Source organism: Moschus berezovskii, chromosome 8 (genome assembly GCF_049115385.1).
Source record: "Moschus berezovskii isolate FMDL1 chromosome 8, NW_MosBer_1.0, whole genome shotgun sequence".
In the NCBI taxonomy this organism is placed as follows: Eukaryota; Metazoa; Chordata; class Mammalia; order Artiodactyla; family Moschidae; genus Moschus; species Moschus berezovskii.
This window is the reverse complement of record NC_142467.1, coordinates 90,195,908-91,341,368: the sequence shown is the minus strand read 5'-3', so window position 1 is coordinate 91,341,368 and position 1,145,461 is coordinate 90,195,908. Positions and strand designations below refer to the sequence as shown.

Below are 1,145,461 nucleotides of genomic sequence, written 5' to 3'. Positions count from 1 at the left end.
ACTGCTGGAGATGGAAGGCTGAGTCATTAATTACTTTCTTTTATTAAAAATGTACACAAGTAAAAAAGAACATAGTTTAATTGTACAGAGTTAAGAAATACAGATGAGTAAACAGAAACATTAATTAAAGCCACCTGCAATCCACCACCCCAAAGTAATCGGACTGTTAAATGTTTAGAGACCGGGTGCAAGCGCAGTTTTTCACTCCCCTGTCCATATATTTAGGAGCTCTGTCCCATGTAGATTCGTGGCATGGGTCCAGGAGTGCTGCCTCTGCTGGGAACACTGCAAGCCAGGATCTGTGCTTCCCTAGCACTAGACTGGAGCCTTTCATCAGCCCCCAGATCTCTGCTCCCAGACACCAAGCAGAGGTTGGCATCAAAGAGTCCAAAGGGCCAGCCATCCAGGCTGCTGAGGTAATCTAGAGTAGATTAGTAGGGGCAAAGGCCTTGGAGGCAGAACGACTAAGTGTTCTAGAGTGTTCAGGACAGATGAGTTTCACGGGATGTGGGAATTTTCAGTGCTAAAACTGAGAAAGTCCTGGGTCAACTGGGGTAAGCTGGTCACCATCCTTGGAGGGCAGCCCTCCTCCTGGGTGTTAGATCCCTGGGGACCTCAGCAGGCAGCCCAGGGACAGAGGCTCCACAGGGCCCATAGCTCCCTCAGGCCCCCACAAAGTTCCAGCCTAAGGACCAGAGAAGGGGTGGTAAAAGGGAATGAGTAAAAGCAGACAAGCAGTGAGGAAAGAGGCTAGGTAAGCTCTGGCTGTCAAGGGCAGTCAGAGATGCTGAGGTAGAGGGATTTCAATACGTGGCTGCCCGCCCCTCCAGGCCTGGACCTATTAGACCTCAGCGCCTGAGTGCTCTGAGACAAGGCTCAGACCCCAGTCCTTAGAAGCCCAAGGGTCTCTGCATGGGAGGTGCTCAGCTCCCAGGTCTTCTTACAGCCCTGCTGCATCCAGCCTTGCAGCCCCCTCCTCCATGTCCACACTCCCTGGTGCTTCCTACCTAACTCCTCGCTACCTAAGACTGGGAGCAGACGATGGGAAAAGAGGAATCAAGGGCAGGTTGAGCTGAAGGAGAGGACCTGAGCATAAAGGACCTCTCCTAATGAGCGTGGGCACGTCCTGACTGTGGTCTGGTCTGGCCTGCTTTCTCTGCCTCAGAACGGGGCCTTTTGAGAACCCAGAGGGGTAGGCAGAATAACGGTCCATGGTGGAATCAAGACGTCCACATCTTAATGCATGCAATCTGTGAATATGTTCTCTTACACGGCAATGGGGAATTATAGTTGCTAATTAGCTCACTTTGAAATAAAGAGATTATCCTGGATTATCTGGATGGGTCTAATGTAATTGCAAGTGTCCTTAAATGAAGAAGGAGGCAGAAGAGTCAGAATCAGGGAGACAGCATTACGTGAAAGACTTGACCAACCATTGCTGGCTTTGAAGATGGAAGAAGGGGCTACAAGGCAAGGAATGCAAGTGGTCTCTAAAAGCCAGAATGGGCAAGGAAGCCGACTGTCTACTAGAGCTCCCCAGAAAGGAACGCAGCCCTGCTGACACCTCGAGTTTAATTCAGTGAGACCCGTTTTGGACTTTTGACCTACAGAAATAAAATAAATTTGTGTTGTTTTAAGCCACTTAGTTTATGGTAATTTGTTAGAGAAGCAGCACTGGGACACCACCTGAGGGATGTAACTGCTCGGAACCCCTCGGTTAGAGTCAGCCTCACAGAGCTCCACAGCCCCTCTGGGAAGGAGCTGACTCTGTCCTGGGAGACACTGTGATTCTGGAGTCCGGGGCAGGGCATGCGCCCCATGACTGGGTGGGTCAAGAAGGATGTCTGAAGACTAGCCCACAGGAAGTAGCTGCCTCCCTGAACCCACTCCCCAAACCTCCGATGGTGCTGGCTCTGAGTTGTCCTGAAGAGCTGCCCTGAGGTCAGGCCACCCAGCGGATCCAGCCAGAGCCGACAGCACTTGGCTTGACACTCCGAGGGTGGTGTTCTGTGTCCTTTCCACACACCCGTAGTGCGCACAGCTCTGTCAGTCTGTGGCCTCACTAAAGGGATTTTCCTTCGGTTTAGCTTAGGACAAGCTAGGACTAGAGAGAAGAAAAGCTGAGAGGGAAAAAAAAATCACCAAAGTGATTTAAAGTCAGCCAGATCTTCATAAAATCCCTGCTTTGCTACTGAGTGGCTGTGTGGCCTCAAATAAGGCACTAAACCTCTGAGGAGACTGCCTCTTCATCTGTACAATGGGTGAGACAGCCTCTGTCTCATCTGCCTGACTGTGTGTTTGAGTCTCGGGAAAGACAATGCATGAGGAAATGCTGTGCTGCGCAGACTGAGATGCTGTTGTCGTTCACGAGCAGTAACTGTCCGTAATAACAATCGCAGCCCCACAGGCTTCTGGATGGAGTGGGTGACACATCCTGTGTCAGGGAAGGAAGGCTGAGTGCAGACTCATCATCTCTGCCTGCCTGTAGGCAGGAGGCTGCAGCCTGGGCAGGAGAGGAGAGAAGGACTTGTCTTTCTTGGTGCCGAGGCCTCAGAGCTTAGACCGGACGTGAGACAGAGCCAGCCTGCAGCCCGCCGGATGCAGACTGGGGCTTTGCACATTGTTGTTTTTTTTTTTTTCTCCTAAGCAAAGTAGTTTTCTAGAATTTCTTTTGCAAAAAAAATGGTCCTTCTTTCTCATGAAACACAATTTTACAGGGAAAAGGTGGAACATGAAACTCTACACAATACAGTTTCAATCTAATGAATGTATACTTTTATACATGGGATACCTACTAGAAGAAATGCATCAGAATACTAATGGTGATGTCTTTGGTTGGTAGGACTGTAGGTGGTTATATTTTCTTCTTTATATTGATGTAACTTAAAAATGCTCAACAATGACCTATAAGTACTTTTACAGTTAAAAAATATATATATATATATGTACGTATGAAAAATGCCAGGTACTTCCTTTTGTGTAACCACAGGCTGGACTGGAAGTCATCTGAGCTGGGTGCTGCAAAGGCAGGAGTCCTGACTCTGGTCCTCGTTGCAAAACCTCAGAGATTCAACTGCTTTCTTTCCCTGGTCTCTGCTGGCCCAGTGAGAGTCGATGCTGCACAAGATGCTCTAGGATTCTCTGCAGCTCAATAATCAGAGCGTTCATCTTAGTCACACCCATCTCTGCTCCATGCCCAGCTTCCAGTGGGCTTCTTCTAGAGAATTCCTTACCACCTCCCTTCCAGCTTCCTTTCCACCAGATCTGCCCTGGGAGTAGCTGCCTCCTGGCAATTGCCTGCATCACAGTCTCTGCTGCTCAGAGCCCTGCCCTTCCTTGAAGAACAAAGCCTGGTCGAATCCTAAGCAGCCTGCCAGCCTGCAGTGAACCCTGCTCCCCTCCTAACTTGTACATAACAATAACTACCATTTATTGACTGTTAACTTCAGATCACACAGCAAAAGTGGTCTCTTTTAATCCTAGGCCACCAGCAGCTGCAGAGACTAAAATGGGAATGGCACCCCCTGGAGTTGTGCAGTGCAGGGACCCTATTTGATCATCTTTGAGGGATGGATTGTTATTTCCATTTCACTGAGGAGATAACTGACACTCAGAGAGGTCAAGTCAACTCATCCATGGTCCCACAGTGGGTCTGTGGCAGAGCTAGGACTTGATCCCTAGACAGTTCAGCTTCAGAGTTTTTTCACTCCCACAGTGGTATCTGCCTCAATAACTCTCCCAGTGCAGCACTGGAGGCAAGGAGGATGCATTCTGAATTGAACCCGCAGAGAGCACCCAAGGAATGTCTGAACATCACTGGTGGCGGTGTGGATCACAGTGCATTCAATCAACAAGTCTTCCCAGAGTGCCTGGGAGCTCTCAGGGGGCCACGGACAGGCCTATTCTGTTCACTGTTATATTCCAGCAGCTAGCAGTGCCTGATGTTATCAGTAAATGACACTGAAGTTATGTCTGTCCATTCAAATAAAGAAAATAGTAAAGTAAATAATAGACGCTAATATCTATGGAGTGCCTACCTTTAGCCAACAATCAGTGAGTCTCCAGGAGAGTTGAGGAGAAATATGACACTGTGACAAGGGTTACAGCTTGGGGTTTTACATCAAAAAGTTGCATGCAAAGGCCATGAGAATACCAAAGAAAGAAAGACACTCAGCAGTAATCATGAACCTTCTGACCATGTCCAAGGCCACGCCAGCTGCTGTCACCATCACAGATTCAATACATTGACTGTCAAAGCACACAAACTTAAATCTGCCATCTGAAGGCATGTTTCTGCCTGTTCGGACCATATCTGGATATTTTTATTGCCTCTCCAGACTGGATAACCAGAATGCTGAGGGCTATAAGACAAATGACTGTGGAAACTGGTGATATTTAGGTTGGAAAGAAAAAAAAAAAAAAACAGAGGGCGATCTTTGATACCTGATGGGCTGCCGCTGGGCCAGAGCCCTGGGGGTTCCTGAGGAAGTTTGTTGTAGCTGGCTGGGATGGCTGGAGATGGGCCAGAGAAGCAGGCTGCCCAGCAGGCTGCGCCTCTGGAGCCCGATGAGACTGTACTCTCTACAGCATATATTCTATATATAGGTTTATTAATAGTCATTCATTGCCTACTTCACGGTAGGGAAATGAGGATAAATAAAACAAGCTTGCCACCTTGGAAATGCCAGTACCCCCAGAGGTCGAGTCGGGAAAGCTGCATCCTATAGTCTTCAACTCTTTGCTGTGTATCCTACAAGGCCCTGTCTCAGCCACCGAGGAGGGCTGTTTTCTTCCTGGATCCTGAAGGGGTTAGGCATACAGCAGATAATCAGCAAATACACACATCCTTAAAGAGGGGATCCTGGGATGGAAGCTCCGGCTGAATCAACCCTTACCGGGGGCCAAGCAGGCTGGGTCCTGACTATGGTCTTTGCATGCGTCCTTCTGCCCACTCAGATCCCCTCCAGTTCAGGCAGGTCTTGACCATGGTGTGATCCAGCCCCTGTTTCCACAACCACTGGCTGCAATGATACGTCAAAGGACATATCGCTGTCCAATCCATTGAACATCATTGTCAATCCTAAACTCCACAATGGCCTTTATCTTCCATTCCCGCCAAGGCTCCTCATCTGCAGTTAACAGCTGTGCTTCAGCAGTGTGGAACTCCTGCATGCTGTCTCACACAAAAAAGGGCTCACGTTGGGCAGAGCTCATTCTGCTGTCCTGTCCATTCACTGCATGGTTCAGTGCTAGAACTGACATACACACGCCTTTTTTTTAATTGCAAAACAATAATTATGCAGAAAAAAATGCACAAAGCGCATGTTCAGTTTAATAAGTACAAAATATAAAGCAAATATCTGTATAACCACTGCCAGGTCAAGAAATAAAACAATGCCAGCACCCTCAAAGACCCCTCTGACCCTCCTAATCACAACCTCAACCCTCCCCTGTGGTCATGACTACATTGACTTTTGTGGTAATTTCTGTGCTTTTTATAGTTTTACCTTCCCTGCACATATCCTTAAACAAACAATACAATTCAGTTTTGCCAGCTGTTAAACTTTCCATGAAAGGAATTACACTGTGTGTATTCTTTTGCGGTTTCACGTGAACATGATGCTGATGAGAGCCACAGTATTACTGTGGTATTATTATCCAATATTGCAGTATCATGGGTCACTGTGGTTCACTCATTTTCACTGCAGGAATGCTGCACAGTTTATCTGCGTTCTCTAGTGCTGATGGGCATTTGGATTCTCGCTGGTGCTATGCGAATATTGTGCTGCATGTGGGTGAGACTCTGGTTAGAGCAGATTCTGAGAAGTGGGGTTGCTGGGTTATAGGGCACATGTATTTTCACTGTTACCAGATCATTTACATATTTTTCAATTCTGAAAATGTTTCTATCTGGCACAAAGGAAATGAAGGATGCCTGCCCTTGCACCTGACTGGCCCAGCTCCTATCCTCCAAACTTGTCTTGTTCAGCCCAGCCATCCTATCCCCTCTGGCACCCAAAGGTCAGGGCCTCTCGCAGCAGACTCCTCTCCAGCCTCCCTGCTTCAGTGATACAGTTGGGTGAGGGTGGGAGGAGGCTAAGAATGAGGAAGTGGAAACCAAATATGAGGGCCACAGAGAAGTCCAGCCCACAAACCTCAGTGTTTCAGCAGCACACTCCATGGGAGAGGAACGTGCAGGCTGCATACCTCTCAGGCTCCAAGCTCACAGGTGCCAAGGTGTGCCACTGGACAAGCCACCACTTTGCACTAGGTTTCTGCACATAAGTTATGCCACGTAATACTCACCCCAAACTTGTGAGGTAGGTGTTAGCATCCCATGCCACAGAAGGAGAGACTGAGTCAGAGACATTGAGCTAATGGCAATACAGTATGACAGTTAATAGCGTGGGATCTGGATTTGTTTAAATGGGGTTTAAATTGTGGCTTTCCTACTTATCGGTGCAACACCAGGCCAGTTACCTCTATTAGCCTCAGTTTCCTCATCTGTAAAATGGGGCTAATTCACTCTCAGGGTTATTGAGAGGGCTGAAAGAGATAATGAATAGAAGGAGCTTAGCAGAGTGCCTGGTACAAATAAGGAATGGACAGAGCTATGAAATAGGAACTACGGAGTTCCAAGCTCGGAGACGGTGGGAGTGGGAGGGAACATCTCATCCTGGCAAGTTGGGAGCAAGCCATTAAGCTGAGGATGCAGACCAATGCTGTGCAGAGACTCAGTGGCTCGCTGGCCCAGTCCTACTGTCCTGGCACCTTTGCCCCGAGCTTTCTACCTATCTGTGCTGTTCCAAAGGGCAGTGATTTGACAGGTAGCAGCTGGGAAGCATCAGTGCTGGCCTGTAGGAAGTCTCATTGGCTAGCAGCAGCAGTGGCAGCCAATGGGCAGTGAAGCCTGTTGCTAGGGTCACTGATGAACCTTATTTGACAACATCGGGCTGACCCTGCATTCACCTTTGAGAACCCTGGGAAACGCCAACCACAGATGTGAAGTGAACATCTTAAAACCACAACTGCATTTCCTTTGAGAAAAGATTCAGCTCTCTTCTCTGGCCTGCCTCTCTTGGGCTGGACGTCTTGTGTACAGTGACTTGCAACCTCAAGAGAGAAGAGCCTGGGTGGAGAGTCTGCTACAAACCCGTCCTGGACAGGCCCGGGCAGGGAAAGGGCAGCGTCTGCTGCACAGGTGGCCCTGGGACCCACCAAGGACCCGGAAGACTTCTGTTCTCACCCCGGCAGCTGCCGACCTCCGGCCCAAGCCTCCCCGCACACACCCTGAAGTGTTCCTGGCCCTACTTCCTGTAGCCTTGGGAAGCGGCTGGTATGAGGAAGACCCGTGGCACGCAGGGAGGAAGTGGGCCTGCCCAGGCCCTCACCATCTGCACCGGCCACACGTTTCAGTGCAGCCTACAGCTCAAACGGTTGGCGGTTTCAGTTTGTCACCTTCCTTTGGTGCATCTTCTAACTTAACATTAAATAAGCTAACTGTTGCCCCACCCCAAACAAATGTGGGAGGGAAGCTGTGCCTTCAGTATTTCCACATATTCCCCTCTTTCCTCATATTTGTTCAGCACCTTTGGGTCTGGGAACTATGCTCACATTTGTCATCTTGTTGTATCCTCACAAGCCTTGGTAAGGTAATAATAGCTAACAATGACTGAGACCTCAACCAGTGTCAGGAACGTGAATTAGTGCACAGAATCCACTATGATTGTTCCCATTTGACAGAAAAACGAGGCAAAGGTAGATTCAGTGACTGGCTCGAGGTCCCGTAGTCCGTAAATGCACAGCTGACATTTTATCTCAAATAGCCCAATTCCAAAGTAAGCCCTATTATCTTCTGTTATATTGGCTTTGAGGCACATTCAAAAGAACAAATCCTATTTCTGGATGAGAAAGTGAGGCTGAGAAGACTAAAAGACGAGGGGCCTGAAATCAGAGTTGCTCCCATGTCCATGTCTCCTCCCAGAGGACCATTCACTGGCATCTTCTTTTTTACTTTTTTTAATCACTGTCACACTTCCCCCCTCCCCACACCCAACGCCAGCTTGTCTCCTCCTGACCTATATGCTAACACGGCCTTTCTTGGGACTTCACTGGAGGTAGAGTGGTTAAGATTCCACTCTTCTACTGCTGGGAATTGTGGGTTCAATTCCTGGTTGAGGAAAGAAGATCTCACATGCCTCGCAGCCAAAAATAAAAATGATCATAAAGTGGCCTTTGTTTTTTGGGGTAGCCCAGAAAGCCAAGGTCCTGGCTTGCTGGGAAGAGGGTATATGAGCCCATCTGTCAGGTGAAGAAGGCAAAGTCAGGACTATGGAGGGCGAGCCACAGAAGAACCCCACACTAAGCCCTCTCCTGCACACACCGGGACAGTAAAAGCATCCATGGGCCTGGAGACTGTGGACAGCCGAGCTGGGGCATCTGTCTGTCCACTGCCTCCTCCGCTGAAGGTGCTCTGAGAGGCCAGGGTGGGTGTGGACGCTGAGATATGCCAGTGCGCTAGAGCACCGTCCTTCTGCTGGGCATTTCAGGCTGCCCTCACTCATGGAACATATATTTTTGTGTGTCCCTACCAAGTGTCAAACACTATGCAAAAGATCAAGGATTCAGCGGTAAACAACACAGACCATGTTCCAGGCCTTGAGGAGTCTTTAGTTCCAATGAGGGACACAGACGTGAGGCCAATAATAACACAAATATCTGGAAAACACAGTGTCCTGTGAGAGGATTCACCCTCAAGGTCCTAATCAAAGAAGGAGTGGGTGGGATGGGGGCTGGGCAGCCAGGATGGTGTGGAGTTAGTGGGTAGGGACAGTTCTTGGCCCCTATCCCACTGGGCTCCTCTCCCCCGCATTCCAGTCCCTTCAGGAAATCTGTTTCCAGGAAGGCGGCTCTGCTAAGTATCTTCAAGGCTGCCTCAAGGGGTGTCTTTGTGAAAGCTCTTTTAGCGTTTGTGCCTTGGGTGAGCACAAACTCAGGTGTGTGTGGTGTGGGAGACCAGAGGGGCGGGCAGATGAGGCTGTTTGATCTTTGATCCTTAGCTAAACTCAAGCCTCTCCAATCCTCATCAAAGGCCTGTGTGTGCGTGTGGGAGAGCCCTGTGGGGCAAGAAGTTGCTGGGATGAAATGCTGGTATGAAACTTTCAATTCTGAGAAATATTTTCAGATTAACTGAGAGCCAGGACTCTTCCTAAAGTACCTCTGAAAAGAGCTGTTCAACATAAAGGCTGAAATTAGCTTCTGCAGGGCAGGAAGCCCTCTAGGGCTGATAGCAGCCGGCCAGGCAGCCTCCAGAGCCATCCTTGCCGGCACCACCTGGCCTGCAGGCCGCCATTGCAACCCTGCTTCAGTGCGCTCACCAGCAGGCTCCTTAAGAAACACCTTGCGGCCTTCACTAAACAGGTTTCTCCCCTTTGTCTGCTTCTTTTACCCTCAGGGTCTCTCCCTGTGGAAAAGAAACCCCATTTCCTTAGGCTGTGAGGCTGTGATTTCCAGTTTCATTTTTCAGTTTCCATGTAGAAGCTGTTCTGCCAGCTCTCCACTCCTCATGCCCCAGGGCACCGGAGGGGCTGAGAGACAGAAGAAAAACAATGCGTTCCTGTCAGTATCCTGCTCCGTGGAGCTCACAGAGCTGGGGACTGGGCGAACCCTGGGTAGGGGAGATTGTTAAAATGCAGGTCCCTGGCTCCCCTGTCTCTGAGGTGGTAGATTTGGGTCCTTCTGATTCTGACGTGGCCCCTGGACCCTACAAGGACTCACGGCCTCAGAGACCATCAAAACAGCCAGATCTTAGCTGAGCAGAGCACAGTCACTCCCCAAGGCTCTTCCCACAACTGCTTGTGCAGCTTTGTTCCACATGCCCTGCCTCTTCCCTGCCTGGAATTGGACATGTTTCAGATGTCAGTTCTTTGGGGGTGGAGATCTGAGGAAGCCCAGGTTTCGGTCCTCACACAACCTCCTTTCTTCCTCACACTCCAGATCTCCCTTTAAGATGCTAATTTGTAACAGACATTAAAATAGGCATTAATAGAAACAAAAGAAAGAAAACTTCTATTAAGAGCCCTCACTTCCTTTTGTTCTGTCCCTGCTAATTCTGAAAAGGATTTAAGAACATTTACACATCAGTATTTTCCCCTATGTGTGTGTGAGAGAGAGACAAACAGAAAGACAGCAAACCTGGGTGTCTGACCCACCCACCCCTGGGTGGGTCTTCCAAAGTACCTTGCCCTGGTTTGACTTTGGAGGCAGCAGGTGGTTAGGTCCCCAAGCCTGGCAGATGTAGACCTTTGCTAATCTCCAGGGCAAATTTGTTCTTCAGTGTCTCTAGTATCACTTTTTGATCAATCATTAATCAAAATTGCAATAAAAAGATAATCTTCTCAGGACTGGGCTATAAAGGTTTTGGTTGAAACCTTAAATAAACCCTTTTGTGGAGCCTCAAAGCCAAGAGAGAAGGGTCTCACGTCTGTGACTGGATTTAGAAACAAATGAAGGCTGGGCACAGACATGAACTTTAGTCACCTGAGTGATGGTGGCCTCTTGATTCACCTCTCACTGCCAGTGAAGCTGGCTGTGTCCTGGCTCCTGGACCAGGTGGCAAAGCTGGGGAGGGAGGCTGCAGCTGGGCCCGGATGTGAGGGTCTGGGAGCAGTTCCACACGGTGCGACAGCTGTGGCACAGCTCTGGAGGCCAGGCCTGAGGGCAGCCCCCAAGGCCCACAGAGCCCATGTGGGGGAAGGCACCCTTATTTCTGACAGCTGGGCTCATTCCTGCCGACTCAGGGCTGTGAAGGGCAGAGTGGTGCCTGGTGTGAAGAAGAAGGCCCACTTCTCAAGGGAGGAAGAGAGGAAGTGGCTACTTCTCCCAGGACCCAGCAGGCGTAGAGTCTATGGGACCCTACTCCTTTCTGCACTCCCTCACAGTGGAGAGGGGTGATCTGCTCACTGGGGCCTGGCACTACAGGCTCTTGGCTGCAGAACCTGGATCTAGGAGCTAGAATCAACAGCAGTAATGTGAGGCTCAGCACCAGGTCCAAGAAGCAAGGACCCCCCCACCGCACCCGCCCAAAGCAGTGCACGTGGACCTGTGCACATGTGCAGCCTGGACCAACAGGCTTAGCGCTTAGTTGTCAGCGACTTTTGCAGGAGCCACAGCAACTGCACCATCCAAGAAAGCTGACATGCTCAGAAGTACGTATCTAAGACCTGCGATATCTGAGAAAGTGGGAGAGGCACTTGCTGTTCTCTCCAACCCCTTCAGACATATTATCAGGCCTGCTCTGTACCACATTTCACACCCATGGAAGAAATGGGCATTTTCAGTGAAGAGTAACCCTAGAAGCAGTGAAATTATAACAGGCGTGAGAAATTGTTCAAAGGATTGCTGTACAAAACAAGGATAGCCTCATTTTGAATGTCTGGAAAGGAGGAAGCAGCATCAACAGGAACAATTAAGACAATCGAGGGACATGTGATGAGGCTTTCTAAAGGTCCAGTGTGGTCTCCAAAGATACACACACACACACACTCACTTTTTTTTTTAAAGAGAGAGAACGAGAAAGGAATGGGAAGATACACACTGAAATTTTAACAGCAGGCTTTCTCTAGCTGGTAAGATTATGAATGATTTGATTTTTTTCCTTTTGAGCTTATCAATAGTTTCTAAAATGTCTACAGTGTACTCAAATTACTTTATAATGGCAAATATATATATAACATAACATTTACCATTTTAACCATTCTTCAGTGTGCCATTCAATAACATTAAGTACATTTACATTGTGGTGCAGCCATCACTACCATCCGACTCCAGAGTTTTTTCATCATCCTCAACATAGACTCCAAACCCAGTAAGCTAATTCCTCACTCCCTCCTACTGCCGGTGGTTGGTAACCCCCATTCTCCTTTCTCTCTCTATGAATTTGACTACTTAGGTACCTCATATAAGTTGAATCATACAATATTTGCCCTTATGTGTCTGGCTTATTTCACTTCCTACTTTAGAAAGTGAAATAGCTTTAGTTTTCAAGGTTTATCCATGGAGCATGAATTTCAGGAATTTCACTCATGCATGTGACAGAATTTCACTCCTTTTTAAGGCTGAATAATACTCCATGTATGTATATACTGAATTTTGTTTATCCATTCATTTGTCAACGGACACCTGTCAACTGTTTGCACCTTTAGGCTAATATGAACATGAGTATACAAATGTCTCTTTGAGACTCTGGTTTTAGCTCTTTTTGATTCTACCAGAGGTAGAATTGCTGGATTATATGCTAAGTTTATTTTTCATTTTTTGAGGAACTGCCATCCTATTTTCCACAATGGCTGTACCGTTTCCACAGTGGCAGGGCATCAGTTCAGTTCAGTCATTCAGTTGTGTCTGACTTTGCAACCTCATGGACTGCAGCATGCCAAGCTTCCATGTCCATCACCAACTCCAGCTCCCACAGCTTGCTCAAACTCATGTCCATCGAGTCAGTGATGCCATCCAACCATCTCATCCTCTGTCGTCCCCGTCTCCTCCTACCTTTAGTCTTTCCCAGCGTCAGGGTCTTTTCCAATGAGTCAGTTCTTTGCATCAGGTGGCCAAAGTACTGCAGCTTCATTCAGCTTCAGCATCAGTCCTTCCATAGGGGTTCTAATTTCTCCACACCTTCCCCAATACTTGTTAATTTTCTTTCTTTCTTTTTTTAATAATTGTCATTCTAAAGGGTGTGAAGTGGCATCTCATTGTGGTTTTGATTTGCATTTCCCTAATCCAAACTAATTATTATTTTTTAAAATATTTATTTGGCTGTGCTTAGTTTCAGCATGGAGATCAAGATTTTTAGTTGTGAATGAGGGATCTAGTTCCTTGGCCAGTGATCAAACCTGGGCCCCCTGCATTGGGAGCACAGAGTCTTAGCTACTAGACCACCAGGGGAGTCCCAAACTACTTATTTTTAATCCAATTTTGCTGAATCAAATCATTTGTCCTTTATTTCTTAATAATATGGACCTTTTCCTCATTTTTTGCAATACTTAATCTTTGCACTATGGTTTTTTAAAATTGTGGTAAAATACACATAACACAAAATTTACATTCGTAACCATTTGTAAATGTACAGTTCAATATTGCTAAGTAAATTCATTGTTGTGACCAAAATTTACAATGATTCGAAGAACCAAAAGGCTATTAAAAAAAAGGAAAAAGGAATATGTGGATCCTCAGGCCCTGAAGATGTTCACACACTTTGGCTCAGCCTTGGCCAAGACGTGCATTCATCTAGAGCACTGCTGATGTGCTGGGCTCTGTGCCAGGTAGGAGGAGGCACTAAAGTGAGCGTAGTCTGGTCTCCCCTGAGATTTCAACCTCTGTGGAAAGTAGTTATACCCAAGGCTTCTGTGGGCGCAGCGGGCCACACTGTCTTCAGGTACAGTGTGGAGAAGGCAGCACAGATGAGGTGCACGTGAGCTGTGCCCCAAAAGAAGAGCAGACATTTGCAGGTGCGCGAGGGCAGAAAGGAACTGGTCTGTGCTGTTGGGCTGTGGTAGCCCCTCCATTAGCACTTGGTAATGATTTATGCCTCTCTTCCCTACTTGATTACAAGCTTCATGAGAGCAGGGCCACGTAGTCTCGTTCACTGTTGAACCTGCTCTGCCCAGCGCAGACAGGGATAAAATGAATACTTGCTGAATAAATGAGCAGGTGAGGAGAAGGAAGAGAGGAGAGGAGATGTCTCCTTCCAGAATCTTGGCCACGAGAGGCAGACAGCATGGTTGTACTCCATGGGGAAGGGGACGGAGGGAAACATCCCCATGGGGAAAGGGATGGAGGGGATGGAGGGATGATGGAGACGGGGGCATGCCAAGTACTGCACCCCAGGAGCCGGGGGAGAAGGAGAGTTTGAAGACCCAGGTTTGAGAGAGCTGAATGGCTTGACTGATGGATAGGGGGCTGGGTGAAAGGGGAGAGAAAGGGGTGCAGGGTCAATGGGAAGAGAGCGGTCTCTCACTTTATGATACGTGGATGGTCAATATGAAGAAAACAGGAAATGCAAGTTGCCGACAAGGATATGAAGCAACTGGAGCTCTCACACACTGCCGGGAGAGTGCTCTTTCAAGCTTCAGATAGCACTCTGGTTCCTGGTTGGTTCAGGCTACCATTTGGGCCAATCAAGGGAACCATAGCATCTGCACTTGGACTATCGGACATGAAATGCTTTATATCCAGAGCAATTTCCAAGATGGGCCTGAATCCAGGGGACATGGAACAACCAAGAGCCCAGAGTTGGCTCTGTGCTCACCAGGCTCCAAACTGTCAACTTTGCCCACATGCCTCCACGGACCTCATCTCACGTCAGAGAGCTGGCAGGACTTCAGTCAGCAGAAGGTGGACTCTGCTCTTTTCAAGGACACATGGTGCCAGCTCTGGGCACTGTGGTAAACTCCATCAGGGTATGCACACCCAGTCAGGCACCAGCATCTGAGCCCTCTACCAGATGAGCGGCACGTGTGCCTACACGGAGCCCTCACGGGATAGCACTGCTTGATACCTGCGGAGCTCCAGGCTGAGGGAAGGACTCTGTATGTAATCTGTATTTTTTTGCATCTTCCTTTCCAGTTTGGAGGACACTATCACTGAGCTACCAAGTGCCACTTGATCCACTGTGGGGGAGCACAGAGAAGTGTCCAGCAGTCCTGGATGAGGCTGCAGCAGGGGAGGAGATGAGCACAGATGACACAATGAAGACTTAATAAAAGGCAGGGTGTAACTGGGAGCCACACTGGGTGTTCTCACTCTAAGTGCTGCAGAAGTTCAGAGGAGTAAGGCAAGCACAGGGAAGAAGGCCAAGGAAGGTCCTGGAGCAGGGCCCCCAAGGTAGGGCACAGAGGACAGAGAAGACCAGTACAGGTGAGGGAAACAACTGGGACTGATATGCAAACCTGTAGAACTCAGGAGCTAGCCAAGCCTGGCCTCATGTGGAAGCGCCCCACAGGCTGCCTTTTGACCCAGGACAGAGGCCACAGACAGCAGGCCTCCCCCAGCTTCACATGGAGCACATGCTCCATTGCCCTCAGCCTGACCACAATGCCACACGAGCTGTGTCCCATTCATGCTGGCCTGGAAACTGGGAAGTACCTGGCATGGGGCCCCTCCACTTCCTCCACATGACTGCCTAGAGCTCCACGGGGACCAGAAAGGGGTAATTTTTGTGGTCAGGAAATGCCTGTGGCAGCTGTGGACACCACGGGCCCTCCCTGAACCCGTCTGAAGTGGAGACCACATTCCCAAAGATTTTCAACTGCCTGAACTCTAGCTCCAATCTCTTGCTTCTTTCTGGGAGGTTCATCGTGGCATGGCAGGTATCAGGCATCTTTCTCCATGTCCATTAGGTCCCTCAGATCCAAAATACTCTAAGCTCAAAGGCAGAACACTGAGAAGCAGAATAACAGATATGAAGTTGTGGTTTAGCTCAATGGTTTGTAACCTTGGCTGCACACTAGAGCCACCTAAGGAACTTCTTAAAAGTACTCATGTCAAAACACTTCAACAGGCACTTTGCAAAGAGAGGACCTAATGGCTAACATGTGAAAAGGTGCTCAACTGCATTAGTCATTGCTGCTGCTGCTGCTGCTAAGTCACTTTAGTTGTGTCCGACTCTGTGTGACCCCATAGACGGCAGCCCACCAGGCTCTGACATCCCTGGGATTCTCCAGGCAAGAACACCGGAGTGGGTTGCCATTTCCTTCTCCATTAGTCATTAGGGAAATGCAAATTAAATACCACACTCTGATATCATCACACACCCACCAGAATGGCTAACATGAAAAAGTTAGAAAACACCAATCACTGGCAAAGACGTAGAGCAACCAGAACTCTCACACATCACTGAGAAAGTATAAATTGGTGTAGTCACTTTGGGAATTATTTGGCATAAGGTACTAAAGCTGTACAGACTGGTTTTCATACTTGCCCAGCAACTCCATGTCCAAGTATGGACCCAACAGAAACGCAAGCAAACGTGCTCTAAGACACCAATGAAGGCTCATAGCAGCAATAGTCATAATAACCCCAAATGGCCAACTACCACCCAGAAAGTCAAATACAGAGAAGCAGAGGAACATCCACATGGTGGAACAACCTACAGCAATGAGAATGAACAAGCTACAACAACTACAAGCAATTGTAAAACAGCTTTGATGAACCTCACAAATACAATGTTGAGCAGAAGAAGCCAGATATAAAAGAATATATTCTATTTGATTCTACTTACATAATATAAAAAATAGAATATATTCAACCTAGATAGTATATTATAAAGCAGAGACATTACTTTGCCAACAAAGGTCCGTCTAGTCAAGGCTATGGTTTTCCAGTGGTCATATATGGATGTGAGAGTCGGACTGTGAAGAAAGCTGATCGCCGAAGAATTGATGCTTTTGAACTGTGGTGCTGGAGAAGACTCTTGAGAGTCCCTTGGACTGCAAAGAGATCCAACCAGTCCATTCTAAAGGAGATCAATCCTGGGTGTTCACTGGAAGGACTGATGCTAAAGCTGAAACTCCAATACTTTGGCCACCTCATGCGACGAGTTGACTCACTGGAAAAGACTCTGATGCTGGGAAGGATTGGGGGCGGGAAGAGAAGGGAACAGCAGAGGATGAGATGCCTGGATGGCATCACTGACTCGATGGACATGAGTTTGAGTGAACTCTGGGAGTTGGTGATGGACAGGGAGGTCTGGCGTGCTGTGATTCATGGGGTCGTAAAGAGTCGGACACGACTGAGCGACTGAACTGACTGAACTGAACATAATATAAAGCATAAAACAGGTAAAACTAAATTTCTGCCATTAGAAATGAGAATGGTGGTTATGCTTTGGGGCACCAGGGGATGCAAGTGATGTTTCTTGACCTGGAAGCAGCTTAGGATAAATTCACTTTGTCAAAATTCACCAAGCTTTACACTCATTTTTTTTTCTTATTATTTTTTTGCATATATATTACCAGTCAATAAACACTTAAATTTCTTTTTTTTATAAAAGCCCAGATCAATTCAGTCAGTATCTCTGGAGTGAGGATGAGGTCCAGGCATCAGTACTTTCAATATTCTAGATAACTGTAATGTGCAGCCAGGATTGAAAGCCATTGGTTTAATTTCTTGGGAGAAGCAGATCTACTAAGAGGCTGTAAATGGTCTTGATAAAAGGCACTTCCAGCTTGATAGAGTGAGATGCTGGGGTGAGAAGTCCAACTCTGTTGATGTGATGAAGCCTCCTGCCTGGGCTGAGGAGTATGCTGTTGTGATGTGTTTCTTCTCTGGCAGGGTCTGCTGAAAGCTGGTTGCGTCAGTTTGCAGTGGTGCATGATGGGAATCAAGTGGGCCATGGCCCCTCCTCAGGCAAGGCAGGGTGTGTAGGTTCCATTCAAGGTGTCTATGTTTGTGTGTAACAGCTCACTCTGGGCTCTAGATGATGCACAAACTCTCTGGCCTCTGTGTCCAGATTAGGAATTTGCAACATCTTGCTGAGGACCACGTCAGGCTTGGTGCACGTGCCTGGGTTCAGAATTTTCCTTCTATTCCATGTGGTTAGTGGCAGCCACCCAAGCAATGGCTGAATTCTGGCACACCCTAAGCTGGGCTGGATGAAGCACAAGCTGGAATCAAGATTGCCAGGAGAAATATCAATAACCTCAGATATGCAGATGACACCATCCTTATGGCAGAAAGCGAAGAAGAACTAAAGAGCCTCTTGATCAAAGTGAAAGAGGAGAGTGAAAAGGTTGTCTTAAAGCTCAACATCAGAAAACTAAGATCATGGCATCCGGTCCCATCACATCATGGCAAATAGATGGGGAAACAATGGAAACAGAGACTTTATTTTTTTTTGGGCTCCAAAATCACTGCAGATGGTGACTGCAGCCTTGAAATTAAAAGATGCTTGCTCCTTGGAAGAAATGCTATGACAAACCTAGATAGCATATTAAAAAGCAGAGACATTATTGCCAACAAAGGGCCGTCTAGTCAAAGCTATGGTTTTTCCAGTAGTCATGTATGGATGTGAGAGTTGGACTATAAAGGCTGAATGCTGAAGAACAGATGCTTTTGAATTGTGGTATCGGAGAACACTCTTGAGAGATCCTTGGACTGCAAGGAGATCCAACCAGTCTATCATAAAGGAAATCAATCCTGAATATTCATTGGAAGGACTGATGCTGAAGCTGAAACTCCAATACTTTTCCACCTGATGCAAAGAACTGACTCACTGCAAAAACCCTGATGCTGGGAAAGATTGAAGGTGGGAGGAGAAGGGGACAACAGAGGATAAGAAGGTTGGATGGCATCACTGACTCAATGGACATGAGTTTGAGTAAGCTCCAGGAGTTGGTGATGGACAGGGAAGTCTGGTGTGCTGCAGTCCAAAGGGTCGCAAAGAGTTGGACATGACTGAACAACTGAACTGAACTGAAGCAAACTATGGGCAGTTTGGAAAGGACAAGACAGGACATGGACTTACAGACTATACAAGTGTTCTGCCCGCTGGGGGCCCATCCACCCTCCCAGAAGTGCACGGACCTTGAACCTTTGGCTATGGGAGGAGTGCAGAGAGGCCCCAGAAACCTCCCCCAGTCCTCCAGGGTCCTCCACTTTACAGCCAGGGGCTGGCTATTCTGGCCACGTTCCTACATATCTGTCTCCCAGCGGTACATTTACAGAGCAAGAATGAACAGGATAGGGCCTGGGGCCTCTTGCACCTCTGTTGGGTGGGACGCTGGGGGCCTTGGTTGGGCTCACTTGGCTGAAGGACACAGAGTGGTGTAGGTTGAAAGAGAATAAGGTGAACTGAAAAAGGCTACATCACTTGAGGGTAGCCACACTGAAAATAACAAACCCTTCTCCAACTGCCCAGTCCCCACTCCTCAAATTATTAATAAAATAATTTTATTTATTAATAAAAAAAGTCCTTAGAGGTAAGAGAATCATGAATAAGGAAGCCAGGGTATAAGCATGTCTCTCGACTGAAGTTGCAACTCTCGATTTTCCTGGCTTTGGGCTCCTTCCTGTGAAACAGGGTAATGCCTCCAGGCCTTTTCCTCCTGCCCAGGAGTGCTGAGGGTCCAGGAGTCTGCTGGTGTAGGCTGGGGAGGTTGGGCCTTGAGGGCTGTGCCTGTGCTGGCCCTGGCTGGGACATCAGCCTCCACATGCCACCTCACCGCCTGTCTGTGAACTGCCACAGTGGCAACCGTGGCCAGCCAGAGTGACACTACCCCTTCCCGTCATCATCTTTGAGAAGTATTTATGATACATTTCCTTTTTCTGCTTTAGGAAATGGGTGGCCAGGAAGAGTTCTTGCTTGAAAGGAGTGCATAAATTCACCAAGGGTTGACTGGACAGCAGGTGAGGAGGTAAGAGAATCCAGAGAGCATTCCAGAAGGTGAGTTGTGAGGGCTGAGCTCAGAGGTGCCACAGGAGAGGCTCGGCTGCTGTAGGATGTGAGCCCTGATGCTGCTGCAGGGCCGTGAGCCTCACTGGGCTCTAGTGGACAGACAAGCACATGGCACTTCCCAGAGCAAAAGCATCAGAGAAGCTACTGACCGGGAAGCACAGAGGCCTGGCAGGTCTGAACTGAGGGACTTCTAATGTCACACTGGGGGAATCCCACTCAGAATTGCTCTGGATGTCCCCCAAATACCCACTTTACCTTAAGACCCAGCAAGGATCTGTTATGCAGGAAGGGATTTAATCCTTTTCTAAAACCCCTGATATTTTCCAGCTCGTCATATAATTTCTGAAAGTCATCAAAAATTCTCTCTCCTGGTTTCCTTCTATTTACATGCTTATTTTCCTTTTCAAAACACTCCAGTAACATTTCCCCATATGAAGACGTCACTAATCCCGTACCGTCTACTATCTATTCTGCTTAACAACTAGGAAGTGAATTTTCAAAAGCCCCTGAGTAACCCAGAGATGTCAGTGAGCTCACACAGAACATTTCAAAGCAGATGCTTCAGGGCTCACGCAGGGACCATTCTTGTTTTAGAAGCAAATCAGAAGAAGTTTCAGTCTGGGCAGGGTCCCAGTAGAAAACAGACACATACTGCACAGGTAAAGAGCAGAGCTTAAGGAAGGACTGTTTCCAAGGGGGTGGGCAGCGTCGAGGGAAGGAGAAACACTTTGGAGCCAGTGACAGTGGGGAGCTGTTACCATGGCCTGGAGGGAGGAGGAGGTGGGACTGTTACTAGGACCCTGAGAGAGCTACAGGGAAGGGCTGCGGGGAGTTGCAGTGGCTTTAAGGAGAAGAACAGACCTGACCTGAGGCCTGGCAAGGGAGGGAGCTGGTGGGGGGAGGGGTGGATAAAGTACCCTAATACATCCCAACATTACTCTCTTATCTCCTGCAGGGGCCTTCATCTGGCCAAACCCAACTGGAAGCACAAGGGCACGGAGCCTGGTTGGTGCAATCCACAAAGGTCAAATACTGGGAGGCGTGGGAAAGGGTAGAAAATGTGTAGGGGCAGGCTGGTGGGGGATACCCTGCATGTGTGCGTCCTAAGTTACTTCAGTTGTGTCCGATTCTTTGTAACCCCATGCATGGACTGTAGCCCCCCGGGCTCCTCTGTCCATGGGATTTTTCAGGCAAGAATACTGGAGTGGGTCACCACGCCTTCCTCCAGGGAAAATTTCCGACCCAAGGATCGAATTTGCATCTCCTGCCTTTGCAGGCAGATTCGTTTCTGTCGATCCACCAGGGAAGTCCATATCCTTCATGGTCATCTAGTTTAGTAGCCATTTAAAAGGAGTAAATTAGAAGTTAATGTGCTGTAATATGGCCCCCTCACCACATATAAATGGGAAAAGAGGCAGTCAGAGACAGAGATGTCCATGAAATAAGGTTTAAGGAATTTTGGTACAGTGATCTGCATCCTCAACATGAAGGGGGACAGATAGCTTTACTTAATTTAATAATTCCAAAGTAAACATGTATGTTCATAAAGAAGATTCTAAATTATCAATAACACATTAAATGTGGTCACTGTACTACTTAACAGAGCTTCAACAGGGAAGGGAAGATTATAACACAATTTAGAGATACCATATATCCACTCAAGGGGATTCCCAGGTGGCATTGTGGTAAAGAACCCACTTGCCAATGCAGGAGATATAACAGACCAAGGTTCAATGCCTGGGTCGGGAAGATCCCCTGTAGAAGGAAATGGCAACCCACTCCAGTATTCTTGCCTGGAAAATCCCATGGACAGAAGGGCCTCGCAGAGGGTTGCAAAGAGCTGGATAAAACTGAGCGTGCGCGCATACACACTCACACACACACACATCCATTCAAAAGAAGTGTAACAAGATACCATTAGACATACCAGGTTATTCACATGTCTCTACCTCCTTTCTCTCCTGAAGTGTCACTAAAAATGCCAAGACAAGAAGTAAAATGGTATATATGCTCAAGAGCAAACAGAAAGGTAAAGAGACATTAGCAGATGAGAAATCTCAGCAAACTCTGGGAAACTGGAAAGCAGATGGAAGAATGAGGGAGGGCTGATATGGAAAAAGTTAGTCTCTTAAGGGCTCCCAGAGGGGGAGACTGACATGCGGCAAGCCACTTCTGTCTCAGAACCATGGGGGAGCTCAGACTTTGGGGAGCCCAGGTATTATGATGGTGGGGGTCAAGTACAAAGAGGGTAGGGAAAGGAACCAGGGCGATTGGAATCCTCCCACGTCATACTCTGTCCAACACAGCAGGAGACACTAAATGGTAGCGACCCTGGCAGAAGAGAGGGCAGATGAACACAAGGATGTAAATGCAGGAGTGACAGCAAGTCTGTATACCCCACCTTGCCCAGGCGTGTATCATCCTGTAACAAAGTACAGTGAACTTAAAACATGGCTACAAAGATGTTTGACACTTTTTGAGAGGGAGAACTCTTCTCCTTTCCTTAATTTGGGTGGGCTTGTATTACAGGGGAAGTGATGTTATGTGACTTCCAAAGCCAGGCCATAAAAGGCCCTGCAGCTTCCATATTGCTGAAAGGAACATTCACACTAGAATCCTGAGCTACACCACAAGAGGTCCAACTACCAGGCTGTTGCCCTGGGAGGCCATGTGTCGTCTACCTGGTCTCCAGTCCTGTTGCACCCAGTGTTCCAGCTCTCCCTGCCAAGTGAAGAGCCATCTTGGAAGTGGATCCTTCAGCTGCAGCTGGTTCCAACTTTCAGCCATCTCAGACACCGTCGAGCAGAGAAGAGCCATGCCTTTCCCCAATTCCTGACTTGCAGCACAACAAACTGGTTGCTGTTTATGCTACTAAGTATTGGTGTGGTTTGTTAGGCAGTAACAGTAATTGGAATAGGAGTTAGAATACTTCTCTTGAGAGGCTGTGTAGCTCTAGAGCAATGGTTCTCAAGGAGGTAATTTTGCTCCCCAGAGAACATTTGGTGAGGTTTATTGATATTTTTGGTTATCACAATTCTGGGAGGGGGGTTACTAATGGCACCCGGTGAGCACAGTTCAGTGATACTGCTAACCATCCTACAACATGCTGAGGTGGAGAAAGCCAGCTCTAGAGAAAAGAGTCTGACATTTAGAGGCTTGTTTATGAAAAGACTGGCTTGCTTCCTAGAGTGATGTCCCAGTCAAGTTTTCCCCAAATACAGTTTAATTCAGCTTTTTATTGCTTCACTCATAAATATCAATAGATATTTCTGATATTTGAGGAAAACTTCCAATGTGGAAGAGAGAGAGAGAAAACAAAAAGAAGCCAGGTGGAAACAAAGACAATTTAGAGAATAGAAAAATATTAAAACAAAACCAACAGACAAATGAAAAGTAATACCTTCAGAGAAATAAATGGGAGATAGTGTATCCATAAAACAAAACTGTAATATTGTAAAAAGAAGCAATCAGAAACAAGAATGAGTACTTGTATATTAAAAATATAAAAGCCAAAAATTTTAAAAATCAAGAAAGTATTTCCAAATGACAAACGGAGCGGAAATAGAAAAGAAAACATAAGAAAATTAGATGATTAATCCAGTAGGTTCAATAGGTAAAACAGAGAGGAGAAAATTATCAAAGAATTAATTTTTTTTCCTCCAGAACTCAAGGACAGATACATCACACATGACTTAGCACAGCAGTAAAGAATGTCTACATTCACTATGTATTGAGTTAACCAAAAATCTTGTTAGTCTTACTGGAAGGATGGAAGAAGAACTGGAGGTGGTTTTGTAGGTGAGCTCAATTCTCAGCTGCCACAAGAAGTCCACAGAGGTCTAAAACTGGTAAATCAAGAAATAACATCATAAATAGAAACAGAAAATAATAAAAGGTGAACTCTATTCTCTGAATAGAGTAGAGCAGAAAAACATCGAGAGAGGATTTTTATTAATATTATAGGCCTCTATTTTGTTTAAACCATATGTGTGCATTATTTTGATAAATTTGATAAAATAAAAATTTATTAAAAACAAATCCAATAACAATGGCTGTATGATGGGATTAAATTTAATTATTTTGAAAATTCACCCAGGTGGGCAAGCCATGCCCTAAGAATGCTCAATAAACCGGCATGGGCAACACATAGCTCATTCATGTGGAAGAAGTCTCCTGATATCACTGGCCAGCAGCTGGTGGGTGGGAGTAGGCGTGGGGACGGGGCATGGCAGAGCAGCCCTTGGGCTGTCATCACCAGATCCCTTTCCCAGCAGGTTGTATTTGCTTGAGAGACCCTGCCCTTGAGCATGGATTCTGAGGGTGGGCCAAGAGCTGAGCCCATGGCTGGAGCCACAGGTCCCTCCCCGCAGGTGCAGGGGTCAGGTTGTCTCAGCAGCCAACGGCGACTGTATACACCCATTCTCATCTGATGGGTCACCATATCTCCTACCAGAGGCTCCCTGGGTGGTGGTGGGGGCGTGGCAAAGTGGGGAACGTGCTTGTGAGGTCTGGAGCCTTACCTCTGAGGTACATCTAAGTGGGCACCAGCCCTCAAGCCTAACCATCCTTTTCCTTCACCCACTGCCTGTTACCCCTCTCCACTACCTTCTACCTCAATCCTTGGGAGCTTTGCCCTGGAGACCGCTCAGTTGGCCTGCCTGAAGTTTGTTTTTTCTTTTAAACCTTTTCAACTGTTACTTCCTTTTTAAAAATTACATCATCATTATATAAGTGTGGATGAAAAATATTGCCTGCCATGTCAGCAAACAAGGGATGCGACGACCATCAAGCAGTCAATCATTACCACCACTCGCAACAGTGAGCCGAGATACTGGCCAGAATACTGGCCTTAGACAGCTAAGGTGCATGTCAAAGGAAGGATTTCAATGAGCCCAAACTCTTGCATCTTCCCATACACAGAAAAGTGCTAAATTCATTAACTTGAGATATCTGGTTTTCTTTAATTAACAGTAATTTTTTGATGTTCTTATTATTACTTGCTCTTTTTGGCAAAACTCCTTTGTATCCTGGCTCCTCCCTTACCTTACCCCTTTGAGAACAGTCCCTCAGAGCTATGTGAGAGGCTGACTCCCAGGCTTGAAGTCCTCATAAAATTCATGGAATAAAACACAATTCTCATTTAGGCTGCATATTTTTTTTTTCAGTCACCATAAGTAACATGTATTCCTTGCAGAAAAATTTTAAAATGTTGAAAATCATCTATAATCCTAACCAGCCAAATAAAATCAATAATTGTCGATGAATTTGCAGAATGTTTTCAGGCTTCCTCACAGGTACCCAGGAAAAGTACTACTGGTTCATGTCTCATCTGAATACCACCAGCACTCACTACATTTTGGACTCTGAGCTGGGCCTTTAGAGGTGTTAATCCCACTAAATCCTCACAACTCTGCGAGGCAGGCCTTACTATGCCCATTTTACAGGTAGGAGACAGAGGCTTGGGGAGATCACATCACTTGCCTGAGTTCTCATGTGGATTCAGAGACAGATCTCGATTTAAACCCACTAGTCTGAGTACAAAGCTACTTTCCTTGCGTGTTTTGTTAAGATTTTTCCATTTTTCTTTTTCTCTCTGTTGGGCTGCATCTCACAGGCCTATAAGGCCTGTACTTGCCTAATTTCAAGACTGAAAAAAGAGCCTGGAGTCTGTGACAGAGACACCAATGATATAACAGATAGGAGGATCCATCTTACAAGTGTAAAGCAAAGTCCTGGAGCAACACCCCACCATATGATGGTGAGCAGGACAAGGAGGCAGCCTTCGGGGGGAGGGGAGACTGCCTGTTACAGGGGGAATAGATGGCAGGTTGGCTCATCGGTTACCAGGGAAACTAGCAGAGGGGCACGCCCTTCACTGCCTCTTGGACAAGATCAATCTCTAGCTGGGGCCTGTGGCAAGCAAGTATATAGGAAGGTCAGTCATGTGAAGAGGGTGTAGGAGAAGCAGGCACTGATCCAGCAGGGCATGTACCAAGAGCAAGAGAACAGCCATTCTGGGCTTCCCTGGTGGCTCCGTGGTAAAGAATCTAGCTGCCAATGCAGGAGACATGGGTTCAATGTCTGATCTGGGAAGATCCCACATGCCGATGAGCTACTAAGCCTGTGTGCCACAACTACTGAGCCTGTGCTCTAGAGCCGGGGAGCCGCAACTACTGAGCCCACGTGCTGCAGCTACTGAAGCCCGTGCGCCCTAGAACTCATATTCCACAAGAGAAGTCAGCGCAATGAGAGGCCCTCGCATCACAGATGGAGAATAGACCCCACTCTCTGCAGCTAGAGAAAAGCCTGAGCAGCAATGAAGACCCAGCAAAGCCAAAAATAAATAAAAAAAATTATATTTAAAAAACAAAACAAAAAAGAGAAGAGCTCTTCTGAGTGGCCTGACCACACTTTTTTTTTAAAACCTAGCAGTATATGCAAACATTGTTCTTATTAATATATATACACCCCCAGGTCATGCTGCTGCCTGCATGACATGTCTTTGTGTAGATATGCCAGATTTTAAACAACCAACTCCTTTCTGTTGGGCTTTCCAATGTTTCCTTTTTTTCTATTATAAACAATGCAGTTATAAATATCTTTATTCATCCACCTTTGCAAAAATGTGTTTATTTCCAGAGGATAAATTCCAGATGGTAGAACTGCTTGGACAAAAGCTGGATACATTTTTAAAAGTGGCCCCTTTTCCAATCACATCAGCAGTACACATTGTCCCACATTCCCCCCACATTCATTATTTACTGAATATTTTCACTTTTTAAAATTTGGACTGTGATTTAACACAGAAACAGAGACCCCTATATGCTGGACGCATCCTATATATTCCTCTAGATTTAGAACCAAACCATTCTTGCTTTAAAAAAAAAGAAAAAGCCCAAACACTCTGCCAAGGTCTGCTCTGACTTCAGCAGGCAGGGTAGAACCTCCAGAGAGACCAAAGAAGAGGAAAGGCTTGGAGGGAGGAAAGCAGGGGAGGACCAGGCTGTGGGCCCTGGACTGACTGTCGTGGGGGAGGTGGCCAGGTTTTCCCAAGGGAAGCACTGTCTTCCTGGGTCTGAAGACTAGACAGCCACCTCTGCTGACCCATTCCTCAATACTTAGCTGTTCTTCACTGTCCCGAGCTCTCACTCTAACCAAGAAGTCAACACGATTTCCCGCACCTTCATTTTATTTGCCTGCCAACACTTGCAGCCCTCTGGGTCTTCACTGAATACATTTCAAGGCCTTTTAAGTTGAGAAGTTTTAAACTAGACACAGTCTTATTGTTCTTTTCCTTCAACAGCCTGCAAACTGGCTCCTGTAGGTAGAAAGGAAAGTAAGTGATTAAAGGAGAACACTAAGTGGGAGCCCTGGGGCAACGTAAACCTGACTGGAAGTTGAGTGATGAGTGCTCATCTGTGGCAACTCAGCTGGGAGTTGGTTGCATGGGGCTCAAGGCAGAAACAGGCCTCTGACATCCACACAGGGGTATTCTCCTGCCCAGGGCAGTTCTTTCTCATTCGGCTCATTGACACTCTTTCGCTGGCAGAAACCTCTTTCCCCTCGTCTCAAGGCCTTACATAAACAGTAAATGGTTCTGTCATACTTTTTTTTTTTTGCGGGGGGTGGGTGGGGGTGGGCATCTCATGTGGTATATGGGATCTCAGTTCCCTGACCCGGGATTAAACCCATGTCCCCTGCAGTGGAAGTGTGGAGTCTTAACCACTGGACCACTGGAGAAGCCCCCATCATACATTTTTATTCATATATCCATTCACCAAATATTTACTGAGCACCTACCATATGCCAGGCACTGTCCTCGGACTCTAGAAATATAGCACGGGACAAAACAGATGAAAACCCTGCCCCTGTGGAACTTGAAGACCAACCAACCAAATAAATTAATTAAATAGGAATCAGGAAAGTTAACTGCTCTGGAAGAAAAACAAAGCAAAAGATGGTAGAAGGAAATGTTGGAGCAGAAGGTGGGAAGGAGTGCTAAAACTGTAAATATTGTAGCCAGGGAAGCCCAGACATCTGAGAAGGTGACTTGTGAACAAAGACCTGGAAAAATGAGGACATGCACCCTGAGAATAAGAGGGGAATAAGCCTCCCAGTGGGGTCAACAGCACGTGAAACGGCCTGAAGGGAAGAGCCTGTCTGAGATGGTAAAGGTCAGAGAGGAGGGGAGTGTGTCCAGGGAAGAGTGAGTGAAGTGGAAGTAAGGGAGGGCAGCAGAGAGGCAGTGAGAGGCTCCAGAGTGTGCAGAGCACTGAAGCTCATCAAGCACTGACCTTGAGCTTTGACTCAAAATGGGGGCCACTGGAAAGTTTTACACAGAGAAGGGACATGATGTGTCTCACACTTTAACAAGGTCACTCTCCTGGATGCTGTGTTGAGAGTAACCTGGGGAGCACAGGTCAAACCAATTGGGAGGATACTGCAGAAATCCTGGAAAAGACAACGGTGGCTTGGACTGGAGAGGTAGAATGGGGCATGGGGACAGGTATTGAGATCTAGTCAGATACTAGAAAGTAGAGCCAACAGGATACGTTGATGGATTTAGAAGAGAAATATGAAATAAAGGAGTCAAAGAGGACCCTGAGATTTTGGTTTGAGCAAATAAGAAGGAATAGTCATTATTTGCATGCAGAAGCCTGATGATGGAGCATGTCTGGCAAGGAGATAAGGAACTCAGTTTTGTTAAGCACGAGATGACTTTTAGACACTCAAGTGGAGAGGTGAGTGAGCAGGTGGATATATGTGTCTGGAGTTCAGGGGAGAGAGATACGGACTGGAAGTGAAGATTTGCAAGTGCTCAGCATGTAGTTCTTATGAAACCATGGTATAGGAGGAGGTCACCAAGTGGGGTAACTGTCAATATACAAGCCGCCTTCAGTTCATGAAGACTGTGTGTATGCGTAGTTGCTCAGCTGTGTCCGGTTCTTTGTGACCCCATAGACTGTATGTAGCCCGCCAGGCTCCTCTGTCCATGAGGATTCTCCAGACAAGAATACTGGTGTGGGTTGCCATGCCCTCCTCCAGGGGTATCTTCTCAACCCAGGGATCGAACCCAGGTCCCCCACATTGCAGGCGGATTCTTTACCATCTGAGTCACCAGGGAAGCCCTCATGAAGGCTAAGCTCCATTCAATTGCTCAGCAAAGGAGATTGAGAAGGAATAGCAAGTACAATAGGAAGGAAACCAGGAGAAAGGATTTCGAGGGGATGGAGCAAGTCACTGTGATAGGTCAAGTCATATGAGGACAGAGAATTAATAACTGGATTTAGTGTCTTGGAAGCACAGGCGCTCTTGGTCAAGGGTAGAGTCAGTGGAATGGTTGGGATGAGAACCTGACTGGAACAGATTCAGAAGAGAGGAGCCCAAGTCGTGAGCTAGAGGACAGATGGGGCTGGCAGCTTCAGGAGCTCTGGAAGTGAAGGGGTAAGGGAAGATCAGATAAACTGTTTCTAGCTTCACTTCACTCATTTATAAGCTGTAAAGCACAGGAGATCAGTCCTGGGTGTTCATTAGAAGGAGTGATCAGTTCAGTTCAGTTCAGTTGCTCAGTTGTGTCCGACTCTTTGCGACCCCATGAATCACAGCACGCCAGGCCTCCCTGTCCATCACCAAATCCTGGATGCTAAAGCTGAAACTCCAATACTTTGGTCACCTCATGCGAAGAGTTGACTCACTGGAAAAGAGTCTGATGCTGGGAGGGATTGGGGGTAGGAGGAGACGGGGACGACAGAGGATGAGATGGCTGGATGGCATCACCGACTCGATGGACATGAGTTTGAGTGAACTCCGGGAGTTGGTGATGGACAGGGAGGCCTGGCGTGCTGTGATTCATGGGGTCGCAAAGAGTCGGACACGACTGAACTGAAAGCACAAAGCTGGCACTTCCACAGCACATGTAACAATTTGGCAGCTGCTGTTACCAAGCTGGACCAGGTTCTCTGTGTTGCTGAGCTTCAATCAGTTCTGGTCCCCAGAGAGAGTAATCAGCTTGTCTCTAGACTCCCAAGATGTTAATCCCATTTTCTCCAGGTCACCTGCAGCCTTAGGATCAATGCCCACAACCATTTTAGAGGGCTGCTGAACAGCCTGGTCTGCTTCTTGTAAACCAAGATTTTTCTCAGGTTTCTTCTCCTGATGGGAAGTCAGAGGAGCAAGATGGCAGGGGTCCTGCTCTCCCAAGGCCTGCCTTCTGGTGGAGAGGACGAATAACCACCCAGAATAGATGAGCAGCAGGTCACTGGAGACAGAGTTAAGTGCAATGAAGACAATAAAATGGGGTGAGGGAGGGAGAGAGAATGTGCGAGGGGCCTCCTTCGGCCCAGGTATGCAGTCAGGAGGTCTTTATGACAGATGACATTTCAGATGAGACCCGGGGAAGCCTGGCGTGCTACAGTCCATGGGGTTGCAAAGAGTCAGACACGACTGAGCGACTGAACTGAACAGAGGGCAGCTCATTCTCCTCGAGCTGTCCCCAATCCCACACTACTCTTGCGCTTTCAAACCTCCCAAGGCTAGGTAGGGACTGGAACCAGCTAAGTGCAGGTCCAAAAAGAGATAGTCTCTTCTCTCTCTAATATATATTGTGGGGATTCTTCTCTCTGTGATTAGAAAATACACACATTTCTTTCGCTGAAAGATTTGGAAATACTGAAAACAGAAGTTTCAGTTCCACTACCCAGAGATCGTTATTGCTCACACTTTTTATTTTTACTGTTCACATTTGGTGTGCATCTTTCTAGACATTTTTCTATGCACATATACACAAAAATGGGATCATGTTGTATATTTGTGTACATTGTTTTAGTCATGAGTTGTGACTAAATTATAAGCACTCATATAATTTTCTTCTCCATATGATTCTTAATGGCTGCATATTATTTCACTGAATGTATACTTTTATCATATTTTATTTAATTCCAAAACACTGGCCATTTAGATTGTTTCCAGGTGACTGCTACTATAAGCAAATATTATAATGAGTAATCCTATATGTATCTTTTTTTCTTCAGTGGAAGAGGCTTGTAAATTTCTCATTGTTTCCTTGGATTAAGAGAAAATGTCACCGCCCAGTGGGAGTGCCACAGATCTCATGGCATCAAGAGGCAGCTTGAGGCTGAGGGCAGAGGGAGGGCAGGGCTGAGGCCTGCACCCAAGAGCCCCGGAGCCTGATTTAATCCTCTGACATAGCCCAGGCCTAACTTCCTCCCTAGAGGACTAGGAAAATAACAGGCCCCTCCCACAGGACAAGTGAAATCCAAAGGGATTCCCCACCTAAGCCAGGAAGAGGGTGTCTCTCTCTGACCTGAACACAGACAGCACTATCTCTCCCTTGAAATCCCCTTGGGGAAGCTCCTCCGTCCACCCCTCCCTGGGGAAAATATCTGAGGGGTCAGGCAGGCCGCCTTTCTTTGGGGCAGGGCTGTTGGAGAGTGCTTGTGAAAGACGGGGTTCTACAGAAATAGGAGCTCCTCTCTTACTCCTAATCCAGCCTCGCTCCCGAATCCCTGAATTCCTCAGAGGAGCTGGCAGGGACAGTTTGTGCCTCCCACGAGAGGAAGGTCCTCAGAGACAGTGAGTTCTGGAGTGAGTGGGAAAAGCACAAGCCCAGGAGGTCCTCAGACCTGAGTTTGAATCTGAGCTCTGGCACATTTCAGCCTCATTTTGAGCAAGTGTGAACTGCAGAGCTTCATGGGAGGGGAATGTAAGCTCTAGGAGGGAGGGACTTGGATCTCTCTTGTTTACTGTTATATCTGTAAAATTTAGCATGTAGTAGGTGCTCAGCAAATCCTATGCCAGGTCAATGTATGCTCCTTTTGGAGCCCCAGTTTGTTCATCTGTAAAATGGGATGATAACACCTCACTGGTTTGTTGTGAATTAAAAAATAAAACATGGGTAAATACTAAACACAGTGTCAGGTATTCAAGAAACACTAGCGGCCAAAGCCCTGGAGAGGTGCTTCCACCATGCTCTGCACATAGCACTGACATGAAGCTCTGCAGTTCATCCTTGTTAGAATTAGTTTACCTTTACTCTGCTCACTACTGCATCCCAAACTTGCCTCTGGTGTGGTACACATTACACTGTGTGTGCTTGTCCAACTACCCTGTTAGGCTTAGGGCAGTTTAGGGATAATAATTCTGTCTGTATCCTCTGTGTCTCTGAACAACAATATGAAGTAATAAGCAAGGTTGTTATTCCCATTCTACAGATGAGGAAACTGAGGCTGAGAAAGGTTAGGTGCCTTGCCCTAGTTGCACAGACAGGGAGTAGCAGAGCAAGATCTAAACCCAGTTCTGATTTCTGGGCCCCTACTCACTTTTAGTTAATTCTCTTACAAATAGCTTGGGGGTAAGGAGGAAGCAATCTAGTTCCCAGGGCCCCCAAGGGAAAAGGCCATCAAAAATCCAAGAGGAATGGGGTCTTCAGGGAGCTAGAGAGTTGTCAGGGCACCAGCAGTCACCGGAGCCCCCTCTTATCCTCCTGTGGATCACCATGCAAGAAACGGCTGCAACCCCCAGAGGCCTGTGGTTTAGCTGGTCTGGGACAGGCTGATGCAAAGGTGGGGACCTCAGGCACCATCTATCAGTATAGAACCCAGCTAGCAAGGTGACTTAGGTTTCTCCAGCCCAGAGCTGATGGTCTTGGCCCCAGCAACAGGGGTGGCAGCTTCAGGGTATCTGCTCAGGGATGGCCTGTCTTCAACTGTGGGGCGGGACGAGCTCCCTATCAGACCACAAGCATCTTGATTTACTCATCTCTGTGACCTCAGGATCCTACTGAATGAATGAGAGCCCCCAGCCTCCAACAGTGGTGACTAAGGGAGAGGGAGCAGTTAGACCTAAACCAGGGATGTGGAGGGAGGAAACAAGGGACCAGGCAGGAGGGTTTTTAATGACTGAGAACAACCTCCATCTCCTCTCCCCTTTATTAAACTGTACGTTTCTGGAGGGCAGGTCTGTGGCTGATTCATCTGTGTCTCTACCACACCCAGTAGAATATTTTGGTATTCAGTAATAGCAACTGAATTGTAGCTTAAGTGAAAGTTTTGAGGTATAACTGGAAGCCAGTATAAAGGACGACAGATGGCATTGGCTCTTTGTGCCGGGGTCATCCTGGAAAGGGCCGTCCTGCTAGTCCAGTGTCCTGACCAGGATGGCCCCAGAGAGGGGCAGGGACTGTTCAGCTGGGCTGTTCAGGGTGTGTGCCTCCCTCCCCAGATCCCACCCAGGTGACTAACTCTCCTTTCCCGAGCCAAAGAAAGACCATCTGGGGGGAATCTCCTGACTCTGTGTGTCTCTACAGAAACGGACTGGGTGTATGGTGTAACATCCTTGTCCGGAGGAATGTGGGAGGGCTGTGGGCCATGAGAAAGAAACATTCAGAACAATTATCTCTCCTTTAAAGTAAAACTGCTGATTTTGGCTGAATGGTCAGATCAGCAAGTTCTTTTTCCACCTGCCATTCCCACGGTATGTGTTGTTTTTGTGTGCTCAGTCGTGTCCAACTCTTTGCAACTCCATGGACTACAGCCCACCAAGCTTCTCTGTCTATGGGAGTCTCCAGGCAAGAATACTGGTGCAGGGTGCCATTTTCTCCTTCAGGGGATCTTCCTGACCCAGGGATTGAACCCATGTCTCTTGCAGCTCCTGCATTGGCAGGTGGATTTTTTTTACCTGCTGAGCCACCTGGGAAGCCCCTGCATGCATGTGTTCAGTTCAGTTCAGTTCAGTTGCTCAGTCGTGTCCGACTCTTTGCGACCCCATGAATCACAGCACGCCAGGCCTCCCTGTCCATCGCCAACTCCCAGAGTTTGCTCATGGCTACAAATAATCCTGATGTTGCATGCTTAAAACAATGCCTTTCTTCAATCCTTGTTGGCCCATCAGTGTAAACCGTGTTGCCCTCTGAAGGTGTGCTTTGTGCAGGGCTTGTCTCTACAAGGTCAAACTCAGTATGCATTTTATCACTTGCACAACTGTACAGCCTTAAGCTTAAGACTTAAGCCTTAAGGCTGACGGTATCTAGATCCTGTAGGGGGACACTCTGGAAATCAGATATGACATACATCTATCCATGTGGCTCTAGATTAAGTCTACAGGATTAGGTCTAAGCTCAGACAGCAGCCAAAGGCCTCCAGGCTATGGCCCACTTTACCTGCGTAAAAACACCCTCCCATCTTGCACTTCACTTACCTAAGTAAGTGAATGTGACTCACGTAGAGATGCAATTACCTGGACCAGCCAGTGGGTCCCAAAGTGTGGTTCCCAGACCAGCAGCATCAGCATCAGCTGGAAATTGCTGGAAATGCAAATTCTCAGGTCCTACTCCAGAGCTACTGAACTAAGATCTCTGGGTGGGACCCAGCTGCCTGTGTTTTCAAAAGTCCTCCAGACGATTCTGACATGTGCTAAAGCCTGAGAACCACCTGGATGTGCCATTCCCTAAGCCTGGGGTGTCCTTCTCAGGCCTTCTCTGCGTGTTGTCATCTCAACCCCTGTCAAAGTTCTGCTCAATACGATTCCTTTCAGGAAGCCCTCCTAGTCCCCTGAGCACTGGTGAATGCCTCTTCCTGAATCCCACAGCCCCTTTGTCACTCCCTTCCCCATGAAGGTAAATGGGTTCATTTCTGCTTTTTCTTCTTTTTTTTTTTTAGCATATATTTTCTGCTTCATTTTACAGCAAACTGAGCATTTGTTAACTGCATCCTGAACTGATGTCACCTTAACACACACACACAGACGTTACTCCGAAAACCTCTTCGAGAGCAAAGGCCATGTCTTCCTTTACTCGCTGTGTCAACAAATATTTACTTTCAGAGATAAAAGGTGTGGTCCTGTCCTCCAGGAGCACAGGGTCATACAATATGTACTTTTTTGGTGTCTGGCTTTTTTACTCAACATGCCTGAGATTCATTTGTATTGCTATGTGCCAACACAGTTTGTTCTTTTTCAAATTGCTGTGCTGTATTCCATATGATGCAATTTACTTATCCATTCTGTTGCTGATGGCCACTTGGGCTGTTTCCAGTTGATGAATAAGAACACTATAAACACTGGAGGATATACACACTCATTTCTACTGAGTTATGGAATGAGTGCAATTTCAGCTTTAGTTCAGTTCAGTTCAGTTCAGTTCAGTCGCTCAGTCGTATCCGACTCTCCGCGACCCCATGAATCACAGCACGCCAGGCCTCCCTGTCCATCACCAACTCCCGGAGTTCACTCAAACTCATGTCCATCAAGTCGGTGATGCCATCCAGCCATCTCATTCTCTGTCGTCCCCTTCTCCTCCCGCCCCCAACCTTTCCCAGCATCAGACTCTTTTCCAGTGAGTCAACTTGTCGCATGAGGTGGCCAAAGTATTGGAGTTTCAGCCTCAGCATCAGTCCTTCCAAAGAACACCCAGGATTGATCTCCTTTAGAATGGATTGGTTGGATCTCCTTGCAGTACAAGGGACTCCCAAGCTTTAGTAGATACTGCTAAATAGTTTTCCAAATTTCCAAACGCTCAAATCACCAACACATGAAAGTGAAAGTCACTCAGTTGTGTCCGACTCTTTGGGACCCCATGGACTGTATAGTCCATGAATCCTCCAGGTCAGAACTGGAGTGGGTAGCCTTTCTTTTCTCCAGGGGATCTTCCCAACTCAGGGATCAAACCCAGGTCTCCCACATTGCAGGAGGATTCTTTACTGGCTGAGCCACCAGGGAAGTCCACCAACACATGAGGATTTGCCAATATTTGGTATTATCAATCTTTAAGGTTTTGGTCCTTTAGGGTGGATATACAGTGTTATAAGTTCTAACTTGCACAGTGACTATTTAGATATCCACTTTAAACATGTTCTTGCTCAAGGCCTTTGCTGATTGTGCCTGTCTTTTTCTTATTGACCTACAGGCGTTATTCACATATTCAGACAAGTCCTCTGTCAGGTATGTTACTGAAAGTATTAGCCTGTGGTTTGCCTTTTCATTCTTTTAATGGTATCTTTTGCTGAACAAAAGACCATGAAAGTTCAATTTATCTATCTTTTCATCTATGACTATTGCTTTCTGTACACTGTTTAAGAAATCTTTATTTTAGGGGCTTCCCTAGTGGCTCAGTAGTAAAGAATACACCTGTCAATGCAGGAGACATGGATTCGATCCCTGATCTGGGAGGATCCCACATGCCAGGAGTAAGTAAGGCCAAGTGCCATGACCACCAAGCCTGTGCTCTAGAGCCTGGGAGCCATAACAAGAGAAGCCAGTGCAATGAGAAGTCCAGGCACTGCACCTAGAGAGTAGCCCCTACTCACCATAACTAGAGTAAAAGCCCATGGAGCAACAAAGATCCAGCACAGTTGAAAATAAATAAACATAAAAATAACTAAATTCTTTAAAGAAAGAAATATTTATTTTAATGTCAATAAATCCAGTAAACACAGAAATAATCACAAAAAGCTAATGTTTAAAAATACAAAGAATTGAAGGGACAAAGTCTGACTGAGTGGGAGAAAGACTGCATTTGTCCATGAGGGTGTGCCCACGTGAGGGTGACATGCAAAGCCTGTGCTTCACTCTAGGATGTGATGTCGGCGAGAGGTGAGTCTCTTATCATATCAACAAGCCGGTGTCGGTGTCCAGTTTGGACAGGGTGCTGTGCCAGGTCTGAGAATGGCTCTGTGGGGGCAGGGGGACCCTGGCTGACTGGCTCAAGAGAAGGACCACCCCCCTTTCATGTGTGTTAAACTGGGTCCAGCCCCGCAAACCCTGGCGGCTTCCCCTAGTCCATGCCCTGCTCTTCCTCTTCCATGCTGGAACCTGCAGAGAGAGCAGTGTTGACACTTGTCCAGCTGGCTCGCAATGGGGGAATTCTCCCCTCCTCGAGTCACCACAAACAGAAGGAGCTTCACATCACAAGCATGGGACTACAAATGATCGCATGCTTGTTTCACTATGCTGCATCACTTCCAAAATCCCCTGCGAGGCTTTCAGATGAAGTCTAGATCCAAAAACTTCCCCCATATTTCCCCCAGTTTGAACAGAACAATACCCAGGGAATCATAAGCTGCCTCATAAAGCTGACTTCCCCAAAGAAAATAAAAGAGATCTCAGCCTCAAGGTTATGAGTATGTAGTCCAGAATGACCAAGCCACTACCTCTTCTGCTGGGGGGTGGTGGTAGCAGGCTGGTGGCCCCTATAACCTTGCCAACAGGACCTTGGCCCACCAGAGGGACATAAGGCTCCTCCAGCAGAAAGGCAGTTCCAGCATCCCCAGGGTAGTTTTCTCCTTATACAGCTTCATGGAGATACAGCACACGTGGTCTTGGGAGCTCAGAGATGTGGTGCACAGGTCCCCAGCATCACTACCCACAGAAGCACTAGCCAGGTGACAGACTTCATTTCTGACGTGTTCACACGACGGGTCTTGGGGAAAACCACAAAGTGATCACAGCCGCAGCACCCAATTTCCTTGTTTGTCCCAGTTCCTACCCCTTACCACTACCTTCTCCCATTTACCATCCTCTCATAAGAACTCAGAACTCCAGGGTAAGGTCAAAGGGTTCCTTGAAATCCACAAGTGGTATACAAAATCCTGGATGTTCATGAGTTTTCCTGAGGGAATGGTCCATCTATTTCCTTAGGTTCTGAAAGAGGTGTGTGACTTAAAACATGCTGAGAACCACTGGACCAAGCCCTCTATTTAAATATGAAGCTAGTTTACAGTATAAAGTTAAGTTACACTAATGACTTCTTTGCATCTTTAGTGAACTGGATTTTCAAAACAACACCTCAGGAAGGAGAATGCCTAACTGAAAGCGTATTTCTAAGGGCAAAAGTGAAGTACAGTTGAAAACTGAGGTGGAGAGGATAACACTGGCAAGAGGCCATCCTGCCTTTCAGCCACTCCCACCGGTGCAGAAGATCGGTGTTTCTGTCCAGATGGCTTCTTGAAGGCTACTACAGGAGAGACAGGCGTTGTCAAAAGAGACACAGGAATCTCTCAGATGAAGCTCAGTTCCTCAGGTTCAAGACACCTCCAAGGCCACACAGGCTGCTAAGCGCTTTGAAAGAAGGGAAGATTCTCACTGTGACTTAGGCGCCCAGGAACCCTGTTTCTATGATCACATCAGTCCTCAAGTAGGAGGAACGTATCTGAAGCATATGCTCCTTTGCAAAAGCGCCAACCAAGCCTTCAGAAAAGTTATGGCTGTGGCATCCTGGGTCTCTACTCTCTGCTGGTGATAAGACACTGCAGCTGTCCTGAGGAGGAGCAATCTGAGGCCTCCTCACCCCTCCCATTGTGCCCTGCTCTTCCTTCTCTGCGTGGTCAGCGAGCTTCATGACCACGCCAGGGCCCTGCCCCTGCTGCAGCCAGGAGGAAGTGATTCTGCAGCAAGGCCTCCCAGGGACTCCCAGGGCTGGCTCAGGCATCACGCTGTTAAATAAGTGGGATTTTTTCCCAGTGTTTTCAGAAACTGTCGTGTAAAAATATAACCATCCAAAAACTGTTTATGTAATTCCTGGGAAGTCTCAACAGATATGTTTCCCTATTTATAATTGTGGCCAGGACTTAAAAAATAAAAGTAGGGGGGTTGTCAAAATTGCAGAGGTTGTCTTATTAAAGTTCTGTGCTTTTGCAGCATCAGAACTGTTTCCCTAATATGGAGACCAGAATCTGCCCAGAACTCAGGTTTTTAGGGGATTTTAGCATGGTTATGTTGGAATTCATTTAAAAGCCTGGGAACACTCTATTATCATAAACATTCCATGCCCACCAGAGTCAACATGGCTCCCTCGTCCCCCTCCACACACCTGCAGGGTCTGCTCTGTTTCTGGGTTGGTCTCCTTGGAGGTGGACATCAGACTACTTGGCACAACTCTCAGGGGTTCAGCTCTCTGGATCTCTACCAACAGAACCCATAAGGTCCTGATCCCTAAACCACAAACTTTGATAACAGGGGAAATGCAAAGTTCCTGAGGGACATTCACAGTGTGAAGGTGATGGTCTGGGCTTCTTTCTAGAATCACCCTGGGATTGCCTAGTTGGCAATCCAACTAGAATCCAGCCTTTACAGGAAAACATCTTTTTTTTTTTTTTTAAATTAGAAAGACTATTCTTCTTTGGGCTACAGTATTGTTTGGATCACAGACTTTTCCAGTAAAAAAGAATCTGATGAGAGCTATGTCTCCACCAAATACACAATAAAATACCACTTGAGGGGGAGAGAATGGGTTCATAACCCACGAAGATGAGCCTGTGAACCTAGAGATAAGACTCTCAGGCCTTAGAGGGGCTTTCTGATAACACAAAGCCTTTAAGCATTCCTAACCACCACCAAGCAAGCACCAGCAGCTGAGGCCTCAGTCCAGGACCGCCCTATTTCCACTTGCACTGAACACCCTGGACAGAACACAGAGGCACAGGACCATCCCACCTTGACAGAAACCCTCGTGTTTCTCCTTTGGGCCCCCCAGCTTGGAGAGGTTGAGGAGAGGAGGAAGAGTGTGGCCAGGCCAGCCCTAACCTTCTTCAGCTGAGGGACCGTGGCCAAGGGACATGTAAAGGAGGCCGAAGAGTCGGGTCAGCAGCTCTTCCTCTCTGTTCTCTCCACGCACCCTTACCCCCACACCAAGCCCTGATGTCAGCCCTACTATGTCCACCACTTCCCACAGGTCCCCTCCCAGGGAAGTTCTTTAACTGGTGGGTGTGGGAAAGAGGAAGGGGAAAAATATTTCTATGCCTCCCAATTCCCTCCACTCTCTAAATATACTCAGAAAATAACTGGAGATCTCATGCCAGGTACCCTAATGGCTCTTCTTACATTCATAAAAAGAATGACTGATGAAGAAATGCAAAATCCCAATACATAAAAATGCTTTGAAAAAGGGAAGCCCCCCAAAAGTTCCCATCTGTTGACCCGAGGCAATAAAATAATGACTTAAACACACACACACACACACACAAAACCTTTGGGGTCTTTCCAAATCACAGAGGATTAAACAGACAATATATAAACAGACAAAGACATGCTCCAGTCTTAAAACTCTGACTTGGTACCAAAGCAGGTGATCCCTAACAACAGTAAACAACCTCTCCCCAGCACCCTTCGGCCCACTTTGCCTCACCCACATGAGGTCCTGGATAATTCTGCAAACATTTATTGACCACTGACTTTGCGTCTTGCCATTCTAGGAGCTGGAGTTACGCAATCTCTGGGCATTTTGAGAGGAGCAGGAAAACAGTTCAGTCAACATTTATTGTATACCTACATTGTGCTAGGTTTTAAAGTTTGAGGGGACAAGAATCTGAGAAAAGAGTAGCTAGGAATAATCCAACTTGGGAAGCACTAATCTACAAATGGTACCTCAGGCGCAAGGAGCAACTAGTTCTGCATGGTAGGATCAGGGAAGGTGACCTAGAGAGGTGACATTTAAGTTAGGCTTGGAAAACATACTAGGATTTTGATGGGTATAGCTGGGAGGGAGTGACATTCCAAGCAGAAAAAACTGAGAGAACAAAGCTTAGGGTTTGGGGCGGGAGTGCTATGGACAGTTGGTTGCATGGGTACATCATGTAGTTAGGCCAGCAGCACCAGAGCCTGAGGTCTGGGGGCAGGGAATGAGAAAATAAAAGGCAGGCTGCAGTTTATGACAGCCGTGGATAAGTGCTGTTCAGAGGACCTGCTGTGTGGAGTGACCACCTGCAGTTTCAGCATCTGTTACACCAACCATTCAAGTCACGGCCCCGCTGCCTCCTGGGAAGCTCCCAGCCAGGAGCAGACTGTGGCAGGGGTGTTAGGGCCTGTCCACTTCTCCTCCTAGTAGTACTCCTCTAAAGGGCAGTCTTTGTGCTGGAGCTTCCCAGTGAGCTGACTGAGGTTCTCAAAGCTGCGTCACAGTCAGAGGGTCTTCCTACCCAATCCTGCTTCCTTCCCCCTCTCCCTTCCCAGGAGGTCGACCTCGACTACTGGGCTTCCCTCTGGAGGCTGCCTTCTCCTGCTGCCTTCCCCTTTATTTATTTGAAAGAATTCAATTAATTTATTTATTTTGGCCACACTGGGTCTTCAGTGCTGCTGTGTGTTTTCTCTAGTTGTGGTGAGCAGGGGCTATTTGCTAGTTGCGGTGGGCAGCCTTCTCACTGCAGTGGCTTCTCTTGTTGCAGAGCACCAGCTCAGTAGCTGTGGCACATGGGCCTAGTTGTATGTGGAATCTTCCAAGACCAGAGATGGAACCATGTACCCTGCACTGACAGGCAGATTCTTAACCACTGGACCACCAGGGAAGTCCTCCTTTTATCTTTCATAGGCATTACCCCCAGCCCCAATGTAATCTCCTGCACTTTGAATTCCATCTTGGTGTCTGCTATCCAGAGGATCCAAACTGACTGAGAAGGATCCTGGATGAATCCTCACTGTCTGGACTCTGACTTGTTGGCACGGAGGAGCCACTGAGGTCTTTTAAATGTGGGAAGCATGATTAAATATGAATTTTACAAATGTTATCTAGCAACAGAGTGAGGAGGGAGGGAATGTGGTGGTGAAAGGAGCATTTAAAAGGACAGCGCATTTATTTACTGGTACCAGATTTTGACATGAAGAAACTGGCAGCATGTATATTTACTATGTATACACTCTTTAACTCAACAATCCCAATTTTAGAAACCTTACAGAAACGCTAGGACAAATGCATGAAAATATAATAATGAGGATGTTTATAGTAGCCTTATATATATTAACATGACATTAGAAAACTCCATGTTCATCTGTAGGAAGGAAGATTAAAAAATGGTACATCCACACAATAATATACTATGCAGTCTTTAAAAAGAATGTAGCAGGCCTCCTTGTACTGTCTTAGAAAGAGGTTTACATTATACTGCCATTTGTAAAAAGCCTGTTGTTCAACAAATATACAGCATGATCCAGTTTTCAAGGACAAAAGTGTGCATGTGCATATCTTCTATATGTGCTTATATACTAAGTCTGGAAGGAGATACATCAACTGTTGATAAAGGTTATTTCTCAGGGTGGATGGCTTTCACTTTTTTACTTTATGTTTTTACATAGTACTATTAAGAGAGGGAATCAGGCTTTTATTTTTACTTATTTTGGTGCTTTTCTGTATTTTCCAAATTTTAAGGTGATAAACACAGATAATCTCTCTTAAAACAAAACTGCAACTTAAAAAGCTCCATGTCCTTCTGGAAAAAATATATAAAAATTCTTCATATTTCTTATCCAGAGGAAAATATAACAAAAAGCTTCTGGGGAGGTCTGTCAATGTCAACGGCCTGGTCTAGGTAAACAGGAATTAGAGATGATCGGGAATAGAGTTGAATGCAAGGTGGCAAAGACAGAAGTTCCAGAAGAAGCCCAGAGTGCTCTCCTGGGTAGTGAGTACATGACCCGCAGAGGAGGAGCGGGTGGAGGAAGGAGAGGGAGAGGGGATGTGTGCTGAGTGCGCTGGCCTGAACGCAGAGGCTTGGGCCAAGCCAGGTGGTGTAAATGAGAAGTGATGCTGGCTCCTGGCCCACAGTTAGGAGGGTAGCTGGGGATAGAAACTTATGACCTATGGAAGAGTCACAACTCACCAGCAGCACTTAACTATGGACTAAAATGCTAAATATAAACAGTGAAACTGTTAAAAAAAAAACTAGAAAAAATATTGGTGAATGTTATCTGATCTGAATAGAGAAGGACTTTAAACACAAATGCAAACAGCATTTTAAAAGTCTGTTAAGTTTTTACATTAATAATAAACACCTATTCTTTAAAAACAAAACACAAAATCAAAAGGCAAGTAAAAACAGGGCAAATATTCACAACATTTGCAGAGAAGAAATATCATTCATATGCTAAAAAAACCCACTAATAAAAAAATGGCTGACACAAAAACAAGCATTTTTTATTGATTAGAATTTTGTCCAATTACATATAACAGAAAACAATAGGGGCTTAAACAAGATGTAAGTTTATTTCACTCTTACATTAAAAAAAAGAAGTTCACAGTCAGTTCAGGGTTAGGATGGTAACTCCAGGAGTCATTAGAGACAGGCATCTTGCTCATTCTGCTCCATCCTTAGGGTGCAGCCCTCAGCCCATGCTGGTTGCTAGAGCTCTAGTCAACATGTCCTCATTTAAGGAGGCAGGATGGAGAAAGGGAGGGTGCATAGAACAGTACACTCTTCTCCTTTTAAGGGGACTTATTAGAAATCCCACATAATGATTACATCTCATTGGCCAGAGCTCGGTCACATGGCCATACCAAGCTTCAAGGAAACACAGACTTTCAGTCATGTGGCAAAGAGGTCAGCTAAAAAATTGGATTTGTTACTAAGAAAGGGGGTGGGGATGGAAATCAGAAAACAACTAGCAATTTCTAACATACATGTGAAGAGAACTAAAATTCCGCATGCTGCACGATATGGCTGAAAAGAAGAAAAAGAATTCTCAAAAGAAATACAAATATAAAGTGTTTTTAATAGGTCAACTTTACTAATAAATAAATGTAAAGAAGCCTTCTTATAGTCTCCTCATGCTAAGATCTTGAAGGGTTGGCCAGACAAGCCATCAAGAGGACACTCAGGAGCTGGCAGTCTTTAAACAACTTCCATACAGCTGCCCATCAATAAGAATCCCAAGGTAAAGGCCCTTCCACCTGTTGAGTGTCTCCTGGCCTTTCTCCCCAGAGTCTCCCTCCAAACCCAAATGATGTCGGATTCTATAAACACCAGGAGGTGGAGAAAATTTTACACCCAGGGGTTCTCTAACTCAACTATGGTTACAATTAAATTTTAGGTGTTTTTGAAAGTTCCTTAAAAAGTAATATCCTCATGCAAACTGAATCAGCAGTTTCAGAACTAAAAAGAACCTCGGCCCCTTTGCTTGGAGTGTCACAAACCAAGCATGAAAACTGGCCACTATAATAAGGAATAGCGTGAGGGAGAATTGGGCAACCCCAACTTAACTCTTCTGGCCAACTGAGAAATTTTACTCTGGGCTCCAGTGGACTACAGTGTCAGCACTACCATCCCTCAAAACGTGAAGAAGACACAGCCAACTGTGGACTCTGAAAGCTTCTTATGCTTTTAGGCCTATTTTTAATAGCAATTATGCCTTTTCTCCATCTCAAACTGTCACCATCACTTCTCACTATTTAACTGAAAGCCTGCTTTTAGCACTGACTTACAATTTCTACTCTTTTTAAATGGCTGTGGATTAGGAAACAAAATACAAGAGCAAACTGATATTTAGTGGAGTCTGGGGGAGGTGGTGGTTAGTCCTGGGAAGCAATGTGATATATGACTGAACATATGTGTGTTTAGTCACATGTATCAGGAACACCTGGATTTGAGTGTGAGTTCTACCATTTGCCTGCTGTGTGTTCTTTTTTTTTTTTTGCTGCTGTGTGTTCTTGAACAAGTTATTAAATTTCTTTGAACCTCAGGTTCCTTATCTTACAACGGGATAATACTGTGCTTCCCTCTTGGCTGGATGACATCACTGACTCGATGGTTGGATGGCATCACCAACTCAATGGACATGAGTTTGAGTAAGCTGTGGGAGTTGATGATGAACTGGGAAGCCTGGCTGCTACAGTGCATGGGGTTGCAAAGAGTTGGACACGACTGAGTAACTGAACTGAACTGTGCTTCCCTCAAAAAGTTTATTGTACTGTCAGAGTCCTGGAGGAAACAGATGGCATACTCACATTGGAAGGGTTTAAGGAAATCAACAATGGTTAGTGAAGCACTTTTGGGTTGGCGACAATGGGGAGCTGTTACTACTTCTAGCCTGAAGATGTGAAGGAAGGGAAGAGGTAAACGAGCCCAGGGGAGGCTGCTATCTGAACAGGTGTCTAACTGGAGTTGTGGGATTCAGTGGAGGATGCAACTGGCCTGCAGTGAATTGATGGCAAACCAGGGGAATAAATTTTTGATCTAGTTTTCCTGTGTCCACCGATCTCTGGCCAGTACTCCCTATTAGCCAAACCTAGTTAGAGGCAAGGCAGATGGTGATGCAGTGCATACAGGTCAGTCTTCCACGACACAGAGCAGGTGGAGATGGTGGAGAACAGATCTGGAGGCACAAATGGAAGAGCTTTGGGGAAGATTAAATAAAACAGAATGTGATGAGCTTAGCAGAACGCCTTGAACATAGTAAGTCCACAAGTCCTCAATAAATGTTAATTTATTCTGAACTTTGGCTCTCTCTCTCTCTCACTTGCTCTCTTTCTGGCTGCCTTTTTAATTTACTGCTTGCTTTCTGGATTTTAATAGGTCACGAATGACTGAAGTGTCTTACAAGTAATGAACTGCTGTTATCACTATTACAGGGTTTTGAGGGGGCAATGAGTACATAAAAAAGATAACCAGGGGCTCTGGTGGCTGGGGAAAAGAGAGAGAAACAAAGTAAGGGGAGAAGGTAGGAGGAAAGGATGGGAGAAAGCTGTATGTTCCCTATCAGGCTGATGTGAACACGGGATTATCTTAGTTTATGATCAAATTAAGCACATACTGGGATGTAACAACAGTGCCTTTGCAATTTTACAGGCTAGTGAGACTTGTCAGAAAGCTTAGTGAGACTTCTAAGGATGCAAAGAGGTATTCCTACCCTAAATGCAAAATCTCGTTCTTACCCATAGATTAATAGGTTTTATCTCAGTACCCTCTTTCCTCCAAAAATGAAGTAGTCAAATTTGTTTACATGGATGTTCATGCATGCTCGCATCTATGTGCCTGGTTCAAGTGAATTTTATATTCTGATTTGGGAAGTGTCTGCTTGGAGTGAGTTGGTCCTCTCATGAGAAGCCTCCCAGTAGGCAGGGAGGTCCAGAGAGTGGTCTGAGCTCTTGAACCCCAGCATCCTTTCCTTAAGCCTTTGCCTGCTGCTGACGTGGCCCCTGAGGAATCTGTCTTAAGTCTGCAAGCTACTCTTGAGTGTCTATATAGGCTACAGAGCAGAACATTCTTGTCTAGCTGCTCCTTCTCACACGGGCTGACTCTCTCCCTCCAGGCCTTCGCACAGGCCATCCTCTCTGCCTGGAACACACACTCTGTCTTTTCACCTGATTAATCTCACCTCACCCTCCAAGCCCTCTGTATGCTCTCACCAATCCTCTTTCATCGTCTCACGGTACATACTACACTGTCCTGTTTCTGGCCTAACTCTCCCAACAGACTGGAAACCTCTTGAGGGACCTTGACATACTCATGTTGGTTTTATCACCACTCAGCAGAATGCCTGGCACACAAAGGATACTGAATCAAAGAATGTTTAAGAAATAATCCAGAAAGTAGAAGTGTCACATATCCCAAGGCATCAAATTAACCACATGATATGTTCCAGAGCATTCTTCCTCTCCTCCTGTCACCCTGCCTCTCCTGCACCACCAGCAGCCAGGACAGGTAACCGTAGGACTGTTCACCTGCTCTTTCCTCAGCCTTCTTCTTTTTCAGGAATCTCTTAAATGCCACTTCCTCAGAGGCTGCCTCTGACCCCTGATCCAAAGCAGTCACTCAGTCACTTGATTACACATCAGTTATTTTAATTTGCTATATAGCATTTACTGTGTTGACACTTTATGTGTTTATTTTAATTATTTTCTATCTCCACCACTAGACTCTAAGCTCCATATGAGCAGGAACCTTGTTCATAACTGTATACCTGGCACCTGGCAAAATATGTGCCACTTAGCGGGGTGTTCATGAAATGTCAAATGAATGCATGCCACTCTTACTGTATTTTGATTTAATTTGATGTATGTCTTCTCTCTTAGCTGTTGGAGTAGGTGCTCCAGAGAAACCGAGACGAGTCTCCCTCATGGCACTGGAGGCCGGGAGGGGGACCTCGGTTCCTTCCTAGGCCAAGGTGGGATATGCTGCCTGCTTACAGCGTCCTTGTGACCAGAGGCTGAGGAATCTTAGCCCATGTATCTGTAGGTTCCAGAGGCTCAGAGTGCTCCTCCAGCTTTCTGTGAGAGTGGCTCCAGATGCCCACTGCTCAGACTGACAGAGGAACGTGCTCAGGGCTCCCAGATGGGCTGGCACCCAGCAGGAAGGAAGCACAGTGTCCAGCACGCTGAGAACAGACATCTTCCTTTCCCATATCACCTCCCTGAGAGTGCACGGAACTGCCTGGCTGGGTGTAGCAGCTGGCCCTGCCTCACGTGGCTTGGCAGCATGTCTCTCTGGCTCTGCCACACAAACAGCCTTGAGAAGCTGCGGCCTCCCTCCTGCCCCTCTGCTCCTGCAGCAACTGCTCTGCCAGCTCAGCGGCAGGCCAGGCCTTGAGTCTCTCCCTTGCCCCTAGCCCTTCCTTAAAGTCCTTTGGTTTACTGGAAACCATAAACTGTGAGAGACAGCCTTTATCACACCCTGAACAGTGCACTCTTAATGTTTAACGCCAGAGGCCAAAACGACCAGGGACACTGGCCTCCTGGCTACTCCCAGTGACTGATATTTGCACCTGGTAATTGAGGTCAGATTTGCTTCTCTTAAGTCACGTGGTTTGCTTCAAGGCAGGAAGACGTCGGGGCCACTTGTTGCAAAGGAACCAGGAGGTGAGCACAGAAACGCTGCAAACCAATTTTGTCAGCAAAGGCTGTGCTTTCCAGGGAGCCAGCCCCAGGAGCATGGAGCTGAGCTGGTAAATGACCCCTGTGAGATCTAAACCCTAACATTTAGCTCAGAGCAAGCTTAGGATACCTTCTTTCCTCTAAGAAACCTGCTGAATGGAAAGTCACTCTGAATCCTTTCCGGAATACTGCTGCTGCTGCTGCTAAGTCACTTCAGTCGTGTCCGACTCTGTGCGATCCCATAGATTAATTAACAAACCAGTTAAACATATTGAATGGACCATCCAAAAGATTCTGGTCACTTAAGGGTCTCCAAATCACAGTGCAGGCCCCACCCTATCCAGACACCCTAATCTTGTTCCAGGATTTGCTTGACCTCAGGTAATTATCTTCCGGTTGCCAAGGAAGCTGCTCAGATAAACAGCAACACAGTCTACCTGGCTCCTCTGCCAGCCTTGGGTCCTTCTGAGAGCGGTGGTGCTCCCTGGTGGCCACCGGTGGCCCTGCCCACTGGGCTGGACACAGCCCTATACCCACTGACACCCGACATCTCTTTCACGTGGGCTCTGGAGGCACAAAATAGGTGCTCAATAAGTGCTTGCTGAACGAAGAATCCCCCAGGGGGGATGCTGGCTCTCAGGCCTCAAGGCGCCTTGGGTAGCCCTGGAGGGGCTGCTGTGGCTGGAGCAGACCCACCACTACCTGGACCAACCCAGGGGCTGCAGCCATGCTGAACAAGGCCTCTCATCTCTGCAAGAGATCCAGCGGGCCCATAGGCCACTTTCTGTGCTCTCAGAGCCAGGAGTCCCACAGACCTCTGAGGAAGGAGTCAGCTGTGGTCAAGCAACTTGGCTGGAGGGCAGACAGGGATGAAGAGTGGCCACATTTGCACTGGATGCCAAGCACCACGGTCAGAGAGGCAGAAGGTCCCACCCTCAGCACGCCAAGGGAACATCACCCTCACCGTCAGCATGTCCACCTGATGACAGAGAACACCCTCGACAGAACGACCCTCCAGGATGGACAACTAGCCTCAAGAAGACACTACAAGGGGACTGAGAGAAGTTGCTGCCCCTGCTGACCCTGAGATGGCTACAAAGGGAGAGCCACAGTGTTCTCAGGGAAGCTTCCACAATAAGACAGAGCCTCATTCTCCCCGCTGTGACACACGGGGAGGGCCCTGGGGGGCAGACCAGACTACCTGACTCCTCAAGGCCACCAAGGTCAACCACTGCCCTGTTTAGGGAGACGGTACAGGGCTGAGCATGGACTCTCAAACTGGACCTGCGGGGCCTGGCTCTGCTGCATGACAGCAGAGTAGCCTTAGGCATCATTTAACCTCTGGTTCTTCATTTGGCTGTGATGGGAATTAAAGAAAATAATATGCATAAAACTTTTAGTTATAAAACCCTCAATACATTTTAGCTATGTAACTATTTTTTCTTTCAAGAACAATGACCTAAACAGAAGAGAAACAGGGGATTAAATGGCATGGCATCACACACCAGCAGAAACTTAATTACCCGCCTTGGATAACAGAAATGACTACAAATAACAGTACAGCAAAGACAGGTTTGAGCTCTTTGGCTCAGTCATTCTAGGCTCCTGATGTACAGCCTACAACAGCCTGAACCACACACGAAAGCTGTTTCCACCCACAGACTAGTGAAGCCTACCGATATGCTTGACAAAGACGATAAAAATAGCTACCATGGGCCATGCACATGCTAAACAGTTCATGCACGTTATTTCATTGAATTCAAGCTGCAAATCTGTGAGATAGGCATTCTTTGTTCCCATTTTACAGATGTAGAAAGTGAGAGGTGAAGAAGCTGAACAATTTCCCAAGTACACCTCCACTCACTGTGTATACACACAAAGAAGCCCACCTGGGACCCAAGCCCAGGCCTGACTGACTGTGGACTTCTCCACTGTGCTATACTAGCTGGAGCAAAATTTTAAGAGCTGTGCATATCCTGGGAAAACCCACTTGGGTAGACCTTACAATTACTTTGCTAGGAGCAAGGGCCACAGCTGTGTATCTAAGACCAGTGGGAGCAGTCCTCAGGCCGCAGGGTGACCAGGGCAGCTGGAAAGGGCATCTGCCATCCCTGCCCCTTAGGGCAAGTCAGGCTTCTTTTCCCAGAGGGTCTTAGGAGACTCCTCCCACACGCACTTTGCAGGCCTGAGGTACAGAGTCCTGCTGTAGGAGTAAGGGCCCAGCTTTGCTCAGGACAGAGAGTCTAGAGTACCCACCTGCCCCCTTCATGTTTGCTCAGGCCCCTCCACACTCCAGGTCTAGTCTGTGTGGCCCCAGGGAGAGGGCAAGGGTGGTGCAGGTCTGGTCTGGTCTGGTGGGGAATGGGGAAGAGAACACTGGAAGCACACTGCCCCCAGTCCTGTTCTGCCTCTCAGAAAACAAAGGAGGTTCCCAGCATCTGTTACCATGGATGCCCTTCTATGAGGAGCTCCTAACGCCCAAGACTGAGGGTCCCGTGTGTTGAGAAGGCCTTGTGCCTCAATCCCCTACAAAAGCTAGTACCAGCTGCCAGAGGATTAGACTCAGAACTGTTCCTGTATATTACCATTTTCTCTTGGACACCAAAGTGAATCCTGGGGAGAAAGCACTGGCCTGGGACTCCATGAGTCATGGCTCCTATTTCCAGCTTTGCTCCTAACTCTCCTCATGACCTTAAGCAAGTCACTCGACCTCCCTGGTCTAAACCGTCATCATAGCTGACATTCACCGAGGTTTTACTCTGAGCCAGGCCCCATGCTGGATGCATCATCACATTCATCTTCAGAGACTCCTTTGAAGTAGCTATTATTTTCCCTGCCATTTGCAGGAATCTGTGGAGGAACAGGAAAGTTAGGAGACATGCCCAGAGCCACACAGTTAGAAAGGGTGGTTCTGGCTCTCAGGATCATGTGTTTTCTAAGCTGTTCCCCACTGTGACATACAGAGTTACTTTATAAAGGACACCTGTAAAATAGTTTCAAAGCAAAAAAAAAAAAGGGAAGAGGGGCTTCAAAATATAAATAAAAATCACAACCCCCTGGACATCACTTAAGGTATAACCCTAGTTCCCCGAAGCACATTTTGCAGAATGTGTCCACAGAATCAGAGACCTCCAAGATGGGAAAGACCCTCAATAAGTCATTTTTTCCCTTTCTTCCTTCCTTGTGGGCAAGAATGCCATGACGAGCCAAACTCTATGGATGACACCAGAAAGGTTAAGGAAAGTTGGCCAACTTAGGCCCTTAGTCGGGAGATTAAGAGGAAGACAGAACTAGGATTCCCATTTGTGTTAAGGTGGAGCCCCTCCAACCAACACTTAAACATTTTAATATAATATTAAAATACACCCTTTCTAACTGTAAAAGCCAATTTTATTTCATGACAAAGCTGGTCAATATTGGGCTCTGACCGTAGTTGGTCTTCCCTCTCCTGGCAAAGCTCTGTATCAGGGCTCATAGTTGCAGACAACAGAACTAATAATAGTGGCTAACACTGCCAGGGAAGGGTCTAAAAAGAATTCTGAGGTCGGAGGCCAACCAACCAGAACAATGCTTCAACCACATCTTAGAGCTGGGAGGAGAATAAAATCCTACCTTTCCTCAGTGCCCTGCAAGGCTAGCCCCTCCTCCCTCTTCTGCCTCTTCTCCTCCCTGGTAGGAGGAGAGGGCTCTCTGGTGTACTGACCTCCTTTCTGTTAGGCAAACACTCCCAACTCAGGGCTATGAATTTACTGTCCCCTCTGCCTGGAACACAGACATTCACTTCGCTTGCTCCCTGACTTCACCTAGACTTCTGCTCAAAGACCCAGTTAAAGAAGTGTTCCTGGACTACCTTGTTACTCTAAGCCCTTTCCCTGCTTGACTCTTCCTCACAGCATCTACTGCTCCCAAACATTGCATACAGCTTTGCCTGTCGGAGCTTCCCTGGTGACTCAGTGGTAAAGGATTCACCAGTCAGTGCAGGAGACACGGGTTTGATCCCTAGTCTGGGAAGACTCTACACGCCATGGAGCAACTAAGCCTGAGGGCCACAACTACTGAGCTTGTGCTCCAGAGTCCATGAACCGCAACTACTGAGCCCCCACAACCTAGAGTGGCGCTCCACAACAAGAGCAGCCACTGCAATGAGAAACCCTTGCAACGCAACTAGAGTGTAGCCTCCACTCTCAGCAACTAGAGAAAAGCCCGCACAGCAATGAACACCCAGCACAGCCAACACCAAAAAAAGAAAAAAAAGGCATTGCCTGTCTCCAGAATCAGACTGCAAGCTCCATGAAGGCAGGTTGTTTTGTTTACTGCTGTAAGCTCACAGACTGACACCTTTAAGGTGCTTAGCTATTTGCTGAATACTTTATGAAGGAATCAACAAAGGAGTGAATGGAAAGCTTCAACACAAGTCCTCACATTCTCTGGCCTGCACTGGAGGATTCAGGTAGCAGCAAGAGTCAACTTGTGTTGTGGTTGCAGCTGTGCTGTCACCCTGCCCAGATCTTGATCAGCCTTGTGGCTCCCACTGTGGAGGGAAGACAAGCCTGGGGACCTGTACCTCCAAAATTCCCCTGTCAGTCTCTGCAGCTCTTGGAACTTGTCTGGGCTGTTGCTGTGCAGACCATGAAGGCCTGGCTAGGTTCCTGACCCTGCTTTCCCAGGGCCTCAGACAGGCTGGCAAGTGAGTTGCCCAAAGTCTCCTTTCTCCCCTAGACCAGGTCAGCCCAGGGAGTGACACAAACAAATGCAACCATGTATAGATTCAGAGGGTCACATGAGGTCAGAGTTGGGGAAGCCTTCGTGAACTGGAGACCAGCCTGTGCTCTGCAGATAACGCATGCCAGTGTGGACGCAAGTGTGTGTGTGAACTCTGGGGTCTGGCAGATCCAATTCATCAGCCGTGTGATTTTGGAGAGTCATTTGAAAAACACTGCTTTTCTCAGGTGCAAAATGGAAAGAAATATCCCCCCGTTTATATAGTAAGCTTGTCTTCCTGTTAAAAAGTCTTTACTTCCTCCTCTTTGTGATACTGAGTCAAAGTCCGTGGCTTGATCATCAAATCCTACCATCACCAAAATCTGGTCAACCCAGTGTACCAGGTATGGTCCCTCCAACTCCCTCCGACACTCCTGCTCCTTCTCATACCTGTGCACTGGGGGCTACCACCCACCTTCTTCTCTCCTACCACAGTCAACCTAAGCCCAGGGCAGGCATCACGAAGTCTCCCCATCATGGGCTTCTGGGCACTCACTGGTGTAAGTATAGCATGTTAACAAATAGGAACAAAATTTTGACTTTCCAACCAGAATGTGGGGTCCTTGAGGGCAACTGTCTGTTCTCTTATGATGTCTCTTCCCTGCTGCTGCTGCTAAGTCACTTCAGTCACGTCCGACTCTGTGTGACCCCATGACAGAAGCCCACCGTCCCTGGGATTCTCCAGGCAAGAACACTGGAGTGGGTTGCCATTTCCTTCTCCAGTCTCCTCCCTACCAGGCATTAAATAATAAATAAAAATTCTTGCTGACTCATCTGAAGTTAGAATTTAGTTAAAAGGCTCTCCAGTACTACCTCTATTACCCAAGGGAAGGGGAAAAAAAAAAGCCCACCTCTACCTCCAACCCAGACATGTAAAAGAACTCCCTAAAAACAATGCATTGAATAAATCACAAGGACTAGTCTCACTTCAAGATTTCAGGAAGGAAAACACAGTTAAACTGAAAACTGTTAACTGGTGTTCAAAAAAAAAGAAAAACACTCAACAAACAGACAGGAAGTGTTTTTTAGGACCACGTCTATCAAAGACCCTTAGGGGCTGATTCACCCTTCAGCATATTCTTTCTAACACCTGCTTTTACTAAAAACCAACAGCTCAACACCAGAGCTCTGTGAGTCAGAAGCAGAGTGAAACTGGACACAGAAGCACTCAGCTGTGAAGCTCAACACCCAGAGAGCAAGCAATAGACACACTGAGTGTGGCTGGCCAGCGCCCTGTGGCCACAGGCGTGGGCCCTGGGGAAGCTGAGCAACACCACCTGAGATTTTCCTCTTGCCTTGTTCCTCTCTCTGGCCCATGCCTCCGCTTCCCCCACTCAACTACTAAATACATCTGGAAAAAAGTACTTCATGATTCCCCAGGTAAACTAATTCTACATTGTTTCAAGTAAGACCTAAGGACCAATGCATATTTCTTTCTTGTGTTTTTTTAAAGAATATTAAAAGATACCACTTTGAAAATGCAAGAGATATATTAGAGTATCAAGAGAAGAATTAGATATAATATCTTTTTATTTTAACCTGGTATTAGATAATCTTTTTGAATGCAATTCTACACAGACATGAAGAAACTGTCCCTTTAAATTTCAAACAACATCAACTTAGTTATTTTCCTTTATCATATCTGTAAAAACAGGAATTGGTCACTACACCTTACAGAGTCACAAAACATAGTCCACACAAAATCTGTACACAAAAATGCTCACTGCAGCATTATTTGTAATAGCCCCAAAATAGAAATAACCCTAACATCCATCAAATGATAAATGAATAAATAAAATGTGGTATCCCCATACAATGGAATATTATTTGGCAACGAACAGGAATGGAATACTGACATATGCTACAATGTGGATAAACCTTGAAAACATCAAGCTAAAGTGCAAGAAGCCAGACGCAAAAGACCCCATATTGTATGGTTTTATTCATATGATCCAGGATAGGCAAATCTACAGGGACAAAAAGTAGATTAGTGGTTTTCAGGGGCTGGGGTAAATGGGAGATTGGGGAGGCAATAATTAGGGGTACAGAGTTTTTTTTAGGGGTAATGAAAAACGTTTTAAGTTGATTTTGGTGATGAATACACAATTCCATGAACATTCTAAAAACCACTGAACTGTACATTTTAAATGGTTGAATTGCACAGTATGAGAAATATACTTCAATAAAGCTGTTTCTTAAAAAGAAGACATGACACCATAAAGAAGATATCACACCATAAAACTCCTCGAAAAGAACACAGGCAAAACACTGTCTGACATAAATCATATCCATGTTTTCTTGGGTTGGTCTCCCAAGGCAATGGAAATAAGCAAAAATAAACAAATGGATCCTAATCAAACATAAGCTTTTGCACAGCAAAGGAAGTAACAGACAAAACAAAAAGATGACCTACAGACTGGAAGAAAATATTTGCAAATGACATGACCAACAACAGCCTAATTTCCAAAATATACAAACAACTCATACAACTCAATAACAAAAAAACCCCAAACAACCCAACTGAAAAGTGGGCAAAAGACCTAAATAGATATTTCTCCAAAGAAAGCATGCTCATCGTCGCTAATTATTAAACAAATGTAAATCTAAACTACAATGAGGTACCGTCTCACACTGGTCAGAATGGCCATCATTTAAAAAATCTACAAATAACAAATGCTGGAGAGGGTGTAGAGAAAAGGGAACCCTCCAACACTGTTGGTGGGAATGTAAATGGGTGCAAACACTATGGAAAATAGTATGCAGGTTCCTCTAAAAACTAAAAATAGAGTTGTCATATGATCCAGTGATTCCTTTCCTTGGCAAATATCCAGACAAAAGTGTAATTCAAAAAAATACATGCATCCCTATGTTCATAGCAGCACTGTTTACAACAGCCAAGACATGAAAACGACCTAACTGTCCACTGACATTTGGATGGATAAAGAAGATGTACCATGTATATACAATGGAGTATTAGTCATAAAGAGTAAAATAATGCTGTTTGCAACAACATGGATAAACCTAGAGATTATCACACTAAGTGAAATAAGTCAGAAAGAGAAGGACAAATAATATACAGTATCACTTACATGTGGAATCTAAAATACAACACAAATGAACACATCTATGGAGCAGAAAGACTCACAGAAACAGGTAACAGACTTGTGGCTGCCAAGGAGGGAGGGCACGGGTGAGGGAAGGACTGGGAGTTGGGATTAGCAGATGCAAACAATTATTAATATATACAGAATATATAAATAACAAGGTCCTACTACAGAGCACAGGAAACTACATTCAATATCCCATGATAAACCATAATGGAAAAGAATATGAAAAATAATATAGATACGCATAACTGGATATATATGTGTATAACGCATTTTGCTGTACAGAAGAAACTAACACAACATTTTAAATCAACTATACTTCAATAAAATTTTTTAAAAAGAGGACACAGAAAAAGTACTCCACAATCTCAAGTCAGTGACTGTGATTTCTGAGACTACTGTATAAGTCTAGCAGTTTGAAACATCCAGAGTTAATGTGCCCTCAAGGCTGTCTTGCGGAGAAGGCAATGGCACCCCACTCCAGTACTCTTGCCTGAAAGATCCCATGGATGGAGGAGCCAGGTAGGCTGCAGTCCATGGGGTCGCTAAGAGTCGGACACGACTAAGCGACTTTCACTTTTCGCTTTCATGCACTGGAGAAGGAAATGGCAACCCACTCCAGTGTTCTTGCCTGGAGAATCCCAGGGACGGCGGAGCCTGGTGGCTGCCGTCTATGGGGTCGCACAGAGTCGGACACGACTGGAGCGACTTAGCAGCAGCAGCAAGGCTGTCCTGAGTAGCCGGAGAATAAGTGCCCTAAAGCAGTCCCACAGGACAGCTTTTCTTTCATTGACCACAGTTTTATCTGTAATGTTTTAAAACATTCAGATATTAGCAGGTACTTATTAGTGACCTGGTTGATAAAACGGCTGACCTTGACAACAATTTAGACTTAAGTTGTGTCAGTTTTACTAGAACTAGGCTGAGACAGATTGATGCTTGGAGTTTGTTAGTTTGTTCCTCCTCAAACAGGTCACCAAACCTCCCAGGTGCAGAGGAAGACTTCAGATTTTTGAAATCAAACCTTTCCAATTTATGGAGGTTATGGGTTCTTCAGATGAACTACTGAACTACCCTGCATCCACTGGTATACATAACGATGCACATAAGGCAAACAGTAATAAAGGCAAATTTTACCAGTGTGTGCCAACAGTTCAGGTTAAATAAAATATGAAAAAAGAAGTGCATTCCAGATACATGTATGCAAATATAATTCACCTTCTACCTGTAGGTGGCCAGTCTAACTCTAAAAAAAAATAATTTTATTTATTTTTTGGGGGGTCTGTACTGGGTCTTCGGTGCTGTGTGGGCTTTTCTCTTGTCGCAGCGAGCAGGGGCTACTCTCTAGGGCATGCGGGCTTCAGTAGCTGTGGCACACAGGCTCAGTAGTGGTGCATGGGCCTACTTGCTCTGCTGCATTTGGGATCTTCCCAGATCAGGGATGGAACCCACATCTCCTTCACTGGCAGGCAAATTCTTTATCACTGAGCTATCAGGGAAGGCGCAGCTTAAGTTTCTGATAACAGGCAGGAGCTTCAGAGACCTTGGGCTGCCACTCTGGCTTGCTACATTTTAGCTCTGAAAGTGATCTAATCTCTGAGTCTTGGCTTCCATATTTGAAACAAATGAATTATATCACTTATTTGACCAAGTTTGCACGGAGACTGAATAAAATATAAACTGTGGGGCACAGTGCCTAACACATAGAGGCTTGAGGCAAAGCTGGTGCAGATTGGGGTGAAGGTCGAGGGAACATCAAGTTCCTCGCAAAGACTTGTGACACTGAGAGGGAAGAAGTCCCAGAATTCCTGTCAGGCAGACCCCCTAAAGGGGTTGTAGCTAAGGGAAGGACACCACCATACCTAGCAGATGCTGAAAATCAAGGAAGGCCTTTGCTAGACCCCATCAGAATGCCAAGAAGTGTTGTAGTTGTCCTTAGCATTAAGGACAAAGCATTCTTATTACCAAATATAAAACTTAGAGTTACTGCCTGATGAGGACAAATCTCACAAATGGGGTTAAAATAGAACAGAAACAATCTCTACTCAAACTGCTCAGATTACAACACTAACGGTGGTTTTAGGACAGATAAACTAGAGCTGTGAAATTACCCAATGTGGGATCGGGGGGAGATCAGGGGCAGAAGCCCTCTGTGGGGGCAACAAGGTCAGGGTGAGTAGAAAGAAACCCTGGGCCTTGCCGGCCAGGGGTGTCTCTCCAGCAATACAGAACAGTCTGTCCGGTGAGCAACTGTGAGAAGGACCACAAAGTCCATGCAAAGAATACCTCGTATTTCCAACTTACCACATACTTGTTGAATTAAAGGGACTGCCTGGGTGGGTACCATCTCCTAGGAAGACAACAGGGACAGGCCCAAGGAGCCTAAGTGAAGGGATACCACACTCCCAGTGCACACCTGGCCCTCCATTCCCTCAGTAACATTCCAGTAATATTTCTGGTTTCACTGCTATTGCTCTTCTGTTTTCATAAATAAACTGTGAAAATCAACAAACTACCTCAAAATCAAACAAGTGTGGTCTACACCAATCCTGTATAACAACAACAACAAATAATGTGGAACAAATAAGAGAAAAACTCTGGTCAAGCAGGAAGCTCACCCATGGCTGGTAGCTGGCATTCTTGTCTTCAGGAGGAGGGAGTCCATTTTCTTGTTTCTCTGCTGCCTAGCCTCATCACTGCCTGCAGTGCAGGGAAGTCCAGGGCCTACCGCCATCTGCAGGCAAAACAGAAAAAAACACAAGTTATGGCTCAAATCACCCACCTGAAGCCCTCCTGCCTGGGCTGAAACACCTGGGTCCTGTCCAGGTGCAAGAAACAGAAGCACTCAGTTCTGCGTCTGGGATCCCACCACAGAGTTGAGACACGGTAAAAATTCTAAACAATCAAGGGCTCAAGTACATCTTAACATCAGCAAACCCTTATACGAGGCTCACCATGTGCCAGACACTGCTCTGAATGCCTTATATTTATTAGCTCATTTAATCCTCAAAAAAATTGGGTGAATGTTTTAGGAGGCCTCTGCCAATTTGCCTGATTATTGAGTTAGGCTGAATAACTAAAATGAAAAACTTGGTAATACCTGATTTCAAAGAAGGGTCAGGTAAGAAAACTCTGGGACAGATTCTGAACATCCCCCAGATCATCCATCCCCTGAATATTTATCAAATGCCTGTTATGGAGCAGATGCTGCTCTAGGACCTGGGGGAACGGCATGAATGCAAAAGACAAAGTCCCTGCTCTCACAGAGCTTCCATTCTGGTGGAGGGAAGCCACAATAGAGGTGGCGATAAACGTACAGAAAAAAAAGCAGGGTAAAGGGGATAGAGGGTGATGACCACGCTGCTAATGTTCAGTCGTTTCTTCATTCCTTTCCAAGTGCTTGTTAACCATTCGCCACAAGCAGACTCCGTACTGAGATGCACTGATGGAACGAAAATAGACATGGCCCCTGACTGTAAGGGTTACTTACTCACGTGGGAGAAGCGTATGATCACCTAAGCAAAAGCGAAGAGGTGTGATAGCAGAACGGCACGGGTCCCAGTGAGAGCATCTTAGGGAGCTCAGGAACCAGGGATGGAGTGGGAGAAGGAGAAGCATCCTTGGTAAAAAAGCAGACCGCGTGCAAAGGCTGGATCTCAGACAGCAGGCCAGAGGCAGAGTGGGGAGATGGGAAACAGAAGGAGGGGAGGAAGGGTGTGGCCCCTGCACGGCACTTCCAGCCACAGGAGGTCTTTTTCCTCTGAGGAGAGCACCACACCAGGGCCAAAGAAGTCAATATCTAAATCCCCGGAAGCTGTGACTATACTGCCTTACAATGACAAAAAGAGCACTGGAGATGTGGTTAAGGATCTCGAGATGGGGAGATTATCCAGGTGGACCCAATGGAATCACAAGTGTCCCTGTAAGAGGGAGGCAAAGTGAGATTCAGAAGATGAGTGTCAGAGTGTTGCAGCGTGAGAAACACTTGTTAGTTTTAGAGGTGGAGGAAGGGTCTATGAGCCAAGGAATGCAGGAAGCCTCCAGAAGCTGGAAAAGTCAACAGAATGATTCTCCTCCAGGAGCTCCAGAAGGAAAAGAGCACTTCTGAAAACTTTGCAATGGTAACATAATAAATTTGGATTGTTAAAAGCTACTAGTTTTGTGTTCACTTGTTACAGCAACAATACACTACCACACATTGGCTTCTGTAAAACACAGATTATAAGTAAGGGGAAGTGGAGGAAGGGGCCAGCTGGAGGTCACTGTGTCCCCGAGACAAGAGATGTGAGAGCCTGAACCACAGCAATGCAGAGAGGTGAAGAGGAGCAGAAGAATCCCAGGAAGGGAGGCACTGGCCAGTCAAGTTCCAGACATTACTGGAACGCTGAAGCAGGCTCTCTTTAGGCTCAGGACCTGCCTGGTTCATCCTACACAGAGCCCCCCACCCTCTGTAGAAGGAGGAAGTTTGCACAGGGCTGTAAGACCAGCTCTAGACACAGACACCATTTGCTCATTTGACAGGGACCTGCCAACCCCTTTCCCACAAAGAAGTCCAGGGACTTCCAGGAACATGCTCTAAGAAGTAACAACCTAGGAATTTCTACCATGAAAAAAGTAGCAAGTGTTCCGGCCAAGTATGAGGCCTTGCTGTGAACCTTTTAATCTTCTGAAGAGAGATTTTGTAATCCTGGAAAGGAGGCATCTAAAATTTAAATATACATATCTTAAACCTGGGTGAAACAGAAACATGGCTTTACCCAACATGTAGAAATTTCACGGTCAGCAGAATAAAGTACAAGTTGCAGAAAGAGAATAAAAGAGAAACTAGGAGACCCTCTCTCACCATCTCCTCCATTCCTATCTAATGATTCAGACCTGCTAAGAAAGTGGGATTCTAATTTGGCCCAACCTAACGGCTATTGAGAAGAAGAGGCAATAAAAATTAGTTCAGGGAATTTTAGCTATATTCTATTTTACTCCAAAAGTATAAATATAGACACACTAAGAAGAAGTACCTTGGAGGACACTGAGTGGTGACAGGGAAGTCTTGTCAACCTCCTGTGGCTCCGCAGGCCACAGAGACCTGGCTGGATTCTTTGAGCATACATACAAGGATGCAGGAGTGCCTGCAGAAGGCACAATGTCAGGCAGTCCTGTGAACGTTCAAATGGGCTAATTTTAAAAGTTATTTGTATAAACTGTTTTTCTGTTGACAAAAGTGACAAGTTTATTAGTGGAAAAAACAAAAATTCCCTGTAGTCCCATTTTCTGTAGTTCAGAGGTAACTTATCTGTAAATATTTCTTCCAATAATTTTTGAGATTCTCACACACAGACATACATACAAACATACACTTTCTAACAATATTAGGATACTGTGCATATTTTCCTTTTGCAACCAGCTTTGTTTTATCCAATAGTATATAATTTTTCCATGTCATTAAATATACTTTTAATAGTTGGCACTATTCTATCACTATTTTTCCATGGTATCAAAATCTCTTAATTAATCCCTAATGGCTGGACAACTAACTGGTTCTAACTTCATGATAACAGAAGTCAGACTGGGAGGAATAGCCCCATCTATAAGAAAACCTCCTCACTTAAAATCTGTGTCTGAAGCTCAAATTATTTCTTAGGCTTGTGTTTCACACCTTTTAGCCATCCATACATCACTATTATTGTTTCCCCATAATTAAATGTCATATATACTGTACTTAACATTTCTCTTTAAATCAACTCATTTCTACCCTTAAATAAATGTTTTAAAAGCAAACCTTATTTACTACTGTAAATGGAAAGCCAGCATTACATGTCATAAATGAAGGCAGTCATAAGAATAAATACAATGGAAAACACAATGGTGTCATGAAAATATAGTTGATATTGTTATCCCTGAGCTCATCCTTTCATATCAAGTGGGAGATTAGGAAGGCTTAACACGGTGTTAAAGACATACTAGTACCAAGCTTGAGAATTTTCTCCTTCCCTTGATCAGAAGATTGGAAAGGAATCGACCAGAGGAATAACCTTCTCACCATGGGAGTCAGTGTTATGTGAGGCTGCAAATATACCCCACCGAGAATTACCCTGTACCACCTGAAAAAAGCCCAAAGGCAAACAAGTTTTAGGATACATGCTGAAAGTAGAATTACTAGGATAAAAACATATGGACACTTTAAGAAGGTTTTGATAAACTCCATCCAAGTTAGTTTTACCATAGTTTTACTATTAGAGTGCCTGATTTACTTCACCCTCAAATACTGTCATAAACAAAAATGTTAAGCTTTGTAGTGCAAGATATTCAGCAGCTGAATTTTCAAAGCTATTTTCATATTCCTTTGGCCAGTTTCTGACGCTGGGGGGAAGGCAATTATATAAACCTTCAGCTAGTGATATTGCAAAACTGATATTGCACTTGGTTTAACCAAGCTAAAGTAAACTCAGTAAAATATGAGGAAGTGACTTTAGCATTTGCAAATATTTTAGAACGCTTTTGTTCTGGCAAAGGTCAAATGAGGATCAGAATAGCATGGATTCCACATAATACTTTTGAGAAATAAAGAGACCCAGAGAGGCACTACTCTTGAGACACAAATCACTAAAAATTTTCAGTATGTCAATCAAAACTCTAAAATAAATATATGTTCAAGCCTTCCTATCTTGGTGTGATAGGTAATTGCAAATATGTTACAAATTAATGCAATTGTTAAGACTTCTAAAATAGAAAAATAAAAATATATTTTGAAGCATGAAGAGTTAATAACAATAAGAAGCTTCCAGATTATTTCAATAATTCTCAGGCAGACACACACATGTGCATGTGCCTGTGGGAGAAGAAGGCAATGGCCAGCCACTCCAGTACTCTTGCCTAGAAAATCCCATGGATGGAGGAGCCTGGTAGGCTGCAGTCCGTGAGGTCGCTAGGGGTCGGACACGACTGAGTGACTTTACTTTCACTTTTCACTTTCACACACTGGAGAAGGAAATGGCAACCCACTCCAGTGTTCTTGCCTGGAGAATCCTAGGGACGGGGGAGCCTGGTGGGCTTCCGTCTATGGGGTCACACAGAGTCGGACACGACTGAAGTGACTTAGCAGCAGCAGCAGCAAAATGTTTCTTATGTTTGGGAAAAAATTGGAGATTTTAATTAATTTTTAGCACTTGTAGGAAAATGTTTACCTACGCTTAGGGCTCCTAATAGGATACAGAATTCCAAGTCACTGAATGAAATGAAGGAAAGAATGGAGCCAAAGACACCTTGATGATTTCAGATGTCATAAGAGAAAAGAAACAATATATAAATTACACAACTCAGTAACAAAATACAATCAAATTTTCCAAACAGATATGAACAGACATTACTCCAAAGAAGATATACAAATGGTTAACAAGCACATTGAAAGATGCTCAATATCATTAGTCATCCAGGAAGTGCAAATTAAAACCACAGTGAGCTAGAAATTTACACCTGCTAGGATGGCTATGATAAAAAATATACACAAGTGCTGGTGAGAATGCAGACAAACTGAAACACTCATGCACTGCTAGTAAGAATGTAAAATGTTGCAGCTACTTTGGAAAAGTATGGCAGCATGGCAGCCCATTCCAGTATTCTCTCCTGGAGAATCCCATGGACAGAAGAGCCTGGCAGGCTACAGTCCATAGGGTCACAGAGAGTCAGACACAACTGAAGTGACTTTGCATGCATGAACTGGAAGTTTAAACACAGACACACCACATGATCCAGGAATTCCACTTTTATTAATAGGTATATACCCAAGAGAAACTAAAATATATGCTTACACAAAAATTTGTATGGGGGTGTTCACAGAAACATCATTCGTAATAGCCAGAAAACAAAAACAATCTAAATGTCCATCAACTGATGAATGGATAAACAAAATGCAGTATAGCCATGGGATGGAATATACTGGGCAGTAAAAAGGAACAAACTACTGATACATGCTGTAATGTGGATAAACCTCCAAAAGATCACTCTAAGTGTACAAAGCCAGTCACAACAAACCACACACCGTACAATCTCATTTATACAAAATGCCTGGAAAAGGCAAGTATATATAGGCAGAAAGTAGATTAGTGCTTGCCTAGGGCTGGAGAGGGGAATATTAAGGGCTTCTGGAGAGTGACTGCTAATGGAGTAATACAAATGTTCCAAAATTAGATTATGGAGATAGTTACACCCTCTGCAAATACTGAACTGTATCCTTTTAATGGGTGGATTTTATGGTATGTAAATTATATCTTAATAAAGGTGCTAATAATAATAATAAATGAAAACCATAAATGAAGTTAACAGATAGGTGACCAGACTAGGGGATGATTTATAACACTGTCATTCCACGAAGGATTAACATTTTTGTGAGCATACCAATATATAAGGATCAAAATGAAAACCAGACAGAAAAATATCAGAAACCTAAAGGAAGAGTAAATGAGACAAATAGGCAACTCACAAATGGCAGAACAATATGATGTTATGCTCACTAAAACAGAAATGGAGTTCTGCTTTAACCTACTAGTTTGACAAAAAAAATAGTAAATCAGATAATAGTAAGTGCTGGCAGATGATAGAAAAGGGACTCTTCACGCACTCCTGATGGGAGAAAACTGATGAAGCCATTCTGCAGCACAAAGCAGCATTTACTAAAAGTAAATGACATCATACAAGTATTCCAAAATTAGCAATCTATCTACCCATCTATCTATCTCAGAGAAGCTCTTGCTGGAGAAACACATGGCTTTCTGGTGCAGCACTGTTTGTGGAAGCAAGGAGATGAAGATCGCCTAATGTCTATTCCCAGGAGACTAGTTAAGAACTTGTGATGTACACTCTTGATAGAAAAGTACACAACAGCCAGGACTAATGAATTAGACTCACATATATCAAGATATATGGTTTGACATAAAAACATGATGCTGAGGGTAAAAAAGAAACAGTACAAGGGAATTATAGCAGTCCAGTGGTTAGGACTCCTCGTTCTCACTGCCAAGGGTCCAGGTTCGATTCCTGGGAAGTAAAATCCCACAAGCCACACGATGTGGCCAAAGAAAAGAAAGAAACAGTATGAGATTTATAGCACGATGGCTTTTACTCAGATAAGTACAACAAAAGCAAAACATGACATACCTTTCAAAGACACACATTTACTGAGAAGATATAAGGAAAGATGTAAGAACAAATATGTCACCATGCCTGCCCAAGTATGCAAGCATGGGAGGGAGGGTGTTGAGAAATGGAAGATAAAAGGAGGAAATAAAATAAAACAAAATGACTCTAAACAGACCAAGGATTATAGTGTGCCATTAACTGAAGAGTATGAGCAATTTAGTTCTGAAGTCCTGACATCCTACGGAAAATAAAATCCCACGCATTATTTTCTTCTGAAAAATGTAATGAAGTTCATCACATGCTAAACCAATGAGTAATAAAGCCAGGAGGAAAGAAGGCAATGGGGAAGACAAAGGCTTGCCTGATCTTTACTGGAGTCATTCAGTTTTCACCAATCATGGAAGCAAGAACCTGGCCTGGTGAAAATGCTGTGGATGGTGTCTACTACAACCCCCTCCCTCTCCACCCACAGACAGAAGAGGAAAGGGAGAGAACCATGCATTACAGCTTAAATTTAGTTAACAGGAGAGACAGAGAAGAGAGAGACATTATGGAATTCCGAAGAAAAGGAACAGCTTGTTGAAAGTACATCGCAAAAATCAAAGAATCTGATTTTGTCTCATGATAAAGGTGGTATTTTCTAAAAGCAGTAAATTCTCACCACCATCCTGAAGCAGAGTACAAAAGAGGAACTCCATGTTTTAAAAATTAGGAAGGACCTATATCTTTGGTTAAGGCTGTTTCCAAAGTTAAGGTTATTCAAGTTTTCTTTCAGTAACGGGCGTTATGATGATCAGATACATGTGATTAGACTAGCCAAAAGCTGAGTAAAATGGGGGGTGGTGTTCTTGGTGTTGCCTACAGACACCATCTTCACTCAAATGTTAAATCACGTGCCTGCAGATTTAGTCACTTTACTCCTAACATTTAGTGTCTTCCCTCATCTACACAACTGATTTTGCATATATATTTTCTCTTGCCAGGGAATGGGGGGCACCCAAAAGCAGAGACTGTCCCAACAGCCTTGAGGAGGAGCCCAATTCTGAGCGGGCATACAAAGCCTGCGCGTTCATCTTTCACCCTTCCGCTGGCGGACTCTGCACAGAAAGCGTCCTGTCTGGGATGCGCGGAGTTCCTCAGTGCACCCATCCCTGACCGTTTCTGCCAGCCATGGATAGGGGCTCCTGCAAAGTCAGCCCCTGTTTTCACCTGGCCAGAGCCTTGGGAAGCGGGTGGCATCCTGGCCTAACTCCTCTCCATACCTACGACCAAAAGAGACTAGTCGCAAGCTTGCCGGTTCAGGGCACGCTTGGAGGGCATCCCAAGGGCGTGCAAGTGCATCAGATCTGAAAAACTTAGCCAAACGAGGGAGGTTTGGGGCCGCGAGCCGTACCAGAGGAGTTTGATAGGTAAGAAGGGGTAAAGTATGAAGTCCTCCCTGCTGGGCTCAGGTGAGACACTCTGCTCAGCATTTTATATACATCCTCCCACTTTGATTTTTACCGAAACTCGGTGGGGGTGGGGGTGGGGCGGGACGGGGGAGGGTCGGGGCGGCATTCTACAAAAAAGAAAATGTGTGCTGGGAGGGGTGGCCTGGCTTGCACCCGCCCCACCTCGACCTCAGGCTGCCAGATCCTTGGCACGTTAGTCCGAGATTCGCCCAGGTCTTCCAGCCCGGCCTGGAGGGCCAGAGCCCCGAAAGCCCCAGAGGTGCCGCATCTCAAGCCCTCCCAACCCCGCGGCAGGAACCCCCAGCCGGGCCCGCCAGCGTCCGGCGGCCGCCTGGCGTCCCGCCCGCGCGGTCCGCAAGGAGGAGCCCGCGAGGCGACCGCGAAAGGGGCTGCGCTTACCTCGCCGGGTGCGGGCTGAGGCTCCGGCTCGCCCGCTCCAGGCTGGCCGCCCCGCACGGTGCGCCCCTCGCCCCGACGGCTGCCGCGCAGGCTCTGGACACTGCCACTTTCATTTTCCTCAACGCTCTCGGCAAGAAAGCGAAAGCGAAAACGGCCGAGAGGCGGGCCCGAGTGCGCGGAGAACGCGGAGAGCGGGCCGGCAGCCAGAAGCGGGGGGCCCGGGCCCCGGGTCTGCGCACGGCGGGCCGGGCGGCGTTGCGGCTGGAGCCGCGTCCACCTGGGACGCCGATGAGCCAGCCCAGGGCGCTCGTCTCGGGGCGCAGCGCGCCCTCGCCCGGCTTCGCGGCCCGCGGCGCCTCGGCCCCCTGGCGCTGCTTCCCTCACCTGCCTTTCGTTTCAGCGCCCGCCGGGGCCTCGCGGCTGCAGGCGGGCCCGAAACCTGACTGCCCGCGGCGCTTCGTGGGTTTCTGGCTCGAGCAGGCGGATGCCGGCCTGGGTGGCCGGGAGCGCGTCACCGAGGGGTCCCCGTGGGAGGCGCTGAGGGAACTGGGGCGGGTTTCGCTCGCAGACCCCAGGGGTCTGGCGCTCCCCAGCCCAGACATGCGCACTGGTCCCTCGGCCGAGCTGGGGGCCACCTGCAAGGCTGACAGCCGGGTCCTGACCGTGAGGTACCAGGCTCTTCATCCTGGGTCAGCGGAGAACTAAAAGTCAGTGATGTCTGAAATGAGGGACGCTTCGTTTGATAAGGAAAACTGAAACTGCAAGTTTAAGGTTTGGACCCCCTGGCCTAAGTGGTGCCCATCAATACCCGAGGGTTTAGAGATTCCAGGTTCGAACAAGCACAGATTCTGGCACTTTTGGGCTGTGTGATTTGGAGCAAAATATTTACTCCTTTTAGCCTTAGTTTATTCTCCTGTAGGATGGGGGATAAAAACCATACTTGCCTCAGGGTTGTGGGAATTAAATGATATAAGGGAGAAAATACTTGGTATTTTCTATTAGGCTCTAGGGGGGTTCTGTGAGGGCAGCGATCAAGTTGTTTTTCTGGATGCTTGATAGACATTCTGTAATGGTCAGCTGAAAAGCGATAGTTTTCAAAGTTTGAGCCGTGTTATCTTGACTTAGAAGAACTGAGGGGGAGGGGGAACACTGCAGTCTTTTTGGAGGGCACCTCACACTGAGCCTGACAATTAGCCCCTGTAATTATGCCACTGCTACAAAGTTTGACAGAAGTCTCTGCAGCTCTGTCCAGCATCAGCCACTGACATCTGAAAAATACTTGTGTAGGCACTTCCATAGAAACCAAGAAACACTGTCAAGACTCTGTACTCTAAACACAATTTACCATGGATTTCTTTGGTGTTTTTGTCACAGAGTGGTCTGATAACTGGAACAGAAAAACAAAACAAACTGCTTAATCGGCCAGAGTCACTTTGGTTTGCCTGTGTGGAATTTAGGCAGTTCCCTCAAGATGGAGGCCTTCATCTGTGACTGATGTTGTGGCTTTTTATGTGTCCTGGCAGTGTTTCCCTCAAGAGCAGGTGGGGAAGTGGGGCAGGCCAAATGATGACCTTAGAAAAACATACGTCCGCCTCCGGAAGATGATGCTTTTGGTGTGTAGTATGAAGCAAAAAGAAAAAAAAAAAAAAAATCAAACAGCCTCGGAGCCTCTCCCTTGTTAAAGGGTGATGATTCTTGACTCTGTAACAGCAAAGTAGACCTAAATCTGCTTCTGCATAAGGAATATGTCTGTGAGATAGGGGGCAGGGAAAAGAGAAGAAAAGACACTAGGAGATAAAGTCAAATCCTGGTTACCTTTTATAGATGTTACCCATGGGAACAGGGAGGTACCAGGAGGTGAGGGCTAGCCTGGAGTCTTGGTGATTTCCCAAGGTCTAGATTCGGTCCTTGACCTTGTGGGATCAAAACTTTCATCTTTTCAGTGTTCCAGCTTTGATTAAAAATCAGTGAAGTATAAAATCAGAATGCAAACTTACTGATTTCATTAACTATTTGCTCGACGCTTATGTTAAGTACATTACACGTATTGCCTCATTTAATTCTCGATACAGTCATGTGGTGCCTTGTGATCTTTTTCATTTGGGGTAAAAAGATGAAGGAAATCCCCAAGACCCCACAGTTAGGGTGTATATAAGTGGTAGAGTCAGGGTTCAAATAAAGGTCATCTGATTCCAAAATCTGGAGCCTAACTGTTCCTATGAGAAGCAAAACGGTCCAGAGAACGGGACTCTAGAGTTTGCCTAATAAATGCGTTATCTTCTCGTAAGTGTGCAATTTGGAGCCTAATCATTAGAAAGTGGGTTCGCGAGCTTGACAGAGAATCGGAAGAGTGAATTATCTGCCTTAAATGTTTAATGATAACAGCCTTGGGTAGCCTGCTATGTCTTCTTCCACACCAAAGGTCAAGTGACCTGCTGGGAGGACTGAGCACTTATTCCTGCTGGCCTGGCTGGCCCTTCTCCTGGGGATGGTGCCTGATCAACCCTCAAATTTTTTTAATGCTTCATGGACTGCTCCTTCTCAGATGCACACATTCCTTTTTTAGATAAAATAAGGCCTTACTGAATAACAGTGTTGTTAGGCCTTTTAGGTCCTGGAGTCCTCCTGTCTTTTTATGGAAGCGTATCTTTGCTCTGATTGACTTGACTTATAATCTAATTGTGTGTTCCAACTCTTTGGGGGTAACTCACTTTATTTTCTTACCCTCCCTGACCTTCTAAATCTAGAATAAAATATTGTACAATAGCAAGTTCTGTAATAAGCACTTTATCCAAGCCTGTAGTGCTCATCAATGAAGACCCAAAACTCTAAGTCCAAGGTGAGAGCTCAGAAATTTTATCATGGTCAGAGAGTAGGAATGGAGGTGGGGATGGAGATAATACAATGTAGCTAGAGAACAATATAAATGGGAATAGATGGTTAGAAAAGAAAACACCTGGTGTGTGATTCAAATAAAAAGTGAAAAAAAATTTTAAATCTTTTAGATGCTTTAGTCATTCAAAAAGTGTTTTGTAGCAACTACAAAATGCAGCCACTCTGCTAATCCTGGGGATTCAATAATGAGTGAAAATAGATAGTCTCTGCCCTCAGGAAACACAGTTTAGTGATGTAGTCAGATAATCAAATAGTCAGTCAATTATAGAACACTGTCCTAAATGTTACAAAGGGAATTTGATTCTATAAGTAGGATTTGAACTTCCCTGGGGGGAGGGAGAGAGTCAGAGAAGCTTGCTTAGATGAAGGGTTGTTTGAACTGGGAGGAAGAATGAGGATTAGTTAACTGTAAAGGGGGATGGGGTTGGAGAAGAGATAATCAGTGAAAGAAAGCATGTGCAAAGGTCCCAAGGCAGGAAAGCACCAACCTGGAGCATTTGAAGAACTGGAAGCGGATGGAATTTGAACCATTATCTATCTGATACCCCAAAGGGTCGGTTGAGCAGTTAGGAGAACCCAAGTCCCAGGAGGCTGGAGAGCAAAGCAGAAGCCATATCAGGTAGAGTCTTGAAGGTCGTGCTAAGGACTTAGGTCTTTATCCCATGAGCACTGATGTTGTTTAAGCAAGGAGTTATATCATCAGACTTGTGTTTTGGAAAGATTGTCTGCTGTGTGGTGAATGGATTGAAAGATGGTCACCAGTTGGGAGCAAGATGATGGTGTTAGTGGTAGAGGAGATGGAGAGCAATGGACAGATGTGAGAGCTGTTTAGGAGATAAAATGGTCTAGGAACATGCCAATGGATTGGGTCACAGAGATAAGAGAGAAGGAGACACCATGCATGATTCTCAGGTTGCATAACTGAATGAATGATTCTGGCAGCCATGTAGGTGTTCAGCTCGCTCTTCAAGAGCCCCTTCTAGGGCTTCCCTGGTGGCTCAGTGGTAAGGAATCTGCTTGCCAGTGCAGGAGACATGGGTTTGATCCCTGATCCAGGAAGATCCCACATTCTGCAGAGCAACTAAGCCTGTGCTCTAGAACCCAGGACCCACAAATATACTGAGCCCGTGTGCCTCAACTACTGAAGCTGGGTGCCCTAGAGCCTGTGCTTCACATGAAGAGAAGCCACTGCAATGAGAGTAGCCCCCACCCTCTGTAACTAGAGAAAAGCCCTCTCAACAACAAAGACCCAGCACGATTAAAAAATAAAAGGCCCCCTTCTATGATAAACATAGCTGTGAGCCTGCAACCACCGCACCTTCAGATGTACTGCTGTAAGGCCTCACACTCTGGTTGCTACCAGTCAATGAACCATCACAGGGCGGGTACCAGAGCCAGGCCATTGCTGCCCAAGGTGGCACTCCAACAATAAATCTGTATTCTGGGACTTCCTGTAAGTGTGGCCACCACTGTCTCAGAGCTGCTTTGCAGTGTGAGGCTCTTTCTACCTAGTCCTCCTTCCTTCCCTCTCTTTCATAAGGTGACATACCTGCATCATCATCTGAGTCTCTCTGCCTTTTCTTGCTCCCTCTCCTCTTGCCCCTTCATGAGCACTTTCCCCATTAAGCTCACACATTTAATTCCATCTTGCCATCTGCTCTAGAAGGACTCAAACTGACACAACAATGCCCTTCACCGAGCTGGAGTGTCTGGAAAAGGACCCTATTTTGGAGGACTTCGGTTCTGCCCACGTCAGGTGAGGTGTCAGGTGGGCAGGGGACCTCTCTATCCACTTTCCCATTCATAAGATATATTCTGTTCTACTATTAAACTATCAGCTATGTCCTCTGTGTGAGCTGGTATCTTCTTTATAAAATGTTTGTTCCATGGATAATCTCCAAACCTCAGTTTAGAACTCAGTACTGTAACTATTGGTCTCTACAGAAATACAACCAACCAACAGCAAAAATATCTTTCAACCTTCTTGAGGAGAAGGCAAGAATCAAAAAATAAAAAGGAGTGAGCAATTATTCTTTAACAATCTAAGGTAAATTATTTTTCTGTAGGTGACCCTGGTTTTCTGGGAAAACGAAGTCTTTTTTATAAGTGGTCCCAAAGGGAAGGACATATATTTGGGAGTACAGACGGAAATCTCTGTCATTCTGTGCGAAAATTAAGTTAGCACACCAAAAGGCACTCTTGCTCTGATATCTTTCTCCCTGAGCAAGTTTCCCTTGGAGAGCTTGGTGGCATAGGATGACCTGGCCATTGAGAATGCCTGTTGGAGTGAATCACCTGTGAGAAGGCAGAGCTCTTTAGATCCAACACTGGCTTATCCTACTGAAGCAGGCTTGAACACAAATCATGACTACTACTGCGCTTTCTCAAAGGACAAACAATTCCTTCACTAATCCCAGACCCCAGAAAACCCATATCCATCTCACTGTGAAGTGTGGAGGCTGACAGTAGGTGAGTTTACATGTTTTGTTACCTAGATTTTGAGAAGTCCAGATACCATTAGTCTGCTTGGACTAAAAAGAAACAGAAGTCTGTGTGAAGTATGCATATTTCTTGAAATATATTTTCCTGAGAGGTCTGTCCCTCATTAAGGAATGAATGAGTAAAAGTATTTGTTGAAAAACGACCAAATGTAAAGTGAATGTACTACTTAAGTACTTTAGGGTTAGAAGATCTGTCTTTTTCTCCCAAAGGTAGTTATAATTCCCTTCATGAAACCAAACAGAAAATAAAGATTAATAATTTGTAGACTCAAAAATAACATTGGAGGGAGGTGAAATAGCAATATTATTATCAACACAAATTTAGTTCTGCTGCATACTTTACGTGCATGATCCAATTGAATCCTTATAAAAACCTAATGAGATAGGTTAGAATAGACCTCCTATTCAATAACTGAGGAAACTGAGTCTTAGAATGGTTAAGTGAGTTGCTCAAACTTATAGAACTAGTAAGTGGAGAAGCCTACTTTTGGATCTCAGGGACCACATATCTGCTCTGGTGTGGACACTTAGCTGTAGCTCTAGTGCCTCCCAGGAGAGGATGTGCTTTGAAGTAAACCTTGAACATGGATGGAATTAGGATAATCAGAGATGAAGGAGAACAATGTATGTATGAAGGCGGGAGTGACAAAAAGAAATATAAAACTGCGTCATATCAGGAGTTGAAATACATTAAAATTTGTGAACTCTTGGGAGTGGGTGGGGGGAGTTTAAAAAATACTGAAAAGTACACAGAAGAAAATAATCCATCCTGATTTTCATCTTGCACATTTACCTCCAGTTTTGTTTTTTAACTAAAACTACTTAAAAATTTATACATGCTCATTATAAGAAATATGAACACTATAGCAAATACAACAATAAGTATGTTAAAAGCTCCACAAATCCTTCTCGTTAAAAAGTATTACTACTAATATTAGGAAAATATTATTAGATAGATTTTTCTTTGCACTTATTCAGAGAGAAGGACGAATGGACAGTGTAGTTTTCATTTGTACTTCTCTTATTAGGAGAGAGGTACAGAATCTTCTCATTGGTGTAAAAGTTGTCTCTAGGGGCTTCCCAAGTGGCCCTAGTGGTAAAGAACCTGCCTGCCAATGCAGAAGGCATGAGAGACTTAAGTTTGATCCCTGGGTTGGGAAGATCCCCTATAGAGAGAAATGGCAACCCACTCCAGTATTCTTGCCTGGAGAATCTCATGGACAGAAAAGTCTGGCAGGCTACAGTCCACAGTGCTGCAGAGTCAGACACAGCTGAAGCAACTTAGCACACGCTGGTGCCACAGTGATCAAGAATCTGCTTGCCAATGCAGCTTTGATCCCTGATCCAGGAAGATCCCACATGCCATGGAGTAACTAAGCCCATGAACCACAACTACTCAGCCTGTGCTCTAGAGTCTAGGAGCTGCAGTTACTGAAGCCTCAGTGCCCTCAAGCCAGTGCTCTGCTACAAGAGAGGCCACCACAGTGAGAAGCCTGGGCACTGCAACTAGAGAAAAGCCTGACAGCATTGAAGACCCAGTACAGCCAAACAATAATAATAAATGTCATCTATGTGTCAATACAGATTGTTTTTATTTCTTGAGCAATTTTCTATTGGGGTTGTTGATTTCTTATTTTTTATTCTATTATTGTAGTATATCTTTCTATACTAGGTAAATTAGCTCTTTGTTATATGAGGTGCAGACATCCTGGAGTGTGAAGTCAAGTGGGTCTTAGGAAGCATTTCTAAGAACAAAGCTAGTGCAGGGGATGGAATTCCAGCCGAGCTATTTCAAATCCTAAAAGATGATGCTGTGAAAGTGCTGCACTCAATATGCCAGCAAATTTAGAAAACTCAGCAGTGACCACAGGACTGGAAAAGGTCAGTTTTCATTCCAATCCCAAAGAAAGGCAATGCTAAAGAAGGTTCAAACTACTGTCTACTTGTGCTCATTTCACATACTAGCAAGGTAGTGTTCAAAATCCTTCAAGCTAGGCTTCAGCAGTACGTGAACCAAGAAATTCCAGATTTACAAGCTGGATTAGAAAAGGCAAAGGAATCAGAGATCAAACTGCCAACATCTGTTGGATTGTAGAGATAGCGAGGGAATTCCAGAAAAGCATCTGCTTCATTGATATGCTGAAGCCTTGACTGTAAACTGGGGAAAATTCTTAAAGAGATGAGAATGCCAAACCACTTTACCTGTCTTCTGAGAAACCTGTATGCAGGACAAGAAGCAACAAGAAGTTTGAACTGGACATGAAACAACAGACTGGTTCAAAATTGGGGAGGGAGTATGTCAAGGCTGTGTATCGTCACCCTGCTTATTTAAGTTATATGCAGAGTACATCATGCGAAATGCCAGGTTGGATGAATCACAAGCTAGAATCAGAATTGCTGGGAGAAATATCAACAACCTCAGGTATGCAGATGATGCCACTCTAATGACAAAAAGTGAAGAGGAACTAAAGAGTGTCTTGGTGAAGGTGAAAGAGGAGAGTGAAAAAGCTGGCTTAAAACTCAGCATTCAAAAAACTATGATCAGAGCATCCCTTCCCATCACTTCATGGCAAAGAGATGGGGAAAAAGTGGAAACAGTAACAGATTTTATTTTCTTGGGCTCCAAAATCACTGTGGGTGGTGACTGCAGCCATGAAATTAAAAGACGCTTGCTGCTTGGAAGAAAAGCTATGACAAACCTAAACAGTGTATTAAAAAGCTGAGACATCATTTTGCTGACAAAGGTCCATATAATCAAAGCTATGGTTTTTCCAGCAGTCATGTACAGATGTGAGAGTTGGACCATAAAGAAAGCTGAGTGCTGAAGAATTGATGTTTTCAAATTTTGGTGCTGCAGGAGACTCTTGAGAATCTCCTGGATTGTAAGGAGACCGCACCAGTCAATCCTAAAGGAAACCAACCCTGAATATTCACTGGAAGGACTGATGCTGAAGCTGAAGCTGAAGCTCCAATAGCTCCAACAGCTTTGGATACCTGTTGCAAAGAACTGACTCATTAGAAAAGACCCTGATGCTGGGAAAGATTGAAGGCGGGAGGAGAAGGGGACAACAGAGGACGAGATGGTTGGATGGCATCCCCGACTCTGGACATGAGTGAGCAAGCTCCAGGAGTTCGTGATGGACAGGGAAGCCTGGTGTGCTGCAGTCCATGTCACAAACACAACTGAGCAACTGCACTGAACTGATTCACTGGAAGGGCTGATGCTGAAGCTCCGATACTTTGGCCACCTGATATGGAGAGCCGACTCATTGGAAAAGTCCCTCATGCTGGGAAAAATTGAGGGCAGGAGGAGAAGGAGATGACAGAGAATGAGATGGTTGGATGGTATCACCATCTCAGTGGACATTAGTTTGAGCAAACTCCAGGAGATAGGGAAGGACAGGGAAGGAGACGGGCGTGCTGCAGTCTATGGGGTTGCAAAGAGTCAGATATGACTTAGTGACTGAACACAACAAAATATGAGTTGCAAATGGATTCCTTTAGCAATGGGCTGGATTTAATTTTTAAATAATTTCCTTCAAAAAGGACTTATGGGTACCTTATTATTTGAATTTCATATTTGAGAATGTTTATTTCCATTATACTTGAACAATTCTTTTAAAATTAATTATTGTGGTAAAATATATGTAACATAAATTTTACCATTTTAACCATTTTTGGGTGTACAATTCGGTGGCATTAAGTACATTCAAACTGTTGTGCAGTCAACACTACCATTCATCTCTAGAATGGTGATGGTGTTTTTATCATCTCAAGCTGAACTATTTACCCATTAAACAGTATTTTCCAGTACCTCTTCCTGCTCAGCCCATGCTCACCATTATTCTGTTTTTTTTTCTCTATTAATTTGACTATTCTAGGTACCTAATATAAATGAATTCATATAGTATTTGTCCTTTTGTATCTGGTTTATTTCACTTGCTGCTGCAGTGTTTTTATGGCTCATCCATGCTATAGCATGTCTCATAATTCCAGTCCTTAAGGCTGAATAGTATTTCATTGTGTATACATACCACAGTTTGCTTATCCACCCATCTGTTAATGGAAACTTGGCTTGTTTCTACCTTTTGTCTATTGTAAATAATGCTGCCATAAATATAGTTGTACTAATATATTTAACTGTGTGCTTTCAATTTGTTTGGGCTTATATTTTGGGCTCCAAAATCACTGCAGATGGTGATTGCAGCCATGATATTAAAAGACACTTACTCCTTGGAAGGAAAGTTATGACCAACCTAGATAGCATATTAAAAAGCAGAGACATTTCTTTGCCAACGAAGGTCTGTCTAGAGTGACTTCACTTTCACTTTTCACTTTCATGCATTGGAGAAGGAAATGGCAACCCACTCCAGTGTTCTTGCCTGGAGAATCCCAGGGACGGGGGAGCCTGGTGGGCTGCCGTCTATGGGGTCACACAGAGTTGGACACAACTGAAGTGACTTAGCAGCAGCAGCAGCAGTCAAGGCTATGGTTTTTCCAGTGGTCATGTATGGATGTGAGAGTTGGACTGTGAAGAAAGCTGAGCACCGGAGAATTGATGCTTTTGAACTGTGGTGTTGGAGAAGACTCCTGAGAGTCCCTTGGACTGAAAGGAGATAAAACCAGTCCATTCTAAAGGAGATCAGTCCTGGGTGTTCACTGGAAGGACTGATGCTGAAGCTGAAACCCCAATACTCTGGCCACCTCATGGGAAGAGTTGACTCATTGGAAAAGACCCTGATGCTGGGAGGGATTGGGAGCAGGAGGAGAAGGGGACGACAGAGAATGAGATGGCTGGATGGCATCACCGACTCAATGGACATGAGTTTGGGTGAACTTCGGGAGTTGGTAATGGACAGGGAGGCCTGGCATGCTGCGATTCATGGGGTCACAAAGAGTCGGACACGACTGAGCGACTGAACTGAACTGAACTGATACCTAGAAGTGGGCTTCCCTTGTGACTCAGCTGGTAAAGAATCCACCTGCAATGTGGGAGACCTGGGTTTGATCCCTGGGTTGGGAGGATCCGCTGGAGAAGGGAACACCTACCTGCTCCAGTATTTTGGCCTGGAAAATTCCGTAGACTATATAGTCCATGGGGTTGCAAAGAGTCAGACATGACTGAGCGACTTTCACTGTCACTTTCATACCTAGAAACAGAGTTTCTGGATCATATGGTAATTCTGTTTGGTTTTTTTTTCTGAGGAATGGCCATGCTGTTTTCCATAGTAGCTGTACTATTTTATATTCCCACTATCAATGCACAGGGGTTCCAGTTTTCCCACATCCTCACCAATGCTTAATATTTTCTGTTTTGTTTTTAACAACAGCCATCCTATTGGGTGTGAAGTGGTGTCTTATTGTGGTTTTGATTTGCATGTCTCTAGGAGGGATTGGGGGTGGGAGGAGACGGGGACGACAGAGGATGAGATGGTTGGATGGCATCACCGATTCGATGGACATGGGTTTGGGTGGACTCCGGGAGTTGGTGATGGACAGGGGGGCCTGGCGTGCTGTGATTCATGCGGTCGCAAAGAGTCGGACACGACTGAGCGACTTCACTTCACTAAGTAACCCTACCGGCCAATGCAGGAGATGCAAGAGACACATGCTTAATCACTGGGTTGGGAAGATCCCCTAGAGTAGGAAATGACAACCCACTCCAGTATCCCTGCCTGGAAAATTCCATGGACAGAGGAGCCTGGTGGACTACACAGTCCATGGGGCCGCAGAGAGTTGGACATGACTGAGCACACACCACATACACACACACATCCAGTTTTGGAAGCACCATTGTTGAAAAGACTGTCCTTCCCCCTTTCAATGGTCTTGCCATCTTTTAAAACAGTCTTTTGATCATGTATGTGAACCTTTGTTTCGGGGCTCTCTATTCTGTTTCATTGGTCTGTATATCTTTCTTTCTGCCGGTACCACAGTGGTTTCATTACTGTAGCTTCATTTAATTCTTCTCACTTTGGCTGCGTTTTATTTCTTCTTCTTGCCTAATTATTATTATGGTCAGAACTCCCTGCACAGTGTTGAACAGAAATGGCCAGATGAACATCCTTGTCATGTTACTGATCTTAGAGGATGAACTTTCAGTTTCACCAGTGAGTATAGCATTAGCTATAGGGTTTTTATAGGGGTCATTTATCATATTGAGGGAGTTCTATTTCTAGTTTGTTGAGTGTTTTGTCCTTTGTGTGTGTGTGTGTCAAGAAAAGGTGTTGCATATTATCAAATGATTTGGGGTTTTTTTCAGCTGTGTATTTTGTGGGATCTTAGTTCCCTGAACAGGGATTGAACCTATGCCCCCTGCAGTGGAAGCATGGAGCCCTAACCACTGGATAATCTGGGAATTCCCTGTTAAATGATTTTCTGCATCAATTTATATCATCATTTTTGAAAACCTTCATTCTATTAATGTGCTGTATAACACTGATTAATGTTTGTGCATTAAACTACCCTTGTATTCCTGGGATAAATCCCACTTGGTCAAATATGTAATCCTCTTATTATACTGCAGAATTTGGTTTGCTGGTATTGTGTAGAATATTTTACATCTATTTTCATAAGGGATATTGATTTATAGATTTCTTCTGCTGTCTTTGTCAGGATTTGGTCTCAGAATAATGCCAGCCTCATAGAATGAATTAGGAAGTGTATTCTACTTTTTGGGAAGAAATTGAGAAAGATTGGTGTTAATTCTTTAAATGCTTGGTAGATTCACCAGTGAAACCATCTGATCCTGGGCTTTTCTTTGTTGGGAGGTTGTTTATTAATTCAAAGTCTGCTCCAATTTTATTTCTTCTTGAGACAATTTTGATAATTTGTGTGTTTGCAGGAAATTGTCGAGTTCATCTAGCTTATGTAATTTGTTTGCATATGATTGTTTATAGTGTTCTCTTATTGGTAGTGATTTCCTCACTCTCATTAACACGGTCTTTTATAGTTATTAGCTAGTTCCAGTTTATCTGTATTCTTTATTCTTTCACATGTTTTTGTGTTAGTGCTGTTCTTTCATTTCAGCCCAAAGGACTCCCTTTAGCATTTCTCATAGAACAGGTCTGTTGTTTTGTTTTTTTGGCCATGCCTGGCAACATGCAGGATCTTAGTTCCCCAAGCAGCGGTCAAACCCACGTCCCCTGCACTGGAACCACAAGGGAAGTCCCAAGCAGGTCTCACTTCTTTCAGAGTGATTAGCTTTGTTGTCCATCTTCTCCATTTCATCCATTTGTTTTCTTTGGTAGTTGCCAAAAATCTTTGAATAGGGAAATAGAGACCTTCACCCAGTTTGCTATTTGTCAGATGTGGGAGTAAGTAGAGACTGTTTCAGATGTTGATGACTTTTTGTTCATAGTATGGCTGAAGAGTTGAGGGGCAATGTTAAAATCTTCTATTTCTTTCCTTCCACCAGTTTCTAATGTGTATTATGTTGTTTTCTTGTTTGGTTCATTTTGGTGGAAAAAAAAAAACTCTTGGGTTTTTACATTTTAATGCTCTTTTTGTTTCATCTAGGGGAAGGCAATTCTAAGATGACATTTCTTTCTTTTTTTTCAGAACTATTTTGCTCATAATCAAAGGTTACATGATTATGAATAAAATAGTTCTGAAGGCTCAGTAGGCCAGCCTGGGAAATACTGATACTGCTGCAGGCATTCAGCAAACTCTCCTTGATGTATAAGGTGTATTTCCACACCTTCCCTACGCATCCATGAAGAGTTTCTCATGTGAGACTCCTGGGTGAAGAATCAGTCCGGTTCTTGGTTCTTGGCTGTTGCCTTCTGGCTGGTCCAGCAGAGAGATGATGTCCCAGTGTCTCTGGCAGCCTCTTGCACACCTGTGCTTAAAATGAGGCCTCTTCTTCCCAAGGTGAGACCTTCTGGGGTGGGTCTGCCTGAGACTCCAGGTAGCTATGATTTCTGCTGAGAAACCTCTGATGTGTCATCCTGGGCATCCTTTCTCAATCTCATAAGACTTTTATGAGAAAGATGTATTTTTCCAAAGTGCTTTTATAGCAGTGGCACACCACATAAGGAAGGTATTGTTAGTGCTGAATTGCATCATGCCTCTCTCTGTCCCCTTAAAAAGTCCTTTAGGTGGGGAACACATGTACAACCACGGCTGATTCATGTCCATGTATGGCAAAACCCACTACATTATTGTAAAATAATTAGCCTCCAATTAAAATAAATAAATTTTTAAAAAGTCCTTTAGGAAAATAAGTGACAAACACCCAGGGGAAAGATTTCTTGTGCTACTTACCACCTGACAGAGAAGACCCTCTGCCCAACATGTTCACCATCATTATTCTAGATGTTAAGCAGACAAATACTAGGCTTCTGGAATTTAGGAGCATGTTTAGGGAAGTCTGGAGGCAGGAACTATTTGCCAAGAATAGGAAAATATTACAGGGTACACTCCTGTTTTCACTTTGATGTGTGGTAGAAAACTTTTTATTATTTTAATATCTGAATTATTCCTCCACGTCCTTTGCTCTGTCTTTCGTATTTCTATAGGCTTCCCTGTGGCTCAGATGATAAAGAATGTGCCTACAATGTGGGAGACCTGGGTACTATCCCTGAGTCCAGAAGATCCCCAGGAGAAGGGAATGGCAACCCACTCCAGTAGTCTTGCCTGGAGAATTTCGAAGAGTTGGACGTGACTGAGCAACTGAGCACACGCACACACAACTGCACAGAAGCACTGGTCCTATGCTCCACTGGCAGGGGAGCCCAAGCTAAGACATTTGTGCAAGAATTCTGGCTCAGTCCATAGTCAGTAGAGCGAGGGTCCCTAGTACATGGGAATTAAATCTTAGTTTTAGAGACTAATTATAAGCTTCTGTTAGAATTAGTCCAAGCTGACACAGAGAAAAGTCATGTGAAGGTGTGGTATGACTTACCAGACTGTGAAAATAAAATTTGTGGGCAGTTATTATTTTAAAAAATCATTTATTAAAACATCTTCATTTCCCAAGGCACTTCAGTAGCTTTCACAAAAATACCTTTTTTTTTTTTTTTTTTAAACCAGGTGAAGCATATGCTCTAGGAGTACCATGGTAACATATTCAGAAAAGAGAAGACAATTTTACACTGAAGACAGAGTATCTCCCAGTGTTAAACCACTGAAGTGAGCAACTCTGAAAGACTGTGAGCACAACTTAACTTTCTTCTTTGTAATTTTTCCCGCATGATTAAGTATCACAAAAGGAACACACACAATGACATCATTTTTGGCACTCAGAGAAGTGCTAGTATAGCTAAGGCTGGTGAGGCCTTGCAGAGGTGGCAACTGCAAACCATTGCCGGAGTGATTCTGGGTTGAAACGAACAAACAACAAAAGACAAAACCAGGAGGCTAAGGAACCAGCCTTTCCTAAGTCTATTCTGAAGGGCAAATAACTTAAGGAGAAAAAAGACATAACGACAAATAACAAACAATCAAAATCCACATTATAGTTTTGGGAGAAGAGACAAGTTTGCTCGTCTCTGTCACTGATTTACTTCCTTCAATCCATACGTCAGAAACCATAGTATCTAGGAGACCTGATTCACATAGCAGTGGAAAACAAGTATAGTAGATTCAGTGATGCATCTCTTATGGGCCCAGACAAGCCCAATGCTTTGATCAGATGTAAACAAGTCTACCCAGTAGTCACTCTGAGAGGTCTAAGTGCTCGTAAGTCAACGCACTTGTCTATGTTCTGTATCTGCTCAGTTCCCTCCATATTAAATTCTTCTAGCTTTCCCCAGACCTGTGTTCTCCTGCCTTGGGGAAGCAACAATATCCTTTGTAACTGAGAAAGTATGAGAAATCAAACTTCCTGTGAAATTACTTCTCTTCCTCTAAAGGACACCATTAGAGGGAAACGGGGAAAAGATGTTCAGCGGGGTGGGGGTTGGGGAGGGGAGGACTAGACCCTCAGGTCTATCAGAGGCCTTTTTAGGCAGTCTGAAATTAAAATGTAAATTTAGCAAATGCCTCTCCTATTTTTCCAAATCCTACTGGTTCCAGTTAGTGGTTAAGTTCTTAGGAAGTGCCAAGTCCATCACTGTAATGGTTAGGATTTATCCAAAGTTGTCTGTCAGTAGCCAGAGTCCCTGGAGAAAGGTAGTGTCTAGGACCATAAGCAGCTGAGTTTGGGTGTCCGTTCACAAGCAAGGCAGACACGGCATCCATAGAATCAACAGCAAAGACCTTTGCCACTGAAGGACCAGTGTCTGCACAAGCCACTTCTGACAAGACAGTCTTTCCTCTTCACTTTTTCACTGAAGGTTGTGTTAGAAGGATGTGCTTTTAAGGACTGTGGGGCTTTCTTCACCATCCTTTAACATCCTTGTGTGGCTTGGAGTTTGCCTGTATTTTATTCTACAAAGACAAGTCAAACAAAAGTTAGTAACAAATCTTAGAAAGATTATCTACCAGTCTCAAAACAAACCCCACCCCCGCCACTGCCATTGCTGAGGTTATCTCACTAAAGGGGAAAAAAAAATCATACAGATTCTGAAAGGTTTCTCCTTGTCTCTGTACTATCCCAGAGTTGCTGTTGCTGTGGACAGGTATGTGATGACCTGGTGGTCTGGGTCCAGCCAGAAAGAAAAGGCTGTAAGCACCTGGCCACGTCTGATCCTCTTACGGCTAAAATCGTCTGTGGCATTTCTGAGTTTGTGGGGAACCCTCTGCCAGGCCCAGATCTAGCACATTAATTTTGTGAAGAAGGGGGCCTCCTTACCCTTTAACCCTTAGCATCTGGTCAATGGTGTCTGGGAGTGGAGTGCCAAAGGTCTCTGGGAGGAACAAGGTAAGGATGGCTGTCAGGATGGTCAGACTTCCCATGAGAATGTAGGGCAGGAAGCGGTCGTAGGCACCTGTGGTGAAGCAGACAGAGTCCCAAACTGGGGTGCAATTAGACGTGGTCTCTCCCCCTCCTTTCATGTCCCTGGGACTCTAATGGGTATTAGACTCTCCCTGGCTTCTCGGGCCTTGGCATCTCCCAGTCTGAGCTGACATATTGGAATGTGGCACCTAGGCAGGTCACAGAACCCAGAGTTGGCACAAACCAGCAGTACCTTGGTACAGGGGAGGGGTGTAGTCTGGAAAGATGGGGCTGGGCCATTTCTATTTGTATTCCTTTTTTTTTTTTGGCTACACCCTGTGGCATGCGGGATCTCAGTTCCCCAACCAGGGATTGAACCCACGCCCTCTGCAGTGGAATCGCAGAGTCTTAACCACTGGGCTGCCAGGGAAGTCCCTCCATTCCTATTTCCTAATGCTGGGCTTCCAAGGAACTCAAGGTACTTATCCAGGGACAGGAATAACTCCTCCACCTCTCCAGACGTGTCACAACCCACTCGGTTTGTCTTCAGGCCAGGTCAGGAGGTGTTTCTGCTTGTCAGATCTCTGCAGCACGTTCACAATGTGCTCCCAAGGTGGGGCCACCCCTCCCCAGAGATGTGCCAGCTAGGAATGTGCAGGGGGACTGCAGCTGCTGTGAGGAAATCATTCTGAGAAAGATACAGCTGGGGCCCTGTCACATAAAATGCCACAACGCAGATCTTTGCACAGTGTAAAACTGCTGCCTTGAGTGCTTCCAGTTACAGAGGTTCTCTGTTCATCAGATCTCTTCAGTGGACATCTTTCCCTTCCTATTCCTTTTCAACTCCCTATTCCTATTCCTTTTAAATTCCAACAAGGAATTTCCCCAATTCAGTACACTGGCTCCCTCAACACGCTGCAATTTCTTAGGACTGGGGAATCATGTTCTCTGACGGAAGGCCTAGGAAGGCTAAAACAGGCACAAAACCCGCCACTCTTGCCAATTTCTAGCTTGTCTATAGGTTGTTTTCCACATGACTGCTTCCACCACAGTGCACCTCAACAGGAACCTTCTCCAGGCACAGATCCAGTCTTGGCTGTGTGTGTACTTGTTTTCCTGCTGAGCAGTCCCCAGCCCACATTACAGCCAATCAGTGCTGCCACCGCAACCCTCCTGTGTTTGCTCGGCCCCGGGGGACTTACCAAGGTAAACGAAGTAGGGCGACAGGATGCTGCCCAGGCGGGACGCTGTGGAGCTGACTCCCACGCCCATGTTCCTGACCACTGTGGGGTACAGCTCAGCCGTGTACACGTAGACCATGGAAAAGGCAGCTGTGACTCCAAACTTGCCCACCATCACCAGGACTGTGGCCAAGTAATACAGCTCTGGAGAGGCAAAGGATGGCAAGTGGGAGGAGGCAACAGCCCAGGGTACACTGCTGCTGACACTGGTTTTTTTTTTTTTTGCCTGAAACATACATATTTTGTCCCTTTCTTTCTGGGAAGGGTTGGGGAGGGAAGTTTCTATAACTTCCTATTGTGGGATAAGGGGCTTATGTCCTTCCGAGTTGCTTACTGAGAGGAGGCTGGGACCGGCAGCTATGTGAGGACATCCTCTTCTCCTCAGCCCAGAGACCACCAGAGTGAGCCCCTCGATAATCCAAAGGAAACTCGCTCCCCAGTCACAAAGTCTGCTCACTAAAGACATGGAACCTCATGCTGCCAGCACTGGGGAATTATCTGAGGATCTGTGTATAAATGGGAAGTTCAATCATAACTCACTTCAAGCTTTCACTCTACTCAACACTTCACAGAGCAGCAGACCTTCAGGAACGACCCTCTGATCTCCACTGGTTGCCGTGCCAATGAGGAGATGCTGCGAGTGCCCTATGGGTCTCCCTGAGATCTGGTGTGAGCTTCCACATACAGCCCTGGGCTCCCAGCCACACTATGCAGAATGTTGCCAGCCTCAGGGACCCAGAGGTCCCCCGATCCATAACAACTCAGGGTACCACCACGGACATGAGGGCCCTTAAACCGTTTTGTGAGTTTTCAAAGACCTCACACCCTTCTGTAGGATACAAAGATGGTTTTACAAATAAACTGCAGCTGGCCTGTAAGAACCGTGCTGTGGACTGACCATCCCATTTCCCTCCCCTCACCTCTTATGAAACAGTCCAGGCTCATCACCTCCTCAGGGTCTTGGCCTTTGCTTTCTTTTTTTGGCCTTAAATGTTCTGCTTCTAGATTTTTTCTTGGGTTTCTCCATCATTTCATCTGTTGCTACTCAACTGTCCCCTCTTCAGGGACACTGTCTATGACCACTTTACATAAACCAGCTCTCCATTGTCCTTCATTGTCATTGTAAAAGGTAACACTGTCTGTACTATACTAAGCATTTTATTTACTTCTTTGTTGTCTGTCTTCCCGACTGGAAGTGAGCTCCAGGAAGACCAGGGGCCCTGCCCAACTAGTTTACTTCTGCTCGTTAGCCCCAGGCACAGTGCCTCCCCCACAGTGAACACTGCGCAGCTGCTTACTGAATGAATAAATGACTAAGATGGGGCCAGGTTGAAAAGACACAGGGATGGCTCTCTTCCCTGCCCCCTCCCACTCAGCAAAAATAAACACGCACACATTAACTTGGGTAGAAGAGTACCATCAACTGCCAGCCCCACATGTCTGCTGCCCCTCCTGCCCCCAAAGCCAGGCCATGATGACTGTCTGGTCCCGGGAGATACTTTCTCCTGATTTGTTGGACGAGAAAACAGATACGCAGGCAAGCTGTAATGGCATCACTTCATGCTGTTTACTAACTGGGTGAGACAGTCTGGTAGAAACTGAGTGACTCAGTAGATATCTCAGACCGCAGACACGTATGGGACCTACCTGGGGGCACGAGCTGCACAAAGAGAAGAACGCTGCCACCGAGGAAGAGGGCGGTGGCCATGGAGTATCGTCGGGGCAGGTGCCGCAGCAGCAGCCAGGCCAACACGTACGCTGGGACTTCAACCACGGCCGAAAGGAAGCAGTTCAAATAGACGTCCCCATGCAAGTTAGGGGTGTCAAGGGAGAGCCCGAAGTAGCCCACTGATATGGTCAGCCTGAAACAGAGTGCCGAGGAAAGCTGGAGAAGCAGCATCCAGGTGCCTCCCTACCTGGCGACTTTTAAAATATCATTACTGCAGGAAATTCAATACTATCCTCACCAGGAGGGCAGCAGATTTAACCTTGAGTTCTGCTTCTTAGAAACAAAGATAACTTCCCCCAGACCCGGGTACCTTTTGGGTCAGAGCACTTTCAAAGCATTCCAAAGTGTCCCAGCAAAGACATATAATTCAGATACATTTCCTGTGTTGGAAAAAAAAAAAACCAAGACACAACGACCTGTCAACAGACTTTTTGACTTTACAAATCCTAAGCTGTGGGTGCTCAGCAGTGTCTGACTCTTTGCGACCCCATGGACTGTAGCCCGCCAGGCTCCTCTGTCCATGGGATTCTCCAGGCAAGAATACTTGAATGGGTTGCCATGCCCTCCTCCAGGGGATCTTCCTGATCCAGGGATTGAACCAGTCTTCCGTGTCTTCTTCTTCTCCTGCGTTTTCTGCACTGGCAGGCAGATTCTTTACTACTGAGCCACCAGGAATCCTAAGCTGAAGCACTCACAAAAGCCTACCTCCCTACTCTCCACACCTCCCAGATCCAGCAACTGCAGAAGGAGCTTGGGAATGAGTAAACAGGCAGCTATTAAGTGGGGTGCGGTAAGATTGGTGACATAACATAAAATAAGGAACAGTCACTGGTCAAACATTTAGAGAAAGATCCCTGGCAGACCCTCTGGGGCTCGATGAGCCAAGAGACTGGTCAGAAGCAGTTGATCCCAACCCCACCTGACTTGTGAGGAGGAAAGGGAGCTCCCAGTGGGCCATCTGAGTGCCTGTCTCCAGCAGACGTTCCTTCTGTTGACGGTCAGCACTTTTTGGCATACCAGACCAACATGATTCAGATTCTTTCTAACTCATCTGCAGGTTGAAGCCACAGCCGCTATAATCAGGGAAGAGGGCTCATACAGGAGTCCCTGGGAAATCCAGAGCAGGTGGAGAGCCCGGGTGAACCTCAGGATGGGTGACTCACTGCAGGCTGGCAAGTCTGTGGTGCAGGCTGAATGCTGGTTTTGTCTGAGGCCAACTCAGGGGCGGCGTGCTGCCCTGAGGGATCCCGGGCCGTTCCTTGGAAATGGGTGACTCAAAGTACCCTCCAGGGAGCAACCCAGCTGGTTGCCAAGGCTTGTTGACTCTAGCAATAAGGACTCTGAGACGTAGCCTGCCTTCCTCCCCGACTGCAGGCTCAGGTAGTCACCTGTAATCCCAAGGGTCTGGCCACTGAGCAAACACTCTCTAGGCACTCAGATGTGTTCCTTCTTTTGATAAGTCACAAATCCCTGCCTGACACACTTGGGGAGATGCCATGTTAGAAGGAACTTGAAGAGGACATGCAGGCCATGGCTCTGCCTCCAGGACAGTCTCCAAATATTCCAGAGGGAAGACATCCTGCTTCCACATTTCCAGAATGTACATAGCAGCCTCGGTAACCGAAAGGATATGGAGTCTTCACTTAGAACTTCTTAAAGCCCTCACCAGTCTTCCTTCGTCAGCATCTGATGCACTGTCAACAGGAACAACTAAACTAGGGACCCAACATGAGCAACTCTTCACCTTATGACCCGGAGGGATCCCCAAAGATCTTGTATCTTCCTCAAGAGCCCCCACAACAGTTTTCGTACTCCTTTTCTGAGATTCGATTAAGAACCAGGACATGCCCACTTCTTTAATTGCAAGGCACATCTGTGCCACTTTCTGATGACACAGGCTTTCAATTCTGGTCTGAGACATGTCTGCAAATGTGAAGCCTGAGAGCTACTACCAGAAGCTGCGTCTGGAGGCCCCAGGTAGGTCTCACTTACGCACCACAGAATTATGGACATGACAGTGATCATCCGGATGTTCCGGGTTCGGACCAGATCCAGGATGCTGTGGGACTGCTGCTTCTTGGAGCTTAGGTCTTGTAGCTGCAGACAACAGGACAAGGGTATGGGAGGGAGAGAGGGTTGGAGACTTAGAGACCCCAGAACATACTCGAAACCCTGGCATCTTAGCTTTCTGTGTCTCTGACTTGAGGAGTGGTTCATGTTTCTTGCTTGAAAAGAAGAGTAGGTATAGAAGTTGTGTCTTGGGCTGCAGAAGGCTTCACCAGGCCTTGTCGATAACAAATTAGTGAATAAGAAAGAGGAATAAAAGTAAGTGACCAGCCTGTAACGAAATGCAGCCAAGGAGGAGGCCTAAGCTGATTGCTCTCTCTGAGCACCACCTCGAACCCCGTCAATGGCCACATTCCAGGGAGGCCTCTGAGCATTCCTTCCCAAGCCTGGCTCCCAGCCCTCTGGGTCAGAGAGAGAAACTGGCTGTGTAGTTTATTGATATGATATTTTTTAAAGAATTAATGTTTTTTGGTCCTCCTACCATGTAGTTACTGGTCTACTTCCAAGGAAAAAAAATTTCAGATAGAAAAACAGGAAAATTGACCTTGGCTTCACCCAGTGTAACTTCCTATGAAATTTGGCACGGCTAAGGACATTAATAAACCACACGTCTAAACATACTGATGTTGCTTTCTTAAGCAAACCCAGCTTTGGAGTCTGTTTTTCCTGAGTTAGCAGTTCAACAAAAGGTCAATTTTTGACCTAATGGATCCCCTGAAATAGCCTCATTTCTATAAAGATGCCAGTGGATTCATGGGTTCACCAGACTGACCTCTGCAAAGCTACCAAGGCTACCTCACTCAGAAGCTTTCCCTGCCATCTACCCCTTACTGAATTCTGACCGAGTCCTTTCTAGGACATCCTGAGTGGGAGCTGGTGCTGGGCCACTTCTTAACTGCAAGTCTGGCAGGGCTGTCAGTGGCCAGCGGCTTCTTTGCCACCTCTAGTAACTGGTCTCTCTTTCCCAAGCCTGAACTCTGCATTGGAAGTCAGACTGGCTTGAACGCGCCTTTGCACACAGCAATATGCTCCTGCTGACTCTTTTCACAGCCAGGCCCTTGTCTTTGTCAGAGCAGAGACATACTCCAGAACCCCATCAGCCAACAATGACAACGTCTAACCTCTTCTGGGAGCCATGGGACTAAGGAAAACTGCTTGCTACAGACAGGGTGGAAACAGGGAACAGGAAAGAGAAGCAAGACCCAGGAATCAGGTGGAGCCAGGAAATTATTCACTGCATGGGAGAACAGGGTTTGCAGGAAGGCGTGAGGTTGGGAGAGAGTGGAAATCAAAAAGGACCTGGCTCTAAAACGATACTCAACAACTCCCCCCTGGTAGGCGGAAGGAGACAGGACAGTTTTAACTCCAAATCTGTTTTTGTTTCATATTTTAGGCAGTGCAGTTTTCTTTTTAAATTAGAAACTGCCCAAGGTATAAGAAACAATGATTTCCCAGAATGCCAACTTCATGGAAGACCTGTTACACATAAAGAGTTTTTATTATGAAAAGTAATGGTTCAACTGTATGATCACCTAAAAGAGATTTATACAAAGTATGAAAATCTAAAATCCACAGGAAAGGTAAAGGAATTGAGGCAGCTGGCACCTTCTCAACTTCTGAATTTTAACAGGACCTGCCTTGGGGGCAGCTGGGGCTTAGGCATGGAGAGGGCTGGGCTGCTGTGTAAAGGAAGGGCTTTGGGGCTGTGTGATGCTGCCCTAAAATTGTGGTCACCGGGACCCTCCCACCGGCCCCTGCACGGTGCTCACCTCACTGGAGTCAAAGATGGTTGAAGGTGCAATGATCCCATTGGTTTTGGCAGCCCTGCGGATGATCACCTCTGCCTCCTGAAATCGTCCCTGAGAGATGAGCCATCGGGGCGACTCAGGGATGAACCTGGAAGTACAAGAAGTAATCTCACTGAGCCTTCTGTCCCTCAGACCAGGTGGAGCACAAGTGGAGGTGGGAAACGGGGTTTCAGAACCAGAGAGAGGAGGAATGTTCGATACTTCCAGGCCAGAAGCTAAGAGATGCACTGTGCTACAGCCAGTAAGTGTGAGCCTCTGATTACACTGGAGTGCACAGAACTTACAGGGGCCGACACACCCTGATGGGATTCCTCCCTGGCTGGCCACCTCCCATTCCTGAGGAGTGGTGGTGCCACCTGCTGGACACTAAGTAGAAAGGCGTAACATGGGTTCCTGAAGCCTGGCTTCGGTCATGGGCTGAGCGGGGCGGGGCACACCTCACCTCGCTGCACCCCCGGCTTATTCCTGGCATCCACAGAGGCTTTTGCACCAGCCTCTGACAGCATCTAGTTTATCCTCATCCCTCCCTCCTGGATTTTTCCAGTTGACTCTCTAAGGCACTTGGGCATTCTGAGACTGTGGATCTTATTTTCTACCTTACCAGGTGGCCTCTGCCTCTGGGTCATAACTAGGACTCATCTATGTCTTCTGTGCCCTGTATCTTATCCCACTATGCTGTGCAATGCTCTCACATCCACGTGGTTAGGGCCAGGGACCTCACCATCCCCACCTGCAAAGGGGGATTCCCGCCTCTGCCCCTCAGCTGCATTCTCTTAGTATGGAATAGCCTCCTCTCTGCTTGTCCAGCTCTATCTTGGAGGCTAAGGTGGAGCCTGGCTTCCTCCATCCTGCTACCTGGAGGACTCTCACTTACAATGTGCTCCCTCTCCTCTCAGTCCTGGGGCACGAGGCTGTAGCAACACACAACCAGAGCCAAGGCCTGCGGTCTGACAGCTAGACTATCATCTCGCAGCTACTGCTTTTTCCTCTCTCTGCACTCCGATCAACCCAGCACAGGGCTGAGAACAAGTCTGTTGATTTCCTGAAGTTGTTTTGTTTTTGGCTTTTCTGTGGCTGGAAAAACATTCTGAAAGAACTTAGGATGTGTGGGTTGCTGCTGCCCCCTAGTGAAAGCCAGACAGAAAACACCCTGCTGGTGGGTACCACCAGGCACAGGGCACACTCACTACCAGGCACAGGGCACACTCACCACCACAGCACTGCACACAGCACCCCTGGTACCGTCAGCGCCAGTAGCAGCATCCGCCAGTCTCTGATGAAGTAAGCAAACAGTGGCAGCAGCATGTAGCCAAACGCATAAAATATGCACACGCCTAACGTAGAGAATATAATACGAACTGACTTGCCAAGAATTTCTGTTCCTGTTCAAAACAAGGGAGGAGTCAGGTTAGTATTTTAATTGTGGTCATTTCCTTATTCATCTTCTCTCGTGTAACTTTCAACATACAGATACGGGATCAGGCAGAATTATCTCAAAGTTTCCAAGCCTTTGGGAGGGACAGGATTCTGACCACCGGCTGCCGGCACCTCGGGGTTCTCTCCTGACACTGTCCTCACTTCCTGAAACCCTATGCTAAAGATGCCATGTGGGGCCTCAAATTTAAATCTTCACTGAGGAAGGGTTCATTAAAGAGAAGTTGCTATTATAGCCAGACTTGCTGACTATTGCACATTTAAGAAAAAATTTTCTATTAAATGTGAAGAGAAACAAATAATCCTTTCAACGATCAAGCCAAGGAGCCTAATGACCCAAAAGCTAGAGTTAGATTCCTCCAAACAGTGAAACTGTCAGCTTCTTAGTGAGAGCAAGCCAAAGCCTTGCACTGTCGATTATGAATTAAAACACTGAAGGTCTCGTGACTAAAGCCCACCCCTACCAATTCATTCTTTTTTTTTAAGATTTTTAAACAAATGTGGACCATTTTTAAAGTCTTTATTGAATTTTTTACAACACTGCTTCTGTTTTATGTTTTGGGTTTTTTCTTTTTTTTGCCCATAGGCATGTGGGATCTTAGCTTCACAACCAGGAATTGAACTCTCACCCCTTGCACTGGTAGGCAAAGTCTTAACCACTGGACCACCAAGGAAATCCCTCAATTCATTCTTGCCAGTCAATTTCACTAGCCACTCTGTGTTTCGGAAGAGGCAGTTTTCTTCCTTGGTGAGCTTGCCAACCATGGCCCTTGCTCCTCATGTCATGCCTCCCTCTTTCCTTAGCTACCCCAGCCCTGGGAAATGGCAGGCCCTATTTTTAACAGAAGATGTTGAGGTGAATTCTAGCAAAATGGCCATCAAGTACTAATGAGACCAAGGTGCCACACGTCGGGGGCCAGAGAAAAACTGGGAATCAGCAGTTAGGCTATCATGCTGCTGGGAACGCAAGGCTGGGTGGGCACTTGGAGGACTCAGTTTCCATGCCTACTAACTGGGTCCGCCAAGGATCCCTGGTTGGCATTGCCAGAGACCACCTCCCCGAAGGGACATCACAGCTGTCCCCAGAAAGTGGGTGGTGGGATGATGGTGAAACACAGGATCAAGTACTCAACTCCAAACTGATGGCCATACCCAGGACAAATGCTGCCACATAGTTGGAGATCTGGCCCATGCCTACAAGGAAAAACAGCACGGTAAACATCTCAAAGTTCTTCGAGAAGATCTGCAGGAAGCTGAAGCCTGTCTGCATGCCCATCGTCACAAACAGCACATTCTTCCGACCAAACCTGGGAAGGAAAGGAGAGTGACAGAGAACCAGCTGGGAGAAGGCAGCAGGAACGGGCCCCCCCCCAAGGGGGGCTTTTCCCAGGGTCATTCAGGGAGGGGTTGCGGATAGTGCTGTCAGGGCACTTGGGACAGGGGCAATCCTGGTCTCTCGGTCCCTAGGCTGTTACCAATGCACAGCCTGGGCACCAGCGTTGCCCAAAAGGCAGTGCCAGAGTTAATACAATGATCACAAGGAACTGAAACACATTCATTATACTTAAGTTCATACATTCATAATTAATATTTTTAAAGAGTTGGTTTACTTTGGAGGATAATGGAGAAACAATTCATTATCGATGAAAACTGTTTAAATAAAGGGGAAGACATTTGTCCTGACTTTTCTATGTAAACTTGATGAACAGTAACCAGTAACAGATAAGGGAAAGTATCATTTCATAAAAGTATTCCAACTATTAAATGAAACCAAAGTGATAAAATTAGAACATCATCCTTTTAGGACTCCCAGTGAATGAACAGATATGGGCATCATGTTTCAATGACTGATAACATCATAAACAGAGACACTTGAACATTGTATAACTCCCACAGTCTTGCCAAAGGGGCTAGATCTGAATCTGATGAAGTCTCTGGATCTAGCTGCAATTTGCAAGAAATGCAGAGAAAAAAGGAATATGTTCAATTGCACTGTAAGTACACCCTCAGCAAAATTCAGACTGGGAAATTCTACAGGTAGAATAGCCTAGGCAAAGAAAAGGATGGAGAATCCCTAGGTTAAAGCAGACTAACAGACACATAAACATTTTTAAGTGAGCAAGACTAAATTTCTGTTTAAGGATGCACACTTGGATGATAAAACTACCAAAAACCCACAGGGAAGTGATTATCATAAGTCAGGCTAGTGTTTACTGTTTACTGTTACTGTTTACTGTTACTGTTTACTGTTCTATTTCTTGACTTGATGATATTTATATAGTTATTTCCCTGGAATAATTCCTTAAACCTCATTTGTTCTATGTGGTTTTTTATATCTATGTTCAATTTAAAAATTTTTTAAATGTTGGGTTTTTTTGTTTGGTTTTAAAGACAGTGCTACAAAAAGTAGGAACAAATCAACCTAGTTCATTCAAGCAGATTCAGCTTGAGTCTGGCCAGGGCTATCAGATACCCATTTTCATTCAATGAATATTTATTTGAACATCTATTATATACTAGTCACTATAAATGTATTTGAATAAGAAAAAAAGACACTGACTCTGCCCTTGAGGAGCTTATAGTGTGTAGCTGGTGAGACAGACAGTAGTCATATTTTAATCACACTGCTCAATGTACGATCACACACTGATACAAAAGTGCTGAAGGATCAGCATCCTGACCCACAAGGGACCCAAAGAAAGAAACTATCCTGGACTGCAGGTAGGGGCTGGGGACTTGGGCATTCAGGGGAGGTCTCCTTGAATATGGGGCACCAAGATCAAACCCAAAGGTAAAGTAGTTGTTGACAAGAGGGGGTAGGGGAGAGTGACCAAGCCTTTGATGATATTCACAGTACAGTGGGGGAGGTCAACATTAATCACATGATAACATCTTTTATTTATTTATGATAGGCAATGTGAAGGCAAGGCACAAGGAACCAGTGTAATAATGTAAACCAGACACCCTGAGGAGGTCACCTGTGTGGTCAAGGAAGGCCATGGCATGGGGATGGGGTCCGGGAATGTTTTGCTGTGACTATGAGAAAAGCACGCACAGCTGTGGTTGGAGGGGCAAGATGAATGCATGCAAGGGGCAGCCGGTCAGGAGGAGGCTGCAGAGGGTGCCAGCGGGCCAGACTGAATAAGGCTTTCAGCCACGGCAAGAGTTTGGTGCTTTTCCCCATTACAACAGTGTATTATTGTTTTTGATGATACTGGCATCTAGTAAACAGAGGCCAGAGATGTTCTGAACATCTGGAAATGCCCACGATAGTCTCCCACAACAAAGCAGTCTCTGGGGCAAAATGTCAACAGTGCCAAGCTTGAGCAACCCTGGCCTAAAAGGAGACTCCCCTGCATTCTTCTGTAACAATAGCGCCCTGCACGCCAACCAAGGGGTGGAGCCTCCCTACCCAGTTCTCCCCTCCCAAGGGCTCCCTGGAGAGTAGTGAAGAGGACAACTCAGGAAGCCCTTCCGTTGCAGCAATCCTTGGCAATCTGGGTTTGGGACTCAAAACAGTCACTTTTTAAAAGAAACATTTGTCTATTTTTATTCTTTGATATTATATTTATGTATATACAACACATTTGTAAAATACAGAAAAGCACAGAGAAGAAAATAAAAATCAGCTATATTCTCTGACAGCCACTAACATTTCATTTTTTCCCTTTATTTTTCTAAATTGAAAAAGCAGAGGAACAAGAGATCAAATTGCCAACATCCGCTGGATCATCAAAAAAGCAAGAGAGTTCCAGAAAAACATCTATTTCTGCTTTATTGACTATGCCAAAGCCTTGGACTATGTGGATCACAATAAACTGTGGAGAATTCTGAAAGAGATGGGAATACCAGACCACCTGACCTGCCTCTTGAGAAACCTGTATGCAGGTCAGGAAGCAACAGTTAGAACTGGACATGGAACAACAGACTGGTTCCAAATAGGAAAAGGAGTACGTCAAGGCTGTATATTGTCACCCTGCTTATTTAACTTATATGCAGAGTACATCATGAGAAATGCCAGGCTGGAGGAAGCACAAGCTGGAATCAAGACTGCTGGGAGAAATATCAATAACCTCAGATATGCAGATGATACCACGCTTATGGCAGAAAGTGAAAAGAACTAAAGAGTCTCTTGATGAAAGTGAAAGAGGAGAGGGGAAAAGTTGGCTTAAAGCTCAACATTCAGAAAACTAAGATCATGGCATCTGGTCCCATCACTTCACGGGAAATAGATGGGGAAACAGTGGAAAGAGTGGCTGAGTTTATTTTTCTGGGCTCTAAAATCACTGCAGATGGTGATTGCAGCCATGAAATTAAAAGATGCTTACTCCTTGGAAAGAAAGTTATGACCAACCTAGACAACATATTAAAAACCAGAGACATTACTTTGTCAACAAAGGTCTGTCTAGTCAAGGCTATGGTTTTTCCAGTGGTCATGTATGGATGTGAGAGTTGGACTATAAAGAAAGCTGACCACCGAAGAATTGATGCTTTTGAACTGTGATGTTGGAGAAGACTCTTGAGAGTCCCTTGGACTGCAAGGAGATCCAACCTGTCCATCCTAATGGAGATCAGTCCTGGGAGTTCATTGGTAGGACTGATTTTGAAGCTGAAACTCCAATACTTTGGCCACCTGATGCGAAGAACTGACTCATTTGAAAAGACCCTGATGCTGGGAAAGATTGAGGGCAGGAGGAGAAAGGGACGACAGGGGATGAGATGGTAGGATGGCATCACCGACTCGATGGACATGGGTTTGAGTGAACTCCGGGAGTTGGTGATGGACAGGGAGGCCTGGCGTGCTGCAGTTCATGGAGGCGCAAAGAGTCGGACACAACTAAGCAACTAAAATGAACTGAACAGCACATTTGTAAAACACAGAAAAACACAGAGAAGGAAATAAAAATCAGCTATATTCTCTGACAGCCACTAACATTTTTTTCTTTATTTTTCTCAATTGAAGTATAGGCAATTTACAATGTTGGGCTAATTTCTGCTATACAGCAAAGTGACTCAATTATACACATATAGACATTCTTTTTCCCTCTTCTTTTCCATTACGGTTTATCCCAGGAGATTGGATATAGTTTCTTGTGCTATACAGTATTGAATAGGATATTGTTGTTTATCCGTTCTAAACGTAATAGTTTGCATCTACCAACCCCAAACTCCCAGTCCATCTCTCCCCACCTCCCTCTCCCTTGCAACCACCACTTTGTTCTGTATGTCTGTGAGTGTGTTACTGTTTTGTAGATAGGTTCATTTGTGTCATATTTTAGATTCCACATATAAGTGACATTGTATGGTATTTGTCTTTCCTTTTCTGACTTACTTCATTTAATATGATAATATCGAGTTTCATCCGTGATGCTGCAAATGGCATTATTTTGTTCTTTCTTTATGGCTGAGTAGAATTCCATTGTACATATGTACCACATCTTCTTTATTCATTCATCTATTGATGAACATTTAGGTTGTTTCCATGTCTTTGCTATCGTGAACAGTGCTACTATGAACATAGGGGTGTACGTACCTTTTTGAATTATGGTTTTGTCCAGGAGAGGGATTGTTGGTCATGTGATAGTTCTACTTTTAGCTTTCTGAGAAACCTCCACACTGTTCTCCATAGTGGCTGCATCAACTTACATTCCTACCAACAACGTAGGAGGGTTCCCTTTTCTCCACACCCCCTCCAGCAATTTTTTTTTCCTTTCCCAGCATTTGTTATTTGCAGACTTTTTAATGATGGCCTTCTGAATGGTATGAGGTGATACTTTTCACTGTAGTTTTGATTTGCAAGAAAAGCTCACTTTAAAGATCTGTCAACAAAAGGTTAAACACACACATGTCCACAAAAATAAAAAATGTCAGCTACTTCTTCCCCAGGGTTGTGCCTCCCTTATAATTCTGCACCTAAAAGTAACTCAGTGACATCAGATAAAATGCTTTGGCACCCCAAGATTATTTTATTGCTCTTGACTTTCAGGCTTATTCATATTCCTGAAAGGAGTCCTATATAAAAAGTTACTGTTGATATCACAGGCAGCACTGGAGGGCATGAACGCACTGCTCTAAGGCAACCTGCTAGGCTTAGGTTTTTGACCTGGCTCACTTAGGAGAAAACTGTCCACCCCGCAGAGCCCTGGGGCCCCCCAAGGGGATGCAGACAAGCTTGAGGGGTGGTACAAGGAGCTAAAGGGAGGTGCTTCAGCCAGAACTGCCACATTTTTGGCTATTTCATTTACTGGACTTAAAGGATCCTACTTAAAAGAAGAAGTCTGCTAGCAAAAAAATTTTTTAAAGGTTTGAGAAGCACTGTACTAGTCCTTCTGAAGAATAAGGTAGTCTTCAACACAGTCACTAACTTTGTTTCCATTGTTTCCTTGGGAGCAGATCTTTTGAAACTTAAAACACTTTCCTCAGATCATCATGGTGTTACATGGTCATCAGGCTCCGAAACTGACCCACAAAGATCTACCTATTCTATGACACAGCTGACCAGAGAAATGCACTGGGTTTCAACTCTGAAACTGGGGTACTTCCTCCTAGTTTTTCACATCAAGGTCACTACCCTGAGTCTCAGCTGCCACCCCACCCTGTGAGGAGGAACTCCCACTTCCGCTCCAGGAGGGCCTCTAAGCTCAGTCCACGGCATGCCCTCCTCTCACTCCACACTGTTCCCATCCACTTTCCGGGCTTTGATGAGGGTTCTGTGAACTGACAATTCCCAAATGTGTTTCTCTAGCCCAAACCTCTCACGGAGTACCCTATCCATACATCCAACTCCATACTCAATTACTCCTATGAGACCCTCAGTCTCATAGTTGCCTGGATTGAGTATGTTCAAATGGAACTCAATATCTTCTCCTCCAAACCCGGTCCTCTTCCGCAGGGCTCTGTCTCTGGGAAGGGTGTCATCATCCACACAGCTGTGCAGGCCAGGAGTCTCCCTCTCCTCCCTTCCTGTGCGTACAGAGCTAAGTCCTGTTGGTTTTACCTCCTTCCACTCCTCTCCCTGTCTACCACCTTCAGCCTAGTCCAAGTCATCTTCATTTCCTGTATAAATTATTGTGATAACCTCTCACTTGGTCTTTCTGCCATCCCTCTTGCTTCCTTTCAATCCTTTGTCCACCAAGTTATCAAACAACTTTTTAAAAATGCAAATCTGATGATGTCACACTCTCAAAAGCCCCACCCTGCTATGTGATGAAAGCCCAGACTCCTGTCACCTGCTAAGCCCGGCCTGCTCTTCTGTGTCTCTATTCCACTTTCCACGCCACCGCAGAGCACTGTCTCCAAGCTCCTACGGTGTACCATGCCTTTTCTTGAGTCTAGGCTTAAGCACTCCTGGCTTCTCTGCACAGAACACTCTTTCCTCTCTCCATCCCTTTAGCTGGCTAATGCTTACTCACTTTCAACCCCTAGCACATGGTTCACCATCTCAGGCCTCTTCTGTCATACCCTCTCTGAGTACCTTATACTTCTCTGTATCATCTACCATCACAAAGGGTAATAAGTACTTCCCTCAATTCGTGTTTAATACATTCTGCCTTGCTAGAAGGCAAGTTCTAAGAGTGGGCACCTAGAATAGTAGTTCACAGGAAACAGAGGATCAGGACTCTCTGGGCCCGAATCCTAGCTCTGCCATTTGCCAGTTGTGTGACTCTGGGCAAATCATTTAATTCCTCTGAACTTCATTTTCCCATCTGTAAAATGAGAAGAATAATACTTCCTGTATCATAGGGTTACAAAGATTAAATTATTTGCTGTTTATTTGTACAGTAAATTATTTGCTGTTTATTTGTCTTACAAATTTGCTGTTATTTGTAAGAGTGAATGGCACATATGAGAAGCTCCGCATGTATGTATTTATTTATCTATTTATTCATTTACTTTGACTATGCTGTGCAGCTTATGGGATCTTAGTTCCCTGCCTTGACTAGGAACTGAACCTGTGACCTTGGCAATGAAAGTGCGGAGTCCTAACCACTGGACCACTGGGGAATTCTCAGATGCTCTGTGTTTATTAAGTAAACGTTAAGTAACTAACTGATGCTTGCTGTAGGTTGAGTTCTCTTGGGTGGGGTAGCTGAGTCACAGAGTAGGTGTATATTCACCTTCAGTAAATACTGCTACGCTCTAAGTGTATTTATAAAGGAAAAACAGGAAAAAAATGTTTCATTAAAATATATATTTAAGTATGTAAATGTTGAGATATCTTAGTTCCCCGCCCCCAGTAGGAACTGAACCTGTGAGCTTGGGAATGAAAGCACAGAGCCCTAACCACTAGACTACCAAGGAATTCTCAGATCCTCTATGTTTATTAAATAAATGTAAGTAACTAACTGATACTTGCTGCTAGGTTAAGAGTCTAGGGAAGCAAAGGCCTTTCCCCTAAAGGAGCAAGTTTCTCAGACTCATCTAGAATCTACAATCAGTGGTCACAGCCTACTTAACTCTTTAATGCTTACAGGTGACTGTGGGAATTTGTCCCTTTCAAAAATCACTAGATGACACACTGGAAAAGACAAATCTAGTGAAAAATGCACATATTTCTTATGAGGAAAGACTTATCAGGTAAAGATATTAATCCATAGATGCAACATGCCCAAACATCCCTCTGCATAAAAGCTACAGGGTTAAATGGCTATGTTCTCAAAGCAGGATGACATCCTCAGCTTGAACCTCTCTATGAGAGACTCCCCCTGCTGGGAGGATGCTGGGACTCTGCTCCACTGGGTGATCCAGTGTGGCCAAGGACCTTGCTGAAGGCTATTCTCCTTGCTACAGGCTTCTCTCACAGACCCTGAAGTCTTGAGATACAAAGACACAATATCATAAATCCCTCTGTGAATATTGTGGCAACTCTTGAACTCTCTCCAACAAAATGCTAGCATACAATCTCTAAAATTTTGTAGGTAATCTCCGGAGGAGATGAACTCCCTAAGCCCCAGGCCTTGAGTCAAGAGCCCTGGAATTATACAAATCACCTGCTTATGGGTCGAAACAGCACACTTCCTGATTGCTGTGAAGTACCATAACCACAAGCCTGTTAGCTAAAGGGAATTAGCCCTGTGGACATGAGTTCTGCCCATCACACTGCCATTGGCTAGTGAGACCGCCTCTTACCTTGAGGAAAGAGTGATGGTTTTTGGGAACACAGAGGCAACTGTCTATGGAATGCCCTAAGTCTAGTCAAGGCTATGGTTTTTCCAGTGGTCATATATGATGTGAGAGTTGGACTATAAAGAAAGCTGAGCGCCGAAGAATTGATGCTTTTGAACTGTGGTGTTGGAGAAGACTCTTGCGAGTCTCCTGGACTGCCGGAGATCTAACCAGTCCATCCTAAAGGAGATCAGTCCTGGGTGTTCATTGGAAGGACTGATATTGAAGCTGAAACTCCAATACTTTGGCCACCTCATGTGAAGAGCTGACTCATTTGAAGAGACTGTGATGCTGGGAAAGACTGAGGGCAGGAGGAGAAGGGGACAACAGAGGATGAGATGGTTGGATGGCATCACCAACTCGATGGACATGGGTTTGGGTGGACTCCGGGAGTTGGTGATGGACAGGAAGGCCTGGTGTGCTGCAGTTCATGGGGTTGCAAAGAGTCGGACATGACTGAGCGACTGAACTGAACTGAAGATCTACAATACAGCTCATGTGCTTGTGTGTGGTGTCTCCCTCTCCTAATGCGTGAAGACACCAAAGAGTTATGCTTACCTAGGCAAGGCCTGCCAGGAGCCACAAAAGTGAATCAAGGCATATTTCCTGGTCAACTGGATCATGGATACACTCAGCTGAGGTTGTTTTGCTCAGCAAACATCAGTGAGAGGAGGCTGCTGACTCTCCTTACTTGTAATGGAGTCTATAGTATCGATGTGCCTTCCCCCTTTTCAAACACACAGCCCAGGCTGAGAGAACACTACCTGGCTCTGTGCTGGGGTCCCCAGCAGCTGCAGGAGACAGATACCCACCTTACCTGTCTGAAAGCTGCCCAGAAATGAAGGAGCCCATCAGCACACCCACGAAAAACAAGGAGGTTGTGAGTGGGGCCTTCCAGTCATCCTCACACACCAGGTTCCACTGAAAGAGGAGAGAAGGATGTATTACTTCTTTTTAAAAACACTGTAAATGTTCAGCTTCTTGGAAAATGAAATCAGAACATCTCATATCCCTGCACGCTTTGTTTACATGACCACAAGGATGTGTGAGCTCACTAAGGCAGGTGACAGCGCATCGGGAAGCAAGGCATGGCACAGGTTTCCCCTCAGTGGGGAGACTGGCCATCTTGTTTTTCACAGCTTTTAGCCTCATTGTTTTGTTATCAGTTTCAGGAGGGGAGACAGGCAGGAAGCAGGTACTCTGCCCATGTGCCAACCCAGGAGGAAGGGCAAGGCTTCTCATGGTCACTTCTAAGGATCTGGGCTGAGGCTGGGACTGTGGGTGGAGTAGGCAACCTCTCAGTGGGGTTCAGGCCATTGGCAGGGATGGTATATGAGTGGTTCCGGAGCAGGGCTCTGCAGCTCCAAGCGTCATGGCATCCAGCAAGGAAATGCAGCCAGAAGACCTAGTATGCACCTCCTGGATCTGTTCCTTCAGCTCTGCTCAGGTCCTGACTCTGGGCCAATGAGCCCCGGCTCCTTCTGCTGACATTTAGAGCTGGTATCCTTGATGCTGTGCCAATGTAAGGCCCGATTACAGCCAAGAGCTCTGAGCTGGGAGCCAAGAAGCTGGGTTGTAGCTTCTACTCTGCTAACTAGCTACCCAACCCCATCGTGCTTTAATCTCCCCATTTATGAAACAGTGATTGGGGGAGGAAACAGGTTACAGTGCTTGGTTCCCAGAACCTGGTGTAGAGTTGCACCCATTGTTGGCATAGGCAGAGATCTGCGGGCATGGGGAAGCACTGAACACTCACACATGAGATTGCTCCAGCCTAACGAGGGCCAAGAGAAGGATGAGAAGCCAAAATAGGAAGCTTGCTGGTTCCCAGAAAAATGTTTCCCAAACAGAGAGATGGTGCTCTGCAATAACCAAGAAGGCCACCTTCCAGGGAATTCAGCCCCTTGCTTGCCCGGTGACAGGCTGCAGGCCTGCCCTCAATGGATCCTGTTGGCTCCTGGGGAGTGCATGGCTTCCAAGAAGAAAGCATCTCTTCCAGGTCAAGGTCAGAGGGAAAAACAAGTCTGCTGCTCAGCCCTGCTGGTAAGTGCATGCAGAAAGCCTCCAGGCACCTCAGAATGGGTAGGAGGGCAGCCCTCAGGATAGATCAAAAACCCCTGCAGAAGATGATAAGGATCACTCAGCCGCAAGCTGGCTCTCCACTCTGGAGCAAGCCTGCGCCTTGGATGGACTGAGAATGGATGGTGATCCCCACTCCAGGGAAGAGTTGGGCGTCACCAACTCTTAAGTCTAGAGGAAGCCCAAACTAGCAGGGGACAAGCAAGGAGCACTAAGGCCCAAACGTTCAGGCAATGGCAGCCTTCTCATCTCTGCAGTCTCAGTGGTGCCAGCATCCAGATACCATCTTCCTTCTAGGAGGGTGTGTGCTCTTAGGGCAGCTGCCATCCAGACACGGCTGCTGAAGTCAGGATAGGAATGGCAGGGAGTTAGAGCTGAGGGACTCGGTGAGGGGGTGCCAGCCGCTGTTAGACAGAGCTTCAGGGCCTGACTATGGTTATGGCCACAACTGAATATGATGGGATCTATTCCCAGCTAGCAGGCATTACTTTTGTAGTGACAGAGATTTAAACAAAAACTGAATAGAGTCATTAGCTGCTTCTCAATAGGTCTCTCATGAGAGCTGGAGTCTGATACAGCTGAGCCAGACTAGAAGTCCAGAGGGGCTTTTTCAATGAGTTCTGGAGTGGAGCCTCTAACCCCCCACCTCATGTCGGGTCTCCCAGTATAGGCTTCTAGGGCCTTCTCGACTGGCAAGTCCAGATGTTACCTGAAACCAGGTCAAACAATGCTCTGCAGGAGATAAGGTGACTGTAGTGCTCATCATGTGGATCCCCACAGCATCTCTCCGGCTCCAGCAGCCTCACCCCCACCACTTGGTTCAGTGTCCTTACTCTGGGGAAGCATGTAACTACCTGAAGTAACCGGGCTCTCCATCTACTACCGACATTTCTTAGCAATTCTCATGGCCTGGCTCTGGGCCGTCCAAAAGCAAGCATGGGTTAACAGTTCTTTCCTACTGGCCACAAGGGGACTGTATATAGGGTCAGGAAAGGTACTAGGTTTCAAAAAATGAACAGAAGGGCAAGCTCAGACTAGGTTCCACCCAGCCAACCCAACCCACCCACCTGGCAACCACCACCTGGACTGCAGTGGGCTCTAGGACTTGGCCTGACCCCGCTAAGGAGGGGTGGGATGGGAAGCCCATAGAGTCCAGGTTATGACCCAAGGTTTACTGTCTCTATAGCAAAAAGAATCTAGTATTTCTATACTGAGTTCCTGGCTTGGCAGCCGTGACTAAGGCAGCTACAGATTAGCTCACTGAAGACGCCATCTGGTATGAAGGATGAACTGTATTGGCTGATGATAATAGTTATTAACCTTAAAACTAAATGTGTAGGTTTAAGATTTATGTCATGAGCCTAGCATCATTACCCCTCAGCTGGGTGAGCTGTAAAAGCAGGAGCAAACGGAGGAAGAAAAAAAAAAAATCTGAGAGTAACCCTGGCAAGGGGCCTAGGCTTGCTACCCTTCCTGGTTAGAAATGTGCCTTTCTAGCGGTGATGGCTTCTTAGAGATAGCTTATATATATAAAGCTTTTTAAATTACATACTTTAGTTAGGCACAGTTTGTTTTATGTAATTTAAGGCTGTTTAAATTTTTAAAAAGAAAGAGAACTGTCTCTCTTGAATGCAGTATGTAACTGGTGCTACTTCTCAGTTATGGGGAGTACAGAGATGACGTAGTTCCCTAGGACTAAATGTTCTCACCTGTGAGCTGACTGGAAGAAAAAAGTGACCAAGCCTGTGCCCACAGGGCAGAAGCTCTTTCCTGAGATGTACCTAGCCTGACCGCATCAGTGGTCAAACACACTGGTAAGCATTGCCTGTTACTGAAGGCCACGCAGTCCTACACACATTGCATCCTGCCTCCTGTTGCAGTTAATGATGAATCCTTAACCCAAGGCTGTCAGGGCAAGGAGAAGAATTTGCGACCACATCCTCTAAAAGCCTGGCAGAGCCCTACAGCGGAGAGACTCAGTACCTGTTTGATACCTAGGCAAGTGAGTGACTCGATGGATAAGGGACTGTTAACCTTCCAAACCATACAATCCCTTGGGTTTCATCCTTGGGCTTGGCTGCTCAAAGCCCAGATGAACCCTGAACTTCCTTCTCAAGAACAGATTATTTTCCTTTCTCCCTCATCCCTTCTCTGTGTCAACTGTCAGAACTTTGACCCAGGGTGTTGGTTCTTAGCTAGCTAGAGTCTCAATCTGACAGCTCATGGTCAGATGGGTCTGCTGTGACTGTGTGTACACAGGGGCCCTCGGGGATTTGCCATGAGCTGCAGGGGCAGGGGAAAGGGTCTGCACTTCCCCAGCGTGAGGGGAGTCAGAAAGGCAGAGCAGTGAGGCACTGGCTCCAGGCCGCTTTGGTCTCCCCACCCTATAGTCAGCCCGGGGCATGCCTCCCCAGTTGACGTAGCGTTTTCTTTAGGTGGATGTGGAGATAACAGCAGGTGCTCTCCTATTTTCTAAGACTATACACTTACGAGATAAGCCTGATGGAAAAGCTGGTCAAGAAAAAGAGGCTTTCCAGGACAACAGGGAGTGAGTAAGAGTGTTGCCAAGGGCCGGGGCAAGGAGCTTCTGGGAAGCAGAGACTGACAAGGGGCAAGGGGACACAGAGAACTGCTGGATTTTTGGCTGAAGAGATCCTAACTCATAAGTGCTGGAGTAGCTAGACATTTCCAAAGGAAAACTCTATAGCCACAGGCTGTGCTATGGCAACACCAAAAAGCAGGTGACCCAGGCAGCCTGAAAAATCACCCATGTTCCCAGAGAAGGAGGCAGTGCTGGGCCAAGGAACACTCAGGGATTGGAGCACTACTGCACAGTATGGTGGCTGATGCCCCAGCACCCCTGGGGTGACTGAAGGCCTAAAGAAGGGTTCAGCCTAGAAGCTCACGAACCACTAACTTATTCCAGAAACATGGAAGACCAACCTCTTTCACCTCATCAACAGTGTCCCCTTCTTTCTGCCAATCCCAATGCCTTGTTGCAGATCCACACAGGCACAAGCCCCAGTCTCTGGAGTGGGGGATTACATTTACTTTGAAATATTCCACTTAATGCTTTTTGACCATCCCTGAGTTTCTCTTCTATGAGTTAAACCCACCCTTTTCTTCTTCAGTTCTCCCACGGTGGAGAAGATTTCAAAATTATTCATTAATCCATTCAACAAAAATGCTCCTGAGCACTCACTCTGCATCCAGCATCAGTGTCAGGACTTGCAAGATATAAGTGCACCACAAAGCTTAATACCATGTGAGAGCTCCAAAAAAGAAAAAAAAAACTCAAACAGGAAACCGGGGGTTTTCATCTTCTGCTGAAAAATATGAATAGGAATTCCATACCAGTGTACTTACAAATACCTCTAGGCATGATTTGGGGCAGAGGGCAGGCGTGAAGACATTTAACAGGCACAGGACTAGTTGCAGTGGTCAGCCGGGCAGGTCTGATTGAAAGAAAATGGGGCTTAGAAAAATGGAGCCATCAGAATGTTAATGTAACAGCTTCCAACAGTGACTGTTCACCAGAAGAGAACGAGCAGCCTTGAACCTAAAAGTCTGGCATACCAGCATCCTCAAACAAAGAGCTAAGTAATGTATTAATCTTCCCTCCCTGCAAAGACTGACAACCTGGAAGTAGGTGAAAGGGCACAGAGCTCTTACGAAACTGTTTAGACAGCTAAAGAAACAGCCTAAATATACAAAAGGAAAGGCTGATGTTGGTAGCAACATAGCTCAAGGACCTTCTGGAACAGTCTGCCTTTGGGAACTCATCAATGCCACTACTGCTCTCAGCCAAAGGTAGGATGGGGACAGCAAAGAAACAGCACATGATTAGAGTAAGTCAGAAACATTAGGGGTTAGGGCAAAGTCTTAAGAAATGCCACGAGCTGCTTCTGACTTCACTGCCTTCTCCTTCCGCAGGCAGCCAGATGCAGAATTTGCAGGAACTTCTAAGTCATGGAGTATGCCTTCCCCTCCGTGGCCTTTGCATGCAATCTGAGGGACAGCCTCTACTTTCACAATACTCACTGGTTTCCAGGAGGGTGACAGACTCGCTCGGGAGGCTAGGATCGAGGATTTGTGATGACTGGAAGTTTTAATACTCTGTGCACTCTTTGGCCACAGATCACAGTCAACTACCTCCAATCAGTGCCTCTTCTCTCAAGCAGCGATGCCTGAGGACCCTGGAATGGTGTCACTTGCTGAGATCCCAGTGGGGCTCTTCTCACACTCTTACTACACACACGTGGAGTAAGGAGACACAGATGCTGGGGACATCAAATGTCCAACTATACAAAAAACAACACATACATGTTTGTTACGGCAGCACTCAGACTACCTTGAAGGGTGACAACCCCCAGAAACAACATACACACAGTCTCCAGAACCCATGTAAGCCTCCTTGAGGCTCCAGTAGGGTTTGATGCCATACCAGGAACTATGGACCATTCCCTTCAGCCTCTTCCTTGCGAATTCTGACCTTATGCCAGGTTGTTTCTTGCTGTTTCAGACTTCGTCTCTGTTAAGCTATACACCCTAGACTCATCGACAAGCCTCCTTCTCCAAGAAGCCTTCCCTACTCCTCAAACCCCTGTTCCTGACACTCAGTGAACCTGGGCACCAGAGAGTCTTTCAAGAAGTGCTCTTTTTAATGTCCTGCTTGCTCAGTTCTGCTGAGACTACACAGAGTCAGAGTGCCAGAGCTGGAGTAAGATGCAAAGCAGAACCACATGAATCCATAAATATCACATCATACATCCAGCTTTAATGACTACGAGGTCACCGGGGATAGCAAAGGCCACCCAAAAGGAAAATGCAAGGGGCTGGGGAATGAGAAAGGTTTTCCTCCTGCTTCCAATGAACTAAGGTTAAAGACATTTCCTTAGAAAACCCAAAATCATTCCAGGTCAAGAAGTCACTCCAAATGGATCTTCAGATGCACAGAATCCTAAAAGACTAATGATAACTGACCATGAGTAAACAGTAAACAATTTTTTATGGGGAATGACTTTGACTACTCAGTACCTTAGAGGATTTACAAGGAATTGCCAGGGCCTTCTTGGCTTCCTCTCCAAGGTAGCTAACAAGGATGGGTGGCCAGACTGACAGCCGTGCTGCGATGGCCACGATCTCTCTGGAAGTCACCACGAAAAGTGCTCCCGAGCCACCTGGCTGGAGGATGTCCATCACCAGTATGTAGTGAGTCCGCGGAGAGGGAGTGACGGCATCCAGCACGCACCTTGGCGGGTGGAGCGCGCGACTCTAAAGACCGTGAAGGTCCTGCCTACGCCTAGGTCTCAGGCCCTGGGCGCGGAGCTGGTACCCACCTCGGTGACGATGGTGGACTGGTAGATGTCCCGGCTGAACTCCCAGCCATCCAGGCAGCCCTCCTGCTCCAGCTGCTCCAGGTCCACATCGCGCCCCGGCTCCAGCCCGAGCGCCGAGAAGTTGACGATTGTTGCGAGTCGGTAGCGCCGGCAGCTCTGAGGCACCTCGCGGCCGTCCTGCAGCCGCACGGGGACACTGTGGTTGCGCCACGCGCTGCTCAGGTTCGCGGTGTCCGGCACCCGGCAGTGGTGTTCCGGGGTCGCCGTAAAGAACACGGACGACAGGCCATTGAAGCCGTTGGGGATGATGCTGGCGCTGAGCAGGAAGAAGATGAGGCGCTGGAAGGGCCCCCACTCGCCCAGGAAGGCGGTCACTTCGTCGTAGTCCTGCATGCTGCGCACGGCTGCCGGCGCGCGGCGCGCGGCCCGCGGCCCGGGCCGGGGGTCGGAGGCCGCGGCGGCGCGCGGGGGCGGAGCGTGGCGAGTCTGCGCGCGTGCGCGGCGGGTCGCCACAGCGCGACCGAGCAGGGGTCGGAGCTCGGGGACGGCCCGCTGACTGAACAGGTTCGCAAGCTCCTGCCGCCGCCGCGGCCGCAGCGACCGGCCTTACATAGCGCGCGAGGCCGGGGCGGGCTCTGGGCCTGAGCTGCCAAGCCCGCCCAGCCCGCCGGTGGTGCGGCGCGGACGGGGGTGGAGCTGGGCCGCGCGTGACGGCGGTGGGCGGGCCCGGGCCGCCGGGCGCACCTGGGGCTCCGGCTGGTCGCTGAGCCCGGGCGCTCTCGGTCTCCGCTGGCCTCCGTGGGCCCAGCCCTGAGGTTACCGCCGAAGGAGCCCTGGCTGGGCTGAGGAAGGCCGCGAGACTTGTGACCTCGCCTGCGTCTGAGGCCGAGCTCGCTGGCCCAGCGCGGAGCCCGGGGAGCGCCCGAGTGGGCGAGCCGGCATCTAGGCTCAGGTGTTAAAAGTACGGCAGCGTCCCTTCCCGCCACGCCTTCCTTTCCAGAGGCCCAGAGGGCTAGGTGACTAGCCCAGGGTTTCGTAGTTAGTATACTGCCCTTGACACCGCCCATTTTTGTAAAAGAGACCGTGATTATTTTGAAACCGGAACCGTTAACTACCCCAATGGAGAGACTGGGAACAAGGACTTAATTCTAATCCACATGCCCTTTTCACATTGTGGTCTTTAACAAGCCCTTTTTGTTGTCCTTTAACTTGTTCAAGCGAATGTAAAATTTTAACTTCAGGGTTATTGACGATCTCAGTCTAGGATTAAATGTTTCTCAGATCAGTTATTCTGCACAGAGTTAAGAGTTGAAGGGTAATTTTAAAAAGCAACTACGTGATTCTAAAGCTTCACTGTCCAATAGAATAAATAGCTACATTTGTAATTTAAAGTTTTCTAGTAGTGATGTTAATTAAGTTACCAGATCTAGCAGGTAAAAGTGTAGGACATCCAGTTAAAATTTGAATTTCGTATATACAAGAAAAATTTTTTGACCAAACCATGAAGCCTGTGGAATCTCAGTTCCAGATCAGGGGATTGAACCTCTGGCTATGGCAGTGAAAGCTGGAAATCCTAAGCTTTGGACCACTAGAGAACTCGCAAACAATGAATAATTTTATACTAATAAAATGTGCACAGGGATATGTGAAATTCAAATGTATTGTGTAGCGCAAACCTACATAATAAAGTCAAAAGAAATGGGTGAAATTAACGTTAATGTATTTATTTAACCCAATATACCCATAACATATTTCATAATGTAATCAATATAGGAATTATTGTAATAGTTTGTATTTTTACATAAGATCTTATAATTTTCATACTAAATCATAATCTAGTGTGTAATTTTATAGCACATTTCAGTTTGGATTAGCCACACTTTAAGAGCTCAGTAGCCACATGTAGCTTGTGGGCTATTTTATTGGACAGCGCTGTTTTAAGGCCTTTAAGAATTAGGGTTGTTAAATTTAACATTGGGGCATTTTCCTTTTTGTAATAATAGTGGCTTAGTGATAGAGAACTAAACGTTCACTTTTAAATATAACCTGTTGGATAAACCAATTGTAATGGATTCTACATTGAAAATAAAAATAGAGAAGCTATCCTTGCCAGAATGATTTACACAAATAAATAAACATTTCCATCAAATGCAAAGATTTTTAAAAATTAGGCTCAGGGTTTAGTCTTACTAAACAGGTCTTGCTTGTTTACACCGACTGTACCTACTACTGTTACTGCCTCCTGAAGATAGCTGGCTAGGATTAAATGTACTTAATCCTTTCTAGCATCTTATCTCAAGTAACAGCCCTTTGCTGGAACTAACAGAAAGGAAAACAATGCTTCATGAACATAAACTTTTTAAAATCAACTTTCAGAATTGTTTCATATTGCAAGATAAATGAAAGCTTCAATGAGAAAAGTGCTGAACTGTGTCCAGACCAAAGGAGGTGAAAAAGTCTAATTTTAAGAAATAATCAGTTGGGCATCAGAAAACAGACCTGAAAGGGTTTAGAAACAATTCAATAGGCTACCAAAGAGGTTGCAGATCTTGAAAAACCATTTCTCATGTATCGCTTATCCAAATGCACAAAGCCAAGAGCAACTCAGGGCCTTCCAGTTCTTGGTGGGGCAGGGATTATTCTCTGAATGTTATTATTATTTGAATTGCATCTTTTCAAAAGAGATTGAACTCAGAATCTGAATCAGTTACCTGAGTCCCTTTAACCCTCAGTTCAGTTCAGTTCAGTTCAGTTGCTCAGTCGTGTCCAACTCTCCGCGACCCCATGAATCACAGCACGCCAGGCCTCCCTGTCCATCACCAACTCCCAGAGTTCACTCAAACTCATGTCCACAGAGTCGGTGATGCCATCCAGCCATCTCATTCTCTGTCATCCCCTTCTCCTCCCGCCCCCAACCTTTCCCAGCATCAGAGTCTTTTCCAGTGAGTCAACTCGTCGCATGAGGTGGCCAAAGTATTGCAGTTTCAGCTTTAGCATCAGTCCTTCCAATGAACACCCAGGATTGATCTCCTTTAGAATGGACTGGTTGGATCTCCTTGCAGTACAAGCAAGATTCTGAATTAGGATGTTCTTACTTTATAAATAAAATGAAACTGGTTTTTATGGTAAATAGCAGACTGAGGATTCAGTTCAGTTCAGTCGCTCAGTCATGTCTGACTCTTTGCAACCCCATGAATTGCAGCACGCCAGGCCTCCCTGTCCATCACCAACTCCCAGAGTTCACACAAACTCATGTGCATCGAGTCAGTGATGCCATCCAGCCATCTCATCCTCTGTCATCCCCTTCTCCTCCTGCCCCCAATCCCTCCCAACATCAGGGTCTTTACCAGTGAGTCAACTCTTTGCATGAGGTGGCCAAAGTATTGGAGTTTCAGCTTTAGTATCAGTCCTTCCAATCAACATGCAGGACTGGACTCCTTGAGGATGGACTGGTTGGATCTCCTTGCAGTCCAAGGGATTCTCAAGGGTCTTCTCTAGCACCACAGTTCAAAAGCATCAATTCTTCGGCACTCAGCTTTCTTCACAGTCCAACTCTCACATCCATACATGACCACTGGAAAAACCATAGCCTTGACTAGATGGACCTTTGTTAGCAAAGTAATATCTCTGCTTTTTCATATGCTGTCTAGGTTGGTCAGAAGTTTCCTTCCAAGGAGTAAGTGTCTTTTAATTTCATGGCTGCAATCAGCATCCACAGTGATTTTGGAGCCCCCCAAAATAAAGTCTGACACTATTTCCACTGTTTTCCCATCTATTTTCCATGAAGTGATGGGACCAGATGCCATGATCTTAGTTTTCTGAATGTTGAGCTTTAAGCCAACTTTTTCACTCTCCTCTTTCACTTTACTCAAGAGGCTTTTTAGTTCCTCTTCACTTTCTGTCATAAGGGTAATGTCATCTGCATATCTGAGGTTATTGATATTTCTCCTGGTAATCTTGATTCTAGCTTGTGCTTCTTCCAGCCCAGCATTTCTCATGATGTACTCGGCATGTAAGTTAAATAAGCAGGGTGACAATATACAGCCTTGACATACTCCTTTTCCTATTTGGAACCAGTCTGTTGTTCCGTGTCCAGTTCTAACTGTTGCTTCCTGATCTGCCATACAGGTTTCTCAAGAGGCAGGTCAGGTGGTCTGGTATTCCCATCTCTCTCAGAATTCTCCACAGTTTGTTGTGATCCACACAGTCAAAGAATTTGGCATAGTAAATAAAGCAGAAATAGATGTTTTTCTGGAACTCTCTTGCTTTTTTGATGATCCAGCGGATGTTGGCAATTTGATCTCTGTTTCCTCTGCCTTTTCTAAAACCAGCTTGAACATCTGTAAGTTCACAGTTCACATATTGCTGAAGCCTGGCTTGGAGAATTTTGAGCATTACTTTACTAGCATGTGAGATGAGTGCAATTGTCCAACCCTATATTAAATGGATTAAAATGTTAGCAGATGTGGTATTTGGTCTCCAGGATAATACACAATGATTGTTGTGTCCTGTGTTATTACAAAAAAATAAAAACAGAGTCAGTATTGTTAAGAGAGCATTATAAATTGAATCAGAGGCCATTAAAGAAATGTGATTTATGAATGTCTTAATCTGAGTGGAATCTGACCTTTTGACCTGATGAAGTCATCCAAAACACCTACCAGAAACTCAAGCTAATTTTGGGGACCCTTCAATTCAGTTCAGTTCAGTCACTCAGTTGTGTTCCGACTCTTTGCGCCTCATGGACTGCAGTATGCCAAGCTTCCCTGTCCATCACCACTCCTGCAGCTTGCTCAAACTCATGTCCATTGGGTCAGTGATGCCATCCAACTATCTCATCCTCTGTCATCCCCTTCTCCTCCTACCTTCAGTCTTTCCCACATCAGGGTCCTTTCCAATGTGTCAGTTCTTCACGTCAGGTGGCCAAAGTATTGGAGCTTCAGCTTCAGCATCAGTTGTCCTTCCAATGAATATTTAGGACTGATCTCCTTTAGGATGGACTGGTTGGATCTCCTTGCAGTCCAGGGGACTCGCAAGAGTCTTCTCCAACACCACAGTTCAAAAGCATCAATGCTTCGGCTCTCAGTTTTCTTTATGCTCCAACTCTCACATCCACACGTGACTACTGGAAAAAACACAGCTTTGACTATTCAGACCTTTGTTGGCAAAGTAATGTATCTGCTTTTGAATATGCTGTCTAGGTTGGTCATAACTTTTCTTCCAAGGAGTAAGCGTCTTTTAATTTCACAGCTGCAGTCACCATCTGCAGTGATTTTGGAGCTCCCAAAATAAAGTCTCTCACTGTTTCCATTGGTTCCCCATCTATTTGCCAAGAAGTGATGAGACTGGATGCCATGATCTTAGTTTCCTGAGTGTTGAATTTTAAGCCAACTTTTTCACTCTCTTCTTTCACTTTCAGCAAGAGGCTCTTTAGTTCTTCTTCACTTTCTGCCATAGCGGTGTATCATCTGCATATCTGAGGTTACTGATAGTTCTCCCTGCAATCTTGATTCCAGCTTGTGCTTCATTCAGCCTGGTGTTTCCCATGATGTACTGTGCATATAAGTTAAATAAGCAGGGTGACAATTTACAGCCTTGATGTACTCCTTTCCCAATGTGAAACCAGGCTGTTGTTCCATGTCCCATTTTAACTGTTGCTTTGTAACCTGCATACAGATTTCTCAGGAGGCAGGTAATGTGGTCTGGTATTCCCATCTCTTTCAGAATTTTCCATAGTTTGTTGTGATCCACACAGTCAAAGGCTTTGGTGTAATCAATAAAGCAGAAGTAGATGTTTTTCTGGAATTCTCTTGCTTTTTCGATGATCCAACAGATGTTGGCAATTTGATATCTGGTGCCTCTGCCTTTTTGAAATCCAGCTTGAACATCTGGAATTTCACTGTTCATGTACTGTTGAAGCCTGACTTGGAGGATTTTGAGCATTACTTTGCTAGCATGTGAAGTGAGTGCAATTGTGCAGTAGTTTGAACATTTTTGGCATTACGTTTCTTTGGGATTGAAGTGAAAACGGACCTTTGCCAGTCCTGTGACCACTGTGGAGTTTCCCAAATTTGCAGGCATATTGAGTGCAGCACTTTCACAGCATCATCTTTCAGGATCTGAAATAGCTCAACTGGAATTCCATCACCTCCACTAGCTTTGTTTGTAGTGATGCTTCCTAAGACCCACCTGACTTTGCATTCCAAATGTCTGGCTCTAGGTGAGTGATCACACCATCATGGTTATCTGGGTCGTGAAGATCTTTTTTGTATAGTTCTTCTGTGTATTCTTGCCACCTCTTCTTAATATCTCTTAGATCCATACCATTTCTTTCCTTTATTGTGCCCATCTTTGCATAAAATGTTCCCTTGGTATTTCTATGTTGAAGAAATCTAGTCTTTCCCATTCTATTGTTTCCCTCTATTTCTTTGCATTGATCACCGAGGAGGGCTTTCTTATCTCTCCATGCTATTCTTTGGAACTCTGCATTCAGATGCTTATATCTTTCCTTTTCTCCTTTGCCTTTAACTTCTCTTCTTTTCTCAACTATTTGTAAGGCCTCCTCAGACAACCATTTTGCTATTTTTCTTTTTCTTGGGGATTGTCTTGTTCACTGCCTCCTGTACAATGTCACAAACCTCTGTCCACAGTTCTTCAGGCACTCTATCAGATCTAATCCCTTGAATCTATTTGTCACTTCCAGTGTATAATCATAAGGGATTTGATTTAGGTCATACCTGAATGGTCTAGTGGTTTCCCCTACTTTCTTCAATTTAAGTCTGAATTTGGCAATAAGGAGTTCATGATCTGAGAGCCACAGTCAGCTCTTAGTCTCTTTTTTGCTGACTGTATAGAGCTTTTCCACCTTCGGCTATAAAGAATATACTCAATCTGATTTCGGTATTGACCATCTGGTGATGTCCATATGTAGAGTCTTTTCTTCTGTTGTTGGATGAGAGTGTTTGCTATGACCAGTGCGTTCTCTTGGCAAAACTCCGTTAGTCTTTGCCCTGTTTCATTTTGCAAGGCCAAATTTGCCTTTTACTCCAGATATCTCTTGGCTTCCTACTTTTGCATTCCAGTCCCCTTAAATGAAAAGGACATCTTTTTTGGGTGTTAGTTCTAGAAGCTCTTATAGGTCTTCATAGAACTGTTCAACCTCAGCTTCTTCAGCATTACTGGTTGGAGCATAGATTTGGATAACTGTGCTATTAAATGGTTTGCCTTGGAAACAGAGATCATTCTGTTGTTTTTGAGATTGCACCCAAGTACTGCATTTCAGCCTCTTATTGACTGTGAGGGCTACTCCATTTCTTCTAAGGGATTCTCGCCCACAGTGGTAGATATAATGGTCATCTGAGTTAAATTCACCCATTCCAGTCCATTTTAGTTCACTGATTCATAAAATGCCTAAGTTCACTTTTGCCATCTTCTGTTGACCATTGCAATTTGCCTTGATTCATGGATACATACCTTGATACATGCAATTTACCTAACATTCCGGGTTCCGACGGGGGAGCCTGGTGGACTGCCGTCTATGGGGTCACACAGAGTCGGACACGACTGAAGTGACTTAGCAGCAGCAGCAGCATGCAATATTATTATTTACAGCATCGGACTTTACTTCCATCACCAGACACATCCACAGCTAGATGTTGGTTTTGCTTTGGCTTCGTCTCTTCATTCTTTCTGGAGTTATTTCTTCACTCTTCTCCAGTAGCATATTGGGCACCTACCGACCTGGGGAGTTCATCTTTCAGTGTCATATCTTTTTGCCTTTTCATACTGTTCATGGGGTTCTGGAGGCAAGAATACTGAAGTAGTTTGTCATTCCCTTCTCCAGTGGACCACACTTTGTCAGAACTCTCCACCATGACCTGTCCATCTTCGGTGTCCCTACATGGTATGGCTCATAGTTTCATTGAATTAGACAAGGCTATGGTTCATGTGATCAGTTTTGGACCCTTACTCTGATTTAACTTGTAATAGTCTATCTACTTTTAAGACTCCTACCCTAAAACAGCTCATGGTTCCTTAAGGGCAATTGCTTTCTGACTTGTATCAGAGTCAGTTACACCCCTTGCCAGGAAACTTTTAACAACTTCCATGCCTTTTTATCTTTATAAGTCCCTGGCTCTTTCTCTTCCATGGAACACTCCTTTAGGGTTACCCTAATCTGTGTCTCACTGCAGATGCTGATTGCAGCCATGAAATTAAAAGACGCTTACTCCTTGGAAGGAAAGTTATGACCAACCTTGATAGTATATTAAAAAGCAGAGACATCACTTTGCCAACAAAGGTCCGTCTAGTCAAGGCTATGGTTTTTCCCGTGGTCATGTATGGATGTGAGAGTTGGACTGTGAAGAAAGCTGATCGCCGAAGAATTGATGCTTTTGAACTGTGGTGTTGGAGAAGACTCTTGAGAGTCCCTTGTACTGCAAGGAGATCCAACCAGTCCATTCTAAAGGAGATCAATCCTGGGTGTTCATTGGAAGGACTGATGTTAAAGCTGAAACTGCAATACTTTGGCCACCTCATGCGACAAGTTGACTCACTGGAAAAGACTCTGATGCTAGGAAAGGTTGGGGGCGGGAGGAGAAGGGGACGACCGAGAATGAGATGGCTGGATGGCATCACCAACTCTGTGGACATGAGTTTGAGTGAACTCTGGGAGTTGGTGATGGACAGGGAGGCCTGGCGTGCTGTGATTCATGGGGTCGTGGAGAGTCAGACACGACTGAGTGACTGAACTGAACTGAATCTGTGTCTCCTGAATTGTAATTCTTAAGACCCAGGTAAACCATATTCTTATTTACAGCCTCCTGTAATTTTGTTGTTGTTGTTGTTGACAGGATTCATATTCCTGTGTAGGCTTCTCCCACTTAGTACCAGGATTAGTCTTTGTGACCAACAGCATATAGCACAGGTAATATTTCATCACTTCAGTGATTACATTTTAAAGTGACCTCCCTCCTAGATACCCCTCCCACCCTTTTCTCTGTCTGTCTTTTTCTTCGGGAGAAGCAAGCTGTCTGCAATGTTGTAAACAGCCCTTTGACTATCCCAGGTGATGGCAAAGAATGAAGACTCCTGCCAACAGCTAATGAGGAACCAAGGCGCTCTGACGTGATATGAGTGAGCTTGTGAGGGGCAACTTCAGCATCAGTTGAATCTTTAGATGACTGCAGCCCTAACCAATAGCTTGACTGCAACCTCATGAGAAACTGTGAGCTAGCACCACCCAGCTAAGGGAACTCCTTGATTCCCGAGCCTCATCAATTGTAAGAGATAAAAGTTCATTGTCTTAAGCTGCTAAATTTTGAGGTACTTGTTATGCAGCAAAATATAACTAATACATAGATTATTGAACAATATGTTGACTTAAAATACAGAAGAATAAACATCTGTAACTCCTTGATTTGTTTTACCTTCTAAACAACAGAATAGAATTTTACAGATAAGCTTTATAACTTATTTCCCTGATAAGAGATAGAATAGTGTATTGGTTAAAAGCATAACCTCTGAATAAAGATCAGTATTCAACTGCTGACTCCTTTAAGTCTTAGCTTAGCAAGTTTTTAAAGCTTTCCAAGCCTCAGTTTCCCAGATGATAGTGCTTAACTCAGGACAGTGCTTAACTCAGCGCCTAGGACCCATTAAGTGTGAAATAACTATTAGCCATAACTAATGGTTTTTATTTTGATCACTGACTTTAAAGAAACACCTTTGGATGTGTCTGTGGGTTGTGTGGGAGGTAGAAGTCAGTACTTACTTGCCCAAGGAAGAGGAAAGCGCTAAAGAACTCCTTTGAGGAAGAAAAGAGTAGAGGGTCCAGGCTTAGATGAATATTAGAGCTTCTGCATCAGAATAGAGGAGAATGCAGAAGGTCTGTCCAGCCTCTTCAGGTGATCCCCTAGACTGTGTATGGATTTTATAGAAAGGGGACCATGAGTAAAATTTAAAATAGCTATTTTTTGCCCAAGATCTCTGAGACATTGTTTGCCTTGGCCTCAAAACACCAGTGTATGACTCGAGTAAAGGAACAGGACTCTATCCACATCATCAGACAACATCCCAAGTGGCATGTCATCACCTATGTATATCAGCATTTTGGGCACAGTAGAGCAGCTGCAGCTGAGCTTGGCATGCAGGACTTCACTTGTCAGTGGGTATGCAACACTTTTGTGCTGTTATCCAGGTGTCTACTACAGATACATCTCAGGAAAAAAAAAAAGAGAAGTCTTTGTTCATGAGCCCAGCTGTGGTTGGAGATTAGAGTTGCACAAATAGAAGGGCCAGAGAAATCACATTTGTGCTAGACTATTTTGTCCTGGACTGATAGGTTGCTAATCATAAAGAGAATGGGCCTTGAAACATTCTGCAGACTAAAAAATTATATAATCAAATACTTTGAACAGTTTTCAAAGGACTTATCAGATATCCAGAGTTTTCCTTTGAATGAGTGTAATTTCCAATACAAAAACCCACAATCTAGCTTCAAGAGACACCTGAGAGTTTAAAAATTTCATATAAATACTCACTGCCACAAAAGTGGGTGTAGAAATATAAACTTGTTCCCTTCAGGTACACCTACAGAGAATGAGATGTGAAACAGGTTGCTTACATTTTAAAGGCTGGTTAGCACATTCTAGAATAGATGGAAGAGACCTTGGTGACAGCTAACATTAGAAATACAAATTTACCCCAAAAGATTTTATGAGCATCTGGGACATTGAAGGAAAATTGGATTGTTAATGTTATTTACTTCTTCATTCATTCAGCAAATTAGGTTATATGCCCGACCTTGTTCTGGAATTGAGAAAGACACTGTTCTCAGGGAGCTCAGATGGTGAGATAATTGGAGGATGGTGAAACCAACCGTAAACTTGTGAAAATAAATATGAATGTCAAATAGTGGTTAAGTGCCAAGTAGAGATAAAAGAGCGTAGGGTGTAAAGAGTGACAGTGGGTGGGTGGCTACTTTAGACTGAATGGTGAGTAAATATTTTTCTGAGAAGGTGATATCTGAGCTGAGACGCAGGGGTGAGCAGGAGTCTTATCATGCGAGGGACTGGAAGACAGTGTTCCAAGCAGAGGAACAGTGCAAAGGCTGTGAGGTGAGAACATGCACTTAGGGTGTTTGAGCAACAGAGGGAAGGTCAGCGTTACTGGAACATAGTGATCAAAGTGAGTAGTGATGGGACATAAGGTCAGAGACATTGGCCAGAGGCCAGACCATCTAGTGCTTTGTAGACAGTGTCGAGGAGTTTGAATTTTATACTTGGTGCAGTGAGAAACCATCAGAGTATTTTTAAGCAGAGAAAGGATAGGCATGGTTTCTATCCTAAAAAGAGTACTCTGGCTGCCGTGTGGAGAACTGACCATGCAGGACAAGAATGAAAACAAGTCGACTGGTTAGGAAACTTTTGGAGCTTCACAGGCGAGAGTAGAGGATGGGCTGAAGTAGAGTGGTACCTGTGGAAGAGATAAGTGGATGAATTCAGAATACAATGTGGAAGCAAAAGGTAACGTGACTTACTACTATTGGATATGGGCACAAGACAACGAGTTAAGAATGACTCCTGGTTTTGGGCTTAAGTAACCTGGTGCCAGTTTTTGGAATGAGGAAATTGGGTGGGGTGGGGGATTTGGGAAATTAAGAATTTTACTTTAATTGAAAATTTTATTGTGATAAAATACACATAACGTAAAATTTATCATCGTAACTCTAAGTGTACAGTTTAGTGGCATTAAGTATGTTCATGATGTTTTACAACCACCAACTCTTTCAGTCTTGCAGAATTGACACTCTGTGTCCATTAAGCAGTAACTGCGCATTCTCCACCCTCCTCAGCCCCTGCTGCTGCTGCTGCTGCTGCTAAGTCACTTCAGTCATGTCCGACTCTGTGTGACCCCATAGATGGAAGCCCACTAGGCTCCCCCGTCCCTGGGATTCTCCAGGCAAGAACACTGGAGTGGGTTGCCATTTCCTTCTCCAATGTGTGAAAGTGAAAAGAGAAAGTGAAGTCGCTCAGTCGTGTCCGACCCCTAGTGACCCCATGGACTGCAGCCTACCAGGCTCCTCCATCCATGGGATTTTCTAGGCAAGAGTACTGGAGTGGCTTACCATTGCCTTCTCCATCCTCAGCCCCTAGCAACCGCCTTTCTACTTTCTGTCTCTGTGAATTTGACCATTCTATGTGCCTCATTTACATGGAATCATATGATATTTGTCCTTTGTGACTGCTCATTTCAGTAAGCATAATGTCCTCAAGGTTCATCTGTGCTAAAACGTGTCAGAATTTTCTTCCTTTTTATGACTGAATAATATTCCATTGTTTGTATCATATACTACAGTTTGTTTCTCCATTCATCTATCAGTGTACACTTGGGTTGCTTTATCTTTTGGCTCTTGTGTATAGTGTGAATATAGGTGTATAAATATCTCTTCAAGTCCATGCTTTCAGTTCTTTGAGTATATATCCCGAATGGAGTTTCTGGATTATATGGTAACTCTATTTTTAATTTTTGGAGGAACTGCCTTACTGTTTTCCATAGGGACTGCACCATTTTACATTTCCATCAACAATGCAACAAGATCCTCTTTGACACTTGTTACTTTCCCCTTTTTTAAAAATAGTAGCTATTCTATTAATAATCAGGTACAAAGTGATATCTCATTGTGATTTGTGATGATTAGTGATGTTGAGCATCATTTCATGTGCTTATTGATCATTTGTATGTTTTCTTTGAAGAAATGTCTATCCACATTCTTTGCCAGTTTTAATTGGGTGATTTTTTTGTTGTTGTTGTGATGTAGGAGTTCTTTTTATGTTCTATGTATTAACCCCTTATAAGATGTATAGTTTCCAAATATTTTCTCCCATTCCATGGACTGCCTTTTTACTCTGTTGATTAGATCCGCTTATGTTAAGAAGTTTTAAGTTTTGATGGAGTTCAATTTTTTCTATATTTTCTTTTGTTGTCTGTGCAAAAGAGTTTTTTTTTTAAATATTAAAGTAAACTAATATTTAAATATAAAGTTTGGAGATAGTTGGACATACGAGTCTGAAGATCATAAGAAAGGTCTGAATGAGATATAGAGTTATCCATGTATGGATGGTATTTATAACTATGGGTCTATATGAGACCAACCAAAAGAGAAGACACATAGGAACACATAGGCCTCCTAATAGGATGCAGTCATACTGAAGTGAGATTTCATAGGAAAATATCAGAAGGTTTTGACTGAGTTAAATTCGAGTAACATGAATTATTGAAGATCTTAATCTTCTGAGCTAGATGCCGGGTTAGAAATTAGAAACTCCTGGAAAAGTATCAACCCTCTTTGCTATTGTATTATTACAATAATAATACTAACAATAGCCCAAGACATCATTTAGTCCTCACAGTGGCTGCTTAAGATATTCTTATTGTCCCTACATTACGATAAAGAAACCAGAGTGAGTAATTCACCTAGTTATTATAGTTAGTAAGTGGCAGGGCCAAATTAAAACTCTGATTGGTCTACCTCAAGTCTACACTATTAATTATTAATCTCATTATTATGAAAAATGAAATCTATCCCCCGGCCTTTACCAACTGACTGCATTCAGTCTCCTTAGGTTTCATATCACCATAGTCACGTCTTTGTTGGCGGTGAATGGTCCAGGAAAGGTAGAACCAATCCTGACACCTTAGTTAGGCTGATCTGCAGGCTTTTCTTTTGAACACTCTGGATCTTAAAACTGTGCCAGGTTCTCATATACCAAAAAGAAAAGAAAAAAAACTGACGGACACAGCACACTAGAAACAACAGAAGTTGTCACATTTTTACTCCCTTTCATCTTCTATCTAGATATTATGGTCCTTTGCTTCAAAAGTGCTTCCCTGATAGCTCAGTTGGTAAAGAATCTGCCTGCAATGCAGGAGACCTGGGTTTGATCCCTGGGTTGGGAGGATCCCCCGGAGAAGGGAAAGGCTACCCACTCTGGTATTCTAGCCTAGAGAATTCCGTGGACTGTATAGTCCATGGGGTCACAGAGTCAGACACGACTGAGCGACCTTCACTCACTCACTTTGCTTCAGTCTCAGTTCCTCCATTATCTTGTCATTCTCCTCACCTGTACTGCAAAGCCCCAGTCCAGCCCTTGGTGCATTTCGTTCCTGCCCTGGGACAGTAGAGAAGATCACACAACTATGTGAATTAGTGTCTCTACAAACGGACCTTTTCAGTCACAGGTGGGCTTTTGCCCCACATGTTATTCTCCCAACCCACATATTCCTCTAGTCCATCAGTGATCCCCCTTCCCTTCTGTGTCTTGATTCAGGAGCAGGTTGAGAGTGAAGAGTAAAATGTTTTTGATTTATCTTGGGCTTAGATTTTGCAAGATGGGTAAACAGAATGAGTCGGGTAGCAGTGTGAGTGTAATGAAGGGATCATGAGGCATAAACTGGAAGGGAAAGGAACGGATGTCAAGGTCAGAGCTAAACAGTTGTGAAGAAAATAAAAGGTCCTGGAATGAGGTGGAGTTGTTGTGACTGATGACGGGGCCCAGGGTGTGTCCTTGTCAGGGAGGGATTAAAGAACTGTAAAGGCCAGGTTAGTATGAGGATGTAGTGTAGGGATTACTCAATACCTGAGCACAAAAGTCATCAATACCTCAGGTTGGATTCCAGACAACTCACAGAATGTGGATAAGCAACTGGCACATTGTTGGTAACAGCAAACAGAAGGGCAGAGCATAAACCTTGAAGGAAACATTTTATATAAGTGAAGGTGAGGGAGTTATGGTGGAGAACACGGAAAGTCCTGAGATCTTACCTGGCTCTGAAGTTCACAGGAGGTAGAAAAGAGCCTCCGTTTGGAAGACAGGAGCACGAGGAAGTGGAGTGCTCAGGGGAAGCTGGAGGTCTGTCAAGGCGAGGATGTGGAGAGAGCAACCAGGGATTTCCTTGATGGAGGAAAGCTGCCTGTCCACAGTGGAGCAGGGTTTCAGAGAACACAGTGGCAGGGAAGGAAACAGTGAGAGTGGGAGACGGTAGTCTATGCAGGGACAGGGAGCACAGAGGGGAGCCAGAATGAGAGTATCCAACTAAAGGGATTAAATTTGCAGTGCTGGAGAGAGATGGTTTCAAGGTTCTAAAAATCAGGTTTCAGACATGTTTGTTCTAACTCAGAGACACCGAGTGATAGTTCAGATCTTCATAATGTTTTATGACCCATTCATCAGTCTGTTAAATATGACCTCATGATAAGGTAATTTACCTCAGCAGAGCAAGTTTGACTTGACCTAAATCAGGGTAGAGGTGATTGCTGCTCAAGCAGAGTGAGAGAGAGATAAAAATGCCAGGTTGGGATGGGAGAAAATGACTTTGACCTGGGTTTCAACTCCACAGAGCTCAGGTCCAGGTTGGGGCACCGGCCTAGTTACTGAGGCCAAAAGGAAGGAGCTTATGATCTGGCTAGACTGAGTCCTTGAAGAGCTCCAGTTTTATATTCTTCCTGTTTTTCATCTTTGCTCCCCAGGACTTTGTACTTTATAATCATATAGAAATTAAAAAAGAAAAACTTTTATTAAGTTAATAATAAAATGAAAGTAAAAAATAAAAAATTTAATTTTTAACTTCTGTATGATTATAAAAATATGTTATTTGTTATAATATGGAAGACTGCAGGAAATAAACTAAAATAGAAGTCATCTATAATCCCCCATCCAAACATACCTACTGTTAATATCTTGAGATATTTCCTTCAAGTTATTTTTTTCATGCTTTTTAAACATAGTTTATTCATCCATGAATTCATTAACTGGTCAGTTCTATTGTACACATTTAAAAATACTTGTACTATATCACAAGTATTGTATCATGTTATTAAAAATAATTCTTAAACACTATTTTTAAAGGCCAAATAACGTTCTTTCATAAAAACACACCATTATCGATTTAACTATTTCCATACTGAATTTTTAAAATTGTAATTAAAAATATTTAAATTTACCATCTTACCTATTTTTATGAGTACAGCTCTGTAGTATTAAATATATTTACATTGTTGTGCACAGATCTCTAGAACTTTTTCATCTTGCAAAACTGAAATGTACCAAGCACTAATTCCTCCTCATCTCTTTTTCTCTCTTTCCCCCTGACTTGGTAACTGTCTTTCTAATTTCTATGATTTTGACTATTTTAGATACTTCCTATGATTGGAATCATACAGAATTTGTCCTTTTGTGACTGGCTTATTTCGCTTAGCATAGTATCCTTGACGTTCATCTGTTTTTAAGGCTTTATAACATTCCATTGTATGTATAAGCCACATTATCTTTATCCACTCATTTGTAGATGGACATTTGGGCTGCTTCCAGCTCTTTGCTATTGTGAATAATGCTGTGATGAACATGGGTGTGCAAAACAACTCTTTGAGATCCTGCTTTGAATCATTTTAGATATATACCCAGAATTCGGATTGATAGATGATACAATAATTCTATTTTTTAATTTTTTGAGGAACCACTAGACTCTGTGTGTTATGGAAAATTTCTGTTTTCCATAATGGCTGTACCATCTTACATTCTCACCAGTGGTACACAAGGATTCCAATTTCTCCACATCCTTAGCCATACGTGTCTTCTGTTCTGTTGATAATGGCTATACGAATGAGTATGAGGTAGTATCTCATTATGGTTTTGATTCCCATTTGCATTTCTTTAATGATGCAAACAATAGAATGGGAAAGACTAGAGATCTTTTCAAGAAAATTAGAGATACCAACATTTCATGCAAAGATGGGCTCAATAAAGGACAGAAATGGTATGGACCTAACAGAAGCAGAAGATATTAAGAAGAGGTGGCAAGAATATACAGAGGAACTATACAAAAGGGATTTTCACAACCCAGATAATCACGATGGTGTGATCACTCACCTAGAAGAAGTTGCTCTGGAATATGAAGTGAAGTGGGCCTTAGGAAGCATCACTACAAACAAAGCTAGTGGAGGTGATGGAATTCCAGTTGAGCTATTTCAAATCCTAAAAGATGATGCTGTGAAAGTGCTGCACTCAATATGCCAGCAACTTTGGAAAACTCAGCAGTGGCCACAGGACTGGAAAAGGTCGGTTTCCATTCCAATCCAAAAGAAAGGCAATGCCAAAGAATGCTCAAACTACAATTGCACTCATCTCACACACTAGCAAATTAATGCTCAAAATTCTCCAAGCCAGGCTTTAACAATACGTGAACCATGAACTTCCAGATGTTCAAGCTGATTTTAGAAAAGGCAGAGGAAACAGAGATCAAATTGCCAACATCTGTCAGATCATGGAAAAAGCAAGAGAGTTCCAGAAAAACATCTACTTCTGCTTTATTGACTCTGCCAAAGCCTTTGACTGTATGCTGCTGCTGCTGCTAAGTCACTTCAGTCATGTCTGACTCTGTGCGACCCCATAGACGGAAGCCCACCAGGCTCCACCGTCCCTGGGATTCTCCAGGCAAGAACACTGGAGTGGGTTGCCATTTCCTTCTCCAATGTGTGAAAGTGAAAAGTGAAAGTAAAGTCGCTCAGTCGTGTCCGACCCTTAGCAACCCCACGGACTGCAGCCTACCAGGCTCCTCCATCCATGGGATTTTCTAGGCAAGAGTACTGGAGTGGCTTGCCATTGCCTTCTCCGTTTGACTGTATAGATCACAATAAACTGTGGAAAATTCTGAAAGAGATGGGAATACCAGACCACCTGACCTGCCTCTTGAGAAATCTGTATGCAGGTCAGGAAGCAACAGTTAGAACTGGACATGGAACAACAGACTGTTTCCAAATAGGAAAAGGAGTATGTCAAGTTTGTATATTGTCACCCTGCTTATTTAACTTATATGCAGAGTACATCATGAGAAACGCTGGGCTGGATGAAGTACAAGCTGGAATCAAGATTGCTGGGAGAAATATCAATAACCTCAGATATGCAGATAACACCACCCTTATGGAAGAAAGTGAAGAGCTAAAGAGCCTCTTGATGAAAGTGAAAGAAGAGAGTGAAAAATTTGGCTTAAAACTCGACATTCAGAAAACTAAGATCATGTCATCCGGTCCCATCACTTCATGGGAAATAGATGGGGAAACAGTGGAAACAGTGTCAGACTTTATTTTTGGGCTTCAAAATCACTGCAGATGGTGATTGCAGCTATGAAATTAAAAGATGCTTACTCCTTGGAAGCAAAGTTTTGGCCAACCTAGACAGCATATTAAAAAACAGAGACATTACTTTGCCAACAAAGGTCCGTCTCAAGGCTGTGGTTTTTCCAGTAGTCATGTATGGATGTGAGAGTTGGACTGTGAAGAAAGCTGAGCACTTAAGAATTGATGCTTTTGAACTGTGGTGTTAGAGAAGACTCTTGAGAGTCCCTTGGCTGCCAGGAGATCCAACCAGTCCATCCTAAAGGAGATCAGTCCTGAGTGTTCATTTGAAGGACTGATGTTGAAGCTGAAACTCCAATACTTTGGCCGCCTGATGTGAAGAGCTGACTCATTTGAAAAGACCCTGAATCGCTTCTCGGCCTTTTGGCTAAGATCAAGTGAAAAGACCCTGATGCTGGTAAAGATTGAAGGCAGGAGAAGAAGGGGCCGACAGTGGATGAGATGGTTGGATGGTGTCACCAACTTGATGGACATGAGTTTGAGTAAACTCCGGAAGTTGGTGATGGACAGGGAGGCATGGTGTGCTGCAGTCCATGGGTTTGCAAAGAGTTGGACACAACTGAGTGACTGAACTGAACTGAATTATGAGTGATGTTGAGCATCATTTCTTATAAATGCCTGCCATTTTCATGTCTTGTTTGGAGAACTGTCAGTTCAATTCCTTTGCTCATTTTAAATTCAGGTTATTTGGTTTTTTGTTGTTGAGTTATATGAGTTCTTTTTGTATTCTAAGTATTAAACCTTTAGCAGATATACAATTTGCAAACATTTGCCCTCATTTCCTAGGTTGCCTTTTTGTTCTGGTGTTTACTTTGACACTCAGAAGTTTCTAAATTATGATTAATCCTGTTTGTCTAGTTTTGCTTTTGTTGCCAGTACTTCAATGTCATAGCCAAGAAATCATTGTCAAATTCAAAGTCCTGAAGCTTTCCTTCTCAGAGTTTATAGTTTTAGGTCTTACAGTTAAGTCTGTTTTGAGCTAATTTTTATATATGGTGTAAGGTATGGGTCCAATTTCATTGTTTTGCACATGAATGTACAGTTTTTTAAAAAAAATACCTTGACGGGACTGTCCTTTTACCATTACGTAGTCTTGGCATGCTTGTGAAAATCGTTTGGCTATATGTGCAAGAGTTTGTTTCTGCTATCTCTACTCTGTTCCATTGGTTCATATATCTTGCTTTATGCCAGAATCAAACTATCTTGATTGCTGCTGCTCTTTTGTATTATTTTTGAAACTGGGAAGTGAGAGGCCTCTAATTCTTTTCTTCTTTTTCAAAATTGTTTTGGCTCTTCAGAGTTCCTTAAGATTCCATATGAATTTTAGGATGATTCTTTTTCCTAGTTCTGCAAAAATGCCATTGGGATTATGATAAAGGTGACGTTGAATCTGTAGATCAGTTTGGTTAGTATAGACATTTCACTGATATCTGAGACTTCCAATCCATAAGCACAGCATGTCTTTCCATCTAACTTCTTTAAGCAGTGTTTCATATTTTCAGTGTACAAGTCTTTTACCTCCTTTGCTAGGCCATGTTGTTGCTATTTAGTCACTAAATCGTGTCTGACACTTTTGCAGCCCCATGAACTGTAGCTTGCCAGGCTCCTCTGTCCATGGGATTTCCCAGGCAAGAATACTGGTGTGGGTTGCCATTTCCTTCTTCAGGGGATCTTCCCAACCCAGGGATTGAACCTGTATCTTCCACATGGGCAGGCTGATTCTTTACCACTGAGCCACCAGGGAAGTCCCTTGTTAGGCCATACTTAATTTTTTAAGATTGTAAATAAATAATGCTTTGATAAACATCTATGTTCATAAATATTTCATGTATCTGATTATTTCCTAGCTGTTGAGTTACTATATATATTTAAAAAAAGGCATTTTAAGACTCTCGATACACTTTGCCATTTTCTTTCTAGAAAAAATAAACCAGTTTACATTTCCACCAGAAGAGTATGAATGTGTATCTCATCATACTCAATATTGACACAGTCATTTTGTAATCTTTGTTAAACCGTTACAAGGAAAATCGAATCACATTTTCACTTTTGGGCTCCAAAATCACTGCAGATGCTGATTGCAGCCATGAAATTAAAAGACGCTTACTCCTTGGAAGGAAAGTTATGACCAACCTTTATAGCATATTAAAAAGCAGAGACATTACTTTGCCAACAAAGGTCCGTCTAATCAAGGCTATGGTTTTTCCCATGGTCATGTATGGATGTGAGAGTTGGACTGTGAAGAAAGCTGATCGCCGAAGAATTGATGCTTTTGAACTGTGGTGTTGGAGAAGACTTGAGAGTCCTTTGGACTGCAAGGAGATCCAACCAGTCCATTCTAAAGGAGATCAGGCCTGGGTGTTCATTGGAAGGACTGATGCTAAAGCTGAAACTGCAATACTTTGGCCACCTCATGCGACGAGTTGACTCACTGGAAAAGACTCTGATGCTGGGAAAGGTTGGGGGCGGGAGGAGAAGGGGACGACCGAGCATGAGATGGCTGGATGGCATCACCGACTCTGTGGACATGAGTTTGAGTGAACTCCGGGAGTTGGTGATGGACAGGGAGGCCTGGTGTGCTGTGATTCATGGGGTCGCGGAGAGTCAGACACGACTGAGCGACTGAACTGAATTGAACTGAACTGTGAAGCAGGAACACCTTTTTTTTTTTTTTTTTGGTTGTAAGGCATATGAAATCTTAGTTCCCTGATCAGGGATTGAACCTGGCCCCTGGGCAGTGAAAGCTCAGCGTCCTAACCACAAGACTACTGGACCAGTGGGGAATTCCCAAGGACACTTTTTTTTTTGGGCATATTTATTGGCCAGCCAATGTTTTCTTGTTTGAAAATTAATAATTTCTTTTACCCATTTACCTATAATAATGATAACAGTAACCCATGCATTCACTTTTTTCAACAAACCTTTATTGAGCACTACTATGTGCTAAGCATTATTTTAACTGCTGAGACAAACGTATTCCTCATGGGATGCAAGTTCCATGAGAAAAGAGAAGAATGCAAAGTGAAGAAGAAGTAAATAGTTAGGATGTCAGGGAGTGATATGGAGAAACATGAAACAGGAACAGGTAAGGTTAGGATGAAGAGAGAACAAGCTACAATTTTAAATAGAACAGGCTTCAAGGAAGGATTGATTAGGCAGGTGACATTTGAGCAAAGACATAAAGGAAACAGGGACCCAGCCACGTAGATACCTGGGAAGAGCATTCCCAAGAAGAGGGAACTTGCGGAAGCACATGTTATAAACAACAAGGTCCTACTGTACAGCACAGGGAACTATAATCAATATCCTGTGATAAACCATAATGGGAAAGAACATGAAAAAAAGTGTGTGTGTATATATATATATATATATACACACACAACTGAGTCACTTTGCTGTGTAGCAGAAATTAAACATAACATTGTAAATTAACTGTATTTCAGTACAATGAAGAAGCATGTTCAAAGGAGAACAGTTCAGTTCAGTCGCTCAGTCGTGTCCGACTCTCCGCGACCCCATGAATCACAGCACGCCAGGCCTCCCTGTCCATCACCAACTCCCAGAGTTCACTCAAACTCATGTCCACAGAGTCGGTGATGCCATCCAGCCATCTCATTCTCTGTCGTCCCCTTCTCCTCCCACCCCCAACCTTTCCCAGCATCAGAGTCTTTTGCAGTGAGTCAACTCGTCGCATGAGGTGGCCAAAGTATTGCAGTTTCAGCTTTAGCATCATTCCTTCCAATGAACACCCAGGCCTGATCTCCTTTAGAATGGACTGGTTGGATCTCCTTGCAAAGGAGAACAAGGCCTGAGTAATCTGAATAAAGACAGCAAAGGAGAGAGTAATAGGAGATGAAGTCAGGGAACTAAAGTATGGGGACACGTGGAGGAGGGTCCTAAAATTTGGGTGACCATATATAGTTTATTATCCAAGTTGGGACATTTTTAGAGTGAAAGGTGGGAGGTATTAGTTGGTATTGTGAAGTGTGTGAAAGTGTTAGTTGCTCAGTCATGTCTGACCCTTTGTAACTCCATGGACTCCATAGCTCACCAGGCTCCTCTGTCCATAGGATCTTCTAGGTAAGAATACTGTAGTGGGTTGCAATTTCCTTCTCCAGGGGATCTTCTTGACCCATGGATCAAACCTGGTCTCCTGCATTGCAGGCACATTCTTTACTGTCTGAGCCGCCAGGGAGGTCCATTAATAGGTATTACACTGGGTCTATAGATAGAAGCTGCAAGTGTTCTGGGAAAACTGGGACATGGGATCATCCTACTTATAGACTACTGTAAAGACTTTAGCTTTTAAGAACTCTGACTGAGATGGAAGTCTATAGAAAGATTTTGAGCAGTAACAAGATATGATCTCATTTAGATAACTCATATTGGTATGCTGAGAATAGACTGAAGGAAAGCAGGAGCAGGATTAAGGAGGGGGGACCACTTAGGAAGCTAACAGAATCTAGATTCTAGGTCTTAAAACTCAACATTCAAAAAACTAAGATCATGGCATCCGGTCCCATCACTTCATGGCAAATAGATGGGGAAACAAAACAGTGAGAGTCTTTATTTTCTTGGGGCTCCAGAATCATGGCAGATGGTGACTGCAGCCATGAAATTAAAAGATGCTTGCTTTTTGGAAGAAAAGCTATGACAAACCTAGACAGCATATTAATAAGTAGAGACATTACTTTGCCAACAAAGGTCTGAATTGTTAAAGCTATGGTTTTTCCAGTAGTCATGTACAGATGTGAGAGTTGGACCATAAAGAAAGCTGAATGCTGAAGAATTGATGCTTTTGAACTGTGATGTTGGAGAAGACGACTGAGAATCCCTTGGACTGCAAGGAGATCAAACCAATCAATCCTGAAGGAAATCAGTCCTGAATATTCATTGAAATGACTTGATGCTGAAGCTGAGGCTCCAATACTTTGGCCACCAGATGCGAAGAACTGACTCATTGGAAAGGACCCGATGCTGGAAAAGATTGAAGGCAGGAGAAGAAGCAGACGACGACAGAGGATGAAATGTTCGAATGGCATCGCTGACCGGATGGACATGAGACTCCCGATCCAGCTCCGGGAGTTGGTAAAAGACAGGGAAGTCTGGTGTGCTGCAGTCCATGGGGTTGCAGAGAGTCAGACGTGACTGAGCGACTAAACTGAACTGAACTGTGTAGGGAGTTCTGACCATAATAATAATTAGGCAAGAAGAAGAAATAAAAAGTAACCAAATTGAGAAGAATAAAATGAAGCTACAGTAATGAAAACACTGTGGCAGAAAGACAGATATATGGACCAATGACACAGAATAGGAAAAGCAGATTTGGGATGGAAGTGGGGGAGAGTAAGAGTACAAAGTAAACTGGGCTGTGTTAAGTTTAAGATTCTCACTAGACATCTGTGAGGATAGTGAATTGGGGTGTGAGCCTAACGTTAAGCTCTCTCCGTGTTTGGTGGTTGTTAATATAGAAGTGGTATTTAAAACTGTAAGGCTGGTTTTTTGGAAAGGGAAGAAGACTAAAGACTAAGTTCTGGGCACGCTAATGGTTAGCAGTAGAGGAGATGAGAAAGGACCAGTGAAGGAAATTGTGAAGGAACAGTCAACAAAGCAAGAGGAAAACCAAGCAAATGTGATATCCAGAAAACATTTCAAGGAAAGAGAAGTCAGTTTGTCTGATCCCTTGAGAGGGGCGGTAAGATGAGGACGTGACTATTCAGTTCAGGAACATGTAGGCCACTGGGGACCTTGAAGGTTGCTCTGGTGAAGAGGTCAGGGCTTAAACTTAATGGTAGTGGGCTCAAGAGAAAACTGGAAGGAAAACCTAGAAGTAGCAAACATCTAGCTGCTGCTGCTGCTGCTGCTAAGTCAATTCAGTCGTGTCCGACTCTGTGTGACCCCACAGTCGGAAGCCCACCAGGCTCCCCTGTCCCTGGGATTCTCCAGGATATCTATTGAGAAGTTACACTGTAAAGGGATAGGGAGAGACGGGGCAGTAGTTGAAGGCAGAAGTGGGGTCAAGGGAGAGCTTTCTCAGTCTTGTAGACACAATAACATGTTTGCATGCTGAATGATAAAGATCCAGTAGAGAGAGAAAAGATTGATAGATCAATCATAGATCAGGCAGGAGAATTAATTGCTGGAGCAATGTCCTTGAGTAGGTAACGAGGGGATGGGGGCACCAAGTACAGAAACACACACATACAGAGGGAGGGAGAGAGAGAGAATTCTCTGCTAGGAGCAGAGACCATTTATCTCAAATAATAGGAGAAAAGACAGAGTGTATGGATACAAATGCAGTTAGATTGGTAGATTAAGACGATAAGAGCTTAAGTGAAATAGGAAGAAAAGGCACAGCTGAGGGTGAGCATGGGGGAGGAGATATTAGAGTTCTGAAGACAAAGGTCATTGAGGATAGAGAATGGACCAGGGCAGTGGAGCATGACTGTCAGTCAGCATTAAAGTTCCTCTTGATGACTGATGATTAATTTTAAATGAAACCAGTCAGCATGTTTTCATATTTTTTCCCCAGCGATGTCTAGCTGTGCAGGTGCTGGTGGAAGTAGGAGGGGGGCTGGATTTAACCAGCATTGCAGTTTGCCCAGGAGAGTAAGGTGGATTAAGCAAGGGGCAAGGAAGTTGATTATAATGATTAACTGTTGAGTACACTGAGATGTGAGATAGAGGAAAACATCTAAGTCTGCTAGGTAGGGGGCTAAATACGTGCATTATCTCGTGTACTCCTCAGAGTCACCCAATGGAACTGCTTGGCCTCCTTCAGAGATGAAAAGGCTGAGATTTAGGAAGACTCAAGAATATCAGAGATATCAAGCATATCTCAGAGATACTGCGGGTCCAGTTCCAGACCACCATCATATCATAATAAAGTGAGCCACTTGAATCTTTTGGTTTCCCAGTGCACATAAAAATTATGTTGACACCATACCACAGTCTGTTAAGTGTCTAATAGCATGGTGTCTTAACAAAATGTTCAAACCTTAATTTAAAAATACTTTATTGCTAAAAAATGCTAAACATCATCTGAAAATATAAGGTTGCACAAAACTTTGTAAAAAAAAAATGCAGTATCAGTGAAGCACAATAAAGCAAAGCACAATAAAACGAGGTGTGCCTGTATAACTTGCTCAAGGCTACCCAACCAATAAATGAGAGACCCTGCACTAGGCCCAAGAACACTGGTCTCCAAAGATGCACTTAACCTTCCTACTATTTGCTTCAACTGGAGTATTAGCTTGTGCTTTAAATTGATGAATAAACAGAAAGGAAACTAACTTTGTCCAGTATATTTTTGTTAACATTTTTCAAATTTGTGTTAATTTTAAGATTTTTGGTGTACAGAAAATTTTTAAAGTTTATAGAAACATCTGTTTATTTTACCTTATCTTTAATTCCCTATCCATCCTGAGATTAAACAATCACCTGTATTTTCTTTCAGCTTATTTATTACTTTTGAATCTTTAATCCATTAGGAATTAATTTGGTATGTGTTTTATGGTAAGATGCTGTTTTTTCCCCAGCTTGTCTGTTGTCCCAGAACTAGTTTTGAATAGTTTTATCTTTTTCTTGATAATTTGTAATGCACTTTATCATATGTTATAATTTTGTAAACATTTGGGTCTGTTTCTGGCCTTCCTATCTATCTTTGTATTTTTAAATCTGAAGAATGCTTTACCTTACAACTCTTCTTTGCCCAACATTTCTTAGTCTTACCTATTGTTCTTTCAGATGCCCTTTAAAATTATTTTTTGAGTTCCTAAAATATGTCACTGAAATATTAATGTTAGTGAGTTAATTTGGTAAGAATGGTAGATCCACAGCATTCATTTTACACACAGCATGTCTCTACTCAGTTCAGTCGCTGAGTCGTGTCGGACTCTTTGCGACCCCATGAATCACAGCACACCAGGCCTCCCTGTCCATCACCAACTCCCGGAGTTCACCCAAACTCATGTCCATCGAGTCGGTGATGCCATCCAGCCATCTCATTCTCTGTCGTCCCCTTCTCCCCCTGCCCCCAATCCTTCCCAGCATCAGAGTCTTTTCCAGTGAGTCAACTCTTTGCATGAGGTGGCCAAAGTATTGGAGTTTCAGCTTTAGCATCAGTCCTTCCAATGAGCACCCAGGACTTGGAACAACAGACTGGTTCCAAATAGGAAAAGGAGTACGTCAAGGTTGTATATTGTCACCCTGCTTATTTAACTTATATGCAGAGTATATCATGAGGAACGCTGGGCTATCATCTCAGCATGCCTCAAATGTGGTGAGACACAGAGCTGACATTTATCTTCTCAGCTTATGTTAATACATTATCCCATTTGTGGCTTTTACCTTGCTCATTCCTGGAACTAAGATTCAGCTATTGTTGACCAGGTGCACCCGTGGTTAAAGAGGTTATAACTGCATATTGTATTTAGTGAGGTATGTATTAAGGGAAAGAACTGGTTTAAAAGGATCTCCAGATTGTTAGCTTGGATAGTCTTCTTCCGTGGTGCGGACTTCTCTTGGCTATGGGACCCACAAACCACCTCTACCAAACTAACTAGTTTGTGGTTTTACTGATTTTCTTTTTACCAAAAAAAAAAAAAAAAACCTTAAGCCAGTCTTAGGGAACAGCTTAGTCAAGTGCTCACAAAGAGCACAACAAATGTGAATCATTCGATAGCCTGTGAGCCATAGCCTCTGAAATTGTAGCCAGGAGCGGCCTTGTTTCCTTCTTAAATGCTGAAAGGCCAGAGAGCCAGGCTGTCTGACCTCTTGATGCATTTCATTTGTAAATCCTATTAGTATCTGCCATCAATTCTTAAAGGAGTGTATAAAATTTGCTGGGTAGGAATACTGCATGTAACTGTTCATTTTGAATGAGCTGGTTTACTTATACACACACACACACACACACAAGCCTGATAGTTGTGTTAATTCAATGAATTTTTTAAAAATTTGGATAGTCTTTGTATTTGGAAATGAGTTTAATCTTTATATATGGGTTTTCCAGTCCTTAATCAACACGTTTTTCTAAAAATCCGACAAACCCAATTCATCAAATTAATTAGGAAAAGTCTCTAGAAATGGTTTGTTTTTAAAAATGAGTTATCTGTAAGTTTGGTCCAGAGTTTGCCATATGGAAAGCATTTAATAGCAAGGTCCATTTTAGTGTTTTTCCTCCTAGTCAGTCCTTTTCATCAGGAACAGCTTTAGTTTCTTCACAGGCTTATGGATGTTTTCCAATTCACCAAATAGGATGGGAATTTTATTAGAATGAAGTTATTATAACTTTGGGATTTTCTTCTTTCTCCATTGAACCTTTTGTTTTTTTCCCATATCTGAACCTGAAAATAAGATAAATGCCAAAGAAAATTAAATGAAAAAAAAAGCCAAGTTGACACAGAAAAACATTTCTCTAGTCAATGAACAAGTAATTACTTTAAAAAGAACGTCATGAGGATAGCTAGCACTAGTATTCATGATTTTATAGTTTCACTGAGGAAAGAATAGAGTGGTAAGCATGAAGTTCTTGGTAAGTTAAAGCTGATATTGAAGTAGTTTTATCGTTAGGAAAAACAACCTATCAAAACTGGGCATCTTTTGCTATATACATCCAGTCTGGATCACAATCCATTCACATATGGACTTATTTTTATATCATTGCTCTGCACTGAAAACACATTATCTTATATAACGTCACAAAAGCCATATGAACTATTCCCATATAACAGATGGGAATACTGAGGCCTAGTGAAAACTAAGCAAATTGCCCAAGTTTGCAGTAGATTTGGGTTCTGAAGCCAGGCAGTTTCACTCTAGAATTTAAACTTCTCTTGGACTTCCCTGGTGGCCCAGTGGTTGAGAATCCACCTGCCAATTTAGGGGGCATGGATTCAATCCCTGACTGGGGAAACTCCTACGTGCTGCGGGGCAAATAAGTTCTAGAGCCACAACTGCTGAGCCAGCACTCTAGAGCCTGCGAGCCCCAACTACTGAAGCCCGTGTGCCTAGGGCTGTGCTCTGCAACAAGAGAAGCCACTATAATGAGAAACCTGCACACCACAGCAAAGAGGAACCATCGCTCGCCACATCTAGAGGAACCCTGCGGCAACGAAGACCCAGTGCAGACAAAAACAAATAAATAAAAATAAACGAACCTTAAACTTCTACTACCATACCACTGATCTTTTAAATGTTTGCCAGTCTGTGTTGTCATAGAAAGATATTTGATTTTTGTCCCTGGTTTCTGAATAGAGCTCCTAAATCCCTTGTAATTCTCTTGAGTGACAAGGGTAACAGGAGTGTCTTGCCTCAATCTAATGAGGTGCTCTTGGTGAGTCCCTAGATAGCTTCATGATGGACGCTGGTTTCCAGAAAGATCAAGCCTTGACTAGAAGCCTGGAACTTTCAGCCCACCCTCCAGCCCCTACAGAAGGCAGAAGGTCTGAGGTTAAATCAATATTGATCATGCCTATGTGGTGAAAAAACTCCATAAAATCTCCTAAACGTTTACTGGGGTCTGGAGAGCTTCTGAATTGGCAAACACATCCATGTGCCGCAATGGTGATGCTCCCCAACTCCACAGGACAGAGACTCCTGTGCTCTGGACCCTTCCGGATCTCATGTTTTCTCCTGGCTGTTCATTTGTGTTGTTTATAACAAACAGGTAGTAGTAAGTAAAACGGTTTCCTGAGTTCTGTGCATCATTCTAGCAAATTCCTGAACATGAGGAGGGGGGTTGTGGAAACACCAGACTTTGTGGTCAAGTCGGACATGTTGGAGCTCAGGGCAGGCTGCCCCCAAATATGCCACAATGGCATATTGATTATTTTTCATTTTGATTTTGTTTTTGCTTTTGGTCACGCAGCATGTGGGATCTTAGTTCCCCAACCAGGGACTGAACCTGCGCCCTCAGCAGTTAAGGCACTGAGTCCTAACCACTGAACTGCTAGGGAAGTCCCCATTATGATTATTTTGAATTCAAGTTGCTTGTGAAGGAGCTGATGCAGAAGGAAGCTCTGGCCTCCTCTGTGCCCCCGAAAGCAGAAAATAAATCCCTCTTGGAAAAGCCCACTCCCCACATATGGAGGTAGAAGGACACCCTTATTACCAGAGATGGAGAATTGAGGGCAGGGCCAAAAAATCTGTATAAATAAACCTTGCTGCTTCTTTACTAATTTACTACCCAGGCCCACACTTCATTTAAATTCTGTACTAATTAAGTACCCAAGTTCATGTCTTCAGCAAACTCTGGAAGATGGTGAGGGACAGGGAAGCCTGGAGTGCTGCAGTCCATGGGGTCGCAAAGAGTCTGACACTACTTGGTGACTGAACAACAATAACAATTAAGCACTCAAACCTAAACTCCTTTGTCTTATCAATTCCTCTCAGTTTTATTGTTTCTTTGTCTAAAAACTGTAAAAGCTGCCTGCTTTGGCCATGTCTGCAGTCCTCTTTCTGAGAGATCTCTGTATGCATGAATTAAAATGTGTTTTTCTCCTCTTGACTTGTGTCAGTTTTATTATTAGTTCAGCCACAAGAACTTAAAGGGGTAAGGGAGTAAACTTCCCCCTCCCCAACAGCCAGAAATGTGGATAACCTTGGGGACCCATTACTTGTGACTGGTAGCTGAAGAGTAAGCTGTCTTATGGGACTGAGCCTTTAACTTGTAGAGTCTGATGCTAGTCCTGGGTAATTAGTGTCATAACTGGATGATATTATAGGACATTAATTTGGTGTCAGAATTGGTTGATATCAGGAAGAAAACTCTCACACAATCTCATAGGCCAAAAAATGATATTGCATTAAAATTTTTTTATTAATGTGGACAGGTATTTCCTTTTCATAAATATATTTGCCCCTGAAATATTCTTTTCTATAAACTGCTTGTTCATGACTTTTACCGGTTTTCTTACTGAGTTGTTGGTCTTTTTCCCACTGATCACTAAGAGCTTCTTGTATCTTAAGTTTATTAACTCTGTCTATCTCATATCTTAAGTTTATTAAGTCTGTCTAGTGTGTTGCAAATATTTTCCCCCTGGTTTGTCGACCTTTGTTCTAATTTATGGTTTCACTTTTACTCTACTGACAATATCTAAAATTGTTTAATCAAATATGTTGATCTTTTCCTTTATAACTTTTTGTTTTTCATATCATGCTCAGAAAGGCCTTCTTTAAGGTTATAAAATATTTATGTTTTCTTCTGGTACATTTATGACTTTATATTTTTAGGTCTCAATTTTTAATCTTTCTGGAATTTATCATGATATATTTTGAAGTAGGATTTCAGCTTTTTATGTAGCCAAAATGGCTAGTTGAATATTCTAACACTTTTTACTGAATAATCTAACTTTCCCCCACTGATTCTGAAGTGCTACTTGTTTTCTCACACTGAATTCTCTTATTTTATTCAGTTTAATTTTGAACCCTATCCCATTCCAGTGATTTATTTTTCTATATTGTTATCATACTGTTTTAATTTCCATTGCTTAATAGTATGCTTTATTATCTGATACTGCTACTCTCCACTTGCTACTCTTCCTTTTCAGAACCTTCCTATTTATTCTATCATGTTTATTCTTTTTTTATACACATAATTTTTAAAGTTCCACTTACCCTTTCACTTTCTGCATCTGCTTTAGGGTCTCTGGTAGAGTCCTTCCAAAACTTTCAGGGAAAAAAAGAGTGATGATTCCGATCAGGACAGTCAGACTACCCATGAGGATGTAGGGCAGAACTCTGTTGTAAGCACCTGTAAGACATAGGACGTAAGGACATCAGTTAGAGATAGGGACTCTCCAGGTGCTCTTAAGAATCACTTTGTAATGGTGGCACACAGTTTTAAATCTGAATACTTACAGAAGAAAAAAAGTGTGCAAAATACACAGCTTCTGTTTGGCAGATGTCATTGCCTCTGAATTTCCATAATCATTCACCCTTGATCTTGCATTATCAAAGGGTCTTTCATGTCAACTGGTATTCTCTGAACTGCTACTTAATCAGGTGTGATAGATGTTCTTTTGATAGAAATCTTTGCCTACCAAAGTTCTCTTAAGATAAAAGTCACTGGAGATGGGGGCTGGGAGGACATCACAGGGAAAGAGGTGGACCAGGATGTTGCAGGGACAGGTACTGGCTGTTATGCCTGATACAACCTTTGTATTTGCCCAGACCAGTAGGCTGCTGTAGAAAGCTAGGTCCACAGAGCTGTGAGACTCTCAAAGAAAATCTAAGTAATATATTCAATCCAATTTAAATCAATAAATGTCAGGCACTGTGGTTTCTTCCTGCAGCATTTATATGTCTTGGTTTTATATGTAATTGGAAGAACCACTCCACCTCTTCTTTATCTGGTGTTACTTGGACAGGAGAATGATAGATCTTCATATTGCTTCCCTTCTACATACAGAGATTACAGAGGAATAACACAACCAAGAATTTTATTTGACAAAAAAATATATACATCTTGAAGCTTCTCCAAGGCCTCTGTTGTCACCAACAAGAGCTGCTACTGTGGAATAGAAAGCTCTTTCTCAGACTCCTGCATTTCTTATGTAAGTGGTCCACCATTAGACCACATGAGCATGGTTTGAAGGTATAGGGAAGATGAAAAGACACCATCCTACATAATAATGTACTTTCTCAGGTATTCAGGGCAGCTGTGTGGAAAATGTCTCTCTTTCCCTGTAAGGTTTTAGAGTGTACCTTGTCTGAGAATTCACATATGTCTTTGGGGATGTATGTCTATGTGTTTGAACCAGTAGGTAACCAATGAATAATTAGGAAGAATAAGGAACTGTGTCTCCATCTCTCACCAGTAAAGTTCTTATGAGGTTTAGGCTTTGAGTGCTAGATCCTACATACATGGAACATCTCATGAAAGCCCTCCCGATGGATAAATATGATCACATAAAAGCTAAAGTTCCTGAACTGCAAAAAAAGTCATGAAGTAAAAATTGAAATGATAAAGTAGGAAAAGATATTTACAATATATATACAGAGGGCTAATTTTTTCAATTACGAAAAGCCCCCCCCCCAAAATATAAAGTTGAATAAACCATTAGAAAGATGGGAAAAGACATGGACAGCCAGATATCTTAAAAACAAATAGAATGTCAATAAATTTATGAAAAAATGTTCAACCTCATTCATAGTTGAAAAAGAAATGAAAGCAACAATTATATCCATTTTTCACACAACAAATTATCAATGATTAAAAAATTGGATGACTCCCACTGTTGATGAGGATGTGGAGAAACAGACACTCTCATATATTGATAGTTGGATTGTAAATTGGTATAATATTCAGAAGTCAATTTGGCAATATCTATGAAATTTTTAAATTGCTCTAGCAATCCATTGATCCATATATACAAAGGCTGTGGAGGTGTAGGGGAATATTCACTGTAGTGTTACTTGCAATAACAAAAACTTGGAAATGGTCTAAATATTCATTCATGAATCTAGTTAAATAAATTATGTGTACACATATATTAGAAGTCTATGTACTAACTAAAAAGAAGATAAAAGAACTATACACATACCAATTAGACCACATGAACATGGTACGAAAGTATAGGGAAGATGAAAGGCGAAGATGAAAACTATATATATACCAATCAGGAAGGATATTCTGATACAATGTTAAGTTTCAAAAAAGTCATGAAACAATATTTATGATATAATTTTGTGTATTTAAAAATGTGTGCGTGTGTTTTGTACAAAATGAAATGTCTGGAGGGCTACTCACCAAATGTTAGTATTAGTTCCTCTGAGGGCTGTGATTTGAGGAACTGAGAGAGTACAGGTGACCTTGTACTTTTTCCAGTACTTTCTGTGCTGTTTGCATTTTTCACAACAAAAAGTCTATTACTTATATTAAAAAAAAAAAAAGACTGATAAGATGCATCTCACCTAGGTAAACAAAGTAGGGAGCAATGATGCTGCCCACTCTGGAGGCCATGGAGGCGACCCCCACTGCCATGTTCCTGACCAGGGTTGGGTAGAGCTCTGCAGTGAAGACATACAGCATGGCAAAGGCAGACGTGATCCCAAATTTTCCCAACATGGCCAGACCAATGGACAAGAAGTTGTAACCTGGAAAAGAGACCCAGTGTAAACAGAGGTACTTTTAGTAACAATACTGTCTTAACAGTTGCTTGTTTTGTCCTTATTGCTTGTATAGGAATGTTTTATAATATGTTTCATATATAAATATTTTATAATATAAAGATATTCCCCAAGTTACACTTCTTCTTCAGAGCCTTACTAATTGGACATAGAAAAAGATGGAGAGTGAAGGGTGCTTTGAGCTTCACTCTTCTGTCATTCTAGATGGTTTATGCATTGTGACCTTGTCCTCACTTTAATTACAACAGTTTCATAGTCAATTGTTAGCGTGTTAATGCAGTTAAGTTTAATCTTTGAGGAGAAGAACAAATCCTTTTATCCTACTTATTATTATTGAGATATATACTTCTATGTATAATACTATATCAATAATCTGTTGACTTAATGTTGTAACAATATGAGAAACTTGGACATAGGAGGAAAAGAGAAGCATGTATCTTTTTATGTGCTTTCCGACTTCTTAAAGATTCAGTTCAGTTCAGTTCAGTTCAGTCGCTCAGTCGTGTCCGACTCTCCGTGACCCCATGAATCACAGCACGCCAGGCCTCCCTGTCCATCACCAACTCCCAGAGTTCACTCAAACTCATGTCCACAGAGTCGGTGATGCCATCCAGCCATCTCATTCTCTGTCATCCCCTTCTCCTCCCGCCCCCAACCTTTCCCAGCATCAGAGTCTTTTCCAGTGAGTCAACTCGTCGCATGAGGTGGCCAAAGTATTGCAGTTTCAGCTTTAGCATCAGTCCTTCCAATGAACACCCAGGCCTGATCTCCTTTAGAATGGACTGGTTGGATCTCCTTGCAGTCCAAGGGACTCTCAAGAGTCTTCTCCAACACCACAGTTCAAAAGCATCAATTCTTTGGCGATCAGCTTTCTTCACAGTCCAACTCTCACATCCATACATGACCACAGGAAAAACCATAGCCTTGACTAGACGGACCTTGCTTGGCAAAGTAATGTCTCTGCTTTTTAATATGCTATCTAGGTTGGTCATAACTTTCCTTCCAAGGAGTAAGCGTCTTTTAATTTCATGGCTGCAATCAGCATCTGCAGTGACTTTGGAGCCCCAAAAAATAAAGTCTGACACTGTTTCCACTGTTTTTCCATCTATTTCCCATGAAGTGATGGGACCAGATGCCATGATCTTTGTTTTCTGAATGTTGAGCTTCAAGCCAACCTTTTCACTCTCCTCTTTCACTTTCCTCAAGAGGCTTTTGAGTTCCTCTTCACTTTCTGCCATAAGGGTAGTGTCATCTGCATATCTGAGGTTACTGATATTTCTCCCAGCAATCTTGATTCCAGCTTGTGCTTCTTCCAGCCCAGCGTTCCTCATGATGTACTCTGCATACAAGTTAAATAAGCAAGGTGACAATATACAGCCTTGATGTACTCATTTTCCTATCTGGAACCAGTCTGTTGTTCCATGTACAGTTCTGACTGTTGCTTCCTGACCTGCATACAGGTTTCTCAAGAGGCAGGTCAGGTAGTCTGGTATTCCCATCTCTTTCAGAATGTTCCACAGTTTATTATGATCCACACAGTCAAAGGCTTTGGCATAGTCAATGAAGCAGAAATAGATGTTTTTCTGGAACTCTCTTGCTTTCTCCATGATCCAGCGGATGTTGACAATTTGATCTCTGGTGCCTCTGCCTTTTCTAAAACCTGCTTGAACATCTGGGAGTTCACGGTTCACATATTGCTGAAGCCTGGCTTGGAGAATTTTGAGCATGACTTTACTAGCGTGTGAGATGAGTGAAATTGTGCGGTAGTTTGAGCATTTTTTGGCATTGCCTTTCTTTGGGATTGGAATGAAGACTGACCTTTTCTAGTCCTGTGGCCACTGCTGAGTTTTCCAAATTTGCTGGCATATTGAGTGCAGCACTTTCACAGCATCATCTTTCAAGATTTGAAATAGCTCAACTGGAATTCCATCACCTCCACTAGCTTTGTTCGCAGTGATGCTTTCTAAGGCCCACTTGACTTCACATTCCAAGATGTCTGGCTCTAGGTCAGTGATCACGTTATCGTGACTATATTGGTCGTGAAGATCTTTTTTGTACAGTTCTTCTGTGTATTCTTGCCACCTCTTCTTAATATCTTCTGCTTCTGTTAGGTCCATACCATTCCTGTCCTTTATCGAGCCCATCTTTGCATGAAATGTTCCCTTGGAATCTCTAATTTTCTTAGATTACAGACCATAAAAATCACTGAATTTATACTGGAACTGGCATGTACTACCAACTCTCAACACTTGTATATATACATCAATCAGAGAGGTTTGAAAGTACCAAGAAATTAGCCCTCAGGTTTATGACTCAAAGAAAGGTTTGAGGGATTAGGTGAAATTTTCTATGAAGGGGATGCTCTGGGAGCATTACTCTTCTTCTGGTAGTGATTTCTGACTCTCTGAGGCTAACCCTTCTGTTTGAAGGCACTAATTCTGAACAAAAGAAATCACAGAGTTAGCTATCTCTTGTGTAACTGACTTATGAATGGTTTATTATGTAAAAGCTACATAAACAGGGAACAGTGACTAATAATTAGGGCTTCCCTAGTAACTCTGATGGTAAAGCATATGCCTGCAATGCAGAAGACCCAGGTTTGATCCCTGGGTCAGGAAGACCCCCTGGAGAAGGCAATGGCTACCCACTCCAGTATTCTTGTCCATTCTTGCCATGGACAGAGGAGTCTGGTGGGCTACAGTCTATGGGGTCGCAAAGAATCGGACATGACTGAACTAAGCACACACGCACACACGACTAGTAACTAGCCTAGTCGAGGTGTGGCTCTTTTCTGGTAAGTTGTTAATATTGTATAGCTTCTTACCTGCAGGTACCAATTGAATTAAGAGAAGCACACTTCCTCCAAAGAACAGTACTCCAGCTATGACATAACGTCTGGGTAGGGTTCGAAGTAGCAGCCAGGCTGCAATGTAAGCTGGAACTTCAATCAAGGCAGAGAAGAAACAGTTCAGGTAGGGATCTCCATGTAAATTAGGAGTGTTGAGAGACAGAGCAAAGTAACCCACTGAGGTTAACATCCTGGAAATCAAAAGACAAAAATGACAAAAGGATGGCTTGGGTCACTTTACAATTTCATGATGGTTAGGAAGTTGTCCATATCTTGGTATCTTACAAGTAGCAACTAGCCACATAGGGCTATTTAAAAGTAAAAAATTAAAATTAAATAAAATTTAAAATTTCATCCCTTAATTTGGCACTAGCCATACTTCAATTCCTTAGTAGCCATATGGAGCCAGTGGCTCCTATAATGTACAACAGAGATATAAAATGTTTTTATCATTGCAGAAACTTATGTTGGACAGCACTAAATCTAAATATACAAATATTCAAAAATTACCTATCCTAATCTAGCTAATTTCAGGTGTCAGTAGAATAGCTTGCACATTACAGTCTCATCCCCTTAGAGATATTAATTGAAGAAAGACTGTCACATCAGTGAACATAAAATCCATATTTCATTCTCCACCCCCCCCAAAAAAGAAAAAGATACAAAGGTAATACTGTGGGATCCACTTACAGTAAATTCCAATTGACTTAGTAAAACTCACTTTAGGGAAAAAAATGAGTCTCATAACGCTTCAAGGTATCACAGAATGCACATTGCATATCCCGCCATTATAGTTAACTTCCACATAAAAGCTCTTCTGTGGAAAAAACACTAAGTTATATATAACACTACGCAGACTCCTCTGTGGAGAAATTTGCTTATTATCAACGTGACTGGAAAGCAGAGAACATCTGAAAAATATTTTCAGGAACACTGTTGGATCTTTTTACACATACTCTACTAGGTTGGATAGCACAAGGGCTAATCCAAAACAAAAGCAAAAAACGGAGCTTTATTCCTCTAGGATCTTAGTGATTTTCACATTTGATAGTAAGAGCAGCATGAATAACACTAACGGCTACTCGATTGTCGGCCCAGAAGTGCCCCTTCTCAAGATACATCTGCACCAGTGACGCCTGCTGACATGTAAGAGCTAAGCAGGTTCATTGTGAGGAAAGACACATGTCTAGGACACACTTGCTTAATTCAGGGGCATAAACTCTGTTATTGATGACTTCTAATTGTAATACAAGGTGGCTCTAGAATTAGACTAGCTGCAGCGTGAGCCTGGTAGTTCTGATTACCATTGTTTTTTTGTGCTGCCATCATGGAGTAGGCATGTTCTTTTCTTTCTGTCTTCTTCCTAATTTCTTGGCAGATACATTATTAACTCTTGCCTACAAAGTCAGTTCATTATTTATGTGCCTTAAAAATCACTCAGTAAATTGCTATCAGCAAGTATAAAAAGCTTGTCAAAACTCCAAGTCAGGCAGTGGGGACTCAGGGTATTCTAACCTCACTAATTAATTGCCTGTACAGCTTCTGGAAGCAGGAGCTGAGTTGCCATCTCAGCTTCAGGCATCCAGGATATCATTAGTTTTAATGCCAGTAACTTTAGGAGGGGCAGGGCATCCTTTCCATGTGGGTCAAAGTTCCCTTTAAATATTGTTCCCTTTGACATTTTTTTAAGTATCCAGTCCTGTAAATTAAGTTGAAAGTGCAAGTTGCTTAGTTGTGTCCAACTCTTTGCCACCCCATGGACTATACAGTCCATGGAATTCTCCAGACCAGAATACTTGAGTGGGTAGCCTTTCCTTTCCCTTCTCCAGGGTATCTTCCCAAACCAGGGATCAAACCCAGGTCTCCTGCATTGCAGGTGGATTCTTTACCAGCTGAGCCACAAGGGAAGCCCAAGAATACTGGAGTAGGTAGCTTATCCCTTCTCCAGGGGATCTTCCCGATCCAGGAATTGAACCGGCGTTTCCTGCATTGCAGGCCGAGAGCAATGCAGTTTTACCAACTGAGCTATAAGGGAAGCCCTTAAGTTAAGGGCTTTCCAAATCAGTTCAGTTCAGTTCAGTCGCTCAGTCGTGTCCGACTCTCCGCGACCCCATGAATCACAGCACGCCAGGCCTCCCTGTCCATCACCAACTCCCGGAGTACACTCAAACTCATGTCCACAGAGCTGGTGATGCCATCCAGCCATCTCATTCTCTGTCGTCCCCTTCTCCTCCCGCCCCCAACCTTTCCCAGCATCAGTCTTTTCCAGTGAGTCAACTCGTCGCATGAGGTGGCCAAAGTATTGCAGTTTCAGCTTTAGCATCAGTCCCTCCAATGAACATCCAGGATTGATCTCCAAATAACTTAGATTCTAAAATTTTAATTTTGTCTCAGGAGGACCCAGGCCTTGACCCTGTCCCTTGAATTAAAGAAAATCAGCTCTATATTTACATGCTGTATGTCACATTTCCAGATCTCTTATTACTTACCATAGCAGCAAAGACATAATGGTTATTGTAGCAATGCTCCGAGTCCTAAACAGGTCCAAAATGAAAACTTTCTGCTGCTTCAGGGGGAGTTGCTCCTGTTGCTAAAGTAATGTACACAACCATGAGATTAAGAAATGATGAGGAAGTATCTTTGGCTATGACAGTATATTCTTATGCATGTAACTCTCTTCACTTTGAACATGCTTAGAAGTCTGCAATTTGCATGGAATAAGGGCATCTAAATAAAGGATGCTTATTCTAACATTTAAAAATGTTTGTGGCCCATTTTGGACTTCCTTGGTGGCTCAGATGGTAAAGCATCTGTCCACAATGCGGGAGACCTGGGTTCGAGCCCTGGGGTGGCCCATTTTAGACAGAAACCTTTAAAATATAAAAACTGGCTTCATTATCTCTTTATGTAAAGCCTGACTGCTAACATAGATTTGCCTTGACTCATGGGCATCACTATGGGTGACCTTAATCACACTGAGCCTTAGGGCCTTTTGAGTGGGTAGGGCCATATAGCCCCAAACTACGTTGAGGTTCATATCTGCTTCTTATACTTTTCCTGTTTTTGTCTCAGTGTCAGAACACACTTGAGTTAACTAGGGGACCTTGAAAAAGTTACTATTTATCCTCTGTGAGCCTCAGTTTACCTTTCTGTAAAATGGGTCTAATAAGAGTTGAAAAGTTTAAGTGAGGTCATATATATAAATCTTAACAGTACTTGAACCATGGTAAACACCCCATACATTTTAACTATTATTTTCATTACTGCACCATTGAGGAAAACACATAAGCTGTCAATGGTTGGTGGTATTCTTACTGCTGTTAATGGGCTTCCTTCCTTTACTTTTAATTTACTGAAGTTAACTTTTCATGTAATCAAGCTTATTAGAATTGAAACTATACTACTTACATTAGCCAAGACATGGAAACAACCCAAGTGCCCATCAACAAATGACTGTCTCAAGATAATATGGTATATATACAATGGAATATTTGTCGTAAGAAAGAATGAAATATTGCCATTTGCAACAGGAGAATATTTCACTTAGTGAAGTAAGTCAGAGGGAGAAAGACAAATATTATAAGATATCATTTATATATGTAATAAAAATGCAAATGAATCTATATAAAAAACAGAAATGGATTCACAGACATAGAAAACAAACTTATGGTTATCAAAGCAAAAAGGAAGGAGGGTTGGAGGGATAAACTAGGTGTATGGGATTAACAGATACAAACCACTATACATAAAATAGATAAGCAACAAGGATTATTTACTATGCAGCATAGGGAAGTATATTCAATATCTTTTCATAACCTATAATAGAAAATAACCTGAAAGAATAACTGAATCACTTTCTTGTACACCTGAAACTAATACAATATTATAAATCAACTATACTTCAATTTTTAAAAAAAGGAATTGAAACTAAAAAAGTTACAAGGCTCTAAGGCAGAGAATCTCTTCAGGATAAAGTTAAACTTGGTGACTCTGTGCGTGTATTCAGTAAGAGGATGAGGAAAGAATTTCCACAATGAAGGAAGTAAGAGTGCCAGACCTGCCCTTGTAGTAGCTGCTTCCCAAATATTAGCATCCTTCTTTTCTAGAACAATCAGGCACCTCCTCATGTAGCTCACAGTCATGTTACCTTTCTGCTTCTGCACTATCTGGAGTGAAAACCTCCAGAACATGCCTGTGGCAGTATTACCCAGTTATCACAAAGAAGAAAGTCCCTGTGTAAACTGCTGGGGACTAGCAGTCCTTCTGAAAGTTTTATGGGACTGGTACCAAGCACAGACAGGTTCTGGGGATCAGGCCTACGCTGACAATTGGCACTTCCACAGGGTCCTTGTGAAAATGCAGATTTCCAGGTCCCACCTTGGGTTTGCTTAGTCTGAATCTTTCCTAGGGCTCAAGGGCCTGGGAATCTGTAATTTTTAAAAGCTGTTTGGGTGATGGTGATAAGCAGCCAGATTTGGAAACCTCAGGACAAGAACATTTCCGTATCCAGTGCTTGTCCCTGGCCTGTATTCAGAAAGGAAGCCAAAGAAGCCCAAGATTGTGTTTGAAGATGATATGACATGGTTTTTCTTCCTGTCCAAGTTAATGTCACTGCCCTTAATATGAGATGAGAAAGAACTGTTAAAAGCATGCATTTTGGCACCAGAGTGAGACTTCCAGCTGTGTAATCCTGGGCAAATAATTTAACTTTTCAACTAAGAAGAACTGTGTCTCAGTTACCTCTCCTGTGAAATGGGCCTATAATAATATGTACTAGCAATGACTGGCATGAGCATCAAATGAGCTGAACAATGTGCCTGGCATCTGGTGGGCTCTTTATTACCATTCCGAGCAGTTTGCATTTGTTGGCACAGGGCCCTATATATCCTCCTTCAGAGGACCCTAAATAGGGAGAGATGACTGGGCCTCAGGAAAGCACAAGCTCCCTTTTCCTCCTCGGGTTTGTTCAGTTGAGGTTCAATATGCCTCATGGCAGGAAGAAAGCATGTGTTTTTGACACTGGACTTTGTTCTCATTTGTCTGTATAACTATGTATCTCTGAAATGTTTTATGATTGCTTTCATCCACATAGGCTTTATCTCTACTAGACTCTAAGGTCCTCAAAACAGAAGTCAGACCACGTATCCATTAAGCGTCAAAAAAACATTCAGCACGTCCCTGAGATCCAGAAGTGTTAGACACTCCCAATGTTATTTTTGCATCTGGTTAAATTGACCAAGGCTGGGAATGGAATTCTTGATCCGAAGAGCAAAGGATTAAGACATATTTTTCCTGGCAGCTCTCTGAAAGCTTGGGCTCATGGCCACTGTAATTAATCCTCCAGCCATCACCAAGGTGTCTGCTTCTGTAAAAGGTTCCAAAGGCCAAGAAGGAGGATAGAGTACTGGCACACTCGTCACCATCCAAAGTCCTGGGGTGGCCAGGGGCACAGATGTGAGTGTGGAGGCAAACATACAGACTAAGAAGTATATAGTCTTCTTGGGGTGTCCTGAGCAGTCCCTGACCCTTCTAGCCATGAGTGCCCTTGTCCTATCATTTAAATGTCCTCCCTGGTTTGGACTGGCCTCTTCAGCCCTGAATCACTTTACTCTCTTTGCTGGCTCACCCTGTTTGCTCCTTGGGGAATTCCTTCCTCACCTCATCACTTATCTTCCATCTAATTCTCTTAACACTCTGGGTTATATTCTATGCTCCTTATGTGTCTAATTTTTCTTGTTTTCTCTGGGAGTTGGCATGAGGTATGGCCAAGGACACGGTGAATCCTTACTGACTGTCAGGAAGTGAGTATGCTTCCATTGAATATCTGCTTTTTCTCATGGCCTCCTTCCTGCAGGTGTGAATCCACCAGCCTATGATCTCAGGCCTTAGGGTTCTTGACACAATATAGCAAGACTAAAGACAGGTACAGCTTCCCCAGCAGACTTTGGTAAGATTCATAAGACAGTGGGGAACCCATGGGTGGAATATCTCTCAAACACCTTTTTTTCCCCACTTAATATAGACATTAAAAAATCACCAGTATGTAGCTGCATCAGTGGTACGGAGCAAGAACTAATATTTAATCAACACTTGCTGTATGCTCCCTGGAGAAGGGAATGGCTACCCACTCCAGTATTCTTGCCTAGAGAATTCCATGGACAGATGAGCCTGGTGGGCTGTAGTCCATGGGGTTGCAAAGAGTCGGACATGCTGCTACTGCTAACTGCTGCTAAGTCACTTCAGTCGTGTCCGACTCTGTGTGACCCCATAGACGGAAGCCCACCAGGCTCCCCCGTCCCTGGGATTCTCCAGGCAAGAACACTGGAGTGGGTTGCCATTTCCTTCTCCAATGTGTGAAAGTGAAAAGTGAAAGTGAAGTCGCTCAGTCGTGTCTGACCCATAGCGACCCCACGGATTGCAGCCTACCAGGCTCCTCCATCCATGGGATTTTCTAGGCAAGAGTACTGGAGTGGCTTGCCATTGCCTTCTTCGAGTCAGACATGACTGAGCAACTAACACTTTCACTGCTATTTGCTAAGCAATTTATATAAATTATTATATTTAATTGGTCCACAGCCCTTTGAGATGGGTTTTATCTCAGAACTTCATCATCATTTTGTCTCTAAGGTCTTGAACAGTGCCTGGTACATAGTAGGCACTCAAAATCTATTGAATCAAATTAAATTCCATAATCAAGAATGCACAGCTGATCTCAAGAGAAAACATTTGCAAATCCTTACCTCCACAGGATCAAAAACTACCACTGGGGCAGTTATGTTGTTTATTTTTGCAGCTTTCTGGATAATATCTTCAGCTTCTTTAAATCTTCTCTGGGATATCAGCCATCGGGGAGATTCAGGAATAAACCTAAAATTCATTATGGATGTTTTATAATTTTTCACAGCAACAAGATTTGATGCTATCAACTGTAAGTTGCCCCCAAATAATTTTTATTTTGTAAAATTCTAGTTTGTCTTTTTAAAGAACATGAGGAGGGAGGCTTCATAAGATCTCCATTATTTGTAGGAATAAATAAAAGTACCTTCACGTTTGAAAGTTCTGACCAACTTTAGTACAATTGTTAATTGTACTTGAAGCCAGGGCCAGCCTGCAAGGGGTGACATTAACTATGCGCGTGTTTAAACCAGGGCAGCTGGAGAGTACCACCCAAACTTCACAGCCAGCATGGCTCAGTAAAGAAACAGAGTCTAGCATCTTTTCAGTGTGTCCATCCCTGGGGGAATTCCTGGTGCCCCAGCTGGTGATGCTCACAAGTTTACTGGGTAAAAGAAGGCATCTGTGTTCCTCGGGCTTTTCCTTAGGCAGTCAGAGGAGGAGGCGAGTACACTGACACACTTCCGTCGGATGTCCCATGGCTTTCAACAGATTCTCAGCTCAGTGAGTACCCAAACCAGTTGTGGGGAGAGAGCCAATGTGGTCTTTTTTTAAAATTATTATTATTGTCCAGAAACATTAAAAATTTTTTATTTTATATTGGAGTATAGTTGATTAACAATGTTGTGTTAGTTAGAAACTGACTTTTTATTACACAATCTACCCACATTTTTAACTGATGCTTAGACATGGCTGACTTCTATTCTTTCCTAATTTTTCTATTTTTATTTATTTTTTTATCATTCTTTCCTAATCTTTATTTCTCAGAATTGCTTAGCCATTCTTTTGCTGGCTCTTGTTTTCCTTATCTATTTGTCAGTATTAAGTTGTCCTAGAAAATAAATTTTATGTAGCAGATATAGTCTTCCTATAATTAACAGGCCCCTGTAAAGCCTCAATAGGAATTATCTCAGAGCGAAACACAACATATCAAGTAGCTAACCCCCAAGCTTCCATCCCCAGCCTACTACAAGCACATGAGTTGAAAAATGAACCCACTTTGCATTTTTTGGAATATACACTTGGTTGGTCCCTGTAGCAACTGTGATGATGTTAGGCCACTGACCCTTGGTAATTAGAGCTGTCCTGTCCCAGGGAACTTCCTCTGGTGCCGTGTATTTGTGCTGTTCAATGCAGCAGCCACTAACCAAATGTGGTTGTTAAGTTGGTGTGACTAGAGTGACTGAAGAATCCAATTTTATATTTATTTGAGGCCCCCGGTGGTTCATATGGTAAAGGATCCTCCTGCAATGTGGGAGACCCAGGTTCGATACCCTGGAGAAGGGACTGGCAACCCATTCCAGTATTCTTGCCTGGAGAATTCCATGGACAGAGAAGCCTGGCAGGCTATAGTCCTTGGAGTGGTAAAGAGTTGGACATGACTGAGAGACTAACACTTGCACTTTCTTAATTTTAATATGTCATTGCATGTGGCTAGTGGCAACTGTATTAATGAAGAACTATACAGCATGGGCACTTATACTTCTGAGAGGTATCTTTCCCCAACCAAGTTGTTCTTAGACATATCCTACCTTTCTTAACTATCAGCTCTGAGGGCCATCACTGGCCTCAAGTTCCAAATGCTTAGTCAGATAGATACTGCAAAACTTTCCCCATGTTGCACCTACAGGCTCCTTCCCCACCTACAACACTCCATTCATACTTGTGGTCACTTACTGCCAAGCCTTTTAAAGGAAACTGGGGACATTAAAAAGTCCCCAAACCACCTGCTCCAATTTTCAGCCCACTGTATTTAGGGTTGCTGCCATCTTAACTTTCGAATTGCGATGGTTTTTTGGTGCATAAATAATCAAGTCTAGCTTATCATTTCAAGTTAGTGGAGGGCCAAATAAGGTTTACATTACAGCCTCTTTGTAGATTCAATTCAAATTGAACAGGGGAAGAGTGTTGCTGGAGAGTCTGTATCACATTCTGAGTAGGCAGCAGAGGTCACAGTAGCCCGAAGCCGTCCCCACATCATCCCAGCTCACCCTGATGGACGGGCATTGCTTCAGGAAATCCCACCCTCAAGGACAAGATGTTCAAAAGAGAGCTATTTTGTTTTTATTTTTATAGAAAAATGATAAGACTGTTTAACTTTCAGCACAAGCACTCAGCTTATTTGTCCTGGCCCCGGGCTGCGCTCTGTCTGGGGCAGTCCTGTCCCAGGTACAATGTGCCCACAGCCATGGAGCACTCATGGAGCAGCCCGTGGGCAACATAGGAACAACTCTCCTCGGGGCAAGAGTAAGGCAGCTTCTTGTGGGATGGACCTTCTGTGCTAGAAACCCAAGAGGCTGACCTGTCAGAGTTGTTCCTTGCTGTGGCATTTGGTTCCGAGGCAAAGATCCAAGCCCCACAAATTAAAATCCATACTAATCTCTTACAGTCAGTCAGGGCCCTTCTATTTTTGTTCTCTCTCTGATAGAATCATATAGTAATACAGTTGACTATAACATATTTTGAAAGTACTAGTCTCTTATGCTGAAATGACAACTGGAACCAAAGAACACAGATTACCAAAATCATTCAACTGAAGAGGCAGAAAGTAACCTCTGAATATCTTGTCTTGTGACTTGAGAGACTGTCTGGTCACCAGCACCTTTTACAATAAATTCAGTTAGCAGGGGGTGTTGTGAAGAGAGGGTGTGATGCTGATGTGATGTGATCCTGATGATGTGACGATGATGGTGATGATGGTGATTCTCATTCAAGAAAATAACCCTACTCTCAGACTGGGTCAGGAAATCAGAATAGTATCTAACACACTCTTTCTCAAATTCTAGGGAAATAAGAAAAAAAAAAAGTGATTTCTTTTTCCCATGCACACTCATGCCAAGGATTTGCACTGGCAAATCATAGCAGCCTTAGAGATCATAAAAGGACAGTAGTTTGGAGTGGTCCAACCAGCGCTATCTGGTCTAACAAAGCCAAGAAGTACTACCTGTCAGCCTCTATGGCTGCCTAACAGTTGCAGCAAGATGAAGGTCCTTCTAGGAAACTTCCTAAGGCACACTTCCTAAGTATGTCCATAGGACAGGGCAACCATGAGGGCTAGTCTAACCTGTGAGCCCCAAAACATGATCAAAAATACTCTCATTGTTTGTAAGCAGAGAGAGGTCAAGCAATTCAGTAAAACCAGTCACTGCTGGGAGATTTGATTTTGATATCATGAAACCAAATCAAGACTAATCAATGAGAGAGAGAGAGAAAAAGAGAGAGAGTACCGGACTCAATAATGGGGAAAATCCCCTTTCCTCTTGTTTAAATATGGAAAAACCAAAAAACTGAGGAATCTCCCCCAAATAAAACATACGGCTAGGACCTTACTCCATTATTATCATCTGTTCTCTCACGTAAAGTTTTCCCCACAGCCATACTTCGTGAAATTGGGGTCAGCATCTCAACACTTTGTTATTCCCACATTGATGTGTCAAAATTTGGTTGAAGGGTTGTGGGAGGAGTGAAGAGAATATCTATCTTCTCTAACAATTAATTAAACAGAAGTGATTCTCTAGCTCTTCAAGACAAAGCAGATAAAAAGTCCCATCTTAGATGCTAATCATTACATGATAGGGAAGCTTGAGGAAGTTATATTAGTTGAAGCCATAAGGAGAAAGAGATTTCCTAGAGAAAAGTGTCAGAAAAGCAGGGCTGCTGCTGCTGCTGCTAAGTCGCTTCAGTCGTGTCCGACTCTGTGCGACCCCATAGATGGCAGCCCACCAGGCTCCCCCGTCCCTGGGATTCTCCAGGCAAGAACACTGGAGTGGGTTGCCATTTCCTTCTCCAATGAAGAGCAGGGGGACAGAGCTAAAAATAACAAAACATCTCCACAAACAGCAGTACCATCTCCACAAACAGTAGCAACCACCCAGCAACAGAGAAGAGTTGGGAGAGCCCAAGGGGGAACTGGGTTTCCTGAGAATGGTGCTTTGTGGGATGGTGGAGAATCAAACCCCGGCACACATACCCACCCCCAACAAGGGAAACAGTCTCTGGGCTTTGAGGCCTCAGCCTGCTCCAGTGAGATCAGCAGGCCCATGCCAAGGTCAGCACCAGGCTCTGAGCTCCAGGTTGCTGGCCCGCAGTAGGGGGCTGTCTGAGACAGAGCCACACTCACCACCACAGCGGGACACACAGCACCCCCGGCAGCGTCAGCGCCAGCAGCAGCATCCGCCAGTCTCTGATGAAGTAAGCAAACAGTGGCAGCAGCATGTAGCCAAACGCAAAAAATGTGCACACGCCTAATGTAGAGAATATAATACGAACTGACTTGCCAAGAATTTCTGTTCCTGTGCAAAACAAGGGAGGAGTATTAGCATTTTAACTCACTTTAATATTTGCTTTTTTACATCATTACCTGGCAGTTAGAGTTAAAAATACAACCACTTAGAAGAGGAAAGAGTTATTTGCCTCCTGGCCCAGAGCAGGACTGGTCAGTATGGAGGAAGGTGGGACATGACCCAAGACTTACCACTTCGTAGAAGGATGAGTTTTCATGAGATTTTAAAGGAACTATAGATTTTTTTTTTTTTTAATGTCTCCTCATGTCATATGATGGAGAAGGAAATGGCAACCCACTCCAGTGTTCTTGCCTGGAGAATCCCAGGGACGGGGGAGCCTGGTGGGCTGCCGTCTATGGGGTCACACAGAGTCGGACAGGACTGAAGTGACTTAGCAGCAGCAGCAGCATGTCATATGAATATCATGCTCAGCCCTAAGAGGTAACCTCTTCTGATAATGCCGCATTTCCAAAATAAAAGCCCCAGGGTGAGGGGCAGTGAGGGTGTCCCAGGAGTTGTGGGAGCTCTCCTGAGGGTGTGTGGATCATGCGGCATTCAGCCTCTCCCACCACTGTAAATAAGCAGATATGGGTCTCTCGGAAACAGTGGAGAGTTCAGGTACTGAGCTGTGTTAGGACACCCTTAGCTACCCTTGAGCCCTGAGAAATGATAAAGAGGATCCAGCTGGCTCTGGAGGTCCACAGAGCAGGGTCTCAGTGCCCAGGGCTGAATTCTACTGAGGCCACATTGTGCCCAGGGATCAGCCCCAGGCAGACACAGTCCTTATAGCCCAATGAAAGACAAGAAGAAGTTGCTCTTCTGGCCTGGCAGGCGGCAGCCCTGGAGCTGGCCGCACATGGAGGGAACTCACAGAGCTTCCCCAGAACACCACAAAACCACCAGATGCTTGGCATCTGGCCCTGTTTTGGGAAAGGGTCCTGCTCTGCTCAGCGCCACAGTGGATGGCTCAGCCCCAGTTCTTCAAGAGATGTTGCTTGCTTCTTGAAGTGCTTGATTTGAGACAAGGAGTCTGAGAACAGGCTCCTTTTGTGGTCATAAAACTCAGGCCCTTTCCACAAAGTCCACTCTTGGTCCTCTGCCCCTGGGTGGAGATGTGGCCAATGGCAACAGCCCCATCTTTTGTTTGAGATCTGCCCACCACTACTGAGAAGTAGCCCAGAAAATACTAAACAGATGATTTGAAGGTTATTCAGTCTTGGGTTTTAAGAAGGAGTTTCTTAGTTGTGTTTATATGCCCTGAGCACAGGCTAAGGAGTTAAGGACTAATTCCAGAGAAGCAGTAAAATGACTGCTTCTGCTGGTTCCCCTTTCTCCCCTCCTACATGTTCCTCTCCTCACCTCTCTTCTTCCTCACTCAGCATAACTGAAGATGTGTCTCAGTGGTTCTGTCTTGAACAGCCATTTCTAAAAGTCAGACTGATAGAAATGGCCAGTATTGTGTATCTCTCACATCTTGGACTGCAGACAATAGCTCTAACCACCCAGGGCATTTCTTAGCCTTTAAACTCATTTTCAGGAATAGGGCCAGACTTCTTTCAGGATCATGAGCGTTGTTCCCAGATCTTTTCTTACCTCATTAATGACCTTCCTGTCACTCCATAAGAAGACTCACCATGCCATGGTTTCTAACACTTTGGCTGTGATTATCATGATATGAGAATGAATAGTGCTTTATTCCTAAGCAGAGATTCAGAAGTGAAGCAGCAGAGGATGTGATTGTGGAAAAGAGAAAGTGCACAGGACCAAGTGAGAATCTTGTAGACTCATGAAGCCAAGGGAGCTCCCTCACACTTCCATCATCCTGATAAGAGAAGAGAAAGAAGTTACCCCACTGAATTTCTGGATAATGTCCCTCTTTAAGCTTGGGTCTCAGGCCAGGACAGAGTTGCTCTAGCTTTGCAGAGTACCCATGGGGAACAGAAGCTTCATTAATCTACCCTTCTGCCCTTATGTGGAGCAACAAGGAGGGCAAAAATCTGAATAGTTCCTTGGGAGCACGACTTCCTGCTCTCTTTTAGAAAATCACCCTGCCTTGAGCACCATCATCATCATCTTCATAGTTAGCATTGTTTTGAGTAGGCACTTTGAGCCAGGTTCCAGACTGAGTGTTTACATATGTTATCTCTTTGAATCTTCACAACAATCATATAACAACTAATATTACTTCTGTTTCACATATCATCAGCTGAGACTTAAAGAGTTGAAGCAAATTGCCTAAATTCACACATATGCAATAAATGGGACAGAGAGGATTTAAGCCTGATCAGTTTAATCTATGGATACAGTCCAAAAAGAAAAATTACATGGGAGCAAAGCCTTTGCTCTGTCAAGCTGTCCTTCGACTGAGTTCTAGTGGAGACGTGTGGGAGATGTGTGGGGCCATACCTGCATTTTAGAAGTTAGGATTTGCATTTCACCCACTTGGACTGGTCTTCAAACTAACTAGAGGCCAACCAGTCCTCTCAGAGACTCTGGAAGAGGAGTCTTATTTCCTGCAGACCTTTCACTGCCAGCAGGTGTCACAAACTCTGTGTGTTCAGCTGGCAGTGAGAGAGGTGACTGGTGACTTCTGGCTCTGCTCACTAGGGGCTCCTTATCCTGACCTCTTTACCCCTTTGGTGTTTGCTCCTAGAACAAAGCCTGCTTGGTCTTGATCTGGTTGGGCCTCTGAGTATCACTTGTGAGTGAGACTCTGACTTCTAAGCCAAAGAAGCATGTCTTGGCCAGGAGTGTTTGCCCACTGCCAGTCACCACCTTTAGAATCTGAGCACTCTACCTGAGAGTGAGTGACTCAGAGAGGGCCAGGCTTACTGTCATGTTGCTCAGGGCCCTTCTATGGTGGTCAGCTCAGGAACCACTGGATCCCTTCCACTTGGAGTCAGGGTCTGCCCCTCCATGAATGACCAGCAGAGGTCTGCAGACCCCAACTCAAGAATCATGACTGTGGTACAGTTGCCAGGGTATAGGGTAGGACCCAGGGTGCTCTATCAACCATGTGCAGAGGCTGGGCCCCTTGATGCTCATTTGCTACTAGGGTGACTTTGATAAGTCCTACTTCATGGAGTTATTATTATGAGGACTGAGATTAATGCAGGTAAGGAGCCTAGTCAGGTGTCTGGCATGTGGCAGGTACTCAGGAATAGTTAATTCTTTTATCCTGGTCAAACAATTGAAATGTACCAGATGTCAGGGGAATGTTGGAAAACACAGTGCCTTTGACCAAGAGATCCAGCAGAAGACAGCAAAAACCTCTTTTTGCTCCTGGCAAATACTCAGAATTCTCATCAAAATAGCAGATATTCCCTTGTCCTCTTTCTTCTCTATAAACTTTCATAATCATTCTAGTTAAAAGGGACCTTTCTTGTCTATGCATATACGCAGACAATTTATCTGTGCTCCTCCAACACTCCTAGACCCATGACCCACGTTCTCTGTAACAGCTGCCTTGGCTGCCTCTGCCAACCAGATTTGAGCCCTTTGAGGACAGACAGCAATGAGTTCTACCTCCTCCCTATGTCCCCCAATTCTTCCCTCTCAGGGCAGTGCAAACAAGGGTTGCCAGCAAATCTCTGCATCTTACGTATTTATACCCATTTCTCCCTTGAAGTAGCTTATAATTTGAATAAAATAAAATAATGATAACATTAAAGTAAAATACAAAGAAAGATGAAAAGCTGTGTCCTGGTGAAGAGCTATGTCCTGGAGAAAAGAGTAAAAAATATGCAACAGATTGCTTTGGAAAATAGTCTGACAGTTCCTTAAATGGTAAAACCTGTTATGACCAACCTATATAGTATATTAAAAAGCAGAGACATTACTTTGGCAACAAAGGTCAGTCTAGTCAAGGCTATGGTTTTTCCCGTGGTTGTGAGAGTTGGACTGTGAAGAAAGCTAATCGCCGAAGAATTGATGCTTTTGAACTATGGTGTTGGAGAAGACTCTTGAGAGTCCCTTGTACTGCAAGGAGATCTAACCAGTCCATTCTAAAGGAGATCAATCCTGGGTGTTCATTGGAAGAACTGATGCTAAAGCTGAAACTGCAATACTTTGGCCACCTCATGCGAAGAGTTGACTCACTGGAAAAGACTCTGATGCTGGGAAAGGTTGGGGGCGGGACGAGAAGGGGACGACAGAGAATGAGATGGCTGGATGGCATCACTGACTCTGTGGACATGAGTTTGAGTAAACTCTGGGAGTTGGTGATAGACAGGGAGGCCTGGCGTGCTGTGATTCATGGGGTCACAGAGAGTCGGATACGACTGAGTGACTGAACTGAACTGAACTGAAAATTCCCATATGATCCAGCAAGTCCGCTCCTAGGTGCACACCCAAGAGAACTGAAAACATAGATCCACAAAAGACTTGTACTCAAATGCGGATAGCAACGTTCTTCAAATTGGTCGAAGAACGGTAACAACCCAGATGTGTGTCACCTGATGAAGAGATGACCAAAACGTGGTATCTGCCTACAGTGGAGTACTGAGTCATTCTGCAGCACAGACCAACCTTGACAACATTAAGTGAAGAAGTCAGTCAGAAAGGCCACATACTGTAAAATTTTATCAGAAATGTCCAGAATACAGACAAATCCATACAGACCGAAAGTAGATTAGTGGTTGCCAGGAGCTGGGGAAAGAAGAGAATGGGGAAGTAACTGCTAATAAGTTTCTTTTGTGAATGATGAAATGTTCAGGAGTTAGGTACAGTCAATGATTGTATGACTTTGTGAATATACTAATAACCACTGAATTTATACACCTTTAAAAGAGTTAACATTATGCTATGTAAACTCAATTTAAAAACTTTTAAAAACTATGTGGCTAATAAAGGCTGCATAACAGCTTGAGAAGGAAATGGCAACCCACTCCAGTGTTCTTGCCTGGAGAATCCCAGGGACGGGGGAGCCTGGTGGGCTGCCGTCTATGGGATCACACAGGGTCGGACACGACTGAAGCGACTTAGCAGCAGCAACACCCTGAGCTTCCTGGTAATCAAAGTTACAAAGGAAGATGCCATCAGTTACATACTCATCAAAAGGAAGAAAACATGAAGACATCAGAGGAAGCAGCATTTTAAGTAGTTCAGCACGCTGGAACAAATATTGTCAAGAGTGCTGGGAAAATACTGAATGAATGAATCAGTCAAGACAGGAGACAGTTAACTTTGCAAAATAAATTCAAGCAGCTAGTTGTGAGAAATAAAGGAGGATGCCACTAGTCAAGGGTGGCTTGACAGGTCAAGGGTGTTATTCTGGGAAACAGTAGGAGATTGTGAGGGGAGAGCTGGAATGTGGGTAGGGTCGGTGTCTTTGGTCCTGAGTGGTCACTTGCTGCTGAGCCAGCATCGTTCTGGCAGCCTCTTCACTTTCAGGTGTATCCATGCTCTGTTTCTTTAAGAAGCACTGTTCCTTTCTTCCCCTTTCTTGTCTCCTGTGACTCTGGCAGGCTTTATAATTGTTAAAAAGCAGAGCAAGGAGAGAATCCATTTTTGTACTGTGTTGAGAGTGGGAGTAATTCAGCTTCCTGAGTTAATGTGAGAACTCCTAAAATGGCAGATTATCACCACAGAGTCTTGCCACCCCTTCCCTGTAGCCAGAGGGGAAAAGTGAAGGTGAAGGGCCAGACAGAACTCAGATCAGATCCAAAGCTTAGGTTGCTTTGTTAAATGAAACCCATAATTTGGCTATTTCAGTTCTAGAACACCAGAGAGCACTGCTGTGCTGCCAGAAGCCAGAGATGGTGCTGTGTCTCCCATCCCCACCCTACTCCAGGCGCTCACGAGGGAGTCTAGCTGCTCCAAGGGGCAGACTGATTTTCAGTGACACTGAAATGTTCAGACCTGAGAATCCAGGACAAGGAGTTTCAAACCAGGACAAAAACACCAGCAGTTTCCTGTAGAACACAGTGGAGTAACACTAGCCAGGGAGGCTCCCAGAGCACCCTACACAGTTGATGTCCCGCCCACTGATTGCTAGCTTGTACACCTAGGCTCTGGCTGATCTTACAGCTCTTACTTTTCCCTTGGCCTTCCCACTCGTGTTAGCAAAAGGAGCAGGGAGAGAAGTTGGTTGTAGTGACAGGGTCAGCTGGGCAGAGATTTCCCTGCAGGAAGCCTGGAGTGGGCTCTCCTGGCCTCATCCACTCACACGGGGGAGGAGACCCTATGGCTTCGGAAGCACCCTGTGCCCCTGGAAAGGCAAGTCTAAGTGCTGCCGTTGAGCAGGCTCTGGGGAATGCCGTGCATGGCACAGACACCACCTGACTCCTGATCCCAAGGACAGGGCTTCTCTGCCTTCACTAGGACCTCGTGCCCTTCCACTTCAGGTGATTCTTTAGGTTCTCCTAAAGGTGCTCTGCTCACTTCAGGTAGATTCCTCTGTTTAGTCTCTAGTATGTTCTGGCCCAAGCAAAGCTACCCATTGGGCTTTCCAGGTATGGGGTGGTCACCAAAAGGAAGACGGAGTCTGTGGGGTTTAAACCATGAGAACAACAAACTCTGCTGTGTCCAAGAGCCCTGTGTCCTTGGGGTCATCAGGCATTAGGAGGTTGCAACTTCTGTCCTGAATTCTTCTAGTCTACAGTTTCTAGCACCACTGGTTGGCAGCTGTCTGTGTCCTCTCAACAAAACCTTCCCCCCTACTCTCTTCTCCCTGTAGAAAGGAGAGGAGAGGACCTGCTGAAGAGGGTGCTTCTGCTGGGGCCGTGTGACTGCAGCATGCCCTCCCCACCTCCTTCTTCAGATGCCAAGGCTAGGCCTTTGGCAAGGAGCACTTCACAAATGATTAAAGGAGTAAAATTTGAACAGTTCCAAGTTGGCAATCTGACAGGGTATACACATCCTCAACGAAGAGAACACAGGATCTCGAAAGCCAACGAGTCATCCAGAATCTTAAAACCTATCAGAATCATCTTACTAGATTCAGACTTTTGAGATAAGAATCATTATACTTACATTAAAGTGGCGCTATTGGTAATTACACTGTGGCAATAGGGACAAACTGGGACAGCCAACAAGGAAATATGATTACACTAGAGGTTATGGGAATGAGTGTCTATTGTTTCAGAGGTGGCCCCATTGCCCCTTCTCTCACCTGAGGAGGTGGCCTCAGAGAGCGTGCTGGGGACTCTCACTCCTGCAGATGACCCTTATCAACATGTCTGGAGCTCACTCTGCTGCCTCCTGGGAAAAGCTGCTGAAGGCCCTGGGGGCCTCCTCCTGACCTTTAGCTTGTGAGTCCCCCTCATGCAGCCTGATATTCCAGAAGCAAGGCTGCTGCTAGGAGATAGGACGGCTCCCAGCAATGAGGCTTGTCCTGTAGGCAGCTGATATGCTCTGGGGGTGTGCTTTGACTTAGGGGTGAAGCAAGATCTGCCCAAAGATGGACAGCTGGCACCAGACTCCTGTCTGGCACGTGCCTCCTCCACCTGTGTACCAGGCACACCGACCACCCTTAATCCCACTATGGGCCAGGCCCAACTGCCAGGAGACCATTTAGCTGTGGCCCAGGCAGAAGTCTTGAGCCTTCATAGCTCAGATCAGACACATCCCCGGACTGTTTCCCCCTCAAGAATCCCTCCTCTGTGTCCCTCCCAAGCCCTGTGCTCCTGAAATGTGTCTCAGTTATCATTTGGTTGGCTTTTACTCACAGTCACATTTCAGGGCCAGCAAAGAGCTGACTCCCTACGAGTGCCTGCCTTGCCTGTGATCTGCCAGCCTCCTCCCTAGCACATACATCCCCAAAGCTGATCATGTTTTGGAAGCACAGACCATGAATTACAGGGCTTCCTTCTGTGCTGAGTAAGAGCGCTCCCTGTGCCCGCTTCAGTGACCCCCTCTTCCCAGGCCTCTCAGAGGATTGAAAGGAGGAGCCCTGCAGGTGAGAAGCCATTCCTACCTAGTATGAAGGCCACCACGTAGTTGGAGATCTGGCCCATGCCGACGATGACAAATAACACGGTGAACATCTCCCAGTTGATGGAAAAAATCTGCAGAAAGCTGAAGCCAGTCTGCACAGCCATGGTTGCGAAGAGGATGGTCTTTCTGCCAAATCTGCAGAGTACAGCACAACACAAGAAGTGGCCTGTGCAGGTCACAGCAGCACTGCGCTCAGGGTTTGTGGAAGGCCCGAGTCAGGCATCCCTGCAGACTGCTTTTCTCGGGGCTGCCAAGCTGCCAAGTCACTTCAGTCGTGTCCGACTCTGTGTGACCCCATAGACGGAAGCCCACCAGGCTCCCCCGTCCCTGGGATTCTCCAGGCAAGAACACCGGAGTGGGTTGCCATTTCCTTCTCCAATGTGTGAAAGTGAAAAGTGAAAGTGAAGTCGCTCAGTCATGTCCGACCCTTAGCGACCCCACGGACTGCAGCCTACCAGGCTCCTCCATCCATGGGATTTTCTAGGCAAGAGTACTGGAGTGGACAGGCTTTTCTCCTATCACATCCTCCCAGGTTCTTCCTGGGTGAGGTCTCAGAGGTAACTTTCTGAGATTCTGAGCCTCCTATGGAGGCAGCATATCTCGAAATCACAGAGCAGCTTATGTAAGGACCACGTGGAAATTTGCTCTTTAGAATAAGTCATAGGTACAAGCTGCCATCACATTTCTGGAACATGAGCACAATACAAACTGAAGATACATCTAATGTCAGCAACATGAGAATTCTGTCAACCCAGAGCCAAGAGTCCCTCTGTGTCAGTGGTCTCCAACTTAGGCTGTGCTTGGAATAAAGAGAGCTTAAAAAAATACTGTGACAGCCTTCTGAGATTCTTATTGTCTGGATGTAGACTGTTGGATGCAGTATGGGTATCAGGGCTTAAAGATATTTCCCAGGTGACTATATTGTGCATCCCAAATTGGGAACCACTGCTCTATGGAAAGTAGCTTCCAGCAACATCCATAAATGACACTACAGTTGGCTTAAGTCTTAATTTCATTTTCTGATAGTGTCCAGTAGCTCAAAGGGAACACAGGACAACATCTCCCATCTCATCTTCCACACTCAGGTCATCTCAGGCTTTTGGGTCAGGGGTCCCACTGGGCTTCACGACTAAGGGAGGGACAGCCATTCCTCTGGAAAGCCTTCCCCAACAGTACCATTGAGCACTCCCACCTTCCTGCTCTGGTCCCTACAGAACATTCAGGGGTCAGCGTGGTCACGTCTCCCCAAGCTGTGATGCTGTCTCCTCCTGACTGCACTCCAGGGGGCCCTGAACCAACCTTGATCAGCTCCGTGGCCCCAGTGTCCAGCCAGGGGCCTGGCCCACATTAGAGGCAGGTGAACAGTTAAGGAGGGGTACTTACCATCTGGCTTTGCCTCTCTGGCTAATGGCAGGTTGTGGATAGATCGTATGGCAACAAAAAAATGAGGGTAGGGTGAGGAGGCCGTGGGGAGGCAGCAGCATATATTTTTGAGGAACTCAGATGGTAAAGAATCTGCCCACAATGTTGGAGAACCTGGTTCGCTCCCTGGGTCAGGAAGATCCCCTGGAGTAGGAAATGGCAACCTACTCTAGTATGCTTGCCTGGAAAATTCTCTGGACAGAAGAGCCTGGTAGGCTACAGTCATGAGGTTGCAAAGAGTAAGGAGATCCAACCAGTCCATTCTAAAGGAGATCGATCCTGGGTGTTCATTGGAAGGACTGATGCTAAAGCTGAAACTCCAATACTTTGGCCACCTCATGCGAAGAGTTGACTCACTGGAAAAGACTATGATGCTGGGAAGGATTGGGGGTGGGAGGAGAAGGGGACGACAGAGAATGAGATGGCTGGATGGCATCACTGACTCGATGGACATGAGTTTGAGTGAACTCCGGAAGTTGGTGATGGGGGAGGCCTGGCATGCTGTGATTCATGGGGTCGCAAAGAGTCAGACACGACTGAGCGACTGAACTGAACTGAACTGAAGGGACTAACAGTTGTTAGTGCTATAAGGGCCCCATTTTCCAGTGGTTCCCCATAAGGGGCCGAGCACAGAGGGTACAGGATACATCATAGTTCCTCCTGTCACTCACTTGGTGGCCTATGGGGCCTCCCTTTCTCTGGTGAAAATACCCTAAATTCAGTCCAACCCCAGGACAGGCAGTGTATTGACAATCACCTTTCCTCCCTCCCATCATCCTTACCTGTCTGACAGCTGCCCAGACACAAAGGAGCCGAGAAGCACGCCTACAAAGAACAGGGAAGTAGTAAGGGGCGTCTTCCAATCCTCCTCACACACCAGACTCCACTGCCAGGGAAAAACACAAAGTGTGAGCCCAGCCCTCCCACAGGTCCGGCCCCTGCCCAGCTCTGAGGGCATATTAGCGTGGCAGCCAGGCAGGCTCTCCTCCCCTGTGCCAGGCTCACTATTGTGCAAAGGGCATAGGCTTCACAGCCCTGGGGTTGACTGCTGACTCTGTCAGTCACTGGGGCGAGTCATTGTCCTGTCTGAGGCTCACGCTCCTCTCCCAAAAGGAGGGGTGATACCTCTGGCCCTGCTTACATTGTGTACTGAGAAGTGAGCTGTGGCATGGCTTTGACTGGTGACCCCTCAACTGTGAAGTAGTATGAAGCAGAGGTGCTATTTCTGCTTCAGAAGTTACTGAAGCATGTCCCTCCTGCATGGAGGGACAGTGTTTGAAATGCCTGCAGGGCAGGGTGGTGGGCATGGTCACTTGATCCAGGTATAAAAGCTTCTTCTACCTGTTGAAAAATGCAAGTGGTCCCCAAAAACCTGTGATTATATTTTCTGAGCAGAATCTTCCAGAGAACCCTGTGCTCCCTGGGCCACATAACACCATAGGCCATGCATAGGGCTTGATCCGGAGCCCCACTGTGCTGGGGTGGTGTTCCCGCCCCTCTTCAGTGCTTATCTCCCCTCTACACTCCTCCACCCTCCTTTCCATGCAGCCCTCCCAGAAGTGTGGTCCCTCCCACTCCCCAGGGGCCATGGGCTGTTGTAGCTCTAACAAGTCCCTGCTTGTGGACCTGTTAAAATGAGAGTTTCAGCTAGAGTTTGTTACCAGATCTTGACTCAAGTCAATTCAGCATAATCTCAAGGGGAGGTTGCAAAAATTTCAAAATGTGTTCAGTGAGCTTTTGTGAATTAAAAAAGAAGCAGGTGCCAATAAGTATTTTGGGGTAGTGGGTCAGGGGATTGCTGTGTGTGGTAGTTCAGTTCAGTCCCTCAGTCGTGTCCGACTCCTTGCGACCCCATAAATCACAGCACGCCAGGCCTCCCTGTCCATCACCAACTCCCGGAGTTCACTCAAACTCGTGTGTGGTAAGATGATAAAATCTATAGGAAAACCCCCCTGCCTCCCACCCAGTCCCAGCCCTCACTCAGCAGTGGTACTGCACCCATGGCATTCCTAAGGCAGTTTGGTTCTTAATCCTTTCAACTTCCCTGATATAGCTTTAAAAGTGAATTCACTTATTTGTATCATGCCCCATTTGCAGCAGAGAGACGTGGATAAAAGGATACATATAAGAAAAATGTGTACAACAAAACGCTAAGGGAATTGTGGCAAATGAAAATGTCAGAGGAGCAGGGGTTACAAAAATAACCAAGCCAGGGGTAAGACTGACCTCTGGCTGTCCTGCCCAAAGGCCTGTCAGCTTGCCAGGGAAGCCCTGAAATCTGGCTTTGAATATCCCAGCAGCTCAGCTCTCAGGATCACAGTGTGCAGAGTAATAAACTCATTCTGCAAAAGCTCAGTTTGTCTGAGTACCGAGACCTGAGAGAAGCCTCTCCTCAATACTTCCTTCCACAAAGGGGCCACTTTGTTATGCTGAGAATAATCTCCTTGAGAACACCCCCATCCTGGAGACAACAGCAAGATTCATGGGACTGCCTTGCATTGTGCTCACAGTGCTGCTCACAGGCGGGCTGCCCAAGCACAGCTCTGCAGAAGAGAAAACATTGTGAGCCAGAAACTCTCTACCCCTCAGGCATAACTGAGGGTAAGTCTGAAACCACACCCAGAGGAAGGCTGCTTCAGCTGGGGTACCTTGAATGGGCTACAGGGGAAAAGGCACAAACCCTCCAACACTGTATGGCCAGATTCACGTGCTCTGCCAGGCCACAGGTCAGAAGGGAGACATGTACCTGAATTAATGGCTACCAGCTTCTAAAAGTTACTCTCCCAGAGCTTGGGATCTGCCCCAACACACAGATTGAAGCCCCAAAGCCTCATGGTATGGTACATAACCCATTTTGCAGAATAGTAAACTTAGTCTCTGAGACTAGTGTTTGCCTGAAGTCAAAGCAAGTAAATGGGCAAGCGAGATAACAACTTTGGGCCTCAGAACTTTACCTTGTACCCATGTCCTGCTTTGGACAAGAACACCAAAGGCCAGATAAAATGAGTTTATTACATACCACCCTTATACTTCTTCAGGGAATGTGACATCAGGACTAGAGGCAGAAGACCTCCACCACAGCCAGAACTAAGAAAATCCCAGGTTTGGTGGGGTTATTAAGGATCCATTATCAACCATCACCATTCCATCTGCAGTCAAGCAGAAAAGCTCTTCCCAAGATAACGTGCTTTCCTTTGCAGTTTTAAAAACATTTTTCTATCAGGACGTTGCCTTTGGGCAGCAGAGATAGGACTTAAGAGACAGAAAGGAAAGAGGCCAGCTGTCAGATGTTAGGCCTTGCATGAGCAAAATAGTAAACAGAACTGGCTCCCTAATTTTCAGGCCCAGTGTAACCTGAAAATGTAGGATCCCTTGTTCAAAATGATTAAGAATTTCAAGATGTCAATAGCAGAGCATTAAAAATAAATGTGGGACCTTAGGTGACTACAGGAATTGATGCCCATCAAGCTGACCCTGATGGTGGGTCAAGCCTGGTCTGTTTGGGGAATGCAGCAAGGAAAGGAATTATGAATTGGGTTTTGAGAAAGGTGAAGTATGGGCCAGCTCCCCATTGCTCTCCTACTGGAAGCCATGAGACCATGGTTCTAGGTCCCCCTTCCCTCCCTGAAGAGGCACGCCCAAAGCCCTGTCAGCATCGTGCAGCACAGAAGGTGGCCATGTGGACAGCGGCCGTCTACCCCAGTGAGGGGTGCTGTCTGTCTTTGGCAGAGAGTGCTGTCTGTCTCTGCTCACGTCTGGAAGAGGAAGGCAGCTGGACCTCATGCTATTATGGTTGTTTCCAAGGCTGGGTTCCCTCTTGGGGAGTCATTGCACCCAAAGAGTCTCTTTGAAAGTTGCAAGAGGCCTGGTAATAGGATACAAAATTGGCAGATAAAATATTGGCTTCAGCTCACGGGACTGGTGTTCCAGTAAATCAGCTGCCAGCAAGGCAATGGCACCCCACTCCAGTACTCTTGCCTGGAAAATCCCATGGGCGGAGGAGGCTGGTGGGCTGCAGTCCATGGGGTCTCGAAGAGTCAGATACGACTGAGCGTCTTCACTTTCACTTTTCACTTTCATGCACTGGAGAAGGAAATGGCAACCCACTCTAGTGTTCTTGCCTGGAGAATCCCAGGGACGGGGGAGCCTGGTGGACTGCCATCTCTGGGGTCGCACAGAGTCGGACACAACTGAAGCGACTTAGCACCAGCACCAGCAGCTGCCTGTAGGGGGACCTTTTTCTCCATGGGGCCATTCTTGAGAAGGCCAGGCCCTGCCTGCCCCAGCTCCTTGGTTTTAGGGGTGTATCTTAGGGCCTCAATTGTCAGATCCCAGGGAACTCCCTGTGGTTAACAACGACATGGCAGGACCAGTGGGAGACAGTCTTTTCCTTGATGAGACAGAAGTGTCCTATGGGTCTCTGCACACGCGTGCACACACATGCACACACAAACATACATACACAGGGTCAGCTTAAGAGACTAATGGCTGATGGCCTGGTGAGAGGCTGCCTGGCACTGGCCTGGAGCTATGCCCTCAGGTCAAACACTACCACTCCTGAAACATAACCCACACTCCCACATGCACTCTGGACAAAGAGTGGAATGTCCCAAACTGTGCAAGGTTGAGGCACTGGATATACTCTCATAGGATTACTGTGTCTGTCTCATCCTCCAGGTCTTAGACCAATATTCCCCATTTGACTGGGTCATTTAGCCTTAAAGAACAAAAAACCAGGTCACAAGGTAATAAGTGACATGAGGACCCTTGACCTAGAAGAATATGCATCTCATGCCCTCAACAGTAATAATAGAAAGGACAAGTACAGTGTATTGATTGCTCACTGCGTGACTTGCATCATTCATAGGATCTCAAAGTTGCTATCTGAAAATAGGTGTTCCCTTTATCCCCATTTTACAAATGAGGAAATGAAGGCACAGAGCAATGAAGTGACTAGCCCAAGTTCTAGTGGATTGGTAAAAGGAATTGCTTAATCATCTATTCAACAGGCATTGAGCACCTGCTCTGGGCCAGATTCTGAAGGGGCACAAAGCAGACATGGTCACTGCCTCCACAAAGCTGAAGGTCAAGCATGCTTCACAGGACAGATCAGGTGTGCACATGTGAATGCATGAGCCCAGCCATCCTGGGTGGGATGTTCTCGGCTCCTGTGTCCTTGCTATCCGGCAGGACAGGAAAAGAGGCACCCCCTGTTCAACCTCCTCCAGATGGACAGAGTTCTAAAACTTGAACACATTCATATAATCATTTTAGTTAACTAAAGTGTACAAGGCTAGGCACATGGTAGATGCTAAACAAATTGTTGATGAACAAATGTTGAACAGTTAGGAATAATGGAAAACTAGTTTGGAAATGTGTGGTATCACACAGTCCTTTGAAAATCACCCTCAACCTTGAACTCTGCAAGTAGCCAAAGTCTAGTAATTTTAGCCTTTACCAAAGCCATAAAGGATCATAAAGATAAGAGTATCCCTGTGACTGCACAGAACTGAGAACTCTGGAAGGCAGCTTGATGTTGAGCAAAGAGCACAGGCTGTCTTGGGTTCTGCCATTTCTGACTGTGTGACTTTGGGCCACTCATTAACCCCTGTTAGCCTGCTTTCTCGTCTTCAAAGAGGTGACAATAATACTCCCTCCCAAAGCTGTTGTGAGCATTGGATAGGAAATGTAAGTAGAGTGTCTGACCGCGTCTGACACATTACAGACCTCCTTAAAGGGTAGTTCCCTTTCTACTAATCTCACGCCTTTTACAAACAGCATTAATGAATAAGCAAAGCAGGTTGTACTTAAACCTGACTAGGCAGAAGAGATTGTTAGAAATGAGAACTTTCTATTCAATGACTAAAAACCAGAAAAGTTTTCACCACAAGGTGAAAAATCCCTTTATAAATGGACTTCAATCTCAGAGACAACTGTGAATGAAAAACTAGCAATAGTTCATTTAAGAAAGGATTTCTGTGTTTTCTTATTTTTCATTCTGTGGGGGAAAAGAGGAAGTAGTAGTTAGTTAATAATAGTATATACCTCCATCCATAATTTCTTCTTTATAACTTCCGTTCCGTTCCATCGCTCAGTCGTGTCCGACTCTGCGACCCCGTGGACTGTAGCCTACCAGGCTTCTCCGTCCATGGGATTCTCCAGGCAGGAATACTGGAGTGGGTTACCGTTTCCTTCTCCAGGGGATCTGCCCGACCCAGGGATCAAACCCGGGTCTCCCGCACTGGAGGCAGATGCTTTAACCTCTGAGCCACCAGGGAAGCCCTCTTTATAACTTAGTTGTAAGCTTAAAGCTAGAAATTTACTGACCATGGAGTGGTGGGGGGAAGCTTGCTATTTAATTCTTTTCATTTATAAGAGCTTTATTGAGATATAATTTACATACCATAAAATTCATTCTTCTTATGTGTATAATTCAGTGTATATGTGTATAATTCATTTACAATTTACTATATTCACAGAGCTGTGCAATCATCAGTGTTATCTAATTTTAGAACAGTTTCACCACCCCTGAAAGAAACCCCATGTCCATTAGCAGTCACTTCCAATTCTCTTTTCCCAGCCTGTGGCAATTACTAACATACACTCAGTCTGTCTGGATTTGCCGATTCTGGGTGTTGGGTGAGCTGACACGGATTGTGAAAGAATTCACAGAAATATTAACAAGAGAAGAAAAGAGAGTTTTTATTCCCTTTCCAAGGGAGGAAAGGGCCAGATGCATAGAGTGGTTGCTGGTCCCCAGTGGTGGGAGTTTGAGTCTTTTATTGAGTTCAGAGGGCAAGGTGCAGGAAAGAGGTGGTGGGTTCATATCTTTTCTGGTCCACAGTTGTATCTGGGCTAGCTGTGCTTCAATAGGATGTATTTTTTGTTTTTTTTCCTGAGAATCTGTAACTTCTTGTCTTCAGTAATTTTCCAGTCCTTGGGTGTCTGAAAGAGACTTGATAGTAGACAGGTGCTACACTATTTTGAACAATGTTAGATGGGTTTACACTGGACATTTAATATAAGTGGAATCATACAATATACAATCTTTTGTGACTGGCTTCTTTCAGTTAGCATAATGTTTTCAAGGTTCATCCATATTGTTCTAAGTATCAGTACTTCATTCAAGTACTAAGTATCAGTACTTTATTACTTTTTATGGTTGAATAATATTCCACTGTTTGGATATACCACCTTTTATTTAGCCATTTACCGGTTGGTAGACATTTGAGTTGTTTCTACTTTTTGGCTATGATGAATAAAGCTGTTATAAACTTTTGTACACAAGATATTGCAAGGATATATGTTCTCATTTCTCTTGGGTATTTCTAAAGTGGCTGCATCATTGTATAATCCCAACAGCAATGAACAAATGTTTCAATTATTCCATATTCCTATCAACACTTGGTACTGTATATCTTTTTAATTTTAACCATCCCAGGAGGTATTAAGAAGTATTTCATTATGGGTTTGACTTGATTGTGGTTGTGATTTTCCTAAGGGCTAACAGTATTGAATATGTTTTGTGTTGACTCTGTAGATCAGTTTGGGGAGTTTCCATCTTGATAATATTATCTTCCGCTTCATGAACAGAATATGAGATATCTTTTCGTTTACTTAGATTTTCATATCTTTCAAAGATGCTTTGTAATTTTCAGAGAATAAGTTGTGCTTGAGAAAAATAACTATTCCTGAAGAATTTTCTTTAGTATTTCTTGTAAGGTAGCACTGCTAGTCAAAAATTCTCTTACGTGCATATGTGTGTGTGAGAGAGAGAATATCTATTTCAGTTTTAAAAGACAGTTTTGCTAGTTAGTTAGTAAGATTTTCGGTTGATGTGCTTTTTCTTTTAGCAGTTTAAATGTGTTATCCCCCTGCCTTTGGCCTCCTTTGTTTCTTTTTTAAAATTTATTTACTTACGGCAGCACTGGGTCTTTTTTGCTATGCACAGGCTTTCTCTAGCTGCAGCGAGTGGGGGTTACTCTCTAGTTGTGGGGCTCAGGCTTCTCGTAGTGGCTTCTCTAGTTGTGGAGCGCAGGCTCCAGGGTGTGTGGGCTTCAGTAGTTGTGGTGCTGGGGCTTAGTTGCCCCTCAGCATGTGGAATCTTCCCGGACCAAGGATCAAACCCATGGACCCTGCATTGGCAGGCAGATTCTTAACCACTGGACTACCTGGGAAGTCCCCTCCTTTCTTTCTTCTGACAAATCAAATGTAAATCTTATTAGGGTTCCCTTGTATGTGTCCTATTTTTCTTATTGTTTTCAAAAATTTCCCTTGGTGTTTGATTTTAAGTAATCTTACCATGATTTGTCTGTGTGCAAAAATCTTTTTGTTTCTTCTTGGAATTGAGCTGCTGACCTGTGTAGATTAATGTTTTAAATCATATTTGGTAAGTTTTCGGTCATTATTTCTTTCACTATCTTTTTTTCTGCTCCTTTCTCTCCTCTCCTTCTAGTGTTCCCTTTATGCACGCTAGTCTGGTGAACAATGTTCCACGTTGCTCTAAGAACTTGCCCATTTTTCTTCACTCCTTTTTTTCTGTTTTTTGGATTACATAATTTCTATTTCTGTCTTCAAATTTGCTGATTCTTTCTTCTGTCTGCTCAAAGTTACTAGTAAGGCTCTCTAGTGAATTTTTAAATTTCAGCTACTGTTTATTTCAATTACAGAAACTATAATTCTTTTTTATATAACTTTCATGTTAATGTCTTAATTGGTATTCTGGATTTGATGAGACATTGTACCTTTTTTTACTTTTTAAGCATGAATTCCTTTAGTTCTTTGAAAATACTTATAACACTGCTTTGAAGTTTTTGTTAAATTTGACATCTAGGTCCTTTCAGGTAATTTCTGTTTCCTACGTTTTTCCTGAGTGTGGGTCATGTTTTCCTGTTTCTTTGTATGTCTTGTAATTTTTGGTTAAAAACTAGACATTTCAGAAAATACATTGTAGAAACTCTGAGCATTGAATTTTCTCTTCAGCACTCCTCACCGCAACACACACCAGGGGTACCTGTCTTTATTTTCGTTTGCTATTTTGTTTCTTTAATGACTTGGCTGGACTCTTAGTAAAGATTTTTTCCCCCTGCAGTGTGAAGCCTCTGGTGTTGCTCCTCAGAGGACACAGCCTTAGGCATGCATGCAGTCACCCTGGGAGAACAATGGATTTAGCAGGGCTCTTTTTACTGTCTCTTTCCCCATTTTTTCTATTAAGCTGTCTCCCTCTGCTGATATCACACCTAGCTGTTCAGTCACTAAGTTGTGTCCGACTCTTTGCAACCCCATGAACTGCTGCATGCCAGGCCTCCCTGTCTTTCACTATCTCCCTGAGTTTGCTTAAACTCATGTCCATTGAGTCAGTGATGCCATCCAACCTAGCTGTTAGGCGCCACCAATTGTTATATCATTCCTTTATTGTGCGCTGGGGCACAAAACATGCCACAGACTAGTTCAACTGAATTCAAGCCTCTTTGAAAGAGCAGTTTTGAGGCAAGTCTGGGAGGTTTGTTCTGACTCCAGGAGTGTTGCTCTGAGCTGTCTGTTTTTCTGGTTCTCTCTGGTAATCTAGCTGCCCTATGGGTTAGCTTGTTGCTCTAATGGAGTTACCAGTCTCCTCATAATTGTTTATCACCACAATTTCTATTGTTTTAAAGAGCACTCTCAGGCTTCAACTTCTGTACACCCTGTGTGAAATGAAGTTATTTCCTGTGGGGACAGCTTCAGAGCTCTCTGTTGTTATGAACTACTTCTTCCCCTGGGGGAAAATATTTGAGCCCCAGCTCCAGGATGGGGTAAGAGAAAGTGCCCTCTGAATGACACTCCCTGCCTTATGAGTTAGACACTGGTTGGAGGTGGTAGCCTCCTTTTTGGCTTGCCTCTCTTGGCATGGAATCTCCACTCTACAACAAACTGGGATAAGGGCATCCAGGGCCCCTGTATTGTCAGCCTGTGGAAACTAGAGTAGAGGAGCCACTACATGAGTATGGACTGAGTGGAGGATGGCTCCCCCAGTCTCCTGGCTGCACTCACCAGGAATTAAGCCTCTGAAGTTGGAGCTCAGAAGATGGGAGGCTAAATCTTAAAAATCTCAGTATCTTTCTTTTCTTATATTAGAGGTAAAGAAAAAGCACCCACAGGTGGAGAGGCATTGGTGAAGAGTTCTGTGGTCATCAGAGGTGGAGCCAAAGCAAAAGACCCAGGGACTTTAAGTGGGATGGTAGGGATGGGAATGGAGGGACCTGAGGGAAGAAGAAAGGGCACTCAGTCCTGTTTCCAGTCCTGTAAACACAGAGCAGGAGCCACCAGCCTTGGACTGTCTGTGTCAATTGTTGGGATATGTGAGTCAACTGAGCCTTTCCCCATATGTTCTATTCTTTCTACTTCAAATGGAGATCCCTGCCTTTTTATTTATTTATTTGTTGGACTCTAGAGACATGCTTAAAACTATACCAAGGCTTCAGATAACCAGGCAGACCTGCATTAGCCTGGAAGAACCCACCTGCCAATGCAGGAGACTTAAGAGACATGGGTTCGATCCCTGGGTCAGGAAGATCCCCTGGAGGAGGGCATGGCAACCCATTTCAGTACTCTTGCCTGGAGAATCCCATGGACAGAGGAGCCTGGCAGGCTACAGTCCATATGGTCACAAAGAGTCAGACACGACTGAAGTAACTTAGCACACACTCACAGCCTATCACAAAGAGGAAATTACAGTCCCTTCATAGGAGTCAGACACGACTGAAGTAACTTAGCACACACTCACAGCCTATCACAAAGAGGAAATTACAGTCCCTTCATAGGCCCAAGGCATATACAGCTCCTCTGACCAGCTCTGCCAAGCCTTGTGTTTGTCAATACACCACCCTATCTCTTGCCCACCAGGAGAGATGGACAAAATCTTTATCCAGAAACTTGGCAGGAGGCTTGGGTGAACCAGCCTTGGACGAAGGCACATTCTGAGATCCTGGTGGCCTTTGTCAGAGGAACAGAACTTAGAGGCAACAGACAAACTGTTTGGCATGAGGCAGCTGATAAACAGGGAAGCAAATTCAGGCCACAGCTAAGAAAATGCCCCCAGTCTCCTGTATTTGTTCTCTTTCTGCAGCACTGCCTGGAAATAAAAGTCTGTTGGTATTGGCTGGAGGCTGAGGTTCCCACTTTATCCCCTTTGGAATCTGCCAGAGGGCAGGTCTGATATTCAGGCTGTCCTGACAGCCAAGCTGCCAGTCTCACACTAGCCAGCAGTATTCCAGGGCAGCCTGTAAGTCTGATAGAAAGGAAACAGCCTAAACCTGCTTCTTGCTCAAACTCTTCAGCTTTGGCAGATGCCCCAAAGGAGGTACATCCCTTTGAGCTGCCATATGGAGTCCCAAGTAGTTGTCAGATGCTAGGCTCATTCTGGTCTCATTGTTCCCTCTTTCACTGCTCCTAGTGCCTCCCATAAGCACCCTGTTAGCAAAGGATAAGGCTCCTTTGTTCCTATTTTATGCCTTTGAGCTGTAGGTGAGGAATCAGTGTGTCCTGTTCTGTTCAAGTCCTAATCCCAAGTCCCAAGAAAGATAGCACAAGGCTAGTGCCTCCAGAGGCCCAGGCCCTTTGTTGGACATTCTATCATGGTTAAGGGCATAGCTGCCTGCAGCTCCACCCACGGGTTCCTAGAGGATGCCTCCAGCTGAAGGAGAGGATAGCAATTGATATGGTGGAGCAGCAGCCCTGCCTCAGGTCATCGGTGGTCTGCCACAGAAAGCTGCTCTTTACCAAACAGGCCCCCCTCTCCCTCCCCCACCAGGGCCTCTGGAGTATGGGCCCTGGCTCAGAGATGACTGCTTCGTTTTCTCAGACTGAAGAGGGTCAAGTCTACCTAATGATGTTCCATGGAAGAAGACATGTTTGAGGCAAAGGTCAGCCCAGGCCTAGACCCTGGTCAGGAGCCAGACTCACCCTTAAGGTTTGTCCAGTGGCCCTGCTCCTGAATCTAGGCCCCCTGGAGATCAGCACATTCTCTGTACTATTTTCACAACTTTGCTCTAAATGAAAATTATGTCAAAATAAAGTTTTGTTTTTTAAAATGATTCTTAGCTCTAAACAGGACAAATAAATTGCATTTCACAAATAATCCTTGGGGAAGGAAATTAGCTTATACACCTATACTATATACCCAGACAGATGCACTCACACAGGTCTCAAACCAGATACCAGGTTCCTGCCTCCTGGCATCCCCTGGAAAGTATCTGCATGGCAAAACATGCCCTCCTTTGGTCCCTGACTGACCTGTCTTCCCTGTGAAGGGGTCAGGGGGTCAGTTCAGGTGGGCTTCTCTGTCCCAGAGGGTATGCCCATCAGGAGATCCCATACAGAGCTATAAAGCAGAGACCATCTGAGGATGATCCGTCTGCCAGTGTGGGGCCAGAGGGGTGCAAAGAACTTGCTCAGGGTCCCCAACTTGCTTTTGTCAGGGAGATGAGGGTGTTTTTCCCCTGGCAGTAGATTCAGACCTGTGTCCTATTCTCTGCCCTAGAATTCCACCTGGGGAAAGGGGCTCTGCCTTCAGCAAGTCTCATCACTCATTATACTGGCTGCAACCTGGCCCTTAGAACAGCTCCCCAAATGCCCATGATGCCCAGCCAGAGATGACGAGGTCCTGCCCTTACCGCTCCTCATCTGCCCACCCGTGATGCCCATTTGCTGGTGCTATGGGGTGTTGCATAGCACACGATCTCACTGAATCCTCTCAACAACTCAGAGAAGCTGGGCATTCTTATGATTCTCATTTTTGACAACTGTAATAAAATTCACACAACATAAAATGTACCACCTTAACAATTTTTAAGTGTACAGTTCAGTAGTGTTAAATATATTCACATTATTGTGCAATCAATCTCCAGAACTCTTTTCATCTTGCAAAATGAAACTCTATATCTATTAAATAACTCCATTTCCCTCCCCTCCCAGCCCCTGGCAACTACCATTCTACTTTCTGTTCCCATGAGTTCGACTACTCTTCATACGGTATATAAGTGAAATCAAACAGTTTCTGTCCTTTTTTGTGACTAGTTTATTTCATCTGGCATAATATCTTCAAGGTTCATTCATGTTGTAGCATGCCTCAGAACTTCCTTCCTCTTTTAAGGCTGAATACTATTCCATTGTGTGTATACTCCACATTTTATTTATCCATTCATCTGTTGCTGGATATTTGAGCTGCTTTTACCTTTTGTGACTAATACTGCCATGAACATGATTATGCAAATATTTGAAGGCTAGTGCTTACGGGTGGGGCCAGAACCAGTCCACCCATCTGACTCCAGAACTCTTTGCCCCACCACCTCTCTAGGGAGAACCACCCACCCTACTCACTTTCATGCTTCTCCCTTCCTTCCTCCAAATGACTAGTTCCTTTGCTTTTAATTTTACTCAAATACTACTTTTTATAGTACCCAAAAAGAAAGCAAGTACGGGAAAAGCTGCTGAAAAAGGCAAATCCGGTTGTGTGTTTGTGAGTGTGTAATGTGCATATTCCGGAGAAGGCAATGGTAAGCCACTCCAGTACTCTTGCCTAGAAAATCCCATGGACGGAGGAGCCTGGTGGGCTGCCGTCTATGGGGTCGCACAGAGTCGGACACGACTGAAGTGACTTAGCAGCAGCAGCAGCAGCAATGTGCATCCTCAGACGGGGAACAATGTATTTTCCCACAGGCTCACTTGGGCCGGGTGTAACAGGGATAGCCATGGACTTGTAAACCAGCAGCTACCTACCCACCCCTCACATCCTGAGGTGAACAGAACTATTAAGGAAGGGGAAAGAGATAGGTGAACTCCACTGTCAAGGAGGACTGCAGTTAGTAGGGCCAGCTCTAGCCCAGATGCTGACCACACTTCCAGGAACTGGGATGAGCTGACCCCTACCTTTAGATGCCTTAGGATCAGACTGTGGGCAGAAGGCAGGTAAGCACTTTGAGCCCCAGTTAGGGGATCAAAGCCAGAGAAGCCCCTGAGCTCTATGCTTATACCGTCTCTGTGAGTGTGTCCCTTCATGACTGCCTTGGGACCAGAGTTATACCTCCTCTAGTTCCTTGTTCTGCACCAGTATCAGAAGGCCTCCTGCTCCTTTGTGGAGAAATTAGAGCCTCAGGACAGGACCCAAACCTTACCATAGTTGCACAGCAGAGCAGGAGAGCCCCTGATGCTTCCAGAAGTCTGTGGCCAGGATACAGACCAGACCTGCCCATGCCCTGCCCAGCAATAAGACTCTTCTTTGTGTCTGCACATGGTCTCAGCAGCATCCCCACACCCCTCCTCATCCCTGAGGCAGGAATTTGACTCAGTCTGTACATCTGGGGAGCCTGGTGTTGACAGTACCTAGGCTCTTGGGAAACAACTTCCTCTTGTGAAACTGCCAGAGAAAAAGGCAGTTGACAGCTGCCTCCCTTCTCAGTTCTTAATGCCCTCCCTACTAGACAAACTGACCAGGAATGATCCTAAGCGAGTCCTGCCCTCTTGGGCTGCACACCTGTGTTACAAGTATAACCCAGATGACTGCTAGCCAGGTTTGATGAGGAACTGGGGACGCGGAGCTAGGCACGGCTATGGTGTCTCCAGGGGGACTGACGCAGATTAAGGGTCGCTCACACACCCACCTCGGTGACGATGGTGGACTGGTAGATGTCCTGGCTAAATTCCCAGCCATCCAGGCAGCCCTCCTGCTCCAGCTGCTCCAGGTCCACATCGCGCCCCGGCTCCAGCCCGAGCGCCGAGAAGTTGACGATTGTTGCGAGTCGGTAGCGGCGGCAGCTCTGAGGCACCTCGCGGCCGTCCTGCAGCCGCACGGGGACACTGTGGTTGCGCCACGCGCTGCTCAGGTTCGCGGTGTCCGGCACCCGGCAGCGATGTTCCGGGGTCCCTGCCAGAAACACGACTGACATACCGTTGAAGCCGTTGGGGATGATGCTGGCGCTGAGCAGGAAGAAGATGAGGCGCTGGAAGGGCCCCCACTCGCCCAGGAAGGCGGTCACTTCGTCGTAGTCCCGCATGCTCGGCGCGGCTCTGCAGTTGGCAACGCGGTGTGATGAGAGCGCGTTCCCAGGACAGCGCCGCGCGGTCCAGGGAGTGGGCGTCAAAACGTTCTCGCGGACCCGGCAAGCCGAGGGAAGGCGGGGCACGCGGTCGGGACCTTTCCTGGGAAACGGGCTGCGGGTGTTAGTAGGTTGCTGGGAGGGGGACGCAAAACTGGAGGCCACTTTCTGGAAGCAGAAACTCGGGACCACACCCCCAACCCGGCAGGGGCGGGGCGGAGCTCCGAGGCGGCTCCGCCCGTGCTCCGCCCCCCCGCCCGCGGCCACCCGGCGGGGCCGAGCAGGTCAGCTGGCCGCGGGCTTAGGAAAAAGAGGGCTAGTTCCAGCGCCGCCCCTACCTTGCCCTTGCTCGCCCCGGCGCCCCCTAAGTGCTGCGCGCCCGGCCCCGGGCTGCCGGGTTGGGCAGCGTGTAAGGACAGAGGCGAGCGTAAGGGCAGAGTCGAGGCCGCAGAGCAAGGGCTCTGAGAGATCGGACCTCCCTGTCGCCGTCGCCTCAGGCCTCGTCCGGGGCTGGGATCTCTCCGCGGCCGCTTCCAACTCGGGGTCTGAGCTCAGGGTGCCTCGGGCCGGGCGCGGACGGGCGAGTCCGTGGAACCGGTGTTCCCGGGAAACCTTTGCGGGCGCAGGGGTGACAGGAGCGCGCCCGCGCCCGCCTACCCGGAGCTCCCAACCCCCAATCCTAGGCTGCCGGATTCAGTCACCTGCTGGCGGCTTCCGGACACCCCGGAGCCTCACCTTGAATAGGGGGAAACAGGTCCAGCGCCCCGAAGAGATGATCGAGGTCACACTTCGTCAGAGACAGGCTCGGACTGAGGGAGGTGGGGAGCAGGGACTGCCGGGTGGTCTCAGGAGCCTGTTGGGGCCTATGGAGAAGATTCTACGTGGAGCTTGACCCTTTGTGAGAGCACGGTAATGGAGACCCAGCTGTCACCACTCCTGGGCTCTGATTTTGATTCCGCGGGGCTCTTCCTCGAGGTTGGCTGCCAGAGGCTTCTTGGACTAGAGGCCTCTGGTTTGCAGAAGGGACCGCCCCCAGTCGGGGAACAGAGGGAGGCAGGAAGGGAGGAGGAAAAGGTTCAGTTTGTCGCCCAGATTTGGCAGGGTAGCCAGAGCAGGGACCAGTCTGCTAGTGTCCAGGCCTAAGGCCCCTCTGCTGTTGTGTGAGTGAGTCTGGGACTGCAATGGGAGTCCTGGGGTTCTTGAGGTGGAAGGGATTGACAGGCTGAAGGGCCCACCTCTTGGAGATTTTGTACAAATGCATTTGTGTCCAGGCCCTGATTAAGAGGTGGGAGGCATTTCTGCTCCATTTTTTTTTATAACCTCCAGTCTTGGCTGGCTTTCTATCCACTTGGAACCTGTTTCCTTATGTGTAATAAGACCTTATGTCTGGATGTGCCAGGACAGCACTGTTTTATTAAGTGTTTTCCTTTCCTTTCAAAAGTATCCTTTGAACAGTATTTCTTGCAGTCATTGTCTTACTTAGCTTAGATTTCATCCTCCCTTCACCCCCAATAAAATTCAAAGCCTGAGATAAGAATTTATGTGGAGATCATTTATTTATAGTAGTGATCCTAGGGAAAGGAATGAAGGACCAGGGAGAGTGAACAGGAAAGGAGGTAAGGCCAAGACAAGACTGTGTAATTGAACTGGCCATCGGTAGTGACCAGGAACAGTGACAGTGCCGTGCAAAGACTCTAGAGCCTGAGGGCAAAGAAAAAACTAATCATAACTGATCATATCTTTACTTAAAATTTTGGAGCTTTGTTCATCATAGAGTTTTATATTGGTTTTGATATTTTTAAATACTGTGTTGAAATGTTATTTATCTTGATTATTTAATTTCCTGACACCCTCTTAAACTTTGCACTGGAAGCAAGTGCCTCACTCATTTCATTTGCCCCAGCTTTTTCTCAACCCTAATTTCTATAGATAATTGGAGTTCAGTCCTGCTGGGATCTTCTAAAGAGCCATAGAGAATGAAGAGACTTTTTTTTTTTTTAAACTAGTTCTGGCACCATTGGTCAACTCCCCTGTACTTCCAGGCTGTACACGTATGTGAGAGTCAACAGGTACCACTTGACAAAACAGTTTGCCCCAATCCATGAGTATATCTAAATCCATACCTTGAACCACTTTGCCTGCCATACATAATGAATGCCCAAGTACCCTACTTATACCTGAACCATTGAAAAATTTCCCTTCACCATTGTCCTTTAGGGCTACTCCTAAGTGGGGCTATGTTGCAGTAAACAATCCGTTTTTTTTGTTTATAGCATCTCTGAGACGGGGCTGAGTATTTTCTTCCCTCTGTCAGTTGGTTATAGAGAACTCCCATAAAACCATAGGTTTGAGTTGAGGAGAAGTGTTGGTAGAGCTGAGCTGTAGGTGACATGGAGTTAGAGCCACTGTTCATTAAATTACATGAGCTGTATGGACCAGCTCAGTCCTGATCCTGACCCTATCATTTCTATTATATGATGGATTGCTGATGTGCCTGCTTAATCTTATGACTTGATAGAATTTGACAATGCCCAGCTCTTACTAGATATTTCTAGTTGCACAGACCCTTGATGTCACATTGCCAGGTACTCAGTTTTTACTATAGCCAAATAGCCTCTTTTCTAAAGCAAATAGCTCTCTGCTGCAGAAGGCATGACCTTGCTCTGGCATCCTAGAGATCTTACTGAAATTATTTTATTAGGGTTTATCATAGACTCTGTCCAGCATCGTTATCACCATGAACATCTCTAGCACCACTGATTCTGATGGGTCACATAGTCCAAGTGGCAGGGAACCTTGGATACTCTGTAGCACTCTCTCTTGCTCTGGGCTTCACTCAAAAGTGGGAGCCTCCCAAAATACCGATTAAGTGGGTAACAGTAGTATTCCCACCAAGCACTATGTCTTTTTATTAGTGGTAGAGGGTACAAGGTACAACAACTTGCCTTTACCTTACAGAGGATGGTCTGGCATGCTCCAGACAACTGGATCCCTAATAACTTCACCAGTTAGCTTCAAAATAATATGGAATGAAAGAAGTGGGCAAGGATATAGATGAAATAAGTTTGGCCATAATTGTAGCTCTGCTGCTGCTGCTGCTGCTAAGTCACTTCAGTCGTGTCCGACTCTGTGTGACCCCATAGACGGAAGCCCACAAGGCTCTCCCATCCCTGAGATTCTCCAGGCAAGAACACTGGAGTAGGTTGCCATTTCCTTCTCCAATGTGTGAAAGTGAAAAGTGAAAGTGAAGTCGCTCAGTCGCATCCAACCCTTAGCGACCCCATGGACTTCAGCCCACCAGGCTCCTCCATCCATGGGATTTTCTAGGCAAGAGTACTGGAGTGGCTTGCCATTGCCTTCTCCAAATTGTAGCTCTAGGGATTCATTTTTACTAATTTGTCTACTTTTTATATATTTAACTCATTCTGGAACAAAAAAGGTAAAAAAACAACTTTATCAGCATTGAAAGCCCTCAATCATACTTTTTATCTCCCATCTTCTAGGACATCTGCTCACTAGGTTATGACATACTAGCATTATGTCATTTATGCATCAATACATCAATTCCATAGACCATCATGATGTTCCATGGAACATCAAGACAATCAAAGTCATTAAATACTATATTGTGACAGAGCAGAATTAACATAACCCCAGGGCAAGACAGTGTTATGTCCTGCTATTTATTCCACATAAAAGTGAAGAGATTTTTATCCTCACTGAAGGATATGAAGAAGAAAACCTTCTATTGGTGCGGATCTCTACATTTCTTCCCAGGAGGTGGTTTTACTTCTGATGAAATAAATTGGTCAAAAATGTGGGTGTGTTAGAGGCTTCTATTTGGTCCTTCTCACCATAATTGCTCTTATTTATTAGGGAGTAAATGTTAAGGTCTTGCCAGCTGCTAAGTTTATCTATCCTAGTTACACACTTAGGGACCAGGGAACTACTAAAGATCCAGTGTGGATCTTTGGATCCATGATGCTTGCAGAAGAACCCCATTTATCACCTGGCTTTCATAAGCCCCAAGTATAACTAGGGGATCCTAATGTTGCTTGCTGTCGCTTGGTATCAGTGCTAGCTCATACTCTGTATCCAAAAAGGCTGGGTCTTTCCCTCTCCTCAGGCCAGAGTTATTCAGGTAAAAGGCCACAGCTATCGACTGATTGTGCCCTCTCAAAATTCATATGTTAAAGCCCTAACCTCCAGTGTAGAGGTGTGGTTAGAGATGGGGCCTTTGGGAAATAATTAGGTTTTGATCTTGAGGGTGGGATTTTCATGATGGGATTAGTGCCCTTATAAAAAAGGAGAAGGAAATGGCAACCCACTCCAGTATTCTTGCCTGGAGAATCCCATGGACAGAGGAACCTGCAGGCTACAGTCCATGGGGTCGCAAGAGTCGGACACGACTGAGTGACTTTCACTTCACTATAAAAAAGGATGTCAGAGAGGTATCTACAAGCCAGGAAGAAGACTCACCAGGAACTGAATTGATTAGCACTTGATCTTGGACTTTCCGGTCTCCAGAATTGTGAGGAAATAAATTTCTGTTGTTTAAGTCCCTCAATCTGTGGTATTTTGTTATAGCAGCCTGAGTAGCCTGAGACAGTCACAGGGAAAAATTGGGGAAATAATTATCATATATAGTTTTGGCAGTATAGGAGAGTTATTCCTTAAAGAGACTTGGCCTCCTTTTCAATCAATATGTTCTGAGCTTCTGACCTGGTCTGAATCTGGGAAATTTATAAGGAAATACTGTTTTCTGTTGTAGCAGTTGTCATCAGCCTTCTGATCACTAGCTCTTGATTTTAGGGGTGAGGTTGTCATACAAGTTAAGTAATAGTATTATTTGAATGGTTCTATGAAGACCTACAAGATCTTCTAACACTCAAAAAAAGATGCCCTTTTCATCATAGGGGACTGGAATGCAAAAGTAGGAAGTCAAGAGATACCTGGAGTAACAGGCAAATTTGGCCTTGAACTTCAAAATGAAGCAGGGCAGAGGCTAACAGTTTTGCAAGAGAACGCATTGATCATAGCAAACACCCTCTTTCAACAACACAAGAGAAGACTCTACACATGGACATCATCAGATGGTCAATACTGAATCCAGATTGATTATATTCTTTGCAGCCAAATGGAGAAGCTCTATACAGTCAGCAAAAACAAGACCAGGAACAGACTGTGGCTCATTTGGCAATGAACTCCTTATTGCCAAATTCAGACTTGAAGAAAGTAAGGAAAACCACTAGACCATTCAGATATGACCTAAGTCAAATCACTTATGATTATACAGTGGAAATGATAAATAGATTCAAGGGCTTAGATCTGACACAGACAGAATGCCTGAAGAACTACGGATGGAGGTTCATGACATTGAACAGGAGGCAGGGATCAAGACCATCCCCAAGAAAATGAAATACAAAAAGGCAAAATGGTTGTCTGAGGAGGCCTTACAAATAGCTGAGAAAAGAAGAGAAAAGGCAAAGGAGAATAGGAAAGATAAACCCATTTGAATGCAGAGTTCCAAAGAATAACACAGAGAGATAAGAAAGCCTTCCTCAGTGATCAATGCAAAGAAATAGAGGAAAACAATAGAATGGGAAAGGCTAGAGATCTCTTCAAGATAATTAGAGATACAAAACGAATATTTCACGCAAAGGTGGGCATAATAAAGGACAGAAATGGTATGAATCTAACAGAAGCAGAAGATATTAAGAAGAGGTGGCAAGAATACACAGAAGAACTATATAAAAAAGATCTTCATGACCCAGATGACCATGATGGTGTGATCACTCACCTAGAGCCAGACATCCTGGCATGTGAAGTCAAATGAGCCTTAGGAAGCATCACTACAACCAAAGCTAGTGGAGGTGATGGAATTCCAGCTGAGCTATTTCAAATCCTAAAAGATGATGCTGTTAAAGGGCTGCACTCAATATGCCAGCAAATTTGGAAAACTCAGCAGAGGTCACAGGACTGGAAAAGGTCAGTTTTCATTCCAATCCCAAAGAAAGGCAATGCCAAAGAATGTTCAAACTACCGCCCAATTGCAGTCATTGCACATGCTAGCAAAGTAGTACTCAAAATTCTCTAAGCCAGGCTTCAACAGTACATGAACGGTGAACTTCCAGATGTTCAAGCTGGATTTAGAAAAGGCAGAGGAACCAGAGATCAAATTGCCAACATCTGTTGGATCATTGAAAAAGCAAGAGAATTCCAGAAAAATATCTACTTCTGCTTTATTGACTACACCAAAGCCTTTGACTGTGTTGATCCCAACAAAATGTGAAAAATTCTGAAAGAGACGGGAATACCAGACCACCTTACCTGCCTCCTGAGAAATCTGTTTGCAGGTCAAGAAGCAACAGTTAGAACCAGACATGGAACAATGGACTGGATCCACATGGGGAAAGGAGTACATCAAGGCTGTATATTGTCACCCTGCTTATTTAACTTATATGCAGAGTACATCATGTGAAATGCTGGGCTGGATGAAGCACATGCTGGAATCAAGATTGCTGGGAGAAATATCAATAACCTCAGATATGCAGATGACACCACCCTTATGGCAGAAAGCAAAGGAGAACTAAAGAGCCTGTTGATAAAAGTGAAAGAGGAGAGTGAAAAAGTTGGCTTAAAACTCAACATTCAGAAAACTAAGATCATTGCATCCAATCTCATCACTTCTTGGCAAATAGATGGGGAACCAAGGGAAACAGTGAGAGACTTTATTTTGGGGGGGGGGGCTCCAAAATCACTGCAGATGGTGACTGCAGCCATGAAGTTAAAAGACGCTTGCTCCTTGGAAGAAAAGCTGGGACCATCCTAGACAGCATATTAAAAAGCAGAGGCATTACTTTGTCAACAAAGTTCCGTCAAGGCTATGGTTTTTCCAGTAGTCATGTTTGGATGTCAGAGTTGAACTATAAAGAGAAGCTGAGCACCGAAGAATTGATGCTTTTGAACTGTGGTGTTGGAGAGGACTCTTGTGAGTCCCTTGGACTGCAAGGAGATCCAACCAGTCAATCCTAAAGGAAATCAGTCCTGAATATTCATTGGAAGGACTGATGCTGAAGCTCCAATACTTTGGCCACCTGATATGAAGAACTAACTCATTTGAAAAGACCCTGATGCTGGGAAAGATTGAAGGAAGGAGGAGAAGAGGACAACAGAGGATAAGATGGTTGGATGCCATCACCAACTCAATGGGCAAGTGTTTGAGGCAAGCTTGGATGGGGTCGCAGAGTTGGACACGACTGAGTGACTGAACTGAACTGAATACTTAGTCATCTGCCCATTTATTTAACTCCTAGGAAAAGCATGGTCTGTTAGCCATCACCACAGATCCCATGGGTTGAAGCACTCTGGTTGCCCCTTAATTACATTCACCTTGCCTCTATTGTTTGTGTCACCATCCAGCATCTCATTCTAATCCACCACCATAGGACTGCTGGCAAATGATGCCAGTGCAAGCTGGGATTATTACCATCCTACTTAATAACAGTGATGGAGTCCTTATCTCTTTTGAAAGGGAAAAAGAAAGGAAAGGATTCCTTTTCCAGAATCCCTTCCTTGCAAGTCTGTCTTCTAGGCTGCCTTCTATTTGGGAATGCCTCTAAGGGAACAGGGGTAAGGGATGGTGGACAGTGAAAGAGAAGAAAAGCAAGTACAGAGGTACAGTTTAGGTTTGTTTACATCTGTGGGGACCTGGGAGAATGTGTCCCAGAAATGTCTAAAATTCAGAAGTAGCTGACAGTTATCCATAGTTCTCTCCCCTCTTTGGTTCAGGTGTGTCCTATTGGGTGTTACCCCTCCAGGACTTACAGATCGCACATGCGTGCCTGTTGAGCAGTTTCCACATATGTTCTGTGCCTCCGCATCTGAGGAGTTCGGGAGCAGAAGGTGAGAAGTAAGCAGCACAGCTAAGATTGGGAAACTCCTGAGCAGCTAGTGGCTATTATCAGTGGCTGGAGTAAATAGTATGCCTGGAATAGCTGAAGCTCTGAGCTTGAGATGTCCTATGTGGTCACCCTACTCTTATATGACTGTGGAGGACACAGCCTGTGTGGCCTCTCACTGGGTGCTTCCCAGGGACATGAGGAAGACTTGACCCTGGCAGCTCCATTTACAGGGCTCTGCCTCTGCTCCTTGGACCTGGAGTCAACAATGTGGGCAGGTGCGTCCACTGACCACCCCCTGGCACCCAGGCAATCTGCTCCAACCCAGACACCTCCCAGGCGAACACTAAACCAGTGGTTGGGAAAGACAGATGAATGAGATTAGAAACATTGGCAGGGGATAGACCATGCTTGGCCTCAGAAATTCTTAATTTAAAAAATTAGTCAATGAATTTTTATTGAAGTATAATTGATTTACAATATTGTGTTAGTTTCAGGTATATAGCACAGTTTATATGTATTTTCAGATTTATATTCTGAAGTATATATGTATTTTAGTAATATATATATTTTCAGATTCTTTTCCCTGTAGGTTATTATAGCCCACCAGGCTCCTCTGTCCATGGGATTCTCTAGGCAAGAATACCGGAGAAATTGAGATAGTTCCCTCTGCTATACAGTAGGTCCTTGTTGGTTATCTATTTTATATATTGTAGTGTGTATATGTTAATCCCAACCTCCTAATTTATCCCTCCCCCACCCCCCTTTCCCCTTTGAGAACCATAAATTTGCTGTAATCTCTAAGTTTATTTTGGTTGTGTAAATAAGTAATATAATTTTTAAGGTTATATATATACGCAATATGGTATTTATCTTTCTCTGGCTTACTTCAGTTAGAATACTCTCTAGGTCTATCCATGTTGCTGCAAATGGCATTATTTCATTCTTTTTCATGGCTGAGTAATATTCCACTGTGTGTGTGTGTGTGTGTGTGTGTGTGAGAGAGAGAGAGAGAGAGAGAGAGAGTGTCTGTGTGTGTATCTCACATCTTCTTATCCACTCATCTGTTGATGGACATTAAGGTTGCCTACATGTCTTGGCTATTGTAAATAGTTCTGCAATGAACATTAGGGAGCATGTGTCTTCTTAAATTACGGTTTTCTCCAGATATATGCCCAGAAGCGGGATTTCAGGACCATATGGTAGCTCTATTTTTAGTTTTTTAAAGGAATCTCCATACTGTTCTCCATAGTGGCTCTACCAATTAACATTCCCACCGACAGTGTGGGAAGGCTCCTTTCTCTCCACACATTCTCTAGCATTTATTATTTGTAGGCTTTTTGATGATGGCCATTCTGACTGGTGTGAGGTGATGCCTCATTGTAGTTTTGATTTGAATTTTTCTAATAATTATAGTGATGTTGAGCATCTTTTAAAAATTCTTAATTATTAAATGACCTTAGATTTAATTCTGAGGCAGTGGAAGTCAGAGGAAAACCTTATGTTTTAGGGTGATTCCCTCTGGTGGCCAAGTTGAGAATGCAAAGGAGGGAGCTAGAATGGAAGCAGAGACACCAAAGAAGAGACTATGGTAGCTGTCCAAGAGGGTGATGGTGGTTGTGGCTGAGAAATTAGATTCTAGAGCTGTTAAGGGGGCTTCCCAGGTGGCTCAGTGGTAAAAAAAAATCCACCCGCCAATGCAGGAGACCCAGATTCTATCCCTGGGTCAGGAAGACCCCCTGGAGGAGGAAATGGCAATTTCTCCAGTATTCTTGCCTGGAGAATCCCATGGACAGAGGAGCCTGGTGGGCTCCTCACCCAGCCCCACTGGGATTGGTCTGGGAGGATAGAGCTCAGAGCTCTAAAGAGCTCTATAGAGCTCAGTTCATGGGGTTGCAAAGAGTCAGACACAATTGAATGACTGAGCATGCCTTCAGAGATGTTAAGGAGGTGGCAAGGACAGGTCTTGATGACCAACTAGATATGGAGATTAAGGAGGGGGAAAGACAAGGAGGATGACAAATTTGGAGAATTGGAAGGATGCGTGGATGGTGGTGTCTTTGTCTGAGAAGCACAGGAATAAGAGGGGTTGGAAAGAAGCTGATGAAGTGCACTCGGATATTTTGAGCTTGAGGTGTCTTTAGGACATCCAGGTAGAGATGGCCAGTTGGTTAGAGGTCTGGGCTGGAAGTATAATGTTTGGAAGTGGTCTTGAGTGCAGAGTGTCTGAGGCCCTGTGCATGGACAAAGACTTCAAGGAGCAGAACTCCAAGAATTGATGGGAGAGTTGGATATCTGGTAGGGAAAAGCAGAAATCTACTGTGGAAGTGGTTCTGAGTGCTGGGAAGTAGACAAACCTAACTGGAATCATAGCCTGCTTAACATCAAGCCTGTAGAGGAAGAACCGTCTCTTGGCTGGGCCTCTGAGCTCTATTCCCCCTGACCAATTCCGGTGGGACTGGGTGAGACTATAGAAGGAGGCAAGGAGAAGTTTGGAAGGGATCACTTTTGAGGATGAGCATTTGGAGAAGGGAGAAACTGGGTCAGGGACAGGCAGGGTAGTGGACAGGAACACAGACTGAGAAGGCATTGCATGAAGTAGGAGGGGAAGGGGTGAGGAGTAACAGTAGTCCTTTAGCGCAGGGATCAGGACCTGACCTCAAGCACAAGTCAGGCAGGTGTAGGGGTGGTTTTGTGCTGACCAGAGCTTATAAACAAGTGTTGCGGGCGCCAGCCTTGTCTATACCCAGTGCCAAAGCTTGTGTGTGTGTGTGTGCATGTGTGTGTGTGTGTTAGTCACTGAGTCATGTCCAACTCTTTGGGATCACACGGAGTATAGCCCGCCAGGCTCCTCTGTCCATGGAGTGGGTTGCCATTCCCTTCTCCACGGTATCTTCCCAACCCAGGAATTGAACCTAGGTCTCCTGCATTGCAGGTAAATTCTTTACCATTTGAGCCACCAGGGGAGCCCTTGATTCAACTCATCTTCTACCATTTCATGGTCCATGGAGGAGCTTGGCTCTGTGTGAGGACTTGGTGAATCTGAACCTGCACTCTGGGCTGCTCTGGGGACCGTGACAAGCAGAAATAGGTCAGCACCCTTCAGAGGTGGCCTGGCAAGGCTTTCCAGACCATTGGTAGGACAGGCAATGTTCTCCAGGGAAGACGCGTACTTGCAGTTGCTCTAGATGTCCTTGCCATGGAGATCAACTAACCAGCATGTGACCTTAGCAAGTTTCTCAGCTTTTCATGAAATGAGGATAATAACTGTACTTCCTTTCAGGTTTGTGTGAGGATGAAAGAAGAGTAATATCAGTTCACTAAGGACTTGAAGATGAAGGCCTGGGACATATTAGCTCCTATTATATTTCTTATCCAATTTGTATCCCCTGAGACTTCCTCTCGGTCTGTAACTGTGCTCTGGTTTCCCATGAAATGTGCCTTTAGGCCAAAAATACCCTGGGGAGCAGCCAAGTGTCCTTCCGCTGCCACCTATGTTGGTAAAGAAGCTGGTGTGTGCTGTGGTGCTTCAGCAGAGACAAACCCGCTCAGAGGGCTGGTCAGTCAGGTCTCTGAGCCACATGGCTGAGGCCAACACACCAGACCCTGCAGGAAGAAGTGAGGCCTCTGGCAGCCTTTCCTGGGATTTCTAGACTCTGTCTTCAGCCACAAATGGTCCACATCAGACAGGAGCAAAGATAAAACTGGTTTCCAAGTATAGTTTCCTACTTGTGGTAGAAAGGGAACAGAAGGACAGTCCATGCTTATTAGACAGACCCCTCTACTATCTGTTTCTTTTTAGACTTCCACCTCTTTTTAGAGATACCAAGGACTATTTTGTGGGAAGATTTTGAATATTGTGTGAGAAAAGGATAAGTCAGGAAATTACCCAGAGCTGTGGAAAGCAAGTCAGGGGCCCCAAATCAAGAAGGTGTTACCTTGGGTAAGAATGAGCTCCAGGATGGAGCTGGAGTGCAGATAAGCTACACAAGGAGACCCACAGGTGGAGGAGGGGCAGGGCACTGCCCGAGTGGTCAGAGAGACTCTCTAGGCTCATAGCCCAGGCTTCTGGGCACTACAGTGCGGGTCACAACACCCCTGACTCAGCTCTTCACGGGCTATGCCCCCAGGGCCAGGCTGCAGTGCCCCCAGAGGGTCTGAGTCCTTGGACAGGAAAGGAGAGCTAGCATCTGAGTTTCTCTTGCTCACACCCCTTTCCTTGGTTCTCAAGGTGGAAGCTGAGGGCAATAAAGCTTGTCACACAGAACCAAAAGGGAGAAGTCAGTTTTCATTGCTAACTCTTTGGAGGGTCAAGGAAGTCTGTTAGAATCTGGCAAAAGATCTTGAGGAGGCTGAATTTACAGATTTCAAAACAGCGATAACAGTGACCTGCAGCAGGGCTGTCAGTGAAGTTCAGCAGGGACTACACCTCATGGGGCCTTGAGTGCAGGGTACAGGAATTTAGACTTTGTCCTAAGAGCAAAGGGGAGCCCTGGAAGCTTTAAAAAACAAGAGTGACATAATTAGATATGCATTTAAAAAAACTCCTTGACTTGTGTGGAGAAAGGATTGAGGAGCCAGACAGGAGACTGGAAGGCCAGGCAGGAGGCTGATACAGCCCCAGGCAGGAGAAGGTGGGGACCTGAACTGGAGCTGGAGCTACAGAGGCAGAAGGAAGTGGGCTAGTTAGGGATTAGTTAGGGATGAATGCAGTCACGTCTACGAACTGGCCTCCCTGCTTCTACCTTTGCCCCTGACAGTCTATTCTCCATACAGCAGATACAGTCATCCTGGTTAAAACATAAAAGCCCAGGTCATGCTACTCCTCTGGCTTCTCTTCTCAGAGTGAAAACCAAAGTCCTTCCTGAGGCTCACAAGGTCAACATGGGCAGTATTCCCAGCCCCACCTCTCTCTGAGCTCGTCTGCTTCTGCTAGCACCTCACTTACACCACTCCAGACATTGCTTCTCTGTTCTTAGAACACACTAGCCTGTGTCTCCTCCCCTCTGCCCCATTCAGGGCTTCTGTGTCCACTATTCCTTCTGCCTGAAGTGTAGTTTTCCCAGATGTAATCACAGAAGCTCCCCCACTCCTGATGTGAAGGGATCATTTATTCTCTACCGTGAATCCTATTTATTTCCTTTATGGCACTGCTTATAATCTGTGCTTTTTAAATATGTTTATTCAGGGGATTTCCCTAGTGATTCATTGGTTAATACTAGGCACTTCCACTGCAAGAGACTTGGATTTTGATTCCCAGTTGGGAGAACTGAGATTTCATGTGCCATGCAGTGCAGCCAAAAAAATAATGAAAAAAATGTAAATATGTTTGTTCAAAATGTTTCCTATTACATAGCAAATGACTGGAACATAGTAGATCCTTAGTAAATAGTTGAATGAATGAGTTGAGGTGGCCTTACCTCCTTTTCAGGGTTTAGGCAGTATGCCAGCAGAAACCAGGACAGCAAGGTGAGAAGGAAAGAGGTAAGAGGCAGGGAGGCTCAGGGTGTGTGTGTGCGAGAGAGAGGGTAGGTGCTGGCTCCAGGGCCCCTGCACCTGTCCGTGCCTGGGTGGGATCTGGGCAGTATGCAGATAGGTCTGGGCCAGGCTCTGACTGAGGAGACAACAGGTTGTGCCAGAAGCACCAGAAAGGAATGGAAGGGGTAGGATGGAGGAAGGGCATGCGGTTGGGAGCTACTACTGACTTTGCCTGGGGACAGGCTGGCCAACGCTCTACTCTAGGGGAGGAAACAGTGGAGCTGGGCCGTAAAAAGTGATTAGGAGTTTCCTGAATGAAGAAGAAAGAGTAAAGGCATTTTGAGCTTGAGAAAAGGTCTGAGGGTATGAAAAGGCAGGATTGCTCAGAGAATGGTGAACTGTCCTGTGTAGCTGCTGCTGCTGCTAAGTCACTTCAGTCGTGTCCAGGCTCCGCCGTCCCTGAGATTCTCCAGGCAAGAACACTGGAGTGGGTTGCCATTTCCTTCTCCGATGCATGAAAGTGAAAAGTGAAAGTGAAGTCGCTCAGTCGTGTCTGACCCTTAAGGACCCCATGGACTGCAGCCCACCAGGCTCCTCTGTCCATGGGATTTTCCAGGCAAGAGTACTGGAGTGGGGTGCCATCGCCTTCTCCCGTCCTATGTAGCAGAGGAAGTAAAAACAGGCAGTTGGTCAGCAACCTGAAGTCTGAGAGGCCTTAATTGGTAGGGTAGTAATTGATTGGTCATGGGCTCCATCCTGAGGGCCCTAGGGCCATGCCCTTGGCCAGGGAAGGAGGTCCATGAAGCAAGGGAGTGAAAGAATCCTCCAGGAGTCCTGAAACAGACCCCAGAAATACTTAGGAGGCAGAACCCCAGACACAGTGATGAGTGGGATGGGATGGCTGAGGAGATGTCAAGGATGATGTCCAAGTCTCTGATTTGAAGGCCCTTGAGGTGAAGACCTGAAGAGGGGCAGTTTTGGGGATAATAATGAGAGGTCGGTCTGGCAGGGTTGGTGGGCTGGGTGCTCTGAATTGCAGATCCTGGCTCTGTGTCTCCTCCTGGAGACTCAGCTGCTTTGTTTAAGGACTGGAACCCTGGGTCACAGAGATCCTGTTCCACAGGGACCCTGCCTGGTAGTTGGGGGAGTGAACAGAGCCTGGGCCTTGAAACAGGGAAGACTGGCAGCTCTGGGTGCCACTCCCCTTGGCTCTTGTTCCCCTAGCCCTCACCAGAATGCCTACCTCAGCAAGGGTTGATCTGGTTGTGAAAAACAATGTACAGGTCCCTCTGTCCTTGTCTTTTGGAGTAAAAGGCTGACTCATAAGTTAATGATTGGGAAATGTGAGGTTGTAGAAGCAAAGAATGGCTGTTGGGCTGGGGAATTGGTAATGATTAGACTATAAATCTTCCACATGGCAGAATCTCCAAACTCCTAGCTCCCTGAAAGGTACAGATACAGGCCTGACACACATTTCTAGGATGTTTTGCCAGGAAGCAGATCCCCACCAGATGAAAACCACTGACCCCAAGAACAGATACCCTACATTGGTTGAAACCAGAAAGTTGCTGATACTTGAAACTTATGTCAATCCATTGGAGAACTATCCACGAGCTGATCACACCCTGCCCCTTGAACACTACTAAACTCCTCACTACCTCCTCCAGGGTGGGTCACACAGTCTTGAGAGCATTAGCCTTTGTCTGGCAAAGCAATAAAAGTTACTCTTCCCTACTTTACCCAGAACTCTGTTTCCAAATTTCTATTTGGCACTGGTGAACAGAGTTCTAGCAATAGTTGCTGCAGCCCTGTTTGATTGTGAGGGGCTGTTGGTACATAGGCAACTCAAGAACCCCTCAATTTGTTTAGGTAGGCCATGTGTGGGGTGGTAGTGACTGTGGGATTAAGGTGAGCAAGGGCAGCTGCTGGGAGTGAGGAGCCAGGTCTCTACAGGTTTGAGTCTGGGAGAGGTGTAGGGGGCCTGTGACAGGGGCTCCTGAAACTGATGACTTACCTGGCTGGGGATGCATGTCAGCCTCTGCTCAGCCTGGTGCTGTTAGGACCTGGTCTGCAGATGAGACAGGTGGGGAGGGAACGGCAGACTCCTCATTGCCCCCACCCTACTGGGTGTGGCCCAAGGGGTGGTGGGGAATTCACTTCTCAGGGAACTTGCCTACTGCCCTGGACTGTGCTCCTTGAGGGAGGGGCGAGGTAGGTGGGAGGAGCCTTGGAAGGAATTCTTGAAAAAAATTAAAGCAGGAACACAAAATCTATGAGAAGAAAATGGAAATGAAAATATACAAAAGTACTATACAACACTCTGGGGATGAAAGCAAAAAAGTCAACCTAAGAAAGAAATGAAAGATTTTATTTGAGCTAAACTGAGGTTAATCACCCAACAGACAGTCTGAGAACACTATGAGGACCGTTCGACAAGGAAAGGTGGGGAGGTCAGTATATATGTGATTTTTGTTAAGGGGATACTATCCAGCTCACATCTCAGGAGAAGGTTGCTGCTAGTCATGAGCAGCAGACATCTTAGTTAATGGTTTTAGTGCTTTTTCTCAGTATGGGAAGATGCAAGAATCCAGGTTCATAAAAATTTTCTCCTGAAATCTGTCTGAAGGCCTTTTCTGCCACTTTTTCCAAAACACAGAGCGCCTTGCCTCATCCTGATCATCCCCTTCTTTTCAGGGTCTGTTAAGTCAGTGACTGCCGTGGCTACTGACTTCATTTTTGTGGAATGGCAACATTTTTTATTTTACAATCCCTTTTGGTCTTAATTTCAACCAAGGTTTGTGGGGTGGGAGGATTCATTTCATGACCAATTTGTCTCATGGACTAGGGATGTTCATTCCCAGGTCAGTCGGAGATTTCACTGATGGGCCATTCAGTGTGCTCTTACTTGACTAGGCCCTATTAACAGTAACCAAAAGCCTTTGGACTGCGTATCTCACTAGTCTGTTTTGGTCCAGGAAGTTGTTTCCTCTTGTTGCTTCTTCACATATCTAGTTACACTAGCATTATCACGAATCTTATGGAACTATATATTTGGTCAGTCATTTCAAGATGCCTAATCATCACTGATTTTATCTGAGGCTCAGTCACACATCTGATAATGCAAGAAACAATAGTCAGGTAAAATAAGCAGAATATAAGATATATATCTAGTAACTTAATACGGTCATAAGTTAAGTATTTAAGCTAAGAATGTCTATTAGGTGTGGCACAGTATTTACCCAGGTGGTCTGACCAGTGTATTCTGCACTGCGCACTATCTTTAAGGGAAATTATATATTGACATTGCATATAAAGTTCCCCCAATGTTTGCACATACAAGGCAAGTGGTGGTGGGTCAGTATGAACCCTTACAAGGTTGAGAAAGGAATGTGACTTTCTGAGGAATTACATGACTGGTACCCGGAGAAAAATTGATCTTTATGGTTGAGCAGGCATTTCTGCCAGTGTGGAGGTCTGTTTAACCACCTGGCAGCTGCCCAATACACACTTGAGAGACAGGAGGAGGACAAAGGGCAGAGAAAGTTTTATGTTTACATTTTTTTGGTCTTTCCTTAAGATCTGAATTTTTATTTCATCAACCTGAAAAAAGGCAGAATAAGCACAGATCAGAGATTTCTCTGGGAGGAAAGGACTGTAGCCAGTTCTTCTTACCTGAGTCTGTAGATTCAGGGCAACCCCAGTCACAGTTCAAAGAGGTTTGTTGTCTGTTTTTCCAGAGCCTGATATTGAGTCTAAATTGCTGGACAAATGGAAATGTATGAGAATAATCTTGGCATGTTTGTAAATGAAGAACGAGGAGATTGGCACGTTAACCTCTTTAAAAAGTAATAATTAAATCAATATGATACTGTCTCAATAGCAAGAAAATAGTTCAGTGGAATAGAGTCCAGTAACAAACATTCTTGCAAAAATATGAAAAATTCTTATCTATCATTAGGCAGTTAAACCTTGGAAAAATGAGTGAAAGGTTTAGAGGAATTCTTGGAAGGAGAACACCATTCTGTTTCCTGATCACTCAGCACCTGCTAGCAAACACAACAAATATCTGTTGAATGAATGCTCATCCCTGGTAATTAGAGAAATGCAAATTAAAGCCACTACATATCTCATTTTACTTATCAGATTGGCAAAAATAAAACCAAAAACCTGATAATACCCCGAGTTGGCAGGAGCATGAGGAAACACGAGTACTGTCGTTTGCTGATGGTGAGAGTGTGAACTGGTAGCAGTCTTTTGTGGTTTGTGATAGTACAAAACTGAAAATAGCACAAACGTACATTACTCGGGGCTCACTAAATAAACAAGGCTGCTTCCTGTCCTGAGCGACTTAACAAGAGGGTTAATCCACGTGACCCGGAGTCCAGGACGCGTCATCATCGTGTGTGAATAGCCAGGATTCATCAACTCTGCTACCACTTTTATTTTTTAAAAGTGCGAGTCTGTACCGGCCTGTGCAACGGAGCAGGGAGAGGCTCAGGGCCGCCCCACCACACTGTCACCGCCGGGCCTCCGAGGAAGAGGGGCGTTTACTCTCGACTTTGGAGGCGAGTGTTCTTTTCTTTCTAAAAACTTTCTCTCTCTCTCACACACTCGCACACACTTATTCACTCATTCACTCACTCCGCGCGCCCTCTGGTGGGCAGAGTCGGGGAAGGAGAAGGAAAGGAACTGATACAGCGACGGGGCCGGGGGCCGGGGGCGCGGGGCAGACCCGGGAGAGAGAATGCCGAGATGGCCGGGAGGCAGACACCGCCCCCAGCCAAACCGGTGATCTCCCGTCAAATCCCCGCGGTGTAGTCCCTCATGCGGCTGCTAGGGGCCGCCCGCGCTCCTGGAGGTGCCCACGCGGGCCTTTCCCCGCCTGTGCTCGCTTTTAACATTCCTTTGCACACAGTTTCACCCTCAGGAGCTCTTCCCTCCGTCATCCCTTAGTTCCCAGCTGATACCTTCCTTGACTCCATCCAGATCAAACCCTTTGGAGTGATGTCCCCTTATAAGCACCTCAGACCTCCCTATTAATAGACTTGCGCCTGTGATTCATGTCTGCCATCCACCCAGGCTGTGGCTTCCTTAAGGACAGGTGTACTAAGGTGCTTAGTGATGTCTGACTCTTTGCTACCCCATGGATTGCAGCCTGCCAGCCTCCTCTGTCCATGGGATTCTCCAGGCAAGAGTACTGGAGTGGGTAGCCATTTCCTTCTCCAGGGGATCTTCCCAACCCAGGGATCGAACCCAGGTCACCTGCATTGCAGGCAGATTCTCTACCATCTGAGCCAGGCAGCACAGTATTTATCTTGCTCACCGTTATACCCAGTGCCTGAGAAAATGCTTGGCATCTGAACCATGCAGCACTTGGGAGCCAGAGCCTGTGATGGAGGGAGGCAGGCCAGGGCACCGACACAGTGCAGGCGGAACGGAGGAAGTTTATTAGAGAGCCAGGGCGCAAACACATATTTACACGGACTGCGCGGGGACGTTAAAAGAAGCAGAGGCGGGGACGCGACGTTCCAGGAGCGGCTCAGACGAGTTCCACCTTGGCATTAGGGTACACCGCCACCACGTCGTAGCCCTCGGGCGGCTTGACGCGCGCCTTGGCGTGGCTCTCGCAGTAGAGCCGCTCGTCCAGAAAGAAGTAGCCGCGCTGTTTGAGGTTCAGGCCGCAGTCGCTGCACATGAAGCACTCGGGGTGGTAGAGTTTGTCCCGCGCCTTGACGATGGTGCCCCTGGTCGGGTGATCGGAGAGGACGGCGTCAAGGGCTGACAGCTCCGCAAAGCACGGCCTTACTCAGCCTCGGACGGGGGGGGACGCTGGGGGCAGGTGGGGAAGAAAGGGGAGGTACTCACACGATGCCGTGGCCGCAGCGCGTGCATTCGGGCAGCCCCTGCAGGCCACTCAGTGGAGCGCCTAGCTTGCTGGCCGTTGGCTTGAGGTTCCGGGGACCGCCAGGCCCGGGCCGTTCCCCTGAAAGCCAGAGAGCGATTTGCAAGAGCCCATTGCAGAAAAAGCGGTAAAATTCACTTCTGCGGAGTGCGGGGCTGCGCCCTACTTCCGGAGCCACCCGCACAGAGATTGGGGAAGGGGTTGGCAGGGCGTGAAAGGAGGAGCTGCGATAAAGCGGAGTGGTAATCAGAAAGCCCCGGGGCGGCGAGGGGTGTGAGGAGACCCAGAGAACGCGCGTTGTTGTTCAGTCGCTAAGTCACGCGGGGCTAATGGCTGGGAAGCAAGACGTGGGGTCGCGAAAGCGCGGATGGGGCAGGTTCGGAGAGCGGAGTTTGCTACTTCAAGGAGTGGGAAGGCAGGTGGGGTAAAGAAAAGAGTCCTACCGCCCTCGCCGGCCTCCAGCATGCCCTGCAAATAGCGGAAAGAGCCTGACTGCTTGGGCTCCGCAGCTGCAGGCTCGGCTGGCTCCCGAAGCATCCTGTACACCTCTGAGCCGAGGTCGACTCCGCAGTCACGACTCCTCGGAAGGCCTCTGGCTGGGTCAGTGCTGGACGAGAAAGAGGCACGAAGGGACAGGGTTGCAGTACCAGCCTTCCCCCTGCCAGTTCAGGGTTCTGGTGAGGTTTCATGAGTCAGAATGCAACCAGCTGAGACCCCTTAAAGGTCAAGATGGGACCTGGTGTGAGATTTGAAGGATCAGGAATTAAGATGGGATCTGGGTAGGGCATCAAAGGTCCTGCCTCTGTACTACCTGTGGGGTGGAGACACGTGCAGGGCACCCATCTGGGCCAGTAAAGTAGCCTCACTGTTGCTGCCATTGTGAGGGGCTGGGAGGCGAGGTGACTGCCCATAAGGAGATCCCAATCCTGGCCTGCTGTCTTCTGGCCCAAGCCCGGTGGCTGAGGGCCGCCTGCTTGTCAGTGGACTGCCATCCTAGGAGAGAGAGAAACCGGAGGCACTGGGAGACCCTCTGTGGTACACCCACCTATGCCCTGCTACGCCAGGCCTTCTTGAGTGTTGGCTGGCTACTCTTGCTCAGGCATCTCTGGGCTACGGTGCCTAGTCAGGGAACGGGTCTGTGGAGGAAAGGCTGAGCCTTGGGCCTGGTTCAACCCCTGAGGAAATGAGAAATGCTTATGGAAAGTCAGACACAAAAGCCCTGGATCCTTGAGACTCAACCTTGGCTCATGAGTCCTGTGGTGGTTCTGACTCCCAGTGCCCATATAGGTGGTGTTTGGGCAGGACAATCCCAAGAAGACTTTTAAGGCCAGCATGTCTGTTGCAGAGTGTGTGGCTTCCTTGTGAAGGTGGTCCTGGTGCCAGGTTTTTTCTTTACCTGTCAGAACCGTGCTGGGTACTAGATGGCCCATGGCTGGCAATGCAAAACAGGAACTCCTGTTCTACAGCCAAGAAGGGTCATCAATCATTGTGTCCCTTTGGCAGGAGCAGGAGGTTTAAAGGTACCATTGTGTTACTTCCCTGATGGTCCAGTGCTAAGACTCTGCGGTCCCAATGCAGGGGGCCCAGATTTGATCCCTGGTCAGGGAATGTTATCCCACATACCACAACTAAGGGTTTGATTGCTGCAACTAAAAATCCAGCAAGCAATGATAAAAAAGCTCAAAGATCCCTCATGCTGCAGCCAAGACCCAGCGCAGCCAAATAAATTTTTTTCTTTAAGAAAAGGTACCACTGTGAGGTCAGCGCCCTCTAGGCCTATATTTTCACCCCCACTTCCTGATTCCCAAGCAAAAATGGGTGGCCTTCCATAGACAGAGCAGATGAGGAGCAGAGAGCAGGCCAGGGCTCAAAGCTCCCCATCCCATGACCCCACAGCCAGCCTGATGCCCATGACGGAGTCATCTAGGGGAGGGATGCCCTGAATATGCCTCCTCAACCCATAAGAAGAGGGGTTTCTTTGCAGCTGCAGGTCTGAATGGGGACTGGGGACCTTTGTCCCTGCAGTGCTCAGGGCCGTGTAGCCTCTAGTTTGTAGGCACACAGGCCTGTCTTCAGCAGTATAACAGGCATGCACACTCTCACAATACCTTTACAGACATACCCATGCAGGAAGGCAACACACATGGATCAGCCAGTCCAGCTACATACACCTAATCACACAGAGTTATGTGTACTTGGAGCCAGAGCCGGTCATGCTGGGGATGACCATGTCCCTATCCATTGACAGGGACACAGTTGGTGGCCAGAGCACCCTGACTTTAGGGTAGGGCCCAAGAGCCCAGGTCGTGAAGGTGTCCTCAGCCCCAGTCTGGGAGGAGACATATATACTGTCCCTCCACTCTACCGTGTGAACAGGGCTGTCAGGTGGGAGGAGAGGAGGCCTACCATAGGGGGAAAGAGCAAGCCTAGGACTTGGGCAGCCTCCAGCTGGGGCACAGTTGAGCCTACAGGGCTTTGCCCAGGCTGCTGCTTTCTACAGGCTCGGAGCTGGGCAGGAGTATGAGGAATGGGTGAACGAGCAGCGGAGTGACTGAGTAGGGTTGGAGTCCCAGCTTCTCCCACCCTAAAAGACAAAGGAGAGGGTCTCTCGCTGCCCAGGTGGGCCCCCATCAATGAGGCAACAGCAGCAGAAAAACCTTTACCCCACTAGGTCCAAGAAGAGCCCCTGAGAAACCCGAGCACTCTCCCACGTGTGTCTGCAGGGCAGGCAGGCCGGGGCTGGCCTGGCCTCTAATGGGGACCAGATGGGCCATGGACTATGGGGGCAGGGCTGGGCCCCATACAAAGGAGACTTCAACAGGATGCGGGGCTGGAAGGACCTAGAGGAAGGCCCTCAACTTACCCCTGCCCAGCAGGGTGTGGGGGTTCATTGCAGGGTCATCAGTGCCCCTGTCCCTCCCATGGCCACCCATGCAGCAGCCTCTCAGCGGTTAAGACACACGTGCTGACCTCAGTGTTGGTTTGAGTCCCAACTTTCTCACTCACTCACTGAGCCAGTTACGTCACCTCTGTGAACCTGAGTTTCCTCATCTGCGAAAGGAGAAGATGCTGGTTTCTATATCATAAGTTCCTGGTGGGTACAAAATGAGACCTTTGCATGTAAAGCGCTGAGCGTAGTGCCTGGCACGCATCCATCCCTGGATGAATGGCTGTCTTGAGCATTCCTGAGCCCCCACTCCTGAACTTCCCCTCTCCACGATGTGCCCGTGTGCTGTTGGGGCCCGAGTCCCTGCCAGCTGCTGATTTAGTTGTTGAAGCTTTGATGTGTCACTCCACAGCATGGGGGTAACCATGGGCTTGCTCATCAGCTTCCACGAGCCTGTGGTCAGAATCTGGGACACTCAACTGGGACAGAGGTGGGCACTAAATCCAGGTGAGCAGGTGGTACCTCCCCGAGGCTGAGCTTCAGCTCTCTGCTTGTCTGGAGAGGACAGGCAGAGTCCTGCACCTGGCTTGCCTTAAACCATCACCTGGTTCTCAGCTCAAATGCCACCCTCTCTGGGAAACCTTTCCTGATCACCATCCTTCCTTCACTCTGGGCTGTGTTCCCATGTGAGGCCTGAGAGAAGTCTTCTATGACCCTATATGGAAGGAGGGCCTGAAACCCCAGTTGCTGAGTGCCAGGGTACCTTGTGCTGGTCTGAGGGCCAGCTGTGGTTTTCCCCTCCTGTGATGGTTCCAGCTGGGCCCACCCCCATCCCCCTGCAGGCAGAGGGTGGGAGCAGGATGGGGACAATGGGCCCTGTGTCTGTGTTACTGAGGACACGACCGGGCAGGGGCTGGGTGGGGGTGTTTCTGTCACCACCCATGGAGCTCATGACCTTTTAAGTACAAAATAGGGGCAGCAGCTAAGGGGTTGCCCTGCTGTTCATGGAAAATCCCTCTGCTTCCAGGCTGAGCCACCAGCAGCCTGGCCCTTGAGGAGGTCAGTGAGGGGAAGTGTGGGGGCAGGGGTAACTGACCTCCAGCCCCCAGCGCCCCTGGCCCAGAGCCTCTCCCGGACGACTCAGCAGACCTGAGCTGCACATTGCAAAGCCTGACACTTACACATGAGTGCTGGGCTCACACAAGAGCTGGGGGCCTGCACCACGCTGTCCCCATTTGTCAACCCCATATCAGGCCTGGCTGACTTGTCGGTCTCCCACCCCCTGTCCCCATGGGTCCATGGGACTACCAGGAGCAAGCTCCTGAGACGCAGGTGTGGCCACAGATCTCTGCAAGCACAGCTGAGGTCCGGGGCAGAGGAAACTGAGAGCCCTCAGCCCTCCCCTCTGCCCCCAGCCACCCCTGGGACTTTTCTCTGAACCTCTGGTGCACAGTCTCACCTCTGGGCCTCTGTATGTGCTTTACTTTGTATGTGGCACAATTCTCTCCAAGCCCCTTTGCTTGCCATATTCTTCCTAGACCCTCAGGTCATGGCTTGGCTATGCCCTCCTCCAGTCCTCTCTGACCCCTTGATTGAGTTTTATACCTCTCTGGACTCCTTCAACCCCTGGCTTCTGCATCCCGGAACTGCTAGGTGCCTCTACCCTTCCAGAATGGGCATTTCCTGCATATGGTATATATCTGGTCTCAGGGATGCCAGTAAAAGCAAGGTTGGAAACAAACATCAGAGAAAGATGGGGACTGGGATAGGTGGTGAGGGCAAGGCCACAGCAAATCCTTCCATCTGGTACATACAGCAAAGCCGCCATGGAGAGACAGTGGAGATGAGAGATAGTCCTACATGTTAGGTCCCAAGTTCTGGATCCATCACAGACCAGTCGAGTCTCCACCTTGTTTAAACTCTGTGGCCCCAGAGATGTCAAGTTCACTCTGGATACCTCAGCCTTGCCACCTGGGCTACCCCTCAGGCCCATGGCAAAATGAGGCCCTAAGGCAGCCTGGCCCCACCTTACATTCCTTGAGGACAGCACTATAGCTGTGACTCTTATCATACACAGAAAGGTAACTGAGCAGACAGGACTGCAGCCTGAGGCCTGCTAGCTGCAATTACAGAATGGCCAGAAGAAAACTTCGGTCTTGGATAGGCAGGGCAGTGCCTTATATTCTAAGGTTGGCTCTGGCCAGGTAGGTGCCCAAGGTTAGGATGAGACAGAAGAGTACTCCATAGCCTGTGGTCACTCCACAGCCTGTGGTTGTCCCCCACCCTATCCCCAAGCCTGGTGACTTCCTCCTGATCTGGCATCGCTGGGCAACAGAGTGAAACCCAACTGGGTAGGTGATAGCCCTGAGCCAAAGCCTGGCCCAGTCCCTGCCCATCACAGGCACTATTGTCCCAGAATCCAGGACTGCCTGGGGTACCGGCAGAGCCCACTGCAGGTGCCCATCACCTGGGGAGCACCTGAAGGGGCACGGACAGGGCTCAGAGAAGCCTTCTGCTTCGGTCTCTGGCGTGGGCATCTGAGGACTGCAGTGAGGACATCCGCAGTTAAACATGTGGGTGAGGCCCAGCCTCTCTGCCCTGGGCTTGCTCTGAGCCAGGCCAGGCCAGGCGGTATATGTACAAACCTGGGCCTCGCAGTCGATGTGGATCCTGTGTGCCTGAGCCTTGTTGTCCTCTGGGGTACTGGGCCAGCTCCTGCCTTCAGGCCTGTGGCAGAAATTAGGATGGTCACAAATCTCTGCTTAGTAGCCCACTATGCCTGGGATGAGGACCAAGTAGGGGTGGGGTCTGGGCCCAGGGTCCCCCTGAACCAGGCTTGGTACTCTGCATGGATAAGGATACCACTCCAGCACTTTCCCCTGCACCAGAATGGCAGCCGCTATGGCAAGGAGCCACAGTTCAGGATTCTGGGGTAGGCTGTGTGTCCCTTCTCCACCAGCTGCTCCTTCCCACTCTGGTCTGGTTCCTAGGAAGGAAGCCCTACAGCTTCCCCACTTTTCCACCCTCTCTGTCACTTAGGGAATCTCTGCACAAAGAGGGCCAAGCTCATGGCGGGGCGGGGCAAGCCAGGCCTCACACATGGATCAGCTGGGAGCCCACCGCTCATCCCTCTTCCATCCACAGCTCTGCCCAAGCCTGTGGGTCAGGCACTCGGGGACTGTGGGGGGAAGTGAGATGGAGGCTCTGTGGGGTGCACCTCCCCTCCTGTAGCCGCCGGCAGAGTCATCACCAATGTCTGCCCAGCCCAGATGGGAAACAGGCCATTAGGAAATTCCTGCTTCGCCATAGAAACCAAAAGCCAAACACCACTCAGGAGGGAGAAAAACATCATAAACCTGCCATCAGTGGGGCAGGCGGGGCCGAGAGGCTACAAGCCTGGGGCCCAGTCCTGCCACCAACTAGTCCTGTGAGAAGGCAGGCCAGGAGGGCGTGTGGAGCCTGGACTGGCAGGTGAGTGTGAGAGAGGCTGGCTACATCGAAGGGGAATAATGTCCCAACTCCACCCCACAGGGCCTCCTGGGACTTCTCTGGGGTCTCACCACTGGGCTAGCAGCTCAACCCTGCCCCTCTCCCTCCTCTCAGAAGAGGATTTTAATGATCTGACCACACCTGTAGTCCACAGTCCCTCTGCTCTTGCTCACCACTGCCCATTCCTTGGTCCCCTGCAGGCTACCTCTCTCCGCCACAGCTTTTCAGAGGCCTGTGGCACCAAGACTCTGCTGTCCCACCCCCACTGGCATCCGGCTCCAGCACCCTCAGCCATGCTCCCAAGTTACTGCCCTAGCTCACAGCTCTAACTATGACCTGGACATACTCAGAACTCTGCCAGGATAAACCTAGGACATCTCGTGTGGCTCTTTGGCCTTATACTTCCTTGAAGTCCTGCCCAGAAGAGAGGTACAAGCCTGAGGTCTGAGGATCAGAGGGTGCAAAGTACCCAGAGACATGAGAATAGCCCAGGGCATCAGATTGGAATGAAAGCCTTATTTGTGGGTCAAGTTCCACCCCCAGATCTCCACACTTTAGGCTGGGCAGGTAGCTCTATCTGCCATCTTTAAGTCCCCCAGAGGGTGGGCTGTGCAAATCCATCTTGTGTCTCATGTAACAGGTGACAGGGATCTGACCAGAGGCCCTGGGGTTGGAGCTGATGCCGGGAAGGTCCTACAGAACGTGACCAGACATTGTGAGTTAGCTTGGACCGCTGGATATATGACTGAGCTCCCGACAAAGTAAGCACAGCGGGGAAGCCGGGCCTTTACTTCACTTTTCACCCTGTGATGAATTGGCATTAATCTGTGGAGGATTAGAGCTCTCTGTACAGAAGAGAGCAGGTAGGGAGGCTGGCCTGGGCAGAGCTCCACACAGAAGCTCCCTCCAGCCAGTTTGCCAGGCGCACGTCAGGGCCTCAGGCATAAGTCATGGAACAACAGGCAGGACAGAGCAGGATCAGGGGCCTTGTAAGTGAGAAAGTCCCCAGGACAAGAGATGCTGGCCCAGAAAGTCAAGGGGGTCCTTGTCTTGATCCCCCAGAATCTGCGTGCGTGAGAATTAGGGATACGGGGCTGGGGGAAAGGACCCCAGCTTTTCACCCTGACTGAGCAGACCCTGTATGTCACCATCACACAATCCCAGATCCTCCAGTCTGAAGTTGAGGAAGCTAAGGGCTCTGATACTAAGTCACCAGCTAGAGGACAGCAGTTCTCAAGTGCAGAGCTGGGGCTGGAACCCAGAATCTGTGATAGGAGAGAATGTGCTCCCCCCGGCTCCATGTCCAGCAACATCTGGGAGCTGAAACACCCAGAGTGGAACAAGTCAGGGGACCCCTGGCTCCATCCATGCCTGGCTCGGAACAAATGACCGGGAAGGAAGGAAGGAAGGGGGACCTCCACCCTGCCCCTGTCCTGCCACCCTCCCCTGACATTATTCCCTCTGTGGACCTCCCGAATCAGGCCCCCTGTGAGCCTCCCCTGCCCCTCACCCCACTACTACCAGGGCTTCCTTTATACAGCCAAGCAGAGTCAAGGCCAGAGGTGAGTCAGGACCCAGGAACCCAGCCAAGTTGGGCGGCCTCGTGGGCAGAGCAGTGCCGATGTTTCTCCCAGCCAGTCTGTACCCCCGTCTCAGAAAGGGTGATGAATGTGATCGTGCTTTATGGAGAAGGAAACCCAGGCTCATGGAGGTCATCTCGTGTACCTAAGAGCCCTCAGAGTCTGGAAGAGGGCCAGCTCTGCTGAACTCCTGGGCCAGGGCCTCCTCACTGCGGGCCAGGTGGAGTGTACCAGGCCCTGGACTTGCAGCTGGGCCCACTCAGCCCGGAGAAGAGTCAGGGGTCCTGACTTCAGCCCAGAGCAGGGCCAGACTCAAATGGGGCTACTTCAGAAGCCTTCCCACCATGTTTAACGGCTCTGAGCCAATGGATTACCCTCTGCCCCACCGGCTCTAAGGCCTGGTTGGCCACGTTGTGGTTTGGGGAGGATTCGCCTACACATATCCACAGGGGGTCGTGGAAAGTCCCTGTTAACAGGGAACGTGGCAGAGCTGAGCAATTATGTCTGACTTCTCTGGATCCAGGGAAGACAGGGGGAGGGAGATCCCGCTGAGGCAAGGCCCAGCCAACTGCCATCAGCCTCAGCAAGGCTTGACGGGCCAGCAGTCAAGCAGCGGGAGCGGCGTCTTTGGTGAAAGTGAGAGAGACCTGAGCTCAGTCAAATCGTGCTTCCCCATTGCTCCACTGTGTGACCTGAAGCGCCCTCCAAACTTTCTGAATCTCAGTTGTCTCACATGTAAAGTGGAGCCTATATTAGATTTTACCTTATCAAATTGGTTTGACGGTTAAACAAGGTGTTGGTCAATAAAATTTTTTGAACTGCTCGTCAAGCTGGTCACTCATGGGTGGGGAAAGGACAGATATCACACACCGCCGACACCCCCAGCGTGAGGCTACCCCAGGTCTTATTTCAGCCCTGATTTTGGGTTGTCTACTCCCTGCCATAAGACCCCAACATAGTTCCAGCAATAGATTAAATGGGGGCTTCTTCCTTTCTTAAGCCACCCACATCTCCAAACAGTGCCTGCCAAACCCCTGTGAGAGTCCTGCTCCTTAGGCCTGGGGTGCCAGGGAACAGAAGCAGAAAGGCTGTGTGAGGCCCTGCTCACCCAGCATGCTGGTGACCCAGAATTCATCCTCCCCTAATTCACCCCCATCTTTCTGGCTTAGTCTGCCCTATGCATACCTGCTCACAGACAGCGTGAGGTGGTCATGGCAGCCCTTGATGCGGTTCTGTGCTTCCAGGTGTGTCATGAGCTCTGTACTCTCACCATTGATGGCCTGGATCAGGTCTCCAGGGCACAGGGCAGCCAGGGCAGCCTTGCTACCAGCATGGACCTGTGGATGGACAAGCCAGATGGCTGGGCATTGGTCATTACATGGCCTTGCTGCAGGCTCTGCTGCAGACCTCTGCCAACCCCAGAACCGTGCCAGTGCGGCCCTGCTGCCAATGTGACCTGTGGGTGGGCATACCATAAGACTGACTGAGTTCCCACATGGCCTGGCTGGGCCTCTGCTCTAAAGGCCCCAACTCCAGCTCACGGAGGTCTGTAGGATGTGATGGCATATGACAGGAGATTCCTCTGGGCTGGAATAAGTACGATGGCACTCTTGCAGCCTGCATATATGCCCATAGACATGCAGGGGACACACAGGGATATGTGCTCTCAAATAGATAGTTAATACAAAACATGGACACATGGCCTACATTGCCCCAGCCAGCCAGATCACACAGTAAGTCCCTTGACCTGACACTCAAACCCTTAGTGACCTTGTTTCTTCTCATCCCCATCCCTCCATATTTACCTCCACCTACCCACACTCTATCCAGACCACGTGAATTACTCACAGGCACCAGAGAGCTCTCTCTTACCTCCACAGTTCTGCAGGTGCTGTTCCCTCTACCCGGAACACACTCCTTTGACCCCTTAAACCCTAGTTACCAGCTTACTCCTCGTCATCCTTCAGCTCCTAGGCTCTCCACAGAGGCATTTCCCCTTGGAGCCTCCCGTCTGGGGCCCCACTGAACCCTGTGTGCCCCCTTTACCACTTAGCTCCCCTAACAGTGTTAGCCCTTATTCTGTGTTGTCACCTCCCCAGGCAAGTTGAGGGCCATCTACTTCCAGCTGCCAGCCTGCATTTCTGGATCACAGCTCCCTTTCCTCTGGAGGACAGGCACTGAGGCCATCCCAGTGCCACTGTGGACCCCAGAGGGTCAGCAGCGTCCACACTGGAGCCTCCTTCAATCCTGATCCCTTGACATGAGTAACATGAGGCTGGGGATAGACTCATGGGATGCCTGAGTAAGCAGCCTGGGGGGAATTCAGGTAATAGGACATCCTTTACCCTGTCTCTGGTCCCTGCACAGCCTTTGGAGAGAGATTTTAGGGACACTCATTCCTCCCAGACTCTTTGCTAGTGTCAAGCTATGGCTCAAGAGCTGTCAGTGACACTGTTTCTATGGGGCGGGAGCTCCTGGAAGCCTGGACAGGCTCCACTTAGCCAGTTCTCTGTAGTGAGCAGACAAAGCTGAGGTGCTGGCAGCTCCTTGGCTGGAGTTCTGGTGTGGGCACTGCCAAGCTGACCTGCCCTGAAATAGGCTGCCCCAAGGAATATTCTTCTAGAGCATGATAGCCTCAGCCACCATTAATATTCCCTTGTTGGACACTGGGACCAACATAGGTCTGTCTTCCCAGGGGAGGCACCCACTTGGCACCATCCCACCCTCCCCGCTCAAGGCCCTGCCAGGCCCCTCTCCTTCAGGGATACCTGCTCTGTGGCATGGCCTGGGCTCAGTGCTTTAGCCATAACTAGCTCATGGCAACCTCTCAACCAGGTAATGAGACGGAGGCTGTTCTCATCCTTATTTACAGATGAAGAAGAGAGGTTTTGGGTATGGGGTACTTTGCCCCATTCCCCATTTTGGAGGGCAGCCTTCTTCCTCCGGGGGTGGCTAGTGGCAGGATGACTCAGCCAGTACAAGGGGTGCATTCAGGCCCCTGTGGGTGGAGGAAGTTCTCGAAAGCAGGGGTGGCTGGGGCTCTGCCAGCGCTGCTAGCTCGGGAGTTCTGGTCAGAGAGGGCGTGAGGCCAGGAAACCGTGACTCTCCCAATTGCCTTTACATGCATTGTTTCATTAGTCCTCAAGGCAAGCCTATTTCCTAGATGAGGAAACCATGGCCCAGAGATGCACAGGACACTCAGCTGACAACCGGCAGAGTTAGGATTTCAACCCAGGCCAACAGATTCCAAATCCTTTGCGCTTAGCCACAGTGTGCATTTCTACAAAACGGAGAGGTGTTCTGAGTAGAAGGATCAGCATGTATAATGGCTCATCTTGGAGTGAGAGTAAACGCAGGCTTCTGTGACCAAAATATCATTGGTGAGGAGAGAATGGACGAGATGAAATCAGAAAAAAAGCAGGGACTAGACCTGAGGGCCTTGTAGGCCCAGAAGAGAAGCTGGCATCTCTCCTGGGCAGTTGGAGAAAAGGGAGGATTCTAAACAGGGAAATCACAGGACAGAGTTGAATGCAGGCTGATTTTTCTGGATGCTGAATGCAGGATAAACAGATAGAAGGAAGAGACAGAGGAGCAGTGAGGTCAGCTGGGAGACTGGGGCATGAGCCAGCGGCCTCACCTACAGCAGCTACTTTTAAAGCCCCTGTGTCACTCCACCTGGTCTAGATGCAAAAAGCCCCTCCAGGGAGTTGGGCATACAGTTGGTGGCAATTGTTCGGGGCACTAGTTTCTAGGGACCTGGTAGTAGCAACACCCATTAGGATGCCAAGGCCAGCAGTCACTATAGTTTGCAAGGAAGGAGCCCTGGACAGTGGTTTTTTTTGGGGGGAGCTCCCCAAGGCTTTGTGGGCTGAGGTTGCATAGTCCCGGCTCTGCCAGGCAGCCAGCCTCCTCTCTGAGTGTGGCTGCCTCCATTGAGGGGGGGAAGCCCCATGAGCGTGGGAGGGGTTGGGTCTTGAACCCCCCTGGTGAGGACACTCCCACATATCATCAGTGTCTGTAGAATTACCCTTGAGGTACCTGCTGGGCAAGCTGTGGCCTGTGCCTCCTCAGCCCCGTAAATCTCCCCAGATCCCACCCAAACCCGGGCTCAGCCATCCTGGCTCCTCAGGCCTGAGCTGCTGCTGTGTGACTTTGCGGGACAAAGGAGGGGTTCTTCCTGGCAAACTCTTTTCAGCCTGTCTGCCTGCCAGCGGCCTGCATCCTGATCGGCTCCAAACAAGGCCGCCGCTGCTGCTGCTGTGACGTGTGGAGGCCTTTCCTCGGCGGGCAGGCAGCCGCGTGGGCAACAGATGTCTCTGCTCCCTGCCGCCTGCGGCCGTCAGCCACCGCCACTGAGCCTGTCAGCGGCCTCACGCCCAGGGTGCCTGGCCGGCAGGGCTGCCTAGCACCCCCACGAGCCTGCCTCGGTGGGTGAACACACAGCATGACATTCAGGCACAGATGTGTTCCCGCCCCCTCACACACACACACACCCCCACACCCCGCAGGGCTCTCTCAGGAAAGTGGGAGATGATAGGGTCCCGGATGTGCTGAAGGCCCACCTCACTCAGCTCCAGAGACCTAGTGGCCATGGGGTGAGGGCAGATGTGGGAATCCTCCCAGGACAGCTGGGCCTGCCTGTCACCCTCTCCCCCAGAAACAGTATTCCATGATGCCAGGCTCCACTAGGTGCCCAACCCCTCCCAAGAACTAGAAAGACGTCTCGGAAAGCCCAGCCAGCTTGGACCAGCCCCCATAGCAAGATGTGGCTGAAGGGTGGGGGAAGGTGTTCTCAGTTCCCGTGACACACGGTCTCGAAGGCCAAAGTAGCCTGTGTGGGGTCAAGGGATGGCCCCAGGTCCCTGCCTTTCTTCCCTTCGTACTGGGAGCCTCCAAGGGCAGGGTTCTCTCTTCTTTGGCCCCCTACACTGGGACTCGTAGGGGCAGAGTCTGGGTCTCCTCTTCTGGCCCTTCAAATATGGGACTCCAAGGTTGGGCCAGGATCCTATCTTTCCCAGTTTGGGCACCCCCTGACAGGGCCCGAGTCCTCTCCTCTGCCCCTCTGTTCTTCTTGGATTAGCCAGCACCCAGGGCTGTGCTCCCTCCTCTTCCTCCACTGTCCTAAGCCTGGGGCAGTGCATGGCCATGGAAACTTGAGGAACTGGGCTGAGGTGATCCTGGCCCCCGGCCTTGTGAGTCTTGTAGGGAAGTGGTCTCACAACTGCACAGACAGGCCTCCCCTTCCCCTGGAAGCCAAAAATTCCTGGTCACTTTCCCTTAGGACAACTGAGGTCATGAATGAGAGACTGACCAAAACCAGAGAGGGGAACTGGCTGGATCTTTCTTTCTTCAGTTTCAGAGAGGACCCCAGACCTTTCTGGGGTCACACAGCTCCGCTGGCAAAGACCCTTGATAGGGAAGGGGTCTCGCAGTCATTTTGCCCCAAATCTTCAGGAGGGGTTCAAATGTAAGCAGCATTTCTGGGCCTCTGTTGACCAGTCCCGATCCTTGGCTATGACTTTGGTCCTTCCATGGCCTGCGCTTGAGTTCTCCCAAATGAGGCCAGCAGGGAGGCTGCTCTGTGAACTCTTTGTAGGGGGGTCCTCCGAGAGACAGGGCAGGCAGGCCCAGGGAGAGGGGGAGGGGGCTGCGGAGGCGCTGCCCAGCCTGGAAGCCGCCTCTACAGCCTGCGGGTCACCGAGGCCAACGCTTGGCCTCCGAGCCTCCAGGACGTCGGGGATCCGGGTCCCGAGTGGACCTCAAGGGCTGGGTCTCAAGATTCAGGACCACCCCGCCGCCCTGTGGTCGCTGGACTCACCCGCGAGATGGTGAGGGGTACGCTGAAGTCCCGGCCGCCCACCAGGCGGAAGCCCCAGGGTGAAGGGCCGCGCAGGGTCACCGTGTGGGGCATCGCGAGCCGGAGCCGCAGCCGGAGCCGGAGCCGGACACGGAGGAGCCGCCGCCGTCCGCGCCGCCGCCTGGACGCCGCGCCCCGCCCCCGGCCCGCCCGCCCCCTCACCCGCTCCCGGCCCCCGCCCCGCTCCCTGCGCGCCGGGATTGGCCCGCGGCTGACCCGGCCCTCCCACTTCGGGGGGCTCTGCGGACCCGCCCCTCAGCCCCGACCGCCTGCAGCCCGGCACCCCCACCAGGTTCTCAGAGACCCCGGACCCTGACGGCTCCAACGTCCGAGGTCCTGCCCGAGCCTCAGCTCTGCGGGCCGCGGAAGCTCAAGCCGGGTCCTTTGAAGTTGCTTCTGACGGGCGGCGCCCCCGCCCGGGGAAAGATGGGGGGCAGGGGCTGCCCAGATGGGGGATGGGGCCTCGCCCTGCTTCGAACCTCCTCAGGGTCCTGGCAGGCAGTTCTGGGCCCCACCTCTGCGAGGAGTCCTCTGAACCGCGAGCACTGATGGGGAGCCCTGCCCCTGAGCAGACCTGGGCCACAGACTCAGGTTGACAGCGGGCAGTGCCGAGGATGGGAGGGGGGACAAAAAAAGTACCCGACCTCGTTTGGGGAGGTCAGGAAGGCTCTCTTGGGTGCCCTGTCATGTCCTTACAAGTGTCACTGCTTCCCCAGGACACTCAGGCTTTCTCCAGCTGCCCTATCCTCCCAGGCTTTCTTCCTGCCTTCACGGCCCTTTTTCATCCTCCCTTGTAAGTTTTGGAAAGCTACCCACCCAGGAAAGGAGCAACTAGTGTGGCTCCGGTTTTGGCTGTGCCACATTGCAGGGGTGTGAAGTACCTGAGCGGAGTGGAATCTAGGGCAGCCCTTCACTTGGGACCTTCCTGGTCTTCTCTCTCAACCATTGTCCTTCAGGATGCCATGAAGAGTGCCATTGTCCTTCAGGGTGCCATGGCCTGGTAAGGGCCCCACTGACCACTCTCAGGCCATCATGGACACTTCGGCCTGGCTACATCAGGGAAGCACTGTGTGCTGTTCCAGACCCGGAGGAGACCCCTTATTTAGCCATTGTTGATAACTCTGTGTGCCTTCTTGTCCAACTTCTGTTAAGAACGCTGCCCTTGGGAGGCTAACACGTTATGGGGTAAGATGGAACTGTTGGATCTATAACACCTCAAGAAAGGACACTTGAGAGGCACGCAGTTAGGGTAGTCCAAGGAAGTGGGTGCGCTCTTCAGGGTGGAACATGGATGCCTCTCTGGGAGAAGGGGTGCTGTTTGCTGTCTGTTCAGGTGGCAGAGAAACATGAGTGGTGTGTGTGGCAGTGGTGTGTGTGTGTGTGTGTTGGAGGATATATATGGGAATGCACAGGTTGGGGGGACATAACCAGAGCGTGCCAGCCATTGGACTTTCAATTCTGTGAGCAAGGAGGTTTCTGCTCAACTCTGTACAGACTTGTGTTCAACAGGGACCAACCAAGCAGAAGGGCTAGTAAAGAGTCAGTGGCTGGATGGTCTCTCAGGGGCCCTTAGGCCAGAGGATCCCTAGGACTTGGGCCCCACTGAATGATGTGGAGGTTGGGAGCAGCTAACAGTGTCACTGGCTGTCTGAGAACTAAGTGCACCGCACGACTGGGTGATCAGACACCTCATCGGCACTCCAGGATCCACGGTGAATGGAAATGTGCAGATCTTTGCAGTGGGGAGGTGGGTCCTCAGGAGGCTGAGGAAGTTCCTGCCCAAGGCATCCCATAGTGGACTCCTGAAACTCTTCCTTAGACTTCTCCCAGCTTACACACCCCCAGGACTCCCAACTACCACCCCCACCCTGAAATTCCTTCACTGCCTTCCTCTTTACTTCCTTTGGGGGAAGTATATCACCCCTGTCCAGGAGTGGTCCTCTTGAGTATGTCTTTCCTAGCCCTTCAGGCTCTGGGCTGGGTAATCCATCTCTGAAGGCTTCTACCCTAGGGTTGAAGACAGGGGTGTGGTGGGGAGTGGCTCTTCCAAAATCAGGGGTATAAACTTTCCTGTTTCATTGAGCAGTTTCTGGGGTAGTTCCAGGGTCCATGGCAGTCATCCTCCACAGTGGGTCCTTGATGGCACCCCTGACTTGAGGGGATGTCAGAGGCCCGCATCAGACAGCATCTTCCCACGGGACACAGGCCTGGGCAAGGCTGTGTTCCTGGAGATTGGAGGCAGACCTTCTTAGGAGTCACACTGTAGTCTCACTGCTGAGATGCCCTGCTGCTGAACAGTGAATTAGGCAAGGTGCTTCAGTTCATCCCCAATACTCCCTCCAGGAAATTCTCAGAATTTCCTTTTCATGCTTGTTGCTCTTATTTCCTGGGGGATTGCTGTATTGCTGAATCCCTATCATGCTGAAGCACCAGGTCACAGGGCAGTTTAAAGTGTCTGGGAGCCCTCTCCAAGGTGGGGATGATGGCAGCTGGGTCATGCCTTACCTCTGCCCTGGTGGCCTTCACTTATTATTGCACACCCCACCAGGCATCACTGCTGCTGGGTACAACCAGACTGCTCACTTCATGTATTCTTTATTCATTCAACAAAAACATATTGAGTGCTTTTCCATATGCCAGGGCCCATCCCTGCCCAGGGCTGTGGTAGAGAGATCTGTAGGGACAAGGACTGTGTCTATCTTATTTATTTATGTTTCCCCAGCAGCCACAGAGAGCCTGGCACAGAGAGGGTGTTCAAAAACATTTGTTAGTAACAATATTATTGTTGTTACAGGAATTATTATTACAGCTCATCCCTCAGCCATGGCCCAGAGAGAGGCAGGGCATGAGGGGATCCAGGAGGCAGAGACTTGTGCTCATCTGTTCCTGCTGTCCTGGAGGCATGCTCAGGGGCCCTGTCCTTCAGGGGAGCCTCAAGTAGCTCAGGGCACTGTGCCCAGGCCTGCTGTGTGTGGCCAGATCTGTCCAAGGTCAGGAGAAACTACAATGCTTTTTCCTCAATGGACTGGCAGGCTCCAGCAGGAACAGATGCCCTTGGGAGATGCCCTTGGGACTCAGCCTAGGGTGGGGGTTGAGGGAAGGGCCGAAACAGGAACAATCTCCGGCTGAAGTTGAGGCCAACCCAGGGGACTGCCCAGAGTTGGAAGCAGCCCCGAGTAGGGTGTGTAGTGAAACTGATGGAGCAGCCCTTGAGGATACCTTCCTGTGAAGTGCCGGGGGCTGACCAGAGAGCCAAGACCCTAACCTGCCCTGTCCTGGCCCTGGGGCCACAGATCGCTAGATACAGTCTGCTCTATTCAGGCCAATACAGCCTTCCTTCAAGGCCCAGCCCTCTCCTGTCAGTCAATAGCCTGGATTCCAAGGAGATCCGAGTCTTGATAGGGGCACTTCCTCTTCATGGGATGCCCACTCCACAGTCCTAGCCACTCCAGGACCCAGAGGGTACCCAAAGAAGAACCCGAGAAACTCCCGTTTCATTGTAGCCTATGTGGCCCGACTCCAGGTCCTGTGGCTTCTGGCCTTTGGGTCTGTTCACTAAGTAGTCTGCGAGTCAAGGCTAGGAACCTGTGAGTCTGCAGGGTGGAGAGAATAGCAGTCTGGGGCAGGGCTGGATGGGGAGGGGTTGTGGGGGCCTTCTGCAGGGCCAGAGCTTGGCCCTATAGTGAGAGGGAGCAAGGCGGCCCTTAGCAAGATTTGAGGGGCTCTCAAAGGGGAGGAGACAGCCAGGGGCCTGGGCACCAGGTAACATCTGGAAAGAAGGTCTGAGGTGGTGTAGCTTTTGAAGTGGAGTAACGGCAATGCCCCACATATCCTGGGATGAAAGGGCTAGTCAAGGGGGCAACAAAGCTAGCCTGTGAGCTGTGTTTGGTGCAACAGAACTCAGGGGAGGGCGTGCCTGTGACAAAGGGAGTTTCCCAGCTTTAGTTTTGTGCCATTTGATCCCTCAACCAACTTTTTGAGTGCATGCTGTGTGTTTAGCCTAGACCTGATTAAGTAGTCTTGGAGATGCGGGGACTCCCCACCCTGCCACAAACCCCCTGGGGGCTGAGAGGCTAGAGAGGCTCCAGAGGAAACCAGCTTCTGAAGATTCAAACAGAGACAAAGCCAATTCTGACAATCGGAGCCTAGTTTCTGGCCCTGAGCCAGATTCTAAGGCAGGCACGAGAGCAGAACCAATTCTCATCAGGAAACTGAGCCTTGGGAAGGGTGAGCGTCCACCCCAAGCTCACATGTTTTGTATGCAGTCAATCAGGGGTTTAGACCCTGCATTGGTGACTTATGCCATGCCCCTTGCATCAGGGACTAGACATGTCCTGATCATGCCTGCAGTCCCCAATAGCACTCCCGTCGGACCTGCTTTGTCTCTGTTTTTACAGAGAAAACCCATCTGCTCTGGGACCCAACAAAGGGACTGCCGGGCAGCAGGGTGGGGGCAGGTTTACCCAGCTGGGCCCGAGGAGGCTCTGGCCCTGAGGCCTGGGAGTGGAGGGTGTTGGGAGGAATGGAGGGAGGCAGCAGACAGGTGGGAGAGCCAGGAGCAGCCCAGCCCAAGTAGGGAAGTGACAGAACAGGTTGTCAGAGGTGGGAGTGAGGCCCATGTGACTGACTGCTTTCTTCAATAAAGTAGCTTACAAAAGCACTGTGGTCTCAGCCCCTGCCTCAGAGACACCCCCAAGCTTACCCTCGCTCCTGCTTCTTGCTCAGCCCAGAGCGTACAGTCAGCTTGCCCTAGAATCACCCAGCCTATCCTAGCACCAGGTGCCTCAGTGCTGCTACCTGTAGCCCCCAAACAGAGGCCCAATCCTGGGGTTCCCTCCAGCTTCCCCTGATAGTTGAAGGCTTCTATCAGCCAGCCACACTGGGTCCCTGAGCAGAGAAGGTGCCTCCTTTTACAAATCGGCTTCTCCAGGCAGAACAGCAGAGGGATCAGGAAACAGCTGGATGGTCCGTTTTGTTCCCTGGACGCTCTCAGCCTTGGCCTGACCATCACCATACTCTAGCATAAGCAGGGGCTCAGGATCGGTCCCTCTGAAGCTCTGGGGGAGAGACGTGGCTATCAGGTGCAGCTCAGACTACCGCAAGTGCAAGGATGACAGAGAGGAACAAGCGTGGGAGGCGGCCCAGGAATCTAATTACTGAGGCTCCTGAGACACATGCCACTGCTCCTCTGTCAGCTTGGGACTCGCTCCCTGGGCCTGGAGTCCTGGCACAGCTTAGCTCTGCCCCAGTCCACACATCCACAGACACTCACGTTTGGCAGTGACCTGGCCAGGACACTCTGTTCTCCTGGCTGAAGACTTTCCTCCTCTTCTGACCATTAGAGCTGACACTCAGGCCACTCAGAGAGAAGGCCAGGCCACTTCCATATTTCTAGGCTTTCAGTGAAATAAATATGGAAAAAACGTGAGAATAGTGTTTTTTGTTTATTGTTAGGATTTTTGTTTGTTTGTTTATCTAGTGGTTGCACTGGGTCTTCATTGTGGTGCATGGGCTCTTCATGGCTGTGGGCACGCTTTCTGTAATTGAGGCAAGTGGGAGCTACTCTTTTTTGTGGTGCACGGGCTTCGCATTGCGATGGTTTCGCGTGTTGTGAAGCACAGGCTGTAGGTGCATGGGCTCAATAATTGTGGTGCACAGGTTTGGTTGCCCCTTGGCATGTGGGGTCTTAGTTCCTGGACCAGGGATTGAACCCGTGTCCTCTGCATTGGCGGGCTGACTACTGGATCACCAGGGAAGTCCCTGAAAATCGTGTTTCAAGAATCATGGTTTATTATATTTATGCTTTGGTCATTTATTCAACAAATAGTTTTGAGAGCCTCCTATGGGTCAGGCACTGTTTTAGGCCTGAGTATTGAACAACTGAATGCTTATAACACACATGTAAAATGTATAGCCTCATTTGGAGATAACTTAAAAGATTTAAATTCCAGACTTCCTAGTCCTTCTCCTCAAGATGAACCTGAGCAGCCCCTACCCCTCGTAACTTTCTTACTGGTATAGATTTAGCCTCTGTCTCCTACTACCCGAGGGTCTTGGAGACCACGATGAGATTGATGGAGGCCTCGAAGACTTCCCCAAGGGTCCAGCAAGCATGGCGCTGTTTCCTGCCTGTCGTCCCAGCTGCATCCTCTGACTCTAAGGGCTGCCCACCCCTCTATAGCCCCAGCAACTTTAGTCTCCGATTTGTCTTGGTGAAATGCCTTCCCTGGTGGTGCCCAGCACTGCCAAGTGGTGCCTCTAGCGACTGAGTCACAGGCTGGCATGGACTATTCAAGCTGACTTCACCTCCGGGCCTGGCTTTGGGACACCCCAGCTGTGACCACCTGGTGTGAGCCTGGCCATCTGTGTTGCTAGGAGAGTGGAGCAGAGCTATGCCCCTAGAGTGCAGCAGCTGCCAGCTGGCCCCAGAGTATGGGAATCCAGGTGCAGGGGGCCATGGGGATTAGAGCAGAAAAAGGCAGATACAGGCCTGGAAGGGTGAAGCTGGGTTCAGGCTACTCCAGGCCCATGGAGTGAATGGGCTGGAGTAGGATTCATGAGTCAGCCTCATGTCCTGGGTGGCTGTATTTTTGGCACCCAGGCATCTTCAAAAATCCTTTCCCCCTTACTTTTCCTCCCAAGGCTAGGCCCATAGCTGTGTACACCCAGGCTCAGCAGTGGGACGTGGGCAGAGCCCTCAGTGTCGGAGGCTGAGTTCCTCACACCCCACATCTCTTGTTCCCACCCCCTACACAGAGTGTACATGTGACGTGGCCCCCGCTGAGAGGACCTGATCAGATTGTTTGCTGCCTGTGAGGTCATCTTATTTGCAGGAAGGTAGGATTGCCTAAGGAATAGGAGAGGCAGGGTTGAGGAGGTGTAGAGGGGTGCCTCTCCCACACAGGAAGCCAGGATTGCTCAAAGAGAATGTCTAATGAGTTTTCTACGTGCTGAGAGTTAAGCAAGAACTGTCTCATCTCAGGGAAGAGGAAGGGAAAATGGCAGATCTGGACTAGACATGCGCCGAGTGTTGGAACGGGCCCTGCCCACAACTCTGGAACCAGCAGGCCCTGAGAGGTAGCTGTGTCTAGGACTGAAACAAGCTGACCGCAAAGAGCTGTGACATTGGGCATTCAAGCATGCAGTATTGTTGGCCCAGCCAAGGAACACAAGCATTCTCTCTCTGAGAACTGTGGTGCTCCTGAGCCAGAGTTCCCACAGTTATTGTTAAGATCTATTTATTATGCTAACACCAAGGCAGCCCCCTGCAAAGAAAATGGCAGATCCATTATGAATACAGCAAAGTGATTTCCATAGCATGTTAACATAGTTATCGACTTGGTGATTTTCTAGGATTGCAAGCTTGATTTAACATTATAAAATCCATTGATTAATAGAGTAAAGAGAAAAAAGGAACACTGTCATCAGCCCAAAAAACATTTGATAAAACTCGCCAGGTATTCACAGTTAAAAAGTCGGAAAATTGTGATGAGGAGGAAGCTTTTTAAATAACACATGTGTGCATGTGTGCTCAGTCGTGTCTGACTCTGCCACTCCATGGACTGTAGCCCACCAGGTTCCTCTGTCCATCGGATTTTCCAGGCAAGAATACTGGTGTGTGTTCCCACTTCCTCCTTCAGGGCATCTTCCCAACCCAGAGAGTGAACCTGCTTCTAACACATTGCTGACGATTCTTTACCACTGAGCCACCGGGGAAGCCCTAAATAACATATCCTGGAAACCAAAAGCCAATATTGGGCTTCCAGCTCTACAGTTCCTATTCACGTCCAAACAATGGACATTATCCAAACAATGTCCCTTTCACTACTGCCATGCAGTGCTGCTTTGGAGGTCCTTACTAGGACAATAAGGTGGAAAAAAATAATGGATTAGTAAAAGAAGTAAGTAATGGAAAGAGTCAGAGGGTCATTGCTGGCAGATGTTATCATAGTTGTGTCTTCATAAAATCCAGGAGAGTCAATTGAAAAACTTCCATGACTGGTAGAGGGATCTAGTCAGATGGAGCAGAATAAGGTATATTTGTATATGTGTTCAGATTTTTAATACCTTTTAAAACTATTAAGTCACAACTATTGATATTTACCACTGGTGATAGTGTTTTGAAACATTTACATTTTCTAGGTTATGTGTTTTGTCAGGGTTTTAATTTTATGTAAATAAGTTTGTATTGTATTTATAACTAGAAAGATGAAGGTAATAAAATGAAAAATAAAGGAGAAAAGGATAAACTTCCCTTTTTATATAAAAACCTTACAATAATATACTCCCACTTACCCCTCCCTTCCTTTCTATTGTATTGTTGTACATTTACTTCTACAAACATGATAAACTCCATAATGAAGAGTTGTTATTTTTGCTTTAAATACTTAGTTGTCTCTTCAATTGTTTAGGAAACAATAAAACATATTTTATATTTACTTGTTACAGATCTTTGTTTGTTCTTTTGTTTAGAGCCAAGTTTCCATCGGGTATCATTTCTCCTCAGCATGAAGAACTTCCTTGAACATTTCTGGTAATGCAGGTTCACTGGTGATAAATTCTCTCAGCTTTTTTAAAAATTAAAAATATTTTTATTTCTCATTTCTTTTATATAGATAGTTTTTCTGGATATAGAATTCTTGGTTGACTTTTAATAGCATATTTAATATGCTATATATTTTTTATGTTTTCTGACTTACATTACTTCTGATGATTGATAAGTGTTCTTTCTTATCATTGCTCCTCTTAATGTAATGTGTTTGTGACTTTCATTGTTTTTAAGATGTTTTCTTTGGTTTTAAGATATTTGATTATGATGTGCCTGGATGTGGTTTCCTTTGTATTTATCCTGGTTGAGGTTTTATAATCCTAAGCTTTTGGGGATGATGAGTTAATAATTTTTAAAATAAAATTTAGAATTTTAGTCACCATCTTATTTAAAGTTTCACCTTAATCTCTTTCCTTTCCTTCTGGGGCTCTAATTTTATGTATACTAGTCTGCCTGATATTGTTTCCAAGTCATTTCCCTGAAGCTCTATTCACTTTTTTTCAGTCCATTTTCTGTCTGTGTTTCCATTTAAATGGCTTCTATTGACTTGATTTCAAGTTTATTGAACTTTTCTTCTGCAGAGCCAAGTCTACTCTTACGACTACCTGGTAAAACTTTCATTTTATATATTATGTTTTTCAGTTCTAGAATTTCCATTAGTTCTTTTTTACAGTTTCCATTTCTCTGCTGAGATGGCATATCTGTTCATTTGTTATGTCCATCTTATCACTGAAAAATTCTTGAACATGTTTATAATAGGTGTTTTAAAGTCTTCATCTGCTATTTCCAATATCTGTGTTATCTCTGAATCTGTTTCTATTCTCCTGGCTATATATCATATTTTCCTGCTTCTTCATATGTCTGGTAATATTTGATTGTATGTTGGGAATGGTGGACAGTACATTGTTGAGTCTGGATTATGCTCTTCTTTATGGAGTGTTGAGTTTGTTTCATTGGGTAAATCTACTAGAGGCTTAATTTGATCTTATTGAGGCTTTGTTAGGGCAGGTGTAAAGTAATGCATTCTATATGGCTCAGTTCAGTTCAGTTGCTCAGTCGTGTCCAACTATTTGTGACCTCGTGGACTGCAGCATGCCAGGCTTCTCTGTCCATCACCAAGTCCTGGAACCTACTCAAGCTCATATCCATCGAGTCAGTGATAGCATCCAACCAGCTCATCCTCTGTCGTCCCCTTCTTCTCCCACCTTCAATCTTTCCCAGCCTCAGTGTCTTTTCAAATGAGTCAGTTCTTCGCATCAGGTGGCCACAGTATTGGAGTTTCAGCTTCAGCATCAGTCTTTCCAATGAGTATTCAGGACTGATTTACTTCAGGATAGACTGGTTGGATCTCCTTGCAGTCCAAGGAACTCTCAAGAGTCTTCTCCAACACCACAGTTATATATGGCTAGAGTGGCCCTATTCCTAAGGTATGGACTTTCTAAGATTTTAATTAAATGTTCAGGGTTTTCAGCAAGGTCTTTCCACTCTGGCCAGATCAGGTCTCAGCCCTGTGTGAACTCTGGAATCTCTGTTTAGTTCACAGAATTTTTTATCCATCAGGCTTCAAAGAGTCTTTCTCTGCACCTGTGCAACTTAAACAAAGCCTCAAGAGTGTCTCTGTGCAGATTTCTAGAGCTCCTTCTCCATGCAGCTCCCTCCTTGCTCTTTAATGCCCTGCCCCACAAGTTCAGCCACCTGTCTCCTCTATCTCTGATCTCCATTTCCTTTACTCACCTGCTTTGCTCTGTTTGGGCTCCACTTCCTTCGGCCTCAGTTTGGAAAATGCCCTAGGCAAAGAACTTTAGTGAATGTGGAATTCACCTCCTGTGTTTCCTTTCTCTCAAGAATGAAGGTTGTTTGATGTTCAATGCCTGTAATCAGTTACTGTAAATGTTTTATCTAGCTTTGTATTCCTTTACAGTGGAGAAGTTAGTTTATTACCAGTTACTCACCCATGGTTGGAATGTAATAAAATTTTAAAAGAAGAAAGGAAAATAGGGAGGCTTACTTCAGAATGTGGATGTGATGCCACAGGTGTCTGAGACTCTAAGCTGGAGCTAAAAACAGCTGGGCCAGTGGGGCCTATCCCTTTCCAGTATTTTCTAATCTGGTGTCAGAATTGAACTGAATAAAACTTTCAGTTCTAGCCATGGTGGCAGGTAGTATCAGAATAATAATCCTGCCAAAAACAATTAAGAAACTTGGAGGAAACATAAAGGACAACTATTTGAGGACATTGGAGAACAACTAATGCAGGTAAGAATGGAAGGATTATGATCCTTGAGAAAAGGGAATAATGTGTAGTGAGTTTCACATTTACCCTGGCTTTTCCCCTGAGGATTTCCCACATTGTTGTGTGGAACAACTGGAACTTTCATACACTGCTGCTGGGAGAGTAATTTTGTACAACCATCTAGAAAAATGGTTGGAAGTAACTGCTGTTGCTGCTGTTAAGTCGCTTCAGTCGTGTCCGACTCTGTGCGACCCCACAGACGGTGGCCCACCAGGCTCCCCCGTCCCTGGGATTCTCCAGGCAAGAACGCTGGAGTGGGTTGCCATTTCCTTTTCCAATGTATGAAAGTAAAAAGTGAAAGTGAAGTCGCTCAGTCGTGTCTGACTCTTAGTGACCCCATGGACTGCAGCCTACCAGGTTCCTCTGCCTATGGGGATTTTCCATGCACGAGTACTGGAGTGGGTTGCCATTGCCTTCTCCATGGAAGTAACTACTATAGCTAAATATGTGTATATCCTATGACCTAGTGATTCCACTTCTGGGTTTATATTCTACATAAATGAATTTTTATTTCCACTAAGAAATAAGAATGTACATGTGCAAATATATACAAAGCAGTTTTATTTAAAATACCTAAAAACTGGAAACAGTCCAAATGTTTGCCAACAATAGAATGGATAAATTATGACATATTCAAATAATGGAATACCATACAACAATGAAATAGAATGATGTATTACCAAAAACAGCAAGATGGGGCACTTCCACAACCATAATGTTGAATTTAAGAAGCAGACATAAAAGTATATAGTGTATAAATTCACATTTATAAAATTCAAAATCTGAAAAAAATAATCAAAGAAGAAAGAATGGTAGTCAACTTTGGGAAGGTTTATTGACTATCATCGGGATGCAAGGGAGCCTTCTGACATTATGGAAATAGTCTATATCTTGATCTAAGTGATGGTAATATGAATTTACATATATTTGAAACACATTGGGCTATATATTAAGATAAGCAGTTTTCTTTTGGTTAATTGTGTGTGTGTGTTTGTGTGTGTGTGTGTGCATTCAGTCGTGTCTGATTCCAGGCAAGAATCCTGGAGTGGGTTGCCATTTCCTACTCCAGGGGATCTTCCCAGTCCAGGGATTGAACCCACATCTCTTACGTAGTGCTACCTGATTATATTTTAATAAGTTTTAAAATAAAAGTTTAAAGTGGCCCTGGATATACATGCCATTCCATGCCTGCTGGCAGGAGTCTATGAAGTTCAAGCAGCTTTCCAGTGGGCAGAAGGAGGCCCTGCCTGGCCAGCACAGGCTTCCATGTGAATTAGTCATCCCCCTCCCCCAGGCTTTTAATTTTTTTATTTTGGGCCACACAGCATGGCTTGTGGGATCTTAGTTCCCCAACCAGGGACTGAACCTGGCCCCTCAGCAGTGAGAGTACAGAGTCCTAACCACTGGTTCAGTTCAGTTCAGTTCAGTTCAGCCGTTCAGTCGTGTTCGACTCTTTGCGACCCCATGAAGCACAGCATGCCAGGCCTCCCTGTCCATCACCAACTGCTGGAGTCTACCCAAACCGCCAGGGAATTCCCCCACCCTAGCCTTTGCACCTTCTGTCTCCCAGACCTCCATTACTCCCCCTGGCTGACTTTTCAGAGGCCCAAACCCCACTCCCTCAACTGACCACTAGGAGGTGAGATGCCCTTCGGCAGGTTCCCTCAGCCCCTGTGACTCATCATCAATTTCGTTGTCTGTGTCCTTGCCCCCTCCCCAACCAAAAAAAAAAAAACAACACCCCATTAGCTCTGTCAAAGCTTTTGTCAGACTCACTTCAGCTCTGTGTCTGTGTCCCTGGGCACCTAGGACTGGGCACAGAGAATGTGTCATCAATTATTTATTGACTGACTGAAAGTAAGTGAGGGTGTAGAAGGCTTCTGAGGCCTTGGGCTGAGTGATCCGATTGCAAAAGAAAGCAGATGGGCCTGGCTGCCCCTCAGTGTAGCCAGGACAGTCCTGAGACTAGGTAGGTCACTGAGCTGGACCCTCAAGTGTAGGCTTCAGGCAACTTTCCCAAAGTCCATGTCTTCCTCCTGGCTTGGTGCTCCCCATAGATTGAATCCAACCAAAAGTCATAGGGCAGGAGCATCTGCTATGTCAATATGTAGGTTGGCAGCCAGAAGCACAAAGCAGGAGGGGATAGAGAGACAAGGGTCCGAAGGAGCAAGCAGAAGTGTCCTCCGCAGATGATGCCTGTGAAGTGTTAGGTTCCACTCCCTGGAACAGGGAGCGCGCTCCATCCCTTAGCTGCCCTATCAGAGAAGCACTTGGAGCGTCAGGGGAGCCCAAAAGAGGACTGCCCATCCCTTCTCCTGTGGCCCCTCTCTTCAAGGAATCTCCTCAACAGGAGCCATGATATTCTAGGCACGCTCAGAGTCCTATCAGAGGTCTCCCCATCTCCTTACCTAACTTCACTGAGCTACTGGCCCTTGGGTTTTCTTTAGGCCTACTGGATCCTATGGCCTGAGGCTCCCCGCAGACTGCAAGTCAACTTAACTGGCTGTGAAGGTCCTTGGTCACCCATGGTACCCTCTTTGCCTTTCCCACCACAGGTCCCAGCATTGGAGGTATTCCATAAGGCCTGGAAAACATCTCTATCTGCCCATGCTTATGGTTGCTCTTGTTTATGCAGTTCTAGGCAAGGGTTCCCGTCAAACCTTGGCAGGTTGTCAGAATAGAGCCCGAGATCAAGAACTGAGGGAGCTTTTTGAGCAAAACTGGGACTGCTCCTTTAACTGGGTGGCCCATGGTGGGTTCCATGCACCCTCTGCTGGCCATCCTCATTTTTGCAGTTGGAGCTGTTGGGGCAAGACCAGGGCAGTAGAATTCTTCCAAAGAGATTTGAGGCCCCATTGCATGTCAGCCCAGGGACACAGATAACAGCTTTTGTTCTGGGATGAAGTAAAGAAAAAAAATTCCCGATCTTGATGAAGGCAATGGGTCAGCCTCGCCTAGACATATTTGGTGACTGTTGGGATGAGAGAATAACGCTTGCTCCCGAGACTATTGACACGTGACAGTGTCTGATGGCCAGACACTGCACGATAGCCATGTCTCTACCTTCACTCTTCAGCCAGAGAGATACCCTGTCCAAACTATCCCTGCTCCCCTTGGAGGTGTGATTCCTGCAGGTGACAGAAGCAGACATCTTTCTGATTCCAAGCATCAGCTGACTGGTTCAGGGTTAGGGATAAAGTCAGATTCTGGTTCAAAGTTAACATTAAGTTGTGAGACAGAGTCAGGGTTAAGGGCAGAGCCGAGGTCCAGAGCACAGAATCTGCTCCTTCTCGTGTGAGAGGCCAGGTCCCACAAGCTTGTGCATGCATGCACACCTCAGTGTGCATGTGTGCATGTGCCTGCGTGTCCAGTGGGCAGGGATCCTCCCACCAAAGGCTGTGGCCAGGTCAATCAAGCTTCTCACAGGTTCATGCAAATGATAGACACAGGGAAAAATGCAGAAAACTACAAAAAATAAAATTGTATGAAATGCTAGTAACTATAGCATTATGTCATGGAAACTAGTTAACTGCGACTCAGCCATGTTTTTACTGGGTAAGTACAAAATGTACTTGTATGAGATGTGAGTGTACTGGAGTAAGTTTGATGTGGTGTGGAGTAGTGAGGGCCTCCAGAGGAATGAGTGCCTTGGCCTCCCTGTGGTGGATCAGAGTCTGGAGCAGCGTTCTTTGGACAGAGGACGGGGCTCACCAGCAAGATCAGATGACTGCGTCTCCTCAAGGGGCTGGGGCAGAGTCAGAGCCACAACCACAGCTGATACAGGCCAGGTGGCTGAGGACTGGAGAGAGCCCACAGGAGGGGTTGGCCTCCTGAAGGCCTTATCCACAAGGGTGACTCAGGATCCTGTGATTGTGTGGAACCAGACATACCAAATCATACAACTGTTTTGTACAAATCAGCAAAGACTACTCCATTTGCAATTCATTTTATTTCTATCTACTGGTACATTGTCATAAATAATCAAATCTACAATGTCTGTGACGGGAATGGAGCCCCAGGCTTGTGTAGTACAGAATTTGCACAACTTGACTGGGCTAGGGTCACTCGTGGATGGATATCCATCTCATTCCAGAAAGGATATGAGGTGCCTTAGAAACATGCATCACTGGAGCAGAAGTGCTTTCACTTAAAAATAGGAGGGGGGTGGAGAGAAGCACAGGGTGAGGAAGGGTAATGTTAGTTAGTGCCAAGACCATGATTAACTGGGTGGTTTGTGGAAGGAGCCTTGTGACTGAGGAAACCAGACGCTGTGATTAAGGATTCCATGACAGTCTGAAACTCTCAAGGGTGCCAGTGTGATCTCTAGGGGTAACCAACTCTCTCCCCGTTCTCGTATTTTCTGAGGGCTGCCACTGATTTTCTTTAGCAAGACCTGCTTTGGGGTGGCAGGGTCAAGGGAGCCAAGGATGAAAAGACCTCGTTCTGGGTGTGAATTCGGGCCTCAACCTAAGAGGGAGGACAGAATGGGGAGCAGAGCTTTCAATAAATATTTGCTGAATAAATGAATGAACATAGCCTTCCTGGTCTACCTCCTTATTAATTCTTAAATCTACCCGCTTCTTTCTCTATGCGTTGCCATTCCCTACTTGAGATCAGCATCAGCTGTCATGTACACCCTACACCACCCCCATCCCCAGTCACTCCTAAGCTCTGCTCCTCCTTCTCTTCCTCCTGACAGCAGGCAGACAGGATGCTCTCCCTAGATCCCAAATGGGATCCCGCTCCTCCCTAGCTTTCACCCTGGGGTGGCTGCTCCCTGCCCTCAGCATCATATCCAAACCCATTTTGGGGGCCCACGAAGTCAAGGGTGCTCTGTCCCGAGAACACTGCAATCTCACCTCTTCTTTCCCCTCTGCCTTCTGCTCTACTGCCTTCCTGACATTTTGACAAGGCCTGGAAAAAAAAAAAAGTAAAACCACTGAATGTTCAGCCTTTTAAACAGTAGCTAAGTTAGATGTTCGATAGCTATCCCCACTCTCACCTCATCCTCACCCATCCCTAATCCCTCCCCAGCCAGGGTGACAGTGGGGGTAGGATGGGCCTCTGTGTTGTAATAACAATAATTAAAAAAAAACATATTTATAATATCAGGATTTCTAAGCACTGCACCTAGCTAATTCCTGGCCCTGTGGGTACTGGCACCAACCTAGAAGCTTCTTGCTCCAGATGGAAGTGGGACAAGTGTGGTGAGGAGGGAAGACGAAGTCTAAGCCTGTTGTCTCTACCCTGAGGGCCTACCCTGGACCTGCTGGGTAATTATAGCTCCCAAGGCCCTGGATGCCTTTCTCCACCCTGTAATGACAGCCCAGCTTGTGCTTGCACTGCTGTCTTGAGTTGCAAGGGTCCATGGAGTAGGCAGCTAGGAGGGGACTTGTAGCCATTCCACTGGGTCTGTCTAATCTTTTGCATGCACCAAGTGGACGCTCTGGGGGGACCCATTAGGCCCTGTCCAGGGTTGGCATCACAGGCTCCTGGAGATTCTGCCAGATTATCTGTATCTACCCCAGGGTCCTACACCAGGCTGTAAGACCAGACTACCTGTGAGGCCCTATTTCTGAAGCGAGAGTCCCTTGGACTGCAAGGAAATCCAACCAGTCCATTCTAAAGGAGATCAATCCTGGGTGTTCATTGGAAGGACTGATGCTAAAGCTGAAACTCCAATACTTTGGCCACCTCATGTGATGAGTTGACTCACTGGAGAAGAGTCTGATGCTGGGAGGGATTGGGGGCAGGAGGAGACAGGGATGACAGAGGATGAGATGGCTGGATGGCATCACCGACTCGATGGACATGAGTTTGAGTGAACTCCGGGAGTTGGTGATGGACAGGGAGGCCTGGCGTGCTATGATTCATAGGGTCGCAAAGAGTCGGACATGACTGAGCGACTGAACTGAACTGAACTGAACTGAGGGCCACCACTGGGCTTCCCAGGTGGTGCTAAAGGTAAATAACCTGCCTGCCCATGCGGGAGACATATGAGATATGGGTCTGATCCCTGGGTCAGGAGGATCCCCTGGAGGAGGGCATGGCAACCCACTCCAGTATTGTTGCCTGGAGAATCCCATGGACAGAGGAGCCTGGTGGGCTGTACAATCTATAGGGTCACAGAGTCAGACACGACTGAAGCCACTTGGCATGCACACAAGGCTACCACTAGGTGGCCCCACTCAAGCTGCACCTCTTGCCCTCTCTCGCTGGCCTTGAGTCAAGATATATCCAGTCTTTTGGTCCCTAAAGGGAGGAACCTGGAGAGGGGGGTTGGACCCAAAGTCCAGCTGCGTGCTAACTGTGTTGAAGGGTACAGATGTTTGTCAACAATCACAATACCCTCTGCGGCACTGGCTGATCTCAGGAACCCTGCTCTGGGGAATTCCATGAAGGGACCAGGTGCTCATAAACCCTGGCCAGGTTTCCGGCTGTTGTGGTTTCCAGGCCCTGAAAGAGTCATCAGCAGTCTGGGAGACCTCCAGCTTCCCCGGTCAGGGATCACAGGTGAGTGGAGAAAGGCAGGAGCAGGGCAGGCTCAGGATGCCTCTTTAGACCCCTGCCTTTTAGAGCAGGGGTCCTCAGCATTTTTGGCATCAGGGACCAGTATTGTGGAAGACAACTTTTCCATGGATGAGGGAGGGGAATGTTTTCGGGATGATTCAAGCACATTATATTTATTGTGCACTTTATTTCTATTATTATATAATATGTAATTATGCTATATAATGAAATAATTATACAACTAACCACAATGCAGAATCATAAGGCATCAGATTCTTATAAGGAGCGCACAACCTAGAGCCCTCACATGCACAGTTCTTGGTAGGGTTCGTGCTTCTGTGAGAATCTAACAGGACGCAGAGGTCAGGCGGTGGCGGGGGGAGGTGGCTGTAAATACAGATGAAGATGAAGCTTCACTACTTGCCCTCCTGCTCTGTGGACCGGTACTGGTCCTTGGCTCAGGGGATGGGGATCCCCTGGGTTTAGAGCAAAAGGCTGCATCACACCTGCCCGCCTATTCATCCAGTTACCTGTCTGTCTAGCACAGATTTTTTGTCATCTCTTTCTGGAGAGATGCCAGGTCCTTCTCTGGGGCAGGGGTGGTGGGTAGACATGTCGAGCCTGCTTTGAGGAGCCATTGGCCAGGGTTACCACTTAGGGACAGCGTGGGGGTAGGGTTTCATTTGGTGATGCCCCAAATGAAACCAGGCTGGGGTCAAAGGTGGCAGTCACCTGATCTTGAGCCCAAGAAGGCTCTCTAGACTGGGACTAGGTGGGCGTCTGTTCATCTGCCAGTTTTCCCCAATAGACAGAGCCCCTTTGATCTTCATGGTTCCTGAACCCCTAGCCAGGGCCTCAGCTGGCGCCCATCAAATGTTTGTGGAGTGAATGCATGAATGAATAGGATAGAGCCATTACCAGAAGGGAGGTGTGGCTGTATTTACGCAGTAGATTTGGGAGGAAGGGGGTGTGACATGGCTGCTCAAAGTGACTCTTGATTTATTAAGTGACCCAAAATGGGTGTACTTGGTGAAGCCTGTGGAGGCCACGTTAGTGGGGCACGTCCATTCATCCATTCATGTATTCATTCCTGTGTTTTTCTTTCCCACTCTCTGTCTAGGTTCTAGGTTCTAGGCTTGGTGCTAGACCTGGGGACACAGTGATAAACAGGACAGAAGCAGCCCCCATCCCTAGGAAGGCAAAGTGGTGAAGGAAGTAGACATGACAGTCAGATCATCCTGATTACCCAGGTAAGTCCTAAGTCCAACAGTAAGTATCCTTATACGAGACAGAAGAAGAGTAGAAGCAGACACTTAGGAATGAGTGGGGCCCAGGACTCTGAAACTCTGTGGAGGCCTCAGCCAGCCTTTTGGCTACAGTTTTATGGAACAAGCCTTTAAGGAGACACCCATCCCTTCATGTAGTCACGAAATATTTATTGAGTCCCAGTTTTGTTTTAGCTGCTGAGGATGTGATGATTGACAAAAACACACATTGTTTATGTACTCCTGGAGACCCCAGGCCAGCGGGTGTGTGTGTAGGGGTGGGCAGGGCAGGGAGAACAGACATTAAACTAAACAATCATTCCACTATAGCAACTGCTGCAACTGTTACAAAGCATGTAGGGCATGAAAGGCTGTTATAGGAGGTTTTGACCTGGTCAGGGAAGCGAGGAAATTCCTTCTGGGAGGATCTGAAGGATTTAATTGGGGAGGAGGGACATTTTTCTAGAGACAAAGAAAAGAATGTGCAAAGGCCTGGGAGTGGAATGGGGAGGGAAAATGGCCAGTTACAGGGACTGGAGGGGAAGGTCAGTGTGGCTCGAGAAGTGAGCAGGGGCCAAACCATTTGCGGCCTTGTAGGTCACTTTGAGGATTTTTTTTCCTGAAAACAATGCAGTTTACTAAGCTGAAAATGATGGGTTCAGAGCTGCATTCTGAGGAGGTCACTGTATGAAAGAGAGATGGGAGGAATCATGGAGGGGGGCAGTCAGCTGGGAAACTGCTGCAGTCATTCAAGGGCAAGAGGATGGAGACCCGGGCTGCAGTCCTCATTTTGCCCCAAATAAAACTTCATTCGCAACTCTCATGGTGTGCATTTTTAAAATAAAGTACACATCTCTTTGATATTTAGGTGCCTGTGCCAAGTTATTAAAGGATGGCATCCCATGGTCATATATTAAAAAAAGGAAAGAGGATGGAGAAAAATGAGTGGATTAGAGAGAGATTTAGGTGGTAGAATTGAACAGACGTGGGATATGGAAGGACACAGCCTGGGCCAGTGAAGAGGGAAGTGCTGAGGGTGATTCCCAGGCTTCCAGTGAGGTAACTGGGGGTGGGAGTGGGGGTGGGTTCCCCAGTGAGGCAGGGAGTACCAGAGGCCTGGAGCAGGAGAAGGGGAGAGAGCATGAACTCTGCGTTGGGCATGCTTTGACTGAGGAACCTGTGGACACTCGGCAGAGATGTAGACTGTGCAGCCAGTCTGGAGTTCAGGAGTTAGGGGCAAGAGACAAATGTGCTTCATCTGTGTATAGGAAGAAGTTCTAGAAAGAGAATAGGAAAGTAGAGTGCCTAGGCCTGAACTCTAGGGAACCCCCAACCTTTACTGACTAATGGGGAGAGGTGGGGGCGAAAATGGGCAGATATGGCCAGAGAGGATAGTGTGGGACAAGAGTGTTTCCGGGAGGCAGTGACCAAAGGCTGCTGGGGTGTCAGGTGGTGCTGGGGCCTTTGTCAAATGAGGACTGGAGAGTGGGATATTGAATTTAGACTTGGAGGTTACGGGGAGTTTGTTTGGTCTTGCGAGGGGGACAGAAAGCCCACTGCAGGGTTCTGAGGTTTGGGAGAAAAGTGAGGACAGATTGCTCTTTCAGAGAATTTTGCTGTGGTTGAGGACATAGATACTGCAGTAGCTGGTGAGATCTAATGAGGTTTTGTTTCCATAGTGAAAGTCGCTCAGTAGTGTCCGACTCTTTGCAACCCCATGGACTATACAGTTCATGGAATTCTCTAGGCAAGAAGACTGGAGTGGGTAGCCTTTCCTTCTCCAGGGGATCTTCCCAACCCAAGTATCAAACCCCACTCTCCCACATTGCAGGCAGATTCTTTACCAGCTGAGCCACAAGGGAAGCCCTTTATTGTTTCCACAGTAGAGGCCTGAAAACATTTTTTAAAATATTTATTTGGCTACACTGGGTCTTAGTTGCAGCACACAGGACATAGTTCCCTGACCAGGGATTAAACCTGGGCCCCCTGCATTGGGAGCATGTAGTCTTAGCCACTGGACCACCAAGGAGGTCACAAGGCCTGTCAATATGTATAGGTCAAGGGGTGGAGCCATTTGAGAGGAGGAGGTTGAACATTCAAGATAGAGAAGGGATGATCCATCCAGCAAGCTCTTGAGAAGGGGGAGAGGATGGGAGGAGCTGTGCAAACGGAGGGAGGCTCCCTGTGGTATAACAGGGTATAGGGGAGGCAGGGAAGTCTCTCTGTTTGGTTTTAGTTGAGCTCTGGGGAGATCAGCTGGTGGCTGAGAAAGGCCGGAACAGTGGTTCACTCCGTGTTTTATGTGTGTTGTGTGTATCTCTGTGTGTGCTCATGCCTTCCCCAGGTCTGGGCTGCCAGCCTGGACGGTGTGCCACAGGGAATATCCCCACACTGGTCTGGGCGGAGGCTGGGCACCTCCCACTCCGGGCTAGCTCCCTGATGAGATTCTCAGACAGTGCTTCCCCTCATTCATGAGCAGAAAGTTTCACAGAGCAGGCGTGGGAAACTGCTCTGTGGCCAGGGCCTCCGCTAGCGAGATTTGCAGCATCCCTGCCTTCACTTCCTCCCAGGCTGGATTGACTGAAGGTGGCGTCCACTATTTTTGGCCCCTTTGTATATAAGGGCTTGGGAAAAACAAAGGTTGACTCCAGTGTGTCCCCCCCGCCCACCCCTGGCTTTGACCGGTCTTTGATGGTCTCCCTTCTCATCAACCTATTCAGCCATACATTTCATCACCAGGAGTACGGGATCCAGGAACTGGGGACAGCCTGAATCCCTCTGGGAACCTAGTCCTGGGGGTGGATCCCAGATCCTTTTCAGATCCTTCTCCACTGTCCCCTTCCCTGATAACCCCTGATAATCCAGCTCCATGGCCGGGTGACCCCACCCCCTGTCACCTCATGGTGATGATGGGGAGGCGAGGGTAGGAGCGGTATATCCAGCAGCACCACTGAGGAAAAGGGCTTGAGCTGGGGCCAGGGGAGTCGGCCAGCATCCAGGGATGCTCCCCCCACCGCACTAAGATCGGGTCGTGCGCGCCTCTCTAGCAGCCCGGGGGCGGGGGAGGAGGGCGGGCAGAGTCCCGCGAGGGAGCGCCGAGGGGAGGCGGGCGCCGCGTACGTGCTGCGAGCGGCCGGCCGCATGAAGGGCGCGGGCGGGCGGCCCCCGCCGGGACCCGGCCGGCTCCCCGCTGCCCGCTGCCCGCGGCCGGGCGGCCCGGGTCTTCCCGGGGGTCTCCGGCGGTGGCGCCCCCTGGCTGAGGCCGTCGGGGCGCGGACCCGGGGCGGGGGCGCGCGGGGGCGCGGGTGGGCGCGGGGTTGGGGTGGGCGGGGGTGGGGAGCCCGGAGGGAGCGGGAGGTGGGGACGTGGCGGCGGCTCAAGCGGGCGGAGCCGGGCCGCGGCGGGAGGCGGAGCCGCCCGGGAGGAGGTGCGAGCGGGCCCGGCGCCGCCGCGGGAGGTTCTGGAAACGCCGGGAGCGGCGCGTGTCCGGGTGAGCGTCCCGCCTGCCTGGCAGCCCGGTCCGCCGCGGGGCTCGGGTACCGGCCGCGTCCCCAGGCCGAATCTTCTGCCCGCGCGGGGCCGGCAGCTGGGGGCCGGGGGTCGCGCCGTCCGGGCCGCAGCCCCGCGCCCTCCGCCCTGTTTCTGCACCCGCGTGGGTTCCTGTCCCGCCGCCGAGTCCCCTCCCCGAGTTAAGGGCGGTGAGGTCAGCGGCGCCTTTCCTGCCGGTCCCCACGGGGCGGCCGGACCGGGTGGGGAGCGTGGCCGCCCCGAGGGTCAGGCTCCCGGGAAGGGGCGGCCCGGCCCCAGGGCACCCGGAGCTTGGAGGAGGCAGGGGCGCCGGGCAGGCCTCTAGGGGCTGCTTGGTGTTAGGTCCACCTTCCTCCAAACAGAGGCTTGGGAGTCTGTAGCCTTGGCCCTGTTTGGTTCCCTTTAAGACAGGCTATTGGATGATAAAGTTTTTTTTTTTTTTCTTCTCTCCAGTTTTGCCTCAGCAGCCGCCGAGACTTGTAACTAGTTAACTAATTCAAGAAACGAACCCTTCAGTGTTATCAGAAACTGCAAGGAGTTGCTGGCCTAGTGGGGCACGCGGACTGAAGACCAGGAAAGGCCAGGCCCGGGTCAGTGTGGTGAGTGCTGTGTTCAGAGGGAGCACTGGACTGTGGGTACTTGGTAGAGGACAGGATGCTTCAGGCCAGGGGACTTCCTGGAGGAGGGGACCCATGAGCTGGAGTGGTCAGATTAAGGTTGAATAAAGGGTAACCCAGACAGAGGAATAGCCTGTGTGAACGGAAGCTGACCTGGGCACTCTAGAGGAAGCGAGGAAATGGGGGAAGGGACGCTTTAGTGGATTGCTGCCTAGAGACCCTGTCCAGAGAGTGTCAAGTGAGAGGACAGTGCCTGGTATTGTGTCCTGTATGTGGAGGGTGCTCAGTGAACCCTTGCAGCATGAATGTGGATGCAGGAGTTTCCTTTTCCAGGGCAGAGGCCCCTGGTCTCTGTTTTCTAATTGACACCTTTCAGATGGAGAAGAATATCAAAGACCCTCTCAAGGCTGAGGCTGGTGTCTTCTGCTGTAGAGTGATACCTGAGGCTTTATGTAAACCATCTGAAGCTCAACAACCTCAGCCCTTTTGGAGGAGATCCTGGCCCTGAGATCAAGAGTTGGGGAACATTGCTTTGCAGCTTAGGGCATTCTCAGATGTTCCTGATTTTGCAGAGATCCACTGACCCTGTAAGAGTTTAGAGAATGTTTTGCAAGCTGTTGCCCCATGTCATATCTGGGATAGCAGATTCCATGATTTAATTATCTGTTAAATGAACCGTGGTTTCCTTTGGCTTGTGCTCAGAGAGTCCCTGAAGCTTCCAGGGTGCAGTTTCTCACTTTGTTCTGGGCTTCCAGGTCCAGCCTCTCTGTTCATTTTTCCCTACTCGTAGGATATTTGGGCTTTAAATCCTTTTATTCTTGAGTCTCATTTGTAGACGGCCAACTCTGTCCACTGTGTGGCCCAGCCAAGGAAGCCACGTAGCAAAGATGGGGTGAGTTGGCTAGGGGCCTCATCCCAGAGATGCTGACCTACTGGGCCTCCCTAGTTCTCTGAGAGATCTGCAGGCAGACATGGTGGCAACTGAGCATTGTCTATGGCTTGTGATAGGCCCTTCTGTCCTGTCTAGTGCTCTGAAATTGTGTACCCCGGAGAGTGCCTTCTTGGTCACTGTTTTAGCCTGGCTGATCTCTGTTCATTCCTGGAGTATCTCCTGTGTACTGGGCTTTTGCTTAAAGTGTGCCTGGGGCTGGAATGAGGGAGGAGGGAGAGGAGGCAATGATATAATGGTATAATCCTTGCCCATGGGTAACTCATAATCACTCTGAGATTGCTGCTTCATGCTGGCAGCTGGTCACATGCCAGGGAGGAGCTCATAGTGTGAGTGCTCATGAGGAGTGGCTGCATGGGTACAGCCCTGAAGAATAAGTAGGGTAGCAAATCTAGGGTCTGCTCATTTCCTGAGAGAACTTCCCTTTTTGACTCTGCCCTCCCACATCCTTGGGAGGGCCTGAGACTGGATGTTAAGACCTTGGCCACTGTGTGGCCACGCTGGCCATGGTGTGCGTTGGGCTGTTGGGTGTGTCCCTGGCTCCTGGGATCTGTCGAAAGTTTAATTTTATGCAGATGGAAGTTGGCAGGAAATGCTGTGATGCAGGCACGTGCAAGCCCAGAGAGGGTGTTGGAGTGAGAGTTAAACTTCGAAAAATCTAGCAATTTTTTTGGACTTTTGAAGTGCACCAGGGTGGGACATGTGTCTGTTCTTGAGCCGAGAGGGCTGGTGGCCCCTGTGGTCGCTGGGGTTTGAGCTGCGGATGTGGAATGAGGGATATAGTTTTTATTCTCAGAAGGAGCAGAGGGGGCTGAAAGGCTGGATTAGACTTCTTGGAGAACTAGCAGAAAGTATGTGTTTAAGTGGTGTCATTGTAGGGCAGAGGGTTATAAATGTTTGGGTAGTGAATTCTCCAGCTCACTGGATGTGACTCTGATCACAGACCAGCATCTGCTCTAGACGTTTCAGGAAGTGTTTGCTAGAATATACCCTGCTCTGTACCTGGCACTCTTGAGGGCCCAGGGTGTGGCCATGATCCTGAGACCTGGTGTTTGTAGGAACTCCGAGTGTGCAGGTCAGAGACACAGAAATAGGTGAGATTCCAGAGTGTAAGTCTGGTCACCTGTTTTTTGCCAGCGAACGTTCCTTCCTTGGTGAAAGAGCCAGTGAGTGGCTAGTTTTCAGAGTTAACTTCCCAATGGCCAGTGTGCTGCTGTAGGCCTGACTCTACCCTCTCCTGAGTCTCTTTTGAAACTCTTGGGACATGGAGGTTCTCCGATTTCTGTTTCATTTCCATCTTCACTGTCTCATAGACTGGACCTTCTTTCTCTCCAGGGGTCAGCTGCTTCAGGTCTGTTGCCATTCCTCTAGTACCCTTGGTGCTCATGACTGCTGGAAGTTGTGCCTGGTGCTAGGCTGCCTGCTGACATTTGTCATCGCATTCAGTCTTCAGAACAGCCCTATGAGATGTTATCACTGTTAAGTGGATGGGAAAACTGAGGCTCCAAAACTGTAACTTGGAACTGTAACTCCTTAGACTATAACTTGTCTAAGGTTCTGAAATCTGGAAATGATTGTGGAGCTGTAGTCCCAGCTTTAACTCTGGGACTATCTGACTCCAGGGTGCCTGCCTGCTTGATTGTATTGTCTTGTCCTGAGTTGGGCCACTTGGCCAGCTGTGAGTGCTGTGATGTCTGGGCAGGAGTGACTGCCCACTTGAACTGGAGGCACCATGTTTTTTGTCTTTCTGAGCCCATGTTGCTGTTTGCCTTCTGGTGGGATCCAGCCATGGATATCATAAGGCTGCTTTGTGAACCACAATAAAGTCTTTGACTTGGGCAAGCCTGTTCTGCTAGGCCAAAGTGTGGCTCTTCCTTTTGGGAAGTCCTTAGGATGCTATATGGCAGTAGATGTTACTGAGTAGGATTGAAGGCAGCAATAAATAGTGGAATATATGTTTTGGCTTTGAGTCTGAGCTCTGCCATTGATTTGCTGTAGCATGTGAGTTGAGCAGCTTCAGTTATGTATTTTACATATCTTTACCTGAAATGGGGATGAAAGTCTATCTAGGTTACAAGGTGTTGGTGAGGATTAGATGGTAGAAGTGAAAGATTTTTGGAAACATGAATAGTGGTTAGCTTAGCCTAGTTCCCAGAAAACAGAGCTTAAGTACTTGATGCTTTGTTAGAAGGTACAGTTGCAGAGTAGCAAGTGTAAGAGAAAAGAAAAGTGCGGCTGAGAAGGAAGGGAAGCAAATCCAAGGTGGTGCTGTAGCAAGCTGGCCAGTCTGCACAGAGGTGCTCTAGTTGTTCAGCTGTGTAGGGCGTCTCTGGGTGAGCTCTGCTGCTTCTCAGTGGAGGCCTGGAGAGGGGATTTATCTGCTGATGTCCTCTTGTTTCTGTTCTTCATTGATCACAGTTGCCCAAGGAGGAGTTATTTCCGCCCACCCCCTACAACTCTGCTCAGTCCTCAGTTGCACTCCCAGGCCCTCTAGCAGTCCCCAGAGAGGCCAGCAAGGCACTTGACTGGAGTTTAGAAGTTGCAGGAAGAGTGTGAGATTTGGAGCCTGTGCAGTATCCTTCACTGGGTCTGAGGTAGAGCACGTGGCCCAGGAGGCAGGTGAGGCCAAGAGAGTACAAGGTGGTCCTGTAGATGCATCCAGTATAGCAGTGTGTGGGTCTTCTTCTTTCCCATAGTTCCTTATAAGTTAGTCTTGCCTAGACTGCCTAGTCTTTGCCAAGACTCTGATTGAAAACCCAGCTGGCTTTTGCATGTTGATTTGTACAGCCTTTTCTGCAACTTCGTTGTCTAGTTACTGAAGCAGGAGCCTTGTGGTTTTGAGGGTACCCACGTGGGTAGTATAAGTCAGCATGTCAAGGTGCTGGATAGAGAAACTACGGCCAGCCCTCCCTATCTACAGACTTGATACCCATCGATGCAGAAGGCTGACTGTACGATGCCTAGTATGTAAGGGACTTGAGCATTCGTGGATGTTGGTGTCTGTAGGGTCTCCTGGAACCAATCCCTTGTGGATCCCAAGGGACAGCTGCATAAGGAGAGGTATGCAGGAACATCTAGGCTTCTTTAGGTTCTCAGTGAAGGAGGCTGTTTTTCATGTGATGTGATTGTTGAAGGTATGAAAACTGGAGTCATGAGATGGGGCTGGAGAGGGCAATAGGGCCAGGTCATGCAGAGTCAATAAGTGCTAAGGAATTTGGACTTTATTCTGAGAATAGTGGAGAGCCTTTGGAGGGTTCTTAGGGAGAGAAAGACCAAATGAGGGGATGCAGTAAGCTGTGCTGGCTACTTTGTCGAGCAGAGGTGGGAGGGAGGCCATAAAGATGGGAGACCAGTGCAGGTCGGGGCCAGTATGGCTGTAAGAAGGACTTAGGCTCAGATCAGGGTGATAGTTGAGGCATGATATCAGAAGAGAGTTGGGCACCTCTCATCCCTCCCCTGGGGTGCCAGGGAGAGTAGCTTATGGGCCTCAATGGACATCCATGTGCATAGGTGGTAGGGCCTCTGAAGCCTCTGTCGACTCTTACTCGGTTGAACACTCAGGTCCTCTTGGCTGTGCTGTGCAGGGTTGGCCACACTACCAGGCGGCAAGGCCACTGGAGGGAGCCCTGTTCAGGCAGATCTTGCCCCTTCGCAGAAGGCAGGCATCCTCTTGTTCGGAGCCAAACGAGACCTGTTTGTTCTTGGCAAACCCATGTTCTGTCTCTAGGCTGTTAAATACATTGTTAAAACTCAAGCTGTTGCATTTGGGTTGCAGCTGGGAGCTTGGCATAGGTTCTTGCCTGATGAGGTAAGGGGAGAAGCTAAGGACGCTGCTGGTTTGCAGTTGGAAACATCTTTTCATGGCTATTTGGCCCCGTTGTGAACATCCTGTCCAAAGAGCCGGCTTGCTGGGGCCTGTGATTGTATGTCTTGGAACCGCCTTGTGCTTAGAAATAGTGCCGGTTGCCTGGTGGGCAAATTATTGTCGCTGGGGTGTTGGCAAGCTTTGAGGGACCTCCCTGTGGGGGTCCCAACTCAGGCTGCTGGGTCTCTTTGGAGTTCACTGGAGAGGGCTTGCTTTATTTTCTTCTCATGTTAGATATTATATAAAGTATATTTCAAGTTTCCCATAGAACTTCTTGTGGAAAGATTAGGAAATACAAATAAACATAAAGAGAAAAATAGAATTATTTCACCAAGATACCAACTAGATTTATGACTCTCTGCTTACATATATTTGCAGGTATGTTAATTTCCATATATAAAAAGTATTTCTTATAAAAATGAAAGCATACAGTATATATTGTTTGGGAGCCTATTTTTCTCACTTAACAAGATGCTTTGGTCTTCTCTTGGTGTTAAAAAGCATACAGTATCCATTCCTACACAATCCACAACCATCCATTGTATGGAAGAAATGTAACATCTTCTGATGTTATAGTTTCCTGGCACAAACAAATCTGTGATGAGGTTTTCCTTTTCGTTGGGTGCCAGATATGGGCCAGAATTTGTTCAAAACTCGGGATGCAGCTTACATAAAACTCAGTATGGGTTTTCTGCTCAGGCTTGGTGCTACTTTATTTTCATAAAAGGGGGCTCAGTGTTGCCCATTTCTAGGCCTCTTGAGCGTGGATTTCTGAGGGTCCCTGGAGGGCTTCTGGCAGCACTCTGTTGTCAGCAAGCTCTAGTATAGGATGTGATGGGAGGGGGGCATGCAGGAGGTTGGTTTTTCCCGCCCTGGGACACGCAGTCCTTCTTGGAGGCTGCTGCCTCCTAACCTGACCCTGACTAGATGACCTTTTGTACACCTAATACAAATTAGTGTTCAGGAGAAATGGGTGAGTGGTCTGGGGGCTGCATGGGAGTGCCTAGCTGTCTGGGCCAGCAGGGTTGTCAGCCCCCTCCTCCATCAGAAGAGGACTTTGTAAGCCTTGGTCACCCAGAAACCCATTTGTGATTCTTTGGGCTCTGCCTCCAGACTGGGATTCGTGGATAGTCTCAGTCTAAGCCAGATAGCACATTCCAGAGAAATGACAGCTGGTATTCATGTAATGAAGGAACCTGGCTGTTTTTTCCTGAGTGCTATAAAGCATGAACCATGGCCAATATCACCAATTTGAAAGAAAAAGTGAGGTTTCTCCCTTCCTTAAATTTGCTATCTGATCTCTGAGGAGGCATGCCACTGCAACTGGTGATGGAACAGGGGACAAACGGTGACCCTTGCCCCCCAACTTCCAGCCGTGTGTAGTCTGGCCTCCTGCCTGGGCACTATTCTCCCATCACCCCAGCCTGACAGGCAGTTGGCTGATTCCTTATTGTCTGCAGACACAGCCTCCTGGCTCTGGGTTTTTACTGTTCCCGCCCTACGTGTGTACAGAAGGTGCTCTCTTAAGCTGATGAAACCTCTTGAAGTACAAGGAGCAGACCCCATTCCCTGAGAAAGGGTCTTATGTAAGCAAGAAGACAGGCCTTCTAGAATCCTGGGGGTGGATGCAGGGTGCTGAGGTCTGGGAGCAGATCTGTGACTAGAAAAAGGAGGATCTAGGCTCTCCCTTGGGGCTGGACTGGGCCCTGTCCCCTCTTCTCAGGGACTTGCTTTCCTCGACTGCCCTAACTTTATAGTGGGCCCCTTAGTCCATCCTCCCTACCCTGCAGCAGGTTCTGGGCTGAATAGTCCTGTCCTGTGTATCTCTGGGCCCCTAACACCTAGGGCACTGATGGGCATGATGTCAGCTCTGCATACATTTGGCAGGGGAAAGGGGGGTACTCGCTTATTCTCTCCCCTTCCTCATGTGAAAGTTGCTCAGTTGTGTCCGACTCTCTGTGACCCCATGGAATATAAAGTCCATGGAATTCTCCAGGCCAGAATACTAGAAGGGGTAGCTTTTCCCTTCTCAAGGGGACCTTCCAAACCCAGGGATCGAACCCAGGTCTCCTGCATTGCAGGCGGATTCTTTACAAGCTGAGCCACCAGGGAAGCCCCTCTTCTTCGTCATACAGGAACCAGTTTGGGGTTGAGGGTCGTGGTTGGGCTTCACTGAGCCTAACCGGGAGCCACAGTGGACTGGAATTTTTCCTGGAAGGGTGAAGTGAGGAATGATGGGTGTGACTCTGCGTCCAATCAACCATCGCAGGCAAAAAACTGATGAGCTGGCATTAGTCAGCTCAGCCTTAGAATTCTGTCAGATAAGGCTTGCAGTTTGGAGGGAAAGCCTTTGTATTTCCTTTGTTTTCCTTGTTTTCTCTCAGTAAATTTCCAGTGGGGCTTGGCTGAAGTGGAGCAGGAAGAGGAGGGACTGGCAGAACTGGCGTTCAGGTAGATGTTCCTCTTGCGTGCTTTGGGCCGCGTGGCCAAGCTGGGAGATGATGTGTGAAGCTTACTTGGGTCCACTGCCAGTGGACTTGCCCCATGGTGTGCCTTCTGCCTTCAGAGCTGCGTCTGGCTATTTCTAGGCTGATGGGAAGACAGCCTCTTACTTATGTCAGCAGTCCAGCCCAGTCTAAGGTTTTGGCCCTGTTTGGCTGATTCATTTTTGTATCCCAAGTGTCTAGCTCAGTGCCTGGCATAGTAAATATTTGCAAATGGTGATTCTCCATGAGGTCAGTGTCTGCCGAGCAGCCTCGCTACAGGAAGAGCAGTGTCTGCCCAGCCTGCTCTCACCATGGCCAGGTGCAGACCAGCAGGGAGCAGTTTGATTTCTCTTCTGACTGACCATCTGCTGTATACCTTGTTTTGGGTGTGGCCCCCCCGGGGCATGTTGTGTCCAGTTCTCTTTCTGCCCATGGGTGGTGTGTTACATTTGGGTCTTCAGCACCTGGCACAGTCCTGGCACTTGTGTTGGAAGGAAAGACAAACAGAGCCGAGGTCTGGGTCAGAATCTTGAACTGACAGACCCTTAGAACCAGGGGTGACTGTCCCTCCTCGCCATTTAGCCTTTGCGTGTTGTTAGTGGTCATCGGAAGTTGAGAGGGCAGAGTCTCTCCCATGGGCACTCAGCCTCCCGGAGCAGGGGACAGAATTAAGTGCACATCCCTGGTTCTACACCCTGGTGTCTTTCCACTGGTGATCCTGAATATCTTCCTTAACTTCTGTGTGCTGGGTCAGAGTTCAGCATGTTTGAATGTCTGGTATATGTGCACGTGTGTGTGTCCTCTCCTAAGCTGCTTTTTACCGTTGTTGATCTAATGACCATCTCTGAATGCCCTGCAGACACTGCCCTCCGTGACCATGAAACCCTGGGAGTCCACATTGCTGGTGGCCTGGTTTGGTGTCCTGGGCTGCGTGCAGGCTGAATTCTTCACTTCTATTGGTATGTGCCAGCAGGACTGTCGTCTGCCTGGGCAGTCCTTGGCTCAAGTGCCAGGGGATGGCACTGCCCGAGGCCTGTTCTCCTTCAGGGTGGGGTGGCCTCGTCCACTGGTTTTGACCAGATCTGGGGAGAGTCAGGCTTGCAGAGCTGCTGTTTCCGCCTCTGACCCCTGATGACCTGGATGTCCTTCCTAGTAGGTGGCCGTCTCAGCTGGGTCTCCACCCTGGAAAGTGCAGGCTGCTCCTGGGCTGCCTGGCATTTCTGTCCAACTTTCTCCTGGACTAGAGGATGGTTCTGAGCAGAGAAGCCCCCGGGACATCCTTGTCCCAGGAACATGACCCAGCTGGGTGACAGTGGGAGAGTGAGATTCAGGGATTCTTCCTTAAGATGTTCTCAGTGCACTTACCATCCACTTGGAGCCTCTGCCTCTCTCTTCCTAAAGCTGGGGGCCAGGACCATATGAGTGCCTAGGCCTCCTTTAACCCTAGGTCCCCGTGACCCCAAGAGAGCTGACATGCGCCTGGCTCAGCTTGCGTCTGTGCTGATGTTTTTTGCCTCAGGGTTGGGAACTGGATGTCCCTCATCTACTTCTTACTGGCCCTTTTATCTCTCCCTTGCAGGACACATGACAGACCTGATTTATGCAGAGAAGGACCTGGTGCAGTCCCTGAAGGAGTACATCCTGGTGGAGGAAGCCAAGCTCTCCAAGATTAAGAGGTGTCTGATGTCCTAAGTCCCCACAGCCACCCTGAGCCAGGGTGGCAGGAGCCCCCACCAGGAACCCACCCAGGGTGCCCATAAGAGGAAGCTCTTGAGGGGGCAGTATGGGCCTGGCCTGGAGTTTACTTCATGCCAGTCTCCCAGGGTAGCTAAATATGTGGGCTGAGGATCACTGCTTTTTCCTTTCTGGATAGAGATCCCCTGAATCTCACCAGGAAAACTACCATCGGTCAAGATCCATGTGAATGGGTGTGTTAGTCTACCTTTTTCTGTGGCTCCACAGCTGGGCTGACAAAATGGAAGCCCTGACCAGCAAGTCGGCTGCTGACCCTGAGGGCTACCTGGCCCACCCTGTGAATGCCTATAAACTGGTGAAGCGGCTAAACACGGACTGGCCTGCGCTGGAGGACCTTGTCCTGCAGAACTCGGCCGCAGGTGAGGGTCTGTGAGCAGGTGGCTGTGTGAGCTGGTGTGTCCCTGGGCTTGCGCCTGCAGCGCGTGGGTCTGAGCCTGTCCTGGCTCAGGATGTTGGTGTGCGCGTGCAGTGTGTGAACAGCCGCTGCCAGTCCTGTGGCTCTTATCTCTGTGGGGACCTGGCAGTTGGCTGTCCTTGCTTTCAATTGTGATATTAATAATAATCAGTTCTTGGAAATTCCCTGGTGGTCCAGTGGTTAGGATTCTGTGTGTCTGCTGCAGGGGGCATGGATTTGATCCCTGGTCAGGGAGCTAAGATCCTGCATGTCACACAGCATGGCCAAAAAAAATCAGTTCTTGCCTTTTTCTAGTGTTTTGGTGTCCCTTTTGGGGTTGGGGGGTAGTGACTTTTTTCTAATTATGCTTTAGTAATGCATTTTTCTAGATAAGTTGGAAAACAAAACCAATCATATAAGAAAATTACAGTTTTTAATCCAACTGCTTGATGATAATCACTATTAAAATTCTAGTCTTTTTTACACGTGTATAAAATGGAATTGTACCAGGGAATGTTTGAGAGACCAAACGAATTAACAAAGGTTAAGTGGGCTAAGTGATGGGGGTGTGGGCCTCCTCTAAATTCATTCCCATTCGTATCTTTTAGAAAGAAGACATATCCATTGGCAGATTTGTGACATAAGCTTACACTGTTTTCCTGAATTTTTCAGCTGCTGTGTATGTTTTTTAAATGTTCTTCTGCCACATGATTTTAATGTCTGGCTCAGTAATATGTCAACCCACTCCAGTACTCTTGCCTGGAAAATCCCATGGACGGAGGAGCCTGGTGGGCTGCAGTCCATGGGGTCGCTAAGAGTCGGACACGACTGAGCGACTTCACTTTCACTTTTCACCTTCATGCACTGGAGAAGGAAATGGCAACCCACTCCATTGTTCTTGCCTGGAGAATCCTAGGGATGGGGGAGCCTGGTGGGCTGCCATCTGTGGGGTCGCACAGAGTCGGACACAACTGAAGTGACTTAGCAGCAGCAGCAGCAGTGATATGTCACACTGATATAGTGTAAAAATGGTCGTCAGTGGACATGGAATTGTTCCCAAGTTATCAGCAATCTTACCCCTATCTTTCTGCCCACCTCTGATTATTTTCTTAGGATCAATTCCCATAAGTGGGATTTGCAGGTCAGAGTATGAACTGTTTTTTTAAAACTTCAACTCTGCTTAGTGCTTTTACTATGATAGTACTTTCAGTGCTCTAATATTTTCCTCTCAGCAGCAGATGATGGTGCAGGCCTGGAGGTAGACCTTCCAGCCTTGGGCCCAGCCCCCGTGGACTCACTGCCTCTCCTCCCTGAGTTGGAAGTGCTGATTAACTTCAGATTCGTTGTCTCTCAAGCTGAGGCATTTTAGCCCATGTGGCCAGACTGGGCTGGGCTGGGCTTGGCTGGGAGCAGAGTGGCCTCTAGGGAGGGATTGGTGAACTCAGCCGGGCTGGAGCTGTGCCCGGTGAGCTCACTGCCTCTAGAAGCTGCGGCTGTCTTTCCCAGACCCTGCCTCCCAGCCTGGGCCTGTAGCTCAGAACTAGCCGTTCTGCCTGCAGCGCAGGAGGATAAGCCTGCCAAGATGATCTCCTGCTCTCAAGTCTTGTTCTCTATACCCAGCCCCCACCATCAACATCTGGTTCCTTTGGAAAACTTTATAGTTACCCAGAGGGAGATAGGACAGCCCCAGAGAGCAATAGGTTGTTTTTTCCTCTTTCTTTAGAGTTCTTGCCCCTGAAGTGTGGAGTGGGGAGGCAGGGAGATAACACTAACAATGTGGCTTTTTCTGGAAAGCATTTTTTCTCTCTGGATTGTAAACTCTTAGTGTCCCTGACCTTGCAGCCATGAAGGAGACAGGGTTGCAGCATCTTGGCTCCTGGGTCCTCAGGCATGGCTAGAAGTGGATGTTTGTGCCTGAGGTTGTGGGTGCTGTGGGAAGAGGCTGGAAAAGAAATGGCCTTGGAGTTCCCCTTCCAATTCTCAGCTCCTGAGCACAGTTGAAGCCCCTAAATCAGCATAGGAGAGCCTGGCCCCCACTTGGAGTCCTGAGATTGCAGGAGATGTATATCTTGCTTTATAGCTGGGTCTTGGAGTCACAGAATAGCTTCCTTGGTTGCTTCTGTGGTTAGGGCTCTCCCAGACTCCGGGCTGTGGTCTTGAGCACCACAGTCAGGGAGCTCATGCCCTGAGCTCAATGTGAGTTGGAGTGGCAGGAATTATTCTAGTAAGCAGAGCTGGCCGGTGTGGCCTGGCAGGGGAATCATGCACAACAGGGCATCTGCGGCCCCTCAGTGCTTGGCCTGCTCAGATGATCCTCCAGTCCCTAATCTTGGTGAGGGGATAGCACCATACACCTCCAGGACTGTCATCATTACCTTTCTGGATGATTAGGACCGGTGGTCAGTAATGAGTGGCCAGCTGGGCTCCCTTCTGTCCCTTGGGCTCCTCCATCTGAGATGTGGGCCAGGAATCTGATTACCTGGCCAGCCTAATAATCCTCGTTCAAGGTTTACCGTGAGATTTGTTTTCTGCTGAGTGGTCAGCAAGTCCTCCCGTAGTCTTTTCCTGTGTCCCCGTCAGTTACCCTCTCTGCTCCTTCTGTCTCCACCAGGTCTGTCTGAGTGCTTTGGATCCAAGACTCTCAGACTCCCACGTGTTAATTAGTATGAGGGGGGCGTTCTGTTCAGTTCAGATGAGCAGCACAGGCAGTTGGTACAGTGAGGAGTAAGAAAGGAGAGGTCTTCCTGAACTGTAGCCACTAGGAAGGGCTTCCTGGAGAAGGGGAAATGGCCCTCATGAGAAGGGGCAAGGAATTGCCCTAGCCAGAGACCCTCCTTTGGGTGCCTGTCTGGTTCCCGGTGAAATTCTGTCCCTGGGTGGAGGTAACCTTTTGTTCTCACTCTCTCCTTTGGAAGATTTTATTGCAAACCTGTCAGTGCAGCGGCAGTTCTTCCCCACCGATGAAGATGAAACAGGAGCCGCCAAGGCCTTGATGAGACTTCAGGACACATACAAACTGGACCCAGATACAATCTCCAAAGGGGAACTTCCAGGTAACTCCAGATAAAGCCTGTCCAGTGTGTGTGTCTACTATGGTGTCTGGACAGGGCTGGAGCCACTGCTGACTCATGGTCTCTACCCTCAGGGGCACCGTCACCTCTGGCAGTGGTTCTCTCTTTTGCTTCCAGTTGGTGCCAGTCCCCTAGTCCGTGACAGCTGCCTCCCCTCAGCCCCTCCCCTCCCCTCCCTCCAGCCCAGGCCTCCCCTCTCTCAGCTCAGGGCCTCCTTGGCCTGTGTCTCCAGAGTACCACTCAGGTCTGTATCCAGACCCACTTCCGTTCCCACCCCCCAGGGTCCGCTTGCCCAGGACTGATCTGGGAACTCGTTGTCCCATGGCCTGTGTACCCTCAGTTACAGTCTCTGCCTCTGTTTCTTCTGTGTCCACCTCTCTGGACGCTTCCCCCTGAGCTCATTTTAGAAACCCCTGTTCTTGCTCATCTTACCTACCCCTGCCTCAGGATCCCAGGCCCCTTTGAGTCTCTGCTGCTGATCGATCTCTCCTCCCTCCTGGTTAGGCAGCTGGATAGTCATCTACACACTTTTCCTGTTTCCTTGGTTCCTGAGTCCTCCTGAACACACAAAGTCTGGCCTCCTCCTGCCCCTGCAAGATCACCAGGGGCCACTTGGATGGTAAAGCCAGTAGACAGGTTTCAGGCTAAATGTTCTTTAGCTTTTCACTAGCGTTCAGCGTATTAATTGCCTGATTCTTCCTGATATTCTCCCCTGCTTTGAATTCTGGGACACGGATCTCAGCTGTTTCTCTTTTGGCACTTCTCTCTCTCATTTCTTTTACAGGCCCTGTTTCAGTTCAACTGGCTGCCTCAGTATGTTTATAAGAAGACATGCAGGGGTTTGGTGGCTATTAAAGGGCAATAAACCCAGGGATTCAGTTAGACTTTGGTGGATCTTGGAGGCTACCTCACCCGTGGGGACCCTGTAGGAGGCACAGCAGAGGGAATCATGGTGTGTGGGAGAGGGAGGAACTGTGTTGTTGACTAGTGAGAGCCTGGAACCTTGATACCGGGAAGCCCAGGGAGCCAACAGGAAGATTGGGGATGTCTCCTTAATCCTCAGTCAGATTTTGGATCAAGGCCGGGAGGCCAGAGAGAGAAGGTGGCTTGGGGCACCTGCAGGATCCATTCACCCTATGGCTATGAGAGTGGTTGGTGGGAAGAGGGAGCCACAGCCAGGCATTGACCCTTTACATTCAGTAACAGCCCCATGTGTATCCTGGAGGGGCAGTGAGGGGTGGATGGGAGTTGTTCCCCAGGGTGCTGTTCCTACCTGGTGTCTCTCTAAGCACCTTCTCCAGGGGAGCCTGTTCACAGTGCTTTACTTTTAGGGTTAAATCCAAATTCCTCTTAACATGTGGTCTTTGCGGTCCTGCGTGGTACCGTCTCCCTGGCCTCCTTGCCCGTTGTACTCAGCTTCACCACTGCTTGGCTTCTTTGTTCACCCCACAAACTCTGCAGGTTTACCCTTATGGCCCTTCAGCATTCAGCTCAGCTGGTACTCTCCCGAGAGCACTCTCCAGAGAGCAGACTTTCACACTGGTTTCTGGGAAAGATATTGAGTGTTTGGGAGCCATTCTTGGTATCTGTGAGACATATGGTAATAGCTACTGTTTATTACACTCAAAGGACTCACAGGAGACATTTTCATGGGACATCGTCTTCTTGAATTCTTGGCCCAAGTCCTCTAAGATTGTTGGTGTTATCTCTCTTTTAGAGGTAACAGACTAAGAATCAGAGAGGCTAAGTAACTTGCCCATAGTCACACAGCTGTTGGGTGCCACAGGTAGGCCCACACAGGCCCTGCTTTGTCCAGCGCACTCACCTGTGTTATGCCGCCTCCATCAGTGTTGAGTTCCTGCACCACAGAGCCAGAGATCTATGGAGGTTCATGGAGAGTGAACAAGGACTCAAGGGTGCCTGGCTTCTCCCATCTACGGTCTTCCTGCTAACTCTGGTGTTTATTTCCCCTATTTTCCTATCCTTTCCTACATTGTTCCTGAGCCATCCTGGTGAACAGCCCCTGAAGCCAGCCCATGGCAGCACGGGTTTCATTCTGGACATCTTGGATATCAGGCAGAAGGCGTCCACTCTGAGGCAATTCTTCACTGTTAATGGTTTTGTAGGGAGTTCCTTTGCTTTCCAGGAGGGTCACAGCTTAAACCCTGCATCTCCCCATAGCTTACACACCACATCTCCTTCTTGACTTGAAACTCTCTTCATGATCACTTCCAGTGTGAACCAACAGCAGATGACCTTTGGTCAGAGGACCTGCTGAATTGACCTTTACCAAGGGCCCACCCTGGTGGCTCAGACAGTAAAGAATCTGCCTGCAGTGTGAGAGACCTGGGTTCAATCCCTGGGTTGGGAAAACCCCCTGGAGAAGGAAATGGCTACCCACTCCAATATTCTTGCTTGGAGAATTCTGTGGACAGGGGAGCCTGGTGGCTACAGTCCATGGAGTTACAAACAGTGGGACAGGACTGAGTGACTTTCACTTTGAAGGGCCACACTGCTTAGTGGTCAAAGCTGGCATTGCAGTCTTATTTCTTGACCTCCCTTGGCATCTGTCGCACCATTCCTGTTCCGTTGTCTTTTAGGTACTTCTCAGTTATTCACTCCATCGTTTCTGTACAGGTGGCCTCTGGGGCCCTGGCCTCAACTACTGTGTCTCTCTTTCCTGACACTTACTTCTGGAAGCATTTATCTTCATCTATGGCTTTACCTGCCACCTCAGTTCTGTTTTTTATATCCAAGTTATTTTTTCTAAACTTCCAGTCTCAAGTGGCCAACTATCTCTCAGACATCTCCTGTGTGGCTCGCCGGACCTTTATACTCTCCTGAACACTACTTCTTGGGTGTCCTGGGCTCCTCCATAACAAAGGCCCCTTCCCCCTTGGAAAGAGGGGAGTCTGAGGCTAGGAGATAGGCTGTGCACCCCAGCCAGAGGCAGGGCCAGCATGGCTGTACTTTCTGTACTCATGACCCTTGGAGGTGTGTGGTCTGAAATCCTGGTGGGCCTCTGCAGGGGTGACGCCTCCACCTCCCAGGGGCCCAGGCTCCCGCAATGGGGGGAAATCTCTCTCCCTAACCCAGAGACCCTTTGGAGCCTGACTACATGCCTCTCCGGCTGCAGGAACCAAGTACCAGGCCATGCTGAGTGTGGACGACTGCTTTGGGATGGGCCGCTCGGCCTACAATGAAGGCGACTATTACCACACGGTGTTGTGGATGGAACAGGTACTAAAGCAGCTCGATGCTGGGGAGGAGGCCACCACATCCAAGGCCCAGGTGCTGGACTATCTGAGCTACGCCGTCTTCCAGTTGGGTGACCTGCACCGTGCTGTGGAGCTCACCCGCCGCCTGCTCTCCCTTGGTAAGGAGCCTGTGGAGGAAGGTCAGGTGCAGATGGGGAGATGGCAGGGGTGGCTGCTATCAGAGACCAAGCCAGTCTGACCAGTTGCCTAGCTGGTGACCAATCCTTTGCTGCCTTCAGGCCCAGGCTAGGTGCCTTTACCTACCTTAGTTATGCCTTAACCCTTGCCCAGTCACTGATGGATACACTCAGGCCTGCACATAGATTTCTATTCCATTTATAAATGGGAATCCAGGGTTGCAGTGTATCTTCTGCTTTGTAGGGTGGAGCCTTTATTACCCCCACAATAGCTCTCTTAGAGGCAAGCTGTATTTCAGGGTTGCTGCAATGACAGTGGCCTGACCTGTTATTAGAGGTCTGAGGTCTAACTGATGGACTTGCCATGGCTTTGGTCATTTAAGTGTCTTGTGATGTTAGACTGAAGGAGATCAGAAGCACTGTATCTCAAGAACCTATTTGTTCCTCTTCTTATTAATATTTGGGATAGCATAGTTTGGGATTTCACTGGCCAGCAAAGACTTCCTTTTGCTACTGCTTTTCATGGGTCCTGCGTCTGAGGCCAGCTAGAGATGTCTGTTAGACGGATGTGGGAAGAGAGCTTTGTAGACTCTGTCATGTTAGTAAGAGCCTTGGACAGGCAGTTGGGTCACCTGGATTCCTCCTCCGAATAACCTCATGTTGATTTCCTCACATCTTGGGGCTTCAGTTTCCTCATTTGAGGGGTGGCTCAGTAATCCTGCCAGGCTCGCTCTTTCATGTTGTGAGGCCCATAGGAAAAGCCGTGGGAGTGGCATGTGGCTGTTGTTGTTGATGTTTCAGCCTGCCTTCTCGCTGTGGCCAGGGCGCGATGCGCTCACCAGTAGTGGAACAGATGGACTCTAGGGCACGGACGAAGCTAGCGCACAGCCAAGTTGGGAGAAGGAGGCAGAACTCTGGACTGCTTCTCTGGACCCATGTCCTCAGCATTTCCAGGGAAGTCTGAGAGGAGATCTGCATCAGAGGCGCAGCGTCCCCTCCACCCCCCTGCTTTGTTGCTTCTTTCTCATCTCTGACCAGAGTGGAGAGAACCTCTGTTGGCTTTTCCTCTATGACCAGCAAACCCCGCTTAGGAGCCGTGGAAGCCAGAATGCTGCGTGCAAGTGAGCTGCTGGGAGAGAAAATCGCTTACAGAATAATTTCTCTAAATGACCTAACAGATGTTTGTGGTTTCCTTTTCCTTCATGTTCTTTCCTTTTTGTAGACCCGAGCCATGAACGAGCTGGAGGGAATCTGCACTACTTTGAACGGTTGTTGGAAGAAGAAAGAGAAAAAATGTTATCGAATCACACAGAAGCTGAGCTCGCAGCCCAGCAAGGCATATACGAGAGGCCTGTGGACTACCTGCCCGAGAGGGATGTCTACGAGAGCCTCTGCCGTGGGGAGGGTGTCAAACTGGTGAGACACGTGGATGGGTCAGGGCACAGGCAGTGGGCCTAGATTTCAGCTCTGGACAGACGGATGCGAGGAAGATGTTTCTCTGTTGGTGGTTTTCTCAATTCTTGGTAGTATCTGCTGAGGTTGACATGTGGATGTTCTCCGAGGTACAGGATAGGAGACTTGTCTTCCCTGAGGTTCCAGGCAGAGTTTCAGTCCTCTGAGTTGTTGCTGAGCACCCCTCCCCATCCCAGGAGGCCAGCTTCTGCTTGACTCACTGTTCTAAGAAAACCCGTGGGACTTGATGTGCCTTGGGCCCCAACGGAAGTCGTGATCTCTAGCAAAGACAAGACAGTTGCTAGAGCTTTGTATGAGGTATCACTGGCCTAGGACAGCCCTGGGACCCTGGTGCTTCCTCACAGAGGCTCAGATGTGAGTTAGTCTGTTGACCTTCTCCATGCCAGTGTCTGCTTGCTCCCGCTGGCTCTTCTGTCTAGAAAGACGTCTCCCCTGCCCCAGCCCTCCTCACCTACTCATGTCTCTGTGAGAAGGGTCAGGAATTACACCCTGCCACAGGACTTGTCAAATGAGGTATTCTTGGGAGAGGAGAACCTCTGCATGATTTGTGGCGATCATTTCATGCCAGCCAAGCTGGGGGGCTTTTGTTTTCTTGTCTGGTGAGGTGGGAGGGAGCGACTGCTAGACATGGGGTTTGAGACCAGTGGCTGCAGCTAGCTAGTCTGGGACTGAGGGTTAGGACTCCCTCGGTTCAGGGCCTGTTTTTCTGTGTTCCCCAGACCCCCCGAAGGCAGAAGAGGCTCTTCTGTAGGTATCACCATGGCAACAGGGCGCCACAGCTGCTCATCGCCCCCTTCAAAGAGGAGGATGAGTGGGACAGCCCGCACATCGTCAGGTACTATGACGTCATGTCTGACGAGGAAATCGAGAGGATCAAGGAGATTGCGAAACCCAAAGTAGGTGTCTCCACCGTTCCTTCTCAGGCCACTTAGTCCAGGTGCCATGGGGCAGTTTGGTTGCTCACCCAGCTGGCCTCTGCTGATGTCTTGCATGAGTCCACTGTCGGGTACTAAGGTACTGCAGACTCGATTTGACCTTGAGGAGCCATGGTCCACAGAGGGAACCAATGTGGACAGATAAGGGTGGGAAATAAGGGCACCCTGGGCAGGTTGGTGGCTGGTGTGTGGGTGAGTGTTTAGGAAGTATGCCGTGGGGTACTGCCAGGCTGGGTCCTGTGGAGCTCCTGATTAGGACTGTGAAGAAGTGATTGACTTGGAGGAGCGTGAGTACCTCTGCAGGAGTGTCTTATCTAGCAGCACACTGGGTCTCTCTGTTTATTCACACCTTTAAATATTTTCTTCACATAAGCCCGGCACTTCTCTTGTTTAATTTATTCCTAGGCAGTTGTTGTTATTATTATTATTGTAACTTCACTTTGTTTCTTTCATCATCATGATTTTACTGGTTACATTATTAAATTAGCTTACAATCACAAGCTAAACTGTTGATTGTAAAAATATATTTTATCATAATAGCTAGTGTGTACTGAGTTCTGAAGTATGGCAGGCCCTATTCTAAGTCCTTAACATGTGTTAACTGCTGTGTCTGTTCAGCAGGCCCTGACATCATCTTCATTTTACCCACAAGGAATTAGACCCAGTGCGGATCACAGCTAGTGGTTGAACTCATTTCTTATTCTTTTGGTTTTTAGCTAATTATCTTAGGTTGTCCATATAGTGCCAGAACCTGCAAATTAGAAACATTTTGCTTTCTCCTTCCTAGTCATTTTAGTTGTGTTTCTGTTATCTTGTTGAATTGTCCAGAGCTTCTGGAGCGTTTTTATAATAGGAATCTTTGTCTTGTTCCTGAATTTCCTAGAAATGCCTTTGGTATTTCACTGGTAAGTGTGCAAATTGCCTGTTGGTTTTATATATACGTCATCACGTTACAAAATTATTCTTCTATTTCTAGTTCATAAGAGATTTTTCTCCCATTTGACATCTTTCAAAGAGAACTGCTTGCTGCCATGTCCCCACCCTTCTCCTGTCTCTGGTGATCAGGAGTGAGGAGCTAGCTGGAGATCTGCTATTGCTCTGCTTCTAAGAGAACTGTCGAGGCCAGGAGGCCAGCGCTCCTGGAGAGACCTAAGATAGGTTCCCATCTTGGGCCCTGGACTGCATCTTGGAACAACCTTGCTTTGAGGTACTAGGACCTCCAGGGCTCAGAGCCAGTTGTTAGTGTCCCTGATATTGCTGAGGGAGGGTCTAGCCAGTGTGTGTGGAGAATGGGGACCACAGACCCCCACTCTCTTCCATTCCCTGGACCAGCTCCAAATTCCTGCGGGAAAGAAAAGAAAACTGCATTCTTGGCTGTCAGGTGAGGGAGGCACTGTGGTGCCAGACCCTCCTGAGAGAGTCCTCTCTTGTCTCTCTGACCAAGGCAGAAACATTGCTCTGCGTGTGTGTGTGTTTGTGTGTTCACGTTGGGTGCCTGTGTGCATGTGGGCGTGGCTGAGAGGAGAGCAGCTGGGAAAGCTAGTCTTTGAATAGAAGCCCCGCGAAGGGCCAAACATGTTGGCTATTACAGGCGGACCTCTCCTTTCCGGAGCCTGTGAGGGACAGATGCTAGCCTGGCTTTGAAGTAGGGCCCATGAGCTTAACTTAGCCTGTGGGGAATGCCTGGCAGCTGCCTGCTGGTCTCTGGCCTGCTTTCAAAATAGCTCTGTTTGTCCCTGGGAGCCGAGCACAGCTGCCCAGAGCCTCCCTGTGGGCATCAGGCCAGTGCCGTAGTTCACTTGTTTGGATGGGATCTAGCCACAGCTACAGTTGTCATCAGGAAAGAACCATAGGTGGGATCTCAGGGAAGCCCTCTGTTCTGGGTGCAGTGGGTCTTACCCGAATGTGCTGGAGTGGCACCTGTCCGGGCTGGCCAGCCTTCTGGTCCATCCACCCCCTCCCTCCTGTCTGCTGCCTCTTGCCCTGACCTCTCTCTGACCTCCTCACTGGCCTCCTTGCTCCTGCTCTGGCCCTTCCTCAGTCAGCCCTCTCTGATGTGTCCGCAGTGATCCTGCTTGCACTCAGGTTGTGGTGTGTGTCCCTCCCCTGCTTCTCACGGGTCACAGGCTACATCCAGCTCAACCCCCTCTTACCTCCTCAGCCTGTTCTCATCTCTTCCCTCTCACTTCTAATCCACAGTCATATGCCACATCCATTTTGACCTCTGGGTCCCTGCGTTGCTGTTCCTGCCCTGTTCCTGTAATGTTCTCCTGCCTGGCTAACTCCTGCTTACCATTCACATTTCAGCTAGGTGGTTCCCCCATCACCCCCTTAAGAAACCAGTCTCGACCCTGTAGACTGCGCTCCCCCAGACCCTGAGCTTCCCCCTTCCCAGCTTCTACATGCTGTGCTGTGACTACCCAGCTAGTTTTCTGCCTTCCCTCCTGACTGAGTTGTATGAGGATAGCGGCCATGTCTCGGTCACCCGACATCGTGCTAGGCACATGAGTAAGCACTAGTTAAGACAGCCCACAGCTGGAGCGTCGGGGGCTGGCTCCAGGCAGCAGCCCCTTCCAGGGAGTATCACTGCACCAGTCTGTGGAAACCGCGGGATATGAGATAGGTGAGGTGTGTACGTGTTATTATGAGTGAGCATGTGGAGGTGGGTGGCTTCCAGCAGCTGTTCACTTACTGCTGCTTGTAGATTGCTTTCCTGACTCTATCTTCTGACCTTGCAAAGCTCCCAAGGGAGTGAAAACTGTGCTTTCTGTTTTTGTTCCTTGTGCAGTAGGCGGCCAGCAGGGGCTGTGCAATAGGAATGTGTTTGGGTAGGTTTCTGGGCAGAGGAGGTTGCTGAGGTTCAGAAGGACCATGGACTTGACCGTGTTGAGAGGAGCATGCAAGACGGAGACTCAGGCGTGGGCAGGTGTGGTGTGTGGGCCTGGCGAGAAAGGGGCTATCCAGGCAGAAGGGTGAATAGACTAAACAGACTCCATAGGCATAATTCTGCAGACAGCATGGACCTGGGAGGGAGCAGGGGTGGACAGTGGCCAGGCTGTGACAGCAGAACAGGACTTTGGAGACCACTGCCCTGGCCTGGCTTGCAGGATCAAGGGGCCTTGGCTAGAGCCACTACCTGCAGAGCTCCTTCCTTTCCTGGTCTGATTGGCAGATCAGGTCCCAGTCTCTCCAGGAAAACACGCAAGGCGAAGAATGATAAGTGTGCCCTTTCTTCCTCCCTTCCAGCTTGCACGAGCCACTGTTCGTGATCCCAAGACAGGTGTGCTCACTGTCGCCAGCTACAGGGTTTCCAAAAGGTTAGCAAAGGTGATGATGGTGGAGGGATGGCTACTCAACTCAAGCCCCAACTCCGGGGCCTCCCAGTTCCTACTGAGGATGGGTGGCTTGGGTGGTTGTCCTCCCTGCTGGTGCCCGCACCTGCCTCTGGGGAGCTTTCACTCTGTGCTGCCTTCAGTGCTGGCCCTGAGGCTGGGGAGAGTGTAGGACCTCGTCTAAGCCTGCTTTGCCCTTCTTCTTTTCTCTCCCTCTTTGGTGTAGCTCCTGGTTGGAGGAGGACGATGACCCTGTTGTGGCTCGGGTGAATCTGCGGATGCAACACATCACAGGGCTAACAGTGAAGACTGCAGAATTGTTGCAGGTACGGCTTGTTCCTGGGACCCTTTAGTTGGGAAGGGAGTGTTTCTAGCTAGATCATTTCCCAGGGTGCTCAGGGCTAGGCCTAGGGCAGCTTGCCCAAAAAAATGTATGACTACAGGATGCCACGAGTATGGAGTGGCTTCCTATTGGGAAGCCAGAATTAAGTATGCCCACTGGCATTCAGCAGTTAGTGTTCACAAATGTCAACTGAATATCTTCTCTGAGCCCAAGTATCACACTAGGTGCTAGGGATCATTGGTGGGTGTGGCAGGCCCATTTACATCATCTTGACTGCAGAAGCTAAAATCCTGAATTGTTCCAGGGACACCTCTAAAAGCTGTGAATATATTCAGAGGTATGGTTCCGAGTCTTACTCAAGTGCACTTGGAGGTAAAATGTTCTATAATACTTTAGCAGTGAGAGGCCTAGATTGGTTGGATGGTGAAGAGGAAATACTCCTTTTTAAGTAATTCTGTGGGACCCTGGCTTCCTGCTTTTTATTTCAAAGGTGAAGACACATAGCAGCACCATACTGAACATTATGGGCAGAGCTCCTACTAATGTGTCCTCTGTTCTATTGAGTTCAAATCAGCACTGGGCATGCTCCCTTCTGAACATCCCAGATTCTGAATTCTGTTGTAAAGTGATGCCCTGAGACACTGCCAGAAAAGTTTCACTGGCATTTTTCTTGATTCTCCTCGATCTGTTTGGCCAGAGGTTCTGTGTATTTAAGGATCTCACATTTTAACTTATCAACCATTGCTCTCAGTAGAATATTGAACTGAGAACACTTGGAAAATATTCTTTGAACTTTTGCCTGGACACATCCAAGCAAATCAGCACTCATTCCCTACTCCATAGCTGGGTCAGCAACCAAAACCAATTTTGAAGGTTGTCTTTATGGATTTGTGTGAAGTCTACCAGAGTTTTTTATTTTTTTAAGCATGCCGATTATCTTACTGTCTTGTGAACATTTTATGTAATTTTTTCAGTTCCACTGAGCTTAGTGTTGAGTTTGTAAGTCTAATTTTTAGGTAAGATCTGCAGACAAGCGCATCGAGTGAGGACTTCTGCCACATCTCCCACTCCCCTGTTACGTGGGAGAGCACACCCCTTTCAAGAGCGAAAGGGTCTCCATGCCCCAAGTGCATTCCTGTTGATGTAGTTGTGATTCATACCTTCCTGGAACAGGTTTTGTGTTGTTGTTAAGACATCTACCATTGCTTCTTGCAAATCAGAGCCAGTGTTAGGACCATCATGGCCCTTATTAAGGATGATGTTCCATTTGATTGCTGACTCCATACCCTGGACCAAGAGGCTGAAAAGAGTGTACAAGGCCTGCACCCCTGTTGCTCTCCTGGATGATTTCCAGGCTGTACCCTATCTCACATGCAACCCCAGAAGACAGCAGCTTTGTCCTTGGTCTGGTTTCATCTTAACTGACCTCTTGTAATGTTGTAACTCAGTTGATATATGGGCTTTGAATGCCGCAGCTCCCAGTGTATGGTCTTATTTTATGGTCACGGTCTTCTGGAAAACCCATTTTTGTTTGCTTTCATTCTCTAGGAAATGTCCTGGCATTTTCTTTGCCAGCCAGTGTTGTTCAAGGCTTTGATCCTACACAGACAGGGGATAGGAAACTAGGTTTCAGAACCTGTCTCCTAGCATTCATTCCACATAGTGTGATACATGCCTGGGCACCAGCGAGAGCCTTCCCACCTGGGTCCCCATGGGAGCATTATAGGCTTCTGGAAAGGAGCTGGTTCTTCTACTGTCTGTTGACACTCTCATCTGTAGTTGATGTGTTTGCTTTAGATCATTTGGAAGAGAGGGCAATTGAGGCTTTCTTTTGAATTGGATGAGGGCCTGTCTGAGAGTGGAAGAGATTCTGTATTGCCAGAATTCCTGAAGATTGAAAAGATTCTGCTGATGCCTCAGTCTCACCAAAAAAGTGACTTCTAACCATTTTTCCTTCACTCTGACCTCAGTATCGTAAATACCCACATCTTTAAAGGACTGACTCTTAATACTTTCGTGACAAATGAATACCTCCTCTCAGGAATCAGTTTTGATGTACAGCTTCTTGTTATGTAAGGTATGAGTCTGGGGCCTGGAGTTTCCCAGATGGTGATTCTGATGGCTGCACATCCAGAAGTTCCAGTGGCACTTATACCATTTGGGTATGGTATTAAATATTACAGGTATAGTAGCCTGAACAGCATGATCAAATGTGAGAATCACTATGATTCTCAAAACTGCTAAAAGATGAGCCACCTGTAACAATGCCGCTTCTTTCATTATCCCCAGGTAGTGAAAGTTTAAGCACTCCATCCAACAAATGGGAGTGCTGGAAAATGCAGTCGTACCTTGCACCTCCAGCAACAAGCAGCGAGTGAACTTTCCTGAATGCACTGGCAAACTGATTACAGTCATGTTTAAAGTTTTCTTCAAGTTCTTGGCTATTGTGGATCCAAAGAGAAAGCATTTGTGATGTCACCTCATCAGCTTCCCTAGCATGTCTCTCCTTGCTTGCATGCGTCTTCAGTCTCAGGGTCACCTGCTGAGCTAGGCCTCCTTGCACCGTCGATAGTGTTCTTGGTGTGGGACACTCGAAGGCCGAAGTAGTCTGTGACAGGATGTTTTCTTCCACTGATTCTGATTCTCATGTGTTTTTATTTTTATGGACATTGAAAAAATCATTCTGCCCCAAATCTGCAGTTCATCACATTCAATAAATACTGTTTTATACTCCAAAGGGAGGGTTTTCTCTCTCGTGAAGCCCATCCTCCCTCTCTCTCCATCCTGTTCATAGATGGCCATTATTGCCAGTTTTGCAGCATCTCTCTTGACTCAGAATCAGCAAAAAGTTTATATGAAACCAATTTTCTGAGGACTAATAGTTGAATCCTCAAAGTGTTTATGGTTTCATTAAGACACAGTAGCCAAGTGTTCCCAGATGGACATTGGTGGTACCATTTGGTACATCAGCTTTCATGTCAGATTCTGCACTTCATCTTGAACTTTGTCTCTCATCTAGCTGAACTGAAGCTAAAATAACCATTGTGACTTAGAACTTACACTGTGCTGGTAAACTGTTCACAAAGGTGTTTGTGACTTCTGATCCAATTAGTGATACCTGAGGTGGCTCAGGCCCTGGTCTGGGTTCAGGCTTCACTTGGGGGCACTGAGATAGAGCAGCAGTTTTGGACTCCCTGCAGCCAGCCGCCCAGGCCCTGCTGCTGCACTTGGGTGCAGAAGTATTCCATGCAGTGGACCATTATGAGATGGGGTGGGATTTGTTTGTCCTGTTCAGCCTGACCAAGATGAGTTTCTGGGGCCTGGTGACAGAGGTGGCAGGAGCATGGCCAGGCACTGAGTAGCTTCCAAACTAGTATTAAAAAAAGAACAACCCTCCCCGACACAAACCAGTTCTGAATTTATTGTTGGCATTCTTATGGATTATCACTTCATTATCTTGCAAATAATCATGGCGTGCCTGAAGGAGGGCTCCCTCTGCTGCCATTCATGTGTCCCTCAAGGGCTGGAGCTTGTCCACAGTGGCCCTCTGCGGCTTGCCCATCGTGTCCTTTCTGGGAAACCACATTTGTGCTGCACCGTTCCTCTTGGACACAACTATAGACCTGTTTGCAGCATTTGTTCTGCCCAAACCGGCAGGGCATAGCCACCCTCCTCAGAGAGGCTGCTCCTTAGGGTTCTGGTTGTTACCTGGGGAGACGGGCTGCTTCAAGGTGGTTCATGCTGCTGACAAAGTCCAATGCTGTTATTTCCTACCAGGTTGCTAATTATGGAATGGGAGGACAGTACGAGCCACATTTTGACTTCTCCAGGGTAAGACCCCATTCAGGTTTTTTCAAAGGCCCTGCTCTAGCTGATTTGAGAAGGCTGTAGCCTTCACCTTAGCCCCCCCACCTCACCAGGGCCCACTTGTTGTTACCGAAGAAGCCCAAGTCCAGAGCCAAGGGCAGCCCGGCTGTTTCCCCTGTGATATTCGGAGTGGTCCCCCTGACCCAACCCTGCCATCCTTTGCCGACTCTGAAGCAGAGAATATCACTAGGTCTCTGTGAACTCTTCCCTGCCCCTTCTCCTCCATGCCCAGCCAGGATTTCCTTTGCAACTTTGTCCCCTGGTCCAGGCCCATGTATGGAATCTCCCCTTAGTACCTTCCATTGACCTTTTTGACCCCAGTCGTGTGGGTGGCGGGGGAAGTCAGTTGCAAACTTGGGTGAAAGTTGTTGTCTATTGCAGCGACCTTTTGACAGCGGCCTCAAAACGGAGGGGAATAGGTTAGCGACGTTTCTTAACTATGTAAGTATTGGGTACAGGCCCACCTGTGTGCTCTCACTTAATTTTATAGAAAGATGAGCAAGATGCTTTCAAGCGTTTAGGGACGGGGAATCGTGTGGCCACGTTCTTAAACTACGTAAGTATGATGCCTGCAATGAGTGGGCTTAAGGGGAGCCTGGGTCCAGAGTGCTCTCTTAAATATGCTCCCATCAGAGCCGATACCACTAGCTGTTGCTCAATGGCTGGGTCCTCCTGGCCCTCAGCACCCTTCTTCCCTGGCATAGAGTTGCCCTGTGTTTCCATCTGTGTTTCTCCCAACTCCTGTGATTTACATCCCTGGCTCCTTTTTGATGGGCCCAGTGCTAGTCAGGACTTTGGGGATGGGTGTCCTGGAGAGGTCTCTGCTTGCGTCTGAATGAGGAGGTGGCCTGGAAGTGCTCTTAGATGAAGCTGCCTTCATCTCCCCAGAGCTCAGTGGCCTGCCTGCCTCCCCGCTGCTGCCTGTCCTCCAGCCAGGGTTAGGTTTACCTCTCACATCAGGAAGTTTCCTCTCCCCTTGGCTGAAAGAGGTTGCCCTACAGAGGCACAGAAGTAACTTAGAGACTGTGTCCATTTTCCCCTTTGGTGTCTCGTTTTGTGTGGTTATGATGTGCTGGGGACTGCTATGAACATGCTGGTGAGCAGGACATGTGTGGTTTCTCATGGGCTTATGGTTTCTAATATGAAAGACTTTAGACATTGGAGAGGTAATTGTTTGGTTAACATAGTGATAAGTGCTTTGAAGAAGTAATGCAGAGTGGAGGTTCTGAGAAAGCCTCCCTTGAGAAGTAACATGTCAGTTGAGACTTAAAGGTTGAGTGGAAATTTGTTGGTATAACATGATTTCTGGTAGAGAGGAGAATGTGTGGAGGCCTGGAAAAGGGAAGGAACTTGGGATGTTGGAAAAAGAGAAAAAAGGGTGGTGTGTCTCAGAGATAGTGTGGGGTGGCTAAAGGGAGAGGGTAGTGAGACTGCCAGGGCCTTCAGGTTTTAGAAAAGAGCCTGGATTTGATCCTCGCTCCGGTAGGAAGCCATTAGGGGTTTTCATTTTCCTCATTTACTATTTGTCTGTTGGGTGCCCTTCAGTCTGTCTGGTATGTGTCCTGTGGAAATATTTTAGCTCCACGTTTTATTACCTTACAGTCAAAAAACTTGAATTAAGAGAGCCAGATGAGAAAGAAGTAGTGCTTTGGGCATGAGCTGAGCTCTGTGGGCATGAGTGCAGCCTTGCTGCTATGGAAATTGTGTTCCATTTAGTTTGAGGTTTTAGTGCAGGAGAAGCAGGCCCTCTGGAGACAGAGTACCCTAGCTGGCCCTGGGAGGGTGGCTGTTGTGGGAAGGTGAGGGTCTGACTAGAAGCTGCAAGTTACTCAAGCCAGAGAAACAGTGCAGAGTTGGGACCGCCAATGGTGATAGAAGCCACAGGGAGCTCCTGGTCAGGGCAGCTCACAGGGCACACTGGCTTAGGTAAGGGCCAGCTTGATAAAGGGGGTGGGGGTCAGTCAGGCATTTTCCCAGTGCAGACTCAGATTTTTCCCATTTGAGGACAGCCAGGGTATGGGTCTCCTTAGGCCTACATCTCTCCATGGCATGAGACTGTCCTGATGAACCACTCAGATTAAGCAGGGTTTAGGGAGGGGCAGGGTGTGGGAAGAGCCTTTCTGGCCAGAGGGCTGGTGGTGGAGCTACTGATGCTCAGAGGAGGACAATCCACAGACTATCATGTCCTTTGTGGCTCTGTTTCTCTGAGTATTGAGTAGAAGGGCCAAGCTCTGTGTCTTGTATTCCCAGATGAGTGATGTAGAAGCTGGTGGTGCCACCGTCTTTCCTGATCTGGGGGCTGCAATTTGGCCTAAGAAGGTAAGTCCTGGTTCTTGGGGGTCAAAAGTTGAAGTGCAGGGCCCAGACCTCATTCCTGTCTCCTAGTCCAGTTCCCTGGCTTGCTTGACTATCACTTTGAGGGACTTTAGCCCTTTCCTGCCTGAACCCTGACCTGTGGTCTAGGCCTTCACCTTGGGAGATGGAATGGAGAGGGATTCCTTGAGGGCCAGGTGAGATTCTCAATATCTACTCCACCATGAAGGGTAGGAGCTTTTTGGGGAACTTCTCTAGGCTGGAGTCCCAGAGTCCTGTGCCCCTGAACACAGGACAGTGAGAATGTTTCTGCTCAGAGGGGGCTCTGTGGTACTCACCATCAGATCCTTGAGCCCAGTATCTAAGGGCATTGTATGATAGGCTTTCTCTTTCCAGGGCACAGCTGTATTTTGGTACAACCTCCTGCGGAGTGGGGAAGGTGACTACCGAACAAGACATGCTGCCTGCCCCGTGCTTGTGGGCTGCAAGTGGGGTGAGTGGCTTAAGTTGTGGTGGTGGCCTCCGGGCTCTGGTGGTCAGCCTGAGACTCTGAACTGAGAGATACTTGCTGCTGAATTTTCATAGAGTCAAAACCGTCTCCCTTTTGGAGATTTTGGGGTTTCGTGTTTATTTTTCCTTGATAACCAGTAGTCCCATCCAGCCATGTTAGCTGTCCACTCAGCTGGTTATGTGCTAAGACTTTGGTTGGGAACACTTTCAGAGATGCCTAGAGAGCTAAGGAAGCCCCAAGGAAGAATAGCTGTACAGGCATCCTAGGTCCAGGATGGCTCCCAGAAGAGTGGACTCTGGCAAGGGTTTGGAGCTCACAGTGGGGAGAAGTGGAAAAGGTGTCTCAGGCAAGCAAAGCCCACGTGGAACAAGGCTCAGGCTAAAACATCATACATAGGTGTGGGGACCAGCTGCCTTTGTCTCTTGCACAAAGGGAGGCTTGTGGCATGGAGACTGAGAGTTGAGGCTTGAGGCTGAAAACAAACTGTGGAGGCTGAAAGTTGAACTTTGTTTTGGAAGCAGCTGTGGTGAGTCATGGAGAGGCTTGAAACAGGATGTGACAGGAAGTGATCACAAAGAGATGAATTTGTAGCCCCCTTGGAGAGTTATGGGGATAAACAGTGATAGGTTCACAGAAAATTAAGTAAATGAGAAAGAAAATAAGAAAAAGTTGTACCAGAAAGGAAGTACAGTTGACCCTTGAATAAAGCAGGGGTTAGGTAGGGGTGCTGACCCTCTACACAGTTGAAAATCCACGTGTAATTTGTAGTTGGCCCTCCATATTTGCGGTTCCTCCACATCCAAGGTTCTACCTTTACAGATTCATACAATTGTGGATCATGTAGTACTGTAGTATTTACTATTGAAGAAAATAGGACTTCCCTGCTGGTCCAGTGGTTACGAGTCTGGCTGCCAGTGCGGGAGACCCAGGTTTGATCCCTGGTCCAGGAAGATTCCACATGCTACAGCTGCTAAAGCCCATGTACCTAGAGTCTGTGCTCCTCAACAAGAGAAGCCACCGCAGTGAGAAACCCACACACCACAACTGGAGAGCAGCACCCCCCTTGCCACAACTAGAGAAAGCCCACGCACAGCAGTGAAGACCCAGTGCAGCAAAAAATAAATTTAAAAATAAAGTGATAAATCTTTTAAAAAACCCATGTATATAAGTGGACTTGCCCAGTTCAAATGTGTTGTTCAAGGGTCAGCTGTATAGTCTATTAGGTAGCTCAAGTGTGAGTAATATTTACATGACATAATAATGTAAATACTGAATATTAATTTAACTAGAACTTGTGATATAACTGTATTGGGGGATAGGAAGGGGAAATATGTATTTTAAGAGTGGTATAAAAAATTCCAAAGCTCCCATCTTCCATGGTAAACTATCAACATATAAGATCTAAAGTTGAAAGTCAAGAAATTACATTTTGAGTATGTTACTTAGAAAAATGAGGATAAATCACTGCAGATGCTGATTGCAGCCAGGAAATTAAAAGACGCTTACTCCTTGGAAGGAAAGTTATGACCAACCTAGATAGCATATTAAAAAGCAGAGACGTTACTTTGCCAATAAAGGTCCGTCTAGTCAAGGCTATGGTTTTTCCCGTGGTCATGTTTGGATGTGAGAGTTGGACTGTGAAGAAAGCTGACCGCCGAAGAATTGATGCTTTTGAACTGTGGTGCTGGAGAAGACTCTTGAGAGTCCCTTGGACTGCAAGGAGATCCAGCCAGTCCATTCTAAAGGAGATCAATCCTGGGTGTTCATTGGAAGGACTGATGCTAAAGCTGAAACTCCAATACTTTGGCCACCTCATGTGAAGAGTTGACTCACTGGAAAAGTCTGATGCTAGGAAGGATTGGGGGTGGGAGGAGTGGGGGACGACAGAGAATGAGATGGCTGGATGGCATCACCGACTCGATGGACATGAGTTTGAGTGAACTCTGGGAGTTGGTGATGGACAGGGAGGCCTGGCGTGCTGTGATTCATGGGGTCGCAAAGAGTCGGACACGACTGAGCGACTGAACTGAACTGATCAGAAGAGACAAAGGAGTTAAATGTTCAGTGGAAGTGGGGATTGGTGGTGGGACAGGATAGGTAGGAGATTGCTATTTATCATTATAAACCTTGTAGAACAATTTGATTTGTTCAGCTAAGTACATGCATTATTTAATTATCACAAAGTGTATTTTAAAAGTACGATGACTTCATTCATACATTAAAAGCAATTCTGTATTCATTATGAGTCTGAAATGAAAACCGTGGTTTGTGAGCATTTAAGACACAACTTCAGGTGATAGTGCTAGCAGCAGCTCTGCTTCCCTGCTACCCACAACACACAGGGTTGATCTGCTGGCCCAGAGCCCCTGAGGTCGACTCCAGGCCTGCCACGGTCCTGACAGGCTTCCTCGTCTCTTCCATCTCACTTCCCACCCACCACATTCCAGTAGTGCCAAGCTTGTTGGGGTCCTTGACACACATACCAGCGTGGATCGTGCCTTGCTCTCTTTCTCATCCTGTTCTCACTTCCCAGACCCCTTTGGTATAAGAACCAACTGCTGTCCATTTTCTTCCCTGGATAACTCCTGTTCAGCTTTCTGTTCCAGCTCTAGGGTTTCCTCTTCCCCAACATGGTTAGACGCTCTTTAGCTCTGTTTCTGTGGCAACCTACACACATATATCTTGTGTCACTGACAGACTTTTGTACAATTGTCTGTTTTCCTTACCAGCTCATAAGCAACTTGATGACTGAAACCAAGTCTTACTCATGTCTGATTCCCAGGCCCAGTGTAGGAGTCATCACGAAGGAATCATTAATTTTGGCTGCTGAACTAACCAACAGGATTGTAACATACTTTCTGTCTGTTCACAGTCTCCAATAAGTGGTTCCATGAACGAGGACAGGAATTCTTGAGGCCGTGTGGATCGACAGAAGTTGACTGACATCATTTTCTACCCTTCGCCTTCCTGGCCCCACAGTCCGTGTTGTCTTCAAGTTCAATGTGACAGACTCCTGTCTATGTTCCAGTCCCATCAGGCGGATCTCTGGAGGCGTGAATGTTTTTTATGGAGTGGACTAGGGAAGGTCCTGGATGACCTGGGTCCCAGCCTCTCTGACCAGCCTATGCTATCTCTGGACGCTCGGGTAGGGTTGGAGTAGAGTCAGGCGGTCTGCACCTAGCAAGGTGCTTTTGTACCTCAGATGCTTTAGGTGTGAGATATTTCAGTGAACCAAAGTTCTGATACCTTGTTTACATGCTTGTTTTTATGGAATTTCTATTAATGTGGCTTTAACCAAAAATAAAATGTCCCTGCCAGAAGCCTTAAAGAGCCTTATTTGGAGTATTTTTTTTTTTTAAGGTGGGGAGCTTTTACCAAGTTCACCATTTGGATAATGAATCTGGATAATGAATACTTGAGAGGCAAACCCGGATGTTCCAGATCAGGTTTCAACAATTATTTTTCTTCTAAGCTTCAGTGTTCTTTCTGGAAAGTGACAGAGACAGTCTCCTTGCATCTCAGAGAACATAGAGACCATGTATATCCATGGTTGTGATGCTGTTATAATTTGAAATTTCTTACTTTAAAATCTTCAGACATACACACAGAGTTGGTTGTGATACATAAAACTGAACTGAACTGAAAGACTATGAGGGAGAGCATGAAGACCCATGTCACCGTCACCTGGGTTACAGAAGAGATGATTTTCAGACTTATACCTCAGGGGCCCCTGTGAGGCCCTCTGATCACATCCCTGACCTGCCCCCAGTACCTCAGTGGTAATCACTGTCAAGTGATCTGTGGTAGTCATGCCTTTGCTTTTCTTCGTAGTTTTACTATCCAGGTCTATATCCCTAAATAAATAGTAGTTATTTTGTTTTCCTTGATTTTGAACTTTTTGTAGTTGAATCAAGAGTATATTTTAGGGGGTGTTTGGCTTTTTTTATTTGATAGTTTTTTGTAGGATTCATTCATGTTGTTGTGAAGCTGTAGTTTATGTTAATTTGTGTAGTTTTATTAGCATCTATCATAGGACAGTACCATAATATACTAATATATTGTTGATAGACATTTGAATTGATTTCAGTCTTTTATTAATAAGGCTGCTGTTGCATTTTTATATGTGATTTCTGGTGCAAATAAACACATTTTTTAGAATATATACCTAGAAGTGGAAATGCTGACTCTCAGTAGGTGGGTCTTCAACCTTAAATATAATGTATTCCAGAGTGGTTATGCACATTGCCACCAGAAAGTTCTTGTTTCCCAGTCTTCTCCAATATCTGATACTGTCACATTTTTTCATTTTAGCTGGCTTATTAGATAGTTTTATCTGTCTTAACATGATTATTAATGACATTGAACACCTTTTTGTATGTTTATTAGTCTTTAGGTTTTATTTTTGTCTATTCAAATCTTTTTCTTACTAATTCATCGCAATTTTTAACATACTATGGACACAAGCTTTTTGTCGGTTAGATGTTTTGCAAATCTTTTTTCTACTTTGTCTTTTCATTCCTAGTTCTTTTGTTGAACAAAAGTTCTTAATTTCTGTGTCAAATTTATCAGGATTTTCCTTTTAGATTTATGCTTTTATGCCTTGTTTAAAAAATTCTATATCCCAAGATCATGAAGCTATTTCTTATATTCTTTTCTAAAAGCATTATAGTCATGTCTTTTACATTTATATCTTTAATACAATACACCTAGGTTTTATTTTTGTATATGGTATGAGGTGCAAGGATATACTTAAAGAGATTCTTTTTACGTATTTTATTAGGATAGACTAAGCTTGTGGTAGTGTAATAAAATAACCCCTAAATCTTAGTGGCTTAATGACACTGTCTCTCATGCAAAAAAATCACTGGTTCTAGGGCAACTGTTACCTATAGACTGCCATACAATCTCCCTTTAGTGCCTTCCACCATCAGAACCTAACAAGAAGCCAGCGAGTAAGGGAATCTGAGAAATAATAGAGAGTTTCAACTTCTCTGCCTAGAGTGTTTCCTGAATTTGTCTCACTGGCAGTTCTGTAATTCTAATCCTTGTATCCTCAGTATTTAGACACTGCTCCTCAAATACAATCCCCGCCTCCCAGAGGTTTTCTGCTTAGCTTAATTTTCCATTGTGTACAGCTTCAGAATTTACAAAATGTCCTAACGGGTAAACAGGGTGAGTGGTTGACTGAGTTCTATACTCCTCCCTTCTGTTAAGTATTCTAAAAAATTACAATCTAACTTTTTGTCTTTCAGTGCCCTTTGAGACCACCATCTCTGCTGGTTTCTCTCTTAGCAGTTACCTGTTACTTGGGTTCTTTATCTGGTTTCCCAGTCTCTTATCTCATGCGTAGAATCAGTAAGTAATCAAAGGATAAAAGAAACCAGACTTTTGGCTCACCTACCTGAGATTCATCCTTCTCCAGGATCATAAATAGATGTGTGAAGTTTGAGAGGCTTGATAACAGAGAACCTAGTGCTTGAGTAGCACAGGAGAATGAGGTCTCATTTAACCAGGAGTTGGCACCACATTGTTAGATCTGGCTCTTGAAGAATAAGTAGGAATTGTTTTTTTGTCTGCTAATCTGTTTAAAATACATGCACATGGCTTTAAAAATAAGAAACAGAAGAGTTTACCATGAATAATGCTTTCCTACTCTATTCTCTCCTCCTCTATTCCCCATTCTTAAGGGAACCTTTTTCAGTTGTCTAATTTTTCTGACTATAATCATATATTTACAAAGCTATCTCTTGATTTTTCCACTTTAGAAATTTAAGAGATGATCATCTAGCTTTGTTCACTGTCCTCTATTACATCTTCCCTCTCCATTTTGTCACTTTTTTTTAATAGTCCTTTCTTTGCCTGGTAACACAAACGTCCTTTTTGTTTTGTAAGCCTAAGGTAACATCTCTGATATTTTACTATGTGAGCTGAAGATCTAGTGTTTTACCAAGCAGCTGGTCACCACAGTCTAGCCTAGTTAACATATAAAATTAACTTTCACGTGTCCTTTTAACTGCCCAACTTCTGTCAGTTATTCTTTGGATGCTTGTTTTAATATCCAGGATAAGTTGAATTTAAAAGTTGAAAAACCAAAAACTATGAATGTAGCTTAATTTAATTGAACTTATAATTATTGTAATATTGATATAGCTATAATAAAAAGGAATCTGTGCCTTATTTGTCTAATAAAATTCAAAACAAATTTACAACATGTATTAGTTTGCTAGGGCTGTCAAAATATCACAGACTGGGTGGTTTAAAATAAACTTATTTTCTCACAGTTCCTGGAGGCTAGAAGTACAAGATTGAGGTTTCAGGAAGTTTGGTTTCTTCTGAGGCCTTTCTCCTTGGCTTCCAGATGGCCACTTTCTCACATGGTCACCCCTGGATGTGTCCAAATCTCCTCTTATAAGGACACCAGTTATATTGGATGAGGGCCCACCCATATGACCTAATTTTATATTAAATATCTCTTTAAGACCCTAATTCCAAATACAGTTGCATTTCAAGGTACTAGGGGTCAAGATTTCAATTTATGAATTTTGGGAGATACATAATGCTGCTGTTGCTGCTGCTGAGTCGCTTCAGTTGTGTCTGACTGTGTGTGACCCCATAGACGGCAGCCCACCAGGCTCCCCCATCCCTGGGATTCTCCAGGCAAGAACTGAAGTGGGTTGCCATTTCCTTCTTCAATGCATGAAAGTGAAAAGTGAAAGTGAAGTTGCTGCTCAGTCATGTCCGACTCAGCGACCTCATGGACTGCAGCCTACCAGGCTCTTCCGTCCATGGGATTTTCCAGGCAAGAGTGCTGGAGTGGGTTGCCATTGCCTTCTCCCATAATGCTGCTAGGAAATCATATTAGATTTGGAACACTATTTGGAATAAAATAAGCAAAATTCTTTCCCTTATTCTCTATACCAGATGTAGCCCATTATAAGCAAGTGTGTCAGATTATTAAGTATGTTTTCATTAAGAATGTCATAACAATAGGAGAAATTTTGATTTTATTGAAGAGATTAGGGAATATGAGCTATCTTATGAAATGAAATTCTTAATAAAAAATCTTTGAGGCAAGGGTTATGTTAATGGAACCAATACTGCAGGGTACACAAGCTATTCTTTTCCCTCAAAATGATTATGCCAAATTTTTGCCTTTCTCAGCTCATACTTTAATGTGCAAAAAGACTACTTTCAATGACTTCAAATATAATCTTTTTAGTACTGTAGAGAAGATAGATATATTGATAGATACAGATAAAATTCATTGAAAATTATGATCATTCCTGACTCTTTGTGACTCCATGGACTGTAGCCCGCCAGGCTCCTCTGTCCATGGGATTTTCCAGGTAAGGATACTGGGTCAGGTTGCCATTTCCTCCTCCAGGGGATCTTCCTGACCCAGGGATCTAACCTGTGTCTCCTGCATTGGCAGGCAAATTGTTTACCTCTGAGCTACCTGGGAAGCCTGTCTAAAAACTACATTAAAACACAAATAGTAATCCTGAGGGGCATTAAGATCAAATTTAACCACAGCACTTCACACAAATTAAAGATGTTTGTTAAATGTTAAAAGATATAACATCAGTTGACAAAATACAACATCCTGAAACCTAAATAAAACATGCTCAGACAACATGCTAAAACATTGCATTGTGGTGCAAATACAATTTTTTTTTGCAACTTACCTGTTTGGGATGATGTTTTGAACTGAAAAAGTTTTTAAAAGGTTGCATTTTGTTTATAACAAATGAGAGCAAGTAACTGAAAGTATGTCCAACTAATGTTAAACTTTAGCGAGAGATATGAATATACTTCCTGAATTTGAAAATGAAGAGATTGGAAATATACAAATTATTGGATGAGTCTATTAATTATTATAGGAAAAATGTTTATCAAATAGAAATTCAAAGAGATTATAGATATCCTAGATATGGACTTATCAAGTGAAGTGTCTTCAGATATTTTGAATTTTTACATGGAGAAAAGTTATTTTCTGTGACTACATCTGTTATAAAAAGCATCCTTTTAAGTCTGATAACTTAAATCCCATGGCAGTTTCACCTAAAGTAATTTTAAGCAGCATACAATAGCAATGACTTGTAATATAAAATCGGCATTGTATTTGAATCATCTGAAACTGATTCACGTATTTTCTTAGTATGAGGACTGATGCTAAAGCTGAAACTCCAATACTTTGGCCACCTCATGCGACGAGTTGACTCACTGGAAAAGACTGATGCTGGGAGGGATTGGGGGCAGGAGGAGAAGGGGACAACAGAGAATGAGATGGCCGGATGGCATCACCGACTCGATGGACATGAGTTTGAGTGAACTCCAGGAGTTGGTGATGGACAAGGAGGCCTGGCCTGCTGTGATTCATGGGGTCGCAAAGAGTCGGACACGACTGAGCGACTGAACTGAACTGACTGAAAAATAATGTGAATTTTAATATACCAATCTTTTCAATTTTGCAATATTTTCAACTAATTTTACTACCTTGGGAACACTAACAAAAAATACACAAAGACATATTAGCAGCACAGGATTCCTTCTGCCTCAGTCTCTAATATGGCTTGGCATACCACAGGTCTTGTTTTCAAACCTAGCATCTGAACTCTAAATTAGAGTTGCCAGATTTAACAAACAAAAATACATGGCACCCAGTTAAACTTTAATTTCAGATGAACAACCAATAATTTTGCACGAGAGATACTACAAAATTATTCGTTGCCCATGTGAACTTCAAATTTAACTGGGCATCCTGTATATTATCTTCCAAACCTAAACATCATTATTTCACACGGGGGAGAAAGCTGCCTGCCTGCTCCTGGGTCCACTAAGCCTGTCTCGACACCCTGGCCGCTGGTTATGCAGAGGTGACGGCGGCTCCTAGGCGCAGTCGCGTGGCTTCGAGTCTGGCTGAGCAGCCTGTGAGCATGTCCAATCCTTCCCGGTATGGCGAACGGCTGGGGACGACTGAGAGCACCTTTCGGTTCCCACACCCCTCCCCGCAGCCTTCGCTCCAGCACACTGGCCTACTCAGGCGTTTGTGCTTGCTGGTCCCTCTGCCTGAAAAGTTCTTCCCCAACGGGATCAGAGAGTTTTTATCCTCATTCCGTTCAGTCTGACCAAGCCCCATCTTAAGACACCCCATTATACTGGCCTTTCAAAACTTCCTTGAACATCTGCATCCTCATTCCCGGCCTCTGCTCTTCTTTCTTCCTAGCACACACAGCCACTGTAACATGACATTCTTATTTGCGTATTAGGTTTTGACTCGCCTTGAACGGAAGCCCCCTGAGGGAAGGAAATTTATTTTCCCACGTCTCTACCCGCTTTCCTACCAGCGGGTCTTCCGTCGACCTAAGTACCCGGATGGGGCGGGTCCTGTGGGCAGTCTCAGGAAAGGGGCGGGGCTTTTGCGGAAAGGGTGGGGCCAGAGGTTTCTGGAAACGCCTTGATGCTGAGGCGCGTGTTCCACAGTTGAGGAGGTGAGGCTTGGTGCTGTTGGCCTTGGGGGATATGCGGTCTCCGTTGCCGCTGTTCTTTAGGGCTTCTAGCCCGCCTCTCCGTTTAGGCCAGTCTTGACCGTGCAAGGGCCGGCTTGGTGCGTGTGCCCCAGGCACTGGGTCCCCGTGAGAAGCGCTCAGAGCACCGGTGGCATGGAGGTGGCGCCCTGAGGGAGGGTCGGGGAGTGTGTCCAGCACTGTCTGGGACGTCATTTCCAAGGCTGAGGGCATTTAGAAGAGGTTTTTAAACTTTTGTGAATATTTTTTATTTCTCTAAACTCGGGGAAAACTTTTTTTCTGTGTGAAATGTTTGGGGGTTAAGAGATTAAGTGAGGAGGTCACGGGTATTTGGCAAACCCGAAGTTTAGTATTTTAAAGGACTTTTCCGGTGTGTTTCTGAAAGTGGTTTTATAATATTAGCAACCCATGAGGTGGTCTCTTGTTACTGATAATACTCTCTTTGAAAAGACAGCCTGTTTCTTTCCCTTGCTTCATGAATTTGCAGCCTTTAGCGACTGAGCACAGCACAGGCTTCGCTGAAATCATAACAACCCCCCTGATGGGCCCACAGCTGTCCTCTTGTCTGTTTTGATTTCACTGGCAAGCTACTTGAAACTTTCTACTATATTTATTGTCCTCTCACTTCGCATTCTTTATTTTTTGACATGGTAAATCTACCATAACTGATTCCCTGAAATTGTCTGGTGAGGTGTTAGGGTCCTCCTAGTGGTCATACTCGGTAGTAGACACTTTTGACTTTTTCTCATCCAATGAAGGAAAAATAACTTCATGATTTGATTTTTCTTTCTTTCCCTGCTTCTCTTGCTAACTTTTCTTCGTTGGCCCACATTTCTCCTGTTTATGTCCATGTTTCCTTTTCACAGTACTATGCTTTAAAAGGAAGGCTCTTGCTTACTCTCAGTGCTGTAACGATCATTTATGTGCTTGTGATTTCTTAAACTTCACTCACAACTCTGTCTTGAGTTTTGTTCTAGACTCTTAGGTCCAGCTTCCTAGTGAACATATCTACTTGGAACTTGCACATAACTCTGGAATGGGTGTCACAAAGTATTCAATGAATGATCATAAATAGGGCCTGAGGTGAAAAAAAAATTTATTGTGGCTGTTAACCTTTGGGGTGACAGACCCTCTTGTGAATCTTACAAAATTAAGGACTTTCTCCCTTAAAAGGTGCACACTAATTTTTACCTGTGGTTTCTAAGTTTCCCAGACCTGCTGCAGTTCAACAATTCAGATTTTGAGTTAGGATTTTCTCAAATGATAAAATGAAAAAGTGTGTTTTCATAGATATGCATCAGATTTACAGCTTTTCTGTGGGATTGCATTGTATTCCAGTTTCCGTTGACAAGTAAATCAGTCCACCACCAGACTTACTTATAGAGACTTGGTCTTTAGAAGTAGAATCAAAAATGATAAACCTGGAATCCAAAGAAGATGATTTCTGATTAACCGTGTAGATTTTTGTGTGTCACAGTCCACATGAGATCTACCTTAGCCTGGTCAGAGATCAGGGTCTGATGTAGACCTTTCAGAAAGTGCTTATGAGTGAGAGTGTAGCCTGCTCTTCTCCTCTTCAGAACAGGTCTGAGGCCAGGTGCTTGGTAAAAGCCCTGAGTAAGGAGACAAGAATGATAGACGTGAGTGAGGGTTCATGTTTGTTGTTTTAGCAGAACCTTCCTTCTTTGATGGTTTGCAGGTCCAGTGATCAGTGATTTCTCATTTCCAGAGTTACTCCCTTGATGGTCAGTGAGGGCTACTTTGAGATTGATCACACTCCTGATTTAGATCTAGTTATTTCTTCTGTTCTTGTCTTTGGCCATGCTGCTCAACACATGCAGAATCTTAGTTCCCTGACCAGGCATTAAACCTGGGCCCCTGCCTTGACAGGGTGACACCTCAACCACTGGACCTCCAGGGAAGTCCCAATGTACATTGTGTTTTGTTTTGCTTTGTTTTTTAGTAGAAATGAAACCTAAGGAAACATTAGTGACTTAAAAACAAAACTTTCTCTTCCATGAGAGGCCAAACCAATTGTCTACTGGTTTTTCTTCTTTTTGACTCCCCTTTTCCTTCTTTGTCAATTCTCAGTTATGGCTCAGAATTGCTCTGTAACCATTTTGCCTTTCCTGAAGACTTATGATTTCCAAATACTGCCTATGTATTGACAACTCTTAAATCTTTCATTCCAGCTTTTATTACTCTCTGGCTAGCAGCTATAGCTTTGCTTACAATGCCCACAGGTTCTTCCATGTTAATATATCCCAAATTGGATTCATTATACTTTCCTTAAGTGGTTCCTGTTTTTGTTTTGGCAGTCTTTGTGAATGGCAAATGTAATTGATCATTTCTTCCAGCTACAAACTCCTGTGTGATCCCATATTCCAGCTTCTCTCCACTATTATTTGTAACTAATGTGAACTTTTTTTCCCATTGTTTTTTTCCTTAATGCACTAGGAAATTGATGATTTGTTTCCTTTTTATTCTTAGTAGTAAGGAGAAGTAAAATGTACTTCTCACTTTACCCATGAGAAAAAGAGCCTTAGTTTTTACATTATTAATTATATAAAGATCATGTACATTCAGTTCAGTTCAGTCGCTCAGTCGTGTCCGACTCTTTGCGACCCCATGAATCAGTCACAGCACATCAGGCCTTCTTGTCCATCACCAACTCCTGGAGTTCACCCAACCTTATGTCCATCGAGTCGGTGATGCCATCCAGCCATCTCTTTCTCTGTCGTCCCCTTCTCCCCCTGCCCCCAATCCCTCCCAGCATCAGAGTCTTTTCCAGTGAGTCAACTCGTCACATGAGGTGGCCAAAGTATTGGAGTTTCAGCTTTAGCATCAGTCCTTCCAATGAACACCCAGGATTGATCTCCTTTAGAATGGACTGGTTAGATCTCCTTGCAGTCCAAGGGACTCTCAAGAGTCTTCTCCAGCACCACAGTTCAGAAGCATCAATTCTTCGGCGCTCAGCTTTCTTCACAGTCCAACTCTCATATCCGTACATGACCACGGGAAAAACCATAGCCTTGACTAGACGGACCTGGCAAAATAATGTCTCTGCTTTTCAATATGCTATCTAGGTTGGTCATAACTTTCCTTCCAAGGAGTAAGCGTCTTTTAATTTCATGGCTGCAGTCAACATCCACAGTGATTTTGGAGCCCCCCCCCAAATAAAGTCTGACACTGTTTCCACTGTTTCCCCATCTATTTCCCATGAAGTGATGGGACCAGATGCCATGATCTTTATTTTCTGAATGTTGAGCTTCAAGCCAACCTTTTCACTCTCCTCTTTCACTTTCATCAAGAGGCTTTTGAGTTCCTCTTCAGTTTCTGCCATAAGGGTGGTGTCATCTGCATATCTGAGGTTATTGGTATTTCTCCCGGCAATCTTGATTCCAGCTTGTGCTTCTTCCATCCCAGTGTTCCTCATGATGTACTCTGCATATAAGTTAAATAAGCAGGGTGACAATATACAACCTTGACGTACTCCTTTCCAGAGTTCAGTCACTCAGTCGTGTCCGACTCTTTGCAACCCTGTGAACCGCAGCACCCAAGGCCTCCCTGTCCATCACCAGCTCCTTGAGTTTACCCAAACTCATGTCCATCGAGTCGGTGATGCAATCCAACCATCTCATCCTCTGTCATTCCCTTCTCCTCCTTTCCTCAATCTTTCCCAGCATCAGATCCTTTTCCAATGAGTCAGCTCCTCGCATCAGGGAGTTTTGGAGTTTCAGCTTTAGCATCAGTCCTTCCAATGAACACCCAGGACTGATCTCCTTTAGAATGGACTGGTTGGATCTCCTTGCAGTCCAAGGGACTCTCAAGAGTCTTCTCCAATGATATAGTTCAAAAGCATCAATTCTTTGGTGCTCAGCTTTCCTTATAGTCCGACTCTCACGTCATACATGACTACTGGAAAAACCATAGCCTTGACTAGGCAGACCTTTGTTGACAAAGTAATGTCTCTGCTTTATAATACTAATTTAAATTAATTTTTAAAATTTAAAACAGTGGGGTTTCCCTAATGACTCCACAGGTAAGGAACCACCTGCAATGCAGGAGCCTTAGGAAATGTGGGTATGATCCCTGGGTTGGGATGAAGACCCTGAAGAAGGAAATGGCAACCCACTCCAGTATTCTTGTCTGAAAACTCCCATGAACAGAAGAGCCTAGCGAAAAGCCCCAGGAACAGAGGAACCTGGCTGGCTACAGTCCAAGGGGCTGCAAAGAGTCGGGCACAACTGAGTGAGCATAGGCACTGTCCAAACTGTAGACACTAGCCACAATTATTAAATTGAAAATAATTCAAATTAAACTAAAAATTCAGGTCCTCAGTTGTATTAACTACATTTTAAGTGTTCAACAGCCACTTACCTACTGAATTAAACAGTAGATTTTAGAAATTTTCATTATTGCAATAAGTTTTACTGAACAGTGTCTCAGATATATATCATGCAAATAAGTTATCTTAAAATTTTTTTTTTATTTGGCTGCACTGGGTCTTAGTTGCAGTACTTGGGGTCTTTGTCACAGCATATGGGATCTTTTAGTTGCAGCATGTGAAATCTTGAGCTGTAGCATACAAACTGTTAGTTGCGGCATATAGAATCTAGTTCTCTGACCAGAGATCAAACTTGGGCCCCTTGCGTGGGGAGCCCAAATGCTTAGCTTCTAGACTACCAGGAAAGTCCCTAAGTTATCTGTTTTACATGAATAAGATCATATTAAACATATAGTTCTACAGGTTACTTTTGTTAATAGTATATCTTGAAGATTTTTCTGTTCTTAGTATATAGAACTATATTTTTAAATGTGGTTTTGTGAGATAGTTCAATTTTATAATTTAGCAATATACTTTAATTTTAAAAGTTTATATTCATGAACTTATATACTATGTGTTCTATTTGGTCTAGTTTATTTTATTCAGTGCTTTGTTTTTAAGATATATCAATGTAATTTTTGTGTATCTTCTGTAGTTTGTATAGTTCATTCCAAAGTACTCCATGGTACTTAATTGGGTAGAAACTGGTATAACATGGTTTCTTTATGTGTTCCACTGTTGATAGACATTTGAGTTTCTTCTACTTTGGGAATACAGTAAACTCTGGTGTGAATATTTTTTTAAAAAGGAAGTTCTTTTTGAAATTTTAATTTTTATTTTATGTTGGAATATAGTTGATGTATAGTGTTGTGTTAGTTTCAGGTGTGCAGCAGAGTGATTCAGTTATACATGTACGTATATGCATTCTTTTTCAAATTCTTCTTCCACATAGGTTATTACAGAATATTGAGTAGAGCTTCCTGTGCTATACAGTAGATTCCTGTTGGTTATCTATTTTATATATAGTAGTGTGTATATATGAATCCCAAACTCCTAATTTATTCCCCCACAGCCTATCCCCTTTGGTAACCGTAGGTTTGTTTTCTGTATCTCTGAGTCTGTTTCTGTTTTGTAAATAAGTTCATTTGTATCATTGTTTAGATTACACATATAAGTGATATTATATGATATTTATTTTTGACTTGCTTCACTTAATATGTTAATCTCTAGGTCTGTCCATGTTGCTTTAAATAGCATTACTTCATTCTTTTTTATGGCTAAGTAATGAAACTCCAGTACTTTGGCCACCTCATGCGATGAGTTGACTCACTGGAAAAGACTCTGATGCTGGGAGGGATTGGGGGCGGGAGGAGACAGGGACGACAGAGGATGAGATGGATGGATGGCATCACCAACTCGATGGACATGAGTTTGAGTGAACTCCGGGAGTTGGTGATGGACAGGGAGGCCTGGCATGCTGTGATTCATGGGGTCGCAAAGAGTCGGACATGACTGAGCGACTGAACTGAACTGAACTGATAATTCCATGTTTGTGTGTGTGTGTGTGTGCACGCATGCATATGTATCTCACATTTTCTTTATCCATTCCTCTGTCGATGGATTGCTTCTATTTTTGGTTATTGTAAATAATGCTGTTATGAATATTGGGGTGCATGTATCTTTTTGAATTAATGGTTTTCTCTGGATATATGCCTAAGAGTGGGATTGCTGGATCATATGGTAGCTCTGTTTCTAAGTTTTGGCTTTTTTATTTGTTTCTTTTTTTGTTTTGACTGCCCTCTATGGCAAGTGGGATCCTCATTCTCTGATCAGGGATCAAACCTGCATGCAGTGGGCATGCAGAGTCTTAACCACTGTACTACCAGGGAAGTCCTTCTGTTTTTAGAGGGACTTGTTTATTGTACTTGCTTATGGTACACACATTTCTATTCATTTCATGCGAGTGAAATTACTATTTATTTCATGAGAGTGGAATTACTGGATTATTGAAATTAGATTATGCTACTTTATCAGAACAGTTGTATTTTCACTTCACCAGCTATATATAAGAGTACCCATTGCGCTGCAGTTCTTAATGATATTTTGTATCTTAAATTTCAGACTCTTAAATTTCAGACTTTCTGATGGTAGTTGTGTTTTGTGTTTCTCTGATTATGCGTGATACTGAATACCTTTCATATTTCTGTTGGCCACATGCATATCTTCTGTTATGAGTTCTTTTTGAGTCTCTAGCACACTTACTATTGAGTTTTTTACTCATTTGTAGGGATTCTTTATGTATTCTGGATACAGGCTTTTTATTGGTAGTTATGCTATAAAAATATTCTCCTGTTTTAGTGGCTCTTCTTTTCTCTCTCTCTTAATGGTGACTTTTTTGCTTTTTGGAAAAGAAATACCAAGCAATCTTAAAATAACAATCAGAAACTACTTTTAGTTTAAGTGAGTTTAGTTGTTCAGTTTCACTGTGAAATATAATCTGTTAAAAGAAAAATATTTCTGTAAATGATGGTCTGTGTAAAAATTAGTTAAGCCTTCTCTGTTCCCTTACATTGTATTCCAAGTTTGAAGATCATTTCAGTTCAGTTCAGTCACTCAGTCGTGTCTGACTCTCCGCGACCCCATGAATCACAGCACGCCAGGCCTCCCTGTCCATCACCAACTCCCGGAGTTCATAGCCACCAGTAAATTGTCAACAAGTGTCTATACATGGACATATCACTTAAGTGTTTAGAGCACTGGGTTCTTCCAGACAGTAGGAAAGATCTGTCTTATCTGCCTTATAGAGTTTACTGGATGCTCTATCAGTGCTAGTTAATACTTAGAACATGATTAGTCACTTTTAAAGTGCTACATATCCTGGTTAGACAGTAAGATAACCTGAGTCCGTTACTTATCTGTGTGACTTAGGCAAGTTAACTTAATGATGCTGTGCATTTATTTCCTTCACTATAAAAGTTGGATCATATATCAATTCCATAACTGTGCTGTTACAAGTAGTATATTGTTTAGATAAAACAATTGAGAGAAATTATTTTTTTAAAAAAGAACTAAACATGATTTAGTTTTTCTAATTGGTCAGCTCAAGGGGGAGAGTTCTAAGAACTGTAGAGTTCTAGATGAAATTACAGCATCACCTCATAAAGACAGTCTCTTACCCCTGGTTAGATGTTCTTCTTGAAGTTTTTCTTGGGGATCGATGTGGATGAGGATGGATTCATGAGTCTGACCTCAGGTTGCTGAAAGGGAAATGAGTGGTCTATCCATTATTTCCGGGAGCTAAGCATAGGTGTCCTTTAGGGAGGACATCCCTGGTTTTTGAGGAAATATAAGTCCTTCAACTTCATTCTTTTCAAGATTTCTCCAAAACTTTCAAAATTTTGGTTATTCTGGAGTGAAACGTGAAACAAACTGGAGTAACTTATGTTAAATAATTGTTTAATGGAGGAAGGAGGTCATTAAGGAAGTGAACCTTACCTATGTCTTCACCAGGTGGAACTGAACTTTTGTAGTGGGCCAAACCACACCTATTTCAAGGACTCTGCAAGACTACCTGAACTTTTACTTCCTTAGCAGCAGCAGCAGTGTTAGCCTTAGCACTCAATCATATTTAGCCAAGACTAACTTCTGCCTCCAACTCCAGTTACAATACTTTGTAGTGAGAACTCCTTTCTCAAACTTTAAAATCTCCAGTTACTGCCTAATGGGACACTCAGTTGCTACCCAGTCTGTGTGCCCCCTATTGCAATTCTTTGATATAAAATAAATGCTTTTTGCTTTATTATTGCCTCCTATGGTTTGTCTGGGTTGACTCTGGGTCCCTTGTGTTTCCATATGAATTTTAGAATCAGCTTGTCAATTTCTGCAAAAATGCCAGCTGAGATTTCAATAGAGATTGTATTGAATCTTTGAATCAATTTGGGAAGTATTACCAGCTTAATATAAGCCTTCCAGTCCACAAACAAGGAATGTCTTTTTCATATTTAGAGTTTTAAAAATTTCTCTCAGCAGTTGTAGTTTTCAGTGTATAAGTCTTATACTTTTGTTAAATTTGATTCTATATAGTATATTCTTTTTGATGCTATTGTTAATGGAATCATTTTCTTAATTCCATTTTGTTATGCCATTTTTTAAAATTAATTTATTTTAACTGGAGGCTAATTACTTTACAATATTGTAGTGTATGCCATTGTTAATATATAAAAATACAATAGATTTTGATATATTGATTTTATACCCTGTCATCTGGGCTTCACTGATAACTCAGGTAAAGAATCCGCCTGCAATACAGGAGATGCTGGTTTGATTCCTAGGTCAGGAAGATCCCCTGGAGAAGGAATAGACTACCCACTTCAATATTCTTGGGCTTTCCTTGTGGCTCAGCTGGTAAAGAATCTGCCTGCAGTATGGGAGACCTGGGTTCGATCCCTGGGTTGGGAAGATCCCCTGGAGAAGGGAAAGGCTACCCACTCTAGTATTCTGGCCTGGAGAATTCCATGGACTACAGTTCATGGGGTTGCAGAGTTGGACACGACTGAGCAACTTTCACCCTGCTAAACTTTTCCATTAATTCTAGTAGTTTTCTTGTAAATTCCTTGAATTTCTACCTGTATTCTGTATATGACAGTTTTATGACTTTTTCTGATTTTTAAAAATTATCTTATTGCTCTCGCTAGAACAGAAGTGGCAGTAGTAGCCTTCCTTACTTTGTCCCTGTTCTTAGCAGGAAAACATTTGTTCTTTCACCATTAAATAGTGCGTTAGCTATGAGTCTCACACATGTCTTTATCAGGTTAAAGAAATTATTTTCCATTTGTTTTGTTGAGGTTTTGTATTTTTTTGTAAGTCACGAATGAGTATTGAATTTTGTCAAATGATTTTTCTGTATCTATTGAGTATTTGTGTTTTTTGTCCTTTATTCTACATAGTATTGTACATTAATTGAATGTTAAACCAACCTTATATTCTTGGGATAAATCTCACTTAATCATGATGTTTAGATCCTTTTTACATATTGCTGGATATTAAATTGAATACCATTAAATCCTTTTTACACATTTTACATATTTAATCCTTTTTGCATACTATATTTGGTTTGCTGATAATTTAGAATTTACTTGAGGCTTCTGTAGTTTCTTTTCTTTTCATATGATGTCTTTGTGTGGCTTTGGTATCTGGGTAGTATTGACATTATATATTTAGCTGGATGCGTTCTCTGTTTTTTGAGAGGGTTTGTGAAGGATTATTATTATTTTTCAATTAAATGATAGAATTCACCAGATTTCACCATCTGGGCCTGGATATTTCTCTTTGGTAATATATTAAATTATTAATATCTTTAATTGTTATAGATCTATTTAGATTTTTTATACCTTCTTGAGTTTGTTTTGGCAATTGTACCTTTCTAGGAGTTTTTCTTTCATCTAAGTTGTTTGGTTTGTTGGCATAAAGATGTTTATAATATTCCCTTATAATCCTTAAAGTTTCTGTAGGGTTTATACTGCTCTTCTTTGTTTCATTACTTTATTCCTTTATTTGTCTATTTAAAAATTTTCTTTTTCCTTGTCATTTGAACTAAAAGTTTGTTAATTTTGTTCATCTTTTCAACTAAACAGTATTTGGAACTTCCTGTATCTTATCTATTGTTTTTCTGGTTTCTATTTCATGCCTTTCTGTTCTTATCCTTATTATTTCATTCCTTCTACTTGCTTTGATTAATTTGCCCCCTCCTTTTTTTTCAGTTTCTTAAGGTGAATGCTTAGGTTACTGATTTGAGACCTTGTTTTCTGGTATAGGCATTTAAAGATGTATGTTTCCTTCTGTATATTGCTTTAAGCTATACCCTATAGATTTTGAGGGGTTCCTTGATGCCTCAGCAGGTCAAGAATCCACTTGCAGTGCAGGAGACACCAGAGACACAGGTTTTATTCCTGCGTTGGAAAGATCCCCTGGAGGAGGGCATGGCAATGCACCCCAGTATTCTTGCCTGGAGAATTCCCATGGACTGAGGAGCCTGGCAGACTATAGTCCAAAGGATCACAGAGAGTCAGACACGACTGAGCAAATAAACGCCATATATTTTGATATATTGTGATTTTGTTTTTATTCAGATCAAAATATGTTCTAATTTCACTTCAAATTCTTCTTTGACCTATAGGTTATGTTGTTCAGTTTCCAAATATTTGAAGAAGTCTAGGATTTTGTACAATTTTTAATTTATTCCATTTTATTGGAGAATATATGATTTAAACCTTTAAAAATTTAGTGAAACTTATTACCTAGCATATGATCTATCCTGAAGAATGTTTTGTGTGAACTTGAAAGGTATATGTGTTCTGCTGTTGTTTGGTAGAGTATTCTCTAGATACCAGGTTGAGTTGGTTAATAGTGTAAGAGAAGCAAAACTTTATATCTGCTCTCTTGGGGCCTCTGTGTGGGCCTGAAAATCAAATTAATATAAACAGAAGAAAAACATACAGAATTTTAAATGTACTTGGGGGTGCCCATAGGAAAATGAAGATCCCAAAATGGATAGGTCCAAGTGTTTATGTACCAGGTTGAACAAAGAGTAGAAAATATGAAAAAGTGAATGAAGTATATGGGGAGACTAAAGGAAGTTAAGAGTTATTTTAACAAGATTTATTTGTACAGATTTCTCTTGGCCTCTATTCCCAGTCTCTTGGAATTAGAAAGTTGCTTTCTTCCTGGTATATAGAGGACATCTCTCATGGAGGAGTTTTATCTCCTGCTTTCCTGGAGAAAAGAGGAGGTCATTAATTTAAATTCGATATGATAGAGTTTCTTTCCTGCCGTGCTGGTGAGAAACTTACTGTCAATCACTATGGGGAACTCTTTCCTTTGCAAAGTTTCCATAAAAGTGTAGCAGCCCAATAAGATCCACAGAAAATAGAAGGAAGCCTTCTAACTTTGACTTTGTCCTCATCATTGCTAATAGTATATGGATGTTTGTTGACCTTCACAGTGTTTCCTTAAACAATGACAATTTTCTGTTTTTGTGCCACACTAGGATTCAGGAATCTGTGACTGAGAATCCTAGTACTCTTTGGTGTACCATAGAACCATCATTTCTGAGGCCTCATTCTTTCTTAGAGGTGCTTCATGTAAGTATAGTATTCAGTTCTCTTAACTAGACTTTTGTCTTTTTCCTTTCGCTCAGTTCAGTCACTCAGTCGTGTCCAACCCTTTGCGACCCCATGAATCACAGCACGCCACGCCTCCCTGTCCATCACCAACTCCCGGAGTTCACTCAAACTCATCTCCATTGAGACGGTGATGCCATCCAGCCATCTCATCCTCTGTCGTCCCCTTCTCCTCCCGCCCCCAATCCCTCCCAGCATCAGAATCTTTTCCAGTGAGTCAGCTCTTCGCATGAGGTAGCCAAAGTATTGGAGTTTCAGCTTTAGCATCAGTCCTTCCAATGAACACCCAGGATTGATCTCCTTTAGAATGGACTGGTTGGATCTCCTTGCAGTCCAAGGGACTCTCAAGAGTCTTCTCCAGCACCACAGTTCAAAAGCATCAATTCTTCGGCGCTCAGCTTTCTTCACAGTCCAACTCTCACATCCATACGTGACCAGTGGAAAAACCATACCCTTGACTAGACAGACCTTTGTTGGCAAAGTAATGTCTTTGCTTTTTAATATACTATCTAGGTTGGTCATAACTTTCCTTCCAAGGAGTAAGCGTCTTTTAATTTCATGGCTGCAATCAGCATCTGCAGTGATTTTGGAGCCCCCAAAAATAAAGTCTGACACTGTTTCCACTGTTCCCCATCTATTTCCAATGAAGTGATGGGACCAGATGCCATGATCTTTGTTTTCTGAATGTTGAGCTTCAAGCCAACCTTTTCACTCTCCTCTTTCACTTTCATCAAGAGGCTTTTTAGTTCTTCTTCACTTTCTGCCGTAAGGGTGGTGTCATCTGCATATCTGAGGTTATTGATATTTCTCCCGGCAATCTTGATTCCAGCTTGTGCTTCTTCCAGCCCAGCATTCCTCATGATGTACTCTGCATATAAGTTATATAAGCAGGGTGACAATATACAACCTTGACATATTCCTTTTCCTATTTGGAACCAGTCTGTTGTTCCATGTCCAGTTCTAACTGTTGCTTCCTGACCTGCATACAGGTTTCTCAAGAGGCAGATCAGGTGGTCTGGTATTCCCATCTCTTTCAAATATTCCACAGTTTATTGTGATCCACACAGTCAAAGGCTTTGGCATAGTCAATGAAGCAGAAATAGATGTTTTTCTGGAACTCTCTTGCTTTCTTCATGATTCAGTGGATGTTGGCAATTTGATCTCTGGTGCCTCTGCCTTTTCTAAAACCTGTTGAACATCTGGAAGTTCACGGTTCACATATTGCTAAAGCCTGGCTTGGAGAATTTTGAGCATGACTTTACTAGTGTGGGAGATGAGTGCAATTGTGCAGTAGTTTGAGCATTCTTTGGCATTGCCTTTCTTTGGAATTGGAATGAAGACTGACCTTTTCCAGTCCTGTGGCCACTGCTGAGTTTTCCAAATTTGCTGGCATATTGAGTGCAGCACTTTCACAGCATCATCTTTCAGGATTTGAAATAGCTCAGTTGGAATTCCATCACCTCCACTAGCTTTGTTTGTAGTGATGCTCTCTAAGGCCCACTTGACTTACATTCCAAGATGTCTGGCTCAGGTGAGTGATCACGCCATCATGATTATCTTCTTCGTGAAGATTTTTTTGGTACAGTTCTTCTGTGTGTTCTTGCCACCTCTTAATATCTTCTGCTTCTGTTATGTCCATACCATTTCTGTCCTTTATCGAGCCCATCTTTGCATGAAATGTCCCCTTGGAATCTCTAATTTTCTTAAAAAGATACCTTATTTTTCCTATTCTGTTGTTTTCCTCTATTTCTTTACATTGATCGCTGAGGAAGGCTTTCTTATCTCTCCTTGCTATTCTTTGGAACTCTGCATTCAGATGCTTGCATCTTTCCTTTTCTCCTTTGCTTTTCGCTTCTCTTCTTTTCACAGCTATTTGTAAGGCCTCCTCAGACAGCTATTTTGCTTTTTTGCATTTCTCTATCATGGGGATGGTCTTGGTCCCTGTCTCCTGTACAATGTCACGAACCTCCGTCCAGAGTTCATCAGGCACTCTAACTGACCGCACATTGCCCAAAGATTTTTTTTCTGGGAAACACATATTTGTGGTGTGTACCCTTTCTGTGAGATCTAGATATTCTCAGAACCTTTTAGGAATGCTCAGGTACTTTTTGTGGAGTGTCACAAAAGTGATTCCACACTAGTGATTGTTTCCCAGGTGGTGCGGTGGTGAGGAATCTGCCTGCCAATGCAGGAGACACAGGTTTGATCCCTGGGTCAGAAAGATCCCCTGGAGTAGGAAATGGCAAGCCACTCCAGTATTCTTGCCTGGAAAATTCCATGGACAGAAGAGCCTGGCAGGCAGCAGTCCATGGGGTCTCACAGAGTCATCCATGTTTGAGCACACATGCATAATGATTATAGCTGGTATACATTATATGACTTGAGAATCTAGTCTCCTCTTTTCTTCCTCACCTGAAACTTCAGAGTTTATTGCTATGTATTGAAGTGGTTTTATCCTCCAGGATTTCCATGCCCCATATGATAAGATTAGCTGTATGGTGAAAGGATGAGATAAAGGCCCTTCCCTGATGACAGAGTTCACTGTATGGGCCAAGTGTTGAACCATCCCTCTGGGAGTATCTTTCTGTCTTGGAGCCAAAGGCTAGAACAGTGTGATCATCAGATCTCCTTAAGCTCCTCAACTGAGTGATCCAGAAAGAGCTTCTCTCTTCTGGTTCAAGGGACCCACCTTTCATTGGAGCTTTTGTCCCATTGAAGCAAGCTGGGAGACCGCTTGTCCAGTTCTGACGGGCCCTTTCTTCTATCCCCTTGTAGGGCGCATGGCTAAGTTGACTTCTGTGGAAGAAGAACTGGTCCAGGCTCTGAAAGAATACATTGTTTTGGTTGAAGCCAAACTGTCTGTGATGAAAAGGTAAAGATAATTCATTATTCCCACAGTCTAGGATCTTGCCCTTATTCTCCAAATGTAGAAATTCACATGAATATGGTCCTCTAACATGCCTAGCAGAAATAAATGCAAATCTTTGAAGGGACACACTTTAAATCCAGGCCACATAAGCCCTAGTACTTTCCCAAAGAATCTGCCTACAGTGTGGGAGAAAGTGAAAATGAAAGTCGCTCAGTTGTATCTGACTCTTCCCAACCTCATGGACTATACAGCCCATGGAATTCTCCAGGCAAGAATATTGGAGTGGGTAGCTGTTCCCTTCTCCAGGGAATCTTCCCAACCCAGGGATCAAACCCAGGTCTCCCTCATTGCAGGTGTATTCTTTACCAGCTGAGCCACCATGGAAGCCCAAGAATACTGGAGTGGGTAGCCTATCCCTTCTGTAGAGGATCTTTTCAACCCAGGAATTGAACTGGGGTCTCCTCACTGCAGACAGATTCTTTATCATCTGAGCTACCAGGGAATCCCAGCAATGTGGCAGACCTAGGTTCAATCCCTGGGTCGGGAAGACTCCCCTGGAGAAGGAAATGGCTACCCACTCCAGTATTCTTGCCTGGAGAATTCCATTGTCAGAGGAGCCTGGCAGGCTACAATCCATGGAGTCATAAAAAGTTAGACATGACTGAGTGACTAACACTTTCACTTTCACATAGGCCCTGCTGCTGAGTTCACAATTCTAAATTTCAAAACCTATTCACTGCATCAGCAGAAGTAATAGAAAACGAAATTAGACACCCAAGAACTTGAGATAATAGAGGCATATAAGATATTTAAAATAAAATAGCATAAGAAATAACAGAATTCATCAGAAGACCATGCAGATTTGAAAAGAACCGAATATATGTTCTAAAAGTTAAAAACAGTTCTTGAAATTGAAGGCTCACTGGATGGGTTAAATAACATGTACTGTTTACTAAGCTACCCAAGAGACATCTTGGATTCAGACTTAACCCTTCTATTAATGTATTCTGCTTTGGTCTTGGAGATGAGAGTTGGCAAACTTCATTTCTGTTTTATTAGTTGGCTTCCTGTCAGTTTCTCCCAACTGGAGGTCACTAAAAGTAGAATGAAATGCAACAGGAAAAAGAAGTGACCTGTAGTTTTCCTGTGTTTCTTGCCATTCCATGAATGTCAATCCATCAGTAGTTGTAAACTTCAGCATTAATAGGTGTTCCCCGTCTTTTTCTCAGTCTTCTAGAAGCAGTCATAGTTTGTGTTCATTGATGGCAGTTTCATCAAGTCAGTGCTCTTACTTCAAAGGCTTGAGTCCCAGACCTTTGGTGCCTCCCTCTTCAGCTCCAGGAATAGTCAGACAGCATCGTCTTCTTCAGAAGTCAGTGTTATAGTTTTGCATGGTCCCTGGGTTTAAAGCAGAGTCCTACTTATACCTTTTTCCTTGTTCCCCTAGTTGTAGGGGTGGGAGCTGCTTCTGCAGTTACTATCACTATATTATTTCAGTGTTCCTTTTCTGCCTTTTCATTTCCTATAGTGAGTTCTCTTTGATTCAGTGGTGTGTTCCACAACAGATACACAGCAGACTAGGCCAGCTAAAGGAAGAATAGATATCCCAGAGGTTTGCCTGGAGAAGTCAACCAGACATAAAAGGCCACATACTGTATGATTGCATTTATATGAAATGCTTAGACTAGGCAAATACATTGAGACAGATATCAAATTAGTGGTTGCCTAGGGCTGGGCAGAAGGAAGGGGAGTGGGGAGTGACTTCTAATGGGTATAGCATTTCTTTATTTGGAGATGAAGTCAATGGCAAGCCATTCCAGTACTGTTGCCTAGAAAATCCCATGGATGGAGGAGCCTGATAGGCTGCAGTCCATGGGGTCGCTAAGGGTTGGACACGACTGAGCGACTTCACTTTCACTTTTCACCATGGGGAAATGAACATGTTCTGCAGTTCATGGTAATGTACAATTCTTTGAGTATACTAAAAACTACTCAGTCATACACATTAAAGGATTAATTTTCTGGTATGTAAATTATATGTCAATAAATCTGTTATTTTAAAAAGTGAGTTCACTCAGGTTTACATATAAGATAAAAGATTCCCAATTAGGGTGAATGAGAGAGACTGTTTACTTCATCAAGGCAAATATGTTGAGAAAATAACATTTCAATGAAAGATTCCATTGAGTCTTGAATTTCCTGGTCAGGATAGAACTGCTTGGCAAGCAAGAAAAAGCCTTTTTTTTTTCCAGAAATTTACCTTAGATGCTGTACTGTACTGTTTTAAATATACATTAAAAATAATATTATAGAAATGAATCTGAATATACTAGTAATCACAAGAAATGAAAATGCATTAAACTTAGCAGTTAAAAGAGAAATAGTCACTTACTTATCAGATATTCACAGAGTGCATAAAACTTTATGCCAGGCTGTATTGTAAACACTTAGGACATCAATGAGTAAAATAGACAAAAATTCCCATTCTCAGAAACTAACATTCTAGCTGAGGAAAAGAAGCAATACAATATACTGATTAAGTATGTTATATAGTATGTTAAAATATTAACAAGTGCTATAAAAAAAGAAAACTAGAATAAGGTAAACAAGCCTGAAGGTTGCTGCAGTTTAACTGATACATTCTCATATTCAGAAAAAAAATTTAGCTATATCATGTTTACAAAAGAGACAGAAAACTAAAGAATACAGAAAGGTTGAATAGTAAAAGAATTTTAAAATATACTCCAGGCAATTGTTTTTAAATTTGTATTTATTTATTTATTTTTGGCTGTACTGGGTATTTGTTGCTGTGCGTGAGCTTTCTCTAGTTGTGGTACACAGGTTTCTTATTGCAGTTCCTTCTCTTATTGCAGAGCACAGACTCTAGGGCATGCAGACTTCAGTAATTGTGGCATGTGAACTCACTAGTTGCATGTAGAAGCTTGCTCATTTCAAGTGCATATAGAACATTAAAAAAAACTCCATACACACTAGGTCATACTTCACCTTTAAGAATATGTATTGACAGACTATTTTCCAATCACCACTCCATGAAGTTAGAAAGCAACAAAAATAACTTTTAAAAGTTCATGTTTAAAAAGATATATATGTGTGTGTGTATATATATATATATATATGTGTAATGAATCAGTAATGATATCATTATAGAAATTAGAAAGCATTTGGAGTGGAATAACTAATAAAAATGTATCAAATCTTGAGGGATGCATCTATATTGTCTTGGAGGGATATTTATAGCCTAAATTCCAAAGGGAGAACGGCTGAAATTAATAAGGTAAGTTTTATTAAAGTAAATGAAAATTCTGCATTGTATTTTAAGGTTCAGAAACTGCAGTCATTTTATTTTTTAATTGTAAAACTGGTTTTACAAGAATGAAAGTCTCATCTATGTTCTGAATGTTACGAGAATCTTTATATTCTTTTAAATAGTTTTGTTGATTATCACATGTTGATTAGCATATGAAGACATAATGCCTTGATTATCAGGAAGATAGCCAATGTCTAACAATTATAGTTTACATCTTTAATGAGCATATACCCTATCTACAGCAATTATTTTAAAAATCTTCATTTCCTATAGCAAACCCTTATAGTCCCAAAGTTATAAATTAAACATACTTTGGAATTATTGAAACAAACCTTTCAATATGTAATGACAAGATAAATAATAAGTATACATGTAAGTTAAATTTCATAAGAATAGACATTAAAGATTTGGTAAACCTTTTCATTGTTGATTAAACTAGTTATGATTGTAACATGACTCATATTTTCAGAATACCTTTAAGAGTCTCCTGTGCTTTCAAAGTTTGTTCAGAACTGTAGGTTGCCAACCCCTGACTCCATTTAAACTTTCCTACACAAATTTGGAAAACTCAGCAGTGGCCACAGGACTGGAAAAGGTCAGTTTTCATTCCAATCCCAAAGAAAGGCAATGCCAAAGAATGCTCAAACTACCACACAGTTGCACTCATTTCACACGCTAGTAAAGTCATGCTCAAAATTCTCCAAGCCAGGCTTCAGCAATATGTAAACTATGAACTTCCAGATATTCAAGCTGGTTTTAGAAAAGGCAGAGGAAACAGAGATCAAATTGCCAACATCCGCTGGATCATTGACAAAGCAAGAGAATTCCAGAAAAACATCTATTTCTGCTTTATTGACTATGCCAAAGCCTTTGACTGTATGGATCACAATTAACTGTGGAGAATTCTGAGAGAGATGGGAATACCAGACCACCTGACCTGCCTCTTGAGAAATCTGTATGCAGGTCAGAAAGCAACAGTTAGAACTGGACATGGAACAACAGACTGGTTCCAAATCAGGAAAGGAGTACGTCAAGGCTGTATATTGTCACCCTGCTTATTTAACTTATATGCAGAGTACATCATGAGAAACGGTGGGCTGGATGAAGCACAAGCTGGAATCAAGCTTGCCGGGAGAAATATCAATAACCTCAGATATGCAGATGACACCACCATTATGGCAGAAAGTGAAGAAGAACTAAAGAGCCTGTTGATGAAAGTGAAAGAGGAGAGTGAAAAAGTTTGCTTAAAGCTCAACATTCAGAAAAATAAGATGGCATCCGGTCCCATCACTTCATGGCTAATAGATGCGGAAATAGTGGAAATGGTGAGAGAACTTCATTTTTGGGGCTCCAAAATCACTGCGGATGGTGACTGCAACCATGAAATTAAAAGATGCTTACTCCTTGGCAGGAAGTTATGACCAACCTAGACAGCATATTAAAAAGCAGAGACATTACTTTGTCAACAAAGTTCTGTCTAGTCAAGGCTGTGGTTTTTCCAGTAATCATGAATGGATGTGAGAGTTGGACTGTAAAGAAAGCTGAGCATTGAAGAATTAATGTTTTTGAACTGTGTTGTTGGAGAAGACTCTTGAGAGTCCCTTGGACTGCAAGGAGATCCAACCAGTCCATCCTAAAGGAGATCAATCCTGGGTGTTCATTGGAAGGACTGATGCTGAAGCTGAAACTCCAATACTTTGGCCACCTGATGCAAAGAGCTGACTCATTGGAAAAGGCCCTGATGCTGGGAAATATTGAAGGCAGGAGAAGAAGGGAACAACAGAGGATGAGATGGTTGGATGGCATCACTGACTCAATGGACATGAGTTTGGGTAAACTCCAGGAGTTGGTGATGGACAGGGAGGCCTGGCATGCTGCAGTCCATGGGATCACAGAGTCGGACAGGACTGAGTGACTGAAGTGACACAAATTGAGTTAGCCACTATAGGGTTTACAGTTTTCTGTTTCCACAGTGAGCCAGTCAAAGAGTTAGAAAAATGACAGGGAAAACCCCAAGAAAGTTGAAGAATGGAAACCATTCAGATAAAGTAGAAATTAGTGAAGTCAGAAAAATAAAAGATGCAGTTTAGAGAATCATCAAAACTGGAAGTTGGTAACATTTGGAAATGTTAGCAAGATAATCAGTCCTCTGACTGGAATAGTCAAGTAAAAAAGAAAAGAAAACAAGCAATATTAGAAGTAAAAACTGGGACATAGCTATACATACAGTGAGGTTAAAAATAAATGCACAGTGTGAGTCATGTGATTAAAAAATGGGTAAAGGAGTTGAATAGACATTTCTCTGAAAAAGATACTCAAATGGCCAACTCACATCTGAAGATGTGCCCAGCATTACAAGTCATTAAGGAAATGCTAATCAAAACCACAATGAGATACCATGTCATATCTGTTAGGATGGGTACTATAAAAAAACAGAGCCAGAAAATAACAAATATTGGCAAGAATGTGAAGAAATTGGAATCCTTGTGCACTGTTGTTGGGAATGCAAAATGATGCTGTCCCTGTGAAAAACAGTATGATAATGCATCAAAAAATTTAAAATAGAGTTACCATATGGTCTAGTAATTCCACTTCTGGTATACCCAAAAGAATTGGAGGCAGAGTCTCCAGGACTTATATGTATATCTATGTTTATAACAATATTATTCACAGTAGTCAAAAAGTGGAAGGAAGCCAAATGTTTATATACAGGTGAATGGATAAACAGAATTTTATTCAGCCTTGAAGAAGAAGGAAATTCTGGTACATAGCATGGATGAACCTTAAGAATATTGTGCTAAGTGAAGTGAGCCAATCATAAAAAGACTAATACTGTATGATTCCATTTATATTAGGTAGTTTTACAGTAGTCAAATTCACAGAAGCAGAAAGCAGAATGATGGTTGATGGGGACTGCAGGGAAAGGGTAAAATGAGTTGTTGGTTAGTGGGTAAAGAGTTTAAGTTTTGCAAGATGTAGAAGTTCTGGACATTGGTTGTGTAGCAGTGTGAATATATTTAACATTGCTGAACTGTACACTTGAAAATGGTTAAGATGGTGAACTTCCCTGGTTGTGCAGTGGATATGAATCTACCTGCCAATGCAGGGGACTTGATCCCTGGTCTGGGAAGATCCCACATGCCATGGAGGAACTAAGCTCGTGCACAACCACTGAGCCTGCGTGCTGCAGCTTCCAAAGCCCTTGTGCTTAGAACCTGTGCTCTGCAACGAGAGAAGCCACTATAGTGAGAAGACTGTGCACCCAACGAAGAATAACCCTCCACTTGCTGCAACTAGAGAAAGCCCGAGCAAAAGCAACAAAGACCCAGTGCAGCCAAAAATAAATAAGTAGATTAAAAAATTTTTTAATGGTTAAGAAGGTAAATTTTATAAGTATTTTAACACAATTTAAACTTTTAATTAATATTAATCTTAAGATTATGAACAACTGTATGCTAATAATTTTGAAAAGTTAAAATGAAGTAGACGGTATCTTAGAAAAATATAAATTGCTAAAACTGAAAACCTGAGTAGACCTATGATTATTAAAGACATTAATTCTGAAGTTTAATACTGGCCCCAAAAGATAAAACCATTGTTGCTTTGGTTCCCACATTCTTCTTTCAGCCCTTCTTATCTCTGCTAGTAAGAGCAGTGAAGGAAGAGTTCGTGGGTCAGTGCGTTGGAGCCAGTGTTCCTTCTCTGTGTGTCCCCTAGCTACTTGGAGCTTTAAATCCCATTGCTTATACCAACCCTCTGCTTTAGTTAGTCTAATGTCTTTAGTCTTTCCTCAGTCTCTATTTTGAAATGATATAGTTTCCTTTTGGAAAGTTTCCGTTTTATTTTTCCTGTTATCCATTATTCAGTTCAGTTCAGTCGCTCAGTCGTGTCCGACTCTCCGCGACCCCATGAATCACAGCACGCCAGGCCTCCCTGTCCATCACCAACTCCCGGAGTTCACTCAAACTCATGTCCACAGAGTCGGTGATGCCATCCAGCCATCTCATTCTCCGTCGTCCCCTTCTCCTCCCGCCCCCAACCTTTCCCAGCATCAGAGTCTTTTCCAGTGAGTCATTAGGGTTCATTTAAAATCTTAGCTGAGCAACAGACTTGATAAGACTCCAGGAGGCTGTCCTTACTAGCCGGCCCTTGAGGGTTCATGCTCAAAAAGTATGGATTTGATATTTCACGTGCTTACTTTGAAATTGCTCATTTTGCCCTGTCCTGTTTTGGACTTTACGTATTGTCACCTGTTTGATATATTACTCCTGGATGACACCTGGATAGTTGGGGTGTGAATCCAGGGTTCTTGAGATTGGAGGAGAAGGAGATGGTTGCTCTGTTAAGAATGCTCACCTCTTCAGCTAAGCTGCAGATGACCACACTCCCTTCTGGGCTCTGTCTGCTTGTTGCTTCTGTAGGATTCTAATTATACCCTGGAAGGCCAGTTCACAGCACTCTTCCTGAACTGTATACTCAGCTGTCTGATTTAATAAGATACATGAATAGTTTCCTGGATATCTTAAGTTTCTTGTTTCTCAGATAAGATTGATTGAGAGGTATTTTTGGAATGATGATAGTGGTTTCATCACCTCTCCTCCATTTACTCATGTATTAAACATGTAACAGATATTTAGTGAGTAATTATCACGTGCCAAACATTATTTTTGGAGCTAGACTACAGCAGTAAAAAACCAGCAAACAGGACTTCTCTGGTGGTTTAGTGGTTGGGAATCTGCCTGACAATGCAGGGGACACAGGTTTGATCCCTGGTCCAGAAAGATTCCACATGCAGTGGGGCAACTAAGCCTGCAACCCACAAATACTGAAGCCCACGTGCTTAGAGCCTGTGCTGTTCAGTAAGAGAAGCCACCACAATGGGAAGCCACCACAACGAGAAGCCTATACAACGCGACTGGAGAGTAGCCCCCACTTATGGCAACTACAGAAAGCCCATGCACAGCAATGGAGACCCAGCACAGCCATAAAGAAAAAAAAAAACACCACCAAACAAAAAGTAATTCTAGCCCCAGAAGCGTGGGGAGACCAAAAACTTAACATATAAGTAAATTATATTGTAGAAAGTGTCAAAAATCATGGGAAAAAAGAAAAGTAGAGCTGGGTAAAGGGGATCTGGACTTCTAGGAGTAGGGGCTATTTGTGCTACTAAATCAGATATGCAGATGACACCACCCTTATGGATGAAAGTGAAGAAGAACTAAAGAGCCTGTTGATGAAAGTGAAAGAGGAGAGTGAAAAAGTTGGCTTAAAGCTCAACATTCAGAAAACTGAGATCATGGCATCCTGTTCCATCACTTCATGGCAACTAGATGGGGAAACAGTGGGAACAGTGGCTGACTTTATTTTTTTGGGCTCCAAAATCACTGCAGATGGTGATTGCAGCCATGAAATTAAAAGACGCTTACTCCTTGGCAGGAAAGTTATGACCAACCTAGACAGCATATTAAAAAGCAGAGACTACTGTCAACAAAGGTCCGTCTAGTCAAGGCTATGGTTTTTCCAGTGGTCGTGTATGGATGTGAGAGTTGGACTAAAAGAAAGCTGAGTGCCAAAGAATTGATGCTTTTGAACTGTGGTGTTGGAGAAGACTCTTGAGAGTCCCTTGGACTGCAAGGAGATCCAACCTGTCCATCCTAAAGGAGATCAATCCTGGGTGATCATTGGAAGGACTGACGCTGAAGCTGAAACTCCAACACTTTGGCCATCTGATGCCAAAGAGCTGACTCATTTGAAAAGACCCTGATGCTGGGAAAGATTGAGGGCAAGGGAGAAGGGGATGACAGAGGATGAGATGGTTGGATGGCATCACCAACTCAATGGACATGGGTTTGGGTGGACTCCGGGAGTTGATGGACAGGGAGGCCTGGCGTGCTGCAGTTCATGGGTTTGGGAAGAGTCAGACAGACACAGCTGAGTGACTGAACTGAACTGAAGTAGGATGGTCAATATAATCCTCATCAGGGAAGTGATATTTAAGCCATACAGTGATGTGAGGAAGATAGCCAAATGGCAACATCTACAGTGAAGGTCCTAAAGGAGGAGTTTGGTGGGTTTAAGGAGTAGTGGAAAGCCAGAATGAGGAAGGCAGAGTGAGCAAGAGGGAGAGTAGTAGAAGATGAGGTCAGCAAGACAGTGAAGGGCCAGATTATGTAGGACCTTGTGAACCATGGAGGCTAATTTTTACTGAGTGATACTGGCAGTTTGGGAAAGATTTTGATCAGAGGAGTAGCATGTGCATGCGTGCTAAGTTGTTTCAGTCATGTCCGACTCTGAGACCTATGGACTGTAGCCTGCCAGGCTCCTCTGCCCACGGGATTCTCCAGGCAAGACTACCAGAGTGGGTTGCCGTGCCCTCCTCCAGGGGATCTTCGCAACCCAGGAATTGAACCCATGTCTCTGGTGTCTCTTGCATTGCAGGCAGCTTCTTTACCCACTGAGCCACCTGGGAAGCCTAAGGAGTAGCATGGTTTGCTCTTATTTAATTTTTTTTTTACTGGATGATAATTGCTTTACAGTGTTGTGGTGGAGTCTACCATATATCAATACAAATCAGTCATAATTACATATATATCATCTTCCTCTGTAGCCTCCCCCCCCACCAACTGCCCCATATTCCACCCTCTAAGTTGTCCGACTGCCCCATATTCCACCCTCTAAATTGTCCCAGAGCACCAGGCTGGGCTCCCTGTGTTACAAGCAGTTTCCTGCTCTTTCCTGCTCTTTATCTGTTTTACACTTGATGGGGGTGGGGTGGGGTGGTGTGTGTGTGTGTGTGTGTGCGCGTTACAAGCGGCTTCTTGCTCTTTATCTGTTTTATACTTGATAGGGGGTGTTTGTGTGTATAATATATGTAAGTGCTACTATCCTCAATTTGTCCTACTCTCTCCTTACCTTGCTGTGTCCATGAGACTGTTCTCTACTTTTGTGTCTCCATCGCTGCCCTGCAAATAAGTTAATCAGTACCATCTTTCTAGATTCCATATATATGTGTTAATATGAGATACTTGTTTTTTTCTATTTCTGACTTAATTCATTCTGTATAATAGACTCCAGGTTCAGCCACCTCACTATTATTACTCATATGGTTCCTTTTAATGGCTCAGTAATAGTCCATTGTGTATGTGTACAACTTATTTATCCATTCATAGGTTAATGAACATCTAGGTTGCTTCCACGTCCTGGCTGTTGTAAATAGTGCTGCAGTGAACATTGGGGTGCATGTGTCTTTTTGAATTGTGGTTTTCTCAGGTATTTGCCTAGTATGCTACATGCCTAGTATACTAGGTCATATGGTAGTTTTATTCCTAGGTTGTTAAGGAATCTCCATACTGTTCTCCGTAGTGGCTGTACCAGTTTACATTCCTACCAACAATGCAGTTGGGTTCCCTTTTCTCCACATCCTTCTGCTCTTATTTGGAAAGGATCTCTATAGCTTTATATTTGGAATAGATTTCTCTGTTAGGAATGTTATTGGAAAAATCTTAACAGAAAATGTGGTAGCTTGGACCAGAGTGGTCATGACAGAGTTGGTGAAACGATGTCACACTCTAGTGTAATTTTGAAGGTAGAACCATTGTTATTTCATGGTGGAGTAGAGAAGGAAAGAAAGACAGAAAATGAGAGTAAATCTGGAATTTAGCCTTAAGAAAAATAGAGTTGTTAACTGACGTGGGGAAGTGAGTGGGTGGAGCATGTTTGAGGGCTAAGATCAGCAGTTACATTTGAGTTATCTATTATGGTTCTGGGGCTTCCCTTGTAGCTCAGTAGGTAAAGAATCTGCCTGCAGTGCAGGAGACCTGGGTTCAATCCCTGGGTTGGGAAGATCCCCTGGAGAAGGAAATGGCAACCCACTCCAATATCCTTGCCTGGAAAATCTCACGGAGAGAGGAGTCTGGTGGGTTGCAGTCCATGCGGTCGCAAAGAGTTGGGCATGAGTGAGCGACTAACACTTACTTAACACTTATTATGCTTCTAAGTAGGGATGTCAAAATCATACATTAACGTTATAAACAAAATTAAGATTATACAAAAAATTTAATTAGAGATACTTTTGGCAGATAATAATAGCTTAAACAATGAGGAAAATGTAATGTTATATATAAAAAGAAATCCTCCCAAGATCAGGCAGTTTTAGGACTGCTTGATTGAGAGGCTCAACCATGTTATGAACTCAGATTCTTTTCGTCTCTTCTGCTAATGTATCTGCTTCTCCTCAGTTTAGCTTTCTCTTATTAAAATGGCTAATAGTTTTAGGTATCATATTTAGAGACAGCACAATAACTGGCTAAAGAGCTGTTTCTTACTTTTATTTATTAATATAACACTGAATAAATTTTTTCTGATGTCTCCCACTAAACTTATGTCTTAGCTTAAATTGCATTAGTTGCCCTTGTTGAGGCAGATCACTAACAAGGGGAACAGGACTTATGTGATTAACTTAGACTAGTCAGTGCATGATCAGTAGATGCCCCTAGCTTTCCTTGAAGCATTTTTCTATGTGGCGGGGGTTGGATACCTGAAAATAACAGAGTTATTTTCATGGGAATCTAGAAGATTATCAACATGACAGCAGAGTTGGCAATCACCATGACACTTGTAGTAATAAAGAAGTAAAATCCACCTCTAATCTACCTGATAAAATATCCATGATGTCTGTACGTTTACAGGCTTTTTTTCCCTCCTTAAATACTCTTACTCCTTGAAAGGAAAGTTATGACCAACCTAGACAGCATATTGAAAAGCAGAGACATTACTTTGTCAACAAAGGTCCATTTAGTCAAGTCTGTGGTTTTTCCACTGGTCATGTATGGATGTGAGAGTTGGATTATAAAGAAATCTGAGTGCCAAGGAATTGATGCTTTTGAACTGTGTTGTTGAAGAAGACTCTTGAGAGTCCCTTGGACTGCAAGGAGATCCAACCAGTCCATCCTAAAGGAGATCAGTCCTGATTGTTCATTGGAAGGACTGATATTGAAACTGAAACTCCAATACTTTGGCCACCTGGTGTGAAGAGCTGACTCATTTGAAAAGACCCTGATGCTGGGAAAGATTGAAGGCAGGAGGAGAAGGGGATGACAGAGGATGAGATGGTTGGATGGCATCACCAACTCAATGGACATGGGTTTGGGTGGACTCCGGGAGTTGGTGATGGACAAGGAGGCCTGTTGTGCTGTGGTTCATGGGGTTGCAAAGAGTTGGACATGACTGAGCGACTGAACTGAAGTACACTGGCATAAAAATTTTTATAGGTGTAGTTCAGAGATGGGCTTCCCTTGTGGTTCAGATGGTAAAGAATCCACCTGCGATGTGGGAGACCTGGGTTCGAGATAGTGGGTTTAGTTCCAGACCACTGCAGTGAAGCAAATATTGCAATAAAGTGAGTCACATGAATTTTTTGGTATTCTAGTACATATACAAGTTATGTTTACACTATACTGTAGACTATTAAGTATGCAGTATATGCGTGCGTGCATGCTCAGTCACTTCAGCCATGTCCAACTCTTTGCAACCTCTGTAGACCTCCAGGCTTCTCTGTCTGTGGGATTCTCCAGGCAAGAATACTGGAGTGAATTGCCATGCCCTCCTTCAGGGGATCTTCCTGACCCAGGGATCGAACCTGGTGTCTCCTACCTTCTAGGCAGATTCTTTACCGCTGAGCCACAGGGGGAAGCGCCAAGTACACAATGGCATTATATCTAAAAAAGTACATACCTTAATGAAAAAATACTTTATTGCCGAAAAGTGTTAACCATCATGACAACAGAGTTGCCACAAACTTTAAATTTGCAAAAACAGTTGAATGAAGGAAAGCAAAACACAATAAAATAAGGTATGCCTGTAATTCTTCTAACCAAATTTAGTTAACTTTTAACCAATATGGATCATGATATTTATGTTATAACATGGTTTGCTAGCTAATGTGTTTCTATTAGTAAATATGGATTTTATTATCATTTTAATGGTGCTCTATTCTATAATATTTTGCAGCTGCATCATAATTAATTTAACAGTGTTCTTCCTTTTGAACATTTTGAAATGTTCAATACCTGGAAAAGCACTTCAGTGCTTGTTATTCTATCTTTGCACACTTCCTCATTGTATTGTCATACAAATGGAATTGCTGAATCCTAGACTTGTAGGATTGTCCTTCAGAAAGATTATATCGAATTGACTGTGGATGTATTTAGCATCATTCCTAACCTGTTCAGCCAGATACTACTGGTATGTTTGTTGATCTGTGAGGCAGTTATAGCTTAGTGATTAAAAGCATTGGTTTGGGAGTTACACCTATCTGGGCTTATATCTTGACTCTGTTAATAATTTATCAATTGTATGACTTTAGGAAATCATATAACTTAACTTTTCTGAGCTGGTTTTATCTATCTTTGGGTAGGGGAGGTGTTAATACTTGATATATGGGACAGTTGGAAAGATTCAGTTCAGTTCAGTTCAGTTCAGTCGCTCAGTCGTGTCCAACTCTCCGCGACCCCATGAATCACAGCACGCCAGGCCTCCCTGTCCATCACCAACTCCCGGAGTACACTCAAACTCATGTCCACAGAGTCGGTGATGCCATCCAGCCATCTCATTCTCTGTCGTCCCCTTCTCCTCCCACCTCCAACCTTTCCCAGCATCAGAGTCCTTTCCAGTGAGTCAACTCGTCGCATGAGGTGGCCAAAGTATTGCAGTTTCAGCTTTAGCATTAGTCCCTCCAATGAACATCCAGGATTGATCTCCTTTAGAATGGACTGGTTGGATCTCCTTGCAGTATAAGGGACTCTCAAGAGTCTTCTCCAACACCACAGTTCAAAAGCATCGATTCTTCGGCGATCAGCTTTCTTCACAGTCCAACTCTCACATCCATACATGACCACGGGAAAAACCATAGCCTTGACTAGACGGACCTTGGTTGGCAAAGTAATGTCTCTGCTTTTTAATATACTATCAAGGTTGGTCATAACTTTCCTGCCAAGGAGTAAGCGTCTTTTAATTTCATGGCTGCAGTCAGCATCTGCAGTGATTTTGGAGCCCAAAAAAATAAAGTCTGACACTGTTTCCACTGTTTCCCCATCTATTTCCCATGAAGTGATGGGACCAGATGCCATGATCTTTGTTTTCTGAATGTTGAGCTTCAAGCCAACCTTTTCATTCTCCTATTTCACTTTCATCAAGAGGCTTTTGAGTTCCTCTTCACTTTCTGCCATAAGGGTGGTGTCATCTGCATATCTGAGGTTATTGATATTTCTCCCAGCAATCTTGATTCCAGCTTGTGCTTCTTCCAGCCCAGCGTTCCTCATGATGTACTCTGCATATAAGTTAAATAAGCAAGGTGACAATATACAACCTTGACGTACACCTTTTTAGTGGAGTTAATTTTTTAATTCTTTATTCTGGGACCCGGTACATAGTAAAGTCATAGTGTTTGAGAGATGCATTTTAAACTTGTTAAGATAAATCTCCTAATTTTGATTCAGTATTCTTATCTTCTCATTTTTCCACCCAATAAATCCTATAGCTGGGCTAAGAAAAGAGATGCACTGAACCTTGTAATCCCTGACGATAAGGAAGATTTGGAAAAATTAGTGGATGTGTACAAGGTACTGAAGCATCTAAATAAAGATTGGTCATTAGTGGAGAACTTCATCCTTCAGGACCCGTCCACTGGTAAGCTACTTTTGTGTGTGTTACACGTGCATGTGCACATGTGGGTATATATCTATATGTCCGTGAGCTTTTTCTCATATTTCTGAATCTCTTTCTGAGCTTGTGAGAGTACTTGAGAGTGTGTGCCTTGAAAGTTTAATCGGTCTTACAAATAAAACTATTAAAACCTGAGGAATATTTTACAGACAAGTATTTGATGTATTTTTATTTCTTAAATGTTTATTGGTCTATTTAGCCTTTGTAATCCTTCTTGTACCCACTTTTATCATTTTGTCTTTTCTAGGTTTTAGAATTTATTGGTCTATATTTATTCATATTTATTCTTTAAAAAAATTTATTTTATTTTATTATTATTATTATTTTTATTGGAGGCTAATTACTTTACAATAATATATTGGTTGGTTTTGCCATACATTGACATGAATCCTCCCCGGGTGTACATGCGTTCCCCTTCTTGAATCCCCCTCCCACCTCCCTCCTCCCCGTATCCTCCCTCCAGGTCATCCTCATGCACCAGCCCCAAGCATCCTGTATCATGCGTCGAACCTGAACTGGTGATTTGTTTCACATATGATAATATACATGCTTCAATGCCATTCTCCCAAATCATCCCACCTTCACCCTGTCCCACAGAGTCCCAAAGACTGTTCTATACACCTGTGTCTCTTTTGCTGTCTCATATACAGGGTTATCATTACCATCTTTCTAAATTCCATATATATGCGTTAGTATACTGTATTGATGTTTTTCTTTCTGGCTTACTTCACTCTGTATAATAGGCTCTAATTTCATCGACCTCATTAGAACTGAGTCAAATGCATTCTTTTTGATGGCTGAAAAATACTCCATTGTGTATATGTACCAAAGCTTTCTTATCCATTCGTCTGCAGATGGACATCTAGGTTGCTTCCATGTCCTCGCTATTATAATCAGTGCTGCAATGAACATTGGAGTACGTGTCTCTTTCAATTCTGGTTTCCTCGGTGTGTACACCCAGGAGTGCTATTGCTGGATCATATGGCAGTTCTATTTCCAGTTTTTTGAGGAATCTCCACACTGTCCTCTAAGACCCACCTCCCAGAATATTGGAAATAAAAGCAAAAATAAACAAATGGGACCTAATTAAAATCAAAAGCTTCTGCACAGCAAAGGAAACTATAAGCAAGGTGAAAAGACAGCCTTCAGAATGGGAGAAAATAATAGCAAATGAAACAACTGACAAAGAATTAATCTCCAAAATATACAAGCAGCTCCTGCAGCTCAATTCCAGAAAAATAAATGGCCCAATCAAAAAATGGGCCAAAGAACTAAACAGACATTTCTCCAAAGAAGACATAAAGATGGCTAACAAACACATGAAAAAATGCTCAACATCCCTCATAATCAGAGAAATGCAAATCAAAACCACAATGAGATACCATTTCACACCAGTCAGAATGGCTGCTATCCAAAAGTCTACATGCAATAAATGCTGGAGAGGGTGTGGAGAGAAGGGAAGCCTCTTACACTGTTGGTGGGAATGCAAACTAGTACAGCCACTATGGAGAACAGTGTGGAGATTCCTCAAAAAACTGGAAATAGAACTGCCATATTCTTTTATAATATTAGATATCTTTTGCATTGTGAATTATTTTTATTCTTATCTCACTGTTTAACTTATATCTTTTGTTCTTGACCATTTTGACTATATAAAATATTTTTAAAGAATCAGGTTTGGTTTTATTTTTTCTGTTCTTTAATGTAGTAAAATATGCATAACATGATATTTATCATTTTAACCACTTGTGAGTGTACAATTCAGTTTATTTTTGGGCTTTCTATACTATTCTCTTGGTTTATATATGTCTTGAGGCCACTTACATACTTAAAATTTTTTAAATAGTGTTTAAATACATATAATATAAAATATTTTACCATCTAACCATTTTTTTTAACATACAGTTCAATAGTGTTACATACATTTCACATCTGTGCCACCAATCTCTAGTAATATGTTTGTTTTGTAAAAATGAAACTCTAACTTCTATTTCCCACTTTCCCCTAGCAATCATTCTTTTACTTTAGGTCTCTGTGAATTTATTAGCCTTTTTTGTTAACTGGCTTATTTTGCTTAGCAGTTGTCCTCAAAGTTCATTCACATTGTAGCATATGTCAAAATTTCCATCTTTTCTAAAGCTGAATAATATTATATCGTATTTATATAACATATCATATGGATATTGTGTTTATTCATTCACCTGTCTTTGACTACTTGGATTGCTTCTAACTTTTGACTTCTGTGATTAATGCTGCTATGAATTTAAGTGTACAAATAAATCTTCAAGACCCTGCCTTCAGTTCGTTAGGGTATATATATCCAGAATTGGACTTGCTGGGTCATATGGCAATTCTATTTTTTAATTTTTTAGAACTTCTGTCCTCTTTTCCATATTTATTACACTATTTTACATTCTCCCAACAGTACACGAGTACTCATCATCACTAGATTTTTGGTTTTGCTTTTTTGATAGCAGCCATCCTAATGGGTATAAGGTGGTATCTCATTGTGGTTTTGGTTTGCATTTCCTTAGTAATTAGTGATATTGAGCATCTTTTCATCTGCTTATTAGCTATTTGCATATCTTCTTTGGGCAAATGTCTGTTCAAATCCTTTGCTCATTTTTAAGGCTTAGGTTTTTTGGCTGTTGTTCATTCATACTCTTTAATTGCTGTAGTGGCTTTGTAGTAAGTTTTGAAGTCAGAGAATGTGAGTCCTCCCAACTTTATTCTTCTTTTCAAGATTGTTTAGCTGTTTGGGATCCTCTACACTTCTAGATGAATCTGAGCATCAACTTTTCCATTTCAGTCAAAAAGGCTCTAGGAATTTTGATGGAATTGCATTTAATCTATAAATTGTTTTGGGTAGTATTAACAGATGACCAGTGACTTAAGTCTTTCTATCGTTTCCATTTCTTTAGATCTTTTAAAATTTCTTTTAGCAATTCTTTGTAGTTTTTGTTGTACAAGTCTTTCATCTCCTTGGCTAGATTTATACCTAAGTATTTAATTCTTTTATATGCTATTATAAAAGGAATTGCTTTATTAATATTCTTTGCTGATTGTTCATTGCTGGTATACAGAAACACAGCTTTTTGTGTGTTTATACTGTACCCAGCAACTTTGGGGTTGGTTTGTGAGCACAAGTAGCTTTCTTGTGGATTTTTTGAGATTTTCTTTGTATAGACTCATGTTATCTGTGAGTGGAGACCATTTTACTTCTTCCTTTCCTATATGAATGCCTTTTTATTTCTTTTGTTGTCTAGTGGTTCTGGCTAGCACTTTCAGTAACAGCGTTGAATAGTAGTGGTCACAGTGGAAATCCTTGTCTTTTTCTGATCTTCAGGGGAAAGCTTTCAGTCTTTTGCCAGTGAGTATTATGTTAACTGTGAGTTTTTCATGAATACTCTTTATTGTGTTGAGGAATTTCCCCTCTATTCCTAGCTTTATGAGATTTTTTTTTTATCATAAAAGGGTATTGGATTATGTCTAATAAGAATCCTGTATCAAGATGATCAAGTATTTTTTCCCCCTTTGCTCTATTAATGTAATATATTGCATTGATCCACTTTCTTAGGTTGAACTACATTTGCGTTCAGGGGCTAAATCCCACTTGGTCATGGTGCGTAATTCTTTTAATATGCTGTTGGATTTTATTTGCTAATATTTTGTTGAGTTTTTTACATTTATAAGGGATATTGGTCTTTAATTTTCCTCTTGTAATGTTTTTATCTGACTTTGGTTTTAGGCAGTACTTGCCAGGGCAATGGCTTTGTAGAATGAGATAGGAACTGTTCCCTTCCTTTCAACTTTTTGGACAAAGTTGAAAAGAATTAGTATTAATGCTTTTTAAAATATTTGGTAAAATTCACCAGTGAAGCTATTTGGTCCAGGACTTCAGTTCTTTGGAAGGTTTTTGATTACTCTTTCAGTCTTTTTCTTGTTATTGATCTGCTGAGATTTTCTATTTCTTCTTGAGTCAGTTTAGTTAATTTATATATTTGTCCCTTTCTTCTAAGCTATCTAATTTGTTGGTATACAGTTGGTCATAGAATCCTCTTATGTTCTTATTGCTGAAAGTTTGTAGTGATGTCCCCACATTCATTTCTGAATTTGGTACTTTGTCTGCTATCTCTTATTTTCATTGTCAACCTATCTGAAGATTTGTCAGTTCTGTTAATCATTTCAAAGAGCCAATTTTGGTTTTATTAATTTTCTCTTTTGTTTTTCTGTTATCTGTTTTGTCTATCCCTGGTCTATCTTTATTAGTTCCTTCTTTCTACCATCTTTGGATTTAGTTTGTTCTTTTTTTTCTAGTTCCTTAAGTTGTAAAGTTAATTTGAAATCTTTCTTCTTTTTCTTATGTAAGCATTTACAGCTATAAAATTTCCTTCTTACCACTGCTTTCACTGAATCCCACAAGTTTTGGTATGTTGTATTTTTATTTTCATTTGTCACTAAGTATTTTCTAATTTCTCTTTTGATTTGTTCTTAACCAGTTGGTTAATACTTTGTTGTTAATTTCTCCATAATTGTGAGCCTCAACTTCTAGTCAGACAAGATGCTTTGTATGATATATATCTTTTAAAATATGTTGTGACTTATTTTGTGGCCTAGCATATGAGGTAGCTTAGAGAATGTCCAATGTACACTTGAGAAGATATGCACTTGAAAAAAATATTTTGTTGTTGGATGGATTGTTCTTCATATATCTCTTAGGTCTAGTTGATTTATTGTGTTTCTCAAATGCTCTGTTTCCTTATTCATCTTTTGTCTGGTTGATCTATTCATTATTGAAAGTAGAGTATTGAAATCTCCAACTGTTTCTGTAGAAGTATGTATTTTGCCCTTCTGTTTTGTGAGTTTTTACTTCCTGTATTTTGAGAATCTGTTATAAGGTGTGTGTTTTTGTTTAGTTGCTCAGTCATGTCTGACTCTTGCAGTCCATGGACTGCTGCAGCATGCTAGGCTTCCCTGTCCTTTACTATCTTCCAGAGTTTGCTCAAACTCATGTCGATTGAATTGATGATGCCATCCAATAATCTCATCCCCTGTCACCACCTTTTCCTCCTACCCTCAATCTTTCCCAGCATCAGGGTCTTTTCCAGTGAGTCAGTTCTTTGCATCAGGTGGCCAAAGTATTGGAGCTTTGGTTTCAGCATCAGTGCTTCCAATGAATATTCAAACTTGATTTCCTTTAGGATTGATTGCTTTGATCACCTTGCAATCCAAGCGACTTTCAAAAGTCCCCAGCACCACAGTTCAGAAGCGCCAATACTTCGGTGCTCAGCCTTCTTTATGGTGTGTGTAAAAGTTTATAATTGTTATATCTTCTTGCTGTATTGATCATTTTATTATATATAATATCCTTGTTAGTCTGTTCTAACCTTTTTGGATTTAAAGTCTATTTTTTTTCTGCTTGCTTAAGTCTGTTTTTAACCCTTATAGTATACTTTTTAAATTTCAGCTATTGTACTTTTCAACTCCATAATTTCTTTTTGGCTCCTTTGTATAACATCTATCTCTATTGTTTCTCTCTTTTTGTTCATACATCATTTCTTATTTTGTTCATGTCTTACTTTTAGCTCTTTAAGCGTATTAAAGCATTTTAGTCTAGTGAGTCTGATATCTGGATTTACTCAGGTATAATATCTGTTGATTTATTTTGTTCTTTTGTATGGGCTATACTTTCTTGTTTCTTTGTATGCTTTGTAATTTTTTTCCCTTGCTCAAAACTGGATATTTGAATTTTATAATTTGGTAATTCTGGATATAGTATTCTCCCTTTTCCCTAGGGTTAGCAGATTTTGTTGTTGTTATTATTATAGGGTATCTCTTTGCTGGGGAGTAGCCTAAGATGAAAGCTTAAGTTCTCATTGTCTTTTCTCAGCCTACATCTTTACCTGGGCATTCACAGTGGCTTTCTAAATTCCACCATATATGTGATTGTTTTTGGATGTCCATAAAAATAGATGTGGTTCCTTTAAATCTCCTGGAAGCTGCTTTAGCTGGTGGAGATTAGAACAATGACAGCTAGCCTCTGTACCTGGAAGGCAAGGTTTTAATTATCCACTGTGGCTTCAGCCATGCCAGAAATGTGGGTTGCTATCCCTGTTGCCACCTGACATAGGGATGAATAGTTGGAATTCTGTTGAGTTCTGAAATCAAATGATATCACCTTCAGTTTACCAGCCAAGCATTCCCTTAGAAGCTGCAAACTTTCAAGTGTGCTCTGGAGTTCCATAACAGTCAGTTTAGACATTTTTTGATGCTACAAGTATTGTCTAGCTACAGAGAGAGAGATTCCTGGCTCTTCTTCAGTTTAGTTCAGTCGATCAGTCGTGACCTACTTTGCGACCCCATGAATCACAGCACGCCAGGCCTCCCTGTCCATCACCAACTCCCGGAGTTCACTCAAACTCACGTCCATTGAGTTGGTGATGCCATCCAGCCATCTCATTCTCTGTCGTCCCCGTCTCCTCCCACCCCCAATCCCTTCTAGCATCAGACTCTTTTCCAGTGAGTCAACTCGTCGCATGAGGTGGCCGAAGTATTGGAGTTTCACTTACCCTGCTGTATTCCCTGATACCACTCCAGGCTCTGTTTGTTTTGTTTCATTCTTTTTTCCTCTCTGTTCCTCACACTAAGTAACCTCATTTGACCTACCTTCAAGTTCAATGATTCTTTTTTTCTGCCAGTTCACATCTGTTGGTGAGCCCTTCTAGTAAATTTTGTGTTACATTTCTTGTGTTTTTCAAGCCCAGAATTTCCATTTGGTTCTTTTTTATACTTTACTCTCTTTATAGTATTCTCTCTTTGATGAGACATCATGATTATTCTTTAATATTTTTTAGACATAATTGTCCTTAATTCTTGGAAAATATTTATAATAGTTGATTTAAAGTCTTACTTAATAAGTCCAATGTATGGGTTTCCAGATTACTTTTCTTCTGTATAAAAACTGTACTTTCCTGTTTCTTTGCATGTCTTGTATTTTTGAGATATGAAAACTGGACATTTTAGTAATATAACATGGGAACTCTGGAAATCAGATTCCCCTTCATCTTACTCCCAGGTTTTGTTGTTGTTGATCCTGTTTGTTTAATGACTTATACACTATGATTTTGTTCTGTAGTGTATATGTTCTTTGTGTTGCCTCTTATGTCTCTGTTTTGTTAATTGGTCAGCTAATTTTTGAACAAAGATTTTCTTAGTTATCTTGCCACAAAAGTTTCTCAGCGTTTGTTGAGGGACTCTGTGTGGATGTCAGGGCATACTTTCAATACTCAGGCAGAACGTTTACAGCTCTGCCTTATCTTTCATATCCTGCTGGTACAGAGACTCAAGGACAGAGGGAAATGAGAGATTAGGGCCTTCTTAGGTCTTTCTTAGGAATGTACAGTGCACTGTACACGTGAGCGGCATTCTAGAGTCCTAAAATTGTGTCAGATCTTTTCAGAGCTCTCTGTGGACATCTTATTCTCCAGTTTTTCCTTTATGCTAAGGGCTCTGATGGGAAAGTGGACAACATGAAGGAACAGATGGGTAATGTAAGCAGAGGGATGAAAACCCTAAGATTTAAAAGGAAATGCTTGAGGGGAGGAGATAAATTTGGAGATTGGGATTGATATATACACACTACTATATAAAAAGTAGATAACTAACCTACTGAATAGCACAGGAACTCTGCTCAATACTCTATATGGTTGATAACATCTAAAAAATAGTGGATATATGTATATGTATAGTTGATTCACTTTGCTGTACAGCAGAAACTAGCACAACACTGTAAATCAGCTATACTCCAATAAAAATTAATTCAAATAAAGGAAATGTTAAAAATTTTAAAACTTCTGTAACAGAAATGAAGACTACCTTTGATGGGCTTATCAGCTGGACAGGAATGAGAAAAGAAACAGTGAACCTGAAGATATGTTAACAGAAACTTCTTAGGCTGAAAAGAAGAGAAAAATAATGTTAGAACAGGATAGCCAAGAATTATGAGAAAATTACAAAAGAGGTATCATATGTATAATGGAAATACCAAAAGGAAAAGAGAGAAAGGAATAGAAGAAATATTTAAGGTAAGCATGGCTTAGAATTTTCCAAAATTAGTGACAAATACCAAACCACAGATCCAACAAACTCAGAGTACATGATGCAGGAAAAATACCCTAAAGTCTACACCAAACTGCACAAAATCAAAGAAACAGATAAAAATTTTGAAGGAAAACACTATTTTACTTGTTGAAGAACAAGGATAAGAGTTATATCAGGCCTTTGTTCAGAGTCATGCAAGTAAGAAGATAATTGTGAAATATTCAAAGTGTTGAAAAGAAAAAAAACCCATTGACCTATAATTCTGTATCGAGTGAAGTTAACCTTCCAAAGGGAAGTAAAATAAAGACTTGTTTTAGATATAAATTGAGGGAATTTGTTGCTGGTAGACCTACCTTGGAAGAAATATTAAAAGGAATTGTTCAGAGAGAAGTAAAATGGTATGTGTCAGAAACTTGGGTCTGTATATAAAGGAAGAGTTCAATAAATAATAAGGAAGATATTAGTTTGTTCAATAATAATGGAAAAAATATATTAAATGATTATAGTCACATACAAATCAAATGAGTGAGAACAGTGTTATAAGGAATAGGAGGAAAAATTGAGAATACTCTGTTATAAGGTATATGCAATACCCAAGAAGCAGTACAGTGTTAATATGCAAGTAAACATATTGAAAACTCTAGGGCAACTACTGTAAGTTTTTAAGAAGTTGATATTCTAATTATGGAATAGAAAATTATATAAAATTCTTAATTAAAACCAGAGAAGGAAGAAAGAGTAGTGGACAAAGAAACAAGGGCAATGAGTAGAATAACAAATATGATACATCTTAATCTAGCTATCAAATCCCTTACGATTATACAGTGGAAGTGGGAAATAGATTTAAGGGACTAGGTCTGATAGACAGAGTGCCTGATGAACTATGGACAGCGGTTTGTGACATTGTACAGTAGACAAGGAGCAAGACCATCCCCAAGAAAAAGAAATGCAAAAAAGCAAAATGGCTGTCTGAGGAGGCCTTACAAATAGCTGTGAAGAGAAGTGAAAAGCAAAGGAGAAAAGGCAAGATATACCCATTTGAATGCAGAGTTCCAAAGAATAGCAAGGAGAGATAAGAAAGCCTTCCTTAGTGATCAGTGGCAAGAAATAGAGGAAAACAATAGAATGGGAAAGACTAGAGATCTCTTCAAGAAAATTAGAGATACCAAGGGAACATTTCATGCAAAGATGGGCTCAATAAAGGACAGAAATGGTTGGACCTAACAGAAGCAGAGGATATTAAGAAGAGGTGGCAAGAATACACAGAAGAACTGTACAAAAAAGATCTTCACGATGAAGATAATCACGATGGTGATGGTGAATCAGATAATCACTCACCTAGAGCCAGACATCCTGGAATGTGAAGTCAAGTAGGCTTTAGGAAGCATCACTACGAACAAAGCTAGTGGAGGTGATGGAATTCCAGTTGAGCAATTTCAGTTCCTAAAAGATGATGCTGTGAAAGTGCTGCACTCAATATGCCAGCAAATTTGGAAAACTCAGCAGTGGCCACAGGACTGGAAAAGGTCGATTTTCATTTCAATCCCAAAGAAAGGCAATGCCAAAGAATGCTCAAACTACCACACAGTTACACTCATCTCACATGCTAGTAAAGTCATGCTCAAAATTCTCCAAGTCAGACTTCAACAATATATGAACTGTGAACTTCCAGATGTTCAAGCTGGTTTTAGAAAAAGCAAAGGAACCAGAGATCAAATTGCCAACATCCGTTGGATCATGGAAAAAGCAAGAGAGTGCCAGAAAAGCATCTATTTCTGCTTTATTGACTTTGCCAAAGCCTTTGATTGTGTGGATCACAATAAACTGGAAAATTCTGAAAGAGATGGGAATACCAGACCACCTGACCTGCCTCTTGAGAAGTCTGTATGCAGGTCAAGAAGCAACAGTCAGAACTGGACATGGAACAACAGACTGGTTCCAAATAGGAAAAGGAGTATGTGAAGGCTATATGTTATTACCTTGCTTATTTAACTTATATGCAGAGTACATCATGAGAAACGCTGGGCTGATGAAGCACAAGCTGGAATCAAGCTTGCCAGGAGAAATATCAATATCCTCAGATATGCAGATGGCACCACTCTTATGGCAGAAAGTGAAGAACTAAAAGCCTCTTGATGAAAGTGAAAGAGGAGAGTGAAAAAGTTGGCTTAAAGCCCAACATTCAGAAAACTAAGATCATGGTATCTGGTCCCATCATTTCATGGCAAATAGATGGGGAAACAGTGGAAACAGTGTCAGACTTTATTTTTGGGGGCTCCAAAATCGCTGCAGATAGTGACTGCAGCCATGAAATTAAAAGATGCTTGCTCCTTTGAAGAAAAGCTATGACCAACCTAGACAGCATACTAAAAAGCAGAGACATTACTTTGCCAACAAAGGTCCATCTCATCAAGGTAACAGTTTTTCCAGTAGTCCTGTATGGATGTGAGAGTTGGACTATAAAGAAAGCTGAGCACTGAAGAATTGATCCTTTTGAACTGTGGTGTTGAAGAAGACTTTTGAGAGTCCCTTGGACAGCAAGGAGAACCAACCAGTCCATCCTAAAGGAGATCAGTCCTGAGTGTTCATTGGAAAAACTGATGCTGAAGCTGAAACTTTGATACTTTGGTCACCTGATGTGAAGAGCTGACTCATTTGAAAAAACCGTGATGCTGGGAAAGATTGAAGGCAGGAGGAGAAGGGGATGACAGAGAATGAGATGGTTGGATGGCATCACCGACTCAATGTAGATGAGTTTGAGTAAATTCCAGGAGTTGGTGATGGACAGGGAGGCCTAGCATGCAGTGTGGTCCATGGGGTTGTGAAGAATTGGACACGACTGAACGATTGAATTGAACTGAACTGAAACCAGTTATATTAATAATTACTTTAAATGTGAATGGTCAAAATTCTCCAATTAGGGACTTCCCTGGTGGTCTAGTGTTTAAGAATTTGTCTTGCAGTGCAGAGGACTGGGTTCAGTCCCTGGTCATGGGATTAAAATCCCACATGCTGCAGAGCTACTGAGTCTAAGCACCACAACTAGAGAGTGTGTGCACTGCAATGAAAAATCTGTGCAGTGCAACAAAAGATCCCCGCATGATGCCGCTAAGACGTCACACATCTAAATAAATAATAAAATAAAACTATTCAAAAAGGAAATAAGCCTTTAGATCAGAAGAAAAAGTTCACCAATTAAATGACAGACTGCCCTGATGTTGGGAAAGATTGAGGGCAGGAGAAGAAGGGGGTGACAGAGGATAAGATGGCTGGATGGTCGACTCAATGGACATAAGTTTGAGCAAACTCAGGAAGATAGTGAAGGATAGGGAAGCCTGGTGTGCTAGAGTCCATGGGGTCACAAAGAGTTGGTCATGACTGAGCGACTGAACAACAGACCACCAGGGAAGTCCCTGCTTAGTTCTTTTTAAATAATATTTGCTTCTCATTATGTTCAAGTTTTTCTTTATATCTTTGTGCTTATTCATAATAATTATAATAACTATCTAAAAGTTCTTGTTTTAGTAGTTTATAATATATTGTTTTTGGGTCCTTTTCTGTTGCTTGATTTTTCCCTGGTTATGGTTTATATTTTCCTGATATCTTCACATTGTTACAGGAAAGAAAGTGGGGCCAGAGAGGATGGTCATGACCCAGCTCTCAGAAAGTGGAGGCATAGTGTTATAAAGTATTTACATTTAGTAAGGAGACATAATAATATATAAAGGCCTTTTACAGTAAGTTAAATATGCATATTGTGAACTCCATAGCCACCATTACAAAATTTTTTTAAAATGACAGCTAATAAACCAATGGTGCAGATAAAATGGATTAAATAGTATCGGGGTCCAGCCCCGATATGACCCAGGGTATCCTCGGGATGAACGGCGTCGGCGTTAGAGAGAGAGAGAGAGAAAGAGAGAGAGACAGGGGCTGATGATTCCTTGGTTTACGCTGGAAACCAATAAAACCCCAGCACGGGGCTTGCTCTGTTTACGTAGGCCGCAGGCGCCCTCTCGAATCACTTGAGGCACCCCACCAGGGCACCCCCTCGAGTGGGTCTTAGAAGCCCAGGCAGATAAGTAAACTCAGAGCGCCCAGCGCTCCAAGGATCTCAACCAGAAAAAGGAGAATAGAGAAAAGGATGGAAAAAGAAAAAGAACGACACGGGGAGACCAAGCTTCAGTGAGCAAGGCCCAAAACTTTATTTTCCAGTGCTGCTTTTATACCCTAAGTTGTGCACATAAAAAAACAGAGAAAGAGAGGTATAGAGTCACGCCAAAATCACGCGGGGTCAGCAGTCTTGACCCTTATCAGGATCAGGGCTCATTTTTGTATGTCTCGTGATATACAAAAGTTTTGGGTGGTTTACCTCATCTTCTGGCCAGGTGGCCTGCTAACAGTTTATGGCCCTCTCTCCTAACAAAGGTTAGTTAGCTAGAAAAAGGCTTATATTCTTTTAAGTTGATTTTCCTAAAGTCAGGTGCTATACACATGACAAGGTTACATTCCTATAAGGTACAGGTGTAGTGAGCTACAAGAAAGGAATTTATTAACTTAAGATCTGATGTGGTTAAATCAAAGGCTACTACTTATATTCTCTATATGTGATTAATATATTTCCAAGGATACAACAGATACAGGAAACTTTGCAGCAAGCATTGATTCAACAATGAAATCTCTTTTAGTACTATTCTAATGATTTTAACTTCTTCAACAGATTTCTGTATTTTAGAATATCAGACTTTCTGTCCTTGCATGGCTGGGAGGCTATAAACAGTCACACTCATAGTTGTAAGAGCCCAGACAAACTTGTCATGCAAGTTAGAATGCTATCAGAGGGGCTTGGATTGGAACACTCCTATTAAGCCGAGGAGAACTTTTAAACTACAGCTCTGAATTAATGTTTTCAGAGAAAGGTGATTGGGGGGAAGCCCCTGTAAGTATTAGAGGACTTGGTAAGAGGCGTAAGATAGTAAAGCAGTCAGATTCCGGTTTTCTTTGGGGTAGATGCTCAGGTAAGTTCAGGGAGTTCCTCGAGCCCTGATTAGCCTTTGCCCGTCAGGCCTCTTCCCCAATTGACCTTTGCCATGGGTAGGATTTCCCTCGCTGGCTCCCGGCAAAATAGGATGGCCATCAAGTGTGGGTTCTTGGTTCAGCTCAGGAAAGAATTCAAGGGTGAGCATAGTAAAGTGAAAGGTTTATTCAGGGATATATACACTCCATAAACAGAGTGTGGGCCATCTCAGAAGGTGAGAAAGGCACCAGGGTATGGGGTTGTCAGTTTTTATAGGGGTAGGTAGGTCGTTTCTTTGGCTAATGAATGGGAGGAATATTCCAGCTATTTGGGGCATTTTCTTCTTTTATTTTAGTTTTTATTTTATTTTTCAATTTAATTAATTAATTAATTTTAATTGGAGGCTAATTACTTTACAATATTGTAGTGGGTTTTGCCATACATTGACATGAATCAGCCATGAGTGTCCATGTGTTCCCCATCCTGAACACCCCTCTCATCTTCCTCCCCATCCCATCCCTCAGGGTCATCCCAGTGCACCACCCCTGAGCACCCTGTCTCATGCATCAAACCTGGACTGGCAATCTCTTTCACATTTGATAATATACATGTTTCAATGCTATCCTCTCAAATCATCCCACCCTTGCCCTTTCCCAGAGTCCAAAAGACTGTTCTTTATATCTGTGTCTCTTTTGTTGTCTCACATATAGGGTCATTGTTACCATCTTTCTAAATTCCATATATATGCATTAGTATACTGTATTGGTGTTTTTCTTTCTGACTTACTTCACTCTGTATAATAGGCTCCAGTTTCATCCACCTCATTAGAACTATTCAAATGCATTCTTTTTGATGGCTGAGCAATATTCCATTGTGTATATGTACCACAGCTTTCTTATCCATTCGTCTGCCGATGGACATCTAGGTTGCTTCCATGTCCTGGCTATTGTAAGCAGTGCTGCGATGAACATTGGGGTACACGTGTTTCTTTCAATTCAGGTTTCCTCGGTGTGTATGCCTAGCAGTGGTATTGCTAGGTCATTTGGCAGTTCTACTTGCAGTTTTTTAAGGAATCTCCACACTGTTCTCCATAGTGGTTGTACTAGTTTGCATTCCCGCCAACAGTGTAAGAGGCTTCCCTTTTCTCCACACCCTTTTCAGCATTCATTGTTGGTAGACTTTTTGATAGCAGCCATTCTGGCTGATGTGAGATGGTACCTCACTGTGGTTTTGATTTGCATTTCTCTGATAATGAGTGATGTTGAGCATCTTTTCTTGTGTTTGTTAGCCATCCGTATGTCTTCTTTGGAGAAATGTCTGTTTAGTTCTTTGGCCCATTTTTTGATTGGGTCATTTATTTTTCTGGAATTGAGCTGCAGGAGCTGCTTGTATATTTTGGAGATTAATCCTTTGTCAGTTGCTTCATTTGCTATTATTTTCTCCCATTCTGAAGGTTGTCTTTTCACCTTGAGTATAGTTTCCTTTGTTGTGCAAAAGCTTTTAAGTTTAATTAGGTCCCATTTGTTTATTTTTGCTTTTATTTCCAATATTCTGGGAGGTGGGTCATAGAGGATCAAGCTGTGATTTATGTCAGTGTTTTGCCTATGTTTTCCTCTAGGAGTTTTATAGTTTCTGGTCTTAGGTTTAGATCTTTAATCCATTTGAGTTTATTTTTGTGTATGTTGTTAGAAAGTATTCTAGATTCACTCTTTTACAAGTGGTTGACCAGAACCACTTGTTAAAGAGATTGTCTTTTCTCCATTGTATATTCTTGCCTCCTTTGTCAAAGATAAGGTGTCCATAGGTGCGTGGATTTATCTCTGGGCTTTCTATTTTGTTCCATTGATCTATAGTTCTGTCTTTGTTCCTGTTCCATACTGTCTTGATGACTGTAGCTTTGTAGTATATCCTGAAGTCAGGCAGGTTGATTCCTCCAGTTCCATTCTTCTTTCTCAAGATTGCTTTGGCTATTCGAGGTTTTTTGTATTTCCATACACATTGTGAAATTATTCATTCTAGTTCTCTAAAAAATACCATTTGTAGCTTGATAGAGATTGCATTGAATCTATAGATTGCTTTGGATAGTATACTCATTTTCACTATATTGATTCTTCTGATCCATGAACATGGTATATTTCTCCATCTATTTGTGTCATCTTTGATTTCTTTATCAGTGTTTTATAGTTTTCTTTATATAGGTCTTTTGTTTCTTTAGGTAGATATATTCCTAAGTGTTTTATTCTTTTCATTGCAATGGTGAATGGAATTGTTTCCTCAATTTCTCTTTCTGTTTTCTCATTGTTAGTGTATAGGAATGCAAGGGATTTCTGTGTGTTAATTTTATATCCTGCAGCTTTACTATTTTCATTGATTAGCTCTAGTAATTTTCTGGTGGAATCTTTAGGGTTTTCTGTGTAGAGGATCATGTCATCTGCAAACAGTGAGAGTTTTACCTCTTCTTTTCCAATCTGGATTCCTTTTATTTCTTTTTTTCTCTGATTGCTGTGGCTAAAACTTCCAAAACTATGTTGAATATTAGTGGTGAGAGTGGGCACCCTTGTCTTGTTCCTGACTTTAGAGGAAATGCTTTCAATTTTTCACTATTGAGGATAATGCTTGCTGTGGGTTTGTCATATATGGCTTTTATAATGTTGAGGTATGTTCCTTCTTTGCCTGCTTTCTGGAGGGTTTTTATCATAAATGGATGTTGAATTTTGTCAAAGGCTTTCTCTGCATCTCTTGAGGTAATCATATGGTTTTTATCTTTCTGTTTATTAATATGATGTATCACATTGATTGATTTGTGGATATTAAAGAATCCTTGCATTCCTGGGATAAAGCCCACTTGGTCATGATGTATGGTGTTTTTAATAAGTTGTTGGATTCTGTTTGCTCGAATTTTGTTAAGAATTTTTGCATCTATGTTCATCAGTGATATTGGCCTGTAGTTTTCTTTTTTTGTGGCAAGGGATGGGCATTTTCAGGATTTGGACCACCACCCACTTTTTGACTTTTATAGTTGGCCTTGGAACTGTCATGGTGCCTATGGATATGTCATTTAGCCTGCTGATGTGTTATTATAATGAACTGTGTACTGAAGCTCAAGATCTAGTGGATGTGGACTTGGACCTTTTTGGCTCTAATCAGTTTATGCCATGTTCTCGGGCTGCATTATTCATTTAAAGGTTGTGCCTGGTCCACTTCCTGTCTGAACAGGTCTGGTAGTTTTTACTGAGTGCCAGGGTTATGAATTTTACCTTGCATTTTGTGATATTCTTTATAGAGTGTTTTTATTCTAGCAAACATTTAAATACAGATTAGTTTTATCCCTTTGAAGCTTGCTTTTAATTTTTGTTAAGGTGAATCTAGAGTGGTTTGTATTCTGTGGATTAACTCCTCCTGCAAGACCCATTTTGGGTGGGATTTCTAGTGAGTGCTCTGTATATTCAGCATCAGTTCAGTTCAGTTCAGTTGCTCAGTCGTGTCCGACTCTCCGCGACCCCATGAATCACAGCACGCCAGGCCTCCCTGTCCATCACCGACTCCCGGAGTTCACTCAAACTCATGTCCATCGAGTCGATGATGCCATCCAACCATCTCATTTTCTGTCGTCCCCGTCTCCTTCCACCCCCAATCCCTCCTAGCATCAGAGTCTTTTCCAGTGAGTCAACTCGTCGCATGAGGTGGCCAAAGTATTGGAGTTTCAGCTTTAGCATCAGTCCTTCCAAAGGACACCCAGGATTGATCTCCTTTAGAATGGACTGGTTGGATCTCCTTGCAGTCCAAGGGACTCTCAAGAGTCTTCTCCAGCACCACAGTTCAAAAGCATCAATTCTTCGGCGATCAGCTTTCTTCACAGTCCAACTCTCACATCCATACATGACCATGGGAAAAACCATAGCCTTGACTAGGTGGACCTTTGTTGGCAAAGTAATGTCTCTGCTTTTTACTATGCTATCTAGGTTGGTCATAACTTTCCTTCCAAGGAGTAAGCGTCTTTTAATTTCCTGGCTGCAATCAGCATCTGCAGTGATTTTGGAGCCCCCCAAAAATAAAGTCTGACACTGTTTCCACTGTTCCCCATCTATTTCCCATGAAGTGATGGGACCAGATGCCATGATCTTCGTTTTCTGAATGTTGAGCTTCAAGCCAACTTTTTCACTCTCCTCTTTCACTTTCATCAAGAGGCTTTTGAGTTCCTCTTCACTTTCTGCCATAAGGATAGTGTCATCTGCATATCTGAGGTTATTGATATTTCTCCCGGCAATCTTGATTCCAGATTGTGCTTCTTCCATCCCAGTGTTCCTCATGATGTACTCTGCATATAAGTTAAATAAGCAGGGTGACAATATACAACCTTGACGTACTCCTTTTCTTATTTGGAACCAGTCTGTTGTTCCATGTCCAGTTCTAACTGTTGCTTCCTGACCTGCATACAGGTTTCTCAAGAGGCAGCTCAGGTGCTCTGGTATTCCCATTTCTTTCAGAATTTTCCACAGTTTATTGTGATCCACACAGTCAAAGGCTTTGGCATAGTCAATATTCAGCATAGTTTCCCCATTTTGATAGTGGGAAGTCAAATGATTTCCTGCCTTGTATAAATGATGAGAATTCTTTAGATCTAAAATTCTTGATTGTTATTTTTCCTCTACAGTATTTCTTTGTCTAGGTTTTTGGATTTTTGCCTAATGCAAGTATAGAATAGTGTTACAGCCAAAGAATAGAGGAGACCCATTTTTAGATTTCAGGACATTATGTGTATGTTTTTCCCTCTTCTTTGATACTCTGTTCTGCAGTTTCTTACCACCTTGTCATCCCCAACAGTGATGTTTAAAATTTGTCTCCAGGCAGAAATATGGGGCTATCATAGGGTTCTCATTGTCTCTTTTACTGTTCTTAAGGATTGGTCCTGCTCTGCTCTGCTTTTTGCCCAATTTGATTTATTTTGTCCAGTTTTCTAGCTGCTTATGGTGAGCGAGAACAGTCTTGTAGCATTTAATATTTGTGGGCAGAAGCAGAAGTCAGAATATTATTATTTTGATTTTCTAAGTCTAGTAAAATGAGTTATTATGAGTTTCTTTAAAGATATCTTTCTGAAAACATTTATTTTCCTGTTCCTAATAGAATTTATTCATTTTTTAGCCCTATTTCAAGCATGCTAAAAATTGAAGGACTTTTTCCTCAGAACTTTTGTTGTTTAGTGTCCAGTGTAACTAATGGATAGACTGATACCAGTCTGATTCTCCCTTCTTTGTAGAATACCTATTTTTTTTTCCTCTCTTGCAAGGTCTTATCTTTATTCTTGGGCTAAGATTTCACAATGGTACTTTGGGAGATTTTTGTTTTTTAGTTTCATTTTTTCAGATTGACACTTGGTGAGTACATTCAATACAAGAGATTGTGTTTTTCTTTAGTTCTGAAAAATTATATTTCTCATAATTTCTTCTGTTTCCTCTCTTCTTTCTTTCTGGAGCTTACGTTACTTAGATGAGGGATCTCCTGCATTGATCCTGTTTTTCTCATATTTTTCATTTCTTTGCCTGTTTTTTATACTTCTAGAACTGGCAGTTTTACTTTGAATTTAATTTTTGACAGTCATTTTGAACTTCTAAAATCTTTTTTATTTTATGATTGTTGTTCTTTTTACAAAATGTTTTGCATTTGTGTTTTGGATGTATTGTCTATCAACTTACATATCTCTTAAGTGTTATTTATCAGTTTTAAGGAAATTTTTATCTGTTCCCATTATTATGTGCTTATCCAGGAACCCTTTTTCTCCATTTTTGTATTATCATGGATTCTGATGTTGGAGGGTTTCATTATATACTTGGTGAATTTTTAAAAATCATTTGTTCATATCAGAGAGGGTTGGTATCAGAGAGGTTAAGTTGAAGGAGAAAACTTAAAACCTCTGAAAATACTGAAAATGTAAGCAGAATGTTTATATTGGTAGAATTTGGGTTAGCTGTTGGGGAGGGTGCTGGTTATCCCCTCTTTTCATGGGGATACTCAATTCCGTATAGAAGAACACTCTGACTTTTTAAAACAACTTTGTTTAGGAGCTATTTGCATGCCATAAAATTCATTCATTTTAAGTGTACAGTTAAATGGCTTTTGGAAAATTTAGCAGAGCTTACCTCTAGTATCTTCCTTCTCTTAACGAGTATAGCCTCCAAGTCAGTTTACATTAATTGCTATCCAATGCCTTCAAATAATTGTTTTATTGATTCTGTTCATATTTTATATTTGTTTTTTGTGGGAAAGTTACTTCACTGTAAGCTGCTTTATCATGGCCAAAACCAGAAGTCCCAAATCTATTGAACTTTTAATTCAATTTTTATGTATTTCGGTTTGGATAGTGTTTGTCACCTTCTTGCAGTTTTATCGTATTTCAAGTCCCTATTCCATTTCATCAGATATATTAAATATATTCTTTCATATTACATGTCATATAATTCTGAATTTTAAAAAATTTTTGGATTGTTTCTGCTTTTTTTTTTTCCTCCTGAGAGCTATTAATATTTGCTTTCCTTGGACTTCTTTTTGCGGAAATTATTCTTTGAAATATGCTTGAAAATGAGTTCCTCTAGAAACAATTTTCATTCGCATTAATAAGCTACCTTGCAGCACTACCAATGATTTATTAATCTTATCTGTTGTTTTCAATTCCAGGAGTTATTTTAGAGCATTTCTGTGGCTCAGTGGTAAAGAATTTGCCTACCAATGCAGGAAGTGTGTGTTCGATCCCTGGGTCAGGAAGATCCCCTGGAGAAGGAAACAGCAACTCACTCCAGTATTCTTGCCTGGGAAATCTCATGGACAGAGGAGCCTGACGGGCTACATCCAGGAGGTCACAAAGAGTCGAATATGACTTAGCAACTGAGCACTGCGTGTGCAGTAAAACTGTTCATGATGAAAGTGTTCTGTATCTGCACTATCCAACATGGTAGTTATTAGCCATATCTGGCTACTGAGCCTTTGAAATGTGATTTAATTAGTATGATTGAGGGACTGAATTTTAAATTTTATTTAATTTAAATAAATTTACACTTTAATAGCCACATGTAGCCAGTAGTTACTGTGTTGGAGGATAGCTTTAGAAAGTCATTGCCCCAGCACCCGCATTCCCACTATTCAATTTTGTATAAAGTATTGAGGTCTGATAGTATGCTCTGGTCTGTTCTTTGTTGTTGTTTAGTCACTAAGTCATGTCTGATTCTTTCGCAGCCCCATGGACTGTCACCCACCAGGCTTCTCTGTCCATGGAATTTCCCAGGCAAGAATGCTGGAGTGAGTTGCCATTTCCTTCTCCAGGGGATCTTCCTGGCAGGAATCGAACCCACAAGTTGCAGTCTGTTCTTTACTGGATCATTTCCTTTTATCAGTAATTTCATGTGATCTTTTTTTCTTTCTCCTTTAACTTTCTGCCTCTCTGGTGTGTGGAAGTGTTTACTTCCAGGCTTACATCATTGCACAGGTTTTTCCCTACAGAGGAGGATATGATTGGGGCTGCTAAGGCCCTGCTGCTTCTTCAGCGCACATACAAACTGGATCTGAAGGCTCTTTCCAGGGGAGTCCTGCCAGGTAAGCAACATGCATGGGTTCCCTTTGTGAACATTCGCTTTAGGGCTGCTTTCCTTGTCTTTAGAACTTGCAATTTTTTTCCTATAGAACTTGAGAAATACAGAGGAAGAAACTACTTTTTGCCTTTTAGCCACCTCATGTGGCTGTGAGGTGTTCTGAGAACTCTGGACCTTTCATGGGAATTTAGGAGATAAAAACCAACACTTCATGTTCTAGGAAACTGGGATCTGATTTTAGGAAGTAGAAGAGAAATTGAACAGTTATACCTGGGTGGATTTGGTATAATAGGCAGATGACTTTCAAAACTTTCTAAGAAATGGCATATTTCCTACCATCTCAGTAAACAAAGATGTAACAATCATCAGTGATTGCAGCCCTCCAACATGAGCCAGTGAGACCTGAGGAAACTCAGGATTTGAAAATATAGGATACTGGCCTTAGATAAGTAAGGTGCATATCAAAAGAATGATTTCAGTGAGCCCAGACTCCTGCATCTTCCCATACATAGAAAAGTGCTAAATTCCTTGAAATACCTATTTTTCCTTTAATTAACAGTAATTTTTTTTGACATGCATGTTACCTGCCCTGTTGCAAAACTGCTATATAACCTGGCTCCCCTTCCTCTCCTCCTTGGAGCAGTTCTGTTGGGATTACTTGAAGTGCTGCTTCCCCGGCTTTAAGTCCTAAAAATTTGAATAAAATATAACTCTCAACTTCTAGATTGTGAATATTTTTTAAAGTCCACACCTGCTTAATGAAATAATAGCTTTTGTTGGTGTCTCATTCTTATATTATCTTGAATTAGAACCTGCCTAGAAAACTAGGAGCACGGGAAGATGGCGGAGGAATAGGACGGGGCGGCCACTTTCTCCCCCACAAAATCAATAAAAGAACATTTGAACGCTGAGTAAATCCCACAAAAAAACTTCTGAATACCGGCAGAGGACATCAGGCACTCAGAAAAGCAGCCCATAGTCCACAAAAGGAGGTAGGAAATAGATAAAAAGATAAAAAGAGAGACAAAAGAGGGAGGGACGGAGCTCCATCCCGGGAAGGGAGGCTTAAAAAAAAAAAAAAAAAAAGTTTCCAAACACCTGGAAACACTGGCGAGTGGAACCTCAGAGGGCCGCATAACTGGGAGACAAAGGACATAAATAATTAAAACTCCCTAAGTGCCCAGAGGAAACACTCAGCGGAGAAGGGGCGCAGACGCCCGCGTCCCCCACTAGCAGGCGGGGGCTGGGCAGGGAGGCGCCGGCAGCGGCGCTTAGAGGGAGAACCAGCGGCGCTTAGAGGGAGAATGGCTGTGCGCTTAGAGGGAGAACTGGCGGCGGCGCTTAGAGGGAGAACCGGGCTTGAACGCCCCAGGGCAAACGGAGGGCTCGAACTTAAGATACCAGAGCAAAGGTTGCAGCTGAAGGGCAAGAGGGCTGGGAAAAGCCCCAAGCCAGGACTCTGCCAGCCCCGCCCACAGAACGGGGCACTGAGTGGAGCAACCCGGCAGCGGGTGGCCCTTCCCCCAGCCCCCGCCAACGCGGGTGGGTAGGGCAGCCAGCACCTGGGCGGGGGCAGCCGCGGCCCCAGAGAGGCTTCCCGTGCCAAGCTGCAGGCAGGCTTCCTTGCTGGCCAGGACTTCTTGGGTTCGGGCCGGTCGATATCCTCCTGAGAAAGTGCGCCGGTTGTACTCCCAGAAAACCGAGCGGCAGGAACTGGGAAGGCGATAAGTCGCAGCGACCGCGCTTGCCAAACGCCTGCTCGCCTGAGCTGCTAGGACCGGGGAAGGCACAAAACGCAGGCCCAGCCAAGTCTGCGCCTTTGTCGAGTACCCGAGGACCTGAACCTGAGCCGCTCAGACCTGGGAAGTGCATGCAACCCAGCACCAGCCGCGGACAGCTCACAGCAGAGCAAACTAAAGCCTAAGCAGCATAAACAGGGAAAGCACACACGCCTCGAGCGAGAGCATTCCCGGTGTAGCCAAGACACTGCGAGCACTCCCCACAGACGCCAGAGATATTTGTTAGCTGTTACTCCCTCCCCATAGCAGGACTGAATAGGTGAGCTGGGGGAAAAAAAAAAGTGTCCACCACCGCATCCTGGTGTCAGGATGGGAATTAGACACTGAGGAGACCAGAAAACAGAAGAGCTTTTTCAACAGAAGGAACTGCCTTGGAAGTAACAGAGGGAGAAGCCTTGAGCCTACTGCAAGAATAAGACTGAAAACCAGAGGCAGAGGCTTAAGGCCAAATCCTGAGAACACCAGAGATCTCCTGTTCCAGAGAACATTAATTGATAGGTACTCATCAAATGCCTCCATACATACACTGAAACCAGGCACCACCCAAGGGTCAACAAGTTTCAGTGAAAGACGTACTACGCAAGCTATCCAGCAACGCAGGAGAATAGCACTGAGCTTCAACATACTGGCTGCCCAAAGCCACCCCAAACCCACTGACATCTCAAACTCATTACTGGACACTTCATTGCACTCCAGAGAGAACAAATCCAGCTCCACCCACCAGAACATCGACTCAAGCTTCCCTAACCAGGGAACCTTGACAAGTCACCCATCCAACCCCACACACAATGAGGTAACTACATAATAAAGAGAACTCCACAAACTGCCAGAAGACGGAAAGTCCACCCCGAACACAGCAATATAAGCAAGATGAAGAGGCAGAGAAATACCCAACAAGTAAAGGAACAGGATAAATGCCCACCAACACAAACAAAAGAGGAAGATATAGGGAACCTACCCGATAAAGAATTTCGAATTTTAATTGTGAAAATGATTCAAAATCTGGAAAGCAAAATGGAGTTACAGATAAATAACCTGGAGAAAAGGATTGAGAAGATGGAAGAAATGTTCAATAAGGAATTAGAGGAAATAAAAAAGAGTCAATATATAACGAATAATACAATAGATGAGATCAGAAACACTCTCGAGGGCACAAACAGTAGAATAACAGAGGCAGAAGACAGGATAAGCGAGCTAGAAGATAGAATTGTAGAAATAAATGAAACAGAGACGGAAAAAGGGGAAAGAATTTAAAAAAATGAGGACAATATTAGAGGCATATGGGACAATATTAAATGCCCCAACATTCGAATCATAGGAGTCCCAGAAGAAGAAGACAGAAAGACCATGAGAGAATACTTGAGGGGATAATAGTTGAAAATTTCCCTAAAATGGGGAAGGAAATAATCACCCAAGTCCAAGAAACACAGAGAGTCCCTAACAGGATAAACCCAAGGCAAAATACCCCAAGGCACATATTAATCAAATTAACAAAGATCAAACACAAAGAAAAAATATTAAAAGCAGCAAGGGAAAAACAACAAATAACACACAAGGGGATTCCCATAGGATAACAGCTGATCTTTAAGCAGAAACTCTACAGGCCAGGAGGGAATGGCAAGACATACTTAGAGTGATGAAAGAAAATAACCTACAGCCCAGATTACTGTACCCAGCAAGGATCTCATTCAAATATGAAGGAGAAATCAAAAGCTTTACAGACAAGCAAAAGCTGAGAGAATTCAGCATCACCAAACCAGCTCTCCAACAAATACTAAAGGATCTTTTCTAGACTGGAAACACAGAAAGGGTATATAAACTTGAACCCAAAACAATAAAAAAAATGGCTATGGGATCATACTTATCAATAATCACCTTAAATGTAAATGGGTTGAATGCCCCAACCAAAAGACAAAGGCTGGCTGAATGGATACAAAAACAAGACCCCCATATATGTTGTCTACAAGAGACCCACCTCAAAATGAGGGACACATACAGACTGAAAGTGAAGGGCTGGAGAAAGATATTCCACATAAATAGAAACCAAAAGAAAGCAGGAGTAGTAATACTCATATCAGATAAAATAGACTTTAAAACAAAGGCTGTGAAAAGAGACAAAGAAGGAAACTACATAATGATCAAAGGATCAATCCAAGAAGAAGATATAACAATTATAAATATTTATGCACCCAACATAGGAGCACCGCAATATGTAAGACAATTACTAACAAGTATGAAAGGGGACGGAGAAGGCAATGGCAAGCCACTCCAGTACTCTTGCCTGGAAAATCCCATGGATGGAGGACCCTGGTAGGCTGCAGTCCATGGGGTCGCTAGGGGTCAGACACGACTGAGCGACTTCACTTTCACTTTTCACTTTCACACATTGGAGAAGGAAATGGCAACCCACTCCAGTGTTCTTGCCTGGAGAATCCAAGGGACGGGGGAGCCTGGTGGGCTTCCATCTATGGGGTCACACAGAGTCGGACACGACTGAACTGACTTAGCAGCAGTAGCAGCAGCATGAAAGGGGAAATTAACAATAACACAATAATAGTGGGAGACTTTAATACCCCACTTACATCTATGGATAGATCAACTAAACAGAAAATTAACAAGGAAACACAAACTTTAAATGATACAATAGACCAGTTAGACCTAATAGATATCTATAGGACATTTCACCCCAAAACAATGAATTTCACCTTTTTCTCAAGTGCACACGGAACCTTTTCCAGGATAGATCACATCCTGGGCCATAAATCTAGCCTTGGCAAATTCAAAAAAATTGAAATCATTCCAAGCATCTTTTCTGACCACAATGCAGTAGGATTAGATCTCAATTACAGGAGAAAAACTATTAAAAATGCCAACATATGGAGGCTGAACAACACACTGCTGAATAATGAACAAATCATAGAAGAAATCAAAAGAGAAATCAAAATATGCATAGAAATGAATGAAAATGAAAACACAACAACCCAAAACCTCTGGGACACTGTAAAAGCAGTGCTAAGGGGGAAGTTCATAGCAATACAGGCACACCTCAAGAAACAAGAAAAAAGTCAACTAAATCACCTAACTCTACATCTAAAGCAACTAGAAAAGGAAGAAATGAAGAACCCCAGGGTTAGCAGAAGGAAAGAAATCGTAAAAATTAGGGCAGAGATAAATGCAAAAGAAACAAAAGAGACCATAGCAAAAATCAACAAAGCCAAAAGCTGGTTCTTTGAGAAGGTAAACAAAATTGACAAACCACTAGCCAGACTCATCAAGAAACAAAGGGAGAAGAACCAAATCAATAAAATTAGAAATGAAAATGGAGAGATCACAACTGACAACACAGAAATACAAAGGATTATTAGAGAATATTATCAGCAATTATATGGCAATAAAATGAATAACCTGGAAGAAATGGACAAATTCCTAGAAAGGTACACCTTGCCAAAACTACCAGGAAGAAATAGAAAATCTGAACAGACCCATCACAAGCATGGAAATAGAGCAAGTAATCGGAAAGCTTCCAGCAAACAAAAGCCCAGGTCCAGACGGCTTCACAGCTGAATTCTACCAAAAATTTAGAGAAGAGCTAACACCTATTCTACTCAAACTCTTCCAGAAAATTGCTGAGGAAGGGAAACTTCCAAACTCATTCTATGAGGCCACCATCACCCTAATCCCAAAACCTGGTAAAGACCCCACAAAAAAAGAAAACTACAGGCCAATATCACTGATGAACATAGATGCAAAAATCCTTAACAAAATTTTAGCAATCAGAATCCAACAACACATTAAGAAGATCATACATCATGACCAAGTGGGCTTTATCCCAGGAATGCAAGGATTCTTCAATATCCACAAATCAATCAACGTAATACACCACATTAACAAACTGAAAAATAAAAATCATATGATTGTCTCAATAGATGCAGAGAAAGCCTTTGACAAAATTCAACATCCATGTATGATAAAAGCTCTCCAGAAACTGGGAATAGAAGGGACATACCTCAACATAATAAAAGCCATAAACGACAAACCCACAGCAAACATTATCCTCAATGGTGAAAAACTGAAAGCATTTCCCCTAAAGTCAGGAACAAGACAAGGGTGCCCACTCTCACCACTACTATTCAACATAGTTCTGGAAGTTTTGGCCACAGCAATCAGAGCAGAAAAAGACATAAAAGGAATACAAATTGGAAAAGAAGAAGTAAAACTTTCACTGTTTGATGATGACATGATCCTCTACACAGAAAACCCTAGAGACCCTACCAGAAAACTACTAGAGCTAATCAGTGATTACAATAAAGTTGCAGGATATAAAATCAACACACACAAATCCCGTGCATTCCTATACACTAATAATGAGAAAATAGAGAAATTAAGGAAACTATTCCATTCACTGTTGCAACGAAAAGAATTAAATACTTAGGAATATATCTACCTAAGGAAACAAAAGACTTGTACTTAGAAAACTATAAAACACTAGTGAAAGTAATCAAAGAGGACACTAATAGATGGAGAAATATACCGTGTTTGTGGATTGGAAGAATAAATATTGTGAAAATGAGTATACTACCCAAAGTAATTTATACATTCAATGCAATCCCTATCAAGCTACCAACGATATTTTTCACAGAACTAGAACAAATAATCTCACAATTTGTATGGAAATACAAAAAACCGCGAATAGCCAAAGCAATCTTGAAGAAGAAGAAGAATGGAACTGGGGGAATTAACCTGCCAGACTTCAGGCTCTACTACAAAGCCACAGTCATCAAGACAGTATGGTACTAGCATAAAGACAGAAATATAGATCAATGGAACAAAATAGAAAGCCCAGAGATAAATCCACAGACCTATGGACACCTTATCTTCGACAAAGGAGGCAAGAATATAAAATGGAGAAAAGACAGTCTCTTTAACAAGTGGTGCTGGGAAAACTGGTCAGCCACTTGTAAAAAGAATGAAACTAGAACACTTCCTAACACCATACACCAAAATAAACTCAAAATGGATTAGAGAGCTAAATGTAAGACCAGAAACTATAAAACTCCTAGAGGAGAATGTCGGCAAAACACTCTCTGACATAAATCACAGCAGGATCCTCCATGACCCACCTCCCAGAATATTGGAAATAAAAGCAAAAATAAACAAATGGGACCTAATTAAAATCAAAAGCTTCTGCACAGCAAAGGAAACTATAAGCAAGGTGAAAAGACAGCCTTCAGAATGGGAGAAAATAATAGCAAATGAAGCAACTGATAAAGGATTAATCTCCAAAATATACAAGCAGCTCCTGCAGCTCAATTCCAGAAAACTAAGTGGCCCAATCAAAAAATGGGCCAAAGAACTAAACAGACATTTCTCCAAAGAAGACATAAAGATGACTAACAAACACATGAAAAAATGCTCAACATCCCTCATAATCAGAGAGATGCAAATCAAAACCACAATGAGATACCATTTCACACCAGTCAGAATGGCTGCTATCCAAAAGTCTACCTGCAATAAATGCTGGAGAGGGTGTGGAGAGAAGGGAAGCCTCTTACACTGTTGGTGGGAATGCAAACTAGTACAGCCACTATGGAGAACAGTGTGGAGATTCCTCAAAAAACTGGAAATAGAACTGCCATATGATCCAGCAATCGCACTCCTGGGCATACACACCGAGGAAACCAGAATAGAAAGAGACACGTGTACTCCAATGTTCATTGCAGCACTGTTTATAATAGCCAGGACATGGAAGCAACCTAGATGTCCATCTGCAGATGAATGGGTAAGAAAGCTTTGGTACATATACACAATGGAGTATTTTTCAGCCATCAAAAAGAATGCATTTGAATCAGTTTTAATGAGGTGGATGAAATTGGAGCCAACTATACAGAGTGAAGTAAGCCAGAAAGAAAAACATCAATACAGTATACTAACGCATATATATGGAATTTAGAAAGATGGTAACCTGAACCCTGTATCAGTTCAGTTCAGTTCAGTTCAGTCGCTCAGTCGTGTCCGACTCTCCGCGGCCCCATGAATCACAGCACGCCAGGCCTCCCTATCCATCACCAACTCCCGGAGTTCACTCAAACTCATGTCCACAGAGTCGGTGATGCCAACCAGCCATCTCATTCTCTGTCGTCCCCTTCTCCTCCCGCCCCCAACCTTTCCCAGCATCAGAGTCTTTTCCAGTGAATCAACTCGTCGCATGAGGTGGCCAAAGTATTGCAGTTTCAGCTTTAGCATCAGTCCCTCCAATGAACATCCAGGATTGATCTCCTCTAGAATGGACTGGTTGGATCTCCTTGCAGTATAAGGGACTCTCAAGAGTCTTCTCCAGCACCACAGTTCAAAAGCATTGATTCTTCGGCGATCAGCCTTCTTCACAGTTGAACTCTCACATCCATACATGACCACGGGAAAAACCATTGCTTTGACTAGACGGACCTTGGTTGGCAAAGTAATGTCTCTGCTTTTTAATATACTATCAAGGTTGGTCATAACTTTCCTTCCAGGGAGCAAGCGTCTTTTAATTTCATGGCTGCAATCAGCATCTGCAGTGATTTTGGAGCCCAAAAAAATAAAGTCTGACACTGTTTCCACTGTTTTTCCATCTATTTCCCATGAAGTGATGGGACCAGATGCCATGATCTTTGTTTTCTGAATGTTGAGCTTCAAGCCAACCTTTTCACTCTCCTCTTTCACTTTCATCAAGAGGCTTTTGAGTTCCTCTTCACTTTCTGCCATAAGGGTGGTGTCATCTGCATATCTGAGGTTATTGATATTTCTCCCGGCAATCTTGATTCCAGCTTGTGCTTCTTCCAGCCCAGCGTTCCTCATGATGTACTCTGCATATAAGTTAAATAAGCAAGGTGACAATATACAACCTTGACGTACACCTTTTCCTATTTGGAACCAGTCTGTTGTTCCATGTCCAGTTCTAACTGTTGCTTCCTGACCTGCATACTGTATACAAGACTGCAAAAGAGATATAGGCATATAGAAAAGTCTTTGCGACTCTGTGGGAGAGGGTGAAGGTGGAATGATTGGGGAGAACGGCATTGTAGCATGTATATTATCATAAGTGACCAGTCCAGGTTCGACGCATGATACAGGATGCTTGGGGCTGGTGCACAGGGATGACATGGAGGGAGGATATGGGGAAGAGGGAGGTGGGAGGGGGGTTCTAGAAAGGGAACACATGTACACCCGGGGCGGATTCATGTCAATGTATGGCAAAACCAACCAATATATTAATGTAAGGTAATTTGCCTCCAATAAAATAAATTAAAAAAAAAATAGAGAACTCTAAAAAAAAAAAAAAAGAACCTGCCTAGATCTCCTGATTAATGCTTATTCTCCCCATACTGCCTTATGTTTTTATTTTTATTTTTTCCCAGATGTTCAAGCAGATTTTATTTATTTATTTATTTTTTTGGTAATTAATTTATTTTTTATTGGAGGCAAATTATTTTACAATATTATATTGGTTGGTTTTGCCGTACATTGACATGAATTCGCTCTGGGTTTACATAAGTTCCCCCTCCTGAACCCCCCTCCCACCTCCCTCCTCCCTTTATCCTCCCTCTGGGTCATCCCCGCCTGCCAGCCCCGAGATCCTATAACATGCATCGACCCTGAACTAGTGATTCATTTCACATATGACAACATACGTGTTTCAGTGCCATTCTCCCAAATCATCCCACCCTCACCCTGTCCCACAGAGTCCCAAAGAATGTTCTATACATCTGTGTCTCTTTTGCTGTCTCATATACAGGGTTATCATTACCATCTTTCTAAATTCCATATATATACGTTAGTATACTGTATTGGTGTTTTTCTTTCTGGCTTACTTCACTCTGTATAATAGGCTCCAGTTTCATCCACCTCATTAGAACTGATTCAAATGTATTCTTTTTAATGGCTGAATAATACTCCATTGTGTATATGTACCAAAGCTTTCTTACCCATTCATCTGCAGATGGACATCTAGGTTGCTTCCATGTCCTGGCTATTATAAACAGTGCTGCAATGAACATTGGAGGACATGTGTCTCTTTCAATTCTGGTTTCCTCGGTGTGTATGCCCAGGAGTGCGATTGCTGGATCATATGGCAGTTCTATTTCCAGTTTTTTGAGGAATCTCCACACTGTTCTCCATAGTGGCTGTACTAGTTTGCATTCCCACCAACAGTGTAAGAGAGTTCCTTTCTCTCCACATCCTCTCCAGCATTTATTGCAGGTAGACTTTTGGATAGCAGCCATTCTGACTGGTGTGAAATGGTATCTCATTGTGGTTTTGATTTGCATCTCTCTGATTATGAGGGATGTTGAGCATTTTTTCATGTGTTTGTTAGCCATCTTTATGTCTTCTTTGGAGAAATGTCTGTTTAGTTCTTTGGCCCATTTTTTGATTGGGTCATTTATTTTTCTGGAATTGAGCTGCAGGAGCTGCTTGTATATTTTGGAGATTAATTCTTTGTCAGTTGTTTCATTTGCTATTATTTTCTCCCATTCTGAAGGCTGTCTTTTCACCTTGCTTATAGTTTCCTTTGCTGTGCAGAAGCTTTTGATTTTAATTAGGTCCCATTTGTTTATTTTTGCTTTTATTTCCAATATTCTGGGAGGTGGGTCATAGAGGATCCTGCTGTGATTTATGTCGGAGAGTGTTTTGCCTACATTCTCCTCTAGGAGTTTTATAGTTTGTGGTCTTACATTTACCTCTCTAATCCATTTTGAGTTTATTTTGGTGTATGGTGTTAGGAAATGTTCTAATTTCATTCTTTTTACAAATGGCTGACCAGTTTTCCCAGCACCACTTGTTAAAGAGACTGTCTTTTCTCCATTTTATATTCTTGCCTCCTTTGTCAAAGATGAGGTGTCCATAGGTGCGTGGATTTATCTCTGGTCTTTCTATTTTGTTCCATTGATCTATATTTCTGTCTTTATGCCAGTACCATACTGTCTTGATGACTGTGGCTTTGTAGTAGAGCCTGAAGTCCGGCAGGTTAATTCCCCCAGTTCCATTTTTCTTCCTCAAGATTGCTTTGGCTATTTGCGTTTTTTTGTATTTCCATACAAATTGTGAGATTATTTATTCTAGTCCTGTGACAAATATCGTTGGTAGCTTGATAGGGATTGCATTGAATGTATAAATTACTTTGGGTAGTATACTCATTTTCACAATATTTATTCTTCCAATCCACAAACACGGTATATTTCTCCATCTATTAGTGTCCTCTTTGATTACTTTCACTAGTGTTTTATAGTTTTCTAAGTACAAGTCTTTTGTTTCCTTAGGTAGATATATTCCTAAGTATTTAATTCTTTTCGTTGCAACAGTGAATGGAATAGTTTCCTTAATTTCTCTATTTTCTCATTATTAGTGTATAGGAATGCACGGGATTTGTGTGTGTTGATTTTATATCCTGCAACTTTATTGTAATCACTGATTAGCTCTAGTAGTTTTCTGGTAGGGTCTCTAGGGTTTTCTGTGTAGAGGATCATGTCATCATCAAACAGTGAAAGTTTTACTTCTTCTTTTCCAATTTGTATTCCTTTTATGTCTTTTTCTGCTCTGATTGCTGTGGCCAAAACTTCCAGAACTATGTTGAATAGTAGTGGTGAGAGTGGGCACCCTTGTCTTGTTCCTGACTTTAGGGGAAATGCTTTCAGTTTTTCACCATTGAGGATAATGTTTGCTGTGGGTTTGTCGTTTATGGCTTTTATTATGTTGAGGTATGTCCCTTCTATTCCCAGTTTCTGGAGAGCTTTTATCATACATGGATGTTGAATTTTGTCAAAGGCTTTCTCTGCATCTATTGAGACAATCATATGATTTTTATTTTTCAGTTTGTTAATGTGGTGTATTACGTTGATTGATTTGTGGATATTGAAGAATCCTTGCATTCCTGGGATAAAGCCCACTTGGTCATGATGTATGATCTTCTTAATGTGTTGTTGGATTCTGATTGCTAAAATTTTGTTAAGGATTTTTGCATCTATGTTCATCAGTGATATTGGCCTGTAGTTTTCTTTTTTTGTGGGGTCTTTACCAGGTTTTGGGATTAGGGTGATGGTGGCCTCATAGAATGAGTTTGGAAGTTTCCCTTCCTCAGCAATTTTCTGGAAGAGTTTGAGTAGAATAGGTGTTAGCTCTTCTCTAAATTTTTGGTAGAATTCAGCTGTGAAGCCGTCTGGACCTGGGCTTTTGTTTGCTGGAAGCTTTCCGATTACTTGCTCTATTTCCATGCTTGTGATGGGTCTGTTCAGATTTTCTATTTCTTCCTGGTTCAGTTTTGGAAAGTTGTACTTTTCTAGGAATTTGTCCATTTCTTCCAGGTTATTCATTTTATTGCCATATAATTGCTGATAATATTCTCTAATAATCCTTTGTATTTCTGTGTTGTCAGTTGTGATCTCTCCATTTTCATTTCTAGTTTTATTGATTTGGTTCTTCTCCCTTTGTTTCTTGATGAGTCTGGCTAGTGGTTTGTCAATTTTGTTTACCTTCTCAAAGAACCAGCTTTTGGCTTTGTTGATTTTTGCTATGGTCTCTTTTGTTTCTTTTGCATTTATCTCTGCCCTAATTTTTACAATTTCTTTCCTTCTCCTGACCCTGGGGTTCTTCATTTCTTCCTTTTCTAGTTGCTTTAGATGTAGAGTTAGGTGATTTAGTTGACTTTTTTCTTGTTTCTTGAGGTGTGCCTGTATTGCTATGAACTTCCCCGTTAGCACTGCTTTTACAGTGTCCCAGAGGTTTTGGGTTGTTGTGTTTTCATTTTCATTCATTTCTATGCATATTTTGATTTCTCTTTTGATTTCTTCTATGATGGACAGGGAGGCCTGGCGTGCTGTAATTCATGGGGTCGCGGAGAGTCGGACACGACTAAACGACTGAACTGAACTGAACTGATGATTTGTTCATTATTCAGCAGCGTGTTGTTCAGCCTCCATATGTTGGCATTTTTAATAGTTTTTCTCCCGTAATTGAGATCTAATCTTACTGCATTGTGGTCAGAAAAGATGCATGGAATGATTTCAACTTTTTTGAATTTACCAAGGCTAGATTTATGGCCCAGGATGTGATCTATCCTGGAAAAGGTTCCGTGTGCGCTTGAGAAAAAGGTGAAATTCATTGTTTTGGGGTGAAATGTCCTATAGATATATACTAGGTCTAACTGGTCTATTGTATCATTTAAAGTTTGTGTTTCCTTGTTAATTTTCTGTTTAGTTGATCTATCCATAGATGTAAGTGGGGTATTAAAATCTCCCACTATTATTGCATTATTGTTAATTTCCCCTTTCATACTTGTTAGTAATTGTCTTACATATTGCAGTGCTCCTATGTTGGGTGCATAAATATTTATAATTGTTATATCTTCATCTTGGATTGATCCTTTGATCATTATGTATTTTCCTTCTTTGTCTCTTTTCACAGCCTTTGTTTTAAAGTCTATTTTATCTGATATGAGTATTGCTACTCCTGCTTTCTTTTGGTCTCTATTTGCATGAAATATCTTTTTCCAGCCCTTCACTTTCAGTCTGTGTGTGTCCCTCGTTTTGAGGTGGGTCTCTTGCAGAAAACATATATGGGGGTCTTGTTTTTGTATCCATTCAGCCAGCCATTGTCTTTTGGTTGGGGCATTCAACCCATTTACATTTAAGGTGATTATTGATAAGTATGATCCCGTAGCCATTTTCTTTATTGCTTTGGGTTCGAGTTTATACACCCTTTCTGTGTTTCCTTTCTAGAAAAGATCCTTTAGCATTTGTTGGAGAGCTGGTTTGGTGATGCTGAATTCTCTCAGCTTTTGCTCGTCTGTAAAGCTTTTGATTTCTCCTTCATATTTGAATGAGATCCTTGCTGGGTACAGTAGTCTGGGCTGTAGGTTATTTTCTTTCATCACTCTAAGTATGTCTTGCCATTCCTTCCTGGCCTGAAGAGTTTCTGTTGAAAGATCAGCTGTTATCCTTATGGGAATCCCCTTGTGTGTTATTTGCTGCTTTTCCCTTGCTGCTTTTAATATTTGTTCTTTGTGTTTGATCTTTGTTAATTTGATTAATATGTGTCTTGGAGTATTTTGCCTTGAGTTTATCCTGTTAGGGACTCTCTGGGTTTCTTGGACTTGGGTGATTATTTCTTTCCCTATTTTAGGGAAGTTTTCAACTATTATCTCCTCAAGTATTCTTTCATGGTCTTTCTTTTTGTCTTCTTCTTCTGGGATTCCTATGATTCGAATGTTGGAGCGTTTAACATTGTCCCAGACGTCTCTAATATTGTTCTCATTTCTTTTAATTTGTTTTTCTTTTTTCCTCTCTGTTTCATTTATTTCTACAATTCTATCTTCTAGCTCGCTTATCCTGTCTTCTGCCTCTGTTATTCTACTGTTTGTTCCCTCCAGAGTGTTTCTGATCTCATCTATTGCATTATTCATTGTATATTGACTCTTTTTTATTTCCTCTAAGTCCTTATTAAACCTTTCTTCCATCCTCTCAATCCTTTTCTCCAGGTTATTTATCTGTAACTCCATTTTGCTTTCAAGATTTTGAATCATTTTCACCACCAAAATTCGAAATTCTTTATCAGGTAGATTCCCTATATCTTCCTCTTTTGTTTGTGTTGGTGGGCATTTATCTTGTTCCTTTACTTGCTGGGTATTTCTCTGCCTCTTCATCTTGCTTATATTGCTTTGCTTGGGGTGGCCTTTCCCTCTTCTGGCCGTTTGTGGAGTTCTCTTTATTATGTAGTTTCCTCTCTCTGTGTGGGGTTGGACAGGTGACTTGTCAAGGTTCCCTGGTTATGGAAGCTTGTGTCGGTGTTCTGGTGGGTGGAGCTGGATTTGTTCTCTCTGGAGTGCAATGAAGTGTCCAGTAATGAGTTATGAGATGTCAGTGGGTTTGGAGTGACTTTGGGCAGCCTGTATATTGAAGCTCAGGGCTAGTTTCCTGTGTTACTGGAGAATTTGCATGGTATGTCTTGCTCTGGAACTTGTTGACCCTTGGGTGGTGCTTGGTTTTAGTGTAGGTATGGAGACGTTTGATGAGCTCCTATCGATGAATGTTCCCTGGAGTCAGGAGTTCTCTGGTGTTCTCAGGATTCGGCCTTAAGCCTCTTGCCTCTGGTTTTTGGTCTTATTCTTGGAGTAGCCTCTAGACGTCTCTATCTGTCATTTCCAAGGTGGTTCCCTCTGTTTTAGCTTCTGTTTGCTGGTCTCTTCAGTATCTAATTTCCGCCCTGATACTAGGGGGTGGGTGGACACTTTTTAAGTCTCAGTTGTTCAGTCCTGTTCTGGGAAGGGAGGAATGCTGCAGACGAATATCTCTGGCGTCTGTGGGGAGTGCTCGCAACGTCTCGGCCACACTGGGTTTGCCTCCGCTCACAGCACGTATGCTGTCCCAGTCTACACTGCACAGGCTCTAGGTTGCTCTGCCGGGAACTGTCTGAGGCTGGTGCCGGGTTGTATGCACTTCCCAGGTCTGAGCGGCTCAAGTTCAGGTTCTCAGGTACTCCACAAAGGCGCAGACTTGGTTGGGCCTGCGTTTTGTGCCTTCCCTGGTCCGAGCAGCTCAGGGGACCAAGTGTTTGGTGAGTGCGGTCTCTGCGACTTATCGCCTCCCCAGTCCCCGCCACTCAGTTTTCTGGGTGTACAACCGGTGCACCTTCTCAGGGGGATATCGACCGGCCCGAGCCCAAGAAGTCCTGATTAGCAACAAGCCTGCCTGCAGTTTGTATCAGATGCCTTTCTGGGGCTGCAGTTGCCCCCTCCGGCTCTGGCTGACCTCCCTGCCTGTCTCGGCGGGGGATGGGGGATGGGCTGACCGCAGCCGGCTCGCTCTGCTCAGTCCTTTATTCTGTGAGCGGGGCTGGCCGAGTCTTAGGTTAGAGCTTTCCGCCTTTTCGTGGGGAAGCTATCCCACAGTCTGCTTTGCTCTCCCCAGTTCTCTCAAATTGTTCTCGCGGCATTCAAGCCCAGTCCTCTCTCTAAGCAGTTCAGCCGGCTCCTCCCTGCCCAGCCCCGGCTTGCTAATGGCGTATGCAGGCGTCTGCGCTGCTTCTCCGCTGGGAGTTACCGTTTGGCGGGTAATCTCCTTTCGAAGACAATGGGCTGCTTTTCTGGGTGCCTGACATCCTCTGCCAGCATTCAGAAGTTGTTTTGTGGACTTTACTCCGCGTTCAAATGTTCTTTTGATGAATTTGTTGGGGAGAGAGTGGTCTCGCCGTCCTATTCCTCTGCCATCTTGTTCCTTCTCCTGCCTTATGTTTTTAAAAATAAAGTATGTTCCTACTAATAAGATGGTCCGTGGGAACTCATTTCAGTGTCTTCTATGGGGTAAACCCCTTATCTTAACCAAACATAGTTATAAAAATAATCTGATCATTTTCTGAAGCATGTACTCAGATAAAATATGAAGGGAAACAACCTAAGACTGGTTGTATTTGGATAGTGGGAATAGAGTGGGTGAATGATCTCTTTATTGACCTCAGTGATCACCCTTTGTGTCCTTTATCAGGAATATCATTGTTCTTCTTGCTTCTAGGAACCAAGTTCTACCCTGAGTGTTGATGATTGCTCCAGGCTGGGCCAGACAGTCCTCAGCATCAGTGACCTTCACCATTCAATGCTTTGGATGCAGCAAGTGCTAAAGCAACTGAATGCAGGGGAGCATAGCACTATCTCCAAGATTCAAGTCCTGAATCATCTCAGTGATATCAGCTTCTGGCTTGGGGACCTGTACAGGGCAGTGGACTTCACCCATCAGCTGCTTTCTCTTGGTAATACCCTTGGGAGCTAGGAAGGCAAGTAATTTACTCTTTGTTGACCTGCTTCTTCATCCCACTTACCAACTGACCCACCTCCCCAGCCTTGGGTGGAATAGTCCATAAAGTTCTTGTGACTCAATTGTGTTAGTCAGGGAAGACTACACTATGGTAACAAGTAAACTCCCAAATCTTTAAGAAAAGAAAGGTATAAAATTTTACTTTTCATCCATGCAGAGTCCTCCTGTAGGTTGGGTGGCTTTTCTAAATGTTGACTCAAGAATTTAGATTTTTTCTAGGGAATTTCCTGGCAGTCTAGTGGTTAGAACGCTGCACTTCCACTGCAGGGGGCCTGAGTTCATTGCCTGGTGGGGGAACTAAGATCCTGCAAGTTGTGTGGCATGACCCCCCCAAAAAAAAATTGAGATTTTTTTTTCCTACTTCAAAATGACTCTGCTGTTTTGGAGTCCCTTCATGCTAGCTGTGTGAAGGATTTCATGATACATGTTATAGGCCAGGCCTATAAGTGGCATCCATCACTTCTGTCCACATTCTCTTGGCAGAGCTATCATGGCCCCCATCTCATTTCAAGGGAGGCTTGGAAAATACAAAGTTTCTCTGTTTCCAGGAGCATGAAGTAGGTTGATGAACAACTAGTTAGCCTTCATATGGTAGTGGAAATTCACTAAGGAGCTCTGTGTAACAGTGAAAATGTCTATGTGTTTTGGTATGGTCATAATTAGTTAATGAATTGTCTTCTTGAAGACATCGTTGCTATAGAAACTTCTTGTTTTCCAGTCCCTCTATGATAACTTAGGTCTTATGATAAACTAATCATTTTCTGATGCATAAATTTAGCAATAAAATGTGAAAGGGAACAGCTGAAGAGAGTGGCCACTTTGAGACATGTGAATGGAAAGGAGGTGTGGGGGAACAGGTGGTTCCATTTTTTTAAATTAAACTTTCAACAAATATTTGTATTTAAAATATAGGCATGTATAAATTTGATGGAGGTTAAGTTATAAGAGGTAAAACAAAGAATTCTACTGGTACATGTCAACTGGAAAGAAACACAAAACCTGAAAGTTGAGAGTAATGTGGTGTTGGAGAAGACTCTTGAGAGTCCCTTGGACTGCAAGGAGATCCAACCATTCCATCCTAAAGGAGGTCAGTCCTGGGTGTTCATTGGAAGGACTGATGTTGAAGCTGAAACTCCATTACTTTGGCCACCTGATGCGAAAAGCTGACTCATTTGAAAAGAACCTGATGCTGGGAAAGATTGAGGGCAGGAGGAGAAGGAGATGACAGAGGATGAGATGGTTGGATGGCATCACCAACTCAATGGACATGGGTTTGGGTGGACTCCTGGAGTTGGTGATGGACAGGGAGGCCTGGTGTGCTGCAGTTCATGGGTTCTCAAAGAGTTGGACACGACTGAGCAACTGAACTGAACTGAACTGAACTTAGAACTTCAAGCCTGGGAGACAGCCTCTCAGATAAATGCTGAGAAAACTGTACCGAAAAGGAAGGAGGAGAAGCCAGGATATATGGGAATTTTTGCAACAGCAACATGTACAATTTACTGTTTTGGGTTTTATTTTTTTGGCTGCACCACATGGCTTGTGGGATCATAGTTCTGCAACCAAGGATCAAACCCCAACCCTCAGTTGTGAAAACACCATGTCCTAACCACTGGACTGCCAGGAAATTCCCAAGAAGCTCCTGTTAATAAAAGAAAATTATATACTTTAAGTTAAGGAATTTAGTGATTTTCTGTGAATGGAGAAATGGGAGTCTGGGCCCACTGAAATCATTCCTTCGATAGGCACATCAGTTATCTAGGCCAATATATCATGTTTCCTCATGCCGAGTTTCTTCAGGCTATAGCATTGAGGGTGGCTGCTGTCTGATGGTTGCTGGTGGTCGGTATTCCTTGTTTCCATTGTGAACTCCCTCTGAGTTCACCATCCATGGTGACTACAATCACTGATGACTGCAGCATCCTTTGTTTACCGATACAGCAGTCAGTATTTTATTTCTCAGGCATAATCAATCTTTAAGTAAGAGGGCTTACAACTGAGGCATTCTCTGTTCTGATAAATCTGTTCTGACATTTTCCTCTTCCCTTCTACAGGTTCCATGCTGCTGCTAAGTCACTTCAATCGTGTCCGACTCTGCGCGACCCCATAGAAGGAAACCCACCAGGCTCCCCCTTCCCTGGGATTCTCCAGGCAAGAACACTGGAGTGGGTTGCCATTTCCTTCTCCAATGTGTGAAAGTGAAAAGTGAAAGTGAAGTCGCTCAGTCGTGTCTGACCCTTAGCGACCCCACGGACTGCAGCCTACCAGGCTCCTCCATCCATGGGATTTTCTAGGCAAGAGTACTGGAGTGGCTTGCCAGGTTCCATAGTAGCCTGTAATTCCTTTCACCATAGAAGTTTATTATGTTTTAATAGTTTATTTACATCTATATTGTCTTTATTAAATTGTTTTCCCCAATAAGCTGTCGACAGAAAAAAACAGCACAACCTAAAGGACTTCCTTGTGATAATCCAGTGGCTAAGATTCCAAACTGCCAATTCTGGGGGTCTGGGTTTGATCCCTGATCAAGGAACTAGATCCCACATGCTACATCTAAAGATCCTGCCTGTCTCTGTGAAGACTGAAGATACCGCCTACCTCAATTAAGACCCATTGCAGCCAAATAAATTTAAAAAAAATTTTTTTAACGCACAGCCTAAAAATTGAGAGTTTTATTGGGCACACATTATTATGACTTCAAGCCTGGGAGACAGCATCTCAGATAGTGCCGAGAAAACCGTTATGAGGAGGAGAAGGGGGAGCCAGGATATTTAGGAGTTTTTGCAACTGTTAACTGCCAGTTGGCACTTGCCATGTACACTTCCTGTCTGCCTCTACAAGGATTAAATCACACGTGCTGCTGCAGCTGCTGACCTTCAACCCCTGCTGAAGGGAGTTCAGGAAGGAGATCAGGAAGGAGGCATTCCATGCCCTGAAAAAACTGGCAGAACAGGGCTTCAAATAGTTACATATTTTCAGGAACTTATTCTGTGAGCTCAGTTGTTGCATCTTCTTAAGTCTAGAAAAGCACCACCTTTCTTCATTATGATGTCTGCTCCCAAATCACATATATGCTGCCCTTCCCCCTACCTCTTTGGAGCCATTTCTCAGAGCTATCTGAAATGCTGTCTCCCAGACTATTGTCCTCATTTTGCCCCAAATAAAACTTAACTCACAACTCGCACGTTGATGCATTTTTTAAGTCAGCAAAACAAAGGTCAAGTAGTTGAAACATCAAAAGATTATTGTTAAGCAAAGAAAACCAGATATCTCAAATTAAGGTTTTTAGCACTTTTCTGAATATTGGGAGATGCAAGAGTCTGGGCTCCCTGAAATCATTCCTTGATATGAACCTCAGCTATATGGGGCCAGTATCCTGTGTTTTCTCATCATGACTTTCCCCAAGCTGCACCCTCAGGGATACCTACAATATGATGATTCCTAAATGGCAGGCAATCTGTTTCCATCCTGGGTTCCTTCAGGGCTCGTCTTTTTGTGGTTATAATGTAATGTCTTGATGGCTACAATATCCTTTGTTTACCAATGACGGGCAAATTTTATTTCTAAAGCAAAGACTTTAGAAATAATAGTTTTTCTTTTTCTTTTTTTTTAGCAGTTTTGCATTTTCAAACTCCAGTGTAGTGCTAAACACTTAATTTGATCTGTATTGAGGGAATGTGATATTGTGACTTATAATAAGTACTATGTATTCCTGGGTGTTCATTGGAAGGACTGATGCTAGGACTGAAACTCCAATACTTTGGCCACCTCATGCGACGAGTTGACTCACTGGAAAAGACTCTGATGCTGGGAGGGATTGGGGGCGGGAGGAGACGGGGATAACAGAGAATGAGATGGCTGGATGGCATCACCAGCTCGATGGACATGAGTTTGAGTGAACTTCGGGTTTGGTGATGGACAGGGAGACCTGGTGTGCTGTGATTCATGGGGTCGCAAGTAGTCGGACACGACTGAGCGACTGAACTGAACTGACTGAACTGATTTGGGTTTCTCCCTGTTCCTGGCACAAAGCTCCAAAAATCAAATTTCCTAAGTGATGAGAGGCATAAAGATGTCTTTGTTATGTTAATGAGATGACTTTGGGAAAACTTTCAGGTAACTTAAAGATGAGATGGTCTTGGTCCCTCTCTCCTGTTCAATGTCGTGAACCTCCATGTATAGTTCATCAGCCACTCTATCTATCAGATCTGGTCCCTTAAATCTATTTCTTACTTCCACTGTATAATCATAAGGGATTTGATTTAGGTCATATCTGAATGGTCTAGTGGTTTTCCCTACTTTCTTCAATTTAAGTCTGAATTTGGCAATAAGGAGTTCATGATCTGAGCCACAGTCCACTCCTGGTCTTGTTTTTGCTAACTGTATAGAGCTTCTCCATCTTTGGCTGCAAAGAATATAATCAGTCTGATTTCGGTGTTGACCATCTGGTGATGTTCATGTGTAGAGTCTTCTCTTGTGTTGTTGGAAGAGGGTGTTTGCTATGACCAGTGTGTTCTCTTGGCAAAACTCAATTAGCCTTTGCCCTGCTTCATTTCGTGCTCCAAGGCCAAATTTGCCTGTTACTCCAGGTGTTTCCTGACTTCCTACTTTTGCATTCCAGTCCCCTATAATGAAAAGGACATCTTTTTGGGGGTGTTAGTTCTAAAAGTTCTTGTAGGTCTTCATAGAACCGTTCAACTTTGGCTTCTTCAGCATTACTGGTTGAAGCATAGACTTGGATTACTATAATATTGAATGGTTTGCCTTGGAAACGAACAGAAATCATTCTGTCATTTTTTCTTTTTGTTTTATTTATAAAATTTAATAAATGGTACAAATTACAATGCCATAAACATTAACAGTTAAAATATCACCAAATGAAAAAAATACTATAGAATACACAGTTGCAAAAAGCTACATTAAGTTATTTTACAACTGCCTCAAGCTGCAAAAAGAAAAAAAAAACCCAATGCCTTACCTAAGTTATCCCTCTCTCAGAATAATGCCATTTATATTATAAACCATGAAGATTGCATCCAAGTACTGCATTTCGGACTCTTTTGTTGACCATGATGGCTACTCCATTTCTTCTAAGGGATTCCTGCCCACAGTAGTAGACATAATGGTCATCTGAGTTAAAATTCACCCATTCCAGTCCATTTTAGTTCACTGATTCCTAGAATGTCTACGTTCACTCTTGCCATCTCCTGTTTGACCACTTCCAATTTGCCTTGATTCCTGGACCTAACATTGCAGGTTCCTATGCAGTATTGCTCTTTACAGCATCCAACCTTGCTTCTATCACCAGTCACACCCACAACTGGGTATTTGTTTTGCTTTGGCTCCATCCCTTCATTCTTTCTGGAGTTATTTCTCCACTGATCTCCAGCAGCATACTGGGCACCTACCGACCTGGGGAATTCCTCATTCAGTATCCTATCATTTTGCCTTTTGATACTGTTCACTGGACATGGAACAACAGACTGGTTCCAAATAGGAAAAGGAGTATGTCAAGGTTGTATATTGTCACCCTGCTTATTTAACTTATATGCAGAGTACATCATGAGGAACGCTGGGCTGGAAGAAGCACAGGCTGGAATCAAGCTTGCCGGGAGAAATATCAATAACCTCAGATATGCAGATGACACCACCCTTATGGCAGAAAGTGAAGAAGAACTCAAAAGCCTCTTGATGAAAGTGAAAGAGGAGAGTGAAAAGGTTGGCTTGAAGCTCAACATTCAGAAAACGAAGATCATGGCATCTGGTCCTATCACTTCATGGGAAATAGAAGGGGAAACAGTGTCACACTTGGGCTCCAAAATCACTGTAGATGCTGATTGCAGCCAGGAAATTAAAAGACGCTTACTCCTTGGAAGGAAAGTTATGACCAACCTAGATAGCATATTAAAAAGCAGAGACATTACTTTGCCAACCAAGGTCCGTCTAGTCAAGGCAATGGTTTTTCCCGTGGTCATGTATGGATGTGAGAGTTGGACTGTGAAGAAAGCTGATGCTTTTGAACTGTGGTGCTGGAGAAGACTCTTGAGAGTCCCTTGGACTGCAAGGAGATCTAACCAGTCCATTCTTAAGGAGATCAATCCTGGGTGTTCATTGGAAGGACTGATGCTAAAGCTGAAATGCCAGTACTTTGGCCACCTCATGCGACGAGTTGACTCACTGGAAAAGACTCTGATGCTGGGAGGGATTGGGGGCGGGAGGAGACGGGGACGACAGAGAATGAAATGGCTGGATGGCATCACCGACTCGATGGACATGAGTTTGAGTGAACTCCGGGAGTTGGTGATGGACAGGGAGGCCTGGCGTGCTGTGATTCATGGGGTCGCAAAGAGTCGGACACTACTGAGCGACTGAACTGAACTGAACTGAAAGATGAGAGCTGCTTGCCAGGGGAACAAGCCCTGTGATTTGAAAGTTGAAACTTTTCTGACCTCCAGGAAAGAGGAGAGGGACTAGAGGTTAAATTGGCCAACAGTAGCCAATGATTTAATCAATCCTGCCAATATAATGATGCCTCTATAACAACCCAAAGAACAGGGCACAGAGAGCTTGCAGACTGATGAACACATGGAGATGCTGAGAGAGTGGCAAGACCAAAGAGCATGGAAGTTCTATGCCCCTTGCCACATACTTTGCCTTATGTATATATTTTATCTGTTCGTAAGTTGTAAATTGGTAATCTAATTGGTAACATGTTTCTCTGAGTTCTTTGGGCTGCTCTAACAAATTAAGCAAACCCATGGAGAGGGTTATTGGAACCTCCAATCCACAGCCAGTAGTCAGAAGCACCGACAGTGGAGGTAATGAATTGATTCAGGGCATTAGATCTGGTCGACAGAGTGCCTGAAGAACTATGGATGGAGGTTGATAACATTGTACAGGAGGTAGTGACTAAAACTATCTCAAAGAAAAAGAAATGCAAGAAGATAAAGTGGTTGAGGAGGCTTCACAAATAGCCGAGAAAAGAAGAGAAGTGCAAGGCAAAGGAGAAAGGAAAGATATATCCAACTAAGTGCAGAGTTCCAGAGAAAAGTAGGGAGAGGTAAGAAAGTCTTCTTAAGTGAACAATGCAAAGAAAGAGAGGAAAACAATAGAATGGGAAAGACTAGAATCGGAGATACCAAGGGAGCATTTCATGCAAAGATAGGCACAATAAAGGACAGAAATGGTATGGACTTAAGAGAAGCAGAAGATAAGAAGAGGTGGCAAGAATACACAGAACTGTACAAAAAAGGTCTTAATGACCAAAATAGCCATGATGGTGTGATCACTCACCTAGAGCCAGACATCTTGGAGTGTGAAGTCAAGTGGGCCTTAGGAAGCATTACTACGAACAAAGCTAGTGGAGATGATGGAATTCCAGCTAACCTGTTTTAAATCCTAAAAGATGCTGCTGTTAAAGTGCTGAACTCAGTACAGCAGCAAATTTGGAAAACCCATCTCTGGTCACAGGACTGGAAAAGGTCAGTTTTCATTCCAGTCCTAAAGAAGGGCAGTGCCAAAGAATGTTCAAACTACTGTACAATTACACTCATTTCACATGCTACCAAGGTAATGATCAAAATCCTTCAAGCTAGGCTTTAGCAGTAAGTGAATTGAGAACTTCCAGATGTGCAAACTGGATTTAGAAAAGGCAGAGGAACCAAAGCTGAAATTACTAGTATCTGTTGGGTCATAGAAAAAACAAGGGAATTCCAGAAAAAGCATGTACTTCTGCTTCATTGACTATGCCAAAGCCTTTGTGTGGATCACAACAAACTGGGCAAAATTCTTCTGTAGATGGGCATACCAGATCAGCTTACCTGTCTCCTGAGAAACCTATATGCCGGTTAAAAAACAACAGTTAGAACTGGGCATGGAAAAATGGACTGGTTCACAATTGGGAAAGGAGTGTGACAAGGCTCTATATTGTCACTCTGATTATTTAACTTCTATGCAGAGTACATCATGCAAAAGGCCTGACTGGATGAATTGCAAGCTGGAGTCAATATTGCCGGGAGAAATATCAACAACCTCAGATATGCACATGATAATACTCTAATGGCAGAAAGTGAAGAGGAACTAAAGAGCCTCTTGAGAGTGAAAGAGGAGAGTGATAAAACTGGCTTAAAACTCAGCTTTCAAAAAGCAGTTCATGGTATCCAGTCCCATCACTTCATGGAAAATAGATGGGGGAAAAGTGGAAACAGTGACAGATTTTATTTTTTTGGACTCCAGAATCACTGCAGACGGTGACTGCAGCCATGAAATTAAAAGACACCTGGAAAGCTCCTTGGAAGAAAAGCTGTGACAAACTAGACAGTGTATTAAAAAGCAGAGACATCACTTTGCTGACAAAGGTCCGTATCGTCAAAGCTGTGGTTTTTCCAGTAGTTATGTACAGATGTGAAAGTTGGACCATAAAGAGGGCTGAGCGCCAAAGAATTGATGCTTTTGAATTGTGGTGCTGGAGAAGACTCTTTAGAGTTCCTTGAACTGCAAGCAGTTCAAACCAAGCAATCCTAAAGGAAATCAACCTTGAATATTCATTGGAAGGACTGATGCTAAAACTGAAACTCCAATACTTTGGCCACCTAATGTGAAGAGCCGATTCATTGGTAAAGACACTAATGTTGGGGAAAGATTAAGGGCAGGAGGAGAAGGGGGCAACAGAGGATGAGATTGTTGGATGGCATCACTGACTCAATGAACATGAGTTTGAGCAAACTCTAGGAGATAGTGAAGGACAGGGAAGCTTGACATGCTACTGTCCATGGGGTTGCAAAGAGTCAGATATGACTCAGCAATTGAACAGCAATTGGCCACTGAAGTAGAGGTAGAGATAGGAGACCATATTGTGGAACTGAACTCTAAGCCTATGGGGTCTGACTCTATCTTCAGATGGATAGTGCCAGAATTGAGTTAAATAGTAGAACACCCAGCAGCTGTCAGAGAATTGCTTGGTCATGTCAGAAAACTCACAAATTAGAATCAGTGTCAGAATCTTAACAAATAATTGGAATTATTGGATGAAGAAAAGATTAACTGAAGAATTAGAGGAATTGATTATTTTTGTTCTCTGTAGCCCTTAGAGTTAGCCCTAGATCACATGAGAAGAATATGCAGCCAGATACTTGGGTTCTGTTTGAAGAGAAACTCAAGATAATTGCCAAAAAGTGGAAGGAGATCCTTGACAGGTGGTGTATTCCCTTTGTTTTCAGGGAGATGTCTTGGCATAAAGACTACCAACAGATGGTGATATTGCAGAGTCATTTTATTGTTACTAAATTCAGCAAATTTACAGAGGTCTGTTACACGCTAGATGCTGTACTGGGCAAAAGACTTAAATATGTGTGGCCTATTCCCAGAATATCTTCAGGTAGTTTGGGGATGGTAGTGGGAGATTAGACATGTTAACAGATAAAGTCAATAGATTGTAGAAAGTAACATGATAACCGTTCACAGCACTGTGAGAGCTTAGTGAAAAATATTTCAATTCTGGATTCATAATTACTCTAGGATGACCAAAGGGCTGTATCTAATTTGACTGTAATTTTTTTTTTGAAAAGGGCATTTATGTTATCATACCACACCTGATTTATATTAATAAGCTTGGTAAGATTTCACACTCCAGACTTTGCTGCCCGGACTCAGGTTCGTAGAATCTTTCTTTTGTTGACATTATTGCCAGAACTCTCATTGACTGGCTAACGTGGGAGTGTCCTTCATGACTGTTATGTGAGATAAGCCTTGTAGATTTTTTTGAGTATTTTTGGTAAGAGTCACAGAGTTAGACATCTGGGTTCTAGTTCTGATTTGCTTATTTTTTTCTATATGATCTTGACCCAGGTTCCTTGTTTATTTTGTGTTTTGGTATTCTTACCTGAGGAATGGGGACCAAAATCCTTCTTTCTTGGATATTGTGGGGGCCCATGAGATGATGATGCTTGTGGAAGTTATCTGGAACTCTAGTCTACATTCTAACTATGTATATATATATATATATATAACAGCATGTGATATATAACATTGTAATGAAAATGCATTAGGAAGCAGATCTGCACAGCATAAAACTGAGTTGTGGGTGTGAGGCAGGGCCACTGGTTGCCTGTCTGTACTAGGTCCCTTGGAACTGATGAGTGAGGCACAGTGGGGTGGATTTTCTCCACACCAGTTTTTATTTCTCTCTTAATTCTAATTCTGGACAATGTTCAAATCCCATACTGGTTTATCAGCATCACTGAAGTAGAAGAATTGCAGAGCTTCTCTGAATGATCTACCTGATTATTAACTATTTGCTTTCCTTGGTCCAGACTCCTCTCATAAACAAGCCCAGTTGAATCTTCCATACTTTGTGAAGTTGTTGGAGGAAGAAAGGGCAGGAAACCTTGGGAATGAAGAATCAGAGACCAAGCAGGAGACACTGAACAGTTCTCCTCAGGATACTCTGGATTATAAGCAAACCCTCTAGAGCTATGAAAGCCTCTGCCATGGAGAGGGTATCAGACTTGTAAGATGGGAAAGGTGAGTCTTTGGGGTTATAAGGGGTGCTTAGGGTACTTGGAGACCTTTAGATCACCTGGCCATATCAATACTGGGGACTTTCGACTTTGGAAGGTCAGATTTAGTTGAGAAGGTATTTTAGTTCTTGAACCTGCCCCTCGAGTGCACCACTGGGTCTTTTTCAGTCTTCTATAAAACACTTATTTTAATTGATGGCTAATTAGATGTTAGGCATTAAGACTATTATGAATATTATTTTTTATAACGTGCATGTGGAAGAAATTAAGCAAAAATGAATAATATATGGCCCTGTTGCAGAAATATATAGTCTATTAAAGGAAAATTTAAAATATAAGTAGTTTTTTTAGTACAATAGTGGTATGTGAAAGATTTGGTAGCAACATACAGCAAAAAGTTATTAACTCTAGGACAAAAAGTGGTAAGGTTCACAGGTAAAGGACTCCTAAACTAGATTACCAGGTGAACAATGTAATAAAAGAAGTTTTAGGCTGAGACTATACCATGAACAAATGTACAGTGAGAAAAATTATCCTATATTTTAGAAATAGCAAACATTTTTTATATTAGTAGAGCATAATATTTGAGAAGAGAGGCTATAATATTCAGAATTTTAATATAGGCAGGCTCATGGAGGAGCAGCCAGGTGGATCATGGGTAAAATCTAAGGTGCATGGGAATCACCTGGGATGTTGTTAAAATGCACATTCTAATTCAGTAATACTGAGTTAGAACCTGAGATTCTATATTTCTAACCATCTCCCAACTGATGCTGGTCCATGGGTCATAGCATGAGTAGGAAGTTCACAGAGAACAGAGCATTAAAGGGTTCAATCACAGAAATGAGCTGATCACCCCTGGACATTATGGGAAGTTGGATAGAAGAAAAAGACTCTTTTTTCCAAACCCATTTAAGGTGAATTGTCACTGTTTTTTAAGTCCAGTATAAGAGTGACTTCCCTCTAAGGGCTTGTAAATGTAAGGATGTTCTTGACAGAGAAGATATTGAACGATTTGTGTTCCATTATGCTTTTTTTTCCTTTCTGAGGGAATAGGGAGGAGATGGGCCTAAGCAGTGAGGCTGGTGCCTGCAGACGGAGGAACCTGGAACATAGACTTGTTGCTCTGTGCTTCCCAGACACTACAGAGGCAGAAGAGGCTTTTCTGTAGGTAACATTATGGCAACAGGACGCCCCAGCTGGTCATCGCCCCCTTCAAAGAGGAGGATGAATGGGACAGCCCACACATTGTCAGGTTCTACAATGTCATGTCTGACGAGGAAATCAGGAAGATCAAGGAGATTGCAAAACCCAAAATAAGTTCTTATTTGGTACTGAGCACATTTCCCTCTGTTACCTCCTTGGACTTACCTTGCTGTCATTATTTGGGGGACATTTAAAGGAAAAGCTGATAGCAGATTGCTTTTTTTTTTTTTTAAGATTTTAGTTTATTAGAATAGTTTTAAGTTTACAATAAAATTGATAGGGAGGTACAATGATTCCCCATATACCCCTTGCCCTGACACATACATAGCCTCCCTCATTATCAACATCACTCACCAGAATTGTACATTTTCATTAAGGATTAACCTATATTGATTGACATATCATAATCCCCCCAAATTACTTCGTTTACGTATGGGTAAAGGGTTCAGTCTTGATGTTGTACTTTATAGGTTTGGACAAATGTCTCATGACCTATATCCATCATTATAATCTTATATAGAGAATTTCACTGTCCTAAAAATCCTCTGTGTTCTGACTGTATCTTTGCCCCCACTCTTCACAGCAGCCACTGATATTTTTATTGTTTCCATAGCTTTGCTTTTTCTCAAGTATTATATAGTTGGAATATACAGTGTGTAGCCATCTCAGATCGGTTTCATTTACTAATACCCATTTGAGGTTCCTTCTTGTTTTTCATGGTTTCATAGCTTATTTAATTTTAGTGTTGAATAATATTTCATTGTCTGAATGTGTTACAGTTTATTCATTTGTTCACCTACTAAAGGATGTCTTGGTTTCTTCCACATTTTGGCAGTTATGAATAAAGATACTGTAAACATCCATGTACAGATTTTTGTGTGGACATTACCTTTTCAACTCCTTTGGGTAAATACCAAAGAATGTGATTGCTGGTTTGTGTAAAGAGTAAGTTTAGTTTTGTAAGAAATAGCCACACTGTCTTTCCAGGTATCTGTATTATTTTGCATTTGTTTTAACAGTGGGTGAGAGTCCTATTGTTCCATATCCTTGTCAGCATTTGATGTTGTCAATGTCTTGGATTTTGGTCATTCTAATAGATATATGATGGTATTAATATTTCATTGTTTTAATTCACAGTTTCCTGATAACATATGATGTGGGACATATTTTCTTATGCTTACTTGCCATCTGTACATCTCTTTGCTGAGGGTTCTGTTAAGGGCTTTGGCTCATTTTTTAATTGAGTTTTTGTTTTCTTATAGTTGTATTTATGAATTCATTATATATATTTTAGATAACAGTCCTTTTTAAATGTCTCTTTTGCAAATATTTTCTCCCAGTATGCGACTCGATTTCTCATTCTCTTTGTGTTGTCTTTCTTGTAGCAGAGTTTTTAATTTTAAAGAAGTCCATCTTATCAGTCATTTCTTTCATGGATCATGTCTTTGTTGTTCTATTTTAAAGGACATTACCATACCCAGGGTCACCACGATTTTCTCCCATGTTGTCTTCCAGTTTTACAGTTTTGTGTTTTACATTTAGGTCTGTGGTCCATTTTGAGTTATACTGAGTGAAAAGTGTAAGGTCTGGATTTATATTTTTTGCATATGTATGTCCATTTGTTCCATCACCATTTTCTGAGAGACTCCTTTTGCTCCATTGTATTGCTTTTGCTCCTTTGTCAAATATGAGTCGATTATTTTTATGGAGGTCTGTTTCTAGGCTCACTGTTCTGTTCCATTGATTGATTGTTCTTTCACTAGTACCACATTGTCTTGATTACTGTAGCTTTGAAGTAGCTTTGGAGTCAAGTAGTATCAATCCTCCGACTTTTTTCTTCTCCTTTAACATTGTATTGTCTATGCTGGGTCTCTGTCTTTCCATATAAACTTTAGGATCATTTTGTAGATATCCACAAAATAACTTGATTAGGATTGTATTGAATCTATAGATTAATTTAGGATGAACTGACATCTTGAAAGTATTGTCTTGTCTATGAACATGGAATCACTGTTTATTTTGTTCTCCTTTGATATCTCTCTTCAGAGTTTTGATAGTTTTCCTCTTGTATATATTTTGTTAGTTTTTAATGACTGTTTCAGTAAAATTCTTTATAATCTGGTCCTCCAAGACCTTTTTGAAGAGAAGTGTATCAGTATATATTATATTTTAATTTAGTGTCTCCAGGAGATCCTTTTTTAAACCTGTTTAAATTTTTTATTTATCTGTAAAGTTTTATTTTAATTATATATATATTTTAACTTTTAAAAGTTGGTTACATAAATGAAATATGCAGCAGATTGCAAATATTTAACTCATGAAAGCCATATTACTTGTGACCAAACAGAGGAAATCTTTTCTGCTCTTTTCCATGAAACCCTGTGTCAGCTTTAGAGATCCCCAGGAATAAAATTTATCACCTATTCATCCTTAGTTATTCATATCTCTGGTGTGTTTTTTCTTTGTCTTCATTTTTTGCTGTCATCTGGGGAAGAATTATTTCTTCATATTCTAGATAATAGATGACAAGCTCAGTGAAGGCAGTTTTTCTTTGAAAAACAGTTTCATTAGTTTATCATAGTTATTGGTTGTCCTTTGGTTTGGTAGTTAGAATGGATATTCTTGTTCTTTCTTTTTGTATTCTTATAGGGTTATAATCTTTATATAAGCAGGAGGTCTTGTCAATATTTTATTTGGATGTTTTCTCTTTTCTACATATTGGATAGTATCTGTTGATATATCTCCAACCTTAGTGATTCAGCCTTTGTCATCTCCATTTCCATGTTAAATGCATCTAGTGAAGTTTTAAATTCAGATATCATATTTTCCAGTTCTAAAATTTGCTCTCTTTTTTTGGCTATGCCACAGGGCATGCAGAATCTCAGTTCCTTAGCCAGGGATCAAACCTGGGCCCTTGGTAGTAAGAGCACAGAGTCCTAACCATGAACCACCAGAGAATTCTCAGTTCTAAAATTTTCGATAGATTCTTTTTTGTTAAATTTTTTAATCTTTCCTTCAAATTTACTATTATTTTTATTTTTAAATTTATTTATTTTGGGCTGTGCTAGGCCTTTGTTGCTGTGCATGGACTTTCTCTAGCTGTGGTGAGTGGGGGCTGCTCTTCATTGTGGTGCACAGGCTTCTCATTGCAGTGGCTTCTCTTGTTGTAGAGCACAGGCTCTAGGCATCTGGGCTTTAGTAGTTGTGGTGCACTGGCTTAGTTGCCCTATAGCATGTGGAATCTTCCCGAATCAGGTATCGAACTGGTGTCCCCTCTATTGGCAGGCGGATTCTTAACCACTGGGACCACCAGGGAAGTCCTAAAATTTTCAATAGTTTCTTTACTCTTACTGACTGAGATTTCTCTTCTGCTCATTAGTTGCAGGTATTATTTTTCTTTCCATCCTTGAGTGTAATAACAGTTTAAAAATCTTTATCTGCTAATTCCAACATCTGTTCCATCTTTGAGTTGGTTTTGTTTCTGACTTTTCTGTAGAGAATAGGTCACATGTTCCTGGTTGTTAATATGTCAAGTAATTTTTTTATTATATCCTGGCTTCTGCAAATATAATGATGTTGGAACTCTAGATTCTATTATAGTCCTTTAAGAATGTTGTTGTTTTATTGAGATATAATTGACATATAACATTGTATTAGTTTTAGCTGTATAACAATGATTTAATATATGTGTATATTACTAAATGATTACCTCAATAACTTTAGTTAACATTATCACCTTAGTTACAATTTTTTTTTTGTGACGAGAACTTTAAAGATTTATTCTCTTAGCAGCTTTTAAATGTACAATACACTGTTGTTAACTATAGTCACCATGCTGTACTTTACATCCTAAGGATTTATTTATCTTGTAACTGGAAGTTTGTGCCTTTTGAGCACCTTTGCTCACCCCTAATCTTCACTTCTGGCAATCGTCAATCTGTATTTTGTTCAAGTTCAGTTGTTGTTGCTGAGTTTTTGTTTTGTTTATAAGGTCCACATGCAAGTGAGATCAGATCATACAGCACTTGTGTTTATTTCATTTAGCATAATGCCCTTAAGATCTATCCATATTTTTGAGAAGGCAAAACTTTCTTCTTTTTTATGGCTGGATAATATTCCATTGTATATATGAACACCACATTTTCTTTTTTCTCCTTTTTAAATTAAATTTATGTATTTTAAATGAAACAAAGATGAATATTTTTTAATGATAAAAGGTACTATTCACAGAGAAGATAGGCATTGTAAATCATTAGACACCTAACAACAAAGAAACATACATAAAGCAAAAATCATAAAAAATATAAGGGAAAAGAAAAAATATATAATCATAGTAAGACATTAACATTGAAAGTGAAGAGGAACTGAAGAGCCTCTTGATGAAAGTGAAAGAGGAGAGTGAAAAAGTTGGCTTGAAGCTCAACATTCAGAAAACTAAAATCATGGCATCTGGTCCCATCACTTCATGGGAAATAGATGGGGAAACAGTGGAAATAGTGTCAGACTTTATTTTATTTTTTTGGGCTCCAGAATCACTGCAGATGGTGATTGCAACCATGAAATTAAAAGATGCTTACTCCTTGGCAGGAAAGTTATGACCAACCTAGATAGCATATTAAAAAGCAGAGACATTACTTTGCCAACCAAGGTCCATCTAGTCAAGGCTATGGTTTTTCCAGTGGTCATCTATGGATGTGAGAGTTGGACTGTGAAGAAAGCTGATCGCCGAAGAATTGATGCTTTTGAACTGTGGTGTTGGAGAATACTCTTGAGAATCCCTTGGACTGCAAGGAGATCCAACCAGTCCATTCTAAAGGAGATCAGTCCTGGGTGTTCATTGGGAGGACTGATGCTGAAGCTGAAGCTCCAATACTTCGGCCACCTGATGCGAAGAACTGACTCATTGGACAAGACCCTGATGCTGGGAAAGATTGAAGGCAGGAGAAGAAGGGGACAGCAGAGGATGAGGTGGTTGGATGGCATCGTTGACTCAATGGACATGAGTTTGGGTAGACTCTGGGAGTTAGTGATGGACAGGGAAGGCTTCCGTGCAGCAGTACATGGAGTCACAAAGAGTCAGACGTGACTGAGGGACTGAACTGAACTGAAGAATGTTTTATCAAGTGCAGAAAATAGCATCTTGAATGATGTCATTTGTAATTTGAATACAATAATTTCTGTTTATATTAATTTTATTAATCTTATATCCTACACAAAAATATTTAAAATTTTGTATCTCACTTGTTGTTATTAGATGTTCATAGAACATTTAGAAAAACTAGCAAAAAATAAGCATTACTAAATTTCAAAAAGTAGCATTCTTTTATTGTGTGATTCAGTTATACATATACACATATATTATTTTTGAAGTTATTTTCCATTGTAGGTATTGTAAAATATTGACTATAGTTTCCTTTGCTGTACAGTAAACCCTTGTTGCATATCTATTTTTTTTAAATTAGAAATCTAGCAATACCCCATTTTCTTTATCTGTTCCTCTGTTGATGGGCATTTACATTGTTTCCTTGTCTTGGCTGTTGTAAATAATGCTGCAGTGAACATGGGGCTGCAGATACATTTTCAAGATTGTGATTTCTTTTCTGCTGGATAAGTATGCAGAAGTATAATTATAGGATCATATTGTAGTTCTATGTTTAAATTTTTGAGGACTCTCCATACTATTTTCCACAGTGGTTGCACCAATTTACATTCTTACCAACAGTGTACAGGTTTCTACATATTCACCAATACTTACTTCTTGTCTTTTAGCCATTGTAGCAGATGTGAGGTAGTATTTCATTGTGGTTTTGGTTTACATTTTCATAATGACTAATGATGTTGAGCACCTTTTCATGACCTGCCTAGTGGCTCAGTTAGTAAAGAATTCACCTGCAGTGCAGGAGACCCAGGTTCAATCTCTGGGTCAGGAAGATACCCTGGAGAAGGAAATGGCAATCCACTCCAGTATTCTTTCCCGGAAAATTCCATGGACAGAGGAGTCTGTCGGGCTACAATCCATGGGGCTACAAGAGTTGGACACTACGTAGTGACTAAACCATCACCATCACCTTTTCATATGTCTAAATCATCTTTGGAAAAATGTCTGTTTATTTTTATGTCATTTTGTCTGTTCATTTTTATATCGTCTTTGGGGAAATGTCTGTTCAGATCCTCTTCTCATTTTTTAATTGGATTGTTTGTATCTGTTAAGTTGTTTGGATATTATCCCCTTATCAGAAATATGATTTCCAAATATTTTCTCCCATTCCATAGGTTGCCTTTTCATTTTGTGATTGTTTCTTTTGCCGTACAGGAACTTTTTAGTTTGATATAGTCCCAGTCACTAGTTTTTTCTTTTCTTGCTTTCATTTTTGGTGTCAAATACAAAAAATTCATTGCCAAGATCAGTGTCAGAGAGCTTACCCTTTGTTTTCTTCTGTGAGTTTTATGGTTTTGGGTCTTACATTCAGGTCTAATCCACTTTGAGTTGATATTTTTGTATGGCTTGAGATAATGGTCCAGTTTCATTTTTTTGCATGTGGCTGTCCAGTTTTTCTGGTACCGTTTATTGAAGAGGTTATCCTTTTTCCAAGTATATTCTTGGTTCCTTTGTTGTAAATTAATTGACCACATCTGCATAGGTTTATTTCTGGGTTCTCTCTTCTGTTCCATTAATATTTGGGTCTGTTTATAGGCCAATACCATACTGTTTTGTGACTATATGTTTAAAATATGGTTTGGAATCAGGAGGCATGATACCGTCAGCTTTGTTCTTTTTTCTCAAGATTGTTTTGCCTATTCAGAGTCTTTTGTGGTTCCATGCAAATTTTAGGATTTTTTTATTCTATTTATGTGAAAAGTACCTTTGATACTTTGATAGAAATTGCATTGAATCTGTAGATTGCTTTTGGTAATATGAACAATTTTAACAATATTACTTCTTCCAGGTCATGAGCCTGGAATATTTTTCCATTTATTTGTGTTTTCTTCAATTTCTTTCATTGTGTAGTTTACAGCATATACTTCTTCCATTTCCTTGGTTAAATTTGTTCTTATGTATTTTGTCCTTTTTGATGCAGTTGGAAATGATATTGTTTTCCTAATTTCTTTTTCTGATGGCTTGTAATTAGTAAATAGAAATGTAATTTATTGTTATATATTGATTTTTGTACCCTGCAACTACTGCACTTGTTTATTAGTGCACAGTTTTGGGTGGGATTTTTAGAACTTTCTATATAAAATCATGGCATCTACTGCCAAAACAATCTTAAGGAAAAAGAACAAAGTGGGGGCGAAAGAAAAATACAGTCTACAGATCAGGAGAAAAAATATTTACAAATGATGTGACTGGCAAGGGATTAATTTCTAAGATATACAAACAGCTCATAAAGCTCAAAAAATGGCAGCAAAAAACAGACAAACCAATCCAAGACATGGGCAGAAGACTGAACAGACATTTTTCCAAAGAAGGCATCAGTTCAGTTCAGTTCAGTTGCTCAGTCATGTCCGACTCTCCGCGACCCCATGAATCACAGCATGCCAGGCCTCCCTGTCCATCACCAACTCCAGGAGTTCACTCAAACTCATGTCCATAGAGTCGGTGATGCATCCAGCCATCTCATTCTGTCGTCCCCTTCTCCTCCCGCCCCCAACCTTTCCCAGCATCAGAGTCTTTTCCAGTGAGTCAACTCGTCGCGTGAGGTGCCAAAGTATTGCAGTTTCAGCTTTAGCATCAGTCCCTCCAATGAACACCCAGGATTGATCTCCTTTAGAATGGACTGGTTGGATCTCCTTGCAGTCCAAGGGACTCTCAAGAGTCTTCTCCAGCACCACAGTTCAAAAGCATCAATTCTTCGGCGATCAGCTTTCTTCACAGTCCAACTCTCACAGATGGCCAAAAGGCACATTAAAAGATGTTCAACATCACTAATTATTAGAGAAATGCAAATCAAGACTAAAGTGAGGTATCACTTCACACCCATCAGAATGGCCATCATCAAAAAGTCTATAAATAGACTGGAGAGAATGTGGAGAAAAGGGAACCCTCCTACACTGTGGGGATGTAATTGCTACAGCCACTATGGAGAACAATATGGAGTTTCCTTAAAAAGCTAAAAATAGATGATGATCTATTAATTCCACTTCTTCAGATACATACAAAAAAGATGAAATTCTAATTCTAAAAGGTACATGCACCCCAGTGTTCATATCAGCACTATTTACAATATCCAAGAAATAAAGCAGCCTAAATCATGGGGTCGCGGAGAGTCAGACACGACTGAGCGACTGAACTGAACTGAACTGACCTGAAATGTTCATTGGCAGATAATGGATTAAGAAGATGTAGTTTGTGTGTGTACACACACACACACACACACACACACTTTCAGTGGAATCCTACTCAGCCATAAAAAAGAATAAAATAATGCTATTCGCAACAAGATGAATGGGTCTAGAGATTATCATACTACATGAAGTTAGACAAAGACAGTATCATATAATATGTCTTATATGTAGAATCTAAAGTATGATATGAATGAGCTTATATATAAAACAGAAACAGAGAAAACAAATTTATGGTTACTAAAGGGGACTGGAGGAGGAATAAGGAGTTTGGAATTAGCAGATAGAAATTACTGTATATGAAATAGATAAACAAAAAGATTCTACTGTATAGCATAGGGACCTATATTCAATATCTTATATTAAACTATAGTGGAAAAGAATATGAAAAAGACAAAATACATCTATACATATATAACTGAATATATATATATAACTGATTCACTTTACTATACACCAGAAACCAACACAGCATTATAAATTAGCCATGTGAAAGTCGCTCAGTCATGTCCGACTCTTTGCGACCCCATGGACTATACAGTCTATGGAATTCTCCAGGCCAGAATACTGGAGTGGGTAACCTTTCCCTTCTCCAGGGGATCTTCCCAACCCAGTTATTGAACCCAAGTCTCCCACACTGCTGGCTGATTCTTTACCAGCTGAGCCAAAAGGGAAGACCAAAAGTGAAAGTCACTCAGTGGTATCTGACTCTGTGACCCCATGGACCATACGGTCCCATGGAATTCTCCAGGCCAGAATACTGGAGTGGGTAGCCTTTCCCTTCTCCAGGGAATTTTCCCAACCTAGGGATTGAACTCAGGTCTCCCACATTGCAGGCAGATTCTTTACCAGCTGAGCCACAAGGGAAGCCTGTATACTTCAGTGAAAAAAAAAGATCATGGTGTCTGCAAATAGAGATAGTTTTACTTGTTTTCCAACTGCCTTTCTTTTCTTCTTGTTGCCTAATTGCTCTGTCTAGAACTTCTAGTGCTATATTGAATAAAAATGATGAGTGTGGGCATCCTTGTCTTGTTCCTGATTAGAGAAGATCTTTGACATTTTCACTGTTGAGTATGCTGTTAGTTGTGGACTCGGCATATATGGCCTTTTTTATGTTGGAGCACATTTCCTCTGTATTCATTGAGATTTTTTTGATCATGAATGGATGTTGAATTTTGTCAGATGGTATCTGCATCTATTGAAATGATCATGTGACTTTCCCATTCATTTTGTTAATGTGATTCACATTGATTAATTTCCAAGTATTTATCCATCCTTGCATTCCAGGGTTGACTCTCACTTGATCATGGTGTGTGATCTTTCTAATGTATTGTATAATTTGTTTTGCTAATAGATTGTTGAGGATTTTTACATCTTTGTTCATCAAGGGTATTGGTGTATATTTGTCTTATAGTTTTTTGGTATCAACGTAATGCTGGAATAGTAAAATAAGTTTGGAAGTATTCCCTCTGAAAATTTTGAGAGAGTTTGAGAAGAATTGTTATTAGTATTTCTTTATTTATTTATTTTTTTCAGTAAAATAATTTTATTTATTTATTTATTTTTATTCTCAATCCTCTTTATTTATTTTTTTTTTTTTTGAACAGAGGAAAATTTATGCGTCGAACCTGGACTGGTCACTTATGATAATATACATGCTACAATTCCATTCTCCCCAATCATTCCACCTTCACCCTCTCCCACAGAGTCCCAAAGACTGTTCTAAATGCCTATGTCTCTTTTGCAGTCTCTTATACAGGGTTCAGGTTACCATTTTTCTAAATTCCATATATATGCGTTAATATACAGTATTGATGTTCTTCTTTCTGGCTTACTTCACTCTGTATAATTGGCTCCAATTTCATCCACCTCATTAAAACTGATTCAAATGCATTCTTTTTGATGGCTGAATAATACTCCATTGTGTATATGTACCAAAGCTTTCTTATCCATTCATCTGCAGATGGACATCTAGGTTGCTTCCATGTCCTGGCTATTATAAACAGTGCTGCAATGAACATTGGAGTACATGTGTCTCTTTCAATTCTGGTTTCCTCGGTGTGTATGCCCAGGAGTGCGATCGCTGGATCATATGGCAGTTCTATTTCCAGTTTTCTGAGGAATCTCCACACTGTTCTCCATAGTGGCTGTACTAGTTTGCATTCCCACCAACAGTGTAAGAGGGTTCCCTTCTCTCCACACCCTCTCCAGCATTTATTGCATGTAGACTTTTGGATAGCAGCCATTCTTGTATTTCTTTAATATTTAGTCAGATTTACCAGAAGCCCTGTGGTCCTGAACTTTTTGTTGGGAATTTTCAAATAATTAATTCAGTCTCCTTACTAGTAATTGATCTATTCAGATTTTCCGTTTCTTCATGATACATTCTTTGTAGGTTGTATGTTTCTAGGGACTTACCATTTCTCCAAGGTTGTCCCAATTTGTTCTTGTTCAACATAATTTCTCAAGGACCTTTGTATTTCTGTAGTATCACTTGTAACACCTCCTTTTTCTTTTCTAATTTTATTTGAGTCTTCTCTTTTTCTTGGTGAATCTATCTACAGGTTTGTCTGTTTTGTCTGCATTTTTTTTTTAAAAGCTCTTAGTTTTATTGACCCTTTCTATTGTCTTTTTAGTCTGTGTTTCATTTGTTTTCGCTCTGTGCTGTTATTTTTTTCCTTCTGCTGACTTTGGGCTTCATTCTTTATTCTTCTCTTTCTAGTTCCTTGAGGTGTATAATGAGGTTATTTTGAGTTCTCTCTTGTTTCTTAATTCAGGCATTTATTGCTATGAGCTTTCTTCTTAGAACTGCTTTTGCTGCATCCCTTAAGTTTTGTATATTTTCATTTTATTTCTCTCAGTATCTTCTTAATTGACTTCTTCTTTGGCCCATTGGTTATTCAACAGTGTATTGCTTAGTCTGCCCATATATGTGAATTTTCCTGCTTTCTTCTTGCTATTAGTTTTTAGTGTCATAATGTTGTGATTGGAAAAGATTCTTGATATGATTTTAGTCCTCTTAACTTTATCAAGAGTGGTTTTGTGGCATAATGTATACTGGAGAATGTTCCATATATGCTTGAGGAGAATGTATATCCTGCTTCTTTTAAATGAAGTGGCCTAAAAATGTTATGTTAAATCCCTCTGGTGTAATGTGTTATGTAAGTTCAATGTTTCCTTACTGATTCTGTCTTTGTGTTCTACCCATGATGAAAGCAGAGTATTGAAGTCTCCTACTACTATTGTTGAATGGTTTGCTTTGGAAACAAGCCGATATCATTCTGTTGTTTTTGAAATTGTACCCAAGTATTGCATTTCAGGCTCTTTTTTGGTCTATGAGGGCTACTTCATTTCTTCTAAAGGATTCTTGCCTGTAGTAGTAGATATAACAGTTGTCTGAATTAAACTCACCCATTCTTATTCATTTTAGTTCACTGATTCCTAAGATGTTGATGTTCACTCTTGCTATCTCCTACTCAACCAGGTCCAGTTTACCTTGATTCAGGTTCCTATGCATTATTGTTCTCTACAGCATCACACTTTCATTCTGATCCCCCAAAAGGGTAATGCCAAAGAATGTTCAAACTACCAGACACTTGTGATTATTTCACATGCTAATAAGGTTATGTTTAAAAGCCTTCAAGCCAGGCTTCAGGAGTATGTGAACTGAGAGCTTCTAGATGTGCAAGCTGGGTTTAGAAAAGACAGAGGGACCAGAAATCAAATTGCCAACATTTTTTGTATCATAGAGAAAGCTAGGGAATTCCAGAAAAACATATGCTTCATTGACTGTGCTAAAGCCTTTGACGGTGTGGATCACTAGAAACTACGAAAGTTGCTCAGTCGTGTCCGATTCTTTGCAACCCCATGGATTATGCAGTCTATGGAATTCTCCAGGCCAGAATACTGAAGTGAGTAGGCTTTCCCTTCTCCAGGGGATCTTCCCAGCCCAGGGATTGAACCCAGGTCTCCCACATTGCAGGCAGATTCTTTACCAGCTGAGCCACCATGGAAGCCCAAGAATACTGGAGTGGGTAGCTTATCCCTTCTTCAGCGGATCTTCCCAACGCAGGAATTGAACCAGGGTCTCCTGCATTGCAGGCGGATTCTTTACCAACTGAGCTATCAGGAAAGCCCAAGAAACTATGGATACAGTCCTTCCAATGATCCAGAAACTATGGATCACTATAGAAATTCTTAAAGAGATGGGAATACAAGACCACCTTAACTGTTTCCTGAGAAACCTGTATGCAGGTCAGTAAGCATCGGTGGCTCAGAGGTTAAAGCATGGGCTGGGAAAATCCCCTGGAGAAGGAAACGGTAACCCACTCCAGTATTCTTGCCTGGATAATCCCATGGACAGAGAAGCCTGGTAGGCTACAGTCCACGGGGTCGCAAAGAGTCGGACATGACTGAGCGACGGAACAGAACGGAAGCATCAGTTAGAACCAGACATGGAACAATGTACTGGTTCACAATTAGGAAAGGAGTATGATAAGGCTGTATATTGTCACTCTGACTATTTAACTTCTGTGCAGAGTATATCATGCAAAATGCCAGACTGGATGACTCACAAGCTGAAATCAAGATTTCTGGGAGAAATGTCAACAACCTCAGATATTCAGATGATATCACTGTAATGGCAGAAAGTGAAGAGGAGCTAAAGAGCCTCTTGATGATGGAGGAAGAAGAGAGTGAAAAAGCTGGCTTAAAACTCAGCATTAAAACACTAAGATCATGGTATCCAGTCGCATCACCTCATAGCAAATAGAAAGGGAAAAAGTTGAAATGGTGGAAGATTTTCTTTTCTTGGGCTCCAAAATCACTGCAGATGGTGACTGCAACCATGAAATTAAAAACTTGCTTCTTGGAAGAAAAGCTATGACCAACATAGACAGTATATAGACAGTACATTAAAAAGAAGAGACATCACTTTACCGACAAAGGTCCATGTAGTCAAAGCTATGGTTTTTCATTGGTCATGTACAGATGTGAGAGTTGGACCATAAATAAGGCTGAGCACCAAAGAATTGATGCTTTTAAATCTAGAGAAGACTCTTGAGAGTCCCTTGGACTGCAAGGAGATCAAACCAGTCAATCTTAAAGGAAATCAACCCTGAATATTCATTGGAAGGACTGATGTAAAAGCTGAAGCTCCAATACTTTGGCCACTTCATGCAAAGAGCCAACTTATTGGAAAAGACCCTAATGCTGGGAAAGATTGAGGGCAGGAGGATAAGGGGGTGACAGAGGATGGGATTGTTGGATGGCATTGTCAACTCACCAGACATGAATTTGAGAAAACTCCAGGAGATAGTGAAGGACAGGGGAGCCTGGAGTGCTGCAGCCCACAGGGTTGCCAAGAGTTGGACACAACTTAGTGACTGAACAACAATTACTATTACTATTGTATTGTTATGTATAGTTCCCTTTAAATCTTTATATGTTTTGATGCTCCTGTGTTGGGTGCATGGAGGTGTGATAGTCACTGAGTCGTATCTGGCTCTTTGTGACCCCATGAGCTGTAGCCTGCTAGGCTCCTCTGTCTATGGGATTCTCCAGTCAAGAATACTGCAGTGGGTTGCCATTTCCTTCTCCAGAGAAATCTTCCCTACCCAGGCATCAAACCTGGGTCTCCTGCATTGCAGGCAGATTCTTTACTGTCATAGCCACCAGGGAAGCCCTGGTGTTGGGTGCATAAATATTTTCAAATGGTATGTCCTCTTACTAGGTTGACCACTATATCATTGTATAATACAATGACCTTTTTGTCTCTTATTATAGTCTTTGTCTTAAAGTCTGTTTTATCTAGAATAAGTATACCTCTCTCAGCTTTCTTTTGGTTTTCATTGTATAGACTGTATTTTTATATTCCTTCACTTTTAGTCAGTGTATTTCCATAAAGTTGAAGTGAGTCTGTTGTAGGCAGCATATTTCTGGGTCTTGTTTTTTTATCCATTCATCCACTGCATGTCTTTTCATTGGAGAATTTAGTCTATTTATTTACATATAAAGTAATTATCAATAGGTATGGACTTACTGCCATTTGGTAATTGTTTTCTGGCTGTTTTTAAATTCCTTTATTCTTCTCTTACACTCTTTTTGATTTAGATTTTTTTGTTTGTTTGTTTTTTGTGTACTTACAATAGATTTTTGCTTTGTGGTTACCATGAGGCTTACATAACAGTCTGTTTTTAACAGTCTGTTTTAATAACAGCTTAAGTTTGAATGCATTATAAAGCTCTATATTTTAACTCTCCCCTACCCATTATTTCTGTTTTTGATGTCAAAATCTACATCTTTTTCTCTTGTGTATACATTGACACATTATTATAATTATAGTTATTTTTACTACCTTTGTGTTTTAACCTTTACACTAGATTTATCAGTGATTAACCCACCACCATTGCAGCATTAGATTATTTGAATTTAACTATATATTTACCTTTACCAGTGAGAGTTATACTTCAAATATTTTCTTGTTACTTAGTGCCCTTTCATTTCAGCTTAAAGAATTCCCTTTAACATTTCTTGTAATACTGGTATATTGGTGGTGATTTCCTTCATCTTTTGGTTGTGTGGATAACTCTTTATTTCTTATTAAAATTTGAAAAACAACCTTTCTGGGTAGAGTATTCTTGGTTGTCAGTTTTTTCCATCAGCAGTTTAAAGGTATTTGATCACTTCCTACACTTCAGTCTTGTATAGGAAATGAATCTTGTCATTAAACCATGACCTAGCTCTTGTTTTTTTCTTGAATGTTTGTGATTGTCCAAGCAGCCTTATTTATTTTTAGTGGCTTCTAGTATTTGAAGGTGTGCCAAGAGCTGTTAGTATCCAAAGAAAAGGATATCAGTCAGCCCCTGGGTGCAGGCTGATTGTAAGCTGGACCCTCTGGCAGCAGCTTTTATAGTATACAAATATACCTGTTTCAGGTGAATACCTCTTAATCTCCTACCCCTACTGTGCCTCCCTCTTCCAGTGATAACCATTAGTTTTTCTCTCTGTTTGTGATTTTTTTCTCTTTTACTATTTTTAAAATTTTTATTTATTTATTTATATTTTGGCCATACCATGCAGCTACACCCTACGATGGAAGTGCAGAGTAATAACCACTGGAGCCCTAGGGATTTCCCCTTCTCTTACCATTTTTGATGTGGACTTTTTCTTGTTCACCTGATTCATAGTTGTCACTCATCCTCTGGAGTTCCTTCAGAGAAAATTTTTCTTTTTTTTTAATTTATTTTATTGGAGGCAAATTACCTTACATTAATATATTGGTTGGTTTTGCCATACATTGACATGAATCCGCCCCGGGTGTACATGTGTTCTCTTTCTTGAACCCCCCTCCCACCTCCCTCTTCCCCATATCCTCCCTCCATGTCATCCCCGTGTGCCAGCCCCAAGCATCCTGTATCATGCGTCGAACCTGGACTGGTCACTTATGATAATATACATGCTACAATGCCGTTCTCCCCAATCAGAAAATTTTTCTATATGTAGCTGTAGATTTGGTGTGTCCATGGAAGAAGGTGAGTTCAGGAGCATCCTGTGTCACCGTCATGAAATTGACAGCTTGTTTCTGTTTTTAATACAGGAAGTTAACTTGGTTTGACACAAACTGCAAGCTTTTCTGTGCAGTTCAGTTCTTATTCTTGGCTGGGATGCTTGCAGTCTCACCTACATATGCTTTGTCTGGAGATCTGTGAGACAGTCGGGCGGAGCTTATGCATAGTATTTGAAAGTTCCTCTCTTTCTCTAAGCAACCCACTCCACTATTCTTGCTTGGGAAATCCCATGGACAGAGGAGCCTGATGGTTTACAATTCATGGGGTTGCAAAGAGTTGGACACAACTTAGCTACTAAACCACCACCACCGCCAGTTCTCTCTCACGTTGCGACTCAGTCTACTTTTAAGCACTGATGTAATGTGTTTCAGGTTAGAAAAACTTTATGTTTTCTCTCAGAATTTTAGCTGTCCTGTGCTGTGTCACCTATGGTCATCCAAGTCTAACAGCTGTTTAAAAAATGCGAAATCACCCTGTACCATTCTTGCCTTTTAAGGATTGCCATTCATCATCTGCCTGCTTTTGTTTAATCTGCAGTGCCTTGCAGTAATTATTTTTCATATTTTTTTCCACAGTGTTTAGTTACTTGGGTAATAGTCAGTTTGTTAGGAGTATGTTGTTGTTCAGTTGCTTAGTTGTGTCCAACTCTTTGCGACCCCACGAACTACAGCACGCCAGGCTTCCCTGTCCTTCAGTGTCTCAGATTTTGCTCAAACTTATGTCCATTGAGTCGGTAATGCCATCCAACAGTCTCATCCTCTGTCGCTCTGTTCTCCGGCCCTCAATCTTTCCCAGTATCAGGGTCTTTTCCAGTGAGTTGGCTCTTTGCATCAGGTGGCCAAAGTATTGTTTTTTTTCCTCTGTAGCTTTTTTGAATATGATCAATTTCTAATTCATATATTCTTTTGTTGTCTATATCCATTTGAGCTTTTCAATTTATGAATTCTAATTTTCTTTCATAGTTAAAGAAAATTATAACAAAATACTGTAACATTAAATATAATTAAGCAAGCAGATGCTTAATTATATTTAATGTTACAGTATTTTGTTATAATTTTCTTCTGTTTCTTGCCTGGGGCTGGGTGATTTTGTGTTTTCAACTCCTGAAAAGTTTTTGTTTTTGTTTTATGTTTTTTGACAGTAACTTGTATGGGTTCAGTTCAGTTCAGTTCAGTTCATTTGCTCAGTCATGTTCCACTCTTTGCGACCCCATGAATCACAGCACGCCAGGCCTCCCTGTCCATCACCAACTCCCGGAGTTCACTCAAACTCATGTCCATCGAGTCGGTGATGCCATCCAGCCATCTCATTCTTTGTTGTCCCCGTCTCCTCCTGCCCCCAATCCCTCCCAGCATCAGACTCTTTTCCAGTGAGTCAACTTGTCACATGAGGTGGCCAAAGTGTTGGAGTTTCAGCTTTAGCATCAGTCCTTCCAATGAACACCCAGGATTGATCTCCTTTAGAATGGACTGGTTAGATCTCCTTGCATTCCAAGGGACTCTCAAGAGTCTTCTCCAGCACCACAGTTCAAAAGCATCAATTCTTCGGCGACCAGCTTTCTTCACAGTCCAACTCTCACATCCATACATAACCATGGGAAAAACGATAGCCTTGACTAGACGGACCTTTGTTGGCAAAGTAATGTCTCTGCTTTTTAATTTACTATCTAGGTTGGTCATAACTCTCCTTCCAAGAAGTAAGCGTCTTTTAATTTCCTGGCTGCGATCAGCATCTGCAGTGATTTTGGAGCCCCCCAAAATAAAGTCTGACACTGTTTCTACTGTTTCCCCATCTATTTCCCATGAAGTGATGGGACCAGTGGAAGTGAGAAATAGATTTAAGTGACTAGATCTGATAGAGTGCCTGATGAACTATGGACGGAGGTTCGTGACATCGTACAAGAGACAGGGACCAAGACCATCCCCATGGAAAAGAAATGCAAAAAAGCAAAATGGCTGTCTGAGGAGGCCTTACAAATAGCTGTGAAAATAAGAGAAGTGAAAAGCAAAGGAGAAAAGGAAAGATATAAGCATCTGAATGCAGAGTTCCAAAGAATAGCAAGGAGAGATAAGAAAGCCTTCCTCAGCAATCAATGCAAAGAAGTAGAGGAAAACAACAGAATAGGAAAAACAAGAGATCTCTTCAAGAAAATTAGAGATACCAAGGAAACATTTCATGCAAAGATGGGCTCGATAAAAAACAGAAATGGTATGGACCTAACAGAAGCAGAAGATATTAAGAAGAGGTGGCAAGAATACATAGAAGAACTGTACAAAAAAGATCTTCACGACCCAGATAATCACGATGGTGATGGTGAATCAGATAGTCACTCACCTAGAGCCAGACATCCTGGAATGTGAAGTCAAGTAGGCTTTAGGTAGCATCACTATGAACAAAGCTAGTGGAGGTAGTGGAATTCCAGTTGAGCGATTTCAGTTCCTAAAAGATGATGCTGTGAAAGTGCTGCACTCTATATGCCAGCAAATTTGGAAAACTCAGCAGTGGCCACAGGACTGGAAAAGGTCGATTTTCATTTCAATCCCAAAGAAAGGCAATGCCAAAGAATGCTCAAACTACCGCATAATTGCACTCATCTCACACGCTAGTAAAGTCATGCTCAAAATTCTCCAAGCCAGGCTTCAGCAATATCTGAACTTGTATGGGTAGTGAGTTCTTTTTTATTTTTCTTGTTCATGTTTATTTTTGTTGTATTTTCCTGGACCATTGATCTCATGTTAAATGTTTCCTCTTCTGTTTCTACAGTGAAATGTACTCAGTTTAATTAATGATATTATTTTTGGTTTGTCTACTCTGGATTATTTCTTAATTTATAATTTTCATGGGTTTCTTACTTTTAGCCACTTCTCTTCACCACCAAACCTATGAGAGCCATCTCACTCTCTGAGACTGCCTTTATCCCAGTAATAGTGCCTTTCCTGTGGTTCAGTACAGTTTCTAAGCTCTTGTGTTTAAAATATCCAAAAGGTAGTCCTTTGATCCACTAAGTTTCAGATTTTTCTCTCAGTATTTCCCTATTCAAAGTACAACCTCTCCCTCTGGGAAGAAGACCCTAGATTACTTTATATGATGTTTACCACTAATATTTGTTTCACCATCATTAAGACCGTACTGCACTTTTCATTCTTTCTGCTGCCTTGGATTCTTTGCTTAGATGTCTTTAGAGCACTCTACTGACATCTGTTGTTTATTTTCCCACTAACAAGAAAATTTAAATTTGTAGAATCTGTTTCCAAGTTACATTGTAGGCATAGGTGGTGGGTGATTTTATTTTCTTTCCTTATTGGTGATTTCCTGGAAGCTATGTGGAAGGAATTGCATTTAGAAGAATACAGTTGTTGACAGCCTTTTACTATTAAAATAATCAATGTTACCAAACTAGACTTTGGACTTTTTAGGTATTTGAATTTCCTTTTCTTTATAATAAGTGACATATACTAGGGATGAATGTTAAGAATAGTGTAAAAGAATTGCCGCCACTTTTCAGATATTCATTCTCACTACTCACTTGACCCTTACTAGAGCTTTACTTGGCCCTCACTAGACCCTTATTTCATCCCGCAAGACTATTTGAAAGCCTTCTTTGAAAATAGTCAAGGAACAGAAGAGGCCAAATTATGAAACTAAAATTTTTATCAGTTATAGTGTCCTGTTTTACAAACATTTTTATTCAGAGCATCCCAACAAGGGCCAAAAACACCCCATTTCTTTTTTTTTAAATTAATTTATTTTTTATTGGAGGCAAATTATTTTACAATATTATATTGGTTGATTTTGCCATACATTGACATGAATTCACCCTGGGTGTACATGAGTTCCCCCTCCTGAACCCCCCTCCCACCTCCCTCCTCCCTTTATCCTCCCCCTGGGTCATCCCCACACGGCAGCCCCGAGCATCCTGTAACATGCATCGACCCTGAACTGGTGATTTGTTTCACATATGACAACATACATATTTCAATGCCATTCTCCCAAATCATCCCACCCTCATCCTCTCCCACAGAGTCCCAAAGACTGTTCTATACATCTGTGTCTCTTTTGCTGTCTCGTATACAGGATGCTAAAGCTGAAGCTGCAATACTTTGGCCACCTCATGCGACGAGTTGAGAGTTGACTCACTGGAAAAGACTCTGATGCTGGGAAAGGTTGGGGGCAGGAGGAGAAGGGGACGACCGAGAATGAGATGCCTGGATGACATCACCGACTCTGTGGACATGAGTTTGAGTGATCTCCGGGAGTTGGTGATGGACAGGGAGGCCTGGCGTGCTGTGATTCATGGGGTCGCGGAGAGTCGAATACGACTGAGCGACTGAACTGAACTGAACTGATACAGGGTTATCATTTGCATCTTTCTAAATTCCATATATATGCATTAGTAACCCCATTTCTAAATACTGTACAGTTAACCAGATATGTTAGATACAGGAAAACCCTACTGTGAGTTAATGAGTATCTTAATTAACCTAGAGGAGGCTTCACTGAAGCTGTATTTCATGTTATTCCCTTTTTTGATGTCCTAGTTCTTACACTTGGGAAGTATACATTGTCATAAAATTTTATGTGCATGAACACTAGGCCTTTCTTTTGAATAGTGAAGGGAAGGACTATTTGAAAGGAAAAATTGAGGGACTTCCTTGATGGGTCCAGTAGCTAACACCTGCAGGGGACCTGCGTTCAACCCCTGGTCATAGAACTAGATCTTGCACATTGCAACTAAGTGAATGAATAAATATTTTTTAAAAAGAGAAGTAGCAAAGCTGTGTAAGTGTATATATAGCACTTGAGTATGTGAAAATAAATTCCTGTGTATTTCTGCTAAAATTTGCATACTTTAGGGGTATGTAGACCACTACTCTAGTGAAACACTTGTTCATGTGGACAGGGAGATAAAATAGAAAGGTTTTTACAAATCTGAATGTTCATCGAAGGGAAATGAATAATTCATGAACTATGCATACAACCCATGACTTAGCTGTAGTGGAAATGAGTAATTAAAAAAAAATACAAACTGTTTTTCATGGCTCTCTCAGAAAGCAAACACTAAGTTAAAAAGCAAGTTATAGAAGATTATGTTTAGTATGATACAATTTATATAAAGTACATGGAAAAATACTATTTATATTCACTTTTAATATATTAATAATATATAAAAATATGTTCTGGGGTAAATAAGCACTAGTAATTTTGGGCTAGTGATTCTTTGCAGGAGGCATAAGAGACATGGATTTAATCCCTGGGTCAGGAAGATCTCCTGGAGTGGGGCATGGCAACGCACTCCAGTATTCTTGCCTGGAGAATCCCATGGACAGAGGAGCCTGGCAAGCTATGGTCCATAGGGTCGCACAGAGGTGGACACAACGGAGGCTACTTAGCATATGTGCACAGAATACAAGTGAGATGAGAAGATATAATCTTTTTTTTCTGGGCACATTGGTATCTTAAAATCAGAATTATCTTATCAGTGAAAAAAGAGAGAAAGTCTTTTATATAGGTATTGTGTAGGTAGGTAGTCTCTACATCTTCTGACCAAAGCCAAGAATTGGTAGGCCTGAGTTAGGGTACCTATGGATCTGCTGTATTATTCCTCATAGTTCTTTGTATGCTTTAAAGTAGCTCATAATAAGTTTTAAAAATAATAAATGAATTAATTAATGAATGATAGTTCTATGTCTAGAGTCTTTGGACATAAGCAGATAGAGGTGAAGTGAGACTAAATTCATTCTCAGATTTTATTTCCTAGATGAAATGATCCAGAGTCTTTAGCCTCACTTCAGGTTCTCCCCAGTCATCCAAACAAAGAATCAGCCAAAGGTAATCTGGGCATGGTGTGGTTTGTCATCTCTCCCAATCACCCTACTCATATATGTGAGATTTCTCTGACCTGAATGTTCACTTCATGTCTCTCCTTTTGTTTCCTGTTTGTCTCTCACACTGTCCTTAGCTGTGACTGTATGCATATCTCCATGTGGGCTTATAAGTGTGCATGTGTGCATGGGGTTTCCCTTGTGGCACAGATGGTGAAGAATCTGCCTGCAATTCAGGAGACCTAGCTTTGGTTCCTGTGTCAGGAAGATCCCTTGGAGAAAGAAACAGTAACCCAATTCAGTATTCTTGCCTGGCGAATCCCATGGACAGAGGAGCATGGCAGGCTACAGTCCATGGGGTTGCAAAGAGTTGGACATGACTGAGCAACTATGCACATATGTTTATACGTGTGGGTTGTGTTTGTTCATGGATCCAAGAATGATTTTTTTCTAACTTAAATTATACATTCATTTTTATCATGGTTTGATCAGTTTTGAGTTTTACTTAAAATTTTGGGAGATCTTGTTGTCTCACCAAAAAAATCTTGATGAGTTATAGTCCTACCTTTGCCCTTACTGACTGTATAAACTTGGCCAGTTTACCCTCTCAGTATTGTCCCAGTATAATTGTTAAGAGATCAGAAGATTGAAAGGGATGAGTTAAAAGGGTCCTGTGAATGCTGACACTGTGGGGATTCTAAACCTCGCCATATGGCATTTCTGAGCCGGAAATTACAGCTGTGACAGTGTCCCGAGATGAGAGGAATGATCTCCAACCCCTTCATCCTCTCCACCTCCTTTTCTACCCCATCTTTTTCTCCTGACTCCCTTTTCATTGATCCCCTTTTCTCCTTGCCCCATGACCCTGTCTTCTACCTGATTTTCTCCATCCAGTGTATTTCTAACAGAAGAAGAAGACCCTGTGATTGGCCAAGTGAATCGCAGGATTCGGCTCATCACTGCATTGTCAGATGAAACAGCCGAATTTCTCCAGGTATGAGGTATCTGAGTCAACCTGAGTGTGGAATCTGTATCCTGACCTGTCCTGTCCCCCTTTCTTGCCCTTTCTAATCAGGCACTTGAGCCACAGTTACCTCTGCCCTGACGCTTTCCATTCTCCAGCCTGAGGACATGGGTCTTGAAATGTTGTGAGCCCCACAACTGTGCTCTTTCCCACAGAAACTTACCCAGCCTGATTGTTGGTTGTTTTTTCATCTGGGAACAAATTGTGGAGGGTTTAAGAGCATGGACCTCAGGAATCAAAAAGCCTGGGTAAGAATTCAAGCTTTGTGACTTTCTGTCTGTGTCACCTTAGGTAAATTCCGTATTTTGTCTGATCCTTAGTTTCCTGGTCCAGATGCAGGTGCTAGGTAAACTGCTTTTTGGTCTTCATTTAGGAGCAGGCTTGGGAATGCAGAGTTCTTGAGCTGGCTTGGAGGCTTCCCACCTAGCTAACCATGTTTTTTTTTTTTTTTTTTTTTTTTACTGCCAGGTTGCTGATTATGGCATTAGAGGATACTATGAACCTCATGTGGATTATTTTTTGGTAACAGCAAAACATTGTTCCTTTGGACTGTGTTTCAAGTGGCAGGAAAAGGTAGCAACTCACATGAAAGGTTTGGCTTCTACCTCAGGGTCCTATAAATTCTCAAGGATAAATCTTTGGGGACTGTCTTAAAATTAGACAGAAGAGAAAACAGATTTCATTGTCTTCTAGTGTGATGCTGCCTCCACTAGGCACATGGTAATTATCACACTGCTTTTAAAATTTCCAAAAATTGTTCCCAAGTCATAGCAGATTTAGACCTCACTTTTGTGAGGGACATCCCAGAGACTTTTGCTCATCACTAATGACTACTAAAGAAAATCTACCCTGAATATTCATTGAAAGGACTGATGCTAAAGCTGAAGCTCTGATATTTTGGCCACCTGATGTGAAGAACCAAGTTATTGGAAAGACTCTGATTCTGGGAAAGATTGAGGGCAAGAGGAGAGAAGGGTGGTAGAGAATGGGAAGTTATATAGCATCCCTGACTCAATGGACATGAATATGAGCAAACTCTGGGAGACAGGGAAGGAGAGGGAAACCTGGTGTGCTGCAGTCCATAGGGTCGCCATGAGTCGGACGTGTCTTAGTGACTGAACAACAGCAATGACTGCTTCAAAGGGGAAAGGTTTCTCTCTCATTCTTATTCATTCCTTTTGGAAGGAAATGATTGTCAATATTGAAATTCTGTCATACCCAATTTGAGGTTGGTACAACAGGAAGATCCTTCCTGTTCTTTTAATCATCATTATTAATAAGAAAAAAAGCTTAATTTGGAAAAGGAATGTTCTTTCAGGAATTTTTTGAATATGACTTGTTTTATTTGTTTCACTGAGTGATTATAACTTAGAAAATGGATATGGTTGGTCTACTTTAGTCCCAACGGGCAGTAGTCACAATATGTAAATTTCCTGTTTCGCCAAGATAAAATAGGAAAAATCATTAATTACAAAATTAGTGTAAGGCATTTTAGGCCTAATATTCTAGGTATAGATTATTTGGAACAGTTATCCCCACATCTTTTCTCCAGCATGAACATTGGAGCAATGCTTTTATGGTATGTTAAGAAACATTGGTCAAGGATTTAGAAGAGAAGGTGGTAAAGAAATGTAGTTTGAGTTCTCTTGTGAATTAACTATATTCCTAGCTCTCCCAGTCTTTGCTACTGCCACAGATATTTGGGAGTTATTCTGTTTGCTTCTCTCTTAGTTAAATAGACAAGAGATGGCAGGTATGGTATTTAAAGTTGATTCTAATTATAGTTCCTGGAAAAGGAAATGGCAGCCCACTCCAGTATTCTTGCCTGGAAAATTCCATGGACCAGAGGAACCTGTCTGGCTACAGTCCATGGGGTCACAAAGAGTCGGCCACGACTGAGCACATCAGCACTAATTATAGTTCACTTTCTTTGCCTTATGTATATGCTGCTTGCCACATTCTTGGAACAGTTGCAATATTTATTTACTTTTATATAGATGATTCAGTGGAAAGGGAAGGGCCTTTTCAGTTCAGTTCAGTCGCTCAGTCGTATTCAACTCTTTGTGACCCCATGAATCGCAGCATGCCAGGCCTCCCTGTCCATTACCAACTCCTGGAGTTTACCCAAACTCATGTCCATCGAGTCGGTGATGCCATCCAGCCATCTCATCCTCTGTCATCCCCTTCTACTCCTGCCTCCGATCCCTCCCAGCATCAGGGTCTTTTCAAATGAGTCAACTCTTCACATGAGGTGGCCAAAGTATTGGAGTTTCAGCTTCAGCATCAGTCCTTCCAATGAACACCCAGGACTGATCTCCTTTAGGATGGACTGGTTAGATCTCCTTGCAGTCCAAGGGACTCTCAAGAGTCTTCTCCAGCACCACAGTTCCAAAGCATCAGCTTTCTTCACAGTTCAACTCTCACATCCATACATGACCACGGGAAAAACCATAGCCTTGACAAATGGACCTTTGTTGCCAAAGTAATGTCTCTGTTTTTTAATATGCTGTCTAGGTTGGTCATAACTTTCCTTCCAAGGAGTAAGCGTCTTTTAATTTCATGGCTCCTGTCACCATCTGCAGTGATTTTAGAGCCCCCCAAAATAAAGTCTGACACTGTTTCCACTGTTTCCCCATCTATTTCCCATGAAGTGATGGGACCAGATGCCATGATCTTAGTTTTCTGAATGCTGAGCTTCAAGCCAACTTTTTCACTCTCCTCTTTCACTTTCCTCAAGAGGCTTTTTAGTTCCTCTTCACTTTCTGCCATAAGGGTGGTGTCATCTGCATATCTGAGGTTATTGATATTTCTCCCGGCAATCTTGAAAAGTTCTGATGCTGAATCTGCTAGAAACTAACTGCGTATATTTGGCAAGTTTTTGCCTTTAGGTTTTTTGCCCCCATTGATTTATTGGTCAGTTAAAAGTATTGAAATATCCTGTCCCAATTTCTAATTCAGTTTTGTTAGCCTCTGCAACAGTCAATTAGAAAATATTTATTGGCAAAAAAGTAAGAAAATATGTGTTAGCTCCTGCAGGCTCCCCCAGTAGCTCAGTGGTAAAGAATCTGCCTGCAATGCAAGAGCCACAGGAGATGGGGGTTCAATCTCTCAGTCAGGAAGATCCCCTGGAGGAGGGCATGGCAACCCACTTCAGTATTCTTGCCTGGAGAATCCTCTGGACAGAGGAGTCTGTCGGGATAACGGTCCATAGGGTCACAAAGAGTCGGAAACGACTGAAGCGACTGAGCACACACGCATTGGCACCTACAGTGTAGTAGGCATTGATTATTATTAGGTGCTGAGAATGTTATGGTGAATAGAATCACCAAAGTGTCCACTCTTGTGAAGATTAAATTCAAGTGGTGTAATTTAACAATAAATACGAAAAATTAAAAATCTATTAATAAGATGAATGCACGTTTTAGAAGTCTTATAAAGAAATTAATTATAGTGGTATTGAGAAAAATAATCTATGTTGGAAGATTTTGTTGATTAGGGAAAATCTCTTTTAAGGAAATTACATTGGCGTAATAATGAGCCAGCTGTGTGAATGATCTGAAAGATGAGTATAACAAGTGCAAAGGCTCTGAGACAGAGAAAAACTTAGCACAAAGAAATATTTTGAAAGTAGCTCTTTCAATTTCAGCTACCATTTCCTGACATTTTCAGACAATCCTGATCTCCCAGCCCTTAGATATGGCAGTTGTTCAGTTTTTCAGAAACATGCATAGTAACGAAGCATTGGGAGCATGCTCATTTGGACCTTGAGTCATTGTCATGTTACTACACAGGAAATATGAGGGTACTCATCATTCCTGTGTCAGGCTTGTACCTCTGCTGTAGTGGGTGGCACACCAGTTAGTCTGACCCAAACCCTTATCCTGAGATGTCTAAGCCTTGTTTACCATTATGTTTTGAGGGCATAAATGATACACTTGTCCCTTTACTATTAAAATTTGACAAGTCCAAGAAACCCTCCAGTGGATCACCTGAGCACTATATTTTTCCTTATTTCCATTCTGTAACAGCAACACTTACCTTCTTTAAAAAAAAATGTTTTGGCTACACACCCCATGTGGACTCTTAGTACCCCAACCAGGGATAGAATCCATACCCCCTGAAGAAGTGCAGAGTCTTAACCACTGGACTGCCAGGGAAGTCCCAGCACTATTTCCTCTTGATGATCAGGGTCAATGACCCTGTCAGAAAAGTGACTCCTTTCATTTCTCCTTGGTCTCTTGGCATGAAGTGCTTGAAGGGACAGTGCTGTAACCATAGCTTAAATTTCAGTAGGATTCTCTGTATCCCCTGGTAGAAGCTTTCGATTCTGGTAATCAGGTCCTGTAGAGTAGTGCTGTCGAATAGAACATTCTACAGTAATGGAAATGTATAGTGTTTGTGCTATTTATTATGGTAGCCACTATCTCATGTGGCTGTTGAGCACTTGAAATATGACTAGTACAACTAAGGAACTTAATTTTTAATTTAATTACATTTTAAAATTTGAACAGATATACATGGCTAATTGCTACCTTATTTTGTAGTGGTAGCTCTAGATCAATAGAGCCTAAAAATTGTAGAGAGAGGAAACAGAAATTCTTCAGGTGAATCACTCTGAATGGCATGAAGTGGAGCCATTCCAATTTTCATCCCAGGGTTCCCAGACCCATGTATTCTGTATATTATAGTTATTGATTTGGGGGTATAGAATGTATCCTGAAAGATGACCTTGTCTTTGCAGAATATAATTAGAATGTTCAAGCTAACACCTTACTGGAATCTTTAAGAGATCTCTACTGTGTCAGGCTACTATTTTTTTGGGTGGTAGACTGTGATAGGATCAGTTGGCCATTTGATCATAACTATTAAAGACTGTGAAAATTCAGGATCCTACCACATTTGTGAAGTCTTTAAATATCCAGTAGTTGGTCCAGAGCAGCATATCCTGTAATCTGCCTCTGCCTGTTCACAGCTAAAACTGAAAGTTGGCCAACTTTAAGTGGGTACTGTAGCAGGAAAGTTAGAAATGAAGTATTTGTGGTAGAAATTGAGTGTTTAAGCTTGAAATATGAAGTGGTTATGCAACAAAGCTGCCCATTGGGTTCTTGTCTGTCATATCTACCATGTCATAAGATGGGGCAGGCCCAGCAACAGGAACTTTATGGTAGACTTTTCCATTCATGTGAACAAGGGAGTTGGGATTTTTATAGGAACTGTACTGAACCAGTAGATTATTTGGGTAGTATTGACATGTTAGCAGTATAGTCTTCCAGTCGTGAGTGAGTTAGCTCAAAATGTGGGTGCAAACTGAAAATATATTGCTATTAGAAATGGTGCTGAAATGCAGTGTTTTGGAAATCACCCAAATGATTACAGCTGTGAGTGCTTCACATTGTGTGAAAAGAGATGTGTGATGCATGGTAAAAATAAACACAGACCTGTGCCAATTTTACATGTGACAGACCCCATCCCCACCTCCCACCAACATCCTTAGAATCCAGACCCAATAATTAGATCCTGATGGAATACGTTGACTTGGTCCTGTAGCTTCTTCAGTATACAGTGTGTTTTCCCCTTATTAGGCCCACTACTTCTTTAGTTAGGTTATACTGTAACTCGATTTCAGTTACTGGTGTAGTGACCAGATCCTGAGGGATATGTACTGGTTTTACAAGGCTGAGACCTTTCTACCATGTTCATAAATTGGGTAGATCTATCCTCTTAAAAATTTTTATTGAGATGTAGTTTATATACTATAAATTTCACCCTTTTAAGTATATAATTCAATATTTTTAGTGTATTGCACAACATGGTGATGCAACAATCATTAATATAATTCCAGGATGTTTCCATCACCCCCAAAACAAACCCTGTGTCCTTTAAACAGTAATTCACATTCTCCCCTTCTTTTTCCCTTCTCAGTCCCTGGCAAGCATTAATCTATTTTCTGCCTGTGTGGATTTATTTATTCTGAACATTTCATACAAACAAAATCATATAACATGTAGGCTTTTGTGTCTGTTTTCTTTCACTTAGTATTTTCAAGGTTCATCCATGTTGTAGCATGTATTTCAATACTTTTTTAGAGCTAAATAATATGCCATTGTATGGATACTGGCACATTTTGTTTATCCATCAGTTGATGAGAATTTGAATTGTTTCCACTTTTTGACTATTGTGAATTATGCTACTAAGAAGATTTATGTACAAATTTTTGTGTGAACAGATAAATTCTCTTGGCTATCTTAGGAGTAGAATTACTGGGTCATATGGTAACTCTGTGTTTAACTTTTATAGAAACTGTTACACTGCTTCCTACAGTGACAGCACCGTTTTATTTTCCCACCATCAGTGTATGACTGTTACCATTTCTTCACACCCTTGTCAACACTTATTATATTTTCTGCTTTTTATTATTATAGCCATTCTATTCTGAGTGATATATTATCTTCTTTTGGCTTATATTTGCGTTTGCATAATCACAGCATCATCTTTCAGGATTTGAAATACCTCAGTTGGAATTCCATCACCTCCACTAGCTTTGTTCATAGTGATGCTCTCTAAGGCCCACTTGACTTCACATTCCAAGATGTCTGGCTCCAGGTGAGTGATCACGCCATCGTGATTATCTTCGTTGTGAAGATCTTTTTTGTACAGTTCTTCTGTGTATTCTTGCCACCTCTTCATAATATCTTCTGCTTCTTTGTTAGGTCCATACTATTTCTGTCCTTTATTGAGCCCATCTTTGCATGAAATGTTCCCTTGATATCTCCAATTTTCTTGAAAAGATCTCTTGTTTTTCTTGTTCTGTTGTTTTCCTCTACTTCTTTGCTTTGATCGCTGAGGAAGGCTTTCTTATCTCTCCTTGCTATTCTTTGGAACTCTGCATTCAGATGCTTATATCTTTCCTTTTCTCCTTTGCTTTTCGCTTCTCTTGCCAGCAAATTTGGAAAATTCAGCAGTGGCCACAGGACTGGAAAAGGTCAGTCTTCATTCCATCCCAAAGAAAGGGAATGCCAAAGAATGCTCAAACTACTGCACAATTGCACTCATCTCACACGCTAGTAAAGTCATGCTCAAAATTCTCCAAGCCAGGCTTCAGCAATATGTGAACTGTGAACTCCCAGATATTCAAGCAAGTTTTAGAAAAGGCAGAGGCACCAGAGATCAAATTGCCAACATCTGCTGGATCATGGAGAAAGCAAGAGAGTTCCAGAAAAATATCTATTTCTGCTTCATTGACTATGCTAAAGCATTTGACTGTGTGGATCACAGTAAACTGTGGAATATTCTGAAAGAGATGGGAATACCAGACTACCTGACCTGCCTCTTGAGAAACCTGTATGCAGGTCAGGAAGCAACAGTTAGACCTGGACATGGAACAACAGACTGGTTCCAAATAGGAAAAGGAGTGCGTCAAGGTTGTATATTGTCACCCTGCTTATTTAACTTATATGCAGAGTACATCATGAGGAATGCTGGGCTGGAAGAAGCACAGGCTGGAATCAAGATTGCCGGGAGAAATATCAATAACCTCAGATATGCAGATGACACCACCCTATGGCAGAAAGCGAAGAGGAACTCAAAAGCCTCTTGATGAAAGTGAAAGAGGAGAGTGAAAAGGTTGGCTTGAAGGTCAACATTTAGAAAACGAAGATCATGGCGTCTGGTCCCATCACTTCACGGGAAATAGATGGGGAAACAGTGGAAACAGTGTCAGACTTTATTTTTTTGGGCTCCAGAATCACTGCAGATGCTGATTGCAGCCATGAAATTAAAAGACGCTTACTCCTTGGAAGGAAAGTTATGACCAACCTAGATAGCATATTAAAAAGCAGAGACATTACCTTGCCAACCAAGGTCCGTCTAGTCAAGGCAATGGTTTTTCCCGTGGTCATGTATGGATGTGAGAGTTGGACTGTGAAGAAAGATGATCGCCGAAGAATTGATGCTTTTGAACTGTGGTGCTGGAGAAGACTCTTGAGAGTCCCTTGGACTGCAAGGAGATCCAACCAGTCCATTCTAAAGGAGATCAATCCAGGGTGTTCTTTGGAAAGACTGATGCTAAAGCTGAAACTCCAATACTTTGGCCACCTTATGCGATGAGTTGACTCACTGGAAAAGAGTCTGATGCTGGGAGGGATTGGGGGCGGGAAGAGATGGGGACGACAGAGAATGAGATGGCTGGATGGCATCACTGACTCGATGGACATGAGTTTGAGTGAACTCCGGGAGTTGGTGATGGACAGGGAGGCCTGGAGTGCTGTGGTTCATGGGGTCGCAAAGAGTCGGACACAACTGAGCGACTGAACTGAATGTCTAATGATGTTGATCATCTTTAATGTTTTTATTAGCCAGTTCTTTATCATCATTGGAGATATATTAAATCCATTGTCCATTTTAAAATTAGTTTGTCTTTTTATTAAGTTTCATTTTTTCTTTTTTATATCCAGGATACTAGATCTTTATCAGATATATAACTTGAAAATATTTCTCCCATTCTGTGACTTTCCTTGATGGTGTCCTTTTATGCACAAAAGTTTTTAAATTTAACAAAGTCCAGTTAATTTGTTCTTTTCCCTTTGATTACTTATACTTTATATGTCACACCTAAGAAACCATTGCTTGATCCAAGGTAACAAAAATTATACCTGTATTTTCTCTTAAGAGTTTTATAATTTTAGCTGTTGTATTAAGTTTGATACACTTTGAGTCAACTTTTTCTTTTTGGCTGTACCATGCAGCTTGTGGGATCTCAATTCCCCTACCAGGGATTGAACCTAGGCCACAGCAGTGAAAGCCTGGAATCTTAACCACCAGGGAACTTTCCGAGTTAATTTTTGCATGTGGTATGAGCTATGGGTCCAACTTCATTCCCATGCACTTAGATATCCATTTGTCCCAGCATCATTTGTTGAAAAGATTGTTCTTTCCTTACTGTAAGTTTTACAATCAATGAATGTTTACTTCAACTTTATTTTTCCTTTCCAAGATTTTTGGCTATTCTGGGTCCCTTGTATTTCCACAGGAACTTTAGGATAGGTTTTTTTCATTTATATGAACAAGGGGTTTGGAATTTTGATAGGGATTTCACTGAACCTATAAATTGTTGGGATAGTACTGGCATTTAGCAATATAGTCTTCCAGTTCAATAACATGGGGGTGTTTTTCTATTTATTTAGGTCTTTTTTACTTTCCCTCAGTAGTGCTTTGTAGTTATCTGTATGCAAGTCTTCTACTTGTTTTTTCATGTGTGTGGTTTCTAGTTCAGATTTTTAAAAATTGTAGTATACTTGATATATAGTGTTTTACACTATGTATTGTGTTTTTCATGTACATCAAAGTAATCCAGTTATTTATATATATAGTATATTTTTTCAAACTTTCCCATTATAGATTATTGCAAGATATTTATACATAGTAGTGTGTATCTGTTAATACCAAACTCCTAATTGATTCCTGCCTGCACTGATTTACGCTCTGATAGCCATAAGTTTACCCTCTGATAACTATATGTTTTTTTCCTACATCTTTAGGGGAACCTTAATTTGTATACCATACCCCTGTATCTTTTAGTCACCTGAGATATTGCACCACCAGTTTGTTCTTTTCCACTAATATCCTACCCCAATTTGCTGTTACTGAAGGTTTGAACAAATATACAACTACACCATTCCAGGGTCTATTAATATTACATCTCCCACCAATGATAGGGTCCTCATTGTTAGCCACCAAGCAGGTAACTGACTGCCAAAATCTTATATTAGAACCACTCAGTTTACTAACAGGTTTTAGGTCAATTCTAAATACAGACTCTGACCTGGAGATTTGCATTCAAGAATAATATTAGACATTGGGGGAAACAGGGTTGGGCAGTGCAGTAAGATGAACTATGATTTAGTTGCAAAACAAACCTGAGTCAACCCTCTGAGAAGGTCTGGAACTGGGAAGACCCTTTATAATTGCCCTAAATTGAGGCAAGATGCCTAGAGCTTCCTATTCTGGCATCAGCCCGACATTGAAGACGGCTGTCCCTAGGGAGGTTGTAACATAGGTGAGGCAGTTCTTTTCAGATGAGGGCAGTATCTCGAGAGGGACATAGCTGTGAGTCATCAGCAAGCAACACTTCTGACAGCTTCAGAAATGAATGCCTCAATCCAGAAAGGAGTATCTGGGTGGCTCACCACACTGTCTGCCTCATAGGCATTACAGTGAGCCCTGGGGTGATTGGCTGAAAGGAGGCAGAGAAAGGGGAAAATATTAGATTGCAAGGGGCAAAAAAACACAGGTTGATATGTGTCAAAAATTTCTTTTCAAGGAAGGAGTCCTTGCAAGGCAGGGTTGGATCAGCTCCTCCTGGGCAGTTGCAGATAAAGTATGGCCTCAGGACTCTCATGGTGTTGTTTCCTGCTGGTAAGCCTCAGAGAAAGGGAAACCTGGGCCAAGTAGTCGTGCAGAACATTTCTCATGGACCCCAAAGAAGAGGCAGTTGGAAGAAAGCTAGACGCCTATCCTTGAGGCTGCAGAGATGAATTGTACTTCAAAGATACTGGTAACAAGAAAGGAATAGCAGCAGGGATTTTCCTGCTAGGGGCCAGGTGATACAGCAACCCATGGATTTTATGTGAATTCTGAGAATGGTAAGTCCATGGGGACTGAGTAGGGGTTAGCCAGTGATGTCTCTTTTAAGGGAGGTACAAAAAAAAAAAATCTCAAAATGGATTAAAGAACTAAATGTAGAACTGGGTATGTAGGGGACTTCCCTGGTGTCTCACTGACTAAGACTCTGAGCTCCCAATGCAGTGGGCCTCAGTTCAATCCTTGGTCAGGAAACTAGATTTCACTTGCTGCAACTGAGAGTTCACATGCCATAACCAAAGATCCTGCATCCCATGACTAGAAGATCCCACAGTGCCACAGTGAAGATGGATGATCCTGAGTGCCACAAATAAGACCTGGCACAGCCAAATAAATAAAAAATTTTTTAAAAAGACTAGATATATAAAACTCCTAGAGGAAAATACAGTCAGAACACGCTGACGTAAATTACAGCAGTATTTGTTTGAATCCATCTCCTAAAGTAAAGGAAATAAAAGCAAAACTAAACAAATGGGACAAAAGCTTTTGCACAACAAAGGAAACAAAACAAAAAGATGACCTACTGAGTAGGGGAAAATATTTGCAAATGATATTAGTGATAAGAGACTCATATTCAATATATATAAGCAGTTCATACAACTCAACATTTAAAAAATTTTGATTAAAAAGTGGGCAGAAGGAGGGGTCCCAAGATGGCAGAGGAATAGGACGGGAGACCATTTTCTCCCTGACAAATTCATCAAAAAATCATTTGAATGCTGAGCAACTTCCACAAAACAACTTCTGAATGCTGGCAGAGAACACCAGGCACCCAGAAAGGCAGCCCATTCTCTTTGAAAGAAGGTAGGACAGAATATAAAAGACAAAAAGAGAGACAACAGAGTTAGGGATAGAAACCCATCCTGGGGAGGGAGCCGTGAAGGAGGAGAAGTTTCCAAACGGTAGGAGACCCTCTCGCAGGTGTGTCTGTGGGGAGTTTTGGAATCTCAGAGGGCAACATAACTGGGAGAAGAAAAAAAAAAACCCCACAGAATACATGCCTAACTGCAACTGCCAGCGGAGAAGTAGCCCAGACACTCACTTCTGCCACCAGCGACGGGAGGCTGGACAGGGAGGCATGGGCTGCATAATCTGTGCTTAGGGTAAGGACTGGGCCTGAATGCCCTGAGGACAATCTGAGGGAGGTAACATGAGACAACAGCCCAAACTGTGGGACTGCCAAAGAGAGAGAAAAACGAGAACTTTCCCATGAAAGGCTAACGCACAGCCTGGACTGCTCGCAGAACAAAGGATTGAGTGAATACCAAGGGAGAGCTAGTTGGCTGCACACAGGACCCCCCCCCCCCAACCCCCTGCCACCTGAGGCAGAGAGGCAGGCGAGTGACAGCCAGAGCTGGAAGGCAAGGGACTGTTGCAATTGCCACCTGATACTGGCATCCTCCACCAAACTGTGAGCAGGCTCCCAGCTGCTAACCATGTCTCCCTGGGATCCTGAACAGTTGACATCTGCCAGGAGGGTCGGAGCCTGAGATAAGCTCTCCAGAGGAGACACACAGCACACATGGGAAAATGAATGGCTGGGACCAGGGAGGTAATTAAGACGCATGGCCCTCCTGAAACAGTGTGCTCACCAAGTATCTGGTTGCCTGAGCTGCTTGGACCTGGGAAAGGTACAAAACACACACTGGACAGAGTCTGTGCCCCTGTGGGGTACCCGAGAACCTGAGTGGCTTAGACTTGGGAAGTGCACAAAATGCAGGGCCCGCTTTGAACAGTGCCCCTGCAGAGCATCCTGGAGCCTGAGCAGTGTAGACCCAGGAAGCACACACCACCTTGAGTGGGGGCAAACCCAGTGTGGTCCATATACTGCAAGCACTCCCCACACACACCAGTGATGTTTGTTTGCAGTGTCCCTCACTCCCCACAACACAGCTGAATAAGTGAGCCTAAATAAGTGACCACCTTTGCGTTCTTGTATCAGAGTAGAAATTAGACACTGAAGAGACTTGAAAGAAGAGTAAGCCAAAATAAACAAGGAAGAGGGAACCGCTCTGGAAGTGACAGGTGCAACAGATTAAAACCCTGTATTTAACATTGAAGAGATGGGAATACCAGACCACCTGACCTGCCTCTTGAGAAACCTGTATGCAGGTCAGGAAGCAACAGTCAGAACTGTACATGGAACAACAGGCTGGTTCCAAATAGGAAAAGGAGTACGTCAAGGCTGTATATTGTCACCCTGCTTATTTAATTTATATGCAGACTACATCATGAGGAACGCTGGGCTGGAAGAAGCACAGGCTGGAATCAAGATTGCCGGGAGAAATATCAATAACCTCAGATATGCAGATGACACCACCCTTATGGCAGAAAGTGAAGAGAAACTAAAAAGCCTCTTGATGAAAGTGAAAGAGGAGAATGAAAAGGTTGGCTTGAAGCTCAACATTCAGAAAACAAAGATCATGGCATCTGGTCCCATCACTTCATGGGAAATAGATGGAAAAACAGTGGAAACAGTGTCAGACTTTATTTTTTGGGGCTCCAAAATCACTGCAGATGCTGATTGCAGCCATGAAATTAAAAGACGCTTACTCCTTGGAAGGAAAGTTATGACCAACCTAGATAGTATATTAAAAAGCAGAGACATTACTTTGCCAACCAAGGTCTGTCTAGTCAAGGCTGTGGTTTTTCCCGTGGTCATGTATGGATGTGAGAGTTGGACTGTGAAGAAAGCTGATCGCCGAAGAATTGATGCTTTTGAACTGTGGTGCTGGAGAAGACTCTTGAGAGTCCCTTGGACTGCAAGGAGATCCAACCAGTCCATTCTAAAGGAGATCAATCCTGGGTGTTCACTGGAAGGACTGATGCTAAAGCTGAAGCTGCAATACTTTGGCCACCTCATGCGACGAGTTGACTCACTGGAAAAGACTTTGATGCTGGGAGGGATTGGGGGTAGGAGGAGACAGGGACAGCAGAGAATGAGATGGCTGGATGGCATCACCGACTCTATGGACATGAGTTTGAGTGAACTCCGGGAGTTGGTGATGGACAGGGAGGCCTGGTGTCATGTGATTCATGGGGTCGCAGAGATTTGGACACGACTGAGTGACTGCACTGAACTGAACTGAACTGAAGCATTGGAGGGGGCTTATAGACCTTGAGAACAAGTACAATCTGGAACAAGGAACTATCTGAAACTGAACTGATGCTACACTGCCTACAACTGCTCCAGAGGAATTTCTAGATATATTTTTACTATTATCACTACTTAAATTTTTTTAAATCTAAGTTCTTTATTACTCCTTTAATTTTCATTTTTATAACCTACTATTACCTTGCAAAAAAGACTCTATTTCTAAAGCAGATTTCATATATATATTTATTTTATAATTTTTGTGATCTTGTTTTGTATTTTTAATTTTTTTTTTTTTTTTTGAGAATCTAACCTCTAGATTTTTTATCTTTACTTTTTGGTATTTGTTATCAATTTTGTACCTTTAAGAATCTAATCTTCAATATCCATTTTCACTTAGGGGTGTGATTACTGGCTTGATCTCTCTCCCCTTTTGATGCTTCCTTTTCTCCCCCAGATCACCTCTATCTCCTCCCTCCCCCTTCTCTTCTCTGTGTAACTCTGTGAATCTCTCTGGGTGTTTCAGGCTGTGAAGAACACTTAGGGAACTGATTACTGGTTAGATTGCTCTCTCCCCTTTTGACTCCCCCTCTTCTCCTCCTGGTCACCTCTATCTCCCTCCTCCCTCTCCTCCTGTAAACTGTGAACCTCTCTGGGTGTCCCTCACTTTGGAGAATTGTTTCACCATTAACCTAGATGTTTTTCACTGTGCTGAATGGAGGAAGTTTGAGGCTACTGTAGGAATAAGACTGAAAGCCAGAGGCAAGAAGCTTAACTCCAGAACTTGAGAACATCAGAGAACTCCTGATTCCAGGGGACATTAATAGACAAGAGCTCACACAAAAGCCTCCATACCTACACTGAAACCAAGCTCAACCCAAGAGCCAACAAGTGCCAGAGCAAGACATATCATGCTAATTCTCCAGCAAAGCAGGAACACAGCCCTGAACATTAAAAGACAGGCTGCCCAAAGCCATGCCACACCCATAGATACCCAAAAACTCACTACTGGACACTTCATTGCACTTCAGAGAGAAAAGATCCAGCTTCACCCACCAGAACACAGACACAAGCTCCCATAACCAGGAAACCTTGACAAGTCACTAATCTAACCCCACCCACAGGGAGCAGGCTCCACAATAAAGAGGAATCACGAATTTCCAGCCTACAGAAAGGACACTGCAAACACAGCAATCTAAACAAAATGAAAAGGCAGAGACATAATCAGAAGGTAAAAGAACATGATAAATGCCCACCAAACCAAAGAGGAGGAGATAGGGAGTCTACCTGACAAAGAATTTAGAATAATTATAGTATCAGTTCAGTTCAGTCACTCAGTTGTGTCTGACTCTTTGTGACCCCATGAATCACAGCACGCCAGGCCTCCCTGTCCACAACCAACTCCTGGAGTTCACTCAAACCCATGTCCATTGAGTCGGTGATGCCATCCAGCCATCTCATTCTCTGTTGTCCCCGTCTCCTCCCACCCCCAATCCCTCCCAGCATCAGACTCTTTTACAATGAGTCAACTCGTCGCATAAGGTGGCCAAAGTATTGGAGTTTCAGCTTTAGCATCAGTCCTTCCAATGAACACCCAGGATTGATCTCCTTTAGAATGGACTGGTTGGATCTCCTTGCAGTCCAAGGGACTCTCAAGAGTCTAGATGATCCAAAATCTTGAAAACAAAATGGAGTTACAGAATAATAGACTAGAGACAAGGATTGCGAAGATGCAAGAAATGTTTAACAAGGACCTAGAAGAAATAAAGAAGAGTTAATCAATAATGAACAATACAGTAAATGAGATAAAAAACAGTCTGCAGAGAAACAACATGGAGAAGGAAATGGCAACCCACTCCCGTGTTCTTGCCTGGAGAATCCCAGGGACGGGGGAGCCTGGTGGGCTTCCGTCAAGGGGTCACACAGAGTCGGACACGACTGAAGTGACTTAGCAGCAGCAGAGAAACAACAGTAGAATAACTGAGGCAGAAGATAGGTTAAGTGAGGCAGAAAATAGAATGGTGGAAATACATGAAGCAGAAAAGAAAAAAGAAAAGAGGACAACCTCAGAGACCTCTGGGACAATGTTAAGCACCCCAACATTCGAATCATAGGAGTCCCAGAAGAAGGGGAAAGGGCATGAGAAAATACTTGAGGAGATAATATTTGAAATCTTCCCTAAAATGGAGAAGGAAATAGCCACCCAAGTTCCAGAAATCCAGAGAGTCCAAAAGAGGATAAACCCAAGGCGAAATACCCCAAGACACATATTAATGAAATTAATGAAGATCAAACACAAAGAGCAAATATTAAAAGCAACAAATAACACACAAGAGGAGTCCCATAAGGATAACAGCTGATCTTTCAGTAGAAACTGTTCAGGCCAGAGGGGAATGGCAAGACATACTTAAAGTGATGAAAGAGAAAAACCTACAACCCAGATTATTATACCGAGAAAGGATCTCATTCAAATATGAAGGAGAAATCAAAAGCTTTACAGACAAGCAAAACCTGAAAGAATTCTGCACCACCAAAACAGCTCTTCAACAAATGCTAAAGGGTCTTCTCTAGACAGGAAACACAGAAAAGGTTTATAAACTTGAAGCCAAAACAACAAAATGTCAACGGGATCATACTTATCAGTAATTACCTTAAATGTAAATGGGTTAAATGCCCCAACCAAAAGACAAAGACTGACTGAATGGATACAAAAATAAGACCCCTATATATGCTGTCTACAAGAGACCCACCTCAAACAAAGGGACACATCAGACTGAAAGTTAAGGGCTGGAAAAAGATATTTCATGCAAATGGAGATCAAAAGAAAGCAGGAGTAGCCATACTCATAGCACATAAAATAGACTTTGAAATAAAGATCGTGAAAGAAACAAAGAGGACACTACATAATGGTCAAAGGATCAATCCAAGAAGAAGAGATAGCAATTATAAGTGGCAATTATATAGTGGCAATGGCCAGCCACTCCAGTACTCTTGCCTGGAAAATCCCATGGATGGAGGAGCCTGGTAGGCTGAAGTTGTGGGGTCGCTAAGGGTCGGACACGACTGAGTGACTTCACTTTCACTTTTCACTTTCACACATTGGAGAAGGAAATGGCAACCCACTCCAGTGTTCTTGCCTGGAGAATCCCAGAGATGGGGGAGCCTGGTGGGCTTCCATCTATGGGGTCACACAGAGTCGGACATGACTGAAGTGACTTAGCAACAGCAGCAGCAGCATGCACCCAACACAGGAGCACCTCAATACGTAAGGCAAATGCTAACAAGTATGAAAGGGGAAATCAACAGTAACATAATAATAGTGGGAGACTTTAATACCTCACTCACACCCTATGGATAGATCAACCAAACAGATAATTAGCAAGGAAACACAAACTTTAAATGATAGAGTGGACCAGTTACACCTAATTGATATCTATAGGACATTTCTCCCCAAAACAATGAATTTCACCTTTTTCTCAAGTGCACACGGAACATTCTCCAGGATAGATCACATCCTAGGCCATAAATCTAGCCTTGATAAATTCAAAAAAATTAAAATCATTCCAAGCACCTTTTCTGATCAAAATGCAGTAAGATCAGATGTCAATTATAGGGAAAAAAAGCTACTGAAAATACAAACATGTGGAGGCTAAACAACATGCTTCTGGAAGTTTTGGCCACAGCAATCAGAGCAGAAAAAGACATAAAAGGAATACAAATTGGAAAAGAAGAAGTAAAGCTTTCACTGTTCGCTGATGACATGATCCTCTACACAGAAAACCCTAAAGACTCTACCAGAAAACTACTAGAGCTAATCAATGATTACAGTAAAGTTGCAGGATATAAAATCAACACACAGAAATCCCTTGCATTCCTATACACTAATAATGAGAAAATAGAAAGAGAAATTAAGGAAACTATTCCATTCACTGTTGCAATGAAAACAATTAAATACTTAGGAATATATCTACCTAAGGAAACAAAAGACTTGTACATAGAAAACTATAAAACACTAGTGAAAGTAATCAAAGAGGACACGAATAGATGGAGAAATATACCGTGTTCGTGGATTGGAAGAATAAATATTGTAAAAATGAGTATACTACCCAAAGTAATTTATACATTCAATGCAATCCCTATCAAGCTACCAACAATATTTTTCACAGAACTAGAACAAATAATCTCACAATTTGTATGGAAATACAAAAAACCTCGAATAGCCAAAGCAATCTTGAGGAAGAAGAATGGAACTGGGGGAATTAACCTGCCGGACTTCAGGCTCTATTACAAAGCCACAGTCATCAAGACAGTATGGTACTGGCATAAAGACAGAAATATAGATCAATGGAACAAAATAGAAAGCCCAGAGATAAACCCACGCTCCTATGGACACCTTATCTTCGACAAAGGAGGCAAGAATATAAAATGGAGAAAAGACAGTCTCTTTAACAAGTGGTGCTGGGAAAACTGGTCAGCCACTTGTAAAAGAATGAAACTAGAACACTTCCTAACACCATACACAAAAATAAACTCAAAATGGATTAAAGATCTAAATGTAAGACCAGAAACTATAAAACTCCTAGAGGAGAACGTAGGCAAAACACTCTCCGACATAAATCACAGCAGGATCCTCCAAGACCCACCTCCCAGAATATTGGAAATAAAAGCAAAAATAAACAAATGGGACCTAATTAAAATCAAAAGCTTCTGCACAGCAAAGGAAACTCTAAGCAAGGTGAGAAGACAGCCTTCAGAATGGGAGAAAATAATAGCAAATGAAGCAACTGATAAAGGATTAATCTCCAAATTATACAAGCAGCTCCTGCAGCTTAATTCCAGAAAACTAAGTGACCCAATCAAAAAATGGGCCAAAGAACTAAACAGACATTTCTCCAAAGAAGACATAAAGATGGCTAATAAACACATGAAAAAATGCTCAACATCCCTCATCATCAGAGAAATGCGAATCAAAACCACAATGAGATACCATTTCACACCAGTCAGAATGGCTGCTATCCAAAAGTCTACATGCAATAAGTGCTGGAGAGGGTGTGGAGAGAAGGGAACCCTCTTACACTGTTGGTGGGAATGCAAACTAGTACAGCCACTATGGAGAACAGTGTGGAGATTCCTCAGAAAACTGGAAATAGAACTGCCATATGATCCAGCGATCGCACTCCTGGGCATACATACCGAGGAAACCAGAATTGAAAGAGACACATGTACTCCAATGTTCATTGCAGCACTGTTTATAATAGCCAGGACATGGAAGCAACCTAGATGTCCATCTGCAGATGAATGGATAAGAAAACTTTGGTACATATACACAATGGAGTATTATTCAGCCATCAAAAAGAATGCATTTGAATCAGTTTTAATGAGGTGGATGAAATTGGAGCCAATTATACAGAGTGAAGTAAGCCAGAAAGAAGAACATCAATACTGTATATTAACGCATATATATGGAATTTAGAAAAATGGTAACCTGAACCCTGTATAAGAGACTGCAAAAGAGACATAGGCATTTAGAACAGTCTTTGGGACTCTGTGGGAGAGGGTGAAGGTGGAATGATTGGGGAGAATGGAATTGTAGCATGTATATTATCATAAGTGACCAGTCCAGGTTCGACGCATACATTTTCCTCTGTTCTTTTCTTTGCATTTGTGCTTTTTTAATAAAATTCTTTTTTAGAAATAAAAAAAATAAATAAAAAAAAAACAAAAAAAAACCAACATGCTTCTGAATAACAAACAAATAATGGAAGAAATGAAAAAGGAGATCAAAATAGGCATAGAAACAAATGAAAATGAAAACACGACAACCCAAAACCTATGGGATTCAGTAAAAGCAGTGCTAAGGGAAAGGGTCATAGCAATACAAGCTTAGGTCAAGAAACAACAAAAAAAAATCACATGCTGCTGCTGCTGAGTCACTTCAGTCAGTCCGACTCTGTGTGAACCCATAGACGGAAGCCCACCAGGTTCCCCCGTCCCTGGGATTCTCCAGGCAAGAACACTGGAGTGGGTTGCCCTAACCTTAATTTTACACTGAAAGAACTCGAAAAAGAATAAATGAAGAAACCCAGGGTTAGTAGAAGGAAAGAAATTAAAATTAGAGCAGAAATGAAAAAGAAATAAAGGAGACTATAGCAAAAAGCAACTAAACTAAAAGCTGGTTCTTTGAGAAGATAAAATAGACAAACTATTAGCCAGACTCATCAAGATAAAGAGGAAAAAGAATCAAATCAACAAAATTAGAAATGAAAATGGAGAAATCACAACAGACAACACAGAAGTACAAAGGATCATAAGAGACTATTATCGGGAACTATTTTATGTCAGTAAAAGGGACAACTTGGAAGAAATGGGTGAATTCTTAGAAAAGTATAACTTCCAAAAATGAACCAGGAAGAAACAGAAAATCTTAACAGACCCATCGTTCGTTCGTTCCGTCGCTCAGTCGTGTCTGACTCTTTGCGACCCCGTGGACCAGGCTTCTCCGTCCATGGGATTCTCCAGGCAAGAATACTGGAGTGGGTTACCGTTTCCTTCTCCAGGGGATCTTCCCGACCCAGGGATCAAACCTGGGTCTCCCGCATTGGAGGCAGACGCTTTAACCTCTGAGCCACCAGGGAAGCCCAATAGACCCATCACAAGCATGGAAATTGAAACTATAATCAAAAATCTTCCAACAAACAAAAGCTCAGGACCAGATGTCTTCACAGATGAATTCTACCAAAAATTGAGAAGAGCTAACACCTATCCTACTCAAACCCTTCCAGAAAATTGCAGAGGAAGGTAAATTCCCAAACTCATTCTATGAGGCCACCATCACCCTAATACCAAAACCAGACAAAGATGCCACAAAAAAAGAAAACTACAAGTCAGTATCACTGATGAACATAGATGCAAAAATCCTCAGCAAAATTCTAGCAAACAGAATCCAACAACATATTAAAGAGATCATACATCATGACCAAGTGGGCTTTATTTCAGGGATGCAAGGATTCTTCAATATTTGCAAACCAATCATTGTGATACACCACATTAACAAATTGAAGGATAAAAACCATGTGATTATCTCAATAGATGCAGAGAAAGCCTTTGACAAAATTCAACACCCATTTATGATGAGAACTCTCCAGAAAGCAGGCATAGAAGGAACATACCTCAACATAATAGAAGCCATATATGATAAACCCACAGCAAACATTATCCTCAATGGCGAAAAATGAAAGCATTTCCCCTAAAGTCAGGAACAAGACAAAGGTGTCCACTCTCACCACTGCTACTCAACATAGTTTTGGAAGTCCTAGTCACAGCAATCAGAGAAGAAAACGAAATAAACTGAACAGATTGGAAAAGAAGATGTAAAACTGTCACTATTTGCAGAAGACATGATCCTCTACATAGAAAACCCTAAAGATACTGCCAGAAAATTACTAGAGCTATTCAATGAATATGGTAAAGTTGTAGGATATAAAATTAACACACAGAAATCCCTTTATTGCTATACACTAACAATGAGAAAACAGAGAAATTAAGGAAACAATCCCATTCACCATTGTGATGAAAAGAATAAAATACTTAGGAATAAATCTAGTAAAGAAACAAAAGACCTATATATAGAAAACTATAGAACACTGATGAAAGAAATCAGAGATGACACAAATAGATGGAGAAATATACCATGTTCATGGATTGGAAGAATCAATATAGTGAAAATAAGTATACTACCCAAAGCAATCTATAGATTCAGTGCACTCCTTATCTTGCTACCAATGGCATTTTTCACAGAACTGAGTACAAATAATTTCACAATCTGTATGGAAATACAAAAACCTCGAATAGCCAATGCAATCTTGAGAAAGAAGGGAACTGGAGGAATCAACATGCCTGACTTCAGACTATACTGCAAAGCTACAATCATCAAGACAGTATGGTACTGGCAGAAAGACAGAAATATAGATCAGTGGAACAAAATAGAAAGCCCAGAGGTAAATTCACACACCAGAGAATGAGATGGCTGGATGGCATCACCGACTCGATGGACATGAGTTTGAGTGAACTCTGGGAGTTGGTGATGGACAGGGAGGCCTGGCATGCTGTGATTCATGGGGTTGCAGAGAGTCGGACAACACTGAGTGACTGAACTGAACTGACGAACACCTTATCTTTGACAAAAGAGGCAAAAATATACAATGGAGAAAAGACAATCTCTTTAACAAGTAGTGCTGGGAAAACTGGTCAACCACCTGTAAAAGAATGAAATTAGAACACTTTCTAACACTATACACAAATATAAAGTCAAAATGGATTAAGGATCTAAACATAAGACCAGAAAACTATAAAAGTCCTAGAGGAAAACATAGGCAGAACACTCCCTGACATAAATCACAGCAAGATCCTCTATGACCCACCTCCCAGGGTAACAGAAATAAAAAATAAACCAATGGGACATAATTAAACTTTAAAGCTTTTGCACAATGAACGAAACTATAAGCAAGGTGAAAAGACAGCCTTCAGAATGTGAGAAGATAATAACAAATGAAGCAACTGACAATTAATCTCAAAAATATACAAGCAGCTCATGGAGCTCAATACCAGAAAAGTAAATGAGCCAATCAAAAAATGGGCCAAGGAACTAAACAGACATTTCTCCAAAGAAGACATACAGGTGGCTAACAAACACATGAAAAGATGCTCAACATCACTCATTATCAGAGAAATGCAAATCAAAACCACAATGAGGTACCATCTCATGCCAGTCAGAATGGCTGCCCTCAAAAAGTCTACAAACAATGAATGCTGGAGAGAGTGTGGAGAAAAGGGAAGCTCTTACACTGTTGGTGGTAATACAAACTAGTACAGCCACTATGGAAAACAGTGTGGAGATTCCTTAAAAAACTGGAAATGGAACTGCCATATGACCTGGCAATCCCACTGCTGGACATTCACACCGAGGAAACCAGAATTGATAAAGACAAGTGTACCCCAGTGTTCATCGCAGCACTGTTTACAATAGTAAGGACATGGAAGCAACCTAGATGTCCATTGGCAGATGAATGGGTAAGAAAGCTGTGGTATATATACACAATGGAATATTACTTAGCTATTGAAAAGAATGCATTTGAATCAGTTCTAATAAGGTAGATGAAATGGAGCCTATTATACAGAGTGAAATAAGTCAGAAAGAAAAACACCAATACAGTATATTAACACATATATATGGAATTTAGAAAGATGGTAACAATGACCCTATACACAAGACAGCAAAAGAGACACAGATATAAATAAAAGACTTTTGGACTCTGTGGGAGAAGGCAAGGGTGGGATGATTTGAGAGAATAGCATTGAAACCTGTATGTTATCATATGTGAAATAGATGACCAGTCCATATTTGATCCTTGAAGCAGGGCACTCAAAGCTGGTGAACTGGCACAACCCAGAGGGATGGAATGAGAAGGGAGGTGAGAGGGGGTTTTGGAGTGGGGGACACACATACACCCGTGGCTGATTCATATCAATTTATGGCAAAAACCACCACATTATTGTAGAGTAATTCACTTCCGATTAAAATAAGTAAAAAAAATTTTTAAATGGGCAGAGGAACTGAATAGACATTTTTCCAAAGAGGAAATGAAGATGGCCAGCAGGCACATTAAAAAAGGCTCAATGTGACTAATCCTCAGGGGAATGCAAATCAAAACCACAGTGAGATACCATCTCACACCTGTCAGAACAGCCATCATCAAAAAGAACACAAATAGCACATGTTGGCAAGGATATGGAAAAAAGGGAACCTCCTGCTGTTGGCATGAATGTAAATTGGTGTAGCCACTATGGAAAACAGAATGGAAATTTCTGAAAATCATTATTTTTTTTATGACTTATTTACCTTGTGACTCAGCAATTCCACTTTTGAGTATATATCTGAAAAAAGCAAAAATGCTAATTCAAAAAGATACATACACCCTGGTTCGTAGTTTATAGAAACATTATTTGCAATTGCCAAGGTTTGGAAGCAACCTAAATTCCCAAACAGATGAACAGATAAAGAAGATGTGTTAAACATGTACAATAAATTACTGCTGCTGCTGCTGCTAAGTCACTTCAGTTGTGTCCGACTCAGTGTGACCCCATAGATGGCAGCCCACCAGGCTCCCCCATCCCTGGGATTCTCCAGGCAAGAACAGAATTTTGCCATTTGCAGCAATATGGATGAACTTGGAGGACAGTATGCTAAGTGAAATAAGTCAGACAAAGACAAATACTGTATGATATCACTTACATATGGGATCTAAAAAACAAGCTAATCAATATAAAAAAGAAGCAAACTTAGAGAACAAACTTGTGATTACCAATGGGGAAAGGGAAGGGGAGAGGGAAAAAGCGGGTAAGGGAGTAAGAGGTATAAGCTATTAGGTATAGAATATACTACAGGGATAAGTGTTAAGACATATGGAATATAGCCAGCATTTTATAATACCTATAAATGGAGTATAACCTTTAAAAATGGTGAATTACTCTGTTGAACACCTGTAACATATAATATTGTACAACCTTGTGACTCAGCTGGTAAAGATTCCGCCTGCAAGGCAGGAGACCTGGGTTCTTTCCCTAGGTTGGGAAGGTCCCCTACAGAAGGGAAAGGCTATCCACTCCAGTATTCTGGCCTGGAGAAGTCCATGGACAAGAGTCGGACACAACTGAGTGACTTTCACTTTCACAACAACTGTGCTTCCATTTAAATAAGTAAAGGGGTGGATTAGCTGGCTGAGAAGTATGGTGTGAGCTCTGGTTTAAGTATCCTCCACTTGAACTCTGCCACTGACTCCTTCAGAGAGCAGACACCAGTAGACTGGTGACTGATAGACATCAGAGACTCCAATATAGATCTCTGGCCTCATGTTTCTCTCATGACCCCTTCCAAGTGTATGGCTACTGTAGTCAGCCCTTCTTGACAGATGGGATGTGTCAGGCAGAAGCAAAGTTGAGTACATAACTGGGAGCTTTAGCTGTCTGGCAGGGAATGCATACACCTATTTTTTTTTTTTAATCACTGTTCCAGAGTTGGAAAATTTTTTTACTGTGTAGCGAGTGCTAATGAATTCTTGCAGAGAAAAGAATGAGCACCTTTGCCAGGTTGAGGTGTTCAAGAAGTAGAGGAGTCAGGGCTGGGGAAAAGACCTGCACAGAAAGTGTCAACAGAAACAAACTTGTTGCTCTATGAAACAGTTCCCCTTTCTCAAAAGAGAAATATCTTAGAGTCAGTGACCAGAAATGTTTGCCCAGCTTGATCTTTACTGAGACCTGACCATGGGTGGTAGGGAAAAAAGAACATCTTGTTGTGTCCTGGATCCTTCCCAAATCAAGCAGGATATAGAGTCTACAAGCCTTGAGTGAGAAGGGCCAACTACTATGCTTTGTTTTCACAGATGAGTGATGTAAAAGCTGGTGGTGCCACTGTCTTTCCATACCTGGGGACTATGATTTCTCCAAGAAGGTAATTTCTGTTCTTTGTAGGTCACTGGTTGCTTCAGGGCACAGGACTTGTCCATTTCCCTGCTTCATTCCTTAGCTTGCTTTACTGTGACTGAGATGGCATCAGGAACTAACTTTCTACCTGGACTACAATCTTTTGTGAAAAGAAGAGAAGTGAAAAGCAAAGGAGAAAAGGAAAGATATAAGCATCTGAATGCAGAGTTCCAAAGAATAGCTAGGAGAGATAAGAAAGCCTTCCTCAGCGATCAATGCAAAGAAATAGAGGAAAACAACAGAACAAGAAAAACAAGAGATCTTTTCAAGAAAATTGGAGATATCAAGGGAACATTTCATGCAAAGATGGGCTCAATAAAGGACAGAAATGGTATGGACCTAACAGAAGCAGAAGATATTAAGAAGAGGTGGGAAGAATACACAGAAGAACTGTACAAAAAAGATCTTCACGACGAAGATAATCACGATGGCGTGATCACTCACCTGGGGCCAGACATCTTGGAATATGAAGTCAAGTGGGCCTTAGAGAGCATCACTACGAACAAAGCTAGTGGAGGTGATGGAATTCCAACTGAGCTATTTCAAATCCTGAAAGATGATGCTGTGAAAGTGCTGCACTCAATGTGCCAGCAAATTTGGAAAACTCAGCAGTGGCCACAGGACTGGAAAAGGTCAGTCTTCATTCCAATTCCAAAGAAAGGCAATGCCAAAGAATGCTCCAACTACCACACAATTGCACTCATCTCACATGCTAGTAAAGTCACTCTCAAAATTCTCCAAGCCAGGCTTCAGCAATATGTGAACCGTGAACTTCCAGATGTTCAAGCAGGTTTTAGAAAAGGCAGAGGCACCAGAGATCAAATTGCCAACATCCGCTGGATCATGGAGAAAGCAAGAGAGTTCCAGAAAAGCATCTATTTCTGCTTCATTGACTATGCCAAAGCCTTTGACTGTGTGGATCACAATAAACTGTGGAACATTCTGAAAGAGATGGGAATCCCAGACCACCTGACCTGCCTCTTGAGAAACCTGTATGCAGGTCAGGAAGCAACAGTTAGAACTGGACATGGAACAACAGACTGGTTCCAAATAGGAAAAGGAGTGCGTCAAGGTTGTATATTGTCATCCTGCTTATTTAACTTCTATGCAGAGTACATCATGAGGAACGCTGGGCTGGAGGAAGCACAGGCTGGAATCAAGCTTGCCGGGAGAAAAATCAATAACCTCAGATATGCAGATGACACCACCCTTATGGCAGAAAGTGAAGAGGCACTCAAAGGCCTCTTGATGAAAGTGAAAGAGGAGAGTGAAAAGTTTGGCTTGAAGCTCAACATTCAGAAAATGAAGATCATGGCATCTGGTCCCATCACTTCATGGGAAATAGATGGGGAAACAGTGGAAACAGTGTCAGACTTTATTTTGGGGGGCTCCAAAGTCACTGCAGATGCTGATTGCAGCCATGAAATTAAAAGACGCTTACTCCTTGGAAGGAAAGTTATGACCAACCTAGATAGCATATTAAAAAGCAGAGACTTTACTTTGCCAACCAAGGTCCATCTAGTCAAGGCTGTGGTTTTTCCCGTGGTCATGTATGGATGTGAGAGTTGGACTGTGAAGAAAGCTGATCGCTGAAGAATTGATGCTTTTGAACTGTGGTGCTGGAGAAGACTCTTGAGAGTCCCTTGGACTGCAAGGAGATCCAACCAGTCCATTCTAAAGGAGATCAATCCTGGGTGTTCATTGGAAGGACTGATGATAAAGCTGAAAGTCCAATACTTTGGCCACCTCATGCGACGAGTTGACTCACTGGAAAAGAGTCTGGTGCTGGGAGGAATTGGGGGTGAGAGGAGTGGGGGACGACAGAGAATGAGATGGCTGGATGGCATCACCGACTCGATGGACATGAGTTTGAGTGAACTCCGGGAGTTGGTGATGGACAGGGAGGCCTGGCGTGCTGTGATCATACGGTCGCAAAGAGTCGGACATGACTGAGCGACTGAACTGAACTGAACTTTGGAAAAGGTATAAGAGATCCTTCAAGGACGGGTGGGTTTCCAGATGTTCACCACATCATAAGGGGTAGATACTGCCTGCCTAATGCCCGTGGAGTCCTAGAGCTCTGTGCCCTTATACTTTGGTGAGAGTGTTTCCTTTCAGATTGGAGTTTCAGAATTACTCCATGGTCAGGTCCCAGAAACCGTGTGAAACTGAAGTGGTGGCTGTAGAGGTAGCTGATGACTTTCCCTGAACAAAAATAAGTCATGTGCTTATCACAAGTGGCATCTCTTTTGGAGTTCAAAATTTGTGTCTTCCAAGGACTGTTTCTGATTTGTTCCCTCAAAACCAGCAACAGGATTTGTTCTGATAAGCCCTGTCTTCTCAGGGGACAGCCATATTCTATAACCTTCTGAGGAGTGGGAAAGGCAGCTACCTAACAAAACATGCTGCCTGTCCTGTGCTTGTGGGCTGCAGGTGGGGTGAGTGATATAAGATGTGGGGTTACCCATTGTGACCTCACGCTAGGTTTTGGTGGTCAGTCTTAGACTCTGTGCTGGGAGTGAACTGCTGCCATGTTCTTATGAAGGCAAGACAATTTCCATGTATAGAATTTTCTACACTAACTACTTTAGAGCCCTCTTTCAGCATGTAGCTCTCTACCCACTTAGTTTGTTGAGAATATTGGCAATTGATTTGAGTTTCCCTTGAACATTTTCAGAATACTATGGGAACCTTGTGGAGACTTCTTGAATATGGCTGTCAAGAGGAATAGACTCTGGCAAGGGTTCTGAGATTGCAGTCAGGGAGAACTGGAATCAGAGATGGGAAAAGGTGTCTAGGCAAGCAAAGCCCACGTGGAACAAGGCTCAGGCTAAAAGCAGCATTGTAGGTGTGGATACAGGCTGCCTTTGTCTCTTGCACGAAAAGAGGACTTAGCACAGGGATCAAGAGATGAAACTCAAGGCTGGGACCAAGCCATGGAGGCTGAAACTTGAGCTTTGTTCTGGAAGCAACTGTGGTGAGCAGTGAAGAGGCTCGAAGCAGGTTATGACAGGAAGTGATCACAAAGAGAAGAATTTGTAGCCCTCTTAGAGAATTATGGGGATAAGTAATGATAGGTTCACAGAAAATTAAGCAAATTAAAAAGAAAATGAGACAATTGCTGACTTCAGGAAAAAAAAAGTTGTGCAAGAAAGGAAATAGAAGTATAGTTGAGCCTTAAACAAAATGGGGATTATGAGTACTGACCCTCAGCACAGTTGGAAATCTGCATATAATTTATAGTTGGTCCTTTGTGTACATGGTTCCTTCATATCTGTGCTTCTGCATTAGCGGATTCGACTGACTGTGGGGTTGTATGTGAAAGTGAAGTTGCTCAGTCGTGTCCGACTCTTTGCGGCCCCATGAACTGTAGACTACCAGTATAGTACTATAGTATTTAAACTGTTTTTAAAAAATCCTCATATAAATGGACCTGTGTGGTTCAAGAATCACCTGTTTTATTCATTACATGGCTTAGGTGTGAGCAATATTTACATAACTGACATAATAATGTGAACACTAAATATTAATTTAACTAAACTTGTAATTTAGTTAAATTGGGAGATAGAAGTATGAAATAGGTATTTGAAGAGTACTGTAAAAAGTTCCAAATCTCCATCTTCCATGGTAGCCTTATCAACAATAAGATCTAAAATTGAAAGAAATAGCACTGCAAGTATATTATTTAGAAAAATAAAGATAAATATCAGAAGAAACAGCTAAAGGAGTTGAATGTCCTCTGGAATTGGGAATTGGTGGTGAGAAGGGATAAGTAGGAGATTGCTGTGTAACATTGTAATTCTCGTGGAACAGTTTGACTTTTCCAAAAAAGTGTATGTATTGCTTTAAAAATTAAGTATTACAAATTATATTTTAAAGTATTATGACTTCATTAATGCATCAAAATCAATTTCTAGAATTCATTATGAATGCATCTATATTGGGAAATGAAATCATGATTCATGAGCCTTTAGGGCACAGCTTTAGGTAATAGACTATGCTAGCACCAACTCTGCTTCCTAAGATTGATCCACTTGCCAGAGCCCCTGAGGTTGAGGTCTAGGCCTCCACAATCTTAACCTCCAGCTTCATCTCCTGTCTCTCAGTTTCCACCCTCCACATCCCAGAAATATCAAGCTTGTTGGGGTCCTTGACACACACCAGTGTGGATCATGCCTGCTCTCTTTCTCATTCTGTTCCCAATTCCCAGACCCCCTTGGTATAGGAACCACTTGCTCTGTCCATTTTCTTCCCTGAATAACTCCTGTTCAGCTTTCTGTTCCAGCTCTAGGGCTTCCTCTTCCCCAACATGTTTAGACACTCTTTAGCTCTGTTTCTGTGGCAGTCTACATGCATATATCTTGTGCCACTGACAGACTTTTGTACAGTTATCTCTTTCCCTCACCAGTTCATAAGCACCTTGATGCCCAAAACCAAGTCTTAACTCATTTCTGACTCCCAGGCCCAGTGTAGGAGTCATCATGAAGGCATCATTCACTTTGGCTCCTGAACTAATCTACTTATTTCTGTCCATTCTCCAATAAGTGGTTCTATAAATAAGGGCAGGAATTCTCGAGGCCGTGTGTACCAACAGAAGTTGACTGTCATCCTTTCCTGCCCTTTGCCTTCCTGGACCCACAACCCATGTTGTCTTCAGGTTCAATGTAGCAGACCCGCCTCATGTTCCAGTCCCATCAGGCAGGTCTTTGGAGGCATGAATATTTGTGTGGAGTAGAGAGTGGAGTGGGGGTGTCCTGGGTGACCTTGATCCCAGGCTCTCTGGCCAGCCTGTGCTATCTCTGGCTGCTCAGGTAGAGTTGGAGCAGAGTCAGGTGGTCTGGCACATAGCAAGGTACATTCATACTTCAGATGCTTTAGATGTAGATCTTTCAGTGAACCAAAGTTCTAATACTTTGTTTACATGCTTGTTTTTATGGAATTTCTATTAATGTGGCTTTAACCAAAAAATAAAATGTCCATCCCTGCCAGAAGCCTTGAAGAGCTTTATTTAGACTATATATTTTTTAAGATGAGGAGCTTTTACCAAGTTTACCATTTCCCATGCATCTTCTCTGTACAGGGAGAATCTGGATAATGAATACTTGAGAGGCAAATTCTGATGTTAGGTTCTAGACAAGGTTTCCCACTTATTTTTCCTCTAAGCATCAGTGTCCTTTCTGGAAAGTGAGGGAGTCAGTCTCCTTGTATCTCAGAGAACATAGAGATCATGTGTGTCCATGGTTGTGATGCTGTTATAATTTGAAATTAATTACTTTAAAATTTTGAAATATATACCCAGAATTGTTTGTGATACATAGATGTACAGTTTAAAGACTATGAAAGTGAGGATGAGCACCCATGTCACCATCTGGGTTAGAGAAGAGATTATTTTCAAACTTATACCTCAGGAGCCCCTGTGAGCCTCTCTGATGACATCTCTGACCTGCCACCAGTACCTCGGTAGTAACCACTGTCTAGTGATCTGTGGTAGTCATGCCTTTGCTTTTCTTTGTAGTTTTACTGTCAAGGTCTGTATCCCTAAATAAATAGTATTTATTTTGTTTTCCCTGATTTTGAACTTTTTGTAGTGAAATCAAGAGTATAATTTGGGAGGTGTTTGGGTTATTTTATTTGATAGTTGTTTGTAGGATTCATTCATGTTGTTGTGCAGCTGTAATTTACGTTAATTCGTGTAGTTCACTTTTGTTAGCCTCTATCATAGGATAGTACTATAATATACGGATACACTGTTGATAGACATTTAGGCTGGTTTCAGTCTTTAATGAATAAGGCTGTCATTGCATTTTTATACCTGATTTCTGGTACAAATAAACACATTTCTGTAGAATATTTATCTATAATTGGAAATGCTGAATCTCAGTAGATGAGTCTTCAACTTTACTAGTGTAATATATTATAGAGTGGTTGAGCACATTGCTACTAGGAGTAAGAGTTGTTATCCCAACTTTCTCCAATATCTGGTCTTGTCATATTCTTGGATTTTAACTAGTTTATTATATATATAGTATTATCTATCTTAACATGATTATTAATGGTGTTGAACACTTTCTTGTATGCTTTTTAGCCTTTAGATTTCATATTTGTCTATTCAGGTCTTTTTCTTACTAATTCATACAAGTTTTTAATATACTATGGACACAAGCTCTCTGTTGGTTACATGTTTTGAAATATCTTTTTCTAATTTGCCTTTTTACTCCTAGTTCTGTCTTTTGTTGAACAGAAGTTCTTAATTTCTGTGTCAAGGACCAGATCAGGGTCTGATTCCCAAGCCTTTCACTAACCTGCAATGAAATCTCTGTGACCTCAGATACATTATAGTCCAGACCCTGATCTGGAGCTTCCCAAAGCCTTTGCCCTAAAAAAGTAATTTATATTATTATTCTTTCAACAGTTAATAAAGATTTGATGTAGTAGCAAAGATAAATACTGCATTTACCTTTAAATAATTTGGGATAATGGAAGCAATTCGTAAATAGATGTGTAAATTTTGAGAAGTTTGATAACAGAGAACCTAGTGCTTGAATTGATAACAGAGAACCTAGTAACTGAGTAGCACAGTAGAGTGAGGTCTCATTTAATCAGGGAATTGGAACCACATTAGATCTGGGTCTGACAAAAGACAGATAGGTTCTCTTTCTGACTTACTACATTCTGTATGACAGACTCTAGGTCCATTCACATCTGCAAATGATCCAATTTCAATTATTTATGGCTGAGTAATATCCCATTGTATATATGTACCACATCTTTATCCATTCATCTGTCAGTGGATGGTTAGGTTGCTAGCATGTCCTGGCTGTTGTAAAGAGTGCTGCAGTGAACATTGGGTTACATGTGTCTTTTTGAATTATGGTTTTCTCAGGATGGATGCCCGGCAGTGGGATTGCTGGGTCATGTGGTAGTTCTATGTTTATTCCATACTCTTCTCCGTAGTGAACTGTGAACTTCCAGACGTTCAAGCTGAATTTAGAAAAGGCAGAGGAACCAGAGATCAAATTGCCAACATATGCTGGATCATTGAAAAAGCAAGAGAGTTCCAGAAAAACATCTACTTCTGCTTTATTGACTATGCCAGAGCCTTTGACTGTGTGGATCACAATAAACTGTGCAAAATTCCTCAAAAGATGGAATACTAGACCACCTGCCCTGTCTCCTGAGAAACCTGTAAACAACAGTAAGAACTGGACATGGAACAACAGACTGGTTCCAAATAAGGAAAGGAGTATGTCAAAGCTGTATATTGTCACCTGCTTATTTAACATATGCAGAGTACATCATGTGAAATGCCGGGCTGAATGAAGCACAAGCTGGAATCAAGTTTGTTGGGAGAAATATCAATAATCTCAGATATGCAGATGACACCACCCTTATGGCAGAAAGTGAAGAACTAAAGAGCCTCTTGATGAAAGTGAAAGAGGAGAGAGAAAAAGTTGGTTTGAAACTGAACATTCAGAAAACTAAGATCATGGCATCCAGTCCCATCACTTCATGACAAATAGATGGGGAAACAATGGAAACAGTGAAAAACTTTATTTTGGGGGGCTCCAAAATCACTGCAGATGATGACCGCAGCAATGAAATTAAAAGATGCTTGCTCCTTTGAAGAAAAGCTGGGAGTTGGTGATGGACAGGGAGACCTGGCGTGCTGTGATTCATGGGGTCGCGGAGAGTCGGACACGACTGAGCGACTGAACTGAACTGAACTGAACTGAACCTAGACAGCATATTAAAAAGCAGAGACATTACTTTGCCAACAAAAGTCTGTCTAGTCAAAGCCATGGTTTTTCCAATAGTCATGTATGGATATGAGAGTTGGACTCTAAAGAAAGCTGAGCACCGAAGAATTGATGCTTTTGATCTGTGGTGTTGGAGAAGACTCTTGAGAGTCCCTTGGACAGCAAAGAGATCCAACCAGTCCATCCTAAAGGAAATCAGTTCTGAATGTTCATTGGAAGGACTGATGCCGAAGCTGAAACTCCAGTACTTTGGCTACCTGATGTGAAGAACTGACTCGTTTGAAAAGACCCTGATGCTGGGAAAGATGGAAGGTGGGAGGAGAAGGGGAAGACAGAGGATGAGATGGTTGAATGGCATCACCAACTCTACAGACATGAGTTTGAGTGAACTCTAGAAGTTGGTGATGGACAGGGAAGCCTGGCATCCTGCAGTCCATATGGTAGCAAAGAGTCAGACATGACTGAGTGAATGAACTGAACTGAACAATGAATCTGTAGATTGCTTTGGGTTATATAATCATTTTCACAGTATTGATTCTTCCAGTCTAAGAACATGATATATCTCTCTATCTGTTTGATTTCATTCATCAATGAAAGAAATTATTAGAGTTTGGAAGTGAAAAGGCAGAAAAGGATGTCATTCATCTTCTGTTGGTCCACAGGGCCTGAAGAATCCTGTCCTTGCTCATGGAACCACCTAATGGAAACTCCAAATCTAAACTAAACTAAACTCTAAATCTAAACTAAACTTAGAAACTAAGAGTTTCTAAATCTAAACTCTAAATCATTTCATCAATTATTTTTTTCATCATTCTTACAGTTTTCTGCATATAGGTCTTTTGTCTCCTTGGGTAGGTTTATCCCTATGTATTTTATTCTTTTTGTTGCAATGGTCAATGATAAATGGGATTATTTCCTTAATTTCTCTTTCTGATACTTTGTTATTAGTATATAGGAATGCAAGAGATTTTGATGTATTAATTTTGTATCCTGTGACTTTACTACATTCATTGATTAACTCCAGTAGTTTTCTGGTGGCATCTTTAGGATTTTCTCTGTGTAGTATTGTGGCATCTGCAAACACTGACAGTTTTATTTCTTTTCCAACTTTGATTCTCTTATTTTTCTTTCTTCTCTGATTGCCATGGCTAGGACTTCAGAACTATGTTGAATAATAGTGGCAAGAGTGGACACCCTTGTCTTGTTCCTCATCTTAGAGGAAATGCTTTCAGTTTTTCACCATTGAGAATGTTTGCATGAGTTTGCCATGTATGGCCTTTATTATGTTGAGGTAGCATCCTTCTATGCCTGCTTTTTGGAGAGTTTTCATCATAAATGGGTTTTTCTGAATCTGTTGAGATTATCATATGGTACTAAGGAAACACAGCCTTAAATGACACATTAGACCAGATAGGCTTAGTTGATATTCATAGGACATTCCATCTCAAAGCAGAATACACTTTCTTTCAAGTTCACATGAAACATTCTTTAGGATAGATCACATCTTGGGGCACAGATAAAGCCTCAGAAATGTATGAAAATTGAAATCATGTCAAGCATCTTTTCTAACCACAGTGCTATGAGATTAGATATCATTTACAGGGGGAAAAAAAAGACTGTAAAAAACCAAACACATGAAAGCCAAACAATATGCTACTATATAACCAAGAGATCACTGAAGAAATCAAAAAAGAGACAATAAAAAGCACCTAGAAACAAATTAAAACCAAAACATGATGACCCAAAACCTAGGGATGCAAAAGCAGTTCTAAAAGGGAAGTTGATAACAATTTGTGGTCCTACCTCATAAAACTTGTCTTATTTGTGTATGCTTCCTGCACCTACCACAGGACTTGGGTTAAAGGGGTTATTGATTTTGGCTGCTGAGTGAACAACCAGGACTATAAGACTCTTTCTGTTCACAATTTCCAATAGGTGGTTCCGTGAGCAAAGACAGGAGTTCTTGAGGCCCTGTGGACCAACAGAAGTTGAATGATATCCTTTTCTGCCTTTTCACTTCCAAACTCTAAGCCCACATCTTTAAATATAGTGTGACAGACACCTTTCTTTGTTCCAACCCCAGTCAGGTGAGAACTTGGAGAAGTGAATTTGTGGAGCAGAGGGAAGGCAGGCTGGAGCAGGTCCTGAGTAAACTGGATTCATGCTGATCGGGTAGCTTCTCTGGTTTGTCTGTGCTTTCTGTGTACCAGGGGCAGGGGTCAGCCTGCAATAGTGAAACTTTCTAGTGCCTAGTAATGTCTTTGTCATATATTTTCATGAATCCAAGTTCTGATACCTTGTTTACACATTTGATTATGTCGCATTTCTGTATTTTTTGGTTTCACCTTTAACCAAAAAATAAAGTGTCTATAAAAAGCCTTGTTTTCGGTGAGTTTTTAAGAGTGGAAACATTTTACGAAGTTCAGCATTTCTTAAGCATCATCTTTGTAGAAGCCAAACTCAGAAGTTTGAGCAGTGAATGCCTTAGTGGTTAAGAGACCTAGGCTTGGGTTCTTGACCTGGGTTCAGTGCTCTCTGTGTTTTCCAAGCGTGAGTTTCCCTGCTGCAAAGTAGAAGAGAGAGTTTCTTCTTGCTTCACAGAGAATTGTGATGCTGTTATAATTTATAATATGTTTACTTTAAAATTGTGAAATATATACATAGATCCAGGCATAAATCATATAGCTTAAAGAGTAATAAGGTGACCACTCATGTGACTACCACCCAGGTTAAGAAAAAGGACAATATAAGTCAAGCACCTTAAAAGTCTCCTGTGAGAGACTTCTGTTTCTAGAAAGATAAAGTAGGAATACTTTTCTCTGTTAGTAAGTATAGCTAAAACCCTGGATTTTATATTTAAAACAAACATAACAATGCTCTGAATGGTGGAGAGAAGGCAGACTAGCTGGAAAGGAATGAAACTGCAGTGAGTTCCCTGGGTTTTCTTTTTACCTCATTCAACTCAGAATCTGGCAACCTGGAAATGTGAATAGATGCAAACAAAAAAGGCCCCAAAAAAGTCTACTTCCTCCAGCCGTAGGACTGGAAAAGAGGCAGTCCAGCAAAACAGAAAACATTTCTACCCTAAACACTAAATTAATTGATCCATTAGTCTCTAGTTTAGCTGCAGGCTTTAAGCAGCAGCATTCAAATTTTAGTATGTTGTATTATTACTACGCAGTCCAAGATATTTTTATTTTCATGTGTTTTGTTCTTTAACCAACAGATTATTTAGAATATTTCTTAGCTTCCAAATTTGTGGGATTCTGAAGTCTTGTTAATTTCTTTTTTAAAAATACTTTTGATTATAGTATAGTTGATTTACAATGTTGTATTAGTTTCTGTTGTTAAAACAAATATGTTATACATCTGCTTTATTTTATATATATATATATATATATATTTATCCACTTTTAAAAAATTCTCTTCCCATATAGGTCATTGTTATTGTTCAGTCACTAAGTCATGTCTGACATTTGGCGACCCCATGGACTGCAGCACGCCAGGCTTCCCTGTCCTTCACTATCTCCCGGAGTTTACTCACATTCATGTCCATTGTGTTGATGATGCCATCCAGCCATCTCATCCTCTGTCACCCACTTCTCCTTTTCCCTTCAATCTTTCCCAACATCAGGGTCTTTTCCAGTGAGTCAGCTCTTTGCATCAGGTATCCAAAGTATTGAAGCTTCAGCTTTTAGCATCAGTCCTTCCATTGAATATTCAGGGTTGATTTCCTTAAGGATTGACTGGTTTGATTTCCTTGCAGTCCAGGGGATTCTCAAGAGTCTTCTCCAGCACTACAATTCGAAAGAATCAATTCTTCGGCACTCTGCCTTCTTTATGGTCCAACTCTCATATCTACAGATGACTACTGGACCTTTGTTGGCAAAGTGATGTCTCTGCCCTTTAATAATACATTGTCTATGTTTGTCATAGCTCTTCTCCCAAGGAGCAAGCATCTTTTAATTTCATGGCTGCACTCACCATCCACAGTGATTTTGGAGTCCAAGAAAATAAAATCTGTCACTGTTTCCACTTTTCCCCCATCTATTTGCCATGAAGTGATGGGAATGGATGCCGTGATCTTTTTTTTTTTGAATGTTGAGCTTTAAGCCAGCATTTTCACTCCGTTCTTTCAACCTCATCAAGAGGCTCTTTAGTTCCTCTTCGATTTCTGCCATGAGAGTGGTATTATCTGCATATCTGAGGTTATTGATATTTCTCCTGGCAATTTTGATTCCAGCTTGTGAGTCATCCAGGCTGGCATGTCACATGATATACTCTGCATAGAAGTTAAATAATAATATACAGGCTTGACGTGCTCCTTCCCCAATTTTGAAGCAGTCTGTTGTTCCACATACAGTTCTAACTGTTGCTTCTTGACTTTCATATAGGTTTCTCAGGAGACCTGAGACCTTACCGGTGGCCTGGTAGTCCCATCTCTTTAAGAATTTTCTGTAGTTTGTTGTTATCCACAGTCAAAATCTTTAGCATAGTCAATGAACCAGAGGTAGATGTTTTTCTGGAATTCTCTTGCTGTCTGTATGATTGAGCAGATGTTGGTGATTTGCTCTCTGGTTTCTCTGCCTTTTCTAAATCCATATTGTACATATGGAAGTTCTTGGTTCACATACTACTGAAGCCTAGCTTGAAGAGTTTTGGGCATTACCTTGTTAGCATGTGAAATGAGAACAGTTGTACAATAGTTTGAACATTCTTTGACTTTGTTCTTCTCATTACAGAGTATTAAGTAGAGTTCTCTAAGCTATATTGTAGGTTGTCATTAGTTATCTATTTTATACATAGTAGACTGTATTTCAGTCCCAATCTTCCAATTTATCCCTCCCCTCCTCCTCCCTTTGGTAACTGTAAGTTCACTTTGATAACTTACAGTGAATGACGTTGGATTCGTGATCTCCAAAGAAGATTTAGCTTCAGGACCAGAGACCAGGCTTGACCACTCAGGGCTCTTGTGTGGCAGAAGTTTTATTACAGTGAAAAGGGACAGAGGAAGCTTCTGACATAGACATCAGAAGGGGGCATAGAGTGCCCCACTTGCTAGTCTTAGCAAGGGAGCTATACACTTTTTTAATTGGTTGAAGGCGGGAGGAGAAGGGGACAACAGAGGATGAGATGGTTGGATGGCATCACCGACTCAATAGACATGAGATTGAGTAAGCTCCAGGAGCTGGTGATGGACAGGGAAGCCTGGCATGCTGCAGTCCATGGAGTCACAGAGTCCATGGGGTTGCAAAGACATGACTGTGCAACTGAACTAAACTGACTCCCACAATTTACATTTTAAGATAACAGGATTAGAACTTAACAACAGAAAGATCTTACCAGACTCACTGCCATAATTATACATTCTAAGATAACATGTGGAGAAGGCGATGGCACCCCACTCCAGTACTCTTGCCTAGAAAATCCCATGGACGGAGGAGCCTGGAAGGCTACAATCCATGGGGTCCCTGAGGGTTGGTCATGACTGAGCGACTTCAGTTTCACTTTTCACTTTCATGCATTGGAGAAGGAAATGGCAACCTACTCCAGTGTTTTTGCCTGGAGAATCCCGGGGACGGGGAAGCCTGGTGGGCTTCCGTCTATGGGGTCACACAGAGTCAGACACCACTGAAGTGACTTAGCAAGCAAGCAAGATAACAGGATGAGTCAGAAGGTTTTCAGGAAGGAGAAACTGTCTTCAAGCAGGGTGCATTGTTGTTATATAATCCTTAACACAGAGTTTAAACTGAATTGTTTTGTGGTATAATCCCCAGTTCTGGGCTTAAAGGAAAAAAAAGTTTTGTGTGACTAAGACTAAAGAATGCAGAGGAAAAGAAAAGACGTTTGTCCTTTCCTGCTCCTTGAAAATTCCAGACCCCTATCTCCTCCTTGAGAGCCCCAGACCTTTCTCTCCTCCTTGGGGAACCCAGACTTCTTATCAACTTGCCTAGGAAATGACTCAGTTTTCTATATCTGTGACTCTATTTCTGTTTTATATGTAGGTTCATTTGTACCATTTCTTTAGATTCCACATATAAGGGACATCATATGATACTTGTCTTCTCTGATTTCTTTCACTTAGTATGGCAGTCTCTAGGTTCATCCATGGCTGGGTAGTATTCCATCACACACACACACATTATATCTTCTTTATCCATTCCTCTTTTGGCAGACATTTGGATTGCTTCATGCCCTGGCTGCTGTAAATATTGCTGCAGTGAAATTTGAGGTCCATGTATCTTTGCAAATTATTGTTTTCTCCAGATATATGCCCATGAGTGGGATTGCTAGATCATATGGTAGCTCTATTTTCTGTTGTTTAAGGGTCAACACCAAAATCAGATTGATTATATTCTTTGCAACCAAAGATGGAGAAGCTCTGTACAGTTAGCAAAAACAAGACCGGGAGCTGAGTGTGGCTCAGATCATGAACTCCTTACTGCCAAATTCAGACTTAAATTGAAGAAAGTAGGGAAAACCACTAGACCATTCAGATAGGACCTAAATCAAATCCCTTATGATTATACAGTGGAAGTGAGAAACAGATTTAAGGGACTAGATCTGATAGAGTTCCTAATGAACTATGGACAGAAGTTTGTGATATTGTATAGGAGACAGGGATCAAGACCATCCCCATGGAAAAGAAATGCAAAAAAGCAAAATGGCTGTCTGGGGAGGCCTTACAAATAGCTGTGAAAAGAAGAGAAGTGAAAAGCAAAGGAGAAAAGGAAAGATATAAGCATCTGAATGCAGAGTTCCAAAGAATAGCAAGGAGAGAAAAGAAAGCCTTCCTCAGTGATCAATGCAAAAAAATAGAGGAAAACAACAGAATGGGAAAGACTAGAGATCTCTTCAAGAAAATTAGAGATACCAAGGGAACATTTCATGCAAAGATGGGCTCGATAAAGGACAGAAATGGTATGGACCTAACAGAAGCAGAAGATATTAAGAAGAGGTGGCAACAATACACAGAAGAACTGTACAAAAAAGACCTCCATGACCAAGATAACCATGATGGTGTGATCACTCACCTAGAGCCAGACATCCTGGAATGTGAAGTCAAGTGGGTATGCGGGGATGACCCAGAGGTAGGATAAAGGGAGGAGGGAGGTGGGAGGGGGGTTCAGGAGGGGGAACTTATGTAAACCCGGGGCGAATTCATGTCAATGTATGGCAAAACCAACCAATATAATATTGTAAAATAATTTGCCTCCAATAAAAAATAAATTAATTACCAAAAAAAAAAAAAAAAGAAAGCATCACTATGAACAAAGCTAGTGGAGGTGATGCAATTCCAGTTGAGCTCTTTCGAATCCTGAAAGATGATGCTGTGAAAATGCTGCACTCAATATGCCAGCAAATTTGGAAAACTCAGCAGTGGCCACAGGACTGGAAAAGGTCAGTCTTCATTCCAATCCCCAAGAAAGGCAGTGCCAAAGAATGCTCAAACTACCGCACAATTGCACTCATCTCACACGCTAGTAAAGTCATACTCAAAATTATCCAAGCCTGGCTTCAGCAATATGTGCACAGTGAACTTCAGATGTTCAGGTGGTTTTCGAAAAGGCAGAGGCACCAGAGATCAAATTGCCAACATCCACTGGATCATTGAAAAAGCAAGAGAGTTCCAGAAAAACATCTATTTCTGCTTTATTGACGATGCCAAAGCCTTTGACTGTGTGGATCACAATAAACTGTGGAAAATTCTGAAAGAGATGGGAATACCAGACCAAGTGACCTGCCTCTTGAGAAACCTGTATGCAGGTCAGGAAGCAATAGTTAGAACTGGAACAACAGACTGGTTCCAAATAAGAAAAGGAGTACGTCAAGGTTGTATATTGTCACCCTGCTTATTTAACTTATATGCAGAGTACATCATGAGAAATGCTGGGCTGGAAGAAGCACAAGCTGGAATCAAGATGGTCGGGAGAAATATCAATAACCTCAGATATGCAGATGACACCACCCTTATGGCAGAAAATGAAGAGGAACTAAAAATCCTCTTGATGAAAGTGAAAGAGGAGAGTGAAAAAGTTGGCTTGAAGCTCAACATTCAGAAAACTAAGATCATGGCATCTGGTCTTTTCACTTCATGGCAAATAGATGGGGAAACAGTGGAAACGGTGTCAGACTTTATTTTCTGGGGCTCCAAAATCACTGCAGATGGTGATTGCAGCCATGAAATTAAAAGACACTCCTTGGAGGGAAGGTTATGACCAACCTAGATAGCATATTAAAAAGCAGAGACATTACTTTGCCAACAAAGGTCCGTCTAGTCGAGGTTATGGTTTTTCCGGTGTTCATGTGTGGATGTGAGAGTTGGACTGTGAAGAAAGCTGAGCGCCGAAGAATGATGCTTTTGAATTGTGGTGTTGGAGAAGACTCTTGAGAGTCCCTTGGACTGCAAGGAGATCCAACCAGTCCATTCAAAAGGAGATCAATCCTGGGTGTTCATTGGAAGGATTGATGCTAAAGCTGAAGCTCCAATACTTTGGCCACCTCATGCGAAGAGTTGACTCACTGGAAAAGAGTCTGATGCTGGGAGGGATTGGGGGCAGGAGGAGTAGGGGACAACAGAGGATGGGATGGTTGGATGGTATCACTGACTCAATGGACATGAGTTTGAGTGAACTCTGGGAGTTGGTGATGGACAGGGAGGCCTGGCATGCTGCGATTAATGGGGTCGCAAAGAGTCGGACGTGAAGCCATATACAGCAAACCCACAGCAAACATTATCCTCAATGGTGAAAAATTGAAAACATTTCCTCTAAAATCAGGAAGAAGACAAGGGTGCTCACTGTCACCACTACTGTTCAACGTAGTTTTGGAAGTCCTAGTCACAGCAATCAGAGAAGAAAAAGAAATAAAATGAATGGAATGGAAAAGAAGACGTAAAACTGTCACTATTTTCAGATGACTTGATCCTCTGCATAGAAAACCCTAAAGATACTACCAGAAAATTACTAGAGCTAATCAATGAATATAGTAAAATTTCAGGATATAAAATTAATACACAGAAATCTTTTGCATTCCTATCCAATAACAATGGAAAAAATAGAGAAATTAAGGAAACAATCCCATTCACCATTGTGATGAAAAGAATAAAATACTTAGGAATAAATTTACCTAAGAAACGAAAGACTTGTATATAGAAAACTATAGGACACTGATGAAGGAAATCAAAGATAACATAAATAGATGGAAAAATATACCATGTTCGTGGATTGGAAGAATCAGTATAGTGAAAATGAGTATACTACCCAAAGCAGTCTATAGAATCAACACAATCCCTATCAAACTACCAATGGTATTTTTCACAGAACTAGAACAAATAATTTCACAATGTGTATGGAAACACAAAAACCTCAAATAGCCAAAACCATTTTGAGAAAGAAGAATGGAACTGGAGGAATCGACCTTCCTGACTTCAAACTATACTACAAAGCTGCAGTCAAGACAGTATGGTACTGGCACAAAGATAGAAATATAGATTAGTGGTACAGAATAGACGGTTCAGAGATAAATCCAAACACCTATGAACACCTTATCTTTGACAAAAGAGGCAAAAATATACAATGTAGAAAAGACAATCTCTTTATTTTTTTATTTATAAAATTTAATAAATGGTACAAAGCACAATGCCATAAACATTAACAGTTAAAATATCACCAAATGAAAAAAATACTATAGAATACACAGTTGCAAAAAGCTACATTAAGTTATTTTACAACTGCCTCAAGCTGCAAAAAGAAAAAAAAACCCAGTGCCTTACCTAAGTTATCCCTCTCTCAAAATAATGCCATTTATATTATAAACCACGAACTCCCCATCAAAAGACGGAACTGCTTTTGTTAATTCATATATATATATGATTGTATCACTTTGCTATACACCTGAAACAAACACAACACTATAAAGAAAATATAGTACAATATAAAATAAAAATAAGTAACAGATCTTTGGGGCTTTACACTGAGTTAGAGTTCCTATCAGAGGGATAACAGCACCACAGCCGCACTGGATCCTCATAAAGGAGGCACACGAATGACTGGGTTACAAGAGTTACAGATATGAGAACAGCTCATTTCCCAGAAACTACAGCTCACAGGAAACCAACAAAGGCATGAGATACAGACCATTCACTTATGAATGTGTAAAAACTCAAAAAAGTCCACATCACTCCTACAACATGTCGAAAGTGCCTCAGAATTCACACAATACCAACTTTCTCATGGTTCTGGTTAAATTACATATACCAGTTTATAACAAATGGCAAAATCTGTAACTCTGTTCAAAGTTTTAAAAAACTTGGTTGGGGGCTCCCCACCTCAACACTCTGTGTATTTAAGAGGCCGTTTCTTCTGGAAGTGTATAAATTAGCCTGGGATAGAAACTGCACGCTGAATTTACTAATTAAGAAATGAGAAACCAGAACTATAAAGGTGGCATAGAAATACAAGAAATTATTCTTAAGTAATTTTTAAAGACAATCTCTTTAACAAGTGGTGCTGGGAAAACTGGTCAACCACTTGTAAGAGAATGAAATTAGAACACTTTCTAACACCATACACAAACATAAACTCCAAATGGATTAAAGATCTAAATGTAAGACCAGAAACTATAAAACTCTTAGAGGAAAACAGGCAGAACATACTTCATATTATGTTGGTTTTAAATTTGTTGAGGATTGTTTTATGGCAGAGGATTATGGTGTACTTGGTGAATGTTTCGTGTGCACTTGAAAAGAATGTAATTTTTGTTGTTAGGCTGAGTGTACTATAAACATCAACTAGTTGGTTGATAGTGTTGTTTAGATTTTCTATATCCTTACCTATTTTATTTGCTCTATTAATTACTGAAGTATGTTGACATCTAACTACAATTGTGGATCCTGTCTGTTTCTATTCATTTCTGTCAACTTTTGCTTCATATGTTTTCAAACTTTTTGTTAGGTGTACATACAATTAAGGTTGTCTTCTTAATTTACCCATTTTTTCATATAATGTCCCTCTTATACCATTTAGTATTTCTGCTTCTGAAGTCTATTTTGTCTAATATTAATATAGCCGTTCCTGCTGTCTTTTGATTTGTGTTTTAATAGTGTATCATTTTTTTCATCATTCTACTTTTAAAAAATTAATAGTTTATTTTTTAATAGACTGTCATGATTACTTTTTTTGGGGGGTATTAAGTCTTTTATTGATTACATATGATAATGGATGATACACAAGCTTCATTCCCATCTATAACTTTATCTGATACCACAATTCAATTTAGATATATTGCATAGGATGTATCAACAATCATTAATAACCCAAAAAAACTCTCCATGACTTTGCATGGGTGACTCTTTTAATGGTGAACTCCAGGTCACAACACAGTAACTGTCAGTTCAACTACACCAAGGTTCTGAAGACAACAGCTTCTCCACCAAAGCAGGTTGTAAGTAAATTTCAAATAGAACCCGGCATCACCCTGAAGGAATTCTAACTTCACACTGTTGGGGTAGTTTACCAAAATGGCTTCAGAGTAGACTAACTTTACACAGCACATTAAAAAAAAAAGACATTTATTCAGCATCATGATCAGACTATTACATTTAGCAGTCAACAGCATGGGTGCAAAAAAACATCTACATTAAAACCCTTTGTTGGAATGCTTTACACTTTGCACAGAACAGAAACTAAAATAACCTGTTATACAGGTAGTCACAAGTACAGTCCTTGAGTTTTTTGCCCATACACATGAATGTTGTCTAAAACATGTCTTCTTTGTAGCAGCTAGGCTCTGCTACCACTGTGGTTGGCTGAGTTCACAAATCTGTTGAAACCTGTAGCTTCCCTGTCACTTCTCTGGCTCTCCTCTCCTGCTAAAATTTGTTTCCTGGCAGTAATTAAAACCTTCTGCCACTGCCATAACTACCGCTGCTGCTGGAACCACCATAGCCACCTTGGTTTTGTGGTTTGGCAAAGTATTGGCTCCACCACCATAGGGGCCAGAACTTCTGCCTCCAAAGTTTCCCCCTTTCATGTGTCCAAAATTTGAAGATTGGTTATTGTAATTGCCAAAATCATTGTGGCTTCCGCCACCTCTAAAAGTGCTTCCATCATTACCAAATCCGTTATAACCATCCCCACTGCCACCATATCCGCCACCACCATGGCTGCTACCTCGACCACTGAAGTTTCCTCCACGACCAGAGTTGTCATTCCCACCGAAAGCACCTCCATGACTGCCACCAAAGTTTCCAGAACCACTTCAACCTCTCTGGCTGGATGAAGCACAAGCCATCTCTTGCTTAGACAGGGCTTTTTTCACTTAACCGTTGTGGCCATTCACAGTGTTGTATTTCTGAATGACGATCTTGTCTACGGAGTCATGGTCATCAAAGGTTACATAAGCAAAGCCTTTCTTTTTGTCACTGCCTCGGTCAGTCATGATTTCAGCCACTTCAGTTTTCTCATACTGTTCAAAATAATCTCACAGGTGATGTTCTTCAGTGTCTTCTTTAATGCCACCAACAAAAATCTTTTTCACAGTTAAGTCTTTGAGAATCTTCTCTTGAGACGGTCCCTCTTTGGTTCCACAACTCTTTTGTCCACCTTGTGTGGCCTTGCATTCATGGCTGCATCCACCTCCTCCACCATGGCATATGTGACAAACCCGAAACCTCTGGAGCACTTGGTGTTTGGATCCCTCATTACCGCACAGTCTGTGAGCATTCCCCATTGCTCAAAATGGCTCCTCAGACTCTCAACAGTTGTTTCAAAGCTCAGTCCTCCAATGAAGAGCTTCCACAGCTGTTCAGGCTCTTTGGAAGACTAATTTTGACATGATGGCAGTGGAGCGGGGGAAGACTTCAATGATGCTTTCACGGCAGCGTCCATGGGCAGAAAGGCCATGATTGCTTTTTAATATTATTTATTTATTTATTTGGCTGTGCTGGGTCTTTGTTAATGCTCACAGGCTTTCTCTAGTTGTGGCAAGTGGGGGCTACCTTCTAGTTGCAATGTGAAGGCTTCTCATTGTGGTGGCTTCTCTTGTTGCACAGCACAGGCTCCAGGGTACACAGGCTTCAGTAATTGCAGCATATGGGCTCAGTAGCTGCAGCTCTCAGGCTTAACAGCTCAGTAATTGTGGCACACAGGCTTAGTTGCTCCAAGGCATGTGGGATCTTCTCAGACCAGGGACGAACCAGTGCCCGTGCATTGCAGGGTGGACCCTTAATCACTGGACCACCAGGGAGCCCAATAGTTTATTTTTAAGATAAATTTTTGGCTAACAGAAAAACTGAGCAGAAAACAGTCTTCCCACTTCTTCCCCCATCAGACACACCCAATGGACTATGGCCTGCCAGGCTCTTCTGTCCATGGGAATTTCCAGGCAAGAGCCCTGGAGTGGGTTGCCATTTCCTTCTCCAGAGGATCTTCCCAACCCAAGGATCAAACTTGGGTCTCCTGCATTGTAAGCAAACTCTACCATCTGAGCCACACACAGTTTCTGCTATTATTGACATCTTGCCTTAGTGTGATACATTTGTTACAGTTCATAAGCAAATATTGATAGATTATATTAACTAATGTTCATAGTTTATATAGGGATCACTCTTTGTCTTATACAGTTCTGTGGGGTTTTACAAATATATAATGACATGCACCTAACATTACTGTATCATATTGAAGAGTTTAACAGCCCTAATCTAATAATGCCTCATGCTACATCTATTCATTCATTCTTCCTTCCTGCTTGAACTTTTGACCATCACTGATCTTTTTACTGTCTCATGGTTTGGCCCCTTTTCTAGAAAGTCATGTAGTTGGAGTCATACATTATATACCCTTCTGAGATTGGCTTCTTTCACTTAGCAATATGCATTTTAGATTCCTACATGTCCTTTCATGGCTTGATGGCTCATTTCTTTTGATGATGAATAATATTATATGATATACCACAGTTTGCATATTAACCTATTGAAGGACATCTTGGTTGCTTCCAGATTTTGGCAATTATAAATAAAGCTGCTATAAGCATTTGTATGTAGTTTTTTTTGTGGACATAAGTGTTCAGCTCATTTGGGTAAATATCGAGGAGCACAGTTTCTGGGTCCTATGGCAAAGCTTACGTTTAGCTTTGTAAGAAACTGCAAAAATATCTTCCCAAGTGCCTGTTTCAGTTTTCATTCCTGCTAGCAATAAGTAAGAGTTCATGTTGTTCCATGTTCTCACTGACATTTGGTGGTGATGTTTGGTTTTACAGCATTCTAATAGGTGATAATATTTAGTATCTCATTGTTTTATTTTGCAATTCCCTAATTGACATAATGTTGAGCATCTTTTCATGCTACATGCCTTCTGCATGTCTTCTTTAACGAGAAATCTGTTCATATACTTTGCACATTTTTTAATTGGGTTGTTTTCTTATTGTTGAATTTTAAGAATTCTTCGTATATTTTGTTTGGGTAACAGTTCTGTATCACATAGATATTTTGTGCATGTTTTCACCCAGCCTGAGGCTTGTCTTTCATTCTTTTGTCATTGTTTTAGTTTTAACCTATCTTTAATTTTAAAGTAGATTTATAGTACATAGATTTATACAATTGGCTTGCTTTTTAATCCAAGTTGACAACTGCTGTTGTTTGTGTATTTAGACAATTATATTTAATATTATTATGAAAAAATTGGATTAAAATCTACCATTTTTCTAGTTGATTAATGTTTGTTCCATCTATTCTTTGTTCCTTTATTCCTCTTCTACTGCCTGTTTTTCAGTAACTGCTTTTTATTATTCTATGTTATGTCCATTATTGGCTTATTATTTGCACCAATTTTTAACTAATTTTGTGATCCTAGAGTTCATAATATACTCCTTTAATGAACTAAAGTAATTCTTTGATTAATACTATACAATTTCATATTTTTTAAGTGCCTTAGAGTACTACCTCCAGTTTCTTTCTCCCAACTTTGTATTATAGTTGTCATACATTTTACTTTATCCTAGCTATAACTCCATAATACTTTGCTATTACTTTGGCTTCAGACAGTCAACTATCTTTTAGGACATTAAAAATTTGAAAAAATATATTTTATATTTATCTTCTTTTATTCTTTCCCAGACACCTTTATTTCTTTGTGTAGATCCAAGTTTTTGTAGGGCAGGACTATGGGTAGTAAATGAAAAACGTTTATTTAACTGAAAAGATGTTTCATACTTCTTGTTTCTAGCCCAGCATATAAGTTGTCATTTCATCCTAACAACAACAGTAAAAGATGAACACACTGAAAAAATCAACAACTGCTCTTAGATCCATCAGAGAAGTGAGGCCACAGGCAAACCTCTGTATCATAAATTGTAACAACAGACAGGTAGAGCAGAAATGCACCTCCATGAGAATGAGTACTGGGATAGAAAAGTCTTAACTGTGATTAATAAGATCCCAGAGGCTCAGTATGGACAAGATGAGATATAAAAAGCTCCAGGGGATCCTGGTTATGAGAGAGCTCTCATATTTTCATGAGTTTTATCTCTGGCATCCCTGCCAGGTTCTCACAGGAAAGACCACAGAAAAATCCTCTCATGCTTCGGGTAGGAGTAGAGAAAAGGGAATTGTTTTGAATTATACTAGAGCATTCTGGTCTTAACAAGGCCTGCTGTCAAAAGAATCTACTTTACCAGAGCTGGGGTTTTATCAGAATCTAACTAACCTGAGGTGAGGGAAATACCCAACTCTAACTCTTTCTAACCTTCCATGTAGGGGAGAGGAAATAGCAACTGCAGTCCCCTCTATCCATCCTCTCCCACCTAAGGGGGTGGGGGAACTAAGAAACACTGGTGAAGCTGACAGTCCACAGGCACAGGATCACCAAAAGACTGAGACCTAATCATGGAATTATAGCATGCTTCCACTCTCCACTGTATTGCTAAAGGCCTTCTCACATGGTAAAGTAGATTCTCTTGACAGCAGGCCTTGTTAAGACCAAAATGCTCCAGAGTAATTAAAAACAATTCCCTTTTCTCTACTCCTACCTGAAGCATGAGAGGATTTTTCTGTGGTCTTTCCTGTGAGAACCTGGTTGGGATGCCAGAGATAAAACGCATGAAAGTATGAGAGCTCTCTGATGACTAGGATCCCCCTGGAGTTTTTTATCTCTCAATCTTGTCCATACTGAGCCTCTGGGATCTTATTAATCACAGTTAAAACTTTTCTATCCCAGTACTCATTCTCATGGAGGTGCATTTCTGCTCTACCTGTCTGTTGTTACAATTTATGATACAGAGGTTTGCCCTGTGACATCACTTCTCTGTCCTTCATGTCCTTTCAACAGAAGATTATAAAGTATACTAGGAGGGGGAGGAAAAAAGTTTGAGGATACAGAGAGAGCAAACATCAGAGCCAGACCCAGATATGGTAGAGATGTTAGAATTGTCAGACTGTAAATTTAAAACAACTGTGATTAATATGGAAAGGGTTCTAAAGGAAGAAATGGAAAACACATAAACCAGATGGGTAGTGAAAGCAGAGATGTGGAGACTCTAAGAAAAGAATCAAAAGAAAATGATAGAAGTTAAAAAACTCTAACAAAAATCAAGAAAGCCTTAGATAGGCTTATCAGGATATTGGACACAGACAAGGAAAGAAACAGTGAGCTTGCAGGTGTGTTAATAGAAACTTCCCAAAATGAAAAGCAAAGAGGAAAAAGGCTTTTAAAAATAGTAGAATATCCAGGAAATATGGGACAACTACAAAAGGTCTAAATAGCACATTATCAGAGTTCCAAAAGAAGAAAGAGAGAAAGAAACAAAAGAAATATATGAAGCATTAATGACTAAGAACTTCCTCAAGTTAGTTTCACATACCAAACCATAGATCCAGGAAACTCAGAGAATGATGAGCATGGTAAATACTGAAAAACCTACACTTAGGTATATCATATTCAAACTGTAGAAAATCAAAGATGAAAAAATCTTGAAAGAAGGCAGAGGAAAAAATAACACTGCAGGTGGTATAGCATTAGTTGAAAGTGGACTTGGGTTAATTGTAAATGTAATTGCAAATGAAACTGACAGAGGATTAATCTCCAAAATATATAAGCAGCTCATACAGCTCAATATCAGAAAAATAAACAAGCCAATCAAAAAATGGACAGAAGACCTAAACAGGCATTTTTCCAAAGAACACATGCAGATGGCACGTGAGAAGATGCTCAACATCACTCATTATTAGAGAAATGCAGATCAAAACCACAATGAGGTATCACTTCATACTAGTCAGAATGACCATCATCAAAAAATCTACAAACAATAAATGCTGGAGAGGATGTGGAGAAAAAGAGACCTTCCTGCACTGTTGGAGGGAATGTAAACTGATAATATGGAGAACAATATGGAGATTCCTTAAAAACCTAGGAATAAATCTGCCATATGACCCAGCAGTCCCATCACTAGGTCCCATACCCTGAGAAAACCACAATTCTAAAAGACACATGTACCCCAGTGTTCATTGCATCACTATTTACAATAGCCAGGACATGGAAGCAACCTAGATGTCCACTGACAGATGAATGGATAAAGAAGATATGGTACATATATACAATGGAGTATTACTCAGACATATAAAGAAATGAATTTGAGTCAGTGGTAGTGAGGTGGATGAACCTAGAGCCTGTTATACAGAATCAGGTAAGTCAGATAAAAACAGATATCATGTATAGTCCATGTATATGGAATCCAGAAAAATGGTATTTATGTATTTATTTGCAAGGAATGGAGACACAGATGTAGAGAATGGACTTGTGGACACAGCAGGGGAAGGAGAGGGTGGGACGAATTGAGAAAGTATCATCAACATACATACACTATCATGTGTAAAATAGATAGCTAGTGGAAAGTTGCTATATAAAACAGGGAGCCCAGCCTGGCACTCTGTGATGACCTAGAGGCGTGAGTTGGGGGGAAGGTAGGGAGGCTCAAGAGGGAGGGATACATATATAATTATGACTGATTCATGTTGCTGTATGGCAAAAACTAACATAACATTGTAAAACAATTTTCCTCCAATTAAAAAATAAATTAAAAAAGAGAAAATCCTAATGCTCAACCAAAGGGAAGAAAAGTTATGACAAACCTAGACAGTATATCAAAAAGCAGAGACATCACTTTGCTGACAAATGTCGGTAAAGTCAAAGCTATGGCTTTTCTAGTAGTCATGTATGGATGTGAAAGTTGGACCATAAAGAAAGCAGGGCACTGAAGAATTGATGCCTTCAAACTGTGGTGCTGGAGAAGACTCTTGAGAATCCCTTGGACAGCAAGGAGATCAAACCAGTCAGTCCTTAAGGAAATCAACCCTGAATATCCACTGGAAGGACTGATGCAAAAGCTCCAATACTTTGGCTACCTAATGGGAAGAGCCGATTCATTGGAAAAGACCCTGATGCTGGGAAAGATTGAGGGTAGAAGAAGAAGGTTGAGATGGTTGGATGGCATCAACCATGACTCAATGGGCATAAGTTTGAGCAAACTCAGGGAGATAGTGAAGGACAGGGAAGCCTGGTGTGCTGCAATTCATGGGGTCACAAAGAGTCAGACACGACTTAGTGACTTAATAATAACAACAATCAATTGTACCTCAATAAAGCTATAAAAATAATTTAATTGATATTCTGAGAAAGAAGAGAAAATGGAATTATATGCAATGCTCAAGTAAAACTGCAGATGATGGAAAAGAGGGGAAGACAAAAATCAGGAAAAAAGAACAAGGGCAACAAATGGAAAGCAGTAACAAATATATTAGGTATTAATCTTAACTACATCAGTAATGACTTTACAGCCACATTGGGAGACAGTTCAGCAGTTTCTTAAAAAATAAACAGTCTTACTGTATCACCCAGCAATCACAACTCTTTGATATTTACCCAAATAAGTTAAACCTTACATTCACAGAAAAACGTGCACATAAACATTTATAACAACTTAATTCATAATTGCCAAAATTTGGATGGAACCAAGATGGCCTTTAGTAGATGAACTGATAAACTATGGTACAACCCAAACAATGGGCTATTATTTAGGACCAGAACGAAATGAGTTATCAAGTCATGAAAAGACATGATGACATCTTAAATGTGTATTGCTAACTGAAAGAAGCCAATTTGAAAAGGCTATATAATGTATGACTGCAACTACATAGAATTCAGGGAAAATCAAAACTTATGAAGACAGAAGATCAGTAGTTGCTAGGGACTGGGGAAAGGATGGATAAATAGGCAAAGCACAGAGGGTTTCTAGGGTAGTGAACCATTTAATATGATACTGTAATGGTGAATGCATGTCATTATATTTTTCCAAACCTATGGAATATACAACACCAAGTTGTTGTTTAGTCTTTTCTGACTCTTTGTGACTGCATGTACTGTAGCCCACCAGGCTCCTCTGTCCATGGGATTTCCCAGGCAAGAATACTGGAGTGGGTTGCCATTTCTTTTTCCAGAGGATCTTCCTGACCCAGGGATAGAACCCGCATCCCCTGCATTCGCAGGCAAATTGCTTACCACTGAGGCACTGGGGAAGCCCACAACACCAAGAGTCAACCATAATGTAAATTGTAGACTTCAGGTGATAATGATGTATATCAATTTAGGTTCATCAATTTTTGCACGTGTAAAAAATTGCAATGTAAAAAAAATTTGCACCACTGTGGTACAATATGTTAGCAGTGAGAGAGGTTGTGCATGTGTAAGGGCAGAGAATGTCTAGGAACTCTGTACTTTCTGGTCAGTTTTGCTGTGAACCTAAAACTGCTCTAAAAAAATAAAGTCTGTTTTCCGGAAGGTTTTTTTTTTTTTTTCTTCCTTCAGTTTAAAAGGTTATTTCATCGGGTGTTGAATCCTGGTTGACAGCTTTTTTCTTTCAACACTGAAGATCTCACTCCATTGTTTTCTGGATTACATAGTTTATGAATATGTCTGCTATAATTTTTAATCTTTGTTTCTCTGTGTGTAATTTTTTTTGTCTCACTGCCTTCAAGATTTTTCTCTTTTTGTCGTTTTTTAGCAGTTTGAATGATGAGTCTAAGTGTGATTTTTTGGGGGGTTAGTATTTATCCTGTTTGTGATTTCTGAGTTTCTTGTTTTTCTCCGTTCCGTTCCGTCGCTCAGTCGTGTCCGACTCTTTGCGACCCCGTGGACTGTAGCCTACCAGGCTTCTCTGTCCATGGGATTCTCCAGGCAAGGATACTGGAGTGGGTTACCGTTTCCTTCTCCAGGGGATCTTCCCGACCCAGGGATCGAACCCGGGTCTCCCTCATTGGAGGCAGATGCTTTAACCTCTGAACCACCAGTTTCTCTAGTTTATATTTTTCATTGTTTTCTGAAAATTCTTGCCTAACTTATCTTTAAATGTTTCTCTTTTTCCCTTTAATTGTATTTCATCCTTCTGAGATTCTAATTACATATATATTAGACCACTTGATAGTTTTTCACAGCTCCTGAATACTCTGTTCTGTTTTTTTCTCTTTGTGTTTACATTTGAGTAATTGCTATTACTCTGTCTCTGGGTTCTTTGATTCTTTCTTGGCTGTATTGAGTCCTTAATGTGTCTGTCAAAGGCATTCGTCAACTCTCTCATTGTATTTTTATTTCTAGAATTTCCATTTGATTCTTTCTTATGATTTTTATATTTCTTCTGGAATTCCGTATGTGTTCATATATGCCATCCATTTTCTTTATTCAAGACTTTTAACTGATTTACCTTACATTTAAATTCCCTGTCAGTTCATTCTAATATCTGGTTTTTCGTGATTCTGTTTCAGATAATTGCTTTGTCTGTTAACAGTGCTTTATTTTCTTGTTTTTTTAATGTGTCTCATAATTTTTATTGCATACTTGTATGTAATATAGTGTGTAATTTGTTGTTGAGTCACCAAGTCGTGTCCAACTCTTTGCATCCCCATGGTCTGCAGCACCCCAGGCTTCCCTGTCTGTCCCTCATTATCTCCTGCAGTTTGGACAAGTTCATGTCCATTGAATCAGTGATGCCATCCAACCATCTCTTCCTCTGTTGCCTTCTTCTCCTTCTGCCTTCAGTCTTTCCCAGAATCAGGGTCTTTTCCAGTGAGTCAGTTCTTTACATCAGGTGGCAAAAGTATTGGAGCTTCAGCTTTAGCATCAGTCCTAAAGAGTATTCAGGGTTGATTTCCTTTAGGATTGACTGGTTTGATCTCCTTGCCTTCCAAGGGACTCTCAAGAGTCTTCTCCAACACCACAGTTAAAAGTATCAATTCTTTGGCACTCTGCCTTCTTTATTGTCCAGCTCTTACATCCATACATGGCTACTGGAAACACCATAGCTTTGACTAAACCAGTCTTTGTCAGCAAAGTAATATCTTTGCTTTTTAACACATTGTCTAGGTTTGTCATAGCTTTCCAGCCAAGAAGAAATTGTCTTCTAATTTCATGACTGCAGTCACCATACACAGTGATTTTAGAGCTGGAAGAGGAAATCTGTCCCTGCCTCCACCCTTTCCCCTTCTATTAGGCATAAAATGGTGGGACCAAATGCCATGATCTTAGGTTTTTTATATTGAGTTTTAAGCCAACTTTTTCACTCTCCTCCTTTACCCTCATCAAGAGGCTCTTTAGTTCCTCTTCACTTTCTGCCATTAGAGTGATGTCATCTGCATATCTGAGGTTGTTGATATTTCTCCCAGCAATCTTGATCCTAGCTTGCAACTCATACAGCCTGGCATTTCACATGATGTGCTCTGCTGCTGCTGCTGCTGCTAAGTCACTTCAGTCGTGTCCGACTCTGTGTGACCCCATAGACGGAAGCCCACCAGGCTCCCCCGTCCCTGGGATTCTCCAGGCAAGAACACTGGAGTGGGTTGCCATTTCCTTCTCCAATGTGTGAAAGTGAAAAGTGAAAGTGAAGTCGCTCAGTCATGTCCGACCCTTAGCGACCCCATGGACTGCAGCCTACCAGGCTCCTCCATCCATGGGATTTTCTAGGCAAGAGTACTGGAGTGCTTGCCATTGCCTTCTCCGTCATGTGCTCTGATGTGCTCTGAGTATAGGTTAAATGAACAGGGTGACAATAAACAACCTTGGTGTACTCCTTTCTCAATCCTGAACCAGTCAGTTTTTCCATAATGGTTCTAACTGTTCTGACCCACATACAGGTTTTTCAGGAGACAAGTAAGATGGCCTGGCATATCCATCTCTCTCAGAGTTTTCCAGTTTGTTATGATCCACACAGTCAAAGACTTTAGTGTAGTCAATGAAGCAGAAGTAGGTGTTTTTCTGGAATTCCCTTGCTTTCTCTATGATCCAGCGAATGTTGGCAATTTGATCTCTGGTTCCTCTGCCTTTTCTAAACCCAGCTTGAATATCTGAAAGTTCTCTGTTCATGTAATGCTGAAGCCTGGCTTGGGCGATTTTGAGCATAACCTTATACTGGCATGGGAGATGAGTGCACTTGTCCGGTGGTTTGAATGTTCTAATGTACTGAATGTACTAAAGTACTGCCCTTCTTGGGAATTGGGATAGTATGTAATACCATGATGTAAATATGATTTTCTTTTCCTGGAAGTATGCACATTTCTTTTTTTCCTAAGCCATTAGTGTGGAGATCTGAGTCAATTTACTTTGTATTTGAGTTTGAGATCATTTTTCATTGCTATATTTTGCTTTCAGTGTACCTTCAGCTTCAAAACATTTTGCTTAGGAAGAGGTTAAGTTTCCAGTAGGTTTGTTTTGTTTTTTTTTTAAATATTCCTGCTTCACCTGCAGCTTTGAGACTTCCCAGTGTACTTGTACCTCAGGATTTTCTTAATGCACTCTTGTCCCTCCCCAGCAATAATCTTCTGTTGTCTGGCACTAGGCTTGGCTAGTCTAGTGGTGGAAACCAATGGGGATCCTGTGTTGTCCTGGTCCAGTCTCAATTAGAGACAGTTTGCAAATTCCATTGCCGTATGGGAGGTCAGGAAATGATCTGGCCCCAAATCTTTAGAAGTGTTCTCCCATTGTGAGAGGTTCATGATACTATTTCCTGCCCAAGACCCACCAAAGATACAAGGAAGAGTTTGAATGTCATGGAGAGGAGGGTCAGGATCATTGAGAAAGCCTCGGGGACAGAAATAGTCTTTCCTGTGAGCACGAGAGGTGTGAATTTCCCTTGTATCTGTGACTCCCAGGAGTCCCATACTCTCATGTAGCCCATACTTTGCCTTTAGCAATTCACTGAAAAGTTTTGTGTGAATTCTTCTTACCTTCTTCTAGTGTTTCATTCTTTTGTGTTCTGCCACAGGTAAACATGTGCTCATGTTCCACCTCTTAAGTGTTGGCATCTGAGTTTCCTTAGATTTTAGCTCTTTGATTGCTCTGTGACCTCAGTTCTCTGATGAGTCCAGTAAAAGTTACCATTTTATGGTTTATCCAGCTATTTCTGTTGTTGTTAGGGTGTGAGCAATACTCTTGCCAGCTTTCTACATCCTAGAATTCTCCTTTGTGTTTTGAGGACTTTTTTAATGTAATCCATTTCATATATATTTAATATGTAGCATGATAATTGATGTTGCTTTTCATTTACTAGCAATTTTGATTCCCCCTTTGACTTAGTTATTTTTTTAACATACCTGTTTTTTATTGGTGTATAATTGCTTTGCAGTGTTGTGTTACTTTCTGCTGTACAATGAAGTGAATCAGCTGTGTTTTTGTGCTTGGTCGCTCAGTTGTGTCTGACTCTTTGCTACCCCATGCACTGTAGTCCACCAGGTTCCTCTGTCCATGGAATTCTCCAGGCAAGAATACTGGAGTGGGTTGCCATTCTCTTCTCCAGGGGATCTTCCCAACCCAGAGATCGAACCCAGGTCTCCTGAAGTGCAGACGGATTCTTTACCATCTGAGCCACCAGGGAAGCCCAAATCAGTTGTATGTAACATATATCCCCTCTCTCTTGAACCTCCCACCCACCCCCATCCCACACCTCTAGGTCACCCCCAAAAATACAGAACGCTTCACAAATTTGCAAGTCATCATTATGCAGGGGCCGTGCTAGTCTTCTCTATATCATTCCAATTTTAGTATGGGTGCCACCAAAGAGAGCACTGATATACAGTTATCTAGGTGGAGACTTTTAAAAAGTCACTATCATTCTTATGATTTTTAGACCAGAATGTATATTCAGAATTTATAGGATGTATGTTTAATATTTCTATTAAGCCAGGTTTATTAATTATTAATAATAGACAAATTCTCTGTATCTTTGTCTGCTTGATCTGTTAAAGATTGAAAACCATATGTTAAGGTATCCATTATAGTAGTAGCTTTACACTTTTATTTTTATTACCTTTCTTTCTCCCTGGTTATTTTAGTTATAATTTTGTAAGCTGTTTTCAGCCCAGAAATACTTATGAATGTCTTTGTTTTGGACTATCAAGCAAGATAACCCTCTGATTTAATTCAGTTGTTTTTTTTTTCTATAACTTTTAATTTCTTCTTGTTTCTTGTATTTTTGCCCATCTTTTTGTTTTTAATCTGTTTTCTATATGCACTGAAAACTCAAGTACATACTTACTGTCCTCCCTTCCCTAGACTGTTGACATAGGTTTCTCATCTGTCTCCTTCTTCTACTTTTACCTTATTACAATCCATTCTCCAGTCAGCAGCCAGAGTAATAATTTTCTAGCTGAAAGCTCTCCTGTGACTTCTCTTACACTTAAACTTCTTCCCATGCTTATGTTATGTAATCTACCCCAGCCTATTTCTCCAACTTCATCTCATCACACTCTCGCCTTTGTTTCCTATGCTCTAGTCATACTGGCTTTATTTCTTTTCCTAAACCATGCTATGCCTTTACTTAAGGGTTTTTGCACAGTTTCTCTACCTAAAAGGCTTCTTATGACTATTGCCCTCTTCCTTCAAGACTAAGTGCATTTGTCACCTCAGAGAACTCTCCCTAAACCTAAAGTAGCCATTCTGTCACCAAGTTACTCTATTATATCGCTTCATTTTTTTTCTTTAAAGCATTTACTAGTAGCTAAAATATTTCTAATCATTTATTTGTGGAACTCAGCGAGAGTGGGTACCTTGTGTGAGCTCTTTTCTGTTGTATCCCTGGTACCTATAACCCGGTACATCTCAGGGAGATTTACTTCAGCTATTTCTTTAGGTCTTCATCTAATCAGTTCTCTCCTTCTAAAATTTCTTCTTGTACTCACTTACCTTATCTGGAATTTTCTTCCAAATATCATAACTTTCTTCTTTATATTTTTTCCCTTGAGTTTCTCAGAATTCCTTTTTACGTTTGTTTACTTATTTTTATTTATTTATTTATTTTATTTTATTGGAGGCTAATTACTTTACAATATTATATTGGTTGGTTTTGCCATACATTGACATGAATCTGCACTGGGTGTACATGTGTTCCCCTTCTTGAACCCCCCTCCCACCTCCTTCCTCTCTTTATCCTCCCTCCGGGTCATCCCAGTGCACTAGCCCCGAGCATCTTGTATCATGTGTTGAACCTGGACTGGTGATTCATTTCACATATGATAATATACATGTTTCAATGCCATTCTCCCAAATCATCCCACCTTCTCTTCTCCCACAGAGTCCAAAAGACTGTTCTATACACTTGTGTCTCTTTTGCTGTTTCATATACAGGGTTATCATTACCATCTTTCTAAATTCCATATATATAATTAGTATACTCTATCGGTGTTTTCCTTTCTGGCTTACTTTACTCTGTATAATAGGCTCCAGTTTCATCCACCTCATTAGAACTGATTCAAATGTATTCTTTTTAATGGCTGAGTAATACTCCATTGTGTATATGTACCAAAGCTTTCTTATCCATTCGTCTGCAGATGGACATCTAGATTGCATCCATGTCCTCGCTATTGTAAACAGTGCTGCATTGAACATTGGAGTACATGTGTCTCTTTCAATTCTGGTTTCCTCGGTGTGTATGCCCAGGAGTGCGATTGCTGGATCGTATGGTAGTTCTATTTCCAGTTTTTTAAGGAATCTCCACACTGTTCTCCATAGTGGCTGTACTAGTTTGCATTCCCACCAACAGTGTAAGAGGGTTCCCTTTTCTCCACACCCTCTCCAGCATTTATTGCTTATAGAATTTTGGATAGCAGCCATTCTGACTGGCATGAAATGGTACCTCATTGTGGTTTTGATTTGCATTTCTCTGATTATGAGGGATGTTGAGCATCTTTTCATGTGTTTGTTAGCCATATGTATGTCTTCTTTGGAGAAATGTCTGTTTAGTTCTTTGGCCCATTTTTTGATTGGGTCGTTTATTTTTCTGGAGTTGAGCTGCAGGAGTTGCTTGTATATTTTGCAGACAACACAGAAATACAAAGGATCATAAGAGACTACTATCAGCAATTATATGCCAATAAAATGGACAACTTGGAAGAAATGGACAAATTCTTAGAAAAGTACAACTTTCCAAAACTGAACCAGGAAGAAATAGAAAATCTTAACAGACCCATCACAAGCATGGAAATAGAAGCTGTAATCAGAAACCTTCCATCAAACAAAAGCCCAGGTACAGACGGCTTCACAGCTGAATTCTACCAAAAATTTAGAGAAGAGCTAACACCTATTCTACTCAAACTCTTCCAGGAAATTGCTGAGGAAGGTAAACTTCCAAACTCATTCTATGAGGCCACCATCACCCTAATCCCAAAACCTGGCAAAGATCCCACAAATAAAGAAAACTACAGGCAAATATCACTGATGAACACAGATGCAAAAATCCTTAACAAAATTCTAGCAATCAGAATCCAACAACACATTAAGAAGATTATACATCATGACTAAGTGGGCTTTATTCCAGGAATGCAAGGATTTTTCAATATCCGCAAATCAATCAATGTAATACACCACATTAAGTTGGTTTACTAATACACTGATTCTGTTTTCTGTAGTACCTAGTTTTTCTATTTACTGCTTCCGTTTGGATTAAAAGATCCGCAATTCCTTAATCACATTTTTTTCTTACCATATTTTTTTCTGATTATATTGTTTCTATTGCTATAATGTCCTTTTGGAATCTGTTGGAAAAATTATTCAAGTCGGGTCACTTTTTTTGAACTGCTGAATCTTTTGTTTGTCTCACATTTTGCTTTATTTGTTTGCTTTTCATTATGGAGGGAGACCTGGATTGATACCTGATTTGCCCAATACTAGGAATTGAGATGACTTTGCTGTAGATTGTGTCTGTCCTCCTTTAGTGCTTTCAGGCTACTAAAACATGAACAAGAGCATTATGGGGAGTGAAGTTGTGGTAAAGGGAATAGTCAGGTCTGATATGGGGAATAGTCTTTTTTGTCAAAGGAAAACTCTAGCCTTGAAGAATCAGAGGAATTGAGGATTGGTTTAGCTGTATGTGAAGGTGGGATAAATGTATTACTGCCTCTCTGTTATCTATATTGACTCTGGCAGAAACATCTAGAATGGCTCCTGGCACAGAGTTAATACTTAGAATGTTTGTTGAAATGAACTGAATCACCCTAAGTGATTGATGTATACCTGGCTCTGTGCTGGGTACTGTGGGAAATTCAGAGATGATAATCCTGTACCTGTAGTGGATTCTATCTGGTAGAAATTATTACCCATTTGAAGAGTTAAAAACAAAGGAAGAAATTTCTCAGTAAATCTAGGTGTGCTAAAAAGGAGGGAGAGCTCCCTTTGAACTGATTAGTTGGATAAGTCTTCCAGAAGGGGACAATATTAGCTTGCTTGTAAAGTGGTAGGAAAAAGGAAGGATGTGGTTAGAGTGAACTAGCTTGTGGGAGTAGCTGATATAAAGATGATGTAGAAGCCCTAATCATAATGATGTGCGTGGGAGAAGTAAAAGGATCAATTTATCTGGAACATACAAGACATGGGTATAGCGTAGATAGGACCTGGTCCTGTGAGCCTTGGTTACTAAGCGTAGGATTTTATCCTTTACCTTGTGACTGCTGGAAGGTGTTAGAGGCCTCTGAGCCAGGAAAAAAGAACTGTGGTTAGAACTGCTTGAGGAAACTCCACTCATAGTTTTCCACTGGTGTGAGATGAACAGAATGTAAGATGTCTCCTCTTGTGTTTTCTCTCCTTTCACCTCATCTGCCTCCTCTCTGTTTCTTCTTTCTCCAACCTGCATCAGTCTCCTGGGATATTCCCTGGAATGACTTCTGATTCCTACCATTTCTGAAATGATAACATGGTCAGTACCACACTCCTTATTTGCTAGCAGCTACTGGAGTCTGGGCCCTGCGTAGTATGCCAGATACTCTGGTACTATGCCAGAGATGTTTGAGTTCTCCAAAGGGAAGTTCTGCATCCTGAACTCTGACCTGGGAACATGCAAAATGGATATCACTGTCTTGTCATATGGCTTATGAAAATTGGCCTTAGGAAAAGGAATAAAAAAATAGAAGAAAGTTATTAGTACTCCATGCCTTGGGGATGATTTTCATCATCTGAAGAGCTACCTTGCATAAAAGTCCCAGGAGACCATACAATCTAATGTTTAGAAAGTTGAGGCATTTCTAAACCCATAACTCTGCCTCCTGAGTCACTGCCTATGGATGACAGGGAAGTCCAGTCCCAACACTGTGTCCAACCTGGTGCTTCCTTGGCCACTTGCTAAAGTGGGCTTCTCACTAACAGGAATGGAGATGAAGATTTCATCATCATTAGGATTACACTCTTCTACTAATCTGAGTTTGTTATACCTGTTCCACATCTCTCCATTTCCCAGGGTTTTTCTGAAAATGTCACTTGGCCAAGGGTTTTGTTTTTTATTTTATTTTGTTGTGAGCAGCAGATGCATGAGAAGATCTGAGGTACCACAGCTGTTCTCTGCTGTCATGGCACTTGCTCTGAGCTTTATCCATCATGAGTGCTTTGCCTTTCATGTGTTTCACAGTGTCTTCTGTAACCTCCATGGTGCATCTTATACCCCTTGGCAGACTCTGCCTCAAACAAACAGGACAGAGTCAACCTAGAACTGTGCTGTCCAGTACAATAGCTACTAGCCATATACGGCTATTTAATTAAATATAGCTGCTGCTGCTGCTGCTAAGTCACTTCAGTCGTGTCTGACTCTGTGTGACCCCATAGACGGAAGCCCACCAGGCTCCCCCGTCCCTGGGATTCTCCAGGCAAGAACACTGGAGTGGGTTGCCATTTCCTTCTCCAATGTGTGAAAGTGAAAAGTGAAAGTGAAGTCGCTCAGTCATGTCCGACCCTTAGCGACCCCACGGACTGCAGCCTACCAGGCTCCTCCATCCATGGGATTTTCCAGGCAAGAGTACTGGAGTGGCTTGCCATTGCCTTCAATTCACAATTGACTTGACCGTATTTCAAGTGTATGATAGCCACATATAATTTGTGGCTTCTGTAGTAGACAGTGCAGATAGATAATTCTCATCATCACAGAAAGTTCTACTGGAATGCTGGTCTTGAAAAATATAGAAAAATACCAACAGGATTGTCCAGGTAGATGTAGGTACTCCAAGGCAGATTTAAGTTCTTTGTTGCCACTATGTGCAGCAGATGTACCTACTTCTTTGTTATTCTAGTCGTCTACAGGGACATCTGATAACTATTAGACACACACACACATATAGACACAGTCACTTGTTAATTCTTACAGACTGGATATTCTAAACCCATTAGAAAGAAGAGAAGCATTTTCCAAATTGTGCCATAATTTTTCTTAACCACAATATTGTTAATACTTCATGTTATTATGCAATGAAGTCCTTTCAGTTTGTGCCCCTTTGGGCCTGTCATAAAAAATAAGCCCACATTTTGAACCTCTCTTCTTTAATGTCAGGTCACTTGACTTTAAAAGGGTGCAATAGAAGCTTTTCATATTCATTCCTTTTAAGAGCCTGATAAAGTACTCACCTTCTTAGACTCTACCAAGGCTCTGGAGGTAGAGACCAGGAGTCTTAGCATTGGGAAGGTCTTCTTGGATGCTGTAGTCTTTGTCATTTCACACCTTAACCTCAAAGGAAGCCCTTTTTCTTGGGATGGAGCACTTTAGTTCCCACAATTCTTCTCTGAAGTTACTGGGGAGTGGGTGGATGCTTTGTAGAGTGAGGGCAATGCTTTGGTCTGAACTTTTTGAGTAACCTTAGGAGTGGATCTGCTAAAACCAGAGGGTTTTTTCCTTTACCACAACACCCCCAGGATTCCATTTCCTGCACATGTGGCATCTGCCCCTCTAGTTATCTTGGCCCAGGCCTTTGGACCATGCCTTGGGAGGGATGCCATCTGCCTTGAGTTCCATTTGTACCTCTCCAGTGGAAACAATGACTTTCTTTGCCCTGATCTGGTAGGAAGGCTCTTTCCTCTCTTACTTGCTTAACCAAAGTGGGAATTAGGATTACTACCCCTGTGGGTAAAAGACATTTTTCTCCATGTTGGAGAAAGATGTAGGTAGTGGTTTCATCTGCCACTACTGTCCATGGATATGAGTGGGACCTCCTCCTGATGTGTAATCCTGCCCCTGCCCTGGCCTTTTCCCAGGTCATTTACTATTTTGACTTTCTACTCATGCCTTTTTCTTACCCTGATGCTGTCCTAGACCATTTTTTTCTGTTCCTTCTGTTGCCCCTGTTTTAGCCACTGACCTGGACTCAAGGTGAGTTGAGGGAAATTGTCTCTCAAAATCTGGGCAAAAATCCTTGGGATGAGGTGCTTCTGGGATGCAAGGTGAGGACATGGGGAGTGGCACACATGATCTGAATGCTAGTATTTGGCTGCCAGGGCTGGACCTTCCGTGGCCTTCCCTCCTTTCTGTTTTTGAACTTCTTTCATAAGAGGAACCTTCGGCCCCCTGGCTATCCAGGACTTTATGCCTCCCCCGCCCCATTCCCTATTTAGGGACATGCAGTTGTGCTTCAGGAGAGAGCTGGCCCATGCCCCCCTTCAGGGGCCAGGGAGGTCCATGAACGTGACAGTGAGGCCTGGGCAGATACATGGCAGGTAATCAGAGACATCTGGAGTCTAGTCAGTCACGGACCGCAGGCCTCCTGCAGAAGAATAAGGCTCCAAACTTTAGCCTTTGCTTGCTGCTGCTGCTGCTAAGTCACTTCAGTCATGTCTGAGTCTGTGCGACCCCGTAGATGGCAGCCCACCATGCTCCCCTGTCCCTGGGATTCTCCAGGCAAGAACACTGGAGTGGGTTGCCATTTCCTTCTCCAATGCATGAAAGTGAAAAGTGAAAGTGAAGTCGCTCAGTCGTGTCTGACTCTTCGCGACCCCATGGACTGCAGCCTACCAGGCTCCTCCGTCCATGGGATTTTCCAGGCAAGAGTACTGGAGTGGGGTGCCATTGCCTTCTCGCTTGCCCAACTCCTAATGATTTCACAAAGAATAGTTTTGTCTTTTAATTACCCAAGTAATGCGTGAATACATTCTCTTCTTGTAACATATTACAAGTGAGAATATTATCTTCCTGTAGAAAGAGCTAGAAAGTTCATCCTGATGATTATAAAATTGTAAAGCTAAAGTGCTCTTTGATTGCCTCATCTGATCATAATCCCCTCTTCCAGTTCCTACAAGTAACCACAGTTCTCGGCTAGCTGTATATCCTTCCAGATCTTTTTTTATATATATTTACTTACTGACCCTGTATATCTGTTAAAAAAAGAAATAGGATTCTTTTGTGGTTTCTGCTTTTCTTTTCTCCTCTCTCTTTTTCATAAATGATGCACTATATGTTATCACTCTGCAATTATCAGTCAGTGATATGTTAGAGATCTTTCTATGTTGGTTCAAAGAGAGCCATTGCATTTTGGAATTGATGCACGGTATTATCTAGCATGAACAGACCTCAGTTTATTTATTCACCTCTGGGTGATGAAAACTTTATGTGTCTCTAAAATTTCAGTATTACACATGGGATGCAATAAATATTCTTGCATATGCTTCATTAAACTCACAAGCAAGCATAAGAAATTACAGACTCATGGGGGTATATGTGTGTGTGTGTGTATGTACACACACACATATTTAGTAACATCTGTCAACTTGTTTGTAGAAAAAAGTTAGATCCACTAAAAGCCACTAACATTATGTACCTGCCAAGAACCTGTTAAAATCATAGGCTTCATATTATCAAATGTCACATGCAGAATTTGACTTTATTTCTCAAGTTCCTTAGTGATGCTAAACATCTTTTATATGTTTACTGGACATTTTTGTTTCTTCTGTTAGTTTTTTTGTTGTTGTTGGTTCATACTCTTTTTCCATTAAGTTGTTAAGATTTTACTTGTTAATTTTTTGATACTCTTTATATTCTGGATATTAAGTATTTGTCTATTATACATGTTATAAATCCTTCCTCCCATTATTTCACTTTTCTTTCATTTTACAGTATCTTTTACTATACCAAAAGTGTGATTTTGATGGAGTAAAATGATAAATTTTTAAAGTGACTTGATATTTTGTGTGATCTTATTTAAAAAGGATTCTTCTTCCCTCCAGGTCATAAACATATTTTTTCTATATTTTCTCCTATGTCTATCATTTATATTTAGGACTTTAATATCTCTGAATTTATTTTTTGAATGGTATGAGGAGGAATCTATCAATAGCTTTATCTTTTCAATTAAGTGATAATTTTGCAGAAGCTTTGTTGATTGTCTTCACAATACCCTTTCTTCCCTCCTCCCTTGCTAACAACATTCCGAATTTCCTAGATGTGTAGTACATGTGGGATTGCTCTCACCCTCACCCCTTAATGGAGAAGGAAACAGCAACCCACTCCAGTATTCTTGCCTGGAGAATTCCATGGATGGAGGAACCTCGTAGACTACAGTCCATGGGGTCGCAAGAGTCGGACACAACTGAGCAACGTTGCTTTCTTTCGCTTTCACCCCTTAAAGTAGCTTAAGCTGATCAATCAATGCATCCCGTCCACCCTGGCTACAGGGTACGAATGTTTCAAGTGGGTAAATTACCCTTTAGGGGTTAAGATAGACAAAATAATGTTTGCTGTAAGTTTCTGACAGGTTTTCTTTTCAGTGTTGGCTCAGTTGCTACTGACAATCATCTTACTCACACAGGGGAAGCTAATCTTATGATGAACCAATAAAGTAGAAGACAGAGAAGAGAAATCAGGTTCTTGATGACATTATTGATCTGCTGGGCCAATCCTGTTCCAAAATCCAGCGTACCTCTGAGCCACTGCTGCTGCTGCTGCTAAGTCACTTCAGTCGTATCCGACTCTGTGTGACCCCATAGACGGAAGCCCACCAGGCTCCCCCGTTCCTGGGATTCTCCAGGCAAGAACACTGGAGTGGGTTGCCATTTCCTTCTCCAATGTGTGAAAGTGAAAAGTGAAAGTGAAGTCGCTCAGTCGTGTCCGACCCTTAGCGACCCCACGGACTGCAGCCTACCAGGCTCCTCCACCCATGGGATTTTCCAGGCAAGAGTACTGGAGTGGCTTGCCATTGCCTTCTCCGTCTGAGCCACTACTTTTTCTTTATTATTTAAGCCAGTTTGAGTTAAGTTTTACTTAAAACTAGAACTATTTCTAACATCGAATCACAATCACCTCAATACTGTTCATTTAAAGATTAATGTGTTTCACGTGTTTAGTTGTGTCCAACTCTCTGCAGCCCCACTGACTGTAGCCCACAAGGATCCCCAGTACATAGAATTTTCCAGGCAAGAATACTGGAGTGGGTTGCCATTTCCTACTCCAGGGTGTCTTCCTGACCAGGGATTGAACCCATGTCTCCTGCAGCTCCTGCATTGGCAGGTAAATTCTTTACCACTAGTGCCACCTGGGTAGCCCCATATGTTTCACAATTACATGGAAGACCACTTGTGGTAGATTTAGGCTTGCTTATTGAAAGAGTATGCATGAACAGAAAACGGCAAGAATAGCCAGGTAAGATAGGTTACCCATAAAACTAGCAACAAGAATTTTCAAGACCTAGAATATACATATTAGGACTCTGTGGTATGACTTACTGAAGAGCAGAATTATTGCTTCATTTGGTAGTGTGAGCTGGTTTTGGTACATAAGAGGGATTGCAAAAGGCAGTGAGTGCTCTTCTGGGCTCTTCTAATCTGGCAGAAATGTCAGTCTCTGCAGGTTGTCAAGACCATGAACTTGAGGGATTCATTTATGAGAAAGCAAGAAATGAGATGCATCCACCCCACATGCATCCTCCTCTCACTAATGTCCTTTGTGTTCCTAATTAGTAATTACTTTAGGAGTAACCCAAAATAAAATTGACCTTAAAGAGAGTCCAAGTCAGTATTATCACTCATCTCAGAATCTAAACTTTATCTTGCCTCCATAAATCCCTTAAATATGTGGATTTGTATCTGGACTCTTCATTCTGAGTTACTGGTTTGTTTATGTATTTATGTACCAGTACCACACAGTCTTAATTCATCTTGCTTTATAACATACTTTGAAATTATACATGGAAAATTTTCCACCATAGTGCTTCAGAATGATCTTCAATATTCTCCATTATGAGTTTTAGAATCAGTAAATCAGGATTGAGGACATGTTCTCTGGGGGTTTTGATTTTAATAAATTAGGATAGTTTGGATAGAATCTATAGATTAATTGGAAGATACCTGACTTTTGTGGTATTTGGGAAAGCTGCTAATTTTTTGTTTACTGAACTTATATCTGGCCACATTGTTCAGCTCCTGAGTTTTCTGTGTAAAGTCTGACATCATCAAGAGGTTATATAGTAATAGTGATTAAGAGTACAGAATCTGAAGTCACACTGCCTCCTGGGTTTAAATTCTGGCTCTGCTGTTTACCAGACAAGTATCTCAGAATTTTTGTTAGTTTCCTCATCTATAAGAATGGCTTCTATATTGACACCTAACTCATAAGGTGGTTGTTAGGATTAAGTGAGTTAAATGAGATACAAAAACCGTTTAATATAAAGCAAACAGTGATTAACAGTCATCGTCATTTATCTTAAAATAAGTTTATTGGATTTTCTTTTTCAATCCTCATACCCATTTTTCTTATCTTAATGCACTGACTAGTAATGCACTGACTAGAACTTTAGTATGTGTAATGGCTGGGTATTGGATATTGTCTTATTCCTAACTTCAGTGGAATTTTTTCTGATGTTTGACTGTTAAAATATATTGCTATAGATTTCTAGTATAATCCTCAGTCTTATTAAGAATGCTTCTTGGTGGTCCTAGTATACGAAGACTTAGCTGAAGCAGTGAGTGAAGGCCAAGCTCTGAGCACTAGGCCAGTCTTGCTTGCAGCCTATTAGGCATAAAGTACCCAAGGCTACAAGACAAGAAGAAACAAGGCTGCAGATGCTTAAAGCAGGCCAGACACCCACCTTCCTTTGTTGGAGAGTCCCATGCTCAGAAGGGGCATGGTAGAGATGTGCTTGGGCTGTGCATGTGGCAGTCTATCTGTAGCAATAGTGAAGGCCCTGGCCTGTGTATACAAGGCACAAGGGGGTATGTACATGTGTGCTTGGGTGCATATGTCTGCTCATGATGGTCCTGGTTCCTGCAGCAGTAGCCTCATAAGTCCTGCTTAACTGTCATTTCTGCATTAGGGAGAGAAGGGCTCCTAACTGCTGTATCTCTTTTGGATTATCATAGTTTTCTATGTGTAACACCCCTATTTCACCTGCCCCACCCCCTAGAGGCTGTGAGGGTGATGACTGAAGCATCAGACCTGTGGTTTCCATAACAGGAAGTGATTTAGATGCTGAAAGCTAATTTTAGATGAGTTGATATGATATGGGGTTTTCAAAGAATGTTTCAGGGGTGGTTTCAGGCTTAAGGCTCAGCCCCCAAGTCTTTCTCATATACAAGGGGCTGGCAGTTTCCCACTGTCATTGTCATTGTCTAACTGCATGAGCTCATGCCCAGCTGGTCAACACTCTTGGGTGGAAAGCCAGGGCTGGTTTTCCCTGGATTCCATCCTGCCTGAGTCATTGTTTTTGGCCTTGAACTCAAGGCAGACTCTTGTGACTCAGCTGGCTCTAGGCCAGGCCACCTCTAGGCCTCTTATCCCTGGTATGGGTTGCCTGGAGGCTCTGAGGGTCCTTTCAGGACAGGACCATCCACCCCCGTCCAGGCTGAGGTGTGGGCAGTGGTGAGATGAGTCTTTCCAGCCAAAAGAAGTGAAATTTTGGGTGGCATGCATTTAGGTGGGACATTTTCTCCAGGTCAGCCCTTTCTTGAGCCTCTTAGAAGAGAGGACACTCAGACCCTAGAGATTTCATCACTGCTTTAGCCCTGGAAGGTGGGACTCCTGCTAGTAGCAACAGACACAAATGCAGAGAAATAGGCACAGAACTTTCAGAGAGTCCTGTCTTCTTAGAGCTAAATTCCCCACTGTTTGGCACCCTCAGAGCTGAATGGTTTCCATCTCTGCCAAGGCCTGAACACAGGAAATAGGAGACAGGGGCTCTGTGCTCTCCTCCACAAGGGCCTGAAGCCACTTTCATCTGTTGTTGTGTACCCTAGGGCTTCCATAGCAGCCCCTGTAGCAGAGAATGGTGCCCTCATTCTCGAGGAAGACAGGCCTCACTGTGGTAAGGGAGATGGCCCAGGGTTACACAGTTAGTGTGGGTGGCATCAGAGCCAGGTTATGTGCTGACCCTTGCACCATACTGCCAACGGGATGCCCAATATTCAGGGAGGGAGCTCTGCATGTCTGACCCAGGCATCAGCCAGACATGAGCCCCTGCCACAAGCCTGGGACCTCTCAGAAGCAGAAGGAAAGATGATTACAGTCTCTGCCAGTGGCTAATCTACCCCTTGCACTGCTTTTGGGTTAGGTGTAGCCTGGGAGATGAGAGGTGAAACCAGGCCTCTAGGTCTCAATTGGTACATAAAAGGAGCCACTCTTGCCCCAGAGAGGCTGTAGACAGACTTTTGGGGGGGCAAAGAGCAGGAAACCTTCTCTTTGGCCTCCATAGCCAATTAATCCCCTGAGGCGGATCAAGGGGAGAAAGACCGACGACCAGCTCAGGACCAGGGCCAGGCTCAGACCCGAAGATAATGAGAGTATTCTCACAAAAGCTCCAATGTTTGCAGCGTATTGACATAGTTTGATGGTATGAGTTAAGGCCTGCTTTGAGAGTTCCATAGAAGGTGTCTTTGACCTATTTTCAAGGGCTGTGGTGGCAGGAAGAATTTTTGGCCACATCATAAAGAGTTTTGTGGCCACCTCTGATAGACCCAACTCAGGAAGTTGTAATTTTCCACGATTAGGTTATTAGTCACCAAGGTGATCCCTGCCCCCAGCTCCTGGCTCCTGCTCCTCTGTGACAGGTTGACAGAGACGGCATTCCGATGTGGCCGTCCTGCCTCCTCAGGTTAGACCTCAGCAGTAGGCCACAAGCCCTGGGTCCCCTGAGCACTAAGGTTGGAATTCTTTGTGTGCCTGCCTTGTTTGTGGAGCTTCTTCAGAGACAACTTCTGGAGCATTTTTTAGTTTGGGCAAGAAATCCCTTATGATCTCAATGAAGGTACATAGGTAGAGAGTATGTCCCAGAAAATCCACTGGAAGGAAGACCCATGTGCTCTGTGGAATTGTGAGAGCCCAGTCTATGAGCTTTTGGAGCCATTTTCATTTTAAGGAAAGAAAAGGTCTTAAGACAAAGAATGCATTAATTGAGGTTTTTGATAAAGCACTTTCAGGAAACTATACAGTATTCAGGGTTCCTTGCCTGTTAGAAAGATGGGACTTTTTAAGTGTGGTGTTTACACTTGGTTCCCCAGGGTAGACCTTATTCAGGGAGGTTGAGTTAGGCACAGCTACCCTTCTGTGGGAGTTTTACCTACTCAGTCTCTTCTTCTAAACTCCTGGGTTTTCTCATCACAGCTCCTGGGCTCCACTGTGTGCCTTTAAGGAGCATTTCTGCTCCTGGAGTTGGTAGAGCACTACTAGGCTGAAGGCTGAGAACTGGCCCCTGAGCCTTGCCCCCAAAGCCATGGAATAGTCATGCATCTCAATTGCCAACTGGTGACATTTTCCTAAGTGGAAAGGACTGGAGTGGCCTCTAGGCAGGCCTCTCCTCCCTGAGCTTACAACTGGCTCCAACTTGTCCTCTGTGATGATCTCTCAGTCAGGGCATGTATGTGGTAGACAGGAATACAGGCAAGCAGGAGTTTCTGCCTTTGAGGCAGGCAGAGTGGAGTGAAGCTGAAGGAACTGGTCTTTTCCTGGTCTTATTTCTATCAGAAATAGTCTTAATGTGGCAACAGGAATTTGTTGGTTGGTTTGCTTGCTTGTTTGAAAGTGCCCTTCTTTTTCTGAAGTCCTGGATGCTGCCTCAATTCTGGCCCAATGCCCCAGACATTTGGGAGCCTCCAAGGCCCTTTTCTATGCTTATGAAGTAACACAACCCACTCACCTACCTTGCCCATGCTCCTGATACCGATGTAATTAGATGAGAAATAACCTAGCCTCCAAGCTTTGGACCACCTTCTTAGGAGTGGACAGTCTTCTTGGGGGAGAGAATTCAGGAAGAGGATGACTTGCCTCACATGGGAAGTGGAAGCAGCAAACAAGCTGCCACATCCAGGGCAGGTTTAGAGAGAAGCTTGTCAGGCAAATGGTGGTTCATGTACAAACTACAGACAGCAAATCAAGAGGACAGTTGGATAGAAGTGAGGTGGCCACTCTGCCCTCAGAAAAACAGGGCTCCAAGTTCATAAGGAAATGACTCTTTTGAATAACATAGGTGGGCCAGCCCCAGACATTACTCTAATGTTTCACAGACATCCTTTTTACAGTGTTTCTCATGCTCCACCTTAATCAACTGATACCTTTCGGGATGACTCAGGGCCACTGCTCAGGCTGGCCACTGTGCACTGACTCCAAGTGAGGTTATAGGTACAGCTGGAGGTGGGCCCAGCTCTGAATTGGGCACCCACCCCTAAAGAATCCCCAGATTATCCTGTAGGCAAAAGTCCCATAGTCAGTTTGCTTTTGGATCCTTTCCCTCTTTCTTTCTAAGAGACATTCGGTAGAAATAGCCTGAGTTTGGAGTCCATGGGACCTGGCTGCAACTCCTAACTCAGCCATCTATTAGTTGGCAGGTCTTAAACAGTTTACTAACTCTTCATTTTGCCCCAGTTCATTATTCATTCATTCAACATTCATTGCTTGAGTCTTCTGTGTACTGGGTACTTTTTTAGGTACTTGAGTGTCATCAGTAGAGGAAACAGAAGTAATCCTGCCTTCAGAAATGTGTATCATAGCATGGGAAGACACAAAACAACCAACAAGCTTGATAATATGTTAGAAGGTGGTAAGTGCTACAGATAAAAAATAGAGCAAGATAAGGGGGATTTGGGGTGCTGGGAGTGCTGGTAGAAGGGACTACAGTCTCAAATAGGGTGGGTAAGGCAGATCTCTTTGAGAAAATAGCATCTGAGCAAAGACTTGAACGTGGTTGAAGGAGTTTGGCTGTTCCAGACAGAGGAAAGAACCAGGGCTAAGGCCCTGAGCCTGTTGTGTTCCGGGAACAGCAAGGGAGCCTGGCAGGGCTGGAGCAGCATGAGTGAGGGGGTGGGGCAGAGGGGGAAAGACAGAGAGGTAATGGAAAGATGAAGGGGCAGATGACGTTGGGCCTTGTAGGCCATTGTGGGAACTTTGGCTTTTGCTCTGATAAAACACAGAAGAGTCCCACAATCTAACCTAGATTGTAACAGAATCACTCTGGCTGCTGAGTTGAGAATAGACTATAAAGCAGAGCACAGGTAGAAGCAGGGAAATTAGCCAGGCGTCCACTGAGGTTTATTTTAGGTAGAAGATGAACCAACTTGAACCATCATGGGTGCAGTAGAGATGGCGAGAAATGTTGGACTCTATATAATTTGAAAGAAAAACCATCAGGATTTTCTAATGGATTAGAAGTGAATATGGGAGTGAGCAGTGTTGACTCCAGGGATTTTGCCCTGGGCAGCTGGAAAGAGGAGAAGGCAATGGCACCCCACTCCAGTACTCTTGCCTGGAGAATCCCATGGACGGAGGAGCCTGGTGCGCTGCTGTCTTTGGGGTCGCACAGAGTCGGACACGACTGACACGACTTAGCAGCAGCAGCAGCTGGAAAGAAGGACCTGACATTGCCTGAGACAAGGAAGTCTACAATAGGTCAGGTTTGAAGGGGAAGATCAGGAGTTCACTTTTGAATATGTAAAATGGGATCATGATATCCACTTCACAAAGATTAAATAAGATAATACGTGAGGATTAAATAAGATAACGTGTGGAAGTTCTTAGCTGTCACACATAGCTGGCTCTCAGTAAATGTCACTTTCTCTTTTCCTCTCTAAGACAGATGGATGAAGCATTAGCAATTGGGGGTCTTTTAAGTCATTTTGACTAATTCCTTTTCTGTAGAAATAATGCACCAGTCAGATGCCAAAGCAGTCTCCTCCCCAGTGGTTTTCTCACCCTTTAAAAAACTTTCACTGTTGCTAACAGGGTCTTTCAATTTGTCAGAGGTTTCTTGGCATGGTTGACACACTGACGTGTTGGTGAGTTTCTGCATCAGTGGCACCTCAGGGCCCAGGCAACCTCTCATCTGTGCACTCATGCTTTCCACATCTGTCACGCTGCAGGTGCCAGCTGAGCAAGAGGCAAGACCTCATAACAGTGAGCAGAGAGAGACCAAGGGAGGAGAATTATACTCTTTATCATCAAAAGATAGTTCGCTGACATAACATTAGGTCACAACTTTCTCTAAACTCTTTGAATCATTTGTCCCTGAATAAAGCTGCTGGCATGTGGCAAATTTCAGTTGCTGAATGAACAAAACAAAAAAGTTATAGCATATACAATAAGACTTATAGAGTCAAGTACACTCTTGACTCTATAATAGAGAAAGAAAGAGTGAAGGATGCTAACCAAAGAACCATCTCTGGATATGGGTTGCTCTTTTGCTTTACTTGTTTGGATTTTTAACATTAAGTTTATATCGTTATTAAGACAGTAGAGTCATTTTTAAGAAGTCTGTGAAATGATCAAGTAAGATTCGTGTGGCGCCCGTGTGATGAATAGGCTTTCCTGTGAGGTGTTTTCACTGGAGACACTGTTTTATGCCCCTGCTGAATGCAGTGCAACCAGCCAAGGAAGGGCACATGAAATGATGGTAGCTTAGGGAAAGAGAACGTTCCCCAGAAGCACCCAAACTTCCCTCTTCCACTGAGGTTGGTGACTGCCAAGACCCAGAGCTGTGCTCGCTCTCACTCACCTGCACATTCTTGGAGAGAGCCTTTGCTCCAGGCAGAAAGGTATGAACAACTCTACACTGATTGATGGTGTGAGGGCTCCAGATACATAGGGAACATCTTTGACAGCTTTAGAATAACAAAATCTTCACGTCCAGAAGTTCTCTTTGAGGGCCGTTGATAGGACTGGCATATATGAGAACAGTGATCCCATATTACTCTCTTTAAGTTCTAGATATTTGGTTTGTAGGCAGCTGCCATTGTGGGTATTTGCAAGTGAATCCCTAATATACAGGTCTCTTTGACTTGTAAAATAGTAAAAAGGGACAGGCTAAGTTCCTGTGTGGTTTCTCAAGAAATCTATCAAATAGTGCAGAACAGAGTGTTTGAGCACCTGCCTTTGAAGCCTTGGGGTGCTCTAGATTGGAAGACCATATCTAACAGTTTCCCTAAGGCTCATTCTTAGACTCCAGGGTGGTCCAGTTCTTGAAGCTGACTCAATTCTTATACTCTCTGACATTTGGAGTCCCACTAAACTGGTGGGTGCCAAGCTGGTGAGGGGGAATATCACTGAATAGGTCACAGATGCCCAGTCTCCCCCCAGCCACTGCCACTACTGTCCCCTGAAGTGAGGTATGCTGATGGGAGTGACTTCAATGACCATTTTTAGCCCAACACTGAATGCCCTCAAGGGGCCTCTGCCTCAAACCTGATGTTGCTGTTTATGCTGCAATTGTCTTTGTTTCTGCCCCTTTCGTCTCAACGCCTCAGCCCACCTGCTTTGAGATCTTTGGGGCTTGGATGCTGAGTAAATATCCTTCCCTTGGCAACAGTACAAGCAACAGGCCTCTGTTGACCGCTGACTCTTCCTCCTCTGGCAGCCATCCTCCCCTGGCCCTCTGTTGCTCACCTATGTCTGACACTTCTCTCTGCTCTCCCATGGCCAGGAGGTCAGAAGCTGCTCCAGGTGGGAAGGATACCAGCTTAGGTGCCTGATGACCAACTTGCTAGAGCTTCAGTGGGCATCACTCTCTGGATGTCAGCCTGGATCATGGCCAAAGTGCTGAGTGGCAGGCAGCTGATGGACAACAGCTGTGGCATCCATGCTTCAAAGTTCCAGGAGTTTGAGGTACAGGAACAACAGGAAGAAGAGTACTCACTGCATTTCAAGCCCAATTTCTCATGTGGCCAGAATTAGGATGCCCTGAGAGTGAGGACAGAGCCCACTGGGTCAGGTCCCATGTGCACTCCCAGCCTGTCCCCACCTTCTTCTGAATACTCTAGCTCTGTCCAAGGGCATTCAGCAGAGGCCTCCCAAGAGGCCAGGTCAGTTGAGGAACAGAGGGTGGGAAAGTTGAGGCTAGTAGTATCCACCTGCCAGGCCGTTGAGCACCACACCCTGTCTCCCTTCTATGCTCTATCTTCTGCTCCCTATTCCCTGTGACCCCTTTCCTGACCCCCTTTCCCCCTTGATACCCCTGCTGTCCAGAACAGGTCATCATCTCTGACAATCTCCTCACTGATCCCCTTTCCGATGCTTTTGGCCAGCACAGTAGCCTGTGTGATCCTTTAAAAGTATAAATCTAGCTCCTTCTTGTCAGGTCTCAGTCAGATGCCTCCTCAGAAAGGCTGCCATGAGTCACTCCAAAGACTCCATACCATCATCTCTTTTATTAATCTTCATTGCTCATCTCTTCTGACATTGTCTGGGGAGTGCTTTTGTCTACTGCTGTAGTGTCTCCCCCACTAGAATGTAAGCACTGAGAGGACAGACAATATCTTCTTATTTCCCACTTGTCCCCAGTGACCAGGACGGTGAATATGTAGCAAATAGGTGCTCAGTCAGTATTTATTTGTTGAATGAATGAATCAGTCCATTCATCATTTATCTGTCCTTCAAAAGAACTTACATTCCAGTCCCTAGGCTGTTTGGTGGTCCTTAGAGTGACCTGGGCACTGAGTGGAGAGGAGAGAGCCTTTCCTTGGTGATGAGCAAGGCACAAACCTGCTATGACCCTGGGAGATGAGGCTAGGACCTCTTAGCAAGGTGGCAGTCAGCCAGTGGTAGGTCATGTGTCTCAAAGCAGCAGGAAGCCGGGCTCTGAGATAAGAAGCGTGACTGCCAGTGTGATAAAGGTGGGGAGAGCGCCAGGGAGCAGAGAAATGAGGCTGCTCTGTGGGGATGCCCAGGCCTCTGTGGCTGGCCAGCCAGCATCACACACTTCCTGTGGAGAACAAGGGGAGGAGATCCCCTCTGAAGGCCCTGGAGCTGGGGCTGCCCCAGGTGTCTCACCCTTGTCCTCACTGAAGGTGACTGAGACATCATACTGCTGTCCCTCATATCTGCCATTCATGGACACTTGGGGACCTGCACTAGGGTATGTGCTGGAACCACGTGCTTTCAACTATCCTGGCTCCCTGGGTTCCTCTGTGTTTTAGTCTCTCTGTTAGTAAAATGGTTCCACCACACTGATGGTTGTGGAGAATCTGGGACATCTGGGAGGAAAATCTCGGTAGGCACTGGGGGCTGAAGGTTCAAGGAGTGAGGCTGTGGAAGGCTGAGATATGAGGTATTAGTGGGAGCCTGGGGTGCTCGATGGGCCATAAGGCTCACACAGAGGATCCTGAGGCAGGCAAGGGGGAGACATTTAGAGGGCCCAGGTCCAGCTGGAATCCTGATGCCATATCAAGACCTGCCATCCCTTCTCAGTGTCTTATCCTGGCTGGATTATGCCGAGTGGCAGAGAGGGCAGTGGAAGAGCACCTGAAAGGGGTCTCAGAGACTAGGGTCCAAGTCTCATCTTGGCCACTCTGTGGCTTTATAGCTCTGAACAAATTATTTCTCTGCTAGCAGCTTCTGTTACGCCATCTGTGAAAGAGGGGGGTCATGGTCTCACATGATTGTGGTGAGCATTAAAGAAATGATGTAACTCATTCCAGTGACTGTATGGACCTCAGCTCCCCATTCCTACAGGGTCATCTTCTGGGGGTGCAGATGGTAGGGGAATCTGTGGACAGAAAACTGCTGTCCTGACTCAGTGGCTTGCCCCACCCTGGCCTCTGGCCCAGATTCTGGAGGCCTTAGTCAAGGGGTGGGGGCCAGAGCTGGGGGTTTCCCTGTAGGTTCCATGGGACAGAAGCACTGTAGCTCACTGGAAAGCCCTCAAAACAGCTGGATATAGCTCTGCCTGAGAAGAGCTCAGAACTGCCGCAATGGATGGGTGGACCAGTTGGACCCGCCTCCTGGGGAAACCCAAGCATGAGCTGGCACCTGGACCTGAGGACAGTTCCGGTCCATCATGCTCCAGCAAGGCTCTGGGGAAAGCTTGGGAAAGGAGGCTGGGATTACCCACAAGCAGAGGGCCGCTCTTACCTGAACCTTGCTCAACATCCCACTGGTCCAAAGGTTCCAGCCCCAAGGGCCTGAACTACAGAAGCCTCTTACACTCACATCCCCTCCTCATTCCCCATTGTCCCGCACCCCAGCTGCCCCAAGACCTGCCAGTAAATGCTGCTTCGCCCTACACTGACCTGCTCTCCAGGATCAGGGAAGGTTTTATTTTTAGTTTTTTATTTTTCGGCCATACTGGATCTTCATTGCTGTGTGTGCTTTTTCTCTAGTTGTGGCGAGTGGGGGCTGTTCTCTAGTTGCAGTGCACGGGCTTTCATTGCCGTGACTTCTCTTGCTGTGGAGCATGGGCTCTAGGCTCATGGGCTTCAGTAGTTGTGTCTCCTGGACTCTAGAGCACAGGCTCAGTAGTTGTGGCTTCATGGCATGTGGGATCTTCCTGGATCAGGGATTGAACCTGTGTCTCCGGTATTGGTAGGTGGATTCTTTACCACTGAGCCACCAGGGAAGCCACAGGGAAATTTTCTGACCTCTTGGTCTTCCCTGCCTTCATGATGTCACCACTCCTAACCCTGAAGCCATTTCTCCTGAGGAGCTGGGTACTAGAGAACAGCTTGAGGCCATTTCCTGGGCTTACATGTCCCAATAGGAAAGAGATTTAAGCTAAAGCAAGAGAATCTTAATGGGTGACTTGTAGGAATCAGGCTTCTGACCCATTTGCCAGGAGCTGATTTTATGCATGGCATTTTGAAAGTGGTGTGGTAGATGTTGTGATGTACAACCCAGACACTCATTTATGAATGAAGGATTTATTCCATCAGCTGCTAAAAGAGCTACCAGACAACTGCCTCAGCTCTCAGCCCTCTTTGGGTCTTGCCTCTGCTAAAGAAAATTACCTTGCATAAGGTCATACCTCAGATCTAGTGACTAATAAATGTGAGAGCGTAAAGGCATGGCTCCCTGCCCTATCTTGGGAAAACTCTGAATGACAACCCCTGAAGAGCCCCTGAGCTCAGATGGAACCTTTGTTGAAACTATATAGCATTTCATCCTCCCTCTGTCTAATCCTTCTTCTGTCCTCTCTTTTCTGCAGATGTTGATCCCAAATAAAGGTCCTACATGGTAATCTCTGACTCAGAGTCTGCTTCCCACAGCACCTCATCTACGGTATTGGCTCGAGGAGTGGTAAAAGGAATAAAGGAGATGCTTAGATGGGATTGTGGAGCTGGATCACTCACCACCTGGCTGCTAGTGAGGACCCACCCCTTCACAGTTGACAGACAGCCTCTAGCACGAGGCAGTAGGTAGTAGTGCAATTGTTAATACTTCTGCTCCTGTTGGAAGAGATTGCATTAGCTGGTGCAATTTATCAGGTGTTTGAGAAATATGAGGGAATCAGTTACTCCAATAACAATGTTTGGGTAACTATTGCTAAGCTTGACTGAGTCTCACAAAAAGGTAATGAAGCTTAGAGCAATTGGTGATAAAAAAAAAAAAACAAAACTAAATATGGAAGCCCTGGGTTCCCTTGGTACATATAACGAGCTCCCATCTCTTTTAGTGAAAGAGAAGGAAAATGTCAGTAGCTAAGCTCCAAAGAAGGCTAAACTCCCAACTAAGACAGGTCTCCCATGCCCAGGTTAGAGCCCTGGATGGGAAAGAAGGGGACCGTGATATGTGGAATGAGGACATCTATTGCATCTGAAAATCTTGACTCCTCAGATTCCCTAGAACCCTCTGAGCTTATGCAAGTGGCACATCATCCTATTAAGAATTAGGGACCCTAACTCTTGCCTAACTAAAGATGGTGCAGAGGCCTTTATCCTTCAGTTCTTGTTCTTTCATCCTCCCAGGACCTATTCCTACTCCCACTCTTGATCCACTAGGTCAGTAACTTGGGTTAAATCACATGTAACCTGGCCATAGATATGCTGGATCTCTGGGAGGAAAGGGTCTACACTCAAATAAAACACATGAGCTAACAAGTAAGAACAAGCAGGAGTTGGAAGAATATATATGAAACTGGATTCTGAATCAAGGGGGTGAAACAGAAATTTGGATAAAAGAGTTTATGGATTTGAGATCACTGTCCAAGGAATGACTTGTCCAAGGGTGACTGCCGCCATGCAATTAAAAGACGCTTGCTCCTTGGAAGAAAAGCTACGACCAACCTAGACAGCATATTAAAAAGCAGAGACATTACTTTGCTAACAAAGGTCCATCTAGTCAAAGCTAAGGTTTTTCTAGTAGTCATGTATGGATGTGAGTTGGACTAAAAAGAAAGCTGACACTGAAGAATTGACACTTTTGATCTGTGGTGTTGGAGAAGACTCTTGACAGTCCTTTGGACTGAAAGGAGATCCAACCAGTGAATCCTAAAGGAAATCAGTCCTGAATATTCCTTGGAAGGACTAATGCTTAAGCTGAAGCTCCAATACTCGGGCCAATAAGGCGGGAGGAGAAGGGGATGACAGAGTTATGAGATGGTTGGATGCCATCACCAGCTCAATGGACATGAGTCTGAGTAAGCTCCAGGAGTTGGTGATGGACAGGGAAGCCTGGCATGCTGCAGTCCATGGGGCTGCAAGGAGTCAGACACCATTGAGTGACTGAACTGAACTGTCCAAGGAATGCAATATTTAAAAAGCTGGGGCATGAACCCCAGGAGATTACACAAATACACCATTAGAATGCTTCCTAGAAGCATGGAAAAATAAGATAGCTATGCCAGAATTACTGTGACAGAGTGTGTGAAGGAAGTGGGTGTGCCAGAGTCAATATACTAAGGCTGGAAGGGCTCCAAAGACACCAAAACAATAAGGAGTATGCTGGAAAGAGGGGCACCAGCATGACTAAGAAGTAAAATAGTGTTTGTCATTTATAGGTCAGGACTGAGAGTAGGAGATATTGTCACAGAACTGAACTCACTGAGAACAATGCTGCTTATTCTGTACAATCAAAAGAAATCAATCCAGGATAATTAGCCTAGTCCTCCCAGTCACAAGTCCCTTGCCAAATTTCCAGATCAGAACTAGTTTTCAGATTCAGAATTCATTGATCGAAGAAAAGGCCAGATCTCTAGAAGGAAGGATCTCCTAGTACCATGGCAAGTGTACATGACAATGATTTCCCCAGCTCTTCCCCAAGGGAACCTTTGGGAAGGCCATTTATTTGGAACTGTAGATACTGGGGAAGAGAATAGACCAGCATTTCAAGGACTGTTAAACACAGAATTTGAGTTGAAATTATTCTCTGGAGACTTGAAATATCACCAAGACCCTCTTGTTAGAGTTGGGGACATATGTAGTTCAGATAATAAATAGATTCTTGGTCTGAATCCTGCTCATAGAAATCCCTCTAGGTCCACAGACCCAGTCAATGATATAATCAGATAAACATATTTCATGGCTAGTATAATCCTCTATATTGGGTCCTTGGCCAAAATGGTAAGAGCTGTCATAGTGAGGAAAGCCAAGTGGAAGCCTTAAAAACTTCTGCTCCAGTCGAAACAATATTAAAAATGAATCAAAAACAATATCACAAAAATGCAATATTACATTCCAGAGGTGAAGGCAGAAATTAGTGCCACCATTTAAGATCTAAAGGAATTCCATGTATCTAATTTACCAGTAAAACTCAGACCCTAGAAGATGTCAGTGGGCTTTTACCAGTTCAACAAATAGTAGCCACAGTGGCAGTCACTGTGCCTGCCAGATATTTTATCTTTGCTACAGTAGATTGACATGACTTCAGGCATATAGTGTGTGGACACTGATATGGTGACTCCATTCTTTTCTACTCCTATCAGAAATAGTTAGGATTTACTTGGAACAAACAATGTTCTAAATTTCCAGGGTTAGGTTATCGTTCCTTCCCTCTGTCACACTGTAGTCCTAAGAGGTCTGAGTGATCTGAGCATCCTGCAGAACATCACCCTGGTCTACTCTATCAATAATTGTATGCCAACCAGACAAGGTAGTCAAGCAGTGACTAACGTATTGATGGTCATGACAAAATACATATACTCTAGAAGATAACCCCTGTGAAGATTCAGAAACTGCCACATTAGTAAAATTTTTAGGGATCCAGTGGTCTGGAAGATCCGCTGGAGAAGGGATAGGCTACCTACTCCATATTCTTGGGCTTCCCTTGTGGCTAAGCTGGTGAAGAATCCGCCTGCAATACAGGAGACCTGGGTTCAATCCCTAGGTTGGGATGATCCCCTGGAGAAGGGAAAGGCTACCCACTCCAGTATTCTGGCCAGGAGAATTCCATGGATTGTATAGTCCATGGGGTCACAAAGAATCGGACATGACTGAGTGAGCAACTTTCACTTTCACTTTCTTTCAGTGGTCTAGAGTATGTCAGGAAATTTCCTCCAATGTATAGGACAAATGAATACATGTTGTACTTCTCACCATGAGGAAGGAAGCACCATGTTTAGTAGGCCTCTTAAGGTTATGGGTGCAACCTGTTGCATACCTGGAACTATTGTTCTGACCTATATACCTGGCAGTAACATAGAAGCCTGCTACTTTTGAGCGAGGTCCCAAGGCTCTACAGCATTTTCAGGCTGTAGTACGAGTAGCCCTGACATTTGAAACATATGAATCATCAGATTCTGTGTTTCTTAAAGGTATCAGTAGTGGGGAAAAAAATACATTGTGTCCCTATGGCTCTGAAACAGGCCACATGATTTGCCTTAGATAATTATACACCTTTTGAAAAGCAACTTCTGTTATTCTGCTGAGCCCTGATGGATTTGGAGGGCCTAACTTAGAAAGCCAGGCAGGCTTAGCAACAACCCATCATGAGATGGAAGTCGTACACTGGGAATCAACTGAACTAGTATCAAGTATAAACAGGATTGGAGGGCACAAGTAAGCTGCACAAACAGGTAACCAAGGGCTTAATGTATCTGCCTCTGTGGCACCAGAGCCTCTCCCCCAGCTTACACCTAGAGATCCATGGGTGATCCCCTAGGGCCAATTGATGGAGGAGCTAAAAGCCCAAATCTTGTTTACAAGTAGGTCAAATCAGTATGTGGGTCAAGCCAGAAATGCTTGTTACTATACTACAGCTGCACTAAGGACTGACCTTGAAAGATAATAATGAAAAATGCATACTAAAACTTCAGGTGGTAAAACTGGCCATTGGCTTTGTGTGGAAAAGTTATCTGAACTTAAAATACATATGGACACAAAGGCAGTGTCAATGGCTTGACTGGCTGCTCAGGAACCTGGAATGAGAAAGACTAGAACACCTGGGACAAGGAAATCTAGTACAGAGGCCTGCAAGGAGAGATGTTAGTGGTGTGAACTATGGAGAGCTTCATTTTGCATATTCATGCCTGCTAGGAAGCATACCACAATGGAAGATGTACAGTGATTGGATATGCATACTGACTATTTCAGGTAATATCAACCAACTTCCATTATTTTACCCCAATGCTAGTTCAGTGGATACATGAATGGAGTAGCCATGGGGGCAGGGATGCAAGCTATGCATAAACCCAATACCATGAGCTCTTACTTAGCACAGTTGATCCAGCTATTGCCACTGTCAAATGTCTAGCTCATCAGCAACACATACCAACTTCAAGCTCCAGATCCAATTTGTTGTTTTTGTTGTTGTCATTTATTCACTAAGTCATGTCCGACTTTTTTGTGACCATGGACTGTAGTCCACCAGGTTCTTTTGTCCATGAGATTTCCCAGGCAAGAATACTGGAGTGGGTAGCCATTTCCTTCTCCAAGGGATCTTCCCGACCGAGGGATCAAACTCGAATCTCCTGCATTACAGGTGGATTCTTTACCAGTGAGCCATCAGGGAAGCCCAGATACAATATTGAGTCAAGGAGATCAACAGGCCATTTTGTTGTTAATTGACTACATAGCTCTCTAAAACCCTGGAAGGGCAAGTGATTCTTTTTGACAAAAATAAATATACATTCCAGGAGTGGGTTTGCCTTTCATATCTACAGGGCCTGTCAAATCATGATCCAAGGTCAGTTTTTGACCCACTAGCATGGTATCTCATATAGTATTTCAAACCAAGAGATAGACTTTATGGCAAAGGAGAAGGTTCATGACTGTAAGGTTCATTGATCATACTGTACCATGTAGGAGCTGCTGACCCAATAAAATATTGTGCAGCAGCTTGCTGGAGGCATAATTGAAGCACCAGCTTGGGAGTGGTACTTTACAAGGATTGAGAGCTGTCCTCCAGAACACAGTTCTCACTAAGTCAAAGACGCTTATATGGAGCCATGTTCCAGTAGGGGTAATACAAAGGTCTGAGAACCAAGAGACAGAAGTAGAAATAGCCCCTTTTACCGTCACCTACTGAAGAATTGATGCTTTTGAACTGTGGTGTTGGAGAAGACTCCTGAGAGTCCCTTGGACTCCTAGGAGATCACACCAGTAAATCTTAAAGGAAATCAGTCCTGAATATTCATTTGAGGGACTTATGCTGAAGCTGAAACTCCAATACTTTGGCCACCTGATGCGAAGAGCTGACTCTTTGGAAAAGACCCTGATACTGGGAAAGATTGAAGGCAGGAGGAGAAGGGGATGACAGAGAATGAGATAGTTGGATGGCATCACCAACTCGATGGACATGAGTTTGAGCAAGGCCTGGAGTTGGTGATGCACAGGGAAGCCTGGTGTGCTGCAGTCCATGGGGTTGCAAAGAGTTAGACATGACTGAGCAACTGAACTGAGTGACCCACTTGGGAAGTTTATGCTTCCTATCCCTGCAACTCTTGACTCCGTGGGTTTAGAGATCCTGGTCGTTAGGAAGGGGCACTTCCACCTGAGACCACAAGCGAAAGTCCCATTAAACTGTAAGCCAAAGCTGTTGCCAGGGAATTTTGACCTCCTTGTGTCCAGGGACCAGCAGAAAATAACTACTCTGGTCAAGAGTACCAAAGCCTGATCATCAGGCGGAGGAAAGAGTACTGCTCCATAATACTACACAATGGGATCCACTTGAGTGCCTCTCTGGTATTCCTACCCCCCAGATTTGACAGTAAAAGAGACAAGTGCAGCATGCCCAGGCTAAAATCAAATCAGATCAGGAATTAGATCCCTCTGTGATAACGGACTGGGTTATGCCACTGGGGAAGCCACCAAGATGAGTATATACTCACTGTTCTCAATGCTAACTGTGCATGTATGCATGCTCAGTTGTGTCTTACTCTTTGGGACCCCATGGACTGTTGCCTGACAGGCTCCTCTGTCCATGGGATTCTCCAGGAAAGAATACTGGAGTGGGTTGCCAAACCCTTCTCTGGAGAATCTTCCTGACCCAGGGATCAAACCTGGGTCTCCTGCACTGCAGGCGGATTCTTTACCACTGAGCCACCAAGGAAGCTCACTGTTACCTAAGGGGATCTGAAATAGACAGAAGAAAAGATGAGTCCTGAGGTGGCCCTGAGATCAGCTACAACAGCAGGGGCTGTAGTTCATCTCACTAACCTTCCTCTACTAAGCTTCCTCCAAGAAGAGAAGCACATCAGAATCATCGGTGTGCCAGAGGTCACTCAGCCTGGCTTGAGATAGCCCATTGCTAATTTTTAAGAGCCAATTGTTAAACATATAACCGCACATGCAGCATTAGAATCCTGGAGGAGCTGCTCCCAGAACATGTGGGAAGTGGTTATATGAAGAAGAGGACCTAAACAGCTCAAGGGGTGGATTGTGGTGGACACGATAGTGTGCTGCCCAAAACACCCTTCAAGGGTCAAGGGCTTATTCCCCCGGCTTAGGAGTGCTGCTGGAAGGCAACTCTTTGCAGCCATCTCCCCTATTTGGGGATTTCCTTGGCTGAAAAGCATTACTATGCCTGGAGTTGTGCGTCCTCCAAGGGATAGCCTACATCAAGGAATAAGGCTTGACTCCCACCCCCTAAGTTAGGAAAACTCTGAAGGATCATCTACTTTGGGTCAACTGAGGGTTTTGTTGTGACTGCATTGAATCCCGCTTCTCCCTCATTTCAATCCTGCTCCCTTCCCTCCCATTTTCTTCTCTTCCACAAACAGTCCTTCGTGCTAATCTCTGTCTCACAGCCTCCAACCCAGGGACCCAACCTATGGCAGGCAACCCAGTCATGGCTTCAACACAAAGGTCCCTTCAAAGTAGGAAAGTTTTACCCCTTCTCAGGGGTTCTTGGACTCTACAGACACAGAGCTGAGTGTGTCCAAGTCAGTCTCAGTGTCTTTACTTGCGAAAGCGGCTAGTCTTCATCTTTGTCTGGCCTGGGGTCTCTCTGTTTGGCCAGGACCTTTTAGCTCCTCAGATCTCTGGTCCCTGGAGGTCATGGAGGTGAAGAAAGAAGTAGGCCAGTTGGAGCAAAGTATTATTTGATAACCACAGGAGCACTAGACTACAGCCTCTACCTGGTACTGTCCATTATGCCCACAGAGTCTAGACTCACAGTGGCTCCTAAGACCTCAGGAGGGATGTGGGGGAGCTGTTCACACTCTATGAGGTTTGGAAGCAGCAGTGGTGTCAGGGATATGAATTGATTCTTGAGTCCGGCTCTGTTGCTGAAAACTTGGCCTCTGTTCACCAGTGCTGAATAGAAATGTGGAGACAGTTCTGGGTGAAGTAGAAAAGAATAATTTTCTTGCTTTGCCAAGCAGAGGGGGCCACAGTGGCTTAATGCCCTCAAAACTGTGTGCCCTGCCCTGGAGTAGGCAGTGACCAATCTTAGAGTATCCAGAGTGGGGTGTGACCTGCTGGTGGACACTGATTGGTTGGTAGTGAGGTAATTGGGAGTCCGGGTCATCAACCTGGTTCCAACTGGTCTGGGGTCTATGTGCCTGTGGGCAGCATCAGTTAACTTCTTCCAGCTGGTGGAAGTATCTACAAAACAGCTCAAAGGACATAGCTCAGAATATTATCTCTAATTCTTGGGGAAGAACCAAAAGGTCCTTGACTTTGTTTAATGACTGTGTGTGTGCGTGCTAAGTGACTTCAGTTGTGTCCGACTCTTTGTGACCCTGTGGACTGTGGCCTGCCAGGCTCCTCTGTCCATGGGATTCTCCAGGCAAGAATACTGGAGTGGGCTGCCATGACCTCCTCCAGGGGATCTTCCTGACCTAGGGATCGAACTCACGTCTCCTGCAGCTCCTGCATTACAGGCAGATTCTTTACCACTGAGCCACCAGGGAAACACTTATTTAACAGCTATAATATTATTTTGTCTTGCTTGACTGTTTTCCTTTCTTTCTGTATTTTCTCACTTCTCTGGTTAAACTTATTGTTTGACTAAAGTTTTTCTACGGACAAAAGGCAGGCAGAGGACATGGGTGGGAGGTTATTGTGTGAAGGTCTCATAGGGTCCTGCTCAGTTACAGCTCCAGGGACAGTGAGAGCCGCAACCTGCTCCATTCCTGAGGATCATGGGGAAGGGGGAGTTGTGGCCCTGGAAAGAGCCCCTCGAAGTCTCTGATTGCAGTGCTGGGAAAGAAACTCCAAGAGCCTCTAGGGCTGAGTGCAGGACAAAACTGCCCCCTCTCACCCTGACCACAGCAGCAGCTGTGTCTTTGTCTCTGCTGGGACCCTAAGCCTGTCTGTTCATCTGTCTCCATGTCTGTCAGTCTGTCACTGCCACTGTCTCCAGCTGGTCTTTCCATATATTCCTTCCAAGCTTTGGCTGAATCTGTCAGTACCAGGGACTTGGCCAGTGTGTGTCCATCTCTTACTGTCAGGATCTTCAGACTGTCTCTTTCTCACCGTCATGGGTCTGTTCTATTTGTTTGCCTGTGACACCTGAACTTCTGGACTGGATGACATTAAGGAAAGAAGCTCCTTCCTATGAGGGTTCCTACCCGCTAAGCTCCACGGGGGTTCATTATAACTACCGGACCCAGGCCCACAGCCACGCCTAGTGTTTTTGTTTGGTCTGGAGCCCAAAGGACAGTTTGGACTGCTTAAGGACTCATCACTGTCAATAAGCAGACCAAAGCATCAAAGACACAGTATCCTTTGGAGCAAATGTGGCCCAGGGAATGGCCTGAGACTCTTGCAGCTTCCTGTGATTTCTTCCTGGGTTCCAAAACTAGTTGGTGTGATTTCCAGGGATTGTACCTGTGAGAGATGTTAGGGTCTGATTCACAGGTCTTCTGTGAATCTAGGCTGGGTACAGCCCTGCCTCTGGCTAGAGCTTCTGTTTTACTTGAACACCTGGGAGGACTGACAGCAACTGCCCTGGAGAGATGCTGGTAGGAAAAGGGACCTAAGAGTCATGGGGGTCATTCAGGGAGACCTTCCTGGGTGTGAGGGGGATGAATGGGACTATGAGTTATCATCTAGTTTCTGACTCGAAGCTGTGGCTCTAGCAACAGTTGCTGTTTCCTTGGCCTCCACTCCCAGCACATGAAATGGCACCACCCTTATCCAGCCGTGTTGGCGCAAGAGGCCTGGGTGGGAGCCAGGGCCTCCGCCAGGACAACTCGGGGCTGCCCCAGGCTCTGGGCAGGAGGAAGTATGACACATTGCCAGGGAGCTAGGCTTCCCTCCCTTCTTCTGCTTCCTTTGAGATAGTTTCTAAATCCGTTAAGTGGGAGAGGGAGCAGGCCAGCTATGCTGATGTTAGTTTCTCAGCTTCCCTGGCTCCTGGGTGACCCAAGGTCATCCTCTTGGCTCATCTTTCAGATGCTGATGTTGATAAGGATAATGATGACAGATCTCTGGTTGTGTGTGGAGTACCTTTTAGCCTGGTGCTGATATTTGCCCCACAGAGCCTTTTCTAAACTTTGGGGAAATTCATGCTGCCTTTCCATCCTGATGTCCATTAAACCTATATTTCTATTAATCAGAGGTGAGAAGTGGCTCACTTTTCTGAGACGCTAGAACACAGTCACTGCTGGCACCTATACAGTGAGGGATCCTCCCCAGACTTAGGGGATAGAGTTACAGTTCAGAGCAGAGACCTCATAGTCCCCCAACAGATGATAGTGGTCCCCTAAGGCTTCCCTGGTGGTTCAATGGGTAAAGAATCTGCCTGCAATGCAGAAGAATCAGGAGAAGTGGATTCAATCCCTGGACCAGGAAGATCCCCTGAAGAAGGGCATGGCAACCCACTCTGGTATTCTTGCCTGGAGAATCCCATGGACAGAGAAGCCTGGGGGGCTGCAGTCCATAGGGTTGCAAAGAGTCGGACATGACTGAAGCAACTGAACACACATGCATGCAAGGCCTGGAAGGTAGCCAGGCAAGCCCCAGAGTAAATGTTTAGGAGGAGGATGCCCCGGTATAGGATGTGTCCATCTCCCACTAGACACTGTTCTATCCCTCTGGGAGAAAAACATTAGCTGTTTGACTAGGATGCATTCTAGGCACAGGGGTCTGGGGATGGTAGGAGAACTGCAGCTGGTTCCTGTTCCTGGGACCCAGGGCTGCTGGAGGTAGACAAAAGGCTATAAGCAGTGAGGCTGTAGGGGTCTCCAGGACTGTTTGCCTAGAGTGGCAGGTCTTAGAACAGACCAAAGGAACTCACACTGAGCCAGCAGGGAGCCCCTGGCCAACCTTGGACCAGACTTAGTCGGATTTGTGTTTTGTTTCCCATAGCCAGACTAATGCACTAAAAGGTAAGCCCCTCAAGTGTTGGGTTCTGTGCAGAGCCTGGCATAATTCTTGATACTTTGTAGGATTCAGTAAATATTTTTTGAGTGAATTAATAGGTACATGAATCCATCTGACCGCCTGGAAGCACAGCAGGAGGGATCCATCTAGAGATGAGTGTCCATGGGACAGTCTTGGTAGTCGTCTGTGGGGATGCAGGGTGGGTGGACCAGGGTGAGGTTCTGTGATAGAGAGAAGTGGAAAGATTTGACAGGGGGCAGGAAGGTGAAAGCACCAGGACATGGCAGGGCACTGACCAGGGAGCTGAGACCCCAGGAGGACCCCAGACTGGTTTGACCTGGTCTCTCCTCTAGGACAGTGGCACTTCACAGTTTAGGCCCTTCTTGAGCTGACTCTCCCAGTGAGACACTGGAGACACTGAAAGTCGAGGCAGCCTGCCCAGAGCCAGGACAGCATGTGGAGCTGGTGAGCAATAAGCTAGCTAATTTCTGCTCTTCTCAGTGCACGTGCTTCAGTGCAGCCTGTCCAAGCTCAGCCTCCCAAGGACAGTCCCCTCAGCCCTGTGAGCAAGGGCCAACCTTGGACCAGACTTAGTTGGATTTGGGTGTTGTTTCCCAACAATTGGCTTGTCAGAATGTTGATGGTTAGGCAAGACTGAACAATGTAGAGAAGAATTCCAATAATGATGAGAATGTTCAGGAAACAGCTTCAGATCATGTGAAGGGAAAGGAGAGATCCAGTGTCTGATGGACAAACAGTACCTACAAAAGGCAGGAAGACCAGCAACAATGTTGTTTATAAAAGACTTCCTTGGAAAAAAGTGTGACAGTACCAGCTAAGCTAAAATATGTAAATCCTATGACCCAGTAATCCCACACCATACTCAACATTTCCAACAGAGATGCACACATACACTCACCAAAATACAAGAGTGTTTGTAGTTGCTTTATTAATATTGACCAGAAAGCCCAAATGGCCAAAATATTCATCAGTAGAAAGATAAGAAAATGTATTTGGGATGCAATGGAATACACACCGAAACAGAAAGGAACAGACTACAACGACATGCAGCAACCACAGAGAGAGAGAATTTAACAGAAGTCAAACATAAAAGAGAGTGCAGCCTGTGACTCTACTTCATCTACGTTCAAGGATAGGCAAAATGACGTATATGGTGATAGAGCCTAAAAGGTGGCTACACTTATGGGAGTGGATACTGACTAGGAGGGAGAGAGCACGGGAAGCCTCTGGGTGCTGGAAAATGTTCTCCGTCTTGCTCCGAGTGCAAGCCCACTTTTATCAGTATAAACATATATAAAAATTCACTGAACTGGACACTTAAGATTTGTGTACTTTATTGTAAAAGAACTGATTTTTTTTTAAGTAAAATAATTTTAAAAGACTTTTTTTCAGCCTCTAGAAGAACCCTAGGATCTTGAAGGAAATGCCAACCTTCACATTAGGTGAGGGCTCAGGAGCCAGCTTCGAGGGCAGAGCCTAGGGAGTTTGTGCTCATCTTCCTTTGAAGTCAAGAAAAAGAAAAGGGAGAAAAATTTTTGATTAATCATTTCTAGGTTGAAAGAACAGGTCTGGGCCAGAGATAACATCAGTGGCAGCATCATGAAACTGTTTAACTGTTATCTCAAACCACAATGAAAAATAACTTGTGAAGCTGAATCCTTACTGGCAGCCATAACTCAGGGGTCTCCTCATAGGAGGGAAATTGGTCAGCCTTTTCCGAGGGCGAAGTCTGTGCCCAGTAGCCCTTTCAGGAGCCTAGAAAGAGGGCTTCTGTGGAACCAGGACTAGGAGTCTCTGTCTGGCTCACCTCCTGTGTGGTCATGAGGAAGTCCCAGGTCTTTCTGGATCTTGGGGCAGAGAGCTGCCAGCACCAACAGTGGGTAAGATGGCCCTTCCTCATCCTCAGCTCCCCTCTTGGGGGTTGGCTCTACTCGGACTTGCTCTGCAGAACTGGATGCCGTGAGCATTCCAGCCTCCCCTCTCTTCAGAGGAATAGGGCCAGTATCAGGGTGCTCTCAACAGTGTTCTGACCTAGACCTTAGGCGTCAGGGCCCTGCATGTAGCTGGGCCTCCTTGTGTCAGGCTGGGGCCTCTCTGTCCCTGCCACAACCCCACTTCATAGATAAGAGAAAATGGAGGCCCAAGACAACCTACATGCCAGATTCCTTATTTGTGAAGCCCACGTAACAAGGTGGGAGGGTTCCGAGGAGCTGCTTCTGGAGCTACAACAACCAGCCTTGTGCGTTCAACACAAAAAGCAGCTTTGCTCAGAAGCCCAGGTAGGAACAGTATGTAGCTGGTCCATGCAGCCCCTGCCTTCCACTTCCAGTCATATGGATTTGAATTCCCAAGCACACACATATGCAGGAAGCCAGAGGTGTAAGGACTCAGGCTCTGATTTCCAGGGCCAGTCCTGCTCACTTGGGGCTGGTTGGCAGGCCAGCTGTATACCCCCAAAGTGAAAATCCCTGCACAGGACAGTTGTAAAGATAATCGAGGAGGCCTGAACAGCACCTTGCAATCTCCAGGCCCAAACTGAGAGCTGCCCTGCCTGCCAAGGAGGAGCAGACAGGCCTCTTTTGCTATCCATGCTATCTCAGCAAGTATTGGTGCTCCGGACCTTCAGACATGGGTTCAGTCCCTGGGTCGGGAAGATCCCCTGGAGAAGGGAATGGCACCCCACTCCAATATTCTTGCCTGGAGAACTCCATGGACAGAGGAGCCAGGCAGGCTACAGTCCACGGGGCTGCAAAGAGTCGGACATGACTGAGCATGCACGAGCATGGGCTGTGAAGGATGCAGGCTGCATTGTAAGCTGATCACCAGCATGTTGGCTGAACAACCAGTTTGGGGAATCAGTCGACGCAACGCAAGCCACCACTGAGCACCCCATTTATCTGGGGACACTGAGGATGCAGATTTTCTATATGCAAAGGCTCCATATGATGCCCACTGACCTTGACCTTCAGCCTTTCTCCTCCAAGGCCACACTCAAAACCATGACAGGGTAGAAAACCAAGGAGAAAACTCAACCTGCCATCCCACCATCTAAATCATAATCTTAGTTTCCTTCCAGCTCTTGGCCCACAGCGGGGTCATCCTGGCAATAATAGCATTCTGGGCCTTTAACAAATGCTTTGACATGTTGTCATGGTAGATTCGTGTCCATTGTTTCATTTCATGGGCAGGCAGATTGTTTCTGTGGAGCTTCTCTCCTCTGTCTTTCAAGTGATCTCCCTGAATGTGAATGCAGAGTCAAAGGATGTGAAGACACTGTGGCCCTGACAGAAACGGCCATGTGGCTGCCAGTGGGGCTATTCCAGTTCTCACGGCCTAGCCTATGAGAGAGGACTGCCCTGCTGCTTTAGTGAAAAGCTTTGATTCCTGGTTGCATCTTCAGTACCATTGATTTCTGAGGCAGGATGGGGCCCCCAGGAAGCAGAAGGCTATAGCACGTTTGGGTGGTCCCTGGGGAGATCCCTGTGAAGGAAAGGGACTCTGTGTCCTGGGAAGTCTTGATGTATGGGTGAACCCATCTCCTCAGACCACGTAGCTGAACCTGAATCACAGAGCCACCCTCAATGTTCTGAGATAATTTGGCCACTTCCCTCAGTCACACTTGAGGCTGACCTCCAGCCTGAAGTGGTCCTCACAGTGGAGATGAGCTGGAAGTGGTCTGAAAATCGTGGGGCAAGGGATGAGGGTGGGGAGGGCTGTAGTGGGTCTGTGTGCTGGCTGCAGGCACAATCTGAAGCTTTACAGCAGAGTAAGGTAGATTTGCAGACTCTGTACCAGTCCCACCTGGGCTTAGTTGTGGTTACAGCTTGATGCCTATTTATAGTCCAGAACAGTAGATCTTTATCTTTCCCAGTTTGTTGAATGAGTTCATGGTCTGAAGGTCTGGATTGTAGTTAGCTATTTGGATTGTGGAATAATTAGTCACCTCTAATAAATGGTTCAAATAATTAGGGTTAGGGTTAGAATTGAAAGTGGGTAGGGGTCAGAGCCTGGTAGCCCAACGTGGCAGCATTTCAAGACCTGAGGGACTGGTGGATCCCCCACAGGCACGGCCCCATGCTTTGGGGATGTGAGGATGTTAATAGTTGGGGAGTGGGCTGTTAGGTCAAGGAGATGCTTGGAGAGTGTCCTTGGAGGGTTTGTGAGGGGCTCAGTAAGCCAGGGGAGGAGAAGACAATGGCATCCCACTCCAGTACTTTTTCCTGGAAAATCCCATGGACGGAGGAACCTGGTTTCAGTCCATGGGGACGCAAAGAGTCGGACGCGACTGAGCGACTTCACTTTCCCTTTTCACTTTCATGCATTGGAGAAAGAAATGGTGACCCACTCCAGTGTTCTTGCCTGGAGAATCCCAGGGACGGGGGAGCCTGGTGGGCTGCTGTCTATGGGGTCGCACAGGGTCGGACACGACTGAAGCGATGCAGCAGCAGCAGTAAGCCAGGAGAGGGGCTTTGAAGTCAGTTGTTCGCTGGTTGAGATGAAGCTGAGGGTTTGGAAATGTTCTGAGCCCCCATGGGCCCCTAGCCTGGTCCAGATCCCCCACTGTGCTGAGTCCTCTGTGAGTAGCCTGAAATCCCCCTTTCTCCTGAGCCATTTACTTAGGGTTGACTCTTCTGTCGCCACACTGAGTCCTCAGGTTGGGGGGTGGGGAGGATGAGGATCAAGTGAACTTAGAGCTGCAGTAGAAACCCAAGTAGCTCCGGAGGGCCTTGGACCTTTGGATCAGGTGTGGATGGGTGCTGAGTGAGGCTGAGAAGGGGTGTCTGGGAACAGATCTGATTTGAGTTTTAAAGGACACAGGGAGAAGAGGAGCAGTAACAAACTGCACTGGCGTTGATGGAGTCCTACCATGTGTCCACTGGCCCTGGAAGCACATCCAAGGAGCAGATGAGGTGGGATTCCCACTCGCCTTCCTGGGCCTCTCTTCCTGAGAGACCCCTGGCCCTCCAGGTCAGGAGCCTTGGTTACGGGGCCATCAATCCCAGCCCCTTACCCTTCTCAGTCTATCAAGGTCCCAGAGAGACTGAACACTATCAACACTCTTACCAGCATTTCCTTACCCCAGCTTTATTAAGGCAGCAACTGCTGATGCATCAGTTACAGAAATATTTCCTCAAGCACACCCCTACCGTTACCCACCCTCAGCCCCATCTACTGACCCAGGGCCAGCAAACTCTTACCCAACCCCAGCTGTAAATTGTTCCTGAGGCTCCTCCAGCCCCATCTCCTGAAACTCTCAGGGCATCAGGACGTGAGAGGACGAGGTCTCAGAGGATGCCCTTGATCCCTTTACAAGATTTCCATCCTTCTATAGATATGACAACACTCTGTAAAGCTTCTTTGAACTTTGAGAAGTTACTTTTTTCAGTAATACAGTTGTGTCCTGTTAGCTAAATAAGAAACACATAATTAAGTTATCTTCCTAGCAGGAAAAAAAAAGTAAAAGCAAACCCTGTTCTCCCAGTCATAAGGACGCTGTAAGACCCACCTATCTACCTAGGAGGTAACTCAGGTAAACCCTCCCCATCTGTCTAACTGGGCACCGTCTGGTGATAGTAGAGCCCCAGGACTGAGGATCATCCATAGCTTTAGGGAGAGACCCAGCAGAGTGTGGGGAGGTCTCCTGGCTTCCCAGGACAGGGACACAAGGACATGCAGGGTGGGAGGACACAGGAGACAAACAGTAAGGTGGGCAAAGAGCAGGGAACCTCAGTCATTTTCCCACAACATCCCCCGCTAAGCCACTACCCATCCCCACACCATGGGCTCCCAGTGGAGCTCCTTAGCCTAAGAAGGGGCACCAAGAGCAGAGCAAACCAGAGCCAATTAAGACTCGCCACCTGACTGGGGTTGGCCCTGAGTGCCCTTCCCTCTCCCAGGCTGAGTCCACACCCTGACCTGTCCCACACTGATTCCTGTGTGTAGGGGCTTGGCAGAGGGTAAACAAAAATGTCTAGAATAACCCCTGAATCCCCACTCCCCTAAGCCTCAGTCCCTGTCAATGAGTGGACTCCTTTTGGATGACAAATTAGTATCTGAAGCCTCACATGTGGCAAATGGGGGCCCTAAGAAGCCGTTTGCCCTACTGGGCCTCCGGCTGTGGTGGCGAGAGAAATGATATCTCAGGTTCCCCTGAGAACAACTTACTTTCAGCTTTGGGCAGATTTCGGTGAGTTGCCTCATGTTCTTACAGACTTTTTGTATGTGACAGTCATTCTTGTGTTTCGTAGAGATGTTATTCAGGGTGGAGATGAAGCCCTCTATAAACTTCCCATAGCAGAGTTCCTGAAACAAGGTTAGGGGCATTGAGTTGAGGGTCTGCTGACCCTCAGCCTCATCCATCCCTGGTTACCCTGGACAGATGGAACCCTGGACTCAAATTCAGGCCAGGGTAACCAGGGATGGTTGAGGTTTGCAGTGGGTTTCTGGTCTCTCCCTAGGCATGGGGCTGCTTTGGGGTAGTGATCAAAGAGCCTGGCAAAACCTGGCTGCTGGTTCATGTGCTGCCTGAGCCGGAGACTTCATCTTCAAACTCCCAACTTTCTCCCCAGAATTTCTTGACTCACAACTTTTGTTCTTGTCTCTGCCCTGGGATTTCCCTTTCAAGTGGGGTCAGAAATGACCATGGGGTGACTGCTCCTTACCTCACTGGTGTTCTGAGGCCTTTCGAAGGAACCCTGGAAGCAGGAAAAGTTGGTTTGAAACACAGAGGGCCACTGAGAGCAAAGTGATGTTTGATGAAGATCCAGACTTACCTTGTACGTAACGTTGTCAGCCATGAGTTCTTTCTCAATCTCAGCACAGACTGCCGTGTGATTGTCCTGGGTAGACCCACTGACTATCTTCATCGGGGCGGAATGGCTTTCCAAGACCCATGACACACAAGCCAGGAGCACGTACAGGTACATGGTATGACTTGAGGGTGGTTCCAAGCTGATCTGAACCCTGGGCTTGATAGCATTTCTGTGAGGAGATGTACCTATATATGAGAGTCTGAGGAAATGCTAAATCTCTTATCAGTTATCATTGGTTTACGTGGAAGACAGCGAGAATCTACGTTATCTCTGGGCAAGATGTGTTTTTCATGCATTTTCTATGACTACATCATACTCTGTGGATTCTTGTCTTTGCTAAAATTCAGGTTTGATCTAAGAATTTTTATTTATAATTGCATCTAAAGTCATGACCTTTCCGCCTGTGTGTGGGGCAGGTCTTTGACCGGGACTGGTGCTGTCTACAGTTGGTGGTCTGAGCAGAGCAAGCAAGTAGGGTGGAGAAGAAAACCAGGCAGGAGCTAAAACTCACCAAATAAGCTTCCCCAGGCCCACCCGTCAAGGTAAAGGCTGGCCATGTTGCCCACTTGACACTTAGGGAGAGATCCACTTCCGCACAGACCCCAGAAGGGACACTGGAGGACAGGTTCAGGAGCAAGGCCTCCAGCCTTGCTTGCTTGACAAAGCAATGGGAGGAAGGAGAAATACTGTTTTCCCAGTCTGAAGTCCATGGATTTCGGGGGAAGGTGCCGGATTGCATGCAGAACTTCATGTAAAACCAAAAACCAACTCAGAAAAATGCCACCAAGAGCCATGTACAAACAAATTATGCACTTACATTCTGACACTCAAAGATTAAGATCACCCATTTGGGGGAAAGTTTGGTAAATATGCTGAGCTCTGACCCCTGTGGTTTTGTTTCTTTTTCCCTGAACAGCTAGTCTATCTGCTGGTTCACGTTGGGAGTGGTTGAAACCCTGAGTGTGAGGGGCAGGGCATGGCCAGGGTCTGGGCCTCTGAAGGGCCCATTCAGCCAGTGACCAGCCAAGCCTCAGGAACCCCCCACCTGCCCAAGAAGGATGATGACCCTACTCTGGAGCAAGATTCCCACTGTTTGGCTCTCTTGGCCTTCCAAGTGAACCTGGAACCTCTCTCTGGGTTGGGAACCTTTGAGCATCGAGGAAAGCATGTCCACATGTGCAGAATGTCATACCCAGCTGGGCTCCCGCCTCCCCTGTGCTCTGACAGTGCTGTCTGTCCAACTGTGCCTGATGTGCAGGCCCCAGCCCCCTCCCCCAACTCCCAGCTTCCTCCCCTCCTTGCCCTGGGCCAGGGAGGACAGCACCTTGAACATTTACTCATGGTTGAAAACAAACTGGAAAACTGCACAAATAAGAACAGACTTTTAATAATTTATTATTATAGAAAAACATCTTGAATAAATATGGGGTATGAGCTTAAATAAATAAATAAATAAATATTAAAATGCATAAATATATAAATAAATATTACTGATCCCTGCCAGTGTAAAACATTTCCCGTTTCCCCTGCCACACCTGTATCAGGGTCAACATGGCCCTGAACAAGTCAGTGGCCCCCTACAGCTCTGGCCCTCCCTGTGGTCCCTCCAGTGTGAAGATCCTGAGTTTTGTTTGGCTCTTTGTGGGTAGGAGGGCAGCAATCTATGAGGTAAGCTCCCAGGCTGGCTTCCGGCTAGTCTGGCCTGCTTCACTTCTGGACTGGTTCCCAGCAGTCGAAGGGAATGATAAAAAGGAAATCCTTCAGGTTCTCTTTGAAACTTTTGAAGGTGATGTTCTGGGTTTCACAGGAAGTCTCCTTAAGAAAGAAAAGTTAAAAAAAACCCTGAGTCCAGGCATGAGTGGGTAACATGGGGGAGGCATCAGCATGTTCTTTGCTGCCTCTTAGAACTCAGAGGTCAGAAGGCCTGTCTGGGGCCCGCCTGCTGACGTGGGTCAGGTGACATCTTGCCACCCATGTGTCACCCAAAGGGTGCACAGCGCTGTCAGTGGCAGCTGGACCAGGGGCCCAATAAAAGTGCAGGACAGACACTGGGCAGCTGGGCCCCTGTGTCTTTGGTTCCAGGCCAGGGCACAAAGCTGAGCCCCAGCTGTCCCTTGGAGCCCAGAATGAGCACATTTCAAGGCCACAGACCTCACTTTTCCCACAGGGAAGGAATGTTTGGGGCCTTTTTCCATTCCAAGTAAGCTTTCCTCCTTGCTCCGATGCAATCCAGGCAGCCCAGGAGGGACCACGGGAAAGTCCTTTTAGGAGGAGGCACTTGGGCCATGGAACTTCCTCTGGGCCTTAGGCAGGTCTTGAGTTTCCTTGTATTTGCCTCACCTCTGACATCATTAATGGTAATAACAAGCAAGGTAGCAGCTCCCGCTAGGACATGATACAGGCTCTCAAGCTCCAGGGCTTTAACACTTAGAGTGGTTCCCTCTCAGGAAGGGCTGATCATTACAAATCTTTTGATTCAAACCATTTGGGGTCCCATATGCCCACAGCCAAAGGTCTCTCCCCACTATTTCTCCACCCTCCTCGAATGAGACCTTCCTGCTTGGGGACCTAATGGGGGCACTTACCTGGGTGGGGGGGCAGTGTTGCTTGTAGTGGCTGGCCATCATGGTCAAGGAGCCTGTGAGACTAGTGAGGCTGCCCCTCAGGCCCTGCTTGTACAGCTCCAGGCGAGTCTGCAGGCATGTTGGCTCCTGTGGGAAATATCCATTCCTTGGTGAGCAGTGGCTGAGTGTGCTCTGCCCACTGATAAGGGCCAGGAGATTCCACAGTTCAGGTAGCTCCCCCACCGAGCATCCTCCCCATCACTGCTTCTTGTTCTCATCCCACTCTCCCAAGAGCAGGGCCTGGGAGGGGCCCAGGATTATTCCTGACTAAGCTCAGGCTAGGCCCTGTCATACACACGGCCTTGTCCCCCCATCCACTGCAGACAAGTCTGACTCGCCCTCACCACTCAGCTCAGGCCACCCCCACCCAGCCGGCACAGCCACATTCCCTCGGTCCGGTATCTCAAGAGGGTCCCAGCCCCCAGAAAAGGAGATCGCTGGTCCTCCCACCCTTCAGGGGGAAGCGGGTGGGGGGCTCGCCCAAACCTGCTGTGTGAACATAGTTGCTCCTGAAACCCTTCTGTGCCCTTCAGTGGCCAGCATGGTGTCCACAGGGCTTGGTCTCAGGGCACAGTGAGTGTCCCAAGTCCATACCCCCTGTCTCATGACATAACCCTCACCTGTCCCCTGGTGACCCCGATACCCTTGAACACTAGGTCTGTCCATGGCTGCTCAGCTAATAAAGGAGTCCACATGACTGCCACAGGGGTAAGGCCTCCTAAGCAACCCTCCTTCTGGCAGCCAGCTGGCTGGAGAGAAAGTGGACAACCCTGTTGAAGGTCCATCTAAAATGGAATCAGTCCCCAGGGCAGAGGCCTTTGGGAAAAGGTGTGTCAGAGAGAAGCATCTTACCTGGGAGTCAAACATTTCAGAGACGACTTCTACTGTTTCATTCTGTAGAAAAGGAAAATATTCTGTTATTGAGCTGACAGGCAGGATGAGTCCAGGCCAGCAGGGTGGCCCAGGCGTTGCCTGTGCTCCCTCCCTCACTCACCATCACAGCAGCAGTGTCACTGCTGTGGTTCAGAAGGCTCAGGGCCTCCTTGATGGCATCCACATGCTGCCAGGGCCGGGTGACAGGGCTGGGTGGGCGAGCGGGTGCGGAGAAGCTACAGACCACAGTGCCCAGGAGAAGCAGGTTCTGCAGCCACATCCTCTTGAGGACTTTAGCCTTTCTCTCTGAGCACTGGGCTCACTGGCAAAAGAGCTCTTATATACACAGTTAGAGGAAATGATTAATGGTGACCACAGAAAGCCAGGGAGGCGGGGGAACTACCTGAACTGTGGAATCTCCTGGCCCTTATCAGCTACCATGGAACGGTGAGCCTTTCCCCCAGGTGGTCAGGCTCGGGGGTTTTCACTAATGAGCCCTTCCAAGAATTGGCAGCCCACCTGCCTGCTTTCTTGAGACTGCTTTCTCCAGCCCTCCCCAGCAGTCTGACCTGCCAAGGCTTCCCCCCCTCCCTCTGAGGGGCCTCTGGGTACAGCTTGGACTTCCTGGCCTGAAGTGGCCAGGGCGGGGCCTGGAAGACGCTGGATTGGGCTTCTACCCCCGCCCCCACCCTTGGCTCTCCATCCTGCCTGTGTCCCAAGAAGCCTTTGGGCTGGCTAAGCTACACTGGGGCCCATTCCGACCCCAGTCTCCCCTTCTCCTCCTAGAGCCCACAGCTCTGGCCACAGTGAGAGATTGGAGTGTGAGGAAGACTCTCACAGGCCTGTCTCACTGCCCGCCTAGGCAGATTCCAGCCCAATGACATGGTCCTGCGACAGCTCACCTCAGCTCCTACCAAGAGTCCAGAGCAGTCAGCAAGCTGTGCCCATCCAGGGCCCTCTGCCTCACAGCTCCTGCGAGCTTAGGGAATAACAATCATATGCATGTCCAGCCAGAAAGATTGCAGAATGTTCCTCCACGGTGAAATCTCATCTGAAAGCAACAGTCCTGGTGTACACAGCCATATTCAGCTCCCAAGCTGCATAGGTGGGTTGGGGCTCTCAGCTGGGGTGGGTCAGTGTTCTGAGTTCAAAGCCTGCCTCCAACACCACCTTGCCGAGTGACTCTTCAGAGTTGTGTGAACCTCACTTCCTTCTTCAGGGCATGCTGTCCCCTTTGAGTTGGGCACTGTGCTCCTATCTACAGCCTCTTGCAGGCACCAGCAGGGCTGTGGCTGCATCCATAGGAGGTACAGGGGACAACAGCTTCTTAACCAAGGTTCTTCCAGTCTTAACTTCCTACGTAGACCCAGTGCGAGCCCACCTCCAGCTCAGCAGCCTCCCTGTGGAACAGGAACTGCTTCTGGAAAGGTCACAGGCTCTTGAGGGGCTAACAAGTGTTTGATTTTCACAATGGACTTTGGAGAGGACGGCGTGAGTTGGTATTTACTTCCCCATGCTGTAAGTTTTATGGTTGAAGGGGTATGGGTCCACACACTTCCGTATCTGAGTGTACATGTGCCTGTGTGGTTGCTGTCTATACTTACAGGGGAGGGTATTTTATGTGAGGTGCATCTGTGTGAGCCTTCATGCCTCTGCAGGTGCCTCTCTGATAGGGGAGGAACTCCCCACATGGGTAATGATGTCTCAGGGCCCCAGATGCTGGTTTAACCTTGATTGATGGTGTCAGACATAAGTGAGGACATGCTGCTGAGCCCCAGTGGACAACCCTGGGGAGCAGGTAGAACTCACTGTCTGAGCACTGTGGCCCAAACCTGCAGCCCTAGCAAGTTTCATGGCATAGCAGGAGAGTTGTTGTCCTTGTACGGGGAAGCCAGGCCTTGGTCATCCAGAACCACCCCCCCGCCGAGGTCCCTGCCAGGATCTGGGGCACACCGTGAGGCCAACCTGACTCATTTGCGCCTGCTGGGACATTTCTAGGTGGCCAAACTGGGGATAAGAGTGTGGCATGTTCAAACCCTGGCCCTTTGTCTACCTTTTCCATGAAACCTCTACTCAGGCCCTAACAGGGAGCACTCAAGGGGGAACAGAGGGTCGGGGACAGTGGGTGAAGTTGCCACACAGAGCGGAAGTCTGTGTCAGACAGTGCCCTGGAGGCTGTGTGGTGGGAAACAGGGACCACAGGCTATAGCTAAGCTTGTGGCCAGGGAGTCAAAGAGCTGTTGTGGCCTCTCTGAGATGGAAGGTCACTTTCCTCCTCGAAATGAGTTGTCACAGCTCAGACAATTAGTCAACAAACTCTTCCAGTCTCCACCAAGCCCTGTGCTGGGGAGGAGAAAGTTGAGACCCTCCCACTAGTCCTTTCATCTAGCCCTGAAGGCTTTCAGTTCTGTAGGGAAGCAGTGGACCCTCCCATTGTATGATCCAGGCTGGGATGGAGGAAATTCAGAGCTAAGGAATCTCAAGGAACCACTTCTTCCAGCTCAGTGGTCACAGGGCACCAGAGACTTTTCCTGGGAGATGCTGCCTCCCAGTGCATGCTGAAAGGGCAAGTAGAGTCAGGTGGCAAGTCAGGTTGCTGGAGGGAGGAAGAGGACAGTTTAGGGGGAGAGTGTCTTGGGCACAAACAGAGAAATTTAGGAACAGGTATGGTGAAGAGGGGCTTCCCTGGTGGCTCAGAAGTAAAGAATCTGCCTGCCAATGCCGGAGGCGCAGGTTCAATCCCTGGGTTGGGAAGATCCCTTGGAGAAGGAAATGGCAACACACTCCAGTTTTCTTGCCTAGGGAGTCACATGGGAACAGTCCTTGGAGTTTCAAAGAGGTGCCACAAGTTAGTGACCAAGCAACAACAACAACGCGGTGAAGAGGAGGCGGGTTCCACAGTGTGCTGTGGAGTATAAGCAGGGAGGGTTAGGGCTACTGTCCACGTGCCAAGGTGAGGCCCCGTAGGATCTGAGGGCCCTGTTATCTGAGAAGAAGGGCTGAAGGCCAGGACAGTAGTGTTTAGGGGCCAGAGGCATGATAGCTGGGCAAGGAGAGGTCCACACCAGCAGGGTGGCCTGTGGGCATTGAAGTCGGCACACAGAGGACAGAAGTCCAGGGGTTTGACAGTGAGGTTCATGGGCAGCCACGCATCTTTCTTTGGAAAGATGACATCAGGGCTGAGGTTGTGACATGGGCAGGCATTCCTAGATTGCACTGCATGTAAAGTGGCAGCGATAACATCGAGCGGGTACTCTGACTCAGGGCCCCCGGTGGGACTGTGGGAGGGCGGGGGTGAGGACCAAGATGGGCAGTGTGACTCCTCTTTGGCCCCTTTCCCACATGGTCAGGAGAAAACCCTCTGGAAGGGGTTTCATATGAGTATCCCTCCCACAGACTCTGAGGGAAATTAGGGGCTTGTGGTTTCCCTGGCATCTTTTTCACCAAGGAAGTTATCACAAGGGAAGGAAATGGGCCTCAGGGTGCCTTTGCATGAGCATCTCAGCTGATCTTGCCCTCCCTGGGCCTGCTACCCCTTGATGGGGGTGGTGGTCCTTTTCCTCCCTGGGGACCTGAGAACCAGGAGAGCTGTGGCCCACCCAGTTCATACAGTCACTGATGGCAGAGATGGGATTTGAGCCCATTCCTGCTCCTCTGATATCTTCTCTCAGGGACCAGAAAGCCAGGAAATGCTACTCACCTGGCTAGACCAGCAGAGGGATGTCCCCCTCAGGGCATCTATAAAGAGAGACTCCTCCAGGTGTTGGCAAGGAAGCTAGGGTGGCCTGTCACCATCCCCAGGAAGCCCTGGGAGCCGAAGGCAGAATTTCCCCAGCAGAGCCTGACATCCAGGCATCTCTGTCTCAGGGTTAAACTCTCCACCATTGATTCTTGGGTAGCCCAAGAAAGCTTGGGTAACCCGAGCTTCAGCTCCCTTATCTGTACAATGCATTTAATTATTGCTACCTCACATGGGAAATTGTTACTTGTCCCAGGAAGCTTCATGGGAGAATCCAAAGTCCAAACAGGGCCGGGGATTCAGCCTTTCCTAGAATTTGCAGGGATAGCTAGTCCTTGCCCAGCTGAAGCCCAGATAGCATCTTTCTCGACCGATGTGGCAAGGTGGCGAGCCCAACCACCACCCAGACTCTGGGCTCATGGGGGAACCCTCAGGAGAACCCAGTGTGAGTGGCTCGCCCTTCCTGAAAGAGATGTCGCTCTGAAAGGCCAGGCTGTCCTGGAGAGCTGTTGTGGTCCTGCTCTCTAGGTATCCCAAGACCCTTGGCACTGGCGAGTTTCGATTGGTCTAGGGGAATCTGAGGGTGGTTAACCCCCAACCATGTGTGTGTGTGAACTCTGCATCCATATAGCCCACCTTCCAGGGAGGTGGGTGTGTGGCTGACCTCACAGCCCTCCGCCCTCAGAGCTCACTTCTGATGCTCATGTTGGGTAGGGGGCAGGGAAGACAAGGACCAGACTCATAGGCACAGTGTTGAGGGGATCAATCAAGACATGCACAGAGGGCCGGGCACGAAATGAGAGTGAAGCCAAGAGGAGGCCTGAGGGGACTCGCTGGATGTGTGTGTTGGGGTTAGGAGGGAGTGAGGAACCGCTGACACTCGGCGTTCTAGTTCAGGCAGCTGCGTGGACACTAGGGCCATTTGCTGCAATGGGGGAGACCCAAAGTGTCAGAGAGGTTTGGGGAGTCATCCAGACTGGACTGGATGTGGCAAGTTTGAGAGGCCAGGGGAACTTCAGAAGACTCGTGGCCACATGGGCCCAAAGGTCAGAGAGAAGTCAGGGCATAAGACACGTGGAAGTCACTGGCAAAGAGGAAGTTCCTGGCACCAGAGAGCTGCACAGAGTCAGCCAGGCCTTGGGCAGTACCCAGGGATGCCAGCTTTAAGGCAGAGCCAAGGATGATAGTGGTCTAGTGGCCAGGATTCGGCACTTTCACTGCCGCAGACTGGGTTCGAGTCCGGGTCAGGGACGATGTGTTTTCTGGGGCTTCCCAGGTGGTAGTGGTAAAGAACCCACCTGCCAACACAGGAGACATAAGAGACCTGGGTTCGATTCCTCGGTCAGGAAGATCCCCTGGAGGAGGAAATGGCAACCCACTCCAGTATTCTTGTCTGAAGAATCCTGTGGACAGAGGAGCCTGGTGGGCTACAGTCCGTGGGGGTCCCATAGAGTCAGACATGACTGAAGCAACTTAGCACCCAAGGATGATGAGATGTCCTTTTCACTTCACTCCTTGGTCCGTAGGGCTTCTTTGCTATTTCCCCGCACCGAACAACTATACACTCAGGTAATGACATCCCAAGGGTAGGTTCACCAGGCCTTCCCTCCCCCAACCTATGCCTCTCACCCTACCAGAGGACCCCCTCCAGGGCCGGAAATGTATCCCCCACCTGTGAATCTCTGTCCCTTAAGCTCTTCCCCAGCTAGGACTGTCATCAGATACCTAGAAGGGGCCTCTGCCTTTACCTGCCTCCTTGGTGCGGGGGGCAGGGGGTGCGGTGGGGAGACATTGGAGGCTTCATTAAAAATTAAAAGGAGAAATCTTTGGCAGAAGACTTTACAACTTCCCAAAGTCCTTAGGGTGCCCCTCACTTCTCTCTGTTTGGGGCTGGAGTTCAGGCAAAGGCACTGGGCGGGAGCCTGGAGCTGATGGGCCAGTCAAGGTTGCAGATGCAAGCCTTCTCTTCTGGGCAAGATGGGTGGTTCTGGAATGAGCTTCTTTCAGGACTTTTCTGAAGTATTAGGGCTCCCTCAGACTCACCCTGAGGTCCTCTTTGGGCAGGTGTGTCTCTTGCTTCTAGTTCTGTTCTTCAGGTCCCAGAGGGCTCTGGCCTTGAGCCATGAGCTCCCTGTTATGTACCTCTGCCTCTGGGCAGAAACCCCTACCTCCTCCCAGCACCTTCCCCAGAGGCCCTCCAGCCCCTCCCAGCAGGAGTAGTGACAGAGGGGTCAGTGAACTGTGGGGCAGGGGAGAGAGATGGTCCACACAGTGTCTTTAGGATGACCAGAGGGGTTCCTTGGGGATCTCTCCTCCCATCCCTAGGGCCATTGACTCATAAACACACACTCCCTGAAACAAGCCTTCATTTCCCACTCCCTCAGGCTACATCCTAGCAAGGGTTGTGCCAAGTCCCCTGTGTAGGTTGTGGGGGCACAGCAACTGCCTTTGTGTTGAATGAAGTGTTGGAGACCAACAGGCCTGCCTTCAAGCTTGGCCACTTTTCACTGCATGACCTCAGACTGTGATTTCTACTTCTGGACCCCAGTTGGCTTTACTCCACAAGGAGGTTAAGGTCTGCTTTGCAGGTAACAACTCCCTAACAAAAGTTCTGGGCTGCATGGGGGCATGTTTTCTGTTTTGACTGACAGGGCGCCTCCCCCTTCTAGCCTCTATCACCCTGTTGGAAAGAGAGGATGAGAGGGGAGTGATCGCTGGAGTCTGCGCCAGTCTCTGGAGGCTTCTATTAGGGGTGGTAGGGGGTTTTCCTGTGCAGACCTTTCCTCAGTACCCCAGCACCACCCCACACGCAACCCCCAGGAGCAAACCCTACCAGGCAGCTTGGGGACTCAAGGTCAGCTGACTAGGAAATGACTCAGTCACATGGATTTTCCTAGAGAGAGTCAACTGACAGCACGGGTGTAGGGCACTGTCCTCCCTAGTCCTGCCCCCTGTCCAGGGTGGGAGGAGGTGATCCCAGACTGCCAGGAGCCTAAGGCTTTGTCTTATAGGAAAAAGCAGCCACTGAGTCTAGCCCTCAGCCTGAGGAAAACAGTCACATTTGTTGGATGCTCACTGGCATAGGGTGAACTTGTCCAAAATGTTTTCCCCACTCTCATTCAAGGTTCAGACCCCCTCTGAGGGGTCCATTGTTTTTATGACCACACTGAAGGGGACCCTGGTCCTTCTCCCCACAGGGGACAGGACATGAAGAGTGGAAGGAGAGGGAACACCCTTCCACCATCACCCCCGGATATGGACCCTCACTCGCAGCAGCCTGCCACAGCGCCCTAGTCCCAGGTGCTCTTATAACCCCATGCTTCATCCTGGCCACAGACACAGGCCCAGCCATGCTCCCTTCCCAACACAGCTCCTTTCAGAGCTACACGTCTTCATTGTCACAGACTGCTGTCCCTGGCTGCCCGACTTCATCTCTGGCACGGCCTGTGTGGTGCCCTCCAGGGCAGGCTGAGTGGAGACACTCACCTGTTGTTGGCTGAAGAAGTCCCGGGGCAGCCAGTTCAAGTGCACCTGTCTGAGGAGGTAGCAAGAAGACCTCAGGCTGGGATTCTGTGGACCCTGGGAAGCAGGAAGCCCTATGGAAAGCCACAGCATGAGCCAAGGCTGGAGGCGGAAGCTGAGTCTGGGATCTCTGAGGAGCTGGTGGGAGGGAGGAGGCCTTGACTACCAGCCAAGGCAGGGTATGGCTGTGAACCAGTCAGTGGTCTCTCTCAGAAGCTCCATGAGGCATGGGGATGGGAGCAGGCATGGATCTAAGCCCACGGTGTGCAGACGTGGAGAGTGTGGGTGTGCTGGGTAGGAGAAGGGACAAATATTCATGTAGAGGATTTTGGTGATAAGCGTGTGGTGGTTCTGTGAATGGAGGATGGAACTGAAGCACTGTGGCTGTGCTGTGCATCCCTAAAGCTGGAGCCAGTAGGCAGTAGGTACCTCCAGAGGCCTGGGTTAAGTCAAGGGAGAGATTCCAGGTGGTCTCTGGGCCAGACTTAAAGGGCTCCTGTGCCTCAGTGGGCATGAGCCTGACCTGAGGTTTTCAAGGAGAAAAATTGAGGCCTGGCCCATGGTGAGAACTCAACCCACCACTTTGGCCCATACAACCTCTGCCTCTCCCTCCCTCCCTCCCACCATAGCTCCAGAGAGCCCCCTCTTTCCTCCAGTATCTCTCCTTCTGCCTTGGCTCTTCCTGTTGGCCCTAAACACAGTGATGTGGCCCCATCCTCTCCCTCCATCTCTGTACAACCCCCACTCCTCAGGCATGGTTGTCTAGTCTTGCTCTCTCCACAGTGGCTGGACTGGGCTGAGCAAAGAGAGGGAGGAATTGAGGAGGGACCAGGCTGAGATCCACAGGTGCCTAGGGCCCAGGGTCATCAGACTCTGAAAACAAAGGCAGTGACCAAAGGAGTTCTGGGAGACCTGTTTCCACCTGGCCATTGGACACGCAAAAGTAGAGACATTACTTTGCCAACAAAGGTCTGTCTAGTCAAGGCTATGGTTTTTCCTGTGGTCATGTATGGATGTGAGAGTTGGACTATAAAGAAAGCTGAGCACTGAAGAATTGATGCTTTTGAACTGTGGTGATGGAGAAGACTCTTGAGAGTCCCTTGGACTGCAAGGAGATCCAACCAGTCAATCCTAAAGTAGATCAGTCCTGGGTGTTCGTTGGAAGGACTGATGTTGAAGCTGAAACTCCAATACTTTGGCCACCTGATGCGAAGAGCTGACTCATTGGAAAAGACCCTGATGCTGGGAGGGATTGGGGGCAGGAGGAGAAGGGGTCGACAGAGGATGAGATGGTTGGATGGCATCACCGACTCAATGGACATGGGTTTGGGTGAACTCTGGGAGTTGGTGATGGACAGGGAAGCCTGGTGTGCTGTGATTCATGGGGTCGCAAAGAGTTGGACTCGACTGAGTGACTGAACTGAACTGAGCCGAACTGTGGTCCTATAAGCTACCTAACCTCCTGTGACCCCTAACTCACCCTATACTCTCAGACCTCTACACCCTTGCACCCTGGCACCATCTGCCTGACATCCCTGTCTGCACCTCTGGCTGCCTGATGAACTCCTCCTCCTTTCTCAAGCTCTCTCCACATTACCTCCTGAGAAAAGCACCTCTGAGGAGATCCACACCCATCTGTCCATTGCTCTGTATGTAATAACCCGCACCACACCATCCTTGGCCAACTGGACATAACCAAGAGGCCCCCAGGCCTGACTTAGTGTCTCCCCCAACCCTCTGCTCCAGCCTGGGTAAGCTGTGGAGGGTCTTCAGGGTGCTTGCTGAACTAAGTGAAATGCCAGGGTGGGAGGAGCAGAGCCTGTTCCTGGAACAAGAGGATTCGCACCATGGAGGGAGATGGACAAGTTCTCTCCTCAGGAACTTGCCTTCCTGGCAATTTCTTTTTGCTCTATTTTTCTGTATTTCCAAGTTTATTTAAACAAAACTCCAAAGTTTATCACTAAAGAGCATCTATTTTCTCTCATATTACCCTTGCAATAAAAAATACTATTTTTGAAAATTGAAGAATAGTTAAATCACAGTGTTTCAGGTGTACAGCAAAATGATTTAGTTATATACTATATATATAGTGTGTATATATATATATATATATACACACACAGTATATATACTATCAGTTCAGTCACTCAGTCGTGTCCGACTCTTTGCGACCCCATGAATCACAGCACGCCAGGCCTCCCTGTCCATCACCAACTCCCGGAGTTCACTCAAACTCATGTCCATCGAGTCGGTGATGCCATCCAGCCATCTCACTCTCTGTCGTCCCCTTCTCCTCCTGCCCCCAATCCCTCCCAGCATCAGAGTCTTTTCCAGTGAGTCAACTCGTCGCATGAGGTGGCCAAAGTATTGGAGTTTCAGCTTTAGGATCGGTCCTTCCGATGAACACCAGGGACTGATCTCCTAGTTATATACTGTATATGGTATATATATATATATACACATAGTTAAGATTCTTTTCCATAATATTTTTTAATTAAAATAAGACATAAAATTCCTGTTATCTACTTTCCTACTGAAAAGGCACCTTGGATTTGGAAAGGTGGGAGCTTTGGCCTTTACTTGGCCTTTGTGCAATTTATGATGGGGCTTTGATGCCCCCTAGTGGCAACTGGACTTATAGATCTGGCACTAAGGGCAGTCTCAGTTCAGTTCAGTTCAGTTCAGTCGCTCAGTCGTGTCCGACTCTCTGCGACTCCATGAATCACAGCACGCCAGGCCTCCCTATCCATCACCAACTCCCGGAGTACACTCAAACTCATGTCCACAGAGTCGGTGATGGCATCCAGCCATCTCATTCTCCGTCGTCCCCTTCTCCTCCCGCCCCCAACCTTTCCCAGCATCAGAGTCTTTTCCAGTGAGTCAACTCGTCGCATGAGGTGGCCAAAGTATTGCAGTTTCAGCTTTAGCATCAGTCCCTCCAATGAACACCCAGGATTGATCTCCTTTAGAATGGACTGGTTGGATCTCCTTGCAGTATAAGGGACTCTCAAGAGTCTTCTCCAACACCACAGTTCAAAAGCATCGATTCTTCGGCGATCAGCTTTCTTCACAGTCCAACTCTCACATCCATACATGACCACGGGAAAAACCATTGCCTTGACTAGACGGACCTTGGTTGGCAAAGTAATGTCTCTGCTTTTTAATATACTAAAAAGTCATAACTTTCCTTCCAAGGAGCAAGCGTCTTTTAATTTCATGGCTGCAATCAGCATCTGCAGTGACTTTGGAGCCCAAAAAAACAAAGTCTGACACTGTTTCCACTGTTTTTCCATCTATTTCCCATGAAGTGATGGGACCAGATGCCATGATCTTTGTTTTCTGAATGTTGAGCTTCAAGCCAACCTTTTCACTCTCCTCTTTCACTTTCATCAAGAGGCTTTTGAGTTCCTCTTCACTTTCTGCCATAAGGGTAGTGTCATCTGCATATCTGAGGTTATTGATATTTCTCCCAGCAATCTTGATTCCAGCTTGTGCTTCTTCCAGCCCAGCGTTCCTCATGATGTACTCTGCATATAAGTTAAATAAGCAAGGTGACAATATACAACCTTGACGTACACCTTTTCCTACTTGGAACCAGTCTGTTGTTCCATGTCCAGTTCTAACTGTTGCTTCCTGACCTGCATACAGGTTTCTCAAGAGGCAGGTCAGGTGGTCTGGGATTCCCATCTCTTTCAGAATGTTCCACAGTTTATTGTGATCCACACAGTCAAAGGCTTTGGCATAGTCAATGAAGCAGAAATAGATGTTTTTCTGGAACTCTCTTGCTTTCTCCATGATCCAGCAGATGTTGGCAATTTGATCTCTGGTGCCTCTGCCTTTTCTAAAACCTGCTTGAACATCTGGGAGTTCACGGTTTACATACTGCTGAAGCCTGCCTTGGAGAATTTTGAGCATGACTTTACTAGCGTGTGAGATGAGTGCAATTGTGCGGTAGTTTGAGCATTCTTTGGCATTTCCTTTCTTTGGGATTGGAATGAAGACTGACCTCTTCCAGTCCTGTGGCCAGCGCTGAGTTTTCCAAATCTGCTGGCATATTGAGTGCAGCACTTTCACAGCATCATCTTTCAAGACTTGAAATAGCTCAACTGGAATTCCATCACCTCCACTAGCTTTGCTAGTAGTGATGCTTTCTAAGGCCCACTTGACTTCACATTCCAAGATGTCTGGCTCTAGGTCAGTGATCACGTTATCGTGACTATCTTGTTCGTGAAGATCTTTTTTGTACAGTTCTTCTGTGTATTCCTGCCACCTCTTCTTAATATCTTCTGCTTCTGTTAGGTCCATACCATTTCTGTCCTTTATCGAGCCCATCTTTGCATGAAATGTTCCCTTGGAATCTCTAATTTTCTTGAAGAGGTCTCTTGTTTTTCCTATTCTGTTGTTTTCCTCTATTTCTTTGCATTGATCACTAAGGAAGACTTTCTTATCTCTCCTTGCTATTCTTTGGAACTCTGCATTCAGATGCTTATATCTTTCCTTTTCTCCTTTGCTTTTCGCCTCTCTTCTTTTCACAGCTATTTGTAAGGCCTCCTCAGACAGCCATTTCTCTCTTCTGCATTTCTTTTCCATGGGGATGGTCTTGGTCCCTGTCTCCTGTACAATGTCACAAACCTCCGTCCAGAGTTCATCAGGGACTCTATCAATCAGATCTAGTCCCTTAAATCTATTTCTCACTTCCACTGTATAATCATAAGGGATTTGATTGAGGTCATATCTGAATGGTCTAGTGGTTTTCCCTACTTTCTTCAATTTAAGTCTGAATTTCGCAATAAGGAGTTCATGATCTGAGCCACAGTCAGCTCCTGGTCTTGTTTTTGCTAACTGTATACAGCTTCTCCATCTTTGGTTGCAAAGAATATAATCAATCTGATTTCGGTGTTGACCATCTGGTGATGTCCACGTGTAGAGTCTTCTCTTGTGTTGTTGGAAGAGGGTGTTTGCTATGACCAGTGCATTCTCTTGACAAAACTCTATTAGCCTTTGCCCTGCTTCATTCCGTGCTCCAAGGCCAAATTTGCCAGTTACTCCAGGTGTTTCTTGACTTCCTACAGTCTAGCCAGGATCTAAGACCTGCGGGCAACTGACCCAGTACCTACCATTTGGTCATCAGCCATCTCCTGGCAGGCAGATGGACATGACGTGAAAATGTCTCCCCAACTCAACTGGGAACTGATCACCTGTTGGTTCTGGGCCACAGACCAGGACTGTGCTTGGGCCTGGTTGTGCTAGACCCAGGCAGGGTGCGATTTGGGGTCAAGGATGAAACTGAGTGTGCTGGGCTCATGTTTATCCCAGTTTAGCCTGGAGCAGCCTGGACTGTTCTATAAGAAGGGCAATGAAGAACCTCCCAGAATCCAAAAAGGCCCACCCCCTTCTCAAGTTTCACGGGCCCAATGGATACGAGTTTGAGCAAACTCTGGGAAATAGTAAAGGACAGGGAATCCTGGCATGCTGCAGTCCATAGTGTTGCAAAGAGTTGGACATGACTTAGTGACTGAACAACAACTTCTTAAGCATGTCACCTCCACCCAGGACCGATAGGTCTTGCCTATGCTGACCTCACACTCCACATCCTCTGATCTCTCTGCACTGAGTCTGTGCTGTCTGACCACTTCCTGCAGTGACTGGTTACTGACACAGGGCTTGGACTTAAGGAGGGGAGGGAGAGACTGAGGGAGAATTGTGGACTCTTCTGTGGTGCTCTTTGCTCATTTCAGTCTCTGGGCAACAGCTGTTGTACTTTCTGTCCAGAGCTCTTTTCTCCCTGGTTGCTGTGTGGCTGGCAGTTTCTTGTCACTCATATGTCACCTCCTTAGAAAGACCTTCCAAGGCCATTCGATCTAAAGCAAGCTCCCTGAACACCTTCCATCCGTCTAGTCACTGCCATACCCGCCGCGTCCAGTAGAGGGCCAGACTCCTAGGTATTCAGCACCCAAAGCCTTTTTGGGACTTGTGAGGAGTCAGAGAGGATGACATTGCTCCTTAGCAAAGCGACAGGAGAAAGTTTGTTCTGCCCTGCCTCCCCGGAACCCTCAGACTGGAGAAAGTACACTCGGCAGGGTGCAGGGGAGCCAGAGGGAGGCACTCAGAGCTCAAGGGTCAGAGGGACCCCAAGGGTCAGGTGGCAGACTGAAGCCACATTCAGTGATGGCCCAGCCTCCGTCCTTCAGATCAGTCTGTGCTGCCCCAGGGCTACAGGGGCAGTCCTCCCAGTGGGTCCCTGCCTACCCACCTCTTTCAGGGTTCTGTCCTTGAGTAGTGTGAATAACCCAGAGGTATGCGACATTTGAGCGAGTCTTTTGTTCTTCTATGTATTAATTTTTTCTTTTTCAATAAGATTCCAAATCCCTTAAACGCTGACACTTTATAGTAAGTTTTTTAAAAAGAATTATTGCACACATTTTCACATCCTTCATAAGTTACAGGAGAGTGTTTCTGACTTTTAAAAAAATATATTTATTTATCTTTAATTGATGGTTGCTTTACAATATTGGTTTGATTTCTATCATACATCAACATGAATTAATCATAGGTATACATATGTCCCCCCTCACTCTTGAATGTCCCTCCCTCCTCCCACCCATTCCTACCCATCTAGGTTATTACAGAGCCCCAGTTTGAGTTCCCTGAGTCATACAGCAAATTCCCATTGGCTATCTATTTACATATGTTCGTGTATATGCTTCCATGCTGCTCTCTTCATTCATTTCACCCTCTCCCTCTTCTCCCCCACCCTTGTCATAAATCTGTTCTCTATCTCTGTGTGTCCATTGCTGCTCTGTGAACAGGTTTATTAGTGCCATCCTTCTAGTTTCCCTATATATGCGTTAGTGTATGATATTTGTTTTTCTTTTTCTGACTTCCCGCACTCTGCATAATAGGCTCTAGGTTCATCCACTTTATTAGAACTGACTGAAATGCATTCCTTTTTATGGGCTGAGTAATATTCCATTGCATCTATATACTACAGCTGCTTTATCCGTTTATCTGTTGATGGACGCCTAGGTTGTGTCCATGTCCTCAGTTCAGTTCAGTTCAGTCACTCTGTCGTGTCCAACTCTTTGTGACCCCATGAATCACAGCACACCAGGCCTCCCTGTCCATCACCAGCTCCCGGAGTTCACTCAAACTCATGTCCATGTCCTAGCTATTTTAAATAGCCAAAGCAATCTTGAGAAAGAAAAATGGAGCTGGAAGAATCAAGTTACCTGATTTCAAACTATACTACAAAGCTACAGTCATCAAGATAGTATGGTACTGGCTCAATGACTTATTTTTATTATGTTATTTCTGGTCTACTTTAATAAGATTTCAGTCTGCTCTATTAGTAATTCAAAAGCTAGATTGTGTCTTCTCTTTTACTACCTTCACTCATCCTTTTGAAGGATCCTAATACTTTTGAAGCACTAGAGAGTATCATCAAGATAGTATGGTAGTGGTTCAATGACTTGTTTTTATTATGTTATTCCTGGTCTACTTTAATAAGAAAGATTTCAGTCTGCTCTATTAGTAATTCAAAAGCTAGATTGCATCTTCTCTTTTACTACCTTCACTCATCCTTTTAAAGCATCCTAGTGCTTGAATCCCAGGGGTGGGGGAGCCTAGTGTGCTGCGTCTATGGGGTCGCACAGAGTCAGACACGACTGAAGCAACTTAGCAGCAGCAGCAGCAGTGCTTCACTTGGAGAAGGAAATGGCAACCCACTCCAGTACTTTGCCTGGAGAATCCCATGGATAGAGGAGCCTGGCAGGCTACAGTCCATGGGGTTGCAAGAGTCGGTCATGACTTAGTGACTAAATCAAATCAAATCAGTGCTTCACTAGGCATTAGAAAATATGCTGGAAAAGGGCTCTTTAAATACTCAGTGTTACTTGTTACTTCAAGTAAACAACTTTTTAAATGAACTTGGGCGTGTTGAATCAGGATCAGGGCATGCGAGGCTGACATAACAGTGTGGGTGAAGGTTTAGAGGTGTGAGAAAAGGTGTGTGGTTCACCTCGGAAGCCACAGCACTTCTGTTACCTGGAGCACTGAGAAGATAGGTAGCTGTGAGAGTAGGATAAAAGCACTAGGTGGAACCAGGCCTTTTATGCTACCCTAGGTCTCTGTATGGGTCTTTCCTGGTGAGTCAGTGGTCAAGAAACCACCTGTCAATGCAGGAGATGCAGGTTTGATCCTTGGGTAAGGAAGAGTCCCTGGAGAAGGAAATGGCAATCCACTCTAGTATTTTTGCCTGGGAAATCCCGTGGACAGAGGAGCCTGGTGGGCTATAGTCCATGGGATCACAAAAGAGTTGGACATGACTTAGTGACTAAACAACAACAGCGAAGTATCTGGACAAGGTCCTGAAGACCCTCCAGGACTGGAAAATTAAATATAAACCAACCTGATCACATTTGCCTTTTCTACAATTCAATCTGGCTCCCCAGTGGACTACAGATTGCCAGGGTGTGGGCACAAGGGCCCATCCGGTGCAGGGAGGCATGTTAAATCATCAGGTGAGAGAGTTACTAAAACCTGAGTCAAACTGAGACTATCAACAAAGCATTTGTTCGGAGAGTGTAGTTTATTTTCACAGATGTGTACCTCAGTTTCAAACCTGAGGTACAAATGAACATATTCCCAAGTCCCCATCTTAAGTTTTGTCCAGAAGGAGTAGAACATGGCTCCTCTGCTAAAATAAATACCCTTCACATTTGCACAAGGTAATAAATAAATACATACATAAATAAATAAGTCTCAATAGATTAAAAATAAGAACATAATCGCAAAAGGACAAATGGGGGCCACACATTTCACGAATTAAATAATTAACGATTCATCTGACTCCATAGGAGAAAATTAATTCTTCCAGGTCTGGACCATGTGAGAAACATCGAAGAAATTTAGGACAGTCTGTTGTCACTGATGTGCTGAGGCTTCAGAGAGGGAACTGGGCTTCAGACTTCAGATGTTAGGAAGACCATATGTTCTTGGACTTCAGATAGTCTCTAATGATAACCAAATATTCTTCCAATTTCACCCGAAAATCCCCCAAGTTGTTCTCAATAAGAATTGGATCTTCCTGTGTAGAAACAAAGAAGGAGGCATCATCAGATGGAGCCAGGTTGGAAGGTGGATGACAGGCTGGGGTCAGGTTGTGGCTCAGGGCATCACCTCAGGGGCATTTTGGGGGCAGCTTACCGTGGATGTGGCTGTGGGCAGCACTGGCTGGAATTCCTGTGGGGAGAGACCAAAGCAAACAGTCAGAGACTCTCCTCGATAACAAGCAAGACCTGCTACCCTCCTGCCAGAGGAAGGGCAGGGTCAAGGTAGGGATCCCCAAGCCCTTGACAGCTTCACATACCTTAAGATTTTTCATGATTTTTGAATCATTTCCAAAAGTATCTGTGGCGAATGTCATGAATACTTTCAGGTTTGCCTGCAGAAGGCTCTCTTTCTAAGGGGACAAAGAACACATGTAAGGGGGAAAAGTTGGAGAGTGTCCTTCTCGTGGCTGGGTTGAAGTCACTCTCGCAGTTTTCCAAGCCTGCTTTTGGGGACATCCCCAGACAGCCCCTCCCTAGTCTCCTTCTTGCCCCCGGTGGGTCCCTGAACTGCTCCATAGGTCACCAGCCAAGAGGTGAATGCACACCCCCAGACAAGCTTTACATCACCCACGTCCCAAGCCTGTGGCTCTTGTGAGCTGCATGAAGGGCCTAGGTGGATCTTTTTGCACTTGGGGGCAAAAAAGTATTTCCCCAAACAGACTCTAAAAAGGCAAAAGGCTGCCTAAGGGAAATATTTGCAGCTAAAAGGCCATGACTGAATTAACGGCTCCTTGAAATCAGGAAGACAATCACAGAGACCCCAGTGAGGAAAGGGGTGCAGTCTGAACTAAGAGAGGAGAAATAAAAATGGCCAATGAACTCAGGAGAGATTCTACCTCTTGTTTGACCCAAGAATTGCCATGCAAGCAAAGGTGAAATAACCACTTTAGGAAAAATAGCTAAAAGCGACAGTGATTAGTGCTTTTGGGCATTGGAAAACATGACTCAATTAGGAAAAGGAAGGTGGCAGGCGTGATCCTGTGGGAAATTTTAGTCTGCCAGCCCAGAAACTGCCCCACTGAAAACTGAGCTTAAGGCCTCTGGTATTATTGTTCATCTAGAGCTGCCTTTTCATTTTGTAATAAAAAAAATATATCATTTTCATTATTACAGCCATAACCGGGGAAATGTCCTGAGCACCCGATAAGCACTAGACACTGGTCTGGGAACTTGACGCACAGTGTGCATTTAATTTTCACAGCAACACCATTGAGATAGGTGCTGTTAACCCTGTTTACAGATGGAAACACAGAGGCTAGCCAAGGTGGTGTGACATGCCTGAGGTCACCAGGCAGGAAGTAGATGGGAACCCACCCAAGTGCACCCGCGTATGGGGGCTGAACGCTTACCGTCAGTAAAGTCTTCTCATCTGAGTTCAAGGAGTCCTGGTAAGGCAGAGAGAGAGCAAGCTCCTGAGTCCTGTTGGCCCAAGGCACCTGCCAGCCCTTCCCTGCCCCTTGCCAACCCTATCCCAGCTACTCACTTCTGGACTCGGAGTTATTTTCTTTAGGTCATTTATAATTTCCTTCATCAAGATAGAATATGGAGTCCTCGATGTTGTGATAGGCAATCCCTTTGCCTGACGGGCATGGAGTGCAAGCAGGAGCAGGAGCAGATGCAAGATTGAGAGACTGCTCATGTTTGGGCTGGCAGGATGGATTCTGTCTTGTCCAGGTCCTTCGTGGCGTTCTGAAGTGTTCGAGACAGGCTCCGACTTTTATTCAGTGTGCCCATGCCCTGGGGAAGCGAGGGGAGGGCGGGCTTCGGAAGAATCTTTATCTGACATGGAACCTCCATAGCAAACCACAGACTTATTCATCACTTTCTAGTACTCAAGATCAGTGAAACTTGAAAAAAAAAATTACTCAAAGGATATCTCCTTATCTTGCCAGGGAGGCTAAGAGACAGGCAGGTCACTGGGCAGAGTGGGGATAGGTAAGAGATCCTCTCTGACAGGTGAGGGGTCCACTGACTCTGAGCTCCTGCCCAGTGGTATGTGGTCCTGCCATGCCCTGGACAGCCTTGACCTTCTGCTGCCCACCCCACCTGGAACTGCCTGGTTCTGAGTGGGTGGCCAGGTGAAGGCCCAGTGGAGCAGGCAGGAATTTGTCTGGCAGCCAGTGAATAAAGGAGAGAGTCATGTTGCAGGGGTCTGGATCCCAGTCTGTTCTGAAGGTGATTCGGCTGATACAGGTTGGCGGGAAGGGTTTGCTGAACGGGGCAGACCCTGGCGAGTCCTCAAAGGACCAGAGAAGCAGCACTCAGATAGAAAGAAGGCAGACTGGGAGGGTGGGGGGCCCAGAGGGCAGACCCTGAAAGAAGAGGTGAACCCCTGCCCAATGGGGCATGTCAGGCCCTAACATAGGCTTGGGGCAGGGGTTTTGGTAAAGAGGTGTCACAGGGACTTGAGGAAGAGTTCTTTGAGATCACTGGACCTGCGGTGGGAGGAAAAAGAGAGTCAGGATGGAAAAGCCAGGGGCTGGGGTGCAATGTGATGTGATCAGTGCGGGGAGATGAAGGATAGGAGGTTATGCTGAGACAGGGGAATTCGGGTGTGTCAGGCTTCTGAACAGGAGCAGATCTGTTGAAGACAAGGACCAGGATGTGGCTGCAGCAGAGGCAGGTGAAGAGCCTGTGATGTAAGGCTATGGCATGACAATATGCCTGTGGCCGCAGGCCCCTGGCTCAGCTCTTGGATCTGGGCCCAGAGCATCCTCAAAAAGCAAGTGGAGAGGCTAAAAGGCATGAGTGAAATTAGACAACCCAAAGACATAAGGAGGCTGAGGACTGGGTACCCATTAGGAACAATTCATTCAACAAACTTACATGAAGTGCTTGCTATGTGCAGACATTGTGAACAAAGTGCACATGGTCACGCTCCTTAGATGCGCAATCCTGAGGGTAGGGAGAGACGTAAAGCCTTCCTATTCAGCTTGGACCTCGAAACTGCAGCTTCAGCATTGGCTGGGGGCTTGTGTGAAGTGCAGACCCTCGAGTTTCACCCCAGACTTTCTGATTCAGAATTGCCTTTTGACCAGGCCCTCAGGTAATTCACACGACACTTAGTAAGTTCTGATTTAATTGCCAGGATATGGAAGCAACCTCAGTGTCCCTCAGCAGATGACTGGATAAAGAAAATGTGACACATGTGTGTATTGATATATATACATAGATATATGCACCCACATATATAGGCTTCCCTGGTGGCTCAGTGGTAAAGGATCTGCCTGCAGTGCAGGAGCCACGGTAGATGCGGGTTTGATCCCTGGGTTGGGAAGATCCCCGGGAGGAGGGCATGGCAACCCACTCCACTAATCTTGCCTAGAGAATCTCATGGACAAAGGAGCCTGGCAGGCTACAATCCATAGGGTCACAAAGAGCTGGACGTGACTGAAGTGACTTAACGTGTGTGTGTGTGTGTGTGTGATGCAATATTCAGTTCAGTTCAGTTCAGTAGCTCAGTCGTGTCCGACTCTTTGAGACCCCATGAATCACAGCACGCCAGGCCTCCCTGTCCGTCACCAACTCCTGGAGTTCACTCAAACTCATGTCCATCGAGTCGGTGACACCATCCAGCCATCTCATTCTCTGTCGTCCCCTTCTCCTCCTGCCCCCAATCCCTCCCAGCATCAGAGTCTTTTCCAGTGAGTCAACTCTTCGCATGAGGTGGCCAAAGTATTGGATTTTCAGCTTTAGCATCAGTCCTTCCAATGAACACCCAGGATTGATCTCCTTTAGAATGGACTGGTTGGATCTCCTTGCAGTCCAAGGGACTCTCAAGAGTCTTCTCCAGCACCACAGTTCAAAAGCATCAATTCTTCGGCGCTCAGCTTTCTTCACAGCCCAACTCTCACATCCATACATGACCACTGGAAAAACCATAGACGGAACTTGGTTGGCAAAGGTCTCTGCTTTTTAATATGCTGTCTAGGTTGGTCATAACTTTCCTTCCAAGGAGTAAGTGTCTTTTAATTTCCTGGCTGCAATCAGCATCCGCAGTGATTTTGGAGCCCAAAAAAATAAAGCCTGATACTGTTTCCACTGTTTCCCCATCTATTTCCCATGAAGTGATGGGACCAGATGCCATGATCTTTCTTTTCTGAATGCAATTTCTGATGTAATATTACTCAGCCATAAAAAAGAGATGACATTTTGCCATTTGCCACAACATGAATGGACTTGGAGGGCATTATGTTAAATGAAATAAGTCAGACAGAGAAAGAGAAATACTGTATAATATTACTCATGTGGAATCTGAAAATTACAACAAACTAGTGAATATAAGAGAAAAAGAAGCGGACTCACAAATACAGAGAACAGACTAGTGGCTACTGGCGAAGAGAGAAAAGCGGTGAGGGGCAATATAGAAGTAGGGGATTAAGAGGTACAAGCTATTAGGTATAAAATAAGCTACAAGGGTATATTTCATAGCATGGGTGTATTTGGATAGACAATATTTTATAATAACTATAAATGAGTATAACTTAAAATTTGTGAATTACTGTACACCTATGATACATAATATTGTCCATTAACTATATTTCAACTTAAAAATGGGGGAGAAAAATAAGAATTAAAAAAAAGTTCTGATTTAAAGTATTCAGCTCAAGCAGGGGTGGGGGTTCGTGTCCCAGAGACCCAGGACTTCTTAAATACTCAACTGTGGTTTGGTATTACATTCTATGTAAGAGTTTGGGGACCTGTGCATACACACACAAAAAATGTGATTTCTTATAGTGAAAAACTTCCCTTTTTATGTAAACAGGCTTTCTGAGGGAAACGGAAAACTATGGAGGCTGAATATTCCTGCAAGGCTTCTCTGAAAGTCCTGACTTCAGATTGTATTCTAAGCAAGGAAAAATTTTGCGTAGAAAATTTTACAACTTTGTTATTGTAAATCTTGACCATTGTAATTTGTCTCTTGTTTTAAACATAGTTATAAAATCTATTAGAGGAGGAATAGGTTTAGGCTTCACGCTAGGAGCATTGGAAGCATTGTGGGGTTTTCAGCCAGGGATAGGTGTGTGTGGTCCCTAGAAGGTTCGAGTCCCAGGAATCCCAGTCTAGCTACTGTGGGGAAAATGGTTGGGAAGAATCAGGACAGCAGGTTGCCTGGTGAGGAGTTGGGGGCGTTCTCCGAAACGCAAATAGTGGGAAGGCTGGAGTGAGTTGATTCTGTTGGGGAGCAAAAGAACCAGATGCAGTTAGAGACTTTTAACAGCTAACTTTCACTGAGCAGCATTTAATAAAATGCTGGGCATTAAGTTCTTTTTTAATGGTTAATTCATTTAATCCTCGCAGTGAGCCCCGAGGCAGGGACTTTTATTATCTCATTTTACAGAAAAGGAAACTGAGTCTCAGAGAGGTGGAGTTCCTGCAGCTAAGAAGCAACATCACCAGGACTGAATACGAGCAAGTCTGTCTGACCCCGGAGGCTGAGGATCCCCCACAACAGCACTGCTGCTGCTGCTGCTGCTAAGTCGCTTCAGTCGTGTCCGACTCTGTGCGACCCCATAGATGGCAGCCCACCAGGCTCCCGTCCCTGGAATTCTCCAGGCAAGAATACTGGAGTGGGTTGCCATTTCCTTCTCCAATGCGTGAAAGTGAAAAGTGAAAGTGCAGTCGCTCAGTCATGTCCGACTCTTAGCGACCCCATGGACTGCAGCCCACCAGGCTCCTCCGTCCATGGGATTTTCCAGGCGAGAGTACTGGAGTGGGGTGCCATTGCCTTCTCCGCCAAATTGTGCTACTATCTTTTTAATGTCTGCAGTGTCGGTAGTGATGGTCCTGATGTTGGTTCTTAATTCTTCTCTCTACTTATTTTTTATTATTGCACTGGAGGTTTGTTAATTGTTTAAAAATTTTCAAAAAGCCAGTTTTTGAGCTTTGTTCATCCTTTCTAGCATATGCTCAGTTTATACTTCATTACTGTTTGCTGTCTGTCTGTGGCCATAGCACCCTGAACACACCTGATGTCTTCCATCTGTTCTTTATTATTTCCTTTCACTTTCTTTGGGTTTATTTTGCTGTACTTCCTCAAATTTCTTGACATGGATGCCTAACCTGTTACTTTACAGTCTTTACTTTTTTCTAATATATGTTCCTAAGGCTCTGAACCAAATAATTTTTCCATAAAAGGCCAGATAGTAAATATATTCAACAAATCTTTCCCAAAATGACTCAATTCTGCCATAATAGTGTGAACTCAGAAACAGGCAATAAATAAACAAATGGGAGAACCTGTGTTCTTATAAGTTTTTTTTTTTAACAAAATAAGACTGGGCTGGATTTTGGATTTTGGTTAGGTTTTGCCAAGCCCTGCTCTAAAATTTGTTCTATGTACTGCTTTAGTAACATCTAACAAATTTTGGTTAAATTTTATTTTGAATTTTGTTATTCAGTTCAAATGTTTTCTAATTTCCATTTTGAATTCTTCTTTGACATGTGGGCTATTTTTGAAGTGTATTTCTTAATATCCATATGTTTGGGGATTTCTAGTTTTCTTTCTTTTTTTTCTACTGTTGCTGCTGCTGCTGCTAAGTTGCTTCAGTTGTGTCCGACTCTGTGCGACCCCATAGACGGCAGCCCACCAGGCTCCCCCATCCCTGGGATTCTCCAGGCAAGAATACTGGAGTGGGTTGCCATTTCCTTCTCCAATGCATGAAAGTGAAAAGTGAAACTGAAGTCTCTCAGTCGTGTCTGACTCCTAGCGACCCCATGGACTGCAGCCTACCAGGCTTCTCTGTCCATGGGATTCTCCAGGCAAGAATACTGGAGTGGGTTGCCATTGCCTTCTCCATTTTTTTTCCCTACTAATTTCTTCTTAATTTTTAAAAATTAATTTCCTTTTTTTTTTTTTTTTTTACTGAGCTGGGTCTTAGTTATAGCACATGGGCTTTTAGTTGCAGCATATGAGATGGAGGTCCCTGACCAGGGATCATACCCAACCTCCTGCCTTGGAAGTTTGGAGTCTTAACCACTGGACCACCAGGGAAGTCCCTTCTTGATTGTTTTTCGGTAGGATAATATGTTCCTTATCAGTGCTGCTCAATAGAAATACAATGGAAAGCCACATATGTAATTTAAAATTTTCCACATTTAAAAAAGTAAAAAAAAAGCAGGTGGAAATTAGTTTTAATAATGTGTTTCATCTAACCTCATATATCCAAAATAGTATCATTTCAACATGGAATCCATTTAAAAATAATTCATACTATATTTTAGATCCTTTTCCTTTTTTTGTCCTGTCTTCAAAATACAATGTATATTTTACACATACAGCACATCATAATACGGACTAACCACATTTCAAGTCCTCAACATGTGCCCAGTGGTTACCATATTGTAGCTCCATATTATGTCACCCTTGGAAATCTGTTAAAACTTACACTGTCCTCTGTGCTTAGTTGCTCAGTTGTATCCAACTCTTTGCAACTTCCTGGACTGTAGCTCGCCAGGCTCCTCTGTCCATGGGAATCTCCAGGCAAGAATACTGGAGTGGGTTGCCATTTCCTCTTCCAGGGGATCTTCCCAACCCAGGGATGGCACCCAGGTCTCTTGCATTGCAGGAGGATTCTTTACAGTCTGAGCCACCAAGGAAGCCCAAGAATACTGGAGTGGGAAGCCTATCCCTTCTCCAGGGGATCTTCCTGACCCAGGAATCAAACTGGGGTCTCCTGCATTACAGGTGAATCCTTTACCACCTGAGCTACCAGGTAAAGTAAGACTTACTTTTTGGCTTAGTATATAGTCAATTTTTATAAATAGTCCATGTATACTTGAAAAGATTCTGTTTTCTTTAGTTACTGAATAAAGCATTTTTCTACAAAATGCATTTATCAAAATTTGGGACATTTTCTCACTATGTTGTTCAAATCTTTATATCCTTACTTAATTTTGGGTATATTATTCTGTCAATCACAGTGGTATGGGAAAATTCTCCACCATGATTGTGAATTTGTCTAATTATCCTTATAGTTCTGTCAGTTACCTTTATATATTTTGAAGTTATACATATAATATTTAGATTGTACCTTCTTGAACTGTTCATTGTTATAAAGTGACAATGAATTTTAAAATCCTCTTGTTTCTAAAAAGATGCTTGTCTTAAAGTCAATTTTGTCTTACTTCACTTTCTTTGCTATTGCTTGTGTGTTATATCCTTCTTTAGTCTTTTGCTTTCAACTTTTTACACTTCAGATATGTCTCTCTTTTTGCTTTTTTTTTTTTTTTTGGCTGCACCAAGCAGCATGAAGGATCCCAGTTCCTTGACCAGGGATCAAACCCGTGCACCCTGCAGTGGGAACTCAAGAGTCTCAACCACTGGACAGCCAGGGAAGTCCCACCCCTTTTGCTTTTTAATCTAGTCAGACAGTCTATCTTTTACTGGAATGTTTAGCTGCTTTTAATTTGAATCTAATATTGCTGTCATATTCTGGATAAATTTTATCATTTTACATAGTGACTTTCATTTGTCCTACCTTATTTATTTATTTTTGTTCTTTTGGGTTAGTTCTTTTTTAAAACAATCAAGTTTTCTCCTCTACTAGTTTGGAAGACCTCTAGCCAAACCAAAGAGAAGTACCCTTATACACTGAGATCCCTTAAATCCCTCTGGCCAAACTTAAAGAAGGGACAGGACTTTGGCTCCATCTACTCCAAATGCTCCTTCCCACCAGCCCAGGAGACCTTTATCAAGTTGGGCTAGAGACCTGGCTCTAAATCTTCTTGCATTCGTTCCCTGTGTTCTTAATACCTTAAAAGAGTCTGAGCTTTTGAAAGCCTAAAGCTTTTTCTATGTTTCTGAGGTAACAGCTGTCCTTGAAAGTCCTATGCACTTTATATTCCTGCTGCTGGAATTGGGGAAGCCTTGTGGGGCAGCAGGATTTACCGGGAAATCACAACTAGTTTAGTATTTCCAAATGTTCTCCTTTTATGTAATTGTCATCAGGTCTTCTTTCTTTGGTTTCTTGGGAAATAAAGGAAGTTAATAAGGAAAGGCAGGAGCCCAGGGACCTCAAGTGACAAAGGAGGGGAGTGAGGTCTGGGTGGCAGTTTCGTTCTTCCCCCCAGCCTCATCACTCCCTTTTTTTTTTGTGCCAGTATGTGCTGTGAGCCCACTACCCAAGAAGGTTGCCTTAAAGAGGGCACTGCTGGAGGCTTTGCTCCGGCTGAAGCATGTGGGCATTCAAGTCTAGAGATTTCACTCTCCTACTTCTCAAAATGCTTCAGGGTTTCTCTGTTACTGGTGCTCAAGGCCATGGTTCTTTATTCCTCCAACCTCATCTCCCATCCTTCCTTCTGCCCCTGCAGCTCATGCTCCTCTCTTCTATCCGGGCCTTTCTTCTCTTGTTCTTGCACTCTAGAGTGAATGCTGGTGTCCTTCTCTCCCCCCACCCCCACCTTCCCGCATCTCCCTCCTCCTGCTCTCTCAGGCTTTAGCTCAGATACTTCTTCCTCCAGGCAACCTTGACAGCTGGGTCAGATACCTGTTCTGGGCTCAGAAAGCCCCTGTGCTTTTCCTCAGTGGATTGAAGACTTTGTTCTCCCTTTTTCCCCTACTCCACGCAGCTTGTGGGATCTTAGTTCCTCGACCAGGGATTGAACCTTCACCTTCAGTAGTTAACGCGTAGAGTCCTAACCACTAGACTGCCACTTTTAATGGAAATTTGTCCACCTTTCTCGCTACACTGCTAGGACTGTGTCTTCTTTGCTCATATAATCTCAACTCAATGTCTAGGTGACAAAACCCATCATAAATTCTTGTTGATTAACTGAGTAGTTGAAAGTCTCCTTTCCTTTCTCTCTGTTCTTTTTTTCCCTCTCTCTCCTTCCTTTCTTCCTTCATGACTTGTTCATTCATGTCTTTTGCTCATTTTTTCACTGGCAGGTCAAGTGTTTTCCTTGTAAGAGCTTTCCATATATTAAGGTTAGCAGCACTTTGTATGTGATATTTGTGCAAAACATTTTATACAGCACGTTAATTACTTATGAATGTAATTCATGGTGATTGGTATTCCATACATAGAAGTTTTAAATTTGTTTGCTAGAATGGATACTGGCCTTTCTGGGTTACTTTTGGAGAGATATTAGGCAATGGGGGACATTAGGAAGCCTTCTGGAGTACTGGAAATATCCTAGATGCTGATCTGAGTGTCACTTACAGAAGTGTATACATATATAAAAAAAAATCATTGAATTGCACACATAATACCTGTACATATTATTCTTTATAAGGTACAACTTGAAAAGAAGTTTAAAAATCCGTTTCCTTCTTTCGATTTTTGTTCACTGATTTTTTTAAAAGCAGTTTTATTTAGATACTACTGACATACATTTTTAAAAAATAATTTGTAAAAATGTATTCCTTTTGGCTGCACTGAGTCTTCATTGCATGTGCGAGCTTCCTCTGGTTGCAGTAACTGGGGGCTTCTCTCTAGTTGTGCATAGGCTTCTCACTGAGTTGGCTTCTCTTATTGCAGAGCACTGGCTACAGGGAGTGTGGGCTTCAGCAGCTGCATCTCTTGGGCTCTAGAGTGCAGGCTCAGTAGTTGTGGGGCAGGGATTTAATTGCCCCAAGACATGTGGAATCTTCTTGGACTGGGGATGGAACCCATGTCCCCTGCATTGGCAGGCAGACATAGATTCCATGTCTTTACCACTGGACTACCAGGGAAGTCCCTAAACTGCACATTTTAAAATTGTACAATTTGGTAACTTTTAACATATGTATTCAAGTGTAAGGGCTTGACAGGTGACTCAGTGGTATAGAATCTGCCTGCCAATGTAGGAGACATGGGTTCTATCCCTGGGTGGGGAAGATCCCCTGGAAGAGGAAATGGCAACCCACTCCAGTATTCTTGCCTGGGAAATCCCATGGACAGAGGAGCCCGGCGGATTACAGTCCATGGGGTCACAAAGAGTCACACATGACTGAGCGACTGAGCACAGCACACAACATATTCATGAGTAAAACCGTAACCATAATCAAGATTGTGAACATAGGCATCACCCCAAGAAGTTTCCTCATACTTCTTTATAATCTCTTCCTCCTACCCATTCACCAGTATTTACGTTTTCTAGAATTTTATGTAAATGGACTCAAATAGTATGTAGTCTTCTTTGACTTCTTTTAGTCAGCATAAGTATTTTGAGATTTAGCTGTGCTGATGTATGTATCAATAGTGCCGTCCTTTATTAATGATTTTTTTATTGAAGTATAGTTACTTTATAAGATTGTTTTAAAGTACACAGCAAAATGATTATATTATATATATATGTATTTATATATAAATGTATATATATACATATATATATAATGTTTTGTTATGTTCAGTCACTCAGTTGTGTCTGCCTCTTTGTGAACCCATGGACTGCAGCACGCTAGGCTTCCTTCTCCTTCATATTCTCCTGGAGTTTGCTCCAATTCATGTCCATTGAATCGGTGATGCCATCTCGTCCTCTGTCACACTCTTCTCCTCCTGCCTTCAATCTTTCCCAGCATGAGGGATTTTTTCAGTGAGTTTCGGCTCTTCACATCAGGTGGCCAAAGTATTGAAGCTTCAGCTTCAGCCTCAGTCCTTCCAAAGCATATTCAGGGTTGATTTCCTTTAGGATTGACTGATTTGATCTCCTTGCTGTCCAAGGAACTCTCAAGTCTTCTCTAACACCACAGTTTGAAAGCATCAATTCTTCAAAGCTCAGCCTTCTTTATGGTCCAACTCTCACATCCATACATGACTACTAGAAAAACCATAGCTTTGACTAGACGGACTGTCAGCAAAGTGATATCTCTGCTTTTTAATACGCTGTCTAGGTTTGTCATAGCTATTCTTCCAAGGAGCAAGCGTCTTTTAATTTCATGGCTGTAGTCACTGTCTGCAGTGATTTGGGAGCCCAAGAAAATAGTCTGTCACTGTTTACATTTTTCCCCCATCTATTTGCCATGAAGTAGTGGGACCGGATGCCATGATCTTAGTTATTTGAAAGTTGAGTTTTAAGCCAACTTTTTCTCTATTTCACCTTCTTTAAAAGGCTCTTTTGTTCCTCTTCTCTTATATATGCTCTTTTTCAGATTCTTTTCCATTGTAGATTATTATAAAATATTTAATATAGTTCCCTATGCTGTAAAACATGTCTTTGCTGTTTACCTATTTTATATATTCAGTTCAGTTCAGTCGCTCAGTCGTGTCCGACTCTTTGCGACCCCATGAATCACAGCACGCCAGGCCTCCCTGTCCATCACCAACTCCCGGAGTTCACTCAAACTCATGTCCATCGAGTCGGTGATGCCATCCAGCCATCTCATTCTCTGTCGTCCCCCTCTCCTCCCACCCCCATTCCCCCCCAGCATCAGACTCCTTTCCAGTGAGTCAACTCGTCGCATGAGGTGGCCAAAGTATTGGAGTTTCAGCTTTAGCATCAGTCCTTCCAATGAACACCCAGGATTGATCTCCTTTAGAATGGACTGGTTGGATCTCCTTGCAGTCCAAGGGACTCTAAAGAGTCTTCTCCAGCACCACAGTTCAAAAGCATCAGTTCTTCGGCGATCAGCTTTCTTCACAGTCCAACTCTCACATCCATACATGACCACAGGAAAAACCATAGTTTTGACTAGGCGGACCTTTGTTGGCAAAGTAATGTCTCTGCTTTTTAATATGCTGTCTAGGTTGGTCATAACTTTCCTTCCAAGGAGTAAGCGTCTTTTCATTTCCTGGCTGCAATCAGCATCTGCAGTGATAGTTGTGTGTATATCTTAATCTCAAACTCCTAATTTGTCTCTGCCCCTCTATCCCGCTCTCTCCTTTGGTAACCATATTTGTTTTCTATGTCTGTGAGTCTAATTCTGTTTTGTAAATAAGTTTATTTGTATCATTTTTTTTTAAGATTCTGCATGTACGTGATATCATATGATTATGACTTAATTCCCTCAGTATGACAGTCTCTAGGTCCATCCATGTTGCTGCGAATGTATAGTACCTTCCTTTATATTGCTGAGTAGTGCTTCATTGTATGGCTAGTCCACAATTTGTTTAACCATTTATTTAGTGATGAAAATGTGGGTGTTTCTAGTTTGGGGCTACTGTGCATAAAACTGTTACAATTCAAGTGCAAGTCCATATGTGGACATATACTTTGATTTCTCTTGGATAAATTCTTTCACTGATTTTTATTCTTAGAAAATCCTCTCCCACCGAATGAGAGGATATATGTTTTATCTTCTATTTTGGGTTTTTTTTTTTACATTTCATTTTAATCAGCTGGAGTCAATTTTGTTGGGTAGTGTGAGGTAGGGATTTTAACAGGCTTTTCCCCCCAAAATAGCCATCTTCTCTATCACCATTTAATGAAGAATTGGTTCCTTCCTCCTTGATTTATAATATGTAGTTCCCCTCCCTGCTGTTGCTCCAGGAATTGGGACAATTGTAGGAAATTCTCTTCCCACACACATCCAGTCCCCTATAATATCCCTCAATTAATTCTGAGTATCCCCATGGCATATCTTGTGGTCACACAACTCATGCTGATAAAGTTCACACACTTGCTCCAATGTTAGAGTCATTCATACCCAACTTTAACTCTCCACTGATTGGTAAGAGATTTGGGCATCTATCCCATTTTTGAAGTGATCCAGACATTGCCAGAGTAGGCAGATAAGAGTGACCCATGGTGAGGATGGCAAAGCCAACTCATGAGGCCACCCTTTTAGCCATAACTACTTCCTTTCTGCTTTACTTTGCAGGATAAGGCTGGCAAGACTCTTGGTTAGAGACGATGAGAGTCTCGCATGCTGGGCTGAAAGTCTTGCTCTGCGCACAATCCTTCACTGGGTACTTTATCTTTAAGCCCTGCACTCAAGGAGCTCACCAACAAGTAAATGGACAACCAGGGTTCATTCATTCATTCCATTTATATGTTGTGTGTGTGTGTGTGTGTGTGTGCGTGTGCACGCACAGGTGCTCAATCATGTCTGACTCTTTGATACCCATGAGTATAGCCTGCCAGGCTTTTCTGTCTGTGGAATTTTCCAGACAAGAATACTAAAGTGGGTTGCCATTTCCTTCTCCAGGGGATCTTCCTGACCCAGGGATAGAACCTGTGTCTCTTGCATCTCGTGCATTGGCAAGCAGATTCTTTACCACTAACACCACCTAGGAAGCCCTAATATTCATTGACCACTCACTAAATGCCAGACGCTCTTCTGGGAGCTTAGGATACATAGGTGAACAAAATAGTCAAAGATCCCTGCCCTTGTGCAGCTTGGCAGGGAGAAAGACAATACAACGATAAGGTCCTAATAAAAATATACATATGGTACGTTCAGTTCAGTTCAGTCGCTCAGTCGTGTCCGACTCTTTGCGACCCCATGAATCACAGCACGCCAGGCCTCCCTGTCCATCACCAACTCCCGGAGTTCACTCAAACTCATGTCCATCGAGTAGGTGATGCCATCCAGCCATTTCATTCTCTGTCGTCCCTGTCTCCTCCCGCCCCCAATCCCTCCCAGCATCAGAGTCTTTTCCAGTGAGTCAACTTGTCTCATGAAGTGGCCGAAGTATTGGAGTTTCAGCTTTAGCATCAGTCCTTCCAATGAACACCCAGGATTGATCTCCTTTAGAATGGACTGGTTAGATCTCCTTGCAGTCCAAGGGACTCTCAAGAGTCTTCTCCAGCACCACAGTTCAAAAGCATCAATTCTTCGGCGATCAGCTTTCTTCACAGTCTAACTCTCACATCCATACATGACCACGGGAAAAACCATAGCCTTGACTAGACGGACCTTTGTTGGCAAAGTACTGTCTCTGCTTTTTAATATACTATCTAGGTTGGTCATAACTTTCCTTCCAAAGAGTAAGTGTCTTTTAATTTCATGGCTGCAACCAGCATCTGCAGTGATTTAGGAGCCCAAAAAATAAAGTCTGACACTGTTTCCACTGTTTCCCCATCTATTTCCCATGAAGTGATGGGACCAGATGCCATGATCTTTGTTTTCTGAATGTTGAGCTTCAAGCCAACCTTTTCACTCTCCTCTTTCACTTTCATCAAGAGGCTTTTTAGTTCCTCTTCACTTTCTGCCATAAGGGTGGTGTCATCTGCATATCTGAGGTTATTGATATTTCTCCCGGCATCTTGATTCCAGCTTGTGCTTCTTCTAGCCCAGCGTTCCTCATGATGTACTCTGCATATAAGTTAAATAAGCAGGGTGACAATATACAACCTTGACGTTGTTAGAAGGTGATAAATGCTTTGGAAAAAGTAGAGCAGATAAGGGATCTGGGAATAGTGAGGAGTGAGGGACAATGAATTAAAATATGGTGGCCAAGGTGGACCCTTGAGGATCTTGGTGGCAGCCTCCTTGAGAACACACTGTAGTGCCGGGACAGTGGGAGCAGAGAGAAGTGTCCCCACCCAGCTGGTGAGGGGTGATGGGGGGCTTCCAGTGACTCTTGAAGGATATGATGGGAAGTCAGCTGAAGGAAAGAAGACAGCAGGGAAATGTGTTCTAGGCAGAGAAAGCAGCATAGGCAACCATGACAGACAGTGGCTCCATAGAGCACCACCGATGACTCACTACAGCTGGAGGGCAGGGGCCGGTGAGGGAGCAGTGTCCCTCCTGGAACCAGAGACAGCTTGAGTGCAGCTCACGGCCCAGGAATGTCAGACTACAGTTGGGCCCTCATCACAGTAATTGCGTCTGTGCTCATTGCTTAGTGGATCAGTGATTCTTTTTCTTTCCATAGCTGGGAGCTGGAGTAGTGGGGAGCTCTGCCTGGCCTGTGTTGAGTGCAGATCTGCCAGAGCTATCTGGTCCCTCAGAGCCAGAGTTTCCCTTCCCCGAGATACCAAGCTAACTGTCACTAGTCATGCCCTGCTCATAGAGCACACACCTTGGGAAAGGTAGGGGTGGGGACAGTGTGCCTGGCCCTTGGTCTCTGAAGCTAGTGTGGCAGGGTAGCCACTGAGACTGTAGCTGTGGCTTCTGATCTCAGAAGGAGGCAGGAAGCTGTGGCCAAGGCCCCAGCGACATTTGCTCCTCTAAAAGGAGAAAGGAAGTATGTGCCAGGAAACGTGTGCAGCAGCCCCTCCCTGGCCTGGGCCTGAGTGGTCTCAGTCCGGCCAGTTCCTGGATCTGACCTGAGGCCTTGAGATGGCAGCATTGCACACTCCCTCCCTCCCTCCACAACAGATTGCCGGCTTTCTGGGTGACAGTGGTCAAGGTGGTTGGTGACGCCAAAGCCTCTGGGCCCCAGCAGTAGTGGAATCTGTGACCAAAAGCCTCAGGGTGACTGGAGACCTCCCCACACACACCCCGCCCCAAGGCCTCTCCGGGTTGGGGCTTCCCATGACTGTAGCCGCAGAGGTTTCTCAGGCCCATTTTCTCTGACGCTTTTTCCATAGAACAGCTAGGAACTAATGTGAACCACTATCTGGAGCCCAGGTCTCTGAAAGCCTCACGGATTCTCCCCTGCTCCCCGTCATCTGCCTCCGCACCCGCGCTCTGTCCAGAAGCCTAGTCGAGGACTCAGGTCTTCCACTGCAGTGGGACTCAGCCATCTTCCACTTCTATCATAGCCAGAAGCACTGCAGAGATTCACACTCTGTCCAAATGCAATGAATGTTAGGTCTTGGGATAAAACAGTTAATAAGACTGGGCCTGCCAGCAAGGAGCAACCAGGAGAGGGAGAGAGACAGACAATAAAGAAGTGAACACACAGAAAAACAAGACAATTTCCTACAGGAATAAGTGCCATTAATAAAATAAGGCACTATGATAGGGTTTGACTGGGTAAGCACCGTGAGATGGGGTCCTCAGATAAGTCCTCCTGAGGGAGGGAACATCTGAGTTCAGACCTGAGTGACAAATAGAGAAGCCACTATCAGAAGAAGTGAGGGTATAGAAGAGCAGTGCCAAGGCCTTCCGTGGGAGTACGGGGAGACTTTGAGGAAGAGGGAGCCAGTGCAGCTAGGAGGGGCAGTGGAAGGGGATGTGTCAGAAAGGTAGGCTGGGGTAGAGCCCAAACAGCCTGTAGGCCTGGTAAGGACTGAATTCTAGTCCAAGTTGCAGGGTTTTAAAGCAGAATAATGACATAATCTAATTTAGGTTTATCAAAGATTCATCTGGCTGCTGAGAGAGAGTAGACAGTAGTGGGCCAGGAATAGGAGAGGGTGAGCTCTCTATATATTTTGAAAACAGAACTGAAAGAGCTGCTGACAAAGTGTGTGAGAGGAGTATGAAAGGAGTCAGGGATGAGTTGGAAGATTTTTGACCGAACCATTGAATGGGTTGGGGTGCCATGAACTGAAATGGGCAGGACCACAAAGAGAAGGTTGAAGAGTGGTAGGAACATAAGAGTTCTGTGTTTTCTCTCATATGTTCATGACGCTTCAATTGGCAAATAACAGAAAGTACAAGTAAAACTGGTCTGAACATCTGGTGGAATGTATTGGCTCTGATTCCTGAGAAGTCCAGAATTCAGGCATGTTTTGATCCTTGAATCCTCATTCTTGCTTTCTCCTCAATCTGGCTTCCTGCAGTGGAGTAAAATGGCTATACACCCACCAGAAGAAGAGCTTCTACTACCCAACCATTCAACAGAGTTTCCGAACTTTTGTTCAATTTGATTGGATCAATTTAGGACACCAATCACTGTCACAAGTGGGAATACTTGGATGGGTTATACTAATTTTCTTCACCAATCAGAGACAGTCTCTGGAGCTGTGGGCAGGAGTGTATGCTTACAACAGGTGGGGGGAGGGATGGAATGGATGCTGAGAAAGTACCCCTAAGTTCCACAGAACCATGATTCACTGGAGATGTCTCTTAGATGTACAATGGGAACTACCAAGGGGAAAGCTGGATGTAGGATCCGAAGCTCAGGAGAGGGGTCAGACTGGGAAATAAACATTTGTCATTGGTGTATAGATAGTACTTATGGAGCTTCCCTGGTGGCACAGTGAAAAAGAATTCACCTGCCAGTGCAGAATACCTGGGTTTGATCCCTGAGTCAGGAAGACCCCCTAAAGAGGAAAACGGCAACCCACTCCAGTATTCTTGCCTAGGAAATCTCAGGGACAGAGTAGTATGGTGGGCTGCAGTCCATGAGGTTGCAAAGAATCAGACATGACCTAGCGACTAAACAACAACAACATAGACAGTACTTGTAGCATGAGCCTAGAAGAGGATACCTGAGGAGTATAAATGGAAATCTGATAATTCATCCCTGGGGTATGCAAACATTCAGAGGAAGGACTGCTTCTGAAGAGAAGCCAGTAAAGGGAGAACGAAGTTGCAGCCAGAGAGGTAGACGGAAAGCCTGGGGAGTTGTAGGCATGAACTTAAGAGAGGAAAGTATACAGGAGAATGTTTTCCTTCAACTGAGTTGAAAGCTGCTGAAGAATTGATGCTTTTAAACTGTGGTGTTGAAGAAGACTCTTGAGAGTTGCTTGGACTGCAAGGAGATCCAACCAGTCCATCCTAAAGGAGATCAGTCCTGGGTGTTCATTGGAAGGACTGATCCTAAAGCTGAAACTCCAATACTTTGGCCACCTCATGCGAAGAGTTGACTCACTGGAAAAGACCCTGATGCTGGGAGGGACTGGGGGCAGGAGGAGAGGGAGACGACAGAGGATAAGATGGCTGGATGGCATCGCTGACTCAACGGACATGAGTTTGGGTAAACTCCAGGAGTTGGTGATGGACAGGGAGGCCTGGCATGCTGTGGTTCATGGGGTCGCAAAGAGTCAGACACGACTGAGCGACTGAACTGAACTGAACTGAACAAAAAAGCAACATGAGAACAAAGAACTGGATGTTGGATTTGACAACCTTGACAAGCGACTCATGGGAAGACAAACTACAGGTGAGGAAGTAGAGTATAGATGACTCTTTCAAGACATTTGGCTGTCAGTGGGAAAGAAAAAAGGTGTCACATGTGGGAGGGTCATGGAATCAAGTCAAATTTAGTCCATCGTGATTGGGTCCAGTGCCCATGTGGTTCACAGCTGCAATCTGAGAGGAGCAGCCAGACCACAGGGTGGTCATTTTCTTCTCTGTTTTGTGTTGAATGTGGACTTGGAGCAGCCCTGGGCTAGGAGCCCTTTTGCCCCTCAGACCACTTGGTGTCAGAGCATGCAGCCTACCATGTTGTGATTACCCACATATCCATCTCCTCTCAACACCCCAGGCTGGCACAAGGATAAAGGACTGAACCCCGATCACTGTGGCATCAGCACAGGAGGAAAGTCCTGGGTGTTGACAAAAAAGGCTGATAGGGAGTTGGAAGGGCTGGGGGGTGGAAGGGCGGGGCAGCAGTGCATATGCGGCTGGACAGGAACTGAGTAAAGGGTGAGGACAGTAGAGCTCCAGTGGCCAGCATGGTGTCCAAGAACAGCATGAGTTCTGAAAAGTCGGGAGAGCCTGTTTGTGTGGGATGTGTATGGTTAAGGGTGATGAAAGGGGAGAGCTGGGGTCACTGAAGGGATTGACCGGAATGGGAAGGCAGGAACAGGATCCTAAAGGTCCAGGTCACACTGGAGTCTGCACTACATTTCCCTGGGAGAAGTCCTATAAGTAGTCTAAGCTATCGCATGTGTCACGATCACATTTTGAAGTACGGATCTTCTGAGCACTGTTGTCTCTTAGCTCATGCCACAAAGAGGAAACGTGTGTGCATGCATGCTCAGTCGCTTCAGTCATCTCCAACTCTTTAAGACCCCATGGACTGTGGCCCACCAGGCTCCTCTGCCCAAGGGGTTCTCCAGGCAAGAATACTGGCGTGGGTTGCCATGCCTTCCTCCAGGGGATCTTCCCGACCCAGGAACCGAACCTGCGTCTCCTGCATTGCAGGTGGATTCTTTACCCACTGAACCACCTGGGAAGCCCCACAAAGAGGAAATACCAAACTCCAATACAGAGCTTCATTGAGTGAAAGAAGCCACATGGGAGATGGTCAGCCTGGAAAGACCATCACTCTAATTCCCAGGGGTAAGATCTATCCGTTACTGACTCTGGGACCTCAGGTCTCTTGGGAAGAGAGACTTGGCTGGACTGATTGTCTTGAGAGTGAAAAGGGGATATCTATAACAGCTCAGTATGTGGGAAAGAATCTTGGCCACCCATTGCCTGGACACTAGAAGGAGTCTAAAAGTGACAACATTTGGTAAATGAAAGTGAACAAGTGATCAGATAATGATCTGAAACTGAATTTTCAAAAAGGCAGCACAGGTTCAAAGGAAAAAAGAAAAAAGCCAGGTTAGGAAAGGTTGAGTCAAATAGTGAGCAACCTCTGTCCTCAGGGGAGGCTAGGGCCTCAGCCAGGCCTGGGGATAAGAGGACATCCCCTGACTCATGGGAAAGACACTGTAATCAGGATCAATATGATTTTGTGGGGGAGGATATTAAGAGAAAGACCAATAAGATGTTCCTTTGCCTGGACTTTTCTTTCCTCCCACTATCTGGATTCCACACCCACTCCTGCTCGTGTGGCCCTTCCCCAGAGTCTCCTCACTCCAGCCCCAGAGCAGCCAGCCCAACCCTACCCAGCCTGTCTTCTCTTCACCACCTCCTACACAGGTCCCACTCACCTTCTTTGAAAAAAGATGACATTCTTTGATTTTCATTCTGGGCTACAAATATATATTCATTACAAACAACTTGGAAAACTCAGAAAAGTACCAAAAGGAGTGCAAAAACCACCTTCAGCACCAAACTTGGAGGCAGGCACGTTCTCCTGACACATCATTTTGTGTCTTTTTTGACACCCTTACAACCACATCTTCTTTTATTTATTTCTTTCGTTGGAACCATGCTTATAGTCCTGCTTATAAATTTTATGAAACGGAAGATTTCGTGAGAGTAGGAATGTTATCTATTTTGTTCACTGCTGTTCAGTATCTCGTGGTGGTCACTCAATAAGTATTTGTTAGAAGAGTGGATTTTGTAATTTGTTTTCACTCAATTCAATGTAACCGTTTTCTGGCATTTTTCGTGTATTCTCTTATACTGTTATTTTTAACTGCTGCATGGTATTTTATCCTATGTGTATACAATATTTTTTAATCTAACCCACTCTTAGCAGACATTGAAGTTGCCTTGAACTTTTTATACTACAGGTAATATCTGGCTGAACATCTTTGAGTGTTCATATATTGCTATTTCTACACATTACTTTCAGAAGATAGATTTCTAGAAGTGAAATTGCTGGATTGATGTGCTTCTATACGTTTGTCTAATTGCTCTCCCACCCCAAAAGGCTGATTTGCATACATGTCCTTAACCCTTTTCAGTGGAATCTGTTATCATGTTTTAAACTTTGATAATTGATAGTAAAGATATACCTTATTTTTACTGAATTTTCTTTGATTACTTGTGAAATTGGCTAGTTTTTATGTTTACAAGCTATATATTTTTTTTCTTTTCCATATTACTTAGTTTTCTTCTTGCCCCTTATTTTTTTCAGACTCTTTTCTTTTTCTAATTGATTTCTAAGACCTCCTCATATAATAAATATTTCTGAGTGGCAAAATTTAAAAATTTTCGTGTTGTATTTTTGTTTAGTGTTTGAGCTTTCTGATAATTGATCTATTTCTGTGCCACAGATTTGATTTTTGTGATACTCATTATGTTATTTATTGTAGTATTTTAGTTTTTAGTATTATTCTACTTTCAAAAATGTCTCTTGGTCAGTATTGTGCATGAACATTCTTCGAATTAAATTTACTAACCCACTTTAAGTTTTAAAATGAGAGTGCATTAAATATAAACTTTGGAGAGAATTGGTGTCTTTGTAGTATTTAGTGTTGTAATCTAAGAATATCATTCATCTCTTAATTCATTGGAGCCTTCTTCTGTGTTCTTCTATGATGTTTTATAGTGCTCTTCATCTCAATCCTGAACATACCTCGTTTATTCCCACTTTCTATTTTTTGTTGCTGTTGTTGCTTTAGTAAAGGAAATGTTTTCCTGTAATGTTTGTTTTTACACTTCATAAATATTCAGTCACCTTACAAACACTCCTGTGTAGTACAATAGTTTTTAGCTTCTTCTCTTGGAGTTTCTACCCCCTGGCTGCTCACTTTTGGTCTTTCCTCCTTCTTTCTTCCATTTACATTCAGGTGGAGGCAGAACTAAGTTTGAATACCTCAAATCAGAGGACAGGTCATCATGGGCCTCTGTCCTCAGAGGAATATGGATGATCTTCTCCCAGTGGGATCATTTGTGCTTACCTTGAAAAGACGAGTCTGATCTGGAGGCAAAGATGTCCAGAGGGAGACAGGAGGGACGCAGTCCGCCCAGCCAAGGAACCTCAGAAACAGGTCTCCTGGGAGGAGCAAAAACTAGGTAGAGCAGAGAGCTCCTGGGAGAAGTTGTAGGTAATATGGCTGGAGGTTCAGTACAGAAACTGGCTGTGGGTGTTTGGAGCTACTGGCGGCCTTGAATTCCTCATCTGGCAGGAAGAGCTGCCCTTGAGGAACATGGTAGTGAGAATGGGAGAGCCCAAGGGAGAATAGGAACTGAATGTGCATATGTCGTGGGGCAGGATCTGTGGAAGAGCTCCAGAGGGAGCAGAGGTGCTTGGAAGGAGAGGACCTGTTTGCCAATCTCCTTCCTTCAAGTGCCCATGTCTGCTCTCACACCCGAAGACATCCTTCCTGAGCTTTTCCATGGGCGTAAGTTTAGAGGTCCATCCTCCTGGCTCCTAAAAGGTTCATGCTGACTCAGGAACACACACACATACACACAATGTTGTCCCCAGCACAAATTGTGTCTACCTCTCCACATAAATAGGTCTTGTTGATAGTTACAACTGCTGCTTTAAGATTTCTCTTTCATTCTGAAATCCTACAACACCCAACTTAATTATCGAGTTGAATACCAAATTAATTATTGAGTTCTGAATACCAAATGATGAGCACACACCAGCCTGTGTACTGAGTGGAAGAGGTGGCAGGTGGCAGGTATCTCCTGTATGCAGAGGGCGGCTTTGTGGGTTTCAGTCTGATGCTCCCACAGGTGTCAGTGGCTGAATCACCTCCCTCACTCCTTACCCCACGTTCTGTGGAAATTCACCTTGTGCAACTGTCCTCTCTTCACTACACACTTGGGCCCAGCACGTCCATCCTGCGTGTTTTAGATTCCATTACCTTTTTTTCTTTGGGGGGAACTTTAATTCTACTGATTAAAAATATTTTTTTGAAATTATTTTGAGTGAGGTTGGAGTCATGCAGTACGTAGCACATGTATGCAGGATGCGCTGGTATTTTAGGTGGATTCCCTGCTGTGTGTCATCACTGAGACCTTGTGGTTCACCCAGTGTTTCTACAAACGCAGGGGATATTCCCTTTCTTTCTCTCCAAGGTTTGCCCCCACACAAACCACAGTGAAGCTTTTAATAGCTTCAGGGATGACAGCAAAGACTTATATTTGCTATCTTTTCTCATTAGGAAGTAGATTGGCTCCTAAATTCAAATCTCTTCTTCCCAAGAAATTAACTCTTGCTTTTAAAGCATCTGCCTACAATGCAGGAGACCTGGGTTCGATCCCTGGGTCGGGAAGATCCTCTCGAGAAGGAAATGGCAACCCACTCCAGTACTCTTGCCTGGAAAATCCCATGGACAGAGGAGTGTGGTAGGCTACAGTCCATGGGGTCGAAAAGAGTCGGACACGACTGAGCAACTTCACTTTCACTTTTTCCTTTTTACCTAGAAAATCCTCTATTTCTAATTTTAAGAGATTTTACTGAGAAAAGATATTGAATTGCTGTGGACTCCTCTTTAATATGACAAAGGACACAGGCTTTGGAGTCAGATGGCTTTGGACAAATCTCAGGTTAGCTGTGAAATCTTGAGCAAGTTCCTTCAGCCCTCTGAGCCTCAATATCCTCATCTGCAAAATTAAATATTTTAGTAAAAATGATCACAAGCAATAGTAACCTACTCAAGCCAGATAAAGATTGACTAGCGGTCACTGGGAAGTACCTCACTTGCTCCAAATGCAGGAATGTAGCTGGGCCTCCAGGGTACACCAGAATCAGGAATACAGCCACAGTTGGAAATGCAGGTCACAAGTTCATAATCTATCAAGGACTGGCTAAAAAAAAAAACCTTTCCCTGGGGATTTTTTTGAGGTGCAACACAGTTGGGCCTGAGGCCTCTTCTGGTCTGCCTTTTTGCACTGACTTCCTTCACCCCTCACTGGCCCATGGAGAACTCAACGATGAATTTCTCTTTGTTTCTCATCTTTGCTTCTCTGAAAGTATTTGCTTCATTTTTCATGTTCTCTGCAGATGTGCACTCTCTTCAGAAAAGGACTAAAATTCCAATTCCAAATTCCCTTGGATGAACTACATTGGGTTCAGCTATTGTACCGGTTGTTGGTCATTTGGACCAATCATCGGTGACAAGGGTAGAGTCACCTGTGAACATGGCAGCTCTTATTGTAAAGCTATGGATGGATTGAAGGTCACAGTGCAACTGTTACAGAGATAATCCTGGCATCCTTACAGCGTTGCTATGGTAGAATATGAGCTCATCATATAATTACACCTGGATGGTGCTCAACAAATCTTTAGGTACTGCCCCAATTGCTTGTTCTATATCAGCCTGGCACACTAGAGATACATGTTGTTTTATTTTAGTGGAAATTCAAGTTACATATTTAATCATCCGTTAAAATTTTGTTCAGGAGATTTTGTGCCTATATTTATATCTGGTATTAGCCTATCTATTTTTTGTTGTTTAAAATTTTGATGTCACATCAACTTTTGGAATTCTATCTGTATTTGCTTCATAAATTAAATGATAAATTGTTTTTTTATAGTTTCAAATACTTTATATGATATAGACATTATTTATGTCTTCAAATGAAATAAAATTTTCCTTGGAGGGTGTACCTGTGCTCAGTCATGTCCAACTGTTTGCAATGCCATGAACTGAAGCTGCCAGGCTCCTCTGTCCATGGAATTTCCCAGACAAGAATACTGGAGTGGAGTGCCATTTCCTTCTCCAGAGGATCTTCCTGACCCAGGGTTTGAACCTGAGTCTCTTGTGTCTCCTGCATTGGCTAGCAGGTGGATTCTTTATCACTGAGCCACCTGGGAAGTCCTCTTTAGGGAATATGGTTAACATGTTAGACTGGGAGTCAGAATGTCCACATTTTGGTCTTTGTCTTAATTTTCTGTGTGACCTCAAGCAAGTCCCTGCTCCTCCCTGGGGTTCTATGGGATTAGGGAGGACAGGACAGCTGGCTCAGATGTGTTGAGCCCCCATGTAGCTGGTTCTTCTGGGGAGTCAGCCACTGGTCATTGGGGTTGGTTCTTTTGGTAGTCCCCTTCTGTACCTTTCTGGTGCCCTCTAGCAGATTTCTAGCCAGTAGTGTTTTCCCTACCTTTGAAACGCTCAGTGCTGTGCTCTTGTTTCTTTCCTGGCCCTGAGAGCGGCCTCTTAAAGTACTGCTTTTGTTATCTGTGAGTCTGAACCCACTGGGCAGTGTCTTTAGCATTGATTTTTTGGTTCCCTGTAATAAGCTCTGAGACTGGGAAGCAGCCTGACTCCCTCCAGGGAATGTACCATCCTCTTCTGAAAATTCACTTCTTAGACTTCCCAGCACTGGCCCCTCCCCAAGAGCTCTTCCATCACCTCTAAAAAGGCCTGCCTCCCTATACTCTCTAACATCTTCCTGGGCTAACATGAGCCTCTCTTAAGGTCCTCATGGCCACCTCCAGTCCTGACCACGTGGACTTCTAATGACCACCAGAGAAGGGAAAGACTTGGGCACATGCAAGGAGACCACAAATCAGGATATGAGGAGTCTGGTAGCACTGACCCTCTACTCACACCTTGCAATTCATGCCATGTAGGAGGGGACATCATTCTGTCATGATCTTCCCATGACCTTCTTCTCCCTCTCCAGCATTCCAACCCTTTCTGAGCCAAGAAAGAGCTCTAAAAATGCTCCTTATTAAAATAAAATTTTCCTCGTTACAGAAATGCCTATTTATTGTAGAAAAGTTGGAAAATACAGGTAAATTCAAAGAAGAGGAAAAAAAAACTGTTATAATTCTACCAGTCAATGATAATCATTATTAACTTTTCTTTCATTTTTTTCCATGAATGTATATTGCCTAGAAAATCCCATTGACATAGGACCCTGGCAGGCTACAGTCCATGGGGTTGCAAGAGTTGGACATAACTTAATGATTAAACCATGATACATGCTTTTAAACATAGGTGACTCAGATGGTAAAGAATCTGCCTGCAGTGCAGGAGATCCGGATTCAATTCCTGGGTTGGAGAATCCCCTGGAGAAGGAAATGGCAACCCACTCCAGTATTTCTGCCTGGAGAATTCCATGGACAGAGGAGCCTGACAGGCTACAGTCCACTGGGTCGCCAAGAGTCGGACACGACTTAGTGACTTCACACTACAACACATGAAAATCATCCTAAATATATTGCTTTGTAAAATGCATTTTTTACCTGGCCACATGCCATGAACATCTCTCTGTGTCATTCCACAGTCTTCTGCATCATCATTTTTATGGGCAGCAGAGCATCCTATGGATGTACAAAAATGAATTCTACTTTGTGATTGGACTTTTGGATAGTTTCCACCTTGGCACTATTGTAAATAATACTGCAGTGACAATCCTCATGGACAAAAATAATCCTGATTTTTTTTTCTCCATGTTAATTCCTAAACAAACCTGCTGGTAGTAGTCAGAGTTTAAGAATTTTTTGAGGTTTGTGACACAGCTTGCCAAGCTTCCCATCAGAAAGGGTTTGCAGGATGTCAGACACTTAGGTGTCCACATTTTCTCGTGATCTTTACCCTGCTTTTATTGTTGAGTTCATCTGGCCTGGTGTTGGGCTAAGCTGCCTGCGTTGCCACCAGGAAAAAGGGGCTGGATTCTGGCTAGATGGCAAGAGTGATAGAAGGGAGGGACTTCCAAGTGAGTGAGGTGTGGCTTATGGAAGCCTGGGCCTTCCTCCTCTTACAGGGATCAGCACCCCTATGACGTAGACTTTGGAAGAAAGAGACGGAAAAACAGGCGGCGGCATTAAGGCAGCTACTTCACATCTCACCTGAATAAGCAGCCAGGCAGAGAAGGGCAGCATTTCTTCTTTCTGGAGCTGCCTGTCTTTGTCCTTTGCTCATTGGTTTTTTTATTCTTGATTTGAGTTACAGGTCAAGCCCTTCTTCTGTTGCCAGTGTTACAGTTTTTGCAAGTTTTCTATTTATCTTTTAGATTTTTTAATGGTTTTTTTAACATGGAGACATTTAGAATTTGCATGTAGTCAGATCTTCAAATCTGCCAGTCTTTTCCTTTGTGGTTTCTGCCTTCTTTGTTGGTGCTGAAAAAGATTTTCCTTACCCCCAGATGGTATAAGCATTCAACCAAATTTTCTTTGAAATGATTTGTTTGTTTCATTTCCAAAATCTTTAAGTTACGATTTGTTTTCCATCCGTCCTGACCTTGTGTGAGCTGGAGACATATGCACAGGTGTCTCAGGGAACAGTAGTAGCGGCTTGATCAGCCCTGTGGATGCAGGACAAATTCCAAGGGCTTCATCTTTGTCTTTCTCCGGCTCCCAGGAGCCCTCTAGTTATCTAGTTGACCTTTTTAAGAGAAAAGAATATAGCTGCCTTTGTCTGATTGGCTCATCAGAGAACTTTCAGTCAAAAGAAACCCAAATCAATGGGTTAATTGATTTCTGACAGGTTGGCAATGGCACTTCCATAGCAAAAGTACATTTCATGTGGGCTGACTTTTTGTTTGTTTGTTCACTGCTATATCCCTAGTACCTCCACAATGCTTTGCACTTAGTGGGGACTCAGCATAGTACTTGTTAATCAAATAGTTAACTGAATGAATGCATGGACATCGTGTATCCATTTTTTTAATTTAAAGAAGTAATAAAATAAAGGAAGTACTTATGTGGTCAGATTTTAAAAAGTAGCATATGATACCGAATAAATTTATCCTTCATTCATTTAGCAAATATTTACTGAATTGTTCTGTGCATGGGAAAAATGATTGATGTAATGACTAAATGAGTAAACATATTGTGTTAGTCTTCCAGTACTGCCATATCAAAATACCACATATTGGGTGGCTTAAACAAAAGAAATTAATTTTCTCAAGTATCTGGAGGCTAGAAGTCCAAGATTAAGGTATTGGTAAGGCTGCTTTCTGGTGAGGCCTCTCTCGGCTTGCAGATGGCTGCCTTCTTGCTGATTCTCGATGAGACCGTACTCTGCATGTGTGTCCTCCTGGTGTCTTGTCCTCTTCCTGTAAGGACACCAGCTCTATTGGATTAGGACTCTACCCTTATGAACTCATTTTACCTTAATTAGCCCTTCAAAGGCCCTGTTTCCAAATATAGTCATATGGGGGACTTCAACATGTAAACTTTGGGAAGACACAATTCAGTCCATAACTCATATGTAAATCATGTGTCAGAAATGCTTAGAAATAATGGCCGACCCATATTAATACTAAGCACTATATAAACACTAATTATGAAATACACAAAGTTGCACTGGTGATTATCCTTGGGGATAATTTCCAAACATTTTTATGTTGAATAATTTTATTAACTTGGGGGAAAAGCAGTACTATTCAATAAAAGACATGAGTTGAACAAGGTTTGCAGCCATTTCATCATATATTCACAACCTTTGCTCTGGATAGGATTTCTAGTTCTTGGCTCAGCTGTCCAGATTTGTGGTTGTCACAGTAAAGAGAAACAAAGGTCTGGCTTGGCTCAACCAGGCCCAGCAGCCAGCATCTCCGTCTCCTAGTGTGCACAGTGGTGGGGGTGGTGTGCATTGTGCTGCATGCCCAGTCCCACATCCACCCGCTAGAGGGCTGGAAAGACCTTTAACAGTGGGGCAGTGAGTGGGTCAGCCTGAGGACTTGGTTGCAAACAACAAAATTCATACTCACTACTTTAAGCAGAAAGAGAATATGTTTTAAAATGTTAGGAAGCTTGCAGCATAGTTGGTGGGGCTCAAGATGCAGGGTTAAACCTCAGTTTTCAGAAACAGCTCCCCAATCTATCCCTCATCACTTCTGCTCCCTGCCTTGTGTCAGCAAGACAGAGCCCACACATAGGACTCATTGCTGGCTTTGGAACCAAAGGCTCCTGAGGGCTCATCTCACTGGTATAGTCTAAGTCATTTATCTACCCCTTCCTGCAAGAGCGGCTGGATAAGAGAGTTTTCTGGATTCTACCTTGGGAAGGAGGTACTTTCAGTGTGGGGAACGATCCAAAAATAGGAGAGTGTTCAAAAATATTGGAGAGCTCAAATAACAGAGGGTCCATCACTGTCGGAGAAGCATGGCCCAGATGTCCTAAGTGTAGGAAAACCTGGGTCCAGAGTAACTGAGTCCATCCTTGACTGGCTGTCAGGGTCACTAGAAGGCTGGACTTGGAATGGACACGAGGCCCCGCAGAACAGAAAGTGGCCGCTTGTGATGATGAAGAGGCCTCAGGGTTATTGCTAGTTAGTTTTGATGCCCAGAAGCCTCTCCAGCTCTTCTTATACCAGTGAACACAGAGAGGGAAAGAAACTTGGTGAGGGCTGCACCGCATGATAGAATCAGAGCCAGGACTGGGAGCGGTGTCCTGCATCCCACTCCTTATGCCTGGCAAGATTTAGAGCCGTACTCAAATATTTCCCTCTCCCCAGGATGTCTCCCCTGGGTTGAACGTGTGTCATCATGTTCACCACCCTGGACTGCTATTACTGCTGCTTCCTACTTGTGTCTCCTGCCCCTTCAGTGCCCAGCAGGGGGCAGGCACATTATTAGTAAACAAGAGCTGAATGAATGAACAAATGACAGTCTGGAGGCGAGAACTGCTCTGTGACCTGAGGCAGACGCTCTCATCGCTAGACTTCAGTTTCCTGCTCTGTTAAATGTGACAATGGTCTCTGCATTCTTTGGGTCAGGCCCTGTGCCAAGGCTGAAAACATCATCGGGAGCCTGCCTGCCTGCCTGCTCAGAGATGCCGATCTGAGAGGAGATGGCATAAACAGCACTGACCACCACTCCTGTGGCTGGCTGACCTTGCTAACAAAGAGAGAAATCCAAGGGTCCTCCAGCTCTGCCTAGGTATCTCTGGGCCCCCGGTTCACTCCTGTTGGGTTCCATGATTGCCACACCCATGTAGAGTCACAACTTCCCAAGCTAACAAATGGTGCATAGATGGAAAACCACAGAGTGGAAAGGAAATCTCTGAAGCCCAGGACAGGAAAGAACAAGGCCCCTTACCTAGTGATAGGAACAGACCCATAGAGGAGAGGGATCTGATCTTGCTATCCCCATTCCTCAGGGGGGACCAAACCATGCTCAGTGGGGAAAAAAGGAAAACACAGTGAAGCTGTAATGTGTCACAGCTTCAGCACAGGTTTATGAATTAAAATATTCACAAGTAGCAGAGGCATCTGTAAGAATAGTAACTGGATGTTACATCCTGAAGGAGGTCAGACTAAATGTATCCCATGACATCACTCTGGAGAGGAGGCCGCCCAGACTTATGCAAAGACCTGGACCACTTCTGCAGGTGACTGCTGCAGAGGAGGGCTGGGTGTCTGGCTTGAGGCTTGGCTTTTGGGCTCCTTGCTCTACAAAGAAATACTTTGTTGGTTCTGTTGCCTGCTCACCTCTGTAAGACTGCCTGGTCTGGGGAGATACCTTCTTTCTACCCAGCATTCTACCTTCCCCTGAGTTTTCTCCTGAGTACCAGAAGGTCTTTAGTTAATCTGCTGCCAGTGGGAGTAAAGTGAGGGTATTCTGACAGCCAGATGAGACCCTCTTGGAGGATCCCTGCCAGTCTGGGAGCATGAACAATTCCACAGTCCCTGCTAGGCTGTGCTTGATTTCCAGCAGGAGCATCTCTCCCTGGAGTCCCAACTTTACAATAGGGAAGAAGGTGGAAGTGCCTATTGTAAACACAGGAAGTGTCTCAGAGGTATATACCTGCACACCTGCACCCACAAGTTGTGTATAGACAGGCTGGGCACACACATGACATATATTGCTACTACAGGCCTGTGCCTGTACACAAACTCACACTCTAGCTGCTGAGCTATGAGCGCACATGCATGCAGGGTAGGTAGGCTCTGGTGGGTCTGAAGAGAACTCTGGTGCTTCCACCATCTGCTACCTGACCTCTGCTCTCTGATTTCCTCCCCTTTTCTGCCTGGGTCAGCTACTGCCTGGTTTGGGATGGCTGCATATAGACAGGCTTGGGCTGCCTGAGCGCTGTCCTCGGTGCTGGAGGGCCTGGTGGTACAAGCATGTTTTGAGAATAAGCAAGAGTGTTGGAGAAAGTAACCTTGAAATCCAGCGTGGGTGTTCACTGGAGCCTACCAAAATAACTACATTTATTCTCCCAGAAGAATGTGCAGCTGGGCTTCCTTTCAGTCCCAGACACTGAAACAGAAGGTGTTCAGCCGAAACCAAGTCCCACTAAAACTGAGTTCTCTTCCTGAGTTTATGATTAATCTCACTATCCGAACCTTTATCCCCTTTCTTGTCCTGTCCAAGCTCAATCGTGCATTAACTTGAATAGTCATCAGCCAGAGTCAGATGATTATGATGTCAATAACATCATTAATGTACTAAAAATGCTATTATTAGATATCATCACTAGTGTACAAACACAAGTTTTTTCTCCAAGGCAAGATAAGCTAACAGACCCTGAGTCATGGACCACCTGGACAGAGAATCAAAAACTAGAGTCATCCTGACTCTGAAAACTTGGATTAAGAAATGGATGATGATTAATACCATCTTCTTTGTTCTTCCCCTTAAAAGCAAAACAAAACAAACAAACAAACAAAAAACAACCCTAACTCAAAGACCAAGCTGGAGTAGATTTGAGGCTTATCTTTCACTCTTTTGCTTGGCACTCTGCAATAAATGCTGTGCTTTCCTTTAGCACAGCCTGGCATCAGTAAGTTGGTTTTGTTGAGCATTAGGTGAGCAGCCCCAAGTTTGGTTAAGTTACAATTTTCACAAATCCTGTGTAGGCATCTTGTCCATGGCACATTGACTGCTGGCCAGTGGTGGCTCTCAGATCCTGTGTAGCAGCTACTTGAGTGCTTCTGTCTCTTGGACAGTCCCACGGGCTTACTGCTGACCAGGGATTGTTGACCCATGGAGCTCTCAATTTTGTGATGAAAGACGCAAGGCACTGACTTGTTGAGATGTCGCTGGCAAGTAGCAGAGCTCATGTGTAACAGCAACAGGATATTCTTCTCTGTTGCATTTGGTTTCATCTTTGGCAGGACCTTGATTGGAATTTTCCCTTTTGGATTAGGAAACTGTGACCCTGAGAGACCACTCTGCATTGATTTGTTTGTTTGCTTGATATTTGACAACACCGGCTGTGAACAGCTCATAATAGATAATCAGGGCTCTTTTCCATCTTGCAGCCGTCTAGGGTATATTTTGCAGAATTGAGAAATTTTTAGTTGTGCACCTGTGAAAAGGAAAATATTGTGTTTTATTATAACACTGTTTGACTTCAGTACTCCTTAAAATCAGGAGAACAATGATCCCTAATGGCTCTCTAAATTATAATGCCATCTACCAACTAGAACTGTACAAAAAGGTACATGAGGAAATTCCTTATGGGTGGGTTTTTATGCTATTGGATTGAAGTGAGGCTTTGGAAAATGGCTTTTCTTTGAGGCTTTGGAGTTGATTTGATTTTTATCTTATATATATGTGTGAGGGTATATTTGTGTTAAAGGAGGTGCACTATTTTAGTTGCCAGACATGGGCAACAAAAGTTCAGTTCCTAAAAATAGCCCTTTATATTGCATCCTAGAAAGTGGAACCACCTTTATTTATGGTTCTGTGACTGAAGCCAAACTTACATTGGTTAACACCTCATGGTCATGATATTCTTTAGGCTCTGGAGAAAATATGAACAAAATGAGGTTCATTTGACAGTCTAAAACTGATTTTGCTGGCTTGATAAAACATCATTTTTCAGAACTTTTACCCTAAGGGAACAAGTCCTTCTAAAAGGAACTTTCTTTTCTCTCCCTGTGCCTTTGTGATGGGCTCTCAGGAACTCATCTTTGTCTTATCTAGACCATTTCAAATTCTTTTTCAACTGAATAAAAAAAGGAAAAAGAGGTCTTTTAAAACTTATTCCAACTGTTATTTATAAACTAATGAGTTTTATATTGTAATATGCATTTCATAACTAAGATTTTAAATGAAGTTATGAAATCTCTGGTTGTGTTTATCTATATGTCCATGTATGTGTTATAAATATATATCTTTGTATTTGGATGGTCTTACCAAAATTAATTTCTAAATGAGCTCTGTTTAATTGGCTTTAAGGAGATATAAAAATAAAAGTAACCCAAATGAATTTCCAGTTCACATGAACTGGGAAATATTCCATATTAAATTGGTATTTGGTATTAAAGTTAGTTTAAGTTAATTGGTTTAATTAATACAGACATATCTTTAGAGGCACCAACATTAAGTATAATAGTTTTATTGTACCTAGGTTTCAGTTCAGTCACTCAGTCGTGTCCGACTCTTTGCGACCCCATGAATCACAGCACGCCAGGCCTCCCTGTCCATCACCAACTCCCGGCGTTCACTCAAACTCATCTCCATCGAGTCGGTGATGCATCTAGCCATCTCATTCTCTGTCGTCCCCTTCTCCTCCTGCCCCCAACCCCACCCCCAGCATCAGAGTCTTTTCCAGTGAGTCAACTCGTCACATGAGGTGGCCAAAGTATTGGAGTTTCAGCTTTAGCATCAATCCTTCCAATGAACACCCAGGATTGATCTCCTTTAGAATGGACTGGTTGGATTTCCTTGCAGTCCTAGGTTTACTAGATGTCAAATAAGATCTTACTATGTCTGTTGCAAAATTTATCAGGAAACATAATAACTTGGTATGATGAAATTTTAAAAATATTTTTATTTATTTATTTTTTGGCCAAGCCACATGGCATATGGGATCTTAGTTTCCTGATGAGGGGTTGAATCCATGGTGCCTGCATCCCTGCAGTGGATTCATGGAGTCTTAACAATGGACCACCAGGGAAGTCCATGATGAAATTTTTATAAGTAAATTAAATATAAATGAGATAAAAGCTTTTAGGTAAACTCTTTAAGAATTATCATGTTTTAGGATTGTCTACTTAAAAATAGTCTCTCCAGATTTGGGTAACCTGAAACTTTAAAGTTTTGCTAAATTAAGTGTTGAAAGTTTTAAAAATATCTAGGTCATTCCTAAATAAAATAAGATACTGGAACATTAATTGTTGAACATAGGCTTCCTTTTACAGACATTAAAAGTATCAGAAAAACATCTAATTCTGCTTTATTGGCTATGCCAAAGCCTTTGACTGTGTGGATCACAAGAAACTGTGGAAAATTCTTCAAGAGATGGGAATACCAGACCACATTACCTGCCTCCTGAGAAATCTGTATGCAGGTCAAGAAGTAACAGTTAGAACTGGACATGGAACAACAGACTGGTTCCAAACTGGGAAAGGAGTACGTTAAGGCTGTATGTTGTCACCCTGCTTATTTAGCTTATGTGCAGAATACATCATGCAAAACGCTGGGCTGGATGAAGCACAAGCTGGAATCAAGATTGCCAGGAGAAATAACAATAACCTCAGATATGCAGATGACACCACCCTTAAGGCAGAAAGCGAAGATGAACTAAAGAGCCTGTTGAGCCTCTTGATGAAAGTGAAAGAGGAGAGTGAAAAAGCTGTCTTAAAACTCAACATTCAGAAAACTAAGATCATGGCATCTGGTCCCATCACTTCATGGCAAATAGATGGGGAAATGATGGAAACAGTGAGAGACTTTATTGTTGTGGGCGGGGGGCTCCAAAATCACTATAGATGGTGACTGCAGCCATGAAATTAAAAAACGGTAGCTCCTTGGAAGAAAAACTATGACCAACATAGACAGCATATTAAAAAGCAGAGACATTACTTTGCCAACAAAGGTCCATCTAGTCAAAGCTGTGGTGTTTCCAGGAGTCACGTATGGATGTGAGAGTTGGACTATAAAGAAAACTGAGCGCCGAAGAATTGATGCTTCTGAACTGTGGTGTTGGAGGACCACAGTTGTAGTGTTGAGAGTCCCTTGGGTTGCAAGGAGATCTAACCAGTCCATCCTAAAGGAAATCAGTCCTGAATATTCACTGAAAGGACTGATGCTGAAGCTGAAACTCCAATACTTTGGCTATGTGATGTGAAGCACTGACTCATTGGAAAAGACCCTGATGCTACAAAAGACTGAAGGTGGGAGAAGGGGACGACAGGATGAGATGGTTGGATGGCATCACCGACTCGATGGACATGAGTTTGAGTAAGCTCTGGGAGTTGGTAAAGGACAGGGAAGCCTGGCATGCTGCAGTCCATGGGGTCGCAAAGAGTTGGACATGGCTGGTGACTGATCTGAACTGAAAGGTATTTAGAACTATTAATAAATAGTTTCGGTGTCCTACCAAGACATTTTTGGTAAATAATACACACATGTTTTTAGAAATTACAAATAATATTTATAAGTTGGCCAACCTACAGAGTGCTAATGAGAGGTCACAATTGCTTGCTTACTTCTTTGTTTTCACTAGAAATTAAGGTTTTTAAGAGTTGAGAATTCTCATTAATATATGTAATTAAAAATAAAAGTTAATAAGAAAAACATCTTTGTATGTAAGGTAAAAGAAGATATGAGGAATGGAAACACATTTTGTTAAGGGAAGATAATTATCTCTGAAAGATGTTTATTTCTAAATAGGAAAGAAAATAAGGTACTAATATACATAGCTATAGAAAGTTGTAGAAGGTTTGTGAGAGAAAAAAACATCTTTAGAAAAGAATTCTATGTGTGGTTAGGACTAAGTAAGATTAGCATGAATTTAAGTAAATCAACTTTAATATTAAAGATAAGATAGTAAAAATCCTGAATTTAATTTCTCTCTCAGTTAAGAGAACAAAGGAGATTTTTGGCTTTCATTTTTGTTTTTTATTTTATTTTTTACTTATTTTTGGCTGTCTGGATCTTCATTGCTTTGCTTGGGTTTTTCTCTAGTTGCAGTAAACAGGATTACTCTCAAGTTGTGATGCAAGGGCTAATCTCTGAGGTGGCTTCTCTTGTTGCAGAGCACAGGCTCTAAAGCACACGGGCTTCAGTTGTTGTGGCATGTGGGCTCAGTAGCTGTGGTTTCCAGGTTCTAGAGTACAGTCTCAATAATGGTGGCACATGGGTTTAGTTGCCCCTGGGCATGTGGGTTCTTCCTGGGTCAGGGATTGAACCCGTGACTCCTGCAACGGCTAGGGGATTCTTTATCACTGAGCCACCACGAAAGTCCCCATAGATTTTTGTTTTTTAATATTGAGCTGCTTTTGGTAACAGATTGTAAGTTTCTTTACAAGCTTTCAAGAAATTTGTTGTAAGTTTTTATATTTGCTTTTGATAACTTTCATTGTCAGTTTGGTCAAGTAGATAAGTACTATTTCACAGTGACCTCCGACTCTATTTGATCAAGTATTTTGAAACTTTTTGGTATTTTTGACAAACTTCCAAGAGATCAAATTCTAATTGAAAATGATTTGACCTCTAGCTAACCTTGAGTTTTCCAAAGGGCCCCTGAAACATCTCAGTTCAGTTCAGTCGCTCAGTTACGTCCAACTCTTTGCAACCCCATGGACTGCAGCGTGCCAGGCTTCCCTGTCCTTCACCAACTCCCAGAGCTTACTCAAACTCATGTCCATCGAGTTGGTGATGCCATTCAACCATCTCGTCCTCTGTCGTCCATTTCTCCTCCTGCCTTCAATCTTTCCCAACATCAGGGTCTTTTCAAATGATTCAGCTCTTCACATCAGGTAGCTAAAGTTTTGGAGTTTCAGCTTCAGCATCAGTCCTTCCAGTGAATATTCAGGACTGATTTCCCTTAGGATTGACTGATTTGATCTCCTTGCTGTCCAATGGACATTCAAGAATCTTCTCCAACACCACAGTTCAAAAGCATCAATTCTATACATCTGTGTCTCTTTTGCTGTCTCATATACAGGGTTATCATTTGCATCTTTCTAAATTCCATATATATGCATTAGTATCCTGTATGGTGTTTTTCTTTTTGGCTTAATTCACTCTGTATAATAGGCTCTAGTTTCATCCACCTCATAGGTGGGATGATTTGGGAGAATGGCATTGAAACATGTATGTTGTCATATGTGAAACGAATCGCCAGTTCAGGGTCGATGCATGTTACAGGATGCTCGGGGCTGGTGTGCGGGGATGACCCAGAGGGAAGATAAAGGGAGGAGGGAGGTGGGAGGGGGGCTCAGGAAGGGGAACTCTGTATACCCGGGGCAGATTCATGTCAATGTATGGCAAAAACCAACCAATATAATATTGTAAAATAATTAGCCTCCAATAAAAAATAAATAAATTCTATCAGTGGAAAAAAAACAAAAAAGCATCAATTCTTTGGCACTCAGCTTTCTTTTGGTCCAACTCTCACATCCATTCGTGACTACTGGAAAAACAATAGCTTTGACTAGACGGACCTTTGTAAGCAAAATGATGTCTCTGCTTTTTAATATGCTGTCTAGGTTGGTCATAGCTTTTCTTCCAAGGAGCAAGTGTCTTTTAATTTCATGGCTGCAGTCACCATCTTCAGTGATTTTGGAGCCCCGAAAAATAAAGTCTCTCACTGTTTCCCATCTATTTGCCATGAAGTGATGAGACCAGATGCCATGATCTCAGTTTTTTTTGAGTGTTGAGTTTTAAGCCAGCTTTTTCACTTTCCTCTTTCACTTTCATCAAGAAGCTCTTCAGTTCCTCTTCGCTTTCTGCCATATCTGAGATTATTTATATTTCTCCCTGCAATCTTAATTCAAGCTTGTGCTTCATCCAGTCCAGCATTTCACATGTACTCTGCATATAAGTTAAATAAGCAAGATGACAATATACAGCCTTGACATACTCCTTTCCCAATTTGCAACCAATCCATTGTTCCATGTCCGGGTCTAACTGTTGCTTCTTGACCTGCATACAGATTTCTCAGGAGGCAAGTAAGATGTTCTGGTATTCCCATCTCTTGAAGAATTTTTCACAGTTTGTTGTGATCCACACAGTCAAAGGCTTTAGCAGAGTCAATGAAGCAGGTGTTTTTCTGGAACTCTCTTGCTTTTTCTATGATCCAACGGATGTTGGCAATTTGATCTCTGATTCCTCAGAGAAGCAACTCAGAGAGAGATGTTAAACTAAGTAGGATTATTTGGTATGTTAAATTACATGGAAGCACTATCAAATAGTGGTAAACCTTCTCAGGTTATACTGTATGGGTAAATATTATTAATATATATATTTAAATTATATAGAATTCTCTAAAAAATCTGATATGTCCTGATAAAATGTTATCAGTCATAACTCTAATTATTATCTTCCAATGCTGTCTGTCATAGCACTAACCAAGTTTCTTTGTCAGTTGCATTGTAGTAAGATCTTTAATGCCTTTTGAAGTTTTTGTCATTTATAGACAGTTATTGTTGTACTCTGATGCTTTTGCAAAAATGCTTCATCTTCAAGAAGATTCATAGAAAATACAGTTTTCTGATAACTTTCAGATTTTGCCACCGAACTGGGTAAGAAATTAAAGAATCCCAATGGCTGTATAAAACTGTTAACAAAAAGGATTTGTCACATAGCACTGAGTGAGCTGCTGCTGCTGCGCTGCTGCGTCACTTCAGTCGTGTCCGACTCTGTGTGACCCCATAGACGGAAGCCCACCAGGCTCCCCCGTCCCTGGGATTCTCCAGGCAAGAACACTGGAGTGGGTTGCCATTTCCTTCTCCATTCAGTGAGCTGCTGAATATAATATTTTTATGGTCTTTATCTGAAATATTACTGACTTTTAATCTATGTTTTTTTGATATAAGGAAAGCTTTCCCCTTAAGCTAATTATGACTTCCAGCAGCTTGATAAATTACACCTTTATAAGCAGAACTGAAACATTTATCTTTTCTCTCTCCCTGATCCCTCTAGAAATCGTAAACTTTTAGGTTTCCAGCAGCCTTATCAGGTGAATAAGGAAGATCATCTCCTGAGAGGTACAGGAATTGCAAGGTATTTGGCGAGAAAGAGGGACTTGAGAAGAGAAGAACTCACCCAGATCTATAGATATCATAAGCAGAATCTATGACAAACCTTTGGCATGACTTTCCTGGCCTTGAAAATCCTTTTAAAAAGTTCAATTTAAGATTCCTTATGAAACGTTCCAGGACAGCCAATTTAAAAGAGTCTATATGATCAATTGTTATCTTAGTTGCTAAGTCATGTCCAGCTCTTTGGCAACCCCACGGACTGTAGCTGGCCAGGCTCCTCTGTCCATGGGATTTCACAGGCAAGAATAGTGGAGTGGGTTGTCATTTCCTTCTCCGGGGAATCTTCCCAACTCAGGGATCGAACCCATGTCTCCTGCATTAGAACGCAGACTCTTTACAACTGTGCTACTATGTAAGCATATGGTCAATTCAGTTCAGTTCAGTTCAGTCGCTCAGTGGTGTCCAGTTACACTTATATAAATAATCAGGCCAGTTTATTAAAACCAGATGCATTTTGCAAACAAATTAGTTTTAATTTGGCTACATTTGGAAGACACGAGGGTGATTTTAGAGAGAAAAAGATTATGTTTCAGTGGATATTAGATTCTGGTTCTGTTAGTTGAGGTCTGTGAAAGTGAAAAGTGAAAGTGTTAGTTGTTCAGCAGTGTCCGACTTTTTGCAACCCAACAGACTGTAAGCCCGCCAGGCTCCTCTGTCCATGGAATTATCCAGGCAAGAATACTGAAGTGGGTTGCCATTTCCTTCTCCAGAGGATCTTCCCCTGGGTCAAACCTGGGTCTCCCACATTGTAGGCAGACTCTTTACCGACTGAGTCACCAGTTGGGGTCTGTATTTACTGCCTAAGACTCATTTCCCAGATAATTCTTTGTTCTTATGTTACATTATTGTAAGTTCTATTGAATTATTAAAAGGACACTCTAAATTTGTTTCTGAAGCTTATCACAGCAGTCTGTCTTTGGGTGAAGAGCAGATGCCCCATGACCTGCAACCAGGAAATTATGCCTACTGGAAAAGGCATCAGTCAAAGGACTGTCTCCAACCTAGATGAAAAGATCCTTATTAGGGACTCCTAACTAGCTCATGCCGGAGAAGGCAATGGCAAGCCACTCCAGTACTCTTGCCTAGAAAATCACATGGACAGAGGAGCCTGGTGGGCTGCAGTCCATGGGGTCGCTACTAGTCGGACACGACTGAGCGACTTCACTTTCACTTTTCACTTTTACACATTGGAGAAGGAAATGGCAACCCACTCCAGTGTTCTTGCCTGGAGAATCCCAAGGACGGCGGAGCCTGGTCGGCTGCCGTCTATGGGGTTGCACAGAGTCGGACACGACTGAAGCGATTTAGCAGCAGCAGTAGCAGTAGCAGCAGCAACTAGCTCATGCACAGCAAAACCGAAGGGAATTGACTGTTGAATTAATATTTCCCATTTAAGAAGAGTTTCTTCACTGGACTGATCTATGGAAAGGACTACTAACTGCAATTGACACACATCCAGACAAGACGAAGACGAAAACACTGGTAGACTGCTGACCCAAGAATCTAGACCAGATCTGTAAGACCCATCCTACTAGTTCAATGGAACTGTTTACCAAATGTTTGTCTACTGTCAAAACTGAAAGTTATTGTTTTACTTCTAACCATACTGTTATCCCCAGTGTTCAGGATAGAAGGAAAATTCTCTAGTTAAATTATCAGAGTATAACTACTCATGACATATATCACTACTGCTAAAAATACGTGTACAATGATGGTGTGACAACTTAGAATAATGGATAAAATGCATATCCTATTAAAATGTTTCCCCATAATCAGACCTCTGAACTTGTTCACTGTGTCTGATTAGTTTTCCTCCAATGTAGACAACTAGGAAGATCCCTCTTTCTAAGTAGATAGATAGATATAGCAAATATAGATATGTAGTTATGTATGTAAACAAGAAGGTCTAGCACTGAGGGACATGATGGATTCAGGGAGGCAGTAATCATCCTGGCATCTATTAGGGACAACTAATAGGGACAACTATTCTGATCTGTTGAAAGATTTGCAAACAAAAGGGTAAATGACCAAAAAATTGTTCACATATTGAGGTCTTGGAAAGTCATTCTGGGTTACACATCATTTTTTTTTTTCAAGTTTCAGACTATTTATTTATCAGTGTAAACCCCAACAATATACCACCATGATTTCGTGCATTTAGAGGGGAAATATTTCCTGGTTAAGTGGAAAATTGTGCGGATGGCTTCTGGAAGACCTTCATTCTAAGCAGCTTTATAGTGAAATACTTCATTTAGGAGTCTGGACCTTCTTTCTTCAGTTTGCTGTAATCTACGTTCACAGAGTAGAACTTGTACTGATCATTAGGACCTAGTTTGTTCCAGGATTCTGGGTTATTCTTTCTGTCCCAACTGACATCGGGATTGAACAATGCCAGGCGTGTGACATACAGTGCTGCTCCAGTCCCTCCTGCTCCAATAAATATGAAGAGGGGGATCAAGAGATGATGCTTCTTGGTCTGACCGATGATCTGGCGGAGCATGGTTGCGACTCTGGGTTACACATCATTTAAATTAAATTGGAAGAGTCTATACTGTGGCTTATTGAACATACATTGTACATCTGCTTTAACCATTAAGGAAAAAATACATTTAGAAGTGAAAATAGAATAACTGTGGTTCAAGCATTCAAAACAGAGCTGGGTGGCCATTTGTGGATATGGTTTCAGATTGGTTCCTATATTACTGAGAATTTGAATTTTCTGAACTAACCATATCAGACTCAAGGACACCACCAGCTGTTCTCAAAACAATATCTGCTAGCAGCTGCCAACTCAACCTTATGAAGTCTTCTTCTTGCTTTAGGAATATTAGTGACAGATGAAACAACTCAAACCATAGCCTCCCAGCAGAAGGCATTAGATTCTTTAGCCCGATTAATATTGGACAATAAAATTGCTTTAGTTTAGATTTTAGCAGAAAAAGGAAACATAAGTGTACTAGCTAATAGAATCTGTTATGTATATGTTAACACCACATCAGAAGTTAAGACCTACTTAGATAAAATTAGGAAATTCATTACCTGGTGACAAGTCTTCCCAGTAGCACCAGGTTCAGGCTGGTTTTCAGGCTTATTCTTCTGAATTCCTCAGTGAGTGAGATCTATTTACCAAGGTGCCTTTAAGTTTGGGTTGTCACTCCTTTTCCTGCTTCTAACTGGATACCTGATTATAAAATGTACTGTAAGCTGTTGCACAAAAGGTGCAAGACCTGGATCTCAGAAGTTTTTCCTACTTGGTACGCAGTGTTTCCATTTCTGATTGAGTCAGGACTATGCCCCCGTTCCAGCGGGAAATAGCCAGAATGGTCATCACTCTCTTCCCTCAAAGAGTTGGCAGAAAGTTAAAACAGGAGTGGGGATTGAAGCTGTGTCTCTCGAAAATCAAATTTTCTTACTGAGTGTATGATTAATCTCTCTATCCAAAACTTTGTCCCCTTTCTTGTCCCCTCTGACACCAACCCTCTGCTAACTAAACAGTAATCAACCAGAGTCAGATGACTAAAATTGCTGTTGTTGATATCATTAATGTACTAAAAGCTATTAGAGAGATCAACATTAATATGCAAACTCAGGTTGTTTCTCCAGGGATGATAAGCTAACAGACTGCAAGCCATGGACCACCTGGCCAGAGTATCATAAACCAGGGACATCCCAACTCTTGAAACTGAATCACACACCTGGTTTCAAGACGTAATGAAGCTCAGGTTCTTGATGTCTCATCGCATAAAGAATTCAATGAGTCACAAAAGTGATAGGTAAGAAATGGATTTATTTAGAGAGAACGAACTCTCCACAGAAAGAAGGTGGGCCATCTCAGGCAAGAAGGCCTTGAAATATGGCCTGGTTAGTTTTTATGGGCTGGGTAATTTAATAGGCAGGATTATTCCAGTTATTTTGGGGAAGGGGTGGAGGTTTCTAGGAGTTGGGCCACTGGCTTCTTTTGGGTTTTTTATAGTCTTGGAACTGTCCTGGCACCTATGGGTGTGTCACTTAGCTTGCTGATTTATTACAACCAATGTGTACTGAGGATTAAGGTCTGGTGGAAATTGACTTGTCTACCATCTTGGACCCATTTGGTTCTAATAGTTTATGTTGTCCTCCTGCATGCGTGCTAATTCGCTTCAGTCATGTCTGATTCTTTGAGACCCTATGGATGGTAGTCCACCAGACTCCTCTGTCCATGGGATTCTTCAGGCAAGAATACTGGAGCGGGTTGCCATGCCCTTTTCAAGGCTGGCATCCTCCCAACCTGGGGATTGAACCCGTGTCTCTTAGTCTCCTGCATTGACAGGTAGGTTCTTTACCACTAGCACCACCTGGGAAGCCCCATGTTGTCCTCAGGAAATGCCATTCTTTCAAAGGCTGTGCCCTGGCCCCTTCCCTATTTCAAAACTGCGATGAAGAAATGTCACAGAAATGGCACAAGATGGCCAATTTCAGCCTGTTTTTTCATATCCCTTAAGAAAAAAACCCTAACTCAAAGACGAACTTGAAGTAGATCTGGGGCTTATCTTCCACTCCTTTGCTTGGAACACTGCGATAAACACTGTATTTTCCCTCACCAAAACCCGGTGTCAGTAGATTAGGTTTGCGGTGGTTCAGGCGGGGTGAGTTCAGTTTGGTAACAACTGGCAGCAAGCAGTGGAGCCATCCCCGTCTTTGGGTGCCTGTGTGGCCATTCTTTGTAGCTGTGAGAGGCCTCTTGAGAGGCCTCATGTGCCACATATGATTGTGTGTGAAGATCAGGATTACCTGTGTTTTGGTGAAACACCTATGATTCCATGTGGCTTTCTGTGACCTCATGTGACCCCGTGTGGCAGCCTGTGACCACATAGAGCCTCCTGTGACCTTGGGTGGCCTCAGATTCAATTTTCCCAGAAGGAGAGATGTGCGATCAGGGGTTCTCAGCGAATATGGGCACTATCCGTCCTAACAGCCACTTTTCCAGATCCTACTTAGACCCTTATCGCCCTCTCTCTTCTTTCGTCAGAGGGCTTGACGCCCACAGGCTCCCAGTGTCTGCAAACTGAGGTCCTAGCGGGCGTTAGCGTCAGCGGGAAGCGGCGCAGCAGCACGTGCGCCTACTAGAACAGGCGACCACAACCTCTCTGCCACCCAGTCTGCCCAGCCTTAAAAGCCAGGATCGCGCGCGTAGGGGTAAGAGCCGCGCATTGGCGAGGTGCGCGGCGTCAGTACCCCGCGCGCGTCGCCCGTGCGCCCCTCTCCTGCCCGTTTCCCCAGAACGCCGGGCCCTGACGTTGGGCTGGGGTGGAGAGGGCCGGTCCGCCCCGCAGCCCGGCCCCTCCCCCGCCCGGGGACTCGGCGGTTCCGACGCGCGGCTGAGCGCGCTGGGCGCCCGGACCCGGCCGCGGCGGAGCGGGCTGCGAGCGCCAGCGCAGGGCGCGCGCCCGGCCCTCCCCCTCCCGCCCAGACGCCGCAGCCGCGCGGGAAGGCGGGGCGCTGCGGAGCCGAGGGGCGGGGGCTAAAAATACCCGGCGGCGGCGGCGCGGCGCGGCGGCTGCTGGGGCTGCGGGGCTGCGGGCCCGGGAGGCCGTGCGGGGCCAGGCTGGGTCCCGCTGACCGACATGCTGACCTTCTTCCTCGTGTCGGGGGGCTCCCTGTGGCTGTTCTCGGGTGAGTCCCCCCATCCCCGTTCTCGCCCGTGACTCCCATCCCCAGCACACTGTGGGATCTTGGTCCTGTGTTGGCTGAGCCCCCAGCCCCGGCTCCTGAGCCATCCTTTCAGGACTCCGCTGGGTCGCCCAGGTCTCCCCCTTCCAAATTCTGGCGGGCTCCGGGCTGCGTTTGGGAAGCAGCCATGTCAGTAAAAATGAGGGACCTTGCTCACTGCGACCCCACAGTAACCTCGGCTTTGCGACCCCACAACTTCCCTCCAGTTCTTGTGGCCTGCCCCCACCCCCACCCCCAATACGGCGAGGACCATCCGCTGAGCAGACTAGGCCTGAACCCAGTCATCTCCCAAGACCAAGTCCAGGGACAGACAGTTTATCCTTGTTCATCTCCAGGGTCCAGAAATGGAGGGTGTTGGGCCCTGAGGTCCCACAGCAGGTCAAGGACATGACCCAGACTGACCTGGGGCATCCCAGTCCTGGTTGAGAGGGTCTCCTCACAACCCCTCCCTGCCCACCTTTGACCCTCTGTAAAGCAGGGTTCACCTGGCTCCTCAGCTATGCCCAGGGCTTGTGTCCCCACTGTGCCAGCCGCCAACCTCTCCCCCTCACAGGAGTCAGCGTCTTACCTCTGCATCCTCTCAAGAAACTTTGAGGACCCCCACTAAGTCCCTGCCCAACACTCTTCCTCCTGGACACAGAACCTGGGCTCTCACCCAGGTTCCACCAGTTTTCCTGCCTGCATCAGTCAGCCCTCTCTGAGCTTTGATTTCCTCTAGGTTATGATACCACTGAAGGGTCTCCACCTACCCCCTTGTACAAATTCAGCCTGATAATGTGTGTGCAGTGCTTGAACCTTAAACTGCCTTTAAGCTGACCTCACCCAGAGCAAATGCTTTATGAAATGTTAGTTTTATTGTTATTTCACATTCAAACAGCAGTATCAGAGGAAGTAGTAAGGTTCTTTCTGAGCAGAAGGGGAGGAGGAAGTCGACCCTTTTGAAATTCTTAACTGAAACTTTGCCTGTTATTTGATATTCATGGCAAATCCTAGGAGGTTGGTGGTGCTGTTTTTTTGTTATTTTTTTAACTGAGGTTCAGAGGTTAATTGACTTGCCAATGTCACACAGATAATATCTGAAAGATTAGGGTTTGATCTGAAGTTTTAATTGATCCATTGTTGCTAAGTGCTTCATGGCATCAGGCTTGAACTGGAGGGTTGGTGGGCGTCGCTGCCACCATTGCCCTGAGTCAGGCCACAGGGGCAGCTCCCCTGGGCTGGGGAGAGAGTGAGGCCTCCCTAATCCCCTCAGCTCCCTAAGCTCCTTCTGTCTGCCAGGTCTGAGGACAAGCCAGGCAGGGCCCTCTGGGTCTGATGTGTGCATCCAGTAGACAGGGTTGGAGCTAGAGCTAGGGTTAGGAACAGAGGGCCGGAGGCATCAAAATAACGATGATAGTAACAGCCCCTGCTTACTGCGTGGATGATGCTCTCAGAGACCTTTCCCTGTGTGAGGATCCCGTTGCCCTACCCTTAGGAGACCCCATCACCACCACCACCACCACCAACCCCCCAGCCATAGGTCTTCTGTGGCTACAGGGAGGTGCCTGAGAACTGCAGGAGTCATCAGCAGCCTCTGACCAAAAAAAATCCTTTTGGTGCAAGCTGCTCATCTGAAAGTGGGATTCAGCCAACACTAACTCAAACTGGCCTTCAGTCCTGCTTTGGTGCAGAGTGTTTCGCAAAGCGATCAGGTGCCGCCTCGAGTGGGGAAACTGCCTCACTGAAAGGCTTTTGAGGGGCCTCTGGATGGTCAAGCAGGGAGGCTCTTGGTACAGGGGGGCAGCTGCTTCCCTGGAGGCCAGATTTCTCAATGTGTACAGGAAATTTCTCAAACGATGCCACAGTTGGTGTGAGGGTGAAACACTGAGGCTGCTGTGTGGCGCTCACTCCCGCCACGCGTCAGGGCATTCCCACACCATGTCTACCTTCCTCGGGACTCTGCCTGGACCCAGCCTTTCTCTGAGGGCAGGGAGGACACTTGGGCTAACACTGAGAACGCATTCTGGTCCCATGGCAGCTGCCAGAATCCTCTGGCTCAGCTGGGGCTAGGAGAGGCCCCCTTGAAGTGATAGTACTTTTGTAGAGTCATGTGCTGTTTACCACCCAGTCTGGCCCTACAGAGACAAGGGAAGGATAGAGGAGAGCCACCTGGAGGAGGAACTGCCTTTCTGGCGGAAGCAACCATGTGCTCTGAGCCTTGGGAGAGCAGGCTCAGAGCTATACTGAAGCCAACCCAGATCCCACCTGTGTGTTGAGTAATAAACAAGGAAACAAAATAGACCCGGTGTGGTGAGTCAAATGCCGTGCCTGGCCCGGGAAAACATGGTCTCAGTGCTGTGAGCACTCAGGAGACTTTGAGAACAATGGATTGGCACTTCTGCCTGCCAGATGGCACCCTTGTACAGAATAGAAAGAGGCTCCCCTCTTGGTGGATGCACTTCTAGGCTGATGCAACCCTGTGTCCTTCTACAGGATCCAGTCTGCGCAACTGTATACCCGACCATCGGTGACGTCTGATTGGGCTTCTGCAGCATACAGGGGTGTTTGTCAGAGGCAGGTAGGCCAAACCCCAGGTAGAGAAAGTCAGGTCAGCAAAGATGTGCAGGAAGAACTGTGGTGGGAGATGGGTCTTTTAGGGTCTTTTGCCTGAGTATTCTGGGTTGTTGGAGGGGATGGAGTCTGGATGGGAGGGGATTCTAGAGAAGAGAGTTTTATTTCTGGGGCAGAGAAGCCCTTGATTTACCTGCAGTGGCCAAGCTGAGCCAGTAGGAGGAGAGTGGAGGCTGGGAGAGCAGTGGGACGCTGTTGTGATATTATGGATGAGAATAAGTCTGGCCAAAGATGGCCCAAATGAGGCTAGGTTCCAGAAAGAGGAATGGTGGCAGAGACTGGTGTGGCAGCAATCTGGCTATGTGTGTCCAGGGCAGGTGCAGACTTGCACAGCCTAGCTCAGTTCAGCCCAATCAGATTCTCCCTGCATCTCTGCTCCCATTAGGGTAGAGGATTGGTGTGAGGTCTGGGGCCATCCCAGGGAGCCCAGGAAGGCAGCCAGGAATCGGACAGACAGTGGACTCCGGGTGGAACATCTGAGGGCACACCTCACGAAAGAAGGCCTGCATTTGCACATGGCGCAACTCTGTGTGGGAGAATGCTGACCTTAGTGCCTTCTCTCGCTCCCCAGCCCATGGTGGGGTAAGGGGTACTCCCGGTGAGAGCACGCTGACACCAGGGGGCAGTAGAACCCAGCCACTCTGCTCCCTGGCTGGTTTTCTGTCCCTTGAGATTATAAGGGCTCTTGGGTTGACCTTCAGAAGGCCGAATCTGGCTCAGCTACAGCCCCAGATGGGATCCAGGGCTGTCCCCCACACACAGCATGCAGGATAAGTGAGCATAAGGCTCTGACTTTTTTGTAAAAAGAGGCTGAAGTTGCAGGCATTTGTGTAACAGAAGCTGCAATGTGTAATTCCAGTGCCTGGCATATAGTAGGCACTCAAAACATTCATTGAATGAAGGACTGTTGGGGAGGAGCAGTGTTTTCGTGGCAGAAGTGTTGTTGCAAACGTGCTGACTTGACTGCTGTTTTCTTGAGCGTATATCATGTGTCCAGCACCATGTCCACAAGCTATCATTTAATTTCACCCATGACACTGTGGTGCTGTTAGCCCCCTTTAACAGATGCATCATCAAGACACAAGGAGGTTCAGTGGTGAAGCCACCCCTGAGAGCTGTGAGTCAGACCACATTCTCAGACTCCAGGACACAGAAGGACCTGGAGGATTGGAAAGAACGAAGGCCCCTCCAGCAGTCTGGTCGGTGGGCACAGACAAGGGAGCAGTCCTTGGACGGGGAGTGTTTAAGGAGAAGACAGATGTAAAGAGCAAAGAGCAGGGGATGGCACATAGGGAAGGGCTAACTAAATGTTGGCTAAAGTTATAACACCTTGAGCTAAGCCTTCCTCAAAGGAGACACAGGACTCTGACGTGCCGAAAGGGAGTAGAGAAAGAACAGACATTCCAGCAGAAGGATCCATGTGAGAAAAGGCTGAGAAGACAGTTGAATGAGAGCTTGGCACAATCTCTACTCGGCCAATGAGGTCTCCGGGGCTGGGCTCTGCAGGCCTAGGAGGCCAGGCAGAAGAGTCTTTATTCTGTGTGGTAGCCATTTCAAGGGCATATGGCCAAAACTGAGCATATGGATGGCCAAGGTGAACTGTCCCTGTACCCTTCAAGCTACATGTATCTCCTGGGGGAACAGGTTCCACTAAACTACAGTCTTTGGCGTCTTCTACTAGCCTTGTCATCCTAGGGCAGAGCCAGGGTGTCTCCTGCCTGTGCCCCAAGCCAGGGCCAGGACACAGTGTGTGCGTCAGTGTTGATTGCATAAGTGAATGATAAGAAAAATTCCCTGAGAATAATTTATCTTAGTAATGATGTGCTTTATAATCTTTTGTCTTACCACAAGTCCACTGAGTGACAGCACACCTTGAATGTGCTCCTACTGGGTGCCAGGCTCTCTGCCTAGCTGGGGGATGTCGTCAATATGGGGAAAGTCCTAGGGGAAAGCAGGTTTGAACCCCTTGCAGCCAGAGCCGTAGCAGCCTTCACTGGAGAGCTCAGAACAGAAGGAGTTGCTCCAGAAGTGAGTTCACGAATGAGTGAATGACTGCACTTGCAGCTGCAGGGTGACGGGTTTTGTGGAAGGTAATCTTCTCTGAGGATGAGATCCTATCATTTCCTTAGAGCTCCAAGTTTCCAGTCTCCCAGTAGGCTGGGAACTCACTCTGGCCAAGCAGAGCTGAAAGGAGGCCCCAGACCCAGTCCTCAGCTCACTGGAAGATCTCGTCTGATGGCCCCATGCCCTGTGTTGGCCTGGTCAGAGTCCCCACCAGCCACTCATTGAGCCCTAGGAGGGGAGCATTGTGACTGAGGTGCTATTTTGGGCCTTTGGGGTTGGCCTTCAGGTTAGGCCCAGAGGTGGTGCCACATAATTGCTCAGTTGCTCTGGGATCCCATGTTTGGTGTGGTCATTCTCTGACCTGGCTACTTTGTGTGGTTTCTTGATTCATGTGAGGCTTGGGGTCCATGGCAGGTAGAAGTAGGAAGATGGGAAATGGGCTGGGACAAATGTGAGCCAAGCCGAGCTGTCTGTTCAGAAGTTCAATCTGTAATCTCAGAGCCTGAAAGATTTCAGATCGCAAGAAGTCCCGTCTGTGCCTGTTCACCAGCTCTTCCTGGAGATACTCTCCTCTCCTGACAGCTACTCCAGGGAGTAGGGGGTGCTTGGGGGTGGCCATGGAGAGTTGGGGGTGGCTGGCTTCTGATTTGTCATCTGCTCATTCACGCCTGCATTCCAAGGTAACTGCCACCTGGGGCTTTAGAGCAGGAAGCCAGGGCAGGATGGTGCCAGTGAGGTAACAGTCAGCATCCGTTGCCAGATCCTGGGGTAAGCAAACCTGGGCTGGTATCAGGGCCGGGGATAGCTCTAGTGACTGTGGCTGTTGGAGGAATGGAGAGAGAGGACAGGCTGGCCCGGGTTGCATGGGCAGCTCTGGGATAGTGCCCACCAACCGACATCGGGAACCCTGACCCACTCTCTGTGTACCACCACAGTTTGGCCCACCATCACGGGAGGTGGCTACCGGGATTAGCCCTTGGTAGCCCTGTTTTTCCCACTGGTGTGTTTTCGTTGTTTGATTTGATTTTTGTTTTCTCTAGATTGTTCTCGTGGCCAAGAATCCTCAGTGGGGTTCCTCCTGACCACTAACCCTTCCCCCAGGCTTGGCTATAAACCATTCTGGGGACTGATTGCAGGTCCTGCCACATAGACAGGAGGGCTATGGAGTTGGGGGGGGGGAACAGTAAGGTCAGCCAGAGATTGGACAGCATGGCCAGCTGGAGCCACACAGCAGGGACAGTCAGAGATGCGGATGGAAAGGTAGTCAGAGCTGGGACAGAGAACGCAGCAAGGTGGAATGTGGGCCAGCCAGTGAGGCTGGAGAGTAAGGTTGACCTGAGGGTGGATGGTAAGGTCCTCGAGGTCAGTAAGAGGAAAGCAGGTGTCTGCATGGAGAAGGGGGTCTCCGGGAGAACCCACCCAGGCCTGCCCTGACCCCTTGACTGTGAAAGGGGTGGTGCTTCTGGCCATTCTTCTGCACGAAGCCACCTTCACCCCAGGATGTGGAGAACGCACCTTCCAGCAGGTGTGTCGGGTGTGCTTCTCTGGGGGATGCCACTGGCTCACCTGTACTCAGCCCCCACTCAGCCTGCAGGCTGCCTCCTCCTCGTGGTGCAGAGAAAGGGAAGGCGGCTTTCCCTTGGCCCAGTGGGCTGTTGGGAGGTTTGGGGATGTGTGTCCCTGATCCCCTTGCCACAAGTCAGACAGCAGGGAAGGCTGTGACCCGTGAAGCCCCCTTTTCATCTGGATTGAAGTTTCGTTTCTCTTCCTCCCCTACTTCCTGCTTCTCCCTAATGGGGCAGCCCCATGAACTCTCTCAGGGTTTCTTGGGCATGCTGTCTGATCCCAGCTGACAGCAGGAGGAGGGTGACCAAGGAGGATGGATGGTTATCAGGGGTGGGCATTTTCTCTGGGCTAAGAGGCAGACGAAGCCTGTTTCCCTTGGGTTACAGGATACCCGTGGAACATCCACGAACCCTCCTGTTGGTTCAGAGTCAGCTCCGAGGTGGTTCTGTCCTGGATTTTCTCCCTGGCTACATGATCATATGTGTGTTTGTGGTCTTGCTGTGTCGTTGTCTCCTGTTGATGGGAGTCTGTGTGGCATCCGTGCTACGTAGCTTACAGGGTGTGTGCTGCCCACTGAGGTTAGCCTCTCCTGTGTGTCCTGTCTCTGGGTGGACGCCTAGGCTGTGCCCTGTTTTATACCTGGTTTCCTCAGTGTCACCCACTGCGGAGGAAATCTGCGACCACACATTGCGAACAATGTGGAAGACGCAGGCAGTACTGTGAGTTTTTCAAGTTGAATGACTATCCTTTATTCTGATGTTCTTCCATCTGTCGTGTAATAAAATGTGTTGGGAATCTGGTTGGGCTTTTGTTTTGTTATTGATGCATCCCTTTAAAAATATGTAGATAGATACAGATATTTGTGCCATGGTTAATGGACAGCTCCTGGTGACCCTAGGGTGTCAGACAAGCAGCTCTGAAAATCTGAACAAGGTTGAAGCCTGACCTTGTTGTGGAGCTCTGTGGAAGATGGAGTCTCGGCTCTGGAGCACGATTGTGCACACTGGGCTCTGGGTTACAACCCCACCCACAGTCCAAGGGTGCTTGTGGCAGCAGGCATTCTTAAATGTCTTCTCTGTGCACTGCAGGGGCTCTTGTTTACTGTCACATATTTCTTCCCATTTCTTTCTCCACATTTCGCATCAACTCCATGAGAATTACTGAAGTTTCCTCATACCAAAAGCTTGCTTCCTGAGGCCGATTCATGACTGTTTCTGAGAAGGACATAACAGCCGGAGCCTCAGAATGGGCCGATCCCATTTCTTGGCCCCGCCTTCCCCGACCTGACGCAGTGATTTTCTAAGCAGCCACAGGAGCCTTCAGCTCCCTCTGGAGAGCTGGGGGGTTCAGTGAGAATCCAGGTGTTGACTCCTCAGTGGGTCAGTGGGAACAACGTCTGTCAGCCTCCCTGGGCCAGCCAGGACCTGGTTTAGCTTTGGTCTGAAAGAGATTTTTGTTTTCTGGTGAGAACAGCCCTAGTCTGGCCAAGTGCCGGAGGCAGCGGTAGGAATACAGACCCTTTCATGTGACAGACCCGAATGGAGAGGTGCAGGCCTGCCAGCAGCAGGCCCTCCCCTGCCTCAGCTCCTCCGAAGGCAGTGATTTGCATAGTCCCCTTTCATTCTGGCCTTGAAAAGGAGGCCTGAGTTCTCAGTCCTCCCTCACCAGCAGTGGACTGGGCTGCCTTAACTCTGTGGACGCCACCAGCCCTCCCCAGCCAACAACAGGTCTTGGTGACTGGAGGACAGTCGAAGGCAGTAGCCTCTCCATGGCCCTGAGTCACTCCAGAGGGGACGATTGAGGAGGTGGCAGGGCCCCGTTGACCAGCACAGACTTCCTGCTGAACTGAGAGAGATTCAGATTTGTTTCTCCTTGTGCAGTTCTCAAGAGGAACTTGGTCAAAAAATGAGGAAGCCAGAAAATTAAGCTGTTTATCAGAGTCCTAGAAAACTTTAACCAAAAGCAGAACTCCCCTTTCTGTGCTGGTTGTCATTCCTGTGAAATAAACCGTGACCCCGGAAAGGGTGAGTATAGGTGTCTTGTTGGCTCCTGGCTGTGGTAGTGGTCCTTCTGGCTGGGATCTGGAGGCATGGCTTGCCTGGGACACTCTGGCATCCTCAAACCCTGCAGTGCTAGGTCAGGTGGGCTGGTGGGCACCATCAGCCTGTGCTTGATGTATAAGCCATGGGGTGATGTGTAGCGCAGATCATAGTCTTTTTCTCTTGGCAGCCACGTGCTGTCTTCTCAGCCTCAGTGCCTCCTTCCCAGGAGTCCCTGCATATTACAGGCCTCTTTCTGGGACTCTGTTGCCTTCTCAGAACTCTCCTTCCCACCTTGCTCCTGATCTCTTGCTCCCTGTCCCTGACTGAGGATGTGTTTTAGGTTTGTCTTGTGACTCTCACCCCAAGCAGGATGTCTCCAAGCTGCTCCCGAGTGACCAAGTGGGCAAGCGAGTCCTTTGCTCTCTTGCTCCCCTCACCTCAGTGACCCCAACCACCTCTTAACAGGACCCTCAACCCGCCTACAAGGAATTCCCCTGTAGCTGGAGGGAGTCACATCCTGTCCCAGCTGTAATCCTGGCCACCAGCGGTTGAGCTCTGACAGCAGGACAGCATGGCCCTGCCAGGAGCAGCCCACGTTCTCTTGCTGAGCTTGAACCTGTAGGGTTTGCCATGTGCCCTCACTTGGGGCCGGTGATGAAATGGATCACTGCTCCCAAGGCCAGGGCCCTGGTAGCCCTAACCTGCATGGTGGGGCGGGGCTGGGAAAGGATCATGTTGCAGCCTCAGGTCTTGGCTTCCTGCACAGTGGGGCCTGGCCAGGGTGTATTCTCTGCCTGTGTAGCGCTCACGGCCCTTGCCACTTGCCCTGTCTGCTGCCCCCCAGAATTGGTGTGGAAGGAAGGACGGTGAGGCCCGAGGCTCGTGCACCCTATCAGTCCTAGTCATTGCCCCCTGGAAATACTGCTAAAGGGAGCATTGCCATTGTCTTAACCTCTGCTGCACCTCCTCATTCTGAGAATTTTTGTGCGGCCTGATTGGCCTGATCGTAAGGACAGCTTTTATCTCAAAAGACACTGTGTTTCTCTTTGCTCCTCTGAGCTCAAGGCTATTTGTATTTTTAAGTGTCTGATTAAGTATTGTTTGAGCCTGGCTTCCCGGTGTGGCTGTCAGGAATGCGGGCCCATGTTCCCTGGCCAGGGCTTAGGGTGAGTGAGATTCCTGAGGGGTGCTGGGCTGAGGATGGGGCATAGAGGGTGATGCGGGCCGCCTCCAAGTGAACTGCTGAAGGGAAGCCTGTCCGAGGCGGGTTCAGGCTACTGAGAAAGGGGACCTGCGCAGCGGTTGAGCACAGCCAACCTTTAGTTCGGCCTTTCTACATCAGGAGTCTGAGTTAAACCTTCAGAACTACACTCAGGCTCCTCAGGGAGGTTCGGCAGGTGAGCCACTCTGTAACCCAGCAACCCTGAATCCTGGGCCTGTCTCTCGTGGGGGAACGTGCAGTGGGCCTCACCTAGCAATTCCCAGCTCGGGGAGGCCCTCGGCCCTGTGTCTGTCCCAGTCATCTGTGGTCCTGTGAGTCTAATTAAAACCCAGGAGGAAGGCGGCCCCTCTCTCAGCACAGAGCTCGAAGGCCTGTGTGGATGGGAAGGGTGCCGGGCTGAGGGAGAGTTGTGTCTTCGTCTCAACAGACCAGGCCACCCGGGTGGGATGGTGAAGTTTGTGCTTCTCTTGACCCGGTTCCTGGGCCACATGCTTTCCGGGGCAGCACTGCTGGGCCAGGACACCCTCCCTCCCCACCGCGCTGCACCCCCCGCTCTGGGAGAAGCATTGAAGGAGGCTGTCACCTTAAAGATATCTCTGAGAATGTGCATAGATAAGTAAGGGTCCCGCCAGGAAAGTAGAGCAAAGGGCTTTGGGGGCTGAGGGAGGGTCCTCAGGCATTTGTGCATTTTAGAGCTCCCTCCAGGTGGGGTTGCCAGAGGCAGGGGCCTGGATACCCAAACAGGCTTGTGCTAGGTTCCAGGTAAGGGCTGCTGAGGCAGGAAGCTCTCCACACAGCCCGCCCCTAATGGTGGGGCTAGCAGGGGAAACCAAATCAGCTCCAGGGAAGGTGTTGCAAGGCCCGCAGGCTCTAGAGTTTCCAGGCAGACTGAGCGCATAGCTCTCAAGAGGGAGCTCAGAGTGCTGTGCCACGACCGAGGAGGTGGACGGTGTTGGGAAGACCCTGTTCTGGAAAATTCGGAAGCACCGAGTGTGAGTAGGGCTTGAGGGTGGTGCGGTGGGTCCTCTGGGCCAGACCTGCCTTTTACTCTCCGGCAGTGGCCACTGTGTGCCTACTCTGCCCTGTCACATCCTGGCTTGGGAAAGAAGAGTGAAACAAGGCTGCAGCTGATCCCCACCCCCACTCCTTCCCCTGTGAAGAAAACTTGCAGGATTGAAGCCCTGCACGTCCTGGGACCTCACTGTCCCAGGCTGCCTGCCAGAGGCATTGAGGGAGTTTCAGGGCTCAGCTTTGGTTTCAGCAGGCCAAGGTGTGGATTCTGGCTCCAGGGTGGCCACCCCCCCCCCGCCCGTCCTCCCCCACCAGCAAAGTGGGAAAGCATCTCAGGGCAGGCCTTGAGAGGGGCTGGGGTGCTGCTGTGCTGGGGTCTTGTGGGGAAGCTCAGCCATTATCTTTCACCTGCCAGTACTGGTATTTGGTCTGGAGTGCCCCCACTGCCCATAACGTCTCTGCTGCTACTGCTGCTAAGTCACTTCAGTCGTGTCCAATTCTGTGTGACCCCATAGACGGAAGCCCACCAGGCTCCCCTGTCCCTGGGATTCTCCAGGCAAGAACACTGGAGTGGGTTGCCATTTCCTTCTCCAATGTGTGAAAGTGAAAAGTGAAAGTGAAGTCGCTCAGTCGTGTCCGACCCTTAGCGACCCCACGGACTGCAGCCTACCAGGCTCCTCCATCCATGGGATTTTCTAGGCAAGAGTACTGGAGTGGCTTGCCATTGAATGTCTCTAACCAAATGTTTTTTCTGGGACTGTGCCTAATCTCTTTCATCTCCCCCAAGTAGACTGGGTGTGACCTGGTGGGGGTGGAGGCAGCCCCTGGAAGGAGGAGCTGGAGGAGATTCCTGGGCGGTGGTGCAGGCTTCCCTCTGCCGGGAGATCTGGCATCCCCTCCCCCACTTCCACTGTTTCCCACCACCCCCACCGCTCATGCTGCCTGCAGGTCCCCAGCCCACGGCTGAGGGCCTGGCCACAGATAGATGTGTAAGAAGACTTTGTCCTTAAGCAACCCTTCTGACAAACCACTCTCTAGAACTGAAGACAGGGTGGAGGTGGGGAGAAGCAGAGGGGTATAATCTGAGGCTCTTTGCAACCTGGCAGAGTGGGGGTTAAGGCTGGGCTGCTTGCCTCTGAGCTGATCTGAGCTGGTGCTGCCCTGCGTGCAGATTGGGGTTGGGGGTAGCAGGGGCCTTGAGGGGCCATCAGCTCCCCATAGAGCTGTTCTGCACCCCGTCCCCTACCAGACCCGCTGCCGCAGCTGCCAGGGAGCCTCTGCCACCACTCCTAGAGCTCCCACCACCAGCTGGCTTCTCAGAGCAGGCATTTGTTGCCATCAGCTGTCCCCAGGAGGGCAGACTTGGGGCAGGGCCTTCACCACTTTTGTGTTTTGATCAAGATGTGGTAAGTGCTCCCCAAGTCCCACATAACCTTTATAAAGGGAGACTGGTACTGGTGGGACCAGCTCACTGCCTCCCCAGCGCCAGGAGCCTGCTGAAAAGGTAGGGTGTGAATGCATGTCATTCTGCTGGTTGTCTTTGAGCCCTTTTGGCTGGCAGAGACAGAGTAATTGCTTGAGCTAACTTCTGTCTATTGAATATTTCCCTTTCGGTGTGCCTGGCACTATATTCTCTGTCCACGAGATTTTTTGAGATTAGGCACAGGGGTAGAGTGACTTGTCTGAGGTCATACAGCTATCAGTATGAGTCAGGACTTGGACCCAGTCAGTCCAGCACCAGAAGTCGCCTATGGGCCTTTTCCCTGGCTTGTTTGCAGGAGCCCTGGACCCTAGGAATTTATAATTTTATTTCAGAGCCCTTCACTGGGAGTTAAGGAGGTCCTTTAATGATCTACTGGCTTGCCTTGTGCGTCCCCATTTCTGAAGCCCTCAGAGGTTTGCACAAACCCATTGCACGGACTCCCCACCCCCCCACCTGCCTCCTGGCAGATACAGAGGGAAGCCAATGTGTTTCTAAGGGGACGGAAGAATCTGAGAATCATGGAGGGTCTCAGTACCAGGGTGCTGACTTTGAAGTTTTTTCCTCAGGTAGGAGAGAACCAGGTAAAGTTTTTGAGCAGTGGCACGATTTGGTCATGGTTGTGTACCAGGAACATAACTCTGGTGTCCGTGTAAACGCTGCACAGAGCAGGGTGGCCTGTGGGGAGACTGGTGTGCGAGTCTGGACTGCACTTGGTGATGGCTGGACCAGACCAGGCCGGGGGGAGGGGGAGAGGGTGGAAAGGAGTGGTCAGATTTGGGAGATGTTTAGGAAGTAGTCCTGACAGAGCCATCTTGCCACATCGTGAAAGTCTAGAGTGCTGGGGTGGGGTTAGGAAGCTGGACCAGCAGAGGGCTCTTGGAGTGGAGCCATGGGTTTGGGGGCCATCTGCACTGGAAATGGGCCCTGGGGCTCTGCCTCTGCACCTTGAAGTCAGAATGCTTCTGACCAGGGTCCCCTTCCTCCTGCTCTCTCTCTTTCCTGGGTTTTAACAGCTGTGCCTCTCACTCCCCACCATCCATGGGGGTGAGGAGGGGCCTGGTGCCACCACTTGGTATTCTGAACTGGAGAAGGAGGCATGCTGAAGGAGAGGAGGCTAGTTGATGCTGAGGGCTGGGAACCCTTGCCAGGTGAATATTTACAAACACAGCTGCTCTCTTGGCAACACCAGCACCACTGCTGATTCCCTTAGCTGCTGTCCCCCTCCCCCATGCCCCCTACCCATGCCCAGTGCCGCTGCAACCACGAGAGCCTCCTGGGGCAGGGAATGAGGCACCAATGGCTCAGACCCAAGGGACCACCAAGCCCTACACCAGCTTGACAGAGAAGGAGCAGAGGTCAGAAGAGGCCAAGGCCTTGAGATGAGACCAGACTCCCAGGCCCCGCCTCAAGCCAAAAGCCTGGTGACACAAGCTGGCTCTGAGGTCCGTGTCCTTAGAGGACCTGAATTTGCAGCTCTCCCCTCTGGTGGGCCCCGATCTGAAGCATTCTCAGGGCATGTGAAAGCCCCCATGACTGAGGTCGGTGAGCCTGCACGAATGACACCCTCTGGTCGCTGCCCAGCCAGGAAGGGGCACAGGCCCAGCCTTAGCACTCTAGGACTTGCAGTCACTTGAGTTACCTCCTTTGGGTGGACACCTGAGTAGGGGTCTGGGGAGGAGTTGGGGGCCAAGCCCTTTTCCCACCACCCTCCAGTGTCCCAGGCAAGTGGGCTTCCTGGAAGGGAACCCAACCGTGGGAAAATGGCAAGTTCGTAATGTGAGGCCAAGAGGGAGCCCACCTATAGTGTGTGCCTGGTGAAGTGCAAGTGACTGGCCTAGCTGGCTTGTTCCCTGCTTACAGGCTCTGGTTGTCCCGTGCTGCCTCCTACCCACCCCCAACCCTGGGCTTGGACTCTTCTGACCAGGTCTGAAGCTGGTTTTCTGTGGGTTTGCATGCTGAGTCTCTTCAGTTGTGTCCAGCTGTTTGTGACTGTGGACTTCAGCCTATCAGGCTCCTCTGTCCCTGGGATTCTCCAGGCAAGAATACTGGAGTGGGTTGCATGCCCTCCTCCAGGGGATCTTCCCAACCCAGGGATTGAAGCCACATCTCTTACATCTGCCTGCATTGGCAGGTGAATTCTTTACTGTTAGTGCCTCCTGGGAAGTCCTTTCTGTGGGTTTAGCACTGTGGCAAAGGAGAGCACGAGTTGTGGGTGTGGATGGTGCAGTGTAGGGAAGAGTTTGGGTGGCAGTGCAACACACGGCAGTGGTTTGAGAGGCTGTAGTCATCTGGGGCTCAGGTCCTGGCTCCCCTGCTCGCTCGCTGCACCTGTGAATGGCAGGTAACTTCTTCGGTGGGGTCTCTGTGTCTCTACCTCATAAAGAGTCATGCGGATGGAGCAGTGCGGTGTGGAGGCACGGACTCCCGGGTATACCAGCATTTCAGGGAGTTTATGCAGGTTCTCTTCTTCCCTCTCCTGGGGTCTGTGGTGCTTTGGTGATGACTGAAAGCTCTGCACATCCAGGAAACCAACTTCAAACTTGTGGCCCTGGGCCTCGTACAAGAGTTAATGGGCTCAGACTTCATTTCCTGGGTATAATATTTAGTTTGCTAAGTGCTCCATGGTCTCCCTCAGCTCCAGTCTTTGCATATTTGCTTCCCTCTGCTTGGGACACCTTTCCTCTTTATCCTTCAGTCTCGGCATTGGTGCTACTTCCTGCAGGAAGTCTGCCCTGACTCTCTGCACCTGAGTTGTGCATCTTTTCTGGTGCCCTGTGTCTGATCACGGCCCAAACTGCTCTCACAGCACTGTCCATTCCCTTTGGGATCTCCTTGATGAGACTGCAAGCAGGCCCACATCTGGCTTGGCCCTGGGCCCAGCACTGAACTAGATCTGAGTGGGGCCATATGAGGGTCTGCTAGGTGACTGGGTGGGTAGATGGGTAAGTGAGTGGATGGCTTAGTCATTCTTTTCTGTGCTCTGTGACAGCCCCAGCCTTTCAGCCAATGCCCACGTTTGGCTGCAGCCTGGGGCCTGCAAGGAACTGCCAAGGGCCAGGGACTGGTGGTAGTAAGGCATGTGTGTGTGTTAGTTGCTTAGTCATGTCCGACTCTTTACAACCTCATAGACTGTAGCCCACCAGGCCCCTCTGTCCATGGGATTCTCCAGGCAAGAACACTGGAGGTAGTAAGGCATACTTCCAGGGTTTTCTCTGAAACTTTTGGGACTGCATAGTTGAGCCCCAGGGCTTGACAGGGACTTCTTGAGGCTTGGCTTCCCAGCCTGTGGTTGAGTCTGCTGTAGGAAACATCATTCAGCTCTTAGAGTTCACCCAAGGAGCTTGTGGGCATATCTAGATTTTCCACTATGTAGTGAGTCATTTTTTATCTGATGGGCCTGGCTGTAACTTAGTCTCTTATTTGCAGCTTAAGGAAGTAAATCTCCCAAGAAAGCCAACTGGCCTCCTGCCCAGGGTCCTCCCCAGAGCAATTTTCCTTAGTGGATTTACCTTGGTCTGTAGCCTGTCCTGTGCTTTGCTGATGCAGAACCTTAATTTCTCCAGTTTGCCAGCAGTTATTTGTTCCTGTTTGGTGGCTCCCAAAACTGATCCAACTCAAGCAGGCTGCTGGTAAAACTGGATTTCCGGCTCAGGGACTCAGTGAGGACGCTCTGGCTAGGTGGGGGCTTACTTCTCTCACCCAGACCCTGTGGGTGGTTGATGAGTATAACCTGGTCTCACACAGCCTGCCATGCCACCCATAGAGCATAAACCCCTGTGGGTCCGCATACCTGGTTTCGGACACCTGTGTCCAATGTATTTCGGCCTGGGCTGAACAGCCTCCTTGTTCTGACAAGCATACCGCTAGCCATCTCTTTAGTCCCATCACGCCTCCAGCTGCACCACACCCAGGATGAGGAGCTTTACATGCATGAGTGACATTGTCCCCATTTTAAAGATGGGGAAGGAGAGGTCCAGAGAAGTGAGGTGTGCTCAACCTAGCGTAGCTCACAAGGGAAGGGGAAGGGACTTGAACTCTGGAGCTTTGCCCACTTCCTCTGCAGTGACTTCGCACAGCATTGACCTCATCTTTGGTATGGTGATGTTATAGTTTTGCACAGATGCCATTTATTGGAATTTCAGCAGCTCTCTCCTCCCCTCGGGGTCAGGCATTTGCTATTTGGCTCATATCCTGTGGCTGCAGAGTAGCTGTTGTTGGCCTTTCTCATTCTTTCCCAAGAAGGGAAACAGCAGTCATGCAAACAGATGGGGGTGAAGGGCCAGCGCATGGCAGCCCGGAGCCCATACAGCCCTCACTGAGCTGGCAGACCCATAGGTGTCATATAGCACTCCTAGCTTTGGGCCCTCCAGGTGGGCAGTGACACCAAGAAGGCCTCTGTGGGGATAGAGCGTCCAACACTTGGCCCACCCTTGCTGCCTTCCTCAGGCCTGGGCAAAGTGCAGGCCCCTGAGCCCAGCTAGCTATGTGTGTGTCTTGCCAGCATTACTTCACTTAGCAGTTAACAGGAGGACCTGGTAGCACTTGGGGGCTTCCCTTTTTGAACCAAATTAAGCCACCAGTGCTTGTCACAGGGAAGCCCCCACTGGCCACCCTAGGGCATCCTCCATGTGTCCCTAGTAGGACCACAGTGTCCACCTGGACTGCATTCTTTATCCCATCAGGGCACCCTGACCACCATATGCAGTGTCACGAGGGATGCTTGTGGTCCCTAGGAGGGACCCAGCACATTGCTGAACCCCTTTCTCTCTGAGCCTTCATTCCTTTTCTTCTTGCTCCCCTCTGTTGCCTCCTTTTTCCTCTGAACGTTAGCAGATGGGATCCCAGGCACAGCACAGGGCGTTGTTAGTGGTCAGCAGTCAGGCTGGAGAGCTGGGTCCGCACCTCAGCCTGGCTGCTCTTGGGAGCGCTGCTGTTTCTCAGAAAGTTGGCCCCAGTATCACCTCTGCCCCGGCAGGCCTTTGGCTATAACTTCTCTTCAAGGAGAACCCCCTGGAGGGCCAGAATGTGGGCCTGAGGGGACTCTGCCGTGTGTCACACAGTGAACCCTCACCTTCTGGTTCGCTACCCTCACATCTGTCAGGGCTGGTCTGTGGGCTCTGCCCCCTCGCCTTCTCTGTGTCCATCAGGGTGAGAGCCGGGTGCTGGCAGCTTTGAGGCAGCATGAAAGGCGTCTGCATCCCTTCACCCTCACTCATCCTGGGCACGGTGCCAGGCACATCTGCTGCCCCTCCATCCAGTCCACACTGCAGGAGCAAGGATAAGCAAGATGCTATGACCACACAGGAGAGGCAGTACACCCAGGCGCTGGGGCTCCGGAGGCATTAACTCCAGAGCTGTCAGAGCACGCTCTACCCCGGGAGATATGGAAGCACATGTCAGGCATGGCCCAGGGCCTGAGTATATGTTTCTCGGGAGAACTGGGCGGGATGTCCGACTGTCCGGTACGGCTGCTGAGGGCTCTCTGGCCTGTCACTGGGAAGGGCCCTTCCTGGTATCCAGCTCCTAGTATATGCTGTGCTGTTCCAGGAAACTACATCTCCCCTCACTTGGGGCCTGGCCAGGATCAGAGTGTGGCTGCTGACTCAAGTGGGAGGAGAGGCCCCAGACCGCCCCTTCCTTGCCTCCTGCCAGGCCTCCTCCCTCACCTGCCTCTCGTTTCCCGCAGAGTTCTTCCTCTTGCTTCTGGAGAAGATGCAGACTCAGGAGATCCTGAGGATGCTGCGGCTGCCCGAGCTGGGTGACTTGGGCCAGTTTTTCCACAGCCTCTCAGCCACCACCCTCGTGAGTATGGGTGCACTGGTCGCCATCCTCGCCTACTGGTTCACTCACCGACCGAAGGCCTTACAGCCACCGTGCAATCTCCTGATGCAGTCAGAGGAGGTGGAGGTGAGCAGCTTGTGAGCAGCTGGGCTGTGGGAAGTAGTGGGCCAGGGACAGGCGTCTTGAAGGTAGAACCCAAACTTGTGGCTTATTTGACCTCAGATGGCCCAGAGAATCTTGGTTTCTTCCCTGGGCAGCCAGCCAGGGAGCTCTGAAGCGGCCCTGGACAGGATCTCCTACCAGATGCTCCTTCTGCCCCTCCCAGGAGCTGAAACCCGGCCAGAGACTGACCTTGGCCCTTACCCTGGGCCTCTGGTTTGCCTGCTTCTTGGGGAGGGGGCCTTGGCTTATGGTTGCCTCAGTAGGAGGCCTAAGCATGTTCTCAAGGGGGTGCTGGGTAAATTTCCTCCCAGATTCTCCCTGTGCCTGACCCTGGCCTGGAGGTGGGACCCAGAGGGGCCCAACTGCAGGGCCCTGCCCTTCCAGAGCACACAACTCACAGGCAGAGCCACTGAGGGAAGAAGGGACGGCGGCCCGCCCTGGACAAGGGGTCCCAGGCCCAGTCTGGAAGGACCTGTAAGATTTGTTTCTTAAGTTTATGGAATTTATTTTGCCTTTTTAAAAAACTTTGAAAGTCAAAGTGTTAGTCACTCAGTTGTATTTGACTCATTGCGACTCCATGGACTGTAGCCCTCTAGGCTCCTTTGTCCATGCAAAAGGACAGGCAAGAATACTGGACTGGGTTGCCAGGCCCTCCTCCAGAGGATCTATTTTTTAGTTATTTTGAATAGTTAGTGTATTCACCCAGTTCAAAAGCAACCAAAAGACATAGACTGATAAGCGTCCACCTTCTTCCCCTTGCCTCCCAGTTCTCTTCACCTGAGAATTGTGTTAGCTGTTTTCCACAAACAAATGTATAGACATCTGCCCATGTTTTAATGATAATACACCACATACACCATGCAGCACCTTGCTTTTGCTCTCGACAGTAGGTACCGATAGATAGATCTTGTAGGTACCGATCATAAGCATGACAGAGTTTTGCCTGGTGGGAGAGGGCACAGGCCGAGATAGGAGTGGGACCTTTAGAGCATTTTTCCAGAAAATGCTCTGGAAATGTGTGCAGAGGTGCAGGTGTGTGACAGCGACCTGGTGGTTTTGGGAAGTGGCGATTCACGTGGTGTGGCTGGGAGGTGGAGAAGGGCTGTGGGTATATAACTTAGTTGCCTGTGGGGACCAGCAGCTCTGGATTCGCAGCCCAGCCATGGCTGTTACTAGCCTTATGGTCCTTGGCAGTTTTTTCATATATAAACTCTCTGAGCCTCAGTTTCTTCATGTGTCACGTGGGCAATAAAAAGAGAACCTGCCTCCTAACGTTATGGTAAGGATTTAGTGAGATGATGCAGAGGAAACACTGAGATGAATTAACTCACCTGGAGAGGCCAGCAAGGACAAAGCCCCATGAACTGGAGAGGGACTCTCGGAGTGGACAGCCTGAATCTATTTGGGGTTTTGTAGAAGAGACAGGGCCATTTTTGCTATGGCTTTGCAGGGACCATGTGTGGGGAGGCACCTGGGGCTTCTGGGCTTAGAGGTGACAGTGATCTGGATGTGGTCAGGTCGAGGGCCAGAGAGTGAGTCCCTCGTGGGTCTGGCGGGGAGGACAGGGCATGGGCACAGCTAAGGCCTCTCTTCCTGGGAGGGTGGTGCCCTCCGTTGCCTCATCGTCCAGTAGTGCAGGAATCCGGAGCGACCGTAGTGAAGGAGGAGAGGAGAGAGGGGTAGGAGGTGAGATGAGAGAGGGATCCAGGTCACATTTACTCTGCGTGCCACCTGGTAGGGAACGATTCAGATCATGTCTCTTACTCTGGCTTAAAATCCTTCCCAGCTCCCCACTGCCCTCCACCTAAAGCTCAAGCTCCTCGCCTTGATCTGCTGCCTCTCTGGACCCCTCCATTTACCACTTGGAGCGGCATGAGTTGCCTCCAGCCCCCAGGTGCCCTCCTGCCCCAAGTGTTTGCACTTGTTGCCTCTGGTGAGACTGCCAGTCCTTGTTCCTCATTCTGCCCAGTAAACCCCTTTGTATCCTTTAAAACCCAGCTCAGCAGCCACGCTCTGACACACCTGCCCACGCGAGCCCCTTCTGTCCCTTGCGCACAGTCTCTTGCTTCATCGTTTCTGTCCCCCCTGAGTTCTCACCGGGTCTGATTGTATCAGTCCCCAGATTCCCACACAGGTCCTTGATGGGCCTGGTGCTCAGGAGGCACTGGCCAAACAGAACTGTCCACTGCAGAACAGCTGAGTGCTGCCTGTGGTTTAGAGTCCGGCTGTTTGCTTTGTAGTTCTCACACTGTTCCTCAGACTTGATGTTCCAAGAGGTAGCGGACTGTGGGCCAGCCCAGCACAGCCCAAATAGTGCTCAGAGAAGAGTTGGAGTGGTGATTCTGGAGAGCTCTGGGCTTGGGAGCCTGAGGAGAGGGGTGGCATGAGGGAAGGGGAAGAGGCAGAAGAAGCCCAGCTCCTTTCCCAGCCCCCAGCACACGTGGCCTTTGCTACCTTCCCACTCGATGCACCGAAGGTCCGGGCTGTTCCCTTCACAGCCTTCTAGGCCTCTTTTCCCGGGCAAGTACCTTCAGCGCATTCTCAAACATGAGTGATGGATGGCAGCCATGATTCTTAACCTACATGCATGGCAAGCAGCACCTTGGCGGGTTGATCCAGATGCCTGACTCCAGCCAGCACTCTACTGTATGAGTGAACCGTGGGTGTGTATGCTCAGTCACTGAAGATCATGGGCAGTTAGTGTATGCTGACCTGGTGTGTGGGTGCTGTGTGTGCGTGTGTAGGAGACCACTATACTGGACCCATGGGCATGAGCCGCCTGTTTGAGTGTGGATGTGTTCAAGCCACGTGTCCATGAACGTGTGTAGAGGTTGTGTGTGTCCAGCCCAGGTGTGTGTAGGCTGTGTGTGTGAGTGTGCCAGAGCGTGTCCCAGTTCCAGCCGTGTAGCCCAGGTGTGCATCCGCACTGTGCCCGGCCCGGTGCCCTCTCCTGACACTGCCGCCTGCCTCTCTGTTCTGTGCTTGGCTCGTAGGACAGTGGTGGGGCCCGGCGATCCGTAATAGGGGACAGCCCGCAGCTGTTCACCCACTACTATGATGACGCCAGGACCATGTACGAGGTGTTCCGCCGTGGGCTTAGGATCTCAGGTGAGGGGGGGCCATAGGGGTGTGGAAGGATCGTGGCAGGGGTTGAGCAGGTGCAAGGGTGGGAGTGAGTAAGCATGGTTCCAGGGGTACGGTGGGTGAGTCATTCCCAGGGTCAGAGGAGAGAAGCCGTTCTTAGCCCTCCTGCCACCCAGTCACACAAGTAACTGCTAATGCGGCCAACGGCTGACCTCAGCTTTTGTCCGGCCCTAGAACCGCTGACCTTAAGCTGTCTCTTAGTGCATACTCCCTATCTCCCATTGGCAGCCCCTGGTGAGCCTTGAACTACCAGGCTACTGGCTGGCATGGTCTGAACCCGACTTCCAGGATGTCTGGGTGAAGGCAAAGCGCCACCTCTGCCCAGTGGCCCCCGGGTCTCCGTGTCCTGGGGCTGTACCACATAGCTCGTGGTGGGAACTAACTGGCACTGTGTCATTTCCCATCCCTGGGCCTCCCTGATCTCCTTGGGGAGATGCCATCTTGTGTGCTTTAGGCCTTCTTGTACTTCAGCAGGTTTAGACAGGCAGGCGGGGAGCAATTCGCTTGGCCCATGGACTGCCTCCCAGGGCGGGAGGTTCATCCAGGTGTCTACTGAGCAGGTGCAGGTGGCACTGCCTGGCACAAGGTCTGCTTATCTCTCTGCAGGGAATGGACCCTGTCTTGGCTTCAGGAATCCCAAGCAGCCTTATCAGTGGCTGTCCTACCAGGAGGTGAGCAACAGAAGACAGCCCCCACCCTGTCTACCCACACAGACCTGGCACTTGGAACGAGGTGGGAGGGTGGGTTGGGGGCACCCTGGAGGGTCTCAGTTACTTTTTCCTTGTCTGGCCTGTCTGTCAGACTCCTGGCAGCAACCTTTCAAGACTTCCAGCACACCTGAGTGGGGAGTTGGGGAGCTCCCTCAGACCGTGGAAATCCCACCTGCGCCTCTCTCTTCCCTGCTGAAGAACCCTTTCTTTCCCATCACTGCTCTGTGTCTGTGTGCAGGTGGCCGACAGGGCTGAATTTCTAGGGTCTGGACTTCTCCAGCATAATTGTAAACCATGTACAGATCAGTTTATCGGCGTCTTTGCACAAAATCGACCAGAGGTAAGCATCAGCCTTAACTGGTTTTAGAGGCATTAGTGGAATACAGGATTGGGTACCATAGAACAGCCCTGCTCCCACTGCCTGAAGGGTCTGGGACAAGAGGAAAAATGGAGATCCTTCATCCATGCCATCTCTCACTCCCCTTGGCTTTGCCCCTAATCAGGGGTGGACATTTCAGCCAAGCTCCATCCGCACCCCACCCAGCTGCACAATCAGTGACTCCCTGAGCCATGGGAGAGGAAGGACCTGGGGAAGAAGCCCATACAAACCCTGGAGGTGGGCTTGGGGTAATTTGGAGTCCCGGGATTGGAGCACGCGTGGACTGGAAGGCTGTGGGTGAGCGGGCACAGCCTTCGTTGGCTGTGTGGGCCCCTTGCCTTGTGCACAGGGCCAGAGCAGAGCACTCTCGTCGCGGGGCCCCAAACAAGGACCCTGGTGGCCTGGGCCTCGGGGCCGTGCAGCCCTGCTATCTGCTCTGTGTGCCCCCATCCCCCACCCCAATTCTCTCCACAGTGGATCATCGCAGAGCTCGCCTGTTACACATACTCTATGGTGGTGGTCCCTCTGTACGACACCCTGGGCCCTGGGGCAGTCCGCTACATCATCAACACAGGTGAGCCCAGCTGCCCCCTCCTGCCCCGGTGGCCAGTCCCACTTCCCCTTCCCAGCCTTCAGCTTATGCTGATTGTCTGACACTAGGAAACACTTTGCTGCCTTTCTCAGAGAACCCTGGGGGCTTCCATTTTGGCCCTTGAATTGGCTTCCTGAGTCCCCAGTTGGACTTTACCTGAAGGCTCCTTTCACACGGTAGGGCTGCCAAGAAGGAGCTTCCGCACCAGCCCCCCACGTAGGCTGTTAACCCTCTGAGTTCACTTCAGCTTAAGGCAGGTGTTGGGGGTGTGATCAGTATCTTAGACCAGGGATGGTAGCTGGTAGCTGAACCTGGAGAAAAAGGAATGTTTGGAATCTACCCCAGCGAATCTCTGGAGGGTAAATTTCAAGCATTCCTTCTGAGAAATTTCCTGGTCTTCTGCCCTCGGCTTCATCCTGGCTTTGGGCAGTTTTCCTCTGGGCACATGTCCCGTGTGACCTGTCATACGTGTTCATTTACACACGAGCTTGTTTTGTGGCAAACACAGCCCGCGGTTCTACTACCTGGCACGTGCTGCCCGCAGTCACAGCCTGTGCCCACACAGACTGACTCTCCCTGACACCCTACAGCTGACATCAGCACCGTGATCGTGGATAAACCTCAGAAAGCTGTGGTTCTCCTGGAGCATGTGGAGAGGAAGGAGACGCCAGGGCTCAAGCTGATCATCCTCATGGAGCCATTCGAGGAGGCCCTGAAAGACAGAGGGCAGGAGTGCGGGGTGGTCATTAAATCCATGCAGGATGTGGAGGTGAGGGTCTGCTTCTGGGCTGTTTCCTGGGCCACAGCTAGTTGGCCCCTGAGCCAGAGCTGCTGGTTGTCTGCCCATCTGATGACCCTAGGATGGATGTCATAAGGCCTGAGGCCATCAGGATATTTCATGTGCCAGGGTTCAAACAGGGGAGGCTTCACAGGGACTGGTGGTGGGTAGTAGAGTTGGTCCTCACAGGCATCCTCTTTGATATGGGCTCAGCTGGTTGGCACAGGCACCAGTAGGTGATGGTCGTGCCAGCTTGCCCCAGAGCTACTCCCACAGCCTCTGGAGTCTCCTCATTTCCTGCTAACAGCTAGCCTGTCTGAGCCAGAGGACTGTAGTAAACTGAAGTCCTGAAGAGGTTCTTGTAGATGTCTCCCAGGCCACCAGCAGCCAACAGAGCTGGTTTCCTTTGCATGGCCTCCCCAGAGACATTGGGCTGGTGGCAGCCCATGGCCTGCCGGAGTTACCCAGGGCATCCTCCAGGGCCTCGGGCCTTACTCAGTAGCAGCTGACCGCCACTGTGTCCTAGACCCACGGGCCTTCCAGTTTTCCGCCTGTTTGCCTGTGTGCCCTTTAATGCCTGTGCCCTGCCATGGTTTTAGGGGCCACACCTAAACTGGCAGCCCCAATCTGCCCCGCCAGCCCTGAGCACTTGGCAGGAGGCCCGGGCCACCTAGCCACTCCCTCCTGATGTACCGTTGACCCCGCAGGCCATCTCCCCATCGTGCATGCATACAGGGCTTGGCCTCTCCCTGGGCTGCAGACCCCTATCTGTGATGTGCGGTGGCCAGGGCCTGGGTGTGTATCTTTGTATTCCCTGGATTGAGAATCTTGGACTCTGGGCTTGGTGCAGGATCGAGGCATACTGTGTTTATTTATTTATCTTTTTTTTGATTAGAACTTCTGAGCATTTAAAACCAATGTTTTCCTCTTTCAGGACTGTGGCCAGCAGAATCACTGCGATCCTGTGGTAAGCTCATTTTCCAGCAGGTCTTGATTGAGCAAAATGGTGCCCGGGGCACATCCTTACAGACCTTCCTTACCATGCACAAGGCTTGGCAGAGAGGCCAGAGTAGCACCCCTGTGTTAATAAGCAACTGAGGAGATGTCCCCATGGGTGCTGAGGACTTCTGTGAGTGAGGGTCCAGAGAGGGACCTGGAACAGGAGTCAGATGTTTGGGAGGGAGGAAAAAGGGCAGCCAATCCCTTGGGTCTCCAGTAACTTTTTCTTTGGGAGACCTGATGTTTTCCCTTTCAATGTAGTGAACTCTCCAGAGGATGGGATGGACAGGAGCAGCAACAGAACCGGAAGTGGATGCCTTGTGGCATCTGCTGTCTTTGTTCATCTTTGCTCTCTGAACTTTTCTGTGTGTCATCCCCAAGTGATCCTGCCTGAGCTGGAATCACCAGTGAGGGTCACTACCCTCTGGGAGGGGCCATGTGGGGACTTGCAGCTTTCTAACCAGGCCTCTTACCTCCAGCCCCCTCTGCAGCTCAGCTCTTCCCACTCATTCACCACCCTGTGAGCCTTCTCATGCACAGGCAGCAGCCTGTCACATCCCTCTTCCCAGGGCCCTTACCTTCCCAGTAGCCCCTGATGTGTTCCTACCTCCACACACTGTGCCACCCTCCCTAGCCTTAGAGAACTCCTTTCTGAGCCGGCAGCATGCCCTGTCTCTTGCACCTCTGTCTGTGCTCAGGCTGGTTTCCTCTCCCAGAATGCCCACTCTCACTTCATCTGGAGAGATGTGGCTTGTCCTTCAGTCTCAACTCATGTCACCTCTTCTGGGAAACCATCTTCCACATGCAAGTGATCATTGTGGGCTCCTCCTGGAGACCCCAGGACTACATGCACAGGGCAAGGGCCAGATGCAGAGCAATCTTAGTGACAGAGTGGGCAGCTCAGTTCTGGGCTCCATGTTCTGTTCCCAAGCCTAAACCCAGACATTTGGGGGAAAAATGGGAAGAAAGGAGGAAACGGGTCATATTGCCTAGAAAGGTGAGATCTTTGACGAAGGCCTGTGTGTGGCCACTGCAGTGCAATCCCATTAGAATTCAACTCAGACACAAGTGGGGGAGGTGGCAGGAGCAAGTGTGAGGTGGGTGAGACAGATCTGTGTCCATGCCTGCTTAGGTTTCCTTGGCTTTTCCTCCTCTTTCCTGGGGACTTGCCTGCTCACCATTCCGATGAGAGCAGGGCCATGCACGTGTGCCAGCACATGCCTGCACCTCACACCGTGTGCACACACACGAGGTGGGGCAGGGTGTGCGCAGAGGGGCTGGCCGGGGAAGGGGGCCAGGCGGCCACACCGGCCAGGGCTCTAACACCCTCCTCTTCTCGCCTCTGTAGCCCCCAAAACCCAGTGACCTCTCCATCGTGTGTTTCACGAGCGGCACGACAGGTAAGTGAGGCTTCTAGCTCACCAGCCAGGGCCCCTTGCTCCTTCCTGGCACCCTGGACAGGGCGACCGAGGGCTCTCTGGCACCCTCTGTGGGGTGGGCTGAGCCTTGTCCTGTGCCTGCCTGCAGACGCTGGCTCCTCCCTGCTGCTCCCAGCGGCCAACACGAGGCAGCACGGGGCGGCTGGACAGTGTGGGCTAGGGAGGACTAGGGTGGGGGCTCCAAACTTCCCAGAGTGGGGACCAGAGGCAGTCTAGGCAGTGGGGTCACGCACGACTCTGAGGCAGGGCTCTCACCCCTCTGCTTCCTGCCCCTGCTTGGCCTTTGTGTCAGGGACTGGGGAAGGAGTGTGGATTTTGGTGTTGGAGAGTCTGATTTTGAGCCCCATCTCCACCACTTGCTGGAGGGGCATAGGATGGTCACTTAACCTCTCTGCCACCACTGTCCCCGGTTTCTCACCTGGGTGGTCAAAGGTGACAAATAGGAGGTGTGAAAGATGTATGAGAAGGCAGTGCAGATGATCTGTGGCTGGTGTGTTGTGGGCAAAGGTGTCAGGAAGAGGAAATGACACACTCCATGCCTGGTGCTCGCAGAGGAGTATGTGCATCAGTGTTGGCGGGAGCAGCCAAGGAAGTCTTCCTGGAGGAGGCAGGGCGCACTTCTTAGAGGAGGCAGGACACAGTTGAGGACCAGTTCCACAGGCATGGCATGTTGCAGTCTGCAGTGGCCTGTCCACCCTATCACTGTGCCCCTGAGACTTCAGCACAGCCTGCGAGGCAGGCGGGGTGGGGACTGCCTGAGGGTTGCCAACAGCCAGTGGATACAGAAGGCTTGTGCTCTCTTCTCCCCGCAGCCCTGCCCGGTGCCTTTCTCACTGCTGCCTCTCTGCCTCATCTGATAACTCGGGGATGGGTGGGAAGTTTCTAGCTTCTTCCCCGGACCTAGGGCTGGCCTATTTTGTTGATATTTCTTGATGGGCAGTTGAACTAGGGCTCCCCACGCCTTCTCCAGATGCAACCTCTAAGGCATTTGGCAGATCCTTGACCAGTCCCACAGGCAGGACTATCCTTGTGGGTGGAGCGTCCTTAGTATGACTTTATTGAATCAAAATGGGTTTTGCCATTAACTCATGTGGGTTTGGGGTTTCCCCAATGGCTCAGTGGTAAAGTATCCGCCTGCAATGCAGGAGACCCGGGTTCGATACCTGGGTCTGGAAGATCCTCTGGAGGAGGGCACGGCAACCCACTCCAGTATTCTTGCCTGGAGAATCCCCTGGACAGAGGAGCCTGGCAGGCTACAGTCCACAGGGTTGCAAAGAGTCAGATGTGACTGAAACGATATAGCATGCACGCACGCAAGTGGGTGTGAGAATTTCCACCTTACTGCTAAACTCTGTCAGAGGAAAAATAACAGCCTCTGCTCCCCAGGAACTGATATCCAGAGCCAACCCAGAATTTAAAAATATGCCCCTCAGCTTTATGTTGCTTTTTATTAAAGAGTTTCACAGTGTGAAATTTTGATAACCTGTCCCTCTGCCCTGGGTTTGGGAGCAGGTCACTACTCTGGCCTTTAACTTTGGATCGTTGCTGTTCATGAGTGTCCTCAAGCTTCGAAGCACAGAATCACTTAGTCACAACTGTGTGACTAAGTCACTTAGTCACAAAAATGAGTCACTTAGTCACAACTGCTGTCCCCTTGTATCTGGAAAAGAGCTTCATGGTGCAGAAACGTGCTGTTGCCTAGCTGTGGAGGACAGGCCTGGTGTCCAGGGCTTTTTCAGACCATGGAATTGCAACTGGAAGCTGAGCCATCCTGCCTGAGCTCTACATGGAGGAAACTGAGTACATGGAGCCTAGAAAACAGGCCGTGATTTGGTGCCCAAAGCTCCCACTCCAGAGTTGTGGCGGGTGCCAGAGTGGAGCTGTGGCGGGGAGCAGGCCCCTTACCTGGTGTAACCCCACCTGGCCACACACTCGGATTTCTGTGGCATCAGCCTGAGCCTGTGCTGTGTCTCTGATGGCTGTCCTCTTGTCCAGCACATCACAGCTGAGGAGACAGTCTCCCTTCCATGATGAGCATCCTGGCCTTGGCTTCGTCAAGAGCCACGTTGTTCTTTCAGTGACGAAAGATGGAAAATACTGTCTGAACCTGACATTTGAAATCATGATTCTGGTGGAATCATTCTGGGAAGATTTTTCTCTTGGTGTGTGATGGAAACATCTATGGAGATTCCCAGAATAAGCCAGTGCTTTGGAGCCACTAGTCAGGCCAAGAAGGCCCTGGAGGAGGTGAAAGCTTGAGGTTTGTCTGCAGTCCGGGATGGCTAATGGGTGGGTGTGTGGTTGGTTGTTCATTTCAGAATAAGTATTAGCTGGATGAAATCGAACTGCCTTTCCCAAATGAAAGATACCCTTTTATACTCTGTGGGTATAACGTTATACTCTGTGGGTATAACGTAGCCTAATCTGGGGACTTGAGCCCCATGAATGATAGTGGATGTATCCTTATCGGTTCATGTATGCTATCTTCCCAGAGAAGAAAATACAGTGGTCTTTTAAAAACATGTCCTTGTTAGTCTGTGGGTTTTTAGCAGTCCTTTTCTGATATATGTGGATTCATTCATTCAGCTCAGTTACCACTTTGCATCAGACCTGGTGTTAGAGGCCAAGGACACAGGGATGGAGAAGACGTGGCCCTGGCCTCATGAGCTCATGGCTCACGTCCTGAGGCAGTTCTCTGCCTTGAGGGCCTGCGTCCCAGGCTGCGTGGAGTGCTAGGCCACCCAGAGGTCAGCACAGCAGGGTGGAAGGGACTCCAGGTCTAAGAAGAGTCTTGAAGGACTGGTGGCTGGAGAAGAGCGGGATGGAGAGGGGACAGCACATGCAGAGAGGACCAGCAGCAAGAAGGAAAATGTTTCTGCGAGGGAGAGTCGACCGAGGAAGAGAGGGGTCTGGCTGCAGGGGCGGGGAACAGGAGCGGAGTGATGGGGGGTCAGAGTTCCAAATCAGAGCTGTGCAGAAGCAGCCCAAGAGGCCAGAGGAGGATGGAAGCTGTCAGCATTGTCGGGTGGCTAAGCTGTGCCCACAGGACGCTGGTGCTCGTGTGCTGGGGGCGGCGCCGGGCGCAGAAGCTGACGGTGACGGCCTGAGGAGTCGGTGGGAGAGGAGGATGTCAGTTCAGCAAGTGCGGACAGTTCTTGCAAGAGTTGTGGCTGTGTCACCAGAGGCATGTTCCATAATGTTCCTAGCAACGCAAACTTGAGAAGTTGAAATCTGGAAACAACTTAAACGCCTGTCAGCAATAGAATGGTATATCTACACATAGGAAGTCATAACTCAAGTGAAAGGAAAAAAATAAGACACAAGATAGTGTATGATTTCTTTTATATTACAAAGCACAGTAAAGGATTCTCTGGTTTCAGAAGTCAAGGATTGTGGTTGCCTTCTGGGATTCTGCTGCTGTGGAAAGCTGGTGATGTTCTGTTTCTTTGTACCCAGATAACCAGTACCTGGGTGATTTTTTTCACTTTGAAAAATATCTACTGAACTATGTATGTATTTGGGCACTTTACTGTATATATGTTATACTGGAATAGAGAGTTTATCATTTTAAAAAAGGATCAGCTGTGAAGAGATGACAGAGAACAGAGTGGCAGCTGGTGAAAGCCATGGGGTCGAGGGAAGGTGGAGTTTTTGTTGTTTTCCCGGATACCTGAAAGTGTTTTGAACAGTTGGGAGAGTGCCACCAGAGACAGAGAAAGGGAGGTGAAGCTCAGTGGAGCAAAGCCCCCAAAGCTCTGCTTTGGATCGAGGGGGGAGAGCAGACTTCTAAGTACTACAGAGAGATACCTACCTGGGGGGACGAAAGGAGGAAGAAAGGCTTCTGGGAGGCCAGGAGGATGGGAGACCTCCTCCGTGGGGGAGTCAGGGTCCTGCTTGAGGGTGAGATGTGTCGTGAATGGACCAGAGTCCAAGGGAGCGCCATGTGAGTTTCTGTGAGGAACACACCTCTCTCGGGCTGGAGACCGTGAGCCTCTGGGGTCACATTGTGGGAGGAGTGGAAAAGGTGGGCAGCTGGATTGACTTGGTGGGGTTACCTGAGTGGGGTCCTCCAGGGGACACCTGGGGACTGAAGGATTTGGCGGGAGAGTGGCTGGAGAGAGGGACCCTGGAGTCCAGCTTGGGAGGGAGGGGAGACCAGGGAGCATTATGTGTCTGGAGTCATAGGAAAGGGTCTCAGCAGGCCAGGTTAGTTCTTAATGGTGGCAGTGCGGCTGGGAGGCTGAGGAGGAGGTGGAGGCCCCGGAACTGGAGTATCCCCTCTATTCCAGCTGAGGGTGCCCAGGGAAGCCTGTCATTTAGCCTAGTGTATTAAGTGCCCATCGGCCCTACAGCTGTGCCTGCTCAGGGGTGGGCTCTCTGGACAAAGGCTCACCTTGACTTATGCTTTTTGCACCATCCCATTCACGATTTGTGTGACCACAGGCCTAAGATTGCATCATGGCACTTGTGCTGTGCAGATTTAGGGGAGTTTCTTAAGCTCTGTTAAGCCTCAGTTTCCTTGGGTAGGAAATGAATACATCTGATTCCTATCGCATAGACTTGTTCCAAGAAATAACTGAGCTAATTTATGAAATGCCTAGCACAGTGCCCACATTGGTGTTCAGTAACTGCCTGCTGTTACAGTTATTATTTGTATTCCTGCTAGTCCTCGAGTCTTAAAAAATTGGTGTTTTAAAAAAGCGGTGAATATGGGGTTGATGAAAGTAAGACTCAGTTCTTAAAAAGATTTGGGAACCTTTAGCAGGGAGATGAACACTCTTATCTGTGTTATACAACTTCTAAAGCACTTCTGTCACTGGTAACCCACCTTTGTGTGAAAGCAGAAAAAAAGAGCCAGAGGAGCCCCCAGCCAGAGGACCCAACACTGCTCCCAGTCCCTTTCCCATCCATTCCTAGAGGAGAGACCTTGAGCTCAGCTTCAACCCACAGCTGCTCCATCTCAGGACCAACATCCATCCAGGGCAGATCTTCACCCAGTGAAATGCCCTTCTGCTCACCAGCCATGGGTGGCCCACCCAGGAGCACTGGCTAAAGCCAAAATGCTGTTCGCAGAATCTGAAACTCAGAGTTTTCTTCCTTCAGCAGCTGGAGAGAGAATGAAGTGTGAGGGTGGCGAGTTATAAGTACAAGGTGGGAAATGGGCCACAGGTCTCATTCTGCCAAGATGTGAGAGCCTTGGTAAGCCCCCCTTGTCACTGATGTTATACCAGGAAAGGAGAGAACCAGAGGACCTGATTTTGCAGCTTTGATTGCACATAAGTCTAGCTGGGAATGCTTAGCCTGTTCCTCCATGTGAGCAAGTTGGAAAAGTTTCCATATCACGTTTAAAACAAATGCTACCAGGGGTGTGTCCTTGTCCTGAATCAGAGAAGCAAGCAGAGCCTTTTCAAAGGCTCACCTCTCACCTCCAGCTCAGACTTGGGAGTCTCCTCCCAGGATTTGTTGTCAGTGTTTACCTCTGCTTTATCCTCTGGGGTCACATCTAGAGAGGACTTGAGGGAATAATTTGAGCATTTCTTGGAATATTTAAAAATTCTGAAACTCACTAGAAGTTTGTAAAATTTCACTTATGTCTACAAGAAAACATTTGTTTCTTATAGCTGTAAGCTTTTATTATCATGTTGAAAAGGAAAGGGGGCATGTCCAACTAAGCAGAATTGAATAACTGCTACCATTCTGTGTGTTCTGGCCTGCACTGAATGGAGGCTTTAGACGTTTTTCATCAGTGAAGACAAATTTCTCTTGAAATTCTCAAATTCTCCACTGAGGTTATGTTAGATGTGAGCAAGTTACCCAGTCCAGCAGGTTTTGTGACAATTCTGATTTCATACTTGGTATTTTGGGGCTCTTCCTTGGAAAAAATCCAAAATTTGGGAATCCACAGGTGAAAGTTTCTAGATGATACTCTCAGAATATTTTGTGGGTCCAGGGACTCTTCTAGGATTTGAATATAGGAGACAATTCAGGGAAATTTCTTAATAAGGGCCTGGGTTTGAGGACAGATGCTGGGATGAAAGAAAGAGAAGCAGTAAAACAAAGTGCATGGATCTTATTTTCAAAAGGAGGGTATTTTAACAGCTACCTATTAGAAAATAATTTTTTTTCAATCCTGTAACTTTCTATGTCCCCAAAATCACCTCTGTGATTTACAATATGGATGTCGGTGCCTAGTCACATGTTAAAACACACCACATCTTAGTCAGACAGAGGTGATGCTGTTATTGACAAACAGGTCACCAATAGGGTGAGCCTCACAGAGTCTAATCATGACAGCAACTCTATTTTTGTCTGCATCTATTCTTTTACAATTGCTTGGTGGGGATAGCTCTTTTTTCTGCCCCTGGATAAAACTTGGGCATCCATGCCTTTTCTGGTCCCTCTCAGGTGAGTCCCATGGGCATTGTAAGTCACAAACTCAATCTTAATTCAGAATTACAAGTGTAGGTCCAAAATATGAGTGTGTCCACTTCATTGAGACTTCCCTACCCAGGCCAGGGCTGGCTGCAGGCTGGGTGGGGAAGGTATGAGATCATGCCTTCCTACATGGTGGCCCACCCCGTCCTTCACTGGCTGATGAAGGTTTCTGCCCTCTCCCACCAGACGAAAGTAGGGAGGGAGAATGGTTTTGGGCAGATGTTTACAATTCAGTCTGTTGTTTCATAGACACTTTTAGGAGGTCTGTTGAAGCAGGCAGTGCCCTTCCTTTGGTTGTCTGCTCCCCACTTCACATCCGCTTTTGTCTCTCGCATATACTTTACTGCCCCCTCTAATCTGAGGGCGGGTACTGGTCTTCAGGTAAGATTCCTTTTAAGACACCATTCCCACCACCACCTGATGTTCCTTCTGTAGACTCCATGTTCAGTTTCTGGGATTTATTATTTGATTTTCAGCCACAGCCTTCTTCACCTTTCTTATTGGGAACCCCGAGCTGTAGGGAACATGATTATGCTTTTCAAATAGTCTCATTAGGGCCTGAGTTACCTTGGGTTTCAGATTGGAGTTGGGAGAGAGGACCCGTCATTCCTTCCCTTTTGATGAGCTGTAGGACTCAACAGCTCTCCGAAGAAATCCTCACAAATTCTCCCTCATTCATTCATATTCTCTCTCTCTTATTGAAGTGAAATTCACATAGCATAAAATTAACCTTTTTAAAGTGAACAATTCAGTGGCATTTACTGCAATAATCTTTTAACCTCAACTCAGCTCTTTTATTACATTTTTATTACCTCTTTTCTTACCTTTTTATTACCTCTTTTCTGGGTGAGGTTTGCAAAGTTAACATTTTGGTTTATTTGGTATTTTGGGGGTAAATTCTGCACGTGGTCTGACCCCTCACTTTTGGAGTTTAACAGATCGTGTATCTCCTGCCTCGGTAGAAACTTGTAATTTAATATTTTTTGTACCTGGCTAGGTCCTCAGAACTTAGATCAGCCCCATTTTACAGGTTAGGAAACTGAGAAAGGGAAAACAACCTGCCAGTGTTATGCTGGCAGTGAGAGGCAAGGCCAGGAGTCAAGCCTGGTCAGGTCTGCCCAGGAGCACCAGCAGTGTGTGTCTGCCCTGACAGGACGTGGTAACCAATGGCCTCCCTCCACAGCCTGCTGTGTCTTCTGTCCCCACCTGGCCTCTGAGCCATCCTCGCCCCAGGCTTCCTCAGGTGCAGCAGTGGAAGTTCGTGTCAAGATAGAGCAAGAACATCCATGTCCCGTCTCTGCCAGTGAGAAGATGGGAGGGCTCTCCCAGCAGTCTGGGCCTCCAGCCTGGCCTGGACTGAAGCCTTTCCAGGTGTCAGTTATAGTGAGGAAGTCCTTTGCTAGCCCAGTTGGCAGCTGGAGACTAGAACAGCACAGGCCCAGAGAGCAGCATGGGTTACTGGGGATATGCCTAAGGAGACTGGGGGCTGAGAGCCTGTACTCCCTGAGGAAGGCAGAAGGGAAGGCACAGGCCAGCCCATCAGGCCTCAAGGCATCCCACCTGTGCAGCTGTGTCACCTGCCTTCTGTGGTATCCAGCAGCTGGGAGCCTCAAGGTGGGTGAGCTTCAAATGTCTGCAGAATGACGGTCCTTCACAGTGTTCATCTGTGTGGGACTCTGATGGTGGCTGTGGACGAAGGCCAGAGGTTTGCGTGGACCGCACTGGGTGTCTGGGGATGACGACTCGGGCGCTCTTCTCAAGGCATGGCCGATGAGCTTCCAACTAATTTTCCTTCTTGCTCTCTCCTTTCAGGGAACCCAAAAGGTGCGATGCTCACCCATGGGAACGTGGTGGCTGATTTCTCAGGCTTTCTGAAAGTGACAGAGGTGAATAAAGTAGACTCTCTAATGCAGGTTTACTGTCAAGGTCACCCTCAAGCCTCAGAGGCTTTTTTTGTGCTTTCTTTTTTTTCCCCTGATATAATCTAGGCTGCCTTTCCCAGGCAGGAGTTTCTGTTTTCATTAGAGCAATCCCACTTTCACAGATACTTTGAACCACAAACACTGAAATGATCCATACCTGGTAAATATTCCATTGATTTCTAATAGTGCTGAGATCCCAGAAAGAAAAAACATGGAAAACTGTTTTCCATTTTTAACTTCAAAAATTGAGATACCTGTGGTTTAATGTATACCTTTATCTAAAAAGTAATCCTTGGTAACTTGTTTTTCCAAGTAAGTCAAGGTTTAATTCAGTCATTTTGTGTTTAAGGACTGCTAGAGTCTGAGAAACAACGGCAACTGCTAATTTATAAGGCTGTACTAAAAAAGGTAAATCTAAAATAAAAAAAGCTTGATATCTTGGCCTGACAAAAGCATGTTAGCATTTTTAACCAGCTAAGAAGGAAGGACCTTTTACCACAAGTGGTGAGTATCTGACTGTCCTACAGTTTCCTTAAGGAGGAAGGGACATACCTTTTCATAAAAATTAAGCTTTTTCTCCACTGTAGAGAAAACCACTATCCATATTTATGCCAGGTGGCATTATGGAGCATATGCCCAAATAGTAGGAAAGTTCCTACATCTTGGTAGGAAACTGAGAGATTGCTGGTAGCTGAGCCCAGCCCATGAGCAAGTTTCCCAGCGTTTGTCCAGACCCGTCTGAAAGCCAGCCCAGGAAACTGAGGACCTCTGAAAAGGGGCAGAGAGCAGGGAAGTCAGCCCAGGAGAGCTCGTCCCTGAGCAGAGCCCCTTGACCAGGACAGCCCCTGTCCCTGAGGTCAGACCTGGCCCAGAGAGGGGGATCCCGCTCTGGCATCCCCTGTGAGGCCCTGTTCTCAGGCTGTGGCCTGTGAGGCCTGGCTCCACCCGCCACACCTCTGTCCCCAGCCCTCGTAGACACAGACCTAGGGTTCTCTGGGCGCCTTTCTCCAAGAAGGACTGGAAAGTGCTGACAGGCTGAGACACTCTGAATCCCTCCCCAGGCGGCCCAGGGATGCTGGTGAAGTGGGGCCAGAGGCAGACCCTGCAGCTGTGGGGGGTGGGGGGCGGTGCGCCGAGGTGGCCAGAAGACTGTACGTGAGGTGCAGGCCCTCCCGGAGGAGACTTCCCCGCGCAGCTGACTCTGCTGGTTTATGTGTGCTTCAACTGGCTCTTTGCTTCTGCAGATAACCTAGACCACTGGCGCTTCGACCTAACACTCGGCTTCCTGCGCTGCCCTTTCTCTCACTTTTCTCTCTGCTCCTTCTGCTTTCCTCTCGCCTCCCCCTTTCCACGTTCTCTCTCTCTGTCATCTCTCCTTTGTCTCTTCTCCCCCCTCCACCACCCAGCCTCCCCTCGTCCTTTTTGCCCCTCCAGGTCATTTTCTCTTTATTGTTTTATGACTCTCTCGTTGTCTTCCTGTCAGTGTTTCTTTCCTTTCTGTCTCCCATGCCCGGCACCTGCAGAAAGTGATCTTTCCGAGACAGGACGATGTGCTCATCTCCTTCCTGCCTCTGGCTCACATGTTTGAGAGAGTCATCCAGGTAAGACGCCCGCCTGACTGACCGGGCCTTGCCTGGGCTCCTTCTGTTTTCTTACAGAGTCAGTGGGCTCCCACTTGTGCGGATGTGCACATTTCCTATTTGCCTTTAGCACACATGTTTGAGCGAATGGTACAGGTAAGGCCCTGGCTTCAGGGAGGCACAGTCTGTGCCCTGAACCCGCAACCCTAGCAGGGTGTCGCTTTGTCACTGGCAGAGTGAAATAGAGCTAAACTGGCCTGTCTTTGGAAGGTGCCACAAGGGGTCAGAGGACCATGGCCCCTCAACCTGTCTCTCTTGGGACCTGCCGGCCCCACCTGTGGACACACCTTGGCTGAGAGAGGTCCCAGCTGATGGCATCTGCTCAGAGAGCATTGCTTCTCTGCAGAAGTGCTTTATTGTTCAACCTCTGTGCAGCGTGGCTCCGTTTATGGCCAGCACACCTATATTTTCTAACTTCCATCACTCACAGTCTCCTAAAAAAGAAAACAAGACAGTAAAGTTGGGGAATGAAACTCTCAAAGCCCCTCGGGCTATAGATGGCACTGCCATTGTGATTGGGCACTAGGACAGACCTTCTGGGGACATAGGCCGGAGGAATCCACACGAGGCTGAAGGGACAGAGAAACGTGTGTGTGTCACTTAAGGAACCAGCCTTTGCATACATTATCTCCTAGTCAGTCAGTCAGTTCAGTTGCTCAGTCATGTCCGACTTTTTGCGGCCCCACGGACTGCAGCACACCAGGCTTCCCTGTCCATCACGAACTCTTGGTGCTTGCTCAAACTTACGTCCGTTGAGTCAGTGATGCCATCCAACCATCTCATCCTCTGTCGTCCCCTTCTCCTGCCTTCAATCTTTCCCAGCATCAGGGTCTTTTCTAATGAGTCAGCTCTTCACATCAGGTGGCCAGAGTATTGAAGTTTCAGCTTCAGCGTCAGTCAGTCCAGTGAATATTCAGGAGGACTGATTGCCTTGAGTTTGACTGATTTGATCTCCTTGCAGTCCCAGGGACTCTCAAGAGTCTTCTCCAATGCCACAGTACAAAGGCATCAATTCTTCTGCACTCAGCTTTCTTTATAGTCCAGTTCTCACATCCATACATGACCACTGGAAACACCATGACTTTGACCACATGGACCTTTGTCGGCAAAGTAATGTCTCTGCTTTTTAATATGCTGTTTAGGTTGGTCATAACTTTTCTTCCAAGGAGCAAGCGTCTTTTAATTTCAAGGCTGCAATCACCATCTGCAGTGATTTTGGAGCCCCTCAGAATGAAGTCTCTCACTGTTTCCATTATTTTCCCATCTATTTGCCATGAAGTGATGGGACCGGGTGCCATGATCTTAGTTTTCTGAATGCTGGGCTTTAAGCCAGCTTTGTCACTCTTCTTTCACTTTCCTCAAGAAGCTCTTCAGTTCCTCTTCACTTTCTGCCATAAGGGTGGTGTCCTCTGCATTTCTGAGGTTATTGATATTTCTCCTGATAATCTTGATTCCAGCTTGTGCTTCATCCAGCCCAGAGTTTCTCATGATGTGCTCTGCATATAAGTTAAATAAGCAGAGTGACAGTATACAGCCTTGACGTACTCCTTTCCCAATTTGGAACCAGTCTGTTGCTCAATGTCCAGTCCTAACTGTTGCTTCTTGACCTGCATACAGATTTCTCAAGAGGCAGGTCAGGTGGTCTGGTATTCCCATCTCTTTAAGAATTTTCCACAGTTTGTTGTGATCTACACAGCCAAAGGCTTTGGCATAATCAGTAAAGCAGACCTAGATGTTTTTCTGGTGTTCTCTTGCTTTTTCTGTGATCCAACGGATGTTGGCAATTTGACCTCTGGTTCCTCTGCCTTTTCTAAATCCAGCTTGAACATCTGGAAGTTCATGGTTCACGTACTGTTAGAAGCCTGGCTTGGAAAATTTTGAGCATTACTTTACTAACCTGTGAGATGAGTACAATTGTGTGGTAGTTTGAACATTCTTTGGCATTGCCCTTCTTTGGCATTGGAATGAAGACTGACCTTTTCCAGTCCTGTGGTCCCTGCTGAGTTTTCCAAATTTGCTGGCATATTGAATGCAGCACTTTAACAGCATCATCTTTTAGGATTTGAAATAGCTCAACTGAAATTCCATCACCTCCACTAGTTTTATTCATAGTGATGCTTCCTAAGGCCCACTTGACTTTGCATTCCAGGATGTCTGGCTCTAGGTGAGTGATCACACAGTCATGATTATCTGGGTCATGAAGGTCTTTTTTGTACAGTTCTTCTGTATATTCTTGCCACCTCTTAATATCTTCTGCTTCTGTTAGGTCCTTACCATTTCTGTCCTTTATTGTGCCCATCTTTGCGTGAAATGTTCCCTTGGTATCTCGAATTTCCTTGAAGAGATCTCCAGTCTTTCCCATTCTATTGTTTTCCTCTATTTCTTTGCATTGATCACTGAGGAAGGCTTTCTTATTCTCCTTGCTATTCTTTGGAAATCTGCATTCAAATGGGTATAGCTTTCCTTTTCTCCTTTGCTTTTAGCTTCTCTTCTTTTCTCAGCTATTTGTAAGGCCTCTGCATACAAGCATTTTGCCTTTTTGTATTTCTTTTTCTTGGAGATGGTCTTGATCACTGCCTCCTGTACAGTGTTACAAACCTCCATCTATAGTTCTTCAGGCACTTTGTCTATCAGATCTAATCCCTTGAATCTATTTGTGACTTCCAGTGTATAATTGTAAGGGATTTGATTTAGGTCTTACCTGAATGGTCTAGTGCTTTTCCCTATTTTCTTCAATTTAAGTCTGAATTTTTCAATAAGGAGTTCATGATCTGAGCCTCAGTCAGCACCCGGTCTTTTTGCTGACTGTATAGAGCTTCTCCATCTTTGGCTGCAAGGAATATAATCTGTCTGCTTTCATTATTGAGCATCTGGTGATGTCCATGTGTAGAGTCATCTCTTGTGTTGTTGGAAGAGGGTGTTTGCTGTGACCAGTGTGTTCTTTTGGCAAAACTCTGTTAGCCTTTGCCCTGCTTTTGGGTGCAGCAGAAGCATTATCTCTTAAGCCTCTCCCTTTTGGCCTCGGGGGAGATCTGGTCTACTAGGGAGGGCTTTCCAGCTTTTCAGATCTGGATTCCAATGCCAGCAGTTTTCACTTGTGACTCTGGGCAAATCCCTTTACCTCTGAGGCCTTTGCATTCCTCATCTGTAAAACCGATAAGAATTCTGTCTCCCTTACATAATTGCTATGAGTATGAAAGAAAGGAGCCCTTGGCATATTCCTAGTCCCATTAGCAACCAGCCAGGCTCCACCTTGGCCTCCCTTAGCCAACAACATCAGCAGCATCCCCAGTACTCGTGGGCACTGCATACTCTTGCAGAGTTGCCAAGGTGTCCCTGGGGACACTCTGAGACCTGGAGCAGACACACTGATGAGGTAGTGCAGCTCAGGGACTGAGTCCCCATGGAGGCCGCTGTCCAGGCTTTGGGAGTGAGCACGCAGGGGCAGCCACCAGCGAGTCTGGCTGCTCTGGCATCCCCCAAAGGCTCAGGATTCCACCCTGTCTCCTGCTTCGCTTCATGTCTGAGTGGGACTTAGCGGGGAGGTGGGGAGCCGTGGAGGGGATATGTCACCTCAGATGGCTTTCTTCAGTGTCCTGTGGCAGCAGCCACAGCTGGCTTCGGGGGTCTCAGGTGCCTCCATGCGGGGCAGAGCTTTGGACGGCTCTGGACTGCTCCCAGGAGTGACTGCCCTGAGGGCCTCCTTCCTTTCTCTCCTCTTCCTGCAGTCCGTTGTCTACTGCCACGGAGGGCGCGTTGGCTTCTTCCAGGGAGACATCCGCCTCCTCTCAGATGACATGAAGGCCCTGTGCCCCACCATCTTCCCAGTGGTCCCCCGACTGCTGAACCGCATGTACGACAAGGTGAGCCTCGTGGGGAGTCTTGGGTTGTTTGGACAGAGGCTGGAGCCACAGGCAGACACCTCTAGCCCCAGGTCCTGAAAGTCGCCTCCTCTCATATTTCCTGACTCTCACCCCTTCTTCTGTTTTCTTCCTGCTCTCCGAAACCCTGGTTGGGAGATTTTGAGGGGAAGGAAGCTTCTCTCTCAGCTGTGTGCCTGGGCCTTGGTAGGGTTAAACTTTAACTGGATGTCACATATTTAGTGAAGCTCCTGCTTCCCTGGTGGCTCAGTTGTTAAAGTGTCTGCCTGCAGTGCGGGAGATGTGCATTCAATCCCAGAGTTCTGAAGATCCCCTGGAGAAGGGAATGGCAACCCACTCCAGTATTCTTGCCTGGAGAATTCCATGGATAGAGGAGCCTCGTGGGCTACAGTCCACAGGGTCACAAAGAGTCGGACATCACTGAGTGATTAATACTTTAACTTGCAGGGGCAAAAATAGTGTGGCTTCTCTGCTGCCCAGTCTGAACTTTCTTCCTGGGAGTATGTCTCGAGGTGGGGTACGTAGTCCTTACATCTGTTCCCAACTTCTGTTCCTTAGATCTTCAGCCAGGCAGACACCCCGTTAAAGCGCTGGCTCCTGGAATTTGCAGCAAAGCGTAAGCAGGCCGAGATCCGGAGTGGAATCATCAGGAATGATAGTATCTGGGATGAACTCTTCTTTAATAAGGTTCAGGTGAGAAATTGAACAAGTGATGATGGAGTGGCACCCAGGTATCCAGTGGGTGACCTTATAGAAGAACCAGAGAAGTTCCGTCCCAGTGGCATGGCACGTAATCTTATAAAACAGTAACTTATTTGCCAATGAAATCAAAGCTTAAGCTACCATTGAAAATTTAAAGGACTCATTTTTGTTCTTTGGAGATGTGTTATATTTGCCTGAGGCAACCAGCAAGAATTCTTGGAGTGAATTCTTGGAAAGTGAGTTCCTTGACCTCTGTAGGCAGTAGGACAGCTTTGCCCGTGGGTAGTCGGGTTCACCAGGGAACTCCTGGGACCTGAGGATTCTCTCGCCCTCTCCCTGTAACCTTGGCCACGGTGCCTTTCCAGGCAGCACAAGGCTCTAGCATGATGACCAAGAATCCTCCTTTCCCTCCCTGTTTCCCATCCTTTCAACTTCTCCCAAACCAAGCCGTGTATGAACTACTCATTCCTGTATCCCCACTAAAGTTGTAAAGCTCTGCATCACACAAAGAATTTGTAGTTAATTAGAGGAGTGAGCATTACTCATTTTTCCTTACTACTCTATTTTTAGCTATGAAAATGAATATTTAAACTCTCTTGGCTCAACTTACAGAAACAAAGTGCTTAAAAAATTCATTGTCCTCTTCCCTGCATAGGTGAATAGCTTATGGCATTGATTTAGAAATGAAAAAAAAAGGCCATGCCATTAAGGTGCAAGTGGGAAGAAATTGTCCTAAGTAATTGTTTTGGTTGCTTGTAAACAATGAGAGAGTGAGGGAACAGCTGTGTATTTTAAGAAAGGGAGCACCAAAATTACAGAATGCCGCAGATTAATGGCTCCTGTCTCAAAATATATACAAGAGTTAGCCAGCCATACTGTGGCTTGGGTTGCAAAGCCATTTGGATTGATTCATTTGGAAGGAGAAGGGCCTTTCTCACCTCAGCTCTTGGGTTGTACAACTTCAGGCTGCCTCTCTGATCCCAACCTCAGGGTCCAGGTTAGGGTGCCACTGTGTGTGGTGTGTTTTCGTTAAGTGAAGTTTGTGTGTTTTCGTTTGTGTGTTTTCATTAAGTGTGTTTTCGTTAAGCACGTCACCTGCGGCAGCACAGACTCTGGCACGTTTTTCTCTCTCCCCACAGGCCAGTCTTGGTGGGTGCGTGAGGATGATTGTTACTGGAGCAGCCCCCGCATCACCCACAGTCCTGGGATTCCTCCGGGCAGCTCTGGGCTGCCAGGTATTGCCTTTTTGTGTCCTTCCCTGGGGGCAGTGGGGTGTACATTAGTACAGGGCAGGGAACCCATTGTTCCTTCTTCTGTATAGAGAAATATCCTAGGGGCAAGATATTTGTGGGGTAAAAGCTCCCTGCTTTGAAGATGTAAAAAACCTAAGGGTCACTGAAAGCCAGGATAGCCTTGTGACATTGCAGAAAGCCTAGGTGTGTATCCACTCTGGGAGAAAACTACATGGATCATCAATGTGCAGGAGAATCTGTCCCATGCCTGTACTGGCATCTCTGCATTCTCCAGCCTGCAGACTATCCCCCAGCCCAGAGAAGGAGCATGGGGGAGCAGGATGAAAGTTCATTTGTATGCTTTTATTTGATTGGGTAGATTTTGTCATTTCTAAAAAAATTCATTCCTTTATTTATCCATTCAATTAACGTTTATTAAGTTACTACTGTGCAAACTGCTGCTGCTGCTAAGTCGCTTCAGTCGTGTCTGACTCTTTGCGATCCCATAGACGGCAGCCCACCAGGCTCCCCCGTCCCTGGGATTCTCCAGGCAAGAACCCTGGAGTGGGTTGCCATTTCCTTCTCCAGTGCATGACAGTGAAAAGTGAAAGTGAAGTCGCTCAGTTGTGTCCGACTCTTAGCAACCCCATGGACTGCAGCCTACCAGGCTCCTCCATCCATGGGATTTTCCAGCAAGAGTCCCGGAGTGGGCTGCCATTGCCTTCTCCGGACTTATGCAGACTATATAGTAACGTAGTTGTGACTGGTGGGTTTTCAGTAAAGTAGGCACATCTTTTTCATAAATGTGCACACTTAAAATTTTATGCTTTAGAAGCCATGGGCTTCTTGAGACTTCCCTGGCAGTCCTGTGTTTAGGACTTAAGTGCTTTCACTGCTGGGATCCTGGTTTCAATCCCTGGTCAGGGAACTAAGATCCTGCAAGCCTCCCCACCCTACACACACAAAAAAAGGAAGGAGAAAAGAAGCCATGGGCTTCTTACACTAATCCTCCTGTTAAGCAGCAACATGAGCTGACCTCTCCTAAAGGCAGCTCTCCTACATGGTCTAGTCATGCCAGCACATGGGGCTCTGAAGGGGAATATCTTACAGAGACAAAAGAAAACCTCTAATGGATTTTAAAATGTTTGTCTTTACTATATATTATTCAAACTGAAAATAGAGTCAGTGGTTGAAAATAGAAGTCTTTACCCCAAACCACATAACCTTATCTACTAAGTGTCTCTGGTAAAAATAGCATTTCTTCCAAGCAGAGTAGCCATGCCTGTTTTCTGAGTCCGGTTTCTCCTGGAGTTACCTAGTTCCAGGGCACCGTCCCCAGCCAGGGGCAGCCAGATGCTCAGTGGGAGGTTAGTTGACTGGAAAGGGCAGCCAGTTACCTGCAGGAGGGTGGATATCTTCAGTGCAGTTTTTGTGTTTTGCTTGAAGGTTTACGAAGGTTACGGCCAAACTGAGTGCACAGCGGGATGTACCTTCACCACACCTGGGGACTGGACCTCAGGTAGGATGGGCTGGAGATGTGGGAATGAGTTAGAACAGCAAGCTCGAAAACTTCCTCTTGGGGAGTGTATTTACAAGGGCACCTAGGAAATAGAAGAAAAACATTGATGGTGGTTTTGTCTGTGTTGTGGCATTATGGATCTGTTTTTTTTTTGTTACGTATTTTTGTACTTCCTTTTTTTTTTATATTTTCCTATTTCTTTCATAGATAATTAGAAGTCACGTTTTAAAAGAAAAGTAACAGATCACAAAATACAGCTACAGATAGAAAAATACCTATAATATCAATATATTGGATTTTATAGTTTCTAAATATCACAGTCTAGCCTATAGTCATTTTACAATGAAGAAAGCAGGCTGCAAATTGGATATGACCTAAGAGGGAGGGGCAAGTTTATAGCAGCCAGTGTGCTATTTCTTGAAGGGCCATTTCAGGGGCTCTTTGGAACTATGGTCTCCTGTGACTGCAACATCTAGAAGGCAGTGGCACCCTCAGAGAGGAGCAACTACTGCCCACACCCTTATTCTGTAGAGACTTATTTTTCAGGACGAGGGGGCAGTAGGTATTGGCCTACATGTGTTCAGTTCAGTTCAGTTCAGTTCAGTCGCTCAGTCGTGTCCGACTCTCCGCGACCCCATGAATCACAGCACGCCAGGCCTCCCTGGCCATCACCAACTCCCGGAGTACACTCAAACTCATGTCCACAGAGTCGGTGATGCCATCCAGCCATCTCATTCTCCGTCGTCCCCTTCTCCTCCCGCCCCCAACCTTTCCCAGCATCAGAGTCTTTTCCAGTGAGTCAACTCGTCTCATGAGGTGGCCAAAGTATTGCAGTTTCAGCTTTAGCATCAGTCCCTCCATGTGTTAGCCATCACCAAATTTAGACCAAATGCTGGAAGAATATGAAAGACATTCGTCAAAAGACTTCTTCCAGATACCAGCTTCCTCTGTGAGCCTGGGGCTACCCTTCATGCTTAAGTTTGCTCAACTATAACTAGAAAACTTGAAATGATGTGCATAGGAAAGAAACATGCTTAGTAATGTAACTATTTTCTGAGCACCTTGAGGTAGTCAGCAGAAACATGATAGGTGGATTCTAAATTGAAATCACATTTGGCCAAGTGAGATACTTACAGAAGCTATTTTTTTTTTTTTTTTCTGAGTTTTATCTCCTTAAACTCCTGCTGAATAAAGTATATCTTGTATGTAAAGTTTTTGGTCTCCCTACCACTGGCATATTTACTACAAGGACTGTATTCTGAGACCCTGGCTCATTAACTCTCTTGTTATGCATATCATATATAATATGCCATATTATGTGTTTGCTTACATCTGTATACCCTTCCTTTTGGACACTTTCTTCCCTCTTGTGATATCCTCTGCATTATCACATGTGAAGGTTTGGAGGTTTTACCTTTTTTAGGTAAAAACATATGAAAGTTTATTGAGTATGAGAGGATAGCTGTCTTTGTACAACACTGTAAAAGATTTGACAACGTCTCATTTAAAAGAGAAAGTGACAGAGCCTCCTTTTTGTTTTTGTGGCTCACTTTATTTCAGGACCTTGGCCAGCACCTGCATAAAAATCCTCCACTTTGCCAGTAAACCTTGTAACAACCAGTTATTAGAACATAGCTTAGATGTAGTTTTGTGATTGGAATATAGAAGACCAAGAAAATGTAAAGTCTTATTTGGGGTGGTGGGGGAGAGAGAATTGTAGATGATTATGATGCACATTAATCAAAAGTCTTGTGACTGGGACAAAAGCAATGATGACTATTCTATGATCCTCAAACCAAAAGAACAAAGCTAGTGGAGGTGATGGAATTCCAGTTGAGCTATTCCAAATCTTAAAGATGATGCTGTGAAAGTGCTGCACTCAATATGCCAGCAAATTTGGAAAACACAGCAGATGGTGACTACCACCATGAAATTAAAAGATTCTTGCTCCTTGGAAGAAAAGTTATGACCAATCTAGACAGTGTATTAAAAAGCAGAGACATTACGTTGCAAACAGAGGTCCGTCCAGTCAAAGCTCTGGATTTTCAAGTAGTCATGTATGGATGTGAGAGTTGGACTATAAAGAAAGCTGAGCACCAAAGAATTGATCCTTTTGAACTGTGGTGTTGGAGAAGATTCTTGAGAGTCCCTTGGACTGCAAGGAGATCCAACCAGTCAATCTTCAAGAAAATCAGTCCTGAATATTCCTCGGAAGGACTGATGCTGAAGCTGAAACTCCAATACTTTGGCTACCTGATGCGAAGAACTGACCTATTAGAAAAGACCCTGTTACTGGAAAAGATTGAAGGTGGGAAAAGGGGATGACAGAGGAAGAGATGGTTGGATGGCATCACGGACTCACTTGATGGACATGAGTTTGAGTAAGCTCCGGGAGTTGGTGATGGACAGAGAAGCCTGGCATGCTGCAGTCCAGAGGTCTCAAATAGTTGGATATGATTAAGCAACTGAAATGAACTGAAACAAAACCAAAAGCTACGATCTAATAATGGGGAAATGTCTTAATATAAAAAATCCTGACTGTGTGGTTGCTGTGGGTGTGAGCCTCTGATTTGGGCCCTGTGAGTCTGTCTAGCTGGACGGATGTAGAACAAAGGCCCCGTAGGGGTTGGTTGGCCTCTACCTTGCTCCAAAACTTTATCATCAGTGCTTACTTTTGACAAACGCCTGTCTAAAGGTGTATTGCTTTCCATCCACAATTCCCCACTTTGACCACTTGAGGGGTTTTACATGGCGTGGAACATCTTCAGTGCTGAAATTGAGATGAACACTGACAAATGCCCCCTTTGTTCTGGTGTTGTAGGACACGTAGGGGCACCTCTTCCCTGCAATCACATCAAGCTTGTCGATGTCGAGGAACTGAACTACTGGACCAGCAACGGAGAAGGAGAGGTAAACTTGAGTGTTTAGCCATTCACGTCTGTGGATGCTTTATTCTGTAGGGAGTAAAAGGAAAGAAAAAAAATGGAATTATTTTCCTTTCACCCCATGTGTAAAGTCATTTCATATTGCTGATTAAGCCCAACTAAATTGAGCATTTCCTCTCCTGTTTATGAAGTAACCAACCCCCAAGGATGGGACTGGGCTGATCTAAATAAGATTTGGGATTGCTAAACTTTTTTTAAAAAATCCATTTTTTTTCTTAACTGGCGTGGCCTGCTGCTGTGTATCTGTCCAAACAGAAACGTGACCATTTGGAGATAGGCCAGATTGGGTAGATAGAGGTTGCCCACACTTGCTGATCCCATGGGAGTGGATGGGAATGCTGAGTGCCTGGTCATGAAGCGGGGTGTTGGGCATCTCTGGCAGAATTAGCCAGCCTTCTGTCTCCAGGGAGACACCATCCAGTACTGCAGAGCAGCACATACCGAGAGCCACTGGGTTCCTGAGGAAGAGGGGATGGCAGAGGCAGGCCTGGGGTAGCCAGAGCAGAGAGGTCACTGCTCGAGAGAACGCAGGTGGCCATTCATGTCCTCTCTTTCCACCACTGTGGTTTCCACAGTGGATTTCCTGAGGGATAGTGTACATTTTTCTACACATGTCTCATGACAGCCTCTATCAGGGTTCCCTATGCTGCATCCTGAGAAAAACCAGGTGTTTGTCCCTACAGATATGTGTGAGAGGACCAAATGTGTTCAAAGGTTACTTGAAAGACCCAGAGAGGACAAAGGAAGCCCTGGATGATGATGGCTGGCTTCACACTGGAGACATCGGGAAATGGCTGCCGGTGCGTCCGTTGGAACCGTGGACCTCCACACATTTTGCTGGTGGGAGTGTGTGTCATCTGGTTTACTCCCGAGGCAGGAGTCTTTACATCCACCTCGACAATCAGTCATTCCAGAAAACCTCAGGGAATTGGGAGGTTCTTCCTTACCTTGCCCCCAAAGCTTCCTTCTCCATCCTCCTGATGAAGGTGACAGGGATCTTTAGGGAGCGTAGAACTGGAGTTTGAGGCCCACTGCCTACCCTTAAGTGGCTTCCTAGAAGAAGTCTGACGGGGCTCTGGAATCTGATGGATAAAGTATTGTACATGGAACAAGGGGTTCATAGCTCTAGGAGATCTGAGAAAGGCAGGGCCTGGGACACTGGCCTCCAGCTGAGAGGTGACACTGAGCGATATGAAAAGCTTGGAGCTGGGCAGGATTCGAGGGTTCTTTTGTCTCTGCCAGCAGCTACTCCGGTCACCTTGAACAAAGCTTTATCCCTCCCCGTGGCTTTGTATTAACTCACTTGTAGAATAAGAAAGTAAGTTACATGGCATTCTTTAGCTGTGGCCCCCAACTTTTAGTTAAAACCAGTTATGGTGATTCATTCTCTCATTTGAAAAGTGGGGGTAATAACATTGCTTACCTCTGTGGTCATGTTGTAAGGAAGAAATGAGATTACAGTTTACCTATAAAGCCCTTACCACACTACCTGGCACATAGGATATGCTTAGGTGAAAGCTATGACCACAAAAAGGCTCCATCCCTGAAACTAAGAGCCCCCCACCTGCTGCAGCCCACCCCAGGAAACCATTCCTGTGTCTCTGGGAAATTGCTCAGGCTTTGGGTGGATGTTCTGAGATGTCGAGTTTATCAGGCAGGTTAGTGATGTTGAGCCCTCCAGGGGCTGGTGAGCTGATTTGTCCCTGCTTGGAACTGTGCACTTCACTGGGAGATACCCTCACTCCTGCAGCAGACATGCATGTGTCCCCACCGTGTACCCAGGACCAGGGACTCAGCTCAGGGAAGGGACACATCTTTAGATGCTATCCAACCCAGTGTGATGGGCATGAGATGACGGCCATGCTCACCTGGGGGAGAAGCAGAGAAGAACAGACGCCCACTGGCTCTGAGTCTCAGGATGTAAGTCCTATTCCAAGAGAGGGGAGAGCAGGAAGGACAGCCAGGGCAGGAGTAGTAGCTGCGCTAAGTTGAGGAAAACTAGGGCGTGAGGCAAGTGCTTCTACTCGAGGGCCCACAGTGGAGGAGAGAGGCTGGAGAAGCAAGCAGGGCCCTGGACACTGGCAGAGGGTAGATTGTTCTGTCAGCTAACGAAGCCCAGGGTTCAGCCTTTGTTTGTATAGGCCCCTTTTAAGGCTCTGTACTTCATTTAATATTGGGGGGAAATCCTCAAAATTGGGGGAAAACTTGGGGAAAAAGTCCCACAAAACTACATCTGCCACTGATGCCCTGTTACTCAGATGAAACCACCCACCTTGCAGGGTGTTGTGAGAAGCAAGTAAATTGATTCATGCTTGAACTCACAGCCCAACGCAGTAGGCAGGCATGTGGGAGTCAATTTTTTAAATTATTATTATGTTGGAATAGTATTAGATAGGTCAGGGGAAAAGTTCTAAGTTTCTGATCCAGAAAGACCTGATGTAAGTCCTGCTTCTCTCACCTCCTACCTGCATGGCTTTGGAGGAGTTGACTGACCTCTCTAATCCTCACCTTCACCATTTGTGAAATGGAGGTGATGACGCCCAACTCATGGGGTGCCACGAGGACCAAAGAAGCCAGTGTAGTGAAAGTGCTTGATGTCCAGGCTGGATTTTGAGCAAACCAAGGCCTGCTTGTTTTTGTCTTCTGGTGAGGTTACTGTGGTTCTGATAATTGAACAGATAGAGCAGGGCCAGAGTGTGCGCACACGTTAGATAAGGAAGTGGTTTTGACGGGAGGAAGAGTCGACTGTAAGAAGGATTTATGCGTGAGGACGGGTGAGCCTGACTGCTGGAAGTTCTAGGAGAGTGCAGTGGCAAGGCCATCTCTAGGTTTGGGGCTGGGGAATGGGGCAGGCTTGAGGAGGAGGAGGAGGGCCGTCCTTTAGGGCACACTGCATTGTGCAGGGCAAACAGCCTGGGTTTTGTTGTTGGTTTTTTTTTAAGTCTTTTGAGGATCGTGAGGTTCTGAGGCTGGAACTCAGTGAAGAGCTCTGGCAGGAAGCTCAGACAGATGCAGGAGTGGCCACTGAGGAGATAAATGGTAGTCACCCCAAGGGACATTGTCAGTGGAAGTGAGGACATGGCAGCATTCAAGGGTTGAGCCAAAGGAGAAAGACTATTCTTTCTCCTGTTCACCTCGGAAATTCAAAGAGATGTAAGGGAGTCAGGGAAAAGTGGGTGGGGGTCTTGGAAGCCAGGGGCTCAAGCACTCACTGCCCAGGGGTGGCCTGCCTGCTGCAGAAGTCTTGGAGAGAGAGGGCCCCTCCTGCCATCTGGGGGCCTCCACCAGAGCTGTGCTGTGTGCTGATGGATGAAGAGTCCACCCTTTGGGAGTGGTGGCCTAAGTGTGGTTCATGGGGGCGAATCTGAAGATGCAGATGAGAAAAGGGTCAGCTGGAGTGAGGGCCTTGGTGAGAGGAGCCCCGATGGGAAGGTGGAGAGCCTTGTGAGGACACCTGTTGCTGGGCACTTGGCTGGCAGGGATGGGATGGGGAATGGGGCACATGCTGAGGGGAAAGGACAGTGGGCACTCAGGGCCCAGCAGAGCTTGAGAGCTGTCTACTTGGGTACATACTGTCCCTCTCTGGCCACATGGTGACTTCGTGAGGGCAGATACGTCGGGTGCGTGAGCAGATCCAGTGGGGCGTGCAGGGAGGGACAGGGCGGGGGTTGAGGGGCTATGGCATGAATAAGTGAGGGGCTCAAGCTTGGGAATGCCATCTTTTTATGAAGCTGCTTGTCCAACTCCACAGGCTGGTACTCTTAAAATTATTGATCGGAAGAAGCATATATTTAAGCTTGCTCAGGGAGAATATGTTGCGCCCGAGATGATTGAGAACATCTACATCCGGAGCGAGCCTGTTGCCCAAGTCTATGTCCATGGGGACAGCTTAAAGGTGAGTCCCCAGACTCCAGCCCTCCCCCACGTGCCGGGCCTGATGAGAATGTGGGGCATGATTTCCTAAATATCTGGTATTTGATTTAAAATGACGACCATTCATTTTCAACCAGACACTGGTATTATCTGGCATATAAGATCAGGAGAGAAAATGCCTTTCTAAGGGAGAAATCTTAATTGCTTCTAGTTTGATAAATTTGCAGTTAGGTAAATAAGTTGCTTGAAGTAGTAGTAATGTACATTCCCACTACTTTTAACTTATGCTTCATCTACTTCCAAGAGGAATTTGAAGTAATATGGTGAAGCAAGATTCAGGGTTTCTGCTGTTTTGGTTTTAAAATATGTCAGTGAACTTCACAGATAAAAAGGTGCAATATTGCAAGTAATTGTACTGATTATAATGTACAATGTATTAAGCTAAATACATTATGCTTAATACTTAATGTATTAAGTTAGTATACTCATATAGTTTAGGATTAAATTATTTGGAGAGAATTTCTATTTATTCTACTTTTTAGTATCATTTAGATCTGAAGTCAGAAAGATCATTGTGAATATATTCTGTGCTATCATTGCATGCTCAGTTGCTTAGTCGTGTCTGATTCTTTACAACCCCATGGACTGTAACCCTCCAAGGCTCCTCTGTCCATGGGATTTCCCAGGCAAAAATACTGGAGTGGGTTGCCATTTCCTACTCCAGGGGATCTTCCAAACCCAGGGACCGAACCTGAGTCTCCTGCATCTCCTGCGCTGGCAGGCAGATTCTTTGACACCATGTCACCTGGGAAGCCCATGTGCTGTCATTAGATTTATGTAGTTAAAGACTGTTATTTTTTTAAGAAAATACTTTAAAAATTAAAATTGTGTTCTTAATGAATGAGGACCATATTAACGAATCAATTTCAAAATGGTCTGGAAATCCTTGGAAATGTATGTGTTTTCTATTGTAGAGTTGGTTGATTAGTATCCTAAAGATGGTCTCATTTAAATTTGTCATGAGAATTAAAGGTACATACAGGACTAACCTTACTGATTTTTAAGCTCCTTTAAGCTTATTTTTTATTAATCAGTCTTTAACAAAGTTAGGGAAATAGAAACATTCAAGAATATTTCTGTCAAGAATGTGTGATATGTTAGTGGAAATATTTCATAAGCATATACATATTTTTAGAAAAGAGTGGAGTCTGAGAATACCAAAATAAGTTTTAATGGTGGACCACAAATAACCATTTTAAAAACTTTTTTCATAACTATGTTTTACTCTGGTGGGATCACAGGCCTTTTTGGTGGGCATTGTCGTGCCCGACCCAGAAGTCATGCCCTCTTGGGCCCAGAAGAGAGGAATTGAAGGGACGTATGCAGAGCTCTGCACAAATAAGGTCTGTACCTGGGGGCTGTTTCCTCAAAGCCTGCTGGACTTTCTATGAAACTGCATAATGAGGGAACACAAAAACAGTAGCCCAAGTGAAATTTGAGCCAGTAGGGAAATTTCCAACTTCATTTTATAAGTGGTGGGAGTCCTAAACCAGAGGTTTGTCTTTTGTTATTGTTGTAGAAGAACCTTAATTCCTCTTAGAGTACTTGATACTTGATAAACGTTTGAATTTTCCAGCCAGGAGACATCACAGAAAGCATGTCCAGCCCTGTTTTGCAGCTTGCAGGAGAGTCCAGGGAGTGAGGGGGCTTGCCCAAAGCCACACAGCTGGTTAACAGCAGTGTCAGATGTGAGTGTAGGCCTTCTGACAGCCCTGTTCTTTCCTGATGGGAGGTAGATTTTGTGTCTGCTGGGCTTAGAGAGACGGTCATCAAATTGCAAAAGGATCACAGTTCTCCCTGATGAGAGCATTAGCTGCTCACACCTTCCAGAAACCTCCTGACACATGCATGGTTCTATGGAAGAGGATCTCTGTGCCCTGACTCAGCATCAGCCCTTCAGTCACATGTTCTGTTTCTTAGCAGTGTGAACTCTAGAGCTCCCACCAGGCCCTGGGCTCTTCTTGGGGTGACAAGGCACCTAGGACTCAGCAGGCTGACCAGAGGGCTAATTTTTTAAAAAGCTGAGTAGTCCCTTAGCTTGCTCTTGGGCACTCCTTAGGCCTTGCTGGCACTTAACTTACCAGATGAGAGGTGGTGATTGGCTTGCTGCCAGGGAGTGTCAGCCACAGCTGGGGGTTCAAACGGTGGGGGCGTGTGTTGGTATGCTTACTAGTTGTACTTTGCTCAAAACTCACCGATTCTTCTGTCTCCATTTTGAAATGTGATTTTGCCTTGTAATTTTACCTATATGGTTTGATTCAGGAGCTGAAGAAAGCCATTTTGGAAGATATGGTGAGGTTAGGAAAAGAAAGTGGACTCCACTCTTTTGAACAGGTAACTGTTACCTTTTCCATACTTGTTATGGCCCTTTATGTAGGGATGAAAATTAAAGTGACCGACGGTGACCCTAACCTAGATTCCCTATCCTCCACACTGTGGCCTGCAGGCAGGCTGTGTATCAGCAGACTGCTGAAAGCCTGTTCCAAGCTGACTTTGCAACAGCCTGCAATCTAACTAAAAGAGGTTGTGTGCTCAGTGAGACTGCGCTCATTGTCCTCATAATAACAGGTGTTCATAAAGCTAAAATATTTTCCTAGCTGTCAGCGGTAGAGCATGTCTACATGGGGTGTCTCCGAGCTGTGTGCAATACTCAAGAGCAGCAGAGCCCTGTCTCATTTTTATTTTTATGGGGACTGTCCTCTTGGCTGCAGCCGGCGATCTTACTTGCTGGGACATGGAAAAGATTGCACTTCTGGGGCCAGGGATCTGTCAGCCCAGCGTGCCCTTTATAAAGAGGAGGAAACAGAGTGTGCTGGGAGTGGACACAGCATGCCTCTTAAGACTTTTTGACTTGCAAGGTTGAGCCTCTTTTTTGTAACTGAATTCATGAGCATACTTGGTCCTTCTTACGCATACCATTTATAACCCTCTGTAGTCAAAAATTCAAAAACACAATTCTTTAAACAGAAAAATATTCATACGGATTTTTAAAAATTCCCCAGTATACATTTAATATAATTGTTTTTCATAAAATGTTTCTCCAACAGAGTCTGTAAGGTTTATGAGAATTTCTTAATTTTATATGTTCATTTTGATGTTAACCTAAAAGCATTTTTAAACCAGTTTTAAATATATTGCTAAAATTCTTACAGCAATTATTTGGCAATTAGAAAACAATTCCACAGATTAAGACTTTAACTCCCTTAAGTTTCAAACTGAGGAAATCTAAGTAAACACAGTTTCAGGGTTTGAGAAAATGTTTTTCTTTTGAAATAGATGTTTACATTAATCTAGGTTGAGAAACACTGCTTTGCCTGCATCTGTCGGGGTGTTTCTGGGCAGATAAGACCTGGGTAAATAGATCCTTATTTTAAAAAATTATAAAATCTAAGGCATTCAGGGAAGTCACTTGTATCTTTCTGAATGCAGTCAGTTCTGGCATGATAATTATTTAAGTTTTTTAATTTGCTGGAACTGACTTCATTGCTTTTCCATTAAGGGAAGCTGTGTGACTACAGACATGATCCTGTATGTAGAGCAGGGGCCACAGAGTGGTTGGAGACCTGGTGCGTCTGGGCCTCTCTTACCTGAATGGCTGGCGGTAAGGGCGCTGGGGATGCACTAGGATCCTACAGATATCCTTGTGATTCCCAAGGCTTGCACGCCCCCTGCTGGATGTGGGCTGTGTGACCTGCCTCAGGGTACATGGAGAATTGTAGCAGATTCTCCTTCCTGGAAAAGACTACCCCTCTTAAGATTATGTTTAAAGAACCTTTTGATTAAGTGTTAACCATTGCTCAAATTAGAGCTTTTACTGAGAGTGGGCATATTCTTGACTTTCCATATGCCTTAAGCAGAGTTTCTGCTCTATTAATCTGCCCTTGCCATGGTAACCTCAAATACAGAGAAGTCATGTGGAATCCCAAAGGCCTGAGTTTCAATGCCAGGGCTGTTTGTTACCTCTTCATTTTCTCTGGTCTCATTCTCCTCTTTGTTGGTCTGTGGCATCCTCGCCACCGCAGCCAGTGTGTACCCTCAGCTGACCACGGGCTAGCAAAAACCAGGCTTCATGCCTGAGAAGGGTGTGCTCCTAGTTGTATTCTAAAGCTTGACATAAATTATTCCAGTTAAGCCATAATCTATTGTCAGCTAGTCCTTTTCCCTTTCCTCATAAAAGAATGATCAATTAAGGCTTTTGCTAGTTTTTTAACAGCACCCTCCCCTGCTGCCCCCACCCCAAATACATACCCAAGCCCAAGGCTTAAATCATTCAACAGAAACATTAGGAGTTGAGACTTACTGGGCAGGATTGATCTGAATTAAACTTTCAATTAGATGAAAATTTAATGTAATTTAACTTTCAGAAACAGTTTCTAGAACTAGGCCAACCATCATTAATTTATGGAGATCTTTGGGAGATATTTCTTAACGAGTAGATAGGAAGCATTTAAAATAACTGTATCAATAATTAAAACATATAGGTTCTTGGGAAGTCAACCAGTCCATTCTAAAGGAGATCAATCCTGGATGTTCATTGGAGGGACTGATGCTAAAGCTGAAACTCCAATACTTTGGCCACCTCATGAGACGAGTTGACTCACTGGAAAAGACTGTGATGCTGGGAAAGGTTGGGGGCGGGAGGAGAAGGGGACGACGGAGAATGAGATGGCTGGATGGCATCACCGACTCTGTGGACATGAGTTTGAGTGTACTCCGGGAGTTGGTGATGGACAGGGAGGCCTGGCGTGCTGTGATTCATGGGGTCGCGGAGAGTCGGACACGACTGAGCGACTGAACTGAACTGAACTGAACTGAACCATGAATTAACCATTTTCTTGATATTTATATGGCTTATTAGTTTATATAGGCATATAAATACAAAGTGAACTTTGAAACTTAATAGATTTTTTCAAATCCTGACTACAGAGCCCTTGCTAAATATCTTTTACTGTATTTTCTGTCATTGAAATGAATACTTACCTAATCGGTTTGCCTTTAAATCAGACATGGAGCATTTCCGTAATTAATTAAATTAAAAAAATTTTTTCCTGTCCTAAATTATTTATTTTGTATATATTATCTACAGGCAATATTGTGTGTTAAAGTGTTTCACTGAGTAATTCCATTAAATGATTTTTCAGGATTATGAAAATTTCTATGCTTTAGTGAGTTGGCATAAATTGACACTTGTGAAACATTATATTCCAATATGAAATATAAATGTTACAGTGTCTTTAAATTAAAAATATATATATATGAAATCACTGTTAACAGTATAGTTTCAGAAAGGGAGCTAACAAGTATCTCCTTCCTTCTTTCCACAACAAAAACTTTGTTTATTGCCAACTGGAAGACACGTTTTATGTTGTATTAGGCATAATGGGAGAATAAAGACTTATCCCTTTTTTCCCCACTACAATTCAACAATTTGGTTTTATTAGAAAATGTGTAACTATTTATAAAAAATGAAAATTGGTAAGTTTTGAGAAATTTTTTTTTCTGGGGAAAAAAAAAACCTAGGTTGGTGACCCACAGTTAAGGTCAGTGTTAGCTATAGAACTGTTTTGACTCATTTTTTCCCAATTACTGATTAGATTTTTAGTTACTGGAGCAATTTGTTCAGGTATTTTCATGGAAGGATTTAAATAGACTGAGGGCCGTAGGTCAGACTGGAGCAGGGACTGGCAGCAGTGCCACTTTGATCTGTTTGTTAAGTGGCTGAAAGGCGAGCTGAGTGCCATATTGCTTGGCTTCCTGCAAGACTGCATTTGTTTCCTCTCCTCAGGAAGAGACTGTTGTGGAGAGCCACACTAAACTGCAGATGCCCCAGTCAGCACTTTAGGCTTGCTGCAGGTAGCTGGTTTGACAGATACTCAGAATCTACCAGCTGATGCAGTTCTTTCTTCCTAAGATCATAATGTTTCTTTTACATTCTACTTACTGTCTTAATAGCATAATAGCATTGGTAACTCTCCCTGTGAGAGTCATCTTCCCCGTACTGTACGGTCTGAAGCTTCTGCTTATCACTGCTGGATTTTCAAAGGTGTCCACCCAAGTCCCTGTAGTGAATGTAGACTCTTGTCTCAGTTGCACATGTTCTCCACATGCTGTTAGGAATGCAGATAAGCTGAAACCCAGGCTGCAAGGACACTGTGGAACTTAATATTTTGGCATTGGCATCTCCTTTTTAAATTATGTTATTATTTTCATTTTCAGAAGAAGGTGGATACATTGTTTACACTTGTCAGAAGTCTTCCCGTGATACCGTTTCTGTCAAAAGGAGCTCAGGATGTTAGCTCTGTCATTTTTTCAGTTTTTCATTTCATGAAATGAACATGAGTTGCTAAGTTAAATCACTGTATCTTGGATTAAGTTTTATTTGGATTTTGTTCATATTTTCTTCATGCTAACTAGTCTTGTTATCAAATGGTGATTTCCAAACTTAAGTAGCAGAACTTAGATAACATGTACCAGACATAAGAGCAGAGCTGCTCTAGTAGATCTAGGGCTTGAGCCAGAGCCTATCTTCTACCCCCACTTTCAACCCAACCCCCTCACTTACCCTCCCCCACCCCACCTTCATGCACCCCTGCTTTCCCCCCAACTCCATCCCACCCCTGCCTGTCAACACCCCACCTCCACACGTCCACCTCCACACACCCATCAGCAGTGGCCACTGCAGAACCCCTGGTTCTCAGTGTACTGTGGTCCAAAAACATCTCCCTTGGGACCTGTTTCCAGTGACTTTTGGATCCCCTAGGATGATTTGTGTTTGATAAAAGCAAATTAGGAAAAAAGTATATTCCAGAGGGTACATACCAACTCCAGAAACCAACTTACTTACTTGCTTCTTTGAATATCAAGATCACGAGGGAATTTTCAAACAAAACACTTATTACAAAGACCTTTACAAATTTTGAAACATTAGATAATGCCTCTTTTTTGGGCAGGAGCCTCAGATTTCCGCCTATTTATATTGGATATCCAAGTAGAAATCCTTCCGATTTCTACTGTGAAGTAAAGTTGAAGCTGCTACATGTAATGCTAGCTTTAGTTTTAGTGTAATCCTGTCCTTCCCTTCTCACCACACATGGTTCCCTTAAAATGCTATTCTTTCTATAGCAAAAGTGAATCCTTCATTTGAACAAATTTCTAAGAGACAAAGGTGAATCTCATTTGTTAATGTTGTGCTCATTTAAAAATCATCACATTTTTAAATTACAAGCATGCATTTAAAAAATGCCAGAATTTGTTAGAATTTTTCTTGAAAGCTTTTTAAGAAGTAGAAAGTGTAGCTGTTTTAGGGGTCTTCTTTGAATATTGAGTCTTTGATCTGAAAAATCAGTGAATGCAATGGAGAATTTTCTGGGCATAGAATTCTTTGTCACATCACAGTATCCACCTGCCAGAACACTAGACAATTGGCATCAGAGATTTTGAAAACAATCCTTGACATGTTGAATTTTTTGCGACTATTTGCATGCATTGATTTTTTTTTCCCCAAGTTTTTTTGGTTGTTAAATATGCATAACATAAAGTTTACCATCTTAGCCATTTTTAAATGTGTAGTTCAGTGGCATTAGTACATTGATAATGTACAACCATTATCACTGTCCATCTCTGTAACTCTTTTCATCTTGTAGAATGAAACTCTACCCATTGAACAGTAACTCTTAATTCCTTCCTTACTCCCAGTCTCTGGAAGCCACCATTTTACTTTCTGTCTCTATGACTTTGACTACTCTAGGTATCTTATCTTTTCATGACTGGCTTATTTCACTTAGCATAATGCCCTCAAAATTCATCCATGTTGTAGCATGTGTCAGAATTTCCTTCCTTTGTGAAGTAAAATTTCACCATATATCTCTGCCACCTTTTGCTTATCCATTCATCTGTCCGTGAACATTTGGGTTGCTTCTCCATTTTAGCTGTTGTGAATAATGCTGCTGTGAACATGGATGTGCAAATATCTCTTCGAGATCCTGCTTTTAGTTCTTTTGGATACACACACACACTCCCAAAAGTGGAACTGCTGGGTTGTATGGTAATTCTGTTTTTGATTTTTGGAGGAACTGCCATACTGTTTTCCATAGTGGCTGCACTATTTTATATTCCTACCAACAGTGCACAAGGATTCCATTTATCTATATCCTCACCAACACTTGTTATTTTCTCTTTTTTGGATAATAGCCATCCTAATGGGTGAGAGTATTTTGTTTTGTTTTTTTAAGTAAGTCATTTCCTGATTGTGTCCATGGATTTTAAGTAACAGTTCTCCTGTGACCTTGCACTCTTGTTCTCCTGGCTTCTGTAACCCACACCCCCATTACTGGAGCCACAGAGCAGCCTCTCCCTTCCCCTTGATATCGTCATCTGGCCAAAGCCTACTTATCCTTCAGAGGTTAACTCAAGCATCCCTTTCCAGTGAATCCTGACCCGGGTTGGGTTAGGTGCTATGTCAGAAATGCAGTCAGCTCTAAAAGAAAACCCTTAGTATGTTACATGCATAGGGTGTGTTTTTGTAGTTTTCTCACATAAGAAGTCCAAAGATAAGATGTCCAAGGCAGGTACAGGTCTTCAAAGCCCTAGGCACTCTGTCTTTCTTCCCAATCTCCATTCTGGGTATGTTGGCATATCACCTTATGGTCACAAGGTGGCTGCTACAGCTTTGGACATTGTCCATATTCAAGGAAGGAAAAAAGGGGAGTGGGTAGAAATAGGTGTATCTGAAACTTTCATGAGGAAAGCAAAAACTTTCCCTTCTCAGTAGCCAAAAATGGATCTGATGATTACCTGCTTAGTCTCAAGGGAGGCTTGGAAATAGGGAATGGGATTGTTATAGTTACATATAGACCAATTTTGCCCCAAACAAAACCTGGTTTTATTAGCATGGAAGATGGGGAATGATACTAGCAAAGCAACGGACAACTGCTTGTCCCTAGAGTAGTAATATTCACGTGGCAGCATCTCTCATTAGATTGTAAGCCCATGTGGGCAGAGACTGTGTCTTGTTGTTTGTATCCCTGGTGCCTTATACCATACCTGACACATAGTAGTTGCTCAATAAATGATCAGTTCAGCGAAACAGCAAGTGAAAGTATATGAGTATTTAGCACATTTAATTTTTTACGTCTTTACATAGTGATTCCTTTGCTATTTAATAATATGGATCTGTTATGTCAACAAAATAACTGAAGGTAGACCCAATTGTCAGCCAAGATACAATTTTTTGGAGAGACTGTCATTCCAGGATTCAGCTCAAGCCCAGATGATAAAAGTTCTCGTTGAATTGACAGTGACCCTTTCAGCTGGAATCCCACGTGAGAGGAGCCTGCCCAGGCCTTCCCAGAATAGTTGATCTATCTCTCTGGCCCCCCCATTCAGCATTGCAAAGAGACTTTATATGAGGAGCCTTGGGATCTGCCTCATGGAAATAAGCACCGTGACACTAAACCTGATCTCTCCATTCCTCGTTCCAATATTGCTATAAAATTTTCTGGCAGAACTTTTTTATTTTTTTAACATTTACTCATCATGTCCCACCTAGGTTTTATATTCCTCCTGTGAATGACATATCTTCCATGCAGCCCTCCAAGCCGGAAGCCTGGGAGTCCTCAAAACTGCCTCTTCCTTATTTCATCTCATTTCTCTCTGAATCTCTCTTAGAACTGCTTACTTGACTCTGTCTCTGCCACCACTCTAAGCGTAGGCCCTTATCTTCTCTCCTATGGACTGGTCAGATCCTTCTGATTGGTTTCCCTGCTTCTAGTCTTAACATTCTTAAAAACCATGTTCACGTTTCTCTTGGAAAGAACTTTATAAAATGTGTATTCAGCTGTGTTATTGCCCTGTATAAAAATCTTCAGTGCCTTCCTACTATCTTCCTCTAAAGCTGCCCCATCTACCAATTCGGCTTCATCTGTCACCTCCTTGGCCTCCTATTTCACGAAACTACAAAAGAAACCACTTGGACTTCCTTTTTCATACTCTGCTATTTCTCACTCCTGTAGCTGTGTTCATGGGGTTGCTTTTACCTGAAATGCCCTTCACCCACCTCTCCTTCTTAGCTGGTTAACTCCTGCTGGTTCTTTAACACTCCACTAATTTGGGAAGGCTTCCCTGAGTTAGGTGCCCTTCTTCCTGTGTATTCCGTTCTCTCTAATAATTGCCCAGTGTGTCTGCTCTGCTGGATGCCGGTGTGCACTCCCCAAGGGCAGGGGCACTCGTGATTCCTCTTTGTGCCCTCGGTGCCTGGCACAGAGTAAGGAATTCATTCATTTCTGTTGACTGGCTAAATGGAGGAGTAAGAAGGGGATGAGGTGACTTTCAGATATATCAAATAAGCTGACATGCTGTTACAGTAACTCTGACTTTTTAAATAGGCCTGTTTTTGTATCAATATTTCTGTTCCCGTATGCCTGTCTACTTCTACCGTGTATGCTATGAATGTTGTGTTATACTCCTGATAAAGATGTATTCTGCATTTGGTTTTTAGGTTAAAGCCATTCACATCCATTCTGATATGTTCTCAGTTCAAAATGGCTTGCTGACACCGACCCTAAAGGCTAAGAGACCTGAGCTGAGAGAGCACTTCAAAAAACAAATAGAAGAGCTTTACTCAACCTCCATGTGAAGTTCAAGGAAAGTTCTTCTGGGTATATGGACAATGTAGCAATATTATAGTTCTTGAAAGTAACAAGTCAGAATGATACAGTCGAAAATGAAAAGCACGTGACCTTATGACTGAGCCTTTTCCTGTCTCTAGAGGTCTTTAACAATATTTTCTCTCTCATCACTGAGTACACTTTATTTTTATTACAATGATATTGTAGCAAGCTGCTAAAAATATCACAAGTGGCATTGTAAAAAAATCGACTTTTTTTAAGAACTGTGTACCACTAAAAGTAATATATTCTCAATGTTCACAGAACTTCTATTAAATATAATGGAAAAACATAACTGATACATTGTACTTAATTATTTTTGAAATAGTAAACAGGTATGGCAAATATTGAGGCAAGATGGGCTGCCTTATTCGATAACTGATGGTCAAAATCACAATTAAATCAGACTTCAATGAAAACTAATACAGAATCTTGCTGAAACAGACATGATACATAACTTCATAGCTACATAACTTCATTTCTTTAAACATAATAATCCTTATTATTGGTGTGAAAACGTTTTCTGTCCAATTTTTACTTTTATTTATGATGAATGCAAATTCAAACATTCTTAAAACAAATGTTATATTTACATAATATTTTACAAAGACTTTTCAATCCATTTCCTTATTTATTAAGCTTATTAAAATATTAGGAACTACCCAGAAGTAATGTAATATACAAGTATTTCAAGGATAGTGTGTGTATATTCATGGATGTCTTACCACATGTATTATGAAAGATGTCTGTTGACTCTGCATTGGATGGAGCTTTAGGGAAGACTTGGGATAAGAAACCCAGAATTATTTCTCATGTGGGCAGCAATTAATATACCAAATTTCCTTGTTTGGTTCTTCCAGTCTTCCATTTTCAACACGTCTATGCCAGGCCTGGGAAACATATGTGGCAATAATTCTGAACAGTTTCTCTTTCTTCCAATAAGACTGTCAAGGCAGGATGTAGGGAGGAGGGGATGTCATCTCCAAATAAAATAATTTTTCAACAACATAAGTTTGAAGAACCTCTTCAAAATACCCCTAGAAAACTACTTAAGTCCATTATAGATAGCTGTCTTCTTGGGGAATAATTTCACGCATAAATTTCTAAATGCTTCTAAGTACCCACGAAAACCTCCTCTCATATTATGTGCTTAAATACTTCTTGTACCTGGGTGCCAACAATGGCATATAATTAAAGCCCAGCATGAACAGCAATTAAGTCCCAAGCTACAGACTGCTTCTGAAGAAGAAACTGTCCCTAGGAAAGTGTCTTTAAAGTGTTTTAATCTGTAGAGCCAGGATCTGAAAATAGACGGGCAGTGGTCACAGTCCAGAAGCTCCTTTCACCGGGAGCAAATCCATACTGTCAATAAGGCTGTGGGTTAGAAACTGCATAATCACACAGGCTTACTAGATGAATCTGCACCAGAGATGATACATTTCACTCTTTGCAATAGTGGACCAACCCCAGTTTTGTTTGATGTATTTATCCAGTCTTCTACATATTCCTTTACTGGATTTTCTCTGCAATCCCACTGCTTGCATTTAAGATTTGACTTATGGTAAATAACCCAGTTCTATGCACATTAACTTTTAAAGGCATTTCTAAACAAACAAATACTAAAAATGTCCAAGGCCACATCTATATAACATTAATTTTTTATATTTAATATATATTTGACTAATTAAAAGAAAATCGCTACCTGAATTGGATATTCATACTATCTTAAAGGCGAGTAGCTTCACATCTTGAAGAAAATGAAGCTGTTTCCCTTTGTCCTTCCACTCAACTAAATTTCATGTTTATCTTTGTTTACACAGGATTTTAGACAGTGTAATTTAAGCAAATAATTTCGATTTTATTTTGATTCCATTTTTACCTAATAATAGAGATAATTGATTATGGGTAACTTAAGATTTCATTTCCTCACTTTAAAGATCTTAAGTTTCTATTTAGCCTTTCTAATCTTCATGAAAATTGTCACACTTGGGCATATAAACAGGTTCTTGCAGATGTGCTGAGAAAAGTAAACAGCAGGGCGTAAATATATTGCATGTACATTTATTTTCTTCTCTGTTTAACTACTGAATTTTTTAATAAAATAGAAATGAAACAGTATGTGTTAACGAAAGAAAATCCTTCTTGCCTCAGATTTCCCAACGTTATTTTGAGGAGAAAAAGTTTGTATTTCTCTTTAACTAATATAGAAAAAGGCTATGTACTTAAGATACTTACATTCATAGTGGACATCAGATCCAATTTAAATCCAAAGGTGTAACAGCAATCGATTACTTAAGCATAAACATGTTCTTAAATGTTTGGCCTTTTTTCTGTTTCTCATTCAAATTTGTTGGTAATTCTCACATTTTACAAACTGATATGGTGGTTTATAAAGATATAAAGTAGAACATACACCATTTTCTTTCCTTTTGCCATAAAAGTCATCTTTGTATTGTATTGTGATTTTCCTCCAGGTGAGAGAGGAAACTGACCAGGTGTGGTGTGCAGGCCTAGCCTCACATATTAGGAACTCAAGAACTCAGGAATCTAAGGAATAAATACCCAGTCTTCCTCACATGAGCAGGTCAACTTTTAATTCTAAATTTAGGTAAAACTGCAAGCATGAAAAAAATAGAATTTTTCATTGCAATTTTTATAGTTTTAGCAACTTGAAGTCAGCACTTAATTTGATTGTATTACCCATCAAAGAGTCTCTAATCTTTTCTGTTTCTGGCAGTAAAGGAAATGAATTATTCTTTATTTTCCAAATGTATTAATATAAAGCACAAATGTGATATAGTTACTTAGAATACAAAATACTATGAAATGAATGTAAAGAATGGAAAACTATTTTTGCATGAAAACAGACCACTTACAAACTTAATTTCTCAGGAAAAATGAAAAATTATATATAAAATTGGTAAACTATATGTTGAATTAAGTTGGTATATTTTCTTGCCTGTTTCTATTTTAAGAAAGCATATATGTGAAAAGAAAAAAATGATCCCGGTAGTCAGAATTTTCTCTCAAGTATGCTACACAGTCCTTTCTCTGAATCTACAGTTAATCACAGTAAGAATGAAATTAGCGTTCAAGTGAGGACAAAACCCTAATGAGAACACATAAACGTTATAACCCAGAGGCAATAGATACATATTACCTGGAGACAAGCATTTCTAAACTTGGTCCAGACAAAAGGTTTTCATGGGGTGACAGTGGTTTTTAAACATTCATTTGACTGATTATTTTTATTTTCTTGTTAAGTCATTGCAGCAGTTGCATGAAGGAGAAATGGATATTTTTTGAAGAATTGCTTATTCTACTTTCAATTTTTAAAAATTGAGGAAATTTCAAAGTTACCTTTTAAATGCATAAAAGTATATTAACTGTAATTATATTTTTAGTTGCTTTGTTATAATAGCATGCATATCAAACATACAATGCATTTATGAAAACTTTTGTAAAAAATAAAGATTTTTTTGTTTCTCAAAGTTTCTTATAATTACTATTTTATAAATTTATTTAGCATAATCCTCTGATGTTAGTATATTTGGTGATCACTGGTCATAGTGCTTATGGTGAACATGGAATCAAGCTGATCACTAGGCAACATACTCTACATCCTTTGTAAGGACCCCCAAACTCCGAAGACTTATGGTCCCCCCAGAGAAGCTCTCCTTTGCTTTGCACATTTGCAGTTATCAAATGTGCCCTGGATTTATGTGTATCCAGGATTTAATTCATTTTTATATTTTAAAAGAACACATGATTGTATTCAAATTTCCCATCACGATGGCCCTTAAACAGTATTTCCATGTCTTTACCCATACACAGTGGGTATACTCTTAAAATGGTATATTCTGCAGTGTGTAAATTACGCAGATTTTGCCATCTCCATATATTTGCTACCATCTACTCCTCTCTATTTTCAAAGATTTTAGTGTATCTGGGGCCCCTCTCATCTCTTGTCTGGAATATTACAGTGCTTTTAAAGTTAGTCTTCTGTTTCCACCTCAGCTTCCTCAAATTTCTCCACCCACATTTGAGTCAGGGCAGTGTTTCTAAATTGAAAATCTGGTCATGCCACTCTCCTGCTTAGTATTCCTTTAATGACTTCCCATAGTTTCTAGGATAAAGTTCAGGCTGCCTGGTTCAGCACATAAGGCCCAGGGTCTCTTCTCCAGTCCTTCCTCCAAAGAGTCTTGGTTCCAGTTATGCCAACTACTTTTTACAGTGGCCTAAAAGCATCATGATTTTAGTCTCCTTTTCATAGAATACCCTTTCCTTTAATCTCCCTAATTCCTATCATTCATCTCTTATATCTCAGTTCAACTACCCTTTTCTCTAAGAAGCTTCCCATATGGTTGCATGGTTGACTGACCCTCTGCCTCATGCCCACTAAGACTAAGTTGCTTGTGGTTGTAGCCCCAGCACAGAAAGTCTGTTCCATCATGGAGGTTCAAGAAATGTCTGTTGAATAAAAATACCTTGGCCCTTTTACATATGTTGCATAGTATTAAGACTGCAATACTTGAAGATACTTTTCATTTATCACTTATTTTTTCCCAATCCTGTGGACTAAGCAAATTAAGCTGACTTTCAGTTGAACCCTAAATCCTGTGGATGGTACCATAAATGAAACTGCTCAGAGCTCAGGTTGCAGGGTTTGGGTGGGGGAGAGGGGTCACTTGATAAGAAAATGGTATTCTGAATGATTTCCTCTGGGCTCCAGGGAATCCTATATCTATGAACTGGCTGTTTTTCCAAAAGCTTTCTTCAGAAATCTCTTAAAAATTTGGAATCTGTTTGCCCATAGAAGTTAGCATTTCCATGACTTCCAAATCTAGTCAAAACAATCATATAACTGAACTGAAATACTGAAAGCAGAATTCTAAGTATAGATATGGAAACAATATAACAGGGAAATGGAAGATGTTCAATTTAACACTTGGGACTGAATGCTTGAAATAGCATTTGTGTGTTTGAGGATAGAGTGGAGGGAGATACATGACTGCGTTGAGATACCTCCGCCCTACTTCACCCTTTTGTAGGGGACACATTTCTTTCTTCTTGTGTAGGCTGGGCAGGCGGAGCTTTAAATTGACCAAGTCTGACTGTAGTCTCTTCTCCTCCCCTTGCTACTTAAGGCTTCAAGTTCTTTTCCTTGCTCTCCTCCCCCATCCCTTTCCCAGCCATGTGTTGGGAGGAATGGGAGCATGACAAGCACACTAGTCAAATGTTAGGAGATACATGCCACCTATGCCAATCTCCTGTCCTAATGAGCCACCTAAGACAGGTGTCCTAATTGCTCACCCTTGAATTGAGGGGACAACCAGATCATCTCTAAGGACACTTTTGGCTCAAGAAATTACACTGGAGATTATTTCAAGTTTTGAAGCCCTGGGCATTAACTCCCATAAATCTTGACTTGATGGCACCTCAGCTAATGTAATTCAGTATAGAGAGGGTTCTACAGAATAGGGCCACCAAAGGGCAGATCAGCTTTTGCTTCAAGCTGTTTCCTTTTTCACCATTTCTTCCATTTCCATGTCTTGAACATTCCAGGATCCATACCTCCCAAAATTCATTTAAGAACTCCACAATTTTTTTAAAAACAACATTCTCCAATGGGAGAGAGGGGAGCCTGGAAACCTGGCTTGTACACTACAGACTGCCTGTCAGCATGTATGGCTGTGACTAGAGAAAAGATGTTGAAATATGATAATTGCTTTATACAACAACAAAACTGTGAGGTCCTTGACTATTTAGAACCATTTCTAATTCACTTTTGTACCCCAGGACCTACCATAATGCCTGACAAGGTGCTGAGTAAATACTAATTCAGTGACTCAAAGCATTATATGTAATAAAGTAAGAATGACTGCCCTCTATTCTTTACAAAGTTAAGTTTTAATGATTAATAATAAGAGACTTTCTATGAGCAGATTTTGAATTAAAAAATTAAAATTTCAATTTTATTATGAAAATATTGTGGCTATATGTGTGCTTACATACACGATATTGGAGCATCACAGAAGTCTCAGTTTTTCTAATTTCATCTGTACAAATAGCATGTTTCAATGTTGTGAAATGTCATTTTTTAAAAATAAGAAGATGGTTATTATATACACAATATGTTTATCAGATGCAGTCAGATGGTCTATCCTCAGTGTATGGAGTGAGTGGTCATTACCATGTTACTCCCTTTGGACACAGAAAAAGACCTGAGCCTCAGGGCACTAGGAGGGGAGCCCTTGTGGAACTCTCTACCTTAACCACAAGGCTACTCAGAGATGTCCAGGAGGTAGCTTCTAGGCCGGGGCTCAGAGACTCTGCTTGTCCCTGAGAAGAAACCTCCTGGAATCTAAGCACTTCTAATGCTTGGTTAGACTCTCAAGTTACCATGGCTCCACAGCAAATTGGCGGCTCTACGGACTGAGGTACTCAGAAAACATTCCGTCAATGTAATGTGCTTTCATTCTTCTCTCAACGTCCTGCACTGAGTCAGGCTTCCCCCTGGGTAGACTCTATGTGCTTCAGTTCAGTTCAGTTCAGTTCAGTCGCTCAGTCGTGTCCGACTCTCCGCGACCCCATGAATCACAGCACGCCAGGCCTCCCTGTCCATCACCAACTCCCGGAGTACACTCAAACTCATGTCCACAGAGTCGGTGATGCCATCCAGCCATCTCATTCTCCGTCGTCCCCTTCTCCTCCCGCCCCCAACCTTTCCCAGCATCAGAGTCTTTTCCAGTGAGTCAACTCGTCGAGACCTCAAACTCCATTACCATAGCCTTCCTGGTAATGTTGCTAAGGAGACTGGCCCAAGTATCAGTACCAGGTGTTGGGCCCAGCTGACTACGTTTTCCCAGAAGCCACCACGTATGCGTCTTCCCAGAAGCCGCCGCGCGACTCCGCGGAGATAAAAAGGCGGGAGTGAGGCAGGCCGGTCCAGGCCAGGGTGGGGGTCGGCGCTGTAGTCCTTTTGATTTTCCTCACCTTTTCCGTTCCTCTCTGACTGCCCCGCAGGCCTGGACTCTGGTTCCATAGGACTGTAGCTCGGTTCCGCAGAAAGACGACGAGAAAGGCCGTCCAGGGCTAAGAGGCCTCTGGGGCCTGGCGGTGGGGTGGCAATGTGGTCACTAGGGGTCTATACCCGCAAAAAGCAGGCCGGCGGTAGGCTCAACCTAACCCCAACGCCAGATCTAGGTGCCCCGGCCAAGGCGGAGGCCCCGTCACTGCCCGGCCGAAATCTCTTTGCCCACTGTAAGCTCCGCGGGGCTGGCTCATGGCGCAGGATGCGGGGTGGGCAAGACCCAAGGGCGGGGGCGGTTGGGCCTCAGCTCCAGGGCCCCCCCGCCAAGGCCTGCAGGCAGGCCTCTGAGGCTTTTATCCTGAAACGTGTCACCCTGTCTGTAGGCCTGAAAAGAAATGGCAAAACGCGTGGTTTGCGGAGAATCGCGGAAAAATCTGAGTGGAGTGGTCAGGGAAGTGGCAGCTCTGGGCCACCGAGGTGTGTATACACAAGTAACAGCCCCATGCCTCTGGCCACCTCAAAATTTCAGTCCTGATTTGATCCTAATAACCTCTCATTTCTAAGAGTCAATGAAGAACCAGAGTCAGTGAAGGAAATAGTGTGTTCTGATTTGGCTCTTCTCAGAACACAGAACTGGGAATTTGACTTAGGAAAGAGAGAGATTTTTTTTTTTTTAAGAAGGAAATTTGGCCAAGTTGCCTAAAGGCAAGTGAGAGATAATCTCCAGGAAAGCATTCCCAGCGTATTGGGTGTTGATAAAATTCACGCACTATGTTCTTGTGGTAAATGATGACCCCATAGAGCCTCTCAGATTCTAAACAGTGTGAACAGTGATCAGGCGTATGGAGAGCCAAGTCCAGACACTACAAATTAATTGTGTTGTTTGTTTGTTAGCACTGAGTTAAGAGTTACAGGAGAGAAAAGCCTGCATGAAAATAGCACTAGTGAAGAGACCCAGGATGAGAAGATTGCTCTATTGAGTGTACGTATGTTTCTCTTCTGGTCCTTGGATAAACTTAGTGTAGAGACTAGTGGTACCTAATGTACCTCTGAAAGAAAGTATAATATGATCTTTGTTCAATAAAGACTACATAACTTTCCAGTGTTTTTATAAATACTGATGCTGTGGCTTTAGATAGGGCCTTGAATTTCTGATTCTGGTAGACTCATAGCCATGCATTTTAATTTTTCTTTCCTTTGTCAAAGATTTAAGAATACTGGCTAATTTTCTGTGGTGACAAATATAAAGTGCTTCTTAGTAATTCTGTTATGTTTGGTAGCACATATTTTAAAGTCATTTTTATGTTTTCTAATTTGACTTTACATTAACAATTAGAAACAGGATTCATTATCATTAGAATATTATAAAACTTCCTGATCTAATGTACTTAATATGGATTCTGTAAAATATTTTAAAGATGTATAGCAGTAGTTTGGGCTTCCCTGGTGGTTCATATGGTAAAGAATCTGCCTGCAGTGCAGGACACCTGGGTTTGATCCCTGTGTAGGGAAGATCCCCCGGAGAAGGAAATGGTAACCCACTCCAGTATTCTTGCCTGGAGAATCCCATGGACGGAGAAGCCTGGTAGGCTATAGTCCACGGGGTCGCAAAGAGTCGGACACGACTGTGCGACGGAACAGAACGAACGAACGGAACAGGTGATTCAAGACGTGCAAAAAGAATATTTAAGCAATTCCTTTTAATTTTTGTGTTTTCCTTCTATTTATTTTTTCCTGTGCCTTTAAAAACTGTTGTTTTTTTTTTTTTACAAATTATTGTATAAGTTTCTCTAACATTAAATAATCTTCAAAAATATGGATTTTAGTGTCTGCATAGTGCTTTGTCTTATATATAGGCATACTGTAATTTCTATAACTATTTTTTGTGGTTGAGAGGCTGAGATTGTTTCCAAGGTTTTGCTGTTTTAAATATTAGTAGATATCCTACCACAGAAATTGTTTTTATATACCTCAAATTGTTATCCTAAGATAAATATGTTGCAATGGGTCAAGGGTTGGATTATGTTTAAAATTTTTGTTTTATTTATTTCATTCTGTCCAGTTGGCACCATCTTATCTGAAACTTAAAATATATATATATAGATAGATGTAGATATATAGATATATTTAATAGATGAAAAGTAGCATGTTGTTTACTTTCCATTTCTTTGAATGCTAGTGAAGTTGATACTTTTTCTCATTTTATTGGCCATTTGTGTAACTTTGTCAAATACTTATTTGTTATGTATTGAAGATAGTTGTACTTTACACACATATGTAACAAATATTTCCACATTTGTTTGTTTGCCTTTTATTTTACTTTTGGTATTTTAGACTTATTTATCAATCATTTTCTTTTTATTTATTTTGCTTTTGTATTTAGAGGGGAAAAAATTCCTTTTGCCTAGGGGATCAGAAAAATATTAATCTTTATCTTCTCGTTGTTGGTTTATTAGGGACTTCCCTTCCCTGGTAGCTCAACTGGTAGAGAATCTGCCTGCAATGCAGGGGACCCCAGTTGGATTTCTGGGTCAGGAAGATCCACTGGAGAAGGGCTAGGCTGTCCACTTCAGTATTCTTGAGCTTCCCTGGTGGTTCAGACAGTAAAGAATCCTACTGCAATGTGGGAGACCTGGGATCTATCCCTGAGTTGGGAAGATCTCTTGAAGAAGGGAAAGTCTACCCACTCCAGTATTCTGGTCTGGAGAATTCCATGGATTGTATGAGTCCATGGGGTCACACAGAGTTGGACATGACTGAGTGACTTTGATTTTCATAACTGAGCGACTTTCATTTTCACTTTGCTGGTTTATCCCACAATAGTTATTGACTAGGATATTTTTGACACCCTGGATATGTCCACAGTGTTATATTTTAAGATTTACTATTAAATATCAGATTACATCTATATCAATAAGCTGAAAAATGTTTTAAATATGAAAGTGATACACAGTTGACATTAGTTTTGCATTTTTAAAATAACCAAATCAATGTTTTTATAATATTGTATATAAAAATATTCCATCTCATAATTTGTGCTATATGTTTAATTCTTATTTCACATAGGAGTCAGTAGCAGATGACCTCCAGGCTGAAGGTAGTTCATCAAGTAGTAAACAAGTAACAGGTAAGACTGGCAATGTGAACTCCTTCAACTTACTTTCTTACAAATATAAGCATCCATTTGTATCTGTCTTATCTTCCCATCTCAATAGAAAAGATGTCTTTCTCCTGGTCCAAGTTGAATCCTTCTGCCTGTGCTCTGGACTTCATCCTCAAAGCCTTCAAACACAATTGTGATGTGTTACAGAAGTGAGGTAGACTTGACTGTAACTGAATTTAGTTGAAGAGATTACGGAAGGCTTCCATGAGGGAGTGGTGATTTACTTGAGATCTGAAGAAAAGTAGAGCTTAACTATACAGAAAGACGAATAAAGAGAAATCCAGGCAGAGGGAACAGAGGAGGAAACGTGATAATAAGAAGGTTTGACAGACCAAGACCTTCCATAACCTTGTAGGCCAAGCCAAATATATTTATCTTCAGAGCAGCAGGAAGCTGCTGAAGTCCTTTAAATAGGGAATAATATGATTGTATTAGTTACTGTATGGGAAGAAGCAGGAGTGGAGGTAAATAGACGTCCTTTGGGAGGCTACTGCAATAGTAAAGGGGAGGAATGATGACACTATACTAACAGATGACACTGGAAATGGAAAGAAGTGGATATATGTATGGTTATTGTAGGAAATGAAATTGACAGAATTTACAGATGAAGTTTGAAGATGGAGGTGTCAAAGGTGACACGTGTTTCTGGTTTGCATAACTGAGTGTAAGGTGGTGCTGCCATTCACTGAAAAAAATCTTGTTTGAGGGAAAAATCATAAATTCTCTCTTTATTAAGTAACGGGTACCTTTAAGATGACTAGTAATTCAAATAGGGAGTTGAATATGGAAGGCTGCTGATAGAAATTTGGTGTAATTGAACTTATTTTTGAAAACAAAAAAGGATGTCATTGCTACACCAGAAAGCCTGAGGAATTCTTAAAGACAGATGAGATCAGACTGATAAATATATGAAGAGCAGAGAAAAACCACTGAAGAGGTAAGAGTAGCTCTGGAGATACACTTAACTCAAAACACTTGGTCAATAAATGTAAAACACTGTAATAGCTGGGACCCTGAAGGAGTCGTTAAGATGATGGATTAAGCACTACAATTAGGCAGTGTATGACCTGGCCCCCTTCTCGTCCCCTTCTTATATTGGAAACACTGGCAACTTAGTGCTTGCTGCCAGGTCAGAACCCTAGGAATTACTGCCTAGCAAAGTGAACTAAGACTTCATTTTGGCTCCTTAGGATCAATGACTTCCCTGGTGGCTCAGACAGTAAAGCATCTGCCTACAATGCGGGAGACCTGGGTTCGATCCCTGGGTCGGGAAGATCCCCTGGAGAAGGAAATGGCAACCCACTCCAGTACTCTTGCCTAGAAAATCCCATGGATGGAAGAGCCTGGTAGGCTACAGTCTGTGGGGTCACAAAGAGTCGGACATGACTGAGCGACCTCACCTTACCTTACCTTAGGATCAATGTTGGAGCTGGAGAGAGAAGCAGAAGAGTCTGAAGTATTTCCAGATTGCCATATGGATAGCAAAGGGGCAGAAAAGTTAAAAAATACAGATTATGCTATACTTGTTAATCCCAGGGAAAAGATACATAATGGCTCTCTGAAGTGGGAATTCTGATATAGGAGACTTCCAGTGTGGATACTAGCCAAATAGGGCAGTGCCCCCATGTAACCTAGGGCTTCCCAGGTGGCTCAGTGGTAAAGAACCTGCCAGCCAATCCAGGAGATGTGGGTTCAGTCCCTGATTTGGGAAGATCCCCTGGAGGAGGAAATGGCAACCTACTCCAGTATTCTTGTTTAGAAAATCCTATGAACAGAGGAGCCTAGTGGGCTACAGTCTATAGGGTCACAAAGAGTCAGACACAACTTCGCAACTGAGCTTGCATGCACTCCCGTGTAGCCTACAATGCCCAGAAAATACAGGAGAACATCCCCACTCAAGAACCTAAGTCCCCACAGAATGTCGCATCACTCTTCTAAAATCTCCAGAGGTGGATTGTTTTTTTCAGAATTTATATTCTCTGCCATATAAACAGAAATTCTCAAATAGACATATGAACAGACAATCAAAAACAGTCAAATCTTTGAAGAATACCAATGCCATGGAAGAGAGGTCACAAATGCACCAAACGAAAGAATCAAAACCTGAAGGAATGATAGTAAACTTTAAATATCTCTTTAGAGACAAAAGGCAATTGAATCCATAATGTAATAGGCTGCTATAAAAAGTTATAGTCCCTGGAAACTAAAAATATAAAATTTTAAAACAATAAATCAACCTAATATTGGGATGTATTCAGCTGAAAATCAAATTAGCTAGGTAGAAAATACAGGAATTTTCTTAAAATATAGTGTAAAAGAACATGGGAAGTGCTTAATAAACGCTTTTTCCTCCTCCTTCTTCCTTCTTTGCCTAGTTAACTTCCACTAGTTCTTCAAATACAGATTCAGGTGCCATCTCTTTTGGAAGCCTCTCCTGATTGCTCTTCTCTCTTTCTAGATGAGTTGTTCTTTCCTGGTAGTTCCATGACACTGTCATAGGACTCAAAACAACAGTATAATTGTTCCTCTAGGCCCTAAAGCTGTTGAGAATAAGCACTGCCTTTTATCTTCCTATTCCATGCTTGAGACAATATAATTTTAAAAGCTTGTTGAATAACTTTTCTACTCTATTTAGAGGAAATAAACAATTTTATTATAATCAATATTTGAAGAAATTGTAGTTTAAATATATGATAAATGTCCTTGGTTACTAGCTTTATCAAGTTGATGTGTGAAAAGTATGAGAAAATAGAAGATAGACTGTCTCTAATTAAAAACTCGATGGATCTGAGTTTGTTTGATATTTGATTGATATTTGAGACCTAGAATACTTTATACTACAATAAAATATAAATGGTTAGGTTTTGAGCAGCCCACAGAATTCTATTTAACATATAATTGTTTTAATTCTATCTTGAAATCTAGAAGTTTTGCAACATGATTAAAATTAACTCAGGATTTCATATTTAATATGGAGGATTGAACATATTTATTTATTCCTTCTGAAAACACTAAAATATCAGTAAAGGCATAAAAAAGGCATGAGGTCATAATGTAGAGAAAAAGAGAAGAAACCTTACTTGACAAGAGATAATCAACAAAAGTTTCAAATCTGCAATGTAAATGAATTAAGTTTAATAGTCCTAATAGAAAAAAAAAGGCTGAAACCTAGGACAAACAGCGAAGTGAAACGACGCAGGCTGAAGGTTCAGGAATTAGAGACATCACATATTCCACATATTTGTGAAAGAATAGGTAGAGATAATGTTGAAAATAAGATTTTTGGAAGGAGAGACGCCCGGCTCCCGGCGGCGCAGACGCGAGAGACGCCGGGCTCCCGGCGGCGCAGACGCGAGAGACGCCCGGCTCCCGGCGGCGCAGACGCGAGAGACGCCCGGCTCCCGGCGGCGCAGACGCGAGAGACGCCCGGCTCCCGGCGGCGCAGACGCGAGAGACGCCCGGCTCCCGGCGGCGCAGACGCGAGAGACGCCCGGCTCCCGGCGGCGCAGACGCGAGAGACGCCCGGCTCCCGGCGGCGCAGACGCGAGAGACGCCCGGCTCCCGGCGCAACCGACCACGTGCAGAATCGTGGCTGAGAGGAGCTGCCCCGCGCCCAGGGTTAGGGCGGTGGACGAGAGGAGCTGTACCACGTCCAGGAGGCGGTGGCTGCTTGGGCACCGGAGGGCCGGGAGGAGCTGATCCACATTCAAGGCAGGAGGGGCGGCCTTGGGGAGATACCCCTCGTCCAAGGTAAGGTGCAGCGGCTGTGCCTTGCTGGAGCAGCTGGGAAGAGATACTCCACGACCAAGTGGAATATAAGAATCCAGTGTTCTGGGGAGGAAGGAACAAGACGGCGAGACCACTTTCTTCCCCACAAATTCATCAGAAGAACATTTGAACGTGGAGTAAAGTCCACAAAACAACTTCTGAATACTGGCAGAGGACATCAGGCTCCCAGAAAAGCAGCCCATTGTCTTCTAAAGGAAAGAGAAGAATCCAGCTCCACCCACCAGAACACTGACACATGCTTCCCTAACCAGGGAACCTGGACAAGTCACCTGTCCAACCCCACACACAGCGAAGAAACTACATAATAAAGAGAACTCCACAAACTGCAAGAAGAGGGAAAGGACACCCCAAGCAAAGCAATATAAGCAAGATGAAGAGGCAGAGAAATACCTAGCAAGAAAAGGAACAAGATAATTGCCTACCAACACAAACAAAAGAAGAAGATATAGGGAATCTACCTGATAAAGAATTTCGAATTTTGATGGTGAAAATGATTCAAAATCTTGAAAGCAAAATGGAGTTACAGATAAATAACCTGGAGAAAAGGATTGAGAAGATGGAAGAAAGATTTAATAAGGACCTAGAAGAAATAAAAAAGAGTCAATATACAATGAATAATGCAATAGATGAGATCAGAAACACTCTGGAGGGAACAAACAGTAGAATAACAGAGGCAGAAGACAGGATAAGCGAACTAGAAGATAGAATTGTAGAAATAAATGAAATAGAGAGGAAAAAAGAAAAACGAATTAAAAGAAATGAGGACAATATTAGAGACCTCTGGGACAATGTTAAATGCTCCAACATTCGAATCATAGGAGTCCCAGAAGAAGAAGACAAAAAGAAAGACCATGAGAGAATACTTGAGGAGATAATAGTTGAAAACTTCCCTAAAATGGGGAAAGAAATAATCACCCAAGTCCAAGAAATCCAGAGAGTCCCCAACAGGATAAACCCAAGGCGAAATACTCCAAGACACATATTAATCAAATTAACAAAGATCAAACACAAAGAACAAATATTAAAAGCAGCAAGGGAAAAGCAGCAAATAACACTCAAGGGGATTCCCATAAGGATAACAGCTGATCTTTCAACAGAAACTCTTCAGGCCAGAAGGGAGTGGCAAGATATACTTAAAGTGATGAAAGAAAATAACCTACAGCCCAGATTACTATACCCAGCAAGGATCTCATTCAAATATGAAGGAGAAATCAAAAGCTTTACAGACAAGCAAAAGCTGAGGGAATTCAGCATCACCAAACCAGCTCTCCAACAAATGCTAAAGGATCTTCTATAGACAGGAATTACAGAAAGAGTGTATAAACTTGAACCCAAAGCAATAAAGAAAATGGCTACGGGATCGTACTTTTCAATAATTACCTTAAACGTAAATGGGTTGAATGCCCCAACCAAAAGACAAAGGCTGGCTGAATGGATACAAAAACAAAACCCCCATATATGTTGTCTACAAGAGACCCACCTCAAAACGAGGGACGCATACAGACTGAAAGTGAAGGGCTGGAAAAAGATAGTCTATGCAAATAGAGACCAAAAGAAAGCAGGAGTAGCAATACTCATATCAGATAAAATAGACTTTAAAACAAAGGCTGTGAAACGAGACAAAGAAGGAAACTACATAATGATCAAAGGATCAATCCAAGAAGAAGATATAATAATTATAAATATTTATGCACCTAACATAGGAGCACCGCAATATGTAAGACAATTACTAACAAGTATGAAAGGGGAAATTAACAATAACACAATAATAGTGGGAGATTTTAACACCCCACTTACATCTATGGATAGATCAACTAAACAGAAAATTAACAAGGAAACACAATCTTTAAATGATATAATAGAAGAGTTAGACCTAATAGATATCTATAGGACATTTCACCCCAAAACAATGAATTTCACCTTTTTCTCAAGCGCACACGGAACCTTTTCCAGGATAGATCACATCCTGGGACATAAATCTAGCCTTGGTAAATTCAAAAAAATTGAAATCATTCCAAGCATCTTTTCTGACCACAATGCAGTAAGATTAGATCTCAATTATGGGAGAATAACTGTTAAAAGTGCCAACATATGGAGACTGAACAACACGCTGCTGAATAATGAACAAATCATAGAAGAAATCAAAAGAGACATCAAAATATGCATAGAAATGAATGAAAATGAAAACACAACAACCCAAAACCTCTGGGACACTGTAAAAGCAGTGCTAAGGGGGAAGTTCATAACAATACAGGCACACCTCAAGAAACAAGAAAAAAGTCAACTAAATAACCTAACTCTACATCTAAAGCAACTAGAAAAGGAAGAAATGAAGAACCCCAGGGTCAGTAGAAGGAAAGAAATCATAAAAATTAGGGCAGAGATAAATGCAAAAGAAACAAAAGAGACCATAGCAAAAATCAACAAAGCCAAAAGCTGGTTCTTTGAGAAGGTGAATAAAATTGACAAACCACTAGCCAGACTCATCAAGAAACAAAGGGAGAAGAACCAAATCAATAAAATTAGAAATGAAAATGGAGAGATCACAACTGACAACACAGAAATACAAAGGATTATTAGAGAATACTATCAGCAATTATATGGCAATAAAATGAATAACCTGGAAGAAATGGACAAATTCCTAGAAAAGTACAACTTTCCAAAACTGAACCAGGAAGAAATAGAAAATCTGAACAAACCCATCACAAGCACGGAAATTGAAACGGTAATCAAAAATCTCCCAGCAAACAAAAGCCCAGGTCCAGACGGCTTCACAGCTGAATTCTACCAAAAATTTAGAGAAGAGCTAACACCTATTCTACTCAAACTCTTCCAGAAAATTGCTGAGGAAGGGAAACTTCCAAACTCATTCTATGAGGCCACCATCACCCTAATCCCAAAACCTGGTAAAGACCCCACAAAAAAAGAAAACTATAGGCCAATATCACTGATGAACATAGATGCAAAAATCCTTAACAAAATTCTAGCAATCAGAATCCAACAACACATTAAGAAGATCATACATCATGACCAAGTGGGCTTTATCCCAGGAATGCAAGGATTCTTCAATATCCGCAAATCAATCAACGTAATACACCACATTAACAAACTGAAAAATAAAAATCATATGATTATCTCAATAGATGCAGAGAAAGCCTTCGACAAAATTCAACATCCATTTTTGATAAAAACCCTCCAGAAAGTGGGAATTGAAGGGACATACCTCAACATAATAAAAGCTATATATGACAAACCCACAGCAAACATTATCCTCAATGGTGAAAAACTGAAAGCATTTCCCCTAAAGTCAGGAACAAGACAAGGGTGCCCACTCTCACCACTACTATTCAACATAGTTCTGGAAGTTTTGGCCACAGCAATCAGAGCAGAAAAAGACATAAAAGGAATACAAATTGGAAAAGAAGAAGTAAAGCTTTCACTGTTCGCTGATGACATGATCCTCTACACAGAAAACCCTAAAGACTCTACCAGAAAACTACTAGAGCTAATCAATGATTACAGTAAAGTTGCAGGATATAAAATCAACACACAGAAATCCCTTGCATTCCTATACACTAATAATGAGAAAATAGAAAGAGAAATTAAGGAAACTATTCCATTCACTGTTGCAATGAAAACAATTAAATACTTAGGAATATATCTACCTAAGGAAACAAAAGACTTGTACATAGAAAGCTATAAAACACTAGTGAAAGTAATCAAAGAGGACACGAATAGATGGAGAAATATACCGTGTTCGTGGATTGGAAGAATAAATATTGTAAAAATGAGTATACTACCCAAAGTAATTTATACATTCAATGCAATCCCTATCAAGCTACCAACAATATTTTTCACAGAACTAGAACAAATAATCTCACAATTTGTATGGAAATACAAAAAACCTCGAATAGCCAAAGCAATCTTGAGGAAGAAGAATGGAACTGGGGGAATTAACCTGCCGGACTTCAGGCTCTATTACAAAGCCACAGTCATCAAGACAGTATGGTACTGGCATAAAGACAGAAATATAGATCAATGGAACAAAATAGAAAGCCCAGAGATAAACCCACGCTCCTATGGACACCTTATCTTCGACAAAGGAGGCAAGAATATAAAATGGAGAAAAGACAGTCTCTTTAACAAGTGGTGCTGGGAAAACTGGTCAGCCACTTGTAAAAGAATGAAACTAGAACACTTCCTAACACCATACACCAAAATAAACTCAAAATGGATTAAAGATCTAAATGTAAGACCAGAAACTATAAAACTCCTAGAGGAGAACGTAGGCAAAACACTCTCCGACATAAATCACAGCAGGATCCTCCAAGACCCACCTCCCAGAATATTGGAAATAAAAGCAAAAATAAACAAATGGGACCTAATTAAAATCAAAAGCTTCTGCACAGCAAAGGAAACTCTAAGCAAGGTGAGAAGACAGCCTTCAGAATGGGAGAAAATAATAGCAAATGAAGCAACTGATAAAGGATTAATCTCCAAATTATACAAGCAGCTCCTGCAGCTTAATTCCAGAAAACTAAGTGACCCAATCAAAAAATGGGCCAAAGAACTAAACAGACATTTCTCCAAAGAAGACATAAAGATGGCTAATAAACACATGAAGAAATGCTCAACATCCCTCATCATCAGAGAAATGCAAATCAAAACCACAATGAGATACCATTTCACACCAGTCAGAATGGCTGCTATCCAAAAGTCTACATGCAATAAGTGCTGGTGAGGGTGTGGAGAGAAGGGAACCCTCTTACACTGTTGGTGGGAATGCAAACTAGTACAGCCACTATGGAGAACAGTGTGGAGATTCCTCAGAAAACTGGAAATAGAACTGCCATATGATCCAGCGATCGCACTCCTGGGCATACATACCGAGGAAACCAGAATTGAAAGAGACACATGTACTCCAATGTTCATTGCAGCACTGTTTATAATAGCCAGGACATGGAAGCAACCTAGATGTCCATCTGCAGATGAATGGATAAGAAAACTTTGGTACATATACACAATGGAGTATTTCTCAGCCATCAAAAAGAATGCATTTGAATCAGTTTTAATGAGGTGGATGAAATTGGAGCCAATTATACAGAGTGAAGTAAGCCAGAAAGAAGAACATCAATACTGTATATTAACGCATATATATGGAATTTAGAAAAATGGTAACCTGAACCCTGTATAAGAGACTGCAAAAGAGACATAGGCATTTAGAACAGTCTTTGGGACTCTGTGGGAGAGGGTGAAGGTGGAATGATTGGGGAGAATGGAATTGTAGCATGTATATTATCATAAGTGACCAGTCCAGGTTCGACGCATACATTTTCCTCTGTTCATTTCTTTGCATTTGTGCTTTTTTAATAAAATTCTTTTTTAGAAATAAAAAAAGATTTTTGGAAATCTTTAAAAGTAGCAGTTAGATACTTTGATCCCTCCCCCTGGACGATGTAGCCAGGCAGCTACTCTTATTCCCACCATGGCTGTCCAGAGACATTGAAGCAAAGGGATGCTCAGTACTGCTGAGGGCTGGGGTGCTATACTGAAAACTAGCAGTGAGGGGTGGGAGGAGGAGGGAAGGGAATTAAGTAAAGTCTGTTTACTTACCTCAGACTCATCACACTCAGGAAAATACACCCCAGTTAAGACCCTGGCGGGTTCCTCTCTTGGAAACTTCTCTGACTAGGAGAAGACCTATATTCTGGCAGTAATGACCTGGTTCCTGTCCAAGTACCCTTCAGTAAAGCCCATACTGCTTCCTAAACCTCAATTATGAATCCAGTTTCCAGGTGCTATGTAGTGTTTCATTCTTAAACATTCAAGAATTACCAGTCATTTAAGGAATTATACAAATTTTATATGCATAAAATAAAAGTTAGATACCAAATAGAAACTTGAGGAACACAGACAATGCAAGAAGAAAAACTTTTAAGTCATATTTTCATTATCCTCAGTGTGATGAAGAAATATGTCCATGAAACGAGTGTAGGCTACAAAAAAAAGGAGTATTCAGGGAATAAAAAGAATTCTTAAAAATATGAAATCAGAAATAAAACATTCTATGAAGGATTAGGTGATCAATATAAGCAAATACTCCAAAAATTGAACAGATGTTAAAGAGAAGAGAAAAGAAATAGTGGTGACACAACTCTGTGAATAAAGTAAAACCCACCAAATTGTGTCCTTTAAAAGATTGGGATTTATGGAAAATGAATTGTATTTCAATAAAGCTGCTATTTTAAAAAGATCTCCATTCTAAAGGAGATCAGTCCTGGGTGTTCATTGGAAGGACTGATGCTAAAGCTGAAACTCCAATACTTTGACCACCTCATGCGAAGAGTTGACTCACTGGAAAAGTCTTGATGCTGGAAGGGATTGGGGGCAGGAGGAGAAGGGGACATCAGAGAGTGAGATGGCTGGATGGCATCACCGACTCAATGGACGTGGGTTTGAGTGAACTGGGGAGTTGGTGATGGACAGGAAGGCCTGGTGTGCTGTGATTCATGGGGTCGCAAAGAGTCGGACACGACTGAGCTACTGAACTGAAGTGAACTGAACTGATGGCAGTTCTATTTCCAATTATTTAAGGAATCTCCACACTCTTCTCCATAGTGGCTGTACTAGTTTGCATTCCCACCAACAGTGTAAGAGTGTTCCCTTTCCTCCACACCCTCTCCAGCATTTATTGCTTGTAGACTTTTGGGTAGCAGCCATTCTGACTGGCGTGAAATGGTACCTCACTGTGGTTTTGATTTGCATTTCTCTGATAATGAGTGATGTTGAGCACGTTTTCATGTGTTTGTTAGCCATCTGTGTGTCTTCTTTGGAACAATGTCTGTTTAGTTCTTTGGTTCATTTTTTGATTGGGTCATTTATTTTTCTGGAATTGAGCTGCAAGAGTTGCGTGTATATTTTTTAGATTAATTCTTTGTCAGTTGCTTCATTTGCTATTATTTTCTCCCATTCTGAAGGCTGTCTTTTCTCCTTGCTCATAGTTTCCTCTGTTGTGCTAAAGCTTTTAATTTTAATTAGGTCCCATTTGTTTATTTTTGCTTTTGTTTCCAATATTCTGGGAGGTTGGTCATAGAGGATCCTGCTGTGATTTATGTCGGAGAGTGTTTTGCCTATGTTCTCCTCTAGCAGTTTTATAGTTTCTGGTCTTACGTTTATATCTTTAATCCATTTTGAGTTTATTTTTGTGTATGGTGTGACTGGTGATAAAAGCAAGGTCCGATGCTGTAAAGAGCAATATTGCATAGGAACCTGGAATGTTAGGTCCATGTATCAGGGCACATTGGAAGTAGTCAAACAGGGGACGACAAGAGTGCCACCTCATGCGACGAGTTGACTCACTGGAAAAGAGTCTGATGCTAGGAGGGATTAGGGGTGGGAGGAGACGGGGACGACAGAGAATGAGATGGCTGGATGGCCTCACCGACTCGATGGACATGAGTTTGAGTGAACTCTGGGAGTTGGTGATGGACAGGGAAGCCTGGCGTGCTGTGATTCATGGGGTCGCAGGGGGTCGGACACGACTGAGCGACTGAACTGAACTGATGATGTTAGAAAGTGTTCTAGTTTCATTCTTTTACAAGTGGTTGACCAGTTTTCCCAGCACCACTTGTTAAAGAGATTGCCTTTCCTCCATTAAATATTCTTGCCTCCTTTGTCAAAGATAAGGTGTCCCTAGGTGCATGGATTTATCTCGGGGCTTTCTATTTTGTTCCATTGATCTATATTTCTGTCTTTGTGCCAGTACCATACTGTCTTATGACTGTGGCTTTGTAGTAGAACCTGAAGTCAGGCAGGTTGTTTCCTCCAGTTTCATTCTTCTTTCTCAAGATAGCTTTGGCTATTTGAGGTTCTTTGTATTTGCATACAAATTGTGAAATTATTTGTTCTAGCTCTGTGAAAAATACCATTGGTAGCTTGATAGGGATTGCATTGAATCTGTAGATTGCTTTGTGTGGTATACTCATTTTCATTATATTGATTCTTCTGATCCATGAACACGGTATATTTCTCTATCTATTAGTGTCCTCTTTGATTTCTTTCACCAGTGTTTAATAGTTTTCTATATATAGGTCTTTTGTTTCTTTAGGTAGATACATTCCTAAGTATTTTATTATTTTCGTTGCAATGGTGAATGGAATTGTTTCCTTAATTTCTCTATTTTCTCATTGTTAGCGTATAGGAATGCAAGGGATTTCTGCGTGTTGATTTTATATCCTGTAACTTTATTGTAGTCATTGTTTAGGTCTAGTAATTTTCTGGTGGAGTCTTTAGGGTTTTCTATGTAGAGGATCATGTCATCTGCAAATAGTGAGAGTTTTACTTCTTTTCCAATTTGGATTCCTTTTATTTCTCTTTCTGCTCTGATTGCTGTGGCCAAAACTTCCAGAACTATGTTGAATACTAGTGGTGAGAGTGGGCACCCTTGTCTTATTCCTGACTTTAGGGGAAATGCTTTCAATTTTTCACCATTTAGATAATGTTTGCTGTGGGTTTGTCATATATCGCTTTTATTATGTTGAGGTATGTTCCTTCTATTCCTATTTTCTGGAGGGTTTTTATCATAAATGAATGTTGAATTTTGTCAAAGGCTTTCTCTGCATCTATTGAGATAATCATACGGTTTTTATTTTTCAATTTGTTAGTGTGGTGTATTACATTGATTGATTTGTGGATATTGAAGAATCCTTGCATCCCTGAGATAAAGCCCAGTTGGTCATGATTTATAATCTTTTTAATGTGTTGCTGGATTCTGATTGCTAGAATTTTGTTAAGGATTTTTGCATCTATGTTCATCAGTGATATTGGCCTGTAGTTTTCTTTATTTGTGGCATCATTGCCAGGTTTTGGGATAAGGGTGATGGTGGCCTCATAGAATAAGTTCGGAAGTTTATTTTCCGCAGCAATTTTCTGGAAGAGTTTGAGTAGGATAGGTGTTAGCTCTTCTCTAAATTTTTGGTAGAATTCAGCTGTGAAGCCATCTGGTCCTGGGCTTTTGTTTCCTGGAAGATTTCTGATTACAGTTTCAATTTCTGTGCTTGTGATGGGTCTGTTCAGATTTTCTATTTCTTCCTGGTTCAGTTTTGGAAAGTTGTACTTTTCTAAGAATTTGTCCATTTCTTCCAAGTTGTCCATTTTATTGCTATATAATTGCTGATAGTAGTCTCTTATGATCCTTTGTATTTCTGTGTTGTCTGTTGTGTTCTCTCCATTTTCTTGTCTAATTTTATTGATTTGGTTTTTCTTCCTTTGTTTCTTGATGAGTCTGGCTAGTGGTTTGTCAATTTTATTTACCTTCTCAAAGAACCAGTTTTTGGCTTTGTTGATTTTTGCTGTGGTCTCTTTTGTTTCTTTTGCATTTATTTCTGCCCTCATTTTTAATATTTCTTTCCTTCTACTAACCCTGGGGTTCTTCATTTCTTCCTTTTCTATTTGTTTTAGGTGTAGAGTTAGGTTATTTATTTGACTTTTTTCATGTTTCTTGTGGTATGCCTGTATTGCTATGAACCTCCCCCTTAGCACTGCTTTTACAGTGTCCCAGAGGTTTTGGGTTGTTGTGTTTTCATTTTCATTAGTTTCTATGCATATTTTGATTTCTTTTTTGATTTCTTCTGTGATTTTTTGGGTATTCAGCAGCGTGTTGTTCAGCCTCCATATGTTGACATTTTAAATTGTTTTTCTCCTGTAATTGAGATCTAATCTTACTGCGTTGTGGTCATAAAAGATGCTTGGAATGATTTCAGTTTTTTTGAATTTACCAAGGCTAGATTTATGGCTGAGGATGTGATCTATGCTGGAGAAGGTTCCGTGTGCACTTGAGAAAAAGGTGAAATGCTTTATTTTGGGGTGAAATATCCTATGGATATCAATTAGGTCTAACTAGTCTGTTGTATCATTTAAAGTTTTTGTTTCCTTGTTAATTTTCTGTTTAGTTGATCTATCCATAGGTGTGAGTGGGGTATTAAATATTAAAGTCTCACACTATTATTGTGTTATTGTTCATTTCCCCTTTCATACTTGTTAGCATTTGTCTTACATATTGTGGTGTTCCTATGTTGGGTGCATATATATTCATAATTGTTACATCTTCTTCTTGGATTGATCCTTTGATCATTATGTAGTGTCCTTCTTTGTCTCTTTTCACAGCCTTTATTTTAAAGTCTATTTTATCTGCCATGAGTATTGCTACTCCTGCTTTCTTTTGGTCTCTATTTGCGTGGAATATCTTTTTCCAGCCCTCCACTTTCAATCTGTCTGTATGTGACCCTTGTTTTGAGGTCGGTCTCTTGTAGACAACATATACAGAGGTCTTGTTTTTGTATTCATTTAGCTTTGGTTGGGGCATTCAACCCATTTACATTTAAGGTAATTTTTGATAAGTATGATCCCTTTTATTTACTTTATTGCTTTGGGTTCGAGTTTATACACCCTTTCTGTGTTTCCTGTCTAGAGAAGATCCTTTAGCATTTGTTGGAAAGCTGGTCTGATGGTCCTGAATTCTCTCAGCTTTTCCTTGTCTGTAACGCTTTTAATTTCTCCTTCATATTTGAATGAGATCCTTACTGGGTACAGTAATCTGGGCTGTAGGTTATTTTCTTTCATCTCTTTAAGTATGTCCTGCTATTCCTTCCTGGCCTGAAGCGTTTCTATTGTAAGATCAGCTGTTATCCTTATGGGAATCCCCTTGTGTGTTATTTGTTGTTTTTCCCTTGTTGCTTTTAGTATTTGTTCTTTGCGTTTGAGCTTTGTTAATTGATTAATATGTGTCTTGGGGTGTTTCACCTTGGGTTTATCCAGTTTGGGAATCTCTGGATTTCTTGGCCTTGGGTGATTATTTCCTTCCCCATTTTAGGAAAGTTTTCAACTTATTATCTTCCTCAAGTATTTTCTCATGGTCTTTCTTTTGTCTTCTTCTTCTGGGACTCCTATGATTCAAATGTTGGGGCGTTTAACATTGTCCCAGAGATTGTTAACATTGTCTCAGAGAGTCTTTGAGATTGTCTTCATTTCTTTTAATTCATTTTTGTTTTTTTCTCTCTGTTTCATTTATTTCTGCCATTCTATCTTCTACCTCACTTAGCCTATATTCTGCCTCCGTTATTCTACTGTTGGTTCCCCCCAGAGTGTTTTTTATCTAATTTATTGCATTATTCATTGTATATTGACTCTCTTTTATTTCTTCTAGGTCCTTGTTAAACCTTTTTTGCATCTTCTCAATCCTTTTCTCCAGGCTATTTATCTGTAACTCCATTTCATTTTCAAGATTTTGGATCATTTTCACTATCATTATTTGGAATTCTTTATCAGGTAGATTCCCAATCTCTTCCTCTTTTGTTTGGTTTGGTGGGCATTTATCCTGTTCCTTTATCTACTGGGTATTTCTCTGCCTTTTAATCTTGTTTATATTGCTGTGTTTGGGGTGGCCTTTCTGTTTTTTGGCAGTTTGTGGAGTTCTCTTTATTGTGGAGTTTCCTCGCTGCGGGTGGGGTTGGACGGGTGACTTGTCAAGGTTTCCTGGTTAGGGAAGCTTCTGTTGGTGTCCTGGTGGGTGGCGTTGGATTTCTTCTCTCTGGAGTGCAATGAAGTGTCCAGTAATGAGTTACGAGATATCACTGGGTTTGGTGTGACTTTGGGCAGCCTGTATATTGAAGTTCAGGGTTATGTTCCTGTGTTGTTGGAGAATTTACGAGGTATGTTTTGCTCTGGAACTTGTTGGTCCTTGGGTGGTGTTTGGTTTCAGTGCAGGAATGTTGGCATTTGATGAGCTTCTATCGATTAATGTTCCCACCAGTCTGCTCTCTGGTGTTCTCAGGATTCGGACCTAAGGCTCCTTTCTGCCTCTGGTTTTCAGTCTTATTCTTACAGTAGCCTCAAGACTTCTCCATCTATACAGCACCAATGATAAAACATCTAGGTTAAAGATGAAACGTTTCTCCACAGTGAGGGACATCCAGAGAGGTTCACAGAGTTACATGGAGAAGAGAAGAGGGAGGAGGGAGATAGAGGTGACCAGGAGGAGAAGAGGGGGAATCAAAAGGGGAGAGCAAGCTAGCCAGTAATCACTTCCCTATGTGCTCTCCACAGTTTAGACACCTCAGAGATGTTCATGGAGTTACACAGGGAAGAGAAGAGGGAGGAGGAAGACAGAGGTGTCCAGGAGTATAAAGGGGGGAATCAAAAGGAGAAAGACAGATCTAGCCAGTAATCAGTTCCCTAAGTGTTCTCCACAGTCCGGAACACACAAAGAGATTGAAAGAGTTGGGCAGAGAAAAGAAGGGGGAGGGAGGAGATAGAGGCGACCTGGTGGAGAAAAATGAGAGTCCAAAGGGGGAGAGAGCAGTCAAGCCAGTGATCTTGCTCCCAAGTAAAAATGGGCACTGAAGATTGGGTTCTTAAAGGTACAAAATTGATAACAAATACCAAAAAGCAAAGGTTAAAAATCTTCAGTAGAGGTAGGATTCTCAAAAATACAGTATTAAAGAAAAAAACAAAGTCACAAAAATTTTAAAATATATATATATATGCAGTTTGCTTTAAAAAATAGGGTCTTTTTTTTGCAAAGTATAAAAATGAAGATTAAAGGAGTAATAGAGGACTTAAAAATAAAAATATTTTAATTAAAAAATGATAATAGTAAAAATATATCTAGGATTTTCTCTGGTGTTGTTGTGGACAGTGTGGCGTCAGTTCATTTTCAGATAGGTCCTTAATCTGGCTTATATTTCTCAAGATCTATAAGCCCAATAAACTGTGGAAAATTCTGAAAGAGATGGGAATACCAGACCACCTGACCTGCCTCTTGAGAAACCTGTATGCAGGTCAGGAAGCAACAGTTAGAACTGGCCATGGAACAACAGACTGGTTCCAGATAGGAAAAGAAGTACGTCAAGGTTGTATATTGTCACCCTGCTTATTAAACTTATATGCAGAATACATCAAGAGAAACACTGGGCTGGAAGAAGCACAAGCTGGAATCAGGATTGCCGGGAGAAATATCAATAACCTCAGATATGCAGATGACACCACCCTTATGGCAGAAAGTGAAGAGGAACTCAAAAGCCTCTTGATGAAAGTGAAAGAGGAGAGTGAAAAGGTTGGCTTGAAGCTCAACATTCAGAAAACAAAGATCATGGCATCTGGTCCCATCACTTCATGGCAAATAGATGGGGAAACAGTGGAAACAGTGTCAGACTTTATTTTTTTGGGCTCCAAAATCACTGCAGATGCTGATTGCAGCCATGAAATTAAAAGACACTTACTCCTTGGAAGGAAAGTTATGACCAACCTAGATAGCATATTAAAAAGCAGAGACAGTACTTTGCCAACCAAGGTCCGTCTAGTCAAGGCTGTGGTTTTTCCCATGGTCATGAATGGATGTGAGAGTTGGACTGTGAAGAAAGCTGATCACCAAAGAATTGATGCTTTTGAACTGTGGTGCTGGAGAAGACTCTTGAGAGTCCCTTGGACTACAAGGAGATCCAACCAGCCCATTCTAAAGGAGATCAATCCTGGGTGTTCATTGGAAGAATTGATGCTAAAGCTGAAACTGCGTTACTTTGGCCACCTCATGCGAAGAGTTGACTCACTGGAAAAGACTCTGATGCTGGGAGGGATTGAGGGCAGGAGGAGACGGGGACGACAGAGAATGAGATGGCTGGATGGCCTCACCGACTCGATGGACATGAGTTTGAGTGAACTCTGGGAGTTGGTGATGGACAGGGAGGCCTGGCATGCTGTGATTCATGGGGTGGCAAAGAGTCGGACACGACTGAGCGACTGAACTGAACTGATGGAGTCGGTGCTAACTACAGGGTTTTAATCTATTGCACCTGTCACTTCCAAGGCAATTCCCTCTGTTTTAGCTTCTTCTGTTTGCTGGTCTCTTCAGTGTCTAATTTCCACCCTGACACAAGGGGTGGTGGTGGACACTTTTTTATGTTCACTAGTTCAGTCGTGCTGTGGGGAGGGAGGAACACTGGGAACAAATCACACTGGCATGTGCTCGCAGTGTCTCGGTCACACTGGGTTTGTCCCTGCTCACGGTGTGTGTGCTTGCCCTGACTGCACTGCTTAGGCTCTAGGTTGCTCTGTCGGGAACTGTCTTGAGGCCGGCCTGGGGTGTATGCACTTTCCAGGTCTAAGCCACTCATGTTCAGGTACTCGGGTACTCCACAAAGGCGCAGACTCGGTTGGGCCTGCGTTTTGTGCCGTTCCCAGGTCCGAGCAGTTCAGGTGACCAGGTGCTTGGTGAGTGCGGTCACTTCGACTTATCACCTTCCCTGTCCCTGCCGCTTGGTTTTCTGGGTGTACAACCAGTGCACCTTCTCAGGTGTGTCATGTATGTCTTCTGGGGAGCTGATCTCTGGCTGCAAGCCTCCTGGCAGATGTCGACCATCCAGAGTCCCAAGAAGAATTGGTTAGCAATGAAGCCTGCTTGCAGTTTGGTAGATGATGCCTCTCTGGGGCCATGATTGCCCTCTTCTGGCTCTGGCTGCCCTTGCCTTCCTGTCTCTGGTGGGGGATGGGTCAGTCCACAGCAGGCTAGCTCTGCTCAGTCCTTTGTTCTGTGAGCGGGCCTGGCGGTGTCTTAGGTTAGGGCTTTTCACGGGATAGCTATCCCACAGTCTGGTTTGCTATCTCAAGTTAGTTCCCTCAGATTGCCCTTGGGGCATTCAGACCCGGTCCTTACTCTAAGCAATGTAGCCCGCGCCTCCCTGCCTAGCCCCTGCTTGCTAGTGTCAGATGTGGGCGTCTGCGATGCTTCTCCACTGGGAGTTACCGTTGGGCGTGTAATCTGTGGGTTTTAATTATTTATTTTTCCTCCTGGTTATGTTGCCCTCTGAGGTTCCAAGGCTTGCCACAGACTCGCCAGTGAGTGTTTCCTGGTGTTTGGAAACTTCTATCTTTTTTAAGACTCCCTTCCTGGGACAGATCTCCTTTCCCTACCTCTTTTGTCTCTCTTTTTATGTTTTATATTTTTTCCTACCTCCTTTCAAAGACAATGGGCTGCTTTTCTGGGTGCCTGCTATCCTCTGCCAACATTCAGAAGTTGTTTTATGGAATTTACTCAGCGTTCACATGTTCTTTTGATGAATTTGTGGGGGGAAAGTGGTCTCCCCATCCTATTCCTCCGCCATCTTCATGAGTGTACATATTGAAAGAGCCCACCAACTGCCCATCACAATGAATGAAAACGACCCATACCAAGACACGATGTCATGTAATTTTAAAATCTTCAGGATAAAGAGAGAAATCCTTCAGTTTTTCAGAGGAAAAAAATTACCTATTGCAAATAAGCAGTGAAGAATGTGAATAACATTGAACATATCAGAAGCAACTCTAGAGGCTAAAACATGGTAGAAAAGTGCACTTTTTCTGAAGAGAACTGACTTTGCAGAGACAGGATAAATCCTCACCCAAAATTTGTTTTAAATTTCAAGATTAATGATGCCACTCACATACCAAGAGGGTGTGGAAAGGTTTATTACTGATATAATGAGGCCTCCTAGAGAGGAGACTGTCTTCCTGAAAAGGACTGAAAATGGCTTGAGAGAGCAGGGAAAGGAGACTGGATTGGGGTGTTTAGGTGGTTAGAGTGGGGCTGGGATGAGGCTTTGCCAGAAGATGGAGCACCAGGGCTTATCAGCTTGTACCAATATGGGACAGAAGGGGAACTTGGAACAGTGTGGTTTAAATCTGTCAAACACTAAAGACTGCATCAGTCTTTTTAATATACTGACCTAGAATTCTGTATTCAGCTAAACAATCACTCAGATAGGAAGATAGTATAAAGAAATTTTCAAGCAGGTCTTCTATGCACCTTTTCTCAGGAAATGAAGAAGATATTCCAACAAAACCAGAAATCAATAAGAATTTCTTAGGATCATGGTAAAGGGAAATCCCAGGAGGACACCTGTGCAGCATGTCTAGCAGACAATCAATCCCAATTTGAGCAAGTGTATTGAGATCTCCAGTAGCAGTATTTTAAAAAGAAGAAAAAAAAGGATGGAAAGAAAAAGGAGGAGAAAGAGGAAGGGAAGAACAAAGGAAGGAAAAAAAGAACTGATAACCTGGCATTTTTTAAAAAAAATTATTGAGAGGAAATTTATACTTTTGCAAAAAGTTGAGATGTAATAGGTACTTAGAAAACTAATTGAGAATTAGGTAATCAATAACTCAAAGGAAAAATAAGAACTTGTAGCAAAAATGTGACATAAATAATAGAGTTCATAGTACATGGTTCATCTGTAAATATATTTAGGCCATTATAATAACAGAATCATTGAATACATTTATAAATATAAACATATAAAAAACAATAGAGTTAATAGGGTTGAAAACAGTTGTCTCATTATGATAGGGAGTTATGAGACAAGAGGTTGCAATTTTTTAAAAATTCCTTTAAGAGCTGGTAGTTTTTGATAATGGAGAAGGCAATGGCACCCCATGCCAGTACTCTTGCCTGGAAAATCCCATGGATGGAGGAGCCTGGTGGGCTACAGTCCATGAGGTCGCTACGAGTCAGACATGACTGAGTGACTTCACTTTCCCTTTTCACTTTCATGCATTGGAGAAGGAAATGGCAACCCACTCCAGTGTTCTTGCCTGGAGAATCCCAGGGACAGGGGAGCCTGATGAGCTGCCATCTATGGGGTCATACAGAGTCGGACATGACTGAAGCGACTTAGCAGCAGCAGCAGCAGTTTTTGATAAAAGCTTGTAGAACTGGCTTTTTAAAATGTATAATATAATTTGATATAAATGCAATTTTAAAATGCGTTTACATTTCTTACTTGCGACACCAGGAGCAGCCTTCTATTATTATAGTCAGGAACATTTGTCTATTCTTTTCTCTGCCAAGTTACCCAGGGGTGAGTACAGGGCTTTCCTAGTTTCTGAGCCCAGTTTGAGTTCTGGAGTTTGGTGGATGAATTTTCTCTCCTGAGAGTGGTATTCCTAAAATTTTGAGAGGTAGAAGGCATGAGAGATGCGGCAACCGAGAATGAGAAGGATGAAGATGGTGAGAAAAATAGCAAGGACAGGGAAGGACACTCTGGGACAGCTGAAGTATGGGAAGAGAAACATACTCAGAGAAATAGCCTGATTTTGACATCTGAAGAAGTGAAGAAGGATGGTAGCTTGAGTCAGTCAATTTAAGTGGTGCACTGGTGGCTGGAGGAGGTGGCCACATTGGAAACAGTTGTCAACATTAAAGAGGGGGTTGGAGTGAAAGAAAAAGATGTGGTAAGGTCAAAGTGGGAAGGATAAAGAGTTAGTAGTCTCAGGTAGGTAATGAATGAGCAGAGATAGATATAAGTCAACTCCAGGGCAGAAGATAATGGGTTTTAAGAGTGATGCTCTCCTTTCATCCCTTATCCCACACTCCATCAGTTTCTGTTAGTGTTGACCTCTGTTTTATCATGTTAGGAATGTTTCATAAATGCTGACTGTCTATATTTTCTCTTTTCTTACTAAACCTCTGGTTCTTCAAGTAAATACTAAGTTCTATCCCTGTCATTTATTGGAAAGCTTTTCATTCTAGTCTACTGTCACAGGATGACTTTAAGACTTCTGAATTAGAGATTTTCTGTTCATGTATTTCCCCTAATTTCCTATTGAGATGTTTGTTTTCTTATTATTGAATTTTCTGTGTTCTTTATATTTTGTATTCCAGTCCATTTACAAATGTTTTCTCTTACTCCGTGGCTTGTCTCTTTGAAATAGAAGGTTTAAACTTTGATGAAGCCCAATTTATCACTGCTTTTGTTTTATGAATTATGTTTTATGTTTTAATTGTTATATTAAAGAAATTGTTACCTAACTCAGTGTCATGAGGATTTTATCCTCTGTTTTTTGTAGAAGTTTTGTAGTTTTAGGATTTGCATTTAGAATCATGATGCATTTATAATTAATTTTTTATATGATGGAAGATATGAGTACAAGTTATTTTATTTTGTTTTGCTTTTGCATGTGGATATACAGTTGTTCCAAAATAATTTGAAAGAATATCACTTCTCCATTGAATTGCCTTTGTATCTTGGTCAAAAATAAGTTACTGTTATGCATGTAAGTCTATTTCTGGACTCTGTTCAGTTCCTTTGATCTATGCTCCCTTGAATCTATATTTGTGCTCATTGTTTTTTAAATGGAATAAATAGAATCACCCTGTCTTCTTCTCAGCTAGTCAGCTTACAGTTAATGGGTTACTTGTATATAAAACTTGCACTTGAAAAATTCGGTATACATTTTATTTATTTATATTTATTATTAAGGTCTACTTGATAAAATTTGTATTTTTGAATCAAGAATTATAACTGAACCAAAGTAGGGAAGGAATAAATTTATAAACGTTTGAAAAACAATGGAAGGGGTTTACATTGCATTTTCTTCATCAAAAATAGACTTATTTTCTAAGATTGAAATTCAAGTACAATTTAAGATTGTATACAATCGCATGCCTTTTCAGTTTTATGTGTAATTTTACATTACTAGTATACAACTGCGTGTATATTTCTACAAGTTTAAGTTCTTAGGATTTCGAATTTGTTTACTGTTGAAACATGTTACTCTTTTTGCTTGTTTATTCTATAGGACTAAGTTTGCAGCATGATATTTCTGGCTCTCTTCTAAGTTATTCATTTACAGACTCTTCTACGGAATACAACAGTTCTGAAGAGAATTTAAGTAGCTTCCCATCACCTGAGCTCTTCAGAGAATCAGATTATTTAGGTGAGAAAATTTCAACCTTAAGTTGCTTCTCCATAGCAACTGATCCTTTGTCTACATATTCTGCAATGAATAATGTTCCTTTTGAGAAAGTATATTTATCTTCCTCACCAAAACCTCTCTGCCCAGTATCCATTGTGTTCCATACTCAGTCACATAGGACTATAGATCAAAACCCCCCAGATCAGGAAAAAATGAAGAGATTAACATTTACATGTAATACATATCCAGTTATTAATATTGAGCAGCTTTATACATAACATACGTATATCTGTTCTCTTGAACTATGGGTTATCTTTTATTTCCTATACTTCTCTTACTTTTCAGTAATTTAAAGGTTGACTGGACCATCTCCCTGCTTGAATTTTTTCTACAAATTATCAGTTATTTATGCTTACCATATGTATAATTAACAGCTTTTGGTTAATGATGCAGATTGAACCTGTGCCATCCTCCACAACTTTGTGCAATGGCAGAAAATGACTTTTTTTAAAAGACATAAACACATAAGAGTAAAGAGAATGAGAAAGAATAAAGCATAAAGTTTGGAAAGCTAGAGAGCAAATGGTCTGATAAAGTGGACTTGAAAAAGCTGAATCCTGAATCAACAATGGGAATACCCCTGAAACAAGCTAGTTTGTACAATACTATAGTATCCCAGGAAAGCTTTCAATGTGGCTTGTAAAGTACTTATGAAAAGCTGTGTCCAGAATACAAAAATTATGGTTACTTCTCTTTCTCCTTGCCTAGAAATTTATTCTTTGGGGTGTTTTGAAGCAGAGTGACCCTGAACTAAGCACTGTTAATAGCAGAGATACCATGGTATTTTGAAATGTTGTCATTTACCTTGTCATAGCCTCATGGTGGGTGAAGTTTACTTTCTCACTCTTTGGCTTTGGGGTTCGCTGTATGACTTTGGGCAACTTGGATATCAGTGAGTGGAACATAAGCAAACTTCTGATATGTGCATACATAATTGGTTTTGTCCCCCTATCCTTTTGCTATCATGAGGAAAATACAAATCTTCTTCCACTTATGATGGAAAAATCTCTTAAGTTGAATCATTGTGAGTCAGGGACCATACGCATATCCTAATTAGCTTCTACCTCTATTATTGAGCTCCAGAATAAGAGATACAGAGCAGGATAGCCCTGGGCAGACTGCAGACTTCAGAGAGCTGCCCCAGTTGATCACCCAACCTATAGCCTGAAGCAGAGCTGCTTGAGCCAAATAGTAGACAGGTGTAAGAAAGAAATGCTTTCATTTTATGCCACTGAGATTTCAGTGTTATTTATTATATAGAAAAAGCTAACTGCTTCAGATACTGTAGTGAATGCAGAAAGGGGTAGTTAAATGCCCATGTACATTCCAAATTGTGGGACTGCTCACCCAATGCTTAGTCTCATCCTAACCCAATAGTCCATTTCTCTATTCAGCTTCTAGGATGCTAGCACTCAGAATTGAAACTTCCAGGCAGGAAAATGGAAGATTTTTTCCTGAGAAATCTGAGCAACCCTAAAGAAAGTATCAAAAGATACTGACCTCAGTAGTGCTTCAGTGAAACTGACAGGAACCCTACAGTGAAGTTGCCTATGTGGCCAGCCCCAGCTAAGTCATAGAGATCCCACTTAGCCATTTAAGGCCCCCTCTCAAATATGAGCAGAAGACAAGGACTACCAGACTTCTGATGAATTCTCTAACATAAAGCATAGAGGTCAAAACACCAAAATATGGTAGTAAGTCAGTAAGGTGTTGGAATAGTAAACCCTAGACTTGCCTTTCCCCATGGACACACCAATTCAACAACAATACATGGACTAATTTGTGTCCATGTATTTCCCTTTGTGAGAAATCGCAAAACTAGTTGAGTGACTCCTACACCCCAGGCAAGCTTGAAACCAGTCACATCAAAGCAAGTAGAAAAATTCAAGACACCTTTTCATCATAATTCACATCCGCCATAAAGCACCATACAATTGGCAGGAAACCTTCAGCTCCCAGATTTTCCCTAGGGAGGAAGGGAAAGGACTGAACCATGTGCCAAAAGCTCTCAATTATTTGGGGATAACCAAAGAATGGACTACTGACTTGTCTGCCTCAGAGTGCTGGTGGGACCTGACATACTCTAGAAGTCTGATGAGTGCTGAAACAAAGATACCAGTTTATCCTAGCATGAGCACATTCACTAGATCTCGGCTTCTCTTTGGGGAGGGAAAGATTTGGACTGTGTTCAACATTCCAACATTTCTGGGGCTGCCCAAGGGACTAGCTTTTGTCTCATCTGTCTTAGAGCAGTGATAGGACTTGTTATATTCTAGATGCCTTGTGGCCACTGAAAACAAAGACTCTGGTTTGAACTAGCAAGAAGATTTGAGAATATCCTGGTTGGAAAGATTGGTGAAGGTCTTCTCCTGTATGAGGCCTATCTGTTTATAGACTGGGAAAGCTGGCTGTTTTATCTAATATGCAGACACCAACACAAATGATTAAAGAGAAATAAGAAACAGGGAAACATGGTCCAAAATTGAGAATAAAGCTCCAGAAAGTGACTCTGATTAAATGGAAATATACAAACTACCTGACAGAGAATTTTAAATGATTGTCATAAAGATGTGCAACAAATGTTCATAAAGAACTCAGGAGAACAATGTATGGAAAAAGTGAGAATTTTAAGAAAGAGATTTTTTAAAAAGAACCAAAAAGAAATCTTAGAGCTGAGAAAAACAATAAATACACTAAGAAAAAAAAACAAAAAACAGTAAAAGATCAATCAGAAGAAAGAATCAGCAAATTCAAAAATAAGTCATTTGAAATTATCCAGTCACAGGAGCTAAAAGGAAAAAGAATATAAAAGAATGAAGAAAGTTTGAGACTTACAGAACACAAGAAAACAGATCAGTATATGCATTGTGAGAGTCCTAAAGGGAAAAGGGAAGTGGGGAGGGAGGGAGGGACGAGGAAAGGGCCAGAAGGTTTCTTCACAGAAGTGGTTGCTGAAAACTTTCTAAATCTGGAGAAGGAAGTGTACGTCTAGACCTAGGAACCCCAACAAACCTCAAATAAGATGAACCAAAGAAATTCACATGGGGGCACATAGTCAAACTGCCAAAAGTCAAAGAAAAAGCACTTTGAAAGCAGCAATTTAAAAAGCAACTTGATGTATACAGTGAGACCTCTTTAGACTATTTATGGATTTCTCAACAGAAACCTTGCAGGCTAGAAGAGAGTGGAAGTAAATAGACTAAGAGCTGAAAGAAACTTCCAACCAATAATACCGAAACCTGCAAAACTGTCTTTAAGTAATGAAGAGAAGATAAGTCCAAAGAAACAAAAGCTGAAGGAGTTAATCATCACTGCTGCTGCAAAGTCGCTTCAGTCGTGTCCGACTCTGTGCGACCCCATAGATGGCAGCCCACTAGGCTCCCCCGTCCCTGGGATTCTCCAGGCAGGAACACTGGAGTGGGTTGCCATTTCCTTCTCCAATGCATGAAAGTGAAAAGTGAAAGCACTAGCCCTCCCTTATAAGAATTGCTAGAGGAAGTTCTTCAAGTTAGAACAAAGGACTCTAAACAATTATATAAAAGCATATGAGAGTATAAAATGCATTGGTAAGTATATAGACAAATGCACTGATACTATAACAGTGACATATAAATCACTCAATTCTAGTATAAAAGTTAAAAGACAAACAAATATAATTATAAAAATGTTAATGGATATACCATATGAAAGGTGGTAAATTATAACATCAGTACTGCAAAATGTGTTTAAGGGGTGAAGTAAAAGCGTAGAGTTTTTGTTAAACTGTTATCAGTTTAAAATAGACTGTTAAAACTATGTATTATGTAAGCCCCATGGTAACCACACCCAAAAAGTACCTATAGAAGATACATAAAAGAAAAATAGAAAGTAGTCAAAGCATATCAATATAAAAGAATCAATGAAAGACAGAGGAGCATAGCAAGAGAGGGAAGAGGGGCAAAATAACTATAAAACAGAAAACAGTTAACAAAATTGTAATAGTAAATCCTCCTCTATCAATAATTCTCCTCTATCAAAAATATAAATGGATTAAACCCAATCAAAAGACAAAGAGTGGCTGAATGGGTTGAATAAATAATCCAACTGTATGCTCTCTATAAAAGACTCACTTAAGATTTAAGGGCACACATAGACTGAAAGTAAATGGGTGGGGAAAGGCACTCCATGTAAGTTGTGACCAAAAGAGAGCACAAGGGGCTATACTTATATCAGATAAAGAACATACTGTCAGAAATTTTATAAGAGACAAGGAAGAATGTTGCATAATTATAGTAGGATAAATTCATCAAAAACACTCAACAGTTATAAATAAATATCCGCCTAACATCACAGCACCTAACATATAAGGTAAACACTGGCAGAACTGAGGGTAGAAATAGGCATACAGTCATAGTTCAGTTCAATTCAGTTGCTCAGTTGTGTCCGACTCTCCGTGACCCCATGAATCACAGCACGCCAGGCCTCCCTGTCCGTCACCAACTCCGGGAGTTCACTGAGACTCGTGTCCACAGAGTCGGTGATGCCATCCAGCCATCTCATTCCCTGTCGTCCATCTCATTCTCTGTCGTCCCCATCTCCTCCCGCCCCCAACCTTTCCCAGCATCAGAGTCTTTTCCAGTGAGTCAACTCGTCGCATGAGGTGGCCAAAGTATTGCAGTTTCAGTAGGAGACTTCAATACTCCCACTTTTAATAATGGATAGAACATCTGAACAGAAAATGAACACAACTGATTTCAAATTATATTGCAAAGCTATAGTAAACATAACATTATAGTACTGGAATAAAGACAGAGATACAGACCAGTAAGACAGAATAGAGGGCCCAGAACTAAATCCATAAAGATATTTGATCTTTAACAAGAGTGCCAAGGATACACAATGTGGGAGAAATAGTCTCTTCAACAAATGATGTTGACGAAACTGGATAGCCATATACAAAAGAATGAAATTGGACCCTTACCTTATACAAAAAAGTCAGCTCAAAATATAGTAAGGACTTACATGTGAGACCAGAAACTGTAAAAGTCCTAGGAGATACATAGGGGTAAAGCCTCATGACAATTGGTCTTGGCAGTTATTTCTTGGATGTGACACCGAAACACAGGCAAAAGAAACAAAATGAGACAAGTTGGCCTAAATAAAACTGAAAAGCTTCTGCGTAGCACAAGAAACAATCAACAAAGTGAACAACCTATAAAAAGGGAGAATATTTAGAAACCACATATCTGATAAGGGATTAATATCCAAAATACATCAGAAACTCCCACAATTCAATAGGAAAAATCCAAATAACTTGATTTTTAAAAATGACAAAGAACTTGAATAAACATATTCCCCCCAAAGAAGACAGTCACATGGCCAACAGGTAAATGAAAAGATCACTAACCATCAGGGAAATGCAAATAAGATCACAGTGAGATATCACCTCACAACTATTAGGATGATTATTATTTTTTTTTAAAAAAAGGTAAGTGTTGGCAATGATGTGGAGAAATTGGATTTCCTTTTGTACACTGTTGATAGGAATGTAAAATAGTGAAGCTGCAATGAAACAATATGGCAGTTACTAAAAAAATTTAAAATAGAAGTAACATATGTGATCCAGCAATCCCACTTCTGGGTATTTATTCAAAATAATTACTGTCAGGATCTAGAAGAGATATTTGAACTCCCATGTGCATTGCAGACTTTTCACAATCACCCAATGACCATTGATGGATGAATAGATAAAGAAAATATGGTATAAGCATACAATGGAATTTTATTCAGCCTTTAAAAAGGATATCCTGCTATATGCAACACTATAAAAGAACTTTGAGGACATTATGGCAAGTGAAATAAGCCAGTCACAGGAAGAGTACTGTATGATTCCACTTGTATGAGATATCTAAAGTAGTTAGATTTATAGCAGTTGAGAGTAAAATGTTGGTTGCCAGGGCCCAAGGAGAAGGAGATGTGGGGAGTTGCTAATCAATAGGTAGTTTTAGTTATGCAAGATGAATAATAGGTTCTAGAGATGTGTTGCACAACATTGTGCCTATAGTTAACAATATTCTATTGTACTCTCAAATTTGAGGGTAGGTCTCATGTTAAGTGTTCCCACCACAATAAAATTAAAAATAAGAGAAGAAACCAAACAGAAATAGGAATACGAGGAAGATACTGGGGGAAAAAGTCTTCCTTGAGATAAAAATATGTATATTACATCCATTGAATAGGAAAAAGATGCTGTTTTTAAAAAAAAAGGGAGTGAGAATTTTCAGAGAATAAATTAAATGCAATAGCAGAATGGAAAACTTGGTAGAAGGATTAGAAGATAAATTGAGATTTCCCAGGGAAAAAAATGTCAGGAGGGAAAAAAAGGAGAAAAAAGATTAGTTAGAGAAGTAGTATATGAAATCTAATATCAAATAATAGGAGTCTCAGAAAAAGATAATGAAATAAACAGGAGGAAGAAAATTACCAAAGATATAACTCAACAGTTAGATCTAGATATCCAAGAAGTATGATTTCTGGCTGAAAGGGCCATACAGTGTCTAGCACAATAGATGAAAAACACCAAGACAGAACAATATGAAATTTCAGAACATCAGAGAATGTAATAAAAGAATAGATTTATACAGTTTGGTAGGGTTTAGGATTAAATAGATGAAGAATACAGAGAAATCTAAACAAACAGACTTTATTGGCTCCAGGAAAAACAAGAGGTGGTCATTGTATATATACCAAAAGAGTTAAAGACAGCATTTTTATGACAATTTATCATCATAACATTTGTATTGAATACTGGCCTAACTAAATATGCCATATAATAATATGAGGATAATGGGAAAAGTGGGGAAAAGAAAATAAGAATATTTGGGCATTGCAGTAGCCCAAAGATTATTTAATATCCTGATGTCCTCAAGGCTTTTCTTTATGCTTCACCTAAACTTTCTTCAATTACCATAGCTTTGTATGGGCTAGGAACCTAAGTTGGGGAGAAAAAGGTAACTTGCTACTTGTGTGCTGTTCAAAATTTTGTGCCATTTCTCCCTGCTTCTTTTAGAATGGGAGTGTCCCATGTTGGAAGAAAACATGCCATGTAAGAATTCTACTCTTTTGGACATAAGTAAAGCAGTAGCAGTAGAGAAGGTACCAGAGTTTTCAAATCTATCTGCAATTTTAGGTAAGTTTCACATTCTTTTTCCTCATGGCACAAGGGGAAAAACCCTTGTCAGTATTGAAAAAGCAAAGTATTTTTTTCTCTTGAATGATTTTTTAGCTAAATTAATCAATTAGGATTACTTTGGCTACACATAATATCTGACTAATAGTAACTTAAGCATATTTGGGTTTATTTTTTAAAAACATTAATTTTATTAATATACTTGCAGAAAAGTTGCAAAAATAATAAAAAGGGTTCCCATATACCTCCCATCCAGCTTTCTGAAATGTTATCTTCTATAACCATAATCAGTCAGGTGCTCAGTCATGTCCAACTCTTTGTGACCCCATGGACTGCATGCAGCATGCCAGGCTTCCCTGTCCATCAGCAACTCCCGGAGCTTGCTCAGACTCAGGTCCATTGAGTTGGTGATGCCACCCAACTACCTCATCCTCTGTTGTCCCCTTCTCTCCTGCTTTCAATCTTTCCCAGCATCAGTGTCTTTTCCAATGAGTCAGTTCTTTGCCTCAGGTGGCCAGAGTATTGGAGTTTCAGCTTCAGCATCAGTCCTTCCAATGAATATTCAGGACTGATTTCCTCTAGGATTTACTGGTTTGATCTCCTTGCAGTCCAAGGGACTCTCAAGAGTCTTCTCCAATACCACAGTTCAAAAGCATCAATTCTTCAGCATAAAACAATGGTCATAATTATGAAGTTAACATTGGCATTGAACTGTTAGCTACAGACCTTATTCACATTTCATCAGTTTTTCTGCTAATGTCTTTTCTTCTGATTCAGGATTCTACATTGCATTAGATTGTTCAGTTCAGTTCAGTCTCTCAGTCATGTCTGACTCTTTGTGGCCCCATGAACCACAGCACGCCAGGCCTCCCTCTCCATTACCAACTGCCGGAGTCGACCCAAACCCATGTCCATTGGGTCGGTGATGCCATCCAACCATCTCATCCTCTGTTGTCCCCTTCTCCTCCTGCCCTCAATCTTTCCCAGCATCAGGGTCTTCTGACTCAGCTCTTTGCATCAGGTGGCCAAAGTATTGGAGTTTCAGTTTCAACATCAGTCCTTCCAATGAACATCCAGGACTGATCTCCTTTAGGATGGACTGGTTGGATTTCCTTGCAGTCCAAGGGACTCTCAAGAGTATTCTCCAACACCACAGTTTGAAAGCATCAACTCTTGGCACTCAGCTTTCTTTATAGTTCGTCTCTTACGTCCATACATGACTACTGGAAAAACCATAGCCTTGACTAGATGGACCTTGTTGACAAAATAATGTCTGTGCTTTTTAATATGCCGTCTAGGTTGGTCATAACTTTCCTTCCAAGGAGTAAGTGTCTTTTAATTTCATGGCTGCAATCACCATCTGCAGTGATTTTGGAGCCCCCAAAAATAAAGTCAGCCACTGTTTCCTCATCTATTTGCGATGAAGTGATGGGACCAGATGCCATGATTGAAGTATTCTGAATGTTGAGCTTTAAGTCAACTTTTTCACTCTCTTCCTTCACCTTCATCAAGAGGCTCTTTAGCTCTTCACTTTCTTCCATAAGGGTGGTGTCATCTGCATATCTAAGGTTATTGATATTTCTCCTGGCAATCTTGATTCCAACTTGTGCTTCTTCCAGCCCAGCATTTCTTATGATGTACTCTGCATATAAGTTAGATTGTTATTTCTCCTTTGATCTACTGTGACAGATCTTCAGTCTTTGTCTTTTGTAAGTTTGATACTTTTGAAGATTACTGATCAGTTATTTTGTAGAATGTCCTTCAATTTGAATTTGTCTAGTGTTTTATCATGATTAGAAAGAGATTATGCAATTTTTGATAAGAATACCACAGAAATGATGTTGTATTAAGGAATTCTTAATGTCAGTGCATTTATGTTAATATTGGTCATATTAATGTTCACTTGATTAAGGTGATATCTGGTTTTCTCCACTGTAAAGTTACTAGTTTCCCTCTATAGTTAATAAATACCTTAAGAAAGATAGTTTATGACACCATAAGTACTGTTTCTCCTCAGACTTTCATTCACTGATACTACCATTCATCAGAGGAACTTGACTGCAACAGTTCTTTCTGTGGTGTTCATGTAATGGTAATTTTCAATCAATACTTTGCTGTTACCTGTTCCATTTATTAATTGAAATTACTTTTTGTAAAATAACTATTTTCTGCCATTTATTTATTCAGTTATTTATATCAGTATGAACTCATGGATATTTATTTTATGGGTTAAAATCCACTTCTTTCTTGCTTTGTCTCTCTCTCTCTCTTCCTCCCTCCCTCCCTTCCTTCCTTTATCCTATTATACACAGAGAGAAGTTTCAGATTTGTTAACCCAGATCCCTGTGAGAAATACATTTACTAAGTAGATTACTACAACATTTATGTACAGTTCTATCTGTCTTTAGCATTACAGTGTCCTAGCAACAGACTCTTCCAAAATTAGGCAGGTTAGTTCTTTTCCTCCACTTTCACTGAAATTATTATTTAGTTGTTATATAGTAATTCATACATTCCTTTGGTAGTGTTGAATTCAGTTTTTGATTCCCCCTTCCTGTTTGGTTTTGTTTATTTTTTTCAGGGGGAGGGGGCTCTGTGAAGGTATGTGAAACATTACTATGGTTCTAAGAATTATAGTTATACAAAAAAAGATTATCAGAAGAGTATTGCTTTATCTTCTTCTGCTGCTACCATGATGCTTTTGCCCTCTTCTTTCTACCCCATTTCCACCCACCCCTTTTTGGTAAGCAGTCTCTTTATGCTTTATCTTTTTTGTGTTTCTTTTACACAAATGAACAAAGTACTGTGTATTTCCTTTCTTTTTTTAATTGAGGTATAGTTGATTTACAAGATTGTATTAGTTTCAGGTATACAGCAAGGTGTTATCTATATATGTATTTTTCCGATTATTTTCCATTATATATTATCACTGGAAAAGAGTCTGATGCTAGGAAGAATTGGGGGTGGGAGGAGACGGGGACGACAGAGAATGAGATGGCTGGATGGCATCACCGACTCGATGGACATGAGTTTGAGTGAACTCCGGGAGTTGGTGATGGACAGGGAGGCCCGGTGTGCTGTGATTCATGGGGTCGCAAAGAGTCGGACACGACTGAGTGACTGAACTGAACTGAACTGAACTGAACAAGATATTGAATATAATTCTCTATGCTATAGAGTAAATCCTTGTTACTTATCTATTTTAGGTATAGTAGTTTGTTTCTCTTAATCCTATACTCTGAATTTGTCCCTCTCCCTCTTCTCTTTCCCCTTTTATAGCCATACATTTGTTTTCTATGTCTGTGAGTCTGTTTCTGTTTTGTAAATTAACTCATTTGTATTATTTTTTAGATACCACATATAAGAGATACCATAAATTTGTCTTTCTCTGTCTGACTTACTTCACTAAATATATTATTCTCTAGGTCCATCCATGTTGCTGCGCATGGCAATATTACATTCTTTTTATGGCTAAGTAATATTCCATTATATATGTGTGTGTGTATGTATATACACATACATACATATTACATCTTAAGTTAATCATCTGTTGATAGGCACTTGGGTTGTTTCCATGTCTTGACTATCATAAATAGTGCTGCTGTGACTGTTAGGATGCATGTATCTTTTTAAATTAGAGTTTCCATCTTTTCTTGGCCATCTGTGTGTCTTCTTTAGAGATATGTTTATTTAGGTCTTCTGCTCATTTTTGGATTGAGTTGTTTGCTTTTTCATATCGAGTTGTTTGACCTGTCTGTGTCTGTTGGATATTAACCCGTTGTCAGTTGCATCATTTACTAATATTCTCTTTCGTTCTGTTGGTTGTCTTTTCACTTGGTTGATGGTTTCCTTTGCTGTGCAAAAGCTTTTAAGCTTAATTGGGTCCCATATATTTATTTTTGTTTTGATTTCTTTTGCCTTGGGAGACTGAGCATAGAAGATATTGCTACGATTTATGTCCAAAATATTTTGCCTGTGTTCTCTTCTAGGAGTTTCATCATGTCATGTTTTCAGTCCTTTTTCTTTTCTCTTCTGCATTAGGTCTTCATTGTTGTGCATGGGATTTCTCTAGTTGTGGCTTCTGAGCTTCTCATTGTGATGGCTTCTCGTTGCGGAGCACAGATTCTATGGTGCAAGGGCTTCAGTTGTTTCAGCTCACAGGCTGTAGAATTCAGGCTTCATAGTTGTGGCACACAGGTTTAGTTCCTCCTCAGCATGTGGAATCCTAGTTCCCAGACGAGGGATCAAACCCATGCCCTGCATTAGCAGGTGGATTCTAAACTACTGGACTACCAGGGAAATCTCTGTCATGTCTTTATATTTATTAAAGCATCTTGAGTTTATTTTTGTACATGATGTGAGGGCATGTTCCAATTTCACTGATTTACATGTAGCTATCTAGCAACCCACTCCATTATTCTTGCCTATAGAATCCCCATTGACAGAGGAGCCTGATGGGCTACAGTTCATGGGGTTGCAGAGTCAGACACCACTGAGTGACTAAGCACAGCACAACACATCCAGCTTTCCTAGCACCTCTTGCTGAAGAGACTGTCTTTTCTCCATTGTATATTTTTGCCTCCTTTACTGTAGATTAATTGACTGTGTCTGTTTTTGTGCTAATACCATGCTGTTTGGATTACTGTATCTTTGTAGTATTGTCTGAAATCTGGAAGGGTTATGCTTCCTGCTTTGTTCTTTTTTCTCAGGATTTCTTTGGCAGTCTGGGACTCCTGTGGTTTCATATGAATTTTTGGATTATTAGTTCTTGTTCTGTTAAATATGCCATGGGCATTTTGCTATCGATTGCATCAAATCTGCAGATTTCTTTGAGGAGTATTGTGATTTTAAAAATATTAATTTTTATAATCTGAAAGCTTGGGATATCTTTCCATATCTTTGAATCATCTTCTATCCTTAATCAGTATTTTATAGTTTTCAGCATGTAGGTCTTTTACCTCCTCAGCTAAGTTTATTCTAAAACATTTTTTATATGATTTTTTTTATCGGAGGCTAATTATTTTAAAATATTATATTGGTTGGTTTTGCCATACATTGACATGAATCCACCCCGGGTGTACATGAGTTCCCCTTCCTGAACCCCCTTTCCACCTCCCTCCTCCCCTTATCCTCCCTCTGGGTCATTCCGATGCACCAGCCCCAAGCATCCTGTATCATGCGTTGAACCTGGACTGGTGATTTGTTTCACGTATGATAATATACATGTTTCAATGCCATTCTCCCGAATTATGCCACCCTCGCCCTCTCCCACAGAGTCCAAAAGACTGTTCCATACACCTGTGTCTCTTTTGCTGTCTTGTATACAGGGTTATCATTACCATCTTTCTAAATTCCATATATATGCGTTAGTATACTCTATTGGTGTTTTTCTTTCTGGCTTACTTCACTCTGTATAATAGGCTCCAGTTTCATCCACCTCATTAGAACTGATTCAAATGCATTCTTTTTAATGAGTAACACTCCATTGTGTATATGTACCAAAGCTTTCTTATCCATTCGTCTGCAGATGGACATCTAGGTTGCTTCCATGTCCTCGCTATTATAAACAGTGCTGCGATGAACATTGGAGTAGGTGTGTCTCTTTCAATTCTGGTTTCCTCGGTGTGTATGTCCAGGAGTGTGATTGCTGGATCATATGGCAGTTTTCTGGGAAGGATTGGAGGCAGGAGGAGAAGGGGATGACAGAGAATGAGATGGCTGGATGGCATCACTGACTCGATGGATATGAGTTTGAGTGAACTCTGGGAGTTGGTGATGGACAGGGAGGCCTGGCGTGCTGTGATTCATGGGGTCGCAAAGAGTCGGACACGACTGAGTGACTGAACTGAACTGAACTGATGGCAGTTCTGTTTCCAGTTTTTTGAGGAATCTCCACACTATTCTCCACAGTGGCTGTACTAGTTTGCATTCCCACCAACAGTGTAAGAGGGTTCCCTTCTCTCCACACCATCTCCAGCACTTATTGCATGTAGACTTTTGGATAGCAGCCATTCTGACTGGTGTGAAGTGGTATCTCATTGTAGTTTTGATTTGCATTTCTCTGATTATGAGGGATGTTGAGCATTTTTTCATGTATTTATAAGCCATCTTTATGTCTTCTTTGGAGAAATGTCTGTTTAGTTCTTTGGCCCATTTTTTGATTGGGTCGTTTATTTTTTTGGAATTGAGCTGCAGGAGCTGCTTGTATATTTTGGAGATTAATTCTTTGTCAGTTGTTTCATTTGCTATTATTTTCTCCCATTCTGAAGGCTGTCTTTTCACCTTGCTAATAGTTTCCTTTGCTGTGCAGAAGCTTTTAATTTTAATTAGGTCCCATTTGTTTATTTTTGCTTTTATTTCCAATATTCTGGGAGGTGGGTCTTGGAGGATCCTGCTGTGATTTATGTCAGAGAGTGTTTTGCCTATGTTCTCCTCTAGGAGTTTTATAGTTTCTGGTCTTACATTTAGATCTTTAATCCATTTTGAGTTTATTTTTGTGTGTGGTGTTAGGAAATGTTCCAGTTTCATTCTTTTACAAGTGGCTGACCAGTTTTCCCAGCACCACTTGTTAAAGAGACTGTCTTTTCTCCATTTTATATTCTTGCCTCCTTTGTCAAAGATAAAGTGTCCATAGGAGCGTGGGTTTATCTCTGGGCTTTCTATTTTGTTCCATTGATCTATATTTCTGTCTTTATGCCAGTACCATACTGTCTTGATGACTGTGGCTTTGTATTAGTGCCTGAAGTCTGGTAGGTTGATTCCCCCAGTTCCATTCTTCTTCCTCAAGATTGCTTTGGCTATTCGAGGTTTTTTGTATTTCCATACACATTGTGAGATTATTTGTTCTAGCTCTGTGAAAAATATCGTTGGTAGCTTGATAGGGATTGCATTGAATGTATAAATTACTTTGGGTAGTATACTCATTTTTACAATATTTATTCTTCCAATCCATGAACACGGTACATTTCTCCATCAGTGTCCTCTTTGATTACTTTCACCAGTGTTTTATAGTTTTCTATGTACAGGTCTTTTGTTTCTTTAGAACCAAATATTCATTTGGTTCTTTCTTTATTCCTAAGTATTTAATTCTTTTTGTTGCAACAGTGAATGGAATAGTTTCCTTAATTTTTCTTTCTATTTTCTCATTATTAGTGTATAGGAATGCAAGGGATTTCTGTGTGTTGATTTTATATCCTGCAACTTTACTGTATTCATTGATTAGCTCTAGTAGTTTTCTGGTAGAGTCTTTAGGGTTTTCTGTGTAGAGGATCATGTTATCAGTGAACAGTGAAAGTTTTACTTCTTCTTTTCCAATTTGTATTCCTTTTATGTCTTTTTCTGCTCTTATTGCTGTGGCCAAAACTTCCAGAACTATGTTGAATAGTAGTGGTGTGAGTGGGCACCCTTGTCTTGTTCCTGACTTTAGGGGAAATGCTTTTAGTTTTTCACCATTGAGGATAATGTTTGCTGTGGGTTTGTCATATATAGCTTTTATTATGTTGAGATATGTCCCTTCTATTCCCACTTTCTGGAGGGTTTTTATCATAAATGGATGTTGAATTTTGTCAAAGGCTTTCTCTGCATCTATTGAGATAATCATATGATTTTTATTTTTCAGTTTGTCAATGTGGTGTATTACGTTGATTGATTTGTGAATATTGAAGAACCCTTGCATTCCTGGGATAAAGCCCACTTGGTCATGATGTATGATCTTCTTAATGTGTTGTTGGATTCTGATTGCTAGAATTTTGTTAAGGATTTTTGCATCTATGTTCATCAATGATACTGGCCTGTAGTTTTCTTTATTTGTGGGATCTTTACCAGGTTTTGGGATTAGGGTGATGTTGGCCTCATAGAATGAGTTTGGAAGTTTCCCTTCCTCAGCAATTTTCTGGAAGAGTTTGAGTAGAATAGGTATTAGCTCTTCTCTGAATTTTTGGTAGAATTCAGCTGTGAAGCCGTCTGGACCTGGGCTTTTGTTTCCTGGAAGATTTCTGATTACAGCTTCTATATCCATGCTATTGATGGGTCTATTAAGATTTTCTATTTCTTCCTGGTTCAGCTTTGGAAAGTTGTACTTTTCTAAGATTTTGTCCATTTCTTCCAAGCTATCCATTTTATTGCCATATAATTGCTGATCATATTCTCTAATAATACTTTGTATTTCTGTGTTGTCAGTTGTGATCTCTCCATTTTCATTTCTAATTTTATTCATTTGGTTCTTCTCCCTTTGTTTCTTGATGAGTCTGGCTAGTGGTTTGTCAATTTTATTTACCTTCTCAAAGAACCAGTTTTTGGCTTTATTGATTTTTGCTATGCTCTCTTTTGTTTCTTTTGCATTTATTTCTGCCCTAATTTTTAAGATTTCTTTGCTTTTACTAACTCTGGGTTCTTCATTTCTTCCTTTTCTAGTTTCCTTAGATGTAGAGTTAGGTTATTTAGTTGACTTTTTTCTTGTTTCTTGAGGTGTGCCTGTATTGCTATGAACTTGACCCTTAGCACTGCTTTTACGGTGTCCCAGAGGTTTTGGGTTGTTGTGTTTTCATTTTCATTCATTTCTATGCATATTTTGATTTCTCTTTTGATTTCTTCTATGATTTGTTATTCAGCAGCGTGTTGTTCAGCCTCCAAATGTTGCCATTTTTAATAGTTTTTCTCCTGTATTTGAGATCTAATCTTACTGCATTGTGGTCAGAAAAGATCCTTGGAATTATTTCATTTTTCTTGAATTTGCAAGGCTAGATTTATGGCACAGGATGTGATCTATCCTGGAAAAGGTTCTGTGTGCGCTTGAGAAAAAGATGAAATTAATTGTGTTGGGGTGAAATGTCCTATAGAGATCTATTAGGTCTAACTGGTCTATTGTATCGTTTAAAGTTTGTGTTTCCTTGTTAATTTTCTGTTTAGTTGATCTATCCATAGGTGTGAGTGGGGTATTAAAGTCTCCCACTATTATTGCGTTGCTGTTAATTTCCCCTTTCATACTTGTTAGTAATTGTCTTACATATTGCGGTGCTCCTATGTTGGGTGCATAAATATTTATAATTGTTATATCTTCTTCTTGAATTGATCCTTTGATCATTATGTAGTTTCCTTCTTTGTCTCGTTTCACAGCCTTTGTTTTAAAATCTATTTTATCTAATAAGAGTATTGCTACTCCTGCTTTCTTTGGTCTCTATTTGCATGGAATATCTTTTTCCAGCCCTTCACTTTCAGTCTGTATGTGTTCCTCGTTATGAGGTGGGTCTCTTGTAGACAACATATATGGGGGTCTTGTTTTTGTATCCATTCAGCCAATCTTTGTATTTTGGCTGGGGCATTCAACCCATTTACGTTTAAGGTGATTATTGATAAGTATGATCCTGTTGCCATTTTCTTTATTGTTCTGGGTTTGAGTTTATATACCCTTTCTGTGTTTCCTGTCTAGAGAAGAGCTGGTTTGGTGATGATGAATTCTCTCAGCTTTTGCTTTTCTGTTTAAAATGTACTGGAATGGGTGAATTTAACTCAGATGACCATTATATCTACTACTGTGGGCAGGAAACCCTTAGAAGAAATGGAGTAGCCATCATGGTCAACAAAAGAGTCTGAAATACAGTACTTGGTTGCAATCTTATTTTTTTTTGTTTTGGTGTTTTTCCCCCAGTCCTTTTTTTTTTCCTCTTTTTTTATAATTGGAGGCTAATTATTTTACAATATTATATTGGTTGGTTTTGCCATACAATGACATGAATCCACCCCGGGTGTACATGAGTTCCCCTTCCTGAATCCCCCTCCCACCTCCCTTTGGATGCAGTCTTAAAAACGACAGAATGATTTCTGTTCGTTTCCAAGGCAAACCATTCAGTATTACAGTAATCCAAGTCTATGCCCCAACCAGTAATGCTGAAGAAGCCGAAGTTGAACAGTTCTATATAGACCTACAAGACCTTTTAGAACTAACACCCAAAAAAGATGTCCTTTTCATTATAGGGGACTGGAATGCAAAAGTAGGAAGTCAAGAAACACCTGGAGTAACAGGCAAATTTGGCCTTGGAGCATGAAATGAAGCAGGGCAAAGGCTAATAGAGTTTTGCCAAGAGAACGCACTGGTCATAGCAAATACCCTCTTCCAACAACACAAGAGAAGACTCTACACATGGACATCACCAGATGGTCAACACCGAAATCATATTGATTATATTCTTTGCAGCCAAAGATGGAGAAGCTGTATACAGTTAGCAAAAACAAGACCAGGAGCTGACTGTGGCTCAGATCATGAACTCCTCATTGCCAAATTCAGACTTAAGTTGAAGAAAGTAGGGCAAACCACTAGACCATTCAGATATGACCTAAATCAAATCCCTTATGATTATACAGTGGAAGTAAGAAATAGATTTAAGGGACTAGATCTGATAGGTAGAGTGCCTGATAAACTCTGGATGGAGGTTTGTGACATTGTACAGGAGACAGGGACCAAGACCATCCCCATGGAAAAGAAATGCAAAAAAGCACAATGGCTGTCTGAGGAGGCCTTACAAATAGCTGTGAAAAGAAGAGAAGAGAAAAGCAAAGGAGAAAAGGAAAGATATAAGCATCTGAATGCAGAGTTCCAAAGAATAGCACGGAGAGATAAGAAAGCCTTCCTCAGCAATCAGTGCAAAGAAATAGAGGAAAACAACAGAATAGGAAAAACAAGAGATCTTTTCAAGAAAATTAGAGATATCAAGGGAACATTTCATGCAAAGATGGGCTCGATAAAGGACAGAAATGGTATGGACCTAACAGAAGCAAAAGATATTAAGAAGAGGTGGAAACAATACACAGAAGAACTGTACAAAAAAGATCTTCATGACAAAGATAATCACGATGGCGTGATCATTCACCTGGAACCAGACATCTTGGAATGTGAAGTCAAGTGGGCCTTAGAGAGTATCACTATGAACAAAGCTAGTGGAAGTGATGGAATTCCAATTGAGCTATTTCAAATCCTGAAAGATGATGCTGTGAAAGTGCTGCAGTCAATATGCCAGCAAATTTGGAAAACTCAGCAGTGGCCCCAGGACTGGAAAAGGTCAGTCTTCATTCCAATCCCAAAGAAAGGGAATGCCAAAGAATGCTCAAACTACCGCACAATTGCACTCATCTCACACGCTAGTAAAGTCATGCTCAAAATTCTCCAAGCCAGGCTTCAGCAATATGTGAACCGTGAACTCCCAGATGTTCAAGCAGATTTTAGAAAAGGCAGAGGCACCAGAGATCAAATTGCCAACATCCTCTGGATCATGGAGAAAGTAAGAGAGTTCCAGAAAAACATCTATTTCTGCTTCATTGACTATGCCAAAGCCTTTGACTGTGTGGATCACAATAAACTGTGGAACACTCTGAAAGAGATGGGAATCCCAGACCACCTGACCTGCCTCTTGAGAAACCTGTATGCAGGTCAGGAAGCAACAGTTAGAACTGGACATGGAACAACAGACTGGTTCCAAATAGGAAAAGGTGTACGTCAAGGTTGTATATTGTCACCCTGCTTATTTATATACAGAGTGCATCATGAGGAACGCTGGGGTGGAAGAAGCACAAGCTGGAATCAAGATTGGCGGGAGAAATATCAATAACCTCAGATATGCAGATGACACCACCCTTATGGCAGAAAGTGAAGAGGAACTCAAAAACCTCTTGATGAAAGTGAAAGAGGAGAGTGAAAAGTTTGGCTTAAAGCTCGACATTCAGAAAACGAAGATCATGGCATCTGGTCCCATTGCTTCATGGGAAATAGATGGGGAAACTGTGGAAATAGTGTCAGACTTTATTTTTTGGGCTCCAAAATCACTGCAGATGCTGATTGCAGCCATGGAATTAAAAGACACTTACTCCTTGGAAGGAAAGTTATGACCAACCTAGATAGCATATTAAAAAGCAGAGACATTACTTTGCCAACCAAGGTCCATCTAGTCAAAGCTTTTTTCCCATGGTCATGTATGGATGTGAGAGTTGGACTGTGAAGAAAGCTGTCGCCAAAGAATTGATGCTTTTGAACTGTGGTGCTGGAGGAGACTCTTGAGAGTCCCTTGGACTGCAAGGAGATCCAACCAGTCCATTCTAAAGGAGATCAATCCTGAGTGTTCATTGGAAGGACTGATGCTAAAGCTGAAACTCCGATACTTTGGCCACCTCATGCGACGAGTTGACTCAATGTAAAAGAGTCTGATGCTGGGAGGGATTGGGGGTGGGAGGAGACGGGGACGACAGAGAATGAGATGGCTGGATGGCATCACTGACTCGATAGACATGAGTTTGAGTGAACTCCGGGAGTTGGTAATGGACAGGGAGGCCTGGCGTGTTGTGATTCATGGGCTGGCAAAGAGTCGGACACGACTGAGTGACTGAACTGAACTGAACTGAAAGCTTTTGATTTCTCCTTCATATTTGAATGAGATCCTTGCTGCGTATAGTAATCTGGGCTGTAGGTTACTTTCTTTCATCACTTAAAGTATGTCTTGCTATTATCTCCTGGCCTGAAGAGTTTCTGTTGAAAGATAAGCTGTTATCCTTATGGGAATCCCCTTGTGTGTTATTTGTTGCTCTTCCCTTGCTGCTTTTAATATTTGTTCTTTGTGTTTGATCTTTGTTAATTTGATTAATATGTGTTTGGAATATTTTGCCTTGAGTTTATCCTGTTGGGGACTCTCTGGGTTTCTTGGACTTGGGTGATTATTTCCTTCCCTATTTAGGGAAATTTTCAACTATTATCTCCTCAAGTATTCTCTCATGGCTTTCTTTTTGTATTCTTCTGGGACTCCTATGATTCGAATGTTGGGGCGTTTGACATTGCCCCAGAGGTCTCTAATATTGTCCTCATTTGTTTTAATTCGTTTTTCTTTTTCCATCTTTGTTTCATTTATTTCTACAATTCTATCTTCTAGCTTGCTTATCCTGTCTTTTTTTTTTTTGCCCCGGGTTTACATAAGTTCCCCCTCCTGAACCCCCCTCCCACCTCCCTCCTCCCTTTATCCACCCTCTGGGTCATCCCCGCATGCCAGCCCCGAGCATCCTATAACATGCATTGACCCTGAACTAGTGATTCATTTCACATATGACAACATACGTGTTTCAATGCCATTCTCCCAAATCATCCCACCCTCACCCTCTCCCATAGAGTTCCAAAGACTGTTCTATACATCTGTGTCTCTTTTGCTGTCTTGTATACAGGGTTATCATTTGCATCTTTCTAAATTCCATATATATGTGTTAGTATACTGTATTGGTGTTTTTCTTTCTGGCTTACTTCACTCTGTATAATAGGCTCCAGCTTCATCCACTTCGTTAGAACTGATTCAAATGTATTCTTTTTAATGGCTGAATAATACTCCATTGTGTATATGTACCAAAGCTTTCTTATCCATTCCTCTGCAGATGGACATCTAGGTTGCTTCCATGTCCTGGCTATTATAAACAGTGCTGCAATGAACATTGGAGTACACGTGTCTCTTTCAATTCTGGTTTCCTCGGTGTGTATGCCCAGGAGTGTGATTGCTGGATCATATGGCAGTTCTATTTCCAATTTTTTGAGGAATCTCCACACTGTTCTCCATAGTGGCTGTACTAGTTTGCATTCCAACCAACAGTGTAAGAGGGTTCCTTTCTCTCCATACCATCTCCAGCACTTATTGCATGTAGACTTTTGGATAGCAGCCATTCTGACTGGTGTGAATTGGTATCTCATTGTGGTTTTGATTTGCATTTCTCTGATTATGAGGGATGTTGAGCATTTTTTCATGTGTTTGTTAGCCATCTTTATGTCTTCTTTGGAGAAATGTCTGTTTAGTTCTTTGGCCCATTTTTTGATTGGGTCATTTATTTTTCTGGAATTGAGCTGCTTATCCTGTCTTTTGCCTCCATTATTCTACTGTTTGTTCCCTCGAGAGTGTTTCTGATCTCATATATTGCATTATTCATTGTATATTGACTCTTTTTTATTTTCTCTAATTCCTTATTAAACATTTCCTGCATCTTCTCAATCCTTTTCTCCAGTTTATTTATCTGTAACTCCAGTTTGCTTTCCAGATTTTGAATCATTTTCACAATTAAAATTCAAAATTCTTTATCAGGTAGATTCCCTATATCTTCCTCTTTTGTTTGTGTTGGTGGGCATTTATCCTGTTCCTTTACTTGCTGGGTATTTCTCTGCCTCTTCATCTTGCTTATATTGCTGTGCTTCGGGTGGCCTTTCCGTCTTCTGACAGTTTGTGGAGTTCTCTTTATTATGTAGTTTCCTTGCTGTGTGTGGGGTTGGACAGGTGGCTTGTCAAGGTTCCCTGGTTAGGGAAGCTTGTTTCGGTGTTCTGGTGGGTGGAGCTGGATTTCTTCTCTCTGGAGTGCAATGAAGTGTACAGTAATGAGTTTGAGATGTCAGTGGGTTGGAGTGGCTTTGGGCAGCCTGTATATTGAAGCTCAGGGCTATTCTCCTGTGTTGCTGGAGAATTTGCATGGTATGTCTTTCTCTGAAACTTGTTGACCCTTGGGTGGTGCCTGGTTTCAGTGTATGTATGGAAGCATTTGATGAGCTCCTATCAGTTAATGTTCCCTGGAACAGGAGATCTCTGGTGTTCTCAGGATTTGGACTTAAGCCTCTGCCTCTGGTTTTCAGTCTTATTCTTGCCGTTGGCTCAGGACTTCTCCATCTGTCACTTCCAAGACAGTTCCTTCTGTTAAAGCTCTTCTGTTTGCTGGACTCTTCAGTGTCTAATTCCTGTCCAGACACCAGGGGGCGGTGGTGGACACTTTTTTCGGCTCACCTGTTCAGTTGTGCTGTGGGGAGGGAGGGACGCTGCTAGCAAATATCACTGGCATCTGCGGGGAGTGCTCTCAGTGTCTCGGCTGCACTGGAATTGCTCCCGCTCTCGGAGTGTGTGCTTTCCCTGCTTATGCTTCTCAGGCTCTCGGTTGCTCTGCCGGGAACTGTCCGAGGCTGGCGCTGGGTTGCATGCACTTCCCAGGTCTGAGTGGCTCAGGTTTAGGTACTCGGGTACTCCACAAAGCCGCAGACTCGGTTGGGCCTGCTTTTTGTGCCTTCCCGGGTCCAAGCAGCTCAGGTGACCAGGCGTTTGGTGAGCACAGTTGCGGAGACTTATCTCCTCCCTGGTCCCTGCCGCTCGGTTTTCTGGGTGTACAACCAACGTACCTTCTCAGGCGGATATCAACCAGCCTGAACCCAAGAAGTCTTGGTTAGCAATGAAGCCTGCCTGCAGCTTGGTATGGGAAGCCTCTCTGGGGCTGCGGTTGCCCCTTCCGGCTCTGGCCACCCTCCCCTGCCTGTCCCGGCGGGGGATGGGGGATGGGCCGACCGCAGCCATCTCACTCTGCTCAGTCCTTTGTTCTGTGAGCGCGGCTGGTGGAGTCTTAGGTTGGATCTTTAAGCCTTTTTGCAGACTTTTCGCCTTTCCGTGGGGTTGCTTTCCCACAGTCTGCTTAGCTGTCTCCCGTCAGCATCCTCAGATTGCCCTCGGGGCCTACAGGCCTGGTCCTCTCTAAGCGCTGCCTCCCATGCCTCTCTGTCTGGCCCCTGCTTGCTAGTGGAGGGTGCATGCATCTACACGGCTTCTCTGCTGGGAGTTTCCTCTGGGCACTTAGCTTGTGGGTTTTAATTATTTATTTCTTTTTTTTCTCCTGGTTATGTGGCCCTCCGAGGTTCCAAGGCTTGTCACAGACTTGCTAGTGAGTGTTTCCAGGTGTTTGGAAACCTCTCTCTTTTTTTTTTTTTTTTAGGCCTCCCTTCCCGGGATGGAGCTCTGTCCCTCCCTCTTTTGTCTCTCTTTTTATCTTTTATATTATTTCCTACCTCCTTTTGAAGACAATGGGCTGCTTTTCTGGGTGCCTGATGTCCTCTGCCGGCATTCAGAAGTTGTTTTGTGGGATTTACTCAGCGTTCAAATGTTCTTTTGGTGATTTTATGGGGGAGAAAGTGGTCGCCCCGTCCTATTCCTCCGCCACCTTCCTCTACCCATCAATCGTTTTATATATTTGCCTTTCCTGTTGTGTTTTTTTCCCATTACTATAGATTCTTGCTGCTTTTCTATTTAGAAAAGACCTTTCAGTATTTCTTTTATGGTAGGTGTAGTAGTGTTGAATTTGTTTCATTGTTGCTTATCAGAGAAATTCTTTATCTTTCTTTCTATTCTAGATGATAATCTTGCTGATAGAGTATCCTAGGTTGCAGTATCCTAGGTTTTTTCCTTTCAGGTCTTGGAATATATTATGCTACTGCATTATGGCCTGTAAAATTTCTGCAGATAAATCAGCTGGTAGCTTTTTGGGGGGAGGGGTCCCGTTGTAATTGGCTCTGTTTTTTTTTTTCACTGCCTTACAATCCTCTCTTTAACTTTTGCCATTTTAATTATGATATACCTTGATGTGCTCTATTTGAGTTAATCTTATTTAGTACCCTTTGTGCTGGCTATACTTGTTTCCGTCTTTAGTGTGGAAAGTTTTCAGCCATAATTTCTTCAAATACATTTCCATCCATTTCTCATTTACTCTTTTTAGGACCCCTGTTGTGTAGGTTGGAATGTTTTATATTATCCCATATGTTTCATATGTTGCTTTCAGTTTTTTCATTTGTCTTTCTGTCTGCTATTCTGATTGAATGATTTCTATTATTCTATCTTCTAGATCACTTGTTTGTTCTTCTGTGTCATTTACTTTGCTATTCATTGCTTCTAGATTGGTTTTTATCTTGATAATTGAATTGTCTAGTTTTGATTGGTTCATTTTTATAATTTCTAGTTCCTGTTACAGTGGTCTGCATTTCTATCAATAATGTTTCTTAGTTATGTTAACTTTTTTATTACTACCTTTTTTAATTCAGGGTTTAGAGGACTGGTGATCTCTGTTTCCTTGTTTTTGCTTACAGAGGATTTATTTGTTCTTTTAATTGGGAGCAGTCCCTCTGACTTCATTTTACTTAACTTTGTCTGTCTTTATTAATTTAAGAGAAACAGTTCTCTTCCATGATCTTGAAGGGATGTTTTTATGTGGGAGCATCCTGGTTCAGGATGTGTGTGTCCAGTGTTTTTGGTGTAAGGGCTGGTTTTGGTATTGACACCAGCCATGTCTCTCCTCAGATTGTGCTGACTATTATTATTCCCTAGATAGTGGGTGTGGTTCATGCTAGTCTATCTGGAGCCTATGCAGAATGTGAGGCAGGGCTTCCTCTCTGCTCAGTGGCTGTCACCATCTTGTCAGAGGCAAAGTTTGCTCCCCAGTTGTTGGATTAGAAGCTCTAAGGGTCAGGTTTGATCAGGATCTGTTGACTTTGAGTGTGTCCTCTACCCCACAGCAGGTGAGACCCATTTGGTCACAGAGCACCTATGTGCTGCCTGTGTAGACATCTGTGGTTCTGCCCAGAAACAGCTCAGGGTCGCATCCATTTCTCTGTTGTGTTCATCCTAGCACAAGGCTGTGATGAGACATGGACTGAGGCTGGGGATCAGGGCATTGTGAATACAGGAAGTGAAGTGGCTATACTGCCCCTTGAGATCTGAGCTGCCTCCCTGGCAGATCTCTCCCAAAACTTGTCTGCTCCAGATCTACCACTCAGGTGTGGTAAGGAGTTGGTGGAGCCAGGGCATTCTCAGTGGGAGACAAACCACCACCTACTCCTGTGCCGACAATGGTCTCCACAGCTCCACTCAGATCACATTCCAGCCACTCTCAACTGTCTCTGCATAGCTAGATGAAATATCCTTTCCCAGGGCTTTTGTGTTCAAGGTTCAGCACTTAGCCATAACACACTCTTTTTTTAATTTTTAAAAAATATTTATTTTTTAATTGAAGGATTATTGCTTTACAGAATTTTGTTGTTTTCTGTCAAACCTCAGCATGAATCAGCCATAGGTATACATATATCCCTTCCCTTTTGAACCTCCTTCCCATCTCCCTACCCATCCCACCCCTCTAGATTGATACAGAGCCCCCTGTTTGAGTTTCCTGAGACATATAGTAAATTCCTATTGGCTGTCTGTTTTACATATGGGAATGTAAGTTTCCATGTTGCTCTGTCCATACATCTCACCCTCCTCCCCTCTCCCCATGTCCATAAGTCTATTCTCTATGTCTGTCTGTCCACTGCTGCCCCATAAATCAGTTCTGCAGTACCATTTTTCTAGATTCCGTATATATGGGTTAGAATACGATATTTATCTTTCTCTTCCTGACTTACTTCACTCTGTATAATTGGCTCTAGGTTCATCCACCTCATTAGAACTGACTCAAATGAGTTCCTTTTTATGGCTGAGTAAAATTCTATTCTGTATATGTACCACAATTTCTTTATCCATTCATCTGTCGATGGACATCGATGTTGCTTCCATGTTCCAGCTATTGTAAATAGTGCTGCAATGAACAATGGGATTACATGTGTCTTTTTCAATTTTGGTTTCCTCAGGTTATATGCCTAGGAGTGGGATTGCTGGGTCATATGGTGGTTTTATTCCTAGTTTTTTAAGGACTCTCCATACCATCTTCCATAGTGGCTGAATCAACTTACATTCCCACCAACAGTGCAAGAGCGTTCCCTTTTCTCCATGCCCTCTCTAGCATTTATTATTTGTAGACTTTTTGATGATGGCCATTCTGACTGGTGTGAGGTGATATCTCATCATAGTTTTGATTTGCATTTCTCTAATAATGAGTGATATTGAGCATCTTTTCATGTGTTTATTAGCCATCTGTATGTCTTCTTTGGAGAAATGTCTGTTTAGGTCTTTTTCCCACTTTTTGACTGGGTGGGTTGTTTGTTTTTCTGGCATTGACTTGTATGAGCTGCTTGTACAGTTTGGAAATTAATCCTTTGTCAGTTGTTTCATTTGCTATTATTTTCTCCCATTCTGAGGGTTGTCTTTTCACCTTGCTTGTAGTTTCCCTTGCTGTGCAAAAGCTTTTAAGTTTAATCAGGTCCCACTTGTTTACTTTTGTTTTCGTTTCCATTACTCTAGGGGGTGGGTCATAGAGGATCTTGCTTTATGTCATCAAGTGTTCTGCCTATGTTTTCCTCTAAGAGTTTTATAGTTTCTGGTCTTACATTTAGGTCTTTAATCCATTTTGAGTTTATCTTTGTGTATGGTGTTAGGAAGTGTTCTAATTTCATTCTTTTACACGTAGCTGTCCAGTTTTCCCAGCACCATTTGTTGAAGAGGTCTTTGCCACATTGTCTTTGCCCCATTGTATATTCTTGCCTCCTTTGTCAAAAAAAGAAAAAAAAGGTATCCATAGGTGCATGGGTTTATTTCTGGGCTTTCTATCTTATTCCATTGGTCTATATTTCTGTTTTTGTGCCAGTACCATACTGTCTTGATGACTGTAGCTTTGTAGTATAATCTGAAGTCAGGAAGGTTGATTCCTCCAGCTCCATTCTTCCTTCTCAAGACTCCTTTGGCTATTCAGGGTCTTTTGTGTTTCCATATGAATTGTGAAATTTTTTGTTCTAGTTCTGTGGGAAATGCCATTGGTAATTTGATAGGGATCTCATTGAGTCTGTATTTTGCGTTTGGTAGTATAAGTCATTTTCACAATATTGATTCTTCCTACCCAGGAATGTGGAATATCTCTATACCTGTTCATGTCATCTTTGATTTCTTTCATCAGTGTCTGATAATTTTCTGTATACAGTTCTTTTGTCTCCTTAGGCAAGTTTATTCCTAGATATTTCATTCTTTTTGTTGCAGTGGTGAATGGGATTGATTCCTTAATTTCTCTTTCTGATTTTTCATTGTTAGTATATAGAAATGCAAGTGATTTCTGTGTATTGATTTTGTATCCTGCGACTTTGCTGAATTCACTGATTAGCTCCAGTAATTTTCTGACAGTATCTTTGGGTTTTCTATGTACACTATCATGTCATCTGCAAACAGTGAGAGCTTTATTTCTTCTTTTCTGATTTGGATTCCTTTTATTTCTTTTTCTACTCTGATTGCTGTAGCTAGGACTTCCAGAACTATGTTGATTAACAGTGGTGAAAGTGGACACGCTTGTCTTGTTCCTGATGTTAGGGGGAATGCTTTCAGTTTTTCACCATTGAGAATAATGTTAACTTTATCTGTACCCCACACTTAACAGTTACATAGCTTCCAATAGTTCAGTTCAGTTCAGTCGCTCAGTTGTGTCTGACTCTCCGCAACCTCATGAATCACAGCACGCCAGGCCTCCCTGTCCATCACCAACTCCCTGAGTTCACTCAAACTCATGTCCACAGAGTTGGTGATGCCATCCAGCCATCTCATTCTCTGTCATCCCCTTCTCCTCCCGCCCCCAACCTTTCCCAGCATCAGAGTCTTTTCCAGTGAGTCAACTCGTCGCATGAGGTGGCCAAAGTATTGCAGTTTCAGCAATAAAAAACTCAGCAGTGGCCACAGGACTGGAAGAGGTCAGTCTTCATTCCAATCCCAAAGAAAGGCAATGCCAAAGAATGCTCAAACTACCGCACAATTGCACTCATCTCACACGCTAGTAAAGACATGCTCAAAATTCTCCAAGCCAGGCTTCAGCAGTATGTGAACCGTGAACTCCCAGATGTTCAAGCAGGTTTTAGAAAAGGCAGAGGAACCAGAGATCAAATTGCCAACATCTGCTGGATCATGGAGAAAGCAAGAGAGTTCCAGAAAAACATCCAATAATTACCTCCCTCTAAAGTCCACTGTCCACATTGTATACCCAAAATATTAATACAAATCTAACACTTCCTTAAAACCGTTCAGAGGTTTTTTATTACCCTCAAGTTAAAACTTAAGCTCTTCAAATTCACATACAAAATCTTGTTTTTCTAATTCTTTTATTACATATTATAGCCTTACTGCAGAGGCTAATATGTTGCTAGATTAAATACAGGATGCCCATTTAAATTTCAGATAAATGACAATTTTTTTTAACTGTAAGTATTTCCATGTAATAGCACAGTTGATGCAATGTTTATGATACAATTATATTAAAAATTATTTGCTGCTTATCTGAATTGAAGTTTAGGGCATTGTGTATTTTTGTTTGCTAAATCTGGCAACCTTTGAGGCTAATTATTCCTCTCATCTTCATCTTCCAATGTTGAGAGAAGCTGCAGGTTTGATAGTTCTGTAAAAGATAAAATTAGTACCAGGACTTGGTAAAAGATTAGGGACAGGAATGACAAAGCAGAAGGTTTTGAGAATGGTCCCATGTTTCAGTTTACTAAGCTACAGTGGCTGAGTTGGAGGACACTGGACAAGGAAGACTAGCTAAGGCATGGTTGTGACAATTCATCGACATTTTCTGTTTAACCTCTTAGAAACTTCTGTTATAGCTGCTTCTAACTGTTGAAGTGTTCCATTCACATTCTTTTTTACATGTCTTTTAAAAAATGTTTTCATAAATGACTCATCTACTCTTATGGCTTCACAACCTCTATATCTGACTCTAAATATTTATCCACAGCTTCAGTCTCTGCCCTGAACTCTGGCCTCTTGTGTCACAAATTGCTTTCATGACATCCCCAACTGAAGGTTAATAAGCCTCTTGATATTTTAATATTTTACTAAGGTAATCCATATATACAGTAGTGGGAACAACTCTTGTATTTACATGGATTTGTCCACATAGCCCCTAGATCAAGACATAAAATATTTCCAACACTGCCGAAGATTCCTACATTTTCTTTCCCAGTTAGTATCTTCCCAAGAAAAGGAAATGCAAAAAAGCAAAATGGCTGTCTGAGGAGGCCTTACAAATAGCTGTTAAAAGAAGAGAACTGAAAACCAAAGGAGAAAAGGAAACTTATACCCATTGAATACAGAGTTCCAAAGAATAGCATGGGGAGATAAGAAAGCCTTCCTCAGTGATCAGTGAAAAGAAATAGAGGAAAACAATAGGATGGGAAAGACTAGAGATCTCTTCAAGAAAATTTGAGATACCAAGGGAACATTTCATGCAAAGATGGGCACAATAAAGGAACCTAACAGAAGCAGAAGATATTAAGAAGATGTGGCAAGAATACACAGAAGAACTGTACAAAAAAGATTTTCACAACCCAGATAATCACGATGGTGGGATCACTCACCTAGAGCCAGACATCTTGGAATGTGAACTCAAGCTGGCCTTAGGAAGCATCACTACAAAGAAAGCTACTGGAGGTGATAGAATTCCAGTTGAGCTATTTCAAATCCTAAAAGATGATGCCGTGAAAGTGCTGCACTCAATATGCCAGCAAATTTAGAAAACGTAGCAGTGGCCACTAGACTGGAAAAGGTGAGTTTTCATTCCAATCCCTAAAAAAGGCAACGCCAGCAAATGCTCAAACTACCGCACAATTGCAGTCATCTCACACGCTAGTAAAGTAATGCTCAAGATTCTCCAAGCCAGGCTTCAGCAATACATGAACCGTGAACTTCCAGATGTTCAAGCTGGTTTTAGAAAAGGCAGAGGAACCAGAGATCAAATTGCCAACATCCACTGGATCATGGAAAAAGAGAGTTCCAGAAAAACATCTATTTCTGCTTTATTGACTATGCCAAAGCCTTTGACTGTGTGGATCACAATAAACTGTGGAAAATTTTGAAAGACATGGGAATACCAGACCACCTGACCTGCCTCTTGAGAAATCTGTATGCAGGTCAGGAAGCAACAGTTAGAACTGGACATGGAACAACAGACTGGTTCCAAATAGGAAAAGGAGTACGTCAAGGCTGTATATTGTCATCCTGCTTATTTAACTTATATGCAAAGTACATCATGAGAAATACTGGGCTGGATGAAGCACAAGCTGGACTCAAGATTTCCAGGAGAACTATCAATAACCTCAGATATGCAGATGACACCACCCTTATGGCAGAAAGCGAAGAAGAACTAAAGAGTCTCTTAATGAAAGTGAAAGAGGAGAGTGAAAAAGTTGGCTTAAAGCTCAACATTCAGAAAACTAAGATCATGGCATCTGGTCCCATCACTTCATGGCAAACTGATGGGGAAACAGTGGAAACAGGGGCTGACTTTATTTTTGGGGGCTCCAAAATCACTGCAGATGGTGACTGCATCCATGAAATTAAAAGACGCTTACTCCTTGGAAGGAAAGTTATGACTAACCTAGACAGCATATTAAAAAACAGAGATATTACTTTGTCAATAAAGGTCCGTCTATTCAAGGCTATGGTTTTTCCAGTAGTTATGTATGGATGTGAGAGTTGGACTATAAAGAAAGCTGAGCAACAAACAATTGATGCTTTTGCATTGTGGTGTAGGAGGAGACTCTTTGAGAGTCCCTTGAACTGCAAGGACATCCAGCCAGTCCATCCTAAAAGAGATCAGTCCTGAGTGTTCATTGGAAGGACTGATGTTGAAGCTGAAACTCCAATACTTTGGCCACCTGATGTGAAGAGCTGACTCATTTGAAAAGACCCTGATGCTGGGAAAGATTGAAGGCAGGAGGAAAAGGGGATGACAGAGGAGGAGATGATTGGATGGCATCACCGACTCAATGGACATGAGTTTGAGTAAACTCTGGGTGTTGATGATGGACAGGAAGGCCTGGCGTGCTGCAGTCCATGGGGTCGCAAAGAGTCGGACATGACTGAGTGACTGAACTGAACAGATCTCCCTTTCTAAAGATTATCATTATTCTGACTTTTGTCTTCCAGAATAGTCTTGCCTGATCTTGAGCTTCATATATATTAAATATATTGAGTATATGCATATTTGTTTATTTATCCTTTAATGGAACATTATGTACATGAGCTGACAGAAAAAAGTTAATATGTGAAAATCAAAATCTCTTAGTCACTCTCCTAACTTGCTCTGCCCTACAATGTCCCTATTGCAAGAAATGATATCAATATTCATCTAGTTGCTCAAACCAATAATTTAACAATCATTCTTGACTTTTCTCTCTTACCCATTAAGGAGCCTAATCAGAAAATCCTGGTCCATCTCCCTTTAAAATATATTTCAAATCAGACCACTGCTGTTACTTAAGTCTCAAATACTATTATTTGACCATTCCAATAGTTTATCTGACAATGTTTTCTTGCTTCCACTCTTGCCCCCTTAGTCTATTCTCCACATAGTAGCCAGAGTAATAATTCTAAAATATGTACCTTATCATGTCCTTCCTCTACTCTAAATGTACTTATCAGAACATTTAGAAAAAAATTCCTACTCCTTGTGATGGCATATAAGACTACATTATACTACTACTTGCTCTGTGACCACAATTCAACCATTCATTTTTTTTTTTTAGATTAACACTCCATCAGAAATTTTTAAAATATTTTTTAATTAATTATATTTATTTTTGGCTGCTCTGTGTCTTTGTTGCTGTGCATGGGCTTTCCTTAGTCACAGCAAGCAGGGACTACTCTTCTTGTCATGAGTGGACTTTTCATTGCAGTGGCTTCTCTTGTTGAGGAGCACAGGCTCTAGGCATACTGGCTTCAGTACACACCAACCCACTAGTTGTGGCTTGCAGTTTCCAGAGTCTGGGCTCAGTAGTTGTAGCACACGGGGTTAGTTGCTCTGTGGCGTGTGGAATCTTCTCAGGCCAGGAACTGAATCCATGTCCCCTATATTGGCAAGTAGATGCTTAAACACTGAGCCACCAGGGATGTCCTCAACTATTCATTTTTACTTCCTTATTTTGCTCCAGTCACACTAACCTCTTTTCTTCAAACATGTTAACACATTTTCATCTCATGGCCTTTTCTCTTATTATTTTGCCTGGCATGCTCTACCCTCAGGTTTTTCACATAGCCCACTCTCTCACTTCATTCAAGCTCTGTGCAAATGTCACATCCTCAGAAAGGCCTACCCTGATTAACTTGTCCAAAACAGCATCCCTAGCCACACTCTGTGTTTTTACTTTCCTTTTTGCCCCACATTACTCTTATTTCTGACATTGTTATATGTACTTGTTTATCTGTTTATTATCTTTCTTTCTCTACTATAACATATACTATGTTAGGGCAAGGAATTTGTCATGTTCCCCAGGAACTAAAACAGTTTGTGTTACACCATGAGTGCTTAATAAATATTTGCTGAATGAGGGAAATTAATGAATGATGAGATAAGGTATCTTCTCTACATCATCCAAGGGGAGATGTCCAGAGGCAGCTGCATCCAGAGAAGAGAGTCTAGAATGGAAAATTTGTAAGTCCTGCCTTTTATAGGACACTTATACATATCAGTGGGTAGACTGAAAGGAGATTAAAATCTAAGAATCAGCCTTTAAGAACTCCCACATTTAACAACTAATAGCAGTAGATAAGATTGCAAAGAAGGTTGAGCAGAAGTCTGAGAAGTAATTTCTTGTTTCTTTCTATTACTAGACTATTGGATCCTTGAGGTCAGAAATATAGCCATTTCTTGGTTTTCTAACATTTAGTTTAGAACCTGACAAACAACTGGAACGGATTTGTTGAATTAAGGAATATGTGAAGAATACCACTAGAGCAAAATGTGATTTATTTAATTTTAAAATTTAAGTCAATCAACCACATAATAATAAGAATACAAAAGCATACGTAATTACAGAATGACTATTCAGCCTTACTGCCAGGCTTTATAGATATTTTCCACTGCAAATCTAAACTTTTTGCCAAGATCTAGATAAAATCATGATTGTTTTTGGTACCCATACCAACTTTCCCTTTCATACCTTTCTTCTCTTGTTCATAAGCTCCTTAATCTTTGATCTATGAAACAAGTCTTTCTTCTAATGCTCATCCTCCAGGATAGTAGGTGCTACACTTTTCAAGGATGTGTGCTTTACAAGTTTAGTTTTTATCACCAGATTCATTTCCCTTAGGATGGAAACCACCTTAATCATTTTTATACCCATACTTCCTAATATCTAGAATTTTCTAAATGCTCATTAAGATAACTGCTTAAAGTAAAGATAACATCAAAAATTCTTTTTTTTCCAGCTCATACAGACTTTTATATGCATCAGGAAAAAAGCAAGCAATTCTTTAAATTTATCTCTAAATAAATGCTATAAAACTTACTGCAGGAAACAAAGAAAATAGAAATCTGAAATGAAGCAGATGTTAATAAGGTTGTAAATGTCTTGCTAAGTTTATTCTAACAAAAAACTGCATAATAGAGGGCCAAAAAATACAAGGCATTTTGTTGTTTCTTTTATTTTTCAATCATCACACATAACTTCAATGTATCTGTTAACTGATTACCTTCTTCTCCTATGATTGAAATTTACAAGGACAGGGAAAATACATCACTCCCTGTTGGTATATATAGTAATGCCTAGTACAGAATATATACTCATAGATGTTTATTAGATGAATTAATGATAGGTAATGTGGGGATAGTTAAGACCTAACCTCACACATCTTCATTTCTTAAATACAACCACACACTAAGAAGCACTCAATTTCCTGGGCTACCAGTTTTCTTAATATATACCATACTGTGACAAAAATAAAGAAATAGAGGATTATAAAAATGATTAGTTACACTATTAATTACCTGATTCAAATTTCATTATTAATTACGTGATTTTGCCTTTGGTTTGGAAGAAATACTTTGGTCTGCTAACATTGTCATGCTAGAATAAGAACAAATTAATGGAATTCTTTTACTCTTTCAGTAACTTTTGAGAATCTTCAAATAATACTTAAAATAAGGACATTTCTATGCAATCAATTATCCTGCAGAAAAAATACAATTAGTTAGAAAAATGTTAATATATCTATATGAACTAATAGTTTTTTGAAAAGGCAATATGTGCATCCATCAGTGTGAGACAACATGTACAGAGCAAAGCATAGTATTTATTTTTTATTTATTAATTTATTTATTTTAATTGGAGGCTAATTACTTTACAATATTGTAGTGGCTTTCGCCATACATCAACACAAATCAGCAACGGGTGTACATGTGTCCCCCATCCAGAAACCCCATCCCACTTCCCTCCCCATTCCATCCCTCAGGGTTGTCCCAGTGCACTGGCCCTGAGCACCCTGTCTCATGCATTGAACCTGGACTGGCGATCTATTTCACATATGGTAATATACATGTTTCAAAACTATTCTTTCAAATCATCCCACCCTCACCTTCTCTCACAGAGTCCAAAAATCTGTTCTTTATCTCTGTGTCTCTTTTGCTGTCTCACATATAGGGTCATTATTATCATCTTTCTATATTCCATATATATCTGTTAATGTACTGTATTGGTGGTTTTCTTTCTGACTTACTTCACTCTGTATAATAGGCTCCAATTTCATCCACCTCATTAGAACTGACTCAAATGCATTCTTTTTAATGGCTGAGTAATATTCCATTCTGTATATGTACCACAGCTTTCTTATCCATTCGTCTGCCGAATGGACATTTAGGTCGCTTCCATGTCCTAGCTATTGTAAACAGTGCTGCAATGAACATTGGGGTAACGTGTCTCTTTCAATTCTGGTTTCCTTGGTGTGTATACCCAGCAGTGGGATTACCTGGGCCATATGGCAGTTCTATTTCCAGTTTTTTGAGGAATCTCCACACTGTTCTCTATAGTGGCTGTACTAGTTTGCATTCCCACCAACAGTGGTAAGAGGGTTCCCTTTTCTCCACCTCCTCTCAATCATTTAGAATCAGACAGATCTCGATGTAAAGCTCAGGTCTGCTACTTACACTTGAGTGGCCGTGAGAAAGTTACTTAACGTGTTCTGAGTCATGATTATCTCATTTATGCAAAAAGAATAGGAGTCTTGTCTTCTAGGATTCTTCTGGTAAGGATCTCAAGTAACATGAGAGATAATACTTTAAAAAATTAATATTCTTTTTCTATTTTATACTTTTATAAATGAGACTGCCCCCAATCAAATGTGTGAAAGAGGATTAGTTATTATAAGAATACAAAAAGACCAAAGCTCAGCCTTTGATCACCAAAGTGGGATTTCTGAGCCCCCAGTGGACTTGAAAACTAAAAGTGAAAAGATTATTTTAAAATTCCTATTACTGCTTTAGTGAAAAGTTGAACTCAGTAAGCAAAAAGAATTTTACTCCTTCATATTTCCCCTTTAAATTCATCCTGTCAAAAAGACAAATTTAAAACTATAATTCAAAGATGCATATACCCCTATGTTCATAGCAGCAGTATTCATAATAACCAAGACATGAAAACAACCTAAATGTCCATCAACAGCTGAATGGATAGAGAAGATGTGGTACATGTATACAATGGAGTGTATATATATATATATATAATAATAATACTCAACCATAAAAAAGGATAAAGTAATGCAATTTGCAGCAACACGAACACAACTAGAGATTATCATATAATTTATTTATGAAATCTAAAATATGACACAAACGAACCTATCTATGAAACAGCAGAATCAGAGACATAGAGAACAGACTGGTGATTGCCAAGCAGGAAGGAGTTACAGGAGGGATAGAGAGGAGGTTGAGGTTAGCAGATGTAAGCTTTTATATATTGAATGAATAAACAACTGCATAGAGAACATACTGTATAGAACAGAGAACTATTAATGTATTCAATATCCTATGATAAACCATAAAGGAAAATAATACTTAAAAAACAATATGTATGTATAACCCAATAACTTTGTTGCACAGCAGAAATTAACACAACACTTAAGTCAACTATACTTCAATTGTAAAAATTGAAAAAAAAGAAACAAATACAATACAAATACAATAAATTCATCCTGTCAAAAATAGTACTTTTTTGCCCCCAAATGAAATTTCATGTGTATTCTTCTGTTTTTGTGGTACTCTCTGGTAATAAACACACACTTCTAGGTAATAAAAACCCTGCTATTCTTCTTCTTCAAAACTAGAGGCACTGAGTGAGGGGGTGAAGTTGCTCAGTCATGTCCAACTCTTTGTGAAACCATGGACTGTAGCCCACCAGGCTCCTCCATCCATTGGATTCTCCAGGCAAGAATACTGGAGTGGGTTGCCATTTATTTCTCCAGGGGATCTTCCCAACCCAGGGATTGAACCCAGGTCTCCCACATTGCAGGCAGACACTTTACCCTCTGAGCCACCAGGGAAGCCCACACTGTCTAAAAATAAAAACCCAGCCTTTTAGCACAGGTAGCTTGAGAAGCACTGCACCATTATGCTGATGCCTGCTGAAGAGAGGGTGTCTTACCCATGTCCACACAGAGAACTTGCTCTCACTGCCTACCTACCTTTCAGCCTGTCTACTCGTGTTAACAGCATAAAACATTTCTCATTACTTTTGCCTCTTTAACCTGCTGGATGTCTTCAGAATATGTCACAAGAAAACCTGGATTCTGCACTATCACCATCTAGTGGCTAAAAGCAGACAATGTCAACTTCTACAGGCTTCTCAGGAAAATTGCTCGGGGAAACTGTTCTGGACTTCCAGAACTGCACTGGGGTTACAAGCAGAAACTCCTGTGCCAGGTTTGTGATAACTGTAAATTACAGAACTTGGCTGCAAAGCAAAGACAAACCAGCACATCCTTACCTGGGACTTAAGTATTAAAGCAAGATTAACAGTTACAATGTTTCCCTGGTTGCTCAGATGGTAAAGGATCTGCCAGCAATGCAAGAGACCGAGGTTCAGTCCCTGGGTTGGGAAGATCCCCTGAGAAGGAAATGGCAATCCACTCCAGTATTCTTGCCTGGAGAATTCCATGGACAGGGGCCTGGCAGGCTATGGTTCATGGGGTTGCAAAGAGTCGGACACAACTGAGTAACTAAAATACATAATATCACAACACCAAACTCTTATTATTTAATTTAAACCTCTTCCTTTTCCCAACCTAGCTCTGAGTTAGACTCCTAAAGTGAGAAAACTATTTATTTTTTTCCCTCCTCTATTTCTTGTTTTTTTTTTTTCTCCCCCACTTGCTAACTACTCTTTAGGATTCTCTGGTATTGGAGCAGCAGGAAGGAATTGTAGGAAAAAATAGGAAAGGTCTATCCTGATCTTTGAAGAAGGCACTGGCGACCCACTCCAGTACTCTTGCCTGGAAAATCCCATGGACGGAGGAGTTTAGTAGGCTGCAGTCCATGGAGTCGTGAAGAGTCAGACACGACTGAACAACTCACTTTCCCTTTTCCCTTTCATGCATTGGAGAAGGAAATGGCAACCCATTCCAGTGTTCTTGCCTGGAGAATCCCAGGGACGGGGGAACCTAGTGAGCTGCTGTCTATGGGATCGCACAGAGTCGGACACGACTGAAGCCACTTAGCAGCAGCAGCAGCAGCAGCATCCTGATCTTAATTGATATGATTATAACATGTCCTTGGTGCCCTTTGGACATGACAGATAACCAAATGCTGACTCTTTCAAACCTGAAGTATTATATTTTGAAAGATTCAAGATAAGATTTCCCTTTCCCTAGTACAGTCTCACTTGCTGCTCTTTGTGATGTTCTCAGATTTTGCATTTGATGATACAATTTCTAGCCTTGTTTTCTTAAAATATATTTTTCATTGTGTTTTTAAAATTTTTTATTTATTTGGCTGCACCAGGTCTTAACTGTGGCACGCAGGATCTTTAGTTGCAGCATGTGAACTCTTAGTTGCACCATGTGGATCTAGGTCTCTGACCAGGGATTGAACCCAGATCCCCTGCATTAAGAGCTTGAAGTCTTACCACTGGACCACCACGGAAGTCCCTCCAACCTCTTTCAGTCAAGTTTACTTTGTCTTTTCCAAGAAGTCATACTGGACATGGTCCCTTTCAAAATGATTCCTTCTGTGGGATCTATGTCTGACATCTGGGCAATATGCACAAATGTTTGCTGTGCAAAACTCTGAAAGTATATCTAGTGTCCTCTTTATCAGCACTCCACAGCAACTAACTGACCTTCTTGCTTTGAACCTTTCCAGATATGAGTCAGAAACCAAATTCTAGGGAATACATATTGAACTTTCCAAATGGTTCTCTGGGGGCTTCTTCTCTAGTGCTGCAGTGAGGGAGAAGTTTCTCTCTCTCCTTGCATATGACACCAACAACTCTTATCAAAGAAATAAACATTTTTAAAAAATTTATTCATTTTTTAATTGAAGGATAACTGTTTTAGACAATCGTGTTGGTTTCTGCCAAACATCAACATAAACATTCTCAATCATTTCATCCTCTCAGTGCATTCTTACTCTTTTTTTTTTAAAATAACTTGGAGATTGGTGATGGACTAATGATGGAAGAATTAGTTTTGATCTCATCTATTACAAGCTTGACATACATGGTTCTACACAGAATGGGGGATAGAGTAATTGTCATTTTATTTTGTTCTCATCTATTGAGGTCACTTTCCAAACTCTAAGACTACATGAAAGTACATTTAACATCTTGCTAGTTCTCAAGGTTTCACAAACCAAAGGCAATGCAGAGAAGGTGGTCAAATTTAGAACCAAAATACCTGGCATAGGGCTGTTGTGTCTAGAGTTTACCATGAAGGTTGCAGAAAGAAAATGAAGTCTGGGTGGAGAACTTCAATGAGACTTAAGGGGCTTACGGTGGTAATGAAAGCTAAGGTGAGGAAGAATCAGCAATGGAGAACTTCAGGCCCAAAATAAAGCTGTAAGTTCATCAATGACTTTATCAGTAGAGTCCAGCCCAGGTATAGAACTAGCCTTGAAACCTGCAGCACAAATTAGTAAAAATTCAGAGACAACTCATGGGTCCCAGACACTCTCAAGACCCAACTTCACTTCTTCCCCACCTCTTGCCTATCCATCTATATTTACAGTGATGATTTGTGCAAACTGGGACCTTTCTGAGAGTAAAAGTCAGCTCTAGTAAAGATTATGTCACAATAGCAGGTACATACTGGGACTGTCTCAGGCAAATCATGAGGCATGACCATCCTCAGGAATAGTTTCATACTTCACCATTCAGCCCTTCAGTGGATCCTGTTTGTCCTGCTTTGAAAATATATCCAAACTCTGACCTCTCACTATCTCTTCTCTTGCCACTCTGGTCCGTAGTCCAATATTTCTTGCCCAGTTAGGGCAGTATTCTCCTAACTATAATTTTCCTAATTCTTTGCCTTATCGTAGTCTCTTCTCAACACAGCAGCTAGGATGATTCTTTCAAAACATAAGCCATATCATATCATCCTTCTAAACCATTCAACAGCCTTAAAATTCACTTATACTTGCCTAAAATGCTTAATATGATCTGGCATCTTGATTCTCTAACTTATCTCCTACTTCACTACTCCTCCTCACTTCACACCAGGAGCCCAAGCCTTCCTGCCTTAGGTATGGCTCCAGCTAGTCCCTCTACCTGGAATGTTCTTTTCTCCAATGAAGTACACAGCTTGGTCTATCTACTTCTTATGTCTCTGCTCAAATACTACCTTTTCAATGGTAAGTCTCTGACCGTTCCGTTCCATTCCGTTGCTCAGTCGTGTCCAACTCTATGCGACCCCGTGGACTGTAGCCTACCAGGCTTCTCCGTCCATGGGATTCTCCAGGCAAGAATACTGGAGTGGGTTACCGTTTCCTTCCACACTACTTAAAAGAGCAAATCTCTATCCTAATACTCTGTAGTCCCCTATCTTGCTTTATTTTTCTCCATAGCATTTATTACCATATAGCATGGTATAAATTTACTTGCTTATTAATTTATTGTTGTTGCTGCTGCTGCTGCTAAGTCGCTTCAGTCGTGTCCGACTCTGTGTGACCCCATAGACAGCAGCCCACCAGGCTCCCCCGTCCCTGGGATTCTCCAGGCAAGAACACTGGAATGGGTTGCTGTTTCCTTCTCCAAATTTATTGTTAATATCCTCCAACTAGAGTGTGGACTCAATTAAGGCAGAAATTTTGTTTTTAATCAATTTTGTTCACTATAACAATTATATAGTTAGACAGACAGACAGACAGACGGATAGATAGAAAATATACTCTGGTAATCAGAACAGTCCTGGCATATGGTGAGTCCTCAACAAATACTGAATAAACAAACACCTGAATTTGTGGGCTAACAATCATACTTTGCTATATAACCGTGAGAACAAAAAGCATTACAAACACAACAACTTTAAAAAATGTTAGTTCTTACACTTTTCTGTGGTGTTTCTGATAGTCTTCTGAAGAGGTACCTAAGGGGGTAAAAAGATCTATTAGGAATATAATTCAGGGGAGGGGAATCGAGATGGCAGCATAGGAGAAGATGGAGTTCACCTCCCACAGCAAACATATGAAAAAATATATCCACATGTGGAATAATTCTCGTGGAAAACTAACTGGAAACTGGCAGGAAAATGTCTATACAACCAAAGCTGCAAGAAATATCTCCACATAATCAGCTGGGATGGGGAAAAAAAGGCATCAAGTCAGGACCTGTGCCCCTGGGAGGAATATGTAATGAAATAAAACATCTGTGTGGGTAGATCCTTCCCCTGGGGAGCATTAAGTTAAGCCCAAACTGGGCATCACAGTCCTGGGGTCCTGTATGCATGAGACAATCTTCCTTTCCTGCTCAGAAATCCACTGAGATGACAGTAGGGCTGGAATGAGGAGTACACACATGCTGGCTTGCCAAAAATCAGGGCAAAGAGAACCTCATGGCACTTCCCAACCCAAAAGGGGAAGAACCCCAGCCCCACTCACTCTGCACCACAGCCTGAACCAGGTTCTGGACAAAGATTTGGTCTAGCTACACAGAGACACACTGGAGTGCCTGGGGCGTGATCTGGATGGAGCTGTGGTAGCCACTATCTTGCATGCATGTAGGGTGGCATCAAAAGAATGTGAAGAAAGGCTTTGGGACCCAGGAGGAAAGAAAGGCTTTGGGACCCAAGAGGATCACACAGGTCCCACTGGATTTCAAAATCTTCAAATCACCAGAGGATCATCTAAGAGAGAGGGCTATTCATCAAGGAGGCTGACTTTAAGGGATGACTTCAACTGGAAGACACAGATCCTGGTGCCAGTAAAAGGGTCTGCAGAAGTGGCACAGCATGCCTTCAGAGTAGATGTTGTCACCACTCCTTCTTGACTACTGAGGAAACTCAAGCACAGGGGACTTCAGAGATCAAGCCCTGAGCCTTTGGAGTGGGAGCACTGACTCCAACACCCTAGACTACCAGAGAACAAACTCCAGGGAGTATCAAATAGTTAGAACTCACACAAAGGAAACCACTTGAATACAAGACCCAGCATCACCCAAACACCAGTAGCACCCTGTGCAGGACACCTCATCTAAACAACAAACAAAACAAAAATACAAACCCAATCATCAGAAGACAGGATTACCACCTCACTCAGCCTTGCCCATCAGAGGAAAAACAAACAAACAAAAACTCAGCACAAATCTCACCCTATACAAAGCTTACACAAACCACTGGACCAACCTTAGTTCAGTTCAGTTCAGTCGCTCAGTCGTGTCCGACTCTCCGCGACCCCATGAATCACAGCACGCCAGGCCTCCCTGTCCATCACCAACTCCCAGAGTTCACTCAAACTCATGTCCACAGAGTCGGTGATGCCATCCAGCCATCTAATTCCCGGTCGTCCCCTTCTCCTCCCGCCCCCAATCCCTCCCAGCATCAGAGTCTTTTCCAGTGAGTCAACTCTTCGCATGAGGTGGCCAAAGTATTGCAGTTTCAGCTTTAGCATCAGTCCTTCCAATGAACACCCAGGATTGATCTCCCTTAGAATGGACTGGTTGGATCTCCTTGTGGTACAAGGGACTCTCAAGAGTCTTCTCCAGCACCACAGTTCAAAAGCATCAATTCTTCGGCGATCAGCTTTCTTCACAGTCCAATTCTCACATCCATACATGACCACGGGAAAAACCATAGCCTTAACTAGACAGACCTTTGTTGACAAAGTAATGTCTCTGCTTTTTAATATATTATCAAGGTTGATCATAACTTTCCTTCCAAGGAGTAAGCGTCTTTTAATTTCCTGGCTGCAATCAGCATCTGCAGTGATTTTGGAGCCCAAAAAAATAAAGTCTAACACTGTTTCCACTGTTTTTCCATCTATTTCCCATGAAGTGATGGGACCAGATGCCATAATCTTTGTTTTCTGAATGTTGAGCTTCAAGCCAACCTTTTCACTCTCCTCTTTTACTTTCATCAAGAGGCTTTTGAGTTCCTCTTCACTTTCTGTCATAAGGGTAGTGTTATCTGCATATCTGAGATTATTGATATTTCTCCCAGCAATCTTGATTCCAGCTTCTGCTTCTTCCAGCCCAGCGTTCCTCATGATGTACTCTGCATATAAGTTAAATAAGCAAGGTGACAATATACAGCCTTGACGCACTCCCTTTCCTATTTGGAACCAGTCTGTTGTTCCATGTAAAGTTCTGACTGTTGCTTCCTGACCTGCATACAGGTTTCTCAAGAGGCAGGTCAGGTGGTCTGGTATTCCCATCTCTTTCAGAATTTTCCACAGTTTATTGTGGTCCACACAGTCAAAGGCTTTGGCATAGTCAATGAAGCAGAAATAGATGTTTTTCTGGAACTCTCTTGCTTTCTCCATGATCCAGCGGATGTTGGCAATTTGATCTCTGGTGCCTCTGCCTTTTCTAAAACCTGCTTGAACATCTGGGAGTTCACGGTTCACATATTGCTGAAGCCTGGCTTGGAGAATTTTGAATATGACTTTACTAGTGTGTGAGAGGAGTGCAATTGTTTGGTAGTTTGAGCATTCTTTGGCATTCCCTTTCTTTGGGATTGAAATGAAGACTGACCTTTTCTTAGGAGGGCAGAAACCAAAAGGAAGAAAGAATTCAACCTTGAAGCCTGGGAAAGGGAGACCACAAACACAATAAGTTTTTTAAGAAATGAGAAGGCAGAGAAATACTACACAAATGAAGGAACAACCTAGAAACACAGAAGTCCAAATAAATGAAGAGGAAATAGGCAAACTACCTGAAAAAAAATTCAGAATAATGATAGTAAAGATGATCAAAAACCTTGAAAACAAAATGGAGAAAATGCAAGAATCAATTAACAAAGACCTAGAAGAATTAAAGAACAAACATACAGAGACAAACAACACCATTACTGAAATTAAAAATACTCTAGAAGGAATCAATAGAAGAATATCTGAAGCAGAAGAATGAATCAGTGAGCTGAAAGATAAAATGTTGGAAATAATTTCTTGAAGAGAAGAATAAAAAGAATGAAAAGAATAGGGGATATCCTCAGAGACCTCTGGGACAATATCAAATGCACCAGCATTCTAATTATAGGGGTCCCAGAAGAAGAAGAGAAGAAGAAAGGGTATGAGAAAACCTTTGAAGAGATTATAGTTGAAAATTTCCCCAACATGGAAAACAAAATAGTCAATCAAGTCCAAGAGGCACAAAGAGTTCCACATAGGATAAACCCAAGGAGAAACGCACCAAGGCACATACTAATCAAACTAACAAAGATTAAGAACAAAGAAAGAATATTAAAAGTAGCAAGGGAAAAGCAACAAGTAACATACAAGGGAAACCCATACCTATTGCTGATCTTTCAGCAGAAACTCTGCAGGCCAGAAGGGAATGGCAGGATATATTTAAAGTACTGAAAGGGAAAAGTCTACAACCAAGATTACTGTACCCGGCAAGGATCTCATTCAAAATTGATGGAGAAATCAAAAGCTTTTCAGACAAGCAAAAGTTTAGAGAATTCAGTACCACCAAGCCAGCTTTACAACAAATGTTAAGGGACTTATATAGTCAAGAACTACAAGAGAAGAAAAAGATCTACAAAGTCAAACTCCAAACAATTAAGAAAATAGCAATAGGAACATATATATCAATAATTACTTTAAATGTAAATGGATTAAACGCTCCAACTAAAAGGCACAGACTGTTTGAATGGATACAAAAATAAGACCTATATATATGCTGTCTTCAAGAAACCCACTTCAGACCTAAAGACACACATGGACTGAAAGTGAGAGGATGGAAAAATATATTCCATGAAAATAGGAAGCAAAAGAAAGCTGGAGTAGCAATCCTCATATCAGACAAAATGGACCTTAACATAGAGAAGGTTACAAGAGATAAGGAAGGACACTACATAATGATCAAGGGATCAATCCAAGAAGGAGACATAACAATTGTAAATATCTATTCACCCAACATAGGAGCACCTCAATACATAAGACAAACACTAACAGACATAAAAGGGGCAATTGGCAGTAACACAATAATAGTAGAAGACTTTAACACCCCACCAATGAAGAGATCATCAAAACAGAAAATTAATAAGGAAACACAAGTCTTAAATAATACATTAGATGAGATGGATCTCATTGATATCTTCAGAACATTTCAGCCAAAAGTAGAAGAATAAACCTTCTTCTAAAGTGCACATGGAATATTCTCCAGGATAGACCACATCTTGGGTCACAAATCAAACCTCAGTAAATTTAAGAAAATTGAAATTGTATCAAGCATCTTCTCTGACCACAATGCTACGAGACTACATAGCGATTACAAGAAAAAAAAAAAACCTTAAGAAACACAAACACATGGAGATTAAACAATATGTTTCTAAATAACCAGCAGGTTACTGAAGAAATAAAAAAATTTCTAGAAATAAATGACAATGAAAACATGACAACTCAAAACCTGTGGGATGCAGCAAAAGCAGTTCTAAGAGAGAAGTTTATAGCAATACAATTCTACCTCAAGAAACAAGAAGAACATCAAATAGACAACCTAACTTTGCACCTAAAACAACTGGAAAAAGAAGAACAAAAAAAAAAAAACCCCAAAATTAGTAGAAGGAAAAGAAATCATAAAGATCTGAGCAGAAATAAATGAAAAATAAATTAAAAAAACAATAATAAAGATTAATAAAACTAAAAGCTGGTTCTTTGAGAAGATAAGCAAAATTGACAAACCTTTAGCCAGACTCATCAAGCAAAAAATAGAGAAGAATCAAATCAACAAAATTAGAAATGAAAAAGGAGAGGTTAAAACAGACAATGCAGAAATACAAAGGATTATAAGAGACTATTATGAACAACTATTTGGCAATAAAATGGATAATCTGAAAGAAATGGACAGATTCTTAGATAAGTTCAATCTTCCAAGAATGAACCAGGAAGAAACAGAAATTATGAACAACCCAGTTACAAGCAGTGATTGAAGCTGTGATCAAAAATCTTCCCCCAGACAAAAGCCCAGGACTAGATGGCTTCAAAGAAGATTCTGTCAAACATTTAGAGAAAAACTAATGCCTATTCTTCTAAAACTCTTTCAAAAATTGCAGAAGTAACATTTCCAAACTCATTCTACGAGACCACCATCACCCTAATACCAAAACCAGACAAAGACAACAACAAAAAAAAACACGAAAACTCCAGGTCAATATCACTGATGAACATAGATGCAAAAATCCTCAACAAAATTTTAGCCAACAGAATTCAGCAACACTTCAAAAAGCTCATAACCATGATCAAGTTGGGTTTATTCCAGGGATGCAAGGATTCTTCAATATACACAAATCAATCAATGTGATACACCATATTAACAAATATAAAGATAAAAATCATACGATAATCTCAATAAATGCAGAAAAAGCCTTTGACAAAATTCAGCACCCATTTGTGATTAAAACTCTTTGAAAAATGGGCACAGAAGGAACCTACTTCAACAGGTAAAGGCCATATATGAGAAGGCTATAGCAAACATTATCTCAATGGTGAAAAACTGAAAGCATTCCCCCTAACATCAGGAACAAGACAAGCGTGTCCACTTTCACCACTGTTAATCAACATAGTTCTGGAAGTCCTAGCTACAGCAATCAGAGTAGAAAAAGAAATAAAAGGAATCCAAATCAGAAAAGAAGAAATAAAGCTCTCACTGTTTGCAGATGACATGATAGTGTACATAGAAAACCCAAAGATACTGTCAGAAAATTACTGGAGCTAATCAGTGAATTCAGCAAAGTCGCAGGATACAAAATCAATACACAGAAATCACTTGCATTTCTATATACTAACAATGAAAAATCAGAAAGAGAAATTAAGGAATCAATCCCATTCACCACTGCAACAAAAAGAATGAAATATCTAGGAATAAACTTGCCTAAGGAGACAAAAGAACTGTATACAGAAAATTATCAGACACTGATGAAAGAAATCAAAGATGACATGAACAGGTATAGAGATATTCCACATTCCTGGGTAGGAAGAATCAATATTGTGAAAATGACTTATACTACCAAACGCAAAATACAGACTCAATGAGATCCCTATCAAATTACCAATGGCATTTCCCACAGAACTAGAACAAAAAATTTCACAATTCATATGGAAACACAAAAGACCCTGAATAGCCAAAGGAGTCTTGAGAAGGAAGAATGGAGCTGGAGGAATCAACCTTCCTGACTTCAGATTATACTACAAAGCTACAGTCATCAAGACAGTATGGTACTGGCACAAAAACAGAAATATAGACCAATGGAATAAGATAGAAAGCCCAGAAATAAACCCATGCACCTATGGATACCTTTTTTTTCTTTTTTTGACAAAGGAGGCAAGAATATACAATGGGGCAAAGACAATGTGGCAAAGACCTCTTCAACAAATGGTGCTGGGAAAACTGGACAGCTACGTGTAAAAGAATGAAATTAGAACACTTCCTAACACCATACACAAAGATAAACTCAAAATGGATTAAAGACCTAAATGTAAGACCAGAAACTATAAAACTCTTAGAGGAAAACATAGGCAGAACACTTGATGACATAAAGCAAGATCCTCTATGACCCACCCCCTAGAGTAATGGAAACGAAAACAAAAGTAAACAAGTGGGACCTGATTAAACTTAAAAGCTTTTGCACAGCAAGGGAAACTACAAGCAAGGTGAAAAGACAACCCTCAGAATGGGAGAAAATAATAGCAAATGAAACAACTGACAAAGGATTAATTTCCAAACTGTACAAGCAGCTCATACAAGTCAATGCCAGAAAAACAAACAACCCACCCAGTCAAAAAGTGGGAAAAAGACCTAAACAGACATTTCTCCAAAGAAGACATACAGATGGCTAATAAACACATGAAAAGATGCTCAATATCACTCATTATTAGAGAAATGCAAATCAAAACTATGATGAGATATCACCTCACACCAGTCAGAATGCTGCTGCTGCTGCGTCACTTCAGTCGTGTCCGACTCTGTGCGACCCCATAGACGGAAGCCCACCAGGCTGTCCTGTTCCTGGGATTCTCCAGGCAAGAACACTGGAGTGGGTTGCCATTTCCTTCTCCAATGTGTGAAAGTGAAAAGTGAAAGTGAAGTTGCTCAGTCGTGTCCAACCCTTAGCGACCCCACGGACTGCAGCCCACCAGGCTCCTCCATCCATGGGATTTTCTAGGCAATAGTACTGGAGTGGCTGCCATCATCAAAAAGTCTACAAATAATAAATGCTGGAGAGGGTATGGAGAAAAGGGAACGCTCTTGCACTGTTGGTGGGAATGTAAGTTGATTCAGCCACTATGGAAGATGGTATGGAGAGTCCTTAAAAAACTAGGAATAAAACCACCATATGACCCAGCAATCCCACTCCTAGGCATATAACCTGAGGAAACCAAAATTGAAAAAGACACATGTAATCCCATTGTTCATTGTAGCACTATTTACAATAGCTGGAACATGGAAGCAACATCGATGTCCATCGACAGATGAATGGATAAAGAAATTGTGGTACATATACAGAATAGAATTTTATTCAGCCTTAAAAAGGATCTCATTTGAGTCAGTTCTAATGAGGTGGATGAACCTAGAGCCAATTATATAGAGTGAAGTAAGTCAGGAAGAGAAAGATAAATATCGTATTCTAAACTCCAATACTTTGGCCACCTCATGCAAAGAGTTGACTCACTGGAAAAGACTCTGATGCTGGGAGGGATTGGGGACGGGAGGAGAAGGGGACAACAGAGGATGAGATGGCTGGATGGCATCACTGACTCGATGGACATGAGTTTGAGCGAACTCCGGGAGTTGGTGATGGACAGGGAGGCCTGGCGTGCTATGATTCATGGGGTCGCAAAGAGTCGGACACGACTGAGTGACTGACCTGAAGTAAACTGAACCCATATATACAGAACGTAGAAAAATGGTACTGAAGAATTTATTTACAGGGCAGCAGTGGACAGACAGACATAGAGAATAGATTTATGGACATGGGGAGAGGGGATGGGAGGATGAGATGTATGGACAGAGCAACATGGAAACTTACATTCCCATATGTATAACAGATAGCCAACGCGAATTTTCTGTATGTCTCAGGAAACTCAAACAGGGGGCTCTGTATCAACCTCGAGGGGTAGGATGGTTAGGGAGATGGGAGGGAGGTTCAAAAGGGAGGGGATATATGTGTACCTATGGCTGATTCATGCAGAGGTTTGACAGAAAATGACAAAATTCTGTAAAGTAATTATCCTTCAATTAAAAAATAAATTTTTTAAAAATAAAGAGGCTCGAGTATGTTTTAAATGCAAGTAAAAAATTTATAGTAGAAAGAGAGTGGAAATGGAAGGATAATTAATTAAGAATTCAAGTTACATTCAACTTTTTCTACTAATTGAAAGATAAATCTTTTATATACAGTTTATTTATGCCTGTGAAACCTGGAGGTTTTGAGATAAAGATATGTTTAAGAATTCTTTCTCCTGTCAGGTTGTTCAGGTTAGGTTGTTCTAAAACTAATACGAAATCAGTCATTAAAATCAATTTTTTTTTCAAATTTGAGTTCTCTTTTCTGTACTTTAGATGTAACAACAGGTTAAATAATTAACACTAAAGTATATTTTTGTTATAGATAATGCATCTTGTGGAGTTTTACTTGCTGAGAAAAATTACCCTTCGACCTCTGGGGAAAAAAAAGAAAAAGTAAGTATTGAAGTAGAATAACCTTATAAACCATAAATTTTGTTTATATAGAAAATACTTTTTTCTTTTAGACAATACTTTATAAGAATTATTTTTCAGCTATTTAAGTCAATAATTGAAAACATTTTTTGGAGTTTATCAGATTATGTTATTGTTTCATGCATAAATACTCTATATAAATTTAATGAAAGAGGATTAAAATGTACAATTTTTCCAATTTCTTTTTGGATAATTGGGTATCTGTTAGTAATTTAAAATGACAATAATGCATTTGCTTTGTAGTCAAAACAGTGTTCTATGCTAAAGAATTATAAATCAGTACATTAGGCCTGGAATGTAGTGGTCTTTGGGTAGGAATTTGGACTTGACTTTGTATATACCAGTAGCTACTATTTGAGTGGCTACTCAATGTAAGCATTATTCTAAGCAGTTTTTGTTAATTATATGTTTTTATAGCATTCCTGTTAGGTAGGTTTTTCATTTGTTTTATTTTTTAGCTATTTGATAGCTGAGAAAAATGAGGTTTAAGTGTTTACCAATATGCTTGAGGAATTTATGGCAAGTCTTCCTTGATCTGAAACCTATACTTTTTTCACTCTACCATACTGTCATTGTATAACTAGGGAGCAGATTGAAAGAGGGCAAGAGTGTCAGCAATAAGATTCATAAATATGAAGTTACAAAGGTTTTTGGTGGGGGATTGTGGTAGCTTTAACTAGGATGTTTTGTAGGAGATATGGAAAAATATGCATGGATTCAAGATATTTTGCCTGTAGAGTTCATGGATTGGATATAGAGACAGAAAGAGTGAGTGGTGTCTGGAAAGACTTCTAGGTTTGTGTCTTAAGCAGCTTTGATGGATAAAGGTGCTATATAATGTGATAGGAAAAGCAGGAGGTCTGAAGGCACATGAAGATTTAAATGTTGGAAGCACCACTGGCTGCAAGTTTGCAGGTCAGAAAAATAAAAGAGGAGTGTACAATATTATAGATATTTTAGAATGTATAGTATTGGATGAAATCACTTGGGAAAGAGTATCTAGAGAGTAAGGAAGAGAAAGGGATCCAGGATCAGTTCTTGGAAAATTCTACAGTCAGATGGAAAAGAAAGAGTGGACAGAGAGGAGGGGAAAATAAACAGCATATGGTATCATAAGGGAGGAGGACTTTTGCTCCTAAAAGGGAGAGTGGCCAGTTTTGCCGAGTGCTGCTTGCAGGTCATGTTATAAAGAAATTGGAAAATTGGAGGACTTCCAGTTTCTGATCTAACATGAAAGAAATTTAGAAATCATTGCTATATCCTAGCAAGTAGAAACCTGAACAAACTGAAAAATCAGCAACGCTTTATAGATCTGTCAAAGAAATAAGGTCACATGGTAAACTGCTACAACAGATCATGGAAAGACAGACAGGTGGATACAGAAAATATTGACTTACCAGAGCAGAAACACATGAACAGAAACCTCCCTGAGAACAAGTGCTGGGGTAGGAAAACCAAAAATGTCATTGACGAATTTCTGAAGGCTCATTGTGGACAACTCAAGAGGAACCCATTCATCAGAGGAACCTCCACACTTCTGTGAGTTTTACCTGCAGAAACTGTACCAGATCCTCGTAATGAATATCAGTGAAGAATACCCTGATGGTTCTGATAGTGGGAAGGGAAAAGAAACCATTTTGAAATCCCTCAGAATATTCTGTTCTTCTTAACAAAGCCTGCTGTCAACAGAAGGTGTTTAAGATCCTAACTTGCTGGGGTTTTAGCAGAGCCTAACCTACCTGGGGAAGGGAAATACCTGATTCCAGCCAGCTCTGCCCTTCCAAGTGGAGAAAGGAAATTACCCAATTCTAGCTCCCTCTAGCCTTCCACATAGGGGAATGGAAGTACCCAACTACTGTAGGATGGTCCTTTCTAGTCATCCTGTCTCAATATGGGGGGGAGGGGAACTAAGAAGAACTGGTGATGTTCACAGTCCAGGGGCATAGACTCAATAAAATACTGACTTAATCATAGAATTGTAGAAGGCTTCCCCTCTCCCCCCACAGTTTATCAGTGCATTATTAAAGACTATTCACCACAGTTATTACCCAGTACAATATGTCCACCTTTTAACAAAAATTACAAGCTATACTAAAGGCCAGAAATTACTATTTAAAGAGACTGAATAAGCATTGGAACCAGAGTCAGATATTATAGTAGTGTTAGAATTATCAGACCAGAAATATAAAATAACTATAATTAATATGCTAAGGCAGTTGTAGGAAAAAGTAGACAACATGCAATATAAGCAGAGAGATGGAAATTCTAAGAAATAATCAGAAAAGGAATGTTTGAGATAAAAAATACTATAGCAGGAATGAAGAATGCTTTACCTATTTTAAGAAAAAGTTTTATCTTTAAGTTTCAACTTTGAAGTTGAGAGAATTGTAGATAGAAGAAATACATATCCCATTTTAATTATAATTTAATTTTTGTTATATCCATATAACAATAAAAATAAAAAATAGGACATCTGAGAAGTGATACAAATGTTTCTGTAGCACTGTGAAATGTGTCTTAGGATTCTGAATTTGTTTCAGCCTGAAAAAGATCCTGAACCTAGAGATACAAATTTTCAAACAACCTTAAGCTCTCGTCATCTAAAAATCAAGGTTCCATCATCTCACCAGAGGTCTGTTGTAGAAAGCAGTGCAGGTAAATCAGTTGCTGAAGTTCTGCTGCCTCAGCCTCTCAAACCTGCATTGGTAAGCACTGGCCTTTTATTAGCTGATTCTTGAAAAGACTGTAAAATGAAAATGTACTCATTAGAAAGATTTAGATGCCAGTACAATATACTAACACATATATATGGAATTTAGAAAGATGCAAATGATAACCCTGTATACGAGACAGCAAAAGAGACACAGATGTATAAAACAGTCTTTGGGACTCTGTGGGAGAGGGTGAGGGTGGGATGGTTTGGGAGAATGGCATTGAAACATGTATATTATCATATGTGAAACAAATCGCCAGTTCAGGGTCAATGCATGTTACAGGATGCTTGGGGCTGGTATGCGGGGATGACCCAGAGGGAGGATAAGGGGAGGAGGGAGGTGGGAGTGGGGTTCGGAAGGGGGAACTCATGTACACCCGGGGCAGATTCATGTCAATGTATGGCAAAACCAACCAATATAATATTGTAAAATAATTAGCCTCCAATAAAAATAAAAAAAGAAAGATTTAGATGTACATAATTTCTTAGCAGAGCTAGGAAAAATTGCAGAGAATCTATGCACTTACAGCTATATACAGGCAGGTATTTTTTAAATGGAATGACAGTTGTCAATTGGTTTGCTTGAGACCACTGGGAAAGATTATTCAGCAGAATTAAGAGTTCAAGTGGCATATTGGAGGGGGTAATAATACTGGAGAAAGGAAAGCAAGGAGGAAGGAGAATTGGGGTGAAATTGCCTTAGTCTTCAATGCAGAGCTGACAAAAGCTCTCCCAGTGGGGAGGTCTGGAGCATAGATTGTCAATTACAGGAATCTTACATTGGGCTGCTATGTTCAGATGTTGTCTGAGGCTTGAAGAAGGTAATGGCCTCAACCTAAAAGCTGAAGCAGATTCTAAAGATGTTGCAGCTGGGAGCTATCAGAAACTGTGCTCCTTCAGTGGAGCAGCATGTATCATATGTAATATTTGCATGACTATTCCTAGGGTAGAATAATCCCTGTTGTTCAGATGAACATATTGAAAGATTATATAGCTAATAAATTAGAGAGCTAACAGATTTAGTGTACTAGGTAAATGTACCTATAAATTTTTTGATAAATGTTTCCTAGTAAATATTCCAAATTATGTCTTGAACAACTAGTTTAAGAGATTTCTAAGCCAGAAGAGTGAAAGGAAGAAAAGATGAAAGAAAAAAGAAACCTAACACAACTTCCCTATGATGTTCAAATTTTATGAGTTTGGTTCCAGGCTTCTCAGCATGTACTGACACCTATTCAAAGAGGTTTATCATTTGTACCACTTGGAGTTTTTTTGGAAGTTGTTTAACCTAGCTCAAGTCAAACAGTTGTTTAGTTACCTGTCTAGTGGTTTAAAATTGAATTAGTAGATTAAAATGTTATTACTGTGACACATTATGATCTAGTATAAAATTATAAAATTTTGTGTTTACTGTATTAATTTATGTCTTTCTGCTGTTCAATTCTCTGTTTCACAAAATATTGATAGAACACCCATTCCAATACTTCTGATAAGAAAAGCAGAGGCCTGTTAACAAGTACTCCATCTTCACAAACACCTGGTTTAGTGGTAAGTGTTATTATTAGCATTTAGCACTTGTAGTATCTATTTTCTGGCTCTCTGTTCTCCCTATTTTTCTATTTCTCCTAGACTAGGGGAATATTACACATAGTCAGTAATGTACTGTTATACATGAAAGAAACATTTTTCTTCTTTAAAAAATTTTTTTACTGTGGCAAAAATACATAACATAAAATTTACCCTTTAGTCATTTTTAAATGTACAGTTCAAGTATCATCCATACTCAGAAATTTTTCATCTTGCAAAACTGAAATTTCATACCCATTGAATAGTAAATTCCCCATTCCTTCCTCCTCCAGTGCCTTGTAACTACCATTCTCCTTTTTGTTTCTATGAATTTGACTGTTCTAGGCATTTCATATAAATGAACCATATGGTATTTGTCTTTTTTTGACTGACTTATTTCACTCAGTATAATGTCTTCACGGTTCATCCATGTTGATGAATATGTCAGAACTTACATCCTTATTTAAGGCTAAATAATATTCCATTGTGTGAATGTACCACATTTTGTTTATCCATTCTTCTGTTGTTGGACATTTGGTTGCTTCCATCTTTTGGCTATTGTAAATAATGTTGCTATGGACATGGGTATACAAATATCTCTTTGTGACCCTGTTTTGAATTCATTTGGTATATTATTTGAAGTGGAATTGCTGGTCCTTTGGTAACTCTCATTGTAGCTTTTTGAGGAACCACCATACTTTTTTCCATGTCAGCGGCACTATTTTACATTCCCACCAACAATTTACAAGGGTTCCAATTTCTCTACATCCTTGTCAACACTTATTATTTTCTGTGTGTTTTTTTTTAATAACAGGTGTAAGATGGTATCTCCTTGTGGTTTCAATTTGTATTTCTCTACCTAGTGGCTCAGAGGTTAAAGCATCTGCCTGGAATGAGGGAGACCTGGGTTCAATCTCTGGGTCGGGAAGATCCCCTGGAGAAGGAAATGGCAACCCACTCCAGTACTTTTGCTTGGAGAATCCCATGGAGGGAGGAGTCTGGTGGGCTACAGTCCATGGGGTCGCAAAGAGTCGGACACGACTGAGCGACTTCACTTTCTTTCTTTCTAATGGCTAATGATGCTGAACATCTTTTCACATGCTTATTGGTCATTTTATAATCTCCTTTTGAGAAATGTTGGTTCAAGTCCTTTGTTCATTTTTAAATTCAGGTTGTTAATTTTTTTGTTGTTGAGTTGTGAGAATTCTTTATATATTCTAGATATGAACCCCTTATCAGATATATGGTTTACAAATATTTTCTCCCATTCTGTGGGTTACCTTTTCATTCTGTTGATAGTACCCTTTGATGCACAAAAGTTTTAAATTATTTTAAATTTAATTTTAAAATTAATTTAATTTAATTGGAGGCTAATTACTATACAATATTGTGGTGGTTTTTGCCATACATTGACATATAGTCCAGTTTATCTTTTGTTCTTGTTTTTGTTGTCTGTGCTTCTGTGACATATCAAAGAAGTCATTATTAAATGCAATATCATGAAGTTTTCTCCCTATATTTTCTTCTAAGAATCTATAATTTGCCTCTTACCCAACCAGAGTTCTGAGGTTCAACTGAACAGCAGGTATACAGCTTGCAAGTAGAGCAAGATCAGGTGTGCCACTTCAGTGCAAGCAATCCTCACAGAAGCTCATATAGTAGCTTGCATAGCAGTCTGGAGAGAGCTCAGATACAAGGAGATGGGATTCAGTATCTTTTATGATAACACCTAGATGTAGCTTCCAGGGTCCCCACAAGGGACATGCCTAATTACAAGAGTCAGGGAAGTCCAAAATGTGTGTTTTCTAGCATATTTAAAATTTACATTGCATTATAGTTCCTCTCAATTAGATATCATTTTTACCCTAAGCAGTGTCGCCTGGTAATGTAGTTGACATTCTTACCTTTATCAGATTCTTAGTGGAACAGAGCTGGAGAGTTAACCAAAGATCACTTTTGCAAGATGGGGAAAAAGGTATTCTGTGAACACTCTGCTCACAGTCTTTCCAGTATTCTAAAGATGAATATTTTTCCTAGAAAATGACTTTTTATTCATTTTTATCTTTTGGGTTAAAAGAAAAAAAAAATATATATATATATATTTATATATGAGAAATGTGTTTAAAAATGATTTCCCCCTACAAAATTAATTGACTATTTTGTAAATACCAGCATCTTTTAGAAACTGAGCTCTAATTCACATGTTTAAAAATTCACCTTGCTGAAGTATGAATTCAGTGACTTCTAGTATACTCATAAGCTTGTGCAACCACTAATACAATCTAATTAAAGAACATTTTTCATCACCCCCTTGCTGCTGCTGCTGCTAAGTCACTTCAGTCATGTCCGACTCTGTGTGACCCCATAGATGGCAGCCCACCAGGCTCCCCCGTCCCTGGGATTCTCCAGGCAAGAACACTGGAGTGGGTTGCCATTTCCTTAGCAGTCACTTATCATTCCTCCCATCTCATCCTCCAGCTTCTTGAAGTTACTAATCTACTTTCTGTCTCTTTAAAGTTTTTTTATTATGGCCGTTCCATATAAATTGTATCGTATACTGTGTGGCTTTTTGTGTCTAACTGCTTTCACTTACCATAATATTTTTAAGATTCATGCATGTTACAGCATTTATCAGTATTTGTTTATTTATGGCTGAATAATATCTCATATTAAAGATATACCACATTTTATTTACTAATTCATCAGTTTATGGGTATTTGAATGAATAGCAGTGCTGTGAGTGTTCACGGACAAGTCTTTGTGTGGATATATGTTTTCAGTTTTCTTGGGTGTATACCTAGAAGTACAAGTCGAATTAATGGGTTACATGGTAACTGTACATTTAACATGTTTTTGTGGTGGACTTTTAGAAACAGCTTTATTGAGGTACAGTTCACCTATTTAGCATATAAAATGCTTTTTAGTATATACACGAATATATACCATCATCACCCCAGTCAATTTAGAACATTTTTATCACCTCACAAAGAAACCCCATTCCTTTTAACCATTGCCATTTTCACTTTATTCCTCCATCCTGCTATCTGGTCCCAAGCAACCACTAATCTACTTTTTAATCTCAATAGATTTCCTAGACATTTATTCACATTTATGTGAATAAAATCATATGTAGCTTTTTGTGACTAACTTCTTTTAGTTTAGCATATTTTCAAGATTAGTATATACCAGTACTTCTTTCCTTTTTGTGGCCTAATAATATATTCATGGCCATTTGAGTTGTTTCTGCCTTTGAGCTATTATTAATAATGAGGAGCTATAAACATTCAGATACAACTTTTGTGTGGATGTGTGTTTTCATTTGTCTTGAGCATATAGCTAGAAGTAAAATTGCAGAGTTATATGGTGACTTTGTGGTTAATAATTAGAGGATTCATAGACTGTTTTCCAAAGTGGTTGAACAATTTTACATTCCCAGGATCAGTATGAGTATCTTGATTGTCTGTATTCTTACCAACACTTACTATCATCCATCTTTTGGCATGTGAAGTAGTATCTCATTGTGATTTTGCAGTAGAACTTATTGGCCTTATGTGTATCTTCTTTGGAGAAATGTCTACTCAGATCCTCTGCCATTTAGAAGTTAGGCTATTAGTCTTTTTATTGTTGAGTTGTAAGTGTTATTTATATGTCCCAGATACTAGACCCTTATCAGATAAATAATTTTCAAATGTTTTTTCCCATTTTGTAGGTAAATATTTAGTGTCTTTTAATAAATAAAAATACTTTTGAGAGCACTTAATGGTTTGACATTTTAAGGTTTATATTTTTTCTTTTTTTTTTTTTTTATTAAATGAGTCTATTTGCCCTTTGGTTCATTCCATAGCTTGCTGCCACCAATTGAGTCATTTATTCCCCTCAATTCCAAGCTGTCATTCCTTGGCTGGCTTCCCTGAAAGGCCAGTTGACTCAAGGGCTTCTAGGGATTTTCATTTTCTAGGGTCTCACTTTAAGGTGACCTTCTTAACACTGTTTCAAGATAAACACTGATAGGTCTGAAGTTGTTCTGTCTCCCTATGAGGAAGAGGAGCTGGGAAAGGGCAGATGCCCCCAATCCCCACCCGGTACAGTTGATAATTCATTCTGGGCACACATACATGTGGTATAGCCTAGGTTCAGGCCAGGTTACTCTAGTCAGATCTGGAGCTTGACATGACAGAGCTTCTTGAAATCCCAAACTAAGAAGTATGGATCATGATTTGGCTTTAAATATTTTGATTTTGATGTAGATATATGTGGTAACTTGAGCAACCTGATAATGATATGGGTATGGTGCTCTGCAACAAGGTAGAGATTTAAAAATCTCAAGTGTACAGTTGGTAGGCAAAAAGAAGACAAACACAGAACACTGGGGAAGGCTAATAGTTGAGGGAAGATCAGGGAAATTAGTCCATGAGGTGTAGTTGCTGGGTAGGTGAATTTCATTTAGTGGGCACTTCAGTTCAGTTCAGTCGCTCAGTCATGTCCAACTCTTTGCGACCCCATGAACCGCAGCATGCCAGGCCTCCCTGTCCATCCCAACTCCCGGAATTTACCCAAACTCGTGTCTTGAGTCGGTGATGCCATCTAACCATCTCATCCTCTGTCGTCCCCTTCTCTTGCCTTCAGGCTTTCCCAACATCAGGGTCTTTTCAAATGAGGCAGCTCTTTGCATCAGGTGGCCAAAATACTGGAGTTTCAACTTTAACATCAGTCCTTCCAATGAACCCCAGGACCGAATTCCCTTAGGATGGCCTGGTTGGATCTCTGCAGTCCAAGGGACTCTCGAGAGTCTTCCCCAACACCACAGTTCAAAAGCATCAATTCTTCTGCTCTCAGCCTCTCACATCCATACATGACTACTGGAAAAACCATAGCCTTAACTAGACGGACCTTTGTTGACAAAGTAATGTCTCTGCTTTTAAATATGTTGTCTAGGTTGGTCATAACTTTCCTTCCAAGGAGTAAGCGTCTTTTAATTTCATGGCTGCAATCACCATCTGCAGTGATTTTGGAGCCCCCCTAAAGTAAAGTCTGTTACTATTTCCACTGTTTCCCCATGTATTTGCCATGAAGTGATGGGACCACTTAATATGTATAAATTAAATGATACTTTAGCAAATGAAAATTCTTATTTAAAAATAATTTTAAAGCTAAAGAACCTTGTATTATTCTTTATAGATTCATTTGTTCCCAGTTAAACATGCCTCTTTTGAAGAGGTATTTTTAAATATCAGCAATTATATTAATTCAGATAAAATTATTCATATGTCAAGCTCACAAGGAAATCATTCAATTGAGAGAATAGTTCAACTTTTCTTTGGTTACTTAAAAATGATTGTTTTGCAGTATTGTACTTCTACAAGAGTAATGTATTCTTTTATAGATTGATTTGTCCTCAGTGCAAAAAGCATCTTTTGAAGAACTATATCCAAATGTCAGCAATTATGTTAATTCAAATGAAATTGTTCCTGTGTCAACTTTGCAAGACAGTTCTTCAAATGAGGTAGTAGTTTCAAATTTTCCTTCACTTAATAAAAGAAATAATTACTTTTATATTGGATGCTTTGTATATGAGATACTTTAGAAGATCTGTAACTCAGTCAAGGCTAATATCATCTACATGTGGAGTCAGCTATCAGATATAATTCCAAATAAAGGATATTAGGCTGTCACTTTGCATCATCAAGACCTAGGAATATAAAAAAAAACAGAGGAAATAGTATTATTCTACTTGGATCCAAAACTCAGTATGTCTGTACATAGAAATTGTCGACATCAACTTAGTTGTGTTAGCAAGAATATATGGAAGTACTAATAAAACTCATAACTCTTAAGAACCATGGCAGGGGGTTGGGGGGATGGGAGTAAAGAGAGAGGATGACTGGAAAAAGAGAGGAGAAAAGAAGAGAGAGAGAGAAAGAGACAGGGAAAAGGGAGAGAGGGCAGACAAGAGAGACTGAAATAATAAGACAAGAAAAGGGCAGAGAGATAAAGAAATAAAAATGCAGAACTTAGGAATGGGCAGTAGTTTATTGTAGCTAGACCCCAGTGTGACCCTAAGGTGAAGATGGGGATGCAGATTGTGAGGAAAAAGCTAGAAATGAGATTGTAGAAATAAGTAGAGGCCAACATCAAAGAGGGTCTTATAATCCTTGTTAAGGAATTTGGATTTTTTCTGAAGGGGGTGCTGGTAAGGGCTTGTAAACAGGAGATATGAATGTTCTAGTATAAAGTTTATTTTGGTTCCCAGGGTGGAGAAAGGCTGAGACTAGAGGCAACTTGAGGGATAATCTTCCAGAGAAAGGAAGATAAAGAAAGAATATAGGATAAGAGGCTTAAGGATATTAAAAAGGGTTTAAAATAGGAGTTTAGGGGAATGGAAGAACTAGGGAAAAGTCCATTGCTGAGAACCTTGTTGAGACTTGGAACTGTTACTTTAAAAAAAAAAATCTTTGTTGAGCCATGATGTAATTGACATACAATGGAGATCCAACCAGTCCATTCTGCTAAGTCGCTTCAGTCGTGTCCGACTCTGTGTGACCCCATAGACGGCAGCCCTTCTAAAGGAGATCAATCCTGGGTGTTCATTGGAAGGACTGATGCTGAAGCTGAAACTGCAATACTTTGGCCACCTCATGCAACAAGTTGACTCACTGGAAAAGACTCTGATGCTGGGAAAGGTTGGGGGCCGGAGGAGAAGGGGACGACAGAGAATGAGATGGCTGGATGGCATCACCGACTCGATGGACATGAGTTTGAGTGAACTCCGGGAGTTGGTGATGGACAGGGAGGCCTGGCATGCTGTGATTCATGGGGTCGCAAAGAGTCAGACATGACTGAGCGATTGAACTGAACTGAACTGAAGCTACACATATTTAAAGTGTGCAATTTAAACTTCTTACATATATAAGCATCCTTGAAACCATCAGCACAATCAAGATAGTGAAAATATTAATCATCAAAAGTTGACATTGGTATAGTGGTGGTTTAGTCACTAAGTCATGTCTGACTCTTGTGAGCCATAGACTGTAGCCCACCAGATTCCTCTGTTCATGGGATTTCCCAGGCAAGAATATTGGAGTGGGTTGCCATTTCTTTCTCCAGGGGATCTTCCCAACCCAGGGATCAAATCTGAGTCCCCTGTATTGCAGGCTGTCTCCTATATTGCTTGTGGTTTCTTTACCAACTGAGCCACCAGGAAAGCCTGGTATTGATAGACACAATCGTATTTACAAAGCAGAAATAGAGACACAGACATAGAGAACAAGCCTATGGATACCCAGGGGAAAAGAGGGGAATGGGGTGAATTGGGAATTTAGGTTTGACATAGATATACTAGTGATACTATGTATAAAATAGATAACTGATGAGAACCTTCTGTATAGCCCAGGGAACTCTACCCAATGCTGTATGGTGATCTGAATGGGAAGAAAATCCAAAAAGGGGACTATATCTATATATAGCTGATTCACTTTGCTGTGCAGTAGACACTAACCCAATATTATAAAGCAACTATAATAAAAGTAAAAAAAAAAAGTTTTCCTATATATAAGCATCTCTGAAACCACCACCACAATCAAGATAGTGAAAATATTAATCACCAGAAGTTTCCTCCTATAATATTACAATTTCTTTCTTCACACCCCCCAAGCAACTACTTATCTAGTTACTGTCATAACAGATTGGATTTTGGAGTCCTTCAAGAAAGAGAGAGATTGTTTTTTTTAAGTCTGACTTCTTTCACTCAGCGTAGCTATTTTGAGATTCAGCCATATTGTTGAGTGTATCAATCAGTTTCAGTTCAGTTGCTCAGTTGTGTGTGACTCTTTGTGACCCCATGGACTGCAGCACGCCAGGCCTCCCTGTCCATCACCAACTCCCGGTGTTTACTCAAACTCATGTTCATTGAGTCAGTGATGCCATTCAATTATCTCATCCCCTGTTGTTCCCTTCTCCTCCCACCTTCAGTCTTTCCCAGCATCAGGGTCTTTTCCAATGAGTCAGCTCTTAACATCAGGTGGCCAAAGGATTGGAATTTCAGCTTCAGCATCAGTCTTTCCAATGAATATTCAGCTTGATTTCCTTTTGGATGGACTGGTTGGATTTCCTTGATGTCCAGGCTCTCAGGAGTCCTCCAGCACCACAGTTCAAAAGCATCAATTCTTCAGCACTCAGTTTTCTTCACAGTCCAACTCTCACATCCATACATGACTATGGGAAAAACCATAGCCTTGACTAGATGGACCTTTGTTGGCAAAGTCTCTGCAGTTGTCTCTGCTTTTCAATATGCTTTCTAGGTTGATCATCACTTTTTTCCCAAGGAGCAAATGTCTTTTAATTTCGTGGCTGCAGTCACCATCTGCAGTGATTGTGGACCCCAAATAGTAAACTCTGTCACTGTTTCCCCATCTATTTGCCATGACGTGATGGGACCAGATGCCATGATCTTAGTTTCCTGAATGTTGAGTGTTAAGCCAGCTTTTTCACTCTTCTCTTTCACTTTCATCAGGAGGCTCTTAAGTTTTTCATCCCTTTTTGCCATAAAGGTGGTGTCATCTGCGTATCTGAGGTTATTGTTTTCTCCCAGCAATCTTGACTCCAGCTTGGCTTCATGCAGTCCAGCATTTCTCATGATGTAATCTGCATATGAGTTAAACAAGCAGGGTGACAGTATACAACCTTTATGTACTCCTTTCCCATTTTAGAACAAGTCTGTTGTTCCATGTCCAGTTCTAACAACTGCTTCTTGACCTGCATACAGATTTTTTAGGAAGCAGGTCAGGTGGTCTGGTATTCCCATCTCGTGAAGAGTTTTCCACAGTTTCTTGTGTGTCAGTTTGTTGTGTTTGAGTGTATCAATAGTTTGTTCCTTTTTATTGCTAAGTAATATATCATTGCATGGTACACCATAATTTATTTACCCATTCATCTGTTTATGGACATTTAGATTATTTAGCTGCTGGGAACATTTCAGTGAAGTATTTGTATTAACAAAGAATCTCTCCATAATCAAACTTTAGTGAGGCTATCCTGAGCTCTCTTTTCAACTAGGACTTGACCTTAGGCTTCCATGTCCATCCTTGAATATGATTTTAGCAAGAATTCTGCTCACCAGTTTACAGAAAGTCCTCCACCCCTAATATCTGGTCATTCTGGCTGCCTTTAGCATGCTGGCATATTAAGTCTAATTCAGTTCCTGGAGCCAGTTTCAATGAGTGTATGATGGGGAGGGTTTTCCCACACTTAACAACAAGCAACCTCCAGGCACCAGCTGGGTATCCTAGAAATGAAAGTCGCTCAGTCATGTCCTACTCTTTGTGGCCCCTTGGGCTATATAGTCCATGGAATTCTCCAGGCCAGAATACAGGAGTGGGTAGCCTTTCCCTTATCCAGGGGCTCTTCCCAACTCAGGGATCGAATCCAAGTCTCCTGCATTGCAGGTGGATGAAATTCAACCCAATTCTGACACTATCTACCCAGAGACAGCAACAGATTCCACAGGTAAAGGGCTCTGTCCTACATGAACACCTTATACTTCAGACACCAATTGCAAGACCAGATTATTACCTGTGTTTCTGACAGGCTGGTTACAAATTGGAGGTTCCCATGACCTATCTCCTGAGACTTCAGACTCCAGTCACAAGTCCTTTACTTCTAACTTCATGACTGTAAATCAGAAGTTCTCACAACTCTCTCCTTGGGTTTGATTAATTTTCTATAGTGGCTCATAGAACTCAGAAAAACATTTTACTCACTAAATTACTGGTTTATTATAAAAAGATATGATTCAGGAATAGCCAGATAGATGAGGTGCATAGAGCAAAGTATGGTGAAAGGGTGCAGAGCTTCCATGCTTTCTCTTGGAGTGCCATTCTCCCCAATCTCACCAACCAAGATGCTCTTTGAACCCTGTCCTTTTGAAATTTTATGGAGACTTCATTGCATAGGCATGATTGATTAATTCAATGGTCATTGGTGATTCATTCAACCTCTAGCTACTCTCTCCTCCCTTATGAGAAGATGTTATGGTATGGGCCTGAAAGTCCCAATCCTCTAATTACATAGTTGGTTTCCCTCACAACCAGCCCCTATCCTAACTATAGTTCGAAGGTCACTTTATTAATGTAACAAAAGACACTTCATTTCTCTTATCACCTAGGGAATTTCAGCTCTATGCCAGAAATGGGGGCAAAGATAAAATATATATTTCCTATCAAAAATCATAGTATCTTAGATCAGTTTAGCAAGAATCTCCTTACCCTTGATGTCTCTCCTCTTAGCAGTTTTCCCATCCTCTGATGCTTTCACTGTTCATTGGCTTTAAATCTCCAGCTATCATTGCTGTATTTGGAGTTGGACACAACCTCTCTCTGCTATTGCAATACCACTATTGCAAGTTTTGAATAAAACCTTCCTTATTGTTTTAGCAAGTGTTATAATACACATTCTTTTACAGTATGGGTGTATATTGTCTTTCCTCTTGGGTAAATACTTAAAAATGGTAATTGCCGCGCTGTTTTCCAAGTAGTTATACCATCTTGCATTTCTACTAGCAGTGTTTGAAACTTGTTTATTTACATGTGACACTTAGTATGGCCAGTCTTTTAATTTGAACCATTCTAATAGACATGAATTTGAGTGAACTCCAGGAGTTGGTGATGGACAGGGAGGCCTGGCGTGCTGTGATTCATGGGGTCGCAAAGAGTCAGACACGATTGAGTGACTGAACTGAACTGAATAGATATGAAGTGATACCATAATGTGATTTTAATTTGTATTTCCCTAAGGACTAATGATGTTAATCACTTTTTCATGTACTTATTTTGGAGAAGGAAATGGCAACCCACTCCAGTATTCTTGCCTGGAGAATCACGTAGACAGAGGAGCCTGGTGGGCTGCCGTCTATGGGGTCGCACAGATTCGGACACGACTGAAGCAATTCAGCAGCAACGGCAGCAGCATGTACTTATTTGACATCTGCATATCCTTTTTGGTGATATATCTGTTCCAATATTTTGTCTGTTTAAAAAATTAGTTGATTTTCTCATTGTAGAATTTTGAGAGTTCTTTGCATATTCTGGATGCAAATCCTTAACAGATATATACTTTGAAGAATATTCTTCCACTGGGCGCCTTGTCTTTTCACACTATTTCTACTGTCTTCTTGAAAAAAATATGAAAAACAAAACTTAATGTAGTATATTTTACATATAATAAAATTTACCCATTTAAAGTTTTACAATTAAATGATTTTTTGTAAATTTAGAGAGTTTAAGCATCACCATATGTCAGTTTTAGAACATTTTTTACTCACAATAAGATCCCTTATGCCCATTTACACTTAAACCCTGTTCTCAGCCCCAGGCAAATACTGATCTACTTTATGTCTCTCAAGTTTCCTTTTCTGGGCATTTCATATAAGTGGAATCATATAATATGTAATTGCTTGTGAAACAGTTTGAAGAACATAAATTTTTAACTTTGATGAAGTCCAACTTGCCAGTTTGTTATTGGGATATGCCTTTGTTGTCATATCTGAGAAATCTTTGCCTAACCCAGGGTCACAAAGGTCTTCTGTGGTTTCTTCTAGAAGTTTCATAGTTTAAAGTTTTACATTTTTGTCTATGAGTTAATTTTATTAAATGATATACTATATGGATTCAAGTTCCTTTTTTTGCATATTGACATTCAATTATTCTAGCACCATTTGTGAAAATGCTATCCTTTCTTCACTATATTGCCTTTGTACCTTTGCTGAAAAAAGTTATCCATATATATGTATGGGTTTCTCTCTGGATTCTGTATATCGTTTCATTCATCTACGTGTCTATCTTTATATCAGTACCATGCAGTATTGAATAATGTGGCACTATAGTAATTATTGATATCAGATAGTATTAGCTCTTTGACTTTTTTATTCTTTTTCAGTTGGTTTGGCTTTTAGGTCCTTTGCACTTGTATATGAATTTTAGGATCAGCTTGTCAATTTTTACAAAAAAACCCAAAAAACTCTAATGGGATTTTGATTTGGATTGCATTGACTCTACAGGTTAATTTGAGGATAATTGACATCATAACAAGATTGAGTTTCCCATTTTAAGAAAAAAGTGCATTTGTCCATTTTATTTAATGTTCTTTAATACCTTAAAATTTTTACTGTACAAGTCATTATTCCCACTTGATATCATTATTTCTCACCTAATTTTAATATTTCATATTTTTCATGTTATTAATTTCTATTTCTCACTATTCATTGATAGCATATAGAAATATACCTTTTTAAAAAAATGATTCCTTTTTTATTTTTTTAACTTTTTATTTTGTATTGGGGTGTAGCTGATTAATAATGTTGTGATAGTGGAGAAGGCAATGGCAAGCCACTCCAGTACTATTGCCTAGAAAATCCCATGGATGGAGGAGCCTGGTAGGCTGCAGTCCGTGGGGTCGCTAAGGGTCGGACACGACTGAGCGACTTCACTTTCACTTTTCACTTTCACACATTGGAGAAGGAAATGGCAACCCACTCCAGTGTTCTTGCCTGGAGAATCCCAGGGGCGGGGGAGCCTGGTGGGCTTCCGTCTATGGGGTCACACAGAGTCGGACACGACTGAAGTGACTCAGCAGCAGCAGCAGCTTCAAGTGATCAGTGAAGGACTCAGTGATACATATACATGTATCCATTCTCTCCCCAAACTCCCCTCCCATCCAACTGATTCCTTTTTTAAAAAAATTATATTTATTTTTGTTTGCACTGGGTCTTTGTTGCTGCCCAGGTTTTTTCTAGTTGCAATGAGTGGTGTCTACTCTTTGCTGAAGTGCACATGCTTCTCATCACAGAGACTTCTCTTCTTACAGACACAGGTCCTAGGGATGCGGGCTTCAGTAGCTGCAGCATGTGGCCTCAGTAGTTGTGGCCTGCAGGCTCTAGAGCATGGTCTCAAAAATTGTGGTACATGGGCTTGAGTTGCTCTGTGCTCTGAGCACTGAGCTTGAGTTGCTTAGTTGCTCTGAGACATGTGGAATCTTCCTGGACCAGGGATCGAACCCCTGTCCCTTGCATTGGCAGGCAAATTCTTGTCCACTGTACCACCAAGAAGTCCAATAAATATACCTTTTTGTTTGTTGATCCTTATATTATTCTTGGACTACCATAACAAAATACAATAGACTAGGGGGATTAAACAACAGAATTTTATTTTTTCAAAATTTTGGAGGCCAGGAAGTCCACGACCAAAGTGCTGACCTATTCATTTCCTGGTAGGGCTCTTTTCTTGTCTTGTAAGTGACCACCATCTTGCTATGACTTCACATGACCTTTTCTCTCCACGCAAAGAAAGAGAGAGCTCTGGTGTTTCTTTCTTTTCTTATGAGGGCACCAGATCTCTCAGATTGGGCCTCACCTTTATGAACTCATATCACCCTCTCATAGACTCTATCTCCAAATGCAATCTCATTGAGGGTATGACTTCAACATATAAACTTTGTAGGGACACAAACACTCAGTGCATAATAAAGATACTGTAAACTTGCTAATCTTAATTATTAGATCTAGTAGTATTTCCCCCTAAAGTTTCTGTCTGACCATAGGCAATTATGTCATCTGTGAATAAAAACAGTTGTACTTCTTCCTTTCCAATATGGATGCCTTTTGTTTTTTCTTACATAATTGCACTAATTCCATCCTCCTGTAAAATGTTGAAAGAGAGCCATAAGGAGAGTAGACATGCTTGCCTTGTTTCTATATTTTGATGAAAAGCATTTAGTGGTTCACTCTTAAGTATGATATTATCTGTAGGTTTTCTGTATGTTTTCTCTTAGTTTGGGGAAATTGCCTTCTATTCCTAATATGCTTGAGAGAGTTTATTAGAAATAGATGCTAGATTTTGCCAAATATAGTTTTTATGTCTGTTAAGGTGATCATAGGGTTTTTCCTTTTCAGTTTGTTAATATGATGAATTGATGATTGCAAATTGAATATAATGTATTGATTGATGTTCTAGTGTTAAACCAACTCTGCATCTTGGAGTAAACCCTATTTGGTTGTAATGTATTTTTCTTTTTATATATTGTTGGATTTGACTTGCTTCAATTTTTGCATCACTGTTCATGAGGGTCTGTAGTTTTCTTTTAAAGTGTATGTAGCATTGAAATGTGAATATTATCATATGTGAAGTGGATTTCCGGTCCAGGTTTGATTCATGAGACAGGGTGCTCAGGGCTGGTACACTGGGATGACCCTGGGGGATGGAATGGGGAAGGAGGTGGGAGAGGGGTTCTGGATGGGGAACACATGTGTGCCCATGACTGATTCATGTGGATGTTTGGCAAAAACCACTACAATGTTGTAAACTAATTAGCTTCCAATTAAAATAAATTAATTAATTAAAAAAATAAAGTGTATGTCTGGGTTTGGTATCAGAGTAATGATTAAGCTCATAAAACAAGTTGGGAAGTGTTTCTTCCTCTTCAATTTTCTGGAGAAGAGATAGTATTCTTTCTGCCTTAAATTATTTCTGTTGGGTGGAATTCACTATTAAAGCCATATAGGCCTGGAATTTTCTTGTTGAAAAGAAATGTTACAATTACTACCTTTTTCTGGAGGAGGGCACAGTTACCCAGTCTAGTATTCTTGCCTGGAGAATCCCATGGACAGGAGAGCCTGGCAGGCTACAGTCCATAGGGTCACAAAGGGTCATACACGAGTAAAGCTACTTAGCATGTATAACCTCTTTAGGGCTATTCAACTTATCTCTTTCTTCTGGAGAAAACTTTGGTAGTTTGTGTATTTCAAGGAATTTGTCCATTTCCTGTAAATTTATTGTCAAATAGTTATAATATTCTCCTATTATTCTTTAATATATGGGCATCTGTAGTGATATAATCTTTCTCATTCCTGGCATTGATAATTTACGTCTTCTCTTTTTTCGGAACAATCTGGTTTCTGCTCTGATGTTATTTTTTTTAGTCTGCTCAGTTTAGGGTTAATTAGCTCTTCTTTTTTTACTTTTTTAAGATGGAAGCTGAAGTCATTGATATGAGACCTTTCTTCTTTTCTAATATGGTAGTTTTAATGCTGGGCTTGCCTGATATCTCAGCTGGTAAAGAATCCACCTGCAATGCAGGAGACCCCAGTTCAATTCCTGGATTGGGAAGATTCCCTGGAGAAGGGACAAGCTACCCACTCCAGTATTCATGGGCTTCCCTAGTGGCTCAAGTGGGAAAGGATCCACCTTTCAGTGCGGGAGACCTGGGTTCAATCCCTGGGTTGGGAAGATTCCCTGGAGGAAGGCATGGCAACCCACTCCAGTGTTCTTGCCTGGAGAATCCCCATGGACAGAGGAGCCTGGCAGACTACAGCCCATGGGGTTGCACAGAGTCGGACATGACTGAGCGACTAAGCACAGCACAGTTTACTTCAACTATAGATTTACTTCAGCTACTGCTCAGATGCATCCCCCAAGTTTTGACACAATGTGTTTTCATTTTCATGCAGTTCAAGTACTTCCCATTTTCCCTATGTATTTATTCTTTCATCCTTGGGCCATTTAAAAGTGTGCTATTATACAAGTATCTGAAAAATTTCCAGAGATATTTCTGTTACAGATTTCTGATTTCATTCTATTGTGATCTGAGACTATACTTGATATGCCTAGATTCCTTTTAAATTTGTTTTTGTTCAGTTGCTAAGTCATGTCCAACTCTGTGACCCCATGGACTGCAGCACATCAGGCTTCCCTGTCCTTCACCATCTCCAGGAATTTGTTCAAACTCACGTCCATTCAATCAGTGATGCCATCCAACCATCTCATCCTCTGTCACCTGCTTCTCCTCCTGCCCTCAATCCTTCCCAGCATCAGGGTCTTTTCCAATGAGTCAGCTCTTTGTGTCAGGTGGCCAAAGTATTAGAGCTTCTGTTTCAGCATCAGTCCTTCCAGTGAATATTCCTTTAGGAATATTCAGTTTATTTCCTTTAGGATTGACTGGTTTGATCTCCTTGCTGTTCAAGGGACTCTCAAGAGTCTTTTCCAGCACCACAGTTCAAAAGCATCATTTTTTTGGTGCTTAGCCTCCTTTATGGTCCAAATCTCACACCTGTACATGACTATTGGAAAAATCATAGCTTTGACTAGACGGACCTTTTCCAGCAAAGTGATATCTCTGCTTTTTAATATACCGTATAGGTTTGTCATAGCTTTTCTTCCAAGGAGCAAGCATCTTTTAATTTCATGGCTGCAGTCTCCATCCACAGTGATTTTGGAGCCCAGAGAATAAAATCTGTCACTATTTCCATTTTTTCCCTATCTGTTTGCCATAAAGCGTTGAGATATGTTTTATAACCCATATGGTTTATTTTGGTGAATGTTCTGTGTATGTGAGAATCATATTATTATTCTGCTTTTGTTGGGTAAAGTGGTCTGTAAATGTCAAATCAGTTGGGTTGATTGATAGCGATGTTCAAGTAGACTATATCCTTGCTAATTTTTTACCTACTTTGTCTATTGATTATTAAGAGATATTGAAATCTCTTACTGTAATGGTAGATTTGTCTCTTTCTCCTTTTAGTCCTATCCTTACTAGGTGTATAAACATTTAAGAGTGGTTAGGATTGTTATATCCTCTTGATTAATTCATCCCATTTATCATGAAAGGCCTTATCTGTCCCTGGTAATATTTTTTGCATAGAAGTCTCCTTTGTCTGATGTTAATATAGCTACTCTAGCTTTCTTTTGACTGTTGTTAGCATGGTGTATATTTTTGTATCCTTTTACTTTAAAATTTGTTTTAGAAAAGTTTTAGTTTTATAGCAAAATTGAGAGGAAAATTCAGTGAACTCTCATATATTCACTACTCCCACACATGCATAGCCATAATTATTATCGATATCATTCACAAGGATGTACATGTTTAAATCAAGAATGAGCCCACATTGACATATCATAATCATCCAAAGTCCATAGTTTAAATTAGACTTAATTCTGTGGGTTTGGACAAAAGTATAAGAATATTATAGGCATACCTCAGAGACATTGCAGGTTCAGTCCCAGACCACAGCAGTAAAGTGAATATCACAATAAAGTGAGTTACACAAATTTTTTTGTTTTGTGGTGTATATAAAATTATGTTTATAATATGCAATAGTCATTTAAGTGTGCAATAGCTTTCTGTGTGTGTTAGTTGCTCAGTTGTGTCCAACTCTTTGCAACCCCATGGACTGTAGACCACCAGGCTCCTCTGTTCACAAAATTCTCCAGGCAAGCATATTGGAGTGGGTTGCCATTTCCTCCTCCAGGGGATCTTCCTGACCCAAGGATCGAACCTGGGTCTCCCGCATTGTGGGCAGATTGTTTACCATCTAAGACACCAGGGAAGTCCCACAATTGTTTTATGTATCTTAATTAAAAAGTTGTTCATTCACTAAGTCGCATCCAGCTCTTTGCAACCCCATGGACTGCAGCACAGCAGTCTCTTCTGTTCTCCACTATCTTCCGGAGTTTGCTCAAATTCATTCCCATTGAGTCAGTGATGATATCTAACCATCTCATCCTCTGCCACCTCCTCCTTTTGCCTTCAATCCTTCCTAACATCAGACTCTTCTCCAATGAGTCAGCCTTTCACATTAGGTGGCCAAAGTATTGGCGCTTTAGCTTCAGCAACAGTCCTTCCAATGAATATTCAGGGTTCATTTCCTTTAGTATTGACTGATTTGATATCTTTGTGGCCTAAGGGACTCTCAAGAATCTTCTCCAGCACCACAATTTGAAAGCATCAATTCTTTGGCATTCAGCTTTCTTTATTGTCATCCAACTCTCACATTTGTACAAGACTACTGGAAAAACCATAGCTTTGACTATACAGACCTTTGCCTGCAAAGTGATATCTCTGCTTTTTAATATGTTGTCTAGGTTTGTTGTAGCTTTCCTCCCAAGGAGCAAGCATCTTTTAATTTCTTGGCTGCAAAAAGAATTTTATTGCTAAAAAATGACAAAACAATTACAATAGTAACATCAGAGGTCACTGATCACCATAAAAAATATAATAATAATGAAAACATTTGAAATATGTGTGTTTTACCAAAATGTGACACACAGACATCAAGTGAGCAAATGCTACTGGAAAATGGTGCCAACAGACTTGCTAAACAGAGGGTCACCACAAAACTTCAATTTGTAAAAAAAAAAAAAAATTATATAGAGTACTAGCAAAATGCAGTAAAGCAGAGAGCAATAAAATGAGGTATATCTATAATTGTAATATCATATAGGGTATTTTCACTGCCTTAAATATCCTCTTGTCCTACCTATTCATCTCCCCTCACCTACCACTGGCAGCCGTTGATCTTTTAATTATCTCCACAGTTTTGCCTTTTCCAAAATGTTACATAGTTGCAATCAACAGTATGTAGCCTTTTCAGTTTGGCTCCTTTCACTTATTAGTGTGTATTTCAGGTTCCTCCATGTCTTTTCTAGGCTTAATACTTCATTTTTTTAGGGCTGAATCTCACACGCTAGTAAAGTCATGCTCAGAATTCTCCAAGCCAGGCTTCAGCAATATGTGAACTGTGATCTTCCAGATATTCAAGCTGGTTTTAGAAAAGGCAGAGGAACCAGAGATCAAATTGCCAACATCTGCTGGATCATGGAAAAAGAGAGTTCCAGGAAAACATCTACTTCTGCTTTATTGACTATGCCAAAGCCTTTGACTGTGTGGATCACAGTAAACTTTGGAACATTCTGAGAGAGATGGGAATACCAGACCACCTGACCTGCCTCTTGAGAAACCTGTATGCAGGTCAGGAAGCAACAGTTAGAACTGGACATGAAACAACAGACTGGTTCCAAATAGGAAAAGGAGTATGTCAAGGCTGTATATTGTCACCCTGCTTGTTTAACTTATAAATAGATTACATCATGAGGAACGCTGGGCTGGAAGAAGCACAAGCTGGAATCAAGATTGCCGGGAGAAATATCAATAACCTCAGATATGCAGATGACACCACCCTTATGGCAGAAAGTGAAGAGGGACTAAAAAGCCTCTTGATGAAAGTGAAAGAGGAGAGTGAAAAAGTTGGCTTGAAGCTCAACATTCAGAAAACGAAGATCATGGCATCTGGTCCCATCACTTCATGGCAAATAGATGGAGAAACAGTGGAAACAGTGTCAGACTTTATTTTTGGGGGCTCCAAAATCACTGCAGATGTTGATTGAAGCCATGAAATTAAAAGATGCTTACTCCTTGGAAGGAAAGTTATGACCAACCTCAGTTCAGTTCAGTTCAGTTCAGTCGCTCAGTCATGTCCGACTCTCCGCGACCCCATGAACAACAGCACGCCAGGCCTCCCTGTCCATCACCAACTCCCGGAGTTCACTCAAACTCATGTCCACAGAGTCGGTGATGCCATCCAGCCATCTCATTCTCCGTCGTCCACTTCTCCTCCCGCCCCCAACCTTTCCCAGCATCAGAGTCTTTTCCAGGGAGTCAACTCGTCGCATGAGGTGGCCAAAGTATTGCAGTTTCAGCCTTAGCATCAGTCCCTCCAATGAACATCCAGGATTGATCTCCTTCAGAATGGACTGGTTGGATCTCCTTGCAGTATAAGGGACTCTCAAGAGTCTTCTCCAACACCACAGTTCAAAAGCATCGATTCTTCGGCGATCAGCCTTCTTCACAGTCCAACTCTCACATCCATACATGACCACGGGAAAAACCATTGCCTTGACTAGACGGACCTTGGTTGGCAAAGTAATGTCTCTGGTTTTTAATATACTATCAAGGTTGGTCATAATTTTCCTTCCAAGGAGCAAGCGTCTTTTAATTTCATGGCTGCAATCAGCATCTGCAGTGATTTTGGAGCCCAAAAATATAAAGTCTGACACTGCTTCCACTGTTTCCCCAACTATTTCCCATGAAGTGATGGGACCAGATGCCATGATCTTTGTTTTCTGAATGTTGAGCTTCAAGCCAACCTTTTCACTCTCCTCTTTCACTTTCATCAAGAGGCTTTTGAGTTCCTCTTCACTTTCTGCCATAAGGGTACTGTCATCTGCATATCTGAGGTTATTGATATTTCTCCCAGCAATCTTGATTCCAGCTTGTGCTTCTTCCAGCCCAGCGTTCCTCATGATGTACTCTGCATAGAAGTTAAATAAGCAAGGTGACAATATACAACCTTGACGTACACCTTTTCCTATTTGGAACCAGTCTGTTGTTCCATGTCCAGTTCTAACTGTTGCTTCCTGACCTGCATACAGGTTTCTCAAGAGGCAGATCAGGTGGTCTGGGAAAAGAGCGAAATGGCTGTCTGAGGAGGCCTTACAAATAGCTGTGAAAAGAAGAGAGGCGAAAAGCAAAGGAGAAAAGGAAAGATATAAGCATCTGAATGCAGAGTTCCAAAGAATAGCAAGGAGAGATAAGAAAGACTTCCTCAGCGATCAATGCAAAGAAATAGAGGAAAACAACAGAATAGGAAAAACAAGAGACCTCTTCAAGAAAATTAGAGATTCCAAGGGAACATTTCATGCAAAGATGGGCTCGATAAAGGACAGAAATGGTATGGACCTAACAGAAGCAGAAGATATTAAGAAGAGGTGGCAGGAATACACAGAAGAACTGTACAAAAAAGATCTTCACGACCAAGATAGTCACGATAATGTGGTCACTGACCTAGAGCCAGACATCTTGGAATGTGAAGTCAAGTGGGCCTTAGAAAGCATCACTACTAACAAAGCTAGTGGAGGTGATGGAATTCCAGTTGAGCTATTTCAAGTCTTGAAAGATGATGCTGTGAAAGTGCTGCACTCAATATGCCAGCAGATTTGGAAAACTCAGCAGTGGCCACAGGACTGGAAGAGGTCAGTCTTCATTCCAATCCCAAAGAAAGGCAATGCCAAAGAATGCTCAAACTACCGCACCATTGCACTCATCTCACACGCTAGTAAAGTCATGCTCAAAATTCTCCAAGGCAGGCTTCAGCAGTATGTAAACCGTGAACTCCCAGATGTTCAAGCAGGTTTTAGAAAAGGCAGAGGCACCAGAGATCAAATTGCCAACATCCGCTGGATCATGGAGAAAGCAAGAGAGTTTCAGAAAACCATCTATTTCTGCTTCATTGACTATGCCAAAGCCTTTGACTGTGTCGATCACAATAAACTGTGGAACATTCTGAAAGAGATGACCAACCTAGACAGCATATTAAAAAACAGAGACATTACTTTGCCAACCAAAGTCCATTTCCAGAGGTCATGTATGGATGTGAGAGTTGGACTGTAAAGAAAGCTAATCACCAAAGAATTGATGCTTTTGAACTGTGGTGTTGGAGAAGACTCTTGAGAGTCCCTTGGACTGCAAGGAGATCCAACCAATCCATTCTAAAGGAGATCAGTCCTGGGTGTTCATTGGAAGGACTGATGCTAAAGCGGAAACTCCAATACTTTGGCCAGCTCATGCGAAGAGTTGACTCACTGGAAAAGATTCTGATGCTGGGAGGGATTGGGGGCAGGAGGAGAAGGGGACGACAGAGAATGAGATGGCTGGATGGCATCACCGACTCGATGAACATGAGTTTGAGTGAACTCTGGGAGATGGTGATGGACAGGGAGGCCTGGCGTGCTGTGATTCATGGGCTCACAAAGAGTTGGACATGACTGAGCAACTGAACTGAATATCCCATTGTCTGGATGTTTATCCACTCACCTATGGAAAGACATCTTGATTACTTCCAGGTTCTGAAAATTAAGAATAAAGCTCCTTTTAATATCGATGTGCAGGTTTTTAAAATTAATTTATTTGTTTGACTATGCTGGGTCTTAGTTGCAGTATGTGGTATCTTCAATTTTCATTGTATCATGAAGGATCTTTAGTTGCAGCATGTGGGATCTGTAGTTGTGGCATGTGGGATTTATTTATTTTAAAATTAATTTATTTATTTTAATTGGAGGCTAATTACTTTACAATATTGTAGTGGTTTTTGCCCTACATTGACATGAATCAGCCATGGGTATACATGTGTTCCCCATCCTGAACCCCCTTCCCACCTCCCTCCACATCCCATCCCTTGTGGTCATCCCAGTGCACCAGCCCTGAGCACCCTATCTCATGCATCGAACCTGGGCTGGCAATTGGTTTCACATATGATAGTATACATATTTCAATGCTAATCTCTCAAATCATCCCACTCTCGTCTTTTCCCACAGAGTCCAAAAGACTGTTCTTTACATCTGTGTATCTTTTGCTGTCTCACATATAGGATCATCGTTATCATCTTTCTAAATTCCATATATATACACTCAGTTCAGTTCAGTTCAGCTACTCAGTCGTGTCTGACTCTTTGCAACCCCATGAATCACAGCACGCCAGGCCTCCCTGTCCATCACCGTTCTGTACTGGTGTTTTTTTTTCTGACTTCACTTTATATAATAGGCTCCAGTTTCATTCACCTCATTAGAACCAATTCAAGTGCATTCTTTTCGATGGCTGAGTCATATTCCATTGTGTATATGTACCACAGATTTCTTATCCATTTGTCTGCCGATGGACATCTAAATTGCTTCCATGTCCTAGCTATTGTAAACCGTGCTGCAATGAACATTGGGATATACGTGTCTATTTCAATTCTGGTTTCCTCAGTGTGTGTGCCTAGCAGTGGGATTGTTGGGTCATATGCCAGTTCTATTTCCAGTTTTTTAAGGAATCTCACACTGTTCTCCATAGGGGCTATACTAGTTTGTAATCCCACCAACAGTGTAAGAGGGTTTTCTTTTCTCCATACCCTCTCCAGCATTTATTGTTTGTAGACTTTTTGATAGCAGCTATTCTGACTGGCGTGAGATGCTTCCTCATTGTGGTTTTGATTTGCATTTCTCTGATAATGAGTGATATTGAGCATCTTTTCATGTGTTTGTTAGCCATCTGTATGTCTTCTTTGGAGAAATGTCTGTTTAGTTCTTTGGCCCAGTTTTGATTGTGTCATTTATTTTTCTGGAATTGAGCTGTAGGAGCTATTTGTATATTTTTGAGATTAACTCTTTATCAGTTGTTTAATTTGCTATTATTTTCTCCCATTCTGAAGGCTGTCTTTTCACGTTGCTTATAGTTTCCTTCGTTGTGCAAAAGCTTCTAAGTTTAATTAGGTCCCATTGGTTTATTTTAGCTTTTATTTCCATTACTTTGGGAGGTAGGTCATAGAGGATCCTGATGTGATTTATGTCAGAGAGTGCTTTGCCTATGTTTTCCTCTAGGAGTTTTATAGTTTCTGGTCTTATGTTTAGATCTTGAATCCATTTTGAGTTTATTTTTGTGTATGGTGTTAGAAAGTGTTCTAGTTTCATTCTTTTAAAGGGGTTGGCCAGTTTTCCCAGCAACACTTGTTAAAGAGATTGTCTTTTCTCCATTGTATTCTTGCCTCTTTTGTCAAAGATAAAGTGTCTAGGTGCATGGATTTATCTCTGGACTTTCTATTTTGTTGCATTGGTCTCTATTTCTATCTTTGTGTCAATACCATACTGTCTTGATGACTGTGACTTTGTAGTATAGTCTGAAATCAGGCAAGTTGATTCCTCCTGTTCCATTCTTCATTCTCAAGGTTGCTTTGGCTATTCAAGGATTTTTGTCTTTCTATACACATTGTGAAATTATTTGTTCTAGTTCTCTGAAAAATACCGTTGGTTGCTTGATTGATAGGGATTGCATTGAATATGTAGATTGCTTTGGGTAGTATACTCATTTTCACTATATTGATTCTTCTGATCCATGAACACAGTATATTTCTCCATCTATTAGTATCCTCTTTGATATCTTTCACCAGAGTTTTATAGTTTTTTATATATAGGTCTTTTGTTTCTTTTGGTAGATTTATTCCTAAGTATTTTATTCTTTTAGTTGCAATGGTGAATGGAATTGTTTCCTTAATTTCTCTTTCTCATTGTTAGTGTATAGGAATGCAAGGGATTTCTCTGTGTTAATTTTATATCCTGCAGCTTTACTATATTCATTGATTAGCTCTAGTAATTCTCTGGTGGATTCTTTAAAGTTTTCTATATAGAGGATCATGTCATCTGCAAACAGTAAGAGTTTTACTTCTTCTTTTCCAATTTGGATTGCTTTTATTTCTTTTTCTTCTCTGATTGCTGTGACTAAAGCTTCCAAAACTATGTTGAATAGTAGTGGTGAGAGTGGGCACCCTTGTCTTGTTCCTGAGTTTAGAGGAAATGCTTTCAATTTTTCACCACTGAGGGTTATGTTTGTTGTGGGTTTATCATATATGGCTTTTATTAAGTTGAGGTATGTTCCTTCTAGTTCTGCTTTTTGGAGGGTTTTTGTTTTTGTTTTACCATAAATGGATGTTGAATTTTGTCAAAGGCTTTCTCTGCATCTATTGAGACAACCATATGATTTTTATCCTTCAATTTGTTAATGTGGTGTATCACATTGATTGATTTGCAGATAGTAAAGAATCCTTGCATCCCTGGGGTAAAGCACACTTCGTCATGACGTATGATCTTTTTAATATGTTGTTGGATTCTGTTTGCTAGAATTCTGTTAGGGATTTTTGTATCTATGTTCATCAGTGATATTGGCCTGTAGTTTTCTTTTTTTGTGGCATCTTTGTCTGGTTTTGGCATTAGGATGATGGTGGACTCATAGAATGAGTTTGGAAGTTTACTTCCCCTGCAATTTTCTGGAAGAGTTTGAGTAGGATAGGTGTCAGCTCTTCTCTAAATTTTTGGTAGAATTCAGCTGTGAAGCTGTCTAGTCCTAGGCTTTTGTTTGCTGGAAGATTTCTGATTACAGTTTCAATTTCCGTGCTTGTGATGGGTCTGTGAAGATTTTCTATTTCTTCCTGGTTCAGTTTTGGAAAGTTGTACTTTTCTAAGAATTTGTCCATTTCTTCCAAGTTGTCCATTTTATTGCTATATAGTTGCTGATAGTAGTCTCTTATGATCCTTTGTATTTCTGTGTTGTCTGTTGTGATTTCTCAAATTTCATTTCAAATTTTGTTGATTTGATTTTTCTCCCTTTTTTTCTTGATTAGTCGTAATGGTTTTTCTCTTTTATTTATCTTCTCAAAGAACCAGCTTTTAGCTTTGTTGATTTTTTCTATGGTCTTTTTGTTCCTCTTTCATTTATTTCTGCCCTAATTTTTAAGATTTCTTTCCTTCTACTAACCCTGGGGTTCTTCATTTCTTCCTATTCTATTTGCTTTAGGTGTGGAGTTAGGTTATTTATTTGACTTTTCTCTTGTTTCTTGCGGTAAGCTTGTTTTGCTATGAACCTTCCCCTTAGCACTGCTTTTACTGAGTCCCATAGGTTTGAAAAAGCAAGAGAGTTTCAGAAAAACATCTATTTCTGCTTCATTGACTATGCCAAAGCCTTTGACTGTTTGGATCACAATAAACTGTAGAAAATTCTGAAAGAGATGGTAATACCAGACCACCTGACCTGTCTCTTGAGAAACCTGTATGCAGGTCAGGAAGCAACAGTTAGAACTAGACATGGAACAATGGACTGGTTCCAAATAGGAAAAGGAGTACGTCAAGGCTGTATATTGTCTCCCTGCTCATTTAACTTATACGCAGAGTACATCATGAGAAATGCTGGGCTGGAAGAAGCACAAACTGGAATCAAGGCTGCTGGGAGAAATATCAATAACCTCAGATATGCAGATGACACCACCCTTATGGCAGATAGCAAAGCAGAACAAAAGAGCCTCTTGATGAAAGTGAAAGAGGAGAGTGTAAAAGTTGGCTTAAAGCTCAACATTCAGAAAACTAAGATCATGGCATTCGGTCCCATTACTTCATGGCAAATATATGGGGAAACAGTGGAAACAATAACGGACTTTATTTTTCTGGGCTCCAAAATCAGTGCAGATGGTGATTGCAGCCATGAAATTAAAAGACGTTTACTCCTTGGAAAGAAAGTTATGACCAACCTAGACAGCATATTAAAAAGCAGAGACATTACTTTGCCAACCAAGGTCCGCCTAGCCAAGGCTATGGTTTTTCCAGTGGTCATGTATGGATGTGAGAGATGGACTATAAAGAAAGCTGATCACCGAAGAACTGATGCTTTTGAACTGTGGTGTTGGAGAAGACTCTTGAGAGTCCCCTGAAGTCCAAGGAGATCCAACTAGTCCATCCTAAAGGAGATCAGTCCTGGGTGTTTGTTGGAAGGACTGATGTTGAAGCTGAAACTCCAACACTTTGACCACCTGATGTGAATAGCTGACTCATTTGAAAAAACCCTGATGCTGGGAAAGATTGAGGGCAGGAGGAGAAGGGGACTACAGAGATTGAGATGGCTGGATTTCATCACTGACTCAATGGACATGAGTCTGGGTAAACTCCGGGAGTTGGTGATGGACATGGAGGCCTGGCATGCTGCAGTTCATGGGGTTGCAAAGAGTCGGACACTACTGAGCGACTGACCTGAACTGAATTGATAGGTTTTGGTTTGTTGTGTTTTCAGTTTCATTCATTTCTATGCATATTTTGCTTTCTTTTTTGATTTATTCTGTGATTTGTTGGATATACAGCAGCATGTTGTTCTGCCTCTATATGTTGGAATTTTTAATAGTTTTTCACATGTAATTGACACCTAATCTTATTGTATTGTGGTTCGAAAAGATGCTGGGAATGATTTCAATTTTTTTGAACTTTCCAAGGCTAGATTAATGGCCCAGGATGTGATATATCCTGGAGAAGGTTCCATGTGCACTTGAGAAAAAGGTGAAATTCATTGTTTTGGGGTGAAATGTCATATAGATATCAATTAGGTCTAACTGGTCCACTGTATCATTTAAAGTTTGTGTTTCCTTACTAATTATCTGTTTAGTTGATCTATCCATAGATGTGAGTGGGGTATTAAAGTCCCCCACTATTATTGTGTTACTGTTAATTTCGCCTTTCATACTTGTTAGCATTTTCCTGACATATTGCAGTGCTCCTATGTTGAGTGCATATATATTTATAATTGTTATATCTTCTTCTTGGATTGATCCTTTGATCATTATGTAGTGTCCTTCTTTGTCTCTTTCCACAGCCTTTATTTCAAAGTCTATTTTATCTACTATGAGTATTGCTACTCCTGCTTTTTTTTAGTCTCCATTTGTGTGAAATATCTTTTTCCACTCCTTCACTTTGCCCCTTATTTTGAGGTGGGTCTCTTGTAGACAGCATATATAGGGGTCTTGTTTTTGTATCCATTCAGCCAGTCTTTGTCTTTTGGTTGGGATATTCAGTCATTTACATTTAAGGTAATTATTGATAAGTATGATCCCGTTGCCATTTATTTTGTTGTTTTGGGTTTGAGTTTAGACACCTTTTCTGTGTTTCCTGTCTAGAGAAGATCCTTTAGCATTTGTTGAAAAGCTGGTTTGGTGGTGCCGAATTCTCTGAGCTTTTGCTTGTCTGTGAAACTCCAATACTTTGGCCACCTCATGTGACGAGTTGACTCACTGGAAAAGAGTCTGATGCTGGGAGGGATTGGGGGTAGGAGGAGACGGGGACGACAGAGAATGAGATGGCTGGATGGCATCACCGACTCGATGGACATGAGTTTGAGTGAACTCCGGGAGTTGGTGATGGACAGGGAGGCCTGGCGTGCTGTGGTTCATGGGGTAGCAAAGAGTCGGACACGACTGAGCGACTGAACTGAGCTGAACTGAACTGAAAGCTTTTGATTTCTCCTTCATGTTTGAATGAGATCCTTGCTGGGTACAGTAATTTAGGTTTTAGGTTTTTCTCTTTCATCACTTTAAGTTTGTCCTGCCAGTCCCTTCTGGCCTGAAGAGTTTCTGTCAAAAGATCAGCTGTTATCCTTATGGGAATCCCCTGGTGTGTTATTTATCTTTCCCTTGCTGTTTTATTTTATTTTTTTCAAAATTTATTTATTTATTTATTTTTGCATTACAATAGTTTAATATGAACAATCAGAACTAATTAACAGTATAACAATATTTTACAACTGAAATAATTAAAATAAACTATAAAATTACTACATAAAACAGGTCTGATTTAGCTTATTTACTTTCTATAATATCTTCAGTGCTGCAAAACCATTTATTTCTTTTTTTTTCATGTTTTAATAAACACTTCGTCTTTTTGTATTGCTTTCTTTTTCATCACAATAATAGAAATATAACACCATATATCACTGTAAAACACATTTCCACATAAATGCTGATAAGCACAAAATATTTTTCATCATTTACATATTAACTGTAATAATTTATGGCAGGATTAAAGCTGCATCCATCATGTGTCTAACTAACCTTGCTGTAATGAATTTTTAAATGTAATGGTTTCTGTCACAAAGTAAAATCGTACATAATGTCTAGTGACACAGTACACTGGTGGATGGGTGGTTTTGGAAAATGGAAATGCAACTTCATTTTTAATTAGATTTATAAACTTCACCACCTCCACCTCCAGCCATCTTCCCAACCCTCCCTCCCACCACCATAATTTATTTATTTATTTATTTTTAAATGAGGCTTTTAATTAATGTTTGACAGAGCTGATTCAAGTTGAATAGACTAAATTTCTTTAAACAAACTTACTTATACTCCAGAGCCCTTTAAAAACTTAATAGCATTTATACATTGATGGTATTTGATTTTCTTGTAACTAGCACTTCAAATGCAACAAGCATTTGAAGCAACAAGCATTTGACCCAACAAGTAAAACTTTCTACAGTTCATAACTTTTATAAATAAAATAAATTAAATGTACAGTGAATAAGTTCTCTGAAATATTTCAATATTTCTGCAGGTTTAGTAACATCATAAAATACATTTCAACTAAAATTCACAAGTCTAAAACCTGTTAGGCATTTTTAGGCGTTTTAAGTTGGAAATGAAGACCAATGTTACATTGTAATATGCCAATTACAAATAGTACTTCAAATAGCAAATACTACAGTTTGTCCCAAACTTTTAAAAACTATTCATGAACTCAACACTGAACTATCGATGGCTATGAGAATTGTTTCCTAGCCTTTTTGAAAATTTCAACCCATTTACGTTTAAGGTAATTATTGATAAGTACGATCCCGTAGCCATTTTCTTTATTGCTTTGGGTTCAAGTTTATACACTCTTTCTGTGTATCCTGTCTATAGAAGATCCTTTAGCATTTGCTGGAGAGCTGGTTTGGTGATGCTGAATTCCCTCAGCTTTTGCTTGTCTGTAAAGCTTTTGATTTCTCCTTCATATTTGAATGAGATCCTTGCTGGGTATAGTAATCTGGGCTGTAGGGTATTTTCTTTCATCACTTTAAGTATGTCTTGCCACTCCCTTCTGGCCTGAAGAGTTTCTGTTGAAAGATCAGCTGTTATCCTTATGGGAATCCCCTTGTGTGTTATTTGCTGCTTTTCCCTTGCTGCTTTTAATATTTGTTCTTTGTGTTTGATCTTTGTTAATTTGATTAATATGTGTCTTGGAGTATTTCACCTTGGGTTTATCCTGTTGGGGACTCTCTGGGTTTCTTGGACTTGGGTGATTATTTCTTTCCCTATTTTAGGGAAGTTTTCAACTATTATCTCCTCAAGTATTCTCTCATGGTCTTTCTTTTTGTCTTCTTCTTCTGGGACTCCTATGATTCGAATGTTGGAGCGTTTAACATTGTCCCAGAGGTCTCTAATATTGTCCTCATTTCTTTTAATTCGTTTTTCTTTTTTCCTCTCTGTTTCATTTATTTCTACAATTTTATCTTCTAGTTCGCTAATCCTGTCTTCTGCCTCTGTTATTCTATTGTTTGTTCCCTCCAGAGTGTTTCTGATCTCATCTATTGCATTATTCATTGTATATTGACTCTTTTTTATTTCTTCTAAGTCCTTCTTAAATCTTTCTTCCATCTTCTCAATCCTTTTCTCCAGGTTATTTATCTGTAACTCCATTTTGCTTTCAAGATTTTGAATCATTTTCACCATCAAAATTTGAAATTCTTTATCAGGTAAATTCCCTATATCTTCTTCTTTTGTTTGTGTTGGTTGGCAATTATCTCGTTCCTTTACTTGCTGGGTATTTCTCTGCCTCTTCATCTTGCTTATATTGCTTTGCTTGGGGTGGCCTTTCCCTCTTTTTGCGGTTTGTGGAGTTCTCTTTATTATGTAGTTTCTTCGCTGTGTGTGGGGTTGGACGGGTGACTTGTCCGGGTTCCCTGGTTAGGGAAGCATGTGTCAGTGTTCTGGTGGGTGGAGCTGGATTTCTTCTCTCTCCTTTAGAAGACACCGGGCTGCTTTTCTGGGAGCCTGATGTCCTCTGCCAGTATTCAGAAGTTGTTTTGTGGACTTTACTCCGTGTTCAAATGTTCTTTTGATAAATTTGTGGGGGAGAAAGTGGTCTCGCCGTCTTATCCCTCCGCCATCTTGTTTCTTCCTCCCCAGAACACTGGATTCTTATATTCCACTTGGTCGTGGAGTATCTCTTCCCAGCTGCTCCAGCAAGGTGCAGCCGCTGTACCTTACCTTGGACGAGGGGTATCTCCTCAAGGCCGCCCCTCCTGCTTTGAATGTGGATCAGCTCCTCTCGGCCCTCCGGTGCCCAAGCAGCCACCGCCTCCTGGACGTGGTACAGCTCCTCCCTGCCACCGCCCTAACCCTGGGTGCGGGGTAGCTCCTCTCAGCCACGATTCTGCACGTGGTCGGTTGCGCCGGAGCCGGGCATCTCTCGCGTCTGCCCCGCCAGAGCCGGGCATCTCTCGCGTCTCTCCCTTGCTGTTTTAATATTTGTTCTTTGTGTTTGATCTTCATTAATTTGATTAATATGTGTCTTGGGGTGTATTGTCTTGGGTTTATCCTGTTTGGGACTCTCTGGGTTTCTTGCACTTGGGTGGCTATTTCGTTCCCCGTTTTAGGGAATTTTTCAACTATTATCTCCTCAAGTATTTTCTCATGACCTTTCTTTTTGTCTTCTTCTTCTGGGACTCCTATGATTCAAATGTTGGGGCATTTGACATTGTCCCAGAGGTCTCTGAGTTTGTCCTAATTTCTTTTCATTCTTTTTTCCTGTATGCTTCATTTATTTTCACCATTCTATCTTCCACCTCACTTATCCTATCTTCTCCCTCAGTTATTCTACTGTTGGTTCCCTCCAGAGTGTTTTTGATCTCAGTTATTACATTATTCATTATTGATTGACTCTTTTCTGTTTCTTCTAGGTCCTTGTTAAACATTTCTTGCACTTTCTCCATCCTTGTCTCCAGACTGTTTATCTGTAACTCCATTTTGTTTTCAAGATTTTGGATCATTTTTTTCTATCATTATTCTGAATTATTTTTCAGGTAGACTCCCTATCTCCACCTCTTTTGTTTGGTTTGGTGGGTATTTTTTATGTTCCTTTACCTGCTGAGTATTTTTCTGCCTTTTCATCGTCTTTAGATTGCTGTGTTTGGGGTGGCCTTTCTGTACGCTGGAAGTGTGTGGTTCCTCTTTATAGTGGAGGTTCCTCCCTGTGGGTGGGGTTGGGTGAGTGGCTTGTCAAGGTTTCCTGGTTAGGAAAGCTTGTGTCGATGTTCTGGTGGGTGGAGCTGGATCCCTTCTCTCTGGAGTGCAATCAAGTATCTAGTAGTGAGTTTTGAGGTGCCTGTGGGTTTGGTGTGACTTTGGGCAGCCTGTATATAATGCTCAGGGTTATGTTCCTGCGTTGCTAGAGAATTAGCATGCTATGTCTTGCTCTGGAACTTGTTAGCTTTTGGGTGGAGCTTGGTTTCAGTGTAGGTATGGAGGCTTTTGGATGAGCTCTTGTCAATTAATGTTCCCTGGAGTCAGGAGTTTTCTGGTGTTCTCAAGTTTTGGATTTAAGCCTCCTGCCTCTGGTTTTCAGTCTTATTTTTACAGTAACCTCAAGACTTCTCCATGCATACTGCACCAATGATAAAACATCTAGGTTAATGGAGAAAAGATTCTCCACAGTGAGGGACACCCAGAGAGGTTCGCAATGTTACTTGGAGAAGAGAAGAGGGAGGAGGGAGATAGAGGTGACCAGGAGGAGAAGAGGGGGTGTCAAAAGAAGAAAGACAGGTCCAGCCAGTAATCAGTTCCCTAAGTGTTCTCCACAGCCTGGAACACACAAAGAGATTCACAGAGTTGGGTAGAGAAGAGAAGGGGGAGGAAGGAGATAGAGGTGGCTTGGAGGAGAAAAAAAAAAGGTCAAAAGGAGGAGAGGGCAGTCAAGCCAGTAATCACACTCCTAAGTAAAAATGGGTACTGAAGATTGGATTCTTAAAGGTATAAAATTGATAACAAATACCAAAATGCAAAGATTAAAAATCTAGAGTAGAGGTTAGACTCTCAAAAATACAATATTAAAAAAAAAATCACAAAAACTATAAAAATATATATATGAAATTTGCTTTAAAGATAGGGTCCTTTTTTGGCAAGAAATAGTAAGTTATAAAATGAAAATTAAAGGAGTAATAAAGGACTTAAAAATTTAAAAAATTTTTAATTTAAAAATGGTAATAGTAAAATATATCTAGGAATTTATCTGGAATTGTTGAGGGCAATGTGGAGTCAGTTCAGTTTCAGATAGATTCAGCTTATACTTCTTCTCAAGGTCTATCAGTTCAGTTCAGTCACTCAGTCATGTCCTACTCTTGGCAACCCCATGAATCACAGCACGCCAGGCCTCCCTGTCCATCACCAAGTCCAGGAGTTCACCCAAACTCATGTCCGTCGAGTCGGTGATGCCATCCAGCCATCTCATTCTCTGTCATTGCCACCGCCCCCCAATACCTCCCAGCATCAGAGTCTTTTCCAGTGAGTCAACTTGTCACATTAGGTGGCCAAACTATTGGAATTTCAGCTTTAGCATCAGTCCTTCCAATGAACACCCAGGACTGATCTCCTTTAAAATGGACTGGTTGGATCTCCTTGCAGTCCAAGGGACTCTCAAGAGTCTTCTCCAGCACCACAGTTCAAAAGCATCAATTCTTCAGCGATCAGCTTTCTTCACAGTCCAACTCTCACATCCATACATGACCACGGGAAAAACCATAGCTTTGACTAGACGGACCTTTGTTGGCAAAGTAATGATTTCTGTTCGTTTCCAAGGCAAACCATTCAATATTACAGTACTCCAAGCCTATGCTCCAACCAGTAATGCTGAAGAAGCAGAAGTTGAACGGTACTATGAAGACCTACAAGACCTTTTAGAACTAACACCCCAAAAATACGTCCTTTTCATTATAGGGGACTGGAATGCAAAAGTAGGAAGTCAAGAGACACCTGGAATAACAAGCAAATTTGGCCTTGGAGTACGGAATGAAGCAGGGCAAAGGCTAATAGAGTTTTGCCAAGAGAACGCACTGGTCATAGCAAATACCCTCTTCCAACAACACAAGAGATGACTACACATGGACATCACCAGATGGTCAACACTGACATCAGATTAATTATATTCTTTGCAGCCAAAGATGGAGAAACTCTATACAGTTAGCAAAAACAAGACCGGGAGCTGACTGTGGCTCAGATCATGAACTCCTTGTTGCCAAATTCAGACTGAAATTAAAGAAAGTGGGGAAAACCACAAGACCATTCAGGTATGACCTAAATCAAATCCCTTATGATTATACAGTGGAAGTGAGAAATAGATTTAAGGGACTAGATCTGATAGATAGAGTGTCTGATGAACTATGGACGGAGGTTCATGACATTGTACAGGAGACAGGGACCAAGACCATTCCCATGGAAAAGAAATGCAAAAAAGCAAAATGGCTGAGGAGGCCTTACAAGTAGGTGTGAAAAGAAGCGAGGCAAAAAGCAAAGGAGAAAAATAAAGATATAAGCATTTGAATGCAGAGTTCCAAAGGATAGCAAGGAGAAATAAGAAAGCCTTCCTCAGCGATCAATGCAAAGAAATAGAGGAAAACAACAGAATAGGAAAAACAAGAGATCTCTTCAAGAAAATTAGGGATTCCAAGGGAACATTTCATTCAAAGATGGTCTCAATAAAGGACAGAAATGGTATGGACCTAACAGAAGCAGAAGATATTAAGAAGAGGTGGCAAGAATACATAGAAGAACTGTATAAAAAAGATCTTCATGACCAAGATAATCACGATGGCGTGATCACTGACCTAGAGCCAGACATCTTGGAATGTGAAGTAAAGTGGGCCTTAGAGAGCATCACTACAAACAAAGCTAGTGGAGGTGATGGAATTCCAGTTGAGCTATTTCAAATCCTGAAAGATGATGCTGTGAAAGTGCTGCAGTCAATATGCCAGCAAATTTGGAAAACTCAGCAGTGGCCACAGGACTGGAAAAGGTCAGTCTTCATTCCAATCCCAAAGAAAGGCAATGCCAAGAATGCTCAAACTACCACACAATTGCACTCATCTCACACACTAGTAATGTCATGCTCAAAATTCTCCAAGCCAGACTTCAGCAATACGTGAACCGTGAACTTCCAGATATTCAAGCAGGTTTTAGAAAAGGCAGAGGAACCAGAGATCAAATTGCCAAGATCCACTGGTTCATGGAGAAAGAAAGAGGGTTCAAGAAAAACATCTACCTCTGATTTATTGACTATGCCAAAGCCTTTGACTGTGTGGATCACAATAAACTGTGGAACATTCGGAAAGAGATGGGAATACCAGACCACCTGACCTGCCTCTTGAGAAACTTGTATGCAGGTCAGGAAGCAACAGTTAGAACTGGACATGGAACAACAGACTGGTTCCAGATAGGAAAAGGAGTATGTCAAGGTTGTATATTGTCAACCTGCTTATTTAACTTATATGCAGAGTGCATCGTGAGGAACGCTGGGCTGGAAGAAGCACAAGTTGGAATCAAGATTGATGGGAGAAATATAAATAACCTCAGATATGCAGATGACACCACCCTTATGGCAGAAAGTAAAGAGGAACTCAAAAGCCCCTTGATGAAAGTGAAAGAGGAGAGTGAAAAAGTTGGCTTGAAGCTCAACATTCAGAAATCGAAGCCCATGGCATCTGGTCCCATCACTTCATGGGAAATAGATGGGGAAACAGTGGAAACAGTGTCAGACTTTATTTTTTGGGCTCCAAAATTGCTGTGGATGCTGATTGAAGCCATGAAATTAAAAGACGCTTACTCCTTGGAAGGAAAGTTATGACCAACCTAGATAGCATATTAAAAAGCAGAGACATTACTTTGTCAACCAAGGTCCGTCTAGTCAAGGCTATGGTTTTTCCCGTGGTCATGTATGGATGTGAGAGTTGGACTGTGAAGAAAGCTGATCGCCGAAGAATTGATGCTTTTGAACTGTGGTGCTAGAGAAGACTCTTGAGTGTCCCTTGGACTGCAAGGAGATCCAACCAGTCCATTCTAAAGGAGATCAGTCCTGGGTGTTCATTGGCAGGACTGATGCTAAAGCTGAAACTCCAATACTTTGGCCACCTCATGCGACGAGTTGACTGTCTGGAAAAGTCTCTGATGCTGGGAGTGATTGGGGGCGGGAGAAGACGGGGACGACAGAAAATGAGAAGGCTGGATGACATCACCGAGTCGATGGACATGAGTTTGAGTGAACTTCGGGAGTTGCTGATGGACAGGGAGGCCTGGCATGCTGTGATTCATGGGTTCACAAAGAGTTGGACACGAGTGCACGACTGAACTGAACTGAAGGTTGGTCATAACTTTCCTTCCAAGAAGTAAGTGTCATTAATTTCATGGCTGCAGTCCGCATGTACAGTGATTTTGGAGCCCAAAAAATAAAGTCTGACACTGTTTCTACTGTTTCCCCATCTATTTCCCATAAACTGATGGGACCAGATGCCATGATCTTAGTTTTCTGAATGTTGAGCTTCAAGCCAACTTTTTCACTCTCCTCTTTCACTTTCATCAAGAGACTTTTTAGTTCCTCTTCATTTTCTGCCATAAGGGTGGTGTCATCTGCATACCTGAGGATATTGATATTTCTCCCAGCAATCTTGATTCCTGCTTGTGCTTCTTCCATCCCAGCGTTCCTCATGATGTACTCTGCATATATGTTAATTAAGCAGGGTCTATCAGTTCAGTTCAGTTCAGTCGCTCAGTCGTGTCCGACTCTTTGCGACCCCATGAATCACAACACACCAGGCCTCCCTGTCCATCACCAACTCCTGGAGTTCACTCAAACTCATGTCATCGAGTCGGTGATGCCATCCAGCCATCTCATTCTCTGTTGTCCCCGTCTCCTCCCACCCCCAATCCCTCCTAGCATCAGACTCTTTTCCAGTGAGTCAACTCGTCGCATGAGGTGGCCAAAGTATTGGAGTTTCCGCTTTAGCATCAGTCCTTCCAATGAACACCCAGGATTGATCTTTAAAATGGACTGGTTGGATCTCCTTGCAGTCCAAGGGACTCTCAAGAGTCTTCTCCAGCACCACAGTTCAAAAGCATGAATTCTTCAGCAGTCAGCTTTCTTCACAGTCCAACTCTCACATCCATACATGACCACGGGAAAAACCATAGCCTTGGCTAGATGGACCTTGGTTGGCAAAGTAATGTCTCTGCTTTTAGTATGCTATCTAGGTTGGTCATAACTTTATAAGCTCCTTCAAATGTAGTCGGTACTAACTATACCATTTTAATCTATTGCACCTGTCAATTCCAAAGCGGTTCCCTCTGTTTATTTTGGCTTCTTCTATTTGCAAGTCTCTTCAGTGTCCCTGACACACGGGGGCGAAGGTGGTCACTAATTTATGCTCACAGTCATGTTGTGGGGAGGGAGGAACACTGCAAGGAAATATCACTAATTTGTGCGGGGAGTGCTTGCAGTGTCTGGGCCACACTGGGTTTGCCCCTGCTCATGGCGTCTGTGCTTTCCTCGTGTACACTGCTCAGGCTCCTGGTTGCTCTGCAGGGGAACTGTCTAAAGTGGGCCCTGGGTTGCACGCACTTGCCAGGTCTAAGCTGCTCAGGTTCAGGTTCTTGGTACTACACAAAGACACAGACTCAGTTGGGCCTGCGTTTTGTGCCCTTCCCAGGTCTGAGCAACTCAGGTGACCAGGTGCTTGGTAAGCACACTCTCCCCAGGTGGGCAGTGTGTCTTATCACCTCCACAGTCCTAGCTGCTCGGTTTCCTGGGTATGCAACAGGAGTGCCGTCTCAGGTGTGCCGTGTGTCTCCTCTGGGGAGCTGATCTCTGGTTGCGACCCTTGTGGTGGATGTCAACCGTCCAGGATCCCAGGAAGACTTGGTTAGCAACTGGGAGCCTGCTCGGAGGAGGATGCAGTCTCTGGGGCCGAGATTGCCCCTTGCATTCCGGCTCTGGCTGTTGCCCGCCTGCCTCTCTGCCTACTGTGGGGGATGGGCTGGTCCACAGCCAGCTAGCTCTCCTCTGGTATTCACTCAGTCCTTTGCTTTGTGAGCAGCCCAGCAGTGCCTTAGGTTAGATCTTTTTGTGGGAAAGTTCTCTCTCTCTTTTTTTTTCTCTCTCTTTCTGGCTGTCCCACAGTTTGGGTTGCTATCTCAGGTTAGTTCCCTCAGATTGTCCTAAGGGCATTCAGGCCTGGTCCTTACCCTAAGCAAAGCAGCCTGCGCCTCCCTGTTCAGCCCCTGCTTGCTGGTGGTGGACGCGAGCGTCTGGGCTACTTCTGCAATGGGACTTGTGGTTAGGCGCATAATCTGTGGGTTTTATTTATTTTTTCCTCTCGGTTATGTTGCCCTCTGAGATTCCAAAAATCACTACAGACCCGCTGGTGAAAGGGTTTCCTGGTATTTGGAAACTTCTCCTCTTTCACAACTCCCTCCCTGGGGCAGGTCTCCATCCCTAACTCTTTTGTCTCTCCTTTTATCTTTTATATTTTGTCCTACCTCCTTTCGAAGACAATGCGCTGCCTTTCTGGGTGCCTGGTGTTCTCTGCCGGCGTTCAGAAGTTGTTCTGGGGAATTTGCTCAGCATTCAAATGATCTTTTGGTGAATTTGTGGGGGAGAAAGTGGTCTCCCCATCCTATTCCTCTGCCATCTTAGGACTGCCTCTGGCATGTGGGATTTAGTTCCCTGACTGGGTCCTCTGCATTGGGAGTATGGAGTCTTAGCCACTGGACCACCAAGGAAGTCACCATGTGCAGATTTTTGTGTAAACATAAGTTTTCAAATGATTTGGATAAATACTATGGAGCTCAACATTCAGAAAACAAAGATCATGGCATCTGGTCCCATCACTTCATGGGAAATAGATGGAAAAACAGTGGAAACAGTGTCAGACTTTGTTTTTTTGGGCTCCAAAATCACTGCAGATGCTGATTGCAGCCATGAAATTAAAAGACGCTTGCTCCTTGGAAGGAAAGTTATGACCAACCTTGATAGTATATTAAAAAGCAGAGACATTACTTTGCCGACCAAGGTCCGTCTAGTCAAGGCAATGGTTTTTCCCGTGGTCATGTATGGATGTGAGAGTTGGACTGTGAAGAAAGCTGATCGCCGAAGAATCGATGCTTTTGAACTGTGGTGTTGGAGAAGACTCTTGAGAGTCCCTTATACTGCAAGGAGATCCAACCAGTGTGGTGTTGGAGAAGACTCTTGAGAGTCCCTTATACTGCAAGGAGATCCAACCAGTCCATTCTAAAGGAGATCAATCCTGGATGTTCATTGGAGGGACTGATGCTAAAGCTGAAACTCCAATACTTTGGCCACCTCATGAGACGAGTTGACTCACTGGAAAAGACTCTGATGCTGGGAAAGGTTGGGGGCGGGAGGAGAAGGGGACGACGGAGAATGAGATGGCTGGATGGCATCACCGACTCTGTGGACATGAGTTTGAGTGAACTCCGGGAGTTGGTGATGGACAGGGAGGCCTGGCGTGCTGTGATTCATGGGGTCGCGGAGAGTCGGACACGACTGAGCGACTGAAATGAACTGAACTGAACTGAACTGAAAATTCCTAGCTCAAATGGTAAGCGTATGTTTAGTTTATTAAAAAACCACCAAATGGCTGTACCATTTTTGAGGCCCACCAGCAAAGAATGAGAGTTCATCTTGCTCCATATCTTCATCAACATATGCTGTTTTCGATGTTTTGGAGTTTGGCCATTCTAATAGGTGTGTAGTGGCATCTCACTGTTGTCTGAATTTGCATATCTCTGATCTGGAAATATGGAACATCCTTTCATATGCTTACTTGCCATCTGTATATCTTCTTTGGTGAGGTGTTTGTTAAGGTCTTTGGCCCATTTTTAAATTGTGTTGTTTCTTACTGTTAACAATTCTTTGTATGTTTTGGGTAACAGTCCTTTATCAGATGTGTCTTTTACAAATATTTGCTTCTAACTTGTGCCTTTTTTTGTAATTCTCTTGATATACCCTTTTGCAAAGCAGAAGCTTTAAATCTTAAGTAAATCTAGCTTATCAATGATTTCTTTCATGGATCATGTCTTTGATGTTATATCTAAAAAGATGTTAATCAAAAAGAGACATTACCATACCAAGGATCTTCTAGGTTTTCCCCTATGTTATCTTTAGAGTGTTTCATAGTTTTGCATTTTACAGTTAAACCTCTGATCCATTTTGAGTTAATTTTTGTGAAGGTTGTAAGGTCTGTGTCTATATTGATTTTTTTTTTTTTGTAGGTGGATGTCCATTATACTGACACCGTTTGTTGAATAGACTATTTTGCTTCATTGTATTGCCTCTGCTTCTTTGTCAAAAATCAGTTGAGTATATATGAATGTCTGTTTCTGGGTTCTCCTGTTCCATTGATCTGTTTGTCCTTTTTTTTTTTTTTTGACAATATCACAGTCTCTTTATTACTATAGCTTTATAATGACTTAAAGTTATTATAAAGACTTTATAATTAAGTCTTAAAGTCCTTTGACTTTGTTCTTCTTCAATATTGTGTTCTGTATTTTGGGTCTTTTGCCTCTTCAATCAGTTTTTCAATATTCACAAAATAACTTGCTGAGATTTTTATTGGGATTCTACTGAATCTGTAGATTCAGTTGGGAATAACTGCCATTTTGACAACATTGAGTCGTGTATGACTATGGGATATAATCTCCATTTATTTCATTCTTTTTTGATATCTTTTATCAGAGTTTTATAGTTTTTTTATGTAGATCTTATACATATTTTGTTAGATTTATATGTAAATAATTCATTTTGGGCATGCTAATATAATTGGAAATGTTTTTAACTTCAAATTCCAGTTCTCCATTGTTGTTATATAAGAAAGCAATTGATTTTTGTACATTAACTTTGTATCCTGCAACCTTGCTATAATTGTTTATTAGTTCCAGGAGTTTTTATTGTTGTTGACTCTTTTGGATTTTCTACATAGATAATTCTGTCATATGTAAATAATGACAGTTTTACTCCTTCTTTACACTCTGTATTTCATTTTCTTTCTTGTCTTATTGCATTAGCAAAGACTTCCAGTATGATGTTGAAAAACAGTGTTAAGAGGGAACATTCTTGCCTTGTACCTGATCTTAGTGGGAAAGGTTCAAGTTTTTCATCATTAAGCATGACGTTAGCTGTAGGTGTTTTTTTTTTAATATTAATAGGTGTTATTTATTAATAGCAAGTTGAATTCCCCTCTATTCCTAGTTTTAATCATAAATGAGTATTATATTTTGTCAAATGCTTTTCTCCATCTATTGATATGGTTATGTGGTTTTTCTTCCTTAGTCTGTTAATGTGATGCTGTTATTTAGTCTCTAAGCCATGTCCAACTGTTTTGCAACACCATGGACTGTAGCCTGCCAGGTCTTCTGTCCATGAGATTTCCCAGGCAAGAATACTGGAGTAGGTTGTCATTTCATTCTCCAGGGGATTTTCCTGACCCAGAGATTGAACCCACACATCCTGCATTGGCAGGTGGATTCTTACCACTGAGCCAGCAGGGAAGCCTGTTAATGTGATTCAGTTCAGTTCAGTCGCTCAGTTGTGTCCGACTCTTTGCGACCCCATGAATCACAGCACGCCAGGCCTCCCTGTCCATCACCAACTCCCGGAGTTCACTCAAACTCATGTCCATCGAGTCGGTGATGCCATCCAGCCATCTCATTCTCTGTCGTCCCCGTCTCCTCCCACCCCCAATCCCTCCCAGCATCAGAGTCTTTCCCAGTGAGTCAACTTGTCACATGAGGTGGCCAAAGTATTGGAGTTTCAGCTCCAGCAGCAGTCCTTCCAATGAACACCCAGGACTGATCTCCTTTAGAATGGACTGGTTGGACCTCCTTGCAGTCCAAGGGACTCTCAAGAGTCTTCTCCAGCGCCACAGTTCAAAAGCATCAATTCTTCGGCGATCAGCTTTCTTCACAGTCCAACTGTCACATCCATACATAATCACAGGAAAAACCGTAGCCTTCCATTAACTGATTTTTAAATGATGAGCTGGCCTTGCATACGTGGGTTAAATCCCTCTTGGTCTTGATGTATAACTCTTTTAATATATTGTTTCACTTGATTTGTTAATATTTTGCTAAAGATTTTTGCATCTTTGTGAGAGACATTGGTCTATAGTTCTCTTACTTATAATGTCTTTTTTTAGTGTTGGTATTAGGATTATGGACATCCCTGGTGGCTCATTGGTAAAGAATCCGCCTGCCAGTGCAAGAGACACGTGTTCAATCCCTGGGTTGGGAAGATTCCCTGGAGAAGGAAATGGCATCCCACTCCAGTATTCTTGCCTGGGAAATCCCATGGACAGAGGAGCCTGACAGGGCACAGTCCATGGGATCACAAAGAGTCAGACGTGATTTAGTGACTAAACAACAGCAGCATCACATTAACAGAGTTGTTGAACACAACTGAGCATGCATGCTTTAGGATTATACTGGCCTTAGAGAATAAGTTGGGAAGTGTCCCCTCTGCTTCTGTCCTCTGATAAAGATTGTAGAGAATTGGTATACTTCATTCCTTAAATGTTTGGTGTAATTCACCATTGAACTCATCTGGGCCTGATGCTTTCTGTTTTGGAAGGTTGTTACTTATAGATTCAATATCTTTAATAGATATAGGGCTATCCAGGTCATCTGTTTTTTCTCGTGTGCAATCGTTGGAAGATTGTATCTTTCAAGAAACTGGTCCATTTCATCTGAGTTATCAAATGTGTAGGCATAAAGTTGTTCACAGTATCCCTTTCTCATCATTTTAAATTGGTGGGCTCTATTGTAGTGCTGTCTTCTCTTTCATTTTTGATAGTAATAATTTGTGTAATTTCTATTTTTTTCCTCATTAGCCTATATAACTTATCAATTTTATTGACCTTTCCAAAGAATTAGCTTTTTTTTTCATTTTCTCTATTGCTCTTCTCTCTTCAATTTCACTGGGGTTTTTTTTGCTTTAATTTTTATCTCTTTTCTTCTACTTACTTTGGATTTAATTTGGTCTTTTTTCCTTTCTATTTTCCTAGGTGGAAACATAGATTCTTTATTTTAGGTCTTCTTTTCTGATATGAATTTTAATGCTATCAATTTCCTTCTAAGTACCACTTTTGCTGTATCCCACAAATTTTGATAGGTTGTGTTTTCATTTTCATTTAGTTCAAAATGGTTTAAAATATATCTTGAGATTTCTTCTTTGAACTGTGTATTATTTATAAGTGTGTTATTTAATCTCTAAGTATTTGAGAATTTTTCAGCTGTCTTTCTGTTATTGATTTCTGGATTCATTCCATTGTGGTCTGTTAGTACAAACTGTATGATTTCTGTCATTTTAAACTTGTTAAAATATGTTTTGTTGCCTTGATTGTGATTTATCTTGGCAAATGTTCCATGTGAACTTGATAAAAATGTTTAACCTGCTGTTGTTGGATGAAATAGTCTGTCGATGTTTATTGTATCCAGTTGATTAATGGTGCTAATGAGTTCAACTATGTCTTATTTTCTGCCTGCTATATCTATTTCTGAGAGAGGACTTTAATCACCAGGTGCTATAGTGGATTTATCCATTTCTCCTTTCTGTTCTATCCATTTTTGCCTCATGTTGTTTGATTGTCTTTTGTTAGGTACATACACATTAAGATTTTTTATATTTTCATGAAGAATTGACTTATTTATCATTAGGTAATGCCTTACTCTAACCCTTATAACTTTCCTTACTTTGGAGTCTTCTTTATCTGATATTAATATAAGTACTCCCACTTTTTTTGATTAGTATTAGCGTGTTATATCTTCCTCCATTTAATTTTTTTTAAAGAAAATTTTGTTGGAATATAGTTGATTTACAATGTTGTGTTATTGAATAGTTCCAGGTGTACAGCAAAGTGAATATGTTATACATACCAATCATTTTTAGATTCTTTTCCTATATAGGCCATTAGAAAGTATTGAATTGAGTTCCCTGTTATATATAGTAGTCCTTATTAGTTATCTGTTTTATATATAGTAGTGTGTATATGTCAATCCCAGTCTTCTCCCCTAGTGTGTTAGTTGCTCCCTACTGCCCGACTCTGTGACCCCATGGACTGTAGTCCACTAGGCTCCTCTGTCCATGGGATTTTCCAGGCAAGGATGCTGGAGTGGGTTGCCATTTCCTTCTGCAGAGTATCTTCCTGGCCCAGGGATCGAACCTGGGTCTCCTGTACTGCAGGCAGATTATTTACCGACTGAGATATAAGGGAAGCCGTTGTAACCATGTTTATTTTCTATATTTGTCTTATAGATAAGTTCATTTCTAATCTTTTTTAGATTCCACATGTAAGTGATATCATATTATATTTGTCTTTGAATTACTTCATTCAGTATGACAGTCTCTAGATCTATCCATGTTCTTGCAGATGGCATTATAGTATTTTGTTCTTTTTATGGCTGAGCAACATTCCATTGGAGAAGGCAAGGGCAACCCACTCCAGTACTCTTGCCTGGAAAATTCCATGGACAGAGGAGCCTGGTAGGCTGCAGTCCATGGGGTCGTGAAGAGTCAGACACCACTGAGCGACTTCACTTTCACTTTTCACTTTCACACATTGGAGAAGGAAACGGCAACCCACTCCAGTGTTCTTGCCTGGAGAATCCCAGTGATGGCAGAGCCTAGTGGGCTGCCATCTAGGGGGTTGCACAGAATCGGACATGACTGAAGCGGCTTAGCAGCAACAGCAGCAGCAACATTCCATTGTATATATGTATCATATCTTCTTTATCCGTTCCTCTGTTGATGGACATTTAGGTTGCTTCCATGTTCTGGCTCTTGTAAATAGTGCTGCAATGAACATTGGGGTGAGTGTATCTTTTCAAATTATGGTTTTTCCCTGGATATATTCCCAGGAGTGGGATTTCTGGATCATATGGTACCTCTGTGTTTTTGTTTTTTTTTTTTTTTGTATTTTAAGGAACCTCCATACTGTTCTCCCTAGTGGCTGCATCCAGCAACAGTGTAGGAGGGTTTCCTTTTCTCCACACCCTCTCCAGCATTTGTTTGTAGATTTTATGATGTTTACCATTCTGACTAGTGGAGATTTTATGATGTTTACCATTCTGACTAACTGCATTGTAATTTTGATTTGCATTTCTCTAATAGTTATATTGATCATTTTTTCATGTGGTTTTTAACCATCCATATGTCTTCTTTGGAGAAATGTCTCTTTAGATCTTCTAACTTTGATCGAGTTGTTTGTTTTTAATACTGAGCTGCATTAGCCATTTGTATATTTTGAAGATTAATTCCTTGTTGGTTGCTTCATTTGCAAATATTCTCTACTATTCTGAGAGTTGTCTTTTTGTTTTGTTTGTGGTTCCCTTTGCTATGCAGAAACTTTTAAGTTTAATTAGATCTCATTTGTTTATTTTTGTTTTATTTTTGTTACTCTAGAAGGTGGATTAGAAAAGATCTTGCTGTAATTTATATTAGAGAATGTTCTGCCTATGTTTTCTTTTAAGAGTTTTATAGTTTTTGGCCTTACATTTAGGTCTTTAATCCATTTTGAGTATTTTTGTGTATGGTATTAGGGAGTTTTCTTTTTTAATTTTACATATATATATATGTATGGTTTCAGTGTGCCTGCCCCCTGATGCCCTCTCGCAACACCTACCATCTTACTTGGGTTTCTTTTACCCTGGACGTGGTGTATCTCTTCACAGCTGCTCCAGCAAAGCACAGCTTCTGCTCCTTACCTTGGATGAGGGGTATCTCCTCACGGCTGCCCCGCCTGACCTTGAACGTGGAATAGCTCCCCTCAGCCGTCCTGCACCCACGCAGCTGCCACTCCTTGGACGTGGGGTTGCTTCTCTTGGCCACCTCCCCTGATCTCGGGCGTGTAGTAGCTCCTCCAGGCCGCCTCCCTGACCTTGGGCCTGAAGTCAATCGTTTTACAGATATTACAGAAGCAGATTTATTAACAAGAAGAAAATGGTCTTGCAAACCCAGGGGATATAAAGTTGACAGCTAGACAAGGAGTATCTTTGTTATTTGTTAACAAACTGCACTGACTATAGCAAGTCTTGGCAGCTTGATATGGGGAAGCCTAGCGCTCACTAGACTGCAGTCATCATTACAGTGATGGCGATGAAGATGTGAAAGTTCAGGCAGAGAGGACGGGTCCCATGCTCAGGGCCTCTGGGGCCCTTCAAAGCCTTGGTAGGCCACAGCCTGAACCAAGGCCCAAAAGGACTGAGGTGAAGCAATACATGGTGGAGCGCTGCAGCCAGCCACACAGAGGTCTGACAGAATGTGGTCCACTGGAGAAGGGAATGACAAACCACTTCAGTATTCTTGCCTTGAGAACCCCATGAACAGTTTGAAAAGGCAAAATGATAGGATACAGAAAGAGGAACTCCCCCGGTCGGTAGGTGCCCAATATGCTACTGGAGATCAGTGGAAAAATAACTCCAGAAAGAATGAAGGGATGGAGCCAAAGCAAAAACAATACCCAGTTGTAGATGAGACTGGTGATAGAAGCAAGGTCCAATGCTATAAAGAGCAATATTGCATAAGAACCTGGAATGTCAGGTCCATGAATCAAGGCAAGTTGGAAGTGGTCAAACACAGATGGCAAGAGTGAACATCAACATTCTAGGAATCAGCGAACTAAAATGGACTGGAATGGGTGAATTTAACTCAGATGACCATTATATCTACTACTGTGGGCAGGAATCCCTTAGAAGAAATGGAGTAGCCAGCATGGTCAAAAAAAGAGTCCAAAATGCAGTACTTGGATGCAATCTCAAAAATGACAGAATGATTTCTGTTCATTTCCAAGGCAAATAATTCAATATCATGGTAATCCAAGCCTATGCCCCAACCAGTAACGCTGAAGAAGCTGAAGTTGAACAGTTCTATGAAGACCTAGAAGACCTTTTAGCACTAACACCCAAAAACGATGTCCTTTGCATTATAAGGGACTGGAATATGAAAGTAGGAAGTCAAGAAACACCTGGAGTAACAGGCAAATTTGGCCTTGGATAAGGAATGAAGCAGAGCAAAGGCTCATAGAGTTTTTCCAAGAGAATACGCTGGTCATAGCAAATACCCTCTTCCAACAACACAAGAGATGACTCTACACATGGACATCACCAGATGGTCAACACTGACATCAGATTAATTATATTCTTTGCAGCCAAAGATGGAGAAGCTCTATACAGTTAGCAAAAACAAGACCGGGAGCTGACTGTGGCTCAGATCATGAACTCCATGTTGCCAAATTCAGACTGAAATTAAAGAAAGTAGGAAAAACCACTACAACATTCAGGTATGACCTAAGTCAAATCCATTATGATTATACGGTAGAAGTGAGAAATAGATTTAAGGGGCTAAATCTGATAGAGTGCCTGATGAACTATGGACGGAGGTTCATGACATTGTACAAGAGACGGGGATCAAGACCATCCCCATTGAAAAGAAATGCAAAAAAGCACAATGGCTATCTGAGAAGGCCTTACAAATAGCTGTGAAGAGAAGTGAAAAGCAAAGGAGAAAAGGAAAGATATAAGCATATGAATGCAGGGTTCCAAAGAATAGCAAGGAGAGATAAGAAAGCCTTCCTCAGTGATCAGTGCAAAGAAATAGAGGAAAACAACAGAATGGGAAAGACTAGAGATCTCTTCAAGAAAATTAGAGATACCAAGGGAACATTTCATGCAAAGATGGACTCAATAAAGGACAGAAATGTTAAGGACCTAACAGAAGCAGAAGATATTAAGAAGAGGTGGCAGGAATACACAGGAGAACTGTACAAAAAAGATCTTCACGACCAAGATAATCACGATGGTGTGATCATTCACCTAGAGCCAGAAATCCTGGAATGTGAAGTCAAGTGGACCTTAGGAAGCATCACTACGAACAAAGGTAGTGGAGGTGATGGAATTCCAGTTGAGCTATTTCAAATCCTGAAAGATGATGCTGTGAAAGTGCTGCACTCAATATGCCAGCAAATATGGAAAACTCAGCAGTGGCCACAGGACTGGAAAAGGTCAGTTTTCATTCCAATCCCAAAGAAAGGCAATGCCAAAGAAAGCTCAAACTACCGCACAGTTGCACTCACCTCACACGCTAGTAAAGTCATGCTCACAATTCTCGAAGCCAGGCTCCAGCAATACGTGAACCGTGAACTTCCAGATGTTCAAGCTGGTTTTAGAAAAGGCAAAGGAACCAGAGATCAAATTGCCAAAATCCGCTGGATCATGGAAAAAGAAAGAGAGTTCCAGAAAAATATCTACCTCTGCTTTATTGACTATGCCAAAGCCTTTGACTGTGTGGATCACAATAAACTGTGGAACATTCTGAAAGAGATTGGAATCCCAGACCACCTGACCTGCCTCTTGAGAAACCTATATGCAGGTCAGGAAGCAACAGTTAGAACTGGACATGGAACAACAGACTGGTTCCAGATAGGAAAAGGAGTACGTCAAGGCTGTATATTGTCACCCTGCTTGTTTAACTTATAAATAGATTACATCATGAGGAACGCTGGGCTGGAAGAGCACAAGCTGGAATAAGATTGCCGGGAGAAATATCGATAACCTCAGATATGCAGATGACACCACCCTTATGGCAGAAAGTGAAGAGGAGCTAAAAAAACCTCTTGATGAAAGTGAAAGAGGAGAGTGAAAAAGTTGGCTTGAAGCTCAACATTCAGAAAACGAAGATCATGGCATCTGGTCCCATCACTTCATGGGAAATAGATGGGGAAACAGTGGAAACAGTGTCAGACTTTATTTTTTGGGGCTCCAAAATCACTGCAGATGCTGATTGAAGCCATGAAATTAAAAGATGCTTACTCCTTGGAAGGAAAGTTATGACCAACCTAGATAGCATATTAAAAAGCAGAGTTAGCAAGACAGGATGATGGTGGAGGAATAGGATGGGGAGACCACTTTCTCCCCAACAAATTCAGCAAAAAAACATTTGAACAAATTCAGCAAAAAAACATTTGAATAAATCCCACAAAACAACTTCTGAATGCTGGCAGAGGACATCAGACACCGAGAAAAGCAGCCCATTGTCTTCGAAAGGAGATAGGAAATAATATAAAAGATAAAAAGAGACACAAAAGAGGGAGGGACGGAGATCTGTCCTGGGAAGGGAGGCATAAAAAAGAGAGAAGTTTCCAAACACCTGGAAACACTCACTGGCGAGTCTGTGGTGAGTCTTGGAACCTCAGAGGGCAACATAACCGAGAGGAAAAAGAAGTAATTAAAACCCACAGTAAGTGCCCAGAGGTAACTCTCAGTGGAGAAGCGGCACAACCGCCCACACCCCTCCTAGCAAGTGGGAGCTGGGAAGGGAGGCATGGGCTGCATTGCTTAGAGTGAGGACCAGGCCTAAATACCCCGAGAGCAATCTGAGGGTGCAAACTTAAGATAGCTAAGCAGACTGTGGGATAGCTACCCTGTGAAAAGGTGAATAGACACAACCTAAGACACGGCCAGACCCACTCACAGAACAAAGGACTGAACAGAGCTAGCCGACTGCAGATGGCCCATCTACAGTCCCCTGCCGAGACAGGCAGGGGAGGGCAGCCAGAGCCGAAATCGGTCACTCGTGACCCCAGAGAGGCTTCCGATACCAAGCTGCAAACAAGTTTTGTTGCTAACCAAGACTTCTTGGGTTCGGGCTGGTCGATATCAGCCTGAGAACGTGTGCTGGTTGTACACCCAGAAAACCGAGCGGCAGGGACCGGGGAGGCGATAAGTCACAGCGACCATGCTCGCCAAACACCTGGTCACCTGAGCTGCTCAGACCGGAGAAGGGCACAAAACGCAGGCCCAACCAAGTCTGCGCCTTTGTGGAGTACCCAAGTACCTGAACCTGAGTGGCTTAGACCTGGGAAGTGCATACAGCCCAGCACCGGCCTCAGACAGTTCCCGGCAGAGCAACCTAGAGCCTGAGCAGCATAAACAAGGAAAGCACACAAGCCGTGAGCGGGGTCAATTCCACTGTAGCCGTGACACTGCGAGCACTCCCCACAGACGCCAATGATATTTGTTAGCAGCATTCCTCCCTCCCCACAGCACAACTGAACAGGTGAGCCTATAAAAGTGTTCACCACCACCCCCTTGTGTCAAGATGGGAATTAGACACTGAAGAGACCAGCAAACAGAAGAAGCTTAAACAGAAGGAACTGTCTTGGAAGTGACAGATGGAGAAGTCCTGAGCCAACAGCAAGAATAAGACTGAAAACCAGAGGCAGAGGCTTAAGTCCAAATCCTGAGAACACCAGAGATCTCCTGTTCCAGGGAACATTAATCGATAGGAGCTCATCAAATGCTTCCATACCTACACTGAAACCAGGCACCACCCAAGGGTCAACAAATTTCAGAGAAAGACATACCATGCAAATTCTCCAGCAACACAGGAGAATAGCCCTGAGCTTCAATATACAGGCTGCCCAAAGCCACTCCAAACAAATTGACATCTCATAACTCATTACTGGACACTTCACTGTACTCCAGAGAGAAGAAATACAACTCCACCCACCAGAACACCGACACAAGCTTCCCTAACCAGGGAACCTTGACAAGCCACCCGTCCAACACCACACACAGCGAGGAAACTACACAATAAAGAGAACCCAACAAACTGCCAGAAGATGGAAAGGCCACCCCAAACACAGCAATATAAGCAAGATGAAGAGGCAGAGAAATACCCAGCAAGTAAAGGAACAGGATAAATGCCCACCAACACAAACAAGAGAGGAATATATAGGGAATCTACGTGATAAAGAATTTCAAATTTTGATAGTGAAAATGATTCAAAATCTGGAAAGCAAGCTGGAGTTACAGATAAATAACCTGGAGACAAGGATTGAGAAGATGCAAGAAAGGTTTAATAAGGATTTAGAGGAAATAAAAAAGAGTCAATATACAATGAATAATGCAATAGATGATATCAGAAACACTCTCAAGGGAACAAACAGTAGAATAACAGAGGCAGAAGACAGGAGAAGCAAGCTAGAAGATAGAATTGTAGAAATAAGTGAAACAGAGAGGAAGAAAGAAAAACGAATTAAAAAAAATGACAATCTCAGAGACCTCTGGGACAATGTTAAACGCCCCAACATTCGAATCATAGTAGTCCCAGAAGAAGAAGACAAAAAGAAAGACCATGAGAGAATACTTGAGGAGATAATAGTTGAAAACTTCCCTAAAATGGGGAAGGAAATAATCACCCAAGTCCAAGAAACCCAGAGAGTCCCTAACAGGATAAACCCAAGGTGAAATACTCCAAGACACATATTAATCAATTAACAAAGATCAAACACAAAGAACAAATATTAAAAGCAGCAAGAGAAAAGCAACAAATAACACACAAGGGGATTCCCATAAGGATAACAGCCGATCTTTCAACAGAAACTCTTCAGGCCAGGAGGGAATGGCAAGACATACTTAAAGTGATGAAAGAAAATACCCTACAGCCCAGATTACTATACCCAGCAAGGATCTCATTCAAACATGAAGGAGAAATCAAAAGCTTTACAGACAAGCAAAAGCTGAGAGAATTCAGCATCACCAAACCAGCTCTCCAACAAATGCTAATGGATCTTCTCTAGACAGGAAACACAGAAAGGGTGTATAAACTCGAACCCAAAACAACAAAGTAAATGGCAACAGGATCATACTTAGCAATAATTACCTTAAACGTAAATGGGTTGAATGCCCCAACCAAAGGACAAAGGCTGGCTGAATGGATACAAAATCAAGACCCCCATATATGTTGTCTACAAGAGACCCACCTCATAACGAGGGACACATACAGACTGAAAGTGAAGGGCTGGAAAAAGATATTCCATGCAAATAAAGACCAAAAGAAAGCAGGAGTAGCAATACTCATATCAGATAAAATAGACTTTAAAACAAAGGCTGTGAAAAGAGACAAAGAAGGAAACTACATAATGATCAAAGGATCAATCCAAGATGAAGATATAACAATTATAAATATTTATGCACCCAACATAGGAGCACCGCAATATGTAAGACAATTACTAACAAGTATGAAAGGGGAAATTAACAGCAACGCAATAATAGTGGGAGACTTTAATACCCCACTCACACCTATGGATAGATCAACTAAACAGAAAATTAACAAGGAAACACAAACTTTAAATGATACAATAGACCAGTTAGACCTAATAGATATCTATAGGACTTTTCATCCCAAAACAATGAATTTCACCTTTTTCTCAAGCGCACACAAAACCTTTTCCAAGATAGATAACATCCTGGGCCATAAATATAGCCTTGGTAAATTTTAAAAAATTGAAATCATTCCAAGCATCTTTTCTGACCACAATGCAGTAAGATTAGATCTCAATTACAGGAGAAAAACTATTAAAAATGACAATATATGGAGGCTGAACAACACACTGCTGAATAACCAACAAATCATAGAAGAAATCAAAAGAGAAATCAAAATATGCATAGAAATGAATGAAAATGAAAACACAACAACCCAAAACCTCTGGGACACCGTAAAAGCAGTGTTAAGGGGCAAGTTCATAGCAATACAGTCGTACCTCAAGAAACAAGAAAAAAGTCAACTAAATAACCTAACTCTATACCTAAAGAATCTAGAAAAGGAAGAAATGAAGAACCCTAGGGTCAGTAGAAGGAAAGAAATCGTAAAAATTAGGGCAGAGATAAATGCAAAAGAAACAAAAGAGACCATAGCAAAAATCAACAAAGCCAAAAGCTGGTTCTTTCATAAGGTAAATAAAATTGACAAACCACTAGCCAGACTCATCAAGAAACAAAGGGAGAAAAACAAAATCAATAAAATTAGACATGAAAATGGAGAGATCACAACAGACAACACAGAAATACAAAGGATCATAAGAGACTACTATCAGCAATTCAGTTCAGTTCAGTTCAGTCGCTCAGTCGTGTCCGACTCTCCGTGACCCCATGAATCACAGCACGCCAGGCCTCCCTGTCCATCACCAAATCCTGGAGTTCACTCAAACTCATGTCCACAGAGTCGGTGATGCCATCCAGCCATCTCACTCTCGGTTGTCCCCTTCTCCTCCCGCCCCCAACCTTTCCCAGCATCAGAGTCTTTTCCAGTGAGTCAACTCGTTGCATGAGGTGGCCAAAGTATTGCAGCTTCAGCTTTAGCATCAGTCCTTCCAATGAATGCCCAGGATTGATCTCCTTTAGAATGGACTGGTTGGATCTCCTGGCGGTACAAGGGACTTTCAAGAGTCTTCTCCAACACCACAGTTCAAAAGCATCAATTCTTCGGCGATCAGCTTTCTTCACAGTCCAACTCTCACATCCATACATGACCATGGGAAAAACCATAGCCTTGACTAGACGGACCTTTGTTGGCAAAGTAATGTCTCTGCTTTTCAATATATTATCAAGGTTGGTCATAACTTTCCTTCCAAGGAGTAAGCGTCTTTTAATTTCATGGCTGCAATCAGCATCTGCATGATTTTGGAGCCCAAAAAAATAAAGTCTGACACTGTTTCCACTGTTTTTCCATCTATTTCCCATGAAGTGATGGGACTAGATGCCATGATCTTTGTTTTCTGAATGTTGAGCTTCAAGCCATTATCAGCAATTATATGCCAATAAAATTGACAGCTTGAAAGAAATGGACAAATTCTTAGAGAAGTACAACTTTCCAAAACTGAACCAGGAAGAAATAGAAAATCTTAACAAACCTATCATAAGCACGGAAGTAGAAACTGTAATCAGAAATCTTCTAGCAAACAAAAGCCCAGGTCCAGATGGCTTCACAACTGAATTCTACCAAAAATTTAGAGATGAGCTAACACCTATTCTACTCAAAATCTTCCAGAAAATTGCAGAGGAAGGTAAACTTCCAAACTCATTCTATGAGGCCTCCATCACCCTAATCCCAAAACCTGGCAAAGATCCCACAAATAAAGAAAACTACAGGCCAGTATCATTGATGAACATAGATGCAAAAATCCTTAACAAAATTCTAGCAATCAGAATCCAACAACACATTAAGAAGATCATATATCATGACCAAGTGGGCCTTATCTGAGGAATGCAAGGATTCTTCAATATCTGCAAATCAGCCAATGTAATACACCACATTAACAAACTGAAAAATAAAAATCATATGATTATCTCAACTGACGCAGAGAAAGCCTTCAACAAAATTCAACATCCATTTAAGATAAAAACCCTCCAGAAGGTGGGAATAGAAGGAACATACCTCAACATAATAAAAGCTATATATGACAAACCCACAGCAAACATTATCCTCAATGGTGAAAAATTGAAAACATTTCCCCTAAAGTCAGGAACAAGACAAGGGTGCCCACTCTCACCACTACTATTCAACATAGTTCTGGAAGTTTTGGCCACAGAAGTCAGAGCAGAAAAAGACATAAAAGGAATCCAAATTGGAAAAGAAGAAGTAAAACTCTCACTGTTTGCCGATGACATGATCCTCTACACAGAAAACCCTAAAGACTCTACCAGAAAACTACTAGAGCTAATCAATGAATACAGTAAAGTTGCAGGATATAAAATCAACACATAGAAATCCCTTGCATTCCTGTACATTAATAATGAGAAAATAGAGAAATTAAGGAAACTATTCCATTCACTATTCCAACAGAAAGAATAAAATATTTAGGAATATATCTACCTAAAGAAACAAAAAACCTGTACATAGAAAACTATAAAACACTGGTGAAAGAAATGAAAGAGGACACTGATAGATGGAGAAATATACTGTGTTCGTGGATTGGAAGAATAAATATTGTGAAAATGAATATATTCCCTAAAGTAATTTATACATTCAATACAATCCCTATCAAGCTACCAATGGTTTTTTTCATAGAGCTAGAACAAATAATCTCACAATGTGTATGGAAATACAAAAAACCTCAAATAGCCAAAGCAATCTTGAGGAAAAAGAATGGAACTGGGGGAATCAACCTGCTGGAGTTCAGGCTCTAGTACAAAGCCACAGTCATCAAGACAGTATGGTACTGGCATAAAGACAGAAATATAGATCAGTGGAACAAGATAGAAAGCCCAGAGATAAATCCACGCACCTGTGGACACCTTATCTTTGACAAAGGAGGCAAGAATATAAAATGGAGAAAAGACAGTCTCTTTAACAAGTGGTGCTGGGAAAACTGGTCAGCCACTTGTAAAAGAATGAAACTAGAACACTTCCTAACACCATACACAAAAATAAACTCAAAATGGATTAAAGATCTAAATGTAAGACCAGAAACTATAAAACTCCTAGAGGAGAACGTAGACAAAACACTCTCCGACATGAATCACAGCAGGATCCTCCATGACCCTCCTCCCAGAATATTGGAATTAAAAGCGAAAATAAACAAATGGGACCTAATTAAAATTAAAAGCATCTTCTCAGCAAAGGAAACTATAAGCAAGGTGAAAAGACAGCCTTCAGAATGGGAGAAAATAATGGCAAATTAAACAACTGATAAAGGATTAATCTCCAAAATATACAAGCAGCTCCTGCTGCTCAATTCCAGAAAAATAAACGACCCAATCAAAAAATAGGCCAAAGAACTAAACAGACATTTCTTCAAGAAGACATGAAGATGGCTAACAAACACATGAAAAAATGCTCAACATCCCTCATAATCAGAGAAATGCAAATCCAAACCACAATGAGGTACCATTTCACACCAGTCAAAATGGCTGCTATCCAAATATCTACAAGCAATAAATGCTGGAGAGGATGTGGTGGGAATGCAAACTAGTACAGCCACTATGGAGAACAGTGTGGAGATTCCTTTAAAAACTGGAAATAGAACTGCCATATGATCCAGCAATCGCACTCCTGGGCATACACACCGAGGAAACCAGAATTGAAAGAGGCACGTGTACTCCAATGTTCATTTCAGCACTGATTATAATAGCAAGGACATGAAAGCAACCTAGATGTCCATCCGCAGATGAATGGATAAGAAAGCTTTGGTGCATATACACAATGGAGTATTACTCAGCCATTAAAAAGAATACATTTGAATCAGTTCTAATGAGGTGGATGAAACTGGAGCCTATTATACAGAGTGAAGTAAGCCGGAAAGAAAAACACCAATACAGTATACTAACGCATATATATGGAATTTAGAAAGATGATAATGATAACCCTGTATACAAGACTGCAAAAGAGACACAGGTGTTAGAACAGTCTTTGGGACTCTGTGGGAGAGGGTGAGGGTGGGATGATTTGGGAGAATGGCATTGAAACATATATATTATCATATGTGAAACAAATCACCAGTCCAGGTTCGACGCATGATACAGGATGCTTGGGGCTGGTGCACAGGGATTACCCGGAGGGAGGATAAGGAGAGGAGAGAGGTGGGAGGGGTGTTCAGAAGGGGGAACACATGTACACCCAGGGTGGATTCATGCCAATGTATGGCAAAACCAATATAATATTGTAAAGTAAATAGCCTCCAATAAAAAGAAATTTTAAAAAATAATAAAAAGCAGAAATATTACTCTGCCAACAAAGGTCCATCTAGTCAAGGCTATGGTTTTTCCAGTAATCATGAATGGATGTGAGAGTTGGACTGTGAAGAAAGCTGAGCGCTGAAGAATTGATGCTTTTGAACTGTGGTGTTGGAGAAGACTCTGAGAGTCCCTTGGACTCCAAGGAGGTCCAACCAGTCCATCCTGAAGATCAGTCCTGGGTGTTCATTGGAAGGACTGATGCTAAATCTGAAACTCCAATACTTTGGCCACCTCATGCAAAGAGTTGACTCATTGGAAAAGACCCTGATGCTGGGAGGGATTGGGGGTAGGAGGAGAAGGGGATGACAGAGAATGAGATGGCTGGATGGCATCACCGACTCGATGGACATGAGTTTGAGTGAACTCAGGGAGTTGGTGGTAGACAGGGAGGCCTGGCGTGCTGTGATTCATGGGGTTGCAAAGAGTCGGGCACGACTAAGCGACTGAACTGAGCTGAACTGACTGTTCTGTGTCTTCATTCCTGCACAGGGTTTTCTCTAGTTGCAGTAAGTGGGGGCTACTCTATAGTTGTAGTGTGTGGATTTCTCATTATGGAGGCTTCTTTTGCTGCAGAGCGTGAGCTCTATGGTGCATGGGCTTCAGTAGTTGTGACATGTGGGCTCAGTAATTGCAGTTCCTGGGCTCTAGAGCATAGGTTCAACAGTTGTGACCCATGGGCTTAGTTGCTCCCCAGCATGTAGGATTTTCTTGAACCAGGGTTCGAACCCATGTCTCCTGCATTGGCAGTCAAGGCTTTTTACCACTGATCCACCAGGGAAGCCCCCTAGGGAGTATTCTAATTTCATTCTTTTACATGTGACTGTCTAGTTTTCCCAGCACCACTTATTGAAGAGAATGTCTTTTCTCCATTGTATATTCTTGCCTCCTTTATCATAGATCAGGTCCATGGGTTTATCTCTGGACTTTTTCTCTTTTTCTATTACTCTATATTTCTGATTTTGTGCCAGTTCCATATTGTTATTATTTCTGTAGCTTTTTATTGTAGTATAGTCTTAAGTCAGGGAGCCTGATTCCCCCAACTCTGTTTCTCTCCTCAAGATTGCTTTGGCTATTTATGGTCTTTTGTGTTTCCATGCAAATAAAAAAATTTCTAATTCTGTGAAAAATGCCATTGGTAATTTGAAAGAGATTAATTGAATCTATAGATTGCTTTGGGTAGTATAGTCATTTTCATAATATTGATTCTTATAATCCAAGAATATGGTATATCTCTCCTTCTGTTTGGTTGGCAAAGTAATGTCTCTGCTTTTTAATATGCTATCTAGGTTGGTCATAACTTTCCTTCCAAGGAGTAAGCGTCTTTTAATTTCATGGCTGCAATCAGCATCTGCAGTGATTTTGGAGTCCAAAAAAATAAAGTCTGACACTGTTTCCACTGTTTCCCCATCTATTTCCCATGAAGTGATGGGACCAGATGCCATGATCTTCATTTTCTGAATGTTGAGCTTCAAGCCAACTTTTTCACTCTCCTCTTTCACTTTCATCAAGAGGCTTTTTAGCTCCTCTTCACTTTCTGCCAAAAGGGTGGTGTCATCTGCATATCTGAGGTTATTGATATTTCTCCCAGCAATCTTGATTCCAGCTTGTGCTTCTTCCAGCCCAGCGTTCCTCATGATGTACTCTGCATATAAGTTAAATAAGCAGGGTGACAATATACAGCCTTGACGTACTCCTTTTCCTATCTGGAACCAGTCTGTTCTTCCATGTCCAGTTCTAACAGTTGCTTCCTGACCTGCATACAGGTTTCTCAAGAGGCAGGTCAGGTGGTCTGGTATTCCCATCTCTTGAAGAACTTTCCACAGTTTATTGTGATCCACACAGTCAAAGGCTTTGACTCTGGTTTTTCCAGTGGTCATGTATGGATGTGAGAGTTGGACTGTGAAGAAAGCTGATCGCTGAAGAATTGATGCTTTTGAATTGTGGTGTTGGAGAAGACTCTTGAGAGTCCCTTGGACTGCAAGGAGATCCAACCAGTCCATTCTAAAGGAGATCAGTCCTGGGTGTTCATTGGAAAGACTGATGCTAAAGCTGAAACTCCAATACTTTGGCCACCTCATGCAAAGAGTTGACTCAGTGGAAAAGATTCTGATGCTGGGAGGGATTGGGGTCAGGAGAAGAAGGGGACGACAGAGAATGAGATGGCTGGATGGCATCACCGACTCGATGGAGGTGGGTTTGAGTCAACTCCGGAAGTTGATGATGGACAGGGAGGCCTGGCGTGCTGTGATTCATGGGGTCGCAAAGAGTTGGACACGACAGTGACTGAACTGAACTGTGTCATCTTTAACTACTTTCATCAGTGTTTTATAGTTTTCTTTTCTTTTTTTTTTGCTATTGAATAGAAATCATTTGTTCATGGGGTCGCAAAGAGTTGGACACGACAGTGACTGAACTGAACTGTGTCATCTTTAACTACTTTCATCAGTGTTTTATAGTTTTCTTTTCTTTTTTTTTTGCTATTGAATAGAAATCATTTGTTCATTTATTGGGTACCTGTTATATATCAGGGACCAGGTTGAGTACTGGTGACATAGAAATGATTCAGGAGAACATTACTTACAACCTAGTGATGTCTATAGGTAAGAATTTCAATAAGATCTGGGACAATCAATGTTAGAAATGTTTCCCCAAGAAAAGAATTAAGACCTGAGCTTTGTATGTTAGTACTGGTTCTACTGATGATAGGACTTAAGCAAATTTCTGGGCTTAATGTCCTCATTTTATATTTCAGCCTACAACATAAAAGATGTTTGCTGTACCCAAGGATTCAGTTTCTACTTACACAGAATCATTATTTAACAAGCAAATGATTGATGATCACCTTCCAAAAAAATGCACTTAAATGGTGAAACTTGTTTACACATGTTATAATCACACACGTCCCAGCGTCTTGACATCACAGCTCTCTTTTTTAATTTTTCTGCCTGTCTTCTTTTTTTTCTGTTAAATTTTCAAGTGCAGTTTTAACTGTAATTGCAATCAAATTATACACATAATGATGTTTTCAGGACCACGGATGTTGAGAATCAGACGTTAATCATAACACTCAATTAAGAACACACTCTTATTATTGTTTCATGCCCCAATATTTTGCATCCTTGTGTTCCTCTTTGTGTTCCTCTTTGTACAACATAAGCATTTTGATGTTGCCACTTAGTCTTAATAAATATTATTAGTATCATCAATTAGATATTGCTATTGAATATATGAGTTGTCAGGCTTTATGACTTTCAAGTGCTTTACACTCTGACTTATTCTCAACTATGTAAGTTTTCCTAGAAGTAAAGCAACTGGGAAGTTGGCAGAATCCAAGGACTAAGGACTTTTCTTGACTTTGGCCATGAAAAGAACGTGTCAGAGAAGTAATGCTCTGATAATCACGCTGGCTGACTCCATCAACCTCTTAACCACTTGTGATGCCACATCTGTGTATTTGGTTGCAGGCATGATATTGCAGCTATCATGTTAGAATTATCATTCTTTCAAAAATTAATAGGCCAGCTGTAGAGAACATTCATATGGATACCAAAGGAGGAAGCGGGGTAGAACTAGATTGAGAGATTGGGATTGACATGTTGTTTAGTTGCTGAGTCGTGTCCAACTCTTTTGCGACCCCATGGACTGTAGCCCGCCACACTCCTCTGTCCATGGGATTTTCCAGGAAAGAATACTGGGGTTGGTTGTTATTTCTTTCTCCAGGGAATCTTCCCCACCCAGAGATTGAACCTGCACCTCCTGCATTGGCAGGCAGATTCTTTATCACTGAGCCACCTGAGAAACCTAAATATATACACTACTATGTATAAAATACATAACTAATGAGAACAGACTGTATAGGACAGTAAACTCTACTCAATCCTCTGTGGTCACCTACATGGGAACGAAATCCAAAAAAGGAGGGGATATATGTATACACACAGCTGGTTTATTTTGCTGTACAGCAGAAACTAACACAATATTATAAAGCAATTATACTCAGTTTTTTAAAAAAGTTAAATACACTTTAAACTACTGGGAATATCTTGAAAAATTAATATTTTTCTCCAATAAATAATTTTACAGAAAAAAAGTACCTTATAGTTTTCTTAGTACAGGTCATTTTCCTCCTTCAGTTCAGTTCAGTCGCTCAGTCATGTCCGACTCTCCGCGACCCCATGAATCACAGCACGCCAGGCCTCCCTGTCCATCACCAACTCCCGGAGTTCACTCAAACTCATGTCCACAGAGTCAGTGATGCCATCCAACCATCTCATTCTCTGTCATCCCCTTCTCCTCCCGCCCCCAACCTTTCCCAGCATCAGAGTCTTTTCCAGTGAGTCAACTCGTCGCATGAGGTGGCCAAAGTATTGCAGTTTCAGCTTTAGCATCAGTCCTTCCAATGAACGCCCAGGATTGATCTCCTTTAGAATGGACTGATTGGATCTCCTTGAAGTCCAAGGGACTCTCAAGAGTCTTCTCCAACACCACAGTTCAAAAGCATCAATTCTTCGGCGATCAGCGTTCTTTACAGTCCAACTCTCACATCCATACATGACCATGGGAAAAACCATAGCCTTGACTAGACGGACCTTTGTTGGCAAAGTAATGTCTCTGCTTTTTAATATACTATGTAGGTAGGTTTATTTCTAGGTATTTTATACTTTTTGATGTAATGATACATAGGATTGTTTCCTTGATTTCTCTTTCTTGTCTTTTGTTTCTAGTGTATAGGAATGCAAGAGATTTCTGCATATTAATTTTGTATTTTGTAACTTTACTGAAGGCATTGAGAAGTTCCAGTAGTTTTCTGGTAGCATTTTTAGGATTTTCTGTGTATAGTTTCCTGTCATCTGCAAACAGTAACAGTTTTACTTCTTCCTTTCCAATTTGGATTGCTTTTATTTCTTTTCTTCTCTAATATTTGTGGCTAGGACTTTCAAAATTGTGTTAAATAACAATGACAAGAGTAGTCATCCTTGTGTTGTCCCTGATATCAGAGGAAATAGTTTCAGTTTTTCATCACTGAGAATGATGTTTGCAGTAGGTTTGTCATACATGGCTTATTATGATGAGGTAGCCCCTCCTTTTTTGGATTTCCTCTATGTCTCCTTTATGGAGTGTTTTAATCATAAATAGGTATTGAATTTTGTCATAAGTTTTTTCTGCTTCTGTTGAAATGATCATATGGTCTTTATTCTTCAGTTTGTGATGTACACATTGATTGATTTGCAGACATTGAAAAATCTTTGTATCCTTGGGATAAATTCCACCTGATCATTGTATGCAATGTTTTTAACGTTTTGTTGAATTTGGTTTTCTAGTATTTTGTTAAAGACGTGTGTGTCTATATGATATGTTCATCAGTGGCCTGTAATTTCCTCTTTTTGTGATATCTTTGTCTGATTTTGGTATCAGAGTGATAATGGGCTTGTAGAATGAGTTTGGGAGTCTTCCTTCCTCTGCAGTTTTTTGGAAGAGTTTCAGAAGGGTAAGTATTAATTCTTCTCTAAATGTTTGATAGAGTTCGCCTGTAAAGCCATCTGGTCCTAAACTTCTGTTTGTTGGAAGATTTTTACTCACAGTTTCAATGTCAGTATTTGTTACTGGTCTGTTCATATTTTCTACTTCTTCCTGGTTAGTCTTGGAAGGTTGTACATTTCTAAGAATTTGTCATTTCTTCTAGGTTATCCATTTTATTGGTGTACATATGCTCATAGTAGTCTCTTATGGTATATAGTCTCTTATGGCTTATAGTGGTCTCTTATGATCCTTTGTATTTCTTTGGTGTCTGTTGTAACTTCTCATTTTTCATTTCTAATTTTGTTGATTTGGGTATTCTCCTTTTTTTCTTGATGTGTCTAGCTAAATATTTACCAGTTTTGTTGGTCTTCTCAAAGAACCAGTTTTTCATTTCCTTGATCTTTGCTATTGGGTTCTTTGTATTTCATTTATTTTTGCTCTAAGTTTTATGATTTCTTTTCCTCTACTAACTTTGGGTTTTGTTTGTTCTTCTTTCTCTGGTTGCTGTAGGTATAAGGGTAGGTTTCTTATATGAAATTTTTGTTATTTCTTAAGATAAGATTGTTCTTCTATGTTCTTCCCTCTTAGAACTATTTTTGTTGTGTCCTGTAGGTTTTGGATCATCATGTTTTCATTGTCATTTGTCTTTGGGCTAGGACTTTCCCAGGCTAGGACTTTCAAAACTATGTTGAATAATAGTAACAAGAGTGGACATCCTTGTCTTGTTCCTGTATCTGATGTCTAGGTATTTTTTAAATTTCCTCTTTGATTTCCTGTGATCCATTGATTATTTAGTAACATATTGTTTAGCCTCCATGTGCTTGTGGGTTTTTTTTTCCTGTAATTGATTTCTAATCTTACAGCATTGTGGTTGGAAAAGAAGCTTGATATGATTTCCGTTTTCTTAAATTTACCGAGGCTGGATTTATGGCCCGAGATGGGATCTATCCTGGAGAATGTTCTGTGCGCACTTGAGAAGAAAGTGTGTTTTGCCACTTTTGATTAGAGTGTCCTATAAATATCAGTTAATTCTGTTTGGTCTAATGTGTCACTTAAAGGTTATGTTTCTTTATTAATTTTCTACCTGGATGATCTGTCCATTGGCATAAATGAGTTGTTTACATCCTCCACTGTTGTTGTTTTATTGTTGAATATCCCTTTTATGGCTGTTAGCATTTGCCTTATATATTGAGACGCTCCTATGTTGGGTGCATATATATTTACAATTGTTATGTCTTCTTCTTGTATTGGTCCCTTGATCATTATGTAGTGGCCTTGTTTGTCTCTTATAACAGTCTTTATCTTAAAATGTATTTTGTCTAATATGAGTATTGCTGCTCCAGCTTTCTTTTGATTTCCATTTACATGGAATATATTTTTCTGTCCCCTCACGTTCAGTCTGTTTGTGTCCCTAGGTCTGAAGTGATTCTCTTGTAGATAGCGTATATTCAGGTCTTGTTTGGTATTCATTCAGCCAGCCTGTGTCTTTTTGTTGCAGCATTTAATCCATTTACATTAATATTATTATCCAGATATAGGTTCCTGTTGCCATTTTCTTAATTGTTTTGGGTTTGTTTTTGTAGGCCTTTTTTCTTCCCTTCATCTTTTGCTATCTTCTCTGTGTTTCCTGCCTAGAGAAGTTCCTTCAGCATTTGTTGGAAAGTTGGTTTGGTGGTGCTGAATTGTCTTAGTTTTTGCTTGTCTGTAAAAATTTTGATTTCTCCATTAAATATGAATGAGAGACTTTCTGGGTAGAGTATTCTTGGTTGTAGATTTTTCCCTTTAATTACTTTAGATTTATACCAGTCCCTTTTGGCCTTCAGAGTTTTTCCTGAAAAAATCAGCTGGTAACCTTATCGAGAAGACTCTTGAGAGTCCCTTATACTGCAAGGAGATCCAACCAGTCCATTCTAAAGGAGATCAATCCTGGATGTTCATTGGAGGGACTGATGCTAAAGCTGAAGCTGCAATACTTTGGCCACCTCATGCGACGAGTTGACTCACTGGAAAAGACTCTGATGCTGGGAAAGGTTGGGGGCAGGAGGAGAAGAGGACGACGGAGAATGAGATGGCTGGATGGCATCACCGACTCTGTGGACATGAGTTTGAGTGTACTCCGGGAGTTGGTGATGGACAGGGAGGCCTGGTGTGCTGTGATTCATGGGGTCGCAGAGAGTCGGACACGACTGAGCGACTGAACTGAACTGAACTGAACTGAACCTTATCGGGATTACCTTGTATATTATTTGTTGCTTTTCTTCTTACTGCTTTTAATATTTTTTGTACCTAATTTTGTTAGTTTGATTTATTTCCTTCATGGATCACAGCTTTGTCGTGGCAAAGGGGCTTGCATAACTCAGTGAAGCTATGAGCCATCTGTGCAAGGCCACCCAAGATGGATGGGTCATAGTGAAGAGTTCTGATAGAACGTGGTCCACTGGAGGAGGTAATGGCAAACCACTTCAGTATGCTTGCTGTGAGAACCCCATGAACAGTATGAAAAGGCAAAAATATATGAAATTGGAAGATGAGGCCGAGGCCCCCCAGGCTGGAAGGTATCTAATATGCTACTGGGAAAGGGTGGAGAGCAATTAATAATAGCTCATGAAAGAATGAAGAGGCTGGGCCAAAGCAGAAACAACCCTCAGTTGTGGATGTGTCTGGTGGTGAAAGTAAAGTCTGATGCTATAAAAAGCAATATTGCATAAGAACCTGGAATGTTAAGTCCATTAATCAAGGTAAATTGGACGTGGTCCAGGAGGAGATGGCAAGAGTGAACATCAATATCTTAGGAATCAGTGAACTAAAATGGATAGGAATGGGCGAATTTAATTCATACAACCATTATATCTACTACTGTGAGCAAGAATAGCTGAGAAGAAATGGAGTAGCCCTGCTAGTCAACAAAAGAGTCCAAAATGCAGTACCTGGGTGCAATCTCAAAAATGACAGAATGATCTCAGTTCATTTCCAAGGCAAACCATTCAACATCACAAGTCTATGCCTGTAAGACCTCCTAGAACTAACACCAAAAAAAGATGTCCTTTTCATCATAGGGAATTGGAATGCAAAAGTAGGAAGTCAAGAGATACCTGGAGTAACAGGCAAGTTTGGCCTTGGAGTACAAAGTGAAGCAACACAAAGGCTAACAGAGTTTTGTCAAGAGAACACACTGGTCATAGCAAACACCCTTTTCCAACAACACAAGAGATGACTCTACACATGGACATCACCAAATGATCAATACCAATATCAGATAGATTATATTCTTTTCAGCCAAAGATGGAGAAGCTCTTAACAGTCAGCAAAAACAAGACTGGGAGCTGACTGTAGCTCAGTTCATCAGCTCCTTATTACAAAATTCAGGCTTAAATTGAAGAAAGCAGGGGAAACCAGGCTATTTAGATATGACCTAAGTCAAATCCCTTATCATTATACAGAAGAAGTGATGAATAGATTCTAGGGATTAGATCTGGTAGACAGAGTTCCTGAAGAACTCTGGACAGAGGTTTGTAACATTGTGTAGGAGGCAGTGACTAAAACCATCCCAGAGAAAAATAAATGCAAGAAGGCACAGTGGTTGTCTGAGGAGGCTTTACAAATCGCTGAGGAAAGGAGAAAAGTGAAAGCAGGGGAGGAAGGGAAAGATAAATCCAACTGAATCTAGAGTTCCAGAGAATAGTAAGGAGAGGTAAGAAGGTCTTCTTAAATGAACAATACAAAGAAGTAGAAGAAATCAATAGAATGGGAAAGACTAGAGATCTCTTCAAAAACATTGGAGGTATCAAGGGAACATTTCATGCAAGGATTGGCATGGTAAAGGTCAGAAATGTTAAGGACCTAACAAATGCAGAAGATATTATGAAGAGGTGGCAAGAATTCACAGAACTATACAAAAAAAGTTTTAATGACCAGAATAACCACGATGGTGTGGTCACTCACCTAGAGCCAGACATCCTGGAGTATGAATGAAGTCAAGTGGGCCTTAAGAAACATTATTGCAAACAAGGCTAGTGGAAGTGATGGAATTCCAGCTGAACTATTTCAAATCCTAAAAGATGATGCTGTTAAAGTGCTGCACTTAATATGTCAGCAAATTTGGAAAACTCAGCAGTGGCCACAGGACTAGAAAATGTCAGTTTTCATTCCAGTCTCAAAGAAAGGCAATGCCAAAGAATGTTCAAACTATCAGAGAATTGCACACTTCAAATGCTAGTAAGGTTATGCTCAAAATCCTTCAAGCTAGGCTTAGCAGTATGTGAACCAAGAACTTCCAAATATACAATCTGGGTTTAGAAAAGTGTCAGAGGAACCAGAAATCAAATTGCCCTCATTCATTGGATCATAGAGAAAGCAAGGGAATTCCAGAAAAACATCTGCTTCATTGACTACATGAAAGCGTGTGACTGTTAATCACAACAAACTGTGGAAAATTCTTAAGAGAGGAGTACCAGACCACCTTACCTGTCTCCTGAGAAACCTGTATGGGGGTCAAGAAGCACCAGTTAAAACCTTACATGGAACAACTGACTGTTTCAAAACTGAGAAGGGAGTACTGCAAGGCTGTATATTGTCAACTTGTTTATTTAACTTATATGCAGAGTACATCATATGAAATGCCAGCCTAAAATTTAAAAAAAAATTTTTTTTAATAATTTTTTCTCTGTGAGGGTTAAAAGGATCTTTTCCTTATCCTTGGTGTCTTGAATTTCATTATCATGCATTAATACTTTGGTATATGTTTTTGTTCATGCATTGTGGTAGAACATGGTGGCTTTCTTTTAACCTGGAAACATAAACACTTTGGTTTGGGGAATTTTTTCATATTATTTCTTCAATAATCTCCTCCTCTCTGCATTTTTCTTCTTTTTCTGGAACATCTATTATTTGCATAGTAGACTTCCTATACCAGCCCTCTCAATTTCTTATCTTTAAAATAATGTCTTTATCCTTTTGTTCTACTCTCTGGGAGATGCCCTCAGTTTTATCTTCCACATCTTTTATTGACAATTTTGTATTAATGTTGTGGTTAAGAATCCACCTGCCAATGCAAGGGACACAGGTTTAATTCCTGGTATGGGAAGATCTCACATGCCAGGGTGTAATTAAGCCCTTGAGCCACAACTACTGAGCCCACTGTCTAGAGCTTGAGAGTTGGAACTACGGAACCCTGCGTGCCCTAAAGCCTGTGCTCCACAGCAAGAGACGTCACCACAATGAGGAGCCCGTGCACCACAACTGGAGAGAGTATATGTAGTTTAAAGAAAAAATTAGATGGATACACTTGTGCTTACCCACTATGCAGACAGTGAGATAGAACATTCCGAAACCAAGGAATCTCACTATGATTCCGTTAGCCCTGTCCCATAAGTAATGACTGTCCTGAGATTTGTGCCATTCATTCCTCTAATTTCTTTTTATTTTTATAACTGACATCTTTACTAAATATTTCATTCCATGAGCATCATATATTTCCTAATTTAAGTGTTACTCAATATTTTTCAATAAAGTTTTATTATTTTAACCAGGATAACCTTGTATTTTTGCTGTTGTTGTTAAATATATTCCTAGGCATGTTATTTGATGCTATGGCAAGTTATGTCTTTTTATCATTATATTTTAAAAATTTGTTATGGAGAATAGAAATACAAATGATTTGTATATATTTGTGTATATGCAGAACCCTGCTGAATCTTGTTAATGCTAATATATGTTGAATTCTTTTCGATTTTCTATGTAGACAATCATATCATCTTTGAATAATAACAGTTTTGTTTCTTCCATGAGAATTGTCCCTTATTGTCTTGGATAAGACCTCTAGAACAACATGTTTCTTATTTAAGATCTAAAAGGAAATTGTTTAAAAAGTTTCATTGTTAAGCTTAAAGCTTGTGCAAACTTATTTTATAGACAACTTGTATTAAGCAGGATAACCTGTAGTAAGAAATAACTAAAAATATTTTTAGCAGCTAAAGCAACAAAGTTTCATTTCTTGCTCATGCTATATATTACCTCCATTGAGTTGACTTAGGGCCCTGCTCATAGAGCAGCCCCATGTTGAATATTTCTAGAAATTATGCCAGTGAAAAAGAAAGCTCTGAAACACCTTACACTGGCAATTAAATGTTTTGGCTTGGAAGTGACATTCATTACCTCTGCTCAAAACTCAGTGGCCAGAAATACTCACATGACCTTACTGAATCAGAACGGGGCCAGAGGTACATCTTCTCCAGAAAAACAAAAACTCTTTGAGAAACAATACTCAGGACCGTCACCATCCTTTACTAGGTTGAGAACTTACCTCTATTTCAAGTTTTCTATGACTTTTGTTAGCCTAATGTCATTTCTTTTAAACTATATGTATGCAGGAAAGGGTTAGAAATATCAGGCCTGCACATTCCCAAGTTCCTCAGGCTTATCCTGGGATGAAGCTCCTGGGAGATGACCCCTGAGGCCTTGGAGTATCAGTGGATACTTGGATAACAGTGTTTTTGTATGTCCTGAGCCAGGCCAGATAGTTTATGCTAACAAGTGATTTATGGTAAACACCTGCTTTTGTTGCCTGAGGCTTTGGGCCACCTTGTATCAGTTTGACCTCTTGGGGACTGGGGTCTGAGTAGCTGAGGTCAGTCCTGCAGGCACTGCATACTTATGTGACTGACTCTAAATAGAAACCCTGAAACCAAGGCTCACTGAGCTTCCCTGGTTGGCAGTACTTTGTGCTCGGGAGAAATAAATGTTCTCCATTTGACTTCAGCAAGGAGTGGACAACTGGAAGCTTATCCTCCTGAATTCAAATTTGTATGCCTTTTCTTCTGGACTCCACATTATGTGCCTTTTCCTTTTGCTGATTTTATCTTGTTTTAATTTTTTTAAGTAATTGCTTGAATTGAAGTAGAGTTGACTTAAAATATACTGTTTTCAGTTATGTAGATAGTAATTCAGTATTTTTGTAGGTTATATTCTACTATAAGTAAGGTGTGCTGACCACTGCACCTCAGAAACAATATTCCACTATAAGTTATTATAAGATACTGGCTCTCATTCCTGTACTATATAATGTATTCTTGTTGCTAATCTACTTACTACATAGTAGTTTTCATCTGTTAATCCAGTCCCCCTAATTTGTCCTTCTTCTCTACCATCTTCACTTTGATAACCACAAGTTTGCTTTCTGTATCTGTGAACCTGTTTCTGTTTTATATTTATATATCAGTTTGTATTATTATTTTTTAGATTCCATATATCAGTGATATCATAGAGTATTTGTCTTTGTCTGACTTAACTTCACAAAGCATAATATTCTCTATGTCCATCCACGTTGCTGCAAATGACAGAATTTCATTCTTTTCTTATGGCTAATGGTCCTTTGTGTATATGTATTGCATCTTCTTTTTCCATTTGTCTGTTGATGGGCCCTTGAGTTGTTTACATGTCTTGGATATTGCAAATAGTGCTGCTGTGAACACAGGGGTGCATGTATCTTTTCATTTTTTCCTGCAGGTATTCCCAGGAATGGAATTACTGGATCAAATGGTAGTTCAATTTTTAGTTTTTTGAGGAATCTCCATATTGGTTTCCATAGTGGCTGCATCAATTTACATTCCCACCAACAGTGTACAAGAGTTCCTTTTTCTCTACATCCTCTCCAACGTTTGCTTTTTGTAAACTTTTTGATGATAGCCATTCTGACAAATGTGAGGTAATGTCTCATTGTTGTTTCAATTTGCATTTCTCTGATAAGTAGCCAAGACGAGCATCTTTTCATGTGCTTGTTAGCCGTGTGTTTATCTTCTTTGGAAAAATGTCTAGTTAGGTCTTCTAAGCCATTTTTTTAAATTAGGTTGTTTGTTTTTATTGATACTGAGTTATATGAGCTGTTTACATATTTTGGATATTAACTCCTTGTTGGCCATATCATTTGAGAAAACTTTCTCCCATTCTATAGGTTGTCTTTTCATTTTGTTTATGGTTTCCTTTACTATGCAAAAGCTTTTTAATTAGGTCCTGTTAATTTCTTTTTGCTTCTACTTATTCTGCCTTCAGTTCAGTTCAGTCGCTCAGTCGTGTCCGACTGTCCGCGACCCCATGAATCACAGCACGCCAGGCCTTCCTATCCATCACCAACTCCCTGAGTTCACTCAAACTCATGTCCACAGAGTCGGTGATGCCATCCAGCCATCTCATTCTCCGTCGTCCCCTTCTCCTCCCGCCCCCAACCTTTCCCAGCATCAGAGTCTTTTCCAGTGAGTCAACTCGTCGCATGAGGTGGCCAAAGTATTGCAGTTTCAGCTTTAACATCAGTCCTTCCAATGAACACCCAGGATCGATCTCCCTTAGAATGGACTGGTTGGATCTCCTTGAGGTACAAGGGACTCTCAAGAGTCTTCTCCAACACCACAGTTCAAAAGCATCAATTCTTCGGCGATCAACTTTCTTCACAGTCCAACTCTCACATCCATACATGACCATGGGAAAAACCATAGCCTTGACTAGACGGACCTTTGTTGGCAAAGTAATGTCTCTGCTTTTTAATATATTATCAAGGTTGGTCATAACTTTCCTTCCAAGGAGCAAGCGTCTTTTAATTTCATGGCTGCAATCAGCATCTGCAGTGATTTTGGAGCCCAAAAAAATAAAGTCTGACACTGTTTCCACTGTTTTTCCATCTATTTCCCATGAAGTGATGGGACCAGATGCCATGATCTTTAGGAGACAGATTTAAAAATTATTGCTACTTTTTATGTGCAAAAGTGTTCTACCTTTGTTTTCTTCTAGGAGTTTTATAGTTTTTGGTCTTAGAGTTAGATCTTTAATCCATTTTGAGTTTATTTTGTAAATGATGTTAGAAAATGTTCTAACCTCATTCTTTTACATGTAGCTTTCCATTTTCCCTCAGAACCACTAGTTGAAGAGGTTATCTTTTCTCCACTGTATATTCTTGTGTCCTTTGTCATAGATTAATTGATCATTGGTGTGTAGGTTTATTTCTGGGCTTTTTATTCTGTTCCATTGATTTATGTGTGTGTTTTTGTGCCAGTACTCTGCCATTTGATTGCTATAGCTGTGTAGTAAGTCTGAAGTCTGGAAGGGTTATACCTCCATGTCTGTTCTTTTATCTCAAGATTATTTTGGCAACTTGGGATCTTTTGTGTTTCCATATGATTTTTACAATTACTTGTTCTAGCTATGTGAAAAATATTGTTAATTTTAATAGGAATTGCATTAAAGCTATAGATTGCTTTGGGTAATATGGCCATTTAAAAAATATTAATTCTTTCAAACCAAGAGCATGGGGTATCTCCCCATTTCTTTGTATAATCTTCAGTTTCTTTCAACAGTGTTTTATAGTTTTTAGAGTATAGATCTTTTACCTCCTTGGTTAATTTTGTTCCTGTGTATTTTATTCTCTTTGATGCAATTTTAAACAGGATTTTTTTCTTTCCATTATTTCATTATTTTTGTATAGAAATAAAAGTCTGTTCTATAAAAAACAGATTTCTGTGTTTTAATCTCACATATTGCAACTTTACTAAATTCATTTATTATTGCTAATAATGTTTGAGTGGGAACTTTAGTATTTTCTGTATGAAGTATCAAGGTGGACATGGCAACCCACTCCAGTATCCTTGCCTGGAGAATCCCCATGAATAGAAGAGCTGGGCGGGCTACAGTCCATAGGGTTGCAAAGATATCATATTACCTCTTCTCTTCCAATTTGGATATCATTTATTTGTTTTTCTTACATTATTACTGTAGCCAGGCCTTCCATTACTGTTAAACAGAATTGGTGTGAGTGGGCATCTTTGTCTTGTTTCTCACTTTAGAGGAAAGACTTTCAGCTTTTTACCATTGAATATGATATTGAGTGGGCTTGTTGTAAATGACTTTTATTAAGTAGAGAGTTTTTGATGAGAGTTTTTATCATGAATGGATGTTGATTTTTGCCAAATGTTTTTTTTTGCATCTGTTTAGATGATGACATGATTTTTATTCTTCCTTTGGTCACTGTGCTGTATCACACTGATTGATTCATGAATGATGAACTGTCTTTGTGACCCTAGACTAAAATCCAAATCCTAGACTAAATTGATCATGGTATGTGATTCTTTTTATATATTGTTGGATTTGGTTTGCTAAAATTTTGTTGAGGATTTTTGCTTCTGTATTCATCAAGGATACTTGTCTGTAATTTTCTTTTTTTGAAGTGTTTATCTAGTTTTGGTGTCAGGGCAATGGGGGCCTTATAACAGAATTAACTTGGTAGTATTCTTTCCTCTTCAATTGTTTTGCATAGTTTGAGAAGGATAACTATTAGTTCTTTGTATGTTTGGTAAAGTTCCCTTGTGGAGCTGTCTGGTCCTAGATTTTTGTTTGATGGGAGTTTTTTAAAGGTTCTATTTCACTTCTAATGATTTGGTTTGTTTAAATTATTTGTTTCTTTTGGTTCAGTATTGGCAGGTTGTTTGCTTCTGTAAATTTGTCAATTTCTTCCAGCTTGTCCAATTTGTGGGCATACTAACTGTTCATTCAGTTCAGTTCAGTTCAGTCTCTCAGTTGTGTCTGACTCTTTGCGACCCCATGGGTACAGCATGCCAGGCCTCCCTGTCCATCACCAACTCCTGGAGCTTACTCAAACTCATGTCCATTGAGTCGGTGATGCCATCAAACCACCTCATCCTCTGTTGTCCCCTTCTCCTTCCACCTTCAATCTTTCCCAGCATCAGGGTCTTTTCCAATGAGTCAGTTCTTTGCATCAGGTGGCCAAAGTATTGGAGTTTCAGCTTCAGCATCAGTCCTTCCAATGAGTATTCAGGGTTGACTTGCTTTACGATGGACTGGTTTGATCTCCTTGCAGTCCAAGGGACTCTCAAGAGTCTTCTCCAACACCACAGTTCAAAAGCATCAATTTTTTTGGCACTCAGCTTTCTTATAATCTAACTCTCACATCTGTACATGACTACTGGAAAAACCATCGCTTTGACTAGACGGACCTTTGTTGGCAAAGTAATGTCTCTGCTTTTTAATATGTCGTCTAGGTTGGTCATAACTTTTCTTCAAAGGAGCAAGCATCTTTTAATTTCAAGGCTGCAGTCACCATCTTCAGTGATTTTGGAGCCCAAAAAAATAAAGTCTGTAGCTGTTTCCATTGCTTCTCCTGTGCATAGTATTATGTATTTTTTCTTTTTATGTCTCTGTGGTATCAGTTATTATTTCTACTCTTTCATTACTTATTTTGAGGCAGAGGCTTCTTTTCTTCTTGATGAACTCAGCTAAAAAGTTTATCAATTTTGTCTTTTTTAAAAAACAGCTCTTGGTTTTATTGATCTTTTTTATCTCTATTTTTACTTATTTCATCTCATCTTTATTGTTTACTTCCTTCAGCTGTTTTTAGGCTTTGCTTTTTCTTCTTTTTTAAATCTTTTTTTTCTTTTGCATTTCAAAATCTTCAAATAAGGAGTGAAAAAAATTTTTAATTATTTATTTATTTATGGTTGTGTTGGGTCTTCATTGCTGTACGTGGATTTTCTCTACTTGCAGTGAGTGGGGGCTAGTCTCTAGTTATGGTTTTGTAGACTTCTCATTGCAAGGGCTTCTCTTGTTGTGGAGCACCAGCTATAGGATAAGTGGGCTTCAGTAGTTGTGGCTCATGGGCTTTAGGTGGGCTCAGTAGTTGTGGAACACATGCTTAGCTGCCCTGCAGTATGTGGAATCTTCCCTGAAAAGGGATTAAACTGTATCCCCTGCATTGGCAGGAGGATTCTTTACCACTGGACCACCAAGGAAGCCCTTTAATTCTTTTAAGTGGAAGATTAGATTGTTTATTTGAGACTTTTCTTATTTCTTGAGGAAGGCCTTCATTGCTATAAATTTCCCTCATGCCGATGTTTTTCGTTGCATCTAATTGGTTTTGGGAAATTTTGTTTCCATTTCATTTGTCTTGAGATTTTTTTTTTTGGTCTTCTCTTTGATTTCATCATTGCCTCACTGGTTTCGTAACATGTTGTTTAGTCTCCACGCATTTGTTCTTTCCCCATTTTTCTTTCTATAGTTGATTTCTATTTATATACCATTGTGATTGGAAAAAAAATGCATGACATAATTTCTGTCCCTTTAAATTTTTTGCGGCTTCTTTTGTGGCCCAGTACGTTATTTATCCTGGAGCACTTGCTATATGCACTTAAAAAGAATGTGTATTCTGCTGTTTTGGGATTTAATATCCTATAAATGTCTATTGAGTACACCTGGTCCATTAGGCTATTTAAGACCACTGTTTCTTTATTGATTTTCTGTAAGGGTGATCTGTCCATTGATGTCAATGGGATGTTAAAAGTCCTCTTCTGTTAATACTACTGTATTACTGCCAGTTTCTCCCTTTATGCCTGTTAGTGTCTGCTTAATATATTTAGGTGCGCTTGTATGGGTTTGTATATGTCAATGAGTGTAATATCATCTTCTTGTATTGTTTCCTTTATCATTATACATGATAATTAATCCTTTTTTTGGTATAGCTTTTGTTTTGAAATCTTTAATCTGATATGAGTATTACTACCCCCACATTCTTGCTGTTTGCATGAAATATTTTTTCTATCCCCTCACTTTCAGTCTGTGTGTGTCTAACACTGAAGTGAGCCTCAGGTATGCAGCATATTGAAGAGACTTTATTATTCCAATCATCCACCCTGTGTCTTTTGGTTGGCACATTTATTTCATTGACACATGAAGTAATTATTGTAGGTATGTACTTATTACCATTTTATTACTTTTTTCCAGTTGTTTCTGTAGTTGCTTTCTGTTCATTTTTTTCTTCTTTTTGTTTCTACCATTGTATTTTGATGATTTTCTTTAGTGGTTTATTTGGTACATTTCTTTTTGGTTTCTCTATCCGTTGTAGGTTTTTGATTTGTGGTTATCCCTGGAGAAGGAAATGGAACCCACTCCAGTATTCTTGCCTGGAAAATCCCATGGACAGAAGAACCTGGAGGGATACAGTCCATGGGGTCTCAGAGAGTCACACACGACTGAGCAACTAGCACTTTACCACAGAAATAATATTGACCTATAATTATATCTACTTGTTTTAAATTTGTATTCATTTAAGTTCAAACACGGAGAAGGCAATGGCACCCCACTCCATTACTCTTGCCTGGAAAATCCCATGGATGGAGGAGCCTGGTAGGCTGCAGTCCATGGCGTTGCTAAGAGTCGGACACAACTGAGCAACTTCACTTTCACTTTTCATTTTCATGCATTGGAGAAGGAAATGGCAACCCACTCCAGTGTTCTTGCCTGGAGAATCCCAGGGATGGAGGAGCCTGGTGGGCTGCCGTCTATGGGGTCACACAGAGTTGGACATGACTGAAGCGACTTAGCAGCAGCAGCAGCAGCAAGTTCAAACACATTCTAAAAGACCTAATTTTTTTTCACTCTTCTCCCCAACATTGTGTTTTTAATGTCATATTTTGCATCTTCACATTTATCTTTTTGCTGATAATTGTAGTCGTAGTTGCTTTTACCATTATTTTTTGTCTTTTAATCTGCACACTGGCTTAATTAAGTAATCTTCAGTGCTTACTATTTATCTGTCTTTCCTACTGGAATTTTCTCTTTCCTGTATATTCTTACTTCTTTTTCATTTAGAGACCTTTCAACATTTCTTTTAGGGTAGGTTTAATATTGATAAATTCTTACTGCTTTTCCTTGTCTGAGAAGATCTTTTTCTCTCTTTCTATTGTAAATGAAAATCTTGCTGAGTAGAGTATCCTCGGTTGCAGGTTTTTTCCTTTTAAGACTTTGAAAATATAATGCTGATCTCCTCTGACCTGCAAAGCTTCTGCAAAGAAATCAAGGGATAGCTGAATGGGAATTCACTTGTGTATGACTCTTTGTTTTTCTCTTGCTGCATCTGAAATTCTCTAACTTTTGCCATTTTAGATATGGCATGTCCTGGTAAGGGTCTGTTTGAGTTCATTTGGGGAAACCCAGTGGCTGAGCTGTCGTCAGAAGTCTAGACTGCTTCCGGGGTACTGCTTGAGTAAGCACCAGCAATCGCCACCACTGCCCCACCTGGGCTCTACCCTAGAACTGGGTCACCTTTGCATCCCAAGGTGGAGTCTTTTCCCCTGTGCTGGATGCCACAGATCTATGACATAGAGTGAGCTGGACCAGGGTATTCACTTGACTCAATTGGAGAGTACTGTGAGGCAGTTGTTGGAAACCCAGCAGTTGCTGGGGCAGACCTTTGTCTTCCCTGCCTGGGATCAAGCAGTACCCGCACACTCCTCATGAGTGAAGTCCAGGTTTTTCCAACCTTACCGTCTCTTCCAGTGGTTCTCCCAACTAGCCAAAGGGGCCAAATGACTAGGTTCTCCCAAGAAGATTCTGGTACTGTTCCATATCAGAAGGATGGAAAATGAATACTGGGCAGGAAAATTGTAGATGTCCACCTCAGAATATAAATTTTACATTAGAATAGGCTTCTGTATAAACTTTATTTAAAATATGAGGTGCCCTTCATACATATGTATCTCTGCTTCTGCGTTCTAAGAGATAAGATATGTTATATTTGAAAGAAATGGCATTTCTTTAATCTAGAGATGGTCTGCTTGATGGGATATTGTCAAAATTAACTGACAATTACTATTAAATTACCAGTTGGATTTTCCACAGCACTTTTGGTACTATGTTTTGTTGTTATAATGAAATTATAGGAAGATGTGAAGTGTATTTTGTCATCATTTCAGCTTAAAACTATTCTGAGCTGAATCTTAAAGAATGACTCTGACATTGACCTTGACCTTGATCATTTAACCCACTATTTTGTTGCTCTTATTTGATGAGAATCCTGTGTATCTAATTGATGATCTCATCCTCCTAAGATCTGTATCTGTTTCTACTAAAACAGGTGTAGCCCAGGTTGTGTATCAATTTAGGACCTCTCTGTCCCCCTTTAGTGATTCTGGTTTTGTGTCAGAATCTCATGTTCAGCATTCCTTTCTTCCTGTTAACCCATTACTGAGCCAGTCACTATGTCCAGGGGCATAGAATACATTGATTGTTTAGACTGGGTCTTGTGACCATGTTGATGCTTTGAAGTGTTATCAGTGGTGCCAGGAAAACTGGAAAACTACATGTAAAAGAGTTAAATTTGAATATTCTCTAACACCATGCATAAAATAAACTAAAAATGATTTAAAGACCAAAATGTAAGATCAGATACTATAAAATTCCTAGAATGAAAACATAGGCAGAATACTCTATTGACATAAGTTGTAGTTATGTCTTTTTGGATCCTCTCCTAGAGTAACGGAGATAAGAATAAAAATAACAAATGGGATCGAATTAAACTTAAAAGCTTTTGCACAGCAAAGGAAACTATAAACAAAATGAAGAGATGACCCCAAAAATGAGAGAAGGTATTTGCAAATAATGCAGGTGACAAGGGATTAATCTCCAAAATATAAAAACAGCTCACACAGCTCAATATCAAAAAACGAAACAGGGTTGTTTTTTCTGCCCATCAAAAAATGGGCAGAAAACCTAAACAGACTTTTCTCCAAAGAAGATATACAGGTGACTAAAAACCACATGAAAAGATGTTTCACATCACTAATTAGAGAAATGCAAATCAAAACTACAATGAAACCCTCCTACACTGTTGCTACTGCTGCTGCTGCTAAGTCACTTCTGTTGTGTCCGACTCTGTGCGACCCCATAGACAGCAGCCCACCAGGCTCCCCCATCCCTGGGATTCTCCAGGCAAGAACACTGGAGTGGGTTGCCATTTCCTTCTCCAATGCATGAACGTGAAAAGTGAAAGTGAAGTCACTCAGTAGTGTCCAACTCTTAGTGACCCCATGGACTGCAGCCTACCAGGCTCCTCCATCCATGGGATTTTCCAGGTAAGAGTACTGGAGTAGGGTGCCATTGCCTTCTCCCCCTACATTGTTGATGAGAATCTAAATTGGTATAACCACTATGGGGAACAGTATGGAGCTTCCTTTAAAAACTAAAAATAGAGCTCCCATCTGATCCTACAGAAAGCGAAGAATAAAAAAGAATAAAGATAAAGAAGAACCTCTTGATGAAAGTGAAAGAGGAGAGTGAAGAAGTTGGCTTAAAGCTCAACATTCAGAAAACTAAGATCATGGCATCTGGTACCATCACCAATCATGGCAAATAGATTGGGAAACAATGGAAACAGTAACAGACTTTATTTTTTTGGGCTCCAAAATCACTGCCAATGGTGACTGCAGCCTTGAAATTAAAAGACATTTGTTCCTTTGAAGAGAAGTTATGACCAACCTAGATGGCATATTAAAAAGCAGCGACATTACTTTGCCAACAAAGGTCCGTCTAGTCAAAGCGATGGTTTTTCCAGGAGTCATATATGGATGTGAGAGTTGGACTATAAAGAAAGCTGAGCACTGAAGAATTGACATTTTTGATCTGTGGTGTTGGAGAAGACTCTTGAGAGTCCCTTGGACTGTAAGGAGATCAAACCAGTCCATCCTAAAAGAAATCAGTCCTGAGTATTCATTGGAAGGACTGATACTGAAGCTGAAACTCCAATACATAGGCCACCTGATGTGAAGAACTCACTCATTTGAAAAGACCCTGATGCTGGGAAGGATTGAAGGCAGGAGGAGAAGGGGATGAAAGAGGATGAGATAGTTAGATAACATCACCGACTCAATGGACATGAAGTTGAGTAAGCTCAGGGAGTTGGTGATGGACAGGGAAAGCTGGCATGCTGAAGTCCCTGCAGTCACAAAGAGTCAGACATGACTGAGCAAGTGAACTGAAGTAATGATCCTACAATTCCACCTCTGGGCATATAGCTAGAGAAAGCTATAATTTGAAAAGATACATGCATCCCAGTGTTCATTGCAGCACTATTTATAGTAGCCAGACGTGAAGCAACTTAAATGTCCAACTATGGTTGCCCAGGGGAAGATGAATGAATAAAGAAGATGTGGTATATTAATACAATGGAATATAACTTATTCCTTTAAAAGAATGAAATAGGCAGAAGACCTAAATAGACATTTCTCTAAAGAAGACACACAGATGGCTGACAGGCACATGAAAAGATGTTCAGCATCACTAAATATTAGAGAAATGCAAATGCAAAGACTACAGTGAGGTATCACCTAACACCAACCAGAATTGGTATCATCAAAAAGTCCACAAACAATAAATCTTGGAGAGGGTGTGGAGAGAAGGGAACCCTCCCTCACTGTTGTGAGTGCATGTTCAGTTGCTTCCGTTGTATCCCACTTTATATGACCCTATGGACTGTAGCCCTCCAGGCTTCTGAATCCATAGTATTCTCCAGGCAAGTATGCTGGAGTGAGTTGTCATTCCCTCCTCCAGGGATCTAACCCCTATCTCTTGAGTCTCCTACATTGGTAGACAGGTTCTTTACCACTAGCACCAGCTGGGAAGCCACCTCTCAATGTTCTTGGGAATGTAAATTGGTGCAGCCACTGTGCAGAACAGTATGGAGATTCGTTAAAAAACTAAAAATCGAGCTACCATATGACCCTGCAGTTCTACTCCTGGGTGTATATCTGAAGAAAAACATGATCTGAAAGGGTACGTGCACCCCAGTGTTCATTGCAGCACTGTTTACAATAGCCAATACATGGAAGCAACATAAATATCCATCAACAGAGGAATGGATAAAGAAGATGTGATACATATATACAATGGAATATTACTCAGCCATAAAAAGAATGAAATAATGCCATTTGCAGCTACATGGATGGACCTAGAGATTGTCATACTGAGTGAAGTAAGTCAGACAGAGAAGGAGAAATATCATATGACATCCCTTTTGCTGCTGCTGCTGCTAAGTCACATCAGTCATGTCCGACTCTGTGTGACCCATAGATGGCACCCCACCAGGTTCCTCTGTCCCTGGGATTCTCCAGGCAAGAATACTGGAGTGGTTTCCCATTTCCTTCTCCAATGCATGAAAGTGAAAAGTGAAAGTGAAGTCGCTCAATTGTGTCTGACTCTTCGCGACCCCATGGACTGTAGCCTGCCAGGTTCCTTCGTCCATGGGATTTCCCAGGCAAGAGTACTGGATGCTTGCCATTGCCTTCTCTGGATATCTCTTATATGTGGAATCTAAAAAGAAATGATACACGTAAACTTATTTAAAAAACAGAGACTCACAGACTTAGAGAAGGAATATATGGTTCCTCAGGGGAAGGATAGGGGGAAGGGATAGTTAGGGAATTTGGGATGGACAGGTATACACTGCTACATTTAAAATGGATAACCAACAAGGAACTACTGTAAAGCACATGGAACTCTGCTCAATGTTATGTGGCAGCCTGGATGGGAGGGGAGTTTGGGGGACAATGGATACATATGTGTAAGGCTGGGTCCCTTTACCGTTCACCTGAAATTATCACAATATTGTTAATCGACTATATGCCAATAGAAAATAAAAAAATTTAAAAAAAGAATGAAATAATGCCATTTGCAGTGACATTAATGGACCTAGGGATTATCATCCGAAGTGAAGTAAGCCACACAGAGAAAGACAAATATCATATGATATCACTTACATGTGGAATCTAAAAAAGTGATACAAATGAACTTATTTACAAAACAGAGAGTCACAGATGTAGAAAAGACATATTTATGCTTCAGTTCAGTTCAGTTCAGTCCCTCAGTCGTGTCTAACTATTTGCGACCCCATGAATCACAGCACGCCAGGCCTCCCTGTCCATCACCAACTCCCAGAGTTCACTCAAACTCATATCTATCAAGTCTATCCATCCAGCCATCTCACTCTCTGATGTCCCCTTCTCCTCCCACCCCCAATCTTTCCCAGCATCAGAGTCTTTTCCAGTGAGTCAACTCTTCGCATGAGGTGGCCAAAGTATTGGAGTTTCAGCTTTAGCATCAGTCCCTCCAATGAACACCCAGGATTGATCTCCTTTAGAATGGACTGGTTGGATCTCCTTTCAGTCCAAGGGACTCTCAAGAGTCTTCTCCAGCACCACAGTTCAAAAGCATCAAACTTCGGCAATGAATTTCTTCACAGTCCAACTCTCACATCCATACATGACCACTGGAAAAACCATAGCCTTGACTAGACGGACCTTTGTTGGCAAAGTAATGTCTCTGCTTTTTAATATGCTGTCTAGGTTGGTCATAACTTTCCTTCCAAGGAGTAAGCATCTTTTAATTTCATGGCTGCAATCAGCATCCGCATCGATTTTGGAGCCCAAAAAATAAAGTCTGACACTGTTTCCACTGTTTCCCCATCTATTTCCCATGAAGTGATGGGACCAGATGCCATGATCTTAGTTTTCTGAATGCTGAGCTTCAAGCCAACCTTTTCACTCTCCTCTTTCACTTTCATCAAGAGGCTTTTTAGTTCCTCTTCACTCTCTGCCATAAGGGTGGTGTCATCTGCATATCTGATGATATTGATATTTCTCCTGGCAATCTTGATTCCAGCTTGTGCTTCTTCCAGCCCAGCGTTCCTCATGATGTACTCTGCATAGAAGTTAAATAAGCAGGGTGACAATATACAACTTTGACGTACTCCTTTTCCTATTTGGAAGCAGTCTGTTGTTCCATGTCCAGTTCTAACAGTTGCTTCCTGACCTGCATACAGGTTTCTCAAGAGGCAGGTCAGGTGGTCTGGGATTCCCATCTCTTTCAGGATTTTCCACAGTTTACTGTGATCCACATAGTTAAAGGCTTTGGCATAGTCAATGAAGCAGAAATAGATGTTTTTCTGGAACTCTCTTGCTTTCTCCATGATCCAGAGGATGTTTGCAATTTGATCTCTGGTGCCTCTGCCTTTTCTAAAACCTGCTTGAACATCGGGAAGTTCACGGTTCACATATTGCTGAAGCCTGGCTTGGAGAATTTTGAGCATGACTTTACTAGTGTGTGAGATGAGTGCAATTGTGCGGTAGTTTTAGCATTCTTTGGCATTGCCTTTCTTAGGGATTGGAATGAAGACTGACCTTTTCCAGTCCTGTGGCCACTGCTGAGTTTTCCAAATTTGCTGGCATATTGACTGCAGCACTTTCACAGCATCATCTTTCAGGAATTGAAATAGCTCAACTGGAATTCTATCACCTCCACTACCTTTGTTCGTAGTGATGCTTTCTAAGGCCCATTTGACTTCACATTCCAAGATGTCTGGTTCTAGGTCAGTGATCGCGCCATCGTGATTATCTTGGTCATGAAGATCTTTTTTGTACAGTTCTTCTGTGTATTCTTGCCACCTCTTCTTAATATCTTCTGCTTCTGTTAGGTCCATACCATTCCTGTCCTTTATCGAGACCATCTTTGCATGAAATGTTCCCTTGGAATCCCTAATTTTCTTGAAGAGATCTCTTGTTTTTCCTATTCTGTTGTTTTCCTCTATTTCTTTGCATTGATTGCTGAGGAAGGCTTTCTTATCTCTCCTTGCTATTCTTTGGAACTCTGCATTCAGATGCTTATATCTTTCCTTTTCTCCTTTGCTTTTCGCCTCTCTTCTTTTCACAGCTATTTGTAAGGCCTCCTCAGACAGCCATTTTGCTTTTTTGCATTTCTTTTCCATGGGGATGGTTTTGGTCCCTGTCTCCTGTACAATGTCACGAACCTCTGTCCAGAGTTCATCAGGCACTCTATCAGATCTAATCCCTTAAATATATTTCTCACTTCCACTGTATAATCATAAGGGATTTGATTGAGGTCATATCTGAATGGTCTAGTGGTTTTCCCTAGTTTCTTCAGTTTAAGTCTGAATTTGGCAATAAGGAGTTCATGATCTGAGCCACAGTCAGCGCCTGGTCTTGCTTTTGCTAACTGTATAGAGCATTTCCATCTTTGGCTGCAAAGAATATAATCAATCTGATTTTGGTGTTGACCATCTGGTGATGTCCATGTGTAGAGTCTTCTCTTGTGTTGTTGGAAGAGGGTATTTGCTATGACCAGTGCATTCTCTTGGAAAAACTCTATTAGCCTTTGCCCTGCTTCATTCCGTGCTCCAAGGCCAAATTTGCCTGTTACTCCAGGTGTTTCTTGACTTCCTACTTTTGCATTCCAGTCCCCTATAATGAAAAGGACATCTTTTTGGGGTGTTAATTCTAAAAGGTCTTGTAGGTCTTCATAGAACCATTCGACTTCGGCTTCTTCAGCGTTACTGGTTGGGGCATAGGCTTGGATTACTGTAATATTGACTGGTTTGCCTTGGAAACGAACAGAAATCATTCTGTTGTTTTTAAGATTGCATTCAAGTACTGCATTTTGGACTCTTTTGTTGACCATGATGGCTACTCCATTTCTTCTAAGGGATTCCTGCCCACAGTAGTAGATATAATGATGAACTCTGGATGGAGGTTCGTGACATTGTACAGGAGACAGGGACCAAAACCATCCCCATGGAAAAGAAATGCAAAAGAGTGAAATGGCTGTCTGAGGAGGCCTTACAAATAGCTGTGAAAAGAAGAGAGGCGAAAAGCAAAGGAGAAAAGGAAAGATATAAGCATCTGAATGCAGAGTTCCAAAGAATAGCAAGGAGAGATAAGAAAGCCTTCCTCAGTGATCAATGCAAAGAAATAGAGGAAAACAACAGAATAGGAAAAACAAGAGAGCTCTTCAAGAAAGTTAGAGATTCCAAGGGAACATTTCATGCAAAGATGGGCTCAATAAAGGACAGAAATGGTATGGACCTAACAGAAGCAGAAGATATTAAAAAGAGGTGGCAGGAATACACAGAAGAACTGTACAAAAAAGATCTTCACGACCAAGATAGTCACGATAACGTGATCACTGACCTAGAGCCAGACATCTTGGAATGTGAAGTCAAGTGGGCCTTAGAAAGCATCACTACGAACAAAGCTAGTGGAGGTGATGGAATTCCAGTTGAGCTATTTCAAGTCTTGAAAGATGATGCTGTGAAAGTGCTGCACTCAATATGCCAGCAGATTTGGAAAACTCAGCAGTGGCCACAGGACTGGAAGAGGTCAGTCTTCATTCCAATCCCAAAGAAAGGCAATGCCAAAGAATGCTCAAACTACCGCACCATTGCACTCATCTCACACGCTAGTAAAGTCATGCTCAAAATTCTCCAAGCCAGGCTTCAGCAGTATATAAACCGTGAACTCCCAGATGTTCAAGCAGGTTTTAGAAAAGGCAGAGGCACCAGAGATCAAATTGCCAACATCCGCTGGATCATGGAGAAAGCAAGAGAGTTTCAGAAAAACATCTATTTCTGCTTTATTGACTATGCCAAAGCCTTTGACTGTGTGGATCACAATAAACTGTGGAACATTCTGAAAGAGATGGGAATCCCAGACCACCTGACCTGCCTCTTGAGAAACCTGTATGCAGGTCAGGAAGCAACTGTTAGAACTGGACATGGAACAACAGACTGGTTCCAAATAGGAAAAGGTGTACGTCAAGGTTGTATATTGTCACCCTGCTTATTTAACTTCTATGCAGAGTACATCATGAGGAACGCTGGGCTGGAAGAAGCACAAGCTGGAATCAAGATTGCCGGGAGAAATATCAATAACCTCAGATATGCAGATGACACTACCCTTATGGCAGAAAGTGAAGAGGAACTCAAAAGCCTCTTGATGAAAGTGAAAGAGGAGAGTGAAAATGTTGGCTTGAAGCTCAACATTCAGAAAACAAAGATCATGGCATCTGGTCCCATCACTTCATGGGAAATAGATGGAAAAACAGTGGAAACAGTGTCAGACTTTATTTTTTGGGCTCCAAAATCACTACAGATGCTGATTGCAGCCATGAAATTAAAAGACGCTTGCTCCTTGGAAGGAAAGTTATGACCAACCTTGATAGTATATTAAAAACCAGAGACATTACTTTGTCAACCAAGGTCCGTCTAGTCAAGGCAATGGTTTTTCCCGTGGTCATGTATGGATGTGAGAGTTGGACTGTGAAGAAGGCTGACCGCCGAAGAATCGATGCTTTTGAACTGTGGTGTTGGAGAAGACTCTTGAGAGTCCCTTATACTGCAAGGAGATCCAACCAGTCCATTCTGGAGGAGATCAATCCTGGATGTTCATTGGAGGGACTGATGCTAAAGCTGAAACTGCAATACTTTGGCCACCTCATGCGACGAGTTGACTCACTGGAAAAGACTCTGATGCTGGGAAAGGTTGGGGGCGGGAGGAGAAGGGGACGACGGAGAATGAGATGGCTGGATGGCATCACGGACTCTGTGGACATGAGTTTGAGTGAACTCCGGGAGTTGGTGATGGACAGGGAGGCCTGGCGTGCTGTGATTCATGGGGTCGCGGAGAGTCGGACACGACTGAGCGACTGAACTGAACTGAACTGAACTGAGTTAAATTCACCCATTCCAATCCATTTTAGTTCACTGATTCCTAGAATGTCTACATTCACTCTTGCCATCTCCTGTTTGACCACTTCCAATTTGCCTTGATTCATGGACCTAACATTCCAGGTTCCTATGCAATATTGCTCTTTACAGCATCGGACCTTGCTTCTATCACCAGTCACATCCACAACTGGGTATTGGTTTTGCTTTAGCTCCATCCCTTTTTTCCTTCTGGAGTTATTTCTCCACTTATCTCCAGTGGCATACTGGGCACCTACCGACCTGGGGAATTCCTCATTCAGTATCCTATCATTTTGCCTTTTGATACTGTTCATGGGGTTATCAAGGCAGTCATACTGAAGTGGTTTGCCATTCCCTTCTCCAGTGGACCACATTCGGCTGTGGGCAAGTGGATAAATGGGGCGAGAGGAAAGACAAATTAGGAAGTTTGGATTAACATATACACAGTACTACATATATAAAATAGACAACCAATAAGGACCTACTATCATGAACTCCTTATTGCCAAATTCAGACTTCAATTGAAGAAAGTAGGGAAAACCACTGGACCATTCAGGTATAACTTAAATCGTATTCCTTATGATTATACAGTGGAAGTGAGAAATAGATTTAAGGGACTAGATCTGAAAGACAGAGTGCCTGATGAACTATGGACGGAGGTTCGTGACATTGTATAGGAGATAGGAATCAAGACCATCGCCATAGAAAAGAAATGCAAAAAAGCACAATGGCTGTCTGAGGAGGCCTTACAAATAGCTGTGAAAAGAAGAGAAGTGAAGAGCAAAGAAGAAAAGGAACAATATAAGCATCTGCCTGCAGAGTTCCAAAGAATAGCAAGGAGAGATAAGAAAGCCTTCCTCAGTGATCAATGCAAAGAAATAGAGGAAAACAATAGAATGGGAAAAACTAGCAATCTCTTCATGAAAATTAGAGATATCAAGGGAATATTTCATGCAAAGATGGGCTCAGTAAAGGACAGAAATGGTATGGACCTAACAGAAGCAGAAGATATTAAGAAGAGGTGGCAAGAATACACAGAAGAACTGTACAAAAAAGATCTTCACAACCCTGATAATCACGATGGTGTGATCACTCACCTGGAGTCAGACATCCTGGAATGTGAAGTCAAGTGGGCCTTAGAAAGCATCACTACGAACAAAGGTAGTGGAGGTGATAGAATTCCAGTTGAGCTATTTCAAATCCTGAAAGATGATGCTGTGAAAGTGCTGCAGTCAATATGCCAGCAAATTTGGAAAACTCAGCAGTGGCCACAGGACTGGAAAAGGTCAGTTTTCATTCCAATCCCTAAGAAAGGCAATGCCAAGGAATGCTCAAACTACCACACAATTGCAGTCATCTCACACGCTAGTAAAGTAATGCTCAAAATTCTCCGAGCCAGACTTCAGCAATACGTGAACCATGAACTTCCAGATGTACAAGCTGTTTTTAGAAAAGGCAGTTGAACCAGAGATCAAATTACCAACATCATGGGAAAAGCAAGAGAATTGCAGAAAAGCATCTATTTCTGCTTTACTGACTATGCCAAAGCCTTTGACTGTGTGGATCACAGTAAACTGTGGAAAATTCTGAAAAAGATGGCAATCCCAGACCACCTGACCTGCCTCTTGAGAAACCTGTATGCAGGTCAGGAAGCAACAGTTAGAACTGGACATGGAACAATAGACTGGTTCCAAATAGGAAAAGGAGTACGTCAAGTCTGTATATTGTCACCCTGCTTATTTAACTTATATGCAGAGTATATCATGAGAAACGCTGGGCTGGGAGAAGCACAAGCTTGGAATCAAGATTGCCAGGAGAAATATCAATAACATCGGATATGCAGATGAACACCACCCTTATGGCAGAAAGTGAAGAATAACTAAAAAGCCTCTTGATGAAAGTGAAAGAGGAGAGTGAAAAAGTTGGCTTAAAGTTCAACATTCAGAAAACTAAGATCATGGTATCCGGTCCCATCACTTCATGGGAAATAGATGGGGAAACAGTGGAAACAGTGTCAGACTTTATTTTTTTGGGCTCCAAAATTGATGCGGATGCTAATTGCAGCCATGAAATTAAAAGACGCTTACTCCTTGGAAGGAAAGTTATGACCAACCTAGATAGCATATTAAAAAGCAGAGACATTACTTTGCCAGCCAGGGTCCGTCTAGTCAAGGCTATGGTTTTTCCAGTGGTCATGTATGGATGTGAGAGTTGGACTGTGAAGAAAGCTGAGTGCTGAAGAATTGATGCTTTTGAACTGTTGTGTTGGAGAAGACTCTTGAGAGTCCCTTGGACTGCAAGGAGATCCAACCAGTCCATTCTAAAGGAGATCAATCCTGGGTGTTCATTGGAAGGACTGATGCTAAATCTGAAACTCCAATACTTTGGCCACCTCATAAGAAGAGTTGACTCACTGGAAAAGACCCTGATGCTGGGAGTGATGGGGGGCAGGAGGAAAAGGGGACGACGGAGGATGAGATGGCTGGATGGCATCACCGACTCGATGGACATGAGTTTGAGTGAACTCTGGGAGTTGTTGATGGACATAGAGGCCTGGCGTGCTGCGATTCATGGAGTCGCAAAGAGTTGGACAGAACTGAGCGACTGAACTAAACTGAAATGTAGAGCACAGGGAAGTATATTCAGTATTTTGTCATAACCTTAAGGGAAAAGAATATGAAAAGGATTCTATACTATATATATATATATATATATATATATTCCTTTTCAGATTCTTTGCTGTGCTCTGTACTTTTCTGTGCTGAATCACTGTACTGTATACATAAAACTAACGTGTTATTGTAAATAATTATACTTCAACCTTTTTAAAAGTTATAAATATAACCACTAGAAAGACTTAACATTAGTGCTATGGGGGAAGGGATGTAAAGTGGTATATAAGACTTATTTAATTTAATCCATCAATTGTAAAATAAATAAATATCTTCATAAAATTTCCAAAAAATTAACTGAGGAAATCAAGGAATCTATTGTTTGACTCAGACTTAAATTTAAATTCATGTTTTAATTCAGTAAATCCTATAGACTTTCTCTTCAACTTTGGAGTGCTTGAATCTCATCTCTACCATTACTTTTCTCTGTTTTTTAAATAAGTTATCCAGCCTGTCTGAACTTAAGTTTCCGTGTTTTACCAATGGGAATAATATAATCTGCTTTGCTGGTTCTTGTGAATATTAAATAAGTAAATGTTTTAAAACCAATTATATAGTGTCTGGAGTGAAGTAAGCACTTCCTAAATGTTTTATATTGCTAATGTCTATGATTTATATCAATACTGAGGCTATTTGCCTTTGAAATAAAACAATCTATAGGTTTATTACCTGAAAAAATTATGTAATATCTGTTTTTCAGGTTCCTTCAAATGCATCTGAAATATGTTATATTATTAAAGCATCACCAGGAACTAGACAAGTGGAACGAAAAGGAATTATTGTAAAGAAGAAATATTCTCTTCCTAAAGATATACCTCAAGGTACTATAGTATGAATGTAGAACCTACTTTTTGAAAGATATAAAAGATTTTTTCATTGTAAATTCCTTATATACCCAGGAGTTAGTTATAAATTGTATTCTGAGAGTTCTTCCACAAAGTGGAAATGGTAAAATTATAAAAAATCTTGGTCAGTTTTCAGAACCTGAGTAAAATAGGTTTTTGAAAGTCTATTATTGTCATCTCTTAAAAAATTAGGTTATGTCATTGATTTAAAGTGTTTTCATCTAGTATCCTTCCTCTTATAATTATCTAAAATTTAGTTGGGTTTCATAGATATTTCACTTTAAAATATATGGAGATATTTTTGCATTCACTTAGCACTAGTTGAGCACTTGCTCTGGGAAAGGCACCTCATTATATCTTCTTTATTTCTCACTATTACTTTATGGTAACAGGATGTATACTTTTTAAAAAAAATATTAACAATCTGAGGCTTAAAGTAGTATGAAATTTGTCCAAGATCACACTGCTACCAAGTAATGGAGAGGAATTCAACCTCTCAAGGCTTCTACGCTCCAAATTTAGATTTTTCAGTACTTCCCTCACTGCGTATCAGACAGAATGTCTAATTACTCAGTGAAGCTTGGGAACCTTTGAAAGGTAAGCAAGCAGTAAAGAAACTGAAACTTAATAGGTTATGTATAACTTGATCCTTGCCCCCGTTTCCTCCATAGAACATGCCCAGAGCAATCCTGAAGTCCACAGACATCTTTTTCATTAAGTTCCTTGACTACTTAATTTAATGATGCTCATTTGACAATAATATACTACTGGGCTTCCCTGGTGATTCAGATGGTGCAAATCTGCCTGCAGTGCATGAGACCTGGGTTCAATTCCTAGATTGGGATGATCCCCTGGTGAAGGGAATGGCTACCCATTACAGTATTCTTCCCTAGAGAATTCCATAGACTGAGGAGCCTGGCAGTCTACCTGACATGATTCATAATGCTAACTTTTTATATTCTTTGGGTTATGAAGTTTTAAATGACAGAAATCACATAATAGACTTCTTTCTATCTCAGTCTCTGATAACTTTAGCATAGTGGTAGGGAATAGTAGATGCTGTGTCAATCAGGGTTCTACCAAAGAAACAGAACAAGTGGTATATATAGAGAGACACATATATGTATAGGTATATAAAGAGATTTATTTTAGAGAATTGACCTATGCAATTGGAAGGTCTGATTGCAACCTGTAAGGCAGGCTAAAAACTCTTGGGCAGGAGCCAATGATACAGTAAGTCCTCAGGAGGAATTTTTTTTCAGAGAAACTTCAGTTTTGTTCTTAAGGTCTTTCAGTTGATTGTATGAGGCCTACTCATGTTATCAAGGATAATCTCCTTTACTTCAAGTTATTTATTACATATGTTAACCATAATACCTTTGTAGAAGCACCAAGATTAGTATTTTATTTAATTAGGTAATGTTACCTAGCCAAGTTGATGCATACAACTTACCATCACAGTCCACTCCATGTCAACTATGCATTTATACACTCTCCTTAAACCATATTTAATGTCTAAATAAAGACAATAACAAAGTAATACTTCTGCCTAACATACTACAGCTACTCTACATAAAACTGAAAACGTGATCACTCCTTCCCCAGAAAGGATAAAGTCCTTGGGTGATGTTTGTTTTTCTCCTTGATATCCTGTAACTTAGATACTATGATATAAAGTTAAGTGTTATTAATACAAGGTATGTTACATGATATAGGCATGAAAGAGGGAAGAAAACAAAGATATTTGCTTAACTAGTCATGTGGTCATAATAGGTACTTATAACTACCTTCTTCCACTATTTATTTCATACTAACTCTACCATCAGCAATCACCTCAATTGGTTGTGGTTCTTTTACTGGTCAGGTGACACAACCCTCATTTCTGAAGGGCCTGTGCCATCAGTAGTGTCTCTTAGATTGGGTTATTATAGTTTCCATTGACTTTAATGATGGGTCATGGTAGTACTAAGAGATGATCTTAGTACTGCCAGGCTCCTCTGTCTATGGGATTCTCCAGGCAAGAATACTGGAGTGGGTTGCCATTTCCTTCTCCAGGGGAACTTCCCAACCCAGGAATTGAACTCAGGTCTCTCCCGCATTGCAGGCAGATGCTTTACTGACTGAGCTACACCAGGAAGCTTGGAGATACTCTAAATGATCTCCTGTATTCCAGACATCCTCTTCCTTACCTCCATCGTGGCATAGTAGTCTGATTTCCCCTTGGTAGTCAGGATCAATCACCCCAGCCAGCACAAAGAAGTTCCTTCTTTGCCTGTTGACTCAGAGGTGTGAGAAGCCCAAAGTGGCTAGGTGGCTGTCTTAATTTTCAGTTCAATAGAATCATTGTTGTGACTCCTGATAACAGCATTTCTTCCTTTTCAACTAAGACATCTAGACCTGTAGAGCATAAAGTCATGGCCACAGGAGGCAAAAATTCTCCTAGTGGGTTACCAGGGGTAGTATTGAATGGTCTCACTTCCATTTCTACCACTTGATTCCTGGGCCTGTGAATCATGGTTATGGAGAAACAGTACCACCATATATTGGATGCTGAGTCAGAACAGAGACAACCTTAGGCAGAACCTTGCCCCAGTTCTTCAGGTTGATGCTATAATGAATCTTCCAAAGGCCTTTCCACCATTTTGCAAGTCAGTTGCTTCAGAGTGGTGGGGAACATGATAAGACCAGTGAATTACAAGAAATTGGGTCTATTGCCAAACTATTTTTTCTGTGAAGTGAGTTGTGTGATCAAAAACAATGTTTTGGGATAACATGATGGTTTATAAGGCCTTCTGTAAATCCTTGGTTGGTGAGTTTTGGCAGAAGCATTATGTACAGGGAAGGCAAATGCATATCCAGAATAACTGTCTATTCCAGTAAAAATAAAATGTTTCCCTGTTCATGATAGAAGTGGACCAATGTACTCAACCCACCAGGTAGCTTCCTGACCACTCCAGGGAAAGTAAAAGTTGCTCAGTCGTGTCTGCTCTTTGTGACCCCATGGACTATACAGTCCATGGAATTCTCCCGGCCAGAATACTGGAGTGGGAAGCCTTTCCCTTCTCCAGGGGATCTTCACTAGGTGTTGGTCTTTACTGCTGACAGACTGGGTACTCAGCAGTGGCTGTAGCCAGGCCAACTTTGGTGAGTGGAAGTCTGTTTTGCTGACCATGAATAATCTCTATCTCTGTCACAATGGCCACTTTGTTCATTGGCTTATTGGGTGACGACAGGGCTGGCTGGGGAAAGAAGCTAACTGGTATCCACATAACAGGTAATCTTATCCACTTGATTATGAAAATCGTCCTCTGCTTAGGTAACCTTTGGTGAGTGTTCATGTGGATACTGATATCATCATGTTTTTTTGCCTATTCAGAGAGTTCTAGCCTCATACCTCTTCTCATATTTTCTTGTTATCAATTTTCAAGTCATGTATCTTCCACATACCTGACTACCTAGCCAAATTATTGGTCACAGCCAATGAAAATGAAAGTGTTAGTCGCTCAGTTATGTCCAATTCTTTGCGACCCCATGGAGTCCTACCAGGCTCCTCTGTTCATGAGATTCTCCAGGCAAGAATACTGGAATGGGTAGCCATTACCTTCTCCAGGGGATCTTCCCGACCGAGGGATAAAACCCAGGTCTTCTGCATTGCAGGCAGCTTCTTTACCATCTGAGCCACCTCATATATAATCACACATCTGGCCATTTCTTCCAATAAAGTGAAAAACTGGATTAAGTCCTTGAAGTTTTGCCCACTTGAAGGATATTCCTTCACCAATTTCCTTCAGGGATGTCCCAGAAAGAAGCTATAGGTGTTATAAAGCTGTCCACTTTCAGGCGGTGTCTGCATATCATGGAGAACCGTCTGTAGATTAAGCCTGAGCTTTCTTTTCCTCAGTTACCTGACCAGAATCCCCCATGATAGAAGGGAAAGGGAAGATAAAGTATCAGGAATAGTGGACATGGGCATGTGGCTCACTTCCTCATATAACTTACTTTTGCCTTCAGGGTCTGCTTGAGCTCAATGTCATAAACCTGTTCCTGTTGCTAACAGTGTGCTGCTCTTCACAGTGAACTTTTGGCTTGGTGCATCAGACAACACACAATTCATGGTGGGCAGCTCAGCTCTCATTGTAACTTGTGGTCCATGGTTAAGTGTTTGACCTCTACTAAGACTCAGTAGCAGAGCATAAGCTATTTCTCAAAAAGAGAGTGATTGCCCACAGAGGATGGCAGAGCTCTGCTGAAAAATCCTCAGGGCCTGTACTGTGATTATTCATCTGCAAGCCCCAAACAGCTTCTCTTTTTGCCACTGTCACTTCAAGCATCTTTCGATCTGCTGGACCATTATGGCAGAAGCAGTACAGTAGCTTGGATCTTTTGCAGACTCTTCTCTTTGTTCTGAGACCCCCTCAAAACCAGCAACTTTTTAAGTCACTTAGTAAGTGGGCTGGAGTTGTACACACAAGTGAGGGGTATGTTGACTCCAAAATCTAAAATGGCCTATGTATTGTGTCTGGTTTATGGTTGTTGGAGGGTCCAGATGCAACAATTTATCCTTTACCTTGTAAGGTAGATCTGTCATACCACTGGACCCCTAGAAGTTTCACTGAAATGGAAAGAAATCCAGCAATTCCATTTCCCTGGGCCCTAGAGACCCAGCAGTTCTAATCCGAGGAATATATCCACTGTAATGTGTACATTTTCCTCATAAGAAATATACTAGAATGTTCATAGCAGCACTATTGGTAACAGCGTCAAACAAGAAACTATTTGAATATGCTCATCAACAGTAGAATGGATAAATAAACTGTGGTATAGTCACTGATTAAAGTGCTATATAGTACTGAGAATCAACATTATACAGTTACTTGCAAGAATATTGATGAATCCCACATAAGAAGCCAAACACAATAGAGTACATTTAACATTACTTATATTTAGTACAACTAGGCAAAACTAAACTATGATGGAAATCACTATGGTGAATGTCCTTGTTGGAGAGCTGGTATTAACTGGAAAGAGTTATAAGAGGGAATTCTAGGGTCCTGGTAGTGTTCTGTTTCATTATCCGGATGTTAGTTACATGGATGTGTTAAGTTTCTGAAGGCCCAAGAAGCTGTACTGTACTTTTCTGTGTGTGTAAATTGATAAAAATTGATAAATTGATATCAGTAAATTGATAAAAATAAAAATAAACTCTTAACTTGATCTTTCTGGCCTGTCATAATAATTCATCAGGTAATGTCATAATTCTGGGCTTAATTATGCAACAAACCAAAACTAAATTGTGTCTAGGAGGTTCTTTCTAGGGTTAAGACCAAATTTTTTAGTTTAATTCAGAAAGTCCCACTGATGCATATTGTACCAGTTGTGCCACCTCCTGGCTTCTTTCTAGGCTCTCATCTCATACAGCAGCCTCCATATTTAAGTAATTCTCTTTCAGCCTCTGGGCACTTGTCTCTGTCTTTCCTTTCATAAAAATAGCAAAGCCCCAAGCTAACTGTGAGCATGTTATTTTAAACATGCAGCAGCCTATTTTTAGTCCTGGCATTTAACAGTTTAGCTAGTTTGGCAGTAATCTAATCAGGGACAGAGCAAAGCTCACTTTTGATGGTCTAGGACCCCTGTTCAATATGCTGCTTGTTCATTTATAACTGGTATTATGCTGATTAAAGAAAAAATTGGTGAAAGTAAACCACGAGTCCAAAAGAGATATGGTTGAAGAGATGGTGTGCGTAAGCAGAGATCTGAGAATGGTTACAGACAGACAGATAGAAGAGACCTTATAAAACATCCAGTTCAAGGTTTCTCATTGTGTGGTCGTCTGACTACCTGTACCAGAATCACTGTAGACCTGATAAATTATAATTATAATCTCTAGAGATATGGCACAAGTATCTACAATTTGATGAGCTTTCTATGTGATCCCAATAAGCACTAAAATTTGAGAACGATACAATAATCTAGTTTGTTTTACTCGTTTTGTATACAACAAAAACGACCTGGCTATATTAATAAGTAACTTGTCCAAGGTCACACAGGTAGTTACTGGCAGAATCAGAACTAGAACGTAGCTTTCCTGGTTCTTGCTAAGTTTGACTGTTGTTGTTTAGTAGCTAAGTTATGTCCAATCCTTTGTGACCCCATGGACTGCAGTACGCCAGGCTTCCCTGTCTTTCATTATCTCCCAGAGTTTGCTCAAACTCATGTCAGTGAGTTTGAGTCAGTGATTCCATCCAATCATCTCATCCTCTGTCACCCCCTCCTCCTCCTGCCCTCAGTCTTTCCCAGTATCAGAGTCTTTTCCAATGAGATGGCTCTTTGCATCATGGGCCAGAGTACTGGAGTTTCAGCTTCTGCATCAGTCCTTCCAATGAGTATTCAGGGTTGATTTCCTTTAGGATTGACTGGTTTGATCCTTGCTGTGCAAGGGACTCTCAAGAGTTCTCCAGCACCACAGTTTGAAAGCATCAATTCTTGGGTACTCAGCTTTCGTTATGGCCCAACTCTCACATCCATTCATGACTACTGGGAAAACCATGGCTTTGACTATATGGACCTTTGTTGGCAAAGTGATGGCTGTGCTTTTTAGTTTGCTGTATAGTTTGTCATAGCTTTTCTTCCAAGGAGCAAGCATCTTTTAATTTCATGGCTGCAGTCACCATTTGCAGTGATTTCGGGGCCCAAGAAAATAAAATCTGTCACTGTTTTCACTTTTCCCCCATCTACTTGCCATGAATGTTGAGTTTTAAGCCAGATTTTTCACTCTCCTCTTTCACCCTCATCAACAGGCTCTTTAGTTCCTCTTCACTGTCTGCCTTTAGCGTGGTATAATCTGCATATCTGAGATTATTGATATTTGACTGGGTAGCTGTCATATAGGGAATGTAAGGGTAGATGGGGCTCTGAGTTTCTCAGCTCATCCAGACAGAGCAGTCTTGCTTCTCTTTGCTTTACACATTGGATTTCTGTATTCTATTTAAACAGACTTAATTTTTTTTTTTTAACCAATAAGAAGAACCAGCCAATCATTGCTTTATACTTCTTATAGTTACAGCAGTGGAGGTCTAAGTTATTGGTACTTGAATTCAGCCAACAAGCATGCATTAGGCATTGTATTATTAGCTAGGGATATGAATACAACTTTTGTCCTCCAGGGCTTACAGATTCGTCACGAGGTGGACTTCATAGTCTTCTCTCTAAGGTGATAAGTTAGAAGTGGAGCAAAGCATCCTAGGAGCCCAGGAGAGGATGGCTTTAACTTTGATGTGTCAGGAAAGACTTCCAAGGTAACAGTACCTTTTGGAAAATCAAACAAAACCTGTAGCTATCCTTAGATTTTGAGATTTTTATTTTCTTCAGAAGAGATGATAAATGATATGTTAAAAATTTATATCTTAAGCTAGTATAATAACAGCTTTTACCTGGATATATATCTTAAGTGAGAGTTTGAATTTTTAGATAATAGTAGCAGGCAGAAGTTTCACACAGAAATGTGATTAAGTATGGCGCTCATACCACAGTGGAGATTTATAAATTATGCAGATTCCTGTGTCATTGCTTCAGAAGTCTGATTCAAGATTTCTGGGAACTGAGAACCAGTGTAACCTAAAATGTTTATTGGTATTATTACCAGGATTTAGTGACTGTTTAGGTACTGGTTCAGGGTAGTGAGAGAGAAGGGCAGTTAGAGGATGACTCCTAGGTCTCTAGTATTATAAAGTTTTAGAGATGATATGCTGTAGGTGATGTCAGGGGGAAATACAGAGCATGGCCCTGCATGTATATATGAAGGCGAAGGAGGGGTGGAGGAGACTACATAGTTGGATGGGCTGGTTGCCACTTGGAAAGTTTATATTGTATGGAGAGGATGACTGTGGCTCAGTTTCCAAAGTGATCAACAAGTGAGCAAACAGTATCTGAGGTCAGTGAAGATAATATGGAAGAGTAGAGGGTAGAACAGCCAGTTCTTCCCAAACTTTAGTTTACTTGTGATTTGCTTGAGGACCTTATTAAAAATGGAGATTTATGATTCTCTTTGTCTGGAATAGAGCCCAAGATTCTACATTTCTAATCAACTCTTAGATGACATTGAAGTTACTGGTCCATGGACCACTACAGGTCTCCGGTGCTCTAACAGCTGTACATCGGACTTTCCTGGATATTTGAGTCCCTTGTTCAGAGGTTCTGTCCTGTTTGGTATGGAGTATAGCCTGGATTTCACGATTTTTAAAAGCTCAAATAACTGTAAGGTGCAGCAGAGTTTGAGAACCATTGATATAGGCTGATTAGGCCAGGTATAAGATGTATCATAGTATGACTGTGACAATGGAAATACATAAAGGTGACTCCATCTGTTATTATCATCTAAAAACTCAAATTCTAACTAAAGATATATATCCAGGTAAAAGTTGTTATTCTATTAGCTTAAGATATGAATTTATAACATGCCATTTATCATCTTTTCTGAAAAAGAAAATAAAAATCTCAAAATCTAAGGATAGCGATAGGTTTTGTTTGATTTTCCAAAAGGTACAAGATATTGGGAGGAAGAAAGTCCTCAGAATCCTGTGTTGGAAAAAACCTGGGTTCAGCTACAATAGGTTGGTAGGAGAATGAAAGTAGAGAGTCTGGAAAAGGAGATTCTGATTAGCTGGTGGCTGTGGAGGACTGGGATGGGAACCACAGCTGGATTGATTCCACCAGGTTACCAGGCTGGAGTTAGCAGCCTATGATGGCCACTGACAACTGTCTTTGCTGGGCTTTCTGTTGGAATGTCAGACAGGTCTCTGTGTCTCCAAAGAGAAGAGAAGTATCCTCAGTATGTCCAGGAGGGAGTGAGCCAGCTATTCCTTTTTCTTTCTTTCTTTTTTTTAATGACCTCTAGATTTGTTTCTTAAGGATTGATGGATTGAAACTAGAGTTGCGTGGACATTAGGTGTTCTCTCCCCTAGGGACTGGTTATTAATAACTGTTGGACACATGCTTGTGATGTATATGAAATAATCTATTGTTATTTTTTTCTCCAGATATTATAATAAAAACAAGTGGAAGGATGTAGCAGGTGTGGCTGAATTTTTACTACTTTGAAGACTTGGATGTGAAGTCAAAGTCCGTGAAGCAGAATATCTGCTTGAAATTACATAAAATTAAAAAATCAAAATTCTCTAATTATTGTGCTATATCCTGATGTTGAAATTCTACTGAGAGTCTTATAAATTACTTTTAATGAGCTGAGAAAAATTATTCTTCTATCTGCTTCTTAAATATATATATATATATATATATTTGTATTATAAAATAACAAACAGCTTATATTAGAAGACTGTACACTAAATAGATGGCTTCAGCTATTTATAAAGATTCTATACCAGGATACCAGGTAACTCCCTTTGATGGTTTTTTCCCAAGTTTATCCTTTGTATGGATTAACAGTAGTAAAATTGTTGATGCTTATATTACAAGCTATTTTTAACAGAACTTAATTGAAACCACATGAGTGAGAGACCTAATTCCAGGTCTGACTGAAAGAAACTCTATACTCAGGGTTTGCTGAAGCAGGAATTGTATAATACTTTCAATCAATCAGACACTAAGTATTTATTTAATATATTACCTCATCCCAAATAATCTTCTTTAGCTAATGCTATCTATCTGCAGGATTTTTTTGGGGGGGATAATATAACTTATTATGGTATCTTGGAAGTGACCTTCCTAAAAAGCAGCAATCCTGTTGTCAGTGAACACAGTATAGTGTGTAACTGTTGGTGAGGTTTTAATTCTGATGGTTTTACTAATGTTATTAGACATAAAAGTAAGTGAGGCAAAATTTCAGAGCTGCTTCAGTATGAAAGAAAATTCTAAAATTGAAGAATTAACTGAGGTTACATAACCCATATAGTACTCATTTTAAAATAGTCTCGTGAAGATATTCTTGTAAATAATTTCATAAGGCCTTAAGGCATTAACAAAACTTACTTGTGATTTTAGTTTCATATTCTAATTTGGAGGTAAAATATAGGAAAGCTGTTAGGAAATATAGAAGAGATCATTAATGATGGAGGTTAGAACCAAATTTAGACCTGATTTATAAATCAGTACTCAACTAAGTCAGCAACTCTTGTGGTCGTTTTAAAAAGCAGAAATGTGATAAGCAGTGGGGGAATATGAAATTAAATAGAAGGCTTATTCCCTGCATTCAAGGAGTTTATAATCTAAGGGAGAGGGGTGAGAATGAGAACAAAGTATTTGATAGTTTCTAAACAGGTGGTAGGTTCTTGTGAGAAAAAATGATACCTGATTCTTAGACTGGGCCTAGTGGGGCTGGAGGAAATAAACATTTGATAGTTTCATATTGCTGATAAGAAAAATATAGCTATCTTAGAGAGATAAAGACTTGGCCAGGCTGATGTGATTTACAAAGTGAGACAGCCAGGAAGTGAAGGTAGGGCTATGTGAATCCACTATTTTTATCAGTTGGAGCACAGGGAAAGGTGGGAGGGAGGAAAGAGTTGCAACTGAAGCTCAAGGCTTACTGGTAAAGGACATAACTTTAGTTATGATTAAGAGGAAGGAAAGTAGAATAACCTGACTTGCTATCTGCCAGACGTGAGAAATTCCAGGAAGATTCCTATTGGCAAATCCTAGAAAGTTATACTCTTAACTTTACATTGGTGGGTAGGCTCCAGACATCTTTCAGTGAACCTCCCTGGAAGACCATCAGAAAAGGAGTTCATGTCTTTCTGGGGAGAGTGTCTCCATAGTTTTCATCATATTTTCAAAGTGGCCTATGTTTTTTAAAAAGTTAACAATGGGACTGGACCACTTTATTTTAGCATACAACTAATTACATTTCATTTTTAAGCACTTAAAATTATATTTTCAAGTTCATGAAAAGAAAAAACAAACCCTCATGTCACAAGTACCCAGAAAATTCAGTTAAAAATTTATGAAAGGCCAAGAAATCATGGTGACATTTCCATTTTAAAAATTTTAACTAAAGTTTTTTTCACCTTTCCAAGGTTTGTTCAGTTATGAATAGTTTCTGTATCTCATATTGTGCATACAGCATATATGTTTATATGAAGGGTGTGATGCCTAGACTTTCCAGATAGAAGTTATCTTCAGTCTCCTGCTCTACTGTGGCTTTCTAACCTTCATTTTAAAATACTGGATCATCTTATATCTTAAATGCTCCCTTGATTCTATATATTCTTCTACCTATGCAATAATTCCTTACCTGTTTATATCTATGTTTTCTGAAGAGTCCTTTCTGCTTTTTCACTGATTCCCTTCACTACTCAGTCCTTTTTCCTCTTCCTTCCCCTACCTACAACACACATAAAGTCTGGTTTCATCTTGGACCCTTCACTGACACTGGTCCCCTTAAGGCCACCAGCACTCCTTTGATGTTAATCTAAGGAGTATTTCTCAGTTCTCATCTTACCCAGCCTCTCCTAGCTAATGATGTTGTAGACTATTACTCTCCTCTTGAAAGCCTACAGTAAGGAATGACTTCTCTGAAACATTACTCTCCAGGCTTTCATCTCATCTCTTATCTCATCCCATCTTTGATCTCTTTCTCTTCCAATTCTCCTCACTTTCCTTTGTCCAGTCTTTAAATTTTGTTGTTTCTTTGAGTTATAATCTAGGACTTCTTTTTTTTTTTTTCTCTTAATTTATCTTTATTTGTTGGTCTGCACTGGGATCTCTGGTTGTGACCTTTGAACTATTAGTTGCAGCATGTGGGATCTAGTTCCCTGAACAGGGACTGAACCCAGGCCCTCTGTATTGGGAGTGCAGAATCTTAGCCACTGAATATAGGAAGTCCCATATTCTAGGGCTTCTTATGTTACACTGTCTCTCTTGGTGATCTCATCTACCACTGCCATTGGTTATCATCTCTGTTCTGTTGACCCTAAATCTTTGTCAGTAACTGCCATGGATATTGGTAGTGAATATGTGTGGTGACTGGCCCTGCCTGTGTCCTTCAGAAATTTATTGTCTTTCCTTGTGTTCCCACAGCATCTTGTACTTGCTTACATCATACTATTTATCACAATGTACTGTAATTGCCTTTCAAATTCTACACTTTCTCCCTTCGACTACAAGATTCTTGACTGTAGAAACTACATCTTGTTCACCACTGTATTTCTGTTCCCCTCTACCTCCATTATAATTGGATTTTGAGTTTCCAAGTCACATGATTTAGGTGGGATTGATCCCACCTTTAGTTCTAGAGGTGGGCCTTTAATGGTTTAAATCAATTACATGGCCCTCCTAACTCAGGCACAGTGATTGGTTCAGGATTAGGGGCAAAGCCTAAAGTAATGTATTGGATTAAATCTCAAAGCGTTTTCTGGGAATACTGGATACAGCCTTTTTATTATACTATTCCTCTAAGGAGAGCTGCTGCTAGCCATCTTGTGTCCACAAATGGAGGCACTGTCTATGAGTGGAGTTCACACAGAGGAATGAGAGCTGGACTAGAGAAGCTAGTGGAGAAGGCAATGGCAAGCCACTCCAGTACTCTTGCCTGGCAAATCCCATAGATGGAGGAGCCTGGTGGGCTGCAGTCCATGGGGTTGCTACGAGTCGGACATGACTGAGCAACTTCACTTTCACTTTTCACTTTTATGCGTTGGAGAAGGAAATGGCAACCCACTAAGTGACTTAGCAGCAGCAGCAGGGAAGCTAGATTCTTGATATTATTGTTGAGTCTTTGGATACAGCTGTGCCTGAACTGTTCTGTACTTTAGCTCCAGTTATGCTAGCTAATGTTTTTTGTTTTTTGCTTAGGCTAGTTTAGTTTGGGTTTTCTATCATGTGCAATACAGAACATCCTGACTGATGGACTCACATGAGAAATTTCTAGAGTTCCAAATCTCTGTAGCCAACTGCTTACTTGTCATCACCACAGGGATTCTCATGGTATCTCATACTCAACATATCCCAAATTGAATTTATATCACCTTGAAGCAGTTACGTCTTCTATCATCTGTTTTCATGTTAGATAGCTTCATCTATCCAAGTTACCTGAGCCAGAAAGTTGCTATCACCCTTTTTCTCTTACTTTCTCACAGGCAGGCAATCATGAAGTCCTGTTGATTTTGAATCCTAAAAGTCCTCAGTATTTTCTATATTCCTCCATTCCTATGGCTGTTCTCTGAGTTCATGCCAGTATTTTCTTGCCTGGCTTAGAATAAAAGCCTCGTCACTAGTTTCTCTGTCATTATTCTTGTACCCTATAGTCGGTTTTCCACAATGCATCTAGAGAGAGCTTTCTAAAATGCTCATTTGATCATGTTGTTTTCTGCTTAAAATCCCCTGATACCTCCCCATGTCCTCTAGATAAAGTCTTTTAAATGATTTTTACATAGTTTTATTAACCCAGTTCAATTTTACCATTAGATTATATTGTAGGTCACTGGATTTTTAAATTCTCTCTTGCCTCCAAGCCCTGAATGTGCTGCTGCATCTGCCTGGAACATACTTTTTATGCCCACATCTTCTTTTTTAAGCATATCCCATTTTAATTTTTAATCCCGATTTATTTCACCTTTCAGAAAACTCCCCTTAATTCCTCCAAAGGTTACTTGTTTTTCCTTATTTTCATCCTGTACTTGCCCATATCAAAGCATTTATTATAACATCATGTAATTGCCTGTCAAGTTCTGTTTCCTTTTGTATACTTCCAGTAGAATTCAATGTGAAGATTTCAAGCCAAGTTTATATTGAAGATAAAAGTTTGATTCCTTAAAAGCACTTTTCACAATCTGTAATAACTTGTTTACTTGCTGGTTTCTTAAGGGTGAGGGCTATACCTTATACATTATTGCAATCTTAGCACTAAGCAGGTGTTTGATTTCATCATCTTTATTAGATTCTTTCTCTTAGCATATGAAATTCTCTAATATCTTCCATTTAAAAAAAAAAAAAGATAAATTTCCCTCCTTCCATCTCCTCTCAATCCCCATTTTTTCTGTTCCTTATCTCAGCAAAGCAGAGTAGTTGTCTATACTTGCTTTATTACTCACTCCCTACTCTTTCTTTTTTGAGTTCCCTCCATTCAGGCTTTTGCTCTGCTTTCTATTGAAACTGTTCTTGTCAAGATGTCTATGTTGACAAATCTAATGGACACTTAAACTTTCACTTGATCTTAGCTAAAAGGCTGAGAAGTGGTTGACACTTAAACTTTCAGTAACATTCAACACAGTTGATGTCTTCTTCCTTTTTGGGGTTATTTTCTTCTTTTGTCTTACTACTACTCATCCTTCTTTGTTGAGTCCTTCTCGTGAAGACTTGTAAGTGGTGTCCTCTCTGAATATTAGTGCTGGACTCTACTATACATCCATATTCTTTATAGGAAAACTCATTCATTCTGTTATTTTAAATTCTGTGTATGAGCTGATGTCTATCAAATTTTTCTTCAGTTCTGCCTTCTCCTCATATATTCTACTCAGAATCTCCAGGTGGATAGCACGTGGTCACTCAAACTTAATATGCTAGATTTTCCTCTTTAAACCTATAATTTCTCTCATCTTTCCATCAGGAAATTACTTCCAGTTGGTTGCTCAAGGCAAAAACCTAGGAGTTAATCTTTAGTTTTTCTTTCTTTCACTTCTACTATAAATCGTATTAGTTCTGTCTTCAAAACAGTTAGCTAACATCAACTCTTGCCTAAAATACATGGTCTACCTCTCTATAGTTTCTCTTACCATTCTTATTCTTTTATACTCTTTTCTCCACAGAGCAACCAGAGTAATCTTCTAAAATCTTAAATTCGATCATGTCCCTTTCCTGTTTTTAAATTCCTACAGTAGTTCCCATCACACTTGATCCAATCTCTTTTGCATGATTTATAAGGTTCTACTTAATCTGGCTCCATGTCTCCATTTAAACCATATCTCAAACATCTTCCCCCTCCCAGAGTATATTCAGCTGTTTTAGCTTCTTTTTTTTTTTCTTCAGACAGGAGAAACCCCTTCCTGTCTCAGAGTGTTTGTATTTTTCATCTCTCTTCTATAATGTTATTTACCATCATCTTCCTATGGCTTGTCCCTTTTCATTCTTTAGACCTCAGTTCAAATCCCACATCTTTGGAGAGGACTTTCCTGACCACCATATCTAAATTTGGCTCCATCCAGTTGTATACTATTAACTTTTTCTTTCCTGACTTTTAGCACTACTTGCAAACATTTTGTTTACTTCGCCTCTTCCCACTAAGAACTAAGTTCCTGAGAGTAGGAATAGACAGCCAGAACATCGAATTGAGACCCTTGAGGGACTGAAGAAATATTTGTTAAATAATGATTGTTTGTTTTCTTTTGCCTCAAATCACTGCCATTCCCATATTATATAGCAGTAAATCATTGGTTGGCTTAAGAGCTTTTAAAACTGAGGTACTCTGAGTCCATCTAAGTGTCATTCAGGAAGTTTTACTTGATCATCTTGATTCCAGTGTCTTGTTCTGAGATGTTATCAATGAAAATCTAATTTGTTTCAGAAGAATTCAGCACAATTGAGGTTGTGCTTATTAGCATGGTAGTTAAAGGAGCAAGGTTCCAGTTTTATTGCCACCTTTCGTTGTATCTGATAACTGGAAAATGGCTGTAGGGAGGAGTGTGCCTCTTTTCTATGTTATTGGAATCAGGTGGACAGAGACCCAGAGGCCACTGGGGTTTTCACAGAGGCTAAACTTTCTACTCCTGAGTGAAAGTGTAGGCCTTATGTCTAATTTTCTAATCCAACAGATCCACATTTATATGTCATTAATGAATAATTATTTTATGTTATTTCTCACACTTCCTTCTTGCCCCTAAATATAAAGAGGCTACTTTAAGACACCTCAGTTTCTCTGTGAAAAGATGTCATGTTGAGTAAAAGGGTAAAACAAGATAATCTACACTGAACTTGAAAAAATTTTCAGTTTAATCTGCATAATTCGGTATAGTTACATGTCCTCTTTTATGGCAAACTTGTATCATTTCAGTGCCCTCTAAGTCTATAACTTGAATATTACACTACAACATAAAGGAAATGTGATGAATAATAGCAAGTATTGAGTTGGCCAAAAAGTTCCTTCAGTTTATAAAAATAAAAGATACTTTATCATTTTTACTAAGAACTTTATTGTACAATTAATTCAACGTTTTATTCCACTACTTTCTGCCATTTTTTAGGCAGCTTCATCTTCCCCAAACTTTTTATCTTTTTGAGCAAAGAACTGTTACAGATGCCTTTTACAGTCTTCAGCAAATGAAATTTTTTCCCTTAATTAGTTAGTTCAGTCACTCAGTCGTGTCTGACTCTTTGTGACCCCATGAACTGCAGCACACCAGCCCTCCCTGTCTATCACCAACTGCCAGGGTATATCCAAATCCATGTCCATTGAGTTGGTGATGCCATCCAAACATCTCATCCTCTGTTGTCCCCTTCTCCTCCTGCCCTCAATCTTTCCCAGCATCAGGGTCTTTCCAAATGAGTCAACTCTTTGCATCAGGTGGCCAAAGTATTGCAGTTTCAGCTTCAACATCAGTCCTTCCGATGAACACCCAGGACTGATCTCCTTTAGGATGGACTAGTTGTATCTCCTTGTAGTCCAAGAGACTCTCAAGAGTCTTCTCCAACACCACAGTTCAAAAGCATCAATTCTTCAGCGCTCAGATTTCTTTACAGTCCAACTCTCACATCCATACATGACCACTGGAAAAACCATAGCCTTGACTAGACGGACCTTTGTTGACAAAGTAATGTCTCTGCTTTTTAATATGCTCTCTAGGTTGGTCATAACTTTTCTTTCGAGGAACAAATGTCTTTTAAGTTCATGGTGGCAGTCACCATCTGCAATGATTTTGGAGCCCCCCAAAATAAAGTTAGCCACTGTTTCCACTGTTTCTCCATCTATTTCCCATGAAATGATGAGACTGGATGCCATGATCTTAGTTTTCTGAATGTTGAGCTTTAAGTCAACTTTTTCACTCTCCTCTTTCATTTTCATCAAGAGGCTCTTTAGTTCTTCACTTTCTGCCATAACGGTGGTGTCATGTGCATGTCTGAGGTTATTGATATTTTTCCCGGCATTCTTGATTCCAGCTTGTGCTTCATCCAGCCCAGCATTTCTCGTGATGTACTCTGCGTAAAAGTTAAATAAGCAGGGTGACAATATACAGCCTTGATGTACTCCTTTTCCTATTTGTAACCAGTCTGTTGTTCCATGTCCAGTTCTAACTGTTGCTTCCTGACCTGCATACAGTTTCTCAAGAAGCAGGTCAGGTGGTCTGGTATTCCCATCTCCGTCAGAATTTTCCACAATTTATTGTGATCCACACAGTCAAAGGCTTTGGCATAGTCAGCAAAGCAGAAATAAATGTTTTTCTGGAACTCTCTTGCTTTCTCCATGATCCAGTGGATGTTGGCAATTTGATCTCTGGTTGCTCTGCCTTTTCTAAAACCAGCTTGAACATATGGAAATTTCACGGCTCACGTATTGCTGAAGCCTGGCTTGGAGAATTTTGAGCATTACTTTATTAGCATGTGAGATGAGTGCAATTGTGTGGTAGTTTGAGCATTCTTTGACATTGCCTTTCTTAGGGATTGGGATGAAAACTCACCTTTTCCAGTCCTGTGGCCCCTGCTGAGTTTTCCAAATTTACTGACAAATTGAGTGCAGCACTTTCACAGCATGATCCTTTAGGATTTGAAATAGCTCAACTGGAATTCCATCACCTCCACTAGCTTTGTTCATAGTGATGCTTCCTAAGACCCACTTGACTTCACATTTCAGGATGTCTGGCTCTAGGTAAGTGTGAGTGATCACACCATCATGATTATCTGGGTCATTAAGATCTTTTTTGTACAGTTCTTCTGTGTATTCTTGCCACCTCTTCTTAATATCTTCTGCTTCTGTTAGGTCCATACCATTTCTGTCCTTTACTGAGCCCATCTTTGCATGAAATATTCCCTTGATATCTCTAATTTTCTTGAAGAGATCTCTAGTTGAGATCTATTCTATCTATTCCATTATATTGTTTTCCTCTATTTCTTTGCATTGATCCCTGAGGAAGGCTTTCTTATCTCTCCTTGCTATTCTTTGGAACTCTGCATTCAAAAGGGTATATCTTTCCTTTTCTCCTTTGCTTTTCAATTCTCTTCTTTTCACAGCTGTTTGTAAGGCCTCCTCAGACAGCCATTTTGCTTTTCTTTTCTTGGGGATGGTCTTGATTCTTGTCTCCTGTACAATGTCACGAACCTCTGTCCATAGTTCATCAGGCACTCTGTCTATCAGATCTAGTCCCTTAAATCTATTTCTCACTTCCACTGTATAGTCATAAGGGATTTGATTTAGGTTGTACCAGAATGGTCTAGTGGTTTTCCCCACTTTCTTCAATTTCAGTCGGAATTTGGCAATAAGGAGTTCATGATCTGAGCCACAGTCAGCTCCCAGTCTTGTTTTTGCTGACTGTATAGAGCTTCTCCATCTTTGGTTGCAAAGAATATAATCAATCTGATTTTTGTGTTGACCATCTGGTGATGTCCATGTGTAGAGTCATCTCTTGTGTTGTTGGAAGAGGGCATTTGCTATGACCAGTGCGTTCTCTTGGCAGAACTCTATGAGACTCTGCCCTGCTTCATTCCATACTCCAAGGCCAAATTTGCCTGTTACTCCAGTTGTTTCTTGACCTCCTACTTTTGCATTCCAGTCCCCTATAATGAAAAAGAATTAACTTTGGGGTGTTCTGGAAGGTCTTATACGTCTTCATAGAACCATTCAACTTCAGCTTCTTCAGCGTTACTGCTCGGGGCATAGACCTGGATTACTGTGATATTGAGAGAATTTTGTAAAGACTGAAATAAATGGAAATCTGCAGGTGCAATGTCTGGTGAATACAGTGATTGACAGAACTTCCCAGCCAAGTATAAAAGTTTTTGCCTTGTTATCAAAGAAATGTGCGGTCTTTTGTTACCCTAATGGAGGATTATGCATTTTCTGTTGACTAATTGCAGATGCTTTTCAACTGGTCTAATTGGGAGTACTTATTGGCAGTACTTATTGCAATTAATCATTTGGCTTTCTGGAAGGTGCTCATTATGACTCCTTTCCAATCCCACCATTTTTACAACATCACCTTCTTTGCATGAAAACCAGCCTTTGGCGTGTTTGGTGGTGGTTCATTTCACTTGCCCTATGATCTCTTCCATTCCACATTATTGTACAGTATCCACTTTTCATTGCCCATCACAGTTTATTTTAAAAATAGAACATTTTCATTATGTTTAAGTAGAGAATTGCATGAGGAAATATGGTCAAGAAGTTTTTTTTCGCTTAACTTACGTGGAACCCAAACATCAAAGTAATTAACATAACTGAGCTGGTACAAATGATTTCAACACTTGATTTGGATATTACGAGCATGTCAGCTATCTCCCATGTAGTATAACATTGATTATTCTCAATTAATGTCTCAATTTGATTTGTATCAACTACAGCTTGTCTAACCAACTGTGGAGCATTATCCAGTGAGAAATCTCCAGCACAAAACATAGCAAACTACTTTTGATCAGTCATAGCATACACATTCGATCGGTCATAGCAGCTTCTCCATACAAAAAAAATTATGCGTATGTCTTTCATTCCATTTCAGTTGTTTTTACCTTTCTTGAAATAATAAAGCAAAATATGTCAAAAATATTGCTTTTTCCTTCCATCTTCAATATTAAAATCACTACACAAAAATTCACCAATTTTTATGTTTTTTTAAAAAATACATGCTGATATGACAGCTGTCACAGTACAATCTAACAAAACTGTTTTAAAGACAACTAAGCATTGCTAGAGCCAATGTATGGGAAAAAAAACAATGAACCTTTTGGCCAACCAAATAAATTTTGTCTTTTTTCTGTACCTTTCAAGTATAAGATAAAATGAGACCACAGAAATGAAGCTGTTACATGATTCAGTTCAGTTCAGTTCAGTTCAGTCGCTCAGTTGTGTCCGACTCTCCGCGACCCCATGAATCACAGCACGCCAGGCCTCCCTGTCCATCACCAACTCCTGGAGTACACTCAAACTCATGTCCACAGAGTCGGTGATGCCATCCAGCCATCTCATTCTCTGTCGTCCCCTTCTCCTCCCGCCCCCAACCTTTCCCAGCATCAGAGTCTTTTCCAGTGAGTCAACTCGTCGCATGAGGTGGCCAAAGTATTGCAGTTTCAGCTTTAGCATCAGTCTCTCCAATGAACACCCAGGATTGATCTCCTTTAGAATGGACTGGTTGGATCTCCTTGCAGTATTACATGATTAGAGAATACTAAAAGAAAGTATATCTTATGCAAGTTGTATGTTCTTTTCCTTACTATTACCTATAATTATCCATGAAGTAACTTTTTCCCAAGATGAAAGCACACGAGGTTACTGTATTTAGAAACTTCTGAGGGGACATGGAACTTCTAGACTTCTCTGTGCCAGCCATGAATCAGCCATGATTCCTCATCATGTCATTCACCCCATATAGACAGAGTTGAGCCCATTTCCACTAGTACTCATTTAGTGATACTTGCTAGTGTAAAGAGAAGAAGGCAATGGCAAGCCACTCCAGTACTCTTGCCTAGAAAATCCCATGGATGGAGGAGCCTGGTAGGCTGCAGTCCTTGGGGTCGCTAAGGGTCGGACACGACTGAGCGACTTCACTTTCACTTTCCACTTTCACACATTGGAGAAGGAAATGGCAACCCACTCCAGTGTTCTTGCCTGGAGAATCCCAGGGACAGGGGAGCCTGGTGGGCTTCCATCTATGGGGTCGCACAGAGTCGGACACGACTGAAGTGACTTAGCAGCAGCAGCAGCTAGTGTAAAAGCAAAACCTCCCAAAATGATTGCTTCATTAATTGACTTATAGGATGTGCATTTTCTCACTTTAAAAAATTGCACTGACTTCATTTTTTGTTTATAAAAGTTTTATTCTGGATTCACATTTTGTGAGAAAAATATACATAGTGTATTTTGCCTCATTAGAAATCTTTCAGTGTTTGGCACCATAGAATTAAGGTATTTTGAGTTTACAGGGTGTTCATTGGAAGGACTGATGCTGAAGCTGAAACTGCAATACTTTGGCCACCTCATGCAACGAGTTGACTCACTGGAAAAGACTCTGATGCTGGGAAAGGTTGGGGGCGGGAGGAGAAGGGGACGACAGAGAATGAGATGGCTGGATGGCATCACCGGCTCTGTGGACATGAGTTTGAGTGAACTCCAGGATTTGGTGATGGACAGGGAGGCCTGGCGTGCTATGAATCATGGGGTCGCGGAGAGTCGGACACGACTGAGCAACTGAACTGAACTGAACTGAAGTTTACAGGGGAATACAGTCTTACTATTTTGAGCTTGTATTGCTTAGTAATTCTGGAGCTTGAGCAATGTATGGAGGAACTTTGAATGATTCTTAACCCGAGTACTTCAGATGTCACCTCCTCAAAGAGACCTCCCCTACTCACTCATTTCATTGTGCAGTTTTCACTCACAACAGTAGTAGTTTCAAACTACCTTTTACTTTTTGTTTCCCCATATAGAAGATCCCCTGGAGAAGGAAACGGCAACCCAAATCCCTTACTCTTGCCTCGAGAATGCCATGGTTGGAGGAGCCTGGTGGGCTACAGTCCATGCGGGGGTGGGGGTGGGGGTGGGGTGAGGGGGCATCACAAAGAGTCAGACACAATTTGGCAACTAAATCAAACCTCCAAAACCCCAAAACATATAGAAATTTAGCCCTGTCTTTTTTTGTTTACTTTGGATCCCCAGTGCCTAGACCAGGGGCACTTAAACATTCTGGAATGCATATATTAGGTTTTTTTTAAATTATTTTTTATGGCTGTGCTGGCTCTTCCTTGCTGCACGTGGGCTTTTCTCTAGTTGCAGCATGCAGGGGCTACTCTCTAGTTGTGAGACACAGGCTTCTCATTGAAGTGACTTCTCTTATTGCAGAACACTGGCTCAGTAGTTGTGGTGCATGGGTTTAGCTCCCCCCAGGGCATGTGGACTCTTTCTGGAGTCTAACCCTTATTCCCTGCATTGGCAGGCGGATTCTACACTGGATCACCAGGGAAGTCTCAAGGTTAACTTCTTAACCGCCTACAAATAGCTTTTTAAAAATTAATAACATTGAAACTTTGTTGTTATATGACCATTGATATTCTGTGATATATATTCTGCCTATTCTCTTTTTTTCTATGAGACGACTTATTTATAGCATAAACTCGAGCTTCAAATCATGTGAGACGGTAGCCACTTAACAATTTGATTTGTATGCTGAGGTAAATGAAATTCTCAACAAAGTGTGTTAATCTGACCTTCCAAACCACATACCAGTAATTTCCTGACATCCATCTCTGTCAGAGAATTGCATCCTGTGGTACAAAATTCCTCATCCTGGAGTGGCAGTGGGTGAAAGGGTAGGGGTACTGCAGATCTATAAGACCAATTTGATCCAAACCCTGATAAATTTTGGTTCCCTAGGTTTAAGTAGTGGGAAAGTGCAAGTGTTTGTCGCTCAGTGGTGTCCAACTCTTTGCGACTCCAAGGACAGCAGCGGGCCAGGCTCCTCTGTCCATGGGATTTCTCTAGGCAAGAATGCTGGAGTGGGTTGCCATTTCTTTCTCCAGGGCATCTTCCCGGCCCAGAGATCAAACCCGGGTCTCCTGCATTGCAGGCAGATTCTTTACCGTCTGAGCCACCAGGGAAGCCAAATATAAGTAGGTTGTAAGGTCATTTATGAAAAATGTTTTTCTTTGGAAAGGGTATTCTGTCAATTAAAAGTCATTTGCGCACAATTTCACAGTTCCTCTCTCCATACCTAGTCACTGAGTGTAAATCTCGAGTCTCCTATGGTTAACTCTTCCAAGGGCTAATTCCTCGTATGTCAGGGTTCGAGGCGCTACTGCGAAACATGGGGGGCCCCCGTTGCCCGCGGAGTCTCGGCAGGGTCCTCCACCAGACCCAAGAGCCAGTCTCGCGCAGTCAAGCTCTGAGCATAAACCACTCCGTGGCCCGCCTGAGCGGGCCTGTGGCCTCGGGCTTAAAGTCCAGCCCGTGCCGCAATCCCCGGGGTAGGCTCGCGCGCCTTTTCTGCTCCTGGGGCCAGCAGACTCCACCAGGCGCCTATGTGTGGAGGTGCGAAGCCACATAGATTGAGGAGGGGACGGCGGGAAAGGGTCGGTTGCTTAGTGGTGCCCTGAACTTCTCTTGTGTCATGCGTGCGGGAGGTGAAGGCTTCTGTACTCCACAGGCCCTAGCGTGGTCACCCGCAGCACCCCGCCTGAGGCTCAGCTAGCAACCGAAGGCGTCACGGAGAAAGACCAGGACCGGAGTGCGTCCCTCCACAGCCTCAGACCCAACCAGCCCCGCGCCCCTCCGCTCCGCGCATGCCCCGCCCCGTGAGCTGCCACGTGAGGCCCTCGGCCAGCCAGCCTATGGGCGCCAACCCCGCCCAGGATCCCCGCCTTGCCCTCTGCTCCGCGCGCCGCCACGTGATGCGGCGCACCGCCAGCCAATGGACGCCGGCTTTGTCTCGCGCCCCGCCCCGCGCGCCGTGGCCGTTTGAAGTGACTAATTTCTGTCATATGACTGAGGCGCCTATGGGGGTGGCGGGGCAGCTGTAGGAGCGGGGGCCTGGCGAGTTCCCTGAGGAGCGACCCCGGCCTGGCCGTGGCCACCATGGCGCCTACCCTGTTCCAGAAGCTCTTCAGCAAGAGGAACGGCCTGGGCGCGCCCGGTCGGGACGCGAGGGACCCGGATTGCGCGTTCAGGTAGGTCGCCGCGGGGCGAGGGGCGAGGGGCGCGGAGCCGATGGCCTAGTGGGCTCCGGCTTCCAGAGGCGCTGAGGCTTGCTCGAAGTCCACGCTGGCGCAGTAGCGTCGCCGCGGGACCGGGGTCGGGGCCTCGGTCGGGAGGGGCAGGGCAGCTGCAGACCGGCGATGGAGGGCTCGAGCGCGGTCCTCTCCCCCCTCCCCCACGGTCGCCCCTCACCCCTTTGTCCGGGCCGGTTTGTTTACGTCTTGCTCGGCGGCCACGCGCGGCTCTGCCACTCCCGGCGGAGCCTCGCGGCCTGAGCTTAGGGTCCACACGCCTTCCTGGCGACGCGTCGAGTTGGGCGCGGGCTGGATTGGACCTCAAACGCTGTCCTCCGGGCTGGAAAGTTCTCCCCTCCTCCCCGCGGCCGGTCGTCCTCTGGGTGCTCCGTTCCAGCTTGGTTGCTGTTGTGGAGAGAGCAGCACGTTTTGGCCAGCCTTCGGAGTGAAGAGAAGGCTGGAGGAGCGTGTCGGCAAGCTGCCGTTCTTTCAGATTTCTTGTAAATCTAAATTAGAGGTGTGCAGATACCGGACCGAGTGGCCTGAATATTGTCGAAAAGAGTGAAGCTGCGCTGAGTCAAATGAAGCATGGCCCTAGAATTGCCCATCCCTTTGGAACTGTTACTAAAAACGAGTCTATGAAAATTGACAGCGATACCAAGATATTTTGTGGTATTACAGGCTTGGTTATTTTTTTTTTGTTACAGTACCTGTTGCTGGTTAGAAAAAAACTTTCTTAAGATTGTAAGACCCTGTAATATAAACCTGAATTCTAGATAAAGTTTAGTTTCGAAACTTCATTTGATGAAGAGATTATGTCTTTCAGACAGCCTTAATACTTGTTGCAGTGTGGAAACTTGTGAATGTAAGTAGGCTGAATGTCAAATATCACTCAAACCTGGTAGGATAGCAAAGAGCCCAGTTGTACAGTAGTACTAGGAAAAAATGAGAATCTGTTAAATTTTGCGACAGTCACATTCTGAAATGACTGTACCTCACTGGTTTAAAAGGTTTTGCTAACTTTAAAATTATTCATCCTCTCTCACTAATGCAAGCCCCGTTAGTAAACATTCTGTAATATGTGAAATTGAAGTATTAAATGGAAAGACATTTCACTGACTTCAGAGGAAAAAAATTTCAGAGGTGATCATCTTGGCACAGTACTTAATAATGACAGTTACCTAGCTTTTGGTTTTTTCTTCTGGGAAGTAAGTGTCTTGCCATGCTTATCTAATGACTTTATTTAAAGATTTCTTTAGTGCTTTTCTTTTGAAAAATGAAACTGCAGGCGTGATAGTACTTCATCGAGCCATCCAATACATCAGGGGTCAGTAGAAAGCAAGTTTAGGGGCTATATTAAAAAGGTGACATTTGAATAGGCTTTCTGTTTCTAGGCAGAGATTTATTTTGAGATATCTAGATTTCCAAGTATCTAAGTAATTGTGAAAAAAAGGTTATTTTTTAAAAAAAATGTAAGTCTACAGTATGGTTGTGTAATACTCCTTTAAAGTTGCCAAAGCACTTTCTCATCAGTTAACTCATGTGATGTTTCACAACAGCCATGTGAGATAGGGCAAGTAGCAGTATAGATAACTTCATGATCCTTTTTTGTGTGTGAGAATGATGTGTAAGCACAATAACTGCAGTGCAATATGGAAGGTACTACTTTAAAAAATGTAGACGTGTACATGTGAGAAAATGAAAACTGAGTAATGTCATATATACGCCTAGCAACTTGCAAATTTGATCAACCTAAGTCTTGTGTGTTTTTTTTAAAAACAATTTGATTGTTTGTATATACATACACATACAGAGTTGTGTACCCACAACCCCAATGAATTTTTAGAACACTTCATCACCCAAAAAATTTCCTCATGCCCCTTTGCTGTCATTCCTTAACTCCTCCTCACCCAGGGCAATCACTGACCTGCTTTCTGTTTAATGATAGAAGTTTCGATTTTTTTTAGAATTTCATGTAAATGTAAACATACTGTTTATAGGCTTCTGTGTCTGGATACTTTAACTCAGAGTGATTTTGAGATTCATCCAAGTTGTTGTGTTTTTTCTGTAGTTCCTTCAGTTTTTTTGGGGATGGGGGCTGGTGCTGAATAGTATACCACAATTTGTTTATCCATTCACTGGTTGGCAGACATTTTGGGTTCTTTTCAGATTTGGGCTGTATTGAACAGTGCTGCTGGTGAATGTTTGTGAACAAATCTTTATGTGGAAATGCATTTTCGTTTTTCTTGGAGTGGGATTGCTGGGTGCTATGGTTACTTAAAAAAAAAAAATTGCCAAACTTTTCCAAAGTAGTTGTACTTTTTATAGTCCCACTAGTAATATATGAAGGTTACAGTTGCTCCAGATTCTCTTCGAAACAAGATATTGTTAGTCTGTTTTTTAAAATTAATTTATTTACTTGGTTTCACTGGATCTTAGTTGCAGTGTGTGGGATCTAGCTAACTGACCAGGGATGAAACCACGGCCCCCTGCATTGGGAGTTTAGAGTCTTGGACACTGGACCACCAGTGAAGTCCCATTAGTCTGGTTTTTTAAATTAAAAAATTTTTTTATATTGTAAAAAATACCTAACATAAGATTTGCCTTGTTAACCATTTTAGAATCTTAAAATTTTTTTTTCCCCTGGAGTATAGTAGATTTACAGTGTTAGTGTTAATTTCAGGTGTACAGCAAAGTGAATACATACATCCATTCTTTTTAGATTCGTTTCCCATGCTAATGGGTATAGTGGTATCTTGTAGTTTTAATTTGCCTTTCCCAAATAGTAAATGATATTTAGCATCTTTTTATGTAGCTCAGCTTTTTGAATAGACTAAAATTTAGTTTTTATACCAGTATACAATGCTTTACTTTCTAGAATCCTTTTTTGGTTTTGTTTTGTTTTAGTCAGCTTAAGTTGTTAAATCAGGCTTGGACACAGTTAGCCATTGGCAGCTAACTATAGCTCAGCCTGTAAGAGTCAGTTCCTAGAGTAAGCAATATACAAGGTCCAATGGTGATAAGCCAGGAAAAGATAAGAAAGACTTGAGACAGAGAAGCCTAAGGAGCTTTTCAATATTGCCTTTCATAGTTACTCCATTGAAAAATATGATCAAGGATTACCCACTTCCTTTCCGTCTTTAAGTTCCTTACCTGACAAGTTTCTGGTTCTTGTCCTGTCTAAGCTTCCAGAGCTCGAGATGAGTGTAGCATATCACAAGAAGAATATTATTGTAATCATTTATAGAAATGAAACAGTAATTTGTTTTCATCTTTTAAAGAATCTGGGAAAGACAGTGCTTTCAAGGGGAAGATACTGTTTATATTTTCTCCATCAGGATACTTTTCAGTGGAAGTAAGAATTCAGGGTAAGTTCAATAACTTCAGTACACATGAAATAATTTCTTCAAAAATAAAATTCTCAGGGGCTTACCTGGTGGCTCAGTGGTAAAGAATCCACCTGCCAATGCAGGAGACACTGTTCAATCCCTGATCTGGGGAAGATGCCACATGCTGTGGAGCAACTAAGCCTGTGTGGCACAACTATTGAGCCTGTGTTCTAGAGCCCAGGAGCCGCAACTACTGAAGCCTGGAGCCCTAAACCCTGTGCTCTGCAACAGGAGAAGCCACCACAATGAGAAACCTGAACACTTCTAGAGAGTAACTCCTGCTCACCGCAACTAGAGAAAAGCCCACTCAGCAGCAAAGACTCAGCACAGCTGAAAATAAATAAAATTATAAAAATTAGCAAATGAGTAAATAGAATTCTCAGGACTTCCCTGGTGGTCCAGTGGGTAAGACTCCACACTCCTAATGCTGGGGCCTGGGTTTGATCCCTGGTCAGGGAATTAGATCCCACATGGCTCAGCTAAAAATCCTACATGCTGCAACAAAAATCAATGATCCTATATGCCTCAACTAAGACCGGGCACAGCCAAATAAATATATGTGTGTGTTAGTCACTCAGTTGTGTCTGACTCTTTGCATCCCCATGGACTGTAGTCTGCCAGGCTCCTCTGTCCATGGGATTCTCCAGGCAAGAGTACTGGAGTGGGTTGCCATTTTCTTCTTCAGGGAATCTTCACTCAGGGATCATACCTGGGTCTCCTGAATTGTAGACAGATTCATTTACCTTCTGAGCCACCAGGGAAGCACAAATAAATAAATATTAAAATTCTCTTCATCTAAAGATGGTGTTAATAATAGCAACTGTGCGGCATTGTCATGAGGTATATTAGTGAAGGTAACATATTAAAAAGCAGAGACATTACTTTGCCAACAAAGGTCCGTCTAGTCAAGGCTATGGTTTTTCCCGTGGTCATGTATGGATGTGAGAGTTGGACTGTGAAGAAAGCTGATTGCCGAAGAATTGATGCTTTTGAACTGTGGTGCTGGAGAAGACTCTTGAGAGTCCGTTGGACTGCAAGGAGGTCCAACCAGTCCATTCTGAAGGAGATCAATCCTGGGTGTTCATTGGAAGGACTGATGCTAAAGCTGAAACTGCAATACTTTGGCCACCTCATGCGACGAGTTGACTCACTGGAAAAGACTCTGATGCTGGGAGGGATTGGGGGCAGGAGGAGACGGGGACGACAGAGAATAAGATGGCTGGATGGCATCACCGACTCTATGGACATGAGTTTGAGTGAACTCCGGGAGTTGGTGATGGACAGGGAGGCCTGGCGTGCTGTGATTCATGGGGTCTCAAAGAGTCGGACATGACTGAGCGACTGAACAGTAAACTGCGTTGTGTTAATAAACTAAGTCTTAAAATTCTTGAAAGAAGTTTAATTTCATGAAGAAGGTGGTTTAAGAAGTAAATGTCTATAGGGCATAATTCATGTTTTGTTCAAAAAGCAGTTTCTATATTTTTATTTTATTCCTAATGCATGAACATTTGTTCTTACACTGTGTCTGTAGCAGGAGTAACAACCTCTTAATTGGTTTTTCTGTCATCACTGTTGCTTTTCTGCAAACTGTTTTCAACATTCATCCTTTAAAAAAATGCTAATTCAGATCATGATCAGCAGGCAAAATGATGTAGAATTTAAAATCTCCACAACACAGTTATTCTAAGAATTCAAAGAGGTCAGTCATGTTGAGCACTTAATGCAGTGATTAGCACATGGCTTTCACAACCAGAAGTTGTTACTATATGATGATTTCATGCTTATGTATAAAACCGTTCCAGTTTAGGACCAAACTCCTTAGGTGTGGCTTTTGTGAAATCTGTAGCCTCAAGTTTTTAATTTTTTAAAATAAGGTTATTTTTAACATAGCTGTTATTCTATTATTATTATGTTTTATTACCTATTAATATTGTATATTATTTATCTATTAATATTATCTATTCTTAGTCTATATTTAGATTTTCTCAGGATGTCTTTTTACAGTAGGTTTGTTTGAATCAGTCTGCATACTGAGTTTGTAATTATGTGCCTAAAATCGTTTTTGTTTTTAAAATGGATCTTTTTTTCTATGAAATTTTCCGTGTTCTCTTCTTGACTGTTTGATCTCTAATGGTTTCCTTTAATTCACTGGTTCCCAGCAGTCTATATTTTAACCAGACCGTCCAGGTGATTCTCAATGCTCAAGTTTGAGAACCACTGCTACAAATTACTCTCTCTCCTGAAAACTGATGGTTAGATACTTGACTAGACTTGGGTTCAGGGTTTTTTTTTTTCTTTTTAATTTAAAATATTCAACAGATTTTGCAGTGTACTTTGCATTGCATACATAGTGTCTGGTTGTCCCATTTTTAGTGGTGCTAAGATTGATTAGTTGGTTTCAGACTATTCTGCCATTATAAAATTCCTCTTTCACTATTGGTTTTAGCATATTTTGTTGATTATTGTCTGAACCCACTATCTTGTTAGGGGATGCAAAATGGTAATATCCTGATTCTTTAGTCCTTTCTGCGTTTATTTCTTGGTGAACTTTCTCTTACCAACTTACTTGGTTATTTGCTATAGGAAAGTCAGCACCAAAGTTCGTGTATCACTTTTTAGAATAATTTATACTGCGTTAGATGAATGTTTCCATTTTAATTATCATATTTTAGTATCACCTCTTGGATGTGTTTTAATCCATTGCAGTAAAATTGACCCCATATTTGGCCAGAGGAAGACTTCTTAAGTTGACTTTTGTGCCCTTTGACATGATCTGATCTCATTAATCTTTGATAATTTGTTGCTTTTTTCTGGCCTTGTCTTAATCTAGCCCTCTCCCTTTTCTGTGATTTTATCACTTTGGATTTGTTCTAGGTTCTGGGATGTGCCATGCTATGTTATTCTTTGTTTTGGGCATAATTTTACATAGCTTTTTGTTTTGCTTCTTGTAGTGATCATCTGGGCTTATCCTAATTATTCTTTCTCCAGGAAGCCTATTCTGATTTCTCCCTCTCTAAGTTAGATTTCACTTTAGTTTTTTTCCATAGCTTTCTGTACTTCCTTCTGTGACATGTATCACAGCTGCCATTACTTGTCCACATCTCTCTCCTTTGCTTGCTTGAGAGCACTCTTCAACTTCAAGGTGTATTTTAGAGTTAGAACCTTGTAAGCCACATGATGGGTTGTTTGTGGGGAACAAATGCCTAGGTTCTGTCTGGAGCAGCTCAGGTAAGACGCCGTTTTCCAGGGAGAGACTATAATACTGTGGAGGCCTATCTTGAACTCCTGGTCTGAAGGAGCAGCCCTTTCCCCTAGTCTCTATCAGAGCACACTGTTTATATCCTTCATAGTTCTTTTTACAGTTTATCATCTCTCTCCCTCAAGTTCACATTATTGAGTCTGTATGTAGCACAGTGCCTACGTCTGTGCTCAGTAAATATTTTTAGAATGAACATATTAATTAATTTTAAGAACAGAGAGAATCAGACGTTCTGTTTTGGAGATTTGGTCTAGTTTTAATTGTTATTGAGAAATTTATTTGATAGTTTAATAAAGTAAATCCAGAGTTCACGATAGAGGTTGGGCCTGGAGATAATGAACTTGGGCTTATGGTCAGTGGTCAGTATTAAAACTAAGGGAACAGATGAGATAATATAGGAAAAGGGGTGTATGTAGATAGAGAATTGCAAAGAACAGATTTTGTCCTGAGGAAATCTAAAATGTACAAATGTGGGAGAGGAAAGTCTGCAAAGAAAGAATGGCCAGAGACATAGGGAGAAGGCCAGTGGTATGTGGTATTGGGAAAGCTCAGAAAGGGAAGTGTTTAAAAAATGATGGAGTGATGGACTGTTGTGTTAGCTGGTTGCTGACAGGTCTTGTGAGATGAGAAACAGAAAAGTATCTGTTGGATTTGTCAAGTTGGAGCTAACTAGTGACCTTAATGATTTTTTTTTTTTGAGGCATGTTTTTTGGGAAAAGTGAGATGTGTATTAAATGAAAAGGGAGGAAATGGCTTCACTGCCAAAGCTTTCTATTTCTGTAGGGAAAACAACCTGTAGTGCTGTGTTATCTTTTCGCTTTCAGTATTCCGATTTTAGGTTGCATTTTGAACTTCTGAAGTTCTTAAAGACTGGTTTCCTAATATTATCAGTGTTCATAAAAATCATATTTCAGAAGTTTTTAAAATATGATCTTAAACATTTGTCTATTCACAAGATTTTCTATTTAAAAAATAACACCCCTTCTTAAATTATACTTTTTATTCTTGTCTTAGAAATAGTAGAAAGTTATAATATTCTTTACAGAGAATTCTGTGAGATCATATCTTTCTTATTAAAGTAGAAGCTGAGAATTTTAAGTTAAACTTCGTGTTAATGCCCTGTGGTATCAATATTTGGTTCTAAGAATCTAATTTTGCTATAGGAAATGCAGATATTTTATTGTTGATTTACTGTTACATCTCTCAGTTAAGTTCAGTTCAGTCGCTCAGTCGTGTCCGACTCTGCGACCCCATGAACCACAGCACGCCAGGCCTCCCTGTCTATCACCAACTCCCGGAGTTCACTCAAACTCATGTCCATCGAGTCGGTGATGCCATCCAGCCATCTCATTCTCTGTCATCTCCGTCTCCTCCCACCCCCAATCCCTCCCAGCATCAGAGTCTTTTCCAGTGAGTCAACTCGTCGCATGAGGTGGCCAAAGTATTGCAGTTTCAGCTATATCATCAGTCCTTCCAATGAACACCCAGGATTGATCTCCTTTAGAATGGACTGGTTGGATTTTCTTGCAGTCCAAGGGACTCTCAAGAGTCTTCTCCAGCACCACAGTAAGAAATAAGGTCCAAAATTCATAAGTTGAATATTAAGCTATATTTTTATTAAACTATTTTATTTCAATAAATATGGTTTTGAAATAAAATAGTTTAATAAAAATATAGCTTAATGTTCAACTTATGAATTTTGGACCTTATTTCTTACTAATATAATAGTTATTGTCTTAAACCTTGCTGAGTTTTAAGTTATCTTTTCGGAAAGACTTGTTTAAAAAAAAAAACTCCCCATGTAAAACATAACAGCCACATGTGTGTATCTGTGGCTGATTCATGTTGATGTGTGGCAGAAGCCAGCACAGTATTGCATAGCAATTATCCTCCAATTAAATAAATAAATTAAAAAAACCAGGATTGCTAAACTCTTCTTACACAATCTTATTTCTGTTCCTGACACTACCATTCTCTTAATCTACCACGTTGAAAGTCAGAGAATCATCTTTAATTCTTTTTTCTCTCTGGTTGCTTCATTTGGTCATTTGTTAAATCCTGTCAATTCAGATTCTGCAATATCTTAGTTCTTTTCCATTTCCCACTGCCATCATCTCATGTAGCCCTTGAATGATTTTCATAAAAACTTGCCATAACTTTCCCACCTTGTGTGTATTCCCCTCTGTACCATTCTGCTAAATTGAGTTTCTTAAACCATATTCTGATCAGTGCACTCAGAAATCTCCTTTGACTCCCTGTTGCTTAATAGAGGTTTGCTCTGTGCCAGGCATGTTTTCAGTGTTTTACACATACTAATTCATTTATTTATTACAAAAGCTTTATAAAATAGGTTTGATTATTCCTCTTTCATCATGAGGGAATGGAGGCAGAGAGAGAAGTTAAGGACCTTGTCCAAGGTCACACAGTAAGTGATATAATTAATATACAAATTCAGACATTTGCGTTCCAGCACCTTTGTTTCCCGAGTGGTGAGTGGCGCTAGTGGTAAAGAACTCCCCTCCCCAGTGCACGAGATGTAAGAGATGCAGGTTCAGTACCTGGGTGGGGAAGATCCCCTGGAGGAGGGCATGGCAACCCACTCCAGTATTGTTGCAGGGAGAATCCCAGGGACAGAGGAGACTGGTGGGCTATGGTTCTTGGAGTTGCAAAAAGTCAGACACAACTGAAGCGACTTGGCACAGACACCCACACCTTTGTTTTTAATAATGTCCAGACTTTTCAACTTGTCATGTCAGCCTCCTGTAGAGTTGTTCCCAATGTTTCCTGTATGTGTAACCTTGGGAAATAGTATCATGTCGTCATTAAAGATGCTGTGTGTGCACATGTCAGAGTAGAGGAGTGGATAGTCCCAGTACCCAGTGTACCTACCGTCTTAGAGTTGTTTCGAGAATTTAATGGCATGGTAGTCTCTTAAACGGTAGAATTCCTTCTCACACTTCCTCACCCTTCACTTTATTCTTTCCAGTCTTCTTTCTAATTTTTCCTCCAACTGTGGGCTCTGAATTAGACTAGAAGTTTGATGTTTCTTTAGGATATTCTGGTTCATATGTTTGCACGTTCCTTGGAATTATATAGCTACAACACACCTGTCTTGGAAGCTCCAATAGAAACCATGTTTTCCCATTATGACAGTTACTTTCTTGGGTTGTAATTGCTTCTTTTGTATCTGTATACTTTAGTAGATTTTAAGTTCCAGGTTCCATGGTATAACTTGTTTTATGCTTTATTCCTGGTGTTTGATTCACAGAAGGCATTCAATAAATATTTGATGAATGAGTGAAGAATAAAAATAGTCACTGAACTGAAGAAATTTTATTTCCTTTAACAAAGATGTTTCTGTTTTGGGTTATTTGCCTAGTTATTTCTCTGTAATTTAAGCACATATTTCTTTGACTCAATGTTTACCAATTTAAAGGAAAATTTCATTATTACTTTGATCTTTTTAAGATGGCAAGAATGGTCTGATTTCGCAGAAATAGGTTAGCTTCTCTATATCCCCTATCACACCTCATACTTTAACTTCCTACCATTTTTCACATTCAAAATTTGTGTATGTGTGTGTACACAGAGTCTTTTCTGACATACTCAGTATATGCTGAGTGGATAAAAAACTGAGTGAACTCAAGTACTTTTTTTGGTAGTGGGAGTTTTATTTCAAGAACACAGGTTTAGAGGTACCATGGAATTTCTTTTCCATTTGAGCATTCTTTGTCCTTAGGCCTTTTGATTGTTAAGCAGACATTATGGGGAAATAGGGCAACAATTTAACGTAGATCTTTGGGGACACAGCCAGAGCTCTAGGGATCTACTTCCTTGTACTCCCATCACCTAGTATATAGTATCCTTTGACCCAACAGCATTTTATCCCAAGTCACCCCAGAGAGGTTACACCTTAGTATAATCCTGATAGTTAAAGTGGCGGAGTTGGTGTTAAAAGTGTGTGGGATTATGAGCCATTTCAGTTTGTACTGTTTTATGTTTATGATTGCATCTGTAGGATGTAGCTGACAGGCTCTTTGCAACTTTTTGGCCTGTTTTTCCACCCTGTTGTGGTCTGTGATATGAGTTTTAAAGTTTTCTATTTATAGCAAGAAACTATAGATTGTGACATTAATGCAAGGTGAGTAAAGTTGAATTGTGATAGGATTCCCACAGATAGTGATATTTAGTTTTATATTGATTTCTATTAATTCCTGATGACATTAGAATATAAAACATATACACTATACATTTATAGAATGCAGAAATACAATAAAATTATTTGTGAATAACTTCAGTTCATTTCATTTGCTCAGTCGTGCCTGACTCTTTGTGACCTCATGGACTGCAGTACGCTAGCCTTCCCTGTCCGTCACCAACTCCTGGAGCTTGCTCAAACTCAGGTCCATCGATTTGGTGATGCCATCCAACCATCTCATTCTCTGTCGTCCCCTTCTTCTCCTGCCTTCAATCTTTCCTAACATCAGGGTCTTTTCCAGTGAGTCAGTTCTTCACATCAGGTGGCCAAAGTATTGGAGCTTCAGCTTCAGCATCAGTTCTTCCAATGAATATTCAGGACTGATTTCCTTTAGGATGGACTGGTTTGATCTCCTTGCAGTCTAAGGGACTCTCAAGAGTCTTCTCCAACACCGTAGTTCAAAAGCATCGATTCTTTGGCACTCAGCTTGCTTTATGGTCCAAATCTCACATCCATACATGACTCCTGGAAAAACCATAGGTTTGACTATGCTGTCTAGGTTTGTCATAGCTTTTCTTCCAGGGAGCAAGCGTCTTTTAATTTCATGGCTGCAGTCACCATCTGCAGTGATTTTGGAGCCTAAGAAAATAAAGTCATGTTTTAAATTTTCTCAAAGAAATGTCTGAACATAGTTTAATCATCAGACAGTAAAACCCCATGTTAATGCACCACTTGTACTTACATTACCTAGTATATAGTATTCCTTGAGTGACTCCTGGACCCTTGAAACTTCTGACTGGCTAGCTTAGCATGCTCTTCACTTGTGACTCTGATTCTGAATTAAGAGGTGAAATGTTTTGCCCCTAACCCAACAATATTATGACAGAAATTTAGTTAGAGTAAATTCTTCCAATGGAGTCCTGATCCTGGATGCAACTGCTGTTTTAATTGTTTGCTGTTTGAGTGTTTGTTTTTATATTTATAAATAATATGAATATACTGTTTTATAAAAAAATTATTCATTTAGACATTATCAATTTCCTGTATTGGTAAAGATTTAGGTCTTCAGCATGCATACATATACACATACTCATGTATGCCCTTCCCTTTCTTCTTCATTCTTCCAATATTACTATTTTTGGTTAGTTTAAATAATCAAGGTTAACTATTTTGTTGTATTATAAAACATTCCCTGCTGAACTAAATATATTTTATGTTTTATTGTACTTTAAAAAAAATCTCTTGGAGTTAATTGCCTTTATTTTTCTTTTTCAGTTCACCTTATTTTCTTTGGAATCCTGAGCTTAAGAACTCCATAAAGTATCTCTCAAAACAACTTATTTCTTTTAGTGAAACCTTCTCGATAATTGGTTAGTTAATTTTTTTCCTCATGGATATATCGATCTTCGAGCCCTCTGACCTTCTCCGGCTCCAGCTTGGGTTGCTGCCCTGTGGTTCTGCTCCATAGCACTGTTATAAGCCTTTCTTTGCCTTCCTCCTGGAAATTCCTTTGACCTTTTAAAGTTAGGATCTCTTGTAGACTGGCTTCCATGACTTCTTCCTTTTTGGATTGTTCCCTTGTTTTGGTAGTACCTATCCCTTTAGGAGCTTCCTGAGAATGATTGCTTGAGATAAATTTTTTGAGACTTTGCCCATCTGAAAAAGTGTTTATTTTTATGTTTGGCTCATCTAGCAGATGCAGAGTTCTGTGTGGAGAATCATTTTAACTCAGAAATTGAAAGGTATTGCTTCCTGGTCTCTGGCTTCCAGTATTGATGCCGAGAAGGTCAGAGCCATAACTTTCAACTGTTGGGAAACTTTTGGAATTTTCTCAGTTTTCTCTTTGTTTTGCTCTGAAATTTCACAGTGATACACCTTTTTTTTTTAAATTCATTTGTTTATACTTGATGGGCCTTTCAATCTAGAGACACTGTGAGGCTGGTGCAACTCGGACCAAGAAAGTAAGGATTTGTTATGTATAAATTTGTTACGTATAAGGAGTGAGTTAAAAGAGGATGGAATAAGTCACTTTCACGTCCTGTGGAGGATATGCTTTTTGCTCCTTTGCGTCTCCTTCACCTTCCAAAGGACTTTATGTTTCCAAGGTCTTTGCTTCTTAGGTACTCTGGGGAGATGAGTTTTTTGGTTGCTCCAGGACATTCATTGACATTTAGGTTGTAACTGCTTATGTTTTTGAAAAGTCAGTTGGTGCTTTTCATCTTTCAGATGTTTATTGAAGTCTCTTTATCCTTGAAATTTTTCGTTTCATATTTTCTTTGTCTTAAATATATATGTATATATCTGTGTGGTGTGTGTGTATATATGTGTGTCTGTGTGTATTTACACACATTTGTGCACACACTTCATTTACCATCATTTGAATGGGATTTTACTATATCAGCACAGCAGTGCTGCAGCAGTGTTTAACTTGGATTTCTTCCAAACAGAAAAGTAAAGAGACTAATAATAACAATATCAACCTGGGCCTCCTTCATTGCAGGTGGATCCTTTACTATCTGAGGCACAAGGGACTTAATACTGTTATTTGTTATTGCTGGAATATTTTAAACTCCAAACGTTCTGTCATTTCATTTATGAATACTTGTGTATGAATCTCTAAAAGATTACTGTTACCCTGAAAATGAGCAATGATTCCTTAGTATTTAATACTCAGTCCATGTTCAGTTTCCCCTGATTGTCTTGGAAACGTCTTTTTAGAGTTTGAAGTAGGATTCTAATTTGTTTTTGTGCTTAGTCGCTCAGTTGTGTCCGACTCTTTGTGACCCCATAGACTATAATCTGCCAGGCTCCTCTGTCCATGGGGATTCTCCAGGCAAGAATACTAGAGTGGGTTGCCATGTTCTCCTCCAGGGGATCTTCCCAACCCAGGGATCGAACCTAGGTCTCCCGTGTTGCAGGTGGATTCTTTACTGACTAAGCCACCAGGGAAGCCCAATTTGTCTGCAGAATATTGTATACTTTGATTTGGATCTGATTTCATCTTCACTGTGTCCTTTTCCTTGTTCCTCTCTCCACCTTATTTTCTTTAAATTGAGAGTTAGAGCTAGAGACTTGATTGAATTTAGGTGCAGAGTTTTGTGTTTTTGTTGTTTTGTATTATGTTGTTCCCTGAGACTACTTCATGGATGTGATGTGTACTTGTTACTGCATTTTATCAGAAAGCACATAACCTCTGGTTGTCCCACTTTAAGTGGTGCTAAGTTTGATCCATAGATTCAGGTGATATGTGCCTGATTAATTCTTCCATTTTAAAGTTGTCCATCAACTGTTTACCTCACGGATTTATTGTCTATTTATGTTGATTATTAGATTATTTCAGTTAGTTGAATATTCAACTGCCCCTTCCAGGTTCCTAGAGATAGCAAAGGACAACTCCAGGAGTGTGCCTTTCATATGCAAACCAGCCAATCCTTCTTTGGTTGTACCCCCCCCCCCCAACCACCTCCTTTATTGAGTTCTTACATTCCTGGGCCACTGTCTCCCTGCTCTAGTCACCCAGGGCCAGGTACCAGCCAACTGGGGACAGTTTCTGTACTGTGGAGACTATTCCTAAACCTGCTCAGCTTGTTTACTTTGCCATTCTTTCCTGTGAAAACAGGAAAAGTTCTTGCCATTGTTTTCTCTTTTCTTCTGCCTCCTTACCCACCCATGTTGGCCTGGTGCAGTATTCTTCCTAATTCTCGGGAATTGTGAGTATAAATTTCTTCCTTCATGGCAGTTATTTCCATGTCTGTGTCTTACCATACTTCATTAAAACAAATCCATTGTTCATTTTAAAGCCAGTATAGTTTTATGAGTTTGAACAGATGTATACAGCTGTGTTGACAACCAACTATAATCAAGATGTAGAACTTTGTATAACCGTCAAAGGTTCCCTTGTATCTTCTGTAGTCAGTAACCAACCCCTGCTTACCCTGCCACCAGACAGTTCCTAATCTGCTTTCTGTCACTGCAGATTAATTTTGCATATCTTAAAATTTCATGTAAATGAAATCCTACCATATATACTCTTTCATATCTGGTTTCTTTCACTCAGTAGAATGTTTCTAAGATTCATCCACTTTTCTGCTTATTTCAGTAGCTCATTGCTTTTTATTTTATTATCATATTCCACTATCTCATTTTATCAATATGCTAAAATTTGTTTATTGATATACCAGTTGATGAATAGTTGGATTACTTCTGGCTTGAGGAGGTATTATGTAGAAAGCTGCTATGAACATTCATGTATAACTCTTTGTATGAGAATGTTTTATTTCTGTTGGATAGATACCTAGGAGTGGAATTGCTGATTTTTAAGCAAATATGTATTTAACTTAATAAGAAACCACCAAACTGTTCTCCAAAGCGGTTGCCCCAGTTTACTGTTTCACTAAAAATGTGTGTGATAATTCCAGTTATCATCAGTACTTACGGGTATGTGTAGTGGCATCTCGTAGTTTAATTTGCCTTTCATTCATGCCTGGTGATGTTGAGCAAAGTTTTTGGTGTTTATTGCCTATTCGTATGCATTCTTTTGTAAAGTCTCCAACTGTTTTGTCCATTTAAAAATTGGAGTGCTTCTTATTATGTATTATAGACTTCTTTATTTGGATAAAAGTTCTTTGTTAGCTTATTTTCTGTCTCTGGTTTGCATCTCTTCTTTTAGTGGTATCTACTTTCAAAGGTCAGAGGTCTTATTTGGTGAAGTTTCTAGTTTATTATATTTTAAATATTTTATGTATATATTTGTGTGTGTATGTGTTTTAAGCAATTTTGTCCTGCTTTAAGGTCAAGAAGATTTTTCTGTTGTTTTCTTTTATAAATTTTATAGCTTTTGAGGTTTTATGTTTAGGTCTATGACGTATTTTGAGTTAATTTTTACATATAGACTGAGCTTAATATTTTCCACACAGATATCTAGCTTATCCAGTACTATCTGTGGAGAAGCTATCTTTTGATTTTTGCTTAATTACCGTGTGTTAACATGTCTTCCTTTGTGCTGATATATTCTGATTCAGGAGGAATTTCCCAATAATAAATAATAACAATAATAAATGCCATCCATTGTACACTTGAAGTAGTATAGTATAAGATTATGCATGTCTTTGAAACATGCATGTGGTATGGAAAATTATGAAATTTTATTCTGATAATCAACCAAAGCACAATGCCCTTTTACATAATGTGTTTAGTAAATAAGAATGTTTACTTTGGGATTTAGTTTTAGCTGTACATAAAAACTGAAAATATTTTTATTTTGTTTTAGCAGTCTAGGGTGTGAAAAGCAGTAAGAGACTGCTTTTAGTAGAATTTCCAACTCTCAAGAAAGGTTGAATCCAGGGGCAGGGATTCTGTGTATATCTAAAAGAGAAAAGATAGGTAGCATGTCAGAAAAGGAGTGACCTTCATTTTCTAATTTGCTTATCAGCAAATTGGATTCTCAAGCTGATGTGTACGTTAGAATCACCTGTGATCTTTAAACCCTTCAGATTGCCCTCAGTTCAGTTCAGTTCAGTAGCTCAGTCATGTCCGACTCTCCGCGACCCCATGAATCACAGCACGCCAGGCCTCCCTGTCCATCACCAACTCCCGGAGTTCAAGCCCATGTGCATTGAGTCGGTGATGCCATCCAGCCATCTCATTCTCTGTCATCCCCTTCTCCTTCTGCCCCCAATCCCTCCCAGCATCAGAGTCTTTTCCAGTGAGTCAACTCTTCACATGAGGTGGCCAAAGTATTGGCCCTACTTGGAATTAATTCTTAATCTTCTAGGTTAGGATTTTGGACAGGTGATTATTTTGCTTTGTTTTGAAGCTCTCCAGCATGATTTTGATGTCCAGCCCAAGTTATCATTCACTGATTATACTCTCGTTTTCTCATTTAATCTCTCAATCATCCTAAGCAATAAGTATGTTTTAGCTCAGTTTGCACATGAAGAAGGTAAAACTTAATGTGATTTTATACCTTTCTCCACAAGGGATATAAACAAGAAAATTACAGAAGACATTAAAGAAATGACCTTTAAGCATTCTGAATGATAGTTAACCTGATTAATTAAAAATTTCAAATCAAGATATTGTATCTCCAATTCACTAAGCTGTCAGTCCAGTAAAGGTTAAAAACAGTGATATATTATTACAGCAGGAATGGTAAAGCAAGCCCTGTTCTGTGATTGTGAGAATGTATGTGGGTACAACTACTTTGGAGTGCATCAGTTGTGCAAAAGTGATCATGTAAGCATATTCTGATGTTTATTAAAATTTTATTTGAAGTTATTTCCAACTTGTTACTGTGGCCATAATTAGGAGATTTATTAAATAATATGGTTGTATATTGGAACACTGTGTAGCGACTAAATAGAACACAGTAATCTGTATTCCCTGGTGGAGATTTACACATATATTAAATTTTTAAAAGTTACAAGATAGTGTGCAGTGTGATGTTGCTTTTATAAATGCATGAGACTTAAACGTTCAGCACTATTACTGTGTTTATTTGTACATACATAGGAAAAAGTCTAGATGGAAACAGAAAAATGTTGAATGTTGAGAGTGGCTAGGTCTGAGAAGAAGGATTGGTAGGATGGGTTTTTCATATTTTATACTTGTTTGTTGTTTTGTATTCACCTGGCAGTAAGATCTGTTGCTTCTGTAATTTTAAAAAGATATAAAAATGAAATATGTAATTTGATCAAGATCAACACAAATGGTAAGTGGCATAGCTAGGACTTGGAATTATCAGACTCCAAAGGAGAAATTTTTCAGAGAAATATTAACCAATGTGATAAAGAATTTTAACTGATTTATAGTAGAAAAGCATTGAAAATTTTTTATTTAAAAATTTACATACAGTAATTCCCTTTTTGTGATATAAAGTCCTATGAATTTCTTAAATTTTTTATTGAGTAATATCATTAAGAAAAGTGTCCACATTTTAATTTAGACATGTTGCCAGGTGACTGGTAGCCAGTTCAAGAAATAGAATGTTGCTTGTGTTTCTGTAATCTTCTTTCTGACCCTTTCAACCCCTACTATCCTGACTTCAAACATCAGGGATGCCCGGTGTTGAGCTTTATATTAGTGGAACCATTCACAAACTCTCTTGTCTGGCTTCTTTTTTGCTCAGTGTTATGTTTGTATTTTTCTTTGTAGTGTACGTAGTCTAATTCTTTCTCATTCCTGTAGGCTAGAATTTCACTACTGACATTTGGATGGGATAATTTTTTTGTTATGGGGGGCTCTTCTGTGCTTGAAGGATTTTACCAGCATCCCCAACTCCAACCACAAGATGTGAGTAGCAGCCTCCCCCACCCCCCATAACGACAACCTAAAATGTCTCTAGATGTTGCTGAATGTCCCTGGAGAGGGGGCAGAATCTAGTTGAGAACTGCTAAAGTACAGTCTTCCCTTTGTGTCAGTATGCCACAATTTATTTACCCAGGCTACTTTGTTGATGGATATTTGGATCGTTTCCAGTTGAAGGTTGTAAAGAATGATGTTGCTATGAATGTTTTTGTATAAGTTTTTTTGGGGAAGATATGTCCACATTTCTGTTGAATATGTACTTTCAACTGAATTTAGAGGTCATAAGATATGTGTATGTTTAGCTTTATTGGATTTTACCACACTGTTTTCCAAAGTGATTGTACCAATTTTCATTTTACCAGTCGTATATAAGAATTCCATTTTCCCACATTCTCGTGGGGCTTGAATTTGAACTATGTGTTTTTGCAGGTTAGGGCCTGAGTTTTATTCTTTTTAGTGTACCCATTGGATGGAACAGTAAATGACATGCAGAAGATGCCAGTTGCTGAGTGAATGAAGGCATGGCCTTCTGCTTTACTGTCCTGTGATCTTGATGACGTTTGGGAAGCAGTTAGTTACCCATCAAACTTGCTCTTTCCTACGTTGATGACAAGGTCTCCTTCCCCACCATCACCAACAGCTTAATGGTCTCCAGACAAGGCCATGTGTTCATGTTCTCGACGAGTTTCATGAACTGATACAACTGTCAAGGCCAAATGTCAGTAACTGTGATATCAGAGATTTACTGAAGCTATTTTTGAGCTTTGTAATTTAAACAAGACTTGCTGGTCAAATGAGAATCTGTGGCTGTATTTTCAGAGGGATGGAAAATTTTAAAAGTGATTGTTTAACTGTTTCAGGTATTGTGCATATACCTTAAATGGTAAGCATGTTGAAGGCAGATGCTGTGTCCTCCTAAGTTTTCTTGAAGCACCACAGGCTGTACTGTGTCACTGCTGCTGTACCATCATCATTTTCATTGACACCATCATTATCACCATTTTGCTTCTGTATGAAGCTTCATGTATATGTATAGAATTTACTGACGTGAAGTTCATATAACATAAAATTAACCATTTTTAAAGTCAGTTCAGTAGCATTTAGTACATTCATCATATTGTACAACCATCATCTATATTTTTAAGTAGTTCGAGACATTTCCACAACTCCGAAGCAAACACTTCATCCATTAAGTGGTTTCTTCTTTCCTTCCCCCTTAGCCACTGGGAACCACAAATCTGTTGCCTGTCTCTGTGGATTTATCTATGTTGAATATTTCATATTAATAGAATCGTATAATAATGACTTTTAATGTCTGACTTCTTTCACTTAGTGTAATGTATCCAAGGTTCATCCATGTTGTAGAGTGCATCATTCCTTTTTATGGCTAAATAACATTCCATTGTATGTATATACCACAGATTGTTATCCACTCACTTGTTGGTAGACATTTAGGCTTTTTCTGTCTCTTGGCAATTGTGAATAGTGCTGGTAAGAACCTCCACTTGTATTTATTTTTATTCCGAATACATGACTAGATTATTACAACTACCACCACCAACACAGAACAATTCCTGTGCCTCAAAGAATTCCCTTGTGCTGCTCCACTGTAGTCTGACCGTCTTCCTTGTAACTGCTGACAACCACAGATGGTTTTATAGGAGTAGGAAATTTAAGTAATATCTCAGCTATGTAGTCTGGCTTTCCTTAAGCGTGTGATGGATTTCTGAGGAGGTAAGAATTGGAGATAATGTTTAAGAAGCCAGAGGTTAGAAATACTTATTATATATTTAGTAAATTCAATTTTTCCAACTTATTATTATAAGGAGTAAATTAAAATTACTAGCATTAACCTCTGTACATAGAGCAGAGTTAACTATCAAGAATGCTATCTTAAAATATTTCATAGATTCAGCATGAAATTAGACTTTTTTTTTTAAAGTGAACTGTTCCTTATCCTTACTGTTTTGTTTTGGTTATATACAAAAAATGTCTTGGGATTTTATATTTTCTAGCTGCAAAATTCTTTAGTTAAATATATATTGATATGTTTTATGTGTTTTTTTTAAAAACTGAGAGAAAGATTGTTCAGCTTTCTGAAAACATAGCATGCACAATAAAATAACTGTTTGCCAGGAAAAAAAAAGCCCTGTTGTCTTCTAGTACCAGTTGGTATTACGTAGGTTTGTTTGGTGTCTCATATCTTATTTATAGTAGTTCAGAGCTGGAAACTAGATACTAAACAAACACTAATGTTCCTCTGTAGCTTAACTATGCATTAGAGTCTTTCTTTGGTCATAACTATTTTTACTTGTACACATACTTCTATGAAACTAGGAACTTCTGAGAAACTGGCAACTGGCTTGAGTCCAGTCCATTCCTATATACCTTAATACAGAAACAATATATAGTATATTTAAATGTACTTATTTGTTTAGATGATATTTGTTAAAGGTTTGTAATTTTATAACAAGGTATAAATTAATGGAAGATACTTAATGATCCTTAGTAGTTAATTGGGAGAGAGATCATGAGAAAACATTATTACTTGTCTGGCTGTAGACGGTTCTCAGACCCTACTTTCTCTCCAGAAAAGAGTTTTTGTTGGGAGGAATCACAAATCTGATGACTGTATTTCTTAAAATATTTCAGGTATAGTTAGATATTCTAGAGTTGTAAGAATTTGTGCTGTTTAAAAATGATATCACTATATAATTTTAATTTTGCATTTATTCTTTTCTTGGAATTTATTTATCATCTGACATTGCTTACCTCCTTCAACATGCAGACCTATGCTGGGAGTCACCTTTATTAGTTGGCCTCATTACTCCTTCACAGTAAGAAAGAGTGTTTGTGAATGAATTTTCCAAAATCTTACATAGTGGAAAAGTATGAAAAGACATCATATGTGTCACTTTCAAAGTTGACGAAGTTAGAGCTCTTAAAAATGTATTACTCAAAACTTGTTCAGTGTAACTTTTTTAGAGGTAACTGAAGATGTTGGATCTGATAACCTGCCATTATATTATTCATAAAAGAAAGATCATCTTGACTTTTTTTAAAAAATACAAAGGAGCTAAAAAGTTGACTTCAAACATACATTGGTTCATTAATTTGTTAAGGACCTTTTGTGCACTTTTTTTTTTTTTTGGTTTTGTTTTGTTTTTAAATGCCAGATTCAGTGAAGAGCCTAAGAAAAACAATGAGATTCTCCAAGGCAGGGATTCTTAATCATTTTTCCTACCAAATATTCCTTTGGCAGCTTGGAAAGACTTATAGATCAGTCTCACAGCCTAAATTAAGAGCTCCTAAAGGAGGAGTCCTTAATGTCAAGTTTACAAACCCACAAAGGATCTGTGGTTCACTGTGCAAAAGGAACTTGGATAGAGGGGGAAAAATGACATATTTACTTTTACTAACTCTGACCACAATTTAGCAGTTTCTTCAATTAAAATGTAGGCAACAAACCTCAATAGTATTAGTAGTTCCTATAACTTTTCATCACCAAGAGGAGTCATAGATAGTTTTAACACACTACAGTTGATGCAGGTATTTGAGAAAAATTCTTCATGCTCATTATTTCAAAATTACAGTACTTACTAGATTGACTAATTGTTCTCAATATTTGAGTTAATATTCAGAACATGTTATTATACCACAAATTTAACATTTGACAATTATTTCCATATGAATTTCCTTTACAATCCTGAAAACAAAACAAAACAGATCTGTAAGCATTTTCAAGCTGCCAAAGGAATACTTGAATAGGTAGTTAAAGCTGAAATCTGAGCAGGGGTTTTGTTTCATCCATCTTTGTATTTTCGTAATCCCACAATGCCCAGTAAGTGTTAAATCAGATGACTATAATGTGCTCTGATATAGCTGTGTAAATAATTCTGAGGCTGCATAAGGGAACATTACCTTTGTTTAGTGGTTTAGTTTAGTGGTTACATCTGTTTTTGTTAGAGGAGATGGCATTGAGCTTCATCCTAAATTTAAGATACCCTGGATTTTCAGGTTGAATGAAGTAATAAGGGAGGTGTAGGTATGCTCATGTGTGTTAGTCTGTGCTCATATGTGTTAGTCACTTGGTTGTGTCTGACTCTTTGTGACCCCATGGACTGTGGCCTGCCAGACTCCTTTGTCCATGGGATTTTCCAGGCAAGAATACTGGAGTGGATTGCCATTTCCTTCTCTAGGGGCTCATCCTGACCCAGGGATCGAACCTGGATCTCCTGCATTGCAGGCACATTCTTTGCCATCTGAGCTGTAGGGAAGTCCTATAGCTCATAGGCATAGGCATAGCCTATGGAAAAGCTATATATGCTCATCGGCATAGCCTAAGGAAAGACTATAGCAAATTTAGTGATTATTTGAGTTTCACGATATGCAGGTAAAGGAATGACAGGAAATGAGAAGTTGGGGGATCCTGCTGGAGCTCACGTTATAAGCAGAGTTCTGTGTATACTATGCAGCTAGGAACTGGTGTTGCGTATACTGTAATCAGCTTTGTGTTTTAGGATGCTATCTCAGATGGCATTGTGACAGATGGGACAGAATGGGGAGAGTCTGGAAGCAGATACCAGTGAAGGCATTATTACATTTATAACAGGTTAGAGAAGGTAGGTAGGTCATAGCAGTAGCAGAAGGATGGGAAAGGAGGTGCTATGTATCTGGGAGAAAAGGATTCAGTGTTTGAATATGAAATGTGAAGGAGGATGAGTTGCGGCTGAATCTGCTCTGTTGGGAGACTGAAATATGGGTGACGGTAGTGCCATTAACCGAGGTAAGGAAGAGTAGGCATGGTGGAATAAATAAGGACGTTTAGTTGTACTTAGTAAGCTTGAGCTACCTTGAGGTTCAGGTGGAAGTTTCTCAGGCAGATAATTGGGGCTGGAGATAGAGATTTTGAAATCTTTAGATCAGTGCATTGCAATCATCTGTGAAATATTTTTTTTAAGGCATGTTTATTGTAATATGGGCTTCCCAGGTGGTTCAGATGATAAAAAAATATGCCTGTAATGCAGAAAACCTGGGTTCAATCCCTGAATTGGGAAAATCCCCTGCAGAAGGATATGGCAACCCACTTCGTTATTCTTGCCTAGAGAATTCCAAGGACAGAAGATCCTGGCAGGCTACAGTTCATGGGGTTGCAGTGTTGGATATGACTGAGCAACTAACACACTTATATAATTAATGTGTATTAAAATGCTATTTTTTAGGTTTTCATTTTTTTTTAGGTTTGACAAATGGTCAGTTCAGTTCAGTCAGTCAATCATGTCCGACTCTTTGTGACCCCATGGACTGCAGCACACCAGGCTTCTCTGTCCATCACCAACTCCCGGAGCTTACTCAGACTCATGTCTATCGAATTGGTGATGCCATCCAACCATCTCATCCTCTGTCATCCCCTTCTCCTCTTGCCTTCAGTCTTTCCCAGCATCAGGGTCTTTTCCAGTGAGTCAATTTTTTTGCATCAGATATATAGTCATACAGTTAGCACCACAATAGGGGTATAGACCATTCTTGTCACATCAGAAAATTCCCTTGTAATTCTTTTGTTGTGGTTCTCCCCTCCTCCGCTCCCTTTCCTGACAACCAACCATTCATCTGATTTTTGTCCCTGTAGTTGTTGTGAAGAAAGCTGATCGCCGAAGAATCGATGCTTTTGAACTGTGGTGTTGGAGAAGACTCTTGAGAGTCCCTTATACTGCAAGGAGATCCAACCAGTCCATTCTAAAGGAGATCAATCCTGGGTGTTCATTGGAAGGACTGATGCCAAAGCTGAAACTGCAATACTTTGGCCACCTCATGCGACGAGTTGACTCACTGGAAAAGACTCTGATGCTGGGAAAGGTTGGGGGCGGGAGGAGAAGGGGACGACGGAGAATGAGATGGCTGGATTCCATCACCGACTCTGTGGACATGAGTTTGAGTGTACTCCGGGAGTTGGTGATGGACAGGGAGGCCTGGCGTGCTGTGATTCATGGGGTCGCGGAGAGTCGGACACGACTGAGCGACTGAACTGACTGAACTGAACTGAGTTTTGTTCATTTATGTCATGTAACTAAAGTCATGTATTTGTAGCCTTTTGTATCAGTTTGTTTCACTTAATATAAACATTCTTGTGATTCATTCATGTTATTGTGTATATTAAGTAATTTGTTTTTGTTGCTGAATAGTATTGTAATCTGTGTGTGAAGGTTTTTAAAAAACTTGTATACCAGGGCTCCAAATACTTTATATGAATTAAAAATAATAGCTTTAAAATGGTTCAGTTCAGTCGCTCAGTCGTGTCTGACTCTTTGCGACCCCATGAATCACAGCACGCAAGGCCTCCCTGTCCATCACCAACTCCCGGAGTTCACTCAAACTCGTGTCCATCGAGTCGGTGATGCCATCCATCCATCTCATTCTCTGTTGTCCCCTTCTCCTCCCGCCCCCAATCCCTCCCAGCATCAGAGTCTTTTCCAGTGAGTCAACTCATCACATGAGGTGGTCAAAGTATTGGAGTTTCAGCTTCAGCATCAGTCCTTCCAATGAACACCCAGGATTGATCTCCTTTAGAATGGACTGGTTGGATCTCCTTGCAGTCCAAGAGTCTTCTCCAGCACCACAGTTCAAAAGCATCAGTTCTTCGGCGATCAGCTTTCTTCACAGTCCAACTCTCACATCCATACATGACCGCTGGAAAAACCAATATGTTGGAAATTGGTATCAGGAAATAGCGGTGACAATGTCAAATGTGTACTTTGTTAGTTGTTTCATTTGCTGTTATTTTCTCCCATTTTGAGGATTGTCTTTTCACCTTGCTAATAGTTTCCTTCAATATGCAAAAGCTTTTAAGTTTAATTAGATCCCATTTGTTTATTTTTGTTATTTCTATTACTCTAGGAGGAGGTGGGTCATAGAGGATCTTGCTCTGATTTATGTCAGACAGTGTTCTGCCTGTGTTTTCCTCTAAGAGTTTTATAGTTTCTGGTCTTACAGTTAGGTCTTTAATTCATTTTGAGTTTATTTTTGTGTGTGGTGTTAGGAAGTTTTCTAATTTCATTATGTTAATGTAGCTGCCTAGTTTTCCCAGCACCACTTATTGAAGAGACTGTCTTATCTCTGTTGTATATTTTTGCCTCTTTTGTCAAACATAAGGTGCCCATAGGTGTGTGGATTAATCTCTGGGATTTCTATCTTGTTCAGTTAATCTGTATTTCTGTTTTTGTGCCACTACCATACTGTCTTGATGACTGTAGCTTTGTAGTAAAGTCTGAAGTCAGGAGGTTGATTCCTTCAGTTCCATTCTTCTTTGTCAGGATTGCTTTGGCTATTCGGGGTCTTTTGTGTTTCCATACAAATTGTGAAATTATTCTAGTTCTGTGAAAAATAACCATTGGTAGTTTGATAGGGAATGCGTTGAATCTCTAGCTTGCTTTGGTAGTATAGTCATTTTCACAGTATTGATTCTTCCTATCCAAGAACATGGTATATCTCTTCATCTGTTTGTGTCATCTTTTAATTTCTTTCATCAGTGTCTTATAGTTTTCTGCATACAGGTATTTTGTCTTTTCAGGTACGTTTATTCCTAAGTATGTTATTTTTGTGGTGAATGGGATTGTTTCCTTAATTTCTCTTTCTGATTTTTCATTGTTAGTGTATAGGAATCCAAGCGATTTCTGTGTATTAACTTTATATTATGCAACTTTACTATATTCATTGATTAATGCTGGTAATTTTCTGATGGCATTTTTTAGTATTTTCTGTGTAAAGAAGCATGTCATCTGCTAACAGAGTTTTATTTCTTTTCCAATTTGGATTCCTTTCATTTCTTTTTCTTTGATTGCTGTGAATAGCGACTTTTTATTGTGTATTTACAATATGCCAGGCATTGTACTAAATACTTTATATGTTTATGAAATTTAATAATTTATTAATTTATTTAAATAATTAACAATAGCATGAAATATGTAGTTATTTACGTTAATAGTTATAATATTTACTTATACATCTAATAAATGACTGAACTTGGACTTTTACCTTGCCTGTTTTAAAACCACTTAATTGCTATACTCCTCATAAAAAATGTGTTTATGTGAGTTTATGTTTTTAAAATTCCTAAATTTATCTTATCCTAAGACACTCTCATATTTAAGTGCATGATCATAACTACGAAGCTTACTCTGTAAATTTACACTCCTGAAATATAGCATAGTGATCTGCCTACTCATTTCACTGTTAATAAAAAGTCTGATTTGATCAATATCAGAGGGCAATGTATACCAGTCATAACTGCAGAATTAGAAGTGGTCTTCTAGGGATTGTGACCCTCAAAAGGGAAAATTTGCCTAAGAAGTGAGACTCAGACCCAGACTATGTGATTGTGTACTGGGGTATAAGCTAAGGTTTATAATAGAGATGGCAAGATACAGTAAAATAAAATAATCTCTTTCTTGTATGTTAATTTTTAAAAAAACAGGTAGGTAGCTCTTGGCCAGTAGACAGTGCAGTTGCAGGAAGTTATCCAGTGATCCAAACTGGTAGGTCAACAGTCCTAACAAGGACAGCTCTTCCTCTTTATCCTGTGATTTCCCTTTCTGAGACTAAGGGGGCTGCACTAATTGTTGCTGTTTCCCCGCTATCGAAGGGGCAAAGAGAGAAGAAGAAACAGTTTGTATTCAGAAAGATGGCTTTGAAGTTGCACATGACAGTTCCTCTTGTCATCTGTTAACTTGAATTTAGTAATATAGCCATCCTTAGATGGAAAGGATGCTGGAAAATTTTGTCTCTAGCTAGGTAGTGGTCTATCCTGATGACTCAGTGGTGAAGAATCTGCCTACCAGTGCAGGAGACGTGGGTTCGACCCCTGATCTGGGAAGATCCTGAATTAGTGTTTTCATTTTCTTTGGACATATGCCCAGAAGTGAGATTGCGGAATCATATGGTAGTGATTTTTTTGTTTGTTTTTTGAAGAACTGCAGTACTGTTTTCCGTAGGGGCTGCGTCGATTTCCACTCCCTACTTTTTGCTTTCGCTTTCCAATGACACTGGGCAAAAGAAGACTCCTTCTGTTTTTGTGTTGCCAGCTGTATCCTCATTCCAGACAGACAGACGTTGTATTTACTCTGTGAATACATTTTCTTTATTGTTCTAGGGGCCCTGAAGACCACCCCAGGTTCATTGATTAACTGGAAGAACTCACAGTACTCAGCATATAGTCAAACTCAGAGCTAAAATTTATTACACTGAAAGAATATAAAGCTCATACAGATCAGCAAAGGAGAAGGCACCTGGAGCAAGGGCCAGAGAAAACCAGGTGCAGACTTCTAAGTACCCTCTCCCAGTGGAGCCACCCAGGAAGCTTTTAAATTCTTCAGCAGTGATGTCCTATTATTGGGGACTGATCAGATAGTACCCAAGGTTTTTATTAGATACTGGTCATGTAGGAACCTCCGACAGCATGTACCAAATCCAGTCTCTCAGAAGAAAAGCAGGTCTTGAGCATAAACCATTTTGTACAGTTGTTTAGTTATAGTAAGCCACACATCACTTAAAGAAAGTTTCATATCACTGTAGAAAACTATTTACTAGTCAAGTTCCCAGATGTCAGATAAAGACCAGTTTTACAAGCAGGCCTTTCTCGGGATCTCAGTCTTAAACTTGCCACGTAAAGTCCTTTCTTCTCTGGCTTTATTCATGCTGGTTTTCTAGGTTTCTTATAGAATGAATGCTGTGTCCCCACATAGGCAAAGCCAGAAGTAATAATTTATAGATTGCTTGCATGTATATTATTTTATTTGATTCTCCCCACAACTTTTAAAGACTTTAAAAAATGATCCACATCAAAAATAAATAAAGTTAAACATTCTGTTAGGTTTTCATAGGTTTGTATAGTCAGTTTATGTTTAGAAAGATTATTCTCCTTTTTGAGGATTGAGTTGGGAGAGAACACTGAATGCATTACCCCCTGAAATGACTGTCAGAGTAAGTAGAAGCAAATAGGTAATGGTACTAGACATTAGAATACAGCTATGCACAAGAAAAGTGTGGTCCCATTCTCATAGAGCCTGTGGTCCAGTAGAAATGGAGATAATAAACAGGAAATTATGACAGTAGTCTGCTAAGCGCCAGAATGAGGAATGTACAGAATGTCAGTTTCTAGCCCTATTGAGGTAGAGAAAGGGATGCTCTGGAGGCGAATGGAAAGGGAACCTATTCCAGATGTAGGGTGGGGGATTGGAACGACAAGGAATACTTCTCGTGAGAAGAAACATTAACTGAAACCTGAAAAATGAATCAGGCTAATAGGGGGAGGACGAGAAAAAGTGTGCTAGGCCAAAGGAAAAGCACAGTGAAAAAGGTTGAAGTGAAAACGTCATTTAAAGAACTGATATAAGTGGATATGACAGGAGGTGGGAGAATAGGCAAGAGCCAGATTTATTAAAAAGTTAGATCTTTATCTTGAGAGCAATGAGGTTATTAACCAAGAATTTTTTAAGTAGGTGAGTGGCATGTTGAGGTTTTCACACTTTAGGTACACTGGAGAATAAACTGGAGGAAAGCAGAAAAGACTGGGAGACTAAGCAGTGAGATATTATGGTAGCTTAGACTAGGATGGTGGCAGTGTGGTAATGTTGGTGATCTTTTGAACATTTAAAAAAATGTATTTATTTATTTCTTTGGTTGTACTGAGTCTTAGTTGTGACACATAGGATCTTGACTCTTGTTTGCAGCATGTGAACTCTTAGTTGCAGCATATGGGATCTAGTTCCCTGACCAGGGACTGAACCTGGGCTACCCTGCATTGAGAGCATGGATTCTCAGCCACCGGACCAGCAGGGAGGTCTCCAGTGATAGTGATCTGACTCAAGACATTTAGGAGATAGGATAAACAGAACTTGGTGACTTCTGGATTTTTGTTTGAGCATTTAGGTGAACAGAGATTTTGTAGATTGACATTAGAGAAACTATTGTCTTTCCTGTTTTGGAACATGTCCTTTTTCTTCCATTGTTTCTTAGTGTTACGGTACTTCGCTGGTTTTTGAGTTGGTGGACATCAGAATTTTTTCTGGGTAGTTCAATTCTGATCTGAAACTTTTCAGTGGAAAAGCAGATCATGTTCTGCCATAAGATTATGAAAGTTATCAAGTTATTTTGTATTCCTTGGAGGAAAGTCTGATGCTATACATGCCCTTTTGAACCTTGTTTTCTTTATGTAATAAATTATCTTGGAGATCTTTATATATAGCTCTTATGCTTTTAAACAGTTACACAGTGTTCCCCCCGAATGAATGTACTGCAGAATGTTTATCAAAGTCTCTTTTTGATGGGCATTTTAGTTTTTTTGTTTTTTCCTTTTAATACATTTCGTACTGCAGCAAACATGCTTATAGCCTGATTATGTTAAATCCAAATTCGTATCACAAGTCTGTCATGAATGAACCCTGAAATGTTAGATTGGTTGCTGCTGCTGCTGCTGCTAAGTCACTTCAGTCGTGTCCGACTCTGTGTGACCCCTTAGACGGAAGCCCACCAGGCTCCCCCGTCCCTGGGATTCTCCAGGCAAGAACACTGGAGTGGGTTGCCATTTCCTTCTCCAATGTGTGAAAGTGAAAAGTGAAAGTGAAGTCACTCAGTCGTGTCCGACCCTTAGCGACCCCACGGACTGCAGCCCACCAGGCTCCTCCGTCCATGGGATTTTCCAGGCAAGAGTACTGGAGTGGCTTGCCATTGATTGGTTAGGTCTGTAAAATTATTTGGTGTACTTTTATGTCTTTATGCTGGCTTCTAACTACAGCAGTCAAGGATGGGTTTTTAAAATTAGGCCTGTTTTAAATGAAGTAAGTCAGATAGAAAAAGACAAATACTGTATGATATCTATGTGGAATCTAAAAAATAATGCAAATGAATCTATTTACAAAACAGAAACAGACTCACAGACATAGAAAACAAACTTATGGTTACCAAAGGGAAAAGGGTGGGGGATAAACTAGGAGTATGAAATTAACAGATGTTCATTGCTATAAAATAGATGAGCAACAAGGATTTACTGTATAGCACAGGGAGGTTTATTCAGTATCTTATAATCTATAATGGAAAATAATTGAAAAAATATGAATATAACTGAAAAAAAAAAAACTTAAGTTTTTAGAGCAATTTTATGTCCTAGCAAAATTTAGTGGAAGATAGAGATTTCCCATACATCCTCTGCCCCCCACATATGAAAGATGGATTTTAGAAGTTTCTGTCTGATGAATTGTGGTGAAACTCTAGAACCATTATGCCAGATATTTATATATCCTAACAAGTGCCAGGATTATTAGAATTATAAACTATTGCAATTAAAATGAAGTTACAGGTTTTGTAACTAGGACAAGAAGGCATTGTACATGGAAGAGACACTTCTAGTAACAGTGTTGGTAATTCAAGTGTTTATTGAAATTTTGATATGTGTGACACAGTGTTTTAAGTGTTGAGATAAAACAGTCTCCCTATACTAATCACAGAGCTAATCCTCTGTTATATTAATAGATGGGGAATCTGAGGACTATAGAAATTAAGACACTTTTCTAAGATCACAGTCAGTATGTGGCTGAGTTGCGATTTAAATTCAAGTTCGACTGATTCAGAGCTCATTCTGTTTCTTTCATGTTGGGTGTGGGGAATGATTCTTGGTTTTAGCATAGATTTGGCTTAATAGCCCACTACATTAAGGCATTTCTATTGCTTACTGCATTTATCACATCAGTATAATACACTAGTTGTATCCTCTGTTTCCCCCCCCTCCCCCCCGGGAGAACTTGCTGATATAAAAGTGCAAAAAGTCAGTGAAAGACAGTGTTTTTAAAGCAAGTTGAAATGTCTTTTATTTCATGAACCAGCCAAATAATGTAACTTGGTAGTTGTATTGAAGATTATAAATTAAAAGGTAGTAATTTGTGTCAGACTTGTCTGTCTAAATTTAACATAGAGTTCAGATTTGTGAACCAATTTTCATATTAACCTTTCTGTGTCTGTGATCATTAGGGCCTGCTTTTAGGTTGATTGTCATCTGGGTGGAACACAACCTTGTGGCTTTCAACAGTGTGTGTGTGTGTACTTGTTTGAAATGACAGGGTTGGGACATGGAAGTTGAGAGAGGAGCTATTCTGTTTTCTTGTTTAGTAAATGAGCGTGAGTTCTTCATAGATGGGGATGGTTGAAGAGCTGGGTTCTACCTATGGGTTGCCTGAGTACTCTGCCTGGGACCTGCCTTTGTTGAGTTAAAGAACCCTTAAAACATGTTGGCATTCCTAGTCTGTACCAGTTGCCAGGACAGCACTTCGTTTATCGAATACTTAGGTTGATTTTCTTTAATCGCATATTTTTAGGAGAAGAGATGAGGAACTGAAAAGTAGTCATGATTTGCTTTTGTAAAAATCTCAAGAGTCTTCGATGGAACTAAAGAGCAGGATGTCACTTGTGAAATGACAGAACTGAGTAGATGAACCTTTTCAGAACTAGATGTTGTCATTGGTGGTATGTTTCTTAAAAGTTCCCAGTCCCCCATTGTCCTGTTGTTAGGATTAAGCCTTTTAGCATTGCAGCATGGAGGGGCTTTTGACTTAATTCAGTCTTCTTGGTATGTCACGGGACAGTCTTGTGGTTTCAGATGAATGTGGTTCATTGCTATTATTAACCTGGGTTGGCAGTTGTACATAACTGGAGTTTTTAGGGATTTTGAAAAGCAGAATTGCTTAAGAGAAATAGAGATGCTACTAACATACAACTTAAGATTTTATTTTCAAATGTTATTAACATCAAAATGAGCCCAAATCAGTTATAAATTTAGTGATGTAACAATTTTAATGCTGAGTTTTTAGATAGACTTATTTTTATGAATAGTTGATTAGAATTATGGTGATTAATTAGAAGGACTTGAGAATGTTTGGAGTAGGTGGTAATCATTATTTTAAAGTCTAATTTATAGACACTACATATTAGTCCCTGGTGTATGTATGTCTTATTCTCTGTGTCATTTACTGTCCTTCTTTCTCATACTTATTACATAGGAAACTCAATACAGCTATTTGAAGAGCAGTATGCTTTTGTGTATCTCATATATATAAGTAAAATTTAAATTAAAAACTTGACATTGTATTAGCTTATTGATCAGAATCCAATTATTTTATAGTTGGTGTTGTTCTTAAATTTTACAGATATAGACCTGAATTTGTCAGGTAATATTTTTGATGCTTTTGTAAACATCTTAATTGTGTGTCCCCACTTAGTCATTTATGACTTGACTTAGTTTGAATTAGTAATGAAATTAGTACATTGTTTTTATGTTTTAAATAAATCCTGCCATGAAAGTAGGATTAAAAATACTTAAAAATACTTTTTTCAATGTGTGTTACCCAGTTGAACAACATGGACACAGGCTCTTCAGTTGTTTTATCTCATTTTAACCTTTTTGCAGTGTTTCACTGCAGTTTAAGTTCTCAGGTATGTAGAACGAATGTCAGAAAGTTAAAAACCACATAGATCAGATAGGTTTACTGAGGGTAGCTTTACTATAGTGTATAGACAATTTTTGTGAATAGTGATAGTGTGCTTACCACTCTTAATAATGAGGCTTAATCATATCTTCAGTTAAATTTTGATAAAAGGTAACATGACGAAGTGGAAAATATGGTGAATTAGATATCAGAATTTAGTTTCTAGTTAGTAAAAGATCATTCTTAAGTCTTTGTCTTTCCACGTCTTAGCTGTTGTAAATAGTGGTTTTGTGAATATTGGGGTGAATAATCTTTTTGAATTAGAGTTTTGGGTTTTTTTGTTTTTTGAGTTATATGCCCAGGAGAGTGGATTGTTGGATTATATGGTAGCTCTATTTTTAGTTTTTTAAGGAACCTCCATATATTTTCCAGAGTGGCTGCACCAGTAGATATTCCCATCAGTAGTGTAGGAGGGGTCCTTTTCTCCACACCCTCTCCAGCATTTATTTTTTGTAGACTTTTTGGTGATGGCCATTCTGACTGGTATGAGGTGATACCTCTTTGTTGTTTGATTTACATTTTTCTAATAATTAGTGAAGTTGAGCATCTTTTCATCTCTATGTCTTTTTAAAATATTTTTTTTCCTGTAAATTTATTTTATTTTCGTTGGAATATAGTTGATTTTCAATGTTGTGTAATATTTTTAGATGTACAGCAAAATGATTCACATACATGTACATATATTCATTCTTTTTCAGATTCTTTTCTCGTACATATTATCATAGAATATTTTTTTTTTGTTTTGTTTTGTTTTAATTTTATTTATTTTTTTGCATTACAATAGTTTAATATGAACAATCAGAACTAATTAACAGTATAACAATATTTTACAACTGAAATAATTAAAATAAACTATAAAATTACTACATAAAACAGGTCTGATCTAGCTTATTTACTTTCTATAATTTCTTCAGTGCTGCAAAACCATTTATTTCTTTTTTTTTTTCATGTTTTAATAAACACTTCGTCTTTTTGTATTGCTTTTTTATCACAATAATAGAAATATAACATCATATATCACTGTAAAACACATTTCCACATAAATGCTGATAAGCACAAAATATTTTTCATCATTTACATTTTAACTGTAATAATATATGGCAGAATTAAAGCTGCATCCATCATGTGTCTAACTCACCTTGTTGTAATGAATTTTTAAATGTAATGGTTTCTGTCGCAAAGTAAAATCGTACATAATGTCTAGTGACACAGTACGCTGGTGGATGGGTGGATTTGGAAAATGGAAATGCAACTTCATTTTTAATTAGATTTATAAACTTCACCACCTCCACCTCCAGCCAGCTTCCCAACCCTCCCTCCCACCACCATTATTTATTTATTTATTTAAAATGAGGCTTTTAATTAATGTTTGACAGAGCTGATTCAGGTTGAATAGACTAAATTTCTTTAAACAAACTTACTTATACTCCAGAGTCCTTTAAAAACTTAATAGCATTTATACATTGAAGGTATTTGATTTTCTTGTAACTAGCACTTCAAATGCAACAAGCATTTGAAGCAACAAGCATTTGACCCAACAAGTAAAACTTTCTACAGTTCATAACTTTTATAAATAAAATAAATTAAATGTACAGTGAATAAGTTCTCTGAAATATTTCAATATTTCTGCAGGTTTAGTAACATCGTAAAATACATTTCAACTAAAATTCACAAATCTAAAAATCTGTTAGGCATTTTTAGGCATTTTAAGTTGGAAATGAAGATCAATGTTACATCGTAATATGCCAATTTCAAATAGTACTTCAAATAGCAAATACTACAGTTTGTCCCAAACTTTAAAAACTATTCATGAACTCAACACTGAACTATTGATGGCTATGAGAATTGTTTCCTAGCCTTTTTGAAAATTTCAGCCCATTTACGTTTAAGGTAATTATTGATAAGTACGATCCCGTAGCCATTTTCTTTATTACTTTGGGTTCAAGTTTATACACTCTTTCTGTGTATCCTGTCTAGAGAAGATCCTTTAGCATTTGTTGGAAAGCTGGTTTGGTGATGCTGAATTCCCTCAGCTTTTGCTTGTCTGTAAAGCTTTTGATTTCTCCTTCATATTTGAATGAGATCCTTGCTGGGTATAGTAATCTGGGCTGTAGGGTATTTTCTTTCATCACTTTAAGTATGTCTTGCCACTCCCTTCTGGCCTGAAGAGTTTCTGTTGAAAGATCAGCTGTTATCCTTATGGGAATCCCCTTATGTGTTATTTGCTGCTTTTCCCTTGCTGCTTCTAATTGTTCTTTGTGTTTGATCTTTGTTAATTTGATTAATATGTGTCTTGGAGTATTTCACCTTGGGTTTATCCTGTTGGGGACTCTCTGGGTTTCTTGGACTTGGGTGATTATTTCTTTCCCTATTTTAGGGAAGTTTTCAACTATTATCTCCTCAAGTATTCTCTCATGGTCTTTCTTTTTGTCTTCTTCTTCTGGGACTCCTATGATTCGAATGTTGGAGCGTTTAACATTGTCCCAGAGGTCTCTAATATTGTCCTCATTTCTTTTAATTCGTTTTTCTTTTTTCCTCTCTGTTTCATTTATTTCTACAATTTTATCTTCTAGTTCGCTAATCCTGTCTTCTGCCTCTGTTATTCTATTGTTTGTTCCCTCCAGAGTGTTTCTGATCTCATCTATTGCATTATTCATTGTATATTGACTCTTTTTTATTTCTTCCAAGTCCTTATTAAATCTTTCTTCCATCTTCTCAATCCTTTTCTCCAGGTTATTTATCTGTAACTCCATTTTGCTTTCAAGATTTTGAATCATTTTCACCATCAAAATTTGAAATTCTTTATCAGGTAGAGTCCCTATATCTTCTTCTTTTGTTTGTGTTGGTGGGCAATTATCTTGTTCCTTTACTTGCTGGGTATTTCTCTGCCTCTTCATCTTGCTTATATTGCTTTGCTTGGGGTGGCCTTTCCCTCTTCTTGCAGTTTGTGGAGTTCTCTTTATTATGTAGTTTCTTCGCTGTGTGTGGGGTTGGACGGGTGACTTGTCCGGGTTCCCTGGTTAGGGAGGCATGTGTCAGTGTTCTGGTGGGTGGAGCTTGATTTCTTCTCTTTCCTTTAGAAGACAATGGCTGCTTTTCTGGGAGCCTGATGTCCTCTGCCAGTATTCAGAAGTTGTTTTGTGGACTTTACTCCGCATTCAAATGTTCTTTTGATGAATTTGTGGGGAAGAAAGTGGTCTCGCCGTCTTATCCCTCCGCCATCTTGTTCCTTCCTCCCCAGAACACTGGATTCTTATATTCCACTTGATCGTGGAGTACCTCTTCCCAGCTGCTCCAGCAAGGCGCAGCCGCTGTACCTTACCTCGGACGAGGGGTATCTCCTCAAGGCTGCCCCTCCTGCTTTGAATGTGGATCAGCTCCTCTTGGCCCTCCGGTGCCCAAGCAGCCACCGCCTCCTGGACGTGGTACAGCTCCTCTCGGCCACCGCCCTAATCCTGGGTGCGGGGCAGCTCCTCTCAGCCACGATTCTGCACGTGGTCGGTTGCGCCGGGAGCCGGGCGTCTCTCGCGTCTGCGCCGCCGGGAGCCGGGCGTCTCTCGCGTCTGCGCCGCCGGGAGCCGGGCGTCTCTCGCGTCTAGAATATTGAGTAGAGTTCCCTGTGATATACAGTAGGTCCTTGTTGCTTATCTGTTTAGTGGTGTATGTATGTTAATTCCAGGCTTTTGATTTCATCTCTCCCTACCACATTTCCCCTTTGGTGTGATCATAAGTAGTTTTCAATATATGTAAATTTGCTTCTATTTTGTAAATAGGTTTGGTTGTATCATTAAAAAAAAATTAGATTCTGCATTGGGTGATATGATATTTATTTTTCTGTTTCTGACTTGCTTCCCTTGGTGTTATAATTTCTAGGTTCATCCACGTTGATGCAATGTATGTCTTCCTTGAAGAAATGTCTGTTTAGGTTTTCTGTCCATTTGTTGATTGAGTTGTTTGTTTTTTGTTTTTTTTTTAGATATTGAGATGATTGAGCTTGTGTAATTTGGATGATAGTTCCTTGTCAGTTGCATCATTTGCAAGTATTTTTCTCTCAGTATGTAGGTTGTCTTTTTGTCTTGTTGATTGTTTCCTTCGCTGTGCAAAAGCTTTTAAGTTTGATTAGGCTCCATTTGGGGCTTCCCTGGTGGCTCAGCTGGTAAAGAATCCGCCTGCGATGTGGGAGACCTAGGTTCAATCCCTGGGTTGGGAAGATCCCCTGAAGAAGGGAACGGCTACCTACTCCATTATTCTGGCCTGTAGAATTCTATGGACTTGTATGGTCCATGGGGTCGCAAAGAGTCAGACATGACTGAGCAACTTTCACTAGGCTCCATTTGTTTATTTTCACTTTGATTTCTTTTGATTTGGAAGACTGATCTAAGAAAATTTTGCCACAGTTTGTGTCAAACAATGTTTAGCTTTTGTTCTGGTTATGGTGTTATGTCTTATATTTAGGTATTAAACCGTTTTGAGTTTATGTGTGTACATGGTATGGAGTACATGTGTGCTTAGTTCCTCAGTCGTATCTGACTCTTAATGACTCCATGGACTGTAGCCCTCCAGGGTCCTTTGTTTGTGGGATTCTCCAGGCAAGAATACTGGAGTGGGTAGCCATTCCCTTCTCCAGGGGATCTTCCTGATCACCAGGAATTGAACCTGCATTGCAGGTGGATTCTTTACTGTCTGAACCACCAGGGAAGCCCTATATGGTATGAGGGAATGTTCTAATTTCATTGATTTACGTAGCAGTCCAGTTAGACTCTTTCGCTTAGACTCTTTCGCTGATTTCTTCCATTCAGTTTGGAAATACATGCCTTTAAGTATGTACCTTTTTCCTTTAGGTAGATAGATACATACATACATAAATGCAAGCAATAATATATATTTGTATATGTCTTTTTCATTTAAGAAATAGCCATTTGTAGCCTTACTTCTTCTACTTATCTGGGGTGACCATAGATCTTGGTTGCCCAAGATAATCTCAGGTGTCTTTTGTGCATTTAGGGCCCTGCTTTACTTTCAAAGGAGAAGGAAACGGCAACCCACTCCAGTATTCTTGCCTGGAGAATCCCATGGATGACGGAGGAGCCTGGTGGGCTACAGTTCCCAGGGTTGCAAAGAGTCGGGCCCGACTGAGCGAGCTACTACTTACTTTGCTTTCAAAATTTTACAGTTTAGATGGTTATTTGTATGGTCACATTATTTTTCTCTCTATCCCTTTTAAAAGGAAGCCTTTCTAAATAGTAATATACTTACCATCTCACTTTCTCAGTTCTTTTTTCTAGTTGCTCTTGTTGTGTAACTACCCTGACTCCAGCTCTGCACTGAAATGGTTCTTGCAAGAGTACCAAAGACCACCAAATTACAAAATCCTATGGATGCATGTAGTCTTTATAAATGTTTTGGCTTTTCTGCAGCCTTTGGTACTATGCCTTGTTCCTTTTTTCATCTTCATCTTCCTTGACTTTTGAAATAATATTTTACCATTGATTTTCTCTGTTCTCTTTTGTGGTCTGTGTTTACTGATCTTCCTGATTTCTCTACTCTCTGTCCTTAAGATATTGCTATGTCGTAAAATTCTAACGTATTGATTCTTTGCTTTCTCTTTTCCGTTTTTCTGGTGTATAGCAAAGTGATTCAGTTTACACACACACACACACACACACACGCATGCAGGCATACTTTTTCATGTTCTTTCCCATTATCATTTATACAGGATTTTGAATGTAGTTCTGTGTAGGAACTTGTTGTTTATGTGTATCTTTTCTCTTTTCCATTCATATGTTCTCCCTGAATAATTTCACTACCAACTGTATATCAGTAACTCCTGTATCTCGAACTCTAGTCTAAGCCTTTCTCCTGAACTCCAGAGCATTTTTTTCATCAGAATATCAGACGTGTTTCTTCTGTAGCATCTCACAGGCCCACTGAACTAAATCTGTAAACACCCTTCTTTCAAACTTGCTTTCCCTCCCGTATTCTCTACTCTCTTCATCAAATCTGAAACCTGAGAATCAGGCATCCTTTTTTTCCTTCATTCCCTATCTCCAGTCTCCAAGTCCTTTCTTGGTCTCCTGAATAACATCTGGCTCCCTCCCTTGCTGTCTGCAGTGCTTTTTTTGGTTCAAGTTAGAACATTATTCTTAATTCCACACCTTCCTCTCTAGTCAGTTCTCAAAGTTTTTGTAAATGTGATTTTCTAAAAGGCACAAATGATCTTAGTGTCGTTTTAACACCCTGTTTACTCGTTGTCTGAATGAAGTCCTTATGTGTTTGTGTGAAATAGTTCTGAGTTTTGATCTAGCTCCAGTCTACCTTTCCAGCTTTTGTTACTTCACTGCACACTCCAAAGCTAGGGTCACTAAGAATTATAGTGTATGATGTTTTCTTCTTGCAGGGATGAGAATACCCTTCTTCTCAACTTGAAGCTCATACAGTCTTTAAGTACTTCATTGATAGTAGAGAATAATGGTTATGATCATGGATTCCAGAGGCATAGTGCCTGGAATCTAAACTGAACTTTGCCAATTACTGTGTATATTTAGCTATGTTATTTTGGGCAGGCTACTTAATCTCTCTATGCTACTTAATCTCTCTATGCCTTAGTTTTCTTGCCTGTAAAATAGGAATGAAGCTGTAAAGATGAATTGATGCTGTGAAGAGTAAATGAACTAACATATGTAATGCCCTTAGGACAGTAACTGGTATACAGTAGATAGTAACTGTTACCTACTATTTATTATCCATTATATATCATTTATTATTGTTCTTCAGTGAGTCCGTACGTGACCTTCCTATGCAGATCTCTTGTCTACATTATGATCTTGCCTCAGTTACAGGCTGTATCACTGTGATAAAATTATTTATGTCTTCCTATTAGACTGTGAATCTTTCACAGTCATATTTTTCTGTTCATACTTAATGAATGCTTTTAAGTCAGTGAATGAATGCACAGAAATAGTCCCAGGGCCTGGCATTGTGCTTCTGAGGATGGTAAATATTTAATCTCTTGTTTTAGTGAGATGTCTAAAATGTAAATAATATAAATATACTATGAAAAGTGAAAGTGTCAGTCACTCAGTCATGTCCAACTCTTTGGAACTCCCATGGACTGTAGCCCACCAGGCTCCTCGGTCCATGGAATTCTCCAGGCAAGAATACTGGAGTGTAGGTAGCCAATCCCTTTTTCAGGGGATCTTCCTGACCCGGGGATCGAACCTGGGTCTCCTGAATCGTAGACAGATTCTTTACCATCTGAGCTACCAGGGAAGCGTGTGTGTGTGTGTGTGTGTGTGTGTGTGTGTGTGTGTGTGTGTGCATGTGCGCATGTGCATGCATGTGCGCACGTGCGTGCATGCAGTCACCTAGTCATGTCTGACTCTTAGAGATCTTTACTGTCTGAGCCACCGGGCAAGCATATGTCTGTGTGCGCGCGCACACATGCACAGTGGTGTGTGTGTGTGTGTGTGCGCAATGGTGTGTGTTTGTGTGTGCAGTTGCCAAGTCATTTCTGACTCTTTGAGACCAGGCTTTCCTGTCCTTCACCATCTCCCAGAGTGTGCCCGATTTCATGCCCATTGAATTGGTAATGTCATCCAACCATCTTATCCTCTGTCACCCTCTTTTTCTGCCTTCATTCTTTCTCAACATCAGGGTCTTTTCCAGTGAGTCAGCTGTTTACATCAGGTGACCAAAGTATTGGAGCTTCAACTTCAGCATATACACTGTATGTATAGTGGTTTTTCCCCATAATCCTCCTTTCTAAAGATTGAGGTACAATTTATGTTAAAAGCACACATTTTAAGTGTATAATTTGATTAATTTTGAAAAATTTATGCATATGTTTAACTACAACCCCAGTAAATACGTAGAACATTTCAGTCACTCCAAAAACCTTTCTAGTCCATCCCCTTCCATTCTGCCCCTGGCCAAGCATTGCATTGATTTCTATCACCATAGATTATTTTTACCTGGTCTGTAACTGCATATAAATGGAATTACCAATATGTATGCTTCTGTGTCTAGATTTTCTTCACTCAGCATTGTTTCAGAGTTCATCTGTGTTATGACTAGTAAGTAGTTCATTCCTTGTTATTTCTGCACAGAATTTCAGTGGAAGAATGTACCACAGCTTGTTTATCCATTTTCCCATTGATGGTCATTGGGGTGTTCCCAGTTTTTTTGCCATTAGGAATAAAGCTGCAAAAACTTTTCTTTGAATATATGTTGTTATTTCTACTGGGTAAACATCTTTGAAAAGGATTGCTTGGTTATAGCTGCCAAAATTTTTTCTAAAATGGTTGTACCCTTTTACACTCTTGTCAGCAATGTGGAAGATTCCATGTGCCTCATATTTTACCAACAACAAATGTTACTAGTCTTTTGTGGAAGTGTTTTAATATGCATTTATCTGATAATTAATATTGCTGGCATCTTTTCCATATGCTTTGTTCCTTCATCATTCATATACTCCTTATGTGAAATGCCCAAGCCTTTCACCCAGTTTAAAATTGGACAAATGGTTCATCTTAACTGCTTTATAGGAGTTCTTTGTATAGACTATTTACAAGTCCTGTGTTTTTTATATATATTGTAAATATTTTCTTCCAGTTTATGACTGACCTTTTCAAAAAAACTTTGCCTTTTAATGTGCAGGTTTTAAATTTTAATGAAGTCCAATTTATCAAATTTTTTATGCATAACAACTTTTGTGTCTTGTATAAGAATTCTTTGCATCCCTTGATTGTATAGATACTCTATGTTTCCAGAAGCTTTAGAATTTAAGCTTTTGTGTAGTATTTTAACGGAGAACACTTTTAAGTTACAAATGCTTAGGTAAGTTCAGGAGAAAGCATTCTTACTCTTTTTATTATTGTTGAGATAAATTTCATGCACTGTAAAATTTACGTTTTAACTATGTACAATCCAGTGGGTTTTTTTAGTGTAGGCAAGCAGTTATCCAGCTATCACTGCCATCAAATTCCAGAACATTTCATCACTTCACATGCTTATGAAGTCAGAGAGAGAAAGACAAATATTATATGATATCACTTATGTGTGGAATGTAAAAAATAAAACATACTACTGAATATAACAAAAAGAAATGAACTCACAGAAATACAGTGGTTACCAGTGGTAACTAGTGGTTACCAGTGGGGAAAGGAGAGGGACAAGATTAGGAGTAGGGAATTAAGAGGTACCGACTACTACATATAAAATAGGTAAGCTACAAGGGAATATTGTACAGCACAAGGAATGTTTTATAAAAATGGAGAAAAACCTTTACAAAGTCTGAATCAGTATGTTGTACACTTGAAACTTGTATAATGTTGTAAATCAACTATACCTCAGTTAAAAAAAAGAACTCCTTATACATTGCAATCATCTCTCTTCTCCCCTGCCAGCCCTCCTGGGCAACCACTAATTTACTTTCTGTCAAGTAGTGGATTTGACACAATTTGTCAATAGTGGATTTTGTCAATAGTCAAGTAGTGGATTTGACTATTCTGGACAAGTCAGAGGGAATAAATGGAATTTTATGGTGTATGGCCTTTTGTGTCTGGATTCTTTCATTTGGCTTAATGTTTATAAGGGTCAGCCATATTGCAGCTTTTTATAGCCAAGTAATATTCCATTGTATAGGTATAACATTTTGTTTATTCATTCATTAGTTGATGGGCATACCTTTAAACTTATCAAAGGAAGTTTCTGTGTTTTATTTTTTCACATTGTGGAATATGATAGTTTAATCCATGTACTCATTGGAAGAATACTTTATAAATACTTAAATAAGAAAAGGAGCAAAGCATTCTAACTTGTTTTTATTATTATTGAAGTAAATTTCACATACTATAAAATTCATCCATATAAAATGTCCAGTTCCATCATGTCGGCTCTCCAGTTGTGGAGGGCAGGAGTGCACCAGCTCAGTAGTTGTTGATAGGGCTTAGTTGCTCCACAGCATGTGGGATCTTATTTCCCTGATCAGGGATTGAACCCATATCCCCTGATTGCAACTTGTCTCAATCTGATTCAAATCCAAGCACATGAATGCGAATGGTTGCTGTAGAAAATGACCCAACTGTGTAATTTGTGACTGGTATATTTTCATAGTCTTCAATCTCAGGTAGACTTTCATAATTTCCAAGAAATCTTATGTTTCCCAGGCAGCACATTTTCTTTTGCTACAAAGACTGCTCTCTTTTTGCTGTCTGCTGTCCCTGCATTTTACAGCCTGTTCTTTATTTTCCTTCACCTGCTTTAGAAAGTATATAGGGCTTCTAGATATGAATTCCCCCATTCTTACACTCATACCTGTGAATCTTCCTTTATCTGTGATCTGTGTCCATCTTTTCTTTTTGCCCCAGTGCAGTGGTTATCCTTTCTTTTGCGGTAATTCTTTCACCTGTATTCTATATTCTATCCTCATCCACTTCTTAGACACATTGTGGTTGTGGTTGGTCGCTCAGTCGTGTCCGACTCTTTGCGATCCCATGGACTCTAGTCTACCAGGCTCCTCTGCCCATGGGATTTTCCAGGCAAGAGTACTGGAGTGGGTTGCCATTCCCTTCTCCAGGGGATCTTCCTGACCCAGGGATCGAACCCAGGTCTCCTGCACTGCAGGCAGACACTTTACCCTCTGAGCCACCAGGGAAGCCCATTAGACACATTACTTTGTCAGTTTTCCTCTCCCATCCACTTCACACTTCTGTCATCAATATGTAAACGTGTTCACGTGTCCTTTTTAATAACAAAATAGCTGTCTTCTATTTCGTGATTCCTTTTCTTTTTCACTTTCTTTGACGTTTGTCTTAAAATCTCTATTTTCTCTACCCTCATTCGGTCCTCAGATCTCTGCAATCTGACCCCTGTACTTAGAAGTGTCTTTATCATGGTCACCAGTGACTTCTTTGTTTCTAAAACTAGTGGATACTTTTTAGTAGCAGCCATGATATTTCTTCTTCCTCTCCAAAGTGCTCCTCTTTCTTAGTTTTCTTGAGACCAACCTCCTGATTTTCTGTATCAGTCTGTCAGTTTATGGTTTCCTTTGCATAACATCAAAGCACAGTTTAATAAAAGCTGTTCAGTGGGATGCAAATCATTGTGATCTAAGGATGAATCCCTGGTTTAGTTATATTGTCCAGGATAAGTTTTTCATCAATTCATAGACATTTGCTAAGGATTAAATAGAAGAAAACTAAAATTATATTTTCTGTCAAGATTGGGGTGAAGATGTTTTATGTTACCAGTTATGGATTTTTTTTTTTTAACATTCATTGATAAGGGTTAGAGTTGCTGCTGTTGTTGTTCAGTCACTAAGCTGTGTCTGACTTTTTGCGACCCCATGGACTCTAAGCCCACCAGGCTTCTCTGTCCATGGGGAATTTCTCAGGTAAGAATACTGGAGTGGGTTGCCATTTCCTTCTCTAGGGGCTCTTCCTAACTCAGGGATTGAACCTGCATTGGCAGGTGAATTGTTTACCACTGAGCCACCAGGGAAGTACTGCTGCTGCTGCTGCTGCTAAATCGCTTCAGTCGTGTCTGACTCTGTGCTACCCCATAGATGGCAGCCCACCAGGCTCCCCCATCCGTGGGATTCTCCAGGCGAGAACACTGGAGTGGGTTGCCATTTCCTTCTCCAGGGTTAGGGTTAAGGTTCTCTTAAGGAAATGAAGGAATGTAATCAAAAGCTGTGACTGATGAATTGTGAGGAATTGACCACTTAGCCTAACTAAACAACTGGCAGCTCCTGGAATGACAGTTCTCTTCTTTGTTGGCAGCTGTCCTGTGAGATGTAGTGCATGCAGTTTATGAGATTAGTATCTCTGTCATACAATTCATTGTTTTCTCTCTTTTCCTCTCCTCCTCATCTCACTCCATTAGTTTTTAAGTTGTGAAATACAATGCCTGTATAAAAGTACACAGGACAAATGCAGTGGCATTTTTCTTTTTTCTTTTTGGTACTGTATCTGTGTAAACATTATCCAGTCAAAATAGAACATCATCAGTGCCCCAGTCCTCATGGTATGTCCCTTCCTGGTGAAATCTCACCACCCTCACCTAACTCTGAGCTGTAACCACTCTCCAAACTTTTGAAGCCATCATTTCTTTTGTTTTCCTGATAGTTTTAAAAACTAAATATGCATCACTTGATAAAACTTTACCTGATTTGAATCTTTCTATAAATGGCCAAATACACTACAGTGTGTATGTGTGTCATTGTTTTAATTTCTTTTGCTCATGGTCTATGTATGTTTTTGCCCGCACTGAGGTTCATTCATTATGTTTGTTGTGTTATGTTTCATAGTATGAATATTTACCCATTCTGTTGGTAAGTATATGAATAGTTTGCAGTTTTCAACGATTATGAACAGTGCTGCTGTGAACATTCTTGTATAATGGCATACTTTTCTGGAATAGAATTGCTGGGTCAACTTAATTTTTACTAAATGTTGTCTAATTACTGTATATATTTTAAAACCTATTCTCCAAAAAGATTATGCCATTTTCACTCATATCAACTATATATGACGAATTTCTATCCCATTTGGATGTTCACCACCTTTTTACTTGTTTTTGTTTTATAAGTAATTAGCTTTTGTTATTTAAACTGAAAACTGGAGCTGTTTTTTTCATTTCCATGTTAAAGAAACAGTAACAAAAGTATTTAAAAATAAGGATTGTTAATCTCATGCCATCTGAGTCCATGCCATGAAATAAGTATATATTTTCATTATAGTAAATGTTTTCACATATTTTTATTAGCTGTATTTAGATTCATGTGGGTTGACTATATTTTATATACACTGAATGATACTTGCCACAGCTATTCTTTCTTTTTAACCTAAAGTGCCATAGCTGTGTCAATTTTCAGCTCTAAACTAAATGGTAGTATTTTATATAAAGATTTTCTTGTATTACCTTGAGCAGCAGTACTACAACTTTGGGTTTCATTATATAGGTTTGTATTTCCAGGTGTTTATGTGGAATATTTATTAAAGTAATTCTAATGAATCTTTATTTTTCTTTAAAGTTGGCCTTTGCCAGAGTTTGATCCAAGCCAAATTCGACTGATTGTATATCAAGACTGTGAAAGACGAGGGAGAAATGTCTTGTTTGACTCCAGTGTTAAGAGAAAAAATGAGGACATATCAGTATCGGTGAGCATTGTTATTGGTTTGGTTCAAATTTAATGTCAAATATTCTAATCAAGACAGAGTGAGTCAAATTTCAATTATGGTACTTTTTGTCGATATAAAACCTTTTTAGCATGTTATTAAAATTTAGAGCACCGATTTTGAGAATTTTTAAAGGAAAAAATATTTGCCTTATTTGCGTTGGTCTAGTACCAGAGAAAATTTTAGTTTGACATTTACTTATATACTTGTATTGTGAGATTTGACTAGAGCTACAGGGATTCCTAAAGAGGACGTGGTACAAATCTCCATCTTATATAGTTGTGAAAAGTGTGACCAGAGAGGTGACATTATTTGTCTGAAGGTACAAAGCAAGTTAAATCTTAGGCCCTAGTCCATCATATTTTCCCATTCTAATACAGCAGTAGCAAGAATGTCTATTCTGTTGGCTTTGAATATCATATTTTGAAATATTTTATTACTAGTTTAGCAGGAGTACATGGCCATTCACTTAGTCATCCAAGTAAATGCAAGTGATTGCTGTCATTTTGCTACTGCTACTTCTGTTACCCTTTCAGGCATAAGGACTCTCCATCCCCTGGATCTGTAATCTTGAAATGGAAGCCTGGAGCTGTCTTTTCTCTCCTCCCCTAAATTGACAATTTTCACTAACATTTCAGTAAACAACTCAAAGCAGAATACTTTGGGAAAGATTATTCTACCAATAGAATTGACTTATAGTAGACAAAGAGTTGTTTTTTAATGGGCAAACAGCAGATTTGTCTACCAATAGAATTGACTTATAATAGACAAAGAGTTATTTTTTAATAGGCATACAGCTACTTGGGAGTTTGTACTTGAGGTTTTGTGTTCTTAGAAAAATCTGATTTATTGCATGTGGTCTATTGTCTTACCTAGAATAGCATCTTCATGGTCTATTTAAGTGTCATGTAATAAGTACTTGGTGATTTTTGAGTTATTTTGATTGTCAGGTTATTTGATGTTCCTCTGATCAGTAACACATTTAGTTTTGTGGAGATTGTGCTTTGTTTAGATTTTTTAGCTGTTATCTGGATTTTTTTTTTTTTCAGTCTGACAAAAAAAATTGCAACATTTTCTTAAAGTATTATTTAGTTGTGCAGATAACTAAGTATGTACAAAGCATTAGGCACTTGGAGATTATGTCTGTATCTCTCTTGTCGCCTGCAATTAGACATTCTTACAGAGGAAAAAATTGAACAAATAAATAATTCCAAAGAGAAATCAACCCTGTGTACTCATTGGAAGGACTGATGCTGAAGCTCCAGTATTTGGGTCATCTGATGAGAACAGCCGACTCATTGGAAAAGTCCCTGATACTGGGAATGATTGAAGGCAAAAGGAGAAGAGAACGAGATGGTTGTATGGCATCAGTGATACAATGGACAGGAACTTGGACAAACTGTGGGAGATGGTGAAGGACAGAGAGGCCTGGCGTGCTATTTGGGGTCCTTGGCCATGGGGTTGCCAAGGATCGGACACAGTTGAGAGACTAAACAACAACAATAATAATAGCAGCTGTGAAAGAAACATACAGAATTCTTACGAGATTCCACAGGAAGGTACCTATTTCTTATCAGTTTGGGTGTAGGAGTATTAAGGAAGGTCTCAGTGAGGAAGTGACATTCAACTTGTGATCTGAAGAAATTAAAGGCATAGTATAGGAGATGAGTATTCCTTTTAGCAGAATCAGCAAATGCATTTTAGAGAGTGACTTAGGAACTCAGTGAATTGAAGGTTGTAAAACAAGACCAGTCTGGCTGGAATGATAGTAAAGTAGTATGTAAATTAGTTGAGAGATGAAATTGGAGACAGGTAGAATAGGAGCCCGGAGAAGGCACTGGCAAGCCACTCCAGTACTCTTGCCTAGAAAATCCCATGGATGGAGGAGCCTGGTAGGCTGAGTCCATGGGGTCGCTAAGGGTCAGACACGACTGAGCAACTTCACTTTCACTTTTCACTTTCACACATTGGAGAAGGAAATGGCAACCAACTCCAGTGTTCTTGCCTGGAGAATCCCAGGGACGGGGGAGCCTGGTGGGCTTCCGTCTATGGGGTCACACAAAGTCGGACACGACTAAAGTGACTTAGCAGCAGCAGCAGCAGAATAGGAGCCAGAGTATTTAGGGCCTTACAGGTCTTTGAATTAGAAGTTTAGATTATATGTTGTGCAGAGGGAAACCATTGTAGGGATCTGGTTTATTATGTTCCAAAAAGTCACTTTAGTAGAGAGTCCAGAAATAAATTCACCCATATATGGTCAGTTAACTTGTAGCAGAGGAGCCAAGAACTATACAGTGGGATAGGATAGTCTCTTCAATAAATGATGGTGGAAAACTGGACAGCCACATGCAAAAGAATGAAACTAGATTGCTCTCTTAATACTGTACACAAAAACTAACTCAAAATGGATTAAAGAGTTAAGACCTAAAACCATAAAACCCCTAGAATAAAACAAGAGGTAAATCCTTGACATTGTCTTTGCTGTGATTTTTTTTTTTCGTGGGGGAGATATGAGACAGATTGGAGAAGGCAATGGCAAGCCACTCCAGTACTCTTGCCTGGAAAGTCCCATGGACGGAGGAGTCTGGTGGGCTGCAGTCCATGGGGTCGCTAAGAGTCAGACACGACTGAGTGACTTCACTTTCACTTTTCACTTTCACACATTGGAGAAGGAAATGGCAACCCACTCCAGTGTTCTTGCCTGGAGAATCCCAGGAACGGGGGAGCCTGGTGGGCTGCCGTCTATGGGGTTGCACAGAGTCAGACACGACTGAAGTGACTTAGCAGCAGCAGCATGAGGCAGATAGTGAAGATAACAAAAGGAAAAATTAACAAATGAGACTGCTGCTGCTGCTGCTGCTAAGTTGCTTCAGTCGTGTCCAACTCTGTGCGACCCCATAGATGGCAGCCGACCAGGCTCCGCCGTCCCCAGGATTCTCCAGGCAAGAACACTGGAGTGGGTTGCCATTTCCTTCTCCAATGTGTGAAAGTGAAAGTGAAGTCGCTCAGTCGTGTCCGACTAGTAGCAACCCCATGGACTGCAGCCCACCAGGCTCCTCCGTCCATGCGATTTTCTAGGCAAGAGTACTGGAGTGGCTTGCCATTGCCTTTTCTGAACAAATGAGACTACATCAAACTAAAACGCTTCCACACAGCAGAGGAAACCATCAACAAAATGAAAAGGCAGCGTACCAAATGGGAGAAGGTATTTGTAAATCATATATCAGATAAGGGGTTAATATCAAATATATATGAAGAATTCATGTAACTCAGTAGCAGAAAGCAAACAATGTAATTGAAAAGTGAGCTGAAGATCTGAATGGACAGTTTCCAAAGAAGGCATAGAGTTGACCAGCAGATACTTAAAAAGGTGCTCAGTGTCTAATAATAAGGGAAATGCAATGAAAACCACAGTGATGTATCACCTTGTTGGATGACTGTTACCAAATAGACAAGAAATGACAAATGTTGATGAAGGTGTAGAGGAAAGGGAACCCCCTGTACACTATTTGTGGGCGTGGAAATTGGTGTAGCCACAATCAAAAACAAGGTGGAGATTCCTCAGAAAATTGAAAATAGAACTGCCACATGGTTCAGCAGTTCTGCTTCTGTGTGTTTATCAGAAGAAAATAAGAACACTAACCTGGAAAGATATGTGCCTTGCACTCTCATGTTTATTGCAGCATTATTTATAATAGCAAAGATATGGATGAAGCTTAAGCACCCACTAATGGATGAATGAATAAAAATATAATTCAGCCATAAAAAAAGGAAGCCTTGCTGTTTTTGTCAACATGGATAGATATTGAGGCCATTATCCAAGTGAAAGGAGTCAGACACAAAAAGGCAGTTCTGCATAATCTCACGTATACGTGGAACCTAAAAAAACTAAACCAACAGACACAGAGAACAAATAGGTTGTTGCAAGAGACAGGGTGTGGGGAGTGTAGAAAATGAGTGAAGGGGCATCAGAATGTACAAAATACAAGTTATAAAATAAGTCTTGGGGCTATAATGTACATTGTGATCACTGTAGTTAATGACACTTTATTGTATATTTGAAAGTTGCTAAAATGTAAAAGATTGCATAACAAGAAAAATTTTTATAACTATGCATCATGGTGGATGTTAACTAGACTTATATATTTTAATTAATTAATTTTAATTGGAGGCTAATTACTTTACAGTATTGTGGTGGTTATTGCCATACATTGACATGAATCAGCCATGGGTGTACATGTGTCCCCCCATCCACCTCCCTCCCCATCCCATCCCTCTGGGTTGTCCCAGTGCACTGGCTTTGAGTGCCCTGTTTCATGCATCGAAGTTGGATTGGTCATCTATTTCACATATGGTAACGTGTGGTCATGTATGGATGTGAGAGTTGGACTGTGAAGAAGGCTGATCGCCGAAGAATCGATGCTTTTGAACTGTGGTGTTGGAGAAGACTCTTGAGAGTCCCTTATACTGCAAGGAGATCCAACCAGTCCATTCTAGAGGAGATCAATCCTGGGTGTTCATTGGAAGGACTGATGCTAAAGCTGAAACTGCAATACTTTGGCCACCTCATGCGACGAGTTGACTCACTGGAAAAGACTCTGATGCTGGGAAAGGTTGGGGGTGGGAGGAGAAGGGGACGACGGAGAATGAGATGGCTGGATGGCATCACCGACTCTGTGGACATGAGTTTGAGTGTACTCTGGGAGTTGCTGATGGACAGGGAGGCCTGGCGTGCTGTGATTCATGGGGTCGCGGAGAGTCGGACACGACTGAGCGACTGAACTGAACTGAACTGAATGTACATGTTTCAATGCTATTCTCAAATCCCACCCTCACCTTCTCCCACAGAGTCCAAAAGTCTGTTCTTTACATCTGTGTCTCTTTTCCTGTCTCGCATATAGGGTTGTCATTACCATCGTTTTAAATTTAAAAATACATATGCATTAATATACTCGTGTTTTTCTTTCTGATTTACTTCACTCTATATAATAGACTCCAGTTTCATCAACCTCATTAGAACTGACTCAGATGCGTTCTTTTTAGTAGCTGAGTAATATTCCACTGTGTGTATGTACCACAGCATTCTTATCCATTCATCTGCCGATGGCCATCTAGTTTGCTTCCATGTCCTAGCTGTTGTAAACAGTGCTGCGATGAACATTGGGGTATACGTGTCTCTTTAAGTTCTGGTTTCCTCGGTGTGTGTGCGCAGCAGTGGGATTACCTGGGCCATATGGCAGTTCTATTTCCAGTTTTTTAAGGAATCTCCACACTGTTCTCTATAGTGGCTGTACTACCGTGTTTTAATTTCATGGCTTCAGTCAACATCCGCAGTGATTTTGGAGCCCAAAAAAATAAAGTCTGACACTGTTTCTCCATCTATTTCCCATGAAATGATGGGACCAGATGCCATGATCTTCGTTTTCTGAATGTTGAGCTTTAAGCCAACTTTTTCACTCTCCTCTTTCACTTTCATCTAGAGGCTTTTTAGTTCCTCTTCACTTTCTGCCATAAGGGTGGTGTCATCTGCTTATCTGAGATTATTGATACTTCTCCGAGCAATCTTGATTCCAGCTTGTGCTTCTTCCAGCCCAGCGTTCCTCATGATGTATTCTGCATATAAGTTAAATAAGCAGGATGACAATATACAGCCTTGACATACTCCTTTTCCTATTTGGAACCAATCTGTTGTTCCTTGTCTAGTTCTAGCTGTTGCATCCTGACCTGCATACAGGTTTCTCAAGAGACAGGTCAGGTGGTCTGGTATTCCCATCTCTTTCAGAATTTTCCACAGTTTATTGTGATCCACACTGTCAAAGGCTTTGGCATAGTCAGCAATGCAGAAATAGATGTTTTTCTGGAACTCTCCTGCTTTTTCCATGATCCAGCGGATGTTGTTACCCAACACCAAAAATATGATTATCCTTTTACTTTCTTGTATATATGTCCTGTCTTTTTCTTTCTCTTTTTTTTTCTTCTCAGAGTTTGTTGGTGTCTCTTAGTTTCTCTGCCTCACTGTCTCAGGCTCTCCTCAGTGTCTCATCTCAGTCTGTCCTTTGTATCTCTTTGTCTCTTCAGTGTCTCTTCTTGGTCTTGTCTCTGAGTCTGTTAGTCTCTATGTTTTTCAGTCTGTTTACTGGCTCTAATCTCATACCATCCATTCAGTCTTCTGAAATTTTCTTATAAGCCTGCTTCTTCTTTTTTAAACTTTTCTCTAGGCTTATCAGTGACTAGAAATCAAACAGCCTTGAGTACTTGCAGTCTCTTTTGTTTTATATATCCTTGTCATCTTATGTGCTGTCAACCTAGATGAAGATCTACCCTTTTTCAGTTTTATTTTGTCACAATTTTATGGATCCTTTCTGATTGCTTCAGGTATATATCTTTTCTCCTACATCAGAATTTTCATGGTCCTTTGTTTATATTGATAGCCTTTCATAGACTTCTGTGTCATAGCTGTATCTGTTTTTAAGTTGCAAAAAAAGAGTAAAAAATTCATCTGTTACTCACCATTGTTTCCTAAACTGCACCCTGCCTCACATGTGTTAATTATTCAGTACATATTTTTAATCAGCTTTAATTATAACTTTGGAAGTTTATTATCAAAATTCTATAAATACTTTCATGAAGATTTTATATATTCCTTTTGAACACCAGAGAGCATGTTTTTTTTCCCCAGATTGTGCGCTGTTGGAATCATTGTTTTTTTTCATATACTGAAAAAAAAAAAAACATTACATTATGAGTTCTGTATAGGCAAAGAGTGTGATATAAATGATAATTTTGAACTTTTTTCACGATATTTTGGGTCTGTGCATAATGATGAGATAGTTTGGGCATCAGCAGCTTCCTGAATATTGTCTTAAAATGCTGAAATAAAATTTTATTAATTAATGTTTAGCTTTCTGAGAATGTTTATTCATTCCAGCTCTGTTATATTCTGTGACAATGACTCAGATATTCAGTGGATTAACTCAAGAGAGTTCACTTGTTTATAAAAGTTTATTTTTATTTTTTTACATTTGATCCTCATTTGAACCTTATTCATCATCTAGTTGAGGTGTGAAATTTATTGAGATGTGGTTTCTTTGAACACTGATATAAGCAGATGGATCAAGTGTGATTTGATCATATACCACTATCTTTATCCTGGACGTTGTTTTTGTGTTAATAATCTAATGCTTTTTCATGTACTGCCAGTGAAGTTGAATTGTTACTCATGTTTCAGCCTTCACATTCGCAGGCTCAGGTAACTTTGGAAAGGTGAATATAAATTTTAATATGTCAGAGTTTTGCACACTGATACTGTACAAGTGCCAATAGTTGAATCGTAATTGTGATTCCCGATTTAGAACATAAGATTTGGTTAGGTTATTGAATCTTCTTCAGTGTTGATATACAGAAATCAGTGAACTTGGTATATGCAAATAACTTTCAATTGGAAGTATGAAGGAACCTAAGGCTCCATTTAAAGCAACAGTTTTTGAAAGTGCCTTTTCATAAACTTAATTAAGAAAATCTTTATGTTTAAAACTTTAAGTCTGCTAAAGTACATAAAAGCTTGAACATATTAAAAGGCAAAATATGTTTCTGGGTAATGTACTTTTGGTTATAATGTTGTCTGTTCTAAGTTGCTTTTTAAAAAATGTATCTCAATAAAAATGCCAACCTTACTATTAATATTATTGGTGGGTGGTGGTATCTGGAACTAGACAGCAGATTCCAAAGTTCAAATGGAAAAAAAATAGCAATAATAGGTTGGAAAACTGAAAAAGAAGAGTTATAAGGTTGAGTTAATTATACCAGATTTGAAAAATACACTATAAAGTCTCAATAATTAAAACAATATTTTATTGAAATATAAATAGACTAACAGACTAATGGAAATAAAAGATCAGATAGATTAAATCCATGCAGGAATTTAGTATATGATAAAGGCATCATCTTGAATCAGTAGGGTAAAGATTAATAAATGGTATTGAGATAATTAGCCAATTATAAGAGAAATCAACTTCGATTCATGTCTCAAGTATATCAGACATTTAAATGTAAAAAATAAAATGAACGTTACCAAAGAAAACATGAGTTCCTATGTATCTGTGGCGTGGAAAACACCTTTTAGCTATTATTCAAAATGCAGAAGCCATAAGTAAAAGGCTTATAAATTTGACAACCTGATAGAAAAGGAAGTAACTTGGATGATGAACAAAACAGAGTAAAGGCAAACAAGCGAAAAAGGAAAAACACCTACCATAAGAAAATTTAAAAGACAAATGATACCCTGGGAAAACACTTTTATGGGAAATAAGACTAGCTGGTATTGTTTCTATATAAAGAATTCCTATAAATCAAGACATGAAAACTACTCAGTAGAAAACTGGGTGAAGGATAAGAGCAGGGAGTTCACATACAAATGTCATTTACACATTTAATAAGATTGTTCCTCTTATGCATAATAAAGGAAATGAAAATAAAAGCCGTATTGTGATTTTAGTTCTTTTTTTTAGATTGGGAAAAACCCAATTATTGAGTGACAGTACTTTGCTGTTGAAGTGAGTGAAATGATATCCATGGAGCATAATCTGGCAGTATCTACCAAAATTTTATGTATTTATGTTTTGGCCTAGCAGTTCCATTGGCAATGTCATTAACAGATGACTGGTTAAATAAGCTATAGTATATTTCCACACTGGAATACTATGCAGCTGTATTTAAAACAGAAAGAATGAGGAAGATTTCTAAAGATAGATGAAAAGATTCTCTGTGATATTAGTGGAAAATAAAGCAAGGGCAGAACTGAATCACTTTTTCTGGAAGAAAAGAGGAAAAAGAATATGTTTATATTAAAAAAAAATACAGGAAGGACAATCAGTTCAGTTCAGTCGCACAGTCAGGTCCGACTCTTTGCGACCCCATGAATCACAGCACCCCAGGCCTCCCTGTCCATCACCAACTCCCGGAATTCACTCAAACCCACCTCCATCGAGTCGGTGATGCCATCCAGCCATCTCATTCTCTGTCGTCCCCTTCTCCTCCTGCCCCCAATCCCTCCCAGCATCAGAGTCTTTTCCAGTGAGTCAATAGTAAACCAATAAAAATGATTTTACTTACTTGCAGTGTATGGAGTGGGGAAAAGGGTAGTTACAGACAGAGTGGAACCTAGATTTCTTTGTGTCAATGAAAATTCAGTTAACAGTCAAGAAGAAATAAAGAGAATTTTATTTGAGCCAAATTGGGGATTTTAACCTGGGAGACAGATTTTCAAAAATTTTGAGAATTGTTCCACTGGTCAGCTCTTACACATTTTTGAGACAATCATGTATCATACTGGCAAGTTAAAATTATAAATAAACTTCATCAGAGATTTTTTTAGAATCAGGTATGAATGCATAGAATGAGCCTTTAGTCAGTGTGATCTGCTGTACAAGATGAGAAAGAAATATTAATCTTAAAAATTACAGTGCTGGCATCAGAAGAAAGGGACTGTTTTCTCAATGGTTGATTGCATCCTCCTACCTTGAGGGAATCTGGTTAATGTATAACGCAGATACACATTGAACATTGGGAAAAGGCATATTGTATGTATTTCAGTTCTGACTTGGTTTCATTATCCTGTTGTAGGGAAGATAAGATATTGTGCGTAGATATATATGTAAAGACGCTCTCTATCTCTCACACACACACACCTTTCTCTCATCAACTTCCCAGCTATACAGTATCTTTTCTCTTTCCCATTCTGAAGTTATAACTTTTTTGAAACTAAGCAGCAGCAACTTCACTGTCAGATGGTCTAGTGAGGGGACATGGCACAGTAGACATTAACCTTCCAGCATCAGAAGTCATGCTCTAGTCTTGGAATTCATGTACGTTTGTCCCTTTCTTGCCTCTCGCAATTGCTTCTTGATTAAGAGACTGGGCATGTATAGTTACCTCAGCTTGGAATGTCTGTCTTGTCCTCTCATTCTTCTTTCACTTTAACTCCAATGCTTTTTTGTAGTCCCAGTTTAAATGTCACCTCCTTGATCTGCCTAGATTAATTTAAGTTCTTTCTTGGAAAGTTTATGTAAACATTGTTGCTCTTTAACATCTTCATCTGTAAAATGGGATTAGTATTAGTACCTACTTCATAGAATTGTTGTGAGGAATAAAAGAGTAGATATATGTAAAACAGAATAACACCTGATTAAATGCTAGGTGCTATATGAGTTAGCAGTTGCTATCATTATTATTACTTTTATTAGACATATTTGAAATATAGATTAATTATACTAATTTGTCTGGCTGTTTGTTAAATGTCTTTTTCGGCTGTTAGATTTTTAGTTCTACAAGGAAAAGAACTGTTTTATTCACTGCTTTTGTCTAGGACTTGGTACACATAGTACTTTACTACTTTTGTGTGTGTGCTAAGTCACTTTCAGTGGCGTTGACTCTTTGCAACCCCATGGACTTTAGCCCACTAGGGTCCTCTGTCCATGGGATTCTCCAGGCAAGAATACTGGAGTGGGTTGCCATTTTCTCCTCCAGGGGATCTTCCTGATGCAGGGATCAAACTCGCATAGCTAATGTCTCTTGCCTTGGTAGGCAGGTTCTTTACCTCTAGTGTCACCTGGGAAGCCCCCAAAAGTGAAAGTGATAGTCACTCAGACTATCCATGGGATTCTCTAGGCAAGACTACTGGAATGGGTTGCCATTCCCTTCTCTGAGGGTTTTTCCTGACCCAGGGATTGAACTCGGGTTTCCTGCATTGCAGGCAGATTCTTTACCGTCTGAGCCACCAGTTTTGTTGACTGATAAATGGTGGTTTGCAATAGTAGATACGTTAGGCCTACTGGGTTTGAAGAATGAACAATTGGTAACTGTGATTAACATTTCAGTTCTTTTAGGAGTATCATGGACCTTGGTGGATTGTAACTTTGGTTGTTACGAGTACTGAATTTCAATTCTAGAACCTGTTGTGGAGGGATAGGAAAATAAGATGAATAAAGCAAAAAATTGAAATACATTCTTCTTCCATACTAGACAGTACAACCTTCTGGTCCTCACCTCAGCTCTTACTGAAAATGTAACTGTCCAGTACGTGGATACATTCTTATTGCAAAAGTTTAGACTTGCATATATGTGTGTGCTCAGTTACTTAGTCATGTTTGTCTCTTTGGGACCCCATGGACTGTAGCCCGTCAGGCATCTCTGTCTGTGGGGTTTCTGAGGCAAAAACACTGGAGTGAGTTAACCATTTCCTTTTCTAGGAGATGAGCTTCCCGACTCAGGGATCAAACCCATGTTTCCTGCATTGGCAGGCAGGTTCTTTACCACTGAACCACCAGAGAAGCCCACATATATGTGTACATATGTTAAAATATGTCTCCTTTGCATTTCTCTTCATATTCCTATATCTTCCAAATTGTTTCCATAAAAATATGTTACTTATGTTAGCTTATAATGGATATATTGTTATATTTAAATAAATTTATAAATATTTAAATTTTCTCTGTCTTTATTTCCAATATGGGAAAGTACTGGTAAATATATGTCACATAAACAAAAAATGCCTTTGGGATTCTAAACAGTTTTTAAGACCATGAAGAGGTTTTTGAGATCAAATAGTTTGAACACTGCCGCAGTGTATAATTAAGCCCCTAGCAATGAACATTGTGTACACCATTATAGTATAGAAAAATTCTCCTGGTTTAATAATTTTTATGAGAAAAATACAGTAAAAAAAACTCCACAAATATTATCATAGTTATGAGACAAAGAATAGAAAATTGTTCTGGAGAAAATACAGTAAAATGCAGTTAACTATTATATTATTTTACATTATTTCATCCTTGGTTTTTCCAAAAATTTTTATGCTGTAATTTAAATATGGTGGAAAATATGTTAAAATATGAATGGGAATAATGTCTCCCATTTCAGAAACTCTGTAGTGATGCTCAAGTTAAAGTCTTTGGGAAATGCTGCCAGCTGAAACCTGGAGGAGACAGTTCTTCCTCTTTAGATAGTTCCATGACTTCATCTTCAGATGTAAAAGACCAGTGTCCTAAGTATCAGGTAAGATTATTGATGTCATTTATTTATTTATTCACAAGTATTTTTGAGTATCTACAATGTGTTGTATATCATCCTTGGGACTGAGTATAACTGGGACTAGTCCTTACCCTTCTGGAGCTTGTAGTATAGCTGGAGAAACAGATAATTAAATAAGTAAGTTTATGAACTTTGATAGGATAGGCAGAGTATAGAGAGCTTCAGACAGAGGTAGCCAGGGGTATTTTCTCCTCTTTATTTCTCATTTCATATTTTTTAGACCACCAGAATCATTTCTTATTTTATGTACTTTTAAATTATTGAAATATTAAGATAAATATAAAATAATAGAGTTCGGCTTTGGTATGAAATACTTTTTCATTTTTGAAAATTAATGTGGCTCTTCTTTTAAAATATAGGTTTAACCAGTCAGTTGACTACATAGGAACTTCTCTATAAACTTATGGTTTAGCGACTAAACAACAAGTTGTTTTATTTCTCATAAGATCAAACTAAGCAAATGTCATCTAATGTGAATTTATTTGCATCATTCAGGCTTGCCTAAATGAAGCACAGGTGTATTATATTCAGCAGTACTAAAATAGAATCCTGGATTTTTAAATTGTTTATAGTTAGGTAATTGTGTCTGGATAGAAACTAACCCTTATACAACATCAACATAATGGCATATGTGAAAGAGATTTGAGTCATAAAAATCCAGATATTATGAGGTACTACATAGTTCTCTCTGCTCTTCTCTATTCCTCTTCCATCTTAGGTATGACACCCTAACAAGTTCTTAATAGTGCTGTGTTATGTAGGATCATCATACTTATGCCAGTTTGCAAGTTTTCTCATTTGATCAGTTGTAGAAACTTTCCTTTCTTTCTAATGTTATGCAGTTAAATGTGAGTATTAGCAAATGGATCCAGATGGTAGAAACTCTGAAGCAGTGTGTGATTGTATTTCTCATTTTGCATAAAAATCTCCTGAAGTTTTTTAAGTGCCGATTCCCAGGTCATATGTCCAGATGTTCTGACGGTAGGTTCATTTTTTTTAGCAAGAAGGCATTGAGTTATTATAACATATAGTTCACTACACTTGGTAAAATGTTATTTCAGGTAAGTAGAACATTATCTTTGATTTACAGGGTGTTACAGATTAATACATTCAGCAGTGAGTACTTACAAAGACTTGACCTTTCAAATAAAAAAAATCTTTTAAAAAAAGTTAAAGAAAATAACATTTTCTTAATTATAACCTTAATTATAGATTATGTCACATTAAAATATATAACACGTCAGTGACAGTCATGATAACTATTTGGTATGTATTAGAACAGGTAGAGAGAACCTTTGATGGCAAGCTACTGATACTTGGTTTTATAAAATTTAGGTACCAGTTTATTTTTACTGAATTTTGCCTCCTGAGAATTCTTTTCTACTTTTATATTAAAATGTATAAATGCTTTGATATTTAAATTTGTGTAGCTTGCTTAATATAAGAAATATTATTTTTAGTCATTGTAACAGAAATGAGCTTGTAAGAGAAAATTCTCATTTCTGTCGTTATCCAGAAGCAATTTAGATTGCCAAGAAAGATTGGCATTGTTGATCTTAAAAGAAAAACTACTTAATCATTTAAAAAATTATTCTACTCTTTCTAAATTGTTCTTAATTCCCAAACTTCTGTGCCTGGAAAAAAATATTTTGTCTTAACCAAGTCCCAAGAATAGATGAGTTGCTTCTTTTAGTAACCTAGGTATATCAAGTGACTTTTTTCCCTTAAAAAATAACCTTGTGCCTTTATTAAAACAAAATTAAGACTACAGCACTAAGAAAGAAAAATGTCAATGGATGTATAGAAACAAATACAAAAAATAATATGTATAATTAAATGGATTGCTATTTGAAGATGCTCTTAAGAAAGATGACAGAATGTAAATATACAGATTTTTGAAGCCAAAGCTGGTAGTAAACAAGCAAAAGTAAAAGAGGATCACATTATATTTATTCCCTGTCTTCCACTTGTAAAATGGGGGTCCTCATCACTTCAGTGTTATCTTCAGAAGAATCTTTTAATTATTTTTAAAAACTCCTCTAATTTTTGATTTCCCGTGGTAGAATGGCTTAGTGGCTTAGTGAAATTTGTGCATGATTCTTATTTGCTACCTTAGTTATTAGGTCCTCTTCCTTATCAGTTGTTTTATTATATAATTGTATTGGTTAGTAATTGCATTGGGTCATCCTGTGAAACAGTGGTTTTCTTCATACGGCAAGTCTGGAGAGAGGCCATCTAGGAGCAATAATGTGTGGGCTTCAAGATGTCCTCAGAGACTGAGGCTTGCTTATCTTTCTGCCTAGACAGAGCTAACAGGTACATACTTGTTGGTTTGTGGTCCTCTTATAGCATCTCCATCTACAGTGATTTCTATTTATATTCCATTGACCAGGACTGTGTTGGATGCATATAAATGGATAGTTCTGAAAGCTACCACTATAACCATTGGTTTAACTCTTTGAATATAGAGACCAGCTCTAAACCTCCTATCTGCAAGGGAGGCTCTGAAATGCAATTTTTTCACTTGGGCACATTGCTTCCCTGAAACAAATTGGACTCCAGAATAACATATTTGGTAGGTTGGTGGGTAACTGTTGAGGTCCTTTAATGGACCGGACCTGGTGGTCCGGAGTCGACGATGAGAAAGGGAAAGGAGAGAGGCTAATATTTTCTGGGTTACGCAGCTGGCTTTCGAGTTCCAGGAAATCAGCCAGAAATAGAGAAAGAAGGAAAGACACAGGGACCCAAGCTGTGATGGAGCAGAGGTACTTTATTGAATTCTTTAAGAGTATATATACCTGTAGCTTCTTCAGATAAAGATCAAGAGACCAGACTTTACAAGTTACTAAGGAAGCAAGGAGCAATAAAGAACATAAGACCAAAAGGCGATCCATAAGAAAAGAGGGTCGTAAATAAACCCTTTCACCAAATGGAAAAGCTAATGAAGGAAATCCTATGCAAGCATCCCATCTCTTTGATCTCCGTCCTGGGAGAGGCTTGCCTGCTCCTCTCGCCCCTGACAGGGACTGATAAGGAACAGAGGCTCAAGAGAGATAGGAAACAGCACACAAAAATCTTACTGTTAAGCATTCCCTGACAGGTAACTAGTAGTATTTGCTATAGTATCTAAATAGTAACCAAATGGATGAGTCAGTTTTTAGATTTTTTTGACTCCTTTGAGGACAATTAAAGAATAATTGAAAGAAAAACAATTCTTTATAAACAAGACATTCTGATGTTTAAAGTAAGTGTTTTTTAAAGAATGCAAAATATGTCCAAATTACCCTTTTTGTGAGTGCCTGTTTTTGTACAGTAGGAATGATAAAATCTGTTCTGCATGTTCAGTGACTTCTACTTCTTGTTATCTGTCCTGCAGAAACATTGCATATGCATAATACATGGTTAAGAATGTTTATTTGAACATTATTCATAGTAGCAAAAAACAGAGAGTGACTTAAATACCTGTCAGTAAGGGGAACTGGCTTGACAAACTGGTATTTTCATATAGCAGAATATTATGCAGCTCTTAAAAAGACTGTAACAGTATGATTAGATCTGTAAGACAGTGTAAAATGAAGAAAATCAAGCTGCAGAGCAGTATATACAATGTAAAATAACTTAAAAAAACATTGTGTAGAATAACTGCAGTGAGAGCTGTGGAACTGTGCATGTGTGTGCTCAGTTGTATCCAACTGTTTGCAACCATATGGACTGTAGCCTGACAGGCTTCTCTGTCCATAGTATTTTCTAGGCAAGAATACTGGAGTAGGTTGCCATTTTCCCCTCCAGGTATCTTCCTAATCCAGAGACTGAACCTGGATCTCCTGCGTCTCCTGAAGTACAGGCAGATCCTTTCCACTGAGCTATCGGGGAGAAATTTTTAATAAAAATTAGGTTTTGAAATAGGTTTTAAATTCAGTGATTTTGTTAATGTTTATGCTTATTGTTTAGGGTTCTCGGTGCTCTTCTGATGCCAATATGCTTGGAGAGATGATGTTTGGCTCAGTAGCAATGAGCTACAAAGGATCTACCTTAAAAATTCATCAGATCCGGTGAGGGATTTTCTGATTTTTCTTAATGAATCCATTTAAAACTACTCAGTTTTTCTTAAAGATGGGAGAATTTCTTATAGCCTCCACTCAGAGCATGCCAGATACTCAGTTTATGATGTTTTATGGGTTTAATGCTACTTCATGGCTGTTATCACTATGCTATAACATCTCTGTGACTTAAACATTTTTATTTATAATAAATTGAAAAGATCCATGTGTTTCAGTTTTGATTTCTGTCTATCCCTCTCTTTTTCTTCATAGTTCCCCTCCACAGCTCATGCTCAGCAAAGTTTTTACTGCACGGACTGGCAGCAGCATCTGTGGAAGTCTCAATACGTAAGTAGTTATGGGTGAAAGGAGAAAGGAATTGTTTAAGATCTGCTAAGTATGAAAGCTCGGAGAAGGCAATGGCAAGCCACTCCAGTACTATTGCCTAGAAAATCCCATGGATGGAGGAGCCTGGTAGGCTGCAGTCCGTGGGGTCGCTAAGGGTCGGACACGACTGAGCGACTTCACTTTCACTTTTCACTTTCCTCTTTCACACATTGGAGAAGGAAATGGCAACCCACTCCAGTGTTCTTGCCTGGAGAATCCCAGGGACGGGGGAGCCTGGTGGGCTTCCGTCTATGGGGTCGCACAGAGTCGGACACGACTGAAGTGACTTAGCAGCAGCAAGTATGAAAGCTAATAAGCTGCTTTTAGGACTGCAGCGTAAATTCAGATTTTCTTCTATCCCTTAAGTTTGAAAGTTAATGGAAGCCAGATTTTCTCTCCTAGCTCTATTGAAATATACCATGATTTGATACAGTTATATGTTGCAGAATGATTACTACCATAGCCTTAGCTAACACTGCCGTCTTCACATAAGTACCATTTTTTTTTTTTTTTGTGGTGAGAATTTTTTAAGATTTACTCTGTTAGCAACTTTCCAGTATTGATAATGCAGTATTATTAGTTAGTAGTACATTAGACACCTAGAACTTTTAAATTTTATAACTGAAAGTTTGTACCCTTTGACCATTCCGTTCCGTTCCGTTCAGTCGCTCAGTCGTGTCTGACTCTTTGCGACCCCGTGGACTGTAGCCTACCAGGCTTCTCCGTCCATGGGATTCTCCAGGCAAGAATACTGGAGTGGGTTACCATTTCCTTCTCCAGGGTATCTTCCCGACCCAGGGATCGAACCCGGGTCTCCCGCATTGGAGGCAGACGCTTTAACCTCTGAGCCACCAGGGAAGCCCCCTTTGACCATTATGTTCCCTTTTCCACTCCTTCCAATCCTTGGTAACCATCACTTTGCTCTCTGTGTTTGGATTTTTATTTTTAAATTAAAACGAGTTTTTAAAATTTGTATTTAATTTTTTGGTTGTGCCTCATAGCTCCCAGTATGTTAGCTCCACATTCTGAAGGACCAACTATGTTGTTGCAAATGTCAGGCTTTCCTCTTTTTTTCATGACTGAATACCATTCCAGTGTCTACACACACACACAAACATGACAGTCTTTTTTTATCCATTCATCTGTTGACAAACACTTGGGTGTAACTGTATTCCAATAAAATTTTATTTACAGAAACAGGCAGCAGGCTTAATTTAACCCTCAGGCTGTACCCAACCCCTGATTTAAATGACTAGTTTATAGTACTGATAGGGAAACTTAAAATAAATATAATGTTTACACTTAAAATTTTATTGAGGTATACAGAGAATTGGCATTAAGAGCATAAAATAGATTTGGTATTCAGTTTTTTCCTCCTTCCCCTTAGGCTTCAAGACAGTCTTGAATTCATTAATCAGGACAACAGTACATTAAAGGCCGATAATAACACAGTCATTAATGGACTACTTGGAAATATAGGTAAAATGGTTTTGTATGTTTTAAAAATGTTCTTACTAATGTAGATCTGTTAGAACACCAAAAGATTTCAAATACTAGAAGTGGAAAGGGATTTAAATTGCAAGTATTTATAATATTTGTATTATTTGAAAAATATAGTTTTCTTATATTTGAACGTAGTGTTTATTTTGTATCTGAGAAAAAGGAACTGCTGAAGAAATACCTGATTCGTTTTTTGTTTTTAATTTTGATGCGTCTTTGAAAAGTACTTTTGTTAGTGTAAAAAGCCCTTACTAGTTCTCTTGAATAGCTCAGCTGAGGGAGATGGGGATTATACTTTCTCCCTTTCCTTTTCCACAATCGTATAAAGTAATTTTAAAATGGTGCTTGTTTTTGTGACTTGTAGTTCAGATGAGCAGATATTCAAAATTTGATGTTTCTTAAGAGATTTGTTATAATAGTAGCTCATTTGGTAATTTGGTTAGTTTTTATTATTTGAAAGTGAAAGTCGCTAAGTTGTGTCTGACTCTTTACCACCTCATGGATTTCTGTCTATCCCTCTCTTTTTCTTCATAGTTCCCCTCCACAGCTCATGCTAGGCTACTGTGTCCATGGGTTTCATCAGGCAAGGATACTGGACTGGGTTGCCATGTCCTCCCCCAGGGGATCTTCCCAACCCAGGGATCAAACCCACGTCTCTCACATCACCGGTGGATTCTTTACCAACTGAGCCACCAGGAAAGCCCAGGAATACTGGAGTGGGTAGCCTGTCCCTTCTCCAGGGGATCTTCCTGACCCAGGAATCGAACTGGGGTCACCTGCATTGCAGGTGGATTCTTTACCAACTGAGCTACTGGGGAAGCTGTTTGTTATTTAAGTTCAGCATTTTAAAGTGACAAACTTTCTAAAATTTCTGGTCCTTTGTTGTATCTTACGAAGATCAGCTAAATTACTTCTGACCATATTTCCAGTGCATAAAGAACTGTAGTGTATCAGAGTAGACAGCAGTTAGCATAGGATGAATATTTTCCTCATTCCCTGTTTAGTAAAAACTTTTATTGTAATTTCAAGCAATAGATATCAGTTATACATATTAGTTGAAAAGCTTTTTTCTCCCACCTCTAATATTATAGCATTATATATTTTTAATGATTCATGTTCATTCAAATAGCAGCCATTTATTAACTACCTACTGTGGGCTAGTTACAATGTCTGGCATGTGATTTAGAAAGCATGCATTTTATAGAAAAATTATTATTACTGCTTAGGAAGGAGGCAGGGATGAGTAAGAATTAAGTCTGGAGATAGCAGTGTAGGAAAACGAGAGTTCCCATATGGTGATTCTTCTTGTGTACACACATATACATATGCATACTGTAGGAGACAAAGTCATATACTAAGAGTAAGGAATGAGATTAAAGAGAGCAGGTAAGTTTTGAGGTAAATAGGAAAAGTTGAAGAAAGAACTGAACAGTGAAACATGGAGGGATTGCTGCAATTCTCTGTAATTATAGAAACTCTTGTTATAGAAAAATACCTATTAACAATTTAAAAATACATTTGTCACTTTTTAAAACAGTAGAGCTGTCAGTTCTGTCCTAGATCAACCTCCTAGGTGGCTCTTTAGGCCATCTGGATTAAACATAACTAATAAGTAACTCAGTGCTTGCTTCCAGGCTGTAATGTTAACGCTTTTTCGGTCTTCAGACTCTTACCTTCTCTTGGTCAGGAGTGTGGCAGCTACTTACTACCTTAGCAGCTGGGAGTCTGGCCCTGACAGGCTGCATTGGCTTTCCTGCTTCCATAGTGGCTGACCTCTGCTCTGGGAACTCTGGTTTTTCCCATTAATTTCTAATTTATCACTAGTTTAGAAAAATCAGATTCATATTTATTTGCCAGTAGACCCCTTTTCTTTATTTGCTCTTTGTTTTATGTTGTGTTCAACTTTTTCACCCAAGCGCCTAGGTGGTTTTCTTCTTAATTTTAGTTACACAATATTGTAATATTAAAATTGATTTTTTTAAAGGATAAATTCATTTGGCAAATATCAAATTGTGCCTGTAACATCACTGTAGTTTTTTAATCTTTAAAAATACTGTTTTAGATGAGAAAGGGTTGAACATTTAAAGTAATTTTTACCTTATATAGTGGAAGCTTATAAAATAATTTTTACTTTATATAGTGGAAGCTTATTTTTTTACTATATGTGGACTTAATAGGCATGAAATTGTTATGGTGTCATAAGCCATGGCCAGAGGGAAACCATCTTGTTTCAAAAATAGGAAGTCAACTTGAATTATTCTTAACTTAGTTTAAAGATTTCCATTCATATCTGTTGGTCTGCTTTTGTGCTGCCTTAGCTCACCTTTTATTCCTGACGCATTATGGCTTCTCTAACAGCCCTCTTTCATATGTATTTTACGTTTTTGCCATGTAGGTCTTTCACAGTTCTGCAGCCCCAGGCGGGCATTCTCTGAACAGGGTCCGCTCCGCCTGATCAGGAGCGCCTCTTTCTTTGCAGGTTTGCCATGTGCTGTGTGGGTAGACTAGTTGGTGTGCCCCAGCGGCTAGAATTCATAGTTACGCTGTGGAAACAAGAGAGTAGAGAAATGCATTTGGGGAAGGTGTGCAGTTAAGAAAACTTTGCTTTGGAAGTTTAAGAACTTAATATCTTTCTATTGAATATGTTGTTAAGGTTTCCAGAAACTAAGTTATGAGTAGAAATGACATTTTCATGAAATTTCAGTTTGTCATTTCTTACCTCATTCTGTAATAATGATTTTAACTTTAGAATCCTAAGCCGCAATATAGTATGAACATTATTTCTTAAAATACCAGTTGAATTTCTAATGTGATACTATCTTGTTTCCATGGCTGAGTAGCTTTTGTATCATGTAGTTCATCAATCACAGAAAATACTCTTACTGTTGTGCAATTTCTGATCTACACTATTCCATAAGAATGATTTCTCTTGCAGCTAAGATTTAGATGAACAAGCACCATTATATTCTATAAAAGGCATCTCTGACTATATTTGTTTATATTGATATCACTAAATAGATTATCGTAGACTGTATTCATGCTTCTGTATCCAGGAAGTTGTATCCAACTTCTTGTTTTAATTAGTATATGTTTTCCTTAGAAATATAAACACTGTATATATATTATATAAAATTTGGAAATATAAGAAATAGGCAAAAAATATGTATTAACCATTTTGTCAACCAGAAATACCTCCTTAGTTTTTGTTTGTTTTTAAAAGAAATTGGGATTATACTGTTCAGTCTTAATTTTTATTATAGGATTTTAAAACATACATTTATATAGGCAGAACAGTAGATTAACCATCATATGCCAATCACTTAGCCTCAGCAACCATTGTTCTTACTGGTCAGTAGCTTGCCTTTTTATCATTTAGTAGCATATTGTGAATATATTCCTGTCATTGAATGTGCTTCTAAAATGTTTATTTTAGTCACCCTTTGCTGCTTTATATATTATGTCACAGATTGTTTTCACGTAGATCTCAGAGCTTGTTCAACTGAATAGTAGCTCTTGGTGTTGGGTTTGTGCCATGCTGTTGAAAAAATAAAGGAATGCAATGAGATGAGCATGATTTAGTTTGCTGTTTTAAAAGGAACGTCCACCTGAACAGCACTGTGTTTTGTAAGTCACACTTTTGTATCGATTCACAGTTCACAGCAACCCAATGGACATGCCTGGAAGAGAACTGAATGAGGACAGAGACAGTGGCATAGCACGCTCTGGTAATGACAGGTTCATGTATTAATCCGGTTTTTAAGAGATCACTATTCCCTGACATTTCCTTTTTAATCTTTGTTTTAATCATTTAATTTTATGTGTACAGTCTGTTGGTATTGATATTAGCCTAACAAAATTGTAGAAACAGCAGAGAAGAATATATTAAATTTTTTTTCACGTTTAATAGTAAAAATGGAACATGGAGCATGGCCTGGATGAATGCACACTCAAAAATAATATTGCTCAAGAGACTGCTTAAATAGCATAGTAGAAAAAATACATTTGCTTACATCTGTTTTCTCCTAACTGGGTTTAAAATGTCAGACTGTCTCTTGTCCAGAGAATCTTAGTTATTTTGAACCAGTGTTATACATATTTCTCTGAGATATCTACTCTTCCAATATTTGTCTGACAAAGTTTTATTGAAACATTCTGAAAATTTAAGAAAAAACAAAAAACAAACCCCACCCAGATAATATTCTTAAAGAGCACAGGTTCTAATGAGAGATGAGTGAGAAAAATAATCTTAGTTTATTGTGTGAGGTGTTCTGTGATAAACCTGTGCAGAGAGGTTCATCTAAGCTTGGAGATGGTGTCATCACCAAAGGAATAAAGATTTATTTCAAAATAGCATTTTCTTCTGGAGTGGGGTGGGAAAAAGTGAGGATGGCAAAAGGGTATCAGGATCTCTTGCTGAATCACTTTTATTATGTGATTTTTTTTCTGGAACCTTGCTCCAACAATGATACATATTTTTTAATGGAGATTTTAGAGCTTCTTTCAGCAAAATGGAAATTTTGAGTCACCATTATTTGTTAAAAAGAAATTTGATCCTGTTTTTAGTTATTATTAACTTAAAAATTGTATTTGTTCTTATTCTGACTTGACAGCATCTCTCAGCAGCTTGCTTATTACACCATTTCCCTCTCCAAACTCCTCACTTACCCGAAGTTGTGCCAGCAGCTATCAGCGACGCTGGCGACGTAGCCAAACAACCAGTTTAGAGAATGGGGTATTTCCTAGATGGTAAGTTGGAACTTTTATTTTACCACAAGATTGAATAGTTCCTTAAACACAATTTTGTATGATAAGAGCCTGGACTTGTATTTTGTATTTTTAAAGTCTGCAACTGGAAAATTTTAAAGTGTATTACTTTTTAAAAAATTGTGTTGCGTTATGCATAACATACAATATACCATTTTAACCATTATTAGCAGTGTAGTTCAGTGGTGTTAAGTACCTTCACATTGTTGTGCATCCATGACCATTCACATTTAGAACTTTATCTCCCCCAACTGAACCCTGCATAAGTCCATGGGGTCCCAAAGAGTTGGACACAACTGAGTGAACTGAACTGAACCTCTGTAGACATTAGGCAGTAATTCCCCCTTTCCTTTCTCCCTTTAGTCCCTGGCAGCTACTATGCTATTTTTTCCTTTGTAAATATGACTACTCTACATACCTCAAATAAGTGGAATCATAAAATATTTATCCTTATATACCCAGAAGTGGAATTCCTGCATTGTATCATAATTCTGTGTTGAAGTTTTTCAGAAACTGCTATATTTTTCACCAGAATGCCCCACCATTTTACTTATATTCCCGCTAAAAATGGCCAGTTTTTTTTTTTTTTTAATTACGTCAAGCTGCATGCTGGATCTTAGTTCTCTGACTAGGGATTGACTCTGTGCCCCCTTCATCGGAAGCATGAAGTCCTAACCAGTGGATTGCCAGGGAATTTCACTCCCCCGCCCCACCCCTTAACCTCCCCCCAGTAGAAATGCACAAGAGTTCTAATTTCTTCACATCCTCACCAGTAGTTAATTTCCATTTTTTAAATTAATAACCATCTGTATGGGTGTTAAATGATATCTCTTTGTAATTTTGATTTGCATTTCTCTAATGGCTAGTGATATTGTTTTCATATGCTTATTGGTTATGTGTGTGTTTTCTTTGGACATATGTCTGTTCAGGTGTTTTACTCATTTTTTAATCAGGTGTATTGTTGTTGTTGAATTGTAGTAGTTCTTTATATACTTCTGGATATCACTCCCTTATCGGATACATGGTTTGAAATATTTTATCCCATTCCATTGGTTGCCTTTTTATTCTGTTGATAATGTCTTTTGGTACACGTGTGTTTGTGTTCAGTCACTCAGTCGTATCTGACCCTGGTCTCTGGGACCCTATGGACTATAACCCGCCAGGCTCCTCTGTCCATGAGATTTCCCAGGCAAGAATACTGGAGTAGGTTGCCATTCCCTCCTCCAGGAGATCTTCCTGACCCAGGGATTGAAACTTCATTTCCTGCACTGGCAGGCAGATTCTTTATCACTGAGCCACCTGGGAAACCGCTTCAGATACACAACAGTTCTTAATTTCTGTGTCACTTGAGTTATTTTTTTCCTTTGCTGCTTTACTTTTGGTGTCATCCAAGAAATCACTGACAAATCCAATGTCATGAAGCTTTTATCCTATATTTTCTTTTAAGGGTTTTATAGTTTTAACTCTTCCATTTTGGTCATTGGTCCATTTATTGCATGCTTTGATATTCTAGTTTTTCATGTTTCTATTTTGGCGAATTCATTCATTCTTGAAATTTTTGTTTTTAATCTGCTAAGTGAAGATGATGAAGCTTGATTCCTTTTTTATTTACTCCCTTTATTCATCTTTGATTTTACTTCTGGAATCAAAAGGGGAGAAGTAGATTCTAGAACAGTGAAGAGATTAGACTCGTCTATAAACCTTAATTCAGGATCTTTTAGGTTGGTTTTGCATTGGGATTACTTACCTTTTTTCATTTCAGTTCAGTCGCTCAGTTGTGTCCGACTCTTTGCGACCCCGTGGACTGCAGCATGCCAGGCCTCCCTGTCTATTACCAACTCCCAGAGTTTACTCAAATTCACATCCGTTGAGTCGGTGATATCATCCAACCGTATCATCCTCTGTCACCCCCTTCTCCTCCCTCCTTCAGTCTTTCCCAGCATCAGGGTCTTTTCCAGTGAGTCAGTTCTTTGCATCAGCTGGCCAAAGTATTGGCGTTTCAGCATCAGTCCTCCCAATGAATATTCAGGACTTATTTCCTTTAGGATGAACTGGTTTGATCTCCCTGCAGTCCAAGGGACTCTCAAGAGTCTCCTCCAACACCACAGTTCAAAAGCATCAATTCTTCGGCGCTCAACTGTCTTCATAGTCCAACTGTCACATCCATACATGACTACTGGAAAAACCATAGCTTTGACTAGATGGACCTTTGTTGGCAAAATAATGTCTCTGCTTTTTAATATGCTGTCCAGGTTGGTCATAACTTTTCTTCCAAGGAGCAAGTGTCTTTTAATTTCATGGCTACAGTCACCATCTACAGTGATTTTGGAGCCCCCCCAAATTAAGTCTGTCATTGTTTCCATAATTGAACAAAAACGTTTCCAATCTGACTCTATTAAAGTTTCTTATAAAAATATGAATATAAAGGAATAGCCAATATATTTCTCAAAGATATACATAATTGATACGAATTTTTAGATGTACTTGATAAAACACTGCAAGACCTTTAGCTTGCCTACATTTAATTACCAAGGAATTTGAATTGTGAATTTAATCATTTTCATATTTTTAAAATTAAAAAAAAATTTATTTTTAAGGTCTATAGAAGAAAGCTTTAATCTGTCAGATGAAAGCTGTGGCCCTAACCCAGGAATTGTGAGGAAAAAGAAGATTGCAATTGGGGTAATCTTTTCATTATCCAAAGATGAAGATGAAAGTAACAAATTTAATGAATTCTTTTTTTCACATTTTCCTCTGTTTGAAAGCCACATGAACAAATTAAAGAGTGCAATAGAACAGGTAAGCATAACCATGTTTATGGTTTGTTTTTATTTTTTAATTTTCCTTTGAATCTTATTCTCTTGCTTAAGCAATGTCTTTATTCATTTGGCAGAAAAGTTAACAGACTCTGTGCAGGTACCCTACAAAGTGACCTGAGAGATGCAAAGTAGACTTTACTTCATTTTTTCTTATTATTAAACTTTTTGTTTTGTATTGGGGTATAGCTGATTAACAATGCTGTGATAATTTCAGATGAACAGCAAAGGGATTCAGCCATACATATATGTATCCATTCTCCTCCACAACTCCCCTCCCATCCAGGCTGCTACATAATATTGACTTTAGCTCTTTTTAAGGAGCTTATTGCCTAAGAAAAGATCTAAGGTCATTTATCCATTCAATAAATAAATATTTGAGGGCCTGTAATGTGGCAGGCCTCTTCTAGAAACTGAGGATAAGAGTGAGAAAAAGCAACTCTAGATCATGGGGCAGCAAATAAACAAATGAATGTATAAGATTTTTGATGGTAATAAGTACTATGAAGAAAAATAAGAGAAAGGTTTTTATGGAGTGCTGGATGGAGGATTACAAATTTTTATAGGATAGTCAACAATGCTCCTGATAAAGTCACATATGACCCAGAGATATAGAGGAAATTAGGTATAACCATCTGAGACAAGAATTTTATAGGTAGAGGCAAAGGAATAAGCCTGATGCTTGGGCATCAGTAGGGAGGAGTAAGGAGGCCAAAATGGCTAGGTTAGAAGTAGGACTAAATCATGTAGGGCCTTACAGGATACCATTGTATGAGCATGGGCATATACACTTAAGAAAGATCGGAAGCCATGGGAGTGTTTTGAGCAGGAAAATGACATGATTTATGAGAATCACTCTTATTGCTGGTGGAGAATAGATTTTCTAGGGGCAAAGTTGGATACTTTGGGATCAGTTACAAGGCTATTGAAATATAATTCAAGTGAGAGATGATGGGTAGTCAAACTAGTTTCATGATGGAATTGGTGATAAATGGTTGGCTTCTGGATATATTTGAAAATAAAGCTAATGAGATTAGCTGATGGACTGAGTTGGAGCTGTTAAAGAAAGAATCATGGAGATGGACTGGGATTTTTCTTTTGAGCAGTAAGATGGATGGAATTGCCAGAACTAAAATGGAAAAACTACAAATGGAACAGGTTTGGTGGAGGAAGATCAGGAGTTTGTTTGTGATGCCTCCTGGACATCCAAGTAATTGTGAATCTAGAGTTGAGGGTCCAGGCTGAGCAGTCACCAGTATATAGGTGGTATTTTAATCTAAGAAGCTAATTGAGAGGGAGAGGAGATCCTGATTTGTGGAGCATTTCAGTAGTTAAATTTGGAGGAGCTGAGAACTAGCCAGGGAGACTGAAGATTGCCCATTTAAGTAGGAGGGAAAACAAGAGTACTTTTGGGGTAAGCCTGGTGAAGAAAGTGGTCAGAGAAGGTAGGAGTGATCAGTTATGTCAAATGCTGCTGATTGTGCATGTAATAAATTGATGTAAAGAAAACTGTGAATATAAGATAGACCATAAGAATAAATAAAAAAGAAGGAAAAGCAAAGTGTTTTAGGAGTTCATAGGAGAATCCCAGGGACGGGGGAGCCTGGTGGGCTTCTGTCTATGGGATCACACAGAGTCGGACACGACTGAAGTGACGCAGCAGCAGCAGCAGCAGCAGCAGGGAATAAAAATGACTTCCTACTGGGAAGGTGTTTCATTTGGACTGCATCTTAAAGGAGTTGTAGGATTTTTTAAACATAATGCTTTGAAAAATGGATACAGCAGAGTAACAGGGAAAATTGCTATCTTTGCCACCCAAAGATAACTTATTGACATTTTGCTGAAACTCTTACTCAGACCTTTTTTATGCATATTATATTTTACTTGATTGGGACTGTGCTGTGTTCATATTGTTTTTATTACGTGCCTGTTTAGAAAAATTCATCCTTGTTAACATGTACATTTCTCGTTATAAATGGTTCTTAAATATATGTTAGTGGCTTTCCTCCATGTAAGTTAATTAGGCCAGATCTGCTTTTTCTCAGCTATAGCTACACTTCAGTTAACATCTTGGTGAATTTTTTTCAAGATTATGTTTTACGAGATTCCTATAAGTTGAATCATTGAACATAACTAAATTTCTTAATCCGTGTGACAGAATTCAGAAAGGAAAGGATCCAAAGAGTAGTAGTAGGTGGTGTGGCTAACAGAGTTACTGTGGACCAGATCACAAGGAGTCTAGAATGCTTGCAAGGATTTTTCAAATTGTGCTCTAAGAAGGTTATTATGGCAGCATGTTTGAAAGAGACTAGTAAAAGAAACTAGAGATGCAGGAGCAATTAGAATGGTCTAGAAAGCAGAGGGTGCATTTCAGTAACTCATTAGTGCCTGAGGATCATGTGCCTCTGAAGAAGGCACTATGTTAGTTATTTATATTAAATCTATTAAAAGACAAATAGATCATTAGCAATACCTTTATAGTGAGCGATGAGTAAAGTTCATTTTTGTTTTTCAGAAGTTCAACACGCATGACATTTTCTTCAGGTTGCTGCTGTGTTTTTTGTAGTCAGTTTTTGCCGAAGTCAGTATACAGAATATTAAGCTGTGGCTGAACTGACATTTCAGTTACAGGGAAAAGTGTTTAAACTGTGTAAAACTTGAAATATTCAAGCAATACAGAACTTGTTAGAGGTTACTTTTTAAATCTTTTAATGCTTTGTTCCTTTTGCACCCTAAAGGGCACATTGTAGTTGTATATTTGTTCATGTTTAACAACTCATTTCTTTATAAAACTCAAAGAGCTGAGTGAATACTTTCATATAAATGAATAGAACTTATTCTTAGTTAATTAATCATAGAATATAATAAACGTTGAAACACCTACATAAATTATGTTCTGGGACAGTTTTCAAATTATCACTTATTTATATTTTAAATGAAAAATTATAGATTCTGTTTCTGAGCACTGTGGGACTTATTCCAAAGTCTGCACTACCTTTTGAGATCTATAATGTAGTTAATTTTTTTTTATTTCATAAAGTTAAGGAAGAATATTGCTCAATTCTAGCCAAAGAATATTTACTTCTTTATAATTAGGAGTCTCTCAGCAGTTTGTGAAAACAAAAATTGTCACTTTTACCTTATGAAGCTTTCAGATGTACATGAATCATTCTGGTCTGAAGTAGTCTAACCTTCTCTTAAATATATATTTGAACATTAAAAAAATTAATGTGTAATTACATAAGTAATGTAGAATTACATTCTCTTTGAAAAAGTTTTAAAAATTTCGAAGTTCTTTCTGATAACCATATTCTAATCCTGATCTTCTTTTTGTCTACCTAAAGTAGGACTTATCAACCTTGGCTAAATATCCTTTTAAGAAGGCAAAAATTACTAATAACTTGAGGTATCTTTCAGTAGAATATTTATGTTTTAGATTTAAAAAAAGGATTTACTTAACAGAACCACTATTTATGGAATATTAGCGAAACTCAGGAGTTGCTGTTACTGAGTTAGCATTTGTTAGCATCTGTTTGATTGGTAGAAAAGTTTTATGTAACTCAGAAACTGTCAACATCAGTTTCTTTGTGTTTTGATGTTCTCTTTCAATTGAGGCCTAACATCAGAAAAATTTGAATTTTATTATACTCATTAATGACCAGAAGTACAAAAACAAGCCACTAGAAATATGTGTGCCTTCTTTATACATATCTAGTTAAGAATGGTAGGTAGAATGTTATAAAAATATGTGATTTTGTCTTTTACTTTTTGCCCCCCATATTTTGCCCATGGTCAGTATAAGAATTAACTATTTGATTGCTTTCAAGGCTATGAAAATGAGCCGGAGATCAGCTGATGCCAGTCAGAGGAGTTTGGCATATAATCGAATAGTTGATGCACTAAATGAATTCAGGTACATTTTCTCCAGCCTTTCATAATATAGAATTGTTTCATGGTGTACACTGGAAAATTTACTTATTTTCTTTAGTTACTCTGATAAAATATAGTTCTTTAAACTTCTCTGTCCCATAGTCATATGAGGGTGTAATTCAGTAGGCCATTGACTCCTTTATTATTAAATATCAAAAGTGCTTGGAATTCAAGCACACTTGGGAGGAGTCAGTAGTATGGTTTCTAGCGTTGGACCACTAAACAAGCAGATATAACCAGAAGAGACCCTTGTTTTAGCAGAAATGTGCTTTGTCCTTTGTTGGGCTCCTAAATGTGTAGGGACTGGTCAAGTGACGGTAATCACACATTCTTAAGATACATGGAATACAAAAATATACATGTATATAAAGAGTATGAACTTTGATCTTCCATATAACTTTGTTGCTTAATCCTTTCTCTAGCAGTATTTTCTGGCATAACAAAGCTTGGTCCCTGAAGCTCAAGCAAGTGCTGTAACTGCACTGTAGTTACGGCAAGGAGACACGTTGCATATGACTTTATGTCGTGAATCACACTAAGGTGATGGATGTGTTTCTGTCTGAAAGAGATTCACTTCAGTTTTACTTTGTACTCTTATATTCTCAGTTTTTCCTCCTTTACACTAGAGAAATAGTATAACACGTAGGGCAAGAACTCAAGACTCTAGTATCTGACAGACAGACCTGTGGCTCTGCCTTTTATTATCCCTGATGACCTTGGGCAGATTTTTTAGCCTTTTTTGACCCTTAGTTTTCTAACATAAAATCTGTGAATTCAGTTTAGTAATGATCGAGTAGATTGTTGTAAAGATAGAATAAAATAATGTATGTAAAGTACTTAGCAGAATGCCCAAGATTGATGTGACCACTATTATATATGCCAAATATAATCTATATCAGTGATTTTCAACTCATTCATTGTTGATGTTTATAGTATTGCCTGATCTAAATTGACGCTGTTTTGCTACCTAAATAAATGTATTTCAAAATGAAACTATGCATTATTACCCTAAATGGGAAATCATTATCCTTTGCTATGATAAGTAAGCTATAAAATCAATGCATAATAATTAAAATTTAAAATATGTATTTGTGTCCCACCTAAGGTTTATTATCTCCAGTAGTCTATGTACCTCACTTTTGTGCATTGGCTCGTCTTGTATGGCACCTTATTGGGTCAAGGATCTTCTGGATTGTTTGTTTAAATATGAGTTACTGCATTTTGAAGTAAAAAACTGTTTTAGCCTGTGATATTGCAAGATTGCTACTGTGAAACTGCAGACATGTCATGTATATACTTTTTTTTTTTAATGGAAATGGCGAGGAAGTCATGTGTTCAGTAAATTTGACGGAAAGAGAACTCGTTTGTTTTCAACTTTGATCCTTTTATATTCTGCATTTTTCTCTTTTTGTGTTAAACCACAGTGAAAGTAAATCTGATGTCCTCTTTTAAACCTCTCTCAAAGGTGAGATTTCATTGCTTCAGCCATATTCTAGAATCTTTGAATTTACGATAAAATAAAACATAAGATCATTAAGTTTTCAGCCATGTTATGCTCTAGAAATCATAATATGATTATGATTTCGCATTTACAATTTAGGTCTATGATCCATTTTTATTTATTTATATTTTGTGAAAGCTGTAAGGTCTTTGTCTAGGTGTATATTTTTGTGTATGAATGTCCACTTGTTCCAGCATCATTTGTTGAAAAGACTGTCTTTGCTTTGTATTGCTTTTACTTCTTTATCAGGTATCAGTTGAGTATATTTCAGGGCTCTATATTTGAGCTTTCTGTTCTGTTTTACTGATCTATTTGTCTGTTCTTTCAGCAGTACCACGCTGTCCTGATTAATGAAACTTTATATTAATTGTTAAAATCAGATTATATGAGTCATCACGTTTGTTCTTTTCCTTCAGTGTTGTGTTGACTATTCTGGATCATTTGCCTCTCCAAACCTTATCAAATCTCCAACACATCAGTTTGTTGATATTTACAAAATAATTTTCTGGGATTTTGTTTGAGACTGCATTGAAACTGTAGATTGGGAAAAGTTGACATCTTACCAATAGTAATACTTCCTGTCCATTAACATGAAATAGTTTGCTGTTTATTTGTATGTTCTTTGATTTCTTTAATCAGTTTTATGATTTTCCTCTTGTAAATCTTATACATTTAAAAATTTATACATAAATATCTCAGGGTGGTTTTTTTGGTTAATATTAATGATACCTTGTTTACAATTTCAAATTTCAGCTGTTCATTGATGATATATAAGAAATCAGTTGACTTTTGTATATTAACCTTATATTATGCAGCTTTGTTATAACTGCTTATTAATTCTAGGAGCTTTTTGTCATTTCTTTTAAATTTTCTGCATAAATGCTCATTGGTGAATAGAGACAGATTTATGTCTTCATCCCAGTCTGTTTACCTCTTATTTCTTTTTTTTGCCTTACTGGATTAGCAGGGGCTTCCAGTATGATGTAGAAAAGCAATGATGAGAAGGTTCATTCTTTCCTTATACCAGATCTGAAAGAAAAAGCTTCAACTTTTTCACCATTAAATATGAAGTTAAGTTTCTTACACTACGAAACTGAAGACGTTCCCTCTTTATTCCCAGCTTGCTGAGATATTATTAATTATTGATTCAATTGTAAAAATAGGTATAGGACTCTTCAGGTTATCTATTTCTTCTTGTGTGAGTTTTGGTAGATTGTATCTTCCAAGGAATTGGTCTGGTTCATCTAAATCATTAAATTTGCAAGCATGGAATTGTTCATATTATTTCTTAATTATACTTTTGATGTCCATAGGTTAATAGTGATGGACCCTCTTTTATTTCTAATATTAGTAATTTGTGTCATTTCTCCTTTTTACTTGGATATCTTGGATGGAAATTTATAAATTTTCAAAGAACCTTTGATCATTTCAAAGAACCGGGTTTCGTTTTGTTGATTTTTAATCTATTGATTTTTGTCTTTAATTTCAATAATTTTTAATCTGATTTTTATTTATTTTTTCCTGTTTGCTTTAGTTTTATGTTTTTCATCTTTCTCTAGTTTCCTGAAGTTAAACCTTAGATTATTGCTTTGAAATCTATCTTTTTCTTTAATATATGCATTCAGTGCTATAAATTTCCCTCTAAACACTGCTTTTGCTGGATTCCACAGGTTTTGTTATATTGAATGAAAGTTTAATTCAAAAATTTTAAAATTTCTCTTGAGATTTCTTCTTTGACCATTATGTTAAAAAATATATTTTTAAAATCTTTTTTAAGTATTTGGAGATTTTCCACATATCTTTGTTTTTTAAAAAATTTTTATTTTATAATGGAGTAAAGTTGTTAATTTCAGGTGAGCAAAAAAATGATTCAGTTATATACATACATGTATCTATTCTTTTTTAAGTTCTTTGCCCATGTAGGTTTTTATAAAGTATTGAGCAGTGTTCCTTGTGCTATGCCGTAGCACATAAGTTCATTCTCTAAGTCTGTGAGTCTGTTTCTGTTTTATAAATGAGTTCATTTGTATCTTTTTTTTTTAGATTCCACAAATAAGTGATGTGATATATATTTGTCTTTCTCAGTCTGACTTACTTCACTTAGTATGTTAATCTCCAGGTCCATTCATACTGTTGCAAATGGCACTATTTCATTCATTTTAATGGCTGAGTAATATTCCATTGTCTGTATTTACTGCGTTGTCTTTATCCATTCCTTTATCGATGGACATTTAGGTTGCTTCCATATCTTGGCTATTGTAAATAGTGCTGCTGTGAATATTGGGGTCCATGTATCCTTTTGAACCATGTTTTTCTCCAGATATATGCCCAGGAATGAAATTGCTGGATCATATAGTAACTCTAGTTTCTTAATGAACTGCTGTACTGTTCTCCATAGTGGCTCCACCAATTTACATTTGCACCAAAAGTGTAGGAGAGTTCCCATTCCTCCTCACTATCTCCAGCATTTATTGTTTGTAGACTATTGTGGTTGGTTTGAGATGATACCTCATTGTAGTTTTCATTTGCATTTCTCTAATAATTAGCAGTGTTGAGCATCTTTTCTTATAATTCTTGGCCATCTGTATGACTTCTTTGGAGAAATGGCTTAAAAGAGTTTAGGTCTTCTGCCTGTTTTTTGATTGGATTGTTTTTTTTTTTTTTTTTTTACATAGGGCTTCCCTGATAGTTCAGTTGGTAAAGAATCCACCTGCAAAGCAGGAGACCACAGTTCAGTTCCTGGGTTGGGAAGAATCCACTGGAGAAGGGATAGGCTACCCACTCCAGTATTCTTGGGCTTCCCTTATGGCTCAGCAGGTAAAGAATCTGCCTGCAATGCGGGAGACCTGGGTTCGATCCTTGGGTTGGGAAGATCCCCTGGAGAAGGGAAAGGCTACCCACTCCAGTATTCTGACCTGGAGAATTCCATGGACTGTATAGTCCATGGTGTCGCAAAGAGCTGGACACGACTGAGCGACTCATTCTTTGACTTTCACTTTGTTTTTTGGTGTAGAGCTACGTGAGCTGTTTATAAATTTTGAAAATTAATCCCAGGTGGGTCACACTGTTGCAAATATTCTCTCCCGTTCTGTGGAATGTCTTTTCATTTTGTTTTTGGTTTCTTTTACTGTGCAAAAGCTTTTGAATTTGATTAGATGTCATTTGTTCATTTTTGCTTTTATTTCTCTTACAGATTGTAAAAGGTATTGCTGCAATATATGTCAAAGAGTGTTATGCCTTTATTTTCCTCTTAATAGTTTCATGACTTCCCCTGTGCCTCAGTGGTAAAGAATCCACCTGCCAAGCAGGAGTCATGGGTTTGATCCTTGGGTTGGAAAGATCCCCTGGAGAAGGAAATGGCAACTGACTCCAGTATTCTTGCCTGGGAAATCCCACGGACAGAGGAGCCTGGTGGGCTGCAGTCCATGGGGTTGCCAAGAGTTGGACATGACTTGGTGACACGCATGCGCACACATCATGAGATCATTATCACAGCAAGTTTAGTGAACATTCATCATCTCATATAGATACAAAATTAAAGAACTTCTTAAAAAATATTTTTCTTGTGATGAGAACTCAGGATTTACTCATAACAGCTTTCGTATATGACATACAGCAGTGGTAACTGTATTAATCTTGTACATTTATATCCTTAGTTCTTAATTTATTTTATAACTGGAAGTTTGTACTACCTTTTGACTGCCTTCATTCCAGTCCCTCTCCTTCCTTACAGCTTACATATGTCAGTGCTCTCTTAAGTACATACATGTTAAGGTTTGTTATCTTCAGTTATTGCCAAGGTGGATATCAAGGAGTTTACCCCTTTTGTTTTCTTTTAAGGGCTTTATGATTTCAAGTCTTGAGTTTAAGTCTTTAGTCGATTTTGAATTGATTTTTGTTTGTGGTATAAGATAAAGATCCGATCATTCCTTTGCATGTGGTTGCCCAGTTTTCTGAGAACCATTTGTTGAAGAGCCTATCCTATCTCCATGTTACGTTTTTGGCTCCTCTGTCATAAATTTAATTGACCATATATATGCAAGGGTTTATTTCTGGGCTCTCTGTTCTGTTCCACTGATTTATTTCTGTTTTTATTCCAATAGTATACTGTTTGATTATTATAGCTTTGTAATACAGTTTTAAACCAGGGAGCATGTTGCTTTCACCTCTGTTCTTCTTTCTCAAGATTGCTTTGACTATTCAGGGTTTTATGTGGTTCCATACAAGTTTTAGGATTGTCCCTTCTATTTTTGTGAAAAATGCAATTGGAATTTTGTTAGGGGTTGCATTAAATACGTAGATTGCTTTGGATAGTATGAACATGATTTTTTATTGTTTTTTTAAAAATATGGAATGTTTCATGAATTTGTGTGTCATCATGGGCAGGTAGCCTTGCTAATCTTCTCTGTATTGTTTCAGTTTTATTATATGTGCTGTCAAGTGAGCATGAATATGGTTTAATTCAGTGTTTTGTTGACTTTGGACTGGGATTGTTACATGTTTTGAACAGTTCTTTTTGCTTATTGCCAAAAAGAATCCTGCCATTTTTTTTTTTTTTATATTCACATATTGCGATATTACCCAGCATTGAATCATTGCCCTTGTACTTTGAGCTGTATCTTACATTATTGGATTAGTTTCTTTTCTTTAGTCACAGGCTTTGTGGCAAAAGGCCAAGAGTCTGTTTTTGAGCTCTGAGGAAGCACTGTCATCATAGATCCAGCTGAGGTTACCAGAATAGTCAATATTGTCATGAGACTCATTCCTGGTAGAATACTGATTTTGCTTTTGGGTTAAACTCAGCATTTTGATTAATGAATTTTTGAGTTAAATACCTACAAGATAATTGCTGTGATGTAAAGTAGTGTGAATTGCCTCCCCTTAAAATTTTAACATTGCCTGGAATTTACAACATGTATGAGTTAATAAAACCATTGTAGGAAATTCCTTAGCCATTCCGGTGGGTTAGGTCGCTATGCTGTCACTGTCAAGGGCTTGGATTCGATCCCTGGTCAGGGAACACCAATTCTGCATGCTGCACAGTGCAGGCAACAAAACAAAAAGAAAAAAAGCAGAAAGCCACTGTAAATGTATGTCCTGATTGTATATTTTCCTTTTTGTATTAGTCTGATTATTTTACTTCAGTCTGTACAAATCTGAATGACTATGTGGTATCAGTTAAACATTCTTATAATATTTAAAAAATACTTTATGAAACGCTTAAACAATTTTTTTTAAGCAATCTATCTGTAGACATACTTTTAATATGTACAGTTGATCCTCATTATTTACAGATTCTGTATTTGTGAATTAGTCTGCTTGCTGAAATTTATTTATAAACCTAAAATGATCATTTGTGGACATGTGCAGAGCAGTGAAAATTTTGAGTGCTGTGACACACACATTTCCAGATAAAGTCAAATAAGACAGTATTCTCCCTTCTTTTCATTTGTTTATTTTAATTGGAGTATAATTGCTTTACAGTGTTGTGTTGGTGTGTACTGTACAACAAAGTGAATAAAATATAAGTATACATATGTCTTCTCCCTCCTAAATCTCTCCACCTACCCATCCCACGCCTCTAGGTCATCATGGAACCCTGAGCTGAGTTCTCTACAGCAGCCTCTCACTAGCTGTTTGTTTCCACGGAGAAGTGTATATATATCTGTGCTTCTCTCTCAATTCATCCCACCCTCTCCTTCCCTGGCCTGTGTCCCCAAGTCTGTTTTCTATGTCTGTGTCTATTCCTGCCCTGCATATAGGTTCATCAGTGCCATTTTTTTTATTCCATATATATGCATTAATATATGATATTTGTTGTTCTCTTTCTGACTTGCTTCACTCTGTTTAACAGACTCTAGGTTCATTCACATCACAAAAATGACCCAGTTTTGGTCCTGTTCATGGCTGTGTAATAGTCCATTATATATATATATATATATATGTACCACAGCTTCTTTATCTGTTCCTCTGTCAGTGGACTTCTGTATTGCTTCTGTGTCCTTGCTGTTGTAAATAGTGCTGCAGTGAACACTGGGGTCCATGTATCTTTTTGAATTATGGTTTTCCTATGGTATATTCCCAGTAGTAGGTTTGCTGGGTCATACGGTGGTTTTATTCCTAGCTCCTTAAGGAACCTCCATCCTGTCTCCATAGTGGTGGTATTAGTTATATTTCCACCAACAGTGCAGGAAGGTCCCCTTTTCTTCATATCATCTCCAACATTTGTTGTTTGTAGATTTTTTGATGATGGCCATTCTAACCGATGTGAGGTAATAATACCTTATTGTAGTTTTGATTTGCATTTCTCTAATAACGGGTGATGTTGAGCAAATTTTCATGTGTATTTTGGTTGGTTGTATATCTTCTGTGGAATACTCTTCCTTGTTTCAGCTCTCAGTTTTATAAACAAGTGTCCTTTTTATGGTCTATTTAGTACTGCTTTTTAAAAAAGCGTTTTACACCTTTTTTTTTTCTTTTATAGTGATTTTGCAATTAAATTTGGCCCCAAAGACAGTTTTCCAAAAAAAATGCACAGTTGGCTAAGAAACACATGAAAAGATGCTTAACATTACTATTAGAGAAATGCAAATTGAAATGACAATGAGTAACTACCTCACACTGGTCAGAATGGCCATCATTTAAGAGGCTTTGAATAAACACTGGAGAAGGTGTGGAGAAAAGGGAACCCTCCTATACTGTTGGTGGGAATTTATATTGGTGCAGCTGCTATGGAGAACAGTATGGCAGTTCCTAAAAATTTGAAAATAGAGTTGCCATATGATTCAGCAATCCCACTTGTGGGCATATATCCAGAGAAAATTCTAATTTTAAAAGATACGTGCACCTCAGTGTTCAGAGCATCACTATTTACAGTAGCCAAGGAATAGAAATATCTAAATGTCCATAGATAGATGAATGGATAAAGAAGGTGTGGTATATATACACAGTGGAATACTGCTCAGTAAAGAAAAAAAAAGAATGAAGTAATGCCATTTGCAGCAACATGAATGAACCTAGAGATTATCGTACCAAGTGAAGTAAGGCAGAAAGAGAAAGGCAAATATCATGTGGTATCACTTACATGTGGAATCGAAAATATGTCACAAATGAACTTGTTTACAAGTCAGAAACACATTCATGGACAGAAAACAAACTTATAGTTACCCGAGAGGGAAGGTAGAGGGGAAGGATAAAATTGGGAGTTTTGGATTAGTAGACACACACTACTATATGAAAAATGATAGATAAACAGCACAGTCCTACTGTTACAGCACATGAAAGTATATTCAGTATTGTGTGATAAACCAGAGTGGAAAAGAATATGTATATATGCATATATAGATAGGTATATCTATATGTATATATATAGGAATCACTTTACTGTGTACCAGAAACTAATATAACTTTGTAAATCAGCTATACTTCACTTTAAAAAGGTATGGTCCAAATAACCTAACTCTACACCTACAGCAACTAGAAAAGGAAGAAATGAAGAACCCCAGGGTTAGTAGAAGGAAAGAAATCTTAAAAATTAGGGCAGAAATAAATGCAAAAGAAACAAAAGAGACTATAGCAAAAATCAGCAAAGCCAAAAGCTGGTTCTCTTAGAAGATAAATAAAATTGACAAACCATTAGCCAGACTCATCAAGAAACAAAGGGAGAAGAATCAAATCAACAAAATTTGAAATGAAAATGGAGAAATCACAACAGATAACACAGAAACACAAAGGATCATAAGAGACTACTATCAGCAACTATATGCCAGTAAAATGGACAACTTGGAAGAAACGGACAAATTACTAGGGAAGTACAGCTTTCCAAAACTGAACCAGGAAGAAACAGAAAATCTTAACAGACCCATCACAAGCACGGAAATTGAAACTGTAATCAGAAATCTTCCAGCAAACAAAAGCCCAGGACCAGATGGCTTCACAGCTGAATTCTACCAAAAATTTAGAAAAGAGCTAACATCTACCCTACTCAAACTCTTCCAGAAAATTGCAGAGGAAGGTAAACTTCCAAATTCATTCTATGAGGCCACCATCACCCTAATACCAAAACCAGACAAAGATGCCACAAAAAAAGAAAACTACAGACCAATATCACTGATGAACATAGATGCAAAAATCCTTAACAAAATTCTAGCGAACAGAATCCACCAACACATTAAAAAGATCATACATCATGACCAAGTGAGCTTTATCCCAGGGATGCAAGGATTCTTCAATATCCACAAATCAGTCAGTGTAATACGCCCTATTAACAAATTGAAAGATAAAAACCATATGATAATCTCGATAGATGCAGAGAAAGCCTTTGACAAAATTCAACATCCATTTATGATAAAAACCCTCCAGAAAGCAGGACTAGAAGGAACATACCTCAACATAATAAAGGCTATATATGACAAACCCACAGCAAACATTATCCTCAATGGTGAAAAATTGAAAGCATTTCCCCTAAAGTCAGGAACAAGACAAGGGTGCCCACTCTCACCACTACTATTCAGCATAGTTTTGGAAGTTTTGGCCACAGCAATCAGAGCAGAAAAAGAAAGGAATCCAGATTGGAAAAGAATTAAAACTCTTACTGTTTGCAGATGACATGATCCTCTATATAGAAAACCCTAAAAACTCCACCAGAAAATTTCTAGAGCTAATCAGTGAATATAGTAAAGTTACAGGATATAAATTAACACAGAAATCCCTTGCATTCCTATACACTAACAATGAGAAAATAGAGAAATTAAGGAAACAATCCCATTCACCATTGCAACTAAAAGAATAAAATACTTTGGAATAAAACTATCTAAATAAACAAAAGACCTGTATATAAACTATAAAACACTGGTGAAAGAAATCAAAGATGACACAAATAGATGGAGAAATATACCATGTTCATGGATGAGAAGAATCAGTATAGTGAAAATGAGGATACTACCTAAAGCAATCTGTAGATTCAACCCAATCCCTATCAAGCTACCAGTGGTATTTTTCAAAGAACTAGAACAAATAATTTCACAATTTGTATGGAAATACAAAGAACCTCGAATAGCCAAAGCAGTCTTGAGAATGAAGAATGGAACTGGAGGAATCACCTTGCCTGACTTTAGACTATACTATAAAGCTACAGTCATCAGGACAGTATGGTACTGGCACAAAGACAGAAATAAAGATCAATGGAACAAAATAGAAAGTCCAGAGATAAATCCATGCACCTATGGACACCTTATCTTTGACAAAGGAGGCAAGAATATACAGTGGAGAAAAGACAATCTCTTTAACAAGTGGTGCTGGGAAAACTGGTCAACCACTTGTAAAAGAAAGAAACTAGAACACTTTCTAACACCATACACAAAAATAAACTCAAAATGGATTAAAGATCTAAATGTAAGACCAGAAACTATAAAACTCCTAGAGGAAAACATAGGCAAAACACTCTCCGACAGGAATCACAGCAGGATCCTGTATGACCCAACCTCCCAGAGTATTGGAAACAAAAATAAACGGGACCTAATTAAAAGCTTTTGCACAATGAAGGAAACTATAAGCAAGGTGAAAAAGACAGCCTTCATCATGGGAGAAAATAATAGCAAACGAAGCAACTGACAAAGAATTAATCTCAAAATTATACAAGCAACTCCTGCAGCTCAATCCCAGGAAAATAAACGACCCCATCAAAAAATGCGCCAAAGAACTAAACAGACTTTTCTCCAAAGAAGACATACAGATGGCTAACAAACACATGGAAAGATGCTCAACATCACTCATTATCAGAGAAATGCAAATCAAAACCACAATGAGGTACCATTACACACCAGTCAGAATGGCTGCTATCCAAAAGTCTACAAGCAATAAATGCTAGAGAGGGTGTGGAGAAAAGGGAACCCTCTTACACTGTTGGTGGGAATGCAAACTAGTACAGCCACTATGAAGAAGAGTGTGGAGGTTGCTTAAAAAACTGGAAATAGAACTGCCATATGATCTAGCAATCGCACTCCTGGGCGTACACACCAAGGAAACCAGAATTGGAAAAGACACATGTACTCCAATGTTCATTGCAGCACTGTTTATAATAGCCAGGACATGGAAGCAACCCAGATGTCCATCAGCAGACGAATGGCTAAGAAATCTGTGGTACATATACACAATGGAATATTACTCAGCCATTAAAAAGAATGCATTTGAGTCATTTCTAATGAGGTGGATTAAACTGGAGCCTATTAGACACAGTGAAGTAAGCCAGAAAGAAAAACACCAATATAGTATACTAACACATATATAAGGAATTTAGAAAGATGGTAATGATAACCCTATATATGAGATAGCAAAAGAGACAGATGTATAGAACAGTCTTCTGGACTCTGTGGGAGAGGGCGAGGGTGGGATGATTTGGGAGAATGGCATTGAAACACGTATACTACCATATGTGAAACGAATCACCAGTCCAGGTTTGATGCATGAGACAGGGTGCTTGGGGCTGGTGCACTGGGATGACTGTGAGGGATGGGCTGGGGACGGAGTTGGGAGTGGTTTCTGGATGGGGAACACATGTACACCTGTGGCGGATTCATGTCAATGTATGGCAGAATCCACTACAGTATTGTAATTAGCCTCCAATTAAATAAATTTATATTAAAAAAAATATGGTCCACAAGCATAGTGCTGAAATGCTAGGTAATGTTCATAAATTCAGGAAAGTTATAATGTGCCTTACAGAGAAAATATGTGTTAGATAAGCTTTTTCAAGGCATGTATCATAGTGCTTTTTGCTGTGAATTCATTATTAATGAATTAACAGAATAGTAAATAAAGTGTCTTTAAAGAAAAACTCACATCACCAAGATTATATACTGATAGACTGACAGAAGTGTTGTGACCAGTGGCTCACAGTAACCTGACCCTGTATTTTCCTCATGAACAGTGATTCATTGTTCACTAATTCAGTGTTTCTTTTGAGTTTGTAGATCATTGCTGCAAATAATGAGAAGCATTTTAAAGTATGTGTTTGTTTGAAATGGGATGATTAATGAATTTTTGATAGTTGAGAAGGAAGAGGAAGAAAGTGATTCACATGTGTATGGAAGTCTTATAAGCTAAAGAATTGAGAACTATGTTTAGTTAGCATTGCTGCCTGGCAGAGTGAAGTCCTTGGATTTTTTTTCTTCAATTTTAATTGGAGTATAGTTGCTTTACAGTGTTATTTACTGCTGTACAGCAAAGTGAATCAGCCATATATATACATTGAAGTCCTTGTATTTTTACTTAGATTTTATGTATATGAATGAAAATTAAGTCATGTTATACTTCCCTCCTATGTACATAGAATTTTTCATTCTCTAGGGACAGATGAGGAAAAATAAAGGGTCAGATGACTGAAAATACTTGCCTTTCTTACTATTCATCGGTAGAGAATAATCATTAAAGGGGCTAGAAAGCAAGTACTATTACTTCTAGGTTGTTAAAGATAACACAGGATTTTGTGTAGTGAGAGCCGTATCATGTTAATTTATTTGCCTTCTTTTCACTTGATAGACTTCAAGGTCATGGTGCATATTTTTAAATATCAAAACACTAAAGGGAATGTCCTCAGAGACCCGTTGTGCTAATGTTAACAATATGACTCTGGCATAGACTTGTATTTAGTTCAGTTCAGTCACTCAGTTGTGTCCGACTCCTTGTGACCCCATGAATTGCAGCACGCCAGGCCTCCCTGTCCATCACCAACTCCCGGAATTTAACCAAGCTCATGTCCATCGAGTCGGTGATGCCATCCAGCCATCTCATCCTCTGTCTTCCCCTTCTCCTCCTGCCCCCAATCCCTCCCAGCATCAGGGTCTTTTACAGTGAGTCAACTCTTCGCATGAGGTGGCTAAAGTTTTGAAGTTTCTGCTTCAGCATCAGTCCTTCCAATGAACACCCAGGACTGATCTCCTTTAGAATGGACTGGTTGGATCTCCTTGCAGTCCAAGGGACTCTCAAGAGTCTTCTCCAACACCATATTTCAAAAGCATCAATTCTTCAGCGATCAGCTTTCTTCACAGTCCAACTCTCACATCCATACATGACCACTGGAAAAACCATAGCCTTGACTAGATGGACCTTTTTTGGCAAAGGAATGTCTCTGCTTTTCAATATGCTATCTAGGTTGGTGATAACTTTCCTTCCAAGGAGTAAGCATCTTTTAATTTCATTGATGCATTCACCATCTGCAGTCATTTTCGAGTCCCAAAAAATAAAGTCTGACACTGTTTCCCCTGTTTCTCCGTCTATTTCCCATGAAGTGGTGGGACCAGATGCCATGATCTTAGTTTTCTGAATGTTGAGCTGTAAGCCAACTTTTTCACTCTCTGTTTCACTTTCATCAAGAGGCTTTTGAGTTCCTCTTCACTTTCTGCCATAAGGGTGGTGTCATCTGCATATCTGAGGTTATTGATATTTCTCCCAGCAATCTTGATTCCAGCTTGTGCTTCTTCCATCCTGGCATTTCTCATGATTAGGTTGGTACAACAGCAATTGCTGTTTTACATTACTGAACTTTACTATTTGGTATTGGAGTACATTCTTAAATAAATGTGGTTATATATCATTTTAATGTGCATTTCTTTATTTTTATTTTATGCTGATAACTTTTTACTTGCTTTTTATTTTATACTTATTTTAGACTAGGGAAATGATGTTAGACAAGAACCAGTTTCAAGTGATTTTCTTATTTGAGTTCAAAATAAGTCATAAAGCAGTGGCGAGAACTCACAACATCAATAAGTCATTTGGCCCAGGAATTGCTAATGAATGTACATTGTAGTGGTGGTTCAAGAAGTTTGCAAAGGAGACAAGAGCCTTGATGAGGAGCATAGTGGCCAACCATCAGAAGTTGACAATGACCAACTGATAGGATCATCGAAGGTGATCCTCTTGAAACTACATGAGAAGTTGCTGAAGAACTCAGCATTGACCATACTATGGTCATTTGGCATTTGAGGCAAATTGAAAAGGTGAAAAAAGCTCGATAAATGGGTGCCTCATGAGCTGACCACAAATCAAAAAAATTATCAGTTTGAAGTGTTGTCTTCTGTAATTCTACACAACAACAGTGAACCATTTCTTGATCAGATTGTGACGTGTGAGAAAAAGTGGATTTTATGTGACGACCCGCTCAGTGGTTGGACCGAGAAGAAGCTCCAAAGCACTTCCCAAAGTCCAGCTTACACCAAAAACAGGTCATGGTCACTGTTTGGTGGTCTGCTGCTGGTCTGATCCATTACAGCTTTATGAATCGAAGTGAAACTGTTATATCTGAGAAGTATGCTCAGCAGATCAATCTGATTCACTAAAAATTGCAGTGCCTGCAGCCAGCTTTGGTCAACAGAATGGACTCAGTTCTTCTCCATGACAACGCCCACCCCCACATTGCACAATCAACACTTGAAAAGTTGAATGAACTGGACTACGAAGTTTGCCTCATCTGCCATATTCACCTGACCTCTCGCCAAGTGACAACCACTTCTTCAAGCATCTTGACAACTTTTTGCAGAGAAAATGCTTCCACAACCAGCTGGAGGCAGAAAATGCTTTCCAAGTGTTCGTGGAATCCTGATATGTGGAGTTTTACACTATAGGAATAAACAAACTTAGTTCTCATTGGCAAAAGTACATTGATTGCAATGGTTCCTGTTTTGATTAGCACAAATGTGGTTGAGCCTGGTTATAATTTAAAATTCATGGTCAAAAATCGTAGTTGCATTTGCACCAACCTAATGGTAGACAGCGTATTAAAAAACAGAGACATTACTTTGTCAACAAAGGTCCGTCTAGTCAAGGCTGTGGATTTTCCAGTGGTCATGTATGGATGTGAGAGTTGGACTATAAAGAAAGCTGAGCGCGGAAGAATTGATGCTTTTGAACTGTGGTGTTGGAGAAGACTCTTTAGAGTCCCTTGGACTATAAGGAGATCCAACCAGTCCATCCTAAAGGAGATCAGTCCTGGGTGTTCATTGGAAGGACTGATGTTGAAGCTGAAACTCCAATACTTAGGCCACCTCATGTGAAGAGTTGACTTATTGGAAAAGACCCTGATGCTGGGAGGGATTGGGGGCAGGAGGAGAAGGGGATGACAGAGGATGAGATGGTTAGATGGCATCACCGACTCAATGAACATGGGTTTGGCTGGACTCCGGGAGTTGGCAGTGGACAGGGAGGCCTGGCGTGCTGTGGTTCATGGGGTCGCAAGGAGTTGGACACTACTGAGCGACTGAACTGAACTGAATTGTAGACACTATTATTCTGAAGAGACTTCTGATAAATGAGTTGATCAGCTTGTTCATTCATTTAATCAAAAAGGACATTCACGTGTTTAAGAAATAAAAATTATATACTGACAGTTCTAATAATGAAAAGTAAATGAACCCTATCCTACCTCTCCTATCCCCCTTCTTTTTCTGAAGAACATCCTCTTTTAGCTTAAGTAATTCTTTTGTTATTTACCTCCATATTCTTAAACTGTATACTTAATGCAGCTATTTCATGATTTATCAGTTGTAGAGCATATTTATCTCCTGCCATGAATTCATACTTGATCTTTGTTCCTTTAGCCTTTCAGTATGGTTTTTGCACTGTCTTTCAGCTTTGGTAAAATAGTTTGTCTGATAATTTATTTTCCTCTATTTTCTCTCATGAGCTTATTTTGTTAGAAATTGACACTCCTGAATTGATCGTCTCTGTCTTTCTTTCATATTTTTCTTCTCCTTTTCTGAATATATTATTTTCTATTTCCTCTGGAGTTCTTTATGTGCGTGTTTTTGTCTTTGTTTGTGTTCCTCTCTCCTTGGAGGCTTTACCTGTGTATTAGTATCAAAATGTTGATTGCCCATTAGGAATTGAGAGCGAGGATCCAAAATAAAGGTTGGGAGAACAGATTGGAGATCCTTACTTCAGAGCAGTGTTGCTCAACTTTTTTCATTTTAACTGCCTGAAGGAGCATAGTTAAACATTTCCCCCCCCCCATAATTACTGCCTTTGCCATGAAATTTTAATACCACAAGGTTTACTATATATGTATTTATATATTGTGAAAGATTCAAATGTCAGGGAGGGTTTGGGGATGTCATTTCTCCGAGCAGGTCAGTTGCTACCTCTACTCTCCTATCTTTAGTTATTCTTCAGGAAGATGGGGTAGAAGGTAGGGGTCACCAACCATTTATGGACCTTGAGTTAATCTGTCAGCTTATAGTCCTTTATGACTCCTGACCTACTTTTGAAAACTTAGACTCTCTGCTTCACTGGGGCAAATTAGCTTCTCTTTGTACATGTGCCCCATTATGAGCACCATAATCCATCATCTTTTCTACCCTACTACTTCAGTGAACATTTTTTCTCTGTGTTTTGTCTTCTAGAATCTTACTAGATCTGTAATTTTAATTTTCACTTAAGTTTCAGTAAAATTCACTAAAGTTCTACCGGTTGTAATGATTCATTTGATTTTTAAATCATTAAGTAGTGTTCATTTGGGGCATAAGAACTGAAAGTGCATAAACATTTGTTTTCAGTTTTTTATCCTATCTGGATATCCTTAATAGTCTTTTAAAAATAAGCATTATCACATATCCCTCATTTATATTCTACTCATATTTTTCTCTAGAAGATGCCTGTAGTTTTTCCCATTCATACATTTTTAAGTTCTCAGAAGTTATTTTGTGCCCTACCAAGAATTCACTAATGTAATCTGTGTTTGTCACTTTATGGTGATATATCCTATTCATATTAGGTTGAGATTCAGTAAAACTTGAACAAGGAACAGAATTCTTTTTCTTTTGTGAATTGTGAAAGTAAAGTCATGTCCGACTCTTTGCAACCCCATAGACTGTTGCCTACCAGGCTTCTCTGTCCATGGGATTCTCTAGGCAAGAATACTGGAGTCGGTCGCCATTTCCTTCTCTAGGGGATCTTCCCAACCCAGGGATCAAAGCCAGGTCTCCTGCATTGCAGGCAGACACTTTAACCACAGAGCCACCAGGGAAGCCACCAGAATTCTAGTTATTTTAAATTATATTGAGGTAGGTATTGGAGCTTTGTGGAAATCTCAGAGAACCTTCTGGAGCCTTACTAATATATTAATAACCATTAGCCACCTGTGGCTATTTAAATTAATTTCAACAAAATAAAATTTAAAATCCAATTCCACAGTTACATTGACCACATTTTAGGTATTTTATAATCACATATGACGGGCTAGTGGCAACTATGTTGGATAGCACAGATAATAGAACATACCCGTTAATGCTAAAAGTTCTGTTAGACAGGACCGTTTGAGAGAGTAAAAGTCAGATACCATTCTATGGCTTCTACGAGATTGACTAGTTTCTTAAGCCCCAACTTTGTGGGATTTGCTTATCCTGGTGACTGTATAGTACTTTTCCAAACAGATATTAATGTAAAAAAAAAAAAAAACTGCCGTCTTAAAGGTATTCTTTAAAGCCTTTAGTAAAGAGTGCAGGTCACAAAGGTAGCTATTATCTAAGTAAATGGAAGAGACAGCCAGTAAAACACCATCTTAATTGTGTAGTAACTCCAATACTTTGGCCACTTCATGCGACGAGTTGACTCACTGGAAAAGACTCTGATGCTGGGAGGGATTGGGGGCGGGAGGAGAAGGGGACGACAGAGGATGAGATGGCTGGATGGCATCACCGACTCGATGGACATGAGTTTGAGTGAACTCCGGGAGTTGGTGATGGACAGGGAGGCCTGGTGTGCTGTGATTCATGGGGTTGCAAAGAGTCTGACACGACTGAGCGACTGAACTGAACTGACTGAACTGAATCCTCTTTTGTGTGGATTCAAGAGAACACTTCAGAAAATTGAGAGGCAGTCGTAATATATAACATTCATACATAATATCCTCATCTTCCTTCAGAATTTTACTAAGGAGTCTCAGCACAGGCAACAAAATGATGCTGATAAACTATTGTTCTGAGTCGGTATTATCGGTAAGCTGTTACTCCATTTTAAATAATTTTCTATGTTGTTGATTATTTGTAAAATATACGTAAGTATAGCTTATACCTTAGAAATGTTGAACTGGAAAGGGTCTAGAAATTATCTAATCCTTTCCTTTCATTTTAGAGGTAAGGGTAACTCATGCTTAAAGTAGGGCAATAATTTATCCAAAGGCACACAGTCTTTAAGGACAGAGCCAGTTCTAGGACCAAAACATTTTGAGTTCATGTTCCCCCTTTCCCTTGGTTTGCTGAGGACAAAGAAGGAAAGACTTGATTCATTCATTACCTCTTTTCCAAAGCTTTTAATAACCTAGGTGGGAGCCAGCGACATTAAGAGTATGGAATTCTGGGAACTGAGTTTCATAATGTGTTTTCCTCTTTTTTAGAACAACAATTTGTAATCTTTATACAATGCCACGAATTGGAGAGCCTGTCTGGCTTACAATGATGTCGGGGACTCCAGAAAAGAACCAGCTTTGCCATCGTTTCATGAAGGAGTTCACTTTTCTAATGGAAAATGCTTCAAAAAATCAGTATGGCCCTCGCTACCTCCCATCCTCCCTTTCTTCCATCTATCCATCCATCCAAGCTATCTTGACTGTCTTAGCTGTTATTTATAATAACTTAATACCTAGATTGTGATCAAAGTTCAGTTACAAAAATGAAAGAGTTAATCATTGCCTTTGGAAGTTTTCATATTATTAATGAGCAAGACAGGATTATAAAAGGTAATTAATATAATTAAAAGATGTGGAAGAAGGCCAAAGAACCTTATGTTGAGAAACAGTAAAAATGTCTTTGTGTATTAAATTAAAACTCCTGACATCTTACGGAACTGTGTGAGGCTTCTCATTTTTCATAATTATATCTACATATGCAGTTTCATTCTATAGAAAATAAAAATATATAGATAAGTGCCAAAATTCCAATAATAATGTTTTCAGTATGATACTTTATCATATTGCTTTCTTCTAATCATTCATCAAATTCTTAGACTCTCGAGTAATTTTAAATGTTTATATTCTCTAAACAGAGTTTTCTTAATACTTTTCCTTCATTTTCCTTTTCAGTAATTGGGAAATGTATAGACCTACTGGTTCATTTATAAACACTGAAAAGAATCCATAGTTTTTTAAATGGCAGTTTTGTTTTTTAATTATGAGTCAAAATAGCTCCTGGTGAATGTTATCTTTATTTTAAGGATTTTTCTTTTAACTAGTACAACAAAAATTTTTATTAGCTTTTGTTTTTATCTCGGTGATATACCTATCCTTTCCTCTATTCTTCCCTTTTTTTATGATAATTGGCCATATACCCTCTCTGCTTTATTCTGTCACTGCTTTTTGCTTGAGGTTTTATGAAAGCAGGTTAGACTCTGATAGGATGCATTTTGTTTTCAGATTCTTGCCAGCACTCATTACTGCAGTTCTGACCAATCATCTTGCCTGGGTTCCAACAGTCATGCCAAATGGACAACCACCTATAAAAATATTTTTAGAAAAACATTCCTCTCAGAGTGTGGACATGTTGGCAAAGACTCATCCGTATAATCCACTTTGGGCACAACTGGGTATGTATTCGGAAAACCCGGAAAACCCTTACCTAATGCATTATACTTAGACTTTTGTATAAGTATCTGGAGTTATTTTATAGCAAAAATAAATAGAGAAAAATTTTTCTCTTTCCTTTCTAAAGCAGTTCTTCCTTGTTGTTTTCATGACTGCTAAATTGTCTTATCCCCATCTTATGTATAATATCATTCCTTATGGATAGAGACCAGCAACTACAACAAAAGGAGCAGAATTTACTAACTTTGGGATCTTCTGGATTTTTTGTATTCAGTACTTTTCCTGGAAAGAATGAACGAACAAAGTTACCTGTGATCTCTAGAATAAATCTGGTTAACCCAGAAGCAGTTATCGAGTTTTTCGTTGTACCGTGTTTGTTTCTTTTGTTGAGTAAATTTTGAAAATGTTTTCGTTAGTGCTGCACACCCCATTAAATAAACGGGTAACAGGAGAGAGGGTTTAACTGATGAGTTGACAGTCGTTAGGAAGGCAGTGTAGCCTGGAGCTTAAATTTAAGCATAGGCTGGGGAGTCGGGCATACCATGTTTGAATCACAGTTTCCCTGTTTATAAAGTAGGGATAATAAATAGTACAGGGAATTCCCTGGTGGTTTGGTGGTTAGCATTTGGTCCTTTCACTGCCTTGGCCTGGGTTCAGTCCCTAGTTGGGGAACTGAGATCTCACAAGATGCATGGAGTGGCTAAAAATATATAAAATAAAAAATAAATAATACATAATGTGAAAAGGAAATGAAATAATATAAGTGTACTATTTAGGACAGTGGCCGGTAAATATATGTAGTTGCTGTTATCCCTGCTGTTACTCTGTTGCTATTTGGTGATGGGGGAAGAACTAGTGAGAACATTTTCGTGACCAGGTAGAAACTTTAACTTCTCTTAGTTGTTAGGGTGAGTGAGCTTGCCAGGCACAGATTGTCATGTGGCTTGTTAATCATATAACCAGTCAACCTCCCTCCCTCATTCCCACTCTATTTCCTCCCTCCCTCCCTCCCTCCCTTTCCTTTCTTCTACATAATTAAGGAATAATTGTCATACAACAAACACATGTATAAAGTATACAGTTTTGTAAGTTTTGATATATATGTCAAAATATATATAAAACCATATCACCAAAATCATTATGGTGAACATACTCATCATTACAAATTTTCCTCATGCCCCTTGTAATCACTTCCTCCCTACTCTGCCTGTTCACTTTCCCTTATAGTCAGGCAACCATTCGTCTGCTTTCTATCACTGTAGATTAGTTTACATTTTCTAGAATTTTATATAGATGGAATCAAACACTGTGTTTTTCTTTGGTCTGAATTCTTTTATTCAACATAATTATTTTGAGATTCACCTATAGTATATGTATTACTAGTTCATTCTTTTTAAATGCTAACTAGTATTTCATTGTATGAATATTTAATATATGTTTTTCCAAATCAAGTAATTCAGTAGTTTTTTTTTTAATTTGAACATTTCAAATCTGTTTTCAGTTTCACAGTCATTTATTGAATGCACAAAATATCTAAGGCTCTGTACAAAGAGCATTGGAGGATATAAAGATGACTGTTTTAGAAATGACAGTCATACTGTAGGTAAAATATATATGGACAATGAGGATCATTCAGATAGGAGGTATAAGAAGTTAAAAGTTTTAAGTAGTCCACTTTAACTTGGACTTTGGATGAATAAAGATGAGAAAAGGTAATTATCAAAAGATAAACCTGGAAAAGTAAAGTGGGATCAGTCATGAAAGACTCACCATGCCAAAGCATTTTCAGTTTTATTTGCTTGTTAGTGGAAACCTTGGGAGTAGTTTGAACAGTGGCATCGTGGTACTAGAGCCAGTGTCTTAGCTAGAAGAGAAAATGTATCATGTTAATACAGTCTGTAGCATATTATTTGAGACCTGTTTATGTTCATTCCTTTAAAAAGTATGAGATTCTTGTAAAGTAAAAATAGAGATTTTTCAAAAGTTGAATTAAATTCCATTCTCCCCTTTTTTAAATGTAATAGCTGTTCATGTATAGTATGGATACAGAGGTGAAAATGAATCATAAAGCTGAACATGTTGCCCTTTTGGGTCTGTCGTGAGTATCCAGCTCTCTGGGGAATGGAATGGAAAGGAAAATGGACTTTTAAAAACAAGGGAATTAGTGTGAGGTCCTGAGTAGGAGAGCAACAGCTGAGGTTCAGGAATATTATTTCAATCAAAGAAAGTTAAGTATGTGATGTGACTACTTCAGCTCTGCTCATTTTCATTTCTACTACCTTCCTTTCCTTGGTCCTCAGCAGATGTGCTTTTGCACATAAGTACTTTAGTCAGTACTTGTCCACGCAGATGCTGAGAGGACTGGCATGGAGCATGTTCTTGGTAAATGTGACTTTCACAACTGACTGTTTGCTTGTGGTTTCAGCACCACAGCAGCTGCTTCAGGAGGAAGCTAGATAGCCCCTCCATTCACCTTTCTCTTTGGTTAAGATCATCATCTTATCCTACTCCTGAATAATCACTCACCTCTGAAAGAGCCAAAAGTAAAACCTGACCTACCCCTCATACAATAAGAGTAGGCTTCTGTTAATTGAAAATAGGCTGCTTAGCTGTGTAAGTAGAGGATATGTCCATTAACCGATTTTTCTATTTCAGGAGACTTATATGGCGCTATTGGCTCTCCTGTACGGTTAGCAAGGACTGTGGTAGTTGGCAAACGACAAGACATGGTCCAGAGGCTGCTTTATTTTCTTACTTACTTCATAAGATGCTCTGAACTTCAAGAAACCCATCTTTTAGAAAATGGAGAAGATGAAGCCATTGTTATGCCAGGCACAGTAATTACTACCACTTTGGAGAAAGGGGAAATAGAAGAATCTGAGTATGTGCTGATCACCATGCATAGAAACAAAAGCAGTTTGCTCTTTAAAGAGTCAGAAGAGACAAGGACTCCTAATTGTAACTGTAAATATTGCAGTCGTCCACTCCTTGGGCAAAATACAGAGAATGTTTCACGACAAGAGAGAGAAGATATTCAGAACAGCTCTAAGGAGCTGCTTGGAATTTCAAATGAGTGCCAAATGATTTCTTCTGACTGCCAAGAAGAAAGTGCTCCCGATGTTAAACAGTACAGAGATAAGTCAAGAACTTGCCTTGATACCAAGTTAGAAACAGTTGTTTGCACAGGATCTGCTCCAGGAGAGAGATGTGCATTGTCAGAGTCAGGCTTAGACCCAGCAGAGGAAACGTGGCAGAATGAGGAGTTGCTAGATTCAGGTAATCACACAGGTAAACTGTTAAGATCTGCAGGAATGGTTGTGGAAAAAAAACCTCCAGATAAGCTTGTGACAGCTGCATTTTCTTGTGAGGCAACCCAGACAAAGGTTACTTTCTTGATTGGGGATTCTATGTCACCTGACTCAGATACTGAACTCCGGAGTCAGGCAGTAGTGGATCAGATTACCAGGCATCACACCAAATCACCAAAAGAAGAAAGAGGGGCTGTTGATCAGCATCAAGAAACTAAACAAACAACTAAATCTGAAGAGTCTGATATACCAAACATAGTATCTGGAGAACCCTGTGAACTTCCTTGCTGGAATCATTCAGACCTAGAAAGCATGAGTTTATTTGATGAATATTTTAATGATGATTCAATTGAAACCAGGACTATTGATGATATTCCACTTAAAACAAGTACAGACAGTAAACAACACTGCTGTATGTTAGAGTTTTCAAAAAGATTGTGTACAAAAAATAGCAAACCAAACAATGAATTTTGCAAATGTGTAGGAACAGTTCACCAAGATTCATGTAAAACCTGTTTTCCTCAACAAGACCAAAGAGATGCACTCTCCATTCTTGTCCCCCATGGGGATAAAGAGAGTTCAGAGAAAAAAATTGCTGTGGGAGCTGAATGGGACATTCCAAGAAATGAAAGTTCAGATAGTGCCCTTGGGGACAGTGAAAGTGAAGATACAGGTCAAGACGTGGCCAGACAAGGAAACAGTTATTATGGAGGAGAGCAGGAAGATTGGGCAGAAGAAGATGAGATACCTTTTCCTGGGTGAGTACGCAGTTTTAACCTTTCATAGAACTTATAAAAATATGTACCATTCTTTTGTTTAACTGGTCTGTGAAAGTTCGGAGTAGCTAATGTAAAAGAAGAGATCATTGTTCTGAACAGATTTTCTTTGATTATGATGTGCTCTTACGAGAAGGATTAAAGGCTAAGACTCATAGGTACTGTGGAAAAGCTTTCTGAAGACATTAGAGGAAGTTATGTTGGTGTGTGGGAGATTCCCTACTATCTAAGAGTTTTCAAGCCATTTTGGATAGAATTATGCTCCTCAGAGAGAACTTGTGCTGAGCCTGGCAACTAGGGAGAGGTGATCACTGAGAGAAGGTAGGAAATAGCTGTTAGAAATGAGTTTAGAGATAAAAGGAAAGCATAGAACATATACTCTCGGTCAAGAATACAAGGAAGAGATTCATACCTGAGAAATGTTACACACCAAGCTTTGGATTTGTGAATTATTTATACTTGGTTTTAGGTGATGGTTTCTGTAATTTGATTGTATTAAGGGTGTGTTACATATACACAAGGGATAGCCTTCCTGAAGTCTGTTGTGAAAGATTTATGCTCATCTCATTATAGTTGTCCATCAAACCCTTTTTGGATACGAAGGAGTGTTTTGTGTTCTCATTGAACCCTTAAGCCAGTGTGTTTTTTTGTTTGTTTCTAGGCCAGTTTTTATTTAAGAATGATTTTACTTTTAGTATATTTTATAGAGAATGATGGTACTGGAAATGTGGATTAGTATAGTCCAAATTTTTTTTGTATGTTTGTAAAATATATTTATTACTGAATAGATTTGCCTTATTTTGGAACTTTTCTCCCAGGTCAAAATTAATTGAAGTGAGTGCTGTTCAGCCCAACATTGCCAACTTTGGGAGATCCTTGCTGGGTGGCTATTGCTCTTCTTATGTCCCTGACTTTGTTCTTCAAGGAATTGGGAATGATGAGAGGCTCCGTCAGTGTCTGGTGTCAGATTTATCTCATGCTGTGCAGGTGAGTGACCTTCACTGCTCTTAAATTTATTTTGGACAGATTATTAACCAGTAGAACCCAAAGTTGCCTTTTTCTGGTCACACTTCAGTGTATAATTGGAGAAGGAAATGGCAACCCACTCCAGTATTCTTGCCTGGAAAATTGCATGGAGAGAGGAGCCTGGTGGTCATAAAGAGTTGAACATGACTGAACACACACGGATGCACACACAGAACACAATTGTTCTCTACATGCATCACTTCATATGTGGTGACCTGTATGTTTGTACCTGTCATGGTGAAAATAAGTGAAAGGAATTTGTCAAGTTGGAAATCTGAAAATATAGAAAATACTATGCGTATTCTTAGGTGTTCATCACCAAGTTATTTATAACATCAGAATATTGCAAATGCATAAATCTGAGTGGAAATAATTTTCATTTCTGGCATATAGTATTACAGTTGATTTTTTTATATATTGCTCTTGTATCCTGACACTTTGCTGAGCTCTTTTATTAGTTTTCATAGTTCTTTGTGTGGCTTCTTTGAGATTTTCTACACACAGCTTCATGTTACCGTCTTCCTTTCCAGTTTGGGTGCCTGCTTTTTCCCTTGCCTGATGGTATAGCCTAGAACGTTTAGTGCAGTGTTCCATTGAAGTTCTGATGGTAGACATCTTTATCTTGTTCTTTTTCTTAGGGAAAAGACATCAAGCGTTTAATTATTAAGCATAATAATGTTAGCTGTTGGATTCTTATACGATGCTCTTTTTATCAGGTGGATAAAGTTCTATTCCTAGTGTTCTGAGTTTTCTGTGCCCTGCCCCCTTACATCATGACCTAGTGTGGGGTTTTGTCAAATACTTTTTGTGAAATCTGTTGAAATGATCATGTGGGTTTTTCTGTTAATGTGATAGATTACATTGATTGAATTTTAGATGTTAATCCAATCTTTGTATTCCTCAGTTCAGTTCAGTTCAGTCGTTCAGTTGAGTCTGACTCTTTGCAACCCCATGAATTGCAGCACGCCAGGACTCCCTGTCCATCACCAACTCCTGGAGTTCATCCAAACTCATATGCATCGAGTCGGTGATGCTCTCCAGCCATCTCATCTTCTGTGGTCCCCTTCTCCTCCTGCCCCCAATACCTCCCAGCATCACATTCTGTTCAATGAGTCAACTCTTCGCATGAGGTGGTCAAAATTATTGGAGTTTCAGCTTTAGCTGAAACATTAGTTCCTTCCAATGAACACCCAGGACTGATCTCCTTTAGGATGTACTGGTTGGATCTCCTTGCAGTGCCAAGAACTATACGAAATAGATCTTAAATCACTCAGTTAAGCACGATTGTGTGATCACTCACCTAGAGCCAGGCATCCTGAACTGTGAAGTCAGGTCGTCCTTAGGAAGCATCACTATGAACAAAGCTAGTGGAAGTAATGGAATTTCAGCAGAGCTATATGAAATCCTAAAAGATGATGCTGTTAAAGTGCTGGACTCAATATGCCAGCAAATTTGGAAAACTCAGCAGTGGCCACTGGACTGGAAAAGGTTAGTTTTCATTCCAATCCCAAAGAAGAGAAAGTGCAAGTCACTCAGTCAGTCATGTCCAACTCTTTGTGACCCCATTGACTATATAGTCCATGGAATTCTCCAGGCCAGAATACTGGAGTGGGTAGCCTCTCCCTTCTTCTTCCCAATCCGGGATGAAACCCAGGTCTCCCGCATTGCAGGTGGATTCTTTATCAGCTGAGCAACTAGGGAAGCCCATCCCAAAGAAAGGCAATGACAAAGAATGTTCAAATTACCACACAGTTGCACTCGTCTCAGATGCTAGGAAAGTAATGCTCAAAATTCTCCGAGGTAGGCTTCAACAGTATGTGAACTGAGAACTTCCAGATGTTCAAACTGTATTTAGAAAAGGCAGAGGAACCAGAGATCAAATTGCTACCATCTGCTGGATTATAGAAAAAGCAAGAGAATTCAGAAAATCATTTGCTTCATTGACTATGCTGAAACCTTTGACTGTGTGGACCATAACAAACTGTGGAAAATTCTTAAAGCTTTGAGTATACAAGACCACTTGACCTGCCTCCTGTGAAACCCGTATACAGGTCAAAAAACAGCAGTTAGAACTGGACATGGAACAACTGACAGGTTCCAAGTTGAGAAAGGAGTACGTCAAGGCTGTATATTGTCACCTTGCTTATTTAACTCTAAGCAGCGCACATCATGTGAACTGCCAGCCTGGATGAAGCACAAGCTAGAATCAGGATTGCTGGGAGAAATATCAATAACCTCAGATATGTGGATGACACCACCCTTACGGCAGAAAGTGAAGAGGAACTAAAGAGCTTCTTGATGAAAGTGAAAGAGGAGAGTGAAAAAGCTGGCTTTAAAACTCAGCATTCAGAAAACTAAGATCATGGCATCCGGTCTCATCACTTCATGGCAAATAGGTGGGGAAACAATGGAAACTGTTACAGTCTTTATTTTTATTTTCTTGGACTTTTATTTTCTTGGACTCCAAACTCACTGCAGATGGTGACTGCAGTCATGAAATTAAAAGGCAGTTTCTCCTTTTAAGAAAAAATGATGACAAACCTAGACAGCATATTAAAAAGCAAAGACTTGACTTTACTGACAAAGGTCTGTATAGTCAAAGCTATGGTTTTTCCAGTAGTCATGTATGGATGTGAGAGTTGGACTATAAAGAAAGCTGAGCGCTAAAGAATGATGCTTTTAAATTGTGGTGTTGGAGAAGACTTCAGAGTCCCTTGGACTGCAAGTAGATCCAACCAGTCCATCCTAAGGGAGATCAGTCCTGGGTGTTCATTGGGAGGACTGATGCTAAAGCTGAAACTCCAACACTTTGGCTACCTCATGTGAAGAGTTGACTCATTGGAAAAGACCATGATGCTCGAAAAGATTGAAAGCAGCAGGAGAAGCAGATGACAGAGGATGAGTTGGTTGGATGGCATCACCATGAGTTTGAGCAAGCTACGGGAGTTGGTGATAGATATGGAGGCCTGGTGTGTTGTAGTCTGTGGGGTGGCAGAGACGGACATGACTCAGTGACTGAACTGAACTGTAAGTTTGATTTGGATCAGTTGTAGTCTCAGACATGGGGTTTAGGCCCTTCTTTCTTGGGAAACTGGGCTTCCCTGGTGGCTCAGAGGGTAAAGAATCTGCCTGCAATGTGGGAGACCCAGGTTTGATCCTGGGGTGGTCAGGATAATCCCCTGGAGAAGGGCATGACAACCCATTCCTGTATACTTGCCTGGAGAATTCCATGGACAGAGGAGCCTGTAGAGTCCATGGGGTTACAAAGAGTTAGACATGACTGAGAAACTAACACTTCTTGGGAAAGTACTGATATGGGCTCATTTTCCTTTATCTTACCAAAAAAAAAAAAGCTTTTAAAATCTTAGCCATGTGACTTTTGATTGAGGAGCTATAAAGTGAATTTCTAAAGTTTTGGTTTTTAAGCCTTTAAAAAAGAGATATGTTTATTTCATAGCAGTTTCCTCATTACCTGTTTAGGCATTTCCTTGTGAGGCTAGTAGATGAACTTCCATCGTAATTCTCATCTCCTGAAGATGCCCTCTGCTTTTGCAAGAAGTATCCTCCTTTAACAGCTTGTTTTCCACTTAAATTATTTAATCCTATCTCCCACCGTATTTTTCTAAGAACAAAAGTAGTTACATTGAATATATATTCACTCTTCACTTGTTTCATAAAAATGTAAGATTTACCTTACCTCTTTACATGTATATACCATTTCCAAAATTATGTTTTAGTATTGAAGTTGAAAAGTATTATGTCATGGATAAGAGTTGAATAAGAAATATTTAACTACCATTTATAAAAACAAATATAGAATTTAAAGTTCCATGGGAAGTCTTCAGTGTTAGCTTTCCAGCCTCCTCCTTTGCATTCTTTTGTTTCCCACTTCTCAGTATTATTTTTCACAAATTCGTTTACATGCATCTACTTCTCTTTTTGAGTCCTTTCATGGTATTCCCCTTTACAGAATTATCCATAATCCTCCTCCATTTTTCATTAGGAATGCTATTCGTGCCTCAGTGTCCACCCTTGTGTTCCTTCTACTGTGTAACTTCCAGTCAGACGGAACCCACTGGTGCCCTCCTCTGGTATCCCAGCACTTGGTGACTGTTAAATTTGTTACACAAGCATTTTCATAGCTGCGTATGTATTTCCTTTTATCTCCCTCATAGGACTGTGAGCTTCCTTCTCTTTGTTTCCTTAGCATCAAGCAAAAAACTTTATTCTGGACCAGGAGATATCCCTCAGTTCAGTTCAGTTCAGTTCAGTCACTCAGTCGTGTCCGACTCTTTGCGACCCCATAAACCGCAGCATGCCAGGCCTCCCTGTCCATCACCAACTCCCGGACTTCACCCAAACTCGTGTGCGTCGAGTCAGTGATGCTATCCTGCCATCTCATCTTCTGTCGTCCCCTTCTCCTCCTGCCCCCAAACCTTCCCAGCATCAGGGTCTTTTCCCGTGAATCAACTCTTCACGTGAGGCGGCCAAAGTATTGGAGTTGCAGCCTCAGCACCAGTCCTTCCAATGAACACCCAAGATGTTGGATCTCCTTTGCAGTCCAAGGGACTCTCAAGAGTCTTCTCCAGCACCACAGTTCAAAAGCATCAATTCTTCAGCACTCAGCTTTCTTCACAGTCCAACTCTCTCATCCATACATGACCACTGGAAAACCCTGGGTGGGTTCCAAACTTGGGTTTTTTCCAGGAGTAAACTTATTACATTTCTTGCTATGAAATTTTAGTAACAGTGAAAGTTATAAAGGAGAAAGGCCATTGGGTTTAAGTATTTCAGATTGTAGTTTATATTTCAGTCTTACTGCTGCTGCTGCTGGTAAGTCACTTCAGTCGTGTCCGACTCTGTGTGACCCCATAGACGGAAGCCCACCAGGCTCCCTCGTCCCTGGGATTCTCCAGGCAAGAACACTGGAGTGGGTTGCCATTTACTGCGAATATGTTAATTGATATGGCCAATGGTAAAGAAAGCCTTACCTTTCGAATACAAAAAGATGTATTGAGCATCTCTTATTTACGGTGGTATTATGTACTTAATTCTTTGTGGGTAAACCATGGGAACCCAAGGGCACAGACATATGCCTGTGGTTCTTTTAACCATATATGTGAGCTAAAAATGTTTTTCTATTTCTTAAATTTTCTTATTAAAATATCATTTAGGTGAATGTTTCTGCTAGAAATTTAAGCAGTATAAAGATATACAAAGCAAAAAGTGAAAATCCTCTATGCTCTTAATATTCCGTACTTTTTCACAGAAAACTTTATAATAAACAGTTTGATTTGAGTATTTTCTTTTTTCTATACGTTTTCATTTACATAAAGATCTGAATTTTTAAGAACATAACTGGGATATAGTGTGTGAGTGTGCATGCGCATGCTCAGTCGTGTCTGATTCTTTGCAACTCTGTTGTAGCCCAACAGGTTCCTCTGTCCGTGGAATTTTCCAGGCAGGAATACTGGGGTGGGTTGCCATTTCCTCTTCCAGGGGATCTTCCTGACCTAGGGATTAAACCCTCATCTCTTGTGTCTCCTTCCTTGCTTGGCAGGTAGATTCTTTACTACTATACTAACTAGGAAGCTGCGTGTAGTGACTTTTCTCCCACCCATTTAACCAAGTATCCTGAGAAACATGTTAGTTTGTTTATTTATCTCCTTTTTAACTGCTATATCTATACTCTGGATATATATTTTTGTAAAATAGAAAAACCTAGCACACATAGCCAGGAAGAGATAATCAAGGGATAGCCTCTGAGATGCTCAAACAAATTAATGCCTGACTGGATGGGATAGTTAGCACAGAACCTTATCATTGACCTTTCATGTGAATTTATTTCCTTCCTATTTTTTAAATATTTAGCTGTTTCAAAGTAAAAACATTTTCTTTCAGTTGCCTGGCACATAGTTGGCACTCAGTAAATTTGTTGAATGAATGATCAAATACTGGTAACATTCAAGTTCTGGATTAAAGGATACAAAATTCTGGTAATGAATCTATTACGATTTCTATAAGATATCTCAGGGTATTTGTTATTGAGCTACTTTCTTCACCATCAAGGATTCTTTGGCAGTAACTCTCAGAAGTTTCATATTCCTTTGTTTTGTTTTTGTCTAGTATCTCTTCCTTGCCTATCCCATTAACATTGTCTTTGAAAACTTTTCTTTTTTAAAGATGATTTCTTTTTCTTTTTTTTCCAGCATCCAGTATTGGATGAACCAATAGCAGAAGCTGTCTGTATTATAGCAGATATGGATAAATGGACTGTTCAAGTGGCCAGTAGCCAGAGACGAATGACAGATAATAAATTGGGAAAGGAAGTGTTGGTTTCCAGTCTTGTTTCCAATCTGCTTCATTCCACTCTTCAGCTTTATAAACATAACTTGTCTCCAAATTTTGTAAGTATGTGTAAGACTTGAATTACTGTGGGCACTGTGATAGCTAACTTAACCCTATTGTTATTCATGTGCCTACATTGAATACTACTGTTACCTTTATTATTATTTTCCTGAAAGAAGGTGTTATGGACTCAGTGTTTGTGTTCCTCTAAAATCAATATGTGGAAGCCATACTCTGCAATGTGATGGCCTTTGAGAAGTAATTAGGGTTAGATTAGGTTATGAGACTGGGACTCTGATTATGAGGTTAGTGGCCTTATAAAAAGAGGAAGAGAGAGATTACATTTGCTCTACCGTGTGAGGACACAGGGAGAAGGGAGCCATCTGCTAGCCAGGAAGAGAGTTCTCACTAAAACTCGGCCGTGCTGGCACCCTGATCTCAGACTCCCAGTTTCCAGAACTGTGAGAAAATAATTATCTGTTATCTAAGCCATTGAGTCTGTGGTACTTTGTTGTTGCAACTCAAGCTAAGACAGAAAGGGATATGTACATGTACTTGTCTATATAATCTATATGATTTCTGCAGTACCTGGCTTAGTATTATGTGAAGTAATGACATGTAACAAGCCCTAAGCTCTGTGCAGAATACCAGTGCATTGTGTAGCCTCATTTTCATATTAGGACTTTGGATGATCATTTTTTTTGTGTGTGGTTTTAAATTAAGTATTTATTTATTTATTTGGCTGTGCCAAGTCTTAGTTGAAGTATTTGGGATTTAGTTCCCTGACCAGGGATTGAACCCAGGGCCCCTGCACTGGGAGTGTGGAATCTTAGTCACTGAACCACCAGGGAAGTCCCTGGATGATCCTTTTTTATAACACTGGTAACCTTTTTTCTGAAGATGCCATTTCCAAGATTTTAAGATTCTTTCCTTTTTTGGTTAGGAGAACTGTAATACAGCATAGTTAAAAACCTTTGTAGATCAACATGACAAAAGCTATATATGATAGACCCAGAGCTGGCATTATATTCAGTAATTAAAGAGTAATAAAAGTTTCATCCTTAAGAACAGGGAGAAGATGTGGCTTATTCACCTTCATCATTTTCATTCAACATAGTATTGGAAAGTCATAACCAGAGCAGTTAGGCAAGAAAAGAAGCAAAAGGTATCCTAATTGGAAAAAAAGAAATAAAACTATCTCTGTTTGCAGATATGATCTTATACATAGGAAACTAAGATTCCACCAAAAAACCCTGATAGAGTTAATAAATGAATTTAGCAAAGATGCAGGATAAATCAGCACACAAAGACAGTTGCATTCACGTATGCTAGGAATGAAACTGTCTTGAAGAAGAAATGAAGAAAGTAATTACAGTAGCATTAAAAGAATAAATTACTTAGGAATATATTTCACCAAGGAGGCAAAAGACTTCTACATTGAAAACTACAGAACATCTCTGATAGAAATTAAAGCCATAAATAAATGAATCATTTCACATTGTTTGGAAAACTTAGTATTATTAAGATGATAGCACTAAGAATGAAGCTGGGGGACTTACTCCTCCTAATTTTAAAACTTTATATAAAGGGACAGTAATCAAAACAGTGTGGTAGTATCATAAGGACAGGCATATAGACCAACTGATTATAGTTTCCCCCAGATAAACCCTAACATATATGGTCAATTGATTTTTGACAAGGAAGCCAAGACTATTCAAAGGGGAAAGGAGTTTCTGCAGCAAATCCTACTGAGAAAACTGGATGTGTGTGTGTCCCTAGAGAAGGGAAAGGCTACCCACTCCAGTGTTCTGGCCTAGAGAAAACTGGATATCCACATATATAAGAATGAAGTTGAACTGTTACTTTACGCCATTAACAAAAATGGACTTTAACTTAAATCTAAACTTAAACCTAAACTTAAAAAAAAAAGCAAAAAACTAAATTTAAATATTAAACCATAAAACTCTCTAAAGGAAATATAGGGCATAATCTTCATGATACTGGAGTTAGCAGTGATTCCTTGGACATGGCATCAAAAGGACAGACAGTAAAGGAAAAATAGATAAATTGGGACGTCATCGAGCTAAAAACTTTTCTGTATCAACAGAGGGAAAAGACAACTGACAGGACAGGAGAAAGTATTTACTAATCATACATCTGAAAAGAGATTGATATCCAGAATACATAGAGAAGATACACAAATAGCCAATAAACACATAACAAGATATTCAACCTCCATTAGTTATTAGGAAAATGAAAATCAAAACCACATTGAGATACCATTTCACACCCATAAGGATGGTTTTGATTAAACAAACCCCCAAAATAACAAATATTAAATACAGAGAAATCAGAACCGTTATGCATTGCTGGTGGGAATGTAAAATGGTGTAGCTGCTGTGGAAACAGTTTAAAACATAAACTGTTTTATTGTTTCTCATAAAATTTAACATTGTATTGTCATGTGGTCCAGCAGGTCTGCTTCTATATTTATAATCAAAATAACTGAAAGCAGGGACTGAACGGTTATTCCCTATTTTTCACAGCAGTATTACTTGCAGTAGACAAAATTGGAAACAACTTATGTCCACCAGTAAATGATGTATAATACATAGAATGGAATATTTCAGCTATAAAGAGGAAGAAAATTCTGATACATGTTACAGCAGGGTTGGAATGTTATGCTAGTGAAATAAGCAAAATACAAAAGGACAGGTATTGTGTGGTCTCAGTTACATAAGGTGTCTGGAATAGGTATGTTCATAGAAACAGAATAGATAGGTTACTAGGAGTGGGGGGAAGGAGGACATAAAGGGTTACTGTATACTGGGTGTAGAGTTTCTGTTTGGGCTAATGAAAAAAGTTCTGGAAATGGATAGTGATGATGGTGTACAACATTGTGAATATACTTAATAACATTGAATTGTGTGCCTAACAGTAGGTAATATGGTAAATCGTGTGTGTATATGAATCCTATTATTAACATATGTTTTACAGATATTTTCTTTTTCACTTAAGGCATTTTCAGTCTACATGAGCATTATATTAATACTAACAAAAATACACCACAAAAGAATGTGTGCCAAGAAATCTATTCATTTTTTTTTTCTTAAGAAAAAGAAAATGTGTTTTTATTAGGAGCTTTAACAGCAGCCAGTTTTCATACAAGAAAAATACTCTGCAAGAATTTAGTATTTTAGCACCTGCACCTCATGCTTTTCCTTCATACATATATATCAACAATTCACATGAAGAGACACTTATTTTAATGACTTGTGCAAGTTGCTTGACAGGAAACAAAATGTATATGGTTTTGGTTTTTGATATTCTAGCCTAGAAACATTTCTTCTAGTGAGGCCTATAGAGCATTCTCTATGAGCTGCTGGAAATTTTTTTCTTTTGCTTTCCATAGGAGAATGCAGCCTTCTAATGTCAATACATTTGAAGTATATTAATTTATAAGAGTGTTATAGTTATCAAATTTGGAATAAAAAGTTACTTTTCAAAGTTCTGGATATGGATGGTGGTGATAAGTTGCATAACCTTTTGAGTACTTAATTCCTCTCAGTTGTATAAAGTAGTTAAAATGGTAACTCATATGTAAAATGGTCAACTTTATATTATATGTAATTTACCACATTAAAAAATAGCTCTGTAGAATCTAAATCTTTGATACAAGCTAGTGAGTTTACACTCCTTTAGCTAAAATTGCATGCTTTAAAAATATGCTCCAAATTTTAGATTATGTTGGAATAGCTAAGTAGAATTGTCAAAGTATAATGCTTTGGAATTTGCCATTTCTTTGAGTTGTGCATTTTCTGACTTCATTCTTGGTTCCCTCCTAACTGCAGTGTGTAATGCATCTTGAAGATCGGTTACAGGAGCTGTACTTCAAGAGCAAAATGCTGTCTGAGTACCTGAGGGGGCAGATGCGTGTTCATGTCAAGGAGCTAGGAGTGGTTCTAGGGTACGTTCCTCATTTCTTCTCTGGCTTTGCTTTTTCATTGCACTGTCTTTATTTAGGCAAGGAACATTCATCAAAATTGCCTTTTTCTTTTTAAATTGTTGTCTTGTTAGGAGCTGTACAGTATTATCATCTGGGTTGCATTCTATAATATAAAAACAGAACCTTGTCTTGGACTGATGTGAAAGGCACTGTCCCTGTGCAGTTCACTAGATTGAGAATATAGTTTAATAGAAATGAATTAAAATATAAATTTTTGCATTATAAAAATTGAATATTCATTTTTATTATTAAATATATTATAAACTCATCATTCCCAGCATTTGCCCTGTCATCCAGATGAACTGATTGAAGAAGTAATGGCCCTCTGTGGATGGTGGTATATTATCTACATATTTATTGTTCCTTCTCCATTTTTTATATATTATGTCTTAATACTCTGCAATTATTCCTGGGAAGAAGCCAGTTATGTAAAATGCTAACTGAAGGACAAAGAGGAAATTGGCAGGAGTCATAGTATAGCCCCTTTCATTATGTTCTGTGGTCACTTTCCCTGTGTTCTATGGCCACTTTTCGTGTGTGTATGTGTGTTCATGCACAGGTGCATGAATAATTTCTTGAAATACTGGTTGAATAAATTAAAAACAAGCTAGAACTTTTGTCTAGTTTTAGCTTTTATGAAGGGAGAAACAGCCAGTATTGAGTTACTACTATATGTCTGAAACCAGATTAAATTCTTTCATTAAGATTGGAAATGATTCTCTGTGTGTAAAGCTTTTTATTTTTTAAAAGTTTAAACTAATTTTTAAGGTAATGTATGTACAATGTACATGCATTTTGGTATAAAGTGAAAAGTAAGTTGTATCATCTTTTCCACAACTTCTGTTTTCATCCAAACACAGTTAATGAATTGTTTCTTATAGAATTTTTAAATGTGTAGGGTTAAAATTACAAATTACTTTATACTCTATTTGCCATTGTGCAACTTGCCTTTTAATGAATCTTGAATGTTCATTTAAGCACATACCACACATACTGGTCTATATCATTTTTAAAGGCTATATTGCATTCCATTATATGGTGTTTAGATTATTTTCAGTAGTTTGCTATTACAGATCAGTGCTGGAATCAGTATAATTCTTTAATGTGTATAGGATACATTATTTGAAGTAGAATTTTTGAATTAAAGGACATGTGTATTAAATTGTTGATAGATTTTGGTATTTGACAAGAAATAGTAAATTCTATTCAGAAAGTACCAGAATAACTTCCCACAAACAGTGGGAAGCACACTCTTCCTACTACTTCTATTACCAAACTCTTTAATACCTTGGCCACCTCATGTGAAGTGTTGACTCACTTGAAAAGACTGATGCTGGGAGGGATTGGGGGCAGGAGGAGAAGGGGACGACAGAGGATGAGATGGCTGGATGGCATCACTGACTCGATAGACATGAGTTTGAGTGAATTCCAGGAGTTGGTAATGGACAGGGAGGCCTGGCGGAGAAGGCAATGGCAAGACACTCCAGTACTCTTGCCTAGAAAATCGCATAGACCGGGGAGCCTGGTGGGCTGCAGTCCATGGGGTTGCTACTAGTCGGACACGAGTGAGCGACTTCACTTTCACTTTTCACTTTCACACATTGGAGAAGGAAATGGCAGCCCACTCCAGTGTTCTTGCCTGGAGGATCCCAGGGACAGCGGAGCCTGGCCGGCTGCCATTTATGGGGTCACACAGAGTTGGACATGACTGAAGCGACTTAGCAGCAGCAGCAGGGAGGCCTGGCGTGCTGTGACTCATGGGGTCGCAAAGAGTCGGACACGACTGAGCAACTGAACTGAACTGAAGCTACTTGCTGAAAAATGAAATCTGATTTTATTTAGATTTATTCTCTAACCATGAGTGAGTCTCCATAACTTATTTTGATAGTTATTGGCCAGTTTTCCTTTCCTGTACATTATTTGTGGTAGATTGTATTTTTAAGAGGCTTCCATTACTTCTTTCTAGTGAATCATACTATAGAAACATTTGTATCCAGAACAATAGGGCTGCATACTATCATTCTTTTATTATATAGTATTTCTTAGACATTATCACTTACCCTGTTGCATGGTCCATCAGCAGATCACTGAGATGGTTTTCTACATCTAAGACTTCGTTTCTGTTGGATTTCAGAGGTTTTCTTTTTAAAAAATCTTTGGTTATGGTTTTTACTTATGGAAAAATTTCTTATTTTCATTATCTTGGGCTCTCTTCCCTTTCTCTTGAGCTTCTCTTCATTTTGGCCATGGTGGCCAATGTCCTTGACTGGAGATGTATCTTACAGGTTTGCCTGTAGGACTTATGTACTGGGTATAGAAAACCTGAACTGAGACTTTTTTTTTTAATTTCAGGATTGAATCCAGTGATCTTCCTCTCTTGGCTGCTGTAGCAAGCACTCACTCCCCGTATGTTGCTCAGATACTACTTTAACATAAAGGCTGTTGGAAATGAACTTCAGTGAAAAGTTAAGTAGAAACCAAGGAAGCAGTCACAACATGCATTTATGGCAGTTTTTTTTCTCTGTCAGACTTTCATCTGAATGAGTCAGTCACCTTGGTATTCTGCATTGCAGTGCATATTGTGTCACCATTGGATGACTTTTTCATTTTAATTGGACTTTTGGATGGTGGTAGATTTTTATAACTAAGTGAAACTAAAAAAAGCATTTGGGGGAAAAGCATTTGAAGAAGCCACATTGTAACTTAGAAGTTTCTATAAAATGAGTAACATTGAAGGATTTGATTATGATCACTACAGTCTTGCCACAGCTCATAAGTAGCAACAGGTATATCACTAAATGACCCAGAAATAGTCATTTCACTAGTTTTCTTTGTTTCTAAGGTACAGAGATCTATAAAGTTGTGATTATTTGTTTTTTTTGTTTTTCAATTCAAAATAGCTAATTTCTAAGCATTTCTCAAAGTATTTTAAACAGCTTTTAATTAAACTCAGAATAAAGTGTATAAATTTGTGTTATGTTATCCACCCAAGTGTACATATGTATCTATTTTTTAAAAAACCAGAGGTAGAACTACAAGATTGGTAAACATGCCTTTTTAAAGATATATTTTCAACTAGTAGTAATTGTATATAGTGTTGAAATATTTCTTTCTGGTGATTTTTCTGTTTCAAACACCCTAAACTATAAGTAAAGCCAATCTTTTTTTAAGGTTGAGGAATGTAGATTCCCAAAATAAGAATACTACTTTATACCATTTGTTTTGTTTATAAGTATAAGCTAATTCTTATAAATGTTAATATTTACATATTTGCATCTAATTTAATAAATAAAAATTGGGAATAAAAATTGCACCAAAGCATTGGCAGAAATAATACTATTTTCTTTAAAAGTGCTCAGGTAGCCGAGACCCCTTGGTTTTCGGTATCAAGCCCTTCTGAACCCATAGGAACTGAATATTTGTTTCACTGCTTCATAATATTCAATTTACACTAACAAAACTCATTAATTCTTAAAATTTTCTTTTCTCTAATAGCTCCTCCCTTCCAATAGCTAATTTTTTTTTCAAAGATTTCAACTTTTCAGTTGTAACTGTTTTTGTATATACTGGGGAGGGTTGTTTGTGAGAAAGGCTAATACGGAACCAAACTCTTGTAAGTAATGTAAATAGAAAGATGGGTAGATAAAGTTTTCAATATGCTCTACTACCTCAGTTTACTTGAAATACTACATTATATTAATAGTTTATCCTTTACTTATCTGGTCTAAGATGCTTTTAATGTAAGAAGTGAACTAGTTTCTGCTTTCATGAACTATTTTCATCATAATTAGCTGATTAGCTTAAAACTGAAAACCACTTGCTTATTCTGTTACTAAGTATCTTTTGTGTATAATGCATCCATTCTGGCTATTTAAATTTTCAGTAATTAAGGAAATTTCTGTGGCTTATTTAGTTTTTGACCTCGAATTTATAGCATTGGGTCACATTTTTCCTTGTTCTTATCTCCAGCTAGACTGAGATGAAATGGTTATTTTAATGGAATGTAAACCTGAAGTTGGTGTGCCTGTGGGCAGTTTGGCCCCTGTATCCTGTCAGCTGGCTTAGTGCCTGAGTCTCCCATGGGCAACTTGCTGTCAAAGAGTGTTTGTGGATATATTTTCATTGGCATAGTTTTTTTTTAGTGTATTCATTAAAGAAATTCTCTGATCTGTTGTTTGGAATAATTCAGAATATTGAAAAGATCATATGTGGGCCACTTACATTTTCTCTCATTATAGTTCAAGATACGTAGCAGGTAGACAGTGTCTGTTTTTGTGTCATATTTTTTAAATTAATCATCAAACTATTCACAATCCTATATCTATTTGAAGTCTGTAATAAATTACCATTTTGGAAATCCTGGTCCTCAACAAATGGATGGCTCATGCTACTGTAATTCTTAAAACTAAGCTTCGTTTGAAAGGAAAAGCACTATGGTTTCTTATAGAATCATTAATCCTTACAGGATTCCTGAGTTTTATACTTTACTATCCTGTAATTTTTGCTCTGTTTGTTATAGTTATTCTTTCATTACACAAAGCCCAAGGAATGAACTGCTACTTCTTTGAAGTATGGTCATTATGATGAATGTGAAAAGAATTTTGGCCTTTTCAAAACAATTTTTCAACTTCTTATGGTACAGATGTGTATTACACATTTTAAAAACCTGTTTGTTGCAGCAGGAAATGAAAAAATCTTTTACATTATAGATTTAAAACTAATTTTTCCTGTATATAAACTAATTGTTTTGATTTTAAATTTTCCTGACTTTTATTAATGTGTCTTAATTTTGAGCTTGAAAATGTTAAGTGCAATAAACATACTAGCACAGATTTCATTTTGTTGCAATTGGCATACACTGGGGATGATCACTTTAAGAAAAACAGATTTTATACAATGCCTACTTCTGCTAGATGTCTTATGAGATTGTTTTGCTTTCTCTAAGTTATTTAGATGGTGGGAGATGTAAAATGTAAATACGTGTTCCTTGTTGTGTATACATTTCTCAAATGTACGCCTGTATTATAATAACCTCCCAGTTCTAGGGGATATTTGTGCAATAAATACACATGTCAATTTGATGGATGATGTTGGTCTTTTTTTCACATTTAATAAGGTATATGTAACATTCTGGACTCTGTTGCCGGCCCATCTGGATCCTTTTCCCAAGTGTGACACCTATAGGCAGGGACCTTGTTCATAATATCCTCTAAGTTTGTCCTTCTCTAATCCAAACTTTCTGTATTGGTAATTTATTTGACTCTACTTTACGAGGTGGTGAGAATCAAGTTAAATAATGAATATCAAGAATTTATTTGAGTGCTTGGTGGCACACTCCAAATGTTCAGTAATGTTGGTATGTTGCTAGGTGGATGAGGGCATGGCAGCCCACTCCAGTATATGCTTGCCTGGAGAATCCCCATGGACAGAGGAGCCTGGTGGGCTATGGTTCATGGGGTTGTAGAGAGTCTGACATGACTGAAGTGATTTCGCGCACACTTTTGAGCATGGTTGCTAGGTAATCTGTCCAGCCTTTCCTGTACAGCCCCTATCTGTTTTATTGTGGGCAGAATTTAACATACATTCTTTTGAGTTAAAATATAGTAACCAAAAACTATGGTATATTCTTATATTTAACCTAATCTTCATAATGACGAATTGAAAATTTCTTTAAATGCTTTTATGAAAACAACTGAAAATTAATTAAAACCTAGAAGAAGCCATGTAAACCTGTTAAGAACATTGTATCTAATTGAAATCACTACTTACTTTAAATTCCTGTCTCAGACCAGAATGCTTCCAACTAGGATGTAGTGACAAATGCATTGTAAAGCTATCTGAGATTTCTTTTGTTTGTCTTTGCCATTGTAGGAGGTAGGGGTGGGATGGCAAGTGGAACCAAACAAGAGCTGAAGGTGCACTGGGGGCTGGGGAATTGTAACTCTGAGTAAGAAGGATTTAGGCAGATAGAAAAGAGGGAAGTTGGAGAGTGTTAGTGCTTCCTGTTGTTGCTTTATAGTTCAGACTGTGGACTTGACTATGTTTGTTCTAGACTTCCCTAAAGAAAGAAAATACTGGCAATCCTAAAGAGATTTTTTTTCAAAAAATTTTAAAGTTTTTTTAAAAAAATTTAACAGATTTTTAAGTGGATGAAATTTCCATCCATTATTTTTTCAGGAGAACTTTTGGTCTTAAAACATATGCTCGGGTCAGAGGCTCCTGTCTTGCCCACATCCCAGGACTTGGTTCTCTTATAACCTTTTCTTTAAAAGAAACACCTCTTTTCATAAAAGTGTGAGCCTAGACTGATTCCTTTATTAGGTTGCACACAGCTCTCTGCCCACGTTAACACTTATCTGACTAGCCCTCATATAGATACATGTGTATTTAAGGAGGATATTAAGTTGAAGAGGTTTGAGATTCCTTCCTTTCCAAGTAACCATTGTATCAAGGAGAGTCCCAAAACGTGTCTTTATACCCCAGCACTTAAAGTAAGATTATTGATAAAAGCAGTGTTACCTAAATTTTCTGAAAGGGAATAACATTGTTGATGTGTCATGTAAATATAAGGAAGATACTATTATAGCCTCAAGAAACTTGTGATGCCATTTTTGTGTCACACATTTGGTTCAGCACTCAGAAGTCAATATCTTTCACTGTTGGAATTAAGATGGGTCTGACTAGCCAGAACCTGAGTTAATTTAAAGTAGTTTTCAAACCTGTTTTCGTATGAGAAACACCTAGATAGTGCTTGGAAAGTATTTCTAGACCCCACCCTCAAAGATTCTTATTCAATGATAGAAAGTGACCTTCTGGATTTAGGCCAGCAAGTGCTCTCATCTTCCAGTAGTAGCGACTCAGTCTCCCAGCATACCCCAGATCTCACTTCCTTATACCATTTCAGGTGCTATTAAAACCAGTGCTCTTAACTTCTTTTTGTTGGTCTGCTGTTCTGCAAATACGGTAATATGATTGTGCATTCATTCAGTTTTACATAATAGAGTAGTTGCCTAGCCAGACGTATATCTTTTCCATAGGAAAGCAATCAAGTTCCTATTTTTCTAACAGCAAAATCCTCTCTTAATCACTTAGTCATTAGATGAGTGAATGAAGTTGCTCAGTCGTGTCTGACTCTTTGGGACCCCATGGACTGTAACCTGCCAGGCTCCTCTGTCCATGGGATTTTTCCAGGCAGGACTACTGGAGTGGGTGACCATTTCCTTCTCCAGGGGATCTTCTGAATCCACAGATTGCACTTTCCATCTCCTGCATTGGCAGGCGCATTCCTTACCACTGAGACACCAGGGAAGCAATATTTAACCATCTTTAAAGATTTAACCACCTAGAATTTAAGAACCATTATTTTTTCCTTTCAGATGTATGTTAATACTGGTGAATCCTGTCCTGGAGGTTGACTTTTCTCTGAAAGTAGTTATTAGAGTTCTCACTCTGTCTCTTCACTTTTTTTTTAGCGTACCAAAGCATAGTACAGGATGGTAAAGGACAACATAGACTTTGAAAATATGCTCAAATTTAGCTGTGTATAGTTACTATGGATATTAATATACTGTTGCTATCTTATCACAATAAAGTCTATATTAAGTATTCTTGTAGACTTAATTCATTTTCCTTGTCAAGTATAAGATGAATAAATATACTCTATTGTAACTGTCACTTAGATCAAGAAGTAAATCCTTTTCAGTAACCCAGAATCCCCATCTCCATGTGCCCTATCCTGATCGTAATACTCTGCCTTCTCATTTTGTGACTTCCAGCCTGACTTTCATGAACATTTCCTTGCTCTTCTCTCTATAGTTTTACTTCTTTGTATGAATCCCTAAGTGGTATTGTTGTAGCCATGAGTTCCGGGAAAAAAACTCACTTAGAAGGACAATGCAGATAGTGAAGTGCAGTTTATTACACCGGCGGGCCCAAGGCAGAGTCTCCTCTTAGCCAAGGACCCTGACCAACATTTGTGAAAATCTTTTATACCCCATGTGTACGTGTCTGAACCCACCACTCCAAATTCCTTGAGACTTACATAAACCAAGGAAAATACAACCCCAGTAACCCCATCATTTATGTGCTATGTGCTCATGTGCTCAAACAGTTAACCAATAATCAATAAGCCCAAGGTTACACTCCGATAGATACAGAAAAATTTACGGCCTGTCTGGAGGAAAGGGTGCTTAGTGTATGTTTTCTCTTAGGCGATGAGTAACCTAGATACGATCTTCAAGGTTCCCCTGTCTGGGGGGGTGGGGTCTTATCCTTCTGTTGTCCTTTTCATAGGCACTAAACACAGTTCAGAGTCCATTGGAAAGGTAGCCAAGCATGATCAGCATGAACAGGCCTAAGGTGGAGTCCAGGCTCTATGAATTCCTTCTTCGGTATTCTCGGTATTCTTCAGATTTGCTTGTATTTAAACTTTGTGTAAGTGATACTCCACATTTTTCTTTTATTTTTTTCCTGTCAGCATTATGTTGGAGATTCATTCTTGTGCTATGTGAGTGGTATTCCACTGAAAGAATATACAACTACTTACCCATTCTATAGTTGATGGACAAGTGGGTTATTCCAATTTTTGGCTAATATGAACAGTGACCATTTTTGTTCATCTTTTCTGGGTGTTCTTTAGGACAAATATCAAGTAGTGGGCTTGCTGTCAAAGGGTATGTTAAATTTCAGCTTTACTAGATAACTTCTTTTTTCTAAGTGGTTTCCCAATATACAGTTAACTGGCAGTTTGTGTGAGTTCCTGTTGCTCCATATCTTCATGAATACTTAAATGTGCTTCTGAATAGTTCTGGTGAAAAAAAAACAGAAGATAAAAACCCTATCCAGTTATTCAAATTTGAATTTATGCTTTAGAGAAATCACTTCCTAGAGGTAAAGTAATAGAAATAATAAAAGAGTGCTTGGATTGTGCAGATTGTTCACGTAAATTATCTCATGTATGTAGAAAGAAACAAAGTGAAGTCGCTCAGTCGTGTCCGACTCTTTGTGATCGCATGGGCTGTAGCCTACTAGGTTCCTTCGTCCATGGGATTTTGTAGGCAAGAATACTGGAGTGGGTTGCCATTTCCTTCTCCAAGAGATCTTCCCAACCCAGGGACCCGGGTCTCCCACTTTGTAGTCAGACACTTTACTGTTTGAGCCACCAAGGAAGTCTATGTATGTAGTCCTCAGAAAATTCCGAAGAGGTAGTTCTTTTTACTAGTCCCATTTTACAGATAAGAAAACTGAAGTTCAGAAATAAACAGCCAAGTTATTTAACTAGAAATGGCCTATTAAAGACACAAATATAGATGTTTGCCCTTAAAAGTCCAAGCTCATGGTTGTCATACTTTTAATTCCTTTTCCCTCTTCAAAATACTGGTGTGGCTTTGGAAACATGCTTGAAAAATGGGGTAACCTTCGTGATCTTAGTAAGATTTTTGAGAGAATATACACACACAAAAATGACGAAAGTGGGTTATTGTAATTATTTGTGACCAACTGAAAATTTTGGGTAGCTGAGCCATAGCTTTCGTGGTAAAGTTTTTGCCCTCTACTCAAAAATGTGCTAATATTATGTTGTAAACTTCCAACTTTGGGCAAGCTGAATGACCAACGGAAAACAAAGCCCCTTATTAGCATCAGCCATCATTACCAGATCACTGAAATGGTGAATGTTGCAGCCTGAACTCTCTTTTCCCTTTTTGTTACTCTAAAATTTTCTTACCATGTTATTAAAAAATTAATGGGAACGTCATAATCTTAAATCAGAGTTACTTAGTGAACCATAAGTACTGTAAAAAAAAAAATACTAAACTGTATTCAGTGGAAAGGACATGATTATGTAACTCCAAGGAAAATTGTGTGACTTAGTGCGGCCCATCTGTGCGCTGAGATAGGATTGTTAGAAGGATGGATTCTGGAATTCTGTCAGTGATGTTCCAGTGTAAACAGCCTCTACAGATGTCTGGATGCCCCGGAAAATATATGTTTTTCTTACCAAGGTACTAGCTAATAAACGTTCGTTTACATTATTCGGCCTGTTGGGAACCAGACTATGTATAAAATGTAAAAAGCGCACACTCCTAAATCAGGCAGCGGAGGCTGGTCTCAGCATTGGTTATGTGAACGTAGTCCAGACTGACTGCGCGAACCAGCGCTTAATTCTGAGCTGGCTGCAGGCTCCGCGACTGCCCACTCCTGCTCAAGGCCACGAAGCTTCTATTTCTCTGCGCTGATGTCAGGGCGTCCGTCTTAGGGTAGGTTCTTCTCGCGGGCCCCTTCCACAAGAGACTCGTTTTATTAGAAGACAGGGTAGGAACTTCCTCGTTTGTTGAATGGTAGCTTCGACTTCCGCACATTCTCCAAGGGAGCGGTGTCGGAGGGGCAGAACTGGAGCTCGGTCCCGAGCCTGGCCACGCCCTGAACTTCCGTATTTTGGCACAAACAACTCTCCACCCAGAACGCCTGCCCCACGGTTTGAGCCTCGACACGCTATTTTCTCTCAGTCAGTCGGTCACAACCCGTTTCCGGCCCCGCCACCGGAAGCTTGAGCGGCTGAAACCGCAACTCCGAGCCAGATGCAGTGACAGGGTTTAAGTGAAGTCTCGCGACGTTTCCTCAACTCTCACGTAGAACGGTTGGGAGAGGCTTCGGGGCTCCGCCCCAGTTATTACGTCACCGCGGAGTCACGCCCTTAGGCGTTCGTTTGCGCGCTTGCGCGTGCTGCGCACGCGCATTCGCCTTCCCTCCGCCCCTGCGCGGGCTTCCCTCTGGCCAGTCGCGCGTGGGCTGAGGCCCTGGGCGGGCGTTGCGAAGGTTTGTTTGCCAAAGCGCTGTCCCCGCCGCAGTTCGGAGTTCCCTTCTTTCGGGGAGTTGCGCGGGGGAGGGTGTAGCCCCCCCCTACATAGGGTAAATGGCCTGTCGCATGGGCTGCTAAGGACAGGCTGAGGAGCACGGGGTCCGGGGCCGCGACCATGAACTCACCTGTGGACCCTGGCGCTAGGCAGGCGCTGAAGAAGAAGCCGCCCGAGCGGACGCCGGAGGTAAGGCCAGCTGACTCGTCGAGCCTCCCGCTGTCCAATGGACAGCATCCCTCTGTCGGTCCGAAACTTGCGGCGACTGTCCCCTTGTCAGAGCCTCGCACCTGCTGCCAGGCTATCTGTTCTCTGCGTTCACGGCCCTAAACCGGGCCCTTCTCGCAGGCGGGTGACGGCCGTCTTTCCTTCTCGAAAAGCTGCCTTCGCCGCACACCCGGTACTTGCCGGTGACTTCCCAGTGTTTTCGATGAGAAAGCACCATTAATATAATAGTATTTTTTCAGGGTAAAATGCGGTTCTCGGAGTGAGATTGTCCCGTAACTAGGTAGACTGTGGAAAAGGAGGTGGAAGTTGTAAGTGAAATGTAACTGCCGTGTTATTAACAATAACAGCAAGAAACCCTCCCCCCCCCCCAAAAAAAAACCCTCTGTTAAAGTTACTTAAAGTTTAATAAAGTTACCGTATAGGCACTTTAAATACTGTTCAGTTGCCGGAACAATGAAGTTTTCGACATCAGTTTAAAATGTTGCGTCCAGTTCAGGTGATGTAGTGGAGAATTCTGCGTATTTAAAGATCAGTTCAGGAGGTAATTTTTCAGACTGTGTCACTAGCAAATTTTATAGTATTTTGTGCTTGGATCCAAAACCTGCTGTATTGAGTTAGCAGTAATGGCATCAGCTTAAATGGTTTTCATTTGACCTGCAGGCTAGTTTTCAGGCAAATGACTAAAACCTGTTAACCTTGCCGGTCGGAGTAGAGTGCTTAGCGGGCGGGGTGAGGTTTTCCTTGATTTGGAGAAGTTTCCATAAGTGCTATGTTTCTTAAACCAAAAAGCAAAAACAATCTTGTGAATGTATTGTTGGATTGTCTTGTGTGTAATTGAAATAAATGAAAGAAAGTGCTTTGGGTTAGTTCTTCCTAATTCACTTTTGTGTTTTTCAGGTTTATAATGTTTTGCATAGTAGATCTTAGTAATTTGGATTGACCTTTTGTGACGTGACAGTCAAGCTGTAATTTTAGCTGATGGATCAGACTTTGTTGTTGGAGATCCTGATCTTTGCATAGAAACAAAGCAAATTCTACCACTTTCCACAGCCCTCTTTTCAAGACTTGAATTTGTAATTCTAGGTGTCTTAGTTTCCCTGATAGTTCTTGAGGTCATTGTGAGTTAATTGAAAGCGTTCATTTTGAACAGGTGAACCTACCATAGTTTCTATATCATTAGAAAGTATCAAGCAGCTTCAGCTGCGTGCAACAAATTCTGGTAAATTTTCTTTTCCTTTTTATTCTGTTAAAAATATTTTCTGATTTTCCTTGTTATGGCTTCTTAGATACACCCAAAAGTGGACATTTAATTTTCAAATGCATGAAGTTTCTAAAGTATTTTGGATACTAATACTTTCTTCTGTCTTCTCAGTCACCCTCTGTGTTTTTTCAGTCTTCTAACTTTTGAAACTTTCAGTGGCTTAGTCAGATCTCTCTTGGTAACTGTCACATTGCACTTGAAAATAAGTGGGTTATTTTTCACGTACATTTTGATATTGATTTCTAACATAATTCCACAGTGATAAGAGAGCATGTTAATGGGAAAATCCGAATTCTCTTTATTAACAAAATTACCTAGTTTGCTTATTTTTGAGCCTTCGGATATTTTCTGAACTGTTCACAAAGTTATGTTGGCTAGTGTTTGCTGTGTTAAGTACTTCATCTTGTTTTACTGGAACAGCAGCATTGTTTAAGGGCATGAATGCTGAAACAGCTGCCGACAGTACACAGACTGGAACTCTGACATCTAGCAGCATATAACATGTTAACTGCTTGATTCATTGGCAGTGCTTTTTAAATTACTTCTATTTATTTATGGCCACACCACATGACTTCTGGGATCTTAGTTCCCTGACCAGGGATTGAACCCTGGTCCTTAGCAGGGAAGGTGTAGAGTCCTAAGGCAAGTCCCATCTTTGGCAGTGCTTTTGATTGAGTGTAGAATTTGTTTGGAGGGGGGCACAGAAGTATCAATAAAGAAGTGATAAATTGAATTCTAGTGATCATTTATTTGTGATAAATAATTTGATGAAATCCTCACAGGGTCATTTCTGCTTTCAGAAGTTCCTTATTCTTTTTAGTGGACTGTTAAGCGTCTATTGTAAATATGTTCAGCAGTTATTGAATTATTCAGCAGTTACCAGTTCAAGGCATTATTTTGTGCACTAGGGTGTATCAGTGAACTAAACAGGCCTACCCTGCTGGAGTTTATATTAATATTCTAACTGAAGAGGGAGGGAGATGGACAGACAAATATAGGAAACAAGTATACTACATAATATGTTAGCTGATAATTGCAAATTTTAAAAAGATCAGGATAAAGGAATCGGAAGAAATAGACAAGGACTGGTTGCAGTTTAAGGTAGTTGGTGTCTTGATTGAGATGAATTTTTATTAAAGCTTTGATTCATGTGATAAAATTAGCCATAGGGATATATTAGGAAATAGCTTTCCAAGTAGAATAGTCATTGCAAAGGTCCTTAGATGAGAGTGTGTTTGGTGCATTCAAGGAATACCAAGGAGCTCTGAGCGACTAGCGCAGAGTGGTAAGAGATGACGTCAGAGAGGCAATGGTGATGTAAGATGGAGTTTATCATGCAGGACTCTAAATTGTGTATTTTTTACTTTTATTTTGAATGAAAAAGATTTTTGTTTTCCACCAAAATGTTTTGAAGCAGAGGAGCAATGTAATCCTACTTTTTAACGCATCCCCTGGCTGCTTGCAGGGTTGAGAATAGACTGTGGGAGCAAGGATAGAAAGAAGCAGGAACATCAGTTAGAGGTTATCACATTAAAGCAGGGGAGAGATGATCATAGCTCAGACTAAAGGATAGTAATGCTGGTGGTGAGCAGTAGTCAATTAGGGAAATATTTTGAAGGTTTAGCAGACATGATTTGCTAATGGATTAGATTTGTGCTTTGAGGGAAAGGAAAGCCATCAAGCATGATTTCAAAGTTTTTGGCCAGAATAACTGGAGTGTTGGAGTTAACAATCAAAGAGAGTTTGAGCTGTGTCAGAGAGACCGGGAAAGCTGCAGGATGAGTAGTTTGGGGAACGGGAATGGATCAGAAATTCAGTTTTGGACATGTCACATTTGAACTGTCTGTTAGAAATGTTGAGTAAGGAGTCGCATATACAATTTATAATTATTTCTAAAGAGAAGACTGGGCTGCAAATAGAAGCTTTATAGTTATTAGCTTAAAGATAATGTTTAAAGTCATGAGACTAGATGAAATTAACAAAGTGGTGAGCATACATGGGAATAGAAGAGGACCAAAGACAGTTCCCTGGGAGACTTCATCATTACAGGGTCAGTTATAGGAGAAACCAGCAAAGGAGAATGCATGGGAGTCAACAGTGCAGCAGCAGAAAAACCAGGATTGAGTGGTGATGTCCTAGAAGCTGTCAAGAAAGTGTATGATAGAAGGGGTAAAATGCATTCATTCAGCTTATTTTTCCTTGAATACCTACTGGGTACAAAGCATTATGAAAAATACACACATAAATTAAGAATCAGTGTCTTACAATCTTGTAATCAGATGTTTGCGTCATATAATTAATGAATAAAGAATTCTTCTGTTTGTTTCTGGGACAAAATTAATGGTTCCTTTATTTTGAACCATCTGTTGTCCTTACATGAAACTATCAACTCAAGAATAATCCTAGTGAGCCAGACACTGAGAATGAAAAGTTTTGTGAAGAATGCCATTTAGAACTGTGTTCTAAAGCAGTTTTTACTTTTCTGGCCAGTTCTCCTACTTTATAGATTCACCTTCCATAGCACATTGGCTTTCCTGAGCTAGTCCTCTGATTTCCTTTTTCACTTTACAAAATTTTTTTTTTTAATGGAAAATTTTAGGCTTAACTACTCTGTGGGAAGCTTAAGTGCTCTGAAGCAACGAAGGCTGTTAAGGTACTCATTTTGAGTCCTTATACCAAAATTAAAGACACCACAGTCAAAACTGAGACCCTGAATTTGCATTTTTCTCAACTCGGTTTATATTCAATGCCATTCTTTCTCTGTAATCTTTCTTTTCTACCTCAGAGTGAGCACAGTATTTCTCTTATATTTTCATCTCTAACTGCTTAATACCATGCTTTGCACATATTAATCAAGATGTTAAACAGAACAAAATTTAGAATTAATTTTGTAAAGACCTCATTTTAAAAGATAATACTTTCTATTCATTAGAACTGCTGATTTTGTACACCTGGGTGGTCTCACTCAGCAATGTGACTTCTGTTAATTTTTAATAGGTTGACACATAAGTCTCACATCTTACCACCTTTCATGTGCTTCAGATTCTTTATATAACTACTAAATTGTCCTCCGCGTTCTTAAATCACTTGTCTGAAATTGAAACCATCATCATTCTTACTCTTTAATATTCTTCTGGTGACTGCCTCAGTTTCTCAGTTCAGAATTAGTATCTTTACTCAATTTCCCATTGTCCTCTTCTCTATGTCCAGCTGGTCACTAAACCATGTTGATTTTACATCTTGAGTCTCTTTCTACTTCCTGTCCAGCTCAACTACCCTAGTTCACACTTTTATCATTTCACCCCTGAATTTTTGAGTCATTTTATTTATTGTCATATTTGGTTAGAGTGATCTTTCTAATACTGAGATCTGATCATCTTCTATTTTTGCTTGGAATTATTTTCCATTGCCTAGATAGGTTAGCAGTATAAATTGTCATCCAAATTATTTTTGAGAATTAGAAGAGGTGGATTAATGTTTACACCCAGAAAACAGATTAAAGAAGTCATTTGTCTCCAGCCAGCTGAGATCTTTGGTTACCGCATGCAGACGATAACATTAATTTATCCATTCAGTAAGCAGATATGTTAGAATACTAAAAGCCAAGGTTGTAGGGAGAAATTGGACATGGTCCCTATTCTTCAGTGATTTAGGAGACAGACACGACATTAGTAAAACGTTAAGATTACTGGTGATGAAGTTGTGAATAGGGCACTTTACAGCTGCAAGTGAGAAAACGAAAGGCTCTGTGGAGAGGACCTTTAAATTAAACCCATAATATCGTGAATAGCTTTATAGATGATATCCAGAAGGGAGGTCATTCCAGGCAGAGAGCAGCAGGAGCAAAGGCACTAATGGTGACAAGCCAAGTTTATTTGTAGAACAAGTAGCCAGTCTGTGAGCATGCATTCCCAGTGGGGATGGCGTCATTCCCAGTGGGCCAAAAATTGGGTCTTTTAGGGGAGTGGGAAAAAACCCAACAACTTAGATCTATGATTTGTGTAGTAATATTACACGAAACTCATAGTTACTGGACAATGTCTTATTCCTTAGTGTTTAATTGGAGATGGGGTAGCAATTAAGAAAAATACTCTTTGGAGAGATGTGATAATGAAGAAAGGTCGCAAAACACTGGACTAGTGTGTGATGTTTTGTGTGTATAAGGAGATGATGCGTGGTGTTGGATGTTAAATGTTGAAGCTGGATATAATAGCAGGGTTGGATCATTTCAGGGATTTGGACTGGATGTTGTAAATAAAGGAGAACTGTTGGAGGGCTTAACAGCTATTTAGCCCAGAAATAGGGTCACTTTTACAAAGATTACTCTGTGGGCATTGTTGAAGATGTAGGTGGAGCCAGGGAATGGGTTAAGAAGCGGTACAAGCTGGCTACACTAGAGGCAGGTGGTTTTCAGTAGGATGAACAAACAACATTTTGTTAACACCAGAGTATTTTTCAATGTGAAAGGCAAGACTGTTAATGATTATATCAGGATAACTGGGAAATCAGGAGATATGGATCTGGTTATAGGAAACAAATGCAATAGTTTAGGAGTGAAATAAGGTAGCAGAATATGAAGTAGAGTTGTCTCAACATGGTCATTGATTGAAATGGGAGTTTGTACATCCTGCCAGACTTTTTTTTTAGTCTTTGAAATTGACTATAATACACATGGGGGCTTCCCTGGTGGCTCAGTGGTAAAGAATCTGCCTGCCAATGAAAGAGACACGGGGTTAGTCATTGCATTGGAAAGATTCCCTGGACAAAGAAATGGCAGCCCACACCATTGTTCTTGAGTGGGAAATCCCGTGGAGAAAGGAACCTGGCAGGCTACAGTCCTTGGGTTCACAAAAGTCAGACATGGCTTAGCAACTAAACAACAACGTAATACACATACAGTAAATTCCACATGCTTTCAAGTGTATGGCCAGCATAATTTTCACAAATATATTTAGGTACCATCCAAATCATTATAGAATATTGCCAGCACTCCAGAAACTCCCCCTTTGCCTCTCCCACTCAATACCTTTTCCCAAAGGAAACTGTTCTGATATCTTTCGCCATGAAAGATGTTTTTGCATTCATTTGAGTGGAATCATACAGTGTGTATTCTTTCCAATAACCAAGAGAACTAAGAAACTATCTTGGTTCTTTGCATTTTAATCTCTGGGCTGGACTTTGAACCTCCTATCTTGGCTTTTCTTGATCTTTATCTGCTTATCCTTTATACCTTGACTCACCTGACCCTTTTTGGATTGGCCACCTCATTCTTTCCAACCCTACTCTTGTGGCAACTGCCTCAAACTTCAGATGGTGCACTTCAGGCCAAGAGACACTCTGTCTTTATGTTCCTTCAAGTGTCTACAGTAGCTCTGGGGCAAATGTGGCAGACTTTTCTGTCTTTTGCTTGTTGGGACAGACTTGGATTGGGTCTGTTCAGAGCAAAGCAGAAGTTCAGATAATTTCTTAGTTTCTCATCTGGGTAACTGTATATAATAGCACATTATTAAAAGGCAGAATTAGGGTAGGAAGAGAATTCAGTTTTAGAGAAGGTTTGAGGCTCCCTGCAGGGGACACAGAGATGTTCAGAAAGCATTTGGAGCTTCAGATCAAACCAGCTTATGGTCTGAGTTGGTCTGAGAGTCTACAGCTTATGGGTCATAGGTGAACTCATGGGATTGGTAGGAATACTCAGTGAAAAAAATGAGTGAGAAAAGGATAGACTCTAAGTGCTCTGATATTAAAGGGATGAGGGAACGAAAAGAAAACTGCCAAAGATAATGAAAAGAAAGTGTTCATAGAGGTAGGAGAAGAACTTACAGGAAGACATTTGAGAAAGAAATCCCTAATTATTAACATCAGGTACTATAGAGAGTTCAAGAAAGGTGAAGACTCCTATATTCTTCAGGTTGCTTCCATCAGAATGCTTTCAGTGGACTGAATACAGAGCCTGACTGCAGTGGATTAGAGAATAAGACCCAAGAAAGTGAAGGCTGCAAGTTCATGAATTTGGCTCTGATGGGAATGGGAAAGATGTAGAGTCCTCCATTATCTTCTGCCTTGCACTCTAGCCTTATCATCCAAACACATGCGTTTTTTTTTTTTTTTTTTGGAGTTACTTGAGTTTATTTATTTTTAATTGGAGGATAATTGCTCTACAATGTTGTGTTAGTTTCTGCCATATGTCAACATGAATCAGCTATAGGCATATATATATGTCTGTATGTCTGCTCCCTATTGAACTCTCTCACCTCCCACCCCATCTCACCCCTGTAGGTGGTCACAGAGCTCCAAGTTTGAGCTCCCTTCATCATATAACAAATTCCCACCAGCTCCAGCTATCTGTTTTACAAATAAATGGTAATGTATGTTTCGGTGCTAATTTCTTTATTCGTCACACCCTCTCCTTCTCCTTCTGTGTCCACAAGTCTGTTTTCTGTATCTGCGTCTCCATTGCTGCCCTACAAATAGGTTCATCAGTACCATCTTTCTAGAGTTCATTTATATGCATAATATGATATTTGTTTTTCTCTTTCTGACTTCCTTCACTCTGTATAATAGTCTCTAGGTTCATCCACATCATTAGAACGGATTCAAATGCATTCCTTTTTATGGCTAATATTCCATTGTATATATGTACCCCAGCTGCTTTATCCATTCTTCTGTAAGTGAACATCTAGGTTGCTTCCATGAGCTAGTTATTGTTAATAGTGGTACAGTGAACATTGGGGTACATGTGTCTTTTTCAGTTATGGTTTCTTCAGGGTATATGCTCACTAGTGGAATTCTTGGGTCATGTGGTAGTTTTATTTCTAGTTTTTTAAAAGAAATTTCTGTACTCTTCTCCATAGTGGCTGTATCAATTTGCATTCCCAGCAACAGTGCAAGAGGGTTCCCTCTTCTCCACACCCTCTCCAGCATCTATTGTTTGTAGATTTATTTTTATCATGGCCATTCTGACTGGTGTGAGGTGATAACCTCATTGTGGTTTTGATTTGCATTTCTCTAATAATGAGTGATGTTGAGCATCTTTTCATGTGTTTCTTAGCCATCTGCATGTCTTCTTTGGAGAAATATCTGTTCAGTCTTCTGTCCACTTCTGATTGGGTTCAAACCATGCATACATACTCTACTGTGTATAAAATAGATGACTATTGAGAATCTACTGTATGGTACAAGGAACTCTACTTGGTGCTCTGTCGTGACCTTAGGTATACATAGTAGTGTGTATATGTCAGTTTAAACATAGTAGTGCATGCATGTCAGTTCCAGTCTTCCAATTCATCCCACACCCGCCCTGCTCCCCTTCCTCTTGTAGATAAGTTCTCTACATCTGTGTCTCTATTTCTGATTTGCAAATAAGTTCATCTGTACTATTTATCTAGATTCCACATATAAGTGATATTATACAATATTTGTTTTTCTCTTTCTGACTCATTTCACTCTCTACAACAGTCACTAGATCCAGCCTCGTCTCTGCAAACAGCACTATTTTGTCCCTTTATATGCCGGAGTAATATTTAGTTGTATATATATACCACATACTCTTTATCCATTCCTCTGTTGATGGATATTTAGGTTGTGTCCATGTCCTGGCCAGTCTGAATAGTGCTGCAGTGAACATTGGGGTATATGTATCTTTTTGAATTATGGTTTTCCCCAGGTATATGCCCAGGAGTTGGATTACTGGGACACATGGTAACTCTGTTTTTAAGTATACTTTGTACTGTTCTCTATAGTAGCTGTACCGGTTTACATTCCCACCAACAGTGTAGGAGGATTCTTTTCTCTCCACACCCTTTCCAGCATTTATTGTTTGTAGACATTTTTATGATGACCATTCTGACCAGTGTGAGGTGATACCTCATTGTAGTTTAGATCGATTGAACAGAATAGAAAGCCCAGAAGTAAACCCATGCACCTATGGTCACCTAATCTATGACAAATGAGGCAAGAATATACACTGGAGAGAAGACAGTCTCTTCAGTAAGTGGTCCTGGGAAAACTGGACAGTTCAGTTCAGTCGCTCATTCGTGTCCGACCCTTTGTGACCTCATAGACTGCAGCACACCAGGCTTTCCTGTCCATCACCAACTCCTGGAACTTGCTCAAACTCATGTCCATCGAGTCGGTGATGCCATCCAACCATCGCATCCTCTGTCATCCCCTTCTCTTCCTGCCTTCAATCTTTCCCAGCATCAGGGTCTTTTTCAGTGAGTCATTTCTTTGCATCAGATGACCTTAAGTATTGGAGCTTCAGCATCAGTACCTCCAGTGAATATTCAGGACTGATTTCCTTTAGAATAGATTGGTTTGATCTCCTTGCAGTCCAAGGGACTCTCAAGAGTCTTCTCCAACACCACAGTACAGAAGCATCAGTTCTTTGGCACTCAGCTTACCTTATGGTCCCTCTCTCACATCCATACATGACTACTGGAAAAACCATCGCTTTGACTAGACGGACCTTTGTTGGCAAAGTAATGTCTCTGCTTTTTAATATGTCGTCTAGGTTGGTCATAACTTTTCTTCCAAGGAGCAAGCGTCTTTTAATTTCACAACTACATGTAAGAGAATGAAATTAGAACACTCCTGGGGAGGGAGATGTGAGGGAGGTTCAAAAGGGAAGGTATATATGTATACCTATGACTGTTGAGGTTTGACAGAAAACAACAAAATTCTGTAATTATCCTTCAATTAAAAAAAATTGGAACCCTCCCTAACACGATACACAGAAATAAACTCAAAATGGATTAAAGACTTAAATGTGAATCCAGACACTACAAAGCTCTTAGAGGAAAACATAGGCAAAGCACTCTTTGACATAAATTGCAGCAAGATCTTTTTTTGACCCACCTCCTAGAGTAATGAAAATAAAAACAAAAATAAACAAATGGGACCTAGTTAAAAGCTTTTCAAGCAAAGGAAACCATAAATGAGGTGAAAAGACAACCCTCAGAATGGGAGAAAATATTTGCGAATGAGTTGACTGACAAAGGACTAATCTCCAAAATATATAAAGAGCTCATGCAACTCAGTTAAAAAAAAAAGCCAGGCAGAAGGCTTAAAGAGACATATCTCCACAGAAGACACACAGATGGCCAACAAACATGAAAAGATGGTCAGCGTCACTGATTGTCAGAGAAATGAGAGTGTCATAACACAGTATTTTTCAACCTGGGCTACATATGTTTCTCAACCTAGGGAATTTTTTTTTTTTTAAATGATGCTGAGGCCCAGCTTTCATTTCTTGAATTAAAATCTTGTGGAATGAAGTGTCAAGCATTTGTATTTATAGAAGTAATTCTATACGCCTTAAGTAATTATGATGTATAGGTAGCGGTTAGAAACATTGTTTATTGTGCCATTTTCCCCATCTCTGTGCTTTTATGTAGGGTGGAAAAGTATTCACAGTCATGGAATTTTGCATTTAAACAAGCTTACTTCAGATCTGGGCTATAACACTGAGAATTTGAGTGATCTTGGAAAAGTTACCTAATTTTAAGATTGAATATCTTTGGGGGATTGTTCAGTCGCTCAGTCGTGTTCGACTCTTTGCGACCCCATGAATCACAGCACACCAGGCCTCCCTGTCCATCACCAACTCCCGGAGTTCACTGAAACTCATGTCCATCGAGTCGGTGATGCCATCCAGCCATTTCACTCTCTGTCGTCCCCTTCTCCTCCCGCCCCCAATCTTTCCCAGCATCAGAGTCTCTTCCAGCGAGTCAACTCATCGCATGAGGTGGCCAGAGTATTGGAGTTTCAGCTTTAGCATCAGTCCCTCCAGTGAACACCCAGGATTGATCTCCTTTAGAATGGACTGGTTGGATCTCCTTGCAGTCCAAGGGACTCTCAGGAGTCTTCTCCAGCACCACAGTTCAAAAGCATCAATTCTTCGGCGATCAGCTTTCTTCACAGTCCAACTCTCACATCCATACATGACCACGGGAAAAACCATAGCCTTGACTAGACGGACCTTGGTTGGCAAAGTAATATCTCTGCTTTTTAATATGCTATCTAGGTTGGTCATAACTTTCCTTCCAAGGAGTAAGCGTCTTTTAATTTCCTGGCTGCAATCAGCATCTGCAGTGATTTTGGAGCCCAAAAAAATAAAGTCTGACACTGTTTCCACTGTTTTTCCATCTATTTCCCATTAAGTGATGGGACCAGATGCCATGATCTTCGTTTTCTGAATGTTGAGCTTCAAGCCAACCTTTTCACTCTCCTCTTTCACTTTCATCAAGAGGCTTTTGAGTTCCTCTTCACTTTCTGCCATAAGGGTGGTGTCATCTGCGTATCTGAGGTTATTGATATTTCTCCCGGCAATCTTGATTCCAGTTTGTGCTTCTTCCATCCCAGCGTTCCTCATGATGTACTCTGCATAGAAGTTAAATAAGCAGGGTAACAATATACAACCTTGACGTACTCCTTTTCCTATCTGGAACCAGTCTGTTCCATGTCCAGTTCTAACTGTAGCTTCCTGACCTGCATACAGGTTTCTCAAGAGACAGGTCAGGTGGTCTGGTATTCCCATCTCTTTCAGAATGTTCCACAGTTTATTGTGATCCACACAGTCAAAGGCTTTGGCATAGTCAATGAAGCAGAAATAGATGTTTTTCTGGAACTCTCTTGCTTTCTCCATTATCCAGCGGATGTTGGCAATTTGATCTCTGGTGCCTCTGCCTTTTCTAAAACCTGCTTGTATATCTTGTTACATGGTAGGTAGCCAAATATTGCGAAGGCATAAGCAGCCCTTGTTTGATGTTCTCCATTATTTGCCCCAAACTGAAACTTTGGCAGCTTTGACATGTGGCAGAGACTGTGGGACTTGGTGGACAGGGTACTTAGTACATAGCAGAAGTAGCAGCACCACCTAGCAAGTATTTGTGAATGTACATATATATAATTTCCAAAAATACTTTATCTGATGGTTCAAGAGCTAGTGAACTGGGTTCAGTTCAGTTACATACAGATAAAGGAACTAAACTTGATAGAGGTAAAATGTTTTGCTCAGGGTCACATGATTCATTATTCGCTTCTTTGTCCAGTGCCCCAGTGCTTTCTCTTTATCAGTGAACTTTAGGTTACAATTTAAGCTTTGATCTTGTTTGTTTTTTATTGATATCTATACCGAGCCTAATATTTTCCTCAATAAATGCCTCTTATTTAATCTTGCCTGTACTGTATGAAGTATAATATTTTAAGGTGCCTGTGTCTATTTATGGAGAAGGCAATGGCAAGCCACTCCAGTACTCTTGCCTGGAAAATCCCATGGATGGAAGAGCCTGGTAGGCTGCAGTCCGTGGGGTCGCTAAGGGTCGGACACGACTGAGCGACTTCACTTTCACTTTTCACTTTCACACATTGGAGAAGGAAATGGCAACCCACTCCAGTGTTCTTGCCTGGAGAATCCCAGGGACGGGGGAGCCTGGTGGGCTTCCGTCTATGGGGTCACACAGAGTCGGACACGACTGAAGTGACTTAGCAGCAGCAGCAACAGTGTCTATTTAAGTGTGTATTTCTCAAGTTTTATGTAGAATGATAACAGGTGTGTTTATTACATGATTTTTTTTTATACAATTCTGTTTTATAACTTGTTTTCAGAAGTTGATAGTCTATTCTTGTGTGGTTTCTTAAAAGCGTTCAGCTAATACGAGAAGACTGTATCATAAAGAAGAGTTCTTAAATGTCACAAGTGCCAACTGAAGTTTGGATTGCTTATGAGCTCCTCAGATGACTCTCTGAGGCAGAGTTGAATGCATACATTTTTGTAGAAGACTTCCTAATGAATGTTTGTGTGATACGTATTTTTCAAGTCCTGTTTTTAAGTGCTAGGAATAAAGGTTCTTTGATGAGGGGATAGACAAGTACACAGACAAAATAGAGCCTGGTTAAGTACTGTGACAGTTGCATGTATCAGATGCTCAGGAGTTTGCAGGAGGGCTGCTGGGGGAGAGGAGTAAAGGCTAGGCACATGCCATTCAGATTGTTTTAGAAAGGGAACCCTGACTTGAGTGTAAATTAGAATATATAAAAGGTGAAGAGGGAACTGTATGTTTTTCCAGAAAAGGGAGCAGCATTTTCCAAGGCCACAGATGAGCTTGGTATGAACATGCACATTGCCTGGGTAGCTGGAATATTGGGACAAGACTAAGTAGTAAAATAGATGAGGCTGGAGGCATGGTCAGGATTCAGAACATGAAGGACTATGTTCTCCTTGTTAAGTTTGTATTTTCTTTTCAGAAAGATCACTCTGGTAGCACGCTGAAGAATGGATTATAGGGGGCCAGACTAGAGGCAAGAAGGCTGTTTTCTGTTGTGAATGAAAGTTGCTCAGTCGTGTCCAGCTCTCTTATGACCCCATGGACTGTGGCCTGCCAGACTACCCGGTTCGTGGAATTCTATAGGCCAGAATACTGGAGTAGGTTGCCATTCTCTTCTCCAGCGGATCTTCCCAACCCAGGGATTGAACCCAGGTCTCCCGCATTGCAGGTGAATTCTTTACCGTCTGAGCCATCAGGAAAGTCCAAGAATATTAGAGTGGGTAGCCTATCCCTTCTCCCACGGATCTTCCTGACCTGAGGATCTCCTGCATTTCTGGTGGATTCTTTACCTGCTGAGCTACCAGGGAAGCCCAAACTGTGCCCAGTGAGGTTGGAACTCAGGACCTTCACGTTATGAGACTGAAGTGCTGCCTACTGTGCTAAGAAGGCAGACAAACATTTGATGACATATAAACATGGACTGTAGCCCACCAGGGTCCTCTGTCCATGGAATTCTCCAGTCAAGAATACTGGAGTGGGTAGCCATTCCCTTCTCCAGGGAATTTTCCCGACCCAGGGATCAAACCTGGATCTGCAGCATTGCAAGCAGACTCTTTATTGTCTGAGTCACCAGGGAAGGACTCTAAATTGCTTCAGCTGAGATGGTGAACAGAGATGTTTAGAAAGTAGAATTGACAGATTTCTCACATGAGCCATTGAATGTGAGTACTGTCACCTAAATCAGGGAACGTAGGAGCAGGACACACCTAGGGGATAGATAATCAGTTTAGCTTTGGATATATTGCATTTGAGATGCTGAGGGGTCACCAGGTGACAGTGTTCAGTGAGCAGTAGAAAGTGTAAGCTGTTTATTCCTTCTATCCATTTATTAGTTGATGTTCTGTTTGGAAGAACTTTTCCTACTTTACACTCTCCTCCTCCTGAGAACTTTGGCATGATCCAGTAGTCTTTAGGACTTCCCAGGTGGCTCAATGGTAAAGAATCTGCCTGCCAAGCAGAAGACACGTGTTCGATCCCTGGATCGGGAAGATCCCCAGTGTAGGAAATGGCAACCCTCTCCAGTATTCTTGCCTGAGAAATCCCATGGACAGAGGAGCCTGATGGGCTACAGTCCATAGGATCGCAAAAGAGTCAGACACAACTCAGCAACTAAACAACAAGAAATAGTCTTTAAGTAATACCCTACTTTATGGCCCAAAAAGGTGTTCCAGGCTTTTACCTTCCTTGCCCTACTACTGAAATTAGCCATATATCTAGGAACCAGTTTCCTTTTAGTAGGAAATGGCATTTAGAATCTGTGGTATGAGCTTCAGGTGTGGTAAGTGTTACAGCTTTTCATTGCCATTTTGCAGAATATATTTACACCTTCAGGGATGATAAAACCAATGGAATGGAATTCTGTATTTAATGTAGGGCATGTTAACTTGGAGATACTGCTGAAAATCTTTCAAATAGTTTTAATAGTCTACTGATATAATTTAACTTTTGTAATTTCATAATGAAACATATAAAACATAAGACTAATATTTGTTAACCTTTAGCATGTGTGTCTGTGCTACACATTTAGTGGATTTATTTTAAAAATTTCTGTTTGAAAAGAAGCTGTTTACACTCCCGATTGTACAAAAAATAAATATTAAGCAGATTATCTATTGTTATATGGTTTATAACTGTAGAGGCAGGATTTGAAACCACAGCTGTCTCCAGAGTCCCAAGTTTTTAACCGCACTGTTAGGCTGAATTTGGAGAAGATTCAGCATAACTTTTGATTATAGAACTATAGCTGCAGAATATGTATATCTTGAGTTTGAATTTGTATTGATCATAGAGATCCATCCCGAAAGGGATTTTTTGTTTTGTTTTATAACGTTTATTTACTTGGCTGCATTGGGTCTTGGTTGTGGTGCATGGGCTCTCTAGTTGTGTCAGTAGTTTTCGGGCATGGGCTTATTAGTTGCTTCATGTCATGTGGGATCTTAGTTCCTCAACCAGGGATTGAACCCATATTTCTCGCATTGTAAGGCTGATTCTCAGCCACTGGGCCACCAGTGAATCCCCTGAGTTTTCTTTTTAATCGCTGAGATAATGAGTAAAATACCTTGGTTGATGAATGTTTTAGATAATTGATGTTGTATTGACTGTTGTATGTGATCACAAGCATTTCATAGGTAAGAAATACACTAGATTTAGATTTTGAGAAATAGAAAAATTCAGAATCGCTCTAAGCATTCCAATTTGAGTTTTCCAGGTTTAATTAGTTTTATAAGCATGTGTAGAACAACTGAATTGAAATATATAGTTGTTGAGAGCAGCACACTGCTTGGTATAGCATTGACGAAGGGGATATAAATCCTAAAGTGCTTAATTAGAAGTATATACTTAACATAAATGGTGACTACAGTCATGAAATTAAAAGACGCTTACTCCTTGGAAGGAAAGCTATGACCAACCTAGATAGCATATTAAAAAGCAGAGATATTACTTTGCCAACCAAGATCCGTCTAGTCAAGGCTATGGTTTTTCCCGTGGTCATGTATGGATGTGAGAGTTGGACTATAAAGAAGGCTGAGTCCTGAAGAATTGATGCTTTTGAACTGTGGTGTTGGAGAACACTCTTGAGAGTCCCTTGGACTGCAGGGAGATCCAACCAGTCCATCCTAAGGGAGATAGTCCTGGGTGTTCGTTGGAAGGACTGATGCTAAAGCTGAAACTCCAATACTTTGGCCACTTCATGCGACAAGTTGACTCACTGGAAAAGACTCTGATGCTGGGAAAGATTGGGGGCGGGAGGAGAAGGGGACAGCATGAGATGGTTGGATGGCATCACCGACTCAGTGGACATGGGTTTGGGTGAACTCCGGGAGTTGGTGATGGACAGGGAGGCCTGGCGTGCTGCGGTTCATGGGGTCGCAAAGAGTTGGACACGACTAAGAGACTGAATTGAACTTAGCAGAATTATTCCTCATACATACAGAGCTACAATCATGAATTGAATGTCATTTTGCAGTGAAATTGAAAAGCCATAGAATATAGCTAAGTGAATGCATTAGGTGTGGGTTGTTGAACGGCAGCTTGTAGGATGACATTGGTCTTACCTACCTCAGCTTGCCCACTTTCACTCACTCACATAACTGACTGGCTGAGAGGGTATTGCTGATGTGTTTTATGACGTGCTGAGTCATCACCATTTCCTCACCTTCTTTTTGCCCAAATGGGAATAATTGTTTTTATTTTCTAATCCTGAGTTGGTATTTGTTCTAATTTGTGTGCGTTCACTCAGTCCTGTCTGACTCTTTGTGACCTCAGGCCCCTGGATAATTTCTTCACTGTTTTGTAGTTACAGAACCAGGGTCTGATGTAGGTGTTACTGATATGGAATGTCATAGATTTCTAGTTTTCCATCTTCTTCATGATTTCCCTCTTCGAGTTTCAGTAGAACAACTTTCAAGTGCACAATGTAAACAACATTGCTTTAAATATAGCATTTACGTTTTTTATTACCAAAAATGTCTGTAAGACTTCCAGTCTGCCTCTGTTGGGGTTGTTTTGGGTATCTATAATAGCCTTTATTGATCTTGGACACACCAGGAGCCTAACAGACAGTGCAGTACCTTGAACCTGTGTCAGCGATAATTGGTACAGAAACCACAAGAAACCCCTTTCTAAGACCAGCATTACACAGTCAACAACTGTAAATACTTATTGTCCCAAAACCCATAACCAACCACATCATATGAGAGAATGTATCAGTTTGCTATTACAACCATTCTTTGTTCTGAAAGATTATTTTCTGTTGTTTCATAAATGCTTAGCATCTTGTGACCCTAAAACTAGGAGCTCTGGAGGAACCAGGGTTTACTAGACATCTCAGTCTGGTGTCCCTCCTCTTTAGTAGGTTATCAGCCAGATAACCCAGAGTGGCGTGTGTGTGTGTGCATGTTCAATCGCTAAGTTGTCTGACTCTTTTTTGACCCCATGAACTGTATCCTCCAGGCTCCTCTGTCCATGGTATTTTCCAGGCAGGATTACTGGAGTGGGTTGCCATTTCCTATTCCAGGGGATCCTCCCAACCCAGGGATCGAACCCATGTCTCTTGTGGCTGCTGCATTGGCAGGCAGGTTCTTTACCACTGGGCCACCTGGGAAGCCCCCAGAGTTGGCATGCTGCTGCTGCTAAGTCGCTTCAGTCGTGTCCGACTCTGTGCGACCCCATAGAAGGCAGCCCACCAGGCTCCCCCGTCCCTGGGATTCTCCAGGCAAGAACACTGGAGTGGGTCGCCATTTCCTTCTCTAATGCGTGAAAGTGAAAAGTGAAAGTGAAGTTGCTCAGTCGTGTCCAACTAGTAGCAACCCCATGGATTGTAGCCCACCAAGCTCCTCTGTCCATGGGATTTTCCAGGCAAGAGTACTGGAGTGGCTTGCCATTGCCTTCTCCGAGGGTGGCATAAATCCTACCAATAAACCACTTGTTTTAAACTTTAATGTGTATCAGAACCACCTGTCGGTCTCATTAAACCAGACTACTAGATCCTGTTCCGGAAATTCTCATTCATCAGGTATGGAAATTCACATTTTTGCCAAGTTCCCCAAGTGATGACGATAGTGCTACTGTAAGAGTTTTTTAGGTTGTAACTTACATGCAGCAGAACCCAGTTCTGGTTAATTTAAAGAAAAGGAATTTATTAAAAAGATAGTGGGTAGCTATAGACTTGTTGGGAGTGCTGGAGAAATAGATGTGGAGCTAGACATGATCCATACACCTTATCACATATTTGGTAAAGATACTACTACTGCTTTCATTGAACACAGTGGATACCATAGCTTGCAGTGCTGACCATGTACACTGTACACTGCATGTGTTGACAGAGCCTTCAGCCACAGTTCTTGCTTCTTGGTATCACTAGATTAAAAGTTTGTGATGAGTATATCTGATTGGTAGCACTTGGATCTTTAGCCTGTGCCATAGTTTTATGGAAGCTTGGAAAAGTGGAAATCTGATGTTTCCAGTTTCCACCCCATTCATGGCTTGACTTTCTTGCCAGATATTTTTGACCATATGCATTAGAAATTGGGCTTCCCAGGTGACACAGTGGTAAAGAATCCTCCTGCCAATGTGGGAGACGCAAGATGTAGGTTCAATCCCTAGATCAGGAAGATCCCGTAGGGTAGAAAATGGCAACCCACTCCAGTATTCTTGCCTGGAAAATCCCATGAACAGAGGAACCTGATGGGCTACAGTCTGTGGGATCCCGAAGAGTTGGACATAACTGTATGACTGAACACACAAACACACATTAGGACTTTACAGAGTATTCCTTAGGGACCAAATTTAGCCTACCAGGTATTTTTTAACTAAAGTTTTGTTGGAATGTACCTACCCCTATTCATTTATCTATTTTTTTTTTTTTTTTGGTTTTCATGCTGCAAAGGCAAGGTAGATTAGTAGTAGTGACAAAAACCATACGGCCCAGAAAACCTAAAATGTTTACTGCCTGACCCTTTATAGAAAGAGTTTGCTAATTCCTAGTAGGAATAATCCTAATACTTCTCTTCAGATCCTTGTGGTCACCACTTATAGATGCCATTGGAGAACTGAATGTAAAATGACCAAATTGTTGAAGAGAAGATTGGAGACAAATAAAGGGCAAACTTTTAGATATTTGAAGAAGGACTTGCAGAATCTAAAGTTCAGAAACTTTGTCAGTCTTTATTCAGGCAGAGAACTGGAGAACCATATGTATGTAAAAACTTGTGAATTATATTCTCACAGACTTTAAAATTGAGAAGTGAATTCCTAATTGTCAGCTGCTGATGTACCATCACCAGTGATGTACCAAAGATATCCTCTGACCTGAAAACAAAGGAAATAATATGACATAGTTCATTTGAGAATCTCAGAAAACTCTGGGACTCCTGGACTCTAGTCTGCCCTCATCTGGCAGATCAGGTTTTGGGGCTTCTAATTTTGTTTGTCATGACATAACTTTTTGTGTTACAGTTTTGAAATCTTGTTTGCCACTAAAAGTTGTCTTGATGTCAGAAAATAACAAGCACATTTCCATGGGATAGGCATTTTGTGAGTGTCTGGCCAGGTTATGACGACTCTTAACTAAAAGGGTGGGGCCCCAGCAGCTGTGTTTGTAGTATATGACCACGCCTACCAGCCATTGTTTTGGAAGCGCTAGCTCATGCATTAAAGCTAGGAAAAAAAATTACCTGCATATATATACGGAGGAGGAAACAATACTGTTCTTGTTCACAGGAGATTTTATTGTATAGTAGAAAATCCAAAAGAATCTGCAAACTATCAGTTTTGTTAAGCTTTGTAGTATATATCTTAAACTTACCACAACCTTCAAGTGATATTGTACTGTTTCTCATATAAAAAAGAACCTTACAATATTATACCTACATTTTTACCTTCTCGCGTTTGCGATTGTGATGCATTTTGCTTGTACACATATTATAAACCTCATAATATGTTGTTATCATTGTTGTTGCTGTTTCTTTAAATAGCCAATTTTTTTTTTAATAAATTAGGGAAAAGATTTATATTTATCCATGTAGTTAGCATTTCCAGTTTTCTTCATTCCTTTGTATAGCTCCAGATTTCCATCTGGTATTGTTTTCCTCTTTTATGGAAATGACTTACTTTTGTAGAGCAGGTCTGCTGGTGATTGATTGATTCAATCTCTGTATATGTGAAAAAATATTTGCTTTCCTATTTGAAAGGTATTTTGACTGGAAGAGTATTCTAGCTAATTTTTTTCTCGTGTGACTTTAAAGGTGGTAATTGACTACAGTATTGTCTTTATTGCATTGTTTCTGACTAGACGTGTTCTGTAATTCTAATTACTATTCACACTGTGTAATTTACCTTCTTTCTGTAGCTGCTTTTTTTTTTTATTGCCCTGAGTCTTTGTTGCCACACGCAGGCTCTCTCTAGTTGTGGTGAGTGAGGACTACTCTTGATTGTGGTGCATGGACTTCTCATCGCGGTGGCTTCTCTTGTTGCGGCGTACAGGCTCTAAGCATGTGGACTTGGGTAGTTGTGGCTCATGAACCCTAGAGTGCAGCATCGGTAGTTGTGGCACACGGGCTTAGTTGCTCTGTGGCATGTGGGATCTTCCCAGACTAGAGATCGAACCTGTGTCCCTGCGTTGGCAGGCAAATTTTTATCCGCTGTACCACCAGAGATATCCTCTGCCTGCTTTTACAATTTTCTCTTTATCATTTATTAAGCAGTTTATGTGCTTTGCTATTGTTTATTTCATATTTCTTGTGCTTGAGTTTTGTTCAGCCTTATGGATGTACAAGCTTATAGTTTTTATCAAATAAGGAAAACTTTCCACCATTTATCAAATTATTTTTTTGTTCTTCGTTTTCTTCACAGTGACTCCAATTATACTTTTGTTGGGCTGTTTAAAGTTATTTCCTGTCTCACTGGTGCTCTGTTAAGATTTTTTTGGTCTTTTCTCCCTGTGTTTTATTTATTTATGTTCATTCTTTTAAATTTAAGTATAATTGATTTACAGTATTGTACAGTATTAGTTTATACATACAGTGTAGTCATTCACTATTTTTGTAGGTTATTCTCCATTTACAGTTATTATAATATATTGGCTCTATTCCTATGCTGTACATTACATCCTTGTATCTTCTGTATTTTATACTTGGCAGTTTGTACTTCTTTGGAGAAGGCAATGGCACCCCACTCCAATACTCTTGCCTGGAAAATCCCATGGACGGAGGGGCCTGGTAGGCTGCAGTCCATGGGGTCGTGAAGAGTCAGACACGACTGAGCGACTTCACTTTCATGCGTTGGAGAAGGAAATGGCAACCCACTCCAGTGTTCTTGCCTGGAGAATCCCAGGACGGAGGAGCCTGGTGGGCTGCCGTCTATGGGGTCACACAGAGTCGGACACGACCAAAGTGACTTAGCAGCAGCAGCAGTTTGTACTTCTTCGTCTTCTACTAGCCCTATCTTGCCTCTCTCCCCACCAGTAACAACTAGTTTGTTCTCTATATCTATGAGTCTGTTTTTGTTTTATGTATTCATTGGTTTTATTTTTTAGATTCCATATGTAAATGATAATATATAATATTTTTTTCTGTATGACTCATTTCACTAGGCATGATACCTTCCAGGTCCATCTGTGTTCTTTAAAGTGGCTAAATTTCACTCCTTTTCGTGGTTGAGCAGTATTCCATTGTGTGTATATGTGTGTGTGCACAGACATTCACATACTACATCTTCTTTATTCATCTGTTGATGGACAGTTAGTTGCTTCAGTATCTTGGCTATTGTATGTAAATAATAGTGCTATAAACATTGGGTGCATGTATCTCTTTGAATTAGTGTTTTCATTTTCTTCAGATGTATACCTGGGAGTGGAATTGCTGGATCATATGGTAGGCTCTATTTTTCTTTTTTTGAGGAATCTCTGTATTGTTTTTTCACAGTAAAAGTGAAAATCGCTCATTTGTGTCTGACTCTTCGCGACTCCATGGACTGTATATAAAGTCCATGGAATTCTCCAGGCCAGAATAATGCAGTGGGTAGCCTTTCCCTTCTCCAGGGGATCTTCCCAACCGAGGGATCCAACCCAGGTCTCCTGTATTGCAGGTGGATTCTTTACCTGCTGAGCCACAAGGGAAGCCCAAGAATACTGGAATGGGTCGCCTGTCCCTTCTCCAGCGGATCTTCTGACCCAGGAATTGAACCAGATTCTCTTGCATTGCAGATGAATTCTTTACCAACTGAGCTATCAGGGAAGCCCTATGATAGTTTTCCATTGTGGCTGCACTAATTTATATTCCGTTTCCTTGCTAGGACTCTCTTATTCCCACATCTTGGCAGCATTTGTTATTTGTGATCTTTCTGGTGATAGCCATTCTGACAGAACTGAGGTAGTGTTTAATTGTGGTTTGATGTACATTTTTATGCTGTATTAGTGATGTTGCGTATCTTGTCATATGCCTATTGGCCACCTGTATATCTTCTTTGGAAAAATGTCTTACATGTCTTCTGTCCATTTTCTGAGTTTTAATTCCTTGATAATTATATAAGCTATTTATATATTTAGGGTATTAAGTCCTTGTCAGTCATATCATTTGTAAATATTTTCTCTCATTGAGCAGTTAATTTGTCTTTTTGTTTCATGGATGGTTTCCTTTGTTGCGCAAAAGCTCTTACCTTTAGATGGTCATACAGAGTGAAGTAAGTCAGACAGAGAAAGAGAAACATTGTGTCACATCCCCTATAGGTGAAATCTCAAAAGAAATGATACAAATGAGTTTACAAAACAGGAAGAGCCTCACAGACTTAAGAGAATGAATTTATGGTTTGGGTGGGGGAAGGATGAGGGAAGGGATAGTTTCAGAGTTTGGGATGCACATGTACAAAATGAATAACCAACAAGGACCTACTGTATAGCTCAGGGCACTCTGCTCAGTGTTATAGCGCAGCCTGGGTAGGGGGAGAGTTTGGGAGAGGATGGATACATGTGTATGTATGGCTGAGTCCCTTCCCTGTTCACCGGAAACTATCACGACATTGTTAATTGGCTATACTCCAATACAAAATAGAAATTTTTTTAATAACACTTAATGTTTTAATCCGGGAGTTGGTGATGGACAGGGAGGCCTGGCATGCTGTGATTCATGGGGTCGCAAAGAGTCGGACACGACTGAGCGACTGAACTGAACTGAATGTTTAATTAGGTCTCATTTATTTTTGCTTTGGTTTTTGTTGCCTTAGGAGACAGATACAAAAGAATTATTGCTTTGATTTACAGAGTGTTCTGCCTATATTCTGTTCTAGGAGTTTATGGTTTCACATTTTGCATTTAAGTCTTTAATCCATTTTGAGTTTTCTTTGTATATGGTTTGAGGAAATGTTTTAATTTCATTGTTTTACATGTAGCTGTCCAGTTTTCCCAGCACAGTTTATTGCAGAGTGTCTTTTTCCCAATTGTATGTTCTTGCTCCCTTTGACTTAGATTAATTGACTATAGGTGTGTGGGTTTATTTTTGGGTTCTCTAACCCTGTGGAAAATTCTGAAAGAGATGGGAATACCAGACCACCTGACCTGCCTCTTGAGAAACCTGTATGCAGGTCACGATGCAACAGTCAGAACTGTACATGGAACAACGAACTGGTTCCAAATAGGAAAAGGAGTACGTCAAGGCTGTATATTGTCACCTTGCTTATTTAACTTATATGCAGAGTACATCATGAGGAACGCTGGGCTGGAAGAAGCACAAGCTGGAATCAAGATTGCTGGGAGAAATATCAGTAACCTCAGATATGCAGATGACACCACCCTTATGGCAGAAAGTGAAGAGGAACTCAAAAGCCTCTTGATGAAAGTGAAAGAGGAGAGTGAAAAGGTTGGCTTGAAGCTCAGTATTCAGAAAACAAAGATCATGGCATCTGGTCCCATCACTTCATGGGAAATAGTTGGAAAAACAGTGGAAACAGTGTCAGACTTTATTTTTTTGGGCTCCAGAATCACTGTGGATGCTGATTGCAGCCATGAAATTAAAAGACGCTTACTCCTTGGAAGGAAAGTTATGACCAACCTAGATAGCATATTAAAAAGCAGAGAAATTACTTTGCCAGCCAGGGTCCGTCTAGTCAAGGCTATGGTTTTTCCCGTGGTCATGTATGGATGTGAGAGTTGGACTGTGAAGAAAGCTGATCGCCGAAGAATTGATGCTTTTGAACTGTGGTGCTGGAGAAGACTCTTGAGAGTCCCTTGGACTGCAAGGAGATCCAACCAGTCCATTCTAATGGAGATCAATCCTGGGTGTTCATTGGAAGGACTGATGCTAAAGCTGAAACTCCAATACTTTGGCCACCTCATGTGACGAGTTGACTCACTGGAAAGAACTCTGATGCTGGGAAGGATCGGGGGCAGGAGGAGAAGGGGACGACAGAGAATGAGATGGCTGGATGGCATCACCGACTCGATGGAGGTGGGTTTGAGTGAACTCCAGGAGTTGGTGATGGACAGGGAGGCCTGGCGTGCTGTGATTCATGGGGTTGCAAAGAGTCGGACACGACTGAACTGAACTGAACCCAAAAATTCAGTTCTATTTCCTTGATCTGTTGTGGCCTTTTTTGGAGCCAGTACCATATTGTTTTGATTATTGTTACTTTGTAATATAGTTTGAAGTCAGGGAGCATGATACCTCAAGCTTTGTTCTTCTTTCTCAAGATTGCTTTGGCTATTCAGTTTCTTTTGCAGTTCATATAAATTTTAGGATTATTTGTTTTAGTTCTATGAAGAATATCATGGTTATTTTGATAGAAAGTGGAATCGCTCAGTCGTGTCCGACTCTTTGTGACCCTATGGACTGTAGCCTACCAGGCTCCTCTATCCATGGGATTTTCCAGGCAATAGTACTGGAGTGGGTTGCCATTTCCTTCTCCAGAGGATCTTCCTGACTCAGGGATCAAACCCGGGTCTCCCGAGTTGTAGACAGACGCTTTACCGTCTGAGCCACCAGGGAAGTCTTACTTTGATGGCAACTGCATTAAATCTGTAGATTGTCTTGGGTAGTATGGGCATTTTAACAACATTAGTTCTTCCAGTTCATGAGCACAAAACATCTTTCCGTTTCTTTTTATTGTCTTCAGTTTCCTTTATCAGTTCTTTATGGTTTTGAATATATGGGCCTTTCACCTCCTCGGTTAAGTTTATTCCTAGGTACTTTATTCTTTTCATGCAGTTTCCAATGTGATTGTTTATCTTGTTTTCTCTTCGTATTAATTCATTATTAGTGTATAGAAAAGCAATGGATTTCTATATGTTAATCTTGTATCTTGCAACTTTACTGAATTCATTTATTCTAATAGTTTTTTGGTGGAATCTTTAGCGTTTTCTGTATAAAGTATGATGCCATCTGTAGATAGTGACAGTTTTCTTCTCTTCCAATTTAGTATTATATTTCCTTTATCTTGTCTGGTTGCTGTGGCTGGGACTTCCAATACTGTGTTAAATAGAAGGGCCAAGAGTGGGCATCTTTTTTCCCAAGTTTCCAAGGTACTGAAGCAGGAGTGTTGAAGGTTAGGTCTGAGCTGGTTCCATTTTCTCTAAGCGTGTGTCCTCATCCCTCCCAACTTTGGCATTTTCACCCCAGAGGGTAGCAGTGCTGAAGCACAAGGGGCCAGCGTGGGCAGTCAGTGTAGGTCTAGGTGCATGCTGGGGCAGTCCCAGCACCCTGGAGTTCCAGGCGGCTTCTGACCTTCTGTCCCCACAAACGCCAGTAATGATTGCCTTCACCGCATTCAGATGCAGTGCTGGGTCTGAACTGACTCTGTCACAATGACTTAACCTACTTGATAGTGTCGGCCTTTGCCCTAGTGGGGAGCTGTGCTGTGGAGCAAGAGGGGCTGAAATTGCCCCCAGCATGGGCCAGGGTACACTCTGGGACCGATGTAGGAAGCCAGCTGGAGCCCCTGACATTTTCAGTTGCTTCTTCCATCTTGTTTTGAGAGCAAGCAAGCAAGCATGGACGTGCTCTTCAGTAGCGGAGTCTAGATTTCTCACGGCACCCCCTGCTAGTCCCACTGGTCTTCTTGCCAGCCATGTGGACTTATCTTTCTGGTGTTGGACTCCAGGGCTAGGTTTCCCAATTTGTGTTTCAGATCTTTACCTGATTGCTTCTCTTCCCTTCTTACCTGACTTCATGTGGATCTTTCTTTACAGCCTTGGTTGTTATGAACCTTTCTGCCAGTCTCCAGTTTGTTTTCAGTGAGAATTGTTCCCCATGTAAATATATATTTTTAATGTGTTCGTTGGGGGAGGTGAGGTCAGACTCCTCATCATCTGCCATTTTAATCTCCTTCCCCCATGGTTTTTTAAAAACTTAATTTATTTTGCCTGCACTAGGTCTTTGTTGCTGCACTTGGGCTTTCTCTAGTTGCAGCGTATGGGGCCTACTCTCTAGTTGTGGTGCTTGGGCTTCTCATTTTGGTAGCTTCTCTTGTTGCAGAGCACTAGCTCTAGGGTGCACAGGCTTCAGTAGTTGCAGCTCACAGGCTCTAAAGCGTGAGCTCAGTAATTGTGGCTCAGTAGTTGCTCCATGGCATGTGAAATCTTCCAGGGCCAGGGATCGAACCCATCTGCCTTGTATTGGCAGGCAGATTCTTAATCACTGGACCACCAGGGAAGTCCTGGAATTTTTTTAATACCCCATTTTATATGGTTAATCTTTTCTATATTTTCCTAAACATAAGGAGTATAATTTTAATAAGTTTTAAAATGTCTTTTTATATGAATTCTGTTATCTGATAATTACTGAGTTGATTTTGTTTTTTTTTTTCTCATTATGGGTCATTTTTCCTGTTTCTTTGCATGCCTGATGATCTTTGATGGACTACCAGAGATTGTGAAGTTTACTTTTTTATGTGCTGCGTATTTTTTATTTCTTATAAATATTTTTCTGGGGCTGCTGCTACTGCTAAGTCACTTCAGTCGTGTCCGACTCTGTGTGACCCCATAGACGGAAGCCCACCAGGCTCCCCCGTCCCTGGGATTCTCCAGGCAAGAACACTGGAGTGGGTTGCCATTTCCTTCTCCAATGTGTGAAAGTGGAAAGTGAAAAGTGAAAGTGAAGTCGCTTAGTCATGTCCGACCCTTAGCGACCCCATGGACTGCAGCCTACCAGGCTCCTCCATCCATGGGATTTTCTAGGCAGGAGTACTGGAGTGGCTTGCCATTGCCTTTTCTGGGGCAGAGTTAAGTAATTTGGAAATTCTTTTGATCCTTTTGGGGCTGTTTTTTGAACTATGCTGTGTAGCACCAGAGTAACATTTAGTGAGGCGTTAATTTTGCCCCAATACTGAATCCAAAGGCTTCTGAGTATTCTACTAAATGTGTTCTGAATTATGAGATTTTTTTCAGTCTCCCTGGTGGGAGTAGCAACTCTTCTGGTCCCAGTGTGAGTTTTGGGTATTGTTCCCTCTAATCCAGGAAATTTCAACCTTGGAGCTATTGTTTTGGCCCAGAGAATTCTTTATTCTAAGGCTTTGTCTTGGGCATCATAGGATATTTAGCAGCATCTCTGGCTTATAGTCAGTGGATGCTAGGAGCACTTACCGCTACCCCTTCAAAAATGATGACAGTCCCAAATGTCTCCAGACATAACTGTCACCCAAGGAGCAAAATCAGTCTTGATTGAGGACTGCTACTCTAATCCCTTAAGGTGATTCTTTCCCTGAATTCAGAAATTTCTTCCTGTACTTGAAATGGCTGGTACTCAACCTAAGACTCGAGTGAAACCCTCTGTAAGTTTGCAGAACATTCTTTTTTTCTGTATAGTGTGCACTTCCTCTGTCCTGCTCTGCAGACTTCAGCTACATTCTCCTCCCTGGTGGCCAGGTAATTCTCAAGACGTGCTCAGTCGCTTCAGTTGTGTCTGACTCTTTGTGACCCTTTGGATTGTAGCCTGCCAGGTCCCTTTCTCCATGGGTTTCTACAGGCAGGAATACTGGAGTGGGTTGCCCTGCCCTCCTCCAAGGGATCTTCCTGACCCAGGGATCGAACCCAGGTCTCCCATATTGCAGGCAGATTCTTTACCACTCAGCCACTGGGAAACCCTCTTCTCAAGACACCACCAGGCATTTTTTTCCCCCTCAAGTGTCACTGTCTTTTTTCTTTTTTTTAAACTGATGTCTTTATCTCTTGAAAAATGTTGTTTTGTTTATTTATTATGAGTTCTTTTAGGTGGAAGTTAAGTCCAGCCTGTCTTTTTCCACCTTGAATGAAAGCTTAAGTCTCAACAGTTTGTATTTCACTTTGGAGGGGATGTCTTATAATGCTCTTGACCACTGCACCCCTGAAAACATTAAAGTTGCAGGTCTTTGAGCCCTCATAGAATTAATATCTCACTTTATGGAGTTGAGTGTGTTCTCCAAGACTCCACAATACCAGGTACCTCTTGCTTATTTTCTTGTTGGTTCTGTCCAGTCAGCAAAATATGTATGTAATGTGTCAGGTGGTCTAGATGATTTCAGGTTATATTACGACAGAAACTTGAGAAAGTTAAAACAGCCCTTAGGCAAAACTGTAAATTAATATGGTCCTACACAGTTGCTGTTTTTTGTACTTTTTACTTTAGTAACTGGAATGGAAAAGAATACATTGACCAAATCAACACCTGAAGCTTAATTAAACAGTTCCTTCAATGGTATTATGTTTGGGACTTGCAGCTGTGCCCAGGGCTTAATTTGGTTAAGTATCTGGCTGTCTGTAGTCATTTTTTAGGACCTATCTGCTTTTTGCCGATTATGCATGGGAAGTACTGGCACCTTGCATACTTTAAAGTCTTTACTGGCAGCATTAGTCTTTGCTTCTTTGCCCCTTTGGAAAAGCAATATTGTCTTTTATTTACTGTCTTGTTCTGGGGAATGGGGCAATTTCAGAGGGCTTCCCAGATGGTACTAGTGGTAAAGAACTCAGCTGCCAGTGCAGGTAGACCTAAGAGACATAGGTTTGATCCCTGGGAGGGATGATCCCCGGGAAGAGGGCACAGCAATGCACTCCAGTATTCTTGCCTGGAGAATCCCACAGCCAGAGGAACCCAGTGGGCTACAGTCTATAGGGTCTCACACAGAGTTGTAAATGACTGAAGCGACTTCTTAGCATGCATGCACACGGAGGTTTCTACTTGGCCTTTTCCACCATGACAGCTTTTACTCCTAGGATCCTTTGTGAGGGTTATTCTGACCGCCAGTTATATAAATCTAGTTATAAACTTTGGGAGTGGAGAGAGACTATTAGGGTGGGTCTGCATGCTCAGTGAGAGCTCACTGTGAACCAGACTTTTGCCAGTACTCTGCTTATTATCCCAACTCAGAAAGTTTTGGCTGTGAGGTTATTTCTTTTGCCCCATGGAACCTTGACTTTTATCATTCTCTTAGTTCCATTCAGCTGGTCTGGGCTCAGAAAGAATCACCTGTCTGGTACTTTGGTGCTGTTCCACTGACCTTTTTCTCTCAGTGAGACTATTTTGGGCTTCCTCACAATGTTGGTTGTCTCAGGGTTTTTGAATCTTAGAAGTTACACAACCTCATTTCTGCCACATTCTTTGGATCAGAACAAATTACAGGACCAAACTCGGATCCATGGGGAGAGTGCCTAGTTCTCAGTTTTGATGAGGGAGTTACAAAGTCTCATTGCAAAAAAGCATATGGGATAAGATTTGTCATTGTAGCCCTCTTTGAAAATATAGTTTATCATATCACTGCTCCATCTGCTATCTTATAGAGTTTTATAGACCTTATTTAGGTCTATAGACTAATTTGTTACAGTTCCTCTTTTAATTTGTTCATATCTCTTTTTTAAAAGAAATATACTTATAAATCTTTTTCACTTTTATTTTGGTAAGGATTTTACAGCGATATGTGTGCTCATGGAGTTCATAATGGTTAATTGGCAGTTGTAATCTTTGGAATCAGAGATCATTGCTTTTTTCCTTAGATCTTCTTGTCTTGCATGTTTTCTTAGTTGGGAAAAAAGCTGTTGTGTCTTCTTTTTCTTCTTTGTCATCTGATAATTCTTGGATAGTTACATATCAGTAAGTGGGAGGGTGGTGTTTGGGAGCAGTCTGCCTTGGTATTACTCCTTGTAAGAAAATAAGGAGGTACATTTTTTGTAAGGAGTTTAAGCTTCTTTGTAATCACTGTGCACTAGCATTCTGTGGTAAAATACTGTGTTCTGTCAGGAATATTCCCTGCTTCCACATTTTCCTTTTGCTATGCCATTGCACTAAGCAGAGGTTATACTATACCTCTGTATTAACCTGGATTTATTAATATCTAATTATCTGAATGAGAGCTAGAGACACATTCCCCAGTTCTTTCAGAGAGGAAAAGAACATGACTGAGTGACCAGCACTTCACTAATAACACTTTATCATGTGTGCATGCATGCTTAGTTGTATCCAACTCTTTTGTGACCCCCATGGACTGGCCCACCAGGCTCCTCTGTCTGTGGTATTTTCCAGGCAAGAATACTGGAGTGGGTTGCCATTTCCTATTCCAGGGGATCCTCCCCACCTGGGATTGAACCCACATCTCTTGCATTTGTTGCATTTCCTGCATTGGCAGGCAGGTTCTTGACCACTGCCCCACTTGGCACGCCCCTTCAGTCTGTTTGAAAGTGACTTCTTTTTTTTTTTTTTTTAAGAAAGTCATATTTTAAGAGGAGTAAGGACAAGCAGAGTCATCTCCACAGAGGAGATCAATTAGGATGCTTACAATACCAAAGAATGCTCAAACTACCGCACAATTGCACTCATCTCACACGCGAGTAATGTCATGCTCAAAATTCTCCAAGCCAGGCTTCAGCAATACGTGAACTGTGAAATTCCAGATGTTCAAGCTCGTTTTAGAAAAGGCAGAGGAGCCAGAGATCAAATTGCCAACATCCACTGGATCATGGAGAAAGCAAGAGAGTTCCAGAAAAACATCTATTTCTGCTTCATTGACTATGCCAAAGCCTTTGACTGTGTGGATCACAACAAACTGTGGAAAATTCTGAAAGAGATGGGAATCCCAGACCACCTGACCTGCCTCTTGAGAAACCTGTATGCAGGTCAGGAAGCAACAGACTGGTTCCAGATAGGAAAAGGAGTACGTCAAGGCTGTGTATTGTCACTGTGCTTATTTAACTTATATGCAGAGTACATCATGAGGAACGCTGGGCTGGAAGAAGCACAAGCTGGAATCAAGATTGCCGGGAGAAATATCAATAACCTCAGATATGCAGATAACACCACCTTTATGGCAGAAAGTGAAGAGGGACTAAAAAGCCTCTTGATGAAAGTGAAAGAGGAGAGTGAAAAGTTGCCTTAAAGCTCAACATTCAGAAAACTTAAGATCATGGCATCTGGTCCCATCACTTCATGGGAAATAGATGGGGAAACAGTGGAAACAGTGTCAGACTTTATTTTGGAGGGCTCCAAAATCACTGCGGATGCTGATTGCAGCCATGAAATTAAAAGACGCTTACTCCTTGGAAGGAAAGTTATGACCAACCTAGATAGCATATTAAAAAGCAGAGACATTACTTTGCCAGCCAGGGTCCGTCTAGTCAAGGCTATGGTTTTTCCCGTGGTCATGTATGGATGTGAGAGTTGGACTGTGAAGAAAGCTGATTGCCAAAGAATTGATGCTTTTGAACTGTGGTGTTGGAGAAGACTCTTGAGAGTCCCTTGGACTACAAGAAAGGTCCACCCAGTCCATTGTAAAGGAGATCAATCCTAGGTGTTCATTGGAACGACTGATGCTAAAGCTGAAGCTCCAGTACTTTGGCCACCTCATGCAACGAGTTGACTCACTGGAAAAGACTCTGATGCTGGGAGGGATTGGGGGCAGGAGGAGAAGGGGATGACAGAGAATGAGATGGCTGGATGGCATCACCGACTCTGTGGACATGAGTGAATTCTGGGAGTTGGTGATGGACAGGGAGGCCTGGCGTGCTCTGATTCATGGGTTCGCAAAGAGTTGGACACGACTGAGCAACTGAACTGAAAGATCTGGAACCTGCAAATACTGAGACTGTGTTATCTGGAGGTTAAACAAAAAAGATTTAAGATGATGGGATAGCTTTTCAAATGTTTGAAGGTCACTGAAGAAGAAAGATTACATATGTTTCGAACTGAAATAGACCTTGGTATGAAATAATGAAATTTTTATTTCTGGCATTGTCAACCTTGCTGAGGAGGGGTTCCTGTATGGGTTGAGGGAATTCTCATCCTTTTCAGATCTGTTGTTACTCAGAGATTTTTGTGACTCTTCCATGGTAACAATCATGTGATAGGTGGTTGTAGCTTACAGAATTGTGGGATATCATCATATCCCACAATTGGGCTTCCCTGGTGGCTACCTGTAATGTGGGAGACCTGGGTTTGATCCCTGGGTCGGGAAGATCCCCTGGGAAAGGAAATGGAAGGAAATGGCAACCCATTCCAGTACTCTTGCCTGGAAAATTCCATGGATGGAGAAGCCTGCTAGGCTACATACAGTCCATGGGGTTGCAAAGTCAGACATGACTGAGTGACTTCACTTTACTTTCTTTCTATTATATTTTTAGTTTTTTGATTAAATATTTATTGAGCACCTAGGGAAATGCAGAGGTGATTAAAACATGATCAGAAGTGAGGCAGTTGCACAAATAATGGAAAGCAACGTATAAAGTTCACTGAATCACAGCAGTCAGAAGAGTTTTAGGAGATCAAGAAATTGCTTACAACTTGGAATGGGGCGTGGTTGGGTGGCCAATCAGGAAAGGGGATTGAAATTAAAATAGAAGACTTCAGTCTGGATTGTTGTTGATACTCAGTTTAGACTATATTTGTCTTTCTTTTTCCTCTCTCCCCATCTTCGGGTTTAATTCACCACTACTGCCCAGGATTGTTCCGTACTGTACTTGCTTGCATTCGTTTTAATGTCTTCTACAGAGCTAGGTCCTTTCAATGTTTTAGGAATTTTTTTCTCTTTTTTTGAAGGAATCTTGACCTTTTAATCTTGGTGTTGACAGTTTTGAGTCTTTTCCATTCTTTTAATTTTTGTGCATTTTTGGGTGAAATATCTCATACAGATGTCTTTACTGGAGATTTTTCTTCAACTTCCTCATCAAAGTTGTCACCATCACCATCTTCATCATCATCTTCATCAGCAGCAAACTTTACTTTTTTGTGGGGAATCTTGCTACCACTTCCAGGGGCAGAACGCCTTCCAGATATACTTAAGAGTTTCACATCCTCCTCCTCTTCATCTTCTGACTGCATCTTCCTCCACAGCTATTAAGTGCTGTCCACTAATATGCACAGGCCCTGAACCACACTTCAACTGTAAGACCACAGGTGGTGTTATTTCAAAGCTCTCAAGGGAAACCTTTGACTGTACAGACATTTTCAAAGTTGCCAGTGTTACTTTAATTGGACTGCCTTCATGATTCATCGCCTCTTCTTCAGCAATGTGCAGTCATCCGTTGCACCAGCCCCTAAACTGATCATTCTTAAAGATAACTGGTGCTCATTTTCATCATTATCCACCTTAAAGTGATAGTCTTTGTCAGCCTTTAGTTCACAACCAAAAAGATAGTCCTGGGCCTCAAGGGGCTTGTGTACGTAGGTTGGAGGCGTGCACTTAGGTGGGAGAGAAGCCAGATGGAAATTAACAACTACTGTTGAGAAAAACAACCATACAGGCCAGAATCACACCAGGAAAAATATTTTTGGAAGTATTCAAAGTTACTAATCTAAAATCTTCTCTGTTTTACAGGACCTAAATACTATTTATTCTTATCTTCATGGAATGGAAATATTATCAAATCTCAGGGAACATCAGCTTCGGTAAGTGTGATGCTGTGTTTAAGAGCATGTGCCAAGAGGTTTATTCAGATGAGTTCGGATAGATTTGCAGGGACCAAATCATTTAGGAGCTTTTTATAGGCTCTGCATAGCAATTGGCCCCTCTCATTCCAGTTTTTCTTAGCCATGGGACCTTGAACAAGTCTTAACATCTAAGCTATAGTTTAGTCTTCCATAAAACAGGGATAAAAATATTAGCTTTGTTACAACATTTTGAGGATTAAATGAGAATATTTAAAGCAAAGTACAGTGCTCAGTCTGTGCTTTCTAGAGAAAACAGAACTGTTTTCTTTTTGTACTTTGTATTGATATTTATTATGTAAAATGCTTAAGATGGACTTGTTACGATGTGTTTTTATATTAAAGTGGAAGGAGCAAGACTCTTGATTGGGTATAAGCTCCTATGGACAGTACCCATGAACTTTCTGAACCTCATTTTTCTGTTCTGTAAAATGAGTTCACTCTCTTGCCACCTTGTATCATTGTAATTATATTTGTAAAAGCACTTTTGAGTGCTGTAAGTACTAACTGATGTAACTTTGCATAAATTTTGATTAACCTGTGTTTTCTTTCCCATGGTCAGCTTAGCCATCACTTTTCTGGCTGTTCTTTAAGTTTCTGGCTATGGACCAAATCACTAAAATATGATTGTTTTGAATTTATTATTTTCTCTTTTCTGTGTAACATTATTCAGATGTTAGTATATGTCAAGTAAGTGTATCAAGAAGAAAGAAGAAAATTGAAAACTAGAGTGTTTGTTAGTAATAGAGTATTTTTTAAATGTAAGCAAATTTGTGTTTATTAAACAGATTTGTATGTGTGTGATGTTTATATTTTTAAACTCTAGTGAAAAACTCAGTGGTAGATCTGATAACTTTCTGTTGTGGTAGTTGTTAACAATTATTAAAACAATTTAAGATAATTTTAAATTTTTTTACTTTTTAAAAAATAGATTGATGTCTGCAAGAGCACGCTATGAGAGATACAGTGGCAATCAAGTTCTTTTTTGGTAAGTATTTCCTTAATTGACTTAACAGTGTTTAAACTTTGGACTATTAGCAGGGAAATTCATTTGATTCTGAAAGTTTCTGTGGAAGAGATTGAAATACATTCCTGAATTGTGAAATACAACATACATAGAGCTCAGGGAAGAAATAAGTGCAATAAAGTTTAATAAACAAGATACAATCTGTGTAACTACTATGCAGTGAATATATAGAACATACTAGCTTTTCAGAGGGCTCAGTCAGCCATCTTGGAAAGATAGTTTAGCTCTGATGGCTGTCAACTTAGATTAGTTTTGTCTCTGAATTTCATATAAAAATTCATACAAAACCTTTTGTTCAGGCTTTATATACTTCACAGATGTTGATTCTTCCATGTTTTTGCATTCGTTCAGTGCTTTACAGTATACAATTATGTGAAAAAAATAATTTGTCTTTCCCACTGCTGATAAATATTTGGGTTGTTTCCAGTATTTTTCCTATCGTAAATAGTAAGTTTCTATGAATATTTTATTCATGTCTTTTTGTACCCTTATTTACTCATTTCTTTGGGGAATATTCTTAGGAATAAGCATTGGAAATACGTGTGCTCAAATTTAGGAGATTCTAGTATTAGAATCTAAAATATATATTTCATTTTGTTATTTCATTGTAATTTTATTTTTTGTTTTCCTGCTTAATGATGATGAATGATTTTCCTTATAGTCTACTTGGATAGCTATTTTCTGAAATCTTGATTCATGTTTTTGACCATTTTTTAATTGGGCTATCTTATGTCTATCAATTTGTATAAAATTTTTATGACTGCTATATCTAAGTCCTTTGTTGGAGCATAAGTTGCAAATATCTTCTCCCAATGTGTGGCTTGCTTTTTTTTTTATTCTATCAATGGAGTCTTTCGAAGAAAAGAGATTCTTTTTGTTTTTTTCCCCCTTGTGATTAGTGCATCTCATGTCCTGTTTAAAAAAACAAAATCTTTACCTTCCTCAGATTATGAAGATAATTCTTCTCTGTTTTTCTTCCATAGTTTTTGGCAACAGGGACCTCTTTTATTTTATGTAAGCGGCTGATTTGTTCTTGTTATTCAGTTGTTAAGTCGTATCCCACTCTTTGCAACCCCATTGCCTGCAGCATGCTGGGCTCCTCTGTCCCCCACTGTCTTCTGGAGTTTGTTCAGATTCATGTCCATTGATTCATGTCCAATGCTATCTAACCATCTCATCTAATGCCACACCCTTCTCTTTTTCCCTTCGGTCTTTCCTAGCATCTGGGTCTTTCCCAATGAGTTGGCCGTTCGCATCAGGTGGCCAAAGTATTGGAACTTTATCATAAGTCCATCTGGTGAATATTGAGGGTTGATTTCTTTTAGGATTGATTGGTTTGATCTTGCAGTCCAAGGGACTCTCAAGAGGCTTCTCCAGCACTACCAAGTCAAAAGCATCAATTCTTCACCACTCAGCCGCCTTTATGGTCCAGCTCTCACGTCCATATATGACTACTGGAAAAATCATCTTTGACTATATGGACCTTTGTCAGCAAAAGGATGTCTCTGCTTTTTAATATGCTGTCTAGGTTTGTCATGGCTTTCCTTACAAGGAGCAAGGATCTTTTAATTTCATGGCTGTAGTCATGGTCTGCAGTGATCTTGGAGCCCAAGAAAATAAAGTCTGTCACTGCTTTCACTTTTCCTCTTCTGTTTTCCATGAAGTGATGAGACTGCCATATCTTAGTTTTTTGAATGTTGAGTTTTAAGGCAGCTTTTTCACTCTACTCTTTTCACCCTCATCAATAGGCTCTTCAGTTCTTCTTCACTTTCTGACATTAGAGTGGTATCATCTGTGTATCTGAGGTTGTTGATATGTCTCCTGGCTGTCTTGATTCTAGCTTGTGACAGTCTTGATTTCAGTTTGTGATTCCTCTGGCCTGTCATTTTCCGTGGTATACTCTGCATATAAGTTAAATAAGCAGAGTGACAATATATGGCCTTCTCATACTCCTTTCCCAGTTTTGAACCAGTCCTTTGTTCTATGTCCAGTTCTAACTATTGCTTCTTGACCTGCATACATGTTTCTCAGGAGACAGGTAAAATGGTCTGGTACTCCCATCTTTTTAAGAATTTTCCACAGTTTGTTGTGACCCCACACAGTCAAAGCCTTTAGCATAGTCAGTTAAGTAGAAATAGATGTTTTTCTGGAATTCCATTGCTTTCTCTGTGATCGAGCAAATGTTGATAGTTTAATTTCTGGTTCCTCTGCCTTTTCTGGTATTGACTACAGTGTTTCACTGCACATTGCATTTATCATTATTTCTAAGTATTTTCTGGATTCATATGGATTTTTATAGCTTTATTTGTTCAATTGTTGATTCATTAACTTATTAGTAAATGTTTATTCTTATTATGCTTAGGCTGGTATAGAATGGTGAAAAGATTTGAGATTTGTCCTTATGAATTTAACATGTAATGGAGGAGAAAAAGTTCATTAAAATAGCTACACATATATAAGAGCTATCAAGGAAAAGTATAGATTTATAGATAAATGGAACAGAATTGAGAGCCCAGAAATAAACTCCTATATTTATAAGTAGTCTCTGCTTTGTTTTTAACGGACCTCTAGCTATAAGCTATATGCACACAATGTGGGTATAACACAACTGAGTGTTAAGAAGGAACCACCAGGGAACAGTTTATTTTTGATGAAGGTACTAAAGCATTTCAGTTGTGAAAGCGTAGTTTTTTCAATAAATGGTGCAAATTATTTACATACGGAAAGTTAATCTGAGATACCACTTTAAACCCAATAGAATGGCTGCAGTTGCAGGGGTTCAAAATGAGTGAAGGGGATCACCTGTATGGTAATGGGTGGAAAGTAAACTTGTGATGGTGAGCATGCTATAGGATATACAGAAATAGAAACACACATGACACATGGTGCTGTAAACCAATGTTACTGCAATTAAAAACAATTTGGAAAAATAGCTATAGTCAAAAAGGTAGACAGTAACAAGTGTTGATTAGGATTTGTTGACACCTGGGATTGTCATATATTTGTGGTACAGATATAAATAGAGCCACTTTAGGAAATGGTTTGGCAGTTTCTTAAAATATTGCCATGTAACCCAGTAATTCCGCTTTTATATATTTACCAAGGAAATATGAAAACGTGCATACAGAGACTGTACACAGATATTCTTTCTTAGTGGCACTGTACATAGTAGCCTAAAACTGGAAATCGTCCAGTGAATGGGTAGATAAAATGCTCTCCATCTGGTTCGTGGAATACCATTTGTCAGTAAAAGGGAATAAAGTGGTGCTAAATACTACAACATGGGCAAACCTCAGACAGATTATGCTAAATGGAAGATGTAAGTTAGAAGCATCACATATTACATGACTCTATTTACATGAACTGTCCAAAATAGAAATCTGTAGAGACAGAGCAGATTATTGTTTACCTGGGGCAGGGATAGACTGCAAACAAGGCATGAGGGGGTCTCTTTGTGATGATGTTTGCCCAGTCCTTTTCAACCTCATAAAAATCATTGAATCGTATACTTAAAATGGTGAATTTATGGTTTGTAGATTATACCTCAGTTAAACTGTTTAAAAATTAATATTAAGAATTATCCAAATCTATATCTGGCTAATCATAAACCAAAGAATTTTTAGAAAAATGAATGTGTAAATTAAAGAGTTTAAATTCAGAGATTAGTGGAAGCAGAGAAAAGAATGCATATAGTTGACCTTAACTGGGTAGCAGCATGATAGAAAACGTGAAAATAAACCACTATGCTCAGTGCCACCAGCGGAGAGGAGGAAATGGGAAGAGAGAGATCTGGAGAGAGGTAGGTGGAGGCCACCACAATAGTTTTTGTTCTTTATTTTAGGAGCAGTGTGAAGCCTTTGAAGGAGTAAGATCTGACAAGATTATCTATGGCACTCTTTGCTCAGCTAGGTTATTCTTAGATTTATTCACTTGTAAAAAGAAAGGAGATAGGTGGACCCATGTTAAAAAACTCCCTTTGCTTATGTTTACTCATCAGATACATTGCCAAACTGTGCTCTAAGGGTGGAGTTCTCTGCAAGGTCAGAATGTTTTCTGATTCATTAGCTGGGTTGGCTCTCTTGGTGTTAGGATTGAACATCAGGAGTTTTCCTGTATTTATAGTAGAATTTACTGACAACTCTGTGACTGTTTCAGTAAAGAGATAAAGATTGGAGACTTGTGGTAGCATTTAATCGTAACTTTCATCTTGATTTTGGGCAAATTTTTCTCTTATTGATTTTAATTCCTTTTTGATTGTACGAAAGTCATATTTCAAAAGAATTAGGAGGAATTTCCAAACAAAGAACTTTAAGTAGGATATTTTCAGCCATTTGTATTTTCCCTCAGGGAAGACAGAGGGGAGGTATAGTAAGAACTTTAAAATGTCTTCTGGAAAGTTAATGATAATTTTTCCTTTTCATGGTAAGCAATAGGATTTACCAGGAAAGCTCACCCTAGGTGTTAGGTAGAATGGTTTGGACACTTAGATTCTGGATGATGGATGGTATTATTCGTTGAGAATAGAGAACCCTAGGAAAAAATCAGCTTTGAGGGGAATGATAGGTAGAGTTTGAACATGTTGAGGTTGAATTGTGTGTTATATATGCAAGTTGACATATCAATAGCTAGATATACAGTTCTCCAGCTCAGAGGGAATGTTTCTTTTATATAAAATTAGAATTTTCTACATATTGGAATTAATTGAAGTTGTAGGTATGATAAATTAAAAATATTTGAGACAAAATGATTATATTATAAACTTAACATCTAACGGTATTCTGGGTTTCCATTGGTGATTTAACTGAACTAAAACTGATGATGGATTCAAGTCATCTGATATTTTTCTCCTTCAAAAACACATAAAGTGAAAGGTTGGGTAGACATTTTATTTTTTTATGTCAGAATAGAATTTAAGTGAAAGAAGTAGATCATTATGACCCATATTAAAGTTGAACATGAAGATGGAACATTGATAACTGTGAATTCCAAACAATACTGTCCCTGCTGCTGCTGCTGCTGCTAAGTCACTTCAGTTGTGTCCGACTCTGTGCGACCCCATAGACGGAAGCCCACCAGGCTCCCCCGTCCCTGGGATTCTCCAAGCAAGATATACATTAAACTTATCAGAAATAGAACTTCTCAATATGTGCATCTAGTACAATATTTGAGTTGATCTTCATCAAATGGGTGGTGATGCAGTACACAAAAATGAGGAATGGGAGGTTACTGATATAAGTTAATAATGAAGAACCAAAAGTATTTCTGAAACCTGTATCTTAAGATAGTTATTATGTAAGTTGTGAACATGGTCTATATGAAACCTTCGGTGACAAGGGAAATTTCCAAGGACTCTTAATTTTTAACTACTTATAATAATACTTGAATATTTTCATGTTTTGTATTTTGTATTGAATTCATATATACATGTGAATATGTATATTTATTTACTCATCTATTTATTCACTTAAACAGTTCAGAAACTATTGCCAGATGTTGGTATATCCTGCTTTCTGGATCTGTCCTTATGAAAGACTCCATGGTTTTGCCTCCTTGCAGGTATGTTTACGTTTGCTGCTTAGTGTATTTGATAGGCAAAGTTTACAACTGTTTTATTTCTTATGCTAAACTATTTTATGTAGAATATGTATTTTCTCTTCAGTTCAGTTCAGTCGCTCAGTCGTGTCCGACTCTCCGCGACCCCATGAATCACAGCACGCCTTTGGTACTACGTGAAGTACTTGGCAGGAATCAACTGAAATTTCATATTTCTGGAATATGTTGTTGTTGTTCAGTGGCTCAGTTGTGTCTGACTGTTTGTGACCCCATGGACTGCAGCATGCCAGCTTCCCTGTCCTTCACCATCTCCCCTCCTGGAGCTTGCTCAAATTCATGTCCATTGAGTCATTGATGCCATACAACCATCTCATCCTGTTTTCCTCCTGCCTTTAGTCTTTCCCAGCATCAGGGTCTTTTCTAATGAGTCAGCTCTTCACATCAGGTGGCCAAAGTATTGGAGCTTCAGCCTCAGTCCTTCCAGTGAATATTTAGGATTGATTCCCTATCAGATTGACTGGTTTGATTTCCTTGCTGTCCATGGGACTCTCAAGAGTTTCCTCCATAGTTCAAAAACACCATAGTTCAAAAGCATCAATTCTTCAGTACTCAGCCTTCTTTATGGTCCAACTCTTACATCCATACGTGACTACTGGAAAAACCATAGCTTTGAATAGACGGACCTTTGTTGGCAAAGTAATGTCTCTTCTTTTTAATATGCTGTCTAGGTTGGTCATCGCTTTTCTTCCAAGGAGCAAGCATCTTTTAATTTCATGGCTGCAGTCACCATCTGCAGTGATTTCAGAGCCCAAGAAAAGAAAGTTTGTCATTGTTTCCATTGTTTTCCCATCTATTGTCCATGAAGTGATGGGACCAGTTGCCATTATCTTAGTTTTGTGAGTGTTGAATTTTAAACCAGCTATTTCACTCTCCTCTCTCACCTGTATCTGGGGTGTAATCTTTAGTTTATCCCATGACATATTATTGTACTCTTATTTGAGATTTGATATCAAATTTCTGATATTTCATGGATTCATTGCTCTTAGTTATAGGGAGGCAATATACCTTTATAGTTAAGAAATCAGCTTTTAGACTAACGGGAATTTGGCTAGTATCCTGATTCTGTCACTTATTAGATGTTTGACTCTGGACAAATTCTGGTTTTCCTGTGTAAATGGGGATAATAATAGTACCCACTTACGTGTGTTATGAGGTTGTAGCAAGCTACTACTCATACTTTTCAATGGAAGTTGTACAAGTTGATAGTTTAGAGCTAGACTGCTTGAGTTCATCTCTTTGCTTTACTATTTCTTGGGTTAATTACTTAATCATCTTGTGGCTCAGTTTCTTCACTTCTAAAATAGGAACAATAATAGGTTGTATTTCATAAGCCAGTTTTGGGAAATAAATGAGTTTATATATATATATAACTCTTAGAACAGTGCCTGGTGTTTATAAGTAATTTTTAATTATCACCATCAGAATTATTAGGTAAAAGAAGAGTCGTTGGCAAGATGATTAGATATAATATTCTTAGAGAATGTGGTCTGTTAGTAATAGTTAAGATTTGGAGGCCTGAAATTATAATGGTGACATAAAAATATAACTTTCTGGTGACTTTTCCCCAGTAATGTTGAGAAGAGAATTTTAGGCTTTTAAGGTAGGACTTTTAATTGCAGGTCAATTAATTTAGTTTTAAAAATATTTTAAGTATCAAGGTACATTCTATTTGATAGATAGTACGGAACATCTCAGTTTTGAGGCCATTTTTAAAGCTATGCCTTTAGTCTTGAAACTTTATCATCAATATTTGATTAAATGAAATATGTACTTCTTGACTAGTAGTATAAAACATATTGTTGACTGTTTTTACAAATAAAATACATAATAATTCTTGCTTATTTAAGCCTTTTGGCTGTTGTTCCTTTCCCCTATGTTTCTGAAAGACACTTGAGTGCTTTGTACTGAGTGAATTAGTTCCTGAAACAGAATAAGCTTGGTTGATGTGGATTACAGTTCTATTTTAGGATTATTAGTGTTGTTCTTTTGAATATTTTATCACTCTTTTCTGCTGTTAATGAGTGGTTAAGAATTTGTTGTAATCACTTTATGAAGCCATTAATCAGCCACAATGATTCACCGTTAGTTTGTAATCAAGACTTTGAAGTTTGTTTTAAATGATGGATAGTATGAGGTTTTCTTCTTTGTTAGTGTTTTTTTTTTTTGTTTGTTTGATTTTTTTTTTTTGGCTGTACCACTTGGCCCGTGGGATATTAGTTGCCCAACCAGGTATTGAACTTGGGCCCATGGCAACAAAAGCACCGAGTCCTAATCATGGGACCACCAGGGAACTCACAATAATATGAGATTTTTAAAACAAAGTCATGGTATGCTTTAAAACCATCCTGAACTTCACAGCAAAGATGATTATAGAAGTGTATTTAATTGTCATTTAGAGAACAGTTCCTGGGTAGGAGATTTATATTTTGTGTTTGAGAGATACTTGTTTGAGAGGTTATTGGAGGGTGATTGTTAGAATTAAATGAGTCCATACAAATAAAATACCTAGAGTAATATTTAGCATATCAGTTCAGTTGCTCAGTTGTGTCTGACTCTTTGCAACCCCATGGACTGCAGTATGCCAGGCTTCCCTGTCCATCACCAACTACTGGAGCTTGCTCAAACTCATGTCCATTGAGTCGGTGATGCCATCCAACCATCTCATCCTCTGTTGTCCCCTTCTCTTCCTGCCTTCAGTCTTTCCAAGCATCAGGGTCTTTTCTAATGAGTCAGTTCCTACCATCAGGTGGCCCAAGTATTGGGCCTTCAGCCTCAGTCCTTCCAATGAATATTCAGAAGTGATATCCTTTAGGATTGACTGGTTTGGTCTCCTTGCAGTCCAAGGAACTCTCAAGAATTGTCTCCAACACCATAGTTCAATTTTTTGGCACTCAGCTTTCTTTATGGTCCAACGCTCACATCCATACATGACTCCTGGTAAAACTCCATACATCTAATAGCTTTGATTAGATGGACCTTTGTTGGCAGAGTAATGTCTTTGCTTTCTAATATGCTATCTAGGTTTGTCATAGCTTTTCTTCCAAGGAGTAAGCATCTTTTAATTTCATGGCTGCACTCACCATCTGCAATGATTTTGGAGCCCAAGAAAATAAAGTCTGTCACTGTTTCCCCATCTATTTGCCATGAAGTGATGGGACCAGATGCCATGATCTTAGTTTTTTGAATGTTGAGTTTTAAGCCAGCTTTTTCACTCTCCCCTTTCACTTTCATCAAGAGGCTCTCTAGTTCCTTTTCGCTTTCTACCATAAGGGTAGAGTCATCTGCATATATGAGGTTATTGATATTTCTCCCAGCAATCTTGATTACAGCTTGTGCTTCATCCAGCCCAGCATTTCTCATGATGTACTCTGCATATAAGTTAAACAAACAGGGTGACAATATACAGCCTTGATGTACTCCTTTCCCAAGTTGGAACCAGTTTGTTCCATGTCTGATTCTAACTGTTGCTTCTTGACCTGCGTACAAATATCTCAGGAGGCAGGTAAGGTGGTTTGGTATTCCCACCTCTTTAAGAATTTTCCACAGTTCATTTTGATCCACATAGTCAAAGGCTTTGGTGTAGTCAATAAAGCAGAAGTAGATGTTTTTCTGGAACTCTTGCTTTTTCTATGATCTGACAGATGTTGGCAATTTGACCTCTGGCTCCTCTGCCTTTTCTAAATCCAGCCTGAACATCTGGAAGTTCTTGGTTCACGTACTGTTGAAGCCTGGCTTGGAGCAGGCTTGGAGAATTTTGAGCATTACTTTGCTAGCATTTGAGATGAGTGTAATTGTGTGGTAGTTTGAGCATTCTTTGGCATTGCCTTTTTTGGGGATTGGAATGAAAACTGACCTTTTCCAGTCCTGTGGCCCCTGCTGAGTTTTCCAAATTTGCTGGCATATTGAGTGCAGCACTTGCACAGCATCATCTTTCAGGATTTGAAATAGCTCAACTGGAATCCCATCACCTCCACTAGCTTTGTTGGCAGTGATGCTTCCTAAGGCCCACTTGACTTTGCATTCTAGGATGTCTGGCTGTAGGTGAGTGATGACACCATCGTGGTTAGCTGGGTCATTGAGATCTTTTTTGTACAGTTCTTTTGTGTATTCTTGCCACCTCTTTTTAATATATTCTGCTTCTGTTAGGTCCATACTGTTTGTCCTTTATTGAGCCCATCTTTGCATGAAATGTTCCCTTGGTATCTAATTTTCTTGAAGAGAGCTCTAGTCTTTCCCATTCTGGTGTTTTCTTCTATTTCTTTGCTCTGATTGCTGAGGAAGGCTTTCTTATCTCTCCTTGCTATTCTTTGGAACTCTGCATTCAAATGGTTATACCTTTCCTTTTCTCCTTTGCCTTTCTCTTCCTTTCTCAGCTATATATAAGGCCTCCTGAGACAACCATTTTACATTTTTGCATTTCTTTTTCTCCTGTTGATGGTGGTTCAGCAGCCAGTTGCAATTTTGAGGTTCTTGCAGGAGAAGATGGGCATACGACCTTCTATCTGCCATCTTATTATTTAGATGATTTAGCATGTATTAAACATCAGTGGTCTTGTATGGATGTGAGTGTTGGACTGTGAAGAAAGCTGATTGCCGAAGAATTGATGCTTTTGAACTGTGGTGCTGGAAAAGACTCTTGAGAGTCCCTTGGACTGCAACGAGATCCAACCAGTCCATCCTAAAGGAGATCAATCCTGGGTGTTCATTGGAAGGACTGATGCTAAAGCTGAAACTCCAATATTTTGGCCACCTCATGTGAAGAGTTGACTCACTGGAAAAGACTCTGATGCTGGGAGGGATTAGGGGTGGGAGAAGAAGGGGACGACAGAGTGAGATGGCTTGATGGCATCACCGACTCGATGGACATGAGTTTGAGTGAACTCTGGGAGTTGATGATGGACGGAGGCCTGGCATGCTGTGATTCATGATGATTCTTGTGATTCATGGGATCGCATAGAGTCGGACACAGTAGTTTCCCAGACCTCAGATTCCTCTGAGTTCCACCTGTTAATTCCTTCCTTTCCATCAACCCCATGGACTGCAGCATACCAGACTTCCCTGTCCATCACCAGCTCCCGGAGTTTGCTTAAACTCATGTCCATCGAGCCAGTGATGCCATCCAGCCGTCTCATCCTGTCATCCCCTTCTCCTTCTGCTTTCAATCTTTCCCAGCATCAGGGTCTTTTCAAAAGAGTCAGTTCTTCCCATCAGGTGGCCAAAGTATTGGATTTTCAGCTTCAGCATCAGCCCTTCCAGTGAATATTCAGGACTGATTTCCTTTACGATGGACTGGTTAGATCTTCTTGCAGTCCAAGGGACTCTCAAGAGTCTTCTCCAACACCACAGTTCAAAAGCATCAGTTCTTCGGTGCTCAACTTTCTTTATGGCCCAACTCTCACATCCATACATACTGGGAAAACCATAGCCTTGACTAGATGGACCTTTGCTGGCAAAGTAATGTCTCTGCTTTTTGTTTTGCTATCTAGGTTGGTCATAACTTTCCTTCCAAGTAGTAAGCGTCTTTTAATTTCATGGCTGCAATCAGCATCCACAGTGATTTTGGAGCCCAAAAGAATAAAGTCTGACCATGTTTCCACTGTTTCCCCATCTATTTCCCATGAAGTGATAGGACCAGATGCCATGATCTTAAGTTTTCTGAATGTTGAGCTTTAAGCCAACTTTTTCACTTTCCTCTTTCACCTTCATCAAGAGGGTTTTTAGTTGTTCTTCACTCTCTGCCATAAGGGTGGTGTCATCTGCATATTTGAGGTTATTGATATTTCTCCTGGCAATCTTGATTTCAGCTTGTGCTTCTTCCAGCCCAGCGTTTCTTGTGATGTACTCTGCATATAAGTTAAATAAGCACAGTGACAATATACAACCTTGACATACTCCTTTTCCTATTGGGAACCAGTCTGTTGTTCCATGTCCAGTTCTGACTGTTGCTTCCTGACCTGTATATAGGTTTCTCAAGAGGCAGGTCAGGTAAACTAGCTTTACTGATGTATGATTTACATACCATAAAATTCACCCATAAGTTTTCACTTTAATAATTTATGATTAATATATACATTGGTACACCATAGTTTTAGACTTCCTTTACCTGAAAAAGTTCTGCATGCTCTTTTGCAGTTAAAATCTGACAGACTTTCTGTCTCAATATCTATACTTTGTGCAAATATTTAAAAGTAGTCTTTGTTTTGGCATTTTTCACTTAGCATAATGTTTCTGAGGTTCATCGCTGTTTTAGACTATAACAGTTGTAGCATGTCTATTTTTTTTAATTGTTAAATTGTCTTTCATTCTAAGAAGATTTCACATTTTGTCTAGCCATTCAGAGAAGATGAAAAGTTTGCAATTTTATTGTTTTAGTTATGGGGCTTTTATGAATAATGCTTCTGTAATGATTCAAATATGTCTTTACATGGGCTGTATATTTATTTTTTCTTTTGTAGATATGTAGGAGGGGATTGCTATGTCATATAAATAAATATTTAATTTTTGAGGAAAGGTTCAAATTGCTTAAAAGATGACTATTATGTTACATACTGACCAAGAACATACCATGGATCTCATTTTTCTGCGTCCTCTCCTTCACTTGGTATTGACAGTCTTTTATTACTAGTCTAGTATGCATTTATCTATCTCAGTGATTTTAACTTGTATTTCAGTAGTGACTATTACTGTTGAGGCTCTTACGTGCTTATTAAGCATTCCTGTACCTTTGTTGAAATGTCTGTTCAAAGCATTTCTCCATTTTTCATTTATATTATCTGTCTTAAGTCGTAAGAATTTATGTTTTAGATATAAGTTCTTCATGAGATGTATGATTTTTAATTGTGTTTGTCTTACCAAGTTTTAAGAACTTAGATGTTTTAGATACAAGTTCTTTGTCAGATATACGATATGCATGTATTTTCTTTTTTCTGTGGCTTGTTCTTTCCTTAATAGTATCTTCTGAAGCACAAGTGTTTTACATTTTTCATGAGATTCAGGTTTTGTTATTTTTCTTTCTTTTGAGGATCTAGATTTTGGTGGTGTATCTAAGAAATCTTTGTTTAGCCTAATTGCATAGTTTTCTCTTATGATTTTTTCTAGATGGTTTTCAGTTACAGCTATTATATTTTGGTCTAGTCCATTATGACTTCCTTTTTGGTTTTGTTTTTGTTTCTCTTTGTTTTGTGTTTTTGTTTAAGAATAGCCAGTTCACCCAGTGCCATTTTAGAAGGTATTGAATTGCTTTTGTTGAAAATCAGTTGACCATATATATGTCTGTTTGCTTTTGCTTGAACTAATGTTTAGTCTGTTTCATTTAACTGTTTTTCTATCTTGGTACTATATCTTAATTATTGTGGCTTGATGTAAGTTGTCAAATCAGTACCGTGAGTCTTACAGCTTTGTTCATTTTTAGATTTTGCTTATTTTAGGTTTTGTTTTTCCATATGAATGTAAGGATATGCTTGTTTTATCAATCCTGATAGGATTCTCATAAAAAATGATTCTTGTTTATTTCATAATAGACTATTTTTTTACAGCAATTTTAGGTTTATAGCATGGAGTGGAAGGTATACAGATTTTTCATACACTTTCTGCCCCTACTCATGCATAGTCTACACCATCATGAGCTACCATCACGAAAGTGGTCCATTTGTTAGAGTTGATGAACCTCACCCAGAATACAGTTTATATTAGGCTTCACTCTGTAGTGTACATTCTGTGTGTTTGGACAAACATATAAAGCTATATTTTCACCATAATAGTATTATACAGAGTAGTTTCCCAGACCTCAGATTCCTCTGAGTTCCACCTGTTAATTCCTTCCTTTCCACCAACCCCTGGCTTTTTTATAGTTTTGCATTTTCCACAGTGTCATATAGTTGAAATCATACCATGTAGTGTTTTCAGGTTGGTTCTTTCACTTAGAAATACATAATTTTCCTTCATGTCTTTTCATAGCTTAATAGCTCATTTCTTATAGCACTGAATGATAGTCTGTTATCTGAATGTACCACAGTTTGTTTATCCATTCACATACTGAAGAATATCTTGGTTGCCTCCATATTTTGCCAATTGTGAATAGTTGCTATAAACATCGAGGTGCAAGTGTTTCTGTGGATATAAATTTTCAGCTCCTTTGGTTAAATACCAGGGAACATGATTACAGAATCATATGGATAAGAGTATTTTTAGTTGTGTAAGAAATTGCCAAACTGTCTTCCAAAGTGGCTGTACCATTTTGCATTATTAGCAGCAATGAATGAGAGTTCTTGTTCCCCCACGTCCTTTGCAGCATTTGGTGTTGTCAGGGTTCTGGATTTTGGTCTTTGTGATACAATGTTGTGGTATCTTGTACTTAAATTTTCATTCTTTGCTGGAGTGTCTGTTAAGGTCTTTCACCCATTTTTTAATTATGTTTGTTTTCGTATCTTTGTTTTAAGAGTTATTTATATGTTTTAGACAATGATCTTTTATCAGAACTCAGTTCAGTTCAATGACTCAGCCCTGTCTGACTCTTTGAAATCCCATGGACTGCAGCACGCCAGGCTTCCCTGTCCATCACCAACTCCCAAAGCTTGCTCAAACTCATGTCTCTTGAGTTGGTGATGCCCTCCAACCATCTCATCCTCTGTCATCCCCTTCTCCTCCTGCCTTCAGTCATTCCCAGCATGAAAATCAGTTCCCAGCTGGAAAATTCCCAGCATTTTCCAGTGAGTCAGTTCTTTGCATCAGGTGGCCAAAGTATTGGAGTTTCAGCTTCAGCATCAATTCTTCCAGTGAATGTTCAGGACTGAATTCCTTTAGGATTGGCTGGTTGGATATCCTTGCAGTCCAAGGGACTCTCAAGTCTTCTCCAGCACCACAGTTCAAAAGCATCGATTCTTCATCAGAACCACCTTTTCAGATATTTTCTTCCAGTCGGTGGCTTGTCTCATTCTCTTAACTATGTCTTTTGTAGAGCAGTTTTTAGTTTTAATGAAGTTCAGCTTATCTGTTACTATTTTATATGTCTTGCCTTTAGTGTTGTAGATAAATCACTGTTATACCCAGCGTCATTTAGGTTTTCTCCTGTTTTATCTTGTAGAGTTTTGTAGTTTTGCCTTTTACATTTAGGTATGAGGTCAGTTTTGAGTTTATTTTTGTAAAGTATGTCTAAATTATTTTTTTTTAAGATGTGGACATCCAGTTGATTCAGCAACACTTGTTAAAGAAACTAACTTTGCTCCATTGTGCTTCTTTGCTTCTTTGTCAAAGATCGGTTGACTGTATTTACAGAGGTCTGTCCCTGGGCTCTTTGTTTTGTTCCATTGATGTATTTATTCTTTCAACAATACCACACTGTCTTAATTACTGTAGCTTTGTGGGTAAATCTTGAAGTCTGACAGCATCAACCCTTTGATTTCTTTTTCTTCTCTTTCAATATTGTGTTGACTGTCCACAAAATATGGAATTTTGATTGGCATTGTGTTGGTCTAAAATCAGGTGGGAAGTACTGACGTCTTGACAAAATTGAGTCTTTCTGTCCATGAACACGGACTGTAGCTTCATTTATTTATTTCTTCTTTGATAATTTTTTATTTGAGTTTTGTAATTTTTCTTATATAGATTTTATGTAGATTTTGTTAAATTTTTACCATAGTACAATTGACCCTTGGAAAGTGCTGGTTTGAATTATGCAAGTTCACTTACATGTAGATTCCCCGCCCCCCCCACTAAATTCTACAGTATTACAGAATTCACAGTTGGTTGAATTAGCAGATGTGGAACTGCCAGTGTGGAGGATTGACTGTAAAATTATACTCAGATTTTTAACTCAGGAAGGTTTGGTATCCCTAACCCCTGTGTTGTTCATGGGTCAACTGTATTTTATTTTCAGGTGTGCTAATGCAGATGGTGAATGTTGTATCACATCCCACATATTCTTGCTGTTATATAGGAAAGCAGTTAACTTTTGTATGTTAACAACTTATTGACCAGAGAAGTATTAATATGTCTTTTGTTACCCAAATGTTATTGACTGGAGACATTTCAGTATTCACATATATAACAAATTGCCAACGACAGATGTTAGTGTCTGCAAAAATCCCCTGGCCAATGATATGTTAGCCTTGTATACTGCAGCCTTGCTGTAATCACTTATTAGTTTCAGGAGTTTTCTTGGTCAGTTTTTTCAGGTTTTCTACATAAATGATCATATCATCTGAGAACAAGGACAGTTTTGTGTCTTCCGTCCAATCTGTATACCTCTTATTTCCTTTTCTTATTATATTAGGTAGGACTTCTAATACCATCTTTTTTTTAATATATATTTTTTAAGATTTATTTGTTGTCTGTGGTGCATCTTCATTGTTGTGTGTGGATTTTCTCTACTTGCAGCAAGTGGGGCTACTCTTCATTGTGGTATATGGGCTTCTCATTGTGGTAGCTTATCTTGTGGAACAGAGGCTCTCGGCGTGCAGACTTCAGTAGTTGCCGTGCGTGGGCTCAGTAGTAGTGTCTCCTGGGCTCTAGAGCACTGTCTCAGTAGTTGTGGCGCAGGCTGCATTACTCCTGGGCATGTGGGATCTTCCTGCACCAGGAATTGAACTGGTGTCCCTAGCTTTGCAAGGTGGATTCCTAACCACTGGACCATCAGGGAGGCCCTGATACCATCTTAAAAGCCATGCTTTAGAGGGAGCATCATTGCTTTGTTTCTGCTCTTGGTAAAGCATCGACTTTCTCACCATTAAGTGTGCTGTTGGTGCTAGCTGTTGGTGCTTTGTCAGATAGTTGTTACGAAGTTGAGAAAGTTCCCCTCCATTTCTTGCTTATTGAGAATTTTATCATGAATGAGTGTTGCATACAGAATGGGAAGGAAGAAATAAAACTACCTTTACCAGTTTTTGTGTGTAGAGGGATCTACAAACTTAACTAGTAAAATTTAAAGTATATCATGGTCACAGGATATAAAATCAATATATAAAAACTAATTGTATTTCTTTATACTAGCAGTGAATAAGATTAAAAATGAAGTTAAGAAAACTGTATTCAGAATAACCTCAAAAATATTAAGAAATAATTTAACAATTTTTAAAAGTATAAAACTTATTAATAGTTTACATTTTTCAGTATATAAGTGAAATTAAAGATAATGTAAATATATGTAGAAACAATCCATGTTCATACCCAGGAAGATGCAGTATTGTTAAGTGCACGTCTCCTCGTATTAATCTGTAGATATAAAATATTCTTGGAATTCCAGTTTCTGCTAGGCCATGTCAGAATCTTTGAAATTGCCACTCTGTTTTAATAACAGCTATTAGGTTGGTTTAAGAGTAATTGCAGTTGCATTGTTGAATATTGCCATTTGAAATTGGAATACATTCTTAAGTAAATGTGGTTATGTTAAGCATAAATTTAATGTGCATTTCTCACTTTTTTTTTTGCTAATGGCTTAGTAGATAGCGTGTTGCTCAGCTGTGTCCAACTCTTTGTGGCCTCATGAACTATAGCCTGCCAGGCTCCTCTGTCCATGGAATTCTCCAGGCAAGAATACTGGAGTGGGTTGCCATTCCCTTCTCCAGGAGATCTTCCCGACACAGGTGTTGAACCTGGGTCTCCTGCATTGCTGACAGATGTTTTGCCATCTGAGCCACCAGAGAAATTAAGGACTTATTACTTGCTGTTTATAATATTTATTTTAACTATATATAGGGATAAACAAACTTATTTATCATTGGCAAAAATGTGTTGATTATAGTGGTTCCTATTTTGATTAACAAAGATGTGTTTGAGCCTAGTTATAATGATTTAAAACTCATGGTCCAAAACCGCAATTACTTTTGTACCAACCTAATATAAAGCTGAATAGACTGAAAAATAAATAACTTTTCTTAGGTCCATAAGGGAAGTGAGGTAACAAGGGAAGCTGCTGTCCCCAAATTAAAGAGAATGACAGATGAATACAAAAAAATCAAAACTTAGAGCAACAGTCTCTGTGGCAGCTAGTGTCAGTGTAGGAAAATTGAACTGTAATTGATGAACTTCTGGAGACTCAGTGTGGACTACTCTTAGAGTTAAAAAAAAAAACATCGGGAAAGATGAGTCATTGAAAGAACCTCATCCCTTTTTCGAATTTTACCTCATAGATCTCAAACAGGGTCTCATAGAGAATAACAGAGTAAAAGCCCTTTGTGCTCCTGTCAGAGGGGAGGAAAAAGGAAACATTTTGAAACATGCTATATAGCCTTCTTAAGAATGTCTGCCCTTAGGAGAAACTATTCCATTAGAGCCTAACAGACCTGCAGAAAGGTAAATAACTCAGCTCTAGCAATCCTGTCCCACATAAAAGGAGAACAAGAGGGTAAGGTGAAATTCACAGTCCACTGGCAAAGACTCACTAAAAGAATGAGACCTAATCTTAGAAGTGTAAAGTACTTCCCCTCCCATCACACCTTCCTAGCATATTACTAAAGGTATACTTGTAAGTAGTTCCTTTTATCCAGTACATCATTTCTCACTCAGTTCAGTTCAGTTCAGTCGCTCAGTCGTGTCCGACTCTCCGCGACCCCATGAATCACAGCACGCCAGGCCTCCCTGTCCATCACCAACTCCCGGAGTACACTCAAACATATCAAATATGGTAGAGATGTATAAAAAGAATTACACAGCATAACCAAATGGGATTTAACTTAGGTGTACAAGGCTGGTTCAACAATCAAAAATCAACTAATATAATCTATCACATCAGCAGACTAAATCCAGCAGTAATGGCTCAGATTTCAAAACTCTACTCTCAATAAGTAAATAACTGCTATATTGAAAAATTAATAAAGCTTAAGACTATCAACCACTTTGATTTAATAGATAGTTTTTCAGACTTAGATCTTTCTGTAAAATAGAGCTTATTCTAGACCATAAAACAAGTCTCAGTAAGTTAAAAAGGATTGAAATCATACAGAATTTGTCCTCTTAAGTGCATTGGAGTTGAATTATAAATGGATACCAGAGCAAAATGTGGAAATTGAAACAGTGCCTTTGTAAATGATCTATAATTTGAGGAAGAGTTGACAACAGAAATTAGAAAGTATTTTGATGAATGAAAATGAACATGCATCACAATTTGTGGAATTCAGCTGAAGGACCTTAGAGGGAAATTTTTGGTACTTTTATGGTCTCAATTCAACCATCTTAAGTTTTTCCAGCTTAAGAATAATAAAGTAAACTCAAAGTGAACAGAAGTTTGAGTGGAGATCAATGAAAAAACAGAAAAATAGCAGAGGAAAGTCAATGAAATGAAAAGTTCTTGGAAAAGGTCTATAAAATTGTTATACCTTAAGATAGATTGCCCTTTTAAAAAAGAGAATACACAGATTATCAATATTAGGTATTGAAAAAGGGGATATTACTATTTTACAGAAAGTATAAATATTATTAGGGAAGTTTATCAGCCACTTGATACCAACAAATTGGACAAATCTTAAAAAGACATACACTGGCAACTTCCCTGGCAGTCCAGTGGTTGGGTCTCTGAGCCTCCAGTGCAAGGGGTGGAGAACTAATCTCTGTCTGTCTGGGAACTAAGATCCCACAAGCTTCATGGGAAAGGAAAAAAAGGAAAAAGACATATATTAATATAAATACACTCAAAAACAATTAGAAAATTTCAATATAACTTATAAAAAGTAAATAAATTAGTTATATATATTCCCATAAGGAAATGCCCAGGCCTCTTAACTGCTAAGTATTTTTCAGATATTTCAGTTCAGTTTAGTCGTTCAGTTGTGTTCGACTTTGCAGCCCCATGGACTGCAGCATGCCAGACTTCCCTGTCCATCACCAGCTCCCGGAGTTTGCTCAAACTCATGTCCATCGAGCCAGTGATGCCATCCAACCATCTCATCCTGTCGTCCCCTTCTCCTCCTGCCTTCAATCTTTCCCAGCATCAGGGTGTTTTCCAATGAGTCAGTTCTTTGCATCAGGTGGCCAAAGTATTGGAGTTTCAGCTTCAGCATCAGTCCTTTCATTGAATATTCAGAACTGATCTCCTTTAGGATGGACTGGTTGGATCTCCTTGCAGTCCAAGGGACTCTCAAGAGTCTTCTCCAACACTACAGTTCAAAAGCATCAATTCTTCGGCACTCAACCTTCTTATAGACCAACTCTCACATCCAAACATGACTACTGGAAAAACCATAGTTTTGACTAGACGGACCTTTGTTGGCAAAGTAATGTCTCTGCTTTTTAATATACTCTCTAGGTTGGTCATAACTTTTCTTTCGAGGAACAAATGTCTTTTAAGTTCACGGTGGCAGTCACCATCTGCAATGATTTTGGAGCCCCCCAAAATAAAGTTAGCTACTGTTTCCACTGTTTCTCCATCTATTTCCCATGAAGTGATGGGACCAGATGCCATGATCTTAGTTTTCTGAATGTTGAGCTTTAAACCAACTTTTTCACTCTCCTCTTTCACTTTCGTCAAGAGGCTCTTTAGTTCTTCTTCAGTTCTGCCATAAGGGTGGTGTCATCTGCATATCTGAGGTTATTGATATTTCTCCCAGCAGTCTTGATTCCAGGTTGATTCAGCCTTAATTCTCAGAGCCAGTGGACTCTTGAGAGCCACCCTGTTCACCAGTGCTTCCCTGTGGAGAGGCTGGGGGAGCACGGGGCCCTCAGCAGTGGAGGTGGGAGGACCCAAGGGTGGGTAGGAGACCTCTTAGCTGGAGGGCGAGGAGCATGTGGGCCGTCTGACCCTAATCTACACCATTAGTACCAACTTGCCCTCCAGGGACAGCCAGAGGCTCTACCAGCAGGACAACGCTGGAAATGGGTTGATCACTCAGGCCAGCTCGACCCCACAGGGGAATGTTTAATGAAGCATTATTATTAGCATTAATACATATGTAAACTCTTTTGGGAAATGGAAGAAGGAACTTTTCAATCTCCTTTATGAATATAGTATTATCATGATAATGTACTGTTGTAAGAAAACTGCAATTATTTCTCCTGAACATACCTGTAGAAATTAACAAAAAAGCAGACCAAATCCATGAGTATATTAGACATTTGTGATCAGGTTGGGTTTATGCTAGGAGTGCAAGGAAGTTTAAAATCCATAAAACAATTAATGTAGTAGTCTCCATTAGTGAAAGAGTGGACAGAAGCTACATGATCCTTTCAGCAAGCAGAAAAAAAAAATATTTGACAAAACTCGTTCATTATAAAATTTAGCTGTATGGAAGGAAACTTCCTCAGTAACCCTTGTCTAGGACGTGTATAAAAATTCTGTGCTGTGAGAACTTATTAATTTCCATTTTTTCATTTATATCTCTGATCCATTTCTAATTTTTGATTATGGTATTAAAATCTTCCTTTTTTCTGTATTGATATGTGGTGGTTTTGTCACTACTTGTAGATAATATCTTTCCCCTTGGCACTTTTGTCAAAAATCAATTGAACATCTATGTGTGGGTCTGATTTTGTTCTCTCGGTCCTGTTTTATTGATCTATAAATTAATCTGATGCCATACTGTCTTGAGTATTCTAGCTTTATAAAATTACCTTGAAATGTAAAATAAATATTCCATCTTCTTGTTTTCCAAAATTGGTTTAGTTATTTTAGATCTTTTACATTTCTGTGTAAATTTTATAATCATCATGTCAATGTCTCTAAGGCAACTTGTTGATTACATTGAATTTGTAGAACATTTCCACCCATAAATGAGGTATATCTTATTTAGGACATCTTAATTTTCTTGTCAGTGTTTTATAGTTTTTTTAGTTGGCAGTCTTATAGAGGTTTTGTGCATGTTTTTATAAACTTATCTCAAGTATTCTGTATTTTCATTCTACCTTTAATGGAATTAAATTTCTCTTTCAGATTGTTCATTGTTAATGTACAATAAAAGCATTGATTTTTGAATATTGAGCTTGAATCCTTCAATCTTGGTAAATTCACTTGTTTCTTTCTTAAAAAAAAAAAAAAATTGTACCAATTTAATTTGTGCCACACTGCTTGCAGTCAGCATCTTAGTTCCTCCTTAGTTCCTTGACCAGGGATCAAATCTAGGCCACAGCAGTGAAAGCCCTGAGCGCTAACCGCTAGACTGGAATTCCCTAAAAACAGAATGTATAGAATTTACTTAATGTACTTAATTTACTTAATGTCATCTCCAGTGCAGCTTTTCTCATGCCTTTCTTGTATAAGTTATTGTTGTAGAGATTCAAATAGTTGGAGTATGTTTCTTTATGTCAGTACTTAGCTGATAAATTCAGAAGGGATGATACAATTATAAAATGGCTTTTTCAGTAGCCCCTAATAACACTTGAGATCTGGTCACTGATCAAAAAAGGATAGTAAATCTAATAGACAGAAAATTGATAGGAAGATTTATAGTATTTTGGGCATATCAAATCGAGTGTCTAAACCACTCACCATTGTTAACACTACTAAAAACTGGCACAACCAGACATGTGTCTTCATATGTGATGTCGTGGAATATTCCACTAGGTCTTAAAAAAGCTTCTGTTTCTCTGTTGAATTCATGTTTATCTCACTTTCTTAAACATTGGAGCATACTTACAAATAGCTGTTTCAGTGTTGTCTGTTGATTCTCTCACTGCTGACAGCTGTAGATCTGTTTTTATAGATTGGTTTTTCTTTGGCTACGGATCATATAGTCCTCTTTGCTTGATATTTTTTTGTTTTACGCGATGTCCGGTTTCTATGTTGCTGTATTCCATGTTTTGTTGTATTTCTTAATAGAGTAGTATTAGGCTTTCTTCTGACATGTAGTTCACTTAATTGGAATCTATTTTAAGTCTTTAATATTTGTTTGAGTGAGTCTTACACTTCTTTAGTGTAGACTAATTTATCACATTGCAAAGGAAACAGATTTCTGAAGATCCTACCCAATGTTCTGTGTATTATGTGGTCTTTCCACATAATACAAGTTAGAGTACATAATACAGACTCTTTACCGTCTGAGCCACGGGGAATCCCGGTCTTTCCACACCCCAAATCCGTCTCTGTCTTATCAATTCAGTGACACTGGCAGACTCTGCTAGGTTTCTCCCTTTTTGCATTGTGGCCTGGAGATTACCTGTACTCAGTAAAATTGGAGAAGGAAATGGCAACCCACTCCAGTGTTCTTGCCTGGAGAATCCCAGGGACAGGGGAGCCTGGTGGGCTGCCATCTATGGGGTCGCACAGAGTCGGACACGACTGAAGTGACTCAGCAGCAGCAGCAGCAGCAAGGGTCATCTTAGGTTTTTAATTTCCTCTGTAAAGCATCCACATACATGTCCTACCTACTTTCCAAAATCTTGAAACTGTTGTTTAATGTGTTTTGTCTGATTTTCCGGGTTTTTTTGTTGTTGTTTTTTTCACGTAGGAGAGTAAATCTGTTCCCTGTTATTACATCTTGAAAGTAAACTTTTACAAATTTGCTCTTACTGTTTTATGTATTACATAAGGTAGGAGTTTGGGTGGGAAGAAGAAGAACAACAAAAAAACACAGGCTAGTGCTTAAGAAAAAACAGAATAATTTTTTTTGTTATGTTAAAAAGTAAGTTCATTTGGATTTTGATTAGGATTTTACAACAAAATCCTAATCAAAATCCAAATGAACTTAGTTTACAACAAAATCCTAATCAAAATCCAAATGAACTGAGTTTGCAACAAAATCCTAATCAAAATCCAAATGAACTGTGTTTGCAACAAAATCATAATCAAAATCCAAATGAACTTACTTTTTAACATAACAAAAAGAATCACTGCTGTTTTTTCTTAAGCACTAGCCTGTATTTTTTTGTTGTTCATACATAAAACAATAAATTATAAATAGTATAATATAAATAAATAATATAATCATATACTTTGTGGGCTTCCCTGGTGGCTCAGAGGGTGAAGTGTCTGCCTGTGATGTAGAAGACCCAGGTTTGATCCCTGGTCGGGAAGATCCCCTGGAGAAGGAAATGGCAATCCACTCCAGTATTCTTGCCTGGAGAATCCCATGGACAGAGGAGCCTGGTGGGCTACAGTCCTTGGGGTCGCAAAGTCGGACACGACTGAGTGACTACACTTACTCACTATATATTTTGTGGAAAGTTGACATTTTTATAATAGCTTCCTTGTAAGTATATGCTATATCACTTCTTTTATTAAGCTCTATTTTCAATTCATCAATAAAATTGTATAGTTTTTTTATAAGTGATTTCTGTATTTCCTTATTAAGTTTATATTTTGGTATTTATAGTTTTGCTTGCATTATTAATGGAGTTTTAAAAGTTATTTTTTATAGTGTTTTATTTATATATTTTATAATTAACCATGGTACTTAATTTCCATTTTATAATATTTTAGATTGCTTTTATTGCATATTAAGTATGTTAACCTTTTGTGTGTCTAGTATTTTTTATACCCCACCTTTTAAAAAATTCAGTTCATCTTTTAAAATAAAAATATCAGTATTTTCTTTAAGAGTGCTTTTTCTTTTGATTTGCGTAGAAATCTTTTTTCCAGACAAATACATAAAAACTCAAATTTTCTTTGAGTACTACTGCAGTTTTTATTTTTTCCAAAGAGCTACCCAGGGGCTCTAACACTTTTTTTTTTAATGAATCACTTCTGTATCTTACTTCATTTTTTAATATATTCAAGTGATAATATCTTTAAAGTTTTTTATGTCTGTTATCTAATATCAGTTTCAAAAATTTGTTTTTTTTTTTTTTTAATATTCCGTAATTTTAGCGTTACTCTTCAGTAGGTGTAATTTTGGGGCTCCCCTGGTGGCTCAGTGGTAAAGAATCTGTCTGTAATGCAGGAGACCCAGGTTCAGTTCCTGGGTTGGGAAGATCCCCTGGAGGAGGGCATGGCAACCCACTCCAGTGTTCTTGCCTAGAGAATCCCCATGGACAGAGGAGCCTGGTGGGCTATAGTCCATGGGGTCGCAGGGTCGGGCATGACTGAGCGACTAAGCAGCAGCAGCAAGTGTGGTTTTTCTTTAATTCAGCACATACTAATAGATGTTCAGAACTTGAGATTAGGTAAATATCGTTTATAATCAGTTTTAGAGACTAGTTAAAGGCAGAATTTTTAAAATTATTATCACACTGTGTATTGAGGCCACATATCTGGACAAGTAAAAGAAGGGGTGGGGGTTTGTTTGTTTTTAAGAAAATCTTGAAGTAATAGAATCACAGTTTTTTGGTTAACAGATAAGTTTTTTTGGTTCATTTTTTTCCCCTGTATTGATACATTTTATAACCTTTGCTAAAGAAATATTTTTCTGTTTTTATAGTTTTGGTAAGCAGTTTGGAGGAAAAAGAGGATGTGATTGTCTTGTATTAGAGCCTTCAGAAATGATTGTGGTAAGAACTTTAAAAAATGTTGAATTCCTTTTTGTTACGCTTCACTTTCAACTTTAAATGTAGTGATCTTTTAAATACTCAAAAAGGTTCCATTAATGTGACTTTATAAATGTTTTACTAAGTAGCATCAAACCATATATATTTATATATACCTAGTTTGATGCATTTTCAACCACTTTGAATATTTTTTCTGATTCTTGAGAGAATTTGAAACATGATGCAGTTATATCTAAGTATTACCAATTTGGTGAATCCTTTACTACATTCACCAGAAAATTTAAATAAGAGCTCTGAAAGGGAACCCTGATTTTCCTCTTCAGTGTAGGTAATAATCTTTAAGCATCTGTGTTCTTTAATGTGGACTTGAGAGAAAGAGAAAAAAAAGAGACACGATTTTATCTAAGTAAGAAATGGCTTACATTTTAATATTTTATTTTAAGAGTGTATTTAAGGATTAGTTCTTAACTTTTTCCCAAGAAAGCTAGGTAGTTGATTTAACTTTGGAAAATAAGACTTTTTCCCCTCACCATTTGAAGAATCCAGAACACAGCTCTCTTTTACCTTGTTCTGAGATGACCTTATTAGAAAACAGCTAATACTGAATGGACACTTTGTTCTACTAGCATCTCATGTAGATGATCATGTCATCTGATTTGATTTAAACTATTGAGAAATGAGGCTGAATTCTTAATATAGCCATTTAATATCAGGGCTCAAAACTAAACTACTTTTTTATTTCTTAGTGTTATAGTCAGATTGACATCTTCAGGTAGATTCTGTGATCTCTTTGCCAAATCGGATCATCTACGTTGTCATGAGCTTAGTGTCCTAAATTTCATATAAGCAACGGGATTTTAAGCTCCTAAAAGGCTGAGATCAGTTTTTATTCCATTTGTGTCTTCGATAGTATTGCAGAGTACTTCCCACATAGTAGATAAATATTCAGTAAATTTTACTGGTTCTCAAATTTGTTCAAGGCTTAGACTATGTATTGTATTATGTTTATTTTCTTTACGTGTTGGTATACATTGCTAAAGCTGAACTGCAATACTTTGGCCACCTCATGCGACGAGTTGACTCACTGGAAAAGACTCTGATGCTGGGAAAGGTTGGGGGCGGGAGGAGATGGGGACGACAGAGAATGAGATGGCTGGATGGCATCACCGACTCTGTGGACATGAGTTTGAGTGAACTCCGGGAGTTGGTGATAGGGAGGCCTGGCGTGCTGTGATTCATGGGGTTGCAGAGAGTCAGACACGACTGAGCGACTGAACTGAACTGAACTGAACTGATACATGGCATATCTATTAAGGCCTCAGAACTCTTTCTTTTAAATAAGTGCATTGAGAGACATGGCAGGAAAACTGGTTCAGGCAATAGGGTTTTCTCATTTATTTGTGATGTGTGTTTCTCATGCTTTATGGAGAAAGTATGGTGCTTTTGCTATAGTGTTTTCATATGCAATTGACCCTTAGACAACATGGATTTGAACTGCTCAGTCCACTTATGCAGGTGTTTTTCAGTAGTAAATTCTGCAATACTACAGTCTGGTTGGTTGAATCCACATATACAGAGGGCACACTATAAGTTATATGTGAATTAAGCAACACCTTGTACATACTTTTGTTTTATTGTGGTAAAATACACTTAAGATGAAATTTACTGTCTTAGCCATTTTTGAATGTAGAGTTCAATTTATTAAGTTAATTATTATTTATATCTATTAAGTTTCATTTTGAATTAAAGGGAAGAATTGTTCTTATCTTGCCCCAAGCCTGGAGCTAACCTTTTCTGTGAGGAGATCTGCTTGCTTTTAGTGGAAAGCAGTATTGGGAAGCCAAGATCTGGCAGCTGATTGTTTTCATTGCTTTAGGTGCCTCAGTGCTTGTAGGGCCTTTCAATGAACAGAGCTAGAAAATATACATCTGAGTGTATATATACACACAGACACATACGTACACACTCACATATGAACCTCTGTATTTATTTCTTTTATATATATCTATCTATAAAACCAAGAGTTAACTCTCACATTCTCTTTTGTTTATTTGTACCTTCTTTCACTAAATGGTGAGAAACTTGGTCTCCATTATCATCAAAATATTTACTTAAGACACTTTTAAAATCGCTTGCTTATAGCAGTGTAGAAAGCACCACTAGCTAGAGTATTAACATATACACTTAGTTTAAGTGTACAGTTTATTGATATTCCAAATGTATACCACTTATAACCTGTCTCTAACAAAATATGAAATATTTGCATCACCTACCTTACAAAGTAAGGAAATATTCAGAGAATTATAGGGGCCTTGCAAAAGGACAGAGAAAGGCCAGTGGGAGAACTAAATTAAAGGATCTCCCTTTGGCCAAATATGGGACTATGTGAGAATCCAAATAAAAATGTGTAGTAATTAATGGTACCCTCCTGTATAATAAAGAATTTATAAATTCTAATAATTATGAATGAATGAAAAGGAGAATTTCTTCCTGATAGTCAGATGCCAACTTATATGTCTTAAAGGAATGATTAAGTTAGAAAATAATTAATGCTAAAACTTGTGACTAATGTTCATTGAGAAATGGGATACTTACATAATAATCTCATTTTATGTCCCCACAAATCATTTATGAAGGGAAAAATTACCAAATTTTTGATGGAGAAACAGAAGGATACGATACCACTGTAACAAAAATTATTGCTACTGCGATCAGTATAGGCGTAACGTGATACCATACTACTCCTGATACAATGCACCGAAGAGAACAGAACATCATCTCTGAGAAATATGCCTGCTGGAAGTGCATGCCTGAAACTAATCATTAAGAAATATCAGACAGACCAAATGGAAGACATTTTTCAAATTGTTGACTTATATTATTCAAATTGTTGGTTTATATTCTTCAAATATCCCAATGTCAAGAAACATCACAGAAAGACTGAGAAACTGTTTCATGTTAAAGGAGAAAAAAAGATTTAACTAAATGGAATGCTTTTTATCTTGCGTTAAATCTTGGAGGCAGGAGAGGGTCATAGCTATAACTCATGATGTTGGCACAGTTGAGATTTGAACTTGCACGGTGGTCAGTGGTCCCCAACCTTTTTGGCACCAGCTTCATGGGTGGACAATATTTCCAGCCACTGGGGTGGGTGGTAATGGTTTTGAGATTATTTAAACTCATTACATTTATTGTACACTTTATTTCTCTTGATATTACTACATCATTTCCACCTCAGATCATCAGGCATTAGATCCCCAACAGTGGTTGGGGATACCTGGCTTAGATACTATTGAATTTCCTGTTTTTGATTATTTTTGGGGGGGTTGTGTAAGATAAAGTTTTTGTTCTAAGGAAATACATGTTGACACATTTTAGGGTCAAGAATCACTTTCTCTTCAATTTATACTCAGTGTTTCAGAAAAAGAAAAAGTATGTGCATATATACAGTTAAGAAAAAATCACCCAAAAAGTCACATCAACTGTATATATTTATGATTGGTAATTTTTTAAATTCTATAACTCTATCATATTGGTGAGCATTATAGGTAAAAATGCATTATGAGTAATAGAAAATAATCTAAAATAATATTAGGATTTTTCTTTCTAAAGTTTTTGAGGATTTTATTTTCATTCCACCATTTGATGAATCTTTTTTTTTTTTAGTTTTTGACTACTGTTACATCCTTTGAAATACAAAATTGTACTTAACGTTTTGTAACAGTACAGATCTTTGATACCTCAGTGTATCTTTTAGGTGAAATTATTTACAGTTCATAAAAATGCTTGGTCCCAGTGTACTTGGACAAGTATGTACATATGTATTTGGTCTGAGTATACATAAGTAACATGTTTACTATTTTGACAAGTTCTATCAAATGGTTTTATTATGTATATATTTCTACAAATGTCGTGAGTAACCGCTGGTGATTGGGAATGCCTGTTTCTGAACACCTTCCTTGTTACCTGATAGGTTAGTCATCTCAATCTGATACATAATACTGAAATCGTATTTTAATTTGTGCATATTCTCATATGCTTTATGGAAGGCTTATTTTTATTATCCATGTCTCTTGCCAGTTTTTCTACTTGGGTTATTCTTTATTTGTGTTCATAAGAACTTTTTATTACTATATAAATGAACACTTTTGTTATAAGAGATTGTTTATCATTTTATAACTAGGCTAAAGTGAATTTTACTCCTTGAAGAGGTTCTCTCAGGGTTACTTGAGATTCTGTCTCCTGAGCTTGAAGTCCTAAAAAATTCCTACCAACTAAAACGTAACTCTCAAAAAATTGAAGTGAGTTTTGTGTCTATTACAATTTATTTTTATTCTATTGAGTTTTTTTCCTCTTACAACTTTTTGGTTTGAAGTCACACTAGAAAGACCTTCTGATGACAGGATTATTGAAGTTTTAAAATCTGTATTACTTTATTGAATTTTATCAGTTCATTGATTTAATTAAACTTTTAAATCTTACTTCTTCTGGGCAACTGAAGACAGTGGTAAACACTTAACTACCTGTCTCCAAATTTCCTCCAAAACCAATGTAGTACTAAAAGAAGGGTGTAAGAAATCTATGCACAAACCATGCTCACAACACAAGTTGAAAACAGAGGATGTTCAAACTTGAAAATAATTGTAAATATAAAGAGAGAAATCACCAGTTCCCAGCTTGTTATCTCTCACACTTCATCTCTACTCCCAACCCTCCAGCAAAACTTTATGATGAGTAAAGGCCAACTATCTAGATCTATAGAAAACCCAGAAAATGGAAGCTGGCAAATGGAGAAATGGTTGGCCTACACTGCAAGAAGACTAATTCTACACTAAGTGTAAAATACGTGTGTACATATGCATATGTCAGAACAGAAACTACGTTATTTAAAATTATGAGTAATTTGCAGAATAGTCATCTACATGCAGAGTTCAGGATTAAGACAAAAGGTTTTAAAAAGGGAACAAGCCCCTTTGGCATTTAAGTGCTGAAGAAGCACATGGGTAAATTTTAAGTTCCTGCAAGCCGAAGTGAACATAAAATCAGGTTTTGCAATCTCTCCTTCCACTAGCAAAATGAAAAAAATAGCTTAAAACATCTGTTCTTCAAAGTATTTGACAAAAGTGAGTGTGCTTAGTCACTTAGTCATATCTGACTCTTTGTGACCCCATGGACTATACAGTCCATGGAATTCTCCAGGCCAGAATACTGGAGGTGGGTATCTTTTCCCTTCTCCAGGGGATCTTCCTAACCCAGGGATGGAACCCAGGTCTTCTGCGTTGCAGGTGGATTTCTTACCAGCTGAGCCACAAAGGAAGCCCAAGAATACTGGAGTGGGTAGCCTATCCCTTCTGCAGCGTATCTTCCCAACCCAGGAATCATATCGGGATCTCCTGCATTGCAGGCGATTCTTTACCAACTGAGCTATCAGGGAAGCCCATTTGACAAAAGAGGTGCTATTAAATGAGGGATTTCATAAGACATCCTAGTATCACAAAAATGTAAAAAAGGAAACTTGACAAATCTATGTATCGCTGTTATAAAAATGATAATTCTTACATGTCAGCTAAGAAAAAGTTTTTCCCTGTCCTAGTCATGCAGGTGAAAAGTGTGGCTGCACTCCAGACAGAATTAAGTATATTCAGGCAACTAATTGAGGATATTGAAAAACAAAAAGCATGTAGAATCAGAAATTTAAAAACCAAGAAAAGAAAATGCTCCCCCTCCAAAAAAAAAAGTAAAAAGAGTATGAATTTAGTAAGGAATGGATAACAGATCTTTCAGAAAAAAATGAATTACAAGGCCCCCCAGGGAAAATCAATTCAAATGAAAATTTAATAAGGGGTATTGAAGAAGGTCAGGAAAGAACCATGTAAATGAAAATGATACACAGAATAAAGTAAAAGTGTCAGAAATACTGTTACATACTTGAAAGTCACTAAGAGAGCAAATCTTAGACCATCTGACTACAAAAATGAACTGTGTGACATGGAGCTGTTAGCTAAAGCTATGGTGGTAATCACCTTGTAATATGTAAATGTATCAACAGTGTTGTACACCTTAAGCTTATACATTGTTCTATTAGTCTTAAAGCTGGAAAAAAGTGTCAGAAAATAGTGTGAGAAATAATTGTAAGAAATAAAGGAAAACAATGCAAGGATCAAAGGACATTTAAAAGGTTTAAGTACAGAAGTAATCCTAAAATAAAAATACAGGTCTTCCTAGGTACCAAAAAATATTTTTTTTATTAAAAAGCAAGGAATATTTCTCAGAGAAATAAGTATAACAAAATATACCTAAAATGTTCAGAGTTGAGACTGAAAATAGATTAGTCATACCAATAAATGTGAATGTGCTTAATCCACCTTAAGGCTACACCTTGAAAATTATAAACTTATCAAACAACTTTCTGTCAAAGGATAAGTGCACACTGAAAATGATAGAATTTTCAAAGTAACCATAGTAAAAATATACTATGTATCAACCTGTGGAATACATCTAAAAGTGATCACAAACTAAAGAGAATAAGCAGACAAGCTGAAACTCCAATACTTTGGCCACCTCATGCAACGAGTTGACTCACTGGAAAAGACTCTGATACTGGGAGGGATTGGGGGTGGGAGAAGGAGGGGACTACAGAGAATGAGATGGCTGGATGGCATCACCGACTCGATGGACATGAGTTTGAGTGAACTCCGGGAGTTGGTGATGGACAGGGAGGCCTGGCGTGCTGTGATTCATGGGGTTGCGGAGAGTCAGACACGACTGAGCGACTGAACTGAATATGAACCAGCTCTCAGGAGATCCAAATATTCTAGATAACATATAGACATTTTAGCAGAAGATTAGAAAATATAAAATGAAAAAATTAATCCCAAACTCTTCAACTTGAAACATAACTGAAAATCTCATCTAGATTAAAAAGAAGGTAAATCTTAGCTGAATAGAGACTTAGGGAATGATAAGCAGGAAGAAGATAAGAGTCGCCTCTTTAAACAATAGTGGTTTGGAGAGGGAGGAACAAGATGGCGGAGGAATAGGACGGCGAGACCACTCTCTCCTCCACAAATTCATCAAAAGAACATTTGAACACGAGTAAAGTCCACAAAACAACTTCTGAATGCTGGCAGAGGACGTCAGGCACCCAGAAAAGCAGCCCATTGTCTTCGAAAGGAGAACAGGACTGAACAACTGAGCCTTAAAAAGTGTCCACCCACCCCCTAGTATCAGGGCGGAAATTAGACACTGAAGAGACCAGCAGACAGAAGCTAAAACAGAGGGAACCACCTTGAAAATGACAGATAGAGACGTCTAGGGACTACTCCAAGAGTAAGACCAAAAACCAGAGGCAAGAGGCTTAAGCCCGAATCCTGAGAACACCAGAGAAGTCCTGACTCCAGGGAACATTAATCGGTAGGAGCTCATCAAACGTCTCCATACCTACGCTAAACCCAAGGGTCAACAAGTTCCAGAGCAAGACATACCACGCAAATTCTCCAGTAACACAGGAAACTAGCCCTGAGCTTCAATATACAGGCTGCCCAAACACTCCAAACCCACTGACATCTCATAACTCATTACTGGACACTTCGTTGCACGCCAGAGAGAAGAAATCCAGCTCCACCCACCAGAACACCGACACAGGCTTCCATAACCAGGGAACCTTGACAAGTCACCTGTCCAACCCCACACACAGCAAGGAAACTACATAATAAAGAGAACTCCACAAACGGCCAGAAGAGGGAAAGGCCATCCCAAGCAAAGCATTATAAGCAAGATGAAGAAGCAGAGAAATACCCAGCAAGTAAAGGAACAAGATAAATGCCCACCAACACAAACAAAAGAGGAAGATATAGGGAATCTACATGAAAAAGAATTTCGAATTTTGGTAGTGAAAATGATTCAAAATCTTGAAAGCAAAATGGAGTTACAGATAAATAACCTGGAGAAAAGGATTGAGAAGATGGAAGAAAGGTTTAATAAGGACTTAGAGGAAATAAAAAAGAGTCAATATACAATGAATAATACAATAGATGAGATCAGAAACACTCTGGAGGGAACAAACAGTAGAATAACAGAGGCAGAAGACAGGATAAGCGAACTAGAAGATAGAATTGTAGAAATAAATGAAACAGAGAGGAAAAAAGAAAAACAAAAGAAATGAGAACAATATTAGAGACGTCTGGGACAATGTTAAACGCTCCAACATTCGAATCATAGGAATCCCTGAAGAAGAAGACAAAAAGAAAGACCATGAAAGAATACTTGAGGAGATAATAGTTGAAAACTTCCCTAAAATAGGGAAAGAAATAATCACCCAAGTCCAAGAAACCCAGAGAGTCCCCAACAGGATAAACCCAAGGCGAAATACTCCTAGACACATATTAATCAAATTAACAAAGATCAAACACAAAGAACAAATATTAAAAGCAGCAAGGGAAAAACAGCAAATAACACACAAGGGGATTCCCATAAGGATAACAGCTGATCTTTCAACAGAAACTCTTCAGGCCAGGAGGGAATGGCAAGACATACTTAGAGTGACGAAAGAAAATAACCTACATCCCAGACTACTGTACCCAGCAAGGATCTCATTCAAATATGAAGGAGAAATCAAAAGCTTTACAGACAAGCAAAAGCTGAGAGAATTCAGCATCACCAAACCAGCTCTCCAACAAATGCTAAAGGATCTTTTCTAGACAGGAAACACAGAAAGGGTGTATAAACTCGAACCCATAGCAATGAAGAAAATGGCTACAGGATCGTACTTATCAATAATTACCTTAAACGTAAATGGGTTGAATGCCCCAACCAAAAGACAAAGGCTGGCTGAATGGATACAAAAACTAGACCCCCATATATGTTGTCTGCAAGAGACCCACCTCAAAACGAGGGACACATACAGACTGAAAGTGAAGGGCTGGAAAAAGATATTCCATGCAAATAGAGACCAAAAGAAAGCAGGAGTAGCAGTAAGAGACAAAGAAGGAAACTACATAATGATCAAAGGATCAATCCAAGATGAAGATATAACAATTATAAATATTTATGCACCCAACATAGGAGCACCGCAATATGTAAGACAATTACTAACAAGTATGAAAGGGGAAATTAACAATAATGCAATAATAGTGGGAGATTTTAATACCCCACTTACATCTATGGATAGATCAACTAAACAGAAAATTAACAAGGAAACACAATCTTTAAATGATACAATAGACCAGTTAGACCTAATTGATATCTATAGGACATTTCACCCCAAAACAATGAATTTCACCTTTTTCTCAAGTGCACATGGAACCTTTTCCAGGATAGATCACATCCTGGGCCATAAATCTAGCCTTGGTAAATTCAAAAAAGTTGAAATCATTCCATGCATCTTTTCTGACCACAATGCAGTAAAATTAGATCTCAATTATGGGAGAAAAACTATTAAACATGCCAACATATGGAGGCTGAACAACACGCTGCTGAACAACGAACAAATCATAGAAGAAATCAAAAGAGAAATCAAAATATGCATAGAAATGAATGAAAATGAAAACACAACAACCCAAAACCTCTGGGACACTGTAAAAGCAGTGCTAAGGGGGAAGTTCATAGCAATACAGGCACACTTCAAGAAACAAGAAAAAAGTCAACTAAATAACCTAACTCTACATCTAAAGCAACTAGAAAAGGAAGAAATGAAGAACCCCAGGGTCAGTAGAAGGAAAGAAATTGTAAAAATCAGGGCAGAGATAAATGCAAAAGAAACAAAAGAGACTATAGCAAAAATCAACAAAGCCAAAAGCTGGTTCTTTGAGAAGGTAAATAAAATTGACAAACCACTAGCCAGACTTATCAAGAAACAAAGGGAGAAGAACCAAATCAATAAAATTAGAAATGAAAATGGAGAGATCACAACTGACAACACAGAAATACAAAGGATTATTAGAGAATACTGTCAGCAATTATATGGCAATAAAATGAATAACCTGGAAGAAATGGACAAATTCCTAGAAAAATACAACTTTCCAAAACTGAGCCAGGAAGAAATAGAAAATCTGAACAGACCCATCACAAGCACGGAAATTGAAACTGTAATCAAAAATCTCCCAGCAAACAAAAGCCCAGGTCCAGACGGCTTCACAGCTGAATTCTACCAAAAATTTAGGGAAGAGCTAACACCTATTCTACTCAAACTCTTCCAGAAAATCGCTGAGGAAGGGAAACTTCCAAACTCATTCTATGAGGCCACCATCACCCTAATCCCAAAACCTGGTAAAGACCCCACAAAAAAAGAAAACTACAGGCCAATATCACTGATGAACATAGTTGCAAAAATCCTTAACAAAATTCTAGCAAACAGAATCCAACAACACATTAAGAAGATCATACATCATGACCAAGTGGGCTTTATCCCAGGAATGCAAGGATTCTTCAATATCCGCAAATCAGTCAACGTAATACACCACATTAACAAACTGAAAAATAAAAATCATGATTATCTCAATAGATGCAGAGAAAGCCTTCGACAAAATTCAACATCCATTTATGATAAAAACCCTCCAGAAAGTGGGAATAGAAGGGACATACCTCAACATAATAAAAGCTATATATGACAAACCCACAGCAAACATTATCCTCAATGGTGAAAAACTGAAAGCATTTCCCCTAAAGTCAGGAACAAGACAAGGGTGCCCACTCTCACCACTACTATTCAACATAGTTCTGGAAGTTTTGGCTACAGCAATCAGAGCAGAAAAAGACATAAAAGGAATACAAATTGGAAAAGAAGAAGTAAAACTTTCACTGTTCGCCGATGACATGATCCTCTACACAGAAAACCCTAGAGACTCTACCAGAAAACTACTAGAGCTAATCAATGATTACAGTAACGTTGCAGGATATAAAATCAACACACAGAAATCCCTTGCATTCCTATACACTAATAATGAGAAAATTGAAAGAGAAATTAAGGAAACTATTCCATTCACTGTTGCAACGAAAAGAATTAAATACTTAGGAATATATCTACCTAAGGAAACAAAAGACTTGTACATAGAAAACTATAAAACACTACTGAAAGCAATCAAAGAGGACACTAATAGATGGAGAAATATACCATGTTCATGGATTGGAAGAATAAATATTGTAAAAATGAGTATACTACCCAAAATAATTTATACATTCAATGCAATCCCTATCAAGCTACCAAAGATGTTTTTCACAGAACTAGAACAAATAATCTCACAATTTGTATGGAAATACAAAAAACCTCGAATAGCCAAAGCAATCTTGAGGAAGAAGAATGGAACTGGGGGAATTAACCTGCCAGACTTCAGGCTCTACTACAAAGCCACAGTCATCAAGACAGTATGGTACTGGCATAAAGACAGAAATATAGATCAATGGAACAAAATAGAAAGCCCAGAGATAAATCCACTCATCTATGGTCACCTCATCTTTGACAAAGGAGGCAAGAATATAAAATGGAGAAAAGACAGTCTCTTTAACAAGTGGTGCTGGGAAAACTGGTCAGCCACTTGTAAAAGAATGAAACTAGAACACTTCCTAACACCATACACCAAAATAAACTCCAAATGGATTAGAGAGCTAAATGTAAGACCAGAAACTATAAAACTCCTAGAGGAGAACGTAGGCAAAACACTCTCCGACATAAATCACAGCAGGATCCTCCATGACCCACCTCCCAGAATATTGGAAATAAAAGCAAAAATAAACAAATGGGACCTAATTAAAATCAAAAGCTTCTGCACAGCAAAGGAAACTATAAGTAAGGCAAAAAGACAGCCTTCAGAATGGGAGAAAATAATAGCAAATGAAGCAACTGATAAAGGATTAATCTCCAAATTATACAAGCAGCTCCTGCAGCTCAATTCCAGAAAAATAAATGACCCAATCAAAAAATGGGCCAAAGAACTAAACAGAAATTTCTCCAAAGAAGACATAAAGATGGCTAACAAACACATGAAAAAATGCTCAACATCCCTCATAATCAGAGAGATGCAAAGCAAAACCACAATGAGATACCACATCACACCAGTCAGAATGGCTGCTATCCAAAAGTCTACATGCAATAAATGCTGGAGAGGATGTGGAGAGAAAGGAACCCTTTTACACTGTTGGTGGGAATGCAAACTAGTATAGCCACTATGGAGAACAGTATGGAGATTCCTCAAAAAATTGGAAATAGAACTGCCATATGATCCAGCAATCGCATCCTGGGCATACACACCGAGGAAACCAAAATTGAAAGAGACACGTGTACTCCAATGTTCATTGCAGCACTGTTTATAATAGCCAGGACATGGAAGCAACCTAGATGTCCATCTGCAGACGAATGGATAAGAAAGCTTTGGTACATATACACAATGGAGTATTATTCAGCCATTAAAAAGAATACATTTGAATCAGTTCTAATGAGGTGGATGAAACTGGAGCCTATTATACAGAGTGAAGTAAGCCAGAAAGAAAAACACCAATACAGTATACTAACACATATATATGGAATTTAGAAAGATGCAAATGATAACCCTGTATACGAGACAGCAAAAGAGACACAGATGTATAGAACAGTCTTTGGGACTCTATGGGAGAGGGTGAGGGTGGGATGATTTGGGAGAATGGCATTGAAACACGTATGTTGTCATATGTGAAACGAATCACTAGTTCAGGGTCAATGCATGTTATAGGATGCTCGGGGCTGGCATGCGGGGATGACCCAGAGGGAGGATAAAGGGAGGAGGGAGGTGGGAGTGGGGTTCAGGAGGGGTAACTTATGTAAACCCGGGGCAAATTCATATCAATGTATGGCAAAACCAACCAATATAATATTGTAAAATAATTTGCCTCCAATAAAAAATAAATTAACTACAAAAAAAATAAAAATAAAAGGCACTATTTTGTCCATGTCTTTTTAATGGGGTATCTATGAGGAGAGAAGGAGTCAGTAGTTTAATTTTTATAGTAATGCCAATATTATAGAAGTTGTTTATATGTGTCTGTAGAGACACATTACACATAATTGTGTGTATGTCACATGTAATTATAATATATACATAAATTTATAAATCATCTATACGTACATCATTAGGAACCAAGATTATGTAGTATCAGGAAATTGATGGTAATGTTAATATGGTTAAAGCTATTACATATGTAAATATAAAAATACATGTGTATATTATGAAGAGAAATGATTTGTCATTAAGGTAACATTTAAACTGGATGTAAATACATTTATAAATTTTAATTAATATGATACAGTTAATAATATATATATTAAGATCTTTCAGAGTCATTTTTCCCCAATGACTGAGTAAAGCTATAGGGCAAAATTTAAATGGAATATATCATTGTTTGTCTTAAAATTATTTCCCAGGTTGGTTCACCTTATGAAAAAGTGTGTTTCTTAGGGCTGTTCATTGAAAAAGCTTAGAAGTAGTTTTAGTAATTCTTTGTGGCTATAAGAGCGAGCCCAGATTATGGTCAGTAAATATTATTTTCCCCACTATAAGGATATAGAGAAAGTGAAAGTCGCTCAGTCATGTCCAGCTTTGCAACCCCATGGACTATACAGTCCATGGAATTCTTCAGGCCGGAATCCTGGAGTGGGTAGCCTTTCCCTTCTCCAGGGGATCTTCCCAAAACAGGGATTGAACCCAGGTCTCCCACATTGCAGGCGGATTCTTTACCAGCTGAGCCACCAAGGAAATAATAGATTATATCACATGTGGAGTAGGAAATGTATTAGGCTAGCAATTCTTGTCAGAAAGCAAAGAAATATCAAAAAACTATTGCAAATTCTTCAGAAGTTTGTAACTTAAAAGGGATAGCTTGACTATCAAAAAATAGTGTTAAAATTTTTTAGCAGAAAGTGAGTGAGAGTTGCTCAGTGTTGTCTGACTCTGTGACTTCTTGGACTGTAGCCGGCCAGGCTCCTCTGTCCATAGAATTCTCCAGGCAAGAATACTGGAATGGGTTGCCATGCCCTTCTCCAGGGGATCTTCCCAGTCCAGGGATCAAACCTGAGTCTCCCACTTTGTAGGCAGATTCTTTACTGTCTGAGCCACCAGGACAGCTTTTAGCAAGGGGGGATATTGAAATTGAATAAAACCTTTTTTTCTACATTTGTTATAGTGATCTGTGCCTTTTTCTCCTTTGATCTCTTAATATGATTATTAATAGATTTTTGTAATATTAAACTACCCTTTGTTATTGTATTACTTAAAGGCTATGGTGTAATTTAACAGACACAAATCCCATAACACAGACCATGACTGTTAATGGTAACAGTATTTTCAACATTTGAGTAGTCGGTTTTTAGTGATGGGGAATGTTCTGTGCTTAGTTGTTAAGTCGTGAACTGCACTCTGCCAGGCTCCTCTGCCCATGGGATTTCCCAGGCAAGAATACAGAAGTGAATTGCCATTTCCATCTCCAGGGGGTCTTGCCGACTGGGAGGTCAAATCTGTATCTCCTGCATTGGCAAAGCGGATCCTTTACCACTGAACCACCAGGAAAGCCCCTTACATACCCAGTAAAGGCTTGAACTGAGCTATTTGTTTTTTTTTTTCTGTTCTTCTAGGCTTAACTTGATAACTCAGTTTAGGATTCTTGCATTCATTATTTCATAGTGAGATGTTACCTTGTGATTTAATTTCTAGGACTTTCTTTTCATTTATGTATTCAGATTCTGTGGGCCTTGGGACTTCAGAGGTGGCTTAGTGGTAAAGAATCTGTCTGCTAATGCGGGAGACTTTGGTTCGATCCCTTGGTCAGGAAGATCTACTAGAGAAAAAAAATGGCAACACACTGTAGTATTCTTGTCTGGAAAACTCCATGGACCAGAGGAGCCTGCCAAGCTACAGTCCATGGTTTGCATAGAGTCGGACACGTCTTAGCAACTAAACATCAACAGTTCTGTGGACCCTAGTACTTGAAGGCTGTTAACTCTTTTTCTGCATTTGGTGGAAGATTTATTTTTTTAGCCTGAAAAGATTCTGCCATTTGATTGCTGATAGGTTTGGGTTTACTTTTAACACATTATGTCATTTGTATATATTCCGTTTTTTTTTCTCTCATTATTTTTGTTCTCTATATAAGATAGTATGTTCTTTTTTCCACTCTCAACTCCCTCCCCCAATACTCCTTTAGATACAGTGTATTTGGTCTATTATTTTCATGCTAATTATAGGCTACTTAAAAATAACTAAAGTTAGTAAGTTAGCAAAGTTGATTAAAGGTTATTACTGGTGACTATTAACAAAACATAATTGCTTTTGATCAGTATTTTAGTAATACTTACTGATTTCACAAATTTTGTCTGATAGTATTATTTTATGCAGTCTTTGTTTGCTCAGTTTAACCACGTATTTAACGTTTCTTTGCTTTTAGTTATTTCTTGGATTTGAGACCTTACTTATGGTACCATTTGTGTTACATCTTGAGGCACCTCCTTTTACATTTTTCTTTAATAAAGGGGTTTTGATGGTAAACATTTCAGTTGGGTATTTTTTTTTCTTTTTCTTTCTTTTGCCTGAAAATAGCTTTATTTTGTATTATTCTTAAGGATTATTTTGCTATGAATGCACTTTTAGGAGAAAAATCCTTTTTTTTATCAGCAGTCAATGTATTCTGTTTTCTGGTATCCATTGTTTTTTGAGAAGTCAGTTATTATTTTAATTGCTCTTCCTTTATAGCTGATCTTTATTTTTCTTCTGGCTGCACTTTTCACTTTTTCTGTTTATCTTTTCTGTGTGAATTTGCAGTTGTAGTTTCTAAGTGTCAGGCGAGTGTATTCTCCTCAGTTCTGTTTCATCACAACAAAGATTTGAAGTGATGGACATGAAAGCCCTCGGTGCGTCACAGCTCTTGGGTCTTGGACAGACCGTATTATAGCTCTCAGGTCTCGAACAGACCGTGTTATAGCTCTTAGACAAATCAGTGTTACCGCTCCATGTTACAGCTCTATTTTATTTAGAAAATAGCAGGAGAATCCATCCTCTAGGCGTGAGGGCATGCCAACCCAAAGACTGCAAATCAGCGTCCAGGAGAGAGAGAGTGCAAGAGCCCTTTGGCTATCTTTTTATGTGTTTTTTCCTCCCCCTGGGCCTGCCCTATGTAAATTGGGCTAGCCAGGAGTGCTATTTGTTCTATCTGAGGTCCTCACTCCGGTCCTCCATTTTGGACTCCTATTTCCTATTCTAACTATCTAACTTAAGTATACTGCTTCAGATTTGTTGGAGAGTTTTGGGCTGTTTTATTTTTCACTTTGGCTGTGCTAGGTTATTGTCATGGCACAGGGGCTCCTGTAGGTACAGGGCACTGACTCTAGAGCATGTGGTCTTAGTTACCCCAGAGCGTGTGATCTTAATTCCCTAACCAGTGACTAAACCCACATCCCCTGTGCTTGAAGGTGGATTCTCAACCACTGAACCACCAGGGAAGTTCCTTTCATGCACATTAGAATAACTTAGTAAAAATAATCTCAGTTATTTTCTCTTTGGGCGTCATCTTCATTTTTCTATTTGTTTAAATATGTTAAATATTTTCAGCTAATTCTCTGTATTAACATTTTTTTTTCTTCTTTTTCATCTCATTCTGACTTTGTACTCCATACTACTATTTTTTTAGCTCTGTTTTCCTAATTCACTAATTCTCTGTTTAGTTACTTCTTAATGTCAACTTAAAAATTGCACAATGTGAGGGTTTCGAGTTAAGATTTATTTGGGCAAAGTGAGGGCTATCCTGGTGGCTCCGAGGTTAAAGCGCCTGCCTCCAATGCGGGAGACCCAGGTTCAATCCCTGGGTTGGGAAGATCCCCTGGAGAAGGAAACGGTAACCCACTCCAGTATTCTTGCCTGGAGAATCCTATGGACGGAGAAGCCTGGTAGGTACAGTCCACAGGGTCGCAAAGAGTCGGACACGACTGAGCGACGGAACAGAACGGAGGGCTATAACCCAGGAGATAGCACCTCAGATAGCGCTGAGAAACTGCTCCAAAGAAGCAGGGAGGAAGGTCAGTATGTTTGTGATTTGGGTGGAGGGAGAATACATGCAATGAAGCATGTGTTTTTGTGTAGAAGCTTTCTGCTAGTCATGAAGAGCAGACTGGCTTCTCTAGTCTGCTAGAGGAGCTAGTCTGAAGCTCCTCATGAAGGATGTTAGTGTTTTTCTGGATATGAGATACAAAAATTGGGCTCATAAAATTGGCTCCTATAAGTATCTGACTATCTAAAGACCTGTTCTGCTTCATTTTTCTTTTTTATTCTCTCTTTCACTTTGGGTAATTTCTGTTGGCTTGATTGCGTCAGGTCTAGTGATCAAAGGCATTCTTCATCTTTAGTACCATGTGTATGTTTCTGACATTTTAATTTTGCTCTAGTACCTTTCTTATGTCTGCTCCATCTGTCTACTTATATTGTCCACATTTTCTGCTGAACCATTACCATATTAATTATAGTTTTAAATTCTGTCTGATGTTGATCTGGGTCTTTCTTAATTTTCATCGATTGCTCTGTTGATTGCTTTGTCTCTTGGCAGTGGATTGAGTAGTTTTTTTAAAAATTCTTTTTATTTTTATATGAGTTACTGTTTTGTATTTGATACTAAATATTGTGTATTAGGGCAATAAAGACAGAAGGTAGATAGTGTTTAGGCCTGGAGAGGAACACATCTCTTCTGATAGAATTAAGCTGGGTCAGTAGTTTCAATTTTCTCTACTGTTACTTTTGTGTTCAGGGCTGAGACTGGTGTTTTGAAAAAAAATTCTGAGTGTTCCTGTTCCACCCTTTTAGGCCTTCTCCGTGCCCTTGTGTTTCAGACAGAATATATCTCCATGTTCTCATCCTTCTTTCTAATGTAGATGGCTATTTCTTATTACTCACTATTTGCTAGCCTGGTGGTGGGGAGGGAGGGCACTTGGGGAGGATTTTTTTTTTTCTGGTCTTTATCTGTTTGGTTGCTATTTATAATCTCTGGCTCATTTTCAAGTTTTTGTTTGTTTGAAGTTGTTTTTTTCTTTATCATAGCTTTATATTTTCTGATAGTTTCAATATATTGGAATATTTGCTGATGTGATTCTGCTACCTTTTATGTCCTTAGTTGTTCATCATGTCTCTTAGGTTTTGTTGCAGTTGAGGTTTTTTTTTTCTTTTCTTTTCTTTCTGTTTATAGTTTTGGGGTTTTCATGGGGGGCAGTTATTTGTGACTTCATATATTTTGAACTTTTAGGTGTGGGAATTCTTTGAGGTTTGGGTTAAAGTTACATTCTTGCAAAGAGGTTTTAGATTTGTTTTTGTCTCTTGCATGTATGTATGTTTCTTATCCTAAAATTCTTTGAGTTTTCTTGTACACTTATAAAAGTCTAATGAATTAAAACTATAGACCTGCATTAAGGATGGCCTCTGTCTTGAATTTCCCCCATCCTCAGCAGGTCTTTTCTCAGTGCCAAGCAGTTTCACTTCCTCTCCTTTCTGCAGGATAGACTTAAACCTTGCAGTGAGGATGTAGCTCTTTGAGATGAGTGAGTCTCTTATGCATTCCCTGTCTTTGGTGGATTCTCTGTCAAAGTGGAAAGTCTTGCCTTTAAAGTTGAGAAATCATCTGGTAGATTGGGTCTTTGTTGCTAGCCTACTTCCTGGTATTTTGCCTTCACTTCGTTCTTTGTATTTGGATTCCTACTTTTGTGCCATTTCAGTATGTGTTTACGAGATTTCACTTTTTAAATCTAATCTCACGTTTCAGTTGTATTCAGCTAGAGTTTAATCTTTTATACATTGTTTGCTTTTTTCTTTTCATTTGGTACTTTCCCCCACATTGTTGAGGCTTAGAAACTCCTTTCCTAATTTTAATTTACTACTGTTTCTATCTTGAAAATCCTTTATCATTTAAATCACTGTTTTTGCTAGATAAATGTTAGATATTAAAAGATCTAAGAATCATTATACTGGAATTTCACCTAAATAATCTAGCATATCCTGTGGGATAGGATGGTATGAAGACAATGAACTTTTTAGTCATACTTAGTTTTTTGAATTGTTACTCATCCATTAGTGTGAAATAAAACGTTTTATGAGGCTCCATACCATCTGTTAACAGAAAGAGTAGCTATGTTGTGAGCCTTAAAGGATATAACTTACAGTTTCTGATACTTGGCCTAGTGTAGTGATTAAGATCATTTTTAGAAAAGGAAATTGAATCTCAAAGAGGTGACATGTATTTGCTGCTGCTGCTGCTAAGTTACTTCAGTCGTGTCCAACCCTGTGCGACCCCATAGATAGCAGCCCACCAGGCTCCCCCGTCCCTGGGATTCTCCAGGCAAGAACACTGGAGTGGGTTGCCATTTCCTTCTCCAATGTATCAAAGTGAAAAGTGAAAGTGAAGTCACTCAGTTGTGTCTGACTCTTCGTGACCCCATAAACTGCAGCCTACCAGGCTGCTCTATCCACAGGATTTTCCAGCAAGAGTACTGGAGTGGGTTGCCATTGCCTTTTCCAATGTATTTGCTACCTGTGCAAAATTCTGTGGTTTTGAATTTGACTGCCAATTCCTGTGTCTTCTGGATTTTACCTTTCAGAAAAGTAATATTCAGTAAGTTATTCTGCCTGCCTGTATATTTGTTGAGTATCTTACGCATACTTGAAAGGGCTTAAAATCTTTAGGGAGAAAGAAGGAATTTAATGCCCATTTTGGCAAACATTTTTAATAAGTGAGCAAAGATGAATATAAATATAATGCAGTTCTTATACTAGTATGAGAACTTGTAGTGAGGTGGGCTTATCTAATAATTATGGCTAATATACTTAGTGCTGTAGAAGGGGTGGTACCTTCTTGGGGCAGAGGTAGCGTTAGTTGAACTAGGATTTTAGCCAGGATTTTAGCAGAGGAGGATTGACTTTTAGGCAGAAATAATACAAATGAATGCAAAGGCTTGAAAGCAGTCCTATTTATGAGAACTCTGGTTTGGGTACACATAGTAAACCAGTCAAAGGAATGTCTCTTGTGGTTATTGAAGAGATGGCAATTGAGATGTTCTTACATGATTGGTAGTATTTCAGCATATGAAGATAAAATGGATAGGATAACAAATTGAAATAGGTAAAGTTGCTTAGCAGAATGTAAGTTATTTATGTATCAGTTCAGTTGCTCATTCATGTCTGACTCTCTGCGACCCCATGGACTGCAGCATGCCAGGCCTCCCTCTCTGTCACCAACTCCTGGGATTTATTCAAACTGATGTCCATCAAGTTGGTGATGCCATCCAACCATCTCATCCTCTGTCATCCCCTTCTCCTCACGCCTTCAATCTTTCCCAGCATCAAGGTCTTTTCAAATCAATCAGTTCTTTGCGTCAGATGGCCAAAGTAGGGAACCATGAATAGTCACAGTGGCTTGACTGCTACTTACTCCTGAACACTCACACTGGAAACAGAACAGTTTAGACATTGATTCTTTCTGAGAAATCATCAGAAAGTTTTGCATATCTCATTGAAGCTTTTATGTGAGAGGATTTTTTGTGGGGAGGAGGATGTGGGAGCAGTTTCTCCAGACTTCCTTGTGTAAGATAAAGTGCTAAAAATATTTCGGCAATGGAGCAAATATGGCTTGGGATATCAAATGTAATAGTTTAAAATTTATTTGGTATCCATTAGAGGTCCATTGTAGCATTTTGAACAGGGGATGACATACTGTTCATAAAACTAGGTGATTTACCTGACTGTGCCAGATGGAATTGAAGAAGATCATGACAGAAGCAGTAAGTTTAGGACTGAAGTGATTAAGGCTTGACTAAGGAATGGTGGTAGTGGGAATGAAAAAAAAGGCATCATGAAAGGGATTTCTAAAAAAAATTTGACAGTTTTGAAGAAATGATTGAAGATAAGATTTGGAAGACAAGCAGAGGAGTTGGAAATGTTGAAATTTCATTCTTGGATGACTAGGAAATTTTTGATATCAACAAGTGATACAACATTAGCAGGAGAAGTAGTTGTGGGAAAAAGCTGAAATTGTTGTTTGTTATTTATTGAATGTGAGTTTAATTATAAGTCTGCTTTAGAACATGTCATTATGCCTTTGGAAAAGTGATTTTTTAAATTGTGTAATTTGTAATTTTTAGTAGATAGGCAAGGTAGTCTTTTTCTTTCCTTCCAGTTTTATTGAGGAATAATAATAAATATTTAATTATCCTTCCAGTTTTATTTATTGTATATATAAATTTATACAATTTACATATAGCACTGTATAAAGTGTAAGGCATAATGATTTGACTTACATCATGAAATGATAAAGCACAATAAATTTAGTGACTGACCATCATCTCATGTAGATAGAAAGTTAAATAGAAAAAAATGTTTTTCTTGTGATGAGAATGTTTAGGATTTACTCTTAACAGCTTTCATATATAACATGTGTGTCACTCAGTTGTGTACAATCGTGTGTATTTATCGTGTTGACATCACATCCCTAGTACTTGTCTTATAACTGGAAGTTCCTCCTTTTTTTTCTTTTTTAAAATCTATTTTAATTGGAGGATAATTAAAATATTGTGATTTTGTCATGCATCAGTATGAATCAACCATAGTTATACATGTGTCCCTTCCACCTCCCCCCAGTCTATCCCTCCAGATTGTCACAGAGCACTGGCTTTGGGTGCCCTGCGTCATACATCAAACTCACACTGGTTATCTATTTTACATATGGTAACATATATATTTCAGTGCTCTTCTCTCAATCATCCCACTTTCTCCTTCTCCCACTGAGTCCAAGGTCTGTTCTCTGTATCTGTGTTGCCTTTGCTACTCTGTTTGTAGGATCATTGGTACCATCTTTCTCGATTCCATATATATGCATTAATTTACAGAATTTGTCTTTCTCTTTCTGACTTGCTTCACTTTGTTTAATAGTCTCTAGATTCATCCATCTCAGTAAAACTGACTCAGATATGTTCCTTTTTATAGCTTTTGAGTAATATTCCTTTTTCATTCTCATACTTTTGAGTAATATTCCATTTTGTATATGTATGACAACTTCCTTACCCATTCATCTGCTAGTAGACATCGAGGTTGCTTCCATGTCCTAGCTATTGTAAATAGGACATGTTCGCTGCTGCAGTGAACTTTGGGATACATGTCTTTTCCAATTCTGGTTTCCCCAGGGTATATGCCCAGTAGTGGTATTGCTGAGTCATGTGGTAGTTTTATTCCTAGTTTTTTTTTAAGGAAACTTCATACTGTTCTGCATAGCGGTTTTATCAGTTTGCGTTCCCACCAGCAGTGTAAGAGGGTTCCATTTCTCTACAACCTCTCCAGCATTTATTGTTTGTAGACTTTTTGATGATGGCCATTCTGACCGGTGTGAGATGATTCCTCACTGTGGTTTTGATTTGCATTTCTCTAATAATAAGCGATGTTGAGCATCTTTTCATGTGTTATTGGCCGGCCATCTGTATGTCTTCTTTGTGTAAGTGTCTGTTTAGGTCTTCTGCCCACTTTTTTGATTGGCTTGCTTGTTAAGCTGCATGAGCTTAACAAGCTGCATGAGCTGCTTGCATATTTTGGAGATTAATTCTTTGCAGATGTTTCCATTGTTATTATTTTCTCCCATTCTGAGTGCCATCTTTTCACCTTGCTTATAGTTTCCTTTGTTGTGCAAAATCTGTTAAGCTTAATTAGGTCCCATTTGTTTGTTTTTATTTCCATTACTCTGGGTTGTAGGTCATAGACGATCTTCTGTGATTTATGTCAGAGAATGTTCTGCCTGTATTTTCTTTTAAGACTTTTATAGCTTCTAGTCTTACATTTAGGTCTTTAACCCATTTAGAGTTTATTTTTGTGTATGGTGTTAGAAAGTGTTCTAATTTCATTCTTTTACACATAGTTCACCAGTTTTCCCACACCACTTGCTGAAGAAACTGTCTTTTCTCCATTGTATATTTTTGCCTTTTTGGTCAAAGTTAAGGTGTCCATAGGTGCAAGGATTTATCTCTAGGCTTTCTGTTTTGTTCCATTGATCTATTTTTCTATTTTTGTGCCAGTACTATACTGTTTTGTTGACTGCAGCTTTGTAGTATAGTCTGGATTTGGGAAGGTTGATTCCTCCAGTTCCATTCTTCTCCCCTTAGCCCTCGTCTCTAGGAACCACAAATCTGATTTCTTTTACTGTGTGTTTGTTTTTGAAGTATAATCAGCCCAGAACACTTAGGTTGAACTCACCTAAGTGTTAGGTAAGTTCCTCTTACCCAAAGTAGTGATTTGGTATTTCTATACATTTCAAAATAATCACTACAATAATTCCTATTACCATCTGTCACCATACAATGTTATTACATATTTATTAACTATATTCTTCACCCTGTGCATTTCATATCCATGAGTCATTTATTTTACAGCTGGACGTTTGTACCTGTTAATATCCCTTACCTATTTCTATCCTTCCCCTCCTCCCCTCCCTTGGCAGTATAGACTTGTATCAGTGGCATAAGTTTTGGAAACAGGCTTGTATTCTAGATCACCTTTAGTAAGTACCACTGTAATGAGACTGGGAAGTCACTGATCTTTTTGGATTTTCCCTTGTTCGCCTTTAAATTGGAAATAGTAATACCTGATTACAGGGCTGTGTAAACTGTATAGTATAATGTATATGCATGCTGGCCTAAAGCCCTCAGTAAATGTTAGTTTTCCCTTCCTCCTTAGAAGATGCCAGCCTTAGTTACTCTTGACTGTTTTCACACATTAAGATGGACATCAAAGAATAACACATAAGGCGTTTTTGTTTCATTGTTTAGCAGTTCACTGAAGGCATAACCATGATTGTTTGCTAAATAAAATATGTGTATAAAGAGGCAGTTTGTAATTAGACTAACTCAGATGTTGTGATTATTAAATGTGTAGGTGTAGTTAACAGCCTTCATTTCTGGTAAGTGACTTGACTTAGGAGGATGTATGCTCATGTAAGCAAGAGACTATTTCCTGGGAGGAAATTGTGGTCTCCAGATCTTTATAATGTCACCTTTAATCTTTTTGTACTCATGAGCCTTGTCCTATACAGACTGTTTTTCTTGAGGCAGTTTCTTGCTTGAAGTAAATGAAGCCTCCTTATGAGCCTGTTAAAACTTCACAGACTGTCAGTAATATGGAAAAATTGGATGTTTAATCAGGAATGTGAACATGTGTTTCAGGTAGAGAATTCCAAAGATAATGAAGATAATATTCTACAAAGAGAAATTCCTGCCAGACAGTCTCGAAGAAGGTTTCGGAAAATTAATTGTAAAGGAGAACGCCAGACTATTACTGATGATGTGGACATTAACAGCTATCTTTCTGTGAGTATATTTAGGAACATTTCATTGATATTCCTTAATGTTCATATACAGTATGACCATACATATTTTTGGTAATATCAGCATATATTTTTGGCAATGTCAACACTTGGGGTTCTACACATAAAAGTTTGGGTCATGTACAGATATCTATATAATTTTTAAAAATGTTTCTGCTGTGTTGACTTTGATGGAAATACTCTTACCAGTGGGGTATTTATTTTTGTTTAAATGGTGTAAAAGAATATTTTTAATGTATCTTTTTAGACATGCTTGTGGATTTTCTTACCTTTTGGTTGCTTATACAGTGTGCCCTGAGTGTATGTGTGCCCAGAGAACTCAGAAAATAGACTTATTTGGTAGCTTTTTTTCTTTTATGCACTAAGGCATAACAAAAGAAAGAAAAAAATGTCAGTTCTTCCCTTCAGGTGTGGGGCAGTTATGCTACTGTATGCTAGTGCAGAAATACATACAAGTGTTAAAAGTATGTTTTCACAGGCAAATACTGAAAGATGATGATGAAATAAACAACTTTCATAAAACCAGAAAATCTTTTTAAGTCTTTAGTATTGTAATGATAGATGCTGCTTTTCAGATTGAAAAGTATTGGGTTGGCCAAAAAGTTTTTTCAGGATTTCCCGTATGATCTTACGGGAAAAACTTGAACAAACTTTTTGACTAACCGAATAGTTGAATCAAGGAATAAGGATAATTTAAGAAAGAATAAATCCAGGTGTGTTTTATAAGTTTTCAAATGAAACTTGATTCTCCAAAATATAAAAACAGCCTAGAGATTTAGGGTATCAAAATTCCCAAGGGTATATGTTCTTTTGGTTGTCAGAAACAGAATTTCATTCCATCTTAGAAATAAGGAGGATTAGTTGGGGAGTTGTTTGTGTTAGTGTGTTAAATTTGAGCAGCTGTAAGGATTTAGTCATTATTTGCCTAATTTCTTTGATTGAGCACATTCTGACAACAAGCAATAACATGTGAAGTAGACCTCAAATTTTTTATTACATAAATTTCATTTCCTGTTTTTATTATTTAATGATATTTTTGTTTTGGTTTTTGGCTGTACCATTTAGTTTGCAGATCAGGGATTGAACTCGGGACCATGGCAGTGAAAGTGTCGAGTCTTAACCACTGGACTGCGAGGGAATTCCCACTTTTTATATAGTAACTTTCCCTGTCACTAATTAATTTTAGCTAATTCAAGTTTTAATTAAGTTTGGACTTATTACACAAATGATTCTTATCTATTTTTGAAAAATTAAGAGTTGATTAGTCCCATCACTCAGTTATGGAACTACTGACGACATTTTGTATATTCTTGGATAGAACTTTCTGGGTCTTTTGTGGTTCCATATGAATTTTAGGATTTTCCCCCTAATTCTATGAAGAATTTCCTATGTATTTTGATAGAGATTGAATTGAATCTGTAGATTGCTTTGAATAGTGTGGCCATTTTAACAATATTAGTTCTTCCAGTCTAAGAGCATGAGCAGTCTTTCCGCTTCTTTGCATCATCTTCATTTTCCTTTATCAGTGTTTTATAGTTACCAGTGTATAGGTCATTCACTTCCTTGGTTAAGTTTATTCTTGGGTATTTTGCTTTTTTAACATAATTTTAAACAGGAATTTTTTTCCTTTTTCTCTGATATTTCATTGCTAAAGAAATGAAACTCATATCTGTATTTCAATCTTGTATACTACTACCTTGCCAGATATATTTATTAGTTCTGAAAGGGTTTGTGTGTGGAAAATTTAGGGCTCTTTATAGAAAGTGTCTTGTCATCTGAAAATAGTAACAGTTTTACCTCTTCCCTTCCAGTTTGGATACCTTTTATTTTTTTTCTTGATTATTTCTATGACTGGGACTTCCAATAGTGTGTTGTCCAGAAGTGGTGTGTGGGCATCCTCATATTATTCCTGAATTTAGTGGGAAGATTCTCAGCTTTTCACTGTTGAATGTGATGGATTTGTCATAAATGACTCTTATTATGTTGAGCTATGTTCTCTCTCTACCCTCTTTGGTGAGAGTTTTTTCATGAAGGGATGTTGAATTTTGTCAAATGCTTTTTTTTTTTTTTATGTGGTTTTTTCTCTCCTTTTGTTTAGTGTAGTGATTGATTGATTGATTCATGTATGTTGAACCATCCTTGAAACCCTGAAATCCAGCTTCATCGTTCTGTATGATCCTTTTTATATTTTTTGGATTTGATTTGCTAATATTTTTTGAGGGTTTTAACATCTGTATTCATCAAAGATACTGGCCTGTAATTTTCTTTTCTTGTAGTGTATTTGGCTGGTTTTGATGGTAGTGTGATTGTGACTTACTACAGTGAATTTGATAGTGTTCCTTCTATTTTGGAATAGTTAGATAAGGATGGGTATAAGTTTTTGTAGCAAAAATCTTAATCAGTATTGATACAGTAGATAATTGGTTTTATGACTACCATAGGATCTTTATTTCTTCTGTTTGTATTATCGGCAGTTCAGAGAGATCAGAAGGAATCATTTTTTTTAATAAAAATATTTGATTTATTTATTTGACTACACCAGGTCTTAGTTGCGGCACATGCATGTTCAGTCTTAACTTGTGGCGTGTGGGGTCTCTTTACCCCACCAGGGATTGACCTTGGGCCCTTTGCATTGGGAGCATGGAGTTTTTAGCCACTGGACCACCATGTAAGTCCCAGAATGATTATTTAAGATAGCGCTGGAAATTTGACAGTTTCTTTTTTCACTTGCGAACCATCAACTTTTTCTTGCTGGAGTGCTGAAGGTCAAAAATTCTTTAAGATGTGTGGAATATTTTGTTACGGTAGTTTTCTTAAGTATCATTAATCCAAACCTGTACATCAGATTTTATGAGCATTAAAAATTTTGCATGTTTGAAAGATACTTTCTAAGTGAATGCCGAGAATGATTGAAAAGAATGATTTATTCTTATGAAATATTTTCAGTCTTTTCATGTACATTGCTTTGTATAAAGATGAGAAGCACACTCTTAACTTGAAAAGTTTTTTTTTTTTTTTTTAATGCTAAAAGAGCACTTCTATAACAGTAATAACATTATTGAAACTGCTTTGGGTATTGCTCTCAGAGCTCACAACATGTTTAAATTGCTTCAAATATTCTCAGTGATTTCAGAACTTTAATCTTTGGGGAGGATGTACTTGATATTTGAAAATAGCATAGAGGTGATTGGGAGCAATATTCAGTGAATAGGATGGGTAATTAAGACAAGTAAAAATAGTCTATTTAGATGAGCCATCTGTCTGAATTCTTCTTTCATTTACTATGCGATTGGGACATTTTATCTGAACTGTTAATGCTTTGGTTGCTTTACCTCTAAAAATGAGAATGACAGTATTGAGTTTGCCTGTCTTGCATGATGGTGCTGATAGAACATATGTGCACACTCAAGGTTTAATCAGTTAATGATATCTCTAGGTTCTTTCAGATGTTTGTGCCCTTATCTCACTTTCCCCATGTCATTGCCTTAGTGTTCACTGTCATTCTTTTTAGAAATGTTGTAGTAGCATCTCCTCCCCCGCACCCACCCCCCACCAACCTTTATTGTAAAAGCAATACTTTTTCATTTTAAGAACTTAGGAGAATTTTTTTAATTGAAAAGTATTATATAATTTCTACATTTAAAAGTATCACTTAATCATTTTATTTCAAATTGTGTTTTTCTCTTCTCTCTGGTGTGTACTCCTAGCCCTGTTCTTTATGTACTCCACTATCCCCTACCAAATAATTCATTCATTTTACTTTTATCAGTCCTAAAAGAATCTTTTAACAATGTTATTTCTTTTAAACTCTTTAAGTCTTTTTATGGCCTACTACCACCTATTAGAAAGTCTGATGATCTAGAATATTTATCTGGCATGTAATCTAAACCAGTTCTGTCTAATAGAACTTTCTGCAATGATGCAAATGTTTTATATCTGTGGTTTTCAAACTGATAGTAACCAGCCACATGTGGCTTTTGAGCATTTAAAATGTGGCTTGTATGACTAAGGGTTTTCATTTAAAATTAAAATTTTTAGTTTAAATAATTTATATCATCTCATGGGAGGAATCCATGAGTTTTTCTTGGTAGGATTAGGTATATATATATATACATTGCTGTAGTATCCCATGTATATACCTGTTACCATTTATTATACTACATTGTACTTTTTTTTTATTCAAATGGCTGTTTCTCCCATCAGAGTTTACATGCTTTGAAAATGTGAACCATCATGCTTATGTTCCTCCAAGCATATTGCTTGTTAAGAAAATAGAGTGCCTGTTTTTATAAGCTTGTTGAGGTTTCTTGTGTAACTTTGGGCAAGTTTTGTATCCTTCTTAGTGATTTTATATGTATAAGAGGCTCTGCTCAGTGTCTTGTGCATTGAAAAACATGCAGTAATGTCAACAATTCCTGTTTCTGTTACTATTATTTAAAATACTCAAAAAATATCTTTGTTCCTAACAAATTAATTTTATTTATTGATTCCTGGCTATAAAACATGTTTACCAAAATACATATAAATGTAAAGATAACTGAAAAATGTAAGATAAAGTATCAAAGGGAGAAAAAAGGTAGGAAATATAAAATCAGGCAGGCAGCAATCATCCACCTATGCTTTTCACAATTTTCTTGTAGCCTGTACTCGCTATGGTTCACTTTAAATAATTTCTTTTTTCAACCCTACAAGATAGAGTGCTTATATAAATGTATATGAAAGTCACTGAATTAATTGCCTTACTATATACTGATGACTGGTTTTGGAATTATCGACTTGAAGAACTTTTTTCTTTTAGTAATTAACAAGGTCAGTAGTTTAGCTCAGGTGTCTTAAAATGTAGTTTACAAAATGGGACATGGGAAGAAAATAGTAGTTTATGTGTAATGTAATTATCTTAGGTTTTTGTGGATTTTTTCTGTTTATTTACAGTGAACACAAAGCATTTTTGCTGGTACTACATGTATTAATTAACGCATGTATAAATTCACATGTATTAATTTATAAATGTTTATTAACCATGTTTTACATGTATTAATTTATAAATAGATTATATATTTTAGAATACATGTATTATGTGTTAACAAATTATATATTGGTAATACATGTATTAATTTATAAATAAGTTATATATCTTAGAAATATAGCTCAGAAATATTTAATTTTTAAAGTAATGAGATTAATTAATATATAAATCCCTTTCTCATGTGGCCCCAGCCTACCTTTTCAGCCTTTTGGCCCCATTGTTTTGTAGATTGTTCCTTCCTTTGGTTCTTCTCTAACCCTGGAAGTTTCTTACAGTCTTCTTTAGTTAATGTAATTCTGTCCTTTGATGATTCAGTTTGAATCTTAGCTCTCTATTTGCTCCTTTTATCCAGAATGGTCTTCCACCATGTCCTCCTGACAAAGTCCTGCTCAGTCCTACAACTCCAGTCATCCATGAACTCTTTAGAGAAGCCTTCCCTAACACTTTCATGTTCCTAGACTGTGCTGCTTCTACTGTGCTTGCATGTTCCTAGACTGTGCTTCTTCTGATTGAAGTAGAACCCATAAGATGATATACATACTTACATGCATTTGCTCATAATTATGTTCTCTTCTGAAGACAGAGTAGTGAAAGCCGCTCAGTCATGTCCTACTCTTTGCAACCCCATGGGCTATAGCCTGCCAGCCTTCTCTATTCATGGAATTCTCCAGGCAAGAATATTGGAGTGGGTAGCCATTCTCTTCTCCAGCATATCTTCCAACCCAGGGATCGAACCCAGGTCGCCTCCATTGCAGGCGGATTCTTTACTATCTGAGTCACCACAACTTACTTAAGAATTTCTTAAGTGTATGTGCTTTTTATAGAAAGTTGACTACTGTGTTTTAAATAACCTACAGTGGTGAACATTTTTCATAGGTAATGAGTTGAATTTTTAATTGTCGTTCAGTCATTCAGTCATGTCCAACTCTTTCAGACCCCATGGACTGCAGCACACCAGACTTCCCTTTCCTTCATTGTGTCTTGGAGTTTGCTCAAATTCATGTGCATTGAGTCAGTGATGCTGTCTAACTATCGCATCCTCTGCTGTTTTGCTCACCCCTCTTTACATGTTTTCTTCCACCCAGTTCATTGTTTTAGCATAGTATGGCAGGTGGTAAGCATGGTATGATACTCTAAAATCTACTGTTTCATTTTAGGCTCACAAATTGCCAATGCAACTAGCGCTTCTTACTCATTTGCTGCTTATGTAATTGTGCTTTATATTCCTTGCTCTCCTGCAGTGCTCCATGTTTTATTTGGATTTATAGTGTACAGAGAGAGATTTAAGACATTTGTCAGTGCTCCTGAATAAGAGTTCGAATGTGATCGCTGAGATCACCTCATGGAATGAGTCTTAGTCCGTTTAGGCTGCTATAACATGGTAGCAGACTGAGTGACTTAAAAAATGACAGAACTTTATTTCTCACAGTTAGGAAGGCTAAGAAGACCAAGATCATGGTACTAGCAGTCATGTTCAGGTTCTGGTAAAGGCCCTCTTTTGGATCAGTAGACTGCTTACCTCTTGCCTTCTGCTCACATGGTGGAAAGAGCTAGGGAGCTTTGTGGAGCCTCCTTTTTAAGGGCACTAACCCTAGTCATGAGGGCTCCTTCCTTATAACCTAATCACCTTCTATAGACTGCACCTCCTTATACCATCATCTTGAGAATTAGAATTTCAGTATGTGAATTATGCAGGATCACAGACCGTCATAGGGGCATCTCAATATTTGTCTCAGGACCACCCATTTGGACTTTCAAATCAATTACATCCTTGAAATGGGCAGGTTTATAAGAGCCAGATCCCTCAGTTTAATATGATATAATAGACGTTAAACTAGGAATCAGATGGTATGAATTCCTTTTCTATTTCAAGTGCTAATTTTCATTGTTTTTAAGACCCTCAGTCCCTGCATCATGTATAGGAATTGAACTAGCTACCAAGGCCCTTTTAACTGTGGACTGCCAGCCCCTTTCTGTGTCTACATGGTAGAACAGAGCTGGGAAGCTCCCTGAGGCATTTTTTATACAGGCATTAATCCCAGCTCCAGCTTCCCCAGTGGCTCAGTGGTAAAGAATCTGCCTGCAGTACAGGAGCTACAGGAGACACAGGTTCAATCCCTGGGTCTGGAAGATCCCCTGAAGTAGGGCCTGGCAACCCACTCCAGTGTTCTTGACTGGAGAATCCTATGGACAGAGGAGCCTGGTGGGTTACAGTCCAAGGAGTCACAAGGAGTTGGACATGACTGAAATGACTTAGCACTTACATGCAATCCTAGTTCCAGATCTCTCATGGCCTAATCACCTCCCAAAGGCCCCACCTCCTAATGCCATAATTTTGGAGATTAGATTTTTAACATTGGAATTTGTAGGAGGAGGTAAGGGGGTCGGGGAGAGGGGTGGGGGAGATGCAGGCCTTTAGACCATAGCAGAGCACCAGTGAACAACTAGTAAATCATTTATTCAATTCAAAATGGAGGGAGTATATGCACTCTTGTTGCATATATTATCATAATTTCAAGTTTGATCTGCTAAAGTCATAGTCACTGATTGATAAAGAAACTGTTCAACAATGTGAACTTTCTTTGTACACTTGATGGCTCCTGATTGTTCTTAATTAAATATTTTGTATTTGGTAAATACTTGCAGAATGAAAGGATAAGTGAGTAAACAATCTTCTATCACTTCTGAAGTAAAGAAAATTGTATATCTGGAGCCTTTGCCAGTCTGACTTGTGTATAACAAGTGAGTGTTGACCAGGTTACTACTGAGAAATTTGGAGTCCAACCTCTGAGAATCTGCAGCTTTTCAGTATTGCTTTTCACCCTATTTGCAAGCCAAAGTGCTCTGGACAAATAAGTTCTTTATGGTACTTTATACCTTAAAAACAGAATAGGATTTTTCTGGCTTTATTCATGAGCATCTAGCATCTTCTAGGAGAATTTTTATCAGTTGTGTTCGGCGAAACAATGTAGAATTTGCAATAGAAGGTTCTTGTCCCTAATTACAGGGTCTTGAGTTCACACATGGACAGCGAAAAAGCAAAGGGGTGTTACTGTAATTAAACTAAGTAGGACAAATGCCTACTTAAGTCAGATTTTTAAAATTTGTGTGTCACAGGGGGAAAAAAGTTTCTTATAGTAATGTCGAAAAATATATTGTGGGCGGGAGGAGAAGGAGACGACAGAGAATGAGATGGCTGGATGGCATCACCGACTCAATGGACATGAGTTTGAGTGAACTCCAGGAGTTGGTGATAGACAGGGCGGCCTGGCGTGCTGTGATTCATGGGGTCGCGCAGAGTCGGACACGACTGAGCGACTGGACTGGACTGAACTGAACTGAAGAAGGAAATAAGTTTACTGTAATCCTAAAAACCAGAGATAGCTAATGTGGCTAATGATTTTTAAATGCATGTTTCTTGATTAATCATTGATATCTTTTTGACTAATTTAGATAATGCTGAATATTTAGTTATCCTGAATTTCTACTTCTCAAGGAATTAAATTTTTCCCTGAACATTATTTTTAATAGTAATATTACAACAGAGTATTCTCATGCAGTTTCATTTTCCTCCTGTTACAACTTGTATGAATATATCTGTGACTGATTTTTTTCCCCTTAGGATTGATTCACAGTGTATGAAAATTATTTTTCATGTGAGTGTGAAAGTTATTTTTAATGCTTTACATAAATATTGCTAACGTCTAAGTAGTAGTTTTTAAAAAAAATTTTTTATCATTCACCCTGTATGAGCGTCAGGAGCTCTGGAAAGAGGGCAGGGGCATGCCCCTCTGGTTTTCTGAGACAGTTCTCTCTTTTGTTAAGGTGACACTGATTCCTGTGGATCTGCCCAGGGAGCGAGAATCGGAAAGATATTTATCATACATGAAACACTTTACAGAAAAAGCTCTTTGGAAGATTGTTTGAAGCAACTCTGATACTAATACGTGTACACCAATGGCCCAAGATAATGATTTTTTTAGAGCATTCCAAGGGAAATAACTACTCAGACATTGCAAATAGATTAATAATGCTGACTGTTACTGCCTTTTAATTTGATTTATTATCTATTGAGTAACTGTACTGTTTAGCTTTTGTAATATCAGAAAATGCAATATTTAAAATTAGAGAAGTGATAACAAAAATAGTCTCTAATATAATCCAGGAATTTATAGATGGACACAATATTCTCAATAGTTTTTTTAGTGAGATTTCTTTTTTTCATTCATGTTTATAGATATAGGTATCTATTTTAATTGTTGGGCAGGTCTTATTTTTTTGTAGAAAACAATACATTAGATTAAAACTTTGCATTAACTCTCCTTACAGTATATAGCATACTTGACTGATTACTACAAATGCATAGTGTATTTTTTGTGTGTGTGTGAGTGAAAGAAAATGCTTGCTACGACTGCACTCTGTAGTGGAAAGTAGAAGCTTGGTGGTGCCTTTTTATTGTTCCTTCGGTTTCACTGATTCTAATTATAGAAGCTTACATCACCTTAGTTGATGATGAAGGCTTCCCTCTCCCTCTTTGGTTTTTCTTCCTCCATCACTCCCAAAGGAAGGATCATATTTCATAGTGCATGTGTGTCCTGCTGGTGGCTCTGACAGGGTTTTCAACAGCGTGGTGCTGATCATTTAGTGGACATGGATGACAGTATGCTGCAGCACACTGTTTCTTACAGAATGGAAGGAGAGGGTTGCTACTGTGGCTTTCCTTTCTTCAGAAAGGCTGAGGAATAGAGGGGATGCGATTTTAAAGCAGGAACTCCTGAGGGGCACCAGTGATCAGAGTTAACCTTGTTGATGACTACAAAAATTCATTTCAGATGTTGAAGTTAAGCAAGGGACAGGAGCTGGGTGGGGAGTAGGAAAGCTTACTGTGATCCTTTGAAAGGGCTTGTATGTTGCTTCAGACATTATGGTAGTGTCATCTATTCATTCATTTTTCAAAAGGATTAAAGTATTTTTACTATATATATAAGCACATTTAACAGTTTATATTTTAAAGGCCAAATGCTTACAACTAAAATACAGAAATGAGTGGCCTGTGTGTTTTATTTTGTAAAACTGCATAATTTTTCTTTTAATCTTCATCTCCTTTTGAGTTTGACTTCTCTAAACTGTGGTTATAATATTTCACTGTGCAGATGGGGAATAAAGTGTATATGACTGTGCCTGAGATTACTGTAAACCTGATTTTTGTTAATGTTGGGTTTTTGTTTTCCATAATGTCTAGAAATGATAACTTATTCTCATTTTTAATTTTCTGATTAAAAAAAGCTTTTTCCATGATTACTTTTTCTCTATTCCTTTTCAGTGTTGTTACTTATTGAAATAAAAGGTATATTTATAGTTTAATAACTATTAGAATCTCATATTTGGCTTTCTGTACAATATGATTTCAAATATTCTGCTTTGTATTTTTGTTTAGAAATAGTTTAGGTAATACATTTTAATTAGTTTATACAGTTAGTGTAATTTATAATATGAATATAATTGTTAACTATATAGCATTTACATTTTTATAAACTATTTTAAATGGTTTGAAGCTTTGCAGATGCATACATTGATTGCTTTATTTGGTAGTAGTTTGAAAGATCTTTTTAAAGCTAAAGATTTCACCAGTGTGGCTTAGCATCATTATGGTATTTCACGTGCAGGGAAAATGTGTTCTTAAATAGTTATCCTGTGTTGATGATTTGTAGACAATGTGTACATCAGGTTATTCTCCCTTGCATCAGTTACTTCAGTTGTTTGAATTGGTGAGGTAATAGAATGAGCTCCATGATAAAAACTTTTAAGTAATGAAAGTGAAAAGTCATTTATTCACCTAATCATATATTTTAGTTATTTGATAAATTACTGACTTTTTAAAGGTTGCTTATGTTTTTGATCAATAGTTAAGAGAATAAGTCATTATTTCTGAGGAAGCTGTGGTAAAGTGTATCATCAGAGGGGCAGTGGGTTCACATGCTAAATATATAATTTGACCTGTTTGTTTCTTTCATGGTATTCTTGCACAGGGAGATGTTCATGCTAGGCTCACCATACAGTTCCCTAGAATGGCAGATACTATGAGACGATTGGTAGAACAAGGAAAAGGATGATGTCATCTTCACTTCCAGGCCAAACTAAAGGAAAAGAGACTTGTTCCTTTATTGAGCCAGTGTTTACTACAGTAATTCTAACATATGGCATTAGTGGATTGCATTTCATACACAGGGCAGGGTGTTTTTAAAGCAGCTAAGAGATGGCTGTCTCTCTCTCGCTCAGCTTGAGGTCCTTCTTTGTGCGCTATCATCATGATTTATAAAAAGGGGGAAAAGTGCCCTTTAGGATTTTGCTTTTTGATTTGGTTGTAATTTATCCTGTTGGTTCTATACATGAGTATAATTCTTAGCTCACATTGAAACTAAAATGTTCTTCAGCAGCATTAATGTTCATGTACAAAAGTCTTTTTGAAATTTATCTTTAGAAAATGTTCGGCTTCATTTGCATACAAGGTACATTATCGTATTATCATACAAGGATATCATTATCCTGTTTTTAAAAATGACTGTTAAAATTAGATTTTTAGTTAATTTATTCTTGGATACTTAACTTTTTGTTGAAATTCCAACTCGTAGTTTATTTAATTGAGCTGAAAAAATATATTGGTGCTGGAAAATCAACCTGTAAATGTTTTCTGTGTTTCAGGTTTCAAAAGCTAGATTGATGTTTATTTGCTAGATTTAGTTGTATGTTTATATGTAAATTTTGTGTGTTCTTTTGAAATCTTTTCAGAAAACAAGTAATTCTTCAGTTTTATGGAAACCCAGATTCGTTATAATCACTTATTGTGAAAACATGATTTTGTTCAGAATAACAGTTTTACTAAAGTCAGTTCTATTCTTATAGTAGCAGCATAATTCAGATTGGCAGCAAAATGTTGTTCAGAAGGTGACTTATACTTTGCCCAGGGGTATTGGAAATCTTTTGTTACTTTGCGGGTTTCTTTTTGGCTAATAATGAGGTATTTATCCCTTTGACAGTAGAGTCCTTTGTAATAACACCTGTCTGTCAGGTAATAATTTCTCTTACGTTGCACATACTCTTTCCCTTAAAGTGGTGTTAGGTCAATAAAGCCAGGTAGTTCTATTACTTTGAGTTATTTATTGATGTTTTTCTTATAATGTTACTGCCTGGAGGGGTGGTACCTTTTTTTTTTTTTTTAACCGCAGGAAACCATGTTTTACTTTGCTTGTTGGGAAGCACCATTATAGCTTAGTGGAAACTCTTTGTGGTAGTACCTGCATTTAGATGCCTTGTGACAGAATCTTGACGAATAGGGTGGGTACTAGAGGAATTGTGTTTTCAGATTGGAGAGGATGTGACAAGAATTCATTTTTTCCTGTAATTTTTATAGAAAAAATGATGCTTCCTTTTAGTCCAAGCTCAATTTGGAAGCAGGTTGAATCATTTTCTTTTCTGATTGTTTCTGAATTTTGCTTGCTGCTTGTCTCTTTCTAGGAATCTAGCATTGGCTGTAGGAAAGTACCATATTGCATAGATGATTTTTCCTCAGAGGGAGTTGGTTAATGCTACGTGTCAGCTGTTTTGCTTGTGATTTTTTTTTTTCCAGTTTCCCTTTGCACAATGAAATTCTTTTGTTTCCATTTAAATTTATTATTTACATATAAATCTTCATGCCTATTTTGATGTTCTTGATGTTAATTTAGAATAATCTTGAAGGTTACACCTTTCAGAACAGTTACTTGATACATGGAAAGTTTTACAAGCAGAATACATATGTGACATCTGAGAGCTAGGCTGCCTTCTGTATTTGCAGTGCAAGAGTATCTTACTAGAGCTGATTGTTTTCTCTTGGGAGGATAAGCCTATGTTAAATTTGAATAGTAATATTAGGAAATATGGCTTCCCAAATAAAGCTGTGCATCAGTGAACAGAATTAAAAATAAAAATGAATTTAAAAACTGAAACAGAGATGCTTGAGCCAGTTTTTTTCTTATAGAATTTAGCTTCTTGACAAGTCTCACAGAAGGGTGTGTGTGTGTTTTCAATAAACTGCCCTTTGGGCTGCATCTGCAGATACAGTAGCCAATTGATCTAATGCAGTTTCTGAAGGCTTTCTATACAGGTGATGTCATCCTTTTAGCTCTATTCTCCTCCCACTCTCTTTCCTTCTTATTAGATATTTCATCTTACTGCAGAGCATAGAATCAATAGGAGCTTCTCCTTAGGGAGCTACCGTGAAACAGGCAAGGACAGTAGGAATTAAGACGCTAACATATAGTCTTGCTTTAGCAGACGATGTAGTGTTTTTGTACCCTATCATATATAAAATTTCAACCAGAACGTCAGACTTAGAGCCACAGTGCTGTCTTACTGATGCATTAGAACAAGGAGCAATGCTGCAGAGCTGTAAATAGTGCTTGTGCAAAGAGAAATTTTTAATTTTGAAGATTCTCAGGCATTCTTCGGGACAAACCTGTTAGAACATACATCTTCTAACTACTGCTTGCTCAGTGGTTGATTTTTTTTTTTTTTTAACCTCTGATGGTTAACAATATAAAGAAGAAACTTTCATCTTAAGGATACAGTGTTCTGGTTTGCTTCTGAGGCAGAAGAATTACTGCAGTGCTTGCTCTACAGAATGAAATAAGTTGAAGAAAAGACAAAGCTGTCTTTGGAAAGGTTTCTCAGAATCTAGCAACACAGATTTGGTGCATGTTGCCTTATTTGCTTTGATTGATACAGTATTAACTGTTGTGTTACCACTGTGCATGTCTGTGCCAGGTGCCTGAGGAAGCATGTGTATGTCTCTATGTTCTGAGCCAGAAATACAAACATCTTGATTTACTGTGACTTGCTTGTTAAAAGTGAACATTTTAATGAAAACTACTCCAGTAATTTAGAAGCTCAGTTCTAAGCTACTGTAAGCTCCTGATTTCAGTTTGAAAGAAATTTGGAGAAGCTGTCTTTACACTGCAGTTTACACTGCAAATGGTGTATGATTTATAAAAAGGAAACTTAACAGAATTTTGTCAACATACTCATCGGTGTGGCTCTGGTTTGAAAAGGAAACTATCCTTTGCAGCTCAGGAAATGGCTTTTCTTGTTCGCTGTTATGCCAATTGTCTTCAGCCATGGGCCTCCAAAGTAAGTAATTAATATTTTCTTTGAGAGTGATATAATCTCACTGTTACATTTAAATTCTGTTTTGAATTTTAAATGAGCTGTATTATATTGTTACATTTTCTAAACTTTAAGAACTGCAGAGCAGTTTAAAAAACTCATTCTCGTGGCCATTTTTGTTTTTCATTTTATAAGAATCTCTTAAATATTCTCATGTGCCTCTAAGAGGATTTGAAAATACTTTCTTAATTAATCTATAGACTCAAAATGTGTAGTGCATTTGAAGTATACTGTTTTCATACTGAATGATCATTTGTTTATGCCTATTTCTCTACATCTCTGTGATCATACTCTAACTCGAATATATTGTATTTCCTCATTTCCTTCAAGGGTTGATGTATTTAGCTATCTTAGTCCAATCTTTAGTCTGTGTTATACAACATTTTCCAGTAATATGGTACTATCAAATAAATTGTTGAATTGTGTTATTTTACAAACACTGGATAATAATTCATATGCAGCCAAAAGGTATGAAGAATACTCATTATGAAGAGTAATTATATGAAAATCTTTTAATAATGATCTTAATCATTTTCAAAATAGTAGTAAATGAACCATTAGTAGTTTGGAATTGTTCAGGATTGTCTATTATACTTGTCATTTTAAAGCAAGCATGTTAACTTTCAAAAAAGCAAAATTGCTACACAGCAGGATTTGCTAGGTTTTAGGAAAGTATACACTGTAATTTAATAAATTGTATTGTTCAGAGTGGTTATTAATATAGATCTGGAATTTGATGCCACTCAAGTTACCTTTCCTGTTATATAAATTTCAAAACAAAAACAGTAAAATCTAAATTTTTAGTTTTGAATAAAACCAAGTGTTTTAGGAAACACTTTAATTGTAACAGTAACTGTGTTAAGATTGTTTTATGGTTCTGTTGGATAGAGACAGACACAATGGAAGCATCTCTTAGGATGATCTGAATTCATGTCTTTGTTTAAAGGTTGTCCTATTGATGGTGACTAAGGAAGAAATACTATGATAGCATCATGGTGTACTGTTTCATCTGAAAGATACCTCATTGGATATCTCTCTTCAAGGCAGCTTCTGGAAGGACATTTAAATTCACTGTCCTTTTGGCAAACAGCTGATTGAAATGTAAAGAATAGAAAGATGCCTAGGTTCACACTTCATTTGTACTATTATCTGGTAAGGCATGGATGGTCTTTTCAGTGCAGATGCCACCTGTGGGGCCCATGCATTGCTGCTACTTAAAATGACACATGGAAAGGAAATGGAGGAAACCAGGTGAAAAAGATTCAAACAAAAGAATGAGATGTAGGGGTTATTCTTTAGAATACTAACAAAAAATAGCCTTTTGAGATACTGACAATTAATCCACATTTGATTTAAGATTGAACAAGTATAGAAGACCCAAAGAGGATTTTATAAACATTAAAAGGTTTCATTAAATGTGACAGCAGATATTATCTGAGCTAGATTTTGTGATTGTTACTTTACTGAGTAAATTAAGTATTTATGATAAAGTACATGTCTCCTGCCCCTGCCACCAACTCTCATTTCACTGTTGATGGAATTTTAACTCTGGATTGTGATTAATTAAATTTGTGATTAATTTTTCATACTTGTTGCTTTTGGTTTTCTAATACATTTTATTCAGTAATTCATGTATTTTGCCCATTCTAGTACTCAGATTCATTACTTCTGAATTGATTTATTGTCTTGATCAGTAAATAGTTTTAGCAGTAATGTTCAAATGCCATCTTTTATATTTACCCTTCAAATAGTTGCTTATTTGTGTGTGAAATAATAAATCTAAAGTCTTTTCCCTTTAGCACTTTGAAAAAGTTAATGCACTGTCTTCTGGCATCCAGTACTAGAGATGAGAAGTCTGGGATCTTTGTAATTCTTGTTCCTGTGTTAGGTAATCTGCTTTTCTTCTTGTTGGTTGTTAGTTGTATTTTGCTTTGTTTTTATTTTTTATCCTTGATGCCATAAAGTTTTATTATGGATTTTCTAATTTTTTGTTTTCTCTTTCCTTCTTGACATTTGAAGTCTCTCTCACACTGAAGATTCCCATTTATCTTCAGTTGTGGGAAGTATGTTATTTTTTGAAATCAACAACTTTTTTTTTCCTCTCATCACTCTATATATTGGAACTCTGGACTGTCCATAACATCTCTCAGCGTTTGTTTCATACTTTTTCTCATTCTGTGTGTTCCTAGTTTGATATTCTAGCTCATTAACTTATCCTCCACTTGTGACCAGTTTCTGTCCTGCTGTGTATTTTTTAAGTTTCTCAATTTAATAATTGTGCTACTCATTTCTGAAATCTCTCAGTGATGCTTTGTTATAACCACCTTTGTTTATTAACTTGTTTTCATTTTATGAATGCTGTTCTTTGTTTCCTGATTGTCTACTAGTTCTTTCTTCAAGTTAAAATTTTTCTCTTAGCTGAGTTTTTTTGTTTTTCTTTCATGAGGTTGACCTTTCTTGATTGATTCTTAGTTAAGAGTTCACCGTCTGGTCTGTTACAGTTGCTTGCCCTCAGTGACTGACTACTGGACAAAGGAGGCATTACTACCTTGGCTTCCATCTTCTTTCCTTAGGTGTTCCTGCAGTCACTGGTTTAGAAAGTGCTTCCATTTTCACTTTTATACACAGCTAAATCTATAGGTTGTTTCTTTTCTTTTTTTTTTCTTCTATAGGTTGTTTCTTGACCTTTCCCTTATTTTACCTGTCTGCAGCATTTGAACAATTGATGACTTCCTGCTCCTTGACACTTTTCCTTTGAGTAGAAATCAGCCATGACTTGCCAGACAATATGTGATCTCTCCTTCCCTTCATCTTCCCCTGCACTCCTCCTTGTTCACTCCAACTACGTCAGTTTCCTTGTCTCCCTAAACTTGCCAGGTACTCTTAAACCGATTTCCTATTTTCACAAAAACTCTATTTGCCCTTTAAACAAACCCACTGTTAAGTGCAAATATCTATTGAATTCTGTGGTTTTAAAATTGTTAAAAGGTGGGAGAAATGTGTCTCAAATTTGAAAAACTAATATTTATTGTTGTTTAACAGTGATACCCCTATCCTCATCTTTCAGTGAAAATAAGGAGTTAGAAATGCAATTTTACATGCCTCCGGCACAGCGCTGCTGTATATACCCTAGGCTGCTATGATTAGTTATAGCTGTTTCCTTCAGGGCTTTTGAGAAGTTTACGCTTCTGTAAAACAGGCTCCAGACTGCTTTGGGGGCCTTAGGATCTGTTTTTAACTCTCTCTCTCACTGTCAGCTGACACTTGATACTCTCGTCTAGTACTGTATAATTCTGGTGTCTTGCTTTTTAACTCTGTAAGACTTCCATGTTCTTGTGCCTTGACTAATTTTCTTGTCTCCTATATGTATGATTTTCTTCCATTTCATATTCTATGCTTCCAGAGTAATGTGTTCTAAAGGTATATTTCTTCTAGTCATTTTTTAACTTAGCACTCTACAATAGTTCTTTTCTAGTACAGAATATCTAAGCATCCCAAAATGCTATGTCCGGCCCTTCATCTCTTGTATGCTCCTGTAGTATATACATCTCTACCTGAGCTATACTGGTTTGCGTACTATTTCCTGACCTAATGTGGATTACATATGTAATTTTAAACTTCTGGTTGCCTTATTTTCTAAAATAACTTTAAGGTGAAATTAATGTAGTAATATGTCCAGTTGAGTTTTTAAAATATGTAATAAAGTAATTATTAATGAGATTTTACTTTTTGTTTTTAGTAAATCCAAATTTGCATTTTATACTTAGAGCATGTCTCAGTTTGACTAGTCACACTTCACTTAGCCCTGTTTGAAGAGGGCTACCACGTTGAACATTGTGATTCTGGGTCTTTGTCAGGACTCTAGTACATTTAATCTGCTCTTTACCTTCACTGAGAATGAGGTCTGTCTAAGTTGCATTTGTTATTTTAGTATTTTAATTGTTTTTTAAAGTCTCCCCAAACGCATGATACCAACTAATGTTATGACTAGCATTAGATATAACAAAATGCTGTTTATTGAGTAATTAGGAAATTAGACCACCAATCTTGTTAGAAATTTATTTATATATGCAGTAAATGAGTATGTGGTTCTGAAATGTCTTACTGTGAGTAGCACAGGGAACTTAAAGTCTTCGCAATGTGCCCACAAATCATCTTTGTTCTTTGATAGTTTTAAAGTTAATGGATAAGTGATTTCTGGATAGGCACAGTTCCTCTGTAACATGTAGCTACACTTTAAAAAGAAAGTAATAACAATGCAGTTTGGAGTTTAATAGTGACTTTTGAGGAATGATGTTCTGTTGGGGAATTGTATAGTTTTTAAACATTATTTTTAGAGTTAATAGTAAATATTATTTTATACTTAATAAAGCCCTTTGAATGCCCTTCTCCTAAATGACATAACTCTTGGGTACGGATTATAAGGGACAAAACATTTCATATAGCAATTTGTTAAAGGGTACATTTTCCCTACTATCATTCTTAGCTGTGGCAGGTTATTCCTGAAGACCAGATTTTAATAAATGTAGTACAGTCTTGAACATTTGTGTAATACTTGGCAGGTACCCATGAGTTTTGGCAAGTATATAGTATATATAGATATAGATAGATAGAAATATGTGTATATATATGTACTGTGTTCACTTGTGTAATATTATGCTATACTTATACCTGCATTCATGCCAGTCTGGGTTCAAGTAGATCTCTGCCACTGCTCCCCAAACTAATTGCCCTGTAAATGTTTCTTGGATAGATGGATGGTATTGGCCCATAGCATGATGTCTTACATTAACAGAATGTTGATAAGACGAATACTGGGGGAAAAGAAGTTTTGAAAATGCTGGGTGAAACAAATTTCTACTTTGTCAGACTTCTTTCAGTTCAGTTGCTCAGTTGTGTCCAACTCTTTGCGACCCTATGGACTGCAGCATGCCAGGCCTCCCTGTCCATCACCAACTCCCAAAGCTTACTCAAACTCATATTCATAGCATCGGTGATGCCATCTAACCATTTCATCCTCTTTCATCCTCCCACCATCAGTCTTTCCCAGCATCAGGGTCTTTTCAGATGAGTTAGTTTTTTGCATCAGGTGGCCAAAGTATTAGAGTTTCAGCTTCAGCATCAGTCCTTTCAATGAATATTCAGGACTGATTTCCTTTAGGATGTACTAGTTGGATCTCCTTGCAGTCCAAGAGACTCTCAAGAATCTTCTCTAACACCACAGTTCAAAACATCAGTTCTTTGTCCCTCAGCTTTCTTTATAGTCCAACTCTCACATTCATACATGACTACTGGGAAAACCATAGCTTTGACTAGATGGAACTTTGTTGGCAAAGTAGTGGACTTTTTGACCCTCCATAAATATACTCATGCTTGCTGTAAAGAACTAAGTGGGTATATAGTATACCATTATTTGCTGATTTATTCAGCCATCAAACCCTGCCCTTCCCCCTTCTCCCCAATAGATCCAGAAAACTCAGAACACAGCTTAGGAAATGCTACTAACCCTGAAATACTGAATGTGTATGTGCTAATACTTTATCTATTCAGATATTCATGGAAACCATCTGAGCAATAGTGACAGTGTTTAGAAGTCAAATATTCACTCAGTTGTTCTACAGATAATCAATGAGCAGGTGATATATGTGGGGTAGGCATCACTACGGTAGGCTTTCGTTAGGTAGTAAAAGTGAAATATAAATGTATAACAATGTGTTAATGTTTATACCTGTGATATATAATAGGACTATATAGAGTGAGTGCTGCATTCAAAGGAGTGAAGTGAAAACATAGGGTTTTTTCACTTCATTTCTCAGCTTCACATTCCGGTCCTTATGTTGGGAGTTTGTGTTGTAAATCTAATTTTATATCACTTTCTGTTTTGTTTCCAGTGGTTTTAAGTTAAATGTTCATTCTTGGCTCTACTTTCAATAAAGTGTATCAGTATCTGTCATGTTCTCACAGGACATTCTGATAAAACTCATCTTTGGATCTGAATATTTCAACATTTATAAAAAGTCAGAATGTATACTGTATGTATAGTAACCCCTAGTTGCTAAGGGTTACAGAATTTCAGCACATTCCAGTGTTTGTGGACACTTTTAAATGGGAAGGTGGGAAATTATTGTACTCATATGTATTTATTTGTTTTCAGTTCTGAAATTTTTCAAATGGTTTATTTTTAGAAATAATAGGGCAATTTTTTCTCTATATGGAAGTATAACATCTCAGCTAGATTTTGCCAATAAACCTAAAATTCCTTTTAGACCACCAGCCCCAATCTTCCACCTTCACTAAAGAGTACTCCTGTTGGTTATCTAGTGTACTTTCCTCCAAATCTTTCCCCCCAAACCTAGGTAAGTATATATCCAGAAAATGCATGGTACTGTGGTTATGTTTTTTAACAAACGAGTCATATTGTCTACATTTATCATGAATCTTGTTTTCAATCGAGAACTGTCCAGGTTTGAACATACAGATCTATTTTATACCTTGAACTATTGCTTTGTATTCCGTAGTTAGCTATGTAGTAATTTAGCTCTTCTTCCTGTGATATTTATCTTCTTTTTTTTTTTGAACTATTACAGACATGGTAATGAATGTCTTGGTACATTCCCTCTTGGACACATGTATGCTTCTTTAGGTACCCAAAGAGGAGTTGTTGAGGAATAAGGCTTATATATTTTAAATGTAATAAGCCCATTTCCTTACATTTGCTCCCTCAAAGTGGCTACTCCCAAATGACTGTCTAGAGTAGCTGTATCAGTTCATGACTCCCACTGGCAATTTATAAGAATATTGTTTTCCACCATTTTCTTGCCCATATTTTGTAGTGTCAAATTTTCTTTCTGCCATTCTGATGGGGGAAAAGGTTATTTGTATTGCTTTTTTATTTCCCTGATTTCTGGCAGTGTTGTGTCTTTTCCAGCTTTTTTTTCTTCTGTTGTGATTACTTAAGTGAGCCCATTTTAAGATGGCAGAGCCAGGAACCAAAACAACCTGGATGTCTGAGTCTCTGCATGTGAAACAGTTGCCCAAAGAATTACTTGGATCTCTAGGGTAATTTGAGTCAACTGAATAATACACTTTGCTGAGTTAAGCCTGTCAGAGACATACTATGTAGATCTTACATCACTGCCTTTCACAGAAATTGCAGTAGTTCTCTGTTGGCTATAGAAATGAATTTCAAAATACGTAGCTTGACATTTTTTTATTATATTCTGCCTCTTCTTAATACGTCTCTTTCCCTTTTCATGTAATAAGCATTTCCCTTCAACAAACTATGTACTTTCATAATCTGTGTCTGTATTTAAGCCATTAGCTAAGCTGCCTTCTCAACCTCCGAACAAAACTTTGACACTAGTCTTCATGGATTAGTGGGCTCCAGCAGAGCTCAGAAGCTCAGGTATAGAAAATGTGTGTGGAAAAATAGGAAATTTTGCCAGACGTGGTAGGCTGGAAGATGATGGGGTAAGTGATTTGAGGTTGCTGGTGAAAAGTCAGCTATTAAGTCCTAGCTGCAGTCAGAAAAGGAAAAAGGGCAGATGAGCTGAAAGACACTGGAGAAGATTTAAGAAATCAAGAATTCCTATGGGAAGCAAACTTTTTTTCCCTTGTGTTTTCTTTATTATAAAGTAAATAGTAAGTTCTGAGTGTTATGAACTTCCAACTTGATATCAGGAAACAACTTCATCGGAAGAGCAGCAGATGTATAGTCAGGCAGCCAGAGTTTCAGAGTTTAATGCCCCTGCTTCCTCGCTGTGTGCTGACGGGGAGCCTCTGTGAACCGCTCTGGCTGTTGGTCTCTTAATCTGTAAATTGGGTAAAATAGCTGCATTTACCTGGCAACCCTAGCCTTTATAAGCATGACTAAAGCCTTCAGGTTTCACATTTCTTCAGTTATCACGTTTATCATTCTTGTTTTACTCACTGTGCTTGGATTTGTAGTAACCCTTACTGGTGGCTCAGTTAGTAAACAATCGCCTGCAAAGCAGGAGACCCAGGTTCAATCCCTGGTTCAGGAAGATCCCGTGAAGAAGGAAATGGCAACCTGGTCCTCCAGTATTCTTGCCTGGGAAATCCCATGGACAGAGGAGCCTGCTGGGCTTCAGTCTATGGGGTCACAAAGAGTCGGACACAACTGAGTGACTGACTTTCACTTTCACTTCTTTACTCAGATTAGATGATCGGTAAAAAGCATGTTCAGTTCAGTTCATTTGCTCAGTCGTGTCCGACTCTCCGCGACCCCATGAATCACAGCACGCCTCCCTGTCCATCACCAACTCCCGGAGTTCACTCAAACTCATGTCCACAGAGTCAGTGATGCCATCCAGCCATCTCATTCTCTGTCGTCCCTTTCTCCTCCCGCCCCCAACCTTTCCCAGCATCACTGCAATACTTTGGCCGCCTCATGCGATGAGTTGACTCACTGGAAAAAGCATGTAGAAGGATATAATTGCTATAATTTACATATTCAGTAAATATAATGAGCACTCAAATGTTAGCTTTACTCACCGTCATCATTATTCCCATCGGGTAGTGAGATTAAGGGGATTCCTATATGAAGATCTGCGTTTTCTTCATGAATTAGAAAGCATATAACTCTGTTTAGTCTTTCCACTATTAGACTGAGCTCCTTGAAGATAAGACCCGTCTGTTTTCATCTTTATGTTACCGGCGGAGTTCTGGCATAAAGTAGAAAATAGCAGAGAGTACTAAAATCAGATAAGCTTGGATTTGAATTCCAGCTCCACAGCTTTCCTGAGTGTGTGATCTAGGGCAAGTCGCTTAATCTAATTTCTTCAGTTCCTCATCAGAAAGGTAGGGATGATAATAAAAATGCTTGCGGTTTAGGATCTAGTAAGGATGACAGTTACTCAGTACATTATAAGCATCATTACCAAGCAAGTTTGCAGACATACTCTTGTGGCTTTGGTTCACTGTGTTAGTTTTATGGATGACCTCCTCCTTGGTCTTACCTCTGTAGGAATCTTGGAATATAGAATTCTATCTTCCTTATCCCAAAACCCCAACCAGTCATTTGTCATTTTAAAAACTATTAATATGTTCAGTCTTTGCCATTCTATCTATTTCATGACTAGATGAGATTTTTTTCTTTGTATCTAAACAGTAGAAACTAAGTAGAGGAAGATCTTTGAGCTTAAATATACTCCTATCTTCTGTATTATTGAAACCAGTTATTGGCAGCTCTTTGTTTTTCTGCTTCTTTTTTTAGTTCTCATCATTAATAACTTGTAGCTTATTCTACAAGTTTTGATATATGGCATTTTAATTTTTATTCTCTTTAAATATTTTATGATTTCCAATGTGACTGTCACCTGTGGCTATTTCAGTATTCAGTTCAGTCACTCAGTCATGTACGACTCTTCGTGACCCCATGGACGCCAGGCCTCCCTGTCCATCACCAACTCCCAGAGTTTACTAAAACTCATGTCCATTGAGTCTGTGATGCCCTTCTAACCATCTCATCCTCTGTCGTCCCGTTCTCCTCCCGCCTTCAATCTTTCACAGCATCAGGGTCTTTTCAGATTAGTCAGTTTTTCGCATTAGGTGGCCAAAGTATTATTAGAGTTTGAGCTTCAGCATCAGTCCTTCCAATGAATATTCAGGACTGATCTCCTTTAGGATGGACTGGTTGGACCTCCTTGCAGTCCAAGGGACTCTCAAGAGTCTTCTCCAACACCACAGTTCAAAAGCATCAGTTCCTCAGCACTCAGCTTTCTTCATAGTCCAACTCTCACATCCATGAAATGTGGAAAAACCATAGCTTTGACTGGACAGACCTTTGTTGGCAAAGTAAAGTCTCTGCTTTTTAATATGCTGTCTCGGTTGGTCATAACTTTTCTTCCAAGGAGTAAGCATCTTTTAATTTCATAGCTGCCATCACCATCTGCAGTGATTTTGTTTGGAGCCCCCCAAAATAAAGTCTGTCACTATTTACCCATCTACTTGCCATGAAGTGATGGGACCAGATGCCATGGTCTTAGTTTTCTGAATGTTGAACTTTAAGCCACCTTTTTCACTCTCCTCTTTCACTTTCATCAACAGGCTCTTTAGTTATTCTTCGCTTTCTGCCATAAGGTTGGTGTCATCTGCATATCTGAGGTTGTTGATATTTCCCTGGCAATCTTGATTCCAGCTTTTGCTTCATCCAGCCCAGCATTTCTTATGATGTACTCTGCGTATAAGTTAAATAAGCAGGATGACAATATACAGCCTTGGCGTACTCCTTTTCCTATTTGGAACCAGTCTGTTGTTCCATGTCCAGTTCTAACTGTTGCTTCCTGACCTGCATACAGATTTTTCCAGAGGCAGGTCAGGTGGTCTTGTATTTCCAATCTCTTTAAGAATTTTCCATAGTTTGTTGTGATTCACACAGTCAAAGGTCGGCTATTTAGAGCTTTGTTTTATACTTTCCCAGTGCATGACAATTTTCTAGTTATTTTATTATTTTGCCTTACTTGCTCTGTAATCATGGGATAGTGTCTGTAATTTTAACTTTTTGAATTATGTTGGGGCCTGTCTTATTGTCAATTTTTATGAATGTTTATGAATCCTAAAAGAAAATATATTATGTAGTTTTTGATTGTAGCATTTTATGTATAAAAATGTATACAGTTTAAGTTTGTGTATTATGTTCACATCTTCTGTATCTCTACTTATTTTTTTATTCACTTATTCTGTTACTGAGAGATCTGTGATAAAGTTTTTATGGCATAATTGTAGATTCATGTAGTTCTCCTTTTATTGTTAACATTATTTTACCTAATACAGTTTGAGACTATATTACTCAATAGGTGCATATCTATTTAGTGTCAAACTTTTTATCATTATGAAATGTCCTCTTTTGTTTCTGTTAATGCTTTTGCCTCAAAGTCTACTTTATCTGACATTAATAAAACTACATAAACTTTCTTTTGGTTTGTGTTACTATTTCATATAATCAATATTCATGTTGATTTACCCACAGATTTCAAATTTTCATTGGTTTTCCTTCTTTCCTTCATCTAGAAGTTTTCATTTAGAATCATTTTCTGTCTCCTAGTGGATTTTCTTCACTGTAGGTATACTGTGGGAGTATTTCTCTTCATTTTTGTTTCTCCGAAAATTACTATCTTATTCATCTTGAGAACTGTTTTTACTGGGTGTAGAATTCTAGTTCTTGAAGATAACACTCTATTGTCTGGCTTCCAAATTGTTGAATAGTCAGCTGTCAGTTTAATTTTGTCATCAAAGTAATCTCTTTTTTTGTAGACTACTTTTAAGACTTCTTCTCTGACTCCACACCTCCCTCCCCAACACTTTTAACCTGGTGTATATAAGTATGGTTTGGCTTTTATGTATGTTAATGGTAATTTTTAAAGCTACTTGATCCATGACTTTGTATCTTTTGTTAACTTTGCAGATTGCTCAGTCATCATTTCTATGCATTAAGTATTATTCTGTTTCTGTGACTCTGCTTATTCTGATGCTACTTTCTCACTGTATCTCCTGTGGCTCTTGCCCCTTCTTTCTTAACTTCATTCTTTTTTGTCTCTTACTGGACAGTTTTTGAGACCACTCTTTATTTTCTTTTTTTTTCTCTTAGCTCTGTCAGATTTGTTACTGAATCTATCTGTTGACTTTTAAAATTTACATAATTGTATTTCTCAATTCTAGAACTTTCATTTCATTCTTTGTTAGTTTTTCTTTCTTTGCTAAAGTTCTTAGACCTATGTTCCTTTATGTATGTCCTGATTGCTAAACTGGGCCAGATATTGCCAGTGAGCTGTTAATTACTTTTGAGCTAAGAATGACTTTTACATTTTTATTTAGTTCTATGTTTTTAAAGGACAGTGCCCATCTAAATTAATTAATTAATGGCTCTGCTAGTTCTTCGTTGCTGTGTACGGGATTTCTGTAGTTGCTCTGAATGGGGTCTGCTCTTCATTGCAGTACGGTGGCTTCTCATTGCAGTGGCTTCTCAGATTGCAGAGCATGGGTTCTAGGCACACAGGCCCAGTAGTTGCAGCAAACAGGCTCAGTAGTTACTGTTCATGGGCTCAGTAGTTGTGGCCCTTGGGCTTAACTGCCTCTCAGCATGCGGGATCTTCCTGGACCAGGGATTGAACCTGTCTGCTGCATGAGCAGGCAGACTCCTGAACACTGACCATCAGGGAAGCCCAATTTTTACGTTTTTAAAAGGTTGTTTATGAAACTTTCCCGGTGGTCCAGTGATTAAGACTCTTCTCTTCCAGTTCAGGGGTCACAAGTTCAATTCCTGGTCAGGGAGCTAAGATCCCACATGCTGCATGGCACAGCCAAGTTTTTTTTTTTTTTAAAAAAAAGGATTGTTTTAAAAAAATATGTTGTCCCACTGGCTGCTTTGAAAAGCCATCTTTGCATTGTTCCCTTCTCTGATTTCCCATGTGCTTCAGCCACCTCTGCCTTGGCCTCCAGCAGCTTTCTGGAGAGCCTCCTCGGACTTGCTTTGTTTCCTCTTAAACTGCTGTATGGGATCACTGGCCTGCCCCATCATGTCAGCCATGGCTGTGGACAGCAGCTTCAGCGTAACACCAGGGACTCAAAGGAGAAGAGGGGAGTTGCGGAGGAGGCAGAGAATGGGGGAGAGGCACCTGCTAATGAGCAAAGTGGGGAGCAGGAGGCTGACAAAGAGGTAAATGTAAAAGAGGGAAGAAGGTGTGGAGGGGAGAGCAGGAGGAGGAAGGTGACAGTGAGGAAGAGGAAGGAGGTGAAGGTGAGGAGGCTGAAGCTGCTTCGGTCAAAGGGGCAGCTGCAGATGATGAGGAGGATGGTGTTGACACCAAGACCGATGAGGATGACTAGACAGCAAAAAAAAAAACAAAAACGGAAAGGTTAAACTTACCCATGGGACTTCCCTCATGGTCCAGTGGTTAAACCTTCCCATTCCAATGCAGGGAGGTATGGGTTCAACCCCTGGTTGGAGGGCTACGATCCCACATGCCTCAGGGCAGAAACCTGGAACATAACAGAAGTAAGGTTGTAACAAATTCAATTAAAAAAAAAACAAACGTTTAAAATGGTCCCCATCAAAACAAAAATAAAAGTTTAATGAAACAAAAAGGCCACCGTGACCTACCTGTTCACCCTCTACTTCCCATCTCAGTCTAAACATGGTCATCTTTGAGTAGTGTCCTGCCGGCCTGCCTGTCCACCACGGCAGTGCCACCTGCAGATGACACACATTCTCTACCACCCAGCCAAAGCCATAACATAAATTTGCAGCAGGGAAGAGAAAAAGAACCAAAATTTCCAAGGCCCTGCTTTTCTTCTTAAAGTACTTTTTAAAGGAAAATTTGTTTCTGTTTTTATTTACATTTTATATTTTTGTACATGTTGTTAGGAGTGAGTCATTTTTAATGACCCCGGATGACCAAATCAGCCTTAGGAGCAGTCTCTGTCCTACCTCTGACTTCACTTGTGGTGCAATCACGTTCATTATCATCTCAGAGGAGGAAAAAATCTTGTGAAAAAAAGCAAAAACAACAACAACGAAACAATCTTATTCTGAGCATTTTGTGTATGTACTTAGCTGTACAATAAGTAGTTGGTTTGTCTGAGATGGCTAGAAAGGCCAAAGATAAAAGGGTTCCTTTGTTTTTTATCTCTGAAGTTGCTTCCTATTTTTTTGGCCTGTTTGATGTGTGTATGAAACAATGTTATCCAACAGTAAATTGGAATTTTATTTTGCTGAGTTGTTCTTTAAAAAAAAAAATGTCAGAAGAAGTAATGCCACAGAGATGTTATGTGGCCTACAGAAATCTAAAATGTATACTCTTAAGTCCTGTAAAGACAATGTTTGCCAACCCCTGGTGAAGGTGAAAGTGAAGTTGCTCAGTCTTTCCACTGTTTGTGACCCCCATGGGCAGTAGCCTATGAGGCTCCTCCATCCATGGAATTTCCCAGGCAAGAGTACTGGAAAACTGCCTGGGTTTGCCATTTCCATCTCCAGGGCATCTTCCTGACCCACGGATCGAACCCAGCTCTCCCTCACTGCAAGCAGATGCTTTTACTGTCTGCCCCTGGTATATGTTATTAAATACAGTTGTTTTAGAATCTGTATCTGATAACTCCATTATTTGAAAGTTTTTTCTTCACGGGTTTCTATATTTTATTATTTCTCTTAGTTTGCATGAATGCCATCTTGTCTCCTAATGTGCCTGGGTTTTTTTGAGCAATGGATATTGTGTGTGAATTTTTTTTTTTTTTTTAAGTAATCTGAGGCCTGTTGTTTAGTTGTTAAGTCGTGTCTTACTCCTTTGCAACTCCATGGTCTGTAACCCACCAGGCTCCTCTGTCCATAGGATTTTCTAGACAATACTGGCGTGGGTTGCCTTTTCCTTCTCTAGGGGATCTCCCAACCCAGGGATGAAATCAGTGCCTCCTGCATTGGAGGAGCTGAGCACCAGGCAGTCCTGTTATCTTGATGCCCAGGATGATTTTTTTCCTACGGTGAAGTTTTGTGTTTGCTTTCAGTAGCTAACTGGAAGCACTATTAATCCTATGTAACTTTAATCCAAAATCAGGGATTGAGATGATTTTAAACTGAGCATCAGTTTACTTTTGGATCATACTTATTTTGTTGTTGTTGTACAGTCACTGAGTCATGTCCAACTCTTTGCGACCCCATGGACTAAAGCACACCAGGCTTCCCTATCCTTCACTATCTCCTGTAACTTGCTCAGACTCATGTTCATTGAATCGGTGGTGCTATCTAACCGTCTCATTTTTTGCTGCCCCCTTCTCTTGCCCTCAATCTTTCCCAGCATCCGGGTCTTTTCCAGTGAGTCGGCTCTTCACATCAGGTGGCCAAAGGATTGGAGCTTCAGTTTCAGCATCAGTCCTTCTAATGAATATTCAGGGTTGGTTTCCTTTGAGATTGACTGGTTTGATCTCCTTGCAGTTCAAGAGACTCTAAAGAATCTCCTCCAGCACTAGAGTTTGAAAGCATCACTTCTTCGGCATGCAGCCTTCTTTATGGTCCAACTCTCATATCCATACATGACTACTGGAAAAACCAAGCTTTGAGTATACAGACCTTTGTCAACGAAGAGATGTCTACTTTTTAATATGCTGTCTAGGTTTGTCATAGCTTTTCTTACAAGAAGCAAACAATTGTCTTTTAATTTTGTGATTGTAGTCATGAACAGCAGGGAGCCCAAGAAAATAAAGCCCAATAAAAACATGTTACTGTTTCCATTTATCACCCCCATCCATTTGCCATGAAGTGATGGAACCAGATGCCATAATCTTAGTTTTTTGAATGTTTAGTTTTTCATTCTCCTCTTTGACCCTCATCAGGAGGCTCTTTAATTCCTCTTCACTTCTGCCATAAGGGTCGTGTCATCTGCATATCTGAAATTGATGATAGCAGTCTTGATTCCAGATAGGGTATAACATACTTTCCAAGTGGTGCAGTGGTAGAGAATCTGTCTGCCAGTGCAGGAGACTCAGATTTGATCCCTGGTTCTAGAAGACCCCCCTGGAGAAGGAAATGACAACCCACCCCAATATTCTGGGAAATTCCATGGACAGTGAATCCTAGCCAGCTACAGTCCATGGGGGTCACAAAAGAGTTGGACATGACTTAGTGACTAAACAACAGCAACAAATACTGCCTGGGGTCCAAATCCAAAGCATTACAGGATTCATCTGTATCACCTGTCCCAGCAGGGGACATTAATGATGTAGTTTTTGTGTGTGTAATTTTTAGTATTTGAACATAGCTTCTCTTGAGATAATATAATTCAGGTTTGGACATTTTGTTCTTTAGAGTATATTTAGCTTCCACTATCATTCACGTGTGTCTTTAACATTTTTGTATAATAAAGCAATGAGAAACCTTGCTCTAAAATGTAGATTTCTCTCAATGGTCCTGAATAGCAAGTTGCAGTGAAATTATTTGGAAAATATGACATCAAATCACAATGTAAAACTCTCACTGCTTTGGAGCACAGTGGCTTGTATCTTGTCTCAACTACTATAGCATTTATTTTGTAAAATTTTTTAAAGTTTTATGGCGTGAATTATATTGTACAACTTTGATCCCTGATACAAAGCATAATCATATGAAAGATGAGATGGAGGAAGCATTGACTTCTGTGTCTCTGTAGCCATATACCTAGCACAGACATTCTAGACATCATTATGATTACTAACAAATTATTTTAGGGGCCAACTATAAGCTAATACAATATTAAATGAAAAAAAAGGCTTACTAAAATTTTGGAATATTGAATGCTTGCTTTTCTGAAGTCTTGATGCTGGATGCTATACTTTAATCCAAGATATTGCTATTTTATTCTGGTATTCCAACTGTTTTGTATTAGTGAGAGGTGTGTGTGTTTATGGGAGGGGAGGGGATAATATTCCTATATCTTAAGTAGCAACAGCCAATTATTTTTTTTGAGGAAAAGGAAAGGCCAGTTTTTCCTTCCAAAATACCCTTACTTATGGTAATCTCTTTTGAAAACTGACCAATGAGCTTCCTCTGTAGGCTTACTTAATAGAATACTAATTGGTTCTTATCATTTTTTGAGATTTTTCTAAAAAGGGAGAATTTAATTAGAAGTTAGGTTGCAGAGCAATGTACATATAATTTTGTTGCAGAAGTTACACAGTGTGTCAAGAACTCTCTAATGCTAATGTTTGATATTTAGATTATCTTAAACTATTTTTCTTCTTCAGCTTCCAGCCGATCTTACCAAGATGCACATTGCAGACAACCCTCATCCACAGGTGACTCATGTGTCTTCCAGTCAGTCTGGTTGTAGCATCGCCAGTGACTCTGGAAGCAGCAGTTTATCTGATATCTATCAGGTAATACTTTAGGAGTTTGTATGCTATGTTTATGTTATTTTAATTCTGCCAAATACCTTGTGCTTATGCGTTAGGTGCTCATATATCTTTTAATTAGGTTATGAAATTCAGACATAAAGTCTTTGAGAAAATGTGCTTTATTTACGTTTCACATTTACAAGTCTAATGAAAGAGGTGATCTATCTTTTGAGAGTGATTAAATATGGTCCAACAGTATCTGAATATAGTGTTCTTAATTTCTTCTACCCAGGTGAATCTATATTAATATATATTTGCTTTCATTAGAAACTGTTTCTTGAGACAACTGAACTTATAAAAATACTGCTTTTTATGATAGTTGATTATTTAAGTCTTCCATAAGTAAAGTCATGAAGAAAATTAGAGTTGCCTTTGTATTGTAAGGGCTTCCCTTGTGGCTCAGCTGGTAAAAAAGCTGCCCACAATGCAGGAGACCTGGGTTCGATTCCTGGGTTGGGAAGATCCCCTGGAGAAGGGAAAGGCTACCCACTCCAATATCCTAGCCTGGAGAATTCCACGGACTGTATAGTCCCTGGGGTCACAAAGAGTCAGACACGACTGAGTGACTTTCACTTTCACTTTGTATTGTAAAGACTGTTAAATTTTGTAATAGCCACAGTTTAAAATGAAAAGGAAACAAGTAAAATTGATTTGAATAATATATATTTTTAGCGTAGTATATTTGGATATTATTATTTCAACATGTAAAATCAGTTTTTAAGAATTATGAATACGATACTTTATTTTTTCAAACTAAGTCTTCAAAAGGCAAAAATATTGATATACAGCATGTCTCAATTCAGATAAGGCATGTTTCAAGCACCACGTGTGACTAGTGGTTACCATATAGTACTGATCTTTTGAAATACAATCATTGCTATCTAAGGAAAACATTTTATTTTAGACTGTGGTTCTGTTCAGTTACATGGATTTAGCTGTTTTTTGAAAATTTACATTCCTCTGTTAAGGGAAGTTTTCAGGCAGGTGCAAAATGGGAAAAAGCCCCTGTGTTTGATTCATGTGAGACTTTTCTCTGTGAAGATTATTGTTGTGGTCTTGCCATCTATATCCTGTTGTTTGGCCTTTTCAAGAAATTTTCCCTCTTCAGCATTTTATTGTAGATAGAACAGGGAATTTTTAAAAAGTTATGTTAAAAACAGTGTGGTGGTTCAGGGGCCACTTACTGTGTTCACGGAGTTGTTGGGCTTCGTGCATTTCCCACCTTCTCCCAAAAAGACGTATCTTGTGGATTAAGTTAGAATTGTTGCATACCTAAAAGTCAGAGTAGACTTGTGCTTCTCTGGACTCTGTTTTCCTAGAGAAGGAACCCTAAGGAAGATTGACCCTGAGTTAATGACGTTAAGGGATGTGGTTGTAGATTTTTCTCAAGATTAGTGAGAATGTCTGGACCTTGCAAAAAGAGACCATAAAGCAGAGATGTAGTGTTGATGATACCTGATCTCACTAGTATATCCATCTCTGACCAGATGTGATCCCCTTTTTGGAGCAAGGAGCAGAGCGCTCAATGGTTATGAGAAAAGGGACAAAAGGATAGTGCACCAAATTGAAGTTCAAGGTCACTTGGAAAGGCCAGTTCTTTACCCTGAACTATTAATAAAAGATGGGCTGTATACAATGGAATTCTATATCTTTGGCAAGATTTTGGAGGAGCCTCTGAAGAATTGTGCTTATATTAGCATCTATAGGATGTTCACCTACAGAATGGCCCACCTGAGGCTGGGGCTAGAGCCTGTCTGCTGGTGTGGTTGGAGTCTTCTCCTGTAGGACCCTGACCATGAGTATGACTGCCCTGCTTCAACCTTTTGTATATTTTCCTTCCTCGGTAGTACTTTCCACGGTTCATTCTACCTTTAAAGTGATTCATTTTAACATAGCATAAAATGTGGACAGATACCTTTGCCAGCTTTCCTGCACAGCAAAGAAGTCCCTTCATTACAAAATGAAGAAGATACCATTTCATGTCCCCAGAAACCTGAAAGTTAGCATTGGCCTCATCCCCTGATCATCATAATTCACCATTAAGTCATATCACTTCTACTTCCTACATCAGTGTGTTTGTATATATGATTGATGCGCGATGTAATTTATAAATAACGAAATTTACCCTCTGTAATATAGCCTACATGAAGACATACAATATTTCTATCACCTGAAAAAGTATTTTGTATTCTCCTTTTTAGTCAGTTCCTTCTCCTGATCCCTCCGTGCTGGCAGCCATCAATCTGTATTCTGCCCTTTTAGTTTAATGTTTTCTAGAAGGTCACATAAATGAAAACATAGGTAAAAGATGGTACTGGAAACATAGAATACCAATAAGATAAAATAAGTTTTAATAATTTAGGGAGAGTAAACAGATGAGCCAAAACAATGAAAGTCAAGAACTAAATCAGAAATTCTGAAATTTTAAAGAAGAAAACTATTACATTACTAAAGTAAGGTATGCAAAAATGTAAGATAAACTCTTTGAAGTATAGCCAAAGAAGGTAAGCAGAGAATAATAGAAACAGTGTAAAGGTTGAAACTAACAAATGTACAAAAATAAAAACAGAAGGAAAAGAAATCAGAATCTTAAGTATACACATATTTGTCTTATATACATGGAATGTAAATATGAATTCAAGAGATGTGTTACCAAATGGTACCTGTTTTCTGTTGATGGTAGGTGTGTGGGTAGTTTGTAGTATGTTTCTTCAACTTTTCCTGTATTTTTCTCAATGGATTTTATTATTTCTACATTTAAAATTTTTAAGGAGGGCATAGAGTATATAGTTGAATAAAATTGTGGAAGAAAATTAGAAGGGATTATAGTTGCTTTTCAGTCACTAATTCATGTCCAGCTCTTTGCAGCCCCATGGACTGCAGCACACCAGGCTTCCCTGTCCTTTATTCTCTCCTGGAGTTTTTCAGATTCATGTTCATTGAGTTGGTGATGCTATCTAACCATCTCATCCTCTGCCACCCTCTTTTCCTTTTGCCTTCAGTCTTTTCCAGCATCAGGGTCTTTTCTAGCGAGTCAGCTTTCGCATCAGGTAGCCAAAGTATTGGAGCTTCAGCATCAGTTCTTCCAGTGAATATTCAGGGTTGATTTCATTTAGGATTGACTGGTTTGATCTCCTTGCAGTCCAAGGGACTCTCAAGAGTCTTCTCCATCACCACAGTTTGAAAGCATCAGTTCTTTGGCACTTAGCCTTCTTTTTGGTCTAATCCTCATATCCGTACATGGCTACTGGAAAAACCATAGCTTTACTAGATGGACCTTTGTTAACAAAGTGGTATTTTTGCTTTAATGTGCTGTTTAGGTTTGTCATAGCTTTCCTTCCAAAGAGCAAGCATCTTTTAATTTCGAGGCTACAGTCATCATCTGCAGTGATTTTGGAGCATAAGAAAAGAAAGTCTGCCACTGTTGCCATTGTTTCCCCATCTATTTGCTGTGATGTGATGGGACTGGATGCTATATTAGTTTTTGAAAGTTGAGTTTTAAGACAGCTTTTTCACTCTCCTCTTTCATTCTCATCAAGAGGCTCTTTAGCTCTTTTTCAGTTTCTGCCATTAGAATGGTGTCATCTGCATATCTGAATTGGTTGATATTTCCCTGGCAATCTTGATTCCAGCTTGTGATTCATCTAGCCCAGAATTTTGCATGATATGCTTGGCCAGCATCATGTGAAGTAGTTTTCCTGGTTATCCAAATTTCAGCATTTGAAAGGTTTTAAAAGTGAGTTCCTGTATCAGTCATGGCTTGTAACAGTCTAAGCAGAGCCTTCCAAAACATGCAGGTACAATTACCCTTCGAACACAATAGGTTTGAACTGCACGTGTCCACTTATAAGTGGATTTTTTTTTTCTTTCAGTAAATACATGCTACATGTAATGAACCGCAGATACAGAGGGCGGAGTGTAAAGTTATATGTAGATTTTCAAATTGGGGTGGAGGGAGTTGGTGCTACTAACACCAATCTTGTTTCAAGAGTCAACTGTATTTTTAATTTGGAGGAATGGGGGAAAGAGAAGAGATACATCTTAAGAACAGTTCTTAACAGAAACATCATTTTCATGACCTAATGTGTGAATAGATGGGGAAACAGTGTCAGACTTTATTTTTGGGCTCCAAAATCACTGTGGGTGCTGATTGCAGCCATGAAGTTAAAATACACTTACTCCTTGGAAGGAAAGTTATGACTAACCTAGATAGCATATTAAAAAGCAGAGACATTACTTTGCCAACAAAGGTCCGTCTAGTCAAGGCTATGGTTTTTCCCGTGGTCATGTATGGATGTGAGAGTTGGACTGTGAAGAAAGCTGATCGCCGAAGAATTGATGCTTTTGAACTGTGGTGTTGGAGAAGACTCTTGAGAGTCCCTTGGACTGCAAGGAGGTCCAACCAGTCCATCCTAAAGGAGATCAGTCCTGAATATTCATTGGAAGGACTGATGCTGAAGCTGAAATTCCAGTACTTTGGCCACCTCATGCGAAGAGTTGACTCACTGGAAAAGACTCTGATGCTGGTAGGGATTGGGGACAGGAGGAGAAGGGGATGACAGAGAATGAGATGGCTGGATGGCATCACCGACTGGATGGACATGAGTTTGAGTGAACTCCGGGAGTTGGTGATGGACAGGGAGGCCTGGCGTTCTGTGATTCATGGGGTCGCAAAGAGTCGGACACGACTGAGGAACTGAACTGAATGTGTGACTATGCACCTGTGCATTTCCTCCTTGAGAGCTTTCATGTGTTCTTGTTTATAAATAAAAAGCTCATGGATCTCAAAGTTCAAAATAAAGCATTTATCACAGTTTGGAAAAAATGCAAGTAATTGGTTCAGTATGAATATGTTTTTAGTCAGATTAACTTAAAATTCAGGTAAGAGGATGCATTAAGATGTTAGAATGTTCTTGGATAGAGTATTTTATGTGTCTTAAAAGAATACTGAGGAGAAATAAGGAGTGTTGCTTTCTGGATTCCTTTTCTAAGAGCTGGATTAATATAAAAGTTAATTATTGAACTAAAGCACTTTGCATCAATCTATTTTTAAATAACTTGAGGCACACATACGTCCCCCACTTAGCTTTTTGATTTTGATATAGAAAGGAAATGTGATACTAAAAATCCCACTTCAGAGTTCTACTGCCAATCTCTCCAAAACTCTGGTGCCACATTTCCACCAGAAGTTCCTTTGATACTTCAACTAGCTTTGAGGTGCTGCATGTTTTCTTCCACTGTCTTTAATATTTCTATTGAGAATATTATCTGTGTCAAAGTCTCAGTTACCTTTGCCTATTTCCATTTCTTAAACTTCCACTTTCATTGTAAGAAGAATATGACTTTCCTTCTCTACTTAAAAATCTTCAGTGCTCACCATTTACACTCTTCATTTCAAATTTATATTCAAATCACAAGCCTCAATTCCAGTTCCTGAAATTTCTAACCGCAATCTGCAAGTCTGGTTTTATATTCCACTATTTCCCATTTAACACATTCTAGATTCTAGTCCATGACAAATGCATATACTATTCCCTGAATGAGTTTATCTTTACCTAGTCCTACTTTCATAATTCTGTTCTTCCTGCGGCTCCACCTAGATAACATTTTGTATTGCCTCTCACACGTTGGAACCCACAACAGTTTTTCTGTGGGTCTTATCAGTTTTTTCACTCTGCTTTTTTATGTTGTGCTGCTGTTGTTGATGTTATTCATTCGCTAAGTTGAGTCAGGGACTGCAGCACGCCAAACTTCCCTGGTATCCATCACCATCTCCTGGAGTTTGCTCAAGCTCATGTCCATTGAATTGGTGATGCCATCCAACCATCTCATCCTCTGTCATCTCCTTCTCCTCCTGCCTTCAGTTCTTTTCAAACAGCATCAGGGTCTTTTCCAATGAGTTAGCTCAGGTGGTCAGAGAATTGGAACTTCAGCATCAGTCCTTCCAGTGAATATTCAGGGTTGATTTCCTTTAGGATTGACTGGTTTACTCTCTTTACAGTCCAAGGGTCTCTCATTTCTTCAGCACTCAGCCTTTGTGGTCCAGCTTTCACATCTGTCCATGACTCCTGGAAAAACCGTAGCTTTGACTATATGAAACTTTCTAGTGTAGCTTTTTAGTGTAGTTACCTGTAAGCTTGATCTTTTCATCATCATAATTGATTTTTAGTGTGCAGTTTCTTCCTTTTGTATCTCATGCTGAGTTAAGCACAGTGTTGGCAGTTAAGAAGCAGTCTAGAAATGTTTTTAGTTGAATTACATTTGAACATAGAAATCAATATTGTTTCCGGGGAAAATGCAAAGGATTATTACTAACTGATTCATAATCCAGAACAAAGGAGACCTTGCCTTCCTACCTGCCCTGTTGTAGAGGTACTGAACTGGGCCAACCTGAAATGCATTACTGTGAAGGATTAATTTCATGTTTCCCTGACTAGAAAGACTAAGAGAAAATTTAAGGAGTAAATGATCCATGAAAAAGGTTGAATGAAATATTGAAAATGGGAATTCAGTAAAGATAAGCACTGAAAATCTCAGGTTCTGCTTGATCTTTGCTCTGTTGAAAATGTGGCTTCTATAATTTGTGTAACTTCTCATTCTAATCTGTTCTCCTCCTAGTAGCTTCATGTTTATGTAGATGCATACAGAAAAAGAATATCCTCTGGTGGTTTATTTGGAGAAGGCCAAGTCAACAGAAAATCATCTCAGACTGTCTACCTCACCAAATTACATTTATACATGCACACAGAGACACATTCATACTGTGAGAAAAGAAAAACACAAAACGTGTAATACTTTTTAGCCCTTTGACCAATATACTTTTTTCCCCCTGGGCTTAATCCATTTATCAGAATCTTTCTGAGGGTCTGCTGTATCCCAGCTGCTGGGATAAAATAGTTCAGGGGCCAAACCTTCAAATTTTTTCATACCCTAACTTAATGAATGTGGCGTATCTTTTGACCTACTGTTTTTGTAACAACTTGGATATTATCATATGAGACTCTGCTGCTGCTGCTAAGTCACTTCAGCCATGTCCGACTCTTTGCGACCCCATAGATGGCAGCCCACCAGGCTCCCCCGTCCCTGGGATTCTCCAGGTAAGAACACTGGAGTGGGTTGCCATTTCCTTCTCCAACACATGAAAGTGAAAAGTGAAAGTGAAGTCGGTCAGTCGTGTCCGACCCTGAGCGACCCCACGGATTGTAGCCCACCAGTCTCTTCTGTCCTTAGAATTTACAAGGCAAAAATACTGGACTTGGTTGCAGTTTCCTCCTCTAGGGGATCTTCTTGACCCAGGGATTGGCCCTGCATCTCTTGCATTAGCAGGTGGTTTCTTTATTGGTTAGAAGCCCTTGCTTCAGTTTTGGTAGTTTTTTTTTTTTTTTTGCCCTTCTTCAAATTACTCTTCTTATAGTTTACATTTCTGTATTGGTATTTCCCATTTTACCCTTAATTACATTTGTATTTTCTTTTAATTCCCTGAATTTACTTAAATGTCAAAAATTCATGTCTCCTAATTTCATCATTCCTGGATATTTTTATATTGGTTTTTCTCCAGGTTATGGTCACATTTTCTAGCTTCTTCATCTGTCTAATAATTTTATATTGTATGCTGGACACTGTGGATACTACATTTTTTAAAAATTGTAATTATTAAACTTCACTCCTGGGAACTGCATCTTCAACAGCATCATATAGTGACTTCCAGTCTTGGTGGTCATCATACCTACCTTTATCTTAAAGATTTGGCTTCTCTTTGTTTAGTCAGGGATTAAGGCCTTGGACTCTACATCAAACTTTCTGTTTACTTATTTTTAATTATGAAAACCTTTTTAATTTTCTAGCTTGTTTCTGGTCACTCTTTGATATTTTTTATTCTTAATTCTTATTTTACCACATCATCCCTCTTGTAGGCTCTGAATGCTTTAGCGGTTGAGTATATTCTCTTAACTAAGTTTATTCATTCTTTTTCTTTTGAAAAATGTTCAGGTAAAAGAAGACATAATAAAAATAATTATATACTTTCCTTTTCAGATGGCCTTAAAAAGTTCCTAAGAGTTATCTTAGTAGCCTTCTCCCAATCCCTACCCATTATTTTCATTCTCGCTAGAAAGTTATTTTCTTTAATACCTTCATTTTTCATGCAAGTGATGAAAGTGACTTCCTTATTGTCCACATAACTGAATTGCATCTTGCCTTAATTAATATTGTGTTATACATCTTTTTATCAGAAAATATCTAAAAGGTAAGAATGAGATGAGGTTGAAATAGTCTGGATCAGAGGATGAAAACTTGAGATTGAGTTGAAGACAGGGTAGTTAAGAACTCAGATTTAAGGTAGATTATCCTTAAAACTTCATAGAAGAGAAAAAGACTATTATACCAGAGGTGAGTGTCTAAATTCTGAAAAATTTAATTAACTTGTGTGAAAAATATTACTTCAGTGTTTTTGTAACACTCATTTCTTAGGTTAAAATCAGTGTTTATAAATAGATTGGGTTTTGAAAAAGTCATTTTAGTATCTCCACTTTTAAATTAAAACTACTTATTTTTGAAAAGAGGTTGTAACTTGCTAACAAGTTTTTAGTTCCAACGATACATCATTTAGAAACCATTTCACTTAAATACTAATATTTCATAGTCAAAAATGACTTAAGAGAGCATCCTAGTCATGTGAGATAGGATTGCCCCTCTATGATCCTTAAGAGCCAGCTTGTCTGATCTTAAAGATTTCAAGTTAGGTGTTTTAATGTAGTTTAACTATTCATTAAATCTTTTACTGAAAGCTGTGCAGAAGTCCGTAGGAAGTATAGAACATGGTCTTCTAAAACAAATCAGAACTCTTTCAGTTGGAGGTATCAGAACCTTAATTTGTATTAACAAAAGCCAGAAAGGATAATTTATTGATTGCCAGAGAAAGCAGAGGCAGCTCCAACTTCAAGGAACCTGGATGCTTGCAAGTGTGTCTGCCCCTGTCTGTCTAGTCTTTTTCACTCCCGGTAGCTTGATTGCTCTTCCTCCCTCACCCTCTGTGACACTTTCTGTCAGAGGTCATCTTTGCTACACCTGCTCTGCTCTTTCCATCTCTGTCCTGCGTGACACATTTTTGTTTTTTTATTTTTGTTGCTTTGTGTCTGTCTTGATCTCTTTCTTGTTCACTGTCCTCCCTCTGCATTCCTCTACCCCTTTCTCTGCCAGCTGATTCCATTTTCTCCCACCACAGACAGGCATTCCCGTGTGGCTGTGGACTGCCCTGCATCACATTCTTCCAGTTCATCAACCAGAGAAGAAAAGATGCTCTACTCTCCAGCTTCAGTTATAAAAATCCATAGGAAAGGACTTTCTCCAGCTTACCTAGCTGGAGACAGGGCACTGTTTCCTTTTGAAATGTGTGGGTTAAGTTGGAGAGGAACAAATTGAGTGAATGTTTGACACAGGAGATGAGACTTAAATATTTGAATTGGAGGTTCTGTAGTTTTCAGTTAATACTCATATATGAGTGCTTAAAATTCCTGTATGTTCTACTCACTTTTTTCATATCTGCTTCAGTATTCATGCTTTTTCATTTATAATATGAATCGAGTATAATGTTTAGAAATATTGCTGAATAGTCCACTTAAGCTGTTTTATTTCCCAAAATACATTCTCATTGTTTTCTATAAGTGACATTTAAATTTACAGTTTTTTTAAAATCTGGTTATTCTTTTACAGATATCTGAGACTAGTATATTTGCAAAGTTCAGCTTGTTAGTATAAGTTTGTTTTCTTCAAGATTACCTAGAGTAACCTTGGCTTTTCTTTGCTTATTGTTAGATTGAGTAATAAGGTATTGGAAAGAGATAAGTATTTGTTCAGTCCTTCATAGTTGTTGCATTTTAGCAGTTTTCAGTACTGTTATTTACCTGTTTTATACTTATTTCTTAATTTATGTGACTCCCTACTCTACTGGACTCTAAACCTGTGGTGAAAGAATAATAACCTTATTTAAAATAGCCAATGTAAACTAACAAGGTACTCCTAAAATGATTGTTAGTAAACTTTCTCTTTCTTTCACTTCATATTTTAAGAAGTGTACTTTTAAGGAATATAAGTGTTTTTTGGAAAAAAGTATTAATACATTTAGTGATGTTTTAATCTCTTGACCATTTTATACTTACTGGCTGAGACTTATCAATTTAGATGTCACACTGTGAAATGATGCCCTGTGTTTTGGGCAGAGAACCTTTTATTAATAAGTATCATTTTGTTTTTGATACTACATACAGTGTTGTCTAATTCTTGATAATATTTAGTGGAATGGGTAGTTTTATTTCATTCAGATTGTAATACATAATTTTTATAACATGAAGTGATAAGTGATCAAGATTTCTTCCTGTAGGCTACCGAAAGCGAGGTAGGAGATGTCGATTTAACACGTCTTCCAGAAGGACCTGTTGATTCTGAAGATGAAGAAGAGGAAGATGAAGAGATTGATAGAACAGATCCTCTGCAGGGGCGGGATCTTGTCCGAGAATGTCTTGAAAAAGAACCTGCAGATAAAACTGATGATGACATTGGTAAGAAATACATGTTCACAATAGGAATTTTATAGTTTAATTTATATATAGTTACCTGTTGGTACATGACACATTATCACCGAAAATTTTTTGTGGGTCAGGAATTCAGGAGCAGCCTAGCTGAGTGATTCTGGCTCATTCTATCTCATATGGTTATAGTCAGAATGTGGCAGGGATTACAGTCATCTGAGGCTTCACTGGGCTGAGCTAGAGGATCTACTTCCAGGTGGCTGCTCATGTGGCTTTGCTCATTGAACCTCAGTTCCTCTCCATGCAGGCCCCTCCAGAGATGGCTTAAAAGTTCTCACAACATGGCAATTCATTTCTCCCAAAGCCAGTAATTCAGGGGAGAATAAGGCAGATGCCACGGTGTCTTTTTTGATCTGGCCTCAGGAATGACATGTCATTGCTTCTTCTCAATTATGTTTGTCACACAAAGCAACCCTCGTGCAGTAAGGGAGGGGACTGCATCCAGACATGACCATCAAGAGGCCGGATTTGTTTAGGGACATCTTTGAGGCTAGCTGCCCTGATAGGAGAGCTTGTTTTGGAGGTTCTAGCGGTGGAACACAGCTCCTCCTATACCCTTAACCAAAGGACGGTTCCCCTTTGTCAGAGAATGTTCTCTTCAAGATACTCCCGTATCGGGACAGCTTTGACTGAGTGTACAACTTCAGGAGCGACACATGCTTAAAGCAGTGAAGGAGGAAGGGGACACTTGCCTGGACAACCAGATCAGCTGAATCAACCCTGATGATCTTTGGGGGATGAGAGGCCTCACGTTCTGTTTGTCCCAGTTTATAAAACAAAAGCTTTGATTGCATTAAAGTGGTTTTCCCTTTCATGTCCGTAAGACATTTACAACACAGGACATCAGTGTCCAGTGTCTGTGAATTTTAAAAGATTTCAAATGTCATTAAAAAAAAAGCATAGTTTTTATTTTCTTTTTCTTTATTTTTTATTGGAGGCTAATTATTTTACAATATTATATTGGTTTGTTTTGCTATACATTGACATGAATCCGCCCCGGGTGTACATGAGTTTCCCCTCCTGAATCCCCCTCCCACCTCCCTCCTCCCTTTATTCTCCCTCTGGGTCATCCCCGCACACCAGCCCCAAGCATCCTGTAACATGCGTTGACCCTGAACTGGTGATTTGTTTCACATATGACAACATACATGTTTCAATGCCATTCTCCCAAATCATCCCACCCTCACCCTCTCCCACAGAGTCCCAAAGACTGATCTATACATCTGTGTCTCTTTTGCTGTCTCGTATACAGGGTTATCATTTGCATCTTTCTGAATTCCATATATATGCATTAGTATTGTGTTTGTATTATATGTATTGGTGTTTTTCTTTCTGGCTTACTTCACTGTATAATATGCTCCAGTTTCATCAACCTCATTAGAACTAATTCAAATGCATTGTTTTTAATGGCTGAGTAATACTCCATTGTGTACATATACCACAGCTTTCTTATCCATTCATCTGCAGATGGACATCTAGGTTGCTTCCATGTCCTGGCTATTATAAACAGTGCTGCAGTGAACATTGGAGTACATGTGTCTCTTTCAATTCTGGAGAAAGCATAGTTTTGCCTCTCCAGCTTTTGATTCAAATTTTATGAATTTTTCTTTCATTTCTTGTACTTTAGAAATTGAATAATGACTGATGCTAAAGCTGAAACTCCAATATTTTGGCCACCTCATGCGACGAGTTGACTCACTGGAAAAGACTCTGATGCTGGGAGGGATTGGGAGTGGGAGGAGACGGGGACGACAGAGAATGAGATGGCTGGATGGCATCACCGACTCGATGGACATGACTTTGAGTGAACTTCGGGAGTTGGTGATGGACAGGGAGGCCTGGCGTGCTGTGATTCATGGGGTCGCAAAGAGTCGGACACGACTGAGTGACTGAACTGAACTGAACTGAAAGATGCTAATGTCATCTTTAAGGACAAAGATTACTTAGTATCATTATATATTATGATTCATTTAAGATATTATCCTAGATTTCTCTTTTAAAAGAGTTATATTGCTGTGATTCAAATCAGAAGATACTCCTAGTAATTATTATAGTCTATGGGAGTGAAGATCAATACCTTTAACCATTCCTTATGTTAATAATGTATAGTTATGCAACCTATAGTTGAGACTCATGTTGTGAATGCTTTCTGGACAGAAACTAAGTGCATTTTCAGTGATAAAGAATTGTTCACTATGCACTTTTTACAAGGTTTATTTAAAAAATGAAATATAATTAACTTACAGTTATCTGTGGGTTGATAACTCCTTATTTTCCTCTATTTCAGCTTTAGCTGACTTCTTAAATGTATTTTTTTCCTTTATATTTGTCTTTATTGCTCACTTATTTGTACAAGGGAAGGGACTCAGGCACTCAAACATTTCTTGGTTAGACAGTTACCTTGTATTTGCTTTGACAAATCTTAAAGTAGTATTCACATTTGTTGTCCCTAATTTAATTACTTACTGACATTTATTAATAACTACTTAAAACTCTAGCCCATAAGAAACAGACAAAAGCTCTTTTCAGTAATTTATTAGATCAGAGGGCATCACTAAACCTAACCACCATAAAATAGCATCTCCTGCAAGGAAAATTAGCTAAACTCTCCAGCCTCATCTGAACCTGTAGTTTCCAGGTTTTCTCTGGAGGTTGTGAATTCTGGTGTCTTCCATTGTGCCTATATTTTTGTGTGAGTCTGAATGCATCCATTAACCAGATTTTTTTAAGTAACGGTCACCTTGCATCTTGACTTCTCTAGTTAACCATCATGAATTCCTAAGTTGATTAGGAAATTGGGTATTGGATTCCAGATTTTATGGTATCTTTAAACTATAGTCCTTGATGAGCACTAAACTAGAATTTCTGTTTTTTAACAGAACAATTACTGGAGTTTATGCACCAGCTTCCTGCTTTTGCAAATATGACTATGTCTGTAAGGAGAGAACTCTGCTCAGTGATGATTTTTGAAGTGGTAGAGCAGGCTGGAGCTATTATTCTTGAAGATGGGCAAGAGGTAGGTTAGCAAATAACTGTTACACATTACTTGGTTGTGGCAGCTAATTTTTAGAATGTTTAATTTTCATAAACTTGTATAAATCTTGACTTAAAGTTACACAGTTTTTTAAATGAATGCTGATTTTGGGGTAGTTATAATATCTGAAGAGATAAGTTTCATTTTGTTTGATTTTGCCTTAATTTTGATTTCCTGGCCATGGACCTTACACAGAATAGATGTTCAGTAATTGATTGGACCAAATTTGTTTTTTAACTTCTCAAATTAAGTTGTACGACTTGAATATATTCTTAATTATTATTTTATTAGTATATTTATAATATTATTAAATGTTTATCAAGTATTTAATCTCCTTATCCGTTTTCTATATTACCCATTTTCTTTTAAAATGAAGGAAATGTCTTCATACCTGTGCCTCCTAGTGAACTGCTGTCAGTTGAGGCATTTACTTGGCAGTTTTGTTTTCAAAAATGCTTGGATGGCAACTTGTGGATGGGTGGAGGGGAGGATTCAGAGGAATTGAAATGTGTTATCGCTATTAGGTAGCACTTCACTGGTTTTCTTATTGAATTGATAAAAGTTGATAGTGAGATATCAGTCAATGAACATTGTCATATATACTGTTAATAGGAATATAAGCAGTATTTCTGGAAAATCATTTAGCAGTTTTTAACATGGGCTTTTAACACTCTCTAATCTATTATTACCCTTCTGAATGTCTCTCCTCCAGACACAGTATAAAACTCAGAGTTATGGCAAAAAGTATTCATTGTGACATATGTATAATATTAAAAATTGGAAATTAAATATTAAAAATTGGAAATAACCAAAATATATCCCCCAAATAAGCAGTGGTTAACTAAATGAGTATATTGCAACAGGTTATAATATCACATAGGTTTTCAAATGATTGTAGTAGAAATCTTTGATTTGATAGAAATCTTTGAAGGTGGGGCCTTACCTCTAGCTTCATTTACATGCTTTCTCCCTGTATCCTAGAAAACATTTAACACATGGGATATACTAAAAAAAAAAAGTTTGAACAAAGGAATATAGTACTAAATTTTTTTAAAAGCATAGAATAATCTAAATAGTTCAACAGTGTGACATAAGATAACCATGGGAGGAAAATACTAAACTTTTAATGATGACTATACAAACATTAGGATTTTAAATAACTTTTCCACAAATTTTGTCTTTTAATTTTTTATAGTTCTGTCAGCAAAACTTTGTTGTGTGCCTGCTTTTTGCCAGGTACTATTCTAAACACTGTGAGGATAGTGGTGGAAAAACCCAACATGGTCCCTGTCCTCAAGTAATTTGTATAATTGTAAAATTTGACAATAATTATATTTGAAATAACAAAACCCCACCGTTTTGAAAAAATATGTCCTGTTGCCACTGATTCTTCTTAAGAACTGATAATCCAGATTTTCCTTAAATCACATTAAAATTATTGAAAGTTTAGACTAATAAAAGGGATATTAAATGAGAACAAGTAGTCTTTCATGGATAGGCAGTAGGCATTACAATGTCTCTTTAGAGCATTAAATACTTTGGTATAAATTGAGAGCAGTATTTTCTTAACATTAGAAATTTTTGATATATTTTTAGGTATACCTTAAAATTCAGGTTTTTAATAGTTTTTCTTAATCACTAGCTCCTTTTTTTTTTTCTTTTGAATGTTTTCTATGTGCCAGACATTATTCCAGTCTGGAATTTATTGCTATATATTACTTGATTTGTAATAAACTCATTTTTAATTGACACAAAACTTCTGTGATAGGTGATATTGTTACACCCATTATAGCAGTAGAGAAACTGAAGCAACTTTCCCAGACTCATTCAGCTGGTCAGTGGCAGATTCTGGATTCAAATTCCAAGAGTTTGTGGTCTTACTTCCAGAGGAGTACATTAAGAGAAGCTAAAGGCAAAGGAGAAAAGGAAAGAACACCCATTTGAATGCAGAGTTCCATAGAATAGCAGGGAGAAATAATAAATCCTTCCTCAGTGATCAGTGCAAAGAAATAGAGGAAAACAATAGAATGGAAAAGACTGGAGATCTCTTCAAGAAAATTAGAGATACCAAGGGAACATTTCATGCAAAAATGGGCACAATAAAGGACAGAAATGGTATGGGCCTAACAGAAGCAGAAGATATTAAGAAGTGGTGGCAAGAATACACAGAGGAACTATACAGAAAAAGATGTTCATGTCCCAGATAACCACTCACCTAGAGCCAGATATCCTGGAATGTGAAGTCAAGTGGGCTTTAGGAAGCATCACCATAAACAAAGCTAGTGGAGGTGATGGAATTCCCGTTGAGCTATTTCAAATCCTAAAAGATATACCATGTCACTCAATATACCAGCAAATCTGGAGAACTTAGCAGTAGCCGCAGAACTGGAAAGGGTCGGTTTTCATTCCAATCCCAAAATAGGGCAGTGCCAAGGAATGTTCAAACTACCGCACGGTAGCACTCATCTTACACGCTAGCAAAGTAATGCTCAAAATTCTCCAAGCCAGGCTTCAACAGTTCGTGAACCATGAACTTCCAGATGTTCAAGCTGGATTTAGAAAAGGCAGAGGAACTAGAGATCAAATGACCAACATCTGTTGGATCATCGAAAAAGCAAGAGTTCCAGAAAAACATCTACTTCTGCTTTATTGATTATGCCAAAGCCTTTGACTGTGTAGATCACAACAAACTGAGTAAAATTCTTCAAGAAATGGGAATACCAGACCATCTTACCTGCCTCCTGAGAAATCTGTATGCAGGTCAAGAAGCAGCAGTTAAAACTGGACATAGAACAGCAGACTGGTTCCAAAATGGGAAGGAGTATGTCAAGGCTGCATATTGTCACCCTGCTTATTTAACTTATATGCAGAGTACATCTTGTGAAATGCTGGGCTGGATGAAGCACAAGCTGGAATCAAGATTTCTGGGAGAAGTATCAATAACCTCAGATATGCAGATGATACATCCCTAATAACAGAAAGTGAAGAGGAACTAAAGTGCCTCTTGATGAAAGTGAAAGAGGAAAGTGACAAAGCTGGCTTAAAGCTCAACATTCAAAAAACTAAGATCATGGCATCCAGTCCATCACAAATAGATGGAGAAACAGTGGCAACAGTGACAGACTTTTTCTTGGTGATTTTCAAAATCTCTGCAGGTGATGACTGCAGCCATGAAATTAAAAGACACTTGCTCCTTGAAAGAAAAGCTATGATCACCTAGACAGCATATTAAAAGGCAGAGACATTACTTTGCCAACAAAGGTCCATCAGTCAAAGCTGTGGTTTTTTCAGTAGTCGTGTTATGATGAATATGAGATATGGACTATAAAGAAAACTAAGCAACAGTGATTGATGCTTTTGAACTGTGGTGTTGGAGAAGACTCTTGAGAGTCCCTTGGACTGCAAGGAGATCAAACTAGTCAGTCCTAACAGAAATCAGTCCTGAATATTCATTGGAAGGACTGATGCTGAAGCTGAAACTCCCAACACTTTGGCCACCTGATGTGAAGAGCTGACTCATTTGGAAAGACCTTGATGCTGGGAAAGATTGAAGGCAGGAGGAGAAGGGGATGACAGGAGAATGAGATGGTTGGATGGCTTCACTGACTCAATAGACATGAGTTTGAGCAAGCTCGGGAGTTGGTGATGGACAGTAAGCCTTGCATGTTGCAGTCCATGGGGTCCCAAAGAGTTGGACGTAACTAAGCGACTAAACTGTGGTCTTAGCCATAACATTATTTTGTCTTAGAGTATTTTGGTCAGTTTTGAGGGTCCCTGATTTCATTTGGTGACTAAAAGAAGAAAGAGTAAAATAAACTGTAGTCGTTTGCTTAACAGAAACAGGGTTTTATTTAGTAATATATTCTGATCTGACGGAATATTCAGTTATATAATGAGCTCTTGTATAAATTATACGAGTTCTATATACTGATTGATTATTTTTCAAAGTTAACATATAATCATCTTTTCTCAAAGATTGTTAAAACCTGTCGTCTTCTCTATAGCTTGATTCATGGTATGTTATTTTAAATGGCACTGTGGAAATCAGTCATCCAGATGGAAAAGTTGACCATCTCTTTATGGGAAATAGTTTTGGAATCACACCCACTCTGGATAAACAGTACATGCATGGAGTTGTTAGGACTAAAGTAGATGACTGTCAGGTAAGCTTATCGCTGGTCATGTTCTCTTGTTTCTTTCTTTCTTTTTTTTTTTTTTTTTTTAGTTTTTTGTTTTATATTGGAGTAGAGTGGATTATTTCTGTTAGGATAGTTTCAGGTAGACAGCGAAGGATAGTTTCAGTCGCACATAAACATATCTACTCTCCCTCTAACGGCACTGCCACGCTGGCTGCCACATAACTTGAGCCAAGTTGTACCCTGTGCTGTACAGTAGGTCCTTGTTGGTTATCCATTTTAAATATAGCAGTGTATGTTCTTTTGTTTCGGTTTTTTTTGTGTGTGTTGTTCTCCTGTTTCTTGATTTTAAATGGCTGAGCCTTTTTCCTTCCTCAAAATAAAATAGCTTGATTTGAGAATTAGAAGTTTGAAAAACTCACAGTTATAAAGGAAAGTAGATTTTATATCTGATGCAATTATTTGTGGAATTAAACTATACATATTTTAAAGAGAGTATACCCAATAAATGTTTATTTGTTAAATATCTAAGTGATATTAGGCAGCTCAGTCTCCTTTTTTTTTTTTTTTTCCAATAGAGGAAGAAATAGGAACTTCTGAGTTGTTTGTTTCTAACTTACTCCTGCTTCATGTTTTCTTTGCATAGTGTCAGTTTTGAAAGAAGCATATGCTTACTTCTCCTTTTAGAGCAGAATTCACATGGATTTAACTTCTTTGGTCTCTTTGTGCATGATTTATTTATTTTACCTTGATTTTTGTTAAGGCGTAAAGGGGCTAAATAAAAAATAACTGATGTCCCTTGAGTTCTTACCTTTGTACTCTGCCTTGGTGCATAGTGATATATTTATGTATTATAGATTTATTAATTGTCCCCATGTTGTTCTTGGACAGTTTGTCTGCATAGCCCAGCAGGATTATTGGAGAATTTTAAATCATGTTGAAAAAAATACCCATAAAGTTGAGGAAGAGGGAGAAATTGTTATGGTACATGAGCATCGTGAACTGGATCGAAGTGGAACCAGGAAAGGACACATTGTAATTAAGGTGGGTGTGTTTTACTTATTATTCTTTTTATTGATAGACTAAACCTTCATCTTGTTTAAAAGACTTTGAAGTGCTTATTAAGTAGTACAAGATAATTTACTAACTTTGGGATCCAGTGTATATAAATGTGTCCTTTTGACTTTTTCTTAGTTGGTTTTTAACAGTGTTTTATTGGGTAAGGATGACATTGCCATGTAATATCAGTATGGAAGGATATTACTTAGAATATACAAGTCAAAATTTCCCTTCTCAAATTTATGATTCATCAATAATGGGAGTTAATTTCATCAAAGATAGTAATATTTAGAAACAAAACAGAAATTGAAAGGACCAACCATCAACGTACAGAATCCTAGATGAAGATGGAGAGAGCTTATGGGATCTCTGTGTCATTGAAATAGACATTAGCCTCTCTGAACCTCAGTTTTCTTATCTGAAAATGGGGATGCTATTGCAGGTCTTTATTAGGGCTAAATGTGGCAAATCAAAAGTCTTAGCATGCTGTAGAGTCTAAGTATTAATACCCATGTTGTTTTCCCTTCTCTGATTCCCTCTCCCCTCTGATCCTTGCCCCCTTTCCTTCCACTCTCCCATCTGCCTGTCTTAATGGCATCTGAATCTCGAGAAGGAAATGGCAAGCTAGTTGGTTGCAAAATAACTGTGTTATTTTTCATTATAAGTGCAGCAGTTTATTTAACAATAAGAGGGACTGGTTGGTCAGATCAGATATTCCTTAAGAGTCAGACTATATCTAAACACTCCTTTTCTTTTCCTAAGCTGATGAGTATAAGCTTTCTGTGTAGGAAAAAAATTCGAATATATGTGTGGATTGTCTCAGGCTGTCTTTTTATGAAGGCTCATGTTGAGACTTTTTTTTTTTTTATTTAATAATTTCAAACTTATAGAAAAGTTGCAATAACAGTATAGAGTATCCTGACTCAGATTCCCCCACTGTTAACATTTCCCTGCACTTTCTCCATTTTCATCAGTTTTTTTTCAATCTTTTGAGAGCAATCTGCAAATGTGATGCCTCATTACTCCAAAATATTTCATTGTGTACTTCCTAAAAATAACAGTCTCCTACATAAACACCATGGAACCCTTCAAATTAGGAAATGAACATTGATAAAGTAAAGCCATTCAGCCCATAGACCCCATTTAGATTTTCACCAACTCTCCCCAAAATGGCTTTTTTTCATTTTTGGCTCCATCTCATCCAGGCACACAGTTGCACTTGGTTGTCATGTCACTTAAGTCTACCCCAGGAATGGTTATTCCCTTTTCACATTCTCAGCAATTTTGATGAATATAGACCTAGTCTGCAGTATGACCCCCAGACTAGATCTGTCTGGTGTTTCCTCATGCCCAGACTAAAGTTATACTTTTCTGGCTGAAACCCCACAGAAATAATGTTCTGCTCTTCTCAATACATCTTATCAGGGAGCACACAATGTCCACCTAGGCCACCGCTAGTGAAGTTAATCACCTGGTCCTGTTGGTGTCTGTCAAGTTTCTTTACTGTGAAATCACCATTTTACCCATTGTAATTGATAAGCATTTGAAGCATTGATGTTCTGGGATAGTGTCAGTATGTCTTGCAGATCTCTATCCACCAGTCTTAGATTGACTGCTCCTGCCTGAAATGGTGATTTTCTATCTCCATTATTTCTTCTACATTTATTGTCATTCTGCTGTAAGAATGGGCATTCTCTCCTCTTTGATTATGTTAGTCTCATATATTTCTTTACCATCAGCATTGTTCTGACTGTCTGATTGTCCCAGATTTAGCTGGTGGGATCCTCTTAAGGTTGATTAAGAATCAGGATAACAGCTTTTCTTTAACATGTCAATCATTTTCACCCCTGACATGGCTATGTATGATCTGAGAACCAGATTTGAGTGACGTCAAATTGTGATTTGCCGGGAAAGGTTGGGGGCGGGAGAAGAAGGGGACGACCAAGAATGAGATGGCTGGATGGCATCACTGACTCTGTGGACATGAGTTTGAGTGAACTCCGGGAGTTGGTGATGGACAGGGAGGCCTGGCGTGCTGTGATTCATGGGGTCGCGGAGAATCGGACACGACTGAGCGACTGAACTGAACTGAATGACAGACCCAATTTGGAATTCTTAGAGTGTTTTTGAAGGTAGGAGAAGAATAGGAATGACCTGTGATTGTCTTGTCCCTTAAATAGGTAACTTGAAGAGCCTTTCCTCTGACTTCCTTCTAGAGAAATGATTTACCTACCTGATTAGCAGTGGTTACCCTTTTTTAATCATGTAATACATTTTTAAACAAGAACATTGTTAGTATTAATGTATATTTGTTATGCAGTAATTCTGGCCAATGAAATCGTTAGGATGAATGTACCAAATTGAAATCTGACATTATGGGCAACAATTGGTTTTTATATTTGCCTTAACACTGGTTTATTTCTGTATTTGTTCTGCATACCCATTTTTTTAAGATGCTGCTGGGGAAATAAATTTTAACAGTGATTTAGGAATTCAAGGAGGAGCAATAGATAAATTTTACTTTCATTCCTTTTTATAAATTGAGAAACAGGCAAGCAGTTAAACTCCAAGTGCATGTAAAAAGTGTCTATAGAACTTCTGGTTCCTCTGGCAAACAGGAATGGAGAAGCTGTAGAACAGGAAACCTCTGTTCCAAAAAGTGACAGTAATAAAACAAGCTATCTTGAACTATGTTGTTCCCATAACCTGGAACCGAAGAGAATTTAAGGATGATTAAATTCAGAAGAAAGCTTTATTTATTTATTTGTTTTCTTTAACTCTCACCCCTTTCTTCTCTTATTTATTTATTTTATTGTTTGCCTGTGGTGGATCTTTGTTGATGCACGGGGACTTTCTCTAGTTGTGGCAGTAGAGGTCTACTCTTCATTGTTATGTGCAGGCTTCTTATTGTGGTGACTTGTCTTGTGGAACACAGGCTGTAGGCGCACAGGTTCAGCAGTTGCTGTGTCTGGGTTCAGTAGTTAAGGCTCTCGGGCTCTAGCACACAGGCTTAGTTGCAACATGGCATGAACCGGTTTCCCTTGCTTTGTAAGGCGGATTCTTAATCGCTGGACCACCAGGGAAGCCCCTCTTCCTTCTCTTTACTCAAGATAGTCATTATATTATCCCCCCATAGCTATGATGAAATACAGATAAAACAGCTACAGCCAAGGTAATGCTGTTGTGTATGTTTATTCCTCTGCCTTATTTCTCTCTAAACTTGTGCGTGATGATGGACTACAGCCTAGAGACACTAGCTACTTCCAGTGCTGAGAGATTTAAAGATGAAACTTTACTTTGAGGACTTTATAATCGAGGAGATACAAAGGGAAGTAATCAGTAGGAGTTATTTGGTTCCTGAGCTGCTTTTTTATAGCTACTTTTTTATTTTCTAATTCTTCCTTTGTTTTGATTTTTAGGCAACGCCTGAGCGTCTCATCATGCATTTAATAGAAGAGCATTCCATTGTGGACCCAACTTATATTGAAGATTTCCTATTAACTTATAGAACATTTCTTGCAAGTCCTTTGGATGTTGGGACCAAACTTTTGGAATGGTTTAAAATTGACAGCTTAAGGGATAAGGTTGGTTCTATAAAGGGCATGAAAGTGATTTTAACTTTTATATTCCCCCAAAACCTTTTGCAGTTGACAAATTAAATGCTTATTTTGATAAGATTCAATTCACCTAAAAAATTAGTGGATCAGTAGACATATCTGGTTACTTTTATGACAAAATAACTTGTAAAAAGTGGATTATTTTGCCTTCTAAAAGGCAGAAACTGAAATCAGGCTGTGGTATAGTTATAAATTCAGAAAATGCAGGATAGTAGTCTTGCACTTTTGGAGAAGGCATTGGCAACCCACTCCAGTACTCTTGCCTAGAAAATCCCATGGGTGGAGGAACCTGGTGGGCTGCAGTCCATGGCGTTGCGAAGAGTCGGACATGACTGAGCAACTTCACTTTCACTTTTCGCTTTCATGCATTGGAGAAGGAAATGGCAACCCACTCCAGTGTTCTTGCCTGGAGAATCCCAGGGACAGAGGAGCCTGGTGGGCTGCCGTCTGTGGGGTTGCACAGAGTCGAACACGACTGAAGCGACTTAGCAGCAGCAGCAGTCTTACACTTTATCAAAATACCTGGTTGTTTCAGAGAAGATCAGTACAACATTTAAAAGTTTAGAAAGAATATTCACCAAGTACATTTTTTCAAGAGGGCTTAGAAACAATCTAAATAGAAAAGCATTGATTTTTCAGAGTTAAAGACTTTATAATCATTTTAAAATTTTATCTTTTTGAGTTTAATTTATCGCTGCTATAACGCATTTAGATGTGGCATTGAGGGGTTTTTTTTGCATTTAATGTTTAAATAGATTATCTTAACTTATTTTATGGAGTGTTTATACTTTTCATGGAAAAACTAGTAACACTTCAGCTTACTGGTACATAACTACCAATAAATTACCTCAGTAATAGGAAGTTAGTTATTTTAAGAAAAGTAAAAGTAGAGCCATAATTGCCTGGCATATCTTTCTGAGTTACAGTTTGTGCTAAATCACTTTAGTCTTGTCCAACTCTGTGCAACCCTATGGACAGTAGCCTGCCAGGCTCCTCTGTCCATGGGATTCTCCAAGCAAGAATACTGGAATGGGTTGCCATGCCCTCTTCCAGGGAATCTTCCCAACCCAAGGATCAAACCCTCATCTCTTTTGTATCCTGCATTGGCAGGCGAGTTCTTTACCACTAGCACCACCTGGGAAGCTCTGAGTTATACTTTATTAGATACAGTAAGTGTCCAAAACTGCAGGCTTGCCTTTCCCTGCTTTTGAAATTATATATAGTTACTTAGATTGCTGAGGAAATAAAGGCATGCTAGAGAATGAACAAAAATATGACTTAGGGACAGCTCAATTTTCATGTGTAAAAAGATGAAGTTTGACCTTTACCTTATACCATATTCAGCGTTAACTTAAAATGGATCAGAGACTTAATGTAAGAGGTAAAACTATAATATTCTTCAAAGAAAAGAAGGAGTTAAAAACGACTTTGGATTAAGCGATAGTTTTTTTAGTGCAAAGCACAGACTTGAACAATAGATATATAGAATTTCATCAAAATTAAAACATTTTCACATTAAAGGAACTATCAAGAAAAACAGAACAACACATGGAATAGGAGAATATATTTGCAAATCATATGTCTGATAAGGATCTAGTATTCAGAGTGTATTAAAAAACTCTTACAACTCAACAACAAAAAGACAGTACAAATTTAAAAATAGACAAAGGACTCAAATAGGTATTTCTCCCAAGAAGAGATATGAATAGCCAGCTGCTGCTGCTGCTGCTGCTAAGTCACTTCAGTCGTGTCCGACTCTCTGTGACCCCACAGACGGAAACCCACCAGGCTCCCCCGTCCCTGGGATTCTCCAGGCAAGAACACTGGAGTGGGTTGCCATTTCCTTCTCCAATCACGTGAAATAGGTGTTCAGTGTCATTAGTCATGGGGAATGCAAATCAAAACCACAGTCATATTCTGCTTCATACCTACTAAGATGACTTAAAAAAGGAAATATAAAGGATTTCGAGGATGTTGATGTGGAGGAAATGAAATTCCCATGCATTGCTTGTAGTAATGTAAAATGGTATAGCTGCTATGGAAAACAGCTCAGCAGTTCTTTAAAAAGTTAAACATAGAATTACTGTGTAGTCCAGTAGTTCTACTCCTGAAGTATATAGCCAAAACAGGTAATAGGTGTGCAAACAAAAGTTTGTAAACAAGTGTTCATAGTAGCACTATTGATGATGGCTGTGGAAACAACCCAGATGTTCATCAGCTGACGAATGGATAAGCAAAATATTGCATACTATATAATGAAATATTATTCAGCTATAAAAAAGTTGGTAAAGAATCTGTCTGCAGTGCAGGAGACCTGGGTTCAGTACCTGGGTTGGGAAGATTCCCTGGAAAAGGACATGGCAACCCACTCCAGTATTCTTGCCTGGAAAATCCCATGGACAGAGGAGCCTGGAGGGCTGCAGTACATGGGGTTGCAAGACTTGGACACAGAGCAACTAAACCACCACCATAAAAAGAAAATGAAATATTGATACATGCTGCAACGTGTTATAAGTCTTGAAAACGTACTAAGTCAAACAAGCCAGTCATGAAAGATCACATATTTTATGACAAGTCAGAGAGGCAGAAAAGCAAATAGAAGCTGTTCTGGGCTGGAAAGAGGGCAGAATGGTAGGTGACTGCTTATTGGGAATGGGATTTTCTTTGGTGATGGTGATAGTGCTCTGGAACTAGGTAGCTTGGGGATGACTGTACACAATTGAGAATGGGCTAAATGCCACTGGACTGTACACTTTAAAATGGTTAAAATAGTGGATTTTATGTGTTATTTTACCACAGTTTTAAAAGTATATGACTTAAATTATTTGTATCGTTAGGCACTTTTTTAATTTAGATTTTAGAAATATCTCTGGTTTATTTCTTTAGATTTATCTTGGCTCCTGTGTGTTTTCTTAATGTTCAGAATGTTTCTTAATCTTAATTTTTTTATGTTTATTGGACTATAGTTGCTTTATAGTGTTGTATTCGTTTCTGCTGTACTGATTCAGCAAAGTGAGTCAGATATAAGTATACATATATCTCCCCTTTTTTTGGATTTCCTTCCAATATTAGGTTACCACAGAGCATTGAGTAGAGTTCACTGTAGGCACATTATTTAATTGAACACCCATTTTTTTGTTTTTAACTTTTTTGTTAATCTAGCACAGGTTAACAAAGTAATAAATTAATTCAAAACTTTGAAAATTATAGTGTTTACGAAGGATGTTTCAGATTTTTGTTATAATTTTGGTGAAATGGTCTCAGCTAAAAAAATACTTGACATTTGCCTGCCCTTAGAAGTTTGCATTTTTAGATACTGTTCAAAATACACTTCACATGTACTACTTACATGTTAGTATACAGGCTTGTCTTCTCAGTGAAAGCAGAGGCTTGATTCTCTCTGTTACATAAGGAAGCAAAAGCTCAAACTAAAATGTTCCTCTGTGTTAGAATGAGCCTTTTATGTGTGAGAGGGTGGGCAAAGGGCTTAGCCATAAAGCTCAGTTGTTCCTCAGTTTAGGACTTGCTTTTAGGACTTAAATTTTTCAGGAAGAATTCCTCTCATATGATCGTATGCTGCCTCTTCCATGTTTCCACAGGTAACACGGATTGTATTATTATGGGTAAATAATCATTTCAATGATTTTGAAGGTGATCCTGCTATGACTCGATTTCTAGAGGAATTTGAAAAAAATCTGGAAGATACAGTAAGGCTCAGAATTTTATCTTCTTCAGGGTTTGGGGATTCTTATCAATCTCTTCTGTCCCCCTGCTGAAGAATTGCAGCTCAGAATAGCTTTCATCTTTTCCTGTGTTCTGAGAACTTTCAAATCTGTATTCTATACTTCGGCTCATCCTCTGCTGCTTCAACCCAAACAAAGATCATACTTCTTCCAGAGTCTTCACTGATTTAGGCATTCAAATACACATATTTATCAGACCTACATTAGACTTTCTAAGTCTCCCTTCTGCATGTGATTTCATTTGTTTTTAATATGCAACACCTCAGATAATACCCTTAAGGTCTTCTTAACTTTCATGGTAGCTATTTATAAATCTATTTTATTCTTCATATTAGAAATAAAAACTTTGAACTGCAACTCAGTTGTCTGTTCCAGGCAACTTGAATTTTTAGAAAATAAATAATAATGCAGCTCAGGAGTTAGATTGCCTGAATTAACAACATTCAGACTTCACCACTTGGTAGATATGTGAACTTGAAAGGATTGTCCAACCTTAACATGCCTCCGTTGTCTTATTTTATAGATAGTAGCCTCTAGGTTGTTGGGATTGTCTTGAGGGTTATAGTGAGCTATGAATATAAGAATCTGCAAACAAAACCTGGCACGGCAATTTTTCAAGAACCGTTGTTATTATTACAGAGTAGAAGTGGATTAAGTTGAATAAAGGGGAAATTTCAGATTGTTTTGTCTCTTTTCTTACCTCTTGATTCCTGTAGCCTGTTCAGCAGCACATCTGCTCTATGCAAAATAGGGAGAATGAACAGGGAACTTGATTAATAAGCCCGTTGAGGCTCACCAACATCATTTGGTGCTTCCGTTGCTGGCTATGTAAATATTCAAGGGGCTTACGAAACTATCTTGCAATCATGGGATTTTTTTTTCTCCCAGTAATTGAGTCAGTCATCAAATATTTACTGAATTCTGCTGTATACTCCAAGCTGTTATATAGGATCAGAAGAGGTGTAAAACTTGGTTTCTACCCTGAGAAAAACTTTAGTTTTTTGTATGGACATGAGATTTATTTAATACACTATTTGAGAACAGTTGAATTCTCTGCTGATACATTAAACTGATACTAGAACTTGAAAGCTAAAATGTGCTGAGTTTAATGAAGATCTAAAATAATATAGGAAGATCTAAATTATAAGAATAATATTTCTGAAAGAGATGGAGACTTGCATGTGTCTGAGTATTAGACAGTGTTTGGGAAAGTGGTTGAAGTCCTTTAAGGTTTTAAATAAAAGTTTAAAAATATTCTGGTTTTATGTAACAGCTAGGAGATAAGCATGATGGTAATACAGAATGTGTTATTACTTAGATTCAGAAAATGAAGAAATTTTTTTGTCATCACTGTCCGAATAAGACACCACTTTGAAATCTTTTCTAACTTGTGATTATCTAGAAATTTTCTAAAACCATATTAAGGGATCTTATTCTTGAGACTGCTCTAGGGTGGAAGGTTTCCCTCCTTCAGTTTTATTTACCCATACTTATATATTCTTTATTTACTCTAGTTTTAATAATTTTAGGTTGTATTTTTTAAAGCCTATAGGAATAGATAATATACATTTATATATATGTTACCCCTTTCTACTTTGTAGAAAATGAATGGTCATCTCCGGTTATTGAATATTGCGTGTGCTGCAAAGGCTAAGTGGAGACAGGTTGTGCTGCAGAAGGCTTCCCGGGAGTCACCTCTGCATTTCAGCCTAAGTGGAGGAAGTGAGAAGGGATTTGGTATTTTTGTTGAAAGCGTAGAATCTAGTAGCAAAGCTGCTGATGCAGGACTGAAACGTGGTGATCAAGTAAGTAAATAACAACCATTTAAAGCCTTTTTATAAGTAATAGGAGTGCTACTTTTCTCATATGATAATATTCTAGTAAGCATGATCAATTTAAGGAAATACCTTTGAAACCTTTTTTTAGAGGTGGTATTTTTAAATGGTTTATTTTTAAAATGTGTTTGTCATATATCCATTACTCTTAATGGAAAATTTGATATAGCATGTCCAGAAACAGCCTGGTAGTCTGGCCACTATCAGTCCGAATGGTCCTGCCCATCCTCCAAGTATTAGGAAACTCTGTCATTTGGCAACTTCACAGTATTCCAGAAAGATCAGTAAGAGAGTTAGCACCCTTGCATGTTTTAAAGGAGTAAGCACTTCTGTCCATACCACTCTAAAATTAAGTGGCCAAAGATTTACCGTAAATGATGGTTTTGTTTTAAATAATGTTCATATGGTAACAAAACTATTCGGTACATCCGTAAGTAGAGTGAGCTGGTTGAAGGATTACGAAAAGGAAGGGGAAGATACTGGGAGTAAGTAGATAGGGATTTATTCCCTCCGTGGAGGCATTAGTAAACTATAGAAAAATATATTTTCAAAAGTGAAAGTGCTGACAACTTTGTTACTAAAAGAAATACAATTCCTAGACCTACCTCAGTCTTAGTAATCACATTCTGCAGCGTTAAGGACTGGGAATCTGTATTTTGAACAAAGCTCTCAAAATCTCATGTACACCAGAGTGGTTTCTCTTCTAGCTAAATCATTTGGGAAACTGACTTTGTTCCACTTAAAAATTTTTGTTTGTTTATGCATTCATTTAGAATGTGACTTTATTTTACTTGTAATCAAACTATGGTGTTTTTTGTTTTTTAATTAAGGCATTCACAGGGACTTCCCTGGTGGTTCACTGGTTAACAGTCTGTGCTTCCACTGCAAGGGGCACAGGTTCAATCCCTGGTCAGGGAACTAAGATCCCACATGCCACATGGCATGACATAAATCAAGCAAGCAGGCATGCATTCACATTATTAAAAGTTCTGTACTTCAAAACAGTGGCTTTCAACCAGCAGTAATTTTGTCACCCAGGAGACATTTGGTAATGTCTGGAGTTATTTTTGATTGTCATGACTTGGGAATTACTACTGGCATGTAGTGGATAGAGGCCAGGGATACTGCTGAATAGCCAGGAACACCCTGTGAGAAAGCAGCCACATGGCAGTTATCCAGCCCAGATATCAGTATCTAAATATCAGTAGTTCAGGGAGTTAAGAAACTGATATAAACGAATCATATATTACAATAAAATCTTTAAAATTTAAGAATAAATGATATGATTTTAAAAAATAAACTCTGACACAAAGTTTTAATGATACTCTTCTTCCTCTAGGGGAGATTTTTAGAATAGAGATTTCTGGGCTTTACTCAGACTACTCATTAAGAATATCTAGTTCCTAGGAATTTGGTGTCATATATTTTTTGGTCAAGTATTTTTTGGTAAACATGTTTAAGAATCTCATTCTTCATAGAAGAAAAAGAAAAGAATAGTCCAGCAGTTTCATGCCTGAGAGAGGAGAGAAATTTATTGTTATTTTACTTCTTCCCTCAGGCCTTCCAAGTATGGTTGAAATTATCTGAGATTTTCAATAACTCATTTTTTATTACTTTTTTGTCATTTTTTTAATATTGTGAATATTCTTTTTTAAGAGTACTTTGGTGTTTGCATTAAGTTTCATAAGTTTATTACTAAGAATCATTTTGCACCTGCCCACTGCTTTCATTAATCACCTCTACTTCGTCTATGCCACATGGTGCCATTATTTTGATTTATTTCACAGTTGTCTTCCAGTACTTCTAGTACCTTTTCTAGGACTTCTTTCAGAAAGGGCAAATGAGTACTCTAGCTTTATGTCCCTTACAGGTCTAATGATATCTTTGTTCAATGGAGTATAAAAATCTTTGATCACAGTCATTTTTCTCCCAGAACACTGATATCACAGAGAGGTATCACATCATCCTAATAAGGTCCCCCAAAAGTCTAAACCATTCTATTTCTTTTTTAGGTGCCTTTGGCCACCTCCACAAATCCCCAAGAGTGATGCTTATAGTCTTTATTCTAAGTCGTTGGAATTCAGAATATTCAAGTGATCTGTTAAAAACAAAAAATATAACCTTTTATTTTATTGCCTGATATTAGATGATCCATGACAGTATGTAAACTGAAGACTTATTTAAACTCTGGAAATTTAACTTCTGTGATTTTTTTTCTTTTTCTTTTCCTAATATTTTTTTTTCCTCACTCCTTTTTATCCTTTTAAAATCTCTGTGTCAGCCCTCAAGATCTATCTTCTTCTGTGCTGCCTTTTTTTCCCTCATCATGTCTTGTCTCTTTGTCCTTTTTCCTTGGAATCAGCACTTTTTGAATAAACTCCTGAGATTCTGAGGTACAGCCAGGTTTGTGAAGCCCTGATATGAATGGTCAGCAATGTCAGATGGAACAAGAGCCCATAACAGTTGTGCTTGTTGCTTTTGGACTGCCTGATTCAGTCAGTGGCAGGAAATGATACTAGCTGTAATTAGAATACCACTTTTAAATGAATTTACCCCTTTTTTAAATGCAGTAAATTTGCATTAAAATACTTCACTAAAATTTGTGTAAACACACACAGGTGATGATTTTTATGAGCTGATCTGACACAATTGATATTTTCCCTTCATATATAAAACATTATATTTTAAATTTTTTTCCAGTATTATCCCAAAGGAAATGAACTGACAAAAATGTTTATAGTAGAGATTTAGGAAAATACCACAATATAGGGAAAAACTGCTGCTGCTGCTGCTAAGTCACTTCAGTCGTGTCCGACTCTGTGTGACCCCATAGACGGCAGCCCACCAGGCTCCCCCATCCCTGGGATTCTCCAGGCAAGAACACTGGAGTGGGTTGCCATTTCCTTCTCCAAGAGAATAGCTATTAGACAGTATAGACAGTAATTCCACTTCTCACAGATAACTATTGTTCACATATAGGTACGTTTTATTTGTTTTATTTTTTTCACCATTAAACTTAAAGTTGAAGAAATAACTAATACTATTTCTGTCTTTGTATTATTTGAACACTTTCTTCAAGATAATGGAAGTAAATGGACAAAATTTTGAGAATATAACGTTTGTGAAGGCCCTTGAAATTTTGAGGAATAATACTCATCTTGCACTTACTGTAAAGACCAACATTTTTGGTGAGTTTTGTTGTAAAAATCTATTTGAGCCCTTTTTTTTAATAATAGAAAAGAAAAAAGTCAACAATGATAAGGAGGATAGTAAAAATATTTAAAACATGTTTCTATCTAAGCTTTTGAACATTTTAGGATCTTTAGTGTTTGATTATAATATTCTGTATTCTAGAATTTTCATTTTTTATTTGTATTTAATTTGAAATCTTAGTTAAAATAAGTATACAACTGCACTTAGTCATTTATGAAATGTCTACTCAGTATTATGTACTGTACTTCACCTGGAAATACTCAATGAAACATAGAAGTCATCAGCTTTTTTTCTTCCTGCTAATGTGCAAATCAGTCTACTTCTAGGGAAATAGCAGTATCAGTGCCAGTTAGCTGTTTCATGGAAATGAACAGAGTAAAACATTGAAGTAATTAATCAGTGAATTGCTGATTTTTAATAGCAGCATACTCTGCCTTTCTGTCTCAAACTGTTGATTCAGTTCAGTTCAGTTGCTCAGTCATGTCCAGCTCTTTGCGACCCCCTGAACCACAGCGTGCCAGGCCTCCCTGTCCATCACCAACTCCCGGAGTTGACCCAAACTCATATCCATTGACTCAGTTATGCCATCCAACCATCTAATCCTCTGTAGTCCCCTTCTCCTCATGCCCTCAATCTTTCCCAACATCAGGGTCTTTTCCAATGAGTCAGCTCTTTGCATCAGGAGGCCAAAGTATTGGAGTTTCAGCTTCAACATCAGTCCTTCCAATGAACACCCAGGACTGATCTTCTTTAGGATGCACTGGTTAGATATCCTTGCAGTCCAAGGGACTCTCAATCTCAAAGAGTCTTCTCCAACACCACAGTTCAAAATCATCAATTCTTCGGCGCTCAGCTTTCTTCACAGTCCAACTCTCATATCCATACACGACCACTGGAGGAAAAACCACAGCCTTGACTAGACGGACCTTTGTTGACAAAGTAATGTCTCTGCTTTTTAACATGATGTCTAGGTTGGTCATAGCTTATCTTCCAAGGAACAAAATGTCTTTTAATTTCATGGCTACAATCAGCATCTGCAGTGATTTTGGAGCCCCCTAAAATAAAGTCAGCCACTGTTTCCCCATCTATTTGCCATGAAGTGATGGGACCGGATGTCATTATCTTAGTTTTCTGAATGTTGAGCTTTAAGCCAACCTTTTCACTCTCCTCCTTCACTTTCATCAAGAGGCTCTTTAGTTCCTGTTCACTCTCTGCCATAAGGGTGGTGTCATCTGCATATCTGAGATTATTGATATTTCTCCTGGCAATCTTGATTCCAGCTTGTGCTTCATCCAGCCCAGCGTTTCTCATGATGTACTCTGCATATAAGTTAAGTAAGCAGGGTGACAATATACAACCTTTTCCTATTTGGAACCAGTTTGTTGTTCCATGTCCAGTTCTAACTGTTGCTTCCTGACCTGCATACAGGTTTCTCAAGAGGCAGGTCAGGTGGTCTGCTATTCCCATCTCTTGAAGATTTTTCCACAGTTTGTTGTGAACCACACAGTCGAAGGTTTTGGCATAGTCAAAGCAGAAATAGATGTTTTTCTCGAACTCTCTTGCTTTTTCAACGATCCAGCAGATGGCAATTTGATATCTGGTTCCTCTGCCTTTGCTAAAACTAGCTTGAAGATCTAGACGTTCATGGTTCATGTATTGCTGAAGCCTGGCTTGGAGAATTTTGAGCATGACTTTACTGGTGTGTGAGATGAGTGCAATTGTGCGGTAGTTTGAGCATTCTTTGGCATTGCTTTTCTTTGGGATTGGAATGAAAACTGACCTTTTGCAGTCCTGTGGCCACTGCTGAGTTTTCCAAATTTGCTGGCATATTGAGTGCAGCACTTTCACAGCATCATCTTTTAGGATTTGAAATAGCTCAACTGGAATTCATCACCTCCACTAGCTTTGTTCATAGTGATGCTTCCTAAAGCCCACTTGACTTCACATTCCAGGATATCTGGCTCTAGGTGAGTGATCACACCATCATGATTATCTGGGTCGTGAAGATCTTTTTTGTACAGTCCTTCTGTGTATTCTTGCCACTGCTTCTTAATATCTTCTGCTTCTGTTAGGTCCATACCATTTCTGTCCTTTTTTGAGCCCATCTTTGCATGAAATATTCCCTTGGTATCTCTAATTTTCTTGAGGAGATCTTTAGTCTTTCCCATTCTATTGTTTTCCTCTGTTTCTTTGCATTGATCGCTGAGAAAGGCTTTCTTATCTCTCCTTGCTGTTCTTTGGAACTCTGCATTCAGATGCTTTTATCTTTCCTTTCTCCTTTGCTTTTTGTGTTTCTTTTCACAGCTATTTGTAAGGCCTCCTCAAGACAGCCATTGTGCTTTTTTGCATTTCTTTTTCTTGGGGATGGTCTTGATCCCTGTCTCCTGTACAGTGTCACGAACCTCTGTCCATAGTTCATCAGGCACTCTTATCAGATCTAGTCCCTTAAATTTATTTCTCCCTTCCACTGTATAATCATAAGGGGTTTGGTTTAGGTCATACATGAATGGTCTAGTGGTTTTCCCCACTTTCTTCATTTTAAGTCTGAATTTGGCAGTTTTGGCAGATCATGTGGTTCATGATCTGAGCCACAGTCAGCTCCTGGTCTTGTTTTTGCTGACTGTATAGAGCTTCTCCATCTTTGGCTGCAAAGAATATAATCAATCTGATTTCAGTATGGTACTTGAAGTGTGTTTTGATTTTGTAACTATTTGAATTCAGCAAGTCTAAGCTTCTACTTTTAACTTAATCTACTATTTGGGTTTTTTTGTCTTTTTAGCTTTTGAAAAACACTGCAACTTGGTTAGACTTCATAGGATTTTCTCTAAAATTTTGAAAAGGGCAACAGTAAAAACAATATAACAGTTGGAAACTATCAAAGAAAATTTAAGAGTCTTTATAGTAAGAAGGAAAAAAATTCACATTATTTAGGTTGAATTTTGATAAAGAAGAGTTGAATTTAAACACTGCCTATGGAAGAGTGTGCGTGTATGTATGTTTACCTCCACTTTGGCTTCTAATACTGCATTTAGTCATAATGAAAAATGAAACATTTGGTGTTTTTCCTCTTTTCACTTGAGTCCCTTTTATTAAATGACATCATGCTAAATCTGGCATAAAGCAGTCTATTAGCAATTTACAAATATTGTATAAGCACACTTATTTTTAGCATGGTAAACCTATGCTAAAAATTTATAGTTTTTGAATTTCCTTTGGGCTAGTATCTAGAAATACCAACTTTTGGGTTAAACTGAAAGGATTCTAATTTTGAAAAATAGGGAAGCAGAGGTTATTCTGACACTTGAAGCAAATTAGCTTCTCAATTCAGTTTCTTCAGCTCTGTTTCATAGGTTTAAAAACATCAATACCTTTAAACTTCTTTTGTTCCTGGCATATAATAATTATTAACTAGTATCAAATGTGGTTGTGTATAAAAACATGGAGATAGTATAATGTAGTGGTTAACACCATAGACCCTGGGAAACAAAATTGATATGAAGGATGCAAGAGAAAGAGAAACCACAGCCTCCGAACTCTATGAATAGTGAGAAACAATTGCCCAAAGAACCCTAGACTGAATGTTGCAGAGCATGAGAGTTATGTGGTGCTACAGAAGGCGGCACATACCCTCAACAACTCCCTACTTGCCCCAGCCAGAGGGTAGTCAGCTAACATTCTTCCCATGCAAAATGCCGAAGAGTATCTCAAAGGATTATAAGTAGAACAGTTGCTGAAATGAAGTATTTTAGTCTGGTTGTGATGCCTGGAATAAAGTCCCAGTAACTCTGGCATTACCATGAAAGATAGTTACTTAAAAAATAAGAAAAACAAGTCTTAAAGTATGCAGAGACATATTTTAGTAAAAAAGACAAACACTGAGTAGAAGGAAAAGATAAGTTGAAGAAATCACCTTTATGGAACAAAAAAATGCAAAATGCAATTGAGTGCAATTGAATGCAATTCCAAGAGATCTAAAAGAAAATATGAAGAAGAAAGTAGTTAGAAAACAATGGCAGATGCCGTGTCAGAATGAAAAATCAGGATGTGACTCCCAATTCAAAGAGCCACCTATAATCTTAGCAAAATTAATTTAAAAAAACTTGTCAACTTACTATTTCTGGTGTTGACTGAGAACAACTAAAAGGGCTGGCTGGTGAAGAGCTGCTGCTGCTAACTGCTGCTAAGTCACTTCAGTCGTGTCCGAATCTGTGCGACCCCATAGACGGCAGCCCAGCAGGCTCCCCTGTCCCTGGGATTCTCCAGGCAGGAACACTGGAGTGGGTTGCCATTTCCTTCTCCAGTGTGTAAAAGTGAAAGTGAAGTCACTCAGTCGTGTCCGACCCTTAGCGACCCCACGGACTGCAGCCTACCAGGCTCCTCCATCCATGGGATTTTCCAGGCAAGAGTACTGAAGTGGGGTGCTATTGCCTTCTCCAAGTGAAGAGCTACCTGTTATTAAACAGAGAAATTAGACCTCAGAGTCGTGGAGCCATTATCTGCTGCAGAGCATTTACCAGTACAGTACAGGGAAAGCGACTAAGAGACTGAGCCTTTTTTTTTTTTTGGCCGTAGACTCCCAGGAAAAGGGCAAAGATTTGGAATCTTGCAGTTGCTAAAAGCACAGACTCTGTGTCTGATCCCTTACCACTCGTTTAAGACTGTACCCTCCACCCCAAAAGGATGTTTTTCCCCCAGGGCTATACTCAAAGCAGCACGAAACCTGGATGTGCATATTATAACGGAGACCAAAAAGGACCAAGAAGAAGCCTGACAAGGGATGGGAAGGGAAACTCCTAAAGCTCAGACAGCGTTAGAAAATTCCCACAGTTTTGTTTGTTTGTTTTCCCCCACTCTTTTTTTCCCATTCTCTCAGGCCCCGGCCTTCAAGAAATCCTGTGGCCTTGCCTCACAAAATATTCTTTATCCCTTAATGGAACTGTGTCTTCAAAAAAGCAAGGCCAACGTCACTGCTCCCCGCCGCCACACACACACACACACACACACACACTGTCCTCTTCTACTTGGCCCCTGAGGCACTGCAGTGGACAGTTTGGAGGCCTAAGGAACTAGAAAGTGTACCAGGTTGATAACTGACATGAAGGAAGCAATCCCATAAAGTTGTTTATGAAATCCTTGGATCACCTACGTCCTATAGGTACATGAATCAGATTCTATTTAGCATATCATAGACTTTGAGAACTGGCACACACAGACCTCTACTCAGGTCCCAGCCTGACCACTAGATGGTCCAAGTGGACACATCTTTATAGCACTGCAGTGGATTTGAAAATTAAACACTGGACCACCACTCACAGGAGGCTAAGCAAAAATACCCACATTTTCCATAGGTTGCAAATAGGACTCAGCAGTTTTAACAGTAGCAAGGAGTCCTCATTACAGTTTTCTTTAAATTTATTCTGTATGGGGTTTGCTCAGCATTTGAATTTTGCATTGATGTTACTCATCAGTTTTCAAAATTTCATGGCCATTATTGATTGCTACTGCCCCTCTTTCTTTCCTTTGCATGTGGGAAGTCAGTCACTTATATGATAGAAGATTTGTGTTTCAACTATTGATTACATTCTGTTCTGTTCTAACTTTAGCTTTGTGTTTCAGTTTGGATATTTTCTAATGACCTGTGTTTAAGAAAGTTACACCATTTTCTGCTGTACCCAGTCTGATGATAAATGCATGCCTTGAATTTAAATTTAGTTATTTTTCAGTTCTGGAATATTCACTTCAATCTCTTATAAACTCCAGTTCTTTGTTGCACTTCTTCATCTTTTAATCCATTTTATCTCTTTTCCTCTGTGTTCTTCAATGTAAAGATTATAAAATCCTTGTGTATTAACTCTAACATTTGGATTATCTTTTACTCTCTTTTTCCCTCTGGCTATTTTCTTTCCTTGCATCTTAAAATTTTTTATTGTATGCTGTACTTTGTATATAAAGAAACCTTAGTAGTAAAGTTAGTAATTTTTCACAGATAGGATTTGCCATTTCCTTTGTTTAATCAGACAGAGTAAGGGAATTGAGCTGGGTCAGACTGAGTTGCAGAATTACTTAGGCTGTGTCCATTGGTTTCAAGTTGACAGCAGATTTGTCATGTGCTTGATGTAGGCCCCTTCTCTAGGGGAACTTTGTCTCTAAGCAGAGACTGAAAAATTCCACTCTGCTTTTTCACCCTTGTCTTCCCAACCACTTCCCTACCTCCAGTCTCTTGATTCAGAATCTGGTAGCTTTGTCTCCTTTTTTATAATTAATTCCTTCAGAGATTTTGAGCCTAGCTCTTCAGCTTCCCATCCCAAGCCAATAAATCTGTTGTGTTTGTTGGACATCTCTCCCTGTTGTGTGACTTTGTTTCCCAAGTACCATGAGATTCTAAGAAATTTCCAGCCCCATGCCTTGTCTTACAATAGAGAGATTTCATGAAGAGAAGAGACACTGCTTTGGTGCTTCTCTATGTTCCAGTTTTCTTGCCATTACTCGCCTCCATTAAAACTTCTTTTTCCTCTAGTAATCCCTCTACCTGATTCTCACCTTCTGTTTATGTTTAGACTGAGCAAATGTCCCCAGAGAAGAAAACAGCTAGCAATCTCTGTTTACCCTTTCCTGCTCTGGAGTTTGCATTCATCTATTCCTTACTTTCTGCAACTTTCTAACAACTGTAAATATCCCACCACTCAGATAATTTATGATTAGCATTTTAATTGTTTAATCAAAGTAATATGTGCATGTTTTACCAATTATACTAAAGAGAGACACCCAGTGGGAACATATTGTGTGTCCAGTGTGTTGTACCTTTCCATAGTAGTTCGTATCAATTTATTTCTTTTATAATTGTTACTGTATCACATTCCATCACACTGTTAGCATAATCTATTGATCTGGTGTTTCATGTTGCTGGATGTTTTAGGATTGTTCATAGTTTTTGCTATTTATAATGATGTAGTAAATATCCTTTGTATTTATCTTTTATGTTTATGTAGATATAGCTATAAGATAAATTTCTCCGAGTGGAATTACCTTTATAGTTACTTTGGTTTTACTTTCTTAAAGTTCCCCAATCTATTTATAAACTTCATTCATCAGTGTATAACAGTGCCTCTGCAGTGGGTTTAATGAACTTTTTAGTTTCTGATATACTGCCTTTAATAATGAGGGAAGTTGAGCACCTTTTTTATGTGCTAACATTTATTTTTTATGAACAGTCTTTTCACTTGTCCATTATATGTTGAGTTACTCATCTTTTATTGATTTATTTGAATGTCTAATAAGTAAAAAAGTTTTCTTTTGTCTAAAGGTTGCACATATTTTCCCCAGGTTATCTTTTGACTTTCCATGTTCATTTGTTTTGGTTTGTGTGTGTAAATACATATACACATATACATATATAGAGAGACTAAGAAATTTTTAGTCTTTGTATAGTCAAATTTATTAAGCATTTCTTTTATTCTTGGGCACTTTCATCTTATGTTCATATATTATATCTAATATTGATGCTTAATTGTTTTCTAATTATGTTTGTTTACCATCCATTAATTTTTGTTCCTCAGTATTTTTTTAGTTTAACATAATCATTTCTTTATCTACAAAGCATGTGTTGCAGATTTTTACTTATAATTATATACGTAAGTCCAGTAAAGATATAAGCTACCTTGTACACTCTTGAATCACCATACATACACTCTGCAACCAGAGATATCTGCTGCCTGTAAATTCCTGTTGCTCTTAACGGGAAGTTCAAACACCTTACAGTAACTTTATCAGGCCCTTTTTCTACCTTGTTCTTCAGTCATCTTTTTTCTTGAACTTTCCTTCTGCCACAGGTGCTTTAAACTTGAGGTTTCCTCTACCTAGAATTACTCCTCCTACTCCCTTTGCCTAGTTAAAATCAACTCACTTTACTGATCTCTTCTTACGTGGTGATTTAATGAAGGAAGATTTTCTTTTTCTTGCTGTCTTAACTAGTTCCTCTAGTTTTGTTCTCTCCAATCCAATTATCATTGACTGATTGTATGTTTCATAACTGAAAGAATCTGCAAACAGCAAGCATAGTCTTCAGCTATTCAAAGGTCAGTAAATATTTTTGGAATGGATCAGTATCTTGACTTTAGCTCAAAAAGCATTTTTATTTTTACCACATGGCTTAAAGTGAATGTTTTTTAAAAACTGCATTGTTGTCGTTGTTCAGTTGCTGAGTCGTATCCGACTCTTTTGTGATGACCACCTGGACTGCATCATGCAGGGCTTCCCTGTTCATCACCTTCTCCCGGAGCTTGCCCAAACTCATGTCATTGACCTGGTGATGCCATTTAACCATCTTGTCCTCTTTCATCCCCTTCTCCTGCCTTTGGTCTTTCCCAGCATCAGGGTCTTTTCTAATGAGTTCAGCTCTTTGCATCAGGTGGCCAAAGTATTAGAGCTTCAGCTTCAGCATCAATTCTTCCAGTGAATATTCAGGGTTGATTTCCTTTAGAATTGACTGGTTTGGTCTCCTTGTAGTTCAAAGGACTCTAAAGAATCTTCTCCAACGCCACAATTCAAAAGCATCAATTCTTCAGCGCTTTGCCTGCCTTATGGTCCAACTCTCACATCCAGATATGACTACTGGAAAAATCATAGCTTTGACTATACAGACTTTTGCTGGCAAAGTAATGTCTCTGCTTTTTAATATGCTGTCTAGGTTGGTCATAACTTTTCTTCCAAGGAGCAAGTCTTTTAATTTCATGACTGTAGTCACCATCTGAAGTGATTTTAGAGTCCAAGAAATAAAGTCTGTCTCTGTTTCCATTGTTTCCCCATCTATTTGCCATGAAGTGATGGGACCAGATGCTATGATCTTAGTTTTTTAAATGTTGAGTTTTAAGCCAGCTTTTGCACTTTCCTCTTTCACTTTCATCAGCAGGCTCTTTAGTTTTTCTTCGCTTTCTGCCTTAAGAGTGGTGTCATCTGCATACCTGAAGTTATTGCTGTTTCTCCCAGTAATCTTGATTCTAGCTTGTGCTTCTATCAGCCCAGCATTTCACATGATGTACTCTGAATATATGTTAAATAATCTGTGTGGCAATATACAGCCTTGACATACTCCTTTCCCAATTTTCAACCAGTCTGTTGTTCCATGTCTAGTTCAAGCTTTTGCTTCTTGACCTGCCTACAGGTTTCTCAAAAGGCAGGTAAGGTGGTCTGGTGTTCCCATCTCTTGAAGAATTTTCCAGTTTGTTGTAATCCACACAGTCAAAGGCTTTAGCATAGTCATTGAAGCAAAAGTAGATTTTTTTTCCTGAAATTTTCTTGCTTTTTCTGTGATTCAGCGGATGTTAGCAATTTGATCTCTGGTTATTCTGCCTTTTCTAAATCCAGCTTGAACATCTAGAAGTTCTCCATTCTCTTTCTGTTAAAGCCTTGCTTGAAGGATTTTGAGCATTACTTTACTAGTGTGTGGGATGAGTTCAATTGTGCATTAGTTTGAACATTGTTTGGCATTGCCTTTCTTTGGAATTGGAATGAAAGCTGACCTTTTCCAGTCCTGTGGCCACTGCTGAGTTTTCCAAATTTGCTGGCATATTGAGTACAGCACTTTAACAGCATCATCTTTTAGGATTTGAAATAGTTCAGCTGGAGTTCCATCACCTCCAGTAGCTTTATTTGTAGTGGTGCTTCCTAATGCCCACTTGACTTTGCACTCCAGGCTGTCTGGTTCGAGGTGAGTGATCAGACTATCTTGGTTATCTGGGTTATAAAGATCTTTTTTGTATGGTTTTTCTGTGTATTCTTGCCACCTCTTCTTAATATCTTCTGCTTCTGTTAGGTCCATACCATTTCTGTCGTTTTTTGGTATTTTGATGGTTAAAGTTTGCAAAACGAGGCCTGACTTGTAGTATTTACGTCTCATCTCAAATGATAAGGGATAAAATATAAATAATAGAATCTGAGTACTTTTTTCTATAAAACCTGGGTTGATTAGCAATTATATTGTTTATTACCTAAACAGCAGCCCTTGGGCTTTTGAAACATGCTGGCAATCTGCCCACTTCACTTCTGTTTTCACTAGTGAATTTCTTTTATCACTATTGGGTCAGCATCAGAATTATAGTCAGGTATAAAAGATGAAAAGTGAATATAGCTGATTAATGAAGAGTGAGTGTAAATTTTATAATGCAGTGAGATATAATAAGGCTATGAAAGACCAGATGATAGAAAACAACTATGTTTATCTAAAATCTGTCGTTGATAGAAAAACTTTCTAATGAGAAGAAATGACAGTTTTTTTAATTTATTTCCACAGTGTTCAAAGAGTTACTTAGTAGGACTGAACAAGAGAAATCTGGTGTTCCTCATATTCCCAAAATTGCTGAAAAAAAAAGTAATCGCCACTCAATCCAGGATGTACCAGGAGATCTTGAACAGACATCACAGGAGAAAGGAAATAAGAAAATAAAAGCAAATACTGTTTCAGGTGGAAGAAACAAAATCAGGAAAATTTTGGATAAAACACGATTTAGTATCTTGCCTCCAAAACTATTTAGGTAGGTAATGACAATCTCTGTTATGTAGGCATTTTCCTATAAAGTTTTATGGAAAAAGGGAAATTGGGTCACTTTTAGTTTTTATACAGCTATTGCATCATGCAATGTACAAGCAATCCATAAATAAGTAAGAATAAATTCTAAATGTCTTATCACTTCAATGAAGTTATCATTGTTAGATTATATAGTCTTCCATTAGCCTTGATCTGAATTTTAGAAAAGACTGTTTATTTTATTTTATGAAATCTTTTCTTTTTTTTTTTTTTTTTGGTCCAGTGTCAGTCCTGTGATCTGCAAATTTGGACACCTTAAAACTTGAGACATATTCACTGATACTATTTTTTTTTTTGTCTATCAAATTTTTCTTTTATTGCACTATTTATTCCCTCTTGAATTCTAAAGCTAACCTTTTTAAACAAATCTATTTCTGTTTTCAAAACAAAATATCACCAAATCTGAGTAGAACCTCAGGATTTTAAATGCAGATTAAATCCATAAAATACTGATAAAATGAATCCAGTGTCATGACTGGGAATTGCTCTAATACATATTTTATCTGTGTATATTTTATAGTGTCCACTTTCTAAAGTAATCAGAAAAGTTATAATCAAAGTACTTAGCACATAGTAGTCACTCAATGTTTGCTGAATTAAGGCAATAAATCAGTGAAAGGAAAGAAAGCATATTCAAAGAAAATACTGAGTTTGACTCTTGAGAGTTCCTTGTACTGTGCCAGGTGATAATTACAGAGCTGTAAAGAGGTAGTCCCTGCGTTTAGGGGATTCATAGCAGGAACCCTTTATTCTTCACACATTTATTATAAACTAGACACAATGAGAAGGAAATGGCAATCCACTCCAGTGTTCTTGCCTGGAGAATCCCAGGGACGGGAGAGCCTGGTGGGCTGCCATCTATGGGGTTGCACAGAGTCAGACACGACTGAAGCGACTTAGCAGCAGCAGCAGACACAATATCCAGAGATAGAAATAGTGAAAGTAGAACGAGTTTTTTACCCTGTAAGAACTGGTTGTCCAAAACAGAAAATGAGCAAGTGGTCCATTACAGGGGGATAATTATTTTGATATGTACAAAGGCAGAAACAAACTTGGTAGATTTGGGTAGACTGTGTTTCTCAGTGCATACCTAATGATGAAGCGTGATAGATAGGTTAGTGAATGATTTTGAATATTATGCTGAAGATATGGACTTCATGTCATAATAGGGGGCCATCAAAGACATGTGATGTGGTAAGATTTACTCTTTTAAGATCTTTTAGCTGTGGTAGTGATTTGGGGTTGACGGTGCAACACAGTATAGCAATAACAACAAGATTAATTAGGAACGAGGTAAATGTCAGCTCTTATCTTTTACTTAAAGATCTTTCAGAATTTCCTGATCAGAAAATGCTTCATCAGTTTTTATTTTCAACTCTGGGAAACACATTTATTCTTCATTTCATTTGGAGCTCACAGAAAATTGAAACATCCTGAGCTGTGTTCATGTCTCTTGTTTTTAGAAAATTTATTAGTCATTCTTTTTGAGTGACTGTTCTCCTTGAGGCTTTAAAAAAATCATAACTTTAGCAAAATTCTTTTAATATGAGCATACTGTAGTACGATAGCAGCATGGGAAACACTTTTATATGAGAATAAACTTTTCCTCACAAGTGAGATTTCAATAACGAAATTATTAGAGGGACCAGCTCACACTGAAGAGATTGGAGACAGTTTGGGATGACCAGAAGTCTGCATGAACACACTGAGGAAGAGGGAAAGGAATGGAGGATCAGAAGGGAGAAGAATTCACAGAAGTTCCTCAGGAGTAATGCCCAGAGTTCCATTTCCAGAAGCCCTTGGGGTGTTTGATCTGGAAAACATGTATTTCCTGTAACAGAGTCTCATTTTGAACACTCTGTGGCACATTGGTGACATGTGTCATCAAAAGCCAGAGAACACCATGATTGCAATTAGTTTGTCACATTTCACCCAGCTGTATTCAGTTGTCAGGCATCTAAATCAATATCTCATCTCTATAGTGTTTCCTTCAGGAAGTGGGAATTGGTTACTCCAGTTGGTATCTATCTTTGCCTACAGCAGGAGGCATGGAAATTGAGTTGGCTGGGAGCAGTCTTTTGAGTGTGTTCAAGCACTGTTTGTTTATATTAGGACCCTTCCAAAATGAAAGATCTAGTAAAAATTGTTTTACTTAAACTCAGAGTGATTTTTGTTGTTAGTCAGCAAGCATTTATTGAGTCTCTCCCTTGTTGGCAGCAGGAGTTTGTTGGCTGTGAATAAAATGTGAATAAAATGCTGCCTTTCAGGAGTTAATATTAAACTGGTCATCTCTTCTAAACATAATGCTAATAATTTCAACTGTAAAAATACCCCCCAAAAAACCAGATTATTTTGGTAACAATCATAACAGTTTTCTACTGGACCCTATTTTGCAGGGAGAACGAATTTGTTTTAGGTTTTGCATTTTTGAGAATGTATATCATATTTCTTGGTACTTAATCATTAGATGAATTCAGACAACCTCATTTGCTACACACACATGCAGACACAGATCAGTAGAAGCTCAGTAGGCACAGAACATGAGTGAGATGTTCTGCATCAGTAATAAGAATAGGGAATTTGCTGGTGGTCCAGTGGTTAGGACTCAGCGCTTTCACAGCCCTGAGACTGTGGGCCCTGGTTCAGTCCCATATCAGGGAACTAAGATCCCACAAACTGCACAGCAAAGCCAAAAATTAAAATGATCATCGTCATCATTAGTTGTTCTGTATCCATAGTAAAATAAAATTGCAAAATTTCCAGGAGATGTCCAGCTACAAGAGACTGGTTAAATAAATTGTGCTATTTACTGTGAAATGACTAGAAGGAAAAAGGTTGATTATGGTTTTCTCTAAGTAGCTTTATAGGTAAATTTTCCATTTCTTGCTTGCTTCCTTGTTTTTGGTGTTTAAAATTTTTTTGATTTGAATATTTATTTTTTAATTAGGAAGAATTTTTCATGAGTTTAATTCCACAGTTTTCAGTATGGCTTCTCTGTGTCTGGACTTTTTGGAATGGGCACTTGGCTCTGGCTTTTGCAGCATGAGAGTTGTCATAGAAATACTATAAGAGAGAATGTCCACATCTGTAAGAGGAGTAAAGATACTGAATATAAGGAAGGAGTAAGTAGTTGAGATAAGACTCGGTAATTCCCCCAATACCTAACCGTGACATAATTTTAAAATGAAAGAATGCTCCTGAAAATTACAAGTAGGGAAAAAAAAAAAGTAACTGATTTTGAGTAATATCCTCAAGTTAAGACATAGCAGTGTGAATTTTCTTGACCTGAAAATCAGGAAGTCTGATCTATTAATTTTTTAATTATAGCTTTTATTTTGTTTTCTTTAATCATGGATTGCCCAATCAAGTGTCTAATTCATTGTAATAGTCCCAGAAGTAGATTGCCTTGTTTGGTTATTAGAAATTATTTTTTTCCTCTCCATTTATTGTTAGCTTTCATTCTGTGTTTGCTTTTTTTTTTTAAACCTGAATGATTTATTTTGAGATCAAGAACAAGGTGCAGTCATCAGTCACATGAATGATTTCCCCAGAAATTTCCTTCAGAAGGCAGTATCAAAACGGAAGTTTCAGAAATGAGCAATTGTAGCACTCCCCTATGCGTTGAGGTTACTCTTTAAAAAAGGCAATGTTCACTTGAATTTAGAAATCGAGATATGATTTTATGTTTTATTTATAGTCTCATCGACTATAAGACTATCTCAACAAATTGTTTAAACATCTATCTTTTAAAGATGTAATAAGATAATCATTCCAATGAATTCCATGACCTAGAAGACTAACTTACCTAATCAGATCTGTCACATTCAGTCAAAAGAGGACAGATTCATTTCACACATTAACTCCCAATCTCTAACTACACAGAGGGAGGAAATAGGAAGAATTTTCAAAGATAATAAATGGCTTAGGAGTATGAGTGTGCCCAGTAAACACACTTACAGTACACATAGATCCTAAAAAGGAAAGGGATTAAAATACTCTGAATGGTCCACAATAAAAAACTAAATTTCCTTTTATGTAATTAGTTTATAACTACAAAAGAAAAAAATAATAAACTTCTCTACCTCAAAACACAAAGCATAGACATGGTTTTGTAATGCTTTGTTCTATAGGTAAAAGGGAGGAAATGAATAAAATAATCAATATTTTCAAACTTTTAAAGATTTCATTTACAGATATTTTCTTCTTGAGTGATCATTAATCCAATATCAAAGAATTACTATTTTATTATCATCTCCTCCTTTGGATCTGAGTAAGGATAATGCTACAATTCACTTTATCACTTTTTTGTGATAAAGATGCTTCTTATATTTCTTTATTTTTTTTTTTCAAAAACAATTTTAGAAATCTTTACTTAAAAACAACCTTATCTTAAAATGGAGTAACTTTGGTTTTACGAGCAGCAAGCAAAGTACAGAAGCAAAAATGCATTACAGGAGCATTAAATTCTACATTAGGTCACAGCGTCTAATCTGAAATCACACCCGTAATATCATTTTTCAGGATATCTGGGAAATAGTTATTTCCCAGAATGTCTGAACCATAGCTACTCTATTTTGACTTTTAATTGTAAAAAAAAAAAAAAAAAAATTTTTTAATAGCCAAAGCAGATTTCATCATTAATGATGTCACTGTTTTTCTAGGTATGAGAAAATGCAAGAATTGGAACTCATAAAACCTTTTTCTGAAACGATCTAACTATCTGAAGGCCTGTTCTGCCAGGTTTTTTTTTTTTTTTTCAGAGCACAGAGTGCCTCATTCCTGATTTTCACCCTAAACTTCTTTCAGGGGGTGTTGAAGGTCAGCAGCTTGCAATGGTCATGATGTAATCTTTGTAGAGGCAGCTGGCAAGTACCAACTTCCAGTCAGCAGGGTCCCTTCATAGCCACATATCTGACCATGTGACACCATTTCATGGCCATTGTGTCCCGCGGTGCTGGGAAGGCTCATTCCCAGGTCTAGGGAAGTGATGGGCCACTCAGTGTGCTAAAATTGGACCAGGCCTTGCAAGTAGCAAAAGTCTCTGGACCACTGTCTTACTAGCCTCCTGGTCCAGGAAAATATTTCCTCTCGGTGCTTTTTCCCATACCCAGAGTCACATTATTACAATTATTGATCTCATATGGAACTGTCGGTTCAGCATTATATCATAGGCTCAGTGAAACAAGTGACATAGAAAATAATATAGCCATAGCTAGCAGTTATTAGTAAAATAAGAATTATAAGTCAAGAACTTTCATTAGATAAAGCTTGGTATACCCCAAGTCACCTGACTTCATTCGTTAAATGATTATAGTCTGGTGTTAATCTCCTGGTTGTACATTATGGAGCATCCAGCCTTTATCTGAAGATTGGTACTGAGATAAGCCTTAGAAACTAACCTAGAGTGTCCTTTTTAGTAACTTAATTAAATCGTTAGCGGTATCATGTAACAAGGAACTGTCTCAGCAGTGAGTCTTAGTAAACACTAGACATTAACAAAACTAGAAACTTAATTTAACAATTTATGAAACTTAAAATTCCGTGATTTTTCATTATGGAGGCCCTGTAGCCAGGGAGGCTTTAACCCATCAAATAAAAAATGAGGTTTGTCAGGCAGCTGGGAAAAGCCAAGCAGCCATCTTGGATTTCCCAAAGCCCTGACTCTGATATCCAGCTATTGTTTTTAATTTTCCAATTTAGAAGCAGACTGTTGCCATGGTTTAAGGACATTAGGATTGCACAAGTCTATAACAGAGTTTTTGTATAAGCCGAATGAGCTTTTACATGACTACAAACCCGACAATTGGATTAATTTCTAAAACTAGCATAGGATCAAGCCTATGGTAGAAAAGCATTTGATTTATATGCAGAGGGCTAAGAAGTCAAGAAAACATTATAAATGATCATACGAATCAGGTCCAGCATCTTGGGCAAGCTGTCTACCTCTGATGTCGTCGTCTTCTCATCCTGGTGTAGTGTAGTTTCTTCTGAAAAAAGTCCTTCCATCCAGGTTGGAGACAGTCCTTTAAATTATGTCCATTTTTTTTTTTTTTTTAGTCCTGGTTGTTGCAGGTCACGAGGCATCTGATCTTCATCCAAAGATAGATCACTGAGATAAGCTTCAGAAACAAATTTAGGGTGTTCTTTAAGAATTCAATTAAATTTTACATTAATATCACATAACAGCAAGGAACTATCCAAGAAATGAGTCTTACTACCTCCATTGGTAGACCGTCATTAACAAACTGGGATTTAACGTTTATTGAAACATCCTTTCTCCCTAAAATCACCCTCATTTTTACCAAATATAACCAAATTAAGACTTGTTTAAAAAGTAGATCTGTTCTCAATAAACTTGACCTGATTATTTATATAACCATAGACCCCCTTTTTTTTTTTTTTTGCTGAGACTTTTATGGAGTCTCAAACTTAACTTTATTTTTTAAATTTTTTTTTTATTGGAGGCTAATTATTTTACAATATTATATTGGTTGGTTTTGCATACACTGACATGAATCTGCCCCGAGTGTACATGAGTTCCCCGTCCTGAACCCCCCTCCCGCCTCTCTCCTCCCTTTGGTATTATTTTTGTTTTCAAACTGTTGATGTTTAAGCAGCCTTTTTAGTTTCATTCTCTGAAACTAGAATATACTTTTATTTTAAGTAAATTCAGTATCAAGAATTACTGAGGAATTTTTCAAAACTATCTTGTTTCTGTTACTGCATCATCTTCTCAGGAGACTGTTTTGGTAAGAAATTACATGTTTGCAAATAGGCTTTATTAATTCAGCTTCCAAACAAGCATGGATATTTTGCCAATTAGATACTGTTTCATGTCATGGCATGGGTTGTACATAACATTAGTATAGTTTTCATTTATATATGCTTTCACCTTAGTTACCATGAATTTGTTACCAGCTTTACTTTATTATAGCTTTTCCGTGTCATATCTATTGTTTATTAAAAGGCAGAAGTAACGTTAAATAACATCAGTAAGAGAGATAAAGACTTTTAGTATTTCATGTACTTCTTAGTCTCTGTAGTGAATTCTAGTTTATTGCAAGTGACAGCCAGTTCCCTAAATAGTAAATTGTAAATTTTAAATATTGTTAAAATTGTTTAAACTTTGATTATTAGCTAATCTTTTTAACAGTTTGCTTCCTTGGATTTAGTTACCTGACTATGTCCAAGAACTGGCAGGTTCTTTTCAGAAATCAAAGAAAGAGTTTTATTTTTAAAAATTCTTTAATATTTATGTAATATGAATTGTAGGGCTTCCCTGGGCTCAGTGGTAAAGAATCCACTCGCCAATGCAGGAGACATGGGTTCGATCCCTGAATTGAGAGGATCCCCTGGAGAAGGAAATAGCCACCCACTCCAGTATTCTTGCTTGGAAAAGCCCATGGACAGAGGAGCCTGGTGGCAGCCTACAGTCCATGGGATTGCAAAAGAGTTGGACACGACGTAGCAACTAAACAACAGCAGCCGCAAATATGAATTATTGCTGAAATATTTAAAACTATAAATAAAATGTGTGTGAAAGTCCCCCCCCCTCCATTTTTTCTCTTATCATAAGCTATTTAGCTCTGATCTTTAGGGATACACCCCTAATTATAAGGAACCAACTTAGCAGAAATAAAAATTTCTTATCAAATAAATGATTCTGTTTGCCTTATCGTAAGATTAGACTGCACTCTTTCCCCCCAGGAATGCATTTCTCTTTCTATAGTGCCTTTACCTGTTGTACCCATACTACCCCCTCTGTTTTTCATTTTGAATTAGGTAAAATCCTTTCTAGATATGTATTATTCTATTGTCATTTTAGTAAAAGTGCTGCTGCTGCTAAGTCACTTCAGTCGTGTCCGACTCTGTGTGACCCCTACTATCTTCTAAAAAGTAGGAATCCTATTTAATCTTTACCATAGTCCTAGGGGATCAATAGTATTTTTCACAATTTTGGATGAGATAACCAAGAAACAAAGAAATTTTCCTGAGGTCACACAGCTAATAACCTAGGTCTGTTTGACATAGCTTGCTCTTGAAACACTTAACTATGCTTTTTTCCATATTCTCATGCTTCTCCCTGACTTCCCTTTGTCTTATCCTGGCTCTCTTCCTTGTCTGGCTACCAACAGTCCTTTAGCTGTTTATTTAGCAATCCTCTAAATTCCATCTTGCATAGTTTTCTCATCTGCCTAAGTCCTATTTTTAACTCCTAACATATCTAGGAAGTACCCTATATTATTCAGATCTTAATCCATCCCAAGATCACAGGTAAGTATTCTGTGATAATTATTTGTATATGTAGCAAATACTGGGTAGAATGCTACACTGAAAAAAATACATAGATGGAAATTAATATTAAGCTAAAACACTGATTTTAACCAGTGCTTAGAGATAAGTAGTATTTTGGTTGTTGATGCAGTGGAAGTCTACTTTTCACTGCTGTCCTATGGTTGTATAGAACTGTTTTGCTTATCCTGTGTTTTATAGAATTTGAGGGGTATCTAAACCTTAAGTAATAGGATTATGTTTGGTTTTATTTTTTCTCTTGGTTTTAGAATTGCCTGTTTAACACCTCTGAAATATTTTAAAGGAAGGGTATTATATTTGCTTAATATGGCCATTTAATAAATGTTACTCGTTTTTGGAACCTTTAAAGGGAATTAACTTTCAATGACTGGCTTTCTGCTTCAGTTTGGATCGTCTCATCTAAGGAATAGCCAAATAATTAGACTTGAGAGATCACACAAGAGATAATACACCCTTAGAACTAGAGCCTATAAAATTCTTTTTTTTTTTCTTTCTTGGTCCCCTTTTTTCTTCTGCTATTTGTCATATACCGCCATTGCCGTTTGCTGCTGTTTTCTGTATCATCTTCCTGTTTTCTCTTCTCTGTACTTGGTGGTTGATGTACTTGGTGGTTGAAGCAGTTCCCAGGTTACTCATGCGTTTGAAGACCTATCTTTGTCATTTGAGCCTAGCCCCATTGTTTTCTACAACCTGCCATATTTTTGTCTTGGGTTCAGACCAATCCCATCCTTTGCCTCAAAGGTTGCCAAGCTTTTCTTTCGAAAGGAAGAACCTTGCTGCGGTGTGGCTGTGCATTGTTGGATACATGCCTTAGTGTCTAATGAAGCTGGCAGATCTCAAGAATTTCCTATTCAGGTTCATTTTCTCAACCAAAACCAGCAGAAACTAAATACGAAATACAAGCATTTCTGTGTCATGTAGATCCCACCTTTGAAAAACACAGGAGTTAATTCATGTAAAATCTATAGTTGGCCCTACACACCTGTGGTACCTCACATCTGTGGATTCAACCAACCAGGAACTGTGTAGTACTCTAGTGTTTACTACCACTGGGAAATATCCGTGCATAAGTGGACCTGCTTAGTTCATACTTGCATTGTTCATGGGTCAGCCGTAATAGAATTACCTAGATGTATAAATTAAATTTTATTTGAGTGTAATTATTTTAAAAAAATTCAGTGTCATTTTCAGTATTACACCTGTCCTGTTTTTTTTAATTGCTATACTATTTTAAAATCACCACTTTGAATTGGTCCTGTTATGCCTTGTGCACAGAGAACAGAAATGTTTACTATTAAGGCTCCTCAAATACTTTAAAGTGATATGTGGCATTCTTTTGAAGTGATGGAGGCCTGAGCCAATCACAGGATGACAGCATTGTGGGAACGAGACACTGTAGGCACAGTCTGGCCATAATGCCTATCCCTGGAACACTCTCGTCCAGCAGCCCCGATCTCCTCCAGCCTACCACCAGCATGTTGGATTTTTCTAATCCCTCAGGTAATTGTTGCTTATTTTACACAGCCATATTTGTACCGAACAGATAAATAGATGGTTGAGCCATGTGTAACAAATACTAGATATGCTGGCAGCCCTCTTTTTTCACCTCCGTATTTTGACTTAATGCAGAAACACTAAAAAGAAGATGATGTCTTTTTCTCTAAACTGGAGTGATGGTACTTTCAGTGTGAAAGAGAAGTACGTATCTTTTGGTAACCCTAATCCAAGCAGTGGATGAAAGCAGGGATACTTCTCAATCAAGAAACATGTTACCCAGAGTGTGGAAAGGAATAAAGCAAATTATTTTAATCTAACTTGTCTCTCTTACCTTCCTCTATGATGTACAGAAATGTGTTAACAGTTTTTTAGAAACACTGATTTTTCTCTCCACTACCTGAAACTAATGTTTTTGTTGCATCCAGTATTGTTAAAGTACTGTAGCATCTTTTTCATTGATGTTCAGACTTTTGGTGTGGGACATCGAGTTTATTTTTCTGTACCTACTCAGGCTCACAGGCAGAAATTGTCATTTAACTATGTAACCTAAAATTTCTTTATAAGAATGGAACATTTACAGAATTATTTATATATCTACTATTTGAATGGGTTTGAGATGGCTTTCAATAAAAGACGCATACAATTAAAAACTGAAGTATATATTTGATCCAAGGAGAAGAAGGAAAAAAGCACCTCCTCAAAGATACATATAGTTGTGATCATCTTCAGTTTTGATGTTAAAGCTCTAACAGCTAGTGGGAAAAGGGAAGAATTCTGTTATTCTTCACCTGTTTCGAGAGATTCCTAGGCCCAATGATCTGTCTTTGACACATCCTACTCTCTACGTGACTAACAGTGTCCTTTCTAGAGCAGCGGTCTCCGACACCGGGGACTGGTTTCATGGGAGACAGTTTTCCCATGGACCAGGGGGCAGGGATGGTTATGGGATGATTACACACATTACATTTTTGTGCACTTTATTTCTGTTGTTATTACATCAGCTCCACCTCAGAGCATCAGGCATTAGATTCTGGAGGCTGAGGACCCCTGTTCTGGAATGAAGATTTTGATGAGCCATTACTTGACTTAGAAATGTCTAGTGATTTCTGTTTGTTCTGGATTCAGTAGTGAGATGGAAACCACTCCATGTATTTGATCAGAAGTTAATATCAGATATTGTTACCAAGTATAAAGTAAACTGTTTTACATAAAAAGGTAAGAAAGCAAGCACTAGTGTCACAGTTAGGAATCTGCAAAGTGGATTCAGCTTTGGTGCATGGAGGAAATGCCACCACCAGGGTGAAGGAGTGTCGTTTGAGCGATACAGGAGCCAAATACCCACACATAAGAAAATAAGGCATCAGGTCTCTCCTTCTTGTAACCTTGCAGTCTACCTCTGGTGCTCCCTTTTGGCAAGAAAAAAACATGGTTTGCAGAGTCCCAGCCCCATTGTAGCAGGGAAATGTAGGTTTGGAGCCTAAACACAGTAACTTAATAACGGTTGGTATCCAGTTTTTACAGCATAATTATAAACCCCTTTTCTAGCCTCCTGTTATACCATTCTCCAACCTGTCTCTCCTGAGTATGAGACGTACCTTCAGAGCTCTCTTTCTGTGCCTATATTGTTTGCTATCTCTGGTGTTTTCTCCTTGCGTATCCCAGCAAATTTTTATTATTCCTCAGTGCTGAGCCCAAGTGTTACCTCATCTGGGGATCTCAGGTCCCCCTGAGGCAGAATTGCTCTCTCCTTTTCTAGTACATTATCATTGTCTGTCTGACGTTGTCATGTGGTAGTATGGGAATTTATTTCTGTGTCTGTGTGCGTATGTTCCATAGCAGTATTTCTTACACTGCATTCACAAATAAGCACAAACTAACTATTCATCTGTACTTTCATAAGACAAGTGTTTAGGGATGTATGATTTATAACTTGATTGACTTACAATTATTGATATACATTTGTATTTTTGCCATTGGCATATTTAAAAGTGAGGCAGGGTGGGAGGTAAAGGATGGGTATTAGGGGGAGGAGAGAGAGAAATTGGGGATTTAGCTAGGGAAACGAAAGAGGTTGGAATTATTAAAATTTAGAAACTATAAACCCCATGGCACTGAAATTCTGATTTCTGAAGAGGATATGCTATTCAAGATTGATTGCATAATTCCCTCTTTGAGAACATGTTGAAAGTATTGGAGATGCCCTTTTACTGTCTGTTCAGAGAAAGTCAGTCTGCAAAGCTCAGTCTGCAGCCTTTGTCCATATCAGCAATATGAATGAACACATATAAGATAGGAATTTAACTTAAAATTATATTTTTAAATCTCCAAATGAGCAACTTTTTTTAAAGCCTTCTGCAGTGCTGTTTATATTTATGGTGAATAAAATATTTATTACCAATTAATTCCAAATTCAGCTTGGTGAATCATCAATGACAGCACTGAATTTTAGGTTAGTTGTGTGCATCACATGTATATTGTAGTACATGTGTGACATCAGCCAAGTATGACTAACTTTTATCAGTCTACATCTCAGTTATGCTTTTGCTGCATATTTTAAATTGTTTTTAGAAAGTAAGGACAAAGCTTCAGAACTGTTTAATACTTTGCTTTCGTTTGCTGACTTTTTTATGGTTTTGCTTTGCTTTTGCTGCCTACAGCTGTTGGTTTGTACTGTAAGTATCTTGAAGACTACGGTATTTTCTTGCTTTTATTTGTATGTAGTGTTTTATTATATCATTAAAAGTCAAATGATACAGAATTGAATGAAGTAGGAAGCAGAACTCTATACACTTCAAAGGTTGCCGGTGTAAACTGGCGTATATTCTTTTAGCTATTTTCTTTGAATATATATGTTTTTTATACCCATTGAATCAGAGTGTATAGCTGTTCTATAACTTGTAAAAAGTGTTTCAGAATTTTGGGGTTTAATGTGACATGAGGCCTAAAATAATTCAGAGTGTAGCTAAAAGGATTTGAAAACTGATTTTTTTTCTGAGTTTGCATATGGAACTTTTTGTTTACTCTTTTTCATTTAATGGCACAAACTTTTAATTTGATGTCTTTAATATTTAGTAAACTTCATACCCATTTTGCATTGCAAGTCTGAGTTATTTTAACTAATTTTTAATTGTAAAGGAACATATATTATAGTTTTTATTTGCAGAGAAAGGATAAAATATAAAAGTCTCTGCTTTCCAGAATTAACAGTTGTTCATTTGCTTCTATATCCTTTCAGAAATTTCAGAGCACATAAAATGTATGTACTGTTTCTTTTACCCCAAATGATATTTTTCCACATAGCCTATTTCACCTAGTAATATACCCTAAATGCCTTTCTGCAGCAGTATGTATTCTGCCACAATATCTTGAACATTCTGTTTAACCAGTTCTGTTTTAGTGGATGTTTGCCTAAACCTCTGGGATTACATATCTTTACATGTTGTAGATTTAAATTATTAATATACTTTGAATTTTGTCAAAACTTTTGTCATAAATTTGTTTATTTCTTGTTATATAAATATCTATGAAATATTATCTATTTTATCTCTTGGCCTCCAGAACTTAAAATATTTGACTTTTGACCCTGCATAGAACGAGTTTGCCAGTCCTTAATCCTTATGATTTTACTCCTACCTTGTGTTTGCTTTGTGAACTTTTTCCTGTATGGATTGTCTTATTTACTTCATTATTGTGTCTTCCTTGAACCACCATCTACTCTCTTGAATATAAGGAAATCTCTGCAAACAGAGATTTTGTCCATCTCATTTATTACTTTAGCCTCATCATCTGGAACACTGATGATGTAACGGGTACTCCATAAATACTTGTACAGTGATTAACATTTTAAAGCAGAATGAAGAGGCATTCCTTTGTTTTTTGTTTTTCTTTTAAATATCTAAAAAGTTCTGTTTTTAGTATAATGTCAGGGTCAGACACTAAAAACGGAAGAACTTTTTAGGTATTTTAGATGATCTTTAAAAAAACACAGCAAAAGACTGCCTCTTCTTTCTGCTTTAAATTTTAAATCACTGGAGCCCGCCTGTCACAGATAACCATCATGGAGCTGGAGCCAAGGGTGCAACTGGATGTGGCAGGTAGGTCCTAGAATTTCTTGGTTAACACAGGGACTACCTACTCTGTCTTGATCTCCTACTCCAGAGCCTTCTCCTCCCAAACCTGTACCATTTTGGATGCTACAGGAAAAGCAACTACTAAAAGATTCACCCAAGCAGTTCTTTGTTGCTGGGATGTACAAATATTTCCCACCAGTTTCTGGTGGTCCCTGAGCATCCTACTCCCTTATTGGGAAGACATATACTCACTAAATTGGGGACCACCCTTGTGATGGGAAGCTTTTTAGCCCCTAGAGCTCTACAGCTCCTGGTTACAACTGAAGAACCCATTACACCTTCTCCAATAGAGAGGAATCAAAAACTATAGGAAGACAAAATTAACCCCCAGGTGTGGGACCAGGGAATTCCTGGACGAGCCCACCAAGCTGAACTGGTCATCATTGTCCTCCAAGATCCCACTCGGTTTCCTAACCGGAAACAATATCCCCTCAAAAGAGAGGCTCGGGAGGGACTACAGCTTTAATAAATTCCTTGCTTGTGGGTTGCTGGTCCCCACCAGTTCACCATGTAACACCCCAATCCTCTCAGTAAGAAAAAGGATGGAACCTGGTGAATGGTTCAAGATCTCTGGATCATAAATGAAGCTATAGTCCCCCTCCATCCCACATTACACAATCCCTATGTAATCTTGGGAGAAATCCCACCCAGTGCCAAGTGGTTTACAGCCTTGGATCTCAAAGACGCATTTTTTTTGCTTACCATTGGCTAAAGAAATCTTTTTGCCTTTGAGTGGGAGGTCCCAGGAGAAAACCACCAACAGATGACTTGGACAGTATTACCTCAGGGGTTCAGAGATAGCCCCCACTTGTTTGGACAGGCCCTTAGCTGGGATCTCCTAGATCTGGGACCTAATGGGAAAATATTACAATACATAGATGACCTACTAATCTGCTCTCCAGATGAGAAATATGCCCAACAACATGCAATTCAGTTTCTAAACTTTTTGGCAGAAAAAGGATATAAAGTCTTCCGAGCTAAGACACAAATGGTCCAGACAAAGGTTACTTACTTGGGAGTTCAGATTACACATGGGTCTAGGAGGCTGTCCTCTGATCGGCTACAAGGAGTCCTCCAGTTGCCCTCCCCCATGATTCGAAAACAGTTGTGAGCTTTCCTGGGGCTAACTGGGTATTGTAGAATCTGGATACCCAACTATGGTCTAATTGCCCAGCCTTTGTATAAAAGCTTAAAGGGATGAGATGATTCAATCCCACTAATGTAAAGTACTCCTCAAAAGAAGGCAGAGGCTACATGAAAACAAGCCTTAACTCAGGCACCTGCCTTGAGGTTGTCAGACCCAGAGAAAGCATTCCAACTTTATGTCCATGAAAGAGAGGGAATAGCCTTGGGAGTGTTAACTCAAAGGTTGGGAACTGAGCCCCAGCCTGTAGCTTACTTAACCAAGAAACTTGATCCAACTGCCTGAGGCTGGACCCCCTGCCTTCGAAATCTTGCAGCTATTGCAATCATGATAGAAGATGCTTTAAAACTCTCCTTTGGAGGCAAACTATTTTTACCAGCCACCAAGTAAAAACAACTCCTAAATGGGAGAGGCCATTTATGGATGTCTGATCAAAGAATCCTCAGATATCAGGTAATGCTGATGGAAAATCCAGTCCTCGGTATATCCCCTTGTGAGGTTCTTAACCCAGCCACCCTCCTGCCTACCCCCGCGGGCTTTCTCCCATTTCACTCTTGTCTAGAAACCTTGGACCACTGGACAAAACCCCAAGAGGGACTTGTCAGAAGATCCTCTGACCAATCCTGAGGAAATCTGGTACACTGATGGAAGCAGCTTTGTCTTAGATGGAAAAAGAAGAGCCAGATATGCAGTAGTCTCCAATTTTGAGATCACAGAGGCTAAGCCTCTGCCACCAGGTCAACAAGCTACAATATGCAGTGCCAGTTCAACAAAGATACAAAACTACAGCTGACCATGGAAAATACCATCCATCCTTAGATGAACACTGCTATGAGGACTCTGAGGCCTGAGACTAGCAAGAAGGGGAGGCCCAATACCCCTCGCCGACCCAATTCAGTGGAAGTAGCCAGAAAGACCTCGATGCCCCTATTCCCAAAGAACTGGGCCTCCCATCTCTTGAGGGGGGAATGTTGGGTAGTTAGAATAGGGAAAAGGAATTCAAAATGGTGGTGGCTAAAAGACAGGAAGGGAAAAGCCCGCAAAAATAGAACAGAGGAAGGTCAAAGAAAGGTCTGAGGACTGGAGTGAGGACTTCAGGTAGAACAGCACTCCTGACTGAGCCCAATTTGCATAGGGCAGGCCCAGGGGGAAGAAAACATAAAAGGAGAAGCCAAGGGCTCTCGCTATGCTCTTTCTCTCTCCCCTCCCCCAACACCCCCCTCTGTATACACTCTTTTCTCTCTCTCTCTCACCCCCTCCACGTGTGCTGGTGCGCTCCTCCATTCTCTTCTCTTCTTCGAGGATGGATTCGCCTGCTATCTTCTAAATAAAATAGAGCTGTAACACTGAAAAAAAAAATTTTTAAATCACTGTACAAATATATATGGAGTACCTGTTACGTGTTCAGCAGACTACAGTCAGTGGGGTTGCAGAGTCAGACATGACTTAGCAACTAAACAACAAACAACAACAGGGTCAAAACATGTGTCCTTATCTCACTTTTAAATTTTACTTAACGCTAGAAATTTTGCCTTGGGTTGAAAGTATGGGTATATGTGAATTTCAGTTCTTGAATTCATTTACCTATTATATTATGTAATAATTTTAGTATGGAATATTAATCATAAGACTAATAAATGCTGTACTTCTCCAAGATTCTGTTTTAAATGTCTGTTTTCCTTATAGGATTATATTTTTATGTGTAGTTTAGCTTCGTACCTAAAATTTGAAATGATTAGATCGTTTTTGTTCTTGATTCAACTTTATTCTAACTCCATATTTATCATTTAACTAATCATTTAACTTTTGAGTGTCTGCCATGTTTCAGATAATATGTTTAGCATTATGGTGTTCTCCCACTAATACTTTTGTGAAGAAAATATATGTATTATACAGGTAACAGTTCTAAAATGGAAAGAGAGATTTACCCCAACACTGATATCAGTGTGGAAATATTTTTTCCTCTAATGTGTCTCAAATTTGGTTTTCAAAATTGGCATTTATTATCTTGGCAAATTCACCGGGATTTGGATAATTCCATTTGCAGATCTGTTCTAGAGCTATTCATTTATGATGGCTTCTTATATGACTATATGACAATTTTGTCCTTTGCATGTGAAACAAATGGTTTTAACAGTGTGAATATAAGAGAATGTAACAGAATACAGCGTTTGGAAGGATACACAAGCTTCCTTCCCTGATGTTGTAATATGTTAGCAGCAAGAGAAAAAATGTGTGCAAATTCCCAGTCTGTTTGAATAAACTTCTCTGAAGAAATTAATAAAAGGAATCAGAGCATCTCCCCATTCCCTCATGGTCAGCCAGCTTGGCTTGCAGATGTTCAACCCCCAGCACCCTAGTAAACAAATCTACCTCTAAGCCCTGGACAATTATGACCTATTTTTGTAAAGAGTATAGGAACAATACAGATAATAATAGTAGTTGTTTTACACCTTTTATTGGGTTAAAAGGGATAATGAAACTCTTGTCCAGTATCTTTCTTTTGGAAAACTGAAATTTCCAACTTGCTGCATTTTCTAGCCCAGAGGAGAGAAGCATCTCATTAGCATGCCATAAGAGCCTACCTCTTGCCTGTAGACTTAGAAACCTGATAATGTCGTCAGCATCTGAGGGACTGACTCATTCTCAGAGATACATGAACAGGAGGCAAGAGGTGTTTGGTGACTCAGATCTTTGCATACCTCAAAAAAAGGCAGTTTGGCACATATATCTTACAAAAGGGGCCTGAATAGATGAAGCATTGTGCTTCCAGTTTGACGGTAAACCCAGAACATTCAACATTTTTCGGCTTAGAATCCTTTTCCTGGAATTGTATTCACATATATTCGGTTGACTCTTCCAATACTGGGAGTCAGTCTTTGTCTTTTTGTGTTGTAGTCTCACTGTGAACTTTATCCTGTGAAATTATTTCCTCCCACATCTGTTTCATTACTTTTCTCTTTCATTTAGCTAGAATTATGCCTCGGGTGATTTTGAGACGAATTTGTAATTTTTCTTTTCCTCTTAGATTTACAATGTATACAATGCTAAGAAGGTAATGCTACACAAATAGTTTACAGTGACTTGAGCCACCAAAGTATCCCTAGCTCACCCCCATTACGCACATGATAGAAATATCCACAACAATACATTTTTCCTAATTAAAAATGGAAGAAATTTTTGTAATTTATTATCATGAGGAAACTTTTAGCAGTTGTTTGTGTTGTAAAATCACTTTTCAATTAAATTTAATTATGTTAAAAATTAGCCCACTGTCATATGGGCTAATTGTTCAGGAAACTTTGTTCAGGAAGCTTTAGCCAATGCCATATGAATAGAAAAAGAAATAAGGTAGAGTAGGAGGGGGAAATATCATTATTTACATGTATATATTACATGAACATTTATTTTAAAGTAGGATTAATCTTCTAATAGCAAACATCACAAACACTGAGGTTTAACCACATGAATATTTTAAATTTTCCTGTGTTAAAATATATAGATATAAAATCTGAAAAAACATTGGCCACTTTATAGTAGATTGTATTGGCACCTAGTATAATTCAGTAGGAAAAACCATAAAGAATAACAAAAGATATTTTTTAAAAGGAATAATGGTTCAATTAAACCAGTAAGTTTCACCATGAACCAAAGAAGTGAAATATAAAGACACATTTTTGGAGGGAAGAAATGCATAGGGCTTTCAAAATGGGAAAAAAAAATTCATAAACAGCTTTGATAAGTGTGACGAAAATTGCTGTCTTTGTACCCTAGGATGATAAAACATTATAATATTCTGAGAACAGTTCAGAAGTGTATTTCCAAAATCGTAACAGTATACATGCCCTCTAACTCAACACTTCTCTTTGTTTTGGATTTTCCCTGAGGAAATGAATCAGATTGACTACAAAGGTTTATCTACAGGGAGAGTTTGAGATGGAGGGAAATTATTTATCATAATTTACTTATGATAAAGGAACATGATAGGAAAGCTAAATGTCTGTAAGGATTTGGTTCATTTCAAATTATAAAATACAGATTGTGGAGTCCTATGCCTCCATAAAAAATTTTGTTGAAGAATATTTAATGACATAAAATGTTTATAAAAATGAAAATTTCATGGCTTTCAAATCATATGCATAGTGTGGCTTTAATTTCTTTTTCTTGGTATTTTTCTGTGAACATATACTAGTATTTTGTCACCAGAAAAGATGCATTGATTTATTAGTAAGTGCAGCTATGATTTCTTCTAACGTCCTTGAAAGAGAAATATATATTTAACTGTTTAGAGAGATCATTGTCCTCTAAATTATTTTTTGAAGAGTTTGAGTCATTTTTTGTAAAATAACAGAATACTCTTTTGTATTTATACAGATATTCCTGATCAAGTTATAAGAGTTTTCAAAGCAGATCAGCAAAGTTGCTACATTATCATCAGTAAAGACACTACAGCTAAAGAAGTTGTTTGTCAAGCTATTCATGAATTTGGTTTGACTGGTGCATCTGACACATACTCTCTCTGTGAAGTTTCTGTTACTCCTGAGGGTGTTATAAAACAGAGAAGACTTCCAGACCAATTCTCCAAATTAGCTGATAGAATTCAGCTCAATGGAAGGTGAATGTGCTTATTAATGAATGTACTTATTTCTGCATGTGTTTTTGAAGATTCCATGTTAAAAGACATAATGTTAAATAGGAACATCATGTTTTAGGACCACTGAGTTCTCTCTAAAATTAACGTAGTATTTTTCTTTTTTTTAGTCTTCTCTTGTCTCCATAATTATGTAAATGGAATCTTAGAGTGTTAGCACTCATAAGTGCTACCCAGAAGTGGGAGAAAGGATAAAAATGTTTTAGCCCTCCTGCTAAAATAAAGTCTTTGAACCAGTGGTATAGTCCAAGCCCTGTTTTTTACAGAGTGAGATGATACATATCTTTATTATATGTATCTGAGTATATATATGTATGTTAATTTATACATTTGCTTTTTAAATGATCAGTATGTACTTTGGGGAAAAGAAACCATAGTTTACATAATTCTTTAAGTAGTTTTCCTTTTATGAATATATGAAAATTCTAAAAATGTTTTAAATATGCTCTGAAAATTATTTGATCAACTAGAAGATAGTTTCAGTAACATTTGTTTTTTAGTGATTTTTTTCTGGCAATAATACAATCTTTTTAGTGAACCCAGATTCATATGTAGGATGAGATCCTTAGAAACCTTAAAATGACTATCCATCATGGTTGCTGTTAAGAGAGAATAGGTTAACTCTGCTTTTGCTGACTGTATGTAGTGGTCAAGGGCATGGATCCTGGAGCAAGACTGCCCAGATTCAAATCCCTGGTCTGGCTGTGTGATCTTGAGCAAGTTATTTAGTTCCTCTGTGCCTGAATTTTCTCATCATAAAATGGGATGATAGTAATAGAACCAACCTCAGAGGAATGTTAAGAGAATTGAGTTAATAAACATAGCATAATTAGATCTAATTTTATTATCTACAGTATGAGTTTGAACTCATTATTTATGGTAATCTCTTAGGCATGTGAATAGTTTAAAGGCAGAAGAAAAATAAATACAGTTCCTTGACAATATAAAGTAGATGGACACAAACTCAGGCTTAGATTAAGTTGTATGTTATTAATAGAAAAGAATGAAGTAAAAACCACTTGTGATACAATATGTAATCTCTTCTGCAGCAACAGTCCTGTAGAAGATATTTCCTAATTATGAATTCTTCACTTGTCTCTTAGCTTTTAAGTGTCATAAAATTGTTCATCTAAAAAGATGAAAGGCAGATGAAGATCTTTTTTTATGGCTACTGATCAATGCCATTTGCTGGAATGAAGTTTTGGATTTATCAAGGGAGAAATCAGTAGTGGAAGTTTCCGTTCTGTATGGGTTTTATTCTTCTTTGCTTTTCTTGAAAATTTAAAGTTAAGAAGAAAGTGAGTACAGCAGCAACTTCCAAATAGAACTGTAGACAGTCTTGATTGAGGAGTTTACTCGTGCTGTCCATGAACAAGTATTTTGTATTGTACCTATTATGTGTCCTCATCCTTATAGAGCCCTCATTAACACTTTGGTTTTCAAGAGTATACATATGATTGTTCACACAACATGTGAATAATTTCTTAAAATCATTAAGTTTTACAGTATAATCAACATTACTTTTACACTTTAAATTCATAGATGTCAAATGGTAGAATAAGAGAGTATCTTCTTCAAAGTCGTCTCATTTAAAATTAATTTTCCATTTTATCTTTAAATGAATATTCTGCTGACATTTCTGACAAAAAGTTATTAACGTATAATGATGTTTTGACAACAGTGATAAAAGAGGAAAAGTGCTCTTATAAATGTGGAATCACTTATAAAAGCAATTTTTGCTTTTAGGTATTATTTGAAAAATAATATGGAAACAGAAACCCTATGTTCAGATGAAGATGCTCAAGAACTAGTTAAGGAAAGCCAGCTATCCATGCTACAGCTAAGTACTATTGAGGTGGCCACTCAGCTATCAATGAGGGACTTTGATTTATTTCGTAATATTGAGCCTACTGAATATATTGATGACCTTTTTAAGTTAGAGTCCAAAACAGGAAATACTCACTTGAAAGAATTTGAAGACATTGTAAACCAAGAGACATTCTGGGTTGCCTCAGAGATTTTAACTGAATCAAATCAGCTCAAACGAATGAAGATTATTAAACATTTTATTAAAATTGCACTTCATTGTCGAGAATGTAAGAACTTCAATTCCATGTTTGCAATAATAAGGTAAGTTTGTACAAATATTTCTGTATGATTTTGTTATGATACTGAACTTGAAGCTGGTTTTCTTCTTAGGTATTAAATGAGCAGGAGAAGAAAAGTTCAATGAATATATTTTTATATAAGTATTGTTAGATTGAGCATATTTTCCATTTTGGTGATACAGGTTTTTTCTCCTTTTGTTTCTTCCATCTTTCAGTCACTTAAACATTTTTTGTTAAATATAGGTGGTTCCCTGCCCAGTTTTCTTCATCTCTCCCCCGTGAGGGATTATACCCTCTTGGATATATGCCCGATACCTGGTCTTTATCATCAGATTTCTGTACTGTGCATCAGGCAGTACCTGATTCACTGATTTGACATTGAAAAATTAATGCACTACAAATTGGTGATATTAATGCACTAATTTAAAACAGCTATTTTGAAGTGACCACAGCAGCAACAAATAATAACGCACCCATTTGGTGACCTTTTCCTGTTTCTCACAGACTATATGAGGTATCATTGACTGTGTTGCCACTCAAACAAGCTGGGCCATTAGAATTACGGAAATCCTTCAAAGTTTATAAACCCAGGAAGTGTGGGTGGTTACAGAGCTTCTGGGAACCTTCCTCCTTCTCTTCACTTATTAGGAGAATCTTGGTGTAGGTACTTTATTTTCTGACCCTCCTCCAGCACAATGCTGATCACAGAAGGATTCCTCCTAAAACAAGTCTAATTTTAACGGTGGAGGGTAGTAGTAGTGTGGTCCTTTTAAAGGTCATGTACTTGTATTGATAGCATAATAGGTACCGCAACTAATCCCATCTGTGCACACTCTCCAAAAATTAATTATGATTTCTTTCTAGTACTCACAAGAGATAAAATCTTTATAGCAACTTTTAAGTCATAAATCTGTCACGGTAATAGAAAACTCCTTTATGAAATTTAACCAGTGGATGCAATAGAACTAGACATTGTGGAAGAAGTATTGAATAGAGATTAATAGAGTGGCGTTTAGAATCAGGTGCATCTGTATTTGAATCTTGCCTCTTCCATGTGGTTAGCAGTGTGTCAGGAGAAAACTGAAGACCAGTTTCTCATTTGTGGAATTCAGGACTTAATACCAACTACCTCACAGTTTTTAACAGCTGAGTCTAAAACAAGGGAACACAGATGCCATTGATAAACAATTAGAAGGCTAGAAATTGATACTGTTTGTATAGGAAACATGGAGTAAAGAATCTGAGAGTTACCAGCTTAGTTTTGGAGTACTACATTAAAACAAACAAAAAAAAACCCCAAAAAGCTGATTGACTCCAGAAGAAATCTCTTTGTAAAGAGTATCCAAAGAATATGGTAGAGGGCTAAAAACCATATCTTAGAGGCCATCCTCACGCGGGTAAAGAAGCGAGTCCAGCCAAGGAACTAGAGTACTAATACAAGAGATAGTAGACAGCATAGTTATGATAGTCATTAAAATCAAGGAAAGAGAATGAGAGAGGATGGTGGAGAGCAGCCCCAAGATGGGTTAGAAAAGGCCAGGCATTTGGTTAGGAAGCTTTGTTTTGGCTAGGTTGGTTTTGTTATGAAGAACATTTTATTTACATTTTCGATAGTTCATATCAAGTTAATTGCTTAGTATTCCTACATTTTATATTACAAAATATAAAGAACATGTTAACTTTACAGCTGAGATGAAACAGGTGAATCAGTCACCTATGACTGGAATTCATAGCATATTTTATTTGAGTTCTCGTTTTCCTAAGTCTAGCCAAAGAATTGTCAGTTTTACTTATTATTTCAGATAACCTTTTCTTAGTTTCATTGATCTTTTCTATTGTTTTTTCTAGTCTCTTATTTATTTCTACTTGGATTTTTATTTCTCAAATGGGCTTAGTTTCTCCTTTTTCTTGTTACATACGTTAAGTAATTTTTATGAGGAATTTGTCGTTATCCATTTAGGTCCTGGAACTGCTCTTGAAGTTTCCCCCAAATTTTGGTATGTTGTATATCCATTTTCCTTTATTTAGAAGTACTTTTTAATTTCCCCTTTGATTTCTCTGACCCATTGTTTGCTCAAGGGAGTGTTGTTTAATTTCCATATATTTGTAGATGTTTTATTTTTCCTCTTGCTGTTAATATCTAGTTTCACGAATTGTGTTCAGAAAAGATACTTGGTATGATTTCAGTCTTCTTAAATTTGCTGAGACTTGTTTTTGGCTTACATGACCTAACCTGAAAGATGTTCTGTGTATGCTTGAGAAGAATGTGTGTTCTGCTGGTGTTGAATGGAATATCCTTTTTGTATCTGTTGTTCAGTCACTCAGTCCTGTCTGACTCTTTGTGACCCCACGGACTGCAGCACGCCAGGCTTCCCTGTCCTTCACTATCTCCTGGAGTTTGCTCAAACTCATGGCCATTGAGTCGGTGATGCCACCCAATCATCTCATCCTCTGTCGACCCCTTGGCCTCTTGCCCTCAATCTTTCCGGCATCCGATAGGTCCATTGATCTCTAGAGTATGGTTGAAATCCACAACATTTCCTTGTTGGTATTTTTGTCTGGGTGATTGATGCATTGCTGAAAGTGTGGCATTGAAGTCCCTTGCTATTGCTGTATTTTTTTTTTTCCCTTCAGATCTGTTGGTATTTGCTTTAAGATATTTAGGTGCTGTGCTGTTGAGTGAATACATATTTACATTTGTTATGTCTTGCTGAGGTGGCCCCTTTATCAGTATATAATGCCCGTCTCTTATTATCATTTTTGGCTTAAAGTCTGTTTTATCTGATATAAATCACTGTTCTTTTTTGATTTCCATTTGCATTGAATATAGCTTTGCATCCTTTCACTTTGAACCTGATTGTATCCTTTAGGCTGAGCTGAGTAGACAGTGTATAGTTGGATCTTTTTTTATTTACCAGTAACTGTGCCGTTTGATTGGAAACTTCAGTCCACTTACATTTAGAGTAATTTTTTAAGATTACCTATAATTTATTTTCGGTTGGCCTGAGCTTTCTCTGCTGTGTGTGGGCTTGCCCTGCTTGCAGCCTATGGGGGCTGCGCTCTGTTGCAGTGTGTGGGCTTCTCACTGTGGTGGTTGCTCTTGTTCTGGAGCACAGGCTCTGGGCACGTGGGCTTCAGAGTTGCAGCACACAGGCTCGGTAGTTGGAGCCCATGGGTCTAGGGCAAGCAGATTTAAGTGGCTGAGGCTCACGGACACTGGAGCGTGGGCTCAGTAGTTGTGGCGCTGGGGCCCAGCCACTGTGCGGCATGTGGAATCCTCTCAGACCAGGCATCAAATCCAAGTCCCTGCCATTGGCAGGTGGACTCTTACCCACAGCACTATTGATATGTAAGGACTTACTGCTGCCATCTTATTGTTTCCTGGATGTTTTGTAATTCCCTTCTTTCTTTTTTACTCTTATTTTTTACTCTGTTGCTGTGTTCCTTTGTGAATTGATACTTTTCCTGGTAGTGTGCATGCTGATTTTCTTTTCTTCATCTTTTGTGAATCCACTATGGGTTTTTGCTTCCTGTTAGTTACCATGACACTTACATGAAACCTCTTAGAGATGGAACAGTCTATTTGACACTGATAAAATTTCAGTCACATACAACTCTACCCCCTCTTTAATGTTTTCAGTGTCACAATTTGCCTTTTTCTGTAGTGTATTCATTTACAAGTTGTAATAGCAAGTGTTTTTTTTTTTTAATATTCTTGTCATTTAACCTTTATTCTCTAGTGGTTATTATGCCATCACATTTCATTGTTGAGAGTATTTTTTAGCTTAACTATATAGTTAATGTTTATCAGAGCATTGTATATTTGCATGTTTTCATGTTATTAGTGTAATTTCGTTTCATTTTAAGAACTTCTTTTAGCATTTCTTATAAGGCAGATCTAATAATTATGAACTTCTCGGCTCTTGATTTCCGGGGAAAGTCTTCTATTTCTCTAGGATAACTTTGCCAGATAGAGTACTCTTGACTGATAATTTTTTCCTTTTTGAACTTTGAATGTATTAGTCCACTCTCTCCTGCTTGTAAGTTTTCTGCTGAAAAGTCTACTGATGGCCTGATGGGAGTTCCCTTGTAAGTTGCAATCTTTTCTCTTGCTGCCTGTAGAATTCTTGCTTTCATTTTGACAGTTTTATTATAATGTGTCTTGGATTGAAATAATGGGGTAGTCTGTTAGGTTCATGAACATGGGTGTTTAGACCTCCTCCCAGGTTTGGAAATTTCTCAGCTGTGCTTCTTTAATAGCCTTCTTCCCCCTCACTTCTCCCTCTGGAACCCCAGGGATTTGTATCTTGGGTTTTGTGGGTTTTCTTCCATAATGGTTTCCCAACTTTCTTCATTCTTTTTCTTTTTTCTCTTCATTGGCTTTCTTCATTTTTTTCTTTTTTTCATGCTTTTTTTCTCCTCACAATGAGTTATTTCAAAGTTCCTATCATTTATATCAGTGATTATTCCTTCTCTTTGGTCTACTTGATGTTGCTACTCTCTATTGCAATTTTTTCATTTCATTCACTGAATTTTTCCATTCCAGAATACTCATTTGGTTCTTTCTTGTGATGCCTGTATTTTGATTATATATTGTTTTTCTGATTTCATTGACTCATCTTTCTGTTTTCTTATAGCTATTGAGTTGTCTTAAAACACCTGTTTTGAATTCTTTATTAGGTAAATTATGGATTGCCATGTCTTTGAATCCTGGAAGATTATTGTGATCTTTTGGTGAAGTCGTGTTTCCTTGTTTTTTCATGTTTCAGGGAGTTTTGCATTGCTTTTTCTGCATTTGAAATTGCTTTCATCTTCTTTAATTTTTATGAGTTGCCTTCAGGAGAAAAAAATCCTTTTGTCATTCCTATTACAGATTCTGAGACTTTCTCTCTGGCATTGTGTGGATACACCTGCCCCAGGCTTCTTGTTCCCTCTTGGGAAGAATTCTGAAGCTTGTATGTTTTTTCTGTATCCTAGGATGTACCATGTCAGATGCCAATACATCTCTTTTATTTTCCTAAAGGTAGTGCTACAGCTCAGATTTGTGGTTTCTTCTTCACCCACACACTCCAGCCTGCTTTCTGCGTTTTCCCTCTCTTCCAGAGCTTTCTTTTGGGACCTTGCACGGTAAGCCAGTAGCAGAGGTGTGGTTTTGAGCATAGTGAGCTGCAGGTACTCTTGGGTACGTCAGGGGGATTTACAATTGAGGTTTTCCTGTGTCTCCTGGGGAGCTTCCCTGGTGGCTTAGATGGTGAATAATCTGCCTGACATACAGGAGATCTGGGTTCAATTCCTGGGTCGGGAAGATTCCCTGGAGAAGGAAATGGCAACCCACACCATCCCAGGGATAGGAGTCTGGTGACCTATAGTCCTTGGTGTCGCAAAGAGTCAGACACAACTGAGCAGCTAGCACTCACTTTCTGTGTCTTCTGGATTGGCTTCCTGTTGGAATCCAGAGGCAGTTAGCAGGAACCTCATTCCTTTAATACCCTTTTGGAATCTTACATGCTACTCTTCTGATCTGTTCCCTCCTCCCACTCATGGAGCCTCCCACTTTAGTGCTCTGGATGCTGGAAGAGAGAATGAATGTCTTTAACAGCATCCCACACGGCTCGAGCAGGCAGACATTTCCAACTTGCTCTCCCTTTCCCCTGTTGGAGAGGTCAAGAGCCATCTAATTTAGGCTTGAGTTACGCTTTCTTGCCTTTCACGAAAAACAAAGGAGAAAAGGGATGATACACACATCTGAATGCAGAGTTGCAAAGAGAAGCAAGGAGAGATAAGAGAGCCTTCCTAAGTGAACAATGCAAAGAAATAGAGGAAAACAATAGAATGGGAAAGACTAGAGATCTCTTCAAGAAAATTTGAGATATCAAGGGAACATTTCATGCTATAAGATGGGCACAATAAAGGACAGAAATGGTATGGATCTAACAGAAGCAGAAGATATTAAGAAGAGGTGGCAAGAATACACAGAAGAACTATATTAAAAAGATCTAATGGCCCAGATAACCATGATGGTGGGAATCATTAACTTAAGCCAGGCATCTTGGAGTGCAAAGTTAAGTGTGCCTTAGGAAGCATCACTATGAACAAAGCTAGTGGAGGTGATGGAATTCCAGTTGAACTATTTCAAATCCTAAAAGATGCTGGTATTAAAGTGCTGCACTCAGTATGCCAGCAAATTTGGAAAACTCAGCAGTATCCACAGGACTGGAAAAGGTCAGTTTTCATTCCAGTCCCAAAGAAGGGCAATGCTAAAGAATGCTTAAACTACCACACAGTTGCACTCATTTCACATTCTAGCAAGTAATGCTCAAAATCCTCCAAGCTGGGCTTCAGCAGTACGTGAACTGAGATATTTCAGATGTTCAAGCTGGATTTAGAAAAGGCAGAGGAGCCAGAGGTCAAATTGCCGACCTCCGTTAGATCATAGAAAAAGGAAGAGAATTCCAGAAAAGTATCTACTTCTGCTTCACTGACTACACTAAAGCGTTTGACTGTGTGGATCACAACACACCAGAAAATTCTTAAAGAGATGGGAATACCAACCATCTTACCTGCCTCCTGCAAAACCCGTGTGCAGTTCAAGAAGCAAGAGTTAGAACCAGACATGGAACAAAGGACTGGTTCTAAATTGGGAAGGGAGTACGTCAAGGCTGTGCATTGTGACCCTGCTTATTTAACTTATATGCAAAATATCATGTGACATGCCTGGCTGGATGAAGCACAAGCTGGAATCAAGGTTGCTGGGAGAAAGATCAACAGCCTTATATATGCAGATGACACCACCCTTATGTCAGAAAGTGAAGAGGAACTAAAGAGCCTGTTGATGAAGGTGAAAGAGGAGAGTGAAAAAGCTGGCTTTAAAACTCAACATTCAAAAAACTAAGATTATGGCATCCGGTTCCATCAAATTCATGGCAAATAGAAGAGGAAAAGTGGAATCAGTGACAGACTTTATTTTCTTGGGCTCCAAAATCACTGCAGATGGTGTCTGCAGCCATGAAATTAAAAGACACTTGCTCCTTGGAAGAATAGATATGACACACCTTAGTGAAGTCGCTCAGTCATGTCTGACTCTTTGCGACCCCATGGACTGTAGCCCAACAGGCTCCTCCATCCATGGAATTTTCTAGGCAAGAGTACTGGAGTGGGTTGCCATTTCCTTCTCCAATGACACACCTTAGACAACATATTAAAAAGCAGAGACATTACTTTGCCGACAAAGGCTTGTATAGTCAAAGCTGTGGTTTTTGCAGTGGTCATGTACAGTTGTGAGATTTGGACCATAAATAAGGCTGAGTGCCAAAGAATTGATGCTTTTGAACTGTGGTGTTGGAGAAGACTCTTGAGACTCCGTTGGACTGCAAGATCAAATCAGTCAGTCCTAAAGGAAAATCATCCTGAATATTCATTGGAGGGACTGATGCTGAAGCTCTAATACTTTGGCCACCTGATGAGAAGAGCTGACTCATTAGAAAAGACCTTGATGCTGGGAAAGACCAAAGGCAGGAGGAGAAGGGGCCAACAGAGGATGAGATGGTTGGATAGCATCACCAACTCTATGGACGTGAGTTTGAGCAAGCTCCAGGAGGTGGTGAAGGACAGGGAAGCCTGGCATGCTGCAGTCATGGGATTGCAAAGAGTCGGACATGACTCAGAACTGAACAGCAACAGAAATAATGCTTCTTCGGGGGAGGAGTGATGCCAACAAAGTCAAGCTGTTCCTATCCCATTGCACTTACACTCTTCTGGTCTACTTCAGTGGAGTGCTCGAACTTATCCTCTGGAAACCTGGACTTCACAAAGTCCCTCTTGTCTGACTGTGACCAACCAAGTCAGTGTTCTGCATATGTTCCCAGTCCATAGCTGAAAGGGGCCGGAACCATTTCATAGTCTCCTCTATCTTCCCCACTCCCATACCCAAATCTGCCTGCCTATGCCCAGTATGCTGGTGGGTAAGTCTCCTCTCCAGTCCCTTGGTCCATGTTTCTGGGTCCCACTGTTCATGGATAGATGCTGAATTTTTGTTGTTGGGGTAGGGATGTTTTATGACACTATAACATCACTCTTTCCCCTTATCTCTTGACTGAATTTTGTTTTCTAATCATTTCTTAAAAATGCTTTTGGAAATGATATAACCTAAGCACTGTGGTGTTGGAGAAGACTCTTAAGAGTCCCTTGGACTGCATGGAGATCCAACCAGTCCATTCTAGAGGAGATCAGTTCTGGGTGTTCATTGGAAGGACTGATGCTAAAGCTGAAACTCCAATACTTTGGCCACCTCTTGCGACGAATTGACTCATTGGAAAAGACTGATGCTGGGAAGGATTGGGGGTGGGAGGAGAAGGGGACGACAGAGAATGAGATGGCTGGATGGCATCACCGACTGGATGGACATGAGTTTGAGTGAACTCCAGGAGTTGGTGATGGACAGGGAGGCCTGGCGTGCTGTGATTCATGGGATCGCAAAGAGTCGGACACGACTGAGCGACTGAAATGAACTGAAGCATATTCAAAATATTTTTCTGTTGCTTTTGAACTTCACTGTCACTTTATCTGGCTTTAAAGTTCTTTTCTAACATGTTATTTCTTGGGAACCTCATAGGTAATTGCTCTACAAGTAGTGTTTCATATAGTTGTGTAGGTTTCAGAGTTTACTTCCCATTTCATTTCCTTATCTCTGAAGTCATTTACCTTTCCATGGGTGTTTCTGCATCTCATTTAGTTTTGTGTCAGGTTCTCTGAAACTGTGGTACCTATTCTGTAGATTAAGTTCGTTTGTTCCTGGATGGTTTTCTCAAATTATACTTTTGAAGATTTTTTTCAGTTCCATTATTTTTGTTTCCTTCTTCAAGGATACCAATTATATAAATTTTAGATTGCCTTTGTCTTCCATATCCATTATTTTTTCTCTGAAAAGAAACTGAAAGTGTTAGTCGCTCAGTCGTGTCCGACTCTCTTCAACCCCATGGACTGTAGCCTGCCAGGCTCCTCTGTCCATGGGATTCTTCAGGCAAGGACTGGAGTGTGTTGCCGTTTTCCTCTCCAGGGGATCTTCCTAACCCAGGGATCGTACGCAGGTCAGCTGCATTGCAGACAGAGTCTTTACCATCTGAGCCACCAGGGAAGCCTATTTTCTCTGTTGTTCAACTCTGACCATTTCCATCGATGGCTTTTTGTCAGTCCTTTTGAGACACTTACTCAAGGTTTTAGCAGTATCTTTTTCTTTCTGTAGATTCCAGTATTGCCTTCTTTTTTCTGATAGTTGTGTTTTTTCTTCCAGTTTTTCCTGAACTTGTTAATTTTTTAAATCAATATATATTTTTCTTAAACTCTTATAACACATCATTGAATGTTCTTTGTTTACTTTATTAATTCATTTGAATCATGGATACTAGGGTCATTAGTCAGTCCCAGTTTTTATTGTTGGAACCTTTTCCTTCTTTATGGTCTGTGTTTTTCCTCGTAGCAGCATGTTATAGCTCCTTTATTCACTCCTTATTTTTGAAGGACATGAGTTTTCCTGTACCGTCTTATCTGCAGGAGATTCATATGGGAGAGGAGCCAGGGAAGTGTTCCAGGCGAGCAGAAATAGTGCTTGTATGTGAATTTTTTTTTACCCTTAACTTCTCTCCAGCAAATGGAGATACACAGTTTTATGGCTGCTTACAACTCAGTTTCTCTCTGTATCTTGTGTCACTATTAAACTGCTTCTAGCCAAGATGTATCACTGCATACACTGTTTGAAATCTTACTTTCTCTGACATTCCCTGGTGAAGAACAAGAGTCCAGCCCCTTCCTAATTCTATCAGTCTATGGACCCTGCTTTGTTGTTCCAAATAAGGGATTGCTGGTTTTGCCTTTGGAGTAAGTTACCTGCTTTAGAGCGCTATGGTTTACAGCTTCCATTGAAATCTTCAGCTGCAAGCCTCCTTTTTCAGCATTTTGCATACTTAGATTTGACTTGACTATTTTTTGATAGCCATTCTAATGTGTTTAGGAGTTACCGATATCTCTTAAGTTTTGGTGGAAATGAAATCTGCATTTCTCTTGTTCATCCTTATAGTTTTTGAGATTATTTCTAAGAAACAGAGGGAACAGTGATATCCTAATTCCACAGTTTAAAATCATAAGTCAAGAGAACATTTTAAATTCTGTGGTATAGCTAAAAGTCAGGTTGAGTTCAGTTCAGTCGCTCAGTCCTGTCTGACTCTTTGCGACCCCTTGAATTGCAGCACGCCAGGCCTCCCTGTCCATCACCAACTCCCGGAGTTCACTCAGACTCATGTCCATCGAGTCGATGATGCCATCCAGCCATCTCATTCTCTGTCGTCCTCTTTTCCTCCCACCCCCAATGCCTCCCAGCATCAGGGTCTTTTCCAGTGAGTCAACTCGTTGCATGAGGTGGCTAAAGTATTGGAGTTTCAGCTTTAGCATCAGTCCTTCCAATGAACACCCAGGAACGATCTCCTTTAGGATGGACTGGCTGGACCTCCTTGCAGTCCAAGGGACTCTCAAGAGTCTTCTCCAGCACCACAGTTCAAAAGCATCAATTCTTCGGTGATCAGCTTTCTTCACAGTCCAACTCTCACATCCATATGACTACTGGAAAAACCATAGCCTTGACTAGACGGACCTTTGTTGGCAAAGTAATGTCTCTGCTTTTTAATATGCTGTCTAGGTTGGTCATAACTTTCCTTCCAAAGAGTAAGCGTCTTTTAATTTCATGGCTGCAGTCAGCATCGGCAGTGATTTTGGAGCCCAAAAAAATAAAGTCTGACACTGCTTCCACTGTTTTCCCATCTATTTCCTATGAAGCAGTGGGACCAGATGCCATGATCCTAGTTTTCTGAATGTTGAGCTTCAAGCCAACTTTTTCACTCTCTTTCACTTTCATCAAGAGGCTTTTTAGTTCCTCTTCACGTTCTGCCATAAGGGTGGTGTCATCAGCATATCTGAGGTTATTGATATTTCTCCCAGCAATCTTGATTCCAGCTTGTGCTTCTTCCAGCCCTGCATTTCTCATGATGTACTCTGCATCAATTCAGTTCAGTTCAGTTGCTCAGTCGTGTCCGACTCTTTGCGACCCCATGAATCACATCATAAGTTAAATAAGCAGGGTGACAATATACAGCCTTGACGTACTCCTTTTCCTATTTGGAACCAGTCTGTTCCATGTCCAGTTCTAAATGTTGCTTCCTGACCAGCATATAGGTTTCTCAAGAGGCATGTCAGGTGGTCTGGTATTCCCATCTCTTTCAGAATTTTCCACAGTTTATTGTGATCCACACAGTCAAAGGCTTTAGCATAGTCAATAAAGCAGGAATAGATGGTTTTCTGGAATTTTCTTGCTTTTTCCATGATCCAGTGGATGTTGGCAATTTGATCTCTGGTTCCTCTGCCTCTTCTAAAAGCAGCTTGAACATCTGGAAGTTCACGGTTCACGTGTTGGTGAAGCCTGGCTTAGAGAATTTTGAGCATGACTTTACTAGTGTGTGAGATAAGTACAATTGTGTGGTAGTGTGAGCATTCTTTGGCATTGCCTTTCTTTGGGATTAGAATGAAAACTGACCTTTTCCAGTCCTGTGGCCACTGCTGAGTTTTCCAAATTTGCTGACATATTGAATGCAGCGCTTTCACAGCATCATCTTTCAGGATTTGAAATAGCTCAACTGGAATTCATCACCTCCACTAGCTTTGTTCGTAGTGATGCTTTCTAAGGCCCACTTGACTTCACATTCCAGGATGTCTGGCTCCCATGTGAGTGGTCACACCATCGTGATTATCTGGGTCGTGAAGCTCTTTTTTGTACAGTTCTTCTGTGTATTCTTGCCACCTCTTCTTAATATCTTCTGCTTCTGTTATATCTGTACCATTTCTGTCATTTATCGAACCCATCTTTGCATGAAATGTTCCTTTGGTATCTAATTTTCTTGAAGAGATCTCTAGTCTTTCCCATTCTGTTGTTTTCCTCTATTTCTTTGCATTGATCAGGTAGCTGAGAACAAAAGAGGAGACATTGAGTATATCGAGGCCTGACAGACAACAGGATTAGAACCTATAGAAATATTGAAAGCAGGGACATGAATGGCCAAAATTTCAAAGAAGGCTTTCAGTCTCAGAACTTGCCTCACTTATATTCATATAGCACTTGTTATCCCATACACCACTTTCAAATAAGTAATGTCTCCATAAAATTATTTCTAAGTAAAACATACAAAAACATTGTGATACTTGAAGTTTATTTTTAAGTTAAATATGTTTAATGGATTTACTGTACTTGTCATTTACATGCACCCTTAAAAAAAGGCCATATACAACCATTGGCACATAATGTAGTTCCTTTGAAGAAAGTTTTTCTTGTTTTAAGATCAAGGAGTCCCTTTTATTTTTTTATGGTTCTACTGTTTATTTCAACATATTGAAAAATATGTCTGCTTATTTTAGCTTCATTAGAAAAAACTGGTTTATATACTTACCTGACCTGTTTCCTCCCTCTCTTGCAAGCCTCTTTTTAATGTTCTTATTCTCATCTTCGGCAGTGGTTTGAACCTGGCATCTGTAGCACGACTCAGAGGGACTTGGGAAAAGTTACCAAGCAAGTATGAGAAACACTTTCAAGATCTGCAAGACCTTTTTGATCCATCCAGAAACATGGCAAAATACAGAAATATTCTTAGTAGTCAAAGCATGCAGCCTCCAATTATTCCACTCTTTCCTGTCGTCAAGAAAGATATGACATTTCTACATGAAGGTATTTGAAAGTTACTTGAAAATTAGCATGCTTAGTTTCAGCTAATTCTACAGAATTATAATGTATTTAATATATTTTTCAGTCTATTGATTGTAAGTCACTAAAAGCTTTACCTAATTAAATGTAGTAAATCTTAGGAAAAACCCACATTATTGATAACAACAGATGTCGGTTTTTACCCAGTGCAGCTCACACATAACCAAGATCAGACTTCCAACTTCTTTTTTTAGTTACTGAACACATACAGAAAAGTACTGCAAACAAGTGAGCAACTTAATGGATTATGACAAAGCAAACACTCAGGTAACCAGCACCCAGTCAAAGAACAACATTGCCTCCCTCCCAGCAGCCCCACTTGTGCCCCTTCCCATTTACCACCTTCATCTTCCCCAAAGATACTTGTGTTGACTTCTAATACAGTGGTTTTACCTGTTCTTGAGCTTTATATATCCACAGAGTATATTTTTTGTTTTAATTTTTGTTTTGGCTTCTGGATTATTTTGGTGAGCATTAGACTTGTGTGATGATATTCTTGCATGTTTTTGTGTGCAATTGTAGTTCATTATTCAAAACTATTTGCATTACATAAATGCAATACAGTGGATTTGTTCAATCTGTTGATGAGCATTTGATAGTTTCCACTGTTCATTCAATACAAATAATGCTGCTGTGAATATGCTTTCACATATCTCATACTACACATGCATTTTTGTTCAATATAATTCACAGTGAAATTTATGAATATTCATACAATCAACTTTGGGAGACAGTTTGGGGTTAATCCACTAAAGTGGAACACTGGCAGTGACATGAACATTCTTATTGTTCCTCGCTGTCTCAAGTACCTGATAAATTCATTCTTTTTATTTCTACCCATTTCAGTAGGTGTGTAATTATATCTTGATGTGATTTAATGTTCATTTCTCTGATTACTCCTGAGGCTGGACACCCTTCTGTATATTTATTTGTTCTCTTTTATCCATTCAGTTCAATTTCTTGCCTATATTTCATAAGGTTCTCTTTCTCTAATACACCTTTTAAGGATTTTGTGTAAGTCCTATATGTATATATACAGTATGGCTTGCCTTTGACTCTCTTAATATTCTGATGAACAACACGTTTTGAGTTTTAAAAACCTAATTTATTAGTCTTTTGCCATGTAGTCTCAATTCAGTCGCTTAGTTGTGTCTGACTCTTTGACCCCATGGACTGCAGCATGCCAGGCTTTCCTGTCCATCACCAAATCCTGGAGCTTGCTCAAACTCATGTCTGTTGAGTCAGCAGTGTATTTTATACTCCTCTTAATTGTTTTTTTGTGAGTGGTATTTGTCCTCCATTAACTTGCTGACTACACACTATTTTGCTAATTTTCTAGTGTTACACTATACATTACAACTTTGATACTTGCTGATACTAATTTGAATAGTATTCAATAGTACTTTTCTGTGTGTCAGGCAGTGCAAGAACTTAGACCATCCAAATACCCATTCTCTCACCTCTCGATTTATATAGTTGTTGCCATGCCTTTAAATCCCACTTGTTACTAATATTGTTTAGTAAAGTTGCTATTTATTTAGTGTGATGATATTGTTACTGTTTTTTCCCCTTCCTGAATTTCAAAGTTTTCCTGTGGTTGAGGATTTTTCTCCCTGTAAGAACACTGATTATTATTTTCTTACGTGCAAGTCTACTGGTTTTTGTTTATCTGAAAAAAATGTCTTTAATTAATATTCATTCTTAAGGCACAATTTTGATTGGCCTAAAATCAAATCTTGGTTTTTGTTTATCTGAAAAAATCTTGGTTTTTGTTTATCTGAAAAAATGTCTTTAATTAATATTCATTCTTAAGGCACAATTTTGATTGGCAGTTATCTTTCAACATTTTAAGATAACAAAATTATCTCCCGACTTCCACTGTTATTTTTCGAAGTCAACTGTCAGTCTTATTTGTTGTTTTTGACAGTAATCTACCCTCCTTTAATAGCTGCTTTAAAATATTCTCTTCTCTCTATCTCTGTTTTTCTCTAGTTTTGCTATTACATGACTGTGTACAGCACTTTGATTTTATCTCACCTGGATATTTTTTTTTTATTCTGGAATATTCTCCTAGCCTAATATCCAACTTGTAAATTATTTCTTCAACTATGTCTGACTTACTGTTAAATTCAACATCATATTCCTTATTTCAGTTATTGGTCTTTCCCCCCAGATTTATAATTTAAATTCATTTTTTATCTTCATGTTTTCTACCAGAGTTCTCAGTGTTGTTTTTTATAACCTTGCACATATTCACCAGTTACTTTAATGTCTGTCTCTAGTAACTCCATAATCTAGGTGTTTTGTTTTTTTTTTAATGAGTCTTTCTGTTGTCGTTTTTTTCCTCTTGCATTTCATTTCAATCATGTTAAATTTTCACCAAATGTACCTGGTTATTTTTGGCCAAATGAATGTTGTATATAAAAAAATTACAGAAACACTCTAGGATTTCAGACAATATTCCGTTTCTCCAGAGAGAATTAAAACTTGATTCTGCCAGGCAGCTAGGAGTGCTGGCAATCCAAAAATCACTTTAAACCATTTTCACATTTTGAGATAATGTAACATTGAACTTTTATCCAGTCTATATTTTGCTTATCTTTAGTTCCAGGATATACGTTTGTGCGTGTGTCTATATGTGTGTGTCTGTCTGTGTCTGTGTGTATCCCTTCAAGATCCCATCCCAAAGAACTGAAGATTTATCTAGACTTAAGTTGTTCTCTAACTTCAGAAGTCAGGGTGGCATTGCTCCGTTTTTCAGCTCATTATCACATTTTCTGAAATCAGCAGAGGCCTGTAGGTGGAGCACTGGAAATTCTAAACTTGCTACACATCTTCATTATTTCTTCAGATCCTCACTGCCTTGATAGTTTTTTATGACTCAACGTATTTCTTCTATTTTTGGTGAACTTTTCTAACTGTTCTCATCAGGTGTGTCATACCAATTAACTAATTATACTGCCTCTGATTTCATTATTACTTCTTTTTCTTAAGAAAATATTATTATTAGAGGCTTCAAATATATTTTCTTACATGTTCCCTCAAAACATGTTTATATGACTTGAAAGTATTTTGCGTTGTCAGTTTGTTTCCAACTCATTTTGAGACCTTGAACAGTTTGTATGTCCAATAGATAGGCACCACTTACTACAGAAAGGGAGCCCATTGTGTGTTCAGACCCATGTGGGTTTCCATCTTGGCTTCAGGGACTCAAGTGTTCCACAGAGACACCTCAGGGCCCACCATGGGAAATAAATAGGGTCACACCAGCTGTTAAAGATAGATGTGGAAAAAAGACAGTTAGATTACCCTTTGAGCATATAATTTTTTGCCTTGTGGTTTGAACTGGGTAAGCCCACATGTAGGCTAAGTCTGGTGTCATTCCTGTTCTTATCAAAGAAAAGTAGACCATTTTGAAAGTTGTATGAATTTTTTTCTCAGAGAACTACTTAATAAGACAAAATTTATGTAACTTATGAACAAGCAAATTTGTGTTTAATGATTAAAGTCATGATTGTAAATTCAAATTCTGGGGGAAGGGCATGTGCATGGCAGACTTGAAGATGTCTGTCCCTGTGAGCCATCCCTCTCTTAATTTTAACTGTTACCACTTGGAAAACAGACGTGCTATTATTTAATCCCCCACATACCATCCACTCTCTTTCTTCCACATAAGTCAGAAATTCTTATTTTCGTGGAATGTCTTCCATTTCTTAAGTGTTGACAACTCATTTTACAATTTTTTAAATCACTGTAAACCATAGCAACCATACTGGACTAGGTAAGCCCAAAGGTCACTCTTTTTGACCCCTGGTAGAAACCTAAGTTTTTAAGTGCTTTTAACTTTGTTGCCAAAACAATAGATGCAGGTACCTGCTTGAGTGAGCTGAGCATCTGGAGAGCTAGAATTGAGGAGCTGCACTTTTTACTAGGTGTGCCTGCAATGTAATGAAGAAATGGCTTTTAGAAACTATGCACAGTTTTATCACTTTCTAGTATTCGTAATCATTATTTCCGTAGGAATAGGATTCCTCCCATTAGGTCATTCCTTGAGAGTAGGATTAAACCATATATGGGTTTATCAATTCTTAAAACCAAAAGTGGCAGTTTGATAAAGGCTCTGATTTGTGCCTCCAGGAATAATGGCTTGACTTCTGCTACCTTTATATAGATAGTTTAATTTTGGGAGTTAAAAAAATTACTTTTATTCTGTAGGAAATGATTCCAAAGTTGATGGTTTGGTAAATTTTGAGAAGCTCAGAATGATTGCCAAGGAAATTCGTCAGGTTGTTCGAATGACTTCTGCTAACATGGATCCAGCTATGATGTTCCGACAGAGGTATGGCATTGAAGTGTGTAAGTGTTACAGAGTGGCATTGAAAGTGATCTTTTTCATTTATTGGCCATCTGCCATTTATTGTGCACTGTATTAAGTGCTTTATAATAACCTTTAAAGGTTGGTAGTATTGGCCTGCCCTTTACCTATAAAGAAACTGAAGCTCAGAGCAGTTAGATAATGTGTCCAGGATGACATAAATTACTGAGATTCGAACCCTAGTTCTCTATTAATTTTTTTGAGAACATATATAGTTCTGTATTGTTATTGTTACTTAAAATGTCATCTAACTTAAATATAAGTAAATTGCTGATCTTTTTTGAAGTTATCAGAGAAAACAGACACTTTCATCTGATTCTAACCACATGTGTGAAGTATTAATCTGCATGTCTTTGATTTTTATTGAATATTTTTAAAGTTCTATATCTATATAAGTTCTACTTTATTCTTCTAAAATATATTCCTTTGTCTCAAGTCAGGGTACTTATAGAAAGTGCAGATTTAAGGATACTGTATCTTTAATAAAAATGAAAATATTGTGTTCACTATTAACCTGATCTTCTATGAATGCTTTTTAAAATTCACCTTTCATGTAGTAACAAATGCCTCCTCAAATTATATGAAACTTAAAGTAAATTACTTTTCTTAGTAATTTTTATCTGATTTTCTTCTGGGCCTGTGTGTATAGCTTTAGTACCTAAGGGCTTTAAAAACGAAATGTTTGCCAAAGCAGACACAATTTCAGTGACTTAAAAGAAATACAGTCTACTAAGGAAACAAAAAGTTAGAGATGGAGTTGTAACCAGGTAGAATCAGCGTGTGTCAGGATTGTTTTCTTAATTTTTGTTTTGTTTAAACCACAGTTCAGGAGTCTGTTTTTAGAAGTAGTTGACCTGATGGTTGCTCTAGTTCAGAAATTCTCAAAGTATGAAGGAAGGACTGTGTCATATCTCCTTTTCCCTACCCAGTTGCCCACTTTTGCCCCTGATCACTGCATGTAATGAGAGGTGCCATTGCTCAGCAGTATAGAAGCAGAAGACTTAAGAACCAAGGACCAAAGCAAACTTGGAGGATTTGTTTGTTTCTTTGTTTTTAAATTTTTGTTTTTGTTATACATCCCTGTACAGTGGCTCCACCATTCCCTGTTATCTTACACAGACATCTGTCTACTCATGTGTTTTAGCACCCTGGTTTCTGAATGAATTTGTGAGCCTGCCATACCAGTTGATAATTTTCTAAGTACCAGCTATGCCTCAGAAATGAGCAAAGGAGGAAATCAATAAACTTGTCTGTTCCCTTGAATGGCCTAGCCTAGAATAGAAGACAGTGTAGGAAAAAATAAAACTTTTATAGTTAGGTAGGCTGGAGAAATAACTATAGAAGGAATAAAGGGCTGTGGACATGAGTTTGAGTGTACTCCGGGAGTTGGTGATGGACAGGGAGGCCTGGCGTGCTCTGATTCATGGGGTCACGGAGAGTCAGACACGACTGAGCAACTGAACTGAACTGAGGCTGAACTTTTCCTAAATTGATTTTGTCAGCTAGTACTGAAACATAGTAGCTTTCTTTAAGCAAGTATTTGGCCATTTTGGTGATATATATATTATGTAGTGTGGACAAAGTAATGCAACAGTAGTCAGTGTGCTGACTGAGAAAACAGATTTGGGGCTGGCCACAGCTGGAGCTTATTGGGTACAAGCCTGGGATATGCTCAGACCAATCAGGTGGTAGAGAGGAAAGGGCAAAAAAAATGAGAATAAAAATGTTATAAAGAATCTTGATTTAGCCCAAATATAGTGTAAGGAGAAACAAAATCATAAAGATTTTCATGATATATTTATACTTACATTTTAAGTTGGCTTTGTTCAAAATTTCTTGAATACATTGTCAGAAATTTCTGCACTTAAAATTATGAATCTTTATGTTCCTTGTAATTTCATCCTCTCACTTAAATGAATGGCTCTAAAATACCTTTGAAAAAAATTCAAAAGTTGTATTCTTTCTTTTAAAGTTTCCCTGGAAACTTGTAATAAATATTTTCTGTTAAGCTTGTTATTAATATAAGCCTCTAAATGAATTAGGTATTTAAAACATAATTGGTCTAAAAGCACACTTTTAAATATTGTGGAGTTTTTTGCTCCTCAGTACATGTCATAATTCATTTTGCCACCTTGTATTCCATTAAAGTCATTTTACTGTTAAGCTACCATTTTTTTCTAGTAAAGTTTTTCTGTTCTGTTCTGTCTCCATTGTTTCTCTGACTTTCAACTGTTGTCTTTTTTCTGTGCTTTCCTATTCAAACACACGCTTCAATGTTTGTGGCTCTTGCTTACAGGAAGAAGAGGTGGCGGAGTCTGGGGTAAGTGTAGAGATGAATGCAACTGGAATGAAGGTTGTTCAACTCTTAACGTATATTGCATCCTTTTCATTAATGCACGCACGTAAAATAGCATGTGTCCTATTAACCCTGTCAACCTACATTCCTGACAAATGCCTTTTGCTAACAAGGAGGAAATAGTGATAGAACTAGCTTTTTTGTCCCTTTACTTTTCCACGATTGACATCCCATAAGTCCCTTTTAGATTTTAATTTAGCAGAGTCAGTTATATGATGATGACAGCATATATTGTTGTGTGCTTCCTATATACTTCTCTAAGCACTCTATATGAATTATTGAATTCTGTAGCTGCTTTATGAAATAGATACTGGTATTCCCATGTACAAATGGGGAAGACAGAGTTGTCCAAATTCCTAGAGCTCACTGTACTGGATTCTAATTCATTATTGGTGATAGTCTGATTCCAGAGTCCACACCATTTTATTCACATGCCATATTTATAAAAATAAATATTTAAGTGAATTAAAATGGATAAGAAAGTTGTTTATAAAGGGTACATTTTCCATCAGCTGTAGCCTTTATCCAAACATACTATGGAATTGAGATAGTAAATAATTGAAATAGAGGATTATTTATGAGCTTCCCTGGTGGCTCAGAGGTTAAAGCGTCTGCCTGCAATGCAGGAGACCTCAGTTCGATCCCTGGGTCAGGAAGATCCCCTGGAGAAGGAAATGACAACCCACTCCAGTATTCTTGCCTGGAGAATCCCATGGACGGAGGAGCCTGGTGGACTATATATAGCAAAGAGTCGGACATGACTGAAAATGGATAAGAAAGTTGTTTACAAAGGGTACATTTTCCATCAGCTGCAGCCTTTATCCAAACTATACTATAGAATTTAGATAGTAAATAATTGAAATAGATTATTTTAATTGCTCAGATCCACTAATACTATGAGATATACAGCATTGGTATAATTCTATTTTAAATTCCTACCACTTTTAATTAAAGGCTCCCTTATCTCTCTTTAAACTGAAATAGATTCAGAAAATGACACCTTTTGTTTTTCAAGTAGTTTCAGATCTCCGCTTACAGATCTGTCATAGTTAGCTATCTTATAAGTCATATATCTAGTCTTTTCAGTTTTAGTTGAAGGAAAAGATGGGTTTTATGAATGAATGGATTAAATAAGAATTGTGCTATTTTAAGATTACAGTGAATCATGAAGTTAGATGCTTTTATAATACATATATGAAGGATTTTTTGTGAGCCACTTACTTTGTGTCTTGTCTTGTTTGTGGTCTTTTGTTTTCTATTAAAACTTAGTAAACTTGAATTTTCTTTTACTTCTTCCCTTCTTTGTGTGTTTCTCATGTGTTTTCTTCTATACTGTACATTTATGTCTTGGTCTTTTCTGGTTCTTCTCATTGAAAACAGAAATAGATTCCTAACATTACTATGATGAAGAATACTTGGACAGTGTATCTTAGTGGGGATTTGGGGTGTTTGAATGACTTGTGTAACACGCCCACTAGTCATTCAGCATTTGATTACATTGTATGATGTTTGCAGCACTGGATATTTTCTTTATATCAAAGCATTTTGAAAGTAGATTAAAAGACATTTCTTTGTCATTTATCACAGTGTTTCATTTATTGAAATTTTGTCTATATCCTAGATTTCTAGGCACCTTTTTATATCAACTTAGGTAAAATTATTAAATATTTGATTAAAATTTGTACTTAAATGTTGGGAGTTGATTTTACTGCATTTCTTTGAATCTAAGACATCAGTTGTCAGGACCACTACTATTTTATGTACCACTAAGAAAAATCACTGCAGTGCCTTCTTAATAGTGAGAATTTTTACTTGTTAAGAGTTCTTATATAAATTAGGTATGTATTTTTGTCACATAACACTTTTTTTACATTAATAAGGAAAAATTAAGTGAATTAAATTGGTGTAGGTCTTTCTAAAACTTTTTCCTATTTAGAATATGAATCTTCTGAATCACTTTTAGAGTTGTTAGTTTCTGGGGTTTTTTCCCATGCACAGTATTGCCTTTTGTGCCATCAGATACATAGGTAATGCCACATTTCTTTAAACAAGCCATAAAAGAACAAAAAGCTGCTGATGCTGGGCTCTTAGGCTGGCTTTGCAAATATTCAGGGCTAGCTTCCTTTTGACACTTACTTCAGGAATGTTGCTGAACTTTAGTTAGAGTCACTACAGCCTTATAATCCTTTGTTTCCTGAAGTTTAAGGGTGTATTCACTAGTGCTGTTGGATTTTTTCCAAACGATTCAAATTTTGAAATTTCTGCTGTGTAAGTAGCAACAAACATGTCACAGTTTCTGCCTGACCAGTAACAATTGCAAGTTTCCATCCACTGTACGACAGAGTCTTTTAAAGATCTTAAAATTGTGAAAGAAAACATTTTTTTCAGTTTTATTTCACTTAATCTGAAGTGAAACTATTAGGATTTTAGAGTGTTTTTAAAATGGGCTATGTGAGCATGGAAAAAAACAGATTATATGATTGTGGTCTATTTTTAGTATCTTTGGGTAATTGGGAGGCTAACTTTGAAAACCCATAGATAACTTCATTATTTTAGAATGGCAATTGCCTTTAAAATAAAAATCTTCTATGACTTTGTGTTTGCCATCTTTGTTACAGAGGACAAATAGCACTGCAATTCCTGTTTTCCAGTGGTTCTAGATATAGTTGTTGCAGAAGAAAGCTTGCTGAAAAGAGTAGACTTGGATGTGAAGCTTTATTAGCTTGTTTGAACTGTAGTAATTCCTACCCAACTTGTAGTTCCATCACATTCAGAGGCACTGCAGAAGAAAGATCTCATATCCCCAGCCCTAGAGGCCACATGTTGCCTCACCAATTCATATGTGAGTGGAAGCATTGAGTAGCTTTTTACTGCTGTTTCTGATCTCTGACTATATTGACTTGAATATAAATGGTGTTACTTTTCTTACTGGTTGTTCTCTTTAAAGTTTGGCCAAAATCTGGTTACAGGTAACATTGGAGCGTGCTCAGAGTAGGTCTGCTGTACACAGACATGATAATGGCAGTAGCACGTCCAGAGCAGCACATACCACTAGAGCTGCTCTAGAAACTCCCATGCTGAAGAACCCTGGTGCAGAGATCTGGCTCAGGGTGCACTTGCCCAATCAGGCTCTTGACATATCTTCAGAGTGTGGGTGGCCTCAGGGCCAAGGAATGCTTTCACTTGTCATAATTGTCCTATGGGTTGGAAGGCACCAAATATAGGTCTGATGGAATTTGTTGCTTTGAGGGGAATTGTTAACTTATCCTTTTGAGTTCTACACTTTGCTGAATCTTAAAACTCAGAACATTGCCATGTGTGACATATTACTTTGCATTAATGCTTTTCATCTTTTAACTCATTTGCATCAGCATGCAATCGCATTAACAGAACAGAATTCTTTTAATCTTCAGTCTGCTGTACTTAATTAGCATCTTTATAGCCCATTATTGCAATCTTCATCTTACAGGTCACTGAGTCAAGGCAGCACAAATTCAAACATGCTGGATGTTCAGGGAGGTGCTCACAAAAAAAGGTCACGCCGTAGCTCTCTGCTTAATGCTAAAAAGCTATATGAAGATGCCCAAATGGCAAGGAAAGTGAAGCAGTATCTTTCCAGTCTGGATGTAGAGACAGACGAAGAGAAGTTCCAGATGATGTCATTACAATGGGAGCCTGCATATGGTACCTGTAAGTACAAGTTTTCACTTACATGATACTAAACAGCACAACAAAATAGAAATTTATTTTTCTAGTATTATGCTGAAGTCCCAAGAAAATTAACCTTCACTCACTAAAGTTTACTGACATACCTCAAACATCATGTCATCATGTTAATCAGAAACTGAATTCTCATCCATTCCTGATGATTTCTCTGTGTAGGAAATGGAGTCTAAATATAGTTCTTTGAAAAGCATCATAAAATCTTTTAAAAAGACTGAAACATTATAGAGGAGTCTTTCTCTTTGAGAATGTTCTTATTTTCATCCCTAAGTGAAAAGTAAAATAAGTGAAAAGTTTCCCTTTTCTAAGAATTTTACAGATATTTACCAACTGAAAAAATACAGTAAATTATGGGTATCAGTACATAAGGTAAAAAAAAGAAAAATCTGATCTTTTCTGATATTATTTATGAATAGAAAATGTGATGAACAAAATAGATCCTATTCTCAATACTCAGTTTTTAAAATTAAGTACAAACAGAATGCCTGTATCTCTGGGTCAAAGACATTATGAGTTGTGAAAGCAGAAATCAAAGATTGTACATCTATTATGAATATTACTTATCTGGATATGTGATTAAATGTTACGCCAGTAAAAATCCCAATATAATGCATAGAAATTGATTTAAATGTTGACAATATAGGGGGGGGAAGGTTCAGATTTTCTATTTCCGTGTTCCTAGTTAATAGGGAGAAATGATAGTTATCATGAGTTGACCCTGAGATTGATAAGTGGTATAGTATTTGCATAGTAATGGGACAAGTATGTCAACAGAGTACAAAAGATAAAACGGAAATACAACTGAGTATTGTTTTTAAAATTCAGATTCACAATTAACTTTCAAATGTAGGGTAATGAGCCATTCAGTAAATGTTGTTATAAAAACAATATCTTGAACACTTCTAGCAAATTTGGTATTCCTGTGTATAGTTGTTGAAATAATTTCACTTATTCAATACCTACTTACTGAACATCTGTTTGTGTCACTGAACACATAGAGATACAGTTGTTAACAAGATATACCATCCTTATAACCTTGTTATTTATAGCCTCGTGGAGGGAAGCAGCATTGATTGATTAATTGCACAGATGATTGTATTATAATTATCAGTGCTGTGAAGGAAGGATACAGGATGTCTTGAGAACAGAGTGTGGGTTATTGGGGAAGCTGGATCATGCAGGGTCTGTGACCAATAGACCTTGCTTTAAGGATTTGTGTCTTTATTCTGAGAGCAGTAGCAAGTCATCTGAAGGTTTGTGCAGGGCATTTGTAGAAGGAAAGTAGCATTATCAGATCAGATTTTCATGATGCAGGAGTCATCATGCTGATGTATAGAGAATGGCTTGAAGGCCATTCTTCAATGATAGAGTGAAGAGAGTATTTCAACAGTATAAATGAGAAGATGTTAACTGCTTGGGTCTCAAGTGCTTCAGGGCTTTGGTGCACACGTGCCTGAGTTTAGGAGCCATGCCACGAAAACATCCCACATGACTTTGCCTCATAAAGTACAGAAGTATGTTTTTGTTACTCTCTCCTGTTAGTGACCAAGAATTTAAACGAGAAAAAATCAGTGAAGTCATCAGAAATGTCTCCGGTGCCATTGAGGTCAGTTGGCCAAACAACTAAAGCTCATTTGCATCAGCCCCACAGAGTAAGCCAGGTGCTTCAGGTGCCAGCTGTAAATTTGCACCCTATCAGGAAGAAGGGACAAGGAAAAGACCCTGCCACATTGAGTGAGTATACACAATTAATACTACATTCCTTTAACTGAAATTTCCAGGTGAGTTAGATTGGAAAGTAACTATAAATGCTTTGGAGATCTGCTGTCATGGTTTGTGTAATATAAGCAGCACTCATGAGTCAGGAAATGCTTCCTTTTGCCTATAAGTCTTTGATGGCAGCATGCATATTTCAAATGTTGATGTGGGAATTCCCATAATCATATCAACCAAAAGCTTAATTTTACTTGGGTACCAAGGGTTTACTGCATTTAGTGGTATATATACTCAGTTATCTAATGAAAATGCAACCTATGAGAATGAAATTGCTTATTTCTTTAAAAAAAAAAAAAAGCCTGTCTGTTGGTTTTTCATTAATGACCACTTATGAAAACCTAGCTAGGAAACAAGAAAGAAGCAAGGGTAAAATACACAAAGTATAGGCCATGCTCTTTTTTCCTCTGCTGGACCATGTAGACGTTGTCCAAATTACTTTCATTACTTATTTTAGCAGTATTCACTATTTTAGCTTCCAGGTGGAAAGCTAGGTTTGGTTCCCAGCATTATTATTTAGCCCATGCATTATACATAGAACATAGTCAGTAGAACCTTGAGAATTTAACTTGATTTTGCTTTGAAATCCAAAGGTAAATAAGGAATTCCCCTTCCTTTGCCAGATTTTCAGTCTGGTGATAAAGGCATTCACAGATAACTTCAGTATATGCGATGTGTCCACTATTATGGCAGGAGCATGTATAGAACATAGAAAAGAACAAAAGAGAGGGCCTCTTAGAGTTACGAGAGGTAAGACAGTGCTGCAGAAAAGACTTTTTGGAGATAACACCTAAGCAGAGTATTAAAGGTTGACTAGGAAGGAGGTAATTAGGCAAAAATTCCAGAGAAGTTGCTTCAGGCAGAGGAAGAATATGATAGCTACATGGAGCTACAGGTGGCTTACTCTGAGTACAAAGCTGCAGCGTGTTGAGGGACAATAATAATTAATGCTAACACTTAGAGAACACTTACTGAATGCCAGACACAGTTCCAAGTGCTTTTATTACTTTATGTATATATGTTCATTGAATCTTAAGAGCTCTAAAGATAAAGAATACTCTCATTCCACAAAAGATTGGAAGAACTTAAAGCACCCTCGGTAAGAGATGGAACTGGAAGTTGAGCTCAGGTTAACTGGCTCAAAGTCCTTACTTTAACACTGTACTAAACAAACAGTGTCCCAGGATGAAGAGAAGTCAAGTCATAGACATGCCAAAATTAGAACATGACATGCTAAAGAAAAGTTGTCAATAGATACCTATAGGAAGCAGTTTGAGCAAGGCAAGGGGTCTGGTCCAGTTTATGTTTGAGGAGGTCTATAGTAGGAATAGTAGGAAAGGTGTGTGAGATTGGAGATGGGGAGTCTGAGTGGAAAGCTGATGTAACAATGGGAAGTTGACCAAAATCTGATCTAATTTGGTGACTGTGGACATGAAGAGAAAATTGGATGCAAAATGGGTGAAGTTGATTTGTGATGGGAATGAGAAATGGGAATATCTAACTCTGATTTCTTACTTGGACGTCATCACCTGAGAGGCAGAATAATTTGTACCAGGTAGCTATTTTCCTTCTTCCTGTAATATGCCTATTAGTTATGTGATAAATATATTAAAATGGCACTTAACCAAGAGTAGTGAGTATACCAAGTTTAAATTTTCTCAGTTATTAAAGGGATGCTTGTTACTATGCTGAGTACTCATCAGAGTTGGGCTTTCTTTACTGGTTCAACAGTGAAAACATTGGTAAGTTTGACCTGTGCCAAAAAGGACCAGCTGTTGGACACGAGTGATGACAGAACTTTGTAGGAATGTTTCCAGTAGGCTCCATACTCTTTTTCTATAAATTCATGATTCTTTCTGTTGTCTACTTCTCTCCTGTAGTGTGAATTTAGTGCTCTTGAAAAGGGCTGGACTGGCAGCCCTGCAGCTTCTTCTGTATACCCACAGCACAGATGCACCACAGGTAGTGACAGTGCCAACATCCCTCTGCTGCCCCTGCCACATGCCTCGCCCTGACTTGGAGAGGCCACCTCTAGAGGGGAGGGAAGAGTCTGAATCCATGCATTCTTTATTGAGACTTCCATCACGTGTGTCAGTGGTGGGGGGTGGCACACTGTACTCAAGACTGTTAAATCCATGTCCCTTATGCCGCAAAACAAGCAAAGAAACAGCTATTCTAATCTGATCTGTGCTGACTGTCTGAATTTGAACAAATGACCTAGAGGTGAGAATCTCTGTGTGCCATTACCCAGTCATTTAGTCCCTGTTTGTCATTTACGCATTTCAGCTGACTACACTAGCCATTGTGCATCGTGGCTTTAGTTATGTAGTAATTTAGGCAACTGTAGACATTTTAATTGTGAAGTGATGCTTATTTACCTCTTTGATTTTATTTTTAGGTACAGGTTTACCTCAGAAAGTTTTAGGAACAGCTGAAGAAGTAAGTGGTGGTAAGAAACACACAGAAGACACTATTTCTGTGGCATCATCCTTACATTCCAGCCCTCCTGTGTCTCCTCAAGGTTCCCCCCGCAAAGGTAAGGGAAAACAGTTTCAGCTCTTGTTAACACCAGATGACACTGTGGGGCACATAGTTTGCTTTTGGTCTACGGTAATAATATTTAGAAAGTGTAAAGAAAAGTGAAACTCATAATACCTCCTGAATTTTCATGTTTTGGATTGAATTATTCAGATGGCTTCCAGGTATTATGCATCATGGAGCTAGGACTCCTGCATTCAGAGTGTGGTCCTTCTTTGGTAGAGGACAAGCGTAGATAAGAATGAAGGCAGAAGTCAGTTGTTTTGGTCTGTGCAGATTCTTGATGTTACTCAAATTACCAATTAATTCAAATAATTCTATGAAGTATTTTAAAGTAAGAATTTCTATAGGAAATTTTTTATAATCCATTTACAGGATGTAGGAAATGAAACTACTGTTTAGGGTAATACATTCCTTTCATTCTCATGGAGTATTACTGCTACCTTTTTATTAATCAAAATTTACAATAATCTGTACAGTATCCTTGTGGATTTTTACATTTATACTTATATAGAACCTCTTGAGTTAAAAAAATGTGAAATTTCTCGTTTATTTACCTATATTTTCATAATTCAGACCGAGGCTTTGCTCTTTTTTTTTTTTTTCTGACTAGCCTGGGTAGTATGAATGTTTTTCACACCAGCTCCAAATGTAGCATTCTAAATAATGTGTATGTTTCTTCCATTGGCCCCTCCATATTCTCTGTGTACCCTGATGAAAAGACTCCTTAGTTTCCTTAACCAGAAACTAGTTAAATTGGATTTGGTGTATATGCATGAACATGACTCGTGGGAGTTTCATAGATGTAAAAGATTTACATCTTTGAATAATCACAGTACAGAATAGTACATGGTCTGAGGGAGGACAAGCTTATGAATTCTAGCAGTAAGGAAAACTTCCAGAGCTTTCCTTAGCTCCTGTGTTCTAAGTTTCCTTTTATTTTTGAGGGTTCTTTTTTATTTTTGCTACCTCTGTGACAGCAGTGCAGTACAGTGATGTCAGACCTTAGTTTGATTCCTGACTCTGTCCCTGGTCATAGCTGTGTTACTATAAACAACAGATTTATAAGGTCAGGTCTTCTGTCTGTAAGATGGGATAGGGACCACCTATTTTAGGGACCTGATTTAAGGTTTAAATGAAATAATACCTGTAATGCCTGATAGATGGTGGGTGTTTAGTAAATTGGAATTTCTCTTCTTTATCACTGCTGCCACACCAGGGCAGTATAACTCCATTACCGCGACCTTCTTCACATAGCTGAGACTGGCTAGAATTTTCTTTCAGATTTTACTAAGAAAAACTTACTAAAAGTCACATAGGACATATAAAAGTATTCATAATAGATGTGTTTATAAAGCACAGTTTTCTTTTCCTGTTGTATGTAGCTTGTATATGATTTAGGAAAGCACACAGATCTCTTTCCTCTCCTTACTGTGTGTGTTTCCTATCCAAAGTATCCCTTGTGTGTGTGAAAGTGTTTGTCACTCAGTCATCTCTGACTTTTTGCAACCCCATGGACTGCAGCCTGCCAGGCTCCTCTGTCCAAGGAGTTCTCCAGGCAGTATTCGAGTGGGTAATCAGGTCCGAAGGATTGGGGCTGGAAACAGTGCCTTATTCACACACATGGTCCAGATGAACAATGTTTGTATGCTTTTATTGCTCTTTCAGGACCACCTTTACACCCTCCAGTGGTCTCATTATAGACAGTTCTCTAACCAGGAAACTAGTTGAATTGGATTTGGTGTTTTATGCATCAGTGTGACTTGAGGGAAGAAGTCAAGAACAGGAATTTCCCCACTGCTTTTATTCCCAACAGAAATCCATTTTAACCACAGGAATAGAGAAGTCTTCTCTCTGTTATGTCTTTCAGTGGGTGGCCAACAATTGACCATGATATTTATAGATTTGTGACCATGATATTTATAGATTTGTGAGAAACATAGTGATATTTCGAAGTCTTAGAAATCTGAAGAAAGTCTTTTCTTCAAAACTATTTCTGGTGGTTTATTTCCATAGACAGATTTTTGCCAATGGTCAGTGATTGAACAAAAATGACATTAAACTAAGAGTATGTTATTAGAATCTGTTCTTGGTCCCTGCTATACTTTGAAATAGTTCTTTTATTTTATAACAATTAAGAAAATAAGCCAAAAATTTTTTTAACTAAAAAAAGAGAAGAAGCCTACACTCATGATTTTTAAGGGGAGAATTTAAACAAAGAATGAAAAAGTGAGATGTCAAGAGGCCTTAACCTTTATCTTCCGTGATGCTTAAGGCAGGGAACCTCTCCACCTTGGAGAGAAAATTGGATCGTACATTGTGCTTTATAAATACATATATTGTATATCCTGTTTATATGTCTTGTCTGATTTTTGCTTCTATACACGATTCAAATCTAAAAGAAGAGACTCTGGTGAAGTCCTGTCTGATTTTTGTTAGTAGAGTCTGCCTGGAGATTCTAGACATAGTTACTTTCAAGAAATATTTCTGGTAATTGGGTACTCTTGTCATATTTTAGCAGCTTGGGTTACTTTCAGCAGTTTTTTATTACCAGCTTATTCTAATCAAGGTAACCTTTCTCCTGTGTTCTGTCTTGATTATGCTGTATAGTAGAGTCTCCATGTAGTAAAAGTATGTTGCTAGACTTTAATTTTTCAGATATTGTCAAGATGTTAAAATTTTTTGATAGTAAAATGTTATATAAACCAGGTAAATTGTGATTAATTGGAAAGAATTAATTGACCATGACAGGGTTTTTGCATCTCTCCCTCCAGTTGGCAGTATCCTATCTGATCACAGCATCCTGCTGCGCCTCTCAGGGTCTTCCTCATCCCCTCCCCGTGAGTCCAGCACCAACATCAGTGGCCAGAGATGCCCCGGAATAGGTGGGGTTTACTTGCAAAAGAAAATCCTTCAGATTACCAGGAGCACAGCCAAAAGAACAGACAGGACCGAGAAGGCCACTGAGGAGAATAGAGACAGGACAAGCTGTGAGAACACAGCCAGAAAAAGAATGACATCCCCGTTTAGAAGATTTAGGGAAAGAACTCTTTCAAGGGAGAGACTAGCCAACAGCAAAAAAGAGGACGCAGATCACAATCAAGCTACAGAAAGCTGTGAGAAAGTGAAGGATGTTGGAAGCAACATCAAAGATGAGAAAGGGAGTGACATCTTCAAATCAAATAGCCGAGGCAACAATAACACTTTAAACTGCTTCTATACGCGATTCACGTCTAAAAGGAGAAAGACTCTCTGATGAAGTTCCTTACTTAATTTTAGTGTGAAATTTGTTTTCATTTATTAATGTAAATGTAGCTTAAATTAAGTCATTTGTCAAACAAGGCTGAGGCAGCCAACCTACTAAAATACTTTCTCTGAGCATTTATGGATTAGTATCCTCCAGCAACCAAATCATATTCATTTAAAGTGCCTTATTTGTATGTATGTTATTTTGCTAATATTAGTAAAGTTAATACCCTCGTTTTCTGTAGTTGGCTTTATTTTCTACTGATAACAGCTGGGTCTGTGAGTGCAGCAAGTAGAGGCGGCTTTTTAGGAACCAGTATTTACTTTTACATTAAAACCCCAGTAATGATCTGGTCAAAACCTTTGCCTTACATAAGTGTGTTGCTTTCTTATTACTGCAACTACATTATAAGCTAAAGAGAAGTGTTTGGAAGGCAAGAAACTATATAATATCTTGTCCACATAAACTTTTTTTTTTTAATCATCCACTTTTCATAAACACTCTGGTCAGAGGAGGAGATAGTCTAACCTGGCAAGTTAAAAAATATATGGGAAACTTGTTAAAAAAATACAGTTACTATGTCCCACTGCAGACCTCATAAATTTGAATTGCTAGAAATTGGCCCAAGAATGTGTATTTTAATAAGTCTTCCAGATGATTCTTAGAAATAATTGTATTTGAGAAATACTGATCTAACAGACATAGGAATGAAACTCTTCTTAAAACAGTAAAGCAAGTCTGTGCCCCAGGATAAAAGAACAGTGACTTTTTCTTTTGAGGAAGAATTTTTTAATTTACCACATCCATTTTCTTGGTCCTCTTGAAAATTGACCGATCACTTCATGAGCGACACTGAGGAATAGTAGTGATCCCATGATCAGAGAACTGGGGAGGAATCAAATGATTGACTTGTCTTGGCTTGTCCTGTGCCTGGCACAAAGCCAACTATATAGATCACACATTTTCTGAGTCTTAATTTTTCTTTTTGAAATAGTTAATGAAACTACTTAATTAGGTTATTGAGTAACACATTTTTTGGTTGTTAAACTATGTATGAGTATAGAGGCTGTAGTTTTTGAGATTTCTAGGAGTGGACCCAAAGGTCATGCACTTAATAGAACCTCATTCTCTTAGTGAACGAGAAGATAATTGCTTCCTTCTTTGCGACCTACTCCTTGCTGGGATTACTACAGCATTTTCTTTTACTTCACAACAACAGAAGTTTGGCACTTTTCTAACAATTACCGAAACAGATGATTGCGTACATTAAGTATCACACTGCAGATTTGATTTTGGATCCTTCTACTTTACTCCATCTTCACCCCTTCATTCCAGAAATTGCTAAAGAAAATCTCTCTAGTTATATCTGCTGTGCAGTAAGTCATAGAACAATTTAAAATGATGCTGGTTTTTTACATGATGCATTCTTCTAAGTCTGTCAGTTCAGCTGTTTAATACTCTGCTAAATTAGTGAAGAAAAAGGAAACTAGGTATAAGAGTAAATACAAATCTAAAACAGTTTCTTTAAAATACTAAAACAAGTGGCTTTCAGCTTGGGCAAGACTTCTTAGGTGACTAAAGCAAAGTATCCAGGGTAAGTATTTGCAGTTTGAAAAAACAAATTATTTCCCTTGGGTCCTAACTCCCCTTACGTACCCCCAGCCCAAGGTGGTGTTTGAACACTTAAGTCAGGCCTTTGAAATATTTATGTTAATCATAGGGGAGGGGACAGAGTTAAGAAGAAGCTGAGAAGTTCAGGATGTCTTCTTTTTAATGTTCTGTAATATATTTAATGCCTCTTATTCTAGTAAATCCCTGGAGAAGGAAACGGTAACCCACTCCAGTATTCTTGCCTGGAGAATCCCATGGACGGAGAAGCCTGGTAGGCTACAGTCCACGGGGTCGCAAAGAGTCGGACACGACTGAGCGACGGAAGGAAGGATTCTAGTAAATGCTTGCAGCTCTGTGAGAGCCAGGGGCAAATTTATCTTTGAACTAGTTTTCTCAGTAATACTGAGTTTTAATGTTCTGATTCTTGAATTTGGAATTAGATTGGTGCCATGAAGGTAGGTAGGTGAATGGATATGTAAGGAAACATGGATAGAAGATTGGCACCATTGCTTCTGCATAGATGGAAATTGACACTGATACTTACTTTATGTTTTTGTTATTTTTTATATTTTTTTAATCCTCTCCCTGACCCTCCCCACTCCAGTTCACTTGTTGGGTAGTCTGATCAGTTGTCTTCTCTCATTCAGGTTATACACTTATACCATCAGCTAAATCTGACAACTTGTCTGACTCCAGCCACAGTGAGATTTCTTCACGGTCCAGCATTGTGAGCAATTGTTCTGTTGACTCCATGTCTACAGCTCTGCAGGATGAACGGTGTTCCTCCCAGGCTGTGACAGTCCCCGAATCCACTGGAGCATTGGAAAAGACAGAGCACTCCTCAGGGATAGGAGACCATAGTCAGCTTGGCCCTGGGTAAACATCCTTGCCTGTGTTCACATCAGAAAACTCAAGCCAAGTGGCCACAGCAAGTGGTGCTCCCTAATTTGACCATAGATGCCCCCACCAAAGGGATATCTTACATATACTTATTTGAAAATAAGTACTGTTTTGAAAGATGTATGGGTGCTCATTTTTTAAGTGTTACAGAAATCACATAACTTATATATCTTTTTGATCATTAAGAATTCAACGTGAAGATGCTGTTGGTATGTGGGATGTGTCTTGCATTCAAAAAGAGAGTGTGTAATGGGAAGTGCCCTCAAAGTGCTGTACACACTGGACAGACTGGGAGAGCAGTACTAGTCCTTGATCCCTGTTCTTGCAAAGGATGATTTGGAGCATAAGGATTATCGGATAAGAAAAGTCAATCCAGAAAAAAAAGTGAACTCTAAATTTCTATTTCGAATCAAACAAAATGGAAGTCTTCAGAAAGCATTGAGAAAGTTGACTGTAAATTGATATTGTTAAACCTGGTATACTTTAAATAGTAAAACGTTATATTTGTAAAGGTTTCTAAACTGTGGTTCTCTAGACCAGGAATCGGCAAACTTTTTCTGTAAAAGTTAGTAAATACATTAGCCATAGCAGGCGGTAAGGTCTCTGTTGCGATTGCTCAGCCTTGCTATTGTTGGACCACAATAGCCTTTGACAATTTGTAAGCAAACAGTTTTACTGTGTCCCAGTAAAACTTTATATGCAAAAGCAGGTAGAGGCCCAGATTTACCCTGGACTCCACTTAGCAGATCCTGGTCTTGCCTCTGTACCAAGTATCAGGACTTCACAAACCTTATCCGGGATGAGCAGGTAAAGGCCCATTTAAAGGAGTAAAAATTTTAGGCTTTGCAGACTGCATATGGTCCCTGTCTCAAAATCTTTGGAGTATTTTGTTCTCTTTTGTTTAAACTGTTTAAAAATGTAAAACCATGCTTTTCCCAAGACCATAATAAAACAGTCTTGACTAGATTTGGCCCATGAATGTAAGTTTGAGAACCCTTGCTAGAAATGATAGAACTCATTCAGTAATAGGTAATTGGGGAAGTTGCTGTTTACTTGGTACCGCAGAGACATGCCGAAAAATAAAACATGGTTCCTGTAATTGAAATTCTTAATTCTGTGTACATGGAGAGAATCTAGCATTGTGTGACCAAGAATGAAAATGTATACTTAATTTTACTCAAGGAGAATGCTGAGGAAACCTTGCAAAGTATTTGAGTTTCTAGCTAAGTATAAACATTAATGCCAGTAGAAGTTTAGTGATGATTGATTACAGTGCCATTTTTTTCACAAAGTTATGTGGACATTAAGCACTTGTGATCTATGTTCTGTAGTCTCTTGTAGGCAGTGGCCAGAAGGCAGTTTTTCCATTAAGCCAGTAAATTACTTCTAATTGCTTGTCTCTGATTTTAGGTGGACAATCTCAAAGCCATCTCTAATCAACAAGAGTTTAGCTGTCTCATCTTCTGTGAGCAATGAAGAGATTTCTCATGAGCACATCATTATAGAAACAGCTGACAGTGGTCGTGGAAGTTGGACTTCCTGCTCAAGCAGTTCCCATGACAACTTCCAAAGTCTTCCAAACCCCAAAGGCTGGGAGTTTTTGAACTCTTACCGACCTACCCATTTGGATGGTCCCATTGCTGAAGTTGAACCCACTGACTGTGAGCACTACAGCTGTCCTAAAGGCTGTTCTCGAACTTGTGGTCAGTGTAAAGGAAGCCTAGAGACTAATCAGATGAGACAGAGTTGGGCTTCCTCTAGTTCTCTGTCTGACACATACGAACCAAATTATGGGACTGTTAAACGGAGAGTGCTGGAGAACATCCCAGCTGAATCATCTGAAGGCTTGGACCACAAAGAGGGCATTGACCCAGTTTATAAAACTGTTACTTCAAGTACAGAAAAGGGCTTGATTGGTAAGTTATGTGTTCTTTGTCATATCTGTGGGGTTTAGAATTTAAGTGGTAAACCATGACCTTGGCCCAGAACTTTATTCTTGCAAAATTCCTTTCTCTTAATTCTAATCTCTCTTTCCTCCCTCCATATGCAAATTATTTTCAGAAAGTTCATGATTTCTCAAGGGCTTTGGGGCAGATAGTCAAGCCATTTAAAATGAAAAGGGTGACATGAAGTAATTTAATTAGAGAGGTTTATTTGTCTGGTTTTGTTTTTGAGATCTTTTTGGTTTCATTAAGAAATATAATTACATTACTATGCAGTAGTAATAAAGGGATTATTCTCTTTGCCACCTCATAAATTGTTTGAACCCCTCTTGCTTTGCATACATGGTTAGAAGCTTTGAATCTGATAAAACTTTTAGGTGTTATAGGTGGGGGAAAATGTGTGATAAAGAAGTCTGAAGCAGGGACTTCTCTGGCGGTCTAGTGGTTAAGACTCTGAGCTTCCACTGCAAGGACCACAGTTTCGGTCCCTGGTCAGGGAGTTTAGATCGCACATGCTGAGCGGTGTGGCCAAAAAAAGCAAAGAAAGAAGTCCAAAACATTTTTCATTATACCTGCCTAGTGCATATTACGCATGCGCCAACTTCTGTTTGTGGATTCTGCTCTAACTGCACACAGCTTTCTTGGTGTATTATTTTAGTATTTGCCTATCAAATACATTTTTCCCTTTCTTTCTTGAGTTATGTAAGTTCGGGACATAATAGCACTTGGTTTTCTTTTGTGTGAAGTGACTACTTTGAATCAATATAATTCTTTTATATCATATTCATGATATCAATTTAAATTACTAAATGTAAAAGACGTGATTTTTATAGCATATTTTTTACTCATCAAATTTCATTATACATTGGGTTTTTTAGTTCATTCATTTTTCCAAGGGTTTTTTTTAGTAAAGCCTTTTAGGTAACCACTATACTGATATGCAAGCATGTGTGTGCATGGATATAAAATCTTTCTCTTATCCATTTGGGAAAACAGATCAAAAACTTTTTTGTGGTTTTTGTTTTTGTTCATTTCTAGTTGACTCTGGGCAAATCTCTTAATGTTTTTCATGCTTGTGTTCTCTTAACAATCTCTCTACCCTCTCCTCACTCCATTCTCCTCAAGTTACTGATATCATCAAGACGTTCAGAGTAACTGGTCCTATGAGTCTTGTGGTTGGTCTTAATTTCATGGAACCTTCTTCATCTAACCTATTTCTGGTGCTTTTTGAAGCTTTGCTTTAGACCCAGGAGGTACAAATGTAGGGGAAAAAATTTTAAGTCACTATTATTTTTAATGTCCACTGAGAAAATCAGAGAAAGTTAACTTAAGGTAGATTTCTAAAATTATGGTTTTTCTTCTTCACTTAAGCACAAAGCAGGGGTTAGGAATAAGCTCCTGGAAGGAATTAGTTCCTCTCTGAAGTTATTTATATGCCAGCAATGACAACTTACCTACCCTAGAGTGCCAGGAAACAGTAGTTCATGTCAGAGAAAGGGAAAAATAGCACTTAAGTAGAGGGCCTAAATGTCATTTCTGTGAAAATCTCCCCATTTAATACACTTTAGATATTCAGGACGAATTCTTAAATGTCTCTGACTCACCTTTGGGGCTGGTGTTCCTTGAGGAATTCGTCACACACGTCTGTGATTTGCAGGCTGGCCTGTGAAAGGAAGAAGTGTGTCATCAGTGTCATCTCCTCCAGCTGTCTCACTCTGTTTAATGTTTGTAAAACCCAGTGTAATTTATGTATTTTTAACACAAATTTAAATATCGTTTATTAAGCTTATTAAAGTTTTTAATCTACTGCCATTGTGTTCAAATATATTAATTTTGTCAGTTTTTTAAGTTCTATTTTATCATTATAATAAGTTTTGTGGTTTTTCTTTTCATTTCTTCTGTTTTTCATTAACATTTCCATTGCTTATTTTTCATGCCAGTGTACTGTGTCACCTCACCCAAGAAGGAGGATAGGTATAGGGAGCCACCTCCCACTCCTCCAGGATACATGGGGATTTCTTTAGCGGACCTAAAGGAAGGACCCCACCTCCACCTAAAACCTCCAGAGTATAGTGTGGCGGTGCAGAGGTCAAAGATGATGCATAACAGCCTCTCTAGACTGCCACCAGCTTCTGTCAGTAGCAGCCCTGTGGCCTGTGTTCCATCGAAGATTATAATTCAGCCTCAGAGGCATAAACTAGATGTGACTGATGCAGATAGCGAAACAGATGGTATGTTGACAAGCTACCTTAATGGCTCTTAAATAAATTGCTTAACACTTTGAATGATCTTTACTCTGGTATTTCATGTAATCAGAGATGTTTTCTTCACTGCTTTAGAAATCTCTGTTTAAAACAAAAAGCCTAAATATGATGATGTGTTTTTGTAAACGGAGAGGTCAAGCTCCTTGTTTCTCTGTGCCCGGTACCCTTCTTCCAGCTCAAATGGAGTATTCTTATATTTCAGATAGCAGCTCAGCCAAAAGGGATAATTATAAGAGAAGACACTTGACATTGGTGGAGTTGTGTTATATATTAATGCTTGGGCACTTGAAACTCCAAGTATCACAGTGTCGCATTATCTGAAGTCATGCTTTTTGATAGAGTTCCTCTTTTTAGCAAAACTTGACTGATGTGACAAAGTTGGCAATAAATGAATTTTATCCTTTTAAATAGTGTAGTAATAAAGTGGTTACAAAGCACTTTTGGAATTCCGATTGTCAGTCTTCATTGTGGTCAGACTCAAAAATTTCATTACGGTGAAATCTGGCCTCTGATGGGATATTTGAGATTTCTTTGTTGAAATTGACTAATTTTCTAAAAGATAACCAGATTATTACCTGATCTTTATTAATATGCGGATCTACCACTTAACTGTGTTTCTGTTGTTTTCAGAAAATGAACAGGTTTCAGCAGTGTAGCCTTTGTATTGACCTGGTTGAAGTCTACTGAAAGTCCTGGAAAAAGGAGTGGACAGAACCATCTTGTGATTCCACACGCTGTTGCCAGCACATAGCACGCTGCTCCTGCTGCTAACCCAGAGGTTTTGTTCCCTGTACTCTGAGCAATGAGATAGCCTGAATCATGCTTCATTTCATTTAATCCCTGCAGATGCATAGTTTCCTCAGCTATGGATGTTGTGCCTGGATACCAGTCTCCGCTTTGCACACCAGATCTGCCTTGGGACCACAGTTACTAGAACAAATTCAAACTCAAGTCCTCCCCATATATGTATTTACTATAGATTTTCCTTTAACACGTTATTTTTAAGATAGTAGAGTGGTAGTATTTTCAAGCCATAGCTTGGTTAACAGACAAATTCAGAATGTCTGCCAATGCCAAGGATATTTTTATGTATTTGAAAAGTAACTTATTATTTGAAGTTTTGTGGTTTTGTTTGTATTTGGGAGCTCTTGTTAACTGATGTTCCTGTTTGAGGCCATAAAACTGTCTCTGATCTGACCAAACAGAAGCCATCTTTACAGGATGATAATATCTTTGACTATACAGAGATGTAACCATCTATAGCACCAGTGCAATGTGGGTCTGTTTGAATGGAACAGGAATCCTTTTGCGATGTTGCTGCTGCTACTGCAGAGTCACTTCAGTCGTGTCTGACTCTGTGCGACCCCATAGACGGCAGCCCACCAGGCTCCCCCGTCCCTGGGATTCTCCAGGCAAGAACACTGGAGTGGGTTGCCATTTCCTTCTCCAATGCGTGAAAGTGAAGTCGCTCAGTCGTGTCCAAGTGATCCTATGGACTGCAGCCTACCAGGCTCCTCTGTCCATGGGATTTTCCAGGCAAGAGTACTGGAGTGGGTTTCCATTTCCTTCTCCTTTTGCGATGTTGGGAAGGAAAAATACTGCCATCTGCTGGTCAGGATTTGGAAAGCCAAATGAAGCTACCACAGAGTCAGCAGCCTTTTGGGAAAAGGAGGGGGTATGATGGGGTGTGTAGCAATCCTGATTTCCAAAGAATGAAATTTTTATCTTACATAACACATATAGACTTTCACTTTCACACATTGGAGAAGGAAATGGCAACCCACCCCAGTGTTCTTGCCTGGAGAATCCCAGGGACAGGGGAGCCTGGTGGGCTTCTGTCTATGGGGTCACACAGAGTCGGACACGACTGAAGTGACTTAGCAGCAGCAGCACATATAGAAATTATTTCTGAAGTGAACGGCATGCTCTATCTAACTAAGTATAAATCCAATAAATGGAAACTGAGTTCTAGACAGTTCTACCCTGTAGGAACCTGTAAGTAAAATTTCTCACAACTCAGTTATGGAGTTCTTTCTTAATGGATGTGTTGTCATTGGCAGTGTAATCATGAAGATCAGTTTAGCTTTGTGCTAAGTGTTCTGCAGCATTCCCCAACCCTACCCCCATCTCAAAGCACAGGCTGTTTCACTCCTGATAAACACTTCAGCTGCCAGTTGACTGTAGGTAAAGCTGAGCATGCCAGAGTCGATGATTAGTTGAAAATTTTGAGGAGAGAGGAGCTAGAATTGTGGAAATAATTATTTCTTGGTTCTCACTTCAGGCCTTGAGAGGAAGGAGACATATATATATATATATCTCCTGGTGGGCATGGCACTCTTAAATATTTAATTAAAATTTCAGCAATTGTTTAGTGGATGAGACAGACTTTCCAGCATTTTAAAAAACTAAGTATAATGTTTTCTATATTTTTAGTTTAAATATTTTCATTTGTTTTTTTAGTAAAAAGGCAAATGAAAGTTTGATAAACTTCTGTGACTACCAAAAAAACAAAAGCCAAAGCCATTAATGTGCACTCTCTGGATCAACTTGCAACCGAAAATAGGTTTGCTTCTGAGTGGCTGTCCGTATGTGAATTTATAGGTTTTAGTTGGCTTATGACTTCCTTTTGAAAAGTTTGTTCTCATTTTTTTCCTAGCTCTCTCTTCCTTCTATCATCCTCCTGTTTCCTTTATTTTAAAATCATAAATCAGTTCCAATTGGTAAATGGCAGTAGTCCATCTTTTAAATGACAGTTTCTTCATCTTAGGAAAGACCACATGTCTGAAAAATTCCCATGGGTAAAAAATTGTAAATCAGAAACTTAAGCCTTGGAAATTTAAGGTATGTTAGAATGAGGCTAGTTGGCTCCATAGCTATCTTGGCCCATTGAAATGGAAAGTAACCTGGATCAAAAATCTAATAATAGTTTGAAAGTCACACTGTAAAGGTTTGATCTATAAACGGTGGTCCTTTGATCATAAATTTTTCTTTCACTGGTTTACACAATATTATTTTCATGTCCAGAACAAAACAGAGAAAGTGAAAGATATTTTTGCTATAACCATCTTTTTATCAAGTTTGGGTATTCTCACCATTTTGTATCCACTCCCCAGAAAAATGTGCTGTTTGCACAGTATCTGTTTTTTTAACAGGTCTTTCAAATCGTTGTCCTTAATGTTATCGATAATCATCTTGCACAGAGTCAGAGGCTTGTGGTTTTGGACTTGCACCTTGTAGCTGCCTTTGTTTTCCTGTAGCTTGAACTGTGAGTGTTTGGATCAGCTGATCACATTGATCAGGAACTAACCAAATGCTTTGTAGTTTGATATGTATGTATCCCTTAAAAACGTGTGGCATTTTGATCTTTATGTTTTGATTTCAGGTACATTCCTGCCTTCTCTTAGTTTGTCACATGACTAGAACAAGAGAAGCCTTAACCTATACTTGTTCCAGTTCTAAGTCCCCATTTGTTTTTGTTTTTATGTTATGAATTTATAAGCATACTAAAGAGACTTGTGCCCTCATCGCACCACAACTCTGAATCTGCCAGGAATATTGAAGCAGTAAATCCTAGCTGCAAACTTTTGCCAAATAATGAATTTCAAAACAAAAAAATCTCTTCATAATGAAAGATATGGAGAATTAATAATCTAATATGTACTTCCATAAAAGTTTATTGTAATTTAATAGATTATTACTTTCTCCAAATGATTACTTTCAGTATGATATTTGGGGAGAGAAAAATCTTTAAATGATTTTTTATGAGGGTGATAAGTCTGCATAACCACCTTGAAAATCTCCCAGGCTTGAAATGTGACAGTAATCATGGAGATATCCAAACCTAAGTTTTAAAAAGTGTTCTCTTCCCTTCAGGAAGAAGGGGAGAGTGTCCTTGTGTATTTAAAACTGATTGTTATTCAGATATATGTTTCTAAAACATGTGATATCAAAATAGATGTATCCCTTTAGTATTACCCTGAAGGCTAGAGCAAAGGGATAAATCTTAAAAGTGTGTTAAAGTACATTTTCAGATTTAAACTTGAACCCCAGTTCATCTTTAATTTTTGTTGTGCTTTTTAAAGGCTTCTTTACTTTTGTAGAATGCAGTTGTATTTGACCTTTTAAAAGTGAAATGTGAGCTTATCAGCAAAAGACAAAACTGCACAGTCATAATAATCAAATAGCAATTATACTGCACAATTCAGTGATTGTAAAGTATCCTGTAACAAGCAATGTTTGTCTCCTATTTTTTGATACCTCTTAAACTTATGTCTTTTAGAAAGACAGTGCCTCTGTATGCTTTTTGTATTTTTATTGAGTGTAAATATTTGTTATATTTTTGGTTAAGAGAATGTAAAAGTACCATTTATTATCATATCTACTAATACATTGGTGGAATCAATAAAGAATCTAATCAGTCATCTCTCTACGTTATTGCTAATGTGTGGGAGCCAGTCAGGTAATTACACTCAGTCACTCAAGAGGAACAGTCTGGGACCTGCATTGGTATGAAGGCGTTTTTTGTTTTTAGTCTCCAGAGAAACTGGAATTGTCCAATTACAGTTGACATTATGGTATCTGTCAAACACCTAGCTGTTTAGTTTTTTAAAAGTGTGTTCGGGAACTTCCCAGGTGGTCCAGTGTTTGGGAATCCACCTTGCTGTGCAGGGACACAGGTTTGATCCCTGGTCAGGGAACTGAGATCCCACATGCCAGGGAACAACTAACCCCGCGCACCACAGGTGCTCAGCTCCTGCGATCTGGAGCCTGAGAGCCACAACAGCTGAAGCCCATGTGCCATGCCACAATAGAGAGTTCATGCACTGCAACTAAAGATCTTGCATGATACAGCCGAGACCTGACGCAGCCAAATATTTTTTTAAAAAGTGTGTTCGACTACAAACCAACTTTATCAGTGACTTAAACGTATTGTAGCTTGTTTTTCTTTTATAACAGAAGAGTCTGCCAGAGGACTGTCTTGGACTGGTGCAGAGATTCCGCATGCTATTGAGACACCTGAGGATGCCACCAAGTGTTTCAAGAAGAAAGGATTTGCTGAAAAGGTGCAAACATGTATCCCTTTTATTAGCAAAACAGCTTTCAAGAATTCCACTTGCATAATTTCTGTTTACCTCTCGCCAGTCAAAACTGTTGTACTGAGTGTCCGTAGAGAGGGAAAAGAAAGTAACACAGAGGAGAAGGCAATGTGAAGCCTGCAGAGAGTTGTGGCCACTGGTGGAAGAATGCCCACAGTCACCAGGAAGGAGGAGAAACTAGGAAGAGATCCCTCCTTGGAGCCTCAGAGGAAGTGCCACCCAGCTAACACCTTGCTGTTGGTCTTCTGGCCTGTTGTTTTAACCACTCAGCTTTTGGTATTGTGTTAATGGCCACTTTAGAAAACTAATGGATGCTACTGTTTTTGTCTGAATTAAAGGATATAGCGTTCATAAGTACACCACGGGAACCACTCCATCTCACTGTTTTCAAGAAGCATTTGTTAAGCAAAGGTAAGAGAGGCCCAGAGGCTTCCTTTCCAACCGGCTGGTCAGCCTGTTGTGTTTCCATGTGTTCACAGAAGGGACATTTGCTATCATGCTTGCCAGTCTTGATATTTTCAGTTTTTCTTTCTACTTTCAAGAGTTCTGGTAAGTATGTACTGGTATCTTTATGTGGTTTTAACTTTAATTTCCATAATTACTAGTAATGCTAATAAGCATCTTCACAAATTTATTGGCCATTTGGATACTGTCTCTGGTGAGGTGTCTCTAGGTCTTTTGTTTTTTATTTGTTGCTAATGTAGTGAAATACAATTGTTTTATAATGACTTGCTCAATTCCTTTATTGATTCTAACAGCTTTTAGATTCTTTTGAGTTTTCTATATTCTCCTGGAAGTTTTCTACAGGCAGTGAGCTGGGGCTGTGGAGGGCCTATGCACTGAAGGGTTACGCGCTTAAGTGCCTCGTGTCAAGGGTCTCAAGTGGTTGTATTTTGTCTAGTTTTTTGTTTTAGGGAGGAAGATAAAGTGCTAATTTCTCCATACTGAGCAAAGGAGAAGTCATATTTAAAATTTTAATATAAAAATAATAATAAAATTTTAATACAGCTCTCTCAGTAAATGAGAGCAGACACAGTCTACACCCCCCCCCCAAAAAAGTGTAAGGATAGTTACTTTGAGGTGATTATGGAGCATTTATCAAAGCTGACTATACGTTAGGCCATAAAGAAACTGTTAACAAATTTCAAAGAATTGGATTCTCATAGAGAAGGCTCTCTGCAGCAGAATTAATGGGAAATTGGTAATAAAAATTACAAAATTTGAAAATTAAAGAGGATATACCTCCCAATAACTCAGTAGAAAGTAGAAATTATTTTGAACCAAATGAAAACAGGAATATCAAGTCACAACCTTTGGATGTGATGAAAGGGAACAGCGTATCATTAAAGTGCACATATTAGAAAAGCAGAAAGGCTAAAAATGAATTAGCTAAACCTTCTCAAGAAACCAGAATAATAGCAAATTAAATTCAAATAGATGGAAAAAATAATAGCAGCAATTAGTGTAATATGTAACATGACCAAAAAAAAAAAAAGACTAGCAAAGCAGTAGACCGATAAAATTTCTAAACTCTTGGTGAGAATGATCAAGGAAAAAGAAAAATGGCAAAACTAACCAATGTTAGAAACAAAACATTGTAGTCATTAAAAGACACTGAATAAAATGTGGATGAAATAAACATAGAAAAACAAAATTTAGTAACACTGTAATAAGGAAAATTCAGTAGTCCCATAACTACTAAAGAAGTCGAGTCTCATTTAAAAGCCTTTCCATTGAGAAAACTTGTCCTGGATGGCACTGTCTGTAACTTAAACCCAACACTTAGAAAAGAAGTAACACTGGTACTGCTGACAAACTCTCAGCGATAGTAGGGATTTCTTGAACAAGATTCTCATAAGAAAATACTAACAATAAAGGAAATGGTATATTTCACTGCCTTAAAAACATGTTCATCAAAAAATAACCATTTAAAAGAACAAAAAGCCAGAGTTGGAAAATACATTGTAATTCATACGCCCTTCAGCACACACGTATCCAGAATATATAAAGTACTTCTTTCTATCAAAAGAAAAAGAGAACCCAAATTAAAAATAAAATGAGTAAAAGAAATAAGCACTTCATTAAGAGGCAAGACTGTCCAATAGACATGAAAAAGTGCTTAGTCTTATAATGAAAAGCTTTGCGTAAGTTTGGAATTAATGATAAGGGAAGTGTTAGCCATGCTGTCTCCTGTTTGAAGTTTGGTAGCAGATGATCAGATGTTCAAGCTGGTTTTAGAAAAGGCAGAGGAACCAGAGATCAAATTGCCAACATCTACTGGATCATCAAAAAAGCAAGAGAGTTCCAGAAAAACATCTATTTCTGCTTTATTGACTATGCTAAAGCCTTTGACTGTGTGGATCACAATTAAACTGGAAAATTCTGAAAGAGGTGGGAATACCAGACCACCTGACCTGCCTCTTGAGAAACCTGCTTCCTGCAGGTCAGGAAGCAACAGAACCAGACATGGAACAACAGACTGGTTCCAAATAGGAAAAGGAGTACATCAAGGCTGTGAATTGTCACCCTGCTTATTTAACTTAGCAGCAGAGTACATCAGGAGAAACGCTGGGGTGGAAGAAGCACAAGCTGGAATCAAGATTGCCGGGAAAAATATCAGTAACCTCAGATATGCAGATGACACCACCCTGATGGCAGAAAGTGAAGAAGAACTAAAAAGTCTCTTGATGTAAGTGAAACAGGAGAGTGAAAAGGTTGGCTTGAAGCTCAACATTCAGAAAACTAAGATCATGGCATCTGGTCCCATCACACCATGGCAAATAGATTGGGAAACAGTGGCTGACTTTTATTTTTCTGGGCTCCAAAATCTCTGCAGATGGTGATTGCAGCCATGAAATTAAAAGACACTTTACTCCTTGGAAGGAAAGTTATGACCAACCTAGATAGCATGTTAAAAAGCAGAGGCATTACTTTGCCAACCAAGGTCCGTCTAGTTAAGGCCATGGTTTTTCCAGTAGTCATGTATGGATGTGAGAGTTGGACTATAAAGAAAGCTGATTGCCGAAGAATTGATGCTTCTGAACTGTGGTGTTGGAGAAGACTCTTGAGAGTTCCTTGGACTGCAGGGAGATCCAACCAGTCCATCCTAAGGGAGATCAGTCCTGGGTGTTCATTGGAAAGACTGATGTTGAAGTCTTTGGATGCGAAGAGCTGACTCATTTGAAAAGACGCTGATGCTGGGAAAGATTGAGGGCAGGAGGAGAAGGGACGACAGAGGATGAGATGGATGGCATCACCGACTCGATGGACATGGGTTTGGGTGGACTCCGGGAGCTGGTGATGGACAGGCAGGCCTGGCGTGCTGCGGTTCATGGGGTCACGAAGAATCAGACATGACTGAGCGACTGAAACTGAACTGAACTGAACTGATCATGGGTCCAAAGTTACTCTTGGATGAAACAATAACAGGGCTAAATTTAGGGGAAGTTGTAAAGTGCACCGGAACCACCAGATGGCGCCACACTACAGTATGACTCTTCCTGGGGTCTTAAGTGTTTGAAAAGGTGAGAGCCAGACGTCCTTATATTTAGTTTATTTATTTTAGGTTGTGCAGTGTGAACTTTTAAAGTTTATATTGTAATTTTATTTACATATACATTGGGAAATGATAACCACAGTCCATACATTCATCATCTCACGTAGTTACTTGTGTTTTTTTTTTGCAGCATTATTCACAATAGGAAGATGTGCAGACTAGCTAAGTATTCATTCCTGGGTGAATGGATAAGGAGAATGTGTGTGTATATATACATATAATTTTTTCATTTCTTTAGCAAGCTCACCTTCCTCAAATTTCTTGCTAAATGATGTAATTCATCAAAAACAAAAAAGGTGGAACAAGGTAATTTCTTAATGGTGTTCCCAGGTATGTCTGTGGTCCATAGTGAAATGTTTCAGAAGACTTCTTCACAGAGGTAATGAAATAAAGCATTTCCAGTCAGGAAATACAGGATTTCAGACTTCTATTTGGATCATCTTCAGATGATAATGGTCAGTGTGGATATAGCTATTTCCTAATACAGTGTTTGTACGTTTAGACATAGGACTTGGAATATTTAATGAGTGATGGTTTTTTCCAGGCCCCCCAAGGGAATTTTTCCAGAAAATACAAATGGCCCAACTCTGAACAGGAATGAAAAGCAGACAAAAGAGCCAATTAAATTTCTAAAAATCTACACTGACCAACATCTCCAGACTCCTGGCAGCTGCTCATCTGTTCTGACTACTTGGTATTTTTTTTTTTTTTAACATTGACCATTTTGGTGGGTATGTAATGGTGTTTTATTGTGGTTTTAGTTTTCATTTCCCTTATTGTTAGTGGAGTTGAGCTTTTCATATTTATGTGAACCACTTAATTTGCACTGTTATGAAATGCTTTATGAGTATTTTTCTTATCAATATATAAATATTCTGTGTATATATATGTATAAGCTGTGTGTATATATATTTCTGGAATGGGCTGCTTCATCTGTTACATCTGTGGCAGGTATCCTCTCTCACTCTTGGCTTGTTTGTCGTAGCCTTAATAGTGTCTCTTGATGAAGTTCTTAATTTTGGGCTAGAGAAATTTATTCTCCTTTATGGGTAGTGCATTGTGATCTGTTTAAGAAGTCTTCCTCTACTCCAGCATATTTGTATTTTTTAGATACTTGGATGTTTTGCCTTTTAAATTTAGCTCTGAAATATATCTGGAATAGGTTTTTGTGCGTATTGTGAGGTAGAGGCCAGGTTTTATTCTCACACCTATAGATTGTTCCCACACGTTATTGAAAAGATAAGTTCTTGGCACTTGAATGACATCAGCTGTCCATATGTATATGAGAACACATCTGGGGTGTGTTCTCTTTTATCAGCCTATTTACTCTTCCATTCCTCAATACCTCACTGTCTTAATTACTCTAGTATTATAATACATACTAATATCTGGTAGAGAAAGTTTTCTGACACTCTTCTTTTTCAAGTATATGTTAGCTATTCTTGTATCACTGCATTTCCAAATGAATTTTACAACCAACTTATCAGCTTATATACATACATATGCACACACCAACATCTGAAGTTTTGAGTGGGAATTTCTTGAAATTGTATATCAACTTGAAGGAAATTACCGTCTTTATAAAATTTAGTCTCCCATATCCCAGTGTATGTCTCCATTTACTTAGATCTGCTACTGCTGTCACTGTTTTACTGTTTTGGTTTAAGGGTTTCACATTCTCATATAAGATTTATTTTTAAGTCTTTAAAGTATTTTTTTTCTTCCGCTTTATTAAGTTAAATAATTGGCACATAAATACTGTGTATGATTTAGATGTGTGTCTTAGTTCATTTGGGCTGGTGTAACAAAATAGAGAAGGCAATGGCAAGCCACTCCAGTACTATTGCCTAGAAAATTCCATGGATGGAGGAGCCTGGTAGGCTGCAGTCCGTGGGGTCGCTAAGGGTCAGACACGACTGAGCGACTTCACTTTCACTTTTCACTTTCACACATTGGAGAAGGAAATGGCAACCCACTCCAGTGTTCTTGCCTGGAGAATCCCAGGGACGGGGGAGCCTGGTGGGCTTCCGTCTATGGGGTCACACAGAGTCGGACACGACTGAAGTGACTTAGCAGCAGCAGCGACAACAAAATACTACAGACTGAATGGCTTATGAACAAAGAAATTTCTTTGTCACAGTTCTGAAGGCTGAGAGGTTGAAGATGCTGGTAGACTTGGTGTCTGGTGATAACTTGCTTTATAAATAAATAGTGTGTCCTCAGGGAACAGCAGAAGTGAGGGATCTCTCTGGGACCTCTTTTATAAAGGGCACTAACCCCATTCATGATGGCTCCACCATAATGACCTTATCATCTCCAAAGGCCCTTCTTTCTAATATCACCTTCAGAGATTAGGATTTCAACATATGAAACTGGGGGCAGGGGTCACAAACATTTATTGTATAGTAGTGTACACTGTACAATGTGATGATTTTATACATGTATACATTGTAAAATGATTATTACAGTTAAGCTCATTAACATATCCATCACCTCACATAGTTACAGTTTGTGTGTGTGGTGAGAATACTCAAGATCAACTCTTTAGCAGGTTTCAAGTATATAATACAGTAGTAGTAACCGTGGTCATCATGGTATACAGTACCACTCCAGAACTTACTCATCCCACATAACTGAATCTCAGCACATTTTGATCAACATCTCCATTTCCGTCCACCCTTTACCCCTGAATAAACACCAGATTGCACATATTTGTGAGATCATGCAGTATTTTTCTGTGCTTGGCTTATTTTGCTCAGCATAATGTTCTTCAGGTTCAAGCATGTTGTCACAAATTGCAGAATTTTTTCTAAGGCAGAATGTTACCTCTGTGTATATGCACAGCAAAGTATGTGCACATGCCCCATACTTTTTATCCATTTGTCTGTCAGTGGACACTTAAGTTGTTTCCAGATCTCAGCAGTTTTTGTCAGTAATGATGCAACGAAGATAGAGACGCAGATCTCTCTTCAGCCAGCAGTCAGTGATGAGCTGGGACCCTCAGTTCTACAAGCAAATGAATCCTGCCAACCACCTGCCTAAACCTGGAAGTGGCTCTTCCCCTAGTTAAGCTTCCAGATTAAGCACAGCCCAGCTGACACCTTAGACCCAGCCAAGCTGACCCACTGAATTTCAGATTCCTGATGTACTGAAGTTATGCCAGTTTAAGCTGTTGAATTTGTGGTAATTTACTATATAGCAAAAAATAACTAATAGGTCACTTTTCACCTGTGTGACTTTGGGAAGGCTGTGTATATCGCCTGTGCCTTAGTTCGCTCATCCTCAGATCAGGTTAGCAACAACCTATCTCATAAGCTATGAGGATGAAATGAATTAATGCAAGTGCAATCCTTTTATATTGCTTAGCCACCTAAAAAGTTTCTCAGTAATTATAAGCTGTATTATCACTCCCTATCACTACCTTTCACTCCCTCCCTCTCTCTCTTCCTTCTTCATAGCTATAGATCTTACCCTGACTCTTCCACCTCATCTTCTTTTCTAGAATTTAATTTTTTTGCCCAATATAGTCTTGGCAGGCCGAGACTCCTTACAAAGGGTCATTTATCGGACAACCTCAAGTGTCCTAAATATAACCAAAATGCTCCAAAATTAAGTTGATTGCATGTAGAAAATGCATTATAGTCTTGACTTTTCAATGAGACCCAGAGCTTTCTTGTTTCCTAGAGTAAAGTCAAAACTTAAAAAATGTGAGTGGGAAACTTGAAGGAAGCATATTAATAGCAGTAGGACAACCTGAGAGAGGAGCTATCTGAAAACTCTAAAGAGAACTCACCAGGCAGTCTGGGGCATAGACAGGATGTACCCCAGGGATCTGAGGGTTATCACTGAATAAATACTGTCTTGTTGGGCAAGAAATTCAAAAGAAATCAAAATTCTGTAAATTTTGATTTCTAAATTTGTTTGTAACAGCAATTTTAATAGAGCCTCAGGATCCATTCTGCACTAATGAGAACTGTGTATTTTATATTTTCATACTTGAAATATGTATAATATTAGAAACATACTTCAAAAAAATTTTTGTAAGTTTTTAAATAAAAGATCTCTTCAATAACAAAACAACTCACAATTTTCAAGTGGGCAAAAGACTTTAGAGAGTTTTCAAAGAAGAGAAAAAAATGGCCAATAAGCACAGGAAAAGATGTTCGACATCACTAAATAAAAAGGAAGTGAAAAAATTATATATGAAAGACCTCACATCCATTGAAATAGTTATGCCCACCCCCGAAAAAAAGAAAAAACTAGAAAACTACAAGTGCTGAGAAGGATGTGGAGAAACTGGAACCCTATGTACTCTCAGTGAAAATGTAAAATGGTTGCATCCCTGATAGAAAAAACTATGGAGGTTCCTGAAAAAGTAATACTACCGTGTCATCCAGAAATCCCACTTGGCTATGTATCCAAAAGACTTGAGAGCAGCCTCAAAGGCGGCTTTGTATAC

The 1,145,461-nt window shown here is 41.5% G+C and overlaps 12 protein-coding genes, 2 non-coding genes and 4 pseudogenes across 40 annotated transcripts; 6 read left to right on the top strand and 12 right to left on the bottom strand.

The window, feature by feature from the left end:
• Positions 1-35,249: 35,249 nt before the first annotated feature.
• Positions 35,250-66,570, bottom strand: LOC129558864 (uncharacterized). The gene is made up of 5 exons (XM_088839310.1): positions 66,326-66,570; positions 65,887-66,274; positions 59,920-60,057; positions 57,523-57,638; positions 35,250-36,277 (listed from the first exon to the last, which is right to left on the bottom strand). Exons 1-5 carry the CDS (start codon positions 66,568-66,570, stop codon positions 36,169-36,171), a joined length of 996 nt encoding a protein of 331 aa, XP_088695436.1. The 3' UTR covers positions 35,250-36,168.
• Positions 66,571-80,216: 13,646 nt separating this feature from the next.
• LOC129558375 (organic cation/carnitine transporter 2) lies at positions 80,217-107,610 on the bottom strand. Its single transcript, XM_055429490.2, has 10 exons — positions 106,964-107,610; positions 100,363-100,466; positions 91,533-91,687; positions 90,157-90,328; positions 88,908-89,034; positions 87,068-87,168; positions 84,990-85,204; positions 83,304-83,486; positions 82,018-82,153; positions 80,217-81,653 (listed from the first exon to the last, which is right to left on the bottom strand). Exons 1-10 carry the CDS (start codon positions 107,354-107,356, stop codon positions 81,566-81,568), a joined length of 1,674 nt encoding a protein of 557 aa, XP_055285465.1. The 5' UTR covers positions 107,357-107,610; the 3' UTR covers positions 80,217-81,565.
• Positions 107,611-133,991: 26,381 nt separating this feature from the next.
• On the bottom strand, positions 133,992-179,887 carry SLC22A4 (solute carrier family 22 member 4). Of its 4 annotated transcripts, XM_055430433.2 has the most exons (11): positions 179,477-179,887; positions 178,307-178,712; positions 164,453-164,556; positions 162,229-162,383; positions 154,151-154,322; positions 149,877-150,003; positions 145,626-145,726; positions 143,113-143,327; positions 140,073-140,255; positions 137,775-137,910; positions 133,992-134,503 (listed from the first exon to the last, which is right to left on the bottom strand). In XM_055430433.2, exons 2-11 carry the CDS (start codon positions 178,697-178,699, stop codon positions 134,428-134,430), a joined length of 1,662 nt encoding a protein of 553 aa, XP_055286408.1. In that variant the 5' UTR covers positions 178,700-178,712; positions 179,477-179,887; the 3' UTR covers positions 133,992-134,427. The 4 variants fall into 4 exon arrangements, with proteins under 4 accessions (XP_055286408.1, XP_055286411.1, XP_055286412.1 ...); XM_055430432.2 differs by lacking the exon at positions 179,477-179,887 and having other exon boundaries at positions 133,993-134,503; positions 178,307-179,446; XM_055430436.2 differs by lacking the exons at positions 154,151-154,322; positions 164,453-164,556; positions 179,477-179,887 and having other exon boundaries at positions 178,307-179,448.
• A 17,659-nt stretch (positions 179,888-197,546) lies between these two features.
• PDLIM4 (PDZ and LIM domain 4) lies at positions 197,547-211,960 on the bottom strand. Of its 2 annotated transcripts, XM_055430570.1 has the most exons (7): positions 211,797-211,960; positions 207,164-207,315; positions 203,555-203,636; positions 198,834-199,015; positions 198,466-198,629; positions 197,986-198,103; positions 197,547-197,864 (listed from the first exon to the last, which is right to left on the bottom strand). In XM_055430570.1, exons 1-7 carry the CDS (start codon positions 211,887-211,889, stop codon positions 197,660-197,662), a joined length of 996 nt encoding a protein of 331 aa, XP_055286545.1. In that variant the 5' UTR covers positions 211,890-211,960; the 3' UTR covers positions 197,547-197,659. The 2 variants fall into 2 exon arrangements, with proteins under 2 accessions (XP_055286545.1, XP_088694959.1); XM_088838833.1 differs by lacking the exon at positions 197,986-198,103 and having other exon boundaries at positions 197,657-197,864.
• Positions 211,961-230,306: 18,346 nt separating this feature from the next.
• P4HA2 (prolyl 4-hydroxylase subunit alpha 2) lies at positions 230,307-267,233 on the top strand. Of its 12 annotated transcripts, none has more exons than XM_055429551.2 (17): positions 233,799-233,941; positions 234,433-234,569; positions 241,795-241,861; positions 242,756-242,855; positions 243,476-243,572; positions 243,859-244,010; positions 246,961-247,098; positions 250,253-250,492; positions 251,733-251,926; positions 252,703-252,879; positions 256,165-256,235; positions 256,477-256,576; positions 260,371-260,424; positions 260,951-261,016; positions 262,711-262,779; positions 263,170-263,266; positions 266,157-267,229. In XM_055429551.2, the coding sequence occupies exons 4-17, from the start codon at positions 242,774-242,776 to the stop codon at positions 266,225-266,227; spliced, it is 1,608 nt and encodes a 535-aa protein (XP_055285526.1). In that variant the 5' UTR covers positions 233,799-233,941; positions 234,433-234,569; positions 241,795-241,861; positions 242,756-242,773; the 3' UTR covers positions 266,228-267,229. The 12 variants fall into 12 exon arrangements, with proteins under 12 accessions (XP_055285522.1, XP_055285526.1, XP_055285523.1 ...); XM_055429548.2 differs by having other exon boundaries at positions 234,433-234,578; XM_055429547.2 differs by lacking the exons at positions 233,799-233,941; positions 241,795-241,861 and adding an exon at positions 230,307-230,436 and having other exon boundaries at positions 234,433-234,578; positions 266,157-267,227.
• A 19,863-nt stretch (positions 267,234-287,096) lies between these two features.
• On the top strand, positions 287,097-351,484 carry LOC129558865 (prolyl 4-hydroxylase subunit alpha-2-like; annotated as a pseudogene).
• Positions 351,485-418,921: 67,437 nt separating this feature from the next.
• LOC129559017 (heterogeneous nuclear ribonucleoprotein A1-like) lies at positions 418,922-419,979 on the bottom strand (annotated as a pseudogene).
• Positions 419,980-431,068: 11,089 nt separating this feature from the next.
• LOC129559719 (U6 spliceosomal RNA) lies at positions 431,069-431,175 on the bottom strand. The gene has a single exon (XR_008686649.1). It is a non-coding gene; the product is annotated as a U6 spliceosomal RNA (small nuclear RNA).
• Positions 431,176-468,360: 37,185 nt separating this feature from the next.
• On the bottom strand, positions 468,361-470,219 carry LOC148777122 (uncharacterized). Its single transcript, XM_088838383.1, has 4 exons — positions 470,025-470,219; positions 469,914-469,946; positions 469,417-469,554; positions 468,361-468,659 (listed from the first exon to the last, which is right to left on the bottom strand). Exons 1-4 carry the CDS (start codon positions 470,175-470,177, stop codon positions 468,537-468,539), a joined length of 447 nt encoding a protein of 148 aa, XP_088694509.1. The 5' UTR covers positions 470,178-470,219; the 3' UTR covers positions 468,361-468,536.
• A 1,228-nt stretch (positions 470,220-471,447) lies between these two features.
• CSF2 (colony stimulating factor 2) lies at positions 471,448-474,822 on the bottom strand. Its single transcript, XM_055430115.2, has 5 exons — positions 474,463-474,822; positions 473,682-473,896; positions 473,540-473,581; positions 472,649-472,774; positions 471,448-471,878 (listed from the first exon to the last, which is right to left on the bottom strand). Exons 2-5 carry the CDS (start codon positions 473,838-473,840, stop codon positions 471,771-471,773), a joined length of 435 nt encoding a protein of 144 aa, XP_055286090.1. The 5' UTR covers positions 473,841-473,896; positions 474,463-474,822; the 3' UTR covers positions 471,448-471,770.
• A 14,973-nt stretch (positions 474,823-489,795) lies between these two features.
• LOC129558732 (interleukin-3) lies at positions 489,796-491,570 on the bottom strand. Its single transcript, XM_055430116.1, has 5 exons — positions 491,415-491,570; positions 491,281-491,316; positions 490,189-490,281; positions 490,026-490,061; positions 489,796-489,906 (listed from the first exon to the last, which is right to left on the bottom strand). The coding sequence occupies exons 1-5, from the start codon at positions 491,568-491,570 to the stop codon at positions 489,796-489,798; spliced, it is 432 nt and encodes a 143-aa protein (XP_055286091.1).
• Positions 491,571-531,240: 39,670 nt separating this feature from the next.
• Positions 531,241-531,608, bottom strand: LOC148777121 (cytochrome c oxidase subunit FA4 pseudogene; annotated as a pseudogene).
• Positions 531,609-534,605: 2,997 nt separating this feature from the next.
• Positions 534,606-599,147, top strand: ACSL6 (acyl-CoA synthetase long chain family member 6). Of its 2 annotated transcripts, none has more exons than XM_088838828.1 (21): positions 534,606-534,760; positions 552,502-552,722; positions 555,752-555,866; positions 556,509-556,573; positions 556,851-556,952; positions 557,466-557,565; positions 558,174-558,352; positions 559,296-559,328; positions 560,709-560,760; positions 569,047-569,120; positions 570,815-570,892; positions 574,525-574,659; positions 575,236-575,370; positions 576,519-576,614; positions 578,058-578,130; positions 580,952-581,040; positions 581,759-581,875; positions 584,827-584,970; positions 586,250-586,351; positions 587,271-587,342; positions 595,504-599,147. In XM_088838828.1, the coding sequence occupies exons 1-21, from the start codon at positions 534,712-534,714 to the stop codon at positions 595,639-595,641; spliced, it is 2,169 nt and encodes a 722-aa protein (XP_088694954.1). In that variant the 5' UTR covers positions 534,606-534,711; the 3' UTR covers positions 595,642-599,147. The 2 variants fall into 2 exon arrangements, with proteins under 2 accessions (XP_088694954.1, XP_055286085.1); XM_055430110.2 differs by lacking the exon at positions 570,815-570,892 and adding an exon at positions 570,680-570,757.
• Positions 599,148-602,802: 3,655 nt separating this feature from the next.
• Positions 602,803-779,011, top strand: MEIKIN (meiotic kinetochore factor). Its single transcript, XM_088838829.1, has 12 exons — positions 602,803-602,935; positions 603,089-603,182; positions 603,600-603,687; positions 605,772-605,832; positions 628,267-628,404; positions 635,492-635,611; positions 677,344-677,414; positions 679,994-680,158; positions 681,634-681,714; positions 687,116-687,235; positions 769,800-769,920; positions 778,980-779,011. The coding sequence occupies exons 1-12, from the start codon at positions 602,803-602,805 to the stop codon at positions 779,009-779,011; spliced, it is 1,224 nt and encodes a 407-aa protein (XP_088694955.1).
• Positions 779,012-793,549: 14,538 nt separating this feature from the next.
• On the top strand, positions 793,550-909,786 carry FNIP1 (folliculin interacting protein 1). Of its 2 annotated transcripts, XM_055430399.2 has the most exons (18): positions 793,550-793,749; positions 839,504-839,630; positions 851,565-851,699; positions 855,687-855,787; positions 856,049-856,123; positions 857,550-857,641; positions 860,058-860,141; positions 861,316-861,387; positions 862,273-862,408; positions 865,024-865,225; positions 869,070-869,155; positions 888,060-888,206; positions 889,074-889,243; positions 891,897-893,307; positions 894,144-894,312; positions 900,561-900,758; positions 904,551-904,666; positions 907,058-909,786. In XM_055430399.2, the coding sequence occupies exons 1-18, from the start codon at positions 793,658-793,660 to the stop codon at positions 907,134-907,136; spliced, it is 3,492 nt and encodes a 1,163-aa protein (XP_055286374.1). In that variant the 5' UTR covers positions 793,550-793,657; the 3' UTR covers positions 907,137-909,786. The 2 variants fall into 2 exon arrangements, with proteins under 2 accessions (XP_055286374.1, XP_055286375.1); XM_055430400.2 differs by lacking the exon at positions 860,058-860,141.
• On the bottom strand, positions 875,016-875,121 carry LOC129559626 (U6 spliceosomal RNA). Its single transcript, XR_008686580.1, has one exon. It is a non-coding gene; the product is annotated as a U6 spliceosomal RNA (small nuclear RNA).
• A 5,657-nt stretch (positions 909,787-915,443) lies between the features above and the next one.
• RAPGEF6 (Rap guanine nucleotide exchange factor 6) lies at positions 915,444-1,136,769 on the top strand. Of its 10 annotated transcripts, none has more exons than XM_055430392.2 (29): positions 915,445-915,747; positions 949,630-949,700; positions 950,671-950,727; positions 956,239-956,322; positions 975,657-975,726; positions 999,911-1,000,054; positions 1,031,027-1,031,158; positions 1,041,555-1,041,732; positions 1,044,642-1,044,778; positions 1,048,801-1,048,959; positions 1,049,824-1,049,976; positions 1,053,411-1,053,575; positions 1,057,208-1,057,315; positions 1,058,953-1,059,156; positions 1,062,266-1,062,374; positions 1,072,688-1,072,928; positions 1,082,637-1,082,794; positions 1,092,440-1,092,680; positions 1,094,463-1,094,846; positions 1,107,373-1,107,584; positions 1,111,836-1,111,959; positions 1,114,292-1,114,315; positions 1,117,821-1,118,041; positions 1,119,617-1,119,808; positions 1,122,246-1,122,383; positions 1,127,891-1,128,119; positions 1,129,554-1,130,059; positions 1,132,027-1,132,317; positions 1,132,981-1,136,769. In XM_055430392.2, exons 1-29 carry the CDS (start codon positions 915,679-915,681, stop codon positions 1,133,004-1,133,006), a joined length of 4,827 nt encoding a protein of 1,608 aa, XP_055286367.2. In that variant the 5' UTR covers positions 915,445-915,678; the 3' UTR covers positions 1,133,007-1,136,769. The 10 variants fall into 10 exon arrangements, with proteins under 10 accessions (XP_088694952.1, XP_055286367.2, XP_055286368.2 ...); XM_088838821.1 differs by lacking the exon at positions 915,445-915,747 and adding an exon at positions 939,520-940,310; XM_055430393.2 differs by lacking the exon at positions 1,114,292-1,114,315.
• On the bottom strand, positions 948,936-949,551 carry LOC148777120 (nucleophosmin pseudogene; annotated as a pseudogene).
• Positions 1,136,770-1,145,461: the final 8,692 nt, after the last annotated feature.

What these genes read in the sequence shown, in the direction of transcription:
- LOC129558864 (XM_088839310.1), bottom strand. Translation starts at nt 66,570, where the DNA reads ATGAAGAGCCTGGTACCTCACGGTCAGGACCCGGCTGTCAGCCTTGCA. An exon ending in CTCAGCCCGCACCCGGCGAG is followed by an intron (nt 60,058 to 65,886) that starts GTAAGCGCAGCC and finishes GAACGTTCACAG; the next exon opens with GACTGCCTGACATTGTGCCT. An exon ending in ATGCCAGCTACCAGCCATGG is followed by an intron (nt 36,278 to 57,522) that starts GTGAGCTTCCTG and finishes CTCTCTCTGCAG; the next exon opens with GTTCCAGCATGGAAGAGGAA.
- LOC129558375 (XM_055429490.2), bottom strand. Translation starts at nt 107,356, where the DNA reads ATGCAGGACTACGACGAAGTGACCGCCTTCCTGGGCGAGTGGGGGCCC. An exon ending in GTCATGTCCATAATTCTGTG is followed by an intron (nt 85,205 to 87,067) that starts GTGCGTAAGTGA and finishes ACTCTGTTTCAG; the next exon opens with GCTGACCATATCAGTGGGCT. An exon ending in TGTGCAGCTCGTGCCCCCAG is followed by an intron (nt 83,487 to 84,989) that starts GTAGGTCCCATA and finishes TTGCCTCTCCAG; the next exon opens with AGCTGTATTACTTGGCCACA.
- SLC22A4 (XM_055430433.2), bottom strand. Translation starts at nt 178,699, where the DNA reads ATGCGGGACTACGACGAAGTGACCGCCTTCCTGGGCGAGTGGGGGCCC. An exon ending in AATTCAATTGGTACCTGCAG is followed by an intron (nt 140,256 to 143,112) that starts GTAAGAAGCTAT and finishes TCTCTTTTCCAG; the next exon opens with GTTACAACTTCTTGTCCATT. An exon ending in TCCCTACTTTGTTTACCTAG is followed by an intron (nt 137,911 to 140,072) that starts GTGAGATGCATC and finishes TATGTCTTACAG; the next exon opens with GTGCTTACAACAGAGTTCTG.
- PDLIM4 (XM_055430570.1), bottom strand. Translation starts at nt 211,889, where the DNA reads ATGCCCCACACGGTGACCCTGCGCGGCCCTTCACCCTGGGGCTTCCGC. An exon ending in TACCCCTCACCATCTCGCGG is followed by an intron (nt 207,316 to 211,796) that starts GTGAGTCCAGCG and finishes GTCCATCCACAG; the next exon opens with GTCCATGCTGGTAGCAAGGC. An exon ending in GCTGGAGGCCGGCGAGGGCG is followed by an intron (nt 198,104 to 198,465) that starts GTAGGACTCTTT and finishes TCTGGCTTTCAG; the next exon opens with GGGAACGGCCCGGGCCTGGC.
- P4HA2 (XM_088838832.1), top strand. Translation starts at nt 242,774, where the DNA reads ATGAAACCCTGGGAGTCCACATTGCTGGTGGCCTGGTTTGGTGTCCTG. An exon ending in CCGCCGCCTGCTCTCCCTTG is followed by an intron (nt 250,493 to 251,732) that starts GTAAGGAGCCTG and finishes TCCTTTTTGTAG; the next exon opens with ACCCGAGCCATGAACGAGCT. An exon ending in CACATTTTGACTTCTCCAGG is followed by an intron (nt 260,425 to 260,841) that starts GTAAGACCCCAT and finishes TGTCTATTGCAG; the next exon opens with CGACCTTTTGACAGCGGCCT.
- LOC148777122 (XM_088838383.1), bottom strand. Translation starts at nt 470,177, where the DNA reads ATGTACCTGTACGTGCTCCTGGCTTGTGTGTCATGGGTCTTGGAAAGC. An exon ending in CTGACAACGTTACGTACAAG is followed by an intron (nt 469,947 to 470,024) that starts GTAAGTCTGGAT and finishes TCCTGCTTCCAG; the next exon opens with GGTTCCTTCGAAAGGCCTCA. An exon ending in GGCCTCAGAACACCAGTGAG is followed by an intron (nt 469,555 to 469,913) that starts GTAAGGAGCAGT and finishes ACCTTGTTTCAG; the next exon opens with GAACTCTGCTATGGGAAGTT.
- CSF2 (XM_055430115.2), bottom strand. Translation starts at nt 473,840, where the DNA reads ATGTGGCTGCAGAACCTGCTTCTCCTGGGCACTGTGGTCTGTAGCTTC. An exon ending in GTGACACTGCTGCTGTGATG is followed by an intron (nt 473,582 to 473,681) that starts GTGAGTGAGGGA and finishes CCTTTTCTACAG; the next exon opens with AATGAAACAGTAGAAGTCGT. An exon ending in CTGAAATGTTTGACTCCCAG is followed by an intron (nt 472,775 to 473,539) that starts GTAAGATGCTTC and finishes TATTTCCCACAG; the next exon opens with GAGCCAACATGCCTGCAGAC.
- LOC129558732 (XM_055430116.1), bottom strand. Translation starts at nt 491,570, where the DNA reads ATGAGCAGTCTCTCAATCTTGCATCTGCTCCTGCTCCTGCTTGCACTC. An exon ending in ATGAGAAGACTTTACTGACG is followed by an intron (nt 490,282 to 491,280) that starts GTAAGCGTTCAG and finishes TTGTCCCCTTAG; the next exon opens with AAAGAGAGCCTTCTGCAGGC. An exon ending in AAATCATGAAAAATCTTAAG is followed by an intron (nt 490,062 to 490,188) that starts GTATGTGAAGCT and finishes CTCTCCCCACAG; the next exon opens with GAATTCCAGCCAGTGCTGCC.
- ACSL6 (XM_088838828.1), top strand. Translation starts at nt 534,712, where the DNA reads ATGCTGACCTTCTTCCTCGTGTCGGGGGGCTCCCTGTGGCTGTTCTCG. An exon ending in TGCAGTCAGAGGAGGTGGAG is followed by an intron (nt 552,723 to 555,751) that starts GTGAGCAGCTTG and finishes CTTGGCTCGTAG; the next exon opens with GACAGTGGTGGGGCCCGGCG. An exon ending in AATCCATGCAGGATGTGGAG is followed by an intron (nt 558,353 to 559,295) that starts GTGAGGGTCTGC and finishes TTCCTCTTTCAG; the next exon opens with GACTGTGGCCAGCAGAATCA.
- MEIKIN (XM_088838829.1), top strand. Translation starts at nt 602,803, where the DNA reads ATGTGGTCACTAGGGGTCTATACCCGCAAAAAGCAGGCCGGCGGTAGG. An exon ending in AAATCTATCTGCAATTTTAG is followed by an intron (nt 635,612 to 677,343) that starts GTAAGTTTCACA and finishes TTTTTGTTATAG; the next exon opens with ATAATGCATCTTGTGGAGTT. An exon ending in CACAAACACCTGGTTTAGTG is followed by an intron (nt 681,715 to 687,115) that starts GTAAGTGTTATT and finishes ATTCTTTTATAG; the next exon opens with ATTGATTTGTCCTCAGTGCA.
- FNIP1 (XM_055430399.2), top strand. Translation starts at nt 793,658, where the DNA reads ATGGCGCCTACCCTGTTCCAGAAGCTCTTCAGCAAGAGGAACGGCCTG. An exon ending in AATGGGGTATTTCCTAGATG is followed by an intron (nt 862,409 to 865,023) that starts GTAAGTTGGAAC and finishes TTTATTTTTAAG; the next exon opens with GTCTATAGAAGAAAGCTTTA. An exon ending in GAGCTAGGAGTGGTTCTAGG is followed by an intron (nt 904,667 to 907,057) that starts GTACGTTCCTCA and finishes TTTTAATTTCAG; the next exon opens with GATTGAATCCAGTGATCTTC.
- RAPGEF6 (XM_088838821.1), top strand. Translation starts at nt 940,230, where the DNA reads ATGCTGGGAAGGATCGGGGGCAGGAGGAGAAGGGGACGACAGAGAATG. An exon ending in TAAAACTGATGATGACATTG is followed by an intron (nt 1,041,733 to 1,044,641) that starts GTAAGAAATACA and finishes GTTTTTTAACAG; the next exon opens with AACAATTACTGGAGTTTATG. An exon ending in TCAAGGTTCCCCCCGCAAAG is followed by an intron (nt 1,122,384 to 1,127,890) that starts GTAAGGGAAAAC and finishes TCTCTCATTCAG; the next exon opens with GTTATACACTTATACCATCA.